Source organism: Ornithorhynchus anatinus, chromosome 5, assembly GCF_004115215.2.
Source record: "Ornithorhynchus anatinus isolate Pmale09 chromosome 5, mOrnAna1.pri.v4, whole genome shotgun sequence".
In the NCBI taxonomy this organism is placed as follows: Eukaryota; Metazoa; Chordata; class Mammalia; order Monotremata; family Ornithorhynchidae; genus Ornithorhynchus; species Ornithorhynchus anatinus.
In genome coordinates, this window is record NC_041732.1 from 6,891,255 (window position 1) to 7,890,898 (window position 999,644).

The 999,644-nt window shown below is 46.0% G+C and overlaps 6 protein-coding genes, 4 long non-coding RNA genes and 1 other non-coding gene across 17 annotated transcripts; 7 read left to right on the plus strand and 4 right to left on the minus strand.

The window, feature by feature from the left end:
- Positions 1-136,192: 136,192 nt before the first annotated feature.
- On the plus strand, positions 136,193-136,330 carry LOC114812377. The gene has a single exon (XR_003760032.1). It is a non-coding gene; the product is annotated as a small nucleolar RNA SNORA7 (small nucleolar RNA).
- A 58,012-nt stretch (positions 136,331-194,342) lies between these two features.
- LOC114812044 lies at positions 194,343-197,689 on the minus strand. Its single transcript, XR_003759718.2, has 3 exons — positions 197,399-197,689; positions 196,467-196,621; positions 194,343-194,645 (listed from the first exon to the last, which is right to left on the minus strand). It is a non-coding gene; the product is annotated as an uncharacterized LOC114812044 (long non-coding RNA).
- A 103,348-nt stretch (positions 197,690-301,037) lies between these two features.
- On the plus strand, positions 301,038-438,075 carry SMAD3 (SMAD family member 3). 3 transcript variants are annotated; one of them, XM_029065710.2, is made up of 10 exons: positions 301,038-301,648; positions 406,364-406,557; positions 408,283-408,417; positions 409,759-409,833; positions 412,151-412,201; positions 419,970-420,182; positions 426,348-426,485; positions 429,874-430,018; positions 436,110-436,295; positions 436,479-438,075. In XM_029065710.2, the coding sequence occupies exons 1-10, from the start codon at positions 301,443-301,445 to the stop codon at positions 436,600-436,602; spliced, it is 1,467 nt and encodes a 488-aa protein (XP_028921543.1). In that variant the 5' UTR covers positions 301,038-301,442; the 3' UTR covers positions 436,603-438,075. The 3 variants fall into 3 exon arrangements, with proteins under 3 accessions (XP_028921543.1, XP_028921545.1, XP_028921544.1); XM_029065711.1 differs by lacking the exon at positions 436,110-436,295 and having other exon boundaries at positions 301,443-301,648; XM_029065712.2 differs by lacking the exons at positions 408,283-408,417; positions 409,759-409,833.
- LOC120638417 lies at positions 373,921-380,738 on the minus strand. Its single transcript, XR_005660070.1, has 2 exons — positions 380,448-380,738; positions 373,921-374,230 (listed from the first exon to the last, which is right to left on the minus strand). It is a non-coding gene; the product is annotated as an uncharacterized LOC120638417 (long non-coding RNA).
- A 6,984-nt stretch (positions 438,076-445,059) lies between the features above and the next one.
- Positions 445,060-487,258, minus strand: AAGAB (alpha and gamma adaptin binding protein). The gene is made up of 10 exons (XM_029065894.2): positions 487,146-487,258; positions 464,786-464,976; positions 464,583-464,679; positions 464,150-464,239; positions 462,874-462,957; positions 449,143-449,225; positions 448,233-448,326; positions 446,497-446,601; positions 445,889-445,938; positions 445,060-445,446 (listed from the first exon to the last, which is right to left on the minus strand). Exons 1-10 carry the CDS (start codon positions 487,216-487,218, stop codon positions 445,369-445,371), a joined length of 945 nt encoding a protein of 314 aa, XP_028921727.1. The 5' UTR covers positions 487,219-487,258; the 3' UTR covers positions 445,060-445,368.
- Positions 487,259-487,451: 193 nt separating this feature from the next.
- On the plus strand, positions 487,452-656,532 carry IQCH (IQ motif containing H). Of its 5 annotated transcripts, none has more exons than XM_029065755.2 (22): positions 487,452-487,555; positions 497,640-497,762; positions 499,200-499,297; positions 503,054-503,171; positions 514,058-514,177; positions 532,406-532,526; positions 537,518-537,646; positions 538,335-538,558; positions 540,137-540,244; positions 552,198-552,749; positions 553,397-553,463; positions 568,311-568,394; positions 574,123-574,298; positions 578,684-578,956; positions 584,834-585,025; positions 611,986-612,106; positions 613,520-613,806; positions 642,773-642,940; positions 651,134-651,256; positions 652,271-652,332; positions 653,642-653,750; positions 655,512-656,532. In XM_029065755.2, exons 1-22 carry the CDS (start codon positions 487,505-487,507, stop codon positions 655,641-655,643), a joined length of 3,438 nt encoding a protein of 1,145 aa, XP_028921588.1. In that variant the 5' UTR covers positions 487,452-487,504; the 3' UTR covers positions 655,644-656,532. The 5 variants fall into 5 exon arrangements, with proteins under 5 accessions (XP_028921588.1, XP_028921587.1, XP_028921589.1 ...); XM_029065754.2 differs by lacking the exon at positions 540,137-540,244 and adding an exon at positions 551,666-551,791; XM_029065756.2 differs by lacking the exon at positions 540,137-540,244.
- A 13,658-nt stretch (positions 656,533-670,190) lies between these two features.
- Positions 670,191-678,306, plus strand: C5H15orf61 (chromosome 5 C15orf61 homolog). Its single transcript, XM_029066704.2, has 2 exons — positions 670,191-670,565; positions 678,078-678,306. Exons 1-2 carry the CDS (start codon positions 670,223-670,225, stop codon positions 678,203-678,205), a joined length of 471 nt encoding a protein of 156 aa, XP_028922537.1. The 5' UTR covers positions 670,191-670,222; the 3' UTR covers positions 678,206-678,306.
- Positions 678,307-681,601: 3,295 nt separating this feature from the next.
- LOC120638378 lies at positions 681,602-691,639 on the minus strand. The gene is made up of 2 exons (XR_005660014.1): positions 691,554-691,639; positions 681,602-681,762 (listed from the first exon to the last, which is right to left on the minus strand). It is a non-coding gene; the product is annotated as an uncharacterized LOC120638378 (long non-coding RNA).
- A 486-nt stretch (positions 691,640-692,125) lies between these two features.
- On the plus strand, positions 692,126-931,049 carry MAP2K5 (mitogen-activated protein kinase kinase 5). The gene is given in 23 exon segments (XM_029066218.2): positions 692,126-693,165; positions 701,403-701,451; positions 709,253-709,320; positions 727,040-727,072; positions 727,075-727,111; positions 736,966-737,006; positions 738,032-738,099; positions 739,672-739,720; positions 748,847-748,911; positions 772,489-772,528; positions 781,283-781,351; positions 781,438-781,519; positions 787,370-787,431; positions 793,433-793,481; positions 815,173-815,246; positions 816,283-816,333; positions 823,001-823,072; positions 843,035-843,064; positions 868,820-868,846; positions 869,173-869,196; positions 893,599-893,660; positions 898,730-898,775; positions 930,505-931,049. Coding segments are annotated over 23 exon segments (1,338 nt in total). The 5' UTR covers positions 692,126-693,030; the 3' UTR covers positions 930,610-931,049.
- Positions 931,050-948,831: 17,782 nt separating this feature from the next.
- SKOR1 (SKI family transcriptional corepressor 1) lies at positions 948,832-959,252 on the plus strand. The gene is made up of 9 exons (XM_029064634.2): positions 948,832-950,413; positions 950,471-951,306; positions 953,929-954,025; positions 954,905-955,012; positions 955,607-955,678; positions 957,035-957,109; positions 957,370-957,444; positions 957,991-958,056; positions 958,479-959,252. Exons 1-9 carry the CDS (start codon positions 948,847-948,849, stop codon positions 958,571-958,573), a joined length of 2,991 nt encoding a protein of 996 aa, XP_028920467.1. The 5' UTR covers positions 948,832-948,846; the 3' UTR covers positions 958,574-959,252.
- A 1,341-nt stretch (positions 959,253-960,593) lies between these two features.
- LOC114812003 lies at positions 960,594-971,987 on the plus strand. The gene is made up of 3 exons (XR_003759679.2): positions 960,594-960,835; positions 961,409-961,568; positions 971,905-971,987. It is a non-coding gene; the product is annotated as an uncharacterized LOC114812003 (long non-coding RNA).
- Positions 971,988-999,644: the final 27,657 nt, after the last annotated feature.

Below are 999,644 nucleotides of genomic sequence, written 5' to 3' on the forward strand. Positions count from 1 at the left end.
TCTAGAACACGAGGGAAAGGGATGAGCAGCGACCCCCCCAGAGAAATGTTCTGGGACTAGGCCACCTCAGATGGACCTTTATTATACTTGTTCAGTGCTTACTATATGTCAAGTATTGTTGTAAGCACTTGGGGTAGATCCAAGTTACCAGTTAGGTTGGACATAGTTCCTGTCCCACAAGGGCTCATAATTTCCAGTAGGAGGGAGTAGAATTTAATCCCCATTTTACAGATGAGGAAACTGAGGCTCAGAGAAGTGAAGTGACTTGCCCGGGGTCACACCACAAGCAATTGGCAGAGCCGGGATTAGCGTGACCACCCCCAGGCCTGTGCTCTTTCCATTAGGCCGTGCCGTTTCTACGAATGTGACTATGATGTCACTTTGCTTCATTGCATGTCCAGTGAAACAAGACATAAAAGCTGCCTCCTCCCTCCCTGTCTATCCCCTCGGGCCTCTGAGGAGACAGGAAGCCCCGTGGAAAAAGCCTCTCGGTTCAGCAAAACATTCTAATCGCTTGGTCTCCGGGCTTTTCCCAAACGCCCTTTTAGGTTTAGATGGCTTCCATAGGGGCAGAGAATGTGAGTCAGAAGGGATCGTGGTGTGGTTATGGTCAAGCATGATGTTGAGGGTGGCCACAGATGGCATGAAGGAATTCCGGACATCCCTTGACCTAGCTTACTTTACATAAGAAACAGACACAAGCCAAAAGGTTCGGGTGGATGGTGGTGGAACCCACATATTTGCTGAATGGCTGGGTATTTGTTGCGGTATTTGTTAAGAGCTTACTATGTGTCAGGCACTGTACTAAGCACTGAGATGGATACAAGCAAATTGGGTTGGACAGGGTTCCTGTCCTGCTTGGGGCTAGCTGTCTTAATTTTAGAGAATCAGTGTGGTGTAGTGGATAGAGCGTGGTCCGGGGAGTCAGAAGGTCTTGGGTTCTTCCGGCTCTGCCACTTGTCTGCTTTGTGACTTTGGGCAAGTTACTTCACTTCTCTGGGCCTCAGTTTCCTCATCTGTCAAATGGGGATCGAGACTGTGAGCCTCACATGGGACAGGGACTTGTCCAACTCAATTTGCCTGTATCCACCCTAGCACTTAATAAGTGCTTAACAAATACTATCATCATTATTATTATCATTATTATTAATCCCCGACTTTCAGATGAGATAACTGAGACACAGAGAAGTGAAGAGACTTGACTAAGGTCAAGCAGCAGACAGGTGGCGGGACCAAAATTAGAACCCAGGTCCTTCTGACTCCCTGGCCCGTGCTCTAGCCACTCAGCCATGCGGGTCCCCTGAACCCTCAGCTATTTCCAAGCTACGGGTTTCACCAGAGGGAACGGAGGAGGAAGGAAGGCCGGAAGCCAAGAACCACGACAAGCAGCCGTCAGATGCCGGATCTGTCTCGGCCAAGGGACGGGCCACCCTATGTTCTCGCTGTCCCGGTGAGTGGTCACCCAACTATCGCCTATTGAGAGCATCTGGAATCTTCTGGGTTCTGCCTGCAATCATTGGATCTATCATATTTCCTGAGCGCTTACTGTGTGCAAAGCCCCTCTTGGGAGAGGCCAGTGCGATAGAATTGGTATTCGTGGTCCCTGCCCATCGGGAGTTTACAGTTTTAAGTGGGATTCTGCAGAATTCAGGCCACTGGAGGCCTGTGATACTACGTGATAGGATGAGCCCTTTTTTGTTACAACAAACACTGCTGACAGAGAAATGGTATCCACTTGCAGCCCTCCCCACCCCTCTAGACCCCCACCCTGAGTCCCCCAGCCATTGAAGCCCACACAACATACACTTCATTCTTGGGCTCGTTTGCCGTCTCCACCCTCAGTCCTCGGACGCAGTACGTCAGACAGCCGCGTTCCTTGAGCATCTCTTCTGGGTGGGTTTGCGCCTTACATTTCAATCAATCAATCAGTCAATCAGTGGTATTTGTTGAGAGGCAGCGTGGCTCAGTCGAAAGAGCCCGGGCTTGGGAGTCAGAGGTCATGGGTTCTAATCCCGGCTCCGCCACTTGTCAACGGTGTGACTGTGGACAAATCACTTAACTTCTCTGTACCTCAGTTACCTCATCTGTAAAATGAGGATTAACTGTGAGCCTCACGTGGGACAACCTGATTACCCTGTATCTACCCCAGCGCTTAGAACAGTGCTCTGCACATAGTAAGCGCTTAACAAATACCAACATTATTATTATTATTGAGTGCTTATTATGGGCAGAGCACTGTACTAAGCGCTTGGGAGAGTACAACAGAATTAGCAGACACCTTCCAGCTCCGGGACTCGTGGCGGCCTGGGAGGGCAGCGACTCCACCTCTCCCACTCCCCTGCCTGGCAGGGACCACAGAGTCCCGGAGCTGGAGGGTGAGCATCAGGGGGCACGCTCCTCCGACGGGGCTGGCTACGGTATCCCTTGGACCACCCAGGGGCCTGGCTCCCCGGCACGCGTGACTCAGCCTTCTCCAGCTCTAGAAACTCAATCTAAACAAGCCAAAGGGCTTTCCAGAAGTCACGTGGAGGTGGAAGAAGAGGAGGAGGAGGTCCAGAGGAGACAGAAGGAGATGGAGTCTTGGGTTCCCCCTCAGGTTTTGGCATCCATACCCAAAGAGCTTCAGTGATTCCTGAACAGTTCCTCCAGAGTTGGGGGTGCGTGGTCTCCTGCCTGCAGTGTCGCCTCACCAGTTTCTGTTCCTTCCCTCCGAAGACAGAAAAGTAGCTGGGCCTCCAGCCCCCTCCTTTGCTAAATCAACCCCCGCTTTCCCCTTCTCCCCTCCGTTGGGGGATCCCTTCATTCATTCATTCAATAGTATTTATTGAGCACTATGTGCAGAGCACTGGACTAAGCGCTTGGAATGTACAATTCGGCAACAGATAGAGATGATCCCTGCCCAATGACAGGCTCACAGTCTAATAGGCTTCAAGGCTCTCCATCACCTTGCCCCTTCCTACCTCTCCTCCCTTCTCTCTTTCTACCGCCCACCCCGCACGCTCCACTCCTCCGCCGCCCACCTCCTCGCCGTCCCTCGGTCTCGCCTATCCCGCCGTCGACCCCTGGGTCACGTCCTCCCGCAGTCCTGGAACGCCCTCCCTCCTCACCTCCGCCAAACTGATTCTCTTTCCCTCTTCAAAACCTTACTTAAAAATCACCTCCTCCAAGAGGCGTTCCCAGACTGAGCTCCTCTTCCCCCTCTACTCCCTCTGCCATCCCCCCTTTACCTCTCCGCAGCTAAAGCCTCATTTTCCCCTTTTCCCTCTGCTCCTCCACCTCTCCCTTCCCATCCCCACAGCACTGTACTCGTCCGCTCAACTGTATATATTTTCGTTACCCTATTTATTTTGTTAATGAATTGTACATCGCCTTGATTCTATTTAGTCGCCATTGTTTTTACGAGATGTTCTTCCCCTTGACGCTGTTTAGTGCCATTGTTCTTGTCTGTCCGTCTCCCCCGATTAGACTGTAAGCCCGTCAAACGGCAGGGACTGTCTCTATCTGTTGCCGACTTGTCCATCCCAAGCGCTTAGTACAGTGCTCTGCACATAGTAAGCGCTCAATAAATACTATTGAATTGAATGAATAACTGGGGGAGACAGCAGAGTTAAACAGAACGAAACAAAAACAAGACAACATTATCCTTCAGTCCTCACTCCATTTCTCCTCAGAGCCAGCCCTCCTTGCTGACTTCTTTCAGGCTGGAAAGTTTTCCGGAGGCCGGAGAGGTCCAACGCTGGGCGTGGCCGCAGTGTCTTCACAGACCGGAGGGCTGGCACAGGGGTACCTGAGAAGACCGGGTGGAGAAGGGGCAGGGAGTCTGAAGGCCGGAGGCCCCATGAGAAGAGAGGACCTTGGCGTGGAAGCTCACGCTCCCAGGCAATGGGCCAAGGGGCCAGGAGAGCAGCAGAAGCGATTTCAGTGAGAGCCGGTCCTGAGCCCCTGCCGCAGCGTCCCCGAGTAGTCATGGGGGGGGGATCTCCTCTGGCAGTGACAGAGTAAAGGTACTGGGCTGAGGTTCAATGGGACAGACCACCCGCCCATCCCCTCCACAATACAGGCATCAGGGCTAGATTATCTGGTTTGCTTTCCGACCTCATCCTCACTCGTCCTCCTGTCGTACCACCCCAGACCACCCGCTGGACCATCTTTCCAGATCCGAAATTCCCCACGGTCCGGTCGGCCGGCTGGACCACCTGCACTCTGCAGAGGTCTTGGCGGAAACAACGTCCGAGATTGGGCCAGGTGCTTCTGTCCATCAGGAAGACGGATGCTGTCTTTAATGGGACCCTGACTTCCAACGTATCACTTTGCTTTTCCCTTAATGAACGAGGATTTAAGAATGAAGTGACGCTTGGGGTAATCATCATAATAATAACAATGGTGGAATTTGTTAAGCATTTACTATGTGCCACGCACTGTACCGAGCACTGAGGTAGATACAAAGTAATCTGTTTGGACACAGTCCCTGTCCCGCACTGGGTTCGCAGTCTTAATCCCCATTATATAGATGAGGTAACTGAGGCCCAGAGAAGGTAAGTGACTTGCCCAAGGCCACACAAGTGGCGGAGCTGGGATTAGAACCTATGACCTTCTGACTCCCAGGCCCATGCTCTAGCCACTACCTGCAGAGCGGGGTGATTTCGAGGGGAGACGTACTGGGAGCCGAAGGGACTGCCTCTTCTGGCTCACCTCCGATGTTTTTCTGCCTTGGTTTAACCCACGGGCTGTACCCATGCTAGGCTCTGGGCTGTGAGTAGTGTCACCTCTCATCCGGATCCCTCTAGACCTCTTGAGACTGTAAGCTCATTGTGGTCAGGGAGTGTCTGTTTATTGTTGTATCATACTCTCCCAAGGCTTAGTATAGTGCTCTGCACACAGCACTCAATAAATACGATTGACTGACTGACTGTTCTAGGTTTCCACTGGACACTCCAGGTTTCCTCTGGTCTTTCCGTTACCCAGTCCGAAACTGGCCTCAGATATCTTTGCTCATTCATTCATTCATTCAATAGTATTTATTTTTTTAATGGTATTTGTTAAGCGCTTACTATGTGCAGAGCACTGTTCTACGTGCTGGGGTAGATACAGGGTAATCCGGTTATCCCCCGTGAGGCTTACGGTCTTCATCCCCATTGTACAGGTGAGGTAACTGAGGCACAGAGAAGTTAAGTGACTTGCCCACAGCCACACAGCTGACAAGCGGCGGAGCCGGGATTCGAACCCATGACATATGATTCCCAAGCCTGGCTCTTTCCACTAAGCCATGCTGCTTCATAATTCTTTTATGAATTATAAAAGCTGCTTCATTTATTGAGTGCTTACTATGTGCAAAGCACTGAATTAAGCATTTGGGAGAGTCCACTACAACAATAAACAGACACATTCTCTGCTTGTATCGCAGGGGATGTGCAGAGGGTTGTGCAGAGGCTGTGGAGCAAGGGAGTGGGATAGCTGCCCTGTTGGTGGGATTCTCTAGGATTTGAGGATTCGGGGGGCAGTTACAACGTCGTTACGTCACACGAGTTCCATCTGTCACCTCCGTATCTGCACAGGGTCTTTCTTCCACTCTCCTGGGCCGGGGATGGGGAGGACATCGTGTCCCCTTCTCCTGACTAGCCGGAAGGCCTCTACGCCAAACCCTGCCACTGCGAAGAGAAACCGTGGCTGCTCACGCCCCCTCCCCGGCCCCCCAACGGCAGTGAGTTTGGGTCCTTTCTGAAGGCAGGCCTCCCGCCAGACGCGGGCTGTGACTGTTTCTCATTTCGGGCTCGCGTCTGCCGTCCAGAGGAGCTGGGGCGGGGAAGACAATGAGCAGAATTTTTCCAACGTGGACTCATCGCCGTTGGGGTTTTTCCTTTAATTTCTTTGTACTTATGCTTGGATCCCGAAAGCTGAGGAGAAAATGAAACTGCCTCCAGAGGAAAAGTGAAATTTGCTGGCGTGAGATGGCCACTGGCTACCTCTGGGCTGTGAGAGTGGCCAGATATTCACACACCTCTGCGTGAGCACACTCACACACCCACCCTCCCCCCGACACACTCCATGGCTCATAACCCGGTGGCTTCTCTGGCCTCATGGAAAAAGGTTGGGCCTGGGAGTTAAGAGGTCTGGTTCTGATCCTATCTCCGCCAATTGCCTGCTGTGACACCTTGGGCAAGTCATTTCACTTTTTATGGGCCTCCATTTTCTCATCTGTGAACCCCATGTGGAGCAGGGAATGTGTCCGATCTGATTGTCTTGTGTCTGCTCAGTGCTTAGTCCAGAGCTTGAGCACTTCAGAATTATTACCTGCTGTGTGACCTTGGGCAAGTCACTTCACTTTTCTGTGCCTCAGTTACCTCATCTATAAAATGGAGATTGAGATTATGAGCCTATATGGGGTATGGACTGTGTCCAACTTGATTTGCTGGTAGCCACTCCAGCACTTAGTTCAGTGCCTAGCACATAGTAAGAGTTTAACAAATACCATGATTATTATTAGTTATTATTATTATGCTATTGACTGCTGCACCTGCATTCCCACATTTACTTACCCCGGCCTGCACATATGCACACACACACACACACACATATACAATCTATGCACAGAAACACACAAGCACATATCCACACATGTCCATATCTATGATTAAAAAAAATAGAAAATAAAGAATCACATGGACATGCACCGTGGCCCTACCTGTAAGACTGCAAAAATGTTTTCAGAAATAACCCTTACATCTCTGTTCACAGTTTCTGGCTGGGATTATTAAAATGATGCATTTTTTGGTGGGGGGTTCTAAATGTGTTAATGAAAAGCAGATGATTCTGAAATTGAAGTTTCCCTTTTCTTCTGCCCCTAGTTTGGGGAAGCCCACAGCCCCTCCTGGGGGACAGATGCTTGCCATTCTAGCATTTGACAGATGACTATTTCGATTTTTAATAATTCCTTCTTTCCAAACAGCAAATATAAAATCAACTAATGTAGAAAACCACACCAGATCCTATCACAAGCCCTAATGGTACCACTGGGGCAACACTAGCGAAGAGTCTTTTGGATTTTCTATGATTTATAATCCTGATTTTTCAGGGGCGAGGGGCTCAGCAGTCTATATTTCCTTAGGGATAAAATTTGAAATGCCAAGCCCTGGCTGAGGGGCCCTGGCTTTTCCTCCCAAATCATGAAGAAAGGAATCTTTTCCCCACTCAGAAGATTCTCTAAAAATGTAGTTTTGAGAGGGCTGTTCATTTTTTGCATGTGTTTAGTCCTGCCTTGATGAATTTTTTCACTTGGAAATTGTCACCCCCCGCCCTCACTCATGGCGACGCGTTCTATTTCAAACTCGAAATTGCCTCAGACTTTGATTTGGGCAGGCCTAAAGATGAGTTAGGACAACGGCTGTAGACATGAACATTACTGACCCAGAACTTGTTTGTGTGTGTGTGTGGTATTTGTTGAGCATTTACTATGTGTCAAACACACTGTGTCCAACTTGATTAACTTGTATCTACCCCAGTGCTTAGAACAGTGCTTGACACATAGTAAGCATGGGCAGGGAATGTATCTGTTTATTATTATATTGTACTCTCCTAAATGCTTAGTACAGTGCTCTGCACACAGTAAATGCTCAGTAAATACGATGGACTGACTGGCTTAAGTGCCATAGTTATTATTATTATTATTTAGGGACTGCTTACTGTGTGCAGAGCACTGTACTTAGCGCTTGGGAGAGCACAGTGCAGCAGGGAGGTAGGTGAGAAGACTGATGCAGTAGTCAAGGTGAGGTAAGCGTGGATTAGTGGAAGGAGGCCAGACTTGGGAGTCAGAGGTCGTAGGTTCGAATCCCGGCTCTACCACTTGTCAGCTGGGTGACTGTAGGCAAGTCACTTCACTTCTCTGTGCCTCAGTTACCTCATCTGTAAAATGGGGATTAACTGTGAGCCTCACGTGGGACAACCTGATCACCCTGTATCTACCCCAGCGCTTAGAACAGTGCTCTGCACATAGTAAGCGCTTAACAAACAATTTATTATTAATCCCGGCTCTACCACTTATCAGCTGTGTGACTTTGGGCAAGTCACTTAACTTCTCTGTGCCTCAGTTACCTCATCTGTAAAATGGGGATTAAGACTGTGAGCCCCATGTGGGACAACCTGATTACCTTGTATCTACCCCAGTGCTTAGAACAGTGTTGGCACATAGTAAGCACTTAACAAATACTATCATCATGATTATTATAAGGGTTTGAATCAGAATAGTAGCAGTTTGGGTGGAGAGGAAAAGTGAATTCCAGAGATGTTGAGGAGGTAGAGCTGATGGGATTTGGTGACAGACTAAAAATGAGCATTGTAATGCGGGACAGGGAGAGTCCTGTCTTTCAATCAGTGTGATTGATTGGGTGTCTACTGTGTGCAGAGCACTGGACTGTTTGTAGAGTTAGAAGACATGATCCCTGCTGTAGGGAAGTGTAGGGAAGTATATCATTAAAAAGTCATGAACCTATGCAATAAGGGGCAGGGGAGAGTGAAGACATTTTAGGGCAGGCTTTTTCAAATCTGCCCCTTCCAGTCAGGGATGAGACCTCACCCAGGAAATAAGTCATCCTTCTGTTCCAAGATGGTAGTGCCGATGGTAATCCTGCATTCGTGAGCTTGAGTCAGCGGGATTTCCTCTGGCACATTTGCACCCTGTTATTGCTATTGTTTTTGTCTGTCTCTAAACTGTATGCCCATCAAAGGGCAGGGACTGTCTCTATCTGTTACCGATTTGTACATTCCAGGTGCTTAGTACAGTGCTCTGCACATAGCAAGTGCTCAATAAATAGTATTGAATGAATGAATAAATCACTGGGCACCTTTTGAGGCCTCTGCCCATTTAGGGGGAGTGCTTCTCAGACCCCAGTGGTTAAGAGGGGGAAGGAGTTTCTTACCACCAGCAGGACATGTGCTGGAGTTGTTTGGGCAGTAGTGGTGAGGGTGGTCGTGGAGCCATCCGCACTCTCTGGCCCAGTCCCTCTGTGTGCAGCTACCCCCACTGTGAGACGGTCACAGGCCGGAACATCTCTGAGAACTCAGAGATTGTGAGCTCCTCTACGGAACAGGTCCGTGTCTAATTCCCATGTGCGTACTCTTTCCCAGCGCTAAGTACAGTGCTCTGCACACAGTAAGCGCTTAATAGATAGTATTTCTACCTTAGCAACAGCAGCAGCAGCAGAGGCAACCGCTGGGCCCTCACCCTCTAGAAAGCCCTTAGTATGATAGGTGCTCGGTGTATTTCACTTTCTGGTGAAATACAGAGGAAAAGCCAAAAAGACCCCCAAGAAACACAAAACAGAGAACAGCAGAAACAACAAAAAGTCACCCCCCAACACACACACACTAAGAATTCTATTTATCTATTTTGATGCTATTGATGCCTGTCTACTGGTTTGGTTTTGTTGTCTGTCTCCTCTTCTAGACTGTGAGCCCGCTGTTGGATAGGGATTGTTTCTATCTGTTGCCGAACTGCACTTTCTAAGTGCTTAGTACAGTGCTCTGCACACAGTAAGTGCTCAATAAAAGCGATTGAATGAATGAATGAACTAAGAAGCCTCACTTTAGGGAAGCTTGTGGGGCTGGGCAGGTGGTCCAATTCAATTCAATTTAATTCAACAGTATTTACTGAGCACTTACAGTGTGGAAAGCACTATACTAAGCACTTGGGAGAGTACAGTGATTGTTTCAGTCAGAACCTCCCTTCCACCCTCCCCCTTAGCATTGTTCACTCTCTGGGCTTCAGTTACCCCATCTGTAAAATGGGGATTAAGACTGTGAGCCCCATGTGGGACAGGGACTGCGTCCAACCCAATTTCCTTGTATCTTGTGTCCACTCCAGCGCTTAGTACAGTGCCCAGCAAATAGGGTCTTAACAAATACCACTTATTATTATTATTATTATTACCTCACCTGGAAGCCAGAGCCATGCAGGTCCATTTCCATCCAACAACCTGCAGCTCACCAGCCAATCAATCAGTCAATCAATCACATTTATTGAGCACAGCTGAAGATTAAATCCCTCCACGCTCCCCCAGTCTACTGAGGTTTCATTAATATTAAACCCGAAGCTAACACCAACTTCACTTCTCTGGCTTTCAGGCTCTCAGAACAACTGTCGTACCTGGTAAATGATTACTAATGCATTTGAAAAATAATCAGAAAATCATGCTGACCCATCCCTAACCTGACTTGAAATTTACTCAGACTTTTTGACCTGCTGTCACCCTGCCTGAAGGTTAACTTGCCCTTCCGGGGCACACTCCCAATTTTTATTCTAAGATTTGGGGCTTTGTTTTTTAAAATGATCGGAGACAACATTGTTACTGTCACTGTTCAGGTCAGATTCTCTCTGAATCCTTAGTTCCTTCTGTTTCAGTATGAGGAAACTGAAGCCTAGAGAGGTTAAGTGATTTGCCCAAGGTCATGCAGCAGGCAGGTAGAATTGGTGGGACATGAACCTGAGTCTCTCCACTCCCAGTGCCAAGCCATCTCATCTAGGTCAGGCTGCCTCCCTACACTCTTGTCAACAGCTTTGGCTGCATTTAGATTTCAGATCTCTTCCAGGTAAAGCCCCAGCTGAGAAGCTGCCTGATTTTAGTCAGTGGATGGAGGGGTGGACGCCCCCATTCAAAATCCTGCCCGTAAACCAGATCCACTGGCTACCTAATCACGGAACCTCATTCTTGTCTGTCTCACTGCCAGCCTCTCGCCCACGTCCCGCCTCTGGCCTGAAACGCCCTCCCATTTCGTCTTGACAATTACCCTCCCCACCTTCAAAGCCTAATTGAAGGTACATCTCCTCCCAGAGGCCTTCCCTGACTAAACCTCATTTCTTTCTTTCCCATTCCTTTATGCGTTGCCCTGACTTGCTCCTTTTATTCACCACCCACCCTTGCCCCACAACACTTAGATCGGTATCTGTAATTTATTTATTTATTTATATTAATGTCTGCCTCCCCCTCTAGACTGTAAGCTCGTCATGGTCAGGTAACACGTCCCTGTTGTGTTGTACTCTGCCAAGCACTTAATAATATGATGGATTGATTGACTGAATGGCTAAGATTCCCTGGGAAGAAAGAGCCAGAAGCCAAGAAGGCCCGTGACTCTTGCCCCATTCTTTTAAGAGCAGTAAAAATCTAGGCCCCGCAGGGACAGAGGATGAGGGAGTGAGGCTCCTCCAGAGGAAATGCCCTGCTCCCTGTTTTGGAGAACTGGGGTAGGAGGGAGGGGGCGGGTGGTGTCCGTGTCCGTAGAGCATAGACAGTCTACATGCCCGGCAATGATGTTCACTGCCCTCTCAGTTCCCTAGAATGGATGAGAGCAGCCTTCCAAGGTCGCTGCTGCAGGGCGATTACTGTGCAAATCTCCGTGAGGAAGGAGGACACAAGCCCCTCCTCACTCCCTCCTGCGTCTCCCTGATTTGCTCCCTTTGCTCTTCCCCCCTCCCAGCCCTACAGTACTTATGTACATATCATTTTATTTATCTGTATCGATGTCTCGTTGATGTCTCTCCCCCTCCTGCCGGACTGTAAACTTTTTGTGGGCAGGGAATGTGACTGTTTATTGTTGAATTGTACTTTCCCAAGCGCTTAGTACACTGCTCTGCACACGGTAAACGCTCAATAAATACGATTGAATGAATGAAAGTGCTTGAAAGACTCATCAAGCACAACTTCAAGCCACGCTGCAGAGGTGGGCATCATTGGTAGCTGGCAGGGCTGCCCAGGGGATGGCAACCGAGGCTGGGAGGGGCTCCTGTGGAGAAAAAAAGACAGACTGGATGTCTAGAAACAGACCTAGATTGGAAGCTCCTCCAGGGCAGGGATGTGTCTACTAACTCTATTGTCCTCTCCCAAGTGCCTTGTATCTTGTATCAACTCCAGTGCTTAGAAGCAGCGTGGCTCAGTGGAAAGAGGACGGGCTTGGGAGTCGGAGGTCATGAGTTCGAGTCCCACCTCTGCCACTTGTCAGCTGTGTGACTGTGGGCAAGTCACTTAACTTCTCTGTGCCTCAGTTACCTCATCTGTAAAATGGGGATAAACATGATTACCCTGGTTCTACCCCAGCGCTTAGAACAGTGCTGGGCACATAGTAAGCGCTTAACAAATACCAACATTATTATTACATTGCCTGGCATACAGTAAGGGTTTAACAAATACCATTAAAAACAAAAAAAGTGCTCTGCATACAGTAGGCTGGCAATAAATATTATTTATGATGACGATGAAGAATGAAATAACAGGTTTAGGGGCTCCAGCTGGGAGTCTCTAAATCAGTCAAGGAAATAATAGTAATAATAATAATGATGGTATTTGTTGAGTGTTTACTATGTGCCAAGCACTTTTCTAAGTGCTGGGGTAGATACAAGTTTATCAGGTTGTCCCCAGTGGGGCTCACAGTCTTAATCTCTATTTTACAAATGAGGTAACTGAGGCACAGAGAACTTAAGTGTCTTGGCCAAAGTTACACAGCTGATAAGTGGCGGAGCTGGGATTAGAACCCTCGACCTCTGACTCCCAAGCCCATGCTCTTTCCACAAAGCCACGCTGCTTTGCATACTCCGTGCAGAGCACTGTACTAAGTGCTTGGGAGTGTATGATAATAATTATAACAATAATGGTACTTGTTAAGTGCTCACTATGAGCCAAGCACTGGGGTAGATACAAGTTAATCAGGTTGGACACTAGTCTCTGTCCCACATGAGGTTCACGGTTTAAGTAGGAGGGAGTAGGAATGAATCCCCATTTTACAGATGAGGTAAGTGAGGCACAGAGAAGTTAAATGACTTGTCCAAGGTCATGCAACAGAAACATGGCAGAGCTGAGATTAGAACCTCTGTCTCTCAGGCCCCTGCTCTTTCCACTAGGCCATGCCGAGATTAATGTGGAAGGGGCTCTTGGTCACCCTAACCTCCTCGTTCACCCCACCACCCCCAGTACATCGATATTTAGTAGCAGTAGGAATGATACATTTTGGGTGTATTAGGTGCTTATGGACCTCTAGACTCTAAAGCTCATTGTGAGCAGGGAATGTGTCCATTATGTTGTTCTATTATACTCTCCCAAGTGCGTGGTACAGTGTTCTGCACACAGTAAGGGTTCAATAAATACGATTGACTGGCTGATTGGCCGACTCCGAGAAGCACAAGATATGGTCCCCATCTTTAAGGAGCTGACACTCTAGTCTGGGAGACTCCTTCGACAGCGTCCCGTCCCAACACGAAGGTAAGCGGTATATGGACGAAAGACGGGACAGACAGCAGATCGCCTAAAAGAAATAAACCCAAGTCAAGCTGTTGACGGCTCCACATTTTGCAATCAATCCCCACGGCCCAGGTTGTCAGCAAATTGAAGGAAGGGAAAGGCGAAGTGGGGGTCAGGAAGTGGGAGAGGGATGGGTGCTGATTAGTTTGGGTTTTCACGACTGGCCTGTTGAAGATTGACCATTGGACGGCTGAGTTGCTGACAGCTGATATTTCAGCGCTTGTTTTTCCTAAAGTTTGTTATTCAGCCTGAGTTTCTAGCATTTGCTTCTCGTGTGGCGGCCCTTAGGGGTGACCGTTTTCGTGCCTCGTGGCGCCGTGCCGGGCTGCTGACCTGGAACCACAAGCGGCCCGGAGAGGAAAGGGGAGGAGCAGGGGGAGGGGTTGGGGTCTCCTGGCCAGCCCCAGGGCTGGCGACTGAGGAGGAGGCCAGATTGGACCCTCCCTGACATTCAGGCTCCTCCAGAGAGTTTTCCCTGTGAACCCTGCCTGAGAGCGGAGCAAGCTGGGTGTTGGACCGTGGCCAGAAAATTCCCAGGAGCCTGCTGGCCAGGTCTGGACCCCCTCCCTCTGGGGGGCACCCAACTCCTGGCCATTCTCCCCCAGCCCCTCCTGATCCACTCACCACAAAGGCACCCACGGTCCCGGAGTAGGGCCAGGGTCTTGGAGGAGGAGGCGAGACAGTAGTAATGATGGAGAAGCAGTAGTGGCTGTGGAAAGAGCGTGGGGCATGGGGCTGGGAGACAGAGGACCTGGGTTCTAATTCTGCCTCTGCCACTTACCTGCTGTGTGACCTTAGGAAAGTCACTTCACTTCTCGGGGCCTCAGTTTCCTCATCTGCAAAAGGGGGATTCACTATTGTTCTCCCTCAGCCCCATGTGGAACCTGATCATCTTGTATCTTCCCCAGTGCTTAGTACAGTGCTTGGAAATTAACAAATACCACAGTTATTATCATTATTATTATTAATGATGGCATTTATTGAGTCACATATGCTAAGGACTCTGCTAGGCACTAGGGAAGATGCAAAGTAATCAGATCTGATTCAGTCGCTGTTCCACACGGGGTTCCCGGTCAAAGAGGGAGAGAGAACAGGTATTTTACCTCCACTCTAAAGATGATGAAATTGAGGCCCAGAGAATCGTATTTATTGAGCACTTACTGTGTTCAGAGCACTGGACAAAGCGCCTGGGAGCTCGTTGTGGGCAGGGAATGTGTCTGTTTATTGTTATACTCTCCCAAGCACTTAGTACAGTGCTCTGCACATAGTAAAGCACTAAATAAATATGATTCAATGAATGAACAATATAATAGACACATTCCCTGCCCACAACGATCTTACAGTCAAGAGGGGTGACAGCCATGAATATAAATAAATTAGAGATATGTATATAAATCCTGTGGAGCTGGTGTTGGGGGTGGGAATGAATAAAGGAAGCAAGTCAGGGTGCTGCAGAAGGGAGTTGAAGAAAATGAAGAGAGGGATTAGTCGGGGAAGGCCTCTTGGAGGAGTTGTGCCTTCAATAAGAGGTTAAGTGACTTGCCCAAGGTTACCCAGAGAGCCAGTGGCAAAGCCGGGATTAGGCCTCGGGCCTCCTGATTTCCAGTCCTGTGCCCTTTCCCCCTCTGAGCCGGGTAGGGAGTCCATCCTCCCCAACCTCTCCAACCTCCCCAACCAGCCTCTATTTCTCTCCGCGGTCCCCCGGCTTCCTCGGTCCGCCTTTCCCCCCTCGTTCCCGCAGGCTTCTGGATATCGCCCGGGCAACGCCATCGCACTCCCTGCTTGTGCCCCGCCCGCCCGGCGCTGCATCCCTGCTGTGCACGTTGGGAACAGGCTGCCGCGCCCTGCCCAAGCTTCCCTGGATCACAATTATATTGGATTCCATTAAATTAAAACGCACATAGCACATATATTACACCATCGACCACAGCTATTTCATGGATCAAATTAAGTTTTATTTGGGCAAATTACAACCTCTCTGACAGTTGTGCCTTTGTGAAGCCGCCCCGTTTGCATCGAAACATCCCCGGCAGCGGCCTCCCCTTGGCCTTCCCCCGCCTTCCCCCCACAAAAAAAACCGTGCACACGCTCCTCGACCCGCTCCGGGGTTCGGGCTCTGAGGGCGAGGCGGACCTGGGGGCGGGTTGCTGGTCGGCAGAGGTGTTTCACCCCTCCGGCCCCTCTCCGCCCCATCCCTCGCCCTCCCCCGTATTCCTGGAATGTCTTACTCCTTTCCACGTTTATTAGGCTGGTTATGGAAATCAACGGTAAACCTTCGACTCGTTAAAAAGTAGCAAGGCATTTCCCGGAATTCTTGGGGAAATGTGAGTCATCCCACCGAGAACCCTCTAACTACCGCTTTGCTCGAGTGGCTGAACTAAACAACAGGGCTGGGGGAAATAGCTCTGGTCGGGCAGGCGGCCTCCACCCGACAACCACCCCCCCCCCGGCAACCCTCTCGCACCCCCGCCAGTCCGGCGGGGTGAGGGCGAACGTAGGGATCCGGTAGGGATCGTGCTCGGCCCTGCTGGAAGACCGCTTGAAGCCAGTGTGCCCGGTGCCCGGGATTCCGTCCGAAGACAAGACTTGGGGCTGGGAAGGGCTGAAGTCGTTGCCAGGAGACGCGAGGGGGGTCCCGCTCCTTCCTGTTTATCTGTGGCTAGGCTCTGCTGCCCAGGGACTGACCCTTTAATAGGATTTGCACTGACGCCCCCAGGTGCAAGCAGGCGGGTAAATTCCCCGGAAAGTCATAAGCAAAGACTCCTGGCTTGGGGAGCCTCTTGGCCTGCCTTCCAGGCCCTGAGGTCATTTCAGTCCGTGCTTGCTACCGCTTCCTCTGCAGAGATCGACTGACCGACGTGGGGAGGGTGAGCCCTTCCCCACCCCGCCGAACACAAGGGTTTAGGGGGGTCGGAAACATCCCTTCGACCCCCTTTCGGTTTCTCCCACGGCTTCGTGCTCCCTTCTCCCCCACAATTTCTTCCTTTTTGATTTTCAAGTGCCGATGATCACAAGAGAGGCCTGGCCGAGGGACAGCAGGCTTCCTGTGGGTCAGGCCCGTGCGGGGCCAAACTGAGTGATTGTTCCCGAGGAGTTTGGAGGTGGTTTAGATAAAACCCCAAACCCAGCAGAGACCTCTGCAGAGATACGGGCCCCAGAGACTGGAAATCTCTCACCCGGATTCAGGGGATGCCCCCATCTCCCTCCAGCCCCCTAATCCAAAACCTCCAGTTAGATATCTTTGCGGCTTCCCTCCCCTAAGTGGACAGTGGTCTCCCCTAAGTCCCCTCACCCCATGTCCCGGCAAACTAGTTGACGTGAGCCTGTGTTGGAAGAGATGCGGGGAGATGGAGATGAGGGAGAGAGAATAGACTGTAAGCTTACTGTGGGCAGGGAACATGTCTGCCATCTTTGTTAAATTGTCCTCTCCCAAGCGCTTTGTACAGTGCTCTGCACACAGTAACTGCTCAGTAAATATGATTGATTGAGTGCATTTTCCCCAGGTCATCCTATGCTTAGTGCAGTGCTCTCCCCAGTGCTTAGAATAGTGCTCTGCACACAGGACGTGTTCAGTGAAAACCATTGATGATGATCCAAGCCTAGACACCTCAGCTCCAACTGGGCTACCGTGCGTTGCTGTGACTCAGGCAGAATACAGCTTTGAGCCAAGGGCGCGGGTTCTGCGGCAGATTGATCCCTCTGGATGGATGTTAGTCAGCGGCTCTGTAAGATCAGATGTGCAGCGCTTCTCTGGGAAAGTTCCGGGTGGTAACTGAAGCTACCTCCTGGGCCGCCGGAGAATGTTTCCTCCCGCTCTTGCCGAGCTTCCAGAGGCCCGGCCGGAGAGCCCAAGGCGCGGCCCCCGGGGCCAAGCCCAAATGGCTAGAGTGTGAATGGGGTAGGTGCAACCCGGACAGGAGAATCAACATGGGCCCCTGAGCCCGGAAGGAATTAGGGAACGAAAGGAAACTGGGCTGGGGGCATTTGAGAATCGGGGGTTCTGAGGCCCAAGGAGTTTTGGCTGGACACCAAGGCACGGTTCAGAAAGCTGCTGACGGTGCAGTCCTGGAAGCAGGCCTAATGACAGCTTGGAGCCCCTTGATTAGCTCTCCCAGAGTGAGGCAGTCTTGCTGTATATCCAGCCGGAAGGGACAGCCTCCGTTCAGATCCAATGTTCCCCTAGAAACATTTAACGGAGCATTTTAGAAGACAGGAGGCCTCTGTTCTTTTGGAAGTTGGGGGAAGAAATTCAGGAGGTGAGGTGCCATTTAACATTCACAGCCACCAACCTTCACAGAGAAGCAACATGGCCTAGTAGATAGAGCACAGGCCTGGGAGTCAGGAGCACCTGGGTTCTAATCCCGGCTCTGCCATATTTCTGCTGCGGGACCTTGGGCAAGTCAATTAACTTCTCTGGACCTCAGTCACCTCCTCTGTAAAATGGGGATTAAGACTGTGAGTCTTATATGGGGCGGGGACTATGTCCAAACTGATTACCTTGCAGCTACTCCAGCACTTAGTATAGTGACTGGCTCATAGTAAGTCCTTTACAAAGACCACAGTTATTATTATTCTACGCACAGAAGCAGAGGTTCTTTTGAGTAGCACAAATAACGGTCAAGATATGATCCAGAGCCTGGTATGGTTTTGAGGATTAACTGAATGAAGCTGATGCAAAGGTGTCCTCTCCACAGGGAGGTAGGGTTGATGGGGGTGATGGGCCCCACAGTTTTCTGAGTTAGAGACTCCCGGTCTTGCTCCTTCCAGGTCTCTGAAAAGACCTGATGGCTCCCATGCTGAAAAGACCCCAGATGGTGACTTGCTGGTCTCCTAGCAATTTGAAGCCCATCCCCTCCCAAGCCTCTTCCTCTCTCAGCCTTCTTCGGGCACCAGCACTCAAAGTGAAAAGTGGGTACCTTTGCCGAGCATGATGCATTCTCTCCCTAGAAAAGTGGGTTAGCTCAACCTTTTTGTTCTGCTTTTTATAGTATTCATTAAGCGCTTACTTTGTGCCAGTTACTGTACTAAGCACTGGGGTTGATACAAGCTAATTAGGTTGGACACAGTCCCTGTCCCACATGGGGCTCACGGTCTTGAGCCCCATTTTATAGATGAGGTAACTGAGGCTCAGAGAAGTGAAGTGACTTGCCCAAGGTCACCCACTAGACGAATCGTGGAGCGGGGATTAGAACCCAGATAATAATTACTATAATTATGGTATTCCCTAAGCTCTTACTGTGTGCCAGGCACTGTAATAAGTGCTTGGGGGAAATACAAGCAAATCAGATTGGACACAGTCCCAGATCCTTCTGACTCCCAGGCCAGTGCACGATCTACTAGTTCATGTTGGTTTTTATATACATTTTGGGTAGAATGTTAGGGAATTAGAGAATTTCTTCTGACAGTACACATCTGCCATAGAGAGATCGTGATTGGATGTTGGAAAAAACGGTCGAGTGGCTACTTCAGCATGAGATTTCCATAACATGGGGTACATCAGCAATACCATTCCTATGTAGACTGTAGATTGGCGCTTTGGGCATTAGGTATTCACCCAACCCTCAGCCCCACAGCAGTTATGCACATTTCTATAATGTACATTTCTATAAATGATTTAATGTCTGTCTCCCCCTCTAGACTGTAGGCTCAGTATGGGCAGGGATTATGTCTTCCAACTTCATTGTATTGTCCTCTCCCACATGCTTAATCTAGTGCCCTGTACACAATAAGAACTCAATAAATACCACTGGTTGATCGATTGATTGGGAGCTCCCTAAGGGACAGGGACCTTTGTCTAATTTTCCTGCTGTGTATTCTTTCTCAGGGCTCAGTACGGTGTTCTGCACAAATTAAGCATTTAATGCTATTGTTCCTTTTAGGAGAACTCAATACAAAAAGAGTAGTGACTTCCAGATTTTTTAAAGCCATCTGGGGTTTCAAAGCAAAAGCTCTGCAGTCTTTCCTAACTACTTGGCTAATTCCTTTTCTAATTACTTGGCTTGCACTGCGACTTACTCTGGGCAAGTAACTATTTTCAAGACTTGTTTCATTTCTATCCTGAGTGCCTTTCTCTAAACATTCATAACTAAACACTGACCAGGCCCCACTGATTCAGACAGAGCACACATTTGAAGCTGGAAACTTCAAAATGATTCGGCCCACCACATACCATCCTTTGGAAATGCTTGCAAGGATTGTTCCGGGGTTTCAAAATATTACATTTTTACTAAGTATCTTGTCCCAAATTTGAAACCTCATACTCCCATTAGTCAAGAGATTGTGGAAATGGGAGGCTGTGGAGGAAAGGCTCCTGGGAAATTGGCAAGTGTTTTCTATGTTCCTTTTCCCTTACTACATATAACCAGTCTTCCTATCAAAGGTGCCAACTGAGAATGAAATTTATGTGTGGAGGCATGTGTGGCTGAACAGACCAATGCCAAAGCCACAGTCTCAACCACAGTCTGTGCACACAAAGACTGTCCTACGTTCTGCTGTGGTGTTTGGTTTTTTGCGAGTCCTGGGGCGTTTTTCATTTCTCCTCCCAGTCTCATTAGGATGATGGTGTTCACTATGTGTCCCGCCCCATCCAAAGCCCTTGGTTAGCTCTCTATCCAAGGTAATGAAGTCAGATTCAATCCCTGCTTGGAAAAAAAGCTGACCCTTTTTGGATGGCAGTGTGCCATGCTGGTCTGTCTCCGGCCACTGTCTCCCAGCTGGGAGGCAGCCTTGGCTAGACAGTGGCCTCGAGGGAAGTACAAGGGCCTAGGAATCAGAAACCCAGGTTCTAGTTCTAGTTTTGCTATGTAACCTTGGGTAAGTCACTTACACTCTCTGGGCCTCAGTTTTCTCCTCTGTAAAGTGGGAATAAGATAGATTGTAATCCTCCTGTGGGTCAGGGACTACGTCTGACATGATAACCTTGAATCTACCCAATGCTCAACATATAGTAAGTGCTTAGCTTAATGCATATTCTTAATATTATTAACGAAGATGGCATTTTGATCAATGACATTTATAGAATGCCTACTGCTGGCAGAACGCTGTTCTAAGAGCCCTAGAGAGTATAGCAGAAGGAAGAGATGCAGTCCCTGCCTTCAAGGAGCTTCCAAACCAGTGGGGGAGACAAGCAAGCACAAAGTTTTTGAAAGAAGTGGGAGCAGGAGGAAGAACAGGGATATAACTGGTAGCAGCAAAAATCTGCAAGATGGAATAGCATAAATAATTGAATGTACAATTGAATAGGCATATGTTCATAAGTGCTGAGGATGGGCATAAATACATAATGAGTATGGTATTTATTAAGCACTTTTTAGATGTCAAGCACTGCGATAGATAAAAGACAATCACTTTGGACAGCATCCCTGTCACTCATGGGGATCACAACCTAAGAGGAAGGAAAAGAAAGCATCTTCCCCATTTTACAGATGGGAAGTTGAGGCACAGAGAGCTAAAAATCTCCTGGACTACTGCCTTCCTTTTTTTTAATGGCATTTATTAAGTGCTTACTATGTCCCAAGCTCTAGTTAAGTTCTGGGATAGATACAAACTAATCAGGTTGGACATAGTCCATTGTTCCACACAGAGCTCACAGTCTTAATACCCATGTTACAGATGAGGTAACTGAGGCCCAGAGAAGTGATTTGCTCAAGGTCACAGAGCAGAGAAGCAGCGGAGCCAGGATTAGAACCCAGATCCTCTGACTCCCAGGCCTCTGCTCCATCTCCTAGGTCACACTGTCTTGCTCCCTGAAGTCAGCCCTGTCTTTCCAGGGCATCATTACAGTGGAGGTCATGGATCCACAGAATCATTTTAGGACACATTACCTGACATCCCCTTGAGGTAGGATCAGTCAGTGGTATTTTAGGGTTTACTATATGCTAAGCACTTGGGAGAGCACGATACAACAGAATAGGAAGAAGAGAGAGATTGGGAAGGGGTGAAAGCCACCAGGTTCTCTAAACTGACGGAAAGGATTAGGAACCTGTAGAGCTTGGAGTGGGACAGAGTTGGGGTTCATGTAGGAAGCAGGTCTCTGGGGGGCAGATATTGGGGAATGAGGTGGGACAAGCCTTCCTGCTTTGCTTCCCATCCTCCTGGTGAGGAACTTGCCCCACCTTCTCTTGCCCGAGTTTGTCCTCCTGCAGGACATCAGAGTGGAGAGGTGTCTGATGACTGTAAGGTCATTATAGCCAGGGAACGTGTTCACTAATTATTTTCTCTTCTATTCTCTCAAGTGCCTAGTACAGTGTTCTGTGCATAATAAGCACTCAGAAAATACCACTGATTGATTGACCAGTCTGGAAGGGCCATTTCAGGAGCTGGATGTTGTGATGTTGTGATGTTTGGGACAGGTTGTGGAGCAGGGCTTCCACAGGCCATGTTGGCTCATTCAGTCATATTTATTGAGCGCTTTCTGTGTGCAGAGCACTGTACTAAGCACTTGGAAGAGTACAATACAACAGTAAACAGACACAGTCCCTGCCCATAATGATCCCATCAGCCATCAGAATCATGGCCCCAGAAGGGGCGTCCAGTAGAGGAGAGCACTCCACCCAGCTGACCTGTGCTGCGACAATCTCTCCATGTATGCCCTTGAGTAGACCCTGGCTCTCTCTCTCTCGGCTTCTGCTTGAGCTGGCCCCTGGCCTCAGTTGGGCTCAATGCCTGCTTCGCCATCATCGGGCTGCGAGAATCCCAGAAGCATCTGGGTCAGGTCCTTTAGGCCCCGCCCAGCGGGAAGAACGGGGCTGTGGGTTTTGGGAATGCTTTGCTTCAGATGAGGGCGAGGCTACCACTGGGAGGAGAGGCTGCACGGAAGAGGGAGGGATGTTGGGGCCGGAGCCTGGTGAGAGGATTGAATGAGGGTGTGAGAGAGGAGAGAAACAGGGCAAAGGGAGACTGGTGGGTGGGTGTGGCCAGCAGGTTTCAGGGGATTATTCATTGTCAGTTTGGGAACACTGGGAAGTGATGTCCATTTACTAAATTTCTCCAGCCGTTTCCAATACTAAATGCCCAGGACTAGATCTTCAATTAAGCCACACTGACACCCAGACTTTAGAAACCCTCCCAAAATGTTTCAGAACTGGATTTAAGACATCGAGAGCTTTGTGGAGTATTTTGTGCTCAATTAAGACCATTGATTGATTGATCTTACTGGACATCATCTCCCCAACTCCTGGTTTCCTTTCCTGTTGAACCAGTGTCATTTGCTGCTGAAACCCCCTTTCCTCCTCACCTGGCTTCAGCCTTCTTCCTCCTACACACACAGACACACACACACACACACACACGTACAAACACATTTTCCAGGGAAAATGAGGCAGGCCTCACTGTCTTCCTCCAGAAGGGGCTGTCCAGCTCTCCAGCCCGCAACCAATGATCAGGCAGTCAACAATGAATTGTATTTATTGAGCACTTACTGCGTGCAGAGCACTATACTAAGTGCTTGGGAGAGTCCAGTATAATAGAGTTGGTAGATAGGCTCCCTGCCCACAACTCTCTGACACTCAAGAGGAATCCCCACCACCTTCTCCCCACTCTCCAAATCCTTGGCTAAGACTGTTGGGATCTGATGACGAGAAGAGGCTAGATTGAGCGCTGTGAAATTCCATGGATCGCGTAGAGCCTTGGGCTATGGGCGGATCACCCTCCAAGAGGGCTCTCTAAGTCAGAGACAGATCTGCAGTGTTAGACTCCAGGAACTCCCTCAGTTGAGGGAAAGGAATGTGGAGGACTCAGCGGGGACCACCACCACCATTGCAGAACCAACTCTAGAGTAAATTCCACTGACTAGGGCACAATTTTCACCCCATTGCAAAGGGGCTAGAAAAGGAGCAGAACTGAACTTTTATGGACACACTATAGGATCTCTACCTGAGACACTCACATTCATGGATGTGGCTTTACCTTGGGCAGTGACGTTTTGGAACTGAAGGACAACTCAAGGTCACAGGGCAGGGAAATGGCAGAACCGGCACTGGAATCCAGGTCTCCTGACTCCCAGACTGTTCTCTTTCCCACTAGAGACCAGAATCCAAATCAAAAGGCATTCGGGGATCTGGCTCCCTGCAGTCCACAGATACTCTCCTAGGTGGCTCTGGGCCAAATAGCTTTGCGGCTGATTCCATTTTTATAGGTAAGGTCCTGGAAAAATAATGTGCATATCTCTTCAAGGTCTTGGCATCAAAAATCCTTGAAGGCAGAGAATTATTTCTCTTAACTCACTCTGACACTTTGCTGACATTTATTCCCACAATGCAGAATTTTGCTCCACATCGATGAAAACTTTGGGGGAGGTTTTAAACCTCTTTCAGACCTCATGGAAGTTCAGGCGGGATTCCCTCAGGCAGGATTCCCTAGCTTCCTGGGGAGGGACAGGGAGAGGGAAAAGGGAGTTCTGCTTCAGATTGGGCTGCTCCTGCCTCTGTCCAGACCCCTGAGACCTTCCCCAATCTTCCCCTGAGATGAGACTGAACTAAAGCTTGGTTGCTGTAGCGAGATCAGTTACCGGCATGATTTCCACCTGTCCACGGGACTGGTAACCCAGGAAGAGAAGATTAAATTTATCAGGCCCCATTTGCTCTTCCCCAAGTCGTCTTAATTATAATAATGATTTGTAGTATTTGTTAAGCCTGTGCTAGGTGCCACACTGGACACAGACCTAGGCTGCTTCAGAGGATCTAGGGCTGTTTTAGGTTGTGGCAAATGGTCTGTCTGGTCATTTTCCCAGGCATTGAAATCAAGCGGCCAATCTGCCAATCTCCCCGTCTCACAAACCCCGTAACCTTGGCATTATCCTCAACTCGCCTCTCTCGCTCAACACACACATTCAGTCTGTCACCAAATCTTGTTGGTTCTTTCATCACAGCATCTCTAGAAACCCCTCCGTCTTCTCCATCTAAAAGCGCTATCGCGCTGCTCCGACTACTTATCAAATCCCATCTGGACCACGGCTTCGGCCTTCCTGCTGACCTCCCTACCTCTAGTCTCTCCCCAGTCCCGACCATATTTCCCCCCTGCTGCCCGGATCACTTTTCTAAAAACCCATTCAGTCCATATCTCCCCACTCCTCAAAAACGTCCAGAGGTTGTCCGTCTGTCTAACTATCAAACAGAAACTCCTTACCATCAGCTTTAAGGCATTCAATCAGCTCTCCCCTCCCCCTACAACGCAGCTTGCACACTTCCTTCCTCTGCCGCCCACATGCTCAATGTACCTCAATCTCATTTGTCTCGCTGCTGACCCCTTGCTCATGTCCTCCCTCTAACCTGAAACTTTTTCTCCCTTCATATGACACTCCACCATTCTTCCCATCTTCAAAGTCTTACTCCAATCACGTCTCCTTCAAGAGCCCTGGCCTAACCCCTCATTTCCCCATCTATTCACCCACCCTCCTGCATCACGTATGCACTTGTGCTTGCATCCCTTAGCACTTTCTCTCCGCCCCATATCATCCTTAAGGACTTTGACATTCACTTCCATCCACCCCTGTAGCACTTAAGTCTAATATCCCAGTATTCTGCCATCTTCCCTATCTGAATTTCTTTTAATGTCTGTCTCCCAATCAATCAATCAATGGTATGTATTGACCTTCCCCACTAGAGTGTAAGTTTCTCGTGGGCGGGGATCATGTCTTCCAATGCTGTTCTATTGAACTCTCCCAAGTGGTTAGTATAATACTCTGCACACGGTAAGCGCTCAATAAAGGTTACTGATTGATCTGTAATTACAGGGGCATCATTTTAACTTAATGATGGACACAGCATTTACCTTTTCCATTTCTTGGGGATGTACCCTGTCCTTTGTAAATTCTCAGGACTCTTGACTAAAGGTAAAGATAAACACCATGTCCTTATCCTATATCCTTCATTAAACTGTTCCACTCTTAGGGAGAGACAAGGCTAAACCCTTCAAGAATCAAGCAGGTGACTTTTGATGCTGGCTCTTCCCAGAGTATGGAAGAGCTCAGAACCTGGCCTGGGGAACAGTTCACCCTGGATACTTGCCTTCAGTCAACTAATTGAAGGTATTTATTGAATGCCTACTGAGTGTGGAGCAATGTACTGAGCATATGGAAGAGTTTAACTGAAGCCAGACCTATGTTGCCTGCTACCTTCTGTAATATTTTAGGATAAATGTCACCGCGCCCTGCTGATTGGAAGTCATTTTCCTTCCAGGTTCCTTATATTTGCCGCAATGAAAACCCCCCAGGCTACTGGATCCTCTTGGGGAGAGGACCACAGACCCAACTTTGCTCCCTACTTTAGCTCATTGCTGGTCTTCGATCTCACAGAGATAAAATAATTTTTAATAATGGTGTCTATCAAGCCATTACTATGTGCCAAACGTCGGGGTGTAACTCAGATATTCAAATCCCCGTCGCACATGAAGCTCCCAGTCCAAAGGTAGGGGAGAAGAGGTAGCTAATCCCCATTTTACAGTTGAGGAAACCGAGGCCCAGAGAAGTGAAGTGACCTGTCCAACGTCACACAACACACAAGTGGCTTCCCGTCCCGTGCTCTATCCGTCCTCTAGGTCAAGTCGCTTCTCACCCTACTTGCACTCTATCCAGGGCAAAATCTTCCTCCGTGAAGCTCCTTGTTCTGGTGGAGGGTGAAGTCTTGGAGGTGAAACCAGAGGGGCTCAGCTGTGTGGAGGCAGGGATGGTGGGTCTCTGGCTAAAACTCCACCCCTCAATTTACTGTGATTCTGTGGGTTGGAGGGCAGAAAAATTCAATTGACCTGGGCTCAGGAAATGCTCTCTTACCCCATTCACTACTTTCTGTGAATAGGGAGCAAAAATTAATTTGGCCACCCCATTTCTAAAATCTGTTTTCTGGGATAATTTCTACCATGAGAGTGACCCCTGGTGGCCTTTCCCAAAGTCTTTATGTCTTTATCTTTTTTTTTACTTTTCTTTTCCAAGACTCTGAATCTTCAATTCAGACCTTCTCTGCATACTGCACTAAAGTGAGTTACCCAGTGATTTATGATTAAACAGGGGCTAGGCTAAGATTTACGGCACTGCAGTTGAACCGTGCTGCCTGCTGGTTACAAATTGCCGGGATTGACTGCTGGGTGGGGGGCTATGATGAGGGGTGGATGTATTATTCTACAGGGAACTGCAGAACTTAAAACCAGCTGGCCCCCCTGCAAAACAGTCCTCTCCCAACTCCTCCGACGAGAGGGTGAGCTCTATCTGAGCTCAGAACAGAGAGTGGGTAGGCCGCTGCTGGGTTTCTGAATCTAGCGTCAGGTGTTTGTTTCTCTATCTTTGCATTGCCATTGCACCATTCTCCTCACCTTCAAAGCCCTACCAAAAAAAAAAAAAATCACATCTCTTCCAAGAGGCCTTCCCTGACTAAGCTGTTATTTCCTCTATGCCTTTCCCTTCTATGCACTTAGGTTCTTGATATTTACCACCCCACCTTCAACCCCAAAGCACTTACGTACACATCCGTAATTCATTTTAATGTCTGCCTCCCTCTCTAGACTGTAAGCTCTTTGTAGGCAGCGAACGTGTCTACTAAGTCTGTTGTACTGTACTCTTCCAAGAGCTCAAAAAATACTACTCATCAATCAATTGATCCATCAGTCTCTGTGGGATCCACTCTTCCCTCTGGTTGACTCCCCATGATTGCTTTGGACCTCCTGCCCCAAGTCCATCCCCAAAATGGCCTACTCCACCTTCTTGGGAGTGGAAGGACTTCCACATAGGCCCTAAAGTGTCCCAGGGTTAGATTTGGGCAATTAGAGTTCACATAGGACACTTTTTCTACAAAGGTGCACCAGAGATTTAGAAGGAGGAGCACAGCAGGGCCCCATTTCAAGAGTTTTCTCTGGGAACAATAAAAAGCTAATTAAATTCCTGTCTGTGACTCCCCCCAGAAAGGTAAGGGGGTCTGGGCTTGGGGCCTCTGACCTGGGGAGCAAGTCACTTTTTTTTGCGTTTTTTCCAGGAGGACATGGGAGCAACAGCACCTCTGGCCTATCTCTAACTCTGTCCCATTGTAATGTCACCAAAGTGGCCATTCATCCTGTATTATCCTGGACCATCCAGTTTTTAACTCGTCAGTCTCCCATTCAGCACAGCTAAGGCATCAGATTGCCTTCATACACTCCCTCAGCTCTGGCTTCCACTGCCAGTCCCGCAGTTTAGCAGCGGCACCTGTGTTCTTTGGGACACGGAGGGAATGCAAAGGCTCTGAAGCAAATGGGGGAGGGTCCAAGGGGTCTCTCTGGAGAACCACTCTAGGTTCGGTGGGGGGGGACTTTGTGTACTTCAGTCAAATGTCACTTATAGTGATGACATCTCCATATTACACCGGGTACCCATCAGTTTAACACTCGTTGGTCCACCTGAGTCTTTGTGCCATCAGTGCCTACCCTAGAAGTTTACCCACTGTGGTCCCAAACCCAGAAGCCCCCACACTTAGCAACTCTCCTTGGTCGCCAGACAGTCTAGGCGATTGCCAGCCTGATGAGTGGAGGCCCTAGGGCCCTCCCTCCTTCCACTGTTGTGGGGGCTGCTCCCCATGTTGACCGAGACTCTTCTAAGATCCATCTGCTCATGGGGGAGGTGTGATATCCAAAGTTGGGCTCACGGTTGCCTCTCCCTGGCAAGACTCTTGTACCCTTATTCACAGGAGGAAATGAGCAGGCACTGGGTGTTTGCGGGCAATTTCACTAAGCAACCTCGGCGCTTGCTCGAGCGGGAGCTTTCTTCTCAGGGTCTCCTCTTTGAGGGCATCTGCTTCCTAAAGGGTGGAGCCTCAAGCCTTTGGTGACCTGGAGATCATTTGTTGATGTGAAAAGTGACCTCTCCCTCGGCATCTGACCATATTATTTAGATATTTTCTTAATTTTAGATATGTAAAGGGTATCTTTCACTTGAACGCGCCCCTATGCTTTTATAAATAAAATTTCCAACTGCAATACTAGCACCTGAATTTGCGCCTCATAAAGGAACTGCTCCCTTTGTGATTCTAAAGAGGCATTTAAAATATAAAATTGGAGGGAAAACAGCTGCCTCCTGCTTGGAGCAGCAGGCTGGGGGCCTGCTGGCTTAAAAATATAGAAAAGCAGAAAGCAGCAAACAGACTCACCAGGGAACATCCCTCCCACAGACCTGTTCAAGAAGATGTCTGATCCTCCACTTAGACTGGCAGTTGGAGGAAGTTCCAGTTGCGTGCAGTGTTTTGGGGACCAGAAAAAATCCTTTTGCCTCTCTGGTTGGACCCCTAAATGAGCTCTCTTCTTGCTATGAGGAAATAGATTTCTCTTTGATGGTAGTAGATAGTAGTAGTAATGGTATTTATTGAGCACCCATTGGATGCAGTGGCTCGGTCCTCAGCGCTTGAGAAAGAACCCAAGGCCGGGACGTGCCCTCCCTAACCTAAGGAGCTTGTGCTCTAATGGGCCCAGAGCCCAGCACTGCACCAGGTACTGACTGTTTTGCTGATGTTTGGTAGTGATAACGCTAGTGATGACTATGGGAAAAGTAACCCACCAATCATTTCAATGGTCTCGGGACTGAGAAGGAAAACGTTTAACCGGATTCCCCTGGTGCCTTTCTTGGAGAAGGGATTTTGAGGGATTTGGGGGAGGGATTGGAGCAGCATCCATACATTACACTGGAGGAAGCACAGCTCCCAGTTGAGCTCTGGCCTCACGCCCTGCTCACTCTCTCCTCTTTGACCTCATGACTCTTCTTCAGTGGCGGCCTATGCCCGGATCTCAGGGTGGCCAGCAACTGGTCCGATTTTACATCCAACAGTCTGGTTTTCAACTGGTCTTCCCCCTTTCTGATCCAGAGAGCAGCATAGTGGAATACTTCAAATCTGTCACTTACATTTTTAGCACCCAGGCTCCCCGGGTCTTGGCTTTTGCCATCGAGTCATGGGGACCAGCGAAGGGAGTGCAATGACTCTGGAGCGAGGGAGGGGTGAGAACACCACTCACCACCCTCTACCTTATTCTTTGGAACTATACTTCGGGTTCGGGTGGACTCAGACTTCTGCAAAATGGTGTGCATGATGCCATTATGTTACACTGTACACCCGACATAGCACATATGACGTCACGTGCATCTGGGCATCGGGCACCCTTCGGGACCATCAGTGGCCAACCAAGCCAATCCTGTTTGCGTGATCCCGGCAATTGGTCTCTTTTCCACTCATCCCCATCCCTAAACCTAACCCAGAGAGAATGAGATGAATACCTTCCCCTCTCCCAAGCACAGCAAAAAATTCCCTAAATCCCTGTAATAGCACAGACAACAGAATTCCCGCACCTAAGCTGGGATCTGGGAGGGTGGAGGGATAAAAATTGACTTTGCCATAGATCCTTCCCTATTTTACGGACCTGAATCATCTCTCTACTTTGCCACCTATCTGTATGGCTTGTTAAAATAGTCCTGTCTCTACAGGAAGAAAATTGTGAGGCACCAGAAACATGGACATTTTACTGTAGCCAAACTGGCTATGAAAGGCTCACAGTGTCTCTCCTTCTCAGAGTTAATTGGCACTAAAACCCTGCATTATAACTAGGTGTGCCCTAATGTAACAATCTCCATTTTCTTCTATTTACTCTGCCCTACTGAGCAAACTCGAAGATAAAAGGAGGTAGATTTAAAGCTCTTAACACTTCTCCCTCTTGCACCAGAGCCAAGCTGTATTATTTTCTTTTCTGTGGGTTCAAGACTAAAAGCAGCTCAGGTATGTGCAAGTTTAAACAAGACAAACCAGAGGCCTCATTAAAAATTACTCTCTCCTGGATAATATTCAACACGGGATTAATGGTAATGGCAGTGATGTCATCTCTTAAGCTCTCTGACCCTTTGCACTTTTTTGGTGCTTGGTGAAAATAAAATGTTTGTCCCAGCCCAGTTTTTCATGGCCTTGGAAAATCTTATCCTCCTCTTTCTCCAGTTAGGGGGAGCTGAGGCCAACTGAGTTTTCAACAACGTGAACAATTAATTGGGTACTAGAGTTTACTCTCGGGAAAGTTCTCTCCTCTAAGATCAGCCTGGAGATTGAGAGAGAAGCAAGGACGTTCTGATGTGGCTCTCTGTCTGAGAATTTCCAAGAGGGCCCTGGATGGCTCTCCAGCCATCAGACTTCGCGGGACCATGGAGTTCAAAGAGAAAGATTTCAGTGCCTGTCAGGAAAAGGAGTGGGAAACCCGTTGCCCCAACCTGTGTTCTTTTTGGTCTAGCGAGTGAGAGGAAAAGCAGAAGGAAAAGAAATGGATGACCCTAGCCCAAGACAGATTTGGGTCTTGTGGGGCTAGTGAGATGAAGGGAGACCACAAGGAAACAAGATTGGCTGTACTAGTCCACTGCAGATGTGGGCTTTTGGAGTCTAGTGAGTTGAAGGCATTGCAACTAAAAGACAGATGGGTTGTGCTGGACCGAGGAAGATTTGGGTCTTGTGGGTTTTGTGAATTAGCGGCATTGCACAAGAAGACAGATGGGGTACACTAGCCTAAGGCAGATTTGGGTTTTGTGAGTCCAGTGAATTAGCAACAGTGTAGAAAAAGGAAATAGAAGGTCTACCCTAGTCTGAGGCAGATTTGGATCTCATGAATTAGTGACTAGGCAACAATAAAACCTGAAGGGCTGCTTCATCTCGAGGCGGATTTGGGTCTAGTGAGTCTAGTGAGCAGGAGGCAGAACACAAGGAAGTAAGATGGGCCACCCCAACTTGAGGCAAATCGGGGCCTTGTGGCTCTAGTGAGTTAGAGGCAGTGTGACAAAAAGGCAGGAGGGCTGCATTAGCCTAGGGAAGATCTGGTTCTAGTGGGTCTTGTGAATTAGTGACTGCAACAAGAAGACAGATGGGCTACACTCACCTGAGGCAGGCTGGGGGGGTCTTGTGAGACTAGTGAGCAGGAGGCAGAACACAAGGAAATAAGATAGGCTGTACTAGGCCATGGAAGATTGGATCTTGAGACTCTGGTGAGTTAGAATCAGAGTTACAAGAAGACAGACTAGACTGGCAGCCCCAGCCTGAAGCTGATTTGGGGCTGTGGATTAATAGTCGACAGATAGACTGAGCTAGCCCAAGGCAGATTTAGGTCTTGTGGCTCTAGTGAGCTAGAGGCAGAGCAACAAGAAGAAAGATGGGCTGCACTAGTCCATGGCAGATTTGGGTCTCCTGGCTCTAGTGAGGTAAATACACTATTACCCTTTGTATTCAAAGAAGGTACCACTGTCGTGAAGTTCACTCATGTTTGTCTGTGGCTGAAAAGACCAATGCAAAGTGCACTGTTTCTGACACACGGATCACACAAAATGTCATCCCTTGTCGTGTGGCTGTACGTAACGTTTGTGTCGCCTGGAGCTTTTTGCCTTCTTGCCTCTTTGTCTCTTTCTTTATGAAACCCGTGCTCAAAGAGTGCTGCAGCTTCTTAATGGCAGCTGGCCTCACAAGTCTAACCTCAGCAATTGACTCCTAGCTTTCGGCTGAGATACAGTATTGTCTGAGGCTTCGTTTCACCATATCCTTAAAACACTCCCGCTGCCCTTCCTTCTTTCTGTTTCCCCAGTTCAGCTCTCTATATAGCAGCTGTTAAGGGTATCCTGCATCTTTCATTCTCCTCACCTGTCCCACCCAGCATAGTTGTATTAAGGTGAGCATAGTTTTGTTGCTAGGAGACCTAAATCCTTCACTGTTCATGACCTTGTCTTGGCATTTGATATTGAGTCTGGCCCATATATAACACTGATGGAACGGAACCGTTCTGGGAGTCAGATGTTACATGTCAGATGTCTGATGACCCCCAAATACCTGTCCCTGCCTCACAGCCATAGAGAAGGTGGGACAACATTACAGTGCTGTGGACCTTTAATTCGGTCCAGATACCCTACTGCTGCCCAGCACTGACAGTCCCCCAAAAGATGTGCTATCCTGCTGCTGTACAATGACAGTCTCCCAAAGGATGTGCTGTCTTTCTTGATTCTCTTTTTATTTCCCTGTGTATCTTTGCATCCTCATTTAGGTCTACTGCCTAGGAAGCAGAATTCTGTCAGTTTTTAGCTCTGGATTGTCAATTCAATTTTTTGGTAGTATGTAATGGCTTCCTTGAGGTAGACTGAGAGGTACATCACTTCAGTTTTCTTTTTATTATTATTATTTTAATGGTCTTTGTTAAGTGCTTTCTATGTCATCGCCTTGATTCTATTTAGTTGCCATTGTTTTTACGAGATGTTCTTCCCCTTGACGCTGTTTATTGCCATTGTTCTCGTCTGTCCGTCTCCCCCGATTAGACTGTAAGCCCGTCAAACGGCAGGGACTGTCTCTATCTGTTGCCGACTTGTTCATCCCAAGCGCTTAGTACAGTGCTCTGCACATAGTAAGTGCTCAATAAATACTATTGAATGAATATGTGCCAGGCACTGTACTTAGCACAGGGGTAGATATAAGGTTGGGCAACGGTTCATGTCCCACACATGGGGCTCACATTTTTAATCCTCATTTATTAGATGAGGTAACTGAGTGAAAAGTGAAGTGACTTGACCAAGGTCATGCAGCAGACAAGTGTTGGAGGCGGGATTAGAACCCAGGTCCTTCTGACTCCCAGGCCCGTGCTCTTAGCCACTAGGCCACACTGTTTATTATAATTTTTTATCATTGCTGTTCAGTGCTTACTATGTATCAAGCTCAGTTTTAAGTGCTGGAGTAGATAATAGTTAATGTGGTCAGGTACAGTCACTGTCCCCTATGGGGCTCGCTGTCTAAATAGGAAGGAGAATAAGCACTGAATTCCCATTTTACAGACAACGGACCTGAGGCAGAGAGAAGTTAAGTGACTTGCCTGAGATCACATAGCAGGTTAGCTGGCGGAGCCAGGATTAGAAGCCTGGTCCTCTTTGATCTGATTGTCAACCCCTGGTGTTCAGTTCATTTACCTAGTGAGTTAAAGGGAGGGTAACCAGAAGAGAGATAGATTGCAATAGCCTGAGAAAGATTTGGGTCTTGTTGGTTTCATGAGTTGAAGACCAAGCATGAGAGGAAGATGTGAACTGTGTTAGCCTGAGGCAGATTTGGATTTTGAAAGCATTTTAGGTGCTGCTTCTGCTGCCGGTGTATAGTGGTCCATGAATGGTGAAATCAAACTTAACATGTCCAAAACATGACATAGCATGTCCAAAACATATCCTCAAGCTTAATATGTTCAAAAAAGAACTCCTTATCTTCCCACCCAAACCTTGTCCTCCCCTTGATTTTCCCATCACTAAAGCCATCCTTCCTGTCTCAGAAGCCTGTAACCTTGGCGTATTCCTTGACTCATCTCTCTCATTCAACCCACATAATCAATCTATCACCAAATCCTGTCAGTTCAACCTTCACAGCATCTCTATAATCTTCCCTGCCCTCTTTCCTCATCCAAACTGCTACAGTGTTAATCCAAGCACTCATCATATCCCTCCTTGATTCTTGCATCGGTTTCTTTGCTGACCTCCATGCCTCTTGTCTCTCCCCACTCCAGTCCAGACTTCACTCTGGTCCCTGGATCATTTTTCTATAAAAAAGTTCAGTCTATGTTTCAGTCCAATCTTCTAGAACATCCAGGGGTTGCCCATCCACCTTCACATCATACAGAAACTCTGTTTCATTGGCTTTAAAGCAGTCAATCATCTTGCCCCATCTTACCCCACACCTTGCTGCTCTCCTATTACAACCCAGCCCACACACTTTGCTCCTTTAATGCCAACCTTCTCATTGTACTAAGGCCTTATCTATCTTTCCAACCGACTTCTTGCCTATATCCTGCCTCTGGCCTGGAATGCCCTCCCTCACTTTTCATATCCTAAAGACGATTACTCTACCTACCTTCAAAACTTTATTTTAGGGACATCTTCTCTGAGGCCTTCCCCAACTAAACCCTCATTTCTCTTCCCCCACTCCTTTCTGCCTTGCTCTGATTTACTCCCTTTATTCACTCCTCTGTTAGTCCAAAGCACTTATGTATATATCCATAATTTTTTATGGTATTTGGTAAGTGCTTACTATCAATCTCAACTCTACCAGGGCAGGACGCTGCACTGCGCCTCTCTCAGGCCCTCTCCTGTGTGCAGAAATTCAGGGCTCTGTAGGAGCCTCTCTCCCTCTCTAGTCTGGCTGCCTTTTTCTGTCCCCCCCATAAAAAAACATATAAGGTCTCTGCAAAAGAATGTGAACACATGTCCTAGGTTTATTAAAGAGAGGTGTTTTTCCACGTACAATGTTGTCTTAGAATGGGGAGCATGCATTATGCCCACATGCCAAAATGCAGATGCAAAATAAAAAAATATTTCTCTTGGATTAAAGCTTGACAAATGGAGACTGCACGGTCTCCAGGAACAAAAGTCAACGCATTGCTTGAATAGCCCTTAAAAAAAGGTAAAACTGAATAAATAGCTTGCAGGAAATGTCTTTAAAACAGTTTTTTAGTAGGCATCACCCGGCTGGAATGAGCCGGATGAGCCTGGGACCATCAGGGAGTTCTATCACATCGGACCTGATAGATTTCAATAATGAAGAGGCCACTGATAGGTAATGCAACTCTGACAATCCACAATGTCTTGAATCACCATTTTAGCTGAAAATGGCAGGTGGTATCTCTCAGAAAGCTCTTCCCTTCTTGGCAGGACTACTTCACTATTAAATAATGAATGTATTTAAGGGCTTAAATTGTGCTAAGCACTGTGCTGAGTGGTAGAGTTGATAGAAGATAATCAAATCAGACACAGTTGCTGTTTGACATGATTCTTACAGTCTAAGAAGAGCAGGGAGAGTAGAAACCTTATCCCCATTTTACAGGTGAGGAAACAGAGGCCCAGATCATTTATTTAAGTGACTTGCAAGGAGTGTACACAGCAGGCCACTGGCAGAGTTGGAGTTAGAATCCCAAGTACCCGACTACCAGTTCTGTGTTTCTTCCACTAGGCTATTGCTATTCTGCCTCCCCATTTCTTTGGGGTTCTCAGTCAGGATGGAAATGAGGGCTTTTTCCTATCACAGGGTTCTCCTCCAGGTACAGGATCATTGAGTTTGGTTCCAGCCCCAGTAGGGCAGAGAGGCTGGATAGGGGATCAGAGGGTCAGTTGAGGAGAACTCTGGACACCATCAGAGTATTGTCGAGCCTTAGCTTAGCCCATGGAAGGAGCATGGGCCTGGGGAGTCAGAAGACCCGTGTTCCAATTCTGGCTTCTCCACTTGTCTGCTGTGACTTTGGACAAGTTACTTCACATCTCTGTGCCTCATTTACCTCATCTGTAAAATGGGAATTAAGACTGTGAACCCCATGTGGGACATGGACTGTGTCCCATCTGATCAGCTTGTACCTAACTCCAGTGCTTAGTATAGTGCCTGGTATATAGTAAGTGCTTAAAAAATACCATTAAGAAAAAGGGTCTGAGAAGCGCTCTGCAAATTAAGTTGTCATTCATCTGGTTTTATACTGAACATCCTGGTTTTTTTCTGGTGTGTCCCTGTTCATTACTGGGTGTGGGAGAGTTGTTTAAGTTAGGAGGGTCAGGTCTTCTTGAGTGCCCCATCAGGGGTCACAATGTAATAATAACAATTATAACAGTGGTATTTATTAAGCACTTACAATATACCACGCACACAACTAAGCTCTGGGGTGGATACAAGATAATCAGCTCAGACACAGTCACTGCCCCACGTGTGGCTCCCAATCTAGGGAGAGAAGGCACTTGTATTAAATCCTCATTTTACAGATGAGGAAAGTGAGGACCAGAGAAGTGAAGTGACTTGCCCAAGGTCACACAGCAGGTACCTGGCAGGTCCAGGGTTAGAACTCAGGTCCTTTGATTCCCAGGTCCATGTTCTTTTATGGAAAGCACAAGTCCCACTGCTTCTCATCTGGCCTGACTCTGTGGACTGAATGCTCAGTGACCTCGGTGGAATTTGAAAGAAGAATTTCAAAAAGCCGAAGCAGACTTGGGTCCAACCCACAGGGAGAAGGAAAAAGACAGATAAGAAGAGCTCCCCAACATCATCATCATCAAGAGTATTGATGAGCACTTACTATGTGTGGAAGAGTGTATTAATTAAGCACTTGGGAGAGTATAACACATTCCCTGCCCACATCAAGTGTACAGTCTAGAGGGGGAGAGACAGACATTAGTACAAATAATTAATTTATACATCAGGTATGGAGGGGAAAAGGGGGGTATAATAAATAATTTATACCTCAGGTGTGGAGCAGAAAAGGGAGTGAGTTGCCTCAGCTCCACATTCCTAGAATTCACACAGGGGATTGGGAGCAGGAGGAAGCCTCCTCTCAGTTAGAGTGGGTTGTTGCCTAAGGCACAGTTAAGCTGGGCAAACTGGAGAAAACCTGCTTCTTAGCTCTAATCTCCCTGATTCTGACAAATGCCTCAGGGTGGATCAAGCCACTGTTTATTTTTAACTCAACTGGGTCCAGCATCAAAGTATGAGGAGACAATAAGTCCTTTTTTTCCTTGTGGGGGTTTTCCCCACTCTCTACCCATCTTTGATCACTAGAGAGACTTAAAAATTATATATATATATATATATATATATACACATATACATATATATACATATGCATACATATACATATATATACATATATATGTATATACGTACATGAAATCACTACTATTTGTTGAACACTGTGTGCAGAGGACTGTATTAAGTACTTGGGAGAGAATAAGGTCCCAGAGGCAGAACCCCCATCAGGTGCTATGAAGGCTACTTCAGAGGGGGTATTTATTGATTCCCCCAGTCTGTGTAATGGGCTGAACCATGCGCTTGGGAAAGTATCATAGAAGCACAAGATGTTTTCCCTGCCTCAAGGAGTTTACAGTCAACAGGTTGATGGTACAGGTAACAACTGGAAGGGGGGCGAGGGTGATGATAATGCTTACTCAGCTGCAGAATCCCTGAGTAGGGGGGTGTGTTGGGGAAGGTCCCTGGACCCTATTTGCTTTTTCTCATCCTTTACACCTTTCCCTAAGCCTAGAGGTTTGCTCTCCTCTTAACATTTTCTGAGCACCTGCTGAGGTCAATGGGGTATCAGAACTCATGGAGAAAAGTTCCAGTAGCCCAGTTTGGCAGTAAGCATGCTTTTTTCTCAGTTCTCTCTCCGGGATTTGGGGTTCTAGCTGACTATCGATATCTGTCATTTATTTTTTTCCAGGAACCCAGAGTAAAGATTTGGTGGATGGACGTTCAAGAGGGAAATCATTGGGGAAGTATGGCAACTGGAAATCAAGTCACCGACACGGCCCAGTTAATGGCAACCTAATTGAGCACAGTATCTAAGAAGCTGCTCCATTCTAGCCCCTGTAGTGCTCTGGAGGAATAAGTGTATTAGCTCAGATTAATCCCCTGAGAAGTGAGCCAACTGCTCCTTCTCCCCACCATCTCCCAAAACAGTTGATTTCATGCCCTTTGAGGTGGTGTGTGAGCAGTTTAAGAGAATGCTAATTGACTTGACTCGTTTTGTCTCTTAATAATACTAACAGTGGCTTTTACTAAGTGCTTCCTATATTTTGCATCCTGGGCTAAATGCTGGTGACATAGTCCCTGTCCCACACAGAGCTGACATTATTAAGAGCGAGGGTAAAAAGGTATTTTATTCCCATTTCCCCACTGAGGAGACAGAGGTACTGAGAAATTAAGTGACTTGCCCAAGTCCACACAACTCTTTCCAAATAGGCCATGCCGCCACCCAAACAAAAAACTGGTGGTGTTAACCTGGCATTTTTAATGCTTTCTAATAAACAACTCTTTGGTCAAATAAGTGGACTACAGAAACTACAAGCAGGCAATTGGTTGTGTCAAAGGCAAATGCTAACCAGCTCAGAAGGAACTCTCAGAACCAGAAAGTTGGCTGAATTGTCGAAACACAGAATTGGCCTGAGCATCTGAGCTCTGGCTCTGCTGTTTGTTTGTCCCTCTGGTAAATCACTTTCCCGACCTCTATTTTCCCCATTAAAATCTGGTTACTGGTCCAGTTTGGGTACTTCCTCTGGTGATCAACTAGGTATTTGTTTGGACTCTAGTTTGGAGAAAGATAACAACAGTGTAGGGGGGTTTGAGGTGCAGGCCAAGAGAGCTCTGTTTGGGAGTCTGGATGAGAAGCAGTCAACATTCCCTGAAGCCCAACCCCTTTGGCAAAGGGGAAACCATTAAAACAATTGTTTGTGTTCCTTGCCATGAGAATGGTCTTTAAGTCTTTCATGTCACAAGGATATACACAAACTTTGCGTCAGATGTAAACTCTTTTGCAATCACGAAAGGGAGATAACATTTGTGTGGGATGGTTAACCCCCGGGGAAGACATCTCCAGGACACTTCCAAAGAGGAGGGAGGCTAGGCTTTTCCCTGGATTCCGGGCAGGGAAAGTGTGCTTCCGAGGTGGCTGGCCTGCGGAGGGGAGGGAGAAGTGATTATCCAATCTTCCAGGAATTAACGTTCCATAAACAACGAGTGCAGAGGGTAAAGAGGGTAAAGGTTCAGGCCTTGGGATTTCCCTCTTGTTCCAGGCCTTGCACCCTCTTCCCTGTACCTCTTATACCAAACAGGGTCTGTGTATAGTTAACTCTTTGGCTGGAGACTGAAAAGGTGAGTACTGAGAGGAAAAACTAGAGGGAATTCAAAGCTTTGAAGAACGTGTTCGTCGACTCCAGAAAAAATGGAGCTCTGTCTTAGTTCCAGGGGCGTGCGGTGGATTTTTAAGTAAATCATGCAGCCAGAACATTATGTCATTCCATGTCTTGTACCTTAAACAAACAAGCAAGCATCGCCTACAAAAGGCGTTTCTCCAGCATCTCTGTAGCATCCATTAGTAAGAAATAAAAGTAGAACGCCAGCAGCCTCAGCCATCATCTTTCTGTACATGAATCAAGTTATTTTAACTCAGCAGGACTTGAGCTGTATTTCTAAGGCATGGCTTGGACATCACATAGGAAAACAAAGTGTTGAAAGCACTGGAAAGACATGCTGAGTTTTTATAGCATGACATGAGATCGAGAGGGTATGCTTGCACCGCCTCGCCTCAAAGAAAGGGAGTATAACGGACATGCATAGTAACTAAATAAATCGTCTTTTGGTTCTATAGTGTGACACATTTTTAGATTTCTGGTTGGTCATGCAATGCATGCCCTGAGAACATACCTCTACTTGGTATCCTTTCACAGTCCTGACCTTTGGACAAACCTCTGATTTTCACTAGAAAATCTGGAAGGTATCCTGGGACCTAAAGAGGGAAAGGCATTTTCCCTTCACTCCACCTCCAGGGCTTATCCAGAGACTTGGCGTGAGCTTTCCAGGGGGACTGTTAGCCCAATACTTCCTACCACTACACTCTGTCCGGAGACTTTTTTTTTTTTTAGGTATCAGGTCCTTCCCAATGCTCCCCTCATGCAGAATACCCTCTCCCCACACCATTGGGTGTAAATGATGAAGATGGAGTCTCCATTTGAGAATGACGGATGAGCCTCAGTCCTGAGACTTTAGGTCCAAAGCTGTGTGAAGGAATTGATTATAGTGCTAGTGGCTTGCCCCAGCGCCACTCTGACTCTCTTCCCTGCCAGTGAAACAAAAGAGTAGGCGGACAACAAATTCTGAATGCAAGCAAAGGTTTTTACTCGTTGCACATGGTTTGGGGCTGAAGTGCCTAATTCTTGTGATAGTTGTTTTGGTAGTTGCTTTGGTCTCTGCTGCCCACATTAGCCAGCTATTTTTCAGGATTCCTGCTAGGCCTGTCCACTTCATGGGATGCCCTTCTTTGATCCGAAACCTTCACTTCTGATGGCATAACCCTAGCAGGCAGAACTGGAACTAGAGCTCAGATCTCCTGAAGGGGATTATTGCTGTGGATCCAGAGATGTGTTGGACAGCCCTTAGTTGATAATGTTATTCTTATTGTTTAATTGTGTTCTGATGCTCGTCCCTACTATATTGTTAGCCCTCTGAGGGCAGGAATCTTCTCTAGAAACTCACCTATACTCTCCCCTTCCCCAAACACTTAGTATGGCCCTCTGCGCAGAGTAAAGTCTCAATAAATGTTATTCAGTTGATTGTTTCTCTTCTTAGATTGTGAGAGCCTCATGGTCAGGGCTTGCTTTCTAAAGTGATTTCTCTCATGGTCCAGTTCTTCCTTTCAACGTGAACTGTCTTGGTGTTTTCCCAAACGGCCGACATGCCACATAGGAGCTTGGTAAATACTTAGGACAGTGATGATAGGGACGCAGGGGGAGTCCAGAAAGCAGTCCAGGTGGCAGGGTCTGCCTTAACAAGTTCCTCATTTTCCATTTCTAGGTCTACCATTTCCCTCTCCTAAGATGTCCTGTTTGAGAACAGAGGCAGGCTCTGTGACTGCTCCATTACTTGAAATCTACGCCAGTGCTTGGCAACCAGTGAGCCGTCATTATTGCTCTCAAGAAGATGTCAGCAGGAGGTTCCTTGAAAAACACCTCCTGCTGCTCTCGGTGTGAAGGAAAGCAGAGTGATGGGGGGCTTTAATTCTGGCTCAGCCTCAAAAGCCAAAGAAAGCTGGACCCCCCTTATCTTCCCAGTCGCATTGAGCCCCGGGGGCAGAACAGGCAGTTGAATGGGGTGAGGAGGGCGGTTCCAGGTGCCTCTTAATAGGATGATCAGGCCATGGCGGGTCTCCCTCTCTCTGAGGAGGGGGCAAACCCTGATGGGGGGAAGGCCACCGCCAGTCTTAGCTAGCCCTGCCCGCCTTACCGGGCTGCTGTGTGGGCCGTTTAAAACGGTCCCCGACCAGGCAGGAGCCCTTAAAGAACCCTCAGGCTAGACTACCGCGTCTGAGGAGAAAACGGTCGTTAAGCCCAACGGGCGGCACCAAGCCTCGGCCCTGCCCCCTCCCCCAACCGCCCTGAGGCTACCCCGCCCACGTGACCTCTTCACACCTGCAGAGCACGGGAGTTAGTACGTCACCAAGCCTTCTGTAAAAAAAAAAATAAATGGTGGTATTTGTTAATAATAATAATAATAATAGTGTTGGTATTTGTTAAGCGCTTACTATGTGCCGAGCACTGTTCTAAGCGCTGGGGTAGACACAAGGGAATCAGGTTGTCCCACGTGGGGCTCACAGTCTTAATCCCCATTTTACAGATGAGGTAACTGAGGCACCGAAAAGTTAAGTGACTTGCCCAAAGTCACACAGCTGACATGGCCGAGCCGGGATTTGAACCCATGTCCTCTGGACTCCAAAGCCCATGCTCTTTGCACTGACCCACGCTGCTTCTCTGTTAAGGGCTTACTATGTGCAAAGCACTGTTCTAAGAGCTGGGGGCCACAAGGTGATCAGGTTGTCCCAGCTGCGGCTCACAGTTTTAATCCCCATTTTACAGATGAGGGAACTGAGGCACAGAGATGTGAAGTGACTTGCTCAAAGTCACACAACTGGCAAGTGGCGGAGCCGGGATTGGAACCCATGATGTCTGACTCCCAAGCCTGTGCTCTTTCCACTGAGCCACTACGCTTCCCTATAGAAACAATTCATCCATCCATCCAGTCATTCATTCGTTCGTTCGTTCGTTCATTCATTCATTCATTCGTATTTATTGAGTGCTTACTGTCTGTAGAGCACAATAAGAAGCGGCGCCACTATGCTTCTCTATAGAAACAATTCATCAATCCATTCATTCATTCATTCATTCATTCATTCATTCACTCATTCAATAGAATTTACTGAGCACTTACTGTCTGCCAAGCACAATAGGAAGCAGCACGGCCTAGTGGATGGAGCAAGGACCTGGGAGTCAGAAGGACCTAAGTTATAATTTCGGTTCTGCCATTTGTCCGCTGTGTGACCTTGGGCAAATCATTTCCCTTCTTGATACCTAAATTACCTCATCTGTTAAGACTGTGAGATGCACATCACCCTGATTCTATTTATTTGCTATTGTTTTAATGAGATGCTCTTCCCCTCGATTCTATTTATTGCCATTGTTCTTGTCTGTCCGTCTCCCGCGATTAGACTGTAAGCCCGTCAAAGGGCAGGGACTGTATCTGTTACCGATTTGTACATTCCAAGCGCTTAGTACAGTGCTCTGCATGTAGTAAGCGCTCAATAAATACTATTGAATTTATAGTAAACACAACAGATGCCATTAAAAAATCACTTGTACTTACTGAGCACTTACTATGTGCAGAGAACTGTACTAAGCTCAAGGGAGAGTACAATACAGTAGAAGTAGCAGACACATTCCCTGCCCACATTCTCTGCCACAGTTTACTTCATCCCTCCTGCCTGAGCATGGGCTCTCCCAGGGTTTCAGCTTTGCCCCCATGAGTCGCCTCTCCTGTTTAGGGGCAATGGGACTGAGGCCCTCCCTGGTGGCCTGACTGCATTTTGGAAGGGTTTTCATGAAGGGCAGGGTTGGGGAGAGGGTGAGTGAGGGGTGGCACTGGGGAGAGGCTGAGTGAGAGGCAGCGTTGGGGTGAGGCTGAGGGGCAGCACTGGGGACAACCCTCTAGTCTGTAAGCTCAAGGTGGGCAGGGAATATGTCTGTTATATTGTACTCTTCCGAGTGCTTGGTACAGTGCTCTGCACACAGTAAGCACTCAATAAATACGATTGACTGAGCGGAGAGAGGCTGAGTGAAGGCTGTCCAATGACAGGGGCTGAGGGGCAACTTTGAGGGCCAGCATCGAGGAGAAGCTGAGTGGGGTTGGCATTGAAGTGAGGCTGAGGGAGGGGTGGCCCAGGGGAGAGGCTGAAGGGCTGGGAAGGCTGAGCCCTTCCTGGTGGCCTGGTCCCATTAAAGAAGTTTTCCTCAGATTGGACACTCAACACAACTTCTTTTTTTTTAAAAAAAAATTTCTCTCCCTACAATCAATAGTAGGTGACTGCTTTGTCTATGTGTAGAACATTGCATAAGAGCTGGGAGGTAGATTAGAGTTAGTAGACATGATCCCTGACCTCAAGATGCTTACAGTCTTGGGGAGAAAATGCACACTAAACCAAAGTAAAGGTAGGGGAAGCAAAGGAGTATAAAGATTGAAAATATACATAAATGCAAAAGTGAGAGGAGGTAGGGTGAGTTCCTAATACTTAGGGAATGAGGTCTCAAGTGCATAATTGACACAATAGGGAGGGAAATGGGGTGGGAAGATGTGAGATCAGTCAAGGAAGGCTTCCTAGAGGAGGTGTGAGCTTACCAGGGCTGTAAAGATGGGGACTGTGGTGGTCTGGAGCCATATGGAGGTAGCCTTGGTTGTTAGTTTATAGATAGCAGAGACCTTCAAGGATGGTGGAGGATACTCCAATGTTTTGCCTTTGAATAAACCGCGAGTATGAGGAAATAGCATCTTAGGCCTAAATTGGTCTCCTGTAAGCTTTGTCAGCCAGCTGTGTCCTTTCCCCTCCTACCATGTGACTTCAGTCTACACAAATAGGCTGAACATGATGGAAAGTGTTTTTTTTTTTCTTTCACTAAGTAGCTGTTCTTCTTAGTCGAAGAGGATGCTACTGGCGGTGAAATTTCTTCCATGTGTGCAAGTGTGGGGAAAAGGCAAGCTTGGCCTAGTGGAATGAGCAGTTTTTAGCTCTGGCTCTGTCTGCTACAGCAAGTCACTTCTTAGTATCTCACTTTCCTCGCCTCAACCAATCAGCGGTATTTATTGAGTGCTTACTCTTTGCAGAACACCTTGCTATGTGCTTGGGAGTATGACACATTCCCTGCCCACAAGATTACATACATTGGAATCAATCAATGGTATTTTGAAGTGCTTACTGTGTGCACAGCACTGTTTTAAGCACTCAGGGAAGTACAGTACCACAAAGTTGGAAGATGCGGTCCCTACCCACAAAGAGCTTATAATCCACAGATGCAGACAGACATTAAAATAGATTAGAGATGGGGCTGACATGACCAGAGAGTAGAGCTGGGTTGGCTAGGCAAGAGTGGAACGAAGAGCAAGTTCGGCAAGATGTTTTATCTGTGGTGACAACAAGGCTTAGAGGAAAGGGCACCTGATTAGGACCTGGGCGACCTGGGTCCTAGCCCCAGTTCCACCCCCAGGCTGCTGTGTGGCCTTGGGCAAGCCACTTAACCTCTCTGGGCCTCAATTCCCTTATCTGCAAAATGGGGACAGGATACCCACTTTCTCCACCTTATGGGGCAGTCTCCCTGTAGATTGGAAGCTCCTCGTGGTAAAGGATCACATCCACCAACGCTGTGGGACAGGGACTGTGCCCAATCTGATTAACTTATATCTATCCTGGAATTTAGCACAGAGTTTGGTTAAGTGCTTAATTAATATCATCATCACCATCATTATTACTTTCCACACTCTGCAGCAGGTGAGTGTCAAACTGACAGTCCCTTTGAAATGTCAGCAGGCAACATATTGGTTACCTCATCTGTTTTCAGGAACACTGTAGAGGATGCCATAGTGGCTGCAGGAACTAAACATCGGGAGGTATCTGCTCTTGGCTGAAATCAGTAGAAAGGAGTATTTATAAACAAACTAGCTGGGGATGTCCTGCCATGAAAAGCAGCGTGGCTCAATGGAAAGAGCCTGGGCTTCAGAGTCAGAGTTCATGGGTTCGACTCCCGGCTCTGCCACTTGTCAGCTGTGTGACTGTGGGCAAGTCACTTAACTTCTCTGGGCCTCAGTTACCTCATCTGTAAAATGGGGATTAACTGTGAGCCCCACGTGGGACGACCTGATTACCCTGTATCTTCCCCAGCACTTAGAACGGTGCTCGGCACATAGTAAGCGCTTAACAAATACCAATATTATTATTATGAAAATTGACGTGCATTTCAGATGAACTTGAGGGGAGGTGTGAAAGAATTTTTCTTTCATACAAATATGCAAGTGGGAGGGTCACATTCAAAATGAATTTACATCACTATAAATTATTTTATGTTAACGTTTGTCTCACCTTCAAGAATGTAAACTCCTTGTGGGCAGGAAATGTGCCTACTTACTATTGTATTCTTCCGAGCACTTAGTACAGTGCTCTGCACACAGTAGGTACTAAATAAATACTACTTATTGAATTAACTGAAACCAGTCCTCTCCTCCTCTCCTTGGCTCTTGGGACATTTAACCTCCATTAGGACCCACTAATTGCCAACACTTTGCACCTCAGAAGCCACTGGCTAAAAACCTGCCCAGCTTCACATTGGGCAGGACTCAGACTCCAGGAGCAGAGTCAGATTTAGATGCTACATCTTTTAGAGGAAGAGAGAAATTAATAGAAATGTTTGACTTGAGGAACAGTTTGGTGAAATATTCCTCCACCTGACAAGATGTAGCTATGTGGTTTCTTTAAATTTTCAGATTTGTTAAAATTCTGCAGATGAAATGAATCCAAGAGGACACATTAGTGCCCAAGTACTGTGCTCCATAACCTCTAGTGGCTGATTGATTTGTTGATATCTGATCATGGAATCTCAGCTGGAAGGAATGTTGAAGTGAATTCATTTTTTAACTAAAAGCCCATCAGCCACCTTTACCTCTCCAGTGTACATCGGTTTATTCCATTCATTAACTCATTTTCTGGCATTTCAACTGCACCCCTGCTATTAGTCTTATGGCCTAGTGGAAAAAGGCATGGGTCTGAGAATCAGGAAACAATGTTCTAGTCCCAGCTCTGCTTTTGTCCTGCTGTGGGATCTTGGTCAAGACACTTAACTTCTCTGTGCCTTAGTTTCCTCATCTGTAAAATGGAGCTACATTACTTTGGTCTTCTTAGATTTTGGGTTCTAATTATCTTGAATCTACCCCAGTGCTTGGCAAAGTGCTTGTCACAGGGTGAGCATTAAATAATAAATATCAATGCTAATTAATAAAGTCTGAATGAATTATGAATTAACAATGCATTATTAATAAATATATCATATTTGCTATTACTGTGAATGTGTCTTGGATTTTCAGTTCTCCAAGGGCAGGAATTGTGTCTTCTCCTTTTATTTCCAAGAACCTAGTACAGGAGCAGCAGCGTGACCTAGTGGAAAGAGCCCGGGCTTGAGAGTCAGAGGATGTGAGTTCTGATCCCAGCTCTGCCACTTGTCTGCTGTGTGACCTTGGGCAAGTCACAGCTTCTCTGTGCCTCAGTTACCTCATCTGTAAAATGGGGATTAGGACTGTGAGTCCCATGTGGGACAATCTGCATACTTTGTATCTACCTCAGCGCTTAGAACAGTGCTGGGCACATAGAAAGCGCTTAACAAGTACCATTATTATTATTAATCAATTAATGGTATTTTACTGAGCATTGACTATGTGCAGAGCACTGTACAAGCACTTGGAAGAGAACAATACAACCAAGTTGGTAGATTCCATGTGGGTCAGAGACTGTACCCAATCTGATTCCTTCATTCAATCGTATTTGTTGAGCACTTAATGTGTCCAGAGCACTGTACTAAGCGGTTGGAAGGTACAATGCGGCAACACACAGGGACAATCCCTACCCAACAATGGGCTCACAGTCTAGAAGGGGGAGACAGACAACAAAACAAAACAAGTAGACAGGCATCAATAGCATCAAAATAGATAAATAGAATTACAGATATATACACATCATTCAAAAAATAAATAGGATAATAAATATTTACAAATACACACAAGTGCTGTGGGGCGGGGAAGCGGGTACAGTAGAGGGAGGGAGTAGGGGTGATGGGGAGGGGAGGTGGAGCAGAGAAAAAAGTCGGGGGGAGGGGAAGACCTCCTGAGGAGGTGGGTTCTCAATAGGGCTTTGAAGGGGGAAGAGAGCTAGTTTGGCGGATGTGAGGAGGGAGGGCATTCCAGGCCAGAGGTAGGATGTGGGCCAGGGGTCAATGACTGGACAGGCAAGAACAAGGCACATTGAGGAGGTTAGCGGCAGAGGAGCGGAGTGAATGCTCTGGGCTGTAGAAGGAGAGAAGGGAGGTGAGGTAGGAGGGACAAGGTGATGGAGAGCTTTGAAGTCAAGAGTGAGGAGTTTTTGCTTCCTACAAAAGTTGATAGGCAACCACTGGAGATTTTTGAGGAGGGGAGTGACATGCCCAGAGCGATTCTGTAGAAAGATAATCCAGGCAGCAGAGTGAGATACAGGAGGATGGGAGATCAGAAAGGAGGCTGTTGCAGTAAATCAGTCAGGATACGATGAGAGACCGTAGCAAGGTTTGGAGGAGAGGAAAGGGCGGATCTTGGCGATGTTGTGAAGGTGAGACCGGCAGGTTTTGGTGACGGATTGGATGTGTGGGGTGAATGAGAGAGCCGAGTCAAGGATGACACCAAGGTCCGCGGGCTTGTGAGACAAGCTTAGATTGTGAGACAGGTTTAGATGGTGCTACAGTGGGCGCACAATCTAAGAGGAGTGTGTATTTAGAAATGAAATATGCTCCTGCTCCAGAACTCCAATGCCGCAATCTCAGAAACCACCACTTTGGGAGCACATATTCATCAGGCCAGAATGCCAGGGGGGTTTCAATTGTGTTCTGGGTGGAGAGCTTTGGCCACAGAATTAGCGAAAAGCATTGTCAAGCCATTGACACTGTGCCTGAATACTTTTCCAAAACCATCTTGACCACAAGACTGACACTAAAGTAGCCTTGAAGCCAACTCATGTTTCCCAGGCCTCATAATAGCCTCACCAGACTATTAGCCACACAGTAGACTGTGAGCCCATTGTTGGGTAGGGATTGTCGCTATTTGTTGCTGAATTGTACTTTCCAAGCACTTGTACAGTGCTCTGTGCACATTAAGTGCTCAGTAAATACGGTTGAATGAATGAATGAATTCCCAGTTATACTGGAAACACCCAGGAGTTGGGATAATTGATGTGAGATTTTTCCATCTTCATGCATCATCTAGACATATAGATCTGTGACCTTTGGACACTTGATACTCTCCCCACCCCCAACCCCACAGCATTTGTGTACATATCTTTAAATAGTCATTCTAAATTACTTTTTTAGTCATATTAATGTCTGTCTCCCCTTCTAGACTATAACTCATTATGGGTAGGGAATGTTCCTGCTAATTCTGTTGTAGTATATTCTCCGAAGTGCTTAGAACAGTGCTCTACTCACAGTACGCACTCAGTGAATACCATCGATTAATTGATGGGTCATTCAAGTTCTTTCTAGACTGATTTTTTATAGGCGAGGGGCCATGCTTCTCTGCATTCCAGGGCTATTTCTGAGGGGCCTGGGTCAGTGGAACACAGGAATGGGAGAGGGTCCCAAATGAGCCTTCCCCTGGTGGAAGGGAAAATCAAAATCTGCCTCTGGGGAATTCTTCGTGGTAACGATTCAACCTCCTGTGATTCAGCCTGTTCTAGATGGTCAGAGGCTGAATCCGTCTAGAACGGGCTGTGGAAGAGCAGGAGTGTAACCACAGAGGGCAAAAATGTTGGAAAGCCCGAGAGCAGAATGCCCCGAGTCTTGCTAGGTTTTTTTTGTTTTTTGGGGAATTTTTTTATGGTATTTTTTTTTATCGCTATGTGCCAGGCACTCCACTAAACATTGAGGTAGATACAAGCTAATCAGGTTGGACACAGTCCATGTCCCACATGGGCCTCACAGTCTTAATCCCCATTTTATAGGGAGGATAACTGAGGCACAAAAAAGTTGTGACTTGCCGAACGCCGCACAGCAGACAAATGACAGAGCTGAGATTGGAACCCAAATCCTTCTGACTCCCAGGCCTGGGCTCTATAATAATAATAATAATTGTGGTATTTGTTAAGCGCTTACTATGTGCCGAGCATTGTTCTAATCCACTAGGCCAAGCTGCTACTCTGCCCAAAACACATTCTAGATAAGCTAGTGGGGGGTCTCCCCTTCTCCTCTGGGAATGTTGGAGCAAGATGGGAAGTGAATGAAGAAAATAGGTGTCAGAGGCTGAAACTCCAAGCACTCTGAGTTCAGAACCTTTCTGGTCAAGGGAGACTCTTGCAGGATCCTAGTAATAATAATAATAGTATTTGTTAAGTACTTATCATGTGTCAGACACTATACTAAACGCTGGGGTGGATACAAGTAAATTGGGTTGGACGTAGTCCCCCGTCCCCCATGAGGCTCAAAGTCTCAATCCCCATTTTACAGATGAGGTAAGTGAGGCACAGAGAAGTGAAATGTTCTTCCCAAGGTAACACAGCATACATATGGCAGAGCTGGAATTAGAACCCCGGTCCTTCTGACTCTGAGGCCCATCCTCTAGCCACTAGGCAACGCTGCTTCAAACAGTGGGGAGTTTATACTCTTAGAACAGAGAGTCCTCAAGCTTCCCTCGCAGGCTTAGCTCCAAGTGGGTTGGCCCAGCCCCACCGCACTGGGTGTAATTGAAAACACAAGGACCCAGAGCTTCTCATGGCACATTCTTTGAGCTGGGTGAACCCCTGTCAGCATCGCCGACAGCCTGGGATTGCTGAATCCCACAGCCCTCCACTTGCTATTTTTAATCGAAAAGAGACGTTTAATTAGAACCTTCTAGCTCAAACAGATTACAGAGAGAGGGGACCCAAGACAAGGTTTTGGTGGACCAGACTGCCCAGACCCCATATCTGGCTCCTCTCTGGCGCGACCGAGAAGAACCGTGACCTTCAGAGCACGAGACTCGGCACAGGCCGGCCGCGGCTGTGTGGGAGGGAGCAGAAGATTCGACGGAGCTGCCGTTTTTTCTTCTGCCACACCGCACCCGCCCAGCGCAAGCTTCCCCGTCATGCCTGTCCCTCCCTCACCCCCACCCTCCTCAGCATCAACAAGGGTGAGAGGGAGAGGGTTTAAGGCAACGGAGGGTGGAGGACAGATTTAAAGCTCCGAATACTGAGACGTTGAGTCTTTTCCTAAGCTCTCCTTGTATACCAAATACCAAGGTTGACAGCCTTGAGTTGGTAAGCCAGATCCTTCGTGATGGGGGCGAATTTCACAGCCCCCCACCCTCTGGAGGCATGTGGATGGGACCCTCGTCCTGAAGGAAGGGCCTTGAAGCTTCAGGACAGCCTACCTCACCAGGTTAGCCTGACCCCAGGGATTCCTACCTCAAGGTTCAAGGGCTCCCCTGGGCCTATATCTGGTTCCTAGGGAATTTGTCACACTAAATTAGCTGTGACATGAGATTGTTATTACTAATTCATAATAAAAATAACAATAGTGATAACAATAGTAATTGTGGTATGTGTTCAGCAGTTACTATGTGCCATGCACTGTAGTAAACATTGGGGGTAGATGCAATTCAAGTTGATCAGACACAGTCCCTGTCTCACATGGTGCTCCTAGTTTAAGGGGTAGGGAAGATAGATATTTAATCCCCCTTTTATAGATTAGAAAATTGAGGCACAGAAAAGTTAAGTGACTTTTCCAAGGGCACGCGGCGGGGGAGCGTCAAAGGTCTCCTGGCTCTCTGTCCTGTGCTCTTTTATGGCACGTGATAGGTCTCCCAGGAAGGTAATGGGCTTCTCCCCCTCCAGACTGTAAGCTCGCTGTGGGCAAGGAACGTAGCTGCCAACTCTGATTTATTGTACTCTCCAAAATGCTTAGTCCAGTGCTCTGCACAGAGTAAATGCTCAGTTAATGTCATTGATTGATTGATTGATTGATTGACTGAATTTGCAAGAAACAAGGCACCTGGTTGCCTCCATAGCTTCAGGGAATAGAAAGTCATGCTCTAACACTTATCTTCACAGCATGGCCTGGGCCAAACTAGACTCTCTACCCAAACCCCACAGGATTCCTCCAAAGCTCTGGTGGATGAATGAGCCGTGGGGTTATTGGGTGGTTCCAGTTAGTCTTCCCTATTCTGCCAGTCCAGTGGAGGTGGACGGTCTTAAGGAATCCCATCCTGTGTCCGGGATTCCAACCCAGCTGGGGCTCCGTGGCCTGAATTCCTCTGACCAATTACCCTGCAGAAACCCGGTCCAGCATGGAGTCACGTAAAGGTATCTGGCGCGGTTGGGCCCCGAGGAGTGGGGGCTTTTGGGAGCCTTGGGGTTTGATGCTGATCTTTGAGCCTGATGAACAGGGGCCAGGGATTAAGAGTTTAGAGGCATTTTAGTCTTTAAGCTCAGCTGCAGGACCTGCTTCATACCTACCCCCGACCCCGAGAACTTCATAAACGCAATGGGCGATAATGATGTTTGCAGCTCCCGCCAGCCTGGCCTGCTGCCAGCCCTGGGGTGGCGGGGTTCGGCAACTATGGTGCCTGAAGCTGGGGCAGAGGCTTTCCAAAATCCAGACCTTGGATTGGCCCAGATTGGCCTCTTCCTTCTCCCTCTCTTTTTCTTCATCCTCCTTTTTCTCCCTATGCTCCTCCAGCTCCCAAGCCCAGCTAACACTCTACAGCTGAGGGATGACTCCTCCACCTAAAAGCACCTCACTTCTGTCCACCACGGTGGAGCCGATGCCAGCCCTAAGCTCTGCCACCTTGCTCCGCTGAGAGTGAAGGGATGTGCCGAGGCCCTGGCCGGGGTCTGTGAAGACCGCCTTCTGGGTGGACCCGCCAGTCTGCAGATACAAGCGCCAGCCTGTGCTGGGGTCATTCTCTCACCAACCCCAGCCTGGACACGTAGGAAAATTAGCACGTGTGCCCCAGCAGGGTCCCCTCCACTGCTATGTGCCAGCTACTTTTAAAGCAGCGGTGCCATGTCCTCATTTCTTTTTCAGAAACTCTGGCCTTCCTTGGCTTGAATTTATAAATGTAAATTAATAGCAGATGAGTGTAGGGGTGGTTTCCAACCCCCCGCCTTAGAAATTAGACATTGGTTCTGCTTTCTCCGTTTGCACGGCTTAGTTTGTGATTCGTTTCGTGCTCCTCCCTTTCTCTCGTACTCTCCCTGCTTCCCTCCCCCTGACCTCGCCAGGCTTTTGAAAAAAGCATCGGGGTCACTGGGTTTGGAATACTACTACTACTAATAATAATAATTGTGGTTTTTAAGTACTTACTCTGGGTCAGGCGCTGTACTGAGCACTGGGTAGATACAAGAAAATTGGGTTGGACACAGTCTTCATCCCATATGGGGCTCAAAATGGGCTTAATCCCCATTTTGCAGTTGAGGGAACTGAAGCACGGAGAAGTGACTTGCCTAAGGTCACACAGAAGACAAGTGGTGGAACCTGGATTAGAACTCAGGTCTTATGACTCCCAGGCCTGTGCTCTGTCCAGTAGGCCACATTGCTTCTAGACTCCTGAGTTCTGGTCAGTGACTGGAATTCCTCACTCTGGAGGTGCTAGGAAGCAACAGCTTCATGCTCTGTTGGAGCTGGGCTGGGGGTTTTCCTCTGGACTCTAAGCTCCTTGTATGAAAGGAATTTGTCTACCTACTCTAATGTATTGTACTCTTCCAAGCACTTAGTACAGTGCTCTGCACACAGTAAGTACTCAATAAACATGATTGATTGATTGAGCAAATCTCTGAGGTTCTCACAATCTGAACTCTGGGGAAAAAATAATGAGAATAAATATGGTCTTGTGAAGCGCTTTCTAAGCACCGACCATCGTGCTAACTGCCGGAATGGATACAAGATAATCAGATTGGATACAGTCCCTGTCCCACGTGAGTGTCACAGTCTAAGATAGAGGGAGAACGGGCATTTTATCCTCATTTTACCGATTAATTAATAAAATGAGGCCCAGAGAAGGTAAGTGACTTGCCCCAGTCACCCAGCAGGCAGGTGGGACCCTCAATCCAGCCCCTTGCCTTCTCCCCCCACTCTCCCTACACCTCCCCTGCCCCTGGCCTGGGTTGGCTAGGCCCTGTGGAGATACTAAGGAGAAACCAACTAGAGGTTGGTTGGTCTCTAGTTCCATCTCCCAGATGACGCTGGGCAGGGACACAGGCCTCCAGAGAGCAACGCTGGTACCTCATCTCTGCCCTAGGGGCAGGCTCATGTTCCCCCATCACATCTGTTTTGAACCCAATCGATAGAGTGCATTTTCCTCTTCCCTGGGAGAAATCAAATCCCACCCCAGGGACCGCCCCCCAAAACCCTCCTCATCCAAAGTGGGGAACGGCCATCCCTGAACTCACGTGTAGCAGCAACAAATTACTCCTCACCTGACCCGGCTCCCAGTCGGCTCAGGTCCCAGCCCTACCCTGTCCCTCCACACTCTTAAAGTTGCTGAAAGATCATAAAATGGGCAAGTTGAATGTGAAACCTCTCCCTCTTCCCTCCCTCCCCCAGCCCCCACCAAATCCCCTAGGGGCAAAGCACACTGTAAAAAACGGGCAATGGAATGCAGTATTCACACAAAAACTCCTTTTCACAGTTGCTGGCTCCCCTCCCCCCAGAGAGAGAACCCCAGTTTCACAAACTGGCAAATGGTTTTGGGGCATTACTAGGTCAGATCTCCAGGTCCACTCTTCCAGGTTTAATCCAGAATTTACCCCACCTTTTTCTTCTCCAGCCCATCACCCAATCAATCCATGACTCATTCCTCCTCTTCCTTCTCTTCTTCCTCCTCCTCTCTCTCCTTCTCCCCTCCTTCCTCCTTCTCCTCCTCTTATTAGTAGCATGGTCCCTGCACAAGGATGACGAGCAAATGTGTGACGCATACCATATTTTTCTGTAATTTATTTATATTAATTCCTGTCTCTTCCCTTCCAGCCCGGAGACTAGAAACTCACTGTGGGCAGGGAATATGTCCGTGTAGTGTTGTATTGTACTCTCCCAAGCACTTAGTACAGTGCTCCGCACACAATAAGCGCTCAGTAAATATGATTTCATTAATTTTATGTCTGAACAAGTTTGTGTGGTCTGCATGCTTGTCTACCTCAATTAATCAATGGTATTTATTGAGTGCTTACTGCTTGCAGAGCACTGTACTAAGCACTTGGGAGCATACAGTACAATTTCCTGTCCACAATGAGCTTATTCATTCATTCATTCATTGAATCATATTTATTGAGCGCTTACTGTGTGCAGAGCACTGTACTAAGTGCTTGGAAAGTACAATTCAGTAACAAAAAGAGATACTCCCTGCCCACAATGGGCTTACGGTCTAGAAGGAGGGAGACAGACATCAAAAAGGTAAATAGGAATCAATAGCATCAATATAAATAGAATTATACACATCAAAACAAGTAAACAGGCATTAATGTAAATAAATAGAATTATAGCTATATACACATCAAAACAAGTAAACAGGCATTAATGTAAATAAATAGAATTATAGATATGGCTTAGAGTCTGGAGGGGGAGACAGGCATTTAAATTAATTATGGATATATGCTGTGCTCTCTTACCTCCCCTAATGGTATGGAAAATCTCTAAGGGCAGTCACCATGTTTGTTTTCTAGTCCTTAGCACAGTGTACTCCACTTATTGGAGTGTCCAATAATTGGCATTACACCTAGTATGGGTCCCAAGAAACCAGCCCCATTTTCTGCGATCTTCACCTTATCACCCATTTAGACTTACACTACAATAAAAACATGGTCAGGTCGACACAGGGAAATAGATCCCTGTTAAGACAATAAACACAGTTGAATGAATGAATGATAGATGCCCATCCTCTGGAAAGGAGGGTCAATCAATCAATCGATGGTATTTACTGAGCGCTTACTGAGTGCAGAGCACTGTACTAAGCACTTGATCATAAATACCGCTGATGTTCTGTCCCAATTTACTTTCTGCAGCTAAAAATCAGTGACCTGCCCTTCTGTTAGCTTTCACATCGTGGTACTGTACCCCTAACATAAAGCAACTGCATTTCCTGTCTCCAGAAATTTTCTGGGAGAAGATTTATGGAGGTGACACTACTCTGCCAATAACACTCCCCTAGAGGCCCAAGAACTGGTCTTAGGAATCACCAGTCAATCAATCAACTGATCAATCAACTGATGGTATTTACTGAGCACTTACTGTATGCAGACCACTCTACTAAGCGCTTGGGAAAATACAATGTAACAGAGTTGGTCGACACAAGGAGCTCAAAGTCTAGAGGACCGTGTCCATAACTGGAGAAGTGGTAGTGATGGGATTTATTGAGCTCTCACTAGGTGTAGTGAACTGCACTATACTAAATGTTTGGTAAAGTACAATAGAAGCACAAGGCACTTTCCCTGCCCATGAGGAAGAGAGATGGAGAAAGAGAGGTAGAGAAGGCGAGTCCTCTTCTCCCCGCTTTCCCTCTGCTCCTCGCCGTCTCCCTTCCCATCCCTTCAGCACTGTACTCATCTGCTCAGCTGTATATATCTTCATCACACTATTTATTTGAGAAGCAGCGTGGCTCAGTGGAAAGAGCATGGGCTTTGGAATCAGAGGTTATGGGTTCGAATCCCGGCTCGGCCACTTGTCAGCTGTGGGACTTTAGGCAAGTCACTTAACTTCTCGGTGCCTCAGTTACCTCATCTGTAAAATGGGGATTAAGACTGTGAGCTCCAAGCGGGACAACCTGATTCCCCTGTGTCTACCCCAGTGCTTAGAACAGTGCTCGGCACATAGTAAGCGCTTAACAAATACCAACATTATTACTATTATTATTTTGTTAATGAGTTGTACATCACCTTGATTCTATTTATTTGCTATTGCTTTAATGAGATGTTCTTCCCCTCGATTCTATTTATTGCTATTATTCTTGTCTGTCTGTCTCCCCCGATTAGACTGTAAGCCCGTCAGAGGGCAGGGACTGCCTCTATCTGTTACCGATTTGTACAGTCCAAGCGCTTAGTCCAGTGCTCTGCACATAGTAAGCGCTCAATAAATACTACTGAATGAATGAATGAAAAGGGGGGGAAGGGAAAGAGATCAGAGATAGAGAAAGGAAAGCCACGGTGTTCCATGAATAATATTCTGGCACATTTCACCAGATCCAAACTGCTTTAGGCAGTCGGGCCCAGGCAGCTTAAACCTGTCTAGTTGGCGATGGAATGGGCATGCATGGAAACCCTGAGCAGCTGCCACTTCTGTCTGACGCCACTGAATGCCGTGTTAGGTGGGCATCAACCACTTCATATATTTTCATGGTGATTCTTACGCACTAACTGTGCTCCAGGTCTGTACTAAAATCTAGGATAGATTAAAGCTACTCAGGTTGGACACAATTCCTATTTCACATGGGACTCACAGTCTTAATCCCCTTTTTACAGATAAGGGAACTGAGGCCCAGAGAAGTGAGTAATTTGCCCCAAGTTACATAGCAAACAAAGTGCAGAGCTGGGATTAGAACCTGGTCTTTCTGACACCCAGGCTTGTGCTCTATCCATAGGCCACGCTACTGTGGCTCAGTGGAAAGAGCACGGGCTTTTAGTTACCTCAGTTACCTCATCTGTAAAATGGGGATGGATAAAGACTATGAGCCCTACGTGGGACAACCTGATTACCCTGATTCTCCCCTAGTGCTTAGAACTGTGCTCTGCACATAGTAAGAGCTTAACAGATACCAACATTATTATTATTACTTCTCAACTGCTGATGGGAGTATTCTTTCAGGATCCCACAGGCCAGATTGTCTATAGCCCTGGTGTTTATAGAAGAGCTCAGCTCTGGGAATCAGGAGACTTGGGTTGTAATCCCATCTTCGCAAGTAGGGGAATGCCTGCCCTCTAGAATATAAACTTGCTGAGGGTAGGGAACATTTCTACAACTCTGATGTATGGAACGATCATACCACTTAGTTCAGCACTCTGCACACAGTAAGTGCTCAGTAAATACCAATCAAACAAGCAGTGATGCTTATTGAGTACTCACTGTGTGTATAGTACTGTACTAAGTGCTTGGGAGGATCCAGTATAATGGAACTGGTAGGCACGTTCCCTGACCAGAGTCAGTTTACAGTCTTTTACTGGGGCTGAAGCAGCAGGCGTAGTGGATAGAGCATGGCCCTGTGAGTCAGAAGGTGAAGGGTTCTAATCCTGTCTGCTGTCTGACCGTGGGCAAGTCACTTCACTTCTCTGGCCCTCAGCTCCCCTAACTGGGATTAAAACACTGTGAGCTCTATGTGGGACAGAGACTGTGTCCAATCCAATTATCTTGTATCTACCCCAGCACTTAGAATAGTGCCTGGCACATTGTAAGGGCTTAACAATTGCCATAAATATTATTATTATTAGTATGAGGTTGTCAGGCCCAGCAGGGATTTGGTAATCACAAAAGTCTTCACCACCAGTGCACTACCTTGGGAGAAAATTCCCACCAATTTTCCAGCATGAAAATGGTGGTAGGGTTGGGTTGGTTGGGTAGGGACTGAAGAGATAAAAAAAATTGGGGATTCCTAGTTAGATAGGCAATTTGTTTCTATATGCTTCAGCTCCAAGGACACAGTGATGAAGATGTTGTGTCCTGTCATAATGTGGCCTCCTCTTCAGGCAGCGTCAAGGCCTAGTGAAAAGAGCACGGGCCTGGAGTCAGAAACACCTGGGTTCTAATGCCGGCTCTGCCACTTGTCTTCTATGTGACTTTGGGCAAGTCACTTCACTTCTCTGGGCCTCAGTTACCTCATCTGTAAAGTGGGGATTGACATGTGAGCCCCACATGAGACACAGAGGGACTGAAACCCAGATTCCCAGGACAGTGACTTTGTGGTAGGGCACATGGTCTCTCCCATTTGGGCTTCTTCAATCTTCCCTTTGAAGCTTTGTTTGGAGAAATGGCCATTATCTCTTTTTCCCTTCAGATGAAAAGGCCCTGAAAGTCTAAAGAAAACAAGTTTTTTTAAAAAAAGAAAGAATCTAGCAGAGACATAAACTTGGTGATTCAGGGAGGGGAGACATCTGAAAGAGACAATTTACCCTTTTCACCCAAAGCAGGGGCCATTTTCAGAGATGTCCAAGCTCAATCTGAGCTTTTCGAGCTGTCCTCGGATAAGACAGGTATGTGAGAAATTTCCAGGCCCCCTGGAGACTGTAAACAACCTATAGAGAGGCCTTCCCTTCCTAATTCCTTGATCACCAGGCTGAAACCCTGTCCTCTGCCTCTTGTTGGATGCATCCAAGGTGTCCTTCAGGTTCTGAATTTTTGGACATCCTCCCATTTCTCCACCCCCAGATGATCAATCTATCGACCCATGGTATTTATTGTTTACTGTGTGCAGAGCACTGTACTAAGCACTTGGGGGAATAAAATACAACAATATAATAATAATAATGTTGGTATTTGTTAAGCGCTTACTATGTGCAGAGCACTGTTCTAAGCGCTGGGGTAGATACAGGGTAATCAGGTTGTCCCACGTGAGGCTCGCAGTTAATCCCCATTTTACAGATCAGGTAACTGAGGCACAGATAAGTGAAGTGACTTGCCTACAGTCCCACAGCTGACAAGTGGCAGAGCCAGGAGTCGAACCCATGACCTCTGACTCTGAAGCCCAGGCTCTTTCCACTGAGCCATGCTGCTTCCAACAATATAACAGAGTTGGTAGAGTACCAGACCAATCAATCAATCATATTTATTGAGCGCTTACTGTGTGCAGAGCACTGTACTAGGAGTGGAGAGAACAAGTCCCTGCCCATGACGAGCTTACGGTCTAGAGGGGGAGACAAACATTAATAAAAATAAATGAATTATGGATATAGACATAAACTCTATGGGGCTGGGGTGGAGATGAATAAAGGAGCAAATCAGGGTCACACAGAAGGAGTAGTAGAAGAGGAAATGAGGGCTTAGACAGGGAAGGCCTCTTGGAGAAGACGTGCCTTCAGTAAGACTTTGAAGATGGGGAGAGCGATGATCCGTTGGTTATGAAGAGAGAGGGCGTTCCGGGACAGAAGTAGGATACAGGCAATAGGTTGGAGGAAAAGTAGATGAGATCGAGGTACAGTGAGAAGTTTGGCATTTAGAGGAGCAAACTGTGCAGGCTGGGTTGTCGTAGGAGAGTGGTGAGGTGAGGTAGGAGGGGTTAAGGTGACTGACTGCTTTAAAGCTGATGGAGAGGAGTTTTCGTTTGATGCGGAGGTGGATGAGCAATCACTGGAGGTACTTAAGGAGTGGGAAAACATGGAACCTCACCTCGTCTTCAAAGCTATTAAGTTCCTCTCCCAGGTCCCTGTGAACACGGGCACCACTTTTGAGCCACGGAATTTGGCAGCAGGAACCGGAGTGGAGGGAAGCCGGACTCCCAAAATGAAAATCCCAGAAAAAATGGGCTGGAACGAACCAAAAGAATGGCCATATTAGGAACAGACCATTGGAAAAATAGACTGTCTGGCCCAAAACAGGGTGACTGACCATCTACTCAATCAATTAATGCTATTTATCGAGTGCTTACTGTTCGCAGAGCACTGTACTAAGCACTTGGGAGAGTGCAGTACAGCAGAACTGTGGACATGTTCCCTGCCCACAGTGAGCTTACAGTCTAGAGGACTCATCGGTTGTTTCCCTGGAGTGATCTACAGGTGAGGACTTGGGGCAGTTGTGAGCTCCACACTCTCCCACAAACTCCCACCCCATTCCAGAACCCCTCCTTCCAGAACCTCGGGCCAATCCGCAGCTGTCCCTGTGAGGTGACCCCTGGTGAACTTCCAGAAGGAGTAGCCATGTCCAGATGTGGTATGCCACAACCCCCCCACCCTCCCTAGCTCTCCACAGTGTTTGCCTTCCATTAATTGCTTCCACTAAGGAATGTTTGGAAGCTTCTGTTCATCATCTGGTCCACATGTCAGTCTGGGCTCAGAGGAGGGGGCTTGGGTCCATCTGTCCGGGGAGCAGGAGTGGCTCCTTCAAGGTAGGAGAATTAGCGTGGCCTAGTGGACAGAGCATGGACCGGGGAGTCAGAGGATGCGGGTTCTAATGCCGGCTCCATCATTTGTCTATTGTGGGACCTTGGGCAAATCACTTCACTTCTCTGGGCCTCAGTTACATCTTTTGTAAAATGGGGATCAAGACTAGAATCTCTATTTGGGAAATGGAGTGTATCCAGACTATCTTGTATATACCTCTGCATTACTCAGATTATCTTGTACGTACTCTATTAATGACATTTGTTAGCACTTTCTCTGTGCCATGCACTGTGCTAAGCGCTGAGGTGGATACATGTAAGTAGAGTAGGACACAGCCCCTGTCCCATTTGGGTTCACAATCTCACACTGTAGACTGAAAGTTTCTTGTGGGCAGGGAATGGGTCTTTTTATTGTTGTGGTACACTCTCAAGAGTTTAGTACAGTACTCTGCACATAGTAAGCACGCAATAAATGCAATCAAATGAATGAATACCTCAGCAGTAAGTACAGTGCCTGGCAAATACTAAGTGCTTAATAATTACCATAAAAGAAACAAACAGTGAAAGGCAAGAGACCTGAGCTGAATGGGAAGATGGAAGACCACACCCTGACTTCCAGAGGGAGCTGCTGTGGCTTCGGTTCACTGGACACACTTGCCCATTTGGGGAGTGGGATGTCACTGGCGTGAACTAAGTGACTTGTCGACTCTGTGGGACCAAATCTTCCTGCCAGTGGAGGCTCCTGCCGTTGATGAAGGATGCCTTTTCCCTCACTGAGTGTGCTTTTGAGTGCCTAGAGACACTTTGGGAATGCTTTCCAAGGATGCTCTAGGCAGGCAACTCAATGGCTTTTCCAATCCTCCCTGCCCTCTCTGCTCCTGGGGCAGCTACCCTGCCCCTTACCTAAAAGAAGCAAGAAAAACCTCCTGCTTAACTTGGCATTGGCCATACTTGCTGGGTCGTGGCTGATGCTGGCTGGCACTTTCTCAGTTTGTTTTCCTCTCCCAAAAGAACCAGCCAAGATCCTCCTTAAACTTCCAAAGGTCACAAAGCCCAGGCACCCTCATTCACAGGGCTTCCTTTTCTGAAACATTCCTGATGCTTCAAGCAAAGCCCGTTTCTTTAAAGGAAGATGTCTTAGAGGATGGAACAGGGGCCTGGGAGTCAGAAAGACCTGGGTTCTAATGCCGGTTTTGCCACTTGTCTGATGTATAACCTTGGACAAGTCATTTCACTTCTCCAGGCCTCAGTTATATCATCTGTAAATGGGAATTAAGACTGTGAGCCCCCATGTGGGACGTGGACTATGTCCAACCTGATTACCTTGAATCTACCCCAGCACTTAGAATAGTGTCTGGCACATAGTAAGCTCTTTATAAATACCACTGAAAAAACAGAAAACAAACAAAAAACACCCCTGCACTAAATATCTGTCTTGGACTAGTCAGATAGGGTTTCCCAGATCGTAATCTTCTCAGCAACATCTAATTTTCCTCCTCCAACCATGTTATTACCTCAGGCAGTTTCCAAACCCAGACCCTTTCCCAAGGAGACTCTCTCTGGAATGCAGGGTGCCCCCTTGTTTGGCAGCAGATGCCTCTCTCGTATCAGAAGGGCGGGTGGGTTCAAAGTGTTCTCCCCGAAACCTGAAACCACACACATGCAAGCATGCCTACACATTCACTCCCACAGACATGTATGCACACAAACACTTCGATGCTTCCACAGATACGTGCGCACACACACACACATGCACACACTCATGCTCCCACAGATATGTACACATACACACATGCACACATTTATGCTCCCATAGCTCTATACCCACTTATACTTCCATGGATTCATGTACTCACTCATACGTCCAAAGATACACACACACACACACACACACACAATTGTGTATCTATGGATATAAGCACACATTCTCACACTCACTCCCTCTAATATCTCCACTCCCACTCCCACGCACGAGACCGAGCAGTTGAACATTTTTCAGGCTGAAGAGGAAAGCGATCAAAGTTTACAGAACCATGAAGGACGTAGACAAGGCGAATGTGAAATTGTTGTTTCCTACCATCAGGACACGGGGATGTGGAGGCACTCCCCCCGCCCCCCGAAGTGTGAAGGTTATAGGTTCAAGACAAGCTAAAGGAAACACTTCTTCTCCCAGCGGGCGGTTACCCATGTGGAATTCGTTACGCCAGGAAGTCGTGGGTAAATCCAGGGACTAGAGGTCTGTAATAGGTTATTGCAGAGAAAAGTTATGGATGTTACAGAACTCAAGAAGAGCTGAAATGGATTCCTGAATGGTTGATCCACGATGGGGCATTAGAATGAAAAGATAGGGATATGAGAAAATACGTTTTCACTCAGGAATGGATGCCAAAGACCCATCATCCTCAGTTTCCTCTGAGCTTCCTTTGCCGTCCCTGTCGGAGACAGCGTATGGATAGATGGACCATTGGTTTAACCAGCTGTGGCTGTTCATATGCTCTTATAATTACAAAGTCAGACACACACACACAAAGACACACCCACACCCACACGCACACACGTACACATACGTACACACACCACAAACACACATAGCCATCTACTCACACACTCTTGGAAGAGGGCTGACAAAGCTCGCTGTGAGCGGGAAATGTATCTCACATTGTTGCACTGTCCTCTGTGCTTAGCACAGTGCTCTTCTCACAGTATTCTTCCATAAATATGATTGACTGACGGACCGACTGGCTAGTTAGCTACCATATTTTGTGAACACTCACTACCTGCCAACCGCTGTACTGCTGAGGTAAATGCAGAGATCATCAGATCAGACACAGGTGAAGGAACCTGGATCACTCTGCTAAGTCTCCTGTGCTCTGGAAGAAACTCTTTTCAGGAATTCGGTGGGAGCAGCGTGGCCTAGTTGGTAGAGCAAGTGCCTGGGAGTCAGAAGGACCTGGGTTCTAATCCCGGCTCCATCATTTGTCTGCTGCGTGACCTGGGGCGAGACACTTCTCTGGCCCTCTGTTGCCTCATCTGTAAAATGAGGATTAAGACTGTGAGCCCCATGTGGGTCATGGACTGCGTCCAACCTGATTTGCTTTTATCTATCCTAGCACTACAGTACAGTGCCTGATACATAGCAAGCACTTAATAAATACAATTTAAAAAAACCCATCTGGGGTTTCTACCTGAATTCGCTAGATAATTCCCTCAATTTTCAGTTTTGAGACCAGCCTGTTACCTATAGAGTCCTTCGCCTGAGGCATCAGTTAATGGTTTGCCAAGGCCAAGTGGGTCTAGGTGACTCCAGAAAGCAGTCCTAGCTAAACTTTGAGCATTGTCACCTTGTGACATGGCAGCAGTGGGGAAAATGAGGGGCCGGTGACCAACGAAGTCAAAGGTAGCACTTCCTCCTGCTCAGTTATCGGTCTCATGATCACTCCTCATTTATTTATTTCTATTAATGTATGTCTCCCCCTCTAGACTGCAAGCTCATTGTGGGCAGGGAATGTGTCTGTTTATTGTTATATTGTACTCTCCCAATCACTTAGTACAGTGCTCTGCACACAGTAAGCACTCAATAAATATGATTAAATGAATTTCCACCATTGTTGGCCTTCCCTTGCCTAAGCCCTCATTTCCCCTACTCCCTCTCTCTTCTGCATCTCCCTTGAACTTGGATTTTTATTCATTCATTCATTCAATAGCATTTATTGAGCCCTTACTATGTGCAGAGCACTGTACTAAGTGCTTGGAATGTACAATTCAGCAACAGATAGAGACAATCCCTGCCCATTGTCGGGCTTACAGTCTAGTTGGGGGAGACGGATGGACAAAAACAAGACAACTTAATAGCAATGAATAGAATCAATGGGATGTACCCCTCATTAACAAAATATATAGGGTAATAAGAATATATACAAATGAGCACAGTGCTGAGGGGAGGGGAAGGGAGAGGGGGAGGAGCAGAGGGAAAGGGGGGAAAGGGGGCTTAGCTGAGGGGAGGTGAAGGGGGAGCAGAGAGGCAGCAGAGGGAGCAGAGGGAAAAGGGGAAGCTCAATCTGGGAAGGCCTCTTGGAGGAGGTGAGCTCTCAGTAGGGCTTTGAAGAGGGGAAATGAGTTACTTTGGCGGAGGCGAGAAGGGAGAGCATTCCGGGACAGCGGGAGGACGTGGGCCAGGGGTCGAAGGCGGGATAGGCGAGAACCAGGGGATGGTGAGGAGGTGAGCATCTGTACCCTTTAAGCCCTTGACATTTACCCCCCTCTCAGCCCCACAGCACGTATTCATTCGTTCATTTAATCATATTTATTAATTGTGGTATTTATTAAGTACTTACTAGGTGCCAGTCACCGTACTATTATTATTATTATTATTATCACAATACAACAGAATTAGCAGATATGCTCCCTGCCCATAACAAGTTTGCAGTGTAACAGTAAGCATACACTGTAATAAATAATATAAATAAATAGTAAATAAATATATAAGTAATAAAAGCATAAGCAATAAATACTTCTGATTGATTCTTCAAAAGACAGGTCTGCTCCTCTCCAATGCCCCAGGCAGAAAACTGAGAGCCAATCGAGTAACTAATGGACTGAGCACATATCACGCAAGCGGAGCCCTGTCCTAAGTTCTTTGAAGAGTACGGTAGAGGTAAAATACACACTTTCTGTCCCCAAGGAGCTGGCAGCCCAATAGATCCAAAAGGCAGTACAACATTCCCTGTAACGAGTCCAGAGAGAGCACGTTGTAGGCAGGGAATCTGTCTACCAACTCTGTTATTCTGTACTCTTTCAAGCACTTAGTCCAGTACTCTGCACACAGTAAGCGCTCAATAAATACCATTGCCGGGTCCCCTGGCCCCGTGACCATTCAAATCCCTCTGATGAGCTCTCACTGGCCTCGAAAACCTCCACCGCTTTTGAAACCTGGAAAGGAGACAGGACGTAAACAGTTCTAGAAGGGCAACTCTCCAGACATAAACACAAACAGAGCCAGATGCGCTGACCAGCCCAGATGTGTGCAGAGGTTTTCCTGTCCTTCCTCCGAGACCACACAGAGCCAGCAGATGAACGATAACGATGAACCGATGCCAGAGAGCGTGGGGAAATCCATTATGGTGGGACGTGGGAGGTGGGGGGCGGGAACCAGAGGGCAGTGGGCCGCAGAAGTCCAAATTACTTTTAGGACACTTACCAGCAGGGTGACCTGCAGCTTCAAAAATAACTGGTCGGCACTGGCTAATTTAGTCACCTTCGCCCACCTGTGTCTGTGAGGTCACCCACCCTGCCCCCTTCTCCCACCGTTCGACTGCACCTCAGTTTCTCTGCCTCCCCTTCTGCCAAAGGGATCACTTCGCTCTAAGCAGTCCTCCTTGACCTGGCTGTCCCAAGGTCCAGACACAAGCTTTCAGTTCTGGAACTACTCACCTAGATCCCTGCCTTTGGGCTGGATCATGTCCGACTTTATCCAGACAAAGGGCAGGCATGGATCCATGCCAGTTCTGGATGGTCCATCCCTTCTCTGTCTGGCCCTTGGTCAATCGAAGGAGGAAGAAGCTCATCATGGGCAGGGGATGTGTCTGCTATATTGTCTTATTGTACTCCCCCAAGTGCTTTGTACAGTGCTTGGCACACAGTAAGTGCTCAATATGTACAATTGATTGATTAAGGAAAGGACTATAAAATTCTGGCTGGTAAAATCTTCTCAATCTGTCATGGGGAAAGGCTTAGGGAGTGGAGGAGAGAGAGCAAAACTCTGGGATAAAATAAGCTTATTGAGGTCCCTGAGGGATTCATCTCCTCATTCACCCTGAACGAGCAGCAAGAATCAAAGTGGCTCAGTGGTTAAAGCACGGGTTTAGGGATCATGGGACTTGGGTTCTAATCCCAGCTCCACCACTTGTCTGCTGTGTAATCTTGGGCAAGTCGCTTTGCTTCTTTGGGCTTCAATTAACTCATCTGTAAAATGGGGATTAAGACGGTGAGCCCCATGTGGGACATGGGCTATGTCCAACCTTATTAGCATGTACCTACCCCAGCACTTAGTACAACACCAGGCAAATATTAAGTGCTTAACAAATACCACAAAATAATAACTAACTAAATAAGTAAATAACCAGCGTTCCCAGCAAATGAGCACCTACTTTTCCATTCTTCCACCTCCAATCTCCTACTCATACCCTTCCTCCTGCCTGGAACACCTTTCTTCAAACCCTCCAGGCCATAGCTTTTCCCATCTTCGAAGCCCTCCTGAAGGCCTTCTCTATTTTTTCTTTTTAGACTCCTTGGTGGTAACCACCCATCAGCCATCTTTAGCACTGAAAGCACATTATGTACTTCCAGTGATCTACCTGTTTTACTGCCTTCTACTTTCAACCGCTGTCAGATTGTTTCTCCTTTTTGTGAATGGCTTGTGTCTCTAGACAAAAATCTTTTAGAGGGAAAGGTCCATGACTTGCCTACACACTCTGAGGGCTTGGTACACTGTTCACAGAAGGCACTCAATAAATAAGTTTGATTGCTCTATTCATTGATTAGGCAGGGAGCAGATGGACCTCAGGGAAGCCAATCATCTGAAGTCAGCCTCAAGAGCGAGGCTAAGCAGCCTGTGGATGTTCAAGAAACACTTGTTGATGGTCGACAGACTGCTGACCTTGCTACGTTTTTTCCAGCCTCTGTTAGTTAATTGTAATTTTTTTTTTCCTGACCGACCTGGGAGGAAAAAAAAAATTCCTTGTGAGTGACACTGGAACAATAAATAGCCTGTCTTCTTGGACACAAGACACCGTCTCTCCGGTTTAGCCTTTAGTGCTTGGATCCGATATCCTCTTGTGCTTTACCAGCCCCGTAATTACTGTCCTGGACCTGTTATCAATAGAAACACACACAAGGAACTACAAGGTGATGGCTGAGACTCAGGGGTTTTTAGATGAACAAATATTTGTGCCTGGAGATACACCCAGGGCCTGGGGGAAGGAGTGTGTGTGTGTGTGGGTATGTGTGTGTGTGTGCGCACACACACGTGTTTTTGAGTAGCCCTGGGGAAGCTGAGAAAGTCTCCTGTCACACTTGATGGGGTCAGGGAAGCTCAGCCTTGTTCTACTGTAATTAACATTGGAAAAGAATGTGTAAGGGAATGAGCCTTTGGCAGTGGTGAGCTCTGAAGCATCAGGGATAGAGTCGATATAACGATGCTGTTGTTTTTACCGCTAAACCCAAGGCATCCTGGAGAATGTGGCCTAGTAGATAGAGCACAGGCCTCGGATTCAGAAGGATGTGAATTCTAATCCCAGCTCCACAACTTGCCTGCTGGGTGACCTTGGGTAAGTCACTTCACTTCTCTGAGCCTCAGTTATCTCATCTGTAAAATGGGGATTAAGATTGTGAGCCCCATGTGAGAGAGGGACGGTGTCCAAACTGATTAGCTTGTATTTATTCAGTTATATTTATTGAGCGCTTACTGTGTGCAGAGCACTGTAACTAAAGCACTTAGGAGAGTACAATACAACAATAAACAGACACATTCCCTCCCCATAGTGAGCTTGTGTCTATCCCGGTGCTTAATAGAGTGCCTGGCACATAATAAGTGCTTAATAAATACCATAAAAAAGGAGGAGAGACACATGGGGTCCCTGGGGGTTGGGTGGTTCAAAATGCCCTCTTGCTAGGCAGTAGTTGCCCAACTGAGGAGAAAGAGTGTGGGTGTGGGTCTGGGCAACTGGAGACCTTGGTTCCAGTCCCAGCTGTGCAACCTTGGACAAATCAATTAATTTTTTATGGTATTAGCTAAACACTGCTATGTGCCAGACACTAAGTGCTGGGTTAAATACAAGCTAATCAATTTGGACTCAGTCCATGTTTCACAGACTTAAACCTCATTTTACAGATGAGGGAACTGAGCCCCAGAGAAGTGAAGTGACTTGGCCAAGGTCACACAGCAGTCAAGTGCTAGAGCTGGGATTAGAATTTAGGTCCTTCTGGCTCCCAGGCCAAACTCTGGACCTCAGTTTCTTCATCTGTCAAATGGAGTTAGTATACCTGCTCTCCTGACTTCTTAGATGGTAAACCCCATGTGGGCCAGGTATTGTACCCGATCTGATTATCTTGAATCTAACCCAGTGTGCTTTACAGGGCATTTTGGAAAACAATAAAAGCTTAATAAATACTAAAAAAAGTTATGAATTCAAAAATACAGCTTCATGGGCAGATTTTCCCCCCAGCATTTTCCGTGTTTAAAATTTCCCCCTAATGAGGTCCCTGATGGCAAAGAGCCAAAGATTCTCAAGAATGGGACCAAACCACAGGCCACAATTTCAATTTACGTTCAAGGCCTTTTTCGCTCTCACCCCAATTTCTTTAAGAAGTAGTCTAATTTCTCCCAAATGGGAGAATTGCACCCATAGTCACAATTGCAGTAAAGGCAAAAAAACACCTTGATTTCTCTCCAGGTTCACTAGGAATTAGTAAGTGGAAAATTAGTTAGGATTCATCCCCTTTCGTTCATCCATTCATTCAATAGTATTTATTAAGCGCTTACTATGTGCAGAGCATTGTACTAACCGCTTGGAATGTACAATTCGGCAACAGATAGAGACAATCCCTGCCCACTGATGGGTTTACAGTCTAATCGGGGGAGACAGACGGACAAAAACAAGACAACTTAATCACGATAAATGGAATCAAGGTCAGTTAGTAGTATTTACTGAGTGGTTACTCTGAGCCAAGCACTGTACTAAGTGCTTGGGAGAGTGCAATAGAGTCCATAAACACAATCCCTGTCCTCGAAGAGCATATGATTAGACAATGAAGGGTGAAAATCTTGCAGAAGATGGGGAAGGACGACAGTTGCTTCAGACCCAAACTCTTGGGAAATGCATTCCCAGCATTGTTCACCTCATTGCCAAGCAGGGTTCATGAGCGATAAGTAAGCATTTTCTAGTGGATAGAGCACAGACCTGGGAGTGAGAAGGACCTGGGTTCTAACGCTGGCTTCACTACTTGTCTGTTGTGTGACCTTGGGCAAGTCCCTTCGCTTCTCTCTGCCTCAATTCCCTCATTTACAAAATGGGGATTTACCACCTCGTCTGAAAAATGGGGATTAAGACTGTGAGCCCCATGTGGGACAGGGACTGTGCCCAAATTGATTAGCTTGTATCTAATTCAGAGCTTAAAATGGTGCCTGGCACATAGTGAGCTCTTCACACATACCATAAAAAAAGACCTACCTTCTCCAGCATGGAGAAGGAAGAAAAGCAACATGGCCTAGTGTATAGAGCACATGCCTGGGAGTCACAAGGACCTGGGCTCAGTCCTGGCTCTGCCACTTGTCTGACGCGTGACCTTGAGCAAGTCAGTTCACTTCTCTGGGCCTCAGTTCCCTCATCTGTAAAATGGGGATTAAGACTGTGAGTCCCTTGTGGGACAGGGACTCTGTCCAACCTCATTAGCTTGTATCTACCCTAGTGCTTAGTACAGTGGCTGGCACAGTAAGCACTTAACAAATACCATTAAACAAACAAATAAACAAACAAACAAAATATGAAAAAGAAGAGTGCCTTGTACTCACCCTTTTTCTCTGTCCCGAGACCACTGCTGCAGGTCTGCCCTTCAGGGGAGCTCAGCCATTAGCATCTTACAGAGCCACTGACAAGCTGGCCAAGATGCTCCCTCCCCCTCCCCCAGATTCATCCTGCTGGGCTGTAGGTGCCAGGGGCAGAAGCCAAATGGCAAGTGACCTAGCATTTCCCTCCAGGGGCCACATCTGGTTCCAGTTGTGTTGGCAGAGCGGCAGGACAGAGGAGATGGCTCGGATGGGCCAGACTGGGTTTCTATGGGTGCGCATCATCTCCCAGGATTGGGGGTGCAGCAAGGTTCCACCTTCCCAACATTCTCCGCTCCCCAAGGGGCCCACCTCCCCGTGTGGAGGGAAGACACGTGGCTCTGGTTGGGTCTTAACTCACTCTCTGTGGGGGCCGGCGGGGAGGGGGCTCGCTTCCCTCCTGGAGCTGAGGCCTCTCTGGCTTGGGTTAGCCCAGGGCTGTGCCCCTCCCACCATTGGCAAGAGAGAGCCAAGCAGGAGGCTCCGGGCCTGGGGGCCATGGAGAGCAGTCTCTCCTGCTGTCACGCTACGTGGCAGGCCCGGAGTCTCTGGCAGTCGAGCCAGCTCCGCCAGGCACGCGGAGGGATGGGTCATTGCCCCAGAGGGGGCCTCGGACAATCGAGGAAGGTCATTTCGGCCAATCTCCTGTTTCCAGGCAAAACTATTTATTTTATCCGGTCTCTGGTATGGTCGGGGGCACCGTGGATGCTCGTCAGAGATTCTTGGAGGATGAAAAGTTTGGGGATTTCTGGGATGGAGACAGAGCGTCAGGCACGTTTGAAAGAAACAGAGCCGCAAAACTCCTGTAGACTTTCCTCGCAAGATAAGAGCAACATGAATAAATATGTCCTTATTTGCGTAGCCAATGTTCAGAACGTCAGAGCACTGGTATAGTCTCTTCTGTCTCCACTTTCAAATCACTCTCCCTTCTGGTTCACCTATACTGTGATGCTCTTTACCAAAAGCTTTAAAGCACTCAGTCATCTTGCCCCCTTTTACCTTGCCTCCCTGATTTCCTATTACAACCCAGGCTACACACTTCGCTCCTCTAATACCGACTTACTCATTTACCTCCATCTTGTCTATCTCGCTGCAGACACCTCACCCATGTCTCGCCTCTGGTCTGGAACGCCTTTCCTCTTCACATCCAACAGTCAGTCTCCCCACCTTCAGAGCCTTATTAAAGGCACATGTCTTCCAAGCGGCCTTCCCTGATTTAATTTCCTCTTCTCCCACTCCCTTCTGCATTTGGATTTGCACCCGTTATTCACCCCTCCCTTAGCCCCACAGCACTTATGTACATATCTGTAATTTATTTTTTTAATGTTAATGTCTGTCTCCCCCGCTGGACTGTAACTCATTGTGGGCAAAGAACATGTCTGCCAACTATGTTATATTATACTCTCCCAAGCACTTAGTACAGTGTTCTGCAATCTGTAAGCACTCAATAAATGTGATTGGTTGATTTAATAAAGAAGGAATTTATTAAGAGCTTATTATTATTTGCCAAACACTAGGGTAGATACAAGTTAATCAGGTCAGACACAGTCCTTGCCTCACATGGGACTAATAGTTCAAGGAGGAGGGAGACCAGGTATTGAATCCCCATTTTCCTGACTAGGAAACTGAGGTACAGATAAGTTAAGTGACTTGCCTGAGGTCACACAGCAGATAAGCGGCAGAGGTGGGGGTTAGAACTCAGGTTCTCTGATTTCCAGGCCTGTGCTCTTTCCACACTGTTTCTCATTTTAAGCACATGATATCACCCCACCCTCAGCCTCACAGCACTTGTATGCATATCTATAATTTATTGTAAAGTCAGTCTCCTCTCCTAGAGTGTGAGCTTCTGGTAGGCAGGGAATGTATCTCCTAACTCTGTTGTATTCTCCAAAGCACTTAGTTCAGTGCTCTGCACACAATTAGCGCTCAATAAATTCCCCTGATTAATTCTGTACCTATCAACTTATGATGCTACTATTTCTGCACTTGGTTTTCTACATATCCACCTTTCCAGTCTTCCTCCTATCTCTAAGTTATTTTAGTGTCTGACTCCCCTAGTAGGGTGTAAGCTCTCTGAGGGCAGGGATCATTTCTACTGATTCTTTGGTTCATTCCTGAGTGCTCTGTTCACAATAGGTACTCAAATGATTGGCAAATTGATTAACACAATCTCTTCTCACCACCTGCTTTACAAAAACTGACTGGTAGAGTGATTGACCGGAACGAGAGGACTGTGGGAATTAAGTCCTGACCTCAAAGAGATTTTATTCTAAAGGTTTTTGCTTCTTTCCTCCAAAGCTGACCCTTTCCATTCGTGCACATCACCCGGACACAAGGAAGGGCGGTTTTTCTCCTCACCCCAGAAAAGTTTTCCAACCCTCTTTCTTGAAGGAAAAGGGCTGGGCCCAAGTGTTGCTCCATGGATTGTGGCAGCCCCTGGCACAGAGAGCCCACCCCACCCACCTGGGGGTGGGACTCCGATGATATGTTACTGTTGGAATCGAGATTTCTTTCTTACTGTGCTTCATGACAGGAAAATTATAGTCTTCACCGACGTTTAATGGGGTGACTCCCCTGGATTTCAGGTTTCAAAGTGAAAAAAGAGAAAAAATCAAAACAAAACCAAACAAAAACCAAGCAACCCCAGTGATCAGATGTCCTAGGAAGATCACGGGATCCCGAGGATTCAGTTTTTCAAAGGTATGGCTCATCTGTGCCCCGGTCCACAAGGTGAACTGCTTGCTGGTGTTCCCAGCTGAACAAAGCCTCTTCTCTCGGAGCATGGGCCCCCCTTTGGGATGGAAGCTGGCTCCAATCGGATTATCCTCGTCCACCCCAGTGCTTAGAACAGTTGTTGCACATAGAAAGCCCTAAACGAATGCCATCTTTAATTCATTAAAGGGGTTTGGGAGTAGAAAGGCTGGGGGAAGCAGCATGGCCAAGTGGAAAGAGCACAGGCCTGGGAGTCAGAAGACCTGGATTCTAATCCCAGATCCACCATTTTTTCTTCTGTGTGACCTTGGACAAGTCACTTCCCTTCCTCTGTGCTGCAGTGACCTCATCTGTAAATTGGGGATTGAGACTCTGAGCCCCAAGTGGGATAAGGACTGTGTCCAACTTGAATATCTTGTATGTACCTTTACTACAGTGCCTGGCACATAGTAAGTAAGTGCTTATAGTACAGTGCTGGGCAAATAGTAAGTGCTCAATAAATACAACTGATTGATTGATTTCTCTTCCTCCCTCCCTCTCTTTCCCAACTCTCTCCTCTCTCCCTCTGTTCCAGCCTCTGAGAATTTGAGAAAATGAATAAAATTTCATATACCTCCTTTCCTCACCAACCCAGATTTAGAAACCTGGAAGGACCGGTCCTGTAATCAACTTCTCCGTGTTGGGAAGGACTGCCTCGTATCTCTAGTGTGCTTGTGTGCCGAAGAGTTAATGGTAAGAGTCACTTCAATCGCCAAGGTAACATCGTGACAGAAACAGAGCTTCCCGTCTAGGTGAGGAAAGTTCTTCATTCGGGCCTTACCCAGGACAAGACTTGGCTCCTGATCTAAAGGCCGGTCTGGGCTAAAGACACTGTGTACTTCTCTCCCCTAGGGGCCTGCCTCCCTGGTCTATGCCAGCAAACAATCCGGATCATTCTGATCAGAAATACACTTTGGTTTCGATTATTCAAACGTCATCCCTGAAACACTCAGGTAATCGTTTCTCCTCGACACTTCCGACAGTGGTCAGAATCACTACCTGAGAGAGTTTTCTCCCCTTCACATTCTTGTGGCACAGATTTTGCCCCACTGTTTCTGCCAGATGCCAATCGGGATGGGTTTTTCTGCCCTATGAGAACCCTGCAGGCTCTGGAGTTTGAGGGCAGGAGAGCAGCAGATGACTGTTCTGCATAGAATTGACTCATAGTGCTAACTTCCCTTGTGGATGTCAGGCACGAAGGCGGGCTGGGATTTTAGTGGGGGTGTGGACTGGTAGGGGGGCAGTCTTCAGGGGTCGTAGCAGTATTTATTGAGCACCCATTGGGTGCAATACACTGTACTCAGTGCTTGGGAAAGTACAACAGAGAAACAGGACACATTCTTTGTCCTTGAGAGGCTTCCACTCTAATGGGGGAGAAATATATAAAAATACTAATAATGATGGCATTGGTTAAGCACTTACTACGTATCACACACTGTTCTGAGCGCTGATGTAAATACACAATATTTAGGTTGGACACAGTCCCTGTCCCACATGGGGCTCACAACCTTAATCCCTTTTTTAGAAATGAAGTGACTGAGTCATAGGGAAGTGAAGTGACCTGCTCAAGGACACATAACAGAAATGTGGCAGATCCGGAATTAGAATCTAGCTCCTTCTGACGTCCAGGCACGTGCTCAAACCACTAGATGATGCTGCTTCTAACTAACAGTAATTTTATAAAAATGGACTGTTCAACTGAGTACAATTGAATACGTGTGTTTAAATATTACTGGGAAGCAGCATAGTCTAGTGGATAGAGCATGAACCTGAAAGTCAGAAGGACCTGAGTTCTAATCTCAGATCTGCCACTTTTTTTAAAGCACTTACTATGTGCCAGGCACTGTATACGCTTCCGCTGTGTGACCTCGGGCGAGTCACTTAACTTCTCTAAGCCTCAGTTACCTCATCTATAAAATAGGGATTAGTACTGTGAGCCCCGTGTGGGACATGAACTGTGTCTAACCTGATTAGCTTGACTCTACCTCAGTGCTTAGTACAGTGTCTAGGAGTGAGCGCTTAACAAATACCATAAAAAAGTCCGGAGGATGAATCTAAGTAGATAGAATGAGACTATAGTAGATAAATCAACAGAACAGAAAGGGGCTATTTTGGGTCCTTTCAGCCCTGACTGGAAACACTCTGATTTCATCAGATACCTAGGATAAGAAAAGCTGGAAGTCCTATATAAAAGACTGTGGGGGTTAATATCTTCATCACTGAGAAGTAGTTTGGGCTAGGGGAAGGACCTAGGTGCTAATCCTCGGTCCACCTTTTGCCTGCTATGTGATCTTGGTTATGTCACTTTAGTTCTTTGTGCCTCAGTTTTCTCATCTCTAAAATGGGAATTAAATGCCTGTCCTTCCTCCCCTTTAGATTATGAGCCCCATGCGGGAAAGGGATTGTGTCCAGCCCGATAATCCTGTATCTATCTCAGAGCTTAGTTCAGAGCATGGCACAGAGTGAGCGCTTAACAAATACCACAGTGATTGTTATTGCCCCCTTGGAATTGTCACCCACGATTTGACGAGTCTCTTGCACTGCTCACTGAAGCTCATCAAAGCAGACAAGATGATGTCTGATCTGATAATGGTGCATTTTCCCAGCATTTATCCTTATCCCAGTGCTTGGCCCATAGTAAGCACTAAATAAATACCATCGCTAACCAACTTTGGGAGAGCCTGTGAACTGAACACATTCATTGTGGTGAATTTGTATTTGGTTTGGGGCCTCTGTTACGGTCTGTTTCGAATTACACATCTTTCTTAAGATTCAGAATCGACCGAATCCTTTCTCGCCACCCCTAAACCGTGCTGTAATCGGCAGCCATTTCCTCAGCTTTGTCCCATCCACTCCCCTCAAGCCCATTTAGATGACAGTGTCAGATGCCAAAGGGTGTTTTCATATTTGTTTCTTTTTCTGAGTTACTCAGCTGTTGGAAGGCAGAGTGCAAACCATCGGAGGGGCGCTCATGGGAAAAGATGGCTGAGGCAGATCGATTTTTCCAACCTCTCGGGGCTTCTTGGAGGCCCCAGATTTCTGTCATTTGACTCTGAGGATTTAACATTTTCCTGTGGGTTTGCAAAACAGTGTGGAGCTGTTCATTAGGGGAGGGCACCAACTCTGTCTTGTGATCCGTCTTACGTAACTTGTCTCCTCACGTCCCCTCCCTATAAACATGCTGTGTGGGTTTCCCTCCCTTTAACTCCAGAGTCACCCTACTGTTGGGGCATAATACCTCATCGCTCCACAACTCTTTAGGGAGATGGGGGCCTGAGAGCCATGATTTTGAGGGCTTTTTTTTTTTCCTTTTGCTCTAGCACTGCCGTTTGCCAAGTGTGAGCATGAGAAATGAGAAGATGTTTCAGTTCAGAGTCTGTAGATCATGTTTTCAAACACTGGTAACATGATACCCCATAAAGGAAGAAGGAGAAACTTAATGCAGAACAAGCTGGAACAAACTTGGGCCATCCCAAGCCCTCACATCATCAAGCTCTGGAGGCAGACAAGAATCAGTTGAACCCATCAGACCTGCTGTTCAGAGCCTTAAGTGAAGCGGCGTGGCCTTAGAGAGCCCAGGCCTAGGAGCCAGAAGGACCTGGGTTCTCATCTCCTCTCTGCCACCTGTCTGCTGTGTGATCTTAGCAAGTGACTTCACTTCTCTGTGCCTCAGTGACCTCATCTGTAAAATGGGGATCAACACCATGAGGCCCATGTGGGACGGAGACTGTGTCCAATCTGATTAGCTTGTAACAACACCAACACTTATAAGTGCCTGGCACATAGTAAGTGCTTAACAAATATCATAAGAAAAAGAGTGATGCTCTGGGAATCAGAAAACTTGGGTTCTGATTGTGAGTCCAGCTGCAGGGGCTGTGCCGTCAGTGAGGAAGGTTACAGGCCCAAAAGGAATCCTGAAAAGCAGCTGGCTAATGGGGGCAGTGAAGACTGCAGGAGCTTCAAACGGTGCTTGACACATAGTAAGCGCTTAACGAGTATCATTATCATTAAGAAGAGAAACCATCTTTTGGGTTGTGGCTCTATGATATAGCATCGGCACTGGATTGTGGTCACTTTGGTCACAAATGGATTCTGCACAAAAAACTCATGATGGCCTCTCCCCTCTAGACTTGTAAGATCATTGTGGGCAGGGAATGTGTCTGTTATATCGTACTCTCTCAAGCACTTAATACAATGCTCAGCACACAGTAAGCACTCAATAATAAGATTGACTAACTCACAGTGTGCTGCATCCCTGCCTGCCTATCTGCTTGTTGCGCTCCCATGATTCAGTGGGATCATGGCTGGCAGGGACTGGAGAGCCCCTCGTGAAGGTTTTTGGTCCTGTAGTGGTCCATCCATCATTGGAAGGTTCCATCCTCCATTCAAACTTATTTGCCCCCTTACCTCACCTTGCTACTCTCCTACTACAACCTAGCCCGCACATTTCGCTCCTCTAATGCCAACCTACTCACTGTAACTTCATCTTGTCTATCTGTCCGCTGACCACTTGCCCACGTCCCACCACTGGTCTGAAATGCCCTCCCTCTTTATATCCAATGGACAATTACTCTCCCCATCTTCAAAGACCCGTTGAAGGCACATCTCCTGCAGGAGGCCTTCCCTGATTAAACCTTCATTTCCTCTTCTCCCACTCTCTTCTGCATTGCCCTGATTTGCTCCTTTTATTCACCAACTCTGTCAGCCCCATAGCACTTATGTCCATAGTATTTATATATTTATTTATTTATTTATATTAACATCTGTCTCTCCCTCTAGACTGTAAACTCATTGTGGGCAGGAAATATGCCAACAAACTGCTATATGGTACTCTGCCAAGAGCTTAGTATAGTGTTCTGCACAAAGTAAGCCTTCAACAAATATGATTGATTGTTTGATCGATTGATAGAGTGTAGAAGTCAGTAAGGAAAAAAGTGCTGAGGCTGTTTGGGGGGACATGATCTGGAAAGAAGAAAACTAATCACAGAAGCCCTCCTGGAGGAGATGGGCTTTCAGAAAGATTTTGAGTTGGGGAGAGCCATGGTCTGGAGGCTTTGAGCTCAGAAGTTGCATAGCCCAGTCATCCTGTTGGGTAGGAGAGAAGAATCGAAGCAGGAGCAGCTGACCCAAAGATCTAGAGAGATGGAAATGGCATGCTAGACTTTATTTATTCCTAGATTTAAGCACTTACTCATCTTGTCTTCCCCCCGTCTAGTTCCTTGAGGGTAGAAAGCATGTCTTCTCACTCTACTGAAATCCCCCAAGAGCTTAGTCGAGTTCTCTGCATAGAGTAGGTACTCAATAAATATCACCGATTAGCTGACCGACTAATTGATTATTCTTAACGGTATCTGTTGCAGGCACACAAGCACACAAGATAATCAGGTTGGACAGAGTCCATGTCCTGCACAGGACTCGTAATTTAATCTCCATTTTACAGCTAAGGCAAATGAGGCCCAGAGAAGTGAAGTTACCTGCCCAAGGTCACACAGCAGACAAGTGACGGAGCCTGGATTAGAAACCAGGTCCTCCGACTCCCAGGCCCAGACCCTTTCCACTAGGTCACACTGTTTCAGGCCACAGTGACTGATGGATTAATAAATAGTGTATGTTGATCCATATGTATGGAAAGCTCTGGTCTAAATAGAGATATACATAGGTGATAGCTGAGTTTGGGTGTTCATACCTGAGTGTTAAAAGTGGCAGCTTGGTTGAGGTGACTTTTAAAAGAACAGGTTTTCCTAATCCTGCATTAAGGAAAGTTTGATATGCAAACTCAGATTCAGCCACGGTGCTAGCCTGGGGTAGAGATTGTTTTTCTCTGATAATTTCCATTTGTCTGTGAGCGAGAGAGGGAGAGGGAAGTGGAGTGGGAATTAATTATTGTCCTTTTCCTGAGCTGACAGTGCTAGAAACTGGGTGAGATGTAGAACGGGGAGAAGCAGCCTTGCCTAATGGTTAGAGCATGGACCTGGGAGTCAGAAGGACCTGGGTTCTAATCCCAGCTCCGCCACTTGTCTGCTGTGTGACCTTGGGCAAGTCACTTCACTTCCCTGGACCTCAGTTTCCTCATCTGTTAAATGGGGATTAAGACTGTGAGTCCCACGTGAGAAGTGGACTGTGTCCAACCTGATTACCTTTCATCTACTGCTGCTGTTACTACAGTGCATGGAACATAGTAAGCAGTGAACAAATATCATAAAGAAAAAAAAAACTAGGAGGACGACGAGGCTCAGATGAATTTTTGATCCCTTTGTATCTACCTCTGAGAAGCAGCACGGCTCAGTGCAAAGAACCCGGGCTTAGGAGTCAGAGGCCATGGGTTCAAATCCCTGGTCCGCCACTTGTCAGCTGTGTGACTTTGGGCAAGTCACTTCACTTCTCTGGGCCTCAGTTCCTTCATCTGTAACATGGGAATGAAGACTGTGAGCCCCACGTGCGGCAACCTGATCACCTTGTTTCCCCTAGCGCTTAGAACAGTGCTTGGCACATAGTAAGCGCTTAACAAATATCAACATTAATATTATTTCCTTTCGAAGCTGTTCCATCTCTCTTCCTGGTGGGTTGTGGGAAAGGGATGGAAATGAAGCCGAGACATCCTCTCACCAAATTAGACATGACTAGGGAGTAACGGGTTTCTTGACACGTCAACAGATTTGTGGAAAATCGCTGATGGAGGTTGATGGTGGATGGAACAGAAACACCCTATTGAGATAGGCATCAAGTAGGGCAGTGTTCCCCCTCTAAGGCAGTAAGATTCTTGAGGGAAGGGAACATGTCTACCAACTCTGTTATACTGTACTCTCCCTAGTACTTAGTACAGTGCTCTGCACACAGTAAGCTCTCAATAAATACGATTGATTGATTGACTGATTGCTCTATAGAGGAGAAGCACCGAGTGGCCCATCCATTGATTTTTTTGAGCCATCGTCCCTCACCTCTTGGCTTTTTAAGCCAGTGGCTTCCCCCATCCTTCTGTCTGCCCCCTCTGGGCCCCCATGTAGGGATTAGAACAAATTTTGCTGACAGAATTTTGTGGTCCTCTCAGCCACAAAGTTTATGCTGAGTCTTTTCCCCCCACTTTCCAATTCTCCATCCGGCAAAGGCTCCATAGGCATGGGACAGTCGGAGCCCAGAGGACGGTCTTGGAGCTGTTGGGATTAATTTCATTCTGAATTAAATTTCTTACTTTCCCACAGCCCGATTCCTTTGAGGTTCTGGGCCTGGGCAAAGCTGTATGGGTGGCTCCAGGGGATGACGATGGGAAAGAAAAACAACTCCCTAGAATGTTTTTCTAAGGAATTTTGAGAACCTGGGAGAGAGGGATTCTTCAAGTGCCAAATATTACCCTCCAAACTCACATTAGGCGGCTGCACAGCATCGCTCCTTTGCCTCTCAAATTGTGTTTTCCTTTCCCTTCTGTGGCATCTACACCTTGTCCTCCCGTGGAACGTCCAAACCGGTGGCGGCGGTGGCGGTGGCGCCAGGATCATGGCCGAATACATTCCCTCCTCAGATTCCCGCCTCAGTGTCTGGCAACCCATATCCCAGATGGGTGCCGGGCCAGACAGAAGGGCAGACTCTTCCCTCTCAAAAACATCCTGGATGAGTCTGTTGCCAAAGGAACAAGCTTTCCAAAAGATGAGCTGGCCGTTCCCCTGGAAAACCGAAAGGACGGCGACTCTGCTCCTTACCTGGGCCCTACGAGAGCCCCATTTGTCGGACCTGCCCATAAGGCCCTGTTGGGGTGCTGATGGGAGTTTGTGGGGAGGGAGGGTCAGGTCAGGAGGGAGGGAAGGACATGAATCCTTCCAGAAAGGGGCCAGCAAACAGCCAGATGTTAGCCAGGTGTGGCCTTGACCAAGGAGATGGCCAATTCTCCAGGGGCTAGGGGGTGCTACGAGGGAGTGACCAGACACTGTGCAGAGCCCTCCCCGGCGTCAGAACTGCTCCCCGGCAGGTCGGCGGCCATTACGGCTCCTATTTCCAAGCTCCAGGCAAACAGAAAACAGGCCCGGGGAGGCGGCTGACAGTCCACACGTGGCTGCCCCAATCGCTGGAGGAACATCTGGTGGCAGGCCAATCCTTCTCGGGCGGCTGGTGTGGAAAAATCCCATAGTCTTCCAGCCACTGGGTTAGTTAGGGCAGACGCAGCTCTGGTCTTTTCTTTTCTCTTTCCCAAGTCCCTTCGATACACCCACAGTCTGTGATAGCAACAACCCTGGCTTCTACAAAGGGACATTTTGTTGAATATGACATATGCAAAGTCTCTCTCTCTCTCTCTCTCTATACACACACACATACATACACATATATATGTGTGAAGTAAATATATATATATTTGTGGTTGTATAGATGTACACGCACACATACATATCTATTTACTACAAACATACACATATATACATAATCCCACATATACATGTATATATATACATCATATATATATACACACGTATATATATGCATCATATACACGTATATATACACACAAAATATATTCAGAGTACTTGTAGTAAGTAAGCACTTGGGACAGTACAGTGTAACAATATAATAGAGTTGATAGACACGTTCCCTACCCACAGTGAGCTTAAAGTAAGGGTGTATGTCACTGAAAATGGCAATGCTGAATTGCTGACCTCTCTGTGGACATAGAAAGACCATCCTTTGTTTTTTTACTGCTGTTCAGTGGGCAGGGACCATGTCTACCAACTCTGTTGTATTAAAATAACAATAATAATAATAATAATAATCATTATCATTGTTATTATTATAGTATTTGTTAAGTACTTACTATGTGCCGCGCACTGTTCTAAGTGCTGGGGTAGATACAAGGTAATCAGGTTGGACACAGTCCCTGTCCCACATAGTCTTAATCTCCATTTTACAGATGAGGTAACTAAGGCGCAGAGAAGTGAAATGATTTGGCCAAGGTCACGCAGATGACATGCGGCAGAGCCATGATTAGAACCCGGTCATTCCAACTCCCAGGCCTGGGCTCTAGCCACTAAGCCATGCTGCTTCTCCAGTGCCACCAGGCCGGAGGTGTGACTACCGCCCCCCAACTCCTCCCTCTCTCCCTCCCTCCCTCCCTCCCTCCGGGAAAGGTCTCCTCTCAAAGGAATTCTTGCAGGTATCCCCGGCTTCTTATTATGTGTCAAGTCTTATATTAAGCACTGGATTAGTTACCAGACAACAGGTTGGACAACAGGTTCTCTCTGATCTCCCTTCCTCCTCTCTCGCCCCGCTCCGGTCTATTCTTCACTCCGCTGCCCGGCTCATCTTACTGCAGAAATGCTCTGGGCGTGTCACTCCCCTTCTTAAACACCTCCAGTGGTTGCCTATCGACCTCCGCTCCAAACAAAAACTCCTCACTCTAGGCTTCGAGGCTCTCCATCACCTTGTCCCTTCCTACCTCTCCTCCCTTCTCTCTTTCTACCGCCCACGCCGCACGCTCCGCTCCTCCGCCGCCGACCTCCTCACCGTCCCTCGGTCTCGCCCATCCCGCCGTCGACCCCCGGGTCACGTCCTCCCGCGGTCCCGGAACGCCCTCCCTCCTCACCGCCGCCAAACTGATTCTCTTCCCCTCTTCAAAACCCTACTTAAAACTCACCTCCTCCAAGAGGCCTTCCCAGACTGAGCTCCCCTTCTCCCTCTACTCCCTCTACCGCCCCCCCTTCACCTCTCCGCAGCTTAACCCTCTTTTCCCCCCATCTCCTTCTGCTCCTCTCCCCTCCCTTCCCATCCCCTCAGCACCGTACTCGTCTGCTCAACTGTATATATTTTCATTACCCTATTTATTTTGTTAATGAAATATACATCGCCTTGATTCTATTTAGTTGCCATTGTTTTTACGAGATGTTCTTCCCCCGACTCTATTTATTGCCATCGTTCTTGTCTGTCCGTCTCCCCCGATTAGACCGTAAGCCCGTCAAACGGCAGGGACTGTCTCTATCTGTTGCCGACTTGTTCATTCCAAGCGCTTAGTACAGTGCTCTGCACATAGTAAACGCTCAATAAATACTATTGAATGAATGAATCCCTGTCCTACATGAGGCTCACAGTATACATTTTCTCTGTCCTCTGAACTTTCAGTTTCCCAATTTCAATTTCCTCTACAATAATTGCTTAGGTACAGTGAGGATCTAAATTCAGCGGAACTGATATACCACCTCCCTAAAAACAGACACTATTTTTTAATGGTATTTGTTAAGCACTTTCTATGTGTCAAACACTGTTCTAAGCACTAAGGGGTACCTATTAAGAGCTTACTATATGTTAAGTAGTGTGCAAAGTGCCAGGTTAGATATAAGATAATCAGGTAGGACACACATAGAGCTAACAGTCCAAGTAGAAGAGAGAATAGGTATTTAATTCCCATTTTATAGATGGATAAACTGAAGTACAGAGAACTCAAGTGACCTATCCAAAATCACACAGCAGGCAAGTGACAGAGCCAAGATTAGAACTCAGGACCTCTGACTCCCAGGCATGTACTCTTTCCACTAAGCCACACTGCTTCTCACTCACTGAGAGCAAACAATGTTTACTTTTCAGAAACTACCACCCTCAGTTGAGGCACCAAAGACATTTTCATTTGGAAACTCAGGACCGTCTCTCCCCTCACCTTGGAAGTGGAGACAACACTAGTGACTGGTCTGGACAAGAGATACAGAGAGATTAAGTGATTTGCCCAAGGTCACACAATCTGCCGGTGATCAAGCTGGAATTAGAACCCAGAGCTCTTGACTTCCAGGCCTATGCACCCTTTTTGTAGACTCTGCTGCCTCTCAATTTTCCACCATGGCTGCAGGCCGGCCAACGAGGGTCTCTGTGAAATGTTTCCCTGCAGGTCGAGCCGAAGCCAGCCTCCTTCACCTTCGGCTCACCCCGGCCCCAGAGGCCCAAACCTGGCTTCAAGCGGGTGGAAGGAACAACAAGGCGCGTTCAACCTCGGCCCACCCCCTGGCCGGGCCTTGGTGGTGCCAGCGCTGCCGTCTCCCCCTCCCCAAGGACCTGAGGCCCTCTCTCTTGTGGCTTTGTAGGAAGCAAAAATCTAGAGAATGTCCCTAGCACATTCTCATGACTGTTTTCCCTTCGGGGGGGACAGCTTTGAACGGAAGAGACTGTCTAGCGGAGAAGGCTGACAGACGCTTTATCAGCCACTGTCGCCTGCTTTATCTCAGAGCATAATGGCACGAAGAAGAGAAGCACAGTCCTCTCCTCTCTGAACTGGAGCGCTCCCCAAAGCCGCTTCCTCCGTCCCCCTCGAAAAGGTCCTTGTTGGCCGGAACAATACGTGCCGTGTCTGTCCCCTCCAGGCCTCGGGTGGGTAATGGTATTCAGGCTCGTGAGGGCCTCGTTCCCCAGAGCCAGCGGGGCCCCGGCCTGTCCTTGGCCAAGGCCCACGCGGGCGCGTTCCGGCGGCCGGCGGTCACTGCCCGGCGACAGTCGGTCTGCCCGCTGCTCCAGTCGAGGCCCCGAGATCGGCAGCGCGAGGCCCCACGGCTCCGCGGACACAATGGGGTGCCCGCAGCCACCCCCGTGCCCGCCCAACCCCCACCCCCGGCGCGCCCAGGACGGAGACGGAGAGCTGGGAGTCGGTTGGGTCAGGCCCAGCCCCGGCTGAAATGTCAGGAGGAGAAACGAAACACAGAAGAGCTTGTGGAGGGTACAATTGGTGGTGTGTTGTTCCCGGGTGAAGGAGCAGGCCCCGGGCACGTCAAATGTTTATTCTGAATTCTGACAGAGCGGGTGGACAAGGATGAGGCCCCCCGGGGCGGTCCGGCAGAATCAGAGGGGCGAGGCCCGAGAGGGGGTCTGCCTCCTGGCTGGTCTCCGGGAAAGGCATCCTTGAAGCAGACTCCGGTCAGCTGTCTGGAGACAATGTGGGCGGACCACCACCTGGCTTCTCTTTCCAATTCTACCACTGAGGACGAGAGGGCCATGCACTGGAGAGGCAATCCTCTCTGCTGGCTATAATATCGAACAGTGGTAGATATTGAGCACTTACTTTGTGCAGAGCACCATACTGAGTGTTTGGAAGAGGACAATACAACCAAGATGGCAGTCACGTCCCCTGCCTACAATGAGCTTATGGTCTAGAGGGGGAGAAAGATATCAATGTGAGTAAAATACATTACGGATATGGACATAAGTGCTCTGGGGCTGAGGGAGGGGTGAATACGGGGAGCAAATCAGGGTGATGCTGAAGGGAGTGGGAAAAGAGGAAATGAGGACTTAGGGAAGGTTTCTTGGAGGAGATGTGCCTTGACAGGGCTTTGAAGTGGGGGACAGTAGAAGCCGGACGCAGGATATGGGTGAGAGGTTGGCATTGAGATAGGCGAGATCGAGGTACAGTGAGTTGATTGGCATTAAAGGAGTGAAGCGTGGGGCTAGGTTGTAGTAGGAGGGTAACAAGGCAAGGTGGGAGAAGGCGAGGTGATTGAGTGCTTCAAAGCCAGCGGTGAGGAGTTCTGTTGGAGGCAGAGGTGGATAGGCAACCACCGGAGGTTCTTGAGAAGTGGGGAGACATGGGCTGAATGTTTTTTAGGGAAAAATGTAGAAAAAGGAGCTTGGGAGAGTCCTTACAATAGAGTAGGTAGACAAGATCCCTTACAGTCTAGAGGGAAACAAAGAGTGCTCAGAAGTGTGGTGAAAAGCAGTGTGGCCTAATAATAATAATGTTATTTGTTAAGTGCTTACTATGTGCAGAGCACTGTTCTAAGCGATGGGGTAGATAGAGGGTAATCAGGTTGTCCCATGTGAGGCTCACAGTCTTAATCCCCATTTTACAGATGAGGAAACTGAGGCACAGAGAAGTTAAGTGACTTGCCCACAGTCACACAGCTGACAAGTGGCAGAGCCGGGAGTCGAACTCATGACCTCTGACTCCGAAGCCCGGGCTCTTTCCACTGAGCCACGCTGCTTCCCCACTGAACCACGTTGCTTTCCCATCCATCCTAGTGGAAAGAGCTGTGCTTTGGAGTAAGAGGAAGTGGGTTCTAATCCTCATTCTGACACTTCTTTGTTGTGTGACCTTGGGAATGTCACTTAACTTCTCTGTGCCTTAGTTCCCTCATCTATAAAGTGGGGATTGAGACTGTAAGTCTTATGTGGGACAGAGACTAGGTCTAACATAGTAAATGCTTACCAAATGCCATCAAAAAGTGGGGTCCTCAGGGATTTAGGTAAGCAACTCCCAGCATTCTGACTTTTTATTTTCCTTAATGGTATTTGTTAAGATCAGGCACTGTCCTAAGCACTGGGATAGATACTAGTAAATAAGGTTGGACACAGTTCTTGTCCCACATGGGGCTCACAGTCTTAATCTTCATTTTACAGATGAGGTAACAGAGGCACAGAGAAGTGAAATGACTTGCCTAAGGTCACACAGCAGACAAGTGGCAGGACTGTAAGCTTCTTGTCGGTAGGGAACATATCTACCAATTCTGTTGTATTGTACTCTCCTAAGCGCTTAGTAAAGTGCTCTGCACTCAGCTCTCAGTAAATACAATCGAATAGGACAGTAAGCTCCCTGAGGGCAGATCTTTGTGTCTATCTCTATTGCACTCTCCCAAACACTGAATACCATGCTCAACACACAGAAGGAGCTCAGGAGAGTAGAATGTTTTGGTGGATACTGGGAGTCAGAAGGTCATGGGTTCTAATCCCAGCTTGGCCATTTGTCTATAGTGTGACCTAGGGCAAGTCACTTCACTTCTCTTTACCTCAGTTATGTCATCTGTCAAATGGGGATCTAGAGTATGAGTCCCATGTGGGACAGAGACTATGCCAACCCAATTTGCTTGTATCGATCCCAACGCTTAGTTCGGTGCCTGGCACATAGTAAGGGCTTGACAAGTACTACTGTTATTATTATTAGGAGATATGATCGGTTGATACATAGATCGACTGGAGCACTGGAGGAATCAGGGCAGGGCACAGGGTCCAGTCCAGTAGAGAGTCTCTCTCACCCGCAATCCCTTCTCTCTCTCTACTCCACAGGGCAGGGGGTGAGGCTTAGGAGTGAACTGTGAGCCCCTTTTGGGGCAGGGATTATATCTATGTGTTGCAGAATTGTACCTTCCAGGTACGTAGTAGAGTGCTGTGCACATAGTAAGCGCTCAGTAAATACTATTGAATGAATGAATGAACTCCAAGGAACACCCTCATGGCAGGCCGGCTACTGAGCCTCCGACCGGAAGGCTGAGAACAGGGCACTGGGCCCTCTGGGAGGGAACCTCTGAGGGAGCAGAGAGAGCCAGGAGACAGCGAGAGGCCCTTGGTTCTCTCAGTGCCAAGGAACGGGCATGGAGAGTATTTATTTCCTACCCAGTTAGAGCTCAGCTGCCAGCAGGCTAACTCCACAGTGCTTTTCTAAGAAAATCAATCAAAAGATTGCCTCTGCTGATGCGTGTTTTCTCAGGCTTAATTTCTTCGTCTCCTTGGGAGCATAAGTGTTTGTAGGAAGGGAAGGCATGGGTATTACAGTCTGGAATCAGTTTACCTTTTAACTCCTTGGGCTCCTCACACTTGGCCTTCTTTGGTCTGAGATCCAACAGGAATGGAACACACGCCCTAGGAACAGGATGGACCCAAACACCTGATGTGTTTTTTCTCAACAGTGACTTTGTTTCACTGAACAACAATTACCTTGGACTCCGGATGGCTTTCAGAGCAAGCAGGGGTTTTCCCTTTAGTTAGGGAATCAATTAATTTATTTATTGAGTACTTACTGTGTTCAGGGCAGTCAGTCAGTCAATTGCATTTATTTGGTGCTTACTATGTACAGAGCATTGTACTAAGTGCTTGGGGGGGTACAGTTATAACAGACACGTTCCCTGCCCAAAATGAGTTTACAGCCTAGAGGGAGAGACAAACATTAATATAAATAAATAAAATTACAGATATGCACATTAGTGCTGTGTAGCTGGGAGTGGGGGATAAATAAAGGGAGGGAGTCAGGGTGACACAGAAGGGAGTTGAAGAAATGGAAAAGAGGATTTAGTCAAGGAAGGTCTCTTGAAGGAGATGTGCCTTCAATAAGGTTTGGAAATGGGGAGAGTAATTGTCAGATATGAAGAGGGAGGGTATTCCAGGCGAGGGGCAGGACATAGACAAGAGGTCAGCGGCGAGATTGACGAGATTGAGGTAGAACCGAGAAGGTTAGCATTAGAGGAGCAAAAAGTGCAGGCTGGGTTGGACTACGAGAATAGCGAGGTGAGGTGGAGGGGGTAAAGTGATTGGGTTTTTTAAAACCGGGTGTAAGGTATACATGAGTGCTGTGGGGCTGAAGCGGGAGGGGTAAATAAAAGGAGCAAGCGAGGGTGTCACTGAAGGGAGAGGAAGAAAATGAATGAGGCCTTCGTCAGGGAAGGCCTCTTGGAGGAGAAGTACCTTTAATAAGGCTTAAGAGAATAAGCCTCTTCAATAAGGGAAGAGCAGGAATACTTTGGCCTCCCTTTTATAATAATGATGGCATTTACTAAGAGCTTACTATTTACCAAGCTCTGGTCTAAGTGCTGGTGTAGATAAAAGGTGATCAGATCAGACCCAGTCCCTGTCCCACCCAGGGCTCGCAGCATATATCTCTTCTCCATTTTGTAGGAAATGGAGGCCCAGATAGGTTAAGTGACTTGTCCAAAGTCACACAGCAGGCCAGGGGCGGACCTGGGACTGGAACCTAAGTTACTGACTCCCAAGCCCATGTACTCTCCACGCTGTCATAAATAATTAGTTCCTTCTGGCTCGTGATATGAATGGTAAATTGTAGTATTTGTTAGGCACTTACTCTGTGCGAAGGGTGCTGGAGACACAACAGGCTTAGAAACAAGCTATCCAGAGGACTCCGATTGGAGAGGGGTGGAATGGGGAGGGTGGAAGAGTATCCTTGGAGCCAGTGAGCTGCTGAATGGAGATGATTTTGGCCATAGTGCCCAGCTTCTCCTCCAGCAGCAGCACCCAGCTGATGGAAGGTAGCAGGGTGCCCGAGTGGAAAGACCCTAGGCCTGGAAGTCGGAAGACATGAATTCTAATCCCTGCTGTGTGACCTTAGTCGAGTCACTTCTCTTTGCTCCGATTCCCTCATCTGTAAAATGGAGAGTTTTTTTAATGGTATTTGTTAAGCTATTACTGCGTGCCAGGCACTGTACTAAGGACTGGGTTAGATACAAGTTAATGAGGTCAGGCACAGTCCATGTCCCTCATGAGGACATTATTTATTCATTTATTTATCTATTTATTTATATTAATGTCTGTCTCTCTTGACTGTGAACTCATTGAGGGCAGGAATGTGTCTGTAGTTATAATGTACTCTCCCAAGCGCTCAGTACAGTGCTTTGTACACATAAGCACTCAATAAATGCAACTGAATGAATGAGTGAAAGAATGGGGCTCACAGTCTTAATCCCCATTTTACAGATGAGATAACTAAGGCCATGAGATGTGAAGTAGTAGTATGGTATTTGTTAAGCACTTACTATGTGCCGGCCACTGTAATAAGCGCTAGGATAGATAGCAGAAAATAGGGTTGGACACAGTCTCTGTCCCAGGTGGGGGTCACAGTCTCAATCCCCATTTTACAGATGAGGTAACTGAGGCCCAGAGATGTGAAGTGACTGGCCCAAGGTCTCACAGCACACAAGTGGTGAAGCTGGGATTAAAATTCAGGTCCTTCAGACTCCAAGGCTCGGGCTCTAGCCATTAGACGATGCTGCTTCTTAGATTCAATACCTGCTTTTGTTCTGTTACACTATTTGTGAAGTGTCTACTATGTATCAAGTACTGTTCTAAGTGCTGGGTTAGACACAAGTTAATTATCTTGGTCACAGTGCCTGTCCCACGTGGGGCTCACAGTCTAAGTAGGAGGGAGAACAGGAAAATTTAGGCACAGAGAAGTGAAGTGATTTGCTCAAAGTCACACAGCAAGCAATTGGCAGAGCTGGAATTAGAACCCAGGTCTTTGGATTTCCAGGACCATGCGCTTTCTACTAGTCCACATTGCTTCCCCCATCAAAGGGGTGTCTTTAGCAGTGAGGATCCACTCGCTTTTTTTCCATGCCCTTTTCTACCACCTCCATCCTCTACCCGGTGACTGAGTTACAAGATTTTGTTCTGGTCTGTTTTGCAAATTGCGAGAATGAGCGCGTCCAAAGAAACGATGTTCTGTGTTGGGGCAGTAGGGAACGGAAACAGGATAGAAAGGCTGGGGCCAGGGGAGAAGTGGACAGAGGAGGGATGTGGGCTTGTAGGCTCAGAGAGGAGGGGCCGGGGGAGGGGGGTTGTCCCCCTCAACAAATAGAGTTAGAAAAAAGAGCGGCGTTTTGGGGCCTGTTTCCCGGAGCCCAAACATGACTGACCGTTTTTATAAACTTTCCGCTCGGATTTCAGGAAGCAGCAAATGAAACCACATTCCTGGGCCTTTTTTTGAGATGTAATAAAATATCATCACCTACAAGCCTTCTCCGTTCCCCAGTGCGGGGAAGGGGGATTGACTGACAGGGAAATCAAGCTCTTTATTATCTGTGGGATTATAATTCCAGCCTCTCCGAAGGTCCAGAGTGACAGCAGTTTCGGAAGTCTCCTTTTAGCTGCTCTGGGTCCGTTGTCTGCTCTGGATAACGTTACACCTCCTCTGGCCGAAATGTTGTGGGGTCGTAGACCCGGGAGAGGGGAGGGAGGGCAGGGGGGTAGAGGGTAAGGCCTGAACTTTCCTTCACCCTGCCTAAGAAGGGTCCTTTTGGACCAGGTTTAGAGAGTCCCAGTTTAAGGTTGGGGGTTGAGGAGAGACGTAGAAATGGAGAGTGAAAGCGCGGGAAGGAAGGCTCTCCCTCTGATTCTGGGACTGAAGCGACACAGAGTCGATGTCCTTGGAATGGAACTTTCCATTGGGAAATTCCTCTTTTGGCCAGGAATCCACGCAGGGCCGATCGTTTATTTGTCACTGATTCATTTATCCATCTGTGTTTATGATGTATGTCAACTCTCACCCTGTGACCCATCAGTCAGTCAGTCAATTGTATTTATTGAGTGGTTACCGTGTGCAAGGCACTGTACTGAGCACTTGGGAAAGTGCAGTATAACAATATAACAGGCACATTCCCTACCCAAAATGAGCTAGAGGGGGAGACAGACATTAATACAAATAAATAAATTACAAATAAGTACATACGTGCCGTGGGCCTGGGAAGGGAGATGAATAAATGGATTAAGTCAGGGAGATGTAAAATTTGCCACTCGTGTCGCTTGCCTTCTGCTTTAGAGTGGCTGCTCCTCCAGGGCAGGTCTTGCTGTAGAACTCCTTTTCATCCTTGGGAGCGCAGTGCAGTTCTCTACACTGATGACAAGGATTTTGGTTAGTAATGATGGCATCTATTGAGCGCTTACTATATGTCAACTACTTTTCTAAGACCTGGGGTAGATACAATCTAATCAGTTTGGGTACAGACAGTCCCCGTCCCACATGGGGCTCACAGTCTTAATCCCCATTTTCCAGGTGAAGTAACTGAGGTCCAGAGAAGTGATGTGACTTATCCAAGTTCACACAGCAGACAAGTAGACTCCCAGCAGGCCCCCAGGCCTGTGCCTTATCGACTAGGCCAAGCTGCCTCTCTAAACTGCGGTTTTGGGGTTCATCTCAAGCCACAAAAAAGCACCTCAGTCGGATATCCACAAATTTAGTCACCAAGGGATGGCCCAGGTCCTGCCCTCAAGGGATTCACAGTCTAGTTGGGGAGAGAGACAGGCGGACCCAATTCGCTGAAAATACAATAGACAACGGACCAACTGAAGAGATACTAAAGTTCACCCCAAAGGAGAATCATCTCATTTCTCATTTCTCTGGAGGGTCCCTCATTGTGAGAAAAAGTCAGATAGAAGGAAAGCTCAAGGCTAGAAACCTGCCCCAGATAATCCACGTAAAAATAGTTTAGAGTCAACCACGGAAGGTTTGCAACTCCACCCACAAAATATATTATCAGCAGAGATGAATGGGGTTCTACTTTGGGCCCCTTCAGGAGATCTAACAGAGAAATAAGAGGTGGTCCTTGCTCTCAAACAGGGAAGACTTCTCAATGAGAAGTAGCATGGCCTAGTGGAAAGAGTGCGGACCGAGGAGTCAGAAGGACCTGGGTTCTAATTCGGACTCTGCAGCTTGTCTGCCTTGGGCAAATCACTTCCCTTCTCTGTGCCTCAGTTCCCTCATCTGGAATTTGGGGATTAAGACTGTGAGCCCCATGTGGGGCAGGGACTGTGTCTAACCTAATTAACTTGTACAGCACTTAGTACAGTGTCTGACACATAGTAAGCGCTTAACAAATACCGTAAAAGAAAAGGCATGATCTCTGAGATCATAATATCGGCAGCACCTCAATTCAGCCAATTCTAACATTTCTGCATTTACATATGCCCATCCTTAGTTCTTTCATTCATTCATTCATTCATTCAATAGTATTTATTGAGCGCTTATTATGTGCAGAGCACTGTACTAAGCGCTTTTCAGTTGTACCTTCAATTCTTTATTTACATTACTCTTTCTGTCAATGTTTGTATGTCTGTCAGCCTTGAATGTAAGCTCCTTGTGGACAGGGAATACGTCACCCCTCTGATGTGTACTTTCTCTTGTAGTTAGGACAGTCCAGGAGCACATTAATTTCCATTACTGCTACTTCTCCAGAGCGAGTCAGCCAAGTCTGACACTCCCGGGCATTCCAATCAATCAGTCAATCAATTAATTATATTTATCGAGTGCTTCCTAGGTATAGAGCATTGTCAGCATGCCCCCAGAGGGGATTAGGCCTCATTCTGTTGAAACGGAGACAATGCGTTGGCTATTCACCCCACCCTCAGCCCCACAGCACTTATGTACATGTACATTGTTTCCTTAAATTAATGTCCTCTCTGGACTTTAAGCGTGTAATCGGGAGGGGATGTGTAGACCGACTCTGTTATAGTGTACTCTCCCGAGTGCTTAGCACAGTGTTCTGCACACAGTAAGCGCAAAGTAAATAGCATCGATTGACTGGTTAATTGATTGGCAGTCTCTGGGGAGCCAGTTGTTTCTGTATCATATCAGACAGTGACACTGAGTCCTTGTGGAAATGTTCTGGCTCCACGTGTGAGCTGGGCTCCGAGAGGCCCCAGAATCTTGCACGGTTTCAGACCGCCTGCTGTATAACCTTGAGCAAGTCACTTCACTTCTCAGTGCCTCAGTTTCCTCATCAGTAAAATAGGGATTCGGTACATTTTCTCTCTTCTACTTAGATTGCGAGCCCTTTGTGGGACAGGGACTGTGTCTTACCTAAATATCTTGTACCTCCCCCAACACTTAGAGCAGTGCTTGACACATAGTAAGTGTTTAACAAATACCACAGTTATTATTATTAATAATCACCGCAATAATTACTATTGATAAACATCATAATGATTATGAATAAACCCCAGAACTATTATGCTCAGTAAAACCTGTGTAACACTGAGCGACCAATTAGTTCCTATCTCCATCACCACCCCTCCCGGGGAAACGAAAGAAACTGCAGGCCTCCCGTCCAAGAGCCAGGGACCAGACCCTGGTAGGTGACCGATGGTCCGCAATGAAGCTCAGTCCTCCCCGTCAGGCCAGGGCCTCCGTCACAGGGCTGGTGCGGAGCAGGAAGAGGTTGGCGAATTTCTGCCCTCTGGCATCCTGGGAGCTGGCCTCTCTTGGATCTGCCCCAGGGGGCAGGGCCCAGGCTGCCTTGAAGATAAACTGCAGTTTTCTGAAAAAAACCTTCTGGCGGGTGGTGAGCAACGCAAATGGGCAGAAGCCAGCGGGCCCAGGGGGTCACGGGTAACACACATTCCCAGACTGGCACCAGAGCAGGATGGGAAATTTCTGTAAAGGACTTCCCAAACAAGCCGGCAATATACGGGGGTCTCTCCTGGCCCAGTGGGAAAGGCAATCCCTTTCCATCACGGACGTCGGGACGTGACGCCCATTAGAGGCACCCGTTTGGCTATTTGTTCTCGGCTCCAAAATCATTGTGACTTTCAGCGTAGTGGTTTTTCTCCATCACCCCAGACCACAAACAAGGCAGACCGTAGATGTCATAGCTGCTCGTGAATAAACGTATGTCTCACTGGGGCCAACGTGGCTCGGAGAGGGCACGGGGCTGGAAGTTGGGGGGTTCTAAATCCCAGCTCTGCCAGTGAGCTTTGGATGCAGCGAGGCCTAGCGGAAGGAGCCTGGGTCTGAGAATCCCGGCTCTGCCACTTGCCTGCTGTGTGACTTCGGACAAGTCACTTCACTTCTCTGTGCTTCGGTTCCCTCATCTGCAAAATGAGGGCTTCGGTACCCGTTCTCCCTCCTACCTAGACTGTAAGCCCCATGTGGGAACTGATTGTCTTGTACCTTATTGTCTAACACAGCACTTAAGACAGGGCTTGGCACATAGTGAGCACTTAAAAAGTATTATTATTACCATATTATTCTGAATGTTTTGGAGCAACTCAGCCTATCTAGGCCTTGGTTTCTTTCTCTGTTAAATTGAGATTAAGTACCTCTTCTCCCAATCAGTCAACCAGTAGTATTTACCTAGCGCCTATGTGGGCAAAGCGGTCAGTCGGTCAATTAATTGTACTTAGTGAGTGCTTGCTATATTAGGAGAGTACAATATAATAATGGAACAGACACATTCCCTGTCCACAATGAGCTTACAGTCTAGAGGACTGTACTAAGAGCTTGGGGAACGGCGATAGAATTAAGAGATACAATCTCGAATCTCAAGGAATTTACAATCTAGTGGAGGAAACATACTATAATAATTTAGAGGTCGGAAGAAGCAGTGGAGTATAAAGATAAGGATTTACAGTGCGTATTGTGAATTCAATCAGTTCATCAATCAGTGGTATTTATTGAATATTTAACTGTGTGCAGAACACTACTAAGTGCTTGAGTGAGCACAGCCAAACAGAGTTAGAAGACGCATTCTCTGCCCACAACAAGCTTACAGGCTAGAGTTCCCAAGCTTTGTTGCTTCTACCTCTCTCTTAGGCTGTGAGTCTGCTGTGGGTCGTTCTTGATAATTCTTGGTCATTCTTGATTATCTTGTAATGACCCCAGAGTTTAATGATAATGTTGGTATTTGTTAAGCGCTTACTATGAGCAGAGCACTGTTCTAAGCGCTGGGGTAGATACAGGGTAATCGGGTTGTCCCACGCGAGGCTCACAGTTAAGCCCCATTTTACAGATGAGGTAACTGAAGCACAGAGAAGTTGTGACTTGCCCACAGTCACACAGCTGACAAGTGGCAGAGCCGGGAGTCGAACCCATGACCTCTGACTCCGAAGCCCGGGCTCTTTCCAATGAGCCGCGCTCATGGTGTCCTCAGCAGAGTAAGCACTGAATAAATACCATTATGAAACCAATAAAGACAGTGAAGATGGAAGCCATGTAGGATGGCAGGGGGCCAAATGGGGATTAAATACCTGTACTCCCTCCTACTGCATCAGCCTGATTAACTTGTATCTACTCTCAGAGCTTAGAACAGTGCTTGACACATAGGAAGCGCTAAACAAATACAAAAAACAAATACTGCTTTTTATGATTAGACTGTGAGCCCCTCACTGGGCAGGGATTGTCGTTATCTGTTGCCGAGTTGTACATTCCAAGCGTTTAGTACAGTGCTGTGCACATAGTAAGCGCTCAATAAATACTATTAAAAAAAAAGGCATGGGAGCTCAAGAGTATGATGAAACCCCAGATCAAGGGGTAACAAGAAGATACTGAAAGAAATCCATCTACTGAACCCCTCCATGTATGTCAGAACTTGGTGTTTTCACTCTGTAATAATAACTATCATGATATTTGTTTAACGTTGACTATGTGCCAAGCACTGAGGTACGCAGTGGGGCTTACTACAGGCTTACTACAGGTAGATAATCAGGTAGGGCACAGTTCCTTTTCCCCAAAGGGCTCATAGTCTAATGCGGAGGGAGGATAGGGATTGAATACCCATTTTAAGGAGGAGGAAACTGAGGCCCAGAGAGAAGCAGCGTGGCTCAGTGGAAAGAGCACAGGCTTTGGAGTCAGGGCTCATGAGTTCGAATCCCAGCTCTGCCACTTGTCGGCTGTGTGACTGTGGGCAAGTCACTTCACTTCTCTGTGCCTCAGTTCCCTCATCTGTAAAATGGGGATTAAGACTGTGAGCCCCACGTGGGACAACCTGATTCCCCTATGTCTACCCCAGCGCTTAGAACAGTGCTCGGCACATAGTAAGCGCTTAACAAATACCAACATTATCATTATTATTATAAAGTGACTTGCCCAAGGTCACACACAGGAAAGCGGCAGAGCTGCAATTAGAACCCAGATCCTCTTATTTATTTACATTATTGCATGTCTCCCCCTTTAGAGTGTAAGCTCTTTGTGGGCCCACTGGGTACCAACTCTGTTGTCTTGTACCCTCCTAAGTGCATCGCACAGTGCTTTACACACAGTAAGCACTCAATAAATTCCATCAGTAAAACAAATAACAAACAAATAACCCCCAGGCCTATTCTTTTCCCTGTTTCTTTCTGTAAATCTGAGGAATCATCCGTAAAACACCCTGGGACGCCACAGCGTGGCTGAAATTATTTTTTTTTCCGCAAATTTAAATTGCACCCCAATAACTGGTCCCAGTAAAGTCAGCCCTGTGCACCTAGCACATGGGGACAGTCTGTATGTCTCCAAGTCCAGCTTTCCAGTCCCCATAAATATGCATTTCCTAGGTCTATGGGTACAAGAGGTGGTGTAATAATAATAATAATGATGGTATTAAGCACTTACTATGTGCCAAGCATTGTTCTAAGTGCTGGGGTAGATACAAGATAATGAGGTTGTCCCATGTGGGGCTCACAGTCTTAATCCCCATTTTCCAGATGAGGTAACTGAGGCCCAAAGAAGTCAAGTGACTTGCCCAAAGTCACACAGCTGACAAGTGGAAGAGACGGGATTAGAACCCACGACCTCCGACTCCCAAGCCCTTGCTTTTTCCACTAAGCTACATTGCTTAAAGCCGGCCTGAGAGTCAGAAGGTTGTAGGTTCTAATTCCTGCTCTGCCACTTGTCTGCTGTATGACCTTGGGCAAATCACTTCACTTCTTTGGCCCTCAATTACCTCATCCGTAAAATGGGGATTAAGATTATGAGCCCCACGTGGGATATTGGAACAGGGACTGTGTCCAATCTGATTACCTTGTATCTACCTCAGTGCTTAGAACAGTGCTTGGCACATAATAAGCACTTAACAAATGCCATAATTATTATGAAGACATGGTCCTGTGTCCACATCCTGGGATTTTGGGTAATGATAATATTTAAGAGTTTACTATGTGCCAACCACTGCACTAAGCGCTGGATTGGATACAAGCAAGATGAATCGGTCACAGTCTCTGTCCCACATGGGGTTCACAGCTCAATCCCCATTTTACGGATGAGGGAACTGAGGCCCAGTGAAGTGATTTGCCCAAGGTCACAGAGCAGACAGACGGCGGAGCCGGGATTAGAACCCACAACCTTCTGACACCCAGGCCCGTGCTCTATCCACTTTAGCCGTGGGCACGCTGCTGTGTCCACTTCCTGGGGCTATGGGTACGAGGCACTGTCCTGTGGGGTTTTTTTTCTGCTTTTCAGATTATTGCATTCCACCGCTGATACAACCTGACAGACAAATATCCAAATGGTCCGCCTGGCTGTTTTAAGTTTCCATCCACAGAACGTAATTATCATGTGCACGACCCAGTGTTTATTTAAAGAATGAGAAATTCTGTGGCAACCAGACTTCATGCCAAGTTTGGGTAAAAAAGCTTCCCCCAAGGAAATGAGATGTGCATTTTCGGGGAGCTGTTGCTTGTGAGAATTGGGAAAATAAGACCAAAGTTAAATCGTCGAAGTAGCCGGGACCCTGGGTAGCGTCAGAGTTCAAGGCTTGGGAGGGTCTCTTCTCTCCTGTGCTCTCTCTGTCTCGTTGGGAGGGGTCATTCATTCATTCATTCATTCAATCTTATTATTGAGCACTTACTGTGTGCAGAGCACTGTATTAAGCACTTGGGAGAGTACAATATAACGCTACACAGGCACATTCCCTGCCCGCAATGAGTTTACAGTCTGGGGGGGGGACAGACATTAATAGAAATAAGTAAATGATAGATCTAGGCATAAGTGCTGTGGGGCAGAGACAGGGAGCAAATCAGGGTGTCACAGAAGGGAGAGGGAGAAGAGGAAAGGAGGGCCTAGTCAGGGAAGGCCTCCTGGAGGAGGTGTTCTTTCAATAAGGCTTTGAAGGGGGAGAGTGTGATTGTCTCTCTCATATATTTAGAATCACAGGTCTGGGGTGTGTGCCAATTTATGGGGTCACTGGACGTGTTTGCCCCCTCCCCTCACCCCCCAGATCTGAGATACGGGACTCCCAGCCTCGCTCATCCCAGGTCACTGATGAGGTCGGAGTGTTTCCTGAAGGGATGAAAAATCCCCAAATGATGACTTTCTGGCCAATTTGCTCTCTGACCCTTTTCCGTGTCCTCCCTCTTTCCTGGAATTCCCTTCTTCTCAATATGCACCGTATCACCACTCTTTCCACCTTCAAAACATTACCAATCAAACAATCAATCAGTCATATTTATTGAGTGCTTACTGTGTGCAGGGCACTGTATTAAGTGCTTTGGAAAGAACAATATGGCAATATAACGGACACATTCACTGAATTAGATTGGCTTCCCCGATTCAGCCCTCTCCACACCCACCAACTTCCTCTGCCTTCTGCATTCATTCATTCATTCATTCGTATTTATTGAGTGCTTACTATGTGCAGAGCACTGTACTATTCATTCAATAGTATTTATTTATTTCATTCAATAGTATTTATTGAGCGCTTACTATGTTTAGAGCACTGTACTAAGCGCTTGGGATGAACAGGTCGGCAACAGATAGAGACAGTCCCTGCCGTTTGACGGGCTTACAGTCTAATCGGGGGAGACGGACAGACGAGAACAATGGCAATAAACAGAGTCAAGGGGAAGAACATCTCGTAAAAACCGATGGCGACTAAATAGAATCGAGGCGATGTACAATTCATTAACAAAATAAATAGGGTAACGAAAATATATACAGTTGAGCGGACGAGTACAGTGCTGTGGGGATGGGAAGGGAGAGGTGGAGGAGCAGGGGGAAAAGGGGAAAATGAGGGTTTAGCTGCGGAGAGGTAAAGGGGGGATGGCAGAGGGAGTAGAGGGAGAAGAGGAGCTCAGTCTGGGAAGGCCTCTTGGAGGAGGTGAGTTTTAAGTAGGGTTTTGAAGAGGGGAAGAGAATCAGTTTGGCGGAGGTGAGGAGGGAGGGCGTTCCGGGACCGCGGGAGGACGTGACCCGGGGGTCAACGGCGGGATGGGCGAGACCGAGGGACGGTGAGGAGGTGGGCGGCGGAGGAGCGGAGCGTGCGGGGTGGGCGGTAGAAAGAGAGAAGGGAGGAGAGGTAGGAAGGGGCAAGGTGATGGAGAGCCTCGAAGCCTAGAGTGAGGAGTTTTTGTTTGGAGCGGAGGTTGATAGGCAACCACTGGAGTTGTTTAATAAGGGAAGTGACATGCCCAGATCGTTTCTGCGGGAAGATGAGCCGGGCAGCGGAGTGAAGAATAGACCGGAGTGGGGCGAGAGAGGAGGAAGGGAGGTCAGAGAGAAGGCTGACACAGTAGTCTAGCCGGGATATAACGAGAGCCCGTAACAGTAAGGTAGCCGTTTGGGTGGAGAAGAAAGGGCGGATCTTGGCGATATTGTAGAGGTGAAACCGGTAGGTCTTGGTAACGGATAGGATGTGTGGGGTGAAAAGCGCTTGGAATGTACAATTCGGCAAGAGATAGCTTGGATTCATACCCTTTGGGCATTTGATGTTCACCTCACCCTCAGCCCCGCAGCACTTACATACATATCTGTAATTTATTTTAATGTCTCTCTCCCCGTCTAGACCGCGAGCTCCTCGTTGGCAGGGAACGTGTCTTCCGACTCTGTTATATTGCACTGTCCCAAGTTCTTAGTACAGTGCTCCGCATACATTAAGTGCTCCATAAATGCTATTGATGGATTGATTGACTGATTATTACGATGACCAGACTCTTTCCCACTCTCCAGCCTCAGTCCGGGGTCGGGGGTGTGCGTACGGTGGTGCCGGACTGTTTCTATCAACTCTGTTATATTGTACTCTCCCAAGCATTTAGCACAGTGCTCTGCACGCAGTAAATGCTCAATAAATGCAATTGATTGATATGTGCTTTGGGAGAGAAGGTAATGCATTCTGATTGTCTGGGAGTACCCCCTAGCTCCCCAGTCCCAAGACACCCCTGTACATAAAGTGAAAACAAGAAATGAGAGCCCCATCTCTTCTTGGTCCCACCCAGCCTTGGCTTTTTAACAATAATAATAACAATAATATTTGAGGTATTTGTTAAGTGCTTACTATATGCCAGGCACTGTTCTGAGCTCTGGGGTAGATACAAGGTAATCAAGTTGGATACAGTCCCTGTCTTACATGGGGCTCACACTCTCAGTTCCCATTTTACAGATGGGGGAACTGAGGTACCATGAAGTGAAGTGACTGGCCCAAGGTCACACAGCAGACATATTTGATATTCCACAGCCAGATGGACTCAGAAGCAGCACGTTCCTTTAGACCATAACCTCCTGCTGGGCAGATCTACTCTCCTCTAGACTGGAAGCTCATTTTTTTGGCAGGGGTGTTTAATGCTATTTGGTAAGTGCTGGGTATGGGCCAAGCACTTTTCTAAATGCTGGGGTAATAATGTTGGTATTTGTTAAGCGCTTACTATGTGCAGAGCACTGTTCTAAGCACTGGGGTAGATACAAGGTAATGAGGTTGTCCCACGTGGGGCTCACAGTCTTGATCTCCATTTTACAGATGAGGTAACTGAGGCACAGAGAAGTTAAGTGGCTTGCCCAGGGTCACACAGCAGACAAGTGGTGGGGTAGGGATTAGAACTCAGGTCCTCTGACTTCCAAGCCCGTGCTCTTGCCACTAAGCCTCGCTGCTTTTTCGTTGTGGGGAGGGAACATGTCTGCCAACTCTGTTGTATTCATTCATTCATATTTATTGAGCGCTTACCGTGTGCACAGCACTGTCCTAAGCGCTTGGGAAAGTGCTCTGCACACAGTAAGCACTCAATAAATGCCGATGATTGATTGACTGATGGATTGAATGGCTACTACCAACCTGTTGCATTCGCTTTCCAAAGTCCTTCGTATCGTGCTCTGCCCACAGTAGGAACCCGATAAGTTCAACTGATTGATGGATTGATGGATTTTGCCTAAAATTCCGACAGTTTTATGCATCAGGGCGTTCAGGGATCGGGTCTGGTTCATTTGTCTGGGCAGATTGTTGGCCAGATAGCAGCGGAGAAGCAGCGTGACTCAGTGGAAAGAGCCCGGGTTTGGGAGTCAGAGGTCACGGGTTCTAACCCCGGCTCCGCCACTTGTCTGCTGTGTGACTTTGGGCAAGTCACTTCACTTCTCTGAGCCTCAGTTCCCTCATCTGTAAAATGGGGATTAAGACCGCGAGCCTCCATGTGGGGCACGTGATCACCTTTTAACCCCCCAGCGCTTAGAACAGTGCTTTGCATATAGTAAGCGCTTAACAAATACCAGCATTATTATTATTATTATAAGATAGACATTTTTGATGATGAGCTGGATGCAAACGAAGATGATCGAAAAGGTAAATCAGAGAGAGCAAACAGGCCCAGAAGAATGCAAGGTCCGTCCACTTGCAGTCGATTTAGGGGTGAATTTCAATGCTTTTCAGCTCGGTTTTGGAAGGGCTTTTGTTTGAAAAAGCGCCTCTATTAAAATTCCACTTTTATTGAGTTTTTCCTTTCTGCTATCATTTCCCTTGAACTGCAGCCGGGCCCCCTCTGGTGGACAGCCAATGCCAGCACTGCATGCTCCTAGATTCCCATTCCATAAATCACTTGTAACTCGCCTGGTATTGATGAGCTGATCGATTCTTTCATTCAGTCGTATTTATTAAGCTCTTACGGTGTTCAGAGCACTGTACTAAGAGCCTGGGAAAGTACAATACAACAGTAAACAGTGACAGTGCCTGCCCACATCGAGCTCACAGTCTAGAGCGGGGGAGACGGGTATCAATACAAATATATAAGATTAGAGATTTATACATAAGTGCTGGGCGGGGGTGGCTGAGAGAGCAAGTCAGGGCGATGCAGAAGGGAGTGCAGAAAAGTGGGGCTTAGTCTGGGAAGGCCTCTTGGAGGAGACGCGCCTTCAATAAGTCTTCGAAGTGGGGAGGGTCGTTGTCAGGTGGATTTGAGGAGGGAAGGCGTTCCAGGCCAGAGGCAGGTCATGGGACTGGGGTTGGCGGCGTCACAGGCAAGATGGAGGCACAGGGAGAAGGTTAGCAGTAGAGGAGCAAAGTTTATGGTCTGGGTTGTAGAAGGAGAGTAGCGAGGTGAAATAGGAGGGGGCAAGGTGCTGGATGGCTTTAAAGCTAATGGTGAAGAGTTTTTGCTTGACAGGGAGGTGGATAGGCAACCACTGGAGATTTTTGAGGAGCGGGGTGACATGAACTGAATGTTTTTATGGAAAGAAGATCCGGGCAGTGGAGTGAAGTATGGAGCTGATGTTTGGGTTGTGGGTTCAAAGCCTAATCAATTTCTAATTTTTAAAATTCTGCTACATTTCTTTCTCTCACTCATATTGAAACAGCAGAAAAGATGGTTTAGTGAGGTTTAACATCCAAAGCAACTAGCTAGAGGTGCTGGGGTTTATAAGGAAACAAAACCACAGCGGACTAATCAGTCAATCAATGTTATGTATTGAGCACTGATGGTATGCAGATCACTGAATTAAGCACTTTGGAGAGTATAATACAAAAGAGCTCCTGCCCACAGAGAACTTAGAATCTAGAGGTCTAAAGTTAATAATTTTCATTTCCCCTATGAATCAAAATTAACAGACTCTGGTCTTTAACTCTGACAGAGGGTCTGAGAGCCTACCCAGTAGAACAGACAATGGATAATCAGGTTTCCCAGACTGGTGGGCAGATGACATGAGAAGCAATTTGTCCTGGTGGATAGAGCCCAGGCTTGGGAGCCAGAAGACCTGTGTTCTAATCCCGGCTCTACCACTTGCCTGCTGTGTGATCTTCAGCAAGCACCTTACCGCTCTAGTCCTCAGTTATCTCTTCTGTAAAATGGGGATTAAATACATGTTATCCCTCCTACTTAGGTTATGAGCCCGGTGTGGGAAATGGACTGTGTGTGACCTGTTCATCCTGTGTCTTTCCCAGTAGTTAGAACAGTGCTTGACACATAATATGCACTTAAATATAATAATAACTATTAGTAGAATTATCATTATTATTATTTTTATCCTCCATGTACCCCAAGCACTTAGACTTGGCAAATAGTAAGCATTAAACAAATACCACTAGTATTAACACAACTAGAGAAGCAGCATGGCCCCATGGATAGAAAGACCAAGGTTGTAATCCTGGCTCCTCCACTCTTTAGCTGTGTGATCTTGGGGGCAAATCGCTTAATTTCTCTGTGCTTCACTTTCCTCATCTGTCAAATTGGGATTAAAACGGTGAGCCCCATGTGGGACATGGACTACGTCCAGTCTGATCATCTACCCCTGTGCTTAGCACATGGCCTGGCACATAGTAAGCACTTAACAAATACCATAAAGAAAAAGATGTTCATCATGTACCCGAGTCACAGTGCTGTCTGGGAGGAAGATGCATGGGATTTCCACAGCAAGAGGTCATCTACGTCCCCTACAACTGCAGTTCTCCTGCCCAATTTGATGGAACTCACCAGTGATTATGCAAAGCAAATCAAGGCCAGATTGCCTTGGCAGAGCTTCTGCTGGTTTGTAAGGATCTAGACTGGAAGCTTGTTGTGGGCGGGGAACGGATCTACCAGCTCCGTTGCATTGTACTCTCCCAAGTGCTTAGTACAATGCTCTGCACATGGTAGGCTTAGAAGCAGCATGGCCTAGTGGAAAGAGCACAGGCCTGAGAGTCAGAGGACCTGGGTTCTAACCCCAGTTTTTCCAACTGTTGATGTGTGATCTTGGGCAAGTCACTTAAATTCTTTGTGCCTCAGTTCTCCTAGTCTCCCTCCTACTTAGACTGTAAGCCTCATGAGAGACAGGGACTGCATCCAGCTTAATAATCTTGTATCTACACTAGTGCTTAGAACAGTGTTTGACCCACAGTAAACACTTAACAAATACCATGTAAAAATGAATGAATAAATGAATCAATTTGACTGACTGATGATTGAAAGTTCCTTAGGCATCCATCTCAACTTTCCTTCTGCCTTCTGAAATGGATTGCATTCCCAGCTTGGAATAAACTAGCATGTTCACAAATGGTGGAAGATCTCTGAAGGGATGAGGATTTGTGTTGCGGGGGGAGGGCAGAGCTGCAGCCACCCTCTGCAGTTCAAGGCTTCAAACCAAACTTTGGAATTTGGGAGAGAGAGGGGCTGTAAAGTTTGGTTCACTCTTGTGATAAACATTTAATCTCCAGTAATAAGATGCTCAAACCATTTCTAAAACATTCACAGGGTGGCGTGGCGTGGCCTAGTGGAAAGAGCATTGGCCTGACAGTCAGAGGACCTGGGTTCTAATCTCAGTTCCACCACATACCTGCTGCACGATGCTGGGACAGGTCACTTTACTTCTCTGGGCCTCAGTTCCCTCACCAGCGATACCTGTCATCCCTCCTATTAGTCTGTGAGACCCATGTGGGATCTTGTACCTACCCCAGTGCTTAGTACAGTGCTTGGCACATAGTAAGCTCTTAACAAATACCACAATTATTTATTATTCTTATCAAGCATCTTTGCAGGAAGTATCTGGAGGATTTCAGTGAGAGGATCCCCACACTTTACTGCTAGATGGGGAGGGGTTGGGCAAGCCCACTGGAAATTTTGTAAATTCAAATTATGCTTGAAACAATATTTAAACTGTTGAAGGACCCACACAGCAAATTAATCAGTCCATTCAGCATGAGTGACTACTGCTTAGGCACTGGGAAAACCGAATAGAAGCAAAACACAAGTTCCCGCCCTAAAAGGAGTTTACACCCTATTAGGGTGGGACCAGAGTCGGTAGGAGAGATAGACAAGGATAAAAAAATTGGAAGAGTGAATATGCCAGTATGAACTAAGAAAATGAATCAGGAAAAATAATTTACAATTCCGTTGAACATGAAGTATACTCATAACTGTGGAGAATGGGTGTAATCAATCCATCCATGATATTTATTGAATACTTACTGCATGCAGAACATAGAGTTTACAGAGTTGGTAGATATATTCCCCACCCATAAGGAGCTTACAGTTTAGATGGTGTAGAATTGTGATGTAGATAAACAGGTGGCTTTTGCATTGATGCTCCTCAGGGCATTGGGAATGAATCAGGGAAGGCTTCCTGTAGGAGGTAAGATTTCTTTTAAAGGAAGCTTTTGGAGTTGGGGCGGGTTGAGGTCGATGGATTCCATGACCAGATTTCTAGCTCTGTTGCTCTCCCTTTGGATTCCCCCCCTTCTCTCTCTCTCTCTATCTCTCTCTCTCTCTCGGGTCATAGAACCTCTGAGAGGCCACAGGATAGAGGGCTGGGGGAGGCACAGGAGGAGAAGTCCAGGGCCAAGAGGTCACTTCAAATGGTCTTATTTGACTCTGCTGTTCAAACCAAGAAATTCTCCCTTACTCTGCCTCGTTTGTAGGCGGTTTATCTTTCAGGGTCCGACAACTGGCGCTGTTGTATATATTAAATATTCTGGTTCTGATCTTTATCTACCTGGCTTTTGTGTTTCCGGGAGGTGAGGAATGCAAGCCAGCCAGTCAGCACAAAGCAGGTCACTCTGCAGAGCCTTGAGAGGAGGCAGGAAAACTTGCCCCTTGGCACCATAACGACTAAATATTTACCACGAAGATATCATTATGTAAAGTCCTCTCTCTCACTCTGACTCTAAAACACACACACACACACACACGGAGTATGGCAATAAGGGAAACCACATGTGAGGAAATAAAATAAATATGCAGAAATGATGGGAAAAGTTAAGGGGAAGAGAGATAGAGAGAGAGAGAGAAAAGCTTGAGTTGGAACCCAGTCAGCCTGGGGCACTTCTGCCACAGAAACGAGGTGGGGGAGGGAGAATCTGAGTTGTTGTTTTTTCCATTTGCTTGAGTTTCCTGGGTGGAGCTGGTCAGATTCTGGACCAACCAGGGATTGCTTGGGGACCCCCACCCAGCCAAAGCCCCAGGACGCTGGCTGGTAAGAGTGACTGGGTTTCTTCCGCCCCACTTTAGGCATAAACTGTACCATGTTCTGATGAATCCGCAGAGAGGCCTGTCTTCCTTGCCTGAATGATCCATATTGTAAGAAGGTGGTCCTCTGACTATTAACTAGAGGATAAGGTTGGCCTTCTCTACACAAGGTCCAGGGAGAATGTCATTTTAGCCAGATCAGAGGCCAAAGGCAATCTTCTCCTTCATTTATTCCCCCCACCCAAATCTCCGAGCAGCCTGCTCGGGGTGTGTGTCTTTCATTCAATTCATTCAATCAATCATATTTTGGGAGCGTTTACTGTGTACGGAACACTGTATGAAGCGCTTGGGAACTAACAGTACAACAATAAGAGGCACATTCGCTGCCCACAATGGGCTTACAGTCTAGAAGGGGAGAGACACATTAATAGAAATAATTTCAGATATGGACATAAGTGCTATGGGGCTGGGAGAGGGGGATGAAAGAAGGGAGCAAGTCAGGGAGACACAGAAGAGAGAGGGAGAAGAAGAAAGGAGGGCTTCTTTAGGGTAGGCCTCTTAGGGGAGATGTGCCTTCAAAAAGTCTTTGAAAAGGGGAGAGAGCAGTTAGATACAAGATATAATTAGACACGAGACAAGACACGAGAGAGTGTCTCGTGTCTTCTGTGTCTCCTGGAGGAATGGGAGGGTTCTCAGTTCCCAGTTAGCTGGTCCAACAGAGCTGTTGCCCTGACCCACAGTCCAGTGTGGTTGACCTGGCCCACGAACCTCAGTCGGGGAGACTCCTGAAGCTTTCGGTCTTTGTGGGCAGGTAACGTGTCTGCCAACTCTGTTATACTGTACTCTTCCAAGTGCTTAATATTGTGCTCCGGTCGCAATAAGTGTTCAATAAATACCACTGATTGATTATAGGGAGCAGGCAGGCAATCTGGCTAGCAGTAGCTTCCTTTCTTGCTGAGCAAAATGAGGGCACAGAAGACACTGGTTTGGGGATGACCTAATATCCCTTGGTGAAGCTCCTGGTGACAGGACTCTGACCCAGTGTAGGAGGAAGGGGAATGGATAACCTTAGCACCCTATATAGGAGGTCTGTAGAATTCTAGAACTGGAAGGGGCCTCGGGAGACCATTTCAATCAGGCCTGGGATTTCCGGCACTAAGAGGGTCGCCTATTTTTTCCTGACAGAGCTCTATGAATGAAGAACTCATGGCTTCCCTTCTCCGGTCCATGATTCAAGCGCCCTCATCATCAGCAAGCTGTTGCTCACTTCCCACCTAAATCTCTCCTGCTTTTTAGCGCATTTCCTCTTGCAGGTATAAACTCGTTGTGGGCAGAGAATGTATCTACCAACTCTGCTGTAGTGTATTCTCCCAAGCGCTTGGTACAGTGCTCTGCACACAGTAAGCGCTCAATAAGTATGATCATTTGATTGATTGATAGATGGGTTGGAGCTGCTCATAAGAAGGCCAAGCAAAAGTCCACCTAATCAAGTCAGCTCTTCCGCTTTGGATATGTGCTGAAATCAATTAATCGTATCTAACCAGTCAATCGTATCTAATCAATCAGTCGATCATATTTATTGAGCACTTATTGTGTGCAGCGTACTGTACTAAGCACTTGGGAGAATACAATGCAACAACATTACAGGCATATTCCCTGTCCACAGTAAACTTACAGTCTAGAGGGAGAGGCAGACTTTAATATAAATAAATAAATTATGGATACAGACATAAGTGCTGTGGTGCTGGGGCGGGGGAACGAATAAACGGAGTAAGTCAGGGTGAACAGAAGGGAATAGATGAAAAATAAAAGAGGGCTTAAGGAAGGCTTCTTGGAGGAGATGAGGAGACATGCCTTCAGTAAGGCTTTGAAGTAGGGGAGAGTAATTGTCTATCGGATATGAAGAGGGAGTGCATTCCAGGCCAGAGGCAGGACGTGGGCGAGAGGTTGGCAGCGAGATCGACGAGATGGAGGTACAGTAAGTTAGAGGAGTGAAGTATGCAGGCTGGGTTGCAGTAGAAGGGTTGTGAGATGAAGTAGGAGGGGGTAAAGGCCAGAGTAGAGCCGACCCGAGGGTGGAGCCTCCCAGGGAGATGGGCCTCAGGGTCTGGGGCTGGTCGTTATACGCGGCAGGCGAGAGCCCCACCTCTGCCTCGCTTCTCAGATGGCGGCTCGGATCCCGGCTCGGAATGAACCCGGTGGACGCCCTGGCCCAGCGGCTCTGTGGGAGCCTAGCACGGAGCTTGGCTTGATGAGATTTGGTCTTAGGAGCAGAAAGTTGAGAGTGAAAACACAAAGATCCCAGCTGCTGCCAGGGGCTTTCCTACCCTGGCCTCCTCCTGGGGCTTTGAGGGGAAAATCCCTGATGCCCCGCTGCTTCACACGGTACTCTCCCCAGAGCTTAGTACAGTGCTCTGCCCAGAGTGAGGTTCTGCCAGCTCTCTGGTGCATTAAGTTTGGTCCCCACCCTCTCTTTAGAGAGGAGGATGCAGCTCAGGAGAGCTTCTGAGGGCTCCCACTCTGTCCTATCCAGTCAATCACATAAAACTTCCTCCCCTTCCTCTGCAGATGGGAAAATTGGGGTGCAGAGAGGGTAAGTGCCTTGCCCTGGATCACCCAGCAGGCCCGTGTCACAACTGGGACTCAAACCCGGCTCGCCTACCACCCAGGCTTTTTCTACTAGGCCACGCTGCCTCGGTTGCCTGAAAGCTTTGAGGGGGCTTAGACCTGAAGGGGACAGATACAAACAAATCAGCACCCACCAGCATAACGGAACGAGATCCAGCAAAGAACATTCCAGCAGCTGCTCAAACTTCTGCTTCCTCGTTCTCGATATGATTTCTTGTAGTAGATGCTCAGAGCCACTGTTGGGTAGTGGAGGGGGGCGAGAGAGGGAAAGGGAGGAAAGGAGGGAGAGTAAGTGAGATAGAGAAATGGGGGAGGGAAAGAGAGGGAGAGAGAGAATGAGAGAGAGAGAGAGAGAGAGAGAGAGAGAATAAGGGAAGGAGGGAGAAAGATAGAAGAGGGAGACGGAGGAAGAGGGGGACAGAGGGACGGAAATATAGAGCCACAGAGAGAGAAGGGGGAGGGAAAAAGCTGCAAACTCACAATTTTGTCTTCCAAGTTTAATCTGTTCAACAGCTTCTTGCCTTTTGAAGTAGGCTTCTTTCAGCTAAATGATGTTCCCTTCATTTTGCCTCAAAAATAATAGCATTTCTGAAAGCCAGAAGCTTTCTAGGATTTCCTTTGCCCTCTAATAAAAGAAGATTTAAAGGGGGATTAAACGATTACTCTTTAAAGTTGGTTTTACTTTTCCTCTTTAAAGACGTTACAGTGTTTCCCTAAAAGCAAGCAATCTATCAATCCCGTGATAATTACACCCTGGAGCGAGGCCGAAATCTTCATCTGCTGGCTTAATGGCCTCAGCACTTTGTCTCTGGCACGTCACCGACACTTCATAATTCTGTCCTCCGGGAGAACCGAAGGGCTGCCTGTCCCCTTTCCTTCCCTCTCTCCCCAGCCCCCGATGCGATCCCCTGATTAGGCTTCGGATTCTGGTTCTGAGAAAAAGGGGGATGAGAGGACAAGGTGAAGTGTTCACTTTCTCACCTCCCTGGAGGAGGTAGCGTGGATCAGTGAAAAGTGCCCCAAGTTGGGAGTTGGGAGACCTGGGTTATCATCCCTGCTCTGCCTAGCCTACCGGGTGACCTTGGGCAAATCACTTCTCTCTTCTCTGTGATTGTTTTCCCTTCCATAATAACAATAATAATAACTGTAGTATTTGTTAAGTGCTTACTATGTGCTAGGCACTGTACGAAGCGGTGGGGTAGATACAACGTAATTGAGTTGGACACAATCCCTGTCCCACATAATGCTCACAGTCTTAATCTCCATTTTACAGATGAGGTTACTGAGGCCCAGAGAAGTTAAGTGACTTACCCAAGGTCAAACTGGAAACAAGTGGTGGAGCCGGGTTTAAAATCCAGATCCTTCTGACTCCCAGGCCCTTGCTCTATCCACTAGGCCACGTTGCTTCGGCCGACCACTCCTCCATCGAGGCCGGTGGTGAGCTTTGTCCTCAGGCAGTTGTTCAGCTTGGTTCCCGCTCTTTGGGTGAAGTCAATCGATCGTATTAATTGAGTGCTTACTGTGTGCGGATCACTGTACTGAACACTCGGGAGAGAACGATGTAACAGAGTAGGGAAACACGTTCCCTTCCCACAATAAGCTTGCAGTCTAGAGGAAAGGATGTTTCTGCCTCATTGACACACTGACCATGTTCACTGGGGCGGTCATTCAATAGTATTTATCGAGCACCTACTATGTGCAGAGCACTGTACTAAGCGCTTGGAATGTACAATTCGGCAACAGAGAGAGACGATCCCTGCCCAGTGACGGGCTCCCAATCCAGGGCTGGTTTCTGAAACTAGACATCACTTCTCTTCCTGCTTTGTGTCATGTTCTGTGTGCGGAGGTCACAGCTTAACGCTGTCTGTGTTCGTGGCACGATGTACTGGGGTCATGTCATTGCTCGCTTGAACCCCTGAAACTAGAGCTTTTCTCTGGGGGGGCCCCAGACTTCCTCTGTCCTTGCTCTGCAGACTCTGTGTTCCCTTCCCTGAATCCTGCTCACCCAGGCATTGCTTCTGCCTCAGGCACTTTCCAACTTTTAATAATAATTACTAGTAATTGCGGTATTTTTTTTCAGCACTTACTCTGTGTCAAGCGCCGGGACACAAAGATACAAAGCCGGGAGAGGGGCCGTTCCCACTCAGTAAATACCATTGATTGTACTTATCCCTAAATTATTTATTTACATTAATGTCTGTCTCCCTCTTTAGAGGAATATGTCTTTTATATTATACTCTCCCCAGTGCTTAGTACAGTGCTCCGCCCACAGTAAGCGCTCAATAAATATGATGGTAAGTTTGTTGTGGACAGGGAACGTGCCTATCAATTCTGTTGTACTGCACTCTCCCGAGAACTTAGTTCAGTGCCCTGCACATAGTAAGCGCTCAATAAACACCATTGATTTCATCGAGTGACTGAGCTGAGGATGAAGAGTCCGTGGCCACACAGGAGCTGGGTGGTGTTACCGCCCGGAGCGAGCGTCTAGAATTTGTTGGAAGCAGAGCGCTTCGTTCCCGGGTGTAAACAGGGAATGACGCACAGCGCTGCCCCTAGGATGGAGGGCGAATGGGGTTCGCTGGGGCCGAGTGACTTGTGCCATTTTTTAAAAAATCTTCAAAACTTGGAGATGAGGATCCAGCTAAATTGGGGCAGCTTCAGCCATGACCTTTCTCGGGGTCCCAACCACTCTTCCAAGGCCCGACCTCCTGCTTCAGATTCCACACCGCCCCCCCTCCCGCTCCCTCCGGGGTCTATCTAGAGAAGCAGCGTGGCTTGGTGGAAAGAGCCCGGGCTTGGGAGTCAGAGGTCATGGGTTCGAATCCCGGCTCTGCCACTTGTCAGCTGGGTGACCGTGGGCAAGTCAATTAACTTCTCTGTGCCTCAGTTCCCTCATCTGTAAAATGGGGATTAACTGTGAGCCTCGCGTGGGACAACCTGATTACCCTGCATCTCCCCCAGAGCTTAGAACAGTGCTCTGCACATAGTAAGCGCTTAACAAATACCACATTGTTATTATTATTATCTGAGGCCTGATCCCACCCCCAGGCCCAACCTCCACCACTTCCAGAGCCCGGTACCCCCAGTGCCTGATGGGAATCTCGTGCGTGTGACCGAATAGGGAATTGAACCCGCCGTGAACTCCCCCTTCCACCTCTCTTCCCATATCCCTGCCCCATGGAGTGCTCAGAAAGAATCGGTCCCTTCCCGCTTTTTGCTCGAATGCATTCAGTTTGCTTTTGCAGCGGTCCAACCCCAAACTGACGCAGCACATCCTTGTTTGACGAAAGAAAGCTCCTTAAACGCCCTTTTATTAAAGTCAAAAACAACTCTCCTTCTAAATTGCTTTCTGTAACCAACGTTTTCAAAGGCCTGGCTCTGGTCTAATAATTACTTTCTTCCTTTGATATTTCCAAGTACATATTTCCCAAGCCCTAATGAATCGGTCCCCAGCTCTGCCGCCAGCCGCCCCCCTCCCCCTCCCTTGGGGGACGCCAGCCCTCTTGACTCTCAGTTTATAGACGGAGCAGCCGAGGCACCCAGAGTTCACGTGACCTCCCTTCTCCGGACCACCCGGCCGGGCGGCCGCCAGAGCGGGCCCGGGGCTCTGAGCGTCCAGCCTGCGGCCTCTCCTCCTTCCCAGCCAAGCTCGTTCCCATGGCGGCTAAATTAGAAACGTAAGAAATTCATCAACCGAATACCAGAGCTCCTTTCCGCTGCCTCAGCCAGCAAAAATGCAGTTTCAAAAGAAGAAAAAAATGGTTTCATTTCTCTCCGGTCGGCTTGCCTGGCCCAGCTCTGCCCCAGCCGGGGGACCTGGGCCAACTGGTTACCAAATGGATTCCACCCCACTGCCTTGGCCCTTGCCAGCTTTCCCTTACCAGAGGGGGTGGGGTGGAAGGCCCTCCCCAAGACCCTCCATGGCCCCCTTCCAGCTGACAAGGAACTACTCTGGGGATGAGAGGAGGGGACCCCCAAGCCCAGTGTGGCAGGGCCTGAAGCTTGAGCAAACCCACGCGCTAACGGGCCAACTGGTAAATAGAGCCTATAATGACACATGGAGCGGAAATGGGGCCTGGGCCTTCTCAGCTGACGGCCCCGCCAATCATCCAGCTGTGGGATTGTGGAGCTTCCTGGCTGCTCGTCCTCTCCATCCTCATGGGGGCCACCCACGGCAGAGGAGAAAACGAGCAGCAGGGGACTGCCGCCCGGGCCCTCCGGCCTGTTGGATGACTAGAACTTCCATCTCATCTATCTCGCCACCAACCCCTTGTCCGCGTCCTGCCTCTGTCCTGGAACGCCCTTCCTCCTCAAAGTCGACGGACAATTACTCTCCCCCTGCCCTCCAAAGCCTTATTGAAAGCCATCTCCTCCAAGAGGCCTTCCCTGACTAAGCCCTCCTTTCCTCTTCTCCCACTCCCTTCTGCGTCACCCTGACTCTCTCCTTTCATTCATCTCCCCTCCAACCCCACAGCACTTATGTCCATATGTATCATATCTGTATCCATATCAGAAGCAGCGTGGCTCAGTGGAAAGAGCCCGGGCTTGGGAGTCAGAGGTCATGGGTTCGAATCCCAGCTCTGCCACTTGTCAGCTGTGTGACTGTGGGCAAGTCACTTCACTTCTCTGGGCCTCAGTTCCCTCATCTGTAAAATGGGAATTAACTGTGAGCCTCACGTGGGACAACCTGATTACCCTGTATCTACCCCAGCGCTTAGAACAGTGCTCTGCACATAGTAAGCGCTTGACAAATACCAACATTATTATCTGTTATTTATTTATTTAATGTCTATCTCCCCCTCCAGACTGTAAGCTCATGGTGGCCAGGGAATGTGCCTGCTTATTGTTATATTGTACTCTTCCCAAATAAGTAGTACAGTGATTCACACACAGTAAGCGCTCAATAAGTATGATTGATTGAATGATTGATTGATAGAGTGAAGTCATTCCCAAAGTAGAGGCCCTACCCGGGCCCAGGCCCTGCAGCGTGGCTCAGTGGAAAGAGCCTGGGCTTCGGAGTCAGAGGTCATGGGTTCGACTCCCGGCTCTGCCACTTGTCAGCTGTGTGACTGTGGGGAAGTCACTTAACTTCTCGGTGCCTCAGTTACCTCATCTGTAAAATGGGGATTAACCGTGAGCCTCACGTGGGACAACCTGATTATCCTGTATCTATCCCAGCGCTTAGAACAGTGCTCTGCACATAGTAAGCGCTTAAGAAATACCAACATTATTATTACTATCAAAGTGGGTGAAGCTGAATGACCTTCTGGAAAGGACCAGGGCCTGGGAGTCTGAGGACCTGGGTTCTAATCGGCATGGCGTAGTGTTAGAGAACAGGCCTGGGAGTTAGAAGGTCATGGGTTCTATTCCCAGCTCTGCCACTTGTGTGCTGTGTGACCATGGGCAAGTCACTTCACTTCTCAGTGCCTCAATTACCTCATCTATAAAATGGGGCTTGAGACTGTGAGCCTCACGTGGGACTGAACTGTACTTTCCAAGCAGTTAGTACAGTGCTCTGCACACAGTAAGCGCTCAATAAATACGATTGAATGAATGAATGGCAGGGACTGTGTCCAACCCAATTTGCTTGTATCCACCCCAGCGCTTAGTACAGTGCCTGACTCATAGTAAGTGCTTAACAAATACTATTATTATTATTAATCCTGTCTCTGTCAATTGCTTGCTCTTTAATCTTGGACAAGTCACTTAACGTCTCTGTGCCTCAGTTCCCTCATCTGTAAAATGGGGATTCAATATCTGTACTCCCTCCTACTCAGACTGTGAGCCCCATGTGGGTCAGGGCCTGTGTCCGACCTAATTAAAGTCTACCTACGCCAGTGCACTTAGAACAGTGTTTGACACATAGTAACCACTTAACAAATGCCATCAAAAAGAAGGCCACGTGGAGGTGTCCGGAGTGGTGAAGAGGCTTGCCTGGAACAGAGGAAAATTAGCATTAATTGTGGTATTTGTTAAGTGCTTACTATGTGCCAGGGACTGTACTAAACTCTGGGGTAGATACGAGCAAATCTGTTGGATAGAGTCTCTGTCCCACAAGGGACTAACAGTCTTAATCCCCACTGTACAGATGAAGTAATTGAAGCACAGAGATAACACAACCAACAAGTGGTGGAACTAGGATTAGAACCCAGGTCCTCTGGGCTCACCAAGATCTAGCCAGTTTCGGCCAGATACCCCAAGGACTGTAAAGCTCTGTGAGTAGGGTGACCATTCATCCTGGTTTATGCTGGATAGTATGGTTTTCAACTGTTCCGTCCCCCGCCAGCCCCAAAATGGCACCAGAGCCCTTATACCCTGTGGATTTGTTTTCAGCACTCGGCTTTCCTCCACCTCCCTCCACCTCATCTGTTGCTGCCGACTTCTGTGGCTCAGAAATGGCACCCGCGTTCAGAGGGACCCGTGAAAGGAACTTAATGTCTCTGAGGGAAGGGGGTGTCAGTAGCACCCCAGAAAAACACTCGAGTTTGGGGGAATTGGATGGATTTCTGCTGTAAGCCCATCGAAGGGCAGGGACTGTCTCTATCTGTTACCCATTTGTACATTCCAAGCGCTTAGTACAGTGCTCTGCACATAGTAAGCGCTCAATAAATACTATTGAATGAATGAATTTCTGCACAGCTGTGCACGTGATGTCTCCACGTTACACCGCATGTCCAGCAAAACTCACTGTGGGAAGAGAATGCATCTGCTATATTGTTACATCATCCTTTCCCAAGGGCTTAGTACAGTGCTCTGCACACAGCACGGCTTAGTGGAAAGAGCACGGGCCTGGGAGTCAGAAGGACCTGGCTTCTAATCCTGGCTCCACCACGTGTCTGCTGTGTAACCTTGGGCAAATCACTTCACTTCTCTGTGCCTCAGTCCCCTACCTGTAAAATAGGGATTAAGACTGTGAACCCCATGTGGGACAGGGACTGTGTCCAAACTGATTAGCTTGTATCTATCCCAGCGCTAGAACAGTGCTTGACACATAGTAAACACTCAACAAATACTGTCATTATTATTATTATTATTACAGTAAGCACTCAATAAATACGATTGACTGACAGGTGAGCAGAACCCCTGAAGGCTGATAGTGCCACCCTAAACTCAGTGGCTGGAAAAGGCCGCAATCCCTTTTGGCATAGTCCAGTCCTGGGTGGGGAATAGGGGCTTTGGATAGCGGGGCACTTTGTCTGGCAACCATTTCACACGTCGGTGAACCAGTGGCTACCTTCCGCCGGCACTGCCTGCGGGAGGGCAACCCCATGGCCCCCTCAGCCAGGCCGGAGCCACCTCTGAAGGCAACGCCGGCCGGGAACGGGCAACAGAGGCGAGGATGGGGGAATCTGACCCACCACAGCCTCCTCGGTCGGCGTAGTTCCGCCCTGGACCCAGAATAGGAGTGGGACCTCCCCTTTTTTTTTAATGGTATTTGTTAAGTGCTTACTGTGTGCCAGGCACTGTCCTAAGCGCGGACACAGTCCCTTGCCCCACAAGGGGCTCACAGGCTTCATCCCCATTTTACAAATGAGGTAATAATAACGTTGATATTTGTTAAACGCTTACTACGTGCAGAGCACTGTTCTAAGCGCTGGGGTAGATTCAGGGGAATTTCATTCATTCACTAGTATTTATTGAGCGCTTACTATGTGCAGAGAACTGCACTAAGCGCTTGGAACGTACAAATCGGTAACAGATAGAGACAGTCCCTGCCCTTTGACGGGCTTACAGTCTAATCGGAATGAGGTTGTCCCACTTGATGCTCACAGTCTTCATCCCCATTTTACCCAGGGAACTGAGGCACAGAGAAGTGAAGTGACTTGCCCACAGTCACACAGCTGACAAGGGGCAGAGCCATGATTATTCATTCATCCATTCATTCATTCAATCATATTCATCAAGGGCTTACTCTGTGCAGAACACAGAAGCGCTCCCAGGTCCATGGTTTATTCACGCTGTTCCCCTAACTCTCTGACCCTCCAACCCTCGTTCTACTCCTCCCTCCGGCTCTTCGGGGATGTAGGAATCACTTTCTCTGGGGATTTTGGAAAAGGTGCCCACACAGAATAATCACTCTGGAGACCTCCAGACCTCCAGGGGGTCAGAACAGAATCCTTTGATTCGACAAAACTCCTGGAACCCATAAACATCACCGTCCAACCTGCCGGGCAGCTATATCGGCCTGAAACCACAGCGCAGGATGGGAGAAGGGTCTAGTATCAAAAAGGCATTTTTTTTTTCTGGTGTCTAAAACGCAGACCTGTCCCCGCTCCCGTCTTCGAAGTAACCCTATCCTCGCACGGTCCCACCACGGTCCATGACTGCAATTTAATAAACATGTGATATTTTACACCTTCTAAAAATGATTGAATCCCAGTCCTTGTTTGCCTATAAAATTTAATGGTGTTTTCACTGTTCCTAAAACAAAAAAGGTGGCAGGTTGCTTTGAGAAGGCATAGTATACGTTTAATGGGTTTTTGTTCATTTATTGCGTTTTAAAATGGAGGCAGCTGGTACGGCTCACCTGCTCCAAACGGGCCCAGAAGAATATCCGTCGGCGAAGTTGAAAACGGCTGAATAAACAGACTGCTCATCTCAGTTTTCCTCGTTAAGGACAGAAGTCTTCCTTGGGGAAGGGGGAACTAACTGATGGGGCCAACACCCTCACACCAGATGGTAGATCCCAGAGTTCCAAGTCTTCTTCAGCCTCTATTTGTCTATCTCAACGCCATCGGTGGGCTGATTCTGGAAATCACCTGACAGAGAGGCATATTTCAGCGTGGCTCAGTGAAAAGAGCTCAAGCTTGGGAGCCAGAGGTCATGGGTTCGTATCCCGGCTCTGCCACTTGTCAGCTGTGTGACCGTAGGCAAGTCACTTAACTTCTCTGTGCCTCAGTTCCCTCATCTGTAAAATGGGGATTAACTGTGAGCCTCATGTGGGACAACCTGATTACCCTGTATCTCCCCCAGAGCTTAGAACAGTGCTCTGCACATAGTAAGCGCTTAACAAATACCAACATTACTATTATTATATTTCTACACCTTCCTGTCCTGTGAGAGTGGAAGCTCCTTGTGGACAGGGAACGTGTCTCTTGCTCCCGTTGTAATAATAGTGATAATTACAGTTCTTCTAAAGTGCTTACTACGTGCCGAGTGCTATTCTAAGTGCTGGGGTAAGAACAGCTTAATCAAATTGGACCCAATCCCTGTCCCTCATGGGGTTTACACTCTAAGTAAGAAGGAGTAAGATTAAATCCCCATTTTACAGATGAGGTAACTGAGACCCAGAGAATAACAGTAACAATAATTATGGTATTTAAGTGATTACTACGCGCCAAGCACTGTACTAAGCACTGGGGTACATACAAGGTAATCAGGTTGTCCCACAGGGAGGGTCTCAGTCTTAATCCCCAATTTACAGATGAGGGCACTGAGGCACAGAGAAGTTAAGTGGCTTGTCCAAGGTCATACAGCAGACAAGTGGAGGAGCCAGGATTAGAACCCAAGTCCTTCTGACGGTCAGGGACATCATCAGATAGGAAGATGGTTGTCTAGGGAGATGATTGTCCATGACTGGCTGCCTGCAGTTACTGGGGAACTGTAGCTGGGGGAAGGGCACGGGCTGATCTTCTAGACTTTAGGCTAGTTGTGGCCAGGGAATGTGTCTGCTCATTATTGTATTCTTCCAAGCGCTTAGTACAGTGGTCTGCACACAGTAAGTGCTCGATAAATACGATCGAATGAATGAAGAAAGCAATCACACAGAGAAGGTTTCCAGTAAGATTATCTCCTCTCCTATCTTTTTCCTCAGTCGACTGAGAATCAGGTTAAGAGCCACCTGACACCAGGGCTCCAATCAATCAATGGATTTGCTATGGTAATTTAAAAAAATGAAGCTACTTGTTAAGCGCTTACTATGTACTCTAAGCTCTGGAGTAGACACAAGTTAATCAGGTTGGACACAGTCCCTGTCCCACATAATAATAATGTTGGTATCTGTTAAGCGCTTACTATGTGCAGAACACTGTTCTAAGCGCTGGGGTAGACACGGGAATCAGGTTGTCCCACGTGGGGCTCACAGTCTTGATCCCCATTTTACAGATGAGGTAACTGAGGCACAGAGAAGTTAAGTGACTTGCCCACAGTAACACAGTTAAGTGGCAGAGCTGGGATTCGAACTCATGACCTCTGACTCCAAAGCCCATGGTCTTTCCACTGAGCCACACTGCTTCTCTTGGGCCTCACACTCTTAACCCCCCTTTTACAGATGAGGTAACTGAAACCCAGAGAAGTGAAGTGAATCGCCCAAGGTCACACGGCAGAAACGTGGCAGAGCCGGGATTAGAACCCAGGTCCTTCTTGCTCCCAGGCCCTTGCTCTATCCAGTAAGCTACTGAGTGCTTACTGAGTCCTTGCTATGAGCAGAGCACTGTACTAAACGCTTGGGTTAGGACAATACAACAGAGGTGGTAGACACATTCCCGGCCCTCAGCCCATGAAACTTGACCTTTTCTTTAAGAAGATCCTAAGAATTGTATCAGATGGGTGACATCAACTTTGTAGAACTTGCTGCACATTTTAGATTCTCCTTCCAGTGGCTGATCTTTAACCAGAGCTGATGGCTCTGAAAACCAGTCACTCAATAGTATCTATTGAGTGCTTACTATGTGCAGAGCACATAGTATAATACAATATTTTATTGAAAATACAATAAGAGTTAGTAAACACATCCCTACCCTCAAAGATCTTATAACTCAGTGGGGCATTTGAAGCAGATCAAAATGGTTTTGATGGGGCACAATTTTTTTTTTGTGGTATTTGTTAAGCACTTACTAGATGCCAGGCACTGTACCAAATGCTTGGGTGGGTACAAGTTAATCAGGTTGGACACAGTCTCCGACCCACCCTGAGCTCACAACTTTAATCCCCATTTTACAAATGAGAGAATTGAAGCACAGAGAAGTGAAGTGACTTGCACAGGGTCCCACAGCAAACAAGTGGTGGAGCCAGGATTAGAACCAGGTTCTTCTGCTTCTATCCACTAGGCCATGCTGCTTCTCAATTCTTATTTTTGTTGTCTTATGCTGTCGAGTCGTGTCCAATCCATAGCGACGCCATGGACACAACTCTTCCAGAATGCCCTACTTCCATCTGTAATCGTTCTGGTAGTGGATCCATAAAGTTTGCTTGGTAAAAATCCAGAAACGGTTTACCATTGCCTCCTTCCGTGCGGTAAAATCTGAGTCTCTGCCCTCAAATCTCTCCCATGCCGCTGCTGCGCAGCACAGGTGAGTTCTGACTTGGAACAGATTTACCTTCCACTCGCTAGCAACTGCCCAAGCTAGGAATGGAATGGATAGGCCTCCGCTTGACTCTCCCTCCTGTAGTCAAGACTGGTAGAGGACTGGAAACTCTTCAGGTGCAAACCTGAGAGGTATCTCAATTTTATGAAACTACAATCTTCTCCAGAAACATAAGGTCTCTCAGTCATCACTAATAATAATAATAATGTTGGTATTTGTTAAGCACTTACTATGTACAGAGCACTGTTCTGAGCGCTGGGATAGATACAGGGTTGTCCCACGTAGGGCTCACAGTCTTAATCCCCATTTTACAGATGAGGTCCCTGAGGCACCAAGAATTTAAGTGACTTGCCCAAAGTCACACAGCTGATAAGTGGCGGAGCCAGGATTAGAACCCATGCCCTCTGACTTCTAAACCCGTGCTCTTTCCACTGAGCCACGGTGAGTAGAGGTTGAAGCAGCATGGCCTGAAAGAACATGGGTCTTGGAATCAGGAGTCTTGCGTTCTAATCCTGGATCTGTCTGCTTGCTTGCTGTGGGTCTCCGGACAAATTCCTCAACTTCTTTGAGCCTCACCTCCCTCACCTGTAAAATGGGGATTCATTACCTGTATTTCCGCCCCCTTAGACTGTGACCCCTATGTAGGACAGGGACTGTGTTCGATCAGATAGTATCTACCCCAGCGCTTAGAACAGTGTGTATAGTAAACACTTGACAATCACGACAAGTATTATTATTAATATTTGTGAGGAGCATTTTTATGAAGTTCCAGCAATTTAAAAATCTCACTGGGAAAAAAGCCAGAAAGGTTCCTTCTTAGGTCGAGTGGAGCACATTAGAAAACCTCAAACTGACACTTTCCCTATTTGAATTTGTTTGATTTTCTGGTCTCTTGTCCTGTCCCACCAGGAACATCTCCTCCAAGAGGCCTTCCCTGACCGAGCCCTCCCTTCCTCTTCTCCCACTCCCTTCTGCATCACCCTGACTTTCTTCCTTTATTCATTCCCCCCTTCCAGCCTACAGCAGTTCATATCTGCAATTTATATAATTATATTAATGTCTGTCTCCCACTCTAGACTGTAAGTTTCTTGTGGGAAGAGAATGTGTCTGTTCATTCTTGTATTGTACCATCCCAGTCACTTAGTTCAGAACCCTGAACAAAGTAAGCGCTCAATAAATTTATTTCCCCTCCCTTGCCCCCTTCCCCTCCCCACAGCACTTGGGTATATTTGTACATATTTATTATTCTATTTTATTAATGATGTGTATATATCCATAATACTATTTATCTATTTTGATGGTACTGATGCCTGTTTACTTTTTTTATTTTGCTGTCTGTCTCCCCCTTCTAGATTGTGAGCCCATTGTGGGTAGGAATTGTTTCTATCTGTTGCCATATTGTACTCTGCAAGATCTTAGTACAGTGCTCTGCACACAGTAAGCGCTCAATAAATACAATTGAATGAATGAATGAATGACTCTTCTGCCTTTTTTCTTTCCTCTTCCCTCTCCCATTCCCTCCAAGGGTCTGGACACTCAACTTCCACTTGTGGGGGACAAAGTGGCCGGGGAGGAGACTTGATTGGGGGAAGGTTCTGATCCCCCCACATTCCTGCCCCACTGGGAGTAATCAGAGGGGCCGTTGCGGCCCGTCCACACCTCTGGCCTTGGTCCCCCGGGGCTGAGGGGCTGAGAGGAGCCGGGGCCGCCTGGACACAAGTCTGCCCCAAGACCTCAAGAGTTCCTGTCAGAGAAGCTGAGCAAGGAAGCGGGGTACGTCTGAGGATGAGAGGCCCTGGCCTCCCTCTCCGGAATTATCTGATGTTCTCAGCATTTCTGAGGAAGCAGAGCAAGGGGCAGTCAGACGGACTGGCTCCTCTCAGCGCTTGGAGATGGTAAGTGAAAGCTCCTATCGGGAGTTTTGCTTTTTACTGGGGTCAGCTAAACTCACCATCACACGTCTCTCCTCTCCCTCCTCCCCCTCCTCAGGCAAGGCACACGCAAACCTCCCGCCGACAGCCAAGGCTTGGGCCGTGGCCAGCCCGGAGGGTCCTGTACTTTCATCCTTCCAGGGCCCAGAAAATCGGCCACTGGCCAGCAGGTGGGCAGCTCTAGTCACGGAGCTCACCCCTTTAAAGAAACTCAGAGAGGTGCTCCCAGTCACGGTTTCTGGTTCGGGATCTATGAGTCGGGAGGCTGCCAGCAGCCCTCCCGGTTATCAGATAAGGAGATGTATGTGACATCGCACACGGTCCCCTGGATATGTGTCATGATGGGAAGCAGCAAGGCCTAGTGGAGAGAGCCCGGGCATGGGAGTAAGAGGATCTGGGTTCTTACCCAGCTCTGCCAGTGTCTGCTGTGTGAACTTTGGGCAAGTCACTTAACTTCTCTGTGCCTCGATTACCTCATCTAGAAAATGGGGATTGAGACCGAGAGCCCAGTTTGGGACAAGGGCTGTGTCCAACTCGATTTGTTTGTATCCATCCCGGCGGCATACTGTGAGCGCTTAACAAATACCCTCCAACTACCTTCTATGCTGAGATCGACTGAAGCGCCTTTTAGACCTCGCCCAGCACCCCACGTGTCTGACGGCTGCTCTAATAATCATTGTGATATTTATTATTATTATTATTATTATAAAAGCGGTATTATTTTTAATGGTATTTGTAAAGCACTTACTATGCGCCAGGCACTGTACTAAGCACTGGGGTAGATACAAGTTAATCAGGTTGGACACAGTCCCTGTCCCACATAGGGCTCACAGTCTTAATTCCCATTTTACAGATGAGGTAGCTGAAGCTCAGAGAAGTGAAACGACTTGCCCAAGGTTACACAGCAGATAGGTGGCGAAGCTGGGATTAGGACCCAGATCTTTCTGACTCCGGGGCCCATGCTCTATCCATCGGGCCACACTGCTTCTCTCTTATTAATCTCCATTATTATTATAGCAATAACAATAGTATCTATTAAGTGCTTATGATGTGTCAAGCATTGGCCTAAGTGCAGGGGTAGATACAATATGTGCAGATGAGACACAGTCTCTATCCCACATTGGGCTTGCAGTCTAAATGGGAGGGAAAACAGGTATTCATTCATTCATTCATTCATTCAATCAATCCTATTGGATCCCCATTTTACAGATGAGGAAATGGAGGCACAGTGAAGTTAAGAGACTTGTCCAAAGTCATCCAGCGGGTAAGTGGCAGAGCCTGGATTAGAACCCACGTCCTCTGATTCCCAGGCCCGTGCTCTTTTCACGGCCACATGCTTCACTAATAATAATTCTAGTATTTGCTAAGCTCTTACTAAGTGCCAAGCACTGGAGTAAATTTTATAATAATCAGGTTTGATTAGCTCCTTTTTTCACCTGGGGCTCCTAGTCTAAGAGGGAGGGAGAAAGCTATTCTACCCCCATTTTACAGCTGAGGAAACAGAGGCCCGGAGAAGTTAAGTTCACACGGTAGGCGAGGGGAGGAGACAGAACTAGAACCCTGGTCTCCTGACTCCCGGCCCCATACTCTTGCCATGCTGCTTCTCTTCAAGGGCTTCGCAAGGAGACCGGCATCCACTCATTGTGAGCAGGGAACGTGCATACCGATCCTGTTATATTGTCCTCTCCAAGAGCTTAATGCAGTGTTCTGTACACAGTAAGAGGTCAGTAAATAGGATTGATTGATTGATGAAACCTCTGTAATCTGAGGCATTTTTTTCTCCCAGATGCCCAAAATTTTCTAATGAATAATTTGGTTTGGGAACCTCTGGCCACGCAGCTTTTGGCTTCAATAACTCCACTGCTCGCCAGCAGGAGAAAGTGAGAATAATAATGTTGGTATTTGTTAAGCACTTACTATGTGCAGAGCACTGTTCGAAGAGCTGGGGTAGACACAAGGGAATCAGGTTGTCCCACGTGGGGCTCACAGTCTTCATCCCCATTTTACAGATGAGGTAACTGAGGCCCAGAGAAGTGAAGTGACTCGCCCACAGTCACCCAGCTGACAAGTGGCAGAGCCGGGATTCGAACCCATGACCTCTGACTCCAAAGCCCGTGCTCTTTCCACTGAGCCACGCTGCTTCTCTGAACAATAGAAGGAGCATAGCCTAGTGGATAGAGCACAGGTCTGGGGGTCAGAAGGACCTGGGTTCTAATCCCAGCTCTACCACTGGTGTGAGAGCTGACTCAACCTCCTCTACAGTGAAAGCTCCTTGAGGGCAGGGATTGCATCTACCAACTCTATTACACTGTACTTGCCCAAACACTTCCACAAGCAGAAGCGCTCAATAAAATGCCATTTATTGATTCATCTGGTCCACCTAAAAATGACCCAGAAAAGGATATGAGAGTCTCTTCAGGGCTTAAAGACATCTGGAGACCGAGCCCACAATCTCCCTTGGAAATCCCTCCTAGCAACTCCCAACCCTTGCTATTAGGAGATTCCAAGATCTTACCTAAATCCCTTCAGGCTGTCCGTCTCCCCCGATTAGACTGTAAGCCCGTCAAACGGCAGGGACTGTCTCTATCTGTTGCCGACTTGTTCATCCCAAGCGCTTAGTACGGTGCTCTGCACATAGTAAGCGCTCAATAAATACTATTGAATGAATGAATGAAAGGATCGAAGCTGAGGGCACTTGTTTGTGGAGAGCAGTTGGTCCAACAGGTTTCCCGGGGATTGGAATGAGCTAATCCTGACCCGCTGTGGCACAACGAGAGCCGTTCTGTGCAACATTTCAAAGAATCGGTCCAATTTGACTTTGATCTCAGCACTGCTGACCTACTGTCCGTTATACCAAGAGCTCAAATCGAGGCCGGTTTTGCCTGCATCCAAAATGCACAAGAAGCAACATTCTTGGCCAAAAAGAAATCCAATCGAATTCATCAAAGACCCATTCCGGGTGTTTTCTTTGTCTCCTGATTTGGGATTCTGAGAAAAATCCACATAACTAAGTAGCTGTAATTAATATGTCAGCTCACTGTGGGCAGGGAATGTGTCTGCTTATTGTTATATGGTACTCTCCCAAGCACTTAGTACAGTGCCCTGCACACAGTAAGTACTCAATAAATGTGATCGAATGATTAATCAAAATTAAAAAGCATCGTGGCCGAGTGGATAAAACACAGGCCTGAGAGTCAGAAGGACCTGGATTCTAATCCTGGTTCCACCACTCGTCCACTGTGTGACCTTGGGCATGACACTTCATTCTCTGTCACTCAGTTGCCTCATCCATAAAATGGGGATTAAGACTGTGAGCCCTATGTGGGGCAGGGATAGCGTCCAACCCGATAGTGGAAAGAGCCCGGGCTTGGGAGTCAGAGGTCATGGGTTCGAATACCGGCTCTGCCACTTGTCAACTGTGTGACTGTGGGCAAGTCACTTTACTTCTCTGTGCCTCAGTTACCTCATCTGTAAAATGGGGATTAACTGTGAGCCTCACGTGGGACAACCTCATTACCCTGTATCTACCCCAGCGCTTAGAACAGTGCTTTGCACATAGTAAGAGTTTAACAAATACCAACATTACAGTGCCTGGCACATGGTAAGCACTGAACAAATACCATGAGAAAAATGTGTTAAGTGTATACTATGTGTCAAGTGCTGTCCTGAGCACTGGGATAAATACAACACAATCTAAGTGGTCACAGCACTAGCCCCCCAGAGAGCTCACACTCTAAGAGGTGGGAGAATAGGTACTTGATTCCATTTTACAGATCAGTAAACCGAGGCACAGAGAAGTGAAGTGACTTGCCCCTGGTCCCGCAGAAGGAAAGCAGTGGAGCTGAGATTAGTACCCAGGTCTCCTGAATCTCAGATCTGTGCTTTTCCCAACCATGTTGACTATTCCTCAAAACTGTCCACGGGAGCTTTCTTAGGAAAACTTGGGCTTGCGGCAATTTCGAATCCATATCTGACGAAGGTGGGTGCAAGGGAGAAGAAGCATGGCCTGGTGGAAAGAGCCTGGGCCTGAGAGTCAGAGGATCTGGATCTTAATCCTGGTTCTGCTACTTGTCTTCTCTGTGACCTCGGGACAGTCACTTAACTTTTTTGGGCCTCAGTTACCTCATCTGTAAAATGGGGATTAAGACTGTGAACCCCATGTGGGACAGGGACTCTGTCCAACCCAATTTGCTTGTATCCACCCCAGCACTTAGTACATAGTAAGCGCTTAACAGATACCACAATTATTATTATTATTACTTAAACTGTAAGCTTATTGTGGGTAAAGAACATGTCTGTTATATTGTTATATTGTACTCTTCCAAGCACAAACATAGTGCTCTGCCCACGGTAAGCGCTCGATAAATACGATTGACCAGTTGACTTAAACTGTGAGCCCCATGCAGGACAGGGACTTTGTCCAACTAATTAACTTGCATCTACCCCAGCGCTTAGAACAATGTTTGACACATAGTTAGCGCTTAACAAATACCATTTTTTTAAAAAGGGCTGCTTAGGGGTCAATCTGAGTGACCTTAGACCTGGAAAAGCCTCCCGCCTTTCCTCTGCCTCTCTCATCCCCTCCTTCTTTCTTGTTTTCCTCAGGAGTGCCTACGAAGGACATTCAACACGGTCCAATTTGGATATGACAAAGCGGAGCTTTCTATCAGAAACATGTGTTCGAAGAGCCCTGAGTGAAATCCAATCTACAGAGCTTTTCCCCAAATCTGCACTTTCTCATTTGGCTTGGTTATTAAAGCCATAGTTCAGAGCTGGCTAGCCTTCTCCAAAGATGATGACTAACAATAAAAACATTCTCTGCAGGACTGTCATCATTTCCAAGGAAGTGTAATAAATACTTCACAACTGGGCTTTTTTTTTTTTCCCAGGGAATGGCCATAAATTAGTTTTCAGTTACAACTTATTAAGCCTCCAAACAACTAGAACGGAGCTTCTGAAGGACTCTCGACCACCTCGACCTGGAGAAGGAGAGCGGGCCTTCCAGAATAATGGTAATAAAGATAATTATAATATTTAAGCACTTACTTGGGGCCAAGCACTATAGAAGCTCTACTGGATAGATGCGCCATAAACCGATCAGATTCAGTCCCTGTCCCACATGGAACCCACACTCTAAGGGAGAGGAAACACAGATATTGAATCCTCATTTTACATTTGAAGAACCTAAGGCACACAGAAGTTAAGTGACTTGCCCAAGGTCACACTACAGGCACGTACAGGAGTCGGAATTAGAACCCATCTCTCCCGGAGGGTCTGTGGGTCTAAAGCAGCCTGGCGTAGTGGATAGAGCATGATTCTGGGAGTCAGAAGGACCTGGGTTCTAATCGCGACTCCCCCACTCGTCTGCTGAGTGACCTTGGGCAAGTCACTTTATTTCTCAGGGTCTCAGTTACCTCATCGGTGACATGGGGAATAATACTGTGAGTCTCATGTGGGACAGAGTCTGTGTCCAACCTGATTACTTTGTATCTACCCCAGGGCTTAGAACAGTGCCTGGCACATAGTAAGCGCTTAACAAATACCATAAATAACATGCCATGCCTGACATGAAACCCTAACACGTATGCTACAGCTCTGATAGGGTCTACTTGCCCTGAGGTTTTTACCTTGCTTTTCAGGAAATGAAGAAGAAACCCCGGCTTCAGCAATTTGGATGATTCAGAGATAGACAATAACAACTCCATTCATTCATTCAATTGTATTTATTGAGCACTTACTGTGTGCAGAGCATTCATCATTCATTCAATTGTATTTTTTGAGGGCTTACTTTGTGCAGAGCACTGTACTAAGCGCTTGGAAAGTACAATTCAGCAATAAAGAGAGACAATCCCTGCCTACAGTGGGCTTACAGTCTAGAAGGGGGAGACACATCAAAACAAGTAAACAGGCAACTCCCTCATTACTCAGCTGACAATATTTTTATGTCTGCCTCCCCTGTTACCATGTAAACTCCTTGCAGTCGGGGAATGAGTCATTTTTTGCATTACATCTTCTCAAGAGCTCAATACGGTGAACTATACCCCTGACTAGTAGAGAATAGAGATGGGGGTAGGACATTTCTACTCCGCTACCATCCACTGCCTTTCTTCCTGAGGTAGTCCAGGTGACTTTTCAGGAGCCTGGGATCCTGTGGACTTGAAGCCAGTCACTCAATTATATTTACTGAGCACTTACCATGTGCAGAGCACTGTACTAACGCTTGAGAGAGTACACTATAACAATATAACAGTCACATTCCCTGCCCACAGTGAGCTTCGAGTCTAGAGGGGGAGACAGACATTATTATAAATAAGTGACTTTAAACTAATCAAGCAGTCAATCAATGATACCTATTGAGAACTCGCTGTGAGCGCTGTACTAAACACTTGGTAGAGTACAATACAGTAGAGAAGGGAGACACAATCTTGCCCTCAAGGAGCTTCCAAACTAGCAGGATTTAAACTCCTCGGGAATCTGAATCCTACAGCCTTGGGAAGGGAAGCATTGCTTTGCACTGTCATTATTTCTTTTAAGCTGAAATTCCAATAGGTCGCCCTATTGATGATAGCCCAGGAAGCCATCCATCAATCGATCAATCACTATACAATCAGAGCACTATACAAAGCATTACAGAGTTCTCCTTGACATGGGGCCCTGCAAGAATTCCTCCTGATACCCTCCTCCCACACATACGCACAGACACCATTGCTGGGTGGATTGGGGTTCGGTCTCATATTCCAAATGGGGGAAGATTCTTTTTTGCCCTCCTTTTTAAATTAAGAGACCAGTGTGGGGCAAGGACTGTGCCTGATCAGATGACCTTGTATCTGCCCCAGCACTTAGAGCACAGTAGTTACTTAATCATCACCATCATTATTTCTTGTCTGCTTCAGTATGTCTGCCGTCTCTCTCGGCTTTGGAATAGCGGCTTTGAGCATCTCCAGCAGAAGAGGTGCCTGGGGCCTTCGGTTGGGGTTCACCCTCACTCCCCATTACCTTTTTGCCCCCTGGAAGGGAATTTAGGATTGTCAGGCCAAGGGGTGGACAGGTTCAGACAAGCTTAAAGAAGCAGCATGGCCTAGGGGATAGAGCACGGGCCTGGAAGTCAGAAGGACCTGGATTCGAAACCCTGCTCTGTCCAGAGAAGTTAGGCGACTTGCTCAAAGTCACACAGGAGGAGGAGAGACAGAGCCGAGATTAGAACCCAAGTCTCCTATCTCCATGGTCTTCACTATTCCTATTCCTGCCCCGGTCTACACAGAGTTAATAAAAGACCCTTTGGCCCTCCGGCCAGTGTTGCATTTGGGTCTGGGGTGCAAAGAGAAGCAGCGTGACTAAGTGGAAAGAGCACGGCCTTGGGAGTCAGAGGTCATGGGTTCGAAACCCAGCTCCGCTGCTCGTCAGCTGTGTGACTGTGGGCAAGTCCCTTAACTTCTCTGTGTCTCAGTTATCTCATTTGTAAAATGGGGATTAAGACTGTGAGCCTCATGTGGGACACCCTGATTACCCTGCATCTACCCCAGGGCTTGAAACAGTGCTCTGCACATAATAAGAGCTTAACAAATACCAACATTATTATTATTATTATTAACTGGATGGCTCAGTGCCTTTTTGCCGAGGCCTCCGATCTGACTCTCGGCCTGGCTTGAGTTGACTGAGCTGGTGACTGGTGACAGATAGTTTCTCTGGACATGGAAGCAGCTCATGTCCATGGAGGCAGCTTGGCCCTTGGGGCAGGGGGTAAAGGAGGAGTGTCCTTGGAGTCAGGGTAAACCTTAACTCTTTCATCCCGAAAGCCTCCATTTCTGGGCGGGGGCAGCACTCTGTGTGTGTGTGTGTGTGTATACACGCAGGGGGAGGAAGTGTCTTCTGAGGTAAAACAGACCCTCAGTTTGGAACAGTTAAGTGCCTTTTCTCCCCTCTTTCAGAGAATGGCCTTTGAACTTCGTTGGTCCACATTTGTATATAAAATAGACCAGTAACATGGTGAAACTCCAATGGGATGGCTCCAAGGGTGGATGGATTCCTTTAACCAGTGTTGTGAACTGTTTTTTTTATGGTATTTGTTAAACGCATACTAGGTGCCAGGCACTGTTCTAAGAGTTGGGTTGGATACTAGCAAATTGGGTTGGACATGGTCCCTGTCCCACACGGGGCTCACAGTCTTAATTCCCATTTCACAGCCGAGGTAGCTGGGACGCGGAGAAATGAAGTGATTTGTCCAAGGTCACACAGCAGACAAGCAACAGAGCCGGAATTAGAACCCAGGTCGTCTGATTCCCGGGCCCATGTCCTATCCACTAGGCCCCGAAACACATAAATGATCTATGAAATCAAAATTTTATTAACTGGAACTGTCCAGCAGATTGGTCAAGTAACTGTGGAGTGCAGGGGCAGAGGCAAACTCTTACCAGTCCGACCACTGCTTCCTTCATTCCTGTCCTCCCCGTCATCCTGATTAGCCTGGGTGAGGTTAGAGAAGTAGTGGAAAGAGCCTGGACCCGCAAGCCAGGGGATCGGGGTTCTTATTCCAGCTCCTCCATGCGACTGCTCTGTGACTTAATAATGTCGGTATCTGTTAAGCGCTTACTATGTGCCGAGCACCGTTCTAAGCACTGGAGTAGATACAGGGTAATCAGGTTGTCCCATGTGGGGTTCACACATTTTTAATCCCCATTTTACAGATGAGGTAACTGAGGCGCCGAGAAGTGAAGTGACTTGCCCAAAGTCACACAGCTGACAGGTGGCGGGGCCGGGGTTAGAAGCCATGACCTCTGACTCCTAAGCCCGTGCTCTTTCCACTGAGCCACGTCGCTTCTAACAAGTCACTTAACATCTCTGGGACTCAGTTTCCTCCTGGGAATTAACTATAGGAGAGTAAATATAGAGAAGATACCTGGTCTCCCTATGTATTAGATGGATATCTTGGATCTACTCCGAGGCACCTAAGTGCTTAATAAATACCATCATCATGATTAAGAACACATTAAAATAGGTTACTAACGGATAGTAAATGCTCATCGATCCTTTGTAAGGAATGTGAACGTTTGGTGCCAGACATCCCGTGACACAAATGTGACAACACCCTCCAAGAACCCCAAACACTTTCCCAGAGACTCCATTTTTCCCTATTAAGGGCCCAGAGAGGGGGAGGGGACGGGTGGGGTTAACTCTGGGTGGTATCTGCAGGGCCAAAGCACATCAGATCAGGGAAACAGCATGACCTAGTGGAAAGAGCCTGGACTTGGGAGTTAAAGGAGCTGTATTCTAATTCTGCCTCTGCCACATTCCTACTGTGTGACCTTGGGCAAGTCACTTAACTTTTCTGGGCCTCAGTTCCCTCAGCTGCAAAATTGGGCCTCACTCCCTCCTCCTTAGAATATGAACCCCATGTGGGACCTGATGATCTTATGTTCACCCCAGCCCTCAGAGAAGCAACACGGCACAGTGGATAGCGCATAGGCTTGGGAGTCGGAAGGTGATGGGTTCTAATACCTGCTATTGGTCTACAGTGCGATCGTAGGCAAGTCACTGCACTTCTCTGTGCCTCAGTTACCTCATCTGTAAAACGGGGATGGAGGCGGTGAGTCCCATGTGGGACAGGGACCAACCTAATTTGCTTGTAACCACCCTGGTGCTTAATGCAGTGCCTGACTCAGTGGAAAGAGCCCGGGCTTGGGAGTCAGAGGTCATGGGTTTGAATCCCGACTCTGCCATTTGTCAGCTGTGTGACTGTGGGCAAGTCACTTAACTTCTCTGTGCCTCAGAGGCCTTATCTGCAAAATGGGGATTAACTGTGAGCCTCATGCGGGACAACCTGATTACCCTGCATCTCCCCCAGCGCTTAGAACAGTGCTCCGCACATAGTAAGTGCTTAACAAATACCAACATTATTATTATTGTTATTATTAAGTGCTTAACAAATACCACAATTATTAGTAGTAGCACCGTGCTTGGCACTTGTAAGCTCTTAAAAATCCTACAATTATTATTTATTTATGTATATCAGTGTCTATCTGCGTCTCTTCGTAGTTATGTTGTACACTCCCAAGCACTTCGGATAGTGCTTTGCACATCGTGAGCGCTCAATAGATACGACTGAACGAACGGAGAAGCAGCGTGGCTCAGTGGAAAGAGCCCGGGCTTGGGAGTCAGAGTTCATGGGTTCGAATCCTGGCTCTGCCACTTGACAGCTGGGTGACTCTGGGCAAGTCACTTCACTTCTGTTCTTCCCCTTGACTCTATTTATTGCCATTGTTCTCGTCTGTCCGTCTCCCCCCGATTAGACCGTAAGCCCGTCAAACGGCAGGGACTGTCTCTATCTGTTGCCGACTTGTTCATCCCAAGCGCTTAGTACAGTGCTCTGCACATAGTAAGCGCTCAATAAATACTATTGAACTTCTCTGTGCCTGAGTGACCTCATCTGTAAAATGGGGATTAAGACTGTGAGCCTCACGTGGGACAACCTGATTACCCTGTATCTACCCCAGAGCTTAAAACAGTGCTCTGCTCATAGTAAGCGCTTAACAAATACCAACATTATTAATGTTATTATTAAGTGCTTAAACAAATACCACAATTACTAGTAGTAGTACTGTGCTTGGCATTTAGTAAGCTCTTAAAAATCCTACAATTATTATTTATTTATATATATCAGTGTCTACCTGCATCTCTTCGTAGTTTTATCGAACACTCCCAAACACTTTGGGTAGTGCTTTGCACACAGTAAGCGCTCAACAGATATGATCAAATGTATGAATATTGCTCTCAGATAAAACTGGTGGATTGTCCAGTGGCCTCTGCAGGAGATGTTGCCCTTGCTAAAGTCGCTGGGGGGGGGGGGGACGGGGGGTTGGGGGGGACATCTAGAGAAGCAGCGTGGCTCAATGGAAAGAGCCCGGGTTTAGGAGTCAGAGGTCGTGGCTTCTAATCCCGGCTCCGCCACCTGTCAGCTGGGTGACTCTGGGCAAGTCACTTCACTTCTCTGTGCCTCAGTTCCCTCATCTGTAAAATGGGGATTAAAACTGTGAGCCCCACGTGGGACAACCTGATCACCCTGTATCTCCCCCCGCGCTGAGAACAATCCTCTGCACATAGTAAGCACTTAACAAATACCAACATTATTATTATCGTATACCCCCCCAGCGCTTAGAACAGTGCTCGGCACATAGTAAGCGCTTAACAAATACCAACATTATTATTATTATATCACCCCCAGCGCTTAGAACAGTGCTCGGCACATAGTAAGCACTTAATAATAATAATAATGTTGGTATTTGTTAAGCGCTAGCACTGTTCTGGGGTAGATCCAGGCTAATCGGGTTGTCCCACGGGAGGCTCACAGGTAATCCCCATTTTCCAGATGAGCTCACTGAGGCACAAAGAAGCGAAGCGACTTGCCCACAGTCACACAGCTGACAAGTGGCAGAGCAGGGAGTGGAACCACGACCTCTGACTCCGAAGCCCGGGCTCTTTCCACTGAGCCACCCTGCTTCCCTAACCAATGCCAACAACAAATACCAGATACTTTAATAAATCCCAATATTCTTCTTATTATGTGCGTGGCCAGGGGGTGGGCTGGGGGCTAAAAGTCTCGGCGGGAAAGGGGGGCAATGTGGACTTGGTGCGGGGTGCGGCCTGCGGCCTGCAAGGAGAGAAATTCCTCATTGTCCTGCGCCACCTAGCGGTGAAACGCAGGCGCTGCCCCCCAAGCGGCGCTCCGGCCTCATCTTCCCTGCCAAGTTCCTCCCCCCCTAATAATAATAATAATGTTGATATTTGTTAAGCGCTTACTATGTGCCGAGCACTGTTCTAAGCGCTGGGGTATTCATTCATTCAATAGTATTTATTGAGCGCTTACTATGTGCAGAGCACTGGACTAAGCGCTTGGAATGAACAAGTCGGCAACAGATAGAGACGGTCCCTGCCGTTTGACGAGCTTACGGTCTAATCGGGGGGGTAGATATAGGGTAATCAGGTTGTCCCATGTGAGGCTCACAGTGAATCCCCATTTTACAGATGAGGGAACTGAGGCACAGAGAATAATAATAATAATAATGTTGGTATTTGTTAAGCGCTTACTATGTGCCGAGCACTGTTCTCAGCGCTGGGGGAGATACAGGGGAATCAGGTTGCCCCACGTGAGGCTCGCAGTTAATCCCCGTTTTACAGATGAGGGAACTGAGGCACAGAGAATAATAATAATAATAATGTTGGCATTTGGTAAGCGCTTACTATGTGCCGAGCACTGTTCTCAGCGCTGGGGTAGATACAGGGGAATCAGGTTGTTCCGCAGGAGGCTCACAGTTTTAATCCCCATTTTACAGATGAGGGAACTGAGGCCCAGAAAAGTGAAGTGACTTGCCCAAAGTCACTCAGCTGACAAGTGGCAGAGCCGGGATTCGAACCCATGACCTCTGACTCCCAAGCCCGGGCTCTTTCCACTGAGCCACGCTGCTTCTCGACATAAGCGCTTAACAGCTACCTTAAAAGATGATAATAATGATGGCATTTGTTAAGCACGTACTGCGTCTCAAGCGCTGTTCTAAGCGCTAGGGGAGGCCCAAGCCAATCAGGTAGGACACAGTCTCTGTCCCATATGGGGATCCCAGTCTTAATCCCCATTTTAGAGATGAGGGAACTGAGGCCCCGACAAGTGAAGTGACTTGGTCAAGGTCACAGAGCAGACAAGTGGAGGAGCAGGGATTAGAACCCAGGTCCTTTTGACACCCAGGCCCGTGCACTATACACTCTGCCATGCTGCTTCTCAAGCACTGTACCAAGGACTGAGGTAGATCTAAGAAAATTGCGTGGCACGGTGAATGTGACACGGGCGTGGGAGTAACTTCATTTCTCTGTGCCTCAGTTACCTCATCTGTAAAATGGGGGTGGACACTGTGAGGCCCGGGGGGATAGGGACTGTTTCCAAACCTATTTCTTGTATTTACCCCAGCACTTAGTACAGTGCATAGCCCACCGTAAGCGCTTCACAAATACCACAGTTATTCTTGTTATAATCAGGTCAGACACAGTCCCTGTCCCACTAGGGGTTGACAGTGTAAGGGGGAGGGAATGCAGGCATTCAATCTCCTTCTTACAGATGAGGAAGGACGAAGAAGGTCACACGGGCAGGCAGATGATGGAGTCAGAATTAGAACCCAGGTCCCCCGATTCCCGGGGCTGTGCTCTTTCCACCATGCCACAGAAAAAGGGACGGAAGCCTCCACCGACCTCCATGAATCCCTGCTGCCAGTCCAGTGGAGAAAGCGGGGCTCTGGGAATCAGGACACCTAGGTTCTATGTGCTGAGGCTAGGCCATCAGGGGCAAAACACTGACCAAAGAACTGCCCAGAGTGTTCGGTGAAGGTGGACTATCCCAGCTGAAACCGCAAGAAGTAACTGTTTACCTGGGCGGTGAAGAGCGAGGCAGTTACCGAGGCAACCACCTGCAGGACCAAGGCACTGGAGCACGGCACCGGCCACTGGACTGAGGTCCCTTCATTCATCAACGGGTCCTGCATGTAAATGCACTCTACGATACTCTAGAAGCACGGCCTAGTGGATAGAGTTCGGGTCCGGGAGTCAGAAGGATCGGGGTTCTAATCCCAGCTCTGCCACTTATCCGCGGTGTGACCTTGGGCAAGTCACTTCACTTCTCTGTGCTTCAGTTTCCTCATCTGTAAAGTGGGGATTAAGACTATGATCCTCATGTGGGGCAGAGACTATGTCCTACCTAATTTGCTTGTATTCACCCCAGTGCTTAGTACAGTGCCTGGCACACAGTAAGCACTTAAAAATACCAAAATTATTATTATTAGGGTAGGTCCTGCTTGAGGACTGGACTACACAACTTTTCAAGCTCCCTCCCAGCTGAAGGGCTCTCGGTACTTTCATTCATTCATTCATTCATTCGTATTTATTGAGTGCTTACTGTGTGCAGAGCATTGTACTAAGTGCTGGGGTAGATCCAAGTAAAGTGGGTTGGACAAAGTCCCTGTTCCACTTGAGGCTCACAATTTTTAATCCTCATTTAACAGATGAGCTGAGACAGAGAAGTAAAGTGCCTCGCTCAAGTTCATATAGCAGAAAAGTGGCAGAAATGGGCACGTGATAAGCACTTAAATTGTTATTATTATTAAGGATAGATGTAATTATCCCTATTTTTCAGATGGGCAGACTGAAACCCAGAGAGGTCGGGTGACTTGCCTCAGGGGCTCCAATGGAGGCAGGGAAGTCCCAGGATTAGAATCTAGATTGCATTCCCAAGGCATTTCCCAACTGGAGGGAGCAAGTGCAGGGGGTCTCCCTGGATCGCCATCGATCCTGGGCTGAGCCACAGGGAAATGTCTACTGAACTGCTTGACATCCCGCCCCTCACCGGGCCACATTCCTTTAAACCGATGACGCATTGGCAAGTCAGAGGAGAAGAGCCTGGGGTCCGGGGAGGCCGCTGCCGTCGCCACGGCTTTGGCTGGGACTATAATTCCATCGTCTGCCTCTGGTCTTGCCATCTTCTGCGGACAGCCAGATTATACACTGCTCAGACTCTGGAGAAAGCTGGTTGTCCTCACTGCGGTCTGGGCTGGGGAATTACACCCTTTCGGGGGCTCAGGGGTAGAGGGCGGGCCCCCTCCCTATATCCATCCCCTCCTCCCAGCCCCCCAGAAATTATGTCCACATCTGTAATTTTGTTTATTAATGTCCGTCTCCCCCCTCCAGACTGAAAGCTTGTTGCGGGCAGGGAATGCGTCCGTTATATTGTTACAATATACCCTCCCATCCCCTCTCAGGGTCACATCTGGGGAGTCTCCAGTACTCCGCCAGTCTCGGCTGTGGGAGGCAGAGTCAAGCAGAGGCTTATCCATTCCATTCCTAGCTTGGGCAGGGGCTAGCGAGTGGAAGGCAATCTGCCTCAAGTCAAATCACCCATGCTGGGCAGCAGCGGCAAGGGAGAGAATCGAGGGCAGAGACTCGAGTTAACCGCGTGGAAGGCGGCAGTGGTAAACCATTTCTGGATTTTTACCAAGAAAACTCTATGGATCCACAACCAGGATGATTGCAGTTGGGGAGCAGGGCATTCTGGGAGAGATGGGTCCGGGGTGTCGCTGGGGGTCGGAAACGACTCGACGGCATAAGGCGAGATACTCTCCCAAGCACTTAGTACAGTGTTCTGCACACAGTAAGAAGCAGCGTGGCTTAGTGGATGGACCACAGAACTGGGAGTCAGAAGGACCTGTGTTCTAATCCTGGCTCTGCCACGTGTCTGCTGTGTGATCTTGGGCGAGTCACTTCAGTTCTTGGGCTTCAGTTCCCTCCTCTGAGAAACGGGGATTCAGAGTGTTAGCTCCATGTGGGACAGGGACTGTGTCCATCTACTCTAGCGATCAGAACAGTGCTTGCACCAAGTAGGCGCTCAACAAATACCATCATCATCACAGTGAGCGCTCAATAAATACTACTGAGGGACTCCCTCTCCATCAGTCATCAGGGTGTGGGCAAAAGGAATCTCAAGAATCCAGCTCCTCTAGTGCGGGCTGCAGGGACAGAGAAGATGGGGGAGTGGCTGTCGTGAGAGCCTCCTGGCTGCCCTTCACATCCTCGCGGGGACAGAGGAGTAGATAAAGAGTCAAAATCAGCTTGGGGCCGCCTGGTCAGGGACTGAGGTGTCTGTGGCCCATCTGCAGCCCAGTAGCTGCCATTTTGGTTGTAGGAAGATGGGTGGTGTTTGCAGGCTGGGGTCTGATCCCCAGAGCTCCCCGCCCCAGAGATTCTAAAACCTGGGGAGCCGCGTCCCAGCTTCCTCCCCTAGAGAAGGAGGAAGGTGAGGGAGTGGATATTTCACATCCCCAAGCACCACCTCGGGGCACTTGCTGGAAAACAGGGTAAGCCCAGCATTTGAGGCTCCTCGTGCCCCCCCCCCCCCCCCCCCGTGGCCTCGTCTCCCCCACCCCCAACTCACCCTTCCTCCCACCTCCCTGAGCCAGAGGCCCAGGAATGACTAGAAGAAATGGGGAGGGGGTGGTGAACCTCAGCGGTCAGGGTCATGGTCTGGGTCCAACCGGTTTCTGCTTTTTGTAGAAAAATGATCCGGGCATCAGAGCTAAGTATGAACTGGAGCGGGGGAGAGACAGAAGGCCGGAAGTTCAGCGAGGAGGCTGATGCCGTAATCAAGACAGGATTGGATGAGTGGTGGTCCAGTGTGACCCCTGAACCCGCCCTCTCCTTAGAGCTGTTGCCTTCAAACCTCTGTGGATACAGAAGTTGTTCCTGAATTGCGGGAGCTGAGGCGGAGGGAGACCAGACACTTTTCAGTGTTCCCTGAAGCGGCTGTCTCTCGTTTACCCTCCAGAACCGGCCCCGGGCAGCCCCCTGCCTCCGTGCCTCTGCGAGCTGCCTTCATCATAATAATATTTGTTAAGCACTTACTATGTGCCAAGCACTGCTCTAAACACTGGGGTAGATGCAAATTAATGAAATTGGACACAGTCCCTATCCCACGTGGGGCTCACGGTCTTAATCCCCATTATACAGATGAGGGAACTGAGGCACGGAGAAGTAAAGTGACTTGCCCAAGGTGACACAGCAGACAAGTGGACGACCCGGGATAGGACCCAGGTCCTTCTGACTCCCAGGCTTGTGCTCTATCCATGAGGCCCTACTGCTTCTCACAGCCACCTCTCGCCGACAACAATTTTTTATGGTATTTGTTAAATGCTTACTATGTGTCAAACACCGTTCTAAGCCTGATATAAGTGCAAGTTAATTAGGTCAGACAAAGGCCCTGTTCCGCGTGGGGCTCCCAGTCTACACAGGAGGGAGAACAGGTGTCCCCATGGCACAGTTGAGGAAAATGAGGCAAAAAGAAGTGAAATGACTTGCCCAAGGTCACACAGCAAGCGGTCGGCAGAGTCAGGATTAGTATCCGAGTCCTTCTGACTCCCAGGCCTGTGCTGTATCCACTAGGCCATGCTGCTTCCCCTCCAACTGTCCCACTCCCAGAGCTGAAACCGAGCTCTCCGGGACATGCTTCGGACCTGGGCATCTCATCCCTGTAATCTCAATAATAATGTTGGCATTTGTTAAGCGCTTACTATGTGCAGAGCACCGTTCTATGTTCTCTGTTCACTGTTCTGTTCTCAATATGGGCAGGGAAAGTGTCTACCAACTCTGTTGTATTGTCTTCCCCCAAGCGCTTAGTACTGTGCTTGGCACACAGTAAGTGCTCAGTAAATACCACGGATTGATTGTTCGATCCACCCCATTTGCTGAAGATCCAGCAAGCTTTTTTTTAAAGCAGTGAGGCTAATTAACTTCGACTTGAACCAGAAACACGGAAAGACCAGCGAGCGGCATACCCCAGCACCGGCGTGCAGACGCCCTTTCTGCTGCGGCCCTCGCCCGCGGCCCAGCTGGGAATATTCCTGCTTGCGCAATCCCGTCCGTCGCCATCTGGAAACCGACGGTCTCCCGCTCGTTTCTTATAAATGAGGTCTTTCAGAGGGCTAATTCCGCCAGCTTCCCCAATACCTATCTTATTTTCCAACCAGCACATCAAAAGGGGTTTGGGGCCAACCACACTGAGCATGAGAAAAGGGACTGTTTATGCCTTAATACCTCCCCGCCCGTCTCCGCCAATATCTCCGTCTCCCTGTTGGTGCCATCCCGCAGCGTCCCCGTGGACGGGTTTGCCGGGATCCCGGCTTCTCCCCGGCACAAGCGACCTTTCATGCCGCCCGCCAAGCCGGCCACGCAGCCCGGCCGTATTTCACGCCACCCAAACATCACCGGGGGATTTTACACTCGCTCTCTCCGGGCACCGAGAGCGTTTCAGGTTTCGGTCCAGGCGTCTGGCTTGGCAAACACCTCTCTGAGTGTTTGAGACCGGCTGGAGCTTACCGGCTGAGTCCTCAGATTGGGGGCAGGGGAGGATTTAGCCTCTGGAGTTCTGGCTCAATCAATCAGTTGATTAATCTTATTTATTGAGTGCTTATTGTGTGCAGACAGTGTACTAAGCGCTTGGGAAGGCTCAGCCCTCAGACGGGGGGGGGGGGATTTAACCCATGGTGCTCCCACTAAATCATTTGATCATATTTATTGAGTGCTTACTGCGTTCAGAATATCATCCTAAGCGCTAGGAAAGGGACTGTACAACAATATAGCAGAGTTAGTAGACACATTCCCTGCCCACCATGAGCTTACGGTCTTAGACCTGTTCCGGGGGACCCCCCCCTCCTCAGAATCGTTGTCAAAGGTCAGTTATGAAGTATCCTAGAAAACCGGACATTAGTTATTACCCTGTGGTGAAGAGAAGCAGTTTGGCCTAGTAGATACAGCATGGGCCTGTGAGTCAGAAGGATCTGGGTTCTAATCCCAGTTCTGCCACTTGTCTGCTGTGCGACGTCGGGCAAATCACTTCTCTGTGCTTCAGTTCTCTCATCTTTAAAATGGGGATTAAGACTGTGAGCCCCATCCAAGATAGGGACTGTGTCCAACCTGACAACTTTGTATCTACCTCAGCGCTTAGAACAGGCTTGGCACATAGTAAGCACTTAACAAATATAAAAATAAAAAAAGTTAGGTGGCCACTGTTGGCCTCAAAAATACTGGACACGGAGATGTTCATGGAGTCAAGCGTTTCCCGTCCGACACAGCATACCCTAGTGATGGAATAAGTGCTGTCTTGCTGAAGTTCATCCCAAACCAGAGCATCTTTCTAGGGGAACACTGACCCCTGACCCCTCCAGAGCCATTGTGTCCCTCCCCCACACGATCCCTGAGGACACAGGTGCTGCTTCCGAGCCGCGGGACTCGACTGGAGAAACCGAGGCAAGGTGAGGTTTAGTACTGAGGAGAAAAGCACCAGACAGAAAAGCTTATCCCTTTGTTCTACCTACTCCCTTCTCTAGACAGAGGCCAGGGAGATTTGTCATTTAGCCAGATCGGAGGGCAGAGACAATCCTCTCCTTCATTTATGCTCCCAACCCAAATCTCCAAGCAGCCCTCGTGTGGTGTCTTACATTCAATAATTCATTCAATAGTATTTATTGAACGCTTACCACGTGCGGAGCACTGTACTAAGAGCCTGGGAGAGTACAATATAACAATAAACGGACACATTCCCTCCCCACTATAAGCTTACAGTCTAGAGAGGGAGAAAGACAATAGAAATAAATAAATTACCGCTATGAACAGATATGAACAGTGCTCTGTGCACACTGAAAGCACTCAATACATATGATTAATTGATTCTTTCTTTCTTTTACTATGCCTTCCCCTCCCTCCCCCCAAATCTACCGCTCAATCGGTAGTGTTATTGAACACCTCTTAGGAACAAGTCACTGCTCTAAACTCTTGGAAGAGTACGATAGAATAAAGGATCTGATTTCTTCCTCTTCCATCTCACTTTTCCTCGTCCTCCATGTCACTCCTAAAGCCTCAGTATCCTCATTAACAAGTCTTCCCTGAGTGTCCCCAGGATGGACAGATTGTTATTGTTATTATTATCATCATTGTATTTCAGTGCTTACTATGCGTCAAGCACTGTTCTAAGCACAGATGTCCTAGATAACCTCTGAGAGACATGTTACAGACTAGATCTGGTCTGTCCCTGACCTCAAGGTGCTTCCAGTCTCATAGCCAGATGGCGTTCGGGCAGGAGATGGGCACCTAGAGTCGAGCCCTGCATGGGACAGGAACTGTATCCAAACCGATTTGCTTATTTCGACCCCAGTTCTTAGTACAGTGTCGGGAGCATAGTAAGCGCTTAACGAACGCCGTACCATTAATCAGGGATGGGTGCCTTCTGGTGCCCTACGAGGGCATGCCCTGTGCCATGGTAACCATGACAACAGTAGAACTGGGCTCTGTGGTCAGGATACCCACCAGGTACTGTGCCCCTTTGGATATTAGGGGGTGCCCTGCCACAACACCAAACAATAGAGAAACAGCTTGATATAATGGAAAGAATAGAGGTCTAGGAATCAGAAGACCTGGGTTCTAATCCTGACCTGTCGGTTGCTTGCTGGGTGACCTATGGCAAGTCACAAAACTTCCCTGTGCCTGATTCCTCAACTGTAAAATGGGGATTTCACCTGTTCTCCCCCTACTTAGATTGTGAGCCTCTTGTGGGACAGGAACTGTGTCCGAACTAATTAACTTGTCATAATAATAATAATAATAAAGGTATTTGTTAAATGTTTTCTATGTGCCAGGCACTGTACTAAGCACTGGGATCAAAACAAGCAAATTGGGTTGGATGCAGTCCCTGTCCCACGTGGGGCACACAGTCTCAATTCCCATTTTACAGAAGAAGGAACTGAGACTCAAAGAAGTGAAGTGCCTTGACCAAAGTCACACAGCAGACAAGTGGCTGAGCGAGGATTAGAACCCAGATCCTTCTGACTCCCAGGTCCATGCTCCATCCACTAGGCCAGGGTTGTACTGACTCCAGTGCTCAGAACAGAGTTTGACACATAGTAAGTGCTTAAAAAATACCACAAAAATAAATACAATAAAAAATAAAACAGTCCTTTATGGTCAGGGGATCAGCAGAAGGGCTGCACGTGGACCAATCACTGAAAAAGGGAGAAATTGTGAGAAGTCTGGATCCCTCTCACACACACTCCCACTGCTCCATCTCCTTTGCAGCAACGTCTAATTATGTTTACAATGTAGTTTTTGACCAGAATGCCCACTTGGTAGATGTAATAATAGCAACTGTAAGCCCATCAATGGGCGGGGACTGTCTCTATCTATTGCCGATTTGTCCATTCCAAGCGCTTAGTTCGGTGCTCTGCACATAGTAAGCGCTCAATAAATACTATTGAATAAATGAATGAATGGCAGTAATTACGAGCTGACAATGTGCCCTAATTATTATTATTTTTATGAGCCCTGGCCTAAGCTCTGGGGAAGAATATATGAGTGGGAATTAGACACGGTGCCTGGGCTTCAAGGTGCTAATAATAGCAGTAGTAGTCAAAATAGTGTTTATTAGACACTTAATCTGCGCAGAACACTGTGCCAAGAGCTAGGAAAGATGCCCTGGTAAGAATCCCTAGCCCTTCAGAGGATCACAAGGTACGTAAAAAGTGGGGGAAGGTTTGATGACAGTCGAAGTCTGAGAATATAAAGGGAAAGGGAGTCGGCACTAGGCACGTTATTATTATTTCAAGAATGGTGAAATTAAAAAAAACACAGAAACAACATGAAAGACAAAGATAAATACATAAAATAAAAGGTGGCATTCAATATAGAGAATGTGTCTGTTATTTTGCTATATTGTACTCTCCCAAGCTCTGCACAAAGTAAGCACTCAACAAACACGATTGATGATTCATTCATTCATTCAATCATATTTATTGAGTACTCACTGTGTGCAGAGCACCGTACTAAGCGCTCTGATGATCGACTATAGCAGATATCCACTGGGTCCATCATAGAGGTGTTATATTGTATTCTCCCAAGTGCTTCATACAGTGGTCTGCACAAAGTGCTTAATGAATACAATTTATTGATCGATTGATAGTGGGGGCAAACCCGGTCGAAACATCGGCATCCAATTCCTAACTGTGTAATTACAAACCAGTAGCAAGTTAGAAAAAGCAGGTTTGTGATGAGAAGGGAGATGCAGAGCCCCCGTAGGCAGGGGACAGTTTTACCAATTCTATTAATCTGTGCTCTCCTAAGCACGTAGTCCAAGGCTCTGCGGACAGTAGGCACTCCATAAATACCATTCTCTGATTGTTTGATCAATTGGTGTTCCCAGGGAAACGCACATTTTACTCCCCAGAAAAAGCAGGTTATTTATGAATTCTGAGGTTAGAATCTCCCAATAGTAGTTTCCAAAGTCCTCCCCTTCCACCACCCCAAATGGGAGGCGACTGGGGTCCCTGCTCCCAGGGGCTGGCGTCCCTCAGCGCTCACCGGTGCTCTCAGCGCCTGATTCACGGTGCTCACTCCTGGGCCAGCTACGGAAGAGCCTCCCCTCGAGGCAGCTTCCCTATTCCCAGGCCTCTCTGGCTCCAGGCCCCGGGCCCAGGCCGTGTTTCCCAGCCCGGCTCCCCGTTGTTCCCTATGTTGCCTCTGGACGGTCGTTCCCTGGGCGGGGTGGGATTCTGCGGTCGGAGATGACAGAATCCGCCTGGCACGGCTGTTTCCAGGCAGCTCCTCTGGAGACCATCAAAGGGCAGGCGGTTTGAAGTCGGTTTCGAGCCCCGTCCGGCCTGAAAGCTCCTCACACAACTTAAATGTTTTCCCTTCCAACCGGCTGCAGAGTGGTGGCGTGAGGTGTGAGCCAGGGAAGCTTCCAGAACTGGACTCCGGCACCGCAGAGTGCTGAGGCGGAGAAATCGACATGGAGCTAACGGGTTTTATTAGGCCGCCTGGCCGCCGGGTAACGTGAGACCTGGCACAGTAAGCGCTTAACAAATACCACAATTATTAATTATTATTATTTTTACGAGACCGATATGTGCCCGGCCCCTGCCATTTTGGAGCTAAAGATGAGCTGGGCCACAATCCCCAGGCCGCCTCTGCTGAAGCGTGGGTTGGGGAGCGCTGCCTCACACGAGGAATAATAATAAAAATTATATTCATAATAATAATAACAATAACGGCATTTGATAAGTATTTACTCTGTGCCAAGCCCCAGACTAAAATGTGGAAGCTCACAGTCTAAGCAGGCATGGGAACAGGTATTTAATCCCCCTATTAGAGTTGAGGAAACTAAGGCACAGAGAAATCGTGGGTTGCCCGAGCCATACAGTAGGTAAGTGAGAGAGTCAGAATTAGAACCCAGATCTCCTGACATCCAGACCTTGGCTCTTTCCATGGTACCACACTGCTTTCCATTAGCAGTTGAGAAGCAGCATGGCGTAATGGATAGAAGGATAGAGCACCGGCCTAGGAGTCAGAAGGTCAGGGGTTCTAATCCTGGCTCCGCCACTTGTCTGCTGTGTGACTTTGGGCAAATCACTTCACTTCTCTGGCCCTCAGTTACATCATCTGTAAAATGGGGATGAAGACTGTGAGTCCCACGTGGGACAAACTGATTACCTTGTATCTACCTTGTATCTAATTGTGGTATCTATAGTGCTCTTACTCTCTCCCAGGCACTGTTCTTATCGGGCCTGACACAGTCCCTGTCCCACGTGGGGCTCACAGTCCTAATCCCCATTCTAAAGATGAGGTCATTGAGGCACAGAAAGGCGAAGTGACTTCCCCGAGGTCACACAGCAGACAAGTAGAGACCTGACTTCCAGACCCGTGCTCTATCCACTAGGCCATTCTGCTTCTAATTATGGTAAATGACATTTACAGTGTTTCCAAGCGCACACCCTGTTTCAGTTTGACAGCACGTCGGTTTTGACCCCAGTCCCATTTTAAGGTACTTAACTCCTGGGATGTAGGTGGCAGGGGAATGCAGGAGATATACCGGAGCTGCAGGAAAATCGAGGAATCAATTTTAAAAGCTGTACTGAGGTCGAGGAGGGAAGCTTTAAGGGGGTGAAAGAGGACAATGGGGGGGGGGGTGTTTGACCAATTGCCAAGCTGGGAATTTTGCTGCTTCCATTTCAGGAATTCTGCTTCCATTTTAGAAGCAGATAGCCTAATGGACAGGGCACAGAACTGACAAGTGCCTTGGCCACTTGTCTGCTGTGTGACCTTGGGCAAGTCACTTTGCTTCTCTGTGCCTCAGTTACCTCATCTGTAACATGGGGATTAAGACTAGGAACCCAATGTGGAATAAGGATTGTGTCTAACCCTATTTGCTTGTATCCCCCCAGTGTTTAGTACAGTGACTGGCACATAGTAAGCGCTTAACAAATACCATAACAATAATAATAATAATAATAATTTCCCATGAAGTTAAAAGTCTGCTCTCCTAACACTCAACCTCACTGACTCAATACAAATATACTGTTGTCACTCTATTGCTCATCGACAATCAATTAAATACATAAGTCTGGGTCATTTGGGAAATATGAGAAGCAGCGTGGCTCAGTGGAAAAAGCAGGGGCTTGGGAGTCAGAGGTCATGAGTTCTAATCCCGGCTTCGCCACTTGTCGGCTGTGTGACTTTGGGCAAGTTACTTCACTTCTCTGCCTCAGTTCCCTCATCTGTAAAATGGAGATGAAGACTGTGAGCCCCATCTGGGACAGCCTGATCACCTCGCATCCTCCCCAGTGCTTAGAACACTGCTTTGCACATAGTAAGCGCTTAACAAATACCATCATTATTATTATTAATAATAGGGTATCCCAGACCCATGCTCTATCTACTAGGCCACACTGCATCTCTATAGAGTTTGTAAATTACTTGTAAATATTTGGAAATTATTTGTAAATAGTTTATGTCTGCCTGTCTCCCCCCAAAGAGTGTAAACTCCATAAGAGCAAAGAAGCAGCATGGCTTAGTGGATAGAGCACGGGCCTGGGAGTCAGAAGGACCTGGGTTCTAATCCCTGCACCGCCACTTGTCTGATGTGTGACCTTGGGCAAGTCACTTCTCCGTGCCTCAGTTACCTCTTCTGTAAATGGATATTAAGGCTGTGAGTTCCATGTGAGTCAAGGACTTTGTCCAACCTGATTAGCTTGCATCTACCCCAGCGCTTAGCACAGTGCCTGGCACATAGTAAACACTTAATGAGATGTACATCACCCCGATTCTATTTATTTACCATTGTTTTTATGAGATGTTCTTCCCCTTGACTCTATTTATTGCCATGGTTCTTGTCTGCCTGTCTCCCCGGATTAGACCGTAAGCCCGTCAAAGGGCAGGGACTGTCTCTATCTGTTGCCGATTTGTACATTACAAGCATTTAGTACAGTGCTCTGCACATAGTAAGTGCTCAATAAATACTATTGAATGAATGAACAGATATCATTATTATGATTAGACGCGATAAAATCCCTGACCTACATAGGGTAGGAATCTAAGAAATAGGGAGAACAGGTACCCTTACTCCCATTTGACCGATGAGAAGACCGAGGACCGAAGAGGTTATGTGGTTTGCTCAGCGGCACACAGCAGGCCAGTAGCAGGGCTGGGATCCAAACTGAGGACTTCTGATGCCACATACCCGGGTCTTTCCACTATGCCACCTGTTCAGAACGGTCACTCCCTCCCCAGGCTACTAATGCTCCAGGCCTTCCAAGAAAACCACCCTCTGGCTATGGACCTCCATCTCGTCTATCTCGCTGCCAACCCCTCAACCCACATCCTGCCTCTGGCCTGGAACTTCCTCCCCCTTCATATCCAACAGACGATCACTCTCCCCACCTTCAAAGCCTTATTAAAATCACATCTCCTCCAAGAGGCCTTGCCTGACTAAGCCCTCATTTCCTCTTCTCCCACTCCCTTCTGCTTCACTCTGATTCGCTCCCTTTATTCACCCCACCCTCAGCCCCACAGAACTTATGTACTGTGAATTTACTATGTACTATATACTTATGTACTATTTATTGATTTATATAAATGTCTGTCTTCCCCTCTAGAATGTGGGCAGGGAACCAACTCTGAATACAGAGAATATGTCTGTTTATTGTTGTATTATACCCTCCTAAGCGGTTAACGCAGCTCTCTACACACGTAATTGCTCAATAAATACGACTGAATGAATGAAAGCTATACCGTACTCTCCGAGTCGCTTAGTACAGTGCTCTGCACTCTGTAAGTGCTCAGTAAATACCACTGATCCATCGTCCTGGTAGATTCGGGGAATATCTCGGCGAGCTTTCTAGAGAGCCAGAGCCAGTGGCTTCCCAGCCGCTGGAAGGGGAATGTAGGTGCTAATTGTCGCAGGAACAACCCGTCATGACACCCTGCCCATTATAGAGACCGTGCGTATGCATATTAAGTGAAATAGTGTCCCTTAAATTATGCTAATGGTGGGGATTATCTGCCTCCAGGACATTAAAGGCAGTGGGTTGTCTTCATGTCCGAAGCGTGATATTGCCAATAATAATTTTGCTTTTCTCTTGTTTCGGGTCCCCGTTAATGAACAAATAAATCAACGTGATGTATGAGGAGGTCACCTCCTGGCACAAAATGAGGCCATCTTTTAGAACCAGGATGAGCTGCCGAAAAAATTATTTTCCACTGGAAGAATAAATTAAACAACATTAATAAAGTAGAAGACGTCAACTGCCGAGGAACTCGGGAAAGAGGGTGGTGCAGCTTACAAAACCAAACTTGGCCAGCCACACTGGCCGAGATAGCTTAACACAGGCCTACTAGTCAGAGATGCAAAGGCAGAGGAGATGGAAGAGAAATCAGGCATGGGGCTCTTAAAGACACTGGGCCACAGACTTAAAAGAAATCAGACTAGGGGGCCTTGAAGAAATCAGGCTTCTTAAGAGAAATCAGGCAGGAGACCTAAAGGCAATTTGATAATCATTCCCTCAGCACATATACATATATATGATAAATATGCCTGCAGTTTATTTCTTTATGTATATTAATGTCTGTCTCCCCCTCTAGACTGTGAGCTCACTGTGGGCAGGAAATGTGTCTGTTTGTCATTATATGGTACTCTCTGCTTTGCACACAGTAAGCACCCAATAAATACAATTGATTGAATGATAAAGTCTGCCTCACCACAATTCTGTACAGTTTGGTTCCCTGGGGAATGAGGGGAGGGGGTCCCCACATGTCTCTGTTGTAAGAAAAACTTGGGAATTCTACTAGCTTCATGGTTCGGGCTCTGGAGTTCAAGAAACGGCAAGGAAGATGACCCAGTTCTATTGGGTGACTGATCCGGGGTCAGAGATTCATTAATTACAGGGAGGCAGAGTGGTTTAATAGAAAGAATATGGGTCTGGAAGTCAGGAGACCTTGGTTCTAACCCCGGGTTTGCCACTTGTCAGTTGTATGACCCTGGGACAGTCACCTAACTTCGCTGAGCCTCAGTTTCCCCACTGTAAAATAAGGATAAGACCCTCTAGGCGATAAGTTCCTCCTCTCTCTGCTGTGAGGTCCTTGTGAGCAGGAAACATATCGATCAACTCTGTTACATCGTACTCTCCCTAGCACTTAGTACAGTACTCTGCACACAGTAAGTACTCAATAAATTTCTTTCATTGATTGATTGACTGATACCTGTCCTCCCTCTCTTTTGTTATGGTATTTATTAAATTCTTACTATGTGGCAGGAACTGTTCTAAGTGCTGGGGTAGATATAAGTTAATTAGGTTGGACAGTCTACGTCCCACAAGGGGCTCACAGTCTTAATCCTCATTTTATGAATGAGGTAACTGAGGCACATAGAAGTGAAGTGATTTGCCCAAGATCACACAGCAGACAAGTGGAGGAGTAGGGATTAGAACCCAGGTCCTTCTGACTCCCAAGCCCGTGCTCTAGCCATTAGGCCATGCTGTTTCTTTTAGATCATGAGCCCCTTGTGGGATACGGACTGTATTTACCTCAGCACATGACACATAATTGCTTAATGAATACCACAGTTATTATTATTATTGAACTTATATCAGCCCCAGGAGGTTGAGTCAAACTGTCAGGTGGGGAATCAAAGAATTAAAATCCATCTAAAACCTGGCCAGGTCCTGGGAGATAACTGTGTATGTCCTTGTCTGGGATGCCATTTCTTTCCTGTCCACTCCCAGGGCCTCTTGGGAGATTAGAAGCAGGAGTGGGGATAATCTACTCCAGCACTAGGAAAATAAGTCAATCAACCCATCAATCAAATAAATGTATTGAGGGCAGAGCACTGTAATAAGTGCTTGGGGGAGTAAGATACAAAATACAACATGAAGTCCTATAAAAAAAGAAACAGAAATTGCATTCCCTGAGTCTTGCAGGACTTGAACTCCCTCTATCTGTCAGGTCAGGGGATGTCACGACACTAACTAAATTCAGAAGTGAAGTCTTGGCCACTACAAGGTCAGTTTTGGTCACAGTATGGGCTCGTTAGACCAGCCGGCTGGCTGGAAGTGAGGGAGGAGGTTGCCTTTCCTCAGGACATAACCAACCTTTCCTGTAAATCCCCAGTGAGGAAATGAGGGGAAGCTTTCTTCTAACCTGGGTTCTGATTCCGCTTCTGACACACGCCTACTGGGTGACCTTGGGCAAGTCACTTGATTCCTCTGTGCCTCAGTTCCCCCTTCTGTAAAATGGGGTTTCAATCCCCATTCTCCCTCTCACTTTGACAGTGAGCCCCATGCGGGACACGGACTGTGTCCAACCTGATTATCTTGCATCTAACCCGGTGTTTAGAACAGTGCCTGGCACATAGGAAAGTATTTAACAAGTACAATGATACTGATAATGATAATAATGATAATAAAATACTGTTTTACTTTCCCTTTAGATTGTGAATCCCGTGTAGGACAGCGACTTTGTCTGATCTAATTGCAGTGAATCGGTGATTTGATTGTATTGCATCAAAAGCTTTACAAAGTTCTGAACACACAGCAAGCACTTAACAAATACCACACTGATTCCTATTATTATTGCTCTCACCACTAGAGTCTTCACTTTATCGGGATGAAGACAAGAACTCTCTTCTTAGGGAAATGAATTTTTGTTTGTTAATCAATCACTCAAACATATTTACTGAATGCCTTCTGTGTGCAGACACTGAATTAAGCACTAGAGAAGGTAGTAGGATACAACAGAGTGGGTAGACTCAATCTCTGCCCACAAGGAGTTTACAGCCTAGAGGGGGAGACAGATAATAAAATAGATTAGGGATAGGGGAAATAATAGGGTATAAAAATAATTATCTAGGAACTATGGGGTTGGAGTGATTATTAATCAATCACTCCAGTTCACACTTTACTCTGTTGCCCGGATCATTTTTCTTAAAAAGATGAAGCCCATGTTTCCTCACTCTCAAGAATCTCCAGTGGTTGCCCATCCACCCCTACATCAAACAGAAACTTCTTACCGTAGACTTTAAAGCACTCAATTATTCAATTATTCAATTACTCATATACCAGACGATGTGGTTTTCAGCATTTTTGTGCCGTGTTCGATATGGCTTTCACCCGGCCCCCACACCTTACTTCCTTGATTTCCTACTACAACCCAACCCATACACTTTGCTCCTCTATTGCCAACCTACTCGCTGTACCTCGTTCTTGTCTTTCTTTCTGCAGACCTCTTGCCCATGTCCTGCCTCTGGCCTGGAGCATCTTCCCTCTTCATAACCACCAGACGATCACTCTCTCCACCTTCAAAGTCTTATTCAAAGCACATACTTGCCTAGAGACTTTCCCCGACTAAGCCCTCTTTTCCTCTTCATCCACTCCCTTCTGCGTCACCTTTGCACTGGGATTTGGACCCTTTATTTATTCGACTTTTGGCCCCGCAGCCATTATGTACATAACCATAATACATTTATTTATATTAATGTCTGTCTCCTCCTCTAGACTGTAAGCTCACTGTGGGCAAGGAATATGTCTACCAACTATTGCATTTCCTTGAGAAAATTTGTATGTTTTGGGGGGTGAGTAAATGGGGAATAATAATAATAACTGTGGTATCTATTAAACACTTCTATGTGCCAGGCACTCTACTAAGCACAAGGGTGGATACAAACAAATTGAGTTGGACACAGTCCTTGTCCTGCATGGGGCTCACTGTCTCAAACCCCATTTTACAGATGAGATAATGGAGGCCCAGAAAAGTGAAGTGACTTGTTCAAGGCCACTCAGCAGACAAGTGGCGGAGCTCGGATAAGAACCTATGACCTTCTGACTCCGGGGCCTGTGCTCTATCCACTTTGCCATGCTCCTCCTCCTATTTCATAATAGGGGAATATAAGGGGAAGCAGCGTGGCTCAGTGGAAAGAGCCCGGGCTTGGGAGTCAGAGGTCATGAGTTCGACTCCCGGATCTCCCACTTGTCAGCTGTGTGACCGTGGGCAAGTCACTTTGCTTCTCTGTGCCTCAGTTCCCTCATCTGTAAATATGGGATTAACTGTGAGCCTCATGTGGGACAACCCGGTGACCCTGTATCTACCCCAGCGCTTAGAACAGTGCTCTGCACATAGTAAGCGCTTAACAAATACCAACGTTATTATTTCATGCAGCACCTCCTCTCTCCCCCACCACTACTGACCCCCTGAGCACCCCCCCACACTTCAGGGTGAGGTTCCCCCATTTCTCCATAGTCCCAGGGCATGGGGGACAGCCCTATCGCACCCTAAAAGGTGCTGGCAAGAGCTTATGGGCGGGGTGTCCCACTCTCCCATCAGGAGGCCCTGAGAGCACAGCGGGAGTGGGCGAACCATTGTCCGTCTGAGTTCGATCCTTCAGAAGAGCTGTGAGAGGCAGCTCGTGGGGAGAGGGGAGGTGGAAGAGAGAATTCTTTCTGATTATTCCACACAACTGGCTCCGCTCCCTTCTCCCTAAGTCTCTCCAGGCAGGAGCTGAGGCGAAGGGATAGCGTGGGAAAGGAGCAGAAGACAGAGAAGAATGTTGGGAAAACATTTTGGAACAACCCGGGCATCCAAGGCTTGGCGGGTGGCAGGGGAGGGAGAGGGGGGAGGAGACTCACAGGAGAAGCAGGATGGCCTAGCGGATAGAGCATGGGCATGGGAGACAGAATTTCATGGGATCTAAACCTGGCTCTGCCAATTGTCTGCTGCTTGATCTGGTTTCTAATCCCATCTCTGCCCGTTACCTGCTGTGTGACCTTGGGCAAATCAGTTCACTTCTCTGTGCCTCAGTTTCCTATTAACACACCTGAGCTCTAAAAATGCTCGCTAGTGTAATCAAACCAAAAAACATTACTATTGGAAATAAATGGCTGAGGGCTAATTTATTTAATGGTATTTAATGGAGGCACCTAGAAAACTCAGATCGTGTTTCTTCCTGGGAAATTCCTCAGAGCAAGTACAGTGCCCGAAGGGGTTGGATTGGCATCAATCAATTGAGAAGCAGTGTGGTCTAGTGGAGCACGGGCCTGGGATTCAGAAGGAGCTGGGTTCTAATCCTGGCTCTGCCACTTGAATGCTGTGACCTTGGGCAAGTTGCTTAACTTCTCTGTGCCTCAGTTCCCTCATCTGTAAAATGGGGATTAAGATTGTGAGCCCTGTGTGGCCCAATGGACTGTGCCCAACCTGATTAGCTTGTATGTACCCCAGCGCTTAGTACAGCACCTGGCACAAAGTAATTGCTTAACAAATATAGTAATAATAATAATAAAAAAATACAGCAGAGAGCCAAAACCCAGTTTATGCTCTGAAGCGTGAGTCATTTCCCATTTTCTTTTTAACCCAGAAAGGTTGTTCTTGCCACTCCTTTTGAATATTGCAAGGGACCCTTATTTTCTAACCTGATGCCCAGAGAAGGTGTAATATTAATTAAGCAAGGGATGTGTGCCAAACACTGTACTAAGCAGTGGGGTAGATACAAAGAAATCGGACACAGACAGTCCCCATCCTACGTGGGGCTCACCATCTAGCTGGGGGTGGGGGTATAGAGTTGAAGATGAAGACAACAAGGATTGCAAACAAGCAAACTAGTCAACAATCCAAAAAGAAGATGTCCAGACAAGTTAAAGAATCGACTTCGGAAGTGGAAAACCTCAGACTGGCAAGACCGCGAATGTTCCCAAAGCATGTGGGAATAATGAAGATTAAACTGATCTGCAGCATGTGGAAATCCAAAATGGACTAATAGGAAAATATCGAAGGTTTCAGAAACAAGACAAAAGAGTTTATTTTAAATAAAGATTATAAGAATTACTTACTGTCAAAGATGATGTGAAAACCATTAAATAGCAATTTAATGTAATTATAATCACGGGTGAGCTAAGGGCTAGCTGATCCAATTACAATCAATCTTTCTGTCTGACTCCAATCCGCTTCCCCTCTTGGAGGCTGGTGGAGTCTTCTGACTGAGAAGAGGACAGGTCACCCACGAATTCAGTACCGAGACTGGCTCTCTGCCTTCCACGCGGACAGTGGCCCTTCTTAATATCTGACTCTGGGAGTTTATTACCGAGAATGGTACCTTACTGCAGCTGAGCGCTATAAAGCGATGTTTCACGGAACAAAGTGGCAGATGGAATCATCACGCTTGACTGTGTTGCATTTTATGAGCATGGTGAATTCTTAGTTACTAAAAACAACAGAACTGTACACACACACACACACACACACACAGACTCATGCCCACATATCTATACAAAAACACACACATAAACACACATACCACCACTTAAAGATCAAACCATTTTGCTCAATCAGCAGAACTGTCCCTTTATGCCCTCCCACAGTGTGCTGGTGTTTCAGAGGAATGTTGTTTGCAGGGGACGGGGAGAGGCAGAAGAAGATAAATTGGTTTGCTTCGCTGGATAAAGAGGCTGCCATTGCTGAACATCACTGTCCCAAAGGACAATAATGGGGCTGCGAGCGGAGTCAAAGTTGGTTCCCCAGGGGAAGAAAGAGGAAAGGAGTGTACGTTAAAGCAAGAAGGCTAAGGTTAGCTCTCAGGAAGAACTTCCTAGCAGGCTGCTCAGGGAGGTCACGGAGGAATGCAAGCCAGTTGAGACCCTTGTATCTCCTGGATGGTTTAGGTGCAATTCGTTCATTCATTCAGTCGTATTTATTGAGCGCTTACTGTGTGCATGCTCCAGGAGTCGGGGTATGGACCGAATGGGTTTTATGGGGAAAAGTTTTGTTTATGGTGTGATTATAATAATAATTGTGGCATTTGTTAAGTGCTTACTATGTGCCAGGCACTGTACTAAGTCCTGGGATGGATACAAGGAAATTGGGTTGGACACAGTCCCTGTCCCACCTTGGGGCTCTCCAGTCTCTCCAGTCTGTCTGCTTGATCTGGCTAAACAAGCAGCGTGGCCTAGTGGATAGAGCACAGGCCTGAGAGTCAAAAGGACCGGGGTTTTAATCCCAGCTCCGCCATATGTCTGCAGTATGACCTTGGGCAAATCACATAACTTCTCTGGGCCTCAGTTACCTCATCTGTAAAATGGGGATCAAGACTGTGAGCCCCATGTGAGACAGGGACTGTGTCCAACCTGACCAGCTTGTATCTACCCCAGAGCTTAGTGCAGAGCCTGGGACACAGTGACCTCTTAACAAGAAGCAGCATGGCACAGTGGATAAAGCATGGTCCCGAAAGTCAGAAGGTCACAGGCTCTAATCCCAGCTCCACCACTGGGTGTCCTTGGGTAAGTCACTTCACATCTCTGGGCCTCAGTTGCCTCATCTGGAAATGGGAATTAAGACTGTGTGTCCCCTGTGGGACACGGACTGTGCCCAACCTGATTATCTTATATCTACTCCAGTGCTTTGAATAGTGCCTGGAACATAGTAACTGCTTAACAAATACCATTAAAAAAAAATGATGCCAAGAGCCATCACGCTGCCCTCTCGAGCCTGCTGATGTTTATTCATTCCATTCCTTCATTCAGTTGTATTTATTAAGTGCTTACTGGGTGCAGATCACTGTACTAAGTGCTTGGGAGACTACAATACAATGATAAGCAGACACATTCGCTGCCCACAACGAGCTTACAGTCTATAGGCGGGGAGACATATATGAATATGGATCCCATCAGATTTCCTCTCACTAGGCAAATCTGGATCCTGACAACATCAGGACCTCATAGGCTGTCTCACCAACAGGCTCTCCTCCTCCATTCCCATAGCCCAGAGCGCTTTCTCCTCACGGGCCCTGGAAAAGGACAGGCCCTAAATGTTTCAGTCGCCAATGGATGTAGCCTGAAGATGCCCCCCCCCCCCCCCCCCCCCCCCCCCCCCCCCCCCCCGGTGACCCCCTCCAGCTGATTGTCATCAGCTGGGTTCCAGCTGCCCTTCTAAGATGGTCAACTGGCAAACGGAGCCCAAGACCTTTCAAACATGGCGGCAGCACAAGCTGATCCCGTTTCTTGGGGATGTTTTCAGATGGCCAGTGAAGGCCCTCGCTACTTCTGGACCCCAGACTTACGTGACTCGATATACAGTAAGCCAGAGGGTGAACACTCACCCACACTCCCATCTCTGCTTCAGAGTCATTGCATTTCCCTCTCACAATCCCTCCGAACATGGGCACCGCTTCCGCGTCACGGGAGGTGAGGAGCTTCCCCGAGGTGAGGGAAGCTGAAGGAAAAATCCCAGGCACAAAAAGACCAGTATCAGGCAGGAGACAGACCAGCTGAAAAACGGACCGATAGAAAACCAAACCAATGCCCACCTGGGCATTCATTCTGAAACTGCCCTCTTCCAACAAGCCCAGCTGCAGGCCTTTAATTTACCTGGCCGGTCTCCACACACAGTCATCTGGATCGTTTCTGCCCTACCAGCACTGGGTCCCTCAGAGGAACATTTATCTGGAAGAAAAAGAGTGAAGCCTGGGCTGAGTGGCCTTGGAGTGGCTACTATTTGGAAAAGCAGCACTCCTCCTGATTGGAAATACAGAAAAATGCCATTAGGAGTTTGTATGGGAAAAGGCAAGAAAAATCAGTATGTAGAAATCACCGGTTATTGCCAGAACATAAATTTCCCCTAGAAATTGGTTGCAGTTTATCCTAATCAGATATAACCGAAGGCAAAGAAAGCCGTTCTTGCTATTTGGTCTGGTTTCCCTCGCAGTTGCAACGTCTGCAAAAACATACCATGCATAAAACGTTCCCCAGAGTTGGATGAGCTATTCTTTATCCTTGCTAATTTTTCATTAAGAGCAATGACATAAAAGAGGTAGAAGCTCAGTGAGATTTCAAGAATGGATCTCAGTCTAGGATGAAAGATCAGAAAGATTATGTCACCTCCCTTCCCTCTCTGGTCTTTCTTACACTTTGAGCTGTGAACTTTGGGCATTTGATATTCACCCTACCCTCATCCCCATAGCACTTAGGGGAACGGAAGCTCTAGAACTGAAGATGCTCTAGACTGTAAGCTCATTATGATCAGGAAACGTTTCTGCTAATTCTGTTGTTTCGTACTCTCCCAAGTGTTTAGAACAGTGATCCGCATCTAGTAAATGCTCAATAAATACCATTGATTGATTGACTTCTGTATGATCTTTAAGTTATATATTATAAATTATTTTTTATATTAATTTTTGTCACCCCCCCCTTTACATTAAAATTAGTTATGGGCGGGGAATGTGTCTACCCTCTCTGTTGTAGTGTATTCTCCCTAGAACTTAGTATAATGCTCTGCACACAGTAAGCACTCAAATAAATACTACTGACTGACTGATGGATTCTACTCTGACTTTGGCAGGGCAACCTACAATGTCATTTGCTTCTCCCTGTTTTTTTTTAATCTGCTATTTGTACAAAGACAACTCTTGTTTCCAAGAAAATGTCCCAAAAAGCCAATGTAGTTGAACATGTTTTGGGCAGAGGAAAACAATTAATTTGGATCTTTAACTTACTTTATGCATTTTCTTCCAGGAGCTCTAGAATGTAAGCTGCTGGTGGGAAGGGAATACATGGACCTATTCTGTTGCATTGTTCTCTCCTAAGCTTAGTACAGTGCTTGGCACCCAATAAAGACTCAATAAATAGCAGTGATTGATTTATCTTGAAAACCAAAGGTTTGGTGCCTTGGATCCTCTTTTCACAACATGTTTTTAAAAGAGAAATTGAGAAGCAGGTTGGTCTAGTCGATAGAGCAAAGGTCTGGGAGTGTGAAGGACCTGGGTGCTAATCCCAGCTCCGCCACTTGTCTGCTGTGTGACCTCAGAAAAGTCATTTCACTTCTCTGGGCCTCAGTTACCTCATCTATTAAATGGGGATGAAGACTGTGAGCCTCATGTGGGACAGGGACTGTGTCCAACCTGATTAACTTGTATCTATCCCAGCACTCAAGTACATAATAAGCACTTAATAAATACCATTTAAAAAGAAAAGTGCAAGCTGAGATAATGTGGGAGAAAAGAGTGGTTAAGTAGAATGGAGAGAACTGATTGAGGGCCTTAAGGACAATAGTTAGGAGCTTCTGACTGATGCAGAAAAGAATGGGTAACCATTTGACAAGGCTGTTGAAGAGTAACAATTATAACTGTGGTATTTTTTAAGTGCTTACTATGTGCCATTGGATTAGACACAACATATTCAGGTTGGACACAGTCTGTATCCCCCATGGGGCTCACAGTATAGAGGGGAGAACAAGTGTTGAATCCCCATTTTACAGATGAAGTAACTGAGGCACAGAAAAGTTTAAGTGATTTGCCCAATCATACACAGCAGGCAAGGGATGGAGCCGGGATTAGAATCCAGGTCCTCTGACTCCCAGATCTGTGCTCCTTCCACTAGGCCATGTTCCAGCATGAAGAGACATGTGCAGAACAATATTTTAGAAAAACAATCCAGGCAGCATAGTTAAGGATAGAATGGAGAGAGGAGAGACTGGAAGTAGAAAGAACAGAGAGGAGTTTGGTGAAATAGTCAAGCCGATATAACAAGTGTCTGGACCAGGGTAATCGTCGTAAAGATAGAGAGGAAGAGTTGGATTCTGGAAATGTTCCAGTGAAAAATTAGGCCAGATCAGAAGATGGACTGGATGTCAGGTCAGGAAAAGAGGAGGAGGCTACAGACATAGGTGTGGAGATTATGGTGTCGTCAATAATGATAGGCAAGTTAGGTGAGAAGAGGATTTGGGAGGGAAGATGAGAATCTTAGTTTTGGACATGTTGAGTTTGAGGTGTCCGTGGGACATTGATGTAGAAATGTTATTCAGGCAGGAGGGGAGGGGAGACTGCAGAGATGGAGTTGATTGGTTGATTGGTGAGGTGGATTTGGAAATCTGAGGAACAGATGAGCTGCCCAAGGGAGTGAGAAGTGAGAAGAGATAAGGACCCAGAACAGAGTACTGAGGGAGATTCACAATTAGAGTTTGGGAGGCAGAGAAAGAGCTACTGCAAGAAATTGAGGCAGGTCAGTCAGAGATGCAAGAGAAGAACCAGGAGACCCCTGAACCAGTAGAACCAAGGTTAAATTATGTTTTTGGTGCCATGGGAGATTTAGACTCACTCACCAGTCCACCTATTGACTCTGCTGACCCTAAGCCCCCTCCATCTGAGGCAGTGAACGTCATGCCCAATTTCACTCTGGTGCTTGGCCGACGCCAAGTCAGGGTTCTGGGTGAGGCCTTGGAAAAATCAAACCAAGTTCCTGGCCTGTAGCCCCATTGAAGAGAGGGTTTGGGTGCCACTGATCAATTCCAGAATGTATCGTGGGACTTTCCCAATGTCCCTTAGCTTCCCAGCTGGGGGGAGACAGCACTTATGTACATATTTTTAAATTTTATAGCTCATTTATTCATATTAATGTCTGTCTCCCCTTAAGACTGTAAGCTTACTCTGGGCAGGGAACGTGTCTGCTAATTCTGTGGCATCATCCTCTCCCAAGCGCTTACTACAGTTATCTGCACATAGTAAGCACTCAATAAGTAAAATGGATTGATTGATGCATTGGAGACAGTCCAGCCTTAGCGGCGGGTGTAGCCTGGCTTGAGGACACATTTGGTGTTGGAAATGGTGTCTCTCAGCGCCTCAATCCCATATCCTGCCCTTGGTTTCTCCTCGCAGAAAGTAGAACTGGGCTTTTGCATCTTCTCCCTTCCACTTTCCTGCTTCGCTCTCATGAGTGCATGAAGAAAATGTCCCCATATGAAAGCGGCAATTTAAGAGCCCACCCCTTCCCGCCCCCTACTCCGGGCACAAATGTGGCAAGAGCAGCGTCTCTGAGGGAGCAGGGAGGCTATTAGAGTCATTTACATAGTAATTAACAAGGTTCCACATGCTTCCTCCATGGGTCCCAAAATAAATCTTTCTATTTCCCTTCAGGGTACTGCGTTCCCACAGGGATGTAAGGGATCCGCAGGAAGGAAGGAGGGGAGGTTCTGCTTTTGAGATCTCAAACCGGGCTACGTTTCCTTAGGAGAAAGAAGAAAAGGGGGAAAAAAAAGAAAAAGAAAACAATAAAAAAAGCTCTAGAATCCCAGCCTGGGAAAATGTAATGAGATTTGGAGATTCTTGGGGACTGTTTGGGAACATAAGGAGAAAGGAAAGTTGGATGCTAGTGGCATCTAGTTCAGTCACCTGGAGCTAGTGAAATGTCCAGGTGTCGAATGGATTCAACCTGCAGACTCCGGCCCCTAATCGATCAATCAGTCGGTCGTATTTATTGAGCGCTTACTATATGCGGAGTACTGTACTGAGCACTTGGGAGAGTACAGTACAACAGAATTAGCAGATACGCTCGCTGCCTGTGGCGAGCTTACGGTCTAGAGGAAATTCCCTAGCAGGACCCAGCTCAGAGCACGGATCCCGTTTGGCTCGTCTTGAAGGAGCAGAAGCTGGGGACTTTAAAGACAGGGCCCGACTCATCTGAAAAATGGGGATTGAGACCATGAGTCCCACGTGGGACAGGGACTGTGTCCAACCCGATTTGCTCGTATTGCTTAGTACAGTGCTTGGCACATAATAAGCACTTAACAAATACCATGATAATTATTATTGTCATTTTGTGCCAAGCACTGTACTAAGAGCTGGGGTAGATACAAGCAAATCAGGTTGGACACAGTCCCCGTCCCACATGGGACTCACAGTCTTTATCCCTATTTTACAGATGAGGTACCTGAGGCACAGAGAAGTGAAGTGACTTGCCCAAAGTCACACAGCAGACAAGTGGCGGGGCCGGGATTAGAACCAACGTCCTCTGACTCCCAAGCCTGGGCTCTTCTATTAGGCCATGATGCTTCTAATGATAGTAATTGTAATATTTGTTAAGCACCTACTATGTGCCAGGCACTTACTAAGCGCTGGCAGGAAACACAAGCAAATCGGGGAGGACACAATTCCTGTCCCACATCAGACTCACAGTCTCAATTCCCATTTTACAAATGGGGTAACTGAGGCCCAGAGAAGTGAAGTGACATGCTCAAGGCTACACAGCGGACAAGTGGGTGGAGCTGGGATTAGAACCCATGACCATCTGACTTCCAGGCCCAAGCTCTATCCACTAAGTGTTCAATAAACATGATTGACTGACCTTTACCTGACCAAGGATCAAACCAGACCCAAACCTGCAGGCATTCATTTCTTTTTTCATTGGAAAACTGCCCAGGGACTCCCTTCCTTTTGAGAAAGCCTGGCTTCCCCTTTCAGCTCCTCTCTCCACCTTCATCAGGGAAAGGCAAGCCCCAGGTAAGCAGGACGGGGCCCTGGCTCTTCCCCTCCCCCTCCAACCTGGAGGTTCTCCACAGGGAGCCATATTGGGCACTCCTGGGTATGGGGCAGATGTAGAAAAATCCGGATTTGCCTGTCCTTTTTGCAACACAGCATACGTTGGCCAGGTCTGGAACCGGAATTAATGAAGCTCGCTGGGGCCTCTTTCGGAGAGCAAATTAAAAGTTCCCAAACAGGGATGCCAGGGGCCATTAGCCTAAGAGGCTAGTGTGGAACAGCTGCCTTGTTGTTAGAAGGATAGAAAAGCAGGTTTGGGGGAAAGGGAATGATAATCATGGCATTTATTAAGCACTATGTGCTAAATCCTGGGGTAGGCATAAAGTCATGCGATCAGACATAGTTCCTGACTCACATGGAGCTCACAGTCTATTTCATCCCCATTATACAGAGGAGGAGACTGAGTTCCAGAGGCGATAAGTTGCTTGTCCAAGGTCATAATAGCAGGTCAGGGACAGAGGTGGGACTATAACCTAGGCCCAGCCCCACAGCACATATGTACATGTCTGTACTTTATTTATATTAATATCTGTCTCCCCCTCTAGACAGTAAGCTCATTATGGGCAGGATACATGTCTGTTCATGGTTATATTCTACTCTCCCAAGCACTTAGTACGGTGCTCTGCACACAGGAAGCACCCAATAAATGTGGTTGAATAAGTGAAAGGATGCATAAGAGGGGTACGTCGATGATGGCTTTTGTTATTTTGGTTTGGCAGTTTCAGAGAGGTTTGTACCAGTGAACATAGGTGTCTTCCCCATGACAGGAGTTCCATCAGAGAGGCTAAGGTCAAACAGTTTGAAAAGAAATGGCTCAAGCACAATTGCTGCTAAATGACACTTTTTAGGGTATTTGTTAAGTGTTTACTATGTGGCAGGCTTTGTCCTAAGCACCGGGGTAGATACAAGATAATCAGGTTGGACACCGACCCTGTCCCACTTGGGGCTCACAATCTTAATCTCCATGTTACAGATGAGGTAACTGAGGCCCATAGAAGTGAAGCGACATGCCCGAGGTCACACAGCAGACAAGTGGCAGAGCGGAGATTAGAACTCAGGTCCTTCTGATGCCCAGGCCAGTACTCTATCCACTAGGCCGCATGTAGACACTTGTAGACACTTGTCTATGGTCCACAAGAATAGAATCAACCAGCCCTTCACCTCTTGGTTGGTTGACAAATTACTGGCCCTGGGGTCAGCCCTCCCTCGCCTCCATTTCCTCTGGAGCTGGAGTGGCCATTCATCCAATTTGATACTGGACAGCATGGTTTTCAGCTGGTCTCTTATCCGCTAGGGGTATGGCACCAGATTCCTTTTTGTCCGGTGTTTTCATTTCCAGTGCCCAGCCTCCTCCATCTCCGCCTCGTTTAGGCAGCTGAGTCCCACAGAGCGGAATCAGTGCCTGTGTACCCAGTAGCCTGGGAAGAGCCATTGTAGTGGGAGCTCAGAGGTCCTCCCAGAAAAAAGGTCTGAGCAGCGGGGGCGGGGGGGTTAAATGATTCTAGAGCAATTGTAGGGGATAGTCAGAGATCCCTCCAGAAAAAGCTTCTGAGTGTAGGACACATCAGGCAGACTTCTGCAATATACTACTACTAATAATAATAATTGTGGTATTTGGTAAGCACTTACTGTGTGTCAAGCACAGTATTAAGTAGATAAAAGATAATAACTGATGAGGATGATGATGATTTTCCTGACTTTAAAGACCACTAAGGAAGTAAAGTCTACTGTCTCTCTTGGCCATACAGCCAGATTCTAACCAGTTTAAATCTAATCTAAGTCCCTCCTGCTTCTGTTAAATCCACTCCCTCTAATTCTGCTCTCATCTCTGCTAAGGCGACCATTCTCGGTATAATAATAATAATAATAATAATGATTATAATAGTGTCTATTAAGCTTTTATTATGTGCCAAGCTCTGTACTGAGCACTAGGGTGGATACAAGCAAATCAGATTGGACCTGGTCCCTGTCCCACTTGGGGCTCTCATCTCAATCCCCATTTTACAGATGAAGTAACTGATGCACAGAGAAGTGAAATGACTTACCCAAGGTTACACAGCTGATATATGGCAGAATCAGGATTAGAACCCATCACCTTCTGACTCCCAGGCCCAGGCTCTATCTACTACGCCATTATAATCACCAATAGTGTTTACTAATTGCTTACTGTGTTCAGAGCACTGTACTAAGTGCTTGGGAGAGTACGGTATAACAGAGTTGATAGAAATATTCCCTGCCCACAACAAGCTTTACAGCCTACAGTCAGGATAATAATCCCTGGTCTAGATGCCCAGTATCCAAAAGCAATTAAACACTGTCTTCTTTTCTCAATTCCTCTTTTGTTTAGTTTTCAATCAATCAATCAATCAATCAATCTATCAGTGTCATTTACTGAGCACCTAGGCATTATCCTAAAGCTCTGGGGAAAGTAAATCAATTGAAAGATATGCCTGCCCTCCTGGAGTTTACAATCTAAGGGGGAAGGCAGACAAAAACGATTCACAGATAGTGAAAGTAGGAGAAAGAGCAAGGATACATCAGGAAGCAGTACAAACACATCAGGACGAAACAGCTAAATTGTTAATGGACTGTACAGATAAGCGTATAAATAAATGAAAATATGCAAATGCATATGAGTGGGAGTAAAAGCACATCTTCAGCAAGAGCCCTTCCCCATCTCAGCCCTCATTTCCTCTTTTCCACTCCCTTCTACCTCACCCTTGCACTTAGATTCGCTCCTTTTATTCACCCCTCCCTTAACACCACGGTACTCACGTACATAGCCGTAATTTATTTATGGATATTAATGTCTGTTTTCCCCTCTAGACTGTAAGCTCGTCGTGGGCAGGGAACGTGTCTACCACTCTGTTATATTGTACTCTCCCAAGCGCTCAGTACAGTGTTCTGCTCACAGTAAGCACTCAATAAATACGATCGATTGATTAACGTTCACGAGTACTACATGTGGGTGTTGGTCGGATGAGGCTGGAGTCTTGTGAGTTAATTGGAGAGGGGTGGGAGGGAGAAACAGATCACTGAGAAATGTGAGCAGTTGTAGTATTTACTAAGCCCTTACTTTGGGTAAGCTCTGGGAAAAGCAGCAAGCTCCGGGAAAGATTATACAGATGGGAATTAATATAATGGGTAGAGTATGGGCCTGGGAGTCAAAAGGTCATGGGTTCTAATCCTGACTACCTTGGGCAAGTCACTTAACTTCTCTGTGTCTCAGTTATCCCATCTGTAAAATGGGGATTTAAGACTGTGAGCCCCATGTGGGACAGGGACTGTGTGCAACCTGATTAGCTTGTATCTACCCCAGCGCTTAGAACAGTGCTTGATACTTAGTAAGCACTTAACATATACCATCATCAATTAGACATGGCCCTTGCCCCTGATAGGGCTCACAATTTTTGAGTGGGGCCCTGGTTACGGTTTGATGGATAAAGAACTCCTTTGCAGGTCATTATCAGGGGGAAGACACCTACTTGTCAGCTACGTGACTGTGGGCAAGTCACTTAACTTCTCTGTGCCTCAGTTACCTCATCTGTAAAATGGGGATTAACTGTGAGTCTCACGAGGGACATCCTGATTACCCTGTATCTACCCCAGCGCTTAGAACAGTGCTCTGCACATAGTAAGCGCTTAACAAATACCAACATTATTATTATTATTATGGTCACTGGTGCAAATCTCTCTGAAATTGACAACCCAAAATAGCAGCATTTCCCAGTGATGAAGTCAACCTCCAGAGCCCCACAGTGACCCCCAATCTGGTTTGGGGTCGGCTTAAGAGTACATTATACTAATGATAGACAAATTATGATGATATCAAACCCTAATAGGCTGAGGCTGTGGGACATGCAAGAAAATCAGATTGGAACCACTTTCTGACCCATGCAGGGCTCTCAGTCTAAGACCAAAGCTCACTGAGGGTAGGGAATAGGTCTGCCAATGCTGTTGTATTGTCCTCTCCCAAACGCTCAGTACAGTGTCCTCCGCATAGTAAGCTCTCAATAAATACCATTTTTGATGATGATAAGAAGGGAAAACATCTGCTTTATCCCCATTTTAGAGATGAGAAAATGAGGCACAGAGAAGGTAAGTAGTAATTAATAATAATTGTCTTATTTGGTAAGCACCTGCTCTGTGCCAAGCTCTGTACTAAACACTGGGGTGGATACAAGCTAATCAGGATGGACACAGTACCTGTCCCACGTGGGGCTCCCAGTCTCAATCTCCATTTCGCAGATGAGTTTATCGAGGCCCAGAGAAGTGAAGCAACTTGTCGAAGGTAACTCAGCGGACGTGACGGAGTTGAGATTAGAACCCATGACGTTCTGACTCCCAGGACCGTGCTCTACCCATCACACCATGCTGCTTCTCTAAGTGACTTGCCTAACATCACAGAACAGGCAAGTGACAGATCTAGGCCTAGAACTGCAAGCTCCTTGTAGGAAGGGAACGTATCTACCAACTTTGTCTATTAAATCTCTGAGGCACTTGTCGATGATAATAATAATAATTGTAGTATTTGTTAAGCGCTTACTGGCTGCCCAGCACTGTACTAAGCAGCTGGGATGGATACAAGCCAATTGGGTTGGACACAGTCCCTGCCTCCGATGAGGCTCATAGTCTCGATCCCCAATTTACAGATGGGGTAAATGAGGCACAGAGAACGAAGGGACTTGCCCAAGGTCTGACAGCAGACAAGTGGGCAGCCGGGATTAGGACCCATAACCTTCTGACTCCCAGGCCCCGTACTCTAACCAATATGCCAAGCTGCTTCAGGCTGCTTAATGCAGGGCTCTGCACCCAATAAGCGCTCAATGAATACAACCGATTAATTGATAGAACCCAGGTCTTCTGACTCTTTTTACGAGGCCACCCTGACTCCTTTGGAGGGAATTTGCCGGCGGGCAGGGTGGACCGCATTTTCCCAGCCAGTAGCCCCCCAAGACAGCAGCTGGATTCCAGGGACTTCTCATGTCTCGAGCCCCGTGACCCACCATCGCTGTCGGTTCACTCATTCAGCTCGGTTCCCTCCGCATCTGCAGACTGACCGATAGCGACCTCCGGCCGGCCCTTCTGGAGGAAAGCCGAAGGCAGCAATGGAGAAGCAGCCATACAAAACTCCAGAGCCGCCATTCAGGACCCAGGACAAAGGGAACAGCAGCTGAAGTGGGTTTGGTTTCCCCTGAAACGGTCATCCATCTGTGAGGTGTCACTGGGGCCAAATCGCCTTCTTTTCTCCCACGGACAGCAAACGCCACCAGAGCCAGGAAGCCTGAAAAGAAGCTGAAATGCCCTTGTTGCCATGGAGTTGTGTCAGGGCTTGGATGTGTTTGTCTTTGAGTACTGCCTTCTCTGGACATTATTATCAGTATTAATTATTATTATATTTGTTAAGCGTTTACTCTAAGTAATAATAATAATAATAATAATGTTGGTATTTGTTAAGCGCTTACTATGTGCCGAGCACCGTTCTAAGCGCTGGGGTAGACACAGGGGAATCAGGTTGTCCCACGTGGGGCTCACAGTCTTAATCTCCATTTTAGAGACGAGGGAACTGAGGCACAGAGAAGTGAAGTGACTTGCTGACAAGTGGCAGAGCAGGGATTCGAACCCATGACCTCTGACTCCGAAGCCCATGCTCTTTCCAGTGAACCACGCTGCTTCGGGGTAAAAACAAGTTAATCAGGTTGGAGCTCACTGTGGTCAGGGAATGTGTCCATTTATTGTTGTACTGTAGTCTCCCAAGCACTAAGGACAGTGTTCTGCACACAGTAAGTGCTCAATAAATACTATTAAATGAATTAATGAATGACACAGTCCTTGTCTCTCATGGGGCTTGCTACTGATGCCTGTTCACTTGTTTTGTTTTGTTGTCTGTCTCCCCCTTACTAGACTGTGAGCCCGTTGGGTAGGGATTGTCTCTGTTGACGAATTGTACTTTCCAGGCGCTCAGTACAGTGCTCTGCACACAGTAAGCACTCAATAAATACGATTGAATGAATGACCAAATACCATTATTATTATAACTAAGCCCTGGGGTAGAAACAAGCTAATTTGGTTGGACTTGGTCCGGTCCCACACGGGGATCACGGTCTTAATCCCATTTTCCAGATAAGGGATCTGAGGCCCAGATAAATTGACTTGACCAAGATTACCCAGCAAACAAGTGGTAGAGCTAGGATTAGAACCCAGGTCCTTCTGACCTGCGGGCTCATGCTCCCTCCACTAGGCCACGCTGGATCTCTAGTTTCCAACCTGCAGTGGCGGAGAGTGACATGGGAGAAACCCAGAATAAAATTCAGGAACCTGCAGATCCGATGACTTGGCCCGATGAGAAAGTTCTTAATGATAATGGTATTTATTAAGCCCTTACTATATGCCAAGCCCTGGGATTGATTCAAGGTAATCAGATGGGTTACAGGCCCTGTTCCACACAGTCTTAAGAGGGAAGGAGAACAGCTATCTTAACTCCATTTTACAGGTGAGAAAACTGGGGCATAGAGAGGTGAACTGACTGGTTCAAGGTCACACACAAAAGGCATGTAGAGGAACTGGGACCAGAAATTGGGTCTCCCGACTCCCTCTCATGCTTTTTCCACTAGGCTTCGCTGCCTCTTGGGGTGGGTGGGGGAGGGGTCCCCTGATTCATGTGTCATTTCTTATGCCTATAATCTCCTGTGGACAGGGAACACATCTACCAATTCTGTTATATTGTACTTTCCCAAGTGCTAAGTACAATACTCCCCACACAGTAAGCAGTTGCCTATCAGCCTCCGCACAAAACAAAAACTCCTCTTCTTGGCTTCAAAGCTCTCCATCACCTTGCCCCCTCTTACCTCACCTCCCTTCTCTCTTTCTACTGCCCACCCCGCATACTCCGCTCCTCTGACGCCGCTCATCTCCTCACCGTTCCCCGTTCCCCTATCCCGCCGTCGACCCCTGGACCACGTCCTAACTGCTGTCCTGGAATGCCCTCCCTCTTCACTCCGCCAAACTAACTCTCTTCCCCTCTTCAAAGCCCTATTGAGGGCTCACCTCCTCCAAGAGGCCTTCCCAGACTGAGGTCCCCCCTTCTCCCTCTGTTCCCACTCCACCCTCTGATCCTCCCCCTTCCCCCTTCCCCTCCCCTCAGCTGAGCCCCCTTTCCTTCTGCTCCCCCCTTCCCCCCTTCCCCTCCTTTCAGCACTGTCCTCATTTGTATATATTATTTATTAGCCTATTTATTCTGTTAATGAGATGTACATCCCCTTGATTCTATTTATCGTGATAACGTTGTCTTGTTTTTGTTCTGTTCCGTTTTGCTTTGCAGTCTGTCTCCCCCGATTAGACTGTGAGCCCATCTTTGGGCAGGAATTGTCCCTATCTGTTGCCGAATTGTACATCCCAAGCGCTTAGTACAGTGCTCTGCACATAGTAAGAGCTCAATAAATACTATTGAATGAATGAATAAGCACTCAGTAAATACCTTTAATGGATTCACTGATTTGTAAACTGTTAAAACTACTTTCTAGTTATTCCCATCTTAATCTGTCTCGATAATAATAATTGTATTTACAGCCTGAAGCCCTGGGTAGATACAAGACATTCAGATCGGACATAGTCCTTTCCCAACACGAGGCTCACAGTCTAAAGGGGAGGGAGAACAGGTAATAATAATTGTCTCATGTGTTAAACACATACTATGTGCCAAGCATTGTACTAAACACCTGGGAAGATACGAGTTTAAATCAGGTCAGAAACAGTCCCTGTCCAACATGAGACTCACAGACCATGAGAAAGAGAGAACGGGTATTTAATTCCCATTTACAGATGGGGCAACTGAGGCACAGAGAAGCTAAGTGAGTTGCCCAAGTTCACACAAGAGTGAAGAGGCAGATCTGGGATTAGAACTCAGGTCTTCTGACTCCCAATCCTGTGCTCTTTTCATTAGGCCATTACCGTGGGCAGGAGTGTGTCTGTTGTTACATTGTACTCTCCCAATTGCTTAGTACAGCGCTCTGCACACAGTAAGGGCTCAATAAATACAACTGAAAGAATGAATGAGTGGAAGGATGCTTTGGGAATTTACGCTAGGGACCCCCTCTATACAGTAAGTTCACTATGGGCAGGGAGCATGTCTCCCGTCTCTGTCACAGTGTACTCTCCCAAGCACTTAGTACAGTGCTCTGCACACAGTAGCGCTCAATAAATATGATTGATAGGAGGGAAAATAGAGAGAATGTGGCTCAGCTCATTTACTGGAAAGGCTCCACGATGCTAAATGAGCATTACAGTGAATCGTCTCTTTCTGCAAGTGATGATGCAAGGGAAAGAGAGGAGAGGAAGGTGGAAGGAGGAAAAAGATGGAGAAAGCCCATGGATTGCAACTGAATTTTAGAAATTTATATAAATTTATATTTATATTAATGTCTGTCCCCCTCTAGACCCTTTCTCAGGGTCGCAGCTGGAGAGTTTCCAGGACTCTATCAGTCTTGACTAGGGCTTCCCAGACTAAGATCCCTTTTCCTCAGCTTCCCCTCCCCTCCCCATCGCCCGGACTAGCTCCCTTTGCTCTACCCCCCTCCCTGCCCCACAGCACTTGTGTATAAATGTACATATCTATAATTCTATTTATTTATATTGATGCTATTGTTTTTGTCTGTCTCCCCCAATTAGACTGTGCGCCCGTCAAAGGGCAGGGACTGTCTCTTTCTGTTACCGATTTGTACATTCCAAGCACTTAGTCCAGTGCTCTGCACATAGTAAGCGCTCAGTAAATACTATTGAATGAATGAATGCTATTGATATCTGTTTACTTGCTTTGATGTCTGTCTCCCCCTTCTAGAATGTAAGTCCATTGTGGGCAGGGATTGTCTCTATTGCTGAATTGTACTTTCTAAGCGCTTAGTACAGTGCTTTGCACACAGTAAGTGCTCAATAAATTCGATTGAATGAATGATGAAGAAAGATTCCTGAGTCAATCTGGGATCCCATGCACCTGAAAGGGCTTTTGTGGGTGGCCTTAGTCACACCGACTTCTCACAGGCGGGGGCAGGAGGGAAGATCTGATGCCTCTCTGAACCCACGTAGGGGTCGAGCAACCCAGGAGCAACCTGGAATATCAGTCAATCATACTTATTCTTAATAATGCTAATAATAATGATAACAATGGCATTTGTCAGGCGCTTACTGTGTGCCAGGCACTGCACTAAGCACTGGAGTAGATCCAAGCAAATCACAGTGGACACAGTTCCCATCCCATGTGAGGCTCACAGTCTCCATCCCCATTTTCCAGATGAGGGAACTGAGGCCCGGAGAAGTGTAGCGACTTGCCTAAGGTCACCCAGCAGACAAGTGGCAGAGCCGGAATTAGAACCCACGACCTTCTGACTCCCAGGCCCGTGCTCTATCCATTATGCCATGCCGTGCTTAACTCCCAGGCCCGTGCTCTATCCATTATGCCATGCCGTGCTTACTGAACACTGTCCTGAGCGCTTGAGAGAGTACGGCACGACAGAGTCGGCAGACATGTTCCCTACCCACAACCAGCTCAAGGAATAGAGCCGGTGACTTGGCCCCTTTGCTCACCGCTGCCCCTGGGACGGCCGGGGGCTCGAACCCCACCCGGGATAGCCGGAAGAACGGGGTGAGATCGACGGTGGGGGGTCGGGGAGAGGGGTGCCCCAACTCTCCTGGAGTCCACGGAGGCTTCGGGGGGGATCAGAGTCTCTTTGCGTGCGGTTTTCAGAGGTTTAATTTGTAGTAAATGTGAACCCATCATTCAAATCATCTCACCCTCCCTCTGTTTGTGCAGGTAATGATGATATAGACTCATTTATGCAAGATTATCCTTTTATCACATTTCCAGACTCATTTCTGAGGCTCATGTTTTCCCCCCGAGGGCATCATCAAGCAAGTTAAGTTGTACTATTTGCCTCCCGCAGTGAGAACTGGCAGGAGCCTCCTTCATTGACTGATGAGGGGCTGCTGCCTCCACCAAATAGGGTCTGTGTGATGGATCTTTTACTTGTGAATATTATAGCTGGAAATTAGCATGTTTATTGAGGTAGAATGTGTTTGTTTACATTCCACTACCCATGGCATTACCTCTTATGACCTGAGTTATTTAGTTGAAGATAAGCATAAATGATCTGCATTTTGGCAAAAAAAAAAAATTAATGAACTACTCAATATTGAATCCTGCCTTAAGTAAACATGCTGGAGAGAGGGATGGGGAAAAAAAAAAAGAAAAGCCTTCTGTGGGCCTGAGGCAAGACCGAGCTGGCTGACACAACCCTTTGACCTTGAAATGGGAGATAGTAAAGGGGCCTGAAGGGGTGGGAGGGAGTGGGAGAGGGCAGCGACTGTTTTCTGATTAGCTGAAGATGAAAACCCCACTGGCCTTTGGAAGAAGGAAAGAGAGCTCCGGAGTTCATAGAGCCTGGGGGGAGGTGGATGGAGGTCTGGGTCAGCAGGTGAGTAGGCCAGAATGGACCCCTGTCTCTTCTTCAGGTTCAGCCCAGTCTATCTCCTTTCCATCCTCCCTTTCTCCCATCCTCTGTAGGCGTGGCCAGTCTCCCCCTCCCACCTATGGGCTCCAGCTCTCCGCCTCCGAGGTCTTGTCCAGTGATCTATCCCGCAGGTTTCCCGGATCGAACGGTATAGGGGTCCGGGGCTGCCGTCTCCTTCTTTGGGGGAGCCCAAGTCATGAAAGACAGATTCAATTGACAACCCACAGTGGCTCTCTGCAACACCCATGTGGTGTGTATGTGTGTTGGGGGCGGGGGGGTGGTTTGGGATGTCCAAGGACCTGGTCCTAGTGGATGGGCTAGTATCAACCCTATGGGCAGGACTAAATCTCCCCTTCTTTAGGTGACTGGTGACTTGCTGTACAGAGCAGCAATTAATAATAATTGTGGTATTTGTTAAGCACTTACTATGCCAGGCACTGTACTTAGTGCTGGGGTAGATTCAAGCTGATTGGGTTGGACACAGTCCCTGTCCCACATGGGGCTCACAGTCTTAATCCCCATTTTACAGATGAGGTAACTGAGGCACAGAGGAAGTGAAATGACTTGCCCAAAGTCACACAGCAGACAATTGGCAGATCTGGGGTTAGAAAGCAGGTCCTTCTGACACCCAGACCCGTGCTCTATCCATCAGGCTACTCTGCTTCGTCACTGGGCAGGGATTGTCTCTATCTGTTGCCGAATTGTACATTCCAAGAGTTTAGTACAGTGCTCTGCACATAGTAAGCCCTCAATAAATACTACTGAATGAATGAATGAATCTTGGGGACCTTCCAGCATCATGGGAATAGGGCAGGGGGAGTAGGAGAATGGGGGGCGAGGGGGAAGGGGTACTCGGGGCAGTGCTCTTACCCTGTGAGGGCTGTCCTCAGCCACTGTTGTCCCCAACCTGGCTCTCTCCGCACCTTCTCCAGGAGGAACTGGCTGCTCTCAGGAAACCCACTGTTCCCCACTCATACTTTTTCCTCCTCTTAAACCCCATTTTTTTGGCCTTCTGTGCCCTGTCCTCTTACATCGACCCACTCCTTGGCCCCATCTTTTCCTCTTTCTCCTCCTCCACTTCCTGCTCTTTCCTCAATTCCCACCCAGGATATTCCTGCTCTTTGTATTTACTCTAGAGCTAAGTACATAGTGAGTATTATTATTATTGTTACCATTATGATTATGTACCAATCTCTGTGCTAAGAATTGGGGTTGATCATCAGATCAGACCCAGTCCTTGTCCCATATCTGTAATTTATTTATTTGTATTGATGTCTGTCTTCCCTCCTCTAGACTGTAAGCTCATTGTGGGCAGAGAATGTGTCTGTTTATTGTTGCATTGTACTCCCCCAAGAGCTTAATACAGTACTCTGCACACAGTAAGTGCTCAATAAATACGATTGACTGACTGAATAAATTAATTTGGGACTCAAAGTCTTAGATGGGGAGGAAGCAAGTATCTTATCCCCACTTTTCAGATGAGGAAGGAAACAGGCCCAGAGAGGCCAAGTGAGTTGCTCACAGTCACCCAGCAGACTAGTAGCAAAGCTGGGACTAGAACCCACCTGTCTTGACTCCCAGTCCAATGTTTTTCTCACTAGAATGGGGCCAGTTACTCTTGCACACAATAAGTGCTCAATAAATATGATTGATTGATTGATTGAATCTAGACTCTCCCTTCAGGAGACTAGACTGTAAACTCATTGTGGACAGGGAATGTGTCTATTTATTGTTCTACTGTACTCTTCCTAGTACTTAGTACAGTGCTCTGCACACAGTAAGCGCTCAATAAATATGATTGGATGAATGAATGAATGCAAGGTGCTGCTGAGATTCGTTGTGTCTCCTGGACTTCATTTTAGTTCCTTTTCCTGGGTGGGGAACCTTGTTGTTGATGCCAATTTGTTTATTTCTGGTTCGTTTTCATCTTCCAAAGGAAAATATCCTGGGTGGGAATCGAGGAAAAGCTTTGTGGAGTGGGGGGCAGAGTAGGAGGGTGTTTATTGTTTTCAGGAACTACTCTCTGCCAAAGCCCTGCAGGCAGCTAAAGAGCAAAAAGAAACAAAAGTGCTGGCTGGAAAATAAATTACAAACGTTTAACCATCAACCTCATTCGTCATCTTGTCTGAGACTGTCAGGTGGGGTGGGGGGCGGGGGACTTCAGCTTTCCCCCTCCCCACCCCCACAGTGATTCCTCAGCCAGCGATCCAGGGGCTTAAATAAACTCAGTGCATCTAAAAATCTGGAGTGACAGCTGACCAATTAGGTCTTTGTTCTTCCTGAAAAGTAACAAACTGGATTGTCCAGCAACAGCGACCCAGGACTGCTCATTAGAAAGGCAGAGGGTCTGTTTGGTACGGCCCTCTCTCTCTCCCCACAAACCCCACCACCACTGGGGAGAATTCTTTCATTCATTCATTCATTCATTCATATTTATCAAGCACTTACTGTGTGCAGAGCACTATACTAAGCACTTGGGTGAGAACAATACAACTATAAATAGACATGTTCCCTGCCCACAGTGAGTTTACAGTCTAGAGGATGAGTGTCTCAGTCCACCTTGAGTCTTCCAGGGAAGACTGAGAAGAAGAGTGGCTTAGTGGATAGAGCTTGGGCCTGGGAGTCCGAAGGATCTGGGTTATAATCTCGGCTCTGCTATTTGTCTGCCATGTGACCTTGGGTGAGCCGCTTCACTTCTCTGAGCCTCAGTTACCTCTTCTGTAAAGTGGGGATTAAGAGTGTGAGCACAATGTGGGACAGGGACTGTGTCCAACCTGATTAACTTGTATCTTCCTGAGTGCTTAACAAGCACCAGAATTATTATTTATTATTATTATTATTCCAGCTGCCTCATTCGAGGGTGGGGGCCTCACAGAGGCCAGAACCTCCCAGACTCAGGACCAGCCACTCAGTCTCTCTCCAGCTATCTCCCAGGCCCTTCCCTCTTGCCCTAACTTTTCACAATGTCATTGCCCTTGTAAAGGAAGGAATAAGCCTGAAAATCTTTAAATCCTGGAGATGGCGATTTGCGTCCCACTTCTTAAATTTAATTTCCGGATGTTTCTGGGTGGGAATCTCAAATTTGGTGCTTCTGGGCAAGTGAGTTGCGGGGGAAGGAGGGTACCTTAATAATTATGGTGCTTGTTAAGCACTTACTATGTGCCAAGCACTGGTTCTAGGTGCTGGCAGAGATACAAGTTAATCAGGTTGGACACAGTCCCTGTCCCACATGGAGCTCATCCTCTTAATCCCCGGCCAGATGAGGCAACTGAGGCACAGAGAAATGAAGTGACTTGCCCGAGGTCACACAGAAGACAAGTGGCGGATCAGGATCGGAACCCAGACCTCTGACTCCCAAGCCCATGCTCTTGCCACTAGGCCAAGACTGTGGCTATGGGAGAGAGCCTGTATCTTATCTAATTAACTTGTATCTACCCTAGTGTTTAGGACAATGCTTGATGCAAAGGAAGAACTTAACAAATACTATTATTATTATCATTATTAGTAGTTGTAGTAGTCTTATTTAATATTTAGCAATGGTCTCTGGGAGAATCGGGCCCATGGATGATGACCAAGAGAGGAGTTCAATTGCAGCAAAAAAAGTAGTCTGAGCTCTTAGAAAGCAGGGCCAAGGATTGGCCTTATTATTAATAATCATAATATTTGTTAAGCACTGGCTATGCGTCAAGCCCTGTTCTAAGCGCTGGGGTAGATACAAGCTAATCAGCTTGGACAAGGGCCCTGTCACACATGGGGCTCACTTTCTTAATCCCCATTTTACAGATGAGGTAACTGAGGCCCAGAGAAACGAAGTAACTTGCCCAAGGTCCAACAGCAGAAAACTGCTGGAACCAGGATTAGAACTCAGACCCTTCTGACTCCCAAGCCTGTACTCTTTCCTCTAGGCCACGCTGCTTCTAGGAGGACCTTCCGGAGGTCCTCCTCAGTCTAAACCAGGTGGCCTCAGGGTGGACTGGGAGGTTGTTTGCCAGCAAGCCCAGCCAAGAGCCTCTCTCTCCTCTTCCGTCCCAGGATCTCCTCTTTGTTTACCGTGCTAGCCTGCTGCCTGTCTGGCGCTCAGCAGGATTTCAGTGCCGCAACAACTAGTCATAAAAATTATGATTGCCCATATCTTGGAGGCATTTACTTGGGAAGAGTATGATGGAGTGGATTAACTGCGTGAAAAATTGTTGGCCCTGCCTGGTAGAGAGCAAAGCTGTCAGCGTTCATGGCGGTTGCTTGTGCCAGCGCTGTCAGCGGGGAAAAAAGATTTCTGTGCAAATGGGGAAATTTCCATTCTCCCGGCAAGAAATCAGTTCCAGCTTTGCTCCTAAACGGGGCCAAGCTCAAACTCTTTCTAGGGAGCCCAAGAGAGGGGCTGTGATTGCCTTCTCTTGAAACCACAGGAAAGATTGCCCCTCTTGGGGTCCTGATTTCTCCCTTCAGGGAAGAAAGGGGCTTCGATGGGGAACAGGGGAGGTGGTTTGTCCTTTCCCTCCCCTCTTCTTTCCCTCTCATCCTCCCTGCTGTGCAATTTTTCTCTGGGACTCTGTCCAGTCCTGTCCTCCCTTTCAGTCCCTCACACTGAGGTTGGGGAGACCTCACAGAGATTCGGTCCTTCCATACTCAGTGACCCCAAGGGCTTCTGAGAATACCACTCCCGGCTGAGGTAGCTTCTCCCAGGAGCTCAGCCATCCAGAGCCCCTGTGCAGGGCTGGCACCAGTTTGAGCCTTCGGGAGGCTTGAAAGGGGGCTACCCTGTCCCCGGATTTCTACCCCAGGCAGGGTTCAGTTTCCCCCTAATCCTCTCTCCCTTGCCACCTCCCTCACTCAAATGTGAGAAATTCCACAGTGTCTCCAAGTCCCCAACCCAGCCCAAAACGGCTGCCCAAATTGAAACCACGGGAAGCTAAGGAGGGGTACAGAGGATATCAAACTTCCTGAGATCTTCTCCATCCTCAAGGATTGGGCTGTTTCTCTTGTGAGTTTTCAATTTTAGGGACAGGAAGGAGGACAGAGAAGCAGCATGGCCTAGCAAATAGAGCACGGGCCTGGGCAGCAGAAGGACTCGGGTTCTAATCCCAGCTCTGCCACATGTCTGCTGTGTGACCTTAGGCAAGCCACTTCACTTCTCTGGGCCTTAGTTACCTCATTTGGAAATGGGGATAAAGATTATGAGTCCTTTGAGGAACAGGACTGTGTCCAACCTGGTTAACTTGCATTAACCCCAGTGCTGGGTACACTGCCTGGCATATAGTAAGTGCTTAACAAATACCATAAAAAATCCTCAGCTGTCAGAACTAGTTGCCCTATTCATCGTAGGTTTGGGTTGGGTTGAAAGTGGCCATTTGTTCAGTTTTATATCGGCCAGTCCGGCTGATAGACAGCGGTATAAATATGGTATAAATATGGAACTGACAATTTGCTCGTTGTGGGCAGGGAATGTATCTGTTTGCTGTGGTATTGTACTCTCCCAAGGCCTTAGGACAGTGCTCTGCACACCGTAAGTCCTCAATAAATATGGTCGAATGAATGACTTTTATGTCAAATTTTTTCATTTACAGTCCAGAGTCTCCCCAAGGAGCAGCTTTTGGTTCCGCGGCTCGGATGCCATCCTAGAGGTCAGGCAGACCCAGGAAGGGAAGGCGTCTGTGGGGGACAGGGACTGTGTCCAACCTGTCTTGTATCTACCCTCAGAGCTTAGTACAGTGCCTAGCACCTAGTAAGCACTTAACAAATACCACAATTATTATTGTGATTATTATTATTATTAATAACACAAAGCTCTGGAGCAAGTGGAGGGATTGGTTTGGGGGTTACTCTGGAGAAACACTTTGGGATCAGACAAAATCAGCGTACTTTCATGTAATGTGACCTCATCGGCGCTTAGTACAAGGTCTGGAAAATAGTAAATGCTTAAAAAATACCATAATTATTATTATTATTGTCACGCAACTCTGTGTGCACAGCAGCATGGCCTAGAGGAAAGAGCAACGGACCTGGGAGTCAGAGAAACTGAGTTCTCATCCCGGCTTATTTGCTGGGTGTCCTCGGCCAAGTCACTCAATTTCTTTGTGCTTCAGTTCTCTCATCTGCAAAATGGGGATTTAATATCTGTTCTCTCCTCTACTTAGACTGCGAGCTCCACAGTGACCTAGTTATCTTGTATCAACCCCAGTGTTTAGTACAGTGCTTGGTATGTAGTAAGTGCTGAACAAATACCACTGTAATAACAATAATATGACAACCGAGAAGGAGCATGGCCTAATGGCAAGAGCCCAGGCTTGGGAATCAGAGGATGTGGGTTCTAATCTCAGCTCTGCCACTTGTCTGCTGTGTGACCTTGGGCAAGTCGCTTAACTTCTCTGTGCCTCAATTACCTCATCTGTAAAATGGAGATTGACTGCAAGCCCCATATAGGACAGGGATTGTGTCCAACCTGAGTAGCTTGTATCTAGCCCAGCATTTAGTACCGTGACTAGTACATAGTAAGTGTCTAGCACGTACCATTAAAAATAAACATAAACACAGGACATCATTGTCCTGTATCTTCAGTCATCATCAGTGACCTCTCCCTCTCCCCCCAACCTGGAGTGAGGAGCTGGCAGAGGGAGAGGAAGAGGAGGGAAGGAGTGTTACTTGGACGATGTCTTTTGGCTAACATCCCGCAAGCTCCTGGCTAGAAAAACAAGGCAGGTCCACCGCGTCAGATCTGGAGGAAAGAAACCCCGATCGTTTCCTTATCCTCGCAGCCAGGAGTTTCCTAATTCGCCATTAAAGATCATCTGTCTCCTGAACTCCACGCCTGTGGTAATGCCTCCCAGAAACCCACCAAGATGGGGAGAACAGAGGAGACGATCCACCCCGAATCCTGCCTGCTGAGAGAGGGAGGTTTCAGTACAATGCACCTGTGCAACTTCTCTGCCACACGCGATGCTTCATTTCAGCAAATTACTCCTAATAGAGTGATATGAAATGTAACTAACTTGGGGAGATACAGAGTATACTTTAATTAAATCAGCTTGCAATTAGCCATTTGAGTAATGAGGTAAGGTGTTTTCGCTCAGTGCGAGCTCGGGAAGAATCCGGAAGCCGGAGTGTTTGCAAATTGGATGTTCTAATCGGATCCGCTAATCAAGAATTAAGGGTGGGGTGTGTGTGGAGGGGTGGGGGTGGCGGTTCCCCCAGGCAGCCAGGCCGACTAAACCTATCTTGGGTTTATTTTTGTTTAACTAGTAGGTGTGTTGCTTTAAAGCAATCCTTTTCTCTAGTATTAAATTATTATCACGGATATATGTGGGCTTATTAAATAAATACTGTGGCACTCTAATCGAATCGTTGTACCGAAAGAACTGCTAACCGGTCATGAGCGTTCACCGTCAGCCACATGAAGTCGACGGACATGATCTAGCAATGCCCCAAATAGGTACGAAACAGATCAGCCAGGCTGGTAATCCCCAGTAGGCTGAAACTTGTCTTTCTCATTCTCGGATATATCGGGCCGCTCTGTGGCTTTGGTGCTGCTGTTGTGATCAGTCAATGAGTCGATGGTATTTACTGAGTACCTAATATGTTCAGAGTATTGTACTAAGCCCTTGGGAGAGTTCAATACAGTTAGAATAATAATTATGATACTTAAGAGCTTACTATGTGCCAAGCACTACTCTAAGTGCTGGGGTAGATACAAACTAATCAGGTTGGTCACAGTCCCTATCCCACATGAGGCTTACACTCTTAATCCCCATTTTACAGATGAGGTCACTGAGGTTCAGAAAGAGCTCCCAGTCTCAATCCCCAGTTTATGAATGAGGTAAAGGCACAGAGAAGTGAAGTGACTTACCCAAGATCCCTCAGCAGACAAGTGGCAGAGCTGGGATTAGAACTCGGGTCTTTCTGACTCCAGGCCCATGCTCTATCCATTTTGCCATGCTGCTTCTCCGGGTTTGTGCTGGGATTAAGCAGGTTGAAACTAAGCCTGGGGTCCCAGTACTGCCGGAGGCTTAAATATGAAATAACTTGAACTAACAGAGCTAAAGACAAAGCCCTGCATTCTGGGAAGGGAAATAAAAACTTTGAAAACTACAAATAGGCAAACTCCATACAGAGATTCTGAGGTTTAGCAGATGGGGGGAAAAAGAGGGGAGGAGGGAACGTGAGGAAGAAATCAATTTACCACACTCTTAAACACCTTGTTTTTTAATTGCCCTGAAAATGATCCAGGCTAGTAAATAGACACACTGGGTTCCTTCCCCTAGGAGGTCAGACAGTCCCTGGGTTTCCCAGGCATCATGAAGAGTTTCCACTTTGGGTAGGGTCCAGCCAGGGCAAGCCCAACCTTTCCCCCTGGGCACCGACACCGCCCTGGGGGTGATGCCCCCCACCCCCAAAATCTTGGTGCTTTCTTTCTTCCCCGATTAAACCCTCTTCTCCCGCTACCCCACCCCCCCATTCACTCTTTCTTCTGCATCCTCTATTCACTTAAATCTATGACCTTTAGACATTTGTTATTCAGCCCACCCCCTGACTCAGTGGAAAGAGCACGGGCTTTGGAGTCAGAGGTCATGAGTTCGAATCCCAGCTCTGCCACTTGTCAGCTGTGTGACTGTGGGCAAGTCACTTAACTTCTCTGCGCCTCAGTTCCCTCATCTGTAAAATGGGGATTAAGACTGTGAGCCCCACGTGGGACAACCTGATTCCCCTGTGTCTAGCCCAGCGCTTAGAACAGTGCTCTGCACATGGTAAGCGCTTAACAAATACCAACATTATTATGTGTATATCATTATATTATATATTATAAATTACTTACTTATTCCTTTTAATTTATGTTTCCCCCTCTGGACTGTCGGTAGGGAAGGGATCTGCAAATTCTGCTGTATTGTACTCTCTCAAGGACTTAGTACATAGGAAGCATTCAATAAATACTATCGATTAATTGATTGATGGATTAATTGTGTGAAGCAAGGTGGAGAGAAGATGGGGTTCAAGTCCGAGCTCTGCCACTGCCCTGCTGTGTGACCACGGATAAGTCACTTCACCTCTCTGACCTCAATTTCCACAGCTGGAACAGCGGGAGAGCCATCCCTTCCACCTTCTATCTTGGCTTCTGGGACTTGGGGAGCTTCACATGGATGTGAAGCTCTTTGAAAAACAAGGCTCCCTTCAGAAATTCAAGGAATTATTTTTACTGAGCTTAGCACAGCTGCCTCAGGGTGAAAAAGCACTGGCCAGTGTCAACACAGCTTCAGGTAATAGGAAAACAAAGGTCCTTCTCGTCGGAAGAATGATAAGGGAAGACCTTTCCAGCAAATCACCCTGCATTACTTTTTACAATAGCTGTCACAGAAACCCCCATCCCGGGGCACTTTCTGTATTTGTAAGTTAAATATTTACAAAGGCAGAACAAGGGTCTGATCCAAGGTCAGAGACATAGGACTACCTTTTCAGCAAAGATTGGAATGACAGATGAAGGGTTCATGGAGAGGCGAAAAGGCTCTTCCAGAGGGAAGGGTTTTGGGAGTCAGAAGCTGTGTGGGAGAAGATTTTCATCCTTTTTTTAAAAAATTGTATTTGTTAAGCACTTACTATGTGCCAGGTTCTGTACTAAGCATGAGTTTATCACGTTGGACGAAGTCCATGTCCCACATGGGGTTCATAGTCTTTATCCCCATTATACAGATGAGGGAATTTAGGCACAGAGAAGTTAAGTAACTTGCCTGAGGTTCTACAGCCTGCAAGTGGTGGAGCTGGGTTTAGAACCCGGTCTGACTCCCAGCTCTATGCTCTTTCCATTAGGCCACACTGCTTCTCATCCATTAAGGTAGTCAAACTCCCGCAATGTCCAGAGCTATCGAGGCAGAAATAGAGGAAGACAAGCACAAGGTAATGCAGTCAGATAATTACCGTGTACCACGATCTGCTCGGAGCTAATCCAGAATGTATAATATCTGGAATGTTTATATATCTTTAAACCCTTTTGCTTCCCCCTACTTGAATTTATTTTAGCATCCGTCTGCCTCGCTTGATTGTAAGTTCCTTGTAGGCAGGGATCATATCATATCTATGGTCCTCTTCCAAGAGCTTCCAAGAGCCTATCCCGCCGTCGACCCCTGGGTCACGTCCTCCCGCGGTCCTGGAACGCCCTCCCTCCTCACCTCCGCCAAACTGATTCTCTTTCCCTCTTCAAAACCTTACTTAAAAATCACCTCCTCCAAGAGGCCTTCCCAGACTGAGCTCCTCTTCCCCCTCTACTCCCTCTGCCATCCCCCCTTTACCTCTCCGCAGCTAAAGCCTCATTTTCCCCTTTTCCCTCTGCTCCTCCCCCTCTCCCTTCCCATCCCCACAGCACTGTACCCGTCCGCTCAACTGTACATATTTTCGTTACCCTATTTATTTTGTTAATGAATTGTACATCGCCTTGATTCTATTTAGTTGCCATTGTTTTTATGAGATGTTCTTCCCCTTGACGCTGTTTAGTGCCATCGTTCTTGTCTGTCCGTCTCCCCCGATTAGACTGTAAGCCCGTCAAACGGCAGGGACTGTCTCTATCTGTTGCCGACTTGTTCATCCCAAGCGCTTAGTACAGTGCTCTGCACATAGTAAGCGCTCAATAAATACTATTGAATGAATGAATGAATGAAAAGAGCTTAGTACATCATTCTACTCAGAGAAAATGTTTGAAAAATAGTACAGATTGAGGAGTAACCGCATGAGCTGCTTGAAAGCAAAGGAGGCTTGACTAGGACTCAGATGGCTAATCAAATCAATCAATGGTAGTTTTTGAGCATCTTTTGAGAGGAGAGATTTTTAAGATGCATGGCACTGGCCCTCAGTAAGCTTTCAATTTCAAGGGGAAGATGAGCAATTTCTTTTCCACAAATAGTGGGAGAAGGAGAACAAGGCTATAACAGGTTATAGGACGATATATCAGGATGAAATGGCCAAATAAATAATTGAATATAGACATGAATATGTGCAGTTGCAAAAGTGCTGAGGATATCAAACGTGCTAAAGGAGGCTATTGAGTTGATGCAAGGGATTGTCTCTGTTACCAAACTGTATTTTCCAAGCACTTGTACAGTGCTCTGCACACAGTAAACGCTCAATAAATAAGACTGAATGAATGGATGAATGAATGAATGAACGAACTCTGTCGTTGTGAATTAATTGGAGAAGTCTTTCTGGAGGAGGGATTTTGAGGAGGACAGTGAAGTTGGTGAGCGCCATGGTTTGGACACTTGGAGTGGAGGGAGTTCCAGGTCAGGGGAACAGCAAGGGAGAGGGGACAGAGTGGAGAGAATCGAGAGTGAGGCACAATTAGAAGGTGAGCAAGGGAGGAGCAAACAGTGTGAGCTGGGATATAGCGGATCAGTCAGCCAATCATATTTATTGAGCACCTACTGTGTGTAGAGCACTGCACTAAGTGCTTGAGAGAGTACAATATAACAATGAAAAGACACATTCTCTGCCCACAATGAGCTTACAGTCTAGAGGGGGAGACAGACATTAATATAAATAAATCAATTACAGATATGCACATAAATGTTGAAGGGTTGGGAGGAGGTGAAGAGAGCCCATATGTAAGATGGCCCTAAAGCCTCCATCATCGGGAATTCTCTGGATTCTTGAAAGCAGGAGTGGGGCCAGGCTAACCAGAAGGGACTAGGAAGTTTTCAAAAAGAGGAGGTGAAGTAACTGACAAGGGTCTCTTCAGGGTCACAGATGATGGCCACAGAGCCAAGCAGAAGGTTTGAGAGTGACCAGAGAAAGAACTAGACTGTAAACTCTCTGTGGGCAGGGAATGCATCTACCAACTTTGTCTATTGAAATCTCCCAAGTGCTTAGTACAGTGCTGTGCACACAGTAAGCACACAATAAATAAGATTGACTGTAAGCAAGGATAAAATTTACTAGGAACTGTAAACCACAAGCCGTTTGGCCAGGGCGATCTGTCTCAGAGGAAAAAAAAAAGCAAGGTAGAAAAGACCAGATTAGAAGAGATTAGGGGCAGAAGAGAGCGAGATGTATGATCCCGGGAAAACACCAGGCAGAACTGGGATCCAGGAGAGCAGAGCTCTCTAACTTATCTATCTGCAATTTATTTATATTACTGACTGCCTCCCCCTCTAGATTGTAAGATTGTGTGAGCAGGGAATATGTCTGCTTATTGTTGCACTGTACTCTCCCAAGCGATTAGACTGTAAACCCGTCAAAGGACAGGGATTGTCTCTATCTGTTACCGATTTGTACATTCCAAGCGCTTAGTACTGTTCTCTGCACCTAGTAAGTGCTCAATAAATACTATTGAATAGTACAGTGCTCTGCACACAATAAGTGGTCAATAAATACGATTGACTGACTGAGCTAGGCCCCTTCCCTCATAAAACGGCCTCCCTGGTTCTTCTCAGAACTCTGAGTCTTACCAACAGGCCCTAACTCCCTCTGGGGCAGGGAAAGGAACATCAGTACCCTGCTGCTCAGAGTCTGTGGACTCATCCTTCCACCCGCCCCATGCAGTTCGCCCAGATTCTCTAGGGTGATTCAGACATTTCTGGTCCACATTCCCGGCTATTATTGAGTGAAGATGGAAGATGGCCATAGCCACAGCAATGAAAAGAAGAAAAGGAGTGATGAGCTCTCCATGTCTGTGCCCCTAGCCTCTTGTCTTTCTGTCTTTCTCTCGTGCTTTACTACATTCCATGAAAAACACAAAAACCAAAATATAAATGAGCTCCTGGAAATAAGAGGCAGAGAAAATTCCCTCCATACACACCCACCCACCAGGGACTACCTCAGCCAATGCTCCTCCCCGGAATGCTCCTCCCGGGGCTTCCCGACCACACTGCCCAGCAGCACTTTGGGCACCTCCTACGGTGGAGGGGCGGGAAGGGCCCCTCGAGGGGTTGCCAGATGTGCTACTTGCCCAAGGCACGTGCCACACCGGGAGGAGTCGAGCCCCGCCCTCCCTGCGAAGCCCCTGGCTTTTGTTAGATTGTGTTACAACCTTAACGTTACTTAAACGTAGAGGGGTTTTTTTGTGTGTGTTAATAGCAATTTGTGATAGATGCCTTTGGGGCCCACACATTCAATAACAAAAAGAAAAAAAAACTGGAGTTTTTATGGGAGATAACATAACTGCTTGCAATTTGGCTATTCATTGTATCTTTGGCATTTTATGTACTGCATTAGCTGAGGCAATTTCATGCATATGGATATAATGCATTAAGTGGAGGCATTTAAATATAGTGAAACTAATTTTATGATGATTAGTTGAAGGAAAACATTGCATTCGTATCATCTATATAGGAGCCAATTTGCATGAAAATGCCCAAAGTTGCTATGCCAACATTTTCAGCGCTGTCGGTCGGGGTCGTCTCTGTGTCAAGACTTTGTATTAAAAATCGGTCTCCAGTGCCCATGTCTTTTAATTCATTGCAAGCTGTAGGCCATTTGCTCACAAAGCGCTTGCAGTAAAACAAATGAATAGCTAAAATACTCATTTGCATGATTCCCATTTGAAAACGATTCCCCTGAAATTAAAAAAGCGTGTTACTCGGTTGTGAAGATGGATGGGCAGATGAGGCATGCAATTAATATTTTCGGCATTCTCTTTTAGAGCCCTCCGAAGACTCGGAGCAACACATGCTGCCTCCCAGACAAATTGGGCCCCTGCAACAGTTTCCAGGGCTGCCATGGCAGCAGCTTGCTTCCACTGTCTCCCCTTTATTGTCTCACTTACATTATGCAGTAATTAAAACTATTTACCATTCCTACTTATCTGCCATCTGCTTCCATTGAAGGTTCCTCTTCTTTAGAAAGCCTTCTTGTACAGCAACAAGGAAAATACCAGACTTCTGGACAACTGGGGTGGAGTTCTCCCCCCCGCCTCACTTCTCCTCCTCCTTTTCTTCTTCCTCCTCCTCCTCAGTTCCCAACCTTGGGCTCCTCTAATAAGAGCAGGATGAAATTAGCAGCATGGTCCTAAATGCAGCCGGTTGGGAGCCAAGCTGCGGCATCGGAGAATATTGCAAATCTCCTCTGGGTTCGGGGCTTGGGTAAGGGCGATGAAAGGGTTTGGGATCAATTTAGTTTATGGTAGTTGGGTACCAGTGGAGTCCCCACTTTTTGGAAATTTTCATAAATTCCAACCAAAATGTCCACTGATGTTCTTTTTCACGAATTCGATCATATTTATTGAGCGCCTACTGTGCGTGGAGCACTGTATTAAACGCTTTTTGTTTCCTCCTTGACCTCCTTCTCTTGATTCCTCCCCCAGGAGACAAGAAAACCTGCATTCAGAGACCTAGCTCTGAGTCGAATTACACTTTGGCCACTGACCTGGCCTAAGCAGACGGGACCATTCTAATGGACCCATTTCCCAGAGGGACAAACAGAGGACTAACGTGGTTAGGAGACGTCGTTACAGATGCAGAGAGATTCTGAGTAAAATGGGGCCCAGTACCTGAGAGTAGCCAGGAGTCTGGTCAAATAAACATCATGAAAAATCACATTCTGTTCAGCCGACCCCTTTTCCCCTTAAAAGATCAAACACCGATTATTACTGCAGCATCCTGGGGAATAGGCAGGTGCCATCTCAGTTTCTTTTCAGATAAGGAAACTGAGGTCAGCTGAAGCTGAATGACTTGTTGAGGCAATTTAGCTCTTGAATCCTTCCTCTCCCATTTCCCAGTCTCCTCTCTGACAAGTTCTCATGCCAAGACAACCTCCCTGCTTGTGCCTGCCATTCCCCATTCTCTCCTCCATTAAATTGCAGCTCAAGGTCCTACCTCTTCCAGGAAGTCTTCCCAGATTAACTCCACGCATTCTCCGAACTGCCCCTAACATTCCATGACCCACTTCTTCCCTCAACACAGACATGATCACGTATCACATCTGCAGTTGAAAATATAACATGTACATATGTAGTATACATATATGTTCATGGTAGAGTATTTCTGTCTCGACCCCCATTAAACTGCAACTCCTTAGTGTCAGAGATCGGAACTAATCTTTGACAGAAGGCCAATCCCTCCGTTCAGTGCTGTGGGCCCCCTCAATCAAGATTTGTTGATGAGGTTAATGGATCCTCCTGTGCTCGAGGAGGAGCAGGACATCAGTTTCAAATCTTGATCATTCAAGCACTGGTATTTATTGAGTGCTTACTTTGGGCAGACGATCATATTCTTGGTAGAATATAATACAGCAGAATGAGCTGACACGTTCTCTGCCTGTAACAAGCTGTCTACAGAGGTGAGTTTAGCGTCGACTGAAAGGTTTCTATTCAGGCTGACCGTGGCACTGTGTTGAATCCACAGGCAACACTAAACATCTGCATGTCTTCTTGCTCTTCAGGCTGATCGTAGCACTGTGTTGAATCTACAAGCAACACTAAACATCTGCATGTCTTCTTGCTCTGGGATGCCAAAGTCTGTCAATAGTATTTCTGGAGTGCTTACTGTGTGCAGAGCACTGTACTAAACTGTTGGAAGAGTACAATATAACAAGATAACAGACATGGTCCCTGCCCACAAAGAGTTTATCACAGCACACAGGAAGTTTTGCATGTGGGTCTCATAGACCTGTGATGATACCCGTAGTCAATTGAGTTGGAAGAATTACTAGAGGATCCACTTCTAAGTATTATGTAGATGCATCCTCACACATCACTCAACCCTCCTTTGTGCCTGTATTATTATTATTATTATTATGGTATTTGCTAAGCACTTACTATGTGTCAGGTACTGTACTAAGAGATCAGGTTAGACACAGTCCATGTCCCACAAGGGACTCAAAGTCTTAATCCTCTTTTCAGAGATGTGGAAACCAAGGCACAGAGAGGTCAAGCAATTTTTCCAAGGTCACACAGAAGGCAAATGGCAGAGCCACACTGAACCCCTGTCTCCTGAATTCGAGTCAGTGGAATTGCAAGCCCTTAGAAAGGGCCCTACAGGGCAGGGAGAGTTGAGGTGGGGAGGTGGCTTGAAGAAGCATCTTGTGAGTGGCCATCTTTGTCATTACTGACGCAGTCATCCCCAAGAGCTGAGGGCCAGGGGGGCTGGAATCACTTGGTCAGTATTTCCCCTGGCCTCAGGGCTGGTCTGTTTGCCTCAGACTGGTCATGGCTGAAGTCAGCAGTGACTGTGCCCCTTGGGTCACTGGGTAGGATGGCCAATGATCCAGTTTTATTCATTCATTCAATCGTATTTATTGAGCATCTACTGTGTGCAAAGCACATTACACTATAATAATAGACACATTTCCTGGCCACAACAAGCTTACAGTCTAAAGGGGGAGGCAGTGGACAGTGGACAGTCCATTTACAATGTCCAGTTAATTTTTCAGCTGATCTGTTCCCTATCACCACCAGATGCTTTTATGTCTGTTATCTTTTTTTATGATATTTGTTAAGGGCTTATTATATGCCAGGCACTAAACGAAGCTCTCGGGTAGATATAAGCTAATCAGGTTGGACACAGTCCCTGTCCCACACTGAGCTCTGTCTTCATTCTCATTTTACAGATGAGGTCACTGAGGCAAAGATAAGTGAAGTCCTCTCTTCCCCTTTAAACTGTGTGCCCTCTGTGGGACAGGGAATGTGTCTGATCTGACTGAATCATATCTATCCCAGCCCTCAGCACATAGTAAGCTCTTAACAAGTTCTACCCTCATTATTTTTACTTCTCTTAAAGAACATTTACATTTTTATGACTGAATTTTTAATGTTATATGCACCCAAAGGCCTATTCTAGTCAGATCTTGAAAGTGTAAATCGAAAAGACTAATTTCTCTAGGACTCTCCAAGGCTAAGCACAATTAAAATGCTCCAGGGGTGGCCAATAGGGTCAGTAACATAAATGCCATTAGGCCCATCCAAGGTTTGGTCTTTAAGCAGGAAGCAGAGTGCCTAGTGGATAGAGCTTGGGCCTGGAAGTCAGAAGGACCTGGGTTCTAAAATCCTGTCTCCCGCCACTTGTCTGTTGTGTGACCTTGTACAAGTCACATATCTGTGACTCGGTTACCTCATCGGTAAAATAGGGATTAAGACTATGAGCCTCATGTGGGACAGGGACTGTGTTCTACAGGATTAGCTCGTATGTACCCCAGTGCTTAGTGCTTGGAACATTATAAGTACACCTGGAAAAAATGGTGCTTTATGTTGAAGGATTGTTCAGGAGGAAGATGAGTGACGAGAGGTGGGGAAAGAAAGGATCAGCCCTCTGGGAAATTCTGCCCCTCAAACAATCACTCTTCCCCCCTTCAAAGCCCTATTGAAGGCTCACCTCCTCCAAGAGGCCTTCCCAGATTAAGCCCCCCTTTTCCTCAGCTCCCCTTCCCCTCCGCATTGCCTCGACTCTCTCCCTTTGCTCTACAAACCTCTCCCCACCCCACAGCACTTGTGTATATATATACATATCTATAATTCTATTTATTTATATTAATGCCTGTTTACTTGTTTTGATGTGTATATATCTGTAATTCCATTTATTTATATTGATGCCTGTTCACTTGTTTTGATGTCTGTGTCCCCCCTTCTAGATTATAAACCCAGCGTGGGCAGGGATTGTCTTTATTGCTGAATTGTACTTTCCAAGCACTTAGCACAGTGCTCTCTACACAGTAAGTGCTCAATAAATACAAGTGAATGAACGAATGAATAAAAAGAAACAACTCAGAAGAGGGTGTGATGGAGAAAAGTACAGCCATGGTACCAATAATAATTAATAAAATTAATAATAATGGTACTTGCTAAGCGCTGTGTGCCAAGCACTGTTCTAAGTGCCAGGGTAGCTACAAGGTAATCAGGTTATCCTACGTGGGACTCACAGTCTTAATCCCCATTTTACAGATGAAGTAAGTGAGGCACAGAGAATTGAAGTGGCTTGCCCAAGGTCACACAGCAGACAGGTGGCAGAGCCAAGATTAGAACACATGTCCTCTGACCTCTAAGTCAGTGCTTTTTCCTTTGGGTGGTCACGAAAAAAAACAACCCTGACCACTCTGCCACTAATCAATCCCTCACCACGGAGAGGGCAGGAGGGTTGGGGGGTTGGGGGTTGAAAGAGTGTGTGGGTGTTTGTGTGGTGGTGTGGATGGATTCAGTGCAAGGGTCAGGTGATAGAAATGCTTCTCTGAAGATTGATTTGGACTGTCTTTGTCTTCATTAAATTTTATCCCACGGCCACTGGCCAACACACAACTCCTTCATGGTCTCAGTCAGGGGGAAGAGGCAGAACTGACTTTAGAATGGCCAGTAGCCTGTACTGACCCTCACCCTCAAGTTCTCAAGGTGGGTCCAGGGCAAGTGGGAAATCTGCTAGTCTGGAGGGGGAGGGATGGAGGTCCACGCCCTAATGATGACGGTACTTATTAAGCACTTACTTTGTGCCAAGAACCCTGATAAGCCATGAGGCAGACAAAATACAATCAGTTTAGACCCAGTCCCTGCCTCAGATGGGGTTCCCAGTGTAAGGGGGACAGACAACAGGTTGAGTATGAATGAAATGGGATTGAATGAGTATTTAATTCCTATTATACAAATGAAGAAACGGAAGCTCAGAAACCTTAAGCTACTTGCTCAACGTCACGCAGCAGGCAAATGGCAGAGCCGAAGCTAGGAACTTGGTCTCCTAGCTCACAGCCCCACTTTGGAAGACTGAGGGTCCTAAGTCCAGGTCAGGGGGCAGGTGACTGTGATCATCTCAGAGAGGATCTCAGAACCACTGTGTCATTCCTGATACCCCCTTCCCCTCCTCCTCTCCCCTTTATTATTCTCCCCCAGGGAATGACATGGGAGTAGACCAGACTCCCGGTTGCCATTCTACATCAGAGTTTCCCCTCCCAAATCAGGGACCCCCAAGTACAAATGTTTACAGCCAGGATAGAACCAGTCCCTGGGAGGGAGAGGGGGTGACATCAGGGGATCGTCTAGACTGCAAGCTCCTTCCCTAGAACGTAAAAGCTCCTTGTGGGCAGGGATGGGGTCTACTAACTTGACTATACTAAACATTCCCAAGCGCTTAAAATAGTGTTCTACACACAATATCAAAGGCCTGGGAGTCATCAGGCACGTATCTGTTGTGGGACCTTAGGTTAATCGCTTAACTTCTCTGTACCTCTGTTACCTCATCTATAAAATGGGGATTAAGACTGTGAGCCCAGTGTGGGACATGGACTGTGCCTTACCTGGTTGGCTTGTATCTACCCCAGTGCTTTAGACAAGTGCCTGGAACAAGTGCCCTAAGCACTTAGTACAGTGCTCTGCACATAGCAAGCGCTCAATAAACACTTCTGAATGAACATGGTAAGCGCTGAACAAATACCATAAAAAACACTCAATAAATGCCACTGATTGATAGATTGTTCCCCTCCCTGCATCCGCTCCATGTCAGACTCCCAGCTGTGACATATTTTGCATAATTTTACCTTCTGGTTTTTCTCTTTCCTTTTTTAAACTCAGAGTCTCCAGGGAGGTGGAGGCGAAGAATGTAGTTGTGGGGAAACCTGACCCAAGAGTGACCAATAAGAGACAGCAGCCAGGAAGAGCAACAGAGATGCACTGTCCCTCACCCAGATGCCCCCACCTCACGCTTCCTCCAAATGATCCGTCACCCCCGTCAGAGGCGGAACCCTGGGTCAGAAGGACTATTGGTTTCACCCCATAACAGCCCTGCTTGTGGGCTCACGTTCCCCCTTTAGACTGTAAGTTCACTGTGGACAGAGAATGTGTCTGTTTTTTGTTATACTGTACTCTCCCAAGCACTTAGTACAGTGCTCTGCACACAGTAAACACTCAATAAAAACAAGTGAATGAACATCCCTCTACCAAACCACAGATGAGCGAGATACCTCTCTGCCATATGGGAATCTGCACTTTGTGGTTTCAACTCCTCCTCAAGAGATGCCAAGACCTCAATCCCTGTAAATCATTCATTTTATTATTAAGCTAAAGACCTGCTCACTCTCCAAATGGCACAGTCACTGAACAAGACATTAGAAAGAGTGAGCCTGGCAGGCGAAGAAATAAGGTTGATATGCAAATTTGGCACCGTGGAGACCTACGCACAATCCTCGTTATCCGAAGTCAGGGAGGGGGGGGAAAAAACAAAAAAAAACCCAAAATCCAAAACCTTCCTAAATTGCCAGGCACCAAGGATCTTCGCTGCCCCAAAATAGAATCTCTTTAGTAGACAATCTTGCATCACAAGTCTGAAAAAAAATTAACATAGGGAAGCCATTTAAAGCAGAAAAATATTTGTATGAAAAAGAAAATATTTTAGGTGGGAGTTGAATACCAAATGATTTTGGGTCTCTGTGGAGCTTAATGGGGCATAGCAGACACACAATTCTATATGCATGTAATACGCTAGCCCATGCTTCAAAAAGCTTTTAAATCACATAAATTCAGTTATGGACCATTGTACAAAATAAACATTCCACTTGTGTTCAGACTGTTTTAGTTCTTTGATCTAAAGCGGTACTCACCAATTTTACTGCTTCGTAAATTAAAATAGCTCTGATTTGATTGAACTAAATTAATAAGACTTGTGCTTTGTTGCAAAATAACTATTACAGTATATTTTGGAGGCGCTGCAGATAAGAAGATTGCTGCCTTTAACAATCCCACTGAAGCTTCATGGAGGATTTCAAAACCTATTTTAATTAAAACAAAAGCCGATGTGTGGTAATAACGTGGGGTGTAAAGAGAGAAAATGCAAAATGTCTTTTTAAATCCATTTTAATATGTCTTAAGGACTGGATGATAGATGCTGGAAAAATCAATCCCTGACGTGGCATTGGGTGGCTTTTGATGCTTTTTGAGCTTTCTTTTTCTTTATTATGGTATTTATTAAATGCTTCCTATGCACCAGGCACTGAACTTGGCTCCGGGGTAGATACAAGCTAATCAGGGTGGACACAGTGCCTGTTCCACATAGTGCTCACAGTCTCGATCTCCATTTTACAGATGAGGTAACTGAGGCCCAGAGAGTTAAATTCTTCTCCTACGGTTCCCGCACCCCACACTCTGTAGCTCTCTCTTCCTCCTGGGTCATCCCTCCCTTCTCCGATGAGAAGATATGTCATTTTTTGAACTTCCTTAATCAATCCTTTCCCCTCAGAAGCTGGAAACTCAGATTCAGACAGCCATTCTGGATTCAGAGCAAAGCCAAACAGTGTCACCACCTTCCAAACTCTTTCCTCCCCAGCATGACAAACTAAGGGAATTGCTATCCTAGGGTAATATCCCTAATTGTGATATTTGTTAAGTACTTACTATGTGCTAAGTCCTGGGGTAAATACACAGTCAGATCAGACCCAGCCCCTGTACTGCTGGAGGCTCACAAGTAAGGATAAGGGAGGGAAGACAGGTATTTAATCTCCATTTTTCCGTTGAGGAAACAGAGGCACTGAGAAGTGATTTGCAGGCAAACAGTAGGGTTAGAACCCACGTCTCCAGATTCCCAGGTCTGTGTTCTTTCCTCCAAGTCGCAATGTTTCTTGAGGTCTGTGATCTTCCATACTGGTCTCAAGGGCTGAGAAGATTTTGGAATATGTCAGGAGTCACCCCTGTGCTCTCTCCTTGTCCTTCTCCATCCCTCCCCTTCCCTGCCCACCTCTCTTCTCTTCTCCTTCTATGGAGGAGGGTGCCTGAGAGAAATTTTCCAAGGTTCCCCAGGTTAACTGTGTCTGGTTTCCCTCTTAGGACTGTGAGGGGGCCACCCATCCCCACACTTGGGAAAGCCTTGCTGAATTACAGCTCTCGGAACACCACTGGTCCGACCAGTCTAGTAACTTTCCTTGCTCCCTGGAGTTTGGTTTAGGGATGAGCGACAGTGCCCACCTCCTAGAGAATGGGACACCCAAGAGGAAGGAGTAAATGGGTTGCCAGAGGCAGATGTTCCTGCAGAGGTTGGTGGGAGGGAACCAGGGATGAGAGGCCCAGGGAAGCCAGAGAGTAAGCACAGTAATTGTCTACACAGACGGAAAGGGGTGGTTATAGTGCCTGAAACCAATTATCCTCGTTAGTCAGTGAGGAGAAAACGGAGCATCATGAGCAGCTGGTGCAGCCAGGGAATATGCTGAACCAAGGGGGGAGGGGAGGAGAGGGGTGGAGAAAGTTTTCTGACTGGGATTGGGGAGGAAAGACGCCTACCCACAGCGGAGAGGAGATCCCTCAACAGAGAGGAAATGTAGTCCAATGCCTCGGTTATGCAAAACTCATTTCTTTCGAGACCCAAAAAGCCCTGATCACATGGCCCTCATTTTCCTCCCTGGTGATGGGGGCAGAGTTGGACAAAGGTCACTGTCCCCTTGTGGAAGAAGGGAAATTGAGGCAGCTCCTACTGCTCAAAGGCAGGCAGAAGTGTGCCATACTTCTCCTGGCTTATTCTTGACAGAGCCAAAGTTGGGAGGCAGTTAGACATCTTAGGAGAGATTTCTGCTTCGGGCACGTATATGGGAAAATCCACCACCAATGGAAAGTGGGGGTTACAATGGGGTGGATGTCATCATAACCTTAAGCCCTAGGTACCTCTATCTCAACTAACTGGCTGCCAACCTCTTGGCCACTTCCTGCCTCTGGCCTGGACCCCTCCCCCTTTTTGTAGCCAACAAACGATTACTCTCTCCAGCTTCAAAGTCTTATTGAAGGCACATCTCCTCCAAATGCCTTCCCTGATTAAGTTCTCCTTTCCTCCTCTCTCATTCCCTTCTGCATGGCCCTGGCTTGCTGCCTGGGCCGAACCCTGGGCTAAGGGCCACAGCCCTCAAATGTGAACAAAGTCAAGGCAATGAAACTCAACTTATTCAATGCATTGCTGGGGTTGCAGGTCAAAATTCTGAAAAATGAACTGGGAGTTAGCTGTGGCTTTCAATTTTGTGTGCTCTCTGTCTCCTTAGCCTCCAAGACCTCAGTAATTGAATAAGAACTTACTCTGTGTCAAGCACCTCTAGACTGTAAGCTGGTTGTGGGCAGGGAATATGTCTGTTTATTGTTCTATTGTATTCTCCCAAGCAATTAGTACAGTGCTCTGCACACAGTAAGCACTCAATAAATACAACTGAATGAATGAAAGCACTGGTCTAAGCACTGGGGTAGATAGAAATCAATCAGGTTGGACATAGTACCTGTCCCTCGTGGGCTTTCAGTCTAAGCTACCTTGTCTGGACTATCAGATAGAAGACAGCATAATTAATCAATGATATTTATTGAACATTTATGCTGTGCAGAGAACTGAGCACTTGGAAGAGTATAATACTACATATTCCCCATCCACAGTGAGCTTACAGTCTAGAGTAAGAACATTTTTAGTCCTATCCCTGTTTTATAGGTAATGTCCAATGTTTCCCTGCACTAAGGAAGTTCGAGGACTGTGAAGAGGGGGCATCAGGCCTCACTGAGTTTTCAGAACTCCTCAGTCTGCCAACATCCAATTCAGCCCCAATAAATTTCCCCACCCCCATTTCCAGTGCCTCGTCTCCACGCCGGTCCTTTCCATTCGCAAGGGAAAGAGAACTCAAAATGCAGCAAACACACTCGTTTCTCCCCGAGGGTCCTGTGGAAAGCAGCCAGAAGGGAACAGAAAGGAGAATCAGGGAACGTTTTTATTTTATGATATTTGTTAACCACTTACTATGTCCCAGGCACTGTACTAAGCGCTGAGGTAGACACAAGCTAATCAAGTGGGACACAATCCATGTTCCACATTAGACTCACAGTCTTAATCTCCATTTACAGTTGAGGTAACTGAGGCACAGAGAAGTGAAATGATTTGCCCAAGGTCACACTGCAGAGGAATAGCAGAGGTGGAATTAGAACCCAGGCCCTTCTGACTACCAGGCCTGTGCGCTATCCTTTAGGTGGCACTGATTCTGTAAGTAAGCTTGGGATCTGCCTGTTTTTCCATCCATCCATCTATTTATCCAGTAAGGGTTCTGGCTGCCTTCTTTGTTCTTGCTTGGTGACTCTGCAACTTGAAGGCAGTGACTTCCTCTGGTAGGGGTGGAGGTCACCTGGGATTGGGTACCAACCTGCATTCCCAACTTCTAGAGGTGATGAGGAGTGAGAGGAAGCATATCGCCCAGTGGTTGCTTTCTAAGATAAAAGTGATTTCTTGGATATTTTCCCTGCATGACTCTTCCATGGGGAAAACTGTAAGCTAGACTGTAAACTCACTGCTAGATGGTAAGCTGCTTGAGGGTGATGTTTGTGTCTACTAACTCTGTTGTACTCTCCCCAGAACTTAGAACAAGCTCTCCACATAGAGAAAGCATCCTGGGAAGCAGAAGGGCCTCTGGGTTCTAATTCTGGCTCCGCCACTTATCTGCATGTTTGTCCTTGGGCAAGTCACTTCACTGGGGTACAGTTCCCTCTCCTATATAATGGGGATTAAGACCGTGAGCTGCTTGTGGGACAAATTGAATGGCTTTTATCTACCCCAGTGCTTAGAACAGTGCCCAGCATATAGTAAGAGCTTAACGAATAAAAAAATAAGCACTCAATGAATACTACTGATTGATTGAATAAAATCCTCAAGTAAATATAGAAACAAATCCCAAGAGGCCATGTTCCCATGCCTGCCACTTCCAGGAAGATGGCATGAAATATCTGGGTGGTGGGGGTCCAGTATCCTGATAGGTCAATCAAGCAATCAATCAGTCAATGATACTATTTACTATGTGCAGAGCACTGGACTAAGCACTTGAGAGAATATCAAACAACAGAATCGGTGGAGGTATTCCCTGCCCAAAATGAACTTAGGTCCCCTTTCCCATCTCCCAGTTCCACCCCAGAATGAACATGGTTCCCCACTTTTTATTCAGCTGAAAAAGTAAAGGACAGGTACCCCCTAACCCTCCAACCCTATCCCACCATCTCTTTCCTCTCAAGGCTGTTTTCATAAATAATTTTAATATGGGACAGAAACCAGGAAACGCTGCTGTTTTATTTCAGTCTGCAGTCCGGGTTTCTAATTCCTGTGGTGAAGTTACCAAGTTACCCCGGCTCACAAGCCTGGACGCTACAGTACTCCAGTTGGGTTGAAAAAAAAAAAAGATATTTTGTTATTCACTCAAGTACTTGAGTTTTTAAAAGCCGAGGTTCATTATTGAAGCAAAAGGTCCAGCGTGGAGGGAATTTACAATGTTGTCATTTAGAAATTACATTTACCACAGTTGAAATCCGGCCAGTGAAAAGAGAACTCTCTTTAGAAGGCCTCAGTGGGGTCGGAGGTCAGCCACGAGATGAAATGAAAGACAAACAGTGGCCATTGAAAGCTTTCACTGCAATCTTCTTAAACCTAATGAGCTCTGACTGTGCTCTTGGAGAAGGGCCAAACCTTCATTTGCCACAAATCTTCTGTAAATGATTACATTACCTTACATTAGTTTCTCCAGTACCCCACTGTTCCTTCCTAAGCAAGTTAAACATCAGGAAAGCTACCACTTTCCAGGAATTATTCCTTCTTCCTTGGCAAAGCCGGGAGCCACAATGAAGTTGTAAGAGGTGTACATTCCTGTTCTCCCTCAGAGACTAAAAAAAAAAAAAATAGAATTCACAAGCAGAAGGGAAAAAAAGGCTAGTGTCCTCTCCTCTTCCCCTCCGCCCCCCAGGGTAAATGCCCCATCCTTGGGTGAGATCTAGCAAGTGTGACAAGTGGGCATATTCTTCCAAACAACCAAAGAAATAAGACTGCCAAATGGGATCTAGAAAGATAACTCACTGAAGCCCCCATGTGGGCTCGGAGTTCCACAGCCTGGAGAAAATGGAGAGCCGACTTGGAACAGTTCAGCCCAAATTCTTTGTCATAAAGGAAACAGTATGGCCTAGTGGAAAGAGCATGGACCTGGGAGTCAGAGGACTTGGATACTAATCCTAGCTTTGCCATATACTTGCTGTGAGACTTTGGGTAAGTCACTTAACTTCTCTGTGCCTCAGTTCCCTCATCTGCAAAATGGAGATTCAATACCTGGTTCTCCTTTCTACTTAGACCGCGTGCCCCCTGGGGAAAGCTGATTATCTTGTATCTACTCCAGCACTTAATACAGTGCGGAGCGCATCGTAAGCACTTAACAAATACCACAAGTATTATTATTATTATTACAAGTGTTCTGTGCCTCTCCAGATAATTATCTCCACTTTCCAATCTCTGGGGAACTGCCAGATATCCACTATCTGGATGACCCCCTCCACTCTCCAGGGATCAGTTAGTCAATCAATGGCATTTAGTGAGTGTTTACTGTGTGCAGAGCACTGTACTAAGCACTTGAGGGAGCACAATACAACAGAGTTGGTGGACTCATTCCCTACCCACAAGGAACTTGATGAAATGAAGTTGCTGTTTTAGAGGCCAAATGGCTAATCCCTCCATGCTACTGGTTAGCAGGAATTTCCCATGAACCTCTTCTAGGAGCTGACATGCTTTGGCAATGCTGACATATTTCCTTCTCCATTTCCAGTAAAGACTTCTCCTGAAATGAAAACCAAACAGTAAAGTGGTAACGGGGCATAATTTACAGGTCTGTGTTTATTCCGGGCTTTACTCCCCATCTCCATCGGCTTCTCCTACATCCTTTAATTTGACGTACTTCACTTTTTTCTTTTTTTGCTGTTTTCCTCACATTATAACTTCAGCCATCCACATGTGGGTGATGAAAGAATAACTGAGACGTAGGTGCTGGTGTTAACTTACATTCTCTTCGTGTGACTGAGCTTTCCTGCCATGTAACAGCAACCACACAATGATTTTTCAACTCTCCAGTGTTCCTCAAATGACAGATTCCTGCTGTGTAAAATTCAGGGCCGGTTACTTTCTTTTCCAGGCCTACATGTAAGGACTATGTTTCATGAGCAGCAGCAAAATGTTCACTATTTTAGCAGAGAATCCATTGTCAAGGGTTTAGTTTGCAACGAGTTTTAGGACAGAGGAACTGACGCTCCATTGATTGTATTTAAAAACATTGCAAAATATTTACCAGGCAAGAAGTAGCATGGTCCAGTGGATAGAGCATGTAACTGAGAATCAGAAGGACTTGGGTTCTAATCTCAGCTCTGCCACTTGTCTGCTGTGTGATCTTGGGTAAGTCACTTCACTTCCTCTGGGCCTCAGTTACCTCATCTGTAAAATGGGCATTAAGACCCTGAGTCCCATGTGGACAGGGGCTGTGTTCAACCCAATTAGCTTATATCTACTCCAGCACTTAATACAGTGCCTGACACAAAGTAAGTGCTTAATAAATACCATTAAAAATAAATACATTAAAAGACGACTCAAAATTATAAGGCAGCAAGGTTGGCCAGATAGCTATGGGTTATCTTGGAATGAAGGCACTGGTTTACCACACAGATGCAAACATTTACTCAAGTTGGAGTAGATCTTCAAAAGTTGGTCATTTAATAATAATTGTTATATTATCTGCTAAGAGAAGGAGGTAATAAAAGATAACCACACCAAACCTTTCCCACCCAAGGTTCACATTTTAAGAGGGCGGGCAAGCAGGCATCTTATCCCCATTTTACAGATGAGAAAACTAAGGCACAGAGAGGTGAAGTCACTTGCTCAAGATCATACAGCAGGTGAGTGGCAGAGGTGAGATTAGAATATAGGTTTCCTGACTCCCAGGCCTCTGCTTTTCCCACTAGCCAAGCTGTTTAATCAGTGCCAGAGTTGACACGACATAAGCACAATCCATGTTGCACATGGGGCTCACAGTCAAAAGTAGAGGGAGAACAGATATATCTTATCTTCATTTTTCCAGAGGAGGAAACTGAGGCTCAGACAAGTTAAGTGACTTACCCAGGGGCATGCAAAAGACAAGTGGTGCAGCAGAGATTAGAACTCAGGTACATGACTCCCAAGCCCCACTAGGCCACAGTGTTTCTCCGTGGGAAACTTTAGACATCAAATACTGTAGCTCATTGTGGGCAGGGAATGTGTCTATTATTCTATTGGACTCTCCCAAGCGCTTAGCACAGTACTCTGCACACAGTTACTGCTCAATAAATACGATTGATTGAATGAATGAATGAATGAAATATAAATCCGCTTCTCTATGGTCACCCAGAATAAAACCCCATCCGACTGCCAGCTCTGCCCTCACTGGTAAATGGGAGAATGTGAAAGGAAGAGAAACTTTCTACCATTTCGTTTGTTTCCATTATCAATCAAACATTGTCATTTACTGAGCACCTATTAAGTGCAAAGCACTGTTCTAAGCAACTGGGAGAATAAAATAGAAGATACATATTTGCCGCCCTCCGGCACTTTACTATTTTAATCTGGTTCCCCCCTCTGTCACTTGCTTTCACATAGCAAGGTACAGGAGGCAGTTCATTCATAATTAATGAATTAATAATTACTAGCCCAGAAAATCCCTCTCACAGTTTGCCCACCCCTTCCCTTTGGACAAGAAACAGTTTATCATCCCTTCGGTTGATTTAGGCTGCAGTTGAGTCCATACCGTACTCTTCCAAGTGATTGTCTTCACTTCCAATTCTTCTGCACAAAATAAGCGCTCAGTAAATACGATGGATTGATTGATTCCGATTCCAGTGTGATGGTAAGGAGTTGTTATAATGCTATAGTATACTCTCCCAAGCACTTAGTTCAGTGCTCTGCACACAATAAGCACTCAATAAATACAATTGAATGAATGCGATTGAATGAACGGAGTCTCCTGTCATAAAATGATGGAATAACCTCAGTCCGCTGAAAACTTTGGCTTTAGCTTGTTATGGGCAGGGAACATGTATACTAATTCTGTTGTACTGTCCCCTCCCAAGCTCTTAGAACAGTACTCTGCACATAGTAAACGCTCAATAAATACCATCGATTGACTGAATGAATGGAGCCGAGACCCTGTGTAAAGGAATTGACTCGGGGCTGATTTTACTCTCTCATCCCTACCAGTAGTGTCCCCGCTGGGACAGTGGGTACATCAAGAGAGTAGCACTACCTAGGGGAAAAGGTTATGGAACTAGGAGTAAGAGGATCTGGGTTCTAACCCAGGCTCTGCCAATTGTTTGCTGTGTGACTGTGGGCAAGTCACTTCACTCCTCTGGGCCCCAGTTTCCTAAACTGTAAAATGGGGATTAAATAACTCTTCTACCTTCTATTTAGACTGTGAACCCTGTGCAGACAGAGACTGTGTCCCACCTACTTAACCTGTATCTATCCCAGTGCTTAGAATAGTGCTTAACACATAGTAAGTGGTTAACAAATACCACAAATAAGAGACAGTAGGCTCTCAGGGGTGCTGCATATTGCAAAGTGAACCCTACAATTTCCTCCTACAAACAGTCCAAAGTGGACTTAGCAACATCCTAAGTCAGCAGCTCACCATCCTCTGGCCACTATGATCTCAAGGGTCTGAAGACCATGATTTAAGTCTCTTCCTTTCCTCAACCTTCTCTTCTCCACACTGGAGAAGCAGCATGGTTTAGTGGATAGAACCCGGGCCTGGGAGTCAGAAGGACCTGGGTTCTATTCCCAGCTCTACCACCTGTCTGTCCTGTGACCTTGGGCAAGTCATTTCATTTATCTGGACCTCAGTTACCACATCTGTAAAATGGGGATTGAGACTGTGATCTCCATGTGGGCCAGGGACTGGGTCCAACTTGTATCCACCGCAGTGATTAATACAGTGCTGGCACATAGTGCTTAACAAATAATACCGTTAAAAAAAACACTAAATAATCCCACTTCACCTTTCCTTACATGCTTAGAACCTATGTCTGCCTTTTCCTCAGGGCTGTGGATTTCCCAGAAGGCATTGTGGAATACCAGTCAAACAAGCAATGGTATTTATTGAGCACTTACTCAATGCAGAGCACTGTACTAAGTGTTTGGGAAAGCACAATGCAATAAAATACAAGGGATAGAATACTATGAAGTAGCATGGCCTAGTAAAGCAGTATGGCATAGCAGATAAAGCCCAAGCCTGGGAGTCAGAAGGTTGTAAATTCTAATCCTGGCTCTGCCACTTGACTGCTGGGTGGCCTTGGCAAGTAACTTCACTTCTCTGTGCCTCAGTTTCCTCATCTGTTTAATGGGGTTAGAGACTGTGAACCCCACTTGGGACAGGGACTGTGTCTAACGTGATTTGCTTGTATTCACCCCAGCACTTAGTATAGTGCCTGGCAAATAGTAAGCACTTAACAAATACCACAATTATTATTATTATTATTATTATTACCATTATTATTATCATTATTATTAGAGTTGACCCCTCTGCAATCCTCTGTGGAAGATCACTAAAACTAGATTCAGAACCCTCCCCATAGGTCAAGAGAGATCATCACCCGAATGGATCCATCAGTAGAATTTTTTCAGTTCTTAATCTGTGCAGAGCACTGTACTAAGCATTTGGGAGGGGACAGTAGAATTCTTAGAAATCATCCTTGCCCTCAAGGAGCTTACAATCCAGCGGGGGAGATAGACATTAAAATAAATTATAGGTAAGGGAAACCACCAAGTAAAAAGAGGTGGGGAGGCGGGGTGGGGTGAATATCTAAATTGTTTGCTAGGGAAGAACTCAAATGCATAGATAAAGGAAATGAAGTGGGAAGATGAGAGATGTTCCTTGTCCCCTTAAGATGCCCTGGATCACAATCCATCAATGGTAATTATTGAGCACTTACTGTATGCACAGCACTGTACTAAGCACTTGGGAGAATACGGTAAGATAGAATTGATAGAAGTGATCTCTGCTCATGAAGAGGGAGTCATGGGTCCAGGAGTCAGAAGGACCTGGGATCTAAGCCCTGCTCCACCACTTGCCTGCCGTGTGACCTTGGGCAAGTCACTTCTCTGTGCCTCAGTTACCTCATCTGTAAAATGGGGATTAAGACTGTGAGCCCCACCTGGGATAGGGACTGTGTCCAGCCCAATTTGCTTGTATCCACCCCAGCACTTAGTATAACACCTGGCACACAGTAAGCGCTTAACAAATAATAATAATGATAGCATTTGTTAAGCGCTTACTATGCTTCATCATCATCATCTCCCCGTTTAAACTGCCAGGTTACCTACTCCTTCTGCGGTCCTCTCCTACTCAGTGTCCTGAGAAAGTCAGCTGCCCTGAAAACCCACACAAATATTTCCAGGTGATTTTGTTGTTGTTGATGCCCCTGGAGTTTTTAACCAAAAGTTACAGGACAGATGAGGCCAAAAGCATAGACACAGACACTATCAAGCAATCTTATGGGGGCCCCCAAAACCTCTGTCATCTCCCCAGACACAGCCTGAAGAGGAGCTGTTTGAAATATCCGTGGGTCCTTGCAGGTGTTGAATAATAAATGCACGCCCCCCTTTAAGTAATTGCAAACATTATTATCGGGCATGTGAGTCCTTGCCATACCACAGGCAATAGATTTCACTGTTCTAACCCTCTGGAGTCATTATAAATTAGAGCAATCAGATTAACAGTGGGACACGGAACGTGTTTAGAAGAAATCCTGTTTTAAGGAATTACAAAGGGCCACAGTGAACCAAGGCTTCTGTTAGCATGAAGTTTTCTTTTCATTTGATCTATTCTGCACATCCCTATTAAATAACTAATTATTTAACATCTTTTAAAGCTTTGTTATATATTAGAACGGGCAGGACACAAATGGCTGCTTTTAATAATATAAAAGCCCATTAGCTTCATTTACTGTTAATGTTAAAATAAACATGAGGCAATTTAGATATACTATTCCAATTTCACGGAAACTTTGATGTTTTTCTTCTCTAGTCACATAATTAAGGGAAAAACTCCTAATGATATTAAGTTTGTACAGTGTTAATGACAGAAACAAGCAGTGGCAGAAATTGCAGCTATTAATATGGAAAAATAAAATATTTAACAGGGGAGATAGATGAGAGCAATTTTAATAAACCAAAATGAAGAAAATTAATTTTAGAAAGTTCCACGGTTCTTAACATGCTACCATTATATGATCTGTCGAACGGATTTTTGTAGGCTAGATTATTTATCGCAGCTCTGGAGAAACATCCCAGGATTTGGGTATTGTTTTGTGAGTGGTGTCTTTTTCCTACTTGACAACTTAACTGATCTGTTTGTTTGTACGGAGCTTTCCCATCCTAGGAAGGCTCAGAGAGCACACCCTCTAAACTCTAATATCTTTAGACTGTAAACTCCTTGTGGATAGAGATCATGTCTTCTATCTCTATTGTACTCTCTGTGTCTCTTATTGTGTTTAGTACAGAGTTTTGCACACATTGGGTGATCAACGCTAATGCTTCATCTATCAATTGATGGACTGTAAATTAAATCATCCCGGGAGAAAGAACTGGTGGTGTTTCAAACTCAAATCAAGTCTTTGATTCCGGAACTGAAATGATAGTTAAGACCGTACGTTCATCGTGGGCAGGGTATGTGTCTACCAACTCTGTTCCATCATACTCTCTGAAGTGCTTAGTTCAGTTCTCTGCGCAGAGAAAGTGCTCATTGACTGATTGAGAGAGGTGGCACATCTGGAGGGCAACCAATGGGTGAGCTGCTGGCCAAGGGGAGAGTGGCCTGCTCCCTTTGGTTCAGCAACGTGAGTCTCCTGTGTGTCCCACTCCTGGAATTCCCAGCTCAGAAGAAGAGAGAGACATCCAACCAACACACAGGGAGACCCACATTACAAAGGGTGACTGATTCTAGTTGCTGGAGGGTCCTTGTTGAGAAATGGATGTCGGGAGATTGGTTGGGAGAGGCAGAGGAAGGATGCATTTGTTGCTGAGGCTGTTTCATTGGAATATCGCCTGGGCCCTGATTCTCTCACCAAATAAAGCAAACGAGGAGCTAATCACTAGACAGAACCCCTCGGGGCTGGCCCAGAACGAAACTGGAGTTCAAATACCAGTTCTGTTGTGTGGCCTTGGGTTAATCACTTAGCCTCTCTGTTCCTCAAATTCCTTTGTAATTGGGAGGGATGATATACCAATCCTTCTCTGCTTCCTAAGTCACTGTGAGGACAAAATTAGATGGTTGCTGGGAAAGGGTTTGGAAAACATGACTTTTGTATGAATATGAATATTGTCATTTTCCATTCTTTACTCTCAATGGCCTGAAAATCCCATTGTTTAAGAAGAATTATGTAAATTGGGTGCCTTGCTGAACTTCATCCCTGGTTGACATGACCAGCACTCAATAAATACGAATGAATGAATGAACCATCATCTTGTGCTCTGTCTTTGAGGGCCTTCTAAACTGGAAAGAGGCTAATTGCCATATTCCCTATTAGATCGAACGTAAGCTCTTTCAGGACAAGAAATGTGCCTTCACCGTATTTCCCAAGTGCTTACTAAAGCAATACATTCAGTAAATGCTCAGTAAATACCATTATCAAGACATAAAAATGTGCAGCCAGCCTGTTCTTCCCCCAGGATTGCAGGGAATAAAACCAGTAAAAACTGTGCCCTGTAGATGCCAAGCTCCTCCTGTAATTGTAAGCTCCTTGTGGGCAAGGTTTTCACCTACCAGCTCTATCTTGTAGTTTTTTAAGTCCTAATCACAGTATTTAGGGCACAGTAAACGCTCATTAAATACCACTGATTGACTGATTCTGAACTCACCCTCCCTTTCACTGATCATTCCCCAAGAGCTAGGGGCCCTTTATAAATCTGGGAGGTCCAGTTTGGGCTCAGAGGGCCTGATGAAAGACCCCGGTTGGAATTTCTTAGGCTGTGAGGCTGGAGCATGGATGGCATGATGGAGATAATAATACTTATGTATTTGTTAAGCGCTTACTATGTGGCAGCGTGGCTCAGTGGAAAGAGCACGGGCTTTGGAGTCAGAGGTCATGGGTTCGAATCCCGGCTCGGCCACTTGTCAGCTGTGTGACTGTGGGCAAGTCACTTAACTTCTCTGTGCCTCAGTTACCTCATCTGTAAAATGGGGATTAAGACTGTGAGCCCCACGTGGGACAACCTGATTCCCCTGTGTCTACCCCAGTGCTTAGAACAGTGCTCGGCACATAGTAAGCGCTTAACAAATGCCAACATTATTATTATTATTACTAAACACTGGGGAAGCCACTGTACTGATCACTCTGAAGCAGAGCCAGCAAGTCAGCTGGACTCCCTTTCTGAGCTAGTTAGAGTGTGCATTCCCTGGTGAGGGGAAGGACCGACGTAAACCAACTTGTGCTTCTGGGTGAAATAATTCCATCAGTTACCTGCCCACTTTAGCAAAAGCACACACAAACACGTATAAACACACACAAACACTCACATAGACACATACACACACTGCAAGCTCATTGTGGGCAAGGACTGTACCTGTTTATTGTTGTATTGGACTCTCCCAGTGCTCTGCACACAGTAAGCGTTCAATAAATAGGATTGAATAAATATCTCCCCGAGAGAACGCACAAGGACTTTGGGAATCATTTTAGGTTATCTCATCTAGACTGTAAGTTACTGTCAACCAACTCTGTGGTATTGTCCTCTCCCAAGCGCTTAGTACAATGCTCTGCACACAGGAAGGGCTCAGTAAATACCATTGATTGATTGACTGCATCTCTAACAAGCTTAGGCTTTTGCCAAAGGGGAGTGAGTGCTGGGATTCATTTGATGTAACTCCTGTCTTCCAATGTTAATCACCACTCGGGTTGTGAGATACCAGATGGTGGCCTGGTGGAAAGAGCGTGGGACTGGAAGACAGGAGACCCGGGTTCTTGTCTATCGCTTGCCTGCTGTGTGACCTTGGGAAAATCAAACGGCAGGGACTGTCTCTATCTGTTGCCGACTTGTTCATCCCAAGCGCTTAGTACAGTGCTCTGCACATAGTAAGCGCTCAATAAATACTATTGAATGAATGAAAATCATTTAACTGTTCTAGGTCCCAATTTTCTCATCTGTAAAATGGGGATAAGACACCTGTTCTCCCTCCCTCTTAAAGTGTAAGCCCCAAGTGGGATGGGCTGTGTATCAGATCTGAGATTTCTAACCACCTCAGTGCTTAGCACAGAGCTTGGCACACAATGAGCACTTAATAAATGCCATTACTCCGAATAGCAGTAGGGGAAAGTAGAGGAAAGAGGAGGAAGGGAGAAACTAGTTCATTTACCCATGTTACCCTTCTCAAAAGATCAGAATTTTTATTTGTTGAATAGTATTTATTAAGTGCTTACTATGTGCCAGGCACAAAGCGCCGAGGTAGATTCAAGATAATCAGGTTGGACACAGCCCATGTCCCTCATTGGGCTCAGGGTCTTAATCCCCATTTTACAGATGATGTAACTGGGCCACAGAGAAATGAAATGATTTGCCCTAGGTCACACAGCCAACGAGTGGCGGAGTCAGGATTAGAACCCAGGTCGACTGACTCCCAGGCCTTGCTCTATCCACTAGGCCAAGCTAAGTCTCGACAGCCCATTCCTCTTCCCGGGACCAGGCTTCTTTTCACCCTCACGTCATGGCTTCTCAAGGAACACGCTCTGCCCCCATCTAGAAACAACGATGTGATTGATCGCCTTCTGATGCATTTATTTACAGGAAATGATTAATTAAATAAATTATTTTCATTTGCCATTAATTGCTTTTTTTCCGGCAACTCGGTGAGATAATCATCACGCAGCGATAATCGGGAGTAATCAATTATCCTCACACCACTGCTGTCAATGACTCAAGCCTCTACCTGGTGAGAGGGACATGACTGGTGTCACTGAGGCATTTAAGCAATAATGTATAACAGGGAGTATGGAATGCTACAGTTTCAGACAGTTGGGGAGATTGATATGCAAGCCAAAGGGAAATGCATTAACCAATTTAACTGTCTGGAAATCCAGCATAATGAACATCCAAAGGTATCTTATTACTAGTTCACTGTTGCTTGCCTTTATTTATTTGTTACCATTTAAATTTTGCCTAAATTAGTTTCTCGGGCAGGAAGTATTTCCAGGAAAGTGGCTCCGAGATCTTTCATTAAACCGATCGGGTTCCGTGGGAAAGGGCGGGCACGGAACCGTGGGTGGGAGAGACGGAATTCATCATGTTGACATGTGCACAATAGTTTTCCTGATCTTGGTTTGGAGCAACTTTTATTCCTGAGGCCAAGCCCGGGCTCTGAGTCTCCAGCCGTAACGGGAGCGGAGGAATGCACCTCCGACTCGATGTCTATTCCTTGCGGGGTTCCCCTTTAGATTGTGAGCCCCATGTGGGACAGGGCCAATGTCTGATTAGACTGAATTGCATTATATATGAGAAACAGCCCAGCCTCACAGCACTTACGTCCATATATGTAATTTTATTTATTTCTATTAATGTCTGTCTCCCCTTCTAGACTGTAAGTTTGTTGTGGGCAGGGAATTTGTCTGTTATATTGTACTCTCCCAAGCACGTTGCACAGTGCTCTGTACACAGTAAGCACTCAATAAATATGATTGAACCAATTAAATTAATCAGGTTGGACATAGTCCCTGTCCCACAGCAGGCTCATAGTCTTAGTAGGAAGGTGAACAGGTATTAAACTTAATTTTACAGTTGAGGAAACTGAGGCACAGAGAAGGGAAGGGACTTGCCCAACGCCATACAATAGGTAAATGGTGGAGCTGGGATTAATAATGATAATGTTGGTATTTGTTAAGCGCTTACTATGTGCCGAGCACTGTTCTGAGCACTGTTCTAAGCGCTGGGGGAGATACAGGGTCATCGGGTTGTCCCATGTGAGGCTCACAGTTAATCCCCATTTTACAGATGAGGGAACTGAGGCCCAGAGAAGTGATGTGACTTGCCCACAGTCACACAGCTGACAAGTGGCAGTGTCGGCAGTCAAACTCATGACCTCTGACTCCGAAGCCCAGGCTCTTTTCCACTGAGCCACGCTGCCCAGGTCCCCTGACTCCCAGGCTCGGGCTGTTTTCATCAAGCCAAGCTGCTTTCCAGTTTCTGCCAAAAGGGCATGGGGTAGGGAGGGGCAGGCTAGCCTGTTCTACAATTACCTGTAATCTGTGGTTTTACAGATAAAGCACCTTCCCTTAGGCTATGAGGCAGGACAGGAATCAGAGCAGGAAGCTGGAGCGGGAAAAGATGGTAAACGGTTTAGAGAACAACTACTTAGAGAAGCAGTGTAGTCTAGTGGAAAGAGCAGGAGCCTGGGAGCCACAGAATTTGGCTTCTAATCCCAGCTCCGCCACTTGCCTGATGTTTGACCTTGGACAAGTCACTTCACTTCTCTGTGACTCAGTTAACTCATCTGTAAAATGGAGATTGAGACCGTGACCTCGGGCAAATCACTTCACATCTCTCTGCCTCAGTTCCCTCCTGTGTAAAATAGGGATTAAATCCTGCTCCTTCACACTTTGACTGTGAGCCTTAGGTGGGACAGGGACTGGGTCCAACCTCATTATCTTGGATCTACCCCAGAGTTTAGTACAGTACAGGGCACATAGTAAGTGCTTGATCATTCAATCGTAATTATTGAGTGCTTACTGTGCGCAGAGCACTGTACTAAGCACTTGCGAAAGTACAATATAATGATAAACAGACACATTCCCTACCCACAGTGAGTTTACAGTCACGAGACCCAGGTTGTACTCCCGGTTCTGCCACTGGCCCACTGGATGATTTAGGGCAAGTTGCATCTCCAAAACACAACTTGTTCCTAATAATCAATAATAATGATGGTACTTGTTAAGTACTTACTATGTGCCAAGCACTGTTCTAAGTGCTAGGGTAGAAACAAGTTAACCAAGTTGGACACAGTCCCTTTCCCACATTGGGCTCACAGTGTTAACCCCTCCCCCCCCCTTTTTTTAACAGATGAGATAACTGAGGTCCAGAGAAGTGAAGTGACTTGCTCAAGGACACACAGCAGACAAGCCGCGGATCCAGGATTAGACCCTGTGACCTGACTCCCAGGCCCTTGCTCTATCCACTAAGCCATGCACAGGCTTGGGATTCAGAGGATCTGGGTTCTAATCCTGCCTCCACCACTTGTCTGCTGTTGCCTTGGGCAAATCACTTCACTTCTCTGTGCCTCAGTTACCTCTTCTGTAAAATGGGGATTAAGACTCTGAGCCCTATGTGAGTCAGGGACTGTGCCTAACTTGATTATCTCGTATCTACCCTAGCTCTTAGTAGTGTCCGGCATGTGTTAAGCCCTTAACAAATACCACAATTATTATTAGTATTACTATTAATAAATACAATTGATTGATTGCCCTTGACCAATCATGATGACTGTGGTATTTCTTATGTGCTTTTTAAGAGGCAAGCACTGTAATAATAATAATAATAGTAATGATGATGCCATTTTTTAAGCACTTATTACATGCAAAGCACTCTTCTAAACGCTGGGGAGGATACAAGGTGATCAGGTTGTCCCACGTGGGGCTCACAGTCAATCTCCATTTTACAGATGAGGTAACTGAGGCCCAAAGTCACACAGCTGACAAGTGGCTGAGCCGGGATTTGGGCCCATGACTTCTGACTCCCAACCCATGCTCTTTCCACTGAGCCACGCTGCACTAAGCAACGGGGTAGATACGACACAGTCAGATCAAACACAGTCCTTCCCACAGTCTCACAAGGAGAAAGAACAATCAGTCAATTCTATTTTATTGAGCGCTTACTGTGTGCTGGCCACCGTTCTAAGTGCTCGGGAGAGTACAATATACCAGAGTCGGTACACACGTTCCCTGCCCACAGGCAATTAAATCCCCATTTTACAGATGAGGGTTATGCCGCAGGCAAAGAATAGAGGTGGGATTAGAACCCGGGTCCCCTGACTCCTACTTCTGACTCTTTCCACTGGGCCCAGCTTGTTCCTACGGTCCAGACAGAGCTCACTCCCGGAGAGCTCTTCCTCTCTTCTCCGAGCTAAGGAAGCAACATCCAGAATGTTTAATTATAACACCTTCGGTTGGAAACCCTCTCTTCCTTGCAGGGGGAAACAATGGAAAGCACTTAAAGAACTCGTCATAAGTTTTACAGTTATTGGATTTTCCACTTGTTTACAAAAGCAATATTGTTAAATAGCAGAGGGTTGGGTGTTTCTTTGGCTGCTTCTTGAAGTCTTACCACAAAAGGAGAGCTTCCACCCCAACCGTCAGAGTCCCAGGAGGGAAGAGAGAATTGCATTCCATTTTGCTATCTGTTTAATTATCCATCCAGCCAGTCAGTATATAAAACTCATTTTCAGGCGAGTTAGTTCTGGAATGCTACCATCCCTCCGCCCGCCCAACCCTCCGCAGCCTCTCCTCCTCGGCTACCCCTTGGCCCCCCGACAAACTGCAGCCAGGAAAAGCGTGCATTCTTCCCTTTACCCCAAAGGAGAGATTTCCCCTGTTGACTCACATACGCTGCTGACAGAGGAAGGTTCTAAAGTCGGGGAGAAGCCCCAGTTTGCCACACTGTCCATCCCTGCAACTCTCTTAAAGGCCTGAATTTCAGTCAACCCATCAATCGTGGCTCGGTGGAAAGAGCCTGGGCTTCGGAGTCAGAGGTCATGGGTTCGACTCCCGGCTCTGCCACTTGTCGGCTGTGTGACTGTGGGCAAGTCACTTAACTTCTCTGTGCCTCAGTTATCTCATCTGTAAAATGGGGATTAACTGTGAGCCTCACGTGGGACAACCTGATTACCCTGTATCTACCCCAGCGCTTAGAACAGTGCTCTGCACATAGTAAGCGCTTAACAAATACCAACATTATTATTTATTGAGAACCTGTGTTCAGAACACTGTTCTAAGTGCCTGGCTTGACTGTGGACTGTAAGCTCCATGTGGGCAGGAAATGTGTCTGTTGATTGCTATATAGTGCTCTCCCAAGTGCTTAGTACGGTGCTTTGCACACAGTAAGCATTCCATAAATACGATTGAATGAATGAGAGTAACAATCAATCATTTTTATTGAGTGCTTATTATGTGCTGAGCACTGTACTGAGCCCTTGGGAGAGTACGATACAAAAGAATTAGAGGACGCATTGCCTGCCCACAAAGAGCTTACAGTCTAGAGGGGATCACCGACATTAAGAGGAATAAATAGGTAAATTACAACATATTTAAAGATATGTATAGAAGTGCTGTGGGTGGGGTGGGGGTGTGTGGTGAATATCAAATATCCAAAGGTCACAGATTGAAGTGCATAGAGTGCATAGAAGCAACGTGGCTCAGTGAAAAGAGCACGGGCTTGGGAGTCAGAGGTCTTGGGTTCGAATCCCAGCTCTGCCACTTGTCAGCTGTGTGACTACGGGCAAGTCACTTAACTTCTCTGTGCCTCAATTACCTCATCTGTAAAATGGGGATTAAGACTGTGAGCCTCAAGTGGGAAAACCTGATTATCCTGTATCTACCCCACCGCTTAGAACAGTGCACTGCATATAGTAAGTGCTTAACAAATACCAACATCATTATTATTATTATTACATTATAACAAAGCTGGTAGACATGTTCCCTGTCCACAACGAGCTCAATCTAGAGTGGGAGACAGACATTAATATAAAGAAATAAATAAATTACAGTTATGGACATAAGTGCTTTGGGGCTGAGGGAGGAGTGAATAAAGGGAACAAATCAAGGTGATGCAGAAGGGAGTGGGAAAAAGGGAATGAGGGCTTAGTCAGGGAGGGCCTCCTGGAGGAGATGTGCCTTCAAAAAGCCTTTGAGGGTGGAGAGAGCAATTGTCTGAATTCAGAGACGACGTTACGTGGCCTTCCTTCCCAGATGGATATTTGACTCCCAATCATGGCAGTCTTGAACATATGGATATTTTTATGCATTTGACTACATATCGTTATGTTTAATTATTGATTCAGCTGTTTCATCCCAATTAGTTTTGTAGTATTTCCTGTTAGATTCTTCCTCCTGCTTTCCCTACACGGAAACAACTTTTGTCTGTCACCCCATTAAATTGTAAGCTACTTGCAGGCAGGAAACAGTTATACTGCAGCTGTTGGGCTCTCTCAAGAGTTGAGGTTAGGCATAAATAAGTGTTAAGGCCCCACTTGCCTTTATGCCTGGAATTATTTTCAGCCCCTAGGCTGCCTCTGCCTTGGCTGCTTCTTAGGTCCACAGCTCGGATGTGATGACTGTGTTCTGAGGGAGCTGGGATGGGGGGGTGACACAGCTGTGGAGTGAATGGCAGAGGGAGAAAGCAGGGAACCGGGAATCTCTGAGGGAACATGGTCTGGGTTCAGGTGACCTGCAACAGACTTTCCCAAAATAGTACATAGAAGACGTGGGTTCTAATCTCAGCTCCACCTCTTGCCTGCTTGTGACCCTGGATAAGTCACTTAACTTCTCTGTGCCTCAGTTACCTCATCTGTAAAATGGGGATTAAAACTGTGAGTCCCATTTGGGGATTATGTCCAATCCGATTACCTCATATCTACTCCAGCGCTTAGAACAGTGCTCGGCACACAGTAAGGGTTTAACAAATACTGTAATCATTATTATTGCATCATTACATGGCACCTGTGTTGCCATTATGAAGTGTGGCTTAGTGGTTAGAGCACGGGCTAGGGAGTCAGAAGGACGTGGGTTCTAATTCCGGCTCTGCCACATGTCTGCCGTGTAACCTTGGGCAAATCACTTCACATCTCTGGGCCTCATTTACTTTATCTGTAAAATGGAGATTAAGAGAATGTGAGCCCCATGTGGTACAGAGACTGTGTCCAGCCTGATTAACTTGTATCTATCCAGTTTGGCACATAAGAACTTAAGTACCATAATTATTATTACATAATTATTAGGGTCTGTGTATCCGGTCCCCATGAAGTCCATTTTCAGATGCCCTAAGAGGTACAGAGTGTGTTCTAAATTCTGGGTATCTGTCTTGGTTGGATTACGGGGTTGTCCTTGAGTCTGAGCCCTGACTACCCCAACCAGACAGTCATCCAGATTAGGCTACCCTAATCAGATCTTTTGAAAGGTTGCTAATTATGACAGAGGACAGGACGTTCTGGAGTAAGTATATCCATGAAGTCACTATGAATCGGAAATGACTCAACAGCACATAATAATAATAATAATAATACTCCGATCTAGCAGGGCTACAGGGATAGAACACTGTACTAAGCGCTTAGGAGAGTGTTTGACTCATACCATCATAACCGTCATTATTACAACGCAACAGAATTAGCAAAATACCTTCCCTGTCTACAACGAGCTTCCGGTCTAGAGGCAGGAAAGACCAGGAAGAGCATTTTGAGAAGAAAGAAGGCAAAATCGGGCAACTCTGAGGGTGAAGGAGGTGTAGAGGGATTTCTGTGCATGTGAGGCTAAATGGTATGCAAATAGTTGCAAATGAGATGCAGATTTGCATCCCATTTTGCCATTACGCGCTCAGGTGCTATTTGCAGTAGGACTGCAGTTCTGATGATCAGCACAATTAAACCAACGTGGCAGCCTAATGGAAGAGCGTCTTGGAGCTTTTCAGTGAGAGTAAGTTAGAGAGAATTCAACTCAAATGAGTTGATGAATCTGACTGGTTTTTAAATGCTCATGGAAGTGTGAGAAAGGTTATTAGGAAGAACAAATTCCCTCTCTAAAGTCCTAAAGCTATAAAGACACTTGACTCCTCATTTACACATCTCCCCTTGGGATCCATCCAGGTGCCTCAAAGTGGGAAGCCTAGAAAGGAATCAATAAAGGAAAATAAATATGCACAAACAACCATAAGATGTATCACTCTGCTCTGCAAGGTGCCCACCTGCACGTAATAGAAAGCTGGCAGTTTATCAGAACTTATCAAATACTGTCCCATCCTTGACAGCTTGGTGTCTTTAACTACATCCATTCTGTGAGATTTCCCTGAGAGAGACTGGTATTAGTTAAACTGGCCCTTCCCAGCTTTCTTGCCCACAGCCGTCGACAAGGATTATTTTATGGCCCATAACAGCAGCAACCCAAGGTTAAATAGCATGGCCTAATGGACAGAGCTTGGGCCTAGGAGTCAGAAAGACCTGGCTTCTAAGAGTTCAAACACTTCTCTGCTATGCGACCTTGGGCGAGTCACTTCACTGGACCTCAGTTACTTCATCTGTAAAATGATGATTAGGACTGTGAGTCCCATGTAGTCAGTCTTTCAGTCATAATTTCTGAGCACTTACTGTGTGTAGAACACTGTACTAAGCATTTGGGAGAGTACAATATAGCAATATAACAGACTCATTCCCTGCCCACAACGACCTTACAGTCTAGAGGGGTAGAGAGACATTTATATAAATTCAGATATGTACAGAAGTGCTGGGGTGGCTAGGAGGGGAGATGAATAAAGGGAGCAAATCAGGGTGATGCAGAAAGGAGTTGAAGAAAGAGAAAAGAGATCTTAGTCAGGGAAGGTCTCCTGAAGGATATATAACTTGTATCTACCCCAGCGATTAGAACAGTGCTTGATACATAGTCATCGCTTAAATACCAACATCAATATCATCAATAAACAACACCATGCCTCAGGAAAACCACAAAGGCTCTGTAAAAGAAGCAAGAGACAAGACATGTGGCTGTCCACTCTGTTCCTGGAGAAAGCTGCCATCTGCATTCCTTAATCCTGAAAATAACAGCTCGCCCCCTCTTACCTCACCTCACTCATCTCCTACTCCAGCCCAGCCCAAACCCCCCACTCCTCTAGCACCAGCTTGCTCACTGTGCCCCATTTTCATCTATCTCGCTCACGACCCCTTTCCCACGTCCTCCCCCTAGCCTGGAACTCCCTCCAGCTCCACGTACATCAGACCACCAGTCTCCCCACCTTCAAACCCTCACTTAGGTCACAGCTCATCCAAGAGGTCTTCCCTGATTAAGCCTTCTTTTCCCCACTCCCAGTTCCTTCTGTGTCATCTATGCACTTGGATCTATGTCCCTTTGGGCTCTTGGTATTCATCCCACCCTCACTGTAATCATGTACATATCCATAATTTATTCATTTATATTAATGCCTGTCTCCCCCTCTAGACTGTAAGGTCACTCTGGGCAGGCCACGAAGAAGCAAAGAAGCCCAGTAGATTGAGCACGGCCTTGGGAGTCAGAAGGAGCTGGGTTCTAATCCCCACTCCACCACTTGTTGGTCGTATGACCTTGGGCAAGTCATTTCACTTCACTGTGTCTCAGTTACCTCATCTGTAAAATGGGGATTAAGATTGTGAGCCCAACCTGATTACCTTGTATCTACCCCAGCACTTAGTACAGTGCCTGGAACAAAGTAAGTGCTTAACAAACTCTATAAAAAAAACTCCATGTCTACCAACTCTGCTTTATTGTACTCTCTTAAGGTCTTAAAACAGTGTTCTGCATACTTTAAGCTCTCAATAAATACCATTGATTGATTGGTTAGTACATAGTAAGTGCTCAATAAATACAGTTGATTGGTTAATAATAATAATGTTGGTATTTGTTAAGCGCTTACTATGTGCAGAGCACTGTTCTAAGCGCTGGGGTAGATACAGAGTAATCAGGTTGTCCCACGTGAGGCTCACAGTTAATCCCCATTTTACAGATGAGAGAACTGAGGCACAGAGAAGTGAAGTGACTTGCCCACAGTCACACAGCTGACGAGTGGCAGAGCCGGGAGTTGAACTCATGACCTCTGACTCCGAAGCCCAGGCTCTTTCCACTGAGCCAATGGGGGTGTCCCTTCCACTTCTCCTGAACTCTCCCATCTCTCTCAGTCACCCCCAAGCCCTCTCCTCACCACCCTGCCTGTGTTTCCTGTTTCCCTGTTGTGTGGGAAAAAGGAAGCACAGGCTTTGGCCCCTGAAGAAGCCCGTCTCCCCTCAACCCTACAGGCAGATGGGCAGGGCCCAGACTTTTTCCAAAGGAGACTGGGAATTTTCAGGAATGGACAGGACAAGAAAACCTGAAATATCCACCTCACATTCCCCACAGCTCTACCCCAGTCTGGGATGTCCTGTTTCAACTCTTTCCAGCTAAGTTTACTCTCTCACCAAAGAAACAGAACTGCAAGAGAGGGAGAGACAAAGAGAGAGAGAGAGATGGAGGAGCAGAGTGAAACAGAGACCAGGACAGATTGAAAAAAGAAATATGGAGAGAAAGAAAGAGATGCAGAGGCAGAGAGACACAGAGATCAGCCTCAGAGACTCTGAAATAGACCCACAGAGATATGGAAAGAGAGAAACATTTTGATAAGGCCTAGAGAAAAGAGCACGGGCCCGGGAGTCCGAAGACCTGGATTTTGCTGTGTGACCTTGGGCAAGTTATTTAACTTCTCTTTGGTCTCAATTTCCTCATCTGCAAAATACAGATCCAAAACCCATTCTCCCTCCTTCTTAGACTGTGAACCCCATGTGGGATCTGATTATCTTCTATCTACTCTAGCGCTTAGTACAGTGCTTGGAACAAAGTAAGTGCTTAACAAATACCACGATTATTATTTTAGATATTCTCAGAGTATTTGACCTGTTTGGATGGGGACCGCGAAGGAGGTGGGGATTATTTATTCCCTGGAAAACTTTTATTCAGGGCAGGGGTACATGAAACCTCCAGATCTGATAGTCTTCCAAGCGCCCTGCATTTTTTCGGTCTTCCTCTTCTCTGCCCCTCAGCCAAACGAAGAAAAACCCATTTTCTTGGTAACAGCTGGGTTTCCTTAACAAACAAATGTTCCCTTAAAATGTTCACGACTCTGAGTTGACAGTAATGAACTAACATCTGTCCAATCGGCACACTTTTGGCAGTTCCGAAGCCTGCAAGTGAATATTCCCTAATGTTCACCGCATACCCAGCACCTGCTATTCACAATAAGGCTTGTACCACTACGTCTAAATTAAGAACAGATGTGGGGGCTGAGATACAGAAACCTTCCCCGAATCATCTATTAGGATAATAGCGTCGATCAAAAAACCAGCTCGGAGAGCGGGGGTTGACTCTCCACTTCTGCCATCCTACTTCTTTCCTGGATGGAGGTTGGAATCCTTCAAACCTGCCCACAGGCACAGAGCATTCTTGGAGTTAAAGATCCAGCACCGCCAATATAAATTCAATAGGACCAAATTAATTCCCTTGTGATTGGTCAGTGTGTTACAATAAGGGAGCCTTGCAGAACATCACTAGTCCATTCACCTCTGGCTCACAATTTACACCAAATGATTAATAATATAAAATGATGGTACTTGTTAAGCACTTACTATGTGCCAAGCACTATTCTAAGATACAAGTTAATCAGGTTGGACACAGTCCCTGTCCCACTTTGGGTTCACACTTTATCCCCCATTTTACAGATGAGGTAACTGAGGCCCAGAGAAGTTAAGTAACTTGCCCAAGGTTACATAGCAGAGTTGTAGCAGAGCCTGTATTAGAAGCCAGGTCCTTGTGACTCTCAAGCCTGTGCTCTATTTACTAAGCCACACTGCTTCTTGTTAGCACTTACTAGAGGCCAAGCACCAGCGTAGCGACGTGATAATCAGGTCGGACACAATCTCTGTCCCGCACAGGACAAAAAGTCTAAAATGGAGGGAACAGAGGTCCATAATCCTCAATTAAGAGATGAGGAAACTGAGACCCAAAGAGGTTAAATGACTCACCCAAGTTCAACAGCAGGCAAGTGGCAGAACTGGGACTAGAAAGCAACTTCATGCACTTTTCATTCTGCCTCCCAGTATCAAAGAACATCCACTGAACAATTTCTATTCTATTTTCCTTTTTCTATTTCTTGTAACTTTACTGGTAAAATTACCTCCATCGACAGCAGTCCGTCAGAAAGATGAAAGCTGCTAGTTGCCAAGGTACGGAAGTTAGGGTCTTCCTTTCCTCAGCTCGGGTCTTCTGTTAGTGTTTTTCCAATAATAATGATGGTATTCATTAAGCATTTACTATGTGAGAAGTGCTGGGGTAGATCCAAGTTAGGTTGGGCACAGTCCCTGTTCCCTTTGGGCTCACTAGGAGGGAGAATAGGTATCGGATCCCCATTTTACAGATGAGGAAACTGAGGTGCAGAGAAGTTAAGTGACTAGCCCAAAGCTAAATAGAAGCAAATGGAAAAGCTGGGATTAGAACCCAGGTCCCCTGACTCCCAGGCCTGTGCAATTTCCACTAGGCCAAACTGTTTTCAGTCAGCTCATCTGCCCATAGTTCTGACTAGTTTATGACAGGTTTCCTCAGGGGGTACTGACCAACAACAAGCATTTAACTGCAGATCTAGTGCTCCCTGCCAAAGTTCATTCTAAAGACCTCAAACATGGCAGAAACACCATCTACGTGCCCAACCCTCAGATCCTTGGCGCTATTTGATATGTTCATATCCACAATTCATTTATTTACATCAATGTCTGTGTCCCCCTCTAGACCAGAAGTTTGTTGTGTACAGGGAATATGTTTACCACCTCTGTTATACTGTCCTCTCCTAAGTGCTTAGTATAGTGCTCTGCACACAGTAAGCACTCAATAAATATAGATTGATTGACTGAGAATCTTCAAGGCCTGAGCAAACATTATTCACGCATCCCAATCCAGCTCAGGGAGAGCAGGTCTGCTTCTATTTTAGGACAGAGGACAGGAAAGACCAGAACTCCACCTTGGCTCTTTAAGACAGAAGTCAGGAAAGGCCAGAACTCCAGTTTGGCTCTTTTGCCCACAAGCTCAGAGTCTGCAGGTGGTCCCCGGGGGTGGGAATTCTCTCCCCACCCACCCAAAGCCACTAGGCAAGTGGAACCGAACTCTTGTTTATTTTCCAAAGAATTGGTTTAGCTCCAATTTTCAGTGGAAAGGTCAGCAGGTTGCAGGCCTGAGAGGTGCTGACATTTCTGGTCCGTTGCCTTTCATATTTCAACATCCTTTATCCCCTGCCTGGCGGCACTAAAAATATCTCTCTCTAAATAGAACAGGGCCAGTCCCTAGACCCCCACTTCCACTACCTCCCAGCTGAGGACTCCGGTGACTTCTTTCCTTGCTAGAGTTATTTCAAAAGGACAAGAGGATGGGGAAATGATGCCATTTTGATAAAAGAGAAACGCAACCAGTTTAGCTTTGCCTAAAGGTAGCTCACATCAAGTCGGGGAGGACATCCCCAGGGTTTAGGAGTTGGAAATTGTCCCAACTGCTCACTGAAGATTTGAGTGAAAGCCTCACTTAAGTAACGTGGCCTACTGTTTAGACCACAGGCCTGAGAGACGAAAGGACCTGGGTTCTAGGCCCGGCTCTGCTACGTGTCTGCTGCGTGACCTTGGGCAAGTGGCTTACCTTCTCTGTGCCTCAGTTACCTCATCTGTACAATGCGGATAAACACTGTGAGCCCCATGTGGGATAAGGACTGAGTCTAACCTGATTAGGTTCTACCTACCCCAGTGTTTAGAACAGTGAATGACACACAGTAAGGACTTAACTACCATAAAAAAGAAGTGGCATATTCCCCATCCACAAGGAGCTTACACTCTAGTGGGTGAAACCACCCTAGAAATACTTATTAATGGAGGTGTCAGCATCAATAATGGAATGTATAATTGAAAAAAATACATACACAGAAATTCAGAGGATTGGGTATAATTGGTTTGAAAATTACAAGAGATGACTGATATGGCATTATCATTACTATATTTGGTAAGTACTTACTATGTGTCAAGCACTGTTCTAAGCATTGGCGTAAATATAAGTCAATCAAATTGGACACCACCTCTGACCCATATGGGGCTCACCGTCCAAGTACAAGATGGGGCGGATGGCGTGTTGTCTACAGTGAGAGGAAAGTGGCAGGATAGTCAGGGTCTGGGCAGGAAGATGGGGACCTCTGTTTTGGACATGTTAAGTTAGAGGTGTCGGCAGAACATCCAAGTAGAGATGTCCTGAAGGCAGGCAGAAGGCATTTTATGACTTAGGATGCCTGGAACTAATTGGAACTGGCTTACTGGAGGTGGTGGGATTTTAGGAGGGTTTTGAATGTAGGGCGGGCCTGTGGTCTGGCAGATTTCGGGAGGGAAAGAGTTCCAAGCCCAGGGAACAGTGCAAGTGAGTTGATGGAGGCGGGAGAGTCAAGAACAACATGCAACTAGAAGGTTGATTTGTGCTTGTTGTGGGCAGGGAAACATATGATACTGTACTGTACTATCCCAAGTGCTAAGTAGGAGAGCTCAATAAATATGATTTATTGATTGATTGAGAAACAGTGTAGTCTAGTGGAAAGAGCATATGCCTGGGAGTTGGAGGAGCTGGGTTATAATTTTTTTATTATATTAAGCATTTACTATGTCTCAAACCCTGTTCTGAGCTCTGGGACAGATACAACTTAAGTCAGAGTTCCTGACCCACTCAGGCCTGTCCTCTAACCACTACACCACACTGCTTCTCTTGAGAAAATGCAATGGACGTACCCAGGCAAGTTCCCCCTCGACAAGGATCCAACAGCGAAGGAGGACTGAAGAATACAGAATACTCATTCAGCATCTCTGCCTCTATCTCAGCTTCCTGTCCCCTCCACAACCTCCCATAGCTAAAAAGCCAATCTCCAGGGTCGTTGGGGCCAGAACGCTGCGGGAAGCCGGGTCCCAAATATAACTGAATCTGTGTTTGATATGTACACAGGCTCACAGGTGAGGCGGGGAGGTCACCAAAGCCCCCTTTACCGTCACCGAACCCACCACAGGCCAAGATGAATGACAGTCCCCCGCCTCCCCCATCTCCACCCCCAAGCAAGAAGAAACAAATGATCAACAGCTGGAATCAGGCTGGACTTCGGGAGATGCATTATCGTCTGATAATTATGTCTTTGGAGCTGGCTTATGAAAGCCCCCAGCTGGCCTCCAGATGGAAACTTTGGCTACAGAGGAGGAGAGTCAGCTATTTGAGGAACAAGGCCAAGATGGAGGAAACGGCACATGCCCATATTACAACATGGCGATGGCGGCCTTCCTCACCTGTTTGACTACTCACAGTCAGGCGTTGGTTCATGTCGGCACTCTTGGCAGAAGAGTTAGAGTCTACACTCTGCTTCCCTAATGCCAACCTACTATCCGTACCTCAATCTCATCTATCCCATCTCTGACCCCTTACCCACGTTCTCCCCCTGGCCTGGAACTCTTTTCCCCTTCATATCTGACAGTCCACTGCTCTCCCCAACTTCAAATCCTTCTGAAATCACATCCATCAATCAATTGTATTTATTGAGTGCTTAATTTGTGCAGAGCTCTGTACTAAGCTCTTGGGAGAGTTTGCTACAACAGAGTTGGTAGGCATGTACCCTGCCCACAACAAGCTTAAAGTCTAGAGGGGGAGATGCTAAATAAATTACAGAGTGAAAATACAATCAAATTGGGGTTGGACAAAGTTCCAGTCCCACTTAGGGGTCACAGTCTTAACCCCCATTTTACAAATGAGGTAACTGAGGCCCAGAGAAGTTAATTGACTTGACCAGGGTCACATAGCAGAGAAGTCACAGAATCAGGATTAGAACCCAGGTTCTTCTGACTCCCAGGCCCATGCTCTATCTAGCAGGCCACACTGCCTCCACTTAACATATCTGGATCTCCATTTCCCTATCTGCAAAATGGGGATAATAATAAGGAAATATATATATTATAGGAATTATATATATATGTATATATATATACATATAATAGGAATATGTTATAGGGATCTCTCTCAGGACAGATGATCTCTTTAATAGGCAAACCCATCACTTAACATCTACGCCTCCACTTTCTCAGCTGTAAAATGGGGTAATAGGAGCTGCCCTTACCTCACAGGGACCTTAGACGACAACTGACATTATTAATGTGCAAAGGCTTTTGGAAACCATTTACATTTGAGGGATAGCAATGCTATCAGCTGGTGAGATCCAGGAATTCTTTAATGGTGAAGGAAATATCTGGGCTTAAATTGGAAACGGAAGGTCAAACGATGATCAAAAAATCTATACAGACCATCATAAAGGACCTCCTGATGGCAAGACCTATGATTGTCCATTAGCTCCCTGAGGGAGGAATTCACTGCCATTTCAACTTATTGGTCAATCATCTTTATTGAGCACTTACAATGTACTGAGCGCTTAGCAGAGAAGTAGCATGGCTCAGTGGAAAGAGGAAAGTGGAAAGAGGCTTGGGAGTCAGAGGACGTCAGAGTCAGACCACTTGTCTGCTGGGTGACTTTGTGCAAGCCACTTAACTTCTCAGTGCCTAAGTTACCTAATCTGTAAAATGAGGATTTAGACTGTGAGTCCCATGTAGGCCAACCTGATTACCTTGTATCTACCCCAGTGCTTAGAACAGTGCTTGGCAATAGTAAATGCTTAACAAATACCATAATTATTATTACAATACAACAGAGTTGGTAGACATGTTCTCTGCCCACAATGAGCTTTCAGTTTAGAGGGGGACACGGACATTAATAGAAATTAATTACGGATATATATGTGTCCCTCCTCCACCCGTTGGCCCTCGTGAGGTTGTTTCGTTCTCTCTCTAATCGTTATGCTTCCTCTTCCTTTGACATCAGGACAACCAACTTGTCCTCTTCTGAAGAGCTTTTAAAATGGACTGATTATCTATGTCACATAATACATTGCCTCTTGGACAGCTGTGTGGCCTAGAGGAAAGTGCATGAAACTAGGAGTCAGGAGACCCAGTTCTGGTCCCAGCTCGACCACTGGCCTATGTGACCTTGGGTAAATCCCTTAATCAATCAGTGGTACTTATTGAGTGCAAAGAGGTGTACTAAGTGCTTCTATGCCAAGCCCTTAACCTTTCTGGCCCTCAGTTTCCTCACCTGCAAAATGAGGACAAGAGAAAGCTTAAACTCCATGTGGGATGGAGACTATGTTCATTCCGATTCCCTTTTTTTGTTTTTTAAATGCCATCAAATCAGTTCTGATCCATAGCGGCTTCATGGACATGCCCTCTCCAAACGTCCCCCCTTCTGCCATAAAGTCATTCTGGTATGTGTATCCATAAAGTTTTCCTCGTAAAGATATGGAAGTGGTTTACCATGGCCGCCTTCTGCACAGTAAGAAACTTGAGTCTCTGCCATTGTCTTTGCTCTAGGTTTTGGTCACTTGATCATCCACCTTTGACTCTTTCCCACCCCTCTGCTGCCCAGCACAGGTCAATCGACTTTGTCTGAAGCTTAGAGCTTTCCATTTTGAGTAGCCCTAATATAGCATAGCTCTAAGCTTCTCCAGGATACTGATACTCTAGTAAGCACCTAATAAATACTATAATTCAAATTATTTGAATGACACCCCCTAACACCGAACACCCACCTTGATTGGAGTGGCCAGTGCTAACGGTCTGTAAAGGCTCCCAACTCACCCTCCCAAAAAGGGCTCAGAGAATGGAAGCAGGTACTTAGCAATGGCTCATCTGGAGGATGGTGGAACTGTGAATGAGGCCAAGACCTTTGCCTATTAGACCACGCTATTCAAAAACAATTAAAATGCCCTTTTACTTCCTTTCAAGCAGAACTGTATTACATGCTTCTCTACTAAGCCCTAAACCTCTCTGGGCCTCAGTTTCCTCACTTGCAAAATGAGGACAAGGGAGAGCTTGAGCCCCATTTGGCATGGGGACTACGTTGGATCTGAAAACCTAGTAAGCATTTAATAAATGCTATAATTTAAATTATTTGACAGCCTTCTCACGCGGCCAAACTTGATTAGAGTGGTCCCCCAGTTTAGCGTTAACAACCCATATAGGTGCTCAATCCGCCCTCCTGGTGAGGACTGGGAGAATGAGAACGGGTGCGGAGCATTGGCTCTTCTGGAGGATGGAGGGCCTGTATTTGAGGTAAAGACCTTTGTCTATCAGGCTTCGCTGTTTGAAAACAATTAAAATGGCCTTTTAGTTCCTTTCAAGCAGAAAACTTTAAAGCCTCCATGACCAAGCCTTCTCAAGCCAAATACAGAGGCCCCTATACAAACAGCCTCTTCATTCCAACAGCACGCACACAGCCTGGGGCTATTGTTTTGGTTTGGAGCATTGCGGTTCACCCACCCTGGCCCCCTCAAATGCATTTTCAACATCCGTAGTGCCTGGGAACTAGAGCTCCGTAAACAGGTTTATCTGACCGCTTAGACATTCCACAGGCAGAGCCCAAACTGGCTCCAATCTCATTAAAAATAACAACAGGGTGATTTACTCGGCACACACCAAGTGCTAAATGTGGGGTAGATATCGGATAATCGAATCAGACATAGTCCCTGCCCCACAAGGAACTCGTAGTCTAAATGGGAGAGAGAACAGGCATTTAATCCCCATTTTACATGAGAAAACAAACTCAGAGAGGTTAATAATCTATATGCTATTTGCTAAGCACTTGGTGCCAAGCACTCTTCTAAGCTCTGGGATACATATAAGATAAACGGGTTGGACACAGTCCTGTACCCCTTGGGGCTCACAGTCTAAGTAGGATTGGATCCCTGTTTTACAGATGAGGAAACTGAGGCACAGAGTAGGTAAGTGACTTGCCCAAGTTCTCACATCAGGCAAATGGTTAAACTGGGATTAGAACCAGGTCCCCTACCAGGCCTGTGTTATTTCCATTTGGCCATGTTGCTTCTCACTGCTTCTCTCACTGCTCACCAAAATGGCTGCCAGGGCAAGACAGGTGGGAAATTCCTCACTGTAGCCTGGCACCTAATTATAATAATAACTGACATTTGTTAAGCACTTAGTATGTGCCAGGCACCGTACTAAGCCCTAAGGTGGAGACAAGCGAATCGGGTCAAACACAGTCCCTATCCCCATTTTTCAGATGAGGTAATTGAGGCACAAGAAGCGAAGTGACTTGCCCAAAGGTGGAATGGGGATTAGAACCCATGACCTTCTGACACCCAGGCCTGGGCTCTCCCCAATAGGCCGCATCATCTTCAGACATTTGTTCGTACCGAGGAAGAAAAAAAATTTCCTCTCCTTTTTGACCCCAATCAGCCCTCATCCAGGTTGCTGCCTTATGTAGTTCAGCCTCTTCCATTCATCAGCACTTTTTAGTGAGAGCTGATTTGGGCCCACCTACCCCCAATCTCCCTCCTACAGTTCCTTTCTTCTCCCTGACCCTCTGACTGAGAGCTCTGTTGGCCGGGTTTGCCCCTAATTTGCAGACAGAGAAGGTTTCCATCACTCACCAACCAGAAAATACGGTCTTCTCCTCTCCCTCCAGATGAGGTCCCACAGTCCGCCCTCTGTTCATGCCCCGCCTCTGCCTGGCTTTCTCTTTCACATTCATCAAGATCTGGAAACTTCCCTCACCCCCTGAGTTTCCTCCCACTCAGGGGTGCTCAGGGCATGGCCCTGAAACTCAGGGACCTCTCTTACCCCCAGCTTTCCCCCATCTCAATCTCATTTCCCGCTTTCCCTTCTCTCCTCCTGAGGGGATCCGATTCCCGGTTCTATTGCCCCCCAAAATCCAATGTAACCAAAGAGCCCAAAGAAGAAACTCTGGGTGGGAGGGGAGTATTAAGGTCCCAGAAATATTTACTAGATGCCAGGAAAACCAGGCTGGGAAGAGCCTTCAACTCATTTGCTCCTGCCTTCTGCCTCTGGGATTACAGGCTTTAAACACTCTTTCATTCATTCAGTCATATTTATTGAGTGCTTTTTGTGTGCAACGCACTGTAATAAGCACTTACATCAAACCCTACAGGTGGGAGGGTAGTGTCTTCTACCACTACATACCCTAAGGATGAAGACTCCACCACTTTCTGCCCCTCACTGACCAGACCTCCTCACTCCCTCAGGGATCCCAGCCCGAACCATCACTCTTTTTCTGTTTTTCAAATAGTATTTGTTAAGTACTTACTATGTGCCAGACATAGTTCTAGTGATGGGGTAGAGTCAAGCCAATCAGGCTGAACACTGTCCATGTCCCACAAAGGGCTCCCAGTCTTAATCCCGATTTTAGAGATGAGATAACTAAGGCACAGAGAAATCAAGTGACTTGCCCAAGCTCACACAGCAGATAAGTAGCAGAGTCAGGATTAGAACCCAGGTCTGACTCCAGGCCCGTGCTCCATCCACTAGGACACACTTCTTCTCCCATTGTTCTTGTATCATGTCTCCTCTCACCTACAGTGGGAAGGTGGTCAGCAGGGCAGAGTTTGGGGGCTAGCACAGCCTTCATCCGGGCCACTGACCACCCTCACGATCACCACCCACTTCACTCTTCCACAGTCATTCTACTCATGGTTCTGGATCCCATATCTCACCACCGACCCCTTGCCCATGTCCTACTGTGTGACTATGGGCAAGTCACTTCACTTCTCTGTGCCTCAGTTCCCTCATCTGTAAAATGGGGATGAAGACTGTGAGCCTCATGCGGACAACCTCATTCCCCTGTATCTACCTCAGCGCTTAGAACAGTGCTCTGCACGTAGTAAGCGCTTAACAAATACCAACATTATTATTATTATTACCTCTGATCTGGAACTCCTTATCCCTTCGAATCCTACAAGCCACCACTCTCCTCACCTTCAAAGCCTTATTTTAATCACATCTCCTCCAAGAGGCCTTCCCCAACTAAGCCCTCTTTTCCCCTCCTCCCTCTCCTTTCTGCATCACCAGGACAGTGCACTTTCTACTCTGCTTATGTAGAAATCTGTAATTTTACTTATTTGTATTGATGTCTGTCTCCACTCTTCTAGACTGCTAGCCCCTTGTGGGCAGGGAATGTGATTGTTTATCGCTGTAGTGTCCTCTCCCAAGTGCTTAGTACAGGGTGCTGCACACAGTAAGCGCTCAATAAATATGACTGAAGGAAAGAATGCTTCAAACTACCCGGGGATGGGACGGCCCTGCTAAAGATGGGGGGGTCCAGGGGCGGGGGGGACTGATCAGCAGAGAAGCAGCGTGGCTTAATGGAAAGAGCACGGGCTTGGGAGTCAGAGGTCGTGGGTTCTAATCCTTACTCCACAACTTGTCAGCTATGTGATCTTGGGCAAGTCACTTCTCTGGGCCTCAGTTACCTCATCTGTAAAAACTGGGATTAAAAAATGTGAGCCTCTCGTGGGACAGTCTGATTACCCTGTATCTACCCAAGCGCTTAGAACAGTGCTCTGCACATAGTAAGCGCTTAATAAATACCATAATTATTATTATTATTATCCCCTCCAGGTTGAGGTGCCGATTGAGGCTTTCTCCTGCTTGGAAGGCTCGCACTTCCCAGATGAAAGCGCAATTATGCAAGAAGGCCACACGAGGGAGCTCAAGCACCAACAACTGCAACACAAAATTCCTCCTGTCTTAGCTATTTATTCATATTTTTCCGCCTTTTTTTTCTTTCAAACTCCGATGGGCCGAGCCTAAAGTCCAGGGACAGTGTGGGCGTTGCTGACTGTCTTAGCTTGCAACCATGCTGACAGTCCCACTTTGCTGGGCCGGGAACCAAAATGCATTTTTCCCCTTCCCTTGACCACACTCTCTCTCTCCCCTTTTCTCCTATCTCCTCCCCCACCCGCCCTGGATTCCTTATTGAGGATAATCAGGAGGTGAAGACGGGAAGTTTATGCTGAAACACGTTCTGCCAGCGGTCTGCTGTGTGACCTTGGGTAAGTCACTTCACTTTGTCCCTCAGTTACCTCCTCTGTAAAACAGCGATTAAGGCTGTGAGCTTCATGTGGGACTTGGACTGTGTCTAACTTGCTGGTATCTACCCCAGCGCTTAGTACAGAGTCTGACATCATCAGGGCTTAAATACCAGAAATAAATTAACACTGTCTGACTCAGATCATCACTTCAGACCCATGTACTGCGGATTCAATATCGGGGCGGCTAGCCAAGCCTCGGTCTTTGGAGGCCCCTTCCAATTCCAGAATTCTAGGGCCCGATGATATGGATGGTCCCTTCCCAGGATGTACTGGGAAAAGACTTGTTTAAATAATAATAGTAATGGTATTTGTTAAGTCTTTACTGTGTTCCAAACTCTGTTCTAAGAACCGGGGTAGATACAAGATCATCAGGTTGTCCCATGTGGGGCTCACAGTCTTAATCTCCATTTCACAGATGAGGTAACTGAGGCACAGAGAAGTTAAGTGGCTTGCCTAAGGTCACACATCAGACAACTGGCAGAGCTGGAATTAGAACCCACATCCCTGACTCTCAAGCCCGAGGTCTTTCCGCTAAGCGACGCTGCTTAAATCTGAGCTGTGTCAGAGAACAGCACCCCTTGGAAAGGTTTAGAAGGCTGGATTCCAAAACACAGATGGCCTAGTGGGAAGAGCACATGTCTGGGACTCAGAAGACTTGGGTTCTAAGCCCATCCCTGCCACTTGCCGGCTGAGTCACTTAGCTTCTCTGTGCCTCAGTTCCCTCATGTTACTTTGCTGCACACAGTTTCTTCCTCCCTCCCTCTTAGTTTGCGATCCTCAGTTGGGAAAGTCCCTGTATCTGATTTACTTGTTTTGTATCTACTCAAGTGCTTAGCGTTAGTGTTTGGAACATAGTCAGCACTTTCATTACTAAATACCACAATCACTACTAAAGCAACGGAGGCAAAACTGGGGCCTGGGGAGACTCAGACCCCCCGCTCCTCCCCGGCCAGGACAGCGCGATTCAGTCCCATTAGTGAGAAGCAGTGTCGGTTTAGGTGGATAGAGCACGGGAGTCAGAAGGAACTGGGTTCCCAAGCCAGCTCGATCACCAGTCTGCTGGGTGACCCTGAGCAAGTTACTTAACTTCTCTGGGCCTCAGTTACCTCATCTGTAAAATGGGAATAAAGAGGGTGAGCCCCATGTGGGACGGGGACTGCATCCAACCTGACTGACTTGTATTTACCCCAGCGCTTAGAACCGAACTTACACAGTTAGTGTTTAATAAGTCCCATAATTATTGCTACTATTATTCTTAGTGCTAACGGAAGTTGCCCAGCAAGCCGGTCCCAGATGAAAAGGTAACACCTCCCCCGGCCACCCCCATGCACCTGCTGCAGGTAGCCGTGGGCCAGGCCCAGGCCAGAAGCCAGGGAGGTCTGCCTTCTTAGTACAACTGCAGCTGCAGGCTTAAGAGACGCCTGTCTGGGAGCCCAGAGGTTTTGCTTACTTACAGTGGTGGGCTGGTTCAGTCCAGAGCAAGAGGATATCCTTGGTCCTTCCCCCAAACTATAGCTGGGGAGGCTGACCCCCTCTCAGCATGGGATATCATTAGTTCATACAGCTGGAACTGGGGCTTTTAAGGGGGTGGGGGTGGGGGGCAAGGCTGGAGAAGCAGCTCCTTTGCAGAGGAAGGGTCATTAACTCCTGCAGTGCAGTGAATGAGCAGGCGCATACTCCCTTCTATAAATGTTGGTGGTAGGAGAAGGGAAGGAAGAGGAGGTTTTAAGCAACAGGCTCCTAAAGGGTCAATGTGCAAGGGATGTGCCCCAGCTGTTTGCCATTTTCCCTGAGGAGAGGCCTGAAGAAATGAATCAAATATCAGGTGCAGCAGGAAAGGGCACAGAATAATAATAATAATAACAATGTTGGTATTTGTTAAGCGATTACTCTGTGCAGAGCACTGTTCTAAGCGCCGGGGTAGACACAGGGGAATCAGGTTGTCCCACGTGGGGCTCGCAGTCTTAATCCCCATTTTATAGATGAGGTAATTGAGGCACAGAGAAGTTAAGTGACTTGCCCACAGTCACACAGCTGACAAGTGGCAGAGCAGGGATTCGAACCCACGACCTCTGACTCCAAAACCCGTGCTCTTTCCACTGAGCCACGTTGCTTCTCTACAGAACATCGCAACTGGAGACTCAGGGAGGGGACCTGAGAAGTAGGAGCGGTTTCATCTGTCTAGAGGCAGGAAGATGGTTCAGATGACCTCTCGGGGTTCTTCGCAGCCGGAGAATTCTCTGAGCCTGAGCCTGACCCGGTCGGCCACGGCTGATGGAGAGAAATTGCCCCAAATCATTTGCCGAATTGTCCATTCCAAGCGCTTAGTACAGTGCTCTGCACATAGTAAGCACTCAATAAATACTATTGAATGAATTTGCGGATCTGATCCAATGATGCTCTGGGACTTTGGAGATTTTCTCTGTTCCCGAGACAGCCTCATGCACATTTGAGGAAGGACAACCCTTTCCTCTTCTCTCCCTCCCTAATCTTTCCTGTCAGAAGGGCCCCTTAAGCAGGCTGAGCTTAATCAACAGAATCGAGTGCTTACTCTGTTCAGAACACTGTACTAAGCACTTGGGAGAGTGCAATAAAATTAGAAGACATGATCCCTGCTCTCAAAGAGCTAACACTCCAGCAGGATTTTGCCCCCCGACCCTCCCCCTCACTTTCCAGTTCCAACTGCAGACCGAGGCTGAGACCTTCGCAGGGAGTGAGGACTAAAACAAGCAGTGTAGTGTGGTGAATAGAACACAGGCCTGGGAGTCAGAAGCACCTGGGTTCTAAACCCCGCCCTATCACTTGTCTGCTGTGTGACTTCGGGCAAGTCACTTCCCTTCTCTGTGCCTCAGTTACCTCATCTGTAAAATGGGGATTAAATGGGAGTCCCACGTGGGCCAGGGATTGCATCCAACCTGATAATCCGATATCTCTCCCAGTGCCCAGCACATAGTAAGTACTTAACAAATACAATAAATTTTTTAAAAAAGTTCCCAGAGGCAGTAGAGAGGAAAACATACCACATGGGTTGGGACCAGGCCTGCCGTTCTCTGCTCTCTGGGTACATTAACATTCTTTTTGCAAATTTGGTTCCGAGACCTATTTCCTCTTGTTCCGGGGGGAGGCAGTGGGCCGAGACCAGCACTGGCTTTCTGGGGTACCAGCAGGAGGGGCAGAAAAACTTTATTCATTGGTTGGGTCATATTTATTGAGTGCTTACTCTATGCAGAGCACTGTACTAAGCACTTGGGAAAGTACAATACAACAATAAACAGTGACAGTCCCTGACCACAACAAGCTTACAGTCCCTCAGAGGGCACAGTCCATTGGGTGGAGTCTAGCGGTCAGACCGGATCAAGACCCGGAACCAAACACACAGACCTTTCCCAGACCCCAGGTGAGGCTGACTGGGAAATGCTCAGCCTGGAATTTCTCCTGCCTGGGATCTTTGGAGGAGCTGAACTGAACTGACCATTAATAATAAATAATAATAGTAACTGTGGTATTTGTTAAGTGCTTACTATGTGCCAGGCACTGTACTAAGTGCTGGGGTGGATACAAGCAAATTGGGTTGGACACAGTCCCTGTCCATTGTGGAGCTCACAGGTCTCAATCCCCATTTTATAGATGAGGTGACTGAGGCCCAGAGAAGTGAAGTGACTTGTCCAAGGTCACACAGCAGACAAGTGGCAGAGCTGGGATTAGAACCACTGACCTTTTGACGCCCAGGCCTGTGCTTTGGCCACTATGCCATGCTGAGTCTTGGGATTACTGTAAAGGATTGCTGTACTCAGGATTATTTATATTAATGTCTATCTCCCCGCCTCAAGGCTGCAAACTTGTGGTGGGCAGGCATGTGATTGTTTATTGTTGTATTACATTCTCCCAAGTGCTTAGTATAGTGCTCTGCACATAATAACCACTCAATAATCAGAGAAGCAACTTGGCATAGTGGAAAGAGCCCAGGCGTAGGAGTCAGAGGTCATGGGTTCTAATCCTGGCTCCGCCACCTGTCAGCTGTGTGACTTTGGGCAAATCACTTCACTTCTCGGTGCCTCATTTACCTCGTCTGTAAAATGGGGATTAAGACTGTAAGTCTCACATGGGACAACCTGATTACCCTATATCTACCCCAGTGCCTAGAACAGTGCTTGGCACATAGTAAGTGCTTAACAAATACCAATATTATTAATAAATACAATTAAATGATTGAATGAATGACCGCAACACACAGGGCTGATTTCCTCCCAAATCAACAGTTTGGATTGCGCAGTTTTGTTGAATTCTTCTGAAGCCAAAACTAGTTCACAACTCTGTTATGAGTGGAAGCTCCTAGTGGGCAGAGAGCCTGTCTTTAGTTTCTACTACACTCTCTTCAGGGGTTAGTACAGTGGGTCACATCCAGGAGGCACTCGTTAAATACATTGCTCCTCCAAGTGGGGCCTCTTGGCTGGAAGCCCAGGATTTTGGGTGTCTCTAGGGCCTGCCTGAACAGGAACTTTTTGCCCTTCGCCAGAAAAAGATAGGGAAAGGAAAGGACCTCCTGGCGAGGTCACACAAAATGGCTCCAATCCCCACCCCCAGAAGCTCAGCCCAGTGGCCTGGCATTCAGGGGATCTGTCCAGCCTGCCAAGTGAGATGGCCCAAGCCTGCCTTTGTTCAGAGCAATTTGAATTTCCCAACTATTTCATTTTATGGGGGCTGGGGGAAAGCATTTATCCCCAAGAATTGGCAACCCCCTAACCAGCCACCTTTGCCCTCAGTCAACCACTGGGATAGACACACCAGAAGGTATTCTCCGGTGCCATCTCCCCCGTGCCACCCCTTAATTTATTTTTTTGGTATTTTTTAAGTGTTTACTATTTGCCAGGCACTGTCTAAGTGCTGGGGTAGATATAAGCTAATTACATTGGGCACAGTCCATGTCTCACATGGGGCTCACGGTCTTAATCCCATTTTACAGATGAGGTAACTAAGGCACAGAGAAGTGAAGTGACTTGCCCAGGAGCACCCAGAAGAGCAGGGGCAGAGCTGGGATTAGAACCCAGGTCCTACTGACTCCCAGGCCCAGACTCTAACCATTAGGCCACACTGCTTCTCTAAACTGCCTTAGAGACAGCTTACCCTGAACGAGCCTCACTTGGAAATCATGGAGAACGGGATGGGGGTGTCCTTTCTGGGCCAAGTCTGGAGTCAGGGGGAAAAATCTTGATCTGCTTAGGAAACCTGGCCAGAAACACACCCCTGGAGAGGTCAGTGAGGCGGAGCCGTGCCAGATTTCCAAGGCAAATGAGAAACAGGTCAAGGTAGGGGCAGGAAGGAAAGAATTTGGAGGAAAAGTCAAACTATGGTTGCTCAGATCTCAGAACCTACCCTGCCCCTTCCCCCATCCCACCCTCCCAATGATGTAACTAGAGCAAGAGAAGAATGGAAAGCTACCCGCTTAAATTGTCTTCATCTTTTCCCTCTGCTCCAGGCTCCGTACATAAGTAGCTTGAAAACACACAGACCAAAATAAAGCTGCGGTAGCATCCAACTTTCCCGAAGAGGAATTCTCTCCTCTAATGAGACCATGATGAGGGGAATGTCGACTTCAGGAAAGGGAGCCGCTCACAGGGCCTCACCAGTAAGCACAATTAGGATGATGTTACACTATCATAAAAATGTATTTTAATCCAGTGGAAACAGATGGAACATGGAACCGATTATCGGCCGGTTAATGCCTGTAGCCGAAAGGAAAAAAAAAAAACCAAAACAAACTTCCAATGGCCGCAAATGGCGAATTTTATTCTACGAGGCCAACCGAGTCCGCTGACCTGGTTAAGGGTGATTCATGTGCGTTCGTGCATTCTTTATTAAAGGTGTCTCTCTCTCAATCTGGCTCACTGTTGGTGAGTAATAGGGAACCTCTGATTTCTGTTATTAATATCCCATCACACCATATGGCCACCAACTCAGACCATATGTATTTTTTGAGAAGAACCACCTGTGACTAATTCCGCCTTCGCCTGATAGGGAGTTAAGATGGTCGGGCATATTTATTTTGGAGCCGTGGGCGGGGTGAGGCGCTGAAGCCGCAAACCAGCCTTAGGTGAGGCTTTTGTGACTAGTCCTTCCGCCAGCTTGGCCTTGGCTTCGATTTACAGTATGTTTTCTGCTAAGCCAGGCCTTCCCCGGAGCGGTGGTAGTGAGGGGGGGAATCTGGGCATGTCGCTCGTCCCATTCAGGGCGGTGTTCGGAGCAGCCATGTTCTGTGTGAGAACCGGGACGAATCCACCTCTCCCATTGCATCAGGGAGGGTGTCGGTGAGCAGGGATTTCCTCTGGCTCAGCCAGCTCCTATCCCATTCCGGCTACACCCAGCCCAGAGAGAGACAGCTGGATAGGGTCCTGCACCCCTCGTTTCCCCACACCACCCCCCGCCACCACCCGAAGGGGGCCAGGTGGCCCTGAATCCTAGGCCTGGTGAGGCCATCTGGTCCAGCCCTCTGCCTCTTGGCGGGGAAACGGTCAAACATCCGGGATGGATGGATGGGCCTCACTTCCTGGTCTGGAGGCCTCTAAGACACCAGGGCTGTTCTGAAATCACAATTCGTTCATTCATACATCGTATTTATTGAGCACTTACTGTGTGCAAAGTGCTGTACTTAGCGCTTGGGAGAGAACAATACAACAAGAAACAGACACATTCCCTGCCCCCAACGAGCTTAATGAATATTCAGGCCTGCTCTGAGGTAGATATGCCCTTCCCGACGCTGGATAGGGCGGTCTCTGAAGATTCTTATGAACTCTGGACAAAGATGTCACAGCGTGACTTAGTGGCTACAACCCAGGTCTGGGAGTCTGGAGGACCTGGGTTCTAATGCTGGCTCCATCGCTCATTTGCTGGGTGACCTTGGGCAAGTCAGTTCATTTCTCTGGGCCTCAGTTACCTCATCAGTAAAATGGGGATCAAGACTGTAAGCCCCATGTGGGACACCTGATTAGCTCGTATCTACCCTAGTATTTAGAACAGTGCCTTAGTAAGTACATGGTAAGTACTTAATAAATACTATAAAAAAGATGCATGTGATGTCTCATGCAGTGTAACATGATGATGTCAGGTGTGCCATTTTACAGAATTTTAGACAATCCTAGAAAATTGCTAAATATCCGCTCTCTCTGTTGCTCTAGAAACTCGGTGTTCCCCTCCCAGGCCTGACTGAGCTTAGGCTCCAAGTTTGAGCCATGGAATTCAGAGGCAGGAGCAGCAGCAGACAGAGACTGGGTGCTGTAAGTTTTAAAAAGGATGTACAGGTGTCTGGGATCATATCCACAGCTGGTTGGGGACAGGCCAGGTGACGTCAGACTCCACTCCACTACAGTCCATATTTCTCTGCTGCCTGGGATCATTTTTCTACAAAAACTTTCTGGTCACATCACCCCACTCCTTAAAAAACTCCAGTGGTTGCCCATCCACCTCCATATCAAGCAAAAACTCCTCTCCATTAGCTTTAAAGCACTCCATCACCTTACCCCCTCCTACCTCACCTTGCTTCTCTCCTTCTACAACCCAGCCTGCATGTTTCGCTCCTCTAGTGCTAATCTTCTCACTCTGACTCGATCTCGCCTGTCTCGCCACCGACCCTTAGCCCACATCCTGCCTCTGGCCTGGAATGTCCTCTCTTTTCTAATCCGACAGACAGCCACTCTCCCCCACTTCAAAGGCTTACTGAAGGCACAACTCCTCCAAGAGGCCTTCCCAAACTAGGCCTCCCCTTTCCTCTTCTCCCATTCCCTTCTGCAGCACTCTGACTTGCTTTTTTTGTTCTTCCCCTGCCCCAAACCCATCCCCACAGCACTTACGGACATATCTGTAATTTACTTATTTGTGATGATGTCTGACTCCCCCCTCTAGACTAAGCTCATTGCGGGCAGGGAATGTGTCGGTTTATTTTTGCACTGTACTTTCCCAAGCACTTAGTTCAGTGCTCTGCACACAGTAAGTACTCAACAAATACGATTGATTGAATGAATGAATGAATGAATGAATGAATGAATGCCCTCTCATCTGTGATCCTGGAGATATGGCTTGGCATCCACCCCTCCATTACTCAGCTCTCTAAGGCGCAGGAGGACGTTTGCTTTACAAGAAGCCTTCATACTTTTTGTATGGATCATGCTATCCCGGGCAAAAAGAGCGACTGTTTCACCACTCACTGCTGTCCCCAGGGCCCTAAAGCATCCTACCGCCTCTGCCAGAGCGGGTGCAACAGGAAGCTGAGATTGGCTTCTGCCTGGAAGTCTGTGTTCATTTGGAGTCCTTGGCAACCTCCACTCTGGATCCAGAGGGCTCCTGGAAACTAAATGATAGGAGAGATTCAGCCACCGCTCCAGGTGGCCAACAAACAGCGTGGCCATTAGAGCATGGGTCTATGAGTCAGGAGGACCTGAGTTCTAATCCCAGCCCCACCATTTGTCTGCTGTGTGACCTTGGACAAGTCACTTCATTTCTCTGTGCCTCAGTTACCTCATCTGCAAAATGGGGTTAAGACCGTGAGTGCCATATGGGACATGGGCTGTATCTAACCTGATTATCTTGCATCTACCCCACATTTAGTATAGTGCCTGCACCTAGTAAGTGCTTCACAAATACAATTAAACACAAAAAAAGCTTCACCTCATAGTGCCTCAATTTCCTCATCTATAAAATGGGGATTGAATACTCATCCTTCCTCCTTCTTGGACTGGAAGCCCCTAATAGGACATGGACTGTGTCTGACCTCATTATCTTGATTCTAGTACAGTGCCTGGCATATAGTAAGGGCTTAAAAAATACAACAATTATCATTATCATTATTATTAATAAAGATAGCAGCAACATAAACAATCCTTGTCCTCAAGGAGCTTACAGATGCCAGCTAAAAAGGCACTGATGAATAAAATTTACTTGGTATTTGCCTTCTAATCTAAAGACCTCCCCTTTACCCCACTGTCTTTCTTTACATAAGTACATCCAATTTTTTCTCTGTTTACTTAATGGATGCTTTTGTGCTGAGGACAACGCCCGGATCAATCCCAGCATGCTCCAATGTTCTCTTGAACTTGGGGCACGTTTCATCCCAAACATTCTAAAATCCTCTTCACTTCTGACTCCTGCTCTCCTATAACTCAGCTTCCTCTTTCTCAGGTCCTAGCCTGCAGGGATACGTTGGGGAAGAGACAAAAGGCCACAACCATTCATCTTTTAATTTTGCTGAAAAGAGCCCTGCAGCTTGTTTCTTGTGTATCCATGACATGTGCCAAAATGACCTTTGAGGACACCTGCTAAAGTGACTTTAGATCAGCAAGAGGAATGAAGTTCCAGCTGGACAGCCTATGAGCAACCAGGTGGATGGCTTTAAATCAGACTCAAATACCATGAACAACTCCCCCAATTTCCCCCATCTTATGTTTTTAAAATGGTATTTAAGTGCTTTACTATGTGCCAGGCACTGTTCTAAGAGCTGGGGGTAGATACAAGCAAATCAGGTTGGACATAGTCCAAGTCCCACAGGGGACCCACCATCTTAATGACTTACAGATGAGGTAACTGAGGCCCAGATAAGTAAATTGACTTACCCAAAGTCAAGCAACAAACAAGTGACGGAGCCAGGACTAGAACACAGGTCCTTTAGACTCCCAGACCCGTGCTCTGCCCATTAGACCACACTGTTTCTCTTGGCAGCTTGCAGTTGTAAATGAACCACTAACCTAATGATCAGAGGTGGTGAAGCTTTAATAGTTTACACTTTTTGTAAATTATTACCCATCTTGGGCTTCATGTGCTTTTACTAACATATCCTCAGCACAAATGGGTCTGTGTATATTCCAATTGTATATTAATTTGTCTATTCAATAATTTATTCAGCTGTTTTCATCCTGATAAATCTGGGCTATTTCTGTTATGGCCTTGTTCTTCTTCCTGTTCTTGCCATTTGGATACCATTTTGTCAGACAAAAGCTCTCAGAGGACAGGGAATGGGCACCTAAGTTCTAGGGTACTCTCCCAAGCACTTTAGTATGGTGCCACACACTCAATTCTTATCACGGAGGATAACAGCAACAGTAATAGTAATTGTGGTACTTGTTAAACGGCTGCTAGTTGTTAAGTACTGCACTAAGCAGTGGGGTAGATAAAGAATAATTAGGTTGCTCACAGTCCTTCTTCCACTCGTTGTGGGCCAGGAATGTGTCTACCAACTCTGTTGTGTTGTACTCTACAGTGCTTTCCACACAGTAAACGCTTACTAAATACCATTAATCGGTGGTCAGGGAAATGATTACGGGGAAAGCAACATGGACTACTGGATAAAGCGTCCTCCTAGGAGCTAGAGGACCTGAGTTTTAATCTTGACCTGCAGTGTGACCTTGGGCAAGGAACTTAACTTTTCTGGGCTTCAGTTTCCTCAAGTACAAAATGAGGAGTCAATACCTCTTCTCCTTCTTACTTTACTGTGAGCCCCATGGAGGACAGGGACTGTATCCAGCCTGATTAACCTTCATCTACCCCAGAGCTTAGGACAGTGCTTGACACATATTAAACACTTAAATACTACTAAAAAAGAAGAATTTAGGGACAGTACCCTTAGAGCCTCTTTCTTCTCCTGACCTCTCCTTACGTTCCTCCATTTTACTTCTACTACCCAAACAAATGGAAGAAGGTGGAAAAGACCGGCGCCAGTAATTCTCATCTTGTTACTATCACTTTATAGTGCCCTTCTCTGACTCTGACATTCCACTCCAGCAAAGTGGACAATTATCTGGACAATTCTGGCCAGAGAAACCTGTGGCAATAGAGTCACTTAGACTTGAATGATTGACACAGATCCTTCCTGAAGATAAGCACTCAAATAACTTTGATTCATTAATAATAATAATAATAATTGTGGTATTTGTTAAACACTTACTATACGCCAGGTACTGTATTAAGTGCTGGGGTGGATACAAGCAAAGCAGGTTGGTTATAATCCCTGTTCCACATGGGGCTCACAGTCTCAATCTCCATTTTACAGATGAGGTAACTGAGGCTCAGGGAAGTGATGTGACACAGCAGACAAGTGGCGGAGTCGGGATCAGAACCCCTGATGTTCTGACTCCCAGGCCCGAGCTCTATCCACTACGCCATGCTGCTTCTCTAATAATAATAATAATAATAATGGTATTTGTTAAATGCTTACTGTGTTTCAGGCATTTTATTAAGTGCTGGGGTAGAGCTAAGCAAATCATATTGGATGCAGTCCCTGTCCCACATGGGGCTCACAGTCTCAATCCCCATTTTACAGATGAGGGAACTGAGGCACAGGAAAGTGAAGCACAGAGAAGTGAAGTGACTTACCCAAGGTCACAAGCAGACAAGTGGCAGAGTCTGCATTAGAACCCATGATCTTCTGACTCCCTGGCCCATGTTCACTACACCACGCTGCCTCTCTTGACTTACCTGGATAACTTCTTAACTATCCCTTTCTTTTCATTTATTCTTTTAGATGTTGGAACAATCTAACTGCCCTATCTCTAGACTGTGAGCTCATTGTGTCTGCTAACTCTCCCGAATTGTACTTTCCCAAGTGCTTTGTACAATGCTCTGCACACAATAAGTACTCAATAAATACCATTGATTGATTGATAGACCTGAACCAAAACCAAAGCATAGTTCACAACAATAAGACTGACTTTGGACTAAGCAGTCAGCCTAATTTTCCTAGGTAGACACGCTAAATATTACCAAATTCACTCTCATAATTGTCTTCGCCATCTAATTCTCCTCTCACCTGATTTTTAAGGAGGAAGTAAAAGTTTATGTTTGTAAGTGGTGACAATAGCACTGATCCAGGTGAGAAGAACGGAAGGGTCAGAAATCGCTAAGAGCAGAGGCAAGCTCTAGCTGTGGAGTTTCTCCCCTGGGACTGGGAAATGCACATCGTAGGAGGAAGCGGAGGGGGAGTGCATTACCGTAATTCCCGAGTGCCTGTTATATGCAGCACTTGGGAGAGTGTAAATAAAAGACAGGCAGTCTCAAGTACCCTCTTTCCTTTCTCTTCTTTTCTTCCTCTTTTTCTCCTCCTGCTTTCCCCCCTGCTCCCCTTATTACTAGACTTGAATCTTATAAGACCCCTTATGTAACAGCCCCTCAGTGGTTTATGAGTTTCGGAAATTATGCCGAAAAAAGTGGACCAATTATTCGAATGACTACATTACTGGATTGATTGGCCAGAGAACAAATCTTCCAAAACCAAATCACCTGAAGGCCACAAGTCAGTAAATGAATTGTCTAATATTTTCATGTCAACGGCAGCAGCAGCATGGGTCTAGTGGAAAGGGTATGGGCCTGGGAGTCAGAGGGTGTGGGTTCTAATCCCCACTCTGCCAATTGCCTGCTGTGCAACCTTGGGTGAATTACTTAACTTCTGTATGCCTCAGTTCTCCTGTTCTCTCTCCTACTTAGACTGCAAGCCCCATGCTGACAGGGACTGTGTCCAACCTAGTTAACTTGAATCCACCCCAGCACTTGACAGCATAAAACAAGACCCCAGCACTTAGGACAGTGTTTGACATAGTAAGTGCTTAACAAATACCATCAAAAATTCACTTGGAATCAAAACATCCTTCTACCCCAGACCTTTAAATACCATCCTAAAGCCAAACCCTAAGCATAACTCCAAACTGTGGCCATTACATTTTTTGACAACCACGGCAGTCCATTTGGCTGCTGTTGATTTTTGGAAACCTCAACAAGTACAATGCAGGGACTCAGCATTAGGCCATTTATCCCATTCCCCCAGTAGATCGAGTGATGCTTCATTTCAGCGGATCCTTCCCCGGAAATAAATCCTCCTCCCTCCAACTTAGACTGAGTCGCAATGAGGGACAGGGACTGTGTCCAACCTGATTATCTTGTGTCTACTCAGCCCTTACAACAGTGCTGGATACTCAGTGAATGTTTAATAAATACTATTAAAAAAACAACCAAAAACCCCAATCTAGTTTGCCATCGTTCACCGTCACTGCAAGTATTAAGACTTTACTGGGCCTCTCGAGAATGATTCGAGCTTCCAATCAAGATATCAGGAGGCCCTCTCCCTACTTCCCCCCCGACCCCATCCCTTCCAACTCCCCCTCTCCCACCCCGATCAGCTCTGAAAGCGAACATCAGTCCAAAACTAATTGATGTCGCTCCCAATTCAGGTGCCTGCCCTAGCATTATCAGGCCTGGGCGTTTGTTAACGATATGTCACCGCAGTTTTATAATGCGTAACTCAGAACAATTTTACACCTCATTTGATTTATTTTTCTGACTCTCGCCTTTCTTTCTCTGTCACTGTGGGGCTTATAAAAGGGACAAGTATGAGAGTGCTAGGGCCAGGATAGAGGTAGGGAGAGAGAGAGAACGCACACAAGTAGCCCAGCTGACTCCTCCATTCCTACCAACTTCTCCTGTGCCTACCATTTCACACCCATGAGCCACCATCTCCTCCAGCAGGGACATCCCCATGGCCTATTCCAGCCAGAGAAAAGATCTTAATGAATGAACCAGCACACAGCCAGCTTCATTCACTCATTCATTCATTCAATCATATTTATTGAGCGCTTACTGTGTGCAGACCATTGTACAAAGCGCTTGGAAAGTACAATTCAGCAATAAAGAGAGACAATCCCTGCTCACACCAGGCTTACGGTCTAGAAGGGGGGAAGACAGACATCAAAACAAGTAAACAGGCATCAATAAAAATACAAAGAATTATAGATCTATACCCATCAAAACAAGTAAACAGGCATTAATATAAACAAATAGAATTATGTAGATGTACATGTATACATAAGTGCTGTGGGGCAGGGAGAGGCGGTAGAGCAAAGGGAGCAAGTTGGGGCAACGTGGAGGGAAGGGGGAGCTGAGGAAAAGGGGGCCTTAGTCTGGGAAGGCCTCTTGGAGGCAGTGAGCCTTCAGAAGGGCCTTGAAAGAGGGAAGTGTGATTGACATTTTTGAGGAGGAAGGGCATTCCAGGCCAGAGGTAGGATGTGGGCCAGGGGTCGATGGAGGGACAGGCAAGAATGAGGCACAGTGAGAAGGTTAGCACCAGATGAGAAGGTCACCAACTTTGGCTGTCCGCTGAGCCTCAGAAGGAGCTAGACACATATAGCCTCTGTTCCCACACTCCCTCTCTCACCCACCAACGGAACTTTTTGGTTTTTGTGGTATTTGTTAAGCAATTATGACACAGGCATTGTATTAAGCCCGGAGGTAGATATAAGCAAATCAGGTTAGACACAGTCCCTGTCCCATATGGGGCTCACAGCCTTAATCCCCATTTTACAGATGGGGGAACTGAGGCACAGAGAAGTGAAGTGACTGGCCTAAGATCACTCAGTAGACGAGTGGAGGATCCGGGATTAGAACCCAAGTTCTTCTGATTCCCAGGCCTGTGCTCTATCCATTAGGCAGTGTTGGTTTTACCCAGGCTACCCCCTTGGTATCCAGAAGCCCACACTGCTGCGGGAAGCCCGCAGCAAGGCACTGGGGATACAGCATGGGCTTGGGAGTCAGAAGATCATGGGCTCTATTCCCGGCTCAGCCACTTGTCTGCTGTGTGGCCTTGGTCAAATCACTTCACTTCTCTGTGCCTCAATTACTTCATCTGTAAAATGAGGATTAAGACTGTGAGCCCTATGTCCGACAGGAACTTTGTCCAACCCAATTTGCTTGTATTTTCATTCGCTCAGTCGTATTTATTGAGTGCTTATTGCGTGCACAGCAGTGCACTAAGTGCTTGGGATAGTATAGGACAACAATAAACAGACATCCCCTGACCACAAAGAACTTATAGTCTAGAGAGGGGGAGATAGACATAAATACAAATAAATACATTACAGATATGGACATGAGTGCTGTGGGGTTGGGAAGGGGGATGAATAAAGGGAGCAAGACAGGGCAACACAGAAGGGAGTGGGAGAAGAGGAAAGGAGGGGCTTAGTTTGGGAAGGCCTCTTGGAGGAGATATGCCTTCAGTAAGGCTTTTGAAAGATGGGAGAGTAATTGTTGGTTTTGAGGAAGGCGGGTGTTCCAGGCCAGAGGGAGAACATGGGTGAGGGGTCGGCAGTGAAACAGATGAGATCTAGACACAGTGAGAAGGTTGGAGTTAGAAGAGTGAAGTGTGCAGGCTGGGTTGTAGAAGGAGAGAAGCAAGGTGAGGTAGGAGGGGGCAAGGTGGTGGACTGCTTTAAAGCCAATGGTGAGGAGATTTTCTTTGCTGCAGAGAGCGATGGGCAACCATGGGAGTTTTTTGAGGAGCAGGGAGACATATCCTGAACGTTTTGTATAGAAAAATGATCAGGGCAGCAGAGTGAAGTATGACCTGGAGTGGGGAGAGACAGGAGGCTGGGAGGTCAGCAAGGAGGCTGATGCTGTAATGCAGGTGGGATAGGATGAGTGACTGTATTAACGTGGTAATAGTTTGGATGGAGCGGAAAGAGCAGATTTTAGCGATGTCGTGAAGTTGGGATTGACAGGATTTAGTGATGGATTGCAAATGTGGGTTGAATGAGAGAAGTAAAGGATAACAGCAAGATTACGGGTTTGTGAGATAGGAAGGAGGGTGGTGGGAGAGTTGGAGGAGAACAGGGTTTGGACGGGAAGATAAGGAGTTCGATTTTGGACATGTTAAGCTTGAGGTGACGGGAGGACATCTAGATAGAGATGTTTTGAAGACAAGAGGAAATGCGAGACTGCAAAGAGGGAGAGCGATCAGGGCTAGGGATGTAGATTTGGATATCATCTACATAGAGGTGGTAGTTGAAGCCATGGGAGCGAATGAGTTCTCCAAAGCAGTGGGTGTAAATGGAGAATAGAAGGGGACCCAGAATTGAACCCTGGGGGATCCCCACAGTTAGGGGGTGGAAGCAGAGGAGGAGCCCACGAAGGAGACTGAGCATGAACGACCAGAGAGATAAGAGGGAGAATCAGGAGAGGACAGTGTCAGTGAAGCCAAGGTTGGATAATATTTCCAGGGGAAGAGAGTGGTCCACAGTGTCAAAGGCAGTTGAGAGGTCGAGGAGGATCAGAATGGAGTAGAGGCCGTTGGAAGCAGCGTGGAAAGAGCCCGGGCTTGGGAATCAGAGGTCATGGGTTCAAATCCCAGATCAGCCGCTTGTCAGCTGGGTGACTTTGGGCAAGTCACTTCACTGCTCTGGGCCTCAGTTACCTCATCTGGAAAATGGCGATGAAGACTGTGAGCCCCACGTGGGACAACCTGATCACCTTGTATCCTCCCCAGCACTTAGAACAGTGCTTTGCACATAGTAAGCGCTTAACAAATGCCATCATCATTATTATTACTTGGCAAGAAGGAATCACTGGTGACCTTTGAGAGGGTAGTTTCTGTGGTATGAAGGGGATGGAAGCCAGATTGGAGAGGGTCAAAGAGAGAACTGGAGAGGAATTTGAGACAGTGGATGTAGAAAACCCACTCAAGGAGTTTGGAGAAGAATGGTAGGAGAGAGATTGGGTGATAATTGAAGGGAGCCATGGGGTCACGGGAGGGTTTTTTTAGGGAATGGAAGACCTGGGATGTTTGAAAGCAATGGGGAAGAAGCCATTGGAGAACAAAGCGTTGAAGATGGCTGTTAGGGAGGGGAAAAGGTGCTCAGCACAGTGCTTAGCACTTAAATATTATTATCATTATTATTATTAAGACTTTAGTCAGGGTCCATTAACCTCCACTGTCCTGAAGTCAGAGCTGGAGTAAAAAGCTTCTTGGAGGAAGAGGTCAGATTATAGCTATGGAGGAATTTCTTGTCTGTGAAGGGGGAAGAGGGAGTTAGGAACGAATTCACAGAATTCTAGAATCACAGGACCAAATGGAACCTCCAGAGATCATCTGGCCCAACCCCTCCTCCAAGATTCTGAGACCTAAATCATCCATGACCAATGGCTACTTGAACATGTTCTTGGCTTCTCTCCAGTCAATCACTAGGATGTATTGAGCACCTCCTCTAGGCAGAGCTAAACTAAGCACCTGGAAGACTACAGTAAGCATTAGAAGACCTGATCCTCACCTTCTAGGAGCAGAGATCTCTAGTGGGGCTAGAAATCCCAAAGGCAGAGAACTTGTCTACCAACTCTTTTACTGCACTCTTCCAAGCGCTTAGTACAGGGCTCTGCACACAGCAAGTGCTCAGTAATTACCACTGATTGATAGTCTGTTCTAGGTTGGGTGCAGCGACCCGAGAATTTGCCCCAGAGCATCAGGGGAGAATTTCTGCAATGATTAAGGGATTTGCCTCAGGGCACCAAGGGAGAATTTCTGCAGTGACCTAGTGATTCACCTCAGAGCATCAAAGGAGAATTTCTACAGTGATCTAGGGATTGACCCCAGAGCAACATGGGAAAATCCCTTCAGAGCCCCAGGGGTGAGGAGTTGGACCAACCCAGAAGGAGCAGCTTCAAAATTTGGCACTATGAATGCTATTTTCAGGGCAACCAGTGGGGAAGTCTGAGCATGTGGAAACCAGCTACTTCGACAAACTCCCCTCAGTCTGAGAATATTGGCTGCAGTTCACAAAGGCGTACTATTTTTTTTCTCTCTCCTTCAGACGGAAAATATTTTTCAGTTGAGCCCCTGTATTTGACTGGCGAAACAATAATATTCCTTTTCGGTATGTCAAACATCCGGGTAAATAGAGGCTTTTCTCAGCTTTACAGAGGATCCTCTGAGATTGATTTCTGGAAGAGAATCCAGCAAATTTTTTTTAAATGATATTTGTTAAGTGCTTACTCTGTGCAGTCACTGTACTAAGTACTGGTGTAGATACACGCTAACCAGGTTGGAACCTGTCCCTATCCCACATGAGGCTCACAATCTTAACCCCCATTTTACAGATGAGTGACTTGAGGCATAGAGAAGTTAAGTGACTTGCCCAAGGTCACACAGTGGACAAGTGGCAGAATCAGGATGAGAATCCAGATCCTTTTGACTCCCAGGCCCGGGTTCTAACCTCTAGGCAAAATTGCTTCTCACCCTGAGGGTGACCTCAGCGAATTGGGGATGGCCTAACCCAGGCCTTCCTAACCACTGTTTTCGGGGTGACCCTTCAACTGTCTGGGGAGGTGGCCATGCATCTGGATTTATACCAGACAATCTCATTTTCAGCTGTGCGATACTGATCTGGAACCTGGTTCTTCTCTGCCCATTTTTTTCCATTTTCAGTCTCAAGCCTCCCTCTGCCACATCTTCTGCTGCCGGGTTCCACACCTCAGCCTTGCCGTCGGACTTCTCGCGGGCCTGGAAAGGGAACACCCAGGACAGGGAGCAAGTGAGGGCAATTGTTCCAAGACCATTCCCCCAGCCCCTGGAGAAAGACTCTAGGATCACCCAAAATCAGCACACACCGCAAAATGGCGTTCGTGACATCTTCACATAGCATAGCCTGTCCGGTGTCTAGGGTGTGAAATAATACGCTTCTCACCAAGGAACTGCAAACCCCAGAGAGTAATCCCTTGTCTAAACCCTCATTTCCCTGACTAACCCTCGTTTGTTCTTCTCCTACCCCCTTCTGAGTTGTCCTTGAACTTGGATTTACACCCTTCATTCACCCCTCCCTTAGCCCCACAGGACTTACGTATTAGTATCCCTAACTGATTTTCATTTATATTAATGTTTGTCTCCCCCTCTAGACTGTAAGCTCATTTTGAGCAGGGACCGTAACTACCAACTTTGTTATATTGCTGTAGTGTACTCTCCCAAGCATTTAGTATAGTGCTCTGTACACAGTAAATACAGTTGATTGATTGATCAAAGAGCATGCCAATAAAAATAAACCTAGGGACGAAAATGCTGGGGACTGGAATGAAATATACATGCGGTAAGGACAGTGCTTTGTTCAGGTGACTACTGTGTTATGAAGTCAACCTTAAAGGCTCCCTAGGGTAGGAGGAAAGTTGAAAAGGGGGAAGTTTGGAATGATTCCCTTTTCTCTTCTTGGTGAGACAACATCTGACAGCTCCGATTCTCTTTCATGGCACATTATCAGTCCCACTCCCTGACTCATCTCATGAAAGCCTTCTGCCTACTTATCATCAAGGCCCCTGGGGAAAAAATGCATCACTCTGGGTAGGGAAACTGAGGACTAGAGTTAGTCAAGGTGGCACAGAGGATCAGGGATAGTCCAGAAATCCAATAATTAATAATAATTGTGATGTTCTGTAGATGTTTTGCTCTAGACTGCAAGCTCGTTATGGACAGGGAATGTGTCTACCAATTCTGTTATCATGTACTCTCCCAAGGGCTAGTACAGTACTCTGCATACAGTAAGTGGTTAATAAATATGACTGACTGATTAATTGCTGTACCAAGCACTAAGGTAGGTACAAGATAATCAGGTCAGGCACAGTCCCTGTTCCACATGGTGCCCACAGTCTAAGATGGAGGAAGAACAAATATTGAATCCCCATTTTACTGATGAGTGATCTGAAGTCCAGGGAAGTTAAGTGACTTTCCTAAGGTCACAGAGCAGGCAAATTGCCCCTTTTATTCACCCCAACCTGAGCCCCACAGCACTTATGAACACATTCATAATTTATTACTTTTTAGTAATGTCAATCTCCCCCTCTAGACTATTAGCTCCTTGTGGGTAAGAAACGTGTCTACCAACTCTGTTGTATTGTACTCTCCCAAGTGCTTAGTACAGTGCTCTGCAAACGGTAAGAGCTAAAGGAACACGATCGATTAATTGATTGATTGAAATGGCAGGGGTGGGAATAGAACTCAGGTCTTCTGACTCCCAGTACTGTGCTCTTTCCACTAGGCCACACTGCTTCTCTAATTTAATGGAAAGGCTGGAAAAGGGAAGGATCACTAGAAGCTGGTTTATTGTACTCTCCCAAGTGCTTAGTACAGTACTCTGCAAAGTAAGCAGTCTAGAGATACCACTGATGGATCGCTCGATCGATTGAAGCAGTAGGAATAAGATGAAGTCTTGATATTTTCCTAGCAGTCTCTGGAGCCCACGTCTACTAGTTTGCCAAGAGAGATGGGGGTATTATCCCCTCTAGGGCAGACTTTTGCATTTTTCATTCAATCATATTTATTGAGCACTTACTGTGTCCAGATCACTGTATTAAGCTCTTGGGAGAGTACAACAGTCTTTTCTCAGCTCTATAGAGGATCCTCTGAGAGTGATTTTGGAAGAGAATCCAGTGATTTTTTTAATAGTATTTATTAAGTGCTTACTCTGTGCAGTCGCTGTACTAAGCGTTGGTATAGATACAGGCTAACCAGGTTGGGCACCATCCCCATCCCACATGGAGCTCACAGTCTTAATCCCCATTTTACAGATGAGGGACTTGAGACATAGAGAATTTAAGTGACTTGTCCAAGGTCACACAGCAGACAAGTGGCAGAATCAGGATGACAACGCAGATCCTTTTGACTCCCAGGCCCGGGCCCTAACCTCTAGGCAACATTACTTCACACCCTTCACCCTCAGCGAATCGGGGACGGCCCAACCCTGGCCTCCCTAACTCTTGTTTTCAGGGTGGCCCTTCAGCTGTCTGGGGAGGTGACCATGCATCTAGATTTATACCAGACAATCCCATTTTCAGCTGTGCGATACCGATCTGGAACCTGTTTCTTCTCTGCCCATTTTTTTCCATTTTCAGCCTCAAGCCTCCCTCTGCCATATCTTCTGCTGCTGGGTTCCATGCTGTTATTGTGTCTGTTTACTGTAAAATGGGGATAAAATTCTCATTCCCCCTCCTTCTTTGATTCTGAGCCCCATATGGGATGGCGACTGTGTCCAAACTGATTATCGTGCATCTGCCACAAAGCTTCTTACAACAGTGTTTGACACATAGTTAGTGCTGGTAAATCCCATCATTATCATTAGGATTAGGTCCACTGGTTCCCAGAGCAGTGCTCTTTTCCTCTGGACCAACAGGAGGGCTTCTGGGGGAGTTCATCAGAAGCAAAAAACACTTCTACTCTCAGTCACCCCTGCACTGGCACCTTTCTTGGGGGTGGATACCACCCCCACCACCACCATCTCTGTCCTAACCATGTAAAAAGAGCCCTGGTACATTATGAACTCCCTTGGATGAGGAATCACTGGGAGATGGTCTTGCTCTGAAACACTGTGAGGTGGCAGGAAATCATGACAGTACTGAATGACTATGGTAATTGGTAAAGGCTTATTATGGGTCAAGCCCTATCCTAAGCCCTAGGATAGATACCAGTTATGGTGTCAGACACAGTCCCTGGGCCAGATGCGGCTCACAGCCCTATTTTACACATGAGGAAACTGAGGCCCAGGGAAGTGAAGAGGCTTGCCCAAAGTCATGCAGCAGGCAAGTGGCAGAGCCTGGATTAGAACCCAGATCCTTTGAGTTCCAGGCCCAGGCTCTTTCCACTAAGCCAGAAAAGCCAGAAGACAACCACCAGTGTCACTCCCACCATTCCACCACCATCGCCCTACCCAAGCCGTTGATGGAAGGCCTCCAGTTTCATTCCCCTCCCCTGTCATTGAGGTTGCCATTTCTGCCGGTCAAGTTGCCTTCACTTAGACCGTGAGCCCCAGGCGGGTCAGGACTCGTATCTGACCTGATTATCTTGGATCTACCCCAGTGCTCAGAACAGTGCTTGGCACATAACAAACGCTTAACAAACACCCCATTGTACAGTGGTAGCTGAGTGCAAGTGCTCAGTACAGTGCTCTGCCCACAGTAAGTACTCAACAAACACCACTGAATGGCAACAGTGATTATTTCCAGCTCTCCCTACCCTCGTCTGTCCTCCGTCACTTGTCAGAAGCCAGAGGCGAATAGACTGGGCTGCTGGCCAGCCCGGCAGGCGGGCCAAGGGAGGAGTGGACATTTTGGTTGGAAGAATTAGCACCAAAACAACGGAAAGAACCAGCCGATTCCACCCAGCCCCCTTGAGGCCCAGCCCAGACATGCTCCTGGGGCAATGAGGAGGGACTGGGATCTGGCCCTGCCAAGTAGACACCGTCCAACAAGGCAGAGTCCATAGCTGCCTTTTTAAAAATGGTATTTGTTAAGCGCTTCCTATGTGCCAGGCCCTGTACTAAGCACCGGGATAGCTAGAAGCTAACAGGTTAGACACAGCCTCTTTCCCATATGGGGCTCAGAGTCTTAATCCCCATTTTCCAGATGAGGTAACTGAGGCACAGAGATGAATAAATAATAATATTTGCAGTGTTTTTAAGCACTTACTATGTGCCAAGCACTGGGGCTCACAGTCTTAATCCCCATTTTACGGATGAGGGAATGGACGTTGCTGTTTCTCCCTATACAGAAACACACTTGGAAAAGTTTCAGGTATTTGAAGGGATTTCCAGGAGAACTATCCTTCTGACTGGTCTGAAAGACATCCAGGAGGAAGAAGGAGACTTGGAGGATCTGGTTCATATTCACTTTCAAAAGGAGAGAAACGGGGGAGGCGAGGTAGAGGTTGTCAAGTGTGCCCTGAAGCAGCCTCTGACTGTCTATTTTGAGGAAGATAAATATGAGAATATGTGAAGTCAGATGGCTGATCAGGGACACAGAATTCGACCACCATTTGAACTCTGGACTAAAAAGACTCTTCAGGTCTTCCCCTCTTTAGAATAACAAATCTAGAATGGTCTAATTTCTTTTTATGCTTAAAGACGAAATGAACATCATTTGGTGGTCCTTTTATAAAGGGGAGTGACATTTATCTCTGGTATCTTTGTATATTAGCTGCCTCTTTAGGCAATGTGATGCATTAAAGTCTCCATCTTTCTCAAATTAGATGGCTGCATACCTGACTCACAACTAATTCTCTTCCCCCCTTCAAAGCCCTACTTAGAGCTCACCTCCTCCGAGAGGCCTTCCCAGACTGAGCTTCCCCTTTTCCCTCTGCTCCCTCTGCTGCCCCTCTACCCCCCTTCACCTCCCCTCAGCTAAGCCCCCTTTTCCTCCCCCTTTCCCTCTGCTCCTCCCCCCTCCCTTCCCCTACCCTCAGCACTGTGCTCGTCCGCTCAATTGTATATATTTTTTATTACCCTATTTATTTTGTTAATGAGATGTACGTCACCTTGATTCTATTTATTGCTATTGTTTTAATGAGATGTCCATCCCCTTGATTCTATTTATTGCTCTTGTTTTTGTCTGTCTTCCCTGATTAGACTGTAAGCCCGTCAATGGGCAGGGACTGTCTCTATCTGTTGCCGATTTGTACATTCCAAGCGCTTAGTACAGTGCTCTGCACATAGTAAGCGCTCAATAAATACTATTGAATGAATGGAGACCCAGAGAAGTAAAGTATCTTGCCCAAGGTCACACAGCACATATGTGGTGGAGCCGGGACTAGAACCCAGGTCCTTCGGACTCCCAGGCCCATGTTCTTATCCACTAGACATACTGGGGAGAGACACTGCCCCTACCTCTACTCCTTCTCCCCCCGTCCCCTCTCCCCTGATCACTGGCTCATCATAGACTGGACAGGTGGCAGAACCTAATGACGTGATAGCTGCCATTTTGCAGAAATATGCCAAGACCCCTTAAACACATAGAATTTCCCCAGGGGATAATAATTGTATTTGTTAATCTCTTACTATGGGCCAGGCACTGTATTTAGCACTGGGGTATAGATGTGGATGTGCTGATGTCTGTCTCCCCACCTCTAGACTGTAAGCCCATTGTGGGCAGGGATTGTCTCTCTTTATTTGTTGTATTGTACTTTCCAAGTGCTTAGTACAGTCTTCTGCACACAGTAAGCACTCAATAAATACGACTGAATGAATGAACATGATTGGGTTGGACACAGTCCCTGTCCCACATGAGGCTCAGTCTTAATCCCCATCTTACAGATGAGGTAACTGAGGCATAGAGAATAATAATAATAATAATTGTGGTATTTGTTGAGCATTTACTATGTGCCACATACTGTACTAAGCGCTGGGAAGATGCAAGATAAGATTGGACGCAGTCCCAGTCCCACAAGGGGCTCACAGTCTAAATCCTCATTTTACAGATGCAGTAACTGAGACACAGAGAAGTGAAGTGACTTGCCCAAGGCTGCAGAGCAGACAAATGGCAGAGCTGGGATTAGAACCTAGGTCCTTTTGACTCCCAGGCCCGGGATCTATCCACTAGGTCATGATCCCCTAACCCCCTCCATTGGGCCAGAGTCTTTGAGTTTCCCTTTGCACACAGAAACCACCTCCAAACCAAAGAACTTGGCAGCAGCAGCCAAAGCAGAGAGAGGTTGGGTGTTAGAGATAAAAAATACTGGACAAAGGTGTCCAAGGCCATGTCCATAGTGGAAAGGCCACAGACCAGCTAAAAACTGGACTATCTCATATGAAACTGGAAAATTGGCCATTCATTCCACTACCTTCCCGCCGAGGCTTACACTTGGGCCAGAAACTCTTCTAGGTAGCCCACTTGGTTCCCCCCATATCAAATCTGGGTGTGCCTTGGAGATGCCACAATTCCTCCATATTTGATAGTGAGGATGGGCCTTGGGCAGGAACAAATTTTCTTGGACAGATTTTCCCCAAGCAGAGTAGACATGGACAGCAACTGGAATCCAAAGGCCTTTTCTTCCCTTCCCAACAGTTCTAGGGCTACTGAGTCAGTCAGTCAGTCAGTCAATGGTATTTACTGAGCACTTACTATGTGCAGAGCACTTCCTGCCTCTGTGGAAGACCTGCCTGCTAGCACTGTACCTGCAGAGAATTAGGTGACTAATAATTTTTCAAAGACTTTCTTGGAAATTTGTAATTTTTTAAAATGCAGACCAAGTATGGATGTAGAACCATGAATGGGGCCCATGATAGGAAAGGGTTTTGACATGCCCATCAACCATAAGGCAATAAAGCATCCTGGATGGATAGGGAATACCATCCACTACCCATTTCTTCTCTTGCCCAGAGCTGGGGGCAGTTACTTAATCTTAATGTCTGTCTCCCCCTCTAGACTGTAAGATCACTGTGGGCAGTGAATGTGTCTACCAACTCCGTTGTATTTTACTCTCCCAAGTACCTGGTGTGGTTCCTTGCACACAGTGAGCAGCAGTAAACACCAATGATGATGATGATGATGATTTTGGCAATTAAAGCTCTGTAGAAAACTGAGAAGCAGCTCGGCTCGGTGGTTAGAGCAGGGGCCCCTGGGAGTCAGAAGGACCTCGGTTCTAATCCCAACTCTGCCACATGTCCGCTGTATGACCATTGGCAAGTCCCTTCACTTCTCTGTGCCTCAGTTTCCTCAACTGTAAAACAGGGGTTAAAATTCTGAGCCCCATGTGGGGCAGAGACTTAGTCCAACCCAATTAGCTTTTATATACCCCAGTGCTTAGTACAGTGCCTGGCACATAGTAACTACTTAATAAAAACCCTAAAAAAAATTAAGGAGAGCCAGACAGGGTCCCAAGGTTTTGAAGGGATGGGAGGTTCAAAGCCAGTTGGATTAAAAACCCAACTTTACCTTTGATCTGGAAACTTCCAGAAAGTCTCATGTCCTACAATTCGTCGCTATTTAATGCTCGTTTACCTCCCCAAATCCCAGTTCCACAAATAGAAAGTCTCTCCTTTTTTTTTTTCACACCCTCCATTTAGAAAAACTCAGCATCACCCCGCCTGGATGGCTAGATCTAAGTCAGCCTAATTTCTTCTCGTCCGAAAGAAAAATAAATCAAGCGAATCTGTTGAAAACCAGAGTCATTTGATCACTGGGCTCACACAGAGGCCAAGGGGTCTACAAACGTAAATGGAACACCTAGACGGTGGAAGAGAGCTCTGTCTGTATAAACGGAGATCGAAGCCATCGGGCCAGAGAAACCATCAAGTAATAACTTCTCGGACAGAACTGGCAGGCGCTGAGCCTTTCCCTGTGGCTGTGGGCTTGAAGGGGAAGCTGGGACTTAAAACGGCTCTCCTCATAAAGCTCCCTTTCTAAAATTAGTCAACATATCCCACGGAGCACACGGGACAATGTCGCCCTCTCCCAACTTTTTATAGCTGAGATACCTTCGAATGGCTGCTCTCTTCCTCTCCTGGGCTCATGGGGCTCACTCAGGTATCAAGGGGCCCCAGGGTGGTGAGCCTTGAGCTAGCCTAGGCTGAAGTTGGTGTCTGGAGGGTTGAGGTTGGGTGTGGGAAAGCCAGACTGGATTTTTCCGCCTGTCTGCAAGCAGGGTCTTGCAGAGCTTCCAGAGTTAGAAGGACCTGGGTTCTAATCCCAACTCTGTCACCTGTCTGCTGTGTGACCTTGGGCAAGTCACTTCACTTCTCTGGGCTTCAGTTCCCTCATCTGGAAAATGGGAATTCAATATCTATTTCTCCCTCCTCAGTTACCTCATCTGTAACATGGGGCCTAGAACTGAGCCCCAAGTGGGACAGGGACTGTGTCCAACCCGATTTGCTTGCATCCACCCCCGTGCTTAGTACAGTGCCTGACACATAGAAAATGCTTAACAAATACTATTATCATTATTATTGCTATCATCATCATTATTATTCCATTATTATTTCTCTCAGGTTGATGAGGGCTCCAGCCCCTTAGGGCTTAGGATAGTGCTCTGCACCCAGTAAGTGCTCCATAAATACAATTGAATGAATGAAGGTGTTTGAAAACAAGTATCAAGGAGTAGCATTTACAGAGGGCAAATCCTACACAGAAAGCTGTACTACATACTGCAGGGAACTTCAAAGGGAGAAAAGGACATGCCCTTCCCCTCCAGGCTGTAAGCTCCTTGTGGGCGGGGAACATGTCTGCAACTGCCTTGCATTGTACTGTCCCAACCCCTTGGTACAGTGCTCTGGACACAGTAAAAGTTCAATAAATATATTCGATTGATTCAAGGACTAAGAAGAAAAAGGCATGGTCCCTGCTTTCAAGGAGTTTGCAATCTAATGGGGGAGATAATGCAGATACAAATAATTTATTTAGTAGCACTTATTGAACACCTAATGTGTAGAAAGATCTATACTAAGGATGTAGGAGAGTGTAGGAAAGGGCCCATTGCCCCTCTAAAATCCCCACGCATTTTTGCTTAGAACAGTGCTCTGCCCAGAGTAAGCGCTCAATAAATACCACCGATTGATCGGAGGATCGATTCCTTTGTACGCCACCTGATCATAGGCCTGGCTCTCCCCATCACCCCTAACTCCAGGACGAAAGGGGAAGACCTTTCCGTGAGCCTGTAAGGTGAACGTTAACTGAGAGGTGGGCAGAGAGTCGGTGGTATTTACAGCCAGAGACAGTGCAAGATCCTGGTACGTGCAAATTAAAAGACAGCTGTGGCTGGCCCTCCGCCAAGATGCAGCCTCAGCGGAAGGCTGACAGATAACCTGCTTTCATCAGTGCGTGGAATCCCATTCAAAATACCCAGGCTAGTCACAAGAGCAAAAATTCCCTCGTGTATTTACATGTGCCCATAGCAATAGCACGTCAGTTTAAAGCCCACACAATGGAGTGGTTTGCTAAGGGGCAGGGCGCTGCGGCCAAGACAATGTGTTCTGGCAAACACTGGTCACCGGAATAACAAACAGCGTTGGCCTCCTTAGTCATTTAAGACAAAATGTCATAGGAGATTCCAGAAGGAGAGAGGGAGCGTGCCCGGGCGCCATGAAGGATGATGCTCAGTGGAGAATGTTGATGCCTCTTTTTGTCAGGGAATCTCCAGGGAAACCCAGCTACAAGGAAGTTAGGTTGCCTCCTGTCTGTGTGGAGGCTGACTGCAGTGGCTTCTTAGAGAAGTGGAGTCCCTTCTATTATTATTGTTATTTTTTTTCTTAAGCAGTTGCTTGAGAAGCAGTGTGGCTTAGTGGAAAGAACATGGGTCTGGGAGTCAGAAGGAACTGGGTCCTAATCCTGGCTCTGTCACTTGTCAGCTTTGTGATTCACTTCTCTGTGCCTCAGTTACCTCAGCTGGAAAATGTGGATTAAGATTGTGAGCCCTATGTGGAACATGGACTGCATCCAACCTGATTAGTTTGGATGTATCCCAGCACTTGATACAGAGCCATTTAAAAAAAAGAAAAAAAATTACACTCCCAAAAGTAAAATGAGCCCTCAGGCAGGCCTGCTTCTCTTCCTCTGCTCTGTCTTGGGGAGCTTAGTGCTTCCAGGGGGGAAGTAACAAAAATAATAGTGATATTTGATAAGTGCTTACTACTTGCCAAGGACTGTCCACTAGTGTGGACACAAGATAATCCAGTAGGACACAGTTACTCTTTAATATGAGACTCCCAATCTAAGGGAGAGGGAGAACAGAAATCTTCAGTTTACAGTTGAGGAAACTGACGCACAGAGAAGTTAAATGACTTGCCCAACGTCTCACAGCAGGCAAGAGGCAGTGCTGGGATTAGAACCCTGATTCTTCTACTCTCAGCCTTCGCTGCTTTCCGCTATGCCACTCAGGGGTCACTGATTTCAGCTTCCTGTTCCTGTTCCCCCCCAGTTATGACCAATTGCTTCCCAATTAGGGAACCAGCATGGAATAGTGGACAGAGCACAGGCCTGGGAGGCCGAGGCTCTAGATTCTAATCCCAACTCTGCCATGTACCTGCTGTGTGAACTTGGGTGAGTCACTTAGCTTCTTTGTGCCTCAGTTCCTTTGTCTGCAAAATGGGGATTCAATACGTGTTCTCCCTCCTACTGAGACTGTGACCCCGATGTGGGACTTGATTATCTTGTACCTCTCCAGTGCTTGGTACAGTGTACACTTGGTCAGAGTAAGCACTTCACAAATCCTACAGTTGTTATTATTATTATTATATTTATTATTCTTATGACCATGCTGCTCTGCCAAAGTTTGGCCTGGAGACAGGAAAAGGGAAGTGGAGAGTCTCCAAGGAGAGCAAACCCTGTCCGGTCACCTGAGCCATGAGGGGCAGAGTGGTCCTGGGCTTGAGGATATTGAGACTGGGGTGACTGGGGTGAAAGGGAGAGACAAAGTCTCAAGCAAAAGCCAGGATAAGAAGGCACACCCAACAACCATCCCCCACTATGATAGAATCTCCCACTGAAAATGACAAATGTGCTTAGTCCAACTGGGTATATTTTGGGACCAGCAATCTATGCAAAGAAATTGATGGTAGTGTGGGTGTTTTGTCCTCCAAAGTAATAATTATGGAATTTATTAAGCACTCACTCTAAGTACTCGTTCCTAGAGCTCACAATCTAAGAGAGAGGTAAAATGGGTAGCTTCTTCCCATTTATTCAAATGAGGAAACGGAGTCCTGGAGAAATCAAGGGACTTGGCCAGTCACACAGCAGGGAACATGTCTGCTAATTCTGTGGTACTGTACTCTCCCAAGTGCTTAGTACAGTGCTCTGCACATAGTAAGCACTCAATAAATACCACTGATTGACTGAATGATTGACTGGAACTCCCCTGCCATACACACCAAACCACCACTCTCTCTAGCTTCAAAACCCAGAACTCCAGATTCACGGGACCTTGTTCTTTCCCAGGTGAGGAAACTGAGACAGGGTTAGGGTGTTTTGCAGGCTCAAGGCAGCCCCTCTATTCGACTCCTTCCTCTGTCCGGTTTCAGGGTCCAACCCTAATATGGAACTGGAATTCCAAGCCCCAGGAAGTTCCCTTCATGGGGATCGCCTCTCCCGTCGGGCAGCACCCCTTAAAACCTGCATGAGGAAGGAAGGAGGGGAGTGCTCTCCATTTCTGTTATTCACCAAAGCCCGAGGGCCTTTTGTGCTGGTGAATTTCAGCTGCAGATTACTTCACCAGCTGCTGAGCTGAAACCTGAGATGGGGCCTGGACAGAAAGTTTTCCCAGTGTTAGGAATATTTGTTCTGCAAATCACGGAGGCCTTTTCCCGTGGTCTGAGGAATCCATGGTGCTCCGACACCCACACCGCATCAGTTTCTAAACAGTCCGAAATAGGAGCTGGGGGTGGGGAATGGGGTCCCTAGGTAAGTTCTGGACCTTGTCAGTTACAGGTCTACTAGCCACAGACTCCAAGAAGCCAGGGGCTTCTGCTTCCAAACGTGGCCTCGGGGCCTTAATAACTCAAACTTCCAGATGCCCCACTTCCTCCAGTGCTGGTCTCCCTCCCTCCGTGCCCAAACCCCTCAGAGAGACTGACCCCCTCCTCCTTTCTCTTTCCTAATTAAGCAGATACAGAATCGCAACTTTGAAGGGGGTGGTTAATGTGTTTTGTTAAGTGCTTACTATATGCCTGGCCCTGGACTAAGCACTGGGTTAGACACAAGCTAATCTGATTGGACACAATGCATGTTTCATGTGGGGCTCACAGTTTCAATCCCCATTTTACAGATGAGGGAACTGAGTCACAGAGAAGTTGTGCCTTGCCCTAGGTCACACAGCAGACATGTGGCAGAACTGAGATTAAAACTTAGATCCTCCAACTCCTAGGCCCCTTCTCTTTCCACTAGGCCTTTGGATGCTTGATTATAAACTCCTTAAGGGCAGGGATCCTGTCTTCTACCTCTACTGTACCCTCCTAAGTGCTTAGCCCAGTGTTCTGCACTTGAGAAGGGCTCAAGAAATCCTTTTGATTGCATGTAAAACAGACCAAGCTGCAACCCAGCTGAAAATGGCAAGTTATTTGCCAAATAACAAGATAAGGCACGCTGCTCTTGAGAAAGGAATGACTCATTCAGTCAATCAATGTATTTACAGGGTGCTTACTCTGTGCAGAACACTGGACTATGTACTTGGGAGAGTACAATAGGCTCTTCTCAAGCAAAATCTTTGTGAGAATAAAGAGACCAGGAGGTAAAAGAGAAACCAACAGTAGGCAATGCAGACATAAAACGTTAAAACACAATAAATAACAGCTTTTCAGTGAGCTCGTTGTGGCTGGGGCTGTGGGTCTTGCACTGATCTCTGCAGCCACATACACTCCCACATGAATTTCACAGTTAGTGCTTTCTCGAAGACCGAGGACAATTTTATATGTGCATATAGATTGACTGAGATTCTCCTCTTCCTCCATCCTCTCCATCCCGCCTTCTCCCCCAACCCCTCAATTTCAGCCCAATCTGTTCTCAGGCCCATTTATTTATTTATTTTATGTATAGAAACGTCTGTCTCCCCTTCTAGACTGTGAGCTCATTATGGGCAGGGAATGGGTCAGTTTATTGTTATACTGTACTCTCCTAAGCACTTAGTACAGTGTTTTGCACACATGAAGCGCTCAATAAATATAATTGAATGAATGAATGAATACAAGGCTCAGTCATTCACAGGAGGGAAGTTTTGGGGGGCAAGGTTGAATTGCTTAGTTCCCCTCCCCATGCACGGTTAATTTTAAGACCCGCTCCTGCAACCCCGCTTCCAGCCCCACAGCACTTATGTACATAATTCTAATTTATTTATATTAATGTCTGTCTCCACCTCTAGACTGTAAGATGCTTGTGGGCAGGGTCTATTTATTGCCAAATTGTACTCTTTCAAGAACTTAGAACGGTGCTTTGCACACAGTAAATAATAATGTTGGTATATGTTAAGCGCTTACTATGTGCAGAGCACTGTTCTAAGCGCTGGGGTAGACACAAGGGAATTGGGTTGTCACACGTGGGGCTCGCAGTCTTAATCCCCATTTTACAGATGAGGTAACTGAGGCACAGAGAAGTTGTGACTTGCCCACTGTCACACAGCTGACAAGTGGCAGAGCTGGGATTTGAACTCATGACCTCTGACTCCAAAGCTCGTGCTCTTTCCACTGAGCCATGCTGCTTTACAATTGGTTGACTGGGTGACGCCAAGACCTTGATCCCTTGAGCCATCCAGCCTGGGGTCTTCTTTCTCACCTCCTCTACCCCCAAGGAAGGCCCTGGAATGCATGGCTTTTCACTTTTTTCACAGCATTTGTTCAGTGCTCACTATGTGCCAGGCACCGCTCTAAGCGCTGGGGTAGATACAAGCTAATCAAGTTGGACACCATCCACATCCCATATGAGGTTCACAGTCTTCATCCCCATTTTAAAGATGAGGGAACGAGGCATAGAGAATAGAGTGGCGGAGTTGGAATTAGAACCCAGGTCCTTCTGACTCCCAGGTCTGAGCTCTATCCTGATGGCTCAACTACAAGACAGCAACAGAAGAGAACCCGGTGTCTGAGATTTGGATCATTCATTCAATCATATTTATTGAGCGCTTACTGTTTGCAAAGCATTGTACAAGCGCTTGGGCGAGTACAAAAGAACAATAAACAGACTCATTTCCTGCCCACAACGAACAGAGGAGGAAGATAGAAGATGAAAAGGTCAGGGGACTGTGGTAAAGTGGGAAGGTGTGTACAGTAAACTCTCTGATGAGGTGTGGCAAATCCCTGAAGTCAGGTACTTTCTTCACCATTCAGGATCTCTGAGAGTCAGAAGATTGGCAAGATTGGCACCGGGCATCTCCTGACCACCTTGCAGACACTTGCTTCACTCATATCCATGAGTCAGTAGCAACTAATTGTGTCCCCACCCTGGGCTGACTCCAGCCAAGTTACCATTAATGGCTGTCTCCACCTCTAGATTGTAAACCTATGTGGGTAATAATAATAATAATAATGATGTTGGTATTTTTTAAGCGCTTACTATGTGCAGAGCACTGTTCTAAGTGCTGGGGGAGATACAGGGTAATCAGGTTGTCCCACGTGAGGCTCACAGTCTTAATCTCCATTTTACAGATGAGGTAACTGAGGCACAGAGAAGTTAAGTGACTTGCCTACAGTCACACAGCTGACAAGTGGTAGAGGCAGGATTTGAACCCATGACCTCTGACTCCCAAGCCCGCACTCTTTCCACTGAGCCATGCAGCATGTCTACAACGTCTGCTATATTAGACTCTCCCAAGCATTTAGTACAGTGCTCTGCACACAGTAAGCACTCAATAAATACCACTGATTGATTGATTGATTCTAAGATGGGGAATCCATACCCAGCCAGTTCTGCCTGAGAGGCAATGGTAGTTCTGGTATTTTTTAAGCGCTTACTACGTGCTCTGGAGTGGATAGAAGGTAATCAGCTCAGACACAGTTCCTTTCCCGTATAGAGCTCGTAATCTTAGTGACAGGGAGAACAGGGAGTTTATCCCCCTTGTACAGAAGAGAAAACAGAGGCCCAGAGAGGTTATGAATAACCATTTATCCATATTAATGTCTGTCTTCCCTTCTAGACTTTAAGCTCGTTATGGGCAGGATAATTCTGTTTTATTGTACTCTATCAAAGACTTAGTACAGTGCTTTGCAAATAGTAAGTGCTTAATAAATACAATTGATTGATTGACTGATTGACTTGCTCAAGGTCATACAGCAGATCAGTTTATAGAGTAGGGATTAGAATCCAGGTCCCTGAATTTCACAGTCCTGATCTTTCCATTAGGCCACCCTGCCACCCTGCCAAGCCATGCTGTGCCCCTGGCAACCTGTCTCCCAACCTACCATCTCTTCCATGAGACCCCTAATTAAGCCAGTTCCCCTTCCGGTGGTGTATGTAGCATCATTGTGATTGTGGATCTAATAATAAGAATGATGGCATGTGTTCAGCACTTACTATGCATCAAGCACTGTTTTTAGCAATGAGATAGATACAGGATAATCAGATTGGACACGGTCCCAATCCCACATGAGGCTCACAGTCTTAATCCCCATTTTACAGATGAGGGAACTGTGGCCCAGTGAAGTGAAGCCCAAAGTCACACAGCAGCAGAAGTAGCGGAGCTGGGATTAGAACCCAGATCCTCCTGACTCCCAGGCCCATCCACTAGGCCATGCTGCTAACCAGGACTGACATTTCTCTGAGCCTTTTCTGTTCTGAGCCCCTGATACAGAGCTGAAGGTTGGGATTTTGGCTCTGGACATTACCCTTGAGTATTTTCGTCTTGCCAATCAATCCCTTTTAAACTTTAGCAATCATTTGCTTCAAAGGGGGCCTGTGGCTCTGGCGGTGACTGTGAGATGGCTGGGCAACCAATGGAGGTTTTTGAAGTGTGAGGAGATGTGGTCGTCTACATTACTGTAACTATTGCTACCTACTGCTGTTAATAATAATAATGTTGGTATTTGTTAAGCGCTTACTATGTGTAGAGCACTGTTCTAAGTGCTGGGAGATACAGGGTAGTGATGTTGTTCCACGTGAGGCTCACAGTCTTAATTCCCATTTTCCAGATGAGGTAACTGAGCCACAGAGAAGTGAAGTGACTTGCCCACAGCCACGCAGCTGACAAGTGGCCAAACCAGAATTCAAACCCATTACCTCTGACTCCCAAGCCCGTGCTCTTTCCACTGAGCAACGCTGCTTCTCTGCTACTACTAAGAATATGTATATTATCATATGGTACTCTCCCAAGCGCTAATTCAGTGCCCTGCACACAGTAAGCGCTCCATAAAGGGCTCCACGCTGAGAAGCAGCGTGGCTCAGTGGAAAGAGCCCAGGCTTAGGAGTCAGAGGTCATGGGTTCTAACCCCGGCTCCGCCACCTGTCAGCTGTGGGACTCTGGGCAAGTCACTTCACTTCTCTATGCCTCTGTTACCTCAGCTGTAAAATGGGGATGAAAAGTGTACTGATTACCCTGTATCTACCACAGCGCTTAGAACAGTGCTTGGCACATAGTAAGCGCTTAACAAATACCATTATTATTATTATTACTACTACTTGCTATTACTGTTACTATTGCTGCTATCGCTATTACTCTACTAGTGCTCTATTACCACATTCCTGCTGTGTGACCTGGGGAAGGTAGTTAACTTCTCTGTGCCTTGCTTTCCTCTGTAAAATGACGAATAAATACATGTTCTCACTCCTCCTTAGGCTGGAGCCCAGTATGGGACAGGGACTGTATTACTTCTCTATTACTGCTGCTCTTACTGGTATTACTACTCTTCTATGATGATGATGACGATGATATTTGTTAAGCACTTACTATGTGCCAAGCACTGTTCTAAGCGCTGGGGTGGATCCAAGGTAATCGGGTTGTCCCACGTGGGGCTCACAGTCAATCCCCATTTTACACACGGGTAACTGAGGCACAGAGAAGTTAAGTACCTTCCCCAAGGTCACACAGCAGACAAGTGGCGGGAGCAGGGATTAGAACCCACAACCTCTGACACCCAAGCCCAGACTCTTTCCACTAAGCCACGCTGCTTCTCTAGCCACCGCTACTATTACTAAATACTAAATAAATAATAAAGGATGCCTAAACCTCCCTGGGACTATTTGTTTTGACAATGTACAGTTCTGCAAACGTGGAAAGGAACCAAAGCCTGGAGATGGCTTTCTGAACTCCTGTTCTGGAACCAAAATTCACTCCTGATTAGCACAACTATTCCAGAGCCATTAAGGAGAAAAACACCCAGGTTCTACTACAGACATCCTGTTGTTCCCCTTAGAGAAACTAAAAATAAATCCCCCAAATCTTTCCACTCTCTGTGGTTTGTGGCTTTGTAAAGATTATATCAGGGGTTAAAAGTTACCTAATGGGAAGTACAACACTGTTATGTGAGTTGATGATTAAAATTCATCAGCATAAATGAAATGAAATTCCAATTCTTTGGTTCTGATTCTGAGAAGTGGTACTGCCTAATGGAAAGTGCCCAGGGCTGGGAGTCAGGAGACCTGAGTTCTAATCTCAGCTCTGCCACATACTCATTCATTCATTCAATAGTATTTATTGAGCGCTTACTATGTGCAGAGCACTGTACTAAGCGCTTGGGATGAACAAGTCGGCAACAGATAGAGACAGTCCCTGCCGTTTGACGGGCTTACAGTACATACCTGCTGGGTGACCTTGGGGAAGGAAGGCACTTAACTTCTCTGTGCCTTACTTTCCCCATCTGTAAAATGGCAATTAAATACCTGTTCTCACTCCTCCTTAGGCCGGAGCCCAGTATGGCACAGGGAATGTATCCGACCTGATTATCCTGTATATATCTCAGCGCTTGGCTCACAGTTATCGTTTAACAACTACCACAATAATTATTATTCTAATTCCACCCGTCCACTGGAAAAGGAGAACATCGTAGCTTTTTCCTTTCTAAAATATCTTCGAACTCCCAAACACAGAGAGAAAGTCAGGCCTCCTCTAATGCATGTTTTCACAACGTGTTTGGCTAGAATGCTACTGAGGAAGTAGGGAACATTCTTCCAACACCACACATGAGTCTGGTTAGAACACATTGTGGAATCGAGAAAAACAGTAGTGAGGGTACACGTGAACTCAGTTATGGAAAGTTAGCACTTTAGCACTCACATCTTATCAAGGGATTCTTCCAGAAATTTGTAGCCATTTTAGAATGGTCCTGCAACCAAAACTATTTATTTATTCTCTGATGTTAAGATATCTCATACTAGGCTTAAAACAAACCACTGAAACCCTCTTCATCCAACCATGATCTGACTAAATCTTCAGAATCTACAGTACCAAGAGTCGATGTGAAATATTTCCAGTTCTAGGCCTTTTTTAAAACAAAGATCACAATCTAAAATATTTTCCTCTGAAGGGAATGGATCTGCTTGGAAAGGAGAAGTTGGAGATGTCTCTTAAAAATAATATATTTAAACACCATGATAGAAATCCTCTTTGGAAAACTTGACATTTGAGCATTCCACAAACATTATAATGGATGGATGTCTTCTTTTAAACGGCTTGGCATTAAAGTTTAATGAGCAATGCATATTCCCATTCTAAACTTGTTTTTCCATCTGACAGATTGGATGCCTAGTTTGGGTTTGCTAACATGGCTAGCCATAAAAAATATGTCTGTTTCGAACAAACTGACAGCTACTCTTTTTAGGAAATTGGACTTTTGATGAGTCTCCCATTCCATATTTGATTTCTATGACAGAATAAGTACCCATTTTCTCTCTAGAAAGACATTAACACGATGTTCAAGAAACAATCCATGGCATAATAAATTGATATTTCTTTTTATTAAACCAGGATTTAAGGATGAAGAGGGAGACTCGGTTTGTCTTGTTAGATTTTTGTCTTGTAAGGCAAACCCAGCCCCTTGTCATTTTAATTCAATTGTTGGGGGTGGAGAGGTGGGAGTGAGAGAACTGAAGGTTTTGAAGCCTCAATCAATCAGTCAGTGGTATTTACCGAGGACTTACTATGTGCAGAGCAGTGTACTAAGCTCTTGGGAGAGTACAATACAATAGAATTAGTGAACATGTTACCTGCCCATAACGAGCTTAAACTCTTTAATAAATGGTATTTGTTGAACACTTTTTGAGTGTCAGACACTGTACTATTTGAGAGAGTGCAACAGTAGCAAAACATCCATCCCTGGCCCTCAAGGAGTTTATAATCTAGTGCAGAGAAGATAGAAAAAAAAACTGTTGACATATAGTGAAAGTCAGAAGAAGAACACAGATAAAGCAGAAAGTGGTACAAAGCACTTCCGGACCAACAGCTGAAACAATAACTGAATGTACAGATCAATATAGAGATTAAAGCACACATCTGTTCGCATGTGCGGAAGTTAAGAAGAAAGGGTCTGCTGATAGGGCTTTTACCAAATTTGGAATTTTCAGGTGCCTTCTTCCTTTGGAAGTCAGTACTGAGGAATTGCTAAGGGTCATACTCTTCCAAGCACTAGAACAGTGCTCTGCATATAGTAATTATGCAATGAATACCATTGATGGATCGACTGATTGGATGGTCAGTCCTCTCACGTCAGGGAAGAGGTCAGAGGGGTTGACGGAGTTGTAAAAAGCAGCAAAATTCTCCAGAAAAAGAGAGTTCACCTTTCTTATGTGGTACTTCTTGGCATTGATCCTGCACATTTATTTTCATGGTATTTGTGAAGCGCTTACTATGTGTCTGGCACGAAGTGCTGCATAAATACAAGGTAATCAGGGCGGACACAGTCCATGCCCCAAATGGGGCTCACAGTCTTAATCTCCACTTGACAGACGAGGTAACTCAGGCACAGAGAAGTGAAGTGACTTACCCAAGGTCACATAGCAGAAAGGTGGCTGAACAGGAATTAGAATCCAGGTCCTTCTGACGTTTATCCTTTTCTTCCTACCAGACCCATGAGGGGACTGCAGTATTTTCTCAGGACAGGTTGAACAGGGACATGAGAGTGGATAAAATGTAAATTACCCAAATTTCTCCAAAAAAAGGAAAAAAGAAAGAGACCAAAAATGAAAACGCCCACAAACAGTCTAAGGAAGCTGTACAATGTCGATGCACACGGTTCCTATCTCACTTCAGTGCCAGGGAGTGAATCATCCCAGCATTCTCATTGCATAATCTTCCCCACACTCCGCAGAAGAGTGAAACCAAAGCAGTGACATTTAATAGCAAAAAGAAAACCTACACACCATTTGTGCAGAGCTACTTAAAAATAGCACGCTTTCAATGCATGGGTTTGGAAAATGTGAGTGCATTTGATAGGCACCAGTTAAGTCAGGCCAAGCAGCTGCTTTTTACTCAGAAACAAACCTAGACACCAAAAAGACAAACTACTGAAATTCAAAATCTGCCCAAGATGGGACAGGTGTAGGGAAATTTCAGTCCCTTGGCTTTGATACACAACCGTTTTTCTGAAGAGGACTGGGACGTGGTGTGCTGCTGATACATCTCTGATCTCCCAGTGACTGATGCCTGGGTCAGGCTGAGGAATGTCCCACATACACCCTACCCTCCCTCCTTCCCTCATGCTGAGCCCGAGAGGAGGGAGACCAGGAAAATGGGGAGATCCAGGCCTAAGGCTTGGGTGTTGGCCGGTCTCTCGGCCTCTGCCTGAATTCTGCAACTTGGGGCTATCCCTCAGGGTCTTTATCTATAAAATGGGCACAAATGTGCTGAATTCTCCCAGAGAGGTAAACTTAGTCAATCCTTCTCTGAAACTCCTGGATAATCACACAGAACCAGCTTCGGGCTTCTCTTTACCTACACCCACATGATTAGGCACACCTTTCCCCTGATACAAGGTGTAACTTATGTGCAAAGAGACTGAGACAGAGAGACAGAGAAGAGCCAGCTACAGAAACAGAACCAGAGAGAGAGAAATGGAAAAGAAAAATATCCTAGAAAGTTAATGATCTATGTTGTTTATCTTTTTCTAATAGAATGGAGCTCCTAATTGATGATGATGATGATGATGACAATGACAAATATTTATTCTTATTAATACGACTGATGGGAAAAACCAAGACTCGAGAGAGAAGCATGTCCAGCTACCGGATATAAATCTAGCAAGTACAGGGAACATCTTGCAATTTTAGAAAAGAACTATTTGACATTTGGATCCCCCTTCAAGAAACTCCCCTAAGGTGTCCCAGGGGAGGGTGTGAGGTATTGACCTAAGGTCAGTCAGCCAGTCAATCGCATTTATTGAGTGCTTACTGTGTGCAGGGCACTGTATTAAGTGCTTGGGAGAGTACAATAAAACAATATAACAGACACATTTCCTAACCACATGAGCTTACAGTCTAGAGGGGGAGACAGATGTTAATATAAATAAATAAAATTACAGATATGGACCTAAGTGCTGTGGGGCGGGGGGGGGGCAGGAGGATGAATAAAGGGAGCAAGTCAGGGAGATGCAGAAAGGAGTAGAAGAAAAGGAAAAGAGGGATTTGTCAGGGAAGACTTCTTGGAGAAGATATAACTTCAGTAAGGCTTTAACTAATAATAATGATGTTTTTTGTTAAGTGTTTATTATGGGTCAGGCGCTAATCACTGGGGTAGATACAAGCAAATCAAGTTAGACACAGTCCCTATCCCATGTGGGGCTCTCAGTCTCAATCCCTATTTTACAGATGAGGTAACTGATGCCCAGAGAAATGAAGTGACTTACCCAAGGTCACACAGCAGACAAGTGGTGAAGCCGGGATTAGAACCCATGGAGCTTCTGACTCTCAGGCCCATGGTCTATCCACTTGCACCATGCTGCTTGAAGGCAGGGAGAGTAATTGACTGTCAGATATGAAGAGGGAGGGTGTTCCAGGCCAGAGACAGGACATGGACGAGGCATCAGCGGGGAGATAGATGAGATAAGGGGAAGATAGAAGGACTTTTAGCCTGTGTGGTAGACATTTCACTCTTCCCTAACAGAACCCCTTCCAGCTTGTCGCCTATATTAATCACTGTGGTATTCATTAAACTCTTATTATGCACCAAGAATCGTACTAAGCAATCAGGCTGAATAAGTGCTGTAGGATCAAATAGTCCCTGTACCACAAGGAACTCAAAGTCTAAGGGGGAGACAGAGAACAGGGATTTAATCCCCATTTAACAGAATATGAAACTGAGGCCTACAGAACTCTATTGACTTCCCAAGGTCACGCAGCAGGCAAGTGGCTAAACCGGGATTAAAACTCAGGCCTCCTGACTCCCAATCCAGGGATTTTTCTCACTAGTCTCTGCTGCTTCTCTGTTGCCTGACCATGACCAGCCAGCTAAAGCAGTCCTCTCTGCTCCCATTAAGAGCAGAGAGCAAGTATCAGGAAGGACTCATTCTCACAGGGGTTTCACCGAACCCAGCGAGTGGACAAAACGGTCTCCTTCCTGTAGCTTTATTTAAAGCAGATAAATAAATACAGCCAAGAAAGAAAGAAACAAGGAGGCAGCTTTCAGCTCAAAAGAGGGGGGACATGGCAGTCCCCCAGGGAGGCCATGAAATAACAATAATAATATCAAACAATAGTAATATCGATGTAAACGTTTTCCTGCCTTTTACCAGTGGTGACCTAGAGCCCAAGCATGCAGGGCAGAACCTTTCTCCTTCCAAAGAATCCACTCAGAGGCAAAACCTGGAGGGACTGTGGGAGACTCAGCTTTGAGGCCTTTGTGACAGGATTAGGCTAAGGCTTGGCTGGGAGAATGGAGAAATGGAGAACAAAAGCTCATTAATGGAGGAAAAAAAAGAAGTCAAGGGGAAAAAAAAAATACTCCTCCATCCTGATTGCTTTCTGTAAAAGGAATCAAAATGGCTCCCAGAGCTCTTTCAGAGGGTTGGAAGGTCGGGGGGGCGGGTGCAATGAGGGGGGCGGGTGGGGGTCTGGAAGTGCTGGGAAGCAAGCCCAGAGCCCACCACGGGAGAAGACGGAAGAGCCGCCTGGGTTCTGACCCAGCAATCCCGCCGCCTCCCCCGAGGCCGTCTCCACAGCCTAAGTGAATTAGAAGACAGTGCCAACAGCCACCGGATTGGGGACCATCCAACGTGATTCTAGGCGAAGGGAGAGAAGAAAAATGTGCTTCTGCCTGAGAGCGCTACATTGGTCGTGGGAACAACCCCAAGTTGACAGGATTCCCCTCTGCTTTTCAAGGAAACTCTGGAGACCCTGGCCGCTTCTGAGAAACCCCTCAACTGCCCTATCACCCCTCCCGTCGGCCACCCTGCTTCGTAGCGTGGGGGGCCAAACCCAAGTGGGACCGTGAGGGCAGCCAAGACCCTGTGGTAAGGGAAAGAGTCGAGCTCCACCGTGGAAAAGGACAAAGGACTTGCAGTTAGGCGCTTGTTGCTTCTCACGCATCTCGCTATTTGGATCCCCAGGGACTTGGGAATTGAGGCCAGAATGAAAGCTTTGGCCTCCCTCAACAGACTTAACTGGAGTACCTCAGAAGATGAGCCTATACTTGCAAATTACTCAGATGGAGAAGCAGCATGGCCGAGTGAAAGAACACCGGCTTGGGAGTCAGAGGACCTGGGTTCCAATCCCACCTCTGCCGATTTCTTGCTATGTGACCTTGGGCAAATCACTTTGCATCACGGTGCCGCAGATCTCTCAACTGTAAAATGGGGATTAAATACCTGTTTTTTCTCCTATTTAGACTGTGAGCCCCATGCAGGACAGGGATTGTGTCTGACCTAATTAACTTGTACCTACCCCAGTGTTTAGGACAGTGTTTGACACATAGTAAGGGCTTAACAAAAACAAACGCCATAAAAAAAAATAATATTAGCCAGACAGGACTCTCTGACTTCACTTATCCAGATACCTTGGTTAAAAGTCAGTTCTTTTGTCTTAAATGAGGAGAAGCAGCGTGGCTCAGTGGAAAGAGCACGGGCTTGGGAGTCAGAGGTCATGAGTTCGAATACCGGCTCTGCCACTTGTCAGCTGTGTGACTGTGGGCAAGTCACTTAACTTCTCTGTGCCTCAGTAACCTCATCTGTAAAATGGGGATTAACTGTGAGCCTCACATGGGACAACCTGATTACCCTGTATCTACCCCAGCGCTTAGAACAATGCTCGGCACATAGTAAGCGCTTAACAAATACCAACATTATTAAATGAGCCAAAAAGAGCTTCAGAGTTTATAGAGTTGTCACTGGGGTCGAATATGATGTGGCCAATCATGACTGTATCCACAAGTGGGCTAACGAGAGAGGTTTTCTCTTCACACTTTGACCACAAAAATACCGTAACTCATCTTTTGGGTCCCTCAGTGAGCACTTAATGACCCTAAGAAGAGAAAAGCAGGTCCTACCCTCAGCAGGACTTGGCTTGAGTTGCTTTTGCAGTTTAGGGAAAGGTAAGCATGGAGCTCTCCACACTCTCTAGGCCCCCTGGGTCCAGCTACACTCACTGCACTCTTCTAGACTGTAAGCTCTTTGTAGGCAAGGAACATGTCCATCTAATGTGTGATATTATACTTTCCCAAGCACTTAGTTCAGTGCTCTGCATACAGTGAGTGCTCAATAAATATGATTGATTGAGTGACTGATTGATTGCAAAATGACTGGTAGGTAGAGTGGGGTGCAGCCTCTGGTTCATTCATTTCATTCAATAGTATTTATTGAGTGCTTACGATGTGCAGAGCACTGTACTAAGTGCTTGGAATGTACAATTCGGCAATAGAGACCATCCCTGCCCAATGACGGGCTCACAGTCTAAACGCGCAAGACAGACGGCAGAGCAAAACAGAACAAAACAAAAACAAGACAACATCATCAAGATAAATAGAATCAAGGGGATGTACACCCCATTAACAAAATAAATAGGGTAATAATAATATCATAGTAAGCTCCCCCTCTAGACTGTAAATTCATTGTGGGCATGGATCATGTCAACCAAGACTATTATATCATACTCTCCCAAGTGCTTAGTACTGTGCTCTGCACACAGTAAGCACTCAGTAAATATAACTGATTAATAGAAAAGCTCTGAGACATCAAAAGCAGCAAATTAATCCTGGGTCCACCATTTTTCTGCTGTGTGACCTTGGGCAAGTCACTTAATTTCTCTGTACTTCAGTTACAGCATCTACAAAATGGGGATTAAGCGTGAGCCCGATGTGGGACATGGACTGTGTCCAACCTGATTAGCTTGTACCTACAGAGAAGCAGCATGGCCTAGTGGAAAAAAGAACAGGCCTGGGAGTCAGAAGGTCATGGGTTCTAATGTTGGTTCCACTTGTCTGCTGTGTGACCTTGGACAAGTCTCTTCATTTCTCTGTGCTTCAGTTACCTCATCTCTAAAATGAGGTTTGAGTCTACAAGCCCCACGTGGGACAGGGACTATGTTGAACCTGATTTGCTTGTATCCACCCCAGTACTTAGTACAGTGCCTGGTACATAGTAAGCACTTAAATACCATAATAATAATTATAATTATTATTATCATTATTACCCCAGTGCTCAGCATAGTGTCTGGCATAAAGTTAGATCTTAAGAAATACTATGAAAGACAAAAAAAACTTTGTGCCCTCTCCCACTTGGTCAGTCAGCACTGAGTGTGATCAATAGTTTCCTTTGAACTGGGAAGACATGGTTAACATGACCAAGGCAGCACTGTCAGGCCAAAGAAGGGAAATTTTGCCAGGAACTCTTAGTTTTCAAACCTGTATTTTTTGGGTCATTAGGCCTGAGTTAGGGGAAGGGTCCTGAGACTGACATTCCAAGTTCAGGTTCATTTCTGACAAGTTCACCAAACTCTGGGTGCTGCTCTGATCCTTGGACAGTGGGGGGGGGGGGATGGGGAAATGAATAACTAGGTTTAACAACTCTATTCCAAAGGTTAGCAGTTAATATTTATAAGGGAAAAGTAGTCTCACCTTTCCAAATCTTTCCAAATAACCCCTAGACTGAAAGCTCATCCTCTAAACTGTAAGATCATTGTGGCCAGAGAATGTCTTATCAACTGTATTGCATTGTACTCTCCCAAGTACTTAGTAGAGTGCTCTGCACACAGTAAGCACTCAATAAATACCATTGACTATTATTATTTTTATTAGAGAAGCAGCATGGTGTAGTGGACAGAGCAAGGGCTTGGGAGTCACAGGGTCATGGGTTCTAATCCTGCCTCTGCCACCTGTCTCCTGTGTGACCTTGGGAAAGTCACTTAACATCTTTGTGCCTCATCTGTAAAATGGGGATGAAGACTGTGAGCCCCACGTGGGGCAACTTGATTATCTTGTATCTACTCCAGCGCTTGGAACAGTGCTTGGCACATAATAAGCGCTTAACAAATAACAACATTTATTTATTTATTTTTTAAATGGGATTTGAGACTTTGAGTCTCACATGAGACAAGGACTGGGTCTAATAATGTTGGTATTTGTTAAGCGCTTACTATGTGCAGAGCACTGTTCTAAGCGCTGGGGCAGACACAGGGGAATCAGGTTGTCCCACATGGGGCTCACAGTCTTAATCCCCATTTTACAGATGAGGTAACTGAGGCACAGAGAAGTTAAGTGACTTGCCCACAGTCACACAGCTGACAAGTGGCAGAGCCCAACCTGCTTGTATCCACCCCAGCTTTTAGTACAGTTCTTGGTACATAGTAAGCACTTTGCAAATACCACTGAAGGAATCAAGGACTGTTCTGGGCATGCACAGCTCCAACCATCCTAAAAGTGAAGTCAGACTCCCCTCCCCGTCCCCCTGTATTGAGCCTGGTAGGCCCCCACAGTTCTGGGGCTGGGTTCAGCCAGCAGAGGAGAGGAGGTCGGGATAGGTGGAGGAGATGGAGAAATTTTAGCCCCTCACAGAACTTTAACTGAGGTCCCTTGAGGGGAGGGGGCGAGGGAAGAGAACGAAGAATTTTCTTTATTGCATCAATTCCTGTTGACCTTCCATGTTATTTGAACCAGATGTTTTCACTTTATGTACCAATTTATAAATGGTTCCCATTGTGCAGCAAACGGGGAGCGTTCCAGCAATTAAAATAAATGCAGAATAACACCTAATGAGCTTCAGGTCCGGCTGAAACCCTGTGCGGGGCAGACCTGACTCCTTCATTCATTCAGCTAAAATCTTGGCCAAGGGAGCAGGTCATTTCCCTTTGGTCCCTGGGGAACACACTGGAAGCTGTCACAAGAGGAAGCAAGAGCCAGGAAGCTCTATGTGCCTCGCTGAGAGTTATGGGCATAAGGGGCAATAATGAGATTGTAAAGAATAATAATAATAATGATAGTATTTGCTAAGTACTCCCTATGTGCCAAGCACTGCTCTAAGAACTGGGGTGGATACAAATTAATCAGTTTAGACACAGTCCCTGTCCCAAATGGGTCTCACTCTCTTATCCTCCTTTTATAGATGAGATAACTGAGGCACAGAGAAGTTAAGTGACTTGCCCAAGTTCACGGAACAGACATGTCTAGAGACAGGGTGTGTATTTAATTCCTATCCATATGCTCTTTCCTTGTGCTTATTAGGTGCTCTGCATCCAATAAGAGCTTAATAAATATTACTATTCCTTCTGACCTTCTGTTTTATATGTAAAAGAGCATGGGATTGAGAGTCAGGAGACCTGAGTTCTTTTTGTGTCCTTAATGTTGGTACTTATTAAGCGCTTACTATGTGCAGAGCACTGTTCTAAGCGCTGGGGTAGACACAAGGGAATCAGGTTGTCCCAAATGAGGCTCACAGTCTTAATCCCCATTTTACAGATGAGGTAACTGAGGCACAGAGAAGTTAAGTGACTTGCCCACAGTCACACAGCTGACAAGTGGCAGAGCCGGGATTCAAACTCATGACCTCTGACTCCAAAGCCCGTGCTCTTTCCACTGAGCCACGCTGCTTCTCTTGTCCTTGCCCTGATGGGTGACCTTGGGCATGTCATTTAACCTCTCTGGGCCCCCGTTTTCTCATTTCTTAAATAGACTGAAAGCTCTAGACAGTAAGCTCGTTGTGGGCAGGTACCGTGTCTACCAACTCTGTTGTACTGTACTTTTCCAAATGCTTAGTACCGCGCTCTGCATATTATAAGCATTCAAAAAATAGCACTGATTTACTGATAGAAAGTGAGCCCCTTGTAGCCCAGGGACAGGGTCCGATCTGATTATTTTCTATGCACATCAGCGCTTAGCACATAGTAAGTACTTAAAGCCATCACTATTTACAGGTTCGATATGAACTTTTCCACTTCATTGTGGCTCATGGGACCCAGTGAGGAGCTGGTTAAGATCAAAGTGACTCCCCTCTGGTAGAACATGATCCAACTCCAGGACATACCAGCTACCCCAGAATTGTTAGATCGTAAATTCCTTATAGTCATCAGTGTGGTCTATGAGTGTGGATAGAGCATGGCCTCGTAACCAGAAGGACCTGAGTTCTAATCCCAGCTCTACCACTTGTCTGCTATTTGACCTTAGGCAAGTCACTTAACTTCTCTGTACCTCAGTTTCCTCATCTTTAAAATGGGGATTAAGGCTGTAAACCCCATGTGGGACAGGGATAGAGTCCAATCTGATTAACTTGTATCCACCCTAGCACTTAATACAATGTCCGGCACATAGTAAATGCTTAACAAATACCATTTTTAAAAAATGTACTTAATACAGTTCTCCCCTCAAAGAAGGTTGTAGGTACTCAACAAATACCATTGTTTGATTTGATTGGTGGGAGCTACCCCTGCCCCTGGAAACAGTTCCTTGGGTGGAGAAAAATAGAGACGTCTTCCATGCTGTCTTCTGAAGATATTTCCCCTGGTTTTCTGCCTACCCGGTCTCCACAGACTGTGAACTCTCAGGAAATGTTTGGTGATGGCATTTGTCAAAAATACCTTCAGAGGTAGGCATTGACTGTATTCAGTTCATCACAAACTGTCCTTTGAAAGTTTCCAAGAGGCAAAAGAAAAACATAAGAGCAGAAAAAGCTCAGTCATTCGCCCTTTTGAAGGTCACAATAATTTTACCTCCAAGGGCCCAGTATGTTCTGAGTTTGATCTTCAGAGCAGTGTGCAGAGAAAAATATAAAAAAGAGACCCAGAATCTACAAAGTTGGAGTTCAATTTTCCTATTTCTGAAGCACAACCCAGAGAATGGATTTTTCAGAGAAAACAAGAATATAAATCAATCCATTAACTGATGAAACAAATTAAGATGCTCACCGTGAAGTACAGTGCTCATCACACAGTAAGTGCTCAATAAATATTATTTAATGAATGAATGAATCAATAAAGTTCGCTTCCTTGCTTAGGATTAGATCTGTTGGAGATCTGGCCCAAAGCAAACTGTTGTGGCTGAGGTAGAAAACTGTTGAGCATTAGGGGTCCAGGAGAAGCTTGCACCACTTTCAATTAGTTACCCCAACAGACACTATTCTAACTAGGGAAGCAGTGTGTCTTAGTGGATAGAGCATGTGCCTGAAAGTTCAGAAGGACCTGGGTTCTAATTCCGGCCCTGCCTCATGTCTGCTTTTTGACCATGGGCAAGTCACTTCACTTCTCTAAACCTCAGTTCCCTCATCTGTAAAATGGAAATTATGACTGTAAGCCCCATGTGAGACAGAGACTGTGTCCAACCTGATTAACTGGTATCTACCTCAGTGCTTAGAACAGTGCTAGATACATAGTAAGTATTAAACAAGTACCACATATACAAGATATGCAAGTATATAATGGTATTTGTTAAGCACTTACTGTATAAAATTCTGGGATGATGCATGCGAACTTGGGGAAATAGCTTAATTTCTCTGGGCTTCAGCTTCCCCATCTGTAAAATGGGAATTCAAAACCTGTTCTATCTCCCTACTAGACTGTGAGGCCCATGAGAGACCTGAACTATGTCTATTCTGATTGTCTTGCAGCTACCCCAATACTTAGTACAATTCTTGGCACCCTTAGCAGATACCCAAATTAGCCAATACCATAATTACTGGTGAGCATCAGTTGCTCCTCTAGACTGTAAGCTCACTGTGGGCAGGAAACATTTTTACCAACTCTGTCATGTTTCACTCTCCCAAACGCTCAGCACAGTGAGCACACAGTAAGCACTCAATATATACCAGTAATGGATTTATTGCTCTGGAAACATGAAAAATCTATTTGTTCTGGACTGGGAAAGAGGGAGCCTGGATCTGGCAGGTTGGCTCTGTCTTTTCCCAGTCCAACCCTATTGGGAAACTCCTCTTACGTTCCTAAATTTGTAATCTTTAATAACCCATTTTCACTAGCCCACGAATATTTCAACACTAGGAGATAAACCACACATAGCTCGTTACATGCAAAACTGAATCACAATATTGACTTCCACATTAAGCATATTAAATATTGCCTTTTCAGTGTCCAACTGCTTCCTCCCCATTAATATCACAATCACATTCATTAACCAGCCTGACAGAGAGAGGCTGATGTGGGGATATTTTCTGCAGTTAAGTCTGGTCTCTGTTTCTGTCACAATGAAAAGAGAAGGAAACAGCAGGCTGCCCTCAGCCATTTAGCAGCCCTTGAACTTGCTTCCAGCTCACCTTCTTTAGCAGGAGCAAAGAGATTCTTTTCAGGAATAAAATGGTTTTCTCTCTCTCAAGGTGTTTACTCTGCATTGGTGACCAAGATGTCAAGTGGTTCCTCCCTATTCAATGAAGAGGAGATATCTTTTTTTCCCTTGTTCTCTTCCTCACTAAAAATCCCTATTTCCCTCAATTCGAGCAAAAAGCAAGATACAATCTAAACAACTGAGTCCTTTTCAAATCTATTTGTCCCTTCCAACCTATTTATTTGACACTGTGTCTAACTTGTCACAACTTATGTGCCTAACTTTTCAAAGACCTTTCTGAGGCTGGTTACTAGCGTTTGAGGTAGGAATTTTCTGGGATCGGGAGAGAGACAATGTTCTTTTCTAAGCCCAAATCTGCCCAGGACTCACCAAGGTTTGGGTACCTTTAGACTAGGAAATAGGCCACACTAAGCATGTTTGGGGCCATGATCCTCTGGTCCTGCTCTGGAACCTTCTCCGGGAACCATGATGTCAGCAGGTTCCCCTCTAGGACCAATAACACGTCAAATTTTCCCTGCCCCAATCCTATCCCTTCCATTCATGAGAAGTTTCAGTGCAGGCTCCCTAGTCCAGGCAGACTGGCCTTGGGGCGGGGAGGATGAACAGAGTCTCCTGCTCCTGGAGCAGCAGCTGTCAATCAGGAAGAGTTCTTCTGCCAATCACAGGGCCCAAAAGGTTCTGTCTTGCACCGGTGTGGAGGGATGCCTTTGAATCCTAACCAACTCAACTACAGTAAAAAGCACTAGTAATGAATGCTCATAAAGCATGCTCCTAAAATCTTAGTACAGTGCTCTGCACATAGTAAGTGAGCAATACATACCACTGATTGGACTCTTCAAACCAATCACTCAATAGTATTTAACTACCTAGAGCACTGCACTAAACAACTGGGAGTGTCCAGTAGAATGTAGACGTGATCCCTGCCCCCACGGAGCTTAAATGTAGAGCACTGTAATGAGTACTTGGGAGAGTCCAAAAGAGTTAGAAGACATAATCGGTACCCTCCAAGAGCTTCAATCTAATGGAGGAGACAGACACAAAATGAATTTCCGGTAGGAGGAAGAGGAGAATGGAAAGATGGATATGTAGATGAGTAACCGGTTAATCCAGAGAGTGTATACATTGATATGTACAGAAGGGCTGCAGAAAACTGCCCAAATACAAATGCCAGTCAAATATCTCAACGTTAAGATACTAGGCTCTTACAACAAACCTGCACCCTCGAAAATACTTTCAATCCACCAGGTTGGTCGGCGCAGACAGTCTTTGCCTCCTCCCCATTCACTCTTGAAACACAATGTCAATTTCCCCTACTCCAGGCGCCTTTACCGTCTGACGGCTCTGTTCCCTGTTTCTCTTTCTCTTTTTTTTCCACAATGCCTTGTAGACAAGAAGGGGGCTCGTAAACAGTTGGAAGTTAAAGGATATTGCTCTCTGCCAAAATCAGATGAATGACTGCTGCCTTGGTGTCAGCAGAGACAAAAGCCTCCTGCCTCCCTACACATTGTGAGAGAAACATCTGGGAAGCTGACTCCTGCCACACTCCCCTTCTTGAGGCCTCTTTCTGGTCAAACAGCAGAGTAGGAACATTTCTACTCTGCCTGCAGGGCTCCACGTAGACTTCAAGGCTGCTGAAATCTTGTGGGGAGTGGAAGAATGGAGGCTGGGAGAAACGAAGAGAGACCCAAACCATGTGAGATATGAAAGTTGGATCATGGTTGATCATACACAAGATAAAGATACGGAAATGAAATTTACCGGGAAAAACTGGGACAACCAGAATAGATCAAATACAGAATGCAAATACACCTAAAATACAGAGATCGAGCACCCAAAATACCAAAAAATCAAATCCTAAATAATATAATCCCTTGTCTTTGGTAAGATACTTATTTTTCCCAAGCACTTTCACATGTTAGTTCATTTCATCACCATCGTATCACAGTGCTGCAAGGGGAAACAAATATTTTTATCCTCATTTTATAAATGAAGAAATTGAGGCTCAGAAAGGTTAGGTGGCTTGCCCCATGCCACACAGCAGGCCGGTATTATAAACCCAAGTCTTTTGTCTCATCCCCATGCTCTTTCCCCTTGATCCATTTGCCTCAATTAAGGAATAAACTAAAACAATGGAGCAGATGATGAAACTAAAATGGAATGGGCATGTTAACTGTGTGGAAACGGAAAGGAAATTCAGAATTTTAATAGTCTTAACATAGAGAAGGCAGCCTAGAACGCATCCTAGATGAGGTTGAGGGCACTGAAAGGAAAAGGGGAAATAGAGAGGGATTAATGGGAGATGAGACCATGAATAAGAAGGCTGGGAATAGCGAGAGGAAATGCCAGCCCATTATGACACGGAATCAATCAATAATTTTATTGAGCATCAACTGTGTACAGAGCGTTATAGCAGGAGTAGAGTTGTCCTTCACATTAAAACTCAGGACACTCAACTCCCAAGCTGCTGCCCTTCCCATTAGACCATGATGCTGCCTAATGAAGTAGTCCAGTGGATTTTACTATTATTATAAATAATAACTGCAGTATTTGTTTAGCACTTACTATGTGCCAGGCACTATACAAAGCACGGGGGTAGATATAAGTTAATCAGGTTGGGCAGAATCTCTTTCCCACAAGGGGCTCCCCAGTCTTAATCCCCATTTTATAGATGAGAAAACCAAGGGCACAGAGAAATTAACTGACTTACCCAGGTTCACACAGCAGAAAAGTGGCAAATCTGGGATTAGAACCCAGGTCCTCTGATTCCCAAGCCTTTCCACTCTTTCCACTAGGCCACATTGCTTCTCAATAATTTTAACTTCAAGTCGCAACTAAGCCAGGATTTAAGCAGCATGGTTTAGTGGATAGAGCATGGGCCTGGGAATCAGAAGAACCTGGGTTCTAATCCTGGCTCCGCCATGTCTGCTGTGTGAATTTAGGCAACGCACTTAAATTCTCGGTGCCTCAGTTACCTGATCTGAAACAAATGGGGATTAAGACTGTAAGCTCAATGTGGGACAAGGATGGTGTCCAACCTAATTAACTTGTATCTCCCCCAGTGCTTAGAACAGTGCTTGGCACATAGTGAGTACTTAACAAGTACTATTATTATTATTGGGTAAAATATCCTCCAGAATACTGGCTCCCTCTCTCTCCTTTGCCCCTAAACTAATTATGAACCCCCATTTCCCCCGCCATAATTCTCAAACTCTGTAAGAGGAAAGTTTTCATCAGACCCATCCACAATATTTATTGAGTGTTTGCTATAGGCAGAGCAAACTGTACTGTTTGGGAGAGTGCCCTAAAACAAAGGTGGCAGATGCATTCCCTGCCTATAGTGAGCTTACAGTCTAGAGGGGAAGATCCATTCTCCAGAGGGACTACTCCACCCTCTGAGATGTGTGGGCCCCACTTGGCAATAGAAGAGCAAATTTCCGAGCTGAAAAGGAAAACAAACAGGACTCATTCGGGTAAAAATAAGTTGTCAATCAATGGAGACTAGAGAGCCAATTGGGCGGACCACATGGGAATAAATATCCGGAGGTGAACTTAATCGTCTCTCAACTCCAGCCCACATCATCGGAGCTTGGACAGCCCAGACCAGTGACTATTTTAACACCGAAATGGTTAGTTCCGTTGCCTTCAAGTCAAGAAAGAGCAGCAGTTACAGAGTCCTTCGTTTTCTTCAAAAACAAAACCAAGGTCAGAAGATGTACTTCATGTAGATGCTAGCTTGTGAGCTCGTTGAAGGCAGGGAACGTGTCTTCTGACTCTTTTATAGTGTACCCTCCCAAGTGCTTAGTACAGTTCTCTGCGTGCAATAAATACAAACCACTGATTGAGTGATCAAGTACCTAAAAGATATAATTTGGCTGCTGGAAGGTTGTGAGTCCCAGCGAAAGGCAAGTGCAATCTCAGTACCATGAGAGAAAATGAAAACATCCCAGCAGGATGAGTTCAATCGGGAGGCTCGCTGTGGGCAGGGAATGTTTCTATTTATTTTTTTTATTGTACTTTCCCAAGTGCTTAGTACAGTCTTCTGCACACAGTAAGCACTCAATAAATACAACTGATTGAATGAATGAATGAATGAATGAATGGAGTGTCTTCCCCCCCACCCCCAAATTATAGAGAGAAGGGAGGACTTGCAGGTTTGGGATGAGGAAGATGCAGTCAATGGCAGAAGCTTTCCGCAGTTAGCGTAGCGAAGCCAGTCAATCTGTTTTGTAATAATAATAATAATAATAATGTTGGTATTTGTTAAGCGCTTACTATGTGCCGAGCACTGTTCTAAGCGCTGGGGTAGACACAGGGGAATCAGGTTGTCCCACGTGGGGCTCACAGTCTTAATCCCCATTTTACAGATGAGGTAACTGAGGCACCGAGAAGTTAAGTGACTTGCCCAAAGTCACACAGCTGACAAGTGGTAGAGCCGGGGTTCGAACCCATGACCTCTGACTCCAAAGCCCGTGCTCTTTCCAGTGAGCCACGCTGCTTCTCTAAAATAAAACACTAAGGTTTCCCATACCGGGAGTCGAACCCGGGCCGCCTGGGTGAAAACCAGGAATCCTAACCGCTAGACATATAATAATGTTGGTATTTGTTAAGCGCTTACTATGTGCAGAGCACTGTTCTAAGCGCTGGGGTAAACACAGGGGAATCAGGTTGTCCCACGTGGGGCTCACAGTCTTAATCCCCATTTTACAGATGAGGGAACTGAGGCACAGAGAAGTTAAGTGACTTGCCCACAGACACACAGCTGACAAGTGGCAGAGCTGGGATTCGAACTCATGAGCCCTGACTCCAAAGCCCGTGTTCTTTCCACTGCGCCACGCTGCTTCTCGTCTGGTTTTCAGCCCTTCTGCCCCTGCCTGATACGGATACTAGACTGGATGCCTTTATGTCCAGTATTTTTCTTTTCAGGGCCCAGCCTCCCTTCCTCTCTACCACTGGATTCCATCACTTTGAAGTGGAGCCCATCTTCACCCGAATCCAAGGATGGAACTGACTGACTTTGGAACAAGGGCTGGAGTTCATTCATTCATTCAATCGTTCGATCGTATTTACTGAGCACTTACTGTGTGCAGAGCACTGTACTAAGCACTTTGGAGAGTACAATTCAACAATAGACACATTTCCTGCCCTCAGTGAGCTCACAGTGTAGAGGAGGGGAGCCTAAGGGTCCCCTGGTGACACCCTAGGTCCTGTGGATTTTCACAAAGATCCCTTTTCTGTGTCCTTATGAGAGCACTAAACATAAATACATAGAGTAAAATATGCTCTTATTTCCTGGTTGGCAAAGTGATGCCTGGTCTTCCTTATGCTATCTATGGTCATTTTAGGTAGGTCATAGACTCTGTAGCCCAGCTTCTCAAATTATGGCTAATTCTGTTTCTCCCACACCTCAAATTGTTGCTTTTTAACCTTCATAGGCTAGGCTCAAACAGCAGCAAATTAAATATGGATAAATTACTGTTATGTACACCCACACTACTAAATAGAAAAAAAAACCTCATTTGTCAGGAAATTGTCTACCCAGGGCTTAAGATAAATAGATAGATAGGATAGATAAGATAAAAGAAGAGCAGAGAAATGAAATGATCTGGATAAATTGAGTCCAAGAATGTTGAGGGTGGGGAAAATGTGTCCAATTTTCTGTTACATTCTTCCTAGCACTTGCTGTGGTGTGTCTATTAAAGAAAAATAAGCAGGGAAAGCAGAGTGGGCCTGGGAGGAAATGGACACAGCTCACACTGTGTCAGAAGAAATAATCAAGAGGAGGCATGAAGTGTTTTCCTTAAGTTGGGGTCCTATGACAATGCAACTCCCATCATCTATGAGAAGGGGGTACCTGCCATTGCTGTACAGAGATTGGGTTAATCCAGACGGAGTGCGAACTGGTTTTTTTGTTTGTTTGCTTTGGAGGGGTGAGGGCCACAGTGGGGCTGAGAGTCCCTGAGGGGAAGTGGCGGGGGGCGTTTCTCAGCTGGTAATGGTAAAAGAGAAGCATGTAAATGATGTGCAGATGTAATGCAAATTAATGTAAAAATAATAATAATGATAATTGTGGTACTTGTTAAGCGTTCACTACGTGCCAGGCACTGTACTAAGCACTGGGGCGATAACAAAGTAATTGGGTTGGGCACAGTCTGTCCCACACATGGGGCCTACAGTCTTAAATCCCATTTTCTAGATGAGGTAACTGAAGCCCAGAGAAGTGAAGTGACTCACCCAAGGTCACACAGCAGAAAAATGACAGAGCCGGGATTAGAAGCCAGGCTCTTCTGACTCCCAGGTTGAGTCTCTATCCTTTAGGCCACGTTGCTTCTCTGAGCACATCTTTTCCCTTTTTGCATCAGCCTATCATGTTCTCGCTGGAGTAGTGGGTGACATACAATGTAAGTTGGGTGCCAGACAATTTTACGTACCAGGCCCATTCAGGGCCAAATGACCCTGGCAACTCTTAGGGGAAAGAGAGCACAAAGTGTGCCATGATTATAACCAATCCCTTCAGGCAGGTTCTCAGTGCTGATGTCCTTTTGAATGGGCTGAGATACGCCGGTCATTTATGATGGGGAATTCCATCATCAACATCAACAGCCCAGGGCTTACAAGGTGCCAAGCACATATTGAGCTTTGTATTATACTCTCCCAAGGGCTTAGTACAGTGCTCTGCGCACAGTAAGTGCTCCATAAATACCACTGATGTTGATGGGTAGGTACAACTTAATTGGGTTGGACAACATCCCTGTCCTACCATGGGGTTCACAGTCTAGAGGAATTGCACTCATGGTCAAAACTGGTAAAGAATTTGGTCGCAATCTCTGCTTAAACAAACAAAAACACTTCTAACGACTGTTCAACACACCGCTAGACCACAAAACTCTGGGGTCTTTGGTATAACTGTATGACTTGGGACAGGAAGTTATGGCAATATGACTTTGCTTGAATTCCATGTGAAACCTTACAAAAACAAGGTAGGAAGTTTTAAGCAAGGACATAAATGTGGCTGTGTTTAGCCGCATTAGCTCCAAACAGGAGTTAAATTAATGCAGCCCAACAGAGCAAAGTGCCTAAGATGTGAAGTGCTGAGCGGGATCTGCCAAAACGGAATATAAAATGTGGGGCTGTGTCAGTCTGAACGACGGAAGCAGTGAGGCCTATTTTATTTCTAGCTGTACCTCAATCTTGACACTCCCACCTCTGTCCCATTTTAAGCACTTAACAAATACCATAGCAACTAAATGTCCAAGTGCTGGGGAAACTGCGTCTGTGGAAAAAGAGCATTTTGCATAAATCATAAATGTGGTATTTGTTAAGCCCTTATTATATGACAAGCACTATGGTAGATACAAGATCATCCGATCAGACCAGGTCCCTGCCCGACATGGGCCTCCCAATCTATGTAGGAGGGAGAACAGGTATTGAATCCCTTTTTACAGATGAGGAAACTGGGGCCCAGAGAAGTGAAGTGACTTGCCCAAGGTCACACAGCAGGCAAGTGGCAGAGTCAGTATTAGACCCCAGGTCCTCTGACTCCTAGGCCCAGGCTTTTTCCATGAGGCCATGTTACTTTTTTGATATTTCTCAATTGACTCTAAAGAGTCAAGACTTTTGGAGCTTTCCTTCTCTCTAGAGGCTGGAACCCTCCCCACTGCACTGAGCATCCGAGGCAGCCTGCCCTTCATCACATCTCTTCCCCTCTCCCCTCACTGCCCTGTGCCACTCTACTGTAGCTGAGATTGTCCTGACTGCTGGACTCTAAGTCACGAGGAGCCTGATACTGCTCCCCTAGCCACGGTTCACCGTTACTTTTTCTGTATCAAACGGTCAATCAATAGTAATTATACAGTGCTTACTGTGCAGAGAGCACTGTACTAAGCATCTGACACAGTACAATATGGAGTTGGTAGACAGGTTCCTTGCCCGCAAAGAGGCATTAAAATAAAAGTGGATATGTACATAAAGTATGTGGGGCTGAGGGTGAGGTGAATATCAAGTGCTTAAGGGGGACAAGTTCAAGTGCAAACTTGACCCAAAAGTGAGGGGAGGTAGGGGCACTGAGGACTCAGTTCGGGAAGACATCATGAAGGAGATGTGATTTTAATAAGGCTTTGAAGGTGGGGAAGGGTGGTGGCCTTTCATATATGAAGGGGGGCGGGGGGAGTTCCAGGCCCGAGGAAGGATGTGGGCAAGGGGTTGGCGGTGAGAAAGATGAGATCAAGGTACAGTGAGTATGTTGGCATTTACAGGAGTGAAGTATCAGGCTGGGTTATATTAGGAAGTCAGTGAGGTAAGTAAGTAAGATAGGAGGGGATAGGCTGATTGCTTTAAAGAGGATGGTAATAAGTTTCTGAATGATGTGGCTAGGCAATCACTGGAGATTCTTGAGGAGTGGGGAGATATGGATTGGATGGTGTTTTAGAAAAATAATCCAGGCAGCAGAGTGAATTGAGGACAGGAGTGGGGAGAGACAGAAGGCTGGACGGTCAGTTGAGGAGATGTATGCAGTAGTCAAGGGGGGTTATGATAAGTGCTTGAAGCAGCATAGTAGCAGTTTGTGTGGAGGGAAAATGGCAGATTTTAGCAATGTTGTGAAGGTAGAATTTACAGGATTTGGTGACAGATTGAATGTGTGGATTGAATGAGAGAGGTGAGTTGAGGATAATGTCTAGGTTATGGGCCTGTGAAACCCATAGTGGTGTTGGCTAAAATGATGGGAAAGTCATGGGGGAAGACAGGATTTGGGTGGGAAGATGAGGAGTTCTGTTTTGGATGTGATAAGTCTGAAATGTTGACAGGACATCCAAGAAGAGATGTGCTGAAGGCAGGAGGGAATGTGAGACTGCAGAGAAGGAGAAAAGTTTGAGCTAAAGAGAAAAATTTGGGAATCATCTGTATAAAGATTGTAGTTGAAGCCACGGGAGCAAATACATTCTCTATTTTGTATTCATTGTTTTTTGTTTTGTTTTAAATGGTATTTGTTAAACAATATATGCCAGGCACCTTACTAAGCTCTGGGTGAGATACAAGCTCAACAGGTTGGACACAGTCCATATCCCACATGGGACTCACAGTCTTAATCTTCATTTTGCCCATGTGTTTTCTCTGAGGCACAGAGAAGTTAAGTGACTTGCCCAGGTTACACAGCAAGTAAGTGGTGAATCTGGATCAGAACCCAGGTCCCTCTGACTCCCAGGCCTGTGCAGCAGTGTGGCCTAGTGTAAAGAGCGTAAGCCTGGGAATCAGAAGACCTGGACTCTAATCTGGCTCCCCAATTTATCTGCTGTGTAACCTGGGCAAGTCGCTTAACTTCTCTGTTAACTTCTATCACCTCTGCATCAAACAGAAACTCCTCACCATTGGCTTTAAAGCACTCAATCACCTTGTTTCCTCCTACCTCACCTCACTACCCTCCTACTACAACCCAGTGCACACACTTTGCTCCTCTGCTGTTAACCTTCTCGCTGTACCTCAATCTTGTCTATCTCGCTGCCCACCTCTCGCCCACTTCCGGCCTCTGGCCTGGAAGACCCTCCCTCCTCGTATCTGACAGACAATTACCCTCCCCCTCTTCAAAGCCTTATTGAGGGCACATCTTCTCCAAAAGGTCTTCCCTGACAAAGCCCTCTTTTCCTTTTCTTCCACTCCCTTCTGCGTTGCCCTGACTTGCTCCCTTTATTCATCCTCCCTTTCAGCCCCACAGCACTCATGTCTATAGCTGTAATTTATTTATTTCTACTAATGTCTGCCTCCCCGTCTAGACCATAGGCTCTCTGTGGTCAGAAAATGTATCTGCTGTATTTGTTATACTGTACTCTCCCAAACGCTTAGTACAATACTCTGCACACACTAAGCTTTCAATAAATACAATTGACTGTCTAAAACGGGAATTAAGACTGAGTCTCATGTAGGAAATGGACTGTGTCCTACCTTATATCTATCCCTGCATTTCGTACAGTGCCTAGAACATAGCACATTTAACAAACACCATAAAAAAATATATATATTGGGGAATGTTCATCTGAATAATGAGCATGCAGGGTTGCAAATTACCCTAAGAGTTACTGAGGTATGTTCAGGTCAGCATGAGATCCATGCAGGCTACTGACCTAACCACTGCCATTTGATATCATAATACAGAATAATGACACATTCAAGAAACAAAGCTTTATACTTCCTTTTGAGAAAACAGCTCTTACGATCCCACATTTTAGGGTGTGATCTTGAAACACAGAATCCTTAAAAATTGCTTTGCCCTCTGTCACTGGAAACGATAGGTGTCACATTCAAGCCACTCAGGCAGAGTTTTACACTGGAATTGTCTAAAAAAGCCTCAAGATTAATCAATCGGTGGAATTTACTAACACAGTGTGTGCAGAGCACTGGCACTGTTCTAAGCACTTGGGAGAGAATGATACCACAGAATTGGTAGATGACAGCGTCACTCAAGCTGACATGGCATGGCAGGAGGTTGGCAGGCCTGGATTGTGGAGAAAAGGATGCTGATGACACAGTGATTGTGTGGAGAAATGGATTCTGATGACACCATGATTGTGCAAACGACTGCCCAATGTCCTGACAACAGAAATGCTACAAATTTAATTAAGTGTGAAGAAAATAATTGGAGAGACACCTGCTGTTCAGAAGCAAAAGTTCCCAGTCCATAAATCTTGCAACTTTAAAGTCATGTTTCCTCTGAGGAGCCCAAAAATTTTAACTAGGGGGTGGGGGGGAGGGGAGGAAGCTGTCTAGTGGGAAGGGCTCGGGCCTAGGAATCAGAAGATCAGAGTTTGAATCCCTGCTCAGCCACCTGACTGCTGTGTGGTCTGAAGCGAAGCCTCCCTGTGCCCTTAGTTTCTTTAGCTGCAAAATGGGAAATTTCTTCTTTATGTGCTCAGTGCTGACTAGGTGCCAGGCACTATACTCAGCACTGGGGTAGATACAAGCTAGTCAGGTTGGACATAGTCAGTCCCTGTCCCACATGAGGCTCACCCCCTTAATCTCCATTTTACAGATGAGGTAACTGAGACACAGAGAAGTGACTTGCCCAAGGTCACAGCATAGGTGGCGGAGTGCCTAAGAACACTTCAAAAAAACCCACAAAAACAGCCCACAGTTGGCCTAAAATTGTGAAATCTTTCAAGAACTTTACCTGTTTCAAGCCCAGTCTCTAAAGCTTCCAGTAGTGCCCGTTCAAGAAGAGACGCAGCGTGTCTAGTCGATAGAGCCCGGGTCTAGGAGACACCGAATCTGGGTTCTATTCCCGGCTCCACTGCTCATCTGCTCTTCAACCATGGGCAAGTCACTTCTCTGTGCCTCCGTTACCTTGTGGGTAAAATGGGGATTAAGACCGTGAGCCTCATGGGGGATGTGAACCGTGTCCAACCTGATTCGTTTGTATCTACCCCAGCGCTGAGTGTAAATATCATAAAATAAATAAATAAATAAAACAAACAGCAAGAAAGCGCAGTCGTGGCATCTGGTCACCTCCCGCAGGCCGGAAAGGCAACAAACTGGGGCTTCATCCTGCAGGGCTCAAGGACAAGGAGCAACTTACTTGAACTTCCTTGCCTTTTTTCTTTCTAATGTTTTGATTCAGCCCTCTGGCTGTTTCATATAATCTATAGCCTGTTCTATATGCGTGTGTTGATTTAACAGTGGGTGGTTGCCACACCTTCCGCTGCACGGGCGCACAAACATCCCTGCTTCCCCCCTACTCCCTCCACCTCCCTGGTGCCTAACAACAGACAAACTTACTTGAAAAGGAAGAGCGTTCTTCTGGTAGGAAAGCAGAGACAGGAATCTCACTCAGAGGAGGCTCACGAATGGGAGAATCAGTTTCTCCCTCCACTTCTTTCCTGGAGAATTCGTTCTTCTCGTTCCTGTGAGATCCTTCTAGATTCCGTGTGGCCTGAAGCACTCCCTCATCATTTCCTGGAAGAGAATTAGAAAAGGGAGAGTGAGAGAACACCCCCCAACACACACATACATTCATACATGTGCGCTGCCCCTGCTCACCACAGTAAACACACACTCACACCCAAACCTCCAATACTCCCAACCCACCCAGGCCTAAAATTACTGATGCCCACAGAGAGCCTCCAGAAAGTGTCTAAAAATACTGACAAGCACATACACACACAAACACACACACACACAACTGCCCTTTGGCTCCATGAAGCGTTAACTGGTCATTCTCACCCACACAGCCCAGCCTATCATTAAAGCCACCTCTGCACATGGAACTCTGCCCTAAACATGTTCCCCCCACCCCTCCACCGCCCCGAGCTGGGCCAGACAAGTCACTGGTTCTGTATTGGTTCAGGAAGAGGAGCGTCTTTTTTTTATGGTATTTGTTTACTTATTATGTGCCAGGCACTGTACTAAGCACTGGGGCAGATACAGGATAATCGGGTTCCAGTTATGTGCAGTAAAGGAGAAATAAAGTTACCATCCTGAATTATTCTTGGAAATTTCCTCTAGCGTGGCTTAGTGGAAAGAGCACCGGTTTGGGAGTCAGAGAACATGGGTTCTAATCCCGGCTCTGCAACTTGTCTGCTGTGTGACCTTGGGCAAGTCATTCAATTTCTCTGTGCCTCAATTACCTCATCTGTAAAATGGGGATTAAGACTGTGAGCCCCATGTGGGACAGGGAATGGGTCCAACCTGATTAGCTTGTATCTACTCCAATGCTTAGTATATAGCCTAGCACATAGAGAGTGCTTAACAATTACCATTAAAAAACAATTGTATCCTTAAATGTCATTTGTTTCAACACTGGAATATACACTGAGCTGAGCCAGAGCAGAAATGGGGACGAGGATTCCTATCAGTGTGAAGGAGGCATTGACTTTGCTTCTTTATGACATTCAAATCCTTATTATGTGCAGACACTGTACTAAGTTGGTATAGATACATGCTAATCAGTTTGAACCCAATCCTTGCCCCACATGGGGCTCACAGTCATTATCCCTTTTTTACAAAAAGGTAACTGAGGCACAGAAGAAGTGAAATGACTTCCCTAAGGTCACACAGCAGACACGTGGCGGAGCAGAGACTAGAACCCAGATCGTTCAGACTCCCAGGATGGTGCTCTCCCCACTAGACCACCCCGCTTCTTCAAACACCATCCCCCTTGACCTTAGGAGTGATGGATATAGGGTGACCACTTGTCCTTTTTCCATACCAGACCGCTTGATTGTCACATGGTCTGGTCACTCTCCGGTCCTGATACAGCAGCCGCCATTATGTGCAAGATTTTCATTTTTAAACGTTCAGCAGCTACATCTACAAACTCTCACGAAGAACCTTTTCATACCTGTGCCCTTACTTAGATAAGGCAAGTTACATCTGTTGTTTGTTCTGTCATGAACATGAGGGTGGGTTGCCTTATGAAAACAAACCCATTATAAATATTGCCAGGAAGTAAAAGACATCAATCATACCCACAAGGTAAATATACACTAGATTTTATTGTTGACATTTTTATTATTAAGTAAGAATATATCAGAGTCGAGAGAGAGAGGAAAGAGTCCAAAAAGAAGTGTCTAAAATTCATGAGTGCCATGAATGGCCAAAGCAGCATGGGAAGCAGCGTTGTCAAATGGAAAGAGCATGGGTCTGGGAGTCATAATGACCTGGTTTCTAATCCCAGTTCTTCCACTTGGCTGCCATGTGACCTTGGTCAAGTCACTTCATTTCCCTTGCCTCAGTTCCCTCATCTGCAAAATGGGAATTAAGACTGTGAACCCCATGTGGGACAGGGACTGTGCCCAAACTGATTGTCTTGTATCTACCCTGGTGCTTAGAACCGTGCCCGGCACATGGTAATTGCTTCACAAATACCATCGTGTAGTGGATAGAGCACAGGCATTGGTCAGAAGGTCATGGGTTCATATCCTGTCTCTGCCACCTGTCTGCTGTGACCTTGGGCAAGTCACTTAACTTCTCTGTGCCTCAGTTACCTCATCTGCAAAATGGGGAATAAGACTGTGAACCCCATATGGGACAAGGATTGTGTCCAACTTGATTATCTTGTATCTACCTCAGCGTTTAGAACTGTGCTTGGCACATAGTAAGTGCTTAAAAAATACCATAATTATTATTATTATTAAATACCATAAAATTCCCAAACTGTCAAAGATGGCTCACTCAGAGTAGAGTTAGTAGCCTTAGGACTACAGTGAGTAGCCTGCGAATTCTCTCTTCAGAAATGGGAAGCTCTTAGTCCTGAGATTTCAGGACTGAAGAGTCTGAGCTGAGAAATTGATTTAAATGGTAGCGGCTTGCGAAGGCTCTCTCTTAGCCTTAGCAGCTGTGTTTCCACTGGGACCCAGAGTGAAACAAGCAAGTAGGTGGACAGAGGCACAGCATTGTAAAATGCATATCTGGTCTTCGCCCACGTTAGTCAGCTACAGGCAGTAGCAGAACTAGAACTCAGGTCTCCTGATTCCTGGAGGAGTGGTCTTCCCACTGGACCATCCGTAGAGTTCGCTCTCTAATTCAGCAGTCAGTGAGAGCTGGTTCATCTGGGTTCATTTATTCAGGCAAATGTATTTATTGAGCACTTACTGTGTTCAAAGCACAGTGCTAAGCACTTGAGAGAGTAAAATATAACAATAAACAGACACATTCCCTGCCCACAAAGAGCTTACAGTCAGTGTTGCTGAGAGAAGAACTTGAAAGAAGTTTAGGGAGCAACTAGACATTCTTAAATATCCTTAACTGAGACACTAAATTATCTCAATTCTCTGAACAGGAAGAGAAAAAAGGGAAAGCTAAACCAGAACCAAATTACAACACACCCCCTAGACATACACGCTTCTATAAACCCTCAAACTATTTTATCTTTGCAAATAAAGTTCCTTAAATAGACAAAGTTCTAAGAAAATGTATTCACACACCCCACAAGGCAGAATCTTCCTCAAGGCTATCAGTATGGCTCAGAAGCAAGGCCAGAGGGAGAAAGAAACCAGAGGATTTCAGAGAGCCCCTCTCCTCAATTTAACAGGCTCTGACCACCTTCATTAGCTCTCTTTCCCAGCCCGGCTTCCTATTGCCCCTCAGCCCTTTGACCTCAACTCCACCTTCATAAGGAACCTGTATGTCATTACAACCAGGCCCTGCTGACACAGCTTTCCCTCCATTCTGCCCCTGTTTCCTGAATGAGCAAGCAATTATGGGAAGTAGTTAAGCAGGTAAACTCCTCCTTGAGTGCTTGGCTGGCATAAAGTTGTTAATTCCCAGGGGTCTGGTGCAGTCTTCTCCTTCCTAATCAGCTCTCCTAAGGACCGCTAACGTCGGAATGCCAACCCACTCCTCCTCAGACACATTTTGAGCAAACTATCATTCATTCAATTGTATTTAGTGAGCACTTCCTGTGTGCAGAGCACTGTACTAAGTGCTTGCAGGTTGGTCTTGACTAAAGGCAGGGAGATGGACTAGATGGCCCTTTGATGGAGGGCTGTGCCGGCCCATGAGTCTTTTTTTTTCTTTTAATGGTATTTGTTAAGCACTTACTATGTTCCAGGCACTTTTCTAAGTACTGGGGCAGATGCAAGTTAACCAGGTGGGACACAGTCCATGTCCCACACAGGGATCACAATCTTAATTCCCATTTTACAGATGTTGTAACTGAGGCACAGAGAAGTGAAGTGACTCACCCAAGGTCACAAAGCAGACAAGAGGCACAGTTGGGATTAGAACCCAGGTCCTTCAGACTCTCAGGCCTGTACTCTATCCACTAGTCCTGGCTCCCTTCCTCCACCAACTCTCTCACTAAGTTCCTTCCTTCTCTTTAAGGTGGAGCTAGGGGACCTCACAAGTTTCTCTTTCCCCACAATCAAACAGTGATATTTATTGAGTGCTACTGTGTGCAGAGCAATGTACTTAATGCTTGGGAGAGAACAAAATAACAGTTGGTAGAAACATTCCCTGCCTACAATAATAATAATAATTATAATGGTATTTAAGTGCTTATTATGTGACAGACACTGTACTAAGTGCTGGAAGAAGTTTACAGTCTAGACGAGGAGCTTCCGTTAACAATTATCTGGGCCTCGGACAAAGAGGATAGGACTGAGGATCAAGAGACATGGGTCCTAAACCCAGCTCTGCCCCTGGCCTTCTGGGTGACATTAGGTAAGTCACCTAACCTTTCTGGGCTTCATTTTCCTAATTAGTAAAATGGGGACAAAACCCATCTCTCTCCCTCTTAGATTGTGAACCTCATATGGAACAGGAACAATGTCTGAACTGATTACCTCACATCTGCCCCAGTGCTTGGCAAGTAGTTATTGCTTAATAAATGCCATAATAAATAGAATCCTTACTTTTTAAATTTCACACTTTTACCATTTTAATTTAGGAACCCTTACGCCCAATTATTCTTGGAATGAGAGACTGGTTCTTTCGCAATATGGTGGTACGTATTTCATTCAAAACCAAAAAGCATTCAAAAAAATATAATTATGGTATTTGTTAAGTACTTATTATGTGCCTGGCACTGTATTAAACACAGTAGTATATACAAGCTAATCAGGTGGGACACAATCCCTGTCCCACATGGAGCTCACAGTCTTAATCCCCAATTTACAGATGAGAGAATTTAAGCACAGAGAAGTGAAGTGACTTGCCCAAGGTCAAAGAGCAGACAAGTGGTGGAGCCAAGATTAGAACCCAGGTTGTCCTGCCTCCAGGCCTGTGCTCTATCTGCTTATAATAATAATAATAATGGTATTGGTTAAGCACTTACTATGTGCCAGGCAGTGTACTATGCACTGGGGTGGATACAAGCAAATAGGCTTGGACACGGTTCCTGTCCCACATGGGGCTCACAGTCTTTAACCCCATTTTACAGATGAGGTAACTGGGGCCCAGAGAAGTGAAGTGACTTGCCCAAGGTCACACAGCAGCAAGGGGGCAGAGCCGGGATTAGAACCCATGTTCTTCTGACTCCCAGGCCCATGCTCTATCCACTTAGGCCACACTGCTTCTCTAAAAAATCAGTTTATTTGTGAAAACAATTCAGAAACATGTCAACGTAAATCAATTTTTCCCACCATTTCCTGCCATCTCTTGGGACTGTTCGAAAGCAATTCGCATGTGCTTTGGGGAAATCAGCAGTGGGAAGGGGGGAAAACTAGGGAAGGGGCAAACTCTGTGCTCAACAGAGTATCTTTCTGGTAAACAGAATGAATTGAGCACTGAGGTATTCTGCACTCTCACCTGGCTTTCTGCAGATCTTTCTCAGAATATTATGCTAACTCAATTCCCCAGGGCTTCCTACTGTTGTAATACCCTCATTTTAAAGAGCATCAGACTGAGGTCCCCACCCCACACTCCCCCCGAGATGCCAATGATTTGACTGAGACCACCTCGTGAACCAGAGGCACAGCCTGGATGTGGGATGGTTTTCAGAGTGGATTCCTAGGCTGGATTGACAAGATCATGCGCCCTCGGAACTCATCAATCAATCATATTTATTTAGCGCTTACTGTGGGCAGAACACTTTTCTAAGAACTTGGGAGAGCACAATACGAGCTGGAGAGGCCGCCACTAACACTCACTGCCCACAGCTTCTAAACCCATGTAGTGGCCAGCCACTGACCAGGAGGGTCAGAAGCCCAGGACCATCCCTCCAATGGAGACAGGAAGGAGGATTGGATGCCAAAGTGCTTGAGATGAGAGAAGAGTCAGAAGAGAGCTCCTTTGCACTGTAATGAAGAACAAGAGATTGGATGGATTGGAGAATTGGTGAGCCAATTTACCCGTTGATGGGGGTGTGAGGGCAATGTCGCTTAGGACTGAGGCCTGGAAGACCTGTTTGTCTGTCATTACCTCTTTAATTAATGTGGGTTTGGGCATCTGTCTCCTGAATCAAAGTTGAGGAACCCCAATGGTGGGTTTTGGCGAGGGAGGGGAGCTCCACTTCCCTAACTTGAAATGAGAGGTTACTCTCCTCTGGACTCTACTAAGTTCACTGTGGGTAGGGAATGTGTCTGTTTATTTATTGAACTCTCCCAAGTGCTTAGTACAGTGCTCTGCACACAGTAAGTGCTCAGTAAATACCCCTGGCTTATTGAAAACATTAAGAGCCAGTTTCACTTAACCCAAGATGCACAATCAAGCGATGCAAATCACCCTAAAGTTGACAAACATGTTAACTAAGGGCTTGGAGTTCCCTAAATTGTGTCTTGCTCTGCTGCGAACTGATGGGAACCAATTAATCGACCAATCAATCATATTTATCAAGCACTTCCTGTGTCAAGAGCACTGTACCAAGCAGTACAACAGAGATAGTAGGCACATTCCCTGCCCACATGACCTTACAATCTTGAGGACCTTGACGGTCTAGAATTTGGGATGCTTGCCAAATACATTAGCTAATTATCTTCTATCTACCCCAGTGTTTAGTACAGTGCTTGGCACATAGGTAAGCACTTAAATACCACAATTATTATTACTACTATTATCATCGCCTATCTCCTCCTCCAAGTTCGGCCCTATGTACTCTGACTTCTTTTCCCACTAAACTATCCCAAATTATCTGTGTTCATGTCTCAACCTAATCAGTGGTATTTATTGACCATTTACTATGTGCAGAGCACTATACTGAGTGCTTTGGAGAGTACAATCCCAATGTCTCTTTTTATCTATTTAGCTTATTTATTGGAAGTCAAATGGCCTGTTTGTCCCTGTTATGTCTATGTCCTTGTCATCTGTCCTAGACTATAAAATTCTTAGAAGGCAGAGAACCTTTCTATAAAACTTGCTTTGTGACATGCCAAATCTAGCTCAGCACTTATTGTGTGGCCATGAGACAGGACTTTGTAACCTCTTCTCTTTCCTCCAGAAGCCAGAGGTCAATCCCTCCCTCTCAATCCATGCAAGTAATAGTATCGATGTACATGGAGCATCTATTTGGTACACTACCCTGTACAACGTACTATACAGTGTGCTGCCTTTGGGAAGCACGAAACAAGGAAGTGGCATGTTTCCTGCTCACAAGGAGCTTACACTCTAACAGAGAAGAAAAATATATTTACCAATAGGATAGTCGAAATTTGTAACTGGATGTACTTAACTTATCTGGGCCTTAGCTGCCTCCCCTGCGAAATGGGCATTAAGAATGTGAGCCCATGTGGGAAATGGATTGTGTCTAACTTGATTAGTTTGTATGTACCCCAACGCTTAGTATGGTGCCTGACACATAGTAAGCGCTGAATAAATACCATTAAAAAAAACTATAATTACCAAGACAAATATACAAACGAATAGGTGTCCCCTGCAGTCACAGATTCTAATCCTGTCAGCCAACAGTGCTACAGCAGGAGTTCTCCTGACGATGGATCAGGTAGTATCCTGCAGGGATGTGTTCTGGAGTTAGTTCTCACCATCAGTACCTTTATTGATGAGCTCATTATCATCAATCACTATCAGATCGCCTACAAATGCTGGGACTGTGCTCACCAAGCTCACAGGTTAGAGTTTGACGGGGTTGTTAGCATTTTGGAAGTCAAGACTACATCTCAAAGACATCAAGACAATTTGGAAAAAAGGTCCTACGGAATCAGAATGAAATTCTCTGGGGGGGCAGTTTATTTGCTTAATGCGCAAAAAATAAAGAGAAACTGTCTAGGAAGTGACTAGGTAGGCACAAGTATAACAGAAAGAGACCTGGGGTTCCTAAGCAACCACAAGCCTAATGAGTCAGGCATGCAGTGCTGTTATTAAAAAAAGCCATCGTGGTCCTGGAATATATTAATAGGAATATGACATGCAAGAGCCGGGAAGCTCTCCTCCTGCTCCAAAAGAGTTTTGTGTCCAGAGTTGGTGATTGCACTTTTTAAAAAGCAGTCACTGAAACTGGACAGGGTTCTGATGAAAGAATTATAAAATGATTTAAGACACAGAAAATGCAAGCTATGAGAAAAGTTTAAATGAATTGCAATTGTCTAGTCTGGAGAAGAGGATGCTAAAGGGTGACAATAAATAACTTCAAGAATACACCTAGTACTCCTGTAATTTTAGGGTAACAATTTGAGTATTTCTTGCAAAACTTCCCGTTAAGGAAACCAAGCTGTTCCAACACCGTGGACATGCGTAGAAGCAGTTGCTTCGATAACGTGGCACGCCAAGCCTGAAGTTCCCAATTCCCTAATCACTTTCTATCCAAAATGTAAATCGAAACCATGTGTTATGCCAGAACTGGCTGCATATGGTTTTTGATTTGCTTTGGTGGGGAGGTAACCATTGTTCAGTGCTTTGTACAGGGCAGGAGCTTAATAAATAACACTAGTAATATTAAGCACTCATAATGTGTAGAGTACAATACTAAGTGCTGGGAAAAAATACATCCCATATTTATTATCCACAGAGGCCCTAACAAGAGCAAATAGTTTTCCATCCATGGTATTCATTGAGGGTTTACTATGTGCAGAGCACTGTAATAACAATAATGATGATGGTATTTGTTAAGCACTTACTGTGTGCCAGGCACTGTACTAAGCACTGGAGTGGTTACAAGCAAATCGAATTTTACACAGTCCCTGTCCCATGTAGGGCTCACAGTCTCCATCCCCATTTTATCTATGAGGGAACTGAGGCACAGAGATCTAAATTGACTTGCCCAAGGTCACACAGCACACAAGTGGCAAAACCAGAAGAGATTTTGGTTGGATAGGATCAAATTTAGGGGACAGGCCAACAAGGCGGGTAGCCATTCCTAGCATACTCCCTCTAGACTGTAGACTGTAAACTCTTTGTGGGCAGAAATGGATCTACCAACTCTATTGTATTGTACTCTCCCAAGAAATTAGTACAGCACTTTGCATACAGTAAATGCTCAATTAGCACCACTGATTGATTTCCTCCAAGAGGACTTCTCCAAGAAGCCCGGCTCTACCACTTGTCAGCTGGGTGACCCTGGGTAAGTCACTTAACTTATCTGTACCTCAATTACCTCATCTGTAAAAAGGGGATTAAGACTGTGAGCCCCATGGGGGACACGGACTGTGTCCAAACTGATTACCTTGTCTCTACTCCAGCGCATAGTATAGTGCCCGGCACATTAGACTGTGAGCCCGTCAATGGGCAGGGATTCTCTCTGCTGCCGAATTGTACATTGCAAGTGCTTAGTACAGTGCTCTGCACATAGTAAGCGCTCAATAAATACTATGGAATGAATGGTGAGCGCTTAATAAAAACCAATAAAAATATCATTAAAAGCCCTCATTAGCCCTATTCATTCTCCATTCAATGTCACATGCATTGAGATCTTACCTTTTTTAAGCACTTGACACTGATTCTATACTGTGAGCCCGTTGTTGGGTAGGGACTGCCTCTATAGGTTGCCGAATTGTACTTTTCAAGTGCATAGTACAGTGCTCTCTGCAATGAGCGCACAAAAATACGATTGAATGAATGAATGAATGACTCCATCCTCAGCCCCACTTTAGTACTTATCCTTGCACTCTGCCATTCCCCTTAACTGTAATTTATTTTAATGTCTATCTCCCCCTCTAGACAGTAAACTCCCTGTGGGCAGGGATCATACCAACTAACTCTATTGCCTTATACTCTCCACATGCTGAATCCCGCGTTCTACACACAGTGAGTGCTCAAAAAATACCACGGATAGGTGATCTTTAAGAAGAAAACAGCCAACTGTCTGGCCTTGATGGCTCAGCCATTCACCTGCCTGGAGGCAGAGGGCTGAACCTGATAAGCGCTTAGTACAGTGCTCTGCACTGACTGGCTGACTTCTCGAGGCCCCTTCCAACTGTAGGATTCTGTGGTTCCATGAGTGTGAGTTTGGTGGAGGGGCAACGACTAAAACACGTGGTTTAGTGGAAAGAGCATGGGCTTGGGAGTCAGAGGTCGTGGGTTCTAATCCCGGCTCTGCCCCTTGTCAGCTGTGTGACTTTGGGCAAGTCAGTTCACTTCTCTGGGCATCAGGTCCCTCATCTGTAAAATTGGGATTAAGACTGTGAGCCCCACGGGGGACAACCTGATGACCTTGTATCTACCCCAGCGCTCAGAACAGTGCATGGCACATAGTAAGCGCTTAATAAATACCATCATTATTATTTGCATGTGTTCCACCGCGCTTGCTCTTTCTCTTTCTCCGCGCCGAGGACCCCGCAGTGAGCCAGCAACTGATGCGGATTCAGGTCTCCTCCTCCAGGCATTAAAGTCCCTTTGCAGCCCCCAGGCCTAGCCTTCCCCCGATAACCCTCTTTTCTCTCGCGCCACAGGGGTTTCCTGCTGTTAAAAACAAACAATGGAGGTTAACCGCCTTACATAGACCCCCAGCAATCTGCCACGGGCAAGGACGAGTGTTGGGGGGCGGTGGCATAGGAGGGAGAAGCCCCCTTAGACGGGGAGGGGAAAGAGAGGGGAGGGGGTCGCGTGGAAGGGACCGATACCTTTAATATGGTGATTCAACCCATCAATTAATCAATCACTCGGTCCCCGCCGGGAGCCTCCCGTTTTCAATCCCTCCTGTCTATTCACCAGGAGGGTTGTATGTCTCAAACAACCCCCTTTCACTTTTAGACCCTCGTTTTTGTGGGTGGGTTGGTTTCTTTTTTTTTTTTTTGTCCCTCTCCCCGCAAGAACCTCCCAAGCGACTCATGCTCGCTTCTGTCCGCGTTTCTCACATCTGTGCACGGTGATCTGCACTAGGAACCGCTCAGTAAATACCGGTGATTGATTGATTGATTAATTGATCGATCTCAGTTCAGGGATCGGCCCTGAGCACCGGCAGAGTCTCGCTGATCCTAACCCCAGCGCTTGTCTTCGGATGGATCGGGGGGTGCTGTTTCAGCCAAATAGTAATAATAAAAATAGTTTCGCTCTGGCCTAAAGGTGGGCAAAATAAGGAGACCCTAAAGCTTTCCCTGGCGCTTTATTAGTCGAGTTTGCCCTGCCCTAGAATGTCTCCCAACGCAGCTTCATGAAACAGGTCTGTGACCACCAAATTTTCACTTCTTGAAAACCTATCTGCCACACAACCCTCTTAATTCGAGGCAGGTTTCCTTTGACCCGAAGGAAATACATTTAGAGAGGATTTGTGGTCTTCACGGCCGGAGGCGGGCCCGGAGAAAGAAAAAGTGAGATAAAAAAGAGTGAGAGCGAGAGAGAAAACAAGAGCGAGAGAAAAGAGCGGAAGCAAGAGGGAGAGAAAAAGTGAGAAAAGGAGAGCGAGAGAAAGTGAGATGAGAGAGAGAGAGCGAAAAAAGGGAGAAAAGGAGAGCGAGAGGCAGAAGAGAGAGAGAGAGGGAAAAAAGACAGAGAAAAAGGCGGAGAAAGAGCGAGAGAAAAATGGAGATAGCGTGAGAAAAGAAGCGAAAGAGAAAAAGCAAGAGAAAGATAGGAGGGGGGAGGGAGAGAGAAAGAGAGGGAGAGAGAGAGACAAAGAGAGAAAGAGACAGAGGGAGCGAGAGAAAGGAGTAAATATGTGCCTCGCAGCACGATCTGCTTTGAATTGATAACAGTGGAAGCGAACTTCCCTCAGCGTGTTCCTGGAGGGGGAAAGAGGGGAAGAGGCCTTACCCGGCTGCCTTGCCCTTTGGGCTCCGGCCCCCAGCGCCGTTCACCGGGGAGCCTCGGTTGCGCTGCCCTGCCCTGCCCTGCCCTGCAGCACTCCCACCTGCCAGCCGGGGGGTATCGGGGCACCAAGGGGAGACTGGAGGAAAAGGGGTGCAGGGAAAGGGGGGGGAGTGGGGACACAAAAGTGGAGGAATGGGGTGCAGGGAAAGGAGAGAGAAAGGGGGCATAGAAGGGGTAGAGGGGAGGAAGAGAGGGGGCAGGGAAAGGAGGGAGACAAAAAGGGGAGGAACGGGGTGCAGGGAAAGGGGACCTAGAAGGGGTAGACTGGACGAAGAGAAGGGCAGGGAAAGAAGGAGGGAGGCAAAGGTGGGGAGTAGGGGGTGCAAGGAAAGGGGAGGAGTGGGAGCACAGAAGAAGTAGAGTGGAGGAAGAGAGAAGCGGGGAAAGAAGGAGGGAGACAAAAGTGGAGGAATTGGGTGCAGGGAAAGGAGAGGAAAGGGGGCATAGAAGGGGTAGAGTGGAGGCAGAGAGGAGCAGGGAAAGGAGGAGGGAGGCAAAGGTGGGGGAATGGGGTGTAAGAAAAGGAGGGGAGTGGGGGGCATAGAAGGGATAGAGTGAAGGAAGAGAGGGGCAGGGAAAGGAAGAGGAGGCGAAGGTGGGGGAATGGGGGTGCGAGGAAAGGAGGGGAGTGGGGGCATAAAGGGGGTACAGTGGTGTTATGTGTGGGGGATTTAAAACCCCCCCCCAATCGGAGAAGTCGAGGGGGCGGGGGGGGGGGGGTCAGCGAAAGAAGGAAGGAGGCAAAGGCGGGAGTAGGGGGTGCAAGGAAAGGCGGAGAGTTGGGGCATAGAAGGGGTAAAGTGGAGGAAGAGGGGGCAGGGAAAGAAGGAGGGAGACAAAAGTGGAGGAACGGGGTGCAGGGAAAGGAGAGGAAAGGGGAATAGAAAGGGTAGAGTGGAGGAAGAGAGGGGCAGGGAAAAGGAGGAGGGAGGCAAAGGTGGAGCAATAGGGGGTGAAAGGAGGCGAGTGGGGGCATAGAGGGGGTACAGTAGTGTGTGTATGTGTGGGGGATTTAGAAAACCCTACCAAACGGAGAAGTGGAGGAGGCGAGGCGGGAGGGTGTAGGAAGGATTACCCCTTCCCCCCCCCCCCGGGCGCCGGGGTGGGTCCGGGCAGGAGGAGGAGGAGGAAGAAGAGGAGGAGGGGCCGCCGGCCATTTGCGTGAGACGCAGAGCGGAGGGGGGCGGGAGGGTTTGCGCGCACATCGGGCCCCGGGCCGGAGGAGGGGCGGCCGACGGGGGGTGAGGGAGGAGGAGGAGGAGGAGGAAGAGGAGGAGGAGGGCGGCGGATGGATCTACGCATCAAAGTGAGCGAGTAGAGCAAACTTTGGCTCGAGAGGAGGCAGCAGCAGCAGCGGAACGCCAACCCCGCGCGGAAAACAAAACCAAACTTTCCTCCTTCTCCCCTCGCCCCCCAGCCCCGCTTTCTGCTTGCCGCTTGAGTCCAGGACCGGCCCGCCCCGGGGGTCTCAGACCTCCCCTAGCCCCCAGCCCCAGCCCCCCGGGGTCGGGGGGCGCCTGCAGAAGAGACCCGCACCCTCCCCGGAGCCGAGAAGTCGGGGCCAAAGTTGGGGCGGTTTCCCCCCCCCCCGTGCCCCCCGGGGAGCCCCTCGAGCCCCTCCGGGGGACCCCCGGCCCCCCGCGATGTCGTCCATCCTGCCATTCACCCCCCCGATCGTCAAGCGCCTGCTGGGCTGGAAGAAAGGCGAGCAGAACGGCCAGGAGGAGAAGTGGTGCGAGAAGGCGGTCAAGAGCCTGGTGAAGAAGCTCAAGAAGACCGGACAGCTGGACGAGCTGGAGAAGGCCATCACCACCCAGAACATCAACACCAAGTGCATTACCATCCCCAGGTGCCTAGGGCAGGGGGGCGGGGGGGCGGGGGAGTCGCCCGGACAGGGTCCACGCGTGTCCGCGACCTCCCCGGGGAGGATGGGGGAGACGCGCTGCCCCTCTCGGGTGGGATCCCCGTCTGCTGAAGACGAGGGAGGGGAACCCCCCCGCCCCCCAAAAAAACCCCACAATCTTCTCGGGGCTTCCACGCCGCTCCGAGTTGGAGTCTGGAAAAGTATCCAAAGGTGGGTGGGGTGTGGGAGTGGGAGGAGGAGAGAGAAAGGGGGAGCCCTGTTGGAGTTCGTGGTGCGGAGCTGAGAAGTTTGTGTAGGGCTCTGGCTTTGTTTAGCGTCTCTGGCAGGACCATCCATCCCCTCCCCTCCACCCTCTTACCCCCCCACCTCCTTTCCCTGCACCCCTATTCCTTCACTCTACCCCTTCCGTGTCCCCACTCTCCTCCTTTCTCTGCACCCCCATTCCTCCGCTCTACCCCCTTTATGCCCCCACTCGCTCCTTTCCTTGCACTCCTTATTCGTCCAACCTTTGCCTTCCTACTTCCCTCCTTTCTCTGCTCCCTCTTCCTCTACTCTACCCCTTCTTTGCCCCCACTCCCCTCCTTTTCTGCACCCCCTGTTCCTCCACCTTTGCCTCCCTACTTCTCTCCTTTCCCCGCCTCTCTCGTCCTCTACTCTATCCCTTCTATGATCCCACTCCCCTCCTTTCACTGCACCCCTTTTCCTCCACTCTACCCCCTTCTACGCCTCCCCCTCTCCATACCCCTCATTCCCTCCCCCACTCCTCACACCCCCAGCTGCCATGATTTCAGAATTTCTGGCAGCTCGTGCCTTCACTCTCCAGACTAGGTGGTTGTGCATTTTTTTAAACTTAAGGAATGCAGCTCGCACAGCTGAAAGCCTCTTAGAATGGGGCTGTGGGTGAGGGAGCCTGTGTGCTGGGTGACTGGCAGATTCCTTCCTCCTCACCCCCCCTTTTTTTTTTTCATTTTTGAATTAGCATTTTGTATTTTTAGATGTGACTCTGCCTTTCTCCCCCACATAAACACACACACATACACACACGGCTGGGTTTAATGCATTTACTTTTCTGTAGAAGTGTGGGGGGGGAACATCTTGCTTACAGTGCGTTTCCCAGTGGGTTTGGTCAGAACTATCTGGAATATATCAGGGCCTCAGTGAATGTCCTTTCTTCTGTCCATCTGCAGGCAGGCTGGCTCTGGGTAGTTCTGGGAAGAATGATGTCTTGGGGCTCTAAGAGAAAATGTGGGTGCATACAAAAGAATAGAGCTGCATTGTTTGCAAACACATTCATGTCTCATCTCATATATCATCACACTCTCCCTGGGAAGGGGTTGGTGGGTAGGGGATTGAAGTCCCTTTTATAGGGAGGGGAAACAGGCCCTGAAAGACTTGCCCACAGCCAAGTTTGGAGCAAGGACCAATCTCCTGACCTTCCATCCCAGGACCGGAAGATCATTCAAGGGGCTGGATTATCCAGAGTGAATCAGCCTAGTGGATAAAGCTCAGGCCTGCAACCCAGAAAACGTGGGTTGTAATCCCTGGTCCGTTACTCGCTTGCCGTGTGATCTTGAGCAAGTCACTTAGCTCCTCGGTATCCTCAACTGCAAAATGGGGATTCAGTACCTGTCCTCCCTCTTTCTTAAACTGTAAGCCCCATTTGGGACAGGGATTGATTAACTTGTATCTACCCCAGCTCTTGTGGTGCTTGACACATAGTAAGTGTTGAACAAATACCATAAAAAACAAATGGGTTGGGCCTAGGGGGTTTGGCTTTGAGCCCACCCTGGCATAATGATGAACCACCAGGTCAGCCCCTGACCTCGTGAGATCTTTCCAGTAGCAGAGAGGAAACTGGAACCTGGAGTGCTTGAATTGTGCCACCTGGATTTGCCCCATGGTCCAGCCAGATGAGTCAGGGGGAGAGGGGCACAGGGAAAGTGACCATTTGCTTCGCTACAATGCTCTTTCCACTAAATTAGTCTGCCTATGTACATGAAAGAGAAAGAAACACATGTTGCCTTGGTATTCAGTCAGAACCGGGACCCCATAGCCGGTCTGTACAATGCAGCATCTGTTGCGGGTGCCAGGAAAGACCTCATTTCTGAAATGCTACTTTAGCTTGGCACTCCTGTCGTATGGGCAGATTCTCCTCGTAGACCTCCTCTGGTGCTTTCCAACTCTGGGTCCCAGCTGCTCTGTGTCAGCGAGGCTGGGAGCAGTGGGTGCATCGGCTTAGATGGGGCAGGAACAGGGGAAAAAAGCAAAATCCATGTGCAGGGAATATGTCTGTTTGGTTGTACTCTCCCAAGCACTTAGTACAGTGCTCTGGACACAGTAAGCACTCGATAAATACAATTGACTGACACTGTCTTCCCAGAGCAGATGTGTTCTTTCAATCCCAAAAGGACTGAGAAATGGTGTGATGATCCCAGCCACTGGGCAGATGTGGAGGGGTTGACTAATTGAGTTCTCCTCCTCTCCTAATTAGCCTGGGAGCCTGATTGACAGTTCAGGTCTGTCTTCTAACTATCCCTTTCCTTTTTTGAAGAGGGTATGGTAGCAAAACCTGGATGTGCTTGTTTCTTTCTTCTTTATAAATGCAACTATTTTGTTAGGCTTTAAATACACTGGGTAGCATTTCCCAAATCAGTGTCCTTGACCAGTATCAAGCACCAAAGAGTAGTTCTGTAAAGGAACTACTTTTCTCCCTTGTTGGGCTTGAGAAGCTGACTATGCCTTCAGAAGTGTTTAACCTTTCTGATTCAACTGCTTTCACACTTGCCCCTTCCTGGTAGATTTAGAGCTCCCAGTTTTACCTGCCTTCTCACCACTCCCCCTACCACTTTCTACTCTTAGGCCAAGGTGATGGGGGGAGTAAAGGGAAACAATCAAGTACAAAAAGCCCCCAAATCAGAACATCTCTACTTGGATGTCCTGCCAACACCTCAAATTGAACAGGTCCCAAACAGAACGCCTCATCTTCCCACCTTCCTTCCCCTGACTTTCCTAACACTGTGACAACATCTCAATTTTAACATACCTAGATAATTTTTCTTAAAGTTCATTCCACATCTCCCCACTCCTCAAGAATCATAAGTAGTTGCCCACCCACTTCTGTATCAGACAGAAACTCCTTACCATCAGCTTTAAACCACTCAATCAGCTCGCCCCCTTATCTTACCTCCCTGATTTCTGAAGGACAACCCAGGCCACTTCCTTTGCTCATCTAAGGCCAACCTACTCACTGTGTCTTTTCTATCTCTCCACCGACCCCTTGCCCACATCCTCCCTCTGGATGCGAACTTCTTCCCCCATCATTTGACAGACCACCACTTGCCCCACCTTAAAAGCCTTATTAAAATCACATCTCCTTCAAGAGGCCTTCTCTGACTAAACTCCCTGCCTACAAGGTGCTTTCAGTCTAGAGGGGGAGACAGACATTAAAATAAACTATGAATTAGGACAAAAATGTTGTGGAGTGAATAACAAATGCTTAAAAGGTACAGATCTAAGTGCATAGCTGATGCAGGAGGAGGAGTAAGCTTGCTTACCAACTCCGTTAATTATTGTACTCATCCAAGTGTTTAATATAGTACTCTGCACACAGGTTTTCAAATACCATTGATTGGACAACAGCACTGGGCTCAGCTGGCCACAATCAGGGAGCATCTGTCAATCAGATGAGAGTCAGTATTTTCACGTCAGGGAAAGTGGCACGGAGGTTCAGAAACCTTCCTTTCCATTCAGGGTTCTCCTTGCCGGGGTGGATTGGCCCCAGATGCAAGAATCTCGCCATGCTGATTCAACCGATGAGGATTCCCTCTAGAAAAACCTTCTTCTAGTTAACTCTTTGCCTTGTGCAGAGAGAGCCAGGGTGACCTATTCCCAGGATTGGGAATTGGGCCCTCCTGGGTCCTAGTTCTTGCTCTTTCTGCCGCTCAATTGTTTCCCTTCTTTGTGTCTCAGTTTCCCCACTTGTAAAATGGGAAGAGAATCAATCACTGGTATTCATTGTACACTTTATGTGTGCAGAGCACTGTACTAAGCACTTGGGGGAGTACAATATAAGAAAAGTAAGATCAGCCCTTCTCCCTGCCTTTACACAGGGGAACAATAGTGGTGCAGGAAGAACTGGTGGTTGCTGGGAAGAAAAGTGCTGAATTGAGTTATGACATTAAGTGCTAGGGTAATTACAAGATAATCAGAGTCCCTGAACCACACTGGGCTTAGTCTGAGGAAGGGAGAATAGGGTTTTTAATCTACATTTTACAGATGAGGAAATCGAGGTATAGGGAGATTAAATAACTTGACCAAATTCACACAGCTTTCAATCAATCAGTCGTATTTATTGAACACGTACTGTGTGGAGAGCACTGTCCTAAGCGCCTGAGAGAGTACAATATAACAGTAAACTGATAGATTCCCTGCCTACAATGAGCTTACAGTCTGGGGGGTGTGGAGACAGACATTAATGTAAATAAACTACAGATATGTCATTAAGTGTGGGGGGCTGGGAGGGGGGAATGGATGAAGGGAGCAAATCAGGATGACACAGAAGGGAGTGGGAGAAGAGGAAAGGAAGGCTTAGTCATGGAAGGCCTCTTGGAGGAGATGTGCCCTCAATAAGGCTTTGAAGTGGGGGCGAGTAATTGTCAGATATGAGGAGGGAGGATGTAGCAGGCCAGAGGCAGGAAGTGGGTGAGTGGTCGGCAGTGAGATAGGTGGGATTGAGGTACAGTCAAGTGGGAGAGCCAGACCTTGAACCTCAAACTCCTAACTCTGTCTCGTTTTCTTTTCACTAAGCCATGCAGTCGCCCAGAGTTATTGTCCTTTAGTGTAAAAGCTGCTGCTAGCCACTGGGAGACCGCTTTGTTAAGCAGCTAACTGAGATCCATCTCCCCCTGCCTCCACAGTCACAGCACAGTTAGGCTCATGTACTGAGGCAAGGACATGCCAGGGAATGCCAGGCTTTCCCAAGAGCCTGTCATCTTGATCCAGTGATTGAAATACCGCTCTGGGAACCAGGACACCTGGGTTCTAGGCCCAGCCCTACAAGAAGGGAAATGCTTGCTGAGACTCACAGCATGGCATATTGGGTAGAGCACGGGCCCGGGAGCCAGAAGGACCTGGTTTCTATTTCCAGTTCCGCCACATGTCTGCTGTGTGACTTTGGGTAAGTCACTTCACTTCTCTGGGCCTCAGTTACCTGGGCCTCTCTAAAATGGGGATTAAGGCTGCGAGCCCCATGTGGGAGAGGGTCTGTGTCCAACCTGATTGACTTGTATCTACTCCAGCACTTAGAACAGTGCTTGGCACATAGTAATCACTTAACAAATACCATAATTAGGGTCCTGACCAAAGAGCTGCCTGGGACATTCCGCAGCATGGGCAGATTGAGGGAGAATCCTGGAAAATAATCAGCTAATTGGGACAGCGAAGACCCCAGCAGCTACAAGGCACCCACCTGCTGGACTTTGGTGTCATGGGCTGCCTTTGGCACTGGGCTACAGTCACAGCAGTCAGGTCTGGCATGTGAAGCACCTTCAGTTGCACACTGCCCTGGCCTGCACCTGCCAACTTTTTAAAAAAAAATAGTATTTAATACTTACCATGTGCTAGGCACTGCATCAAGTGCTGGGGTATTTTATCCCCATTTTTCGGATGAGGAAACTGAGGCACAGAGAAGTGCAGTGACTTGCCTGAGGTCACGCAGAAGACAGGTGGCAGAGCTGGGATTAGAACCCAGATCCTTCTGACTCCCAGGCCCCTGCTCTATCCACTAGGCCAGGCTGCTTCTTCGTAGTAAATGCTTAGCAAATACCACTATTACATTTAAGGGTTTATGCCTGGAGTGGGTGAGGTGGCACTTGGCATTCAGTCCTAGTCATCGATCAGTGGTAGTTTTTGAGCAGTTACCATGGGCAGACCACGGTACTAAGCTCTTGGGAGTGTACAAGACAACAGAGTTATCAGACACGTTCCTTCTCCATAACGAGCTTACTTATTAGAGAAGCAGCATGGCTCAGTGGAAAGAGCATGGGCTTGGGAGTCAGGTAGTGGGTTCTAATCCTGACTCCGCCACTTTTCTGCTGTGTGACCTTGGGTGAATCACTTAACTTCTCTGTGCCTCAATTACCTCATCTGTAAAATGGGGATTAAGACTGTGAGCCCCATGTGGGACAACCTGATTACCTTGTATCTACCCCAGTGTTTAGAATAGTGCTTGGCACATAGTAAGCGCTTAACAAATACCACCATTAGTAGTAGTATTATTTCGTAAGCACCCATGCACTGTACTAAGCATTTGGGAGATTACAACAGAAGCCCAAGGCATATTCCCTGCCCTCAGGGTACTTAAACTTCAACCCAGGCATAAACAACATTTACATGTAGTCAGCGCCATATTGGTGGAGATATTAATTTCTACACGCCCTGGACTTCAGCATTGTCCTTGGCCTCAAGCTCGCTGGTACACTTGGGCAAAGGAGCCAAGTAGTCTGAGATTAAATCTTGGGGAATTCCAGCTAAAATGGAATCCTCTCTCAGGATTTTACAGTAAAATGGTAATGAGTGGCATAGGTGCCAGGCTTTTGTGCCAGGGGTGTATATAGCAAGAGTATTTTATTTCTATATGTGATTAAGAATTTGTGTTGAAAAATGGCAGTTATGGTGGTATTTCTGAACCTTCTACCTCAGTTAATGTTTACTGAGCCCTATGTTCAGAACCCTGTACTTAGTGAACAAAATCCCTGCTCTCAAGAGAGAAGCAAATTAGTGTAGAGGAAAGAGTATTGGCTGGGGAGTTGGAGGACCTGGGTTCTAATCCTGGTTCCACCACTTGCCTGCTGTTTGACTTTGGGCAAGTAACTTCTCTGAGTCTCAGTTTCCTCATCAGAGAATGGGATTCAATGCTTATTCTCTCCTCCTTTGAGAACCAGGTGAGAAACACAGCGTGACTGAAGACTGTATATTCTTTATGAGCTGGAATTGCTTCCAGCAGCTCTGCTGCATTGTACTCTCCCAAATGCTTATGATAATGCTCTGCACACAGTAAGCGCTCGGAAAATACCACTGGTGGATTTTCCAGTTGTTCTAGAAACTGTTATTTTAGGCTGCACTTTTATTCCCAAAACATTCTTCATTACTTATGTCTCTTCTTGTGGTCACAACAACCTTAAAATGTGGGTGTCATTATCTTCGTTTTACAAACAGGAAACTAATTTCCCACCTGTGTACACTTTCCCAGCACTTAGTACAGTGCTCTGCACACAGTAAAGGCTTAATAATTACTATCAGTACTGAGGCATAAGGCAGTTAAGGTCACTCAACAGACAGGAAGCAGAGCCGGGATTGGAACCCAGGTCCTCCGACTCCCAGACTCTTGATCTTTCCACTATACCTTGCTGCCTCCCGGCAATAATAAAGACGCATGAATCATTGTCATCAGTGGTATTAATTGAGCGCCTACTGTGTGCAGAACGCTTACTGTGTGCAGATACTGTCTTAAACGTTTGGGAGCGTACAATACAATGAAGTTGGTAGATAAGGCCCCTGCCACAACAAGCTTACAGTCTACGGGGGAGGCAGATGTTAATATAAGTAACTTATGAAATTTATAGGTATGAATTTAAGCCCTGTGGGGTTGAGGGTGGGGTGAATATCAAATGCTCAAAGGACACAGATCCAATTGCATAGATGACGCAGAAGGGAGAGGGAGTTGGGGTAAAGAAATCGTAAATGGAGAAAGCCTCTTGGAGAAGATGCGACCTTAACAGATCACCCTTTGATTTTTTTACTAACTTTTCCCCATCTTTATTCATACTTTTTGCTATGGAAATGCAAAGTTAAAATACAATTACTGCACAGATAAAATATAGAAGTTCTGGCAAGCCTGGGAAATGATAACCCAACGTTAAGCAGTTTCCCCCGATACTGCAGTGATTGAAGCAGAAAACTTGTGCGTGGGAAACAGGGGTGGGAAGGCGAGAACGAAAGCCTGTAACTCGCTAAGAAACAATGTTTTCCCTCAGCAAGTGACTTTTCTCAGGGGAAGAGATTTCTAAGACCAAAGTGAATGACTGTGATTGAGATGGGAAGAAGTCCGAGGAGACTGAAATAACGTTAGGAAGATTTTCATGCCGCTTCTGACCGGTGATTGACTTTAGGTTTGTATGGACGTCTGCACCTTGGCCCTTCTGCTTTTGAATAAGCCAAAGGTGGCGAATAAACTCCTTTTGCTCCGGGATTTTTCTCTTTTATGAGAAAAGATTGGTCAGATGGATAGGTTTTTCAGCACTATACTATTTTTTCATCGAGTGTTGAAAGCGGCAACGTGATCTGGCATCCCAGTCCAGGTTTTCTAGGAGCGAAGAGTAACTTTTGTGAACGCTCGGACTCGATGATAACCGACGTACATCATATAAGTGAAAATAGTGGGAAGGGTTGTGTGCTTTACATTTTGGAATTCTAGCAGACTCTGCCCGGCACCTCTTCCTGTTTCCATTTCAAGAAGATAAATTAAATCTTAAATATGCTTTAAAAAGACATAAGGTTCTGATTTGGTGCCTTGGATTAAATCCAAGAGTTGTGTGTGTTTTTTTTTAAAGTGCTGCCTTTTTGCAAGGAAGTTTTTTTTTTTTAAATGATTACTTCATTTTAATAGAAAAAGACTGACTGCAGTAGTCATTTAACTATGATGAGAAATGCAAGAAGTTGATGAAATCAAGGAATTCTATGCAAGCTTATCACATCAGGAATCCAATTAAAATGAGTTTTTAATAAATATTGGTTTAATAATGTAAACTTGTGATTGCTGTATTATCGTAACCAAAATAAAATTAACAAGATTTAATGGACTGAACGACCATTAATTTTCACTTGTTAATTTATTAGGCGATTTTAATGCTGTTTGATGCACAATAATACCATTATTCTGCATGAGATACTGTATAAAATAAATAGGTCCAAACGGTGCCTAAAATAAATTGAAATCAGACTTCATTCTCAGCCCTGCCCCCTTCCTTCCCCCACCTCCTATCAAGTGCAATTAAATGCTCCAAGATTGGAATGCACAGTTCCCTTTCAACAAGGCTCATGAATGGTACTAATTAACTTTTCTCCGTGCCTCCTTTTGATGTTCTTCTGGGTAAAAAAAAAAAAAAAAAAGAGGTCCAGTACTCTTCCCCTCCCACCCCCTCACCCCCTGAGCTGATTGTGTTGGTTGGCAGTGAAGAGAGCAGACTCAAAAAGACAGCCAGAAATGACAAAAAGTCCAGACTCCTCTTTGGACTGGGTGGACTTTTACAAGTCCTCTCAGATGCTTGCAAGTAGAACGGAGCTTGACTCCAAACAACTGCAGACATGATCTGGCTGTGGGATCTTGCCATTGCTCATTAGTGCCTTTCCCACCGACGTGTTTGTCTGCGTGTTCACGTGTGACGTGGGTGTACCTTTTTCCTTTGTACCCTTGTTTTGTCTACCCCTCCCACCTTGACATGGCCTAGTGGAAAGAGCTTGGTCCTGGGAGTCGGAGGGCGTGGGTTCTAATCCCCGCTCTGCCACTTGTCTACTTGGTGACCTTAGGCAAATCGCTTTACTTCTCTGGACTTCAGTTACTTTATCTGTAGAATGGGGATTAAGGCTATAAGCCCCATATGGGACAGGGACTGTGTCCAACCTGATTATCTTGACTATTTCAGTGCTTAGTACTGTACCTGATATATGGTAAGAGCTAAACAAATTCCACTTTTTAAAAAATTACTCTATTTGGAGTGTTGGCCATCAAATACCTATTGCAGGTGCTCCCTGAAAAAGCTTTATACTTTTTAATTGAGTGTCTGTGATCTTGGTGTGAAATTTAGTGCTTTCGACCCATTTGGTCAAAGTGGAAAAATCTGCTTTGGAACTGCAGCCTCAGGACCTGAAAGCAATTTTGAGTCCATTCTCTTCAGGGTGATCTTTCCAATTGGCAGCAGAACGACAACAGAGGTAGTTAGACGGACTAGACTGAACTGAGAAGCAGCGTGGCGTAGTGGATAGGACATGGGTTCTAATCCCCTGCTCTACCACTTGTCTTCTGTGTGACTTTGGACAAGTCACTTCACTGTGCCTCAGTTACCTTATCTGAAAATGGGAATTAAGTCCGTGAGCCCCATGGTGGACAGGGACTCTTTCCAACCTGAATAGCTGTATCTACCCCAGCACTTGGATTAGTGCCTAGCTTAACAAATACCCTAAGTGCTTAACAAATACCATTATCATTATTATTATTTTTAACAAATACTATTAAAACTCACAAAAAAACCCTACCAATTAGTCAACTGTATTTAATGAGCCCCAATGTGGGGAGAACACTGTACTGAACATTTGGGAGAGTATGACAGAATTAGTAGATGTGATTCCTGCTCTCGAGAAGTTTACAGTCTAACGGAGAGACACTAAAATACATTAGAGAGAGGAGAAAGATGTAAAAGGGGATAGGTACATGAGTTAATGCTTAAGTAGATTTAAGATAATGGTAATTATGGTGTTTAACTGCTTACTGTGTAATAATAATAATAATGGTATTTAAGTGCTTAGTATATGCCAGGCACTATACTAAGTGTTGGGGTGTATACAAGCAAATCAAGTTGGACACAGTCCCCGTTCCATGTGGGGCTCACAGCAAACAGTAGTCTAAGCACTAGGGTGTATACAAGATAATCAGATCAGACACAGTCCCTATCTGAAGGGGCCTCATGGTCTTTATTGAATACCTATCAATCAATCAGTGGAATTTAATGGGCGCTTACTGTTTGCAGGGCACTGTACTAAGCTCTTGAGAGAGAACAGTACAAAAGAGGTGGTAGACATGATTCCTGCCCTCAAGTAGTTTACAATCTAGTGGGGAAACCTGACATTATAAAATTCATTTCAGATAGGGGAAGCCACAAAATATAAGGATGTGCACCTAAGTTTGTGTGTAGGGGTGGGGTGAGTAACAAAGTGCTTAAGGAGTGCAGAGCCAAGTTAACAGGCAGTGCAAAAGGGAGGGAGAATGATCCGGAGTGATCTACCCCAGTGCTTAGTACGATGCCTAGCACATAGTAAGTGCTTGACAAATACCCTAAAAAAAGGGGGGGAGGGAAGGATTATTGGAGGAGGTAGGATTTTAGTAGGGCTTTTATGAGGGGGAAGAATAGTGGTCTTTCAGACATCAAGTGGGGAGCGGCAGGCAAGAGAGAGGATTTGAGCAAGGGATCATGGGCGAGAGAGTTTGAGATTGAGGCAGAATGTAGTTTGGAATTAGAGGAGTGAAGTAAGTGTGTGGGCTGGATTCAATCGATCAATGATATTGACCACTTGCAGTGGGAGAATAGTATCTATAAATTAGGTATTAGGTTACATATCTAGAAATTATATAAAAATTAATAACTGTGGTATTTAAGTGCCTACTTTGGGCCAGGCACTGTACTAGACTGTAAACTCTAGACTGTAAACTTGTTTTCAGTAGGGAACATGCCTTCCAATTCTGTTAAATTGTACTCTCCCAAGCGCTTAATACAGTGCTCTGCTCACAGCAAGGGCTAAGTGAATACAATTGATTGGGGTGGGTGCAAGCTAATCAGGTTAGACACATGCTGTGTCCCACATGAGCTTCACAGTTTTAATCCCATTTTACAGATGAGATAACTGAAGCGCAGAGAAGTGGAGTGACTTGCCAAAAGTCACACAGCAGGTCCTTCTGACTCCCAGGCCTGTGCTCTAACCTTTAGGCTTCTCTCCTTCTCTGTTTATATAAATGTCTGTCTCTCCCTTTAGATTATAAATTCATTGTGGGCAGGGAATTTGTCTACCAACCCTGTTTTATTGTACTCTCCTAAGTGCTTAGTACAATGTTTTGCACACAGTAAGCGCTCAATAAATAAGATTGATAATGATAGCTTTGATGAGTTAAGCTGTGTGCAGACTACAGTACTAAGTCTTTGGGACAGCACAGTAGAAGACATGACCCTAACCCACAAAGATTTTGTAATGTAGCTGGGACTTAATCAGCCGTATTTATTGAGCGCTCATTGTGAGCTTAACACTATACTAAGCCCTTGGAAGAATACAGTATAACAGAGTTCGTAGATGTGTTCCCTGGCCACAAGGAGCTTAAGGTCCAAGAAAAACAGAAAATGATTTATAAGTGCTCAAGTAGTGTATGTACAAAAGTCAACAAGAAATAAGAGTGCAGAAGTTTTAAACGGTGCTAAAGTTTCTCCAGCTGCATTTGAGGAATCCAGAAATGGATTCTACGTATGACAGAAGCTGTGGAATAGTTTTTCCTTCCTGATTTCTATCACAACCTGGGCCCAAGAACAGCATTTCTAAATGGAGCCTCTTAAACAGTAAAGTTGTTATGGGCAAGAATCTTGTCTGCTAATTCTGTTGTACTGTACTCCCCCAAGCACTTATTACGGTGCTCTGCACATAGTAAATGTTCAAAAAATGATTGATTGCTTGGTGTTAGGTCAGTCATTCAGCTGTCCATTCCTCTTTTGGATATGTCCAATGCCTAGTTTCCAGCACTGATATCACAATAATGTATATTGAATCCATTTCTTATAGTACATTATAACACAATTCCCTATTTTTGGAAACTCTAGCTTAGAACAGGAAGTTTCTCTCAAGTAAAGACCCTTAGAATATTTAAAATGGTTAAGGTACGTAGAAAAATATCTATGGAAAGTGATCAGTCATTCAAGTGTCCTAGGTATGTTTCCTTATTTTCATGTAACTATATAAAGACCTGCTGTGTGTGTGTGTAAGATCAGCCTTTTTGTAGGCAGGATGAGAGTTACAAATAAAACACCCTGAGGAAGTGCACAAGTTTAAATTAGGATAGTAACTTTAACTCTACTGCAAATAACCGGAACATGGACTGTGTTCAACCTGATTATCTTGTATCTGTCGCAGTGCTTAGTACAGTGCCTGGCACATTAGTAAGGACTTAACAAATACTCTTAAAAAGAAAAACCCAGCAACCAAACACACCAACAGAAAAAAAACAACCCACATTGCAATATACATTTGACAGTTTGAGAGACCAGAGCAGTTCATACTGGATATATTTCAAAAGAATCTTTGTTTTAACCTTTTAAGGCTTCAGATTATTTATTCCAAGTCAGTGTTCACAACTATCAAAGTAGTTACAGTTATTACCAACGTGCCAAGTTGTAGTTTCTACTGTAAATTTGACTTATATGGTAGTCATTTTTGTCATGTCAAAAAAGCTGTAAGGGGTTTTTACCTAGAATTCAACCATGGTTGCCAAGAAGGAAAAATGTCTTGATTTTAAAGAAGGTTAAAGCAGAGGGTTATGATGGAAATGGCTCACTTAATTCACACTCTAGGAGTACTTGTTTTCTCCGTTAATGTAACATGAGACAGGGTCTTGTCTTGGAGAGGGTTTTGGTTGGCAATTTTGTTTTATTTTGTTACATTGTTTACTCATTCACCATTTCCTTGAGTTCTTTGTGTATTCACTTATCACTACCCAAACACTTACACAAAGTGTAGTGAGAAGCAACAAAAAATAACCTTCCTGCAAGCTGAGATTAATCTCATAAGATTGTTTGGGTAAAAATGCACCTTCAGAGCTCCTTTCCCAAGATTATGGGGAAAGGGTTTGCTGTCAAAAAGGAAACAAAACTCTTACTGCCCCCCACCATTTTCCCACCTTCTTTTTTGTAAAAAAAAAAAAAAAAAATTGACTGGCTGACTAAAAATAAACATTATTGAAAGCAAACTTCTGTGAACTGGTGCCAGTAAGGATTGGGGGCGTGAGGAAGGAGAAATCCTGTGATTCATACTTGGGTCATTGATAGAGTTTTTAAGGGCATGAATGTCCCTCAGACACGCTTGTTATTGTTGAATGTTTAGTGAACACCGATCAAGTCGGTGGAAATCTCCTGTCGGGAATGACGGATGGGCCTCGGTCCTGAGACTTCCGGACGGAGAGTCAGAGTGGAGGATTGAGGATGGAGCCTGGTTTGCGTCGCTCAGGCTCTCTCGACTCTCCCAGTCTTGTTCCCACCTAATAGCATTTCCTGCTCTCTGAGAAGTTCTGTCACCTTCTAAGTAGCACCCTCTACTGAGTGTGCTCAAAAACCCATGTGGAAATCCTCCTCACCAGTCGTATTTTTGGAACACTGCTCGAGGCGCTTTGCCAGTATTGTAGGCCGAAGAAATGTAAACCCTGCTCTCTGGCCCTGAGGAGTTTACAATTTGTGGGAATTAGTAATTATAGAAATTTTTTATGGTATTTGTTAAGCACTTACTATGTGCCAGGCACGTACTAAACACTGGGGTGATTACAGATTAATCTGGTTGGACACAGTTCTTGTTCCTCCTGAGGGTCACAGTCTCAATCCCCGTTTTACAAATGAGGTAAATAAGCCATAGAGAAATGAAGTGATATGCTCAAAGTCACAGAGAAGACAAGTGGCAGAGCAAGGATTAGAACCTAGGTCCTTCTGATTCCCAAGCCTGTGCTCTATCCTCTAGGCCATGCTGCTTCTCATTATTATTAATAATTGGGAGTTAGTGCCGTCTAATGGAAAGCACACAGGACTTGGTCAGGAGACCTGGGTTCTAGTCCCAGCACTGGCACTTACCAGCTGTGTGAACGTGAGCACACCACTTTTCTGGGCCTTAGTTTCCTCATCTGGAAAATGGTAATTAACTCATCCATTCATTCAATAGTATTTATTGAGCACTTTGTGCAGATCACTGTATTAAGTGCTTGGAATGTACAATTTGGCGACAGATAGAGACAATCCCACCCCAATGACCGGCTCACAGTCTAGCCGGGGGAGATAGATAGCAAAGCAAGACAGAACAAAATAAAAACAAGACAACATTATTAAGATAAAAATTAAGTTCCTATACTCCCTTCCTTTTCATGTTGTGAGTCTTGTGGGACAGGGACTGAGTCTAGTATAATTGTCTTGTATAATAATAATAATTGTTGTATTTTTTTAAGGGCTTTCTCTGTGCTGGGGTAGATACAAGATTGTCAGGTCCCTCTTGACACTCACAGTCTAAGTAGGAAGGAGAGTATTGAATCTCCATTTTGCAGATTAGGGAACTAAGACCCAGAGAAGTGAAGTGATTTGAGGTCACACAGCAGGTAATTATTAGAGCTGGAGTTAAAAACCCAGAACCTTGGACTCCCAGACCCATGCTCTTTCCACTAGGCCATGCTTCCTTCCCTAGCTCTTGGCTTTATATATGTATCTTTATATTGTAAATTGCTTGTTCATTCATATTAATGTCTGTCTCCTCTATACTGTAAGCTTGTTATGGGTAGGGATCGTATCTGCTAATTCTGTTGTATTGTACTCGCCCAAGCACTTAGTAAAATGCTCTGCACATAGTAAGCAGAGTGGCCTAATGGATAGAGCACAGGCCTGAAAATCAGAAGGACCTGGATTCCAATCCTGGTTCTGCCACTTGTCTGCTGTATGACCTTGGGCAAGTCACTTCACTTCTCTGTGTCTCAGTTCCCTCATCTGTCAAATGGAGGTTAATACTGTGAGCTCCGTATGGGGAATGGACTGTGTCCAATATGATTATCTTGTACTTAGACCAGTGCTTAGCACAGTGTCTGAAACATAATGAATGCTAACAAATACCCTTAACAACTCTAAATATGATTGATTGGCTGGCTAGTGCTTAGCAAATAAGGCATTTAATTAATACAGTTATTAATAATAATAATCATTTTGGGAATCTTGATTGAGTGCCTGTTTGGAGATCTGCCTAAAGCGTTTATCTGGAATCTGAAGCCTAGCAGCCGCTGAGGTCACAGCAGAGCACACAGAAAGTTCCTCTGAAACTTCATGATCTAGAATTTCATCACCGATGCAGATGTGTGTCAGGCACATTGAATACATACACAGGTAAAATCTGTAGTGGCCCCTTCAAATTGAAGGCATCATTATATAAAGTCTCAGTAGAGAGCTTTGCACATAGTAGATATGCACTAAATAACAGTGAATGAATGAATGAATATGTGTCTTATCTAGATACTATGTGCCCAAGTGTTATTTCTCTTCCTCTTCTGTTCTTTCACAAGGCATAGGAAAGTGATTTCCCCTACCCCCTGAAATCAAAGGATGGTGATGGTGGATAAATTGGAATTGGCAAGGAGAGGGAGGTGTGTGTGAAATTACCATTAAATACTTGCAGAAAGAAGAGAAGGGGACATTTGTTTGGGGTAGCGGTAAATGGGTGTGGGCTCCTGATGTTGTAGTAGAAATGGCATTTATTGAGCATCCCATGAGTGCAATGCACTATACTAAGTACTTGTGGAAATAAATCAGAAGCACAAGACCTGAAGGCCTTGAACCTTGCGTTAAGAAGCAGTGTGGCTTATTGGAAAGAGCTGCGTGACCTTGGAAAAGCTTGTTAACTTCTCTGGGCCTCAGTTTCCTCCTCTGTACAATGGGAATAAGATGCCTGCGTTGCCTTCCTCTTAGATCGTGAGCCTCAGTGTGATTACCTTGTATCTTGCATAGTGCTTGGCAGTTAGTAAGCATAGGTGCTTTTTTTTTAAAAAAAGAAAGGGATGGTATTTGTGAAGTTCTTATGTGCCAGGCACATATTAAATGCTCAGCTAGATACAGGCTAATCAGGTCAGACCCAATCCATGTCCCACAAGGAGCTCTCAGTCTTACCCCCCATTTTGCAGATGATATAACTGAGGCCTAGAGAAATGAAGTGACTTAGCCAGGATCATCCAGCAGACAAGTGGCTGAGCTGGGATTAGAACACAGCTCCTTCTGATTCCCAGGCCTGTGCTCTACCTTCTCTCAATCAATTATATTTATTATTTTCATCATCATTATTAACATTATTAGTAATAATAGCGGTGGTACTTGTTAAGTGCTTACTCTGTGCCAAGAACTGTTCTAAGCACTGGGGTAGATAAAAGTTAATCAGGCCGGTCACAATCCATGTCCCACAAGGGATTTATACTCTTAGTCCCATTTTACAGATGAGGTAACTGAGACAGAGGGAAGTTAAGTGACTTGTCCAAGGTCTCACAGCAGACATGTGGCAAAGCTGGGATTAGAACCCAGGTCCTTCTTACTCCCAGGCCCGCGCTCTATCCACTAAGCCTTGCTCCTTATTGAGCGCTTACTGGGTGCAGAGCTCTGTACTGAGAGCTTGGGAGAATACAACACAACAGTAGAACAGCCACATTCCCTGCTATTTCTCATGGGTGCTTGATATAGGGAGAAAAATGAATCAGTTAAGCACTGGGAAGAGGCCTATAGGAACTACAACTTGATGGCATGGTGGATTGTAAGGGGGACGGAAAGCTTCTATAGGAAACAGGCAGAACAGCTACACAGTCAAGCATATTTATTGAGCACTTACTGTGTGCAGAGTACTGTAAGCGTTTGGGAGAGTATAATAGAGCAATTTAACAGACACATTCCACACTCACAATGAATTTAGAGTTGGAAGCTTCCATGTTTGTTCAGTCTGGGGGCCTGGTTCAGGTTAGGGGGAGGATGATTAACTTAATTACTGCTTATTACCTGATAAGAGTTTGGCTTCCATCCAAGGCCCATAGTCTTTGGTCAGAGCTTTTCCCTCTCCTTGGTCTCCCCCTACTTCCTTCCTCCTCCCTCCCACCGCCCTTGCTTCCACACCGCAGCAAAAGACCCAGTTACTGGAAGCAGGCATTTTAGCATGGAGGGGTGAGGAAGAGGCCACTGAAGCAGACAAAAGAGGCAGAATAGTTTCTTCAAAATTTCTTTCCCATGTTTGTGCCATCAGCCCCCTACTAGGCTGCAAGCTCCTAGAGGGGCAGCGATCACGTCTCTCAACTCTGCTGTGTTGCGCACTCCCAAGCACTTAGTACGGTGCCCTGCAATAAATATTACTTGAGGGAAAAGTGTCTGCCATCTCCACTGTATTGTACTCTTCCATGCACTTAGCACAGTGCACTGCACAGAGTAAGCACTCAGTACATACCATTGATCAAATGAGGGAGAGCAAAGACTAAAGCAGGAAGTGGTACAGTGACAGGATGAAAAAGTAGAGGTAATTGTATTTCCTGAGCCCTGTTGAGTGTGGTGCTGCAGTAGTCAGCCTTTGGGCAAGTACAGTAGAACCTGAATATGCAAATAAAAATATACAAACAAAAAATCTACTTATTTTTAAAAGTGCCCCACATTTCTCATGAGCCTGAGGGTATCATATGGACTTTGGAACCAAGGAAACTACTGTGATTTGGGGGGGGGGCAGATGATGCAGTATCAGAACAGATTCAGTTGCGTGATGGAGTGTGGTTGGGTTCTTAGTTTGGGTTTTCCAAATAATAGATGATTCTGTCCCCATTATATCCCTGCTCCTCCCCCAACCAAAAAAAAATCTCTGCGAACACATCACTCTGAGATTACAAAACTTGGATTGGGGATTGACAGGAGGTAGTCACTTCCTTCAGTACAGAGAATTTGTGGCTATTTTTGATGATTCAGTCAGCTAAGTGATTCAGGAATGAGTCCTACCTGAGGGGTTAATGTTTAGTTCCACCACCTCCTCCCCCCCCCCCCCACCCATTTTCTTGGAATGGACAGACCGATTTCATCATAACATGCTCTTCAGGGTTATCCCCCTTGTCAGATATTCTGCAGATCCAATCACAGAAGTTGATTTGAAGGGTTTTTTTTGTGTGGTTTTTTTTTCTTTCACCAGTTTGTGGCCAGGAAGGAGGGTAGAAGTGCCATTCTTTAGCTACTGCCCTGGCATTTAGCTTCTTCTGTTAATTCATTTTCGTGCATACCTCCTGCATCTGAGGGGCCAGAATGTGAACAGATGTGCAGGAAAAAAAAAAATCCCTCTTGAGGAAAGGCAGATTTGGGGGGTTTTGGTTAATGTAAGAGAGTAAGAGTGGGAAGGATGATAAAGCACTTAGTTTGAATTAGACTCTTGTTGTTCCTATCTGTAATTTAGGTTAATGTCTGTCTCCCCCACTAGATTGTACGATCCTTGTGGGCAGATTTTGTGTCTACCAACTCTACTGTGATGTACTTTCCCAAGCACTTAATACAGGATTCTGCACACCGTAAGCACTCAGTAAATATCAAATATCATTGATCCACATAAGGAAGAGGAAATGGAGAACTAGGTAATCCTCTGGTGAGTTTAAGCAGTGTAGATGACTAACATATATATCATCCCAGCCTTACCCTCATTTTCTCCCAGTAGGGTTTATTGTTTTCCTTAAACTTGCCCAATATTCCTTCAATTCTCAATTTCACTTAAGCAGAGTCCAACAAGTGGGAGAAAATATTCTATGTCAGCTCCCTGAGGGCAGGCAACGTCCAGCAACTCTGTTGTACTCTCCCAAGTGCTGAGTACAGCATTCTGCACACAGTAAGTGCTCAATAAATACCAGAGATTGATTGATTAGGTTGAATATTGTCAGGGCTGAAAATGTTTTGTGTGAACAGAATGCCTATATATTTTTTTTAAATGACTTTTGTTTAGTGCTTTCTGTATGTCAAACTTATTCTAAGCAATGGGGAAAGTACAAGTTAATTAGGTCAGACACAGACCCTGTCCTATAAGGGGTTTAAATTCTAATGTATTAGCCAAAACCTTCTGGGTGAGATTTGTGTTTTGTTTTGCTGACTCTGTCATAACACAAAAGCACATATCCTAGGAGATACAGCATGGACCAGGGTTCTATTCCCTCCTCTGCCATTTGTTTGCTGTGTGACCTTGGGCAAGTCACATCATTTCTCTGGGCCTCAGTTACCTCACCTGTAAAATGGGGATTAAGAGTGTGAACCCCATGTGGGACATGGAAATTAGCCTGTATTTCTCCCAGTTCTTAGTATAGTGCCAGGCAATTTAAAAAAATTGGGGGTGATAGAAAGCCCTGCCACCCGTAATGAATTTCCAATAGTGACCCTGTCAGTGACGGACTCCAAAGTCAACAGCAGCTGAGAGGCTTCTGAGCGTTCCCAACCTCAGGAAATTTGTAACCCTGAAGGGAATGAGTTTTAATCAATCAATCAGTGGTATTTATTGAGCATTTACTGTGTGCAGAGCACTATACTAAGTTCTTGAGAGAGTACAATATGACAGAGTTGGCAGACACTTTCCCTGCTCACAACAAGCTCACTGTCTAGAGAGACAGACATTAATATAGAGAAATTAACACTGTGGACATAAGTGCTGTGGGGCTGAGGGAGGGGTGAATTAAGGGTGCAAATCGAAGTGCCAGGGTGACATAGAAGGGAGTGGGGGAAGGGGAAATGAGAGTTAAAAATGCCTTCTGCTGTATCCTCAGAACCTCCGTTTGTGCACCCAGTATTTAGGGGTTGGGGATGAGGGGGCGAGGAGATGTGTGTATGTGTGCGAGAGAGAGATGACTGAGGCCACCTTGTTCTCTTTGGTTTCTGCCACTTAGGAAGGGACCCTCTTTCCCTTCCAAGGTGACAAGGAATTGGGCCATGGCTCATCCTGGTACCTTTTGGCTCATGCAGTTGGGTTCTGTTGTGATTGGCAGCTCAGGTGGGGGGTACTCAAAGATAGACTGCAGGTTGGTGGAAGAGACTGTAAGATCCTTATGGGCAGGGAATGTGACTACCAATTCTCTCCCAAGTGCTTAGTACAGTGCTTTGCAGGAAATCAAACAATGGTATTTATTGAGTGCTTCCTGTGTGCAGAGTACTGTACTAAGTATTTGGGAGAGTACAGTACAGTACCATTGATTGACTGATGGGGAGAAGAAGGGCAAGGACTGTTCTCACCCCTCCCCTGTTTTTTTTACCTCCCTCCCTACCCTCAGTCTGTTCTGGCTACTAGGTAATAATAGTAAACAATAAGAAGAATAGTGGCATTTAAGTGCTCACTTGTGTGCCAAGCTCTGTACTAAGTATTGGGGTAGATATGAGAAACAGCATAGCCTAGTGAATAGAGCAGGGTCCTGGGAGTCAGGAAACTGAGGCCCAGAGAAGTGAAATGACTTGCTCTTGGTCACCCAGCAGGCAAATGGCAGAGCTGGGTTTGGAATCCAGGTCCTCTGACTCCCACAAGATGCTGCTGCTTCTCTAAGTAAGTGGAACTGGAAGGAGAGTTTATACTGGGGATTTTTATTTTATTTTATTTTTAATAACTCATTATCAGGTACCAATAATCTGAAAGATAATACTGGTAGACAGAGATTTGGTCTTATTTTATTTTATTGGCTCACTACTTTCCTCCAACACTTTGTTATGCTACTTCAGCTGTAATATTGACTTTTGCTTTCACTGTGGTAAGTGAATGCAGCTCACAAATATTATTGTGGGTAACCTCTGCAGCGTGACTTACAAACACACACACAAACTTCCCATTTGAATTCTTAAGAAGCTTATGAGGCAATATCTTTTCTTTCTCCCACCTCTCCCCTCTTATCTCTTCCCCACCCCCTTTCTCTTCCCACCTCTTCCTCTCTCTTCCTCTTAGTGGATCCCCCGCCCCCATCGATCATCCCTCCGTAGACTACAGAAGAAAACCCCCAACAACTGGAAGCTGTGCAAGTATTCTTGATTTGACTACAAACTGCCCAACCAATCGATTGCCTTGGGAGAATTCCCCATTTTGCAGCTGTAGGGACAAAAGGGACAAAACCCAGTCTGCATGCAGACTGAGGAAACCCGATGCATAAATGCAAGCAGAACTTTGTGGCATTCGGAAAACTGGAGTTCTTGCGTTCTGATCACCTCCATCTGCTGGTCTTGCCTCATACATAAATAAAGCAAGTTATTTCCTCTGCGAGTTCAGATTGAAGCAGCCAAATGCCACTGGGTGGGAGGAGGCGCTAAAGTGCTTTCTCTCCCCCCTTTTTTTTTCCCCAAATAGTATTTGTTAAGCACTTTCTGTGTTCCAGGCACTGTTCTAAGCACTGGGATAGATACAAACTAATCAAGTTAGAACTCAGGATCTTCTGACTCCCAAGCCCATGCTCTTACCATTAGACCACAGTGCCTCTCTTAAACCATTTAATCTTGCTTATCCATGTACACTTCCACATAGGGAAATGATTTCTGTTGATGCTTCTGACAGGGACGTTCTGTTTGGGCACTAGTCAGGAGTGACAACATAAACACCCTAAGATCTTTTAGACTGCAAACTTTTTGTGGGCAGGGAATGTGTTTTTAAACTCATAGTGTGCTCTCCCATGTGCTTAGTACAGTGCACAGCATACAGTAAGTGCTCAATAAATATGATTGACTGTCCCTTCTGCTGACTCCTGCAGAGCGTGGATCCTTAGAGGAAGCTTGAGAAACCCAAACCATCTTGGGTTTTGTTCTTTCAAGGTATGTGTTAAGTGCTGACTGTGTGCCAGGCACTGTATTAAGCACCAGGGTAGATCCAAGTTAACAAGGTTGGACACGGTCCATGTCCCACATGGGACTCAGTCATAATCCCCATTTTACAGATGACGGCCATGAGGCACAGAGAAGTGAAGTGACTTGCCCGAGGTCACACAGCAGGCAAGTATCAGAGCAGGAATTAGAACCCGGTTCTGACTCCCACGTCCTTGTTCTTTCTGCTAGGCCATGTTCTTTCTCCCACGTGCTGCGTCCTGCTGATCTTCTAACCACCCGGCTTCTGCCCTTCTTTCAGGGCTCTGGAGGGCTCACTGAAGTCTGTTAACACTTGGCGACTGGTAATAATAATAATGTTGGTATTTGTTAAGTGCTTACTATGTGCCAAGCACTGTTCTAAGTGCTGGGGGAGATACAGGGTCATCATCCTTCCCTGCAGTATCCTCAGAGGAGATCTCCTCCCTCCTCGCAAGTGCCACCCCCTCCACCTGCGCCTCGGACCCCATTCCCTCTCACCTTCTTAAAACCATCGCCCCTGCCCTCCTACCTTCCTTAACTTCTATTTTTAACCACTCAATCTCCAAGGGCTCCTTCCCCTCTGCCTTCAAACATGCCCACGTCTCCCCCATCCTAAAAAAACCCGCTCTCGACCCCACTTCCCCCTCCAGTTATCGCCTTATCTCCCTACTACCCTTCCTTTCCAAAATCCTAGAACGAGTCGTCTACAATCGATGCTTAGAATTCCTTAACTCCCATTCTCTCCTAGATGCCCTCCAATCTGGCTTCCGTCCCCTCCACTCTACCGAGACTGCTCTCTCTAAGGTCACCCATGACCTCCTTCTTGCCAAATCCAATGGCTCCTACTCCATTCTGATCCTCCTTGACCTCTCTGCTGCCTTTGACACTGTCGACCATCCCCTCCTCCTCCATACCGTATCTCACCTTGGCTTCACGGACTCTGTCCTCTCCTGGTTCTCCTCTTACCTCTCTGGCCGGTCATTCTCGGTCTCCTTCGCTGGAGCCTCCTCCCCCTCCCATCTTTTAACTGTTGGAGTTCCTCAAGGGTCAGTTCTCGGCCCTCTTCCGTTCTCCATTTACACTCACTCCCTCGGTGAACTCATTCGCTCTCACGGCTTTGACTACCATCTCTACGCAGATGACACGCAGATCTACATCTCCGCCCCTGTCCTCTCCCCCTCCCTTCAGGCTCGCATCTCCTCCCGCCTCCGGGACGTCTCCACCTGGATGTCGGCCCGCCACCTAAAACTCAACATGAGCGAGACTGAGCTCCTCATCTTCCCTCCCAAACCCGGTCCTCTCCTGGACTTCTCTATCACCGTCGATGGCACGACCATCCTTCCCGTCTCTCAGGCCCGCGATCTCGGTGTCATCCTTGACTCGTCTCTCTCGTTCACCCCACACATCCTATCCGTTACCGAGACCTGCCGGTTTCACCTCTACAATATCGCCAAGATCCGCCCTTTCCTCTCCACCCAGACGGCTACCTTACTGTTACGGGCTCTCGTTATATCCCGGCTAGACTACTGTGTCAGCCTTCTCTCTGACCTCCCTTCCTCCTCTCTCGCCCCGCTCCGGTCTATTCTTCACTCCACTGCCCGGCTCATCTGTCTGCAGAAACGATCTGGGCATGTCACTCCCCTTCTTAAACAACTCCAGTGGTTGCCTATCAACCCCCGCTCCAAACAAAAACTCCTCACTCTAGGCTTCGAGGCTCTCCGTCACCTTGCCCCTTCCTACCTCTCCTCCCTTCTCTCTTTCTACCGCCCACCCCGCACCCTCCGCTCCTCCGCCGCCCACCTCCTCGCCGTCCCTCGGTCTCGCCCATCCCACCGTCGACCCCCAGGTCACGTCCTCCCGCGGTCGTGGAACGCCCTCCCTCCTCACCTCCGCCAAACTGATTCTCTTTCCCTCTTCAAAACCCTACTTAAAACTCACCTCCTCCAAGAGGCGCTCCCAGACTGAGCTCCTCTTCTCCCTCTACTCCCTCTGCCATCCCCCCTTTACCTCTCCGCAGCTAAACCCTCATTTTCCCCTTTTCCCTCTGCTCCTCCACCTCTCCCTTCCCATCCCCACAGCACTGTACTCGTCCGCTCAACTGTATATATTTTCGTTACCCTATTTATTTTGTTAATGAATTGTACATCGCCTCGATTCTATTTAGTCGCCATCGGTTTTTACGAGATGTTCTTCCCCTTGACTCTGTTTATTGCCATTGTTCTCGTCTGTCCGTCTCCCCCTATTAGACTGTAAGCCCGTCAGACGGCAGGGACTGTCTCTATCTGTTGCCGACTTGTTCATCCCAAGCGCTTAGTACAGTGCTCTGCACATAGTAAGCGCTCAATAAATACTATTGAATGAATGAATGAAAGGTTGTCCCACGTGAGGCTCACAGTCTGAGGCACAGAGAAGTGAAGTGACTTGCCCACAGTCACACAGCTAAGTGGCAGAGCCGGGATTCAAATTCATGACCTCTGACTCCCAAGCCCGGGCTCTTTCCACTGAGCCACGCTGACTGGTGGTTTAGCAAAGATTTTTGTAGAGCTTCTTCCTACATCTCATCCCTAAATTGCAGACCAGGTGTCTAGTTTCTGGTTTCATTAATGTTTGGTGATGGGGGGATGAATATGTGTGTTTACTCCTCCTTGAGAAGCAGTGTGGCCTAGTGGAGAGAGCATGGGCCTTGCAGTCAGAAAGACCTGGGTTCTAGGTCTTCCCCACTTCTCTGCTGTGTGAAGTTCGGCAAATCATTTCATGTCTCTGGACCTCAGTTCTTTCATCTGTAAAATGGAGATTGACTGGGAGCCCCATGTGGGACAGGAATTGGGTCTAACCCGATGAGCCTATGTCCTCCCTCTGGCCTGAATGCCTTTCCTCCTCATATCATACAGACAGTTACTCTCTCAGACCTTCACAGCCTTATCGAAGGCACATCTCCAAGAGGCCTTCCCTGACAAAGCCCTCTTTTTCTTTTCTTCACCTCCCTTCTGTATCACCCTGACTTGCTCCCTTTATTCATCCTCCGCCCCCCCGCCCACCCAGCCACACAGCACTTACATACATATTTGTAATTTACTTATATTAATGTCTGTCTCCCCCTCTAGACTGTAAGCTTGTTGTGGGCAAGAAATTAATCCGTTATATTGTACTCTCCCAACTGCTTAGTACAATGCTGTACATACAGTAAGCCCTCAATAAATATGATTGACTTAGTACAGTGCTTGGCACGTAGTAAGCAATTAACAAATACTACCATTATTATTATAATGTTTAAGAGAAAAGTTTCTGTAGATTTTTTCAGTATTTCAGCTTTTAAATCATATGCATTTTAATTTTGGATATTGGTTTCTTCCAACTGGTTTGTGTTGGTTGGAGACGCTCACTCAATCAAGGCAGGGGCTATGTCTGTGTAAATATCAGAATTCCATAAATGTTTGGGGTGAACCATAGCTAGTTGGCAAAATATCCCCGTTTTCGCTTTCCCCAGTACCTTGGGTGTGAGAAGCGGGGTGGTGTAGTGGATAAGGCATGGGCCTGAGAGTCAGAAGGACATGGGTTCTAATCCAGGTTCTGCCACTTGTCTTCTCTGTGACCTTGGGCAAGTCACTTAACTTCTCTGTGCCTCTGTTACCTCAACTGTAAAGTGGGGATTAAGACTGCTAGCTCCAAGGGGAAAATGTACTGTGGCCCACCTGACTACCTTGTATCTACTTCAGTGCTTAGAACAGTGCTGCTTAGAACAGTGCCTGGCACATAGTAAGTGCTTAACTAATACCATAAAAAAAACCCCACAAAACCCGATTAGCTTGTATCTCCCCCCAGCTCTTAGTGCAGTGCTGAGGATTCTGAAAATGTGGATTCTGATCAGGCTCCACCTAAGGCGTCCGAGTTCTAGGACAGAATCTGTCTGACGGCCTGCAGACATGAGCTCTCTTTTGATTCTGTCTGCGGGATCTCTCCATCTCCATCGCTAGCGTGCAAGCGGAAGACGGAGTGAGGGGGGCGCCAAGCCCGCTCCCTCTGCCGGGTCAAGCACATAGGTGGCCTCTTCCTCTCCCAGTCGGGTAGAAGCCTTTTTGCTGGGTTTCCGCTGCTGAAGTCTGCATTTGTTGTGGAAGTCTGTTCAGTCCAAACAGATTTTGTTTTCCTTCTGGCCCCTTCACATCCTCCTGACTAGAAGGGGCCCATTGAGAACACCCATTGAGGCCAGTGGAAGTTTCCATTTTCCTCGAAAACCCTTTTCTGGGTGTGTAAAGAATGTGGCCAGGGGAGCTTAGGGTGTGAATTGGCCATCCCAGGGTGAAGTTGGCAACTGTCATTGACTGATTTTTTTTTTTTTGGCATTTATGTGCTTACTACAAATAAGTACAGTACATATCTGTAATTTATTTATTTTAATGTCTGTCTCCCCATCTGGTCTGCGAGTTCGTTGTGGGCAAGGAATGTGTCAGTTTGTTGTTATATTGCACTCTCCCAAGTGCTTAGTACAGTGGTTTGCACACAGTAAACACTCAATAAATACGATTGAATGAATGAAGTCCTAGGCATTTTACCAAGTGCTGGAGTAGGAACAAGCTAATCAGGTTGGACACTGTCCATGTCCCAGGTGGGGCTCACAGTCTTCATCCCCGTTTTACAGATGAGGGAACTGAGGCCCAGAGAAGCAGAGTGACTCGCCCAAGGTCACACGGCAGACAGGTGGCAGAGCCGGGATTAGAACGCGGGACCTTCTGACACCCAGGCCTGTGCTCTGTCCCCTAGGCCACGCTGACTCCCTGCCCTGTGGTCTAGCCACTAGGCCATGCTGCATCTCTGAGACACTTGTCTCTCTGCAGTCGCCTGAGAAGCTGCGGCCTCTCCAACCTGTCTGGTGCCGTAATCCGTGATCTCGGCATGGGAGCGATCTGGGTTTTGCCAAATCCCCACACCCCTCCGATATCTGAGAGACCTGGAGTCTTGGGCATTTGTCAATCACTGCTTATGAAAGGGAAGTAAAGTCATATTTGTCTAGCTTTTGTGGGCTAGGCATTTGTATTACTTTGGGGCCAGTAGGGAAGTGGTTTCTGGTGAGATGGTGTCATAATAAATGCATACCAAGGCCTTTGACCTTGGAGTTGGTAAACCTTAATGGGATGGCCCCAGCGCTGAGGGAATCGCAAGCATTGTCACCTTATCGTGGAAAGAACTTGGGCCCAGGAATCAGTGGTCCCGGGTTCCAAACCAATCTCCGTCATCTGCCCGCTGGGGACCTTGGGCAAATCATTTAACTTCCCTGTGCTTCAGTGTCCTCGCCTGTAAAATGGGGATGACGTCCCCGTGCCTTCTGTATGCTCGTGGTAGACGGAGTGTGTCTGCTTATTGCCATACTCTCCGAAGCGCTTAGTACAGTGCTCTGCATGCAGTAAGTGTTCAATAAATATGATTGACTGACTCCCGCTTAGAGAGTGAGCCCCTTGTGGGATTAGATGCTGTGCCCCATCTGCATTTGTCTATATCCACCCCAGGGCTAGTGCACAGCTTGGCACATAACTTGGAACAAAAGGCATGATGATGATGATTAATCATTACTTAGACTGGGCTTCCCAACTGGGATAGGGACGGTCTCTGATGTGATTATATCTACCTCCACTTCTTAATAATAATAATAATAATGGTATTTATTAAGTGTTTACTACGTGCCAGGCACTCTACTACGTGCTGGGGTGGATAGAAGCAAATTGAGTCAGACACAGTCCCTGTCCCTTGTGGGACTCAATCTCAGTCCCCATTTTACAGAGAACTGAGGCCCAGAGAAGTGTGGTGACTTGCCCAAGGTCACACAGCAGACAAGTGTCAGAACTGGGATTAGAACCCATGACCTTCTGACTCCCAGTCTCTATCCACTGTGAGCCCCACCTGGGACATGGATTAGGTCCAACCTGATTAATTTGTATCTACCCTAGCGCTTAGAACAGTGCTTGGCGTGTATTGCCTAACAAATACACAATGTACATACACATCCTCTCTTGTAGGGAGGGTTAGGGAAATGGGGGAAGGGAAAGCCTATGATAATTGAGTGTGGAGGTGGGGGTGGTAGATTGGGGAGGGGGGACGGGGTCGACAGATAAGTACAGAAGGAAGAAAGCACACGACTGGAAGGGTCCACTGACATTTAAAGTTCCTCCACTCAGACCAAGGGCACTGGGAGAAGCAAACCACCTGAAATCCCTCTTTCTGATAGTACAGTGCCAAGCACTTAGTACGGTGCTCTGCCCACAGCAGAAAAGTGGTGGAGCTGGATTGGAACCCAGGTCCTTCTGACTCCCAGGTCTGAGCTATGTCCACTAGGCCATACTGCTTCTCAAGTATAAAGCAGCATCCCTGTATTCTTCCCAGCATTTGGAAGGGCTCGATTTGAGTTATTGGTTGGCACCTGCTGGGAAGAGTTCCAGTCACAGAAGTCAGTCAATCAGGACTCGCTTCTTCCCAGAGATCTCTGGAGCTGGTGCTCCGAGAAGCATTTTGGGAAACTAGGTCACGTGTCTTTGTCTCGCTTAGTCCTAACACAGTTTTCTTGTTCAGCCCTTTTGGACTCTCGCAACCATCAGCGGGAAACGGTTTGAATCTGGGTCTCCAGTCAAAATTCTTTCCACTTGTAAATTTTCCTGTTTTTTTTTCTTTTATTTCTGCCCCCTCACCCCTTTCAGAGAGGTCTCCCTTGCCAGATTCCCTCTTCAATTACCATCTACCTATTCAAATTCACCATAGTTTCAGTTGGATAGTTTCTGGCCCACCATATTGCCACTCTCCACCATTCAGAAACTCAAAGCTCCTCTGCGTAGTGGATAGAGCCTGGGTCTGGGATTCAGAAGCTCATGGCTGTGCCACTTGTCTGCTGTGTGATCTTGGGCAAGACACTTCACTTCTCTGGACCTCAGTTACCTCATCTGTAAAATGGGGATTGAGACTGTTAGCCCCACATGTCTAACCTGAGTTGAGCTAACCTGATTGAGTCCAACGTGATTTGCTTGTATCCATCCCAGTGCTTAGTGCAGTGCCTGGCACGTAGTGAGCGCTTAACAAATACCAAAATCTGTGGAGGCGGGTTAGTTTTCTGTCATGGGTGGGGAGCGGTTAACTCTGTATTTGGTGGGGGTGTTTGTTGCTTGAGAGATGCCAGAATCGCTCATGCTCCGATTCTAATGTCAAGAATGAACTTTGCCCTGGAATCGTGTTGCGTTTCAGTATATCTGCACCACGAGTATATAATCGTTCATGATTACCGGAGTCACGGGGGCAGATAAGGCGGCAGATATTAGAACAAAGGGCAGAGACACTAAGAAATGAAGATGGGGAAAGGAGAGAAAAGTCAGACCTGTACTTTCTGGGAACCGGGATGCAAGTTTCCAGTAAACCTCTTCCCGCTTGTAATTCACGTTGAAATTTCGTGTTTATGCTGTCCGGGCTTTGAAATGAATTTGCCATTCCAGTATGTCGGCCGTACGGGGAACGGGATAAAACAAACCAAGCCCTCTGGAAGTTGTGGTTTGAATTTGAATTCTGCTACTTAGCCTGCTCCCTGCCAGGCTCTGCTGGTTTGAAAGCTCTGACATGATAACTGACATGATAAATGGGAGTGGAAATAGAAACATAAGCACACCATCCTGCAAAAGGATGTCCCTTCTTCAGTCATTGGGCATACACTGTGCAGCCTGTGGAGTTTGGTTTTTATTTTGGGGGGTTTTGGGCTGCTTTTTTTTATTATGTTCACTCTCATCTTGGGCTTCGTCTTCTCGGTTCCTCCTTCAGTGTTCTAGAAACCAGCCTGGCTGCTCACGAGCCCCCTCGGTGAACTGCCTACGTCAAAGTGGCTCTCCACTCCAGGTTTAGACCCAAAAGTGCCAGGCTGAATCAGCCTATTTAGTGAGCACCTACTGTGTGCAGAGCACTGTACTAAGCTCTTGGAAGAGTTCAATAGAACAATGTAACAGATATATTCCTTGCCCACAACGAACTTACAGTCTAGAGACCCCATGTGCGGAGGTGCCAGGCCACGGCTGGGATTCGTGTCCCAGGAAGGCCAAGTCGGCCATCGGGACCAGGTCTGGGTGGTGTCGGGGGTTGGGGGTGGGGGGAAGATCCTGGAGGGGCTGGGATGGGTCAGAGCAAAACCGCGAAGAGAAAGGCAGACCAGCTGCAACCGATGCCGTGGGGGCGGTAGGAAAGGAAGCCCGCGTTCTGTTTTCCTTCTTTTTCACACTACTTTTATTTCAGGCATGCTAGGAAGGCTATTTCCGAACCTTCTCATTTAACACCAGCGGCTGTTCTTGGGGTTATGCGTGTCGGGGGGTGGGAGAGAGTGGCGTCTTGTTGCAGCATTGAGGCAAGTGTTTGGGAATGAGCTGGGGGTGGGGGTGGGGGTGGCGGGTTAAAGAAGCGAAGCCCCAGTTGCCGGGGGAACCGTTCTCCAAGATGGAGAGAATAGCGAGCTGGGAAAGGAAACCGGCCTGGTGATTTCGCATTCTGTACCATTGGCGTCCCAGAATGCCACAAATCAACAAAGCTTTCTATTAAAAGTAAACAAGCCTCAGTGTATGCAAACTGAACAGCCTTTCTGTTGGAAATGAGCAGGCAGGGATGCCAGCTAGGACTGACCCACTGGCGACTAAGCCTTCAAAGCAATCTCTCTGGAGGTCTCTCTGGGGGTCTCTTGATCTCTCGGTCTCTGGAGGGGCTCTCTCAGTCCCTGGGGGCATCTCTTGGTCTCGGGGGGGGGGGGGGGTCTATTGGTCACTTGGAGACTCGCTGTCTCCACGGGCCTCTTGTCAGCCTGTCCAGCTGGAGCTGTGCACGTGGGAGGGTGGCGGGGAGGAAGGAGGCAGGGCTCTCTCTGTGTCTCCGGTTCCATGGCCCTCTGGGTTTCTGACAGCCGAGGGTCAGCTGACCTCTGCCAGTGAGGAGAAGGGGAGAATTGGGCAACACCAACAGGAAGTAGCATTTGGGAAATAAGATTTGAGTAGTGATCAGCACAGCCCAGAGTGATCAGCCAAGGCTGGGGCTGGCCCAATTAAAGGCCACCGAAGAGTCCTGCTGCCACTGAGCCATACTTTTGGAAAGGGGGAGGAGGAGAGAGTATGTATACACAGTCTCCTACAGAGCCCCCCAACTCACGGGACTGAAAGCCCTGATAAAATTCCAGGGAAGCCTTGCTAAGTCCTCAGTGATTAAGAGGATGGAGGTAGGTCTTACTGCCTGTAGGACATGCATTTGAATTTTTTTGCAGTAATGGTGTTGGTCTGCACAGAACCATCCACACTCTCCTACCCGATCTGCCTGTACTCAGAGACAATGGTGGGTTCTCAGCTGTTCACAGAGGGCAGCAATAACCCAAAGAACCCCTGCTCTGTGAGAACAGTCAGTCGATGGGTTGTATTTATTGAATGCTTAGTGTGCGCAGGACACTGTAGTAAGCTCTTGGGAGAATACAATACAAACTGTGGCACTTAACAAGTGCCACAGGTGTTCTCATTGAGTGTCCGGTTAATGTGGTGCACTGTTTAGGTGCTTGGAAAGTACCCGAAACACAAAATGACACGTTCTGTGCCCTCAAGGAGCCAGCACCGTAACGAGGGTGACCTGCCACTGACCATGCTAAAGCTTTAGGGAACTGGTGGTTGGAGACTCTGCCAGTATCATGTTGAGCCTTTCTTTGTAGGAGTCCAGAAGTTTACTGTATTGCTACCATCTGGTTCCTGGAATCTGCCTTTTAAATTTTAATTAAAGCGCTCAGTCACTCCCCTTTCCCCACATCAAAAGCTCTGAGAGTTCCAGAAAAATCCCCTCCCCCACTTTCTGTCCACAGTCACTGGTGGGGGTGTTGGGAGTGGCTTCAGCAAAGTTTTTTCCTTCTTCAGGTTCCTCTATTTAGAACGTGTGTGTATGTGTGTGTATGCATGTGTCTGTGTCACTTATGTACATATCCATAATTTAATTTATTCATTTATACCAACGTCTGTCTCCCCTTCTAGCCTGCAAGCTCATCGTGGGCCTGGAATGTGTCCAGCAAGTGTATCATAGTGTACTGTCCCAAGCGCTTAGTGTGTGCGTGCACACACAGCAAGCACTCAGTCAGTACCTTCGGTTGACTGAGCAATGCATCAAGCACTGGACTAAACACTGGGATAAATACCCCAGATTACACATTCAGATCCAGACCCTGACCCCATGGGGCTCACAGCTTAAGTAGGAGGGAGAACAGGTGTTGAGTCCCCATTTTACTGATGAGAAAACTGAGGTGCAGCGAAGGGACGTGACTTAGCCAAGGTCACATAGTAAGCGGGGATTCTTGCTTGCGTGCACACACTCACACGTACACACACCTCTTCTACTTTCAGTGTTTCCCAGTGACCATGTGGGAGGGGGCCTGCGTCAGAGTTTCTAAGTGATTTGTCAATATGATCGAGGCAAGACCGGGCCGGGGGAAGGGAGGTGGGGTCAGGGCTTCTTACCAGCACAAGGTCTGAGCCGCGGGTGCAGATCCCGGCGATAGGGAAGCGTTAACGAGTGGGTTGCATAAATAACAGATAATCGTTTGGGGACTTTTTGCTGAGTCTTCAGGCAATGTCACATGGTGGTTGTGGTCTTAGCTTTTCAAGGCCGAGCGGTTAAGAGAATTGCAAGTATCATTCAGGGTCCAGGTTTGGTCTAGGTGTCCACTGGGGAGGTAAGCTAGTATAGGGCCTTATGCACTGCTAAGTGCTTACTTAGCACACACAGAAAGTGCTCGATAAATACAATTGAATGAATACTAATGCCTCAAGTTCAGCACAGCAGACAAGTTCGATCTCCCAAGCACCAGGCCTTTTTCACCGATTGAATCTGAGCATTTGAGTCACCCTTTGTGCCCCAGGAAATCAGGTTCACACTATGTACGTATCTTTAAATTATATTTTACTTATTCATAGTAACGCCTGTCTCCCCCTCTAGACTGTCAACTCGTTATGGGCAGAGAACGTGTCTTCTAATTCTATTGTATTGTACTCTCCCAAACGCTTAGTATGGTGATCTGCTCATAGTAAGGACTCAATAAATACCATAAATTGGTGTGATTGTGGGAGAGTTGCTTTCTGGGATGGGAATTCTGAGGTGAAGAATTGTTCTTGTTAATCTGCCTTCAGATACACCTAATGCTAGGGCAAGAAGGATCCATGAGAGGTCATTGAGTCACTAACATAGGGATTGTGTATACCATCTCTGTTGTACTCTCCCAAGTGCTCAGTACGGTGCTCTGCCCACACTCAATGCTCAATAAGTACCAGTGATTTACGGACTGGGCTTCTGTCCAGCAGAGGTCTGTAAACTCGTTGTGGTCAGGTAATGTGTCTGTTTATTGTTATATAAGCAAGCACCCAAGCTGTTAGCACAGTGTTCTGAACACAGTAAGTGCTCAGTAAATGCGAGTGAATGAATGAACGATGATGAAGATCATAACTGTAATGAAGGAAGTGGTAATGTAATAATAATAATAACTGTGGTATTTAGCACTTGCTATTTGCCACTCTACTGGGGTAGATAGAAGATAATTAGGTCCCATATGGAGTTCAAAGTCGTAGTAGGAGGGAAAAAGGATTGAACCCCCATTTTTGCAGTTGAGGGAATGGAGTGCTGCTATGGTGGTAGATTATTGTTTTTTGGAAGGTATTTGCTAAGTGCTTACAGTGCAGTAAGCATTGTACTAAACAGTGGCATAGATGCAAGATAATCAGGTCCCACAATGGGCTTACAGTCTGAGGGAGAACAGGGATCGAATCCCCATTTTGCAGATGTGGGCAAGTCACTTCACTTCTCTGTGCCTCATCTATAAAGTGGGGATTAAGACTGTGAGTCCTGTGTGGGACAGGGACTGTGTTCACCCCGATTATCTTTCATCTACCCCAGCACTTACTGCAGTGCCTGGAACATAGTAAGTGTTTAACAAATAACATTTAAAAGAAAATCCACTGTCAAACTTTTGTGGAGTGTTTGCTGGGGGCAGAGTGAAGACTGGCCCAGATTGGCCCATGGCTTGTACCCATTAAAAGCCCTTTCTATGCCCATCTTCCTTTCATGGGCAGGGATCATATTATGTGCATCTGTTGTATTTTGCAAGTGTTTAGATGCTTCCATTGCACCCAGCAGACTCTCAATATCCTCACTAGACTACATCTGTTATATTGTTCTTTTGTACTCCCCCAAGCACTTAGTACAGTGCTTTGCAGCCAGTAAGCGCTCAATAAATTCGATTGTCTGATTCCACTGCAGTACCATGGCTTCATATAGCATCCAGGGACAAAAGTTTAATTCTCGCAAACCAGTCGAAGCCTTAGGAAACACTTTGGAGTTGCCCTTTTTTCCCTTTAGGGGAATTCTTTGGTCTGCAAGGAAGTGTTTTTTTTTTAAATATATATTTTCCTTCAAATTAAAAGAGGTCGCTGACTGTGAAGCTCGCCTTTGTGTACGGGTGTCATTGGAAGGGCTAAGGTGGGATCCATAGTCCTGACCACATCGTGAGCCCAAATAACCCATTTTTTTCATGTGTTGTCATGCTTCATGTTGACCGCCCCTGGCTCTGTTTCTTCTTTGGCGTCCTCATCTCTTGTTCCTTCTGAAGCTTTTGCTCAGAGAGAGCCACTCCCTTCTTTCTGGCTCTGTGTCATTCTGGTTGTTCTCAGCAACCAGATCCCAGTTTTCAGCTGGGATGCAACAGTGTTTGCGGTTCTGTCTTACCGTGTCCTTAATGTTTTTTGTCTTGTTTTGTTTTTTGTATTTTGTTAAGCGTTTACTATGTGCTAAGCACTGTACTAAGATCTGGGGTAGATACAAGCTAATTAGGTTGGACACGGTCCCTATCCCACATGGGGCTCACAGTCTTAATCCCCATTCTACAGATGAGGGTTCTGAGGCAGTTAGGTGAGTTGCCCAAAGTCACAAAGCACATGATTGGTGGAGCCAGGATTAGAACCCAGGTCCTTCTGACTCCCAGGTCTGTACTCTATCCACCAGGCAACGTGGCTCCTCTGCAGTCTCTTGGCTTTTGATTTCCCAGCCTTAGTTCTCCATCCAGCAGCTGTTTGGGTAACTGTCTGTCACTTCTTTTCCTCCTGTGCCCACCCGGCATTACTGTGTTAAAGTGAGCATAGTTTCCATGGTAGGAGACTGAAGTTCCAGAATTTGGTTGCTTGTGCCATTTGATATTTAGTACCGCTTGAAAATGGTGCTGATGGAATTGTTTGAGGAGCAGGATATGACGTGCATGTGCGCACGCATGGTTCAGGACTCACAGCCAAAGAGAAAGTTGGGTGACATTCTCCTTAGGCCTTTAGTTTGGTCTGGAGCCTGATATGATGCTTCCGCCATACTCTTTTTCGACAGACTCCGAAAGGATGTGCTGCCTTTCTGAATTCTGTTTTCTATTTCCTTGTCTATCACTGCATCATTGGTCAGTCTGCTGCCTAGGTTACAGAATGCTGTCACGGCTTTCCGCTCTGTGTTGGCAGTATCAATTGTCAGTTGGATGTATGTCTTCCCTCCCGCTGGATGATGCGTCAAAAAACAGTTAACGATGGACTGAAAACCCTGAGGGAATCTAGGTGTCAAGAGGTCTGGCCATGGGATTTAACGATCTGTTTCTGGAAGAAGCCTGAGAGAGTGTGTATGTCTGACTCCACCAGTGTGGGGTTAAAAGCTTTTAGATATTCTTTTCCTAAGGTAAACTCGGCACAAAATGATCTTATTGTTTCAAGCCACACTTAAAATTGCTACCCTGAGGAGAAGCTTGGTGAGCCAAAGAGGAATATGATTACATGGAACATAAAGACCTCCTTGGCAGGTAGGAATGACTAAATAACTGTGTCGGTAACAGGACCTTTAAGTCAATAAATATACACCAGTCCCTCTCCGGTTGCATTAGAATAAAGATTATAATTATTTGAAATCTGCTTGATGAGCATTAGTAGAAGACTGGGAAGCAATCATTCTAGGCAGAGCACTATCATGTGATATTAGCGGGCGCTTCAAAGACGCCTCTGTCTTATTCGCTTTGTTTCAAAGCCAGCACGCAAGACGGGGACTTAATAATGTTTTCACTTGATCAGATTTTTTTTGTTGTTGTCATTTTAGATATTTAGATAGCTGGGCAAAAACTGCTCTGGTTAGCAAGAGTCTGAGTTCACCCCCAAAAGGTTTGGGTAGGACAGCCATGGAATAAGAGGACTCCGAATGATAGATTTAAAAAAAGGTTTCTCAGCTTTGCTGATATTATTTTGTATTAAGGAACCATCTCGGGGCAACTTTGGTAGCAATTATAATTATTATATATAATGCTTTTGATCTTCAAAGCCTTTGATAGACATTCATCAATCCTTATCTCCCAGCACCCAGAACACCAATCTTGAGCGATGTTATCCTGACCAGTGTGTGAGTCCAAAAATGGTATGCATGCCAGGATTTTCTAACTTTTTCTTCAGAAAATTCAAATAAATTGAAGTCCAGAGAAATTTTAAAAACAACAAACCCAAAATCCTTTCTGACTTCACAGTGAACACCACGCTGATCCAAGCATGAATGGAACAGAGTTTGATGGCTGCCCTTTTCCTCCTCTTTGGTCTTGGAGGTTGGGAGGTGGGAATTAAGACATTTATACTTCCAGTGGCCCCACGTTGAATCAGCAACAGAGTGAGGTCAGTCGTATTTATTGAGCACTTGCTGTGTACAGAGCATTGTACTAAGCACTTGGAGAGTACAATACAACAATAAACAGATGCATTCCCTGCCCACAACAAGCTTTCAGTCTAGAGGACTATAACTCTACCCACTAGGACACACTCCTACTTGCCTGGAAAGACCGCATAGGTCAAAACCAAATAGAAAAATATATTTCTCCAAACCCAAGGGGAAAGGAGAAGGTAACCATTCTTCCCGCTTTCTTCTCCCCACCAGGGCCCTCCCAATGCTGACTTGCTTTCTTAACTGGAGTTTTCATGATTATTAGGGGTGGTGGTGTGGGATTTTTGTAGGAGGGAGAGAGGAATGTGGGGGTGGGGGGGAGTGAAGGGAGTAAATGGCGAAAGGGGGCACAGCCTGGCTGCAGATGGAGCAGGGTGGGGAGGCCCCACTGCTTATTCCTGACACCCACCTCCCTTTTGGTGATAGGATGGGGGAACAGGCAGGTTGGGAGGGTAGGGAAATTGAGTCAGAGCACTCGTGGCTGTGAAGGCTGAGAGTAGCGAAAACGCGGTATTTACCTCAGTTGGCTCAGACCGCCGGATCCTGAGGTGACCGGTGCCTTCTGTGGCCGTTCCCCTGCCCTGGGACCCTGTCCGGACAGCCTTGGAGTGACCAAGAGGCAGAGGCATGGATTGTGTGTAGAGTACTGTACTAAGCTCTTGAGGGCATACAATATAACAGACACATTCCCTGCTCATAACAAGCGTACAGTCTAGAAGGGGAGACAGACATCAATATAAATAAATAAATTACTGCTATGTACGTAACTGCTGTGGGGCTCAGGGAGGGGTGAATAAGGGGAGCAAATCCAAGTGCAAGTTAGGAAGCGCCTATACGTTTGAAGGAGCCTTTCCAAAATCTTAAAGAAGGCTCTTCTCCATACAGTGGACTCCTCTTCTCCCTGCAATGGGCGCAGCTAAGGTTTGTCATTTGCGGGTGAGCAGTTTGTCAGCTCAAAAGCAAACCACAAAGTACAGTTGAGGCCCAGATAGGCCCATTCTGAGGGTGGAGTTGATGTCTTGTGCTGCAGTGAGCTAACTAAAGAAAACAAGCTTCTTGAATGAGGAGACAGCTGCCTTAGGAGAATACTTGAAAAGGAGTTTAGCTCCCGTAATTGGAGATTGGGGGAGGGAGAGGCCAGGAGACCATTTTTCATGTTTCATAAGTGGGAAGATTGACTCAATCAGCTCCCCCTACATAGATCGGCTTGTTATGGGGGGAGGAGTTGAAAGGAAGTTTAATTTCTCTGGGAGATAAGCACAGTTATGCAATCTCAACAGATGTGGACTTGAGTCGAAGATGGTTTTCTGTGCTTGTTTAGTGTATATCAGTTGTACGAATTAATTTTAAAATGTTAATGTCCAGATCCTCCCCCCCTTTTTTCCAAATATACTGCCCCTTCTCCCGTCGCCCCTTCCCTAATTCAAGGCAAAAAGATTGCCAATTTCTTGAAGGCAGGGATCATGTCTACTAATATCATTAGCTGATCTGCTGTTCTCTCCCAAGAGCTTAGTGTAGTGTCCTGCATTCAGTAGATGCCCAATCAATCAATCAGTAGTATTTGAGTGCTTGCTCTTTATAGAGGAGTGAACAAGAGAATTTGTAACCCGATTCATGTCCTCAAGGAACAAGATGATAGAAATGGCAGTAATCATAATTAGAGAAGCAGTATGGCATAATAGAGCACGGGCCAGGGAATCAAAAGGACCTGGGTTCTAAACCCAGCTCCTCTACTAGTCTATTTGACCTGGAGCAAGTCAGTAAAATTATCTGAGCCTCAGTTACCTCATCTGTAAAATGGGGATTAAGATTGTGATCCCTGTGTGGGACATGGACTGTGTTCAACCTGATCTGACATGCCCATGTCACCCCTAACCTAAAAAAAAAAAAGCCCTCCCTTGACCCCACGGTTCCCTCCAGTTATTGCCCTACCATTCCTCTTCAAATTCCGTGAGCAAATTGTCTACACCAGCTGTCTCAAGTTCCTCTCTTCCAATTTTCTCTTTGACCCCCTCCAATTTGGCTTCCATTCCCTTCGCTCCACAGAAACCGCCCTCACAAAGGTCACAAGCAATCTCCTTCTTGCCAGATTAAATGGCCTCTACTCCATCCTAATCCTCCTTGACCTCTCAGCTGCCTTTGATGCTGTTGACCATCCCCTTCTCCTTGAAACATTATCCAGCCTCAGTTTTGTTGACTCTGTCCTCTCCCAGTTCTCCTCTTATTTGTCTGGCCATTCATTTTCAGTCTCCTTTGTGGGCTCCTCCTTTGCTTCCCACTCTCTAACTGTGGCAGGTCCCTCAAGGTTCAGTTGTGGGTCCTCTTCAACTTTCCATCTGTATCCGCTCCCTTGGAGAACTCATGTGCTCCCATGGCTTCAACTACCACGTCAATGAGAATGATTTCCAAATCTACATCTCCAGCCCTGATCTTTCTCCCTCACTGCAGTCTCATATTTCCTCCTGCCTTGGAGACATCTCTATTTGGATGCCCTGCCGTCACCTCCAACTTAACATGACCAAAACGGAACTCCTTATCTTGCCACCCAAACCCCGTCTTCCCCCTGATTTTCCCATCCCTGTAGACAGCACCACCATCCTTCCTGTCTCACAAGCCTGTAACCTTGGCATGACCACATATTCAGTCTATCACTAAATCCTGTCAGTTCAACCTTCACAATGTCGCTAAAATCTGCCCTTTCCTCTCCATCTAAACTGCTACCTCTTTTAATCCTGCCTCGATTACTGTGTCAGCCTCCTTGCTGACCTCCTTGCCTCCTGTTTCTCTCCACTCCAGCCCATACTTCACTCTGCTACCTGATCATTTTTCTAGAAAAATGTTCTGGCCATATTTCCCCACTCCTCAAGAACCTCTAGTGGTTGCCCATCCACCTCCGTGTCTAATAGAAGCTTTTTGTCATCTTCTTTAAGTCACTCAATCATCTTGACTCCTCTTAACTCACCTCACTGCTCTCCTAGTACGCCCCAGCCCGCACACGTTGCTCCACTAATGCCAACCTATTGACTGTACCGCGATCTTGTCTGTCGTCTCTCTTGCCACCGACCTCTCGCCCATGTCCTGCTTCTGGCCTGGAATGCCCTCCCTCTTCATATCTGACAGACAATTACTCCCCCCCACCTTCAGAGCCTTACTGAAAGTACGTCTCCTCCGAGAGGCCTTCCCCGACTAAGCCCTCATTTCCTCTTTTCCCGCTCACTTTGCCATGTCCTACGTCACCTGATAACCCAGCCTTCACACACCACTCCTCTAGCACCAGCTCACTTACGGTGCCCTGATCTCATCTCACATCACCGACCGCTTCCCCACATCCTCCCCATAGCCTGGAACTCCCTCCCCCTCCATATTTACCAAACCAACACACTTTCCACCTTCAAAGCATTACTAAGGTCACATCTCCTCCAAGAGGCCTTCCCTGATTAAACCCTCTTTTCCCTGACTTATTCTCCCTTCAGAGTCATCTGTGCACTTCAGTCTGTGATCCTTGGACACTTGATATTAACTCCATAGCACTTATGTGCATGTCTTTAAATTATATATTATAAATTATTTATACATATTGTCTGTCTTCCTCTATAGACTGTAAGCTCATTCCAGGGCAGGGAACATGTCTGCTAATTCTTTTGCATTGTACTCTCCCAAGTGCTTAGTACAGTGCTCTGCGTATAGTAAGTGCTCAATAAATATGATTGATTAGCTTGAATTTATCCCAGTGCTTAGTGCAGTGCCTGGCACATAGTAAGCACCTAACAAATACCATTAGACAAAAGTAATGTTTATGGTATTTAAGTACTTACTCTGCATCCAGCACTGTACTAAGTGGTGGGGTAGATACAATGTAATTAGGTTGGGCCCGGTTCCTGTGTCTCATGGGCCTCACAGTCTAACGAGGAAGGGGAGCAGATATTGAATCAACAGTTTAGATGAGGAAACTGTGGGCCAGAGAAGTTAGATGACTCGCCCAAGGTCACACAGTAGGCGAGTGGTGGAGCTGGAGTTGGAATCCAGGTCTCCTAACTAACGGGTCTGTGCTCTGTCAACTAGGCTATGTTCAGTATGTGCTAAGATGCCTCTAGACTTTTTGGCCCTGGGCAAGTAGGTCAGTGGTTCGTTCCAAAGCTCTTTCAAAGGAATGACTTGGCCGATTATCTTGTTGGATGGTAGGTCCCTCACTTTCCCCATGTCTGGACTAGTTTTTTGATGCAGATTTCCTGTGTCTTTCAAAGCCCTGACTGTGACATGGTTAAAAACTATGCCATCAAATTGTGTGTGTTTTTTTGCTTGTGCGAGCTGGCCTAGGACAATTATAATTGTACTATTCACTTTTCAACTTTCTTCAAAAAAAACTAATAACTAAATGGACATGCCATATTTAGCTCGATGTGGGCAGGGGAATGTGTCTTCCAACTCTGTTGTACTCTCCCAAGCTCTTAGTATGGAGTCTGAACAAAGAAGCATTCAGTAAATACCAATGATTGATTAGTGCAAGACTTTTGTGTATGTGTGGGGGTTTGACTGACTATGAACATCTGATGTGGCAGGAAATAAGAGATCTTTCTCATCTAATTGTGTTCTCTGTAGCCTGAAAGTCTTCCGGGCCTTCTGACAATAAAAGGAAACACAACTTGGAAAAGTAGTGGAGTTAAACACTGCAAGAGGTTAAGTGGATAGAAATTAGGTGTGGAAGTAGTGTGGCCTAGTGGATAAAGCATGGTCTTGGGACCCAGAGGACCTGAGTTCTAATTCTGACTCCACCGCTTGCCTACTGTGTGGCTGGGGGCAAGTTCCCTAACTTCTTTGGGCCTCAGGTTCCTCAACTGTGAAGTGGGCGTTCAGTAGCTGTTCTCCCTCGTACCTAGACTGTGAGCCCTATAATAATAATAATAGTGATAATAATTTTGGTACTTCTTAAGGTCTTTCTATATATCAGACACCGTTCTAAGCACGGAGGTAGATACAAGCTAATCAGGGTGGACAGAGTCCCTGTTCCACTTAGGGTAACACTCTTAATCCCCATTTTACAGATGAGGTAACTGAGGCCCAGAGAAGTGAAATGACTTGTCTAAGGTCACACAGCAGACAAGTGGCGGAACTGGAATTAAAGCCCAGGTCCTTCCGACTTCCAGACCCATGTTCTATCCATTAAGCCATGCTGCTTCTCATGCTTTTCTTCCCATGTGGAGCAGAGACTATGCAGCCTGATTACCTTGTATCTACCCCAGCGCTCAGAACAGTGCTTGACACATAGCAAGACCTTAACAAATACAACTACCAAAAAAAAAAAAAAAAAAAGAAAAATTGTTGCGCTGTTGAGATTCTTGGGTGATGTGAGGTGGCTGGAAAGGTTAAAGAGTTTGGCTCCAGTTTTCTATTCCTTATGAAATCCCTCTTTATTCTCTGTGTTAAAGTAAATATATTCTGGAGCATAATTTCCTGGTCGGCGTGAACAGAATGTGCAAAGCTGAGGTCAGTTAAGCTGTAATTGGATTAAATACAGTATGTGCTTTTTAAACCTTAGGGGATACTGAATCTTGCGGATACAATTTCAGAATCCTGCAAGTTGGTTATGACCCCACTAGCTAAGGATTTGGGATGGTGGCTTGAGTTACCGACGTCTAAAAGGCAGGTGGCAGAACCAGAAGTCAGCTGATTTCAGCTTCAGTTTTAAGCCATTGTTGGAAGTTTCCTTTTTTTTTTTTTTTAAACAGGTATATCCAGCTATCAATCAGTGATATTTATCAAGTGCATACCATGTACAGAGCACAGGACTAAGTGTTCAGAAGAGTACAGTAGTATTGGTAAACACAATCACAGTCCCTTTCCTCAAGGACCTTATATTGGATTCTGGATCAGTCAATATTTGAGTGTGTCTTGCATGCAGAGCACTGTACTAAGCAATTGGGAGAGGACGTTAGGAGTAGTAGACAAATCCTTGCCTTCTTGAGTTTACAGTTTAGCAGGGACTGAAATCAGACAAGAGAATAAACTTTAGAAATAAAATGGGGATGTGAATAGTTTCATGTGAAAGCCCTCATCCCCTTGGGTCTAAAGCTTTTCACAAATCATTAAGTGTTGTAAATCTGGGAGGGACTTGGAGAGGTCATTTGGTCCAGCCCCCTGCTTCCATGCAGGCGAATGCTGCAATGAGCTTGGAGGGAAGAGTACCTCTTTTTAGTTTAAAATATCTTTCTACAAGAAGCTGTTTCCAGGACATAATCCCTCTGATAGGATATTCTCTGGGATGTTCTGAGAACTCAAAGAGTAATGAGCACTAAGAGCATGGCTTAGTGGATAGAGCATGGGCCTGGGAGTCAGAAGGGCCTGGGTTTTAATCCCAGATCTGCCGCTTGCCTGCCGTGTGACCTTAGGGAAGTCACTACATCTCGGGGCCTCAGTTACCTCATCCGTCAAAAGGGAATTAAGACTGGGAGCCCCCCAAGGGACAAGGACTGTGTCCAACTTGATGAGCTTCTATCTGCCCCAGTGCTTAATACATAGTAAGCACTAAACAAATACCATTTTAAAAAAACCTGAATTTACAAGAAAACTGTTGCTCTTTTTCCAGCTCCCCACAAAGGCTGGGCTTTCTCGCCTCCCCATGTTGCTGTCTTGCCTTCGTTCCCGCTTCCAGGAACAAATTTCCACGTTGGAAGGGCCAACCCAAGGGGCTCGGGGAGATTATCAGACTCTTAACGTGGCCTCCTGCCCCTCAGATATCATCCCTGCCTATCCCGTTGGTGCCACACACCATCCAATGGCTCTGACTGGGTAATATTGGACTGGGGAGAGGAAGAAGCACGTCTTCTTCCCAGCCTCTTTTCACTCAGTTGATTAAAGCCAGCCTCTTTTCAAGCACTTTGTGTGTTAGTAGAATTTATTGAGCGCTACCGTGTGCGGAGCACTGTACTAAGCGCTTAGGAGAGGACAAAATAATATAACAGAAATAATCCCTGCCCACATTGACCTTAAGGTCTAGAGGGGGAGACAGACATTAATATAAATGTTACAGATATGTACATAGGTGCTGTGAGGCTCGGAGGGGGCAATGAATAAGGAGCAAGTCAAGGCAATGGAGAAAGGAGCAGAAGAGGAAAGGAGGACTTAGTCAGGGAAGGCCTCTTGGAAGGGATGTGCCTTCAAAAAGGCTTTGAAGGGGGAGAGAGTCATTTGTCCAATAAGAGGAGGAAGGGCATTCCAGGACAGAGGCAGGGACGTGGGCGAGAGGTCGGCGGCGAGATAGATGAGATCGTGGTGCAGTGAGATGGTTGGTATTAGAGGAGCGAAGTGTGTGGGCTGGGTTGTAGTAGGAGAGTAGCGAGGTGAGGTAGGAGGGGTAAGGTGATTAATTGCTTCAGAGCCAATAGTGAGGAGTGTGTGTGTTTGTGCACGCGTGAGCAATCCTCTGTACTCCACCTCGCTTTTTCATTAAAGTATACCTCAAAGCTTACCACCTCTAGAAACCTTTTCCCAATTAAGCCATCCAACCATCCTCCAACCACCAGCACAGTCCATAGCATCGACTGCCTATATGGGACACGGATGGGTCTCAGTCAGTCTTATTTACTGAGTGCTTACTGTGGGCAGAGCACTGTACTAAGCTCTTGTGATATAATAGAGCTGGAAGAGATGTTCCCTGTGTACAGTATAGAAGATAATAATAATGATGGTATTTAAGTACTTAATATGTGTCAAGGACTGTTCTAAGTGCTGGAGTAGATACAAGGTAATCAGGTTGTCCCACGTGGAGCTCCCGGTTTTAATCCCCATTTTACAAAGGAGGTAACTGAGGCACAGAGAAGTTAAGTGGCTTGCCAAAGGTCACGCAGCAGATAAGTGGGGAAGACAAGAAAATATTCCTGCTTGATAACCCTTATTCCCCTTAAAGACAGAGACATCACTTACCCTCTAAAATGGATCCGTGGCCTGGTCCCACCCAGTGACCTCCGTGTGGAAACTAACGCCTCAGAGAATGTATGTGGATGTGGGTTTGAGGCGGCAAGCAGAATTTTGGAAAGTTGAGAAATCAGAAATCTCAGTCACTGTGCGTGCGAATGTGTGCTAACGTAAGGCTGGAGGAGAATTGGTTGAACCATTTTTTTTTCCTCCTCCTCCCTGTTGAAACCAAGTTGTGTTCCCACACGGCTCTCTCGCATTCCCTTAAAATGACTGAAAACCACTTCAAATATGTGATGAGCCGCCCTGTGGAGAGGCAGGAGAAGATCCCAAGAATGCCCACAACTTCCCTATGGGCAGGAAGTGTGAGTTTCCACAAAGTCTTTGCTCAGGCCGGAAGTACCAGCAGTGTATATTGTCCGTTGTACGAGTGAAACCCAGTAAATCATTCAGTAGTATTTACTGAGAGCCTCCACTCTTCCAAGTGCTTGGGAGAATAAGGTAGATTTAGCAGATTTGATCCCTACCCTCAAGCAGCTTACAGTCTAACAGAGGCCCCACACAGAGGGAGTTTTTAATGAATTCCAGTTGCGTGGTTTTCCTTTCTCAACTGTTTTCCCGTTTCCTCTATCAAATGCCTGAAGGTCGAGGGCTTTGAAAATAAAGATGATAATGATGATGATGATAATAATAGTGGTGTTTGTTAAGCACTTACTACATGCCAGGCACTGCAGTAACGGTGGGGTGGATGCAAGCAAATGGGTTGGATGCAGCCCTATCCCATGTGGGGCTCATAGTCTTGATCCCTATTTTACAAATGAGGTATTAGACTCAGTGAAGTGACTTGCCCAAGGTCACACAGCAGATGAGCGGCAGAGCCGGGATTAGAACCAGATCCATTACACCGTGCGGCTTCTCAGAGTGTCATCATCTTGAGGGTGGCAAAGACTGACTGCTGTTTCTGTCCAGTGCAATTTTATTACTGTAACCATGTACAATAAATCTGACAGCAACCCAGCACGCCCACATTTCCAAATTGCATCATGTGAACAACCTCACTTTAGCCGGTGTGCTCAAAACAGTTTATTTCAGGTCATTTCTTTGTGGTTGTTTTTTTTCCCACTGCCCAAGGGGCTAGTGCCACCAGAGGAACTGTGTCTAATTTGATTGCCTTGAATCTACCACAGTGCTTAGCACAGCTCTTGGTAGTATTAAGTGCTTAAAAAAAACCCTGCAGTTATTACAATGATTATTGCTAGAAGCGGAGAAGCAGGGTGGCCTAGGGGAAAGAGCCTGGGCCTGGGAGCCAGATGACTTGGCTTCCAATCCTGGCTTCACCACATACCTGCTGGGCAAGACACTTCACTTCTCTGGGCCTCGGTTCCCTCATCTGCAAAATGGGGATTCAGTTGATCAATCAGTAGTATTTATTGAGCACTTACTGGGTGTTGAGCACTGTTCAGTACCTGTTCAGTCATTTATTAAGTGCTTACTGTGTGCAGAGCACTGTACTAAACACTTGGGAAAGTACAATACAACAGTCAACAGTGATGTGCCCACAACAAGCTCACAGTTCAGAGTGGGGGAAACAGACATCAATACAAATAAATAAAATTACAGATGTATACATAAGAGCTGTGGGGCCTAGAAGGGGTCGGGGGGAAGAGAAAAGGGAACAAATCAGGGAAAAATAGAGGGGAGTGGGAGATGAGGAAGAATGGGGTCTGGGAAGGCCTCTTGGAGGAGATGTGCCTTCAATAAGGCTTTGAAGAGGGGGACAGTGATTGTCTGTTGGATTTGAGGAGGGAGGCATTCCCTTTTACTTGAACTGCAAACCCTATGTGGACCCTGATTACCTTGTAGCTACCCCAGCTCTTTAGTTCAGTGCTTGGCACGTAGTAAGCATTTAACATATACTACTGCTAGTATTTTCATTAGGCAGAGACTTGTGTACATCCGGAGGGGAGGGATAGGGGCTGACAAATGGAAGGAGAAGCACAAGATTTCCCTTGGGACTCAAAGAAACATTAGGAACAAATGGAATTAACTCTAGGGGATTCCTCTTATTCAGAGCTGTGGAATGCAGAAGCATGCTGCAGCTTGGGGAAGGGTGTTTGGTTTGTGGTTTTTACCAGGGGTTGGACCGTTTGGAGAAGCCCAGGCTGAATTTGCATGGGCTGGAATCCGCTCTGCACACAGTAAGCACTCAGCAAATATCGTTGCTTGAATAATAATAAAATAATGATAATTATGGTATGAAGCACTTACTATGTGCCAGGCACTGTACTACGCGCTGGGATGGATACAAGTAAATCAGATTCGACACAGTCCATGTCCCATGTGGGGCTCACAGGCTCGATTCCCATTTTTCAGATGAGGGAATTGAGGCCCAGAGAAGTAAAGTGACTTGCCCACGGTCACACAGCAGACAAGTGGCGGAGCAGGGATTAGAGCCCATGACCTTCTGACTCCCAGACCTGTGCTTTATCCACTACACCATGCTGCTTCTCAATAATTGTGAATAATTGAATAATAGTGACTCTGTCTCCGGCTGACAAATGCTTGGCACTGGGGAGCAGAAGGGGTTTTTTGGGTCCATCGATGGATTTGACCTATCGACAAAAAGGGGAGGAAAAGGGACAGAGTATTCCTTCTCTAGAAGAGCGCTTGGAGGGGGTGGGAAATGGAGCCAGGTCTGTATCCCGGGGCATCATATATAGTTGGGGATGGCAGTTGGGTCTAGGAGCCGTACACGGGCAAGTGGCAAGGGCCGTTGGGTGAAAAGGGGCTATTTTCCCTGGCTCACCTTCACCTACCCTAACCTTTCTAATTACCTCTGGGTCGCATCGGCTCGGTACAACACCTACCCCGCTGGTCAGGGCTGAGGATGTTGTAAAAGCGCAGGGCAAGGAATGTGGCCCACCTCCCCAACTGAGCCATGAGAGTGGCTTATTTACTGATAAATCCCAACCTTTTACAGAAAAGAGTTTGTGTGAACCTCAGTAGACATAGTAAAGGAATCCCCCCCCACACCCAATGCTATCTGTTTTAGACTAACTGACCATCTGACCATCCCCATGTCCACCTCCCCCCCCCCCCCCCCCCCCGAGTCCCTTTCCCTCCCATTTCCTCCTCTTTCTTTTCTTCCTCTTCTCCCTCTCCTCTCCCTCCTCTTCGCTCCCTCCTCTGCCCCTATTTCCCTCCCTCCTCTTCCCCTTCTTCCCTTCCTCTTCTCAATAAACGTAGTAAAGGAACCCCCCACCCTCGCCATGCAGTTCTAGACTGTAAGCTCGTTAAGGGTGGGAATCGTGTCTTTTAATTCTGTTGTACTCTCCCAAGTGCTTAGTACAGTGCTCTGCACATAGTAAGTGATCAAAAAATACAGTGGATTGACTCTAGGAGTAATGGGAATGATATTGGAGAACGTATACATACACTCAGGGTATACAAATACATTGTACTAAGCACTTGGTAAACAAGTAATCATGAATCATACTTACTATCATTAACAAGAAGCAGCATGGCCCAGTGGATGGAGCATGGGGCTGGGAGTCAGAAGGACCTGAGTTCTAATTCCCGCTCTGCCACTTGTCTGCTGTGTGACCTCGGGCAAGCCACTTCCCTTCGCTGTACCTCGATGACCTCATTTGTAAAATGGGGATTAAGACTGTGAGCCCCATGTGGGACAGGGACTGTATCCAACCTGATTAGCTTGTATCTACCCTAGTGTTTAGAACAGTGCTTGCTTGACACATAATAAGTACTTAACAAGTAGCAGAAAGATATTCATTGATCGCTGTCCTGAGCTCTTGGGAGTGAGGAGACACCATACCTGCCTTCGAGGAGCTTACAGTCTAGCATGGGCATTATTTCAACCAAGGGGAAAACGTATTTTTGCAGCCTTCCCGCTAATTGAACACAGTGGATTGCGACACTGTGCTGAATGCTGGCTTCAGGGAGAGAGGGGTAGTTGGAGGAATCTGAAAGGTTGAGAGTCCTTTTGCCCTGATTCGCGTCTGATTGGACCTCCTGGAGTTCTAGGAAAAGGCTCTGAAGTTCACCATCATCATCAATGGTATTTACTGAATGCTTACTATGTCCTGAGCACAGAACTAAGCACTTGGGAGAGTACAGTACAACATAATTGGTAAACACGGCCCCTGCCCAAAATGAGCTGCAGTATGGTATAGTGGAGGGAGCACCGGCCTGGGAGTCAGAAGGCCATGGCTTCTAATCCTTACTCTGCTACTTGTCTGCTGGGTGACCTTGGGAAAGTCACTTCACTTCTCTATGCTTCAGTTCCCTCATCTGGAAAATGAGGATTGAGACTGTGAGCCCTACGTGGGACGGGGACTCTGTCCATCCCAATTTGCTTGTGTCCACCACAGCGCTTAGTACTGTGCCTGGCACATAGTAAGCCCTTATCAAATACTACCATTATTATTAATAATAATGATGATGTTAGAGTCTAGAGGGAGAGTTGTCCTGTCTTTGCCGTTGTTGCTTCGTGACAGTGAGGAATGTTCATCTGGGAGAGCCAATCTGGCCAAAGGGCATCCAGTCATTCAAGAAGAGCTCGGTGGATTTGACCAAAGTATGAGTATAAACCCATCCGAGCGAATATTTGGAGTTGAACTTTCGTTGACCCTTGAAGCGATGAGGTGTTGCAACATTTTCCGCCGGCACCACGTGGGACAGCTCTCAGAAGGAAAGCCAGCCTCCGCCTGGCCATCATGGCGTCTTTGTCTGACAGGAAGGCGATAGGCTGGGTTCTTCCTGGTATCCTGCCCCACAGTGATGTGGGAAGCACTTTCGGGGGTTATTGAGAAAACAAGTGGCCTAGTGGAGAGTCCAGGCCTGGGAGTCAGAGAAACTGAGTTCTAATCCCAGCACTGACACGTGTCTGCTGTGTGACCTTGTGTAAGTCATTTTACTTCTTTAGGCCTCAGTTACCCCATCAGTAAAATGGGGATTCAATCCTACACCCCCTCCTACTAAGAATATGAGCCTCATGGGGAACAGGGACTGTGTCCAAACTGATTAGCTTGCATCTACCCCAGCACTTAGAACAGTGCTTGGCATATAATAAGTGCTTAAAAAATACCTTATTAATTATTGTGGACATCAACAATCAACAGGTAGTCTATAAGGAATAAAACCCAGTCATACGTAGTGGGTACTAAGAGTCACGCTCAATCAATATTCAAAATGTTAACATGAAGCAATTTTTTTAAACATTAAGCAGATCTATTTCCTCCTCTCCCCCGTCTTCATTTTGAGGTTCTAGCTGTAGGGATTCTGTTTTTTCTTTGTGGGCTAAGGGAGAAAGGTCGAGGAGAGGTAAGGCCAAAGGAGGGTGTGATGGGTGGGTGTGTCTGTCTCCATCTCCTAGGAGAAGTAAAAGTATTTCTTTAGCCCTCACCAGTAATAATAATTGTGGCATTTGTTGGGTGCTTACAATTTGCCAAGCACTATACTAGACTCTGGGGTAGATACAAGATAACCATGTTGGACACAGTCCCTGTCTTTCTTGGGGTTCACAGTCTAAGAGGGAGAACAGATGTTGAATCCCCATTTTACAGATGAGGAAACTGAGGCACAGAGAAGCAAAGTGGTTGTTCAAGATCCCTCAGCAGGCAAGGGGTGGAACTGGGATTAGAACCCAGGTCCAGTGACTCCCGGGACTGAACTCTTTCCACGAGGCTGCTTCTCCTTGGGTGTAATGCACTGTAGTAAGCACTGGAGAAAGTACGACTGAAGCATGAGAATTGCTCCTTGCCCACAGGGAGCTTCCACCCTAATTAGGGGAGACAGATAAAAATAGTCCCAAAAGGACAGTTGTAGGTGCACACATTTATTCATTCAATTATATTTGAGCACTTACTGTGTGCAAAGCACTCTTTTAAGCGCATGGGAGAACACAATGTAATAACAAACGGGCACATTCCCTACCCACGAGGAGTTTACAGTCTAGAGGGGGAGACAGACATTAATGAAAGTAATGAGCATATTGGGGGGGTGGTCTTGGCTTCAGTAGGGTGGACCATCCCAGCCGAGTGGCTGGAATAGCCAAGTTTTCTCTGCTAGCCCTGGATTTACTGATCTGGTGTCCGGTTGATGTTTCCAACCACTGGGCTGCATACCCGAAGTTCCCTTTCTTAGTCATGATGAAAAGGAAGGAATGAAGAAAGTCAAGTGAAAAGATAAGAAAAGAGGAAGACTGGGTGAGGTGATTATGTATTTGAAGAAATGGAAAATTTACATTTAGACACTGAGCTGCTTCGGATGTTATCTCTTCTAAGGAACTAGAGAAACACCTAACCAACTTAGCGCTCAATTATCTTTAAGAGGATCTCGTGAATGCGGAAGATGCTGTATTGTTGCAGATGCGTCTGGAGGGCCGTGAGGAAGAATTGTGAATTAATATCCATCTTCTGAAAATCTGTAAAGACCTGGGAAAGCTGTGTGGTACGGTTTTGATTAGTTGCCTACTTGTCAACCTACACACTGTACCTCGATCTCTTCTATCTCACCGTCGATCCCTCGCCCACGTCTTGCCTCTGTCCTGGAATGCCCTCCCTCTTCAAATCTGACAGGCAGTTATTCTCCCCATCTTCAAAGCCATATTACATCACATCTCCTCCAAGAGGCCTTCCTCAACTAAGCCCTCATTTCCTCTTCTCCCACTCCCTTCTGTGTCACCTGTGCACTTGAATGTACACCCTCTATTCACCCCTGCCTCGGCTTCACAGCATTTATGTACGGGCCCATAATTTATTTATATTGATGTCTCCCCCTCAAGTCTGTAAGCTCATTGTGGACAGGGAATGTGCCTGCCCATTCTCTTAAATTGTTCTTTCCCAAGTGTTTAGTTCAGTCCTCTGCTCACAGGAAGCACTCAGTAAATAAAATTGATTGATTGATTGCCTATTTCTGGGCCTTGTATGTAAAGAGCAGGCTGTAGCAATTGGAGAAATTCAAGCGAGACCAATGTACACTGATTCATAGACTCCCTTCAGTAATTCAGTACACTCACCAGTTTCTTTTAATTTCTTACAAATATATAGGGAGTGGTTGGTGTCGACACTGCTGGAGTTGTGTGATGGACTTTGCTAAAGAATAATAATAATGGTGTGGTATTTAATTACTTAATATATGCCGAGCACTGTATAGGGTACCTACAGTTTAATCAGGTCCCACATGGGATTCACCAAGTAGGAAAGAGAACAGTAATTAAATCCCCATTTTGCAGATGAGGGAACTGAGGCGCAGAGAAATTGTGCCTTGCCCAAGATCATATGGCAGTCAGTTGGTCAATCCTATTGAGTGCTTACTGAATGCAGAGCACTATCATAAGCACTTGGGAGAGTACATTATAACAATAAACACACACATTGTGTCCACAGCGAGTTTATAGTCTGGAGTGGGAGACATATGAATATAAATAAGTGGAGGATCTGGGATTAGAATCCTTGTCCTCTGACTCCCAGGCTCGTGTTTTTTCTGCTAGGCCATGCTGCTTCACAAGAAATCAATAATTATGATGATGATAATCATCCAAATCCATTAAGATTGTAAACCTCTCTGAGGGCAGATTTCATGCTTCTGGTATATTCTCCCAACTCCACAGGACAGTTCTTTGCTCATATAGTAGATGTTTATTAATGACCACTGATTGGAAATCAGTGAACTACATCAGTAGGATTTACACTGAACTGAACAACAACAGCAACAGGAGTGACCTCTAAATTGTCTACAACAGTCAAGCCTCCAAAGACAGGCTTGAGTCCGAGATGGGGGTGAGGTGGAGTTGAATTGGGTTTGGTGGGAGTCACTGCTCCATTGTCTGATCTGAGAGGATCTGTGCGAAGGTAATGGGAGTTTGAAGAAGTAACAGAATAATAATAATGTTGGTATTTGTTAAGGGTTTACTATGTGTTAAGCACTGTTCTAAGCGCTGGATAAATAAAAGCTAATCAGTTTGGACGCAGTCCTTGTGCCATATGGGGCTCAAAGTCTTAATCCCCATTTTGCAGCTGTGGAAACTGAGAACACAGAGAAGTAAAGCGATTTGCCCAACGTCATCTAGCAGACAAGTAGCAGAGCCAGAATTAGAACCCAGATCCTCTGTCCCCGCGGCCCATGCATCTCAACCGATCTGATTATCTTTTATCTATCCAAGTGCTTAGCACAGAGTTCAGCGCACATTACAGTCTTGATTAAATACTATAACTGGAAGACAGATAAGATCATAGGTGTTTTCTCTGGAGCAGGAGCATGAACTTTATCTTCAGAGGGAGAAAATTAAGGAAGTCTAGACCCTGTCTTCTCCAAGTCTCTGAGAGAAAGATAAGAGAACTAATAGAGGGTTCATGGCTAATAGAGGGTTCATGGCATGCTAGACGTTCTTCAGGACTGACACACCCCTAATTATCTACCCTACACTTATTAGCTTGTGAACCACTGGTTCAATGTTGGTGGTAAGGATTCATAATAATAAAAACTGTGGTGTTTGTGAAGCACTTACTATGGGCCAAGCACTGTTTTAAGCACTGGAGTAAATACAAGGTGGTCAGGTTGGATACAGTCCCTGTCCCACATAGGGCTAGTCTTAACCCCCATTTTCTGTAAACTGTAAGCTCATTGTGGGCAGGGAATGTGTCTGTTTATTGTTGTATTGTACTCTCCCAACCACTTAGTACAGTAATAATAATGTTGGTATTTGTTAAGCGCTTACTATGTGCAGAGCACTGTTCTAAGCGCTGGGGTAGACACAGGGGAATCAGCTTGTCCCACGTGGGGCTCACAGTCTTAATCCCCATTTTACAGATGAGGGAACTGAGGCATAGAGAAGTTAAGTGACTTGCCCACAGTCACACAGCTGACAAGTGGCAGAGCTGGGATTCGAAGTCATGAACCCTGACTCCAAAGCCCGTGCTCTTTCCACTGCGCCACGCTGCTTCAGTGCTCTGCACACAGTAAATGCTCAATAAATACGATTGAATAAATTAATTTTCCAGCTGAGGTAACTCAGGCCCAGAGCAGTGAAGCAACTTCCGTAAGGTCACACAGCAGACAAGTAGTGGAGCCAGAATTAGAACCCAGGACACCTGGCTCCCAGGTCCATGCTTTTTCCTATAGGCCATGCTGCTTCTTTGGATATGAGGTCCAAAGGAGGTCTGGCTTATTTAGGCTGGAACCAACTAGCCATAGACAGTTAATTATGGTATTTATGTGACGAGGACTGAGAGGCCTCCTGTGGTAGATATAAACTACTCAGGTCAGACGCAGTCTCTGTCCCCCACACAGGGCTCCCAAGCTAAAAGAAAGGGAGAACAGATATTTTGTCCCATTTACCAGTGAGGAAAATGTAGAATGTAAGCTCGTTGTGGGCGGGGAATGTTTCTACCAACTCTGTTATGTTGATATCTTGCACTTTCCCCAATTTTTTTTTTGTTGGTATTAAGCGCTTACTATGTGCAGAGTACTGTTCTAAGCGCTGGAATAGATACAGGGTAATCAGATTGAGGCTCACAGTCTTAATCCCTATTTTACAGTTGAGGGAACTGAGGCACAGAGGAGTTAAGTGACTTGCCCAAGGTCACACAGCTGCCAGGTGACAGAGCCATGATTCGAACCCACGACCTCAGACTCCCAAGCCCCTGCTCTTTCCACAGAGCCACGCTGCTTCCCATAATAATGTTGGTATTTGTTAAGCACTTACTCTGTGCAGAGCACTGTTCTAAGCGCTGGGAGAGATACAGGGTTATCAGGTGGTCCCGCATAAGGCTCACACTTTTTAATCCCCGTTATACAGATGAAGTCACTGAGGCACAGAGAAGTGAAGTGACTTGCCCACAGTCACACAGCTGACAAGTGGCAGGGCCGGGATTCGAACCCATGACCTCTGACTCCCGAGCCTGGGCTCTTTCCATCGAGCCACACTGCTTCTCTGCTTAGTACAGTGCTCTGAACACAGTAAGCACTCAATAAATACCACTAGTTGATTGAAACTGAAGTCCAAAGAGGTTAAGTGACTTGCTTCAAGCCTTGTAGGTCAGGTGGTTAGCTTTGCTTTTCTTGAGACTGTAAGCTTATTGTGGGCAGGGGATGTGTCTGCTAATTCTTTCATATTGTACTCTCCTAAACGCCTGAAACAGTGCTCTGCACATAGTAAGTGCTCAATAAATATCATTGATTGCCTGAGGTCATGCAGCAGGCCAGCGGCAGAGCTGGGATTATTATTGTTAAAATAATAATGTGGTATCATTATAACTGTGGTATTTGTCAAGCACTTACTATATGCCAAGTACTGTTCTAAGTGTTGGAGTAGATACAAGATATTCGGGTTGGACACACTGTCCCATATGCGGCTTAGTCTTCATTCCCATTTTACGGATGAAGTAACCGAGTCCCAGAAGAATGAAGTAACTTGCCCAAGGTCGCACAGCAGACACATGGCAGATCCGGGATTAGAACCTATGTCCTGGGACTCCCAGGCTCATGCTCTTTCCACTTCTAACTCCCAGATCTGTGCACTTTCCACTGGACAGCCCTACCTCCCTGTTTTTCATTTTACAATCCCAGGAATAACCAATTCTCAAGCTTTCCCTGTGGCTTAAAAACTTCAGTTGAGTCTAATTCCTCTCGTGACCCCGCTCTTTCACGGAACCACATAGCTCTCCATACAGAGGCGGCACTACTAATTATTATTATTATTTTATTAGTTGAGAAGCAGCGTGGCTTAATGGAAAGAGCACAGGCTTGGGAGTCAGAGGTTGTGGGTTCTAATCCCTGCTCTGCCCCTTGTCAGCTGTATGACTTTGAGCAAGTCTCTTAACTTCTCTGTGCCTCAGTTACCTCATCTGTAAAATGAGGATTGACGCTGAGCCCCACGTGGGACAACCTGATTAGTTTGTGTCTACCCCAACACTTAGAACAGTGCTTGGCACATAGTGCTTAACAAATACCATTATTATTATTATTAATTTATTTTTAAATGAGCTAGATTAGTGTTGTCCCAGGGAGCCCACGGTTTGAGAGAGGGAGAGGTGCGTTGGAAGACGACTTCGCAGCTTTCCAGGTCCTCAGAAGTGTTCCTGAGCCTTTTCAATTTCTGCTAGACTGTAACGCTGGCTTCTTTTAATTGTGGCTTCAGACACATTGCAGGTCAACTACCCCACTCTCAAAGTGCATCCTTGGATTGGTTTCGGCAGTGCTTCCATGCTCAACCTCCGTTCCCACCTCTGCTCTCCCCACTCTCCCCTTTGCGACTGCCCTTCCTGATCCCAAGCCCACCCAACCCTCTCCCATGTGGGCGGATAACACGTTCTGGGCTCTGTCTCTGCCACGAAGACACCTAGGAGACCTAGCAGGAGGAAACAAGGCAGATGGATCATGTGGGCTGTTGTGTCATTAAGAAGCATAGTTTCACAGAGAAAGAAGAGGCGGAGCGGGAGAGCGAATTCTTTAGCATGTGCTCTATGTCTGAAATCCCAAGTCTATCCAAAAAGGCTCACTTTTTGGATGCACGTGCCTTAAACTCTGAAGAGAAAACAGATACACAAACAACGAGCTGTATTTTTTTTTCTAACCGCCCGGGACCTAACACCCACCAGGCGATCACATCTGTGGACTGTAGGACCTAATGTGTCTTCTCTGGAAAGATCGAATGGAGGGCATCCAGAAAAATACTTTTTTTAAATCCAATTATTCACCCTCACATCTGAACCAAGCAGCCTGGGGACTCTGGCTCCACACGAGTCGGACCTTTGTCCCTGAAATATTTTGGATCCCACAATCTGGTTGCTGGAGCCAGAAAACTCTGCTCACTCTTTTCCATGACTTCAGGAACTCTTAGGGTGCTAGACTAATTCGGTTTGATTAACACATGAGAAATCTTAAGCAGTTTTAAAGTATTTTCCATGTAAGCGGGTGATGTTAGGAAATGTTCCCTGAAAAAGCAGTCCCAAGTTTCTAAGCAATCACTAGCTGAAATGGATCTGGATTTGGGCCCAGTTAATAATAATAATAATAATAATAATAACAATAATAGTAATAGTTAATAATAATTGTAGAAGTCTGGAGAGCTGGCTTCTAATCCTGGCTCTTCCTCTTGCCTGGTGTGTGACCTTGGGCAAGTCACTTAATTTCTCTGTGCCTCAGTGTCATCCTCTTTAAAACAGGGATTAAATGCCTAATTTAATTATTTATTAATTTATAATTTCTTTATATTAATGTTTGTCTCTCCCTATAGAGTGCAACCTTGTTGCAGGCAGGGAACTTGTCCACCAATTCTGTTCTATTGTACTTAAGTACCCAGTAAGCCCTCAATAAATACTATTGATTTGTTACCTATTCTCCCTTCCCCTAAAATGGGGACTGTTTCCTAAATGCTTATCTTGTATCTACCTCAGTGCTTTGTAGAGTGCTTGGCACAAAGTGAGCACTTAACATATGCCATATTCATTATTATTTAGCAGGGGAGAGATCTGTAGGATTCAAAAGCTCTTTCACCAAGGAGAGCATGCCAAAGCAAGGCATAGGTGGAAATCTGAAGGCAGCTCACCTTCCACTAGGGCAGAATGCATGTATGTTATTCTCAATTTGGAGAAGGCATTCTCTAATCAGTCAATTACATTTCTCAAGCGCTTACTGTGTACAAGCACTGTATTAAGCGCTTGGGCGAGTACAATATGATATAACAGATACATTCCCTGCCCACAATGAGCTTATAGTCTGTCTCTTTCTCTCAGAGAAGATAATCAGTTGCTCTAAATTGGTAGCTCCCTGTGCCAGTGTGAAATTTGATTTTTGTGCTTGCAACACAGAATCACGTCACCCAGGGCCTGAGCACGGGCCTATCGATGCAGTTAGGTCATTGTCGGGAGCGAAATGATCCCATCACAGGATAAGTATGTGGGCAGTAGTTGGTGACGGGAAAGTAATTTAATCCACTTTACTGTTTAACTGATAACCCTGACACAGGAGAAGCCTTGCTCCCTTGAACACGGTCCCCACCAGGAGCATGGATGACACCAAAACCCTCGCATGGGACTCAGTCAGGGACCCTTTTTTTGGTCCGATGCATTCCGTTTTGGCAACGGAAGCTTCAAGGTGATGGGCTCGTCACCCAAAGCTGATGGCGTGAGTGAATATTTGTTCTCCCTCCATGACATCCTCTAACTTTTGTGTGTTTAGCTCGCAGTCCTCTTTAGGAGTAGTCGGACTCAATCAACTTGCTATGTCCTGCTTTACCTAATTTTTAGTCATAGCAGTGATGGCATTTATTAAGCGTTTACTGTGTGCAAAGCACTGAATTAAGCAGGAGGAAAGAAAATAACCAGTTAAAGGGAGACATGGTCCCTCTCCCAAGACTCTTAATCAGTCAGTTGTATTTATTGAGCATTTACTGTGTGCAGGGTACTGTACTAAGCACATGGGAGAGTGTATAACAACAATGTAACAGACACGTTACCTGTTCACAATGAGCTTGCAGTCTAGAGGGGGAGCTTACAATTTAGAGGGAGTTCCCCATCTTAGAGTAAGTTGTGGGAAGGGGGTAGCGAAAGGTGAATAAGACGCAGAAAAATATGAAAGGGAAAGGAGATGATAAACACGAATGTTGGAGCAGAATCCAGGCTTCTTCCGGCTCAAACCAACAGTTTCAGAAATCCCAGCCACAGCGATGACCTCCTTAGTGCTCTAAAAGTTGAGAAGGCCCCACACGGCCAGCGTTTGAGGCCTTCCTGGCTGAAGCAGGGGCTGATGGGAGTCGCGGTCAGCTAGTCTTTTCCCAACCCAAATCTGGCCCCAAAACCCAGGCTCAGAATTCCTAATACTTGAAACAGTCAACAACATTTTCCACTGGAAACAGTCACCCCTTAAGCGTCGGACTTGACTTTTCTACATCCGGTATGAGCTTTGCCTTCCAGTTGGTAATATGTGTCATCTCAGATGTAGAAGGGAGGACAGCTTTATCCTTCTGGTGTCTCCTCATAATAATAATTGTGCTATTTGCTAATCGCCTACTATGTGTCAGGTACTGTACTAAGCGCTGGGATAGATGCACGCTAATTGGGTTGAGCACAGGCCCTGTCCCACCTGTGGCTCACAGTCCTAATCGCCGTTTTTCAGATGAGGTAACTGAGGCCCAGAGAAGTGAAGTGACTTGCCCATGGACACACAGCAGACAGTGGCGGAACCAGCATTAGAATCCAGGTCCTTCTGACTCCTAGGCCCATGCTCTATCTATTAAGTCATGCTATTTCTCCACTGCATGCTGACCTTCAGTCAGCCAGTCATTTGTTGAGCACTTACTGTGTGCAGAGCCCTGTACTAAGCACGTGGGAAAGTCCAATATAACAGAGTTATTAGTCACTATCCCTGTCCACAATGATCTGGCACTTTAGAGAGGGAGACAGACATTAATGTAAATAAATTACTGATATGAACATAAGTGCTCTGGGGCTGAGGGAGGGATGAATAAAGGATGCAAATCCTTAGCTCTAAATGGTTATGCTTCCAAATGTATAATGCTTAGAGTGAAAGGGGAGAAAGGAAGAGGGATGGTTTTTCAAAGTGGAACTGGAAATCTTACAATGATAATTTTTTAAAAAAGTACTAGGATGGTTTTAAGGCCTGCTAGAAGGAAGATTGGTGGGAGGGTGGGTAGGAGTAGTAAGATTTATTGAGCACCCACTGGCTTCAGTCCATGTACTAAGTGCTTGAGAAGTACAAAGCAAACAGTGACTCATCCCTTGCACACAAGGAGCTTCCACTATAATGGTGGGGGGAGACAGACATAAAAGTGTTTAAAATAGAAGAATCAAAATAACTCCAACCTAATAATAATAATGATTATTGTGGCATTTAAGTGCTTAGTTTGTGCCAAGCATTGTGCTGAGTGCTGGGGTAATACAAGGTAGTTGAGTTGGACATGGTTCCTATCATTCCTTCATATTTGAGTGCTGACTGTGTGCAAAGCACTGTACTAAGTGCTTAGGAGAGTACAGTATAACGTATTGTCCCACATGGGGCTCACAGTCTTAATCCCCATTTTACAGATGAGGGAGGGAACTGCGGCATAGAGAAGTGACTTGCCCAAGGTCATATAGCACACAAGTGGCAGAGCTGGGATTAGAACTCAGGTCCTTCTGCCGCCCAGGCTTTTTGTACTAGGCCTGCTGCTTCTCCCCTATTGACACCTCACCGGTCATATGGAGCACCAATCAATCCATGCTATTTGAGTGCTTACTCTGTGCAGGGCAGCATACTAAGCACTGTGCTTGGGAAAGTACAATATAATTGAGTTGATAGACAGAACCCCTGCTCACAAGGAACTTTATGATCTACAGCAAGAGAGATGGATCCAGCCCCTCCATTTCATTCATACATTCAGTAGTATTTATTGAGTGCTTACTATGTGCAGAGCACTGTACTAAGGGCTTGGAATGTACAATTCAGCAACAGATAGAGACAGTCCCTGCCCAGTAACGGGCTCACAGTCTAAACTCCCGTCCCTCACACTGTTCTCCTGGCCTGGAACTCCCTCCCTCTTCACATTCAGATCCCTCTCATAATCCCACCTCCTCCAACAAGCCTTCCCTGATTTGTTTCCCAATCACCCCCAGCCATATCATCCCTTCAGCCAGCTCTAGGACATATGAACTTATTTATATCCTTCTTAGCACTAATAGGTATATGTCCTTTCAATTTATTTATTTTGACCAGTGTTGAAAATATTTTTCTGTCCATGGCTCCCCTTAGAGTGTAAGCTCCTTGAGGACATGAAACTTGTCACTTATTGATGGTACTTGATAAGCGCTTATTGTTCTAAGTGCTGGAGTAGGTACAAGTTAATTAGGTCTGACAGAGTCCCTGTCCCACATTGGGCTCACAGTCTTAAGTGGGAGGGGAAACAGGCACTAAATTCCCATTTTACAGTTGAGGAAACTCAGGTGCAGGGAAGTGAAGTGACTTGCCCAAGGTTATACAGCATTGGGCTGAGCCGGGATTTAGAACCCAGATCCTCTGACTCCCAGGCCCATGCTGTTTCCACTAAGCCATGCTTCTTAGCAGTGTGGCAGCATGGCTTAGTGGAAAGAGCTCAGGCTTAGGAGTCAGGTCATGGGTTCTAATCCCACCTCTGCCACTTGTCAGCTGTGTGGCTTGGGTAAGTCACTTAACTTCTCTGTGCCTGTTACCTCATCTGTAAAATGGGGGTTAAGACTGTGAGCCCCACGTGGGGCAACCTGATTACCTTGTATCTACCCCAGCGTTTAGAACAGTGCTTGGTACATAGCAATCACTTAACGAATGCCATTATTATTATTATTCTCTACTTACTAAATGACTGGAATAGTGCACCACACCAAGCTCAATGAATGGTATGCTTCCTATTGCTCTGGATGCCTAAGATCAAAATCAGACAGCATCAGCACGGTCAACATTGTAGAAAAATCTACAGAGGAGCCGAGATCTGTAAAACAAACCAGAGCCAAGAGTCAAGACTCATGTATGAGTAAACAAATATATCACTGTTTACTTTATGTCTAAGGTCCAGTGTCAAAGGTTCAACCAGCCCTCTGAAGCGACCCTTTCTTTTCTTTTCTTTTCTTTTTTCCTTTTATAAATAATTTTTTACTATACAAATAAAGAACTGAGGCAGTTAATAGAGGTTAAGTGAGATAACACAGATAGTTGGTAGCAAACCAGGGAGCCTGGAGCAAAGCTGAAACTTCAGTGGAGCTCGGACTAGTTTTTGTTTTTTGTTTTTTATGGTATTTGTCAAATGCTTACTACATGCCAGGCACAGCACTAAACCCTTGCGTAGATACAAGCTAATCACGTTGGACACGGTCCATGTAATAATAATTATGATATTTGTTAAATACAATAATTATGATATTTGTTAAGTGCTTACTATGTGTCAGGGACTGTAATAAGCACTGGGATGGATACAAACAAATTGGGTTAGATGCAGTCCCTATCCCACGTGGGGCTCACAGTCTCATTCCCCATTTTACAGATGAGGTAAGTGAGGCACAGGGAAATGAAGTGACTTGTCCAAAGTCACCCAGCAGATGAGCGACAGAGCCAGGTTAGAACCCAGAGCCTTCTGACTCCCAGGCCTGTGCTCTTCCCAATTGGCCACACTGCTTCTTCTCATTATGTTTCTTAGAACAGAGATGAACTGAGCCTTGAGAAGAAGTGCAACTTAGGGCAGCCTGTCGTCTGGTTATTCATTCATTCAATAGTATTTATTGAGCGCTTACTATGTGCAGAGCACTGTACTAAGCGCTTGGAATGTACAGTTCGGCAACAGATAGAGACAATCCTTGCCCATTGACGGGCTTACAGTCTAATCGGGGGAGACAGGCGGACAAAAACAAGACAACGTAATTGCAATAAATAGAATCAAGGGGATGTACACCTCATTAACAAAATTAATAAGGTAATAAAAATATATACAGATGAGCACAGTGCTGAGGGGAAGGGAAGGGGGAGGAGCAGAGGGAAAGGGGACTTAGCTGAGGGGGAGGTGAAGGGGGAGCAGAGGGAAAAGGGGAAGCTCAGTCTGGGAAGACCTCTTGGAAGAGGTGAGCTCTCAGTAGGGTTTTGAAGAGGGGAAGAGAGTTAGTTTGGCGGAGATGAGGAGGGAAGGCATTCCAGGACAGCGAGAGGATGTGGGCCAGGGGTCGAGCGGCATAGGCGTGAACGGGGGATGGTGAGGAGGTGGGCGGCAGAGGAGCGGAGCATGCGGGGTGGGCAGTAGAAAGAGAGAAGGGAGGAGAGGTAGGAGGGGGCAAGGTGATGGAGAGCCTTGAAGCCCAGAGTGAGAAGTTTTTGTTTCGTGCAGAGGTTGACAGGCAACCACTGGCAGATTTTAAGGAGGGGAGTGGCATGCCCAGAGCGTTTCTGCAGGAAGATGATCCGGGTAGCGGAATGAAGAATAGACTGGAGCGGGGAGAGCCAGGAGTAAGGGAGAAGGCTGACACAGTAATCCAGCTGGGATATTATGAGAGGCTGTACCAGTAAGAGAGCAGTTTGGATGGAGAGGAAAGGGCAGTTATCACTTTGTCTCTCTCCTAAGCGGTATGGATTCCGGATTCGGCACCATATGCCTTTATGCCGCCGATTTCTGTGACTGAATCGTGCCTGTGTTCACAGGGACCCGGGAGGGGAAAGCAGTAACTCTGGAGCAAGTGTGAGGGAGAGAGAGGAGTCAGGCTACCCTGTAGAACTGCTCCAGGTTCACACAGCATCAGATGGACTTCTGTAAAATGTTGCATTTGACACCGTCGGGTTACACTGTTCATTCCTTCATTCATTTGTATTTATTGTTGTTCATTCCTTCATTCATTTGTATTTATTGAGTGCTTATTGTGTTCAGAGTGCTGGACTTAGGGCTTGGGAGAGTCCAGTATCACAGAAAATGTACATATTCTCTGCCCATAATGAGCTTACAGTCTAGAGCGGGAGACAGACATTAATAGAAATAAATGACAGATATGGACATAAGTGCTCTGTTGCTGAGATGGGGGAGTGAATAAAAGAAGCAAGTCAGGGTGACCCAGAAGGGAGTTGCCTGATGGTAACAAAGGTAATATCCTGTCTGGTGTGCCAGAGGGCTAGCAGTGGCCACCTTAGTAACCTTATCAGCCTGCCCTTCACCCCAAACCCACAAAGTACTTTAATAATCATCATCATGATTATGGTATTAAGCACTTACTACATGCCAAGTACTGTTCTAAGAGCTGGGATGGATTCAGGATAATCAGGCCGTGTATGTATAAGTATGAATGATTTATTTATTTATACGAACTTCGTTCCCCCCCTCTACTCTGGGAGCTTATTGTGGGCAGGGAGAGTACAGTACAACAGAGTTGGTAGACACGTTCCCTGCCTACAGTTAGACCCATTCACGCGCTTAATACAGGGCTCTGCACATACTAAGCACTCAATAAATACCAATAATTGACTAACTGGGTGTGACTTGCTTGTTATCCTGGTCAAGTGACCTGTTGTGACACTAACACTGGGCCGGAAGAATTTTGTCTTATATTTCACGATCTCTAGCGCTCTAGGTTAAAGCTTTTCAGGTTGTAAAATCTTCTGTGATTCATATTCCCGCCCCACCCCCTCCCCCAGGATTTTACTGTGGAAATATTCTTGCACGGTTCAGAGCCTTAGACTCATGCGCCTTTTCTGACTGTTGTATTGCACTCTGCGTTTAGTATAGTGCTCTGCAAAGAGTAAGTGCTCAGTAAATACCACTGAGATTGATTTCTTGTGCTCTCTTCACCCTCATGGGGCCTGACCCTTTGGGAGATGATCACCCTGGAGAGCCTGAAGCCGTCATGGTGGTTCTGCCTTATCGCTGGAAGTTCTTGCCCTTCTGGGATCGTAACCAGGCCTGTGTCCCCCTCACCTGACCACCTGGTGAGAACAGCCACTACGACTCTGCACTTGAGGTTCTCCTTGGGTTTGGCCCTGGGGGCGGGGTGGTTGGGAGGGGACGAGAGGCCCTTGACCTCTGTCTCAGGCAGCCGTGGAATGCCGACCTCCTCGCTCAGCCTGCCTGGCCTCCAGTTCCCATTTATGGCTGTAGCTGGGTGGGAAACCTGAGAAGGAGGCTCTCCTTCCTCCCGGCAGCCAGCCGGACAGAGGCGAGTTGTTGTCCAGTCACCCCTGCCCCGCGCTGACTGCCGAGAGCCGCTCCGGCTGGCCCATCCCCATCTCGGATGGCACTTCCCCTTTTGGTAATCTCCCTGTTTCTTGCTTCAAAGTCTTATTGAAGGCACATCTCCAAGAGGTCTTCCCTGACTAAGCCCTTCTTTCCTCTTCTCCCATTCCCTTCTGCATCTCCCTGACTCACTCCCTTTATTCGTCCCCCCCTCCCAGCCCCATGGCACTTATGTCTATATCTGTTATTATTTATTTATATTCATGTCTGTCTCCCCCTCTAGACTGTAAGCTCTTTGTGGGCAGGGATTTTCTCTGTTTATTGCTATATTGTACTCTCCCAAGTGTCCTGGTGAGAGAGAAGCCCACTGGCCTATCTCATCAAGATCTCTCCTTGGCCAGGCTGTGGGAACAAGCCAGAGAATAGTAATAATTATGATATTTGTTAAGTGCTTATACGTGCCAAGCGCTGGAGTAGACACAAGGTAATCAGGTTGTCCCATGTGGGGCTGACAGTCTTAGTCCCCATTTTACATATTTTGGTAACTGAGGCCCAGAGAAGTTTTGATATGCCCAAGCTCACACAGCAGACAACTGGCAGAGCCGGGATCAGACCTTCTGACTCGCAGGCCCATGCCATGTCCACTATTTCATGCTGCCTCGCCACTCCGCCCCCCCTACCCCTCCACCCCCCGGGGGGTCGCATTCTGGGAAATGGAAAGGCCCAGCAAGAATCTGTTGCTGGCTAATGTGAGCAGGAATACCTGCAGTGCCTATCAAGACTAGCACCTGCCTGGTCATGGCTCATGGACACAGGATCACCAGGGGGCTTCAGTCACGGAGGCCAAAAATGGAATCTGCACTTTAGCTGGTTGTGTATGTTTCACACTGGGCTATACCTTTCCCTGCCTACTTGCCCGTGACACTTAGTTCCCCTGCACTGGTGGGGAAGAGAGCCAGCGAGTGGGATTGCAACAAGCCACTGGCATTATAAGCAATTCCATCAAACCAGGTCTGCCCTGAAGTCTCCTGATTTTCACCTTTTCTTTTATATTATCAGCTAACCAGTGGCATTTATTGAGCACTTACTGCATGCAGAGCAAGAGACAATACAGTAGAGTTGGTGGACCTGAGCCCTGCTTGCAAGAAGAAGCATTGTGGCCTTGTGGATAGAGTATAGGCCTGGAAGCCAGAAGGGTCTGGATTCTAATCCTGGCTCTGCCACTTTTCTGCTGCGTGACCTTGGGCAAGTCACTTTGCTTCTCTGTGCCTCAGTTTCCTCATCTGTAAAAAGGGGATTAAGACTGTGAGCCTGATGTGGGACAGTGACTGTCCAACCTGATTAATTTGTATCTACCACAGTGCTTAGTACAGTGCCTGGCACATAGTAAGCGCTTAACAAATACCAGTTAAAAAAAAGTTTACATTTTTCTAGTTCCTCACCAAATGAACCAGTTAATGGAGAAGAATCCTTATCCTACTTACACTTCTCAGCCCCACATGGGACAGGGACTGTGTCCAACTTAATTAACTTGTATCTATTCCAACTCTTAGAAGAGTGTGTTTCACATAGTAAGTGTTTTCAAATGCCATTAAAAAAAAGATCACTTTAGTGCAGAGAAGAATTTGAGCCCTGTGCTGTACATGAGGCAGGGGAAATAGCAAAGGGGAAGGAATGCAGTCAAGAATTGGCTCGAAGATAAGTTCCCTTCCTGTCGCTGTGTGCGGGTGAATGCTTGTGTTCAAATGCCATTTCAGTGATGTGATGGAGCCCTCTCAGAGTGGCATCTTGGTGAGTTTGGCTAGGAATTTTTTGTTGTTTTTTGAATGGTGTTTGTTAAGCAATTACTGTGTGCCAAGCACTGTACTAAGCACTGGGTTAGATACAAGCTAATCAGGTTGGACACCATCCATGTCTCACATGGGGTTCACAGTCTTAATCCCCATTTTATAGATGAGGGACTTGAGGGCCAGAGAAGTGAAGTTACTAGCCCAAGGTCACTCAGCAGACAAGGGTCAGAGCCAGGATTGGAACTTAGGTCCTTCTCAGTCCCAAGCCTGTGCTCTATCCATTAGGCCACATTGCTTCTCGGTCTTCTGTGGACAACATCAAACCCATTGCATCACCCCAGTTTCCAAGTACAACAGGAATACGTGGCTATGTGGCATTACATGCGTCTTCTTATGAGGAGCACCCTCCCCACACCTCCCGCCCTTGCCCTCCCATCTCCCCCCCATGCACTCCCCCCAATTTGGGGAGAGGAAGCAGCAGGCTTGAGCGCTTCTGAAAAAGCTGGCCTTGGTTTAAGAGATGCTTTAGCGACCCGGTTAAGTGGGAGCACTTTTCCTAGCCCCATCATATCTGTTACTGCCTCTTTCATTGTCAGAGTAGCCCGGTCGTTTCCAAACTTGAGAAACCAAGACAAGCCCAGGCACCGTGCATTTCACATCGGCCGCTCCGGTGAATGAAATCAGCTTGTGGTTAATTAACAGTGAATACATGTCAGTGTTTAGATGTTTGCCCTGGGAACCGCTTTCAGAGACTCTGTAGACTCAGATGAACTAGGCTTTACAGTGCAGTGGAAGCTTTGGAGGCGTGTAGAAAAGGCCTTTTGAAAGGCACTTTCCATTAATCTGATTTGAGCTCAAGGCCTGGTGATGTCATTTCCCCTCTGAATGCCTGTGGGTGGGTGAAAGTTGCTCTGCATGGATACTAGCCCCAGGAAAACCACTGGAAAGAGAGACAGAGAGAGAGAGGGAGAGACAGAGAGAGAGTGTATCTTGCAGTGAACACTCACAGTGATTTGGCTGCTGACTTTTGTGGGAGGAGAGGGAAATAACTTGGGGTCTTCAAGGGCAGAAGTAGTGACTAAGAGTTGTGAGAGGAAGGGAAAAGTAAGAAAAGAGAAGGAAAAAGAGTTTTGCCACAAAGGACTGGCAAACGGAGATCGGACATACCAGCCGCTGTGGTGATTAAATAAAAAGAGCCTGGGCCAGTGAGAGGACCTGGGTTCTAATTCCAGCTCAGCCACTTGCCTGCTGTGTGACCTTTGGCAAGTCACTTCACTTCTCTGGGCCTCAGTTTCCTCCTCCGTCAAATGGGGACACAGTACCACCTCTCCCTCCACCTTAGAACATGAGCCCCATGTGGGACAGGGACTGTGTCTGATTTGATTATCACGAATCCATCCCAGTGCTTGGCACATACCCCACTCATTATTGTCATTATTATTATTGTTGTTATTACTGGGTCACCCCCATTTAAACCCGTTTCTTGCCAGTCCACCAATCAGGTCCAGACCGTGAAGCCGTGTCTCTGCATCGGGCTTCGCCGGGTTTGACCTGAGCGGCCGTGGATCACAGGCCATGTGGAGGTTGAGCCGTGAGGGTTGTTCTGTTGCCCAACTCGGGGGCGGGGGCTGCTGGGCAAAAAGCAGATGACAATCCCCAGGCACCAATCCGCTTTGTTCTTGTCTGTCCGTCTCCCCCGATTAGACTGTAAGCCCGTCAAACGGCAGGGACTGTCTCTATCTGTTGCTGACTTGTTCATCCCAAGCGCTTAGTACAGTGCTCTGCACATAGTAAGCGCTCAATAAATACTATTGAATGAATGAATCCGCTTCCTTTTCAGCCCCCCCCCCCCCCCCCCCCCCCCACCACTGCCTGACTCAGCCAGTTCCTCTGTATTGGGCGAATAAGGGCACCATCCCAAATCCTTATGTGGAACCGACACTTTGGGCTGAATGATCAGGGTCACCTGAGGTTCCCCCCGGGGTTTTTATTGTCAGGTTGACTCTGGCCCCAGACTCCCTCTGGGGACCTTCTGAGGTCATTTTCTGGGCTCTGACTCTTGAGGAGCCTTGAGGTAACGCAGTAAGTCCCTCTTGACTTAATGCCAACGAATTGTTCAGCAGCCGAGAGAGAGATTAGAGAAGGGATGCGGCCTAGTGGAAAGAGATCGGACCTGAGAGGCAGAAGACCTGTGTTCTAAACCTGGCTCTGCCACCGGCCTGTTATGTGACCTTGGGCAAGCCACCTCACTTCTCTGTGCCTCAGTTTCCCCATCTGTAAAAGGGAATTCAACCCCGTTCTCCCTTAGACTCTGAGCTCATGTGGGACAGGGACTGTCCCCGACCCTATTATCTTGTATCTACCTCAGCGCTTAGTAATAATAGTGTTGGTATTTAAGCACTTACTATGTGCAGAGCACTGTTCTAAGCGCTGGGGTAGATACAGGGCAATCAGGTTGTCCCACGTGAGGCTCACAGTTATTCCCCATTTTACAGATGAGGTAACTGAGGCACAGAGAAGTTAAGTGACGTGCCCAAGGTCACACAGCTGACAAGCAGTGGAACAGTACTTGGTCACATAGTAAGACTTTAACAACTATCATTATCATCCTTAATAATACTAATAATGATAACGATTTGTAAAGAATCCCCAGTCTGGTTTGAGGGATGCTGGGGAACTTATTCCCCTCCCCCAGGGCTTTGAAGCAAAATCCATCACTCGTTTGTCAAAAAATAATCCCATGAAAAAATCAGGTGTTCAGCCGGACAGAGCCCCAGCCTCTAAGGATTCAGTTCCAAGTTATCAGGATGATTTTGGGGCCTGTTCCGAAGAACCGTTTGCAAAATAGGATTAGTAAAGAATGTTTCTGGATTGTGGAAAGAGAGTCTGCCCCCGGAGTAAACTCCTGTCCAGCGTTAGTCCTTGACCCACCTGCGGTGAATTCCCATTCCAGGATGATGACATCAGTGCTCTGTAGGCCTTGAGGCCAAGCCAACAGAAGCCTAAGAATAGTCATTTTATGTGAGAGAGAGAAACTCAGGGCCCTCCCATTCCTCTCCCCCTTTCCCACTCCCCCAACACACACACATACACACATGCATCTCCGGACTTTGCTAGATTTTTTTTTCCAGTCAGAAGGAAGTTGCGTGTGGTTCATCGGGAGAGTTGAAATGAACGGAACTGAGTTTGAGTAAACATTGTTCTTTATAGGAAGAGACCCAAGTCCATTGCGTGTACTTGTACTCTCTTGTACTCTCTTTTTCTCTCTCCTCACTTGGAACGCTAACCTGAAGGGCTGGATTTTTTTTCCCAGCCTCCGTCTTCCCTTGCACGCACAACTCGTGCCCGCGGCGACTCACATTCAGCTCTTTGTACACACAGCTAATTGCAGGCGAAAGGATTTTGTGTCCACACACAACACATAAAAAGAGAGCTCAGGCCGTGAATGGGCAGGCGTTTTGGAAGTGGCTTTCATGAAACTTAAAGGGAAAATCGAATGCACAGGAGTGCGGGCAAGATGTCGCTTTTTGTGATTTTTTTTTTTAATCCCTTTGCTAGAATGTGATCAGTGGTTAAGCAACCGAAGCTGATTCCAAGAAGACTTCAAAGCAGGCATTTCTTTTCATTGCCCATTTGCAAAATTACCTTTCTGAGACTGGAGGTCTGGAAATGCATTTAGACACAGAATGGGTTGTACATTAGTCCTCAGTTGGCCAATAAAATGATCTTGGGCATGTCTGAGGCAGTGACTAAAAGAAACTTAAAAAGGATTCCTGTTGTATTTGGAAACTGGGGTGATGCAATGGGTTTGATATTATCAACAAAAGGGAAAACAAAGAAGGATTTCAGTTCACAGGCCTGAGAGTTTTTTCAAAGAGGTTTGTAGGTATTTTTCTCTATTCCGTTCTTAAAACTGTACAGGAAGCCCAAGTTAGGTAGAGAAAAATAAACCTCACACGCTCCTCTGATATTCAGTTACTTGAGGTTTACATAAAACATAGCAGCAATTCTCGATTTCCTGCCGTCCTTGTCATCAATCTCACATTGTGTCTGCCCTTGCCAAACTTTTTATTACAGGAAGCAAAATATTAATTCTGCTGGGCTTGTTTTTTTTTTTCCTTCAGGCGGATACTTAGGATTGTATGGGGAAATATTTGAATCAGTAATTGCCTCTCTTTTCAGTATGTTCCCTGTGATTACCTTGCTTCAGTACCAAGTCAGAGGACTTGGGTTCTAATCCTAGTTCTGCCACTTGCCTGTTGTGGGACTTTGGACAACTCACATTTTCTGTGCCTCAGTTTCCTCATCTGTAAAATGAGGATCAAATATATGTCCCCACTCCCTTCATAGACTGCGAGCCCCATGTATAGAAGCAGTGTAGCTTAGTGGATAGAGCATGGGCCGAAGAGTCGAAAGGACCTGGGTTCTAATTCTGGCTCTGCCACATATCTGCAGTTTGACCTTGGGCAAGTCACTCAATTTCTCTCTGCCTCAGTTACGTCTTCTGGAAATTGGGGATTAAGAGTGTGAACCTCATGTGGGACAACCTGATTACCCTGTATCTATCCCAGCGCTTAGAACAGTGCTCGGCACGTAGTAAGCGCTTAACAAATACCAACATTATTATGTGGGACGGGGATGATGTTCAACATGATTAACGTGTATCTACCCCTATACTTAGAACAGTGTGTGGGACATAGTAAGCTCATAAGTACTATTATTATTATTGTTATGTGGGACAGGGACTGTCTGACCTGCTTGTCTTATATCATTATGGAATTATTATGGTATTTAAGTGCTTACTATATGTCCAGTACTGTTCTAAGCAGTGCTTGACACATAGTAAGCACTTAACCGATTCCAAAGTTATTATTTATGGTGAAACTGAAAACTGTTCATTCACAGTATATCTTGGGGAGGGAACTGGGCAGGTTTCAGCTTGTTGTCTGCAAGACAGCTAAGGTTTTTCCTGATTTAGGTCCTCTTCTGGTCTTTTCCACCTTTTGATGTGTTAATATTCAGTGTGCTCAAAAATGTGCCCTTAAGCCTCATCTGCTTTAGTGCTAACCAGGTCATACTTCCTGGATCCAGTAAAGAAGAAATTCCATTTCTTCCTAATAATAATAATTAATAATATTGGCACTTGTTAAGTATTTACCATGTACCAACCACTGTTCAAAGCTCTGGGGTAGATACAAGATAATCAGTTAGGACACAGCCCCTCATGGGGCTCACAGTCTTAATCTCCATTTTCTGGATGAGATAACTGAGGCCCAGAGAAGTTAAGTGACTTGCCCAAGGTCACACAGCAGACAAGCGGAGGAGCCGGGCTTAGAATTTAGGTCCGTCTGACTTCCAGGCCCGTGCTGTATCCACTAGGCACTCTTAATTCTTAATTTATAGATAAGGTCACTGAGGCCCAGAGAAGTGAAGTGACTTGCCCAAGGTCACACAGCAGACAAGCAGCACAGCCGGGATTAGAATCTAGATCCTTCTGACTTCCAGGCCAGTGCCGTATCCACTAGGCACGCTGCTTTTCCGGGTCTGCCACTTGCCTGCTGTGTGATGTTGGGCAAGTCACTTCACTAGGCTTCGGTCTCCTCATCTGTAAAATGGGTGTAAGAGCCCATTTCTCCTCCGACTCAAACTGATCTGATTTGGTCTGATCTGATTGGCTTGTATCTCTCCCGGCGCATATTATGGTGCTTGGGCCGTAGCGGCCTTTAGTAAGTGCTTCATAAATACCGCATTTTGTTATTGTATTAATGGTTGATTCCATGAATGAGATAGTCCAGCTGTGCTTGGCAGCGGGTCCCTCCCTGAATGGGGAACAGTGTGGGTTTCTGGTATTCATCTTTCCAACGTGGTTCTCGGACAGATTAGGGCCAAGAGAGATGTGGGAGGCAAAGGGATTGAGGGGAGGTGAGGCCAGGAGAGTCAGCCCAATTCCACCACCGCTCAAGCCGCAGATCGGATAAGGAGCAGACAGGTTAGGTTGTCACCGGCATCGGCTTAGGGATGAGTCCTGGTTTTCCGTGAAGTTTCCGTGACTCTGCAAGTTCATTAAGTCTACTTTAGTCTTAAAAAAGCAGACAAAAGGGGCAGGCAATCAAAGAGCACTTACTGAATGCTAGAGACTGCACTAGCTGCTTGGGAGAGTACAATCACAAGATTGTAAGTACTTGGAGGGCAAGGATTATGTCTGCTGACACTTTTGTAGTCTTTCAGAGGCTTAGTAGAGTGTTCTGCACAAGGTACGTGCCCAATATAGAATTTTGATTCAAGCCATTATTGTTCTCCAGCCCTGTTTTCCAGGAAGGCAGTATAATAATAATAGAGCTCTCCTGACTTTCGCGTTCGGAGATAACGCAACGCATAGTGAGATTCCATTTTGGTCCTTTGGTAGAGACAGGGAAGCAGTAGAAAGAGCACAGGACCAGGAGTCAGGAGAGCTGGGTTCTAATTCTGACTCTACCACTTTTCCCCACTGGGTGAAAAGGGCAAGTCTCCTAATCTCTCTGAGTCTCAGATTTCTCATCTGTAAAATGGGGGCTCAATATCTGTTCTTTCTCCCCCTCAGACCGAGAACCTTGTGAGGGATGGGAATGGTGCCTGATTTGATTTAAGAAGCATTGTGGCCTAGTGGATCAGTCACGGCTCTGGGAGTCAGAAGGACCTGGGTTCTGAACCCTGCTCTGCCATTTGACTTCTGGGCGACCTTGGGCAAGTCACTTCACTTCTCTGTTCCTCAGTTAATAGACTGAGCTCCACGTAGGCCAGGGACTGTGTCCAACCTGATTATCTCGTATTTACTCCAGCGTTAAATGCAGTGCATAGCACACAGAAAGTGCTTAACAAATACCATAAAAAAAGGTTTCTCCTGTGTCTTTCTCAGCACTTCACAAAGTGCTTGGCTTGTAGTAAGCTTAATAAATATCACTGTCATTGTTATTACTAGGAGAAGCAGCATGGCCTAATGAAAAGAACATGAGCCTGGGAGTTGGAGGACCTGTGTTGTAATCCTGCCTCTGCCATTTACCTGCTGTGTGACCTTAGGCAAGTCACTTAACTTCTCTGGGCTTCAGTTTCGTCATCTGCCAAATGGGGGGGCAGTTTCAATACTTGGTCTCTCTTCTACTTAGATCGTGAGACCATGTGGGACCTGACGATCTTGTATTTACCCCAACGTTTAATACAGTGCATGGCTCATAATAAGCACTTAACAAATACAACAAATATCAAAATTATTACTACTCTTATGAGCAAGATTACTTGATCAATCTGCCTTGGAATCAATCAGTTGTATTTATTTCGAAGGAAGGTTCTGTTCATCAAGCCGTGGTCTAAAGGCTCTGTTGACAAGAAACCCTGTCATTGCATTTAGGAGGTGGAAATGACTAATTTGACTCACATGTCACTTGCCCCAGGCCTGACCCCTTGGTTTGAGGGTTCTTGTTGAGGTAAATGGTCTGAAGCCCAGGCATTTGAAGGCTGTTACTCCCAACCCTCAAACCTTTTAAAGAATGTTGCGCTTGCCTGCAGGGTGCCATGCTTTTTTAATTTTTTTTTTTAAGGTTTTTTTAAGCACTTACTATGTGCCAGACACTGTACTAAGCACTGTAATAAATACCAAGCCCTCCTTTCCTCTTCTCCCACTTCCTTCTGCATCACTCTTAACTTGCTCCTTCATTCATCCTCCCTCCCATCCCCATAGCATATATAAATATGCTATATATATATATATATATTTGCTTATATTAGTATCTGCCTCCCCCCTAGACTGTGAGCTCGAATGTGTCCGTTATTATATTGTGTTCTCCCAAGCGTTTAGTATAGTACGCTGCATACCTTAAGCACTCAATAAATACAAATGAATGAATGAACCAATCAGTGGTATTTATTGTCAGTCTGTTGTATTTATTGAGCACTTACTGTGTGTGGAGCACTGTACTAAGCACTTGGGAGAGTACAATAGAACAATATAACGAACACATTCCCTGCCCACAATGAGCTTACAGTCTAAAGGGGGAGACAGACTTGAATATAAATAAATAACTTATAGATTTGTACATAAGTGCTGTGGGATTGGGAGAAGGGATGAATAAAGGGAGCATGTCAGGCGATGTAGGAGGGAGTTGAAGAAAAGGAAAAGAGGGCTTAGTCAGGGAAGGCCTCTTGGAGATGTGCCTTCAGTAAAGATGGACCCTTACCATGTTTAAGAGAGTACAGTACAACAATTAGCAGACATGCTCCCTGCCCATAACGAATTTACAATCTAGAAGGGGGGAATTACAAACTGATTAGGTTGGGCATAGTCCCTGTCCCAAGTAGGGCTCATAATCTCCATTTTACAGATGAGGTAACTGAGGCCCAGAGAAGGTAAGTGACTTATCAAAGGTCATAAAGATGGCAGAGTCAAGATTTGGACCCAGGTTCTTTTGACTCCCAAGCTTGTCCTCTCTCCACTAGGCAGCACCGCTCCTCTGCCATGATATTCATTTCTGTTTCCTGCTTTGAATGTCATCACCACGGTCAGTCGGTGAACTGGAGTCTTTGGGGTTTAGATATCTTCTGGGGTCTTCAGGGTCTGGGTCTCTCCTGGGGCTACAAGGCCAGGAATCATGTCCTGAGATGGGGGGAGGGAGGGTCCTGTGTTTTCTGTTCTCTGCCTCTTCTACATGCCTGTGTGTTTTAGAATCTGTGAAATCAGAAAAAATCATATGGAGGACTGCTACACTAAAGCCTTGTGAGAGTGAAGCAGTGTGGCCTAGTTGAACATGGGCTTGGGAATTCTGTAAATGGGGGTAAAATAAAATCCCTGTTCTCCTTTCTACATAACCTATGAGTCCCATATTGGACAGGAATTGGGTCTGATCTGATCATCTTGTATCTATCCCAGGGTTTAGCATAGTGCTTGACCTGTTGTACATCCTTAAGAAATCCCGCAACTATTATTATTAGTAGTAGTATTTTGAAGAAAGAGCAGTATCTTGACTCTTTTATGGTATCTGTTACAAACTTACTATGTGTCAAACATATTCAGAGTCCTTGGGTAGATATAGGTTGACCAGGTAGAGTACAGTCCCTGTCCCACAGGGGGCTCACAGTCCACTTTGGAGGGAGAAAGATTTAATTCCCATTTTATAGATGAGGTAACTGAGACAGAGAGAAGTCAAATGACTTGCATAAGGTCCCTCAGTATGCAAGTGATGGCAGGCGCCCGTATTAGAACTCAGGTCTCAGACTCCCAGGCCCGGGGCTCTTTTCCCCAGGCCAAGCTGACTTCCAGGAAAAGCCAGTAAAAAGAGCAAAAGAATATAAGGCCACAACCAAATACCATTAGTTAGTCAAAGCCATGGTCCATCTAAAAAGCATTCTGTCTCCGATAGTGGCAAGAAGAAGCTTGTGGGAGACTTTAAGCTCGTTTTGGGCAGGGAATGTGTCTGTTTATTGTTGTAGTGTACTCTCCCAAGCGCTTAGTACAGTGCTCTGCACACAGTAAGCGCTCAATGAATACGACTGACTGAAATGGCTGAACCATCTGACCGTTTCCTCCTTGCAGAATGTTCACAGCCCTGGCAGTATTTTGAGGATATGTGATAGAAGCACTGGTGGACTAGAAGACAGAACATGAGCCTGGAAGTCAGAAGGACGTGGATGCTAAACTGGCTCTGCCACTTGTTTGTTGTGTTACCCTGGGCAAGTCCACTTCACTTTTCTCTCCTTCAGTTCCTCATCTGTAAAATGAGGATTAAGATTGTGAGCCTATGTGGGACAGGGACTGTGTCCAACCTGATTAACCTGTATGTACTGCAGCGCTTAGTACGGTTGTCTGGCACACAGTAAGTGCTTAACAAATACCACAGTTATCATTATTATTATTGTTACAGAGACTTGTCTATCCAGATTAGCTTGTATCTACCTCAGCGCCTAATACGATGCCTGGCAAATAGTAAGCACTTAACAAATGCCATAAAAATAATGGTAATGATAATCATTTATGTGCTAAAGCTCTTTCTTTGTGCCAAGCATTGTGCTGAACACTGAGGCAGTATGACTTATGTACATATGTATATATCTATAATTCTATGTATTTATATTGATGCCTGCTTTACTTGTTTTGATGTCTGTCTCCCCCGTCTAGACTAATAAGCCTGTTGTGGGCAGGACTTGTCTCTCTCTATTGCTGTATAGTACTTTCCAAAGCTCTTAGTACAGTGGCTCTGCACATAGTAAGCACTCAATAAATATGATCAAATGAATGAATGTTGGACACGATCCCTATTCGACAAGGGACTGTCAATTTAAGAAGCAGGGACAGCTGCTATCTTCTTCTCCCCATTTTACAGATGAGGAAACCAGGGACACATCAAGTTTGAAGAGACAATGACTGAGCTAGGACAGGAACCCTTATCTCCTGTTGTCTAACCTAGTTGTGGGCCAGGCATATGTCTACCGACTGTATTGGATTGTACTTTCCCAAGTGCCTAGTACAGTGCTCTCCACAAAGTAAGCGCTCCGTAAATACCATTGATTGATTGTCTAGGCCCCTATGTAACGCATCTGTAAGTGTAATTTATTCGTATTAATGTCTGTCCCCACCTCTAGACTGTAAACTCATTGTGGGCAGGATATGTGTCCTGTTTATTGTTATTTGTACTCTTCCATGCGCTTATTACAGTGCTGTGCACACAGGAAGTGCTCAGTAAATACCATTAAACAAATTAACTAACAATTGAATGAAACGAGTGAATAGGCCTAGGTTCTTTCAACTTGGCCAGAGTGTGAAAATGGAGCCTGGATTTTGGGGGGTGGGGTGAGTGTGTTTGTGTTGTGTGTGTGTAACCCAAGCCTGACTCCAGAATGACTCATTAGCTCTCTTATTGCAGAGCCCCAGATCAATTTAAAGTCAGAAACTGACTTGCCTCTCTCATCAGAATTTTCTCTGAACGAGACTGCATTCCTGAGCTTTCTTGGGCAGAAAACCTTCTCCAGCTGTTTGCCAGCTGTTGTAGCTCCCCCCCCAAGATGGTTATGGTGAGTAGGGGGAGGGGCAAGTGATTTTTCCCCCCCTCCTACCCCCACCTCAGGCCAAATACACATGAGTTCCAAAATTCAGAAAAAAAACACCTTTGGGATACTTTTCCTCAGAAGGCACTTGATCACTGTATTCTTATTATAAATAACATCAGCTCCGAGCATGAAATTTTTCCACATCATTAATCCAAAATAGGAACCTCTCTGAATACTTTTGTCTCAATAATTAAATAGCCGGTACAATAAGATAGCAAATAGGAAGTAACTACTATTTCTCCGGGAGGCTTAATGTATATCATTGCCACATCTGCCCAGAGCATATTAGCAGAGCATATTAATGTTTAAATATGCCCGTTCATTTCAGGGTTACCAACAGGCTGTCATTGAAAGGAGCAAAAGTCCCAGACCCAAACTAAAATGGGAGTTCTTTCTGTCAAATAGTGTGATTGCTTGCCCATGAACTTTGAAATCTAATATTCATTTCTGCCTCAGAATTGAGGTATGGGAGTGGGGGAGCGTGGTTAATAGATTTTAAGGGGAGGAGCAGGCAAATATTTATTTTAATACCTATAACACTTCCAACGAAATGCTGTGGTAGAGACATTTATAATCAGTTAAGACTTTTTTTTCTTTCCTGTAAGTTTATTTTTATAAAGATTCTGTGAGATCAGAAACAGCATGGCCTAGTGGAAAGACCACAAGCCCGGGAGTCAGACAAACCTAGATTCTAATCCCAGCTCTGCCTCTTCCTAGTTTTGACCGTGGGCAAGTCACTTTTATTCTCTGAGCCACTGTTTCCTTAACTGTAAAAGGGGGATTTGATACCTAATCTCCCTCTTACTTAGGCTGTGAACCTTGTGGAGACAGGCTCTGTTAAGCCAGATATCAAACTTGTGTCCACCCATTGCTTAAAACAATGCTTGACACATAGTAATTGCTTAACAAAAATATATATATATTTTAATTATCAAATGGGTTTTTGATCCCCAGCTTTTGCTTTTGCTCACCCCTTTACCCCCCCCCCCCATTATATTGTTTAGGAAGTTCTGCCAGCAGTTAATATTATCCCGTGGACACACAATCCTCTAGACTATAAACTCATTGTGGGCAGGGAATGTGTCTGTTTATTGTTGTATTGTACTTTCCCAAGTGCTCAGTACAGTGCTCTGCACACAGTAAATGCTCAATAAAAATGTGATTAAATACGATCAAATGTTTGGAAAGCCACTTACCTTGCTACCTTTAGCTGAAACGGAGAAGCCCTGCTTCAGTATTGTGTGACTCTCCTCCCTCCCCATCCATAATTTCTTGATCGACCCCTGCCTCTTCCCACAGGAGAAAACAGGGATGGTTCCATGATCAGTAGTCTTTTCCATAAAATGTCTACTACCGCGAACTGGGAACTGTACGGAATGATCATTTAATGGTGTATTTATTGATTAGTTACTCTGTGCACAGCACTATACTAAGTGGTTTGGAGGGTATAGGAGAGTGAGAAAACCTGATCCCTGGCCTCAAGGAGCCTAGAGAAGCAGCGTGGCTTAGTGGGAAAAGCCCAGGCTTGGGAGTCAGAGAACGTGGGTTCTAATCCTGTCTGCTGTGTGACCTTGGGCAAGCCACTTCTCTGTGCTTCAGTTCCCTCATCTGTAAAATGGGAATAAAGACTGTGAGCCCCATGTGGGACAACCCGATTACCTTATATCTACTCCAGTTCTTAGAACACTGCTTGGCACATAGTAAGTGCGTAACAAATACTGTAATTGTTATTATTACAATCTCATGAGAGAGACAGAAACTAAAATAAGTTACAAGTAAGGGAAGCAGTTGAGGAGATAAGGTGAGTCGCTGAGTATAAGTACATTGGTGTTCCAGTAGGGGAGAACTAGGGTAGGAGGTGACAGTGTGGTCAAGGAAGGCTTCCTGGAGGAAGTGTGGTTTAGTAGAGCGTTTGAAGATGGGGAGAAGAGTGGTCTGCCAGATATCAATCCACTGGTACTCTTGAGCACTTACTGTGTGCAGACCACTGTACTAAGCCATCAGGATAATATAGTTACAACAGAGTTGGTATACATATTCTCTGCCCACCACGAATTTACAGTCTAGAAGGGTAAGATATGAAGGGGGGAAGGGAGTTCCAGGCTGGTGGGGAGGGCATGAACAAGAGGTCGATGGTGAGAGTGGTGAGAGAGGTGAGAGTGAGACCCAGCAAATGGGTTGGCAGTAGAGGAGCAAAGCAGGGGAGGAGATGGAGGATAAGTAAAAGGGTGAAGGCGGATTGAGGGCCTTAAAGCTTATGGTCAGGAGTTTCTGTTTGTCCTTTGGTATAGACCATGAAGGGTTGAGAGTTTGGTTTGAGGCTGGAACAAGCAGTGACTGAATTTTGCTGGATTTTGATCGTGGGTAGAAACAGCGAAGGGAGATACCTTTGGGCCTAGGAAATAATAATTACAGTGGTATGTGTTGAGCACTTACTGTGTGCCAGCCGTAGTACTAAGCGCTGGGGTAGATACAAGCTAATCAGGTTGGATGCAGGCCCTGTTCCACATGGGGCTCACAGTCTTAATCTCCATTTTACAGAGGAGGTAACTGAGGCCCAGAGAACTGAAGTGACTTGTCCAAGGTCACCTAGCAGACAAGTGGCAGACCCAGGATTAGAACCCTCAATCACCTTGCCCCCTCCTACCTCACCTCACTACTCTCCTACTACAACTCAGCCCTCACACTTTGATCTTCTAATGCTAGCCTTCTCACTGTACCATTGATCTCGTCTATCTTGCTGACGACCTCTCATCCACATCCTGTCTCTGGCCTGGAACGCCCTCCCTCCTCATATCCGACAATTACTCTCTCCCCTTCAAAGCTTTATTGAAGGCACATTTCCTCCAAGAGGTCTTCCCTGGGTAAGCCCTCCTTTCCTCTCCCACTCCCTTCTGCGTCACCCTGTCTTGCTCCCTTTATTCATCCTCTCTCCCAGCGCCACAGCACTTATGTCCATATCTGTCATTTATTTATTTCTATTAATGCTTGTCTCCCCTCTAGACTAAGCTCGTTGTGGGCAGAAAATGTGTTTGCTTATTGTTATACCGTTCTCTCCCAAACGCGTAGTACAGTGCTCTGCACACAGTAAATGCTCAATAAATACAATTGGATAAATGAATGAATGAATGAACCCAGGTCCTACTGTCTCCCAGGCCCAGGGTCTATCCACTAGGCCCCGCTGCTTCCCAAGGCTTGAGGGAGAAAATTGGCAATGAAATTGGGGAGAGAGGGGACCCTGATTCACCCTATATAGCCCTTCTTGTAGAGTTCTTCAGATAGGCTTGTGTGTGGCCAGGAAAACCTGTGCCAGAACTATGAAGAACCACGAAAAGAAGAGGAAAGAAGGAGGAGAAACTTGCCCAGAGCTGGCAGATAGGGGAAGCAGCATGGTCTAGTGGCTAGAGCGTGGGCCTGGGAGTTAAAGGACCTGGGTTCTAATCCTGGCCCCGCTACTTGTCTGCTGGGTGACCTGGGGCAAGTCACTTAATTTATCTGGACCTCAATTACCTCATCTGTAAAATGACTCTGAGCTTCATGTGGGAAAGGGATTATGTCCAACCTGACTAGCTTGTGTCTACCCCAATACCTATTGTAGCGCCTGGCACTTAATAAATACCTTTCAGAAAAAAAAAAGTTCCAAGTTGGGGAATGTTTGTCATATTCCAGCCTGCAGTGCTGACTGCCTGTTTGAGCAGGTGAAATGGTCCCCAGTTTTTCCGTTTCTTGACTGCACATCTTGTGGCCTCAAAGGAGGATCCCAGCCTGGTTGCTCCTGGAGCTTCAAGAGCTTTCAAGAGTTTTGAAGAGAGGGACTTCTAGAGCCACATTTTCCAGAGTCTGAATGAAAGGCAAGGCAGGAGGGGTGGGGTGGGGAGGAGGTGGAGGAGAGAAAGAGAACAAACCCAAACCCACCCACAGACCTTAATTGACAGACTTTGGTCAGTAGTTCCTCATCCTAAGTCCGGAGACCACTTTTTTTTTGTTGCCAGGCAGCCGGCCAAAGGTTCCATCTCTGGGAGGCGGGAACTTGGCCTTCAAAACAGAGTTGGATCTCGTTTCTCACAGGGCAGACAGTCGGTACAGACGCTCAGTAAATAGACCTAGTGCCTAGAGGTGGTGTGATGGGTCGTCGGGTGCGGGTTGGTCGGCCCGTTGACTGCACACGGAGCCGGCTTTAGAGGAGCGAGTGGGAGGGCAGACTGAAAACTTAGTCATGGGTCGGGCTGGGGGTGGGCGGAAGCTTTCGTGACTTTCGCCCGAATGTTTGGGTGTGAGCCCGTCCTCCATAACGCTTTCTTTTCCTGTTGTCCTCAAGTTTCTCTCTCAAAGGAACGTCTCTGGCTCAATGCACTTGCCGAAAGGAGGGTAGTAAAGGGGGTGGAGGAGGGCAGATTGCAAGGGGACTGTTGAGCAGGGGAGACAAAAGCTGGGAGCGTCAGTTCTCTCCCCACTGGAACAGAACTGATTACAAGCAAGGTCAGTGTTTTGGGGAGCAACCATTGTCCTCCTCCCTCCAGTAAAAATAACAGTGTGGCATCTGTTCAGCGGTTACTATTATGCCAAGCCCTGAACTAGGTGCTGGGGTAGGTAGGGTAGGTAATGGGCCTGGGAGTTGGAAGTACCTAGGTTCTAATCCCAGCTCCGCCACTTGTCTGCTATGTGACCTTGGGCAAGTCACTTAATGTCTCTGTGCTTCATTTACCTCATCTGTTAAAACTGCAAGCCCCATGTGGGACATGGACTGTGTCCAACCTGATTAGCTTGTATCCACCCCAGCGCTTAGAAGAGTCCCTGGCACATAGTAAGCGCTTGACAAGTACCATTAAAAAAAATTCTTCAAATTTGACAGTCATTCTACCCTCTTCCAGAGCCTCATTAAAATCACATGTCCTCCAAGAGACCTTCCTCGACTAAGCCCTCATTTCCTCTTCTCCCAATTCCTTTTTCCTAGCCCATTCTTTTATGGTATTTGTTGAGCATTTACTGTGTGTCAGGCACTGTTCTAAATTCTGGGGTAGATATAAGATAATCAGATTGGACACAGTCCATGTCCCACATGGGGCTCACAGTCTTAATCCACATATTGCAGATGAGGTAGCTGAGGCACAGTGATGTTAAGTGACTTGCCCAGCATCACCCAGCAGACAGGTGACAGACCGGGATTAGAACCAAGGTCTTTCTGACTCCTCTAGGCAACATTCCTTCTTTGCCTAGGAAAGAAGGCAAACATCTTCTGCCACCTTTGTTATATTGTACTCTCCCAAGCACTTAGTCCAGTACTCTGCACATAGTAGGCGTTCAATAAATACGATGGGTTGATTGATAGACACAGTATTTGCGGATCAGACATAACCGCTCTTGCACGTGGAAGCTCACAGTCTAGGAGGAAGAATAGGTATTAATTCCCATTGTATGGATGAGGAAACTGAGGCCCAGAGAAGTTAAGTGGCTTGTCCGGGATTCCTTGGCAGGTAAGTGGAAGAGCCTGGATTAGAAGTGAGGTCCTCTGACTCCCAAGCCTGGGTTTTTCCCACAGGGATGTGCTTCAGGGAGTCAGCTTGAGCAGGAAGTGGACCAGGTGATTCAGTGAGTCGACCTCTCTGAGTCAGAATGGAGTAAGTGCCCCTCTGCCCTCGGAGGGGTTGTTTTTTTGAGAGGAGATGGGGTGGATGTTTCCTCCCCTGGGAGGGGTCACACACCTGAACTCGAGAAATAATCCACCGAAGGGCATGAGGTGCCCTCGCTTCGCTCCTTCCTTGAGTTTTCTAGCGGAACGTCTCCTTCAGGTTTCAGTGATTCACTTCCTGTCTTCTGCTCCTGTTTAATGTTCCGCTGCATTGTTTCCAAACAAACCAAACAGCAGCTGGGTTCCACCTGGTCCACGGAAGCGGTAGCCGGGGAGAGTTTGTTGATGCCCTTTGGACAGGACAGGATCGTGGATCTTGCCATATTGGGACAAGAAGGCCAAGCCAGGCTGGCTGTCACAGTTGTTTATTGGAATAACCCAAGCCACTCCCTGTATGTGAATTGATGATGGAGTGATGAGCCGTGGTCCTTAGTGAAGGAGGAAGCGAGAGCTTGGGATTGGCCATCTTGTTTTTTTCAAAAGAGAAGCAACATGTCCTAGTGGAAAGAGCAGGGATTGTGAATGGAAGCAGCATGACCTAGTGGATAGAGCATGGGCCTAGGAGTCAGAAATACCTGGTTTCTGTGGTATTGGTTCAAGTAGTTACTATTATGCCGAGCCCCAAACTAAGCACGAGGGTAGATTCTATGGTCTAGTGTTTAGGGCATGGGCATGGGAGTCAGAAGGAACCAGTGTTCTAATCCCAGCTCCTCCACTTGTCTGCTCTGTGACCTTGGGCAAATCACTTCACTTCTCAGTGCCTCAGTTACCTCATCTGTAAAATGGGGATTAAGACTGTCAGCCCAGTGTGAGACAACGGATCGTGTCCAATCCGATTTGCTTGATTCATTCAATAGTATTTGGTGAGCGCTTACTATGTGCAGAGCACTGTACTAAGCACTTGGAATGGACAGTTCGGCAACAGGTGGAGACAATCCCTGCCCAATAACGGGCTCACAGTCTAAATGGTCACAGTCTCTATCCCAGTGCTTAGTGCATTGTCTGGCACAGAGTTAAGTACTTATCAAATACCCCAATTATTATTATTATTATCAGCATCATTATTATGTGGGACAGGGACTGTGTCCCTTCTAATTAGCTTTTTTTTTTTTCCCCCGAGCTTAGAATAGTGATTGGCACATAGTAAACCCTTAACAAACACCATTAAAAAAAAAAAGTCCTGCTGAATTGTTTTCTCAATGGATTCTCTTCCTACCCCATCCATTTATATTCTTATTCTTAAATGGAAGAGGAGGCAGTTTGAACTTGTTTTTGATTAAACAACTGTTTTCTGGTGGAATCATAGAAACTTTCAGCCATCAAGTCAATCCCGTCGGACATGCCGAAGAGTTCAGATTAAAAGGTTCTGTGATTCTCTTTTCTTACTACTTACCCCCAAGGGGAAAGTTGGATAAATTGAATTCCCGGCTTTTTCCAGTATTTCTTTTCCATAATGCTAATAAGGATGCCAGTTCCTGGCTCTTCCCCACTGTGAATTTGTTGGGAGTGGTGAGAAGGCAGTTTGGAGACCAAGAGAGCGATTTAAAGGATTTTTCAGGCGTTTCCCCACTGCGAATTAGTCTATTTACCAGCATGTCTGAGTTCTTCTCCTTGGATGAAATTGCCAGGAGTAAACATCTGGCAAAAACTTGGAAGACCAAAAACCCAGTTATGTACCTTTCAAAGGCAAAGTGCTAAGCATAGATCTGGGCTACTCGCTCACTTTTCACCAATTTGCCTTTAAATTGCAAAGTAACAGATCTTCAGTGGCAAGGCTGGCAAACCGCTGGTGAAAAGTAGCCACTAAAAACTTCTGGCATCTCGCTGAAAATCAGGAAGGGAAGCCCTATTTAGAAACAATCCCCCTCCCCCACCCCAATGTAACGTGGCATCAATTTAGGTGGGGGCAGTTTTTTCCTCTTCTTTCCATCCCCCCCCCCCCCCCCAACGCCTCCTCAAGCCTTATATTTAGAGACATTGGCCAGAGAGAAAGATCTTTCATTTCTTATGACCTCACCGGTTTGGCTGTTTAGTCTTCGCCTGAAATTCACAGTCCCCTCTGAGGGTTATTTTAGCTCGTGAGGGCTGGCAGTGGGGGCTGGTGGAGAAGTCAGAGATTGGCGGTGCCAACGCCCATCCCACGGGCATCAATCCTGGAGCTGGCTGGCTGCTTAGAGCATGAGGGAGGTGCCTGGTGGGTAGGTGGAAGGAGTCTCAATGACTTTGGGGATGGAGCAGTAGGAACTGCCAATAAATCCCCCACGGCCCCCCTTCCCCCCCAAAAAACCCTGATGGGCCTGCTTGCCTGATTGGAGAACTAAAATATACCATGTACCCAGACCAAGGTCATTCAGTCAATCAGTGGCATTTAATGAGTGCTTACAGCAGGCAGGGCACTGTACTAAGCGCTTGGGAGAATACAATATAACAGAGTTGGTAGATATGATCCCTACCCACAATGAGCTTGCAGTCTGGAGAGGGAGATGGCCTTGAAAATAAATTAAAGAAAGATGATATGGCAGAGTAAAAGGTTATGCTTTGAGGGTGAGGTGACTATCAAAGTGTTTAAGTGGTACAGACCCAGGGGCGTATGCGACTCCGAAGGGAGGGCGAAGAGGGGAAGTGAGGGCTTGGTGGGGGAAGGCCTCTTGCAGGAGATGGGATTTTCAGAGGGCTTTGAAGGTGGCGGGGAGTGGTGATGTGTCGGTTATGAAGTAGGAGGGAATCCCAGGCCAGAGAGAGGATGTGGGCCAAGGGGTCGGTGGCAAAACAGAGGAGATCACGGCCCAGTGGCTAGATTGGTGTTAGATGAGCGAATTTTGAGGGGTGAGTTGTAGGAGATCAGTGAGGTAAGTTAAGGGAGGTCAAGTAGATAAAAACCTTGCAGGACCCAAGGTGGGGGAAGTCCCAGCAGGCCTCCCTAATAATAGTGAAGCTGTTTATTGAGCGCTTACGGACTCGGGGCCAAGCACTCTGCTAAGCATTGGGGCTGGTACACGGCAATCAGACTGTACACAGTCTTTGTCCCACACGGAATTCCCAGTCTGCAGAAGGGAGAGCAGGTATCTAAGTTTCATTTTACAGGTGAGGAAAGTGAGACACAGTTAAGTGACTTACCTGAGTATTTACTACTACTATACGTTCAGAGCACCTTTCTAAATGCTGGGAAAGAGAACACGGGGGGAAGTAGTCCCAGAGATACACAGCAGACTAGAACCCGATTTGAGACTGTGTCCAACCGGATTTGCTTGGATCCACCCCAGCACTTAGTACAGTGCCTGGCACCTAGTAAGTGCTTTGAACAGATACCCCAATTATTATTATTAGCCCCTGGATTTTTGCTGGCAGTGTTTCAGGATGGATGTGAACTCAATTGTATTTACCAGATGTTTACTGTGTGCAGAACACTGTACTAAGCTCTTGGGAGAGTACATTATAACAGAGTTGGTAGGCAACCTCCCTGCCTACAACAAGCTTATAGTCTAGAGGGGGAGACAAGTGTGAATAGGAATAAATAAATGATGGATATGGACCTAAGTGCCGTGGGGCTGAGCAGGGGGTGAATAAAGGGAGCAAATCCAAAAGCAACTCCTTGAATCCGCTATCATTGTGCGGTAAGCCCTTTGTGCTGCGGGTTAAATGAAACTGCCCCATAGAGTTTATACCTTTGGTCCAGTGGCAATTCTCACGTCCTGGATGGAAACCTCACGGATTCGTGGCTCAGTGTCATTAACCGAGAGAATGGCCCTTGGACTTACTGAGGGGGTGAGGGTGATTCAGGGTTATTTTCACATTGATGCTTTTTTGTGGAAGCCGGGTTTTGGCCGAGCTGTTTATAAGAATATATTCGACTCCAGCCTCAGAACAAATCGTCCCAGCTCTACCCCTGCCCTGCTGAATGACCCTGGGCAAGTAACTTAACCTTTTTGAACCTCAGTTTCCTCTTCTATAAAATGGGGAGAAGAACCCTGCTCTCCCTCCCTCTTAGTTTTTGAGTCTCCAGAAGGACTAGAACTAGGTCCTATCTAGTTCTGATCTGGTTATCTTGGATTTTCCCCAGCATCTAGCATGGTGTTTTACACATAGTAAACACTTAGTGAATACCAGCATTGTTATTATTCCCCCAATTATATTTCTTGGGGCCGCCTTTTAGCTGAGTATTGACCAACCAGGACAGAGTGACCAAATGCCCTCTCTCCGTCCAGCTTGCCTTGAATTGGTCAGGGGTAGATTAGGAATATTTGCAATCCTCCTGAGCTTGGAAACTGACTGGAGCTAGGATAGTTAAATGAGAGAACTGTTTTTGCGATGTTTTTCTCTCCTGAATTGTCTGATGGCGAACTCCCCACTTTGAGGGGTGGTCTTATCTTGATGTCCATCAGCTGTAGGGTCCCTAGTTGCCTGGGATTGTGGCTTTGTGATTAAAGGAGCAGCATGATTTAGTGGAAAGAGCCGGGCCTGAGAGGCAGAGGACGTGGGTTCTAATTCCGACTTTGCCACTTATCTGCTGTGTGATCTTGGGCAAGTCCTTTCATTTCTCTGTGCCTCACTTTCCTGTAAAACTGGGGATTCAATAGCTGTTCTTCCTCCTACTTAGACCGTGATCCCCATGTGGGACAGAGACTGTGTCCGACCCAATTAATTTGTATCTACCCCAGCACTTAGTATAGTGATTGACACAAAGTAAGTTTAAAAAACACCACAGTAATGCCAGAGTATTTGTAAAATTAGGTTTCTTCTCTAAGGCTCTCTGCCACCATTCTCCCTCTCCATCTTCCCCTCTACCCCATCACACGCCTCTCATTGCTGGCACTTTCTCTTAACTCTTTGGGGAAACTTCAAGGTCTGTTGGGATCGTGGGAGGCCTGCCTTGTCAGCTCTTGCCTTGCTTGAGTCTGTGAGAATCTGCTCTTAAAAAAAAGTAAAATAAAATAAAAAGAGCAGTCTTCATGCAGGAAGTGATTCATACCGGACTGATTCATTAAAAACCGGTGGAGGTCAGGAGGTTAGAGCCTGGGAAGGGGCCCTCTGAGAGAATGGGATGGAGCGAGCCTGCTGCTCATTGCTATAATGATTTCTTCTTTGTGGAAGAAAGTGAAAAACAGAATGACTAAGAGTCACGTAATAAAACTTGTTTGCTTAGTGAGTTGAGTGGATTGTGCAGTTCACACCCCGCCCCCCCACCCCTACTCCCAAGCCACGTGAAACTGCAGCAGAAGAGAAAATTACTTTTTTAGGTTATGATGGGGATTTTGTTAGCAGAAGGGCCTAGTGGATTTGGCACGGGCCTGGGAGTCAGAGAACTTGGATTCTAATCCTGATTCTGCCATTTGCCTGCTGCATTGATCTTGGGCAAATCACTTGATTTCTTTTGTGCCTCAGTTTCTTCATGTCTCAAGTGGAAATGGAAATTCAATTCTTCCTCTCCTTTAGACTGCAAGCCCCATTGTGGTACAGTGACTTTATCTGGACTGATTAATTTGAAGTCTACACCAGCGAATAGTATTGTCCGTGGCACATAGTAAGCGCTTAACTTTTTTTTTTTGAGTGGTTATTGTTTTTATTTTTTTAAGTTTTGAGGCATTCATTGTGAACAGACAGTGGCTTTTTCAAAGTCCCAATTATATCTTCCCTTCCTTCATTGCCCAAACCCCTCCCCATCCCACTTCATACCACATTAAATGTGTTTTCTAATAATAATAATAATAATGGTATATGTCCCACGTGGAACTCACAGTCTTAATCTCCATTTTTCAGATGAGGTAACTGTGGCCCAGAGAAATGAAGTGACTCGCCCAAGGTCCCACAGCAGACAGGTGGCAGAGCTGGAATTAGAACCCATGTCTTTCTGACTCCCTGGCCATACTTTATCCACTAGGCCACACTGCTTCTCTAGGCCATGCTACCTCTCAGTTTATCAACTTGATGGTCTTGAAGTAACAAAGCAATGGAATGATGGAAATAATTTTCTGGACTCTGTCCTAAAAGGGCATAGTATTTTCAAGCGGGACGAAACTTCTCTTTATCCCTTTATTCATCCCCTGCCCCCAGCCCTACAGTACTTATGTCCATATCTGTAATTTTTTTATTTATCTTAGTGTCCGTCTCCCCCACTAGACTGTACACTCATTGTGGGCAGGGAATATGCCTGTTTACTGTTATATTGTACTCTCCCAAGCTTAGTACAGTGTTTTGCACACTGTAAGTGCTCAATTAAATATGATTGCATGAATGAATGAATTAATGAATACTCTGCCCATGCTCTGAACCACTGAAGAAATAATTTCCAGAGAATAAACGTGCAAAGAGCCGTAGCATGTCTGCAAAGTTTTTTCTGCAAAGAAAGCACAGAACAGCTGACGTCGCATTACTCAGGCAACTGACAAGAAGCTTCTGCACCCACTGAGTTTAATTACCACTTTTTAAACTACCTGTGATCTACCAAGTGAGCTTTTTTAGACCCTATAATGAGGAAAACGGCAGCAAAAGAGCATTTCCCTTCAACTAATCAAATCATAATTATAGGCCGTAGGGGCAGTGGGTTTGGCAAGGTCTCCATTATACGGCTCTTCAGGCTGTGACCTTTAAAGATAGGGGATCAACTGAGCTCGGATTGAATTTTTCACCAGCAAATTTCTCTGGGAGAAGAAAATTGCTGCACTGAAGATTCCTGGAAATGGAGCAATTTGTTGGGATCAAACTATTTTTACTCACCAATTCATTCTATCTGCCATCGACTTTGAGGGAAGGTGGCTGGTGGGGGAGTCGGGGAGGGAAGAAGAGAGAGAATACGAAACCTGAGTTCTAATCCTGGCTTGGCAATTTGCCTGCTGTGTGACCTTGGGCAATCTACTTAACTTCCTTGTACCTCAATTTCCTCAACTGCAAAATGGAGCTTCAGTTCAAATTCTCCCTCTTACTTAAACTGTGAGTTCCACGAGGGACAGAGATTGGGTCCGACCTGATTAACTTGTATCTATCCCAGCAATTAAAACAGTGCTTGACACAGTAATTACATAAATACCGTGAGAGAAAGGTGTATGTGTGTGTTTTAACTGTGGTTAAAAACATGCTTGAAAACCAAGGAGGGTCTTTTTAAAACTAGTGCAAGTGGAGAAGGGGCTTCTGTCTTTTTGAGCCGCTATTTCTCATCCCATTTTTGACACCCTGGAAGAATCCCAGTGACCGGATCATCATTCTGAGTACCCTGCACAGTTCTGAGGATCTGGGCTACTTGAGGGAATTCTGATTGAAGTTCTGGGAAGCAGCTTGGCCTAGTGGCAAGAGCACAGTCTTGGGAATCAGAGGACGTGGGTTCTAATCCCGGCTCCGTCACTTGTCTATTGTGCGACCTTGGGAAAGTGACTTAACTTCTCTGTGCCTCAGTGACCTCGTCTGTAAAATGGGGATTAAGACTGTGATCCCCACGTGGGAGGAACTGGATCCAACCTGATTAGCTTTTTTCTACCCCAGCATTTAGAACAACGCTTGACACATAATAAATGCTTAACAAATACCATCTTTTTTTAAAAACTTGGAAGATGTTTAGGTAAATTGACAGATGCTTCAGTCCCCGTGAGGTTACGAGAGGTCTTCGAGGCAGCCTAGTGGAATAGAGCAGGGTGTTGGGAGACCCAGAGTGTAGTCCCAGCTCCGCCTCCAGCCTGCAGTGTGACCTCAGGCAAGCTCCTTAACCTCTCTGGGCCTCAGTTTTTTCATCTGTGAAATGGGGAAAGTAATACCTGTTCCTTTCTAACTCTCCCAGGGATTTGTTATTGTTTTTTATTTGTTTGGGGTTTTTTTTTAGTACTTGTTAGGTGCTTAATGTGTGCTGAGCACCGTTTGAAGAGCTGGGGTAGATTCAAGTTAATCAGGTTGGATACAGTAAATGAGAGGGAGAAGGATTCTATCCCCATTTTACAGATGAGGAAACTGAGGCTCAATGAAGTGACTTGCCCAGGGTCACACAGCAGACAACTGGGGATCTGGGATTAGAACCCAGGTCCTTCTGACTCCCAGGCCCATGCTCTATCCACTAGGGCCATGCTGTTTCTCTACTCTTTGCTGCTTCTCATTGTGGGCACAGAATGTGTCTACCAACTCCTTCGAATTGTCTTCTCCCAAGTGCTGTGTACAGGTCCTCTGACTCCAAGGCCTGGGATCTTTCCACTGGGCCCCATGGGAAAGTACTTGGGAAAAATTAAAACGGCCATACCAATATAAATATTAATATGAGGTTTTCCCAACTCCTCAAGTTGTATCAAACCACCAGCCAGCTCTAGGACTTGTTTGTTTATATCAAACCTCAGCACTTAGGTATCTAGGTTTATTCAATTGTACATTCAGTTATTTAATCCTGATGACTGTACTTGTAAATATGTTTAGGGGAGACATACCTAAGTAGGTATGTAAATAGGGTGTAAGCTCTTTGTGGGTAAGGATAGTGTCACTTCTGTCTGTACTTTCCCAAGTTCCTAGGAGAGTACATTGCAGTCATTCAGTTGTATTTATTGAATGCTTAGTATGTGCAGAGAACTGTAATAAGCTCCTAGGAGGGTGCAATACAACAGAATTAGCAGACATGTTCCCTGCCCATAATGAGCTTCCAATCTAGAGAGAAAGACATTAATATGACAGAGATATTAATATGAATGCACTCGGTGGGTACTTGATAAATAACCATTACTGGTGCTGCTCCTGCTGATCTTATTTATTTGTATTAATGTCTGTCTCCTCTTATAGTCTGTAAGCTCATTTTTTTTTTTTTTTTTGGTGGGAGGAGTTGGGGGTTATTGTTAAACTTTACTATGTTCCAGGCACTATTCTAAGCTCTAGTGTAGGTACAAGGTAATCAGATTGGACACAGTCCGTGTCCCTCATGAGGCTCATAGTCTTAACCCCCACTTTTTTACAGATGAGGGCACTGAGGCACATAGAAGTGAAGTGACTTGCCCAAGATCACACAGCAGACTATTGGGCAGCTGGGACTAGAACCCTGGTCCTTTTGGATTCCTTAAGAAACAGTTTAGCTTAGAGCACGGGTTTAGGAGTCAGAGGATGTGGTTTCTAATCCCGCCCCCGCCACTTGTCCGCAGTGTGACCTTGGGCAAGTCACTTCACTTCCCTGTGCCTCATTTACCTCATCCGTAAAATGGGGATTAGGACTGTGAGCCCCACATGGGACCACCTGATTACCTTGTACTTACCCCAGTATTTAGAACAGTGCTTGGCACATAGTAAGCGCTTAACAGGTACCATCATTCTAATTATTATGATTCTGACTCCCAGGCCTGTGCTCTATCCATGAGGCCATGCTGTTTGTCTGCTGCTTCTCACTGTGGGTAGGGAACGTGACTATCAACTCCTTTCTATTGTACTCCCACAAACGCTGTGCGTAGTGCTCCGCAAACAGTAAGCGCTCAGTAAGTGGCATTGATTAATTGCTGCTGCTCCTATTGCTCTGCCTCCCCTATTTCTCCTCTTGCTGTTGCTGCCGCTCTTGCTGATTCTGCTCCTCTTGTTGGTGCTGCTGCTCTTCTTCCTGCTCTTCCTGCTCCTCTTCTCCTGCTCCTCTTCCTCCTCCTCTCCCTTCTCCTGCTCCTCTCGCTGCCGCTTCTCCCAGCACCACCACGGCTTCTGCTGCTTGAGAAAATAGGCCAGTTAGAAGGTACAGTTCTAACCACCTGCGTCCCTAACCATCCCCGTGAGTCTAGATACATTAGTGTCACTGCAGTGACTACTTGAGAAGGGGAAGCTGGGACTATACTGGTGGTTTGGAGAAACACGGGGAAAACTCAGAACAGAGGTCAAGATAGGGCCAACGGCCGGAGAGCTGCCAAGGTCTCCGCTTCAGGAGTCTGTGCTTTATCCCACGGGTGACTGGAGCCGCGAGGACCGGGTAGCACCCTGTGTCCTCCCAGGGGAACGATCCCCGGCCCCGTTGGAGGTCACCGAGCCCATTCGGCCCTCCGGGTTGGAAAGCCCTCTCCTCCATGTCTGAGTGAGTGAGTGGGAGTTGCAGGATGATTTCTGGTGGGGATTTGAACTGCGTCATTCTCCCCCCTTTTCCCAGCCCCCCACCACCTCCTCAGAGCCTCTCTGAGCGGGGAAGTCCTTGGGAGTCAGCTTTGAGGAATTAGCCCTTCGTGGGGGGGAACCGTGATGTTCGTTGGCTTGTAATACTGACAGCCTGCCAAGGTAGCCCAGATGTTTTACACACTGACAGGATGTCAACTTTGGAGCTGCCTCTTCCCCCCGACCATCTTCTCCCCCTTGCCTTCTCCTCCCCGCACCCGCTCTTTCCCTTCGCCGCCATATCTCATCCAGGCCTTGTCTCTCCCTCCTTTGCTTCCCCCTCTCTGCCCCTTGCCTCCCTCCTTTCCCCACCACCCACAGAGCTAAAAGCAAATAAACTTTGGCAAGCCTAGCGCAGCATTCCCCAGATAGCCAGGGCTAGAAAACAAATGAAGGGCTAGACCTCCGATAGAGCAAGAGGTTTTCTCCATAAACTTGATTTCCAGTGGAGAGAAGAGTTCATATTGTGTGAGGCAGATGGCACCCTCAGGTTTACCCAGTGGAGTTGGGTGGTGAAATCTCTCTTGTGATTCCTATAAGGTTTTTTTTAATGGTATTTGTTAAGCACTTATTCTGTGCCAGGCACTGTACTGAGCTCTGGGATAGATACAAGTTAAGTTGGACACAGTCCATGCCCACCAAGGGGCTCACTATTAATCGCCGTTTTACGGATGAGGTAACTGAGGGACAGAGAAGTGAAGTGACTTGCCCAAGGTCACCTGGCAGAGAGGGGTGGAGCTGGGATTTGAACCAGGTCCTTACGATGCCTAGACCAGTGCTCTCTTCCCTAGGCCATGCTGCTTCTTGCCCAAGGTCACACAGCAGAGAAATGGCAGTGCCAGGATTAAGGTCCTTCTGACTCCCAGGCCCATGCTCTCTCCACTGGGCCACCCTGCTTTAGCTTGTGAAAACACCCTGATTTTCAGCCCCCAGAAATTCAGTGTTCTTGCTGGGGCAAATCATCCGAATTGAGCAAGTATGTATTTATATTTACCCATCCTCAGTACTTGTGGGTAAATGGTGGGTCCGTTGTACATTCTATTATTCCGAATTCTCTCTGTAAATATTTTTTGTGTGTCTTCGTAAGCTCCTAGTGGGTGGGGAATGTGTCACCTCAACTGATTGATGGATTCCATCTGTTGCACTTTCCCAAATGCTTAGTACAATGCATTGCACCCAGTGGGTGCTCAACAAATACCATCCCTATTACTGAGATTGAGCTGCAAGGAGTTTTGAAAGAGCAGTGGCCCATAAATGTGCTGGCAGAGTAATTGAGCTTCGTTAGAAGTTGGCCAATCAATCAATCAATCGTATTTATTGAGTGCTGCTTATGTGCAGAGCACCATACTAAATGCTTGGGAGAGTACAGTACAACAGAATTAGCAGACACCTTCCCTAGCCATAACAAGCTTATGGTTTAAAGGGGAAGACAAGGCATTAATATAAGTATATAATTTATAATATAAATTGAGCAAAGATTCTGCAGACTAGACATGAAGTCCTTTAAACCCTTCCTTAGATTCTAATACTAATAATAATTGTGGTATTTATTAAGCGCTTACTCTGTGTCAGGCACTGTACTGAGCCCAGGGGTGGACATAGCAAATTGGGTTGGACACGGCCCCTTTCCCACAAGGGGCTCGCAGTCTCAATCCCCATTTTACCAATGAGGTAAATGAGCCCCATAGTAAAGTGATTTGCCCAAGGTCACACAACAGACAACTGGTGGATCCGGGATTAGAACCAATGACCTTCTGACTCTGATTCTAGTCCAAAGAACCCAAAGGTAAATTCCAGGTTGTAAGTTTGGTTGGGTGGTGATGAGACTGGACCAGCAAGTTGTGCAAGTCTTTGAGGGAGATTCTCTTGCACACTTTGTATAGGACTGCCCACCCAAGAACTTTTACTGTCCCACACCACCATATACACCTTTTTTTATGGTATTTGTTAAATGCTTACTTTGTGCCAGGCACTGTATAAAACACTGGAGTAGATTTAAACTAATCAGGGTGGACGCAGTCCCTGTCCCATATAGAGCTCACACTGTTAATCCCCATTTTAAAGCTGATGCAGCTGAGGCATAGAGAAGCAAAGTAATTTACCCAAACTCACACAGTGGGCAAGTGGCAGAACTGGGATTAGAACTCAGGTCCTCTGACTCCCAGGACATTACCATTGGTGAAGAAGCCATTGACATTTAAGAGGGAGAAGATGCATCCTATCACCGACAGGACATGGTACTATGGACTAGGGAGTTGCCGGGAAACATTTTATTAATATGATCAGAATGGAGATTGGTGGGGAAGGAGAGGGAGAAACATATTGGGGATCTGAGGTAAACAGAAAGCTTTCCCCCAAAATGACCCTTCAGCCTGATGCCAAACACATTTAGGATCTTGACCCCATACGTTTCATTTTCTAGGGAGTCATTTTATCAGAAGTAGCCGGGCGACACTTCAGGACTTGCACCAGGGTTGTTTTTGTAGAGATGGTGATGGTTTATACTGAGCCATCCACACTCCCTGACCCAATGTCACCCAGTAAATACTAGCGAATTGCAAAGTGAAGTAAGAATTTATGAAGGCGAGAGGCTGCTCAGAGAAGGATGGGTTATTTTTCCGGTTGGGAAGAAATACTACTGAAGGTGTAATAAATGTGGATGAGGTGAATTTCCCTGTAAAAATTGGGTGCAGACTAAGATCTCATTAGGAGCCCTTATAATCCAGAGGTGAATTCCTGCAGTTTACACCCTCCTCTCCCCCCTGGAAATTCAGTTTCTCTTTCTCTCTACCTCATTTTAAAAATTGCACTAAAGTGGAACAGCTGTTGGAAAAGGCAAAGATGCTGAGTAAATGGAGGGGAAAGGGATGGCAGAGGCTTCGTTTTCAAGCTGCAAAATGCAACAAGGGTCATTTTTTATGATGTGCTGGCCGGAATTCAGGGAAAGTCCAAATTGTTATCCAAATGTTAGTTCTCTATGAACAAAAGCCAGACGCTTCTACGAGAGCCTGAACTGATTTTTTTTTTATGGTATTGTTAGGCACTTAACGTGCCAGACACTGTACTAACTGCTGGGGTAGATAGAAGGTAATCAGGTTGGTCACAGTCCCTGTACCACATAGGGCTCACAGTCTTAATCCCCATTTTACAGATGAGGGAATGAGGTACAGAGAATTGAAGTGACTTGCACAGGGTCACCCAACAGACAAATGGCGGAGCCAGAATTAAAACCCAGGTCCTTCTGACTCCCAGGCCTGGACTATAGCCAATAGTCCAAATTGATTTGGGTAGCGGCTTCTAGACTTGGGCCTGGTTAGGAGCCCTTTACCCCATTAATTGCTGAGGGGTCTTCTTTCTCGGTAAACCCACTGGGAGGTGGAGGGGAGAGATAGCAAAGGATCGTACCGGTTTTTGTATCTGTGCATTCATTCAATCATATTTATTGAGTGCTTACTGTGTGCACAGCACTGTACTAAGTGCTTGGGAGAGTACAATACAACAATGAACAGGCACATTCCCTGCCCACAACGAGCTCCTACCAATAGCTGCCCATAACACCTCTTGACTTTATTCTTAATTTAATTGAATTAGAATCCAGGTCCTCTGACTCCCAGTTGCACGCTTCTTCACAAAGAAGCAATCAGCATGGCTGTTTGAGGAGCAGACCGTGCCAAATAAATGTAATCTGCTCTCCTTGTAACAGAACAGGAAGCCAAGAGAGCAATAGATGTTATCTAGTCGCGAAGCAATCAGACTTTGCCCCCATGACGTCTGTCTTGAAGGCTTCCAGTAGACTGGGCACTAACTGGCCACACTGTTTATCAAAATACCACCGTCAGCTTGGTGGCTGAAAGGGAGAAACGGGAGAGCATAGTGGATAGAGCCATGGGCCCGGGAGTCAGAGGGTCATGGGTTCTAAACCCAACTCCACCACATGTCTCCTGCGTGACCTTGGGCAAGTCACTTCACTTCTCTGGTCCTCAGGTACCTCTTCTGTGAAATGAAGATTGAGACTATGAGCCCCATGTGGGAAGGGACTGTGTCCAACCTGATTTGCTTGTATGGGAAGATCCCGGGCCTGGGATTTAGAGAATCTGGGTACTGATGTCGACTCCACCACTTGCCTGCTGTAATACCTCAGGCAAGTCGCTTCACTTCTTAGTGCCTCATCTGTAAGATGGGGGACTGAATACCTGTCCTCCTTCCTATCTAGACTGGATGGTTCTTCTCTTCTGAGAAGAGAAGGAGAAGCAGTGTTTTTGGCAAAGACTTTTCATGGGGGTCCTGTTGTTCTCCGTGACCCCAAGGACTGAATGAAAGACACTGAGCTCACCAAAGCAGGAGAGATTTGGGCTAGACGTAAGGAAGATCTTTTTGGCTCTCAGGGTGATAACATCTTGGACAGGGCTAGGAAGAGAGATTGGAGAGTCTCCATCCCCAAAGCTCTTTCAGGGAAAATTAAGTATCTATCCCTTTCAGGAAAATATAGACAGCACGTGTCTTGGAGTGGTCAGATGACCTCCCAAGGGCTCTTACAGATGGGCATATTCTACAAGTCTAAAATTGTCTTAAAGGGCCAGTCCTTTCAAACAAGGCAGATGCCTACATACCCTGACCAACTCCCAGGGAGAAACTCTCACTTCAGCCTTCTACTTTATTCCAATTCTCCAGCCATTGGTATATATGAATATTTGTATTTTAATGTGTATATTCAATTATTCTATTTCATCCTGATATATACTTAAACTAGTTTCTCTTCCATCCGCCTACGCTCGTGATTTATAAATCACTTTTGTGTCTGTCTCCCCCAGTAGATTTTGAGTTCCCCGAGAGAAGGGAACGTGGGCCTTGTTTCTGTTGTACTCTCCCAAGCGTTTCATACAGAGCTCCATATGCGGGAGGCACTCAATACATACCACCGATTGATGGATTATCCCCCACATACGAATTTGTTATCTTCAGGCTTCTCGCTGCACAATCCATTTATCTTTTCAGACATAGAGCTTTCGGGAGAGGACAGAATACCAAGACAAATTACAGAGACTTTATCAGCAAGTGTTGGTGAGGAGGAGGGGAGAAAGTAGGGCAGTCATTGGTTAGAGTGTTTGCCAGGAAATGGCAAAAAAAAAAAAAAGGGTGTTTGAACAATTAACTCCAGAGTGATCATTTTTAGGAAGTCACTGTCCTGATTTACAATGCTAAGAATATTCACTGGAGAGAGGAGAAAATAATTGTTTATGATAATTTTTCTCCCCAGATATAAAAGGAAGATGATTATTTTCACTACTGTACTTGTTAAGCACCTACTCTGTGCCAAGCACTGTATAATACTGTCTTTTCCTTCCCAGCTGTATTTCCCAATGCGAACACAATTGGCCGAGTATGAGTAGCCTGCTCTCCTTCCTGCTTAGACTGGGAGCCCCACATGGGACAGGGATTACTTCCAACCTAATGAACTATCTGCCCCAGCTCCTAGAACAGTGTTTGACACACATAGTAAGCCCTTAACAAATACCATAAAAAAACCCTAAACACTATAATTAGTCAATCACTGGTATTTACCGAGCCCTCACTATGTACAGAGCACTCCACTAAGCACTTGGGAGAATGCAGTACAACAAAATTAACAGACATATCCCCTGCCTCTTACAGGCTTACAGTCTAGAGGTTCCTTTGGTCCAATTCCTGATCCTGAGGCTCATCATTAATGACTGGTTAATAACTGGAGACTCCATCATATTTAAAGTAGGTTAAGACAGTTGGGGAAATGTGGAAAGGAGTTCTGAGATATGGCATATTTTATCGTGAGTCAATGATCTTTCTGGGAACAGGATTTGGCTAGGCTGAAATCTCTCCCAAAACACTTTAGGCAACACTTTTAACTTCCCAGTTGTCTTTTGCTTTGCCCAGCAGCCCCGATAGTGTTTAGATTTTGGAGGTATTTAACTACTACTTCTCTGGACCTTCCATTAACCCAGCCCTCCTAGAGCCTTATGTTACTTCTCAAATATTTCTGCCAATCATTATTTGGTAGTGGTAGAGAAGCGTTGTGGCCTAGTAGATAGAGCACAGGCGTGGGTGTTAGAAGGACCTGGGTTCTAGTCCCACCTCTACCACTTGTCTCCTGTGTGATCTTGGGCAAAATGCTAACTTTCACTGTGCCTCAGTTTCCTCAAGTGTATAATGGAGACTGTGAGCCCCACATGGGACAGGGATTGTGTCCAATCTGAAACACTTGTTATCTACCTCAGCGTTTAGTCCAGTGCCTGGCACATAGTAAGGGCTTAACAAACACCATAAAAAAATTAGTAGAAACCGCCAAACTGGCTGAGTGGAGGGGCAAAGAGGATACAGTCCCTGGGTAGAAAGCTCATCTGTGCAGCAGTAGCTCACCTCCTCCATCTGCTTCTGACTCTGGGGTTTGTTTCCACCTCCCTGGAGTCCCCTCTCCCCACCATTCTGGGACACCTCCTGGGTCCTGGTCAGAGCCCGTGGGAGGAAACCCAGTATCCTATCACAGGAAATGGTCCAGCTAGTGGCGAATGTCCTGAAGGATTCAAACCTCCTGAAAAGGAGTTTGAGGGAGCTGCCGGAGAAAGGTGCTAGAAAGGAGTCTAGTCAACAAGCCCTAGGGTGTGGAAAGAATTCTTGGTTCTGGGGCAGGGAGGTCAGAGGCTGGTGAAATGGATTACTGGAGCCTTGGATTTCTTTTGACTCCTGAAATGAGAGGGAGAGGGAGGGAGAGAATGAATATGAGAATGAGAATTCACATGGGCACTTGCACAAACAGGCAGGCTTTGGACAAAGCTGTATAGGATACAGGCAGGGTAAGCTAGCCTTTCTGAGGGGAAAATGTTGAGACTCCCATTAATCCAGTATTAAGACTTATTATATTTACTTAAAATTTAGGCCCCACTACTCCTTGGCCTCTGGCTGTGTGTGCAGCCTTTAACAATTGAATCGAATTCTCAGCAGAAACACCCCTATTTTCAGATTTTTTTAAAAAAAAAACAAAACCCACAGGCCCAAGACCTATTCCGACGATTCAGACCCCTGTGAGAATAAGTAACGCTCCCCAAATCTTTCCTTGCTCTCCCCGGACAGTTGAGGAGGAGACCCTAATTGCGGTTATAATTGTAGTCTTACCGGGTGCCAAGCACTAGAGTAAAATACAAGATAATCAGATCAACTACTGGTGCTTCCCTGTCTAAGAGTTTGGGAGAGCAGACATTTTATCCCCATTTTGCAGGAACTGAAGCCCAGAGAGGCCAAGGGACTTGACTGAGGTCACCCAGCAGCATGAAGTAGTGGAAAGAGCTCACTGCTGGGAGTTAAAGTGCCTGGCTTCTAATCCCAGCTCAGCCTCTTGTTTGCTATGGGGGACCTGATAGAAGAGGGTCTTGGTTTCTCTGGGCCTCAGGATAATGGGGATTCAGTTCCTGTTCCCCCTCCAATTTAGATTGTGAGCCCCAAGTGGGGCAGGGACTGTTTCCAACCTGATTGTTCAAAGACCCCAATTATTATTATTACTATTATCATTAGCACTGGCAGAGCTGGGACTAAAATCTGAACAGCTGGTCTTCCACTTCCATACTCTCTCCACTATGCCACCCAAGGATATCCGTCATCCACCAATACTATTTATCGAGTGCTGACTCTGTGCAATGCACTGTACAAAGCACTTGGGAGAGTACAGCAAAGCAATCACAAGATGTGTTCCCTGCCCATGAGAAGCTTACATTCAAGAGGGAAGACTTGAAGGAAATATCAAAAGCAGGAAATGTGACATTGCCTCCCCATTCCCATTGTTCAGACTGAAATGGCTTTGACTGGTCCCTTTGCAGATAGGGATTAGGGTTTGAACAGGGAGAAGATTACCCAAAGGGTGAAGAAGCAGAGTTCCCTAGAAAAATCAGTCAGTTAATGGTATTTGAGTGCTTACTGTGTGCAGAGCCTTGGAAACCTAATAATAATAATAATAATGATATTTGTTAAACGCTTACTATGTCAGGCACTGTTCTAAATGCTGGGGTAGATACAGGTTAATCAGGTTGGACACAGTCCCTGTCGCACATGGGGCTGCAGTCTTAATCCCCATTTTAAAGATTAGTTAACTGAGGCACAGAAAAATGAAATGACTTGCCCAAGGCCACTTGGTAGACAAATGGCAGAGCCGGGATTAGACTCCGGGTCCTTCTGACTCCCAGGTCCTTGCTCTGACCACTAGGCATTGCTGCTTTAGAGTTGGTAGTTGTTTCCTTCCCACAACAAGCTTACAGTCCAAAGTGTTATGTGAAGTCCCTCTACTGTAGGTTCAGGTGTAGGAGTCAGAGGAATGGTGTGGGTTGGCCTTTCCCAATTCTGCCCTCTTTGGAGCCATTGGTCTGGATTATTCCATGAGAAGTTTAGTGGATAGAGCAAAGGCCTGGGAATCAGAAGGACCTGGTTTCTATGCTGGCTCTGCCACTCATCTGCTGAGTATCCTTGTCCTCAATTACCCCATCGGTAAAATGGGTATGAATGCCTGTGAGCCCCATGTGGGACATGGACTGTGTCCAACCTGATTAGCTTGTATCTGCCTCAGCGCTTAGAACAGTGCCTGGCACCCAGTAAGCACTTAATAAATACCATAAAAAAAACAAAAACCCTTTAGGCACCCATGAAAGTGCTGGAGGTACAACAGGCAGGAGTTAATGGTTTTGGTCATGGGCCATTTGTGCCATTCATTCATTCAATCATATTTTTGGAGCACTTATTGTGTGTAAAGCATTGTGCTAGGTGCTTGCTCACAGTCTACAGCCAGAAATTTTGTTCATAAAGTGAGCAGTTGCCCTTATTCTCTCACCTCATCTTGAGAAGTTTTGGGCTCAGCTTCTACCCCAGGTCTCTGTTAAGCGAGGCCTGCCAAAGTTTTCCCTCTAAATGGAAGGTCTCAGGGGCACACTGAGGCAGCCTGTTTTACATCAGTTTCTCATTTGTTCCATGAAATGATGTGGTAGTTTTTTCTTTTCATTTCATGAAAAGGCTTGCCTTAGTACTAACATGTCGGTTTGTGTCTCGCCATTAATGTGGTACGTGCCTTCTTATCAACTGCTCACCAAGGACCATTTCGTATCTGGTGAATTTCCTGCCCCGAAGGTTTTTCCAGACCCTGGGCTGGATGACCCCAAGAGTCTGTTCTTCTTTGTCGACCTTTAAAGACTGGGGAGATCCACCCCCTAGTCACCGCACACCCCAGGCCCCAGCCCGTGTTGTCTAGGGGAATGGCAGCCCTGCCCAAAGCAGAGGATGGGCTAGTCCATCCCAAGGCATCTGGGATTTTCGTAAAATGGATGTTGTAAGAGAAAGTTCCCGATTTCCTTGCTTTTTGTGTACAGGAAGTGATAATGAGAAGTCCCAGGCCTGAGAGGGGGCAGCCTGGCTTGGTTTGTTTTTTTTCTGAATATGCATCAGTAAAATGAGTAATTTTGGGCAACCTAGGCCCCGGCCTCAGGATGGAGGAGTGAGCCACCTGGGTGTCATTGGACTTTCCTCCAGGATGTTGGCTGGGGCCCACAAAGGCCAGGAAGTGAGGTTAACTTGAAGTTCGAGCCCTGGGCACGGTGACTCTCCTGGCCAGTGGGCTCACCTCAGGAACGGCCCTCTCCCTGGTTCCCACCCTTAGATCCCATTATAGAAGAGAACAGATGCTCACATCCTTCCTCCTTCACTCTCCCTCCCTCTTCCTTGTCTTCCCTCTGTCTCCCTACCTCTCCATTAACTCCATTTTACATCTGAGGAAACTGAAGCTTGGAGGTCAGTCAGTATATCTGCGATTAGAACCCAAGTCCTCTGACCCCAGGCCTGTGCTCTTTCCACTAGGCCTCTCTACTTCCCAGTTCACCAGTCCGGTGTACGGCACCCAGCAGGCCCTCAATAAATGCTATTATTGCTACCGATACCTCATTTTAAGGGGGGCGATTGTTGGGGAAGTAAATCAAATCACTTAGAAGGTTGAATAACGGTAGAAGGTTGAAGGATGGTATCCTGGCCCAGGCAGTCTCGCTAGGGCTGATTGGGTGGCTATTAGGCTCCTTCAAGCCAGTTGGAGCAGTCATGGGTGCAGAGCTGGGCCGGGCCGGGCCAGACTCTCTTCCCACCCTGTTTCCTCCCAGATGTCCCCCAGAGCCAGAGAAGAGTCTGCCAGCCAGGAGGATCCGGAAGCATCTGCATTAGAAGAGTAGTGGCTTAGTGGGTAGAGCATGTTCCTGGGAGTCAGAAGGACCTGGGTTCTAATCCTGGCTCTGCCATTTGTCTGCTGTGTGACCTTGGGCAAGTCACTTCACTTCTCTTTGTCTCAGGCCCCTCATCTGTAAAATGGAGGAATAAGATTGAGAGCCCTATGTGGGAAATGGATTGCGATAATTAGTCAGTTTCTACCCTTAATATAGTGCCTGGCACGTAGTAAGCTTTTAACAAATACCATTAAAAAGAGCAATTCCTGCTTGCTCATTTAAACTTTAATCACAGGACAAAGCTCTCTACGCCTGATGACTTCACTTCTGGGGGCATCAGGGTGGATGATTGGTGATTGTTGACTCTCGATAGTCCCTGACTTTGACTTTCACCTCCATGATTGTGTGGATCTGGTCAGTGAGCTGATTTTGTACCAGAGGGTCCAGTTTTCACCTGGCTTCCGTCCTCTCTCCTGCTAACATAGCACCGGCTGCTTAATTTTTTATTTTATTTTATGGTATCTGTAAAGGGCTTACTATGGTGAGCACTGTTCTAAGAGCTGGGATAGATACAAGTTTATCAGATTGGATCCCGTCCCTGTCCCTGTCCCCTATAGGGCTCACAATCTAAGTAGACGGGAGTAGGATTTAATCCCCATTTTACAGTTGAGGAAACCGAAGCACAGAAAAGTTAAGTGACTTGTCCAAGGATGCAGAGCAAGCAGTTGTCCTCTGAGTCCCCGGCCCATGGTCTTTCCACTAGGCCACACTGCTTGATGTCCTTTATTTTGATGCTTCAGCACTTTATCACTCTTCGCTGTAGCTGCTGTCTCCATGTTCCGCATCTTAGACGTGCTGCCAGAGCCCCTGCCTCCCTGGGAGGGGAACGTGACGGCTTCGGGGGCAAGTTGGGGCTTCAGGGAAACAGATCCTAGGATCATGTGATCTGACCAGTCTACCACAGAATGGCATGTCCGCATATAGCTGTCTGGTGGGCAAACACGTCACATGCTTCTCCCTGTCCAGTAGCCACTCGAGCCATCAGTTTGGCTCATTTGGCCTCTAATTTTTCTCTCTGACAGAAGTGGTACATTCCAGGGACACTGTCCTGCTAATTTCCCATTACGAAAGTGCCCGGGAGAAAACGGGGATTAAAAAACGGCAACTGACATTGTGGAACCTCTTTGCCTTACAGATCCTTAGATGGCCGGCTGCAGGTGTCTCACCGGAAAGGTCTCCCTCATGTGATCTATTGCCGTTTGTGGCGATGGCCTGACCTTCACAGCCACCATGAGCTGCGGGCCATGGAATTGTGCGAGTACGCCTTTAACATGAAGAAGGATGAAGTGTGTGTGAATCCATATCATTACCAGAGAGTGGAGACACCAGGTACTGCTGAGAAATGTCCAACTGCCCTCCTTTCCGCCTTCCTCCCTCCTTTCCGCCTTCCTCCCTCCTTCCTCTCTCCCTCCCTTCCTTCCTTTCTCCTTCCTCCCTCTTTCTCTTTCTCTTCCTCCCTCCCTTCCTCCTCCCTTCCTCCCCCCTTCCTCCCCTCCTTCTCCCCTCTCTTCCTCCTCGTCTTCCTCCCTCCCTTCCTCCTTTCATCCCTCCCTTCCTCCTTCTCTCCCTCCTATAGTTCCAGTAGCAGTAGTCGGCAAAGTTTTCCAGAGTCTGAGTGTCACATACTGCACTAAACACCTGGGATGATAATCTAGTAGCAAAAGACTCATTCCCTGCCTGGAAGGAGATAACACTTTAACAGGGGGAGATGGAAAGGAAAATATGCACATTTTCTGGGCCTCAGTTCCCTCAACTGTAAAATGGAAATTAAGCTTGTGAGCCCTCTGTGGGACAGTGACTGTGTCCCCCTCTAGACTTTTAGCACATTGTGGGCAGGGAGACTCTCTGTTATATTGTTGTATTGTACTCTCCTAAGTGCTTATTAAAGTGCCCTGCAAACAGTAAGCACTCAATAAATACAATTGATTGATCCAACCCCATTATCTTATATCTACCCCAGCACCTACTGCAGGTCCTGGCGCATAGTAAGCTCTTGACAAATACCATTAAAAAAAAATGCAGTGGAATAAGAATAAATGAATCTGGATAGGCAGTGTAGTTGTGGGCACTGCCTCCCTAGGGCTGGGAATGGCCCTGACACTATTCCCAGGCTATGATTGGCTCAGAGGGGGAGGGCGAGGAGAGGCAGCAAGGCAGCCAGTTGAGGAAAGAGCAGCAGAGCTGAGCCCTGGGGAAGAGGGCCATTCATGGAGGGGCCAGGGGTGGAGGGGCAGAGGTCAAGAGCAGAGACTCTGATGTCCAGACCAGCTATTTCGGCTAGTGTCCGTCTCGGTTTCCAAATTGGCCAGCTGCCCGGCTCTTGAGAAGCATCGTGGCCTACTGGAAAAGGCACAACAGGCCATGGAGTCGAAGGACCTGGATTCTATTCCCAGATTCACTACTTGCCTGATGAGTGACCTTGGGCAAGTCACATCTCTGTGCCTCAGTCTCCTGATCTGTAAAATACGGAGTCAATCCCTGTTCTTCCTCGTACTCCTAGAGAAGCAGGTGGCCTAGTGGATAGAGCACAAGCCTCGGTGTCAGAGGCACTTGAGTTCTAATCCTGGCTCCGCCACTCGTCTGCTGTGTGACCCTGGGCAAGTCATTTAACTTCTCTGTGCCTCAGTGACCTCATCTGTGAAATGGGGATTAAGACCAGGAAGTCCATGTGGGACAGGGACTATGTCCAACCCAATTTGCTGGTATCCACCCCAGTGCTTAGTCCCAGTGCCTGGCACATAGTACTTACTTAACAAGTACCAGTTATTTTTATTACTTAGACTGTGAGCCCCAAGTGAGACAGGAGGTGGTTCTGACCCAATTAACTTGTATCTACCCTGGTGCTTAGAACAGCACATAGTAAGCGCTTAACAAATATTGTCATTATCTCCATTATTCCAGAAAGAGCATTCGAAAGTTTGAAGTTGCAATTCAACAGAGCGGGGAGGTGCGGCTGCCTACCCATTTCCATGGCAGGCAGTAGGTGTGGGGGTGTCTCTGAAACGGACTTCTTCTCTTGAGCTGCTCCGTTCTTGCTTTCTGTCCCCGGTGTAGTTCTACCTCCCGTGTTGGTGCCCAGGCACACAGAGATCCCGGCCGAGTTCCCGCCGTTAGACGACTACAGCCATTCCATCCCGGAGAACACTAATTTCCCCGCAGGGATTGAGCCCCAAGGCAATTACATTCCAGGTACCTGTGACGAGCAGTTCTCTTTTCGGAGGGGACGGGGAGGGATCACGGGGCGGGGCGCTTGTGGACACCGAGCACGCAGGCCCACAAGACGACACGTGGAGCAGTGTGTGACGTCACATGGAGAACTGTAAAGAATTCTACCCGAACCAGAGTGTTTCTCTGAGGGATTCCTCATCCCCCATCCCCCCGCCTCTATTTATCTCACACCTTAGAGCTGTTAAGGTTAAGGCTCCCAGGCTCCCGTGGACATGGATGCTGCTTCCGAGTCCTCGGACTTGGAGGCAGGAACTGTGCCGGAGGGAGACTGGGGATCAGAAATAAAACATACAGGGAACGAGGGCATCTGGTGCCATATCTAAACCCGGTTGTCCGACGTATGATGGGATGCATGGCCACCCTCCTCTGCATCTCCTATGGCTCCCAGGCACAGCGTGGAGAGTCCTTGCTTGGTCCTTCTGTTAGTGAATTTGTGGATTTGTGAATTTGAGCTCCTTTGAGGGAAGGCCCCGGGTCCATCTAGAGGAGTGTAGATGATGGACTGACTCGTCCCCTCCCCTCCTCTCTTCCATGTCCTTGGTAAACTAGGATCCAAGACCTGAATGGGACAGGACCGGCTAACCTTCAACACTATATTTCTGGCCTTTTACTCAGCCAACACAACGCCCCACTCTCTCTGCCCTTTATGGGAACTCCTATTGGAAAATGTTTGCCTTGGTCTACATCGAAGCTGGACTCCTGTTCACCTTCTGAGTGGGAGTGCGAAGGGGTTGGCGGGGGGCGGGTATCAGTGTTTACAGCCTAGGTAATCACCTCCACACATCGGGTGGGTAGTGAGTGAGTAATCTCGCCTCCAGAGTTTAAAGGTGGGGGCGGGGACGAGATCTGGGAACAGTCACAACATCCGGGACAAGACAGAGCCCGATGACAGTGCCGATGAGGAAACTTCTGACTCCTCCATGCTGCTCGGGGCTGATTTCTAAGTCCGGCATCTAGTGGGGGTAGAAAGTTCTAAGGTGCCATCCACCCTTTGGCGGGATCGAGGACCCCAGACGGCTCTCCGTGTTGAGTTAGCTGAGGACTTGCCACGGCCAAGGAGGTAGCCTGAGTCCAGCTGTGGAGACAGACGAATGACCCTCGAGGCTAGCCATCTCTGAAAGGTGTAGAGACGGTGGCTTCCGCCTCCGAGTCGGTGCTTTGGCTTCGGGGGGAACGGTTGGTGTGGAGGTTGGGTGGTTTGAGATGCCGGTGGGGGGAGGGAGAGAGAAGGGACGCGGAAGGCCCTGGAACTTGGTCTTTCCAGCCCTGGAGCTCACTGAATCAAACAAAACTGATTTCCAGAAACCCCACCCCCTGGCTACCTGAGTGAGGATGGAGAGACCAGTGACCATCAGATGAATCACAGCATGGATGCAGGTAGGGTTACCTTTTAGGGAGTTTGCTCCCATTTGACGCATCCCATGGAGTCGCCATCTTGTTTCTGGGAAGGGCTGGAAGAAGTGTCTCAAAGCCTGTTTGCACTGTCTTTTTTCACGTGCCTTTTAGAAGAAAGTCTTCCCAGATACTTTTATTTATTTATTTTTTAATAGTGTTTGTTAAGCGCTTACTGTGTGCCAGGCGCTACAGGGGTAGATACAAGCTAATTGGGTTGGATACAGTCCCTGTCCCACATGGGGCTCACAGTCTTTTGGGCAGAGAATGTGTCTGTTATACCGTGTTGTACTCTCCTGAGCACTTAGCCCAGTGGCCTGCACACAGTAAGTGCTCAATAAATACCATTGATTGGTTGATTAGTTCATCCCATTTTACAGATGAGGTAACTGCAATACAGAAAAGTTACATGACTTGCCTCAGGTCAAGCCACAGGCAAGTGATGGAACTGGGCTTAGATCGCAGGTCCTTCTGACTCCCAGGCCCGTGGTCGATCCACTAGGCCGTGTCGCTTCTCTCTGGGGGTCTCTACTGAGGTGGGTTTTAGGCCGTCGGCCCTCCATGAGAAGTGACTTTGGACTGGTTCACGCAACAGTAATAATATTTGTTAAGCACTGTGCTAAATACTGGGGTAAACCCAAGATAATCAGGTCAGGCACAGTCCCCCATCCCACATGGGGTTACCAGGCTGAACAGAAGAGTTCCACTTACAAGCCTTTCCCTCATCACTTCTTTAGATTTCCGCCATCCCACCAAGAGCCAAAGAGAGAGAACCACAGGGCAGTTGCACCTAGAATGGAAAATCGGCAGTGGGTATTCCTTGCTCTAAGCAGGGGTTGGAGAGCCATCTGCCAGAGAAAGGAGCCAAGAAGACAATACAACCTAAGATCAAGTTCCCCCACTAGACTGGAAGCTCTTTGAGGGACAGTCTTCCCAGTGTGTTTATTGTACTCTCCCAAGCCCTTAGTTTAGTTCTCGGCCCCCAGAAAGCGCTCAGTAAATTGCCAGCGATAGATGAAGAAGCAGGCACGTCAGGCCTCGTGCACACAGAGACGGTGCTCAGCGGCCCCTGGGCAGAGAGACCAAGTATTTGTGGTATTTGAAAAGACGGGGGATTTACGGTAACTTAACATAATGACCCAAATGAGGTAAGGGGCGGGGAGACGTGGGGCCGTGTGCCGAAACCCAGCTCGGGCATCATGACGGTGGATCTTGGTGCTCGCGGCTGCTGGCGATGTGGCCGACATCTGGAACGCATCGAGGGCCCGCCCCTCCTGAGGAAAACTCTGAGCGGCCGCCGGGAGCTGGCAGATAGAAAATCTTGGCCCGAGCAGGCACTGCCTAACCAACATATGTCCAAATGTTACATTTCTTCAATCTATCTGCCTTTTCCTCTCCTACCTCAAATGTAATTCTTCATTTCTGCAGTGAGTACTTTTCCAAAGAATGATAGAGCTCATTTGGGAGTTGTGGCTTTGTTTCTCTCCCTCCCCCTTCCACTTCTCTCTGTCTCTTTCTCGCTCTCTCTTCTTTCTCCCTCCATCTCTCTCTCTTGCTTTCTCTCTCTCTCACCCCCTCCTGTCCCCCCCCTTCTTCCTCTCTTTCTCTCCCTCCCCCTTTCTCTTCTCTCTTCCCCTTTTCTTCCTTCTCTTCCCCCTCCTCCCCATTTCCTCTCCCTCTCATTCTCTTCCACCACTCCTCTTTACCCTCTTTTCTTTCTTTTTTTTTTTATGGTTTATTTGTTAAGCACTTACTCTGTGTCAGGCATGGTTCTAAGTTCAGGGGTAGATACAAGTTAATCAGGTTGGACATAGTCCCTGTCCCACATGGGGCTCAGTCTTTAATCCCCATTTTACAGATGAGGTAACCGAGACACAGAGGAGGTGCACTGACTTGCCCAAGGTCACACAGCAGACAAGTGGCAGAGCTGGGATTAGAACCCAAGTCTCCCAACTCCCGGGCCCATGCTCTTTCCACTAGGCCATGCCGCTTCTCATGTAAGTGCGAGTTAGGTCAACCCTAGGGCTTACAGGCTACCAGGGAGAGCCAGCTGGTTTCTTCTCCCCATTTTTCAGATGAGGAGTTGGAGGCTCAGAGATTTTGTGACTTGCCCATGGCCACACAGCAGGCCAGTACTAGAGCCAGGACTAGAAACCTGGTCTCCTGACTTCCGGCTCTTTCCCCTAGGCCACGCTTCCTGTCATGGAACACTCCATTTTGGTCCGTTTCATGCATGTGTTAGCCGTGTGGCTCCCCAGAGGAGTCCCAAGCTGTGACTGAACCATGTTTTCTTGTTTTCCAGGTTCTCCCAATTTATCGCCAAATCCTATGTCCCCAGCACACAACAACCTGGGTGAGTAATTCTTTGGTCTTGTCCCTGTAATCCAGATATGGGCGAGTTAAGTCCCCACAGTTCCCCACAGGCATCTTTACGGCAGAATTCCCAGGGCTGGACTCCGGTGGGCTCGGGCCGGGGACTAACTTCTGGCCGGTTTGCCGGCAGCGATGGTTGGATCACGCCCACATCCGGCAGATGAAGGGTCCCCTGCCCGTCATCTCGCAGGCTTTGGGTTACGGTGCAGTCCAAAGGTCAGGCACGGCAGAGTGGTGAAAATTGAGAATGTGAGAGGGAGGAAAAGCAGCCAGGTGTTGCTTGGGGTTTAGTTCCCCCAGGGCGACTAGCAGGCCCCAGCGAATGGTACCCCCAGCCCTAATGAGCATGCAGAATTGGGGTTTGAGCCAGGCAGCTGGGCAAGACGGGGTAGACCGTGATTGGAGACGCCCAAGGAGCCGGGCTCATGTCAGTGAGGAATCCACCCGGAGCCTCGGGCGGGTCCCAAGAATCCAGGCTCGCCAGCCCGTGGAAGCCCGGGCTTCTCCATTCACCAACGGACAGGGAAATAAATGGTCAAACGAGGTCTCGTGAACCTTGTTCAGGAGTCATTCCGTGGAGTTCAGATTTTGGGGAGCGGGAAAGCACTTGAAAACAAAGCAGGGAAAGGCAGGGGAGGGGAGATAAAGTCAAAACCAGATGTGTTTGCATGTGTGTGTGTGTGTGTGTGTGTGTGTGTGTGGCTTTTTTTTTAACCTCAGGGCAACTGAAACGTGAAGACTGCTGTTAAATGAAGCAACGGGGCCTGGTTTAAACTTCTCTGTGCAGATGACTTCATTGTTAGTGTTGGGTGTTGCACAAGGGAAAATCACATTTCTGATGCAGGAGGACTTACAGGACTCATTAACAATCAAGTCCTGACTAAAGACTATCAAACTCTCAAGAAATTGAAGAGGAAACCCTAACGGTGACTCTGAAGAGCATCAGCCTTTTCAGACTAGTTGATTTCTTCAGAGGCCCTAAAGATTTATGTAGGGTGGCCAATATTTTCGATGTAATAGGCATATCGGGCCGTATTATTATGGCATTTTATCAGGGGTGCACCGTGTACTAACCCTATCACATCGAACCTAGTCCCAGCCCAAATAGGGCTCCCAATCTACTTCATCCCCATTTTACAAATGAGGAAACTGAGACCCACAGACGTTAAGTGGCCTAGTGGATAGAGCGTGGGCCTGGAAGTCAGAAGAACCTGGATTCTAATCCCAGTTCCATTCACTTGTCTGCTGGGTGATTTGGGCAAGTCACTCTGCTTCTCTGGGCTTCGATTCCCTCATCTGTAAAATGGGGATTAAGACTGAGCCCCAGGTGAGACAGGGAGTGGGTCGAATCTGATTAGCTTGCATTTACCCCAGTACTTAGTACAGTGCCTGGCACATAGTAAGCACTTAACAAATATTTTTTTAAAATGCCCCAGATCATACAGCAGGCCAGTGGCAGAGCTGAGATTAGAACCCAAGATTTCTGACTCCTCATCCTGTGCTTCTTCTGCTAGGGAGGGTCTCTGAGTTCATAAGCACGTTGTGGGCTTGGAATGTGTCTGTTTATTGTTGTATTGCACTCTCCCAAGCGCTTAGTACAGTGCTGTGCCCAGAGTAAATGCTCAATAAATGATTGAATAATTGAATGAATAGGATGTCCATGGGGAAGTACCTCAGTCCCTATTTGACCCTTGGGCTTTATTGGTCACCCTTCGCTCTCCCAGGGGGTCTGCATTCCTTCCCTTGCATTTGGCGGGCAAGACAAACAGGGTCTCCGGGAATTAGTGTGTGACCGGCAGTCATGCCACAAGTCCAGGTTCCGTGGTTGCGATGAAAATTCTTCCTGAGCAGATCGAAACAGTCCAGAAAGCCACCATTTGGGGTCTTTTCAATCCTGACCAGAAATGCTGAGGCCTGGGCTGTACGAGGCCAAAAGTCAGGCTCAGCTGCAAGGGCCAGTTTCCCCGAATAGAGAGAATTTTTTTTTTTGATCCACGTTATTTACTTCGAAACTGCAAGTGATCTCCAAGACATTCAAAGCCAGATCATTTGTGTTTTATTTTGATCACCATCTGCAGATTCCCAGACCCCTAAGGCCATCAGAACCTCTGCGTGAGGCTAGCTTGGGTCGAGGCCCTAGGCTCCCGCTGCTCCAGAGCTTCCATAGCCCAGAGTAGGGGGTGATCATTTTTTTCCCTCCCACCCTCAAGCAGCGGGCAGGTTCTGTAGTTTCCCCCACTGCTAACGTCAGACGGTGAGTTGGGCCCGGACCCGGCGATGGACAGGTCATCTGGGCTAGGTATTGGGTAGGCTTCCCTGAGCAGTCGTATGGCAACTCAAACTCATGACGGGATGCCCAGTTACCCAGGGGCCTCTGGGAAGCGAAGCTGGCACATTGCAAAGATCACAGCTCATGTGGGATGTTACATCTCGATGCGTGGGTTAGCCAAGATTCCGGGAGTCCCTCCCTAGAAACCACTCAGGCCTGATCAGGGCCAGCCTGGGAATGGGGTTCCATACTTTCCGACCTCTCCCGGGGTCTGGAATTTCAGCTCCGAAGGCAACCGCAGAGGTCCAGCGCATCCACTCTCAGGGCCCGAGCTGCTTCGTGGCAGAATTCTGGATTGGGCCACACCTCTGCTAGCCCGGGGGGCACTCAAGGAAACACACATCTGTCAATAGTATTTATGGAGTGCTTACCATGCAAAGTACTGTACTGAGCGCTTGGGAGAGTACAATATAACAATAAACAGACACATTCCCTTTATGGAGAGCACTTCAAGACTGGCGATTGAGGCCACGTGGACTTAGAGGGTTCTTTTCTCATCGCACAACCATGTTGGGTGTGAGTCATCGGGACTCTCCAAAGTGTGTAATTCAGGGAGGAGAAAGGATAATGAACCAGCTCCTACCAAGTGAGGAAGCTGACCCCGTTTGTTAAGTAGTGGCCCTATGGCATGCGGGAATTAACTCTTTGAGATCACGACAGGAGTTGCGGCAGGCACATTAGGCTGAGCTCCGCATATAGTAAGCGCTTAGTAAATACCACTGATGGATCGCTCGTCATCCTGGCCCTGGAAGTGTTTCCTACTCTGAAGAAATCATTTTTGGGGGCCCGAGAAAGTAGAGAGTAAAGGCACTAAGCAGTTGGAGAACGAGAAGTAGTGCGGCCTAGAGGATACAGCACAGACCTGGGTTCTAGTCCCAGCTCCGCCACTAGTCTGCTGTGTGTCCTTGGGCAAGTCACTTCATTTCTCTGGGCCTCAGTTACCCCATTTGTAAAATGGGGGGTAAGGCTGTGAGCCCCATGTAGGAACATGGACTATGTCCAACCTGATTAGCTTGTATCGACCCTAGTGCTTAGTATAGTACCTGCCATATAGGAAATGTTTAACAAATACCATCTAAAAAAAATGGAGATATTCACTGGGCACCTACTGAATACAAAACCACTGGGGGTAAGGACTTGGAAAATGCAGCAGAGAGAAGTTCCCGGCCCCCACTCTAAAGCGCTAAAGGTGGAAAGTGCTCGTCCCTCAGACGGGCTGACCCCCTGACTGATCCAGCCTGGGCATTTCTGAGGCTTATGGGTAAGGAACAGCTGCTCGGATGCCCTCCTGAGAGTCAACGAGGGTTTATCCTGAAAGTGGGAGTCCTCTTGGACTCCGGAGGGAACTGGTCAAACCCAACCGGATCCTCATTTTTTCCGACATGGCTGAAGACCCCAGATCTGGTGTGAGGTATACTCGAAGGTAGAATAGACTTTAGAACCTTGACGTTGTCCTCAACTCATCTCTCTAATTCCACCCACATAGCCTGTCACCAAATCCTGTCGGTTCTACCTTCACAACATCCCTAAAATTGGCCCTTTCCTCTCCATTTAAACTGCTGTTATATCAATCTAATAATAATATTGGCATTTGTTAAGCGCTTAATATGTGCAGAGCACTGTTCTAAGCATTGGAGTAGATATAGGGTAATCAGGTTGTCCCATGTGAAGCTCACAGTCTTAATCCCCATTTTACAGATGAGGTAACTGGGGCACAGAGAAGTTAAGTGTCTTGCCCACAGTCACACAGCTGACAAGTGGCAGAGCTGGGATTCGAACCTGTGATCTCTGACTCCCAAGCCCGTGCTCTTTCCACTGAGCCACGCACATTTATTGAGTGATAATCAGTCATATCTACTGAAGGTTTACTGTGTGTAGAGCAGTGCACTAAGGACTTGGAAGAGCACTTATCCTATCCCACCTCGGTTACTGCATCAACGTCCTCGCTGACCTCCCTGACTCCTGTTTCTCCCAACTCCAGTCCATACTTCACTCGGCTGCCCGGACCTTTTTTGAACAAAATGGTTCAGTCCACATTTCCCCCCACCTCAAAACCCTCCGGTGGTTGCCTATCCACCTCTGCATGAAACTGAAATTCCTTTAAATTAAGTATTGGCTTTAGACACTCAATCATCTCGCCCCTCCTACCTTATCTCCCTGATTTACTATTACCACCCAGCCGGCACACTTTGCTTCTCTAACGCCAATCTACTCCTTGTGCCTCAGTCTCGTCTATCTCGCTGCCGACTTCTGGTCCACGTCCTGCCTCTGGCCTCTTCGTATCCGACAGACAATCACCCTCCCCACTTTAAAAGCCTTATAAAAAAAACACATCTCCTCCAAGAGGTCTTCCTCGCCTAAACCCTCATTTCCTCACCTAAACCCTCATTTCCTCTTCTTCCACTCCCTTCTGTGTTGCCCTTGCATTTGGTATTCACCCTTCCCTCTGCCCCGTAGCACTTATGTACATAGCCGTAATTCATTTACTTATATTAATGTCTGTAACCCCCTCTCGTTCCGGGCAGAGAACGTGTCTACCAACTCTGTCATATTGTACTCTCTCACGCAGTTATTAAAGTGCTCTGCAAACACAGTCGATTGATTAGCCTGAGCTGCCTTGTGCTGGGATCTTGACCTTCTTTTCTGATGAGTCTGTCTTATTGTCCATCTACTCTTTGAGTTTTTGTCTTAGAAAGTCAGATTCCCCCCTCCCCCCGCCCCACCCCCTTCCAGCTCCCTTCCTCTATTATTATTTTTTTAAATGGATACGCTTTTCCTGCAGATGTTTTTAATAGGAGGCTCCAATGCCAAGTGTTCCCCTCTGGGTTTTCTTTTACTTTTTAGAGCTGAAAGTGGGCGCCTGCCAACGCTGAGCCACTCTCGAAATTGAGGTCAGGCAGCGGGTTTGGCCTGGCGAGAGCCCAGCTTGGGGTTCCACGCCTCTCCCGACGGCCGTGGTGGAGCAGCCCGTCCTGCAGCCTCCCTCCACCCCAAGGCACGGTGGAGGAGTGGATTGGGATGGAGGGTGCCCGGGCAATAATTGTAAGCACCTCATTTGGGGCAGTGAATGAAATAGCGATATTGGGAAGAGGTGTGATAAGTCTTGCAGCTTCTGTTAGGGTTTGGTGGATTGGTTGGGGAGGGGCACTGTGGATTAGTATTATTATTAATAATAATAATAGTAATAATGGTATTTTTTAAGCGCTTACTATGTGCCAGGCACTGTTCTAAGTGCTGGGGTAGATATAAGCTAATTGGATTGGACACAATCCTTGTCCCACATGGACAGATGAGGGAACTGAGGCCCAGAGAAGTGAAGTGACTTGCCCAAGGTCAAACAGCAGACAAGTGGCAGAGCCAGGATTAGAACCAGGTCCTTCTGACTCCCCAGGCTATGCTCTATCCACTAGTTGATGCTGCTTCTCTGGTTGATGTTGGGGAGGAGGCGGGGTCCTCTGGATTGATGGCCCTGATGGGGGAAGAGCAGCGGACTAGGCCGAAGAAAACTACGGTGAGGTCCCGCCGCTCCAGAGTTTTGGCCGGGCTTCGCCTGTGGGGTAGCTAGCCTAAATAATCCTATCTGAAATGGCCTCGGTCGAGCTGTTTCTTGGCGTGGCTACACAGATCCGCCTCACTGGCACCTTGGTGATTAAGTGTTAGACTTCCCCGCTTGCACATGTTTTCCACTTGTTACTTTGACCTGCCGTCGAGCCGCGGAACGTGCCCGGAGAGCCGCCGGGAGGTCTAAAGGAGAGCCCCGGCCTCTCTCGGATGGGCTGTTTCCTCGTCTCTGCCTCCCCCCGGAAGGGGCAGGGCGCGAGTTTAGTGAGGGCTTCTTAGAGGTTTCCCAGGAGAAGTTAAAGAATGGACCCCACGTTTGGCCAGCCACAGATGATCCTTTAGACCCCACAGCAGTACGTCACAGGGGGTTCCCGGCTTGGGAACTAAGCCCCAGTGGAATGCGGGGCCCTTTTTCTTGGAGGACAGTCCTCTTTTTTCATGTAGTCAGTCGTATTTGGTGAACCCTTACTGTGTGCAGAGCACTGGACTGAATGCTTGAGAGAGTACAGTATAGCAATGTAACAGACACATTCCCTGCCCACACCAAGCTTACAGTCCAGAGGGGGAGACAGACATTAATGTAAATAAATAAATGACAGATATGGACATAAGTGCTGTGGGGCTTTGAGTGGGGAATAAACAAAGGGAGCAAATCAGGGTGATACAGGAGGAAGTTGTAGAAAACGAAAAGACAGTCAGGGGAGGTCTCTTGGAAGAGCTGTGCCTAAGACTTTGAAGTGGAGGGGAGAGTAATTGTCTGTCAGATATGAGGAGGGAGGGCGTTCCAGGCCAGAGGCAGGATGTGGGCGAAAAGTCAGCGGTGAGATAGACGAGATTGAGGTACAGTGAGAAGGTTAGCATTGGGCCCCCATCTTGGCAGAGGTGATCCCCCCGCATCTAAATGAAGTTGGGCCCTCATCTTGGTTGGCCCCAAACCTCATAGCTCCTTGATCTATCAGTAGTATTTATTGAACACCTACTGTGTGCAGAGCACTGTACTAAGCATTTGAGAGAGTACAGTATAACATTCCCTGCCCACAATAAGTTTACGAACTAGAGGGTGGGAAAATGTTCACAACCTCCCAGTTGGGGAACTGAACCCAAGCGTCTCACATGACACGTGGAGAAACTGACTACTATAGTAATGAGAAGCTTCTAACCACAGCACCAATGCTCCATTGAGCGAAACAAAGCTATACTCATCAAGACTTTCAGCCAAGAGTATTTTTGTTCTTTTTTTTCCATGGTATTTAAGTGCTTACTCTGTGTCAGATGCTTTTCTAAGTGCTGGTGTAGATACAGGTTGGACACAGTTCCTGTCCCACATCGGGCTCACGGTCTAAGAGGGAGAACTGAGGCCCAGAGAAGTGAAGTGACTTTCCCAAGGTCACCCAGCAAGCAATTGGCAGAGCAGGGATTAGAATCCAGGAACTCTGCCTCCCAGGCCAATGTTCTTTTCATTAGGCCACGCCACTTCTCTTAGCTGGGAATCTCTTGGATTCACATTGGAGCCCCCATCCCTTCCTAGGCATCATTTAGGCGTTCCCAAAACTCTGTGGAAGTCAGGAGAGATAAGCACAATCTTCTTATTTTAGAGAGGGAGAAACTGAGGCAGCAAAGTGAGTTGCCCAGTGACTCAGAAGAGTGGCCTGACCTAGATCTGCAAGGGGTGGGTGGGAGTGTGGGTGTGTGTGGGTGTGTTTGCAACAGGGGTTTACCAGCTTGTGAAATGGGCTGTGGATTAAGGTGGTGTGGAAATGTCCAAGTTGGGATCCCGGGTGCCCGGGGCATCGGTCGGGGGTCGCCGGGGCCCGCCCACTTTGACCCGTCCCCTCTCCTTCTCCTGGTGCCCGGGCAGACCTGCAGCCGGTGACCTACTGCGAGCCCGCGTTCTGGTGCTCCATCTCCTACTACGAGCTGAACCAGCGGGTTGGGGAGACCTTCCACGCCTCCCAGCCCTCCATGACGGTGGACGGCTTCACCGACCCGTCCAACTCGGAGCGCTTCTGCCTGGGCCTGCTGTCCAACGTGAACCGGAACGCCGCCGTGGAACTCACCCGGCGGCACATCGGTGAGTGACCGACTCCGCCCCAGCACACACATACCCGGTGTCCGTTCAACCTGGGGACTGCCTGACAATCAGTGGTATTGATTGAGCATTTACCCTGTGCAGGGCACTGTACTGAGCACTTCGGGGAGTGCAACACAACAGTAGAACAGACACATTCTCTGCCCACAGCAAGTTTATAGTCTGGAGGGGGAGACAGACATTCCAGAAGGAAAGACCACTGCCCTCTCTCTATCACCCTTCCTCTCCCTTCCTCCCCAAAAAGTCTGAAAGAGAAAATTGCCCCAGAAAGACAGGCTGGAGGACTGGCCCTGGGCCCCTTCCACTACCTCTGGGGTATGAATTGAGCGCCTTTTGAGCAGAGTGGGACATCTGACCCCTGCCCTCCTGGAGTTTACGATAGAATCCTGGGACAGAGAGGCAAAAATAGTTTACGTGGGAACAGAGAGAGAAACCCAATTCAGGATGTAATAGCCGAACAAATATATATATAGCATATTATATCAGATATAGGAATATACGGATAGATTGACGGACTTAAAGCACCGAGGCTAGGATTGAAATAGATGACGGTATGGGTCTTGGTATGAGATCACCATTCTTTGCTACTTGCCCAGCATATGTTGGGCCTGTAGCTCTCTGCAAGATTCCTCTCTGGAAGTAGGTCTATTGGCCGGGAGTTGACAGGGTGGGGTGGGAGGAGAATGGGACTGGCTCACCTGATCGGGCTTTGTTCTGGGCACTCCACCTCCAGTCCCTGACCTTTAACTAGTAGAATTCAGGTGTGGTAGTCAGAATTCCCCCTCGCTGGATTACACTTGGAGATTTTCCAGTACTTTGTGAGTCTCAGCTATGGGAGGGAGAGTCAAGCAGAGGCCTACCCGTTCCATTCCTGGCTTGGGCAGTGGCTAGCGTGTGGAAAGTAATCTGCTACAAGTCAAAACTCACTTATGCCGGGCGGCAGCGGCGAGGGAGTCGAGGGCGGAGGCTCAAGTTTACTGCGCGGAAGGCGGCAAGGGTGAACCGTTTCCGAACTTTTACCAAGAAAACTGTATGGATCCACTGCTGGAACGATTGCTGATGAAAGTGGGGCATTCCTGGAGTCGCTATGGGTCAGAGATACCTCGATGGTATAAGGCAAGATTCAGAATTCAGGTCGTGGAAATATGTTTATTGAAGTTTTATCCCTTACTCTTGCGGGGCAGGGGTTTGTGGTCCTTGTTAAATGCTGGGTAGATACAAGTTAATCAGTCTGGTCCAGGCCCTGTCTCATGTGGAGCTCACAGTGTAAATAGGAGGGAGAACAGCTAATGAATCCCCATTTTACAGTTGAGGAAATTGAGGCACAAAGAATTGAAGTGACCTGCACAAGGTCGGACAACAGGCAAGTGGCGGAGCCAGGATTGGAACCCAGGTCCTCTGACTCTCAGGCCCGGTCTCTTTCCACTTGGCTATGATGCTTCCTGCTGCTTGGAAAAGAGCATTTGCTGTGGGTTGGGTCTGGTGGAAGCTGGCCTCATAGTCTCATGGGCTTTGACTGTCACAGTTGTCCCCAAAGCTATTTTGCCCATTATGGAAGGCTTAAAAATCAAAACGAGCCATTTGCCTGGGAGTCTGGCATGTGACGATGGTCAGGTGTGATTGGATTGTTGTGAATCAGTCGGGGAAGGTTAATTCACAGATCCCATTTCCTGGAAGAGCAAGGAGACCAGATCAAAGAGGGAAAAAATAGTAATGGCATTTATTAAACTTTTACTTTATGCTGAGCATGGGGGTTGAGCCCCAACCCCTGGCTGACCCGGGGCTCACGATCTATCTTATGTCCATTTTACAGGTGAGGAGATTGCGGCCCAAAGAAGTTAAGTGACTTGAACAAGGTCACACCGTAGTCCAGTGGCAGAGCTGGGACTTAAACCCTGGTCCTCCAAGTTCTCATGCCATGGACTTTTCATCAGGCCACACTGCCTGGTGGCAGGGGAGCCAGACTCAACCTCCCTCACAGGCCCTCCTGCCTGACTCCCTGCAGAAATGGCAACCAAAGAGAAGCAGAATCGCCTAGTGGTTAGAGCATGGGCCTGGGAGTCGGGAGGACCTGGGTTCTAAACTTGGCTCTGCCACCTATCTGCTGGGTGACCTTGGGCCAGTCACTTCACTGGCCCTCAGTACCCTCATCTGTAAAATGGGGGTGAAGGCTGTGAGGCCCACGTGGGACATGGACTGTGTGCAACCTGATTACCTTGTGTCTGTTCCGGCGCTTAGAACAGTGCCTGGCACATAGTAAGCGCTTAACAAATACCATTAAAAAAAAGAATAGAGAGACCTCGGGGATGACTTGTGTGTCTGCCTCAGAAACACAGATGGTGGGCTTTAGGGGCCAGAGTAAGCCTACCTCAGGCCAAGGAGAGCACTTTAGAGAGCTGACGTCACTTGGATTCTAAAAGAGGTAAAAATAGCTTCCTCCATCTGGGGTGAATTTAGTAGGGGATGGAAAACCGAATGTTAAGCTAATGGAAACTTTCAAGAGTGTTTCTGGCCAGAGGGTACCAGAGTGGCGCGGGCGATAAGATTAGGCTGCCGTCAAAGGTGAAAGCTTTATGGGGCACGCGTGCTTCTCACTCTATGTGTGTGTTGGGGGGAGGCGGGGAAGGACCCCTAAACCCTCCCTTCTCCTTTCACTTGCCTCGACTCCCTCCTCCCTTTCCAGCCTCCCCCGGAAACTCCCTTGGGCCGTTTGGACCCCAGGCTTATATTTTTAGAAAGCAAATCATGGCCTCTTCTGACATCACATGGATTTTGGAAAGAGCACGGGCCTTGGAGTCAGAAGATCTGGGTTCTAATACTGGCCTCTGCCACTTGTCGGCTGTGTGACCTTGGGCAAGTCACTTCACTTCCCTGGGCTCAGTTCCTTCATCTGCAAAATAGGGATTGAGACTGTGAGTCCCACGGAGGACAGGAACTGTTTCCAACCCAATTTGCTGGTATCCACTCCAGTGCTTAGTCCCTGCAGTATCCTCAGAGGAGATCTCCTCCCTCCTCGCAAGTGCCACCCCCTCCACCTGCGCCTCGGACCCCATTCCCTCTCACCTTCTTAAAACCATCGCCCCTGCCCTCCTCCCTTCCTTAACTTCTATTTTTAACCACTCAATCTCCAAGGGCTCCTTCCCCTCTGCCTTCAAACACGCCCACGTCTCCCCCATCCTAAAAAAACCCGCTCTTGACCCCACTTCCCCCTCCAGTTATCGTCCTATCTCCCTACTACCCTTCCTTTCCAAAATCTTAGAACGAGTCGTCTACAATCGATGCCTAGAATTCCTTAACTCCCATTCTCTCCTAGACCCCCTCCGATCTGGCTTCCGTCCCCTCCGCTCTACCGAGACTGCTCTCTCTAAGGTCACCCGTGACCTCCTTCTTGCCAAATCCAATGGCTCCTACTCCATTCTGATCCTCCTTGACCTCTCTGCTGCCTTTGACACTGTCGACCATCCCCTCCTCCTCCATACCTTATCTCACCTTGGCTTCACGGACTCTGTCCTCTCCTGGTTCTCCTCTTACCTCTCTGGCCGATCATTCTCGGTCTCCTACGCTGGAGCCTCCTCCCCCTCCCATCCTTTAACTGTTGGAGTTCCTCAAGGGTCAGTTCTTGGCCCTCTTCTGTTCTCCATTTACACTCACTCCCTCGGTGAACTCATCCGCTCTCACGGCTTTGACTACCATCTCTACGCAGATGACACGCAGATCTACATCTCCGCCCCTGTCCTCTCCCCCTCCCTTCGGGCTCGCATCTCCTCCCGCCTCCGAGACGTCTCCACCTGGATGTCGGCCCGCCACCTAAAACTCAACATGAGCGAGACTGAGCTCCTCATCTTCCCTCCCAAGCCCGGTCCGCTCCCAGACTTCTCCATCACCGTGGATGGCACGACCATCCTTCCCGTCCCGCAGGCCCGCAATCTCGGTGTCATCCTTGACTCATCCCTCTCGTTCACCCCACACATCCTATCCGTTACCGAGACCTGCCGGTTTCACCTCTACAATATCGCCAAGATCCGCCCTTTCCTCTCCACCCAAACGGCTACCTTACTATTACGGGCTCTCGTTATATCCCGGCTAGACTACTGTGTCAGCCTTCTCTCTGACCTCCCTTCCTCCTCTCTCGCCCCGCTCCGGTCTATTCTTCACTCCGCTGCCCGGCTCATCTTCCTGCAGAAACGATCTGGGCATGTCACTCCCCTTCTTAAACGACTCCAGTGGTTGCCTATCGACCTCCGCTCCAAACAAAAACTCCTCACTCTAGGCTTCAAGGCTCTCCATCACCTTGCCCCTTCCTACCTCTCCTTCCTTCTCTCTTTCTACCGCCCACCCCGCACGCTCCGCTCCTCCGCCGCCCACCTCCTCGCCGTCCCTCGGTCTCGCCCATCCCGCCGTCGACCCCTGGGTCACGTCCTCCCGCGGTCGTGGAACGCCCTCCCTCCTCACCTCCGCCAAACTGATTCTCTTTCCCTCTTCAAAACCTTACTTAAAAATCACCTCCTCCAAGAGGCCTTCCCAGACTGAGCTCCTCTTCCCCCTCTACTCCCTCTGCCATCCCCCCTTTACCTCTCCGCAGCTAAAGCCTCATTTTCCCCTTTTCCCTCTGCTCCTCCACCTCTCCCTTCCCATCCCCACAGCACTGTACCCGTCCGCTCAACTGTATATATTTTCGTTACCCTATTTATTTTGTTAATGAATTGTACATCGCCTTGATTCTATTTAGTTGCCATTGTTTTTATGAGATGTTCTTCCCCTTGACGCTGTTTAGTGCCATTGTTCTCGTCTGTCCGTCTCCCCCAATTAGACTGTAAGCCCGTCAAACGGCAGGGACTGTCTCTATCTGTTGCCGACTTGTTCATCCCAAGCGCTTAGTACAGTGCTCTGCACATAGTAAGCGCTCAATAAATACTATTGAATGAATGAATGAATACAGTGCCTGGCACTTAGTAAGCACTAACAAATACTATCATCATCATTATTATTATTACCTACTCTTCCTCCTACTTAGGACTATAAGGCCCATACAGGACCTGATTATCTTGTATCTACCTCAGCGCTTGGTATAGTGCTTGACATGTCGAAAGTACTTAACAAAAAACAGTAGTAGTAGTAATATTATTAGTATCATTATTGTCACCCCAAACCTCCCTTCCATCTCAACCTCATCCTTAATGGCACTGCTAGTTCCCGAGAAGCCCAGGACCGTTGTCAGGAAAATTTTTGTTCTTAACCACTTGGGATTCAGTCGCACCCTCCCTTCCCGACACCCCCAGAGTGCCTCAGGAAAGCTAACATAAGCCACAATTCTCATTTTTGTTTTCATCAATAAGTACTTATTAACTGCCAAGCATTGTGTTTAAGTGTGGGGCAGGTACAATACAACATGAGCCCCATGTGGGACAGGGACTGCGTCCAACCTGATTAACTTCTATCTTCTCCAGCTCTTAGGCAGTAAACAGGCACAGTCCCTTCCCCACATGGGATTCACAGCCTAAGAGGGAGGGGGAACAGGTATTGAACCCCCGTTTTACAGATGAGGAAACTGAGGCCCAGAGAAGTTGAGTGATATGCCCAAGGTCACCCAGCAGGTAAGTAGCAGAGCCAGGTCCCGGGTCTGCGCTCCGTCCCCTAGGCCGCACTGCTCCTCCCAACCTCGGTGGAGGGCGGAGGGCGAACGCCCTCCCGGACCTTGAGTGAGCCGCCAAACAAACGAGGCCGGGGAGCATCCTGTCGGGGTAGAAATGTAACCCGGGAACAATTTGTTTCCTGCCACTTAATGGCCTTGTATTCCTTGGGCTTCTTTCGCCCCACTGGAAATCTCCTCCCATCTAGTGGGAAGGATGGGACGCCGACAGTTCACCCTGGGAGCAAGGAGTAGCGAAAATGGAATTTCACGAGTGCCCTCTGAGTGCCGGGCACTGCGCTAAGCAGTCCGTGCCCAAGATGTCGTCCCCTGTCCAGAAGGTGCTTACACACTAACGGCGGAGACGGGCTTAGAAATAGCGATGAGGCGGAATTAGAAGAAACAATGGAAGGCACGATGGCACATTGCCCCTGTGGGGCAGTAGGGTAGGAATCGTCCTGGGGAGGACCGGGATTGTGGCATTTTTTCTGATCATTCGAACCCATTTTGTTCCTTAGGGAGAGGAGTGCGGTTGTACTACATCGGCGGGGAAGTGTTCGCCGAGTGCCTCAGCGACAGTGCCATCTTTGTCCAGTCTCCCAATTGTAACCAGCGCTACGGCTGGCACCCGGCAACCGTCTGCAAGATACCCCCAGGTAATCCTGCCGGTGGACCCCTCTCTGGTGCCACCCTTCTAAATTGCCCAGTGGGATTTTTAAATTTTTTTTTGGCATTTGGTAAGTGCTTACTCTGGGTCGAGCACTATTCTAAGTGTTAGGGTAGGTACAAGATGATCAGGTCAGACACAGTCCCTGACCCTCGTGGGGCTCACAGTCTAAGTTGGAGGGAGAATGGGTGTTGAATCCCTGTTTTGCAGCTGAAGAAACTGAGGTGCAGAGAAGTGGAGTGACTTACCCAAGGTCTCACGGCAGGCAGGTGGCAGAGAACCACAGCGTGGCTCACCGGAAAGAGCACGGGCTTGGGAGTCAGAGGTCATGGGTTCGAATCCCAGCTCTGCCACTTGTCGGCTGTGTGACTGTGGGCAAGTCACTTCACTTCTCTGTGCCTCAGTTACCTCATCTGTAAAATGGGGATTAACGGTGAGCCTCACTTGGGACAACCTGATTACCCTGTATGTACCCCAGCGCTTAGAACAGTGCTCTGCACATAGTAAGCACTTAACAAACAAACACCAACATTAACCCTCTGGTTCTCAGGCCTGTGTTTTATCCACTAGGCCACATTGCTTAACATAACTGTTTCCCCTGGAAATTGGGAATTAAATACCTCTTCTCTTTCCTACATAGAACAGTCCATGTTCGTCACGGGGCTCAGCCTTAATCCCCATTTTCCAGATGAAGTATAACTGAGGACCAGAGAAGTGAAGTGATGTGGCCAGGGTCACACAGCAGAGCCTGTGGTGGAGCAGGAATTAGAATCCAGGTTCTTCTAACTCCAGACCAGTGCTCTACCCACTAGGTCACTGATGCAGCAGGCCAGGGGCAGAGCTGACACTAGAACCTGAGTCCTCTGAATCCCAGGTCTGTGTTCTTCTAGCTTCCTCTCTTTGGGCCAAGGCCTGTCTTTTGTCCAATTCTGGTTCAGCCTCCCACAGGCCAGTTTGCCTTGTTAGCTGTTTTTCATTTTATGCCCCCAGGGGCAGTTTTCATTTGCTGTGGGTGAAGGGCAACTTGGCACTGTGGGCTTGAGTTGCTTGATAATAGTATCAGCTTGGAACCAGAAGAACCTAGACTGCGCTGAATTTAATCGGACTCATATTGAGTTCACTGTTCAGCCCCCAGCCCGGATTTAGGGTGCCTCTTCGATTTCTGAGTAATAATAATAATAATCATAGTAGTGGTATTTATGAAGTGCATACTACGTGCCAAGCCCTGTACTAAGGTTATAGAAGATAATCAGGTTGGCTCGGTCCCTGTCCCACATGGGCCTTACAATCTAAGTAGGAAAGAGAAGAGGTATTTCATTCCCATTTTCCAGGGGAAACAGATATGTTAAGTTACTTGCCCATTATCACCCAGCAGGCAAGCAGTGGAGCCAAGATTGGAACCCAGGTCTTCTGATTCCCAGGCCCACGCTCTTTCCATTAGGCCAAACTGCTTCCTCTGAAGGGTTAAAGCTTTGTTTCTTCACACCTTAGCACCCCAGAGAGTGTGGGGAACAGGCTTTATTTTTGGGGTTCCCTTCTCAGCTTTTTACTGCACTTCTGTATCATTTGAGGAAAAGGGGTTGAGCAATGTTCCAGTTAATGGAAAGATTAGGTCGTGGGGAGGTTTCAACCAGTTGTCTGAGCTCATGCAGTCAAGGCTAATGTTTAACCTGGAAAAGTAGAGTAGAATGCTTTGGTCAAAAACCTGTTCTTTAAGTGGTGAATGGTTAAGGAAGCCAAGGAGACCGAGATCACATATGTTAGCTATTTAAATGAACTTTAACAGGCATCAGATTTTCTGTTCCTGTATTTTTGCATAACTGCCTAATTGTACTCACCTCACTAATCTCTTCCTCCAGCCCAGCCGGCACATGCTGATCTTCTAGCCCCAGCTTACTCACTGTGCCCTGATCTTGTCTATCTCACTGCCGACCCCTTTCCCACATCCTCCCCCACTAGCCTGGAACTCCCTCCTCCTCCATATATGCCAAACCACCACTCTCTCCACCTTCGGAGCATCATTAAGGTCACCCCTCCTCCGAGAGGCTTTCCCCGATTAAGCCCTCTTTCACCGGCTCGCTCTCTCTTCTGCCTCATCTCTGCACCTCAAACTGTGACATTTGGACACTTGATATTCTCCCCACCCGCAACCCGACAGGGCTTATGTACATACATATCTTTATATATTATAAATGATTTACTCATTCTTATTAATGTCTGTCTACCCCCCCAGTCTGTAACCTCATTATGGGCAGGCGACATGTCTGCTAATTCTGTTGGATTGTATTAAATGAGCGCTTATTGTATGCAGAACACTGTAGTAGGCGCTTGGGAGAGTACAATATAATGATATAATAGTTGGTAGACACATTCTCTGCCCACAGCGAGCTTTCAGTCTCATGGGGGAGACCGACAGACCTTGGTATAAATAAATAAGGATTTGCTGCCTGGGGTTGACAGGTGGTCCCAGGATGTTACGCTAAATGGTCAGAGGCCCCTCTCTCTGTACTTCGTCACCCATGCACTTGAGTCCCCACCCCCACCCCCAAGGTTTTAGTCCCGCGTCGTCGCCCCCCCCACCCCCCACCAGTTCCTCTGTCCTAAGCACTCATGTACATATCTATAAACTCGGGTGCTTCCCCTACTTGTAGTATATTCTAGTGCCTCTCTCCCCTGCTAGATTGAAATCTCTCTGAGGCAGGGATCATGGCTAATCACTCTATTGGATTCTCCCAAGTGCTTAGGACAGTGCTCAGCAACACCGTAAGCGCTCAGAAAATACCGTCGCTTGATGGGTTGAGATCCGAGCCCAGAAGTTTACAGTATGGCATAATGGGCCTGGCACATAATAAGCGTTGAACAAATACCGTCGTTTATCACAGAGCACGGGGCTGGGAGTCAGAATGTCATGGGTTCTAATCCCAGCTCCTCCACTCGTCTTCTGGTGACCTTGAGCAAGTCACTTCCCTTCTCTGTGCCTCAGTTACCTCATCTGTAAAATGGGGATTAAGGCCCTGAGCCCCATGTGGGGCAGGGACTTTGTCCAATGCTTAATGCAGTGCCTGGTAAAGAGTAAGCTGTTAACGAATACCAGAAAATTATAATTATTATTCGGCCAATGAAAATGGTAATCCCGGTCTCAGAGTCGTCCTCAGCCCCGCCGTGCCCTTCCGGCCACCCCGGGTGAGGCTGAATCTGGAAATGTAAGGATGGTATCTATTTAGGGCTCACTAAGCGCCAAGCATTGAGCGGAGGTCTGGGCTAGGTGGAGGATGGTAACCAGATTGGGTCGAGCACAGTCCCCGTCCCCCGCCGGGATCCCCTCTTTTTCGGGGACGCCTCTCCTGACCCCTTTCCCCTGTGCTTGCTGTCGACAGGATGCAACCTGAAGATCTTCAACAACCAGGAGTTTGCGGCCTTGCTGGCTCAGTCGGTCAACCAGGGGTTCGAGGCGGTGTACCAGCTGACGCGCATGTGCACCATCCGGATGAGCTTCGTCAAGGGCTGGGGAGCTGAATACAGGTCGGCTCTCGCCCGCCGCGCTCTCGGGAGGGGCGGGCTGGGCCTCGGGGTTTGAGGATTGCGTATTCTCTGGGGAAATGAGATAAACGGGTCCCCCTGGGGCAAGGGAGCAGCAGCAGCACCTCCCCCCTGCTTTTCATGGTGTTTGTTAAGCGCTTACTATATGCCAGCCACCGTTCTAAGCGCTGTGGTAGATACAAAATGATTGAGTTTTTTATGGTATTTGGTAAGCGCCAACTATGTGTCAACACTGTTCTAAATGCTGGGGTAGATAGAAGATTGTCAGGTTGTCCCATGTGGGGCTCATAGTCTTAATTCCCATTTTACAGATGAGGGGAACTGAGGAACAGAGAAGTGAAGTCACTTGCCCAAGGTCAAACAGCAGCGGACAAGTGGATTAGAACCCAGCTCCTTCTGACTCCCCGGGGTTCTATCCACTAGGCCACGCTGCCTCTGGGTCCTCCAGCCGCAAGGTGACATAGCTGCCGGTGTGTTGGTCTCCGTGAGTGTGGGTGGCGTTCAGGGAAGCAGTGTGGCCTAGAGGTTAAAGCCCGGGCCTGGGAGCCAGAGGATGTGGGGGTCTAATCCCGGCTCTGCCACTTGCCTGCTGTGTGACCTTGGGCAAGTTGCTTCACTTCTCTGAGCCTCAGTTTTTTCAACTCCAAAATGGGGATTCTGGACCTGTTCTCCCTCCCACTTAGACTTTGAGCCCCACAAAGGAAAGAGACTGGGTCCAACCCGACTAACACTTCTGTGAACTCTACACATTGATTTACACATTGTAAACTTTCATCTACCCCAGCGCTTCGAACAGTGCTTGACACATAGTGTGCGCTTAGCAAATACCATAACGAAAACTCTTTCTAGCACTTGCACGGTCTGCACAGTTGAAGAAAGGAGCCATGGTGTTAACCTGCAGTGGGAAGATGCTGCTGCTGGTAGTCATTTCTACCGTTTTACAGTTTTAAGATGGTGGCATTGGGCACTCATGGGCATTGGGCAATGTGGTAGAGTCAAGATCTTTTTTTTTTTGGATATTTAATTGCCTTACTGTGTGCCGTGCATTCTACGTGTGGGGATTAATACAAGCTTAGCAGATTGGACACAGGGTTTGTCCCACGTGGGGTTCACACTCTTCATCCCCATTATACAGATGAGGTAACTGAGCCTCAGAGAAGCAGAGTGACTTGCCTAAGGTCACACAGGAGACAAGTGGCAAAGCCGGGTTTAGAATCCGGTTCCTTCTTACTCCCAGGCCTGTGCTCTGTCCACTTGGCCCTGCTGCTAATCAAATCAGAAACAGTCCCTGTCCCACATGGGACTCGTAAGGTTAGGGATAGGGAGAGTAGGTATCTCTTTGCCATTTTACCGGTAAGGAAACCGAGGCCCAGGGAGGTTAAGTGACTTGCTCAAGGGAACACAGGAAACCAGTGGCAGAGCTGGGATTAGAACCCGGCTCTCTTAATTCCGAGACCGACGCTCCCTCCCTACAGTGTAGTGCTTTGGGCGGCGTGTGGAGTAAGGCATTTTTGAGAGACGAAATGTAAAGATAAAGACTCCGTTGACTCCCTGATGATGGTGGAGGCTCTCGACGGGAATGACCAACGAGGTTCGTTCTCGAGACTTTGAGACCGGAAGCCCTCGCGGAGGAATTGGTGATGGCGCTTGTGACTGGCGCTTTCATTTCTGCCAGCTGTGATTCCTCCGGGGCCCAGAGCACAACAAGCTTTTGGCGGGCGGGGATGCAGCACGTTGCCAAGTGGGTGTGGTCTCTCACCACTCGCCCTCCTTAAGGTCGAACTAGGTTTAGAACCCAGGTTTCCTGCTTGTCGGGCTGGGCTCGTTCCACTGGACCATCAGTACAGGGCTTTGGGGTTGGGATGGAAGTGTGGACGCAGGTCGTGTGTATGTCCTCCCCCCCGCATCGAGGACCTGAGTTTCCCCCGGTCGTGGTAACACTGACCGTCGGTGCGGATCCGTGCCGGGCTCCGGACGGTGGGAGCGATCGGGGAGGGTGGCGGGAGTTTTACTATCTGCGGAGGACAGATGCGAAGGACGAGACCCGCTGTCTTGGGGAAGAAGTGTGCCCGTGGAATGTTTAAATGAGGATTCCGAACAAGGAACCAATTAAAGTCGAGCCTGTTTGTTTGGAGAGAGTAATAATAATAATAATGTTGGTATTTGTTAAGCGCTCACTATGTGCCGAGCACTGTTCTAAGCGCTGGGTAGATACAGGGTAATCAGGTTGGCCCATGTGGGGCTCACGGTCTTTATCCCCATTTTACAGATGAGGGAATTGAGGCACAGAGAAGTTAAGTGACTTGCCCACAGTCACAAGCTGACAAGTGGCAGAGCCGGGATTCGAACCCATGACCTCTGACTCCCAAGCCCGTGCTCTTTCTACTGAGCCACGCTGTTTCTCAGACTCGCCTGGCTCATTCCAGCCATTCCATCATCATTATTCCAGTTTGAGTCTAGATCGCAGACCTAGGCTCCGTCCTTTGTTTGAGGGTTTTCACACTTCGGGACTGCTCTTCCCTCTCCTCCCTCCCCCTCCCTCCCCTTCCTCACCGTTCCCTCCCCCACCCCCATCCCCATTCTCTTAGGGCTGGCCGGAGGAGAGGTACCTGATGTCGGCCATATCATATATCATATATATGATATATAATATATACCGTGACCCCCGAACCCTCCTTCTCTCCTGTCTTCGTTTTTCCAGATGCTTGGACTCCATTTTGTTTTTCAGTCACCCTGCGCCCAAGCCAAACCCATTTCACGGTTGGCTCCCGGCCACCGTTCGTTCTCCGTAACGAACTCCAGATGTGCGGGACTTACGGAAAGTCAGATCTTTCACTCGAGTATTTTAGCCCGTTGGACCGTAATCCGGCCGTCGGTCGGGGCCGGGCTCCCTCCCTCAGCCGGAAGCCCTCCCCGCTCTGGGCTCCCGGCCCCTCGGCCTGCATCAGAGCCCCCGGGGCTGCCCGGAGGAAGGACTCGTGGGCATTCCGTGTGGGAAACCCAGCGGGATTCCGTTGGAAAGGGGGCAGCGCGGAGGGCAGCCCGCGGAGCGACTGGAGGTTCGGTCTGGAGGGTGGCCCCGGGACTGGAGTCGGTCCTCCCCCTTGAAACCTACCGGTGTTGGCCAAGAGTCTTCGGGAGATATCCTGTCCTGGGATTCGTTCTTTCATTAGGGCGTTTATTAAATGGTGCCTGTGTGCCAAGCAGTGTGCCAGGCCTTGGGGTAGGTTCAAAATAATCAGATCAGATAGAGCCAGGAACGCCCTCCTCCTTCGTATCCAACAGACGATCACTCTCTCCACCTTCAAAACCTTATCGACGGCACATCTCCTCCATGAGGCCTTCCCCAACTAAGCCCTCATCATCTCTTCTCCCACTCCCTTCTGCTTCACCCTTGTACTTGGATTTATTTATTCATCCCTCCCTCAGCCCCACGGCACTCATGTCCGTACCCAAAATTTGTTTATACGTATTAATAACGATGGTATTCGTTAAGCGTTTACTGTGTGCCAAGCTCTTTTCTAAGTGCTGGGGTAGATCCAAGGTAATCGGGTTGTCCCACGTGGGGCTCCGGCCTTAATTCCCATTTTACAGATGAGGTGACTGAGCAACGGAGAAGCAAAGTGACTTGCCCAAAGTCACACAGCTGACAAGTGGCGGAGCCGGGATTGGAACTCACGACCTCTGACTCCTGAGCCCGTGCTCTTTCCGCTAAGCCACGCTGCTTCTATTAATCCCTCTAGACTTTAAGCTCATTCTGGGCAGGGAACGTGCCTACTGATTCTGATTTACTGTACTCTCCCAAGCGCTTAAGCACTCAAGGAATTGATTGATTGGTTGATTGAAACACAGTTTCTAATCCATGTAGGGCTCATGGTCACGGAGGTAGGGAAGGCAAGTTTAATCATGGTTTGGGGTTACTGGGCAAATAACCCTGCACCAAACACTACGCTGGGTCCAAGAAAATCAGGCCGGACACAGTCCCACTTCTACATGGGACTCTCAGGCTACGTGAAGAACAAGTATTCAGCCCCGTTTTACAGACGAGGAAACAGGCCCAGCGAAGTGACTCATCCAGGGCCGCACGGCAAGAGACAGAGCTGAGATTAGAACCCAGGTCTCGTGCCTCCCGGGCCCGTACGTACTGTTTTGATTCAGGTTTCTTATCCCCATTTTAGAGGTGAGGAAATAGAGGCTGAGAGGCACAGTGACTTGGCCAAAGTCACTACGCAACAGATTGATGGCAGAGCTGGGTCTAGAACCCAGGTCTCTTAAAACTCCAGTTTTAGATTCCATGCTGCCCCGAGAAGCCAAGGGCTAGAGAAGCAGCACGGCTTAGCGGGAAGAACACAGAGCGGGGAGTCAGAGGATCTGGGTGCTGAACCTCTTTTGGTCATTTGCCCGCTGGATGACCTTAGGCGAATCACTTCACTTCTCTGTGCCTCAGTTACCTCATCTGTAAAATAGGGATTAAGGCTGTGAGCCCCATGTGCGATCTGATTATCTTATATCATCATCGGTGATACTTATTGAGCACTTGTATGCAGAACACTGTGCTAAGCGCTTGGCACAATGCAACAGAGTACAACAACAGAGCTGATAGATACACAGTGGTACCGACCCTAGCGTTCAGCACAGTCTCTGGCGCATAGTAAGTGCTTAACAAATACCATTTCAAAAAACAAGCTCAGTTTAGGATGGGGAAGTCCACGGCCAGTGGCCGAACAGAGTCCAGCATCGGCCTGGGTGGTACTGATCCGGATTCCAAGCCCCCTGAGCCGTTTCCATTTTCTCTGGGGGCACGATGAATAACCGGGATCGTGTCGCGTCGATAGCCCCGTCACGGACAGGTCCGGACGGAGGGGTACGTTAGGTGGGAGGGAGGACGGCATCTCCGAGGAAAAGGCAGAGCAGGGCTCCGCTCAACTGTTCAGGGCGAGGTCCTTCCCCTGGGGACGCGCATCCCTCTGGACCCTGAGGCCGTTGTGGGCAGGGAACGTCACCGTTTATTGTTGTATTGTACTTTCCCAAGCGCTTAGTACAGTGCTCTACACACAGTAAGCGGTTGATAAATACGATCGAATGAATTAGTACACCGGGGGCTGCCTGCCAGCACACCCCACTCTCCTCTCGGCGGATCCACAGTCCGCCGGCTCCGGTCCTCCCGTCCCGTCGAATAGGCGGGCGGGAAGGGGCACGTGCCCGGGGCCGGGCGGGGCGGGCCGGGCGCCAGCAGGGGAAACGGACCTTCTGCCCCGCCCTCGTTTTCCCGGCGGCAGAGAATGCTCCATCCGTGCACTCCTCCGGTGGCTTTTCCGAGGACGCGACCCCACTGCGAGGGGTTAGAGAGTCGCCCTCCTTGGGCAGTGGGGAAACGGGCGGGTGGCAGGTGGTGGCTTTCCCAAGCATCACTTCCCCGGTTCTCCCCTCCTGGGCGGGGTGGGAATCTCCAAAATAACGCCCCGTGGCTCAGAATTCCGTCTACCCGGCTGAGCTCCAGCGAGTGCGCGGTGCCTAGACGCCGACCTCGGCGCCGGTCCCAGTGCCGGCGGCTGTGGGTTCGGAGAACTTGGGGCCGCGGGGCTTTCCCTCCCCATCCGCTCTGGGCGAGAGTTTAGCCGACCGGGCCGCTCCTTGGGGTGTGATGGCCCGCACCGTGCCCCGGGTCGCGGCGGGGGCACCTGTCTACATTTGCTCGAATGATTCATTCTTTCATTCATTCAATAGTATTTACTGAGCGCTTACTATGTGCAGAACATGGTACTAAGTGCTTGGAATGATTCTGAGAAGCAGCGTGGCTCAGTGGAGAGAGTCTGGGCTTGGGAGCCAGAGGTCAGGGGTTCGAATCCCGGCCATGCCACCTGTCAGCTGTGTGACTGTGGGCAAGTCACTTCACTTCTCTGAGCCTCAGTTACCTCATCTGTAAAATGGGGATTAAGGCTTGAGCCCCACGTGAGACAACCTGATTACTCTGTATCTACCTCGGTGCTTAGAACGGTGCTCTGCACGTAGTAAGCGCTTAACAAAAACCAACATTATTATTATTATTTTTCTTGGGCTTATTGGATGTCAGCCCCCCGGAGGCCAGAGGGCATGCTTTTGGGAAAGTCGGCACACTCTCCGAGGGCCCTCGTCCTTGCCGCGAAATCGCCAACGTCCCCAGAGGTCTCCCCGGAAAGGATTCATCTGGAAGCCCGGAGCCCTTCCCGGCCGGATGGACCGGTCCGCTCCCGCGGCCAAGGGAGGAACGGGACGCGGGGTGGGTTTAGAGGCCGGGGGGGAAGGGCACTCCCGGGTGTTCACGGAGGAGGCTTGTCTAAGCGGGAAGGAATGTTCGGGCAGTGGCGAGCGTGCTCTGACGGGTTGCAAGTTTTACGAGTCACATTTTTGTTCTGTCCCCTCCCCCCTTGTCCTCCCCCTCAACCCCCCAACTTGGTTGTAGGCGGCAGACTGTGACCAGCACCCCCTGCTGGATAGAGCTGCATCTCAACGGGCCCCTGCAGTGGCTGGACAAGGTCCTGACCCAGATGGGGTCCCCCAGCATCCGCTGCTCCAGCGTGTCCTAGAGAGGGGCCTTCTGGAAAAGAAAATGGCACCTGAACCCTCAGGCGTCTAAGAAGAAACTTTTCTTCTCCCTTCTCCCGGCCGCACCCCCCCTCCCCGCCCCGACCCTCTGACCCAAAGTGGTCTCACACACTTTCTAAAACGACGACGGCGACGACGCAGGGCCTTCCCTCGGAGGCTGTTTTTGGAAGACCGTCCACGTCGGCCACTCCCGCGAGGACGAGGTTAGCGCCGTGGGCCCCGGCCCGTGGGACCGTGCGGAGCCGAGGCCGAGCCTCCGTTCTCCGTTCCCCCCCACCCGGTGAAAACGGTTTTTCTGGCGGCCGGAGGCCGAAGAGGGATCGATCGTTTTGGCGTCTTTTCTCCCCCCCGCCCATTTTTGGATTTTCTCTTCCCCGTCCTCCTGTCCTTCGGGTCCCTTCTGCTCCCGGGGACCTGAGCGTCGGATAGAGAGATCCCCGGCGGCCCCGGGACGGGGTTTCTCCGGGTGTTTCCGGGCATTTGGCGAGAAAGGGGCCACCGGTCCCGGAGCTCCAGGTCGACCTCCGTGACCTCCACGGTCGGGGAGGGAAGAGTGGATTGGTTTGAGCGACCCCAAGACCCGTCCCTCTGGCATCTTCCGGTGGGGAGAGAGAGACCGCGGCGTGGGTCTCCGCGGAGGAGGAGCCGGGGGCAGGAGAATCGGGAGGAACGGTAAAATGCACGTGCGGGGAGGAAGAGGACGAGAGCGGGAGACTCTCTCGGTCTACGTGATTCTCTCTATCTCCGCGTCGTACTTTCTCCAGCTGAGGAGCTCAGTCCAGGCCCTGTGCATATGCAATGTATAGTTCATATTATCACGTTAATCTCAAAGAGATTTGAATGACATTAGCTATTTTACGAGAAGCGGAGGCAAACGCCATTGGCTTTTAACGTTGCAATAGTTGTATTGGCTAGAACGGCACTACAGAGTGGGCTTTCCTCCCCTTCCCCTACCTCCCCCCGCCCTTCCCTCCCACCCTCGTCTTTTGTAAGCGCCTGCTCTATATCTCGATATGTTTGGCTGGCTTCGTCTAGGTAGTCAGTTGAAGTAATTAAATTAACTTTGTATGGTATCCTCTTTTTAAATCTGTTTTATTGTACGTTTTTAACTTTTCCTGGGGTTGGTGCGTCCTCGGGATGGGGCGGTGGCTGCAGACATCCCAATGGGGACGTTCCAGGGGGCAGGGGGAAGGAACGGATCTTCCGGCTCGGCTCCCGTTTACCAGTCGGCTGTCCCGGTGGCCAACTTCTCGTGGGAAACAAACTTCTCAGATGGACGGTTGGATGAGTCGTGCGGCGAAGGAGTGTCGCACGCTAGTAAACGGCAGGCTTGGGTGGGGATGGTCAGCGGTTGCTAGATCAGATCTGTGGATAATCAGTGGCTAGATTGGGGGCGACAGTGTGGTGACTAGCTGAAGAAACTTTCGTAAATAAACTTTTTTTTCAACTGGAAAGAGAGCCGTTTTCTTTCATTGACCTTATGCAGGGAAACCCGGAGATCGCTACAGTCAGATCGGACGGAGTCCCGTCCCACGTGGGGTTCACGGTCCGAGAAGGAGAACGGGAACGGAATCCACATCTTTCCAGATGAGGAAACCGAGGCCGCACGGCGGGCTAGGGGCAGAGCCGAGATCGGAACCCACGTCTCCCGACTCCCAGGCCCGTGGCTCTTCCGCTCTCCTCCCCGGCTTCCCGCTCGGCTTTCCACGTGGTCACATTCCCCGTACTTCCAGGGTTGGGGGTTTGCTTCCCCTAGCTCTGCCCTTGGGTGATGTGGAACACCCCACCAGCTAAGAGGCCAGTACCAAATGGGGTTCAAGCCTCTCACCGTGAAATCACGAGGCAGAGACCACCCCATCGAGACCCCCCGCTTGAGAGTCGCCCGTCAGCTCCCTGTCCGAGTCGGGTCCTCGGTCTCTGCTGCCGGGACTGTTTTAAAGGAGCTAAATCGAAGTGTCCAGTTGCTAATCCCCCTGCCCTCCGTAGTTAATATTCACCGACACCCCACAAGCCCCAGCCTTGACATAGACCTTGCCTGACCCCCCGGGAAAATTATCCATCGCCGAACGTATGGTTCTTCTGCGGGCTGTGCCGGCTTCGTCTCTCAGGTCTGGGGTCTCTCGGCGTTTCGGGGACGAGGTCAACTGTGCAGGCCGGCATATTTCGTGGCGGAGGCGGGGAGGCGAGGAGAACGGGGGAGGCCTGACTTTCAACGCCTTTTTCAATGAAAAGTAATTTTTCTGGGAAGCTCTGGAAATGTATTTAATGATTTTTATTTTTTGGGGGGGTCTCGGATGGCCTAGCGTAGCGTACGCCTGACCTGCTGCGTAATGGATTCTAGGAGGCTGAAGTCACCCCTTCAGGACGGCTGGGCCTCAGCCAGAGATTTGAACCCCAATCTGCTGACTCACTTCCCGCCTTCCATAAACGAAGTTCCTTTTACGCTGCCAGGAGGATGGTGGCCAGCCCGGCCGGACTAAGGGGTCGGGGTGAAATTCTGAGGGTCTCCAAGTGAGACCGTCAAACCCCGTCTGCTCTACCCGCTGGGGAAGAGTCTAAAGACCCTTCTGAAGAGATTGGTCGTGTCTGGAGCCGGACTCCTGGGACCCAGATCCCGATCCTGGGGGATGGTGAGAGCCCCCCTTTCTCTTAACTGTGGCATTCTGCCGGTTCCTCACCCAGAGAACGTGGGGTGGCTGTATTTTAATTCGGGGTTCATTTACCCCCTCCTGAATTTCTCTTCTGGCACATCCAGACACCCAGTCGATATAAAGTCAGGGCCAAGGGAACAGTCGCGATCCTAGGAGGCGGGGGAGAAGAGATGAAGTGAGGATCGTTTCAAACGGTCTCTGGAGGCAGAGAACCGGAGAAAGGTTTACTAGTCGGTTTAACCACCCATCTCGGCCAAATCAACTAGCTGCCGCTTTTGGCTGCAAGGGGCTGACTGATGTTTCACGGTGTTCAGAAAGGGGTTTGTGACCAAAAGGCTTAGGAGAAAATCCTTTTTCCACGCCTGGCTTCCAAGGATACGGTAATAGCGGTTAGGCCCAGCTTTGGGAAGTTCGAGTTTTCCGGAGAGAGGGAGAAGACGGCTGGCCGGGATCAGCTGGAAGAGGAGTCGCGCTCCTCTTTGGCAGCCGATTCGTACGGTAGGATTGACCTGTCACCTTAACCCTTCCCTGTAAACCCGAAAGAGGCAGTTCAAGACAGTTTCCCGGTTCGTAGAAGTGTCAGCTTCACTCGCAAAAATGCTAAGTGTTGTCTGCTCTTGGACTTGCGATCGATTCTTCCAAAACCCTTGAAGTTCTCCAGAGGAGCTTGTGGAAGATGCAGACCCCACCCCTCCGGGACCACCTACACGCTGAAGGAACAGGTAGGACGTGGACCGTTTTTTCTCCTTTCTGGATCGTGCACCGGCGGGGATGCGGAACAGGATGTGGGTGATGTTGAAGTCTACCTCCTTCCCCACCCCCTGCATTTTTTCCAGCCCTTAGTCACCCACCGGATCCATTTAAGGTGGGGTCAAAATCTCACAAGCTTCTTGGGAACTAAAGTCACGTTTCCTCCGAGGGGTCTTCCCTTATTAATCAGTCGGTAGTATTTATTGACTGCTTCGCTCCTGAGTACTCAACTAAACACTGTGGCCTAGTGGAAAGAGCGTGGACCTGGGCTCCAATCCCGACACTGCCACTGGCCTGCTAGGTGACCTTGGGCAAGTCACTTGGCTTCTCTGGGCCTCACCTGTAAAAGTGGGGATTAAATATCTGTTCTCTCCGTGTTTTAGAATGTGAGCCACCCGTGGGACAGCGACTGTGTCCGGCCTGATTATCTTGTATCCACCCCAGCGCTTAGTACAGTGCTCGGTTCACAGTAAGTGCTTAACGGAAACCACGATTATCGTTTTTGCAACAGAGTTTGTAGACGTGATCCCTGCCCGCACGGAGTTTGTAATCCAGTGTAGGAGACAGATACCAAAGTAAATTACCACTGGTAGAGGGAAGCTGCAGAGGATACGATCTGAACCTAAGAGCAGCGAGGGAGGAGGGTATATTCCCCAACCGCTCAGGTGACGTAAAAGTTCTGGGGGAGCAGTCGGCAGGGGAGATTGGAGATTAATCACAGAAGGCCTCCTGGAAGAGTTGTGATTGCAGAAGGGCTTTGAAAGGAGGGGGAGCGGTGGTCTGCCAGATGCCATGGAAGAGGGAGTTCTGGGCAGGAGGGAGAGTCGGAGTAAGAGAAGTGGCACACCCTAGCTTCTAATTCCGCCCCCGCCACTTGTGCGCTTTGTGACCTTGGGCAAGTTACTTCACTTTCTCTGGGCCACGGTTCCCTCATCTGTAAAATGGAGATCAAGACTGTGAGCCCCATGGGGGACATGTACTATGTCCAGCCTGATTAGATTGAATCTACCCCAGTGCTTAGTACAGAGCCTGGCATATACCTTTTTTCTTTTAGAGGTCAGCAGTGAATAGGTGAGAATGAGGTGAGGGGGTCAGCTTGAGGAGCAAAGTGTGAGCTGGGGTGTAGTGAGAGAAGAGCTAGGATAAGTAGGGCAAAGAGAGCAGTTTGCCCAGGGTCAAGAGTTTCTGATTGATGCAGAGAGAGATGGACAGATATTCGAGACTTCTGAGGAGTGAAGGGACATGTACAGAATGACGTTTTAGGAAAATGATCCGGGCAGCAGAGGGTGATTCAGTCTTCAAATCGGGAGGGCGAGGGAAGAAATTGTCTCTCCTCACTATGTTGTCCGATCCCAGACCCTTAGTACGGTGCTCTCCCCATAGTAAGTAGTACTCAATAAAAACCATTCCTAGTGCTTGGTTCAGCACACTGGAAGTCTGGAAGGAGAGGGAGGGGCAGGTTGTGGAGATGATGCGAAGGAAGAAATGACAGAATCTGTTGACTGACTGAAAGAGGGTAATCTCTCATCTGCCCAGTTGATAATCCCCCAACTGCCAATCCCTATTGCTCTGCCACTGCTTTGTAAACCACTGCTTTACCCACTCCCACAGCCCTTAAATACCTATCTTGGATACCCTATTATTTAAGCACTTACTCATGTACATTTTTCCTTTTCCTTCTGTCTGCAAATTCTTTTAGTGGCCGTCTCTCCCTCTAGATTTTATAGCCCTTCAGGGTGGGGATCGTGGATTCCAACTGCATTTTAGTTTCAAGCCGTCAATAGTATTTACTCAGTGCCTCGTACAGTGCTCTGCGCAGACTAATGTTCGGAAGACTTAATAGACATGATCCCTGCCCTCAACAGTGTACACTCTAGTGCAGTGTTTCTCATTTAGTGCCATTAATAATACTAATGATACTATTAATTGGTGCAGGGGGAAGCTGAGAGGCAGTAGTGACGGTGTTTACCTCACGCTTACTGAACACAGGGTACTGGACTAAGTACTTTTGCCTCCCTAGAGGCTTGAAAATTGATTTTTTGTTATTGCAGAAAGAAAAAAAATATTCCTTGCATTTCTGCCCAATGCTAGAGGAAGCTGAGCATCCGGCTCAATTGTCGTGCTCGCCCAAGCACGGTGGTCTCCCCACCCCGTTTTTTAACATGAGGTGAGACCGAGTCAGAGGATTTGGGGTTCTAATCCCGGCTCCACCATATGCCTGCTGTGTGATCTTGGGCAAGTCGCTTCACTTCTCTGGACCTCATCCGTGTAATGGGGAGGAAGACTGTGAGCCCCCGACCCAAGCTCATTAGTTTGTATTCACCCCAGTGCTCAGTACGGTGCCTGGCACAGAGTGAGCACTTAACCAACACCATTAAAACAAACGAAGGGCATCATCTCCCCTCCCCCGGCAAAGGTTTCTTGCTGAACACGATAATCTTTAAGAAGTTTTGAAATTCCAAGGGTGTCCTTGCTGTGCAAGAACTGACATCTTAATCTCCTGCTGAGTTGGAGCCCCTCTGCACGTGCTTCCACGCAGAACAACTCTGGGACAAGGTCCAGCTTTCCGTGTCCTTATGTTGGGGGCTTTATAAACAAGGTGAGAGCTCTGGTTAAACCCCAGGGCTCGCACGAGTCACCCTGGCCATCTGCTCCTACCTCACGTTTTAAGAAAATTTTACGGTATTTGTGCCAGGCACTGTACTAAGCTCTGGGGGTAGACTCAAGCTAATCAGTCAATCGTATTCATCGAGCGCTTAACTGTGTGCGGCGCACCGTACAGAGTGCTGGGGGGTGCCGCCAGTTGCTTGCTTTGTGACTTTGGACGAGTCACTTAACTTCTCTCTGCCTCAGTTTCCTCAACTGTAAAATAGGGATTCAAAACCCGTTCGCCCTTCTCCTCCTGAGGCAAGTGTCCCGGATTCCTCAGTCTTAGCAAGCAAGGGCTTCCTGGCCCTTCAATTCTCTTCACCCAGGAGGGTGGCTCTACCTCAGGCCTCGCGGAGCGGCCGGATGAGTGTGGCGGAGTGGCAACCTGCCAGCCTGGAAGCTGGGGGACCGGCCTTCGAGACCTAGCTCCTACAGCGGTCAGTCGCTTAACCTCTCGGGGTACCTCGCTTTCCTCATCAATCGATCGATCAACTGTGTGCAGAGCACCGAATTGAGCACATGGGAGGACACAACGTAACAAGACAATGGATACATTTCCTACCCATCACGAGCTTCCGGTTGTTAGTATTTTTATTATAACTATTATTACTGTATTTGTAAAGTACGAGGGAGTAGGACTTGGTCCCCTTTTACAGATGAGGAAATAGAGGCCCAGAGAAATAAAGTGACTTTCCCAAGGTCACACAGCAGACAAGGGGTATAGCTGGGATTAGAAGCCAGGTGCTCCTTAGTCCCAGGCCCTTGATCTATCCACTATGGCACACTGCTTCTCAGGAGCCCCCGTACGCATTTGCTCCTCTGTCCTTTTCATTCATTCAATCGTATTTATTGAGTGCTTACTATGTGCAGAGCACTGTACTAAACTTTGTGCGGAGAACTGTTAAGTGGCATTGCTTGCTTCACCACCCTTGTTTCTCATACCCCGTTGGTTCCGGGGGTTGTCTTTCTCTCGGGACTATTTTTAACCGGGCATAACATGGGTTGGCCTGCAAGAAGGGGTCTGATGTCCCGCAAGCGAGGAAGGCCCCTGTCCTGGGAGGGCAGAAGGAAGCGGGCAGGGTACGAGGGGGCTAGCGTTCACGCTAGCTCTCTCTTCCCCTCTCCCTCATCGTCACCCATGGCTCAGGCATGGCGGAAGCAGCCACCTACCTCCATTCTGGAGAATTTGTTCCCAGCTCTCACCCAACACTTGCCCAAACCCTGGTTTCGCGGGTGGGTCCAGGTTGCTGCCGCTGCCTAAGAGAACAGAGAGGGAAAAACAGAGCGACCCCAAAGCCCAGATCCATGGCATGGTGTAGTGGATATACCACGGACCTGGGAGTCAGAAGGTCATGGGTTCTAATTCTGGCTCCACCACCTATCTGTGGTGAGACTGGGGCAAGTCACTTCATGTCTCTGTGCCTCAGGTTCCTCGCCTGTAAAAAAAAAATGGGGATTAAGAGCCCCATGTGAGACAGGGACTGTGTCCAACCTGATTAACTTGTATCTACCTCAGTGCTTAGACCAGTGCTTGGCATATAGTAAGCACTTAACAAGTACCATAATTATTATTATTCTCTTCTCCTTCCTGCCCACCTAGAAGCATCAGCCCTGTCACTAGGTCTGTTTTCTGGGCTCAATACCGAATCTTGTTCAGGCTTTGCAGGTCGAGGTTTGAAGTCATTTCCAAGAAGAGTGGTTTGAAGCTGAGCTTCTGTCTACTCTCGAGATTGTAAGTCTGTTGTGGGCAGGCAATGTTTCTAACAAATCTGTTGTACTCGCCCAAGCTCTTAAAACAGTGCTCTGCACACGGTGCTCGATCCCTACCATTGGTTGGCAGATGATGCGATTCCCTCCCTCATTAATTTACAATGCCAGTTGCTTGAGGACAGGGATTTTGTCTTCTAACTCTATTGGGCTCTCCCAAGTGCTACGTAGAGGGCTCTTCATTCAGAAATTACTCTAAATGTTCCTGAATGAGTATGAAAACGCACCACTTAGCTGTGCCTTTAATAATGGCATTCGACTGTATAAGCATGAGAGCTGGGGCCTGTTTCTTCCACATGGAAGAGGCAGGGGCCTTGTGGCTCTGACAGATCTGTTTTTCAAAAAACAGTTAAGGAATGTGGTTAAAATCAAAAGGTGCCTGGCTGACGGGAAGGTATGGCTGAGGTTTTGTCCATATCTGTCATTTATATTAATGTCTGTCTCTCCCCTCTAGACCGTAAGCTCGCTGTGGGCAGGGAATATGCTGTTTGCTATATTGTCCTCTCCCAAGTGCTTAGTACCGTGCTCTGCACATATTAAGCGCTCAATAAATACGACTGAAGGAATGAATGAGGACACCGGAAATGTCCGTTAGGCAAAGATGACTCAAAATGGACCACATTTCACCAGTGCCCGTGAAAGACCACGAGAAATGGAAAATGCTCACTCTTTTACTTGTTGACCAAAAAAAAAAAAAAAAAAGAAGCATTTCACTCCCCTGAAGGGAGAGGTTTTCTGTAGACCGCTTCTTCTCCCTGAAGAAACAATTAGTGAAAAATGACCACGGAGGTCAACGCTTTAAATGACGTAGAAGGCCGACTCTGCAAAGGGAAACTCGGTCGGGCGTGGCTCGTTCCCTTGGGGAGGTGCCCGCCGGGCACCGCTGAAGTGTCGTCACCCGCTCTCCCAGCCCGGGCCCACTCCGGCGGCTTAGTTTTCCTCATCAGAGGAGAGGCTTTCAATCTCATCTCTGTCTCCCCCGATCGCCATCCAGAATGCCTTGGCCACCTGTGGACACAAGTAATCCATAGGTCAATCACTCATTTATTGAGCGCTTACTGCGTGCAGAACATTGTCCTAAGCGCTTGGGGGAGTCCAATAGAGCAGAGTTGTTAGATGCGCTCCCACCCACTGTGAGCTTACAGTCTAGAGGAGGAGAGTAAGCCACATGGGTTCAGAGCGATCCCAATCAGGTCTCCGGGTTCCCCCAGCGGCCATCCGAGCCCCTTGGCCCTCTACGGCTGGATCCCCACCCCTGGGGCCTGGAGTTCCAAGACATGGCTATTCCTTTAAGAAGCTTCCTGAAATAATAACAGGTTTTAATTCTTGGCCTGATGACTAGCAAAACATTCGTTACAGCTCTCCCACCTCAAGTGGAATTCTCTGGTTCAAATGCTCTCACGACAACAGGTTCGGTCAAACCAACGAGTGGAAGAGAGCCAGTTCTCACCTTTTCCGCGTGCAGCTTTCTTTGCTCATGAGGCAGGGTTGCTGCCTTGTCTAGGGAGGAAAAACCATTCGAGAGATGAATCTTAGTGGGACCGTGAAGTGTTTTACACGGGGAGAAAGCGGCAATTAGGACTAGGGACATCTGGGGGTCCGGGGCACTGAGGAAACCACGTGGGTTTGGGAGGCAGAGGCCCTGGATTCTAAGGCCGGCTCTGTCGCTTGTCTATCATGTGACCGTGGGCAAGTTACTTCACTTCTCTGCGCCTCAGTTACTTCATTTGTAAAAGGGGGATTAAATCCTCCACACACGGACTTAACTGTGAGCCCACTGGGTCCAACATGATTACTTTGCATCTACCCCAGTACTCAGCACAGAGCAAGTGCTTAACAAACACCATTAATATTTACATCCCATATGCTTTCCAAAAACTACTGGGTGGTAGAGGGGTGGCAATTAGGCTCTGACTGGAGCTTCAGAGGTGAGAGGCACTTTCGTCTCGGGATGGAGACGCTTTTTCGCTCAGAGAAGGCTTCCTCGCTCTAGAGAGAGGACGGAGAATGGGAAGAACTAATGGGAAGTGAGATGGGATGTGCTTCTGGAACAGGTACCTTTCATTTCTTTCAACTTTGAAAAGAGGCGTTCGAAGTTTTCCAAATCTCCTCCTCCGGTGGTAAGGTTGGCCAGCTCTTGGATATCCATATCGAGCATTGGATCTGAAATAAGCCCAGGATTTATTAGCACACTGAGATATGGCTTCTACCAAACTGAAACTGTAAGGAGGAGAGACCGAGGGGGCGAGGAGTCATCTAGGTCATTCCTCCGCTTTCAAGCAGGAGTCCAACTAAATGATGCAAATACAGAAGTCAGGAGCACTAACCCTTCTAGAGGGGAACGTGGGAATCAGTCCAACCAGCATATTTATCGAGTGCTGGCTGCGTGGCTCAGTGGAAACAGCCCGGGCTTGGGAGTCAGAGGTCATGGATTCGAATCCCGACTCTGCCACTTGTCAGCTGTGTGACTGTGGGCAAGTCACTTCACTTCTCTGTGCCTCAGTTACCTCATCTGTAAAATGGGGATTACCTGTGAGCCTCACGTGGGACAACCTGATTACCCTGTATCTCCCCCAGCGCTTACTACAGTGCTCTGCACATAGTAAGCGCTTAACAAATACCAACATTACTATTATTATTATAACAGATATATTACCAGCCCACAATGAGCTTACAGAGGGGGAGGGGGAGACAGACATTAATATCAATTAATAAATTACGGATATGGACATAAGCGGGTGGGGCTGGAGGAGGGGTGAATAAGAATAAAGGGAGCAAATCAGGGTGACGCAGAAGGGAGTAGGAGGAGAGGAAATGAGGACTTAGTTCGGGAAGGGCTCTTGGAAGGAGATATGCCTTCAATGAGGCTTTGAAGTAGGGGAGAGTCATTATCTGTCAGATATGAGGAGGGAGTGCAGGAGAGTAACTGTCTGTCGAGGGAGGGCGTTCCAGGCCAGAGACAGGATGTGGGCGAGAGGTCAACGGCGAGAAAGATGAGATTGAGGTATAGGGGGTAAGGGGCGTGGCTTTGCCCTCCAGTAGAGTGGCGACCGGAGGGGTCCAGGAGGAAGTGGGAGTGTTCACGGGAAAGCGGACCGGTGGTTCCCGGAGCAGCGGGCTTGCCGTGCTATGGCTGGCAGCTGGCACGGTCCCTTCTCCCCCATACCGCAAGTGCTCTGCCCCACTCAGAAACATTCATTCGTTCCCTTGGATTTTTTGAGCCCTTACTGTGTGCACAGCACTGTATTAAGCGCGCTGGGGAGTGTACTATGTAACAATAAACAGAGACATACGTTGGCCTTCTTGCGAGGGCCCAATCGGGCTGGATCCAGGAGGGTAGGAGGGGCCCCAGGAGCGTCCCCTAATTCCTCCCACACTGGGCCAGGCCAACTGTAGGCCACAACACTGGCTCGGAGTTGTGGCTGCCTGACTCGGATGTGCTGTCCTTTCCCAAGGGCTTAATACAGTGCTCTGCAACCAGTAAGTACTCAAATGCCACTGATTAATTAGTTGATCTTACTCAATTTCTCTGGCGGGGGGAGGGGGGGGGGGTCAACCGCTCCCCTTGGGGATCCATATCGTCGTACCTGGCTAGTGGGAGAGCCTGCCTCGCTGCTCCAAACTGGTTTCTCTCCCCACGACCATGTCGGTCTCTGTTTATTGTCATATTGTACTCTCCCAAACACAGTACAGTGCTCTGCACAAGCACTCAATAAATATGACAGAATGAATCCATTTCCCAGGCCGGCTGGCTCCATGGGCCCGTCTGGTGGCTTCTGAGAGAAGAGACTTACCCACGATGCTATCGATCTGGGAGTCAGCTGGGCCGGCGCCATCACTTCGACCGTCCAGGAGAGATTCGGACCTGTCGGCTGCTGGCGAACGGCTCTGTGGAGGAAGGGTGCGAGCTCGATAACGGAGCGGCTCTTGGGATTTGGGAATAAAATCCAGAAGAGCGTGCCCTGTCAGGGAAGGCCCCGTGTCTCCTAGAAGACACGACTCCTTGCTGGATCACATACCCGTTAAAGGAAAAAAAAGTTTCTAGTACCAACCCCCAACTGAGGAAGCAGAAAAAAAACCCCACAAAAAATCTAATATCTAGTTCATTTCCACTGCTCCTTTTACCATCTTGAGAACAATCAGGTTGGCGATGGACCTGTTAATTGTGCCAAATGCAGTGCTCTTGATCCAAACGTGAGTCCGAAATGAATCCAAAAGATTCCGGGCAAGAAAATCTGGCTTTGTACGAGTTTCCACTTGGCAAAAAGAACCCTGCCTTTGAGTGGGCATGTGCCAGGGCACCCAAGGAGAGTGTCCAGGGAACTTTATCCCGGTAAAGACACAGGCTACCCCAAGCAGCGGCTTTTGCATCCTGCCCCCATCCCCTCTTCCTCCTGCTCCCCCAACACCTGTCTGAATCAGGGGGCCCTCTCTATCCCCGGATCGCTCAACCCTCCTCAGACTTCCTACCTCTCCCCAAAACTGGGCCAAAACTCAACTTCCTCCTCTCCTTCGGTAACTCTCCTCAGACTTCCTATCTCTCGCCCCGACTCCCGGCTGGGCAAAAGACTCCCAATTCCTCTTCTCCCTTGGGAAGAAAACTAGGGCACCATCACCCTCTTCCTCCCTCCCGCCACTCTGTAAAGATGAGCTACGATGGACAGTGAGAACCCAGGAAAAGAAGAAACCAGAATTACTCTTTACTTCCGTAAGTTGATCCTCTGCTGGTCCGGGCCCCCGGTTTGCCCCTGTCAGTGAACTGAGGAGGCCAAAGCCTTGGGTCCTGTCTGGAGAGAAAGAGCCGTTGATTGCGGCAGGCGTGACTACGCCGACTCGTGTCTCACTAAGAGCTGGCGAGAGGAACGAACTGGGGCAGAGGACGATCCAAACCACCACCGGGCCCACTGTAATCCCAGCGTACAGTGCTCTGTACACTGTAACGGCTCAGTGGATACGACAATGAATGTGCCGCGTCTCTGTACAACTGAGAAGCCGCGTGGCCTAGTGGAAAGAGCACGGGCCTCGGAGTCAGACGACCAGGGCCCTAATTCCGGCTCCCCTGCTCGTCTGCGGTGTGACCTTGGGCAAGTCACTTAACTTCTCTTTGCCTCAGTTCCCTCAACTGTAAAATGGGGATTAAATACCGGTCTCCCACCTACTTAGGCTGTGGGCCCTACGTGGGCCGAGGATTGGGTATGACCTGATTAACTTATAATAATAATAACAATAATGATAATGTTGGTATTTGTTAAGCCCTTACTATGTGCCGAGCACCGTTCTAAGCACTGGGGTAGATACAGGGTAATCAGGTCCCACACAGGGCTCACAGTCTTAACCGCCACTTTCCAGATGAGGTAACTGAGGCACAGAGAAGTGAAGTGACTTGCCCAAAGTCACACAGCTGACAAGTGGTGGAGGTGGGATTAGAACCCATGACCTCTGACTCCTAAGCCCGGGCTCTTTCCACTGAGCCATGCTGCTTCTCTACCTCAGCGCTTACAAACAGTGCTTGACACATACTAAGCACTTACTATGCCATCCTTATTAAAGGCCCCAACTGCCTGTAAACCTTAAGGAGGCTGGTGTTCTGCCTGCCAATCGATAGTACTTGCAAGGCCACTGTGTGAAGAACACTGTGCTAACAGCTTGGGAGAGTATAATGGAGTACATTCAAGCAGGGGACTAAATCAGTCCCCCCGCCACGACTGTTAATAGTAACGACCAAAGACTCTCTTAGATCTTGTGCCTCTCGGGGGATAGGGCCAGCGTCCAATCTAATTATCTCATATCTACGACGGTGCTTGGCGCAGGTAAGTGTTTAAGGAATGCCATCAAAGGAAAATCCCAGAGGGGGAAGGGGAGCGTGCAGTATGGAGCCTCCCCGAGTCCTTACGTAGCTGGCTCCCGTCCTTACGTAGCTGGCTCACTTCTGTTTCGTCAGGAAAATCTGGGTTTTCACCCAGCCTCTCCCAGCTGCCGGTTCCCACAGGGAGCCTCACCGGACCACGTCCACGTGTCCACCGGCTGCTAACTTTACAGTAATCAATGGGGGCCGGCAGTCTTCTTCAAAAGTTCAGGCCACAGACCCAGGCTCTAATAGAGAAGCAGTGTGGCTCAGTGGAAAGAGCGTGGGCTTGAGAGTCAGAGGTCATGGGTTCGAATGCCACTTGTCAGCTATGTGACTTTGGGCCAGTCACTTAACTTCTCTGGGCCTCAGTTCCCTCATCTGTAAAATGGGGATTAAGACTCTAAGCCCCAGGTGGGATAACCTGATCACCTTGTATCCCCCCCCAGTGCTTAAAACATAGTGAGCACTTAACAAATACCATCATTATTATTATTATTAATTACATTGGATCCTCCCTGCTGCAGTCCATTAGACTGTAAGATCCTTGTGGGCAGGGGATCGTGTGTAGTCCCAAGCGTTTAGTACAGTGCTCTGCACCCAGTAAGTGCTCAGCACATATCTTTGACTGGTTGGCACTTTTTAAAATGTTAATTGTTAAGTGCTTACTATATGCCAGGTGCTGCTCTAGAAACAAGCTAATCGGGTCCCTGTCCCACGTGGGGCTCACAGTCTTAATCCCCATTTTACAGATGAAGTAACTGAGGCACAGAGACGTGAGGTGACTTACAATTATTCCGATTATTACTACAGAGGAGTGTAGCCTGGCCTGAGCTAGACAAGCAGGGCTTCAACAGCTCCTGCTCTGGGTGCGGCTCAGTTCAGAGGGGCCTTCCTCCCTCTTGGGGGGCTGGCAGAGGGACCCTCACCCCCTCCCAAGCCCGCGGCCCCCACTTCGAGATTTCACCCCCGGGAGCGCTGGCCCGTGGACCACGGCTTGCTCCAAGAGCGTGGTGTGGAACCCGGAATTTATGCAGGCCGTTCCTGACAAGAAACCACGTTGATTTGAACTGTTGCTGCCCCAAATCCTTGCCACGAGCATTTTAGAAAAATGGCGACATGGCACTAGGATGTTGTCACCCTCTCATCTGTAACAGACTAAGGAAGATTAAAAACTTTAACTTTACTAAGGAGGGGAGAGAAAAGTCATCCGCCACTAAATGGCTGAACATTTTTGCAAGCTTACCCTGGCACTTGAGTATTTACAATTACTCTCGTGCCAATTATAAAAGGTTCAACGGACTGGTGTGTAGTTTTTTCTCACAAATAATGGTGAATTTAGCCAATTGACATGGCACAGACCATTATATACTATGATTGATATATATTAGGATAGTAATATAATTTAAGTAAGTAAGATCATTTAAAAGTTTCTCTGCTACTAGGGGAAGAATTTGTTTTCGCTTAAGGCAAAGCGAAGCAGGTCGGCTACACACTGATGTTATGCCAACGCCTAAGCTCCGATCGCAGAAAAACTGTCGGAGATGACGTAGCTTTACACATTTTCCAATTCAGCTTGTGGTTTATACAGGATTTCAGTTTTACAGGCTCACATTTAACCGAAAGTGCTGGCTTTGTGAACAGAACACACTGTAAAACAATTCCTTTAGTAGCTGAGAATTACACTAACCTCCCTTCCTGTTTGTTAGCAGCACTCTTTGCTCTGTGTTTCGGTCTACGGCACGGAAACTTTGTCATTTTCAAAATGGGTTTATTCCTTTAACAGGTAGTTGTTAAGATCGGGTCCACCGCCTAAGGGTTTATGGCCCTCGCAGGCTAACGGTCTGAGGGGCCTGAAATCAAGTGAAATGGTTTATCCGCTTCACTCTCCCGAAATCTTTTTGGCTGCAGAAAGGCTAACCCAACATCACGTCTCCCTCCTTCTCAAAAACCTCCACTGGTTCCCCTTTCATCCTCCACCATCTCAGTCAGAAGCTCCACACCAATGGCTTTATGGTCATCCTTACCCGGCCACTGCCTTCTCCCATCACAACCCAGCTCGCACTCCGTTCCTTCCAAGCTCATCATCTCACTTTGCCTGGTTCTCAACTCTCCTGCCTCTACGTTCATGCCCTTCCTCCTGCCTGGAGCTCCCTGCTCACTCAAATCTGCCAGACCACAGCTCTCCCTAACTTCAAAGCCCTTCAAAGCACTGGGGTAGATACAAGTTAATCAGGTTGGACACAGTCCCTGTCCCACATGGGGCTCACAGTCTAAGTAGGAGGAAGTAGGGCTGAGCCCCATTTTATAGATGAGGGAACTGAGGCCCTGAGAAGTGACATGTCCAAGGTCACACAACAGGCCCATGGCAGATCTGGGATTAGAACGCCGGTCCTCTGGCTCCGCCACTTGCCTGCTGTGTGACCATGGACACTTCACCTCTCCGGGCCTCGGTCCCCTCATCGGTAAAATGGAAATTAAGACGCAGAGTCCCATGTGGAAAAGGGATTGTTTCCAACCCGATTTGCTTGAATCCACCCCAGCGCTTAGTACGGTGCCTGGCACATAGTAAGTGCTTAACAAATACTATCGTTACTACGATAGATTCAGAATACCTTTGGTCCTCAACACAGACGTGACTCCTTTTCCGGAGGCTGGAAAGGCAGCACATTGGTGTTGAAGAAAAAGAGAATGAGACAGTAGTCCAGTTCACAAAAGTGGGCCGTCCACATGTTCTTGTCAGAAACCAACCCCTGGGTCAGAGCTGGACAAAGCGACCGGATGGCCGTTTTCAGAGGAGTTAAACAGCAGGGCCCATCAGGGTCCTGGGTGGGCACAGGTTCAACGTCCCAGTCAAGCGGAAGAACCGTTTCGGAGATCCCGGTATGAGGGGAGACGCGGAAGGCCACGTACCCGTCCGAAGGATCGACCGGCACAATCGAAGGTATTTATTGAGCGCTTACTATTTGCAGGGCACTGCCCTAAGCACTTTGGAGGGTATGATACAAAAGAATTAGCAGACACATTTCCCTGTCCACCACGAGCTGACAGTCTAGACTCTCTCTATGGGAGAGCAACTGGAGGTGGGACGGGGAAATCCTCAGCGGGCGATGTTTGCTAACGAGAAGGACTTGGATTCTAGTCCCAGTTCCACCACTTAACCTGCTGTGTGACTTTGGGCAAGTCACTTCACTTCTCTGGGCCTCATCTATAAAATGGGGATTAAGACCATGAGCCCCACGTGGGACAGGGACTATGTCCAACCTGATTACCGTGACTTACTGGAAAGAGCCCGGGCCTGGGAGTCAGAGGATGTGGGTTCCAATCCCGGCTCCGCCACTTGACTGCTGTGTGACCTTGGGCAAGCCACTTAACTTCCCTGGGCCTCAGTTACCTCATCTGTAAAATGGGGATTAAGACAATGAGCCCCACGTGGGACAACCTGATTACCTTGAATCTACCCCAGTGCTTAGAAGAGTGCTTGGCACATAGTAGGAGCTTAACAAATATCATCATTATTATTAGCTTGTATCTGCCCCAGCGCTTAGAACAGTACCTGGCATATAGTAAGTGCTACACAAAAAATTTTTTTTTTTAAAAAAAAGGCTACCATTTGGGGGCCTTTTCAGTACTAATCTGGAAATTCTCAGGTTTTAGACCTTGGCTGAGCAAGTCCGGGAGTCCAGCTGAAGAAGCTATAGGCACACTTGTCCCCATGGCGTGGCTCTCTATTCTGGATCTTTCTCTGCTCTCTTGATTTTCACCTTGAGATCAGGCTTATTCTACTGCTAGGCGACACTGGTTTTCTCATTCCTCTCTGCTTTAAGGGAATGAAGCTGCAAGAGACTTCAAGAGATCATCTGGTCCAGGCCTCCTCCCTCTAGAAAAATTCATGACTAAACCAGACAGAACAGAGATATCTATTCTTTTCTTCACAATCACAAAGCATAGAAATTCCACTACCCCTTTTAGTGAGCTTACTCTAATATTTTACTACCCAGATAAAAAAACCCCGGATTCCTTGGCTTAAATAAGGGTTTTATTCATCTCTTGAATTAAGACAACCAAGTCAAGCACACATTTTTTGGGGGGGAAGGGTGTGGGGTATGGAAAGAGTTCCCTTAGGATCAGAAAAGCAGCCAGGGGAAAGGGAATAAGGTTTGTGGGTGGGAGGAAAAGATTAACATGCCATCTATCAAACGGGCAGGTTAAATGATACCAGGGTAGCCTAGATAATAATATTCAGAAAACGTAAGATTAACTTTTAAGATTTTTTTTGGTCAAGTCCTGATAGGTTTTTAGTTTAGAATGATATTGAGAGCGTGTCTGCTAATTCTGTTGTACTTTCCCAAGCTCTTAATGCAGTGCTATACACATAGTAATAATAATAATAATATTGTTGGTATTTGTTAAGCGCTTACTATGTGCAGAGCACTGTTCTGAGCGCTGGGGTAGATACAGGGTAATCAAGTTGTCCTACGTGAAGCTCAGTCTTAATCTCCACTTTACAGATGAGGTAACTGAGGCAGAGAATAATGTTGGTATTTGTTAAGCGCTTACTATGTGCAGAGCACTGTTCTAAGCGCTGGGGTAGAATCAGGGTAATCAGGTTGTCCCAGTGAGGCTCACAGTCTCAATCCCCATTTTACAGATGAGGTAACTGAGGCACAGAGAAGTGAAGTGACTTGCCCACAGTCATACAGCTGACAAGTGGTGGAGCTGGGATAGTGAAGTGACTTGCCCACAGTCACAGTGCTGACAAGCGGCGGAGCCGGGATTCGAACCCATGACCTCTGACTCCCAAGCCCGGGCTCTTTCCGCTGAGCCACGCTGCTTCTCTAGCAGGATAGGCTCTGACATGGGGTATGGGTCCCTGGTTGCCTCAAAGTCCCATAATAATAATAATAGCGATAAGTACTGCAACCAGAAATAGTCAATTTTTTAAAAAAGTTAAAGCCTTGCCCCAAATAGATTTGGATATTGAGTTCATCTGAACACAACTAAAAAGTTGAAAGCTAAGATAGGACCACTTCAGGATCATCGCACAGTCAAGTGGCTTTACTGCAGGTCCTTAGGAGATACCAACCAAAGATTCTGTCCAAACAACTACAATTAGAAAGAGCAAGAGGGGATGAGGTGGTGGTAGTTTTTTCTAGAAAGTTGACAGCGCACTGGACTTTGGTTGGAAATATCAAGCATTTCCATGAAGAAGAAAATGCCATTTGAGGCACCACAGAAAGTCCGTCTTTGAATCATCTTTTTCATTGAGAATGTTTCACGAAGATCAATATTTGAGGAAATTTAAGTCTTTCCCAATTCCAACATTCTCTTTTCTTTTTCTTTCCTCAAAGAACAGCCTTAATAGATCCCTTGATGCCTTCGGCATGAGCTTCCACACCCATATAACAAATGACAAAACTTACAACAGACCACACCTAAAAAGTCTCAGTTAACATGGAAAAATGCTTATACTTTAGTTCCTTCTACTTGAATCACACCACACTGTTTTGGAGGGACAGCTTTTTAAAGAAAGGACTTTACCAGGAAGGAATTAACTTCTATTTCAGAGGTAATCCTACACTTCGATGTAAAGAAATCTTATCTCCCATTCCATTTCTGCTTGACAAAACACAAGGTAGGGTTTAGGACATGAAATCACAGGAGGATTAGTAGGAGACGCGATTCATTCTTTTCCTCTGAACCGCCGTTGGGAAAAGAATATGAAGCTAAACAGTGTTACTAAAGACGGATTTTCTTAGAGAGTCGGCTGAAGCCCCAGGTTTCGTTCCATCGGCACGGCTTAGTGGCTAGAACACGGGCCCGGGAGTCAGAAGGACCTGGGTTCCAGACCCGGCTCTGCCGCTTGTCCGCCGTGTGACCTTGGGCGAGTCACTTCACATATCTAGGGCACGGCTTCCTATCTGTAAAATGGGGATTAATGCCAGATAATAAATTGGGATTAATTACGGGATTAAGAATGTGAACCCCTTGTGGGACAGGGACTGTCCAACCTGATTACCTTGGATCTAGCCCAGTTCTTAGAACAGGGCTTGCACATAGTAAGCACTTAAAGACCACCACCATCACCCATGTTGCTTTAGATACGTGAAAGCAGAATGGGCCTTTCCCTTCCTCCTACTGCCCTAGCAAAGCACACCTTTGATTTAGAAGGGAGGACAAGCAGTCTGTGAGATACTAATCTCTTTTTTTTCTTTCCAGCTTTCTAGCCAAACCATCATTTCCTCTTTTCTCTCTCTTTCTTTCTCTCTCACACACACACAGCCAACCCCTCCCTTAAAAACCAAACTTAACCCCTCCCCCCAATGTTGTCCTATTTGCTTTCTGTTTAAAGACTGTGAGCTCCGTGTGGGACAGGGACTGTGTCCAATTCCATTATCTTGTATTTATTCCAGCGCTTAGAACGCTTAAATATATACCATTAAAAAATACCACAACTAAAGCATCTTCTCAGTGAGGTGAAAGTCAAGAACTGACGAAGTGTTGGTCGTGAGAAACCCTGGGTTAAACACTTGAACTCATCATTTTAAAAAAGAACATCTGGTTAAGTACTTATTTGAACCTGTCCTTTTTTATATCTGTTAAGCGCTTACTACATGTACAACAACTACATGCTGTTCTAAGCACTGAGGTAGATACAAGTTTATCGAGTTGGACACAGTCACCGTCACACATGGGGCTTCCACTTAAGTGGGAGAGAGGGTATTTTGAAACTTGTGTCTTGAATTCTTGGGTTTTGCTGTCATATCTTATTGTTCTTCAGTGACATGTGAGCCCATTAACATTAATGACCAGTGTGGCTTAATGGATAGCGCACAGGCCTGGGAGTCAGAAGGACCTGAGTTTTAATCCTGGCTCTGCCATTTTTCTGCTGTATGACCTTGGGCAAGACACCTCGCTTCTCTGGGTCTCAGTTATCTCAACTGTAAAATGGGGGTTAAGACTGAGCCCCAAGTGGGACAGGGACCGTCTCCAACCTGATTAACTTGTATCTATCCCAGTGCTTAAAACAGTGCTTGGCATGTAGTAACCGCTTTACAAGTATGTTTATTATTATTATTATTATTAAACCAACTCCCAACATTACTGCAGAAGGTGGTGAACTAGAATTTTTGCTGTCCCATCTCCTCCCCAGGGGCTAGTACAGCCAAGACACCTAGCAGGCATTGGGTAAATATTAATCTCAACCACCAACACTAACCAGGAAAGAAAAAAAGGAAAAAAAAAACCCCATTTCTTGGGATAGAGCTTTTTTCCCCACAAATCCAACTTAATCTTCACCGAGTTGAGTCACTGCAAAAATCAGACAATAGATAAGCTGAAGATAAACATTCAGAGACTTTGAAACCCAATACCCTACAATTAGTGCCTGCACTTTGGGATCAAAGTAATAAGCTTATTATGTTTGTTTAGTCTCCTCTGAGTGAATGGTTTTCTCTTACTATCTGCCCTCATTAAAACAGTAACCAGAGATCGCAGGCATCCCTTCCTTTCTTCCTCCTTTGTCCAGAAGCTTTTAGTACAGCAGCAGTTATAAAGTGGTATTTATTGTGGTGCGGCGCACTGAGCTAAGGGCTTGGGAAAGTACAAGACTCATGCCCTGCCCCGAGGGAGATTAGGCTCCATAGGGGAGACAGCTATAAAAATATTTAGAGTGATCAGAATAAATAATTGAATGTACCACTGAATACAAATACACTTAGGAGTGCTGAGAATAGGAATAAACAAACACATAAGTGCCAGAGATGGCCACTGGGTCACTCAGTCGAGAAGCGGCGTGGCCTAGGACAGAGCCCAGGAGTCAGAAGGACCTGGATTCTACTCCTGGCTCCCGCACTTGTCTGCTGTGTGACCTTGAGCAAGTCACTTCACTGCTCTATGCCTGTTACCTCATCTGTAAAAATGGGGATTCAGACGGAGAGCGGTGTATTTGTGGTGCTGGAGGGCCATCCAAATGGAGAGGTCCTAAAGGCAAGAGGAGAAAAGGGATTATAAATCGGGCTAGTGGCCAAAGCTGGAGAAGTAGATTTGGGAGTCATCTGCAGAGAAGTAGTAGCTGAATCCAAGTAGGTGGATGAGCTTCCCGAGCGATGGCCTCTAGACGTAAACTTGTTGTGGGCAGGGAATGTGTCTGTCGTATTGTTATATCATCATCTCCCGGGCGCTTAGTACAGTGCTCTGCACAAAGTAAGAGCTCAATAAATACAACTGAATGGGTGAGAAGAGAACGGCATCCCGAACAGAGCCTTGTGGGAAATTCACACTTAAGGGATGAGAGGCGATGGAGAAGCCAGTCAATGAAACCAAAAGGAGCAGTCAGAGAGGTGGGAAGAGGATCCAGACAGAACCCTGTCAGGACACTGAGGCCTCACATTATGTATCTTTACATCTATCAATCAAACACATGGGCCCCAACAGTTACATACCACTGTACTAGGTACTTGGGTACTTAGAAACAGCAATCAACTGTGCCCCTCAAGGAGCTCATGAGCGAAGAGGGAAGACGCGACGAAACATAAAGATTAAGGGTGATTTGGTAAGAAGGGTGGGCACTTATTACAGTGATGTGGGAGACTAGTCAATCGTTCTGTTAATAGGGCGGAGAAGGGGCAAAGTTTCATGGAGAAGGAGGTTTGACCTGTGGTAAAGGAGAGAGAAGTGCAGAAGTTCATTTAACAGGATGTGAGGCTGCCCTGTGTGTTTCGGGATGCCTTCGGGAAAAGTTCAGAGGTGGGGAGGAGTGGGGAGAAAGAGAAAGTATGAAGCAGGGACTCCCAAGAAGGTAAGCCTCATTAGAAAGGAAGGCAGAGGTGTCGCTATGGAAGGTGAATGCGAAGGTCAGATTCTTAATCGTGAGGAGAGGGGCTCTAAAAGTGAGAGCCTTGGAGAAACGCACGGCACCTGTTGGTCAGTCAGTCATACTGAATGAGCGCTTACCTTCTGCGGAGCACTGTACTACGCTCACGGGACCTGCATTTGCTTATCAAAGAAATAGGACACGGACCCCGATAAAGCTCCGTGGTGGGATTTATTGACATCTTGCCCGGGCCCTCCGTGGCCCACGGGTCGGAGGCAGTTGGGACTGCGCATTAATGCCATTAATAATTATAATTACAGTACTCATTAAAGCGCTATGTGCCAAGCACTGTTGTACATCTTTGCTCCTCCTTGACTGAAATTATGCTTTGGTCCCTGATTACAATATTGGGTTGTGAGCAGGAACCAGCGCTGTCCCTGCGACTAGCTCATTTTCCTAATTGATCAATAAATCCTATTTATTAAGCGCTGACCGTGTGCACAGCACTGGAGTAAGTGCTTGGGAGAGTTCAAAAGAACTGAGTTGGTAGAGATGCTCCCTGCCCGCAACGGTACAGGAGAACAGCGGCTGGGTCAAAATCACAATCAGCACTTTGTAAGCTCTATATGGGCAGAGAACCCATCTACCAACTCTGTTCTATTGTGCTCTCCCAAGCGCTCAGTACAGCACTCTGCATATAGTAAGTGCTCAACAAATACTATTGATTAATTGGGCCTCCCGCCCTTTTACTCCCGATCATCTGGACATTGGTATTAATATCTGTCTCCCCCTCTAGACTGTAAGCTCTTTATAGGCAGAGAACCTGCCTTCCAACTCTGCTCTTTTTACTCTCCCAAGCACTTAGCACAGTACTCTGCACACAGAAAGCGCTCAATATATGATTTACTGATTGAAGCAAACGACCAGAAGAAAACGGAGCTCCACATCCCATTCCTAACTTCAATGGTCCTGCTCTCCGTTTCAGTACTGAAACTACTAGTCAGTCAATCAATTCTACTTACCGAACGCTTACTGCGCGCAGAGCCCCGTACTAAGTGCTTAGGAGAGTACAATATAACAAAATAATAGAAACATCCCCTGCCCACAATGAGCTTAGAGGCTAGAAGAGGACATTAATATACATAAATATATATAAAATTATAGATATGTACATAAGTACATAGGTTCTAGGGTAGTATGCTAGGAGTAGTGTGGGAAACAATTCGAATCCTTGTAATAAATGGACATGTGCTTCTTCAAAGTACAGGTCTCTGACCACAAAACCACCCCACAGCCTCGGAGACGGGTAGAGGGTCACCCAACTACACTTTCGAGAGCTGTGGCCACGAAGCTGTCAGGTGGCGGAAATTTAAAGCCAGAACTTGGGAGGCGGGGGTTTTCCTGTGGGTAAATGGATTTAAGTTGGGGCCTTTTCAAATGCACTGTGGAGATGGAAAGGGCGTCCTAATTTGAATTCATTTCCTGAACCATTTGTCGAAATGAGTTTATTGCGTGGTGGAAACTCAGGCAGAATTCTCAGGAGGACTGACCTTTACCATGCTCACAGTGCTATCTGGGGATTTCCTCCATGAAGAATTCAGCACGTGACCAAGTCCCTTCGCTCGTGTAACTTAACGCACCTCGGCAGAGCACAGGATATAAAATCAGGAAATAAGTTGGCACCAAAATTACATCTTTACACCGGAAAGGGACCGATTTCCACCTCTCTTTCTAGATTACCGCTTTGCCTGCAGTTGCTCTGCTCTGAGCCAGTCCTTTAGGCAGCTATTTTGTAATAATAATAACTATTTGTATTTGTTAAGCACTTGCTATGCGCCTGTCCTAAGCACGGGGATGCTATAAGCAGACAGGGCTGGACGTAGTCCCTGTCCCTCACGGGGCTCAGAGTCTTCATCCCCATTTTCCAGATGAGGGAACTGAGGCCCAGAGAAGGGAAGTGGCTTGCCAAGGTCACAAAGTAGACAAGTGGAGGAGCCGGGATTAGAACCCAGGTCCTTCTGACTTCCAGGCCGGTGCTCTATCCGTTAGGCCGAGCTGCTTCTTTACAAGCCACCAGAATGGAGACAGATGCTTCCTTTGGTGGGAGGTGGTAAGTGGTCCACCGCTCCGCCCACAATAAGCACTCCATAAAAACCACCGATGGATTGCTTTTCACTCAAGCTGCACCGAGAACAGATGAAAAGGCCCCATCAACACGCCCAGGTAATGTGTAAATATTTGTCAGGTTAGACAGCCCTGCAGTGGACTTCTAGTTACCGGCAGCAGCAAAAAAAAGGTGCCCTATTTGAATTCAACAACCCTACATTCCAGGCGATCTTTGTTTCCGATGAACAGTTTATTTAAGGAAATGAACAAATAAAGCCAGAGCCTCAGATTTAATAATCGCCCTCATGCAACTGTTATTGAAGCCCTCACTCTCTCGGCGGCGGGACCTAGGAAATTGGTGGCTCTTAATCTCTAGTGTGGCTCGCCTGCTGATTTCTCTCTCAAGTTGCCCCAGTTTATTCTGCTGCTGGTCCCATATGTGGGATAAGGACCGTACAAACTTGCCCTTACTTTACAGAACGACACCCGCTCTCCCTAGTCATTCAGGTGATCGATAGTATTCATCGAGTGCTTACGGGGCGCAGAGCGCTGTACTAAGCACTCAGCAAACATGTTCCCTGCTCATAATGAGCTTACAGTCTAGAGGGACGAACATTAATATGAATAAATAAGGTATTTATAATATATAGAGATATGTACATAAGTGCTGTGGGGCTGGGGGTGGGATGAATATCATATTCAATTGTATTTATGGAGGGCTTACTGGGTGCAAAGCACTGTACTAAGCGCTTGGGAGAGTTCAATATAACAACACACATATTCCTGCCCAATGTCTAAAGGTCACAGATCCAAGTGCCTAGATGATGCAGGAGGGAGCGGGAGATGGGGAAAAGAAGGCTTCACTGGGGCACGCTGACCCCTATGGAAGTCGGCTCTCCCCGGCCAGGCAGGGATCCCCACTGGTCAGTCGGCCATTTGTCTGCCGTGTGACCTCAGGTAAGTCACCTATTTCTGGTTGTTGTTGTTTTGTAATGGCATTTGTTAAGTGCTTACTATGTGCCAGGCACTGTACTAACGGCTGGGGTAGATATAAACTAATCAGGTTGGACAGAGTCCATGTCCCACCACATGGGGGTCCCAGTCTTAATCCCCATTTTACAGATGAGGGAACTAAAGCCCAAAGAAGTGAAGTAATAATAATTATTATGGTATTTGTTAAGCGCTTACTATGTGCCAAGCACTGTTCTAAGCACTGGGGTAGAGACAAGATAATCAGGCGGTACCACGTGGAGCTCACAGTCTTAATGCCCATTTTACAGATGAGGTAACTGAGGCACAGAGAAGTTAAGTGGCTTGCCCAAGGTCACAAAACAGACAAGTGGCAGAATCGGGATTAGAACCTAGGTCCTTCTGATTCTCAAGCCCGTGCTCTGTCAGCTAGGCCACGCTGCTTCTCTTCATTCACTTCATTTCTCTGGGCATGGACTTTGTTCTCTGCAACTCTTTCCAGGTTAAATTTGGGCTCTCCAGAGTCGGGGTCCGCTGAATAACCAGATCGTTTTGCAACCCAAACTAGTCACGCCCCTCGAAGATGTTACATCCACCCTTCCAGTTGACTCCTACCACTGACAAAACTGTAATCTGTTCAGACGCTTTAGGTCGGTCAAGATTTTTGCGAGGATTTTCACAGGGGAGTGTAATTACATACCACTCTTCATCACCACATTGGACCAGACGTTGGCATTTAAGGCTTGAATGATTCGCTTTACTCCTGTAGACTCGGGGAAGTCATCTGATTGAGGAAACACATGATTTTGTCTTTGAATAATCCCAAACCACATTACCCAAATAAATGTAGTTTAAAAGTGTTACCCGCTTAGGTGGTCGGAACGCTCCCATTTCATGGATCGAATCTTAAAATCGGGATCAGTTCTTTGGTAAAAATTTTAAAGTCCAATTGGTAAGACAGATAAGTTTCCTTCTGTTCTTTGGGAGTCCTGGAGGATAGGAAATCGTTCAAGCGAAGCAAGCCCAACACTTTCCTAACCCCCAGTCAGAGAGTCCCAAAATCATGATCCCCATGACTTGGTTCAGGTAAAAAAACCACTTAATTTTCTGTGAAAACTAACCGGGTGGCCTCATCAAAAGAGGCCTTCCCTGGGGGGTTTAATTTCTTCAGGACTTCCATTAACAGTTCTGTCGCAGCCAACAGAGCCGAGTAGCTGCGGTTCCGCAGACTGGCTTCTCGACACCTGGGCTCTCTCCTTGATTCCACTGCTATTTGCAGAGATTTGAGGAGATGATTCAGAGAGTTATGGCTTCGGTTTCTGACAGTGGAGATGACTTAGATTTCAGACAGTGTGTGTATGGGGAAGGGGAGACCGAGGAATTTGAGGGAAGTTGAGTTAGGAAAAAAAAAATCCAACATTCACTTTAAAGCAACAAGTTGCCGAAAAGCGGTTTCACAAGAACGGCTGAGGGAGGAAGAGCCGATGAAACAGACACGCTTTTTCTAAGATGAAAAAAAGGACTTGAAAAATTTAAAGGAAAAGTCATTCTTTCATTTGAATTTTGTCCCCTTCCCAGCTGGCAATTTTTCTTCCCCAAGGAATGTATTTTGCAATGGATTCAAGTTGAATCATCCTCTATTTTCATAGGTTTTTGGGAGGTTCATACTATTACATGAGGAAAAGCAATCACACCTTAACCCATTCCCCCATCTCAATTTTGTTTGGGAAGGACAGAAATGAAGGCAAAAATCTTCCTACCGAGAGGGCAGGGAAGGACTCGAATCAGAAAACATTCAAGACACCTTACAAACTTTTGTTGAGGCCCTACAGTCAGATTCGATTGAATGACTTCAACCATCAAGACTATTTTTCTGCTTTCTCTATTGCTCACACCCTAGCCATCAGAATTGTTTTTCCCCACTATGTACTGAAGGAGTCTCTAGCAACCGTTTCTCTTAACACAAAAACACCTACCATCCTCATCGGGTAATTCCTCCGGGTTGAGTTCTACCAATTCAAAGCCATGCTTGATGCACCATTCTTGAGCTTGCTGTCGGCTTACACCTAAAATGGAGAAAGACGAAACCGTGAGGATCCCGGGAGCTGGAGAAAATTAAATAAGGCTTGAAAGCAGCTCCGGAAAACTGTTGCTCTCCGCTCAAATATATTTTGTTTTCCCTGCTGAATTTCTTTCAAGTTATCTGGAACAAGGGAACTCTCTTGTAAGTAAAAAAAAAAAAATTCCTCAAAACACAAACAACGTTCATTTTTTTAAAGATGAAAATGGCTGTCAAAAATCAGAAAAGTGGAGTCCTTCGGTCAGCACTGGCTGATTTGAGAAAAACAGCCGTGGGCCTAACAAGAAATTGGCAAATTTGTCTACTATGATCTTATTTTAGCACCATACCATCTTCAGACACTCGGTCACAGACCAAAATCATCACTTCTGGTAACCACTCCTCGGCCAGGGGAAGCCATGGCGAGACACCGTCGAGACCCGATTTCTAGAGGGGCAGGAGGGGAAGGAAAAAAAAACCAAAAAAGGAGACTTTAAAGGGAGTTCCCATTAACAAGATCAAGCAAACTAAAGAGAGAAACCCGAGGCCTTACTAGTGTGCTGTCAAAATAGACGATAAAGGCTTGGACAGACTCTGCAATCTCTGAGGTGACGAGAAACTGGTTTGGCACCACACACAGGTTGATGTCTGCAGAGTAGTATTTATTATCTAGAGTCCAGGGGTAAAATGTGACGCCTTCGTTGCTAAGCACATCTGCATCGAGATCTTCTGTCCCAAGGATGTCTAGTAAAATGATACAAACGTAGCGTCTAAAACAGATGCAGTAATAAAGGAGATCTTAAAAACTATTGGATAGAATAATAAATGCTTAGTAGACTGTAAGCTCGACGTGGGCAGGGAATGTGCCTGTCATATTGTTGTGTTGAACTCTCCCAAGTGTTTAGTACAGTGTCCTGCATGCTGTGAGTGCTCAATAAGTACAATTGTGAATGATTGATATTTATATGCTAAGCGCTGGGGTAAGTACAAGATCATCAGATCAGACAGTCTCTGCCCCTACCTGGGACTCACAATCTAAGAAGAAAACAGAATCAATCAATCATCGGTACTTATTGAGTGCTCCCTGTGTGCAGAGCACTTAGTACAGTGCTTACTGAGTGCTTCCTGTGTGCACAGCACTGTACTAAGTGCTTGGGAGAGTACAATATACTTGTACTCTTGTTCACAGACAAGTTCCCCACCCACAATGACCTTAGAGTTCAGAGGGGGAGATGAGGGACAAATGCTTTATTAGGTTAGAGCGCTCAAAGTTTCTTGTACACTATTTTTGTATAAAGCATGCCATTTTTTTTAATCCTATATTCCATGCAACAACTAAACTTGTTAATCTTTGGATATCTGCTGTATCGATCACGAAATAACATTTGAATTTGTACGCTGAAAAATTATGAATACTATCAAATTTTCCATGCAAGTCTCACTATGTTTAGAAAATAGACTGTTTTCTTTCCTAATTCTACAGAGAAAGTCACTAAATATGAGTTTGTGATTTATAAAGGAGAATTTTTAGTCACCCCCCCCCCCACCACAGGATTGTAAACTCCTTAGAGACAGGGATAATGCCTACTAAATCTATTGTCTTCTCCCAAGCACACAGTACTCTGTTCAATACATACTGACCTATCACTTACAGTACGTGATAATAATTCCATAATTCTGTCATTTTTGATGAGCACCTTTCATCAGTTTGGGATTTAAAATGGTAATGTCTTTTATAATAATGATGATGGTATTTGCTAAGCGCTTACTATGTGCCAGCCACCGTACTAAGTGCTGAGCTGGATGCAAGCAAATTGAGTTGGACACAGTCCCTGTCCCATGGGGAGCTCAAAGTCTCAATCCCCATTTCGCAAAAGAAGGAATATCGTGCAATGTCCAATATTCCAAAGAAATGAGCATTAGAAGTTTAGAACCACAAAAGTTTGTTTCAGCAAGTCGAAGTACAGAATTCCTACTTCAATAGAGATGAATCATAGATGATCCACACAGCAACCGGTACGTTCATTCACACGAACATGAAATTGACGGGAAGACCTGAGTTCTAATACCAACTCCACCATTTGACTGCTGCGTGACCCTGGGCAAGTCACTTCACCTCTCTCTGACTAAGTTATCTCACCTGTAAAATGGAGATTAATACTGGGTGCCTCAAGTGGGATAGGGACTGTGGCCAACTTGATTAGTCTGTATCTACCCCAGCGCTTAGTATAGTGCCTGGCATATAGTTAGTGATTAACAAATTCCATTTAAAAAAACACAACCCTGGTTTTTAACTCTTTTACATAAGCAGGCATGTACAAGCACAGCTCTGAGCGTGTAACTAATCCTACAGGAACGGAATAAGTACCTTTACAAATAACTATTCACCCCAGGAAAAAAATAACAGTTTGCATCAGGACAGTAGCGAAGTCTAATTTCACTCATTTACTGCCTCAAACTCCTGAGGGAAGTGGAGGATTGTGTAGACTGCTATAGGATTTTTGTCCTGATTTGGGGGGCTAAAGCAGTTCAGGTTACAACAAAGGACACTCGTGGCATTTCTAAATTTACACCATTTCAACTTTGACAACTCCTTGGTTTCGACTTCACTACACGGGTCTCTTTTGGGGCTCTAGCTCTGGGGGCATGGACAGTGGGAGAGGGGCACATGAGAGCCATGGGGAAATGTGGAAACACTTTCAAAAGGGGCAATGGGGAGTGAGGAAATGGGAAAGTTTAAAGTGGGCGGGGGGGAGTGGAAAAGAGGAGAGGCCTGGGTGTTGGATGGGAGGAGACGTAGTTGCCTGGTAGAACTTCTGGGAAGAGAAAATGTGCTCACTTTGCTTCTGATGAAATAAGAGTTGGCTAATCTATCGTGGTACCTTTTGTCACAGTATAATTGTGGTATCCGTTAAGCTCTTACTATGTGCCAAGCACTGTACTAAGCGCTGGGGTAGATGCAAGATGATCGTATCCCACCTGGGGCTCACAGTCTAAACAGGAGGGAAGACAGGTATCAAATCATCATTTTGCCGGAGGGAACTGAAGCACAGAAGTTAAGTGACTTGCCGAAGGTCATACAGCAGGTACATGGCAGAGCAGGGACTGAAACCCAGATCCTCTGACTCCCATGCATGTGTTCTTTCCAGTAAGCCATGCTGCTTCTCAATAATAACTACACTGATGCACCTGTATTACCTATGATTGATCGATTACACAGTTTTGGCTAATTTTGCTAAAAATTGGGATTTGATCTTGGCCCATCAACCTATCCCCCGTTTATTAAACAATCAGCCTTATTAAAATCACATCTCCTCCCAGAAGCTTCCCCGACAAAACTCTAATTTCTTCTTCTCCCACCCATTTCTGCATCATCCTTGCTCTTGGGTTTGTTCCCTGTATTCGCCCCTCCCTCAGCTCCACAACACTTATGTACGTAGCTATAATTTATTTACACATTCCCTAAATCAGCTTGCCCCATCCTATCTCACTTCACTGATCTCCTACTCCAGTCCGGCATCACGGACTGCTCTTCTAGCACCAGTTTACTCACTGTGTCCCCATCTCATCTATCTCGCCGCCGACCCCTTTCCCACGACCCCCACCCCGGCCAGGAACTCCCTCCCGCTCCACAGAAGCCAGACCACCACTCTCTCCACCTTCCAAGCCTTATTAAGGTCACTTCTCCTCCAAGAGGCCTTCCCTGATTAAGCCCTCTTTCCCCAGCTCACTCTCCCTTCTGCATCGTCCGTGCCCCTGAATATGTGACCTTTGGACATTTGCTATACACCCCAACCTCACAGCACTTTATGTACATATTTTTCAATTAGCTATTATATTATGAATTACTTATTGATGCATATTAATGCATGTCTCCACCCTCCAGCCTGTAAGCTCATTATGGGTAGGAAACCTGCCTGCTAATTATAATAATGTTGGTATTTGTATTTGTTGGTATTTGTTAAGCGCTTACTATGTGCAGAGCACTGTTCTAAGCGCTGGGGTAAACACAGGGGAATCAGGTTGTCCCACGTGGGGCTCACAGTCTTAATCCCCATTTTACAGATGAGGGAACTGAGGCACAGAGAGGTTAAGTGACTTGCCCACAGTCACACAGCCGACAAGTGGCAGAGCTGGGATTCAAACTCATGAGCCCTGACTCCAAAGCCCGTGCTCTTTCCACTGCGCCACGCTGCTTCTCGTGCTGTACTGTTCTTTCCCAAGTGCTTAGTACAGTGTTCTACTCATAGTAATTGCTCCACAAATAACCACTGACTGACTGATCGATTTATATTAATGTCTTTCTCGTCCTCTAGACGGCCAGCTCCTTGTGGCCAGGGATCGTGACTGCCAACTCCATTGTACTGTCCTCTCCCCAAAGCTTAGTATGGTGCTCTCACATGGTAAGCACTCAAATACCGTCGATGTATCGATCATTAAAGTGTTCCTATGAGAAAACTACTTCTGATGAACAAGACTTCAACTTTAGATGGATTTTTCAGGAACCAATCTTGTTTAATGCCTGAGAGGTTCCTGCAAAAACACAGTATTTAGGGATGAATGGCTATACTATATTAACGGGTGATAAATGCTTAGGGCCGCCGACCGAAATCATCATCATCAATTTCTTTTCTTGAACACCGGGCCCTGAAGTAAAGTCTCAGGTGGAGTACTGGAGTAGCAAGACACACATTTTCTGCCACCACTTGTCTGCTGGGTGACCCTGGGCAAGTCACTTCACTTCTCTGGGCCTCAGTTCCCTCTTTTGTAAAATGGGGATGTAGGATTTCAAAGCTGTACTGAAGGTACATCTCCTCCAAGAGGCCTTCCCAGAAAGCCCCCACTTTCCTTTTTTCCCATTCCCTTCTGCATCACACTGACTAGCTCCCTTTGCTCTTCCCCGCCCCCAGCCCCACAGCACTTATGTGCATATCTGTCATTTATTTATTTGTACTGACATCCATCTCCCCTCGCTGGACTGTAAGCTCATTGTGGGCAGGGACTGTGCCCGTTTTTTGCTGTATTCTTCCAAGTGCTTAGTACAATGTTCTGCACATAGTACGTGCTCAATAAATAGGATTGAATGAATGAATCAACAGGGACTGGGTCCAACCTGATTAGCCTCTATCTACCCCAGCGCTCTGTTGCTGAATTGTCCATTCCAAGCGCTTATTACGGTGCTCTGCACATAGTAAGCGCTCAATAAATACTATTGAATGAATGAATACAGTGCCTGACACATAGCAGGCATGAAACAAGTACCATAAAAAATAAAAAGCTTAAAATCTAGCAGAATCGGTTTAAGAAATCCCAGCCCAGCTGCTGACCCATAGCAGGATCATTTTGATCTGGGCTTGGGTACCTCTCTGATAACTGGCTATTGGGATATCTGGATCTTCAATCAAACAATTTATTGAGCACCTGGGAATTATTAATAATAATAATAATGATAGTATTTGTTAAGCATTTATTATGTGGCAGAAACTGTACTAAGAGCTGGAGTGGATTCATTCATTCATTCAATAGCATTTATTGATCGCTTACTATGTGCAGAGCACTGTACTAAGCACTTGGAATGTACAAATCGGTAACAGATAGAACCAGTCCCTGCCCTTTGACGGGCTTCCAGTCTAATCGGGGGAGACAGAGAGACAAAAACAATAGCAATAAATAGAATCAAACAAATCAGGTTGGACACAGTCCCTGTCCCATATAGGGCTCACAATCTTAGTCCCCATTTTACAGATGAGGTCCTTGAAGCACAGAGAAGTGAAGTGACTTGCCTAAGGCCACTCAGCAGACAAATGGCAGAGCTGGGATTAGAACCCATGACCTTCTGACTCCCAGGCCGTGCTCCATCCACTACGCCACACTGCTTCCTCTAACATGACAGAGTTGATAGACGCGTTCCCTGTCCACAGCGAGCTTAAAGTCTACAGAGGGAGAGAGACGTTAATAGAAAGAAATTATGGATATATACGTAAGTGTTGTAGGACTGAGGGAGGGATGAATAAAGGAGCAAATCCAAGGGGAAAGGCGACACAAAAGGGAGTGGAGAAGAGGCACTGAGGGATGGCCTCTTGGAGGAGATGTGCCTTTCATGTGGCTTTGAAGGAGGGGAGAGTAATTTCCTGTCGGCTATGAGCAGGGAGGGTGCTCCAGGCCAGAGGCAGGACGTGGGCAAGAGGTTGGCAGATAGACGAGACTGAGCAGAGAGAAGGCTGGCATTAGTGGATTGAAGTGTGCGGGCTGGGAGGCAGTAGGAGAGCAGAGAGGTAAAGCAGGAAGGGGAGATGTGAGTGAATGCATCAAAGCCGATGGTACGGAGTTTCTACTTGACAGAGAAAAGGATGGGCAAACAGGAGGTTTTTAAGGACTGGGGAATTGTGTGTGTGTGTTCCTGAAGCGACCGCAGTTCTATCAGCAAACAGTCAGGCCCTGATTTAGCCCCCTTTTCCCACTGCTGTCGGAGGAAATTCTAAATGAAAACACACTGCTCAGGCCGAGCCCACGGAAAGCACTCCATGTCCGAAGGTTATCTGAAAATTCTTTATGGCTTTAGATGGTGTGGGAATTTTTTGTTTGACACGGTGAACTGAGTGAAACCCATGAATTGAGAGATGCTTTTATGATACTCATATCACTTAGATCAATGAGAAGATCTGTACATACTGTATATATCCGTTATTTATCTACTTATTTATTTACATTAATGTCTGTCTCCCCCTCTACACTGTGAGCTCGTTGTGAGCAGGAATGTGTTTGCTTGTTGTTATACTGTACTCTCCCAAGCGCTTAATACAGTGCTTTGCACACAGAGAACGTTCAATAAGTGACTGAATGAATTAATGAATGATGGCAGAATACCTTCTAATGGCCATTGCCTCCTGGAAAACCGAGGAGTCTTCTTTCAGAGAAATTTGCAGTGATCAATCAAGCATTTCAACAGTACAACTGAGTTGGTAGATTCCTGCCCCAAAGGAGCTTACAGTCTAGATTTATCTGGCCTTCTTCCTGACTTCATGTTGTTGAACTGTTTCTCAGCTGAAGTGTTTGGATTCCCTCATTCATTCCATCTACTGAGCAACCAAAAACAAATTACAAAGGGAAAATGCAGTCGCTTCAGGATCAGCGTTCCAGGCTTTCACTGTTCAGTTAGGGCTGTTCCGCATAAACGGCAGATCTTAGCCTTTCCTCTGAGAGAAATGATTGGCTTGTTTTCTAACTCTCCTCTCTTCTTTAATAACAGTCACTTAGCTGCCCTGCCTTTCACTGAGGACAGTGAGGAGGCCGGGTGAGAGATAAGAAGCGGGAAAAGATGAGTTCTTAAAATCAGAGATCCCGGTTTCATGGAAACGTCTCAGAAAAAAAATCCTTTTATCAAAATCCACACCGCAGTCAACGTTCCTCTTCCAAACCCCTGTCGGGGTTCAAGGTAATATGTGGTCGCAGTGGCAGGGAATGAACGGGCCTACCAACCCTGTTGGACTCTCCCAAGCGCTTAGTCCAGTGCTCTGCACAGAGTAACCGCTCAATAGATACCATTGATTGATACATCACTTGAGGGTAAATACCACCACCCTAACTCATAACCAAGTTCTTTTTGGCTCAAAATAAAATACTGCATTTCTTGCAGATGGAGAAGGGGTGGCCGACACCATCTCCTTTCCTTTCCGCACCTCCCCAGCCCACGTTTTCCGGTCTCCCGGTGATAATTTGCCCATTAAAACTAAATTGAAGGCTTTGAACAAGATGACCAGTGGAGCCAGTGAAATGTGGGACCTCTTTGCTCACTGCATGCTTTCACTGTCACAATGACTATTCAAACTCTGTTAGCACACACTGGAGAAGCCAACTTTCTCTGAGAACTACAAAGAGCTCCTCTTTCTCAAAAGTTGTATTTTAAACCACAGGGAGGGGGCCGTTTTGTGTGTATTTTATTCGGGGGGGGGGTGTTGAGGCAGAAACAGACAGAGAGCATTAAATAGCATTAATGCTTATTGCTATTGCTAATACTAATGCTATTTAATGCTATTAATCCTGGAGAAGCAGCGTGGCTCCGTGGAAAGAGCCCGGGCTTGGGAGTCAGAGGTCACGGGTCAAATCTCGGCTCTGCCACTTGTCAGCTGGGTGACTGTGGGCAAGTCACTTCACTTCTCTGGACCTCAGTTACCTCATCTGGAAAATGGGGATTAACTGTGAGCCTCATGTGGGACAAACTGATTACCCTGTATCTACCCTAGCGCTTAGAACAGTGCTCTGCACATAGTAAGAGCTTAAGAAATACCAACATTATTATTATTAAGAGAAGTAGCATGGCAGAATGGATAGAGCACGGGCCCGGGAGTCAGAAGGTCATGGGCTCTTAATCCTGACTCTGCTACTTGACTGCTGTGTGACCTTGGGCAAATCACTTTGCTTCTCTGTGCCTCAGTTACCTCATCTATAAAATGGGGATCAAGACCGTGAGCCCACGTGGGACAGGGACTGTGTCTAATCTAATTTGCTTGTATTCATCCCAGCGCTTCGAACAACGCCTGGCACACAGTAAGCACTTAATACCAGAAATATTAATTATTCCATTTTTAACTTGTTTTAATAGGTACAGAACTCAAATAATGGACTTTTTAATTCCATTATTCAAGCTAAAAGCTTAATTTGCTTAGTGGGCTTTCCATCTGCTTTTGCATTTTCCTTCTGATCAAATCATTTCATCAAAGCTGCATATGGACTTGATTATCACAGCTAGGGCATGATAGGGCTGGAAAAGTGAAAATCAACTTGCTTCAGTTCTTGCTGCCTTTGAATATTATTAAATATCAGATTTCATTAATCTAAATGCCTCCACTCAGGATAGCTTTCTGCTGTCACTCTCCAGCTGGTTTTGGCAGTGCAGTTGATTTTTGGTAAATACACCAATAAATTGAGAAGTGTCTACAAACAGTCAGTGTTTGTGTGAACCCCAGGGAGAACAGGGACTGTGAGCCCGTTGTGGGGCAGAGATTGTCTCTATCTTTTGCCGAATTGTATATTCCAAGCGTTTAATACAGTGCTGTGCACACAGTAGGCACTCAATAAATACGTTTGAATGAATGAATGAATGAACAGGGCCTGTATCCGATCTATTTTGTATCCTTACCCCACCAATTAGCACACAGTGTTTAACACGTACTAAGTGCTTAATATAATCACTAATGTTAACGTATTCTATTAATGCATAATACAATTATTCCTCTAAAACAGTTTTAGGGAGGAGCTATCAAACAACAAATCTGCTGCTTATCACTGGGAAACTGAAGGGGATGACCGTTTCCAAGTTTATTCATTCATTCATTCAATAGTATTTCTTGAGCGCTTACTATGTGCAGAGCACTGTACTAAGAGCTTGGAATGGACAAATCGGTAACAGATAGAGACAGTCCCTGCCCTTTGACGGACTTACAGTCTAATCGGGGGCGACGGACAGACAAGAACAGTAGCAATAAATAGAATCGAGGGGATGAACATCTCATTAAAACAATAGCAGATAAATAGAATCAAGGCGATGTACATTTCATTAACAAAGTTCAGTGCTTACTACAGTGTCCTGTCCTCAGAAGCACTTAATATGTACCAAGCACCATTCTAAGGGCTGGGGTAGCTACAAGGTTATCACGTTGAACACGGTCCCTGTCCCACATGATGCTCATGGTCTAGGTGGGAGGGAGTAGGATTTAACCCCCACTTTCAGCTGGGCAAACTGAGGCGCAGAAAATTTAAATGAACGGCCCAAGGTCACCCAGCAGAAGAGTGACAGAGCCAGAATTAGAACCCAGGTCCTCTGGCTCCCAGGTCCAGGCTCTATCCCCTAGGGCCACAACTATGTCCAGGATGTGGCCCCAAGGACTTGGGAACCATAGGGGAAATAACTGATGGGAGCAAGGGATCCCAAAATTGCACCTCTGGATTTTTAGTGTTTACGTGTCTAAAATGAGTCACGGATTTCTAAGGCTTTGGCTAGACGTGCTACATAAACATGGGCATCGGGCCCCTTTGGACCCCCTGCCAAGCCATGTTCTGCATGGTTCTTCCAACTTTGGCAGAGGACCCCCCGCCCCCTTGATGGAGACCGCCTTCTCCTCTTGGTGTCCCAGCCTGTCTAGCTTTCCTTGGCAGCCACCTGCCGGAGCGAAACTATATTATTTTTTTTTTCCTTTTTCTCTTAGAAAAAACACAAAACTTCGGGGAAGCAAACTGTGGTTTTTCAGGATATTTTTCTTTTTCTTAATGCCAGCATTTTATATTCTGGCCGAGTGAACGAATCCCTTTAGACGAAATAGGACTATGTGACGTAGCGGTGGGATCTGGGGGATGGAGCGTTGAACAACTGGAGTAGGGTTAAGACCGTGAGCCCCACGAGGGACATGGACTGTGCCCAACTTGATTAGCTTGTATCTACTCCTGAGCTTAGCGCAGTACCTCGCTCATAGTAAACGCTTAAGAAATACTATTTTTTATAAAAGGATTTTGAGGATAGGAAGAGGGAGGGGGCTCTACCTAGGAGGCAGGGCTTGAGCTGGGGGTCAAAGGCCAGAGAGGCAATCAGTTTGCTCTCTTGGCTGCAAGCTCGCTCTGGGCAGGGAATGTGTCTACCAACGCTGTTGGACTGTACTCCCCCAGTCGCTTAGCATAGTGCTCCGCACACAGTAAGCGCTCAATAAATCGAGTGATTATTTTCACCTGCATGCAACTGTTTCATTATCAGCATCAAGAGATTGAAAGCTGACATGCATGAATTGGAGGTCTAGAAGCAGCAAGGCCTAGTGGATAGAGCACGGGCCTAGGAGTCAGAAGGACCTGGGTTCTAATCCTGACTCTGCCACGTCTGCCCTGTGACCTTGGGCAAGTCACTTAACTTCTCTGTGCCTCAGTTACCTCATCTGTAAAACGGGGATTAAATCCTACTTCCTCCTACTTAGACTTTGAGCCCCATGTAGGACAGGGACTGCGTCTGGCCTGATTAGCTTGTATCTACCCCAGTGCTTAGAACAGTGCTTGGCACAAAGTAAGGGCTTAACAGATACCATATACTGTATATTTATATGTACACACAGACACAAATATAAGAGTACCAAGGATGGGTAAAAATATGCCCATAAGTGCTACAGTTCTCCGATGAGTTTATCCGGCACGGGTTGCTGGGAAATTAATTGGGGAAGATGTTTTGGAGAGGGATTTTAGGAGGGTTTTGAAGGTGGAGCTTTGGAAAGGGAGGCAGTTCCAAGTCGGGACAACAGCGTAGCACGCGAGGGGTAGTAAAAAGCTGCTGCTAAAAAAGAAGTAGACAGTGGGAATCGGGGAAAAATCGGGAAGAACGGCAATTGGATAAAACAAAAAGGTCGCATTAGTGGGCAGTGAGCTGTATCATCGTGGGCACAACTTCATGAAGATGTTACTCAGTTTGATGCTGCTCTCTCTGTTAGTTTGCAGCCGTTGTTAACTATTCTGGCTACTCCCCAGGGCTCCGAATAGATCACACGGCTGCTGGAGGGTCTTTGTAAGACAAACGGTTATATTTAAAGGCTCAAACCATACCGGTACAAGGCCACCGCTCAGACTTCATGCAGACAGATGTCAGGAAATTCAAAACTGTGATTCCCAGAGTAACCATAACCCAGCCCCCTGATAAATAGCTCATTGTGACCTGGTAGGTGATAAATCAATCAGTGGGGGGAGAATTATGGTTGCTGTGGGAACACTAACTTTAAATTCCCTGACATTAGATCGTGTCAGATCTCAGCACTAGCACTGTATGAACGGAGGGGTGAGGTTGGTTTTGTTTATAAGGTTTAATTACCCTCCTCGCAAACCCTAATCATTCTTCGAATTCAGAGTTTCAGAGCCCCTAGGGCTTCCTATACTGGAGTGGAAAGTTTTCCAAACTGAAACACAGGAAGCTTGGGTGAATTTTCTTCTGAAAATTGCAAAGAGTTGGGCACCTTAAAGAGGGAGAAAGATCTGAAGGAGGAAGCCATCTAAGGACTTACATAACGACGTGTGGCTGCCTCATAGCGACTGATTCCAAACCACATTTCTAGAAATATATTTACGGCATGTGTCCATCACTGAGTTAAGCCTGAAGTGAAAATCCATTCAGTTCCTAATCTTCAGAGCTTTAAGAGTCCTGGATGAAGATACTCATCTGGGGGGAAAAGATTCATACCCGAACCCTTGGATAATACGGATCATCAAAGCAATCTGGTTTCCGAGTGGTGATTTCTCGGAAAGTGTTATTTAAATAAGAGCCTGAGAACTCAGATCTCGCACGCAGAAACTACTCTTGCTCTACAATGAGGCAATCGTGCTAAAGATCCATTTTTCAACCACTTCACATGGGAAAAGTTGCCTCAACTCCATAACTGATAACAGGCCAACTAAGGAGGAAGGGAGCAGCAAGGCATAGTGGATAGAGTACCGGCCTGGGAATCAGAAGGTCATGGATTCTAATCCCGGCTCCGCCGTTTGTCTGCTCTTGTGACTCTGAGTGAGCCGCTTTACTTCTCTGAGCCTCAGTTACCTCTTCTGTAAAATGGGGGTTGAGTCTATGTCTCCCCATTTAGACTGTGAGCCCATCATTGGGCAGGGATTGTCTCTATCTGTTGCCGAATTGTACATTCCAAGTGCTTAGTACAGTGCTCCGCACATAGTAAGTGCTCAATAAACACTACTGAATGATTTGCCTGTATCCACCCCAGTGTTCAGAACAGTGCCTGACACACAGTAAGCGCTTCAACACCATCATTATTAACTAAGACTGATGTGAGACAGAACGTGGCAGGGTGAATCCCAACTCTGCCATTTCTCTGCTGTGTAAACTTGGGCAAGTCACTTTACTTCTCTGCGCCGTCGGTAAAATGGCGATTAAGAATGGGCTGTGTCCCACCTGATTAGCTGGTATCTACTCCAATGCTCAGTTCAATGTCTGGCACATAGTAAGCACTTAAATACACACACACAAAAAAAACCCCTAAAAAAACTTCGACAATCATTTCACCTAGGCACTTGGGAGCTCCTCTCCTTCTCACCCAACACTTACGTACATATTTTTAAACTCTGTTTCTTCCCCCAGCCTCTTCATTTACTTGGTGACTCTCTACCTCTCTCCTGCTAGATCGTATGGCGGGGATGACGCACCGTATGCTCTCAAACATTTAATACAGTGTGTGGCAAAGAGTAAGTCAAGTACCACCCTTATTCAGTTTGACCAAAGGTTCAACCAGCTTGGGATTCTGGGATAAACATGAGTTTTTCCCTTCACCATGGGTCTGGGTTGGGCCAACTTCACCAGAATGTCACTTGGATGCTGCTTGCAATCCTGAAGTGTGGGACCTGGAGGAGAGAGCTTTTGAAGAGTTCAGAAATCTAATATATTGGCACGTAAGCTCGTCGGGGGCAGGGAACGTCCTACTAGCTCTTTTGGGTTGCACTCTCTCGAGTGCTTAGAACGGCGTCTGCACAGAGTGAGCGCTCAATGAATGTCACTGATCGATTGATCGATTCCCTGCGTGGGTGGCAACCACGACACCCAGAATTCTCAGGAGAGGGACTGAGGAAGGAAATAACATTTGAAGGTTCTGAAGGGCCTTAGGCTTAGCACCTTAGACTGTGAGCCCATGTGGGACAGGGACTGTGTCCAATCTGATTATCTCTATCTATCCCAATCCTGAGTACAATGCTTGGTACATCATAAGAGCCTAATATCGTCATCATCATAATGTGGCATTATTATTATATACTTAAATTCTACCTGGGAGAAATGACCCTGCGGAGTACATGGCTGAGTATTTTCACACCTTCATCTCAAGTGTTCTACTTTTTTTTGAAGGGAATGAACTTTTTGGGTCCCTAAAAGAAACTGGTGGCCCAGAAGAGTTCATTCATCTTCAGAAAGCTAGTCATTCATACCTGGTAAGTAGCTTATTCACCACGAGTGCGTGCCGATTGTTCATTTAAGTTTTACTCAAGTTCTTTCTCCATTTTTGACCTAGTTCTGTTTTACAATTCAAGGATTTAAATCAAGCTGGCACCATTAAATACAAAAATCAGAAATTCAATACCCTTGCTTCATTGCAAGATCACCCAGAAAAAGATAGGTCAATCAATGGCATTTTTCGAACGCTTACTGTGGGCAGAGCACTGTACTAAGCGGGTGAACTGTGGCAGCCTATCGGTGCAAAGAAAAAAAAAGTTTGCAAATTTGAGTCACGTTTGCCATTTCAGCTTCCATTTTGACTTCTTAAAAAATAAAATATTTTGAAATAACATAGAAGGCGGGCAACAAATGTGGAAAAACACCTTCTGGGTCTTATCAGGTGTTACAGTGTAAGCTTTTTCTCCGAGGCACTCACACTTCACAGATGGAGACTCACTGTTAGCAGAGACATCTTCCAACAGAAGGACAGCCCTACTGCAAAAATGGTTTAAATTATCTAACTCTTTCTGAAAAGACCAGTTGGGTGCCAAGAACCACAGCACTTTCCTTCTCCTCAACGTGGACGTGTCTCTGGCTTCACGGGGAAAGTTCAGTCCAAAATAGGACACACATTAATGGAACCTAAAGCACTGCAAAGACCTTTCCAGAGTTTCATAACTGTACTCGCCTTAACTTACGTCAATCTGGCTTCCTGTATATGTAATTATTAGAGATGTGTCTGCGGTATCTACAGACACCGGCTACAATACAATTACAGTGTTCATCGGCCGGTTATTATCCTCGCCGGATATATTTAGAGCGGCTCTAAAACTTTAGAACTCTTTTCTTTCAAGATTCCGTATTTGATTGTGTTATTTATTGAGTGCCACTGTTTGTTGAGGCAGGATACGAGATAAGGCAGTAGCAAATGGTATAAACCCAAATGACCACTACATACTTTCTGTATTTTTTTTTTGGCCTTTTGCTATTCAAACACAAGCTTGTGCGTGTGTACTGAAATGAATGTGTGTGTCTAGACAAAGCTCAGAGTCTTCCAAGATGATATGCGGCTTTGGATTCCTGCGATATGGTGTGATATACAACAGTGCCCTGTGGATATCTCTCCCATTTCGCCCCAAACCAAACAACAGAGAGAAACACAGACATTTTAAACTGGCCATCTTAATGAGTGCAGTGCAACAAATGCTAAGTGCTAAATTCTTCTCCCCAAACTATGAGTGCCCTGTTTCTCAAAACCACCCTGGACAGACTTTTTTTTGTTTTGTTTTACATCAAGACCCCCAACTCCTGCTGATATGGAGCAAAAAAATATAACTGAAAACGCTCGCAGAAAGACACTACAGTAGCACAGCGGCAGAATGCATCTGGAGAAAGGGATTTTTCCTCTGAGTGAAATAACTACCATCTTCAGGGTTCCATTTTCCCCCTCCTTGACTTCAGGGAAGCTTGGTGGTTTGACATCCAAAGATTTTCGGAACACCAACTGACGCATTCGGTGACCACAACTGTTTTGCAGGCCCTACTGGCCGATCCTTTCATCTTTTGAAGGAAATACGGAAAGGATCCTTAAATACACATGCTGGTCGGGGCGGGGTCATCCCGTAACAAAATAAGCCGCTGTGACTGGAAAAAGGGATTCTGAATTCCCAAGGGAAATGGAAAAAGGCAGCCAGGGCAAAAACAGGGAAACTGCAAGTTGTGGCAAGCCCCCAACAAGCTGCCTTATTTGTCACTGTTTGTGATCCCGCGAACAACAACAAGGAAGAGGGTGGCGAAGGCACTGATGGGCTCAACTTGAGGACAGGTGATTGCCGGCTTGTGGGGGTGGAGCGTGGAAGGAGGTGTGGCCTTCTCTCCCTGTTCTAGCCGGTAACGGGCCTGGGCCATTCAACGACTGCCGTGTAGACCCACAGCTGTGATGCCTACAGCAGATAAAAGGCGGTCGCTTTGAATTGTGAGGAACAATGTGCAGCAGAAGCAAGCAATGGGGGGGGGGGGGGGGGAGAGAAGCACGCAGAGGAGAAGGAAGACGAAGCATGTAGAGGAAAGCACCTGGAGAAGCATTTAGGAAGCAGGCAGGGGAAGCAAGCACCTGGTGCAGATAGAGCAGAGCAGCCCTGGAAAGCAGCAGAAGGCAGTGGCATTTGGGAGCGGAAAGAAGCGGCATCGGCAGAACAGGCTCTCTTGACCGGCAGACTGATACTGGACCCTTGGTGGAGTAAGTGTGTGTGTTTAAAATTAAGTGTAAAACCTTTCCACCGTAACCTTGGTGGTGTGGTCTACTATGTGTCACTGAGGCTCCCCCTGCCCAGGAAGGTCCTGTTTAGTATGAGCCAGGAGCTCATGACACAAGTCAGAAATCCTGAGATAATAATTAGGATAATAATAATAATGTGGTATTTAAGTGCCTACTATGTGCCAGGCACCGTGCTAAGTGCTGGGGTGGATACAAGCAGGTTGGACACAGTCCCTGTCCCACGTGGGGCTCACTGCCTCCATCCCCATTTTACAGATGAGGGAACTGACGCACAGAGAAGTGAAGTGACTTGCTCCCCAGGGTCACACGGCAAACAAACCAGTATTAGAACCCATGACCTTCTGACTCCCAGGCCCGTGCTCTAGCCATAATGCCATGCTGCTACTTCTGAGATCTGGTTCCTGTGCTGTGGGCCTCTCTGAAACTTATTTAATCTTCAACCTATAAAAAGAGGGTGCTCTCCTTATTAATCCTTGGCTTTCTCTTTGCAGCTAACTCCCAAATCAACCTCATCAGCCCCATGCAATTTCTCATTTTCTCCTCCTCCAGGACATCTGTCTGGGTGTCCTGCCGGCATCTTAAGCTCATCATGTTCAAAACTGAACACCACATCTCCCCTCCCAAACCCTCCCCTTGCCCAAACTTCCTTATCACTACAGAAACCACCATCATCTCCCTCATCTAACAACCCTACAGTCTGGGCATGAGGAAGCAGCATGGTGTTGTGGATAGAGTAGGGGCCTTGGAGTGAAAAGGTCATGGGTTCTAATCCTCACTCCACCATCTGTCTGCTGTGTGACCTTGCACAAGTCACTATATTTCTCCGGGCCTCAGTTACCTCATCGGTAAAATGGGGATTGAACTGTTAGCCCCACATGGGCCAGGGTTTGTGTCTAACCCGATTTGCTTGTATCTAGTCCAGCACTTAGTACAGTGCCTGGTACAAAGTAAGGGTTTAAATACTGGGAAAGTACAGTGCAATACAGTTGATTGATGTGATCCCTTCCCACAAGGAATTTACAATCTCTGGGGGCGGGGAGGGTGGAGAGAGGCATTAAAATAAATGCATCCTGTCTGCAGTCAGCCAGTAAATTGTACTTATTGAGTGCTCACTGAATTAAGCATTTGGGCGGGGGGTGGGTTAACACTAGAAAATATAACAGACACAAGCTTACAGTCTCATCTCTCCCCATTCCAATCCATACTTCCCTCTCCTGTTCTGCTGCCCAGATCATTTTCTAAACATCATTTCGCATCACCCTCCCCACTCCTCAATCAATGGTATTTGAGGGCTCATTATGTACATGGTACTGTAATAATAATTATGGTATTTGTTAAGCGCTTACTATATGCCAAGCACTGGTGTAGATACAAGTGACTTGCCCAAGGTCACCCAGCAGACAAGTAGTGAAAAGCGGATTAGAACCCATGACCTTCTGATTCCCACGTCCATGCTCTATCTACTACACCATGCTGTTTCTGTGCTTCTACGATGTACCAGGCACCATACTAAGCGCTGAGACAGATAAAAGTTACACAGGTTGGTTTTAATTCATGAACAACATGAGGCTACAGTCTTAATCCCCATTTTACAGATGAGGTAACTAAGGGAAAGAGAAGTTGTGACTTGCCCAAGGCCACAGAGCAGACAAATGGCAGAACTAAGATTAGAATCCAGGCCCTTCTGACTCCCGGGCCCGCGCTTTATCCACTAGGCCACATTCCTTCTAAGCTGTGTCAGTTTATTGTTGAACTGTACTCTCGCCAGGACTTAGTACAGTGCTCTGCGCACAGTAAGCGCTCAAATATGATTGAATGGATGAATAGATATAATGGGGATAGAAAACATTCTCCCTTAAACTGCTATCCTCTGGTGAGACAGGAACTGGGCCCCGAGCTACTTATATTTTACCTTCCCCAGTGGTTAATAACACAACTATCCCTAGGCCAAGATTCCCTCCTCCCGCCTTTCCAAAGAATTGGGATGCCACTAATGGGCAGGGTATCCAAATGGGTTTTGGAGCAAATGAAACCAGTGTGGTTTTTGGAAAGTCAAATGACTAGATTTAGTATATCTTGGGTAAATCATCAGGAGGCCTAATTCTCTGGAGAAGACACTAATGCTGGGAAAAGTCCAGGGAAAACATGAAAGAGGTAGAGCAGCAACTAGATGGATAGAAACCATCACAACGATAATGGAAGAACCGTTAGCACGGTGACGGACTAAGGCAGAAGATAAGATGTTCTGCAGAAAACACAGCCATAGAATTGCTATGAGTCAAACGACTCTGGAATTTGATGATAATAATAATAATGAGCTCCTTCAATCATTTATTGAGCACCTACTGTGTGCAAAGTACTGTACTAAGAGCTTGGGAGAGTACAATACAATAACAGACACATTCCCTGCCCACAAGGAGCTCACAGTCTAGAGGAGAAGACAGATATTAATACACAAACTAACTGGACTGTAGGTAAGGAATATGTCTGTATGTTGTTGCAAAGCACTCTCCTGAGCGCTTAATACAGTGCTTTGCACACAGTAAGTGCTCAATCAATACGATTTGAATGAATATTATTCATTCAATTGTATCATTTATATATCATTATCATTATAATGTATTATTGATAATTGTGATTATAAATTATTAATAATAGGCAAGGTAGGCGATCATAACAACAAATGGATAAAGTGGACCAATAAAGTGGGCAGCGTAGGCCAAAAATAACAACAAATGGGCAGGTGGGCCAAAAATAACAACAACAAACGGGTAGGTGGGCCAATAATAACAAATAGGCAGGTATGCCAATAATAATAATAAATGGGCAGGGCTTCTCTGTGCCTTGGTTCCCTCATCTGTAAAATGGGTCACAGTCTTCATCAGTGAGCCCCATGTGGGACAACCTGATTTCCGCATACCCACCCCTGCATTTAGAACAGTGCTTGGCACGTAGTAAGCGCTTAACAAATACCACTATTATTATCCAGCACTTAGAAGAGTGCTTGGCACATAGTAAGTGCTTAACAAATACCACTATTATTATTATAGGCCGGGTGAGAGCGGAAGAAATGTGGGTTGAGCAGGAGGACTGGCAGAAAGGAGGGTGGGGGTCGGCTGGAGGGGGGTTGGGGGGGGAAGGGTGACACCATTCATTCACGCAATAGTATTTATTGAGCACTTCCTATGTGCACAGCATTGTACTAAGTGCTTCGAATGGACAATTCAGCAACAGATGGAGACAATCCCTGCCCAATGATGGACTCGCGGTCTAAACAGGGGGAGACAAACGGCAGAGCAAAACAGAACAAAAACAAGACAACATCATCTAGATAAATAGAATCACGGGGATGTACACCTCATTAACAAAATAAGTAGAGTAATTAATATATACAAATGAGCACAGTGCTGAGGGGAGGGGAAGGGGGAAGAGCAGAGGATGGGGGTGGAGGGGAGGGGGATTTGCAGAGCACTGTTCTAAGCGCTGGGGTAGATACAGGGTAATGAGGTTGTCCCCCGTCGGGCTCACAGTCTTCATCCCCATTTGACAGATGAGGGAACTGAGGCCCAGTGAAATGACTTGCCCAAAGTCACCCAGCTGACAGGTGGCAGATCCGGGATTAGAACCCACAACCCCTGACTCCTAAGCCCGGGCTCTTTCCACTGAGCCACGCTGCTTCTAAGAGAAGCGGCTTTCTATGTGCCAAGCACTGCTCTAAGCCCTGGATAATAAGAGCGGTATTTAAGCGCCTACTATGTGCCAAGCACTGTTTAAGCACTGGATAATAGTGGTATTTAAGCATTTTCTATGTGCCAAGCACTGTTCTAAGCGCTAGATAATAATAGTGGTATTTGTTAAGCGCTTACTATGTACCAAGCACTCTTCTAAGCTCTGGATAATAACAGGGGTATTTGTTAAGCGCTTTCTATGTGCCAAGCACTCTTCTAAGCACTGGATAATAGTGGTATTTAAGCACTTACTATGTGCCAAGCACTCTTTAAGCGCTGGATAATAGTGGTATTTGTTAAGCGCTTTCTATGTGCCAAGCACTGTTCTAAGCGCTGGATAATAATAGTGGTATTTAAGCGCTTACTATGTGCCCATCACTCTTCTAAGCGCTGGATAACAATAGTGGTATTTGTTAAGCACTTTCTATGTGCCAAGCACTGTTCTAAGTGCTGGATAATAAGCAGCTGAGAAGCAGCGTGGCGCAGTGGAAAGAGCACGGGCTTTGGAGTCAGGGCTCATGAGTTCAAATCCCAGCTCTGCCACTTGTCAGCTGTGTGACTGTGGGCAAGTCACTTAACTTCTCTGGGCCTCAGTTCCCTCATCTGTAAAATGGGGATTAAGACTGTGAGCCCCACGTGGGACAACCTGATTCCCCTGTGTTTACCCCAGCGCTTAGAACAGTGCTCTGCACATAGTAAGCGCTTAACAAATACCAACATTATTATTAATAGTGGTATTTAAGTGCTTACTATGTGCCAAGCACTGTTCTAAGCGCTGGATAAGGAGAGGTATTTGTTAAGTGCTTACTATGGATAATAAGCGGTACTTAAGCGCTTACTATGTGCCAAGCACTCTTCTAAGCGCTGGATAATAATGGTGGTATTCGTTGAAGCATCGTGGCTCAGTGGAAAGAGCCCGGGCTTGGGAGTCAGAGGTCATGGATTCTAATCCCGGCTCCGCCACTTGTCTGCTGTGTGACCTTGGGCAAGTCATTTAACTTCTCTGGGCCTCAGTTCCCTCATCTGGAAAATGGGGATGAAGACTGTGAGCCTCATGGGGGACAACCTCATCACCTTGTATCCCCTCCAGCGCCTAGAAAGGTGTTTGGCAGATAGTAAGCGCTTAACAAATACCTTCATTATTATTACTATTATTATTATTATTAAGCGCTCACTGTGTGCCAAGCACTGTCCTAATCCCGACTCTGCCCCTTGTCAGATGAGTGACTGTGGGCAAGTCACTTCACTTCTCTGTGCCTCAGTTCCCTCATCTGGAAAATGGGGATGAAGGCTGTGAGCCTCACGTGGGACAACCCGATGACCCTGGATCTCCCCCAGCGCTTAGAACAGTGCTCTGCACGTAGTAAGCGCTTAACAGATACCAACATTATCGTGGCTCAGTGGAAAGAGCCCGGGCTTGGGAGTCAGAGGTCATGAGTTCGAATCCCAGCTCTGCCACTTGTCAACTGTGGGACTGTGGGCAAGTCACTTCACTTCTCCATGCCTCAGTTACCTCATCTGTAAAATGGAGATTAACTGTGAGCCTCAAGTGGGACAACCCGATGACCCTGTATTTCCCCCAGCGCTTAGAACAGTGCTCTGCACGTAGTAAGCATTTAACAGATACCAACATTATTATTATTCTTGTTAAATGCTTACTGTGTGCCAAGCACTATCCTAATCCCGATTTTGCCCCTTGTCAGCTGAGTGACTGTGGGCAAGTCACTTCCCTTCTCTGGGCCTCAGTTCCCTCATCTGTCAAATGGGGATGAAGACCGTGAGCCTCACGTGGGACAACCCGATGTCCCTGTATCTCCCCCAGCGTTTAGAACAGTGCTCTGAACATAGTAAGCGCTTAACACCAACATTATTATTATTATTAAGCACTTACTGGGTGCCAAGCACTGTCCTAATCCCGACTCTGCCCCTTGTCAGCTGAGTGACTGTGAGCAAGTCACTTCACTTCTCTGTGCCTCAGTTCCCTCATCTGGAAAATGGGGATGAAGGCTGTGAGCCTCACGTGGGACAACCCGATGTCCCTGTATCTCCCCCAGCGTTTAGAACAGTGCTCTGAACATAGTAAGCGCTTAACACCAACATTATTATTATTATTAAGCACTTACTGGGTGCCAAGCACTGTCCTAATCCCGACTCTGCCCCTTGTCAGCTGAGTGACTGTGAGCAAGTCACTTCACTTCTCTGTGCCTCAGTTCCCTCATCTGGAAAATGGGGATGAAGGCTGTGAGCCTCACGTGGGACAACCCGATGACCCTGTCTCTCCCCCAGCGCTTAGAGCAGTGCTCTGCACGTAGTAAGCGCTTAACAGATACCAACATTATTATCGTGGCTCAGTGGAAAGAGCCCGGGCTTGGGAGTCAGAGGTCATGAGTTCGAATCCCAGCTCTGCCACTTGTCAACTGTGGGACTGTGGGCAAGTCACTTCACTTCTCCGTGCCTCAGTGACCTCCTCTGTAAAATGGGGATGAAGACTGTGAGCCCCACGTGGGACAACCCGATGACCCTGTCTCTCCCCCAGCGTTTAGAACAGTGCTCGGCACGTAGTAAGCTCTTAACAGATACCAACATTATTATTATTATTATTATTATTAAGCGCTTACTGTGTGCTAAGCACTGTCCTAATCCCGACTCTGCCCCTTGTCAGCTGTGTGACTGTGGGCAGGTCACTTCCCTTCTCTGGGCCTCAGTTCCCTCCTCTGTCAAATGGGGATGAAGACTGTGAGCCTCACGCGGGACAACCTGATTCCCCTGTATCTCCCCCAGCGCTTAGAGCAGTGCTCTCTGCACGTAGTAAGCGCTCAACAGATGCCAACATTGTTATTATTCTAAGCAGCCGGGGTGGGGGGGTGAGGGAAGAGGGCCATGGAGGGCGGGGCGGCGGATGTTTTGGGTTCGGCTGATTCCCCCTTGGGCTGCGGAGGGCGGCCGGGCTACTCACGTTGGACGAGCCGGTGGGCAGCGAAGGAGGCGGCGCAGCTGGCGAGCAGGGCGCTGGGGCGGCCGGCGGCCATGGCGGCCTCCCTCCTCACGGCGCGGCCTCCCTCCTCAGCCCGCAGTCACTTCCGCCGCGGCCCGAACCACCTGGCCTTCTGGAGGGGGGGGGACGCCCGGGCGGCGCCGGGCCTGGACAAGGCACAGCGGAAAGGAGGGGAGGACGATCCCCCCTCCCTCCGGGGAGCGGGATGGACCCGTCCGAGCGGGGGGGGGGGGGGGACACGCGGTTGCTATGGGGACGGGGAGCCGCTCCGGGCCCGCCCCGGGGGCGTCTGGGAAAGGCGGCCCACTGCGGCCCGGACCATGGCCAACCGCCTGTTGCCCGCAGACCCCGTCGGAGCCATCCTGGTGCAGGTGGGAGCCGGACTTCTGGGGTCCCCTCCCCCCCCCCGCCTCGGGACGCCCACTCCTCCCTCTCATAACCACTTGGCAGCCGGGTGACTGTGGGCAAGTCACTTCTCTGGGCCTCAGTGACCTCATCTGGAGAATGGGGATTGACTGGGAGCCTCACGTGGGACCGCCTGATTTCCCTGGTTTCCGTCCCAGCGCTTAGAACAGTGCTCTGCACATAGTAAGCGCTTAAATGCCAACAGTACTCTTATAATATTTATATAATATATAACTATATAATATGTATTATATATACTATATTAAATATAATATATATAGTATATATACTACTATATATAGTCTTGCAATAATGTTGGTATTTGTTAAGCGCTTACTATGTAATAATAATGTTGGTATTTGTTAAGCGCTTACTATGTAATAATAATAATAATGTTGGTATTTGTTAAGCACTTACTATGTGCAGAGCACTGTTCTAAGCGCTGGAGCGGATACAAGGCAATTGGGTTGTCCCACTTGGGGCTCCCAGTCTTAATCCCCATTTTACAGATGAGGTAACTGGGGCCCAGAGAAGTGAAGTGACTCGCCCACAGTCACACAGCTGACAAGTGGCCGAGCCGGGATTCGAACCATGACCTCTGACTCCCAAGCCTGGGCTCTTTCCACTGAGCCACGTTGCTTGGTGCTGGGCTAGATACAGGCTATTGCCGATTTGTACGTTTCAAGTGCTTAGTACAGTGCTCTGCACATAATAAGCGCTCACTAAATACTATTGAATGAATGAATACAGGGTAATCAGGTTGTCCCATGTGGGGCTCCCAGTCTTCATCCCCATTTTACAGATGAGGCTCAGAGAAGTTAAGTGACTTGACCACAGTCACACAGCTGACAAGTGGCAGGGTCTGGTTTCGAACTCATGACCTCTGACTCCCAAGCCCGGGCTCTTTTCACTGAGCCACATGCTGTGTCAAGCACTGTTCTAAGTGCTGGGGTAGAACCAAGTGGATCAGTCAATCATATTTGTTGATTGCTTACTGTGTGTAGAACACTATAATAATAATGATGGCATTTGTTAAACACTGGGGAGGATTCAAGGTGATCAGGTTGTCCCACGTGGGGCTCAGTCTTCATCCCCGTTTTACAGATGGGGTAACAGAGGCTTAGAAAAGTGAAGTGACTTGCCCAGAGTCACACAGCTGACAAGTGGCTGAGCTGGGATTTGAACCCACGACCTCTGACTCCCAAGTCTTTGCTCCTCCCACTGAGCCACGCTGCTTCTCTGTACTAAGCGTTAGGGAGAATATAACAGAAACGTTCCCTGTCCGCAGCGAGCTTACACACTAGAGGCTGGACACTGTCCTTTTCCCACAAGGGGCTCACAGTCTTAATCCCCAAGCAGCGTGGCTCAGTGGAAAGAGCCCGGGCTTGGGAGTCAGAGGACATGGGTTCGAATCCCGGCCCTGCCACTTGTCGGCTGTGTGACTGTGGGCGAGTCACTTCACTTCTCTGCGCCTCAGTTACCTCGTCTGTAAAATGGGGATTAAGACTGGGAGCCTTACGTGGGACAGCCTGATTACCCTGTATCCACCCCAGCGCTTAGAACAGTGCTCTGCACAAAGTAAGCGCTTAACAAATACCAACATTATTATTAACCGAGGCCAGAGATGTTAAGTGATTTGCCCATGCTCACACAGCAGACAAGCGCTGGAGTCAGGATTAGAACCCAGGTCCTGGGACTCTCCGGACCATGTTCTTTCCACTAGGCCACACTGCTTCTCCATCATGCGTTTTGTCTTGACTAAAGTGGAATGTAAGATAGTGCTGAGGGTCTTGCTCAGAAAAGGAGGCACTGGGGGAGTTCGGGATGATGTGGATCAGCTGCTTCCAATCAATCAATCGGTGGTAGCTACTGAGCACTTACTGTATATAGAACACGACTCTAAGTGCTCAGAAAAGTATAATAATAATGATGCTATTTGTTAAGCACCTTCTCTTTGCCAAGCACTGTTCTAAGCACTGGGGCAGGTACAAGGCAATCAGGTTGTTCCACTTGGGGCCCACAGTCTTCATTGCCCATTTCACAGATGAGGTCACTGAGGCACAGAAAAGTTAAGTGACTTGCCCACAATCACACAACTGAGAAGTGGCGGAGCCGGGATTAGAACCCAACACCTCTGACTCCCAAGCCCGGGCTCTTTCCACTAATGTTGGTATTTGTTGAGCGCTTACTATGTGCAGAGCACTGTTCTAAGCGCTGGGGTAGATACAGGGTCATCAGGTTGTCCCACGTGAGGCTCACGATCTAAATGCCCATTTTACAGATGAGGTAGCTGAGGCACAGAGAAGCTAAGTGACTTGCCCACAGTCACCCAGCTGACAAGCCACGCTGCTTCTTATGCCCCGCAACGGAGTTGGTAGGCACGTTCCCTGCCCACGAGGAACTTACAATTTAGAGGGGGAGACGGACATTAAAATGAATTATGGTTATACGAGTAAATGCCGTGCGGCTCAGGGTGGGGTGAATATTAAGTGCTTAAAAGAGTTCAGATTCTAAGTACATGGGGAGAGGGAGTAGGGGAAGTGGGGTTTAGTCAGGGAGGGCTTCTTGGAGGAGGTGGGATTTCAGTAAGGCTTTGAGGGTGGAAAGAAGGAGAGGGAGTTCTGGCCCACCTGGAGGATGAGGACGAGGCGAGTAAATAAGATTGAGGCGCGTAGGTTGGATTTAGAGGAGCAAAGCATCCCAGCTGGGTTATTCATTCACTCGATCGTATTTTTGAGCGCTTTCTCTGGGCAGAGCACTGTACTGAGCGCTTGGAAAAGTACAATACAACAATAAACGGTGACATTCCCTGCCAGTGACGAACTCACAGTATGGAGTAGAGGAGGCAGACATCAATATAAATAAATAAAATGCCAGATATGCATAAGTGCTTTGGAGCTGGCGGGGGGAAGAGCAAAGAGAGCAAGTCAGGGCGACGGAGAAGGGAGTGGGAGACGAGGAAAAAGTGGGGCTTAGTTTGGGAAGGCCTCTTGGAGGAGATGGAGTAGGAATCAGCGAAGTAAGACTGTAGGGGGTGAGTTGATTGAGTACTTTAAAGCCAATGGCAAGAAGTTTCTGTTTGCAGAAGAGGATGAGCAATGAGTTGATGAGGAGCTGGGAGATATAGACAGAATGGTTTTTAAAAAAATATTAATAATGTTGGTATTTGTTAAGCGCTTACTCTGTGCCGAGCACTGTTCTAAGCGCTGGAGCGGTTACAAGGCAATTGGGTTGTCCCTACTTGGGGCTCCCAGTCTTAATCCCCATTTTACGGATGAGGTGACTGGGGCCCAGAGAAGTGAAGTGACTCGCCCACAGCCACACAGCTGACAAGTGGCCGAGCCGGGATTCGAACGCATGAGCTCTGACTCCCAAGCCCGGGCTCTTTCCACTGAGCCACGCTGTTTCTCTAAAAATGATCTGGGCATCGAGGTAAAGAGCGGAGTGGGGAGAGACAGGAGGCAGGGAGTTCAGCAAGGAGGCCGGTGCAGCAATCAAGACAGGAAAGGATAACTTCTCTGTGCCTCAGTTACCTCATCTGTAAAATGGGGATTAACTGTGAGCCTCATGTGGGACAACCCGATGACCCTGAATCTACCCCCGCGCTTAGAACAGTGCTCTGCACATAGTAAGCGCTTAACAAATACCAACATTACGAAGTGCTGGATTAACATGGCAGCAATTTGGATGGAGAGGAAAGGGTGGATTTTTAACGATATTGGGAAGGTGGAACCGACAGGATTTGATGACAGGTTGAACGAGGGCAGTGAGTCAAGAATAACCCCAAGGTTACGGGCTTGTAGGCAATGGAGCTGGCCACCTTTCACACGCAATGGAAGATTTTCCAAGACGACACAGTGTAGATGGAAACGATTTACTCAGACTTTGAATAAGATGGTTTGTGTTGAGCCTCTGTGAACTGAGATTGGTTTTTAACTGCAGGGCTGGAAAATTTCAGCGTAAGTAGATTTTAGTGCATAACTCAGGGGGCTGTTTTCTTCTGCAACTCATCGCATATCCTGAATTTTGAACACAATACAACTAGTACAAATGTTAATTCCCGACCTGTCATTCTAAGAGAAGGTGCTTCTTTAGATCTGGGGCTATGAAATCAATCCATCAGTCAACTCTATTTATATAACACCTACCTTACTGAGTGTTTTAGAGCGTATGAGAGGTTTTCGGTGACATTTTGGTCATTTTACGATTTTTTTTCTTTCCAACTGTCTGTCACCAAACCCCTTCCTGCCTTATTTTTAGACAGCAAGACCCAGAGGGCCCTTGTATTTGTCTCCCAAGGCTTAATACAGGGCTCTGCACACAAGAACTGCGTACGTACTATTAGTGTCGCTTTCTTTAGTCTTTTAGAAGCCAAACTTTCCAGCCGCCCCACGAACACACAACAGACTACTTTCCCGGGAGACTTTTCTGCCTTCATTTCACAGGCGTTAACGCAAATCAAATCAACTCTATTTAGGGTCCTTCAAAAATTGTCCTGAACCAAGGCAGGATGCCAGGTGTTTGTCGCAGGCTAAATCCCTTTCTGTCTCTGCTAGGGACATGACTTTTTCCTCTTCCTTGGAAAGGGACACTAGCAAATATACCTCAACAAAACACACCAGTGGCAGTGCAACTCGATATTGATGTTCTCCGAATTTACTTCTTCCTTGATCATTTCCCATTAATAGGCCAGAAGCCCTCCAAATGTCATTTTAAAAAATGGATTTCCTTTAATGTACATTTTCTCACCGTTCCCGAGGTTGCTCTGGGATATGGGTTTTGACTATCTTTAGAGCCCCCAGTTTTGGAGAAAGCCTCCAAACTCATCCATGCCCGGCTGAGAGGACCACTCTCCAAAGGGGGAGTGGGCTCAGAAAGGAGGAGTTGTGTAATCCATCGATCGAATTTTTTGAGCACTTACTGTGTGAGGAGTCAGGGATGTGGCCTGAAGGAAAAGGAACTCACGACACCTCTTCCTCCTAGTTTCTTTATTGTTTCTGATTTTTGTAAAGCGCTTTTCTATGTGTCAAACACTGTTTTAAGTGCTGGGGTAGGTGCAAATCAATTAGGTCGGACACAGTCCCTGTCCCACAAGGGGTTCCCAGTCTAAGAAGGAGAGAGGATGGGTATCCCCATTATACAGGTGAGGAAACTGAGAGGAAGTGAAGTGACTCGCCCAAGGTCACCGAGCCAGCAATTAGCAGAGCCGGGATTAGAACCCAGCTCCTTCTGACTCCCAGGCCTGGGCTGTCTCCACTAGGCTGTGCTGCCGCTCCAGAGTGAGGCTCGAATACTGGGGCCGTCCCAGTTTTCCAGTCAAGGAATTCGAAAGGCAGAATTGCAGAAAAAGAGGGGGAATTGGGGCTTGTCTAATTATCTTAAAGGGTTCATTCACTTGGCAGATTACAGCCGTTTCCTGATTAACCTGGTCTAACTTGATTTATTAACTTCCTTCAAGTTAGAGCTCCCTACTGATCACAACATCTTCTCCCTCTTCCTCCTTCCCACACCGGCCGCCGAAATATGGTAACGACGGGGCTTACTCTCTATCACTCCATACACCGAAGGGCAGAAATCAATCAATCAGTTGTATTTATTGAGCACTTTCTGCGTGCGGAGGACTGTATGAAGCACTTGGTAGAGTACAATAGAACAGTATGAAAGACACGTTCTGTGAGTTCCATGTGGGACGGGGACTGTGTCCAAACTGATTACTCTGTATCTACCCCAGTGCTTAGAACAGTGCTTGGCACAGAATAAGTGTTTAACGGATACCATAATTATTATTACAGTCTAGAGAGAGAGACAGACATTACTATAAGTAAATGAATTAGATCGTTGTGGGCAGAGAATGTTACTGTTCATTATTGAGTTGTACTTTCCCAGATGCTTTGTACAGGGCTCTGCACATAGTAAAGCACTCAGTAAATACAACTGAATGAATTGTGGGTATGGACATAAGTGCTGTGGGGCTGGGAGGGAGGATGAATAAAGGGGGCAAGTCAGAGCGATGCAGGAGGGAGTGGAAAGAAAGAAAAAGAAGACTTACACAGGGAAGGCCTCTTGGAAGAGATGTGCCTGCAGTGAGGCTTTGAAACGGGGGGAAGAGTAATTGTCAGATATGAAGAGGGAGATTGTCCCAGGCCGGAGGCAAGACATCGTCGACAGGTGGGTGATCGAGGTACAATGAGTAGGATGGCATTAGAGGAGCCGAGTGTGTGCGCTGGGTTGTAGTAGGAGAGTAGCAAGGTGAAGTAGGAGGGGGTGAAGCGCTTGAGTGCTTTAAAGTTGATGGTAAGGAGTTGCTGTTTGATGCTGAGGTGGATGGGCAACCACTGGAGGTTCTTGAGAAGTGGGGAAACTCGGACTGAATGTTTTTGTAGAAAAATGATCCGGGCAGCAGAGTGAAGTACAGACTGGAGTGGGGAGAGACAGGAGGTAGGAAGGTCAGCAAGGAGGCCGAGACAATAATCAGGGCGGGATAGCGTAAGTGCTTGGGCTAACATGGGAGCAACTTGGATGGAGAGGAAAGGACGGATTTTAGCCATGGTGCGGCGGTTGAACCGGCAGGATTTAATGGTAGATTGAATACGCGGGTCGAATGAAGAGAGGAATCGAGGATGACGCCAAGGTTGCGGGCTTATGAGACAGGAAGGATGGTGGTGCTGTCTACATTGATGGGACATTGAGGGAAGGACAAGTTTTCGGTGGCAAGATAAGGAGTTCTCTTTGGGACATGTTACGTTTGAGGTGATGGAAATCTATTCCAAGTAGAGATGTCTTGAAGGCAGGAGGAAATGTGAGATTGCAGAGAGGGAGGAGATCAGGGCTGGAGATGTAGATTTGGGAATCATCTGCACAGAGGTGGTAGTTGAAGCCACGGGAGTGAATGAGTTCTCTAAGGGACTGGGTGTAGGTGGAGAATAGAAAGGGACCCAGAGCTGAACCTTGAGGGACCCCCACAGTTAGGGCGTGGGAGGCAGAGGACGAGCCTCTCCCCCTTCCCAGCCCCACAGAACTTATGTCCATAGTTGTAATTTATTGATATTGGTGTCCATTTCCCCCTCTAGACTGTAAGCTCGTCGTGGGCAGGGGTAGATACAAACCGTGGGCAGGGAAGGTGTCTTTTATTGCAAACGCTTAGGACAGTGACCTAAGAAGAGTAAGCACTCAATAAATACGATTGATTGATTCGTATCAATGTCGGTCTACTCCCCAGACTGTAAACTCCTTGTGGGCAGGGAACACGTCCACCAACTCTGGTAGATTGTACTCTCCCAAGTGCTTAGTACAGTGCTCCGCACCCAGTAAATGCTTCATAAATAAGATTGAATGAATACTCTGCACATAGTAAGCACTCAATAAATATGATTGATAAGGTGTTAGAAGGGACCACAAGAAAGATGGGGGCGGGGGCATGAAAGAAATAACTACATCCCCAGATTAAAGGAATGCAACGTTTATGTCTGGGGATGCAGTGATCTGTGAAACTAAAGGAGAATCAGCAAATATCTGAAAAGAACAACAGTCAGAATTTTAGTAATTACCTTCATTAAAGGGGACAGTAAAAATATAACCCTGGATTCACTATGATCAAGGCCTCATTAAAGCCTTCCAAAAGTTTGTTTAATGCAGATGGTACTGCAGAAACAAAGCGGTCCCAACAGGCAAAACAAGGACCCATCCATAATGGCTTTGTCTCCGGTATCCGCAAGTTCCAATTTGCGAGCCGAAGGTAACTACGTGCGGATTTTGAATGCCAAGCTATCGCCCAGCACGAATGACCAACTGGGTCCGGAAGGGGGTGATGCCCAAAGGTGAAAAGATGCAAATTCACATCTTCTGAATACTTGGCTCATTAGATGCGCTAGATTGTAATCAATAACACGGACTAGATTAATATGAGGCCAGTAATTACTATTAGCTAAAAGGTAACGGTTTCAAAATGCCCGTAGTCACCCAGCCTGCAGGTTGCTCTTGGTGTGACGATCTCAGAGACAGGTGTTGGGTTCGCAAATTTGCATAACACAATGTTTTTCCTGTGGCATCAGCCCATATAATAATTAGGGCCATCTGTATTTATCCGGTAGAAGTTGGGTTTCTCATATAAATGGGCAGAATCTTTCGATGGCGAGTAACCCCGGGTCCCTGGTGCTCTACCTGTTCCAAAGAAGGTACAAATGGAAAGAAGAGCAGAGATCCGGGAGTCAGAAAGACCTGGGTTCATTCCTTCAGTCGTATTTATTGAGCGCTTACTGTGTGCAAAGCACTATACAAAGCTTTTGGAAAATACAATTTGGCAACAGAGGCAATCCCTTCCCAACAATGGGCTCACAGTTTAGAAGTGGGGAGACAGGCAACCAAACAAAACAAGTAAGACAGGTGTTCCTGGCTCCACCACTGGCCCTCCTGTGTGACTTCGGGCAAGTCACTTCACTTCTCTGTGCCTCAGTTCCCTCAACTGTAAAGTGGGGATTAAGACCGTGAACCTCAGGTGGGATAGGGACTGTGTCCAACCTGATTAGCTTGTATCTCCCCCAGTGCTTAGTATAGTGCCTGGCACATAGTAAGTGCTTAACCAGTGCCCTTAAAAACAATAAAAAAAAAGTATATTTTGCCTTCCTTCATGGATCATTTTCCCTTCTGAGTCCTCAAACACGAGGACACTGAATATTTAACAGAAGACACGGGGTCTGCCGAGTAGTAAGCGGGGAAAAATGTAGCAAGTAAAGGAGAGCCTTGGCTAGGAAAGTAGGTTTAAGGCAGTCTTTCTAAAAGTGCTGCTCATTCCAAAAATCATTTTGCGGGGAGCGTCTGTGTCCATCTCACTTTCCTCTTTAATAATATGTGCTCACTCCCCAACCGGTTCAAGGACTCCTCATCTGATTGCAGCCAGTTATTTAATAATAACGATAATACTAGTGATATCTGGTAAGCGCTTACTATGTGCCTAGCACTGTTCTAAGGGGTTGGCACAGTCCTTGTCCCACATGGGACTCCCAGTCCCAATCCCCATTTTACAGATGAAGTCACTGAGGCACAGAGAAGTGAAATGACTCACCCAAGGTCACATAGCCGACACGTGGCAGAGCCGGGATTAGAACCCACGTCCTTTGACTCCCAGGCCCGGGCTCTTTCCACTAATCCCCAATTGGAGGTTAATTATTCTGAGGAGCAGTGTGGCTTTGGGAAAAGAGCACGAGTCTGGGACCTGGTTCTAATCCCAGCCTGTGCGCCTGGTGAATAGTAAGGTGCTTAAGAAGTACCGTAATTATTGTTATTACTATTATTTTATTAGTGAGAGAAGAGAGTGGATCTAGCAGAAGGAGAAAGAGTTGACTGAATAGTTTAAAAACAATAAGTTTTTTTCATATAGTTTTTGTTAAGTGCTTTCTATGTGCCAGGCACTGTACTAAGCGACGAGGTGGTTACAAACTAATCAGGCTGGACACCGTCCATGTCCCACATGGGGCTCACAGCCTTAATCCTCATTTTACAGAGGGGGGAGCTGAGGCCCTGAGGAAGTGAAATGACTTGCCCAGGGTCACTCAGCAAACAGGCGGCGGAGCCAGAATTAAAACCCTGATCATTCCGACTCCCCAGTTTGTGCTCTAGGGGATACTAGGCCACATTGCTTGTCTATAAATAGTTTATTTATAAGCATCTTCAAGGTCAATAATAATGATAATTGTGGTATCTGTTAAATGTTTACTATGTACAATGCATTTGACTAAGTGTTGTGACAGATACAAGCTTACCAAGTTGGACAGAGTCCCGTGTGGGGCTCAGTCTGACTATGAGGGAGAACAGGTATCGAACCCCCATTTTACAGATGAGAAAACTGACGCATAAAGAAATTAAGCGCCTTGTGCAAGTTCTCACAGCAGGTCAGTGGCAGAGTTGGGACTAGAACCCAGGTCCTCTGACTCCCAGGGCCATGTTCTTTCCACTAGCCAGTTTGAAGAAAGGCTTTTCAGATAGGAATAAATCTGTTCCAATAGGAGTAAATGCCTTTTTTTGGGTATTTGAAACATTGTTCTGTGCCCCTAGGTTCAAGAAGATCTTGAACATCTTAAAGAGGAATTAACTCGTGTACCAGTTAGAGGAAAAGAACAGCATCTGGACATTCAAACTCTGGAAACAGCCATTAAAAGAACTGAATTGGGATTAAAAGTAAGTAGAATTGCATTGGAAGAGAATGCCAAAAAGAGTGGCAGTCCTTCAAAAAGGAAAATGATTATTTTTTTTTTTGTTTCTGGATAGCACAGAATTTTGCAATAGGAAATGCAGATAGAAGGTGACTTCACACTGAAGAAAAAAACTCAATCCCCTCACTAATATAATTGGCTGATAAATCAAGGAGACCCTGGCAAAAAGGGCCTCCTGATTTAAAAAAAAAATCCTGTGTATGTTTGGCCTTTATTTCCTCCACGTCTGACCCTCCTCCAAGCTGACCCTCCTCCAGATTGGATAATATAATTGGCTGATAAATCAAGGAGGCTCTGGCAAAATGATCCTCCTGATTTTTTAAAAAATACCCTGTGTATGTTGGGCCTTTATTTCCTCCATGTCTGCCCCTCCTCCAGGCTGGCAATCCTCTATTGTATCTGCTAAACCATCTTATTTTTTTATGATATTTGTTACACACTTATTATGTGCCAGGCACTGTTCTAAACTCTGGGGTAGGTATAAGCTACTGAGGATTGGACACAGTCCAGGTCCCACAAGGGGCTCACTGTCTTAACCCTTACTTTACAGATGAGGAAACTGAGGCACAGAGAAATAAAATGATTTGCCCAAGGTCACACAACAAACAAATGGCAGATCTGGCATTAGAATCCAGATCCTTCTGACTCTCAGCCCCGTGCTCTATCCGTTAGGCCCCACTGCTTTCATTTTATCTCCCAAGTAGCCCATAAGGACGGCGTAACAGCCATCCAGAATCTTGCTCAGGTGTTTACTGAGAAAATGGACCAAAGAAATAGATGTCTCCATGCCTGTTTGATTGTTGGGTAAATTAGAGACCTACAGAAATCCTGGTGTTTTATTTTTATTTAAATTCCATTTCTGGAGTGCAGTAAGATGCTTAAAAATCTTGCCACCCAGGTTGTTTATTGTTCTTTTTGGGTCATTCAAGTCATTTCACCTTGGACTTTAATAATCAGTGTATTTGTTCAAATCATTATTACATACCAAGCACAGTTCTAAGGGCTAAGGGTAATCAGATTGGATACAGTCCCTGTCCCACATGAAGTTCACAGTCTTAATCCCCATTTTGCAAATGAGGTAACTGAGGAATAGAGAAGCTAAGTGACTTGTCCAAGGACCCAGAGCAATGAAAGGGCAGAGATGGGCTTAGAACTCAGGTCCACTGACTGCCAGGCCTCTGCTCTATCCACTAGATGATCCTTCTCCATAACCTTTTTAAGACCGCCACGTAATGATCACAGATATACACATCGTCTATTGCGTTTTAAGCTTCGTTACGAGGCGCTCGATAAATACGAATGAATGAAAGATCCAGATTGTTAATGTAATAAAACCAAGTGATTTAGTTGAGGGTTTATTAGTTCCCCACAGTAACCTCAACTTTTGACTGTTATTAAACAGATACACGTCGAGCAATATCTGAATGCCATAAATCGCCGAGTGTTAACCATTCCTTCTTTGGAGGACAAGGCATCACATCCTCATCCGCTTTCCAAATGGTGAGTAAAACTGTCGTTTTGGGTCTCCAGCTAACATGAGGAATGTGTAAAAATTAAGTTTTTCACTGCAGGAGAGTCAACGATCGAAAGACACACCTCTGATCTGGACGTTGTTCCCCTGGCTCTCACTCCTTTGACTAGAAGTTTTGCCCAAGAAGCCGAGAGCAGAACTGTCACTCTAATAATTTCTCTGCCTTCAATTTTTTTTTAATGATATTTGTGAAGCACTTACTGTAGACCAGGCACTGTTTTAAGCCCTGGGGTAGGTACAAGGTGTTCAGTTTGGACAAAGTCCATGTCCCTCATGGGGATTATGACTGTGAGCCCCATTTTAGAGAGGAGATAACTGAGGCACTGAGAAGCAAAGTGCCTAGCTCAAGATCACAGAGCAGATGAGACTTCTGACTCCCAGGCCCGGGCTCTTTCCACTAGGCCACTCTGCTTCTCAACCCTGTATCTACCCCAGCGATTAGAACGGTGCTCTGCTCGTAGTAAGCGCTTAACAAATACCAACATTATTATTATTATTATCCCATGTCCAATCCCCTGTTGCCATTGCGACAGTTTTTGAGATTCTGATCTGAGGGCCCATCCCAGATTTTTAAACTCCCTGTGGGTTGGGAATGTGTCACTTTAAGGTATGTGTTAAGCCCTTACTAAGTGCCTGGCACTGACTTTAGCGCTGGGGTAGATACAGGCTAATCAGGTTGGACACAGTCCCTGTCCCACATGGGGTTCACAATCTTAATCCCCATTTTACAGATGAGGTAACTGAGATATAGAGATGTGAAGTGACTTGCCCAAGGTCACGCAGGAGACACATGGTGGAGCCAGGATTAGAACACAGGCCCTCTTACTCCCAGGCCCTTGCTTGTTCCTTTAGGCCATGCCGCTTCTCCAAGAGCTCCAGGTATTTTTCTCTTTCGTCTTCACCACTGATCAGGGTCGAAGGTAGAGATTCCAGCTTTAGCTCTTCGGATGTTGTCTCCTTTGTAGCCACATCAGCTTGCGGCTCATCACAGTATCAGCCCAGAATTCCATTAAGTGCCACTGCTTGCTTTTTGACATTAAAAGGGTACCTTGCATCTGGACCAGAACTGCCCAGAAATCTGCATCCTGCTCTCCCACTGAGCTGGCATTTGAGCAAAAGCAAGAACAAAACCAAGCAATGAGAATGGAAAGCAATGAGTGGGGGGAAAAGCTTTCTGTTCAATAGTGAATATGGATGATTATTTTAATAATAATGATAATCATTAGCATGGTATTTGTTAAGCACATTCTATGTGTCAGGCACTGTTCTAAGCACTGGGGTGGATGCAAGCCAATTGAGTTGGACACAGTCCTTGTCCCACGTGGGGCTCGCACTCTCAATCCCCATTTTAATAATAATAATAATAATGTTGGTATTTGTCAAGCGCTTACTATGTGCAGAGCACTGTTCTAAGCGCCGGGGTAGACACAAGGGCATCAGGTTGTCTCACGTGGGGCTCACAGTCTTAATCCCCATTTTACAGACGAGGTAACTGAGGCAAAGAGAAGTTAAGTGACTTGCCCACAGTCACCCAGCTGACAAGTGGCAGAGCTGGGATTCGAACCCATGCCCTCTGACTCCAAAGCCCGTGCTCTTTCCACTGAGCCACTCTGCTTCTCTATTTTAGAGATGGGGTAACCGAGGCACAGGGAAGTGAAGGGGCTTGCCCAGGGTCACACAGCAGACAGGTGGTGGGCCGGGATTAGAACCCATGACCTTCTGACTTCCGGGCCTGTAATCTCTCCGCTACGCCATGCTGCTATAAGTTATATATCATGGGTGCTTCACATAGCTGATTCAGTTCGGTACTGTGATAGTCGCAGTTATCGAGGCAGCATGGCCTAGTGGATAAAAGAGAAGCAGTGTGGCTCAGTGGAAAGAGTCCAGGCTTGGGAGTCAGAGGTCATGGATTCGAATCCCAGATCTGCCACTTAGCTGTGTGACTGTGGGCAAGTCACTTAACTTCTCTGTCCCTCAGTTACCTCATCTGGAAAATGGGGATTGAGACTGTGAGCCTCACGTGGGACAACCTGATTACTCTGTATCTACCCCAGCGCTTAGAACAGTGCTCTGCACATAGTAAGCGCTTAACAAATACCAACATTATTATTATTATTATTAAAGCATGAGTCTAGGAGCCAGAGGACCTGGCTTCTAATCCTGCCTCTCCCACTTGTCTGCTGTGACCTTAGGCAAGTCACCTAGCTTCACTGTGTCTCAGTTTCATACTGGGAACTGAGGCCCAGAGAAGGACAGGATTACCTAAGGTCACACAGCAGACACATGGCAGAGTCAGGATTAGAACCCAGGTCCTTCTGACTCTATCCACTAGGCCACACTGCTTCTCTAGATAACAATGCCATTGTTATCTACAGATAGTAAAGGTACAGAACCCCCCTGCTTCTTGGGGCTGACAGTTCCTCTCCAGAGAGCCAATTCAAGCCTTGGAAAGACCCCAGAGGCTTTATTCAAGAGACGTAGCGTCGTCTAGTCCCCTCTCAGGTTCGCATCTGGAGAGTTTCCAGTCCTCTACCAGTCTCAACTGAGGGAGGGAGAGTCAAGCAGAGGCCTACCCATTCCACTTCAGGCTTGGCCAGTGGCTAGCGAGTGGAAAGCCATCTACTATAAGTCAAAACTCACCTGCGCTGAGCAGCAGCGGCACGGGAGAGAGTCGAGGGCGGAGACTCAAGTTTATTGCGTTGAAGGAAGCGATGATAAACCACTTCCGTATTTTTACCGAGAAAACTGTATGGATCCACTACCGGAACGATGGCGGATGGAGAGCGGGGCGTTCTGGGAGGGATGCGTCCGTGGTGTCGCTACGGGTCGGAAATGACTCGCCAGCGTAAGACAAGACGACGATAGTCTAGTGGTTAGAGCACAGGTTGGGAGTCAGAAGGACCTGGGTTCTAATCCTGGCTCCACCACTTGTTTGCTGTATGACCTTGGGCAAGTCGCTTCACTTCTCTGGTACTTCATCTGAAAATGGGGGATCCACCCTGTGTCCTCCTAATTAGCTTGTACCTACCCCGGCCTAGTGCTTGGTACAGTGCTGGCACATAGTAAGCACTTAACAAATACCATTTTTTAAAAAAGGCCCCACAAGATTCCCGCCTCAGAGAACAGAAAAATTGTATGGCATTGAATTGAAAGTAATCTAAGTTCCAAATGGGCAAACAGGGTTAGGTCAGAGAGGGGAAAAGACCAGTGCAGTTGTCCTGCCTATCGCTCTTTTGGCTTTAGGCCAGTCCAACCCTGAAAGTGAAAAAGGAAAAAAAAATAAAAAGAAGTGTCAAGTAATTTGATGGTGAAAACATTTAGCTTAAATTAAGACCACCATTTGGAATAGACGTAACATCGGTCATTCTGAAATGCAGTTTTATTAGCATTATTTATTTTTCGCTCACCAGAAGTGTGTCACAGGCTAGGAGATCTGTCAGCTGCTTGTCATAAATTCAACCGGATGATGGATCTTCCCTGTTCATACTAACTGGCTTTATTAGATTTAAATGGTTTTGTCTGAATGATTCATCCGAAGTTTGAGGGCACAGAAAGCTGGGGATTGTCCACGCTTATGGCAAACCCCTGGATGCTTTTTCCTCAATATGTATTATCTTCACTAGGAAGTATAATAACATGAGCTTAAAACTGAAACTTAAGAATCTTCTTTGGCAAAAGAAGAAAAAAGCACTGTGTAATTTTTACCATATTCCTTCCTAAATTAGGAACTTTCCAAGTGACATTCCCAAGCAGTCAATAGTTTTCCCATTATCGACGAGGGATAAAGCTCTGCCGGTCCCAGTAGAGGGTAGATTCTTTCCCCACATCTCTCCGGGATCAAAGGTCAGTGATAAACTTTCCTTAAAATGTGAAATTTTCAAGCCCACACCTGTAACCTGGCCAGAATAGTTTGGCTCCATTCAGGACCCTGCAGCCTTTCCAGAGAAGCAGCGTGGTATAGTGGATAGAGCACAGGCCTGGGAATCAGAAGGTCATGGGTTCTAATCCCGGCTCTGCCACTTGTCTGCTGGGTGACCTTGGGCAAGTCACTTCAGTTTTCTGGATCTCCGTTACCTCATCTGTAAAATGGAGATTGAAACTGTGAGCCCCACATGGGACAGGGACTAGGTCCAAACTAATCGACACATTATGGACTTAAGAATCATAATAATAACTGTGGTATTTAAGCATTTACTATGTGCCAGGTACTGTACTAAATGCTGGGGCGGATCCAAGCCAATCAGGTTGGATACAGTCCCTGTCCCGTGTGGGGTCACAATCTCAATCCCCATTTTACAGATGAGGTAACTGAGGCACAGAGAAGTGAAGTGACTTGCCCAAGCAACCTAATTTGCTTGTATCCACCCCAGCGCTTCGCACGTAGTACAGTGCTATTGAATGCCCTAAAGTGATAATGTATTGAAAGGCTCTTGGTAGAATAAAATAGCTTGCCAGAGTACTTATTATCCCAGGTACATCGCTGCAGAAATGGCACGTGGCAAGTAGTAATTTAAATACAGTGCTTGGCACATAGTAAGCGCTTAACAAATACTATAGTTATTATTATTATAATTATTCACCCCTCCCTCAGCCATAGAGCACTTATATCTCTGTCTGTCATTTCTTTATTTCTCTTAATGTCTGTCTCCCCCTCTAGACTGTGAGCCCGTTATTGGGCAGGGATTGTCTCTATCTGTTGCCAAATTGTTCGTTCCAAGCGCTTAGTACAGTGCTCTGCACACGGTAAGCGCTCAATAAATGCTATTGAATGAATGAATAGACTGTAAGCTCGTTGTGGGCAAGGATTGCGTTTAGTGATCCCCCTGTTACACCGTTGTCTCCCAACCACTTAGTATATTGCTCTGCACACAGTAAGCACTCAATAAATATGATTGATTGATTGATAGAATCATCTATATTCCTAGAGTCCATTGCCTTGGCCCCAGATCCACCAGGAACTTAGAGTAATTCAGTTTTGACCCAAAGCAGAGAGGGCCAATACTGAATTATCCCCCCACTCCAAAGCCTCCCAAAACCATGGGAAGGGAATTGGAGAACTAATAGGTTATGGACTTGCCACTTGCCACTTCCTCGGTGATGCACCTAGGATAATAAGCACTCTGGCAAGCTATTTCATTTTACCAAGAGCCTTTAAATACACTATCACTTTAAGGCATTTAATAGTTCCCGAGCGGTCTGAAAGTGCAAATGCGGCTTTTTTAAGTGTTTAGCTTACTCACAGGGTATAGCTAATTCACAGGAAAAATCTGTCTCAGTATGATTTGGATTAAATTTTGCTTCCCCTAGGCTCCTCTGTTTGCAGCGTTGGAAAATATCAAGAGGTAATCAATATTAAAAGGATGATCGACATTCATCAACAATATTACCATAAAAATAATGAAAGTGAATATTTTGCCCTAAAATGTACCATAGAGTCAGAGCAAATTCAGCTTCACTTACTCATTCTATCTTATTTATTGAGTGCTTACTGTGTGCAGGGCACTGTATGAAGCACTTGGGAGAGGACAATGCAGTAATAAACAGAGACATTTCCTGCCCACAATGAGCTTATCAGTCGGTGAGGCCAATTAAAAAAATAACCACCAGAAATTCCTGATTGGGGTAGCTCAATGGCCCATCCAATCCTATATTCTGTCTCTAGTACTGTGATGACTGCCCTCCTTACATCTGTCCCCATGGTTAGGGGACATATCTTTTTTCCCTAACTATTCCCGCCAACCCATTAATAATAATAAACTGTGGATTTGTGAAGCTCTCTACTACGTGCCAAAAACTGTACTAAACCCCGGGGTGCATACAAGCAAATCAAATTGGACACAATCCCTGTCTAACGTGGGGCTCGGAGTCTCAGTCCGCATTTACGGTTGAGGTAACTGAAGCACGGAGAAGTGAAGTTACTTGCCCAAGTCCACACAGCAGACAAGTGATGGAGCCAGGATTATTTTTCCCAACCTTTCTGGAACCTATAGGTATTTTCTGACCATATGACATCTTTTGGTAAAGAATTGCATTTACTCTGTACCCACTGGATACTTCTTTTGGTTCATTTTGAACCACTGCCATCAAGCTTTAGGAGTTGAAGGATATAATAATAACAACAATAGTAATAGTATATAAGTCCTTACTTTGTGCCAGGCACTGTTCTAAGTGCTGGGGTAGATATAAGGTAATCAGGTTGGACACACATGTAGGGCTCACAGTCTTAATCCCCATTTAACAGATGAGGTAATTGAGGCCCAAAGAAGTGAAGCATCCTGCCCAAGGTCACACAGCAGACGTTTGGCAGAGGCAGGATTAGAACCCATGACCTTCTGACTCCGAGGCCCGTGCTCTACCCATTTTGCAATGCTGCTAATAATCATTCAATATTCATCTTGTCCACACCCCCCACAGGATTCTGTAGGCGTTCAGTCATGTCCGCTCATTCCCAATCGAAGAAGAATAATCTTTTCAGACTAAATTCATATGGACTTTGCTCCGTCCTTTTAATCATTGATTTCAAGGTATCTTAAGCACAAGACTGTGCTACAGACTGTAACCTCATTGTGGGCAGAAATTGTTACTGTTATTGTTGTAATGTCATTTCCCAAGTGCTTAGTACGTTGTTCTGCACACAGTAAGTGCTTAATAAATTGAATGAATGAATAAGAAAATAAGAAGAAAAATAAGAGACGTAGCAGGTAGGTAGGAGCTAGTTTATTTGTATATTCCATCTAAATCATCTTTATGAACACTTTAAAAATCATATGCTTGATTCTTAAGCTATGTAGGTCCGTGAGCTAGGAACTTGTCTACCAACTCTTTTATAGTGGACTCTCCCATGTGCATAGAATAGTCCTCTGCCCACAGGAAGTGCTCAGTAAATATTAAATGATAATACGTCCTCGATAATAACAAAGTGATTGCTCAATTGACTGATTTTTCCAGGTCGAAATGTGACCTGTTCCGGAAGAGATTTCTCGAAGAGGACCCAATATGCAGTTGATTCTGGGCAAGGCTGTTGATGGTGCACTTGCTTTCAGTCAGTCGGCCAATCACATTCATTGAGCGCTTACTGTGTGCAGAGCACTGTACAAGACGCTTGGGAGAGTACAATGTAACATCTCCTCTGCCATTAAAAAAAAAAAAGGCATGAAACGTACCTGCAAAGAAAAGAATTAGGATTGACAAAATGGGTTAACAAAAACATTCATTCATTCAATCGTATCTATTGAGTGCTTACTCTGTGCAAAGCACTCTACTAAGCACGTGGGAGAGTACAACATAACATCAGACACAGTCCCTGCCCACAACGAGCTCACAGTCTACGGGGGAGGCAGACATTAATATAAATAATAATGGCATAATCACGTGATCTTTTGAGTATTCCATGCTTGGGTGAACTTAATTTAGAAAGGGGCATTGAACGTTTTTCCCCCCCAACTTTACCTCAGGGGGGCTGGAGCCCCCATTGTCCTTTCATCTCTAATATCAGTGACATCTGCTTAAAAATGCATATTCGCTGACAGAAAAGATAGCCCTAATTTCCCATTATAAAGGAAATTGACAAACAGTGCTGTTTTGCCAGCTGTTCTGCATGCCTAGTACACTAACATAAAAGCTTTTATTATTAAGTAGTTGTGAAATCCAGCTGGGATATTACCACCTATAATTCCCCATTTCCTATCTTTTCAACTAGGTAAGCCCCAGTTGCTACTATAAACACTCTTCCCCCAAAAGTGCATTGCTGTTTTTTTGGAATTCCTTCCCACTTGAATCATGCTTCCATGGTGAACAGTTATGAGTTGCTCAATTGCAATTAAGAAGTGTAATTAAGGCTAGTTTATGAACCCTGTTGTTCCTTCAAAAAAAAAAAAACCTATTGAGAAATATCGGGGATTTCTTTTAAAGAGTACGTGTTCAGAAGAGGTGTGTATTTTTTCTCATTTCATTTTCATTTTTCCCTCTTCTGGGATATCATTGGTGGACACAGCCCAACTGGTAGAAGTGGAATATGAATGGTCATTTTCAACGATTTGCAGTAAACTCTAAACCAAATGATCACAGATTGTATTTTCCCTTTGTTAAATTGTTGAGTTCCCTGCCACTTGCCAAAAAGCCTGCTCATGAATATGTTAGTGCTACGTGTTTGCAGTTATTATTTAAAAAGACTTTTCTATTTTGAAAAGCACAACAGTGGTGTTTATCCCAGGGACGCGGCGGAGGAATAGTAGTACCAGGGTACAGCAGCTCTTGCTGAACACATTAAAGTTATTCTCTCTTTTTTTCTAAAAAAATGGTATTCTTTAAGCACTTACTGTGTGCCAGGCACTCTGTTAAGTGCTGGGGTAGATACAAGCTAATCAGGATGGACACAGCCCATGCCCTACATGGGGGGGGTTCACAATCTTAATCCTCATTTTACCGATAAGGTAAGTGAGGCCCAGAGAAGTGAAGCGACTTGCCCAAGGTCACACAGCAGACAAGTGGCAGAGCTAGGATTGGAACTCAGGTCCTTCTGACGCCCTGGCCCGTGCTCTATCCACTAGGCACGCTGCTTCTCTTGCTGATGCTTGAAATATCGACATGTGGAACCTCACTCATTTCGCTACACGTGAACTTAGCTGAAACCCTAATGCCTGCGTGCAGAGGGTAGAGAAATCAAATTATCTACAATGGCATTGCATGAATTAAGAAAATCTGAACTAATTATTTTATCTCAAGTTATTTTTTTCCTCCATCAAAGCCCAGCAAAAAAGGTTATTAAAAGCATTTTATTATTTTAAGACTGATAATATCCTAGAGACATAATTTAGAGGGTATTGTTCTGTGTTTGCATACCCCTCCTTTCCAGTGACCAGTAAATTTTATGGGGTGAAATAATACGTGAATGTTGGAGATATGTAGAACCCCCTCAGTGTGGGCCGGAAATGGGTCTGTTAAATTATTGTTTTGTACCCTCCCAAGAGCTTAATACAGAGTCTGCACACAGGAAACACTCAATAAATAGCTGTGATTGATTGCTTGATTTGAAAGCAGAGCACTCTTCTAAATACAACCAAGTTAATTTCTATTTCCCATATTTACTATAGTCCCTGAAGGCTGGAAAATGTTCTCTAGGGTTGATCTCTCTCCTGCCTCCAGAGTTACTTCTCCTAAACCATACCAAACAGATGAGAAGCAATATGGTCTAATAATAATGATAATCATTGTGATATTTGTTAAGTGCTTACTATATACCAGGCGACTGTACTAAGCCATGGGGTGGGTACAAGCAAATCGGGTTGGACACGGCCCCTGTCCCACCTGGGGCTCACAGTCTCAACCCCCATTTTATAGATGATGTAATCGAGGCCCAGAGAAGTGAAGTGACTTGCCCAAAGTCACACAACAGACGCGTGGCAGAGTCGGGATTAGAACCCATGACCTTCTGAGTCCCAGGCCCGTGCTCTAGCCACTACGCCATGCTGCAGTGGCTAGAGCATGGATCTGGGAGTCAGAAGGGCTGGATTCGAATCCCGGTTCCACTACTTGTCTGCTGCGTGACCTTGGCCTCAGTTACCTCATCTGTAAAAAGGGGATTAAGAATGTGAACCTTATGTGGGACAGGTACTGTTCCAACCTTTATCTACCTCAGTGCTTAGAATAATAATAATGTTGGTGTTTGTTAAGCGCTTACTATGTGCAGAGCACTGTTCTAAGCTCTGGGGTAGAGACAGGGTAATCGGGTTGTCCCACGTGAGGCTCACAGTTAATCCCCATTTTACAGATGAGGGAACTGAGGCCCAGAGAAGTGAAGTGACTTGCCCACAGTCCCACAGCTGACAAGTGGCAGAGCCGGAGTTCGAACCCATGACCTCTGACTCCCAAGCCCGGGCTCTTTCCACTGAGCCACACTGCTTAGAAGAGTGCTTGGTACATAGGAGGCCTTTAGCAAGTACAATTATCATTATTATTATTAATTCATCGGCGTCCTTGTACCTATTCCCAGTACATAGTACTCTTTTTTTCCCCAGCGTAAGCACTCGACTCCCCTCTCAGGGTTGCACCTGGAGAGTTTCCAGTCCTCTACCAGTCTCGGCTTCGGGAGGGAGGTCAAGCAGAGACCTGCCAATTCCATCCCTAGCTTGGCCAGTGGCTGGCGCGTGGCAGGCGGTCTGCTCCAAGTCAAAACTCACCCATGCCGGGCAGCAGCGGCACGGGAGAGAGTCGAGGGCGGACACTCAAGTTGACTGCACGGAAGGCAGCAATTGGTAAACCATTTCTGGATTTTTACCAAGGAAACTCTGCGGATCCACCACCAGAACGTTTGCAGATGGAACGCGGGGCGTTCTGGGAGAGATGCGTCCACGGTGTCGCTATGGGTTGGAAACGACTCGACGGCATAAGACAAACACTTGACTAGTGTCAGAGATAGTCCCAGTGTTATTTGGGAATTGAGAGTGGGGCGACTGGCCATGATGTCACCTGTAGGCCCCATCCGGTCTGGGACAGGGAATGTGTCTACCAATTCTGTTATTTCCCACTCTCCCAAGAGCTTAGCACAGTGCTCTGCGCACGGTAAATGCTCAATAAATACGATCGATTGGTTGACCGATTGATTACGCCTCTAACGCTGGGGTCCTTTCCAATGCGTCAGTGTCCCTTTTCCCAGCACGTGGTACTCCCCTTTACCCAAAGTAAGCGCTTGACTAATGTCAGAGATGGTCCATGGGTTATTCGGGAATTGGGATTAGGTTGGCTGGTGGTGATGCAATGGTCTGTTCCCTGTCTACAAGGAGCTGACCTCTTAATGAGGGAGGCAGACATGAAATATGTACCAATGAAATAATCGAGTGACTGCACTTTTCCAAATTGCAGCTGACTTTGATTGAGCTACTGAGGTGGGCATCAAGAGTAACCGGCCCCGGCGGTACCCTGCAATCACGTCTGTGAAGTTTCAGGACAAACGCGTGCCTCCTTTAGTGTGGCCTAGTGGCTAGAGCCCGGGCCTGGGAGTCAGAAGGACCTGGGTTCTACTCCCCGCTCCACCACCTGACTGCTTTGGGACCTTGGGCAAGTCACTTCACTTCCCTGTACCTCAGGTACTCCACCTGTAAAATGGGGATTAAAAGTGGGAGCCCCATGGGGGACTGTGTCCAACTTGATTAACTTGTATTTATCCCAGGGCTTGGCACATAGTTTATCAAATACCATAATTATTATTATTGAAGGGACGCAGGGAGTGGCTTCATCTCCCTCTTCTGAAGTTTAGACAGTAGAACCAGACTCAGTGAGCTTGATTCTCTCATATCTTCAAGAGGAGGAATGCCTGTCGGCGTAAGAGTGTGCCCGTCCCGATTATCATGCATCTACCCCAGCGCTTAGTACAAGCGGAGAAGCGGCGTGAGTAGAGCACGGACCTGGGAGTGGAGAGGACCTGGGTTCTAATCCCGGCTCCGCCACGTCTACAGGTTGATGATGATGATGGCATTTGATAAGCACTAACTATGTGCAAAGCACTGTTCTAAGCACTGGGAAGGATACAAGGTAATCAGGTTGTCCCACGTGGGGCTCACAGTCTTAATCTCCATCTTCCAGATGGGGTAACTGAGGCCCAGAGAAGTGAAATGACTTGCCCAAAGTCACACAGCTGACAAGTGTCTGAGCCGGGATTTGAACCCGTCACCTCTGACTCCCCAGCCCGGGCTCTTTCCACTGAGCCACACTGCTTCTCTAGTCACTTCACTTAGAACAGTGCCCAGCTCTTCGAACTGTGCTTGACACGTAGTAAGCTCTTGACAAATACTATCGTTATTATTATTCTCTGTGCCTCAGTTACCTCTCTGTAAAATGGGGATTAAGATTATGCGCCCTGCGTGGGACGCTGAGCTGCTTCCAACTTGATTAGCTTGCATCTACCCCAGTTCTTGATACAGCGCCTGGCGCATAGTAAGAGTTTAACAGGTACCATAAAGAAATGCTTGGCACATAGGAAGTGCTTAACAAATACCACAATTATTATTAAATTGCCGTCGGGAAAGCTGCAAATAACCCCGAAATCACAGTTAGCGGTGCCTCCTCGTTTATGACAAACGTGCTTTTTCTAAATTTAAACACTCTCCAAAATATAGGAGAGCTGAGCTCATTGTAAATTAAGCAAGCGGCCCCCTCAACTTTCTTTGTCAAGCATTTCAATTTTGATTACTCTGTGCTGGATCTACTGCTCAGACATTTATCATTTTATAGTCTGCCTGTGTCTGGGGAGCTGGTTTTGTAAGCTGCCTAGAGTTTTTAATTCGGAAGTTCTTCAGAAAGAAACCTTAGCATCCTACACTAAAACCCTAGTTTAATAGCACAGGCTATTTCCTCCTTATATAGCTATGTGGTATAGTAATAAAATAAATACCACAAAATCACTGATGAGATGAAAATTGAACTCTCTGCTTCTGTGCAGCCATGTAGGTAAAACAGTAATTGGCTCTGATAATAACTTTTGTTCTTACAAACCGGAGTCTAAATGAGAGTCACATTTGATATATCTGCTTGTAATTACTATCAAAAGGAGAAAGTATAAAGTTCTGATTGTTCAGTGGCTTATGATAGCTGAAATAAATTGCTATGTCCACTGATCAGTTTAAGAATTAAAAAAAAAAATCCCTATCACTTGTCTTAATGGGTCCGTTCCAAAGCATGTCTTACTACTCGATAGAAGGATTTTGGTTTTGTTTTTGTCTTTTCCGTTTTGTTTATCTACTACTGTCATTCTAACAGTGTCTCATTATTGGGCCTTATTTTCTTAATGCCTTATATGGACCATGACCAACAGCTAATGGGATTTTGTAAGGACTAAAGTGTTTCCGTACATCCAGAGAAGATGACGTCTCTAGGTTTCGGGTCACTCTTGTAGGGAAGTTTAGAAAAATCATCTGCTAGGGTGGTAGTCTATTTTAATCAGAGTGACCTAATCAGAGCAAACTATTGTTTGGAACAAACCATGTATGCTTTTTTAAAGGATTGTAAAAGACAAGGACTAACTATTATTGTTTTCCCCACAATCTAACATTTTTGTTCTCTGAACTCCGTTGTGGTAGCAAAAATAATTGCATCGATCAGGAGAAGACTAATAATAATTTCCTTTAAAAAGACCGTCAAGGAATACCAGCAACAAAGTGATTTTACATTTCATTCTATTCTGTTGGATTTTCTTCCTCGTGGACTTTTCGTTATAAAAATAGCCAGGCTCGAAGCTGCGCACGTTTCAAAATGAGCATAAACAACTGTATTTTAACCCCACTTTAGATAATGATTATTTATTTGATCACTTACTTACCACCCAAGTCCTGTAGCCACACTGAGTCAATGAAGCATGCCCAGCTAAGGAAGCTGTCACGGCCCATCGAGCCAATGATCCCTGAATTAAAAAGTTTCTAACAAAGCTGAGACATGATAGATGAAGCTATTACCGTCAGTGGTATCCAGAATCCACACTTTCAAAGCACCCTAATTACAGTCACCATTTCCAGTCAATATAAAATATATTAGCAATTTCCCATTCCTCGATAGTGTGGAAATTATTTTAAATGTGTAATTAAGAAGGAGAAAGGCTACCCTTTAGGTATTAATTTCAATAAAAGAGGAAACAGCTTTCATGCAAATACGGCGAGATAATGTTGTGGGATCTCACTGGCCCACAGAAGCCAAGGCACTCGGAATTAAGTCTGGTCGTGATTTTGCCAGGACCCTCACAATACAACCGTTGTGCCCTCGGGATACAAACTAGACTTGCCCTGCCTGCAGACCTTAGCTCAAATAAGTCGTCTCTACACGGGAAAAGTCAAGGGGAAGTTGAGGCAACTGGGTACTGTCTTTTTTGGAGAGATCATCCAAATTGGTCCCATCATCCAAATTGCTACTCTGCCCAAATTCTCCAGATCATTCGGTCTTCTGGTTCACTTTGCCTGTGGAAGAGACCGGGACATTATCCGGAACTAAGCTCCCTTAGGTTTTTTTGCGGGGGGGTTGTTGTTCTAAATTGCATAAGGCATAATGCCTTGTGCTTTAATTTTAACCCTGGATGCTTCCTCCCCCTAAAAATTACTTATTTTAATGGTTTTGTCTATGGAATGAGCGTTTCTCACGTGTCTGTCGGTTTGATTTATAATGAGAGCACCTCGTTTCTGACTACCTCTAGCCATTCCAAAATTTTCAGAGAAACGGCCAGGTCCTCTGGGGCAATTGACCAAACTGGGATTACCTGGAATTGTCCCAAGAGAAAACGGGCAATTTTGACAGACCAAGGGAGCCCTCTACCTGCCTATTTGTAGTATAGGTTTCATTGGCAGACTCCTTGACCTGGAAAACTGCAAAGAAATTCAAATTGCATTTCTATTCCGCATCAGATGTGTTTCTTATATTGTTCTTGAGGATATGACTGGTGCATATCTGTGTGTGTGTGTGTGTGTGTGTGTGTGAGAGAGAGAGAAAGAGAGAGAGAGAGTTTACAAAGAAGGGGGAGGGCTTATCAAAGGGTTCTTTTAGAAGGAAAGAGAATATACTAATTAGTATTTTAAATAAAAGATCAAACCAACCTCTATTTCCTCCAAGTGGAACATCAAAACATATATTTTTACAGGACTTATGCCACTCTGAGGATGCGTAAAAATGTCTATAAGCATATCGATTCCCGCAGAAAATCCATTTGGAAAATGGACCTACGATTTGAAAGTTTCATTCTTTCTTTGTTTCAGCCAAAGGTAACAATGAATGTAAAAATGTTTCAAGACCCCGAAAGCATCAAACACAGAACTTCTCCAAATCAGAACTCCGGAATCAGTTTGCCTCTTATAAGTAGGAGGAAAACAGCATTTGTGAGTAATGAGTTCTTTTAATGATCTTTCATTAATATTTACTTTAAACAACTAAGGAGTAAAATGCTAACAGAGAAAACTAATGCACATTCTTTTCTAACAAGATTTTCCTTCTCCTTCTGTGAACAAATTCAGTTCCAGATTCAATAAGGAAAGAGATTTTATTTTGCAAGTTTGGGGGGTTGGGGGAGTTTGACTACTAGAAACATTCCAGCAAAAATGTAACATGTCTTGGCAGATCATTCAACTTTCTAGGCAATTTTATTTACCATTTTAATAAAACACAGTACAGTAAATCAACCTAGCCAAGTCCTGTGGTATTAGAGATGATAAAACAGTTTAACAATGAACAGCCACCTCTCAGACAAAGAGAACGAACAGTGACTCTTAAATGTCTTATTTCAGCGATGACGGGGTTTGGACTAGAGCAGTGAAAAGAAAAAGAAAAAAAAATTCACAAGCCGGGACCTGGTGATGTGACTATTTGCACTCTACAAAGAATCCTCTTTCTTATTTCCCATAATCCTGATCCGAGTGGATAGTGGTCTTCCATGTTGCTAATAACATAATAATAATTCTCCGATTTCCAACCTGTATTTAGAGAGGGGAAAATAATCAAGTGATGGCAGCTGGGATTTGGCACGCAGGAATCCCAGATTCCTTTTCTGATTGCCATGGATTTACTGTTAGACCTAAAGCAAGTCTCTGGACCTTCTCTGCAGAGTTGCTCACTCTGTTGCAAGAACATTGTCTTTAGAAAGAATCGTGAGATCTATAGAGTGATCGTACAGATCGTATGTTGAAAGCGTCGCCTGTTACTGTTGGGAGCTAGAATGCTATTTTAAATGGTGACATTTCTAGTCCAATTCATTTATCGATGTAGCGAGTAAAGTAATTGGTGTATTTGAAAAATATCTCAAAAAGAAAAAAAAAGAAAATGCCATCCCTTTAAATATTATCTTTCTTGTTTCCCTCATCAATACCGGCGACAGTAGTGAAACCGGCACTTATTCTTTTGGTCTTATTTAACTCTTGTTATTCATTTAACCAGTAGTTGGAAAGAATTGTTTTTACTAAGGCCCAGAAAATTGTCTCTTACACTAATCTTGGAGATTTGTGGTACACCCATGCTTGCGTTTTTCCATCACAGAACTCTAAGATGTATTTTCATCCATTTTAGATCATTATCTTGATGGATAGCTCTTTAACAAATTCTAGTAGCAAAGCAAATTGTTTCAGAAATTTAACTCATAGTGCCCAGAAGAAAGTCAGAAAGTTCGGAATTTTTTTTTCCTCGGGTACGTTTTAATTGTATTTACAATGCGACTCTGCAAAGGATTTGAAAGTTTGTAGACTTTTGACCCCTCCGCTTGTGGCCCTTCATAGAAAAATCCTCGATCCTCTCACCTGAAGGACAGGATTCAAGAGAAGGTTGCTGTTCATTTGGTTTCAAACCCAGAGGCGGTGCAGTGGGATAGCTGACCCTGCTGACTGCAAAATCCAAAAAAACTAACCCAAAGCATCGATACAACTCAATTCAAATTTTTTCGCTGGGCGAAAAACTGTAACTCGGCTATGAGAGTCTAGATGAAGAGACTGTTGCGGGGCGAGGAAAGTGATCTGCATCCAGAACAGTGAGTCATATTCAACTGATCTATTTGTTGCAGTTTCCAAAATGAATGATTGGCTTAAATATAGTGGAAGTGTCCTTTGCTTGAGCACTTTTCAGGGTCTTTCGGCAGAGGTTATTTGGAGTGGGGTTTATTTGCACCAGTACTTATTTAAAATAATAAACTAAGAAAGTATAGTGACATTTAAATATTAAACATTCCCTGATTCACATAGACGATCCTTTCATTTACATTTTCCATAAAATCGATGCCGTATATCCTATGTTAGTAACCGACATAATGGCATGATGTAAAGCATATTTTTCTTCTTTTATTTGCGCTCCAAATGAATTAAGAAAAAGCCAGTGCCGGAAAGAGAAACCCTCAAATTTTCGGGGATTTGGTTTTAAACAACATAAACATCTGAGAATGACACAGTTGTGAGTTACGACTTTTAAAAATGCTTTTTGAAAACAGTTGCCCTGACTGAGGCAATTTGTCTAGCCCTGTGATTTATAGTTAATTAGAAGGGAAAAAAATCACGAACAATAGCTTTTTAGAGCAACTCTACAATCGTCACACAGAACAGTATTATTCGGAAGCAGAGAACCTTCGGGTTCAAAGCTTTGAGTAAACTTGCGCTACTCGATCGAACCTATAAGGGGCCAGGGCCATTTCTGACCGAGGAAATTGGTAAGCCACATCTCGTCCATACTTCCATCTTAATAAACTCGTCTCTTGTGAATTTTTGACATAAAATGCCCCTAGCCTTTAGTTTGTGACATTTTTGACAGTGATTTTTGAGCAACTGGAAGCTCCTTAGGGAATCAAAATGTAGTAATCACGCAGTCAGCGTCTACTCATTTTGCCCTCTTAACATCAGAATTTGCTATCCGTGGACTCGGAGATTATAAAGAAAGAAATCATTTTCTAAATATTAAAGTGGAAATGGCAGTTTCAAATGAGTTGGGATTTGGCTATTTTAGAAAAACAAAACGAAACAAAAAGCGCCGCTAAACTGGTCCTCTTTTTTTATGAGGTGCCAGGGAAAGACGCTAGGATATATGTGCTCGATGGCATGGGGTGGGGGAAATTCCAGAATCTTTTATTTTATTTAGCCACTCTACCCCTGCTTCGGTGAGCCTTTCAAGTGTACGTGACACATTTAAAAGATCTGTTGTGAAAATTCGACTTGGATTTGTAATTTTTTTTTAATTGAAAGGAAGAGGCCTGATAGATGTTTCTCCACTTGAATTTTAAAAGAAAGAATGTACACGCTGAACAAACTGCGAACCACACCGTCGTTTTGAATTGCTACACAAATAACTCGGATTCTAACGTTATGACCTAGAAAATGATCCTAAAAGCATTTTTCTCTTTGGCAAGATGTTGAGTTACTGTAAAATTATACCAGTCTTTTGGTACCACTTTGCACCTAAATAAATATATAATGTAATGTAAACTTAGAATCTTTTATTTATTCATGAGGGTGAATTTAATACTATTATGATTCCTAGTTTTTATGAGTCATATCTTATGCATTGTTTTTCACTAACTTAGTTGGGTGGCAGCTACAGAACACAAATCATAGCTTCATTCTTTACTGTTTCGCTCGGAGTGTACATACTAATCCCTCACTCCATCACGGAAAGCGCATTCATTTCTGAAATGATAAAGTAATGGAAAGTGAGGCAATTGTGTTAATTTCAAATGATTAGAAGACCCACCAGAAGCAAGATGGCGGGGGCAGCGGGGGAGGAAGCAGGGGAGATGATTTCAAAACATGATTGTGTTTTAAGCCCATGCATATGGCCACAATTACAGTCACAACATAATTTGGCAACGGTAGCAGAATTAGATTTAAACAAATTGATGTTACACTGCAGTAATTCAGAATGAGCTTGTTGCATTTATAAACCATAACGAGAAGCACAGTGAATTAATAAGCCCTTCTTGTCACTAAAAATAAAAAAGGGAATAATTGCTGAGATGGAGCTAACTTAACAGATGACTACAGTCAGCATCCTTCCAGCCTAGATCCGGGAACGTGAAGGTCACCCCCATCTCAGATGACAAAGAGGGAACATTTTGTTGGTAAACAAATTAATCTTTTGAAAGGTCACCATTTGTTTTAAGTTTTTATCCAGTTCCCGTCATCTGGAATCCGAGATCGACTGTCATTCTGCTAGGCAGGGGTGCGGCGGAACCAGGCAACGCTGCTTCTGTACATATCAGCATTCCTTGACAAAACCCCGAGCCTGATTGTGATGCTATGGGCTGCTGGTTTTCAGCTGTCTCTGGACAAGAACGGAGGCCCACCCCTGAATTCCAATAAGATGGGCCCCGCGTATTCTGCCTGGTTGCGAGCTGGCCCCTTGCCCATAAGTAAAATGTATCGTAGTCCAAGCCAGCAATTATCTCCCTCACTTCCTTCTGTGCTGCTTCTGTTCCCCGTTTCAGAAAACAGATGTGGTATTCACCCAAGTTCTGCGATCTGTTCCGTCCCACACCGGCCAGGACTGAATTGGGACAGAGGTAGAACTGGGGGGAGCCAGGAGCGACCAGTCAACCGCAGTGTCTTCGAGAAAAGGAGAAAAGGGTGGTTTGGTTCTTTTCTTTCTTTTAGGAAAGTGTAGATTCAGCAACTTGGGAACCACCCCCAACCCCACCCGCTTTCCCAGGATTGTGTGGTAAATTAAATTAGGTGAACAAAAGAAAAAGGCCCTAAGAGCCATTCCGACCCCTTCCATCCGTTCCGCGAAGCATCGTTTTTCCCCAGGGGTCTCCACGGCCCGTGGATCGTAACCACTTTTCTAATTTTGTTGTCGTGAAGCGCAGGCCGGCCCCCTTAGTACGGCATCGGCCGTGGTCCCCGAAATAGGCATCACCCTGCAGGAGGCACCTACGTGTTTTCCGAGGCGTGGGGACAGATGGCGGCTCTCGGGAGACGCGTCTTCCTGTTGTCTCCCTCAGAAACCTAACAGCCTGCTGGGGTCAGCGCGATCCAAGCATTGAGACATTAACTTTGTCCAGCTCGTGGTGCCCAAAGTGATGCAGCTAAATCCATGAACGGAGGTCCTTCCTTGAGTGATAAGGGGGACGGGCATCCGTCATTGTGCCTCGTGGTTTAGGGCGAGCCCTTGACCGTTGGAAGACTCTGGGAGCAAAAGGGGAGCTCCCTCATTCATCTTTATCATCATCATCAGTGCTGTTTGAGTGCAGAGCACTGTACTGAGCACTTGGGAGAGCACAGTAGAGCAGAGTTGGTAGACACGTTCCCTGCCCACAAGGAGCTCAGTGCAGTTAACTCAGTGGGTTCTTGTTATGCTGCTACTAATACTTGGGCCATAGGGAAGCAGTTTGGCCTAGTGGAAAGACGCCGAGCCTGGAATTCACACGACCTGGGTTCTAATCCTGGCTCTGCCACTTGCCTGCTGTGACACCTTGGGCAAGCCACTTAAACTTCTCTGTGCCTCAGTTTCCTCATTTGTAGAATGAGGATTCCATGCCTGTCCTCCCTGCTGCTTAGACTGAGAGCCCTCGGGTGGGATAGGGACTGTGTCCAATGGGATTAATGTATATCTACCCCAGTGCTTAGAATGATGCTTGACCCATAGAAGCTCTTAACAAATACCATCCTTACTATATGGATGTGTAGTCATCCCCAGGACTTACCGATTTTCAGTTGTTCAGTCAATGATTTATTCAACTATTTAATTCCTGGCACGCTGCTCTCTACCTGTTACCTCCCCATTCTTTCTCGTTAGTTCGACTCTTTGTAAAAAAAAATTTATGCCTGCCTGTCTTTCCCCTTCGATTGTCAGGTCCTCCAGGGCAGGGACCAATTGTTTGGCTCCTGGAGTGCTCTTCTAGGAGCTCAGGGTAGTGCTCTTCACATAGTAGGGCCTAATACCTCTCACTTTCGATTTTTTTTTACCGCTCCACTGATTTACAGCATATAGAGAGGCAGGCAGACCGGTTGACCGTGGGATTTTATTCTCACCCAATTGAAGGCCTTAGAATAGAGTATTTTCCCCCGTCCCCGTCACAAATTCCCAACATCAGTACCCAAAGTATAGCAAGAGCCAGAAGGACCTAGGCTGTCATCCTGGCTCTGTTACTTGTCTGCCGTGTGGCCTTGGACAAGTCACTTCATTTTCTGTGCCTCAGTTCGCTCATCTGTGAAATGGGGATTAAGACTGTGATCTCCATTTGGGACAGGGACTGTGTCCCACTCGATCAGCTTGTATCTACCCTGGCACTTAGTGCAGTGCCTGGTGCTTAACAAATACAGGCGTGGCTCAGTGGAAAGAGCACGGGCTTTGGAGTCAGAGGTCATGGGTTCAAATCCCGGCTCGGCCACTTGTCAGCTGTGTGACTTTGGGCAAGTCACAACTTCTCGGTGCCTCAGTTACCTTCTCTGTAAAATGGGGATTAAGACTGTGAGCCCCACGTGGGACAACCTGATTCCCCTGTGTCTACCCCAGCGCTTAGAACAGTGCTCGGCACATAGAAAGCGCTTAACAAATACCAACATTAAATTAAATACCATAAAAAAATTAAAAAGCAATGTGTTTGCTAAATACAAGATTGTCGCCAAGTCAGTATTTCCTCTGGCTGAAAAACTGTCTTCCCTAGTTCCTGGCGGCAGTCAGAAGTATTCACATGCAAGTAATCTATATTGCGTGGACCTTTTCAAATTGTTTATTTAATTTTTCATAAAGTATATTTTTCAGTCTAGATGAGTAAAGTGCATCCTGTTGTCCAAGTGTTGCTCCTGAAAAGATGGAGCTATAATTCTAAAGTGAAAATTCATGCCACATTATGAAATGATTCGTTTAAAAGGAAGCAAAGAAAAACTGCTATTTAGAGTTGCACAGCTTTATCCACAGGAGAAATGTGCCTTAAAAAGACTAATAGAATTGTTTTTTTTTTCTCATCTCCCAGGATAATTATCTGCTCAGAGGTTCTTGAGGTGAAAAAATACTTTTGCTATACACCCCAGTCACAGTGAATGGAAAAAGGAAAAAAAAAAACCCCTTAACTTGCTCTTCCCCTCAAGGACTCTTTCCTGGCGTTGGAAAACAGGATTCTACGACTGTTGTAGTCTCTTTGAAATGATCCCTTTCCAGTCAGGAGGTATTGAGCCTTTGCAGAAGATTTTTTACTTTTAAAGAAAACCCAGCTCAAAATGTTGGAAATTTACAGCACTGGTTGACACTGCCTAGAGCAAAGTTAACATTCAGTTGAAAAGCTGGCTTGAAGAGTCAGCGGGACCATTTTGTAGAACTCACACGATGGGGTAAGCGGTAGAAAAGTGCCTACTACATTTTCACATGGAAGCCAAGTTTAATCAAAAATCAGACAAGGATGTCGTCTGGGCACTTGGATTTGCACCCTTCATTCACCCCTCTTTCGGCCCCACGACACTTAGGTATCACATCCGTAATTTATTCACGTATTCATTCATTCAATTATATTTATTGAGCACTTACTGTGTGCAAAGCGCCGCGCTGAGAACTTGGGAGAATACAGTACAACAATAAACAGATGCATGCCCTGCCCCCAACGAACTCACATTATTGTCTTTCTTCCCCTCAAAACCATAAGCTCGTGGGCAGGGAACACGCCTACCAACTCTGCACACAGGAAGGGCTTGATAAACGGGATCAATTAATTGATCCCACTGTCAGGAGGCTCATCTTTTAATTCAAACATATTTGCTATTATACAGTTGGTGTGTTCTTGAAGAACCTTGAGTTATGGGAAAATCTCATTCGAGTAACGTTGACTCAATGGCCATTTATGAGTAAGGGAGTTAGATGGTTTGAAGAGACCATTTGACAGACATTTTCGATATGATATGTTTTATTTTATGTATCATATTATTATTATTGTTATATTAACTGCTTACTGTGAGTCACAGAGAAGTAAAGTGTCTTGCCCAAGGTCACACAGCAGGCAACTAACTCCAAACTAACCAAACTCTCTTCCTCTCTTCAAGCCCTACTGAGAGCTCACCTCCTCCAAGAGGCCTTCCCAGACTCAGCTCCCCCCTTTTCCCTCTGTTCCCCCTCCACCTTCTGCTCTTCCCCCTTCCCCCTTCACCTCCCCTCAGCTAAGCCCCCTTTCCCTCTGCTCCCCCTCTCCACCCCACCCTCTGCTCCTCCCCCTCCCCTCCTCCCTTCCCCTCAGCACTGTGCTCATTTGGATATATTATTTATTACCCTATTTATTTTGTTAATGAGGTGTACATCCCCTTGATTCTATCAATCGTGATAACGTCGTCTTGTTTTTGTTTCGTTCCGTTTTGCTCTGCCGTCTGTCTCCTCCGATTAGACTGTGAGCCCATCACTGGGCAGGGATTGTCTCTATCTGTTGCCCAATTGTACATTCCAAGCATTTAGTCCTGTGCTCTGCACATAGTAAGCGCTCAATAAATACTATTGAATGAATGAATGAACTGGCAGAGCGAGGATTAGAACCCAGGGCTTCTACTCTGATCGGGGCACAGTGAGTTAGCTGGCACTAGGAAAATGGAGTGTGCATGCCGGATTTGTAGTAGGAGATTAGTGAGGTGAGGTAGGATGGGGAGGATTAATCGAATGCTTTAAAGCCGATGATAAGGAGGCGGGATCCCAAGAAGTAGAAAGAGGGAATTTACCACCATCGGTGTCTCTTGTCTCGTCTTACGCTGTCCGGCTGTCTCCGATCCATAGCGACTCCATGGACATATCTCTCCCAGGACGCCCCACCTCCATCTACATTCGTTCTGGTAGTGTCTCCATTGAGTTTTTTTGGTAAAAGTCTGGAAGTGATTTCCCATCACCTTCTTCTGGGCGGTAAGCTTGTATCTCCACCCTCAACTCTCTCCTTTGCTGCTGCTGCTGCCAGGCGCAGGTGAGTTTTGACTTGTAGCAGATTGCCTTCTACTCACCGGCCACTGCCCGAACTAGGAATGGAATCAGTAGGCCTCTGCTTGACTCTGTCTCCCAAAGCCGAGACCGGTAGAGTCCTGGAAACTCTCCTCAGAGGGGAAATGTGTCTCAGTAGGCCATTAAGTGACCTATATTTTGCTTTTGCATCGCCTATTCAGGAGCCAATCTTAATTCTGTGATATAGGACTCAGCAGATTAGACTCCCGGACCCTTAGACCTTTAGATCTTAAAAGAAGCAGCGTGGCACAGTGGAAAGAGAAAAGCACGGGCTTGGGAGTCAGAGGTCGTGGGCTCTAATCCAGACTCCGCCACGTGTCTGCTGTGTGACTTTGGGCAAGTCACTTCACTTCTCTGTGCCTCAGTCACCTCATCTGTAAAATGGGGATTAAGACTGTGAGCCCCACATGGGACAACCTCATTACCTTATAATAATAATAATGTTGGTATTTGTTAAGGGCTTACTGTGTGCCCAGCACTGTTCTAAGCGCTGGGGTAGATACAGGGTAGTGATGTTGTCCCACGTGAGGGTCACAGTTAATCCCCAGTTTACAGATGAGGTAACTGAGGCACAGAGAAGTGAAGTGACTTGCCCACAGTCACAGAGCTGACAAGTGGCAGAGCCGGGATTTGAACCCATGACCTCTGACTCCCAAGCCCGGGCTCTTTCCACTGAGCTACGCCGCTTCTCTTGTATCTCCCCCAGCGCTTAGAACAGTGCTTGGCACATAGTAGGCACTTAAATACCATCATCATCATCATCATCATCATCATTATTATTATAAGACCTTTGAGAGTGCATAATTTAAGTCTCTACTGTTCTCTCCCAAGGACTTAATACAGTGTTCTGCTCAGAGTGAGTGCTCAATAATTGCTATTGCTTGATTGATTTAAACAAGAATCCATGTAAGCCAGCCCAGATGCATGAAAGTTGATCCTGTTTTTAAAGATTCCCCCAGCCCTGCTGTAGGATGGAATTCAATAATAAAAGAAAGAATTTTAACCCATTCTCATTTTGCCACTCAATCAGTACTATCTGTTGTTTGCCTGCTGTGTGCCGAGCATTGTACTAAGCACTTGGGACAGTACAAGAGATGTAGAGACAGGATTGCCATCGTCAGGAAATTCTTCCTTCTCAGTTTCTCATGGGCGATCCTTTTTTTTTTTTCCTTCTTAATGGAGATTTGCCATTAGAAGAAATGAAAAACACTAAAGCAAATAGGATAAATCTATTTTCTATAATAAGCACACCCGTATGGCTCACAAAATATAAATTGCATTAATATTCTACTGCTTTGGTATTTTGGCCCTGGATTTAGGCAAAACACACATCTGCAAAAATGAAACAAAAGAAGTTCCTAAAAAATCAGAATATTTGACATTTCTAGTTCTTCAGCTTGGCAAATGGTGAACGTTTAACAAATGTCACAATCATTATTATTTTTATTATTACTTTGCTCCCAAAAGTGAAAAAGCGATATGGTCCCAAAGTCACTTTGTTGGAGATTTTAATCAATCCATCAGCCAGTGGTATTTATCGAGTGCTTACTATGTGTAAGATCACTGTGCTAAGCGCTTGGGAGAGTTAGTAGACATGTTCCCTCTCCACAATGATTTTACAGTCTAGAGGTGGAGTCAGACCTTAATATAAATGAATGATTTATGGATATGTGCAAAAGTGCTGTGGGGCTGAGCTTAGGGCAAATACCAAATGCCCAGAGAACACAGATCCAAGCGCAGAGAAGGATGATGTATAAGGGAGAGGGAGAATTGGGGAAGTCTTTTGGAGAAGACGTGACTTTAAAAAGGAATCGAACAGTCAATTCTCCTAAAACACATGCTTGCCCTGTGAGTTTCAGGTAGATCCTGGTGGCAGAATTAGGCAATCTTTAGCAAGAACACAAGAGTATCTGGCTAGAAGGTGATGTGGCATTGGAAAAAAAAGCATAAAGACACGTGTACCTAGCGTCAGTCAAGGTGCACGTGCTGTAATGTGATTTCTGCCTTATCCGGGGTTCGTCCAAAGCGCATCCCCGTCTACCGAAGAAAGCTGATTTCACTTGAATTTCTCTGAGTCCCTTCATCGTTTCGGACGAGCGTTCTTCCTCGTGAAATGCACCGGGCCCTTTACGAACCTGCGTGGGCCCCTTTTCAGAGAAGGCTACTAATCCAATCCTGGAATTATGGCAAAACCCACTGGAGTCATTGAAGTGAGAGTCTCAATATTGCTCAGGAAGGGATGCCAAATTAAATAAAAAGGGCCCCAGCAGTTCTGCAAGCCGCTTGCCAACCAAACTGCTGGTATGAGGTAAATGAGAACCAAACTTAATTTCACTTGTGACCCCAGCCAGTATTTAAACTATACTACCTAGAGACCAGTACACTGTTCCATAATAGCACAGTAATAACAATAGTGATGATGATCATAATAACAATAATAGAGTCAGGACATTTTTCCTTCTATTTAACTGAACCCACACCATTTAAGTCCATTTTTTCTCGTTCTGACCTCGTTAAAAAAATCGGACAGTATATCACAGGCCAAAAATATGGAAATTGCAAAATATTATTCTACATTTGCATTTAAAGGTCTCTATATATCCCCTCAGCGCAGGTAAGCTGATAGTGCATTTTATGAGTAATGTACCCACCCTCAGTTCACTGAATACCTTAGTTAATTCTCCTGGATTTCAGGTCTTATAATGAAGGAGTTCTGTATTTAAACTTCCAGAATGTCCAAAATTACAAGTGTGATTGTAAACAGGTTTATATCCTTTTTCTCCTGCATCGAAATAACGAAAATGAGAGAAAAATAGTGAGTGTTTTGGGTGAATTACCAACCAGTTTCCCTACTAGAAAACCCTCGTCCCTCAAAAATATATCAATCAATCATTAGTATTTATCGAGTAGAGAAGCAGCGTGGTTAGAGAAGCAGCATGGCTCAGTGGAAAGAGCGTGGGCTTGGGAGTCAAAGGTCATGGGTTGTAATCCTGGCTCCACCACCTGTCCGCTGTGTGACTTTGGGCGAGTCACTTAACTTCTCGGTGCCTCGGTTACCTCATCTGTAAAATGGGGATTAAGACTGTGAGCCTCACGAGACACAACCTGATTACCCTGTATCTCCCCCAGCGCTTAGAACAGTGCTCGGCACCTAGTAAGCACTTAACAAATACCAACATTATTATTATTATTACTATGTGCAGAGCACTGCATTAAGAGCTTGGGAAAGTACAACAGAATTAGCAGACACGCTCTCTGCCCATCACTCAACATCATTCTAAACTAAAAACCTACCAGGACTTGACCAAAAAAAATCTTAAAAGTTAATCTTACGTTTTCTCAATTGACATGCAATGTTTAGGTGTCCAGGATTTATTCAGCATTTTGGACAGACTTATGTTTTGTTTCTCTTCTCTAAGGACTATTTTATAGAGTTTTGCTAAATCCTCAAAAAGAAAAAAAAAATCCCATTTTTGTGGCTAGAAGCCCAAGCATGTTATTTTGATAGCTTTGTGCCTCAAGGCCCTGGGCTGACAGAGCACTAAACTATAGTAAATTGCACATGGAAATTTTCTTTAACTTGGATTATTTTATTGGACACTGATCAGAACAAACACAGTATAGCAATTAGTTATGGGTGAAGATTCCCAGGATATTTAAACAGATTTCTCTAAATGCGAACATATGTTAAATTCTGAATTGTGTATCTTAGCAATCGCCATCTCAAGCTATTTGGTGAGGAACTTTAATATCTTCAGGCTAAACGCCAGATTAGATATTTAGGAGAAGAAAGTCTTTTTCACCGTACCCTATCTTATTTAGCTGTTTTTAATAACTGAAATCTTTCCTTTTTCCCCCTGATAAACTGTAGTGCTCAGTTTCTTGCACTCTTAGAATTTGTCCCATCCTATAACGTTCTTTGTTCCGTCTCCTCCGTGAGTAAATTATGCCAAACGTTTATTAAAACATATATGCGTGCAACAAATTGCCTACTATAAACAACCTGACGGAACCTAAACTGAGGATAAATCTGGCCAACAGAGAAATCAATGCTGCTGCTGAAAAAAATCCAACAAAATAGGTTGGAGGGAAAAGTTCCTCTTTTAATTAAATTCCATTCTTTTAGCATCTACTTTCTAGTGTCCCAGTGTGCATAAGAACAAAGCAAATCATTGTTGGCTAGATTTAAGTGGAAAGAAAGTGAGGCAGCGGGGCCTCGTGTATCGGTTAACGTAATTACGACCCATTTATAATCACGGTCACTCTGAAGTAGATGATTCTTGAATCTTGATTGTTCAACTTTGCCACATTTCTCATAATTATACTCTCGAATTGTTCGGAAGAGGCTCCTGGCCTTCTGGCTGTCGTTTACTGAGAATGTGGCCGCTCGCAAGTACTCTTGACCAAAATTCACAGCTATCCATTCGAAGGTCTTTATTGGGAAGGACTGTATGTGGTTGTGTGGCAAACCCCATCGGTAATAATTATCGTGATTATGTTGTGTTATTTTTGTCCGTCTGTCTCCCCCGTAAGCCCGTCATTGGGCAGGGATTGTCTCTATCTGTTGCCTAATTGTACATTCCAAGCGCTTAGTACAGTCTCTGCACATAGTAAGCGCTCAGCAAATACTATTGAATGAATTAATAATAATGATGGCATTTGTTAAGCGCTAACTATGTGCCAAGCATGGTGAGATCTCCCCTGGGCTGAGATCTGACTGTGAGCCCCATGTGCGAGAGGGACTGTTTCCCTTCTGATCAACTTGTATCTACCCCAGCGCTTCGTACGGTGCTTGGTATGTAGTAAACGCTTAACAAATGCCATCGTTAATAATTTTCTAATTCCAATCAAATCAAGAGCATACTTGCTAATACATTCGTGGTTTATGTAATCTGGTTGGTACACGTAACCCACTATTCTGGACCACGGGGGAGGTTTTCTAATACTAAATTTATGTAAGTACAGCACACACCTGATTAAGATGTCACTTTTGAAAGTCATTTTGAATAAAAGAGAAAAATTCCAAAATAAGATCTTTCAAAATCAGGTTGCAGGCTAACAATCTAAGAGATGTTGCAAGTGGACAACTCCAGATTGTAAGCTCATTGTGGGCAGGGAACGAATCTATCGACTCAGTTGTATTGTACACTCCCAAGTGCTTGGTACAGTGCTCTGCACACAATCAGTGCTCAATAAATATGATTGATGGCTTGATGATTTATTGATTGATTGGACAGCAAGCCATTTGGGAGTCTTGGATGCTGGGCAAGCGATGGGCTAAGATTTACTCAGAGTTTGAAGGTTCTGGAAGGCCAGGGTTATTTCTTTCATCAAGTAAAATCTTAACTTGGAATAAACACGTAGTCTTGATTTTTTTCTAATGTAAGCGTTTAAAATGTCAACACATAGGACATGAAAGATTTTTGTGTGTATATATATGTCTATATATACACACATTAAATGCTACATATATATGTATGTACACACACGCATTTAACGCTACATGATTATATATATAGATTGGAGACTATAAACTCATCTCTAAACTGTTAACTCATTATGGGCAGGGAATGGGTCTGCTAATCCTGCTGTATTGAACTTCCCCAAATGCTTAGCACAGTGTTGGTCGCATAGTAAGTAATCAATAAATACCATTGATTGACTGATATATATGTAACCACCCCAGGGCTTAGTCCAGTGCCTAGCACATAGTAAATGCTTAACAAGTACCTCAATTATATATATACATATATATTTATATCTGTATTTTCTAAATCTGTCTCTACCTCTCTCTTTTTTTCATATCTGTTTCTAGACAGCAAGCTCACCTGTCTAGACTGTAAACTCGTGTTTATTGTTGTATTGTACTCTTCCAAGTGCTTAGCAGAGTGCTTTAAACACAGTAAGAGCTCAATAAAAACGAATGAATATATGAAAATAAAAGAACACTGTGTAGTTTTCCTTGGTCTCTCCATGCACCATAACTGTCATGAGAAGAAGACAGGGATGGGGATGGTGGCTGTTTTGTATTTTTTATTTACGGTATTTGTTAGGAGTTTACCATGTGCTCAGCACTGTACTAAGCACTGAGGTAATACAAGTTAATTAGGACAGCGTCCAACTGATTATCTATTTCTACCTGTCCCCATTCCTGCTACTCTGGCTTTTTTTTTCTGGACTCCCAGGGAAACCAGGAATTAATTGTATTCATTAAAAACCTAATTGTGCAGAACATTGGAAGAGTCCAGTAGGTTTAGTGGACAAGATCTCTGCCCTCAAGGAGCAGACAGTCTAGTCCCCAGGAAGCCCAGCAAGAAATAATAATAATAATTGTGGTACTTGTTAAACTCTTACTATGTGCCAAGCACTGTACTAAGCATTGGAGTAGATACAAGATATTTGGGCTGGACACAGTCCATGTCCCACATAGGACTCACAGTCTTAATCCCCATTTTCCAGATGAGGTAACTGAGGTCCAGAGAAGTGAAGTGACTTGCCCAAGGTCACCCAGCAGACAAGTGGCAGAGCCAGGTTTAGAACCCAGGTCCTTCTGACTCCCTTGGTCTTTTCACTAGGTCTGAAGTGGCAGAAACAGGTGCCACTAAAAAGTCCAGCCCTTGTGTCTCATTCATGCATTCTAGTGTATTTATTGAGCCCTTACTGTGTACACAGCACTGTACTAAGCACTTGGGAGAGTACAACATAACAATAAACAGACACATTCCCTGCACACAATGAACTTACAGTCTCGAAGTCCTGCTTCACTCACTGGCTTCCTTGAGGTCCCTCATCCCCCAGGAGCTCAGCAAGCAGGAGAGCACCTGGGAAGGAGAAAATAAGATTATGAAATAGCCACCATCGTTGCAGAAGTCAAGAAACGGAGGCAGTTGTGGTGAAAATCACAACGGCGGTTGCAGGAACCTCGGCTCTTACCTTCCCGTGCCTCGGCTCGCCCCCTCCACGATAAGCAGTGAGACCTAATGAGAAGCACCGTGACCTAGTGGCTAGAGCCCGGGCCTGGGACTCAGAAGGACCTGGGTTCTGATGCCACTCTGCCACTTGTCTGCTGTGTGATCTTGGGCAAGTCACTTGACTTCTCTGGACCTCAGTTCCCTCATCTGTAAAATAGGGATTAAGACTATGTGGTGCAGGGACTGTTTCCAACTTGATTTGCTTAAATCTACCTCAGTGCTTACTCTGTTTTACTGCACGGCCTAGTGGCAAGAGCACAGGCTTGGGAGTCAGAGGAGGTGGGGCCTAATCCCGGCTCCGCCACTTGTCTGCTGTGTGACCTTGGGCAAGCCACTTCACTTCTCTGTGCTTCACTTATCTTTTCTGTAAAATGGGGATTAAGACTGTGAGCCCCAGGTGGGATGACCTGATTATCTTGTATCTTCCCCAGTGCTTTGAAAGGTGCTTAGCATTTAATAAGTGCTTAACAAATTACCCTATTTATTTTGTTAATGAAATGTACATCACCTTGATTCTATTTATTTGCTATTGTTTTAATGAGATGTTCTTCCCCTCGATTCTATTTATTGCCGTTGTTCTTGTCTGTCCGTCTCCCCCGATTAGACTGTAAGCCCGTCAGAGGGCAGGGACCGTCTCTATCTGTTACCTATTTGTACATTCCAAGTGCTTAGTACAGTGCTCTCTGCACATAGTAAGTGCTCAATAAATACTATTGAATGAATGAATGAATGAATGAATGAATGAACAAATACCATAATTACTATTACTGTTATTTTTACTCTCCCAAGGTCATAATACAGTGTTCGGCATACAGTAATCACTCAGTAAATACCATTGATTGATTCACTGATTAATATAATTGTTCTTAAGCAATAGTAATACTACTGTTGATGATTTTTATTGACTACTTTTTAAAAAATTGGTATGTGTTAAGCACTTACTCCCTTCCAGGCACTGTACTAAGTGCTCGGGTAGATACAGGATAATCAGATTAGACACAGTCCATATCCCACATTGGGCTCCCGATCTTAATCCCCATTTTACAGAAGAGGAAACTGAGACACAGGGAGGTTAAGTGACTTGCCAGTGTCACCCAGCAGAGAAGTGGCGGAGCCAGGTTTAGAAGGCAGGTCCTTGTGACTCCCAGGCCCGTGTTCTATCCACTAGGCCATGCTGCTTTTCAGTTACCTCGCGGCTTCTCAATTGCCCACTAGCTCTGTCCTAAGTACTGGGGTGACTACTAAATAAGTGGGACGGTGAAGACCCTTTTGTAAGTAGGTCATCTTCAGGTTCAAAATTCTCTGCCCCGTCTCATCTTCTCCCTTTTTTCGCTCCCTCCCCCACAGCACTTATGAGTACACCCATAGTTTATTTCTTTATATTAATGTCTGTCTCCCCTTCTAGACTGCAAGATCGCTGTGGGCAGGGAACGTGTCTACCAACTCTGTTATATTGTACTCCCCCAAGTCCTTAGTACAGTGCTTTGCACCCAGTAAGCGCTCGATAAATACGATTGATTGACTGATCGATCATGTCTGGGGACCCTGAGCGTGTCGACACACCTTTCTCCATTTTAGGTTATTTGTATATTTAAAAGGGGGTCATGTTTTTACTTCCTTGCCTGAGAACCTATGCAAATTAATTAATGTTTGGAAAATGTTTGGAAAATTTAAAGTCTCCCACAAGCACTAACCAGCAATGTCTTCATTGCTGAGAAAACACAGACAATTCTTAGCCTACTGTAATAAAGATAAAAATAGTATTCCCCAGCCCCACTATTGCACATAAATAATGTGCAATATGTATAATCTTTAAAACCCAGAGTCATTTGCTAGAAATAGTCCATATTTCATAGCTATAATGAAAACATTTTTATGGCTATTGGAAAAATAATTGTCTAATGTTTAAAACTGAACTGGAAATCTTGAATTCTGCCCAACCATGAAAAGTTGTAATAATGCTTGGTGAGGTCGGCCCGGTCCCTTGTATTATAAAGTATAGTTTATGATCGGTCAGTCAATCAATAGCATTTATTGAGCACTTTCTAAGTGCCGAGCTCTGTATTAAGCACTTGGGAGAGTACAGTACAACAAAATTAGCAGACAGGTTCCCTGCCCATAATGAGGCAATAGTTGAGGAGTTTTTTGTGTTTGTTTTTTTCTTTACACTGGGGTCTTGTTTTGTATTTCTCTCCAACGGGTCCCCTTTCTCCTCAGGGCCTTCGCCGACCCAAAATTTGCTTGTACTCAAAGCTCCATCAGTCAATCGTATTTATTGAGCTTTTACTGTGTGCAAAGCACTGTACTAAGCGCTAGGGAGAGCACAGTATAGCAGAGTTGGTGGTCATGTTCCCTGCTCACAGTGAGTTTACAATCTAGAGGACTGTGCCTCCTTCAAGAGATTCCACTCTTACATGTAGTCGTTAAAATGGAACAAAATACTAATAGCTGCTCTGTTAACTAGTACACGGGCTGTGTGTAGTAGAAATCACTACGCGTTGATTGGATTTAATTAACTATTTTAAATTACACAAACTAATGACAATAGACAATTGTACAGCACTCTCATAAGCAATAAAAATGGAGCTGATAATGCTACAATATTAAAGCTTAATGAAACTATTCATAATTGTATGTATTGTTTAGAAGGGAAAAAGCTTTGGTTGCCGAGGCAAAGAACTATCTGTTAAAATGGCCTTTTTGACCATTTAGATACCACCTCAGAAGATAGTGAAAGGACCCACAGTACCCAGTCTCACGATTCCACCTGCTTCTCACCGCACCGACCCCTCTCTCACACCTCTTCCTGTGCTAGAAAAAGACGCAAATAAAGGTCAGTGTTGCCGCTCCCATTTCCTTTGCTTTCGAAGTCAAGAAGCTGAATGGTAATAATAATAATAATAATGTTGGTATTTGTTAAGCGCTTATTATGTGCAGAGCACTGTTCTAAGCACTGGGGTAGATACAGAGTAATCAGGTGGTCTCACGTGAGTCTCACAGTCTTCGTCCCCATTTTACAGATGAGGTAACTGAGGCACAGAGAAGTGAAGTGACTTGCCCACAGTCACACAGCTGACAAGTGGCAGAGCCGGGATTTGAACCCATGACCTCTGACTCCCAAAGCCCATGCTCTTTTCACTGAGCCACGCTGTAGGCCTCAAGCAAGACAGACCTCAGACATTCTGGGATTAGGTCTAGTCATTTGGGGAACCAGTTTAGAAATTTACTGTAAATCTCCTAACCGGGCAGGAAGATCAGCAGACAATTGAGCAGGACAACTAGATTTAGCTCCAAGGCCGAGGCCTTTTTGGATTTGCCATGGGAGAATCAGTCATTTGATCAGTTGTATAGATTGAGTACTTGCTGTGTGCAGAACACTGCACTAAGCACTTGGGAGAGTACCATATAACAGTACAATATACGTTGGACTCTGTGGCCTAGTGGATAAGCCATGATCGTGAGCGTCAGAAGGACCAGGGTTCTAATCACGACTCCACCACTTGTCTACTGTGTGAACTTGGGCAAGTCACTTCACTACTCTGTGCCTCAGTTACCTCATCTGTAAAATGGGAATTGATCGGGAGCCCCATCTGGAACGTGGACTGTGTCCAACCTAATTAGCTTGGATCTAACTACAGTGCTTAATAAAATGCCTGGTACAGAATAAGTGCTTAACAAATATGGTTTTTTAAAAAACCCAAAAACTAATTTGCCTGTATCCACCCCAGCACTTAGCACAGTGCCTGGTACATAGTAAGCACTTAAATGCCACAGTTATTATTATTATTATTATATCTTCCCCTCCCACAATGAGTTTACACTCAAACAGGGGAGACAGACATTAATATAAACAGATAAATTATGGTAAGTTCATAGATGCCGTGGGGCGGAGGGAGGGGTGAATAAAGGATACAAATCCAAGTGGAAGGGCAAACCAGAAGAGGGTGGGAGAAGAGGGAAGTGGGAGAAGAATATCCTAGCAGTGATACGGTCTGGAATGGGTGTCAAAAACTGGTCATGTTCACTGCTCTCGGGTGAAATCTAGGCAACTGACTCGGGTATTGCAACAGGCCAAGTCTCCACAGAAAAAGAGAAACAAAGAATTTAGTCAACCACCCAGATGCATTTGGACAAAAACCCCGCACTTCCTAAAATCGTGGGAATCTGGCTCATTCTTTACAAACTCTACTTATCTCAAATCATTTGAGTGCACTGGGGAAAAACAAACCAGTTCCACTGGCATAGTCTTCTAGCTAAAGAAAATACATGGTTTCAGATATCTCTTAAAAGGAATCAAAGGTTAAGCCTATTTGAAACTGTGAATATTATTTTAACATAAACATGGTTAATTAATGTGAAAGGGTTGAATTTAGCCTTACTTCTCCCCTTCATTTTGGCTCTTAAAAACCTAACTAAAAATGAAGCAAGTAAACTGGAAAATATCTGATTAAATCAGGTAGATAGCCAATTTGGTTCATTCAGATAGAAACTCCTGACCTTCACCTTAGTTATCTGTGTAATTCTGGGTAATTTGAATTTTTTTGAAATCCTGACCTGAGAAATAGGGAGAAAGTAATCTGCTCCCTCTGCTCATCCCCTTTAAACCTGGATTTCACCCTCTGCCCTCTATTAATGAAGATAGTGTTGAACAAGTTTTCCAATGACCTTTAAGACAAATCTAAAGAGCTCTATCCTGCCTTCATCTTCCTTGACTTTTTGGCTGCTTTCATAACGAAGGACCATCTCCGCCTCTAGGAAAACCTTTTCGGTCCTAGTTTTGCCACTCCCGTTCTCTTCCTAAAGCTCTGACCGCTACTTCTCAGTTTATTTTTCTCACTCTTCTTTCCCTTCCCCTCTACCTGTAGGAGTCCACAGCAAGGCTCAATTCTGCAGTGTCTAATCTGCTTCCTGTGTATGTATTCTCTTGATGAGCTCATCCACTCTCATGGTTTCAGTTACCACCGTATCTAGGTGAGGGACAAATCTATATCTTTATCCTGTTCTCTCCCCAGTTTTACAATCTTAAATATTCCCCAGCCAGGACATCTCCACTTGGATAAACTTAGCATACCTCGAACGCAATATTTTCTCCTCAGCTTTCTTCCCAAACTTTGCCCTCTTCCTCATTTTCCTACCTCTGTTGACAATACCGATGCCTTTCCTGTCCCAGAAGTTTGAAACCTTGGTGTCCGATTGGACTTATTTCTGTAAGTCAGTCAATCAATCATATTTATTGAGCACTTTCTGCGTGCAGAGCGCTTAGTACGGTGCTTGGGAGAGGACAGTATAACAGAGTTGGTAGAAACATTCCCTTGTCCACAACAAGCTTGCAGTCTAGAGGGGGAGACAGGCATTAATGTAAATAAATAAATTATGGATATGTACGTAAGGACTGTGGGGCTGAGAAAGAGGCGAATAAAGGGTCCAAAATCAAATGTAAGGGTGATGCAGAAGGGAGTGGGAGAAGAGGAAATGAGGGTTTATTCAGGGAAGGCCTCCTGGAGGAAATGGGCTTTTAATAGGGCTAAAGTTAAATATAAAGTACAGCTACCATCTCAGTTAGTGTTTCCTATTGAGCAGGGCTTTGGGTGAGAGGGAGAAGAGCAAGTTCATTCATTCATCCAATAGTATTTATTGAGCACTTACTATGTGCAGAGCACTGTACTGAGCACTTGGAATGTACAAATCGGTAACAGCAAGTTTCATCTCTAAATTCCGCCAATTTCTCCTCAATAATATTTCACAGAGCCTTCATTTCTTCCCCTACTGCCAGTCATTGCTATTTACTGAGTGCTTATTGTGTGCAGCGCACTGTACTAAGCGGTTGGGAGAGTACAGTATAACAATAAGCAGATACATTCCCCGCCCACAAGGAGCTTACAGTCCAGAAGGACCACCACCCCGGTCCAAGCCTACATCACCTCCCCACTGGATTGCTTTAACAGTTTCGTGTCCGATCTTCCCCACCTCAAGCGTCTTCTCTCTTCAAACTCAACCACCCAGAGCTTGTCACATCAATTTTATTCAAACGTTGTTCAGAGCAAATCACTTTCCTCCCCAAAGCTACAAAATCACCTCCTCAAAGAGGCAGTCCCTCCTGACTACGCCATTCTCAGACTCAGCACCAACATGCACCTCCGTTTGTTATTCACTTGTTTAACGGTTTACGTGTGTGGGTGTTTGTGTTTTAAGCATTTATATTTATCCTCTTTCATTTATCTTCCCCTTGCTTATGCTTGTACCCATGTCCTGGAGGATTCTCCTACCCCAAATAACAATAAGAATAATACTAATGGTATTTGTTAAGCACTTACTATGTACCAAGCACTGTACTAAGCGCTGGGGTGGATACAAGCTAATCCGGTTGGACACAGTCCCTGCCCCTTTGCAACTCACAGGCTCGAACTCCATTTTACAGATAAGTTAAATGAGGCAGAGAGAAGTGAAGTGACTTCCCGGTGTCACACAGCAGACGTGTGGAGCCAGGATTAGAACCTATGACCTTCTGACTCCTAGGCCCGTGCTCTATCCACTACGCCATATTGTTTCTCAATAAATCCACCAGCCGCCCGCTCCCAGATCTCCCCGTATTCGAAGGCTTCCTAAAATCCCATCTGTCCAGCAAGGCTATCTTGGCCAATTCCCGATCCCCCAACCCATTCCAAACTCACCAGCCATTTCTAGCACATATTCATTTGTACCATCCTCGGTACTGGTAGGGAAGCAGCAGCGTGGCTCAGTGGAAAGAGCATGCGCTTTGGAGTCAGGGCTCATGAGTTCGAATCCCAGCTCTGCCACTTGTCACTTGTCGGCTGTGTGACTGTGGGCAAGTCACTTAACTTCTCTGTGCCTCAGTTTCCTCATCTGTAAAATGGGGATTAAAACTGTGAGCCCCACGTGGGACAACCTGATTCCCCTGTGTCTACCCCAGCGCTTAGAACAGTGCTCGGCACATAGTAAGCGCTTAATAAATACCAACATTATTATTATTATTATTATTACTGTGTTCCTGGGCCTATTCAATTACACCTTCAGTTATTTAATGTGCTTACTCTGGTTGAAAATATTTGTAGTTTATTTCCTCCATTAGAGATTGAGCTCCTTGTGGTTTGGGAATAACTCACTTGTATTTTCCCAAAAGTTTAGTTCAGTGCATTCCACCAAGTGGAGAAGAATAATAATAATAATTGCAGTACTATATGCCAAGCACTGTTCTAAGCACTGGGGTAGATACGGGTTAGGGTTATGTATGCTCAGAAAATATTATTACTCTTTTTACCTATTATTCATTTGACTATTCCTGCCTCCTTGCCCTTCCATTCAGTTATAATCTTCTTGAGGGCAAGGACTAGTCTTTTAGTCCTCATGTTTGTTTCCAAATCCCCATTCCAGTGCTCTGCACCTATTAGAAACTCAGCAAATGCTGTCGATGATGATGATAACATGCAATTTAGAGATATTTATTTAGGAAAGAGCTCTAAGGGCCTTAAATGAAAAACACTTTGTTAGGATAAAATATTATTAGAATTAATCGGTATTATCCGGAGCTGAAAGGAATATTCTCATTTGCCTTGAAAAGGAGATTTCCTGCTTTAAACGGCCTCTACTCAGTGTCAGTTTCGTGTATGTTTATCGTTATTGGCAACATCGTGTTTTCCTTGGCCAAAATCAGTTCCAAAGCTTGGATGTTAATGGGGCTGCTTTTTCACGCAACCAAATGATTCGAGATGCTGTATGTAGATTCGGAAATACCGTGCCAGGCTTATATGTGGAGAAACCCAGTGGCCGAGCTTATGGACCTTGCATTTCGCCTTCGTTTTCCAGGTATACTGAGTCTTCTGGAAAGAGGGCTGATTCCAGCGGCTGCAAAGATTACTCTGGAAAATCCACCTGTGTTACCCAAAGCAGCTCCGCTCCACCCTTTCCCAAAACCGTATAAGGCCCCTACGTCAGGTAAGGCTTCTGGCTGCTGTCGACTTTACGCCCGCCAATGTAGATAAGCAACACCGGGACTGAGACTGTGTAGGTAATGCTTTGTCTACCAACGGGAGATCAGCCTTTAGCAGACACAATCTTAGTGTGTCCTCAAGTTTGGAGCAGGTGGCACGGGGAATCCACTAACTGAAATTCTGGCTCTTCATAGAAGTGAGGTAGAGAGAAGATGTGTTGACAGGATCGGGGTTTTGTGGGCAAAGTAGCCATTTTGATCCCCAGCGGATCTCGCTGGCGGTGGGAAAGACGCTCTGTGGAAATCCACCGTGGGGGCGGGATCAATTGATCAGTCAATCAATCAGTAGTATTTATTGAGAGCTTACTATGTGCAGAGCACTGTATTAAATGCTTGGGAGGGTTACAAGAGAATTAGCAGACTTGGGTCCCTGCCCGTATGAGCTTATAGTGTAGAGGGACTTCATTAAGTTACATTTTCCTTCTGATTCGATAACAGAAGTCGTTTTTATTCATTCATTCATTCCTTCAGTTGTATATATTGAGTGCTTACCGTGTGCAAAGCACTGTACTAAGCTCTTGGGAGAGTACAATAGAACAATAAACAGACATATTCCCTGCCCACAGCTTGCGGACTAGAGGGGGCGACAGACATTAATATACATAATAAATAAATTTTATTTTGTTGATACAGGCGGATCCATTAGCAAACTGGCAGTGGTTGGCAGAGCACAGTTAGCCTTTCGAGACTCAAAACCCACCGAGTCTCCACAGGGCCCGGGATCTTCTTCCACAAAAGAGAGCACTGCACCACCCCCGTGTGACGTCTTTGTACTTCCAGCTCAGAATTCAAAGCCGATATGTTCGCCATCCCCTTCAAGATTGGAATTGGTGCCATATCCTTCTCCCCAGTTGCAGGTATTTCAATTTCTATGTAAAAGACACTGCGCTAAGGCTTAGTATCGTCATTCTGCTTATCGATTACACACTTGTCTGTGATGTTAGTGGTAGCTTGTGAGTCAGCCATTTTTGAAGTGCTGGCTTGCGGTCCCTTTTAATAAAGGAAGGAACTTACCTAATTTTCTTTCCAAAAATTGAGAAGCGGCGTGGCGTAAATGGAATGAACACGGGCCTGGGTGTCAGAGGACCTGGGTTTTACGTCCAGCTACTTCACGTCCCTGCTGTGTGACCTTGGGCAAGTTATTCACTTCTCTGGGCCTCAGTTCCCTCATCTGCAAAATGGGGATTTGATACCTGTTCTCCCTCCTACTTAGACTGTGAGCCCCTTGTGGAACCCGTTTATCTTGTGTCTACCCCAGCTCTTAGTACAGTACTTAGCATGTACTAAGGGCTAAAATAATGCCATCAATTATCAAAATAAACGAAGGGCTCCACCTGGGTTTGAAAAAAAGAACGATAGGGTGATCTGACTTGGTGCAGAGCCACTTTGGGTTGGTTCCTCAGTCCCTTTTGTGAGTGCTTCTGAGTCTGCCATTTTTGAAATGCTGGCATGTGTTTCTTTTTTCAAAGAAAGACATTACCCATTGTGTTTCCTTTTAAAAAGAAGATGTTACCCTATTTTGTTTCAAAAGCAACTGAAGTGACAAGGTGGTCTGATTTGGTACTGGACCACCTTTGCTGGAGAAGAGAAAGTAACTCCAGAGAAGGAAACTGGAATCCACTGTTTTAAACACAAAACACCCAGGAGACCCTAAATTAAAGTCCGAACTTTTGTGTTCAGGCCTGGCCAGTTGCTTGACCTGAGAGAGACGTGGGAGAATTAGGACTTCTCCGAGAAGAAAGGAGACAACTTGTCACTTTGGAGTCCTGGTTTTGTGATTTTTTGCTCCACTTTATCACCCCGTCGAGCAGTCATTTTCCACGGCTTCCTCCCGGTCGCCAGCTCAGAGCAGGGACGGAGAAAAGCTCCATCCTGCCAAGGCGGCAGGAGAGCCCGCTCCTCCTTTTTTCCCCTCCGCTTCTTACCTCTTTGACTCTGCGACTCCCGCCGGAGTTGCTTCGAGGGTATTTTCGGCTCCGGTGAGGTCATTTTCCTTTAAGAGGGTTTCAGCATATTTATGCAGCAGGGTGTCATGTGATCCCCTGTTGCCATGGCAAATATTTGTGTTTCATGAAAAATGTGTGTTAAAAATCAATGTAAATGGCTAAATCCCAAGACAGAAGTGCCTTCAGGCAATTGTTTCTTATGTACCATTATTGTTTCAAACTCAGCTGTTTAACAGGCTGTGAGAGGGCTATAGGCTACATGTGCACAAAGACTGTAATAGGATCATGGGGGAGCACCTGATTTCACTCCCACCATGGAGGAGCGCAGCTCCTCGAGAAAAAAGAAACCGGGTCTACAGGTAATGCGGAGAGCGGGACCGTAATGGCTAAAACCAAAAAGTCCTCCAGTCGTGACTTTGCCTAGCGCTAATTAACTCTAGCCTTCATTTCCTCCCTTGTTGCCTTCCCATCCTTTTCCATCCCTACCAGGAGTGGGTAAACCTCAAACTAATCCTCGTATCCTGGCTAAGCATCTATTCTAATTTAAACATCGATGCTGTGGTCCTTCTTGTTCTCTTGGGATGCAGCAGCATCAGAGTAAGTATGTGAATAGCAGTGCGGTGCAAATTATAGGCACCTTGGCTGTTTCTCCCTTCAAATACGGATGGAACCAGAGAGGAAAGATCATTCAGTTATCATTCACTTATGGCCCTCCTCTCAAGCGGCTCCATACAGAATTCAACCAGCACAGGGGTCTGCTCCTTGTGGGCAGGGAATGCGTCTGTTTATTGTTATGTTGTACTTTCCCAAGGGCTTAGTACAGTGCTTTGCACACAGTAAGTGCTCAATAAATACAAGTGAATGAGTGACTGAATTAATTCTTATTTGGAATGGGAGTACTTTCGTATTGGCCGGTCCGCCCACCTACATCTCCTGTCAGTAAGCAGGATATTTGCGCCCAGTCGTGTGAAAGGGCTCATAGAGCCCTTTTTACTTTATAATTATTAACCCTGGCCCGCTTAAACAAATGGAGCAGACACACGCACAGCAGGGAGAAGCATAGATCGAGTCAGAGCTGTGTATCTGATTTGCAGGATCGCCCTTCAAAGTCATTTTGATTGAAACCCGCAGTGCATTCTCCAGAGGGGGAAGCAGATGTCTAGGGTCGAGAGGTCAGTTCAAAACAAAGGACCGGAATTTGTGTGATTGGTTCAGTCAGTCGTATTTATTGAGCGCTTACTGTGTGCAGAGCACTGTACTAAGCGTTTGGGGTTTGCCGCCTGTTGGCAGATGATTGATTGATCAGTATGATTGATTGATTGATTTTTCCCCATCTCACATATATACAGTCTCGCTGCAGAGCCAAAGTTGGAGAACCAAATTTAGCAGTCACAGTCCTCAACAAAAGTCTTCTTTTTCTCTAATGTCTCTACACATACACACTCATACATGCACACACACGCACACACACACACACACACACTTTCTCTTTCTCTCTGTATCTCTCTTCTTGAGAGGAAAATTTGATTCATTGAAAATAAAAATGATCCTCTTTCATATCCAAGCTCAGGTTTTGGATTGCCTCCCAGGCTTCAGTTTACCAACTGTTTCAGCTTCCCCAGAAGCATTTATAGAGCGTCGCTTTTCCAGAGATCGTTTCATCTTGGCAATGCCAGATTTCACCCCAAAACCCATGATTTTTCCACTAAAGTCCATTTGTAAAGGAAATCATCCAATTGTAATAAATGCCATGATTTCCCTGACTAGCCTTCCCTGACTAAGCCCTCATTTCCTCCTCTCCCTTCTGTACCACCCTGATTTGTTCCCTTTATTCAACCCCCAGTCCCACAGCACTAATGTTCATTTCTTAAATTCATTTAATTATATTAATTTCTCTCTCACCCTCTACTCCATAAGCTCATTGTGGGCAGGGAACGTTTCTACCAACTCTGTTATATTGTCATCTCCCAAGAGCTTAGTACAGTGCTCTGCTTACAGTAGCACTCCATAAATACAATTGATTTGATTGATTGATTGATTGATTGATTGATTGATTTCCCCTTCTCACTCGTCTTTGTTACAGAGTCCTTTTGGGAAAATAGATGGTGTCATTTGGAAACGGTAAACACCGTTTGTTCAATTTCTGAGTTCCCTTATTCACCAGTTGGGCATTCCATCTTCAGTCCATCCTCCTGGCACCGTTTTTGAGCAGCAGAAAAAAGTCTCTCTGTCAGAAACAAACCTACCAGGTGAAGGACATAGAGCTTAGAAGGAGTGTCACCGTACCGAGGTTTTCTTGACTCTCTTTGTCACTCCCAAAATAATTACGTGGGCTCACCCTTCTGTCCAGCTCTCTGAGAGTCCGCATGGCCCAGTGGGACTGTAAAATGGGGATGCAGTGCCTTTTCTCCCTCCTACTTAGACTGGAAGCTCTTTGTGGGATAGAGACCATATCCAACCTCATTATCTGAGTCAGAAGATGAATTCTGATCCTAGCTTTGTCACTTGCCTTCACCCATATCCTGCCTCTGGACTGGAATGACCTCTCTCATCCAATCCTACAGACAATTACTCTCCCCCTCCACCCCCATAAAGCCTTTCTGAAGGCACATCTCCTCCAGGAGGCCCTCCCTGACTAAGCACCCCCTTTCCTCTTCTCCCACTCCTTTCTGCATCACCCTGACTTGCTCCATCTTTTCTTCCCCCCACCCAGCCCCAGAACACTTATGTAATATCTGTCATTTCTTTTTTTTTTATTAATGTGTCTCCCCCCATTCTAGACTTTAAGCATGTTGTGGGCAGGAAATGTGTCTTTTTATTGTTGTACTCTCCCAAGCACTTAAAAACAGTGTTCTGCACACCAAAAGTGCTAAATAAATATGATTGAATAAATGAAGGAATGTGTGACCTTGGGCAAGTCACTTATCCACACTGAGCCTCAGTTTTCTCATCTGTGAGTTGGGGGAAGTTACCCGCTCTCCCCACCTCCTATATTTTGATCTCCATGTGCCTGATCTGATCTGATTATCTTGGGTGCAGGGTGAGCAGGTGAAGGTGTGTGGATGGCTTAATAACACCATCATCCGTGTACTTATTAAGCACCCACTCTGCCTAAGATATGTACGTAATTCAAAGATATGTGTATTTGAATGTCCTGAATGTCTTGCCTGGCCGTCAAGCAGAGTCTTTTTGTTTTGTTTTCTGTGGTATTTGTTCAGCGCTTACTATTTGTCAAACACTATTCCAAGTGCTGGGAAAGGTACAAGTTAATTAACGGCACATGCTCACTCTGAACTCTGTGGCAGAGAAGTCTGATTGTCACTATGCTCTCAGTCTTCAGTGGCCTTGACATACATGAACAGGAAATGGGCTTATTTTCGTGTCTTACCCAGGAGTTGATCAAATTGCAGAGCTCACTGGGAAGGGAGTAAAAGCTCTGGGCTCAGATCAGATCTAAAGGCTACCCAACATTGTGAGAAGTAAGAATGAAAATTGAAGAGTAATTCAAAGCTCTTTCTTTCTTTTTTGAAAGTCTGCTTTCATACCGTGCAGAGTAGGGGCAAGGAGGAAATCATGGGGCAGCGAGATGCGGGGAATTGATTTCCATCTATTTCTGTTTCCTCTGGAAGTCGCTTTTTGTATTTACCTTGGTTCAAAACGTAGACTCCAAATTGTTCTGGGTTTTATCGGTTAACGAATGGACTTGGGGGTTGGCAGACAGATAATTTGCAGGACAATTAATGAAGAAACAGAGGGTTTCATCGTTTTGGGGCATCTTTTTTCAACCAAGGTGTGGATGTCGGTTTTATAGCATGTGTTGTTAACAATTTTAATTACCCAGGATAATGAGACAATCACTGGCATTTTCTCAACCACTCCGCCTGACCGGAGGTATACATTCACACTCCCACTTTTCTAACCATCAGGTTGATTTGAAACGTTGTCCTATGGAGAAATAATGTAGACGGCTCTCATTAAATGAGAAAACCTTCCTCTGCAGGGATGATTTTCTGTGTGGAATTCACCAATCTTTCCTTTTATGAGTGAACACCTTCCAACTCTCCATGTGAAACTACTCTGGGTTGAGTTCCCGATTATTTTATTGATCCAGGGTGCTTATTTCTTTCTCTGTGGAAAACTCATTTCCGCTAAAGATTCAGGGATTTCAAGATTGGAAAGCCAATGGTCAACAAACTGCTGTCCCATTTTAGTGTCCAAAACCCAAGAAATGCCTGATCATTTTGTTCAGCGCTTTTTTGAGCAATGAGACAGCTTTGGGCTCAAAAGGACAGATGAAGCTCTTGGAAAACCTGTTTGATGAATGTTTGAATATTAGAGGTCATTGTGCGGATCCTTATATAGTCAGTTATAAACCAGACGTGTTCGCTCAAAGCCCAGCCCAATAGGAAACGCTGAGAGGTTAGCTTGACTTTAGATTTAACTTTAGCCCTATTTAAAAGCCTATCTCCTCCAAGAGGCCTTCCCTGACTCAGCCTCATTCCCTCCCTCCCTTCTGCATCACCCTTGCAAATGAGTTTGCACCCTTTATTCACCCGCCCTCAGCCCCCGACATACGTATCCATCATTTCTTTATATTGATGTCGGCCTCTCCCTCTAGACTGTAAGCTGCTTGTGGGCAGGAAATGCGCTTACTAATTCTGTTATATTGCACTCTCCCCGGTGCTTAGTTCCATTCTCTGCACATAGTAAGCGCTCACTAAACACCACAGATTGACTGATTTAACGCACCCTTTAGGTTTAAGACTTACTCTCTGTCTAGACTCCCAGTTGAAAGGAGGTTCTTCCTTTTCTCTCAGACCCCTAACCAGGGCTACTTTTTATTTCCCAGTAGACTGATCCAACACCTTCCAGCCCACTTCCTGCCTTTTCCCACTCGGAAAGTTCAGCTCATCAATCTTAATGCCCACAAATGACCTCTCCCCTCTCTCCGAGTTGAGCAGGATGTGGCAGGAAAAGACGAAACCTTAAGTGATCCAGTAGTAATTCAAGACCTTTCTATCTAGCAAAGGAAACCTATTTGCCTAAACCGTACAATAAAAACCTCATTCATCAGGCCCAAGCTCATGTTTATATGGAACATTTTTGATTCAGCGGGTTGAGGGCTGGGATCTATTCCAAGGTTATGAGAAATCACGGGACTTGGCTGCCGGCAAAAAGCCGCTAGTCTCTCACTTTAGTTCGTCAACCTGAAAAGCTTTGTTACATGGACTCTCACATGCCCCATAGCTCTTCTTCTGTCTTTCTCCTGGAGTTTAGTGATGGTTGATTTTCACACAGAATCTCTCTTCCAGACAATCTGGTCCTCATCAACTGGAGTGAGGTAATGTTGTACCCTACAGTATTTTTTACATTTCTATAGAATCTTATTTCAACATCAACCATCTTCTGTTTAAGAGTCCAACCAGCTCTTGGAAATTCTTCCGGGGAGAAAGAGAAATTGAAAGATAAAGAGATGGGGGAACTTACTGTGAGGTAGAAGAGAATTATTAGGGCTTGGAGGACGTCAAAGATCTTTTGGAGGAATTGTTTTCTGACTGGAGTTAGTAGAAAATCCCTAAGTGGTCGAATCCTTATCTTTAAAAAATTGGCATGCTGATGGATTGAAATACCTTTATTAATAATAGTAATTATGGTATTTGTTAAGCATGTACAGTGTACCAGGAACTATGCGAAGCACTGGGGTGGATACAAACATATCAGGTTGGACACAGTCCCTGTCCCACATGGGGTCTCAGTCTCGATCCCCATTTTCCAAATGAGGTAACTGAGACACAGAGAAATGAAGTGAGGTCACACAGCAGACAAGTGGCAGAGCCGGGAATAGAACCCAAGACCTTCTGACTCCCAAGCTTCTGGACTATCCCCTATGCCATGCTGCTTCTCATGAAGAAGTCTTTCTATTTGATAGCATTGTTAGGTAGTAGTAATAGAATCTATTAAGCACTTACTGTGTGCAAAGTATTGTACTAAGTGCTGGAAATGAGTAAACAGGTGGTCACGTCAGTCCTCTTGACTGTCTGCCCATTCTAGGCAGGGAACGTGTCCGCCAGCTCGGTTCTATCTTATTGAAGTAAGTCTCCCAAGCACTTACTGCAGTGCTCGGCCCACAGTAAGTGCTCAATAAGCTGACTGATCAAAATAGAGGTGAACCTGTCCCCCAAGGGACTGATAATATTCCTCATTTTACTTCAGCTGAGTGGTGATTGAATCAATGAACAGCAAACCAATAATCTGAAAAGTGATTTTAATTTAATGACAAGGGACAAGTTTCTTCCTCCTGCATTATCAGAGACCCTCGTTAACCAGTTTCAAGAATTCTCCTTCCTCCGTTATGAATGACATTTGAGATTGATGCAATATTCTTAGGTATAAGAATAATAATTCATGCCTTTACATTATGTGTTGTCAAAGCCTTTCGGTGAGTTGTAAGTGTCTCTCTATAATGTAAGCTCCTTCACTGGATTGTGAGCTCTTTGTGGGTAAGGAGCATGTCTACCAGCTCAATTGTACTCACCCAAGTGCTTAGTTCAGTGTTCTGTGCCCCATAAATGCTCAGTAAATGCCATCGATTGGGGTTTTTTTCTCATGTTATAGTCTCTTAAACCAATTACTAATGAATATCTTTGGTCCATAAGAAGATGAATTTAGAACTCAATATCAGAACTTTTTTTTTAATAGCATTTGTCAAGCCCTTACTGTGTGCCAGTCACTGTACTAAGTCCTGGGAGAGTTGGGGTACAAGTCATATTTCTCCAATCCTTTAAGATCTTATTAGGTGAGGGAATGAATATTATTTTGGTAGTAATAAATTTATGTGGTCCCTAGGCACAAGAGAATCAGATAGAGCACATGTCTAGGTCCCACATCTAGGAGAGATGGTATTTTATCCCTCATTTTAATGAGGATACTGAGGAACATAGAAGTAACTCACATGCCCAGTGTCTTAGTGAGCCAATGGGTGAGCTGGGTCTAGAACCTGGATCTACTGACTCCCAGATCCAGGCTCTTTCCACAGGACCACCCCACAAGCTCCCTTCAATTCTTATGCCCTTCCAGGCTTTTTTTCCATGTTTCCAAAGGGCTTCCATAATCCCATTTTATCCTCAGTGTCTACTTGTGAGGTCAAGAGAAGTTAGTATTATTATTTCCATTTTATATCTGAATGAGCAGTCCGATGGTAGAGAGGGATCTTGGTTGCCGCTCTCATGATTTCCAGTAATAGTAATAATAATGATGATGGGATTTATTAAGCACTTACTATGTCCCAGGCACTGTTTGACTCTCTCTCTCATAGTCGAGACTGGTAGAGGACTGGAAACTCTCCAGTTGCGACCCTGAGGGGGCTGAGGGAGGTAAGAGGGATTAAAAAAACATAAGACTATAAACAAGACCATTACTGTGTCATATCAGAGATTCATCCAGCCCAGTGTTCTGTCTCTGACAATGGCAACGAAGAATGTTTGATGGAACTGTTTGAAGCTTGCCCTCCCCTGAGTGTCAAATTATGTATTTGCAGCTGTTATTAACATTATCACTTATGGAGTGTGAATGCCTCTAGTTAATCAATTGGGGTTTTTTTTTCTCATGTTGTAGTCTCTTAAACCAATTACTAATGAATATCTTTAGTCTATAAGAAGATGAATTTAGAACCCAATATCAGAACTTTTTTTTTTAATAGTATTTGTCAAGCCCTTACTGTGTGCGAGGCACTGTACTAAGTCCTGGGGTAGATAAAAGCTAATCGGATTGAATTCAGTCTATGTCCCACACCCATGTCACAGTCTTAATTCCCAGTTTACAGATGAGGTAACTGAGGCACAGAGAATTTAGGTGGCTTGCCCATGGTCACACAGCGTGCAAGTGGCAGAGGCGGGATTAAAACCCAGAGGAGAAGCCGGTGGAAGAGACTGAGAATAAATGGCCCAAGAGGTAGAAGAACCAGGAGAGGACAGTGTCAGTGAAGACAAGCTTGGTTAATATTTCCAGGAGAATGGGATGGTCCACGGTGTCTAAGGAGGATGAGAGGTCGTGGAGAATTAGCATGGAGTAGAGGCCGTCGGATTTGGCGAGAGAGGGATCATTGGTGACCTTAGAGAGGGCAGATTTGAAGGAGCGAAGAGGGTGAAAGCCAGATTGGAGAGGATCAGGGAGAGGAATTGTAGGCAGCAGATGAGGACAACTCACTCAAGGATTTTGGAGAGAAATATGTCCCTTTGTGTACTAAAACGCTAGCTTTTGGAAGCGAGCAGTTGTCTATGATTTCTGCAGTCAGTAAGCCAGTACTTTTTAATCAATCAGTCAGTGATATTAACTGAGCACCTACAAAATTTAAGCTCTGAAGTGAGCAATTGGGAGCAAACAGAGGCACATTCCCTACCCTCAAGGAGTTTATAATCGAATCCATTTCAGAATTTGACCAATTTAGAAAATGCCCCTGAAGCCCAAGCAGTCAGCAAATTAAAATTGCTTTGGGAAAAGTGGTTACTGATAACAGGGAAACAAAGCAAATAATAATCTTTTCATCACGGGAACATCTAGCAAAGGAAGAATATCAGAAAGACCTTCCAGATCTGGAACCTGAAGCATGGGAAGACCTTGAATCAGAACTCTGTGATTCCTAATAGGCTAAGAAGCGGCTCTGTCATTACCTGGTCTGTGGCTCTCGCAATGCTGATGCACTGCTTTAATTTGGGAAGCCTTTCTCCTGAGAGGAATGCCTTTTCTTGCTGTAAGTCTCAAGTGCTCCCAAGTGGGGCATTCTCCGTGACAGATATACTATACTTGTGCTTTAGCGGGCTCCAAATCCAGAGTTTCCCAGTGCCTGAGTGGTCTTTCCGGGGTCCAAGAGCGAATGTTCTGAGACTGTGTCTTCTAGGATATCATCCAAGAAAGGAGTACAGGTGCAGTCCCTTTGTTCTAAAACAGCAACTGTTAATTTTTGTAAAACTCCCCTGAGCTCTTCGTGGCTGGCAGTCACAGAGGGAGAATGTGAGTCTACCAAATCTCAAGAAGCACTAGCAGATGTAGGGGGGCAAAGGAAGCAATACCCCGTGGCCTCTTGTCTCCAAAAGAAAACTGATGAGAGAGTCCTTTCCTTTCTCAACTTCAGCCTCCTGCGTCGACTCAGTTTTAATCAACAGAGGGCTGTCCTCATTTCCCAGCTTTCTCTTTCGAAGTAGTAGGAATGGCATTTTTTTGAACCCCTATTAAATACAGTGCACTGTATTAAGCGATTGGGAACTGCAGCAGAACCACATCTCCCTCCATACTGATGAAGGGGAGGATTGAATCCATTCAGTAAAAACTTCTCAGACTTTGGACATCCAGAGTCTCTGGCAATTCTCCCCACTCCATAATCCATTTCGTAGAAAAAGTTGAAGACTTTGTTGGGTGGAAAAACCGTTCAGGTTCCATTGCATGCCCATCTGTGATAATAATTATGATAAAGATAAATTACGGTATTTGATAATAATGTAGTTATTATTATTGTTATTATGCATATTCGTTATTGTGTGCCAATTACTGTTCTAAGCATTGAGGTAGGTACAAGTTAATTAGGTCAGACATAGCCCCGTCCCAGATGGGGCTCATCGTCCAAGAAGAGGGAGAACAAGTATCAAATCCTCATTTCACACTTGAGAAAATTGAGGCTCGGAGGAGGAAGTGATTTGCCCAAGGTCACACAGCAGGATTAGAACCCAATTCTTCCGACTTCAACGCCCATGCTTTTTCCACGGGGCCGCACAGCTCCCCGGCTTGAATGTCTGTTTCTCAGAAGTGAACCTGTCATTCTTTTCTGAGTTCTAACCTTCCTGAAGTCAGACCCGATCCTTGGGAAAGAGGCAGTGTATAGACACAGGCTGTTCCTTGTGGGATTCAGGTGCGTTATCGTTCTCTGAGAGCTTTAATCACCCCTGCCAGCTTCTCTATCTGCTAGCAGAAACGTTATTCCTGACATTCATCCTCCCCTGCCACCTTCTCTATCTGCAAAAGGAAATATACCTGCTGCCATTCCCCTCAAGAATGTGTAGCCAGCCTGGAAAAAAAAAATTCTCCTTGTGACTTAATAGATCTGAAAATGCAGTTCTTTGTGAAAGAGACATCTGTAACTTTTTGTATCATCAGATTACTGGGAATCCCCCAAAGTAAAGAAGAAAATTAATGGAAAAAATTGCAACTAGTAGTAGAGTGGATTTGGAGCTTTGAAATTCAGATATATTCTTTCACTTGGCTGGTTCTTCATTAATTCACTCTTTCAATCGTGGAAAGAGCAAGAGAGGCCTACGTTCTAGGTCCAGTTTGGCCTGTGTGGTGACTCTTTCTGACCAAAAAAATTAAAAAGTTCCAGGACACTGTGAGGTGGATAGGCCGATCAGGATCCTTGTGAAAAATAACCGGCCGATGAGGGCAGCGAAGGTCACAACGACCACCACAGCAACTGCCTTCCAGGTCAGTGTGCTCTGGCAAGCGTTGGCGCTTTGCTGTGATCGCTGCAGGGGTGTCTCGTACGTCCAACACCTCTGTATGCACCGCCCGCCTGTTCGCACATTGGACTCTGTGCCTCAGCGAGAACACACGTGGCAGGAATGAGAGTGCAAATGGCACTGACGCTCTAATTCTTCCAGAAATCTCAGGCTGGGAGCTCATCCTTTGTCTCTGATGGGAGATTCCATCATTAACTCTCATAGAGTACCGGCTATGTGATTCTATGATTCTATCTTCGATTCTATCTATGATTCCATTATTCTCTTCTCTTCTCTACTATTCTATTTTATTCTGTTGTCAGTCATTGTATTTATTGACTGTAAATATTGAGTGCTTACTGTGTGCACTAAGCGCTTAGGAGAGTACAATATAACAGATTCCCTGCCCTGAACAAGCCTACACTCTGGAGGACGGTATTATATTCCATTCCATTCTATTCTATCTTTAAATCTATCTATGATTGTCTCTATGTATTCAATCTGTGATTCTACTTATCTATTCTAACTATCTAGCTCTCTATTCTATCCTATCTGTGATTCCACACCTCAAAATATGGACCTTCTGAGGACTGGATTGAACTATGCCATATTTATAAATTTCCCTGGTTGGAAAGAGAGAACAGAGTGGGTAACGGACATCTCAATAACAAGCGGAAAGCAGAAGGACCCAAACACCAACACATGTTGATGACAAGCGCTTAGCACAGTGCCCTACAAACAGTAAGCCCTCAATAAATGCCACTGACTAATTTGATTACTCTCCCACGCGCTTAGTACAATACTCTGCACACACTGCTCAATAAATACTATCGATTGAAGCTTGTCCGTCCTGTCTCAGCAATGCTTGAATGTTTTATTCTTGATGACTGGGTGAGAGTTCTTCCACACAAGGCCCTGAGTCAATTGATCCTTGCAAAATTCAAGAAACTCATCTCCCCTTTTAAAATGTAAGCTCCTTGTGGGAAGGGAAGGTGTCCCTTCTTTGTTTTCTTTTTCTCAGGGTGATTTACACCCAATGGGTTCTCAATAAATGCAACCACTATTCCCACTATCCCACTTTTGCCCCTTGCTTGCTGTGTGACTTCAGGCAAGTCACTTAATTTCTCTGTGCCTCGGCTCCCTCATCAGTAAAATGGGGATTAAACATGCTCTCCCTTACCCTTAGACTGGGAGCCCTGCGTGGGACAGGGACCGCGTCCAACTCTATTTACTTGTATCCACCCCAGCGCTTAGTACAGTGCCTGGCACATAATAAACACTTAAATACCACAGTTATTATTATTATTATATCTTTTATCTGTTCCAGTGCTTAGCAGAGCTGTCGGTACATAGCAAGTCATTAACAGATACTATTATTATTAGCATTATCACTGTTACCATTAACTGAACAAACAATAGCCCCAGTTGAAGCCGATGATAAAATGCAAGCTAATGTTTGCTTTAAGTATCTCCCCTGATCATTAGAGAAATTAATAGAAAGACCAGAATCCATATACACTGATTTCAATCTCAGAGAGAAGTCGTATTTCTGGAGGAGTCGCAGGAGAGACAGCACAGCCCCGATTGGCCTATATCCTCTATCCCCGTTGTCCCCACAGAGAAAAGCTCGGCCCTGTTTTTTTCGTTTCCGGATCGGCAGGTATGTTGTGAATGAGAAAGCAATGTTAACACGGCTGGGCGACGGTGTCTGGTAAATCACTTACATTATGAGATCCATTGACCATATCAAAGTTACCAGAAAGCTTTATTTTAGACATAAATCAGATCACTCATAGTTCCCTTGAGTAATTAATATATTTCTATAAAAATGTTAATAGCGTTGAGTGACTCATAAGGCACTCTTCTGATAATGAGTTTTATGATATATAAAGGCCAGACTTAGTGGTTATGACATATATATTAAATCAATATCGTGAATACATTTCTGAATCCATATCTTTCCCACAGTCGAGCAGTAAATGCTAATGCGACCGTGCGTCTTGACCGCGTATTTCGAAGAGCTTGCAATTGATTCTAATGTGTGGCGATACTTTTCCCCCATCTAGGCTTCAAATGAAGAATTGTGTTTGCCTACCGAGAAATCAGTCCCAGATTATGACTTCTCCATTTTCAATGGCATCATAGATAAGAAGGCCCCAGACTTCGTAGCCTTCAGGGAACGTTTTTGTTTATGTTGGGGAAATATCATTTCTTTCTTGGAATACATCGAGGAGTTTCTCCGGGACTACGCCATACCCCAGGTCAGAATAAAAGGCAGGAAACTGGTCGAGCTCCTCCCCGACTTTGAACTCAAGGAAAGACCGACCCGAGATGACCTGTTCACGGTGATGGAGAATCCAAATGAAATAGCCCGGGCCTTAAATCAGCCGGGGCAGAGATTCAAGGGGCAAGGCGGAGTCCATATGGCTGCAGTGAAGATCCAAACCACGTGGAGACACTATCAAGCCCAGAAAACCTACAGCGATTTCAAACGGAAGAAGTGGGCCTCGGGTGTGATCGCCGTTACTTGGCTCCTGTACACTCAAAAGATACGATTGAAGAAGGCCCTGAAGGAATCACGTCAAAGACACCTGGAGAATTTTCACGCTCGAGCCAAGGTGTGCGGGGCTGCCAGCTGTTAAGGCAGACCTCCTTCTCTAAACACCTCTTGCTTGAGCGACTGCCATAAACTGTCTCTTTCCTTTCCCCGCCTCCATTAACCATGTCCTTATCCAAGCTTCGTATCTCAGCCCCGATCAAGACCCTCGCCCTTGTGGCTGCCAAAGCGGTAGCAATTTTTCTATAGGAAAAGTCCCTTCACTTTGACTTTGGTGGTCCCGACAGAAAATCAATGTTTTAACTGCATTACCTTTTTCTCCCTATATATACCTTCTGGCACTTTAATTTGCTAGGAGAAAAAAAAAATCCCTCTCTTGTCTACATTGCTGTCACCACTTTGTCAGAAAGTATTTAAGTTTGCAGACAGCCTTTTAATTAGTGCTCACAATTTCATTTATGTTTGCTTTCTCTTTTCTTTTTCATTCATATTCTGTTAATTAAGTGAGCTGCCTCTAATCTTCCCCTGCCAGTAGCATCGTGTAGCCACCTAATTAAATTAATTGGGGAAGATGTTTTAAGTATGTAATTAAATCAATTAATATAATTTATGCCTGGCTTAACTGTACAGTGGAAAAACAGCTGAAGTTTGACTAGATGAATCCACTGCAGCTTCCTGTCACTGATCAATGCTCTTCTTGATTTTTAGCATCTGGCAGCCAACTGGAATCGCATGAGGACTTCCAGGAGGACTATTATCCATATCCCGTCATTAGGTATAACACTTTTGCCTGCAAATCTATCAGCAACCTCTATTACCCACCACATTATGGCTCCTTGATTGAGTTCAAGGAAGGCCCCTTGTTTTATTCAAATTGGTCTCGGCAGGAAAATGTTCTCGACATGATGAGAGTAATAACACAGGGCCCTCGCTCGAAACGGCGTTTAATTTGGGGATTAAGCAAATAAAGTCATTATGTGGGGGCTGCTATTCAGCGGAGAGGTGATTTGCTGTAATTCGCTTTCATCTGTATGAAATGAACTAAAAAGTTGTATTTTTTTTTTTCCCCCTGAAATAACAGATAATGTTTTCGATCTTCTTTAATGATAGGAGAACACGGGCCCGGGCGCGTTTGCCGCTGTTACGCCAATAAGCCAGGATATTGCTTGTACACTGTTTTTAATCAAATGTGCAGTCAAAATGATAAGCTACATTCTCTGAAATTATTTAGTTCTAATTACGAGCAGATGGGATGCTTTATTTGCACCTAGGGCGCCTGAGCACAAGGAAATGCTGTGTGAACAAGAATAATTAAGAAGTTGAATAGTGTTTTTTGCGCTTAAATAATCTGCAGTTTCATGTTAATTAGCACTAATGTAATTATTTAATTACATTTATGAATTGGGGAACTTAAAAGCTGTTGTCGGCAGAGCGGTGGTAAAATAGGTGTGTAGAAATGACAGAATATGATTTCCTGGGAATTTCCAAAGTGCTCTGATAATGCTTTTAAAGCATGAACTCCCGTCAGAAGGTTGGAGATTTGATTTATTTTTCACACTTTACATAGCACGTTAATTTTCCTTGGGAGTCCAGATTTTATAGGCTGACTTGTTTGGAAGTCATGATATTGCAAAAAGTTTTGAGTCCCCACATCATAGAGTATGTTCGTCTCGGGGGCTTTCTGAACAGATTCTACTGTGACGTGCGATTCGGTGAGGGAGCCCAGCCCTGGAATTCAAACAAAAAAACCTGAAGCCGTGATGTATATATATATATATATATACATATGTATCTACCTGCCCATCTAAATATATCCATTCCAAGTGCTTAGTACAGTGCTTTGCACATAGTAAGCGCTCAGTAAATTCTATTGAATGAATGAATCTCTATCCCTATATACACCTGTTATATGCATATTTGTGTGTGTGTTTGTGTGTCTGTGTGTATTAACACAGAGCAGGTCTGAAATTCCATAAAACGGATAGAAAATCCCCACATCTCCCCATTTGTTTGAAAACCCACAATTTTGTTCATTACTCAAAATAATCCCTTAAAGGATAAAATAATTTTAGGGAAAGATGCAACTTCAGCAAGGAATAGATATCAACTTACCATCCCAGCCTTCAGTCCCAAATAAAAGAAAGTCAGAGGTAACTTTTCCGACGTGGCTTTTCGAACTGGGCTTCGAAACTAGTAATCATTTTCTCGTACGAGAGAGGATGCGAGATGGGGAAAGGTAAATAGCCAAGAGTTAGCTTCATTTTCATCAGGTCTTGATTTTGGTGGGACTCCTTTTACTCACAAAATTAGTTCACCCACAGAAATTGCACTTGTAATTGATTGCATCCAGAGTGGCTAATTGCAGGCACAATTAACTGACTTGAGCCCTCAGAATAAGGTACAAGTGGCTCTTTTTTTTTTTTTTTTGCATCTGCAACTAATTGCAGCCCTGGAAATCCTTGAAATTTGACAAACAAGGACTTGACCTGGTATTGTTAGACATGGAGGTTGGGGTCTGGTGGGGAGAGGGGCTGTACAGGAGGGAATGGGGAAGAAAAGGATGCTATCGATGCCTATCTCTTGTTTTGTTTTGTTGTCTGTCTCCCCTTTCTAGACTGTGAGCCCTTGTTGCGTAGGGATTGTCTCTGTCTGTTGCCGAATAGTACTTCCCAAGCGCTTAGTGCAGTGTTGTGCACACAGTAAGCACTCAATAAATATGATTGAAAGGGAGGTTGGCTGATAATAACAATAATAATTTTGGTATCCGTTAAGCGCTTACTATGTGCCGAGCGCTGTTCTAAGCGCTGGGGTAGATACAGGGTAATCAGGTTGTCCCACGAGAGGCTCACAGTTAATCCCCATTTGACAGATGAGGTAACTGAGGCACAGAGAAGTTAAGCGACTCGCCCACAGTCGCACAGCTGACAAGTGGCAGAGCTGGGATTCGAACTCATGACCTCTGACTCCCAAGCCCAGACTCTTTCCACTAAGCCACGCTGTTTCGGCTAAAACCGGAAGGATCCCCTGGTCTAGACGTGTGAGCTTTTGCAATGTAAATATGTATGAGATTTGGTCAGAACTGTCAATTTCAGTGCCTGTCAATCCATCGATCCAACAGTCGCTGTAACTGAGTACTTACGGTGTTCAGAGCGCTGTACTAAGCACTTGGGAGAGGACAGTATAAGGATATAACAGACATATTCCCTAACCACAGCGAGCCTACGGTGCCTAAGCAGGATAACCTCATTTTGTAGCCCTTCAGAGTTAGGCAAGCTGGAGAGTTCAGCAGAGGAGTAAAACGAAGGCCAAGGGACGCCCCCGGTGAGCCGAAAACCCAACTCAGTTTAAGAAGCAAAAGAAATTGAAAGTAATTTAGGTCATCCAGTAATTGGAGCCTTATAAAAATATAAGAAAATATTAGGAAATTTGAAATTTGCTCGGTACATGTTTTGTATCTCTTTTAAAAACTAATTTTCTTCTGGATAACAGATTTCCAATTTAAATAAATGCATAATAAATTGGATGCTCTTCTCTGCTACAGTCATTTTGGTCTGTCAAGGCCATGATATATGTCTTAAAGAAAAAGCTGCTAATTACATATTTATCTAAGAGATCAAAACAAGCTTCTTTTTTTCTTAATTGAGTGTTTAAAGAAACCTAATTACATATTTACACTGGAGACAAAACTGGCCTTTGATCAAATAATATGCATACCATATCCTATGATTACTTTCACAAATGATATGTGAACATAAAATAATTTATGAGCTTGGTTAAATTAGCAGTGGGGGCCTGACCCTGGGCTCTGTCTGCAGACAGACCTCCCGTGAATGTGTCTCTTTAGGACCAAATAGTGTCCTATTCCTTGGGCGAAACTTCTGGGGATTGTGAGAGCGTATTTAGGTCAAGCGCAAAACATCCCCTCTGGGCAGTTCAGAGGGTTTTACCGGCACAATTCTGGTGACTGAAAATGGAAACCAAGTGGAGATATCCCTAGGCACGTTAGAGGAGATCTGTTTCCTTACGGGGTGACTTCAGCACGAAGAGGGATTTACTAATCGACAGCAGAAAACAAGGAACTTGATGTCAGAGAAGGCACTGGGTTGAAATTGCAGCCTTACCCGCCTCCCTTTTTGGTTATGAACAGATTTGGCAATTAATTGTGATGCAGAGTCATACTCATCAATAATTGCCCCTGCAGTTGGCTAATTGGAGCTAACGCTGACATATCTGATCCCTCAAAATGAGGGGCAAATGTCTGTAAACTGCAAATTATATCGAAGTTGCGGACAATTGGTTCTTTCCTCGTGCAGTTTGGCACACACAGAGATAATTTCATGCAGAGAGTTCGGGGAGGGAGGTTGTACTCAAATACCTTTACCGTCCTCCCGCCCCTCCCCATAGAGTAATAATAGTAACAGCATGGTGCAGCAAGGGCCTGGGAGTCAGAAGGTCGTGGGTTCTGATTCCGGCTCCGACACCTGTCTTCTGTGTGACCTTGGTCAAGTCACTTCACTTCTCTGTGCCTCGGTTACCTGTAAAATGGGGATTGAGACTGTGAGCCCTATGTGGGGCTGGGCATCCACCCCAGCACTTAGTCCAGTGCCTGGCACACAGTGAGTGCTTAACAAATGCCACAGTTATTATTAATAATAATAATGATGATGATGTTTAAGTTCTTACTAAGGGCCAAGCACTGTACCAAATGCGGGGGAAGATAAAAGATAATCAGGTCCCGCTTGGGACTCACATTCTAAGTAGGAGGGAGAACAGGTTTCGAATCCCCATTGTGCAGATGAGAGAGCTGAGGCACAGAGAAGGGAAGTGACTTGTCCAAGTTAACAAAGAAGGTACGTGGCAAGCGCTTAGTACAGTGCTTTGTACACAGTAAGCACTAAATAAATACGATTGAATGAATTGAATGAGTGGCAGAACCGGGATTAGAGCCCAGGTCCTCTGATTTCCAGGCCCACGCTCTTTCCCCTTACTGCTTCCCTTAAATATCCTTATACAATATTTTAAACTCAAGAATTCACTCTGCCTGGTAAAGGTAGTATTGATAATATTGATATAGCGCACAGTGATCTACTGAGAAAAGCAATCATTTAATCTATGAGATTAAATCAACGAGAAGCAGCGTGGCTCAGTGGAAAGAGCCCGGGCTTGGGAGTCAGAGGTCATGAGTTTGAATCCCGGCTCTGTCACTTGTCAGCTGTGTGACTGTGGGCAAGTCACTTAACTTCTCTGTGCCTCAGTTACCTCATCTGTCAAATGGGGATTAACTGTGAGCCTCACGTGGGACAACCCGATTACCCTGTATCTACCCCGGTGCTTAGAACAGTGCTCTGCACAGAGTAAGCGCTTAACAAATACCAACATTATTATTATTATCCAATTGGCTGTGAAGCGTTCCAAGCAGAGTCATGACGTGAAATAGGTTCTGGCATCGTCGTTTGTAGGGGGAGAAGGAGAGATGTAACGTTATTATCCGGACTTGAACGGGGCCAAGAGATTTCAAAGAACCGATCTCTCTGAAGGCCAGCAGATCTCCAAATCCGACTGTAAGCACGCGGTGGGCAGGGAATGTGACTGTTCTATTATATCGTTCTCTCCCAAGAAAGTAGAACAGTGCTCTGTGCCCAATGAGCACTCAATAAATACGATTGACTGATTGACATGCCAGGGGTTTGCAGATTTTTCCTAACAGAATGTAATTGTGACAGCACGTCCTACTGCAATGGCAGGGCTAAACTGGTTCTATTTCAGTCAGAGACCCGCAGCCAATTTGGAAAATCCATCCGCTCTTCAGAGAGCCCAGATGCCTTCCGCATTCTGAGCAGGCAGTCATGGTGCCGTCACCTTAACTAACATTCCAGCTTTGGGTTTTCTTCGTCCGTATTGCTCTCCCAACTTGCTTAACCCCCTTCCTGCTTTGGAAGAGTGGATCCTCCAAGTTGCGTGAAAATTCAGTGGCATTCTTTAATGGGCCAACATTAAAAGAGATGGGCCAATTAAGTGGCTCCAACATTTCGACTGGGTACGTTAGGCAGCTATCAGCCAGTTAAAGCCCCGACTGTTTGTTTTTCCTCTTAATGCCCTCTTCCGCTTTAAAAGTCTCTGGGCTTTTTTTAGACTGTTCTATTCCCTCTCATTTCCATCCCCATTTCCCAAGCCAATTTAGAAAATAGAATTATTACCACCTCACCCTCTTCTCTTTCTTTCACCCCAGTAAGGTAGAGTGTTATCGTGTACTCTCCCGAGTGCTTAGTACAGTGCTTTGCACACGGTAAGCCCTCAATGAATGTGATTAAATGAGTGAATGAATGCCAAAGGGCATATTTTTTCCTGACCTATTGACGGGAAATTGAGGATTTTAAAATTCTAATCCCGCTTCTGTTGCTGCATCTACTCTGGTAAATCAGGCCGTGGTATCCATTTGAATGGCATGTCGACATTACAAAACCATTTCGGCTTTCTGGTAGATTCGCCTCAGATCAAAAAACAAATCATAAAACCCATTTGGCTCAGATTTGGATCCAGAGCTGCCAGGGCTTCGTTTGACTAAAAGTATCGAGACTTTTTTTTCAACCCGAAATTATTTTGAAGAACTCCACACTCTCTCTAATCGACCCACAGAATCCCCCCCCCCCCAACCCACACACAAATTAAATAATGGTAATTGTGGTATTTGTTAACTGCTTACTACGTGCCAGGCCCTATACTAATCACTGGGGTAGATACAAGCTAAACATGTTGTACAGAGTCTCTGTCCCACATGGGGCTCACAGTTTTAATCCCCATTTTACTGACGAGATAACTGAAGCGCAGAGAAGCTAAGCGACTTGCCCCAAATCACCCAGCAGTCAAATTGCAGAGCTGGGATGAGAACCCAGGTCCTCCTGACTCTCAGGCCCGTGCTCTATCCACTAAGCCATACTCCTTCTCAATCTGCCGATATTTGTGGTGGACATGCCCAAACAATCTATATGACTGCCAAATATCTGAGTTATGGGAGTATTTCAGAGAAGGCCAACATGGTCTTGGTATCCAGCCTTTGCTGACTTTCCCTGTCCAGCCCTCTTAATCTGGGATATTGGACCATAAAATATTTTTGGAAGGGGCCTTTCTCATAGATTTATCTGTTCGTTCATCTGTTGAGTCAGTAATTTTCGCCTAACTCATGGAGACACTGTAGAAGCGATAAGCGGAATTGAGGTACGGTGAGTAGGCTGATGTTGGAGGAGTGAAGTGTGTGAGCTGGGTCAGAGTAGAAAATCAGCGAAGTAAGATAGGAGGGAGCAAGTGATTGAGTGCTTTCCATCAATCAATCATATTTATTGAGTGCTTATTGTGTGCTGAGAGCTTGGGAGAATACAGTATTTCAGAATGGATAGATTTGTTCCCTCCCCACAATAAGTTTAGTAATAATAATAATAATAATTATGGTATTTGTTAAGCACTTACTATGTACAGAGCACTGTTCTAAGCGCTGGAGTAGATACAGGGTAATCAGATTGTCCCACGTGGGGCTCACATTTTTTAATCCCCATTTTTACAGATGAGGTAACTGAGGCTCAGAGAATTAAGTGACTTGCCCAGGGTCACACAGCAGAAAAGTGGTGGAGCTGGGATTAGAACCCACGACCTCTGACTCCCAAGCCCGTGCTCTTTCCACTAAGCCACGACAGTCTAGAGGCTTTAAAGAGGATGGTAAGAGGTTTCCGTTTGATGCGGAGGTTGTGGGCAACCGCTGGAGGTTCTTGAGGAGGGGAGGGACATAGATTGAATGTTGTTTTAAAAATGATCCAGGCATCAGAGTGAAGTAAGGACTGGAGTGGGGAGTTGCTAGGAGGTCAGCAAGGAGGCAGATGCAGTAATCAAGGCAGGATAGGGTAAGTGCTTGGGTCATTGTAATAGCTGTTTGATTGGAGAGGAAAGGATGGGATTTTAACGATGTCGTGCAGGCAAAACCGACAGGATTTGGTGACAGATTGAACACGTCGATATATATTCAATATATTGAATTTGATTATCTTACGTCTATTCCAGAGCTTGTTATATAGTAAGCACTTAATTACCATGTTGATCGTTGTGTATATGCTAAGAAGGAATTCATCTACTTCTCATTATTTCCTATGTAAATGTGTGCCTAGTTTAGAGCTAAGAGTTAAAAAAGATTCCAGGTGCCCATCATCCCTAACTGCCTTAGGAAATGTTTCTAATGGAACTCTCCTTTAATGATAATAAACATTATAGTATTTAAGTGCTTACAATGTGCCAGGCACTGTACTAAACTCTAGGGTGTGTTCAAGCAAATCGGGTTGGGCACAGCCCCCTCCCACATTAGGACGCAGTCTTAATCCCCAATTTACAAATGAGGCAACTGAGGCCCAGAGAAGTGAAGTGGCTCGTTCAAGGTCACACAGCAGATAAGCGGCAGAGCCAAGGTTAGAACCCGGGTCCTCTGACTCCCAGCCTTGTGCTCTTTCCACTAGGCCAATGCTGCTTCCCATTCTTCCCTTGGCTCCCCAAGAGAATCTCTATGGCCGGGAAAGGACACCTGCCTCCCTCCCATTTTAGAGATGGGGAAACTGGAAACCAGAAATGGGCCAGCAGAAGAACAAAGGTGGGAGTGCAGTCGGTCAGTCAGTCTCAAGCCAGGAATCAGCTCCGTGACCACTTTGATCTCCCACCCGTCCCAGGCCGGGAGCTGGAGGCCTTAGGTGGGGTAGGGTTAGGAGTAGTTTTTGTGGTATTTGTTAGCGCTTACTATGTGCCAGGCACTGTTCTATGCACTGGGGTAGGTACACAGTAATAATAATGTTGGTATTTGCTAAGCGCTTACTGTGTGCAGAGCACTGTTCTAAGCACTGGCGTAGATACAGGGTAATCAGGTTGTCCCACATGAGGCTCACACTTAACCCCTTTTTACAGATGAGGGAACTGAGGCACAGAGAAGTTAAGTGACTTGCCCACAGTCACACAGCCGACAAGTGGCAGAGCCGGGATTCTAACTCATGACCTCTGACTCCCAAGCCCGTGCTCTTTCCACTGAGCCACGCAGTCATCAGGTTGGACACAGTCCACATCCCACATAGGGCTCAGGGTCTTAATCCCCTTTTTACGGATGAGGTGATGGGCACAAGAGAAGTGAGGCGACTTGCCCAAGGTCACACAGCAGAGATGGGATTAGACTGTAACCCCCTCTGGACTGTAAACTCATTGTGGGTGGGGAACGTGCCTGCCACCTCTCTGATATTGTAGTTTCCCAAGTGCTTAGTACGGTGCTCTGCACACAGTAAGCACTCAGTATATAGGACTGATTTGACTGGGGACGTCTGAGGCAGAAGTATTCAGGCTGACCTAACAGGGAAAGATGTGCAACAGGATATCAATCAATCAGTGGTATTTACTGAGCCCTTTTTTTTTTAATGGGATTTGTTAAGTGCTTACTATGTGCCAAGTGGTGTATTGAGCGCCGGGGCAAATACAAAAATACAATCTCATGAGGTTGTCCATGTCCGGCACGGGGCTCGCAGTCTTAATCCCCATTTTACAGAGGTAACTGAGACATGAAGTGATTTGCCCAAGGTCACACAGCAGACAAGTGGCAGAGCTGGGATTAGAACTCACGTCCTTCTGATACATTCAATAGTATTTACTGAGCGCTTACTATGTGCAGAGCACTGTACTTGATTCCCAGACCTGTTCTCTATCCATTAGGACCTGTTCTCTATCCACTGGCCAGACTATCTCCAATCTGTTTATTGTGTGCAGAGCACTGTACTAAGCACTTGGTTTACAGAGTTGGTAAACATGTTCCCTCTTCATAGTGAGTCTACAGTGGGCGTGGAAAATCAATTCTGAATAATCACTGGGTGACTACAACATTGCATTTACAAGACAATTCAGTTGAGATGCAGAGGAGTCTTTACTTGGAAAAATTTTATTTTTGGAAACGAGGCTCAGCTAAGCCCTCCATACCGTGCCTGGTAAAATCCGCCCTGAAGCTAATTTATTAATCTCAGACTCAGTCACTATCCCCAGAAACCCACCAGGCGATCAGTGGTATTCCAGTTCTTAGAACAGTGCTTGGCACATAGTAAGCGCTTAACAAATACCGTCACTATGATTATTGAGCACTTACAATATACAGAGCACCGTACTATGTTTCGAAGAATGCAATAGAATTAGCAGAGGTGATCCCAGCCCTTAGGAAGTTTACAATCTAGGCAAGGAAATTTTCCCTCTAGATTGTAAACTCGCTGTAGGCGGGGAATGTGTCCGCCGTTGTATTGTAATCTCCCGTATGCTTAGTACGGTGCTCTAGTAAGTACTCAGAAGATACCACTGATGATGACGATGACACTAAAATAATAATGTTGGTATTTGTTAAGCGCTTACTATGTGCAGAGCACCGTTCTAAGCGCTAGGGTGGATCCAGGGTAATCCGGTTGTCACCCGTGAGGCTCACAGTTAATCCCCATTTTACAGATGAGGTAACTGAAGCACAGAGAAGTTAAGTGACTTGCCCACAGTCCCACAGCTGACAAGTGGCGGAGCCGGGATTCGAACCCATGCCCTCCGACTCCCAAGCCCGGGCTCTTTCCACTGAGCCACGCTGCTTCTCGGGAGGCAGAAGGGAAAGGAGATGCGTTCATGAGTTAGTGTTTAAATAACAGAGTGTGTGTGACGTGTATAAATGCACTGCGCAGTTAAGCAAACTGAAGTGCGTAGGTGTCATGGGAGTGCTGAAGTGCCAGATGGGGGTTATAAAATGGGGAGATTAGAATTTAATCAAGGAGGGCCTCCTGGAGGAGACGGGCCTTCGGAAGCCCTTTGCAGATTGAAATGTCTGTGGGGTACAAAGGGGCAGAGCTGATGGCTTCCAACCCACATTATCAATCAATCAGTGGTATTTTTCGAGCGCTTAACTATGTGCAGAGCACTGTACTAAGCGCTTGGGAGGATACATGACAACAGAATTTGCCGATATGTTCCCTGCCCATAAGGAGCATCTTCGGTGCTCTCAAGAACTCCCTAAAGAACCCCCTCCTACCTCAACTAGCTACTTTCCTACTGCAACCCAGCCCTCGCACTTGGCTACTCTCATGCTAACCTTCTCTCTGTACCTCAGTCTCAACTGTGTCGGCTCTGACCTCTCACCCACGTCCTGCCTTTGGCCTGGAACGCCCTCCCTCCTCATATCCAAGCAGCGTGGCTCAGTGGAAAGAGCACGGGCTTTGGAGTCAGAGGTCATGGGATCGAATCCCGGCCCCGCCACTTGTCAGCTGTGTGACTGTGGGCAAGTCACTTAACTTCTCTGTGCCTCAGTGACCTCATCTGTAAAATGGGGATTAAGACTGTGAGCCCCACGTGGGACAACCTGATTCCCCTGTGTCTACCCCAGCGTTTAGAATAGTGCTCTGCACATAGTAAGCGTTTAACAAATACCAACATTATTAGACAATTACTTTCCCCCATTTCAAAACCTTATTAAAGGCATATCCCCTCCAAGAGACCTTTTCAGACTAAGCCTTCTTTTCCTTTTCTTCAACTGCCTTCTGGGCTGCTTGCTCCCTTTATTCATCCCCCCTCCCAGCCCCTTAGCACTTGTGAACAGATCTAGAATTTATTTATATTAAGGTCTGTCTCCCCCTCTAGAATGTAAACTCCTTGTGGGCAGGGAATGTGTCTGTTGTATCGTTATATTTTACTCTCCCTAGAGCTCAGTACAGTGCTCTGCACGCCGTAAGCGCTCAATAAATACGAGTGACTGACCGACCGAGTGGTGATAGATTTTTATTCTAGCCGGCCAACGTTTCAAACCGTGTCCTGCCTGAGTAGCTGATGTCACCCCGGTGTCACCCGGCCCAGTTTTTACTGGCGGGTTGGTTCCACGGGATATAGACCCATTCGCTTGGACTGGGTCTTCATCACGGGTCTGCTCTGTGACCTTGGGCAGGTCACCTAACTTCTCTGTGCCTCAGCTACCTCATCTGGAAAATGGGGATTGAGACCGTGAGCCCCGCGGGAGACAGGGACAGTATCCAATCTGATTTGCTTGTATCCACCCCAGCGCTCAATACGGTGCCTGGCGCAGAGCAAGCACTTAACAAATACCATTATTATTATTCATCAAACCTCGTAGCTGGTGGGAAAATGCCGCAGAATCCGGAGGGCTGTGTGGCGCTAAACTGAGGTGAGGAACATTTGATAAAAAGTGCTTGCTTGTCACACTACAGCACAGAAGGGATGAAAAGAGGTTGAGGTCAGACAGGGCATTTTACATGGAGGCCACACCCTCCCGTCTACCTCTTCGTCATTCTTCCCAAGCGGCAGATGGTCTCCGTGTCGGCTTCAGACTGTCGGCCGCCCGAGGCGAGGAAAAATTCGTCGCCCCCCTCCCGTTCCACGAAACGTCACCGAGTTACGCTGCATGCACACACAGTCTTCAGAATGTAATGACATCAGGAGGAAGCCTGGCCAGCTATATCCCCCCACCCCCATCCTAGATCCTTTTTCTTGGGGGGAGGGAAACCTCTGCTCCCCCTTTTGCTCAAGTCATCGAGTTTCCCTTCCAGATCTCTGTTCACCTAGGCACTTTTTCCAAACCTGGGCTGGGCATTTTTAAATTCCTGACCGTCGCCTCCTGCTACTGCACCTTTCCCTGAAGGAGCTGCTTACCTTTTGGACTACATAAAACTGGCTCTGGGTGCAAACCAGGAGTATTGTCAACTCCGGTCAGCCCCCTTCTTCTTATCTCCAGCCCGCCTGGACTCTGGGAGCTCCTCTGTTGCCCCCCTCCAGGGTGTCAGCAGAGTACGGTTTACAGGAACTAAGGAATGAAAAGTCCAAAATGTTCTCCGTCAGATAGGTATGTGGGTTCCAGTTGGAATTGGGGGTTCACGGCTCCAAGGGCAGAATGAGATTTTCCCGTCGATGTTAATGTTAGCTCTACCCAGTTCCCATTCGGGGGGTCCGACTTGGAGTTTTCGCTAGTAAAAATGACTTCAAAAATATCCTTGGCTTCTTCAGACGTGGCCAGAGATAACACTTGTGAGATGATTGTAAGATGGTAAATCCCAGCTGCCGGTGTAAAGTGATCTAATGTCTGCTTCGGGTCTTTTTTGTGTCCGTGCTTACAGAGTGTACTTGTGTTTATGCTTCTAGGGAATTTATAACCAGGCTTAATTAGGATTAATAACTCAAAAGGCCTACTTTATGGAAGTATTGCACTATATAGGACGGCATCTGCATAGGTCCTTGGACAGCTGAAATTCGGTCATCTGTTGGAAATCTGACCTCCAAGTGGATAATCCAAGCCCAAAGAGACTGTTACCAAGTCACATACCGAATGTCCGGCAACAAACGAGCAGACATCTTTTATCTTGTTAAGTGAACGTCTTTTTAATGAGATGTCTTTCGATGCTTTTTCTCTTTATTTCTGAAAGAAATTTTTCTTGAATCGCTCTTTGGTAGGTTCTCATTTTTCCCATCGTCCTTGTATTTTCACTTTCATATGTACACGCCTTCGAGGGCAAATACATTGATGTAAATATAGGTAGTGATGTATTTAAACCCAGGCAGGCAACTGCTTTTGCTATTTCAGCCCATGCATAAAACCAACTAGGAAACATAGCTGTTTGTTATATTTTTCTTCACAGTGTACGCATTTCTTAGTTTATTGATTAGAGACATTTTTAAACATTTAAATAAGAAATATGCAAATTTTGGGGGAAAAACCATACAAAATGCTCTCTGAGTCTACTTGCCCTTTTATTTCCCGAGTTCATATGTGTAAGAGCAAGATTAGCTTGAAGATGAATGGTGAACTCATTTATTTCAAGGTATTGTCTTGTGCTTTGTCTCTGACATCAAAGGAGAGTGCCTATATTTAGGATCCATTTAATCTGAAATCTTGCTGTTTGAATTGCTTTAGATTTTCTGAGTTTTGCGCACATTTAGAAGAAAATCTGGAAAGTCAGATCTCTAAATTGCCAGACAGGCAGTCTCTTAATCTGTCCAGAGTTTTCAATGGAGACATGTGTTTGGTCCCAGTAACCACAAGGAGGCATTGAAGCGTCTCTTCTAAATGTGAAAAGCTGTTTGAAAAAGTTATGCCTGCAAACGACGAATTACACGTAGACAGCCACCCCATGCATGTGGATATTTGGGACTTGGGTGTTTTCTTTTGGGTATGGGGTTTTTTTTTAATTGCATAGAAGTGAGCAAAGAGGGTTGTTGCGGTTGTTTCTTTCACGAGTGATGGAACGTTTTTCTTACGGTACTTCTTAAGCCCTTACAATGTGCCAAGCACTGTACTAAGCCCTGGGGTGGAGATGAGATCGTCAGGTTGGACACAGCCCCGTCCCACATGGTGCTCACATTCATTCATTCATTCATTCAATAGTATTTATTGAGCGCTTACTAGGTGCAGAGCACTGTACTAAGCGCTTGGGATGTACAATTCGGGAACAGATAGAGACAATCCCTGCCCAATGACGGGTTTACAGTCTAATCGGGGGAGACAGACGGACAACAACAAGACAACATAATCATGATAAATAGAATCAAAGGGATGTACACCTCATTAACAAAATAAATAGGATAATAGTCTAAGTGACCCACTGCGATTTTTCCTCTCTGATAGCTCTGACTTTTGGCAAATACTGTCCAGTCAATCAATGGTATTTATTTATGTATTTATTTTTATGGTATTTGTTAAGCGCTTACTATGTGCCAGGCACTGTTCTAAGCCCTGGGGTAAATACCGGCTAATCAGCTCAGACACAGTCCATGTCCCACGTGGGGCTCACAGTCTTCATGTCCATTTTCCAGAGAGGTAACTGAGGCCCAGAGAAGTGGTGACTTGCCCAAGGTCACAGCAGACAAGTGGTAGATCGAGTGCTTACTGTATGTAGAGCACTGTACTAAGCACTTGGGAGAGTACAGATCAAGGGAGTTGGTAGACACGTTACCTGCTCATATGAAGCTTACTAATAGTAAAACGTGGGAGAACTGAAAACTAAAGCAAGTGTGCTGTCAGTTTTGCCTTTCATTAGCAGTGACAGAGTAGCAGCTTTAACTGTTTTTTTGCTCACAGAAAGGGGGAAAACTTCCCCCCGTAAAGTAAAAAAAAAAATCTTTCTTTAGTATTTGATGTTAGTAAATCTGTGCTCCTAACCCCAAAAAGTCTATCTGAAATCTGACAGGCCAAAAGGATTCTGGGATACAGTTACAAAATCCTGTGGAGGACGTGTACATTAAAAACCCAATAATTCAGTTGTGGAACAAGCGTATGCTTCTCCCCTAATGATTTAAACATTCGTGCCTAAATGTCAGAAATTTTCCCTCGATTTTCACGATTCTCGTTCCTGACAGTCTTACTGGGCTAGGCAAAAAAACCAGAGCCTTTCTGTGGCAGAATCAGCTATTTGTCACATCTTTCAGAATAACGTTAATTCCTCCAAGGAATAAGCAGCCAGCTCTAAAGGCCTGTGACCTTTCTTTGAGATCATTCTCACGGAAAAGTAAAGACCTTTCCAGAAAGTCTGTTCTACCAAAATTTTCAAAACGCAATTTTGTTTTTTCTGTTCTGACCCCTTGTTTTGTTTTGCAGGATATCCCCAGACTGTGCGGGCCAATATCTCCAGATTTGGTTTGCAACAAAACTTGCAGCTGGGAAGACTGTGTGACATAGCAGGTAGAGTAAAGGTTTTTCACATTCTGGCACTTCAGCAATGCCTTTATGTGAATTTAGCCGTGAGGGCTTGTAAAGAATTTTGGAAATGAAAAGTGTTCTACAAGAGCCGGTTTTGACCTTCCTAAATAGCCTTACTTTAATAATATTTTAAAAGCTTCTCAGTGTTGGAAAAAGTGTAGTTGCATATTTGGTTTTGAAGAAGCAACTTTCATGGTGGACTGAACTTGAATAAAAAAATGATTTAAACAAGCAGCAGCTTGCTTGGTCAGTTAGGGGCTTTTTGTTATTATTATTCCCAATATGACTGCTTTTGATTAAGCATTTCTTTTTCTCCCCATCTAACTTGTTCTCCCCCTGCTAAATCCTTTAGTGAAGTCATAATTCTATATATGATATTGCAGTCCTGTTACCTTGGAAATGTCTGGGAAATATCACAGATGTAGCTTTGTGACTTCATGAAATGACTAAACCACAAAAAGTAGGTAATCTGAATAGGAAGAATCCATGTCTGAACCTACATCTTTAATAACTAGAAATTACACAGCTAGATCATGGAAGAATTTCTTAGTAGGATAAACTGGATTGATAATGACAAAAGTGAGAAAAAACAGTTTCAAATCCTGGTTGGTTCATTTCAACTCCTCCTGCCTCCAAAGAAGAAAGAAAGAAATGGACAGCAAAGAAAGATTTTTCAAGGGGAAAGTGGACTTAAATACTGTAATGTATTTGCTGCTGTCCTTAAACAAGGAGAGCTTTAGGGTAGACCAACTTTACTGGATTGTTCTCCCCCAAGCTCTTTACACGCAGTAAGTGCAGAGATACATATCATTGATCAGTTGATTGGTAAAAAGAGGGGTATGTCCCAGAATTATTGCTGACCATTTTGGGGACCAGTCACAAAATGTAGGGAGAGGAAACATCTTAGATTTTTTTCCTACTGCATATTAATTATCAATAAAACTACCTTTATTCTGTTGAAATATAGTAGATGCGTGCCTTTCTCCCAGTCCTTCTTTAAGCCAATTAATGAAGTATTTTAATTTGTCAATGACCAACTTAGCCGGCTCCCTGGAATGACATACTTTACATGATTCATATATATTTCAGGATCATTATTATTTCATAAATGCCATTTGGTAAGTTTGAAATAAAAATACATCAGGTCTGAAAATTTACAGTATCCCAAAATAATAGTGTAATTGCCTTAATCTATTATCTAGGCACTAATAGTGTTTTACGGCAATATAGAATTTTAAAGTGTAATCTAAGATTTATTTGCCTAGTAGAGTGGGGCAGGGAGTTTGTAGATCCATGTTCTAAACCCACCTCTTCCATTGTTCTGCAACATGACCTTAGGCAAGCTATTTAATATTAAGAAGAATTTATAATAATGGTATTTATTAAACACTTACTATGTGCCAGGCACTGTAGCAAGCACTGGGGTGGCTACAAGCAATTTGAGTGGGATACAGTCCTGCCTCAGATGGGCCTCACAGTCTCAATCCCCATTTTACAGATGAGAGGACTGAGGGCCAGAGAAGTGAAGGGACTTGCCCAAGGTCACACAGCAGACAAGTGTCAGAGCTGAGATTAGAACCCATGACCTTTTGACTCCCAGGCCCGGGCTCTAGCCACTACACCATGCTGCTTCTCTAATTTAATCTTTCTGAGCCTCAGTTTCCTCAACTGTAAAATGGGGAAAAGATACCTGCCATATCTCTTAGAGCTTATGAGACCTGGGTGGGCAGCGCTTAGAACAGTGCTTGGCACCTAGTAAGCGCTTAACAAATGCCCTCATTGTCATCATCAGAGATTGAGTCTGCTCTGATTATCTTCTATCTACTCATTCATTCATTCATTCAATAGTATTTATTGAGCGCTTACTATGTGCAGAGCACTGTACTAAGCGCTTGGGATGAACAAGTCGGCAACAGATAGAGACAGTCCCTGCCGTTTGACGGGCTTACGGTCTAATCGGGGGAGACGGACAGACAAGAACGATGGCACTAAACAGCGTCAAGGGGAAGAACATCTCGTAAAAACAATGGCAACTAAATAGAATCAAGGCGATGTACAATTCATTAACAAGATAAATAGGGTAACGAAAATATATACAGTTGAGCGGACGGGTACAGTGCTGTGGGGATGGGAAGGGAGAGGTGGAGGAGCAGAGGGAAAAGGGGAAAATGAGGCTTTAGCTGCGGAGAGGTAAAGGGGGGATGGCAGAGGGAGTAGAGGGAGAAGAGGAGCTCAGTCTGGGAACGCCTCTTGGAGGAGGTGAGTTTTAAGTAAGGTTTTGAAGAGGGAAAGAGAATCAGTTTGGCGGAGGTGAGGAGGGAGGGCGTTCCAGGACCGCGGGAGGACGTGACCCAGGGGTCGACGGCGGGATAGGCGAGACCGAGGGACGGCGAGGAGGTGGGCGGCAGAGGAGCGGAGCGTGCGGGGTGGGCGGTAGAAAGAGAGAAGGGAGGAGAGGTAGGAAGGGGCAAGGTGATGGAGAGCCTTGAAGCCTAGAGTGAGGAGTTTTTGTTTGGAGAGGAGGTCGATAGGCAACCAGTGGAGTTGTTTAAGAAGGGGAGTGACATGCCCAGATCGTTTCTGCAGGAAGATGAGCCGGGCAGCGGAGTGAAGAATAGACCAAAGTACTCCAGCACTTTGCATTCTGCTCAATAAAGCGTAAGCATTTAGAGCTAGAAACTTGCTTGAAGCGAGAGCCAGGAAAGTACACTACTCAGGAGTGACTTTGGTTTAGCTTATTTTATTTTTTTAAAGTCCTTTCATGTAGAAGTCAGTGGAGCCCAAATGCCAACCATTCTTCTTCCAGGCATCTATAATAATAATAATAATAATAATAATAATGATAATGATGGTATTTGTTATGCTTTTACTATGTGCCAGGCAAGCTCGATTTGTCATGTGGGGCTCACAGTCTCAATCCCTATTTTATAGATGAGGTCACTGAGGCACCGAGAAGTGAAGTGGCTTGTCCAAGGTCATGCAGCGGACAAGTGGCGGAGCCGGCATTAGAACCCATGACCTTCTGACTCCCAGGCCCGGACTCTATCCACTAGGCCCTGCTGACCAATATTCTGTCCCTCACTAAGGCATAATTTTCCAAAGGATTCTATGAAGGGGAGCAAGTGCAATCACCTTCTTCCATTTCAAAGAGTTCAACCAGAGTTTCTTGATAGTTATAATAATAATAATGTTGGTATTTGTTAAGCGCTTACTATGTGCCGAGCACTGCTAACTGCTGAGGTAGATAGAGGGTAATCAGGTTGTCCCACGTGAGGCTCACAGACTTAATCCCCATTTTACAGATGAGGGAACTGAGGCACCAGAAAGTCAAGTGACTTGCCCACAGTCACACAGCTGACAGGTGGCAAAGCCGGGATTGTCTCACAGAAAGATGTGATTATTTCTGAGAGTCTGTAGATTATAATTCTAGAGACCCTGGTCTGGTAAACTGTCATGTCATTGTTTTTTGGTCTGGGGGGGTGTGTGTTTGTTTTCAAAATCTTCACAATAGGGTTGTGTACTAGTTAAGGGAGAACAAATGAAATGAAGACAAAACAGTGTTCCAAACTCCCGGTAAAATGCATTGCACTCAGGTGCAACATGAATTCCATTTCCACTACTGCTACAAAGAGCCTATCCCTTTGGACAGTAAAAATATGGAGATTAGAATAATTTGTGTGGCAGTTGAAGGAGGATAGATTTTTATTCCGGTCTTTCGTTCACAGGAATTCTTATAGGAAAATGCTAGGATATGATCCTCTCTGTAAGCTATGCCACTGCCAATAGATTCTCCGTTAAGCTGTCTAAAATTGAAGCATAATATCCCACTCACAAAGGCTATTTTAGATTTTGAGGCCCTTGAAGGCCAGGGACTGTGTCTCGTCTGACCGTATTGTACGCTTCTCCGGCATCTAGCCAAGGGTTTTGCACAAAGTCAGCACTCAATAAATACAATCAACTAAAGAATAAATGGTCTTTTGAAAGACATGCGTTAGCTGCTGTGAGAGACTCCAAAGAGAGTATCTCTTGTGCCCAACCCAATTAGCTTATATCTATCCCAGCGCTTAGAACAGTGCCTGCCATATAGTAAACGCTTAGCAAATACCAAATCATTATTATTAATATTATTAGAGCCAGTGCAGGTTGGGTTGATAAAGCTCTAATATTGGCTGGGAAAAGTCAAACTGATGTCTAACATTGACCGCAATAGTTACTGCTTTGTATTCTCGGTAAAGAAAACGACTCAGTGAAAGTGATATTGGATATTGACCAGGGGTCAAAGAGACTATTATCGTCATCTTAATTACTTCACAAAATTACCTGACAATGAATTTTGGCACATGTGTACATATGTAATCTGCCTAGAAACAGACTGTATCTTTGCCTACCGTATGTTGCCTTTCGCTGGAGAAAAAGAAAAGATGAAAGTGAGTGACGTGATTTTATCGTGGAAGTCCTTTCCTGCGAGTTATTCATATTTTTTCCCACTGTCATTTTTTTTCTTGTTTGCTATCTGTGACAATTTTTGCATCCTTTAGGGCAATGCACAGTTTTTAACACAGGCAGTTGGTGTGAGCATTGTCCGTGCAACTGGGGAAGCAATTATCCAAAGTCGATTGGTTAAAGCCCAGAAGCCAGGGTGGCTAGACTGACCATTAATTCATTCATTGGCCCTGCAAACTACTGCCCTCTCTCTCTCTCTCTCTTTCCCCTTTTTGCCAAATATCAAAACACACATATCCGGTATGGAGGATTGATGTCAAAATCATGCAAAATGTCTCATCTCAGGCTCAGCATTTCCCAAGTAATGACTCTGCTCTCATCTCTTGCTGCCTCCCGGACCCCCCAACTCATCCCAATACATTTTCTCAATTCATTCCATCAATTAATCAATAGTTTTCAATATTTTAACTGAGAAATAACTCAGAAGCTGCTGGCTAGTGATTCCAAGTCATTAGTTGGGGGAGGAGAGGGCACGAGTGAGAAATATTGAGTAGATTGCAGTGGCATGTTGGCTACCATTATTTTTATCTATCCTTCAAATGTAAAACATCGCCCTTCCTCCAAACCTTAAGGATGCACTAGAAAGCTAAGAATTGTCACATAAGCACGGACTTCCATTTAAAAAAGAGTAATTTGATAGTCCTTTTAAGTCATGTGTCCCACTGAAGGATGAGGCGCGGATAAGGTTGGATTCCTAAAATAATCATTGCGGTCGTCAAAAGACTATTTATTTGGACAGGATATTGGCATGAATTGGCCCTGTAATGTCCAGGCAGAGTAAGAAATTGCAATTTCATCAGCTTTCCAAAGTTAATAGCTCAGCTTTATAATTTACTGAAGTTAATGGGATACATTTTTAAAGCAGTGCGCAATTCCCATTGATGTTAATGGGAGCTGCTTCGCTAAATCCCTCCCCGTTGCTTCGAATTGTACCTCCACCGTACTTTTAAGCCCTTCTTTGGATAGGAATAGCTGCTTCCCCTGATCTTTATTCATCGAGTCTTTGGGAAAAAAGATGCTAAAGCCCCTAAAAGTCAGTCAAACCGGTCTGATTTTGGAACGACCAAACTCATTTCCACTCGGTGGGGGTGGCGGGGTGGGACCCGGGGAGAGTTAGTTCCGAATTGCCCAGCCATGATCAGACACCAACATTCACATCATTGTTTACCTTTCTTCCAATAATTAACATCGCACCTATTGTTTTTAGATGCCAACGTGGATGTCATCTACATCTGCCCCCTTCATCTGACCAAGGAGTTACAACAGTATTACAATAAACTCCTGGGTCTCCGGGCAGCTGTCGTATCCGGGAACCCCGAGGACGCGGGTGACCTGAAGGACAGGTTCAAAATTCTCACCCCTGAAGCTATAAACTGCTTCACTGTGAGTTTTGTCTTCTAATTACTACAGCTTCGGGGATGCCGTAAAATTAAATTGGAAATTTTATAACTCGAAACGCTCCAGTACACATCAGTGAAATATTATTGCAAGTTTAACAGCTTTACTGATTAGGCGACTAGTTAGACGGAAGGAAATAAATATCCCACTTTAGCTCTGTAGACTCGGTTGAGGTAATCCGGCCCAGATTATCTGGAGCCCGATGCCCAGTCTCGGAGATGGGTGGGAGCCAGCAAATAGATAGATCGATAATGCCACCGAAAGAATAAAATAAAAATATTTTCGTTGCTTAGACATTCGATCCTGGTCACGTGAGTTTCTCCGGATGTATCTGAGTTAAGAATTTTGCAGTTTAAAAAGATGAACCCTCAAATTTGAATTGTTTCGTTCCATTGCTTCGATTTCAGTCGCACCGAATGGGGCCGGATTGGAATGAGGGCCCCTGAAAAAGTCTTTGGAAAGAATATGACGTTGTCAAGATTGCAGTGCCAAGAACACTGGAATGTGCGGTGGATTTCCTGAGGGAAATCATCATTAAAAATTATAGAATGAGCTACTGCATTATAGTTGATTCATTTCCACGTTACACATGTTGAAGAATAGACATGTTGGCATAGGTCATCAGTTGGTTGTTGTTGGGGTTGTTTTTAATGGAACTTGCTAAGCTCTTACTATGTGCCAAGCCCCATACTAAGTTCTGGTATAGATACAAGATAATCAGGTTGGACACTGTCCCTGTCCCACACGGGGCTCACAGTCTAAATTGGAGGGAGACAGATTTAATCCCTTTTTTATAGATGAGGTAACTGAGGCACAGAGCTGTTAAATTACTTGCCCAAGGTTGCATAACAGGCAGGTCGCAGAGCCGGGATTAGAACCCTGGTCCTCTGACTCCCAGGCCTGTGCTCTTTCCACTAGGCCGTACCGCTTCCCTGGTTATTGGTTTTAATAATTTAAACAACCCTATTGAGTAGAGCTGGTGAGTTTCCAGTTCTTCAGTGTCCTTTTAATCCCCAAGCCCTTAGAAAAGAAATGGAAGGTTCACCAGAAAAATTTAAGTCTATTCTAAATCTTGATATTTTTCCCAACTGGTCTGTGTAGTCAGTCTCCCATTCTTTTTTCTTTTTTAAACTTTTATGGTATTTGGTAAGCACTTACTATGTGCCAGGCACTGTACTAAGCATGGGCTGGATAAAAGTTAATGAGGTTGAGGTTGGACACAGTCCATGACCCATATGGAGCTCACAGTCTTAATCCACATTTAGCAGATGAAAGAAAATTAAGTGACTTGCCAAAGGCCACAAAGCAGACGTGGGCAGAGCCCGGATTAGAACCCAGGTTCTTCTGACTTCCAGATCCATGCTCGATCCATTAGGCCATGATGCTTCTCTGTTCTCCTGTTAATGTAAACTTGATGCCTCTTGGCCATGAAACAGTCTTCAAATCAACTCGTTAGACTCCTTCTATTTGCCACTTACTTGCCTCTCTTTCTTGGTGAGAAACAATTCATTGCTCAATGATCCTAGAAGTATCTTTGTTTCGCTCTGAGTGAATGAACAGAATTGGTGATGTTCATGTGGGTCCAGGACAACTCTACCATATTCCAAAATCCACCTCAGAAACAGATAACATTTTAGCCCATTTTAAAACTGATGAACATCAAGAAATCAGTCATTCGGGGCAAGTATCTCTCCTGTTTTCCAAGCCTTGGGCCGGAGAAACATCAGTCCTCTGTTTTGCTCTTCCCAAGTGTTTAGCACAGTGCACTGTACCCAGTGGGCATTCACTAAACAGTTTTTACTATCACTATTTCTCTAGCCTGATAATGGTATTGCTTTCGAGTCAGCTTTCGAACCGCCTCAAAACCTGTTCTCAATCGATGATATTTTTTGAGCGCATACTCTGTGCAGAGCACTGAACTAAGCCCACGGGAGAGGAAAATACAGAGTAGGTAGACGTGTCCCCTGCCCACAACAAGTTTACAGTCCAGAGGGGGACGCAGACATTAATAAGGATAAGGAATATTCCACAGTGTACGAAGGTGATGTGGGAGGGAGTGTGGGGTGCCTACCAAATGCTCGAAGTATACCCGGCCCTAATCCCACCAGCGGCAATTTGAGCTCCTCTGGCCTGCTCCCTAATTGGCACCAGAATCCGCCCTGCTACTAGCCAAGTCACTTGCATCCCTGAGTGATCAGGCGAGATCAATTAGCAGGAATGTATCCTCCTCCCACCCGGCCAACGGAGGATTTTGCCTCCTTCAACCACATTGCCGGTCCCAGGCTCGCTGGGATGAAAATTGAAATTCTTTGCTCAGGAAACCCTGCGCGAATCACCAGCAAATGGTTTGCCTGCTGTTTGCTGGTTTGCCTGCTGGTAGATTGTACGCTCCTTGGGGGGCAGGGATCAGGTCTATCAACACCTGTTGTATTATTCTCCCCCAAGCAGCATGACTTATTGGAAAGAGCACGTGCCAGTCAGAAGTCATAGGTTCTAATCCCGGCCCCTCCGCTTATCAACTGTGTGACTTTGGACAAGTCACTTAACTTCTCTGTGCCTCAGTTACCTCATCTGTAAAATGAGGGACCCCTTGTAGAACAACCTGATTACCTCATATCTGCCCCAGCACTTAGAACAGTGCTTGGCACATAGTAAGTACCTAACAAAAACCATTGTCATTATTAGTAGTAGTATTACAGAGCTCTGCACACAGTAAACGTGCAATAAATACCAGTGATTCCTTGATGGATTGGCAGAGCCAAACCTTCTTCCCCACATGACTGCCAAGTCTGTTTTATTGTACTCTCCCAAGCATGGTACAGTAATCTGCAAATGGTAAAGTGGAAAGCAGCGTGGCTCAGTGGGAAGAGCCTGGGCTTCGGAGTCAGAGGTCATGGGTTCGACTCCCGGCTCTGCCACTTGTCAGCTGTGGGACTGTGGGCAAGTCACTTCACTTCTCTGTGCCTCAGTTACCTCATCTGTAAAATGAGGATTAACTGTGAGCGTCACATGGGACAACTTCATTACCCTGTATCTCCCCCAGCGCTTAGAACAGTGCTCTGCACATAGTAAGTGCTTAACAAATACCAACGTTATTATTAAAGTGCTCAATAAGTACCACTGATGGATTGGTAAGGCCAAATCACATTCCCCACATCATCCTCATTTCTGTTCCCAAAAAGAACAAATCAGTTGCTGCCTTAGATGCTTTTGGTGTAGGGTAGCATGGCCTGGTGGATAGAGCCCGAGCCTGGGAGTCTGAAGGACGTGGGTTCCAATCCCAGCACCTCCTCTTGGCTGCTGCATGACCTTGGGCAAGTTAATTCACTTCTCTGGGGCTCAGTTCCCTCACCTATTAAATAGGGATTAAGACTGTGAGCCCCATGTGGGACGAGGCTGTGACCAACCCTATCGTCTCATATCTACCCCAGTGCCTAGTACAGTGCCTGGTACATAATAAGCACTTAATACATACCATAAAAAAGGGCAGCTTGGGAGAAAGGTATTGCCAGATTGGCTGACCACTTGCAGTCCCTTCCTGGTTTTGGATTCCATGCTTAATGTAACATGTATTATTTATATAGCATTTTAGTAGCAACTTCATTATTTTCCAATAGAGGGTTCTCTCTGGAGAAGAAATTAAATACAACTATCGGGGGGTCTTACAAGATGAGGCAGCTGAATGCACTGCTGAACGTGGCTGCTGAAAATGAACAGAGAAATAAATTTTCAATTTGAAAATGAATTTTTTTCCTCATGCCAAAAAAATGCAAGGATTTTCTTCCTTCAAAAATGATCTACAGGGCCTGCTGGCTCTCCCTACGATAACTGTAATGGAAATGTATATGCCATAGAATGAAATTTGATTGGGAAAAGGGATTATGGTGGGAATTTTGGTCAAGCCAAGTGCTTTATTCCTGAGGAATCATTTGGAGAGCTGCTCCATTCGGTGCACTCTGTGGTGAAATATATTCTCTGCTATCGGGCTTTTTTCTTCATTTTTCCTATCGATTTTCTAGACGCTTTAGTGTTAAACCATGCCAGAAGTGTTGCTGAGATGAATCACTATTATCCAAAGGCCGCCAGCCTCTTTTCCGACTGACAGAAGGATAATTCCACGTGGATCAAATAAATACAGATGTGTAGTAATTAGTTCTATTCCCAGTGAGCCCATTTCCAACACACTAAAGATGTGAACGATTATGGAGCCTCACCCCAACAGCTTTTATCAATTTAAACTGCTAAACTACAGGATAGGTCATAACCCAGTCTGCTATTAATAATGTATTTATTGTGGGCAACATTATAAATTAGGCTCCCGGAATGGAAAAAGAACACCTTTTAACAAGAATAATGTTATCTTTCCACAGAGACATCCCTTGTGCTTGGCTACTCACTTGAAGTACAGTCCCAAGACGATCAAAAGAATAAAGAATCTCATCCAAGGCAAAGAAGCCTATATCGTCGGCGCGTTTCTCCACAGAGATGATTTAGCTGTCGCCGACATGCTAAATGTGCCTATCTTAGGCTCGCAGCCGGAAATGATTCAATTCTACAGTAGTAAGTCTGGGAACAAGAAGATCTTTGACAGTGCCCATGTTCTAGTACCTCCTGGAGTTCATGATATCTATAACGAACAGCAGGTAATAATAATTATGATATTTGTTAAGTGTTTACTATGTGCCAAGCACTGTTCTAAGCACTGAAGAGAGGCAAGGAAATTAGGATGTACCCCATGGGGCTCACAGTCTTGATCTCCATTTTACAGATGAGGTAATTTAGGCCCAGAGAAGTGAAGTGACTTGCCCAAAGTCACACAGCTGATAAGAGGCGGAGCTGGGATTAGAACCCACGACTTCTGACTCCCAAGCCTGTGCTCTTTGCACGAAGCCACACTGCTTCTCCAATAATAAATAGCAATAATGATGATGGAAATGATGTATCTATTAAGTCCTTATTAGGTGCCCAGTCCTGTACAAAGCACTGGAGCGGGTAGGAAATGTGTCTGTTTATTGTTCTGTCGTCTGCTCCTAAGCGCTTAGTACAGTGCTCTGCACCCAGAAAGCGTTCAATCAATACGATCGAATGAATGGAGTGGGTACCCGGGGAATCAGAGAAGATGGTCGCTTGGCTCACACAAGGCTTCCGGCCTTAGGAGGGAAGGAGAGCAGGGATTTTTATCCCCATCCTACAGATGAGGAGACTGAGGCCCAGAGAGTTGAAGTGGTTTACTTCAGCTCACACAGCAGAACGACGGCAGAGCTGAGATTAAAACCTGGGTCTCCTTACTCTCGGTTCTATTTCTCTTAGTGAAACAGCGTTGCCTCGAGGGTAACAACAATGTTGGTATTTGTTAAGCGCTTACTATGTGCAAAGCACTTTTCTAAGCGCTGGGGTAGATACAGGGTCAACAGGTTGTCCCACGTGAGGCTCAGAATCTAAATGCCCATTTTACAGATGAGGTAACTGAGGCACAGAGAAGTTAAGTGACTTGCCCACAGTCACACAGCTGACAAGCAGCAGAGGCGGGATAGAGAACGGGCCTGGGAGTCGGAAGGACCTGGGTTCGAACCCCTACTACACTTGTCTGCTGTGTGACCTTGGGCAAGCGACTCCACTTCTCTGTGCTTCCGTTACCTCATCTGTACAATGGGAACTGAGACTGTGAGGCCCATGCAGGACAGGGACTCTGTGTAACCCGATATAACATATCTACCCCATCTCTTAGTACAATGTCTGGCACATAGTAAGCGCTTAGCAAATGCCAATTAGAAAAAAAAACAGAAGACATGGACTGTGTCCACCCTGGAAAAAAAAACTTAGCCACTCTATGAATTAGCTATCAGAGCACAGCAAGACTTCAAATACATTAAACTTTGGATGCAAGATCCACCCCAGTGCTTAATACAGTAAGCAAATGCCATTTTTAAAAAAGCTGAAGAGCCAGGGGATATTTCATTTCCATTGTGCATTTTGCTCTCTACGTGGCCGAGAATGAAACTGGCTAATACGCGCCCACTCTTCCTACATTTCGTTAGCACTGAAGGTGTTGGAAAACACCTCGAAGGCCTACCGGGAGTTTGTTAGCGTTAGTTCGGCTTCGTTAGCTATTTTGCCATTTGATTACCCTCTGTTGAATGTAAAGGAAGCAGAAAGAGAAATGGTTGTCAATATCCCCTCACTTCTTTTTCGATGCACTGATTGACCCCCGCTCAAAACCACCATGGTAGAGTGTTCTATCCATTGGCCTCTTCTGGGGACATGAAACCACAAACCGTTCATTCATTCAGTCCTATTTATTAAACGCTTACTGTGTGCAGAGCACTGTACTAAGCGCTTGGGAGAGCGCAGTAGAAAAACGAATAGACAGATTCCCTGCCCACAGTGAGCTTACATTCTGAGCAGAGAAATGAACCATCCACTGGACCACTCTGTGAGGAACCTTCTTTCTATTTGAGTTTTTTTAAACTTCAAGCAAACTGTGATTCTCTGGGGCTATATCATGGGTAAAAATATCGAGGATAATTTAGTCAAATATACCGAAGATTTTCTCTTTGCTGCAGAGTTCTCTTTTTATGGTATTTTTTAAGCACTTACTGCATGCCAGACACTGTACTAAGCGCTCGGGTAGATACAAGATAATCAAGTTGGACTTAGTCCCTGTCCCACAGCGGGCTCACATTTTAAGTCGGAGGGAGGAGGATTCAATCCCCATTTTACAGATGGTGTAACCAAGATGCAGAGAAACGACTTGCCCACGGTCATGCAATAGACAAGGGCAGGGGCTGGGTTTAGTCCCCAGGTTCTCTAACTCCCAGACCCAGGATGTTGAACGACGAGTTTCAATTTATCAACTTATTTATGTTCTGACCTCCAAATTTTCAGATATTTCCAATCTGAAGTTTCTACTTATCAAGCCAAAAGAATCTCTGAGTTCTTTCACCACCCCAAACTATACCCAGATCTGATGGGGAGTAATGTGGGAGAGGACTGCAGAAACGACGAGGCCTGGTGGATAAGGCAAGGGCCTGGGAGTTAGAAAGACCTGAATTTTAATCCCAACTCCACTGTTGCCTGCTGAGTGACCTTGGGGAAGTCACTTCACTTCTCTGGCCCTCAGTTACCTCATCTGTAAAATAGAGATAAGACTGTACGCCCCAGGTGGGACATGGACTGTGTCCGTCTTGATTAGCTTGTATCTACCCCAGCGCTTAGTACGGCGCCTGGCTCGTAGAAGAAAAAAAGAAGAAAGATTTCCCCAGAGTGAGAAGTGCTCACTTCTCTTAGACTTCAGTGCACTTAGGAGGGCCAGAAGAAATTTTGCCCATCTTCTTAGCAGGAGACATGGCCTCTTCACATCTTGACAAGGGACCCAAACAAATCTCTAAATAACCACAGCAAACTGAAAACTTAATTCCATAAACGTTAGGTTTGTTACAAAATTTGAGTCCTTTCTCACCTTCATTCTGGAATGACTGAAGACTGTATTTTAATTATGTGCTCGTGGATCAGTTGGAAATATCTGAAAATTTGGAGGTCAGAACATAAATAATAATACTAATGTTGGTATTTGTTAAGCGCTTACTATGTGCAGAGCACTGTTCTAAGCACTGGGGTAGATACGGGGTAATCAGATTGTCCCACGTGAGGCTCATAGTCATCATCCCCATTTTACAGATGAGGTAACTGAGGCACAGAGAAGTTAAGTGACTTGCCTACAGACATACAGCTGATAAGTGGCAGAGCCGGGATTCGAACTCATGACCTCTGACTCCCAAGCCCGGGCTCTTTCCACTAAGCCACACTGCTTCCCATGTAATCACCTGTCTTCCTTTTTCCCTTTTTTCCTCCACCCCAAATCCTGCATTCCTTGTGTGAGAAGTCCTCCTCAAATGATAAGTACCATTTGCTGTTTGGACAGTCCTGGCTTTGATCTGAATAAGTTTAGATTTTGGAAATGGAAACCATGATGTAATAATAATAATAATGTTGGTATTTGTTAAGCGCTTACTATGTGCCGAACACTGTTCTAAGCGCTGGGGTAGATATAGGGGAATCAGGTTGTCCCACGTGGGGCTCACAGTCTTAATCCCCATTTTACAGATGAGGGAACAGAGGCACAGAGAAGTTAAGTGACTTGCCCACAGTCACACAGCCGACAAGTGGCAGAGCTGGGATTCGAACTCATGAGCCCTGACTCCAAAGCCCGTGCTCTTTCCACTGCGCCACGCTGCTTCTCTAGTGACTCATGCCCCTACCGTGATGGGTTGGGTCAGCATTTTGAATTTGTAACTAGTGACTATCAATTAACTGGCTTTATACCAATTGGAATCATCAGTTTAAAGCTGGAAAAGTAAAACTGTGATTATTTGAACGTAGGTTGATGAGAATTCCTGGCTAATGGTTGACTTTTTGTAGAGCCTTTTTCTTTCAATAATATTTCTATCCTTCCCAGAGAGATCAACAAATTTATTTCATCTCGCTAGCAGCTAAAATCCCCAACGAATGATAAATAGCTGGAAAAAAGAATAAAATCATTTGGTTTATGATTCAGTAATTTATTTGCAAAAGATATATTTGCAAGAAAAAAACCACTGGGATAGTTTTTCCTCTTTTGATCTTTGATGCAAAACAGAAGTTCTCTTTCTGGCATGTGCTTCTTATGAAATATTGACAGCTTTGGTTAAATAATCAAAAATGGTGGTGCTATTTTAAAGCCCTGTTCAATTTTCACTTAAAGATAGCACATAATTCTTTCCAGTGGTGCAGTCTTTACAATACTATTGATCCTTTTCATTACTGTAAGGGAGTCATCAAGAGGAACCCATTTATAGAGTTCTCAGAAACAACAAATAATAGGATTTGGAGCAAACAATTAATTAATTCTGTTTGGGTCGAAGCCCCCAAATCTACAACTTGGCATGTAAAAAATGGCTGCATCAAAATAAGGTCTTCTACGAAGTAGCAGAAAAATTCTATAGGGTTTTTTCCCCCCCAGTGAAAAGACCCCTTCTGCTTTGAAAAAAATCTAATTAAATTTCAGTTCCACCACTGCCTGCTTTGTAACCTTGGGCAGGTCACTTAACTTCTCGGTGCCTCAAATCATCTGTAAAATGGTGATTAAATAGCTGTTCTCCCTCTCCCTTTTACTTTGAGTCCTGTGTCTGATCTGATCATCTTGTATCTACCCCAGTGCTTAGCGCAGTGCTTGGGACATAGGAAATACTTAACGGATTCCATTGTCATTATCATTATTGTTATCATTATTATTATTAAGTCTGTCGAATGATATTTTAGAAGCAGCATGGCTCAGTGGAAAGAGCCCGGGCTTGGGAGTCAGTGGTCATAGGTTCGAATGCCGGCGCTGCCACTCGTCAGCTGTGTGACTGTGAGCAGGTCACTTAACTTCTCTGTGCCTCAGTTACCTCATCTGTAAAATGGGGATTAACTATGAGCCTCACGTGGGACAACCTGATTACCCTGTATCTACCCCAGCACTTAAAAGAGTGCTCTGCACATAGTAAGCGCTTAACAAATACCAACATTATTATTATTATTATATTTCAGTGATCTTGTTGAGGCAAGCCATCCATATACAGAGGCCTAGCGGATAGAGTGGAGGCCTGGGAGCCAGAAGGACCTGGGTTCCGATCCTAGCTCCACCACGTGTCTGCTTGGGAAAGTCACTTAACTTCTCTGTGCCTCAGTTCCCTCATCTGTTAAATGGGGATTAAAACCGAGAGCCCCACGTGGGACAGGGACTGCGTCCAACCCGATTTGCCTGTTTCCGCCCCAGCACTTCATGCAAGTGCCTGGCACATAGTAAACACTGAACAAATTCCGCAAGTCTCACAATGGTTTAAAGTGAGAAAATGTGCTTTAACTTTGTCTTTTTCGGTCGATGTAGTCGACGCAGTGAGTCTGAGTAGGCTCGCCTTCCATGCCGGTTGAGACAAGCGAAGCCCTCACTGGATCTAAATGAAGGAGCGAGTTGAAACCGAGTTCAGGGAATGGGGTATAAAAGGGGAGCAGCGTGGCCTAGTGGATAGAGCACAAAGCTGAGAGTCAATTGTATTTATTGAGTGCTTACTGTGTGCAAAGCACTGTACTAAGAGGTTGGGAGAGTACAATATACCACATACATTCCCTGCACACAGTGAGCTTACAGTCTGGAGGTGGAGACAGACATTAATAGAAATAAATCAATTACAGATGCAGACATAAGTGTTGTGGGGCTGGGAGGGGAAGTTTAAGGGGTTGTGGGGGTCTTTTCTTAACAGAATGGACAATTCTCATATTTCAGATGAATCAAAAATATCCTGTTTAACTGGGGCCACAGATCGGTCACATTCATTAATGATTTATTCAGTGTCCTATGTATTCTTTTAAGATGCTCCCACTATATCCGTCAGAGATAGAAGAAAATCTAAATTAAAATATCATGTATTGGGAAAAGATGCCTTAAACGTCAAATACGTAAATAATAAAATTGCTTTTTTTAATATCTGTTTGATCCCTAGATGATTGAACAGTTAAGTCAATTGATTGCTGATCATTTGGAAGTGCAGCGCTGGATATTTAAAATGAATAATGAATTTGGAGGGAATGGTACAGCATTTTGTGACATTCTTCTTCACCTGAAATGCTACAAGTGGCTCTTAAAAGAAAGTCAAAGATACAGCCATGGCAACTGGAGTAAGAAGTGGGCCCAGGTGAGTTTCCTTAGCGATCAATCGATCGATCGTATTTACTGTGTACAGAGCACCGTACTGTGCGTTCGGGAAGCGATATGGGACAAAATGTCTAGAAAAGTATCCCGTTCAAGTAGACAGCAGTTATTTGGCAGTGAAGATCTTTGGTTCGGAGTTGAGTTTCTCAGTGCCAGATGATATCTGATCTTGGTTTTCGTATTTTTTGTGGCATTTATTAAGCGCTTGCTATGCGTCAAGTATTGTGCTAAGTGCTGGGGTAACTACAAGATGATCAGAAGATTAAATATCGTCCTTGTCCCACATAAGGCTCCTATTCTAATAGGCTGGAGAGCAGGTGCCTAAATCCCCATTTTAGAGGTGAGGGAATCAAGGTCACACAAAGGGTCAAGAGCTGGGCTTGGAACGTGGGTCTCCTAACTCCCAGCCCCATGCTCTCTACACTAGACTGGGTTGCCTGTTCAGACGTATTAAGAACGTGTCTGCCACTTCTGTTGAACTGTACTCTTCCAAGCATTTAATGCAGTGCTCTGCGCACAGTAAGTGCTCAGTAAATATCACTGATTGAGTGAGTGTCAGTCCAAAGTGCTGAGCTGGCTCTGCGGAGTGGTTTTTCAGTCACCTGCCCGAAGAGAAGCAGCTCGGCCTAGAGGATAGAGACCAGGCCTGAGAGTTAGAAGGAACCTGTGTTCTAATCCCGGCTCCGCCACTTGCCTGCTGGTTGACCTTGAGCAAGTCACTTCACGTGTCTGGGCTTCAGCACCCTCATCTGTAAAACGGAGATGAAGACTGCGAGCCCGTGTGGGACGGAGACTGGGTCCAATCCGATTTGCTTGTATCCACCTCAGTTTTTAATACGGTGTCTGGCACAGTATAAGCGCTTAACAAATGCCATCATCGTCGTCACTATGAAGCTTCCACTTAGGCCCACTTCCAAGTTAGAATGGACTTGGGCCGAGGGCTACCAGGTGACCATTTGTCCAGCTTTGAACCGGACCATCTGGTTTTCAGTCAATCTGTCGGGTGGCGAGAGAATTTCAGATGCCTTTGGGTCTGGTATTTTGATTTTCAATATTTAGCTCCCCCTCCATCCCACCTCTTGTCCCCAAGTCTCAAGGCTCAGAAGAGGTACCAGTCAGCTGTGTGATTTTGGGCAAGTCACTTAACTTCTCTGTGCCTCAGTTACCTCATTTGTCAAATGGGGATTAAAAAAACTGTGAGCCCCACGTGGGACAACCTGATCACCTGGTATCCCCCAGCGCTTAGAACAGTGCTTTGCACATAGTAAGCGCTTAACAAATACCACAAAATACCACAATAAGTAAACGGGGACTTGAGAGGAAAAAGCAGTGGACCTGGATCAAGGGAGAAGACCAGGGGTCCCTCCAGATAGACCCTCTAGGTTTTGCTGATTTCCACAGCCAAACTTTTCCTGTGCTCTACGAAACCACTGGGTCATAAGAATAATAATAATAGTGGTATTTGTTAAGCATTTGCTTTTTGTGCCATTCATTCAATAGTATTTATTGAGCGCTTACTATGTGCAGAGCACTGTACTAAGCGCTTGGAATGTACAATTCGGCAACAGAGACAATCCCTGCCCATTGACGGGCTTACAGTCTAATCGGGGGAGACAGACAGACGAAAACAATAGCAATAAATAGAATCAAGGGGATGTACATCTCATTAACAAAATTATCCGGGTAATAAAAATATATGCAAATGAGCAGATGAGCACAGTGCTGAGGGGAGGGGAAGGGAGAGAGGGAGGAGCAGAGGGAAAGGGGGGAAAGGGAGCTTAGCTGAGGGGAGGTGAAGGAGAGGCAGAGAGGCGGCAGAGGGAGCAGAGGGAAAAGGGGAAGCTCAGTCAGGCACCGTACTAAGCGCTGGGGTGGATACAAGCAAATCGGGTTGGACACTGTCCCTGACCCACATGGGGCTCACAGTCTTAATCCTCATTTTACAGATGAGGAAACTGAGGCTCAGAGAAGTGAAGTGATTTGCTCAAGGTCACAGAGCAGACAAGTGGCAGAACCGGCATTCCACAACCTTCCGACTCCCTGGCCTGTGCTCTCTACACTATGACAGTCATAAGGATTTAGCATACGTCTGTGGCTTTCAGATCGGCAGAGGGTATTCTAGAGTGCTATCTGTGGCTCCCCTGGGTCTTAATCGGGCAGACCATGCGGGGACCAGCTTGAGAAGCAGTGTGGCTAAGTGAATAGAGCCCGGAATTGGGGGTCAGAAGGACCTGGGTTCTAATTCTGGCTCTGCCACACGTCTGCTGTGAGACCTGAGGCAAGTCGCTTCACTTCTCTAGGCCTCAGTTACCTCAAAAGTAAAATGGGGATTAAGAGTGGGAGCCCATGTGGGACAGGGACTGTATCCAACCTGCTTAACTTGTGTCTACCCCAACACTTAGAACGGTGCGACCTAGTAAGTGCTTAACAAGTACCAAAATCATTATTATTATTAAATGAGGTTGGGTGGATCAGATTCCGAATTTAGAGCCCACGGAGGGCTCTCCGTGACCTGAAATGAAGTGAGTGATTTGCAAACGTTCTGAAACACCTTGCGGACAAATGCTCCTAAATCTGTATGTGAAAATGAATCTAAATCATCCCCTTAATAGCCCAAAACATGTGGATAATTTGAGAGGTGTAGATGTCCCAGCCACAAAGCCACCTGTGCTACCAACCTCTGAGATATTGAATTAGACAAAGCATTGACCTGTTGAGAAGTAGCCTTGATCTTAACCAGGCAGAAACAGAGCAGGAAAGGAAGGCAAAAACATTCTTCTTATTCAAGTGCAATTATGAATAATTCTAGAGAACAGTAAGAAGAAAAAGAGAGTTCACTGTGATGAATGTTACAATTCGGTCCATGATCTATTCTGTGTCTTACCCTGTCAGAGGATGGGCTGAATGGAGTACTTGTCATTGCCAGCTTCTTACATTTTATTTAGAGGATAGAAAAGTGAATTACTCTTCTGGATAGAAAGAAAAGAAAATGTATTTAATTTTGAGGGTCCTCAGAGGTTTCCTGTGTGTTCTCTTTACTCTGAGACATTTTCCCATTTTAAGGTTGGGTATCTTAAATGGCGATTATTGAGCTAAGATCACCAATAATACAAATTCTTTTTGTCCTTCATGAAATCTGAATTTGTAAAATGTTTGCCAGGACCAACATTTTTATTTGAATAACAATTAAAAGATCTTTTAAAGCTAGCACTGTGCTGAGATATCAGTCTGCAAGGGTAGGCAGCATGGCCCAGGGAGAAGAAAAGGTCTAGAGGTCTAGAAATCAGAAGACCCAGATTTTAGTCCTGGCTCTGCCACTTGCCTGCTGTGTGACCTGGGTCCAGTGACTTAACCTTCCTGTGCCTCAGTTTCCTCATCTGTAAAATGGAGACACAAGACCTCTTCTCCTTCCTTCTTAGACCATGAGCCCTGAGTAGTACAGAGAACGTATCCTTTCTTATTATTATCTTATTATTATCTTGTATCGACCCCAGCACTTGGTTCTTGGCACATAGTAAACACTTAATAAATGGGATGATGATGTTGGTGATGATGATGATTAATTTGAAATACTCAACTTTATTAGATTCCCAAACTTTTACTTCATGAGCTCAAGATTGGGGCCATTTTGCTGTACCACACTGACCTCTGAGTAAAACAACTGACCCAGAGAGATGGATAATTAGAAACTCCAGCTAGTATTCAGTTAATAGCTTTGTGAAACCCAAATAACCTTGGCCAAACCAGATTTCCAAACAGGATAGTGACTAAAGTGGAGAGAGAGCTTGGACAGGTCACTCAAAAATTATCTCTGCCTCAGTTTCCTCATCTGTAAAATGGGGATTAAATACTTGTTCTCTCACTTAGACTGCAAACTTCATGTACGACAGGGACTAGTGCCAATATGATTGTCTTGTATCTGCCCCAGTGCTTAGTACAGTATTTGGCACATAGGCGCTTAACAAACGCTATCATTTTTAAAAATAGTATCTGTTTAGTGCTTACTATGTTCCAGGTATTATAATAAGACCTGGGGTAGATACAAACAAGCTAATCAGGTTGGACACAGTCCCTTTCCCACATGGGACTCACAGCCTTAATCCCCTTTTTACAGATGAGGGAAACTGAGACTCAAAGAAGTGAAGTAGCTGCCCCAAGGTCACACAGCAGACAAGTTACAGAGCTGGGATTAGAACGCAGGTCCTTCTGAATCCCAGGCCCAAGCTCTATCCACTATTCCATGCTGCTTCCCATTACTATTACTTTTATCATCATCATCATTGTGGGATTATGATTGCTATTATAATTATAAAATGGGGAAAAAAGTAACAGAAAATGCCCATTCTGAGGTTTACAGAGGGATATTTAAATCCACAAATGTTTAAAGCTACAAATCTGGCCAGCTGCAGATACGGATACAGCAAAATCTGGTTTTGCCTGGGGGACATGGCTGAAAAAGTGTTTAGGCTAAAAATTACCCCAATTCCATCCTTAGAGAGAAATTCATGAGCACATAGACCTCTTCTTCTAGTGTGATCCCAACCAGGAGTTGATGCGAAGCACACAGTACGCACCCCAGGAAGTTAAAAACTGAAATTCCCCTCCAGGGTCTTCTTGAGGAGGGAATCAACCCAGTCTTCAGGAACCTTTTCCTCTACTGGAAATGAGAAAAGAGAAACCAGTCTTCCCAGAATCACCTGGCCAGAACATCCCAGTAGTTTCTGGGAAATACAGGCCAACTCAGCTCCTTTGCACAATGTGTATTGTAGTTTTGTGCTGCTGCATCCTGTCTTGCAATTATCCTGCCAGGTCTGTTTTGAAAGTTTTTTTAAGCATACTGTTTCAGCTTTGACCCTCCTATCGAACTCTCATCGAAGACCTTCAGCTTATAACAATGAATAAATACTGAAATTTGTTCTGCTTTCAAGGGACATTAGTTAAATTTCACCTGAATTTTCATCATTAGGAATTACATTTTTTTAAATGCTGAAATTGCCATTGTTGTTATTGGAAATTAATGCCTATTGAAATATGAGACTCATAAATAAAGAATAGCACATTAGACTGTTTTTCAAAGGCATGTCAGGCAAAAAAAAAATAGATTCAGTCCAGCCTTTCAGTGTACTCTAGCGAAAAAAAACCAAACCCAAAATTAAATGGATCTAAAAATCTTGTTTGCAAGTGACAGTTGACATTTTTATGCCTTCCCATTTGAAACCCTCTTTCAGAAGAGTCAGGATTTTTATATGATGAACTCCACTCTCTATTGAGTTTTGCCATTGAAAGCCTAGGATTAAAATCATCCTTTGTTACAGAATCGCCTCACAGTGATCCACATTTAGACATCAAAGCGTTAGTTTATGAGCACAGGCATGTTTTAATGTCCTATTACTGTATGTAGACCTGTTTCTTCCGATAATGAAGACATTGTGTCATCAAGCCTAGGCTGCCATGTACAAAACATATGCTGGCAGGTTATTAAAAATTTCAGCTTCTTGATGAAAGACTATCCTGCAGGCTAAGAGTCCAGAGAAAGACTCCATTCTGGGAGAATTATTAGAAATGAGAATATGACTGTAAGCACTAAATTATGTTAATACTTACAAATAGCATCATTTGCATAACAGTTTATGACACGACACCCTTATTTTTCTCATTGGTATGTTGTAGGCAACAGATTAAAAATAATGCAGTTTCTGTGAGTTGGAGCTGGGTTGAGATTCCATTCCATCAAAGTACCGATCGTGATTGGAGATCCGCAAATCGGGCATTGCATCAGGCTGACTGAAGTGATCGTAGGAAGCCTGCGTCTGAGGCTGTTTTGTTCAATTAATTGCGCATTCGAGCCATTTGGCTGAATACAGATACTGAGAAGAAGCCGCAATAATTTAATGGCTTTTGGGGGCTCGAGATGGAAATGGAAGTGATTTTAGGAATAGTGGGATGTTTAATAATTACAGCCTGGGAAATTCCTTCTATGTGATTTCTTTTTGACCTGTATTTATGATTTGGACCCTTGTGCCTATCTCTCTTTTTTAAATTGATGATCCTTTGCCAGAACCCACCTGGGGTTTGGGTTGCTTTGGAGAGCAGAGCTTCTCTGGACAATTGAGCCACTGACACATTGGGCCATTTCCCATTGGAGGCCGTGAGAGGAAATACAGGTTAGACAGTAAGCTCGTTAAAGGCAAGGAAAGGTGTGGGCTAATTCTGTTGTATTGTGCTCTCCCAAGTGCTTAGTATTTATTGAGCGCTTACTATGAACAGAGCACAGTACTAAGCATCTGGGAGAGCACAATACAATACAAACAGCAGGAACGTTCCCTGCCTATAACAAACTTACAGTCTAGAGGGAGAGACTGTCATCAGTATGAATAAATAAATATGGAAGGAGCATGGCTTAGTGGAAAGAGCAAGGGCCTGGGAGTCAGAAGGACCTGGGTTCTAATCCTGGTTCCGCCACTTGTCTGCTGTGTGACCTTGGGCAAGTCATTTCTCTTCTCTGTTACCTCATCTGTAATAATGGGAATTAAGACAGTGAGCCCCATGTGGGGCATAGACTGTGTCCAACCTGATTACCTTACCCAACTGCTTAGAGTAGTGCTTGGGACATAGCGGGTGGGGCAGAAATCAAATGTCCAAAGGTCACAGATCCAAGTGCATAGACGAACCCCCCGGACCCTCGCCTCAAAGCCTCACTGAAGGCACATCTCATTCATTCATTCAATAGTATTTATTGAGCGCTTACTATGTGCAGAGCACTGTACTAAGCGCTTGGAATGTACAGATCAGTAACAGATAGAGAAAGTCCCTGCCCTTTGACAGGCTTACAGTCTAATCGGGGGAGACGGACAGACAAGAACAATAGCAATAAAGGTCTCCTCCAAGAGACCTTCCCCGACTAAGCCCTTCTTTTCCTCATCTCCCACTCCCTTGTGCATTGCCCTGATTTCTTTGCTCTTCCTCCCTCCCAGCCCCACAGCACTTATGCCCATATCTGTCATTTTATTTATTTATAGTCATGCCTGTCTCCCCCACTCTAGACTGTAAGCTCGTGGTGGGCAGGGAATGTCACTGTTTATTGTTGTATTGGAGTTTCCCAAGCATTTCATACAGTGATCTGCACACAGTAAACACTCAATAAATGCGAATGAATGAATGAATGAATGAATGAATGAATGAATGAAGCTCTTCTTTCTCTGGCCACTATGAGACTATTTAAAGAGGAAGAACATCACAATAGAATGTGATTGAGCGACTCATATCCTTTCTCACATCCCATTGTGATATTCTTCCTCTTTAACCTCAGAATATGAATTTGGAAGAAGAGTGGAAAAGTGAGGAATGGTCAAAAGGCTCAAAAGAAATAAAAATTGAGGGCCAGGAAAAGAGTCGTGGAACAGAAAGGAGGAAAAATGTGCTTTTCACAGTTGGTCCAGGGGTTGCATGGAAATCCTTGTGAATATCCAGTTGATAGAAAATAAAAGATGAAACTAGGGAGCAAAAGAACTGGCCCGTCCCACTTGAAAAACTCTTGAAGCAATGCCAGAGGAATCATTGCACAAATGCAGTGTTATAGCAATTGAGATAATGTCAAGCGTACCAGTCAGACTTGTCTTGAACCTGTGGGTTGAGTAGAATGATATCCCCATCTTTCTCAATCAACTTGCCTTAGAAAAATGGCAGAGTCAGGATCATTCCAAAGAGAACACGGCGATTTCACCAGGATTGAGGTTAATGTACCGTAGTTGATTGAGCCGTTGATTGAACACCAACATGATGCTAAGTATGGTTGAACGAACCAATATCAAGTACCCAGTACTGCGAAGGGGACACAAAAATCCATTAATTGGGCATAAGAGTACAACAGACTATTTGGGGCCCAGTGTTTGAAATCAGTCAAGCTGAAATAAGAAGAATCTATGGAAAAGCTAAAATTGATGGAAGATTAATAATGGCTTCACCCCATCATCTCCCAGTCGAAAATAATGGACGGGCCTCTGTCCTGTCCCGTCCAGTATTTTGCGAGATTTATGTAGAATAATAATAATAATAATAATTATGGTATTGAGTGCTCACTATGTGCCAGGCAGTGTACTAAGGGCTGGGATGGACACATGTAAATCTCAGTAGCTCGATCACCAGTATTTATTGAGTGCTTACTGTATGCAGAGGCCTGGACTGAAAAGTCGGGAAAGTATAATACGACAGATATCATAGATGCAATGCCCTGCCCACAAGGAGCTTATGGTCTAGAACTGACACCCTGGAGAACATGTAAGTTCTCAAGCCTTAGTGTCAGTGGAGACTATTTTGATTACAACTAATTTAAAATACCTATTTGCAACCCACAGCACCCAATTCAGTGTTTTAGAAAAAAAAGGAATCAATCAATGAAGGTGTGGTGTTTATTGAGTGCTCACTACATACACAGCACTGTACTAAGCACTTGGGAAGGTTCAATAGAACAGAATTAGCAGACACCTTCCATGCCCGTAACAAGCTCAAAGACCAGAGGAGTCAGTAGAAGTCACTAATTCTCCCTGATTCATTCATTCACTCATTCAATCGTACTTATTGAGCGCTTACTGTGTGCACAGCACGGTACTGAGTGCTTAGGAGAGTTCAATATAACAATAAACAGACACATTCCCTGCCCACAATGAGCTTACAGTCTGTGAAGCAGCACTCTCCTTGTAAAACCAACAACTTCCTTGTCACGGTTTAGTCAGAAAAATCGACAGCTATTGTGGTTACTCCCTCTCAATTACAAAATAATTTCTGTCAGGTCACTTATTCAGAGTTACCTGGAAATCTGTTCCTGTTCATTGCACTGCAGGGGGATATCTGTTGAATATGGAGTTGTTAAACTCGTCAGATGTGCTGTCTTCAGGATCAAGCTGGCTTTAAATGGAATCAGAAAAGTTCTACATTCCTATCAGAAACATACATTTGTTATTGTTCTGAAGTCCTAGATCTGGAAGATGCTGCTAGAATTACGATTTTGCCTGAGCTAATGGGCTTCATGGCAGTCTTTGTTCAAATTGAGAGAAGCAGCATGACCTGGTGGACCTGAGAGTCAGAAGAACCTCGTTCTAATCCTGGTCCACCACTTGTCTGTCGGGTGACCCTAGGCGAGTCGCTTTACTTCTCTGAGCTTCAGTGCCCTTATCTGTAAAATGGGGATTCAAATCGTAAGCACTATGTGGGACATAGACTGTGTCCAACCTGATTATCTCGTACCTACCCCGGCACTTGGTACAGTGCCTGGCACAAAGTAAGCACTTAACCAATACCTTAAAAAAATACTCAGTCATCCCAAATCTGATCATCGCATGGCATCATCGCATCTCCTCACAGACGGGATTCATGCTGCAGCATTTAAAGTTCTTCATCAAGATTTTCAAGTGTTACTTTTGCTCCCTCTGCCTGCTGCCCTACATGTTAGCTGTGTGTCTCAACTCTGCTGTAATATCCTTTCCCCAGTGCTTAGTACGTGCTCTGCACGTGGGGAGTGCTCAATAAATGCCATTGATTGATTAACTGAGCACCTGCTGTCATGAAAACCCCACACTGACCCAATCCACCGAAGTGGAAGCGCAGCCAGCTAAAAACTGCAGGCCAGGTGGCTCTCTGCGGTCCAGGGGTCCTTGTTGGGTGAAGGTCTCAGAAGGTGAAGTCTGCCTCTTCCCCAGTCTTACAGAAGCAGTGTGGTATAGTAGTTAGAGCTCAGGCCTGGGATTCAGAAGAGCATGGATTCTAATTCTGGCTCTGCCACTTGTCTGCTGTGTGACCTTGGGCAAATCACTTCACTTCTCCGGGCCTCAGTTACCTCATCTGGAAAATGAGGTTTGAGACTGTGAGCCCCACGTAGGACAGGGCTGTTGTCCAAACTGATAAGTTTGTATCTTCACCAGCGCTTAGATTTGCACTCCGGTTTGCTTGTATTCACCCCAGAGCTTAGTACAGTGCCTGGCACGTAGTAAGTGCTTAACAAATACCACAGCCATTAGTATTGTTATTATAATTAGGTTGGACGTGAAACTATAAACTCTAACCTGATGACTATACTGGCAATAGCAAGCATTTAGAGTGTAAGCTCCTTCTCATTGTGGGGAGGGCACATGTCTAACAACTCTGTTATGTCGTGCTCTCCCAAGTGCTTAGTGTAGTGCTCTGCACACAGTAAGCGCTCAATAAATACTGTTGACTGGTGCCCGCAATAGCAAGCATCTATTGGTGTGGTGGGTGCTCGGTGGCACCTAGATAATAATGTTGGTATTTGTTAAGCGCTTACTATGTGCAGAGCACTGTTCTAAGCGCTGGGGTAGACATAGGGGAATCAGGTTGTCCCACATGGGGATCACAATCTTAATCCCCATTTTACAGATGAAGTAACTGAGGCACAGAGAAGTTAAGTGACTTGCCCACAGTCACACAGCTGACAAGTGGCGGAGCTGGGATTCGAACTCATGACCTCTGACTCCAAAGCCCGTGCTCTTTCCACTGAGCCACGCTGCTTCTCTACACACTTATAAGGGAGAACAAATAGATGAATGTATCAAAATAAATATGCATGTAGATATTACATATATAAAAATTTTGATAATGATTAGAAGATTAAGTGTATCGCATAGATCCTGTTGTCTCCAAAGAACCCATAGTAGCTCAAGGAGTCGAACTTCTTTGGGGATCCAACCCATCAGGTCATCAGGAGAATCCCGCCCTTTTGAGGATCTGGATTTGTTTTTATTTTTGCTCTTTAAAGATTGACGAACAAAAATGACAGAGGTCTTGATCTTGTACCCTGCATTTCTCGCCTGCAACTCTGGAGAGGGTAGCCATCAATGTTGTGGAGCAGAGATATGCCCAAAAGATGCCAACTGGGATCGTGCCAGAGGTGGCGAACCCGGAAGTGCTTCAAGAGTCCCCCGATGGATCTCTCCCCTTTTCTTCTGGATGATAGTAGCTCTTCGTGGTTAGGGAATGTATCCGTTTATTGTTCGATTGTACTCTCCCAAGTGCTTAGTACAGTACTTTGCACACAGTAAGCGCTCCAAAATTCGTTTGAATGAATGAATGAATGGTAATTCTGGAAAAATCCTGGGGCGTATTCCCAGCACTCCATATATTAAAGCGGGATCCCCATCGATATGGTCAGGTTCCCCCCTTCCCTGACTTTCAAATCTGATGCGTCGGGTCAGAGGCCTTCCACTCTTCTTCAGGCAGCCAGTTTGCCGTCACACGTTGTCTGCAATCCCTACCAGTCACCAAGCAGATCCAGGCATTAAGTGGTCGGCCAATAATTATATTAAAAAAAAATTTCTAATAACTGAAGACCCATCCAGGGTAGGAAAGGAAAATTGTCCCGTCCAGGGGGTTGAATCTGAGTCGCTTCTAAATCCAGTTCCAGTTGGTTTCCTTTCTAACGAGGCTAACCCATGTAGGAACAGCAGCATGATTATCAGTGCAGCCTGAATCATTTACATATTTTTTTTTCCTATTCTCCGAGAATTACTTAGGGTGTTCTCTTCCAGCCCGATGATTATTTTTATGAACCTGCCAGGGTGGGGTTCTTGATTCCAGAGTGAGATGACAGAGCATGAAAATCCCATCCCTCAAGTTAAATTAAAAGCAGACTCCCCCTTCCTAGGACCGACAATAATCAGATATGCAAGCTGTTGGTGTGTGTGTGTCCTATTGATTTAATATGCTTCTAATCAGTACATAAAGCTATAGGCCCGCAGTGTTAATTTTTCATATGCTTACAAAGTACCCTTTGATTTTCTGTCACACGTTAATTACCGCATTTTGCCATTAAATAGGAAGCTTTGTGTAAACTAATTACTAGGTAATCATTGTCTACTGCAAGCGTGCTGTTTGTACCTTTTATTTTATTCTAAAAATGCACAGATCTCCGCAGTCTGGAAACACTCTACCTTCCAGCCATTAGCTCTCACTAATTCATAGCATTATTGTGTTAAGATTGTAGGAGTTTTAATTGTTGTGGTATCGGTGCTGTTAATTACCGGAGTAAACAGTTGAAATGGTGCCAAGGTCTATTGTAGAAGGCAGAGAAAAGGAGGTTTAAATGTTACTTCCACCATCTGGGGACGCGAGGAGAGGCAAATGCTAGAAAACAGCAGTGAGGCAATATCACAACTTTAGCTCCGGGGTTTTAGGCCATATGGATCCAGAATATTTTGAATCAATTGAATTTAACTGCCAGTTTTTAGCAATAACAGCATGGAAGCAAAAAAATAAAGCAAGAACAGTAAAGAAGACAGAATTTTGTTGCTGTGATCACATCCAGCCAGTGATGGGGTTTTTTTTAAAATTTTTTAGCAAAAAGCCACCAAGAAATAGAGATATGGTGTAAGGATGTGTAAATGTATATATATTTAAATATATATGTCTGTGTGTGTTTTTGTGTGTGTATACATATATATATATATATATATATATATATATATATATATATATATATATAACAAGGATTAATTCCCCAAAATGAATCATATATGAACAAAGTAAAACTGCATACATTTTGTCACTCTGTCCTTTATAACATAGTTATAGCCTTGGGATTGCTTTGATTTCAGTGTAAATGGGTTTGGATTTTTGTTTTTTGTTTTAATCACGTTTCTGGTATCCATCAAATGAATTTTCCCAAAGAGGCAAATGAATAAGTTAAAAATGAATGTAGCTGCTTTGAAAAGTCAGTGAATGAAGGTATTTATCCCCATCTAGTGAAAATGCAGGTGTTCAGGCTAAGATGACACATAGTTTGGTTACATGCTGTATTTCGTATTAGATTCCATTTACAAAGCCTCTCAACTTCACGCTGTCCCGTAGATGCAATTTTGTAGAGAGAAAAAGCTAAGCCCCGAGAAATTCTCTGGTTTTTCATTTTCAAAAAAGGAGGATTTTCCTTGAGCGCCTGTGTTCCTTAAGTAGAAATCAGCACATCTTACTTTTTGAGTTTTCCAACAGATCTATTGTGGATGATTAAAATTGCAGGATCTAATCAGTGGGGAAAGCAAGATTTCGAAAGGGAGTCTAATGTACTTTCCTTTAAGCCTTGATTGTGTGGTGTTATTTTAAGAGGACTTCTTGGGTTTCCCATCTTCTTAAATATCGTTCGCCAAGGTGTATGCTAAAAAAAAAATCATAGTAAAGCTTGCTGTTTTTTCATATCTTTCAAGGAAAATACAAGGATCCATCTCCTTTAAAAAACATCGTGGATTATTTATTTTGTCTTGTCCCACCTGTGGTTGTTGAAGCAGCCCAGGATACAGTCCTTTTAAAAAGAGGTGTCCCCAATAGCCATTTATCGAATGGCCCTAGAGCAATGTGTGTGGTGGGTTTGGACTCATTGTGGTGGTTGTTTTTGACTGGGATAGTGTTCTGTGCTTTTGTGTGCACGAAGCGCAATTTCGAATTAAAAGAAGTGCTTAATCTTTATATATTGAAATCCTCAGCATGCGAGTGACAGCGTGAGGCTGAAAAGAAAATCGAAGCCCCATGTGGTGCGAAAAAAGGAACAGCAGTTTAAGTGCCGGAAAGTTGAAAGGGAACTAACCTCCTTGCTCCTCTGGTCCCGGAAAGTGGTTGTTTTGTGCTTCTGAACTGAGGTAGAGCATATGTGCCTCAGTTTGACAAAAAGCCTCTTGAGTCTGAGCCACCCCAGGCCTATGTGCCGATCCAAAGCGGAGGCCTGGATAATGAGGGGACAGAATTCTCAGGAAGAACGGAGGAGATAATGCCATTGCTCCAGAAGTACAGAATTCTATACAGAATTTTCACCACCGCTCTTAATGCGAGGCACAGCCACGGTGAATCGCTTTGCCACATAGCCGGAATGGGCCATTAGCCGTCGAGGGAAAATTGTCTTCGCTACTTTCGGCAGATGGAGCAAATATTTTACAAAGCAATTTTACATCCCCAAAACATTTGTGTTCCTCGGTAACGACGGCCGTTTCCCGTGACGTTACCTTCTTCTACGGCATCATTTTCCATCTCGTCAGAGGCGAAGTTGGCATTTTTGGTTTTTAAATTCTCAATTAGCAATTAAACATTCCGTATTAAAACAGTCCTTAAACTTTAAGTAGGTAAGGGAAGTCGTTTATGACTCCCAAAGACGTGTTCCGTTTTTCTCTCTCCTCTCAGCATATTTTTACACCCTAAAGAGGTTACAACAGCTCAGCGCTGACTAAGACATGCCGTCTAATGGAGTGGATGCAGAGAGGGCAGAGCTGGAGTTGAACCCTGACCAGTCAGAGAGTTACTTGGGCGAGCGAAAAGCAGCGAGGCCCAGGGGAACCAGCACAAGTCTCAGAATCCGGACACCTGGGTTCTGATCCCGGTTCCCCCATTTACCTGCCGTGTGACCTTGGGCAAGTCACGTAACCTCTCTGGGCCTCGGTTTCCTCATCTGAAAGATGGGGTTGACCCTCCCACCTCCCAGAGATATTATGAGGATAACATGACTGTAAGCCCGTCAATGGGCGGGAACTGTCTCTATCTGTTGCCCAATTGTCCATTCCAAGCACTTAGTACAGTGCTCTGCACATAGAAAGCGCTCAGTAAATACTGTTGAATGAATGCGATTAATGATGGAGTGATCGAGGGCTTACTGGGGCTTACTGTGCAGAGCATTGAACTAGATCCTCCGGAGAACACAACCAGAATTTGGTAGACTTGCCTTCAAGGAGCTTAGAATCTAGTGGAAGCAGAGGGAACAAGAGAAGTGCAGGAACTGTTTTATATGTCGATATATGTATTACTTGTCTAATTTACTTCTGCTAGCTGGGTGAAAGCCGGAAAATCTCAGCTTACTTTGTTTCCCTTCCTATTCCCTACCCGCCAGGAGCTGCTTTTAGAAGTGCATTGGTCTGCAGTGCCAGATAATAATAGTGGTATATGTTAAGCGCTTACTCTTTGCCAAGCATTGTGCAAAGCACTGGGGTTGATACGAGCCAATCAGATTGGACACAACGCGGGAGGTTAACAACTGCCTCAGAGAACCCCCATTTGTGGAGAGCCATGGATAAACAATGACACGCAAATTCGTGAAGCGTTCCATATTTTTCCTATTTATTTTGTTAATGAATTGTACATCGCCTTGATTCTATTTAGTTGCCATTGTTTTTACGAGATGTTCTTCCCCTTGACGCTGTTTAGTGCCATTGTTCTTGTCTGTCCGTCTCCCCCGATTAGACTGTAAGCCCGTCAAACGGCAGGGACTGTCTCTATCTGTTGCCGACTTGTTCATCCCAAGCGCTTAGTACAGTGCTCTGCACATAGTAAGCACTCAATAAATACTAATGAATGAATGAATGAATGAATAAACATTTGAAAGCCCGAGTGGGAAGCCACCGATGGTGATAACTGGATCCCAGAAGGAGAAGCAGCATGGCCTAGTGGATAATAATAATAATCATTATGGTATTTGTTAAGCACTTACTATGTGCTAAACACTGTTTTAAGCACTGGGGAAGGTACAGGGTAATTAGGTTGTCCCACGTGGGGCTCACACTTTTTCCCCATTTTACAGATGAGGTAACTGAGACACAGAAAAGATAAGTGACTTGCCCAAGGTCACACAGCAAACAAGTGGCCGAAGCGGGATTAGAACCCACATCCTCTGACTCCCAAGCCCGTGCTCTTTCCACTAAGCCACGCTGCTAGATCACGGGCCTGTGACTCAGAAAGAACCGAGTTCTAATTGTGACTCTGCCTCATGTCTGTCGTATGGCCTAGAGCAAGTCACATCCCTTCTCTGGGCCTCAGTGCCTTCATCTGTAAATTGGGGATTAAGACTGTGAGCCCTATGTGGGACAGGGACTCTGATCAACCCGATTAATTTTTAACTAACCCAGAACTTAGTACAGTGTTTGGAGAAGAGTAAGCGTTTAACAAATACCAGAAAAAACAAAAAACAAACAATTGATCTGGCACAGAAGGGAGAGGTCAGGGGTCTTCCCAGAGAAAGAAGCAGCATGGCGTAGTGAATAGAGAATGGGCCTAGGAGTCAGAAGGTGGTCACTGGTCACTGGTCCAGTCTCATCACCACCCAACCAGCGGCCAACCTACAACCTTGAATGAACAGTTGGGTTCTTTGGATTAGAATCAATCAGAAGGTCATGGGTTCTAATCCCGGCTCTGCCACTTGTCTGATCTGTGACCTTGGATAAGTCACTTTACTTCTCTGGGCCTTGATTCCCTCATCTGTAAAATGGGGATTGAGATTGTGAGCCCCACATGGGACAGAGACTGTGTCCAACTCAATTTGCTCGTATCCACCCCACCGCTTAGTACAGTGCCTGGCACAGGGTAAGCGCTTAGCAAATCGCGCAATTATTAGAAAGGATCTGACTTCCGGAGTTTCAGTGACTTCCCCATGACTTCATCACATAATGGCATCAATCAGATGCCATGTGCATACAGCACAGCCTGATGGGATCTTAATAATAGTAATAATAATAATGATGGCATTTGTTAAACGCTTACAATGTACCAGGCACTGTACTGGCATAGTGGATAGAACACAGGCCTGGGAGTCAGAGGGTCGTGGGTGATAATCCCGACTCTGCCACTTGTCTACTGTGTGACCTTTCGTAAGCCACTTCACTTCCCCATGTCTCAGTAACCTCCACTGTAAAATGGAGATTGAGACTGTGAGCTCCAGGGAGCAGGGACTGTGTCCAACCCGATTTGCTTGTATCCACCCCAGCACATAGTATAGGGCCTGGTACATAGTAAACACTTAAATACTATTATTGTTATTATTATTATTATTATTACAATACAAGTAATGCAGGACAGAAGGGGAGGGACCCAATTTTCCCCAACTCGGGGGGCCAAATCTCTGAGCTGGACCTTATTGCGCATCTGCTACTGAATGTAAAGCTAGAATTTGGAGCAAGCCTAGCCTTTTTAGAAAAAAAGAAAATAAACTTTGCGAATCCCATTAGAAAGGTCCTGCAGAACTGTTTGTTTGTCTTTTTAATTGGGCATGGACCCAAAGTCGTTAGATAGCAATGATTCTGCACAGTGAGGTTGATGTGTTCTCTGAACCTACTGAACTGCAAAAATTGATTCCCAGGACTGACTTCTTTCTGGCATTAATCATTGAAAAGGAAACTTCTATCTACTGAGCTGCATTTACATATGCTGTATAGGTAACCGATAGATAACACAACACCTTAATCTTAGTCGAGTGAAATAGAAAGATGCACTTAGAAGCAAACCTGGCTGCCTCCTTCCTAGTTGTTAGAGATAGGAGAACTCTATTTGGATGAATTAAACGGTTTGACAGACTCTTACTATTTAGTTTGATTTTTGGTAGTTTGCAGATCTCGAATTTTGTCACTGTGAAATGCTTTCTTCTGGGAAGCAGTGTAGTCTGGTGAAAAAACTCAGGCCTGAGGCTCAGAGGATCAGGGTTCTAATCCTGACTCTTTCATTCACCTGCTGTTGACCTTGGGCAAGTGATTAAGTTTTCTCATCTGTAAAATGGGGATTCAGTGTCTATTCTAACTCCTTCATAGATAATAATAATAATCATACCTAGATGGCGAATGCTGTGTGGGAAAGGGATTGTGTCCAATTTGATTTTATATCTCTCTCCCCCAGGGCTTAGTATGGATTTAACATAGTAAGTGCTTAGCAAATATCACTATTATTTTTAGGTCTTTTTATGGTATTTGTTAAGCACTTACTGTGTGCTAGGCACTATACTAAGTGCTGTGGTAGATGCACATTAATCAGGTTGGACACAATCCCTGTCCCATATAGGGCTTGCAGTCTTAATCTCCATTTTACAGTTAACAGAGACATGGGAAAGGGAAGTGACTTACCCAAAGCCATATAGCAGACACATGGCAGAGGCGGGATTAGAACCCAAGTCTTTGCACAAAAGCAGCGGTCCTTGTGTGGAATAAGATGACTCACTGGCACATACACAGCCCTGCCCCGCTGTGATTGAGATTGGGTTCAGTCATTAAATTCAGCAAGTCATCTTATTCCACTTGCCGCACAAGGACATCTGTTCTTGTGTAAAGACTTGGGTTCTAATCCCAGCTCCACCATTTGTTGGCTGTGTGACCTTGGGCAAGTCACTAAACCTCTCTCTGGACCTCAGTTACCTCATCTGTAAAATGGGGATTAAGACTTTGTGTCCCATGTGAGACACTGATTACCTTGTATCTACTCCAGCTCTTGAAACAGTGCCTGGAACATAGTGAGTGCTTAACACATACCATAAAAAAAGCATCTTGACCCAGCTTCCATGCTTTCTGGATTCTACAAACTCCTCCTGATCACCCCACCTCGAGATTACTATTAATAATAATAATAATTGTGGTACTTTATTAAACACTTACTATGTCCCAGCACCATACTAAACACTGAAGTAGATACAATTTAATCAGATCAAATACTGTCCCGGTCCTCCATGGAGCTCATTTAAGAAATGGGAATGGAAAACAGCTAGCTTTAAGTCCCCCTTTTGCAGACGAGGCAACTGAGGCACAGAATAGTTAAGTGATTTGACCAAGTCACAGTGGCAGAGCCGGGATTGAAACCTAAGCAAGCACCCTGATCTCTACACCCTGGCCTGGCCTGGCCTGACCCAGTGTTCCCCAGGTCACAGTGGGGGGAAGCCTTTTAAGGTCATCTGGTTCCTCTCTGGAAGCCCTGCCTTATTTTGTAGGCTGATCCCACACACAAGGAAGAATATATTTCTCTTTCTCCAATTCTGACTGTAAAGTTTATCCTCCCCACCAGACTCCATCAATTGAAGATTTAATACCTCAACTTTCCTCTTCCTTGTCCTTTTTCTCAGAGAGCCTAATAGATGCCCAAGGAGGAGACGCTGTCAACGTCCCCCCAGGCTCTCCACGATCCCCACAGCCACTGTGGTACATTGCGCTTTTAGTGCCTTCAGCCGTACGCTTCCCAGGGTAGGACATGATTCATTCTCAAGATTCCTGCAGCCAAACTTCCTCCGGGACATTTGCTGCCCCTGCCCTAGGACTCTCGAATGCCAAAGATGATCAGAAACAAGGCAGGAGAGCTCCGTCTGTCAGCGGAGAGAAAAGAGCAGAACGTCCAAACCCATCCGAAACAGGACATTAGGACTCCTCCTTTTCCCTCGTCCAGCATCTTTCATCTGAGGAGGCCCCTTTCCCAAAGCCAGTCGGTCAAACGGAAGTATTTATTGAGCACCTACTGTGCCCAGAGCACTGTACTATGCCCTTGGGAGAGTACAATAGAATCAGCAGGCATGATCCTTGCCCTCGAGGAGTTCAAGTGCTTAGTATAGTGCTTTGCACACTGTGAACACTCAATAAATACCACTGATTGATTACATGTTAGCCAGGGGGGAGACAGTGAAACAATTTCCAGGTAGGAGGCCAGAGTAATAGTGGAGATGTCTGTGAGTTAGGTCCCCAAATGAAGAGTTGATGCAGAAATGTTGAAGTGGTGAAGGGAAAGATAATCTTCTCAAAGTTTGTTTCTGTTTCTTTGCTTTTTTTAATGGTTTTTGTTCAGCCCTTACTATGTGCCAGGCACCGTACTAAGCACTGGGCCAGATTCAAGCAAATCACGTTGGACACGGTCCCTGTCCCACGTGGGGCTCACAGTCTCAATCCCCATTTTACAGATGAGGTAACTGAGGCACGGAGAAGTGAAGTGGTTTGCCCAAGGGCACTCAGCAGACAAGTGGTGGAGCTGGGATTAGAACCCATGACCTTCTGATTCCCAGACTGGGGCTTTATCCACAAGGATAAAGAGGCAGTGTAAGCTTCAAGAGTAAGTTGTCCCATTGTGCTTCATCTCCTTCCCTAGCAGAAAGGGCTCTACTTTCATTGCATTCATTCCCTGGGGCAATTGAATTTATCTTTAAAAAGCCAGGGCTCACATTATCATCTTTAAGGTCAAAAGCTTGCAGGCCTAATCTTTGAACCTCAGGCGGCTCTTTGGTTTTTGGCAATCATTTAGATTGCACTACTGAGCTTTCTGTGATGTCATTAGGCAGTAGTTGTATTAGTAGTAATTGAATCGATCAATCAATTGTATTTATTAAGCACTTACTGTGTGCAGAGCACTGTACTAGGCGCTTGGGAGAGTACACTATAACAATAAACAGTCTCATTCCCTGCCCACACTGAGGCAACAATCTACAGTCTAATTACATTTATTCCTCTTCTTCCTCTCCCTTCTGCATCACCCTCGTACTTTGATTTTCAACGTCAATTTCCCCTCCCTCGGCCCCACGGCACTTATATCCATATCCATAATTTATTTTTATCACTGTCCGCCTCCCCCTCTAGTCTGTAAGGTCATCGTGGGCAGGGAACGTGTCTATCAACTCTGTTATCCTGTACTCTCCTGAGTACTTAATACAGTGCTCTGCACGCAGTAAGTGCTCAATAAATACCATTGAATGATGGATTAAGCCTTTACTGGGTGCAGAGCACTGTATTAAATGCTGGGAAAGAATACATAAGTGGGAGTAAGACATGGTCCCTGGCCTTTGGAGAGCTCACAGTCTAAGAGGTAGATAGAGAGGTGTCCGATTTGTCCCCCCACCCAAATCCACAGATGTGGAAACCGAGGCCTAGGCAGGTAGGATGAGAAGCAGTGTGGCTTAGTGGTTAGGGCCCGGACCTGGGAATCAGAAGGACCTGGCTTCTAATTGTGGCTCTGCCACATGACTGCTGTGTGATCTTGGGTAAGTCCTTTCACTTCTCTGGGCTTCAGTTACCTCATCTCTTAAATGGGGATTAAGACTGTGAGCCCCCCGTGGGACAGGGACTGTGTCCAACCTGATTAACTTGTATCTTCCCCAGTGCTTAGAATAGTGTTTGGCACATAGTAAGCACTTGATAAGTACTATTATTTTATTATTATTGTGAACTTTGCATTCCCTGGGGGTGAAAACTGCCCAGTGTGGTGGACCGAGGTCGTTGTGGGTGGGGAATGTGTCTACCAGCTCTGTTATGTCACACTCTCCCAAGCATGTAGTACAGTACTCTGCACCCAATAAGCGCTCAATAAATGTCATCGACTGATGGACGCAGGGGAAGCACAGAGAAAAAAACTAGAGGCCCAAGCTATGGGGAAGTTCCAAAATCCAGACTGAGAGGGGAAGATGGCATAGGGCTTCTTCCCCCGAAAATTCATTCAATTCAAATTTGATTTTGAGCTGAAGTGATTTCTGCTCCATCAACATAGAACTGTACACTAGACCCCTGTACGTCAGCCAAGAGCTAGTCTGAACAACCTGAATTCTCTGAGCCTTTCAATCACTGGATCGCTGACATGGATCCAGGCACGCAGCAGTTTGAAATAGAGCGGGAATGTGTCTGTTTACTGTTACGTCGTACTCTCCCACAAGCTTAGTACACTGCTCTGCACACAGTAAGCATTCGGTAAATACGACTGAATGGATGAACGAATGAACCAGATGGTCAGATGGATTTGAGAAAAATCCAGCTCCAGTCTGGCCATGTAGAGAGACAACTGCATTCCAGACTGGATCCTCCATGTTACCCAGTGTCCATTGGTGTAGAAAATAATAATAATAATAATGGTGGTACTTGTTAGGCGCTTACAATGTGCAAAGCACTGTTCTAAGCGCTGGGGGAATGCAAGGTGATGAGGTTGTCCCACGTGGGGCTCACAGTCTTCATCCCCATTTTACAGATGAGATAACTGAGGCCCAGAGAAGTGAAGTGACTTGCCCAAATTCACACAGCTGACAAGCGGCGGAGCCAGGATTAGAACCCGCGACCTCTGACTCCCAAGCCCGGGCTCTTTCCACTGAGCCTCGCTGCCTCTCCAGATCCAGATGCAGATCCAGATCTGGATATCCTTTCTCCCGTCCATCTGACCGAAGGGGAGTTTGGAATTTGTCCGGTCTGGATCCGGATCATCTGTGACTGAAATGGAAATGCTGTCGCTCCAAGGGAATAGAAAATCCTTTGCCTCCTTGCCACATAGATACGGCGCGAGGAGTAGATTTTCCCTGCAACCTTCTGTGGGCTACAAGGGAAAAGAAGTCTGGGAATTCATCCTTGCAGATGTCGTCTTGGAAGCCGGAGGCTATTTCTTTAGGTAGTGGAATCCCAAGTATTTTAGCTCGAGAAGCGACTCTTGGTTTGGTGGCATCTCGGTCCTAAAACAACAAAGCGCGGTGGCGATGGCGGTGGTAGAAGCAGCGGTGGCAGCGACAGTCGTATTGAAAAGTCACAGCGGTGGTATTCACTCATTCAGTCGTATTTATTGAGCGCTTACTGTGTGCAGAGCACTGTACTAAGCGCTGGTAGTAGCTGCAGTTGTAGTAATAGTGGTAGCAGTAGTAGAGGCCGTAATAGTAGCAATAATGACAATAATAATAATAGCTGCAAGAGAAGTAATAGTAGTAGCATTAACATGGGACAAGGATTGTGTCCAAACTGATTTTCTTGTAGCGCCCCCTCCCCGGTGCTCAGTACAGTATCTGGCACATAGTGAGCGCTCAACAAATACTAGAATTATCATTAGTAGCAGAGTACTAATAAACAGTACTCTGACCGTGAACCCCATGTGGGACGGGGAGTGCGTCCAACCTAATTCACCCATATCCACCCCACCGCTCAGTGTTTGACACATGGTAAGTGCATAAAAAGAAAAAAAAAAGAAGAAAAAGCGGTGGCAGTACAATAATAATAGTTGCAAGAGGAGTAATAGTAGTAGCATTAACATGGAACGAGGATTGTGTCCAAATTGATTTACTTGTAGGGCCCACCCCACCCCCCCGGCTCTCAGTACAGTATCTGGCACATAGTAAGCGCTCAACTAATATTAGAATTGTTATTAGTAGTGGCAGCATTAGCAGCAGAGTACTAATAAACAGTACTCTGACCGTGAACCCCATGCGGGACGGGGAGCGCATCCAACCTAATTCACTCATATCCACCCCAGCGCTCAGTGTTTGACACATAGTAAGTGCATAAAAAGCAAAAAAAAGGAAAAATCAGTGGCAGTACAGTAATAATAGCTGCAAGAGCAGTAATAGTAGCAGCATTAACATGGAACAAGGATTGTGTCCAAACTGATTTACTTGTAGCTATCACCCCTGGCGCTCGGGACAGTGTCTGGCACATAGTAAGCGCTCAACAAATACTAGAATTATTATTAGTAGCAGAGTACTAATAAACAGTACTCTGACCGTGAACCCCATGTGGGACGGGGAGCGCATCCAACCTAATTCACCCATATCCACCCCAGTGCTCAGTGTTTGACACATAGTAAGTGCATAAAAAGCAAAAAAAAAAGGAAAAATCAGTGGCAGTACAGTAATAATAGCTGCAAGAGCAGTAATAGTAGCAGCATTAACATGGAACAAGGATTGTGTCCAAACTGATTTACTTGTAGCCATCACCCCTGGCGCTCGGGACAGTGTCTGGCACATAGTAAGCGCTCAACAAATACTAGAATTATTATTAGTAGCAGAGTACTAATAAACAGTACTCTGACCGTGAACCCCATGTGGGACGGGGAGCGCATCCAACCTAATTCACCCATATCCACCCCAGTGCTCAGTGTTTGACACATAGTAAGTGCATAAAAAGCAAAAAAAAAAGGAAAAATCAGTGGCAGTACAGTAATAATAGCTGCAAGAGCAGTAATAGTAGCAGCATTAACATGGAACAAGGATTGTGTCCAAACTGATTTACTTGTAGCTATCACCCCTGGCGCTCGGGACAGTGTCTGGCACATAGTAAGCGCTCAACAAATACTAGAATTATTATTAGTAGCAGAGTACTAATAAACAGTACTCTGACCGTGAACCCCATGTGGGACGGGGAGCGCATCCAACCTAATTCACCCATATCCACCCCAGTGCTCAGTGTTTGACACATAGTAAGTGCATAAAAAGCAAAAAAAAAAGGAAAAATCAGTGGCAGTACAGTAATAATAGCTGCAAGAGCAGTAATAGTAGCAGCATTAACATGGAACAAGGATTGTGTCCAAACTGATTTACTTGTAGCCATCACCCCTGGCGCTCGGGACAGTGTCTGGCACATAGTAAGCGCTCAACAAATACTAGAATTATTATTAGTAGCAGAGTACTAATAAACAGTACTCTGACCGTGAACCCCATGTGGGACGGGGAGCGCATCCAACCTAATTCACCCATATCCACCCCAGTGCTCAGTGTTTGACACATAGTAAGTGCATAAAAAGCAAAAAAAAAAGGAAAAATCAGTGGCAGTACAGTAATAATAGCTGCAAGAGCAGTAATAGTAGCAGCATTAACATGGAACAAGGATTGTGTCCAAACTGATTTACTTGTAGCCATCACCCCTGGCGCTCGGGACAGTGTCTGGCACATAGTAAGCGCTCAACAAATACTAGAATTATTATTAGTAGCAGAGTACTAATAAACAGTACTCTGACCGTGAACCCCATGTGGGACGGGGAGCGCATCCAACCTAATTCACTCATATCCACCCCAGTGCTCAGTGTTTGACACATACTAAGTGCATAAAAAGCAAAAAAAAAGGAAAAATCAGTGGCAGTACAGTAATAATAGCTGCAAGAGCAGTAATAGTAGCAGCATTAACATGAAACAAGGATTGTGTCCAAACTGATTTACTTGTAGCCACCACCCCTGGCGCTCAGTACAGTGTCTGGCACATAGTAAGCGCTCAACAAATACTGCAATTATTATTAGTAGTGGCAGCATTAGCAGCAGAGTACTAATAAACAGTACTCTGACCTTGAACCCCAGGTGGGACGGGGAGCACGTCCAACCTAATTCACTCATATCCACCCCAGCGCTCAGTGTTTGACACATAGTGCATAAAAAGAAAAAGAAGAAGAAAAATCAGTGGCAGTACAATAATAATAGCTGCAAGAGCAGTGATAGTAGTAGCATTAACATGGGACAAGGATTGTGTCCAAACTGATATACTTGTAGGTCCCCCACTCCCAGCGCTCAGTACAGTGTCTGGCACGTAGTAAGGGCTCAACAAATACTACAATTATTAGTAGTAGTAGCAGCAGCATTAGCAGCAGACAATTCATTCAGTAGTATTTATTGAGCGCTTACTCTGTGCAGAGCACTGGACTAAGCACTTGGAATGGACAATTCGGTGACAGATGGAGACCATCCCTGCCCAGTGACGGGCTCACAGTCCAAACGGGAGGACAGGCAGCAAAGCAGAACAGAACAAAACAAAAACAAGACAACATCGACGAGATAAATAGAATCAAGGGGATGTACACCTCATTAACAAAATAAATAGGGTGATAATATATAAAAATGAGCACAGTGCTGAGGGGAAGGGGAAGGGGGAGGAGCAGAGGGTGGGAGAGAGGGGCAGCAGAGGGAAAGGGAGGGCTCAGTCTGGGAAGGCCTCTTGGAGGAGGTGAGCTCTCAATAGGGCTTTGAAGAGGGGAAGAGAGTGAGTTTGGCGGAGGTAAGGAGGGAAGGCATTCCAGGACAGTGGGAGGACGTGGGCCGGGGCCAACGGCAGGACAGGCGTGAGTAGAGAAGCAGCGTGGCTCAGTGGCAAGAGCCCGGGCTTGGGAGTCAAAGGTCAGGGGTTCGAATCCCCCCTCTGCCCTTGTCACCTGTGTGACTGTGGGTAAGTCACTTCACTTCTCTGGGCCTCAGTTCCCTCATCTGTCAAATGGGGATGAAGACTGTGAGCCTCATGTGGGACAACCTGATGACCCTGTATCTCCCCCAGCGCTTAGAACAGTGCTCTGCACATAGTAAGCGCTTAACAAATACCAACATTATTAACGGGAGACAATGAGGAGCTGAGTGGCAGAGGAGCTGAGCGTATGGGGTGGGCAGTAGAAAGAGAGATGGGAAGTGAGGTAGGAGGGGGCAAGGTGATGGAGAGCTTTGAAGCCAAGAGTGAGGAGTTTTTGTTTCATGCAAAGGTTGACAGGCAACCACTGGGGGTTTTTGAGGAGGGGAGTGACTAATAATAATAATAATAACAATAATGTTGGTATTTGTTAAGCACTTACTATGTGCAGAGCACTGTTCTAAGTGCTGGGGTAGATATAGGGTAATCAGGTGGTCCCACGTGAGGCTCACAGTTAATCCCCATTTTACAGATGAGGTAACTGAGGCACCGAGAAGTCAAGTGACTTGCCCACAGTCACACAGCTGACAAGTGGCAGAGCCGGGATTCGAACCTATGACCTCTGACTCCCAAGCCCGGGCTCTTTCCCCTGAGCCATGCTGCTTCTAGTAAACAGTACTAGTAAACAGAACTCTGACCGTGAACCCCATGCGGGACAGGGAGCGCATCCAACCTAATTCACTCATATGCACCCCAACGCTCAGTGTTTGACACATAATAAGTGCTTAAAGAGTACCATAAAAAGAAAAAAAAGAAGAAGAAGCAGTGGCAGTACATCGGTGTCCAGCACCTATTGAGTGTGGTGCTGTAACCTAAGCCCTCGAGGAGGAACAACAGAAACAAGAGACGTATTTCCTGCCCACAAGAAGCTTATACTCAAAAAGGAAAATCAAACATTAAGAATGTGGACAGGGTGAGGAATCGGCATAAACATTTGAATATACAATTGAACAGAGGTGTTGAGGATGGGAAAAATAAATGCGTACGTGCCAGAGGAGGCTGTTGATAGGATGGGGTGGTGTGATACGTTTAATCGTTTTGCTGATTTAATTATGAGAAAATAGACCATGTTATCTGGATTTGGAGAGAGAAAGAAGTCACTTTGAAATACGGCATAAAAGTAGAAAGAAAACTAGAGAAAAACATTTTTTAATGGGTTCCTGGCTCTGGGTAAACAGTAACCACATTTTTTTGCCCGTTGGAGGCCTGGTTTTTAATCACTCCACAAGCAGTTTTCATTTCTGTAGTAAAATTGCTTGTGGTTCTATTTAATTTGTTTCTGCAGGAGCCAGCTTTGGTGAAGATCTCCCAGGAGCTGGCAGACGTCTTAGCACAGCATGCACAGCCAGTCAATGGGAAACGATTCCCTACGTGGGAAAAATTCCTCCGAACATTTCTGAGTCAAGGTAAATAAGGCTGCAATGGTTCTGTTGAGTACGATGGCTAGAAGCGATGCTCCCGTTTCATCCCAGGGGTCTTGGCGATCTGGAGGGCCTTTTGCCATGTTTCTTAATCTTTCTACGGCTTTGTCCGTCCCTCCTGTCATGTCGACTTTTACGGTTCTAAAATCATCCCTAAATGTTCTTCGGTAAATCAAGTCTAGCTTCTGAGCACCAAGCGACGAAAGACAAGGGGCTGGATTTCATCTGGAAAATTCAGTCAAGATCGAGTCCTCTTGATTCGATCGATCATATTTATTGAGCGCTGTGTGCAAAGCACTGCAGCACAGCCGAGTGGAAAGCAAACAGGCCTGGGAGTCAGAGTTCCTGGGTTCTAATCCTGGCTCTGCCACTTGCCCGTTGCTTGATTCTGGGCAAGTCACTTCCCTTCTCAGAGTTTCAATTTCCTCATCTGCAAAATGGGGATTCATGATCTATTCTCACCTCAGTCTGTGACCTTTGGACTCTTGATATTCTCCCCATCCCCAACCCCACAGCCCTTATATGCATATCTTTAAAATATGTATTATAAATTATATATTCATTTTAATGTCCATCTTCCCCTCTAGATTGTAAGATCATTATGGGCAGGAAACATGTCCGTTAATTGTTTCGTACTCTCCCAAGTGCTTAGTGCGGTGCTCTGCACATAGTAAGTGCTCAATAAATACTATTGATTGATTGATTGATTGATCATTCTCCCTCCTACTTAGCCTGTGAGCCAATGTGGAATAGGGACAGTGACCGACCTAATGACCTTTTATTTTCCCCAGCACTTTGAACCATACTTGGGCCATAGTTAGTGCTTAACAAATACTACATTTATTATTATCGTCTTTATTAGTGTCCGGCTCACCCCCGGGGAGCCAGATGCAGCCCAAAATCCTCCCCTTTATAGTCCCAGAATTTTAATTCTGAAAAACTGAAGGTGGAGGGAGCGCTCTGTCTGGGATGGGAATGTGGAAGAGAAAAAATAGCAGGGTCCTACATTCTCTCTATCACTGCTCAAAGGGGAGCAAAAACTAATAACCTGGAGCAATGATGGAAAGACTCACCTCCTTCCGAAACCTTTCCATATTCTCTTATGAGAAGCAGCATGGCTTAGTGGATGGAGCCCGGGCCTGGGATTCAGAAGGTCATGGGTTCTAATCTCAGGTCCGTCACCTGTGTGCTGAGTAACCTGGGGCAAGTCACTTCCCTTCTCTAGGCTTCAGTAAATTGAGAATTGAGACTGTGAGCCCCACGAGGGACAGGGACTGTGTCCAACCTGATTCGCTGGGATCCATCCTAGCGAGTAGTACAGTGCCTGACATATAGTAAGAGCTTAACAAATACCGCAAGTGAGGAGGCTGCTTTCACAATGAGTTCTGCCCCCTCCAGGAGGTGTGATTGAGGCCTTCCCACCCTCGGACAACGTCACCAACCTGACAGTGGACATGCTGATAGAGCCAACGGGGGAAATCAAGATGGTGTCTTCCGGAGACCAGTTCCACTGTGACGGCCCCTTCCGCTCCTCGGGCACTACCCTGCCTCAGTCATCGGTGGATCCACAAGTCCTCAGCTCGCTCTGCTTAAGCATCGGCAAAGTCTGCAAAGCCAGGGGGGCGCTGGGTTACTTCTCCATTGACCTGGTGACTTTTATCCATCCAGTCACAAAGGAGCAAGAGGTGAGTCAGACCACAGCAGGCAAAAATAATAATAATAATAATAATGATGGTTTTTGTTAAACACTTACTATGTGCCTAGCACTGGTCTAAGCACTGGGGTAGATACAGGGTAATCAGGTTGTCTCACTTGGGGCTCACAATTTTAATCCCCATTTTCCAGATGAGGTGACTGAGGCACAGAGATATTAAGTGACTTGCCCAAAGTCACACAGCTGACAAGCAGCGGAGCTGGGAATTAAACCCATAACCTCTGACTGCTAAGCCTGTGCTCTTTCCACTAAGCCACACTGCTTAACATCATGGTGTTACTGATAAGAGCCCAGGCCTGGGACTCAGGAAGTTGTGGGTTCTAATCCTGGCTCTGCCAGTTACCTCCTGTGTGACCTTGGGCAAGTCACTTTATTTCTCTGGGCCTCAGTTACCTCATCTGCAAAATGGAGATTGAGCCTGGGAGCCCCACGTGGGGCAGGAACTATGTCCAACCCAATTTGCTTGTATCCACCCCAGTACATAGTACAGTGCCTTCCACATAGTAACCGCTTAACAGATTCTTCAAATGCCAAGTTCTTTCTGACCCATCGCGACGCCAAGGACACACCCTCTCCAGAATGTCCATTTCTGACGTAAGATTATTCTGGTATGTGTTTCCATAGAGTTTTCTTGTAAAGATACGGAAGTGTTTTACCATTGCCTTCTTCCACACGGGGAAAATTTGAGTCTCTGCCATTTGATCAACGTTTCGATCACTTAATCATCCTCCTTGGACTCTTTCCCACACCACTGCTGTCCAGATTTTGTCTGTTGCTTTGGCTTAGACCTTTCCATTATGGGTAGCCTTATATGGAACAGCTCTAAGCTTCATCAGCGTACACAAACTCTCCTGCCATGATAAGGCGTCGATTCATAGAAGAGCCTTAACAAATACCACAATTATCGTTATTATCATCTACCCCAGCACGTAGTATAGTGCCCAGCACATGGCAAGCAGTTAACAGATACCATTAAAAAAAAAAACTGAAACAGAAAAAAAATCTTCATTTTCCACTAAGGTACAGTGGAGACTGTGAGAGGCATTTTATGAGTAAGATTAATTTGTTTTATCTAACTCGCTTTTGTAAATACCCACGTTTGTTGTGCCAGTAAATCTCAGCTCAAGTACTAGGCATAAATCCATGAAGGGAGGGGAAGTGACATGACAGGCATCTAGAGAGTTTCGGATTCAGTTTCCTCACATGGGAGAATTACCTGTAACTCCATGGCTAGTCATTTTGGTCTGCATTTAAAGAGCAGTCTTCAAAGAAGAAAGGCATAAATCCCAAACCTGGAAATATTTTATGGTGTCCTGGAAATCAATAAGTCTGAAGTCTCCTCTAAAATGTAAAATCTATCCCGAGGAAGGACTCTGAATAGTCATTTCTATTCTGGGCATGGCCTCTCGTGGGTCTTTGCCTACATCGGTTAACCCTTCCAAGTCTCAGTTTCTGCAGCTCAAAGACCCGGCTAAGATTGTTTTCTTCTCGTATTTTTTCATTGCTCCTCTCTCATTTTGATTCCTCCATTAGGAAAAGTTCTCAAGATTGTCCCACTCCCCATTAAGGGTAAAAGCTCCTTGTGGGCAGAGAAAATGTTACTTTGCTTAGAGAAGCAGCATAGGATAGTGGATAGCGCACAGGCCTGGGAGTCAGAAGGTTATGGGTTCTGATCCAGCTCAGCCATTTGTCTGCTCTGTGACCTTGGGCAAGTCGCTTCACTTCTCTGGACCTCGCTTACCTCATCTGTAAAATGGCAATTAAAGTTGTGAGTTCCTTATGTGATGTGGACTGTGTCTAACCTGATTATCTTAGCGTTAGCCCAGTGCCTTGCCCATAGTAAGTACATTGCCTTGCACGTAGTAAGCACTTAACAAATGCCATTTTTAAAAAGAGAAAGGAATACCTGGTATTTCTTTTTATGGTATTTGCTAAGCAATTACTATGTACCAAGCACTGTTCTAAGTGTGCAGGTAATTACAAGGTTACCAGTTTGGACAGACCCTGTCCCACTTGGGGCTCACAGTCTAGGCGTAGAAAAATTAAGTGACTTGTCCAAGGACACAAAGCAGACGAGTGGCAGAGTCGGGATTAGAACCCAAGTCCTATGACTCCCAGGCCTGTGTTCTTTCCACTAGGCCATGCTGCTGGTCTAGCAAAGCAATTTGCAGCCAAAACAATTAACGAACAACAGCAAGAGCAGAAACATTTTATTCTTGCCAGTTGAGGTACAGGAAGGATAGTTCTCAGGTTCTTTAGTAATAATACTATACGTTAAGTGCTTACTCTTTGCCAACCACTGTGCTAAGGGCTAGAGCAATAATAATTATTATTATTATGGTAATTCTTAAGCACTTAAAAGGTGCCAAACATTGCTCTAAGCTCTGGGGTGGATACAAGCAAATCAAGTTGGACATAGGCCCTGTCCCATATGGGGCTCACACCCTTAATCTCCATTTTACAGATGAGGTTACTGTGGCCCAAAGAAGTGAAGTGACTTCCCCAAGGTCACACTATAAACAGATCAAACACAGACCCATGTGAACTTCCCTGGCCTCAGTTACCTCAGTAAATACGGTTCACTGATTGAGCCCTGAAGCAGATACAAGATAACCAGATCATACATGGGTCCTGTCCTATTTGGGGCTTACAACTGACGAGGTAGGGAGAATAGTGTGTTATCCCCATTTTTCTTATGTGGAAACTGAGGCATAGGTAGGTTAAGTGACTTGTCCAAGGTCAGTCTTTCCCTTGTAGCAACAGCATTTTAGGACACTGTCCTTCTCCAGAGCTCAGGGGCAGTTCTCAACATCTCATCTGCACTGTGAGCTAAGAGGTAGCTGCACTTGAGAGTTTTCATATCACAGATTGAAAAACCAGATATGCTGAGGTGGGGTAATGGAATGTCCAGGCAGATTTACTCAGTCAATTTTGTATTTATTGAATACTTTCTGCGTGCAGAGCACTGTGCTAAGTACAACAGAGTTGTTAGACACATTCCCTGAGTTCACAGTCTAGCAGGTGAGTTGTACTCTCCCAAGCGGTTAGCAAAGTGCTTTGCACACAGTAAACACTCAATAAATACAATTGATGAATGAATGCATGACATCAATATAAATAAATTACATATACGTTCACAAGTGCTGTGGGGCCGAGGGAGGGGGCATAAAGGGAGCAAATCAGGGTGACGCAAAGGGAGAGGGCAAAAAGGAAAGGAGGGCTTAGTCAGGGAAGGCCTCTTGGAGGAGATGGGCCTTCAATGAGCCTTTGAAGGTGGAAAGCATTGTCTGTCAGATTTGAGGGAGGGCATTCAAGGCCACAGGCAGAATGTGGACAAGAGGTTAGCAGCGAGACAGATGAGATGGAGGTACAGTGAGAAGGTTAGCAGTAGAGGAGTGAAGAGTGCAGGCTGGGTTGTAAAAAGAGAGCGGTGAGGTAGGAGGGGGCAAGGTGATTGAGGGCTTTAAACGCTTAACAAATACCGTAATAATATTATTATTATTTAAAGCCGATGGCAGGGAGTTTCTCTTTGATGTGGAGGTGGATGGGCAACCGCTAGAGGCTCTTGAGAAGTGGGAAGACATGAACTGAACTTTCTTGTAGAAAAATGATCCGGGCAGCAGGGCGAAGCATGGATTTGGAGAGAGCGAAGTCAGGGAGGTCAGCAAGGAGGCTGGTACAGTAATCAAAGTGGGATAGGACAAGTTCTTAGTCCGAGACGCCTTCCCAGACTAAACCTCACTTTTCCTCATCTCCCACTCCCTTCTGTGTTGCGCTGACTTGCTCCCTTTTCTCTTCCCCACTCCCGGCCCCACAGCATTTATGTACACATCTGTCATTTTATTTCTATTTATAGATGTCTGTCTCCCCCTGCTCTAATCTGTAAGCTCACTGTGGGCAAGGAATGTCACTGTTTATCGTTATATTTTCCTAAGCACTTATTACAGTGCTCTGGACACAATCAGTGCTCAGTAAATACGAATGAATGAGGAGATTAACGTGGGAGCAGTGTGGAGAAGAAAGGACAGATTTTAGCGATTTTGGAAAGGGTAAACCGACAGGATTTAGTGGTAGATTGAATATGCGGTTTGAATGAGATAGATGAGTCAAGGATAACCAAGGGTACAGGCGAGATGGGAAGGATGGTGGTGCTGTCTACAGTGATGGGAAGATCAGGGGGAAGACAGGGCTTGAGTGGGAATTTACTGATGGAGAGGGCCATGCAGATGGGTGATTGTTAGAGCCCTCAACCTCTCCATCTATTTCTCTTGTCCATTGGACCCCACGGCCTCTATTTCTAATATGCACGGGACAGTGAACAGGAGCTATAAGGGATTTAGCCATATTACCTTTAAGGAAGTTTGTTGGGGGGTGGTGGGGGTGGATATACTGTAAAAAGGTTAACAGCCTACCTTTAAATTAAAATTAAATGGGCCTTGGGTGTAAACAAAATTGCCTATTGTTCCACGTTTTTAAATGCAACAATAGGCCCATTGTTGTTAATCACAAGCTAATGCCTAATGGAGGGAAAATCGACCCCAAAGGGTTTTGAAACATTAAGATAAAAGACATCCCTTTTAAAATGGCTGCACTTCTGTGTCAGTTGAAGGGAAGCAGCATGGCCTAGTGGAAAGAGCATGGGCCTGGGAGTGGGTCCTGGGTTCTAATCCCAGCTCTGCTGCTTGTCTGCTGTGTGACCGTGGGCAATTCACTTCACTTCTCTGATTGAGGGGGAGGCAGAATTCAGGTAAAAAGGACACACAGTACACATACACACACAGATAAGGATACACACACGCATGCATACACACAGAGCGCTACATATAACTATCTGGGAATTATGTGATAATCTGTCGGGGGCTTTCAAAAGATCAGAGCCAAATTTTGAGAAGAATTTAAACAATAAATGGAGGCATTACTCCTAAGAGCTCAAAACTCTAAAGGGCTGAAATCCCCAAATACATTAGAGAGTTTTTAATTTTCTAAGAATTAAGACAGGCACCCTGAACCCCCAAGTTGAGCAACTGAGGGGCAGTCCCAGCGAGGGAGGCAGCATGGCCTAATGGATAGAGCCCGGGTCTGGGAGTCAGAAGGTTGTGGGTTCGCCACTTGTCTGCTGGGTGACTTGGGCAAGTCACTTCACTTCTCTGGGCCTCAGTTCCCTCATTTGCGAAATGGGGTTTCAATATCAGTTCTCCCATCTACTTAGACTGTAAGCACCCATGGCATCTGATGATCTTGTAATAATAATAATAATGTTGGTATTTGTTAAGCGCTTACTATGTGCTGAGCACTGTTCTAAGCACTGGGGTAGATTCAGGATAATCAGGTTGTCCCACGTGAGGCTCACAGTCTTAATCCCCATTTTACAGATGAGGTATCTGAGGCACCGAGAAGTTAAGTGACTTGCCCGAAGTCACACAGCTGAGAGGTAGCAGATCCGGGATTAGAACCCATGACCTTTGACTCCAAAGCCCATGCTCTTTCCACTGAGCCACGCTGCTTCTCTTGCTTAGTACAGTAAATACAAATACCACAATTATCATTATAATCATTATTGTTATCATTATTAGATAATACATTCACATATGAGTTTTTCAGAAAAATAATGTAATAACTGGTTCGGCAGGAGAGCCGACTTAATGACAGGTAGGAAAGAAGGCTCAGAATTTTTCTGGGTCCTTACTGGCCCTAATGTACATCCTACTTCTTAGCCAGTAATTTGCTACTAGAACTTTTTGTCGTAATACAGGACCCAGTGCTTAACAAATACCACAATTATTAGTATTTATTCACTCAGGGGGGTTTCAGAAGGCTTTTTAGCAGTAATGTATAGACATTTTTTCAGAATGATATTTGAAAATACAAAGGAACTATGTCAGAATGGTGCTGAAGGAGTGACACACTGACAAGAACCGGGGAAAGTGAAATGAAGGTTTCCTACTCCCGCTAATGAACCCGAGATTTTCAGCTTGTTCTCCTTTCCTTCTCTCTCAGTCGCATAACTTGAAATTTGTTATTTCACCGGGTCCTTCTCATTGAATTTTTTTTAACTTAAGTATATAGACAATTGCTGACACCATCTGTCTGATTATGAAAGAGAACAAGAGGTTATACGAAAGACTGCAGTTCTGGAGGATTGGATGAAATGGTATTATACGACACTTTCAAAATACTAATGCTAATTTCCCAAAAGTCACCCGATTTAATGAATGAAAAGCAACCCCAGGTTTGCAAAAACACCGAGGGTGAAGAGGTATCCTTTGAAAGTTGTCAGGTGGTTTGTTTTTTAAGAAAATATCTAGTGATCTATTGCTTTTTCAGGAAAACAAAAACTTAAACGTGTCATTGAACATCTGTTACTAGTATAGTCTAGCAGAGCATTTAAAATACTTTAAAGCCCCTGAAAACCTTTATAAAGTTGCATGAATCTTTTGCATAAATAGAATGGTGTAAACTGTGTGAAAATTCTCTTAAACATGTATTTCACTTGTCTAAACACGGTATAAAATGTTTCTGTTTTTAATTTCCAACTCATTTCCAAAGAAAGAAAAGATGCTCATCTCTGAAGAAGTTTACAGTTTCCACATTCGGTCCATTACTGGCGTGTCTCCACAGAATCCCAGCAACTAGAATTAACTAAATTAATCTTAGCTTGTGAAGTGGGCGTGAGGTGAGATGCTACAGGTCGGGGGAAAGAATGGCTTTTTGGTTTTTATGATTCTTTTGAAGCAGCATGGCCTAATGGAAAGAGCACAGACCTGGGAGTCAGAGGACCTAGGTTCTAATCCAAGCCCTGCCAAATGCTTGCTGTGTGATCTTGGGCATATCACTTAACTTCTCTGGGCCTCAGTTCGCCTGTTCTCCCTCCTACTGAGACCGTGAGTCCTATATAGACAGGGATGGGGTTTGGCCTGGGAGTCAGAAGGACCTGAGTTCTAATCCCAGCTCTGCCACCTCCCTACTGTGTGATCTTGGATAAGTTGCTTAACTTCTCTTTGCCTCAGTTACCGAGTCTGTAAAATGGGGATTCGGATTGTGAGCCCTCCGAGGGACAGGGACTGTGTCCAACCTGATTAGCTGGTATCTAAGTGCTCAATACAGTGACTAGCACGTAGTAAGCACTTAACAAATACCATAAAAAAGGGACTGTGTCCAACCTAATTAACTTGTATCTACCCCAGTGCTTGGAACAGTGTTTGACACATAGTAGGTGCTTAACAAATACCATAAGAGAAAAAAAAAAGTTGGGAAAAGCCCAAGCAACTGGAAAATGTTCAAATAAGACATTGCATCATTTAATGTGCCGCAACTCCCTCAAAATCAACTCTGACAACCCTGAAGCAGGACCAACAGATTCTCTTGCTCAGGCCTTCCCTCCCACCTGGAACTCTGCCCCACTTCCCATCCTGCAGAACATCACTCTCCCCATCTTCGAAACCCTCCTGAAATCGCAACCATCAGTCAATCGTATAAAGAATCAATCATTTAGAAGCAGCGGGCCTAGAGGAAAGAGTCTGAGGACCTGGGTTCTAATCCCAGCTCTGCCAATTGCTTGCAGGTAACCTTGGACAAGTCACTTCACTTCTCTGGGCCTCAGTTTCCTCAAATGTAAAATGGTGATTAAATACCTGTTCTCCCTCCTACTTAGACTGTGAGCCTTACGCGGGACAGGGATTGGGTCCAATCTACCTTGTGCTTACCCCAGTGCTTAGAAAAGCTCTTGACACATAGGAAGCGCTTAACGAATGCCATAAGAAAATGGTATCTACTGAGTGTCATTGTGTGCGGGGCACTCTACTAAGCATTTGGGAGAGTCCAATATAACAGACTCCTTAGACATTTCTTGCCCATAATCAATCGATCGTATCTTTTGAGTGCATTCTCTGTGCAGAGCACTGTACTAAGCACTTAGGAGAATAAAATATAACATGATCCCTGCCCACAAGGAGCTTACAGTCTAGAGGGGAAGACAGACATGAAATTACAGGTATTCATATAATTCTCCAGGAAGCTTTCCCTGTATCCCTATATCTACCACAGTGCTTAGCACACGGTAAGCACATAACAAGTGTTATTATTCCTTTTTGGTGAGGTAAAATCCATAGGGCATTTTATCTTCCCAACCTTGCGGACCAAAATTTTGATGAGGACTTTAGCCATTTTAACAATCAGCCAGCCCCTTTCTATCCAGATTTAAGAGAACAAGGGGGAAGCTGCTTTTTTAAGCTTTAGAGTCATATTTTGTATTGAGGTGCAACTCCGGTAAGCTTGTTGTGGGCAGGGAATGTGTCTGTTGATTGTTCTATTGTCCTCTCCCAAGCACTTAGGACAGTGCTCTGCCCACAGTAAACGCTCAATAAATGTGATTGATTGACTGGCTGACAAATGAAAGTAGTCTGCCAGGAAGCTGTTGGCCCTGCCCTTTGCCAAGGCAGAAAGTTGACCCCATATGTACTAAACAATTCTCTCAAAATTTTAGCTTCATCCTATGCAGAGTCGGCCCAAATATGAATTTTTTTTACAGGAAAATTTCCTCTGAAAATAATTCCTGGCCCATCCCCCTGCATGATACCATGTGAACGGATTGAAAAATGCCAGGAAACTAATAATAATACTAATTGTGGTATTTGTTAAGCACTTACTGTGTGCCAGGCACTGTACTAAGCGCTGGGGTCAATACAAGCAAATCTTGTTGCACACAGTCCCTGCCCCATGTGGGGCTCCCAGTCTCAATCCCCATTTTACATATGAGGTAACTGAGGAACAGGGAAGTGAAATGACTTGCCCAAGGTCACACAGCAGACAAGTGGCGGGGCCGGGATTAAAACCCACTACTACTTCTAGGCCTGGAATTTAGTTAAGGCCTAGCAATAAACCCACTGACCTTTTAAATTTCAGTCCTTTCCCAAAAAGTTAATACAGCAAATTGCACTCAGTAGATGCTCTGTCAGTGGTATTTATTGAGCACTTAATGTGGGCAGAGCACTGTAATAGGCTCTTGGGAGAGTACTATCCAACAGAGTTGGTAGACACTTTCCCTGCCCACAGCGAGTTTAGAGTCTACAGACAATAAATGCCATCAGTACTGCCCCATGGCCAACGTCAATAAAGAAGATGTTTCATATCCGTATTTTATTGAGCAGATGAATTTATTTCCTAAAATGATAGCATACCTTCAATTTTTTAACATCCATCAAAACTGGATCAAACCCTGCAAATGCGCAATGTTCTCTTCTTGCTCATCCAACCTGCTCATTCAGCAGTGACTCACCGGAGAGAAAACACTGCTCCTTTTCTTCTTTCATAAATATTTCTGCAATTAACCGAGAGATTTCCAAACACAAATCGGGCAATGCTAACAATCCAGTGATTGAGTTAGCTTGTCTGATGAACAGTGTTTGTTTTTCCACATTTACATTCTCCTGTCGCTTGTGTGCTCCTGGGCCAAAGCATTTCTTCCTTTGCTGGTTCATGCAAAGGTATATGCGGTTGCTTCTGGAGAGGGGGGGTCTACCTTCTTGAAGAACCCCCTTGCTAAGGAAAACTTGTGTTGTAGCATTCCCCACTGTCTGACGCTACTCACGTTAGGGTGACCGCTCCTGGCATTCATGGAGACCATTCATTCATTCATTCAATAGTATTTATTGAGTGCTTACTATGTGCAGAGCACTGTACTAAGCCCTTGGAATGTACACTTTGACAACAGATAGAGACAATCCCTGCCCAATGACAGGCTCACAGTCTACTCCCCCGACTCCAGCCTCCTGTCTCTCCCCACTCCAGTCCATACCTCACTCTGCTGCCTGGATCATTTTTCTACAAAAATGATAAGAGTAGGCTAACCAGTCAGTAAATACGATTGAATGAATACAAGCTAATCAGGTTGGACCCAGTCCCTGTCCCACTTGGGGCTCACAATCTTAATCTGCATTTTACAAATGAGGGAACGAAGGCACAGAGGAGTAAAGTGACTTGCCCAACGTCAAACAGCAGACAAGTAAAACAGACAGGATTAGAACCCAGGTCTTCTGACTCCAGGCCCGGGGTCTATCCACAAGGCCACGCTGCCAACCAAGAAAACTGGATGTGGCACCTGAACTGTGAGGTGCAGACCGTTATATTGTTGTATCGGACTCTCCCAAAGACACAGTACAGTGCTCTGCACACAGTAAGCACTCCGTAAATACAGTTGACTGATGACTGACCGCCTAAATGTAAGCTCTAAGAAATCAAACCTTTAGGAGTCGAGACCAAGTTTGGAGTCTCTGAACTGCAGAACGTTGCTCCCTGCTATTCCTTGACTATCTTGGTGACCTTGGAGGGGCCACGTCACCTCTTTTGTTTCTCTTCTCCAAGTGGTATCAGGGAGGTGCTACTTACCCATCTGTTGGGAGTGTTAGGAGGATTAATTAGTTAATGTTCGAAAGGCGCTCTAAAGCCAAAAAGCCTTAAATAAGTGGTGATGTTGCCATGTTTCCAAATTTCCTAGTGATAGCGAAAACTTTTTTAAAGGGCCAATTTGACAGTGTTATTTGTTTTTGGAAATAAGATAACATTTAGAAGCTGAGATGAAATGGAAATCATTCGACTTTTTTTTCTGTTTTTGAAACGAGAGGGCAAAATAAAAACCAAAGTTTTTATGAACAAGATAGCTTCTTGTGCTTAGATGGCAAAGCCTTCTCAGCAGGGAAGGGTGGATGGTTTTTCGTTGTCTAAGTGTTCTTTGAGGAAAAATAGTCTCCGATAGAAAAAAAAAATATGAGGAAGATATTGAAAGGAGCAAACACTTCCCAGTGGACTAAGACTCTAGAATTTCTGCTTACATTAATGTGACATATACGATACCAAAGTGACTACTGACTGACTCATGGAAAACAAAAATCAATGGTACAGTAATGAAAACAACGTTGTTTTAAAAATGCACTTATTTGATAGAGGAAATATCAAGGAAAAGCTCAGGAATATATATATGCCCAGGAATCATTTGACATGACTCGCAGTGAACTCCCTTAAATTCAGAGCCCATAGAAGTAAAATATGTGTTTGAAGAATGCCAAATAACACCAAGGACCCAAAGAAATCACATTTCATTCCTTCGGTTCATTCAGTCATATCTGTCGAGTGCTTACTCTGGGCAGAGCACTGTACTAAGTGCTTGGGACAGTACAATAGAATAATAAGCAAACACATTCCCTGCCCACAAGAAGCTTACAATCTAGAGGGGGAGGCAGACATTAATATAAATACATGTAATTGATTCTATTTATTTGCCTTGATTCTATTTATTTGCTATAGTTTTAATGAGATGTTCATCCCCTTGATTCTATTTATTGCTATTGTTCTTGTCTGTCTGTCTCCCCCGATTAGACTGTAAGCCTGTCGAAGGGCAGGGACTGTCTCTATCTGTTACCGATTTGTACATTCCAAGTGCTTAGTACAGTGCTCTGCACATAGTAAGCGCTCAGTAAATACTATTGAATGAATGAATGTAAGCAATGTGGCCTAGTGGAAAAAGCAGGGGCCTAGAAGTCAGAGGACCTAGGTTCTAAATCCTGGCTCCATCCCTTGTCTGCTGTGGGATGGTGGACAAGTCACTTAACATCTCTGTGCCTCAGTTCCCTCCTCTATACAATGGGGATTAAGACCGTGAGCCCCTTGTGCAACTTGAACCGTGACCCTGATTATCTTATATCTACCCCAGTGCTTAGTACCGGGCTTGGCACATAGTAAAGTGCTTAAATACCACACACGAAAATAAAACTTTCCTATTATAAGAGGTAGTCTTTACAAATATGGTCGTTTAAAAATCTCACCTGTTGTTTCTATCTCCTCTTTCATCTCTCGAGAGTGAGAATTGATGACAGACAATATATGAAGGAATCCCTAAATTAAACACCCCTCTCTGGGGTGGGATGTAGCGTCTTCTGAGGGCAACGGCAACCACAAACCACTACGATTTAGGACAGAAGTGAAGAATACCTATCCAAGTGAAACTACAGGGTAATTTTCAGTAGACAGTTCCTCAATTGGAATCCTCCCAGGGGCTTAGAGCGAACGCCCGAACTCTTTTGAAAAATGCCATGGGATCTTTATTGATCACAAGTAAGTAGGAACTCGGTTTTATGTCTAAACCGAAGGACAATAACTCATTGTGCTTCTCTAGCCCCTTTCATTACAGAACCTCAAAGTGCTTTACAGACGAGTAATGGGGAATATGAGGCAGAAAGTTGTTAAGTGACATAGCCGAGGTCCCATGGTAAATCATCGCCCTTCCTGACTTCCCAGGCATCTGATGTAACCAGCCGACCATGAGACTTCCAGATGGCATCTTCAGCAGCATGGGAACCTCTAAAATCCTTCTTGGATGCAAAGGGAATAAAGCCCCTTGCAGAATCTTTTTTTATGGAATATGTTATTAATAATAATGATAATAATGATAATTATGGTACTCATTAAGCACTTACTATGTGCCATACATCGTTCTAAGCACCGGAGTAGAGACAAGCTAATCGATTTGGACACAGTCCCTATCCCTCTTGGGGCTCACAGTCTTCATCCCCTTATACGGATGAGGTGACTGAAGCATAGAGGAAGTGAAGTGACTTGCCCAAGGTCACACAGCAAACAAGTGGTGGATCAGGGATTAGAGCCCAGCTCCTTCTAACTCTCTGAATCCCTCTCAAACTCTCTGTGCATGCTTTTAGGAGGCTTCTTTCTGAGTTTTGATGACCAGGTTCAACTCTAAGCGATCTAGGAAGTGCAAGGAAAAAAATGCCAGGAAAGGCAACGATCTGGATGATTTGGGTACAGGGATTCACTTTAGTATGGGGGTTGGGAATCAGGAAACTTGGATCCTAGTCCCAGCTCTGTCACTTGCCTGCCGTGTGACCTTAGGTAAGCCACTTAACCTCTCTGAGCCTTAGTTTCCTCATTTAAAATGATAATAATACCTACCTCTAACTTACAGAGAAGAAGCAATGAGATTAATGATGTAAAAAGAGTGCTCAGGAAAAATAAAAACGCCGTACAAATTAAAAGCATCCCTATTTTGGGGAGTAAGGATAAACTGTTTTGAGCAAGGTAAATGTCCATCCCATATCCAGTGAGACACACTTTTCATGATAAATCCTTATTAAACTCATAGCTACTTCCGTCCCTTAGAGAAGCAGTGTGGTCTAGTGGAAAGAACAGAAGACTGAGGGTCAGGAGGCCTGAGTTCTAATCCCGGCTTCACCACTTGCCTGCTGGGTGACCTTGAGCAAGTCACTTAACTTCTTTGGGCCTCAGTTCCTCATCTGTAAAATGGGGATTAAACACTGGTTCTATCTCCCCAACCTAAACTGTGCACCCCTTGTGTGATAGAGATGCCATCTGATCGTATCTACCCCAGTGATTAGTATAGTGCCTGTCACATACTAAGTGCTTAATAAATATTGTTGTCATTATTATTATTATTTTAGAGCAATTGGATTTTTTTAAATCAGAGAGATTTTTTTCTTGATTACGATCTGAAGTACTTTCCGCTTTATCGTGAACTGGTTGCCATTTAGAGCCATATTTTGCCTTTTTCTTTTCTGGGGCTGCAGCGTAAGAAAGGGGAAAATCAGAACTTCTCGTCATAACAAGGCATTGCCCTCCAAATTGTGGCAAAGGCCAAGGCAGCCTGGAAGAAGCCATAAGTTTCCCATATTGGGGCTGTCTCAACTAATGGGGCAACACAAAATGATCCTCCGTGACGGCCACTACCTAGAAACGTTTTCTTCTATTTTTGAAAATCTATACGAAAGCCTCTCGGAGATCATCTGTAGCATCGTTAAAAAAGAACAATTCTGAACTAAGCAAATCATTTACCAGTTCTGACATTTATAGCATTAAAATTAAAGCTTGAGAATAACCATATTGAAATATGGAATCACTCCATTGAATTGCTATAGAAGAACCTTAGAGACTCACTAGATCTGGAAGCCTGTAATAGGCTTATAAAAATGGGGTGAGCATCCTTATTTTAGTTCCACGTTTAATGTCAAAAGAAGTAAGTGGCCTTCCAAAGTACACATTGGGGGACGGTGGGAAGATACTTTTCTGTAGAGTCCTGATGATGCTATGACTCTCAGAGTAGAAATCGTGTTCGAATGCAGACCCTGTGTCTCGGACCGGAACAGCTGGGAGCAAAGTGGAAGAAGAGGAGGAAAGACCAGCGATAGGAAAGATAAGAAACAATTGATCAATGGACGGTCTTTGTTGAGTGCCTACTATGTTCAGAGCACTGTGCTAAGTGCTTGGGGGAGTGCAATGCAACAGAATTAGCAGACACGTTCCCTGCCCATAAGGAGCTGACAGTCTAGAGGGACACAAATTTTAGAATCTTTTTTCCTCCATTTCTTTACCCTTAAAGTATTCTAAAACAGGCAGTTGTTGAGACCTGGTAAACCTCTCCCTTTTTGTCCTTAATTAATTAATTAATTCAATCGTGTTTTCTGAGTGCTTACTGTGTGCAGAGCACTGTACTAAGCGCTTGGAAAATACAGTTCAGCAACAGAGACAATCCCTACCCAACAACGGGCTCACAGTATGCAAGTGGGGAGACAGACAACAAAACCAAAGAAGTAGACAGGCATCAATAGGATCAATATAAATAAGTGGAATTATAGATATATACACATCATTAATAAAATAAATAGAATAATAAATATGTACATATATACACAAATCCTGTGGGGCGGGGAGGCGGGTAGAGCAGAGGGAGGGAGTAGGGGTGATGGGGAGGGGAGGAGGAGCTCCTTTTCAGCAAAAAATTCATCAGGACAATATGGTGCAGTCTCCGTGGGTGCATGTGCAAACAGAAGTGAGAAGCAGCATTGTCTAGTGAAAAGAGCAGGGATTGAGAGTGAGAGGACCTGGGTTCTAATCCCACCCCTGCCACTGACCTGCTGTGTAACCTTGGTGAAGTCATTTAACTTCTCTGGGCTTCAGTTCTCTCTTTCGTAAAATGAGGATACAGTACCTTTTCTCCCTCTTACAATGTGAGCCTCATGTTCTTGTATCTACCCCAACACTTAGTACAGTGTTTGACAAATGAGAAGTTCCTAACAAATACCACAATTATTCTTATTAAACGAGTGTTCTACATAGGCCTTTCCTGTTCGCAAGACAGCACTGTATATAATTTTTAAGTTGTCCAGGAATTTCATATTCATCATCACCGTTATCATCTGAAATTCAGTGAGAATCAACAGAGTACCAGGAGCCAAATTAGATGGGAAGCAGCGTGGCTCAGTGGAAAGAGCCTGGGCTTCGGAGTCAGAGGTCATGAGTTCGACTCCCGGCTCTGCCACTTGTCAGCTGTGTGACTGTGGGCAAGTCACTTCACTTCTCTGGGCCTCAGTTACCTCATCTGTAAAATGGGGATTAACTGTGAGCCTCACGTGGGACAACCTGATTACCCTATATCTCCCCCAGCTCTTAGAACAGTGCTCTGCACATAGTAAGCGCTTAACAAATGCCAACATTATTATTATTATGTTATGCAGTAATGTGATTTCCTTAAGAAGGGGTAGGTTCCAAAGGATTTCTCAAGAGTTCTTTTGTATTGGATAAATAATGAAAAATTATGGTTTTCTTAAGTGCTTCCTATGGGTCAGCACTGTTCTAAGTGCTGAGGTAGAAATGAGATGTTCCAAGCGCTTAGTACACTGCTGTGTGCTCAGTAAGCACTCAATAAACACGACTGAATGAATGAAAAAAGATAATCAGGTCGGGCACCGTCCCTGTTCCATATGGAGCTCACAGTCAAAGTAGGGAAGAGAGGCAGCGGGGCTCATTGGAAAGAGCCTGGGCTTAGGAGTCAGAGGTCATGGGTTCTAATCCCGGCTCCACCACCTGTCAGCTGTGTGACTTTGGGCCAGTCATTTTACTTCTCGGTGCCTCAGTTCCCTCATCTGTAAAATGGGGAATAATAATAATGTTGATATTTGTTAAGCACTGACTATGTGCAGAGCACTGTTCTAAGCGCTGGGATAGATACAGGGGTAATCAGGTTGTCCCCCGTGAGGCTCACAGTTAATCCCCATTTTACAGATGAGGTAACTAGGCACAGAGAAGTGAAGTGACTTGCCCACAGTCACACAGCTGACAAGTGACAGAGCCGGGATTCGAACCCATGACTTCTGACTCCCAAGCCCGGGCTCTTTCCACTGAGCCACGCTGCTTCTCAGACAGAATAAGACTGTGAGCCTCACGTGGGACAACCTCATTACCCTCTATCTCCCCCAGCGCTTAGAACAGTGCTCGGCAAATAGTAAGCGCCTAACAAATACCAACATTATTATTATTATTATCTATTTAGAGTTTAAAAACTATTTGGGATTGTCTTGTCTGTTACCACTAGATGGCAATCTAATAAGATGCTGAAAACGACCACTGTCAAAATGTTTGATTCTGTTGTGAATTTTCAAAGTTACGCGCATAACTCTTTAGAAAGGACAAGTAAATACATGAATAATTGACATTTCACTGTGTAATAAATACACCCATTTATTTAAATGTAGCAGGTTCGTGGGTACAATAACATCCAAGTCAATACTACTTGCAGATGGAATTATCGGGCTGGGGAAAGGGAAGCTGTAATTGAATAACCGTTGAAGAACTTATGCCTTCTTTCTAGCTTAGGTTTTAAAGTTTATTATTTATTGCGATCGTAAAAAACTGTACTATGATTGAGGCTTTCCGGGCTGTTCCCTAGAGGTACAGCTGACTATAGGCAAATTTCTATCTATCAGTCAATGGTATTTATTGAGCACTTGCTGGGTGCAGAGCACTGTACTGAGCGCTTGGCAGAGTAGGATACATCAGAGTTGGCAGACACGGTCCCTGCTCACAATAATATTTGGAAATACCTTGGGTATTTTTCCTAACAGAATTCCGCCTAGTTTCCATCAAAGTTAATTCCTTAGAAATTCAAGAATAGTCAGGAAAAAATTGAGGCCTCAGTCTTAGCAAAGTCTATCAGATCTTCAGGGTGCCGGTTATATCACCAAAAGGGGTTGTTTTCAGACTGAATTTTCGTTAATCGGTCACTTTATTTTACTGAATGCCAAGCACTGTAATAAGTGCTTGGAAGAGGAACCAAAACACATTCCCTTTTTTAATTCTTTTTTTTTGTGGTATTTTTTAAATGCTCACTATGTGCCAGGCCTGTTCTAAGCCCTGGGGTAGGTACAAGGTTGTCCTGTTGGACACAGTCCCTGTCCCTCATGAGGCTCACAGTTTTAGTCCTCATTTGACAGATGAGGTATCCGAGGCCCGGGGACGTGACTTGCCCAGGGTCACACATCAGACAATTGGCAGAGCCTGGATTAGAACTCAGGTCCTTCTGACTCCCAGACCCGGAGGCTCTCCACTAGGCCGTACTGCTTCACAGCCCTCAAGGAGTTTACAGATTAGGTCTGGGGCATGATTCCACCTCCACAAACAGAGCCATGTCCTTCTGCTTCAAAGCACTCTGTCTTGTGTTTATTGAACACCTATAGAATGCAGAGCCTGATACTAGTTTCTGAAGAAACACTTCAAAAAAACAGGAAGCTGTGTGGCCTAGTGGAAAGAGCCTCGGCCTGAGAGTCAGAGGACCTGGGTTCTAATCCCAGCTCTGCCACATGTCTGCTGGGTGACCTTGAGAAAGTCACTTCACTTCTCTGGGCCTCAGTTCTCTCATCTGTAAAACGAGGATTAAGTCTGTGAGCCCCGTGCGGCACAGGGACTGCGTCCAATCTGACAACTTTGTATCTACCCCAGTGCTTAGAACAGTGTTTGACACGTAGTAAGCACTTGACAAATACAATGAGAAAAAATTGTTAATCTGTTCTCTGCACTTTAGAGAGTTTACCGTTTAATAGAAGATGCAACACAGACAGACACACATATATACAATGAGTTTTTTTGGTTTGGGTTTGTTTTTTTTTTTTTGGTAAAACCTCATATTAAGGAATACTCAGTCTGATGCTGCAGGCGGTCATACCAGTCATTTTTTTGATTAGCCCAAACAGACTTTCGTTGTCGGGAGAACGTTCTTTAATTCCGTTACAGTGTTCTAACCAAATTGCACAGTGGAAACACAGGTTATGGCAGAACTGAGAATCTTTATTACAAGAATAGTTGTCAGACTGTGAACTCCTTGAGAGCGAGGTTCATATCTATCAACTTTATGGTATTGTTCTCTCCCAAGCACTTAAGTAGAGGGCTCCTCACATAGTAAGTGCTCAATAAATACCACTGATTGATAGGCTGATTGAGGGAGAAGTGGGTCGCAAATTATGCTGGGAGGTAGGAGAATTTATGAGGTTCCCTGTGGAAAGCTTCCTGGAGGAGGTGACCTTGAGCCGAGATTTAAAGGAGGAGAGAGTCGCTGTTGGGGCAGACAGGGTCAGGAAAGCTTGTACAGGAACAGAGGGTAAGGTGGGCAGAATCTTGGGGATCAAAGAGGGAAGACAAAGTTAAGAAGGGAGGTAAGCGCTTAGTACAGTTCTTTGCACGTAGTAAGCACTCAATGAATACGAATGAATGAATGAATGGATGGATGAATGAATGAATAAGACTAGAAAAGAGAGTTCATGCTCTGGTTCAGCTAGAGATGAAGCACTGTGGCCTAGTGGATAAAGAATGGGCTTGGGAGTGAGTAGGACCTGGGTTTTAATCCCAGCTCCACCATTTGTCTGCTTTGTGACCTTGGTCAAGTCACTTCACTTCTCTGGGCCTCAGTTACCTCATCTGGAAAATGGGGATTGAGACTGTGAGCTTCACATGGGACAGGGACCGTTTCTAACACACTTTACTTGTATCCACCCCAGAGGCTGGCCCATAGTAAGTGATTAACGAATACCATAATTGTTACTATTGTTATTTTGGAATGGCATGAAAGTGGAGTCTGGAAGGGTAGCAGGGAGGAAAAGGTAAGCGTGAGGTGACCGAGAACTGAAGAAGTTGTTGGTGATGGGCGCAGAGGGGCTTGGGGCTTGATGCTATGGAGAAGTAAGTGCCTGAAATTGGCCTCTGAATGTGAGAGGTGAGAGCTGTGGGTAGCGTCAAAGATTTCCTTAAATTTGGTTCATTTAATCCTCACGCTGTTCCAATGAAGTAGGCAGACCCAAGTAATAAAATCTCCACTTTCAGATGGGGAAACTGAAGCATTGAGAACCCAAATGACTTGCTCCAGGTCCCCCTGAAGGCCGGAAGCAGCACCAAGCCGAGAACCCAGGGGTCCCGTTTGTGTCCCCTGCCCAGTCTCCCCCACCCTAGAGAACATCAGCGGCTTTCCGGACTCGGAACGATCCCACATTTCTCCGAGCTGCGCGTCAACCAACCGGGAAGGCAAATTCTCTCCCCGAGCCCCAGAGAAAGCCAGTCCCAAGATGGGAGTCAAGACTTGGAGTTTTGTGTTCAGGGCCCGGAAAGTGATCTGGCAGAGAGACTGGGATGACTTCTAGTTCCCTTACCCCCCTGCTGTTGCTCTAGTGGAAAGAACACTACTCTGAGTATCAGGAGACTTGGTTTCCCAGACCTGGTTCTGCCTAGAGCTGGGTAATAATAACTGGGGTCTTTGTTAAGCAGTGTGCTAAGCGCTGGGGTAGATACAAGATAATTAGGTCCCACACCGGTCTCACAGTCCAAGCAGGAAGGATAAAAGGTATGGAAACCCCCAAGCCAACCTTTCTAGACTGTGAGCCCACTGTGGGCAGGGATTGTCTCTATTTGTTGCTGAATTGTACTTCCCAAGCGTTTAGTACAGTGCTCTGCACACAGTGAGCGCTCAATAAGTACGATTGAATGAATGAATCCCTCTAGACTGTGAGCTCATTGAGGGTAGGGAATGTGTCTGTTCTGTTATATTGTACTCTCCCAAGTGCTTAGTATCGTGAATCCGACAGAAAATGGCCCTCCCCCGCTTCAAAGCTTTATTGAAGGCCCATCTCCTCCCGGAGGCCTTCCCAGACTAAACCCCACTTTTCCTCCTCTCCCACTCCCTACTGTGTCACCCTGACCTGCTCCCTTTGCTCTTCCCCCTTCCCAGCTCCACAGCACTTATGTATCTGTCCGTATATCTATTTGTATCGACGTCTGTCTCCCCGCCTCTAGACTGCGAGATCATCGTGGGCAGGGAATGTTACTGTTTATTGTTGTATTGTACTTTCCCAAGCGCTTAGTACAGTACTCTGCACACAGTAAGCGCTTAATAAATATGACTGAATGAATGCTGTGCACACAATAAGCACTCAAGAAATGCCATTGACTGACTGAATTCCCATGTTACCGGTGAGGGAACTGAGACCCGGAGCGTGAAGTGATTTGCCCAAGGTCACCCAGCAGACAAGTGGTGGAGCTGGGATTAGAACCCAGGTCCTCTGACTCCCAGGCCCTTGCTCTCCTCATGGCAAACTTGGCCATAAACAGCCTAGGTACTTGGCACCCAACTTACTCACAATCTCCATCCCCATTTTACAAATGAGGTAACTGAGGCACAGAGAAATGAACTGGAATGCCCAAGGTCCCACAGCAGACAGGTTGCAGAGGCAGGATTAGAATCCATGACCTTATGACTCCCAGGCTAATGCTTTATCCACTACACTATGCTGTTTCTCCCCAGTCCTTAGTACAGTTCCTGGTACATAGCATTTAACAAATACAATTTAAAAAAAAAAGAGGACCATTCTCCCACCACATCTACACTGAGGCAGGAACTCCGGAAGGCCTTCCCAGCTCCGACAGTTCATTCATTCAGTCGTATTTATTGAACGTTTACTGTGTGCAGACCACTGTACTAGGCGCTTGGAAAGTATAATTCGGCAACAGATAGAGACAATCCCTACCCAACAACAGGTTCACAGTCTAGAAGGGGGAGAGTTGTCCACTGTGTGACCTTGAACAAGTCCCTTCACTTCTCTGTGCCTCAGTTACCTCACCCGTAAAATAGGGATTAAGAGCGTGAGCCCCATGAGGGACAGGGACTGTGTTCAACCTGATTACCTTGTATCTACCCCAGGGCTTAGAACAGTGCTTGGCACTAGTAAGCACCTGAAAAATACCATAATCATTAGTATTATTAGGCCTTTCGAGTCACTCTTCCAATCTGGCCTTCGGGACGCGCCTCTTGGGAACAGTCAAAGATCTGGTTTCCATCCCGGCCTTTGCAATCCAGTCGACTGGCCGAGTCAGAGCCAATGGAGGTGAACCGATGTGGTAACTGAACATTTGGTTTTATTCCTGAGGCTGCAGCTAAAAGCTGGAGGTTTGGTTGGTTTTTTTTTTATTTTTGGTTGCTTCTTTTTAATAGAAAATGAAGAGGAAGTGGGTCATCTGAATGCCCCCTTCTGTGGTACATTGTGGATTTGAAGGAGCCCCAGCTGTTAGATTGTACCAGTAAGAGTAAAAGTGCACAATGTAAACAGGTAGGCGCTTGGGATCAGATTTCAGTTATCTTTGTTGCAGCTAACAATGAAGAAAACCTATTCAGTTCTTCCCCAGCCAGCTCTTCAGAGACCGCCACTCAGCCTTAAAGTGATATCATTATAATAGGAAAACCGCACGCGCTTTGTCACAAAGTTGGTTGGGTGAGATGAGATTTATTTTATTTAAAGTCTGCACAAAGCTGGAGATGATCCCAGCTCCATTATACGCAGGAGTGTAAATGCGATGTAAAATATTATGATTTGAACTGGAAATGAAACACACACGTTCAGGAACGATTAGTCGTACAGATAAATAGAATGACTCAATACAGTCGTGGAATCGGTACCGGGCGAGAATGTCGGCTGCCGTGCAAATGAAAACCTTGGGGTTTTATTATTTGAAGGAGTAGACAATGGTTTAGAGAAGCTAGGACTCTCTGCACTAGTGAAGAGAGAGCATGTTGTTGTAAAATTATAAATAATACTAATAATGGTACTTGTTAAGCGCTTACTATGTGCCAAGCACTGTTCTCAGCAGTAGGGTAGGTACAAGTTAATCAGGTTGGACACAATCCCTGTCCCGCATGGGGCTCGCACTCGTCCAGGAGGCCTTCTCAGTCTAAGCGCCCCTTTTCCTCTGATCCTCCTCCCCTCCCTATCGCCCCAACTCCCTCCCTCTGCTCTACCCCATCCCTGCTCCCAGAGCACTTGTATATATATATAATATATTTTATTAATGATGTGTATATATAATTCTATTTATTAAAATTGATGCTATTGATGCCAGTTCCTTGTTTTGATGTCTGTCTACCCCTTCTAGACTGTGAGCCCATTGTTGGTTAGGGATTGTCTCTGTTGCTGGTTTGTATTTTCCAAGCACTTAATATAGTGCTCTGCACACAGTAAGCGCTCAATAAATACTATTGAATTAATGAAGTAATGAATCCCCATTTTACAGATGAGGTCACTGAGACCCAGAGAACTAAGGGACTTGCCCAAGGTCACACAGCAGATACATGGTGGAGTAAGAATTAGAACCTAGATCCTTCTGACTCCCAGGCCCGTGTTCTATCCATTCATTCATTCAATCATACTTATTAAGCACTTTTACTGTATGCAGACCACTGTACTAAGCGCTTAAGCCATGAGTAGACTGGCCCACTTATCAAGGAGTACATTTGACTTAATATTAGGATTAGCACCTGCTTGGAAGACTTGTTCAGGATCCCCCAGAAAATGGTGATGAATCGATCAGTCAATCAATCAGTGATAATCAGTTTGTTCCAAGCTTCCGGCCCCTAAAATCTTGGGTCTGTTGTTCCTGCTGGGAGATTTCTTCGTGAGAAAGATGTTAGCGCATTTCACCCATCCACTCAATCCATCATTTGAGAAAAGGCATTAGAAGGTAGACTGTTGACTCCTTGAAGGTGGCGAAGTATATCTTCCTTCTGTTGTACCCTTCCCGATGCTTAGTACAGTGCCTAGCACTCCGTAGATGCTCAGTAAAGGCCACTGATTGGTCGAAGAGAAGTGACGCGGCTTAGTGGAAAGACCCCAGACAGGGATTCATGGGACCTGGGTTCTAATCCTGGCTCCGCCTCTTGACCGCTCTGTGACCTTGGGCAAATCGCTTCACTCTCTGGACCTCAGTTTCCTTAACGATCAAATGGGGATTCCATACCTGTTCTCCCTCCTACTTAGATCGTGAGCCCTTTCTGGAACAGGGACTGTGTCTGACATGATTATAATGTATCTACCCAGTGCTTAGCACAGTGTTTGGCACATAGTAAGCGCTTAACAAATGCCATTATTTTTATCATTGTCATTATTATCACTATTGTCATCAGTAGACACCAATTTTGCCAGCCTCTCCGTAGTGCAGCCCAAAAGCCAGGCCATCATAATTCTATAAAGATTTATATATCTATGCATTACATATCATTTATTTATATCAATGTCTGGTCTGTAAGCTCATTGTTGACAGGGAATATGTCTGTCAACTCTTATATCGTCCCCTTCCAAGCCCTTAGTACAGTGCTTTGCACACAGTAAGCGCTCAATGAATACTACTGCTAATGACGATCATCAAACCGTAACACCTCACCCACAGAATGTTCCCCTCCCTACCCCGCTCAGCATCTTGAGATGAGGCAAGTTGGAAGTCAGAGAGTGAGTTCACCAGAGAAGCAGTGTGGCTTAGTGGAAAGAGCGTGGGTTTGGGAGTCAGAGGTCATGGGTTCTAATCCCGGCTCCGCCTCGTGTCTGCTGAGTGACCTTAGACAAGTCACTTAACTTCTCTGTGCCCTAGTGCCCTCATCTGGAAAATGGGAATTAAAACTGTGAGCCCCACGTGGGACAACCTGATAACCTTGTATCTACCCCGGTGCTTAGAACAGTGCTTGGCACATAGAAAGCGTTTAACAAAAACTATCATTATTCTAAATGGAAAGGCCAGGGCTGCTTAAACCTGGGTCAACGGGAGGACAGAGTAGGAGCTACGGCCTCCCACAGAAGGCGATAAATGGAGCCGCGATCTGACGCCACTTCAGTCCTTTTGTGGCACAGGGGCTGGGAGGGCCAGGTGCTCCTCCCCTGAACACTGTGGAGGGAAGCTAATGATGGCAACCCTGGGCTTCCAAGTTCACGGTGAAGGAAAGCTCCCACCAAGTGGACGCCATGAAAAGGCCATGAAACAGGGAGGTAGGACAGTGCTGGGTTTGCGTTCTTCTCGCCCCTTCTCTGGTTCCCCCGCTCTAGTTTGTCTGTAGACTGTGAGCTCATCGTGGGCAGAAAATGTGTCTGTTTATTGCTGAATTGGACGACCCCAAGCGCTTAGTACAGTGCGCCGTATACGGTAAGCACTCAATAAATACGATTGAATGAATGAGTTAAGAGTTAAATAGATTTTGCTACTTCTAGTCCTCCTCCCCCGCTGCTGTGACTTCTCGGCTGGTGGTTCCAGCCACGGTGATTCAGCTTGGTCCTCCGCATACTGAAAAGCCGGTTCACTGCAGGGGAAACGGTTTTGCCTGAGAGAGTGCCGACGAACTTGACCCAGAAAACTAAAGGTCAGCCGAGCTCCTCTCGTAGATTTCAGGGTTCTTCCTTAGATTTCCGGAGGATTCACGTCCACCTTTCTCAGTAAATGATCTTGATTATTGCATGACAGCAGATTCACAGTGCTATATTCCTACCCGCCTACTTAGTCATTCTTTCATTCATTCAGTCGCATTTACTGAGCGCTTACTGTGTGCAGAGCACTGTACTAACTGCTTGGAAAGTACAATTAGGCAACAAATAGAGACAATCCCTACCCAACTATGGGCTCACAGTCTGGTGGTGGGGGGAGACGGACAACAAAACAAAACAAGTAGAAAGGCTTCAATAGCATCAATATAAATCAGAGAAGCAGCGTGGCCCAGTGGAAGGAGCACGGGCTTAGGAGTCGAGGGTCATGGATTCTAATCCCGGCTCCGCCACCTGTCAGCTGGGTGGCTTTGGGCAAGTTACCTCACTTCTCGGTGCCACAGTTCCCTCATCTGGAAAATGGGGATTAAGACTGTGAGCCTCATGTGGGACAACCTGATTACCCTGCAATAATGTTGGGATTTGTTAAGCGCTTACTATGTGCAGAGCACTGTTCTAAGAGCTGGGGGAGATACAGGGTCATCAGGTTGTCCCACGTGAGGCTCACCGTTAATCCCCATTTTACAGATGAGGGAACTGAGGCCCAGAAAAGTGAAGAGACTTGCCCACAGTCAGCTGACAAGTGGCAGAGCCGGGATTCGAACCCATGACCTCTGACTCCCAAGCCCGGGCTCTTTCCACTGAACCATGCTGCTTCTCTGTATCTACCCCATCGCTTAGAACAGTGCTCGGCACATAGTAAGCACTTAACAAATACCAACATTATTATTATTGTTATTATAAATAAGTAGAATTTTAGATATAGATGTACATCATTAATAAAATTAATAGAATAATAAATATGTGCCTATATACACCAGAACTGTGGGGTGGGATGGGGGTGAGAGCAGAGGGAGACAGGGGAGGAGGAGCAGAGGAAAAGAGAGGCTCAGTCTGGGAAGGCCTCCTGAGGGAGGTGAGCTTTCAGTAGGGCTTTGAAGGGGCGAAGTGTGTTAGTTTGGCAGCTGTGAGGAGGGTGTGAGGTAGGATATGGGCTAGGAGTCGACTGACTCTAGCTGTCTAAACTGACTGAATGCCCCCGATCATTGCTTATTTTTCCATTCCATGTGGTGTATGTGGATCCAGCATTACCGGGCTTCCTCTTGACATAGAAACTAATGCTCACAAGCTTCTCAGTTGATATGACTGCCCACCAGATTGCGAAAAGGGCTGGCCTCAGTGGCCCCTTGACTCGGTGTGCCAGGCCACTCAACTCTGAAACTCTGACCTGACATTCCGCTGATGGATCACTGCCGTCCGGTCGCTGTCTTTGATAAGGATGGGGCCATCTTTGCCTGACGCCGTGAGGCTTCTATCTTTGAGAAGGGAAGGGCAGCGGCACAGCTATCTTTGAGAAGGGCCGGAAGGGTGGCCATCTTCGGAAAGGCTCCGCACGTCCTCCTACGTTGCGAGGCACCCTGAGGCAGCGGCTTACTTTGCTTCTATTTGGAGCCCACCTCACCGTTGTGGGTTAAGGGTCAAAAGGGAGAAAAAAGGCAGAGGAACAGTGGAATATGAGGGTTGCCTGTACTGTGGACTGCGAAAGCCAAAGCCTGCTAGCCACAAAATTAAATGTAAAGACATCTTCAAATAGCCATGCCCTTTCGAGGAAATTTGTGGATTGTGAAAAGGTCAATACACATGTAATAAGCCACAATACTCTATTCCATATTGCAATTTCTGCTTTATCAGTAACATTAAAAATTTTGAGAAGAGAAACCTTAAATTTCTGGAAAAACGAAGGTCTTCCCGTAGAAGAAAGTTCAGTGGACTATTAAAGAAACGCCGTCATCTCCTTCCGATTTGCATTTTATAGCATGCGGCAGGAAATATTTAACTTGACAAATAGGATATTTAATACTGCAACGGATACTTGGCAGTTAGTTTTTAACAATTGTTACAAATGTGATTTATTTGCTATTATAAAAAGGGCATTACTATGTGAATATGACTCAGAAATTAGCTCCAGTTTAGCAAGAGGCCTTGACAGTGTGACCTCTTAATATCCTTATAATGATGCCATTTACCATTCAATGCTTACTCAAGTCACTCACTGTTAGATTTGTTTTAAAAGAGTCCACTCTAGGGCAGATGTATTATGTATGTTAACATATACTGGTGGGTTAGGCACATGTACTCCTTTTAACAGAAAAAAAAACTTAATCAAGTCTTCATGAAAATGTGTTCCACTCCAATTTCCTACAGCGAAAATGCATTACTACTAATTACTGTATACTCCAGATATACAGTCCGTCACCGTTTCTCTGCAAGACATTTTGTAGTGGAGTGCGTGTGTTATATTCAACAGGCACGATTTTGATTACGGAAATTCCTCTTTTAAGGAACATAATTTAAGCAGAACCTGGCACCAGGTGGGGAGTTTTGGTTTAAAGGGGCAGAGATTAGCACGGTCCGGTGCTAAGAGCCGGGGGCCGGAATCCAGAGCTCCCAGGTCTGGTCTCGATTCCACCGGAAGTTTGGGGGAGTTGGCAGATAGGTTTCAGGCAGCAGAGTTCCCTGCCTTTAGAGGGAGAGGAGTACAGAGTCGACGGGATGGATTCATTCAGGCGTTATTTACTAAGTGCTTACTGTGTGCACTGTACTGAGCGCTTGGGAGAGTACAGTAGAACAATAAACAGACACATTTCCTGTTCACAACAAATAGCCTCTGGCCTGGAACGCCTTCCCTCCTCATATCCGACAGACAGTTACTCTCCCCACCTTCAAAGCCTTATTAAGGAGACATCTTCTCCAAGAGGCTTCCCCAGACTAAGCCCTCATTTCTTTTTTGTCAACTCCCTTCTGCATCGCCCTGACTTGCTCCCTTTATTCATCCCCACTCCCCGCCCCACAGCACTTATTTACCTATATGTCATTCATTTATTTATATTGATATCTCTCTCCCCCTCTAGACTGTAAGCTTGTTATGGGCAGGGAATATGTCCATTATATCATTATATCGTACTCTCTCAAGCGCTTAGTTCAGTGCTCTGCACACCGCAAGCTCTCAATAAATATGATTGATTGATCGAGTGCTTACTGTGTGCAGAGCACTCTACTAAGCGCTAGAGAGAGAGTACAATACAACTGAGTTCGGAGACACCTTCCCTGCCCCCAAGGAGCTTTCAGTGTAGAACAGACACTAGTCATTTGCAGATGGGAAGGAAAAATAGAACGGGAAGGTATAATCTTTACCCCTTCCAGTATAAAATGCAGTACTAATCATTCTCATCCACGACACTAGTTACTAGCTCACTAACCTCCACACAGAGGGAATTTCAGTCTCTCTTCAATATTACAAACTTTCGGGGTCAGCGTGCTAAAATTCCAGAAGCGTCTTGATGCGGATAGGCTTTTCCCGGACAGACAGCACTGCGGAGAATGAGAACGATGATAATAAAGATGGAATGCCCCTCAGCCTTTACTTAGCACTGAAGTAGATACCAGAAAATCAATTGCAGACACAGTCCCTGTCCCATCATCTAAAATGTAAGGAGAGCAGGTATCTCATCCCCATCAATCAATTAATCGATTGATTGATTGAGCCTGTAAGCCCGTCGAACGGCAGGGACCGTCTCTATCTGTTGCCGACTTGTTCATTCCAAGAGCTTAGTACAGTGCTCTACACATAGTAAGCGCTCAGTAAATACTATTGAATGAATGAATGAGCCCTTACGGAATGCAGAGCACTGTGCTAAGCGCTTGGGAGAGTACACGACAACAGAGTTTCTGGATATAGTCCTCGCCCACAAGGAGCTCACAATCTAGAGAAGGCCCAGAGAGGTTAAGGGACTTGCATATGATCGCACACAAGACCGGGGGCAGAGATGGGACTAAAATCCAGCTCTCATGACTCCCTCCACCCAACTCTTTCCTCGAGGCCACCCGGCCTTCATCTTGGTTCCGGCTTTCTCACTCCAGGTCCTCCATTAACGGCTTTCTCCTTCAACTTCCCATTCGTCGGATTATTTTCACTTTGACTTTCTCCGCGGCAAACCAGAGAGGGGCCATTTTAGTCCTGTTAAGTTGAGGGTAAGAAATCTTTGATTCCTCTTCTGGCCTTGGTGAAATGAGTTTAGTTACTCTTTACAAATAAGGTAATGGACCTGCAGATTAGATTTCTTCCGCTAGGTTATTTCCTCTCCCGTAACTATGCAATGATCATCTTGACTGCTCTGATTAGGATCTCTTGGCAGCTCCATCATTCAGTGAGTGATGTAGAAATGGAAACCGAAGGATATTTGCTCCATTAAATCACATTTTTCTCCCCCCAGCTTCACCCTCTCTCTTTTCTGTTCATGTTTTGATTAGGTATGGGCAACAGACCTTGACCTTTTTTATAGTGACCAGCTTGCCATGACTCAGCTCCTGTTGTACGTGACAAATGGAAATCTGGATTGCCAGTCTGGACTCTTGGAAGTGCCGTGCTTCACGAAGAGAATGAAAAGGCCGAGACTTCATCCCGAGATTATAAAAAAGGTAAATTTGCTTCCCTCCCCACGACCTGCCCCTCAAATACCAGATGAGATCAATCGATCCATCAGTCAGTGGTATTTATTGAGCACTTACGATGTGCAGAGCACTGTACTAAGCACTTGGGAGAGCACGATACGGAAGCAGCATGGTCTAGCGGATAGAGTACGGGCCTGGGAATCAGAAGGACCTGCTTTCTAATTCCGGCTCCAGCAGCGTTCTGCTGTGTGAACTCTGTGAAGGGTAAAGTCGCTTCCCTTCTCTGTGCCTCAGTTAACTCAGCTGCAAAATGGGGATGGAGATTGTGAGCCCCATGTGGGATAGGGACTGTGTCCTCCTCGATTTGCTTGTGTCCATCCCAATGCTAAGTAGGGTGTCTGGCACCTAGTAAGCGCTTATCAAAGGTCACATTTATTATTATTATTAATAATAGTAGTAATAATAATTGGCAGACACGTTCATTCCCTGCCCATAAAGAGTTTACAGTCCAGAGGGACGAACTTACCGTGGAAATCACCTCAACTCACCCAACTCACATTCAGAATGGGTACTACTCATGTCAGTTAACAGGTCTTACGATCTCAGGATGGCAAGTTTGGGGGACTCTTCAAAGCCTCCAGCAGTTTAACAGAGGGTCAAAAGCCAGCGGGCGGGGATTAATTGCCAGTAATTTCCATGTGGCCTCTTCACTGGTTTGCATAGGCCTTGCGTTGAAAATGCTGCTGTCTTGTTCAAAATGACCATCCACGGCTCGGCGTGGGGTTCATTCCAGGGTTTTAAGAAATGCTACGGGTCAAGGATCCTTCAGAAACACCTCGCTAGATTCGGCGGGTGAAGCGGTTCTAGCTGACGCCGGATAGTCAGCCGCACTGTGGAGAAGGGGCGGTGGAGCCATTTAAAATGGAAACTGAAACCCAGATGGAGGAAAGAAATGGGGCAGATGAGTGTGACAGTCCGGCCCGGTACCACAAGCCTACGAGGAACAAAGGAATCCGCGAGCTCGAGAAAAGGACTAGGTTTTCACATCAAGACCAATCTTCTTCCTTCATCGTCTTATCCTCTTTCCCTCATCAAAGGGAGAGTGTACCCTACGAGCGACAGGGACCGTGTCTAATTCCCACCTGTATTTTCTCCCAGCGCTTAGTACAGTGCTCTGCACACAGTAAGCACCTGGGCTTGGGAGTCAGAGGTCATGGCTTCGAATCCCAGCTCTGCCACTTGTCAGCTGTGTGACTGTGGGCAAGTCACTTAACTTCTCTGTGCCTCAGTTACCTCATCTGTAAAATGGGGATGAAGATTGTGAGCCTCACGTGGGACAACCTGATTACCCCATATCTCCCCCAGCGCTTAGAACAGTGCTCTGCACATAGTCAGCGCTTAACAAATACCAACATTATTATTATTATTAAATACTATTACTGCTACAGGTTTAACTCAACATTCGGCTAACCTTCTTTTGGTCTTATTTCACTGATATTGTTCCCTTCCCAGGGGAATGCTTGCGGTGTTCTTTGTGGTTTTTTTGCTGCTCTTCCCTTATCGTTAAGGCAGTTTACCAATCTGGGATGTTGCGGATAATCTTGAATTCCATCCTCCCCGTGGCGTGGCGGAATTTAAGCTCTTTCGCATCTGTTCCTTCCCATTCCTCAGTCTACTCCCTTCACTCTCCCTCAATTCAGCCTGGGTTGAGGCTGCCAGATATTTAGTCAGCCGAGAGAGAGAGTGTAAAGTCAGTGAACTGTCAAAGTGACCACGTAGGCGAAGAAGAAGAAGCAGGCCGAGGAGAAGAGAGAACTGTTGAGGGAAGAAAGGAAGGGGGACCGGGAGTGGGGGAAAAGGCCTTAGCAGACATGTAACGTTCAACCTCCGAACCCAGCAGAGAGAGTGTCCACCTTGCCAACCGGGCCCCAACCCCATTCCCAAGGACAGAGCCCACGAGGCAATACCTCTGACATCTGTGGGTCACTCAGTGCTATTTGAGAAGGGCTGGCTTGAATCCCGCATCTTCCTGCTCACAGGGGAGAGCGAACTCAAGTTATTTCTAGAGAAAGTGGTGGGACTGGTATTAAATAAGCAGTACCGAAAGACAATGCAACGGCTGATTTTCAATACGGTTCTTCAGGGACTTTGGGCCCAAAATAGGACCTACATGGTGTTTTTTGAATTAGAGGTACACACAGTCGTTTCCCATCGTGCCCGTTGGCGTCATTCCTGTAGATAGACAGCATAATGAAATTCTACCGAGAGAGCAAGATCTTATAAATTCCACTTTGCCACCTTGCACGCAAGAGAGAAAACGACAGGGACAACAGCGAAAAACATTAAGCTTGCGACCAATTCCCCTGCCCTTCTAGTCATGGAAGAAAAACCGGGGCCTGATTTATGACCGTTGAGGTTGAAACAGATGTGTTTCTGACTTTTAAAAGATAACTAAGCATCTTGGTCCTGGCGTGACAAGGCGTGTGTCTGTGTTGGTGCCCGGAGTTAAGCCAAATTGAAGTTTTCGGGGTAACTGGGCAGCGATGCTGTTTTTCTTAAGCGCTGCATCGATCTCCCGGCCTCACTGGGCACCTTTGAAGAGTGCCCAGGAAGAAGACACGAAATGAAATGCTGGTAGAAATCGAGGGAGACGGGGTTTTTTAATGATATTTGTTAAGCGCTTACTCTGTGTCAAACCCTGTTTTAAGTGATGGGATAAGTACAGTTTAATAATAATAATTGTGCTATTGGTTAAGCACTCGCTGTGTGCCAGGCACTGTACTAAGTGCTGGGGTAGATACGAGCAAATCGGGTTGGACAGAGTCCCCGTCCCACATGGGGCTCACGTTTTTCATCCCCATTGTACAGATGAGGTAACTGAGGCCCAGAGAAGTGAAGTGACTTGTCCAAGGTCACACAACAGACAGGTGGCGGAGCTGGGATTAGAACCCCTGTCCTTCTGACTTCCAGGTCTGTGCTCTATCCACTGAGGCCAGGCTGGGTTACAGTCCCTGTCCCGCATGGGGCTCCCAGTCTAAGAAGGAAGGAGAAGAGGTATTTAATCCCCATTTTAAAGTTGAGGAACCTGAGATACAGAAAAGTGAGTAGACTTGCCCAAGGTCACACAACAAGCAATTGGCAGACCCGGGATTACAACCCAGACCCTGGGACTCCCGGGCCCCCGCTCCTTCCCTTAGGCCACACTCCTTCTCGAGAGCCGCCCCACCGTGCCTCTCCGACTTGGCCGAATACCTTTCAGAAGAAGATGCAGTGCCGGGGGGGCGGGGGGAAACTTTTCTCGGGCTCTTGAGAAGAGATGTGCCACCCAGAAAAAGTGTCAAAGAATTGTAATTTAGAGGTTAATGAGCTCCTGATCTATTGTTCTCGTCAAGCAGCCACTTTAAGTGGAAGAAGGAGTCAATGAGATACGATTAGTCCCCACAGTACATGTTTTAGGATGGAAAAGTAATCAAGTAGCAACTTTTTTAATTAAAATTCTGTCAGGATTAACATAAGTGGTCACCCTTTTCTATCAATTTTTACTCTTTTGGGCTCTTCTCGCCCAAACTGTCAATAAGAAACCCAAAATACCACCCTGGAAAACATCTAAAAATAACCGGAGGCGGTTATCGGCATTTTAACAGCACATGATCCGTAATGAATGATTAAGTAAAACATTTTCTGTTAAATTATGATGTTAATAATGATTCTGTCGCCTTTAATTTATTACAGCCTCTCAAATGCTCCAGGTTTGATTTTGATAAACTGGAACAACAACGGAGTTTATGTGATGATTTTATTTTTAGAAATCCTTCTTTGAAAGAACAAATTTCCTAGATACTGCTGCTACTGTAATTATGTACAAAACCAATCACTCATTATAGTTAGGATACATTATCTTCTAGACAGATGAGGCTAAATAAGCAACACATTAATAATTCAGAGTGCAGTTCATTATGCATGTGTATGCATGCTTTGTAACTGAAATAAGCACCTCATCAGCCTCATGCCAACCCTTAAACAATAGTTCTGTGTTGTTGCAGCCACATTCAAGTTTACGCTTGTTAAACTGCTACTTGGATTATTTTATCAAACCTCCATTTATTTATATGGTCCCTTACTGCAGAGAACAGATTTCGGAATCTCCTTGTTTAAGTTAATGATTTGAGCAATGGGTGTTATTAATTCTCAGAATATTATAAACATGATTAATTTTCAGGCAGAGATTTATTATATAAGGATTTCAACTATGTCAACTTAAATGCATCACTGTCAAAACAACTATCGTGTTGAAAATAAAAGCATACTCGATGCTTCAAGCCGGTGCACCCGGAACTCAGTCGATTTAAGCTGATGCTGGAGCAAAATTATATTCTCCAGTGAAAAAGAATGTTTCGGGCTTCCTCTCCTCAGCTTTAAGAATTCTTATTCGTGTGTGATTTAGAAAGGTAACTTGCCGTAGTCAGACTGGTCTAACAGCACGGGCCTTCATGGCATTCGGTTTTTTTTGTTTTTTTACTAGTCACGCGTCTCTTTTTGCCATCGCCTCCTCGCTTCAGACACCTGCCGATGTCCGGGGAAGGTTTGTCTGTTCACTGATTGCAGAATCAGGCCCTGATTCGACTCGAGCTATTCCGGAGAAGGCCTAGATGGGCAACAGGGTGGGTGCCTTCCATTTCCTGAGTAGGTCAACCATTAGGTGGTCATATTGGAACGGCCCTTGACTATTCACTCTTAATTTCCCCATTTGGCAAACAGCCATAAAAATGCCCACAGGAACTCGGAGCAGCATTATGAAGATTGATTAATAAACGTTAGCCAAGTGTTTCAAGGGAGAAAGTATGAAATGGAATGGAGTAAGAGAGAGTTGAATCCTCCCACCTTGTCTGCTCAACTTCTGTGACAGTCTGTTAGCCATTTACAGGTAGAGAGGCAGCATGGCCTAGTAGATAGAGTCCAGGCCTGGGAGTCAGAAGGACCTGGGTTCTAATCCCAGCTCCGCCACTTTTTTTTTAATGGTATTTGTTAAGCGCTTATTATGAGCCAGGCAGCATTCTAAGCACCGGGGTAGATACAAGGTCATCAAGTTAATAATAAAGTAATAATGTTGGTATTTGTTAAGCGCTTACTACATGTAGAGGATTGTTCTAAGTATCTGGGGGAGATACAGGTAATCAGGTGGTCCCACGTGAGGCTCACAGTCTTCATCCCCGTTTTACAGATGAGGTAACTGAGGTACAGAGAAGTTAAGTGAATCGCCCACGGTCACACAGCTGACAAGCGGCAGAGCCGGAATTCGAACCCGTGACCTCTGACTCCCAAGCCCGGGCTCTTTCCCCTGAACCACACTGCTTCTCTCCCTGTCCCACACGGGGCTCCCACATGGGGCTCATAGTCTTAATCGCCATTTTCCAGATGAGGTAACTGAGGCACAGAGAAGTGAAGAGACTTGCCCAAGGTCACACAGCAGACAAGTGGTGGGGCTGGGATTAGAACCCAGGTCTCCCAAGCCCATGCTCTATCCGCTAGGCCACCCCAGTGCTTAATACAGTGCCTAGCGCCCAGTAAGCACTTAGCAAATAGCATTAAAAAAAACCCTTCTCTACTCAGAAGGGGTGTGTGTCTTGGACAGTTCATGGACCCACTGGAAGAATCAGAGCCTTAGTTGGTATTTGTTAAGCGCTTACTATGTGCGGAGCACTGTTCTAAGTGCTGGGGTAGACACAGGGGAATCAGGTTGTCCCATGTGGGGCTCACAGTCTTAATCCCCATTTTACAGATGAGGTAACTGAGGCACAGAGAAGTGAAGTGACTTACCCACAGTCACACAGCTGACAGGTGGCAGAGCCGGGATTCGAACCCATGACCTCTGACTCCCAAGCCCGGGCTCTTTCCACTGAGCCGCGCTGTGTCTTTGCTATCTGACCCACGTGCTTGGACAATATTGGCCAGAGGGTTTTCCTGCCTTGGAACAAAAGTGTTGTTGTGGATTGTTTGTAGTTGTGGCTTTTCTTTTATTATGACATATAGAACTTCCAATGGTGAGAGGTAGAGACGTCAAGAAGGGACCCCGAACCTTAGTCGAATTCAAGACTTGGGTTCTTGGAGGAAGCAAAATACTTTTCCGCGTTCAGTGAAGATAATAATAATTAGTGGGTGGAACACTATTTTCATCAATCAGTGGTATTTGCTGAGTGCTTTACCGTGGACAAAGTCACTCTACTAAACAGGAGAGTATAATTCCATAGAGATGATAGCCTCCTTCCGTGCCCACGAGGAGTAATTTGAATATTTATGAGCAGATATGATTTTCAAAATTCCAAAACAAAATAGAAATGGCTACGAAATCTTAACGTCTTCTCAATTTCAGCTTGAAAATCGTTTCGATATTTTTTTCACCCTAGATAAATGCATATTGATTATAAGCATCAGTAGAGAGGCGAATATGTAAACCAAATCTCAAACTATTCTCTTTCTGGCCAAAAATAATTTGACCATGGTTTGGGGAAATTCGTGTGGTTTAAATAATTCAATGACCCCGATTTCCTTTGCTATCCAGTTTGATAAAGGTCAAAAATGGAAGCTTCTGTTTTAGACACTTGCTTTTTTGCATAGCATGTTGAAGGTGAGTCTTTAAAATTTAGGGTATTTTCATAATTGCTTTGACAGGATATTTTTACACATCCATTCACACTGAGATGCATATTTCCAGTCTGCAGTCCTTTGGTATACCAGTTCCTAGTTCTTTAGGAGTAAGAGCCAGAATCCATTTTTCAGCAAAAAAATAAACCCGAAGATGCACTGCCCGTGGTTTTCATCATGACCCAGGACTCGATATCTACGCAGTATCCAACGTCCATGAAAATAATGGCGAGACAGGGCACCTCTCACACCTCTCACCTGCTTTAAGAAATAGGTACATTGCACTAGACCAGATCCAGTTATCCAAATACCTATTTCTCTCCTAGTGACTCAGGCCTGATCCTGGATTTTCTTATTTTTTTTTACTATGGGAGCATATGACAAGTTTAGAAGACAAAAATAAACTTGGAATTGTCTTGTGAATTCATGGTAATTACCATGCAATTACATGCTCAGTAACCACAATAGAATTGTGGAGTATTTACAGTTCACGTCCACATGCAGATAACTCTGGCTTCTGCTCCTTTTTTTTTTCAGGAGATACTGTGGGTTTGGGTAACAGAATGCTCACTTTTTTATACTCCTGGTGGTGGTTATACTCAATATTGACTAATCGGTCAATCGATCAGTGGTATTTATTGAGCGCTTGCTGTGTACAGAGCACTGTACTAAGCACTTCGAAGAGTACAGCATAGCCTAGTGGATAGAGCACAAGCCTGGGAGTCAGAAGGACAGCGGTTCTAATCCCAGCTCCACCACTTGTCTACTGTGCGACCTTGGGCAAGTCACTTCACTTCCCTGGGCCTCAGTTCCCTCATCTATAAAATGGCGATTGAGACTGTGAGCCCCATATGGGACAGGGACTGAGTCCAACCCCATTTGCTTGTATCCACCCCAGTGCTTAGTACAGTGCCAGCACATAATAAGTGCTTAACAAATACCACAATTATTATCATTATTATTATTTCAATATAACTGACTCAGTAGTCACGTTCCCTGCCCACAGCGAGTTTACAATCTAGAGGGATGAATTTACAGTCTAGGGGGCCTATTCTTTCAGGACCCAATTAAGCTAATATTATTATGTCATTGAAACCCTCTGCCGAAGTTCTGAAGCTTCACTCTTTGACTTTGAGAGAGGTTGGCCATATCCTGTGTACTTTTGGAATTCTGTTACGGTAAAAGTAAAAACATGTATTGATTGGAAGTCCCTTAATTGTCTGCTTCTAGTCAGTAATTCTCCAAGGGAAGATGATCCTCAGTTTGTAAAATCTCTTCACTGGTCCCCTTATCTGGAAAATGGGGATTGAGACTGTGAGCCCCACGTGGGACAAGGACTGTGTCCAACCCCATTTGCTTGTATCTATCCCAGAAGTAAAGTGACTTGCCCAAGTTCACACAGCAGTGTAGAGTGGTAGAGCTGGGATTAGAACCCAGAACTTTCCGACTCCCAGGCCCGTGCTCTATCCACTTCGCCATACTGCTTGTGAGATGAGGTAAAGATCCTCCAAGGAAATGGCTCTTTGTAGGGGCTGAGTATCAGACGGGTGGTAACGGGGGGCTCCTGATCTCTTTCAGCCCCTTGAAACCCATCGATGGGCCGTGATGAGTTCCCAGCTGAGGCATACCAACCTCTCCTTGATCTTCTATTACGTTTTCCTCCAGATGTGCCAGGGACACGGCATTGGCTTCAACGTCCAGGTAGGAAAGCCATAACCTCTTAAAGTTCCAGCTGTCGGCGCGAGTCACCGAAAGGGAAGGCCCAGCCCAGTTTGACCGGTGACCTAACGGCCACGTCTAATCCTCACCCTCCCCTGGACAGGTTTTAGGTTTTTAAAAAACTCCAAATCGCTCCAAGCTGCCTGTGGTCACCACACTTCCCGGTGGAGGTGAGATGTCTGTTTTCGTCAACAGCTCTAATGGAGCATGTTGTCCCGACTCGTGGATGAGCCACCTTCTTGGAATTGGCTATTTCGTCCTCACCGGGGCCGATGGCTCTGCTCCGCAGTCAGGGTCGGCTTCAGGCGGGGACGAAGGTGCCACTCCCTCCCCTTCCGTGTGTCGTTATCTATGCTGTGGGTACGCTCCACGGTCTGTATGACGCCGTTATTTTACATGCCGCACACCTTAACGACTTCACGCGGAAGGCCGTTCAAACCCACGAGACCCTGAGCGTTTCTCTGGTGGGGGTCCCTCACCTCTTCTCTTACTCCAGAGCGATTATCTTCCCCTCCCCGGACCCGTGTTCTCTCAGGCACCCCGTCCAACAGGTTCCAGTTTCTAAGTGCCCCATCCTAATGAGGATTCGAGCGTACAAATGAAAAACCAAATCAAAATATACCCTACGTATGTTCGTAAATGCCGAGGATAGAAACGCGACGGCAGAATGCCTCTTGGTATCAGTACGTGCCGTAAGCATCCCGTTCCTGATCTGTCCGGGTGCACCGCCGGCCTCTCCGAGCCCACCGGCGCGCCCTACTGCTCTTTCGAGCCTGAAGAGGTGGGTCTTGAGAAGTTCCCTGCGCATTCCTTCCTAAACCATTCGGTGGACTGCTAAATTTTCACAACTTCATCTGGCTGTCGGAAAGGCCCGAGGTCTTTGTCGATGAAGAAAAGCGGGAGATCGGGAGTTTGAACCGACAGATCCTTGGTACTCTTTAAGACATTATTATGTCTGTAATGCCTTTAAACAAAATATCTTTCTCGATTCAACAGGAAAAGAAAGGAACAGTTTTTGTCTTGTACGAAAACCAAAACAGACACAGGTTGGGAATGTTGTAAGTATAAAAGGTCGGTGCGATGTCAAATAAGTAAAGAAACGGATGAATCGAAACCGAAAAGGATATCGTTCTCTGTCATTTAGTGAAATTACTGATTTGGGGGGAGCTGATTTGGCGGCTCGATGGCTCTAACTCATTCAAGGGTTAAGAACGTGATCTTGCCTAGGAAGACTTCTCCAAGAAATAATTGAGAGTGTGGTTAAAGTATTTATTGAGGACACCCTGGGGGCGGAGCAGTGCACAAAGCGCTAGCTGGGCAACAACCATCACCTGTGTACCAGAAACAACACCTACGCTCCTAAAGATGAATACTGTTCATCGCGAGTATAAGGCAACCATCACCTCTGTTCAAATATGTCCATCTCTGTATCTCTGTGTTCATTGGCATGTAGTCCTGTGCGAGTAGACAGCACAGGATCTTGGTTGTTTAATCGCTGCTAAGGCAGAAGCAGCACAAAATAACATCCTTTGTCTCTTAATGGCCTTGTTTAGGGACACATCAATTAGGGTAAGAAGTGTTGCGGTTAGAGCACTGGCCTGGGAGACATAAGGTCGTGGGTTCTCGTCCTGGCTCTGCCATCTGTCTGCTGGGTGACTTTGGGCAAGTTCTTCTCTGGCCCTCAGTTCCCTCATCTGTAAAATGGGGATTGAGGCTGTGAGCCCCACGAGGGCCAGGCACCGTCTCCAACCCAACTTGCTTGTATCCACCCCAGGGCTTAGTACAGTGCCTGGCACATAGTAAGCGCTGAACAAATACCACAATTATTATGAAATGGGAAAGAGACTAGGGAAGGTATCCCTAAACATTGCCTGTCTCACCAACCTCAAAGCTGGCTCATGGGAGGACTGTGCTTGATGAACCTTTATCCTGCCCCCCGGGTAAGAACTTAGCAGTGCAGCGTTACCTTCAAAGACAAAAGGCATACCTACACACACACACACACACACACACACACACCCCACACACACACATACCCATGTTAAGTGCAACAGTTCTCCCCAACTAGCTTGACCATCAAGAAAATGAACTAAGCCACCTGTCCTGGTGTCCCCTTGCTTGGTATGACTGCACCCATTGCGATATTCTGCTAAATTGATTAATAAAATATATTTATTACACAAATCCTTTGGGTTGACAAGTTAAAATGGAGCCTCATCTTTCATATCTCCCTGAAGATTGCCACCTTGCGAGATTGAAAATACTCATTAAATTCCATCACCAGACAGGCCCAAATGAGAGGGTGATTGTTTTTAAGCATGTGAGGGGAATCATTGGTAAACTCATTTGTTTGGATATCATTAACAGAACAATCGGAGATGATCTCCAGGGGGTCCTCATGACCTTTGCTCACAATCTCTTCATCATCCATCAAGAAATATCAGCACCTAATATGCAAGGCGAGACCAATTTTAAGGTGAGGTGTTAATTAACTAACGATCCTGGTTAATTTCTGTACGAGGGCTGAGAATACCTCATGCTGTATTGTAAACAAGTGCTAAACCATCCTTTTTTTATTGTTAGCAGTACATATTTTACAATGTGGAGGGTCAATATTACAAGGTTCCCACTGAACCCGTTAGTTAAATTTAATAGTTGGAAACTTTCTCTTTGAAATAGAGTAAATTGGCCTTACCTGGTGGCCATTTTGAAATCAAAACTCCTAAGACTTGTAGTTTCCGGATGTGGAAGTGGAAGACTCCACCGGGCTCTCGCATTGGAGGAAAATGGGCAAATTCTCTAAATGACGGTATCTCCCATCTGGAACCTGCTCGAAGGCGTTGATTACGGCGCTAGTGGTTTGTACAACCCCATCACGCCCTCTCGTCCCTGCCGATTTTATTCCAATGGGACACGGAGTGCAGTCGATCGGTCAGTCGATCACATTTATTGAGCGCTTATTGTGTGCAGAGCCCTGGACTGAGCGTTTGGGAGAATACAACAGAACAATGAACAGGCACATTCCCTGCCCACAGTGGGTTTACAGTCTAGAGTGTAGTGTGTGAGCAAGCAGGCCAGGCGGGAGTGCATCATATGGCAAAGAGCACTTGCAGGCCTTTTCTTTTTCACGTGCAGTCCCCATTTATGGCAGAGGGGCAACAGCTCCTCTTGGGCAGGGAACGTGTCTGCCGACTGCTGTACTGGGCCAAGCGGTTAGTACAGTGCTCCGCACACGGCAGGCGCACAGTAAATACCACTGATTGATTGGTTCCAGTGGCAACTGTGCCGTAGAGCCACCCCCGGATGACAGTTGCCTTGATCGCTGCTGTGGTCTTTGCTGTCCATATTGGCCAGTTATTTTTCAGGAATCATGCTAGACTGTAAGCTCGTCACGGCAGGGAAGGTATCTGCCAGTTCCGTTACATTGTACTTTCCCAAGGGCTTAGTATAGCGCTCTGCACAGTAAGCACTCAGTAAGTAGGATTCATTGATTGATTGAGTCATGCCAGGCACGTGCACTTTGTGGATGCATTATTGGGTCAGAAAGATGGCCCTCCCATCCCAGTTTTCTGTCTCCGGAAATAGCACCGTGATGGTGTCCTCTGTGACATCGATTCTGTTGTTCGGCAGTGGACCGCCTAATGTATTTTCCCCTTTATGTTCCCTGATTTTCCCTCTAGAAGTGTTCTTTTGTGTCAGACAGAAATAGCAAAAACAGGAATTAGGAAGAACATCTTCTCCGGCCTCTAGGGGATGATGGTCGTACCTGGAAAATCATGAATAGTTTAATGCAAGGTGAAGAGGTTCTGTTTCGGTTTCTGTGGAGTGATTTGGTTTTTGTATTACTATCTCTCCCCTGTGACCCTGTCATTATTTGAGAGGGGCAAGACTACCCCAAATTCAAAGGAGCAAAATCAATCGTTCAATCAGTGGTATTTATTGAGCACTTTTTATGTGCAGAGAACTATTCTAGAGTACAACACGAGAGAATTATCAGTCACGTTCGCTGCCCCCGTTGAGCTGACAGCCTAGAGGGAGCTTAAAACACTCGCTAAACTCCGCATCTCCACTTTTCCTTCTTCCTGTATTTTATTTTTCATCTATCCCCACTGCTTGACATTAGCGCTTAGTACAGTGCTCTCCATGCAGAAAGCATTTAATAAATATTATCATTGTTGTTGCCGAACTTGGGTGGGTTAGAGTGATGTAAATAATGTGTGTGATTTCTTCATTATAGTCTTGCACTAGTGAAATGGAAACAATCCTAGGAGTTGCAGCAGAAAACAAACTGAAGTTTGAGGAGGAGGAGAAGGAAGGGGAGGCGAACATCGAATCAGGCCCTTCTGATAAAGAACCGATCGCAATTTGAAATCTGGATTCTTCATTGTGGAGCTCTAGGAAAGAACGAGTATCTCACTCTTAGGAAGCAAAGGGAAAAAGAACGCGTCCGTTTTCCAAGTTCACCAGCAGCCTATTTAAAACCCGTCGGAGCTAGAAATGAGAAGAATATTTCTTGTTTGTTTTTCGTAGAGTGATCTGAATTTTCCATTCTAATTGCCACCCTCTGTTATGCTTAAATTGTGTGTGGTGAGTCCCAGAAAATTTTGCTACCCATCGAAGAATGATAAGCCCAGCATCGTTTTTCCAGTAGCTGTATTCTTAGAAGTTATTTTTTGAACATGATAAATACTTTCAATGCATTCAGGTAAAGGATTCTTCACTCGGTCCTAACCATTTTCTTTTTCCCCAGTGAGATTGGAGACTATTAATCATCACCCGTTTGGGGAACCTAAATTGCTAGACAAGGTAGATATATTAGACAATTTAGATGAGAAAAGATACCCTTTGACTTTGCTAGTTTTTCCTAGGGCCAAGCCTCAGACTTTTTTGGTTTTGTTTTTTGCCACCTTCCAAGGGAAGCTTCCTGGCAGGATAAAATCTAACGGAGGCTGCGGAATTGACGTAAGTGGCAGCATACACTCTCATTTGAAGTTATAGTGAAAACCCCGGCCCTAAAAATTCAATAAACATTTTCCGTCCTCTCCCTTGAGGGGGTTGGATATGTAGTGACATGAAGCCCCCCAAAATCTTTTAGGATTTTTAAAAATCCACTGTTCCAGAGCACACCCCTCAAAGACCAGACTGGCACGACTATGATCCAGGTTCAATGACGAAGTATTTAAAAACGCAAATCAAAACATCGAATGAATGTGGATTTTTTTTTCCAAATCTCATCTCAATAAAAATAGATAATTTGAGAGGGCTTTTTTCTGTTTCCAAGAGATTTCAGCAATTCTGTAAGATTTCATCCACTTCAGCCACAGGCCAGACTTTTCCGTGACGACGACGAGCCGACTTCTTGGGCTTTGTTTCGCCGCAGTTGGAAATGCATTAATTAGCCAGGTTTCCCGCCTGTGTTAGGTGCGGCGACGACCCTCCTCTCTTGCCAGATAGCTCCAATCCATATCAAAAATCCATTGTCCCGACACTTGACTGATAGAAAGTATCCAGGCCCATTACAGTCAAGCTGCAATTCAAGCCAGAACAACATAAGGTCCAAGAGACTCATTAGTTCACTGGCCCAGTAGCGTCCTGAGATAAATGAAACCCTCTGTGTCCTTATGTCTCTCATTCTGCTCTAGACTTTAAAAGAAAACTGTTTCGGTTTGGTTCAACACAGCAGTGGAATGGTTCACACGGTGGAAACCCTTCTTAGCAGTAAAAACTGTTAAATCTATTTGGGAAGGTTTTTTTTTTTTCCATTTGAATTTTGATTAGCATCTCTGAGCCGCCGGCAGCCGGTAAGAGCAAAATCAGTTCACTCTTGTTTACCTTGGACGCCTGCGTTGCCGATACCTCAAACGATGTCACTTATCTCCAACGTTGTCATTTTATGCCCTTGTTTCCGCTATTCGTTGAGAGCCGCGAAATGCCAGTTCGTTCTCAGATTCATTTCTGTGGCACAGGATGACGATTCTGAACGCGGGGGCTGGAGCTGTCGACGTTGCCTTCTAATTCTCGGCTTCACAGTTAAAGACCCCAGGTGGACCTGTTCCAAATGAGAGATCTAAAAGCGATTTCATATGGTTTCCAGCCTGTCCTAGTGAGGCATCACAAAAAAGATCTTGGAAAGAGGATTCTTCTCAGATGACTTGCAGATTGCAGGGAGACAGTTTAGACCATCATTTTGAACTGTGGGCAAAAAAATGTAGCATTTAAGGTTTGAATTTGCTAGGAATGAACAGAAAGGAAAACTGCTATGCAGCATATTATGAGAAATCCATCTCTACAGTTTATTAATCTTATATTAGGGGAGACAGATTGTGAGCCCCACCTGAGACAGGGATTGTTTCCGACCCGATTATCTCGTATCTGCCCTGGCCCTTAATACAGTGCTTGGCACATAGTGAGCATTTTATGGGCATTGAATGTGTCTGCTAATTCTCTATTGCCCTCTCCCAAGTGCTTAGTACAGTGCTCTGCACATACAAAGCTCTCAATAAATACCATTGATTGATTCATTCGTATTTATTGAGTGCTTAGTATATGCAGAGCACTGTACTAAGCGCTTGGAAAGTACAATTCGATAACAGATAGAGACAATCCCTACCCAACAACAAATATCACAATTATCATTTTAAATATGATGTGTAATTATACGTTATAATAATATAATGATTTAACATGCCCTAATGAAAAGAGTCCCCTCTCAGGGACACACCTGAAGTGTTTCCAATACTCTACCAGCCTCGACTGTGGGAGGGAGAGTCAAGCAGAGGCCTGTCAATTCCATTCCATTCCTAGCTTGGGCAGTGGCTAACGAGTGGAAGGCCATCTGCTACAAGTCAAAACTCACCTGTGCTGGGCAGCAGGAGCACGGGAGAGCATCGAGGGTGGAGACTCAAGTTGACTGCGCGGAAGGAGGCCGTGGTAAACCACTTCTGGAGTTTTACCAAGAAAACTCTATGGATCCACTACCAGAACGATGGCAGATAGAGGTGGGGCGTTCTGGTTGAGGTGCGTCCATGGCGTCGCTATGGTCGGAGACGACTCGAAGGCGTAAGACAAGACAAGAATGAAAAGAGCATGGAGCTGGGAGTCGGAAGACCTGGGTTTTAGTCCCTGCTCTGTCTCCATTCTTCTTTGTGAACACTGGGCAATCACTTAATCTCTCTGGGCCTCTATTTCCTCATCTGTAAAATGGGGATAAGAATCCTGGAGCCTTCCTACCTCCCAGAGTTGTTGTGAGGACGAAATGAGATCACTGATGTGATAGCACTTAAGTGTGATACAAAAAGTAAGGTGTTTGATAATGTTTAGAAAATCCAAGCAAATGAATGATTTGGGCTTGGGAGTCAAAAGGCTCTGGGTTCTAATCCTTACTCCGTCACTTGTCTATTCTGTGACCTTGGGAAAGTCACTTCACTTCTCTAGGCTTCGGTTACCTCCTCTGTAAAATAGGGATTAAGACTGGACCCCCTATGTGGGACAGGGACTTGTTTTTACCTTCTATCTACCCCAGTGCTTAATCCCCATTTTGTAGATGCCTGGCACATAGTAAATGCTTAACTAATACCACAGTTATCATTATTATTATCATTATTATGAGAGTACAGTATAGCAAGGTTGGTATACACATTCCCTGCCCGCAACAAGCCTAAGTGTTCCAACCCCTTTGGGGCTGATTTCAGCCATTCAGCTCTCCTAATGTGAGACCAAAATGGACGCACACTCCCAAGGGCCATATGACATATCACATCATACTTCCATCATTGTATCCCTGCACAGGCACTCAATAATAATGTTGGTATTTGTTAAGCGCTTACTATGTGCCGAGCACTGTTCTAAGTGCTGGGGTAGATACAGGGTAATCAAATTGTCCCACGTGAGGCTCACAGTTAATCCCCATTTTACAGATGAGGTAACTGAGGCACAGAGAAGTGAAGTGACTTGCCCACAGTCACACAGCTGACAAGTGGCAGATCCGGGATTCGAACTCATGACCTCTGACTCCCAAGCCCGGGCTCTTTCCCCTGAGCCACACTGCTTCTCTGCTTCTCAATGTAATGTAATGTTGTCACATGCAACATGGCAAGAGGGTGTTTCTCCATCACCCCATCCTCACTGCCCCCAGCTCAGCTGTCCTTCGAGCGAGCGACCGGGACAGCTGGGCACCATGACCCTGACTTCTCCCAGAAACTTCCATCCAGTCTCCATCTTTGAGAAGGGTCAAGCGGCCGCCATCCTTGGAAAGTGGCCCACAATTGGCCTTGCCTCATGGCGTCACGAGGCAACGACTTACTATTCTTATCGAGTGAAGCTGGCCATGCCCCTAACCCACCCCTCAATGTTCTACCATCATGCTTTGCCTAAGAGTCCACTGATCCAACGCTAGCCCTGTTGACAGGATTTGGCACTTCCCAAGGTCAGTCAGGAAACCCTAGGGAGATATCCTGCCTTGCCCCAAAGATAGTAGAGAAACAAGAGCAACTAGAATTGGGTTCAAGAGATGAGCTCATGAAGTTGGCATACTTATTATGGTTGGAGGGAAAGTAGTTCGGCGTTTTGACAAGTGCTGTCCTCTGAAAAGACTTGTCATATGAAAAATGTGTATTGTTTTCACTATTAATATATTACCGATCATCTAATAACAGCACTAATAATTGTATTCATCCAGCACCTTTCTTCCAGAAGAGCTCAAAGCACTTTGCATATGTTCTCTCATTAATCCTCACAATGTCCCTGTGGGGAAGGTAACAAGTATTTTAACATTTAAATGTTTATCTTTCTGAACTCCTCAACCATACATTAATTATATTTCCAAAAATGTAAATGTTCATTAGTTTTATTTTACTGTTCCTCTGGCTTTAACGTGCATCAACAGATTTGTTCATCTTTGGAAAATGTGTTTAATTGTAGTAAGTCTTGTTTGGGAAATGATACAATTAAATTGCAAAGGAAAAGATGACAGGAGAAAAAAGCATTGTGAATTTTTTTTCCTCATTTGGTAAAGTTTAATCAATCTAGTAGCAGACAGGGACCTGAATTCTTCTCATAGCTCTCCCTCTCTCTACACTATAACTTTCATTTACTCCATGCATTCTACCAAAGCCGTGTGCAAACGCACAGAAACAACATGGCCTAGTGGAAAGAGCACGGGCCTGGAAGTCAGAGGACCTGAGTTCTAATGCTGGCTCTGCCGACCGCTTGCCCTGTGACCTGGGGTAAGTCACTTCTCTGTGCCTCATTTCCTCAACTGTCCAATGGGGATTAAATATCTCCTCTCCCTCCTACTTGGACTGCGAGCTCCATGCAGGACAAGGAATGTGTCCAACCTGATTAACTTGGACCTTCCCCGGCACCTAGAAAAATGTTTGACAAATAGTAAGCACTTAACAAACCCTCTCAGGATGGCACCTGGAGAGTTTCCAGTCCTCTACCAGTCTTGGTTTACGGGAGGGACAGTCAAGCAGAGGCCTACCCATTCCATTCCTAGCTTGAGCAGTGGCTAGCGAGTGGCAGGCATCTGCTACAAGTCAAAACTCACCTGTGCCGGGCAGCAGCGGCGTTGGATCGAGTCAAAGAATAGAAGGTGGAGATTCAAGTTTACTGCGCAGAAGGAGGCACTGGTAAACCACTTCCATATTTTCCTACCAGAACGATTGCAGACAGAGGTGGGACGTTCTGGGAGAGAGGTGTCCGTAGAGTTGCTATGAGTCGGAAACGACTCGACAGCAAAAGAGAAGACAGGCACTTAACGAATACCATAAAAAAGGAAGATCGGAGAGTTGATGCAAATATCTGGGTAATTCAAAGCAAATTAACCATTTTGCTTTTTCCAATGGGTACATAGGCCTGGAAGGTAGATATTTCTCAACAGAACTTGATTCATTTCAAATCCGGGTGCCTTGTTGCTAATGAGAGTAGCCTGACCTCAGGCCCAGTCAGGTTGACAACTAGGAACTTTGGGTCCTGCCTTCTGAGTCCTGAATTTTTTGTTTTAACATCTGTTTTCCAGTCTCCTAAATGGCACCTAGTAATACCCACTACTTTCAGAAGCTACAGAGATGAATTGGCCAATGTTGGCAAAATGTTGAGGAGAGGAAATGTTACACATAAATGTTAAGTATTATTATTACATTGCTGCTTCAGAGGGAAGTTCTAACTTTGAAATGTGATTATACAGTTTTCTGAAAAAGCCCTTCATAACCACGTATATAGGTTTACTTTTTCACTGTAACAGTGTAACTCATGGTTGTGAAACTTTATTACAGTTGATGGAGGACTCTGGTTTTTATTAGTTTTAAACTGCTGGTTTCTGGGGTATTTATGTAAATGAGGAAGAGATACCAAAACAGTAAATAACGGGCATGTCCCTGCTGTTTAGAAATCTGTTGGCAAAAACAACTTTTGCTCCATGGTAAGAAGACCTACAATATATCGCTGAAAGATTACAGCAGTTTACATTGTGCATTGTGCGAATTTTTTTTATTACCAAACATTAGCATCCTGTTTCCACCATCTTACTCTCACTGAGTCTCTTCAAAGTGAGACGCTCCAGTTCCAGGGACTTTTCATTTAACAAACTGTTAGAACGTTCACTAGATCGCAAAGACATTAAGAAGTTGCTACGTAAAAAGAACTAGCCCCTATCTCAAATCTTTAGTTCAGCGTGATTCAGAAACCTAATTAGGATGAAATGAAGGCCATGTTAACCAGTAGGCCACGAGAAGCAGCGAGGCCTAGTGGATAAAGTGCGGGCCTGGGAGTCGGAAGGACCTGTGTTCTGATCCCGGATCTGCCATTTGTCAGCTATGTGACCTTGGGAAAGGCACTTCTCTTCTCTGTGCCTCAGGTCCTTCATCTGTAAAATGGAAATTAAGAACTGGAACCCCATGTGGGACAGGGACTGTGTCCAACCTGATTATCTTGTACCCTCCCTCCCCGGCGCTTAGAACAGTGTATGACACATGGTAAGTGTTTAACAAGAACCACGATTATTATTGCTATCATTGTTATCCTGTCATGGACGTACCAAAATTTCCACTAATTTCGATAGGAATTCAGCATTCCGACTACAGTGCTGACTGGATTTGGCAACTATCAAAAGGCTCGTGTGCATTTTCTCCCCTGCCAGATACTGAATTGCTTTAGTCAGTCAATCCTATTTTTTGAGCGTTTACTGTGTGCAGAACACTGTACTAAGTGCTTTACAGTTGGCAAGCTCAATTTTTCCCTTCCAATCCCAACATGCGTAGAGAGTTCCAGAATCTTCAATTTTCCCCCCGGGAGAGGCTCTGTCAGGGACAGCTGCCGTCTCACCGGGAGAATGAAGGGAATGTGTCAACCACCTCTGTTAATACTGTGCTCTCCCAAGTGCTCAGTCCAGTGCTCTGAACATAATAAGCGCTCAATAAGTACCACTGATTGATCGATTGATTGAATGGAGGGCTCTCCATCCCGCCAGTCTGGATCTTCCATGCTGAATGATGCCCACTTTTAGGAGCTGTCCCTGAGTGGAAAAGAGCCCTCGCAGAGCTGGGCGGGATGGAGGAGGGGTGGGGTCCTCTCTTGGAATTAGCCTAGGCTGCCCAGTCTGTGTGGTTTCCCAAGACCAACTCTAGGCCGAGCGAAGAGATCGCTGTGGGGAGAAAATGTGTCTGTTTAGTGTTCTGTTGTACCCTCCCAAACGCTCAGTACAGCGCCCTGTGCACAATAAGTGCTCAAGAAATATGAATGAATGATTCATCTCACTGCTCCTGTCAAAAACCAGGGTTAGCCAAATAATTTTAAAGAGACTCTGAGGGGCAGGATTCTTTAGTACTGGTAGAAGCCTTAGATTGTATTGAGCACCCACTTGGTGCAATGAAGCGCTTGGGAAGTTCAGAATAATGAAATGACAAGTTTCCTGTCTCCAAGGGGTTTACATTCGAGCGAGGATGCAAACGTAGAAGTATTCATAACCGGATAGTGAAAAAATAAATAAGGCAGACATATCTGCCCATAGTTAGCATTCATTTAATATCACTGATTGATGGATTGGCATAAATACTTGGGTACTAAGGAAGTTGTCATTAGTTCTTTATTTTGGATTGCTTCTAAGAATACATTTTGGTCCTTTTGTTTTTCTCTGTTTCTCCTCATTATGTACCTCAAAAAGATGTTGATGGCAAAAACTGGGACACCAACAATTTATTTAAATGCAACCTTTCCTATCAACAGTAATGTGTGAAACTGCTTTGAAACCATACTGTTTGTCTCTCGGCCCACAGTGCATGTAACCAGCTTTTCAATTTGAAAGCATATGGCTACAAACAGCTTTCTCTTGGAAAGAAAATACTGACTGATCAGGCAGAACTAAGTCAAACATTTTCTGTGTAGGTAAACCATTTTATTTCAAAAGTATATGCTTGCGGAGGCACAACGTATATTTTCTGCATCATGACAACTCGGCACAAATCAGTGCAGTAAAGTTACAGGTAGGGTTTTAATTTTCATCTTTGTCTATATTGCCTGTCAGCACAGTCCCGTTACTTCAACTCGTGCAATTTAGAAGCAAAACTCCACTGAAGTGTCAGCTCCTTGTGCCCGGGGAATGCGCCACTTCTTTATGGTGGACTTTCCCAGGGGCTAGGGCAGTGCATTGCACACTTTGTGTGGGCAGTAAATGACGATGAAGAGGATAATGATAATAATAATATTTATTGAGCACGTATACTATGTGTCAAACAGCAAGGTAGTTACAAGATAATCACACTGGACACAATCCCTGTCCTAGTTCGGACTCACAGCCTAAGAGGGAGGGAGAAAATATATTTTATCACCATTTTACAAATGAGGAAACCGAGGCCCTGAGACATTAAGTGACCGGCTCAAGGTCACACAGCAGGCAAGTGCCAGAGTTGTAACTAGAACCCAGAGGTCCTGTTTCCTAGACTCTGTTCTTTCCACTAGATCTTGTTACTACTACCGATAAAAGCAGCGTAGCCTAATGGATATAGCATGGGCTTGGGAATCAGAGGACGTGTGTTCTAATCTCAGCTCCTCCTCTTCATTCAACGGTATTTATTGAACACTTACTATGTGCAGAGCACTGTTGTCTGCTGTGTGACCTTGGGCAAGTTGCTTAACTTCTCAGGGCTTTAGTTCCTCATCTGAAAAATGGGGATTAAATACTACTCCTACGTGGACTATGAGGCCCAGCTGGGGCAGGGACTGTGTCCAATCTGATCATCTTGTACCTGTCCCAAAGCTTAATACAGTGCACTGCAATTAACAAAAACAATTATCAACATCATTGTTATCATTAATAACATCACTTTAGAAAAGTCAATAATCTTTTCTCTTACTTTTCAAAGAATGGAGAGCTATGGGATCGTCCCAGACTTATTTTATCTCCACATGCTGCCATGGCAATCCTGCATTGTGGATGGGCCAGAGAAGGGCCCATTTTGCCACCATGATGGCAGTAGTGTGTTGCAGGAAAGGTGGGAAAGACAGTTTATATTATGAGGAGAAATCTTGCGGGACCAAAAAATCAAGGTTCCCCATCCTTCTCATTGATTCATTCATTCAATTGTATTTATTGAGCACTTACTGTGTGCAGAGCACTGTACTAAATGCCTGGAAAGTACGGTAGAGGAATAAAGACAGACATTTGCTCCCCAAAACGGGTTCACAGTCTGGGGGTTGGGGGGAGGACAGGACAGACATCAATACAAGTCGACTGGTGTCAATATGAATAATTGAATTATAGATATATACGTATACACATAAGTGCTGTGGGGCAGGGAGAGGGGGCAAAAACAAAGGGAGCATGTCATGGAAGGGAGTAGGAGCTGAGGAAATTGGGGCTTCGGAAGGCCTCTTGGAGGAGGTGTGCCTTCAATAGGGCTTGGAAGAGGGGAAGAGTGATTGGCAGATTTGAGGAGGGGGGGCGTTCAAGGCCGGAGGTAGGATGTGGGCCAGGGGACGGCGGCGGGACAGGCGAGATGGAGGCCCAGTGAGAAGGTTAGCGGCACCAGAGGAGCAGAGTGTGTGGGTGGGGATTTAGAAGGTGAGAAGGGAGGTGAGGGAGGGGGCAAGGTGATGAAGAGCTTTAAAACCAATAGTGAGGAGTTTTTGTTTGATATGGAAGTGGATAGGCAATCCCTGAAGATTTTTTTCTGGGCTACAAGACTCAATCCAAGGATCCCTGGTCACGGAGCCTCATTATCCCAATTCTTAATCCATATTCATGGTTTTGGATGTTGCCTTCATCAGGATTTCCCACTCCCACACCTGGACCAGGACCTCCTTTCCCTCAGGTTCTCTAAGCACCCTCCCTCTCCTCTTTCAGCACTCTCCTAAAATCACAGTAAACGCTCTATAAATATGATTGGGTTGATTTATCAGTAAGTCCTTCTAGGTGTATGTCTTCATCAAAGTCATCCATTTTAGAACTTTAATCCTACAAGCTAGGAGTCATGTCTGGCTCATTAACAGAGCTCCCAGTTCAACACTGTGCGATGACACTAAAGAAGGAGTGTTGCCTGATGGAGAGAGCCGCGGCCTGAGAATCGAAAGGACCTTGGTGCCACTTGTCGGCTGTGCGACCTCGGGCAAGTCACTTGACTTCTCTGGGCCTCAGTTATCTCATCTGTTAAATGGGAGTAAGACTGTGAGGCCCATGTGGGACATGGACCGTGTCCAATCTGATTATCTTGTATCTACCCCAGTGTTTAGTACCGTGCCGGGCGTATAGTAAATGGTTAACCAATACCTTAAAAAAAAGACAGACTGTTTGACTCTGATGCAGAATTAGAAGACAGTGAAAATTACAGCACAGTAAAAATGGCAACTGTCGTTCACTGTCCTGCGCTTTTGAAGATTCCATGGTGTATTTGCTCAGGGTTGGGACTTGCCAACCTGACGACACTTACAGTCTTTGACTGTACGCTCCTTGAAGCCAGGGAATGTTTATACCAATTCTGTTGTATTGTACTCTCCCAAGTGCTTAGTACAATGCTCTGCACACAGTAAGCACTCAATAAATGCCACTGATTGATTGGTTGATTTAATGTCCTTGGGAAGCAAATGAGATTGCACCTAAATGATCAGAAAGCATTATGTGCCTGACAGAGAAGTTTCCTATATTGACAGTTGATCCAGTTGTTCCGGTTTCACCACGAGATCCGTAGTTTGAACAAGGATTAATCAGATTCTCAATCTACTTCATTTAAAAGCAGAGTTTTGAGGTGGTCTCAAGCAATTCCTCAAGATTTGATTTATCTGAATAAAACCTCTGGTGTCTTGAACCATTAACCATTCGATTTGAAGGAAAAAAAGTACTCTTCAGAAGAGTAAACTGAGAAATGGGAACCGATTTTTTCCTTGAAATAATTATGAGCAATATCTCAAACTCAGCATCTTTAGACCATTGAGCTGCGTGGTATGAATGTGCTAATTAATCAATTACTATCCAACAATGTATCCTGTTTATTTACTGTGATGCATTAGAAATGTGTGCAGAACTGGTAATTATTAATCATCTCCAGTAACAAATATGACTCAAGTTCACCTTCATGTAATTAGTAGAGCATATAGTTAGCTTCTAACATCTCGCTTTGTTAGAAATAACAATAAGGGATAAAAAGAAAGAGATGAACGACAGATTGTGGCTCACCAAGATGGTGAGCTGAACCGATAATATTGATTAAGTATGCTATTTTTTTTAATGGTGTGTGTTAAGCGCTTACTATATGTCTGACACTGGGGTAGTTATTTGGGACTCCTGTAGACCTTAAGTTCTTTGTGGGCAGGGAATGTGTCTGTTTATTGTTATATTGTACTCTCCCGAGTGCTTAGCCTACTGCTTTGCATACAGTAAGCACTCAATAAATATTCATTGATTCATTCAGTAGTATTTATTGAGCGCTTACAATGTGCAGAGCACTGTACTAAGCGCTTGGAATGTACAAATCGGTAACAGAGACAATCCCTGCCCTTTGACGGGCTCACAGTCTAATTGGGGGAGACGGACAGACAAGAAGAATAGCAATAAATAGAATCGAGAGGATGAACATATCGAGGGGATGAACATCTCATTAAAACAATAGCAAATACATACAAATGACTCCCTTTACTCTTCTCCCACTCTCTTCTGCGTCACCTTGACTTGCCTCCATTATTCATCTCCTCTCCCAGCCCCACAGCACTTATGTCCCTATTTGTAATTTATTTATATTAATGTCTGTCATCCCCCCCTCCAAGACTGTAAACTCGTTGTGGGCAGGGAATGTGTCCGTTTATTGTTCTACAGTACTCTCCAAGCACGGAGAACAGTGCTGTGCACACAGTGAGCACTCAATAAATGTGATTGAATGAATGAATGATTCAATCTAAGTAGAGGTAGGAGGATTTAATCCGCATTTTACAGATACTACGTGCCTGGCACATCTTAAGCGCTGAAACACAAAAAACAAGGAAATGACCAAGGGGACCCCTGAGAAGACGCTTCCTTGCTTTGTGGAACAATCAACTCCGGGGATGCCGGAATTAGAAGGCACTTGGCCTAGATGTTAGGCAATTGAGGCCAGCCTGTGGAGGAGGCCCCGATCCTGATCCAATTCTAAACCGTAAATTTGCTGTCTAGACTTTAAGCTTGCTGTGGGCAGGAACTGTGCCTGCTTGCTCTGTTGTACTCTACTTTTTAATTATTCTTATTCTTATGGCATTTGTTAAATACTTACTATGTAACGGGCACTGTACTCAGTGTCGGGGTTGGACACAGGGCAAGCAGTGTGGGAGACGAGCAGATGGTCAAGGCCTGGGGACTCCCCAGTTCAGAAAATTGATCGATCAGTGGTGTTTATCAATCACTTACTATGTGCAGAACATTTTACCGTACTATGCGATTGGGAGAGTTTGAAGAGAGTCTAGTGGAGAGAGCACAGGCCTGAGAATCAGCAGGATTAATTCATTCATTCAGTAGTATTTATTGAGCGCTTACTATGTGCAGAGCACTGTACTAAGCGTTTGGAATGTACAATTCGGCAACAGATAGAGCCAGTCCCCGCCCATTGAGGGGCTCACAGTCTAATCGGGAGACACAGACGGACAAAAACAAGACAACGTAATCACGATAAATAGAATCAAGGGGATGTACACCTCATTAACAAAATAAGTAGGGTGGTAAAAATATATACAAATGAGCACAGTGCTGAGCAGAGGGAAAGGGGGCTTAGCTGAGGGGAGGTGATGGGGGGAAAGGGAGCAGAGGGTGGAGGGGGAGCAGAGAGGGAGCAGGGGCAGCAGAGAGGGAGCAGGGGCAGCAGAGGGAAAAGGGGAAGCTCTGTCTGGGAAGGCCTCTCGGAGGAGGTGAGCTCTCAGGGCTTTGAAGAGGGGAAGAGAGTGAGTTTGGCAGAGGTGAGGTGAGGATCTGGGTTCTAATCCCGCTCTGCCACTTGTCTGCTATGTGGCCTCCGGCAAATCCCTTCACTTCTCTGAGCCTCAGTTCCCTCATCTGTTAAAAATGGGGATTGAGACAGTGAGGCCCGAGTGGGACATGGACTGTGTCCAACCTGATGATAGTTATTAATAATAATATTAAGAAGAAGAATGATAATAATAATAATGTTGGTATTTGTTAAGCGCTTACTATGTGCCGAGCACTGTTCTAAGCGCTGGGGTAGACACAGGGGAATCAGGTTGTCCCACGTGGGGCTCACAGTCTTAATCCCCATTTTACAGATGAGGGAACTGAGGCACAGAGAAGTGAAGCGACTTGCCCACAGTCACACAGCTGACAAGTGGCAGAGCTGGGATTCGAACTCATGAGCCCTGACTCCAAAGCCCGTGCTCTTTCCACTGAGCCACGCTGCTTCATAATAGTAACAACCCCTACTTTCTTTGTCCCCTGGACGCTCCCTGGACGGGAGCAGAGAGGCGGAGTTGCCCCACTCGAGTGCACGTTTCCCCACCCTCTCGAGGGTGCGCTTAACAATAATGATAATAATAATAATGTTGGTATTTATTAAGTGCTTACTATGTGCAGAGCACTGTTCTAAGGGTAGATTCAGGGTAATCAGGTTGTCCCATGTGAGGCTTACAGTCTCAATCCCCATTTTACAGATGAGGGAACTGAAGCACAGAGAAGTGAAGTGACTTGCCCACAGTCCCACAGCTGACAAGTGGCAGAGCTGGGAGTCGAACCCATGACCTCTGACTCCGAAGCCCAGGCTCTTTCCACGGAGCCACTATGCTAGTGGTATTTGTTAAGCGCTTACACTGTTTTAAGCCCTGGAGGGATACAAGGTGATGAGGTTGCCCCCCGTGGGGCTCACAGTCTTCCTCCCCATTTTCCAGATGAGGGAACTGAGGCCCAGAGAAGTGAAGTGACTTGCCCAAAGTCACACTGCTGACAAGTGGCGGCGCCGGGATTCAAACCCATGACCTCTGACTCCCGGGTCCGTGCTCTTTCCACTGAGCCACGCGCTTAGCGCAGTGCTTTGCACACAGTAAGCGCTTAACAAATACCACGATTATTATTATTAAGGCCCCGCCCCCCCCCGAGCGCGCGCTCCCCCCCCCTCCCGGCCCCCGCCCCCTCCCGAGCGCGCGCTTCTCCCTGCAGGCCCCGCCCCCCCCCGAGCGCGTGCTACCCCCTCCAGGCCCCGCCTCCTTCCCAGCGCGCGCTTCTCCCGCCAGGCCCCGCCCCCCCGAGCGCGCGCTTCCCCCCCTCCCTGCAGGCCCCGCTCCCTTCCCGAGCGCGCGCTGCCCCCCTCCCTGCAGGCCCCGCCCTCCAGCGCGCGCATCTCCCTCCAGGCCCCGCCCCCCCCGGCGCGCGCTGCCCCCTCCCTCCAGGCCCCGCCCCGCGCAGGCGCAGTCCGTGGCGGCCGGTCCCGTCCGGTCCCGTCCGGTCCGGTCCGGTCCGGTCCGGTCCCGTCCGGTCCCGGGCGGTGCGGGGCGATGGAGGCGGTGAGGAAGGCCCACGAGGCGGCCGCGCGTCTGGTCCTGCCGGCGTCCCGGTGGCCCCGGCCCCGCCGCCCCAAGCCCCGGGCGTCCGAGGTGCTGACGGGGCACCTGGTGCAGCGGGGCCTGCCGCCCTGGACCTCCTTCTGCGTCCCCTACAGCGCCGTCCGCAACGACCAGTTCGGCCTCTCCCACTTCAACTGGCCGGTGCCGGGCGCCAACTACCACGTCCTCAGGACCGGCTGCTTCCCCTTCATCAAGTACCACTGCTCCAGGGCGCCCTGGCGGGACCTCCGCCTCCAGAACCGCCTCTTCACCGCCCTCAAGATCCTCAACCTCGGTGAGCTGCCGGAAGAATCCCGATGCTGGGTGCTCTCTGTGGAGCCCTTACCAAGCGCTTAGTGCGGTGCTCCGCACAGAGGAAGCGCTCGATAAATACTATTGGATGAACGAATGAATATTGAACAGAGGAGGAGGAAGCGGCGTGGCTCAGGGGGAAGAGCCTGGGCTTGGGAGTCAGAGGTCCTGAGTTCGAATCCCGGCCCTGCCACTTGTCCGCTGTGAGACTGTGGGCGAGTCACCTCTCTATGCCTCGGTTCCCTCATCTGTAAAATGGGGATTAACTGTGAGCCTCACGTGGGACCACCTGATGACCCCGTATCTCCCCCCAGCGCTTAGAACAGTGCTGGGCACATAGAAAGCGCTTAACAAATACCAACATTATTGGTATTATTATGAAGTGGAAATATCAAGGCAGCAGGTGCGTACTGAGGGGCAGCCGTGAGAAAGAACCCAGACATAGCAAAGAAAGTAGTGCAGCGCTCTGCACATAGTAAGTGCTCCATCAATTCTATTGAATAAATGAACGAACCCCCTCCCTCCTCAAATCCCCCACACCATCCCTCCCCTCCCCGCCTCAAAGCCCTACTGAAGGCGCAACTCCTCCAAGAGGCCTTCCCAGACTAAGCCCCACTTGTCCTCATTCATTCAGTCGCATTTGAGCGCTTACTCTAATAATAATAATAACGTTGGTGTTTGTTAAGCGCTTACTATGTGCAGAGCACTGTTCTAAGCGCTGGGGTAGACACAGGGGAATCAGGTTGTCCCACGTGGGGCTCACAGTCTCAATCCCCATTTTACAGATGAGGTAACTGAGGCGCAGAGAAGTTAAGCGACTTGCCCACAGTCCCACAGCTGCCAAGTGGCAGAGCCGGGATTCGAACCCATGCCCTCTGACTCCAAAGCCCGTGCTCGTTCCACTGAGCCACGCTGCTTCTCTGTGCAAAGCACTGGACTGAGCGCTTGGAGTGGACAATCCAGAGGGAGACCATCCCTGCCCAATGACGGGCTCACAGTCTCAACGGGGGAGACAGCAAAGCAAAACAGATCAAAACAAGACGACATCATCAAGATAAATAGAATCAAGGAGATATACAGCTCATTAACTAAATGAATAGGGTAATAAATAATATATAGAAATGAGCACAGTGCTGAGGGGAAGGGGGAAGAACAGAGGGTGGGGAGGAGGAGCAGAGGAAAAGGGGGTGTTCAGTCTGGGCTCCCCAGACTGATTATATAATTATCATCATGGTGGTATTTGTTAAGCACTTAATATATGCAAAGCACTGTTCTAAGCAGGGGGTGGGGGGATGCAAGGTGATCAGCTTGTCCCACATGGGGCTCACAGTTTTAATCCCCATTTTGCAGATGAGGGCACTGAGGCACAGAGAAATGAAATGACTTGCCCCAAGTCACACAACTGCCAAGTGGCGGAGCTGGGATTAGAACCCATGACCTCTGACTCCCAAGCTCTTTCCACTGAGCCCCGCTGTCCTCATTTTACCCCTTCCTCCTGCATCTCCCCAACTTGCTCCCCTTGCTCTTTCCCCCCCTCAGCCCCAAACCACTTATATTCATACTTGTCATTTTATTAATTTATATTCATGTATGCCTCCTCCCCTGCCCTTGACTGTAAACTCATTCCGGACAGGGGATGTCACTGTTTAATGTTGCATTGTACTCTCCCGAATGCTTAATTCACTGCTCTGCACACAGTAATCTCATAATAAATACGATAGAATGAATGAATGAAAGGTGGGGAAACATGGGTTCTAATCCTGGCTCCGACACTTGTCCGCTGTGTGATTTTGGGCGAGTCACTTAGCTTCTCTGTGCCTCAGTTACCTCAACTGCGAAATGGGGATGAAAAGTGTGAGCCCCACGAGGGGCAACCTGATTACCTTGTGTCTCCCCTGGTGCTTAGAACAGAGCTTGGCACATAGTAAGCGCTCAACAAATGCCGTAATTAGTAAACGGTGAGCCTGCAGCCTGGCCTAGTGTAGACTGTAAGCTTCTTGTGGGCAGGGAGTCTGGCTCTTTATTGTTGGAGCATCCTCTCCCAAATGCTTAGTTCAGTGCTTTACGCACAGTATGCGCTCAATAAATATGATTGAACGATTAGGAATGCATCTGTTTATTGTGTTGTATTGCACGCCTGTCCAACCTGATTTACCTCCTATCTTCCCCAGCGTGTAAATCAGTGCTTGGCACTTAGTAAGTGCTTGATGATGATGATATTTGTTAAGCGCTTACTATGTGCCAAGCACTGTTCTAAGCGCTGGGGAGGATACAAGGCAATCAAGTTGTCCCATGTGGGGCTCACAGTCTTAATCCCCTTTATACAGATGAGGGAACTCAGGCAAAGAGAAGTGAAGTGACTTGCCCAAAGTCACATAGCTGACAAGTGGCGGAGCCGGGATTAGAACCCACGACCTCTGACTCCCAAGCCCTTGCTCTTTCCACTGAACCGTGCAGCTTCTCTTAACAAATACCATCATTTTTTTTTTATTATTATTATTACACAAGCACTCAATAAATATGAATGAATTAATCAGTTCGTCCTGGGAGACAGGAGGCTTGGGTCTATTCTTGTCACCTCCTACTTGGTGTGTGACACTGGATAAGTCATTTAATTTAGAGAAGTAGCATGGCCTAGTAGCTAGAGCCCGGGCCTGGGATTTAGAAGGACTTGGGTTCTAATACCGGCTCCACCACTTGTCTTCTGGGTGACTTTGGATAAGTCACTTCACTTCTGGACCTCAGTTATCTTTTCACTCCATTCATTCTAATTTATTGCGCACTTCCTGTGTGCAAAGCACTGAACTAAGTGCTTGGGAGAGTACAATATAAGAATAAACAGACACACTTCTGGGCCTCAGTTATCTTTTCACTCCATTCATTCTAATTTATTGAGCATTTCCTGTGTGCAAAGCACTGAACTAAGTGCTTGGGAGAGTACAATATAAGAATAAACAGACACACTTCTGGGCCTCAGTTATCTTTTCACTCCATTCATTCTAATTTATTGAGCATTTCCTGTGTGCAAAGCACTGAACTAAGTGCTCGGGAGAGTACAGTATAAGAATAAACAGACACAGTCCCTGCACACAACAAGCTCACAGTCTACCTCATTTGTAAAATGGGGATTAAGACTGTGAGCCCAGTGTGGGACATGGACTGTGTCCAACCTGATTAGCTTGTATCCACCCCAGCACTTAGTACAGTCTCTGCATAATAAATGCTTTACAAATATAATTTCAAAAAGCCCAGCAAACTTGTATGTGCCTTAGTTTCCCCAGCTATAAAATGTGTGTGTAGAACATGTCAGCCAACTCTCTTGTACTCTCCCGAATATTAAGTACAGTGCTCTGCATTGTAAAATACTAAGTATTTCTACTACGCTTGAGTATTTGTCATTACTGAATTTTATGAACAAAATAACTTTAACTCTGTACCTGTACAGATTAGTCCTTTACTCAGGTAAGGACTGGAAAATCGGTCAGTGAGCTATAGTGACTTTAATAAATTGTTGGAGTGTTCTTTTTCAGTCAGGAATTCAGGGAAAGTTGTTCTGGCTGTGGTGTAAGGCACTTTATTTTAGCCCAGAAAAGAGGGGGTACCAGACTAGCGGAGAGGCAGTGTCATCGGTAAACATTGCAAATTTTGCAGAAGAGTGTAACCCCCAAGATATTTGGACCTGTTACGAGCAAGGCTGCTTTAACTCCTTTCGAGCCATGTGCAAAATTCACCTCAGTCAAAAATGCAGCCACTTTGGGGGGATGAGTTGGGATTTAGTATCCAAATCAAGGCAAAACTCCTTTTTAATCATGCCAGAATTACTTCAGCCCTGTAGCTAAACGAATATTTCATGTATATCTGTTTCTGACTACTACATTTGCTATCAGGTAATGTTGCTGAAACGCTTAGTACAGTTCTCTGCATTCAGTAAGCGCTCAATAAATACTAGTGGTATTCACTAGGGATTGTCCTGTATCGACAAACAACTCAGATTCACTTAGTGAATATAATGGGGAGCAAATTCATAAGTTCATAGAAAACACCATGTTAAGAGGGGTGACCATTCAGTCTTATTTATTGAGAGCTTACTGTGTGCAGAGCACTCTACTAAGCCCGAGGGAGAGTACAATACAACAATAAACCGACACATTCCTGGCCCACAACGAGCTTATAGTCTAGAGGTTATAGTCCACAGACTCTCATTTTAAAGGTTTGAACTCAGCAAGACATTTTCAAGCTACTATAGAAATGGGTAGTGTAGGAATCATTTCGGGAGAGAAAATGGCTTTTTGTTCTTAAGTGTCCTATTATGAAAGCAATGTTTGGAAAAATGATGACTAGGTAAGAGTAAGTACTTCATATTTGTTAATCCGAAATTAGCTCAATTTAGCTAGCTAAATTAACTAGCTCAATTTAGTTTGACACAGTCACACTTTAAAACATGAGCTGAAGAATGAAAAACATGTCATTGTGATGTGGTTAAAATGAAAGTTTTTTTTAATTTAAGTACAGGGTATACATGCCACTCTAGAGCCTCTCCCAAGTAATATATTCAAAAATCCCTTCTCTGTCTTCCTCAAATAATGCCTTTCATAGAAATACATTTTTCCATTTGGTGATGTCAATTCGGTGTCTCTCGTAACTTGTCCTCCTCCTCTGCCTATCTCAGTAGGAGCTGACATCTTACTGATGGTTTCTCAGACTGGGTGTCCTGCTGGGAAGTAGATTGAGAGTTAGTAAAAGCAACTCACCATTGGAATGAATGGGTAATCGGAGACTCGCAATGAAGTTCTAATTTTTTTTAATGTGCTTAATTTGACAGTGGTTTACCTACTGCTCTTCAGAATCTAAATAAATTATGCAGAGCCCCTGATTTTTCCATTCCTTCAGATCGTGAGATAAGTTTTGAAATGTCAAGATCGAGTCCGATTCCTGAACGTTCAGGAATTTTAAGACTTTTAGCAAGGTCTCTTTACATATGCAGTAATTAGGTCTAGATTTTAGACCGTGTCTTCTGGATACGAAAATCTAAGCATTTGCAGCCTGGATATTGAGATGAATAGAATACCCCTTTGTGGTATTTAGTCACCCATCTCTATTTGACAGGAGAAAATGAAGCACAGAGATTGTCACCAGGCCCTCATTGAGCAAACGAATAGCAAAAAAGAAACAAAACAGAATTTTGGACTCATGTTAGTGCTCCGTTCACTCCCAGCAGACTGTAAGCTCATTATGGGCACGGGACATTTCTGCAAATTTTGATAATAATAATTATGGTACTTGTTAGGGGCTTAATCTGTGCCAAGCACTGTTCTAAGTGCTGGGGTGGATATAAACAAATTGGGTGGGATACAATCCCTGTCGTATGTCAGGCTTACGCTCTTAATCACCGTTTTACAGATGAGGTAACCGAGGCACAGAGAAGTGAAGTGACTTGCCCAGGGTCACCCAGCAGACACGTGGCAGAGCCGGGATTAAAACCCAAGTCCGAGCTCTGTCCACTAAGCCACGCTGTTGTATTTTACACTCCAAAGCACTTACTACAATGCTCTACACATCATAAGCACTCAACGAATTCAATTGATTGGTTCTTTGGGGCTCAAGTGTTCTTACCAATTGCACTCGATTCAATAATCTGTCAATGGGCTTATTCTTTAACGTGTAGAAGAAGTTATTTATGTGAATTATCCAACATTTATAGAGGATATAAAAAAGTAACAGTAGAGTTCAACACAACTGAAACTATAAATGGTTTACCTCAGAAAAATGGAATCAACACAGCAAAACTAAAAACATCTGCAATTTCTCCAGCTACCTTTAAAGCTGATGTAGCAGAAATGGGCAAGACTAGAGCATGCTTTCCAACTTCATTTAAACGCAGGCCAGTGATTATTGCTTGAACCCAAATCTCCCCATAACCTCCTAGCAGAACATAATGGGGCCTGTGTTTAAGGGAGCCAGGAGGGTAATAATAATAATAATAATGTTGGTATTTGCTAAGCGCTTACTATGTGCCAAGCACTGTTCTAAGCGCTGGGGTAGATACAGGGTAATCAGGGTGTCCCACGTGAGGCTCACAGTCTTAATCTCCATTTTACAGATGAGGTAACTGCAGCACCGAGAAGTGAAGTGACTTGCCCAAAGTCACACAGCTGACAGGTGGCGGAACCGGGATTGGAACCCATGACCTCTGACTCCTAAGCCCGGGCTCTTTCCACTGAGCCACGCTGCTGGAACGCAGAGAGACCAACTTCCCGTTAGTCTACCGGGCTCCAAGACATAGGTGGTCCCATGCTGTTGGCAGTTGGACGCCCCCCCAGACTTGCTCACCCCAGGTTTCTGATTAGAGACCTGAAAGTTTCCAGTCTAAAACTAGTGCCTTTCTGACCTCTTTGAAGCCTGTCCCCTCCCTAAAGTTCCCACTCCCTCTTTGCCCTTGCCCTCAAAATGGGAAGTTGGCACTGTTGCCCCAAGACATTCCCGGAAAAGGGAAAAGATATAACTGGCTGAGGAGAATTACTAGCCGTTAGAGGGTGCCCTGGCTGTATGCTTGCTTAAGGAAAAAGCGATTCTGAAGCCGTGTAGCCAGCCCGTAATCTCCTGGCTAGGGATTCTCCCTCTCTCCTGGCTCACTTGGCAGTCAAGAAAGGGGACACAGCTGCCTTCCTGCCACATAAAGGAACAATATGAGAGTGTTTACAAGCTTGAAGTCTTGACGATTTTTCTAACTCCCCAAACCTTTCCTCAGAACCTTTGCTCTCTACGTCCTTATGCAAACGTGCACAAATGGAACAAGTAGCATTAATGCCAGAACATCACGTGAATCTTTTTTTTTGGTATTTGTTAAGCACTTACTGTGCGCCGAGCACTGTACTAAACGCCAGGGTAGGTACCCAACGATCAGGTTGGACCCACTCCGTGGCCCGCATGGACCTCACAGTCTTAAATCTGTATTTTACAGATGAGGTCCAGAGAAGTGAAGTGACTTGCCTAAGGTTACACAGCAAACAAGGGGCAGAGCCAGGCTTAGAACCCAGGTCCTTCTGACTCCCAGGGCTGTGTTCTTTCCACTAGACCACACTATTTCTCTGCTGCTTCTTCATAATCCCATCGGTGGGATCTATAATCAGAAGCTTTGAAATTTGGCTTGCTGGTACTTACCTACCAGAGTTGTTTGAGAATCGATGCTTGGGTGCCAGAAATCCTTAATATCAGTCATGCAGGTAGAGCAGACGGAAAATCTCCCAGGCCACGACATTTCAGCAACTGTTCTACCCAAACCAAAATCAGTGGTGATGGCATTTGTCATCAGTTCTGGTGCCAAGGATCATCTCGAACATTTTTTCCATTTCAGTTGAAGTTCCTCATGCATAAGCACAGGCTGTCACAGACTTCTTAACTGTGTCTAACACACTGTTGGTCGCTTAATAAATATTCATTGATGATGTGAGTGGGTTTTTTTTTAATATGTAAGTATGTTCATTTTTTTTCCCAGGAATTCCAACTTTCCTATACGGACTTGGCTCCTGGTTATTTGCCAGCGTCACGGAGACGGTTCACACTCGTTATGGGCCAGTAACGGTGTATTTTCTAAATAAAGAAGATGAAGGGGCCAGATATTGAAATTAGTCATTGAAGAACATACCGATTGGTGGGTTTTTCATGTTTGTATATATGTGTAATTTATTTTGGATGATTTAAAATATAACTTATTTGAAACACTTCTTTTGCTTTTGATTCTCCTTTTTTTCAGTCAGCTAATAGGAACTGTAAATTTATAGACCTTCAAGTCAAGTGATATGTAAATATGGACCTGATGGATGATTGGATGGATTGATTAGAAAATGCAGGTTCCTATTCTTATGGGTATGTAGTTTTAGTCCATGCATTAAGATAGCTGTTAAAGCCATTCACTCTGTAGAGTTTAAAAGAAATTTGAGAAGGAATACTCAGGTGTCCAGACAGTACCATGGAGGTTGTTACAGTTTTTGGTTGGGTGAAAAATGAAGATAAAGTAGAATTGGGTTAATTCAGTATCTCTTAGGATGTTAGCCCTGTTTGGTGTCATGCTCAGTCTGACCCCAAAAGTTAATTCCCATATGATGCAAGATAAAAAGAAGTTATTCTTCCTCTTTGTGAAAACATTCAGCTAAATCAGTCGTATCTGTTGAGTGCTTACTGTGTGCAGAGCACTGTACAATGCTTACAGTCTAGAGGAATGTTAATTTCTCAGACCCTTAAAACATTGTTATAACTAGATTCCACCCGTAATAAGAATGGTATTTGTTAAATGCTTACTGTGTGTCAAGCACTTTACTAAATGCTGGGATAGATAGAAGATAAATGGGATAGATATGGTCCATGTCCAACATGGGGCTAACAGATATTGTAACTCCATTTTACTGATAAGAAAGCTGAGGCACAGAGAAGTGAAGTGACTTGTCCAGGGTCACTCAGTAGGAAGTGACGGAGCCAGAATTTAGAATCCGAAGAGTATCTTTGGTGGTAGTCCAGACCCTGGGACTCCAAGGTGTTTGGATAAATATATGGGCAGCAAATTTTGAAAAGGCTCTCTTCACAAAATGCCATGAGCTATTTACTTGTGGAAAACTCGCTCACTGCTTCCTATTACTCGTTGACATTGGAATAATAGGAGTGGAATGCAAAGGTCATTTTTAACTTCATTCTGACAGTAACAGGTGATGGGAAAGCTGCAGCAAGGTGAAAGAAACCTCCAAACCATTAGGTAAAACACGATAGAAAAGAGGTGCAACCATTGAAAGTATAACTTGTAGGGAGATTTGAGGAAAATGGAAGGACTCAAAATTAGCCACTGACATGTTTATAACAAGATCTCCGTGTAGGACGTGGGCTGTGTCCAACCTGATTAGCTTGTATCTGCCCCAGCGCTTAGTACAGGGCATTACACATGGTAAGTGCTTAACCAAATACCATTTTAAAAAAAGATACTTTGCAGTTTGCACAATTGTCTGTGGTTAGATAACTCTTGGCCAAGTGTGTTAATCCCGGAAAATCCCTGAGCATTCTGGAGATTACCACAAATATCTTAATACTGGTCATAGTTTGGGACTGTTGGTCTGAGCGACAGGTGTGGGGCCTTTGGCTACCAGTTTAATAATAATAAATGTGGAATTTGTTAAGTGCTTACTAGGTGCCAAGCACTGTGTTAAGCACTGGGGTAGATACAAGGTAATCAGATCCCATGTGGGTCTCACAGTCTAAATAGGAGGGAGAATAGTTATTGAATTCCCATACTGCAGATGAGAGAACTGAGGCAAAGAGGTGTTAAGGGACTTGCCCAAGGTCACACAGTAGGTGCAGCGGTAGAATGAGGATTAGAACCCAATTGCTCTGACTCCCCATCTAATAATAATAATGTTGGTATTTGTTAAGCACTTACTACGTGCAGAGCACTGTTCTAAGCGCTGGGGCAGATACAGGGTAATCAGTTTGTCCCACGTGAGGCTCACAGATAATCCCCATTTTACAGATGAGGTAACTGAGGCACAGAGAAGTTAAGTGACTTGCTCGAAGTCACACAACTGACAAGTGGCAGAGCCGGGAGTCGAACCCATGACCTCTGATTCTGAAGCCCCCGCTCTTGTCACAGAGCCACACTGCTTCTCATCTGTGCTTTTTCCACTAGGCCGTGCTGCTTCTCATTTTTAGGAACTCTAGTAAGATTGGACTGCGTGGTCTTTTGTCTTTCCTGAAAGGCAGGTCTTATGCCGTCGAGTCGTTCCCGACCCATAGCGACACCGCGGACACCTCTCTCCCAAAACGCCCCGCTCTCCATCTGCAATCGTTGCGGTATTGGGTCCATAGGGTTTTCTTGGTCAAAATCCAAAAGTGGTTTACCATTGCCGCTTTCCACACAGTTAACTCGAGTCTCCACCCTCGACACTCTCCTATGCCGCTGCTCCCCAGCGTGGGTGAGTTTGTACTTGGAGCAGATGGCCTTCCACTCGCTAGCCACTGCCCAAGCTAGGGATGGAATGGGTAGGCCTCTGCTTGACTCTCCCTCCCGTAGCCGAGACTGGCAGAGAACTGGAAATTCCCCAGGTGCGACCTTCAGGGGGGAAAGGGAGGTAGCCAGTGTGAATTAGCCATTTGGGACTCTAGAGAATTAACGCCATTACTGGGTGAGCCCAAGGGTTTTTCCAACTCGGTATCTGGCTTCCACAATAGGATGCTTGGAAGAAGAGTCTGATGATTGTCTTCCTTGGCAACCATCCTAAAATAAATAAAAAATGGTGGTATTTGTTAAGCGCTTACTATGTGCAAAGCACTGCTCTAAGCGCTGGGGGATACAAGGTGATCAGGTTGGCCCACGTGGGGCTCACAGTTTTAATCCCCATTTTACGGATGAGGTAACTGAGGCACAGAGAAGTGAAGTGACTTGTCCAAAGTCACACAGCTGGCAAGCGGCAGAGCCGGGATTAGAACCCACCACCTCTGACTCTCAAGCCCGGCTCCTTCCACTGAGCCACGCTGCTTCTCTGGTCTATTCCTACTGGTCAGAAATGTAACCTGGGGAGTTAAACCTATTTTTCCTTAAGAGCGCCCTTAACAGAAACACTGTGAATCGATATTTAATAATATATATGCCCATTCTACAAATATATTTGTATAGATTTTGCTGACTCTGGATTTAAAGATTGGTGCAGCAAGCAATTGTTTCCCTCCCACTGTTTTTTAAAAAACTAAAATGTCTCCCAGTTTGCAGCTCAGGTCAGATAAGATCTCCTTAACATAGGCTGAAAGTCCCCTGCCTTTTAGTCATTTAAAATCTCATTCCCTTCATCGGGATGCTTTCGCCCATGTTGTTTTCACTCTCCCATGATAGTTTTCTCTTTCAAAATTCAACTTCAAAATCACTGACTCTCTGACATCTTCCTAAAAAGCCTCACTGCTCTCAAGCAGCTGGTCATTCCTATGTCTGTTTCTCTTCTATTTCTGTTTTGATTCTGTCATCTTATGAATCGGGCATACACTTACTGTGTGCTATTCCCATTTGATTTTTGCCTACATCTTCATTAGATGAGAACCTCCCAGAAGGTAGGAACTTTGTTTCTTTTTCCCAAAACCTTCTTCGTGCTGAGTTCCGTGCTCCGAACACAGTGAGAGCCTCATAGGTGCTGTCTGATAGTGTGTTCTCACTGGATAGAAAATAAGCAAAAGCCATCAAGGTGAAAACATAAATATAACAAACGAAATGAAGTTAATGCAAACCAGATCCACCCGAAGAAATCAAATGGCAAATGATGTGCAATCAGTGAAGCGGTGTGGCCTAGTGGACAGAGCCCGGACCTGGGTGTCAGAAGGACCTAGATTACTTCTCTTCCCCCTTCAAAGCCTTATTGAAGGCACATCTCCTCCAAGAGGCCTTCCCTGACTAAGCCGTCCTTTCCTCTTCTGTCTTGCCCTGGCTTGCTCCCTTTATTCATCCCCCCTCCCAACCCCACAGCACTTACGTACATATCTGGAATTTATTTATATTAAAGTCTGTCTCCCCCTCTAGACTGTAAGCTCATTGTGGGCAGGGACTGTGTCTGTTTACTGGTATATTGAACTCTCCCTAGTGCTTAGTCCTGTGCTCTGTACACGTTAGGCACTCAATAAATACGATTGAATGAATCGTGGTTCTGCCACTTGTCTGCTGTGACAACTTGGTCAAGGCACTTCACTTTTCTGTGCCTCATTATCTCCTCTGTAAAATGGAGATGAAGATTGGGCCCCATATAGTACATGGACGGTGTCCAACCTGGTTATCTTGGCTCTACTCCAGTGCTAGTACGGTGCCTGGTCATTATAAGCACTTAACAAATAGCCAAAAAAAAAAAAAAAAAAGGTGAACCATCTGAAATACCTAAGTACCGTTTTGCTTATCTAAAAGCAACTCTAATAAAACTTTAACTGAGAAAGGACTTATGCCGATATATTTAGTACCGAAGGATATACTCGACAGAAGTTAAATGAATGGCTTTCACGAAGGAAGCAATAGTATTACATTAAGCTTCATTAATAATAAAACTGACTATTAGCATTTTGCCGGGAAGGCTGGAACAGATTTCCTACCTAATGGGCAAAGTTAAATAACTACAACTCATAAGTTTCGAGTCAAATACTGCTCAGTCATTGCTACGGATCTTGTCAATACTTTGCTGTAAAGGTTGGCTCCCAACACAAGGCTGATAAAATGGTTTTTAATTACCAGACTATAAATACAGCTCTTCATTGGAGTTGGTCCTCCTTTCAATCCGGCCTGGTTGATTTCTGATAATTTGTAGTGCTGACTTTGCTTACCTGTTTTTCAATAACTACAGCCAGTGTGACTTTTTGTCCATACGGTGATGGGCAAGTCTCCTTAGAGAACATCTTTGACAAACTACCCTATTGATCACTGCAATTCTGTGCTGCTTGCAGCATTAAATAGAGACTTGATTTCTTGTCCAGTGCTCTCTGTGTGTAACAATTAAGCAAATGTAATATTTTCTTGTGTTACATGAAAATCAATAGACCTCTTGCTCTTTTGGAGTTATTCATGGTGAAGGATGAACTAAGGGATGGATAAGGGCAGAGTTCAAATATAATAATATCATTCACTGGATTCATTAAGACTTGGGCTCGATCTATTAGAATATTTAAAGGACAAATGCTATCCAGAGAACGGTAACTGTTTTAACTGGAAAAAAAAATATATGCCAGGGACATTATGGCATAAAGCTTGATGTTAACAATGTGGAAGTTTGGCTCAATGTGACTGCAGGCAAATAGGTCAAGAGCCTGTTGTTGGGTAGGGATTGTCTCTATCTATTGCCGAATTGTACTTTCCAAGTGCTTAGTACAGTGCTCTGCACACAGTCAACACTCAATTAATACAACTGAATTAATACTCTCTCTGTCTTACATTTTCAGACTGTAAATTGAGAAGAATACCCATTTTCCTATCTCAAATGGCATTTTGAAGTAAAATACACATGAAAACCTAATATTTACCCGTTAGGTATACGGGTTGTAACTTTGCTGAAATTCCCATTTTTTAAAGTGTTTTTTATGTGCTTCATATATGCCAAAGCACTGGGCTAAGAGCAGATGTAGACACAGATCCTTTCCTACCGCTTGTTTTTTTTCAGGATTCCAGTTTTTTGTGGTGATAAGCTGAATGTATTTTCTTACATAGGAGAGGACAAAACTTTCAATAGTGCCCGCCTTGCCAGTTCCTAAAGTAGTTTTTCTTGATTCTACAACAAAGCACATTAATACCTGTTCTCCCTCCTACTTAGACTTTGAGCCCTATGTGATTATTTACCTGATCTTGTATCTATTCCAGTGCTTAGTACAGTGCTTGCCAGTAAGCGCCTAACAAATACCACCAGCATCACCTCCTTTTTGAGTTTATCAGTCTTTTGTGAGCTCAAATTAAGTTTCTGTATTTTGACTACATTGGCTGTTCAGTGGACCATGTTTTGCCCTGGAGAATCTCTTGAAACTCATTATACAGGTATTTTCAGGTAAACCCAGGTGGTAAGAAACCAAGGAAATTTGCTAGTCAAAATATTTTTCCCGTTTCTGAAAGTAATGAATCAATCAGTTATATTTATTGTGCCCTCTGTACTAAGCACTTGGGAGAGTACAGTATAACAGAGTTGGTAGGCACGCTCCCTGCCCAAAACGAGCTTACACTCATTGAGGGGGAGACTGACATTAATATACATTATGGATATGGACATAATCCTCCAAGAAGCCTTCTCTGACTAAGCCCTCCTCTTCTCCCACTTCCTTCTGCACCACTCGTATTTGCTCCTTCATTCATCCTCCCTCCCATCCCCTCAGCACATATGTATATATCTGCAGATATCTCTAATTTATTTATCTATATTAATGTCTGTCTCCCCCTCTAGACTGTGATCCTGCTGTGGGCAGGCATGTGTCTCGTTATATTGTACTCTCTCAAGCACTTAGTACAGTGCACACAGTAAGCGCTCAGTAAATACGACTGAATGAACCATCTCTCGACCGTATAAGAGCGTGATGTTTAAAGGACGTTAAAGGGGGCGGCTCTTGGTTTAGCAGCTAAGGCAGATAGCTGAAACCTTACCCCGAAACTAGCGCGTGTGGCCGCTTTGTCGCTGGGCTCTCTCCATTTAAACAGTAATGACTACTGGGGGTACTTTAACCTAAACAAGTGCTTAGCGTTACATCTTCCCTGGGTCAACAGCCTAGGGTATCCGAGTTAAACTGTGTTACTGTAAATTAATGGAAAATGTAGCTGCACTTTGCCAAAAGATCAATGTCCAATAAAGGCTGCACAATCAAATCTTGTTGCCATGATTGAGGTCTTTAATTGCCTTTCAAAGATAAGGTGGTAATCAGCATAGCTTTAACTGATCTTTCTTAGTAGTTCAATTACATGCTAATGAGTAGTGCCAAGTCGGAATCTTGAACTACTTATTCTTATCAAATCTTAGGTTAGTAGTGAAAAATGACTTATGCCACATTATGGACCAAACCCAAATCTTAATTACTTAATATTTCTTAATTAATTAATATTTCTTAATATTAATTAATTAATATTCTTAATATTTCACTCACGTACCTTTATGTGGATGGGATAAATGTTTCCCTGGAGATCTCCCAAAAAGGTATTTTCACTAGTGACCAGGGTTACCAGCTACCACACGGCCAGCGATATGTCCAACTCTCATGGCCCTCTTGTCTGATTTATTTTAATATCTCCCTGAGTAGGCCATAAGCTTCTTGAGGGTAGGGATCGTGTCCCCACGATCGTGTCTACCAACTCTACTGCATTTTGTACTCTCTTGAATGCTTTGCCCAACGTAAGCGCTGAGTAAACATGATTGATTACTTGATTGATTAATAATGATGATATTGATAACCTAGAAGAGGACGATACCCACCTGTCCCAATCATGAACAGACACTAAGATGTAGCAATTCATGGTTTATTGTGGCATTCCAGCTCTTGCACCAGTGAGACTTTGGGTGGTCTCTCATCCAGCACTTACTTAGTACAGTGCCTGGGACAGAATAAGCGCTAAACAAATTCCATAATTATTATTATCATCTAGTGGATAGAGCACGGGTCTGGGAGTCAGAAGAACCTGGGTTCTAAACCCGGCTCTGCCACTTGTCTGCCGTGTGACCATGGGCAAGTCACTTCACTTTTCTGGGCTTCAATTCCCTTATCTGGAAAATGGGGAGTAAGACTGCGAGCCCCATGAGGGGCAGGGTAGTGTCCAACCCAATTTGTATTCACCTGAGCGCTTAGTACAGTGTCTGACACAGTAAGCCTTAAAAGATACCACAGTTGTTATTATCAGGGGACAGGTGCCTTTTATTATCAATCATGATAAAAATAGTATTTGTTAAGCACTTACTATGAGACACCCTCTGTACTAAGTGTTGGGATAGATGCAAGATAATCAGGTCCTACAGGGGGCTCACAGTCTAAATTGGAGGGAGAGCAGGTATGAATCCCCATTTTACAGATGAGGGAACTGAGGCACCGAAAAGTGAAGTGACTTGCCCAAGGTCATCCAGCAAAGAGTGGAGTAGGGATTAGAACCTAGGTCCTCTGCCTCCCAGGCCTGAGGTCTTTCCACTAAGCCTCACATCTTCTTCCAGGATCCAGTGCTTCTCTCTGCTTCTGCCTCAAGGTCGGCTTTCCCTTCCCCTCCAACTTGACTTGGCCCTTGGGCATGCACAGCAGCGTGGCTTAGTGGATACAGCCGGGGCCTGGGCTTCAGAAAGACCTGGGTCCTAATCCCGGCTCCTCCACGTGCCTGCTGTGAGACCTTGGCTGAGTCACTTAACTTCCCTGGGCCCCATCTGTAAAATGGGGATATAGAGTGTGAACCCCATGTGGGACAGGGCCTGTGTCCAATCTGATTAATTTATTTCTACCCCAGCACTTGGAACAGAGCTTGGCACATAGTAAGTGCTTAACAAGGACCAAAATCATTACTATTCATGATAATAATAATAGTTTTTATTATTATTGGGGTATTGTTGAGCCATGGTTATGTACAGAGGAGGCAGACACCATTCCATTTGCCCTCATCCCCCATGCGGATTCTGCGTTGTCCAATCTGGGGTTACTGTCAGACATTCTGGAGCTGAAGGAATTCTCCTGATCTGAGGCCTCAATCAATGGTATTTATTAAGCGCTTACTGTGGCAAAGCACTATACTAAGCACTTGGAAAAGTACACGATAGCAGAGTTGGTAAACTCGTTCTTAATTTCTGTCTTCCCCTCTAGACTGTAAACTCGTTGGGAGCAGGGAGTGTGTTTATTGCTATAGTGTAGTCTCCCAAGAGCTTAGTACATGCTCTGCACACAGTAAGCGCTCAATAAATTTGATTGACTGACCGTCTGACTGTCCATAGTGAGCTGAGCTCTAGAGGAACAGCTTACAGTCTAAGCCTTCTCTTCTCCACAGCTGCCGTCTTACACTTCATCCTGCGCTCTTGCGTCAGGCCTGGGCATCTTTTTCTATCCTGGGCCTCTCTCCTTGCTTGCCTAACCCTTCAAAGCCTTATTGAAGGCACATCTCCTCCAGGAGGCCTTCCCTGACTTAGCCTCACCTTTCCTCTTCCATTTCCTTCTGCCTCACCCTGACTTGCTCTCTTTATTCTTTCCCCCATCCCAGCCCCACAGCACTTATGTACATATCTGTCATTTTTTTTAAATGTAAATATCTGTTTGTAAACAGATGTAAATGTAAATATCTTGACTCTATTTATTGCCATTGTTCTTGTCTGTCTCCCCCGATTAGACCGTAAGCCCGTCAAACGGCAGGGACTGTCTCTATCTGTTGCCGACTTGTTCATTCCAAGCGCTTAGTACAGTGCTCTGCACATAGTGAGCGCTCAATAAATACTATTGAATGAATGAATCTGTTTCCCACCTCTGAACTGTAAGCTCGGTATGGGCAGGGAATGTGTCTTTTTATTGTTGTACTCCCTCAAGCTCTTAGTACAGTGCTCTGCACAACGTAAGGGCTAAATAAATAGGAATGAATGAATGAATGCGGCTGCTTTGTGTTGCAGACAATCCTGTTTCCAGCTGCTGCAGCTTCTTTGATACCTTTGGCCTTCTGGCTCAAGATCTTCACTCCCCCATACCTCAGGCATCATCCTATTAACGCCTAATTCGCTACCCCATACACTTGAACAATCACCCCAACAGCCATACTCACCAAGTTTTTGCTCTCTTTTGCAGGTACGTGACTGGATTTTTGAGAATTTTAGTTCTTAAAGTATAATCTCAATACTCCCCAATAGAGATATCAGATTGCTTTTTAGAAAATCTGTTTCTTTTCATTGAGAGCCCTTTTATGACGAAGACCAAAAAAAAAAAAAGGTGGGGTTAAGTAGAGTTTCAGTTAACATGTTTTCGGAGGTTCTGTGACCTTTTAATGAAACTCAACTCTCAGATTTAAGGGTTTTTGCATGTTATGATGATTTACAAAAGGTCAGTAAAATTAAAATGATTTTTTTTAACTGTCCCACTGAGTGGCATTTTAAGTATTCAAAATGTCAAAGCTTTTCAACTTCCGCTTTATTCTATGAAAGAAGGGTTAGAAATTTCTTCAATTCAAGCCCACCTCATATAAAGATCAGATGATGAATTGAAAATCTCTCCGCTTAAATTATTTATTTTAAAGGTTCCCAAACATATTTTAATGATACCCAATGTGTCTGCAAAATATTCATCTTCCAATCGTTCAGAAATAAAGAGAATACTAGAATTTTAGTCAAACCATCAATAGTGGCAAACAGTAATCTGTAAGGAATGCTGGTTGCTATTTACAGTGTGAGACAGAATTATCTATTGGACAGATTGAAGATTCTTTAAAGTACTTGCATTAATTTAAACACAGTTAATGAGCATTGTACTATTTCATTGCTTTACTTTCAACGGTATTAGTAATATTGATGTAAAAGCCATAAAACTTCACAAAAAGTAGATCTAGCAACAGATCTCTGTGGTAAACAGGTTTCTTTTAAATGAATATTTTAAAATTCCAGTACTTCCCCAAAATGCTTGAAGTTTTTGGTTGACAGAATTATGAACAATATAAACTCAGTATTTAGTTTAACCTAACTACATAAATCTATTTGAATTCCTTTTATGAGAAGAAATATGTCATTAGATATATGATCATTATATGCTTTAGTGATTCATGGACCTAGTTACATACATGCTTTGTAATGTATGAATTATTTAGTAAGAAAAATCACAATAATTTTGTTGTTACTCAAAAATTTATAGGTTAGCAGAAACAATTATGCAGCCCCTGAAGCTGGTATGTTAAGGTAACATCATTAACACTGCATAGTCTGATTTTTTTGTTGTTGTTCAGTATAACCTTTACTGGCTCATTGGGAATATCTCAATGATCTTGTACGCAAACATTTTGTAAACAAAAAATTGAATGTATTAAACCAAAAAAACCCCAATCTTTCTTTACTTCACAAAAGTACATAACTTAAAATCAAACCTAGTTTCCTAACCCACCCCTTAAGCAAGACTCTGAGATTGCCTCAGTGCCCTAGAGTAAAAATGGATATAAGTAAATTGATACAGATTTAAAACTTAATTTAATGATCAAGACAGTTGCTATTTAGATTTCTATAAACATGGGTACTTTGAAAGTGTTCTTCTAAATAAAAAATACATAAGAATGGGAATCATCAGAGTAGGAGATCTTGCTGAGGCTTAGACTCATATTTTCTAGATAGAATAAAATTTCCACTTTCCTCCTTCCAGTCTTGCAAACTCATACAGTAAACTCTGCAGCTTATGAGGAGGTGCCAAGACCTCCAGATTTGGATGAGTATCTAGTGAGGTTTTATCTAAAAGTATTTCTGTATTTTGGATCATCATTCAGCCTAAAGAAGCATCGTGGCTCAGTGGAAAGAGCATGGGCTTGGGAGTCAGAGGTCATGGGTTCGAATCCTGGGTCTGCCACTTGGCAGCTGTGTGACTGTGGGCAAGTCACTTAACTTCTCTGTGCCTCTTATCTCATCTGTAAAAATGGGGATTAAGACTGTGAGCCTTATGTGGGACAACCTGATTACTCTGTATACCCTGGCGCTTAGAACAGTGCTCTGTACATAATAAGCACTTAACAAATACCAACATTATTATTATTAAATTCCAGCTGTGAAATCTCAGACAACATCATTTCCATTAGAACAAGACACTTGTCATTTCACTTGATCAAACTAACTGGCAGTGATCAATTGACAGGTCCAATCACCCTTTCCAAGGGATTGAAATTGAGAAATTAGGTGTCTCTTTGAAACCGCCAACCCTAAATCTTTAAATCCTTCGTAGATTGTGAGCCCCTTGAGGGACAGGGCTCATGTCTAATTTCTGCCCACGTACTCTTTCCGGCGCTTAGTACAGTGTTCTGCACACAGTCAGCGCTTAATAAATACTATTAATCAATGAATGGTATTATTTCTTGAGCACTGACTGTGTGCAGAGTACTGTACTAAATGCTTGGGAAAGTACGACATAGCAGAGGTGGTAGACTAGGAGGTTACAATCTACCACTTTGTCCTCATTCAATCATTCTTTCCTACACAAGGTTTGTATTACATCCCTTGGTCTGCAGAGATGTAAAATGTACCTTCATTTTTGTAAATAGAATTAAGAAAATGTCACTTTGGTCGGGGCCGGCAGAGTCTCCACAAAAGTCAAATTTGTCGTATTGATTTGCCGAGCTCCCGGCGTGAACGTGGCCTGCGGGGAAGAAAGAGGCGTGTGTGGTCCTGGGCAGGCAACCAATCGATAGTATTTGATGATGATGACGATGGTAGTTGTTAAGAGCTTTCTATGTGCCAAGCACTGTTCTAAGCACTGGGGTAGATACAGGGTAATCAGGTTGTCCCACGCTCTTTCCATATATAAAATGGTATCTGTCAACCTGATTGCCCTGTATCTTCCCCAGTGCTTAGAACCGTGCTTGGCACAGAGTAAGCACTTGACAAACACCATCGTTATTATTATTATTAAGATACAAGCTAACCAGTCCATATCCTACATGGGGCTCACAATCTTAATCCCCATTTTACAGATCCGAGGCTCAGGGATGTGAGGTGGCTTGCCCAAAGTCACACAGCGGACAAGTGGCAGAGCGGGCGTTAGAACCCGGGTAAGCAGCGTGGCTCAGTGAAAAGAGCCCGGGTTTAGGAGTCAGAGGTCGTGGGTTCGAACCCCTACTCCACCACTTGTCAGCCGTGTGACTTTGGGCAAGTCACTTCACTTCTCTGTGCCTCAGAGAAGCAGCGTGGCTCAGTGGAAAGAGCCCGGGTTTTGGAGTCAGAGGTCATGGGTTTGAATCCCGGCTCGGCCGCTTGTCAGCTGTGTGACTTTGGGCGAGTCACTTAACTTCTCGGTGCCTCAGTTACCTCAACTGTAAAATGAGGATTAAGACTGTGAGCCCCTTGTGGGACAACCTGATTGCCCTGTGTCTACCCCAGCGCTTAGAACAGTGCTCGGCACATAGTAAGCACTTAACAAATACCAACATTATTATTATTATTATTATTATTATCAGTTCCCTCATCTGTAAAATGGGGATGAAGACTGTGAGCCCCATGTGGAGACAACATGATCAACTTGTACCCCCCCCCATGCTTAGAACAGTACTTTGCACATAGCAAGTGCTTAACAAATACCATCATTATCATTATAATTATTATTCTGACTGCCAGGCTGGTGCTCTAGCCATTACACCACCAAACTGACTGACCCGACAGACTGACTGACTGCCTACCCTGGGCCTCAGGATGCCATCCCACAGATGAGAGAGAGAAAAAGCGAAAGAAAGGAAGAAACAGAGCAAGAACTCTGTCTTTTCTGAGGCTAATGTCACTTGTTATTGGGGTTGAATGGTTGGTTGGCGAGAGCTCACCTCCTCCAGGAGGCCTTCCCAGACTGAGAAGCAGCGTGGCTCAGTGGAAAGAGCCCAGGCTTGGGAGTCGGCACAGAGAAGTGGAGTGACTGGCCCAAAGTCACCCAGCAGACACGTGGCAGGGCGGGCGTTGGAACCCGGGTGAGCAGCGCGGCTGGGCGGAAAGAGTCAGAGGTCATGGGTTCGAATCCCGCCTCCGTCACTTGTCAGCTGGGTGACGGTGGGCCAGTCACTTAGCTTCTCTGGACCTCAGTTCCCTCATCTGGAAATTGGGGGTGAAGACTGTGAGCCTCTATCTCCCCCAGCGCTTAGAACAGTGCTCTGCACACAGTAAGAGCTTAACAAATACCAACAGTATAAATGAGATTGAGTGAAGGAGGGGCCGGGCCGGGCCGGGCCGAGCCGAGCCGAGCCGAGCCGAGCCGAGGTTGGGGCCGGGCGTGCCCTTTTCCAACATGGCGGCGTGGGAGTCGTTGCGCAGCAGCCGCTGGTTCCCCCCCCGGCTCCGCCTCCGCGCCTTTTGGTTCCGGAGTAACAACAAGCCCCGAAGGCTTCCTTCTCCTCCTCCTTCTCCTCCTCATCCTTCTCGCCGCCGCCGCCGCCCGGGCACAGCTCAGCCGCTGCAGGAGCCAGGCCGGAGGCATCCTGCACAGCTCCGCGCTGCACTAGGCCGGGCCGGGCCCTACACCAGCCCGGCCAGGGCGCCACCCGGCCACCGGCTACTTTCGACTCCCCCCAACACTCCCAAACCACGCGCTCACTCACAGCACACACACACACTCCCCCCTTTTCAGCCTCTCGCACTCCCCCAGCAGCCCCCCTTTACCTCCTCACCGAGATCCGCACACCAGTTGCCTTTTCCGCCTCCCCCAGTCCCCTTTTCTGAGTCCAGCACACACACACACCGATCTCCTTTTCTGCGTCCAGCTCGAACACACACTAGTCACCTCTTCTGGACACACGCATACCCCCTATTCTATCTCAAGCACAAACTCGCACCCCTAGCCTTTTCTTCCTTAAACACACCCACATCCCCCAAGTTACCTTTCCTGTCTCAAACACACACACACGGGAGGCCCCCCTTTTCATTTTCAAACACACATACACACCCAGGTTTCCTTTCCTGGCTCAAACACACACACACAGGAGTCCGCCTTTTCATTCTCAAACACGCACACACAGCAATCCGCCTTTTCATTCTCAGACACACACAGGAGCCCCCATTTTCATTCTCAAACACACACACACCCAGGTTCCCTTTCCTGTCTCAAACACACACACACAGAGGAGTCCCCCCTTTTCATTCTCAAACACACACACATCCCAATTCCCTTTTTTCTCTCAAGCAACCCTTCCTGAAGATTGTCCCTCACCCCCCCCAATTCCCTTCCTCTTCCCTCTGGCTCCCCAGCCCCAGGGCAGAGAGTAGGTGCTCTCTTTCCCCCACACACTCCAGGATGGTAGGCCAGGGGCGGTGATGCTGTTGCTAGCCCTCAGCCCCTCCCAGGCCATGGAGAACCAGGTGCTGGTGATTCGCATCAAGATCCCCGACGGCGGAGCCGTGGACTGGACGGTGCACTCGAGACCCCAGCTGCTGTTCCGCGATGTCCTGGTAAGTGGTCGGGTGCCCACTCCATAAAGTCCAGATCCCAAGAAGCAGCAGGGCCTGGTGAATAGAGTCGGGGCCAGGGAGTCGGAAGAACCCGGGTTCTAATCCCTGCTCTGCCACTGGTCTGCTGGGTGACCTTCCGCAAGTCACTTCATGTCTCTGGGCCTCATCTGGAAAATGGGGATGAATACTGGGAGCCCGATGTAGAACAGGGACTGTGTCCAACCCGATTTACTTGTATCTACTTTGGCATTTAATACAGTGCCTGGCACATAGTAAGCGCTTAACAAGTACCCCAATTATTATAATTATCAACATTGGACTTTTTGGCCCCAGAGATCCCCTTCCCACTCCTCTTTGTTTTCTCCCCCTTTCTGACACCTGCCATTTAGAGAGCCCCAGTCACAGTGACCTTTAGGGAAATGTTACACCTTTAGTTTCTAGAGCTCCTTAATGTGCTCAAAATACTCTGCATGTATTACAATGATTCTTTCCCCCCTGGCTTTGAGAAGCAGCATGGCCTAGTGGAAAGAGCATGGGCCTGGGAGACTGAAGACTTGGGTTCTAATTCTGACTCTGCTACTTTTCTGCTGGATGACCTTGCCCAAGTCACTTCACTTCTCTGTGCCTCAGGTATCTTATTTCTACATGGGTATTAAGACCATGAGCGCTTGTGGGACATGGGGTGTGTCCAACCTGAGTATCTCATTTCTACCTTAGCACTTGGTACAGTGCCTGGCACATTCATTCATTCAGTTGTATTTACTGAGTGCTTACTGTGTGCAGAGCACTGTATTAAGCACGTGGGAAACTACACTACAAGAATAAACAGTCACATTCCCTGCCCACAGTGAGTTTACAGCTTGTCAGGGTGGGTGGTGTAGACAGACATCAATACAAATAAACAAAATGACAGATATGTACAAAGTGCTGAGGGGCTGGAAGGGGGGAAGAGCAGAGTAAGTCAGGGCAGTGCAGAAGAGAGTGGGAGGTGAGGGAAAGTGGGGCTTAGTCTGGGAAGGCCTCTTGGAGGAGATGTGCCTTCAGTAAAGCTTTGAAGTAGGGGAGAGAAACTGTCTCTTAGATTAGAGGAAGGAGTGCGTTCCAGGCCAGAGGCAGGATATGGGCCAGGGGTCAGCGGCGAGACGAGCGAGATGGAGGCCCGGTGAGAAGGTTAGCATTAGAGGAGCAAAGTGTTCCGGCTGCGTTGGAGAAGGAGGGAAGCGAGGTGAGGTAGGAGGGGGTAAGGTGATGGACTGTAACCAATGGTGAGGAGTTTTTCTTTGATACGGAGGTGGATGGACAACCAGTGGAGTTTTTTTGAGGAGGGGAGTGGCGTGGTCTGAATGTTTTTGTAGAACGATCCAGGCAGCAGAGTCAAGTATGGACTGGACTGGGGAGAGACAGGAGGTTGGGAATTCAGCAAGGAGGCTGATGCAGTAATTCAGATAGAATAGGATGAGTGTATTAAGGTGGGAGCAGTTTGGAGAGGAAAGGGCAGATTTTAGCAGTCATGAAGTTTGGACCGACAGGATATGGTGATGGATTGACGGGGGGGTTGAATGAGAGAGAGGAGTCAAGGATAACGCCAAGGTTACGGGCTTGTGAGACAGGAAGGATGGTGGTGCCGTCTACAGGGATGAGAAAGTCAGGGGTGGGGCAGGGTTTGGATGGGAAAAAAAGGAGCTCCGTTTTGGACATGTTAAGTTTGAAATGACAGGAGGAGATCCAAGTAGCGGTGTCTTGAAGGCAGGAGCTGATGTGAGCCCAGAGAGAGGGAGAGACATCTGAGCTGGAGATGTAGATTTGGGTATCATCTGAATAGAGGTGGTAGTTGAAGCCTTGGGAGTGATTGAGTTAGCCAATCTAGAGTGGGAGTGGGTCTAGGTAGAGATGACACATAGTAAGTACTTAAATACCATTTATCTCTATATAAAAATCTAAATGCTTGCCTGAAGTAGGGAACTAGTAATATTCTTGTTTTACAAGTTGACAAACCCAAAAACCTAGTGGGGAAGTGACTTGAACAGGATCTTTGGTGTGTAGCCTGGGATTAGAATCCAAGTTTCCTATCCACCTGTGGATTCAGTATGGTCTAATAATAATAATGATGATGATGATGGTATTTAAGTGCTTACTATGTGCCAAGCACTGTTCTAAGCACTGGGGTAGATCAAGGTAATGAGTTGGTCCCACGTGGGGCTCACGGTCTTCATCCACATTTTATAGATGAGGTAATTAAGGCCCAGAGAAGTTGTGACCTTCCCAAAGTCACACAGCTGACAAGTGATGGAGCTGGGATTAGAACCCATGACCTCTGACTCCCAAGCCCGTGCTCTTTCCACGGCCTAGTGGATCGAGGCCAGACCTGGGAGTCTAATCCCGGCTCCACTGCTTGTCTCCTGTGAGGGACTTTGGACTAATCACTTCTCACGGCCCCATCCCTAAAATGGGGATTCAATATCTGTTCTCCTTCCTACTTAGATTGTGAGCCCTGTGGGAGATGGGGACTGTCTGATTGGATTATCACGCATCTTTCCCCGTGCTTAGTAAATAAGTGCTTAACAAATATCACTCTTATTAGAACCAGTGAAGCCAAGTGGCCTTGTGGATATTGGAGTTCCACACTGACTTCTAACCTTAACCCGTAACCTGACCCTCCATTCAGATATTTCAGGAACACGTGGTCCATTGGGAGTGGATTCAACTTTAACTGTCCCAAACCAACCAATTGGTGAGGCAGCACGCTGAGGTTGAGTGATAATGGGCAACAGCTATAGCAGATTTCTAATTCCTCTGGGTGAAAACCAAGTCGGTCACTGGTGTTTGCTGAATCCTTAGTGTGTGCGGAACACTGTACTAAGTTACAGATTGATTCAGTCATATTTAGTGAGCGCTTACTATGTGTGGAGCTCTGTCCTACAAGCTCTTGGGAAAGTACAATTCAACAATAATAATAATGGTATTTGTTAAGCACTTACTATGCTTCAAGGTAGTTGGGTTGGACCTAGTCCCTGTTCCACGTGGGGCTCACGGTCTCAATCCCCATTTTACAATGAGGGAACCGAGGCCCAGAGAAGCAAAGTCGCTTGCTCAAAGTCACACAGCTGACAGGTGGCGGAGCCAGGATTAGAACCCACAATTAAGGGCACACTGTTGGTTTTCCTTCATGAAAATTTGTTGTATGCCCTACCAGAGCTGTTTTGTTTCCAGTCTGTGATGAGTGGCAATATCAGCCAGTTGTCATAACTGTTTCAGTTGAAAAAATGAATAGCATAAGGTCTGATGAATGGTGGAACAGGCCTACTTTGTTGTTCCTGGCAACCCTTGCTCCACTTCAGTCAGTCAATGGTATTTATTGAGCGCTATGTGCAGAGCACTGTACTAAGAGCCTGAGAGAATACAATAGAACAGAATTGGTAGTTTTCTGCCCACAAGGAGCTCAGCATCCTTTCCTCTAGATTGGTGATCACCAAATCATGGTCTACAGCTCTTAGTGTCCAGCAGTCATCCCTGGTTTATATCGTACTCTCCCAAGCTCTTTGTACAATGTTCTGCCCACCGTAAGTGCTCAATAAGTGGTCGATTGAGGAGTCTTCCATCCCCCAAGCTTGCCCAATAGGCACTTCTGGAAATAGTTTGTAGCCCCAGTATCTCTGGGGTGGCCATCTCAGTTATGAAACTTACACTTTATTGGTTTATAAATGTATATTACTCATTTAATAGAATAATCAGGGTTTTTTTTTCCCCAAGTAAACTTATGATTGAATGTGCAAGGGTAATGACAAGAATACTAAACATTCAAAGTTATTGCAAATTAAAAATGTAAAATTTGCTTATCACCCTCCCCCCGCCGCTCCACCGTTTTTCATTTTCAGTTCAGCCATCCACTGACTCTCCCTTTGCGTTCAACATCTGATTTAAGGATGTGAGACAGCTATGATGAGTAGCCAAGAGGAAACTCAAGAAATGACAATTATCTAGATAGCCATAACAAAATTTTAATTTGAACCATTGTCTCAGAGCAATTAACAGAGCTATGTATTCGTGGAAATTACTCACAAATCATATGCAGGTGTCCTTCCTCGCTATTTCAAAGACTTGCAGGTGGTCCCAAGGTAGATTATGGACACCTGTGAGTAGACACCTGTGTTTCCCCCTCCCCTAATCACAGGAAAAAGACTCATAGAAAGTTCTTAATCACAGGATAAGGAAGAACTTCCCTCTTGTTTACGTGCCAGTCTGAGATTGCATCTTAATAATGAATCATCAGAAGCATAGCCAACTTCTTTCTTTCTCAGTTATATTTAAGCACTTACAATGTGCCAAGCACTGTACTGAGCACTGGAGTAGATACAATTTAGGTTCATTTAATGACTTTTCAGAGCTTTCCTGGAATGTTATTTGCTTTGGGTGAGTACACGTAGTTTTATTTCTCATTTGTGTCTGTTTATTGTTGTATTGTATTCTCCCAAGCACTTAGTACAGTGCTGTGCACACAGTAAGTGCTCAATAAGTACGATTGAATGAATGAATCAAATTCATTTTAAAGAGTTAAGTATTTGGGTACAATGATAGCCTCTGTTTTATGATGATTAAAAAAAAAATGAAACTAGTTTCTGTCCTGAAACTTCAGGACCAAGGGCCTTTGTGAAGGAATTTATTAGCAGAGAAGCAGTGTGGCCTAGGAGAAAGAGCATGGGCCTGGTAGTCAGAGGACCTGGGCTCTAATCCCAGTCTGTCACTTAGCTGCTGTGTGACCTTGGGCAAGTAACTTAACTTCTCCAGCCCTCACTTCCCTCATCTGCAAAATGCGGATTTAATTGCTGTTCTCCCTCCTCCTCAGACTGTGAGCCTCATGTGACACCTGATGATCTTATATCTACACCAGTGCTTAGTGCAGTGGTATATAGTACTTTCCAAGTGCTTAGAACAGTGCTCTGCACACAATAAGCGCACAATAAATATGATTGAATGAATGTAGTAAGCAATTGGCAGTTATCACAATTACTGTCAGAGTGTGAGTATCTTGCACAGAACCCAGGTCTCTTGATTCCCGGCATCCTACTTTATCCAGCAGCCTAAAAGTAGATCTCAGTATTTTATCTGCTTTCTGATTATAGATTGTAGACTGTAAACGCCTCGTGGGCAGGGATCATTCTACCAATTTTATTGTATTGTACTTTCCCAAGTGTTTAGTACTGTGATTGGTGCATGATAAGCACCCCATAAAAACCCTTGATTTCACTGCCTAATTCTTTTGTGAAGTTTCAATATCTGCTTTGCTCAAAAAATATACCATGTACATTAAAGCTCTCCATTCAAATCTGCAGAGGGCTACTGCTCTTCCACCTTCTAGGGGCTTTGTTAGAAATTTCACATTTAGCCTTTGCCAGAGAAGAATCCCAAACTTGTTAGCTAAAACCCCAATTATCTTTTTACCACGAATGAATGATTGCCTGAAAAATAGGATTTCATTAGTAGTGACCTGTGATAACCATCCTCCACTGAAACACAGCTGATTATATTTAACTAGAAGTTAGTATCTCATTACAGACTGAGTTTGGGTCAGTAAGAAGGCTCTAAAATGTTCATGTCCTTTTACACTTCCCTACCTTTACCCTTATGCATCAGCTGAAAGGTTTTTATTCCTAATACTTGCATCTGTTTCAAGCATGCTTTTCATTCAGTTTTTTTCACCTGCCTAGATCAGATACTGACCTGTACACAGGTACTATTTTGTAGTTCGAATTAGGTTTTTCTCTTTCCCATTCATGGATTTATTTCCCTAAAGATCCCTGTATGGAGTCAGGGTTTTATACATTGTCACTGTAGGGAAAGATTCATTCGAAGGTGTTGTCTTTAGAAGAAAATCACCACAATATCCAGTTTGGAAATTTCTGGGGCACTGAAATGTATGTTTGCTACTGAGAAAGAAAACGCTCTTGCTTCATTTAGTTCACCCACTCGTGAACTGCCAGGGTTACGCAGAGATAATTGTCTCAGTGCTATGAACTGTTTTTCTTTTGTAAAATTCCTCTCTGCACCATGCTTTCTGCGTTACCTTGGACAAGTCACTTAACTTCTCTGTGCCTCAGTTACCTCACAGATAAAAATGGGGATTATATATGTGTTTCAAGCGTGCTTTTCAATCAGTTGCTTTTTCACCTGCCTAGATCAGACCTGACCTGACTTGCCCAAGCTCACACAGCAGACAAGTGGCAGAGCGGGGATTAGAACCCATGATCTTCCGACTCCCAGGCCCGTGGTCTATCCCCTATGCCGTGCTCCTTCACCCTTTATTCACCCTTGCCCCTCGGCCCCACGGCACTTCTGCCCATATCTGTAATTTTATTTATAGTAATGTCTGTCTCCCCCTCTAGACTCTAAGCCTGTTGTGGGCAGGAAATCGGTCGGTCATATTTACTGAGTGCTTTCTATAGGCAGAACACTGTACTAAGTGCTTGAGAGAGCACAATACAACAGAATTAGCAGCCACTTATAATTCCCTGCTTATAATGAGCTCCCAGTCTAGAGGAAGTGTCTACCAACTCTGTTGTATTGTTAAATTGTATTCTCCAAATTGCTCAGTAGGGTGCTCTGAATATACTTAGTGCTCAATAAATAGGATCAGTTGATAAATTCCTCCTGGGGGCCGGCAGGGGGGAAACTTCCCCAGGTGCTTATGGGGAGCGGGTTGCGAATACATCCCTGTCCGGCCCCTTCCAGCAACTCCCAACACATCAGAGACGGGACGGACGGGATGGACAGACGGACAGCCCTGGGAGCTGCCGAGCCGGAGGCTCTGCCTGCGGCCCTTCGGCCTTTCCCATTTTGAGATTCCAGTGGAAAATTCAAGGAGGGGAGGAGGAACTCTCCTCCTGTCCTCTGGCTCCCAAGGTGCTATGTTTGGGGACCCCTGGAGCTCAAGGGGAGCACAGTGACCAAGAAGAACTGTAAGCTCCTTGTGAGAAGCAGCATTCGTTCATTCAGTCGTATTTATTGAGTGTTTACTGGGTGCAGAGCACTGTACCAAGTGCTTGGGAAGCTCAGAGGAAAGAGCACGGGCTTGGGAGTCGGGGGTCGTGGGCTCTAATCCTGGCTCCGCCTCTTGGCTGCTCTGTGACTTCTGGCAAGTCACTTCACTTCTATGGGCCTCACCTCATTGTAAAATGGAGATTAAGCCTGGGAGCCCCACGTGGGACAACCTGATTACCTTGAATCTCCCCCAGTGCTTAGAACAGTGCTTGGCACATAGTAAGTGCTTAAATACTATCATTATGATTATTATTAAGATATAACAACAGACACATTCCCTGCCCATAATGAGCTCACAGTCTGGGCGGTGAGGGGGAGACAGGCATTAATATAAATAATGCCTGTCTGTGAGCCCCACGTGGGACAATCTGGTTACTTTGTATCTCCCCCAGCACTTATAACAGTACTTGGAACATAGTAAGTGCTTAACAAATACCATAATTATTATTAGATAAATAAATGGCTTAGTGGATAGAGCACGGGCCCGGGAGTCAGAGGACCTGAGTTCTAATTCCGGCTCTGCCACTTTTCTTCTGGGGGACCTTGGACAAGTCATTTAATCCCTCATCTGGAAAACGGGAATTAAGACTGTGAGTCCTATGTGAGGCAGGGACCGTCACTAACCCAATTGCATTGTGTCTACTCCAGTGCTTAGTACGGTGCCTGGCATATAAGTGCTTAACAAATACCGCAGTTATCATTATTATGGGCAGGGATCGCGTCCCCCAACTCGTTTGTCTTTACTCCCCTAAGCGCTTAGAACAACATTCTGCATGTGGTTAGCGCTCAATAAATGCCACCGACTGATTGACACAGTCCCTGTCCATGAGGCGGTGACACCCTAAGAAGCTAGTAGCAAAATCATTTCCAAAATCCCCTCATAAATTTGTCAGATTATGTAAATAAACTTACTGTAAGTAAGTAGACTGCTTACACTGCGAGGGAAATGGCGTGGTGTTAAGATACCGTAGAGAGGGCTTTTACCATTTTTTGCCCCCTATGGAATAGTTAGTGATTTAAACCCCTTGGCACCTCCAGCTTTGAATATGCTTAGTTAAGTGTGATTATGGGTTAAAAATCATTACAATCCAGGGGAACATTTCAAACACTTCTCCTGGTTCTCATATTTCACCCAGGATTTGCTCCACGTTATCGATACGAAAGGTGGCTAATCGTATTCCGTCCTCTCTCTCCTCGTTTAGGACGTGATAGGCCAGGTTTTGCCCGATGCAACAACAACAGCCTTTGAATGTAAGTATGGCTCCCGTTCTTCCGTTCTGCAGTAATTCTTCAAGGGGTTTATAGCCCCGTGTTTTTCTTAAAACAGACAAATACAGATTATTTATGATGATCATATGGCTTATTTAAATATTTATACATTAATACAAGTTTAATGACGACACCGAACCGAGTAATATTTTCTTATTTAATCACATTTTGGGTGTGCATATCTTTACAATATAGCTTTAATTACCAACATGACCTTTATATGCTCTTGCTCCTCACTGGAATAACGTTGCTGGAACGAAATGAAAAGTGTAAACTACCTGTAAGCTGGTGATTATTGATTAAGAGATTTTGGTCCTCTTTTTTAACCCAAAAAAAAAACCAAAAACCCCAAACCAGCAACACACTGGAGCTTTGAACATACACAGGAGGGAGAAGTCAGTTTCGTGTCAGTCTTGGTGGTGTGAGATCATCATCACAGGTCAGCAGCAAACTCCTTGAAGCTTCAGGCTGCTACTCTGGAATTAGTTAGTTTGGGCAGAGCCAGAGAAAGTGAGGGGCAAAAATGAGCCCAGCCAATCAATCAGTGGTATTTATTGAGCTCCAACTGTATGTAGAGAACTGTAATAATAATGGTATTAAGCGCTTGCTATATGTCAAACACTGTTCTAAGCACTGGGATAGATACAAGCTCATCAGGTTGGACACCATCCCTGCCCCACCTGGGGCTCACAGCCTTAATCCTCATTTTACAAATGAGAGAACTGAGGCCCAGTGAAGTGACTTACCCAAGGTCATACAGCAGACAAGTGGAAGAACTGGGATTAGTTCCTTCTATTCCTTCTGACTCCCAGGGTTGGGTTTTTAGTCATTTATTTAACCGTATTTATTGAGAGCATACTGTGAGCAAAACACTGTATTTAAGCACTTGGGAGAGTATAATATGACAACAGACAGACATATTCCTGCCCACAACGAGCTCCCAGTCTAGAGGGAGTTCATGGTCTAGAAGGCTGTATCTTTTAGGTCATGCTGCTTCCCGTACTAAGGTCTGGGGAGGGTACAGTGTAACAGAATTAGTCGACAGTTTCTCTGTCCACAGTGAGCTTACGGTCTACAGGGGGAGACTGACTTTAATATCAATAAATAAGTTAAGGATATAGACCTAAGAGCAGCCAATCACCAAGAGGCCTCGACTGTGTGAGTGTTATGGGAGCATGAAGTTAGATGCGAGTGAGGTCGGATCCCGAAAAGATCAAGATGAGGCGGGTCGTGCTTTCAAGTGAAGTGTGATATTAAAGGTTGGAGAACTAGGACGACGGCCAAGCAGCAGGAAGTTGGTGTTCTCAGATCTCTCAAAGGCCTGAGAGGAAGAGGGGTGGTCTCTTGGCTAAGGTGCAAGGGAATTCAGGCCCCTCCAGCCTCACTTAAATAATAGTTATGATATTTGTTAAGCGCTCACTATGTGCCAAGCACGGTTCTAAGCGCTGGGGTAGATACAGGGTAATCAGGTTGTTCCATCTGGGGCTTGCACTTTTAATCCCCATTTTACAGATGAGGTAACTGAGGCACAGAGGAGTTAAGTCACTTACCCAAGGTCACACGGACAAGCGGCAGAGCCGGGATTGGAACCCACATCCTCTGACTCCCAAACCCATGCTAAGCCACACTGCTTCTAACTGATGGGCCAACATAGAAGAACTTGAAGCCAGAGATTTGAGCCTTTCTTTTCAGTTATGGCCTTGAGAGAGATTATGGTCTCAGTGTACTCCAGAGAGCTGCTGCACATCCAAGAACCGCTTGTCGATTCCTAACGGCCAGGATTCCGAAAGAAAAAGCAAATAGACAAGGAAAAGGAGGAGGGCTAAGACTTAAGGCAGTGGGATCCAACTACAGGCTGCCGTTGGCTTGTCCAGGTGGCTTAGAGCACTTGGTATGTCCGTGGTTAGGTGACTCAGTGGTTGCTCAAAACAGAAGAAAAATTGCGGAATGTAAGCGCTCACTATGTGCCAGGCACTGAACTAAGTGCTGAGATGGTTACAAGCACATCGGGTTGCACAGAGTTCCTGGCCCACCCAGAGCTCTCAGTCTTAATCCCCATTTTACAGATGAGGTAACCATGGCCCAGAGAAGTCAACTGACGTGCCCTAGGTCACACAGCAGGCAGGTGACGGAGCCAGGTGTAGAACCCAGGTCCTTCAGACTCCCAGGGCCGTGCTCTATCCACTGGGCCGTGCTGCTTCTCTACTACCGTTGCTCAGAGCCAACTGGTGGCCTCCACCACTTTTTCTTCCCTGCTCCTCTCCACTTTTCGTCCCCAAAAGTGGGAGCAGAAGAATACCATCCCTCTTCTCTTTGTGGTGAATCGAGAATGGATTGATGGTTGGCCACCATCTCCACTCCAACAAAATCAGTTGGACTACTTGAGACTAATAATAATAATAATTGGTATTTAAGTGCTTACTCTGTGCCAGGCACTGTTCTAAGCGCTGGGGTAGATACAGGCTACTCCAGTTGGACGCACATAGGGCTCACAGCCTTTCTCACAAGAGATCTAGCTACAGAAATTGGTAAATTAAGGTCTGTCTAGATCCCACAGAACTGAAGGTAACTTGAAGCCAAATTCCATTAGGCGCCAAATTTTCAGTGGCTTCTCCGTGGCTTTATCCTCCTGGAGGCCCCGGTCGCTGCTATCCTGGGAGGAAGGCAGACCAGATGGTGGAGGCTATCCTCCATTCGTATTGATCCCTTGAATCTTCAGACTAAGCTTATAATTCCTCAGGCGACGCTGCTTCCCTCCTTCCTCCTCCTCGTATATATCTTTCACCTCCACGGTGTACCATCTGGGTTAGGTCTCCTTTGGCCTTAACTGTCATAACCATCCACAGTTATTGTCACATAAGTGTGTTGGTATGTGTGTTTGTATGTGTATACATGATAGAACTGGCTAATTCATGGAGATACGGAAGCTCCCCTCCCCACCCCCCCCCTTGTGATTTTTTTCCCCAGTTTCATTAGTGGATTAATGAGAATACAAACACACAAGGTGATAAAAATCAACAGTGCACACTAATGAGTTTCTTGTGCATATGTCACAGGCACATGGATGGGATCACGCGCCTGCTTTTCTTCAAGTCAGAAACTGCTGTAAATGATAGCTGAGGCAGGGAGAACAGGCTCCCTGTTCCAGAAATCCAGAACCGTAAGACCTCCCCGCCCAAGTCCCCATAGTGATTTGGGAGTCATCTTTGATTCCTAAATCACCACAAACAGAAACTCCCTTCTCCTTGAATCAGATCCCTTCTGATTTTTTTTTCTTAAATCTCTGAGGGGTTCAGTTTGAGGAGGGTTGGGTTTTTTTTCCCACTTACCTGAGGCTTAGCATGTACAGTACCTTTCAATGCATTTTAAAAAGCATCATGTTCTTAAAACTTCAAAAATCAACTATGGGAAGCTCAGTCAATGGGGGAAGAGGTTTCAAATCTCAAGAAGTCTGCCCGAATCGGCTGTTACTAAATACCGCTCGAGGACAGCAACACAGAGAGAACCTTGCCATTTCTTTCTGGACTCACTGATTTCATTTTTAACCTAGTTCCTCAATCAAACATTGGCATCATCGATGGAAGAAGTAGAAGTGATTTTCCCCGTGAGTAAAGGAGCATATTTTTAGCTGGATTTATTTGCACTTTTCAGTGCCTTTTATCCAAAGATTGCACACTCCTCAGGGGCAGAGCTTGGGCCTCTCTGATTTTTCTTGGACAGTCCCCAACACCAATTTCAGCCATCTTCCTGCAGGAGACAATGAATGAATGAATGAAAAAGGGCTTTCTAATAACAATAATAATAATAATTATGGTACGTATTAAGCCCTTACTATGTTCCAGGCACATTTCTAAGCGCTGGGATAGATACAAGCTAATCAAGATGGATTCAGTCCCTGTCCCACATAGGGCTCACAATCTTCATCCCATTTCACAGATGAGGGAACTGAGGGATCGAGAGGCGGAGTGACTTGCCCAAGGTCACACAGCAGACTGTAAGCCCGTTGTGGGCAGGGATCGTCTCTATTGCTGAATTGTACTTTCCAAGCGCTTAGTATGGTGCTCTGCACGCGGTAAGCGCTGAATAAATACAATTGAATGAATGAATGAAAGTGACGGCATGGGGCTAGCCAAACGTACGAAGCCAGGGAGACAAAATTTTATCTACTTCATAAGTTTGAAAGCCACAAGAGACTCTTACACAACAGTGGTTATCTGCTGCTCACACTCGACTTTATAGATTTTCTAACTGGGGGTAAGGAAGGACAGACTTTGAGAGCGGTAGTTGAACGAAACTCTGTAAATGCAAAGCATGGACTCTCTGGGGTTTATAGTAATCATAAAGATGTTTACTGAGGGCCTACCGGGTGCAAATCATTGTACTAAGCACTTGGGAAAATACAATCAGTGGGACTTGTTGAGCAATTACTGAGTGCCCAGCACCTGTACTAAGCACTTGCATTTTGACACAATTGGCAGATACATTCCTTAACCAGAAATTCAAACGCAACAGGACCTGGTAATCAGAAGGACCTGAGTTCTAATCCTGGCTCCACTACTTGTCTGCTGTGTGACCTTGAGCAAGTCACTTCACTTCACTGTGACTGTGGGCAAGTCACTTAACTTCTCTGTGCCTCAGTTCCCTCATCTGTAAAATGGGATTAAGACTGTGAGCCTCACGTGGGACGACCTCATTACCTTGTATCTACCCCAGCGCTTAGAACAGTGCTCTGCACATAGTAAGCGCTTAACAAATACCAACATTATTGTTATTATTCACTGGGCCTCAGTTATCTGTAAAAATGGGGATTGACTGTGAGCCCTATGTGGGAAGTGGACAGGGTCCAACCGGATTAACCTGTATCTACTCCAGCGCTTAGTACAGTGTCTGGCCCAAATACCATATTAAAAAAAAAAGCCACTCACACTGTACATTGGAGCCACACTTTGAAAGGGCAGTAAATCACTCAGGACTCAGAAATTAGCCATCCCCGTTCTAGCTGTGCAGCAGGTGAAAGCACCATTGCGTTTTGCAAAGGATGGAACGAAGGGGTCAGAAGGCTTAATTGATTTGCCTGATGGCTATTGGTGGAACGTGGGCAGTGAAATCTATAGCATCCCATTCCCCACTCAGTCGTGAGATCGTAGAGCCTAGTCAAGACGAAAATAGGAACTTTCTGGAACCGTATTTCTTCCTCTTAGTTTCGTCCTTGGGTTCTCATCCCTCCTGTCTCTGGAGGAGGTGTGCCTCCTTGAGTTTCAAGTGACTGCTTAACATTGAAGGTGTATGACAACTGACGCATAATTTGGTCTTTTTTTCCATTTAACAGCTTTGTTTTTTTTAATCTAGGTATTTTATATAAGGCGGATTCATTTGCCTTCCCTTGCTAAGAGTGCGTTTTGTGGCTGGTAGCCACCAAGTCTCCGCAGCTATTTATGTAGTTAGCATTATGTTTGCCATTCACACCACCCTTTACCTGAGGCTGCATTTCTTCGACTGTTGGGCCTTTATGTTCTTTCTATTGTTTCTCCTCCGGAACGCACGTTGCTCCAAATAAAATCACCACCAACATATGGCCGGTTATGATTCTCTTTTCCCAAACTCTGCCATTTTGTATATTTGTGACACACTGCAGATTTTGAGAAGATTGCTTCATAATATTTGTTTACCATCTGCTGCACTCTATTTGGTATCGTGCTCGGATTTTTTTTCCTCCATTTTAAGTGACATTAACAAAATCCAGCCAGTACATAGACTTTCTGGTTCTACTTTTGCTTCCCTAATGTGCTGGAAAATCATATTACTGTGCTCCGGGCAACTAGAGAAGCCTGGAATTCTCTTTGTGAACCAGTGTATGGGAGATATTCTTCCCGTTCTGTTTGGTTGTATCCCGTTATGCGTTTCGGTCAGATGGCAAAGAACCTCCTCGTGGAAGGCAAAAATTGTCTAAAATTTTTCGGACTTTTTTTTTTTTAACTTTGCCGATCATTGTCGTGGTGCCTTCTGTCTTTTGCTTTGTTTTTTAAAAACTAATCTGTTGGTGCCCTGCATGCCAATCTTAAGTTTTGATGGATTTAAAGGTCTTGGAGGGCAGTTTTTAAAAATAATGCTATTTGAACTCAGAGAACCAGTCTTTATTAAGTGGACTGGGTGTGGGTTATGTCTAGGTGATTAGGTATTTATCATTTCTTTGCCCTTCAGTCTTTTTCCCTTCTCACTCACGTTAAATTGGTTAATGGTTCCTTATTCTTGCATTCATTCAGTCGTATTTATTGAGCACTTACTGTATGCAAAGCGCTGTACCAAGCACTTGGGAGAGCACAATATAACAGTTCCTGTATTCTCGACTCATCTCGGCCTGGCTTATTTTTAACGTTAAGACTCACTGTGTAAACCTGTTCTTTCTTCTTTGTTTCCCAAATTTCAGGGTTGGTGTTCTTTATGGCACAGGATTGGCAGTGTGCCAAATAAGGAAGCTTGGGCCTATATAATTTCTTTTCTGTTTTCTTTTTAGAATGGGTCTGTTTTTGTTCTGGACCAAAAGTGATCCCCGGGCCCAAACTAGCTCAGTTTCAGTAGACACTAGCCCAGTGCCCACAGAGACCCAGGACAGTGTGGGAAATAAGCCATAACTGGCTGGAATTCGGTTCTGGGATAAGAAAAAGGTTCCGGGACAGGCGTTCGGGGATAATGGCTGGGCGGATAGTAGCAGCTGTACATGGTGTCCCTGTACAAGGGAAGGGACTATTGTGTTTGATTTTTTTTTATGGTATTTAAGCGCTTACTATGTGTCAAGTGCTTTTCTAAGAGCTGGGCAGATATAGGTTAATCAGGTTGGAGGCGGTTCCCTTCCCACGGGGGGCTCCATGTAGAGAGAGGGCAAGTATTGAATCCCCATTTTGCAGGTGAGGAAACTGAAGCTCAGAGAAGTGAAGTGACTCGTTCAGGGTCACACAGCGGGCAAATGGCAGAGCTGGGATTGGACTCCAGGTGCTCTGGTTCTCAGGCCTGTGCTTTAGCCACTGACTGGTACTTTTAAGTGCCTACTATGCACCAAGCACCGTTCTAAGCGCCGGGGTAGATACAAGTCAATCAGTTGGACACAGTCCTTGTCCCACTCGGGGCTCACAGTTTTAATTGCCATTTTTTAGATGAGGTAACCGAGGTCCAGAGAAGTGAAGTGACTTGCCCAAGGTCACCCAGCAGACAAATGGCAGAGCCGGGATTGGAACCCAGGTCCTTCTGACTCCCAGGCCCGGGCTGTTAGCCACTAAGCCAAGCTCCTTCAGTATGCCACTTGGTAGTGCCCAACTCCCTGCACCCCTTTTGATTTCTCCAAGGCCCAGGGCCACGACTGACCACTCAATGTCTTCAGTGGCCCACTGGACATCCAAGTGTCGCTGTGAGCAGGGAATGTGTTTATTGTAGTACTGTCTTCTCTCCAGCGCTTACTACAGTGCTCTGCACACAGTCAGCTCTCTATAAATTCGATCAACTGACCGACCAAGCTGGAAAGCCCGTTGACCAGCAGGGGCAGTGGGGTCCATCAACGTTGCTGTTAGAAACATTATTATTATTATTATTATTTACTTTGAGGATTCACCAAAGGGTTGAACAAGTAGTTTTTGCTGGCAATAGGCAGTAGGGCGTGGGTTTGTACAAATGGGCATAAATAGCTCGACGTGCAGACTATACTCAGCCGAAGGGGCGCGTGTCCCGTGAGGTACATGTGGCTTTCATTTGCAGTCCGAGTCCTTAATCCGTACCATTGCTCTTTTATCAGATGAAGACGAGGATGGCGATCGAATTACCGTAAGAAGCGATGAAGAAATGAAGGCCATGCTGTCCTATGTAAGTCGAGTACATGAGCTGTATTTAAGGTATCGTTGCTCTTTTCCTCCTGGGATTGTAAAGCGCTGAAGTTGGAATAGACAATGTCTGAAACATTCTCCCCCTATAATATGTAGCTTTAAAGCCCCAAAACTTCCTATGTGAAAGTTAGGGGCACGGTTGACACTTTTCCAAAGGCTTGTACACTTACTGATCATATCATGAACATTAAGAGTAATGCATCTTAATGACTTTTGCATTAGGTATAGCGCAGGCTAAATGGACTATCAATTTCCTGTATTTTTTATGCAGTACTTAAAGTAACGGCTCATTAAAAATGAACCCCTGGGCTCTAAAAAATTTTTCAAAATCTACTTTCAACTGGGGATCTCTTTCAACCTTCCAAACAGACTAGAGTTATATTGTAGCTGCAGGCTTAACGGGGAGACATGATTTAAAGATGTACTATCTATCTGTTACTTCATGTGTCGTCCCCCCGCCACATGCACAAAGATGAGAATTCAGGGTTACTAACTGAATCGAAATGATTTGAATATATCCGGAAACGACTTATCTCCCCCATTTCAAATTTATCTGAAGATTTGCATAAACCTTTCTCGCTGACGAAAGTAGGCAGACAAGATGGAGAAATGCATCTCTCGGGGCTCCGGTGCGTAACTTGAAGAGCCCAGCTCTGGTGGAGATCCAAAGGAGCGGCCAACTTGACTAGTTGTAGCCTCTGTTGCGGGAGAGTCGTTCTTGATCTTGTGCTTCCCAACCCCTGTATAGAAGCAGTGTGGCCTAGTGAAAAGTGCACGGGTCTGGGAGTCGGAGGAGCTGGGTTCTAATCCTGGCTCCGCCATTTGCCCAATCGGCGACCTTAGGCAAGTCGCTTCACTTCTCCGAGCCCCTATTTCATCTGTGGCGGGGATTCTATAACTGTCTCCCTCCCCCTTACTGGAAGCCCCACCTGGGCCAAGGACTGTGTCTGACCTGATCGTCGTGGGATTACCCCAGCACTTGGTACAGTTTTTGTCTGCCGTGTGACCTTGGGCAAGTCACTTCTGTGCTTCAGGTCTTCATCTGTAAAGTGGGGATCGAGTCTGGGAGCCCCACATGGGACAGGAACTGTGTCCAACCCAATCTGCTTGCATCTATGCCATCTACCCCAGTGTTTAGTACTGTGCCTGGCACCTAGTAAGCCCTTAACAAATACCACAATTATTATTACTATTAATAATAACTCAAAGTAAGCGCTTCACAAATACCATAGTTATTATTCCCAACATGTCGACCTAGCCGTGTGTAATGACAGCTCTCTCATCAAGCCTCTCAAGCGACCGAGTAGCCGAGTTGTATTTTCTCTGATGGAGAGGGCTTTTAAAAAAGATAATTTCACTGTAATAAAATCTGTAAGATTTCTACCCAGGTTCCTCTGATATACTTTCTAGGGGGAAGGGTAGGAAGAGAATGATAATACAGACGGTGTGATTAGCAGGGCATTGTCTAATAGGAAGGAAGATGAGCCAATTTTCCATTAATTTCTGGGGGTGTCTTTGTGTATAGAGAATTCAAGATTTAATCTTTCCATAGCTTTAAAGAAGGAACTCACTGAAATCGGGTGGTCTTCCAGGAAGCAGTTTCCTGCAGGATTTAGAACAGTGTGGAGAACCAGCATGGCCTGGTGGATGGAACACGGCCCCAGGAGTCAGAAGGACCTGGGTTTTAATCCTAGAACCCAGGAGCACATAGTAAGTGCCTAGAATTACCATTAAAAAATCCCCCCAAAACAGAATCTTACACAAAGTTGACACTCTAGATATTCCTATTTTTGAAAGTCCCTCAACTGGTATACTGGTTAGCTAGGTGTTCTGGCTGTAGAAGAAGCTTTTTATGGCCCCAGCAAGAAATTTTCCTCGTTATCTACACTTCCAAGAGTTGATGTTATGTCAACAAATTGTATTGGTAGTAAGGTGTAATAAATGTGATTGTCATAATTCGTAACCTCCATTCCATAGTAGATGTTGAGTACCTACTGTGTGCCATGCAGTTGGAGGCATTTGGGAGAGTTCAGTGAAAGTTGAGGTGCAGCATGGCCTAGTGGAGAGAGCACGAGCCTGGGACTCAGTAAAACCTGGATTCTAATCTCAGCTCCGACACTTGTCCGCTGTGTGACCATGGACGAGTCACTTTACTTATCTGGGCCTCAGTTCCCTCGTCTGTAGAATGGGGATTAAGACTCTGAGCCCCATGTGGGACAAGGAATGTGTCCAACCTGATGAGTTTGCATCTACTCCACCTCCTGGTGCAGTGCCTGGCACATAGTAAGCACTAAATAAATACCATTAAAAAAGAGGTTCAAGATATAGACCTCGCCCTCAAGGAACTTACGAAGCATACGTAAGCAAACGTACGTAATGAAAATTAGGAAGCTTCGGTCAGTGTCATGTGGTTTTGTACTTAACACGCTAAGGTACCCAGCTATGTCTTTGGCAGGGTAACCGTGTTCAGCATAACCATCGTTTCACATTAAGGCTAAATGCCATTGACTTTTTACAGGCACCTGTAATGTGTCGGCACAGTTGTTTCATCCGTCACGTCTCAGATCGAATATCGGAATGCTTTCCGTTCTAATCCAAAACTGAAGTATCGCAGCTTGTACCACCTTCCCCTAGCTGCCGACGTATCTGGGACGCCTGAGTCCTTAAGGGCCTTGAGGTCCCTCTCCTCCTTCACCATTCCCCCCTACTATAGAGAAAGGCCTCCCTCTGCCTTGCAGATCTGGAAAGCCGCCTAAAACTGTGAGGCCCTGATACCTTTCCTCTCCTCTTTCGCCCTCCTCACTTAGAGCTCTGCCTGGTGCGGGAGCCCCGGAAAGGAAGGCTGGAGTCAGATGAGGCCTCGCCTTGGGATTGGGGGCCTGAACCCCCTTATTAGGACCTCCTCAGGCTGGGAGAGACCTTGGAGCCAGCCAGGCCTGGAACCCCCTCCCCTCTTCAGTCTGACAGACAATTACTCCCTCTTCAAAGCGTTATTGAAGGCACATCTCCCTCAGGAGGCCTTCCCTGCCTCAGCTCTGCTTCCCTTTTCTCGTTCTCCCTTCTGCGTCGCCTTGACTTTCTCCCTTCATTCTCCCAGCCCCACAGCATTTACGTACGTATCCGGAATTTATTTATATTCATGTCTGTCTCCCCCTGTAGACTGTAAACTCGTTGTGGGCAGGGAAAGTCGCTATTGTTGTATTATCCCAAGTGCTTAGAACAGTGCTCTGCGCACAGTAAGGCCTCAATAAATTTGATTGAATGAAAAAAGCTAAGGTCTGTTCCGCCTTGTTTGAATCATGATATCAGTCATTGGTATTTTTTGAGCATCTACCGTGTGCAGAGCAGTAAACTAAACACTCGGGAGAGTACGGGGACAATAGAATAGCAGACACGTTCCCCACCCGTAACGAGCTTATATACCCTGTCACCAATGTTCCTGCGTGTTCTCTGGGACTGTAAATCCTAGAGTAATCCCGAGCGATGCACTAATAATTATAATAATTTTAAAAAAGGCATTTAAAAGAGCTTACTATAAGTCGAGCCCTGTTCCACAAGCTGGGATAGATAGAAGATAATCAGATTCCCTAAGGAGACTGGCAGTCTAAGAAGGAGGGAGAACAGTATTGAATCCCCATTTTGCAGAAGAGGGGACTGAGGCACAGAGAGGTGAAGTGGCTTGCTCAAGGTCACGCAGCAGGCACGTTGTGGTACCAGGATTAGAACTGAGGTCCTTTGACCCAGGCCCGTACTCTTTCCACATGTTGCTTGTCTGGACATTTATGTTGTTTATATCTGATCCCTGGGGTTATATGAGTTTTTTTTTATGAGGAGAGTTACAAGGATAGCACAGGGGAGTGGACAAAAAAACAAAGGTCCCGCTTATTTAGTTGCTGAATGAATTTCCAGCTGCATCCTTGTTCAGAAAGATAATAAAAGCAGGCTGGTGTATTCATTCAATAGTATTTATTGAGCGCTTACTATGTGCAGAGCACTGTACTAAGCGCTTGGGATGAACAAGTCGGCAACAGATAGAGACAGTCCCTGCCGTTTGACGGGCTTACAGTCTAATCGGGGGAGACGGACAGACAAGAACAATGGCAATAAACAGCGTCAAGTGTGTAGAGCTTGGGCCTCGAAGTCAGAAGGTTTTAATCCTGGCTCTACCACTTGTCTGCTGGATGACCTTGCACAAGTCGCTTCATTTCTCTGTGCCTCAGTTGCCTCATCTGTAAAATGGGGATTAACACTGTGAGCCCCTTGTGGGGCAGGGACTCTGTCCAACCTCATTAGCTCGTATCTATTTCAGTGCTTAGAAGAGTGCTTGGCATAGTAAGCGCTTAACAAGAGACATTATTATTACTAATAAAACAAAATCACTATCAGTCTGTTTTACCGTAAAGCTTTTTCCTAGCCACAGGGTTTACCAACAACTAAAACAGTAGGAGGAATGATTACATCTAAACCTAAAGGTAGCAAGGTAGGGTTTTACTGAAAGAGTTGGCTACTGCTGGCTGAGGATGGCTAGTTCCTAGGCTGTAGCCTGCAGAAACATTCTACATTTACTTGGAAGCAACCATTTTCTGGGTGAGCGCCAACCCCGGCAAACATTTTTAGCAGTAATCTAAACAGATTTTGGTATCGGAGCAGAACATGTTGCCTTTTTAATTGAAAACTTATCAATTATTTAAATCGCCGGTAGCCAGGTCCATTCATTTTACGTGTGCCTCAATAATGGCGTTCAGCCCTATCGGGTTCGTGTGACCTGAAGAATCTTCTGTCACGACAGGGTTTTGTCATGAAAGTCGGCTGTAGCGTAATGTAAATAATAAGAAGATATTAAACCAGGGGCTGTAATCAGACATTAGAACCATTTGATGTGAGTTATTTAGGCTTTGTTTCCTTTCTTCATTAGATATATTTTTAAGGCATAATGAGAAGAAAACAAAGCTGTAATAAATTGTCTCTTAAGAAAATGTAAAGTAATTTTGTCTCCAAGGAGATATTTAATGTATTGAAAGAATTCCACAGCCAAGTGTTATTACAGCAGTATGGTGATAGCTATGTGAGTTTGGTTATGAGTTTGTGTTAATCAACAATCTGTTTTTATAGGATAGTTTCTTGTAAGTTACTGTTGTTAGACTCTTCCACTACTGGGATTGTGGCTTTCCCTCTGACACTATTGTATCTTTTTAATTCCTCTATAAAGTATTTTTTAATTAGAATTTGAAATGCTTTATTAGGAGAAAAAAACCCACACACCCTACATATTCTGAAAACTAAATACCTGATCATTGCTAATTATTTAAGGGACTCTGTTAAGTATTCCTTTAATATCGTTTTTAATTTTGTGCTCTGTTTCTCCAGAAAAGTGGAGAAAAACATTCATTCATTCAGTTGCATTTATAGAGCACTTACTGTGTGCAGAGCACTGTACTAAGCGCTTGGAAAGTACAATTCGGCAACAAATAGAGACAATCCCTACCCTTCGGGCTCACAGTCTGGAAGTGGGGAGACAGACAACAAAACAAGTGGACAGGCATCAATAGCATCAACATAAATAGAATTATAGATAAATACACATTATTAATAAAATATAAATAGAATAATAAATGTATATATACATATATATATACACCTAAATGTTGCTCTTTATTTTACTCTATTACATTTGGCCAGGACTGGTTTTATTTTCTTGGAACATAAACCAACTTGGTCACTCCTTGCTTATCGGTTTTACGTCAGTATTATCCATCATCTTGGCATTGTTCTGGGAGGAAAGTATTTTAGTGGTAATCTATACTTTTAGTTAACCTAGCTGTAAGAGTTAAGAAACTAAATATAGACCGCATTTTTTGCAGGTGGGTGTGTTTGAATTGCATTAAAAAAAAGACTTCGATTGCTTTTTTAAGTAAATAAAGGATTTGTTTTGCTGTTGTTGGGAATTTTGTGCAAATGAGACACAGGATTAGTGACGATAACAAATTGAGCCTCATTTTTTTTTGCCTCTAATCGAGGGCAAAATCCTAATACTTCAGAGGAATGTGAAAATTTCCTTTTGCATACTTGACGCTATCGTTCGTGGTTGTATATTGGAGGTCACTAGGGGAGAAATAAATTATTGACCCATACAGCCCCCCAAAGCAGGATATTTGATTAGTCTTAGTCTAGCTTGCATAACTGCAAATATTATTGGACATAAAATGTCCCAGGCCCCATTGAAATCCTGCTTTAGCAGCCTTGCAGATAACTGCGTGCCCAGGGCCAGAGATGATTTACACCAGCCTAGCAATAAAAAATATTGGGGAAGTTTATTTTATCATCTGTGTCGTGCCTCGGGGAGAGGATGGGCCGGATAAAAAATATTTTGTAGACTGGTCTGTTTCCCGTTCTTCTCGACGAGACCAAAATATTGTTAAGTACAGTTTGGCTTCCTGTGGCAGAGAATCCGCCAGACGAGTGGCCCTCAGTTTTCACATGTGCCCGCGTTTGTTTTAAGCTTAACCTTTAGATAACTTGTCAAGAGTCTCCCTGTTCTCTTGCCTGGGAATTTTCGACAGACATTGAAACCGTTTGCTTTATGCCTTTAAAGAGGCGGAAGCAAGTTGATACGGAGTTGTACGGCTAATGGGGCACGGCAGAAGATCTCCAAATCTCCAAAAGATTTCTAGGAAAGAGAAAATCGAGAAGTACGAGATCAAACGGATGGGTGGTGGGTGATAGAGGCAGAGTAGGTAGAGAACAGAGGATGCCTGCCCAGTAGTAATAATGTGGTATTTAATGCTTACTTCTAATAATAATAGAGCCGTGCACATAGTAAGCACTTAACAAGTACCATAATGACGATAACTGTGGTATTTGTTAAGCACTTACTATGTGCCAGGCAAATTGGGGTGGACACAGTTCCTCACCCACATGGAGCTCACAGTCTTAATCCCTATTATTAATGGTGTTTATTGAGCGCTATGTGCAGAGCACCGTACTAAGCACTTAGAAGAGTGCACTACAACAGAGTTGGCAAACAGGTTCCCTGCCCACATCGAGCTTACGGTCTAGACATAAATTTTACCACCGACCTTTTCTTTTCTCCAGTTCACTTTACCCTTATTTGGAACAGTGTAGTCTGTTGTTCATCCCCACATTTCTAACTAATATTTGTATTCCTTTTTTTTCTGAACGTTTCCAAGGCCCAGGGGCCAAACCGAACCCACCATTAGGGAGGATAAATAGCATTATTCACGGTTATGTTTTATAACTTCTTGTATGCAATATCTTTAAAGGATATATTCACGCATCCTTTTTTTCCCCTCTTGCTTTTGTAACAGTGACAGGTAGAGGGGAGAGATAGTGAGTAAAGCTGTATCTAAACAGACCAAATAAAACCCATGGTGTACAACAATAAAGCATTGTTAGTTCAATTCATTACGTGATGTGGTACACATTTATTTTTCCTCTATCAAGTGGCAGATCCTTTGTAGCTTCTATTTAAACAGTGAAACTTTTCTCTTTTAAACTTTTGGACTAAAGACAGAATGCTGAATTCTGAAAGTCAGCTAGCAGGGCAGTTGAAGATATACTATGAAGCTAACCTTGATGACCTTTCAGGCTTTAGTTAAAATGAGTTTACAAGTTCTTAGTCCACCAGCCAGTACAATCAATCGGAGTGTCTGCTGCTATTATACGTTGTCTTAAATGTATCCAAGTTGAATTTCATTTGCTTTTGTGCTACCCAATCCTCTCGTGCATTCAAGACCATCTGGATCTCTCTTCAGTTTGACATGGCTTTTCCATCCAAAATAAATACCGTGGTCATTAAACTTTGCCAACTTGCTGTCTTGTTCTCTTCCAGGTTATTAATAAATGAATCTGTGAGATCACCCTAGTCCGTAAAAAAGGCCCCAGGGCCGGTCTTTATTGAACTTTCCCCCTAGAACATCTTTCACTCTAATTTTCTTTCTAATCATATAATCAATTAATCTGGGATCAAATTGTGACCCCTTCACTTTGTGATTATTTAAGAAAGAGAATCCGTGAATTTAAAAAAAATCAAATCAAATAAATACCTCATTGCAGGAACGTTAGCTGATAGGGAGAGTGTAGAGACCTCATGCCAGGAAAAATCCTGTATTTGTGTTAATTTTGTGGTCTGAGTAGATGGACTTCAGATGTTTTTGATCCTCTGGGGCGATTGTCCAACAGTTGAGCCAAACAAAGGGAAATCATATGAATGCAAAATAATTGGGAATATTTGAAAAATCAGAACTGATGGCACAACAGAGTAGTATTGTAATTGAGTTCCTGGTCACCCTGAAGACTCATAATATTGGGCCCTCCAAAAGGAAGACTAATAAATTAACTATGGGCTGCAGATAGTTGGTTGGAGTATTGATTATTGCTATAATTACTGACTGGACTACATAAAATGGGGTGTGCTGGCCAAAAATGAATTTGATCATTTTATTGCTAATAGAGAAGATGACTGAGTACACTTTTTTGTAAAAAGGTGATTTTTGTTTTTTTAACTGAACCATTCACTTTGCCCTTTGAAAGGACAGGTTAAAGACAGAAATTTTTACTTGTGATGTGAGAAGTCCAAGAACTTTTGGTTACTTTTTTAGGTATCTCTGTTAGAACTCTGTTAGGTAAATTAGAAATTGAGGCATTAAGGTTTATGCAGCTGCAGCGTGGCCTAGTGAGTAGATCATGGGCCTGGGAGTAAGAAGGACCTCGGTTCTAATCCCGGCTCCACCACTCATCTGCTGTGTGACCTTGGGCAAGTCACTTCACTTCTCTCTGCCTCAGTTCCCTCATCTGTAAAATGGGGATAAGGACTGAGCCCCAGGTGGGACATGGTTGTGTCCACCTGATTACTTTGTATCTACCGCAGTGCTTAGAACAGTGCCTGACACATAGTAAGCACACCATTAAAAGAAAAAAACTGGAATGGTAGCGGTCAGTCATTGCTGGGTTTTGTATGTTTCTGCATAATACGTGGTCAGGGATAATAATAATTGTGGTATTCGTTAAGCGCTTACTGTGTGCCACTGTACTAAGCTCTGGGGTGAATGCAAGCCAATGGGGATAAGCACAAATCTTTGGCAGTAGGAGCAGTCCACCTGCAAGCTCCGGCTCCGTCTCACACGTACCCTGAAGCCTCCAGGGCCGACTTCAGACATCTGGCCACCCTGCAGCGGGGAAACCTTTCCCTCTCCCGTGCAGTACGTCTTCATACGGAAATCTATTTGAACCCCCTGAACCTAGAGGGCTTCTCTGTGAGCAACTCCTTCCCAGACCCTTCACTCCCGACCCATTTGTATTCTCCTTCTGGCCCCAGAGACCCCACTTCTAACCCAGGCCGGATGCTTTCCAGTTTGTAACTGGGATCATCCCTCTGGCAAAGGGCCTTGAGGTCTCAGCTCCCTCCACCCCCTCTTCTTTTCCTGCTTGGGCCCAACTTCCTCTTCAGCTTAGTGAGTTACAGCATCCGTAGCTTTGTTGATGCTTCTGCATTATCTCCAGGAAAGTGACTCATTGGGGACGGTGAACGTTTGTCAACTCTGCTGTGTTATACTCTCCCTAGCTCTTAAAACACTATGCACACAATAAGTGCTCAATAAGTTCGATTGATTGACATTGGGGGCTGGTTTCTCCCTAAGATCTTCCAGTCCGTCCCCCAACTCAGATTATTATTATTATTATGGTATTTGTTAAGCGCTTACTATGGGTCAGGCACTATACTAAGCACTGGGATGGATACAAGCAATTGGGCTGGACACAGTCCCTGTCCTCCTGGGGCTTACCGTCTTGATTCTCATTTTACCGATGAGGTAACCGAGGCACACAGAAGTGAAGTGAGTTGCCCATGGTCACACAGCAGACAAGTGGCGGAGCCGGGATTAGAACCCACGACCTTCTGACTCCCAGGCCGTGCTCCATCCACTATGCCACGCTGCTTCTCTTTCGCTGTGATATTCACCCCATCTCCAGAGCACTTTAGTTCATATCTTTATATCGTGGTGCTTCTTTATTTTATCGTAGCCCCCACTGGATCGTAAGCTCCTCGTGGGCCTGGAGCCGATCTGCCGATTTTATTGTGCCCTCCCAGTGCTCCTCCCACAGTAAGCATTGAGGTACCACTGACTGACCGGTCGGTGAGCAGATGGGTCTGGCACTTCTGCTGTAAACTACAGCTAACTCATCCTAGGCTTTGTAAAAATGTTGACACCTTTTTAAGAAATCTGTACAGAAATGCTTCAGCTGGGTGGGAGCCGACCGGGCCGGAAATAGATGGATAGTTCCGCAGGGAAAATTCTTTTTCCCTTTTTCTTCCCCAAAGGCAGTAATTCCCGAGGTCTGCTGGATTTATGATGTCTGAAGTTTTGAGGTTTGCACTGACCTTTCCTTACCTGTCTCTTCAGTGTGCGTATGGGGCCGGGGGGGGCGGTTCTCAAGGGCAGCAGTGTGGCCTAGTGAAAAAAACAAGAGTCTAGGTGTCAGAAGACCCAGGTTCTAATCCTGGCTCTGCCACTCATCTGCTGTGTGACCTTGAGCAAGGCACTTCACTCTTCTGTGCCTCAGTTTCTGTAAAATGTGAGATGAAATGCTACTCCCTGCTACTTAGACTGCGAGCCTCATGTGGAACAGTTTGACCCCAGCTCTAGTGCTTGGCACATAGTAAGCACTTAACAATTGCTTTAAAAGAACAGCAAAAAACAATAGATCCTGTCCAAGCAGTTTTTATATAAATAGTATTCCTCAGAACATAATTACTGCACCAGTGACATTACTAAGAGGAAGAAAAGGCCCTCAATTTCAGCCAGCAAGGAGGAAATACCACCTCCCATTAGTACAAAATTCTTCGGGATTTTGAGAAGACAAGAGCCCCTCTGCCCCCCTCCAAGGAATAAGAGTAATTTCGAAATTATTTTTTCTTCTCGAGCCTGCAGAACCTGTAGAAACAACTTGACAGTATACAATAATTCCTGAAGGGGGGAGGGATTTTGTCTTATTCCTCGCTTTACAAGGACAGCATAAACTAAGCCCTCAAATTCCATTGTTAACGATGAGCAGACAACGTAGTTTCAAGACAACAGCTTCATGGCTCATGTCCAGATTATTTAGATTTTGTTTGTTCTGACTTCCAAGGCTTGGTACTTCAGAAATCAATTTTCGTTTTCATTTTAAGACCTTAAAATGAGGAGATGACTTGATTTTCTCTTCCATTTAATGGATGATCTGTGATTTGTAATTGAACCCTGCTGTTCCAGGCCTCCAGATCTTTTCCATGGCGATTTTTCCTTGGGCAGAACCTGCCAAAATAATTTGTAGAATTATGCTGTGAAAATTTGAATTAGGTTCATTAAAAATTGGAAGGTTGTTGATTAATCTCAATACAGAAACCAAAGGAAAACTGTTCTTGTTATCCCTTGTTGAATCCGGCCCTCTGTTTCAAATTAATTAGATTTTTGGATAACTCTGCTAAACTTTGTCACATCCTTATTAAAATTGTTTAAGGATTTTGAAGAACATCTCAGAGGGACCCTGAAACTAATCTGAGACTGGTTCAAAAGGTTCCATTAGCAGCCATGAAACTGATTAATCTTACACTCGGTTAGTTTATTGATTATTGCTGCAATTACTCCATGTAACTGACTGTGTAAGGAATTCAACTAGGAAAGGAATTTTATAATTGTCGCTGCTAAACTTATTCTGAGGAAAGGCCTTTATATTGCTGTTCAAAATTATTTTTCTGTGACTAGATGCATTAAAGAGCTAGCCAGGTTGTACAAAATGTCATCTAAAAGGTAAAAGGATCAACATAATTCTCTCTCCAACATGAACTGAACCGATTTAGGACAAAAGAAGCAGTGTGGCTTAGTGGAAGGAGCCTGAGCATCAGAGAACTGGGTTCTAATCCTGGCTCCTGCCACTAGCCTGCTCTGTGACCTTGGGCAAGTCACTTAATTTCTCTGTGCTTCAGTTTCCTCCTCTCTAAAAAATGGGGATTTAATACCATCCTCAGTAGACTGTGAACCCTTGTGGGGCAGGGGTTCTGCCGATCTGATTCATTTGTATTGACCCCCCGCGCTTGGTACAGAGCTTGGCACATAGTATTTAACAAAAACCCCCAATTTTTGTTCATTATTATTAACAGATAAAAAGACAGAAAACCCTGTTGAGGTCCCTGCTGTTGTTAATGTAAGAGCATTTCTTCACCTTTGTTCAGATTAATGGTTTAGAAAGTCCAGTTTTGGAGTATAATTGGTTTTAGCCTAATTTCAGAATAGGGCAGACTTTCAGGGGGAGAGACTGTGAACAAAGAAAGGAGAAAATGAAAGCATTGGGATTCACGAAGAGGTAAGGCAGAGGAAGGGAGAGAAAGTAGCCGAGTCAGGGGGAGATTCTATTTGTGTCCAGCACAGAATGTGTATTTTTTTTCTTTGAGGCAAATGGTGATAATAATAATTATGGTATTTGTTAAGCGCTTACTATTTGCAAAGCACTGTTCTAAGCGCTGCGATCGATTCAAGGTAATTTAGTTAATGGATTTAATTCGTGGGCGTTGTTGGCCCAATCTGAGATTTGAGATCATTGAAAGTGTAATCAAGTGCCAGATTTCAGTGGAAGAAAATCCCCGTTGTCAAGGAGGAACATAATGAGTCAAACATTTTTTTTTTTTTAAATGGTATTTGTTAAGTGTTTACAGTGTGCCAGGCACTGTATTAAGCATTGGAGTAAATCCAAACAAATCAGGTTGGACACAGTCTCTATCCCACATGGGAATCACAGTCTTAATCCCCATTTTACAGATGAGGTAACTGAGGCACAGAGAGTTTGAAGCGACTTGCCCCAAAGTCACATAGCAGATAAGTGGCGGAGCCGGGATTAGAACCAGGTCCTTCTGACTCCGAGGCCCTTGCTCTGTCCCCTAGGCCACGCTGCTTCTCTGTTCTGCAGAGAACAAGTTGGTTCTTTGCTTCTGCGCCGTTAGAAAAATGAACAAATAGCCTTTTTTAGGAAATGTTGCCCAACCAGATCATCATCATCAAGGGTATTTGAGTGCTTACTGTAAGTCCGTCAAAGGGCAGGGACTGTCTCTATCTGTTACTGATTTGTACATTCCAAGCGCTTAGTACAGTGCTCTGCACATAGTAAGCGCTCAATAAATACTATTGAATGAATGAATGCAGAGCACTGCAGTAAGTACTTGGGAGGATACAATACAGCAGAGTTGCAGACTCGTTCCTGCCCATGACGAGCTTTACAGTCTCGAAAGGGAGACAGTTGTTAATATGAATAATTTGAAAATGCATCATTTACAAGTACGCACATAAGTGCTGTGGGGCTGAGGATGGGGCGAGTACCAAATGCCCAAAGGTCACAACGATCCAAATGCAACCGGATGAAGACCACGTAAGAAAACAGATGTGGCAGATACCACTAAGAGAATAAAGACACTTAGAGATTGCTTAAAAAAAAAAAATTTAACACTCCAGAATGTTGGCTTGCTGGCAGTTTCCCATTGATTTGGCAAAGATCTAAAATGAAAGGGAGAATAAATAAAGTAAGAAAACAGGTCAATTTCATGCCATGCAGGGTTTTATAGTAGGAAAAGAAATGCACTGCACCTGTTTTGACCTTTACATTTGAGGTTATTTGTTTTCAAACTTGACCCAAGCGCCGTTTTCAGACAACTCCGTAATTAATGTGTTAAATAAAGCATAAAGATATTTTATTTGCATCGTATTTTGGAAGGGGGGAGCGTTGTGAAGTATTACCCCGAAATGACCGATTTGGACATAGCAGTTAATTAAAGAAAAGCATTAAGTATGGGGCAGGGCTCCGCCGTTGTCTTGTATCGGTATAAAAAGGCAGTAATTTTTTTGACAGTCACTGATTGGAAAGTTGCTTGCAGCCTTCTGGAAGCAAGGGGTACATGCTGCGGATCAATAACTGGCAAATTTTCCATTAAAAAGAATACCTGAGCAATGTTTCAAATAGCCACTGGCATCTTAATTTTCCATGGAAACCTCAAACACTCATGTGCAGAGGACAAGTCATTTTCGGACAATTTTTCCAGACTACTTGTTAACAGTTATTGCTGTCCCAAAAGGTTGACAGCTTACATGATTGATATTTCATTTACTTGTCATCACTGTTTGAGTAATGGAGAACGCTGTATTCCTGTGGTCTTAAGGAACGCAGTCTCCCGAAAAGCATTTGCCTCCGGTATATATTCTGGAGAGGAAGTAGGGCACCTTTGCACTGGGTGTGTAGGAGCTTTTAGGCTCTGGAACATGGAAGCATATTTCCTTTTTGCCTTGGCTTCACCAGAGACGTTCAAAACCTTCGCCTTTGTCGTATTTCTTCTTGGTCAGAGGAACTTATTTCTTGGGGCTCCGAGGCCCTGTTATTTCGGAAAAATCACTCTGTCGTTCACCATAACTACCCTGTGCATGTAATCACAAGCAAAGCATATTTGGTGAGATTCTTTGATAATATCAGCAATTAGTGAATCGACATAAAGTTAACTTGTATGTATTTAGTATCAAGTAGTGGCCGAGAAAGGGGGAGCGGGGTTTTAAATAACATTTTTAAGGTAATATTTTTCCGTGTTTGCTCCTTCATAATAGTAGTAATTGTGGTATTTGTTGAGTGCTCACTATATGCCAGGCCCTATACTAAGCGCTGGGCTGGATGCAAGTGAATGGAGTTAGACACAGTCCCTGTTCCTCGTAGGGCTTTAATCCCCATTTTACAGACGAGGTCACTGAGGCCGAGAGAAGTGAAATGACTTGCCCCAAGACCACAGAGCGGACAAGTGGCAAGCTGAGATTAGAACCCATGACCACCTTAACACCGATGCCCGGGCTCTATCCACTACACCAGGCTGCTTCTCTGAAAATGAGGACTCTGGTAGGACTCGAGTCACAACCTTTGAAATCCGACCAGCAGGTTAAAAGTCCAATACGCTCTCCATTGCACCAGAGATCCAAATGCCTGTAAATCATCTAAAATCATCTAATCAGCAGATTTCTTCCTCCATAATAGTAATAATTATGGTATTTATTAAGCACTTTCTTTGTGCCAGTCACTGTGCTAAGCTCTGGGGTGGATACAAACAATTATTAACAATCATCGCCTTGATTCTATTAGTTGCCCATTGGGTTTTTACGAGATGTTCTTCCCCTCGACTCTATTGCCATTGTTCCTTGTCTGTCCAATCTCCCCGATTAGACCGTAAGCCCGTCAAACGGCAGGGACTGTCCTTCTATCTGTTGCCCTGACTTGTTCATCCCAAGCGCTAGTACAGTGCTCTGCACATAGTAAGCGCTCAATAAATACTATTGAATGAATGAATGAATACAAACAAACCAGGTTGGATAGCGTCTGTCTCTCATAGGGCTTCATAATCTTAATCCCCATTTTACAGTTGAGGTAACTGAGGTACAGAGAAGTAAAGTGGCTTGCCCAAGGACAACAGCGAGCAATTGGCAGATTAGAAACCCAGGTTCTCTGACTTCCAGCCAGACAAGTGCTCTTTCCACTAGGCCATATTTCTTTTCAGGGAATTTTTTTTATGATATTTAAACATTTTCTATCTGTAAATACTGGGATAGGTACAAGTTGGCGGACACAAATTCCTGTCCCACATGGGACTTCCAGTCTAAGTAGGAGGGTGAACGGGCATTTAATCCCCATTTTTGCAAATGAGGGAACTGGGGCCCAGAGAAATTAAGTGACTTGCCCAAGGGTCACGCAGCAAGCAATGTGGCAGATCCAGGATTAGAACCCCAGGTCCTCTGATACCGAGGCCCGTGCTCTTCCACTAGGGCCGTGCTGCTTCTCCATGTCCATCGTTAGCAGATTTGAAAGAGGACGTAGGGCCTCTTTGTGGATAAATCACACAAAATCTACCCAACATGGGACTTCGTGAGGGCAAGACAAGTGGAATGAACTGTCTAATTAAAAAAAACCCTTAAAAAACTATTGAATAGTTACACCAGGGTCATGAAAAATGTGTAATTTACAACTTCCTTTTTGAGTGCATTCGGCAGGGATTCTTGAGGGAAAATTGGTCGACAATCCAAAATACGCGAAAGGTACAGGCATATCCCACATTGCAGACCACCCGGGCTTACGTCCTATGCTGTTGGTTTCAGTTGCCCCAACCCTGATGAAATAGCAAACCACTGCTAAATCCTTTGGCTCCTGTTCCCTTGTTCCTTCCAACTCATTCCCCAATTGTTTTTCTTCCCCTTCCCGCTGCACCCTAATAAGTAATAATAATAATGATAGTATTACGTTAAACATTTACTATGTGCCAGGCACTGTACTAAACGCTAGGGTGGATACAAGCAAACTGGGTTCGACCCAATCCCCTCTCACATAGGGCTCACAGCCTCGATCCTCATTTTTACAGATTAGATGACTGAGACGCAGAGAAGTGAAGCGATTGGCCAAGGTCCACACAGCAGACAAGCGGTGGAGCCGGGATTAGAACCCGTGACCTTCTGACTCCAGGCCCCGTGCTATACGCCCAAGTTCATCCCCATGCCTCGTGTTTTTTTCCTCAACCAAACCTACGTGGTGCCAGCTCCCACTGTCACAGACTGAACATGCAACACTGCCCCCCACAAACCCAGCGGAGCCCCTTTCTCCTTCCCATTTGTAACCCTGTCTCGTTGCCCTAACGCCAGCAATGGGAACGGGGGAAGGCAGGATGGAAGCATTACGTGTTTGCTGCGTCATCGCCTCTCACCTTCCCTTCTCGTTCACAGCTTGTTTATCTCCCCATTAGAAGGTAAGCTCCTTGAGGGCGAAGGAATGTATCATTCCTTTAGTCTGTATTGTCCAAGGATTTTAGCGCGGTGCACTCGACGAAAGCTCATCATCGACCACAAGGGGCGCGCGTGTAATGTTTGCAGCGAAAGCCTGTTTGCTACCATCAAGGCCAAACAAAGAAAAATATAGCGGGTCACTGGGGCCGAACCAAGGGCGGAACTGGGTTTTAGATACCACTTCCGTGGGTCAGTGGGCAAGCATAGGTCACAGTATCATCGTGTTTTCTAGGAACGTGACCCCAATGTTTAAAGGGGTATTACCGTGTAGATATTTTGAGCTTGAGAGTTTGCAATTATTACTTAATTTTTGTCTCCTGGCAACCTGTAGCAACTTGTTCGTCAGTGCGTCGGGCGATTCTTCCGTGTCGCACTCATGTATGCATTTAAAAATAGAGATGTATCTACCGCACACTTAACGTTCATCTTCATTTAACGGCGTAAGGGAAAATCCCATGTGTTCGGCGTGTGCATCTTTATTTACAAAATGCAAAAAAAGGTGAATTTTCAAGAAAGCAATCTGAGAAATTGCTTTAAAAAAAGCGTTTTATAGCATCTTTAAAACGTGGCATTCTAAAACACTTTACCAGAATCACATCCCCAGCTAAAAACCTTAATCAACGTTTTGCTTTTAAAGATAAATTAACCATTCCATCTGGAGTAGACACATTGGACCGGCTTCCAACCGTCCACATTCACCCATTGCCATTTGGGATGGGCCAGTAGGGGAAAAAAGTATCCTCAAGGCTGAATATGTACAACAGCAATTTCAAAAAGTACTCGAATTAAACAACCCATAAGTATCCATTCCAATATTCATACATTACTGAGTAATCTCCTTCTGTAATCTCTTTGCAGTATTATTCCACAGTAATGGAACAGCAAGTAAAGTGGAGCAGTTAATAGAGCCTTTGCAGATATTTCCAAGAGGTAATGTTTAACCATTCTAATCAACAATGATTATTTCAGTAAACTGCTTCATCAACAGTTATGCTTTTCAAAGGTTTAAATGCACATACATGATGTTTAACTCCTAATTTTAAAAAAAAGGAAGTATTCATTATTGTGGGGATTGCAAGTATATTATAGTTATGGCAGATAAAAATCTCATTTGCTAGAGTAAATTAAACTAACTAGATTGCATTTTGTTTTCAAATCCACATTTATGGATGCCTAAACTCCTTATTGGAGGAGTTTGCATTCAGACTCAACGTGGCTGAATAATTCTGAACGTTGACAAAAGCATAACGATGAATTCTGCCGTTATTACCCGAAGTGTGTTTTTAGCCAGTGTTAGATGTAGGATTAAATGGTTCTAAATGTGAAAATTCATGAAATTATAGAGATTTTGGTGGCCATTTCAGCAGGGTGGTGCATTGGTGGACTTGATTTCGGGACCTTGAACGTACTCAAGGAACTGATTGTCTTAGAGAGCACAGTTGCATCGCTCTGGACTGGGAGCTCGTTGTGGGCAGGGCATGTGTCTGCCCAATCTGTTGTAGTCTCCTAAGCGCTTAATACTGTGCCCTGCACCCAGTAAACACTCAATAAATACCACCTGATCAATTGATGCCCCTGTTGGGGCCCAGAGCGCTCCAGGGGTGACGCCCATCCGTTCATTCAGTCAAATTTATCGAGCGTTTACTGCGTGTGGAGCACTTTACCAAAGCATTTTAAGAGAGAACAATGTAACAATAAACAGACACGTTCTCTGCCCACAGTGAGCTTACAGTCTAGAGGAAGAAAGAGACATTAATAGAAATACATAAATTTCAGGTAAGGACCTAAGTGCCGAAGGGCTGGGCGGGAAGATGAAGTGCCCAGGAGAGTTACATGGCACCAGACCCATTTCCGGTTTAAGTAACAGCAGCATACCGGCAATGGGGGGCTGGAAGGCCATGAGCCCCAGACTCCACTGTTTTACACTGCCCACGTTAGCCCGCTATCATGCTGGTGTATCAAAGGCCAGCCTCAAATACACTCCACCGACAACTGCAAGCCTCCCACTCGGGCCTCCAACGCATACATCCTCCAAGAGGCCTTCCCTGATCAAGGCCTTCCTTTCCTCTTCTCCCATGCGCTTCTGCTGCACCTTGAATCGCTTCCCTTTGTTCTCTCTCCCCACCGCATTTAATGTACATATCCGTAATTTATTTCTTTAATGTCTGTTTCCCCCGCTTTGGCCTGTAAGCTCACTGTGGGCAGGAAATATGCCTGTTTAGTGTTGTATTGTACTCCCTCTCCCAAGTGCTTAGTAAAGTGCTCTCCAGAAACGAAGCGCTCAATAAATACGATGAAGGAATGATTTAATTAATTCATCGATCAATCGCCAGGTCAACCGGAAGTGAACCGGATTGGGGTTGTCATTAGTAATAGCAAAATGAAAAATAGCCCAGGGTCATTCCCATTTGGCTTAAATGCCTAGTCTTACGAAAGTCAGCCAGTCGGATTTATTGAGCGCTTACTGTGTGCAGAGCACTGTACTAGCTCCTGGGAGCAATACGATCCCGCAAAAAGTAGACACATTCCGTGGCTCCATCGAGCTTTACAATCTGGGCGGGGGATAGACATTAATAGAAATAAATAAATTCCAGTTATGGGACATAAGTGCTATGGTTTAGGTGGGAAGGTGAGTGTTGTTTATGCCCAGACAAACATACCACATTGAAGGAACCTGGACGTATGCAGAATTTTCTTATAACTTGAATTATGGCTAACAAGCCTGGTTTAATTACACATATCCACTCATTCATGTAGATGTATCAATTCCAGCCATTGATGAAATGGAAAACGTTTAAATTCTCCCAAGTAATCTTCCAGCAATAAATTAATTGAAATAATTAAAAATTAAATTCATCCTAGTTAACTGATACGGTACAAATAATCATAGTATGAGTTTTCCAATTAAACATTCGAGACTTTCATTACTTGTAACTCTCTGGAAGTTTGAATTGGGGCAATTAACCAACAGGAGCCTCATACTAACAAGATCTCAAAAGAAAAACTTGCTGGCTCCAAGGAGAGGAGACCTGGATTCAGAAAAAAAAATATGAGGCTTTAATGTATCCTACAGGACACGACAGTGATTCTCAAAATGCGCAGTGGCCCGATGCAGGAAGGTGTCTTTTTTACTCAAAGCTTTCCTCAAGTAAAAGTTGTTGTCAACCTATAGATCTCCACCATTCCTGCTCCACTTTATGACCATTCTCTTAAGTGATACAATGAGCCTTGATAGTCGTGAAGAATTCTGTATCACTGCTTTGGATTTCATTTCATATTTGGTTTCAGCCTGTTTTAAATCATACTTTCTTTGTTTTGTCAAAGGACCTGTGAGCTCACGCTTATTTGTCAGTTTGGAGGTCAGATTGACATAATAGAAAAGATGGGCCCTAAAAGAAGTCGTCTAACCATCTACTTGCCTCCAGGCAATCCCTCAGTGAAACTTGAGAAATTTGAGGATTCAGTCCTAATTATCAACAATCAATAATTTATTTCTCAGATTGACCTAGTCTTTAAATTATTGTAATCATGTGGACATTTGGCTAATTGTCTACTGTTGAGTTAAAGATGTTCATTTAAAGTGACCAGATGTGCGGAGAATGCTGTATTTCTCAACTGAGACCATCATATGAGTTTTCTGAATTCCTAAAAAATTTAACCATATACAGTCAGTCTATATAACCATAAAGGTTACCCCCAATTCTTGAGGAATCTTGAGTGAAGGAAAATTTGTAATAGTTCAACTTTGTTCTGTACCTCACGCAAGCATATAACTTTTCCTTCCGACATCCTCATCACATTCTACCCCTTGACAGATGCATGTTGTCAGAAGAACATTCACAAATTCTTAAAGCATTCTATCCGAAATGTGTTGTAAAAATACACACTGTAGGAGAACTCACTGTAACCCTGGAATCACCCCAGCCGTCAAAATGTTAATTGGCTTTGTTTACATCAATTATATTTGTTTCGACACCTCTACCAGACCCTCTTTGCAATTATTATTAGTTTCTTCTTCTTGCTGTTATCAACATTAGGCAAGTAGCCTGGTGCTTAAGCATTTTAATTGTCACCACTGAACCAAGTGCTTTCCATTGAGCCTCCTCTCAGTGGTTAGTACAGAGCTCTGCATACCGTAGGCATTCAGTAAGTCCAGTTTTTTATATTTTTAATGTGGATCCAGAGAAAGTTGTCAAGCATGGCTTGGTTACGTGCAGAGTTAAAACTGCTTTTTTGAGATGCAGCCTACTCCACCAAAGTCCTATATTACAAAACAAAACAAATTAAAGAAAAGCTCTTCTCTCCAAAATAAAACTTCAGTCCATACAACATAATATATAACTCACATACATGGACCAATCACTGATTTTCCTTCCATAACTGTTAACTACCATCTGAGATAACCTTCTCTTGGGTAGCATGCCCGGCCTGAACAATTGAAGTTCACTATTCAGGCAAAACCCTTATGATCCCCCCAGATTTCCTACCTCTATACACTCAAATATCAACCAATCTCTTCATCCAGTTTGATATTGGAAACCACTTTGAAATCTCTTCTGTATGTTTACTGCTACCAACTTCCCAGACAGAACACATTTAGTTGTAGCTTTTTCCAGTAATAAGCTGTTTTTCTCCTGCTTTTCTCCACCATAGTTCCAGCCTACCTTTCATTCACAGAAATAGGAATGCAGTTCTGAAGATCTAACCGATCAATCAGTGGTATTTATTGAGTGCTTACTCTGTGCAGATCACTGCATTGAGCACTTGGGGAAAGTTGGTAGACACGTTCATGCCCACGGTGAGCTTACAGTCTACAGAGGGAGACGGACATTAATATAAATAATTTAAAGATATGTACATAAGTGCTCTGGGGCTGAGGGTGGGATGATTCCAAATGCTCAAAGATCACAGATTCAAATGCCCAGGTGATGCAGAAGGGAGAGGGAGCCCGGGGAAAGGAGAAGATAATCGGGTAGGTGTCTTGGAGGTATTTTCAGTGGAATGTCAGAGTCTTTTTGTTTCACAGTAGCAACACGACCATTGGCCAAATCACTCAGTAATGCTATCTGTTGAGCACTTCCTGTGGTGCAGAGCACTCTACTAAGTGCTTGGGGAGAATGTAGTGCAACAGAGTTAGGCAGACACGGTCCTTGCCCATAATGAGTTTACATTCTAGCCAGTGTCACCGTTATTGTGATTTTTAAAGAAGTTAATGTCCTGGTTTGTTGACCAATATCTGAAAGGATTGTCTCTGGTTTAAGGCAAATGACTCCTCAGTTGTAAAAGGAATCCTCAGCTCCTGAAGATAATAGTACCATAATTCACTCGCATGATTGCTGCCATTGCAAAATCCTCCCCACTCCACCCCCACACTTTCACCCCACTGAAGAAATAAGAATGATTTTTTTTTTAAAGTAGCGATAGCACATACCCACATTGCGATAAGAAGAGGAGATGGGTCAGAATGAACTAAAGCCCAAATAAAAGCTCATGATACAGGAGAATTTCTTCTCTGAAACATGTGTGTGCACCAGGGTAGAGAAAGGGGTGTCAGAATGCTAAAAAACGGCCACTGATTAAGCAGGGTGATAGGGGTGTTTCTTCTTGGAACAGGGAATGTTCTGCATAAGGTAGAGGAGAAGGGATGGGAGTTACTGTAATTCAGTGAGTGCCTATTTTATGCAGCTACTGGGAGAATGTGATAGAAATAAGACGCAGTCGCAAATTGCCCTCTTTTCCTTCTTTCCTCCTTTTTGCTCTCCTTTCTTCTTGCTCTCCTTTTCACTATACTTTAATGCTCCACGTAATAACCCTTCTCCTGTTGGGGGTAAGGAAAAAAGTGAGACAATTGTATGAGTAAATATAGAATATGTAGAACCACTAGCCCTGTGCAGCCCGTTCCCCACAACACCCATGAGTGGGGCCGACAGGATTAGGTGATTGACAGAAAAAACAAACGATCAAGAGGCTGTGATTTTTCCCTTGACCAATCAGCTGGTGAGTGGCTCAGGCACAATTTAATCCTGAAAGAACGCTGCATTCAAGTGGCGTGGTCCCATAGGTGAAAATCCTTGGGTAGGAAGAAGAAAGGAAAAAATCACCTGAAAATTCTCAACACATTCAGCCCTCTCCCAAATCCACCAGTGCATGATTGTTTTGGAGGAAGAAACAATAAATTAAAAACATGCAATGCAAGTTAAATCTTATTTAACATAATCGTGTTCTTGGAAGATGTAATGGAAATCAGTGTCACGTCACTCGAGTCATGAAGAACAAAAAATTTGTTTGGAAAGGACTCAGTCATTTTATCAAAAAATCCTATTTTTCACCAGCATTTTGAGCCTTCCACCAATCAATCAGGCCTCTTTGTACTTAAAATGGATAATGAGACTCTTAAGGTCTCATTAAGAGCAGCGTGGTGTGGAGGATGGTGACCAGGCCTGGGAATCAGAAAGGTCACGAGTCCCAAATCCCACCCTGCCACATTTCTGCTGTGTGATTCCTTGGACAAGTCATTTCACTTCTCTGTGCCTCAGTTTCCTCATCTGCAAAAATGGGGGTTGAGACTGTGAGCCCCAAGTGGACAACTTGACTTGCTTCTATCCACCCCAGCAACTTAGTACAGTGCCTGGCACATAGTGCTTAGTAAATATCATTATTATTTATTATCATTCAGGTAACTCCCTCACCTTGTCCATATGTTTGTGTACCTCGGGGTCTTTTTTCCTGCCTTTTCTCTAGGGTGTTTTCCTGTGTGTGTCGCTGTGAGTTTTCTCTCTCCTCGGTGTGGGTTTGTTTTATCCCCGTGTCAGATCTGAACTTTGCCTTGCCTTCTTGGTGCCTGTGCTTATCTTTCATCAACCCTCTCCTTAAACTTGAGAAGGAAACAGGAAATGCCGACTTTCCCTAAAGCTACTGAGTCCTCAGCCCACAATTCCTGCAGGAACAAACAACAGGGAACTGAGATTCTTGTGAGTAACAATGTAGAGCAAACATTTCTCCCATGAAATCACAATTCACGTTCTGTCTGAGGACTTTGGGCCCCATGTGGGACAGGGACTGGATCCAATCTGCCCATTTTGCATCGACCCTAGCCCTAGTACTGCTCTGCACACAGTAAGGGCTCAATAAGTATCATCGACAGATTAATACGATGCTCGGCACATAGGTGCTCAAACAATGCCACAATTATTATTATGAACAGAGGGCTAAAAAGGAATCCACATTTTAAGGACAGTGCTCATTTACCTCAATAGGGGAGGGATAAAAAGGCAGTAGCTTTCTATTGAAATGATGCCCTGTGAATTGCATATTCATAGTTCTACTCTAGGTTTAAACTATCACAAACTGTCACTTTAAACTGAAGGCCTGAACTCTAATCGTCTAGCTTTTTTTGTTGTACCCATGGAAATTCATTGTCATCCCCAATTCAAACAGGGTAACATTACATAATTGGGGCTTAGCACCTCATGAAAAAGAGGTTAGTACGAAAGAGTCCTAAACCCTAGAAGGTAACTTGAAAGAGGGACCCTGACCGTCTCAGAGTAAATCCTGTAGAAAACTCATAGCAAAATAAAAATGGCTCCAAGGCTGGCAATAGAAAAACTGCTGAAATGGTAGTTGAGAGTTGCACAATTTCTCTAAGCCTCGTTTGTTTTTTAAAAGGTATTAAAGAGCTTACATGTGGCAGGCACCGTAATCATGATGATGGTATTTGTTAAGCGCTTGCTATGTACCAAGCACTGTTCTAAGCACTGGGGTAGATACAGGGTTATCAGGTTGTCCCAGGTGGGGCTCACAGTCTTAATCCCCATTTTACAGATGAGGTAACGGAGGCACAGAGAAGTAAAGTGACTTGCCGGGGCCACCCAGCAGACAAGTGGCGGGCAGGATTAGAACCCTTGTCCTCTGACTCCCAAGCTCGTGCTTTTGCCACTAAGCCACACTGCTTCTCAACATACTAGGCGTTGGGTAGATACAAGCTAGTCAGGTTGGACTCAGGTCCATGTCCCTCCATGAGGCTCATAGTCACAGCCCATTTTACAGATGAGGTTAACTGAATGATGATAGTTGTTAAGAGCTTACTTCGTGCCCAAGGCACTGTTCTAAGCGCTTGGGTAGATAATAAGAATAACCAGGTTGTCCCACGTGGGGCTCCCGGTCTTCATCCCCATTTTACAGATGAGGTAACTGAGGCACAGAAGAGTTAAGTGACTTGCCAAGGTCACTGGCAGACAAGTGGCAGAGCCAGGATTAGAACCTGGTCTTCTGAATCTTGCTTAGGGATTGAGTAGTTTTATTCTCCTAGAACAAGAAGGTGGAAAGAAAGCATGGGTTTTTTTTGCCTTATGTTTCTTTCTGCCCTTTAGCTCTTTTGGAAGCTAAGGGGGAATAGACCATCAAGGATTAGAAACAAAATGAAGTCATGTATCAGTTATCGAGCTGAGGCCCAGAAAAACATAAGGTGGGTTTTCTGGAGTTATGTATCCAGAGTAATTTGGGGTTTTATTTGATTTTGAATGGGTAGGACCTTTCCACAGAAAATGTCAGGAAACAGTAAAGAGCGCTTCTGTACGGAGAGATTGCTTCTTAACTTCACTTGCTTAATTACAGAGCAAATATAAATTTCTAAATGAGAAAGCAGCTTAGATTCTTACTAGATTCTCACTCTACCCACCAAAGATCTTGCTTTCTAGTTTCAAGCAACAAGCCTTAATTTTTTTTTTTTTGGTTAAAACGTTTGAGTATCACCTCAAGGAGATTTGCAGAGAGTAGCCAAAGAAGGTCTATGCCGCATCGCTTCTCTTTACTTCACTTCTCCCACTCCCTTCTGCATCTCCCTGACTTGCTCCCTTCAGGCATCCTCCCTCCCAGCCCCACAGCACTAATGTATATATATATTAGTACATTATATTAGTATTATATCATTACATATATATGTAATTTATATTAATGCCTCTCTCCCCCTCGAGATTGTAAGCTCCTTGTGGGCAGGGAATGTCTACCTTTATCGTTATATTGTACTCTCCCAAGAGCTTAGAGCAGTGCTCTGCACACAGTAAGCGCTCACTAAAATGCGATTGCCTGACTTAATAATAATGTTGGTATTTGTTAAGCGCTTACTATGTGCAGAGCATTGTTCTAAGCGCTGGGGTAGACACAGGGGAATCAGGTTGTCCCACATGGGGCTCACGGTCAATCCCCATTTTACAGATGAGGTAACTGAGGCCCAGAGAAGTTAAGTGACTTGCCCACAGTCACACAGCTGACAAGTGGCAGAGCTGGGATTCGAACTCATGACCTCTGACTCCAAAGCCCGTGCTCTTTCCACTGAGCCACGCTGCTCCTCCTATTCTGGGGCAACGACCAGTAATCCTTGGCCCTCTCGAGTGGCTGAGATGAAGGATCAGATGGTGTTAGTATTTATTCCCCAAAACTTAGTTTTTGGTGTGTTTTCCCCCAGAGCTGTAGTTGCATAGGGCGAATCCCTAAAAATTATGCCTTAAATGTAAGGGAAAAAAATGCAAAAAGACGTAGTTCTACATAGCCCCAGTTTGCCACCACCTAGAGATAACAAAGTGCGTGTCACTGTTCCCCAGGCGATCATTTGTCAGAGATGTTGCGGAGAGAACCAAAGCCTTTTCTTTGTACCTGGTAAACAACACGCTTATTTAATGAAGTATGTGTTACCCAGGGCACTTCATATGGAACGGCCGGCCGAGAGTGCTGGTAGATAGTATTGATGGGTCCGTGAGAAGCTGGCATTAGGCATATGCACTTAGGTCTTTGCTGAAAAGGCTAATTTCCATAAAAAGAAAGTAGATTTGAAATACCTAAGAGGAAAAATTTAAAAATACCCAAATTAGTGGGGTTTTTTCCTTCTTGGGCAACAGTAGGGTTTATTTTAATTTGCCTAAAATATATCAAATTAAGACAGATTCGATCTGTTTAGTAATTATTGCTCATTTGGACCATTACTTTTATTTAAAAAAAACAGTTCTATTTCCTCCTGTCAGAAAGAGGTAAAATACATGTGCATCTGGGACGGAAAAAAATCAAATTCATCCTTCCCCACAACAATCAATCAAAACTGACAGCCCCTTAACATACAATTTGTAGAGCACTGTAGTTTTCAAATGGGAACAGTCCATAACATGTAGCCAGAAGCTTTTGATTTTTAACATTTGATGAAGAAGCATCTGCTGAATAGGGAAAGTGCTAACCTGTAGTCCAAGAAGGTACCAGGAAATTACCATTTCTTTTCTCGTAATACTTTGTTTGGCCCTAAATTTAACTGGCTACCAAGATTTATAAGAAAGTCAATGAAATAACCATTCTAATATAATGTATCTGTTTAAACCTAAAGGAAACTTACTTCCAAACTTGACTAATTCCATCATGGAATGTGTTTCTTAAACTCTGCTTTTTTAAAAAGTGATTTAAATAAGGGAAACAGTATTACAGAGTGAAAAAGATATGGCTGAAATATGAATTGGGAAAGAAATCTAATCATTTTAACTCTGTTAACTTGATTTAGTTTTGTTTTAAGCAGAAATTGGAATTTATTCTAGTGGTGTCAGAAAGCTCTTTGCATTTATAAATGCTCACTCCTGCAAGTTAAAAACCCTGGTTCATAATTCCCACTTTGGGTCTTGGGAGCCACTTTTCAATCATTTCTCTCTGCTAATTTTGGTGTCACCCTCATTTCTTTTTAAACGATTCATTTTGAGCAAATTTGTAAATGGCCCTGATGTGTTCTACAATTTAGTCAATTACTGTTTCAGCCTGCAAGCCTCCTGGGAAACGGAACATACATGGCCTGAAGGTACGAATTTCAATAATTGTTTCAGTAAAGTTAGATGGATTTGTAATGCTGTGTTCCACTTATTGAAATGTCAAATAAAACTGCGTTTTCTCGGGCTCTGACAAGCAGTTTTTTTTTAATGGGGGTGGAGGAGAAATTCATTTGTAATATATGCTTAATATCTATATATGTTAGGATATGGGGTTTTTTAAAGTGCAATCTTTTGGGGGTTTTAGTTTATGCTCATAAATTTCTTAACTCTGACACCCACCACCACCACCCATACATTGCCTTGAGAGAGACGAACGTTGAATTTATTTTGCCAATTAATTGCTAGAAGCCTTTTCAAGGATAGAACGGTAGTACCCCCCAGCATCGTTCTCTTCTTTTGATTTCATTTATCCCGAAAATTAAGAAGTCATTTTTGGGGGATGCTGGGTTACGTTTCCCAAATTCTGCATCACAGAATAAAGCTGCTACTTGAAAAGGCAACGATTCTCTTCCGTTCTTAAGCCGCTTTGGAATTAATTACTTGCACCCCACTCTTCATTCCTCCAGGCTAGTTTAATAGGGCGTTTCTACGAGTTTTAGAGCTGTCAATGGGATCCGGGACCTCTGGCCCTAATTTCTGGCAGAAGCAGAGGCCCTAAGATCCCGATCTCACCACTCATTAACATTGGCTGCTTTCTTTAAGGGAAGCTCGTCTGTGCCCTTTATGAACTTCTCATCATTTTCGGCCCCCACCCGCACCCCCAGAGCAAGTGAATGATGGCATCTTCCTTCTCTGTTTATTCCTTCGTCCCAGGACAGTTTAACTAAGCATTTTAAAGCCTAAAGAGGCTCAGAGAGCGGTGCATCAGTCTGGTAATGTAGCACAGTAACCTACATACGGAATAGGCTCCAACCATGGGCGGGCCTAGCAACAAGCTAATTAACCTTCATAGTGAAATGAGAAATTTATGGCAGATTACAGGTTAATTAGAACAGTGTCCTCTCAACACAAATGCCTGATAAAGATTTTTTTTTCCTTTTTCCTTCTCCTGTAGGTGAACACACGGGCTGGGCCCTCTCATCATAGCAGCCCAACAATCTCAGAGTCGCTTCCGGGCAATAGGTGAGAGTCTGGAATTGGCGGGCACCTACCTGGGATTTCTCTTTAAGAAGAAATCGGGGGATAATTAATAGAAAGAAGCTTCAACAGTTGGATCAGCTCAGCCACACGTGGACCGAGCATATAGTCATCCATGTAGAAAGACCAAATTAGACTGAGGTGGAATAAGAAATGGTGTGATGCAAATTTGTTTTTTGTCTTGATGTAGCTATGGACTATAATGGTATTTCCACATTTTTTGGAATTTTTTTAAGAATAAGTGGGTCAGGATATTAAGAAAGGCTAATCACTGGTGCTTATTGACAGTTTTCTGTGCAGGGCACTGTAGTAAACGCTTGGGAAAGAACAGTAGAATTGGTCGAGGCGATCTCTGACCACGAGGAGCTTACAGTCTCCCACCTACGGGTTGCCTCGTCCTGCGTTGCTTCTCTCTCGTTCCTCTTCTTTGGGTGGCTCATTGTTCACTTGACCCTCCTCTGGATGGTGAGGAATGGAGGGCTTTCTGTAGCTTTTCAAGTCTGTTCCATGAAGGATATGGCAACCGTTCAGATCATCACGGGCTCGGAGGAGAGAGACTTCAGCGTTTCTCTTGTCCATATTCTTGCTCGCAAGTACTACTTGACCTACATTCACCCTCATTAATGGAACGTGATCAACAGATCTCCAAGGAAGACCATCCACCACCATCCTAAGAAATGTGTTCTGTTATTTTTTTTATACCTTATTGGAGAAGATGTGTATTTTTTATGGTATTAATTAATTAATGTTGGTATTTGTTAAATTCCTACTATGTGCAGAGCTGGGGTAAGCGCTGGGTTAGATACAGGGTAATCAGGTTGTCCCACGTGGGGCTCACAGTCTTAATCCCCATTTTACAGGTGAGGTAACTGAGGCACAGAGAAGTTAAATGACTTGCCCACAGTCAGCTGGCAAGTGGCAGATCTGGGATTCGAACCCATGACCTCTGCCTCCCAAGCCCGGGCTCTTTCCACTGAGCCGTGCTGCTTCCCCCATCAAAAACTTACTATGAGCAAGGACCTGTACTAAGCACTGGAGTAGATGTAAAGCTAATCAGATCGGACACAACTCATGTCTCACATGGGGCTCACCATCTTAAATCCCCATTTGACAGATGAGGGAATTGAGGACCTTGGGACTTGCCCAAGGTCATGGAGCAGATGACTGTCAGGGCCAGGATTAGAACCCAGTTCCTTCTGACTCTCAGGCCTGGGCTCTATCCACTAGACCACCCTGCTTCTCCTATTGCTTCTACTCCTTACCCAAAAAGCTGGACTTTTTAGTTGGCATTTAGACTTTTCATTCTGTGCCCTGCTGAGATGCCCATTTTCTCTTCCCGAGCATTTTGATCTGTCTGTTTTGACCATCGTATTTTGCTCCCCTGTTTTTGAGCTGATCCCTAAACCCAGAGGAGTCACGAGAAAGCGTCGAATTGTATTTTGCCGGTTGATCGCAAAGTAGGAACCGAGTAAATACTCTTCATGCTGATACTTTAAGAAATGATGCTTTTAGTCCTGATCACACCTTGCCATTAAAGTCGCTATTTTTCACCTCCAGCTTAAAGAAGTCATCCGCCGAACTGAAGAAAATATTAGCCAATGGCCAGGTAGGTGTTATCGCTTATTAAGATCCGGCCACGGTGTTAACTCGTTATCGACCATTTATTTGTACCCTATTATTTCGGGAAGCACCCGAAGAGCCCCAGCGTGCCTGTGTCATAAATGAATCCCGTGGCTTAATTTGATTGGCAGAGCAATTTGCCGCCCAGTTTTCAACGGTGCTAATCGGTTTTAGCTTCCAGTAGATTGAAGCCCTGCACAAGGACCCTCCCCCCCACCCCCAACTCCCTACCTCGGTTTAAAAAGCGTGTATCAATTCCAAACAGCCGAGCCCACCCCCGGATTGGGGGGATGCGGCCTTTGCATTTCGAAGGAGTTGCGTTGAAGTTGCCTTCCAAACGGAAAGGAAACATCATCCCTTCCCGACTTCCTCGTCGGGTCGGGAAGCCAACTGGCTTTTCCGCGGCCCCCTACCCTTCTCAGGTGGCTAATCCACGGTAGCACAGGAGGTGGCCGAAATCCCAGGGTCTCTCCCCTCGCAACCGATGGAGAAGTGGGATTCGAGGGTATCGTACTTTCCCGAGCGCTTACTTCCGTGCTCTGCACACGGTAAGTGCTCAGTAAACATGATTGAATGCATGAGGGTAGTTGTTTCTCTCCAGTTTTGATGCATGTAGCCAGGCAGATCTCAGGTGGGATAATGATTTTAAAGACACCCTGCTAAACGAAGCAGCCTACGGGAGCCAGCCTTCTTCAGTAGGAGCATAAATAAGTTTTAATGTTTGTTATAGCGGGAGCCTTTTGAGGCTTAGAGGCAGGCACCTGTCCGTTGCGATCAAGCTTGCCTATTAGGCTCTATTGACTGAGACATCTGTGTCACCGCAAATAAAAGACTCTTATTGATTTTCTTAACTGCTGTTCACTTCCCCTCCACCTTTCGAAGGCTGAAATCTTAATTATCTCAGATGCGCATTGAGTGCCTTCACACGCTGACCTCTCCGAGCCTCATTGGCATTTCATGAATCAAGTAGTTGGAGTGGAGCATGTCAAGAAGACAAAGCCCCGCTCCTCAGGCTTGTCCTTTAAAATCACCTGTAACATTGCGGGCTAATAGACCCGCATCCCTCTGTAAGGTACAATAGAAATGTACCAGAAGACTGCTGCCCCGTTTACTGATGTGAAACATTTTGGACAAGAGACCATCACTTTCTCCCAAACGGGGGGCAGGGCCGGGGGTTGATGCGTGCTTGCAAGCGGGGACGTTTGGGACGACTAAATGTCGATTTTGAAGCATATCTGTGGCCTCAGCAGTTGTGAAGAAGTGCCTGTTTGAAACCAAATCCGTCCAAAAGTGCGAGGAGTAGGATTAGGGTAGGGTTTCTTCAGCCCGCATCTCAAGTGTGTTTACATTCTGGGTACTTATTATCATTTACATAAGAAAAACACCTGTGCTCTTCAGGGGGAAAAAAATGTATTTCAGCATCAGCCCAAAGTGGGAGGTTGTGAATGAATTTATTATGCCGGGAAAGGGTCAATTAACTGTGATGGATTTTTTTTTCAAACAGCCATTTTGTCAGCCATAAGCCACCAAACCAGAAAGGCCGGCCTCATGTTTTCAGTTTTCCCGCCTTTATCGAGTTGGAAGAAATTGTGTCTGTGTGTGTATTAGATGAGCTTGGTAGTCTCAGTTCAAGTAAAAATAGAAGGGAGATTTTGAAACGTGGGTGACTGAAGAGTAAAATGTTTTAGTGCTTTCCTACAATGAAAATAAACCACTGTTTTAGGTAGTCGTAAGGTTTTCCCCCCAGAAAAAGGACTTCAGAAATAAGTAAAACACCTTCCTTAGTTCCCCATCCTTGAGTGGTTCGATGTTGCGGGGTAACCACGCAGTCAGCGATCGTGCACAGTGATGTCTTAACGTGCATGGTTGTGCGAATTGATGGATTTCTGGTCCGAATGCTGACATTGCTTGATGTGGAAGGCGTAAGTCACGCTTAATGTTACTTTAACATTGCAGCACAGTTTGTTTTTTAATTTATTTCTACTTTGAAGCATTAATAATGATTTGCCTTTCCACTAGCCTCCACTTAGGTTTAATAAGGAATTCATATTAATCATTAAAAAAAGGGGACATGATTCTTCAAGATAATCAAATATTGACAGGTTAGAAATAGCTTTCTGCCTAGGTTCATTGATATAGGTTATGTGATATAAATATTTATTTCTTTTCTGTCACTCAGCGTAAATGCCACCAATTGATTCAGCATTGATAGAGTGTCAACAGTTCATAAGAAACATTTGACTGGCTCGTGTTTTCCGATTAGTCCCCTGCTCTATAAAGTGGGATTTACTAAATCTCTCCAATTGTCTGCTCATAGAGTGTGACCGCTTTCAGAAACCGTTATTGCTTCGATTCGTGAAGCCAAGGTCTAGTAGCGGGACTTAGTTTATGTCGGCGCTTTACATATAAAATAAGGATTAATTGAGCATTTGGATTTTAATGATTTATAAAAGATGGGCGCTGATTCTTCCACTGGTACAGGCAAGCCATAAACAAAGAGAGTTTTGTTTCTGATCCGTAATTGAATTCTATTTTATCGTCCCATTCGGTTGACTAGTATCATTATCCAATCAAGCTCATCTGTTCAAGGTTAGCGTTCGGTCTTTGGGGTGGAGGCGGAGTTGTCCCGTTATCGTTCGATGATGGAGGATTCCATTTTGCCAAGAAAAACTAAATAAATCGCCGTACTTTTCAGCATTTTTATCGGATGCTGTAAATCGGGCTGCGTCTCAGATACTTCTCTGGCGTGTTTCCTTCTAGACCGTAAGCTCCTGGCGGGCAGGGATCGTGTCTGCCGACTCCTTTTGTAATGAACACTCCCAAGTGCTCAGCACAAAGTAAGCGCTCGGTAAATACCATCGGTTGATTAATTGGCGTCCGTTTGCCCCACCCCAATTTGAACACAGTGAGGTCAGCTTCTCATTGTTCCTTGCTCTGAACCAGTTAGAAATAGCTCATAAAGATCAATTAACACAAAGTTCTGCCAGTGAAAAGCAACCCTGATCTTCCCTTCTCTGTTTTGGGGGGTTTGATTTACTGGTTATTGTCACGTCTCTTAGTTTCTATTCAAGAAATGCAAAAATATTAGGAAATTTCAAATGCGTTCCCTAGTTTATAGGAAGTCTACTGTTATCTAACTGTAAGTCCCCGAAAGCTAGATTTAAACACACAGTAACCGTATATACTCCTCTTTCATTCCAGGTCTGAACCTAATCCTGCATTTGTGATATGAGTTCAGTCTCTGTTTCCTATGAATGCCCCATCTGCCACCGTATTCCTTGCACATCTCTCATTTTAACACTCCTTTTTTTTGTCCGTTAAGCACTTACTTTGTTCCAGGCACTGTACTAAGCGCTGGGATAGATAAAGGCTAATTAGGTTAGACACAGTCCTTGGCCCATGTGGGACTCACGGTCATAATCCCCGCTTTCTAGGTGAGGTCATTGAGGCCCAGAGAAGTGAAGTGACTTTCTCAGGGTCACACAACAGAGAAGTGGTGGGGATTAGAACCCAGGTCCTTTCGACTCCCAGGCCTGCGCAGCATCCACTAGGCTGCGCTGCTTGTCCTTCACCACAACATTTGCTTTTCAAGTTATTTACGGCATTATCCTCCCTGATGTCCTACTCCCTCGTACCATCCCCTCCTCGTTCCCGTCTGCCATTAGCCCATCCTACCTCCTCTTTCTCCCTATCTCCCCCACCCCCAAACCCATTCCTTTGGCCGATTATCACACTGTCACATCCTCTGTTGGGTTGGCAAATGGCACCAGCCGCCTAGGTGTCCGGTATTTTTATTTTCAGCACCCAGTCTCCCTCCACCTTGACTCAGTCAGTCAACCATATTTATTGAGCACCAACCGTGTGCAGAGCACTGTACTAAATGCTTGGGAGAGGACAACCCAGTAGAGTTTGTAATCCGGTTACCTGCCCTCAAGGAATTTTCAGTTCTTCTGGCCCAGAATCAGGACCTGGAGATCTGGGGAGAAACCAAGAGGGTCTCGGTTTAGTGAGGAGGGTTGGGCCAGGACAAGAAGTCCTCCCAGACAGACGCTGCAAATTCAGGTGAACTTGGACCAACTGTTGCAAGGCGGTGCTTATGACATAAAACTCACCTCCTCCAAGAGGCCTTCCCAGACTGAGCTCCTCTTCTCCCTCTACTCCCTCTGCCACCCCCCCTTTACCTCTCCGCAGCTAAACCCTCTTTTTCCCCTTTTCCCTCTGCTCCTCCCCCTCTCCCTTCCCATCCCCACAGCACTGTACTCGTCCGCTCAACTGTATATATTTCCATTACCCCATTTATTTTGTTAATGAATTGTACATCGCCTCGATTCTATTTAGTTGCCATTGTTCTTCCCCTCGACTCTATTTATCGCCAGTGTTCTCGTCTGTCCGTCTCCCCCGATTAGACCGTAAGCCCGTCAAACGGCAGGGACCGTCTCTATCTGTTGCCGACTTGTTCATCCCAAGCGCTTAGTACAGTGCTCTGCACATAGTAAGCGCTCAGTAAATACTATTGAATGAATGACATCATCGAATGGCAGTGCATGTGAAGCGGTGTGGCCTAGTGGACGGAGCCCGGGCCTGTGAGTCAGGAGCACCTGGGTCCTAATCCCGGCTCGCTCGGTTGTCTGCTCTGTGTCTCTGCACAAGCTACTTCACTTCTGTGGGCCTCATTTACCTCATCTGCAAAATGGGGATTAAGACTGAGAGCCCTATGTGGGGACAGGAACAGTGTCCAACCCGATTTGCTTGGGTCCACCCCAGCGCTTAGTACAGTGCCTGGCCCATAATTAGTGCTTAACAAATGCCACAATCATCATCGTCGTCATTATAGCCAGAGATTTGCCTGTCACGTCACGAGTAGCTGTAAATCCAGGATCCCACAAGGGCTATCAGTGGCCACCCCTCCCTCCTGTGGACTTCCACTTCCTTAGCCATTTTACACCTGTGGAAGCACAAGCCAGACAATGGAAAGCCCATCAGGCTGGGAGCAGTCCTAGTTACGCCTGACTAAGCCGGCTCGCCGTTTCACCAAATCGTTAGGTATCTGGATGGCTTTTATCAATCGGTCAATCAATCAATGGTATTTATTGAGCGTTTACTGCCTGCAGAGCACTGTACCGAGCGCTTGGGAGAGAACATGTTCCCTACCCTTTGCCTGGCAGGTGACCTCGGGTAAGTCACCCCACCTCTCCGTGATTCAGCCTATTCATCTGTCGAATGGTGGGGTCAAGTGCCTGTTCTCCCACTCCCTCAGGGTTTGAACCAATAATTCACTCAGTCATATTTATTGAGTGCTTTCTGTGTGCAGAGCACTGTACTATACACTGAACTAATATTTTTAAGGGGGAGTGTCCCTGGGGAAGCAGCATGGCCTAATAGAGAGGGCCCAGGCCTGGGAGTCAGAAGGACCTGGGTTCTAATCCCACCTCCTCTATTTGCCTGCTCGCTCACCTTGGACAAATCCCTTCACTTCTCTGTACCTCAGTTACCTCATCTGTAAAACGGGGATTAAGCCTATGAGCCTTATGCGGGACCGGGATTGTGTCCAACCTGATTAGCTTGCACCTACCCCCAGTGCCTAGAGCAGTGTTTGACACATAGTAAGCACTTAGCAAATACTATTATTATTATTATTATTATTATTGTACTGGGCACTTGAGAGAGTAACGCAGAGGTAGAACGCACCACTCTTACCCATAAGGAGCTTACGGTCAACTTCTTTGTTGTCAAATATAAGTAGTAGCGATGAAAGCACACAAAAACCCAGACTGGATTCTCTATCCCAGTTTAACAGCTTTATAAATGTCGGCTACCTCCACTCTTACGTAGACCTTCAGTGTGATCTAGGGCTTATCACTTTGGTGTTTCCTAGAAGACACGCTCCATCTCCCCCTACCCCTCTTTATCAATTAGGGTATTACCAGACAACGTGCTCTGTAGGGAGAGAGAATCCAGTGATGGCCATTTTCTCAACACTTCAGGTGAAAATCTTTGGTTGCCAATTAGGGTCTCTGGTGGGGACCGACGTATTACCTCAGTCTCCTTCGGGCTCAGCATCAGTCCATAAAATGCACCGACTCTGCAGAGGAATCGAGCGGTCATTCATGTGTCCCGTCAGGTTGACGTTTCCAGAGTGTAGACAATATCAACGGCATTTATTGAGTGCTTACTGAGTGTAGAACACTGTACTAAGCGCTTGGGAGAGTACACGCCAACAGAGTTGATAGACACATTCCCTGCCCATAATGAGCTATGCAGGGGCTCTGTCTCCTGGAGTTTGAAACCTTAGGCCGGTGGAGGGAACGGTCAGAAGAAATCGGGAGTGGGGATAGGACAGGTTTCTAAAGCGAGGAAAGTTTCTTGAATGTGATTACTACATAGGGAGGCAAGGTACTGGTGTCATCTGAATGAATGGGTTGAAGACCTGGAGTCATTCAGTCGAATTTATCGAGCGCTTACTGTGTGCAGAGCACTGTACTAAGCACTTGGGAGAGTACAGTACAACAATAAACAGTGTCATTCCCTGCCCACAAAGAACTCACAGTCTAAAGTAGGGGAGACAGACATCAGTGCAAATAAATAAAATGACAGGTATGTACATAAATGCCGTGGGGCTGGGAGGGGGGAAGAGCAAAGGGAACAAGTCAGGATGACGCAGAAGGGGGTGGGAGATGAAGAGAAGTCATTTGCAGTTACAGAGGGGTCCATTTTGGCCTTAAGGTTTTAATGCAGTTCGTGTTGTAAGTATGGTTTATATAGAGTGGCTCAGTGGAAAGAGCCCGGGCTTGGGAGTCAGAGGTCAAGGGTTCAAATTCCGCCTCTGCCACTTGTCAGCTGTGGGACTGTGGGCAAGTCACTTCACTTCTCTGTGCCTCGGTGACCTCATCTGTAAAATGGGGATGAAGACTGTGAGCCTCACATGGGACAATCTAATGACCCTTTATCTACCCCAGTGCTTAGAACAGTGCTCTGTAAGTTCTTAACAAATACCAACATTATTATTATTATAGTCATTTTCATCACATGTTCAAATGAGCCTCAAGGGACAGTAATTACAGATGATGATAACTGTGGTATTTAAGTACTTACTATGTGCAAAGCACTGCTCTAAGTGGTCACAGTCCCCTCTAGACTGTAAGCTCGTTGTGGGCAGGGAATATATCTGCTTATTGTTATATTGGACTCTCTCAAGCTCTTAGTACAGTGCTCTGTGCACAGTAAGCGCTCAGTAAATACGACTGACTGAATGGGATGATGCAGTATGAGCAGATTGGGCCCTGTCCCTGTACCACATGGGGTTCACAGTCTGGGAGAGGGATTATGAGTATCCAGTCCCCTTTTGACAGCCGAGGTCACCGAGGCCCCGTAAAGTGACTTGCCCAAGACCACGCAGCAGACGTGGCAGAGGCAGGATTAGAACCCAAGTCTCCTGCCTCCCAGACCTGAGTATTTTCCAACTAGAGCACACTGTTTCTCATTGTTGAGTTTGTGAAGGACGGGCAGTGAAAGAAGGATGCGGATAAGGTAGCTCCCAAATGGAAAAAGTTCTAGACTTTTTTTTTTTTGGTTTGTCCAAGATTCATCCACTGACCTTATGAGCATGTAGTAATTAATTGACTGTACATAGCGCCAGTCAGTATGCATTTTCATTCATCTGTATCCTGAATCAGCCTTTAGACATTCCTCCATCAACCTGGTTGTTTTTGTTTTTTTTGTTTTAGAGTTATTTGAGGTAGGACCTGGCAAGGAAGCTGTTTCTTCAGCTTGCAGTTCGGTTCCAATGTATTCCTAATTATCACAGCTCTCAGAAGCTTCAGCCCTAGAAATATATGGAAGCAAAATATTTCCCTTGATGAATGAAACATGGCTTTATTCAATTGGTTGAAGATTAGAGCATAGTAAAATATTTAAAGCTTTTCTATAATGGTCTGAAAGCAAACTATTTTTTTCCAGGTGATATTGAATTAAAAACTCCATCCATTTTCTGTTCATGCAAAGCCTGTGCAATTCCCTGGAAATTGATTTTCTTTTTTTTCCCCGCAGCTTACTATAGCTTCTCTCAGGCTTTAACCGTATGGAAAGCAGGCCTTTTATTGAATTCACTTAGTGAATAGATAAAGTTGGCAGTTAATTTTTAAGCAACCGGACCAGTTGGTAGAAAATTACCGACTGCATCAAGTAAAATCTGATTAGTCTTAAAAGATGTGGAGAAAAATAGTAATTTATTAAAAAGGCTATTTCATACTAAATAGGATTTTATTAAGTAGTAAACCACAACACCTACCTGTGACCTAAATCAGCTTCCTAAGAAACCAAAGATGCCCTAAATCAAAGAAATACTTTTTTAATATATGGACTCATCAAGAATGGTTTTTTGGGTGTGAATACTACATTGGTCTAATTTTTTTTTATCATTTATACAATATATGCTGCATTGAAAACACATTGCCTTGGCATTTTTCCATCAGCAACGAATGACTTGGCCTGGCATTGTGCCACTAAGATATTGCTGAATTCTAATTTGCTCTTTGCAAAGAGAAGCTATATTTACATTAGGAAAAGCAGTATACATTATCCAATTAGCTTGACATATGTTAATTATCAACTAATCGCAGAGCTTTACATGGTCTTATTTACAGGTCATTTGTAAGACAAGAGTATTAGGGCTGCCTGGTTTTTTGGGTTTTTTGTTTTTTTTGGTTTTGGTTTTGGTTTTTTCTGGTGGAGAGAATTGGGGCTTTTCTACTTCGGTTTTTGCTCCACTCAGAGTGGTTTGGCTTTGGGTATATGCCATGCTGCCGACCCTTTTCCTATCAGTATCTTTGACCTGACCCTTTTGAGCTATATTACATCATTCCATTTTGACACCTTTTATCAAACTTTAATGAAATGACCCAGGCAAACAAATTGTCATTAAACTTTCCATCACTTTGTCCCTTGGTATCGTCTTTTATAAATTGGACAGCAAATGTTGTATTGATCTTCTCATTCTTGCAGCTGAACTTGAAATGACCCAGACTGCTTGTTGTTTATGGCCCAGAGTTGCTTTTCCTTGACATTTCCATCCCCAGCATGACACTTCTTTTGTTTTTCTTTCTTTCTCGCGGAGATGAATGAACAAGACATAGAAAATCGAGAGCCCCTCGGTCACGGCAACGGAGGTACAGTCTACAAGTGAGTAGTCCAGTTGGTTTAAACTTTTGGAACCTAGTTATGCCAAGTCCTGAATTTCTTGAGCAGGAAAGTGACAAAGGACCTTCAGCCCCTTCTTAGGAGAGATTTTTAAGGGCCCCATCTGCTCTGAAATTTCCTTTTCCAAGTTTACTCCCAAATACTGCAGGGCATCTATTTTCTCAGCGAACACTCGGAAGGGTGCATTTATATTGCCTTTTTAATATTTCTGAGGTCGGGGCTCTCCTGGGTGAGCCGTTAATGGTCTACTTTTAGCTAAGTGCACCTTAAACTGGACCGACGTTTAATGTATATTTTTCCTTCACTCTTTTTTTAATGCCATTATTCTTTTTAAATTTCCTAGTGGCCCATGCTAGTCCGGGGCTTCCCCCGATACCCAATGGAAGCCGAGCCTTATAAAGTACCACGGCTGCGCCCTGTGTCAACACCACAGAGTTATTAAAAAACCTTCTTCCTGTTGTATTTTCTTCTCTCCTCACCCCATCCCCCTGAGAGGATTGCCGTACGTTGATGAATATGTTAAGTTATAAACTTCCCCCAAATTTCTGTTGCAGTGATCATACCCTGAAGGAGTGTTCATTTTCATATTTAAAAAATTGTAACAGGAAAGAAATAGTTTTCTCAACAGGGAAGTCTCTCTCAAGCAGTAGTGCCAAGTTTAAACTACATAATGTAATATCTGGTACTTAATAGTCTGCAGTGGTGTATGAAAAATATTCCACTAGGAATTAAAAAATCCATACTCTGTAAGAAAGCCCCGAGGGAGTAATAAAGCTTTTTCTCCAGAGAGCTGTTTACCATATATAGTAACCCTGCATCCTATTATGACTTTGTTTATACCTCAGACATTTTTAACTTTGATATTAACCTATATTTTTAAAGTTGTAAACTAAGCCATTTATTTTCTAATTGGTGACTGATGTCTTTAGATCCTTAAGTTCTGACTAACCACATGAATACAAATGAAAATGCATCCCCTAATCGCAAACAGAGTACATCCTCTCCCGTGCTCCATACCTGAAGTGAATGCGATGGAACCGAGGTGGGATTTTGGCCACGAAGGATTCCGGCCCTCGCCTTCTAGTTGGCAGTCGGTCACTTGGGCCTTTGAGAGCGGCCAGGGATTTGGCTCCTTTTCAGCTCTTGTGACTACTGATGAAGAAGGACATGCTGTCACTCTGGGTATCTGCAGAGGAGGAATACTGGTCTGATTTAGGAAAAAAAAATTGTCTAGGCCTGGGTTCCTTAAGAGAGATATTTATTTTCTATCTCTGTTTAAAGTAAGCTTGGTCAGAAGCAAGTACCACAAAAAAGACCTGCTTCTAAGAGTTTTGAAGCTACAGTTCTGTTTCTTTGTAGCCAAACCGAAGTTTATCTTCTGGTCAGTGATAAATTTGTCTTCCGAAAAGGATGTGATGCCTCGTTCCTGGCCTCTAATTTGTTCAGCCTCCTCTCTCTCCTTTGTGCCTTTAGTAGTTGGAGACATTGGCAGTTAAGGACTTAATAGCGAAGGCGATTAAGGATTACTCCAGTCGGGTCAGTACACTCAGTTCTCCTATAACATGAGAGTTAAGATCTTGTGCGGCCTCACTTTCATAAATGCTTGCCCACTGGCACTCACCCATTCCAACCCTGCACAAGCGCTCACGGGTAGCTCCTCGGATAACGCGTCATACCAGGCCCAAACAGACTTGTGTTGTCAGAAGAATATTCCCTAGTCATGTCATAGCCAAAACCCATATTGAAAACGTGCGTTATGGCGAAACTGGACGTTTTGGGCACTTGACTGGCCTCTCCCAAGGCACTTATTGGGGAAATAGACATTAAAATTAAATACGTTGGCTTACTGTTTGCAGAGCACTGTGCTAAGCGCTTAGGAGACGTCACTATAATAAAGTTGGTAGAAATGTTCCTTGCCCACAAGGTACTTACATCTTCATTCAGGCAGCTGGAATCACGGTAAGGGGAGGCAGAAGCCAGGGAAAAAATGTCAGTGAAAGAACTCGGACCAAGAAGGGCAGGAGAGGGAAAAGAGGAGGAAAGGGAAGAAAATCTAATATTCATTTTAAACCGACTTGTGGTAATATTTATACCCTCACCATGGGCGTGCCCATGATTTTAGTGAAAATATATGCTCATGTTGTACTAAAGAAGGGGAGTAAGGCAAGATGTTTTCTTTCATTAAAACTAATATCCTACATTTCTCTGCTTTAAAAAGACAGAAGGTGAGTCACGTGATTATTGTGCAAACCAACACAATTAACTGTTACTTCTACGTATAACTACTGCAAGGCATATAGAGCACTGCATTTCTCTCAGCATTGTCTAGAATTTCCCCTCCCTTTATCTGGCCATCCTAGCAGTGTAAGAGTACTCATGGGAACCTGATTTCCAGTTGCCCTTACCAAAGGTATTAGAGAGGCAAATAATTTTAGAAGTTCATTTACTGGATAAACTACTAATATTTCAAGTTGTAATGCGCCCTAGAGATGAACATATGTTCCGAGTGAGTGATGTAACGATACCGCTAATACCTTGGATTTAGATGGCGCGTTTGCGATGAAGAGAGAGAAAAGCAATTTCATTTTTTGGCTGTCGGTATTGCTTGGAGGGAGGGTGGGTTGGTGAAAGGAATACGTGAGTCGGGAGGTTGTTATGTTTATCTGCAAAGGTGGTGTAAAATTCTGGGAGCCTATGACCCCTTTTCCCTCAAGTGCTTGTGGGAAAATCTCTATTGGGTCCAGCTGTCAGGGCCTTGGAATGGTGTCTTCCTCTTGAGGTGTTTACTTTCTAATCTAAATGTTGATTTGCTCTTTCACAGTCCTTGAGATGATAAGGTAAAGGAGTCTGTGGGTGTTTTGTGTTCGAATACATACCCTTCAAGTTTGCCTTACTGGCAGTTCGACAAAAATTGTGGCTTATAATGGCAGTATTTGCTAAATTCTTTTTATGTGCCAAGCACTGTCCAAGGGGCTGGAAGAGATAAAAGATAATCAGGTTGGACACAGTCCCTGACCCACAAAAGGTCCACTGTCTAATGGAGAGGGAGAACAGAATCCCAGGTTAGAGATGAGGAAACTGAGACACGGAGAAGTTAAGTGACTTGACCAAGGTCCTACAGCAGGCAAGCGGCAGAACTGGGATTAGAACCCAGGTCCTCAGACTCTCAGGCCTATATTCTTTCCACTAGGCCATGCTGCCTCCCTCGTGACAAACCTGCTTAATGAACTTTTTTTACTTCTATTCTTATAGTGTGTGATAATGCTAATTAGTAAAATTTGAATACTTTAAGCGGATCCTTCCCTTTTGGGAGGGGTGATTTGAGCTCTCATCTTTTTAATGTGCCATGAATTTCCCGAGAAGATATTTTGGGTAAATGAGTGTGCGATTAACAATTACTCATATGCTCCTTCTCTCTATCTTCATGGGAACGCTCAAGAGGTCCATAGATTTAATATTTATGCCTAAAAAACTCAGATAGTTAAAGCAATGTGGAAAATAGAAACAGCTTAGAGAGAGAGAAACAGAGTGACATTAAAGTAAATGATGTGCTGTGCGAGCTGGCAAGAATCTTTAAATATTCCTCCAATATGTTTCCAAAACTTAGCAACTCTGTATAGAATTTTAGTAGAGTTACCACAGATTGAAAAATAATCCCAGACTAGCAGGGTGTTCTTCATTTTTTTTTCCAGAGAAAAGTTTATTTTTTAAGATTTTTAAATGAGGCATATGAAAATGGCAGTTCTAGGTTTTGATTGTTGGAGGCTTCTCTAAGCAGGCATTTACTGGCTCTTCTTTTTGGATTCTTCCCATGCCTGCGTACTCTGACCATAGACTTCATATAGTGGTTTGCCTGTGAGAGCGTTGATTCGGTAAACGTATTTTCCCTGGTCCATGGGAATAGCTGGCTCTCCTAATTAGTTCGAGAGAACGGCTGGGTAGAACCGGCAAGCCTTAGACTTGGGGGCAACTTTGTCATGCACAATGGGGGAGATGATTGTTACACTTCACCTTTATCTCGTCTATCTCGCCGCCAACCTCTCACCCACGACCTGCCTCTGGCCTGGGACGCCCACCCTCCTCAAACCCGCCAAACGATCACTCTTCCCCCCTTCAAAGCCGTACTGAAGGCTAACCTCCTCCAAGAGGCCTTCCCAGACTAAACTCCCCCTTCTCCTCAGCTCCCCCTCCCTCACGCATCACCTCACCTCCCTCCCTTTGCTCTACCCTCCCTCCCCGCCCCACGGACCTTATGTATATATGTGTAAATCTCTAATTCTATTTATTTTTATTGATGCCTGCTGACTTGTTTTGATGTCAGTCTCCCCCTTTCTAAACTGTAAGCCTGGTATGGGCAGGGATTGTCCCTATTGCCGAATTGTACTTTCTGAGTGCAGCGTGGCGTAGTGGAAAAGAGCCCGGGCTTGGGAGTCTGAGGTCATGGGTTCGAATCCCGGCTCCACCACTTGTCAGCTGTGTGACTGTGGGCAAGTCACTTAACTTCTCTGGGCCTCAGTTACCTCATCTGTAAAATGGGGATTAACTGTGAGCCTCACGTGGGACAACCTGATTACCCCGTATCTACCCAGCGCTTAGAACAGTGCTCTGCACAAAGTAAGTGCTTAACAAATACCAACATTACAGTGCTCTGCACACAGTAAGCGCTCAGTCAATATGAATGAAACAAAGAATGGTAAATCTGAAGTCAGTTCTAGATCTTCATGCTGCCCTACAATCTGCCCAAACTGTGTGGTTCACCAGGACCCCTAAATTTCAACCAAAGGAAGTGTCTTTTCCTTCCTCCGAAGACTGTTTATTTTAAAGAAGCAAACAAGACACCACCTTAATGCAAAATTAAATACCTACATATAGCCGGATTGCATTATAGACCATAAGACACCCACAAATATTTATGCTTTCAGTAAATCAATAAGCATTTGTCAAATACAATTAATTATGTATGTTTCACCAACTCCCCTCTCCCAACATTAACCATTAGGAGTTGATTTCAGAAGACAATGTAGATTCTATCGATTAGGCTGAGTCCATGTGACTGTATGTATCTTTCTCTCTTTCCCTCTCCCTTCCTCCCCTGTTTTTACAACTTTGCACTTGGTCATATCCATTATGGCAAAGATCTATTATCGGCATTCAGCAAACATGACAGGATGTCGCAGGTCTGTGAGCAGAAATTTTCAGACTCGGTTTTCACCCGAATTAACCATTATTGAAATAGTTTATTGAGATGGAAATATTGATCACTCTTCACGCTAACCTTGGCTTAGGGGAAGAAAGCGGGGGCATTGGTGGGTTTGAAAGACACTAAATTTCATTAAAAATATCTCATTTATTTGGTCATTGTTTTCCTCCCCGTTTTTTATGGCCTCCCTAGCTTTATCGCTTGGGAGATAGGTATCTTGGCTTTATTTTTATGACAGTATAATTATACTTCAGAAATGCACTTGATTACTGTGGCTAACAAAATTGTTCCAGTATATTGGCTTGGGCAATATTGCTATACAAACAACTTTTCAGTCAATTGAGCTGGGCAAAAATCAATACTTTATTGCAATATTTTTTAGTGTGAACTTGCTGAATCTAAATGTCCCTTCCCCCTGTTGAGAGAAATATCTTTTAGAGTTCTAAGGCTTCCTCCTAATACTATCACTGTTTTTTCCCCCCGGAAACTCGAAAGATATTTGCTTAATTAAGCGACTGCACGCACGTGCACAAGTTGTGATAAACAGGCCAAATTAAGCAAATGGCTTTTGGGCTTGGTATTGAAAGATAGTATCATTAATATTTCCAAAATTTAATTTAGAGAGGTGTGCGCGCATGTGTGTTTTTAATATGCTACTTGAGGAAAGCGTAAAGATCAATGTGATTTTGACTATTTTTTGTCTCCCCATCATCTCTTCAAGCATCAGAAATTCAAGACTTGGTCATTGGATTCACAACTTAATTATATTCTTATAATAGGGCTTTTGGTGCATTTCCAGATTTACAGCTGATTTTCTCATCTTTTACTGCTATTTTTCAGAAGTTGATATGAGGTGGAAGGTTTAGACTCTAGGTAACTGCTCAGCAGAGAAAACTATTTGTATACTGCAGCATCTAGGGTATTTACTTAAATTGCTTTTTTGAAAAATAATTCCCCGGCAAGTCCAAGAGGCATTTACTGAATGCACCTTTCAGCCTCATTTTTTTTTTTTTAGTTCCATCATTGGTTACTTTGCTCTGCAAGACCATGTTTTCGTTAACTTGTTACCTTACCGAAGCAAAATATGTTTATATTCTGATACATAGAGTAGCATATACGTTCTTCCACTGAATTTGAGTTGCAATTGCATTAACTCAGGGGGGAAAAGAAGGTGGGATATTTGATCCATGAGCATTAGGCATATTTTACCATTTAACTGCAGTGAAATTTTTTCTGGTATGGCTTCTTTAGACTGCACTGTCTCCTTTTCCTTTAACCTGAACTGGAGGTTTCCTTGACGGTATTTAAACGGGAATTTACTATATTACCACTAAATCAGAGTTTGTAGCTTCTGTTTTGTGAATTCAAATAATAAAATGAAAAACGTTGAGACAAAATTAGAATTTACTTTAGGGCACAATCCATAAAGCATTTTAACAAGCTTAGTGTATTTAGAAAAGTATGTATTATGTAAGGTTCGCCAACATACTGATTCTATTCTGTCTGCTTACTGTAGCAGCAAAATGTAACAGTATACTTAGTCAATAAACATAAAGCCCTGATTAAACCATAATTAAATTTTCAGAAGAGTTATCTAAGAATTATGAATAAAAACGGATTTTCTCATAGCAACTAAAAGTTTCATTATATGTTTATATAATATGCACATATAATTCATGGGAGTAAAAGCAGAAGATGTTAGAAGTTGAAAACTGAGAATCCTATTTTGCACTTTTAATACCTAAACTGTAGAATATAAGCATATCCCACATATGTGCACCATGCATGTAAATCCAGGTTTATGTGCAGAATTGACATTTTCCCCCTTAGTTTACTCTACAACATGGGGATTTTGTGGGGAGGGCCTGTGTCTGTGTGCAAAAGAGCAGAGTAGTCAGAAGGCAGCCTTGTTCCTCAAAACCTTCCTTAGGATCAGAGAGCATTAGTGTCCTCTTAGGAGGTTTGGGTGTGCGTTTAGGACAATTACTCCCCCGCCCCCGTTCAAAGCCTTATTGAAGGCCCATCTCCTCCAAGAGGCTTTCCCTGACTAAGCCTTCCTTACCTCTTTTTCCACTCCCTCTTGTGTCACCCTAACTTGCTCCATTTATTCCTCCCCCCTCCCACAGCACTTATGTCCCTATTTGTAATTCATTTATTTATATTAATGTCTGTCTTCCCCTCTAGTCTGTAAGTAGTTGTGAATGTATCTGTTTATTGTTAGACTTATTCTCCCAAGCAGTTAATACAGTGCTTTGCACACAGTAAGCACTCAAATACAGTTGACTAACTGACCTATAATTGATATCTGATGGCTTGCAAGTGTGCCAGACTGCTAAACGTAGGGGAGGGAGTTCCAGTCCAGAGGCAGGATGGGGGCAAGGGGTTGGCTGGATTGATGAGATGGAGGTACGGAGAGTTGGTTGGTGTTGAAGGACCCTGCAGGCTGGGTTCAGTTGAAGAAAATCAGTGAGTTAAGGTAGGAGGGAGCAAGATGATTGAGTAGTGCCTGTGGTGAGGAGTTTCTGTTGGGTGCGGTAGTGGATGGGCAAACTCTTAAGGAGTGGGGAGACATGGACTTGAACGGTTCTTAAGAAGAACGATCCGGGTAGCAGAGCGAAGTATGAGCTGGAGTGGGAAGAGACAAGAAGTAGGTGAGTCAGAGAGGAGGCTGATGCAGTAGTTAAGGCGAGAGAGAAATGCTTGGATCAAGGTATTAACACTTTGGACGGAGAGGAAAGAACAGACTTTAGCGCTATCTTGAAGATAGAACCGACGGTGTGGTGACAGGTCGTATACACGAGCTGAATGAGAAAGGTGAGCTGGCGATAATGCCGAGGTTACAGGCTTGTGAAACGGGATAACGGTGTTGTCTACAGTGATGGGAGAGACGGTGGGAGAACAGGATTTTGGTGGGAAGATGAGGAGTCCTGTTTTGGACCTGATTACTTTGAAGTGTCGGCGGGACGTCCGAGTAGAAAAGATGTGAGATTGCCCAGGAGGAAAGAGGTCAAGCCTGGAGAAGTAGATTTGGGAATCACCCACGTAGAGATGGTAGTTGAAGCTTTGGGAACGAATGATTTCTCCAAGGGAGAGGGTGTACATGGAGAATAGAAGGGGACCTAGAACTGAGCCTTGAGGAATTCCTCAAGGTAGAGGATGGGAGGCAGAGGAGGAAGTGGAAGTGGAAGCGTTGGGTTTTTTTGTTTTGGGTGGTATTTTTTAGTTCTTTATGCATGTTGGCAGGTTTTAAAGATAAAAGCACCCCTGCTCGTTTTGACCTCAGCCATCACTTGTCTCCCTCTTGAAATCTGTTCGGCACAAAAGTGCATAAAATGAAGATAAAGAGCCTCTATCCAGCCTCACAAAAGCCATTCCTTTGCAGAATGGGAGCTCCAGCGAAAGTAAATAAATGAACGGACAGCAATCACAGCCTAGTTGATGAAACTGTTCAATTAAAGCACAGGCATTTACATGGTGTAATTTCCCTAAATTGCCAATGAGCCCCTTTAGACACAACCAGTGTTCAAATTGATTTCAGCATTGATTTTGGCTGAAGCTGATAAATTTCTGCTTGTTAGTTAAAGTAATTTTGCAGAAGACTTTGTACTGCAGTATTGAAGTGTTCATTTAGCTGATGGTTAAAAGAGGAGTTATTTACAGAGGGCTCTGCTGTTGTTCTGAGATGGGACAATTCCCCAATCATCTTTTACTTTTAATTTTTTAAGCTTCAGCATACCAATCAATAGGTGATTGAAACTGATTAAAACTTATCCAACCAGCTGCCTATGGCAGTTTAATTAGAAACCGGTTGATTCTTAAATTAAAGTTGTCTTATTTTCCTTGTGTAGCTAGCTTCCAGAACGGCGCGGGGGCTAACGGCAGTGAAAACTTAGATTCAATTTACTAGGCTATGTGCCGTGATCGGGGAGCGTAAATTTCTCGACGGTAGCCCCGGGAATAATCCTGGACCCTTTTTCAAGATGGCATCTCTCTTCTCGGTGGGAGACCGTGAGCTCGTTATGGGCAGGGACTGTGACTGTTGTTGCATTGTACTCTCCCAAGTGCTTAGTACAGTGTTTTGCACACAGTAAAGGTTCATTGAGTACGATTGAATGAATGAAGAAGAAACCGTCTCTGTACTAGTGTAGCTATTCAGGTCCCTTGAGCCAAGGCTGAGTTATGCCCACTTGATAGCTATGGATTATTCCTTTCTAGGGAAGGGAGAAGAGTGGTTTTAGTCAGTATTCGACTTTGTAAGCAAATTAAGAAATTATGTGTACATCTCCTAAGCGAACCAGTTTGAGAAAATGGTCATTTTCATCTGATTTGAAATTACGGGAGGTTCTGTTCTCACGTAAGAAACCCAGGTAACACAATCTCAATTCCTCATGACTTTTTGTTTCTCGGAGAGTTTTATGTTTTTTGCTAAGCACTTACTATGTGCCAGGCAGTGTACTAAGGGCTGGAGTAGATAGACGCTAATCAGGTTGGACAGAGTCCCTGTCCCATAAGGGGCTCACAGTCTTCATCACCATTTTATAGATGAGGAAACTGAGGCCCAGAGATTTGCCCAAGGTCACACACAGCAGACAAGTGGCAGAGTGACAAGTGGATTAGAGCCCAGGTCCTTCCAACTCCCACCAACATTCAAAGAGAGTTGATCTGTTCTGCAGTTACTTGGGGATATTCAGTCTGGTCATAGCCACATAATTTGGCAACCTTGGGGAAACCAAATTTGGCATTCCTATTTGAGTCAATTTTGACCTGTGAGACTTGATCCCACTAAGGGAAAGAGAGTAATGTATTATGCCCAGTGGGTGCTCGATGAATAGGGTTACTATTACTCACTTTTAGAAGTGCAGCTATTGTTCCCGATCCCTGGGAGGACATTGAGTAGCTTAGGAAAGGTTTTTTGTTTCTTTTTCTCAACAACACACCCTCTGCCCCCTCCGAAAGGTGAGCGTTCCATCTCTGCCACCTCCATCCCAAGCTCCATCGGCAAAGCTAGAATTAGCTGTAGTTCTGTGAAGACGACCGGACCTGTGTTCAAACATCCCAGCAGCTCACCGAAAAATAGCTTTCCTGGAACTTGAGCAATGTATTGGGAGCCTTCGTCCAACCCGAGGGCAGAGGTTAAATTGTAGTAAGTTCATTTTCACCAGGAGTTTTTCCACCTTGTTACTCACAGATAGTTCTTTTTCTTCATCCCGGGCCTGTTGCCTTAGCACTCCATTTCTTCTGCCCCGATTAACTTTTATTCATCTTCATTTCCCTCATAAGCCTTCATTTCCTCCACTCCCTCCTGCCTCACCCTCGCGCTCAGATTCGCACCCTGACACACCCCTTCTCCAGCCCCACAGAGTTTATGTCCAGATGGGTTATTTATTTATATTGACGTCTGTCTCCCCTTCAAGCCTGTAAACTCGTCGTGGGCAGGGAACATTTCTACCAACTCTGTCTCGTTCTACTCTACTAAGTGCTTAGTGTAGTGCTCTCACACAGTAAGCGTTGAACGAATACGATTGATTGATTTACCCCAGTGCTTAGAGCAGTGCTTGAAGCAAAGTAAGCGCTTAACAAATACCGTAATTATTATTCCAGTCTCAACATCGTGCCTCGCTCCGTAACACCTCCCTGTTCACCCAGTGCATTTTTCCAGATCCTTTGGTGTGGAGTTCATTCTGGTTACTGGATCCAGATCTTGGAGGCATTTAGACAGGGTCTGAAAAGAAATGTCTTTAGCCAGACTGGCTGGTGTCACAGATGCGAATACGGGCAGTTCACGTGAAGAAAGAAATTCAAAGATGGCCACGACCACATGAACAGATAAGACCCATGTGGGAGTAAGGAGGGTAAATAGACTGAACAGACACCAAGAGTCCAGGCTATGGAAGAAGAATTAAAGGAAAAAGGGAGGAAAATAGAGAATTGCAGTCTCCCCAGGCCACTAATCGCTCTGAATCATAGTCTGATATTCTGTAAAATGTCCATATTTGTGCAGTGCCTTTGAATGAAGTGGGTAATGGCTGCGTTTTAGTGGTATCAAAGGTTTCACATTTAATCAAATCATTTGATACTACTTAGTGCTTACTGTGTGCAGAGTACTGTATCAAGTGCTTGGGAGAGTCCAATACAGTAGAGTTGGCAGATCTATTCCCTGCCTGAATTCATCCTTGTCTGCTGTGTGGCTTTGGGCAATTTGCTTAATTTCTCTGGGTCTCAGTTCCCTCATCTGTAAAATGGGGATTAATACAGTGAGCCCCACGAGGGTCATGGACTGTGTCCAATTTGATTAGCTTGTGGCTATCCCAGCACTTAGTACAGTGCCTGGTACAATGATAAGCACTTAACAAATACCATTTTTTTTTAAAAAAAAAAAGGGAGTTTACAGTCTAAAGTTTACATTAAGCCTTTTTTTTTGTTTCTATCACTTAACAAGAAATCATTTTGCAATCAGTAATCAAGCATCTGTAATGGGTTTTTGGACAGAAGGAAGGTTGGCAAAGATTGCTATTTGAACAAGTACAGTTTACATAAAAGCTCCTTTTTACAACTGCTGTTTGCTTTGGATTTCCGATTTAAACAGCCAGAGTCAAGCAAATGTGTTTGTCTATTACGGAAGCCAACAACTGTCAGTGTTGATTTCCAAGAAACAATTTGAATGGGCTTTTTTTTTTTCTTTCTGTGAATGACCATTTTAATATGTGACAACAAGCTCATTAAAATTCCAAAGCCTGACCATTAACACTAAACATATTGGTAAGTGTTCAAAAACCAAAATAACTCCAGAAAAACTAGGCAGTAAAACAAATCCGTTGTTGGCAAAGCCGTGTTTAGTTTGCAGTTGGTTTTGGAAACTGACATTTAATGACAGATGATTTGGGAAGGATGACATTCGTTCGTGTACAGATGTAAATCAGTTGTGTCGATTTAGCCCCACTTGACCTCTCTGATGGCTCCCAGGAGGGGATTGGCTGGGAGGACTGGACCAAGGGAAGCGCTTAGTACCGTGCTCTGCACAGAGTAGGCACTCAACAAATACCATTGATTGAAGGAAGGGAGAGCAGAGGAAAGTAGAAGGGGAAAGAGGAGGCAAGTCTAGCCAGAAGTAGGTAGAAGGAGGATTAGGACCTGGTGGTATCAAGAAAGTTGGGCAGAGAGATGGGTAACAACGCTGTCCATGTGGATAGAGGTTGTACCACTGTGGAGGAAGCACTGCCAGGGAAGACAAGAAGAGGAGCAAGGAAACATAGAGCAGGCGTTTCTGCTAGCCTTCGAAAATGACGTGGGCGTTTTTTTTCTTAAAGGTATTTGTTAAGCACTTACTATGTGCCAGGCACTGTTCTCAGTGCTGGAGTGATACATGCTAATCAGGTTGAACACAGTCCATGTCCCGCGGTCACACAGCAGAAAAGTGGCAGAGCTGGGATTAGAACCCAGGTTCTTCTGACTCCCAGACCCATGCTCTATCCACTAGGCCACATTGCTTCTCACTCCGTTCAGTCAGTTTTGTTTGAGTAAGAAAGGGCTTTGTTTTTGCATCCATTTTAGCTCAGTGCTGTCCCACTTCCTCCAAGAAACGTATTCCAATTCACTTCACTTCTCTCCGGGTAATTTCTTCCCTAACTATTTCCATAGCACTTATGAACACACAGCCACCCATAGCATTCTCATCCACGACGGACACTTATTTGTTCATCTACACATCTTTCCATTTTTCATTTTCCTTCTGTCTGTAAATTAGTTTGTGTCTCTCCTTTCTGTTAGATTATAATCTACTCAAGGGTAGGGATTGTGATTTTTTTACCACTATGGAACTCTTCCAAGCTGTTAGTACAGTGCTCTGCACACAGCAGATGCTCAAATACTACTGGCTGATGGATTTTGGGTCTGTCTCTCCAAAGTCACAGAGCCAAATGTTGCTTGTGATAGATAACAGATGCTTGTAATAGAGAGGCAGAGTAGCCTGGTGGATAGAGTACAGGGGGCAGAGGGTGACTATGCTAATAATAGTAATGATATTAATAATCATGGTATTTGTTAAGCCCGTACTATGGGCCAGGCACTTTACTAAGCTCTGGGGTGGATACAAGCAAATCGGTTGGACACAGTCCCTATCCCGTATAGGGCTCACAGTCTTATTCCTCATTTTACAGATGAGGTAACTGAGGCACAGAGAAGTGAAGTGACTTGCCTAAGGTCACACAGTTCGGTGTTCAGTCAGGGTCACGTCATCTGGGTGAAGCTGTGGGCATTCATTCATTCAGTTGTATTTATTGAGTGCTTACTGTGTGCCGAGCGCTGTACTACTTTCTTTGCTAAATCTGGATTCATTCTCACTGCTGCCCCTCAGTACGCATCTGCTGCCTTGATATTTCCATTTCATCCTATATCTCTCTTTCCACACATACCTTTAGTTTCCCAACCTAGGCTAGCTCCCTCATCCTATTTTTCCACCATAAATCTGTCCTTCCGTATTCTCCCAGTTTCCCATCCTCACTCTTCATGCTTTTATTGCTCTTAACCGTCTTTACTCTCTCCTCACTCCTTTTTACCTCAACACCTTCATTCTGAACAGGGGCAACAGATTCTGTGAAATGGGAAAACGTCAGAACTAGAGAACGTTTGCAGGGTAAAGGAAGACAAAAACAGGTGTTCTCCTAAATAATCTAAAATTATAGGGAATCCCATTTTATTTTGATGCTTAATTTTCCAGGCAGTAATGCAGGGGAAAAGAAGATAATGACAGCAAAGTATACCATCCACATCACAGTTGTTCAAATAGGTTTCATACTTGATTTTTGAAAGGACATACTTTTGAGTATTAAGTCCAGCCAGAGTCAACTTTGCGGTTAATGGCCGATGATGGATGCTTAAATAGGCACGTTTATTCTTATATTTGATTTTTCTGCTGCTTCACCCATGCATATCTGTACTCCTTGTCCCGGCCTTCCTCTCTTGCCTGCTCCCACTGTTCATAAATCATTTTTATCTTTCCCATTAAACTCTAAGCTCCTTGAGGGTAGGGGACGCATTTCTGTTGCACTTTCCTAAATCCTGAGTGCTGTGCCCACATTAGACAGATGCTCAATAATAACTTGTGATTGATGGGATGATTTTGGGATTTCCCTTATCAAAAGCCTCATTCTAGTCAATAATTTTGGTTTCTTTTCATCCCAGCTTTTCCCAGACTCCAGTAAGTGGCCAAATGGGTAGGAGTGAGCTTCAATTCTCTCATCTTCCTCAGCATCATGAGGAGATGCAAAAGGAGTTAAAAAGTCAAACACAAGGGGCAGAAAGGAAAAGGAGGAGGAGGAGGGAAGTAGCAGAACTAGATAATCCACCCTATTAATTCCCAAATATCAGAATTGGCCGATAGCTCTATGATAAGTCCTTTAAACTAACCATCCCCAAAATACAAAAAAAGTTTCCGTCCCACATTTTTTTTCTCCTCAGCTTTTTTTCCCTCCCCTTGCTCTCTTCCTCGTCCTAGGAAACACTCACGGAATTAAATCTATGAATTCCTTTTCTTCCTCGCTTGCCCAGCATCAGCTAGTCCTTGCGATAGGCGAGGGGCGCTTTAAGAGGTGGAATGCTAACTCTTAATTTCCTCCGTTGCAATAACCGAAATCGCCGTCCTCGATCCGTGCTCAGCCGAAGCCGTCCTTTTGGGAATATTCCCAGGAATTGGTAGAATGCCTATAAATAATTCAAAGAGTAATTGTATCTCCTTTCCCCCCTCATCCCTGCAGCATATTATGTGGGAAGCAATGTTTAAGCCAACAGCAATAATTCTACATGGTTTATAGGGGGGAGAGCAAGGCTGGGGGAGGGGAGCGGGAGGATGTTCTGCTCTCTTCTCAGGCCAGAAGCAGTAATATCATATCACCGTTCACAGTTTGTCAGCTCGATTAAAGCGAGTCATACATGCGATTACTCGTGAGAACGCTGTTGCAAGAGATGTGCGAAAAGAGAGCCATTTCCCCACCCAATTTGGTGACCGCATCACTCCCCGAATTGGCATCGGAGCGCCACGTCGTTTTGTCGGCTCGGCCGAAGCCAGTGCCGTTTACAGCCAGTTCAGACTAGGTTGCGACAGAAAGCCGCATGGATTCCCATCCTACCATCATTTGAAAAAATACGGGCTCCTTTGGTCCCGTGGTATTAAGACCGTGAGCCCCGTTTGAGACGGGGACCGTGTCCAACCTGATTACCTTGTATCTACCACAGTGCTTAGAACAGTGCTTGGCACTTGGTAAGCACTTAACAAATGCCACAGTCTGTTGTTGAATTGTACTCTCCCAAAGCGCTTGGTACGGTGCTCTGCACACAGCGGGTGCTCAATAAATATGATTGAATGAATCATTATTATGTATGACGGTTAGTCCACTCTGCTCGTATTGCAAAATAGTTTAGATCAGAAAAGATTAAGGTATTTCTGTGCGGGATAAAGCTGTAGAAATATGATGCCTACATTGATTTGAGTGGTATGTTAAGCTTTATCGGAAAATATATGGTCAGCTTTGAAAAGAGCTGCTGGAAGCAGCCCGGCAGAGTGGATGGAGCACGGGCCTGGGAGTCGTGGGTTCTAATTCCGGCTCTGCCACTTGTCCGATCTGCGGCCTTGGGCAAGTGACTTCACTTCTCTATACCTCAGTTACCTCATCTGTAAAATGGGGATTGAGATTCTGAGCCCCCCGTGAGACAGGGACTGTGTCAAACTCGATTGCTTATATCCACCTCAGCGCTTAGTACAGTGCCCGGCACATAGCATTTACTAAATACTATATTATTATCATCCCACTGTACAATCATTTGGGAAATGCAGGCCCCATCGGTCCTGCGGTATGATGGCTAATCCTCTCTGCTCGTAATGCAAGATAGTCTGGGTCGTGGCAGGTGAAGGTATTTCTGTGTGGGATAGAGCTGTAGAAATGTGATGCCTACATTCATTTGGTGTGGTTACCCACAAGCTTTATCAGAAAATATATGGTCACCTCTAGGTTATTTATTTTACAAACCGGAAGGCCGAAGCCAATGCCGATCACAGCAAGGTCAAGCTGGGTTGAGACAAAGAGCCACTCACGTCCCTTCCAACGGTCATTCGAGAAACACAGGTTCCATGCGTCCCGTGGTATCACAGCTAATCCCCTCCGCTCGTAACGCGAAATAGTTTGGCTCGTAACAGGTTAAGGGGTTTCCGGGCTGGCTAGAGGTGTGGAAATGTGACGCCTCCATTTGTTGTGGTACGTACGAGCCTTATCGGAAAATGTACGATCAGCTCTAGGTTATTTATTTTACAAACAGGAGTCAGCTGGGACCGTTCATTTTTGTTCGGTTTCGTTTTTCTCACCGAATGTGCAACTCTCGGCATAACTAAGTCGAGTAAATAATGTGAAATGCAGGTGCAGCCGATTTGGGTCCGTGTCACAGATGGAAGCGGGGTCCAGATGTTGGGATCCACCTACAGGTTGCGTCTCCTTCGTGTCCTATGGGCACTCCTTAACATCGGCTTCCACGTGCTCAAATCAGCTCGCCCTCTCCTGCCTTTCCTCGCCGATTTCCTGCTGCGACCCACCCACACATACACACTCTGCGCTCCTCCGTTACCGAGCTGCTCTCCGTACCTCAGTCTCGTCTGCCTCGCCAGTGACCCCTTGCCCACATCCTCCCTCGGGCCTGGAATTCGTCCCCCGTCTGTATACGACAGACCACAGTTCTCTTCAACTTCAAAACATTATTAAAATCACCTCTATCCAACAGTCCTCCCCTAATTAACTCCACTTTCCCCCCACCCCCTCTCCCTTCTGGATTGCCTATAAACTGGGAGCCGTACCCTGAAGCAGCACGGCATAGTGGATAGAGTACGGGCCTGGGAGTCGGAAGGCCATTGGCTCTAATCCCGGCCCTGCCACTTATATGCTGTGTGACCTTGGGCAAGTCACTTTACTTCTCTGCTCCTCAGTTACCTCATCTGTATTGGGGATGGAGACCGTGTGCCCCACGTGGGACAGGGACTGTGTCCAACCCGATTTGCTTGTATCCACCCAATCGCTTAGTACAGAGCCTGGCACATAGTAAGTGCTTAACAAATAACATTATTATTATTTAAGTACCTTGCTATTCACCCCACCCTCAGCCCCACAGCACTTATGTACATCTCTGTGATTCATTTATATTATTGTCTCTCTCCCCCTCTGGACTGTAAGCAGCTAATGGACAGGGGACTTCTCTGGCATTTCGGTCGTACTCTCCCAAATGCTTAGTACAGTGCTCTGCCAAGCTCCCTCGGGACTATAAGCTCACTCTATACCTTAAGCCAACTGTGGGCAGAGACTGTGTCTCTTTATTGGCATATCTTGTTTTATCAGCGTGGCTCTGTGGAAAGAGCACGGACTTGGGAGTCAGAGGTCATGAGTTCGAATCCCGGCTCTGCCACTTGTCAGCTGTGTGACTGTGGGCAAGGCACTTCACTTCTCTGTGCCTCACTTCCCTCATCTGGAAAATGGGGATTAAGACTGTGAGCCCCCACGTGGGACAACCTGATGACCCTGTATCTACCCCAGCGCTTAGAACAGTGCTCGGCACGTAGTAAGCGCTTAACAAATACCAACATTATTAGTATTATCATAATCTCCCAGGTGCTTAGGTCAGTGCTCTGCAAAGCTCCCTCTGGACTGTAATCCCATTTTGGGGAAGGGAATGTGTCTGTTTATTGTTACATTGTACTATCCCAAGTGCTTAGCTCAGAGCACACAGTAAGTGCTCAATAAATATGATTGACAGTAAGCATTCCATAAATTTGATTGGATTCATGCTCATCTCTCTAGCCTAGATATGACTCCTTCGAGTCCCCACCTGTGAATCACCAGGATCAAGGGGAAGTAATTTTCTTCTCTCTTGTAAAAGTTGCCTGTGGTACTCTAAACTTTGCATTGACAATTCAGGGTTGAGGACCCTCTAAATTTGATGGTCTCATGGTCAGCTTAGTAGCTTTAGACTGGAAAAGACCTTACTGTTGTTATTATTACGGTGCTTGTTAAGTGATTACTATGTTTCAAGCACTGTTCTAAGCGCTGGGGTGGATACGAGGTAATCGGCTTGGACGCGGGCCCGGTCCCACTGGAGGCTCACAGTCTTAATCCCCATTGTTCAGATGAGGTAGGAGGTCGGCAAGTATCCAGCTCACTGCTTCCAGGCAAAACTGTGCCTGCAAAATGCTCTATGGTGGGTTTTTTTTGGTTTGTTCATTTGTTTTTTTTAATGATATTTCTTAAGCACTTACTGTGCGTGTCAAGCACTGTTCTAAGTGCTGGGGTAGATACAAAATAATCAGGCCAGACAAAAGTCCCTGCCCTACCTGGTGCTTAAAGGATGGAGGGAGAACAGGTATTGGACCCCCATTTTACATTTGAGGAAACTGAGTTACAGAGAAGTGAAGTGACTTGCCCAAGGTCACAAAACAATCAAGTGGCAGAGCCGGGTTTAGAACCCAGGTCCTCTGACTTCCAGGCCCGTGCTTTTTCCACTTGGCCACACCGCTTTGTATGTTTAAGAAAACTGCGTGTCTGTTAACATTATGAGAAGGCAAGATTACATTTCTCAGTTGGCTTCCGTGATTGTCGGGCGACGCCTCTGCCGAGATGAAGCCCGAACGTCACATTTATCACACAACGCCATAGTGTAAAGAGAGCCAAAGTAACGGGAAGAAATGAAAAAAAAATCATAGCCAGTGAATTTTGAAATGATGTTCATTTACCTCAAGACGTTTGAAATTCTGTTTAGACTCCTTGACTCAGAACTTGAACATCAGGTAACACTGCCTGTCTCAGCTTTTCTTAACAAATGATATATGGCTGTCTTTTTCCAATATTCTGTGTGACCGCTTTGGAGCAGTTCATTTGTGGAGCATAAATACTGCTTGAATATAAAAGCAGGGCAGTAGATTTGTTCTTCCATTGCCTGTCTCCTAGAAGGTGTTTTTTGAACAGATACATACACAAAAACCCATTGCTTTCTTGGTTACCAGTAAGTTGGCAGGCGCTGGTTGGTGATCGTCAGGCAGTGGTATTTGAGTGCCTTTTGAGTACAATCCGACGTCTATGTCGAGCATTTACTGTGTGCTGAGCACTGTAATAAGCGCTTGGGAGGGTAGCTGCAGAGTCGGAAGATATTGTAAACTCACTGTGGGCAGGGAATGTATCTATGGTATTGTTACATGGACTCTCCAAAGCGCTTAATACAGTGCTCTGAACATAGTAAGCACTCACTTGACTGACTTGATCCGTTCAGTGCTCACAAGGAAATTACAGTCTGGATTCTACAGTTTATTGCAGAGTACAAAGCTCGGGACTAAACACAGCAAAGCCAAAACAAGAACCCATCCCCTGCTCTCGGAGAACTTAGTTGCAACCTGTGGGGGAGGGCAGATGGACAAACGTTATTGAGCAGTAGTGGAATTGTGAGGAAGAGCGAAGATGTTGGTATTTGTTTGTTATGTTGGTATTTGTGTTAAGCGCTTACTATGTGCAGAGCACTGTTCTAAGCGCTGGGGTAATAATAATAATGTTGGTATTTGTTAAGCGCTTACTATGTGCAGAGCACTGTTCTAAGCGCTGGGGTAAACACGGGAATCAGGTTGTCCCATGTGGGGCTCACAGTCTTCATCCCCATTTTACAGATGAGGGAACTGAGGCACAGAGAAGTTAAGTGACTTGCCCACAGTCACACAGCTGACAAGTGGCAGAGCTGGGATTCGAACTCATGAGCCCTGACTCCAAAGCCCGTGCTCTTTCCACTGCGCCACGCTGCTTCTCTAACACAGGGGAATCAGGTTGTCCCACGTGGGGCTCACAGTCTTAATCCCCCTTTTACAGATGAGGTAACTGAGGCACAGAGAAGTGAAGTGACTTGCCCACAGTCACACAGCTGACAAGTGGCCGAGCCGGGATTCGAACCCATGACCCCTGACTCCAAAGCCCGTGCTCTTTCCACTGAGCCACGCTGCGTAGTACAGGATGAAATAGCTGTATAAATGACTGGATGTATCAGTAAATGTAACGCTGAACTTGAGTGCTCAAGATAAGAATTCAAAACAAAAATAATGAAATGAAATAATGAATAATAAAATGAAATAATAAAAAATACAAAAAAATGAAATTAAATTAGAGAGGCAGCATGACCTAGTGGATAGGGTGCAGGCCTGGAAATAATAATAATAATGTTGGTATTTTTTAAGCGCTTACTATGTGCAGAGCACTGTTCTAAGCGCTGGGGCAGATACGGGGTCATCAGGTTGTCCCACGTGAGACTCACAGTTAATCCCCATTTTACAGAAGGAAATCAGAAGGCCCTGGGTACTAATCTCCACTCCGCTAGTTGTCTGTTGGGTGACGTTGGGCAAGTCACTTCGCTTCTCTATCCTTCAGTTCCCTCATCTGTAAATTGGGGATTAAGATTGTGAGCCCCGTGTGGGACAGGGACTGTTTTCAACCTGATTAACTTGTATGTACCCCAGCGCTTAGTACAATCCCTGGCACATAGTAAACGTTTGAAAGATACCATTAAAAAAATCAAATATTCCGTTGCTTGGAAATCTGACGACTTGAGGCGAGTTCATTTCCAAGCAGATCTTGGGGATTTTGGAAATGAATTTTCAGGACTAGATCCAGAGGATTTGGAAAACTTCCTAGCGTGTCGCTGTGTGGGCGAATTGAGTCCTACCCCCCCAAAAATAGACCACGCACATAGAGTGCCCTCAAATATCTCATAAAAACGTTTCCCATCACACTCATTGGAACAGGTAATTACCGTGGCAACTACAGGTTAATTTGAAGTGTTAGTTGTTAATTAAAACACTGCAGAGGTGTACAGTTGTCTTTCGGTGTAACCAAAGCCTCTATTCAAACTTCATTAATCACTTTACAGTTAATGTGTGGAGGAAGGTCAAGACAATTGAGCCGGAATATCAGTCGAAAGTCAACAGATTCCTTTTCTCCCAGGTAGCCTGCCATTTGCCAAACTAAGGGACATAGCCCATATGCCTGGCATCTACTTCGGGATCCAATTCTCCCGGATAATTAAATGTTAAATCGGTACCGTCAGGGCGCCGTAAACCAAACCGGGTATCTCTCCGTGGTTAGAAATCCAACCCAAACTTGCACGGATGAATTAGCGTGCATCATAATTAAATCATCAAGTCTTGGCTTTTAATTCACGGGGAAACGAGAGACCCCTCTTTCGGAAAAAAGGATCCGCTTTCTTGACAAGCTAATTAAGTTGCCAAACTGTCCAGCGGCGGACACATTTATCTGATCGTTTTCTTGTCATCGCAGTTGAGCTCAAACTCCAGATGTTTCGTACTCTTTCGTTCTCTGTAGAAACACTGCCGTTCGTTTGGCTTCTTTTGAATCCTAGCCTGTGCGTTCCTCTCTCCATCTCCCCTTCTGTGAGATTCTCCAGTTGCCACACTCGCTAATCCACAAATCTGTAATAAATTGACTTCGGGAAAGTCATGTAAACAATATTACATTCTAATGCAAAATTTTTCCTGTATCTACATATAATCGGTTTTCAAATGTTAACTCAAACCTGCCAACATCCCTGGCAGGGAAAAAAGAGGCCAAACATAATTATCTCCATTTCAGAGGAGCAGGTGGTGTGTGTTTGTCGAGAACACACTTTTGCTTTGACTTCCTAGGTAAGCAAAGCGTTACAACAAAAGGCTTGGATTTTTGAAAGTATTTCTCTCAGAGCAGTTGAATTGCAATTGCATTTTTATGCCTGGGAGATAGAGTCCAAATATTTGCTGCTTCTGAAGTCAAGCAGCAGCGTGGCCTAGTGGTTAAAGCATGGGCCTGGGAGTCAGAAGGATCTGGGTTCTAATTCCGGCTCGGCCAGTTGTCTGCTGTGTGACCTTGGGCAAGTCACTTCACTGGGCCTCAAATACCTCATCTGTAAAATGGGGATGGAGACTGTGAGCCCCACATGGGACAGGGACTGTGTCCAACCCAATTTGCTTGTATCCATTCCAGCACTTAGTACAGTGCCCAGCACAGAGTAAGCGCTTAATAAATATCATTATTATTATTATTATTAATGTCCACCTGTGACCAGCTCCCACATGAGCCCAGCCTTTTCTTCCAAGACGACTTAACGCTCCATCCGAATTGGCTCGTGTCATCGGAAGGACGTTCCCTAATTTCCTAGTGCTAGGCAAAATGCTTGGTGAAAGCGAATGTTACGACAGAAACTGAGTGCAGTTAACTAGATTCTGAAACTTTAGTTAGCTCTGTTTATCCTTATATTCTACTCTCCCAAGCACTTAGCACAGTGCTCTGCACACAGTAAGTACGCAACAAATATGATTGAATGAATGAATTAGCTTACTATCATATAAGATGAACTGCGTATTTGGAATTTTTATAATCCCATACCCTTAGAAAATATTCTGAAAGAAAGCTTGACACCAAAGAGTCAGGTGGGTAAGGGTGTTGTCAAAGGCTGTGAGCTAGAAAGCTTCTTTAATTGCATTTGTACAGTTCCTACAGAGACAAGTGTGATTTTAAACTAAGGTTCGGTTCTTAAATAACTGATGTTCGGTTCCACTAGAAGCAGGTTGGCTTAGAGGATAGAGCGTGGGCTTGGGAGTCAGAAGGACCTATGTTCTAATCCTGGCTCCACTTCTTGTCTGTGATATAACCTTGGGCAAGTCACTTCTCTGTGCCTCAGTTCTCTCATCTGTAAGATGGGTGTTAAGACTTTGAGATCCATGTGGTAAAGGGGCTGCGTCCAACCCAGTTATCTTGTATCTGCAACCACACTTGGAACAGTGCCTGGCATGTAGTAAACACTTAAGTACCATCATCACTATTATTTTTATTATTATAACCTATTTCTTTAGGATGATTTTAAGATCTCTTGATTCATTTGTTCATTTCTTCGCTTGGAGTATTAAGGCATATAGTATATAGAAGCAACGTGGCTCAGTGGAAAGAGTACGGGCTTTGGAGTCAGAGATCATGGGTTCGAATCCCAGCTCTGCCACTTGTCAGCAGTGTGACTTTGGACAAGTCACTTCACTTCTCTGTGCCTCAGTTACCTCATCTGTAAAATGGGGATTAACACTGTGAGCCCCACGTGGGACAACCTGATTCCCTTGTGTCTACCCCAGCGCTTAGAACAGTGCTCTGCACATAGTAAGCGCTTAACAAATACCAACATTATTATTATTATTATTATTTCAAGAGTGTGTATTCCGAGAAAAGATTTGCCTTTCCTGAGAGTAGAATGGATGGGGTTACTTATATTTCAGGAAACCAAGGTGAAGGTTATTTCATAGTATTTTTTCCCTTCCACAGAGCATTTCATGTCCCCAGTGGGAAGATATTAGCTGTAAAGGTAAGCTGTTTGGATTGTATTTTCCTGCTTTGAAAACATTTATGCTTGATATTTACCGTATAATCTCTTCTGTGATTATCTATTGGATTTAGATAGGTTATTAATTTCCATCCCCATTTATTAATGGAGTGAAATTATTTTGCACTAATCTCAGGCATTGTATAGTTGCCAGGCAGATGAACAGTGCTCTGCACATAGTAAGTGCTTAACACATACCAACATTATTATTATGTTGTAATGGCTCTACATCTACTAGGATTTGGATTCTAGTGCTAGCTGTGAATCTGACCACTAAGGGAGATATTTCATTGCATCTTCTTTTTTGTGATCATAATAGTAAATTAGATGGAAAATATTTGATTTATCCTTTTCTCTCGAAAAGTCCTTTTCGGGAAGCCTTTATCCGTTTTTCTGCTCTGCAGAGAAGCAGCGTGGCTTACGGATAAAGCCCGGGCCTGGAAGTCAGAAGGACCTGGGTTCTAATGTCAACTCTGCCACTTGTCTGCTGTGTGACCTTGAGCAAATCACTTCACTTCTCTGGGCCTCAGTTCCCTCATCTGTAAACTGAGGAATAAGAGTGTGAGCCCCATGTGGGACGTGGACTGTGTCCAACCTGATTAGCTTATATCTACCCCAGAGCTTAGTACAATGCCTGGCACATAGTAAGCTTAACAAATACCATAAAATTTTAAAAAAATCACTTGCCAACCCAAAATATTCTGTAACCCATTGCCAAAATCATCTTCCTTGGATACCACATGGACTAGATTTCTTCATTTGTCACAGTACCCTCGTTCCCCACTGTCTCTTGACCATCAAGACTGCAAGCTCAATCGTGGGCAGGGAATGTGTCGGTTGTATTATTATATTGTACTCTCCTAAGCGCTTAGTACAGTGCTCTGCACACAGGAAGCGCTCAGTAAGAACGACTGATTGATTGCTGAATGGATGTACTTGCTACTGACCAGTGCCGCTGACAGCTCTCCACCATCCGGTCCCAACCTGCCTACCTAGTCTCCTGGTTATATTACAGCTTGCAACCTCCACTAATTCTGTTGCACCACCCTCTCCCAAGGGCTTACTTAGTACAGTGCTCTGCACAGAGTAAGCGCTCAAATAAGTTGAATGAATGAATGACTTCTGCCAACCTCGCTGTCTTGAGAAGTTATGCCTCTGAACACATGACATCCTGTCCATGGGACTGTCTTATCACACCTCTCTCTCCCCCCAAACCCGCCCCCTCCTCTTTGAAGAAATTGCAGCTGGAGGCTGCATTTAGTGTCTGTGTAGATGAGACCCCTCCTTAGGGTGCATTCATTCAGCCTGGTGTAGTGGATGGAGCACAGGCCTGGGAGTCGGAAGGTCATGGGTTCTAATTCTGGCTCTGTCTCTTGTCTGCTGTATGACACTTCACTTCTCTGGACCTCAGTTACCTCATCTGGAAACTGGGGATTGAGACTGTGAGTCCCAGTGGGACAGGGACTAAGTCCAAACCGATTTGCTTGTGTCCTCCCCAGCGCTCAGTTCAGTGCCTGGCACTTAACAAATGCCATCATTATTATCATCATTCAGTCGTATTTGTTGAATGCTTACTATGTGCAGAACACTGTACTGAGCGCTTGGGAGAGTACAATATCTCAATGAACGGACACATTCCCTGCCCACAGAAGCTAATAATCATAATTATGGTACTTGTTAAGCACTTTTTATGATCCAAGCACTGTTCTAAGCACTGGGGTAGATACAAGTTAATCAGGTTGGACGCAGTGTCTGTCCCACATGAGGCTCACACTCTTAATCCCCGTTTTCCAGATGGGGTAACTGAGGCCCAGTGAAGTGACTTGAGTAGTATTACACTGCAGACATCTGGCGGAGCAGGGATTAAAACCCAGAACCCTCAGACTCCCAGGCCCGTGCTCTATCCCCTAAGCCAAGCTGCTTCTGCTTCCCATGCTATAGGGCACCCTGTCCATCTTGATACAAGTTAGTCAACTGTATTGATTGAGCGCTTACTGGCTGCAGAACGCTGTAGAAAGCACGTGGGAGAGTACAACGGGACAATGAACAGACACATTCCCTGCCCACAACGAGCTTACAGTCTAGAGGGGGCGGCGACAGAAGCGCCCCATATAGGATCGTATTGGTTCCCACATATGCTCCATGAATATTCCACCCGAATTGAACGTGTGTTATTCCCCCTCCTATGTCAGTGTGGCTTACTGGGAAGAGCACGGGCTTGGGAGTCAGAGGTCGTGGGTTCTAATCCCGGCTCCGCCATTTGTCTGCTGTGTGACCTTGGGCAAGTCACTTCACTTCTCTGTTCCTCAGTTACCTCATCGGTAAAAATGGGGATGAAGAAAAATGTGAGCCCCACGTGGGACAATCTGATTACCCTGTATCCACCCCGTGCTTAGAACAGTGCTCTGCACATAGTAAGCGCTTAACAAATACCATAATTATTATGTTCATCAGTAAAGTACCCAATACTCATTCTTTTCCCTTTCCTCATCTGCCCCCAAAATACTTCTGTCTCAGTTACATCACTTTGACTTTTCAGTTAGCCATACGGGAGCAGTAAATTGAGTTGAGTGGAAAATGTTACTTTGCTAGTACACCCCAATTTCATTCCCATTTTTTAGCTTCTTAAAACTCTCATCAACTTGAGAAGATAAGGTTGTTAACGTTTTCCCTTCGAACCGAAGTGCTACAAGCAGACTCCAGTCTGGTGTTTGAAATAATATGAGTCAGATGAAAGAAAAGCCTTCTGGTATATTTGGGAGATTTGATTGACCCTTTCCAGCGATGGGGCAGAAGTGATTTTAAAGGTAGAAAAAGGTCATCAGTGATAAATCAGTTGAGTTTTGACGGGGTCAAAAATAGAGTTTGGGAAAATAATATTTCTAATCATTGAACTTCAAAATCATTTGCCTTACGATATTTGAAAATAGCACTAATCATCAGAACCCGATGTAAAACATAATTGTTTGACAAGGAAATAGAATCTCTGAAGCCTATTAGGAGCTAGTTTGTTTTTTTTTTTTACACAGGTAGCCTTGAAAATTGCAAGTAGGTAGAGCAGAAAAACAAATAAAATTACTGTTACACATCTTGCATCCTGAACCTTCTTATACCATTAAAATCTTCTATAAAAACCTTTCAGCTAGGTAATGCTTGGAGGATTTAATAGATTTCCTAGTATTACTTATTTTCTAATTGCGAAAAATCTATCCGCAGGAAGTCTGAAAAATCTCAGCACCGTGTATAGCGTGTGTGCCGATTGTCATTCTTTGACTGCTTTGGGTTTCTGCCGCTCTGAAACTAGCATTTAAATGGACCATTTGATTAATCATTTGTATACTGCCTGTAATGCTCCCAAATTTCTTTCTGAGTTGTACCTACCTGTAAAAGACAATTATGTCGCCCCGATTAAATAAGGGAATTAAAACAGAAGAGCAGCTTAATTTGACCTGTGATTTTGCTCGCCTTCCCTTCAGTGGAACATGTGCCACTCCAGCAAATAAATGAAGTCATCCATGACAGCTTGTGATGAATTGCCGTATTTATACTGTATATTTTAATAGCTTCACACTAATTTAAATGGAGCCCAGAGTAAATTATAATTCAGTCACTTGACTGCTTGTATTTAACTTGACAACTCATCCTTATTTGTCCTGGAGGTGTAGTGGAGAGCAGACGAAATGCGCTCAGGTATTTCAGTCTCGCGCTTAACCCTTTCTCTGTGGATTGCTTACTATCCCAATTCGCTTACGTTTGGAAGGGTTCGCCCCGGCCCAGCGGATAGAACAAGGGCCTGGGAGTCAGAAGATCTTGGGTTCTAACCCCAGTTCTGCCGCTTGTCTGCGTGTGACCTTGGGGAAGTCATTTCACTTCTCTGGGCCTCAGTTCCCTCATCTGGAAAATGGGGAAAAAAACTGTGAGCTCTATGTGGGACAGGGACTGTGTCCAGCCTGACTATAAGGATAATAATTATGGTATCTGTTAGGAGCTTACTGTGTGCCAGGCACTGTACTAAGACCTGGGGTGGATTCAAGAAAATCGGGTTGGACGCAGTCCCTGTCCTACGTGGGGCTCACAGTCTCAGTCCCCATTTTCAGATGAGGGAACTGAAGCCCAGAGAAGTGAAGTGACTTGCCCAAGGTCACGCAGCAGACAGGTGGCAGAGCTGGGATTAGAACCCAGGTCCTTCTGACTCCCAGTCCATGCTCTATCCACTAAGCCACACTGCTTGTATCTACCCCAGTGCTTAGAATAGTATTCGGCATATAGTAAGCACTTAACAAATATCATAATTCTTATTTCTTTTATTATTAAAATCCACGCTCCGTGTGTCCGGATTTGCTCTTATCGCTTAAGATGGAAACTTAATGTCTCTTTTACTTTTCTCCCATTGGGGTGATCCTCAAAAGACAAGGAAGGGAATTTTGCTTATGCTTTGCATTTTTAATGGTCACTTACAAGTGTCTGCCAGGGAAAATTAACCATACAACTACAATTCTGTATTACCCAGAAACCCAGGGGAAAGAATATGTTGTTTTTCAACTTCTTTCCTCCTCTCTCCTTGTTCGTTCCCAGAAATGGCCTGCCACACTTCCTTCTCCACCAGGGTATCCTGAGTTTTCTCTCTGAAACAATAATAATAATAACTCTGGCATTTGTTAAGCGCTTACTCTGTGCCAGGCACTGTACTGAGCGCTGGTGCAGATACAAGCATTCATTCAAAATGCAAATCGGGTTGGACACGGTCCCTGTCCTTCATGGAGCTCACAACCTCAATCCCCATTTTACAGTATGGGCCTGGCAGTCAGAACGACTTGGGATCTAATCTGAACTCTGCCACTTGTCTGCCGTATGACCTTGGACAAATCATTTCGCTTCTTGGGCCTCAGTTCCCGCATCTGAAAAATGGGGATTAAGACTGTGAGCCCCATATGGGGCTTGGACTGTGTCCAGCCCAGTTAGCTTGTATCTACCCCAGTGCTTAGTAGTAATAATAATAATATTGGTATTTGTAAAGTGCTTACTATGTGCAGAGCACTGTTCTAAGCGCTGGGGTAGATAAAGGTTAATCAGGTTGTCCCACTGTACTTAGTACAGTGCCTGGCACAGAATAACCACTTAACAAATACCATTAAAAAAAAACCCGTGACCCAGTTTACACCTTGAAGGGCTGGACTTGCAGGACCAAAATTATTTATGAGGTTGAACAATTGATCAATTTTGTTTTCTCCTTTCTCTTCCCCTATGCTCTTCCCCAGTCCCCAAGTTCATTTATTTGGGACATTTCAACTATTACTTTCCCCATCTAAAGATCGCCTTTTAAAAGATTTCCATGGCAATATGTGAAATTTAGTTGTAAGGACCAGCTGATGGCCTTGTGCTGCTATAGTTCCATCTTTCTGGAGAACTTGCTATGACATCTCTTAAGCACCCACTCTGTGTGAAGGGCTGTTGTAAGCACTGAGGTAAGTAACGGGTCGGGCAGGGTCCCTGGCCCCGTGTGGGGTTCGGAATCTCAATAGGAGGGAGACCAGGTACCGAACCCCCATTTTACAGTTGAAGTAACTGGGACCCGAGAAGTTAAATGACTTGCTCGAGGTTATAGAGTAAGCAGGTGATGGAGCCGGGCTTAGAAATCAGTTCCTGTGATTTCCCAGATCCGTACTTTTTCCAACAGGCCACACTGCTACTCATGATTCCATTACATATTGCATTAAGGAGACCATCTGCTGACCTTTAATAGGGCAAAATATCTGGTTTACTGATATTACTTCATTCACTCAGTCATATTTATTAAGCCCTTACCGTGTGCAAAGCATTGCCCTACGCAGTTGGGAAAGTACAATACAACCAGAAACAGTGACAGTCCCTGCCCACAACGAGCTCACAGTCTAGAAGGGGGAGACAGACATTAATACAAATAAATAAAATAACAGATATATACATAAGTGCTGTGGAGCCAGGCAGGGGCAGAGAGAGCAAAGGGAGCAAGTCAGGGCAATGCTGAAGGGAGTGGGAGATGAGGAAAAGTGGGGCTTAGTCTGGGAAGGCCTGTTGGAAGAGATGGGCTTTCAATAAGGCTTTGAAGTGGGGGGGAGAATAGTAGTGGGGCAGGAAGGGACGGGAGTCGCAGAGAGCAGCGTGGCCTAGTGGATAGAGCATGGGCCTGGGAGGCAGAAGGATCTGGATTCCGATCCCGGCTCTGCCACTTGTCTGCTCTGTGTCCTTGGACAAGTCACTTCATTTCTTTGGGCCTCAGTTCCCCCATCTGTAAAATAGGCATTAAGACTCTGAGCCCTGTGTGGGGCAGGGACTGTGACTTTTGATTCCAAGCATTTCTGGGAAAAGGCTTAAGAGGGAACTTCCACTGAACACTAAATACTCCAAGCATACTGCCATTTCGCTACACAGTACCCCATATTTAAGATGAACTTTACATTATAAAGGAAGCGCGTATGTAAGCACTTTGGAGAATGGGGGGGAAAAAAAACCCAAACTGAGGGAAGCATACTACCGACGGAGCCAAGTAAAAAAGGATTATTTCCAAACCCACATTTTACAGTATTGACATCCGTCTGAGAAAGAAAAAAAAAGCATAACCGGTTTCCATCATGACAAGTTTGTATCTAACACAGCACTTATAACAGTGCTTGACAACAGTAGTAATAATAATAATAAAATTGTGTATTTGTTAACCGCTTACTCTGTGCCAGTCACTGTACTATGTTCTGGGGTGGATACAAGGAAATCGGGTTGGACACACCCCTGTCCCACGTGGGGCACACAGTCTCAATCCCCATTTTACGGATGAGGCAAATGAAGCCCAGAGAAGTGAGTCAAGCTCTTAGTACAGTGCTGTGCACACAGTAGGCGCTCAGTAAATACGATTGAATGAATGAAAGTGATTTGCTCAAGGTCACACAGCAGACCAGTGGCAGAGCCGGGATTAGAAGCAGAAGGGAGCACCATTTACACGTTGGTCTTTCTCTCTTTCTCTCTCACACACACATATAAACACACAGAATAAAATTTCTGTTAGGAATATTACCACTGAAAGTGCAAAACAGGAATGTGTATCTGCGCGTTTATATGTAGACTGTAAGCTTCTTGAAGGCGGAGAGCATGTTTATCCGTGGTACTTATTGAGCACTTACTGAGTGCAAAGAGCACTGTATTAAGCTCTTGGGAAAGTACAACAAGAGTTGGTAGATGCAGTCCCTGCCTCGAAGGAACTTAGAGTCGATCAACTCTTTCATATTGTACTTTCCCAAGCACTTGTTCTGCGCAAAGGAAGCACTCAATAAATACCACTGATTGATCGATAGATATACAGTGGAACTTACACAAGCAGTGCCATGCAATTAATATGAAGTTTCTTCAAAACCTTAAAAAAGACTGGGTTTTATTAGAACAAAAGATTTTGTATCTGACAGTGGGTTAAACGCTCTTTATTTTAATGGTGTAGAATTGATACAATGCTACAGGAAATTATTCTGTTGGAAGTTTTCTGCGGTAGAAAAAATGTAAGTGAATTTTGTTGGCAAATGACTATTGATCTGGAGAAGCATGTTAAATGTTTCTTGGCAGTTCTGTATTACACTTACAATCCAGTTTAGTGAGAGCTCTTATAAATAACCCTAAAGCAACTCGTGATAGAAACTGGTTATGCTTTCTTTTTCTTTCTCAGGTGGATGTCAATACTGTAAAATGTGGATTTGGAAATGATCCTTTTTTTACTTGGCTCCATCAGTAGTGTGCTTCCCTCAGTTTTGGATTTTTTTTCCCCCTCATTCTCCAAAGTGTTTACATACACGCTTCCCTTATAACGTAAAGCTCATCTTAAATATTGGGTACCGTGTAGCGAAACGGCAGGATGCTTGGAGTATTTAGTGTTCAGTGGAAGTTCCCTCTTAAGCCTTTTCCCAGAAATGCCTGGAGTCAAAAGTCACTGCCAGATGCCTTAAAAATAAAAAATGCCTTTGACCATTTTGATTCTCAGCAGTTGAGTCTCCTCTTGTACAGAACAATAACCATTGCCCTGGAGTTGGCCCCAGCGGAGCACTAAATACAATTGAAGCAATTGATAGGCGATCTGTCCGCATGTTAAAAGCGCCTCACACCAAATGGGTGCGTGGCCAATAACATATTTGCTCTTCATTTGGCTCGCCCTCCTCCTCTGCGGAGATCTTTTTAGGGTGACTATTTGAGGTCAGTAGATGAACAGCGACAGACTGGAAGCGTGGTAGCAGGGAAGTAATTAAGAACTGCCCACTTATTCCTGTCGGCTGTGTAAAATATGTACTCGCATACCTTTCCGTTTCTCACAACCCAAGAAAAGGGCCGGCTTTAAATTTACATTCATCATCCTGCGTGTTCCTCTTCAAATGCCCAAATTTCTAAACAGTTCTCTTTTAATGGAGTCAGGGTTAATAGGTACAAGGCTTTTCTATCTTCCTCTTCTGAAAATAACCAATGTGGTCAAAATAGGGCATATAAATTAAGGATATTATAACTTAACTGACTTTTAGAGCCATTAATGCTGACCTTGGCGGACTGGCTTTTTTTTCTTACCCCATCAATCACACCCATCCCCTCTCCCCCAATACAAAGAGAAAGCAGCAGCGCAAAGGGGAAGCACCAACATTTCTTCCTTGAATTTTATGCCAATTCCTTGTTATGTTTTCTTTTGAAGGTATGAATGGGCCCCAATTCTGATTTTTTTTCCCTCTCGTTTAGGTCATACCACTAGATATTACAGTGGAACTTCAGAAGCAAATTATGTCCGAATTAGAAATTCTCTATAAGGTGAAGTATTTTTAACATCGGTCTCTCACCTCTTTAATCAGTAGCATTGTCTACTGGGTTTTAACTTTTCCTGGTTTCCTTTACAGTGTGATTCATCATTTATCATAGGATTTTACGGTGCATTTTTTGTAGAAAACAGGATCTCGATATGTACAGAATTCATGGATGGTGAGTTTTTTTGAATTTTATGTAGTTTCTGAGGTGACTGTTGGAAAAGTGACTGATAATTCAGTTTACCTACAAGTAAGAAGGATTTAAAAAAACTAAGCATATTAATAATTACTTCTTCTGTTCCCTAAAATTAACCTAGTGTTTGTGATTACTGATGTTAAACATTTTAGAGATGCAGTATTCTCCAGAATGTAGCTTCATTTACGTTTATTGAAAATTTAAATAGAGCAGATTAAATGTTAGTCTAATCTGTGGTTTGATATTTGATTCTTCTATCCAATCTGTCTTGACTGACAAAACATCTGTTTGGGTTCCTTTAATGTTTCAGTAGCCAAAACAGATTTCCTCTAAAAGAAATCTATTAACCCAATGTCCTGTGTCTTTCAGTGAGAAATCGGTTCTTAATTGCAAGATAAGAAATTGTTTTTCAAAACAGCTGTTTTGCCAAGCTGCATTTAGTTTTCTTTGAGTCTTACCCCAATTCCTCCCCATCTGTATTTCTCACCATAACCACTCTGGTTGCTGCTTTTTGACTGAATGGTAAAGGCAGCATGGCCTGGTGGATAGAACTCGGACTTGGGAGTCAGAAGGACCCGGGTTCTAATCCTGGCTCTGCCACCTGTCTGCTGTGTGATCTTGGGCAAGTCATTTCACTTCTCTGGGCCTCAGTTCCCTCATCTGTAAAACGGCGATTGAGAGTGGGAGCCCCATATGGGACAGGGATTTTGTCTAACCTGACTAGCTTGTATCTCCCCCAGGGCTTAGTACAATGCCTGGCACATAGTAAGCATTTAACAAATACCACTTAAAAAAAATATTGAAAGGAGTGAACAGTTCCCTCTCCCGTATATACAGATCTGTAATTTTATTTCTATTAACGTCTTTCCTTCCCCCACCCTGATTGTAAGGTCATTGCGGGCAGGGAATATGTCTGTGATATTGTTCTACTGTACTCTCCTAAGTGCTTAGTTCAGTGCTCTGCGCACAATAAGTGCTCAGTAAATACGATTGACTGACTGACTTTCATTCATTCAATCATCTTTATTGAGCACTTACTGGGTGCCAAGTCCTGCAAAGCATCGATTCTCTCAGGCTCAGGACCCTTTTATTGATGAACCGAGAATAGTCCCTTCAATCTTCCACAGCCCTCCTGGATGAGGGATTCAGGTATTCCAAGCCCTCCCCACTGAAGCTCGCCATTTTTCATACACCTAGGTCCCAGTCTACAGCTGCTCGGCGCATTCCCGAAGCGCTACTCCGTGGCTTTCAAAGCATTTTTCAGGAACCGGCATTTGCTGCCTCAGCAAGGGGTGTGTTGAGTTTTTTTCCTGTGTGTGTGAGGTTCAGTCAAGATGGCTGTCAGAAATCAGAGCGGTAAATATGCCCCGTCTCCAGGAGCATTGCTCATATGGACCGATTTGGAAAAATCGAACCAGCGACACGTCAGAGAGCTTTGTCGAATTACTCATAGAATTAGAATGTCACAGAGCTGAAAGCGCCGTGGAGATGTCAGCTGGTTCAGTCCCCTGCCTCCGGGCAGGTGAACGACTAAACCATCCAGGACAGATGGATCTAGCTCATCCTCCGTCCCTCCAAGACCACAGATTCAACTGCTGCTCAATTCCCAGATTCACTTAGAGAAGCCACGGGGCCTAGTAGATAGAGCCCGGGCCCGGGAGTCAGAGGACCTGGATTCTAATCCCGGCTCCGCCGCTTGTCTATCGTGGGACCTTGGGCAAGATTTCACTTGAAATCTCGGTGCCTTAGTTGGCTCACATGTAAAAATGGGGATTAAACCCTATTCCTTCCTAACTAGGTTGCGAGCCCCATTTGCCACAGGGTCTCTGCCCAGACTGGTAACCCTGTAGATGCCCCAGTACTTAGAACAGTGCTTGACATGTAATAAAGCTTTAACAAATATCATTAATATTATTCTTCTAGTTAATAACAATGCGGGTATTTGTTAAGCGCTTACTATGTGCAGAGCACTGTTCTAAGTGCTGGGGTAGACACAGGGTAATCAGGTTGTCCCACGTGAGGCTCACGGTCAATCCCCATTTTACAGATGAGGAAACTGAGGCCCAGAGAAGTTAAGTGACTTGCCCACAGTCACACAGCTGACAAGGGGCAATAATAACTGCTACCCCATTTTAGAACTCTAGGGAAAAATTAAGAACTTGGCTATTTTACCACACAATACTTTTCAGTCTTATTTAAACTACTTTTGAACTCCATTTCAAATTTCAGTGCAACCACCTTTTTTTTTTAAAGGTACTCGTTTAGCAATTACTTTGTGCCAAGCACTGTACTGTGCAGTGGGGTAGAATCAGATATTCAAAGTGGACACAGTCTCTGACCCACATGGAGCTCACAGCCTAAGTTGGAGAGAGTAGGATTGAATCCCCATTTTACGGATGAGGAAACTGAGGCCCAGAGAAGTGAAGTGACTTGCCCAGAGTCACACGGCAGGCAAGTGGCGGAGCCAAGATTAGAACCCAGGTCTTCTGAATCTCAGGCCTGTGCTATTTTCATTAGGCCACGCTGCTTCTCCACCTCTGTATTCTTGAGTTTCACGTCAAACCTCAGACATGTAGCCTCAGTAATGAAAATAAATTCAGTTTGCAAAACCCGTAGAAGACACTGGGTATCACTCCTTTTCATTCATATTCTGCATTATAATCACAGGTTTCACTGACCGTCACGTTCGGTTCAGATGTTTGCCTCAGCCTCTTCTCGGCCCATAATAATTATGGTACTTGTTCTTTCATTCAGTCAGTCGTATTTATTAAATGCTTCCTGTGTGCCAGGCACTGTACTAAGCACTGAGGCAGATACCAGCATATTGGGTTGGACACAGCACCTGTCCCGCATAGGGCTCACAGTTTCAATCCCCATTTTCCCGATGACGTGAGGCCCAAAGAAGTGAAGTGACTTGTCCAAGGCCACGCAGCAGACAAGTGGCACAGCCAGGATTAAAACTCACAACCTTCCAACTCCCAGGCCGGTGCTCCATCCGCTGCACCACGCGGCTTCCCACTATTTGGCCACTATATAGTGACTGTATGTCAAGAGATATTAGAGTTTCCTCTGGGGTATGTTTGGTTGGGAAAGACGGTGTCTGTCAGCTCCACAGCGAAGCAGTAGAAAAGAATGGACCAGTTTAAACTGCCTTGGTCAGAGGCTGCCAAACATAGTTTTAAAGCTTCGATCCACTTGGCGTAATTCATCCAAAAGATCAATGAGGACGTAAAATGTGCTTCTGCTTATGATATCTGTAATAAAAATGGTGTTTTAGTAACTAAAGTTGGGTCACATCACAGTGGAGTTGTCTTTTTCCATGATTGCCTCCCTGTAACAAAGTGACATCACATAGTTTTATCACAGAGTGATTTTCTAACTTTTTGTTAGGTACTGACAATAACGAGCTACGGTGAGCAGAAATATTTATGGTGATATTTTTCGTTTTTTATACCTCACATGCCTCACACAATAAAAATACCTGGCCAGTTATCTCCACTTGTAAAGATCCTTTTTTTTTTTCCAAAAGAAAATTTCCATCATTGTCTGTTTTACCTCTAGTCCTAAATCCTGGAGAGACATCATTAAAGTGTCTAAGCTGCCTCTTCCAAGTAATTCACTTTAAAGTGAGCTTCGATTCTCTAGCATTTGAGAAGCAGATCTTTTCATTTCTTGACAATATGGAACCATCCCTTTGGTTTTCGATGCTTAAAGAATGAATTGTTTGCCTGCAAACAAGGATGTGTGTAGCTTTTTTTCACATTTTGAGCCTTATTCTTCCATCTGGAGCTCCCGAGGCAACCAACAACCAGCCTCGAGAGACACAGAGGGGAAAATCTTCCCTTTTTTCCTGGCTTAGTCTCCACTGGTAACAGCTTTTTGCCTACGGATTTATATTTTTTTCATTATTGTATTTCTTTAACACTTACTATGTGGCAGACACTGTTCTAAGCGCTGGGGTAGAGACGAGCTAATCAGGTTGGACACAGTCCCTGTCGCACATGGGGCTCACAGCCTTAAGCCCCATTTTACAGATGAGGGAACCGAGGGCCAGAGAAGTGAAGCAACTTGCCCAACGTCCTACAGCAGACACGTGGCGGAGTCAGGATTAGAACCCAGGTCCTTCTGACTCCCAGGCCCGTGCTGTACCCACTAAGCCAGCCTGCTTCTCTGGCTAAGTCATTTGCCCAAGTGAAGTTATTTGCCCAAGGTCACACAGCAAACAAGGGGCGGGTCTGAGATTAGAACTTTTTGACTCCTAGGCCCGTGCTCTATCCACTAGGCCAAGCTGCGTCTCCTACATTGTAGGCAGAAAACGTGTCTACCAACTCTGTTGTATTGTGCTCTCCCGAGCGCTCAGCACAGTGCTGTGCACAGAGTAAGCGCTCAATAAGTACCAGTGATCGATCGATGCTTCCTGGAGAACCATTCCTTCGGCAGCAGCGGCAAACTGCAGCCCACTGCATTCTTCTTCCACCCACTTCCTCCATTGGAAGTATTTGAGTAGATGGGAGGAACATACTATCGATGGGGCGATCCTATGCCTGAAGGGATTCCACTCCCAAAGACCCTTTTGCCGTCTCCACCCCTCCCTTGCAAAGACTCAGAGTGGCCCTTGCCTTGATTCTCTTGTTATCAATCACTTAGTGGTATTTATTGAGCGCTCACTGTGTGCAGAGCATTGTATTCAGTGCTCGGGTGAATGCAGCAGTAAAAGACACTTTCTCCTCCGGCAGTTTATTCTCTTGAAGCGGCGTGCCCTAGTGGAAAGATCTTGGGCCTGGGAATCAGAGGCCCTGGGTTCTAATCGTAGCTGTGCCATTTGTCTGCTGCGTGACCTTGGGTAAGTCACCTCAGAGAAGTGCTGTGTTTGCTATGTGCCAAGCCTTGTACTGAGCGCTGGGGTAGCTATTGTCACGATTATTATCACCTCAACTCCAATCCGTTTAAGTCAACGTTGTTGCCCCTTCATGAACTTTAGACAGTTCAGTTTCCCCCCTCCTTCCAGTCTCATCAAAATTGTGGCACAGCCAATAAGATTAAACGTGTTGGGGATGAAAAAGGGTCTCCGTCAAAGATTCTTTGCACTGTGTTATTTTTTGTCTCTTCCTATTACCCAACTTAATTTGACTTCTCCTTGTAGGGTCACAGTTTGCCATTGACTCTTGCCGCTTTTAAAACAAAAGAACACTGATAGAACAAAACCTCCAGATAAATCTGTATTGGGATGAATTCTGAATAGTTGAGGAAACTGAAGTGTAAGGCAGGAGAGCTCAAAGCCTTTGGTTATTCAGTCATGTGTCCGTTATCATTTAGAAATGTTCCTATAACCCCTCTCTAGACTGTAAGCTCATTGTGGGCAGGGATTGTGTCTCTTTATTGTTATATTGTACATAGTATACTAAGTGCATAGTATAGTGCTCTGCACGCGGTAAGTGCTCAGTCAATTTGAGTGAATGCAAGAATGCCTAACCCCCACATTTCAATCAATCAGTGGTATTTACTGAGCACTTATTCTGTGCAGAGCACTACACTGAGCACTTGGGAGAGAACAATAGACTAGCATTCGCTAGGCTTACCCGGCTTCACACGTCGAATCCCATCCTCGAGAGTTCAGATTGCTTGAGCTTTCAGGCCGCCAAGCGCAGAGGTGAATAACTTCATCGCAGATGCGAAATTCCTGCCCACCGCAAAGGACCGTGGACTGGAATGTTGACCGGAGTCATTTACAGATTACGAGGACGGGCGCACAGAGAATTGACCCGATGCGGTTTTTGCAGTCCCACACTGTCATTTGTGGAGTTTAAGCACATTTGTTTCTCTCTACAGGAGGATCGCTGGATGTGTACAGAAAAATTCCAGAACATGTACTGGGACGGATAGCTGTCGCAGTAAGTATACCCTTCTTTGGCCTTAAGAGAGTGGGGTGGTGTTATCTTTGGAATCCCTTTATGGGCTCACGGCTGCTATCCCTTGCTCGGGCCAGCAAGCTCCGTGAATTCTATTTCCTCCCTCGTCTGATGATATCAGTGGTGGTATTCAGTGATATCTTACTGTGGTAAAAATCAATCGTACTTATTAAGTGCTTACTATGTGCAGAGCACGGTACTAATCTCTAGGGAGAGTCCAGTATGACAGAGTTGGGAGTCCATCGGTCAGTCGTATTCATTGAGCGCTTATTATGTGCAGAGCACTGTACTAACCGCTTGGAATCCCAGCTCCGCCACTTCTCTGCTGTGTGACTTTGAGCAAGTCACTTCACTTCGTTGTGCCTCAGTTCCCTCATCTGTAAAATGGGGATTGAGTCTGAGCCCTATGTGGGACAAGGACTGTGTCCAACCTGTTTAACTTTTATCTACCCCAGCGCTTAGAACAGTGTTTAGCACAGAGTAAATTAATAAATAATGGTATTTGTTAAGCGGTCACTATGTGCCAAGCACTGTTCTAAGCACTGGGGTAGATACAAGGTAATCAGATTGTCACATGTGGGGCTCACAGTCATCATCTCCATTTTACAGATGAGGTAATTGAGGCACAGAGAAGTGAAGTGACTTGCCCCAAATCACACAACTGATAAGTGGCGGAGGCGGGATTAGAACCCACGACCTCTGACTCCCAAACCCGTATTCTTTCCACTAAGCCATGCTGCTTCTCTGTTAAGTAAGCAGTTAACAAGTACCATAATTATTATTTTATCATTATAATGCAATATAACAATAAACAGACCCATTCCCTGCCCACAAAGGGCTTACAGTCTAGAACTTACGTTCTTCTCTTCCCCTTTTTGCCCCTCTACCCTCCTCCTGTTTTACTCTTCAACCCGCTCTCTTTGTGGCGTGAGCCAGAAATCTTGCCACGGGGCACAAAGATACAGTGCTTCCCGCACATCCCGTATGAATGAGGAGGATTGTCCCTCTTCCTGGAATCAGGGATAGGGGTCCCATCGGGAACGGTGGCCGAGCCTCGATCCTGAGACTTTAACCCCAAGGCCCCGTGCGGAGGAACTGACTCTACTTCTAGTAATATGTGCGGTGCCGCTTGCCCTCTCTTGTCCCACCAGTCAGGTTCTCGCAGTCTAGAGACGAGCTTCCGGAAGAAAAGAGTGGTCCATTGTGTCGAAGGAATCCGAAAGGTCGGAGAGGATTAGGGTGGAGCAGAAGGACGTCTCAGGAGTGCTGAGAGAGAGCAGTCTCAGTGGAGTGTAGGGTACAGGACCCGGATTGTGGAGGGTCAGTAAAGGGAATGGGAAGAGGAAGATAGGAAGTTGAAGAAGAGGGTGAATACAACCCACTTGAGGAGTTCAGACAGAAATTGGGGGAGGGAATTGGGTGATAACTGGAGGGTGGGTTTCGGGGGGCACAGGGGAAAGGGGCAGAGTTTGAAAACTGGAGAGTGATCTGTTGAGGATGGCTGATAAAGATGAGAATGGGTAAAGGGCCGGGAGGGAATCGGAGTGGAGAAGGGAAGAACTGGGGGAGCTCGCCTCTGATGGTTTCCATTCGGGCCAGAGTAGTTAGTGAGGTCATCAGGGTCGAGAGGGGGAGGGGGAGACACTCGGAGTTGCAGAAGGATCACCGAGCCAGGAGAGGCCAGAGTTCAAGCAAGCGAGGATGGATTTAAAGTGGCCGAAGTCAGCCTAGCATCCGGATAGCTTTCATTTCATTCAGTTGTACTTACTGAGCACTTGCTGTGTTTTCTGCACAAAGCGCCTGAGAGGGTACACTATAACAATAAACAGACACATTCCCTGCCCACGACGAGCTTACAGTCCAAAAGGGGAGACAGGTGTTAATATAAATAAATAACAGATATGTACATAAAAATATTCATTCGCCGATCATCATGTATAACATTCATTAAGCACTTTAACAGAGCACTGTACTGAGTGCTAGGAAAAGGTTCAAGTCCATGGCTCCCAGGAGGGTCATGATCTAAAAAAGAAATGGGAGAGAACAAAGCGTGAGTGTGAAAGATACAGCAGAAAAATCAACACTAAAAGCCATGGGACATTACTGCTGAAAAGATCAGTTTCCAGACTTGTGGTCCTCAATCCAGTAGTCATTCATTCATTCATTCAATAGTATTTATTGAACGCTTAGTCCCAGCCTTCCCCAAAGTTCTCTATCATAGGATTCAACCAGTGGTATTTATTGAGAACTTACTTTGTGCAGAGCACTGGGCTAAGCACTTGGGAGAAGAAAACACAGCAGAGTTGGTAGACGCAGCCCTGGCCCACAACAAAACGAGTCAGACTTCTTGCAGCCCAGAATACCATTTTGTTGTGTGCGAGGGAGCGAGGCTCCACACCGCTAACTAACTCTGGAGAACAAGTGAACGAAAATAATCGTGTGAACTCCACATCCAGCTCGGAATACCGCACGCGTCTGAGGGATCTTCACGGGGTTGGGTAACATTAAACAATTGCTAAATTGAAGCCGCTCTCACGATCTAGCCAGTTTCAAGCATAACGAAGCGATTCCGCCAAGTACCATTTAATTAAATGGCTGATTTTCACATTCATTATACATCAAACTGACAACCTAAGTCTTTTAATCCAGCGTGGGTAGTTCTTTAGGTTTAGTGCATTGCAATTCACAGCTTTACTTTTTTTCTCTCTAATTATGAGTGTGAACTGCCCAGGGTGTTTGGAACTTCCTTTCCCATTGATGTTTCTGCTAAGTAGTGTCTAATCGGTTCATTTTCATGGAGAGTTCTTCCTATGAAATTTGGGGACTTCCATCTCTCTTTTTGCTAAAACGTGTTTCCTATCCTTATCTCATCTCCAGAGGAATGATTGTTATGTTGCCGTTTAGCTGGACTTTAAAGTGCAACAGCACATGGAGTAAAGATGAGCCCCTTGTGGGCAGGGACGGTATCTGTTGTTATGCTGTACTCTCCCAAGTGTTTAGTACAGTGCTTTGCACACAGTACTTACTCAATAAATACGACCGAATGAATCAATGAAAATGAAACCAGAGGCAACAACTGGACAAAAATGTGCCTGTGCTACTCGGTTATCATCTATGTAACTCAGGAAAATGGGGAATTCTCTTCCTTCAGAGAGAAGCCACTTCTTCTCTGACTCAGTAAATCCGCTCCACCTCATGCCCACTGCTGAAATAAGGCCACCTGTCCTTTCTATTCTCCCGGGGTGTGCAGTCTGAAAAGGCTCTCGGGAGTCAGCAGAAAAATGGGCACAACCTGTTTCAGAGTGCAGAACACGCACACTGGCAAATTAGAAACTTGGGAAACGAAATGAACAAAGAAGATTTTCAAATAAATGGTTCCCCAGGCCAGTGTTCACTTATTTCAGTATTTTGCCTTAATCCTCTCAATTTAAGAAAAGGTCTTTCCATGACCATCTCCGAGGGAGGCTGTCAGGGACTCGAGGCGGGAGATGGGGAGAGAGAGAGAGAAGAAAAAAGAGGGAGAGAAATCATTCAGTCCACATGGGTGCTCGTTGTGGGCAGGGAAGATTTCTGTTTACTGTTATACTGTTCTCTCCCAAGCGCTTAGTACAGTGCTTTGCACACAGAGAGCTCTCAGTAATTACGATTGAATGAATAAATGAATTAATGGGTGTAAAATCACCGAGAGTAGGGATCGTATTGATTCTGTTGTGCTCTACCCAGTGGTTAGTAGGGAGTTCTTTGCACACAGTAAGCGCTCAGTAAATGCTATTGATTGATTGACTGTTAGGTTGCGTTTCCCAATTTTCATCCCACCTTTGGCCCGCGGGCTCGCAAAATACTTTCCTCAAGTTCCTTCCCCCTGGAAAACCAAAATAGATTCTGAACATTTATTTGTTTTTAAGGTTTGGCTGGTGAATGCCAGATAGGCAAAGTGATGCACTTCAGCAGGTCAGGGACCAGAGAATCATCAGAAATATGATAGGAAGCAGAGAGTGGTGAGAGTCAAGCAGCAGACTGACAAATGGGCCACTGAGCCAGTGTTCTTACAGCCTCGATGTGGCGTTGACGTTCAAGAACCGTCTCTGGAAACTTGCAAACCCAAACCAGTTCTAACAAAACACCCAGAATTATTTTTTCTCTCTCTCCTGGTTCCTGTCAACTAGTATACAGCTCAGTCAGGGCGAACAAAAAAATGGAAGCAGTGGTGGATTGCAGACCATTCTGGCCATATTTTTTATTACTTGGGTTGGGCGACTGAGGCTTTTCCGTAGAAAGAAAGAAATATCCGAGTTACGGAAATGAGCTTGCAAGATGTTTTGCCTTCCTATCCGAACAGATTCTGCTTCTGATGCCATTTCTAGCTTTGCCTGCCATTACTTCTATTTCAGAAGTAATGACATCGTGCACTGTATTTTTGAGTGCTAATGTTGATTGAAGTTGTCCCTGAAAGATTGTGCACTTGAACTGTCAAATAGTGAGTGATTGACAGCAGCTATAAGTACTTTTAGAGTCAAGGCTTTGTCAAGTCATTGTTGCAAAACCTAGTCTACTGAATTCCAATAATATGTACTTGGTTTTCTGTGAGCAAATTGCCTGTTTCTTTGTAGAATTATGTTTCTCAGACTCATAATAGGAAAATGTCATGGCTTTTAATGATGCTAAAAAATAGTATAGCTTGCTTTTTAACTTCCTGTGACTTGTGAAGATACTTGTTAAAATCACTATTTTCTTCCCCTTGTTCTTTTTGACTCTGAAGACAATTCTGCATTTAAGGCATCCTTGCTGCTGAATGGAAATGTAATTCATCCTTCCTTTTACCATCCATAATTACTCATATTTACTATGTGCAGAGCACTGTACTAAGCACTTGGGAGAGTACAGTGCAACAGAGTCAGTAGACACGTTCCCCTCCCACGATGAACTTAGTCTAGAAGGAGAGATAAAAGTTATATGAATAAGTAAATTGGGGATATGTATTTTAGTGCTGTGGACATATATACACAAGTAAACTCCTTCCTCAGGGCCTCTGTCCTCCTGCCTCTCCCATCCTTTGTCCACAATGACCTGGCCACCTACTTTATTAAGAAAATTGACATTATCAGGCGTGAGCTCCCTAAAATCATCCTTGCCCCACCTCAGCCTCTCCTCCTTCCAGCCCCCTCTTCAACTCTCCCATCCTTTCTAGCAGTATCTCTAGAGATCTCCTGCCTTCACTCAAAAGCCACCCATTCCACCTGCGCATCTGACCCCATTCCTTTGCACCTTATCAAAACTCTAGTCCCCTCCCTAATGGCCACCTTCAACTGTTTGCTCTCCATTGGCTTCTTCCCCACTGCTTTCCAGTATGCCCACGTCTCCCCCATCCTAAAGAAACCCTCACTTGACCCTACGACTCCCTCCGATTATCACCCCATCTCCCTCTTACTGTTCCTCTCCAAGCTCCTTGAGTGAGTTTTCTATCCCTGCCGTCTCCACTTCCTTTCCTCCAATTCTACCTCTCAGCTGCCTGGGACACCGTCGACCACCCTCTTCTCCTGGAAACATTATCCAGCCGTAGCTGAGCTATCCCCGAGCTTTCTGAGCGATTCCCAAAATCAGGTTCTCAGCCCTGAAGTCTCAGGACGGAGGCTCATCTGTTGGCCGTTTAGACTGTGAGCCCGTCATTGGGCAGGGATTGTCTCCAACTATTGCCGAATTGTACATTCCAAGCGCTTAGTACAGTGCTCCGCACATAGTAAGCGCTCAATAAATACTACTGAATGAATGAATGAGTGGTCCGCAGTGGGCAAATCTACCACCGTCTTCCCCGTCGTTTCTCAGGACCCCCACCTTGGCTATCCCCATATGACTCGAGGCGCTCCTGATTCATCTTGCTCTTACCCCGGTAATGAAGTCCAGTCCAGTCAAATGTGGTCCTTCGTCTCGTTCTCCCCCTTCGACACGTCTGCTAAAACACCCCTTCTTTCTTTCTTCAATCCAGGTAGTTAAAGGCCTGACCTATTTATGGAGCTTAAAGATTTTGCACAGAGGTAAGTGGCAGACTTATTTGTGCATTTATTTTGTCCATTTATCCCGAATTCTAGAAATCATTCTAAGTTCTTGTACTTAAGTGTCGCTAACCACAGTGGCGGTGGCTTTTCATAAAATGGAAAGAGAGTGGAACTGTTCTGTCTGAATCATGTTTAAGAAGTGGTTCTTCGTGCAGAAGTGCCCAGAGATATCGCCTGACCTTTGTAACTGCTCATATACCGGTTTCATTGATGAATTCCCCCTCGACTCAAAACCTTCACTTTCGGCCCTAATCATTTTCCTTCCTGTACGGAAATTTTCCTAAATAGCGAGGGGTCAGAAAAAGTGCAGTAGTTTCATGTACAGATGATGATCGTAATGATAATAAATGATAATGATGTTTGTTAAACACTTACTGTGTGCCAGGCACTATACTAAGCGTTGGAGTGCTCAAGCAAATCGAGGTAGGCACAGTCCCTGTCCCGCATGGGGCTCATAGGCTCAATCCCCATTTTACAGAAGCGGGAACTGAGGCCTAGAGAAGTTCATTCATTCATTCAATAGTAATAATGTTGGTATTTATTAAGTGCTTACTGTGTGCAGAGCACTGTTCTAAGCGCTGGGATGTACAGGGTAATCAGGTTGTCCCACATGAGACTCACAGTCTAATCCCCATTTTACAGATGAGGTAACTGAGGCACAGAGAAGTGAAGTGACTTGCCCACAGTCACACAGCTGACAAGTGGCAGCGTTGGGATTCGAACCCATGACCTCCGACTCCCAAGCCCGTGCTCTTTCCACTGAGCCACGCTGCTTCTCAATACATTTGTCAAGCGCTTACTATGTGCCGAGCACTGTTCTAAGCACTTCCAATGTTCAAATCGGCAACAGAGAGAGACAGTCCCTGCCCATTGACGACTTACAGTCTAATCGGGGGAGACAGACAAAAGCGATAGCAATAAAGTGAAGTGACTTGCCCAGAGTCACGCAGCAGACAAGTGGCAGAGCTGGGATTAGAACCCATGATCTTCTGACTCCCAGGCCCGGGCTCTATCCACTAGGCCATGCTGCATTATCTACAGATGATAATAATTAATGCTATTTATTGACCACTGAATATGGGCAGAGCACGGTACTAAGTACAGTACAGAGCAGAGTGTAAGCACAGTACCGAGTTGGTAGATACATTCCCTGCCCACAAGGAACTCAGGGTCTAGATGGTGAGACCGAGAATAGAGAAGCAGCATGGCCTAGTGGATAGAGCATGGGTCTGGGAGTCAAGGGGACCTGGGTTCTAATCCCGGCTTCTCCAGTTGTCTGCTGTGTGACCCTGGGCAAGTCACTTCATTTCTCTGGGCTTCATTCGCCTCCTCTCTATAAATGAGATTGAAGACTGTGAGCCCCATGTGGGACAGGGATTGTGTTCAAGCTGATTAGTTTATATCGACCCCAGTGGTTAGAACAGTGCCTGGCATATAGTAAGCATTTAACAAATACCATTAAAAAATATAAATCATTAAAATTATATTAATTAAGGGTTGACTACTTAGTAATGATAATAATAATGTTGGTATTTGTTAAGCACTTACTATGTGCAGAGCACTGTTCTAAGCTCTGGGGTAGATACAGGGTAATCAGGTTGTCCCGCGTGAGGCTCACAGTCTTAATCCCCATTTTACACATGAGGGAACTGAGGCCCAGAGAAGTGAAGTGACATGCCCACAGTCACACAGCTGACAAGTGGCAGAGCCGGGATTCGAACCCATGACCTCTGACTCCCAAGCCCGGGCTCTTCTACTGAGCCACGCTGCTTCCGCCTCTCAGTGCGCCAGAAGTTCTTGTCCTCGACACACTTATGGTTACAGCCTCACTGTCAATAGTATCATCTGCGAATTAAAGAATAACCCTCCGTTTTTGCATGTTTTAGTAGTTGCTTCATGTGATAGGATGTCAAGGAAGTCCCGCCCATTAGTCATTCAGTCGTATTTATTGAACGCTTAGGGAGTCTTGTCTTATGCTGTCGAGTTGTTTCCGACCCATAGCGCCTCCATGGACGCATCTCTCCCAGAACTTCCCACCTCCATCTGCGATGGTTCTGGTCATGCATCCTCAGAGTTTGCTTGGTAAAAATCCAGAAATGGTTTACCTTCTCTCGCACATTAAACTTGAGTCTCCACCCTTAACTCTATCCCGTGCCCTTACGCTGGAGTGCTAAATGGGCTTCCTCTTGCTATTTCAATGTTCCCTAAACATCAACGTGGAGCAAATTTTAAAGTAAGAAACGGACTATAGCAGAGCATCCTCCGTGCCTCATGTCACTAACAGACCTGTTTAATTTAGCACATCTGCTCACTCTAGTCTTATGCACAGTTGGGGAATGCAGTCATACGCATGAGGTGTGATTAAAGAGAAGGCTTTTCAAAAAAGTTATGAATCGTAGGCAGGGAGAAATGTATATTTTCATCTTACAGAGCTTACAGTCTAGAGGGGGAGGCAGGCTTTAAAATAAATAAATTACAGATAGGTACATGAAATAATAGTCCATTTACATGATAATATACCCGGCAGAGCCAGGTGGTGAAGTTATGTGAGTTTTAATGCAAACCCTGATCATAGGATTGATGTCTGCTGTGTGACCTCGGGCAAGGCAAATACTAGAATATTAGCAAAGAATAAAGAAATTATTAAAAACTGTAATTATTGCTAGGGGAGTATTTAGCAAACCACCATACTAGGGAAGTTGCAGAGTCACTCAATGAGTGTCAAGATGTTGCTCTCGACAGTCAACATCATTTTACCTTGGAATCAGCTCCAAAGAGAAAAACTGTGGCCTAGTAGAAATCAATCCATCAGTGGCATTTATTGAGCACTTACTGTATGCAGAGCACTGTACTAAGCAGTTAGGAGAATACAGCACAACAGAGTTGGTGGACACATTCCTCGCTCACAGTGAGCCACAGTCTAGAAGGAAAGGGCCCAGGCCTAGGAGTCAGGGGATCTGGGTTCTAATTCCAGCTCTACCACTTTGCCTGCTGTGTGATCTCGGGCAAGTCACTCAACTTCTCTTTGCCTCAGTTTCTTCATCTGTTAAAGGGAGATTCAGTACCCATTCTCCCTTCTACTTTGACTGAGAGTCCCAAATGGGACAGGGATGTGTTCAACTTGATTATCTTATATGTTTTTCAGCACTCAGTCCAATGCTCAGCATATAGCAAGCACTTTAACAGATACCAATTATTATTAGCATCATCATTATTATCCTTAAAATATGTAACCAGCATCAAAGCATCTAGAATAGCAAGTGTCTCTTCCGAAAAGCGTATTTTGACGGATAAGGAAAACCATTTTATTCATCTGGCATCATGCTTGATTCTTTTTTAGCTTCAAAACTGTGGGCTGTGCAAATGAATAGACTATTTTGCAGTTGCCTGCATGTGAGGCTGCCAGTAAGCCCAGTTCTCCCATTATTTACAAGCTTTTCCTCCAAAAACGGAATTGCAGTGCATTCAAAAGAGACTAATGTAATCAGGAGAATCCTCCCTTCGTTCCCTGACAGCATTTTAGCCAAAATGTAGAATGAGACTTTGGGGTGTGCCATGTCTGAGGGTAATCTTGTTACTTCTAGGTGGACCTCACAGAATTCCCCAGGTTCATTCATTTATTCATTGAGTCATATTTATCGAGCACTTAGCGAATGCAGAGCACCATACTAAGAGCTTGGGAGAGTACGATACAGTAAACCGATTTTATTGTTATTTTTCAACGTCGGAGTTATTTTGACTGATACGCGGAACATTCTGAAGATCCGAGTGTTTCATTTGGAATGAGCTTCCAAAGGCTCGAGATGCATTTGCGTCTGAATCGGGAAAAAAAAATCCGGGTTGATTGGTGGAAATTTTGCCTTGGGAATTTGGCTAAAAGGATTTTCACCCCCAGATCGTGATCTCTTGAGAGGCAGAATGCTTTGGTATCGAAGAGTCCCCACCCCCCTCAGGTGGCAGGGTCCAGATGTTACCCCAGATGTGCCTGAATCATCCCAGAGTGGAAATCCTTTGGTACTATTCAGAAATCATAAGTTCTCCTCCCAAGCCTCCCTCCCTACTTAAATGCAGCTTTCCCCAAGCACGGGATAAACACAGATTGGTCATTTAAATTGGGATATTCTTGGTGGACCTGATTTCCTTAAGGCATGACCTGGTCAGAGAGGAATCCACTTGCTCCTGGGGGACAGAGGGTGTCCACGAGTACAACATTCATTCATTCAGTTGTATATATTAAGCGCTTACTGTCGGCAAAGCACTGAACTAAGCGCTTGGGAGAATACAACAGAGCAATAAACAGACACATTCCCTGCCCATAAAGAGCTTACAGTCCAGAAGGGGTGATAGACGTTAATATAAATAAATATATTCAGCACATCGCATCCAGTGGGAACTTGACGAATACCAATGCTAATAATGATAGTAAGAATTGTGATATTTGTTAAGTGCTTACTACGTACTAGGCGCTGTACTGAGCACTGGGGTGGATACATGCAGAACAGGTTGGACACAGTCTTTGTCCCATGTGAGGCAAGTGAGCTTTGTCTTCCCTTCAGCGGAGGCCAATAGAGCCCTCACAGACCTGGTTTTCAGGCCCAGCCTAAGCCAGAGGTGATGAGGGTGGAGCCCTACTCCTTTTTCCTTGGGGATCTACTCCGTCGTGGGCAGAGACCGTGTCTCTTGCATTCTACTGACCCAAGCGCTTAGTACAGGGCTCTGCACACAGAAAGTGCTCCATGAATAATAATAATGTATTGATTATTTATCTGTTAACTTATATCAATGTCTATCTCCACCTCTAGACTGTGGGCTCGTTGTGGGCCGGAATGTGTCTGTTGTTATATTGTAGTGTCCCTAGCGTTCAGTACACTGCTTTGTACACAGTAAGCACTCATTAAATAGTAATAATAGTGATGGTGTTGCTAAGCGCCATGTGCCAAGCACTGTTCTAAGCACTGGGGTGAATACAAGGTAATCGTGTTGTCCCACGTGGGACTCGCAGTCCTAATCCCCATTTTAAAGATGAGGTAATTGAGGCACAGAGAAGTTAAGTGCCTTGCCCAAAATCACTATAATTGAATGAATGACTGAATGAATAATAATTATAGTATTTGTTAAGCGCTTCCTAGGTGCCAGGGACTGTTCTAAGCCCCGGGGCAGATACAAGATAGTTGGGTTGGACACAGTCCCTGCCCCACAGAGGGCTCACAGTCTTAATCCCCACTTTCCAGATGAGGGACCTGAGACCAAGTGAAGTGACTTGCCTAAGGTCACCCAGCAGACAAGTGGCAGGGCCGGGATTAGAACTCACCACTTTGTGACTCCCGGGCTCTATCCACTAGGCCACACTATTTCCAATACCATCTATCGATCTCCCTTCAGACGTCAGTTCAGGTTAAATTAGTTAGACCTGCATCCCGAATCGTCCCACATGCGTGATCATCGTGGAGGCCGGACCCGGCGACGAGGTGCCCGAGCTAGCGTCCGGGTACAACGGCCCGGTGGCATCCCAGCCACATGGGGCAGAGGTAGTCCCGGCTGGGCCCCGGGGCCCACTGTCCGGAGCCAAGCTCCGTCCCCGCGAAGCTCCGCGTGCCGGGCTGACGTGGGATCGGTTTCTTCGTTGGCACAAAGGGAAAAGCGAGCTATCAAACACCATGTGGGGGGGCTAATTAACATCCCATGGTCCAGCAGTGTTTCCCTCAAGGGATTTCACTTTTAAATAAGCACCAGCGTGGATACACGGATCTGTCTAGATAAATACTGAGTAATGGGTTTCAAAACAGATGCATAGTTATTTTTCAGAAGTCGAAGGCCCATCTATAGAAATAAATATGCCGGGATAATACACCCCATTAAATGTATTCAGACATTTTTGCGCTAAATTTCTTGCCTAAGCCATCCACTCTCTTAACTTGAGGGTTTAAAAAAGTTATTTTTATCATTCGATGAAAGAATCCAGGCATCCTAGCAGATCTTAGTGAATAATTTTCATGATAAATAGCTTCATATTGTGTGGTTAGTACTACCGTGTTGTGATCTTAATATAGCAAATGAAACTAAAAAAAAAAATTATGATTTAGGTTCCTCAAAAAGATTAAAGAACCCATTTTATTTACCCAAAAATCCCCTTTTTATTATACCTTGAGGTTTTTTTTTCCCCCCGAAATTGATGTAGCTTTTGAGGTAAAGTTCAATCAGGCAATTAAAGATAAGAGCTTTTAAGATCAGCTCAGGCAATTAAAATAGGTAATGTAGTTGTAGCATCCACTTTTGCTGTGTGAGCTCATTATTACAGCATATTATGAAAAGCACACTGGCCCATTTTTGATTTCTCTAAATGATTTTCAATCTGGTGGCATTTGAGCCGCAGAGTCAAGTCATAAGGGGTTCTTGAAATCCTTTCTGCATCAAAGAGGGAAGCCGATTGTGCAAATGCAGCAAGGAGTCGGACAGCAAAATAAAGAGATCTGGGAGGAGAAAAGGCATTTTTCACCTCAACCTCTTGTCTCTCCCAGCCGGATTTGAGCATCTGAACTTGCGTTGACTTCAGCACAAGAAATGGGCCCTATAGTCACCCCCATTTCTTATCCCCCTCCGCCAAATAAACCACCGTCCCAGAAACGAAGGCAGGTTTTGTGCTGGCGAGGGGCAGAGGAGGGAAAAAAAAAATGATTAGAAAGAAGGTGTTGGTCAACGAGAGAGGAGAGCAAAGCTTTTCCCACCTTTAATGGCTCACTCAATAAGGCAGAAGTCCCAACTTTGGGTTTTTCAGTATGGATTTTGAAGTATGAATTCATTCCTGTCATTATCAGCCCCAAGCTCAGGAGGGGGCTTAGCATCAAAGTTTTAACATCTGATTCTGTGAGTTAAAAAACTATATTGAGGCAGCCTGAGAGGGTTGAGAGCCTGAAAGGCCTGAAAGGCCAAAGTAGTCAATTCCTAGGACCGGGGTTCTAATACCGGCACTGCCACTTATCTGCTGTGTGACCTAGGGCAAGTCACTTCACTTCTCCGGGCCTCAGTTGCCTCATCTTTAAAATGAGGATTAAGACTGTGAGCCCCTTGTGGGACATGGACTGTGTCCAACCCGATGATCTTGTATCTACCCCAGCACTTAGAACAGTGCATGGCACACAGTAGATGCTTAACACAGTTCTCTGCACACAGAAAGGGCTCAATAAATGCGATTGACTGACTGACAATGCTATTAAAAAACCAATCAATTGTATTTACTGAGTACTTACTATGTGCAGAGCACTGTGCTAAATGCTAAGCCCAACAGAGTTAGCAGACACATTCCTTGCCCGCAGTGATCTATCTATAGATAGATAAAATAGACACGTATATTCCCAAGAAGTGAAAATGGCCAGTTTGAAGCAGAAGGACGTTCCGGATTGGGGCCTCAGCCAGAGAAAAGAGTTGGAAGCAAGAGAGATTAAGAGCCGACCAGAGTTAGGTGCTGGGCTTGGGAGGAACAAAGAATGGGAGCTGGGGAATGGCAGGTGAGAAGAACAGAAATGTAAAAAGGAGAGAAACAAAGGAAATGAACAATGAGCAAGTCTTTTTGCCAGAACAGACGTTTCAGCAAACATTACAGCTTCACTTCAAAACATACATCGCCACTAATGAGGTGTTAGCCCTGCATATTAATAAACCTAAAGCCGGAGTCCTAACTATCATTACCCACATCAAACGTAACTGCAAGATTAACACCTATAACCATGTTTCTGGAAGATGTGAGAATGCTCTGACAGTAACTGCTCTCTCTTTCCCTGAGGATAAAGAGAAGAAATGGAAGGGTAATGGAAGGGAAATTTAGATTTTTTTTTTTTTGTATTTTATAATTAGCTGGAGTAGTTTTATACAAAAGTCCATGTGTGGGGAGTGAAAAAATCAGTCAAGAGTCTTGGAATTCCAGGAAAATATATGGATGGATCTGAATTAGTATTTGCTTATTTTCTATTATACAAGTGTTCCTCTAATGTAAGTGTTTTCCCTACTGCAGATGTTTAGAGCCCTCGTTGTGCCAGCAAAAATATTATTTGAATGTTTTTTGGACTTGAAGGGAACAGTCTTCTTTAGGTCCAGCTTCAGACATTTAGCCACCGCTGAGGTGGAGAAAAATGTTCAGTCCTCTCCCATTTTAATTGACGCCATTCATGAGTCCATTAGAATCCCCAAATCGATAGTATTTCTACCCAAGGGAAAGTTGGGGGGTAATGGTGAGGGGGAGAGGCCTTCCCCCCTCCCAAGGTCCAGCCCCCACCAGCCCCCGTTCCCACATACACATCCCCCGGGTCCAACCACAGCCGCCCCCCTCGCTCCACAACAGGATGGCGTCCGCAGAGGTAATTGCCTCCCTTGTTTACCATATGAAACTAGCCCCGCTCTTGTGGTTATGGGTGAAGTCTCAGGGTGAGGAGTTCCAGATTCGAACCCTGAGTCAGTCTCTGGCTCAACAATAAGTCTCACTATAAGTCCTTATGTTGCCAAACCTATCTGAGAATGATGTCTCTGTGTCCCACACTGTTACGATCCCCCCCCGAAATGGGCAGCCTAGTGCCAAATCTGTTAATCCCAAGTGGTATTTACTGAGTGCTTACTGTGTGCAGAGCACTGTTCTAAGCACTTGGGAAAGTACAGTGCATCAAAATTGGTAGACATCTCCCTGCCCACAAGGTGTGTACAGTCTAGAGGAAGAGGGACATTAAAGTAAATTACAGTTATGTGCATAAGTGCTGCAGAGCTGAGAGTGGGGTGAATATCGAGTGCTTAAAAGTTACAGTCCAAGTGCATAGGTGACACAGCACAGAGAAAGTATGGGGAATGAGGGTGCAGTCAGGGAAGCCCTCTTGGAGGAGATGTGATTTCAGGAAGACTTTTAAGGGGTGAGTGATGGTCTGTCGGATATGAAGGGGGAGAGAGTTCCAGGCCAGAGGAAGGATGTGGGCAAGGGGTCGGCGGCGAGAAAGATGAGATTGAGGTACAGGAGGAGGTGGGCTGGAGAAGCGAAGCTTTCAGATTGGGTGATAGGAAATCAGCAGGGTAAGGTAGGAAGGGCCAAGGTGGCCGAGGACTTTAAAGCCAGTGGTAAGGAGTTTCTGGTGGATGGGCAACCGTTGGAAGTTCTTGAGGACTGGGGAAATGTGGGCGGAACTTTTTTTAGAAAAACGATCCGGACGGCAGAGTTGAAGTATGGAGTAGAGAGGCAGTGAAATCAGTGAGGATGATGATGCGGCAGTCAAGGCAGGATAAGATAAGTGCTTGGATCATTGAGGAAGCAATTTGGATGGAGAGGACAGGGCAGATGGGAGCACTTTTGTGAAGGTAGAACTGACAGGATTTGGCGATACTGAATGTGTGGGTTTGATGAGAAATGAGTTCAGGATAATACCAAGGTGACGGGATTGTGAGGCAGGGAGAGTGGTGGTGTCTAGAGTGATGGGAAAGACATGGAGAGAGCTCTTGGAAGAGTACAGTACACTAGTGTTGGTAGACACGAACCTTACCTCAAGGAACTTGCAGTCTCATAAGTTCTGTGTTTCTTACTTTTATTGTTCATCACTAGGCTTTCCCTAAGAGGAGCTCATCTCATCATAGGACTTCCTAGCCTTCTAAGAATATTCTAATGGTCACCACAGTCAAGACCCCATTACTAATAATTGCGATAATACTTATGGTTTATTAAGTGCTTACTATGTGCCTGGCACTGTACTAAGCACTGGAGTTGAGTAGAAGCAAATCAGCTAGTTCAGTGCTGCTCAGATGTTTTGTTAAATAGTCCCAGTAGAAGATCATTTAACAGGCAGAAATTCCACGGCCCTTCCTGCCAAGACTTCACTTAGAAGAGGAAACTGTCCTGGAGGAAAATTCCTCCCGATGGTCTCAATTCTGTCAGAAGATGTGTGTGGCTTTATCTGACATTGCTTTAATCACCTTCACTTCAAACTTTTGCCATGGGTCATCGTGACGACCCAGAACTCAGAAAAGGATTTTGGTCTTCCTTTTTTTTTCATTATCTTCATTTTGTTCTTCATTTTCTCACCACTTAGAGGAAATGAGAGACTCTTTAAAAATGATTAAAGTTGCCAGATCTCACTGAAGTTGCTAATCTTGCAGAGTACCTGGAATTTTGACTTCCTTCTTTCTCCATTTAGCCGCTTTCTCCCGGAGAAAATATGATTCCATTTGGAAAACAATTTAAAGTCCCAAATTGGAACACTGTTCCTTTGACACGATGGCATCTTCAAACCAAAGGACAGCTCTAATACTACAAAATGAAACGATTTGACAAAATCAATTGAAATGACTTTTCAAAATAATCTATTATTTAGCAGAGAGTTAGTAAATGTTGGCAGCCGTTGTGCAGGAGGTTTAAGTGAGAAATCTTGGCAAACCTTTAACTGCTAGAGTAATTAAAGAGAAGCAGTGCGGCCTAGTGGATGTGAACTTAATAAGGCTCTGAAGATGGGGAGAGTGAAGTTCGGGCATATATGGAGGGGGAAGGAACTCTGGACAAGAAGGAGGATGTGGGCAAGGGGTCGGTGGCTGTGATAGACCGGATCAGGGCACAGTGACCAAGCTGGCCCTAGGGGACCAAAGGGTGCAAGGTGGATTCTAGTAGGAGATCAGCCAGCTAAGGCAGGAGGGGGCAAGCTGCTTGAGTGCTTTAAACGCTGTGTTCTGCCTAGAATAAATGCTGCTGATAAATTTAATCAACAGGGAATAAGTCAAAGGCAGATAGGTGGACCTCGTGTGCTTTGAGAGCAGACTTAATAAGCCATTATGCAGAGAGTAAGAGAAAGGAGCCTGGGCTCACAGGCTGAATCCCCATGTTGCAGATGAGGTAACTGAGGCCCAGAGAAGTGAAGTGACTTACCCAAGGTCACACAGCAGACGTGGCGAAGCTGGGATTAGAGCCCATGACCTAGTGACTCTCAGGCCCTGCTCTATCCATTACGCCATGCCGATTCTCCTATGTAAACAAAAATGCTACCTAGGAGAGTGCATCACAAATAGGAACATATTCCTTCACCATAATGATGCTTCATAAAGAATCATTTTTATTTACAAGTACTAGTGATGAGAGGATAATGACCCCTTTTGGCTCTGGTTTAAAAATCCTTTAAATATTATCTTCTAAGTGCAAATATTAATCACACATCGATGCGGCAGTAGATCATAACTCGTGAACACTTGTGTTTTTGAAAAAAAAAAAAAAAGACAGCCCATTAACTGAGGTAAACAAACTAGTTTAATGACTCTGGGATGTTGATTATTCCTCAGCTTCAACTACCCAAACGGATGTCTTTAGAAATTAAGGCTTCTTTTCCATGCGGGACCCTTTCTTTGCTTCTGGAAAGTTCTGGCGATTGCAATATATATGGAAGAGATGATTGGAAAAGAAAAAGAACTCAATTCATTCAATAGTATTTATTGAGCACTTACTATGTGCAGAACACTGTACTCAGCGCTTGGAATGTACAATTGGGCAACAGATAGAGACAGTCCTTGCCCATTGACGGGCTTACAGTCTGCACTGTCCATTTTAAAAGTGCTAATATTGAAAGAGAATGTGATGTTCCTGCCATGCTAGGCTTATTTTGTTGTGGGTTATCTTTAAGTCAGGGATGGTCGTGCAGATTCTTTCAAGAATGAAAGTTTAATATATCATTGTAGACTCACTTTTGAGGGGAAAAAAAACACCTTGCTGTGCATAATCAAATTTGAAATCATATGTCTCTATCCTGCAATTCTTGTTTTTAAGTCAAAGCAGGAGGTGGGGTAATTTAAAAATGTTTTAAAGCTGAATGGGCTACAGAGTTTCTGCAGTTAAATAATCTCTTCCCTTTGATCTCTGTTTCCAAGGACCTGGTTTAATAATAGTAATAATAGTTGTGGTATTTTTAAGTTCTTACTATGTGCCCGGCACTGTGCTCTGTGCTGGAGTGGATACAAGCAAATCAGGTTTGACACAGTCCCTCTCCCACTTGGGGCTCACAGTCTCAATCCCCATTTTACAGACGAGGGAACTGAGGAGAGAAGTGAAGTGACTTTCCCAAGGTCACAGCATAGACGAGTGGCAGAGTCGGGATTAGAACCCATGACTTATGGTTTAGGGAGTCAGAGAAAGTCTGAGAAGAGACATAAATGATGGTAGTTAAGTGCTCGTTTTCTAGCAAGCACTTTACTAAGTACTGAGGTAAATGCAGGATAATCAGGTCAGACATAGGCCTGGGACTCCCAGTTTCAGTAGGAAGAGGTTCAGGTATTTAATCCCCATTTTACGGATGAGGAAGCACAGTGAAATGAAGTGACTTGCCCAAATTAAACAGCAGGCAAATAGCAGAGCTGTGATTTGAACCCAGGTCCTCTGATTCCCAGATCCGTGTTCTTTGCACTAGGCCATGCGCTATCCATTTTTTTCCACTGTTTTTCACCTTCCCTTATTTGTCTATCGTCAGTCCTTCCTCCCTCCTATACCTACTTAGAAGCAGCGTGGCTCAGTGGAAAGAGCCTCGGGATACAGAGGTCATGGGTTCTACTCCCGGCTCAGCCACTTGTCAGCTGTGTGACTTTGGGCAAGTCACTTAACTTCTCTGGGCCTCTGTTACCTCATCTGTACAATGGGGACTAAGACTGTGAGCCCCACTGGACAACCTGATCACCTTGAGACTGTGGACAACCTAATTACCTTGTAACTACCCCAGCGCTTAGAACAGTGCTTTGCACATAGTAAGTGCTTAACAAATACCATCATTATTATTCTTAGGAATAGTAAGTAGTAGCATTTAATGAGCGCCCCCCACTTGGTAAAGCAAACTGTACTAAGCACTTAGAGAGTACAGGATAACCCAGTGATGTGCACCCTGCCCACAAGGTGCTTCTATTCTAATGCAGAGACAAGTATAAACATATTTACAGCTAGAGAAGCCAAAAATATATGAAGCAAACAGATGTACATCATCATAATAATAATGATGGTATTTGTTAAGCACTTGTCATGTGCCAGACACTCTACTAAGCGCGGGGTAGTTACAAGGTAATTAGGTTGTCCACAGTCCCTGTCCCACATGGGGCCTACGGTCTAATCCCTATTTTACAGATGAGGCGACTGAGGCACAGAGAAGTCAGTGACTTGCCCGAGGTCACACAGCAGATAAGTGGCGGAGCTGGGACTAGAACCCTGAGTGCTGGAGTAAGTGAAAGTGAGTTCACAAGGGTTAGAAGTGGATGATGGGTTGCTACAGCTCAAGGTTCTTCCTCTGATTTTCTTCAAAAATGAATCGAAGAATGCTTGCGGAAGGAGATGTCCTTTTCCCGGGGCTTAGTATTGCTCTTTGCGCACATTGGAGGCATAGTACATACCATTTTTACTAGCACAGCCCTCCAAAAAAGATCCCATCTTAGACACGTATTCAGTGTTTCCGCTCTCCCGAACTAAATCCTGAAACTCCGTTGACGGCACCTTCCAATGGAAATAGTTAATTATTGCAGTTTAATTTTATTTAAAGCCCTTGAACAGATATTTGGGTGACCTCCCCATTATTAGGGGATCTGGCGATGAGAATAACTTTTATATCGCATTGCGGTTTTCCTCTCAAGTGCATTCCCGTTGTGCACAGATGAATCTGCAAGTGTGGAATGTCAGCGTATTCTCTGTCTAATTGTACCTGCTGTTTTAGTTCATTAGAATGCCGTCCTGGAGAAATAACTAGCTAGATAAATTGGTCGGCGGATTTTCATACGACAATTAAACATAATGAAGAGGGTTACTGTCCCGCTTTTGCTATCGCGCTGCTTTTCATGGTCACTAAGAGGGGAAGGCCTGCTGATACTCCCTCCAGTTTACGTTAAACTGAAATGACTTCCTAGCAGCTGTGGGACGGGTACCCGAGTTACTGATTTACTTAGGGAAAACTTGGAGGACGCCTCTCGTTTTCCTCCTGCCGGAGTTAGGATCGTACAGTTTCGTCTCGCAACGAAGCTCCACGCGTCTCTCTGCGATTGAGCCCACCCTTTGTCGTTTTGTTTCAGCGATATGCGTTAAGCGCTTACGATGCTCCAGGCAGTGTACCAAGCGCTGAGGTAAATAATAGGTTGGACGCAGTCCACGTCCCACATGGGGCTCACGGTCTTAATCCCCATTTCCAGATGTGGTAACCAAGGCCCGGGGAAGTAAGAGTGACTTGCCGGGATTAGAACCCGGGCCCTCTGAACTCTAGCCATCAGGCCGACGCTTCATTCTTCACCCTCCTTTCTTCTCATTTTCTTTTTCTTTCTCTCTCCTCCTCCTTTCTTTCTTCCCTCACCTCCCCTTCTCTTAGCTCAAGACCCAAACCTCCCACTGGAGTTCAGATATGAAAGGAATCAGGTGACGGGCGGTGGAACTTCTATTGAGTTTTGACATCAGAATGTCTATACGTCCTGGCATCCTTCTCCATCTTCAATATTTCAGCGGGTTTATGTGGATGTTTAATGACTGAGCCAATTGGCTCCAATTAAAATGCAGAATTCTGCATGAGGTTTAGTTAGCTGAAAAAAAATCTTAAATTCCCTCATTTGTATTATTTTCATCTTAAAATTCAAAGTGGAAAAGAGAATACCAGTTTTGTATGATAACATGCTTCTGTGACATCAGATTTTTCTTCAGTTCATTAATTGGAGTTTCAGTCTTTGTTTAAGACAAAAGAAGGCTAACGTGGTGCCTAGAAAACAGCTGCTAAGCCAAGCTAAAGTTGATGATAAAATTGGCTTTCTTATGGTTGATTTTCATTCCATTACAGCTAAGCTACTTTAAAAGGCCACTTAATAATAATAATTATAATAATAATAATAATAGCATTTGTTAACTGTTTATTAGGTGTCAGGCACTGTTCTAAGGCCTGGGGTAGATACAATATAATTGGGTTGGACACCGTCCCTGTCCCAAATGGGACTCACAGTAAGCAGCGTAGCTCAGTGGAAAGAGCGCGGGCTTGGGAGTCGGATGTCATGGGTTCGAATTCCGGCTCTGCCATTTGTTAGCTGTGTGACTGCGGGCAAAGTCACTTCACTTCTCTGGGCCTCAGTTATCTCATCTGTAAAATGGGGATGAAGACTGTGAGCCTCACGTGGGACAACCTGATGACCCTGTATCTACCCCAGAGCTTAGAACAGTGCTCTGCACATAGTAAGCGCTTAACAAATACCAACATTATTATGATTATTAATTCCCATTTTATTGATGAGAGGACTTGGGCCCAGCGAAGTGAGGCAATTTGTTCAAACAGCAGATGAGTGGCAAAGTCAGGATTAGAACCCAGTTCTTTCTGCCACCCAGGCTAGTGCAAACCCAGGTCTTTCTGCCACCCAGGCTAGTGCACTATCCATGAGGCCACCTTCAGAATGATGTGAGAACTCAGTTTATAAAACTGTCTCCACCTCATATTTTTCTGATAACCTTGAACCTCTCCAAAGTGTTGATCAGAGCATTTTGAAGCCACCATCATCTCCTAGGGTTATCCTGCTGAAACTCAGAATCCTTTCACTACCCATCACTGAATACCTCAGTTTGCTGTCCCCCTCTTTGAAGGCCATTTACCTCACCCTCTCCGCCTCTCACCTCCTCGTTTGAATCCTATCCCCTTAACTTCTCTGTGCCTCAGTTCCCTCATCTGTAAAATGGGGATTAAGCCTGTGAGCCCCATGTGGGACAAGGACTGTGTCCAGCCTGATGAGCTTGTACCTTCCCCAGTGCTTAGTAGAGTGCCTCGCACATAGTGTAAGTGCTTAACAAATACCATTTAAAAAAAAAAGACCGTAGATCCCCGGCCTTGGCCACCATCTGAAACCAAATTAGACACGCCCATGCCACAATTTAAGAGTTGACCAAGGAATGCAGAGTTATGATTTTGACCTTGGGATTTAACCTGAAAAATGGCTTCATTTCTTACAGTTTTTCTATTCTGCAGTATAATTCTGTTGTTATATGGGAGTGTATTTACATTTTGTGGCATACAAAGTACTTGTATCTATTTATTTTCAAAATAAACCTAATTCAGCCAGTCAGCCAGTTGGCGACTCGATAAAATCAATACCTTTTCTTTGTCAAGACTCCCTGACCTTCTTGGTAACTAATTAATAAAACCTTATCATTTGAGGCCTGATTAAACAAATAAGACCCATATGTGCCCCCATTCAGGGGTGTGAGTCAGAAGAAACTGGGTTTAATCCCAGCTCCTCCACTTCTCACACAGCAGTGTGTCCTTGGGCAAGTCACTTAACTTCTCTATGCCTCAGTTCCCTCACCTATAAAATAAAATGGGGGTTAAGACTGGGAGCCCCATGAGGGAGAGAGACTGTATCCAGCCTAATTACCTTGTATCTACCCAAGCACTTAGAAAGTGCTTGCCACATAGTAAGCGCTTAACAATAATAATGTTGGTATTTGTTAAGCGCTTAATATGTGCAGAGCACTGTTCTAAGTGCTGGGGTAGAGACAGGGTAATCAGGTTGTCCCACGTGAGGCTCCAGTCTTAATCCCCATTTGACAGATGAGGTAACTGAGGCACAGAGAAGTTAAGTGACTTGCCCACGGTCACACAGCTGACGAGTGGCAGAGCCAAGATTCAAACCCATGACCTCTGACTCCCAAGCCTGTGCTCTTTCCACTGAGCCACGTTGCTTCTCCAAGTACCATCATCATGATCATCATCATCATTATTATCTAGATTTATCTTCTATGTTCCATTGTTTACAGAGGAAATGCTCAACTCTTTTTAAGCATTTTAAAGGAAAAATGATATACTTCCAGTAAAACATATAGATTGAACTACCTTTTTTTAAAGCACTCTTTCTGGCCACTACGTTGTTTTCCTTTACTGGAACTTAAACCAGAATGATAAATCCAATTTCACCACCGCTCCTTCCCAGAAAAGCTATTTTTGGAAGTTTAAGGTTTGGCTGGCTTGTGTTTCTTAGAGGCTTGGAAACAGTGGCACAGTTGTTTCATTCCAGAATAGTTATATCCCAAGTGTAAAAGTGAAATGTTTTACCCAGAAGGAAGTGCAAATTTCATTCTTAGGTGCTTTCACCCTCCTCTCGACATATTGAGAAATGCAAATGCCACAAATTTTGCCCAGGGTGAGTTTTAATTCAGCTATTGGATCTGCCTTAAAAGTGCCCTAGATACAAACGTTTCCTCCAAAATGCTATTTGCATTAAATAGGGAGAAATAAGAAGAAGAAGGGTACTGTTCAGAGGGTCGTTCTCCCACAGTTTTGAAGGGAAAAACACCACACCGCTTACTGAAATGGTGCCAGTTTTCATTGAAGAAAAGAAGTAGCAGCCGGGAAGTGGCATCGTAATCATCAATGATATTTATCGAGCACTTACGATCAGTCAATCAATTGTATTTATTTAGCACTTACTGTGAGGAGAGCACTGTACTATGCGCTTGGAAGAGTAATAATAATAATATTGTTGTTATTTGTTAAGCGCTTACTACGTGCAAAGCACTGTTCTAAGCGCTGGGGCAGATACAGGGTAATCAGGTTGTCCCACGTGAGGCTCACAGTTAATCCCCATTTGACAGATGAGGTCACTGAGGCACAGAGAAGTGAAGTGACTTGCCCACAGTCACGCAGCTGACAAGTGGCAGAGCTGGGATTCGAACCCATGGCCTCTGACCCCGAAGCCCAGGCTCTTTCCACTGAGCCATGAGTACAGAATAACAGAGTCGCTAGACATATTCCCTTCCCGCAACGAGCTTACAGTCTAGATGGGGGAGGCAGACATGAATATGAATAAGTGCATAAATCATGGATACGGACATAAGTGCTGTGGAGCTGCGGGAGGGGAGGATATCGAATGCCGAAAGGTCTCAAATCCGAGTGCCTAGATGACGCAGAAGGGAGAAAGAGCCGGGGAAAAGTGGGCTTAATTGGAGTGGGGGGAGGTGGCACCTTATTAATGCTTTGAAGGTGAGAAGAGTGGTGTCTGGTATATATGGGGGTGATAGGGGACGGAGAGGGGAGTTGCAAGATAGCTAGGGAGAGGATGTGGGAAAGGGGTCGGCGGTGAGATAGATGAGATCGGGGCACAGCAAGGAAGATGATGCTAAGGGAGTGAAGTTTCTGGGCTGGGCTGGAGTAGGAGATCAGTGAGTTGATAGCAGTGGAATATATGGAAGGGTCCATACATTATATGCCTGGGGCCTAATTCTGCGGCCCCCCCCTCGGGATCATACCTGGAGAGTTTCCAGTACTCTACCGACTACGGGAGGGAGAGTCAAGCAGAGCCGTTCTCATTCCGTTCCCGTCTTGGGTAGTGGCTAGCGAGTGGGGAAGGCAATCTGCCACAAGTCAAAACTCACCTGTCCTGGGCAGCAGCGGCGCAGGAGAGAGTGGAGGGCGGAGACTCAAGTTGACTGTGCGGAAGAAGGCAGCGGTAAACCACTTTTGGATTTTTACCGAGAAAACTCTGTGGCTACACTACCAGATCGACTGCACATGGGGGGTGGCGTTCTAGGAGAGATGGGTCCATGGTGTCGCTTATGGGTCGGAAACAACTCTTCAGCCTGAGGCAAGACAATTCTGGATGCATTTGCCCATTCACTCCCCTGGACTGTAAGGTCGTAGTGGGCAGGGAACGTGTCTCCGGACCCTGTTATATTGCATTCATTCATTCAGTAGTATTTATGGAGCGCTTACTATGTGCAGAGCACTGAACTAAGCGCTTGGAATGTACAAATCAGTAACAGATAGAGACGGTCCCTGCCCTTTGACGGGCTTACAGTCGAATCGGGGGAGACGGACAGACAAGAACAGTAGCAATAAATAGAATCGAGGGGATGAACATCTCATTAAAACAATAGCAGATAAAGGTGCTTAGTACAATGCTCTGCACACAGTAAAGTCTCAATAAAGACTATTGATGGATTCTGTCAGAATTAGCGGGCTTGATATGCTCCTGGAAGTTATGAAAAACATACCCGTGAAGAAACTACAAGCTAATTGAAATTTAGCTGAAAGGTGTTCCTCGGCATCTCCCATTCAAAAGCTCTTAAACTTCTGTTGACCTTATTGCTCTCCATCAGTCTGTCGGTCGTATTTATGGAGCACTTAGTGTGTACAGAGAACCGTACTAAACGCTTGAGAGAGTTCGGTGCAACACTAAACGGACACATTCCCTACCCACACCCTGCATCTCACCCACCGGGTGAATCTTTTGACTCCACTGCCTTTGATGATGGGCTACACCACTTGAAGTCATTATTTTGTGTACCGTCAGGGTTATCCTGGTGTAGATTTCAGATGCCATTAGATCTTTATGGCTTTGTAGTTAAAGGTAAAAGCGGGCCTGGACTCCGAGCCACTTGGGATCATTTAAATAGCATCCATTCAGGATGTTGGAGGAGAGCCAGTTTAAGAAGTAGGACACTTAAATGTTTTCCATGCTAAATTTGCTGGTTGTTATGTAATTTACAAAGAAATTATGGTTCTCCCTCTGCCCCCTCTCTCTTACTGGGTCAAAGAACTTCGGAGCTAACGAGCCCAATTCTGGTATCTAAATTTACTCTCTGGGAAGAAATTGCAGGCGCTGGGAGGAGCGTTCTTGCTTTCCCATCGCCAGAGTCCGCTTACCGGATTGCTGAGTCCATGGGGAACCCGCTGTTGCAGGGGCCCCGGTGGTCCAAAAAGGCTACCACTCCTTCCGTGGAGGTGCCAGGCCCGAGAATTTGAAGCCATTAGTCACCAGGGAGAAGCAGCGTGGCTCAGTGGAAAGAGCCTGGGCTTCGGAGTCAGAGGTGATGAGTTCGACTCCCGGCTCTGCCACTTAGCTGTGTGACTGTGGGCAAGTCACTTAACTTCTCTGTGCCTCAGTTCCCTCATCTGTAAAATGGGGATTAAAAGTGTGTGAGCCCCACGTGGGACAACCTGATTACCCTGTAGCTCCCCCAGCGCTTAGAACAGTGCTCGGCACCTAGTAAGCGCTTAACAAATACCAACATTATTACCAGGGGAGACTCACAACCCCAAGTGCCTTGTACAGTGCTTTGCACCCAGTAAGCACTAAATAAATTCATTTAGTCATATTTATTGGGTGCTTACTTTGTGCAGAGCACTATACTAAGCGCTTGGGCGAGGACAAGACAACAATAAACAGACACATTCCCTGCCCATAACAAGCTAATGTATGAATGAACCCCGTAGCTGGTTTCAAAAAAACATCTGATGACTCACAGAAATATGAAGTTGGTAACAGTGGGTTCATTTACTTTTTTTTGATGGTACTTGTTAAGCGTTTACTATTTGGTGATGATGATGATGGTATTAAGTATTTACTATGTGTCAAGCACTGTTCCAAGCCCTGGAGTTAGATACGAGCTAATCAGTCCCTCTCCCCTTTGGGTCTCACAGTCTTAATCCCCATTTTACAGATGAGATAACTGAGCCCAGAAAAGTGAAGTGACTTATCCAAAGTCACACGGCAGATGTGTTGAAGCCAGGGTTAGAACCCAGGTCCTCCTGCCTCCCAGCCCGTGCTCTATTCACTAGGATACGCTGCGTCTCATAATGAGCAGTGTGGCTCAGTGGAAAGAGCAGGGGCTTGGGAGTCAGGTCATGGGTTCGAATCCCAACTCTGCCACTTGTCAGCTGTGTGACTGTGGGCAAGTCACTTAACTTCTCTGTGCCTCAGTGACCTCATCTGTAAAATGGGGATTAGGACTGTGAGCCTCGCGTGGGACAACCTGATTACCCTTTATCTACCCCAGCGCTTAGGACAGTGCTCTGCAAATAGTAAGCGCTTAACGAGTACCAACATTATTATTATTATTATAATGAAAATACCCCAAATAGCTGAGAGTGCTACTCCACAGAACCCCATTTCGGCCTACCTGTTGTAGCTTTGACTTGTCATTTCTTTGGCCAAAAACCGCAGGAGCAATAACAAAAAAAATGATGTAGAGAGAAGAGAAATGAAATGCACGAGATCTTTAGCTCCCTGAAAGCTCAATCATGTCCCAAATGCATAGTAGAGTTCTCCCAACAGAATCAGTGCTCAATAAATGCTATTAATTGATTAATTGGAAAGAATATGGAGGTAGTCCGTGGTATCACTGCTGTTTCCATAGGAGTCTGTGAAGTCCCCTCACCGTCTTTCTGTTTAATCCAGAAATGACCCAATTTCAGCAGCAGGTTATGTTTCTCCAGCTTTCCCGACTGATTTTCCTGTTCATTGATAGACGAGCACTCTAAAAAAAACTCGAGATTGTTCACAGTTTCCGTGCTAGTTCTGAGCCTAGATCCGAGTTCTTTATCATCCTCCGAGTAAGCCAAGCTGCCTAGTCGCACTAGGAGTTTGCGGGTGGGTTGAAGAATGAGCTTAATGATAGTGGAAGACAAGATTTGATTTTACTGTCACGGGAGAAGTATCCTTTTTTCAGCAGGTACTGGAAAAGGAATCGCAAGAGTGCCTATTTAGACTTCTGTTCTTTGCCCCCACCCCAACCCCCAAGATGGAATGAACACAGAGATTGTAATTCCGATTTGGTTATCGACAGTCGACGGAATTTCATTTTCAAAAATCGACTTCTTTCTCCTCTACCACTTTTTCTTTTTCTCTGTAGGAGCTGAATGCAAACCTAAATTTTTTCTGTGGCCTTTCTTTTCCCTCCCTCTAGACGTCAAGCCCTCAAACATGTTGGTGAACACAAGAGGACAGGTCAAGTTGTGTGATTTCGGAGTTAGCACTCAGGTAGAACTCTCTCTCTACCTTGTCTCATCCTCCCTCTCCTCCCCAACCCTTCCCATTCAACCTCTCCCGTCCCCCCTTTCTTTTTTCCTTATCTTTTTTCCCCTTTTTCTCCTTCCTTCAATGAAAATCACCTAGCTGCCAGACAGACAGAACCCTAGCTTACTTTCCACGGCTGGGAGGGTGTAATTCATTTTTTAATCTCCGAGTGGGCTTTCTTCATCAGAATATGATTGTTCATTGTTTAATGACAGGAAAAACTGCCGATATTGTAATTACTACTGACGAATAGCAAACTTCATTGATATGCAGCTCCGATATGAAAGCGTTTGGGCCAGACAAAAGCGAGGGCAAAGAGAGTGCTGTGCCTGGGGAGTCCAACTGGCCCACAATAAAAATTAATATTGGGAGCAACAATGGCAGGGAGCCATTACAATGTGCAGCACAAATTTTAATTAATTTCCATTTGGGGCCTCCCCCGAGAACCCCGGCGAGAGTGACCCCAAGCGCGGGCTGCGATGTGGATTTGAATTGCAGCCACCTTTCCTCTCAGCCAAACACGGAGACCAGAGGGAAGGTCAGCGCGGCATTATGAGTTGTCAGAGTCCGTTATCCCTCCAGCGGATTCAGCGTCTGCTTCATCCGAGAGTAACGTGGGGGACTCTCTTTGCACCACGAGCCTTCCGACTCCAAAATGAGCGTGGTCAAGTTCTACTTTCAGTCGATTTCTTCTCTCTTTTTTTAAAAATATCAAACCGGTTTGGGAGTAGCGGAGCTTTAAACGTCCCGCATAACGGAGTCGTTTTAGGTTCTCTGCTATAAAACGTAACGCTGCGCTCGTTTAAGTTGGAAGCCGCATTCCAAAGGAAAGAGAGATTTAATCATTTTTAATGCCTCTGTAGATAAATTTGTTCCCTTTTACGTCATTTTTGGTTGATTTATAAGCGTGATGAGTGTGGGTTAAATGAGGAATAATTGCCCATTTTATTTCCACATTATCTTTATATCGTTCTCAAAGACGGTTTTGTCTCTATCGTAGCTGGTGAATTCCATAGCCAAGACGTACGTCGGGACGAACGCTTATATGGCGGTAAGTGGACGTGTGTAAAAGGCACATTTAATCGGGAGTCTTTATCTCTCCATACTGCTTTGATCTGTGGAATTCTAGGATTCAAATCCCGGACCTTTTTCCCAACATGTCATAAATGACCACGGTCAGTAACGATTCTAGTCATAAATCCCAAAGGCGCTGAAACTCCCACCCTGACGTTCTGCCACCAGGGACTCAACGAGGTATTGCTGTGTGTCGGAAACCACCGAGGTATAATCCTGTAGGAGAATTGCTCAGTATTCTACACTGGCTTCTCCAGGGCAGTGATAAGCACGTTTCAAAATGTTGTCCTACTTCAGACCTAAAACAAACCTTCGTCACCTTCTCGAGGAAGACATAAAGAAGGCCAGATAATTTTGCTTTCAGTAACACCGCCTGCCAGTTGCTGCCACATCTGTCTTTGAAAGAGTTTGGGATCCTCTGACTTTTCTCATCTTATGCTGTCGAGTCGTGTCCAACCCACAGCGACCCTACGGTCACATCTCTCCCGGAACGCCCCACCTTCATCCACGATCGTTCTGGTAGTGGATCCGTAGGGTTTTCTTGGTCAAAATCCGGAAGTGGTTTACCACTGCCTTCTTCCGCGCAGTCGAGTCTCCGCTGTCAACTCTCTCCCGTGTCACTGTTGCCCAGCACAGGTGAGTTTTGACTTGTAGCAGATTGCCTTCCCCTCGCTAGCCACTGCCTAAGCTAGGAACGGAACGGGCCTGCCTCTGCTGGAATCTCTCTCCCATAGCCAAGACCGTTAGAGTACCGGAAACCCTCAAAATGATCAACTTCTCAATGCACACCCTGTTCTCAGTAGCTTTAAATTGCTCTAATAATGTAATTACTTTATTCTTTGATTGAATAAATCCAGATTACAGTTGGCCTACCCCAGCATACATTTTTTTGCCCCCTTATCATTTATGGGTGAATGTGAGGCATCCATAAGGTAATTGAAAAAGTAAGGATTAAAATATTTGAAGTGTCAGATTTGATTTGCAATGGTAAAATTGCTTTGCTTGTTGTCTGAATGAATCCCGGTGATAAGATTTATGGTTTAGGTGTAGAAAATCAAGGTAACCAGACATGATAACTTCTTAGGGAGAGCCTTCGCGTTTGAAGTATTTGACCTCTCTCCGGATGAACGCCCACATTTTAACTCCAACAGAAAGATTTGAGAAGAAGGTGAATTACAGCCTGAGAGTCTATTCAAGAAAGACCTTTTATCAGTAGAAGCTCAGTCTGCCAGTCAGTTTAAACAAGGACAACACAGACCAAGTAGCAGTAGAAGGATAGTAATAATAATAATAATAATAATGATAATATTATTTGTTAAGCACTTCCTATGTGTCAAGCACTGTTCTGAGGGCTGGGATAGATACAAGCTAATCAGGTTGGACACAATCCCTGTCCCACAAGGGGCTCACATTCTTAATCCCCATTTTACAGATGAGGTAACTGAGACTCAGAGAAGTCAAGTGACTTGGCCAAGGTCACACAGCAGACAAGTGGGGGAGCCGGGATTAGAACCCACGACCGTCTGAATCCCAGACCCATGCTCTATCCACTACGCCATGCTGCTTCTCTGAAGATGAGGATGAGACGATGGCGTCTTTTTTTCTAAACCCAGGAAGAGCCCATGAATTCACTCAAGGCTTTAGAAACAGAAAGTTTTGTACATCTGCTAAGCTGATGGCAGCGTTTTTGCTTTGTTTCCATCCCTGTGGACATTTAAAATTATTCATGTTATTAACATCTATTTCGGCTTCAGGAAATCCTATAGGAAACCAGGGTTTCATGGACTCTGGGATTTCAGCCACTTTTCTCCCCATGTGATTTATGACCTCTGAATGAGGTCCTTCAATTTTGCAGGATACAAAAAGAATGGTGCTGGTGAAGTAGAGAGCATGTTGATTTTTTATTTTTTTTAATCATTCCTTCAGGTTGCTGTACATAGTTTAGATATCGGTTTAATTTTTGTGGGGGAGTGGGGGAGAGACACTTAATCCATTTACCAATTAGTTCGGGCACCTTGCTATCTCTCTGGCTTTCTGGCTGTCTTGGCATAGAGATGCTGAAATGGTCTGTTGAAAATTCCAGACAATTCTTGAATGATTTAACAAAATAACCCCCTTGGGATTTGTTCCATCCACTGATATATAGTCTCTAAACCTCATGGCCTTGTTCTCATAGCTAAAGAGAGAGAATTGTCTCGTATTTCTCTATTATTAGACCCTAAACCTTTAAATTCCTGCATAAATCTTGGGGGAAGGTGCGGTTTGTCTCGGAGTTTCGCGGTTCCTTATCGTTCATAATAAAAACCTGGTAGAATTGTATTTAAACCTTTTTGCAGGTGCTTTTGCATGAGTTATTTTTTTTCCTCTCCTTTTCTTTATTAGCCATTCTTCCCTATGGGCGGTAACAATCAGAGCAAAGAGACTGCCACCCCGGCTTTAGCCCTTAATGGCAAAGCGTCCATCCAACACGGCCGATCGTGAGCCATGCAGTGCCTATTTTGGTTTGTGTGGGGTTTTTGGGGCAGCCTTTTTTCGTTTCAAGAAGGAGGTGGGCATTAGAAGCACCGCTCCAGGGCATCAGGCTGGCAGGATAGATTCCGAATGGAAAGTGGGCCTCCCTGGGGCTTTTTGTCTGCCTCACTGGCTTGGGCGTCGGAGCCAAGCCCCGTTCTACCTCCCGAATGCCACATGGAGCTCGCTACCTGGTTGTGCGGTGCATCACTGCCCGAGCTCCACAACCCGACCGCAATCTCGGCTGGTCCGCTTATTGCGAGGATCATTTCGCCGACAAGAGCCTTTCACAACCGCGTCCACTAGGAGCTTCTCTGCATCTGCCACCTGATATCCATGCCGGAACATGAGCGCTCATTTTTGTTCATCTTCCATTTTCCAATTATTCTCCATTTTCGGGGACAAAATGTTGGCTTGTTTGGTTTTTGTTTCCAGTGGGTGAAGGAAATGAATGTGTTTAATCTCGGAGTTCCTGTTCTGGCAGAACCTAAATGCTTAGTATGGTGCTCTGGACACAATAAGCGCCAATAAATACTATCGACTGACTGTACGTGGGTCGGCCTATCACGTGCTGCTGTAGGTTGATGAACTGATCACTCGGTTCAAGGGTGGGAATAACAATAATAATAATTGTGGTATTTGTTAAGCACTTACTATCTGCTAGGCATTGTTCTAAGTGCTGGGGCAGATGCAAAATAAATAGATTGGACACAGTCCCTGCCCCGCTTCGGGCTCACAGTCTTAATCACCATTTTACAGATGAGGGAATTGAGGCAAAGAGGAGTTAAGTGACTTGTCCAGGGTCACACATGGGGATCACAGTCTTAATCCCCATTTTACAGATGAGGAAACTGAGGCACAAAGACTTTGAAGCGACTTGCCCAAAGTAGATAAGTGGCGGAGCCGGGACTAGAACCCACGTCCTCCTGACTCCTAGGCCCCGTGCTCTTTCCACTAGGCCACGCTGCTTCTGTCGTGTAATGCTACTGTTTTATTTTCATAAATGGCTGTCTGGCAAGTTCTTATGCTAATCTGATTTATTGATAGTTCATTTTAGGGTGCACCGAGAGACTCTCATGTTATGTAAATATGTAATTCATTTTGTCCCAGATAGTCAACTTGCTCTAAGGAGATTTAGCCGTGCTTATTATTACTGTTCTGTACCGTGGTTTAGCATGATGCGTACGTAATAAAATCTCCGTGTTTCTAGGCTGGAACTTTTACTTAACTCTTAAAATTCTTTCATTCAAAACCTAGAATTGGAAGCACCCCCCTCCAAGTGATCACATCGATGGACCAATTGATCTTGCTGGAATTTAGAGAGGGCGTGAGGTTATTAGGATTTAGAAATTGAAGATGGAGGCTTTTCTGCAGTTGGGGCAGTAGATGGGCTTCTAAGAAGATGGGCTTTATATCCGACAGATGATCGCTCTCCCCACCTTCTAAGCCTTTTTGAAGGCTCATCTCCTTCAGGAGGTTTCCCCTGATTAAGCTCTCCTTTCCTCTTCTCCCGCTCCCTTCTGCGTCACCCGGATTTGTTCCCTTTATTAACCCCCAGCACTTACGCACATACCCTCAATTTATTTATATGAATGTCTGTCTCCCCCGTCCCACAGACTGTAAGATCACTGTGGGCAGGGATTGTGTCTGTTATCGCTATATTGTATTCTCCCAAACGCTCAGTACAGTGTTCCTCACACAGTAGGAGCTTAGTAAATGCGATTGATTGATTGATTAACCCCGACTCTCTTTGACTTTGGAAGGAAGTAAGGCTAGGTAGAAAAATGGTATTCTACATTAAAAAATGAAAGTGCCCCAGCCTATAACTCTCGGGAGTAGTCTGGCTTTTCTCTCCCGATAATGATTCCCTGCTTTTCTCCCATTAGAGGAATAGTACTGGTATTTATTATCCAACCTGATGAACTTGCATCCACCCCAGCACTTAGAACAGTGTTTGGCACATAGTAAATGCTCAGCAAGCATCGTAATTGTTATTGTTGTTATTTGGCACCCTCTGGGTGCAAAGCCCTAAACAAAGTGCTTCTAAAAGTACAGCAGAAGGATGGGAAACTTACCCTGCCCACAAGGAGCCACAGGGAAGAGCAATGTAAAAAATGTTTATGGGGAGTGGAACCCAAATAAATAATTGAATGTCCACTTGGTTATACCTTCATACGCCAGAACTGTGGATGGGTATGAATGAAGCAGCATGGCCTAGTGGAAAGAACTCAGGACTGAGAGTCAGAGGACCTGGGTTCTAATTCTGGCTCTTCCACTCGTCTGCTGGGTGACCTTGGGCAAGTCACATCCCTTCTCTGGGCCTCAGTTATCTCATCTGGGAAATGGGGGCTAAAGCTGTGAGTCCAATGAGGGACAGGGACTGTGTCCAACCTGATTATTCATTCATTCATCCATTGCGCTTACTGTGTGCAAAGAACTGTACTCGAGAGAGTACACTGTAACAATAAACAGACACATTTCCTGCCCATGAGCTTACAGTCTAGCGGAGGAGACGGACATTATAAATTACAGGCATGTACCTAAGCACCATGGGGTGTGGAGGGGAGATGAATAAAGTGAACAAGTCCTAGTGGCACAGAAGGGAGTGAGAAGAAGAGGAAAGGAGGGCTTAGCCAGGGAAGGCCTCTTGGAGGACATGTGCCTTCAATAAGCCCTTGGAGTGGGGGAGAGTAATTGTCGGAGGGAGGGCGTTCCAGGCCAGAGGCGGGACGTGGACGAGAGGTCGACGGTGAGATAGATGAGATCGAGGTACATGGAGTAGGTTAGCCGTAGAGGAGCGAAGTGTGGGATTATTTACCCCAGCACTTAGTACAGTGACTGGCACATGGGTACCATAAAAAAAAAATGTGTCGTGGATACCGTTCCGGGTGATTGGGCAGAAAGGATAAGGGCAGATATGAGATGGCTGCAGTAATGCGCCCACAAGCATTTGGGAGGGGCGGGAACAGAAGAGATGTCAGGCCTTCTCTGCACCAGCCAGCAAGGGTAGCGGGAGAATTCATTTATTCAGTCATATTTATTGAGCACTCCCCGTGTGCAGAGCACTGTACTAAGCACTTGGGAGCGTACAATAGAAATATAAACAGATACATTCCCTCCCCACAAGTTTAAGGCACAAATGGCCCAGAAGTGCAAGCACATGCCTTTGGTAAGGCTCCTCGAGTCAGCACGGTAAGTGAAAATCCGAACGAGGGCTGGAGTCTCTACTGTTGCAGTTAGCTTGTGAAAGCACAAAATAATAATAATAGTAAAAATGGTATTTGGTAAGTGCTTAGAAAGCAGCCTGGCCTAGTGGATAGAGCACGGGCCTGGACGTCAAAAGGTCACGGGTTCTAATCCCGGGCCTGCCACTTGTCTGCTGTGTGACCTTGGGCAAGTCACTTCATTTCTCTGGGCCTCAGTTACCTCATCTGAGAAATGGGGGCTAAGGCTGTGAGCCCTATGTGGGACAGGGCCTGTGTCCAGCCTGATTATCTTGCATCTACCCCAGCGCTTAGAATAGTTCCTGGCACATACTAAGTGCTTAACAAATACCATAATTACTATCATTATTATTATTATGCACCAAACACTGTTCCAAGTGCCGGGGTAAATAAAGGCAATCAGATTGGACACGTTCCCTGTCCCACATGGGGTTCACAGACTTAATCCCCATTTTACAGATGAGGGAACTGAGGCCCAGGAAAGTGAAGTGACTTGCCCAAAGTAGTGCCGTAAGCCTCTTCCAGGCGCTCCCCTCTGCTCGTCGGCGGTCCCAGCTGTGCAGCCATATTGGAGCGGGAGAGCCTAAGGATAGAAATCAGAAAGGACGAAGTCACTCCCGAACATTCTGGCACAGGGAGAGCAGGAACGAGAAGGAACGGCCCCTCACAGGCGGGGCTGAAGCTACCCAGCAGTGCACAGCCAAGCAAACCCTGGAGCGCTTGGCCTTCCTGACACAGCGGAATTCGAAGGGAAAAAGAGAATATGGCGCACTGCTTGCCTGGAATTCTAAACATCTTTCCCAATCTAGCGTTCGGTTATTTTTCCACACAAGTGACTAACAATCTTGACTGAGCCCGAATATAGTAGCTTCCCAGACTCTAAAAAGACTTCTGTTTCTTCTCTTTTAGCCTGAAAGAATTTCAGGGGAACAGTATGGAATCCATTCCGATGTTTGGAGCTTAGGAATCTCTTTCATGGAGGTAAGTTGGAAAGATGGTTTGGGGCTGGGAAATTTAGTCTCTGAGGGGTTTGCCAATAGGAGCAAGAAGTCATGCCAGTAAAATTGATTGAAATATTTTTCACGGGTGAGACTCAAATTCTACTTTAGAACAATTCTCAATCCATCTAAATTTTTTGCTGTATTTAGAATGGACTCGTTCTGATGAAGACCTGATTGTAGGGTCCTGGAGGAAAATTCCTGCCAAATTATTTACCCAGCTATATATAATAATAATAATAATGTTGGTATTTGTTAAGCGCTTACTATGTGCCAAGCACTGTTCTAAGCCCTGGGGTAGACACAGGGGAATCAGGTTGCCCCATGTGAGGCTCACAGTTAATCCCCATTTTACAGATGAGGGAACTGAGGCCCAGAGAAGTTAAGTGACTTGCCCACAGTCACACAGCTGCCAAGTGGCAGAGCCGGGATTCGAACTTATGACCTCTGACTCCCAAGCCCATGCTCTTTCCACTGAGCCACGCTGCTTCTCTATAATATATATATTATAATAAGAAGAAGAAGAAGAATGGTAATATAATAATATAATATATAATATATATTATAATAATAATAAGAAGAAGAATGGTATTTGTTAAGCTCTTACTATGTGCCAAGCACTTTTCCAAGTGCGGGGGTAGATATAGGGTAATCAGGTTGCCCCACATGGGCTCACAGTCTTCAACCCCATTTTACAGATGAGGGAACTGAGGCACAGAGATTTTAAGTGACTTGCCCAAAGTCACACAGCTGTGAAGCGGTGGAGCCGCAATTAGAACCCATGACCTCTGACTCCCAAGCCCGTGCTATTTCCACTAAGCCACGGTTCTTGTCAGTTCTGCTCACTGGGCTTTGGATACTCATTAGTGCTTCAGAAATGGTTTCTCACGCCATTCGCTCCAAAGCAGAAGTCCACGTGGGTGCTTTTTGGGGTTTTGGATTTGTTTTTTTGTTTTGTATTTCTCCAGTAGAAAAGAGCTTTTTAAGTAAGGGGTCAAAGAGGAAGTCTTGTTGACGGTGTCCATCTCACCAACTTTTTTTGGTCAATTATGTGGCTTGAAATGGACCAATTCTTGTCTGCAGTCAGAGATGTGAGAAACCCTCTTGAGATTCCTTTTCGCCCAGGCAAAAGAAATCTTTAATTTCTCTATTTCTATCGACCGCACGGCTCGAGGGGTCATTTTACGAAGGGGCGTCAGAGAGAGAAGCCTATCTTGGCCGAGGCTTTCGTAATTATAGGCAAATCCCCAGAATTGAAGGTATCATTTCAACAGCTCCAAAGTTAGGGCTCATATCCTACTTGATAGCAATAAACTGCAGAACTTAAAGATGAACCAGTGATGCCCCAAACTTTGTGTTTTTTAATGTTTTGACAATTCTGGCACTCTGTTCATTTTTAAATATATTAATGCCATCATCAGCAACATCTAAAACAGTAGTAATAGTATTTATTAACCGCTTACTGTGTGCAGAGAAAGAATACACAGTGATCACTCAATCAGTGGTTATTTATTGAGTGCTTACTGCCTGCAGAGCACCATACTAAGCTCTTGGGAGAGTACAGTGTAGCAGAACCGGTAGACACATTTCCTGCCCACAAGGAGCTTTCAGTCTAGATGGGGAGACAGACCTAAATATAAATAAATACATCACAGATGTGGATATAGATAATTACAGAAGCGGCAGGTAGAGCACGGGCCTGGGAGTCTGAAGGACCTGGATTCTAATCCCGGTTCTGCCACTTGTCTACTGTGCGAATTCTCTGTGTCTCAGTTACCTCGTCTGTAAAATGGGGATTAAGATTGCGAGCCCCATGTGGGACCGGGAAGGTATCCAACCTGATTACTTTGTATCTACCCCAGAGCTCAGTACAGGGCCTGGCATATAGTAAGCGCTTAACAGATACCATAAATATTATAGATTATTATTATTAATAATTACACACGGTCCTTGTCCCTTGGGGTGTTGCAGGGAAGGGAAGGAAGGAGCTCACAGTCTAAAATTAGTAAGGGCTTAAATGCCATGCAGGGCAAGTTAAACAAAGGTCCCTACCCTCCATTAGCCTCTGTGTTAAAAACTCCTAAAATACTAACTTGGGCATGCAGGGCATAAAATAATGGTGCCGTTCCTCCCGCTTGAATATAAAACAGTTACGGAGGGACAACAGTGGGGTGAAAGAGTGAAGAACTAAGAAGTGTTTTTACAATATGTGTAGATTTTTTTGTTAGCAGTGTAAAAGACACTGTTTACATGTATAGAGGATTCTCCTGTCCTCCCTTTCCCGGGGCAGGAAGAGTAAAGTGATTTTGATGGGGATTGCCGACAGTCCCGGATCCTCTTTCGTCATCCAGGGATTCCCTGGGGTTGCGAGGGTACAGACTTGCCTAAACCCAGGGCAGGCGAGTTTAGCTAACGAGAGGTTTAAGTAGAATTATAATGCAGAATTCGTGGACTAGGACAAAGCAGAAGAACGAATCCTGCCCCAGGATATTCGTGTGCATATCATGGAAAATCAGCTCTTCTGTGTACTAGTTCAGATGATGATTACACAGGCTCCGCAGCCCCCTGGTTAGGGTATACAGGCAGGCGGGAACGAGCTCTTACCGCATCGGGGAGGTTTGGGGAACTCTGATGTAGAAGAGGAAGGTGACCAAGTCACTGGGTTTCCTGGTTCTGGGTTAATTTTTAGGTGTTCTTGGTGGATTCGCGTTTTGTTACTTCCAAAATTCTGCCCATTATTACCTGATTTGTGGAAGCAGCCAAGAACTTAATAATAAATATAAGAAGAAGAATTTGTTGAGCACTTACTGTGTGCCAGGCACTGTACTAAGCGCTGGGGTGGATACAAGCAGGTCGGGTTGGACACGGTCCCTGTCCCACATGGAGCTCACAGTCTTGATCCCCATTTTCCAGATGAGGGAACTGAGGCCCAGAGAATAATAATAATAATGTTGGTATTTGTTAAGCGCTTACTATGTGCCGAGCACTAAGCGCTGGGGTAGACATAGGGGAATCAGGTTGTCCCACGTGGGGCTCACAGACTTAATCCCCATTTTACAGATGAGGGAACTGAGGCACAGAGAAGTTAAGTGACTTGCCCACAGTCACACAGCCGACAAGTGGCAGAGCTGGGATTCGAACTCATGAGCCCTGACTCCAAAGCCCGTGCTCTTTCCACTGAGCCACGCTGCTTCTCCAGAGAAGTGAAGTGACTTGCCCAAGGTCACGCAGCAGACAAATGGCAGAGTAAGGATTAGAACCCATGACCTTTTGATCCCAAGCCCGTGCTCTATCCACTACGCCGTGCTGCGGGTCTAACTTCCAACTTCTCACTGGAAATTCTCAGGATTTTGGTTCACTTTGGTGATTTTAACAAATTCGGTCATTGAGTGTGTATATGCAGATTAAGTCATTGTGTATATTTAGGTATATCTACATTTATATATATGCAGTGATTGAATTTGTATATATGTAAATTGGTATATATGTATGTATTATGTCAGGGTGCAATATTAGCATGCGAATTAATGTGGATTGAGGGTCTTATATGCCAGTCTGCAAGCTCGTCTCTAGACCGTAAGCTCGCGGTCAAGGAATGTGTCTGTTGTTATATTATACTCTCCCAGGTGCTTAGTATAGTGCACTACACTAAGTGCTCAATACATACAATTGAATGAATGAAGAATAAGATGCAACAGATACCCAGTCCCTTCTCCATACAGTGTTGTATGGAGAAACAGCGTGGCTCAGTGGAAAGAGCACGGGCTTTGGAGTCAGGGCTCATGACTTCGAATCCCAGCTCTGCCACTTGTCAGCTGTGTGACTGTGGGCAAGTCACTTCACTTCTCTGGGCCTCAGTTCCCTCATCTGTAAAATGGGGATTAACTGTGAGCCTCACATGGGGCAACCTGATTCCCCTGTGTCTACCCCAGGGCTTAGAACAGTGCTTGGCACATAGTAAGCGCTTAACAAATACCAACATTATTATTATTATTCTCTGGGCCTCAGTTCCCTCATCTGGAAAATGGGGATCAAGACTGTGAGCTCCAGCTCTGCCACTTGTCAGCTGTGTGACTGTGGGCAAGTCACTTCACTTCTCTGGGCCTCAGTTCCCTCATCTGTAAAATGGGGATTAAGACTGTGAGCCCCACGTGGGACAACCTGATTCCCCTATGTCTACCCCAGCGCTTAGAACAGTGCTCGGCACATAGTAAGCGCTTAACAAATACCAACATTATTATTATTATTATTACCTTTAAATGACATATCCACATCTTAAGACCATGGTTGTGTCACGTTAGACCAATTGGGAAACAATCAGTCCTTTGGTCACCTTTGAGCACCTGCCGTGTACAGGGCACTGTACTGAACGCTTGGGAGAGTAGAGTTGGTAGACATGATCCCTGTCCTTAAAGAGCTCATAAGTCGGGTCAAACGGTAAAATGAGTTAGAAATGCTATTTTCCTGTCTTTCAAGACTAGGCTGCGTAGTGGTCAGGATGAATGTCTTTCTTGGAACTTTACCTGAAGACCCATTTATAGGATCTTGCAAGTTGAGCTGTGGTTGAGTTTTTCAACCACCGGCATTTTCAGGGAAGCATCTCTGGTGCCCGTATCTTTGCTCTTTTCGCTCCAGTGCCCTTTGCACCTCTTTGTTTTCCTTCCCCCTCCGTGCCGGTCTCCGGGGCCCAATGCGCAGAACAATTTGGCTCCGTGTGCTTTGTTAATTGGTATGTCACCGGGTCCTGGGAGACCTCTCTTCAACATGATCACTGTTTCATTGAAGTGGTTTGAGTGATGTGTTAAATGATGAAAGCCAAGGAGGCGGCGGAGGAAGGCGTCTCAAGACAGGCAAAGATATGGAGAACCGCACGAGGTCATGGTCACTAAAGAAATAGCATCTATTAACATGGGGACGGGTGTTACTCTAAGTGTCTGGTGACTAACTTCTAGGTGTTTTGAGTTGGTTTTTGTTTCAATTTGAAGGCTGCGGCCCTTAGTCTCAGCAGTATGTCAGTCAGTCGTGCTTATCAAGCACTTACTGTGTACAGAGCACTGTACTAAGTGTACTGAGAGTACAGTAGAACAATATAACAGACATTTTTCTTGACCACAAGGAACTGACAGTCTAGAGGGGGAGACAGACATTAATAGATTTGAATAAATGACAGATATGGACATAAGTGCCGTGGGACTGGAGGGGTGAATCAAGGGAGGAAGTCAGAGTGATGCAGAAGGGATTTAGAAGAAAAGGGAAAGCACTCTCATACCTGTAGCATCCTCAGGTCTTAAGCTGTGGCCAAAACAAAATCCAGAGGAACAGATGCCTTTTTGATAGGTCAATCAATGGAATTTATTGAGTGCTTACCATAGAGCACTGTACTAAGCACTTGGGAGAGTACAATACAACAGAATTAGCAGATACATTCCCTGCCCGTAAAGAGCTAACGGTCTAGTGGGGGAGATAGACATTAATATGAATAAATAAGCCATTTATAATATCTAGTTGAAAGATACACACACATGGGCCCATCTCCTTTCCTATCAGACGAAAGTTTCCAGCTACCACCAGATTCCACCTCAAGGTCGTATAAGGGCTTAGCTTGAAAAGTAGATTTAGGAAAAAGAAATGTACGTAAATGGAAGAAGTCTTAAAAAATAGCCTTCCTGCTCTCATATATTAGAACACCAAGATATATTATCAGACTCTCTCTATTTGGTAAAATTGGGCATTTTTTTTTTTTTTAGTAAAATGAATTAATCTGCAGTCTATTTAAAGAGGCCAGTACAGTACTGTGTACCCTGCGGGCACTCGATAAATTCTTGTTGACTGTTTTATAAGGTAGTGTTTTTCTTTAAGAGTCTTTTTTGGTCATCGAGTGAAATTAATTTCCAGCATTTTTTCTGCTGCCACTGTAGTTAAGGTTATGTCTGAATTTTCATTATGAGCCCTGTGATTTTATAAATTAGTTATAAAAATTTAATCTAAATGAAATCTTACTTCACAGGGTGATTGTCTTAAGAGTTGACAGCAAAGAAACATCATTGCCATATCTATTTAGAAGTAATTCAAGATACATATAGATATATATGTATATCCACATGTATGCATAGACAGGCTATGTATTTTGATTTTCTTTTCTTTTTAGTGCTTCTGTAATACAAAGCCATTTTGTTTTTCCAAGTGGCAGAAAGGAGTGCACAAGGCGAGGAATATAAAAGAATTAAGCGATATGTAAGCGCATATTTATTTTGTCTATAGAAAGGATTTTTTTCCCAAGAAGCATTGACAGACTGTTTTGCAGAGTAAGATCTTTAAAACTGTTTCAGTGTGCAGATAAGCCCAACTGGTTTTTGGTGTTGGTCAGCATGCAGAAACAAATAAGATGCCAGAACATACTCATGAGGCAACAAGAAAAGAGCACATAAAGAGAACACAGAGGCGATGCGCTGAGCCAGATATAATAAAAACGGCAATACACTTACATTTCTTTTAGCACTGGTGTTGGTGATCTATTTTGTCACCTGCCATTCGGGTTTATTTAATGGCATTTGTTATTTCCAAAGATTAGAACCATCTCCATTTGGCCACACTGCTTTTAATTGCTGAATCCCAAGGGGAAAGGAGTGTTGGCCATTTTTCTTCAGTCAGGAATTGCCATTCGTGACCCGGTTTTCAGCTTCACATTGCCCTTAGCAGGGGTCCTCTAGACTGTAAACCTGTCCTGTACTGTAAGCTCATGTGGACGGGGAATGTGTCTGCTTATTGTTTATAATGTCCTCTCCCAAGAGCTTAGTACAGTGCCCTACAAACAGTAAGCGCTCAGTAAATGTGATTGAATGAATTAATCTTCGCCACTTACAATTATTCACTGTTATCACCGTCATCATTAAAGAGTATCGTTATCAGATGTTTACTGAGCATCTCCTGGGCACAGAGTACTGTCTCAAGGATTGTGAAATTACAAAATCAGTTTTGCCAAAATCCCTGCCCTCAAAGGATTTACTATCTAAGAAGGGAGATGTTGTCAACTTAGAGATGTTCAAAAACAGACGTTAATTAGAAGTCACAGAATCGGACATACATCGGTCGGGCAGGTGATCGCTCTGGAAGATTATTGGTGCGACTTTAGCTAAACAGACCACCCAAATTGATAGGGAAGAGAGCCGGTCGTCAACTGATGAGTTATTTGCTATCCGGTGGCAAGAGAAAGATATTGCTTCTGGTCCACTGCTGATAGCTTTCAAGGTCAAAATGGTCCGCAGTAAATTGGCATTGGTAGACACTCACGCCCAGCAGAACCCCTGAAGATTGAAACCAAAAGAGCATAGGCACCCCTCTCTCCAGGAAGAGCGGGATAGTACATTCCAAGCGCTTGGTACAGTGCTCTGCACATTGTAAGCGCTCAATAAATACTATTGAATAAATAGTACGATGCCTGCATCCGATCTCCTGTGGACGAACTAATAATACAATAATCACGGAGTTTGATAAGTACCTACTACCTGGGGTAGATACAAGATCATCAGTTCAGATGGAGTTCCTCGCCCTCATGGGACTTAGTCTAAGAGGGAGGGAGAAGAGATATTTTACCTCCATTTTACAGATGAGGACACTGAGGCAGGAGGCAGTTAAGTGACTTGTCCATGGTCACAGGGCAGGCACAGCTGGGATTGGAACCCGTGTCTCCTGACTCCCAAGCATCATGCTCTTTCCGCCAGGCCAGGGGGAGACATGGACAGTGGGTTTAACTCTCTCCAGTCTCCCCCGTCATGGCAAGAGCCGGTTAAATGAGCATGAAGAGAGCAGAGGGTCCTTTTGCATTGGATTCTCTTCAGGGGTCGAGGCAGGAAGTAGACTTGATCTGGTCAGGTTTTTTTGACCCTGAATGGCTTTGAAGCAAACCGGAGAAAGTGAGTAACACCGTTCCAAAAGGTCTGAAGACCAGTCTGAAGCCTGGTTTGAACACAGGCCTCTGAAATGCATACAGCCCGTTTCAAAACTGTGAGCACAGAATGAAAAATACAAAAAGCACCATGAGCTCTTCTCTAGCCTGCCAGCTCGCCGTGGACAGGGAACCTGTCTACCAGCTCTGTTAAAGGGTACTCTCCCAGGCGCTTAGTACAGTGCTCTGCACCCAGTAAGTGCTCAGTGAATACAAACGATTGATTAATCGGAGTTGTGCCTGCAAGAGTGCTATCGTCATTGGGTTCTAGTCCATGCTCCACCTCCCGTCTGCTGTGTGACCTTGGGCAAGTCACTTCACTTCTCTGTTGCCTCAGTTTCCTCATCTGTAAAATGGGCATTAAAGCAGCGTCCAACCTGATTAGCTTGTCTCTACCCCAGCGCTTAGTATAGTGCCTAAGAAATGCCATTAAAAAAAATAATGAAGAATGCCTGTTCCCAGAAGATACAAGGTCAACATTACATGAACATGTTGAAAGAGCATTATTTCCTCACTCTTAATTCTGAGGGTGCAAATAATTGCTAAATTAATTGAACACATTAGATGGATTTGGGCACGTTGCAGTAGACTCAATATGATCTGTTTTAAATTTTTTCCTGGACACAGTCCAACCTTCTCTGAACTAATAAAAATCACCCTTACTTTTATGAGCGGCTACGCAAATAACCAATGGTGCTTAGAGGTTGAAGAATAGTTATTTCAGTAGCTACAAATCATTCTATAATAATGACAAATAAGCAGAGGTTTTTTAGTTATGGATGATTGACAACCCTTGCTATTAGAATCTTCTCTGGGTGGTAGTCACAGAAAAAGGGTATAGCATGAAAAAAATGACTCTGCAGACTTCCTTATAAATCTCCGCTAGTCGGCCTGAAATCACACCTCCAGTCAAGAATTTTGCAAGTTGGTAAGCACCTGATGCTGAGAATGCTTATCACCACAGGTATGCCAGAGCTCATATCTTCGTATTAAGAGGGCCATGCTTAGTGGAGGATTGTCCAGTCTATTAACTTGGCCCCTATAAATTGGTGTTTCAGTTATAAAATTCAAAAATGGACTCACTTATCATTATATTACAGTATAATTCAAAGCTGGCATTTCCTTTCAGTGTCCAATGCCCATCATAGAGAACATGGTAGTTCTCTTTTAATGATTTGAGATTGAGAGATCTATTCAGATATTGTAATTGCCATTGCACTGAGTAGAACAACCGATCGTAATCAATACAGAACGAGTAAGGTAACTGCAGAGCTACAGCATGGGGAAACACTATGTAGGGTTTTTTGTTGTTGTTGTTTGGAGGGATGATTGGAAATGGTCCCGTATTTACTATAATAGAATTGAAAGGGGCCGTTGCAGTCTAGTCCTGAATTTTTGGACTGACACGCCTACGTAGATAGCTTTTTCTTCTAGCCACTTCGGTACGAGTGGGTTTTTGACATGGCCCAGTGGGTAGAGCACAGGCTTAGGAGTCAAAGGTCATGAATTCTAATCCCAACTCCACCAAGTGAGTGCTGTGTGACCTTGGGCAAGTCATTTAACTTCTCTGTGCCTCAGTTACCTCAACTGTAAAATGGGGATTGAGACTGCGAACTTCACGTGGAAAAAGGGCTGTGTCCAGCCCAATTTGCTTGTATCCACCCCAGCGTTTAGTACAGTGCCTGGCACATAATAAGTGCTTAACAAATGCCTTAATAATCATTATCATTATTATTTGGGGGTGGGGAGGGAGTGAGGGGAGGCTTTGGGAAGAGTGAAAGACTGCCACTTCTCAGCTGTGTGACTCCAGGCAAGTCACTTAACATCCCTGTGCCTCAGTTACTTCATCTGTTAAATGGGAATTAAGACCGTGAGCACCATGTGGGACACCCAAATTACCTTGTATCCACCCCAACTCTTGGGACAGTGCTTGGCATATAGTAAGCACCTAACAAATAGCGTAATTATCATTATTATTACCATTACTTGGGTGGAGGAGCTAAAGAATCAGAACAATGGCCCTCGGCAGGAAATCCGTTCGGGATCTTCTTTACGCAGCCATCGCAAGGAAGAAATACGGTGTCCGGCTGCCGCGGTAGTTGGAGAGAGGGAGAATTCGAGGTAAAGGTAGAAGTGCCTGAGGGCTGGGTCATGAATTAATAATCGCTCTGTGGCGGATGAGCTGAAAATGAGGAAGTTGCCTCGCAGAGCGCTATCAATCACTCAGTGACCATAACTTCCAGTAATTAGTGTATTTTATGGGCCTTTGCTTCAGTGGCTCGAAAGGCCATATGCTCCAGTCACAGCTAAACTTTGCCCGAGTAATATTCCAGGATGATTTATCCTCTTGCTGCACTGGGAGGTAACCCTATATTAGGCGAAGATTGTGAACTAAGCGGCAATAAAGTGTAAGTTTAGGTACAGTTTGCCCAGGTTGAGACCTCAATGTATCATGCTTTTTTCAGCATTGAGCGAGGCTGCAGCCGACCGCCGTTTTGAACGGTGAAACAAATAAAGCAATTAAAGGAACAGCATTAGGATATTGTACTTGTGAATCACTGTTGCCCTCCATTTAAGCACCCACTGTAATAAGCCCATCTCTAATTAAAAAAAAAAAACCCACACTATTAGAGACATTTATTCGGAATGCCTTCTTTACTGTATTATGATTATTAGTAGTAATTTGCTGGGAAGAACCCAGAACCTTAGGCACGGCAGAGGAGTGTGCTATTGGATTGCTTCATTTTGGGAAGGACCACATTCAAGCCCTTTAAGTTAAAGTCATTATTTACAGTTTTGCTGCACATGTGAGAGACACGAGGCGGACAGTCGTATTCTTTCAGTCAGTCATATCTGTTGAGCACGTACTGGGTGCAGAGCACTGTACTAAGCGCTTGGGAGAGTACAGTACAAAAGTATAACAGACACATTCCCTGCCCACAGCAAGTTTACAGTCTAGAGGGAAGGCAAACTTTCTTTTTTGCAATCCAGACCTGGGCTTAACAGTCGGAGTGGTCTTGTTGAGAGGAAAGACCTAAATAATAAAAATACTGTGGTATTTGTTAAGCACTTACTACATGCCCGGCACCATACTAAGCACTGGGATGGATGCAATATATCGGTTTGGACACAGTCCTTGGCCCACATGGGGCTCACGGTCTCAATCCCCATTTTACCAAAGAGGTAACTAAGCCCCAGAGAAGTGAAGCGACCTGCCTAAGATCACACAGCAGACAAGCGTAGAGCCGGGATTAGAACCCATGACCTTCTGACTCCCAGGCCCGTGCCCTATCCACTACCACCATACTGCTTCTCTAATGATTTGCACTTTCATACCCGAGCAGTTTCTACTCCAGGAAAATAAAATGTGTTGGCCACAGAAACTCCAAAGAGGACAGGCAGGTCGATTGGTGAAAATGCCCCCATTTTTATTTTTCAGCACGGATAGAAGGCACTGTGTTTTCTAGAGCTAGTCTTGTCTTGCTTTATGCCATTGAGCCTTTTCCAAACCATAGCGACTCCACAGATGCATCTCTCCCAGAACGCCCCACCTCCATCCGCCATCATTCCGGTAGCGGATCCATAGGGTTTTCTCGGTCAAAATCCGGAAGTGGTTTACCATTGCCTTCTTCCACGCAGTAAAATTGAGTCTCCGCCCTCGACTCTCTCCCGTGCCGCCGCTGCCCAGCACGGGTGAGTTTTGACTAGTAGCCGAGTGCCTGCCACTCACTAGCCACTGCCCAAGCTAGGAATGGAATGGTTAGGCCTCTGCTTGACTCTCCCTCCCGTAGCCGAGACCGGTAGAGAACTGAAAAGTCTCCAGGTACCATCCCGAGAGAGGGCTCAAGAGCTAGTACACTTTGTCTATCTGCAAACAGCCATCAAGAAGGAGGGGTATCTGAATCCAACCTGTCTCTCAGCTCAGGCAATTTGTGTAAGTGTTGGTGCCTCAGTTTCCCCATCTGCAGAGCAAAGACCCGAATGTTTTTGTGGTTATGAGACTCCTGGAGGTTCTCGAAGGTAATGGAGTACAGAAATCCAGTATTAGGATTGTGATTTTCCTCTCCTCTTGAAGAGGAAGGTGGAAGTAAATAGTTTTAATAGCCGTATTTTGGATGGATGTATCCACCAGTAATAAACTTAATGTTCAGGGCCCACCGATTAAAGGAGGATGCAATGAATCTGTGGACCTTGAAAATTAAGTTTGTCATATCGTATTCGTTCTCTTACTTTTCATTGGCCGTGTATTTTAATAGCGCACGGGTTCTAAAAAAATGTAGAACCAAACTAATTGTCTTTAATTAAAGTGAATTAGGTTTCGATTGTAATATAGTTTATGTAGCGGGAACTGATAACGGGAAGCGTCCCAAAGGTTATTAGGGCATATTTCTGTTGGGCCCGATGGCATCAGTAATAACCCTCTTCCTCATAGTTCTCGACGTGAACAAATATGTCACTTCATCCGTCTCTGTTACTCGCACTTATGCCCCTCTGCGGGGGTTGTAGATTCCACAAGTTATCAGCTAATGGCGTTATACATTAAAAATTGAAGCTTCCCTCACTCTGAGGCCTTTCAAGGCTTTGTTCTTAAGCCCTAGACACTTTGGAGTGCAGCTGCAAACTATAGGCAGAAGATTAAATTAATTTGTAACTCTTTTTTTTTGTCCCGCATTACTAAATCCTGCACATTTAATTGAAACCCTACTTCAAGATGCTTTGTGTTTCGGTTGTTCTTTGTTGTCAGTTTAACCTCCCAAGCACTTTAACACTGGTAAATTGCTGTTATATCCTTTGGATGCTTTTTTTTAACCGTGCAATAAGAGGACAGTGAAATTGATCTATGAGAAGAAAAGTAAAAATCTTCGGGCAGATTTTGAGGTCTTTAATATTTATTAAGGTCCTTTGCCGGGATAGTTTCAGATGATTTAAACTATCTATCTGCCTGGGAGGGTGTGAATTCGTCTTGGAGTGAAATCTCACCAAGGGAATTTTACCAAATCCAGTAGTTAAATCTGATTTTTTTTTAAGTTTCCCGTGTGTGATTGTTACACACTGACTGTTGCTTTTCCATAAAATGCGGGCTTAACTGCTTTGCACAGTCTAAATGCAAAATCCTTAGATGGAAATTTAATTGTGGAAAATGCACATGAGGTAATTAAGAACAAATTTTAGAACATTTCAGACTATAAAGCCCCCCTTCAGCTAGATCATCGACTGTATTGTAAGAGCTTATTTTCAATTTGCAGTTGTACAGAAACACGGAATGTATCTAAATTAGGAATTTTGAAGACACCCAAATCGGCAGTGTAAGTGTAAACTTAAAAACCGACTCTCCTGACCTAGTCGATGATCTAAGTAGAAAATGCTATGGTCTGAAACAGGGCCCTGAACTTTTTGCACTTTTTTATTGATCGTGTATTTTCCTTTCACCAATTATGACATCCCTAGTGGTAGTCACTCTTATTGGCAGTTGAGATGACTTTCATTTCTGTGAAACAGAAGGATTCTCTTTCCTAACTCTGCAGGTTAAACTTTACTGCTTCTTTCTCTTACATTCCTCATGATTTTCACATCTTCTTGATTCAGACTTCAAGACTTGAGCACTTAAAAATACATAAATCCTTCCAAGTATTGCAGAGTTTCCGCTGGGATCCAGGAGACAGCTAAAGATCAGTACATGATGAAACCAGAGGAATGTCGTGGTTTTGCAGCGGTTCAGTGTTATTTAATGTATTCCCAGCTTCCAGTTCTTTTTGGAGCGTTCCTTTTTCGCCTTTCAAATAGTAAGTTACCCACACGAATATAGTGCTCAGCAGCTTGCTGAATCTTAAGTATTCCAAATTAAAATACACCTTTTTTTTTTATTATTTGATGCTAAATAGAACCCAGGAAAGGGAGGGGAAAAAAGGTTTCCACAGCTTTCACTTTGTTAGCTCTTCCCTCCTGGGAGGAGAAGGGATGTGAGGGTCTTTTGATAGATTGCCCAAGCTGTTGGGCTTCTATATTTTTAAGTGTGCTTTTTTTTATTATTATTGGCGGTTAAACTGCCTTCATTTAAGTGCTTCTTTTGTAAAGATTATAAAGAGAGCAAAACTATTGGCGTAGCCCTTAATCTGTTTGTTTTCTTGGTTTTTTGTTGTTTTTTTTTTTGCCTTAACTGTTAACCTATTTATAAATCTAAATCTACACACAAAGGTCATTGGTTGGCTGAACTTAAACCATTTTACTCAGTAAATTTAATTAAGAAAATACAGTGCAACTCATAAGCAAATGAGTTTTTTCCTAGTTTTAAACCAAACCACCCTCTTGAGTGCTGATTGCCTTGCTCGACCCCTGGTGATACAGAAACAGGCAAAATTAAAAAGGACATTAAAGCTTCATTAAATCTGAAACACATTTAGTACAGTGACATATCTGCAGGCCATTTCGGGGAAGATTACATACTCTCTTTGGTAAGTTTCCTAATTTATAATACCTTGACAATAAAAACAGAAGAGAAGAGAAGCTGGGAAGAGATCAATAGAGCAGTAGGGGTAGAAGGCGCAGAATTGCCGTGGGTTGGGCTATTTCAGAAATTTTCACCCAATGTCTGCTCTCTTTTCCCCAGAACTGCCTTCATTGATTTTTTTTTTTTGATTTTTTTTTAAACTTATGACAGCTTCATCAAGAACTTGTTCCTCATGTCTACTCAAAGACCTTTTCCTTATTTAGTCTCTGATAAAAGCTTGATAAAAGAATGCCTGGGGAAAACATTATCATAGTCTGTGGCTGTTTGGAGGTGATTGTCCATCGTCTATCCCACGTTCTAATAAAAAGCTGTCCATCAGAAGCATCATCTTATAAGGACAGTTATTTTGGTAGCGCTGTCTTTCCTTTTCCTTTACCGTGCAGTTGTATAAAACCCAAAGGTGGAAGTTTCATTATCAATCAATCCATCATGCTTACTGAAGGTCGTTAAGTTGTTAGGAGATTCCGATAGAGTTAGAAGACACGATCGCTAGCCCTCGAGGAGCTAGCAGTCTAGCAGAGAGGACGTGAAATAATTACAGAGTGGAGGAAAAGGAGAATGGAAAGAAGGATATGTGGGTCGGTATGTGCTTAACTAATAGAGTGTGTAAATCACTTTTTTCAGAAGTGTGGATAGTTGTGAATGTGTAAGTGGGGAGGTGGTACAAAATTATTATCATTATTATTATGAGTAATAATAATAATCATTGTAGTTGTGTAAAGCTCCTACTATGTGCCAAGTCCTGTTCTAAACACTAGGGTAGATAAAAGATAATCAGATGGAGACACAGTCCCTGTCCCACAAGGGGTTCACGATCTAAGGAGTCACAGAGCAGGCAAATGGCGGAGCGGAGATTCGAATCTGGGTCCCTTGATTCCCAGATCTGTACTCTTTCCACTAGACCGCACTGCTTCCTGTGTTGTTGTCACTAAATCGATCAGTGGTATTTATTGAGTTCTTACTATGCGCAGCACACCGTACTAGGCGCTTGGGAGAGGACAGTAAAATCGAATTGACAGATATGTTCCCTGTCCACAGGGAGCTTACAGTCTAGATGGGGAGACAGACATTCTGGGCGTCTGATGCCCAGAAATGCTGCTAAATGAAAAAAGTTAAGGCCAAGGCACTGTCCACAACATGAATCCAGTTTGAACGGGCTTCTCATTGGAGCCACCAAATTGACACAGTTGCCCTTCTGTGGTGCATTAGAGTTGGCCTGGCACCTTAACTAACAAGTTGCATCAGCTTATTGTGGGCAGGAAATACGTGAGGATGACTTGCCCAAAGTCACACAACTGATAAGTGGCGGAGCTGGGATTAGAACCCAGGTCTTTCTGACTCCCAAGCCTGTGATCTATCCACAAGGCCATGCTAATTCCCATGATATGTTGGTAGAATGGATCTACCACCTCTGTTATAGCGTGCTCTCCCAAGCGCTTAAGCAGCACGGCTTAGCGGAAAGAACGTGGGCTTGGGAATCAGAGGTCATGGGTTCTAATCCTGGCTCCACCACTTATCAGCTGTGTGACTTTGGGCAAGTCACTTCACTTCTCTGTGCCTCAGTAACCTCATCTGTAAAATAAGAATTAAGACTGTTAGCCTCTGATAAAAGCTTGATAAAAGAATGCCTGGGGAAAACATTATCAAGCCTGTGGCTATTTGGAGATGATTGTCCATCATCTATCCCACGTTCTGATAAAAAGCTGTCCATTAGAAGCATCATCTTATAAGGACAGTTTATAAAGAAAGTTTCCTTTCTCCTGAGATTTTTTTTTATAGTAAGTGTGCTTATTGCACATGCCCATAAGAATTCCCATTAATAATTGGAATCATGCAGCTTAATCTCCTTACACCGTGCTGAACGTTAACTCTTACTATTCTATAAATACATGGCTTCATGCCAACGGGAGTTTGCATAATGATTTAGGAGTCGCCATCCTGGTCTGTCATGTCAATAATGTGCTGATTAAGGGTCCCCTTCCATTCTCTTTTGACACGACAGACAGTGACAGTTTAGATAGAGCTGCTGCCTATTATACTATTGATCTGTGGGGTATTAGTTTGGCACATTTATTTATTCAGAGGTAGCCCCCCATCCATCTCCAAAAGGAAGTTCTCTCTACCAAAAAAGGGCTAAAGATTCCTTTTTTTAAGAAAAAATTATAGAACTTTTAAGGTCCCAGAATTCAATGCATTTTCACTCCCGCCCCTGGCCTAATAGGGTCAGGTTTGGCGAAAGGGCCATGTTGTGGCCAAAGCCTGTATTTCACATAGCTGCCAGGCACCAATCAATCAATCCATCGTATTTCTTGAGCAGTTACTGTGTGCAGAGTAGTGAATAATAATAATAATAATGATGGCGGTATTTGTTAAGCACTACGTGCAAAGCACTGTTCTAAGCACTGGGGTAGATACAGGGTAATCAGGTTGTCCCACATGAAGCTCACAGTCTTAATCCCCATTTTACAGATGAGGTAACTGAGGCATAGAGAAGTTAAGTGACTTGCCCACAGTCACACAGCTGACAAGTGGCAGAGCTGGGATTCGAATCTATGACCTCTGACTCCCAAGCCCGTGCTCTTTCCACTGAGCCACCCTGCTTCTCTGGGAATTTCAGATGAACCTCAGTCCTGAGACCTGGGACCGAGAACCTGCGCTAAGGAATTGATGTCAGTGACTCCCCTGAGGACCATAAGCTCCCTGTGGACAGGGACGGTACCTGCCAACTCTATGGCCTTGAAAAGCAGCAGGGTCTAGTAGAGAAACATCGTGGCCTAGTGGAGAAGCAGCATGGCCTAGTGGCTAGAGCCCCGGCCCGCGAGTCAGAGGGACCTGGGCTCTAATCTCGGCTCCACCACTCGTCCGCTGTGCGATTTGGGCAAGTCACTTCATTTCCCTGGGTCTCAGTTCCCTCATCTGTAAAATGGGGATTAAGAATATTTGCCCTATGTGGGACAGGGACTGTGTCCAACCTGATGATCTTATTCATTCATTCATTCAGTAGTATCTGTTGAGCGCTCACTATGTGCAGAGCACTGGACTAAGCGCTTGGAATGAACAAGTCGGCAACAGATAGAGACGGTCCCTGCCGTTTGACGGGCTAATCGGGGGAGACGGACAGACGAGAACGATGGCGATAAATAGAGTCGAGGGGAAGAACATCTTGTAAAAACAATGGCGACTAAATAGAATCGAGGCGATGTACATTTCATTAACAAAATAAATAGGGTAACGAAAATTTATACAGTCGAGCGGACGAGTACGGTGCTGAGGGGATGGGAAGGGAGAGGGGGAGGAGCAGAGGGAAATTGGGGGAAAAGAGGGTTAAGCTGCAGAGAGGTGAAGGGGGGGCGGTAGAGGGAGTAGAGGGAGAAGGGGAGCTCAGTCTGGGAAGGCCTCTTGGAGGAAGTGACTTTTAAGTAGGGTTTTGAAGAGGGGAAGAGAATCTTATATCTACCCCAGTGCTTAGAACAGTGCCTGGCACACAGTAAGGGTTTAACAAATACCACCATTATTATTATTACTCTCCCAAGTGCTTAGTACAGTGTTCTGCACCCAGTGAATGCTAAAAACAAATACCATTGATTGAGTGGAGCCATTCCCACTCTCTCGTTCTTACCCACAAGGCTCAGTGTGCGCAGGGAATGTGACTGTTTATCGAAATAGTGTACTCTCCCAAGCATTTAGTAGAATGCTTGGCACACAGTGAGTACTCAATAAATTCAGGTGAGTGAATGAATGAGTGAATGACCCAAATGGCATTCATTCATTCAGACGTATTTATTGAGAGCTTATTGTGTGCAGAGTACTGTACTAAGCGCTAAGGAGAGTACGATACAACAATAAACTGACACAGTCCCTGCCCACAACGAGCTTACAGTGACAGTTACCTTGGTGGCCGCTGTGATCATTTCCAACGTTTCGAGCCCGTCCACCTGGACAGTTGTTCAGTCGGAAACCTTCCCCACTGTTGGCACAGCTCCAGGAGGCAGAGCCAGGGCTAGAACCCAGGTCTTCCGGTTCCCGAGGCGGCAGGATCTTTCCCCCTGGACCACTGGCCCGAACCCATAAAATTACGCCAACTCCACGTCTCTAACAGTGACATCTCCCAAAATCCTTTAAATGCATCAATTCACCAAGCCCTAAAATGCTCCCTTTGCCTCTCCCTATTTTGCAGAATCGATGGTATTTATTGAGCACTTACTAGGTGCAGAGCACTGTACTAAGCATCTGAGAGAGTACAATACATCAGGGGACAAGTTCCCTGCCCATAATGAGCTAACAAGGAGCCTAAGGGCAAGGTTAAGAAACTACCCAAAGTTTTAGAGCAGCAGGGAATGTGTCTGCTTATTGTTAATATTGTGCTCTCCCGAGCGCTTAGTACAGTGTTCTGCACACAGTAAGGACTCAGTAAATATGATTGAATGAATTAATGAATGAAAGATAGTTCTGATGCTGGGAGTCCTGAGAAGCCAGGTGTCATTTCCAGCTTTGAGCCCTGTAGACTGTAAGCTCATTGTGGGCAGGGAATGTGTAGGCTATATTGTTGTGTTGTATTTTCCTGTGCTTAGTACAGTGCCCTGCACACCCAGTAAATACTCAAAAAATAATAATAATAATTATGGTATTTGTCAAGTGCTTACCAAGTGTTAGGCACTGTACTAAGCGCTGGGGTGGATACAATTAAATTGGGCTGGACACAGTTTCTGTTCCCTGTGGGGCTCACAGTCTCAATCCCCATTTTACAGATGAGATAAGTGGGGCCCAGAGAAGTGAAGGGACTTGCCCAAGGTCACATAAAGTGCGATGGACTGATTTGATTAATTAGAGTGTTTCACAATCCTTCCTGTCTTCCCCCACTTCAGGAGGTGCGGATATGCTTTCATACATGCAAAATGATGGTCAAAATCGCCTTGCTGCCACATAACAAACGCCCCAAATGGGAACTGATTAGAGAAGACAAATGGTAATAGGAGCATTATTTTGCCATTGGATAGAAGAGGACATTCTTTGATCTTGAAACACATTTGACACTCTTTATTGAAGGCTCAGAATATCCCTCTGAGGTGATCGTTTGCCCACTTCTTAGACTGAAAGATCGAGGCGGAGAAATACCAACAGGTCTCACGTGAAGGGCCTCAGAAGCGAAGGGTGTCAAAGTACGTTGTGTCCTATGTTGTAATCAGATTGAAATGTCTGGGTGCACACAGAAATCTGAATAATATATGCAGTTTGAGGGGGGGTTGGTGTTCCCTCCAGAAAATAAATTCAGTAAATGTTCAGAAACCTAAGTAAAAGACCCCTTTCATCAGGCAACAGCCTTTGACTCTCCATTCTAAATACAGCTCAGTGCAATGGCATGACAATTTGTGTGGGTTTGTGGGGCTTTTTAGACTGCAGGGTACAATGGTGAATTTTAGCGCTTGTCTGTTTTAAGGGAATCTGCCCCGCATGCAAATCTATAACTAGACAAATATTATTTCCTTTCCCAGCTTGCTCTTGGGAGGTTTCCATATCCTCAGGTAAGATTGTTCATTACTGTCGTTTGCCACTGTGACATTCATTCCTATGTATGAAGGTGCAGGGAGCAATTGTGAACATTTGAGCCACATACAAATAAATCTGTCCTGTTAAATTGAAAAGTGGTATCTTAGAGGAGTCATTTGGAAATCTCTATTGATTTTTTTTTGGTGGTATATTTTGACTCCGGATTTTTTCTGTCTTAGAAGACTGGAAGGGTTCCTCATGCCCCTTCTTTGTGAGATTTTTGGCATTGTTTTCCATCACCGAGCTCCATCCCACACCACATGCTCAAGTTTTTGGAATATAAAAGCCCCCTTTTTCTGTTTTATCTTTCAGATCTTGACTTTAGATATAATGGCTTGATTTTAGGCTCCATGGAGGAAAATAATCTGGTATAGATTGTCATTTTAATGTTCTGCTAATGGAATTCAATGTAATGGCATCACAGTTTGTATGAGAGATTTGAGTTTGAATGTATCCTTGTCCCTTGCAATCCCTCCCTCCTCTCCTCTCCCTCCTCCCCCGAAAAAAGGTTGTCAAATCCAGAAGCGACAAGGACTGTTGCTTTAAAACCATTTCTTTCAGGTGGGTGTTCGAATTGAACATATTAAACTGCATTGTAGTTTGAAAAACATTTCTCTTTGTGGGGAAAAAATTAAGTGGAATGTCCAAGGGGATGAAAAATGACTGACTTGAATGTTTTCCTCTCTCTTTCGTTCTGTGTTTTCTTGGCACCGTGGTCTATACAGGCCAGAGTGCCTGGAGGCATGTCTGATTTAAAGGGGGTGTTGGTCTCTGCTCTTTAAGCATCTATTAACTTGCTATTATTATGCAAATGAGTGTTGTATTACACATACTAATTTATGCATGGTTAGATTATGCAGATGCATCACAAACATGGTTATTGAATAATAGGACGGGGCTCCATCTCGCTACCATTTTTATAAGCTGTTTTAAGCCAATTCCCCCGGCACTAAGTGTGGACATTTGAAGATTCTGCACTTAGAGAAAGAAGATTCCTTCCACTTTCTCTCTCTCTCTCTCTCTCTCTCTGTCTCTCTCGAAAGCTAAAGCCATTTGACAACTAAAACTGAAACTCTCCAAGTTGGCACATTCTGCTGAAGTGTTTTAGGTTTTTAAATGGGCCACTTCTGGAGTTTTTTTAAAATAACTGTACTCTTTTCTTAGTAATAATAATAATGATGATGGTACTTGTTAAGCACTGACTATGTGTCAAGCACTGTTCTAAGCACTGGGTAGATACAAGGCAGTCAGGTTGGACACAGCCCGTGTCCCACATGGGGCTCACAGTTTTCATCCCCATTTTACAGAGGAGGTAACTGAGGCCCAGAGAATTTAATGACTTGTCCAAGGACACACAGCAGACAGATGGCAGAGTCTGGGTTAGAACCCAGGTCTTTCTGATTCCCGGGCCCCTGCTCTATTCACTGGCCATGCTGCCTCTTAGAAAGACAGTCGAAGATGTGACCAGATTGACTGATCCCTTTAAGGGAATTTTGCTGTCCAGCCTCTTGCTGATGAAATAGGAAGTGTTCCTAGGGGTGACCCATCAGGGTATTTTACTGAGTAGGATGTTAACCTCTAGGTCATTTTGAAAAATGCCAAAATAGACAATGCATTTTATTTATTCAGGGCACTTGGAGCTCTTCGTTGAAGTAAGTAGTCTCCCACTTGAGTAAAATAGAGTGGCAGTTTTCCGGTTAGTTAATAATAATAATAATAATAATGTTGGTATTTGTTAAGCGCTTACTATGTGCCGAGCACTGTTCTAAGCGCTGGGGGAGACACAGGGGAATCAGGTTGCCCCACGTGGGGCTCACACTCTTAATCCCCATTTTACAGAGGAGGTAACTGAGCCACAGAGAAGTTAAGTGACTTGCCCACAGTCACACAGCTGACAAGAGCGGGGATTCGAACCCTTGACCTCTGACTCCAAAGCCCGTGCTCCTTCCACTGAGCTACGCTGTAGTTCCTAAGCCATCTCATAAAAGGGAAGTGCAGGAAGATGATTAGAGCTAATGCATTCAGTTCCTCCCTAAGGTATTCATTCATTCAATAGTATTTATTGAGCGCTTACTATGTGCAGAGCACTGTACTAAGCGCTTGGGATGAACAAGTCGGCAACAGATAGAGACAGTCCCTGCCGTTTGACGGGCTTACGGTCTAATCGGGGGAGACGGACAGACGAGAACGATGGCAATAAACAGCGTCGAGGGGAAGAACATCTCGTAAAAACAATGGCAACTAAATAGAATCGAGGCGATGTACAATTCATTAACAAAATAAATAGGGTAACGAAAATATATACAGTTGAGCGGACGAGTACAGTGCTGTGGGGATGGGAAGGGAGAGGTGGAGGAGCAGAGGGAAAAGGGGAAAATGAGGCTTTAGCTGCGGAGAGGTAAAGGGGGGATGGCAGAGGGGGAAGAGGAGCTCAGTCTGGGAACGCCTCTTGGAGGAGGTGATTTTTAAGTAGGGTTTTGAAGAGGGAAAGAGAATCAGTTTGGCGGAGGTGAGGAGGGAGGGCGTTCCGGGACCGCGGGAGGACGTGACCCGGGGGTCGACGGCGGGATGGGCGAGACCGAGGGACGGCGAGGAGGTGGGCGGCGGAGGAGCGGAGCGTGCGGGGTGGGTGGTAGAAAGAGAGAAGGGAGGAGAGGTGGGAAGGGGCAAGGTGACGGAGAGCCTCGAAGCCTAGAGTGAGGAGTTTTTGTTTGGAGCGGAGGTCGATAGGCAACCACTGGAGTTGTTTAAGAAGGGGAGTGACACGCCCAGATCGTTTCTGCAGGAAGATGAGCCGGGCAGCGGAGTGAAGAATAGACCGGAGCGGGGCGAGAGAGAAGGAAGGGAGGTCAGAGAGAAGGCTGACACAGTAGTCTAGCCGGGATATAACGAGAGCCCGTAATAGTAAGGTAGCCGTCTGGGTGGAGAGGAAAGGGCGGATCTTGGCGATATTGTAGAGGTGAAACCGGCAGGTCTCGGTAACGGATAGGATGTGTGGGGTGAACGAGAGGGACGAGTCAAGGATGACACCGAGATTGCGGGCCTGCGGGACGGGAAGGATGGTCGTGCCATCCACGGTGATAGAGAAGTCTGGGAGAGGACCGGGTTTGGGAGGGAAGATGAGGAGCTCAGTCTTGCTCATGTTGAGTTTTAGGTGGCGGGCAATAATAATAATTCCGGTAAAAGGACTTACTCTGTGCCAAGCACTGTTCTGAGCACTAGGGTAGATACAAGGTAATCAGGTTGGACACAGTCCCTGTCCCACATTGGGCTCCCTGTCTTAATCCCCATTTTCCAGATGAGCTAACTGAGGCCCAGAAAAGTGAAGTGACTTGCCCAAGGTCACACAGCAGACCTGTGGTGGAGCCAGGATTAGAACCCACATCCTCTGACTTTCAGACCTGTGCTCTTACCACTAGGCCTCGTTTTAAGGTGTGTCCGGCGGGAGCGTTCTTGGGAAGCGAGGCAGTGTTCTCCTCACGATGCGAGCTGTTCAGGCTTCAGCCTGCCATGGTGCCAAAGGGACTGTATGTGCCCGCAAGCCTGGCGTCAGAACGAGGGAGTACCAGAGGGCCAACTTCCCCCAGATCGAGGATTTGCAAGATTGCCACGTTTCTGGTTCATTTAACGGGATCTGTTAAACACTTACTTTGCACCAAGCACAGGACCGAGAGCTGGGCTTAGTTACAAGTTCGTCAGGTCGGACGCAGTCCCTTTCCCACGTGGGGCTCTCACACTAGAGGAGAGGAAGAACGGGGATTGAATCCCCATTTTACAGATGCGGAAACTGAAGCCTCAAGAAGTGAAGTGACTTGCCTAGGGTCACACGGTAGGTATTGGCGGAGCCGGGATTAAAACCCAGGCCTTCGGGGTCCCAGGCCCAGGCTCCATCTATTAGACCACACTTTGCTATTATAGGCGAAGGACTTTAAACGCCATCGATCCATGATATTTATTAAGCACGTACTGTGTGCGTAATACTGTGCTAAGCGCTTGGGAGAGGATACCGTGACAGAGTTGGTTGACACGTTCCCTGCCCTCAGCGAACTAACACTCTAGAGGACTACCCACTGCACTGTGTGTATGAACTGTGTTATCTCCTAAACCTCAAGAAAAAATTCAAAATCAAGGCTTTTGAATTTGAAAGAAACTAACTCCTTTCAGTAAGGATAAGTAAAGAAGACTTCTTAAATGAAGTCAGTTTAGACCAAATAGCACTTCTGATCTTACAAGTGCCTTAGGAGCCCCGTAAGAAATTCAAATACTTTGAACTCTGTAGTTATCACCGACCTCTATGCCTTAGTGAAAGAGAAATGTTTCTGACTCCTTATGCCTCCTGGCACCAAATTGAGATTTGCATTTTTTCTTTTTTTCTGGTATCCATTGAGTGCTCATTATGTGCCAGGCACTGTACTAAGCGCTGAGGTAGATAGAAGTTAATCAGGTTGGAAACAGTCCATTGAGAGGGATCAGGATTGCCTGCAGGATCATGAGGTAGCTACCAAAGAGCTTCAGGGTCCTATCCCCTGCCTTTATAATAATAATAATAATAGTAATTGTGGAATTTAAGTGATTACTATGTACCAGGCACTGTTCTAAGCACGGGGTAGGTACAAACTAATCGGGTTGCACACAGTCCTTGCCCCACATCCTGCTCACAGTCCCCATTTTACAGATGAGGGAACTGAGGCCCCCAGGAAGTGAAGTGACTTGCCCAAGTTCACACAGCAGACAGGTGGCAGAGGTGGAATTAGAACCCAGGTCCTTCTGATTCCCAGCCCGTGCTCTATCCACTAGGCCACGCTGCTTCTATATAACTGTAACTGTTTTCTCAGCAGTTAGAATTGGTTGTGAACCAGCAATGAATAGTAATAATAATAATAGTACTTATTAAGCACTTACTGTGTTTCCAGCCCTGTTCTAAGTAGTGGGGTAGGTACAAGTTGGACACAGTCTGTGTCCCACATGTGGCTCACATTTTTAATCCCTGTTGTGCAGATGAGGTAACTGAGGCCAAGAGAAGTTATGTGACTTGCCCAAGGTCACACAGCGGACATGTGGCAGAGCTGAGATTAGAATCCAGGTTCTCCTGACTCCCAGGCCCGTGCTGAATCCATTAAGCCACATGGACTTTAGCCGATTTCCAAGGTGTTCAAACCGAGTGGTAAATTGATGTTACAAAGAGCTGGGGCAAGGGGAGTGTGTAGCCGCAAAATTGAGGCACTAGATGAAAAATGTAGGATTGGACCCAAAACTCAAATGATGTGCCACACTTTGGGAAAGAAACCATCCCAGTTTGCTCACAAATCCATCCAGCACTTGCCAGATGTTTTCAACCAAGGGTATTACAGCCCTTGAATATCTCATAATTTTCTATAACGTCACATCGCCTGGGTAGATGATAAAGTGGAAAACCTCCAAGACCTTATTGGGAAGACACGCGTTAAAATCAGGGGGAAGCTTCTGCCCCAGTGAAGTCCAATTCTCCTGGGCGGATGGATTTCCAAACTCCAACCCAAACCTCTTTGTGATAAAATATGGCCAGCCCCTATGCACGTCTGGAGTGGTCTAGAAAGTTGCTGCTACTTACTACTCTACTGTTAGAGAAGCAGCGTGGCTTAGGGGAAAGAGCACGGGCTTAGGAGTCAGAGGACACGGGTTCTAATCCCGGCTCCGCCACTTGTCTGCTCTGTGACCTTGGGCAAGCTACTTAACTTCTCTGTGCCTTAGTTACCTCATCTGTAAAATGGGGATTAAGACTGTGAACCCCATGTGGGATAACCTGATTACCACCCCAGCGTTTAGGACGGTGCTTGGCACATAGTAAGCGGTAACAGGTACCGTTATTATTATTATTATCGCCTATTTCTCAGATTTCTTGAACGAGTTTAACGGGGGGCGAGTATCATTATTTGCTGAGTGTAGGTCTCTAACTCCTAATCCTCTCCCAGTTCTGACTACTCGAATTATTTCGAGACTGAGTTTCCATAAGGAGACTAGCCCCCACCCCAAGTCCCACAGCATTTATAGCCATGTCTATAAGTGATTTATTCATATCAATGTCCGTCTCCCCCTCTAGACTGTAAACTCGCTGTGGTCAGGGAATGTGTCATCCAACTCTGTTGTATTGTACTCTCCCAACCACTTAGTACGAAGCCCTGCATGCAGTAAGCGCTTGATAGAAGCAGCGTGGCTCAGTGGAAAGAGCACGGGCTTGGGATTCGGAGGTCATGAGTTGGAATCCCTGCTCTGCCACTTGTCAGCTGTGTGACTGTGGGCAAGTCACTTGACTTCTCTGTGCCTCAGTTCCCTCATCTGTAAAATGGGGATTAACTGTGAGCCTCACGTGGGACAACCTGATTACCCTGTATCTACTCCAGCGTTTAGAACAGTGCTCGGCACATAGTAAGCGCTTAACAAATACCAACATTATTAAGTCACTTCACTTCTCGGTGCCACAGTTCCCTCATCTGTAAAATGGGGATTGAGCCCGGAAGCCCCACTTGGGACAGGGACTGTGTCCAACCCGATTTGCTTGTATCCACCCCAGTGCTTCATACACTGCCTGACGCATAGTAAGTGCTGAACAAATACCACAGTTATTATTACTGTTATTATTATTAGATACCATTGATTGATTGAAACCTTCTGTCCAAGCCATCCAGATGAAGCCAGTTAGTAATAGAAGCTGTAATAGTCATAGTGATGATGATATTATGAAGAAAATAATAATAATAATAAAGTGCTTACTCTGTGCCAAGCACTAGGACAGATTCCATGCAATCAGTAAGGCACAGAGCCTGTCCCAGCGCTTATACAGTGCTGGCATGTAGCACCTAACAAATGCCACAATTATTATTATTAGTAGCATTACATGGGACTCACAGTCTAAGCGGGAGGGAGGAGACACATAATCCGCATTTTACAGGTGACAGAACCGGGGCACCGAGAAACAAAGTGACTTTCCCAGGGTCACCCAGCAGGCAAGTGGCGGAGCCGGCATTAGAACCCAGGTCTCTTGACTCCCAGGCCCGTACTCTTTCCACGATACTGCTTCTTAGCAGTAGTAATAGTTGTATTTTTTGAGCTCCAACTTAATTCAAGACACTACTAAGCGTTTGGGAAGGCCAAAACAAAGAAAGGACATGCTTCCTGCCCACAAGGAGCTTTCGCTCCAGCGGGGGGGAATAGGTAGGGTTTGGGCAGCAAACGGAGCCGTACAGTTAATTCCGCAGAACCAAATTCGGGAGATTTAAAAGACACGATAGCAGGCAATGGCTTGTTTAATGACAATGCAATTTAGGAGAAATGAAAAGAATCGCCTGCTAAATATTATCATCTGGCAGTCAAATTTTACAGCAGGGGCTGGGCATTAGCAGGATAGTAAATCCATTAAGGAGATAGTCTCATGTGATGCCTGCACGCTTGGGAATTTGGTAGCAAGAAGGCACAAGGAAGTGAAGGCAATTCGGATACAAATGTATTTAAAGTACTTTTGTATGTAGAAAAATGAGCTTCTTTTTGGCTTCAATTCCTGATCTTGGTTAATAAATTACATCAAAATGACCCGAAGTTAAAAAAAGAAAAAAAGGGGGGAGGAGGGGCGGAAATCTGAGCAAATAGTGCCCCTGGTATTGTAAAGCTTTGAATGTTTTCACACCCCATTAATTTATTACTTCTCTTTCTTCATCTTTAAATTTCATTTTTTTTTTTCAAAAATTCAGACTCCCCGCTGCTGCAGCGATTTTCATCTTGTTGTTAATTTTCCCTGCTCCATATGGAGCTCCAGACATTTCACCTGGAGGCTGTACTAGATTTTGCTGTAGTGATCGCACTTCCGGAGGCCAAAACTGTCATTTAAGGTTCCTGGTGCATCTGTCTGCGCCAGGCTTTTTCACTGGCATGGGAGAGTGTGAATAACAAATTGGATGCACCTGAGATTCAGATGATTAGTGTGTTTGGTGAATCTCCCCGCCTTGTAAGCAGATAGCTTTGGGGGGGCAAAATGAGGGGGGAGCGGGGTGTGTGTGTGTGTGGCACTAAACAGCCAGTGTGTGGGTGAATCTGTACTCACACCTTCCATTTGGGGCGTTGCAGGAAAAGTGCAAATATCCAGCCAGCCTGAGTGCGGAGAGAGTAACAAAATATTTCATCCTGCCTTGTCATTGATTAGAAAAGAGCCTTTAATTTCATTTCACCCCATGTTGTGATTAATTTGCATTCTTTGTCAGAAGTTAATGGAGTTTTTTATGGTTCACTCCGAAATCCTTGAAGACATCAGACTTGATCTGATGTTTATACAACCGCCAGCGGAATTTTTTCATTTGATTGATGGCAAGCTTGATGTTATTCCAAACGGCTTTTTAAGCTGTTTTTAAGAATTATTTGAAGAAAATGCCAGCCAGATATTGTTGTAACGATCAGGATTATCTGTTAAAAATCTGTTTCAAATAAAGAACATGATAAGTAGAAAAAGGGGATCAAAAAGACAAGAGAACTGGTGAAGAGCAGTATTATTTGTTAAAACACAAAAGACTGGCGATCGGAGACATTATCATAAAAGATGGAGGAGATCATTTTTATTTAAAAAAATATAATTCTCCAGCCAGCTTAATCATGAGTAAAGTAAATTATCTGGATCTGTGGGGGTAAAAAAAAAAAAAATCTTTACCCCCAATTGGCTAATTCCTATTCATTCTGCCAGCTTTTGCCAGCAATGTAAGAAATAGAGATCTACTATTCTTAACTCAAAGAGACAGGGCTGTCAAGCCTGTTAGCCGAACAAAATGATGACATATTACTTGTCTCAATAAAGAGGCATTCTTAAATCCCAGTGCAAGGAAAGCATAAGTGGATAATAGAGGATTTTAAAGGAGTACAGCACATTCATAATAGTATTACCATTGCCATGTTTTACCCGACAGTTCGGAAATGAAAACATCCTGTTGTTGAAAAATAAGGTCCCCCAATTGTTTGCTGCTAAGAGGGACGGTGCCATTTCCTCGCACCTCTCTATTTAAAATAGAAGGCCACCCCCGGCCCCCCAGTTCTGGAACCCCTCTACAACTAGCCAGCTAAATATTTTCCAAATGCCTTTTGATTACTGATTCTAAATCCGTCTGTTTGATTTTTTTTTATTTGTTTATTTATTTATTCCTTTTAGCCCTGCTTCAGCAAATTCTCGCCTCATCGTAATTTCTGCCGGTGAGAGTTCCTCATGGGTCAAAAAGCTACTTATCTGAGTACTTTCATTTAAAACAGATTAATTTATTTCCCGTTTCTTCGAGTGAGCTAAATAATTGGGTGGTTTTAATTGAAGCCACAGCTTTCTGATCCTCGTGTTAGCATGATCTAAGGTTCTTTTTGTTCTATGCAATCCATATTATTGACCAGATTTGCCCTATTTTCATTTAAATGTAGGCAGCTTGTCAAGGAAAATATATTTTGTTTAACTTGGCACTGAAATCAGCCATTTTAATGTTATCTTTTTCAATTGACAGAGTGTCTTTTAAGCATTCATTTATTTTGTAATAACAAATTGGACTGTGGATATAGCGTTTGTTTCATAATAGGGAAAAAATGTGGATCTTCTTTGAACCATTTAAAAGACATTAAACACCCTTCAAGTGCTAATGCCCAAATAGTAGTATTTTCCATTTAATTATAATATCGTAAAGATCTGGCTGCTATGCAGTACTTTCCTGATGGCAAGTTGGGCTGCTAGTTTGGCGAGTAATAGTCTGAGGTCTCTGTTGAATTTTTTACCCTAGATGTCGGTGTGTCGTTATCCTGTGGAGGGGAAAGTTCCACTCACTTACCACTGGACTGTTCAAATTAGAAATTCACGATCAAAGGCTTTTCAGTTTGAAGATGACTTGGAGAAGTTTGGAGGAAGTTTGGCCAAAAGCGTTCTGTGCATTATTTTTTCCGACATTTGAGAAACATGAGTTTTTCAATTAATCAATCAATGGTATTTATTGAGCGCTTACTACTAATAATAATAATGATGGTATTTGTTAAGTGCTTACTATGTGCCAAGCACTGTTCTAAGCGCTGGGATAGATACAAGTAATCACAGACTTAATCCCCATTTTCCAGATGAAGTAACGGAGGCACAGAGAAGTGAAGTGATTTGCCCAAGGTCACCCAGCAGAAAAGTGGAGGAGCCAGGAATAGAACCCACATCCTCTGACTCCCAGGCCCGGGCTCTTGCCACTGTGACACCTTGGGACCTGGCTGTTTGGATTCCCAGGTAGAGAAGCAAATAAAATGACTAACAGCCAGGTCCAGGTGGAGGGTAGAATAAATATGTGACCATTTCCAAATGGGTAGATAGTTTATCCACATTATTTAGTAATCGAATCAAGTAGTTCGTGGAATTTGTGGAGCCCTTACTGAGGGCAGAGTAATAATAGTAATAATAATGTTGGTATTTGTTAAGCGCTTACTACGTGCAGAGCACTGTTCTAAGCGCTGGGGTAGATACAGGGGAATGAGGTTGTCCCCCGTGAGGGTCACAGTCTTCATCCCCATTTTACAGATGAGGGAACTGAGGCACAGAGAAGTGAAGTGACTTGCCAACAGTCACACAGCTGACAAGTGGCAGAGCCGGAATTCAAACCCATGACCTCTGACTTACTGTAGCAAGGAGCGTATAAATTTTGTAGACATGTTCCCTGCCCACAAGAAGCAATGCATTGATTGTCGTATTTATTGAGCCCTGACTGTGTACAGAACACCGTACTAAGCGCTTGGGAGAGTACAACAGAACGCTTACAGAGAGCACTTTACTGGGTGTTTGGTCAAGTACATTAGAATTAGCAGACGATCTTCTTTCAAGGAGCTGACAATCATTCGGAGGAGACGGACAAGAAAATAAATCACAAATCAGAAGAGGCAGTAGAATGTGAAGATATGTGCATAAGTGCTCTGGCAGGGATAACTCCCCAGGTGCTTCGAGGATACAGAAATTCTGAAGCGGCAGTAAGGGGTGAAAATGGGGTGGGAGATAAAGCAGAGAAGGCTTCCAGGAGGAGAGGTTTCAGAAGGACTTAAAAAAGCAGTGGCTACTGGATATGAAGGATAGAAACAAGAGAAGCAGCATAGCCTAGTGGAGAAAACCCAGGCCTGGGAGTCACAAGGATCTGGCTTCTAATCTTGGCTCCGCCACTTGTCTGCTGGGTGACCTGGGCGAGTTACTTCACTTCTCTGTGCCTCAGTTACCTCATCTGGAATATGGAGATTTGGACTGCGAGCCCCACGTGGGGCAGGGTCTGTGTCCAACCTGATTATCTTGTATCTACCCCAGCACTTAGTACAGCGCTTGGCACATAGTAAGAGATGAACAAATACTATTATTATTATTATTCAGTCCAGCCCTTAGTTCATCATAGGTCTAATAAATCACAAATCACGGATTTCACATATTTGGATCCCAAAATCTGAATGCCACACTTTGTGTCCTACACAAATTTTTTCCATTTATTCAATGCGGCACTTGAAAATTCAGTTGACATTTAATCCTCAGAACTTTTTTTGTTCCCTTCCATTGTGGGCATCGGGTCCCAAATGGGGCTCACTGTCATCTTTATCCTTGATTGACTGACCAGCTTGAGGCAAATATGACAAGACTCGGTACCTGTGATTTTAATGGCTGTTTGAGGTGAATGGGAGAAAAAGAATCTTAGTCCTGCAAAATCTTGACAGATCCCATCCAGACATGCCACTCTCATCCGCTGTCTTCCTGCTCTGAGAAGCAGCGTGGCTCAGTGGAAAGAGCACGGGCTTGGGAGTCGGAGGTCATGGGTTCAAAGTCCGTCTCTGCACTTGTCAGCTGTGGGACTGTGGGCAAGTCACTTCACTTCTCTGTGCCTCAGTTACCTCATCTGTAAAATGGGGATTAAGACTGTGAGCCTCATGTGAGACAACCTGATTACCCTGTGTACCCCCAGCGCTTAGAACAATACAAAGCACATAGTAAGCGCTTAACAAATACCAACATTATTATTATTATTATTATAGTAAGCGCTTAACAAATACCAACATTATTATTATTACCCTGCACTGCAAGGGGAAAAAATCCAATCGCGACAGCCAAAAATCCTCAGTCCACCCACAAACTGAAAGGGTCCCCAAAATCTAACCGGAAGGCCGTGGAAAGAAGAGGTGGAATATTTTCCCTTCATCTGAGGGGGCTCATCTGATTTTTTTAGATCTGCTGTCGAATTTCTGTTATTAAGGGATCCAGCTGTGTGGTCACACGCTTCTTTGCGTGGCTGTGAGGGACCATATTTCCTGAAACTTTCCCCTTTCTGTTGCCATATGAATCGTGTCTGCCTGAGCACTTTTTGATCAATAGAGGGAAGAGGGCCAGAGAGTGAAAAGCTGTCCTGCCCCATAGGAGATGTGCAGATAATAATAATAATGATAATAATCATGTTGGGTTTTTTTGAAGTGCACTGTGCTAAACACCAAGGTAAATAGTAGATGGCCTAGTGGATAGAATGTGGGCCTGCGAGTCTAGAAGAGCACAAGCTCCCTCTAGTCGGTGAGCTGGTTGTGGGCAGGGAATGTGTCTGTTTATTGTTATATTGTACTCTCCCAAGCGCTCAGTACAGTGTTCTACACACAGTAAGCGCTCAATAAATGCAACTGACTAACAGTTGGTTTTTCTTGATCTCTACCATATGAATTACAAAAAGAGCTTTTTTTTAGCACAGTGCCTTGCACACAGAAAACGCTAAATAAATACGACTGATTGAACGAATGAACCTGAGTTCTAATCCCTGTTCTGCCACTTGTCCGTCGAGTGACCGTGGGCAAGTCACTGAGGTTCTCTGTGCCTCAGTTACCTCATCCCCAGCCCTTGGTGCAGTACCTGGCTCATAGCGCTTAACAAATACCATTAAAAAAATAATAATAATCAGATAGGACATGACCTCGGTCCCACGTGAGACTACAGTCTGGGAGGTAAAACTAATAATTATAATAATAATTTTGTCATTTATTAAGAGGACTAGGTGCCAAGCACTGTACTGAGCATTAGAGGAAATAGAAGGTAGGTCAGACACAGTCCCTGTTCCACATGAGGTATTTTAGCCTCATTTTCTGCATGAGAAAACTGAGGCAAAGAAAAATTACATGACTTGCTTAGAGTGTAGCAGGAGATGAAAGTAGCTAGATGGGAAGCAGTGTGGCCTAATGGAAAGAGCACGGACCTGGGGGTCAGAGGACCTGAGTTCTAATTCCAACTCCACCACTTGTAAGCTGTGTGACCTAGGGCAAGTCACTTATCTGGGCTTCAGTTTCCTTATCTGTAAAATAGGGATTTAATGTCTGTTCTCCCTCCTACTTAGACTTGATTCTATTTATCTGCTATTGTTTCAATGAGATGTTCTTCCCCTTCCCTCGATTTATTGCCATTGTTCTTATCTGTCCGTCTCCCCCGATTAGACTGTAAGCCCGTCAAAGGGCAGGGACTGTCTCCGTTACCGATTTGTGCATTCCAAGCGCTTAGTAAAGTGCTCTGCACATAGTAAGTGCTCAATAAATACTATTGAATGGACTGTGGGCCCCTTGTAGGACAGGGGATGTTCCAACCTGCTGGTCTTATATCTACTCCATTGCCTAGTACAGTGCTTTTTTAAATTATTTAAATGGAATTTCTTAAGTGCTTACCATGTGCCAGGCACTGTAGTCAGTCAGTTGTATTTATTGAGCGCTTGTTGTGTGCCAAGCCCTGAACTAAGTGCTTGGGAAAGTGCAGTGCAGAAATAAACAGACACATTCTCTGCCTACAACAAGCTTACCATACTAAGCACTGGGATAGATACTAGGTAATCAGATTGGATACAGTCCATGTCTCACACAGGGCTCACAGTCTTAATCCCCATTTTACAGATGAGGGAACTGGGAAGTGAAGTGACTTGTCCAAGGTCACATCGCAGCCAATAAATATGATTAAATGAATGAAAGTGGCAGAGCCGGGACTAAAACCCAGGTCTTCTGCCTCCCAGGCCTGTGCTCTCTCCACTAGGCCACACTGCTTCTCAGTGCTTGGCACAAAGTAAGTGCTTAACATAATCCGTTATTAGTATATCATTATCATTTATTTATTTCACTGTATGTACAAAGCACTGTACTAAGCACTTGTTACAATATAACACCAACCAGACACATTCCCTGCTCACAATGAGCTTGAGTAATAGTAGAGTGGTGAGAGGGGTATTTATGGAGCACAGTGCACTGTGAGAAGCAGCGTGGCTAAGTGGAAAGAGCCCGGGCTTGGGAGTCAGAGGTCATGGGTTCTAATCCCGGCTCCGCCGCTTGTCAGCTGTGTGACCTTGGGCAAGTCACTTAACTTCTCTGTACCCTAGTGACCTCATCTGTAAAATGGGGATGAAGACTGTGAACCTTACATGGGACAACCTGATTGCCCTATATCGACCCCAGCATTTAGAACAGTGCTTGGCACATAGTAAGCACTTAACAAATATCAACATTATTATTAGTGTTATTATTATTATGGAAAGTACAAAAGAAGCAGAAGCTCCTCCTTGCCTTCAGGGAGCTCACAGTTAATGGTGGAGCTTTCAATCTAATGAGGGACCAGTTGGCTCAATCAGGACACATGAGGCTTTGGGAACCAATGCAGCATCCTGAGGAAGGAGGTGATAGGATCCAAATTCTCAAGGAAGATTTTTCTCACTGTTCAGTATAGCGTAATCTGAAGAGGCAAGAAGGAGAGAATGCTAACTGCATCCTCTAAAACTGGGAAAACCTGCCGTACATTAGGAATTATTTGAAAACGGACTTTTCCCCACAAAGCGGGCCCGTAGGCCCCTAGACAATTTTATTCATTCATTCATTCAATAGTATTTATTGAGCGCTTACTATGTGCAGAGCACTGTACTAAGCGCTTGGAATGAACAAATCGGCAACAGATAGAGACGGTCCCTGCCGTTTGACGGGCTTACGGTCTAATCGGGGTAGATGGACAGACGAGAACAGTGGCAATAAATAGAGTCAAGAGGAAGAACATCTCTTTACCGATTCCAAATAAGCACCTCTTTTGAGGTGGAGCCAGAGAGGCTGGCAGAGCTTCTGTCTGCAAATTTATAATAATTCTGGGCCTTGTTAAGTATTTACTATGCGCCAAGCACTATCCGTAGCACTGGGGTTGACAAGATAATCAGGTTGGACGGAGTCCTTGGCCCACATTGGGCTCGCAGTCTAAGTTATCTGTGAGAGAAACTTAATAATAATAATAATTATGGTATTTGTTAAATGTTTACTATGTGCCAGGCACTGTACTAAGGGGTGGGGTGGAGACAAGTAAATCGGGTTGGACACAGTCCTTGTCCCACATGGGGCTCAGATTCTCAATTCCCATTTTACAGATGAGGTAACTGAGGCACAGAGAAGTCAAGTGACTTGCCCAAAGTCCCACAGCAGACAAGTGACAGCGCCGGGATTAGAACCCGTGACCTTCTGACTCCTAGGCCCATGCTCTATCCACTACGCCATGCTGCTTCTCCACTTCTATTTACAAATCTCCAAACTTCATTTGAAGAGGAGGAATCTGTGGTTCGTGCATGGGCTAGGCCCTGGTCACTACATATGAAAAAAAAAGCTGATTTTGTGGTTCATATCGCAGAGATCAATAGAGACCAATTGTCAGTCAGTTGCATTTATTGAGCACTTACTGTGTATAGAACACTATACTGAGCGCTTGGAAGAGTACAATATAACAATAAACAGACACATTCCCTGCCCACAATGAACTTACAATCTAGAGGGGGAGACAGAAGGCTCAGCATCCTCTCCCAAAAAAGTTTCCTCTGCTGAATTGGAAAGTGATTGAATTCAAGTCCTGTATGCTCATATTAAAAGAGTCAATCAATCAGTGTTATTTATTGAGTGATCACTGTGCACAGAGCCTGTTCTAACTCTCTGGGAGAGTACAGTACAGCAGAGTTGGTAGATTTTCAATATATGACAATCAGCTCGACCCAGTGGAAAGAGCGTGGGCCTGGGAGTTAGAGGAACTGGGTTCTAGTCTCGGCCATGCTATTTGTCTACGGTGAGGCCTTGGGCAAGTCACTCACTTCGTTTCTCGTTGCCTCAGTTCCTTCATCTGCAAAATGGGGATTCAGTATCTGTTCTCCCTCCTACTTATTCATTCATTCAATTCTATTTATTGAGCACTTACTGTGTGCGGAGCACTGTACTAAGCACTTGGAAAGTACAATTTGGCAACAAATAGAAACAATCTCTGTCCAACAATGGGCTCACAATCTAGAAGGGGGGAGACAGGCAACAAAACAAGTAGACAGGCATCAATAGTATAAGCTTAAGCTGAGAGCCCCATGTGGGACCTAATTTTCTTGCATCAACCCCAGCGCTTAGTACAGTGCTTACATATACTAAGCTCTTAGCAAAAATTATCATTGTTACTATTGCTATTGTTGTGGTTGGAAGAAAATATTCAGAAAAGGAGAAGTAGTGTGGTCTAATGGATAACACAGCCTGAGAGACAGAAGGACCTGGGTTCCAATCCAGCCTCCGTCACTTGTCTGCAGTGGGACTTTGGACAAGTCACTTAATAAAATGTTGGTATTTGTTAAGCGCTTACTATGTGCAGAGCACTGTTCTAAGCGCTGGGGTAAACACAGGGGAATCAGGGTGTCCCATGTAGGGCTCACAGTCTTAATCCCCATTTTACAGATGAGGTAACTGAGGCATAGAGAAGTTAAGTGAGTTGCCCACAGTCACACAGCTGACAAGTGGCAGAGCAGGGATTTGAACCCATGACCTCTGACTCCAAAGCCCGTGCTCTTTCCACTGAGCCACGCTGCTTGTGCCCCAGTTACCTCATCTGTAAAATGGGAGTGAAGACTGTGAACCCTGTGAGGGACAAAGGACTGTTTCCAACCTGATTTGCTAGTCTCTATCCCAGCGCTTAGCACAGTGCCTGGCAAATAACAAATACCGTAAAACAAACAAAAGCAAAAAATGCTCTCCTGCACCTCCAGTCTGATCAACTGAACACCCGATTCTGAAGCTGTTCTGCTTCTCGTGACAGAGCTTTGGCAGTGACGACTGGGGAGAGCGCTAGCCATGCCAGTTTTCTGTTGGGTCTCATTTGAGTGGTGGTCCCCCAGTAACCCATCAGCCAAGTCTGTGCAAAGTCATTCTAGCCCACTAATTGTTTACCTCGGATGAGAAAGATTCTCATGTCCAGGAAGTGGAAGCTTTAGAAGAGGAAGAAGAGGGCAAGTCAGGAGAGTAAATCCTTGGAAATCTCTGTAGATTAGTATTCCCCAGCAAATCAGTTTCCACTAAATTCTCTGGTGACTTATTTTTGTTTTCTGCATTAAACAAGGCTATCTGATAGACTTGCAAAAATGATAACTGCTTGAATACAGCTGGTAGCTGGGACCCTGTCCTACATGGGGCTCATAGTCTAAGTTGAAGGGAGGAGGATTTAATTTCCATTTTAAAAATGAGGTCACTGAAGCTCCGAGATGTTAAGCAACTCGCCTGTGGTCATATTATAGACAAGTGAGGGACTGGAATTTGAACCCAGGTTCTCTGACTTCTAGGCCCCTGCTTGTTCCACTAAACCACACTGCTTCCCAGTGTGGAAAGAAAGATTTCCAGATCTTTTAGTCCTCTTCCCGTTTCCCTAATTTTAAAGAATGGCTGGCTCCCAGAAGCCATGGAAATAGCCTATAATATGAATTTGATTTTTTTATTCCATTTGTTAAGCACTTAGTGCCGGACACTATACTAAGCGCTGGGATAGGTACAGACTAATTAGATCGAATGTAATCCATGTCCCCATGTAATCCCCATTAAATGAGGTAACTGAGGCACAGAGAAGTAACTTACCCAAGGCCACACAGCAGACGAGTGGGATTAGAACTCAGGTCCTTAGAAGAATGATCCAGTCAGCAGAGTGAAGAGTGGACTGGATTGGGAGAGGAAATGGGAGACTGCAGAGAAGGAAATAGATCAGGACTGGAGATATAGATTTGGGAATCATCCCCATAAAATGGTAGTTGAAGTCATGGTAGCGAATGAGTTCCCCAAGGGAGTGGGTGTAGATGGAAAATAGAAAGGGACCCAGAACTGAACATTGAGGGACTTCCACAGTTAGGGGGTGGAAGGCAGAAAAGGAGCCCGCAAAAGAGACTGAGAATGAGCGGCCAGAGAGATAAGAGGAGAACCAAGAGAGGGCAGTTTCAGTGAAGCTAAGGTTGGATATCGTTTCCAGGGGAAGGAGGTGCTCGATAGTTTTGAAGGCTACTGAGTGGTTGAGGAGGATCAGAATGGAGTAGAGGCTGTCGAATTTGGTGAGAAGCAGATCATTGGTGACCTTTTGTAGGGCGGTTTCTGTGGTGTGAAGGGGATGGAAACTGGATTGGAGGGGCTCGAGGAGAAAAATAGAGGAGAGGAAGTAGAGATGGCGGATGTAGACAACTCGCTTAAAGAGTTTGGAGAGGAATGGTAGGAGGGAGATGGGATAACTGGAGGGTCATGGACGGGGCTTTTTTTAGAAAAGGGGAGACGTGAGCATGTTTGAAAGCAGTGGGGAAAAAGCACTGGAGAGTGAACAGTTGAAGATGGTGGGCCGGGAGTGGAGAAGGGAGGGAGTAAGCACATTGGTAAGGCACTAAGTAATTCTAGCTCTAGAATCAATTCCTTTGTGCAGGTCCTCCCTAGAATTTTAATCTAGTGTGCATGCATCATTTGTCCACCTGGAAAAAGAAAGATTCCATCCCACCACCCCCAAGGATACCTGGTAGATTCTGAATGTAATGTGTGACCTTGGGCAAGTCACTTAAATTCTCTGTGCATCAGTTATCTCATCTGTAAGAACCCCATATGGGACAGGGACTCTGTCCAAGCTGATGATCTTGTCTCTACCTCAGCGCTTAGTATAGTGCTTGACACGTAATAAATGCTTAACAAAGACCATTTTTCAAAAATGTATAGATAGCTGCCAAAATAATCTACCATTCAAATGTCCTAATTACCTACAGAAAACTGTAAAATTGGTATGTTGGAAGTCCATCAAGGGTCACTGGTCATTACATCTGGTTTGGACACTGAATCTTAAGGAAAATATTTGCTGATATTGAGATTTGCTTATAGTTGGGGAAGTATCTTGCCAACTTGCCAAACTATCTCTACCACTCAAGTATTTATTTATAGCCAAGTTCAGACCTTGTGTATATATGTTTATTACGGCAGGCACACATAGTAAGCCCTTAACGAAACCCAAAATTATTATCATATTAGTGTTATTAGTGTGATTACTCTGTGCATAAATATTTTAATGTCTATCTCCTCTGGTAGAGTATAATCTCCTTGTGGTCAAGGAATGTCTTGCACTTCTGAATATTTCCCCAAGTGCTTAGTACAGTGCATCACATTCGGTGAACGCTCAGTAAATACTTTTTCTACTAAAAAAAGTTCCCCAGTAGAAGCTAGAATGTCATGGCAATGGCACAGCAAATAAAAAGGACCATTCCCTGGAAATTCTGTTCAGATGATTGCATTTCGTATGTATCCTTTTTCTATTTAAGAGAAAATAGCACCAACTTGGGAAGCGGTAAATATGTAAAAACAAAATTTGTCAACGGGTATGGGAAGATTTGACCCGGGTCGCTCATAAATCTCTCAGACAAGAGCTCCAGGGCAAGTTGTAATTCCGGAGAGTAAAAGAGAAACGAAGGCTTGAGCCTGGTGACTTCTCTACGTTACCTCAGTGGAATCTATTGGCGTTTTCTGACCGGTTCGGTGCGAAATGTGAAAAGGACCAGCGGAGCTCTTCTCTGCCACTTTCAGTCAAAACTATCTCCACGGAGACCAAAATCTAACGTGAACAGCGAGTCTGACAAAAGATACTTTTTGTAACCCGACGGAGGTTATTAAGGAGAAGGACCACGAGGAGAGCTTTTGCATTTGCACTCACCAACCTCTTGAACAACAGCCCTTTCGCAAGTGCTTAGTACAGTACTCTGCACACAGTAAGCGCTCAATAAATACGACTGAATGAATGAAGTAGGGCGTGAGATCGCTTCGTCCCAGTTTTTCAGGGGAACATTTTCATTTTCGATAGTTAAGAGCGATATCCAGCCTCCTCTTTCCCATCAGGTAGCTAACAATATCAAAGCCAAAAGTCCTACATAGACTGTGTGCCCCATGCGGGACAGGGATCGTTTCCAACCTAATTCACTCATATCTTCCCCAGCGCTTAGAACGGTGTGGAACACGTAGTAAGTGCTTAAACAAGTCACTTAACTTCTCCGTGCTTCAGTTACCTCATCTGTAAAATGAGGGTTAAGACTGTGAGCCCCACATGGAAGGTGGACTCTGTCCTATTGGATTAGCTTGTATCTACCCCGGTTCTTAGAAGAGTGCCTGGAACATAGTAAGCGCTTAACAAATACCATAATAAATATTTATTTATTTATTTGAGAAGTAACATGGCTTAGTGGAAAGAGCACGGGCTTGGGAGACAGAGGTCATGGGTTCTAATCCCGGCTCCACCACTTGTTAGCTGGGTGACTTTGGGCAAGTCACTTAACTTCTCTGTGCCTCAGTTACCTCATCTGTAAAAGGGGGATTAAGAGCCCCACTTGGGACAACCTGATTACCTATATCTATCCCAGCGCTTAGAACAGTGCTTAGCATATAATAAACGATTAACAAATGCCATTATTATTAATGGTAAATAAATAATTACATGAATAAATGAAAATATTTTTAAGGACCATAGCTTTTTTAAATGGAGGGGGTGCTTTCTTTTTTTGGTGTTTTGGGTGGGCGAACTAATTACTCCAAAATGCAAATTCTTCAGCAATAAAATGATAGCTACAAGAGAAACATTGGTAGTGGTTTAGGGCCCAAATGATTATTATGAGGTCATGCATCTGCATTCGAACACTCATCCCTTCTCGCCTCGAAGTGAAGCTCCCTCTCGCTATTGCCATTTGAAAATTTTGGACCCAGCTGCTGGCAGAAGGTTGAAGGAATGCCTAGGAGAGGGAAAGAATCCGCTAATTAATGTATCAAAACACTACTAGTTCTGGAGGCTGATTAGCGAAGTGTCTGATGGTGGCAATTATAGTTCTGTTCCCTGTCCCAAAGTAATAGTTACATATCGAAAGCCCTCAGCGCAGAGTAGACAATCGTCAAAGTCCTCAGCCTTGCGTTTTTGAAATGAGTTAGTTATAAATAGCATTTTCTCTGTCATGAGACGGGAGCGATTCATCTGCTTCTAAAGGAATATTTGCCCCTGAACTCCGATGTCACCACTGTCTTCTTGAGAAGCCATTGATCAATCAGGGGTATTCATTGAGCGCTTACCGTGTACAGTGCCCTGTGCTAAACGTTTGGGGGAGGACAACGCCACAGAGTTGGTAGATACGTTACATCCCCACAACGAGCTCACAGTCTGTGGTGGATTTCAAGACAGAATAAAAAGAGGAACCTGAAAAGACCAATGTATTATCTTGAGAACTTCTAAAGCGATTAGTTCAGTGGCCTGCACACCCAAGCGTTCAGTTCAGTGCTCTGCACACAGTAAGCGCTCAGTAAATGCGATTGAATGAATGCACATGGCGAGCGCTCAAATATCATGGATTGATTTTAACGCTCTCTAAAACTAGGGCCTTCACTTTTCTCCCTGAACTGTGTGCGAAAGCAGATGCACTGAGTGTGAAGTTGACTTTGCTTAGGTTTGTTTTATGGCTGCGGAGCCTATGCAGTCATGTGATCTTGAAAAAGGTAAACAACAGAGTTTAACAGTGAAAAATAGGCCTAATATAAATACAGTCGAGTGCAATGCAGCTCAGAACTTGAAAAATATGACTGTAGCATTAAATTTTCCAGTGGAATTAACAGAGGAACAGAGTCCCGCTTTTCAGGCAATATATTTGAGATGCAGAAAATAGATAATACATCTAACTCTTATGGTCTCTGTGGCATTCGAGTAAAAAAAAGCACAGTAGCTTTATTTAATTGAGAAAATGAATCAATTACAATGATGTTGCATCATCAAATTCTAGTGAAATAGAAGGTGTAAGTCATCACATTGTATAACAGTGTTAAAAAGTAATTGAGTGTCTTAAGCATTTTGAATCAATTCCAGGTAGTGGCCCAGCTACCTTAATGCAAAATTTATGAAGATGATCTCAAATAATATGTTGCTATCAAAATTGTGTAATAAAATCTGGTAACGATGCCTCCCTTTGAAAACCTGGGCACACTGTACAGTTATAGCAACATAAAAAGAGATGCTTCTGAGGCCGCTGTCTGTTTCGTGATTACTTGATATAGAGGCAGCAAGGACTAAGCCAGAACCATATTAATGCGTTCATTTTTTTTTAAAAGGGGAGATGAAGATTTGTCGTTTAAGGATGCCATTCTTCCTACTATCTCAGTCTGAGTAGGCTTTAGCGGGGATGTTTATCCCTTCAAATCACTCGATTGACCTCTTTTGAGGAGTGTTTTTACATACGTTATGGTGAAAAATCCTCACCACCTAAAGATAATTTGAGGAACCCAGGCTATGTAAAATGTCTCAAATGAGAAGCAGCATGGCCTAGTGGAAAGAACCCAGGCCTGGGAGTCAGAAGGACCTGGATTTTAATCCACTTTGCGGCTAGGTGACCTTGAGTGAGTCACTTCACTTCTCTGTGCCTCAGTTACCTCAACTATAAAATGGAGATTAAGACTGTGAACCCCACATAGGCGAGTAACCGTGCCCAATGTGATTATCTTGTATCTACCCCAGCGCTTAGAACAGTGCCTGGCATATAGTAAGCCCTGAACAAATACCATTAAAACCCAAACTAACAAACAAAACCCTGATTTTGACATTCATCCTTTTTGACTGATGGGCATTCATGGAAGCTGCTGCTTTATTTTAGATATTTTGAATTATTGACTGATGTTAGATGGTTTGATTTTGGTTTAATCGAAGTAATTGCAGTTTAGACGGAAAAATTTCTCTGTTCAGAGAGACAGAAGGACCTCAATCACAGAAAAAATAGCTTTTGTGCCTTTTACAAATGGTGGTACCGTGACCCACAGTAAGTGCTTAATGCCATCAGTCACTCAGTAGTATTTATTGAACACTTACTGTTTGCCAAGCACTGTACTAAGCACTTTGGCAAAGTATATTTCAGTAGAGTTGGAAGACACGACCTCTGCTCACAAGGAGCTCAGAGTCTAGAGGGGGAGCCAGACATTAAAATAAAGCTAAGGGAAATAGTAGAGTCTAAGGATATTCACATAAGTACCGTGGGATTGGATATCAACATGCTTAAGGATTACACAGCCACGTGCTTATACGACACAGAGGGGAACACAGGTAGGGGAAATGAGGTCTTAGGGAAGGCCTCTGGGAGGAGATGTGATTTTAGGAGGGTTTTGAAGGTGGGAAGAGCGGTGATCTCTCAGGTGTGATGCGGGGGGTGGGGTGGGGAGTTGCAGGCCAGGATCAGCAGGGGGATAGATAGAACAGTGCTTGGCGCATAGGACGCGCTTAACAAATACCATCGTTATCATTATAGATGAGATCACGGTACAGAGAGTAGGTTAGTGCTAGAGGAGCTTAGTGGGCAGATTGTGTTGTAGTAGGAGATCAGTGAGGTAAAGGAAGTAGGTAGAGTGTTGAGCGAGTGCCCAGAAGCCGGCGGTAAGGAGTTACTGTTCGACACGGAGGTGGACGGGCAACTTTTGGAGGTTTTTGAGGAGTGGGGAGATATGGACTGAACTGTTTTTCAGAAAATTGAATCAGGGAGCAGAGCCAAGTATGCACTGGAGAGGGTAGAGCCAGGAGACAGGGAGGTCAGCGAGGGGGTTGATGCAGCAGTCAAAGCAGGGTATGATAAGTGGTTGCATTTGGGATGGAGAGGAAAGGGCAGATTTTAGCGATGTCGTGAAGGGAACAGACAGGATTTGATGACAGAGAGAATGCATGTGTTGACAGAGATGGGTCAAAGCTAATGCGGAGGTTTCAGGCTGATGAGACAGGGAGGATGGTGGTGGCGCCTACAGGGACAGGATCGTCAGTGGAAGGACAGGATTTGAGCGGGAGGATGATATTTGGGATAGTTTGCGTGGCGATACTCCAAAACAAAAATTTCCTCTTGGTAGGTCCCCCACTGTGAGTAGGCTACATTTTCAGCCCCATTCCCTTTTTTAATTTCAACTATTACCACATGTAAATCATTTCCAAAAGAGACTTCCTCCAGCTGGGAGAAGAAGAACCAAAGGTTCACTAGAGAGCTGCTGTTAAGGTTGAAAATCTTCCATCAAAGGGACAGCCAATCGAATCGTCTCGGCACCTATAAGGATTTTCAGTAGTTAGGGTGATTCAAAACGGTGGAATGGTTTAGAGCACTAGTCAGTCAATAGTATTTATTGAGCGCTTACTGTGTGCAGAGCACTGTACTAAATGCTTGGGAAAGTACATTCTAACAATATAACAGACCCATTCCCTGGCGTCAATGAGCTTCCAGTCTAGAACTACTGACTTTGTATTTCAAAACATAATACATTAATTACAGAGTAGGTGTTTTCTTAATAGTCTTAGCCACACTTTCTACGAAACGTAGTCAAGGAGGACCAATTAATATTTCAGTAGTATTTATTGAGCGCTCACTGTGTGCAGAGAACTGTACTAAACGTTTGGGAGAGTACATCACAACAATATAACAGACATATTCCCTGCCCACAATGAGCTTAAGTAGATGTACGAAGAGTCAGTGGTTCGGAATCCTGATGAAGAGGAGACACTTGGGGAGTCTTTGCTTTTTCATTAAAAAAAAAAACCACCCTGTATAGTTTCAGTAAGAAGCAGCATGTGGGTCTGGGAGTCAGAGGACCTGGGTTCTCAGCCCAGCTCTGCCCATTGTTTGCCGTGTGACCTTGGGCCAGTCACTTCACTTCTCCGTGCCTTCTTTTCCTCAACTGTAAAATGGAGATTAAATCCAACTACCTTCTCCTTAGACCGTGAGCCCCATGTGGGACAGGGACCGTGTCCAACCTGATAAACTGTGTATCTACCCCGGTGCTCCGCACATAGTAAGTGCTTAGGAAATACCGTCAAGCACACAAACACACAAAGTCCCAGAGAGCATTGCAACCCAAGAATCAGACTGGAGAAACTTTAGAGAAGGTGGCATATTTCCCCACTCCTGAGTTGGAGGGAGATACTTCAAACACATAATTAAAGTTTTCTTCACAAAATAGGGGACGGCGAGCCTACCCTGGCAGGAATCCAAAATTCTAATTTCTGACTATGATTTAATTTCAATTTTAAATAAATCGGTTTTTAATTTAAAAAGAGTGAGCTTCATAACATTAGCAATGATTGCAACATTAAGCCCAGTGTTCACAATCTAGCAATATAAAACATTATTTATATCTGAATCGTAAACAGCCTTTTGAAATGGATTATGGTTTTTCTCCCTATTCTAATACAACCTGGAGGGTACTAAAAAGTGTTGTGTGAAATTAACATTCTGCTGACTTTCGCCTATAAATGAGAAGCGAGCTATTAACATTTGTGTATTTTCATTATGTAAATTGTGTTAACACATGCCCACAAATTGCCACCAGCAATGCAATAATTTTCTCTCAGTGATCATAATGTGTCCAAGTGAGTCATTTTGATTATGACATGCTAATTACATATTGCCTTTTTTCAGATTCAGAAAAACCAGGGATCTTTAATGGTAAGCTTTATGAGTTCAGAAAAAAATTCACTTTTCTTTTTCCTGATGGCTGCTTCCTCTGCATGCTTGAATGCCTTGTTTTAAACTTAGCAAATTGCATTTTGAAGAAAATGCAAACCTTTAACTGCCTGTATTAGATTAGGTACCATTAGAAATAATAGAATATCCTGAGCATCAATGTTTTTATAAGAGTTTGCTGCTGTTGATTAATCTTGCTATATTTTATTGCATTAATGATTTTTTCTTTCCACTCCACTGTAAAGATATTGCATATAGGCTAATACTTTTTTTTCTCCCTTCTCTTCTTTCCATCGCAACCTCTCCAGTTATTGCAGTGCATTGTTGATGAGGTGAGTTGTCGTCTTATGTGCTTTCACTCCTAAAGTCATCCCTAATGGTGTGGAAAGCTTATATTTTGTTTCCTAATGAAGCACAATGCCCAACATCCTCAGAGCAAGTTGTCTGGTATGGCTTTGAGCTGTGTTACACACACTGGCCTCCTCCCACATTATACACTTCTGGTTTTAACGGGGAATCTTTGCCAAACAGGCGGCCCCAAAGGCCATCTCTTTCGGGTTTCCGAAGCCCTAAAGACAGAATGCGGTCGTATTAATTGATCCACTCCCCTGCCAGATGGGGATGGAGCGGAGGAAATTAAAATGGGATCCTTCTCCCCCACCCCCTCCGCCCCCCTCAAGATGAGCCATAGAAATCCAGTCTGAGGGCTGAGGGTAGAGTCAAATAGTCAACCTAAGTGGGGTGAAATTTGTCTCCCTTATTTACCTAAAGCACATTGAGTATATAATTGTCGATAAACTGTAGATTGCCCATTTAACTGTATTTTCCTAATTAGACATTTCCCCAGAATTAGGGTCTCTATCTTCCTGGTCTTTAAATAGTACCCTTTGATTTAAATCCTCTTGGCTCCCATCGAGATGCCCCCCGTTTTCCAATAGAGAGAAAGCTTTTTCCTTTCCTTTCCAGGATTCATTCCTGGAATCCATAGACCCAAAAGTTCCTCTTCCCCTGCAAACTTCTGCCGCTTGGTCTTCAACAGGAGACTCCTGATTAGGAAACTTTATCAGAAAAACAAAAAAAGACATCTCGCCTCGTTAACCCAAGCTGGGCTTCTCCACCAGCCGTGTTTCCTTTGAAACTTTAATTCAGTTGTCTTTGAAACACGTCTAACTAGAGGGAAAAGGCGATAAATGATTCAGATTGGAAAAAATTTTTGAAGAACAGAAACGAATTGGAATTCATAATTATTCCTCTCAATTAAACATCTGTAAAAACCAGTTATGAGAGTTGGGAGAGGCAAGATAAAGATCCTCTCAGGAAAAAAGCAAGCCCGCCCCCATATCCCAGGAACAGTAAGAACAGGGAGCTAACATCCTTAATGGCACATCCGTCAGTCCGTATAGCCCCCACACACCATAAACCATGTGTCGGTGCAAAAATGAACCCATCATCCTCAAGCAAATGGAGGCGATATTATCTCAAATATCAGACAGGCTTCCTGGATCGAATAGCGCGTCGATATCTGTCTTTATCGTCAGCTTGTCCAAAACCATTCCATCTCCATCGGATTCATTCCAATTAAAGTCTTTCATGAGTATTTTTTTCTCCTCCCTTGTGTCTTGCCTGGAATGGAGGCCAGGACTCCGTAGCCACCGGAGCCGAATTGACGAAATCCAATAGCCATGGATCGCTGAGCTCCTCTTGAACTAGGCCAGGTCGAGTACCCGAGTGCAAAGGATGGTAAATCTTGGTGCTGTCGTTTCTCGCCTGAAACCCGCCATCTGCCCAATGAGCGCATTTTGAACCAGGGTTTGTTTCTGTTGGTTTAAGCAATGGCCCCGGCTAAATTCCAAGCCAGTGAAACGGTGGCATTTACACAGACTCATGAGGGAGGTTGAAAACAATTTTTCAAGGCCTTGTGTCATATGAGGTGAAGAGACGAGCTATCAGGACATCTTGTATAGGGCTGAGGAGGCTGTGGGTCTTGTGGACATTGGTTTTCTCTCTCTCTCTCTCTCTCTCTCTCTGTCTCTCTACGCCGGACCACCTCTCTCCCCACCTCTGAAGCATTGTTAAGGTCACATTCTCATTCAGTTCGTTCATTCAGTCGTATTTATTGAGCGCTTAATGTGTGCAGAGCACTGTATGAAGCACTTAGGAAAGTACAGTGCAACAGTAAACGGTCACATTCCCTACCCGCGGTGAGCTTACAGTCTAGAGAGGGGCAGAAAGATATCAATACAAATAAATAAAATGACAGATATGTACAGAAGTGCTGTGGGGCTGACAGTGGGGAAGAGCAAAGGGAGTAAGGGTGACACAGAAGGGAGTGGGAGAAGAAGAAAGTGGGGCTTAGTGTGGGAAGGCCTCTTGGAGTTCTCTAACTCATAATGCTTTGGAGTTAGAGAAAGTAATTGTCTGTCGGATTTGAGGAGGGAGGACGTTTCAGGCCAGAAACAGGACGTGGGCTAGGGATCGGTGGTAAGACAGGTGAGATCGAGTTACCGTGACAAGGTTAGCACCAGAGGAGTGAAGTGTGCCAGATGGGTTGTAGGAAAGAAGCGAGGTGAAATAGGAGGGAGCAAAGTGGAGTACTTGAAAGTCAAAGGTGAGGAGTTTTTGCGCGATACGGAGAAGGATGGGCAACCCTGGAGTTTTTTGAGGAGGGGAGTGACGTGTCCTGAATGATCCAGGCAGCAGAGTGAAGTATGGACTGATCAAGCCCTCTTTTCCCCGGCTCGCTCTCCCTTCTGCATCTGTCTATGCACTTGGACCTGTGACCTTTGGACCTTTGATATTTGCCCCGACCCCAGGGGACTTAATGTACATATAATAATAATAATGTTGGTATTTGTTAAGCGCCTACTATGTCCCGAGCACTGTTCTTAGCGCTGGGGTAGATACAGGGTAATCAGGTTGTCCCACGCGGGGCTCACAGTCTTAATCCCCATTTTCCAGATGAAGTAACTGAGGCACAGAGAAGTTAAGTGACTTGCCCAAAGTCACACAGCTGACAGGTGGCAGAGCCGGGATTAGAACCCAAGACCTCTGACTCCTAAGCCCGGGCTCTTTCCTCTGAGCCATGCTGCTTCTCTTCAGGTTTTGTATTATAAATCATTTCTATTCATTTTGATCTCCCCCTCTAGTATGTAAGCTCTTATTGGCAGGGAACATGTCCACTAACTCTGTTGTTTTGTACTCTCCTGAGTGCTCAGTACAGTGCTCGGCACATAAGCCCTTAAATGCCATTGATTAATCGACCGATTCAACGATTGATACCATTACAATTTTGTGGGTTTGTATTATCGTTGACCCTTCGATCAATCTAAGAGAACTCTTTATTGAGTACCCACTGTGTGCGCAGGATCGTATTAAGCACTGGGCCGAGTACGATACCTTCCTTTCTATGTTACACCCCACTTCCCCACACTCCAACCTGCTATTGTATGATGTCTCGATCAATGAATCAATCAATGGTATTTATTTAGTGCTTACTATGTGTAGAGCACTGTACTAAGCGCTTGGAAAAATACAGTGCAACAGAGTTGGTAGACGTGATCCTTGCCCAAAAGACCTTACATTCTACTGGGGGAGACAGACTTGAAAACAAATTACCGAATTGAAAATAAATTACAGATAGAATAAGTAGTAGAGGATAAAAATATTACGTATTTGGGGCTATGCATTATTGTATGTAATATTTACGTATTTGGGGTTACGTATTTACGTATGTGGGGCTAGGGTGAGTATCAAGGCATTTAAGGAGTGTGTAGTCGAGACAGAGGGGAAGGTGGGTGGGAAGTAAATTGTCTGGATATTATTGTCCAGAATTCCTGCTGGGCACGTTCGCATCCCAGGATGCCTTTAGTGCCCAGCGCTTAGTACAGTGCCCTGCACGCGGGAAGCACTCAATAAATTTGATCACCCCTTGTCCTAAGTGGTTCTTTAGCCAGAAATCTTCTCCGCTGATGGCACAGTATCAGCAGGTATACTCCTCTTGCAGATCCAGAACTACGAAGTGCTTAAGGACTTAGTACAGTGCTCAGCACATAGTAAGTGCTCAATAAATACCAGTGATTGATTGACTTTTTCAATGGGATTTGTGAAATGCTTACTCTGTGTCAGACACTGCATTAAGTGCTGGGATAGATAGAAGCTAATCAGGTTTGACAGAGTCCGTGTCCCACATGGGGCTCACGGTCTTAATCCCCATTTTACAGAAGAGGGAACTGAGGCCCAGAGAAACAAAGTGACTTGCCCAAGGTCACACAGTAGCCAATAAAATAATAATAATTGTGGTATTTGCTCAGCACTTCCTATGGGTCAGGCACTGAACTAAACGTTGGGGTAGATACAAAGTAGTTGGATTGGACACAGTCCTTGTCCCGTATGGGGCTCCTAATTTGAATCCTCATTTACAGATGAGGTAAGTGAGGTCCAGAAAATTGAAGTGACTTGCCCAAGGCCACACAGACAAGTGGCAGAGCCAGGACGAGATCTCAGGTCCTTCTGACTCCCAAGCCCGTGCTCTATCCACTAGGCCACGCTGCTTCTCTACCCGTGCCTCCAGATTCCAAGAGCCCAGCTCTTCCCGCTGAACCCACAGCAGGGGCACAACCTGCTATCGTCAAAAGAAACCTTTCGGGAAAAGCCTTGGAAACCAAACACTGACCCAAATGGGGGAAAAAGAAAAAAATCCTTTGGAGCCCATTGCAAAATGCTCAGTGGCCTTACTCTCATCTCCGTTCTCGATTACAGCTCATAAGAAAGAGGCTTAATCGGGGATAACTGGGGGACTTAGTTCATTTTAATGGCCCCCAGAGGACCCCGAGAGTTTTTTGGCTTTTTTATGATTTTGCCATATCGTCTCCTCACGTCAGTTGCTGACGACAGGTCTAAGGTCCCTTCCGTGAAGAAACCGCACCTTCTGTACCCCGCTGGGAAAAACTGGGTTGGCAGGCAAGTCATTTGTATTGATGGGTCATGATGTCTGTCTCCCCCCACTGTAGACTGTAAGCTCGTTGTGGGCAGGGAATGTCACTGTTTATTGTTGTGTTGTACTTTCCCAAGCGCTTAGTACAGTGCTCGGCCCACAGTAAGCACTTAATAAATATGATTGAATGAATCTGTAGCAAGATTGGGTTTTGAGGGGGGTGGTCTGGTCACAGGCCCCAAACTTTGTCTCTGACTTGCAGCCCTGGGGCACTCGTGCTTTATCTTAGATATATTCCTGGTTGTAATGTGTGTGTGTGTGTGTGTGTGTGTGTATTTGTGCGCCCTCCTGCCACGACATTCAGTATACCGGCCACTCTATTACAATTCAGGCTGGTCACCGCCCCAACCCCAAATGGATGGTCTCAGCCAGTTCAGTTCAGTTCTATTGATACAGTAAAACTTTGTTATGACCTACAGGACCGTAAAACCTCTTGTTAATGAAACTACGGGGACCTATTTGGGGACCAATTTTCGAGGGCTTTGTTTCTGTACTTATTGAATGCCCTCGGGTTGCAGGCAGCAGGGTGAGAGAGAAAAGTCCGAGATGTTGAGAGGTTGTAAGAGACATGAGGTACATCCCTAATGGTGACGATCGATGGGTAGGAGGGCAGCTGATGGAGATGGAAAGCCAGAGACCGAACCCTGCACTGGACGGGTCATGGGCTTTTTTGGTTGATTTTTATTCTTTTTTTGATATACGGTAAGCACTCGCTATGGGAAGCAGCGTAGCTCAGTGGAAAGAGCACAGGCTTAGGAGTCAGAGGTCATGGGTTCTAATCCCTGCTCTGCCACCTGTCCGCTGTGTGACCTTGGGCAAGTCACTTAACTTCTCGGTGCCTCAGTTACCTCATCTGTAAAATGGGGATTAAGACTGTAAGTCTCACGTGGACAACCTGATTACCCTGTATCTACCCCAGCGCTTAGTACAGTGCTCAGCACATAGTAAGCGCTTAACGAATACCAACATTAATATTATTAATATGTACCAGGCACCCAACTAAGGTCTGGGGTAGATACAAGCTAATCAGGTTGGACACGGTCCATGTCCCACATGGGGCTCACAGTCACAGTAGGAGGGTGTAGGATTTAATTCCCCATTTTACAGACGAGGTAACTGAGGCACAGAGGAAGAGAAGTGACGTGCCCAAGTTGAACACAGCAAAAAATTGGTGGCACCAGGATTAGAGCTCTGGTCCTTCTGAATCCCAGGCCCCCCCTCAAACCACTAGCTCACACACCGGTTCTGACCCAGTGAGGCATTTCCTACGCTCGTATAGATTGTAAGCTCCTTGAGGGGAGAGACTATTCCTACTATGTCTTTTGCTTCTGCCATACTGTCCTGAGCACTTATAAAAGTCTTCCGTACAAGCCCAGTGTTGCTCAATAAATACCTATGATTGATTGATGGACAGACCCTGTACCAGCTTCTGTTTGATAAGAAGCAGTGTGGGGCAAGAGTTTAATTTTTCTTTTGGAAAGTGGGTGTTTCCAGTTGAAATGCCTATATTTTTTACCCAGGATCAAATAACTCTCTTTAGGGATTGTCTTATGTGCCTGGTTCAGAGTCCATCCAAGGGACCCTTGGTGCCAGCTTGTTGGCTTGATAGATGGCAGAATCTTTTCCATCACACCCCAAACCTTATTCAATAGTATTTATTGAGTGCTTACTATGTGCAGAGCACTGTACTAAGCACTTGGAATGTACAATTTGGCAACAGATAGAGACAATCCCTGCCCAATGATGAGCTCACAGTCTAAACAGCTTATTCCTCATCCCTCAAGAACCAGCCTGGAGTAGTGGAAAGATCAATCCGTCCATCAACCATATTTATTTAGTGCTTTCTGTGTGCAGACCAGTGTACTAGGCACTCGAGAGAGTATACTATCACAGAGTTGGTGGACACATTCCCTACCCATGAGCTTACAGTCCAGAGATGAGCTTACGGACTAGAGAAAAGGCCACAGGATTGAGAGTCAGGAGACGTGTGTTCGAATGCCGGCTCTGTCACTTGCCTGCTGTGTGACCTTGGGCAGAAAATAATGTTGGTATTTGTTAAGCGCTTACTATGTGCTGAGCACTGTTCTAAGCACTGGGGTAGATACAGGGTAATCAGGTTGTCCCACTTGAGGCTCACACTTAATCCCCATTTTACAGATGAGGTAACTGAGGCACAGAGAAGTTAAGTGACTTGCCCACAGTCACACAGCTGACAAGTGGCAGAGCCGGGAGTCGAACCCATGGCCTCTGACTCCGAAGCCCAGGCTCTTTCCATTGAGCCACGCTGCTTCTCACTTAGCTGCTCTGGGACTCGGTTTCCTCATTTGAAAAATGGGGATGCAATACCTGCTCTCCCATTGACTGTGAGCCCTGTTTGGGTCAGGGGCTGTGTCTGATCTAATCTGTAGTATTTAACACATAGCACTTAGCAAGTACCACTATCATTATTATTATTATTATTTTGAGGGATTCAGAGCATAGAGAAGATATGGTGCCTACTTTTAAAGTACTGTTCTTACCATTTCATTCAGACAGTACATTTAAATCTCTTCAAGGCCAGGTAGATGAAATACACCCAAATATAATTCTGGGCATCTTCAGGAAACCATAGAAATCAGACAAAAGACATCAGTATTAATATTATTTTAAGCACATGCCGTATGAGCAGAATGCTATGCCAAATGGGGGAAAGCATACAGAAGGGAAAATTAGACAGTCTTAGCCCTCAAGGTGCTCACAATCAAAGAATTAAGTGGCCAAACCTTGAACACCAAATGCATTTCTGGTCATCCGATTTTAGGAAGGTTATCATAGAGAGTACCAGGGGAATCAGCTTGGCTTGGTTATGGAAATCAGCAAGGCCTCGTGGAAAGAACCAAGACCCGGGAGTTAGAGGACCTGGGTTCTAATCTCCTCTCTGCCATTTGTCCATTGATGTGACTGTGGGCAGCCCTTCACTTCTCGGTTCCACAGTTACCTCATCTGTCAAATGGGGATTAAATTCTCCTCCCTTCAATTTAGACTGTGAGGCCAATGTGGGACCGGGACTGAGTCCAACCCGATTATCTTGTAAACATCCCATCTCTTAGTACATGCCTGGCACATGGTAAGCACTTGACAAATACCATGGAACAAAACCTTGCCTGCTGTATAACCCTGGGCAAGTGACTTGGCTTCTCTGTATCGCAGTTACCTCATCTGTAAAATGGGGATTAAAACTGTGAGCCCCTGTGGGTCAGGGACTGTGTCCAACCAGATTAAATTGTATGTCTTTCAGGGCTTAGTACAGTGCATCGCACAGGGTAAAAATTTAGCACATGCCATTAAAAAAAAAAGTGAAGCAATCAAAATGACCGACGGTATTAGGCAGTTTCTCTATGAGGATAGACTGAAAATATTAGGGCTCATCAATCTGGAAAGCTGAGGACTAAGATTCATTCAATAGTATTTAGTATTTATTGAGCGCTTACTATGTGCAGAGCACTGTACTAAGCGCTTGGAATGTACAAATCGGTAACAGATAGAGATATGGCAGGGTGGAAAGTCTGCCGAACTGTGAAAATTAGGGCGAGGGCAAACATGAAATTCTTTTTCACCATATCCAACACCACCAGGGCAAGGAGACACCCACTGAAGCTTGATGGTGATTAGGACAAAAATTAATGAAAAGGAACACTTCTTATGGAAGATGGGGATTTTTTTATGATAGTTGTTAAGCATTCACTATGTGTCAAGCACTGTTCGAAGTGTTGGGGTAGATACAAGATAATCAGGTTGTACACCATCCTCGTCCCCCATTGGATCACAGTCTAATAATAATGTTGGTATTTGTTAAGCGCTTACTATGTGCAGAGCACTGTTCTAAGCACTGGGGTAGACACAGGGGAATCAGGTTGTCCCACGTGGGGCTCACAGTCTTCATCCCCATTTTACAGATGAGGTAACTGAGGCATAGAGAAGTTAAGTGACTTGCCCACAGTCACACAGCTGACAAGTGTGATGTCTAAGTAATGTGGTGGAGCCAAGTTCCATTGCTTCACCGGGTGACTTAGTGGAAAGAGCCCGGGCTGGGGAGTCAGGGATCGTGGGTTCTAATTCCGGCTCCGCCGCTTGTCAGCTGTGTGACCATGGGCAAGTCACTTCACTTCTCTGGGCCCCAGTTCCCTCATCTGTAAAATGGGGATTAAGACTGTGAGCCCTACGTGGGACACCCTGATTACCTTGTATCTACCCCAGTGCTTAGAACAGTGCTTGGCACATAGTAAGCGCTTAACAAATACCAACATTATTACTATTATTATCTCCTCCCCACCTAGACTGTAAACTCATTATGGGCAGGGAACATGCCTGCTAATTCTGTTGTATTGTACTCTCCCAAGCACTTAGTACAGTGCTCTGCACATAGTAAACCCTCAGTAAGTGCGACTGATTAATTGACCTTATTTTCCTTTCTTCCTGTGTCACCTATGAAACTAGAGTGTCTACCCATTAGGCACTTAGATACTTATCCCTCCCACAGAGCACTTAGGTGTGTACCTTTATACTTGGTTTCTTCTACCTTTTTTTTTATTTCAATGACTGTTTCCACCATTCGATTGTAAGTTCCTTGATGGCAGGATTCATGTCTGTTTACTCCATTGGTCTTGTCCACTGCGGTGGGAAAGTGAACTGGAGGAGGAGATGTGGGAGGAAAGATGAGGAACTTGGAATTTTGGCATGGCTGTGAAGAACTTTAGGTTCGATATGTTGAAAGCCATCTGTCCCCCATGACCTCCCCAATTTATGAAACAAATTATGTACAAGTAGAGGTTGCAAGGGGTAGCTAGAGATACAGCTAGAAATAGTCAAAGTTTGGAAAAAATCAAATACAAAAGTGACTGAGTAGAACTTGTGCATTGCCTTGCCTCTTCCCAGGGGACCACAGGGGTCTCAGAGAGTTGAATTTGATTGTGGAATACTTCCTGGGATTTCAGGAGAGTTTTAAAGATGGAGAGAATCAGTCAATCAATGGTATTTTTCGAGTGCTTAACTATGTGCAGAACATTGGACTGAGCACTTGGGAAGAGTAAAGGAGATTACAACAGAATTAGCAGACCTGGTGCCTGCCCATAATGAGCTTATATGGGAAGGAGAGAGATGGTGGAAAGCCTTGAAGTTCGCAGTAAAGGAGGAGATAAGGGGAGGATTTGGCCTCTTTCTCCTTGCCTTTTGTAGAATCCCATCCCCAGGTGCCCTCACTTTCTCTTCTTTTGACACCCACATCATTTGCTACAACCACTAATTATCATTATTATAAATACCACAATTACAATAATGGCATTTGTTAAGCACTTAGATACTGTTCTAAGCGCTGGGTTAGATACAAAGTAATCAGGGTGTCCCATGTAGAGCTTATAGGTTTCATCCCCATTTTACAGATGAGGGACCTGAGGCCCAGTGAAGTTAAGTGACTTTCCCAAAGTCACACAGCTGACAAGTAGCAGAAGTGGGATTAGAGCCCATGACCTCTGACTCCTAAACCCAGGCTCTTTCCACTAAGCCATGCCGCTTCTCTACTATTTATATATAATTAATAAATATATTACAGTTATTCATGTATAATAATTGTGGTATTTACTAAGCACTACGTGCCAGGCACCAAACTAAGCGCTGGGGTGGATGCCAGCAAATTGGGTCAGACACAGTTCCTTCCCACATGGGGCTCAGTGTCAATCCTGGTTTTAAAGATGAGGCACAGAGAAGTGAAGTGACTTGCCCAAAGTCACACAGCAGACATGGTGGAGCTGTGATTAGAACCCAGGTCCTTTCGACTCCCAGGCCTGGGCTCTATCCGATAAGTCACGCTGTGTGTCAGCTTTACTTTCAGAGACAGAACTCGAGGCTGGATGGATGGTCAATCAAAATGGCACCTCAGATTTTTAAACACGTCACTCGGGGAGAAGTGGAACGGTCAGGATCAGATCCACGGGGAATTAATATCCTCATTCCACTTAGTCTCACAAAGCTTCCAGCGAGTGAGTTCTGACGTGGTCTTTGAAGAAAGGGAATGGTGTCGCCTAGTATCTGGAGAGAGTTGGGCTATCCCACTCATGGCAAACAGCGTGAGCAGAGGGTCAGAACAGGCCAGAGAGAAGCAAATGGAATAAAAATGAATAAAACGATCATTGGGCTTTTCCCAACAATAGCTGGGTTTCCCCAGCTTGAGGTTGGGGGCCTCAGATGTGTAAAATGGGTCTCAAAGCCTGACTTCTTAGAAAACACAGGCTCCTCCTAGTAAGTAGTTTTCAAACAGCCACATCAACCTAATTGTTCTCACAGTGCCGGTGGGGGCCTTCTTGCAAGTTACCTCGCTAAACACTCACTGGCGGCGTGTGATAGATGCTGTATTTACAGTCAGTTCTCCCAGGATACAGCCAGGCGCACGCATGGAGCATCCAACAGGCACTAATAATAATAATTGCGGTATTTGTTAAGTGCTTATTATGTGCCAGGCACTGTTCTAAGCACTGGGGTACATGCAAGGTAATCAGGTTGTCCCACGTGGGGCTCACAGTCTTAATCCCCATTTTCCAGATGAGGGACCGAGGCACAGAGAAGTCAAGTGACTTGCCCAAGGTCACACAGCAGCTAAGTGATAGAAACGGAATAGAAATCAGGTTCTTTTGACTCCCAGGCCCATACTCTTTCCACTAGGCCACGCTACTTCTCAGTTTTCCCCAAGGTGGGGTTCTTTGCTAATGTGGCCCCCTGCAGTGTAAGAGAACTGACTACCAAAATTGTTGAGCACTTGCACTGTGCGAAGCGTTGGGGAAAAACACAAGCAGACGGATGCAGATATGACCCTTGGCTCAAAGGGGGTGCTCATTCCAAAAGGTGGATGAACCCACCACAGATAAACAGATGAATGGCATGTTCCTGTTAAGGAAAGAATTTAAGTAGTATTTAGTATTTAGTATTTATTGAGCGCTTACTATGTGCAGAGCACTGTACTAAGCGCTTGGAATGTACAAATCAGTAACAGATAGAGACAGTCCCTGCCCTTTGACGGGCTTACAGTCGAATCGGGGGAGACGGACAGACAAGAACAATAGCAATAAATAGAATCAAGAGCAATAAATAGAATCAAGAACAATAAATAGAATCAAGAGTTATCAGGTTCATCACAGCTCTGGCAGGGCCATGCAGAGCTCAACCGACACATCGTGGCAACTTAGCTTAGTGGGAAGGGCCCGGGCTGGGAGTAGGAGGAGTTGGGTACTTGTCCCCACTCTGCCTGTGACCTGCTGGGTGACGTGGAACAAATTACTTAACTTCTCTGGGCTTCCGTTTCTTCTTCTTTAAAATGGAGACAAGGTATCCTCTCTCCCTGCCTTTTAGATTGTGAGACCGGTGTGTGATAGGGAATGTGCCCAATCTGATTATCTGGTCAGTTCTCCAGCACTTAGCCCAGTGTTCAGCGCATAATGAGCTCTTATTAAAATACCATTATTACTATTACCCTTCCTGGTGATGGTGACTAGAGGAGTTCCACCCAGCAGAGGAGAACACTGTGAACTAGACTGTCTCTTCCATCAATGGGATGTATTGAGCGCTTACTGTGCGCGCAGAGCACTGTACTAAGTGCTTGGAAGAGTACAGTGCAATAGAGTTAGTAGATACGTTCCCTGTTACTAGTAATCGTTCACTTTGGGGATGAAGCAGAGGATCCAGAGTCCTTTGTATTGTACAGAAGCTCATCTCCCTGCCCTCTGGAGAAAAGTGACATTTCTAGTGGATGAATCGGAGTGAGGCCATTAGCAATATTCTCTGACCTGCTGGGGCTGGCGTTCCCATGTCCAACTAGCACTAATACCTAATACCTGATCGAGCTGAATTACCCTGCTTAGAGCACTTAATATATTCGTCCATTGTGAACAGAAAGCATTACGATAGCTCATCCAGTTGGTTTATATGGAAGATTCGGTCAAAGTGAGGACACTGAGTTCAGGTGTGTGTGCAACAAACTATTTTTTTTCTTTATAATGATTGTTTTTAGTGTCCCTGTAATGATGAGGGTATGCCAGCCAAGCAAACAAGTCAATTGAGAAGGATCTGTTATGTCTTCATTAAATTTTATGGTTAGAGAAAGTCATAAGAATTTGTAGAAGGCACATGCCTTTCTCAATAAGCAAGTGTTTCTAATGACTGGGGCTGAAGTCTGGCTTTGAGCGGTGTGAGATCGGCCTTATGTTTGGTTTCACTGGGCTTCCTCTGACAGTATATTTCACTCACGAATGAATTAATCCGTAGCGGTAGGAGAGTGGAAAAGGGAGAAGAGAGGAGGGGTGGAATTCTGTTTAGTAAAAATTTCCACTTGTACGTCTCTGAAAGGTTTAAAAAAAAAAAAAGGTAAAAGTTGGAACTTCCTTTATCTCAAATGTCCCAGGCCCTTGCTAACAAGTTTGTTGTGGGCAGGGAACATGTCTACCAATTCACTAGGACCAGTATGGCTTTGTGGACAAAGCACGGGCCTGGGAGTCAGAAGGACCTGAGTTCTAATCCCGGCTCTGCCGCATGTCTGCAGTGTGACCTTGGGCAAGTCACTTCACTTCTCTGAGCCTCAGTTACCTCATCTGTAAAGTGGGGATTAAGAGTGTGAGCCCCACGTGGGACAGGGCACTGTGTCCAACCTGATTAACTTGTATCTTCCCCAGCACTTGGAACAGTGCTTGACATTCATTCATTCATTCATAAATCGTATTTACTGAGCGCTTACTGTGTGCAGAGCACTGTACTAAGCGTTTGGAAGAGGCAGTACAACACTTTCCCTTCCCACAATGAGTTTATGGACCAGAGGGGGAGGCAGAGGAGGAGCCCTACTGACAGTTGTGACCATAATTATACTGTCACCCAAATATTTCTGTGGGGAACCCAATATTTTTGGTGTTTGCAGCCTCTCCTGCAAGTTGCCAGTCGGTGCGGTAGAAATCTGATAAGATCATGCAGGATAGATAATACTTGTCTCTTCTGATGGTCTCGTCAACTGGAGCAGCGTTCTGCAGAGTTAAGAATATATAATTGGAGGAGGAAAACTGATCTTGCCCTTTTTATGTAAGACGCATCTAATGCCGCTCTTTAAAAGTCCAGCATGTTTAAATTAATACTATTTGGCTGGTTTGAAGATTGAAAATAGGTTAGCATTAAGATCATGATTCCTTTAGTAATTACTTTTTCTATTGGTGATAACTGTTTCTTTAGAAATAACATTAACATTCCACCAAAACCCAGCAGTAATCCAAAAGTTAATGTTCTGTTCATTTATAATTATATTTAATTCATATTTATGAGTTGTACGGAGGGGGAGTCGGAGAAACTCGGTTAAAATTAAAATGTCACGGACGAAACCAGTGAAAAGTCGTGGTGCTAGCGTGTCGTCTGGACGAATGCAGTTACTGAGAGAGAGAGTTCTGATTTTGAAAAATCAGAGGTGAGTTTTAAACGACTGTCAAAAAAAAATCATTTTGATGAAATTCTCCACAATAGTGCCAAGAGAAGTTTTTTTTCTTCACCGTCTTACTGGCAGAAAACGGAGGCAATCTCCCTTCCCCGCCGATTTCTGTTGTGGTAAATTATTGAAGTCGAAGCAGAAATTCCACAAGCTTTGGCTGTAATTTAAGAAGTGGCTTTTGGATTTTACTCAGTGAATTGTCTGTGTGGGCTGATGTATTATTAATGAATTCATTTCTTGGTGGTGGAGGCCAGTGAATAGCCTTCTCTGAACGGGCAGTTTCCTGGTGGGGCCAAGTTTTGGCTGCCGTCATTTTTACCATGTGTTGCTCTATTGTGAAGTCTCATCCTGCCACCGGACGCTCGACTCATTCAAACCACCACCATGATGGGACTTAACCCTGAGCCCAAGTAGGATGCCAAGGTCATTACCCGGCAGCTCAGTCTGGGGCTCCCGGGGACCGCAGACGTTCGTCAGCTGGGTTGGCCGAAACCTGAGGGCTCGTTGTCAGTTGTCCCCAGAGCCCGTGGGGCGAGGTGGCCGAAGCCGGGGGGCGGTGGCAGGGGGAGAACGAACCGGGTGCCGCCTTCCTCTCGATCGCTTCCTTCCTCCCGGAAACGGAAGCGGGCAGGCTCAGGGGAGCTCCTGATGTGCTGAGATCCAAAATAACAGATGGTGGGGTGGTTTTTCCAAATGGCGAGGCACAAGTTCCGTCAGGACGCTCATTTTCGCAGCGTGGGGCCCTTTCCTTTGTCTCCCTCTCTTTCTCAACCTTTCCCCCATGGTAGGGGCAATTTCCAGCTTCTCCCATCCCCGCGGAGAGGCGATAAAAATCGCGTTTCACACATCTACGAAAGAGCACACGCTCCTGTGGTGTGCTCAGTCCTTGTTCCACTCACTCGCGGCGGGGATAGCCCGTATCTCGGTTAGAGGTTTAAGCCCACTTGTGCATATGCGGACCTACATATGGACATGTAAATATCACGGCCCCGCGTGAACCCTTCGGCCACCCCCAATCCCAATTCGTTCACATCGGACACGGAATAAAGACAACAAACCACAGCACTCTTTGGAGTCCACAGTCGGAACGTTTGGTTGGGACAGGAGGCTATGCTGACACCCAAATCTAGGATTTCCCCTGGTATTTATACTTCCAGCCTGATGCCGTTCTAGTCAGCTCATTTTTCCCGGCTTGGATTTAGCCAGTGTTTAATCGTCACCTCCGTGAGCGCAGCTAACAATAATAATAATAATTGTGGTATTTGTTAAAGCGCTTATTATGTGTCAGACACTGTACTAAGTGCTGGGGTAAATACAAGCAAACCAGGTTGGACACAGTCCCTGTCCCACATCAGGCTCAGAGTCTTAATCCCCATTTTACAGATGAGGGAAATGAGGCACAAAGAAGTGAAGTGCTATCCCGAGGTCACGCAGCAGACAAGTGGCTGTGTGCAAGGATCCAAATGAGCCCGATCTGTGAGAAGCAAACTTCTGGTTGGGGCATATTCTTTTTTCTGGATCTCTCTTCAGGATGTCAGACATTAAATGTTTATTTTTACCACGGGGCCCAGTTAAATCTGGGATTAATCGACGTGGCGCTGTATTGAGGTGAGGCAGACTGGAGCGGGGAGGGGTGGGGGGGATACATTTGCATGTGCATTTAGGACTCGGATCAAACGCGTCCAGCTGGTCTCCTCCTGGAACCAGCTTGACCTCACCGGGGTCTGAAAGGCGAACGCCGTGTGGGAACAAGGTAAAACCACAGGTAGGAATTGCTGAATAATTACCTTTAGACCAACCTGAGCAAGAGGGTTCCCAGGAGGGTGAGCTCATTTAATGGTTCCTAAAACTCAATCTTGTGGATGTCAATGGTCATGCTTGATTATTTGCAGCAGTGTTTTATGAAAAAGCAATAAAAATGCACTGGGAGCGTATGAAGCAAAAAGGAACAATAACTGGTTTTACTTTTTCAAATGAAGTCCCTGTGGGGTTGGAGGAGTCGGGTTTGCCTAGTTTTAGAAGGGTGGGGGGGTGGCGGGGAGCCGTAAATGTGACTCTGTACCCTCAAAGCATAGATATGGTGTTTGTATAGGTACCCCCAAACATTGTCGTGCTCTGGTAGTTACGATCGACCAGAGACCTGAATTTAGAAGGGGAAAAAATATTCTGTTTGCTGTAGAGAGGAAGCAATTACAGTTACAATTCAACAGATTACCCTGTTTTCTAATAACCTATGCATGTATCTTTGAGGAATTTAGGTAATACTATGCAACAACCACCACCACCAAAGACCCATTGGTGTGCCATAATTTTAAGTGTTCTGTGTGACCTTGGGTAAGTCACTTTGCTTCTCTGTGCCTCAGCTTCTTCGTCTCTAAAATGGGGATTCGTTACCTGTTCTCCTGCCTCCTTAGACTGTGAGCCCCAGGTGGGACCTGATTGGTTTGTGCCGAGGAATTTCCTAAGCAAATTCTGCAGGAAAAGATCCAAAAGGAAAATGGCCAAGATCCAGACATGTGTTTACCAAGTCTGGTTAATTTGGACTTGATTTTACGGGTCGCTTTATAATTCTGATGATTCCGAAGACCATCCTGAGGTAATACCCTGACTAGCCACCTATTCTCCCTCGATTTAACGCTTTACCAGCAAGGAGGTTATTTCAGTGGCTACCGTTCGTGCCTCTTGCCCCTAGTTCGAGCCTCATCTGAGACCTGTTAAATGAGCTACTACTGTCAACCCGGGCCCAGTGGACAGAACTTCACACCAAAATGCCCACACATGTAATTTGTCACGTCTGGCAACTCGGAGCATGGGGTGACCCGGTGTGGAAATTGAGTCATCTTTCACTTTGGCTGCTCTGGCCGTGGAGTGAGAGGACTAAAAGACGGTTCCCTGCTCTCCAACTGAGGTGGGTCAAAAGAGCTCCTTTCCTAGTCACATCCACCGGCAAAAACCTTCTTGGACTCCAAATGCTCCCCCCGCCCCCACATCGTCCCCACGGACTCCCAGGGAGCCGGTTTCATCTGGTCGGGAAAGACATTCCCAATGACATTTATTGGTATTTAAATCTAGATCGCAATCTGAGAACGGCCCTGTTTTGGGAATACTAAATGTTTCAAAAGCATCGATTGCATGCAAAAGTGAGGCACATAGACCCAGGAGTGCATCGCGCTAGGGAGAGCGCTTGGTATAATGCTCCGCACAAATTGCAACAAATGCTACAATTAGGGATTTTGGTCTTGCTTTGATTCTGTCAACTTGGCTTTTGTGTATACTCTTTTTAAAAGGGCGTGCCTCCAATCAAGTGATGGCTTGGCTTCATTGCTTTCTCTTTTGCAAAAGTGCCTGAACTTGTAAGTGTAGGCCTTTAAAGTCTCTGAAAAATGTTTGTCATTTGACAATCAGTCCATCAGTGGTATTTATTGCGTGCTAATCAATCAGTGGTATTGATTGAGCGCTTACTGTGTGCAGAACACTGTACTAAACACTTGAGAGAGGACAGTATAAGAGAGTTGGTAGACACAATCCCCGCCCACAGCGAGCTCACGGTTTAGACGGGGAGGCAGACATTAATATAACTAAATAAATGACAGATATGTACATAAAGTGCTGTGGGGCTGAGGGAGGGGTGAATAAAGGGAGCAAATCAGGGCACCGCAGAAGGGAATGGGAAGAGATGATGACGATGATGGTATTTGTTAAGTGCTTACTATGTTTTAAGCACTGCAAAAAGAGGAAATGAGGCCGTAATCAGGGAAGGCCCTTTGGAGAAGATGTGCCTTCAGGAATGCTTTGAAGGTGGGAAGAGTGATCAGCTGTCAGTTATGAAGAGGGAGGCCATTCCAGGCCCGAGATAGGACATGGGCGAGAGGTCGGCGCTGAGATAGATGAAATCGAGGTCTAGTGAGTAGGTCGGAATTAAAGGAGCAAAGTGTGCGGGCTGGTTTGTTGTAGGAGAGCCGTGAGGTGGGAGGGGGCAAGGTGATGGACTGCTTTAAAACTGATGGTGAGGAGTTTCTGTTTGATGCAGAGGTGTAATTCCTGTAATAAATTGCATATCCTTGATTTATTTTTCTATATTAAGGTCTGTCTCCCCCTCTAGACTGTAAACTCCTTGTGGGCAGAGAACGTGTCTACCGACGCTATTATATTGCTATTATACTCTCCCAAGTGCTTAGTACAGTGCTCTGCACACAGTAAGCGATCAAATAAATATGACTGATAGTGGCAGTTCTAAAGGGAAGGGAATGGTGGGGAGATTGTTCATACCTAAGACTCATTCACTCATTCAGTTGTATTTACTGAGTGTTTACTGGGTGCACTGCGCTGTACTAAGCGCTTGCAAGAGTATAATACAACAGTAAACGGAAAGGAACCTCAGCAACCTGTCCCCTCTAGCCTGGAAGCTCGTTGCAGGCAGGGAACATATCTACCAACTCCATTATACTGTACTCTCTGAGGCGCTTAGTACAGGGCTCTGCACGTAGTAAGCATTCAATAAATATCCTTGGTCAGTTGATTGATTTTCAAGAAACAGACTCCCGAGTGACTCAGGAACTCTATGCCTGTGGAGTGGATGAAAATGATGACCCAACCAACCTGACCCAGGGTCTGCCCAACTTGGGCACGAGCCCAAGAGAAATCAGGCTGCGGACAAGTTGTTATTAGAATAAAACCGAAAAAGTCTCACTAGCAGTCCCAGTCCGGTTTTCTTTCACCTTGCTAATAATAATAATAATGGTATTTGTTAAATGCTTACTACATGCCAGGCACGGTGGAGGGATACAAGTTTATCAGGTTGTCCCACGTGGGGCTCACAGTCTTAAACCCCATTTTACAGATGAGGTAACTGAGGCACAGAGAAGTTTAGTGACTTGCCCAAAGTCACACAGCTGACCAGTGGTGGAACTGGGATTCATTCATTCATTCAATAGTATTTATTGAGCGCTTACTATGTGCACAGCACTGTACTAAGTGCTTGGAATGTACAATTCGGCAACAGATAGAGACAATCCCTGCCCAATGACGGGCTCACAGATTAGAACCCATCACCTCTGACTCCCAAGTCCGTGCTGTTTCCACTGAGTCATGTTTCGCTAATGCAGGGTTGAGTAGTGGAAGGAGCCCAGACTTGGGAGTAGGTAGGATGTGGGTTCTGATCCCGGCTCTGCCACTTGTCTGCTGCGTGACTTTGGGCAAGTCACTTCACATCTCTCTGCCTCAGTTCCCTCATCTGGAAAATGGGGATTAAGAACATAAGCCCTATGTGAGACAGGGACTGTGTCGAACCCACTTACCTTGAATAATAATAATGGTAGTGGTTAAGCACTTAGTATGTGACAGGCACTTCACTCAGTGCTGGGGTAGATCAGGTTGGACACAGTCCCTGTCCCATGTGGGACTCCCAGTCTCAATCCCCATTTTCCAGATGAGGTAAATGATGCACAGAGAAGTAAAGTGACTTGACCAAGGTCACGCAGCAGACAAGTGGTGGAATCGGCGTTAGAATCCATGACCTCCTGACTCCCGGGCTCGTACCTCTGTCCACCACACCATCCTGATTCTTGTATCTACCCCAGTGCTTAGCACGGTGCCTGGCACATAGTAGGCACTTAACAAATACCACTATTATTATTATTCTGGCAATGAGGCAGGTACTTGCTGGAGGGCTAGAGAGGACTGGATCTGGGAAGTATGCAAGACTGGTTTAAAAAAATGTGTATATTTGCAGGCTGGTGGTTTCTTTTTGAACCTGCAAAATTGGGACCTGGAGAAGAGAAACTACAGATACCAGGGCCTTTTCCGGCCCGTTTCAGAAAGCAAAGGAAGAAAGTGAGGGGTTGGAGGGACCCTCTTCAAAAGTCCCATTTTTCATCACCTATACCTTAGTTTTGGTAAACTCTTCGGTGTCAGAAAAGCCCAGTTCAGTTGAAGCAAACGGCAAGTCTTTGGGGGGCAAGGGACTCCAAAAATTAGGATTTAGAAATCTGCTCTTCCCTTTAAATCACCCGAACCTCCAGACTTAACCTGTCCGAGCCTCAAAAGGCAGGGAGCTCTGACAGTCGGGCGGCCGAAGTCTGGAAATTAAATAGCAGCAGCTGCGTTGGAAGTATCCCCTCCCCGCTTCCCCTCCTCACCCCACCTCCCCGCTTGCACCAGCCCCCCTCCCCTCCGATTTTCTGCCGCTGTGCCTTTTTCTTTATGCCTGAGCACCTTGCTGACAAGTGCTAATAACAAAATGCCCAGAGAGGGTCCAGTTGGATTTACCACACATTAAACATTCTGAACTTGTCCTTTTGCTCATAGATTGTGCATAATTAATAATTAAACGGTTTCAGTTGTAATGGGTTGACCTTCCTGAACTGTTCATTATTCACAAGGCAAAGGCATCACTCAAATTTTTTTTTCCCATTGCCCTTCTCCGTACTGCAGCGTCTCAGCCGGTGGGAGAATCAGGCTGACCGAGTACTTACGGAAACCTCGGAGACTAATGCTGACCCTCTCGATGCTTAGAATTGCTTGCTGAAATATTTTACGATGCTCGTTCTTTTACGGGCTCAATAACGAAGTCCAGCCGGATGTTACCTTGGTGGGGAGCTAAAGTTGATTTGGGGCTGGCGGCTAAGGTTAAGGCTTCTAGTTGAGGTGGTGTCTGCTTTTTCATTCTCCACCTTTCTGTGTAGAAGTTGAGCAGTAGAAAGCCATTAAAAAGGAGAAAAAAAAATAGAATAAACCCTGAGGGAAAGTGTGGCATAAAGGGCCCTAGAAAGTGACTTTTTAGGAAGAACTTCAGGGTTTGGAGTTTTACAGGACTTCCCACTTAGCCCATTTTATTTTTTTAAGATGCTTCATCTTTAGGGCAGGGACTGCGCTTTTAAAATAAAAAAAATAGTGTGTCCGGGGATGCATCATCATGAACAAGGTGTGGTTTTATTTTTGCAAAATATTTTCAGGATTCTTCTTATCCATAGGCTTAAGGGTTTCTCTCTCTCCCTCACACACACCCCTGCCACCTCTCCCAGCTAACTTTATTTAACCTGCTCTCTCTGTCATTTTCCCCTCCCCTTTTCAGGGGGGCCTAGCGGCTGGAAATGTAGTGCATATTTTAATCACCCAATTTGTCCAAGAGAACTTCTCATCATCCCCAGAGCAAAGCCCTAAGAATGAGAAGTCTTAGGCATGTTTTTTTCTTACCAATTTAATATTTATTATTATGGTACTTGTTCATTCAATCTTATTTATTGAGCGCTTACTGTGTGCAGAGCACTTACTATGTGCGAAGCACTGTTCTAAGCACCGGGGTAGATAAGGTTCATCAGGTTGTACACAATCCCTGTCCCACTTGAGGATCACACTCTTAATCCCCATTTTATGGATGAGGTAACCAAGGCACAGAGAAGTGAAGTGATTTGTTCAAGGTCACACAGTAGACACGTGGCGGACCTGGAATTAGAACCCATGTCCTTCTGACTTCCAGGCCTGTGCTCTATCTACTAGGCCACACTGCGTACTCACTTCATGTATGGGAGAATAGCACCCTTCTCCTGAGGCGAGTGTTTCATGCCTGGACCAGTGTCCAGGTCCTTGTATCTATAACATTAATCTTTCACCCTTCAGTCTGGGTCTCAGAAAAATCCCCTGGGTGTCATCCATTCCCCCCTCCCCCCCCCAAAAAACCCTGCTTTGGGTATGAACAAAGAGAATCTGGGCCCCGTGTCTTTTATGGTTAATTCTTTCCATTCAGGGCTGAGAGTATCTCCTCTCTGCAATTCTGCAAAGTAGAGTTCAGTTGGAACCTTCAGAAGTGAAATAAATTATTCATGGGCACCACCCAGTGTTTCCGAGTTTTATAGTATGTGCAACTTAACAGAATACAATATCACGTCTTAAACAAAATTAACTACCCGTGCAAAGATGTCACGTTAGCTTGTTTTGTTTCCCATCCATGTTAAAATGACATCTTCATCAAGTTGAGTAGTCTATAATTCATTAATTTACCCTGAGTATCCTTTGAAACAAGGCCTAAATTAGCATAACGTCTATGCTCGAATCGTTCCCGAAAGTCACCCAGAATTGTAACTATCTTTGTAAATATTCAAAGGCAGGAGAGGTGGGCCTTTTATTTGCCTAAAGGTATTATTTTCCATGGCCAATTTGTGGTGGTCCCTTCCATCCTCCCTCAAAAAAAAAAAAAAACCCGAAAAAGCAAAGACGAAAAAGAAATCTGCTATAGGTGAGTTTCTAAATTCTTACCGTAGGTCCTTGAAACAGCGAAATGCCATTTCTACTTGAACCGCATAGAATTTCCCAGAGTGGACAGAAATCACAGATTCAAGGTCTAAATGTATGTGTATAAATAATGTATATATTATTCCTGCCACCGTCAATCTCTGTGGCTTCTGAGCTGAGAAATGGTCATTTTGTTGCAGGTCTCATGTCTTCCTAGTGGGATATTTCAGCCACCTCCAGTTTTTCCTTAGATTTCTTTGCCTGGAGTTCAGGGATTTTCTTTCCCTCGCCTTCCTCCTTGATGGAAGTCTTCCAACAACGGCTTTCCTTGTTTTAAGGTTAGAGGGGACTGATCCTCTCACCTAGATGAGATGGGTGCACTCAAAAAGAGAAGCTCCGGGTGAGATAAAAGGGGCCTTGATTGTATTTCCTAGAAAAAGTCTTTGAAAATTCGAAGGTGTTTGCCACTGCTCTTACTCCTCAGTTACTTTTGATTTAATTGTATTTTCCAGCAGTTTCCAATTGTGTGACTTGGAGACAAAAGCCTTAATAAGAGTTCTAGTTAATTTTCTGTCTTGTAATTACCGATCTCATTTTTCTGATAATTGGCCACAGCAATTATATGTATATTTACTAATCACGCAGGAGGCTCTGTGCGATTGTATCTATCTGCCACCATTGATAATGACACACATATTGCAGAGGTGCTTTTATCATCTTCTTTTCTCCACTACATCAAAGCTATTTCCTCGCATTCTCAATAATGAATACATGCATGCATTTGACACAGTTGTGTGCTAGAGAAATTGTTTGGCTCCCACCAAATATGCGCGCTCAGAGTTTCTTGCCTGCAGCGCTGGAAGGTTGTATGTAATGATATATTGCTCATCCAAATGGCCAAAGCACTCCAAAGCACAGTGAGATTAAAATAAGTCATTCCTTTGTTAATTTAAATAGGTGCATGTATCATACTTTGCAGGGTACTTTGTGTTAGGGATGTCAGGGAGGAAGAAAGCCGCCGAAAGGTATTTTTAATAGCAAATGAGAATAGATGAGAATGGAGTCATTTGCAGCTGCCTATTTTATGTGGCTCTCTTGTTCCAACTGTAGGGCTAATGAGATGACTGTTAAAATACTCTGCAGTGTAATTTCATTACATCCTGAGCTGTTACACTATAAACACAGTGGAGCTCCCTGTCATTCTTGGAAAAACTCCTAAATTCTTAAAGCCCTCTCTTGCAAATGGTAATGGGGTTTGCTGTCGGCCTTTTCGGTTTGCCTTTTTTTTTTTTTTTTTTTTTGGTTTTTTTGTTTGCTGTTTTCCCCCTTTCTCTTGTCGCTATTGTTTTTAGTCGGTGGCTGGTTGGTTGATTTCTCCTTGGGTCCTTAATATATTTACTTCTGTCAGCGGGCTGGGGAGTTGGGCCGGGGCTGGCAAACGGGTTTAATTTCCTTAGAGGTGGAGGGGGAGAAAGGTGGGAATCCTTTGTGGTGGGGGGTGGGGGGAGTCGGTGGAAGGAGGGAGAAAACAATCCTTACCCAAATTGTCGGGAAGATGAAAATAGAAATAAATGTAAATAAATGGCGAAGTGTAAATAAATAGCAAATCCAGTAAAAGAAACAAAGGTCAACACAAGAATAATTTCACAGCTCTTTGTTAATTACAAGACCATTTGTGTGTTACTTAAATAATCATTAATTTCTCATTTACACTTTTCCCTACCTTCTTTCCTGCCCTGTGGCTATCATTGTCCTTTTATCACCTCCCCTCAGTGTCTTCCCTCATGTTCCTCGCCATCTCAAAATGTGCCTGGTTTAAATTTGGCATTTTTATGAAAACCTATTCCGGAGAATGCGCAGTGTGTCTTTTTAATTGATTTGGAGGTGAGGAGGGAGGGATTTGCCTTGGTCCGGGTTGGGGAAATTGATGTTTTTTGTGTGGTTTCTTTTTAAAGAAAAGAAAGAGAAAGAAATCTCCTGACTTTTTGGACTTTTTTTTTCCCCTCCCTCTCCTCCCCTCCCTAGGTTTCGCCGGTCCTTCCGGTTGGAGAGTTCTCCGAGCCATTTGTACACTTCATCACTCAGTGGTGAGCTCAGTTTGCAAACATACCGTGCCCTCAATGTAAATGCTACATGCCATTAACTCCGCCGCTCCGCGAGACCTTCTGGCTCGCCCCGCTTCCTCGCCGAGACGGGAGGGACTTGGGGGCCCTGGGCAGATGGGCCAGCAAAGCCCAAGAAATTGTTGAAATTATGTAAACGTTATTTACACACAGAGTCGTGAATGTACATCGGAGGGTTTTCCCCATTTTAATAAGCTGCTGTGGGGCAGAGAACCTTCTTGAGAGAGGGATTGTTGCTTCTATGGTCATTATTATTATTACTATTATTAGTTAAAAGGGGGGAATAATTTTAGAGTGACCATTTGAAAAACACCTGCACCTTATTTTTGTTGTTTATGTAGTCTCAGGTTGCCTTTAAGGTCATAGAAAATCAATCTATGGTATTTATTGAGTGCTTACTACGGGCAGAGCACTACTAGGCACTTGGGAGCGTACGATACAACAGAATTAGCAGATAAATTCCCTGTTCATAATGAGCTTACAGTCCAGAGGTGAAGTTTTTAATGCAATAGCTCTTCGGTACGTAAGATTTCTCCTCAGTTGCATTGCAGGAATAATAATAATGATGGCATCTGTTAAGTGCTTACTATGTGCAAAGCATTGTTCTAAGTGCTGAGGAGGATACAGAGTGCTCAGGTTGTCCCACGTGGGGCATTCTTAATGCCCATTTTACAGATAAGGTAATTGAGGCACAGAGAAGTTAAGCGACTTGCCCAAAGTCACACAGCTGACAAGCGTCGGAGCTGGGATTTGAACCCATGACCTCTGACTCCCCAGCCCGTGCTCTTTCAACTGAGCCACACTGCTTCCTGGGCCTTGCAAATACAGGCCCAGGAACCAATTTTAATAGATGTTGGTAATTGGAAGGAAACATGGGTCACTTAACCCTTAGAGCGCTGAAGAGTGGTCAGAGAGCTGGGCAGATCTCCTAGTTTTAATTAACAGCAGCTTCTGGGGCGCCCCTCCCACCCCCCAAAATTCTCCCTCCTTAAGGAGTGAGCCCTCATCCTTCTGTGGACTCTTTGGGCGAATCCTGCCACCCCTTCCCTGCAGAATCACTAAATCAGTGGTATTTTTTGAGCGCTTATTGTGTGCAGAGCACTGTACTAAGCGCTGGGAAGACTCCAATAGAATGGAGTTGGTAGACACGGTCCCTGCCCCCGCCGCTGCCCACCATATCCTGTCCCTTCGTGGACTCCTTGTTTGTAGGTTGGTGGCCAGACGGCCTGCCCAAGTGTAAGACTCTCCCCCTGGCCCCTTAGACTGTAAGCTCACTGTGGGTAGGGAATGTGTCTATTGTTGTATTGTACTCTCCCAAGTGCTTAGTACAGTGCTCTGCACACAGTTTGACTGAGGGCTGAGGACTGAGAGTTAGTCACAGGCCAGGAGGCAGGGCAGGGAGGGAAGTTGAGCCTTTACAGACACCTTCATTTCCTCTTCTCCCACTCCCTTCTGCGGCACCTTGATTTGCTCCCTTTATTCACCCCTCCCTCAGCCCCCAGAATTTATGTCCATAGCCATCATTTCTTTATTTCTAATATCACCTGTCTCCCCCTCTAGTCGGTGAGCACAGTGTGGGCAGGGAATTTACCTACCAACTCTGTTACATCATTGTAGTTTATTCTCCCAAGTACTTAGTGCGGTGCTGTGCACACAGTAAGCGCTCAATAAATATGATGGATTGATTTGATTAATTGATTTCCAGAGGGGACAGGAATTTAATCCAAGCCAGAGCCCAAGAATCTATTGACTCTGCGGGCACCCTCTTCAACCAGCCCTCCTTAATGCCCACATTTTTGAGGGGGGTTGAAATGGTATTTGTTAAGCCCTTACTATATTTTAGTACAGGCACTGTACTAAGCACTGGGGTCGATACAAGATAATCAGGTTGGACACAGTCCCTGTCCCACATTTGATTCACAGCATTAATCCCCATTTTGTAGATGAGGGACCTGAGGCCCAGAGAAGTGAAGTGACTTGCCCTAGGTCACACAGCAGACAAGTGTTGGAGCTCAAATTAGAGTCCAGGTCCCTCTGACTCCCAGGCCCGGGCTTTAGCCACTAGGCCACGCTGCTTCTTGAGGGAACCGGCTCTCTGGTGTGAGGTGGGGAAAGGTGGGCGGGTGGCCTCCCTCAGTATTTCACTGACAGAAAAGGATTAAGGGGCACTTGTGCAGTGGCTTGATGCAATGGGAAGACTTCCAGAGGGATTGAGACTTGGAGCCCCATGTGGGACAGGGACTGTGTCCAGCCTGATTACTTTGTATCTACCCCAGTGCTTAGTACAGTGCCTGGCACATAGTACGCACTTAAATGCCAGCATTATGATTTAAAATCCACGTGAAATGCCTCGTGGGCTTTTAAGGCGTTTTTACATTTCGGAACATCTACATAGAATACCCTGAAAGGGCCCCGGGCCCTGAAGAGCATGAAGCAGGCGGGATACTTGCTGTGGGTAGGGAATGTGTCTGTTTACTGTTGTACTGTACTCTCCCAAGTGCCTAGTACAGTGCTCTGCACACAGTAAGTGTTCAATAAATATGAATGAATGAATGAATCCATCCGAGGCCCAGGGTGGTGCCCGCCGGCTCCGATGCCACACAGAGGTGCGTGATCGGCCTCGTCGATACTGCAGCAGAGAAACGGCAGGCAGGCCAAGTTTTATAGAGGCAGAGGGAGGGATAACCTGTGTAGAAATTTCCACAGATGTCAAGCTGAACCATAAATGATAGTGTGTAATAGCCTTGTTTCCCCAAGAGATCCAGCTACTTGGGTATGTCAGATTAGGACCGTTACCAAACCCACTATGCAGACAGCTTGAATTACTTGCTAATGGGGGCATTATTTGAGAGGTGCATATGGTTATTTATAGAGAAGGCAAATGGCCCTCCGTGTCATTAATGGCTCATAACTACGGTTCTTGTTTACCTCATAATCATTTCGGGTTTGATGACAGAATCGTAATATCGTCAGTGAACATGGGCAGCGCATAGTGCCGGTTTTCTTGTCTGCCCAGGTTCTATCGATGCCAGGCAGGCCAAAGAAGCAGCAGGACGTCTTTTTGACCTTTTCCTGGAAGTTCTGTTGGGAAAAAAATTTGGTCACCTTGCAGGCAGAGCCTCATGGGCTCTCTTCATTTCCCTTTAGTAGTCGCCGACGATCTGTTATCTGTCCAAATGTTTGCCACCTAATAAGCCCTTTTAGGATACCATTATCATTATCACTCTTCATAGGGCTAAGCGCTGCCCATTGTATGATGCTAATAGCATTAATTATGTTTTAATAATATTTTGTGTTTACCCCAGTGCTTAGCGTATTGCAAGCCCTTAACAAATACCACAGTTGTTCATTCATTCATTCAATAATATTTACTGAGTGCTTACTATGGGCAGAGCACTGTACTAAGTGCTTGGAATGCACAATTCAGCAACAGAGAGACAATCCTTCTTGTTGGGGTTACTGTTATTTGGCAAAGAATGACACAAAATATATAGTTGGGAAATGTGTTAGAAGCTTAGCTTTGGAACAACTGTTTAATGATTATCAACTTGTAGCGTAGCCAAAATAAATGAAACTCAGGACAGACAATGGGTAATATCCCTTTTTGTAATTTAGTAGTTTACCTAGACTTTCGACCATTTTTTTAATGCCACTTACTATGTGGCAGGCACTGTATTAAGTGCTGGGCTAGATATAAGGATAATCACGTAGGACCCAATCCAGGGCTTCATCCCCATTTTTCAGATGAGGTAACTGAGGCACCCAGAAGTTAAATGACTTGCCCAAGGTCACACAGCATTCATTCATTCAGTCATACTTATTGAGTGCTTGCTGTGTGCAGAGCACTGTACTAAGTGCTTGGAAGGTACAATACAGAAATAAAGAGAGACGATCCCTGCCCACGATGGGCTCACAGTCTAGAAGTGGGGGGGCAGACGAGCAGTGAAGTCGGCATTAAAACCCAGGTCCTTCTGACTCCCAGGCCTTTGTTCTTTCCACTAGGCCATGTTGCTTCTCTGATTTATGTATTACGTGTGCAGCTAAATAATAGAGTGAGGTGCTTTCTCAGTTGACTCCACCCTTGTCTTAGTGCCTATCTTCAGATTTTAACAAGATCCTCCGCCACGGAAGACACTCAGGCGCAAACCAAAAAGAACACATTGCTTTTTTATGTAGACAGAATAAACTTAGATTCATGTAAACTCATTCTGCATTTGCTTTGCAGAATCTTAGAAGAAATGGCTTTGGCTTTTCAAAATACTTCATTTGATGACACCACCATTATTTGAATAAGAACGGTAGTAGAAATATCAGTGATAATATTCACTAAAGCCTTCCTGTGTGCAAAGCAGCATGCTAAGCACTGGGTTTAGAGTACACGGGTGGGAATCAGATCCAACCTCTGCTCCCCAAGGGCTACCAATCTGAGTACGCAGTCGAAGGGTAAAAGACCGACGTGAGCCGGGATTTTCAATCAATCGGTCAATCGTATTTATTGAGCACTTACTAAGTGCAGAGCACTGTACTAAGCACTTGGGAGACTACAGAATTACGGATATGTTCCCTGCCCATAACGAGTTTATAATCTAGAGGGGGAGACAAACGTTAGTATGAATATTGATTTAACAGTGATTCTCACATTTATTCACGGAGAAGCAGCGTAGCCTTGTGGAAGGAGCCCAGGGCTGGGAGTCAGGAAGCGGGGATTTAATCCCGGCTCCGCCACTTGTCTGCTCTGTGACCTTGGGCACGATACTTCACTTCTCCAGGCCTCAGCTTCCTCATCTGCAAAATGGAGGACCTGCTCTCCCTCTACTTAGACTGGGAGCCAGATGTGGGATCTGATGATCTTGTATCTGCCCCAGCACTCAGTACAATGTTTGGCACATAGTAAACACTTACCAAATACATTATCACATCATTATTATTTGAAGTTCATTTAAATTCTAGGGAAAGGGGCGCCAACGTTTTCTTCATGATGATGATGGCATTGAAGTCAGTAACCAAGAAATACTTGTTTTTATTTCCCCCAGCATGAGGAAGCAGCCAAAAGAAAGACCAGCCCCTGAGGATTTGATGGTAAGTGGATTTTCTTACGCTATTTATTAAGCAGTTCCTACATGCTAAGCACAGGGCTAAGCAATGTGGCGGTTTGGAGACGATCAGATCAGTGGTCGGCTGTGTCCCAAATGGGGTTGACAGTCTAAGAGAATGTTAAATGAAAGTGTCAACACCACCAGCAACGTTTAGGAACTGAGTTGGCCATTCTTCCTGAATCAGAGTAATTCCACGAGGCCTCATGTTGCACCTGGGTTGTAGTAGGAGTAATCTGACATTTATGGAACACCCACTGGACGCACTGTAATAAGCACTCGGGAGAGTACAGGAACTGAACCAGTGCTCAGCTTTCTCTCAGGACAGGTATGAATTACGTGGAAACTTTCTTTTTCCTCTATCGGCAATAATAATAATAATTAATTTGTTAAGCACTTACTATGTGTCAAGCACCGATCTAAGCGCTGGGGTAGATACAAGATCATCAGGTTAACACAGTCCCCAACCCCCGTGGGACTCACACTCTTAATCCCATTTTACAGATGAGGGAACTGAGGCTCAGAGAAGTGAAGTGACTTGCCCAAGGTCACACAGCAGACAAGTGGCAGAGCCGGGATTGGAACGCAGGTGCTTCTGATTGCCAGGCCCGTGCTCTTAAGAAAAACAACCAAAAAAAATCATTTTCAGAGCCTCCAACGAGGCAGTATTACTTCATTTTTAATCGGTATTTTTGAGATTCTCCTCTATAGGGATCGCTTTTCAGGTTTTTTGTTTCGTTTGGCTTTAAAAAAAAAAAGGAAAGAAAAGAAAACCATTTTGAAGCTTAATGCGAAGGTATTTCAGCGGCCTGGTCCGAGGATTACAACTTAATGTAGGTCATTCCTTGTCATCGTTCGCCACTGTCACCTTTTGAAAAATCTAAAGATTGAAAACAGAGGAGATGGTCAGTGAATGAAGGTTTCTAATGAAATTCTTCAGGAAATTTCTAATGCGGTATAGGTTTGTCCTACGCTTGTGTGGAATGAGATGAGATGGGCTGCAAAAGATCAAGTTAATGTGTATCTTTGGTGTTTTCCGAGAAAGAGGCCGCTGCTATGAAGCTTAAGTGCTGTATTCTCAGCTCCGAGGCAGCCTCCTTTGATTGCAAATGACAGTTTTTAGTCAAGCAGCGAAAGGAGCAGGGACGGGCCCAGACAATTCCCAAATGGTCATTTATTTCGTGCAGATTGTTGATTTGACAATGCGCAAGCTGTTAGAATAACGTTAGCACCGAGCATTAGTAAATAATAATTATGGTCCACTCCTTCTAATGTTTCACACCCCATTCCCCGTCTTGGGAGGGATGCTGCCGCAGTAATTTCCCCTAAATGTTATCTTTTAAAAAAAAAACTCTTACGCTCCGTCGAAACCACTTGGTGCTTTTCTGTTCTCTGCGCCTTCTCCTAACGAACATCCCTCCAAACACGGCAGCCCCCCAACCTAACGTATCTCTGTCTGGAAATGAAATAATTCCCCTCTCCCCTTTCGTTTGTATTATGGCCTGCTCTTCAGGAAGGTAATTATCTCCCCCCAGAGCCTCCCAGGGGAACAAAATCTCCGAATTTGGGTTAGTCTCAAATTCAAGTTGACGCCTCAAAGCTCGACGATTTGTGGCGCTAACAGACTTTCTGCCTAGGGTGAGACTGGCCCTTTTTCCTTTTCTTTTTTTTCGGGGGGTTGCGGTGGTGGTGGTTTGTCATCTCTTGATGGTTGGAAAATTCTTGCCGTTCGTCACATCTGAGAAAACTTGGAACAGGTTCTAGAGATGGAGACCCATTTACCTAGTGCATTATTATGCCATGGCTGGATAGCTTAGCTATTAAAACAAAGGAATAGGGTTTCAGAAAACAGATATCTGTTTGTAAACGTGTCTCTCCGTGATGCAACGAGTCGGCCCGCTTATAAATAAAACATCTGCCGGTCGCACGTCCACCCATAAATATACGGGTGTATCTTTTCTGTGGCACGACACCACTCCGGGGTGTTCGGCCATAAAGACGAGGCCGAAGGGTGAGTACTTTCAGGGCCTCACCAAGCATGTATAAGTATATCTAGGAAGATATATAGAACGAGATAGATCTCTTTACAACTACACACCCTGGCGGGTGCTGTTGCACTTTAGTTTTCTCTTAATAAATATCAATAAATCAATAAAGTCTAATGAAAGATATGGGCACAGTGGGCAATGTCCTTTACTTACTATTTAACGGTATTTCCGGTACTGCTCGCCGCTGCCTCGTAAAGGGGGGGGGCCCTCACCAGTTCCAAGGGAGGCCAGGGAGAGGGTGGATCCTTGACCATGAAATCTGCGGGGACTTTGGGGATTGGGAGCCAAATAATAATAATAATTATGGTACTTGTTAAGCTGTTGCTATGTGCCAAAGCACCGTTCTAAGTACTGCGGGGATACAGGTAAATCAGGTTGGACACAGTCCCTCACCCACATGGGGCTCACACTCTTAACCCCCATTTTCCAGGTGAGGGAACTAAGGCCCAGAGAGGTGAAGTGACTTGCCCAAGATCACATGGCAGACAAGTGGTGGAGCGGGGGTTAGAACCTAGGTCCTTCGGACTCCCAGGCCCGGACTCTAGCCTCTAAGCCGTGATGCTTCTCAACTGGGTTGGCTCCTGTTTGAAGGTGCGGGAGGGGTGTTGTAACCCTGGGGAGACGCGCTGTCATAGTCCCATCCTGCCTGTCGGCAGTTTCTGTTGTTCTTTTCCATCTTCACCGACCCAGAACCGAGCCTCTCCTCAGCAGACTTCTGTTTCAGTCCTTTTCTCTAAGTAGCCCCGGGTAGGGGGAAGGGCCCCCGTGAGGAATAGACGAGGCAGACCCCCACTCTGGGGACGGGGGAAACTTCAGGCAGCCAGACAGTGACACGGATCGCCCGGCCCAGCTGATCGGTCCATCACTGGGATTTGTTGAGCACTTAACTGTGTGCGGAGCACTGTACGGACTGGTTGGGAGAGGATAGAGTTGGTTAGACACGTGCCCTGCCCACAGGGAGCTCACACTTATGTTTCCAGCTCTGTATTTGGAAGCAGATCATTAAGGCTCCAAGACCAGAGGATCAGTGGATGAGGTGGGCTCTTGGTACGTTCAGGTTTGAGGGAAAGATCATTAGCAGAGAGTTAAGATTTAGAGGGGAGGGAGATTCTTGAGTTCTGCAGCGTGGCCAGTGGACAGAGCCCAGGCCTGGGAGTCAGAAGGACCTGGGTTCTCATTCCGGCTCAGCCACTGTCTGCTGTGAGACTCCGGATAAGTCATTTCACTTCTCTGGGCCTCAGTTACCTCATCTGACAAATGGGATAGAGATTGTGTCCAAGCTCATTAGCTTGTATCTACCCCAGTGCTTAATACAGTGCCTGGCCCATAGTAAGTGCTTAGCAAATACCATAAAAAAAGAGAGAGAGACACAACTGGCCCTTCTTTGGGCTGAGCTCAGTGATTCCCAGGGAAACTCAGTGAGTTGGAATCCGTTGGGCAGCAGCATAGCCTAATGGAAAGATCCTGGACCTGGAAGTCAGAAGACCTGGGATCTAATCCCAGCCCTACCAGTTACCTCCTGTCTAGCCTTGGGCAAATTACTTCACTTCTAGGGGCCTTAGCTTCCTCGATCTCTAAAATGAGGATTCAGTACCTGTTCTCCCTCTTAGTAGAATTGTGGGCTCCCTATAGGATGGGGAGTGTGTCTGACCTGATTAGCTTGTATCTCCCCCAGCGCTTACTACAGTGCCCGGCACATAGTAAGTGGTTAACGAATTCCACAATGATGATTATACTGATCAGACCACGATGGGGATGAGGCCAAGGAGCAGTAGCCGTTCCAATAAGACTCCAGGGAGGCCCAGGGAGGTCAGAAGAGGCAGTGAGAGGTGCTCCAGCTCACCCCACCCTACCCCCACTTAACAAATACTTTAAAAAAAAGTCTAAAACAAAACCTACAGGGCCATAGTAACCAACTATGTTTTCTTAAAGAGCGCCAACAGTTTCTTTAGCAAACCTTCATCCTTCTCTAGGAAAGCCAAAACTCTAGCCGCTTCCTGTAGGGGCCGGGACCACCTGGTTATGCATTCAAGTCCCACCAATGGCTTTAAGTGTCACTGGTTGACAAACTTTCCTGGCCCAAAGTGCCGAAAGTACCCACTCTAGTAATTGTCAGGATTTCAGGCCCAAACGAGAGAGAGGTAAACTGGCAAATCAGTGGGCATCTTTTAAAGCCAAGCAGCAGGAACTACACAGGCCAGTATAATCCATCATATTTATGGAGAGGCAGTGTAGCTCAGTGAAAAGAGCGTGGGCTTCGGAATCAGAGGTCATGGGTTCGACTCCCGGCTCTGCCACTTGTCAGCTGTGTGATTGTGGGCAAGTCACTTAACTTCTCTGTGCCTCAGTTACCTCATCTGTAAAATGGGGATTATCTGTGAACCTCACGTGGGACAAACTGATTACCCTGTATCTGCCCCAGCGCTTAGAACAGTGCTCTGAACAGAGTAAGCGCTTAAATACCAACATTATTATTATTATTATTGAGCACTTACTGTGTGCAGAGTACTGTATTAAAACGCTTGGGAGAGTCCAAGAGAACAACGTAACAGACACATTCCCTGCTCACAACGAGCTTACAGTCTAGAAGGGGAGTCAGACAGTAATAGAAATAAATTACAGCTAGGTACCTAAATTCTGAGGGAGGGGTGAATGAAGAGAGCAAAATGGGGTGACGCGGAAGGAGGTGGGAGAGGAAATATTGATATTTTACCATCATCTCATTTATGGAAATCCCAAATAGAAATCAAGAGAAACATATCTGTAGGGAAGCCCATATAATAATCATGATGTTTGTTAAGTGCATTTTATGTGCCAGGCACTGGCTTAGATACAAGTACATCACCTTGATTCTATTTATTTGCTATTGTTTTAATGAGATGTTCATCCCCTTGATTCTATTTATTGCTATTGTTCTTGTCTGTCTCCCCCAATTAGACTGTAAGCCCGTCAAAGGGCAGGGCTGTCTCTGTTACCGATTTGTTCATTCCAAGCGCTTAATACAGTGCTCTGCACATAGTAAGCGCTCAATAAATACTATTGATTGAATGAATGAGTGAACATGGGACTCACAGGGAGGAGATGGGTATTGAATCCTCATTTTACAGATGAGGGAACTGAGGCTCAGAGAAGGGAAATGACCTGGCCAAGGTCAAACAGCAAGTAAGTGGCAGAGCTGGGATTAGAAGCCAGGTCCTCTGACTCCCAAGCCTGTGCTCTTTCCACTAGGCCATACTGCTGCTTCCAGGGTGGGCGACCCAGACTTTTGGAGATATTGAGCAAAGAAAAGTTACAGGCAAAACAGCCCGGTCTGGTCTCTGCCTCCCAGGTAGAAGCAGAGGTATTGGGGCCGCAGACAAGGAAGGACCAAGACATTACAACAGATTCATTGTTTACTTAGACAGCTGTCTCCTTGAGAGAAGCTGCGTGGCTCAGTGGAAAGAGCGAGGGCTTGGGAGTCGGAGGTCGTGGGTTCCGATCCCAACCCCGCCACTTGGCAGCTGTGTGACTTTGGGCAAGTCTCTTAACTTCTCTGTGCCTCAGTTACCTCATCAGTAAAATGGGGATTGAGACTGTGAGCCCCACGTGGGACAACCACAGTGCTCGGCACATAGTAAGCGCTTAACAAATACCAACATTATTATTGTATCTACCCCAGTGCTTAGAACAGTGCTTGGCACATAGCGCTTAACAAATACCGTCATTATTATTATGTGTCTCCCCCTCAGACTGTCTCATTGTGGGCAGGGAATGTGTCTGTTATATTGTTCTATTGTCCTCTACCGAGGACCTAGTACAGTGCTCGGCACACAGTAAGTGCTCGATAAATACAACTGAATGTTGTATACGGTGGTGGCCCAGCCACCTGCTCCCCAGCCCATCTTTCTGAAATGAAAGGAACAAACCCCTTTGTCTGAAATAGGAAAGCCTAAGTTCTGTGATCCCCAAACGGCCCAGGAGACAGAACCACTGTGGCTTTTGGAAAGGGCCAGCTTCAGGAGATAACCAAGAGAGGCAGCTGCCTCAAAGGGTCGCTGGCGGGGGTGATTATGGGTCGGCTTCCGCGGGCTATCACTCGTCACTCTGTTGGTCGACCCACTGCCCGGGGCCTCCCGGGTGTCTGCTGGCTAATAACCGCCATCTAGGGAGGGACGAGGGTGGGCAGCAGATTCTTAAAACCACCACTGTTTATGGAGTCCTATGAGGGGGAAGGACATGAATGAATCAATCGATCCATCAGTGGTATTTACTGAGCATTTGCTGCATGCAGAGCATTGTACTGAGCGCTTGAGAGAGTGCAGTAGAACAGAGTCATTGTGGCTTAGTGGCAAGAGCCCAGGCTTGGGAATCACAGGACATGGGTTCTAATTCCGGCTCTGCCATTTGTCTGCTGTGTGACCTTGGGCAAGCCACTTAACTGCCCTGTGCCTCAGCTACCTCATCTGTAAAATGGGGATTAAGACTGTGAGCCCCACCTAGGAAGACACGTTCCCTGGCCACAACAGATCTACTCAGCCGATTGACTTGAAAACTGATCAGAAGTGTTGGCGGCTGGGATTCACATCCTGATCGTGTCTGGAAATGTGTGGTGGGGGAAGCTGGGGGCTATCACATCTTTCCAGCTGACCAGATGGGGACAAGAGCTGGATTGGTCCCCTGCAGACCGGAAGCTCCTTGTGGGCAGGGAGCGCATCTCCCAACTCCATTTTATTGGACTTTCCCCATGTCTGCCTCCCCCACTAAACTCTAAACTCCGAACTGTGACCTTCTTTCTTTGCTGCACTCTCCTAAGTGCTTATTTCAGTGCTCTGTACCTGATAAGCGCTCAATAAATACCATTGATTGATGGACTGATCCCTAGAGCAGGGGTGCGATGAGGCCTCTGTCGGGACCTCCTTCTTGACTTTCTTTTCGGGAATCAATCCAGCCATGTTTTGGATTTTTTTTCCTTTGAGTGCCTTCTAGGGCAGCACACCGTACTAATGAATGAATGAATACTTAGTGCTTAGGCGGGTACATTCATTCAATCAGTCATACTTATTGAGTCTAACTGTGTGCTGAGCACTGTACTAAATGCTTGGGAGAGTACAGTACAACAATAAACAGACACATCCCCTGCCCACAATGAGCTGGCAGTCTGGAGGGGGAAACAGACATTAATGTGAATAAATAAGGCGGTTCGTGGCACAGACCTTTAGCCCCTCTTCTCTCCCCTTCTCCCCTCCCTCCTCCCGTTCCCTCCCTTCCCCCCGACACCCCGAGCCATCCTGGGTTGTGTCTGAGCCGAACTGAGTGAAAGTTGAGTCCCAGTGGGTGTGAGTATGTATTCACAGTAACGTTTACAAATTTGGCTCCGAGCACTGTCCATCTCTCTCTGCATTTAGAGTATTTTTCAGAAGCTTTCCGTGTCTAAGCTCTATTTAATGGAACCTATGCATAGTAAGTAATCAGGTCAGGAAGAAGCAGCACATCCCCTGTTTGAGATCAATCGCTGGCTAATACTTTATCTAGGCCACTTTATTATCTCATGCTGATTCCATTCCCATTCTCCTCCTCCTTTGTAGCGTGCACTTCAGCTGTGGTAGAAGTACGTATCACATACATATTAAAAACATATACCCATTCTATCTGTATGTAAATGCAGGAGACACAGCTGGATATGGCAGGGGAGTTTGATTTACTAATAGTTATTATCTGTTCTAGCTGTTCAGTGGGAAAGAGAGTTTTGGTTTTTTTTTGTTTTGGGTTTTTTTTTTCCCCAAAAACAAGCTAGCGCAGAAATTGTCTTTCTGCTGTTACTATAGTGCTCTGGTAATTGTTTAAAAAGACGCTTCTCCTTGGGTTGTAAGAGCGCCTTGCGCTTTGTGCATCTCCTCGGACATTCCAGAGCGTAGCCACCAGTAAACGTTTTCTGAGGTTGCGCGGTCCATCTGGGGCAGATGCAGGGGAAGTGGCTACCGGCTAGGATTTCTCTTTGGATGGATGTGAGGCTTGTCGATGAGGAGAAAGAGGAGACTGCAGACCTAAAATGAGAAAAGTTGGGGTACGTGTGTGGGAGAATTTCAATCCAAATTAAACAATTGGATTTTTCCCTTAAGTCCAACAGTAAGGCACTTTAAGCGTGTGTGTGTGTGTTTCAATCAATCAATAGTATTTATTGAGTGCTTATTTTGTGCAGAACACTGTACTAAGAGTGTGGGAGGGTATAATACAAGAGAATTAACAGGACCGTTCCCTGCCTATAACAAGCTTAGAGTCTAGAAGGGGCGACAGACAGCATGAATAAAGAACTTAAGTACTATGGGAATGCATATTATATATTTTATATATATGTATATGATATATAAAGCATTATATCTTTTATGTTATGTAAAATGTGTGTATAGATAGATATCTATAGATATAGATATATATGTCCATATACATAGACATTTTCTCCGTGAAATGTTCCATGTGTGAGAGGCGATGATGTTTGGAAACTACTAAACAGCAAAGCCGTTCCCACCAAACCGGCTTGAACAGTCATTCACGTTCCCCATTGAAGTAAATTGGCACCGAGAGCTTGCCTGCCTTTTCGACATCCGTCTCAATATGGGACATTTGAATTACGTTTTAAAACAGTGTTTGTGGTTGGGCGTTGTCTCTGTAATTAAGGAAGATTTCGGTAGAACTGGGTATCTTCCAAGTCACTAGAAAGGGGGCGATCCTCCCGAGTCAGCTGTTGGCCTGGCACCCCCCGATGCCAGCCACGCGGATCTCGGCTTCAGAAGCGGCGTCACCCTCGGCGAGGCCCAGAGTCGCCACCAGAAGAGCTACGGCGAGCTCATTCAGTATGTCGGCAGTGTGCACACCTGGGCCGGTCGCCGTTGGCTTCTCCTTGCGTGGAGACAGAATTTCAGGCGTCCAGGACTGCCCGCTGCCATATACTAGATTTGCTCATGTTGGGATTGTCAGCTGATATGCCGTTGCCCCGGCTAAGGCTTCAACCACTTTATGGTCGTTAAACTCGGTTTCAGTTCACTGGATTGGGCTCTTGCCTGGCATGTATGTTTAGACTACTGCTAAGGGTTAGAGGGTATTAGATGCCTGGCTCCTTTCCTTCCCCCCACCTACACACACATCGTTTATATGTATTCCCGTCTCCCCCTCTAAACTGTAAACTTGCCTTGGGCAAGAAACATTTGTTATATTCTACTCCCCCAAGTGCTTAATACAGTGCTCGGCGCACAGTAAATGCTCAATAAATATAATAATAATAATGATGGTATTTGTTAAGTGCTTGCTTACTATGTGCCAAGGACTGTTTTAAGCGCTGGGGTAGATACAAGGTAATCAGGTTGTCCCACGTGGAGCTCACAGTCTTAATTCCCATTTTACAGATGAGGGAACTGAGGTACAGAGAAGTGAAGTGACTTGCCCAAAGTCACACATCTGACAAGTGGCGGAGCCGGGATTAGAACACACGACTTCTGACTCCCAAACCCAGGCTCTTGCCACTAAACCACGCCGCTTCTCTAACTGTCGGATACACCCCATTTCTGCATTTTGACCGTCAGCTGCGGGTGCGGATCGACAGCGTTAATTAGCCTTGTCGCCCGCAATAGCGGCTGGCAGTTGATACTATGGACAACAAAATTGGCCATCTCAGGATTATTTGGGATTTTAAAATTCAGAAGGAAAGAAATCTAGGGTCTCTGGAGTTAGTGCCTGCTTGGAAGGCTGGCAGTTGATACTGTGGACAACAGAATTGGCCATCTCAGGATTATTTGGGATTTTAAAATTCAGAAGGAAAGAAATCTAGGGTCTCTGGAGTTTGTGCATGCTTGGAAGTAGGAATTCACTAGTAAATAAGTTGATTGTGGCTTTTTAATTGCACGTAATTCCAACCGTGGACTCGTGGGCTGAATGCTTGAGATTACACTAAATCAAACAGCTTTAATTTGAGTTTTTCATGACATGTTGTATGAACAGAGAGATTACAACCCTGAAAAACAAGCTTTGCTTTCCAACTGCTTAATCTTTTGACAAGACTATAACGGATAAATATATTTTGCTGTATGACCACAGTACAAGAGGTAGCTACAGATAGATCAAATCTGCCATTCCTTGATCACAGCGATCTGACACTTTTCATTTTTCAGAGAGTTAAAGATAACTCTTCCCTTCTCCACCCTCACCTCCAACAGCCACGTCCATTTCAGAGCATTTTTTACTAGGCGGGTGACGACTGTGCTAATAGCCCTTGCCGTGGACTGCCGCTTCTGAAATTAGGAACGGTGAAAAGCTCTCGGTATCGCCTCACTCCGGCCTGTTTGCTTTGCTCTAAGTTTGGCGAAGTTGTGCTCTACCCATAGTAAGTGCTCAATAATACCACTGACTGATTGACTGAATTGACCACTCTTCAGTGTCGTACTTAGTTGAACCAACCAATCTGTCGATGGCACTTATTGTGTGCAGAGCACCGTACTGAGCGCTTGGAAGAGACAATATAACAGAGTAGAAACGTTACCTGCCCACAATGAGGTTATCACGGGAAAGACAGCCTTTAGAGTCCTCCCCCATACTAATTCCTGAATTACTTGTTCAGCCAATGAAAACCTCAGGGGGAGTTGTCATTGTTTTTTTTGGTAAATAATAATCGTATTTGTTAAGCACTTCCTATGTGCCAAGACCTATACTAAGGACTGGGGTAGACACAAGATACTCCAGTCAGACACAGTCCCCGTCTATTTGGAGGTCCCAGTCTAAGAAGGAGAGATAACAGGTATCCAGTCCCCATTTTACAGATGATGAAGCTGAAGCTCGGAGAGGTTAAGTAACTTACCCAGGGTCACTCAGCAGGCAAGTGGCGTTTCGTGCATTATTGGCACCGTGGCAGGCGCTCCAGGCCTCGAATTTTGAAGAGAAATTGTCCCCTGGGTCTGGCCTTTGGGACTATATCGCTGTCATCAAGGAGAAGCCAGGCATCTAGAGATGCGTTTGGCCGATAGCATGGAATCCAGAACAGCTGGCACATCGAGGTGACTTTATCTGTGCTGGCATTGCCAGGGTATAAAACGGGCAGCCTGTGCCATCTCCACTGCCAAACGGAGAGAGAGAAAAGCGGCAGCTTTCTCTCTCTCCGGCACATTCAATACCCTCTAGCTCAAAGCTTTAGAACCACACCGGGGCAGGGGCAAAGCTCACCACAACGGTATGCGGTGTGGACAACCCCCAACTATGATCAGGTAGACTACAGCTTTGGGGGGGTGGGCGGGTAGGCGGTTGAAAGCCCGATCTCCCTGGGATTCGGCCATTCTCTTTTCAAGTGACAAGCTGTTTTGACCATCAGTACTGACCCTAAATAGATTTGATTCTTATAAATGATAAACTGTTCTGACCAGGAATTCCAAGGACTCAAAGGAGATTATTAGAAACCGTCTATTTATAGTTGTGCCAGCTGGATTTGTTTAATGGGATGTTTACTTTTTAATTTGGGGCCGTTTTTTAGAGCAGTCTGTGGGGACTCAGGGGCCTCCCTCTTTTGTGTAATTGTCAGCAGGGGCAAAACAGTGCATTCAAATAACTTTAGGTACCTTGGCCACACGGAAGCTAAGGAATTGGAATCGAAACCTTTTGGCCTTCTTTGCCACTGAACTTTCAGAGTTTACTTGTTCAAAGAGTTCAGTACGGTGACTTGCACACAGTAAGGGCTCAAATAGGATTGAATGAATTAGCTAGTGAACAAGCGCAAGACATTAGAAGGTACCTGTTTAGTCTGGTTTCAAGCCAGGATTTTGGTTTTGCCACATATCTGTTCTCAAGAGAGGTGGCAACCAGTCTGTAAAATGGGGATGAAGACTGTGAGCCTCATGTGGGACAACCTGATTACCCTGTAACTACCCCAGCGCTTAGAACAGTGCTCTGCACATAGTAAGCGCTTAACAAATACCAACATTATTATTAAGTAGAGGCCCCGTGTTCATTAATTCAAAGGTTCCCGTAAGCACCATAGAAATGGAGCCCGGTATACCAGTATGACCCATGTTACCCATCCCTCAAACGGGGGGGGGGGGGTCTGGGTAACCCACATTCTTTAAGTTGGGACGGGGGGGAGAGAGACACAGAAATCAATTAATAATTGTACAGTCAGCGTGGAGTTGACCAGAATTCGCCTAAGTAGGGTCCATTTTTCCCCTTAAAGAGGGCCGTGCGGAAACATTTTTAATTGGATTTTCATCGTGATTGACAGCATTTGATTATGACAGTAACTTTAGTTGGCTGGACTGTTAAAGCCTCTTGTTCAGATTTTTCCATCAAAGCTCTTTTTTTTTTTTCCGCGGCTGAATCCCCAGTAGACCCGCAGTCATTGTGAAAGAGCCTTTGAGCACCTTTGTTGTAGCCATCCCTGGTGATGAGTGGGCCCAGCTGGTAGAAGATAAGAAAATGTTCCTATCACAAAGAGCCTGTGTCTCCCACCTCTGCGGTTTCAATAATTTTAAGAGCCCCGGAAACCTGTTGAGGATTCCAAGTAGCTTTCGATGTGAAATGAGTGTTAAGTATTAGTAATCGTGAGATTAGGGCCCCGGGGACAATGGGAGATAAACAACTGCAATTAAGGCAAATCTGCCGGAGTAAACAAAATTTAGCAGAAACAGATGCCCTAACCATTTTGGGGGATTGATTGGAGGGCACTGAGGAATCGATTTTTGTCTTGTTTACACTTGCAAACCCCCGTGATAAACGGGGGAAGGCTAAATATTTCATACAGCCGGATTTTAGTTAATTCTTTTCCTGCGCCTCACAGTAGGCCTCCTCTCTCCTAGCAGTGACCAGGCCTGAGTTGATTCAGCGTTCACAGGGAGCAGCTAATTGTCTATGAAGGGCCCCCGTGTTTAAATGGGCTTGACAGGAATTTAAATTTTGTTTCAATCAACCCCTGTGCTCACAGCCTGCTCCAGTTTCTAATTTTTAAATTAAACATGATTTTTTTTTTCTTGGTTCCTTCGAAGTGCAGGCTGGCCTCTAGGGCTCTCGGCTCGGGCTCCCGGAGAAGTGCGGGTCCCCTGCGCCGGAATGCGGGTCGAGTGGCCGGCCCGCCGGCCCCAAGGAGTCGGGGCTGATGCCTCGGCTAAGAGAGCTTCTTCTCCCAATCCCGCTCCCCTGCCTGTAGAGTTTCAACGGAGCTTCTGGCTTTAAAACGCTCCACTTCCTCCCGGGTTTGTAGACGCTGTGTCCATTTCGCCCAGAGCGGCTGGCTCATTTGGAAACTGGGTTAAGTTCAAGGCCGCAAATGAAAATGGAGTTTCAGGGGGATGGAGCCTCTAGAGTCACGGTGGTGGGTTGGAGGGGAACGGGACCATGCCCTGTCCATCAGTCAGACACGTGTGTGGGGCGGGACGGCGCTCTTGGTGGCGTCGTCTTCAAAAATGTACGCAAGCTTGGCGTGGTGACAAGGACATTGCTGTGGCTTTTCATATTAAGGGAGCATGTGTAGGTAGCATGGAGCAGTGGCCTGGGAGTCAGGGGCCTGGGAGTCAGAGAGTCATGAGTTCTAATTCTGGCTCTGGCACCTGTCTGCTGTGTGACCTTGGGCAAGTCACTTCACTAAATCTGTGCCTCAATTACCTCATCTGTAAAATGGGGATTGAAACTGTGAGTCCTGCTTTGGACAGGGACTGTATGTCCACCTTGATTTGCTTGTCCACCACAGTGGTTAGTACAGTGCCTGGCACATCGTATATAAGAATAATAATAATAATAATAACAATAATGGTATTTGTTAAGCACTTACTATGTGCCAAGCACTGTTCTAAATGCTGGGGTAGATACAAGGTAATCACCTTGTCCCACGTGGGTCTCTGAGTCACACTGAAGTTAAGTGACTTGCCCATGGTCACACAGCAGACAAGTGGGGGAGCCGGATTAGAACCCACAACCTGTGACTCCCAAGCCCGTGCTCTTTCCATTGAGCCATGCTGCTTCACATAGCGCTTAACAAATACCATCATTATCATTATTATTATCTAGAGGCCCAATTTCTACACCTAGAATTTGACAGCAAAGTCAGGAGTCCCCCTTCTTCCATATCACATCTCAACGCCCCCGTGGGCCTACCAAAAAGAGGGACCTTATGGGAAGCAATAACCCCCCGGGGGGGGGAGTCATTATCAACAGTTAGCCGTTGGTTTGGTAGCTACCCTAAGTGAAGCTGAGGGCTATTGATGCTCTAGCAAACTGAGGCAAAACTGAAGGCAGAGCTTTCTCTGGCAGCTTTCAGTCAGGCTCTAAGACCTTCCCCATTATTCCGCTACGGGTTTGGGAAAGGAAAGCTTCCTATTCAAATGTCATATGAGCAAGACTGCAAGTCATTTGCGAAACTGGCGGGAATGGAAATTCTGTGTAATTCCAAAGAAATGTCTGTTTGGAGGGGGAACATAAACCACCAGCAGCTGATGACCTTCTTGGACTCAGTATCCTTAATAGAAAACTTCACTGTAGTACGGTTGAAAGTTCCCACACTTGGAATTTTTAGGGCACGTTTATCTTTCCAAAGCGCATTACCTCTCATCTTGTTCGCATACCATCCCTGAGGGGAGGGGGAAGCAGGTGTTATTAGCCCCATTTCCAGGTAAGGAAATGGAGGCCCACAGAAGGTAAGTGATTTGCTCATGGTCACAAAGCAGGCTCATGGGGGAACTGAGGCTAGGATCTCCTGCCTCCCGGCCTCAGGCTCTTTCCACTATCATCCCCTTCCCACACTGGTGATCCACGTAGTAATTCCAATTTGCAGACCACTCTACTCTTTACCAACTGGCCCAGTGTTTCCACAGAATGGTACGCGGAAATGTCACGAGCAGTAGCTTGACTTCGTGGATAGAGCATGGTCCCAGGAGTCAGAAGGACTGGGTTCTAATCCCAACTCTGCCACTTGTGTACTAGGTGACCTAGAGAAAGTCACTTCACTTCTCTGGGCCTCAGTTCCCTCTTCTATAAAATGGGGATTAAGATTGTGAGCCCCCTGTGAGCCATAGACTGTGTCCAACCCAATTTGCTTGTATCCACGCCCGTGCTTAAAACAGTGCCTGGCACATAGTGTTTAACAAATCCCATAATTATGGTTATTTTTATGAGTATCCTTTGCCATTTAGCAGGCACCCATTTCTTATCCTGGGCACTGGCTCATCTGCATGGCTGTTCTAAATGCTTATAGAAGAAGTTTTTCAGGAAATGCATTTGATGGATATTGTGCTGGGCGTCTATCTCACCTGGCCCACAAAGACCGTTTCTTGGGTTTAAAAAACCTGTCAGGGAACACGTAGGTAAAAGGGAAATTTGAAATCCTATCCATCATCAGGTGGAGCCAGACCATCGATTGGGGGCGTCAAACAAAAATTCAGCAGCGACTGGTTTTCAGGCACAAAAGACTCTTCTTTAACTTCCTCTCAGCCACGAGAAGGACCTAGTGGCTTTGGCCATTTATTATCCCAAACTCCACGGCACGGCTGCATTTTCTGAAATTCCTTGTGGATCTCATTTCACATCACATACCAGAAAGGGCAACTCCAAGCTTGCAGTCTCTTCAGCCCAGTTCATTTGTCTGTTTTCAGCATCTTTCCAACGTCCTTTCTGTCACTATTGGGAAAAATCATTAGTATGCTAATCGAGCCAGCCGTCATTTTAATGCTGACCCTTGCTGACCTGCCTCTGCAATTTCAAGAACTATGTTTGACTTCTCTAGAAGTAACCTTAAATTCCAGTCTTGTAAGAATTCCAGAGCTGTATCCTTCACTCCTTCCCCTAATGAGGTTATGACCAAATGCTCATTATAATTGCTTTAGACTCCTTTTAATTTTCAAGCTTATTAATCATAAGAAGAGTTATTTAAAATTGCATAAATTAATCTTAGATTAAAAGCCCATCAAAGCCTCGAAACAATTAAGAATAAGTAGGATTTCCCTGGGGCAGCAAGTTTTATTTTAATATTGTAGTCAGGTGGATATCAGAACATTGAAGTACGGTAGTGATTAATGTATGCAAAATTTAAATGAGAGTTTTTAAATGGCAAATCTAAATCACATATTGACCTAACTGTAGGCTTTAACTGCATTGTCTCTCATATATTTAAACCATTTAGTAATCAACATTTTAATTACAGTGCATGTTAGCCAACCATACGACAAATAAGAATTGAACATTTTAAAGCTTCGGTGGGATGTCTGTTGTCTGACATCAACTGAGCAGCGGTTTACGGTGAAGAGGGTGGGGAGAAGAGAAAGCAGAGGACAAACTCTTGGGTGACCCCAGACCAGAGATGGAAGTGCTGGAATCGTTTCGATGCCGGTGTTTCCGAACACCTGCCTGGGTCGGGGGAAGCTGATCCGAATCGCGTCCTGCTTCCCTTTTAAGGAGGTGAATTTCACAGCGGTGATTAAATTGTCATCAGAATGCTGACCTTCTCACAAGGTGTCTGAAACGTGGAGGTCCCACCTGCCCGATGATTCAGGTGGCACATTTCACTGGGCTGGTCAAAGACCCCAAAACTGTTAGGAAGAGGGGAAAGCCACCCCCTCCCCACATCCATCTCTAGCACCCTGGCTCCAAGCTTGCCTGTTTTCCCGGTGCTCCTTTCCCACGTCGTTCCAAGTCAGATCCTCACTGGGTGAGAGCGGTTGTGGGGTGGAGCTTTCTTCTGCACTGGACTAAGCTGAAGCGTTTCCTGAAGCATCTGAAAGCAAGTGGCAGAGTGGAGGGAAGGGACAAGAGGGCCCTCATGGTTATTCTAAATCTACTTCAATGCTGGCAGGACTTCTCTCCACCCCATTCAATCACAAGGCTCTTTTACCTCTTTTCTCCCTTAAAAAAAAAAAAGAAAGAAGAGAGCCTGTGCTGATGTCGTAGCCCAGAGGTGACTGCATTTCAAGTGATACCAGAATCACGTTGCCTTTCCCATGCCTGCTTAAGTATATAAAATACATGGGAGAAGGCTCCTTTTCTCATCAAATGGCTTCTACTGGGGCAGTCGATCAATGGTATTTATTGAGTGCTTACTGTGTACAGAGCTCTGTACCAACCTCTTGGGAGAGTACAATAGAACAGTAAAACAGACATATTCCCTGCCTACAATGGGCTTACAGTCTAGAGGGGAGAAGTAGGTGAATGTTCCCTTGAGTACAGCAGGATAAAATGGGGCAGTGGATTCCTAATCGTGAGGAAGAGGTTGGAAGAGAGACCCGAGTCTCTTTTCTAATGCCCCTCGTCAACGACCAAGGTTTCCACACCTCTCAGAGGCTCTCCTCGCTGAGAGAGGATTCGAGTTAGCCCAGGGATTTGGCCTTCTTGGAGAAGAGAGGCAAGTTGGGGAGGAGAATGGTAGTGGGCCATTTAGGCTAGCCAACAAGGGAGTTCAGCACTGTGTGAAAGAAGCCTTCCGGATGACAGACCGTTCAGGGAAAGAGATGCTGGACACCCATTTCCTGGAAAGTGGGATCTTCTGCAAGGAAGCTCTTAAATATCAGCTTCATTTGAAGATTCCCCACTGTCCTGACTTTCAGAGTTGCCCAGAGGCTTTAAGGAGTACCTAACGACCCCACCGATTGTCTGTAAGCCAGAAGTGTGGGGCTACCAGCCCCATCACACGGACACCCATTGATTTGCTTACTACCGACCCAAGGAGAAAAGCAGGATTCCACAGAAACCTGGACAGATCTGCTGCACCAATGCTAACTTCAGTTAAGCTTACTTCAGTCAAAGCACATGTAGGCAATGAAATTCCAGCATTGGGGGAGTGGAGAAACATACAACACTGAAAAGTTAAATAATAGCTTTTCTTGATCAGCTACAAATCACCATATGATCTTTTGCTTCCTGAATAAAGGGGAGAGTGGGGCCCTACCCACGCTTCAATCAATGGACCCTATTTATTGAGCGCTTACTATGTGCAGAACACCCTACTAAGCGCTTGGAAGAGTACAACAGAATTAGCAGACATGTTCCCCGACCATAACAAGGTTACAGACTAGAGGGAGAGACAGACATTAATGGGAATGCCTTGAACAACAGCACCTAATTACTAAATCACAGACCCTGAAATGGGTGCTTATAGTTACTCTCGTGCTGGGAGCCGAGTTCTGGATTCCCCACTCCTTGCTCCGGCCCAAATTTTCCCTAATGAGGTAACCAAGAGGCCGTCCAAAACATCCATCATTATTATTTTTGACTCATCTGTGGACTTGACACAGCAAAAGACCCTACCCAACTCTCCCCGAGAACTGTGGATGGAGTTGTCCACTGAACGGCCGTTTACCGGGCAGCCATTAAGGATTGGTTGGAGGAAAACTACTCAGGGGTCAAAGTCACATAGAGGAAAAAGCCAGCGATGCATCTGGTAAACCTTCCTGTTTCACAGAGACCTAAGAAAAGGGCTATCTAGAGCAGCCAAGTACATTGAGCTAAGGAATGTTTGTGACCAGCGGTGGAACACAAGCACTGGGTGAGCTGGGAGTCTTCGTGTCCCCAGAATCCCTAGGCCACTGCTGCTTGGATGTGAAATTGGTTCCACCCTCGGACCGACTTAAGAAATGCCATTCCTGGGTCACACTAATAAATCAATGTAAGTGAGTGCTTACAGCATGCACAGCACTGTATTATGCACTTGAGAGAGCATAGTACAACAGAGTCGGTAGACTGAGTTCCCTCCCCTCTAGACTGTAAGCTCCCCTCTAGACTGTACGCTTGCTTTGGGCAGGGATGTGTCTGTTTATTGAAACTTTGTACTCTCCCAAGCGCTTAGTACAGTACTCTGCACACAGTAATCGCTCACTAAATAAGACTGCCTGCCTGCCTGCCTGCAAGGAGCCTACATTGTAGAGGACAATAATGATCTATCCAGCCCAGAATTCTGTCTCCGAGCATGGCAACAGGATGGTGTTTGCCCACCTTAATGCCTGGCTTCACTTAAGGAAGAATCACCCAACATTTCTGATTTTTCCCCCTAATAACACATTATGGGCCACTCATCCACAAATTCATCAGAGCCCTCGACTTTCTTTTATTTCCCAGAATACCAATCGGTGACTGGAATTCCAATCATGAAAGTCGGAGCTTGATCTAACACCTTTGGCCACGAACTCAGTTTGACACCCTCCTCAGCGCTTCTACATATATTTGTTGTTCAACTGAACAATCAAGCCTTCTGATTTATTCTGCTATCTCATCTGGGCACATCTGTCCTACCACTTTTACGCATCCTTATTCATCCTCTCTCCCTTTCTTGGTAAATAATTTTGTCCTTCTCCCTCCAGTAGATTGCAATCTCCTTGCGGTCAGGGAACGTGGGTCTTGCTTGTGTTGTACTTCCCCAAGCGCTCAGTACGGTGTAGCATGCTTACAGTTGACATTCAGTGACTACCACTGATTAGAAACAAGGAAGGAATCCTGCAGCAATGATCGAAACTCTGTAAGGATCTTCTTGACACCCCTTGTTTTGGTAAGGATGAGGCCCTACAAAGAAGAGTGAAGGAAACAGACAAGTAAAGGATGGGGAATTGCCAATGACCTTCCAGCACTTCCCCCGCCCCACCCAGCGAAGAGAAGTAGGCTAGGGCCATTGCAAAATTTAGTCCTTTTTCTTATTAAAGGTGTTTTCTGCTTTTACTTCAAAGCCTCGGAAAGGTCATCCTTACACGCCTCCACGATAAACTACTCAATTGTGGATTTCTTTTTCTCCCCTCTTCTTCCTTCCCCCGCCTTAAGCCTCGGAAATGGTACGCAAAGCAGGGATTGAGCGCGCGCTGAAGCTGCCCGTAGACATCAGGAATATTTATTTTCTCTATTTGTTTTTAAGCCCGTGAAGACCGGGTGGCTTTCTCTATACTGTCCTGATGGAGCCCTGACCAGCAAGCGTGCAATGCCCCTAGCCCTAATGTGCCATTAATGATAGGTTAATGTACAGTATAATGTTTTTTGGACTATGGGTTCATTACACTTCTGAGTGTAAGGTCTTTCCACAGAGCGCCCAAGGTCCCATTGCATTATATCATGCAATAAAAACACCCTTTTCATATCACACACTAATAATCTGTATTTGAAATGCTGTCTGAGGGCCCTGCTATCTTGTCACAAGTCTGTGAGCGAGCGCAACAGTTGGGATTCCTTTCGCTGTTTTGAATTTTGAGTTGCACTGGAGACAGATGCCAGAGGAGAGCCTCGCTTTCTCTTGGCCAGCTGGGTGATAAGTTTGGACAAGGTAGGGCTTTACTGGGAAAGACCCCCAGGTCAGCAGTCAGAAGCCACTGGGGTCAGACCAGCTCGGGTCCTGGCTCAATTTTCCCTGCTTAAAAAAGCATCTGCCCCTCTCATCCTCCCAAACTGAACTCCCTTTCATCCCTCCCACCCAACCCTCTGACTTTCCCATCACCACCGACACCACCACCATCCACCCTGACTCACAACGATATTATCATTAATATTATGGAGAAGCAGTGAGGCTTAGTGGATAGAGCACTGGCCTGGGATTCAGAAGGACCTGGGACCTGTGCTTGGCATTATCCTCAACTGATCTCTCTCATTCAACCCACATTCCCCTCTGTGACCAATTCCCATCAGGTCAACCTTCACAACATCGCTGAAGTTTGCCCTTTCCTCTCCATCCAAATTGTAACCACGTTAATTCAAGCACTAATCTTATCCTGCTTGAATTGCTGTATCATTCTCCTTGCTGACCTCCCTTGCCTCCTGTATCTCCCCAGTCCAATCTATACTTCACTCTGCTGCCTGGATCATTTTTCTACAAAAACGTTCTGTCCATGATTCCCCACTCCTCAAGAAACTCTGGTGGTTGCCCATCCACCTCTTACCATTGCACTCAATCACCTTGGCCCTTCCACCTTACCTCCCTGATTTCTTACTTTAACCCAGCCCGCCCACTTTGCTACACTGATGCCAACTTGTTCGTTGTACCTCAGTCTCATCTATCTCAACTCTCTCTGGCGTGGAATACCCTCCCTCTTCATATCCAAAAGATGACCATGCCCCACATTCAAAACCTTACTAAAAGCAAATCTCCAAGAGATCTTTCCCAACTAAGCCCTCATTCCCTCTTCTCCCTCTCTATTGTACTCTTTCAATCATTTAGTACACTGCTCTCCACATAGTAAGTGCTCAATAACGACAATTAATTGACTGACTCTTCGTCTCCTAAGTACCTACTCACCCTTCTCTCCCCCGCCCCCCAACAAACACACACCTCAATACTCACGTAAATACCCTTACACCCTTGCTTTCTGTTAATGTTTGTCTCCCCTGCTAGACTGTAAGATCCCCGCAAGCAAAAACTGAGTCTAACTCTATTGTATATTCCCAAGCGCTCAGGACAGTTCTCGAAACCAAGTAAGTGATCGATAAATATGAATTGATTGACAATGTGAGGATAAATGAGATCGCAGATCGAGGGTTGTGGTAATAGGAGTATTAGTAAGAGCCGCAGCAATAATAATGGTATCTGAGCACCCACTGGTATTTATTGAGCACCGTGTGAAGAGCACTGTACTAAGCCCCGGAAGAGTACAGTGCAACAGAGTTGACAGGTTCTCTGCACAGTACAGAGCAGTGTACTAAACGCTTGGAAAAATACAACAGAAGCAAGAGACCTCTTCCCCGCTCACAGAAAGCTTACATTCTTTTGGTAATTTATTTCTGCAGTTTCTTTTAAAGTTTGTCTCCCTCTCTAGTCTGTTAAGTTCCTTGTGGGCAGGGATCATCCAAACCTACTCTTTTGTATTGCACTCTTCCAAGTGCTTAGTAGAGTGCTCTGCACATAGCAAGCACTCAATAAATACCACTGAATGTTTGGGAAGAGAGACAAAAATATTTACAAATACATGTGATCAGAGTAAACAATTGGGTGTACAATTGAATCCACATATAACCCTAAGTGTCGAAGATGGGTATAAATACATAAGGGCTAAAGGTGGCTGTGGAGTTGATTCCATTTGGGATGTTGGGAATTAAGCAGGGAAGACTTGTGTGAGATTGTGTGTGTGCTGAATCCTTAGGGAAGAGGTACTCTGAAAATCCAGGGTGGGGTATCATTCTTATTTTATTTCCAGCTCTGGGAATTTTTTTTTTTTCCAGAGAGTGAATAGTCCACCCCCAGCCCATCTAAGGACAATGCCTCCCCCGGGCTTGAGTGGGAGAGCCAGGCACGGCACAAAGGGAGCAAGATGGCGCTCGGGACCAGAGATAGAGGCACAAGTGCGCTTGTGTTTTTACTACCGGCGCAGTGCCTGCCTTTTTTTTTTTCTTTTAAATGGTACTTGTTAAGCGCTTACTCTATGCCAGGCACTGGACTGACCACTGCTGAACATACAGTACGTGCAGATGGGACACAGTTCCTGCCTAACATGGGGCACGAAAGTAGTTGCTTCTCTGCTGTCCCTGTAGTAGCTCCTAAACAGGCTTTAAAGAGACACAGTAGGGAGGTTGGGAGAGAGCAGACTACGGGCCTGCTGCCAGGGGAGAACCGGGTTGGGGGGAAGGTGCGGGGGAAGTCTTGCATCCCCTACTCCCCTCTGCCCCAGCCCCGACAGCCCCTGGAAGTGGAAGGGGAGGGGGAATGCGAAAGGGTCAGTTAGATTCAGCCCTGTCATTAGATTTGAGACTAAATATCTGCCTCAGGGTCTGGCCAGCGGCCTTCTGTCCGGATAGCCCCTTCCCTCCCCCGCCTTCATTTGCCAAAGGAAACTGATGGAAGCGGAGGAGGGGGGACGTCTTCCGCCGGTCGGTCGGACTAGGGATCGCTTATGAATGGGACTCTTAATAACCCCTAGCTTTCTCATTTGGTGGAATTCGATTATGGAATTATTTCCCATCTAGCGCTCCCTGGCATTACTTTGCATTCTGCAATAAAAAAGCAAAATACGTTCAAAAGGCCTAGGCCGTTTTAGGCGCTCTGAGGAAAATGTACTCAGCATTAAACAGCCATTAGCCTGGCAACGATCTCTTTTCGGCTCCAAATCAGCAAATCCGTGTCTCGGGTCGGCGCAGTACAGGCGTGCCGGGGTGCGGGGGACCAACGAGGCGAGAGGTGTTACCTGACAGACACCCCGAGGTGCCACGCCGGGACCCACATAACTGAGGGCTCACCGCAGTGGCCGTTAAGAGACATTCGGTCCAGACCGACGTTTTGACTGTCTCTAATGGGGGGGGTCTATCCGGAGGAGCAATGGTACCGTTTGTGTCCATTTCAGACCGGCCCCTCCTTGCTAACAAGAGCGTGGCCAAGCACAGCTGGGGGAAGTGGCGTGTGCTCTGAGGCATTGGAGAGGAAAAGAACGAATGCTCTGGCTTTCTCGCTTTGGAACTCTCCCCTTCCCGGGTTGGGAGGGGGGATCGGTGGCAAAGAAAGGTGGCAGTATAGGGGCAAAAGAGCTGTGGCAGAAAGTAATTTATTGAAATATCTGTAATTTATTTATATCTATTAATGTCTGTCTCCTGCTCTACACTGTGAGCTCGTTGTGGGCAGGGAACACGTCTATTTGTTGTTGTATTGCACTGTCCCAAGCGCTCAGGACAGTGGTTGGCATCCAGTAAGCATTCAATAAATATGAATGAATGAATGAATGAATGAGGAAGTAAGATGACCCTGTGACACTAGGACAGGATCCTGGGGCCCTCTCAGCTCTGGCCATTTCTTAGGCAGGAGAAAATCGGGCAGAGAATGTGTCTTTTTACTCTTCTACTGTACTCTCCCGAGCACTTAGTACAGTACTCTACATATGGTAAGCGCTCAATAAATACGATTGAATGAACGATTTAAAGTTTCGAGGAGAGTTAGCTTTCTATTGAAGGGTCACGGGTTTGGGCTGCATCTCTTGTTTCCAGCTCAGACCCCAAAAGCCACTGTAGCCCTTTAATAGGCTTTCGTCCTTTCAAGGGTTAACCCGTCTAGAAATACCCTACTAGGGCCACCGAGACTTGAAAAACGTTACCCTTTATCACAAAAACCAGAAGTGACAAGTTCATTTAAAAAGCCTGGTTTGTCATTGTTTAGCTAATTTTCAGAGTTGACACAGAAAATTAGCCGGGCCGACACTCACTCGGTGGCTATCTTTCCAGCTCATTTCCCCGGCCCTTTCCTCCCCGACCTTTGTGCATACAAAATCTGTCTGTACCCCCAAAATATAAAACTTCCCGCTGACTTTCCGAGCTGCCCAGCAGTCACCTCGGTAATCGTTAAGTCATACGATGGCGTTTTCAATATTATTAAAATCGATCAGTGGTATTAAGCGCTTACAATGTGCAGAGCACTGAACTAAGCATTTGGGAAAGTGCAGTATAACTGAGGCAACTGATCTGCTCAGTGAAACAGCTCCCTCTTTTCTGTTTTCCACCCCTAAAACTGCCGATTCTAGGTGGAATCACACTGTCACAGCACTGAAACCGGGTAAACTTGGAAGTACAGTGGCCCCAAGCGTCATTACTGAGTTTGAGAGGTCAGGTAGCTATGTGTGCCTCTGGGGCCCTGAACAGTATTAAATGGCAGCCTTATTGCGGCAGGACAATGTGAGGCAAACATTAGTGAGGTGCATCTTTTTGGTGTTGGCTTTCACATTAATAGCAGTAATTATAATAACTGTGGTCTTTGTTCAGCACTTTCTGTGCGAGGTATTGTACTGAGGACTGGGGTAAGCAGGTTGGACACAGTCCCTGTCTCACATGGGGCTCACATCCTTAATCCCCATTTCTTTACAGATGAGGAAAGTGAGGCTTAGATAAGAAAAGTGACTTGCCCAAGGTCTTACGGCAGATACGTGGAAGAACCGGCATTAGAACCCAGGTCCTTCTGACTCGCAGGCCCAGGCTCTATCTACTAGGACAAGCTGCTTCTCCCACATTAACATCCTGATACCCATTGCTTCTGCCAAAGTAACGTTGTACCAAATAAACCTGAGCCCGCGTGATCAATCTGAACTCAAACTGTGTACAAAGCACTGAACTTATTGCTTGAAAAAGTACAATTATAGATACGATCCCTGTCCACGAGAAGCTCGCAGTCTACATGATGCTGCATAAGGTTTATTTTAACCACTCACTTTGGTTTGACCGCTTCACTCGATTCAAAGAAATAGACCGTTACTCATGATTGAGGTATATTTCTATTAGGACAAACAGTATCGATTGCTCCTCGGGACACAAAGGAGCACTCACGGATGAAAGGAACAGTTTCTATTGATGTAATTCAGAGTCTGAACTTAGAAAAGCCAACGGTACTTTAGTTCTAGAAACTTAAGTACCTTTTGAAGTCGGCTGGTTATGAAAGAAGTCCCACCCCAGTAAGACTGAAAATTTACTTGTTAAATTTGAAAGGTCTCCAAGGTTAAGTGACCTCCTTGAGAACAACAAAAGCTATCACCACCCTACAATAATTCAAGGCCATGCAAGCCATTTCCCCAAACAAAGAGTACCAGGTCACCCCATTCAATCCCACAGAAAAGCTAACATTCATTGAATTTTCTCCAGTGCTACCTTGAGAACTAAAGGAAATCAAGAACAGAATATCTGAGTAAAGTAGGTTGTTGGTGATTTGTTTGAGGAACTGTAGCTCAAGGCAAAAAGTGGGTTCTGGTGATGGAGTTTTTTTGTTGTTGTTTATAGACTGCACAATGGTCAAAATTTCCTACTAGTTTTCATTCTTTTTGTAACTTTCTCCTGCGAATAGTTCAGTTTTAAATGGAAAAAAGAGTGTGGGGCTCTAGAATCAGCACTGAAAATTATCTAGTTTTGATCTGCCAACTTGGATTTTGCACCAAACCCACCTCTTCTGATAAGAAACTCCAATCTCCCTTAAGGGGTGGCGGGGGGTGGGGGAGGGAAATGCACTTCTCTTTAGTTCTTCAATAACCCAATTCATCTAACTCTTTTTTAAGGTATTTGCTAAGTGCTTACTCTGTGTCAAACACTGTTCTAAATTCTGGGATAGATACAAGTTAATCAGGTTGGACATAGTCCCTGTCCCTCATGAGGCTCACAATCTAAGTAGGAGGGAGAACAGGCATTAAATCCTCATTTTAGAGTTGAGGAAACTGAGGCCCAGAGAAGTGAAGTGACTTTCCCGAGGTCACAAAGCAGGCAGAGCCGGGATTAGTACCCAGATCCTCTGACTCCCAGGCCCGTAATCTATCCATTAAGGCCACGATGCTTCCAAATAACAAGAGTTGGAAGACACATCCCCTGCCCATAACAAGCTTATGGTCAGGAAGGGGAGGCTCCTCCATCGCTCTCTTCCGTGTCCTGATGTCCGTTGCTCTGTCCCGCAAGAACCCGAACCGTAAGGTGCCGAGGTAGGGACAAGCCTGGATGCCCCAACATTGAGGACCCGGAAGATCACAGCTGGATGCATCCCCCTCTGCTACTGCAGGGCCGGGCGGCTGTGTCCAACCTGATTAAGTTGTACCTAGAGAAGCAGCATAGTGTCGTGGAGAGAGCATGGGCTTGGGAGTCAGAGGTCATGGGGTCTAATTCCAGCTCCGCCACTTGTCTGCTGTGTGACCTTGGGCAAGTCACTTCACTTCTCTGGGCTTCACTTACCTCATCTGTAAAATGGGGACTGAGACCGTGAGCCCCACTTGAGACGGGGGCTACGTCCAACTCGGTTCGTTTGTATCTACCCAGCACTTCGTACAGTGCCTGGCATATAGTAAGCACTTTAGAAATACCAACATTATTATCTACCCCAGTGCTTAGTATCATGCCTGGCACATAGTAAGTGCCTAAAAAATGCCATTTTAAAAAAAACCTCTCCCCCCAAGTTGGCTGTTGCCTATCCCTCGACCGCCTGCTCTAAGCGAGAGCTGCAGGATGAATCATGGGTGTCTCTGAAACATTCGGCTCTCTCAATGGGCCATTCTCTGACCAATTACTGTCTGGGAGAACACATAGATCTACTCAGATGAAAGGTTGAGAGCTCCTTGACCTGTTTAGTTGGCTGTGTACAGCCCGGAATGGCTAGAGGTAAGCAATTTACTGCTAATAATTGAATATTTGGGGGAAACATCTATTTCTGTAGCAATTGTGAAGAATGAACCCGGGAAGGTTGATTGAAATGGAATGACACAGCTGCACTCAGTTTCGAAGGCCTTAAAATAAAAATCAGCGCCGGGAGGGAGGGGCCGCCCCATCCGAAGGCCGAGACATTTGGAGGTCTGGGAGACGAATCCTCGGCACCGAGGACTTGGAATTTGCTGGCGAGTCTCAGGGCGACCGTCGGGGCCGCACCCAGCTGTGGGAGGGACCACCAGCGGGACTGATATGAGGTCTCGCCGGTAAACCTCCCCTTTCCATTCCCGGTTGGTTTCAGTGACCAGTTCTCCACAGCAGGGTGAGCTCCCAGGATGTTGGTCAGTGTTTTGGCTTCCCATCCCGGCAGTGCCCAGGGTCACCCCCAGGCAGAGAGAGGAGCTGCGGACATTCGGCCCACCCCAGCGGATTACGGCGGGGCGGGGGGTGGGGGGGTATCTCGTGTCCCCGACTCAATACGAGGGTCTGGAGCGTGAAGCTGGGGCAGTGCCCGATGAGAAATGGGTGAGGTGTGAGGCAGTGGGCTGGGCCTCTTTCCTAGGAGGCAAAAGCAGTATGGCAGGGTGGATAGAGCACAGGCCTGGGAGTCAGAAGGTCATGGGTGCTAACCCAGGCAATGCCACTTGTCTGCTGTGTGACCTTGGACATGTCACTTCACTTCTCTGGGCCTCAGTTACCTCATCTGAAGAATGGGGATTGAGACTGTGAGCCCCACGTGGGACAGGGACTGTGTTGGACCCGATTTGCTTGTATCCACCCCAGTGCTTAATACAGTACCTGGCACAAAGTAAGTGCTTAACAAATACCATCATTATTAGAACACATCCCACCTCAGGTGGGCAGGAGTGCGCGCGGCGGGACGTGTCCACTGAGAGTTCACCCGCCGGAAGCTTTTTTTCCACACAGTTTGCGTTGTTTCCCTCTGTTACCGGGAGAGGAGGCCATGCACCGCTGTCTGGATCTGGCCTACCTGCCACCGACAGGACCACCCAGCTCTCTGCTTTTCGGCAAAGGCCAACAGGGTTAGAACCGGGGACTGCCTCACCCTGGGGGACCCCCGGAGAGACTGAAATGCAGCCCCCTCAGAAGGGCTAAGGGGGAAAGCGAGAGCTCTTGAGATCCTAATATCACTACCCTAGGAGGTTTACACTTGGTTTTGTTTCTGGATTTCCCAGCTTTTGTTTTAAAATGCATTTTCACCCAAAAATGGATGTTACGGAATGTTCCCCTTGAAGAGACTCCCGCCTGGCATCACCCACCGACCCAAAACTTCCCTGGCAGAAAGTCACTCTCTGGCTCACTCACCAGGGGAACTGCTCTACAGGGACTAGATCTTCCAGTGGCAGTAAATCCCAGTTCTCTGGGTTTGATGCCAAGAGGTTAAAAATGACTTGACCACGAGAGAAGCGTGGTACTCCGTGCCTCAAAAGAATGAGGAAGAAGCGGGAAATGACAGGCTTTCAGCCCGAAAGGCTACCCGGAGTCACGCAAAAGGCTTGGGAGACGTTTGCTATTTTAAAACCATCCCAATTAAATGGGTGAGCAAGAATTGGGGCATGATGACAAAGGTTCGGCGAGCAGAAGCCAGCGGAGCCGATTTGGGCACGGAAGCGCAGGTAAAGGTGGAAGTGTGCGGAATAGGCTCCGACTGCTCTCCACGCGCCATTAGGTTTCGGTCGGTTCCCTCCATCTCCCGGATGGGACTGATTTCCAGCGCGGGTTCGGGCATCCGTCCCGACTCCCTCCGGGCTGCTCTCCCTCCTGTCCCACTTTTGGACCCGCTTGTCGGCTGGCGGCCCCTGCCCCTTTCTCTTTATTATCCCCTTCCCCCGCCCGGCCCTCTTCCATTGGGAAGTTTTGTGGACCACAGTGTTTCAACCCTCACCGGTTTGATTGTTGGAATCGGCCCCGCGAGGATTGCTGGAACGAGAGAGACTCCGACTGGCTTGTGATGAGGCGAAGGTGATTACTGAACGGCAGCGGCAGGTCTGCCCTGTCCCTGGCCTTGAGGCTCCTTTGCACCCAAAGATGACTCTGCGTGCCAGGGGAGGGCCTCCTGGGGGAGGGAGGGGTAGGGAGGAATTGGACGGTCGGCAGCAACCGCAGATCAGGTGCCCCCCATTCCCCGTGGCTCCCTGGTTAATTTGGTTCTCACGGCCCAGAACTCGCCCTGGCTGCGAGAGGTGGGGAAATGCAGAGCCCCTGGGCACCCCAGCAGTCGATTCCCCACTGGACAGCCCCAACCCCAGGGGCATCTTCTGAACATCCTTCCATCTCCTCCCTCCGGTCCTGTGCTGGGGGAGAGACTCTCCCGGAATCCTGCCCCACAGGCTCACTGGGAGATCCAGCCCAAGGGCCTGGCTTGGGAACTGGCTTCCCTGTGGGTCCCCTGGAGGACACCTGAGCTCCGTCGGGTGTCTGCTCTGGAAGAGCCCGGCCACTGGGAGCCCAGACTAGCCAGCTGTGGGCAAGCTGGGGCCTGGCTCCCCGGAGCCTGGGGCCTGCTGCTGTCTTGACCCCCGCAGTCTGGGTTAAAAATAAAAGATGAATGGGAATTTGGTTTTTTGATCGCCCCACATGAGGCTCTGGCTCTAATAATCCCTTTCCCTTCTCTTCAGGGGAAAGTCCTATAGGATTCCAAAGGAGTAAATAAAGGAGTATCTAGGGTAGGCTAAAGGCCAGAAAAAGTCAGAGAAGAACACAACCGAACGGCAGGTGGAAGGACTGAATCTGTTAAGTCTAATGGGGATGCTGTGATGTCTGTTATTATTAATCATTATTATTGGCATCTCTCAGGTTAATTGAAACAGTAATTATAATGTACACGGCAATGCCCACGATAAAATGTGTAAAGACAAAAATCTCCTACTTACCTGACAAGCATCCCGAAATACCACCTATTGAAGCAGATTTCAATGGTGTTTACTGAGCACTTACTCTGTGCGGAGCACTGTACTAAGAGCTTGAGAGAATACAGTACACCGGAATTGGTTGACCCGACCCCTGCCCCGCAGAGTCTTTCAAATGTTTGGGGTTGCAGCAACCAGTCGAAGGCGGAAATGTTCATTCATTTTATTTTACTGTTCTTCAATCACCACTTTTATTTCAACTTCTCTTCTGCAGCCCTCTACTTCTTCGATCTCTCAAAGTATGGGTTTGGAATATTCTCTTTAGGAGAAGAGAATATGAACAAATTCCCAATTTATCAATATAGTTTATAGTGATTGCTGTCCAACACATCCTTGGGTTCATACTTGTGAGCCAGGCAACACTTCAATAAAATGAGTACTCAATGCACCAAAAAAAAACCAACAAAACACCCTTAACACATTGAAATTATGGTCTCCAACATTATCTGTTCATTCATTCAATTGTTTTTATTGAGCGCTTACTGTGTACAGAGCACTGTACTAAGTGCTCGGAAAGCACCTGTTACTAGGGCAAGCCTAAAAACTTAGAACCTACACATGCCTACACTCAAGTAAACATAAATATGCTCATAAGACAAATAACTATTTGTATCAGCCCCTTACGTGGTCTCCCTGCTTGCAGTCTCTCCCTTCTCAGTCAGTCATATTTATTGAGTGCTTACTCTGTGCAGAGCACTGTACTTGGGAGAGTTCAATAGAACAAAGTTGGTAGACACTTTCCCAGTCCGCAGCGAGCTCAGTCTAGAGGACTCCCCTGTCCTATCTATACTTCATGGCTCACCTTTCTAAATCCTCTTACTGCACCCATCTCTCCCCTCTTCCGAAACCTTCAATGTTTACCCATTCCCGTCTGCATCAAACAGAAGCTTTTAACCATTGGCTTTGACGCAGTGCCATCAGTGTGTTCTTGTTCTTTCTTTCTTTCGCTCTCTCTCTCCCTTTTCCCCGTTTCTATTACACCCCAGTTTGCAATTCCTATTCCTTCCATGCTCACCTTCTCACTGGACATGAGAAGGGTACACCCTCCTGGACCACACTTTTCCTCCCGCCAGGAATTCCCTCCTGCTTCAAATCCGCCAGAGTTTAGATCATCCCATCCCTGCTAGGGGGTTTTCCCTGATTCATTTTTTTTATATGGTATTTGTAAGCACTTAGTACAAGCCAGGCCCTGTTCTAAACGCTGGGATACATACAAGATAATCAGGTTGGACACAGTCCCTTTCCCATTTCCCAGATGAGAATTTCACTGTTGAGATACCTTAGGCCCAGAGAAGTCACAAAGCAGCCAAGTGAAGGAGCCGGGATTAGAAGCCAGGTCCTTCTGACTCTCAGCTCCGAGCTGTCTCTATTAGGCCACGCTGCTGCTTCTTCTCTCCGGATGGCAGCCTCCCAACTTTCTCTCAGCCCTTTTCCACCTGTGGAATTCTATCCCGAGCCTCCCCGGCGCGCCACCTGATCCGCTGCGATCGACCAGGGGGTCGGCAGCTGGAGGGAAAGAGCCATGTGAGGGACAGGCGAACTCACCCTTCTGGGGAAAGGATCGGAGGTTGGGGGGAAGAGAGGGGAGACCTCCCCCTCCTAACCTACCAATCCACCCACCCTGTGTCACCTCCCAGGCCGGCCCCCCGCCACCCCCAGCTAACTGTCCTTTCTCTCTCCCCTCTTCCACTGCGTCTCTCAGGGCCATCCATTTGTCCTGCAGTACAACGACGGGAACGCCGAAGTGGTCTCCATGTGGGTGTGCAGGATGCTGGAAGAGCGGCGGGCCCAGCAGGGGCCTCAGTGAAGCACGGATGACCGACCGGGAGACCCCGGGCCTGGGGACGCTGAGGCCGAACCGCCCGCCTGCCCCATCGCCACCGTGTTGCTCCCCGGCATCCTCTGTAAGCACCGAGAAAGCCTTTGGGGGTACCCACGCCTTGTCGCAACTTGGGGGGACCAGACGTCCCCATTCCCGCGTTGCTGCCTCACTCGATGCTCTCCAGTTACCCTCCATCTCACTGAACGTGAGCCAGAAGTAATGAAGAACCTCCGTTTTTTTGTTTTCTGGCCGCACTATGCAGATTTCTCAGCTCCTCGGGACCTTTTTTTCCGACCCAAAGCTTTTGCTACAGTCCAGACGTCGAGGAGGTGGCGTAAGTGAGGGTCGGCCTGCCGCCGGCCGGCCTCGGACACTGCCGTTCTCGGGAGGCTGGTGGCTCCAACCAAGTTTTTAAGTGGGGGAGTGCGGGGGGTGGGGCGCGGGGAGGGTGGGGGACTCGACCCCTAAAGAGGTCAGGGTGCCCGCTGACGGAAATAAAAATCCTACAGCTATGTTACCGCGTTACTGGAGCCTTGTGTTTTGTGTTGGGTTTTTCGGGTTGGGTGAGGGCTTGATTGGAACGGTTCAGTGGGAACGCCCATGTCCATTGAATCAAGCCTGCTAAGAGGGCAGGGCGGGATGGCTAACAACCGCACGGCACAGTTTTTTCGAGGGTCCAGTGTTTGAAATGTTTTCTGCTTCTGGGAAACCCATCAGCTCTGAGGCGGGTCAGCTCTGGAGTCACGGGCCCCTGGCGCCAGCCCCTCCCCAGCCACATAACGAGAGTGATATTTGTTCAGCGTTTACTGTGTGCCAAGCACTGTTCTAAGCACTGGGGTAGATCCAAGGTAATCAGGTTGGACGCTGTCCCTGTTCCACGAGGGGCTCACAGTCTTAATCCACATTTTACTTGTGAGGGAACTGAAGCTCAGAGAAGTGAAGTGACTTGCCCAAGGCCACACAGCAGACAAGTAGAGGAGCCAGGATTGGAAGCCATGACCCTATGTCTCCCAGGTCCACGTTCTATCCACTACAGCATGCTGCTTCTCATGCTGTGGTGGGGAGGGGGGGAGTGTATCCTGCTCGATTCTCACCCCCAAAAGCTTCTAGGTCACCGACACAAGGAATAAACGGACCCTTGGTTGGAGAAGCCGAAAGCCAGACTGAGCCTGGGGAGCCAGTTTCCCATCCCTCGGGGAGGGGGGATGGAGGCCAGGGAGCGGACCCAGCGCTGCCCCTCGGGGACCCCCCGTCCTGGCTGGGCTCCCTCGGCTGCCAGCTTTACTAACGCCGGCCTCTCTTCTCCACAGTGCGTACCGAGGGGGCTCCGCTTTAGGCAGCCTGAACCTCTCAGCGGCTCCCCAGAGTTAAACCCGGTCAGAGGGTGCCCTCAGCTATTGCTCCTCCCCAGCTGAGAAGCAGTGTGGCCTAGTGGATAGAGCACCTGCCCGGGAGTCAGAAGGACCTGGGTTCTAATCCCGGCTCCATCGCTTGTCTGTTGTGTGACCTCTGGCAAGTCACTTCATTTCTCCCAGCCTCAGTTACCCCACCTGGAAAATAGGGATTGAGTCTGTGAGTCCCTTGGACTGTGTCCAACCTTGTATCTACCCCGGTGCTTAGTACAGTGACTGGCACATAGTAAGCACTTATTGAATACCTTAAAATAATTTTTTAAAACTGAGGCAGAGAGACTGGATTAGTCCCTGTGGTTAAGGGGGTGAGGTGTGGGGAAAATACTCATACTGGTGATGGCATCTGTTAAGCGCTTACTATGTACCAGGAACTGTAGTGAGCACTGGGGTAGATACAACCAAATTGTATTGGACACAGTCCCTGTCCCGTGTGGGACAATCCCCATTTTACAGATGAGGTAACTGAGGCCCAGAAGAGTGACTTGCTCATAGTCACAGAGCAGATAATTGGCAGGGCTAGGATTAGAACCCAGGACCTTCTGACTCCCTGGCCCATGCTCATCCACTAGGCCATGCTGCTTCTCCTAAGAGACTCTGCCCTTAAAAGAATCAATTGCAGGAGTCAGTGTTAAAAGGGAAGGCTTCTCGTTTCTGCACCACTCTTAGAGCCAAATACAAGGGTCACAGCGACCGCCAGCCTCCAAGCCTGCCCATATCAGCCTCGGTCGCTGGAACGGGATGTGGAAACAAACCCCAAGAGGCCAGACTTTCCTAAACTAATAATCCTTCCTCTGATGCTGCTGCCCCCGTCCCCATGACCCCCTGGGAGGTTGGAGGAAGCAGGAGGGAACCTTCCCACCTTATTGCAAGAGCCTACCAAAATGACCTCGATCGGGACAACTGACTTCAGCTGCCAGTCCTTCCCGGCCACGTGGCTCGTCAACCCTGCAGCAAGAGAGATGGAAACACACCAAAACTCTTGGGATCTCACCCGAGGCTAAACCTGAAGGTCCTGTCACCCGGATATGGCAATCATCATCATCATCATCATCATCATCATAATAGTGTTTGTTAAGCACTTACTAAGTGCCAAGCACTGTTCTAAACACTGGGGTAGATACAAGGTAATCAGGTTGGACACTTGGGGCTGTCCCACTTGAGGCATAAAGTCTTAATCCTCATTTTCCAGCTGAGGGGGTTGAGAGAGAGAGAAGTGAAATGTCTTGCCCAAGGTCACACAGCAGAAAAGTGGCAGAGCGGGGATTGGAACCCACGTCCTGACTCCCAAAGTCGAGCTCTTGCCGCAAGGCCGTGCTGCTTCTCTAATTGTGAGTGGTGGCCCCACTGACAGCTCTGCCAGGTCTCCTCCTGCTACTGCCTGCTGCCCCTCTGTAGCCTCTCGTCCTGTGGGAGCTCACTCCTGGGATGCTAGTCCCAGGTTTTTACCGCCCGCAGCTGGCTTTCGGCTCTGGCCGGCCCCTTTCCCTTCAACCTCTCCTCCCGACTATCATCGGTACTCCCCCCCCCCCCCGACACCAATTTCTCCTCCCTGAAGTGGTCTTGGTGCTGAAGACCCTGTGTGACTTAGAGAAGCAGAGTGGTTTAGTGGCTAAGAGCAACAGCCTGGGCGTCAGAAGGTCCCGGGGTCTAGTCCCCGCTCCGCCATTTATCTGCCATGTGACTTTGGGCGAGTCATTCAACTTCTCTAAGCCTCAGTTCCCTCATCTGTAAAACTGGCATTAAGTCAGTGAGGCCAGGTGGGACAGGGACTGTGTCCAACCTGATTAGGCTGTATCTAACCCAGCACTTAGAACGGTGCCTGACACATAGGAACCACTTAACAAATACCACAATTATTATTATCATCACCCCAGCTGGGGTGGATGAGAATACATGGGTCATACTGTCAGCTCATTCTGGGCCGGGAATGCGTCTGCTAATTCTGTGGTATCGTCCTGTCCCAAGTGCTTAGGACAATGCTCTGCACATAGTGAGCGCCCGATAAATACCACTGATTGATTGATGGTTTGGGACACCTGGGCAGAGAGGAATATTCTGTGGAATCGCTGCAAATATTTGCTGTGACTTTGGACAGAGTCTGGAAAATACTTTGTTTCCCCCCTTGGAGGTATCATTTATCTTGTTTGGAAACCTCGAGATTGCAGGCGTGAACTTATAGACTAAAGTTTGTCTTAATTGTTCCTGTGTCACAACCTCCCTGGCAGATAACAGTCCAATGAATGAGTCGATGGAGTTGATCCCTCCAGGTCCTTCTTCCAAAGTGAGACAAATTTCTCTCCTTTGAGCCAAAGAGTCTATCAGCAGCCCTTTCATTTATTTATCTCCCTAACAGTTTGCATTAGCTCACGATGGATAAAAAGTCTCTCCCAGCCACAGATTTTTTTTTTTTTTAAAAAAAAGCAAGGTTTCTCCCATTTGTTCCTGGGGGTTGTCTTGAGGAGGAGAGGAGGGAGCAAAAGAGGAAGGAAATCAGACAGAAAGAAAGTGCAGATTGAGAAGAAGGGAGAAAGAGGGATGGGGGCTGGAGGGAGAGATGGGGTCACAGATGTGGCCAAGAAAACCAGACATGTCAGGGGGTTAGGGGAGTCCTCACTCTTCAAGTTGCATCTTAATCACCAATTTTGCCACTTTGCTTAGTTATGGCCAGGGTATGAATTTGGTTTTGAGAATATTCGGGTTGCCTCTTTCACACCCTGAAAAGATCTCCCCATTACTCCAAATTTTATCAACATTTCCATTAATTCACTCATTCATTCAATTATATTTATTGAATGCTTATTGTGTGCGAATCGCTCTACTAAGTGCTTGGGAGAATATAATACAAAAATAGACATCTCCACCCCACACACACACATAGCACCCCCTAACTCTTCCTCTTTCCCCTCCCAGCTGATCATTAATACTAACACCTCAGTATTAAGTCTTTTTCTCTAGCTAAAACTAATGGACATCAGTGCTAGTTCAGGTTGTCAAATTTTCCCCAACATTATTAGGGTACTTGTTAAGCCCTTACTATATCCCAAGCACTGTTTTGAACACTGAGTAGCTACAAGATAATCAGGTTGGGCACAGTCCCTGTCCCATATAGGGTTCACAATCTAAGAAAGGAAGAGGAATTTAATCCCCCTTTTCAATGAGGAAACTGAGGCAGGAGGAAATTAAGTCGTGCAAAACGTGGCAGAGCCACGATTAGAACCGAGGTCCCCTGACTCCCACTTAAGTCATGCTGCTTCCCAGTTATTTCTTCTCTTCCTGGGGGTAAAAAATATGCAGAGTGTGGTGAGCCTACAACAAGCTGCCTTACTAATGACTCTCTCTGATACCGTGAGTAACAACATGGAAGAGAGTGGGAGAGGCACGGATGTGTTCTAATTGAGGACAGGTGACCGAGGCATGGCCCTCTCTCCCTGTTCTACCCGGTAACGGGTCTGGACCAATCAATTACTGCCTCGTAGATCCACAGCTGCTATGCCTAAGGCAGATAAAAGGCGGTCGTTTTGAATCAGGAGGAAGCAGACAGAGAAAAGCAATGTGAGAGAGTAGCATTGAAGCAGAAGCACGCAGAGGAGAAGCAGGAAGAAAGCAGCAGAAGGCAACAGCCCCTTGAAGCAGCCTTTGGGGGAAGCGGCCTGCAGAAGAGGTTTGCGGTGGCAGCGGTCCGTGTTATCGGAACTCTTCCCAATCTTCTGCTGTGGGATCGACAGAATGGGCTCCTCTGACCTGCAGACTGGTACTGGGCCCTTAGTGGAGTGAGTGAGAGTGTGTATGTGTCACTCCCTTACATGTTGGTAAAACTAAGTAAAAAAAACTTTGCACAGTAACCTTGGTGGTTGGTGGTGTGGTTTGACGTGGCTCAGTGGAAAGAGCATGGGCTTCGGAGTCAGAGGTCATGGGTTTGACTCCCGGCTCTGCCACTTGTCAGCTGTGTGACTGTGGGCAAGTCACTTAACTTCTCTGTGCCTCAGTTCCCTCATCTGGAAAATGGGGATTAACTGTGAGCCTCATGTGGAACCACCTGCTTACCCTGTATCTCCCCCAGCACATAGTAAGTGCTTAACAAATACCAACATTATTACTATTATTATTACCTGTCACTGATGCTCCCCTGGTCCAGGAAAGTCCTGGCTGATATGAGTTGGGGGCTTGTGATACAGAGAGGGCATACGCTTTCTTCCACGGGCCTGAAGAGATGAGGAGTGATGAAACTCTAATACTACAGTTGCCAAGTTATCGCCTCTAGAGGAAACAAAGGTAAGCAGCGGAAGGCTCACTGGCTCGGCACCCACCTGCTGCAGAAACCCCAAGCCCCAGTCCCTGAAGTCCTCCCTGTATAGGGAGAAACATTACTGGCTTTAAAATGACAAAGACCCTAGGTCTGTGAATTCTGAGTACTGGGGTAAAAACAAAATTATTATTATGTCGCAAATGGAGCTCAAAGGATAAGGAGGGAGCACAAGGTATTGAAACCCAGGTGCTCTGACTCCCAAACCTTGTGTTCTCTCCACTAAGCCATGCTGCATCCTAAATGGGACAGGGACTGTGTCCAACCCAATTAGCTTGTCCCTACACCAGCACTTAGTACAATGCTTGCCTAGTGGCAAGAGCATGAGCTTGGGAGCCAGGGAATATGGGTTCTAATCCTGACTCTGCCACTTGTCTGCTGTGTGACCTTGGGCAAGTCACTTAACTTCTCTGGGCCTCGGTTACTTCATCTGTAAAATGGGGATTAAGACTGAGTCCCATGTGGACCATCTGATTACCTTGTATCTACCCCAGTGCTTAGAAGAGTACTTTAACAAATACCATAGTTATTATACAATGAGCACTTAAATACCCTAAAAAAAACCTGCCCACAATTGAATTCTTCACCTTCCTTCCATCTGACTTTCCTAATCACAGTTATTTACACCATCATCCTCCCATCTCTCAAGCCTGCAACCCTGGCAGTACCCTTGACTCCTCCCTCTTCAACCCCATATTCAATCCGCCACCAAACCCTCAAATCTCGACCGTTCTTTTTCCGCAACTTTTTCGGAATCTAGCCCCTTCTCCCCAGCCAAATGGCCACAACACCGTTCCCGGCATTTATCATCAGCCAACGTGACTACTGCATCAGCCTCCTTGCTGACTTCCCTGCCTCCCGTCTCTCCCATCTCAAGTCCGTACTTTGCAGCACCCTTCTGACTGGATCATTTTTCTGAAATGTCACCCTTCACACATCTCCCCACTCCTCAAAAACTTCCATTTGTTACCTATTCCCCTCTGCATGGAGCAGAATCTCCTCACCATCAGATTTAAGGCATTTAATCAGCTCTCTCTGCCTCCTGCCCTGTACATATACACTGGTTTCTCCCATTACATCCAAATTGACAAGCTTCATTCTTCTCAAGTTTAACCAACACACTGAGACCTCATCCCTGCCACCACTAGCCTACCCCACTACCTACCTCACCCTTGAAACTCCATAACCCTCCACATGAGACAACTGTTCTTTTCTACCTTTAAGGTCACATCTCCTCCAGGAGGCCTTCCCCAATTAGTCTCATCTCCCCACTGCCACTTCAGCGCTTCTGAAGTGCTCGAACCATCTCCCTAGCAGTGATGCATCAATCTTTTTACTCTATTACTTCTTCCTCCTCCTACCTGTAATTTTAGTATCTGCCTCCCTTGCTAGATGGAAAGTTCTTTGAGGGCAGGGATTGTGGATATTGTACTCTCCCAAGCCCTTAGTGCAGTACTCTGCACACAGCAGAGATTCAATAAATTCTGTTTGAAAATTGAAACCGGCAACTTACTAAAACCTCATTGAGTCCAGGGTCAGGGCAAGGGCCGGGGTTGATGTTGGGGTTTAAGATTAGGTCAGAAATAAGGCCAGCCATTAGGTTAGTTGTCCAATTTGTATTTTAGCCTGGGAAGGTTTGACCCTGTGACCTTCACAGGCTACATGATCAATCAACCCATCAATGATATTTACTTTACAGTATAGAAGCAGCATGGCCTAGTAGAGCATGGGCCAGGGAGTCAGGTGGTCATGAGTACTATTCCCGGCTCTGCCACTTGTCTGCCGTGTGACCTTGGGCAAGTCATTTCACTTATCTGTGCCTCAGTTTCCTCACCTGTAAAATGGGAATTAAGACTGTGAGCCCCAGGTGGGAGATGGACTGTGTCCAACCTGATAATCTTGTATCTATCCCAGTGCTTATTACAGTGCCTGGCACATAGTAAATACTAATTACTATCGTTATTGTATTTGTTAAGCACTTATTAATAACAATGATAATTATGCTATTAAGCGCTTACTATGTGCAGAGCACTGTTCTAAGCATTGGGGTAGATACAGGATAATCAGATTGTCCCATGTGGGGCTCGCTCATTTTTTAATCCCCATTTTGGCAGATGAGGTAACTGAGGCCCAGAGAAGTTGTGACTTGCCCAAGGTCACACAGATAAGTGGCGAAGCTGGGATTAGAACCCATGCTCTCTGACTCCCAAGCCCAGGCTCTTATGTGCCAGGCACTGTTCTAAGCACTGGGGTAATTCCAAGATAAGTGGGCAGGACACAGTCCCTGTCCCACATAGCCATGCTGCTTCTCACAATACTGAGTGCTTACTGTGTGCAGAAAAGCACCATATGAAACACTTGAGAGAGTACAATACAGTTGGTAGACATGATCTCTGCCCAGAAAGAGTTCACAATCTAGTCTAGTAGACATTAAAATAAATTACAGATAGGGGATGCATAAATAGGGATATGTACACCATGCTGTGGGGCTACAAGTGGAGTATCAAAGTGCTAAGGGGTGTATAGACCTAGGTCCAAGGAAGACACAGAAGGGAGAGAAGATAAGGTGGGGAGATAGACTAGTCAGGGAAGGTTTCTTAGAGACAGGATTTTAGTAGGTCTTTGAAAATGTAGATCTGGAAGCAAAGGCAGGATCCAATCCTCCGCTTCTGCATCACCCCGGCAGAGAGCTGAAACTTGGGTCACCTCCCCAGCCCCTTCTTCGGGCTCCCTGGTGGCTCCCTGCCCGTCACCAGTATCTTTCAAGCGGTGCCAGGACCATGGAGCACAAGCAGGGAATGGGTTACTTGCTTGTTTTGTACTGCCTAAGAACTTAATACAGGGCCCAGTGGGGGCTCAACAGACGCTAATTACTCCAGCTACTACCAGCAGCACTTCCAGTTCCCAGTGCCATTTTTGGGTGGCCCAAGGCACGCAACGAGCTGGATGAAGGAGCGGAGGGGCCCCGGGGGAGCTGGGGAAGGGAGCTGAGCCCATAGGGGCTGGGGTAGGTCTAGGTGGTTTTAGAGAGCTGGAGACAGCCACCGATTGAGGAACAACCGATTTGACAACAACTGACCTTTAGAAGGTTTGAACAACCTGCCAGATATCGCAGTTTGAAAACCCAGTCTTTCGTCCAGACCTTAGACCAGGCTGCCACGGTGGACAGGTGGTCGTGTCTGAGCAATTACAGTCAGTCATTCACCCTGGGTGCTCAGGGTAAACAACAATTCCATATTTGCCTGATCCACCCCTTTCCTCTGACAGCGAGAAACAAACGTCCAATTCTGGGTTTCACCCGTTTTAAATGTACTAAGCCTGAACGCAGCCCGTTGAAACTAACCGAAAGGGAAGAACTAGATGTTGAAGGACCGCCGCGACCTGGACACGTGGCTGAAATGTGGACGAGGAGGAAGCCATCTAGCTGAGTCGTGACCCCCTCCGTACACGGTCAAATACAAAGGATAATGTAGATTTAAAGCACCAAGTGTACCCTGTGTGGAAGGGTCTTTAAGCATCTGGAGAGCAATTGTCTTGGTAGCTTCCTTTCCAGGAAGATGTGGGAGGAGGATGGCTAAAGAATGAATAATGGTGCTAACTCTCTGGGTGCCTTTTTTTTTTTTTTATGGCATTTAAGTGCTTACTATGTGCCAGGCACTGTTTTAAGTGCTGGGGTAGACACAAGGTTGTCAGGTTGGACAGAGTCTCTGAGCAGCGTGGGGCTGCTCCCCCATTTTACAGAGGAGGTAACAGGCCTAGAGAAGTGAAGTGACTTGCCCAAGGTCAGGCAGAAGTGGCAGAGCAGGAGTTAGAACCCAGGTCCTTCTGATTCTTAGGCCCGTATTGTATCTATTTATATTTCTCAAATTCAGCATGGGTCCACACCTGTCTCTCTAGCCCATAAAAATGAGCTAAAGGCCGGTGTTACTGCCTACTTGGGGGCCACAATCCCATCCTGGGATTTACTGTATTGTACCCTCCCAAGTGCTTAGTCCAGTGCCCTGCACACAGTCTGTGCTCAATAAATGACTGAATGAATACTCTTCCTTGCTCTCATTGAGCTACCGGTCAAGAGGGGGGCAGATGTGAGCGTTTCTTCTGGGCCCACCCGGAAACATCATTGTCGGGGGTGCGGCTGATGGGCGCTGCCACGGAGCCCAGGGAAGGGAGCTGGGGTGAAGTCAGGTCGCAGAACAGAGAGGGCCAAGGGAGCCACCTCCCCTCCTTCATCCATTCATATTTATCGATCGCTTACTGAAGGCCGAGCCCTGTACTAAGCGCTCGGGAAAGTGCAATTCAACAACATTCACATTCCCGGACAGACGTCTGCGTCCCCGGCCTCTACTCTGTAAACTCATTCTGGGCAGGGACCGTCACTCTTCGTTGCTGGCTGGTACTTTCCCAAGCGCTTAGCACAGTGCTGTGCACACAGTAAGCGCTTAATAAATACGACCGAATGAATACAAATAACTAGAGGCCAGATATGGCCATAAAGGTGGTGGGGCTACACCTACGAATGCGTGAGGGGCTGCCACGTGCCCGTGCCACACCCTGCCCCATCGAGGGCACTGATTGAACGCCTAGTTGAGGCAGGGCACTGTGCTATGCGCTGGGGAGAGCATAAAACCGGAGAAGGACCGTCCTCGTTCCCTGCTTCCAGCGGAGAAGAGGCCCGGCGGTCCCGGGAGGAGAAGGCTCCACGGGGGCCCGCCGGACGCCACGCTTTCCCCACCGTTTAGCTGAGCTTACCTCGGGTTTCCCGCGGGGACGGTCCGAAGGCGGCTGGGTCCTCACGGAGAGATCCGGTCCGACCGGACCGCGCCGACCCAAACCGGGACCGGAGGGGGCGGGGTGACGGGCGGGACCGGTCCGGCCCCACGCAGCCCGAAAGTATTGAGCTGGGGGAGGAGGCTGAATCCGGAGGGAATAAATGCGGCGGCCCCAGGGGGTCTCCAGGCAGAAGAGGCACAGCGGGGGGTTGTGGGGGGGGGGGGCGGCTGAAGACCATCACCTGGGGACGGGTCGGGGTAGCCCGAAAAAGGCGCGCTTCTCCCAGATTGAGCCGGGGCCCCCCCTGCCCATCACCTGATGACGCCCCTCCCATCATCTGATGACACTCGTCTCTACCTGCACCCCGCCCATCCACCCGAAGCCCCACCCGTCACCCGATGCCGCCCCGCCCCTCCCTCTGGAGCCCCCACCGAAGCCCCGCCCGCCCCAGGACGACGCTCCTCCCTCTCCCCGAAGCCCCGCCCATTATCTGACGGCGCCCCGTCCGTCACCTCAAGCCCCGCCCACCCCCGACGACGCCCCGCCCGTCCCCTGATGACACCGCCCCCCCACCTGAAGCCCCGCCCATCCACCTGAGGCTCACCCGTCACCTGACGACGCCCCTCCGCCCGAAGCCCCGCCCATCACTTGATGTCGCCCCGCCCCTCCTCCTTTAGCCCCGCCCCCACCACGCCCCTCCCATCCCGTGATGCCGCCCCGCCCTTCTGGGGGCCTCGACGCCGCTTTCCCGGGGCGCTCGGCCGCCCACTGAGCGGGGACCGGGGACCGGGGACCGGGGACCGCCGGGCCGCCCCAACTCCCTTCTTCTCCGCCGGGCCCCGCGGCCCGGCGCCGCCGCCGCCGCCGCCTCCACCCTCCCGACCGTCGGGTCCGCCGGATTCATATCCAGATATTAAGTACACGACAGATTAGCAAAACTCCAAGAAAATTTTACAGCCCTTCGCATTTGGTGATCATTGAGTGTTAATTAGAAATTCATTACAATTAAAACCCTGCCTAAACAGAGCCCACACGCCTTAATTACATCTGATTTTTAATTCAGAATACGTGTTTACACAGTAAGCGATACGTACCCCATGATTATCCCCAATACTCTTTATACTGTACTAATTATGTAAATTAAACCTAATTAACTGACGAAAACTGCCGTTAATTCAACTGTTAAAAGATATGTGCTTGCGGAAGGAGGCGAGCTCTCCAAATTCGAGCCAAATGTGGGGGCGCGGGGGGGGGGGAGGCGAGAGGATGCGGGGGTGGGGGGTGAGGGGTCCGGGGGCGGGGAGGCCTTGGAGTCCGGGGTCCGGGGGTCCGGGGGTCGCCCCGGTGGAAGCCGAGCCCTCTGCTTTTCCTTCCCTGCCTCTGCCGGGACGGGGACAGGCCCGGGCCTGAAGAAAGGAGGGAGAGGAGAAAGGGGGGCCGGGGTCGGGCCGGGGAAGGGTCTCCCCGACCCGGGGAAAGGTTCTAGAGGAGCTGGGGGTCCCGGCCCCGGACCGCCACTGTCGGAGGGTGTGGGCTTCTGCTTTCACTTGGGCTACTGAAGTGGACCCCCGGGCCAACTGGCCGTTGGGCCCTTGGAGGAATTGGTCGGTCCTGAATCCCGTTTCAGCGGGAAGATAATAATAATAATAATAATAATAATGTTGGTATTTGTTAAGCGCTTACCATGTGCAGAGCACTGTTCTAAGCGCTGGGGTAGATACGGGGTCATCAGGTTGTCCCACGTGAGGCTCAGTCTTCATCCCTATTTTCCAGATGAGGTAACTGAAGCACAGAGAAGTGAAGTGACTCGCCCGCAGTCACACAGCTGACAAGTGGCAGAACCGGGATTCGAACCCATGACCTCTGACTCCCCAGCCCGGGCTCTTTCCACCGAGCCACGCCGCTTCCGGGCCGCCCCTTCGGGGTTCAGACGGTCCTGCGACCTTTTCCTTCTCCGACCCCCCCTTCCCGCCTTGTTCCCTCTCTCCCTCCAGAGGCGGAGTGCCGGCTTCGAGGACAGGGGCCCGTGAGGAAATAGAGCCAGGAGGCTCACTTCTCCTGCAAAAGAGAGTCCAGGTCTCTTGGATGAGCCCCCCAAATTGGCCCGGGCACCCCCCCCCCCTCCTTCCACCTCCTTCCACCAACCTGCTCGTTTGGGGCGGAGCATCGCCCTGCCGAGTTTCCATAGGGCTAGCTCTAGCCCCCTACACAGCCGTACCTGTACATCTGATGACGGGGGCGCGGGCCAAGAGGGGATTCAAATTGGGATGGGGGAGGAAAGATGAAGGAGACTAGGCTCTGAACCCCCTTCTACTCCTCACCCTTCCCCAAACCTGGCCCGGCAACCGTTGATCGCGGAGTTCCGTAGGAGGCTCTGAGTCACTAAAAGGAGAAGAATAATTAACAACCCAGACTGTAATTATGGGGGAGGGGGGAGTAAGCAGGGAGTCAGGACCAGGAGGATAGGGAAGAGCAGGAATGGGGTGCGATGCTCTTAGTGAAAGGCAAAACAGACAAGAGGCGGAGAAAGAGAGAGAGAGAGAGCATGCAAAAATAGAAATAAAAAGGAAAGAAATGGAAAAAGAGAAACAAAGTTAGGGAAGCAGACAGAAGATTTGTGAAAGAGCGAAAAGTGGGGTGCCGAGCTAGCTATGCTGAAAGAAAAAAAAATCACTTTCATGTAGGGAGGAGTTGGTCTCCATCAGAAATAATCGTACGGAGGGAAAGAGGGGGCCGGGAAAACAAAAGTAACAACTCTGCCGGGCCCTCACTTTGTCTCCGAGAGAGGGATAGAGACGGGGGTTGGGGAGGGGGGCTGAGAGGAAGAAAAAGAGGGAGAGGAGGAGGAGGCCAAAAAACGGGGAGAAAAGAGAAAGAGGGGAGGGAGAGGGAGAGAGAAGAGGGAGACGAAGGGAAGGAAGAAAAGGGAAAAGGGAAGGAGAAAGGAGAAAGGGGGTGAACCGGATGCCGTGGGTAGGGGAAGATTTATGACCCTAAATCTGTTTCCAAGGACAAACCTCAGTTAATGACACATTAAATGGCAGGCGGGCAGCCGCTCCCACCCGGCCCGAGCCCATCCGGGCCGCATGTGCCGGGGGTTCCCGCGGCCGGCAGAGGCAGAGGCGGCGGCGGCTCCGAAGTCAGCGCCCGGGGCTATCCCCGGCCGTTATTAACTTCTGTTTGATTAGGGTAATTGTTCAAACTTGGACCGGACAGTATGATTAATTACAGTTTAATTAACGTGTCCATTAAGGGCACTTAATGCCACGAAGCGTTAGGAGAAAGCTCGGGGAGTTGTGGAGGAAGAGGGAAGCTTCCCTCCTTCTACCCACGGGGTCGGTGATTTGTAATTTAAATGGCAGGGAGAAAGAGACGCCGAAGTAGCCAGGGAGAGAGACGGTGAGAGACAGAGAGCAGGAAACACTGGTGATGGGGAGATGGAGAGAGGGAGGCGGTGAAAGAGACAGAGACAATGAGAGAGGAAACAGAGATGGGGAGACAGAGAGAGAGGGAGAGAGAGAGGGAAGAGACAGACAAAGGGAAAAACAGAGACACCGGGGGCATGAAGAGGAAGAGAGGGAGAGAGAGAGATTCAGGCAGGAAGAGACACCGTCCATCGAAAAGACCCGGGAAGTGAGTCGCAGACGGAGAAAGGAAAAGAGATCCCACAAACCACTGAAAAAGGGGAGCAAAAGAGATGGAAACGAGCAGAAAGAGGCAGAGAGACAGACCCAGAGACGGAGAGAGAAATGGAGCTAGAGAAAGAGAGAGGAGGCAGAGAAGGGGATGGATGGGCTTCCCAGTTCTTCCTGCTGGTGTCCGGGTCTCGCTCCGTCGAAACCAGCGCTTTGGGGCTGGAGGGGGGCGGCCTTAAGGCGCGGTTTAGGCTTCCCTTCTCCAGCCTTTATACGGCGGGGCCGCGGCTGGGCCGGAGGCCGCTGAGGGCCCCGCGCCCCTCGGGTGCCACCGTTGGGCATGGAGAGGGCAGAGGGACCGAGGGTAGCACTGGGTTTTCCCGGTCAGGTTGGGGGGCGGGGGGGCTGCTAGGGACAGGTCCTTCGCGCCCCCTCCCCACCCCGCCGCCGCCCAGGCAGACCGTCCCTCCCCCTGGGCAGGCCCTGGCCCCGGGGTCAGAGGTCAAGGGTGGCACCCGGGCCGGCCCTGCTGCCCCGGGGGCGGGGAGGGGGGTCTTCGGTCTCCCCGCCGCCCCCTGTTCCTGCTCCTGCTCCTGCCCCGCCGGGCTCCGGGCCCGTCCTCTCCTCTCCTCTCCTCTCCTCTCCTCTCCTCCGCCCTGGTGTCCGGGCCCGGGGCTCGGGCGCCTCCCCTGCCCGGCGGGCATCGATCGGTGTGCCCGGCCGGCCCCTCCCCTCGGCCTCCCCCTCGGCCTCCCCGGCCGGCCCGCGGGACATAAATAAAACATCCTGCCATTTCTCCGGCCATCGAGCGGCCTCGGCCTCGGCCTCGGCCTCGGCCATCGGGCGGCGGCGGCCTTGCAGCGGGGGTGGTCGAGGCCGCGGGGGTCCCAGGCCGGACTCGCTCCTTCCCGCGGCTCTTCCCGGGCCGTCGTGGGCCCCCGGGCGGGTGCGGGGCCGAGCCCCGCCGGCCCGACCTCCGCCGCTCCCCGGCCCGCAAAACTTTCCCTCCGTCCGGGCCCCGCCCCGGGCCCTCCGACCCCCGGCCTGACCCTCCCGGCCCGGGCCGAGGGAAGGCGATCGCCGCCCGGTCCCCGCGGGCCCCGCAGCCCCCCGCTCCTCCGGGGGTTGGGGGGGGGGTCCGGGCCTCTCCGGGCCTCCCCCCGCCGTCCCGCCCTCCCTCCAGGCGGGGGGCGGCTCCGGCCGTCCGGCCGCAGGTGCAGCGTTGAGCGCAGGTGTCCCCGGGCCGAGCGCTTACCTTGCCCCTGGCCCGGGCGCCCCGGGCTCCGGCTCCGCCGCCGCCCCCTCGGAGCCCTCCGGGCCGCCCCTCCGGCGCTGATCGCCCGGCGGCCCGGGCCGGGGAGTTGCGGGAGGGGGGGTGCGGTGCGGTGCGGTGGGGCGGGGAGGGGAGGGGAGGGGAGGGGAGGGGAGGGGAGGGGAGGGGAGGGGCGCGCGCGCTCCCGCCGGCCCGCGCGTTCTCGTCGTCGTCCCCGTCCCCGGGCGGGCGCGGGTCCGGGCATCGTCCCCGGCCCGGGCCATGCGGGCCCTGCTCGGGTGCGGTGTCGGGGCGGGAGGCCCGCGGCGCAGGACCCGCGGCCGGGCTGGGCCCTGAGCGGGACCCGACAGCTCCCGGGGCCCCGGCCTCGCCCGCCGGGGGCTGCGGGGGCTCCGCCGCGGGGGGCGGGGGTGGGTGCGTGGGGGGGAGAGTGTGAGCGCGCACGAGGGGGAGGGGAAGGGGAGGGGACCACCGGGGGGGGGGAGGGGGGCTGCACCGTCGCCCACAGCTCCGCCACCGAGGGACCGGGCTTTCCTGGGACGGCAGCGCCGCACGGTGAGTACGCACGTCCCCCAATCCCCCTCGACCCCCGACCCCCGACCCCCGCCGCTGCCCTTCTTCGCCTTCTCTGCCGGCCTTTTTCGTTGTCCGTCGGTTGGTGGGCTCTCCGAGGCGCCAACCCCCCCGAGCCCCCCACCCCGTGTCCTCCGTCCCCCCCCCCCTCCGTCCCTTCTCCTCCGTCTCGACCCGGGACGGACTTCCCGCTCCTCCCAAACCCGGTTCCTCGCTCCCGACCCTGGAATTCGATTCGCTTTTTCCCGGGGATCCTTCCCTGCCCTTAGAAGTCCCCGGCGGGCTCAAGCTGGGTGGCCCCGTTCCCTCAATAGAATCGAAAAGAATCGGATGTTTCCTGAGCTGGCCCCTCTTTCCCCCTTTACTTTACCGCCTCTTCCCACCTCATTTCGCCCTCTCCCTAGTTGGGACGAAATTGGAAAAATAAAGAATCGTTTCAAAAAATAAATCTAGGGCCGGCGGGCAGCGGGGCCGCCAGACTTTCATTAGAGACGGGCCAAGTGGTGTCTCCCGTTTTCGGGTAACCCGCACTTGGGCGACGTTGGGTAATTAAGGAGAAAGCCTCTCGGCCTCCTGATCCCTCCTAGGTAAGCTCATTTGCTGGGTTCGGGGTTTCCTTCTGCTCTCCCCCGGGGCCGAAGGGCCGGTGGCCCAGTTAAGCCGGCTTCCTCGCTCCTAATCTTCCTGCAAAAGACATTCATTCAAAAGCGGCTCCGTTTGGGAGGACCGTTTGCTTGGGCGGGCGGAAGAGAAGCTAAACTGATCACCTGGGCGCCGATCCTTGGGAAAATAGCAATTTCGAAGCCGCGGGGGGGGGGGGGGTGTGGTGGGGGGAGAGTCGAGCGGCTGCTGCCTTTTCGGAAATTAGCCTCCCCGTAGGACCGTGTTGGTCCGCTTTTTCTTTTTGGAGGGGTGTGTGTGTTTTCTTTCGTTTCTTTTTTCTGGAACAGTCAGGTCCCCGTTCTTTGTGACTGAGGACACGTGGCTGGCCGTCCCACCAGGATTACTCCGAGGTGGCGAGAGACGGTGACTTGATTTTAAAGAGCTTTTCGTTTAAGTCCCCGCCAGTTTATCCCTACAGGGGCAGCCGGGCTTTTCGGTTATTTACTGGAGAGGAGGCGTGAGCCGCTCTTCGGACATGTAAATCCCGTCCCCGTCCGAGAGGCTCTGGGGGCCAAACCCCAGGTCCCTCTCCCAACTTGGGAGAATTGCCGCGTCTAGAAAAAAACCAAAACAAAACCAACAAAACAAAAGGGTGGGAAATGCATATCCCAAATCGAAAGCCCAGAGCCTTAAACCTTACACTTGGGGTAAAAGGCGAAGCGGGATCTGACGTGCGAAAAATCCGAGACCGCGGGGACCGAAATTTTGTTACAAAGGACGGTACGGTCTCTCGAACTTGAACGATAGCCCGCCGGTCGGTACCGTGGAAGTGGGCACCGTTGGCCGGGGAGGGTAAATAAAAGCAACGCTCAGCCGGCTCCACGGCAGAGAAAAATGAACCACAAAAATATCCTTTTCCTCGTCGCCTTTAATCTGACGATGGAGCGGGGAGATTGAGGTGAAAGAAAAGGAAGGGATGTGTGTGCGTGTCCCCGCTTCCTATCGTCGGTCCGGCAAACACTGCGGCCTGGAGGGAGGGCCGGGGGTGGGTCCGGGGGAAGGCTGGGGCCTGAGGCCGGATTTCCCTCCCGCTTGGGCAGAGGCTGGAGAGCGACTCAGGACCCTGGACAGCAAAACGAACCGGGCCTCTCCCGCCGGGGGAAGGGGGCACAGTGACCGATCCCTTGCCTTCTCCCTTGGCGGGGACTCCTCTTCCTCTTTGCCCCCGGCTGCCCCCCACCCATCCCGGGTGCCCCCTGCCCGACCAGGAGACAGGGGTCGGCCGGCTACCGCCGCTCTGGATGCAGGACTCCGGGGTCTCTCGGGGGCTCGGGAGGGGGGGAAGGGGGGAGAGGAGGAGGACGGATTTATCACCCACCCACCCTCCCTCCCTCCCTTCCTCCTCCGCCTCCTCCTCCTCCTCCCTACCTCCACTCCGCCCAGGACTGTCACCCCTGCCTGCTTTTGTCCCGGCGCCGGCGCACGTATTCATCACAAAAGAAACTTATTCCGGGGGGTGATTACCGGGGTGAATAACAAATGCGAAATCCCCACGAAGGCGACCGGTCCGCGCGCCCAGCGGGGCGGGACTGAGCGGCGGGCGCTGAAAATGGCTCATCTCCTCTCTGATTTTTCTTTCGCAGGAGCGGTGGCATGGAGGCTCTCGCCAGTCAGATGGGGAATGGTCGCGATGGAAGCTCCTCCCCAAACTCCAAGCAGGAGCTGCAGCCCTACTCGGGCTCCAATCCCCTCAAGCCCAACCAGGTCGGCGAGACGTCCCTGTACGGGGTGCCCATCGTCTCCCTGGTCATCGACGGCCAGGAGCGGCTGTGCCTGGCGCAGATCTCCAACACGCTGCTCAAGAACTACAGCTACAATGAGATCCACAACCGGCGGGTGGCCCTGGGCATCACGTGCGTGCAGTGCACCCCGGTGCAGCTGGAGATCCTGCGGCGGGCCGGGGCCATGCCCATCTCCTCCCGCCGCTGCGGCATGATCACCAAGCGGGAGGCCGAGCGGCTCTGCAAGTCCTTCCTGGGCGAGCACAAGCCGCCCAAGCTGCCCGAGAACTTCGCCTTCGACGTGGTGCACGAGTGCGCCTGGGGCTCCCGGGGCAGCTTCATCCCCGCCCGCTACAACAGCTCCCGCGCCAAGTGCATCAAGTGCGGCTACTGCAGCATGTACTTCTCGCCCAACAAGTTCATCTTCCACTCGCACCGCACGCCCGAGGCCAAGTACACGCAGCCCGACGCCGCCAACTTCAACTCCTGGCGCCGCCACCTCAAGCTCAGCGACAAGACGGCCACGGACGAGCTCAGCCACGCGTGGGAGGACGTCAAGGCCATGTTCAACGGCGGCACCCGAAAGCGGACCTTCTCCCTGCACGGGGCCGGCGGCGGAGGCGGCGGCGGCGGCGGAGGAGGAGGAGGAGGAGGAGGAGGGACGGGGAAGGCCGGGGGCCCCGGGGGCGTCCCCGGGGGCGTCCCCGGCTGCGGGCCGGACCTGGCCCCGCCGCCCCCGCACAAGAGCCTCCGCGGCGCCGCCGCCGACGACGACCCGCCCGGGCCCCCGCCGCCGCCCGGGCCGCCCCCGCACCCGCCGCCGCACCCGCCGCCGCCGCCGCCCCCGCATCCGCACCCGCACCCGCCGCGGGGGCTGGGCCTGGCCGGGGCGGGCGGCGGCGGGGGGCCCGGGGCCGGCGGCGGGGGTCCGGGCGGGCCCGGCGTGCGCAGCTACCCGGTCATCCCGGTGCCCAGCAAGGGCTTCGGCCTGCTGCAGAAGCTGCCGCCGCCGCTCTTCCCGCACCCCTACGGCTTCCCCACCGCCTTCGGCCTGTGCCCCAAGAAGGACGACCCGGTGCTCGGCGGCGGGGGCGGCGAGCCCAAGGGCGGCGGGGGCGCGGGAGGCGGAGGCCACCTGCCTCCGGGGGCCGGTGCCGGGGCCGGGGCCGGGCCGGGCGGCGGCGGCGGCGGGGGCGGCGGGGGCGGCGGCGGCGGGGCCATGTTCTGGGGCCACCCCCCGGCCGGGGCCGCCAAGGACGCGGCCTCCGTGGCCGCCGCCGCCGCCGCCGCCGCCGTCTACCCGACCTTCCCCATGTTCTGGCCGGCGGCCGGCGGCCTCCCGGTGCCGCCCTACCCGGGCCAGAGCCAGGCCAAGGCGGTGGCGGCGGCGGTGGCGGCGGCGGCGGCGGCGGCGGCGGCGGCGGCGGCGGCGGGGGGCGGCGGCGGCGGGGGCGGGGGCGGAGCGGGGGGCGGCGGGGCGGCCGGGCCCGGGGCAGGCGGCGCCGAGCCGCTAGAGGGCGTGGTGGAGCCGGGCAAGGAGGGCGGCGAGGAGCGCTGCGCGAGCGCCCTCTCGCGTGGGGGCGGAGGCGGCGACGAGGAGGCGGCCGACGAGGGGCCGCCGCCGCCGCTGGGCCCCCTGGCGCCGCAGGCCCCGCTGCCTCTCCCTCCTCCGCCCCCGCCGCCGCCCCCGGGCCCCGCCGCCCGCAAGGCCACCTACGTGTCCGCCTTCCGACCCGTCGTCAAGGACAGCGACAGCATCGCCAAGCTGTACGGCACCACCCGCGAGGCCTACGGGGCCGGGGTCCGCGGCGGCGGGGCGGGAGGCGGCGGCGGCGGCGGCGGCGGCGGCGGGTACCTCAGCCCGGACTTCCTCAGCGAGGGCAGCTCCAGCTACCGCTCCGCCTCGCCCGACGCCGACACGGGCGACGAGCCCGAGGTGGACGTGGAGTCCAACCGCTTCCCCGACGACGACGAGCCCGAGCCCGACGACGAGCCCGACCCCGCCGCCCTGCCCGCGCTGCCCGGCGACGCCGAGCGGGACGGGGACGGCGACCCCGCCGCCCGCCCCGCCGCCCCGCCCGCCCCTTCCTCGTCGTCGTCGTCCTCGTCGTCGTCGTCGTCGTCCTCGTCGTCCTCCTCGGGCGAGGGCCCGGCCGACTTCTCCGACGGCGGCAGCCCCCGCCGGCCCCGACCCCGCTTCGGCGAGGCCCTGCCGCCGCCGCCGCCGCCGCCGCCGCCGGCGGGCGAAGACAAGGCGCGGCGGGCCGAGAGGAGCCCCGACTACGAGGTGCGGGAGCCGGGAGGGTCGCGGGCGGGCGGGATCCAAGGGGAGGTCCGGGGCCCGAGCCCGGCCCCAGACCCCAAGCCAGGCGCCAGCCCCGCCACAACCCTCACCTCGCCTCACCACCCTTATCCCTCGGCACGCTCCTCACCTCACGACCCTTACCTCTCTCTCTTCATCGTCCTTACTTCTCCTCATGCCCCTTATCCCTCCGCACGCTCCTCACCTCACGGCCCTTACCTGTCTTCATCTCCCTTACTTCTCCTCATGCCCCTTATCCCTCCGCACGCTCCTCACCTCACGGCCCTTACCTCCCTCTCTTCATCGTCCTTACTTCTCCTCATGCCCCTTATCCCTCCACACGCTCCTCACCTCACGGCCCTTACCTGTCTTCATCGCCCTTACTTGGCCTCATGCCCCTTATCCCTCCGCAGTCTCCTCACCTCATGCCCCTTACTTCTCCTCATCCCCCTTATCCCTCCGCACGGTCCTCACCTCACGTCCCTTACTTCTCATGCTCCTTACTTCAGCTCACGCCCCTTATCCCTCCGCAGTCTCCTCACCTCATGCCCCTTACTTCTCCTCATGCCCCTTACTTCACTTCATGCCCCTTATCCCTCCGCACGCCCCTCACCTCTCCTCACACCCCTCACCTCTCCTCATACCCCTCACTTCTCCTCACCTCTCCTCACGCCCCTCACCTCTCTTCATGCCCCTCAGCTCTCCTCACACTCCTCACCTCTCCTCATACCCCTCACCTCTCCTCACGGCCCTCACTTCTCCTCTCGCCCCTCACTTCTCCTCTCGCCCCTCACTTCTCCTCACGCCCCTCACCTCTCCTCACGCCCCTCACCTCTCCTCACGCCCCTCACCTCTCTTCATGCCCCTCACTTCTCCTCACACTCCTCACCTCTCCTCACGCCCCTCTCACACTCCTCACCTCTCCTCACGCCCCTCACCTCTCCTCACGGCCCTCACTTCTCCTCACGCCCCTCACCTCTTCTCACGGCCCTCACTTCTCCTCACGCCCCTCACCTCTCTTCATGCCCCCTACTTCTCCTCACACCCCTCACCTCTCCTCATTCCCCTTACTTCTCCTCACGCCCCTCACCTCTCTTCAAGCCCCTCACCTCTCCTGCCGCCCCCCATCTCTCCTCACACCCCTCATCCCTCAGGACGCCCCTCACCCCTCCGCTCACCCCTCATCCCACCACACTACCCCTCATCTTTCCGCACCCCCCATCCCTCCTCCCACTCCCTCACCCCATCGCCCCCTTTCCTCGCACCTCCCGACCCGCATCTAAGTCGATACCCCCCGAGGGCCCCTCGATGCGGGCTTTAATGCCCCCCGAGCGGGCGAGGGTGGGCACACCGCCGCAGCCCCTGGCTTAAAGCCCCGTCGATTCGCGCTGGCCGGGCGATGCCCGAGACCTAGCTCTTTCCGCACCCGGGGTCTGGGTGGCGAACACGCCGGGAAAATGGACCCGACCCCCCTCCACACACACCCACACACACCTCCAAGCGACAGGCTGACAGGTCCCCGAAGGCGCCCGGGTTTTATGCCAGCGATAGGCATCCTTTCTATTAGAGAGTGCGCTTACTGAGTGAATAGGTGAAGCAAATAAAAAGCGGTAATGTAAACCGCCTGCCCACGACAGGCGCGCACCTGCTCCGCGGGGTTTAGGATACCGGCGAGGGGGTGAAGGTCATCTACAAAATAATGCTGCCTCCCATTAGTAAATCGCGCCCGAATGGAGGGCTTGGGGTATCGTCGAGAGGGCCCATCGTTCCCCAGATCGCGGGGCTCGGCGATGGTGAAAGTCTGGAGAAGAGGGCAGAATGAAAGCGGAAAAATCGAAGGTTGGGGCCCCTCCGGCCGACTCCAGCCCCACCCTGAGAACTAACTGCGTGCATGTTGCTGTCTCCAGCAATCTAGAATGTCCATATTCCCACCATCTCGCTGCTGTAAGCGGGTAGCTGGCCAGGAAACACAAAAAAGGAAACATTTTTTTCCGGAGGGGTACGTGTGTGGTGGAGGAAGAGACTAAAAGCAACTTTACTAATTTTAGAGAAACTGCGATAGAAAATGAATGGGGGGTGTCACCCTCGGGTTCAGGGATGAGGAGAGGAAAAAAGAGTGGGGGGGCGACGACGGATATTGATGTTGAATAAGATCCCTGATTATTTGATATTTTAAAGGTGATTCTTAACATCGGAAAATTTACATCTATTCCCATTAAAACACAAATAATTAGCCCGTCTTTTACCATGGGGACGGCGGGGGTGGGTGGGTGAGGGGTGGGCAGGAACGGGGAGAGGAGAAATTACCTAAAATTAGGCGGATGCTGAGTTTGTGGGGGCTGGCCGGTTTTGAAAAGCCCTTGTTTTCCGCGGCTGAATTTTAATTTGGGTAATTTTCTCAAGAGCACTAATAATTACATTTCATTCAAACGACCGTGCTCAAATAGATGGACCTTCGGCTGGGGGTGGCCCAGACCTAACCTCTCGCATCACAAACTCGGGGGCGGCCTGGAAAACCCAGCGGGAGCACCCCCACTCCCCACCCTTCACCCCTGTCCCCCATCCATGAATCTGGCCGGAGCTGCCTCTTTCCCCGGCAGCGAACGGACAAACCCCTGGCTAATTGCATTTCATTTTTCATCAATTCTGCAGGTGTACACACAGGAAAGGGACGAGCATTTGCAGACGCTGAAGAGCTCCTCCACGCTGGGGCCCGCAGCCACTTACCACTGCAACCCTGAGGCAAATGGTAAAATTGACCTTCTCACCGAAGACTCCAGCGGCCTGAAACTGCGTTAGGGAAGGGGATGGGCGGGGGTGGGGGGAGACAGGGAGAAGAGGCAAGGGGAAGGCGAGAGAGAGGAGGACTGTATTCAAACCTCTGATCGCTTTTGTCCAAAAAAAAAAATAATAATAACCCAAACTCTACACGTTGATAGTCATTTAGTCAGAGTCCCCTGATTTCCATTTTGACACCACCTTCAAAGCAGGTTGGCTCATGAAATCGGTTCTCAACGAAGCAGTGCACAGGGGTGTTTTTATTTCTATGTTTGCCCGGTTTAGGGCAAGGGGGCGGGGGGTGGTCGGGGCGGTGGATATGTGTGTGTGTGTGTTTGCTGTGAGAGCAGTTTGGGTTTTTGATGTATAGGAACTTCCCAGACGCCAGTGGGAATCTGTTGCTCTTTTTTGTGAAGAGACCTGGGTGATGAAACACCCCTCACCCACCCCCGCGCCCCCACCTTCCACCCTCTCCTCACCGAAAACACGAACGAAACTTTTGTCATCCCGGTGACCGGCGCGGCTCCGGAATCTATTTATTAATTCCCAAGATGACTGCAGTCTAGCCCGTGGCCCAGTCTTTCCACTCGATGTAGGTCATTTCTCCCCGATGATGGTGGGGGGAGGCGGGGGTGCAGAGGGAGGAGGTGCCCGCTGCACAGAGCAAGGTAACATAGATTTACCTCGAGTGAACGCTCCCAGAGAGCAAGCCGCTCTTTCGATAGCAAGGGGATTAGGGGCTCCCCTAAGAAGGCTTTAATAAGGGCTTTGTCCTTAATTATGTAATTAAGGATATCTCATGATCATACTTTCGTTGCTTATAGTTGAAAATCGGTTTATTACTTTTAAGAGCAAGATAAAGAAGACAATCACTCAACAGCCGAGGATTTACAGACGAGGAAATCCTATCAAGACCAAAGGAATGTCTCGCAGCCAAGCCCTGTAAATACTGACCGAGGTAAGCGGTCGTTCCCGCCGCCTCCCTCCTCTCCCTTCTCCCTTCCCCATTTCACCCAGCCGCGCACAGGCTCGCTCGTTTCCCTGTCCCGGAGCAGCCTCCCTCTCCCTGGGGAGGTTGAAGGAGGGTGGGGGTGTGTGTGTGGGGGGTCCCCCCCGGCCCTGGGGGCTCGAGCACCGCGCAGCTCGAACTTCTTCACCAGACTATTGCAAGGCCCGCATAAATAATAGATATTTTGACACCACTTATTCACACCGGAAAGGAAATGATTTAAATCAACAGTAAAAGGCTATCCCCTACAGCTCCAGGCGAATAAATATTTAAATAAGTTGGTGAATTGTAAGTCGGTTTTCATATGTTGCTGTCTCCTTGATTTCCGCTCCACCCCGGGTCTCCTTCCGTCACGGCCCGCAGCTGGTTATTTCGGGACAAGGACAAGGAGACGGAGCGTCAAAAGAGAAAGACAAACAGAACGTGGGGGGGGGGGTGGATGTTGGGAGGGGGCACACACACACATTCTCCCCGGGCAGTGCCCGAGACTGACCACCTCCTCGTTGTTGTGTCAAATACTATAATTGTTATTATTATTATTAGGGGACGAAGGACTAACTCTGGATGTAACTGGAACCCCGCTTGTTGAGAAGGACATCGAGAACCTGGCAAAAGGTGAGAATTGTCAGCTTTGGGGAACCAAAGAGTGTGTAGGGGTGTGGGGTGAGAGTTCGTGGAGGTGCGTGGGATGGGGCAAGATTTGGAGATGAGGCTTTTTTTGATAGGGAAATTGCCACCCTTCCAGGATTTGGAGAGAGAGACACCTCCCCCAACCCCGCCCCCGCCCCCGATCGGGTGTCTCGAGAGAAAGTAAAAAGAAAAGTTGAGCAGTTATCCGGTGAATATTATCAGGGTCATAGCAGAAAAGCATAATTGCGTTATTTATTAAGCGCTATCTAGGTGCTAAGCACTGGGATCAATTACAAGATAGCTGATATCAGACAAACTACCTAGGCTACCAGGAGCTGACTGTCGTGTCCCCCTCAAGAAGCCCCGCCCTTTTTGCAATAGTTCTTTTTTGTTTTATTTTGGGTGGTTTTTTTCCGGGACTGTGTCCTCTCCCTCTGATGGAGGGAGAGTTGGGGCTGAATTTCTTGCTCTGTAGGACGAGGCCTCTCGGCCCGGTGACAGCACTGGGCTTGGTCAACGCCCGAGCCCCGTGTACCCAGCGGCCTCCCCACTGACCATTCTTCAAGCAAACCAGATTTCAGATGGGGCGACCTCTTTCCAAGGGTCCCATCCTGGGGGCCAGTTTGGCGGTCCCCCGAGCCCCACTTAGTTTTTCTTTGGTTTGGTGCCTCGGAGAGATAGCCACGGGTAAACAGTGGTCTTCTCGGGTTCCCGCTCCCCACCTGCCTCCCACAGGGACAGGGGGGTGGAGAAAATGGATCGGAGATTCAGGGTCCTTACTCTTGTTAGCCAAAGTCGGTTGGGCCAGAACTTTCCCAATCCCACCTCAGTAACACCCAGCACACCAGCCTCTGTTGTAAACCGGGCTGGGGATGGAGAGAGCGGGCGGGGGGGAGGGAACAGAGAGAGAGAGAGGAATTCCTTCAAGACCGTCTTACTATTTTCTACATTTGGAGAAAGAGAGGGAAACCGGGTGCTTCAGAGAGAGGTCCACGGTGTAGGTCTGGCAAGGTTTTGGGGGACTACTTTAGTTCCCCAGTTCATGCTGCGGTAACATTAAACACCTCTTTACATACTCCCCGTGACCTACTTCACCTTATTTGGTTCTTTCTGGTGCCTGAAGCCGGGAAAGGCCAAAGGGCGTTGGATTTGGGGAGCTCTCTTTCTCTCATCCCTCATCTCATTCCTCGGCCTCAGGACCGAGGAAATGTTTTCGCGGTGTCCAGTACAGAGTATTTACCTCGTGAGAGTAACGTGATACAAGGCCCTAGAACATCGGTCCTCTCTCTTTCCTTGTGTAAAGCGCCCTCCTCTCACCGAGAGTCTGTCTTTCGTTAACAGACGAATTGCAAAAATTGCTCCTGGAGCAAATGGAACTGAGAAAGAAACTAGAACGGGAGTTTCAGAGCCTCAAAGGTAAATCTCTTTTCTGTACCTTCCTCCCTTAGCCTCAACACAGGGCCCCGGCTCCTCATCTTTCACACCTGCATCACCTTTCCCCTGCTCAGCTGCTTTGATTTCGCTAGTCCGGCGTCCCCCACCGCCCGAGGTCCCGCCAGCCGCCTTGGTTTTCCGCTCTCCCAACCTTCCCCCTGCCCCGCCCACCCCCCAAAAGGCCCAAGCTCACTGTGGAGGACGGCTGTACTTAACGGTTCTCACTTAATCAATTTGCACAGATAATTTTCAGGATCAGATGAAGAGGGAATTGGCTTATAGAGAAGAAATGGTACAACAGCTGCAAATTGTCAGAGGTAAGACGGGAGTCAGGTGAGAGCCTGCAAGAGGCCGTAACTACCTCTGTCTGGTAGAAAGCTGTAATGTTAGTTCAGTCATTTGGATTTAAATGGAAGGTAATTTAACAATTTTTTTTTTATTTAATATCCTTTGTATACTCTGATTAGCCTCAGAATGGCAAGGAAGCCCAGCGAACGGCTTGGAGGCATCATTACATAGAGTGATTGAACTTCTTATCACGGCAATTTCCATGGTTTCTAAATTAAAAATCGAGGCGTAAAATTACCTGGGAAGTAATGCCTAAGTTTGCTTTAATTTTGGTTGGATCCATCTGCCTTTAAGCGCAATTCCCAACCATTACTTTCCCATACCATACTGCAATCATAAGCAATTGCTTCTCCTCTTTTTTTTTTTTATATCTCCAGCTCCAAAGAATTGTTTCAGTGAACATAAAACCCGGTGTATTGTGTAATGATTTATGACATTTGCCGCTAAAGTAGAAGAGGGGAGGGAAGCCCTCTGTTTGTTTTGTTTTTTTAAAATTCTGTTCTCTTTTCTGCTAGACACCTTGTGTAATGAACTAGATCAAGAACGGAAGGCACGTTATGCCATTCAGCAGAAATTAAAAGGTACGAAGTCAAGCAAGACCCAGCCGTAGTGAACTCTGTTTTATTATACTCTCCCAAGCGCTTAATACAGTGCTCTGCACACCGTAAGCGCTCCATAAATACGTTGGATTGATTGATCGGAGGGAGGATGGGTGGAGGTTTTGGTTGGTGATGGGGCCCAAGTTCTGGTCACGCTGCCAAGAAAGGATTTGGGGGGCGGGGCGGGGGAGGGGTTGATGAAGGCTTCCTAGGGTAGGGGGAAGCGGGAAGGGAAGCAGGAATTGGGGGCTAGAGATCCGGGAAGACTCCTAGCCAGAGAAGAGAAGAAAACCATTTAGGGAAATGGACGAGACACGGTGTCTTGGCTAAGGTCAAGGGCCGGCCGCGGGTGGGGACGGACCTGCAGGAGTAACCCCTTTCCCTGGTTTCTTTCGCACCCCCAGAAGCCCACGACGCCCTCCACCACTTCTCCTGTAAGATGCTCACCCCCCGCCACTGCACGGGCAACTGTTCCTTCAAACCTCCCCTCCTGCCCTAGCCGCGGCGAGGCGAGCTCGCCGCGGGGACCCCTACAAGCCATGCTCCTCCTCTGTAAATACCGGGCAGCGACGGAAAACGACAAACAAGCCATTTATATCAGCCCCCTGTAAATACCGAACTCTGAAGACCCAGACCCCGGCCCCGCCCCCACCCCTTCCCCCTCTCCCCCCACCCTGGGAGCCAGGGGCAGCCTTTCCATCAGTGTAAATATCGCCTAAAACCAAGTTGAAATTCAGGACATCGGAACACAAACGGTTAAACGGACCAAAAATAAATAAATAAATCCCCCACTTAAAAAGAAAAAAACCGCCTGGAGGAGACTATCCGTGGTGATTGCGCTCTGACCGCCCCTGCAAACGATCCTGGCCGTGTTCATTGTTCATCTCTACCTATATGTCCACTTCTTAAACTCTTGTTCCTAATGAAAAAGTGGCTATGTGCAATGGATATAAATGTACTGTGATTCTCTTGGTACAGTATTGGTTTAATTTAATTTATTTATGATGTAATTTATTTGGCTTTTCCCATTCTCTCCCCCCACCCCCCCTTTTTTTTGTAAATTATGGATGTAACAGCACTTTAAAGGGCGCCTACCGATTCAACGACAAACTCAACTTGTTTTGGGAGAAAACTCTGTATAAGTGATTTTGGTTCTTTAATAAAAAGTCCGAAAACCAGAGGTGGGGACCCGGGAGGCTGCACTTGCCGTGGGGATCGTGGTGGGGTTCTCGGGAAGAGAAGGGGTTCAAGCTCACCTGCTGGGAGGGAGCAAGACCGGTGGGCTTTTTCGGGGGGGAGGGGGGGGTCCTTTCGTCCACCCTCTCCCTCACGAGGGGTCGCGGCTACTCGTTGAGGCTTGAAGTTGGGGGACGGCGGCTAGCCTGGGAGATCTGTCAGCCACCCCAGACTTGGGGGGTGGGGGGAAGAGTTTGCCCTTCCCCCCACTCGTGCAACCATCTTGTGACCATCTCCTATAGAGTGGGGAGAGAGGGTGAGGGGTCCAGCTCTAGGGAAGGGGCTGGTAGCCGGGGTCCCGTGCTGGTAGCCAGGGGCAGGAGCCAAGTGGGATGGAGCTTCACACCCTTACAGCAGCCGCTCTCTCCTCGGGAGTTTCCCCCCCTCCCCTGCTGGAGGAAGAGCGGGGAGTTCATTAATGGCCCATTTATATGCTTGTTTCACACATGAAAGTAAAACGCTAATGAGCTCCGAGAGTGCTTTTTGAAGGTGGTTTACACACCTATTAGGCCTAAATACCTGTTTTTAGACCAGAATTACCTTGGCAAGTATTTCGGACCAACAAAGGAGACCAGTGGCCCCCAGCCTTCAAACGGGGTCCCCAATTCACTCTCCAAAGGGGGTGTCACAGGTACGGTTCAGGGTCACTAGGGCTCTCGCTTCGGGTGGGGGAGAAGAGAGAGGAGCTGGCACTCGAAACTAACGAGGCAGTAACCACTCCCCCGCTCCCTATTTGGGGGAACCCTTTCCCCCCACAACTCTCCCCGCGTGGGGCATTTAAACCGGCCCACGTTCACCCTAATCAGCCAAAAATGGGTCCCTCTGAGTGGAAGGCGAAGACCCACTTCTTTTGATCTCCCCAACTTCAAAGCAAGGTAAGCACCTCAGGACTGTCAGCTCGTCGTGGACAGGGATTGTGTCTTATGCTTATATGGTATTCTCCTAAGCGCTCAGCACAGTACTCTGCATACCGTAAGCGCTCAATACAAGTGACTGACCTTGTGGTTGAATGAGTAAGGGAAGGTGCTATGGCTCTTGGACTTGTGCTCTATAATACGGAGAGGAGTCCCGCGGGTAATCTCATGAAATCCTTAAAGAGCCAGGTTATCGGGTTCAAAAATATTTGCTCAGCCCCCTCGCAGTGTAAGCTGCTTTTTGGAGGGGCAAAATGGAATTCCAAAGGCAGCCCTTCCCCTTTATCCCGCCTTCCTTGTCCTCTCTGGCCTCACCCAACTGTTCCCGTTTCTTCGCATGTGTCTCTCCTCTTGCAGGCAATTTGTGGTACTTTTCATTCGTTGGGAGGTCTAAGCAACGTCTTCAGAAATTCGAGGTGGTATCAGATCAGTCCATCAGTAGTATTTATTGAGGACCTATGGAGTGCTAACAACTAAGCTCGTATAGTAAGAGTATCCCACCTGCTCTAGATGCTTCGACCCTCAAAAGCAACTCCCCTCGTCGTTTGTTCCAAGCAAGTTTAGTCGCAGTGAAGAACCTTCGAAGACTGCTGGGTTCCCGACCTTTGGAGGTAGGACAGTCAGGTCTTCCTTATAGGAGAAAAGGAGAGAGTAAGATTTACCGGTAGTCGGAAGAACCTAGGCTCTAAACCCCACTCCGCCTCTTGTCTACTGTGCCACCTTGGTCAAGTCAGTTCACTTCTCTGTGCCTCAGTTAGCTCAGTTGTAAAACTGGGGTGAATATTGTGAGTTTTACTTAGGAGATGGAGTGAATCCAACCTGATTAGCTTGTAGCCGGTACCGTGCTTGACACAGAGTAAACGCTTAACAAATACCCAAAAAAAAAACAAAACCAAAAAAAGCTAGAGATGGAGAACATTTTACTTGCTATGCAGACAGAAGAATGAGTTCTCCCGCTTTCCCTCCGCTCCTCAAAAAGCCAAATTATTTGCCGGTGTCGTAGCAAGCAAGCCACGCAGCCGGCCCGACTAGGACAATATGGGGAGATATGGCAAAGAAAAAACGTCAGCAGACTGACGCCAAACTCCGAATTCGGCTGTCCATAATTAAAGCGAATCAAAATCACCAGAAAAGGCGCTGGGGGATCTGCTCGTGACTTCTTTTTTATTCTCCCTCCACCCCAGTTTTGCTTCAAGGCAGCCCCGAAAAGGGCGCTCGCTGGACCTCCGAAGTACCCATCCCTTCTCAGGAGGTCGCAAGGAGCCCAAGGGCACGAAGTTTCGCAGTCATTCTGGGGAAAAACAAGCGACGGTGCCTTTCAGACGATTAATAACAAAACTCTCGGTATGTATATAATTATCAATAATTATACAAATTATTGTTGATTGTGGAGCTGGTAGCTATTTTAATTAGCTTCCCAGATTCCAATTAAGTTAAATGAAACAAGCATTAATGGGGGAAATATGCTTTTTTGCAAGTGAAAAATAATTTTTTTGGGGAGGGGGAGGGAATGGTTATTTCTCGCCCCAAGGCTGCCACCCTGCGGATGTATGCGGGAACTGCAGCCGATCGGATCCCCGGGCTCCAAACATTGGTTTCCAGCGAGGGACTGGATTTTCAAGGCCGCGGGTGTTTCTGTTTCCCTGATTCCTCTCCCTCCCGGGGATGGAGGGGATCAGCTGTCTGCAGTCCAGACAGCCTTATGAAGCCCCGACTAGTGGAAAGAGCCCGAGCTTGGAAGTTCGAGGTCTTGGGTTCTAATCCCGGCTCCGCCACTTAGCAGCTGCGTGTGACTGGGTAAATCACTTCACTTCTCTGTGCCTCAGTTACCTCATCTGTAAAATGGAGATTAAGACTGTGAGCCCCACGTGGGACAACCTGATTACCTTGTGTTTACCCCAGCGCTTGGAACAGTGCATAGTAAATGCTTAACAAATACCATTATTATTATTATTCCCTTTTCAGATAGTGCCCAGGGCAACCCTTCTGTGGGCAAATGTGAGCCTCCTTGGGTCAGGGGAGTTTGTTTGCAAACCAGTCTTAACCCCAGCCTTCCAAGATACACCCTCATTCCCAGTGGCCCAGTTTGTACTGTTCTGCTGAATAAAGTCAACGGCGGACGTGGCTTTAGATGGAAGTGCAATGGTCCGGACAGTTTCATCTCTCTTCCCCTAAAGCAGCACATCTCTATTTCATTAGCATTTTACCTGCAGATTAACCGAAGTGCCAAGCACTCTTCCTTGGAGGGCTTAAATGCCCATGTCACGTGGGAGACTGGGGGTCTGACGGAATGCGGGATCAGACCCACCTAGTTTCCAAATACTGGTTGTCTTTCGCCTGCTGTGCCTCAGCCGGAGAATTTCCCATATGAATCTCCCAAAGTGGATTAGGTGCGGGCATTTCACAGTTGCCGAAAACTGGTGCCTAGAGAGAAAACGTCACTTGGACTGTCGAGGCAAAACATCTTTTAACTATTTTGGAACGATGCCTTTTTGTTTCTGTTGTTCTTTTTATGGTATTTGTTAAGCACTCACTATATGCCAGGCATTCTTCTAAGTGCTGGTGTTGATGCAAGGTAATTAGGATGGACATAGCCCATGTCCCACATGGGCTCACAGTTTTAATCTCCATTTTACAGTTGAGGTAACTGAGGCACAGAGAAATTAAGTGATTTGTCCAATATCACACAGCAAACAGTGGTTACAGCCGGGATTAGAACCCAGGTCCATTTGATTCCCAGGCCTGTGCTCTATCCACTAGGCCACGCCGCTTGTGTGCGGGACTGGATCTATGTACCAAATCTCGGATGACTTTGATCTGATGGGCCTTGATCAGAAGAACTGAACAAGATGAGAATGATAATAAGAATAATGATGATGATAACATCTCACACACCTTGCTCCTCTAATGCCAACCTGCTTACTCACTGTGCCTCGATCTCATTTATCTCTCCACCAACCCCTCACCTACATCCCGCCTCTGACCTGGAACGTCCTCCCTCTTCATATCCGACAGACAATAATACTCCCTCCCCATCAAAGTCTTTTTGAAGGCACATCTCCTCCAAGAGGCCTTCCTTGACTAAACTCCCATTTCCCCTTCTCCCACTCCCTTCTGTGACACCCTGACTAGCTCCCTTTATTCATCCCCTCCCAGACCCACAGCACTTATGTCCATATCTGTAATTTGTTTATATTAATGACTGTCTCTCCCTCTAGTCTATAAGCTTGTGTGAGCAGGGAATGTCTGTTATAGCATATTCTCCCAAGCGCTTAGTACAGTGCTCTGCATGTAGTAAATGTTCAATACACTTGACGGATAGATACTGCAGGGATAGATACCAGATTATGAGATCAGGAGCAATGTGGCCTAATGGAAGGAACACGGGCCTGGGAGTCTGAGGACCTGGGTTCTAATCCCACCTCCACCACTTACCCGCTGTGTGTCCTTGGGCAAGTCACTTAACTTCTCTGGGCCTCAGTTGCCTCAACTATAAAATAGAGGTTCAATACCTGTTCTACATTCTCCTTAAACTGTGATCCTATGTGGGACAGGAACTATGTCCAATCTGACAGTTTTCCACACATAGAAAATGCTTAACAAGTATCATAATTATTATAAGATGGGGGTTGAGGGTGGGAACAGGAATCTCCTGCTGTTGTTCCTGATTGGATCACCAAGAAGAGCTCTTTCCTTTGACGTGGTCACATGAGTCTTCTCCGTGGAGATTCAAGTGTCTGATTATTTGCCTTTGGTGGGGAGGCTTGGCTTCCTCATTCATTCATTCAATCGTATTTATTGAGTGCTTACTGTGTGCAAAGCATTGTAGTAAGCACTTGGGAGAGTACGTTATAACAGTAAACAGACACATTCCCTGTGCACAATGAGTTTTCAGTCCTCAGAGAAGTCTTTGCTCAAAGAGAAGGTCATTTGGGGGGAGAGCACCCTAGATCCCTCCTGATTTATCACATCACCTCAGACTTCCCTTTTGAGTCACTTTGGCCTCCTATCCACTTTTTCTTCTTCCCCTATCTGTAAATTATTTCAGTGTTTGTCTCCCCTGCTAGATTGTAAACTCCTCGAGGGCAGAGATTATGTTCTCAATTATAGTTCTCAAGCGTTTACTACAGTGCTCTGACCAAAGAAAGAGCTCAATAAATAGTATTGATTAAGTGCCTCTTCACTATTATTTTGATCAGGGCCATTCCTTGGCCCTTCTTCACCTGTGGTCAAACTCTATCAAACATCTATAATTTTCTTTCCACTTTAAATTACTGATTTTCTTTTCCTTGTCAGGGGGATGGTGGTACCTTAACCCTTTTTTGTCATGCATTCCCTCATAATAATAATAATGATATATGTTACATGCTTACTGTGTGTCAAGCACTCTGTCAAGCACTGGAGTGGATACAAGATAATCAGGCTAGATGCAGTCCTTGTCTCACATGGTGCTCACAGTCTAAGAAGGGAGGAGAGCAGGTACTTAAATCCCATTTTACAGATGGGAAACTGAGGCATAGAGACTTTCCCAAGGTCACACAGCAGGTGAATGGCAGAGCCTGGATTAGAATTCAGTTCTTCTGACTACCAGGCCTGTGCTTGTTCCACTACTGATGATAATAATCATAACTATGGTATTTAAGTGCTTGCTATGTGCTAGGCACTCTTCTTAGCACTGGAGTAGATACAAGGTAACTGGGTTAGTCACAATCCCTGTCCCACATGAGGCTCACAGTTTTAATCACTAGGCCATTCAGCTTCTCCTAGGCATCCCCCATTTCAGAAGCAAAATTAGGATGCAGTAGTTCTTTTTCCCAGTCTGAGATTTGGTGTGTCTCTGTGATGCCAGTAGCTCCAAGGATCTCTTAAACAACTATTTCCCCTCTTAGAAGCTCGTTGTGGGCAGGGAATGTGTCTATCAACTCTGTTATATTGTACTCTCCCAAGTGGTTACTACAGTGTTCTGCACACAGTAAGCGCTCAATAAATATGTTGATTGATAGAACTTGAGATTTTATCCCAAGCTTGCCATAGTGGATTCTGGAATGAACTAATGACAGTATTAGAGAGAGAAATAAAATACACAAGTGCTCAGGGTGGCCAACTTAATCTCTCGGGGATTCAGTGTTTTCCTTGAACAGAAAAAAACAACCTAGTTTCTTTTTAACTCAGGTCCTTACACTAGTTAATTTGTGAGAAGAAATGTATTTAATGGATTTGGCAAGGATCTTCTAAAAGCATCACAACCAGGCTGGAGTGGTCCAGAGAGATAGTCCTGCAAAGTCAACCCCATCATGTGTTCTTAATCCCTGCTCCGCCACTTGTCTGCTATGGGGCCTTGGGCAAGATACTTCACTTCTCTGTCCCTCATCTGTAAAATGGGGATTAAGACTGTGAGCCCCACATAGGACAGGGACTGTGTCCAACCTGATTTGCTTATATCCACCCCAACACTTAGTGCCTGGCACATAGAAAGTGCCAGGCACCACAAATACCACAATTATTATTATTATTATTATCACCATCACATTTCCAGGCAGAATTGTGCCATGACCTCTGAAGAATATGCATGTTTAGAACCCAATGCCGACTGGAGGACAGAGTCCATTTTTGATAGCATAGCTATGATGCTTTCAGTGTCCACATCTGAAAAAGGGGTAATGCTACCTAAGAGAGGGCCCGGCTTTAATTTGTAGAACCAATTTGTGTGATTAAGGGGGTGTATCCAGCATCAATCTGCAAAATGAGTTCAGGGATAAATATTCCGAGAGATTTCAAAGATGAGTCTCTGAAATTCATACTGCTGGGGGACAGCATTGATATTTGTAAGAGAAAATGAGTTTTCTTGTCTGGGGCTTAATAACAATCACCAAACCTGAGGGCAGCCGCAGAATGTTGTGAATAGAGAAGCAGCGTGGCCTAGTGGATGTAGAGCATGGGCCTGGGAGTCAGAAGGACCTGGATTCTAATTTGAGCTCCAACACTTGTCTGGGTGACCTTGGGCAAGTCACTTCACTTCTCTGGGCCTCAGGTCCCTTATCTGTAAAATGGGGACTGAGACCATGAGCCCCACTTAAGACGGGGGCTATGTCCAACTCAGTTCATTTGTATCTACCTAGCACTTCGTACAATGCCTGGCACATAGTAAGCACTTTAGATGGGGATTAATGCTGTGAATCAAATGTGTGACAGGGACTGTGTCCGACTTGATTATCTTGTATCTACCTCAGCACTCAGTACAGTGCCTGGCACAGAGTAAGTGCTTTACAAATTCCATTAAAAAAAAGGAATTCAGATTAAGATCTCTTCTATGTTTGGCCAATGTTAAATTCACCTAACACCCAGGAAAGAACTTCATTGAAACTAGGTTGTGGTTCACCGCTCCTGTGTGTTTCTCCTCCTGTGGATTCTTGACCTGGCCTAGTGGATAGAGCACAGAGTCAGAAGGTCATAGGTTCTAATCCTAAATCTGCCATTTGTCTGCTGTGTGACCTTGGGTGAATCACTTCACTTCTCTGGGCCTCAGTTACCTCATCTATAAAATGGGGATTGAGAATGTGAGCCCCACGTGGGACAGGGATTGTGTCCGACTCAGTTTGCTTGCATCTACCCCTGTGCGTAGTATAGTGCTTGGCAAATAGTAAGCGCTTAATAAATACCATCATCATTAGTATTATTTTTATTCTTAGGTCAGTCACAGTTCCTCCAGGAAATATAAATGGGCTCTTTTCCCATCTTCAAAGGCTTTCTGAAATCCCATCTCCTCCAGGAAGCCTTCCCCAAATAATTGACAGTACCTTAGCCATGGCAGTCCAACAGCCACCCTTAGCACTTTTCTTTTTTAATGGTATTTGTTAAGCATCTACTATGTCTCAGGCAATGTACTAAGCACCGGGGTAGCTATAAGCTAATCACTTTGGACATAGGCCATGTTCCACATGGGGGGGCTCAGTCTTAATCCCCGTTTTACAGATGAGGCAACTGAGGCCCAGAGAAGCGAAGTGACTTGCCCAAGTTCACACAGCAAGCAAGCGGCCGAGTTGGGATTAGATCCCAGGTCCTCTGACTCCCAGGCCTGTGTTCTTTCCACTAGGCCACACTGCTTCTCATTCTATTTTTTATGTAACACTTATTTTATTCCCATTCTTGGCACTTTTAAGGTAGTAGTGATGATATCCATTGAGTGCCTGCAGAGTTCTAATCCTGGGTTCTGGGTTCTAATCCTGGATTCCCCACTTGTCTTCTGTGGGACCTTCTCTGTGCCTCAGATACCTCAACTCTAAAATGGAGATTGACTGTGAGCCCCATGTAGGACATGGACTGTGTCCAACCTGTTTAGCTTGTCTCTACCCCAGTGCTTAGTACAGTACCTGGCACATAGTAAGTGCTTAACAAATACCATAAAAAAAGGAGACATTCCTTGCCCACCAGTAGCTCATACTCTAAATCATGTATTCATTTGTTAGTATATGCTTAGTTCATAACATGTTTTTATTAGGCATTTTGGGTAGAACAGCGATAGGAAATTAAGAAAGGAGCTTCTAACTCTGGGAGCCCGTTTGGGGTCGGGATGCTGTGACACTGGGAAGAAAACTGGGCACCTGAACACAGTGAGGGAAAAGGTGACCTGTGCAGAACTGGTTTTGCCAAGGAGATTCATTCATTCAGTCATATTTAATGAGCGCTTACTGTTTTCAATGCATTGTATTAAGTGCTTGGGAGAGTACAGTAGATCAATAAGCAGACCCATTCCCAGCTCACAACGAGCTTTCAGTCTAGAGGGGGAGGGAGACATTTATTGAAAAAAATAAATGATGGATAGGGACATGAGTACTGTGGGGCTGGGAGTGGGGATGAATAGAGCGACCAAATCAGGGCGAAGAAGAGAGTGGGAGAAGAGGAAAGGAGGAAAAAATGTGGCCCTTGCATTATAGGATAGTTGGCTTTATCTGGTTATTTATTCAGCTTTTTCATCCTGACTTCTTTGTGCTACTTCTTAAACATAATTATGGTATTTATCAAGGACTTTCTAGGCCACCGAGGACTGTAGTAAGCGCCGAGTTCAATATAAGTCCCTGTCCCACATGGGGGCTCAAAGTCTGAGAAGGAGAGAGAATAGATACTTGGTCCCCACTTTACAGGTGAGGAAACTGAGGCCTAGAGACGCTGTGACTTACCCTAAGTCACACAGTAGGCAAGTAGCAGAGCTAGGATTAAAACCCAGGTTTCCTGACTCCCGGGACCATGCTCTTTCCTCTAGGTCATGCTGCTTCAGATATATTACCTGTTAATTCTTGTTGTTAATCCTCCTCCTACTATTTGTTAGTAATTTTTGGTCCATTTATAGTTCCCCCTTTAGATTGTAAGGTCCTCAAGGACAAGGAATTTGTGTATTGCTCCTACTGTACACTCCTAGTTGCTTAGGAGTATTTTGCACTCAGTCATGAAATACCATTAACTGATGGGTCTTCCAGAGAAGCTGGATCTGGGTCCCGGTGCCTAGTGGTTAGCTCACAGGCCTGGGCGTCAGAAGGTCAAGAGTTCTAATCCCGCCTCCACCCCTTGCTGGTGGGTGACCTTGGGCAAAGCACTTCACTTTTCTGGGCCTCAGTTACCTCATCTGTAAAATGGAGATTGAGCCCCACATGGGAAAGGGACTGTGTCCAACCTAAATTTCTTGTATCCAACCCAGTGCTTAGTACGGTGCCTGGCACTCAGTGTTTAATGAATACCACAATTACTAACATTCACATCTGTGGGTCCAATATCCACAAGTGCCTTTGCTGGCTACCCTGCCCCAAGACCCCCTGGGAAGCTCTCTCACAGCTCCCCTTAACTCCCTCCCCAAGCTCCAGTTTGCATCTGGCTAGGTCAGGCGGAAATCCTGGCCAGGCGAACCCATTTCTCCTTGTGGTTTGGCTTTTGGCTTCTTCCCCACGCGTCACTGCTGTGGAATTCCACGATTTGGCCGCCCAACTTCTCATCTGACCTCTCTCTAAATAACTGCTACAAAAACATAGAAATGCAAATATGGGCTTTATTAAGGGAATAGAGCTCATTTGGGCAATGATGTTTCTCTTAGATTTACAAACGGGAATTGCAAATAAAAAAAACGTATTAACATTGATGGGGACGATCTTAATCTTCAATTAGCAGCTGCAGTTTTTTTTTATTTAAAATGAGCACAATTTGCAATACACTCCAGTGCGTACTGGTGCCTAAGAAATGGTCACATCTCACGGGTTCATAACTGGCTTATTGCCGAAATCAGCGGGGGACATACCTGCTTGTCGTTCACCATTTCTAGCGGCGAAACGCTTTGTGTTATTTTAAGCCGGAGGTGGTTTTGGTTTTGCTTTTTAAGCAACCAATTATTCCTGAAAATATTTAGAGCTGAGAGGAAGGGGCCGGGATTTGCACCCGTTTTCGATTAAGTGGGTGTTGACTCAGACTGCCCCGGTTGCCCGGGATCAATCGATCATATTTATTGAGTGCTTACAGTGTGCAGAGCACTGTACTAAGCGCTTGGGAGAATACAGTGTAACAGAGTTCATAGATATGTTCCTTAGGGTAGATTCAAGATAATCAGGTTGGGTAAATTCACATCATTCATTCAAGTGTATTTATGGAGCACTTACAGAGCACTGTATTTAGCATTTGGGAGAGTTCAATAAAAAAGTGGACACATCCCCTGCCTACAGTGAGCTTACAGTCTAGAGGGGAGACAAACATTAATAGATATAAATGAATTACAGCTATGAAGATAAGTGCCACATGGGGTTTACAGTCTTAAACCCCATTTTATAGCTGATGGTGATGATATTTGTTAAGCACTTACTACACGTCAAGCACTCTTCTAATTGCTCGGGTAGATACAAGGTAACTGGCTAGGACACAGTCCACACTCTTAATCCCCATTTTGCAGATGAGGTAACTGAGGCCCAGAGAAGTGAAGTGATTTGCCCAAGGTCTCATAGCAAACAAATGGAGGTGGAATTAGAACCCAGGCCCTTCTGACTCCCAGGCCTGGACTTTCTCTACTAGGCGGCACTCTTTCTAATTGAATTGAGGATTGTCCCGCCAGCTCCCTCCCTAACATTATTCAGACTATTTGCACTCTGGGTCAAGAACCCTGCCTAGATATCCCAGCCTCTGTGGGGGTCCCACCCCGCTATCTGCTCCCCCTCCCCCCAAGACATCTCCTCCTTCCTTTTTCCCCACCTTCTGCTCCACCTTCACTCCCTACACCATCTTTTCTGAGAAGCAGGTTCCTCTTTCTTTCCTCATCCAGAACAGCTCCCGCCCTTCTGGAAGACCACATCTGTGGGGAGAAGAAAGGAGGAGGGGAAAGGGCAACATTTGCAGAGGGACAGGAATTAATCAATTTAATCGATAATAATAATAATTGTAGCATTTGTTAAGCGCTTACTATGTGCCACGCACTGTACTGACCGCTGGGGTGGATAAAGGAAATTGGGTTGGACACAGTCCCTGTCCCGCATGGGACTAGCAGACTTAATCTCCATTTTTTATTCCCCTGTGTCTACCCCAGCGCTTAGAACAGTGCTCTGCACATAGTAAGCGCTTAACAAATACCAACATTATTATACAGATGAGGTATCTGAGGCCCAGAGAAGTGAAGCGACTTGCCCAAGGCCACACAGCAGACAAGTGGCAGAGCCAGGATTAGAACTCATGACCTTCTGATTCCCAGGTCCCTGCTCTATCCACTATGCCATGCTGCTTCCCTTGAGCACTTACTGAGTGCAGAGCTCTATACTAAGCACTTGGGAGAGTACAATATAACAGAGTTGGTAGACACATTCCCTTCCCCCCATGAATTTACAGTTTAGAGGGAGCTTGTTCCACTCTCCTCCCCTTCCTCCCCTCCTCCCATGCCCAATCTCTTGAGTAAATAAATTGGGTGTTTGCTCTCCAGGCTATAAACAACTTGTTGATAGGGAATGTGTCTACCCATTCTGTTATATTGTACTCTTCCAAGCATTCTGCACACCATAACTGCTCAATAAATACAATCGATTGATTTTAAAATCAAAATTTAAAAAAGCAGAGAAAAAAGATTCATACCAAGAAAAGGATCTGTGTTTGTCCTTACTCCATTAGAGGGTAGAGACTACGTTCAGGGCCTTATGGCTGTTCATGCCACAGTGATATTAAATTCCACATTCCTTGTGCCTCAGTTTTCCCTGCAGTTTGAAACGGCAACATAGGCATCCGTCGGCTCTTCTCCCCTTCACCCAAGGACCCTGTTTTGAGTTGAACCCTGAGATTTTTCAGGCCTTTTCCCTATTTAAGGTTGTTTGGTGTTTTTTTTTTCCCAGGGAATGAATGCAACAGTTTCTCAGTTATCTTATGAGCCCGAAGAGTAAAGAACAGGAAATGAACTATTTTTGAAAGCTCCAGAACTTTCAGCTGTTTAGAGCTCAAATGCTCAAGCAGACATATTTTCCATCACCTATTCCCTTTGTGAAAATTGGCTGGGAAGTCTATGGGATGCCTCCATGGCGTACGAGAGGTGTTCCAAGCGGGGGCTTTTGGGTGTTTTCCAAGGAAGTCATAATGACTTAACCAGAGCCCATCTGAGAAATATCTTGCTGTGTGGGAGGGAAGCCAAGAAAGCTGCCAGGGGCATAACTTTGTGCGAATGGCTTTTTCACAGGTTTTGTTGGGGCATAAAAATTTTCGACCGGGAAGGAAAGTTGTGACCAGGAGTGAAAATAAATGAAAATACGTGAAAATAAATGAAAATACATTCTCTTTGTTTTGTGTAAAAGCAGGGCCAACTTCAGATGGTAAGCAAAAAAAAGCAGCGAGATCAAGTGGATAGGGCACGGGTTGGGAGTCGGTAGGATGTGGGTTCTAATTCCGACTTCACCATTTGTCTGCCGTGTGACCTCGGGCAAGTCATTTCACTTCCCTATGCCTCAGTTACCTCATCTGAAAAATGGAGATTAAGACTGTGAGCCCTACGTAGCACATGGACTGTGACCAACCTGACTAGCTTGTATCTGCCTCACTGCTTAGTAAAGTGCCTGTCACAAAGTAAGTGTTTAACAAATACAAAAAAAAACCCCCAAAACCAAAGGAAACAGCAACCTCGGTGTCAGGGTTCAGGGGGGTAGGACTTGGATCTGTTTTTAAGCACTTGACATTCACTCCACAGCACTTCTGTACATATTCACAATTTATTTTAATGCCTGTCTCCCCCCCGTATACTGTAAGCTCGTTGTGTATATGGAACGTTTCTACCACCTCCGTTGCATTGAACTCTCCTAAGTTCAGTAAGCACTCAGTAAATACTAATGATTTTTAAAAATCATATTTGTTAAGCGCTTACTATGTGCCAAGTGCGGCACTAAGCCCCGGGGTAGATACAAGCTAATCAGGCTGGACACAGTCCACGTCCCACATGGGACTCACAATTTTACTGAGGCCCAGAGAAGCAAAGTGACTTGCCTAAGGTCCCACAGAAGACAAGTGACAGAGTCAGTGTTAGAACCCAGGCCCCTCTGATTAGATGTGAGCCCCCTGAGCGACAGGAGCTGGATTCTAATTCTCAGGGTATTCTCTCCCAGTGCTTAGTACAAGGTTCTGAACCCAGTAAGCGCTTAATAAATTCTATTACTACTATTAATAATAATAATGTTGGTATTTGTTAAGCGCTTACTATGTGCCGAACACTGTTCTAAGCACTGGGATAGATACAGGGTTATCAGGTTGTCCCACGTGAGGCTCACAGCCTTAATCCCCATTTTACATTGAGGTAACTGAGGCAACCGAGAAGTTAAGTGACTTGCCCAAAGTCACACAGCTGCCAGGTGGCAGATCTGGGATTAAAACTCATGACCTCTGTCTCCAAAACCCGTGTTTTTTCCACTGAGTCACGCTGCTTCTCTAACTACTACTCCCAGGCCCGTGCTCTATCCACTAGGCCTTGCTGCTTCATTGATTGATTTGATTAACCACAGAGATCGGTGGTTAAAGATCAGAATGTGTTCAGCCTCTCTCTGCCTGAGTCAAAAGCGGCGTCTCTCTTCACAAGAACTTGGCACGGGGGACGCAGTGGCTCTGAAGCAAAGGGGTTGGGGAGGGAATCGTGAGTCCCCCTGAGAAATGCTTCCAAGTTTCAGGGCTTTGGGGGGAATTCCTACATAACATCATTACATATTATGGTACTCAACATTGTGTAATTGTATCATATAGAGTGGGAGACAAATCCCCCTCCCCTCCCACCAACCCAAGGTGGCCAAATATCTGAAGTGGGAAGCAGTGTGGCCTAGTGGATAGAGCATGGGCCTGGGAATCAGAAGGACCTGGGTTCTAATCCTGGCTCTGCCACTTATCTGCTGTGTGACCTTGGGCAAATCACTTCACTTCCCTGTGCCTCAGTTCCCTCATCTGTAAAATGGAGATTAAGACCGTGAGCCCTACACTGGACAGGGACTGTGTCCAACCCGGTTGCCTTGTGTCTACTCCAGTGCTTGGTACAGTGCCTGCTACGTAGTTAGTGCTTAACAAATACCACAGTTATTATTATTATTAGTAGTAACGCAGTCCCTGTGTGAGAGGGTGTTTGATCCAGGTGGCTCCGAAAATTAAACAACAGAGGGATAAATATCCATACCTGATTTAGCAGGAGCTAGGACCGTGTGATAAGGCTTACAAAATATGAGCACAAAAATGAACTATTGCATTATATTAATATTTTCACACCACTTAACTCTCATTAAAATGTACTTTGCTGAATTTAATATGTGATTTCAAATGACACAACATATTAAGTGCTTAATATACTAGAAATTATGAAACTATTATAGTCTATGTAATATGAAATAATTAGACTGAATTAAACTTTAGCAGCCAAGTGAAGGAAGGACTTCAACTCATAATGCCTGAAAGTAGCTAAAGCCACCACAGTAATCCCCCAAAATAAACACCCAGAAATTAGGATCTTTAGCTAAAAACTGGAATGCCTGAACGTGAATCTGGGAAAAAAATCTAGGCTCCCAGAGTGTCGGGTGCCGATATTTGCCCGCCCAGGCTAACGACAGGGATTGGCTCTGGAACAAAAGAAGCAGTGTGGCCTAGTGGATAGAGCCCAGGCCCAGGAGTCAGAAAGACCTGGGTTCTAATTCTGGCTCCACCACTAGTCTTCCATATGATCTTAGGCAAGTCACTTCACCTTCTGGTGCCTCAGTTACCTCATATGAAAAATGGGGATTAAGATGGTGACAAGGGACAAGGACTGCGGGACAACCTAATCAGCTTGTACCTACAACAGACACTCATCCCTGCCCACAGTGAGTTCACAGTCTAGACGTCTATTTATGGTGGTATTTATGAAGCATCTACTAAGTGAAAAGTAGTGATCTGACCAGTTAGGAAAGTACTGCACTGTAAGCTCATTGTGGGCAGAGACTGATTCCATTTGTTGCTGTATTATACTCTCCCAAGTGCTTAGAACAGTGCTTTGCACACAGTAAGCGCTCAATAAATACGACTGAATGAATGAATAAATGACTAACCTCTCTTCTCCCTAGTCTCCCTCCCTTCTGTGTCACCTTTGCACTTAAATCCATACCCAGTAAGTGCTCAATAAATACCACTGATTGATGTAGATTTATATATAATGCTGTCTCTGACCACAGTTAGGCTAAAAAAACACCGAAACTGCATGATTTAAGCAGTGTGGCTCTGTGGAAAGAGCATAGGACTAGGAATCATCAATCAGTCAATCCGTGGCATTTATTGAGCACTTGCTGGGTGCAGAACACTGTGCTAAGAACTTGGGAAAGTCCAACAGAGTTGGTAATCCCGTTCCCTGCCCTCAACAAGTTTACGTTCTGCAGGGGGAAACAGACATTCAAGTTAATTACAGGTAAGGGAAATACAGAGCGTAAGGATGTGGACATAAGTGCTGTAGGGCTGGGGTGAGGATCGAAGGGCTTAAGCACAACCGAGTGCCTGGGTGATGTTGAGGGGAGGGTGGGTAGGGGAAATGAGGGCTTAGTTGGGGAAGGCCTCTTGGAGGAGGTGTGATTTTAAATAAGGATTTGAAGATGGGGACAGTGGTAATCTGTTAGATATGAAGGTGGAGGGAGTTCCAGGAAGGAGGGAAGATGGGGGAAAAGGCATCAGCTCTGCACAGTTCTGCCACATGATAATAATAATGGTATTTGTTAAGTGCTTACTATGTGCCAGGCACTGTACTAAGCACTGGGGTGGATACAAGCAAATCAGGTTGGACACAGTCTCTGTCCGACACAGGGCTCCCAGTCTTCAGCCTCATTTTAGAGATGAGGTAACGAGGCTCAGAGAAGTGAAGCGACTTGCCCGAGATCACACAGCAGACAAATGGTAGAACTCGGATTAGAATCCATGACCTTCTGACTCTCAGGCCTGTGCTGTATCCACTACACCATGCTGCTTGACGATATTTGTGACATGTGTTCAGCACTTAATGTTTGCCAAGCTCTGTGTGAACTCCTGGGGTACATAGAAGATAATCAGATTGGACACAGTCCCTGTTCCACACAGGGCTCACAGTGTAAGGGAGAAGGAGAAATGATACCTTACCCCCTTTTTGCAGGAAACTAAGGCACAGAGAAATTAAGCGACTCATTCAAGGTCTCACAGCAGGCAGTTTAGAACCCAGATTTCCTGACTCCCAGGCTTGTGCTTTTAATAATAATAATAATAATAATGATGTTGGTATTTGTTAAGCGCTTACTATGTGCCAATCAGGTAATCAGGTTGTCCCAAGTAGGACTCACAGTCTTCATCCCCATTTTACAGATGAGGTAACTGAGGCACAGAGAAGTTAAGTGATTTGCCCATGGTGGCACAGCTGACAAGCGGCAGAGCCGGGATTAGAACCCATGACCTGTGACTCCCAAGGCCGGGCTCTTTCCACTAAGCCACACCAGAGCCCACTGCCCGCTGTGACCTTGGGCAAATCACTTAACTTCTCTGTACCTCAAGGTCCTCATCTATAAAACGGGAAATTAAATACCTGTTCTCTCTTCCCCTTAGACTGTGAGCCCTTGGGGGACAAGAACTATCCAAGCTGATTTTCCTTGTATCTACTGAATTTAGCACAGTTCTTGTCATATAGCAAGTGCTTAACAAATATGATTATTATTATTTCTAGTGGAATTTGCTAAGTGCTTACAATGTGCCAGGTACTGTACTAAGTGCTAAGGTAAGTAACAAGCTAATCAGGTTGGACACAGTTCATGTCCCACATGGGGCTCACAGTCTTAATCCCCATTTTTCGGATGAGGCAACCGAGGCACAGAGAAGTTAAATGACTTATCCAGGGCCACACTTCAGACTGTCAAGTCTGTGCTCTTACCACTAGACATGCTGCTTCACTATTATTGTTATAGTTGAGGTCTTTCTTGAGACCATTTCAGGACTATATGGGGCACTCCTTAATAATGATAGCGATAATACTAGTAATAATAATAGAGGTATTTATTTAGCTCTTACTTAGTGTCAGGCACTGTACGAAGCATGGGGTAGATACAAGATAATTGGTTTGTACACAGTCCTGGTCCCACATTGGGCTCACGGTCTTAAATCCCATTTTCCAGATGAGATATCTGAGGCACGGAGAAATGAAGTGACTTGCCCAAGGTCACACAGCAGACATACGGTGGAGCCAGGATTAGAACCCAGGTCCTCTGATTGCCAGGCCCAAGCTCTTTCCACTAGGCCATGCTGCTTCCCACTCCTTCCTCTACCCAAGGCTTTGGAGCCTGACCTCCACTGAAGGGATTATGTTTTGGAAGCGTGGGGAAACCAGCCTCGCCTTGTAGCCACAAATGATAGGTTCTGTGAAGAAAAGTGAATTTCGCAGGAGAGAAGGTGCAATTTAAAGCAGAGGATTCACTGTGAAATCACACTTGTCCTGGCTTGTCTCAGAAGGTTTGCTCACACTGGTGTTTAGTACAAACACCCCAACTCATCGCTTCTTAAAAGCTTGTTTTGGTCGTTCCTATTTCATCCTTCAACCAAAACTTGCTTCTGGCCAAGTCTGCTGTCCGGTGAGGGGTTGTGATGAGGGGAGTGTCCTGCCTGTGGTTGTTTCCTTGGAATTACGATGAGTGGGTCAGTGTGAGGCTATCTGACTTTCTTTTCACTCATTCTTATGCATACAATAGTGAGAAATAAAGCCCAGGTTTGAACTGCCTATATTTCTCAAAACAGGAATGAACGAGATATTATCCTTCAGGGTAAGAGGGCCTGGGTTCTAATCTTGGCTCTGCCAGTTGCCTGCTGTATGACCTCGGGCGTAAGGTCGCATAAGCTCTCTGTGCTTCCATTTCTTCATCTGTAAACTGGGGCTTCACTACCTGTTCTCCTTCCTACATAGACCTGAGCCCCATGTGAACCAAGGTCTGTGTTCAGCCTGATTATCTTGTATCTTCCCCGGGGGCTTCGAACGGTGTCTGGCACATAGCATTTGTGGGCCGGGACACCTGTTTAGTGTTGTATTGTCCTCTCCCAAGAGCTTAATACAGTGCATATAGTAAGTTCTCAATAAATACAATTGACTGACTGATTTAAGTATTATAATAACAATAATAATTCCCTCCTGTACTGTAAGCTCCTTACGGGCAGGGATCTTGTCTTCCAACTTCACTAGACTGTGAACTCTTTGCTCATTCGTTCAATCGTATTTATTGAGCGCTTAATGTTTGCAGTGCACTCTACTAAACGTTTGGAAAGTACAATTCGGCAACAGATAGAGACAATCCCTACCCAACAACCCTACCCACGGTCTAGAAGGGGGAGACAGACAGCAAAAGAAAACAAAAATTAGACAGGCATGAAGAGCATCAATATAAATAGAATTATAGATATATACACATCATGAATAAAATAAATGGAATAATAAATATGTACATATATATACACAAGTGCTGAGGGGTGGGGAAGTGGGTAGAGCAGAGGAAGGGAGTCAGGGTGATGGGGAGAGGAGGAGGAGCAGTGGAAAAGGGGGCTGGGAAGGCCTCCTGGAGGAGGTGAGCTTTCGATAGGGCTCTGAAGGGGGGAGAGTGTGCTAGTGTGCCGGTAACTTGTCTACCAACTCTGTTATATTGTACTCTATCAAGTGTTTAGTGCCGTGCTCTTTCAGTGCCGTGCTCTGCGCACAGAAAGTGCTCAATAAATATGATAGATCGATATTGTATTCTTCCAAGCTCTTGGGGCAGTGGACATTGAATAGCAGCACTAAATATGGATGTAGCAGGCAGCTAATAAATGTTATTGTGGCTACTGTCATAGGACTGTGCCTCCTTCTCGTCTCTCCCACCACCATTCTTTTGCTCATGCCGTCCCGATTGCCTGTAAATCCCTCCCTCTTCAAATAATAATAATAGTAATTATAATATTTATTAAGCACTTACTACGTGCTGGCCTGTGCCGTTTCTCTGCATAAGTGATAATAAATAATAATAGTGGTACTTAAGTGCTTACTATGTGCCAGGCACCGTACTAAGCGCTGGGGTGGATACAGGCAAATAGGGTGGGACCTAGGGTTCGCAATCTTAATCCCTATTTCACAGATGAGGTAACTGAGGCACAGAGAAGTGAAGTGACTTGCTTAAAGCCACACAGCAGACAAGCAGTAGAACTGGGATTAGAATCCATGACCTTGTAACTCCCAGGCCCGTGCTCTATCCAGTACGCCATGTTGCTTCAAATCCAGCAGTCACTTGGTCTCCCCCATCTTCTAGGTTCTTCTGATATGATACCTCTTCCAGAAGACCTTCTCTGATTTATTGCTCCTCATCCCACCCGCCTTATTCTCCCCATTTGTAGTCACTTCAGCACTTCCACTTGACCTAAGCACTTGGTTACTCAAACACCCCCATGAGAAGCAGCATGGTGTAGTGAGAAGCAACATGGCATAGTGGATAGAGCACTGGCCTAAGAATCAGGTCACGAGTTCTAATCCTGCCTCCTCCACTTGTCCTCTGTGTGGCCTTGGGCAAGTCACTTCACTTCTTTGGGTCTCAGTGACCTCATCTGTAGAATAAGGATTTAGACTGTTAGCCCCACATGGGACTTGGATTTTGTCCAACCCGATTTGCTTGTAGCCATCCCAGTGCTTAGTTCAGTGCCTGGCACATAGTAAGCACTTAAATACCACAGTTATTATTTATTATTACTTTTACGGAGAAATGCCACAGGCCTAGGAGTCAGAGGAACCTGGGTTCTAACCCTGGCTCTGGCACTTGCCTGCTGTGGGACCTTGTGCAGGCACTTAACTTCTCTATGCCTCAGTTTCTTCATCTGCAAAACAGAGATTCGATACTAATTCTCCTTCCTACTTTTTAAAATGGTATTTAAGTGCTTATTATGTGCCAAGAACTAGACTAAGCACTGGAGTAGCTACAAGATGATCAAATTGGACACAATCCTTGTCCTACATAAAGCTCACAGTCTTAATCACCAGTTACAGATGAGGTAACTGAGGCCCAGAGAATTGAACTGTCTAGCGCAAGGTCACACAGCAGACGAGTGGCGGAGCTGAGATTAGAACCCAGGTCCTCTGGCTCCCAGGCCTGTGTCCTTTCCACTAGAACACACTGCTTCAGTTCCTTAAATGATGAGCCTTGTGTGGGACAGGGACCTGGCCTGACCTGATTATCTTGTACGTACCTCTGTATTTAAGACAGCGATTGGCATTGGGAAGCATTTAACAAATGCTGTGATGATAATGATGGTAATGATTACCTGTCTTTATTCACTGCTTCCCCTACCTGTAATTTATTTTTATGTCTGCCTCCCCAACTAGATTGTAAACTTCTTCAAGACAGGGTTCATGTCTACTAACACTTTTATATGCTCCCAAATATTTAGTATAGTGCTCTACAGCAGCATGGCTTAGTGGATAGTGGATAGAGCATAGGCCTGGAAGTCAGAAGGCCAGGGGTTCTAATCCCCACGCCATCACATGTCTGCTGTGTGACCTTGGGCAAGTCATTTTACTTCTCTGGGCCTCAGTTCTCTCATCTGTAAAATGGGGATTAATACTAATAATAGAAGTAATAATTATGGTAAGGTATTTGTTAAGCATTTGCACTAGGCACTGGGGTAGATACAAGGTAATCAGGGTGACCCACGTGGGGCTCACAATCTTAATCCTCATTTTACAGACGAGATGACTGAGGCCCAGAGAAGTTAAGTGACTTGCCTAGGTCACAGAGCAGGCAAGTGGCGGAGCCGGGCTTAGAATCCACATCCTCTGACTCCCAAGCCCGTGCTCTGTGAGCCCCAGGTGGGACAGAGACTGTGTCCAACCTATTAACTTGTATCTTGTAACTTGTATTGATATGATAATAATAATAGTAGTTTATAAGCTTAAAAGTGCTTATGTGCTAAGCACTATAAGCACTTTTAAGCTTATAAACTACTATTATTATTATATCAATACTATTGATTGATGGACCTCTAGACTGTGAGCCCGGTGTTGGGTACGGATCGTCTCTTGCCGAATTGTGCTTTCCAAGCGCTTAGTACAGTGCTCTGCGCACAGTAAGCGCTCCATAAATACGATTGAATGAATGAAGAGCAGCGTGGCTCAGTGGAAAGACCTTGGGCATGGGAGTCAGAGGTCATGGGATCGACTCCGGGCTCTGCCACTTGTCAGCTGTGGGACTGTGGGCAAGTCCCTTCACTTCTCTGGGCCTCAGTTCCCTCATCTGTAAAATGGGGATTAACTGTGAGCCTCACGTGGGACAACCTGATTACCCCGTATCTCCCCCAGCGCTTAGAACAGTGCTCTGCACATAGTAAGCGCTTAACAAATACCAACGTTATTATTATGAAGAGGCCGGTACTGGCAAAGGAAAAATCGAACAACTGTGATTCTCCCAATGGCCACCAGGTGGCCTCCCTCGCCAAATGAGCACCTTCCTACCGCGCTCTCAGCAGTGCCTGGGCCGCTCAGGCCTCAAAAAGCTGAATATTAAACCAAAACTGATAGACTCTTCTTCGAGGCGAAGTCCTTTTTGCCCCAACCACCTGTCACCGAAATGTGGAGATGTTTTCACTTATCCCTCTGAAGAAGTGAACTTTCATTCATTCATTCAATAGTATTTATTGAGCGCTTACTATGCGCAGAGCACTTGGAATGTACAAATCGGCAACAGATAGAGACGGTCCCTGCCCATTGACGGGCTTACAGTCTGATCGGGGGAGACGGACAGACAAAAACAGTAGCAATAAATAGAATCAAGGGGATGTACATCTCATTAAAACGATAGCAATAAATAGAATCAAGGTGATGTACATCTCATTAACAAAATAAATAGGGTAATAAAAATCTATACAAACGAGCGGACCAGCACAGTGCTGAGGGGAGGGGAAGGGAGAGGGGGAGGAGCAGAGGGGAAAGGGGGGGGAAGGGGGCTTAGCTGAGGGGAGGTGAAGGCGGGGGTAGAGAGGATGCAGAGGGAAAAGGGGAAGCTCAGTGTGGGAAGGCCTCTCGGAGGAGGTGAGCTCTCAGTAGGGCTTTGAAGAGGGGAAGAGAGTGAGTTTGGCGGAGGTGAGGAGGGAGGGCATTCCGGGACAGCCGGAGGACGTGGCCCAGGAGTCGACGGCGGGATAGGCGAGAACTTGACTTTAGCTATTTCAGGAGCTGTGTTATGACAGAAATGGTCATTTTTTTGTATAGTATTCCTTAAGCACTCACTATTTGCCATTTACTGTACTAAACACTGGGGTCTTGTCTTTCGCCGTCGAGTCGTCCCTGACCCACAGCGACTCCTAGGACCCAACTCTCCCAGAACGCCCGACCTCCATCTGCACTTGTTCTTGTAATGGATCCATAGAGTTTTCTCGGTAAAATTACGGAAGTATTTTCCCGTCGCCTTTTCTGAGCAGTAAACTTGAGTCTCTGCTCTCAACTCTCACCCATGCTGCCGCTGCCTAGCAGAGATGAGTTTTGACTTATAGCATATTGCCTTCCAATTGCTAGCCACTGCCCAAATTAGGAATGGAAGGGGTATGACTCTGCTTGACTCTCCCTCCCGTAGTCGAGACTGGTAGAGTACTGGAAACTCTAGGTGCGACCCTGGGGTGTAGGGGGTGCCTCGCAGTCTTAATCCCCAATTTACAGATGAGGTAACTGAGGCACAGAAAAGTTAAATGACTTGCCCGAGGTCACAGCCGACAAATGGCAGAGCTGGGATTAGGAACCGGGTCCTTCTGACTCCCCGGCCTGAACTCTACCCACTGTGCCATACTGCTTCTTGTAAAGCTGAGAATGACAGAGTACTGAGAGGAGAGCACTTGGGTAGATACAAACTTATCAGGTCCCACATGGGTTTCACCGTCTTAGTCCCCATTTTACAGATGAGGTAATTGAGGCACAGGGAAGTAAAGTGACTTGTCCAAGGCCACACAGCAGACAAGTGGCAGAGTGAAGATTACTGACTACCAGGCCCGTACTCTATCCATTAGGCCAAGCTACTTCTCAATTGAGATGATCGACTGAGATGATCAATCAACCAATTTTTTTCATGGAGCACTTACAAGGTGCACAGCACTGTACTAAGCACTTGGGATAGAGCAGTATAACAGAGCCGGTATACACATTCCCCTCTCGAAAGGAGGTTATAAGTCTAGGGGGAAGGCAGACTTTAAAATAAATTATGGCTATGTATGTAAATTCTTTGGGACTACAGGAAGAATGAATAAAGGGTACAAAGTCCAACACAAGGTTGACACAAAAGGGAGAGGGAGTAGGGGAAATGAGAACTTGGTCGGGGAAGGCTTTTTGGAAGAGATTTGATTTGAATAAGGCTTGGAGGGTGGGAAGAGAGATGGTCCAGCAGGTACGAAGGGGGAGGGAGTTCCAGGCTGGAGGCAGGAAATGGTCAAGGGTTTCGAGAAGAGATAGACAAGATCAAAATATAGAAGGTAGGTTGGCATTAGAGGTGCAGAGTAAGCATGCTGGGTGTTAGTAGGAAATCCACTAGGTGAGAGAGGAAAGGCACAAGTTGATCGAGTGCTTTAAAGCCGATGGTAAGGAGTTTCTCTCTGATGCAATGGTGGATAAGCAACCGTGGGAGGTTCTTGAGGAGGGGGGAAACGTGGACTGGATTTATTTTTTTTTAAATGATCCGGGCAGCGGAATGAAGTATGGACTGGAGGGGGGAGAGGCAGGAAGCTGGGAGGTCAGAAAGGAGGCTGATAGAGTAGTCAAGGCAGGGTAAGTGCTGATAATTCCGGGTAACTAATAATTGCTGAATCATGGTATGGTACCTGGGATGGGGGCCTCCTGAAACTTTGCTCTTCAATTGCTAACCCTCTCATTGTACCTCATTCTCGTCTATTTTACCGCTGACCTCTCGCCCACATCCTGCCTCTGGCCTGGAACGCCCTCCCTCTTCATAGCTGACAAACGGTTACGCTCTCCCCCTTCAACACCTTAATGAAGGGACATTTCCTCCATTTCCTCTTCTCCCACTCCCTTCTGCATCGGTTTGCACTGTTTATTCACCCCTCCCTCATCCCCGCAGCACTTAAGTATCTATCCATAATTTATCTGTATTAACGTCTGTCTCCCCCTCTACACTGTAAGCTTGATGTGGGCAGGGAACGAGCCTCCCGACTTTCTTATATTGTGCTCTCCCAAGCGCTTAGTACAGTGCCCTGAATAGAGTAGGCGCTCAATAAATATGATTGATGGACTGATGGTTTGCTGAGGGTCCAGAATGCAGTGTGCCAAGCGATTGGGAAGGTAAAACAGAAACATGTGGGAGGCAGAAGCTATCCTCACTAGACTATAAGCTCCTTGTGGGCAGTGAACAAGCCCTACCAATTCTGGTGTATTATATTCTCCCAAGCTCATATAACAGTGTTTTGTGCAGTAAGTGCTCAATAAATAGTGATTGGCCGATCATACTTATTGAGTGCTTATTGTGTGGAGAGCACTATACTAAGTGCTTAGGAAAGCACTACATAAAAGAGTTGGTAGACTCGTTTCCTGCCCACAGGGAACTTGCAGTCTAGAGAGGAAAGCTTTTGCCTCCCCAGTGATTCTCATACTTACCCAAACACTTAGGACGCTGCATTATATCCGATGGGGCCTTAGCAAATCACCAGTCAATCAGTTGAATCTATTAAGTACTTACTGTGTGCAGAACACTATGTTAAGAGCTTGGAAGAGAACAATAACAGAGTTGGTAGACACATTCGCTGCCCACAGTGAGCTTACAGCCTAGAGGGCAAGACAGACATTAATATAAATAAATAAATTACAGATTCGTACAAAATAAATTACGAATTCATGCTGTGGAGCTGAGGAACGGGTGAATAAAGGGTGCAAATCATTGCAGAAAGGAGTGGGAGAAGAGGTAATGAAGCTTAGTCAGGGAAGGCCTCTTGGAGGAGATGTGCCTTCGATAGGACTTTGAAGGTGGGGAGAGTGATGGTCTGTTGGATACGAGGAGAGAGGGCCATACAGGCCAGAGGCAAGGCATGGGTGAAAGGTAGGTGGCAAGATAGACGAGATTGAGGTACGATGAGTAGATTGGCATTAGAGAAGTGAAGTGTGTGGGCTGGGTTGTAGTAGGAGATCAGTGAGGTGAAGTAGGAGGGGGCAAGGTGATTGAGAGCTTTAAAGCCGATAGTAAGGAGTTTCGATTTGATGTGGAGGATAATGGACAACCCCTGGACGTCTTGAGGAGGGGGGAAACATAGACTGAACATTTCTGTAGAAAGTGATCCGGGCAGCAGAGTAGAGAGATAGAAGGCATCAATAGTATTTATTGAGCACTTACTATTTGTAGAGTACTTTCTGAGTGCTTGGGAGAGTTCAATACAACATAGTTGGCAGACACATTCCCTGCCCACAAGGAGCAAATACCCTTCTCCTCTCCGCCCACCCGATCCCACTACCCGTTTGGTAGATTTAGAATAAACATTATTGTTCTAAAGTCACGTTTCCCTCCACTGAAGGTAGCATCCTCCACTGCCTTTTTTGGTTATCGCCAGGGCTTTTGAAAAATAAATTGAAAAGTTAATAAAATATTAAAATCCTGACAAAGATCACGGTGAAGAGGAATAGATGGAAATCAGTGAAAGCTGTCATGACCTTTTTCATTCATCTCACTTAGTAAAGCCCCGGGGACAGAGGAGGTTTACAAATGTCTTTTAGTCAGATATATTCACATTTCTTCAAAGCGTCTGGAATTTTCCCCACTTCCTAAAGGAGTGAAAGATAAACACACTTTCTCGTATGGGACTTAACAGGGAAGGGAAGGCAAGCTCCCGGTGCAAGGAGAATCTTGTGGATATTGACATCTGATGAAAAGGGCACACGGGCCTGCTTAAATAAAAAATACTCCTTGAGAAGATTTGACAGATTCATCTGAAGGAAGGAAAGGAAGAAGCGGCATGACCTAGTGGATAGAACCCAGGCCTGGGAGTCAGAAGGTAATGGGTTCTAATCCCCGCTCTGTCCCTTGTCTGCTGTGTGAACATGGGCAAGTCATTTCACTTCTTTGGGCCTGAGTTCCCTCATCTGTAAAATGGGAATTAGGACTGTGAGCCCCTCGTGGGACAGGGTGTGTGTCCAACTCAAATACCTTGTATCCACACCCTCGCTTACAGCAGTGCTTGGCACATAGTAAGTGCTTAACAAATACCATAATTGTTATTATTAGGTTTATATGCCTGTTTTAATTATTTGCATTCACTTGGTGTTCTCCAGGGTTCCTGTGTGGCACCCCTAGAGCTTCTGTCTGGTTTTGGCAGGATGTGGTCATGGTACCCAGAGGTGAATGTGTCATAGGCACTGAGCAACAATAATATCAGTTAATCAGTGCTATTTATCGAGTACTTATGGTGGGGAGAACACTGTATTGAGCACTTGGAAAAGCGCTGTACTAGAGAGGTGGTAGGCATGATCCCTGCCCACAAGGAATTTACAGTCTACAGGGGGAGAAAGACATTAAGATAGATTAGGGAGACGGGAAACAGCAGAGTGAAAGGCTTATTTTCCTAAGTATCGTGAGGCTGGGGTGAGTATCAAAATGCTTAAGGGATACAGTGTGGCCTGGAGAAAAGAGCCCAGGCCTGGGAATCAGGGGACTTGGGTTCTAACCCCAGCTCTGCCTCTTGTCAGCTGTGTGACAAGTTGCTTACTCTTTTCTGAGCCTCATTTCCCTCATCTGCAAAATGAGGATTCAATCCCTGTTCTCTCTTCTACTTGGACCGTGAGCCCCGTGTGGGACCTGATCATCTTATATCTACCCCAGCACTTAGTACAGTGTTTGACAGATAGGAAGTGCTTAACAAATATTATTATTATTACCTAGCCAAGTGTATAGTTTATGCAGAGGGGAGTGCAGATAGGTGAGATGAAGAGCATAGTCTGAGAAGGCCTTTTAGAGAAGATGTGATTTTAGGAAGTTTTTAATAATAATAATAATTGTGGTATTTAAGTGATTATCATGTGCAAGGCACTGTACTAACTGCTGGGGTGAATACACACAAATCAGGTTGAACACAGTCCCTGTCCCAAATGGGGCTCACAGTCTTAACCCCCATTTTCCAGATGAGGTAACTGAAGCACAGAAAAGAGAAACGATTTGCCCCTGGTCACACAGCAGACATGTGACAGAGTCAGGATTAGAACCCAGGTCCTCCCAGACCCATGCTCTTTCCACTAGGCCGTGCTGCTTCTCTGAAGAGAGTGATCGACTGTCAGGAGTGAAAGGGGAGGGAGATCCTGGTCCCAGCTGTAACGAGGGCATAAGGTTGAGGGTGGAATAAATGAGATTTCAGTTACGGAGAGTAGGTTGGTGTTAGAGGAGCGGAGTATGAGGTTTGGGTTGTAGCAGGAAATCAGAGAGATTCGGTAGAAGGGCTTACTATGTTTTAAGCGTTGCCCTAAAGGCCTGGGTAGATACAAGATAAGCAGGTCAGACATAGTTCCTGTACCATATGGGGCTCACAGTCTAAGTAGGAAGGAGAATGCGTGAATTTATTGCTAACCCTTCATTAGTACTAGTAATGGTATTTACTGAGCACCTCACAAATGCAGAGTTGTCAGTGAAACAATGGTGTTTACTGAGTACTCACTGAAGGCAGTGAAGTCAGTCAATCTGTTGATCAGTGACATTCACTGAGTACCTGCTGATTATCAACCAGTGATATTTATAGAGCACCTTCTGAATGCAGTGGAGTCATTCTGCCCATCATTCATTCATTCAACTGTATTTATTGAGCGCTTACTGTGTGCAGAGCACTGTAATGAGCGATTGAGAAGTACAGTTCGGCCACAATAGAGACAATCCCTGCCCACAACGGACTCACAGTCTAGAAAGGGGGAGCAGACATCAAAATAAGTAAACAGGCATCAGCAACATCATTATAAATAAAGAGAATTATAGATATATACACATTATTAATAAAAATAAGTATAATTATAAATAGGTACACATATATACAAGTACTATGGGGTGGGTGTGGGGGTGGGGGAGAGCAAAGGGTGCGGGTCGGGGCGATGAGGCGGGGGTGCTTATTGAGCACAGACAGAATGCAAAGGGAGAAGCAGAATGGCCTGATAGAAAGAACTCAGGCCCAGGAGTCAGAGGACCTGGGTTCTAATCCCAGCTCCACCACTTGCCTGTTGCGTGATCTTAGGCAAGTCACTTTTCCGACCCTCAGTTTCCTCATCTGTCAAATAGAGATTCAAAACCTGTTCTCCCTCCTATTCAGACTATGGGCCCTGTGTGGACAGAGACTGTGTCCAACCTGATTATCTTGTATCTACTTCAGGGCTTAGTTCAGTAGTTGGAACATAGGAGATGCTTAACAAATACCATTAAGACAAAAAAATGGGTCTTGCTTCCCCTGTTCTTTCCCAAGTACTTAGCATAGTGTGTTGCTAATAACAGCACTAATAATAATAGTGATAATAATTGTGGTATTTAAGTGCTTAAGGTGTGCCAAGCACTGTATTCATTTGATCATATTTATTGAGTGCTTACTGTATGCAGAGCACTGTACTAAGAGGGATAATAATACCTGAACCCTACCTCGCAGGGGTGTTGTGAGGAGTAAATAACTAGCTAATGTAAAGCACTTTGGTAATAAAAACACCACATAGAAAGACAGGTATTATTATCTAGTACTTAGAACAGTGCCTGCCACATAGTGCTTAACAAATACCCTTAACAATAATAAGAACGAGAGGAATCGAGGACCAAGTCAGGAAAGACCTCAATAAGGCTTCGAAGGTTACGCGACTCCCTTATTGAAGATACACCTTCTCCAAGAGGCCTTCCCTGACTAAGCCCTCATTTCCTTTTCTCGCACTCCCTTCTGTGCCCTGAGTTGTTCCCTTTATTCACCCCACCCCTTCAACCCACAACACTTATGTACACACCTGTAATTTATTTATTCACATTAATGTCTGTCTCCTCTTCTAGACTGTAAACTCATAAGCAGAGAATACATCTATTATATCATTATATTGTATTCTCCCAAGCACTTAGTATATTGCTGCACACCCCAACGTTTAGTACAGTGCCTGGAACACGGTGCTGTGCACATACAATCAATAAATACGATTGACTGATGGACGGTGGGGAGAATGATCGTCTGTTGGATATGAAGAGGGAGGGCATTCCAGGCCAGAAACAGGATGATGGGCAGAGATGGATGATTCATATCTACCCCAGCGCTTAGAAAGGGGCTCGAGGCATAATAAGCATTTAACAAATACCATAATAGTAATAACAATACTAATAACTGAATTACCAGGTTGTCTGGGAAGCATCCAGACAATCAAATTACATGGTCACCACTACCAATCTAGTGAATCTCCAATGGAGGAAGAAGGATGTAGAGTAAGAACTATTTCCATCGCAGAAATAATGAGGAATAACGAGGCAGATGTGAGGCAGATGTGAGGCACATCCTCCTAGTAGGGACTCCTTAAATGTTTTTCAGTACCAGCAGGAGAGTAAACCCCTAGTCTAGGAAGCAGCGTCAGAAGCAGTGTGACCTAGTGGAAAGAGCCCGATCCTGGGAGTCGGAGGACCTGGGTTCTAATTCTGGTTCTGCCACTTGTCTGCCCTGTGACTTCACGTCACTTCTCTGGCCCTCGGTTTCCTTATCTATGAAATGAGGATTAAACTACCCCTCTAGACTGTAAGATTATTGTTGGCAGGGAATGTGTCTGTTATCATTACTGTTATTATATAACAATAGAATAATTGTGGTATGTAAGGGCTTACTATGTGCCAGGCACTGTACTAAGCACTGGGGTCATTACAAGCGAATCAGGTTGGACACAGTCTATGTCCCACATGGGGCTCACAGTTTTAATCCCAAAATTTTAGTACGGTGTTCAGCACACAATAAGCACTCAATAAATATGATTGACTGGCTACTACGCGTTGAGCCCCATGTGGGATAGGGATTATGTCCAACCTGATTTACTTATATCTACCTCAGCACTTAGAACAGTGCTTGGCATATAGCAAGCACTTAATAAGTACCAATATTATAATTTTTATTATTAGAAAAAGAGAGGAGAGAGGAGGTTTTCGATGAAGAGTTCTGCCCTGTCACCATCCTCAATCAGCTGCTCAGAAACCTCCCTAACTCCAGTCTGTAGAGAAGGCGCATGGCCTAGTGGAGAGAGCCTGGGCCTGAGAGTCAGAAGGTCATGGGTTCTAATTCCAGCTCCGCCACTTGTCTGCTGTGTGACCTTGGGTAAGTCATTTCACTTGTCTGGGCCTCGGTTACCTCATCTGTAAAATAGGGATTGAGGCTGTGAGCCCCTCATGGGACAGGGACTGTGTCCAACCTGATTTGCTTGTATCCACCCCGGCACTTAGTACAGTGCCTGGCACATATTATTCATTTAAAAAATACCATCACTGTTACGATGAATCGAACCGATGAGTCTACTCACTCTCACCGGAGATCCCCCGTGATCTTGCCGCCATGCTTAAATCCAAGAAACAGAAACAGTTTTGGGTCTTATTTTTTTCTTTTTGAGGGGGATAAAAGCCTGGCCCAGAAAGACCCAGTTATTTCACACGGATTTGGAAATCGAGCTAAAAAATGCAGGGCTAGCAGCGTTGGGGGAGTTTGGCAAGTGAATTCAAAGCCCTCTGCAGAATGTCAGTTTCCTTCCAAGGCACATTTCAGGCCTTCCTGCTCCCAACTCATCTCTAACACCTCATCAATGCTGCTTTTTCAGCTCCAGGACTCTCCCATGGGATCGCTGAGCAGAGGAGCCAGAAACCTTTCGGGCATTCCCTGGATCATGCTTGGTACCTTTGCCCTGGGCTTGGGGATCTTTTCATTCATTCATTCTTCATTCATTCAATCGTATTTATTGAGCACTTACTGTGTGCAGAGCATTGTACTAAGTGCTTGGAAAGTACAATTAGGCAACAGAGACAATCCCCTACAGGTGCAAAGGTGAAAATTCTCAGCCAAACACTCAATCAGTGATTTTTACTGAGTGCATGTGGCATTCATAGCACTAAACACTTGGAAAAATAATGATAATAATTGTAGTATTATTATACTAAGTGATACTGTGTGTCCGGCACTGTTGTAAGCTCTGGGGTGGATGAATGCTAATTGGGTTGGACACAGTCCCTAGCCCACATGGGGCTCACAGTCTTAATCCCCATTTTATAGATGAGGGAACTGAGGTCCAGAGAAACTAAACGACTTGCCCAAGGTCACACGGTGGAGAATTGGCAGAGCCGGGACTGGAACCCAGGTCCTTCTGACTACCAGGCCCGTGCTCTATCCACTAGGCTAAGACACAATCCCTGACCTCAAGGAGTTTACAGTCTGCAGGGGGAGACAGACATTAAAATAGATTAGGGATCTGGGGAAATAGGGAGCAAAAGGTAGGTAGTAACTCATCCCCACTTGGTCGCATATATTGAGAAACAGTGTGGCCTTGTGGTCAGAGCACAGGGCTGGGAGTTGGGAGACCTGGTTTCTAATTCCAGATTTGCTACTTGCCTCTGGGTGACCTTGGGCAACTATTCTCTGTCTGTTTCATCAGCTGTGAAATGGGAATTCAATATCTGTTCTCCCTCCCGCTTATAATGTGAGCCCAATGTAGGACAGGGACTGCCGGTTGTCTCATATCTACCCCAGGCAGTCATTCGTGTTTACTGTGTGCAGAACACTGTACTAAGCACTTGGGAGAGTACAACAATAAATGGGCACATTCCCTGCCCACGAGGAGCTTACATTCTAGATCTTACAGTCCCCAGTGCTTAGCATAGAGCTTGACATTTAGTATCGTGGAGTGACAGAGGACAGATATCTGATTCCTTGTAGATGGACTGGTTTATTTTCTAATATTGTGACTTTTAGGAGTTGGGAAGATCTGTCCCATCAGTCCATAGGTCTGGCATTCTTTGTTCGTACCAAGATGTTAATAGTTGTTGGTTTATTTTTATTGTTTTCTTCATTCTCATGTGCAGATTTTATTGTGGTGGAAGGCTGAAAATGTAATATATGAAAAACTTTAAAAGGCTAAAGCATAACCAAACTCTTAGAAGGGACTAGAAGGTCTCTTTGCTGGGAATTATTTGTTCACTTGCCCCGGAGCAATTTTAAAACTTGTAACCACTGAAGAAAAACAAAGCAAAAAAAAAAGTTTCATCTGGTTCCGGGGATGGTTTAGAGTGAAAGAAGAGTAAGGAAAAGAGAATACATATTTTCAAATAGATGGTAAAATATTAAAAATGCCTTTTTTTAGTGCTCCTCTCCACAACAGCTGCCCCAAAGTAGGAAACTCTGCAATTGTTTACAATCTACATTAACGCATCCAAAGTAAACATTGGCTCTTGGTCCTGGTTTCTGTTGGGCATTATTTGCCCTCCTCCATTGCTGGGCATCTGTAATAGTCCAATTCTGGAACTATTTTGGGGATGGTTCCACTCCCTTGAAAAACAAACCATGGCAAGAATTCAGTCCTACCTAATAAAATCCAAGTTTTCACAACCCTAATCAAGTTTTCCAGAGCAGTGATCCAAATTAGAAACTGCATTCAGGATATCTGGCCCAGGAGGGCAAGATTTAGTTTTTCATTAGAGAGGTGCCAGGATGGAAATTTCCATAGTTCTTGGTGGCCTGCTTCACCTAAAGCAAAAACTATGATCACATCTTAGAGAGGTGACTGGCTTGGTGTAAAACCTCAGCAAATTCAAAGCCTCAGGCCAAAAGTTGGTCTCCTCGGAGACTTCTTTTCAGAACCAGACAGAGGGCAACTTTGTGCTTAAAGACGTGTGTTTTTCCCTCTGAAGATTATTGCTTCTTTATCGATGTTTGCTTTTGAAGAGAACATCTTGGGACCTTGTTTAACTAAGGCTTGAGACATTTTATATTGAGACCTCGAAGGCAGAAATCAGGCAGTCAGCTAAGTCTTCAAACTATATATTCGTTCCTCACCACGTCAGACACTATAGTGGTTTTAGCTATGGCCAGTTAGGGAAATTGTTTGTAATGTCATACTTCTCGTCTTGTTTCTGTTGGAGGCGTGCCATTTCTGGGTGCTGCCGTCTTGGAATTTTTCCATGCATGTTCTGGGGAAGCCACTGATGGCCCTCACCATTAATGACAGTAATAACAATAATAATAATTACGGTATTTGTTAAGCGCTTACTTAGAGAAGCAGCGTGGCTCAGTGGAAAGAGCACGGGATCGGGAGTCAGAGGTCATGGGTTCTTATCCCGGCTCTGCCACTTGCCAGCTGTGTGACTGTGGGCAAGTCACTTCACTTTTCTGTGCCTCAGTTACCTCATCTGTAAAATGGGGATTAAAAGTGTGAGCCCCATGTGGGACAACCTAATTACCCTGTGTACCCCAGCGCTTAGAACAATGCTCTGCATATAGTAAGAGCTTAATAAATGCCAACATTATTATTATTATGTGCTAGGCATTTTACTAAGTGTTGGGGTGGATACAAGCAAATCAGGTCAGGCACAGTCCCTGTCTCACGTGGGGCTCCCAGTCTCAATCCCCATTTTACAGATGAGGGAACTGAGGCCCAGAGAAGTGAAGTGACTTGCCCAAGTTCACACAGCAGTCGAGTGGTAGAGGTAAGATTTGAGCCCACGACCTTCTGACTCCAAGGTCCACGCTCTATCCACTACACCATGCTGCTTCCCTTACTGCTTCTCTTATTGCACACTTACTGTGTACAGAGCACTGGACTCAACACTTGGGAGAGTTTACTATAACAATCTAACAGACACATTCCCCAGACAACAGTCCTCTAGACTGTGGGCAGGGCCTGCGCCTACCAACTCTGTTGTACTGTACTCTCACGCTCAATAAATGTGATTGAATTGAATTACTCTCCCAAGCACTTAGTACAGTGCTCTGCACACAGTAAATGCTCAATAAATACAATTGATTGATTGACTGAAATAGCCACGCTAGAATATATAGTTTTCCTTCCCTGCTTTCTGTTTTTTTCTCCCAGTGCCAGGCTTGGGATAACGCCTGCCCATTTGCGGTGGGATTCTGAATTCATTCATTCATTCAGTCGTATTTACTGAGCGCTTACTGTGTGCAGAGCACTGTACTAAGTACTCGGAAAGTACAACTTGGCAACAAATAGAGACAATCTCTACCCAATGGGTTCACAGTCTAGACTGTGGGCCCCAAAGATGGGGGTGCGTTGGGGGTGCATTTTGGGGGAAGGGTATCATTTATCCTGAGGGAGAGCGGAGGATCAGGGGGATTCTGACCACCTCGGTGACTGCCGCTCCGCAGGTGGTGGTTCCGGCCATTAACTCCAGCTCCGTCAGGTGTTTCTGAGGTCTCTGGCCTGGGCGCACGACCTTTGTCCTGTGGGAGGGCTGTGGCCTTGCCACCCTGGGGCGACACTGTTAGAACCCCGAACCCAGGTCTTCTGACTCCCAGATCCATTTTCTTTCCATTAGGCCACACTGTTTCTCGGTATTTGCCTCAAACTTCCTCCTTTGCATATACGAATATATTCCAGCCCCCGGAAGTGTGACCACAGCTGTGAGATTTGCCCTTGAACTTAGGTGAGTGTCCTGGTAGATCACCTCATGTCGGTCTGCCATCTCCGGGTCAGCGACGGGGAAAGGCGTTGTTACGCCAGGTGGGAATCACGGCACCGCCTCAAGGGGCCCACGCCTCGGGGAAGGTCCTGTTTAGAGATGCAGACTGGATGCCAGTCAAGGCTTGTCACCCTTGAGTGTCGGGCAAAACTCAAGAGGCTGGAGGCGTATCTGTTAGGTGGCCAGGGCCTGCTGTGAAATTTACATCGGCCGGGGGGCAGGTGAAGAGGAACGATTTGGATAGCCGACGGAAAGGATTTTCTGTTTGGTGTGGAGGTCGATGGACAACAACTGGAGGTTCTTGAAGGAGTGGGGCAACAGGGACTGAATGATATATTAGAAAATTGATCCATGTGGCAGGGTGAAGTATGAACTGGAGTGGGGAGAAACAGAAGGCTGGGATGTCAGGAGGCTCTGCACAGAGTAAACATTCAATAAATACCATCGATTGAGGTCCTAATTATAATCCGCCGGGCCATAGCCCTCCCTGTCCCTAAAGCTCTTCTTTAAAAAAAAAAAAAATTCCACCTCCTCCTGGAAGCCTTCCCTGATTGACTTACAGCACCCCAGTTGCATTGGACTAGCACCTACCTTTAGCATTTGTGGGTTTCGATCTTATCACCAGCACTCAGGTGATTTCTTTTATTTCTATGTCATTAGTATATTTATCTGAACATCCAATTATTTGTCCTGATAGGTCCCAGAATTTGAGCACAGTGTTTGGTATGAAGTAAGTGCTTCAGAAATAGCACGGTTATTTATGCTTGTTCTCCTTCTGGCTTTAATTCTCTGAAAATAATTTCCATCTCTCACCCCTTTTCAGTTGTAAGCTCCTTGAGGGCAGGGAAAGTGCATCCTTCTACTGTTGTAGTCCCCCAGGCATTTAGTACAGTGTCTAGCACTGTTGGAAGGGAAATCTTAGAAACTCTTCGAAACTCTGAGAAGCAGCATGGTATAGTGGGTAAAGCATGGGCCTGGGAGTCAGAAGGTCATGGGTTCTAATCCCTGCTCCTCCTCTTGTCAGCTGCGTGACCTTGGGCAAGTCATTTCACTTCTCTGGGCCTCAGTTCCCTCATCTAAAAAATGGGGATTGAGACTGTGAACCCCATGTGGGACAGGGACCCTTTCCAACCCGATTTGCTTGTATTCACCCTAGCGCTCATTATGGTGCCTGGCACAAAGTAAGTACTTAATAAATATCTCATTTACTATTTTTAAAGCCAATGGAGGGAAGCAGTCTTGTTCTTCGATCCCACCAGCCTTCTGTGAACACAGAAGTCATCTTTAGTGCTCCATGAGTAGGGGTCATCGTGCCAAAAGATTTCAGAGAGATTCTATCCAGCTGACACTCACCTAAGTTCAAGGGCAAATCTCACAGCTGTGGTCACACTTCCTGGTGCTGAAATACATTTGTATATGCAAAGAAGGAAGTTTGAGGCCAATCCCGAGAAGCAGTGTGGTCTAATGGAAAGAAAATGGACCTGGGAGTCAGAAGACCTGGGTTCTAATTCTGGCACCACCACTTATCTGCTATGTGAACTTGGGGCTTAACTTCTTTGTGCCTCAGTTCCCTCATCTGTAAAACGGGGATGAAGACGGTGAACGCTATGTGGGACAGGAACTGTGTCCAACCTGATTAGCTTGTATCTACCCCAACGCTTAGAATTGTGCCTTGCGCATAGTAAGGGCTTAAAAGATACCGTTAAAAAAAACATACTCTTGCTGTTCTCAGTCCCTAGAAAGCAGGGTAGTCTGCAGGTGGAAAGGGGCGTTCGGCTGAGGTGCTTTGCTTTGGCTTAAAGAAGGGAACAAAAGTTGGGGGCGGAGCTGGATATTTGAGTATGCACAGGATCCTAATTGTGAAAGTATGTCGAATTATATGATACAACGTGAGCCTATATAACCCTTCCATAAAAATCCCAGCAGTAAAATAATACCTTAAAATAACAGCTGGGGCAATCAGGAGCAGACTTTAAAAGATAATGCTGGAGTTCGGCTTTAAATACCAAGGGGCTCAGCTAATCTCAGAAATGCATGAGCAGGAAGTATTCCGTGGCCAAGAGCCCAAGCAGAAACTTTAAAGAGAGCTAGTAAACCCGGGGCAGTAGAATGAAGTGCAGGGCGAGGAATATAAAAGTTGAATCAAATCTTTAACCTGGAGTGCAAAATGCATTTGTGTTGGCAGGAGCCCCATTCTGAAAGAAACCACATCCCATCTTCTTCGGGACAGACGGGTTTAGTTCTGTTGCTTGAACCCCTCTAGGCTGTTAGTTCATTCTTTTTATTGCTGTATTGTCCTCTCCCAAGCGCTTAGTACAGTGCTCCGCCCGCAATAAGTGCTCAATAAATGAGTGAATGAATGAATTAGCTCTGGGTGAAGGCAGCCCCCTCTCTTGTCTGAATCGAAGAAGTGACCTCCCCCTAGGCCCCCCACCCTCTGCTCAATGGGAACTGGCCTAATAATAATAATAATAGCTGTGGCATTTGTGAAGCACTTACTATGTGCCAGGCACTGTACTAAGCGCTGGGGTAGATACAAGATAATCGGGTTGAACACCGTATCTCTCCCACATGGAGCTCCCAGTTTAAGGTGTTAGGGATGTCAGAGTGGAAATCAGGGCAAATAAAGAGAGAAGTACGTGGCCTAGTGGAAAGAGTGTGGGCTTGGAAGCCAGAGGCCCTGGGTTCTAATCCTGACTCTGCCACTTGCTGACTGTGAGGCAATTTTTTTTTCTGTATTTGTCAAGTGCTTACTGTGTGCTAGGCACTGTACTGAGCACTAGGGTAAATACAAACTAGTTTGGACACAGTCTGTGTCTCACATGGGGCTCAGTGTCTTAATCCCCATTACTACTGATTACTATGATGGTATTTGTTAAGTGCTTACTCTGTGCCAAGCACTGTACTAAGCGCTAGAGTAGATACAAGATAATCAGGTTGCTCCATGTGGGGCTCACAGTCTCAATTCCCATTTTATAGATAACAGGCACAGAGAAGTTAAGTGATTTGCCGAAAGCCACACAGCAGAAAAGTGGTGGTGAGGATTAGAACCCAGGTCCTTCTGACTCCCAGGCCTGTGCTCTATCTACTAGGCCAAGCTGCTTCTTGTTTCACATACCTTCTCTGTGCTTCAGTTGCCTCATCTGTAAAATGGGGTTTAAGACTGTGAGCCCCATGTGAGACACAGGCTGTGTCCAACCTGATTATCTTGTCTCTACCCCAGCCTTAGTAAAGTGGCTGGCACATAGTAACCCCTTAGAAATATCATTAAAAAATAATAAATAAACGCTCACCGCAGCTGGATTGTGAACTCCCCGAGGCAGGGATTGTAATCTTTACCTCTATTGCAGTCTTCCAAGGCACTTGGCAACAGTGCTCTACCCCATAAGTGCTCAATAAATACTGTTGATTTGGTTGATTTACATCAGAGTCAAAGGAGAACTTGTGAACTGCTGAGTTTTGAGCTCAGAAGAGACAGTCAGAGAGGAGAGGGAGACCACATGCGTTCATTTCTGTCCGTTCATCTCTCATAAAACGCTGTAACATTTTAGAGGTCTGTCTCCCTCCCTCAAATGATCAACGGCGGAAAAAATAATGCCACATATCACCCTTAAAATATGGTACGATTTTGGAGCTGGAGGAATTGGGCAAAGTGGTGCAACTTGCTTGTAATTCTGGGTCAGAATCACAGATTCTTGTTAACTTTCCGGCCATTCTTGCACTTGTGTATCTATTCATCAGTCAGTTAATTGTATTTATTGAGCGCTTACTGGGTGCAGAGTACTGTACTGACCGCTTTGGAGAGTGCCCTTCCTCCATACTTGTGTATATATATACACACACACACACACATATATATATATACACATATGTGTGTGTGTATGTGTGTGTATACACACAAGTATGGAGGAAGTATGTGTTTGTATGTATATATAAAGGCTGAAATGATGATAATAATAACTGTGGTATTTGTTAAGCACTTACTATGTGTCAGGCACTGTACTAAGCAGTCAGTCAATCGTATTTATTGGGAGCTTACTGTATGCAGAGCGCTGTACTAAGTGCTGGAGAAAATAAATATAACAATAAACACCGGGGTTAGAGACAAGATAATCAGGTTGGACACAGTCCCTGTCCCACATAGGGCTCACAGTCTGAACCCCCACTTGGCAGAGAAGCAGCGTGGCTCAGTGGAAAGAGCCCGGGCTTGGGAGTCAGAGGTCATGGGTTTGAATCCCGGCTCTGCCACTTGTCAGCTGTGTGACCGTGGGCAAGTCACTTCACTTCTCTGGGCCTCAGTTACCTCATCTGTAAAATGGGGATTAAGACTGTGAGCCTCACGTGGGACAACCTGATTACCCTGTATCTACCCCAGCGCTTAGAACAGTGCTCTGCACATAGTAAGCGCTTAACAAATACCAACATTATTATTATGAGAGAACTGAGGCCTAGTGAAGTGACTTGCCCAAAGTCACACAGCAGACCAGTGGTGAAGCTGGGATTAAAACCCAGGCCCTCTGACTCCCAGGCCGCTGCTCCTTCCACGAGGCCATGCTGCTTCTAATTGCCTGGGATTAAAATCTACTGATGCCATTCTTCCACTTTAAAAGGATGAGAACTCTGTCCTTGGGCAGATTTCAGGGACTCCTCCCATCAATTAATCATGAATCCTACTTATTGAGCACTTAGTGTGTGCAGAACACTGTACTAAGTGCTTGGGAGAGTACAAAATAACAGAATTGGTAGTCACGTTCCCTGCTCACAACCAGGTTCCGTCATCCATGAGTTCTCAACAACAAAAGAAGGGAATCGGGAAGTAACTCCTCTTAACTCCTTAAACTCCTTAAGAAAGCAAGTCTGCTGATTTGAAAATATCCAGGTTTTTCTAAAGCATTCACCCATATCTTTGAGTTAGGAGCTCCCTTTGCTATCAGAGATGGGTGAGATACTGGTTATCTGATCATGGTTGAATTTTTTTTTCTTTTAAAGTCAGAGGGAAGCATCATTCAATCATATTTATTCCTTCATCAAATCATATTTGTTGAGCATTTACTGAGTACAAAGCACTGTACTAAGCTTCGGGGAGTACAGTATAACAATAAGTGCTTAACAAATGCTAACATTATTAATAAAGAGACACATTCTCTGCCCATAATGAGTTTACAGTCTAGAGGATTGAAAACCTCCTCCTTTCCTCAGGTGTTGGGGTTGGACACAGTCCCTGTCCCCCTTGGGGCTCACAGTCTTAATCCCCATTTTACAGATGAGGGAACTGAGGCACGGAGAAGTG

Excerpts from the sequence above, each read along its gene's own strand:
- SMAD3 (XM_029065710.2), top strand. The coding sequence starts at position 301,443 with ATGTCGTCCATCCTGCCATTCACCCCCCCGATCGTCAAGCGCCTGCTG. Across the intron at positions 412,202-419,969 it reads CCCAGCACACAACAACCTGG|ACCTGCAGCCGGTGACCTAC; the intron begins GTGAGTAATTCT and ends GTGCCCGGGCAG. Across the intron at positions 426,486-429,873 it reads CGTCTGCAAGATACCCCCAG|GATGCAACCTGAAGATCTTC; the intron begins GTAATCCTGCCG and ends TGCTGTCGACAG.
- AAGAB (XM_029065894.2), bottom strand. The coding sequence starts at position 487,218 with ATGGCCGCCGGCCGCCCCAGCGCCCTGCTCGCCAGCTGCGCCGCCTCC. Across the intron at positions 449,226-462,873 it reads CAATGTGGTGATGAAGAGTG|ACAGGACCCAAGGCTTTGGC; the intron begins GTATGTAATTAC and ends CTTTCTCTCCAG. Across the intron at positions 445,939-446,496 it reads AAAGTTGAAAGAAATGAAAG|ACAAGGCAGCAACCCTGCCT; the intron begins GTACCTGTTCCA and ends TTTCCTCCCTAG.
- IQCH (XM_029065754.2), top strand. The coding sequence starts at position 487,505 with ATGGCCAACCGCCTGTTGCCCGCAGACCCCGTCGGAGCCATCCTGGTG. Across the intron at positions 537,647-538,334 it reads GTATAAGGCCCCTACGTCAG|GCGGATCCATTAGCAAACTG; the intron begins GTAAGGCTTCTG and ends TTGTTGATACAG. Across the intron at positions 552,750-553,396 it reads ATTTTCACGCTCGAGCCAAG|CATCTGGCAGCCAACTGGAA; the intron begins GTGTGCGGGGCT and ends CTTGATTTTTAG.
- C5H15orf61 (XM_029066704.2), top strand. The coding sequence starts at position 670,223 with ATGGAGGCGGTGAGGAAGGCCCACGAGGCGGCCGCGCGTCTGGTCCTG. Across the intron at positions 670,566-678,077 it reads CCTCAAGATCCTCAACCTCG|GAATTCCAACTTTCCTATAC; the intron begins GTGAGCTGCCGG and ends TTTTTTTCCCAG.
- SKOR1 (XM_029064634.2), top strand. The coding sequence starts at position 948,847 with ATGGAGGCTCTCGCCAGTCAGATGGGGAATGGTCGCGATGGAAGCTCC. Across the intron at positions 955,013-955,606 it reads CCCTGTAAATACTGACCGAG|GGGACGAAGGACTAACTCTG; the intron begins GTAAGCGGTCGT and ends TATTATTATTAG. Across the intron at positions 955,679-957,034 it reads CATCGAGAACCTGGCAAAAG|ACGAATTGCAAAAATTGCTC; the intron begins GTGAGAATTGTC and ends TTTCGTTAACAG.